At 44.2% G+C, this 1,130,721-nt stretch overlaps 7 protein-coding genes, 4 long non-coding RNA genes and 1 pseudogene across 57 annotated transcripts; 4 read left to right on the top strand and 8 right to left on the bottom strand.

Annotated features, from left to right (window-relative positions):
• Positions 1-15,854: 15,854 nt before the first annotated feature.
• UCMA (upper zone of growth plate and cartilage matrix associated) lies at positions 15,855-25,435 on the bottom strand. 3 transcript variants are annotated; one of them, XM_055296601.2, is made up of 5 exons: positions 25,192-25,435; positions 24,741-24,806; positions 24,544-24,639; positions 20,648-20,746; positions 15,855-16,291 (listed from the first exon to the last, which is right to left on the bottom strand). In XM_055296601.2, exons 1-5 carry the CDS (start codon positions 25,433-25,435, stop codon positions 16,194-16,196), a joined length of 603 nt encoding a protein of 200 aa, XP_055152576.2. In that variant the 3' UTR covers positions 15,855-16,193. The 3 variants fall into 3 exon arrangements, with proteins under 3 accessions (XP_055152576.2, XP_055152577.2, XP_055152578.2); XM_055296602.2 differs by lacking the exon at positions 24,544-24,639; XM_055296603.2 differs by lacking the exons at positions 24,544-24,639; positions 24,741-24,806.
• Positions 25,436-25,764: 329 nt separating this feature from the next.
• Positions 25,765-89,089, bottom strand: PHYH (phytanoyl-CoA 2-hydroxylase). Of its 9 annotated transcripts, none has more exons than XM_063610165.1 (9): positions 88,910-89,045; positions 86,881-86,939; positions 84,195-84,305; positions 83,129-83,297; positions 80,552-80,639; positions 77,971-78,152; positions 73,344-73,493; positions 70,940-71,074; positions 25,765-25,900 (listed from the first exon to the last, which is right to left on the bottom strand). In XM_063610165.1, the coding sequence occupies exons 1-9, from the start codon at positions 89,027-89,029 to the stop codon at positions 25,772-25,774; spliced, it is 1,143 nt and encodes a 380-aa protein (XP_063466235.1). In that variant the 5' UTR covers positions 89,030-89,045; the 3' UTR covers positions 25,765-25,771. The 9 variants fall into 9 exon arrangements, with proteins under 9 accessions (XP_063466235.1, XP_055152573.1, XP_055152571.1 ...); XM_055296598.2 differs by lacking the exon at positions 25,765-25,900 and adding an exon at positions 66,742-67,300 and having other exon boundaries at positions 80,558-80,639; positions 88,910-89,089; XM_055296596.2 differs by lacking the exon at positions 25,765-25,900 and adding an exon at positions 66,742-67,300 and having other exon boundaries at positions 88,910-89,072.
• Positions 89,090-97,225: 8,136 nt separating this feature from the next.
• LOC129492023 (ribosomal biogenesis factor-like) lies at positions 97,226-97,548 on the bottom strand. The gene is made up of 2 exons (XM_055296814.2): positions 97,436-97,548; positions 97,226-97,326 (listed from the first exon to the last, which is right to left on the bottom strand). The coding sequence occupies exons 1-2, from the start codon at positions 97,546-97,548 to the stop codon at positions 97,260-97,262; spliced, it is 180 nt and encodes a 59-aa protein (XP_055152789.1). The 3' UTR covers positions 97,226-97,259.
• Positions 97,549-106,575: 9,027 nt separating this feature from the next.
• SEPHS1 (selenophosphate synthetase 1) lies at positions 106,576-138,230 on the bottom strand. 6 transcript variants are annotated; one of them, XM_063611066.1, is made up of 10 exons: positions 137,317-137,712; positions 136,814-136,894; positions 134,831-135,101; positions 128,780-128,883; positions 126,011-126,118; positions 123,597-123,751; positions 119,477-119,567; positions 118,117-118,216; positions 112,247-112,459; positions 106,576-108,500 (listed from the first exon to the last, which is right to left on the bottom strand). In XM_063611066.1, exons 3-10 carry the CDS (start codon positions 135,021-135,023, stop codon positions 108,286-108,288), a joined length of 1,179 nt encoding a protein of 392 aa, XP_063467136.1. In that variant the 5' UTR covers positions 135,024-135,101; positions 136,814-136,894; positions 137,317-137,712; the 3' UTR covers positions 106,576-108,285. The 6 variants fall into 6 exon arrangements, with proteins under 6 accessions (XP_063467136.1, XP_055152565.1, XP_055152564.1 ...); XM_055296590.2 differs by lacking the exons at positions 136,814-136,894; positions 137,317-137,712 and adding an exon at positions 138,030-138,230; XM_055296589.2 differs by lacking the exon at positions 136,814-136,894.
• Positions 138,231-222,821: 84,591 nt separating this feature from the next.
• On the bottom strand, positions 222,822-310,001 carry BEND7 (BEN domain containing 7). Of its 14 annotated transcripts, none has more exons than XM_063610131.1 (9): positions 309,566-309,998; positions 307,253-307,332; positions 280,528-280,873; positions 277,541-277,663; positions 273,384-273,649; positions 261,744-261,969; positions 233,943-234,062; positions 228,761-228,814; positions 222,822-224,912 (listed from the first exon to the last, which is right to left on the bottom strand). In XM_063610131.1, the coding sequence occupies exons 1-9, from the start codon at positions 309,624-309,626 to the stop codon at positions 224,851-224,853; spliced, it is 1,338 nt and encodes a 445-aa protein (XP_063466201.1). In that variant the 5' UTR covers positions 309,627-309,998; the 3' UTR covers positions 222,822-224,850. The 14 variants fall into 14 exon arrangements, with proteins under 14 accessions (XP_063466201.1, XP_063466202.1, XP_063466203.1 ...); XM_063610132.1 differs by having other exon boundaries at positions 228,761-228,811; XM_063610133.1 differs by having other exon boundaries at positions 224,828-225,211; positions 309,566-309,999.
• Positions 278,537-411,155, top strand: PRPF18 (pre-mRNA processing factor 18). Of its 13 annotated transcripts, none has more exons than XM_055296578.2 (11): positions 367,092-367,317; positions 377,814-377,891; positions 378,004-378,030; positions 380,616-380,720; positions 385,964-386,077; positions 390,378-390,524; positions 391,948-392,016; positions 394,038-394,178; positions 394,311-394,382; positions 396,700-396,855; positions 410,546-411,155. In XM_055296578.2, exons 1-11 carry the CDS (start codon positions 367,252-367,254, stop codon positions 410,624-410,626), a joined length of 1,056 nt encoding a protein of 351 aa, XP_055152553.1. In that variant the 5' UTR covers positions 367,092-367,251; the 3' UTR covers positions 410,627-411,155. The 13 variants fall into 13 exon arrangements, with proteins under 13 accessions (XP_055152552.2, XP_055152562.1, XP_063466224.1 ...); XM_055296585.2 differs by lacking the exon at positions 367,092-367,317 and adding an exon at positions 373,711-373,725; XM_055296577.2 differs by lacking the exons at positions 367,092-367,317; positions 378,004-378,030 and adding an exon at positions 278,537-278,598.
• Positions 310,332-311,360, top strand: LOC129491898 (uncharacterized). Its single transcript, XR_008660659.2, has 2 exons — positions 310,332-310,960; positions 311,117-311,360. It is a non-coding gene; the product is annotated as an uncharacterized lncRNA (long non-coding RNA).
• LOC129491897 (large ribosomal subunit protein eL6-like) lies at positions 371,679-372,586 on the bottom strand (annotated as a pseudogene).
• Positions 411,156-423,953: 12,798 nt separating the features above from the next.
• Positions 423,954-1,119,672, bottom strand: FRMD4A (FERM domain containing 4A). 7 transcript variants are annotated; one of them, XM_055296556.2, is made up of 24 exons: positions 1,119,349-1,119,672; positions 1,118,805-1,118,930; positions 638,153-638,218; positions 589,615-589,709; positions 575,089-575,181; positions 561,479-561,563; positions 540,476-540,532; positions 539,514-539,536; positions 525,584-525,667; positions 518,356-518,421; positions 518,034-518,091; positions 515,661-515,747; positions 485,333-485,409; positions 479,325-479,463; positions 471,859-472,000; positions 455,061-455,194; positions 450,526-450,648; positions 446,230-446,458; positions 443,650-443,706; positions 440,492-440,729; positions 439,493-439,660; positions 436,770-437,656; positions 434,580-434,676; positions 423,954-427,282 (listed from the first exon to the last, which is right to left on the bottom strand). In XM_055296556.2, the coding sequence occupies exons 2-24, from the start codon at positions 1,118,847-1,118,849 to the stop codon at positions 427,180-427,182; spliced, it is 3,153 nt and encodes a 1,050-aa protein (XP_055152531.1). In that variant the 5' UTR covers positions 1,118,850-1,118,930; positions 1,119,349-1,119,672; the 3' UTR covers positions 423,954-427,179. The 7 variants fall into 7 exon arrangements, with proteins under 7 accessions (XP_055152531.1, XP_055152532.1, XP_055152530.1 ...); XM_055296557.2 differs by lacking the exons at positions 1,118,805-1,118,930; positions 1,119,349-1,119,672 and adding an exon at positions 951,494-951,579; XM_055296555.2 differs by lacking the exons at positions 1,118,805-1,118,930; positions 1,119,349-1,119,672 and adding an exon at positions 802,806-803,138.
• LOC134731501 (uncharacterized) lies at positions 427,770-436,072 on the top strand. Its single transcript, XR_010113810.1, has 3 exons — positions 427,770-428,492; positions 434,517-434,591; positions 435,544-436,072. It is a non-coding gene; the product is annotated as an uncharacterized lncRNA (long non-coding RNA).
• Positions 491,717-507,737, top strand: LOC134731502 (uncharacterized). Its single transcript, XR_010113811.1, has 3 exons — positions 491,717-492,042; positions 502,976-503,100; positions 505,109-507,737. It is a non-coding gene; the product is annotated as an uncharacterized lncRNA (long non-coding RNA).
• On the bottom strand, positions 905,137-906,680 carry LOC129491900 (uncharacterized). The gene is made up of 2 exons (XR_008660661.2): positions 906,221-906,680; positions 905,137-905,925 (listed from the first exon to the last, which is right to left on the bottom strand). It is a non-coding gene; the product is annotated as an uncharacterized lncRNA (long non-coding RNA).
• Positions 1,119,673-1,130,721: the final 11,049 nt, after the last annotated feature.

Below are 1,130,721 nucleotides of genomic sequence, written 5' to 3'. Positions count from 1 at the left end.
TCTGGGCAACCTGGGTTTCCAAATATCATTCGACCTAAGTGAATGTTGATACCAGCTAAAGATTGGGTAAATTGGTTGAATTATTGTATTGAAGCTTGAGCTCTAGCTAAAAGTAATTTAGGTTTCCCCTAAGATGTTATTATGTTAGGGACATAACACTTTTGGGAGGTTGTTGTGGGAGATGGTTGATTTAGGTTTTCAAAAGCTAGAAATAAAATTTACATATCTTAGATTTCATAAAACTCTGCTCTGATTGGGTGGAAGGTGCTGTATCTAACTTGTGTTCCTCCTAAGGTTATATCCTAATAACTATTCTTTTAGGAGTATACTTCTACTTTATAGAAGGTTGCTTTTCAATTTTTTCTAAAGAAAAGAATAAAGTATTTATTAATAAGAACCAGAAAGCACTTGAAACTGATGTTTTTAATGGCTCATTTAGGGTAGATTTATTTATCTCATTAACTTAAAACAGCTATGTGTATGAAATAGGTCACAACCGAACTTGAACACCAGGTTGGTGTCTGAGCAATCCCTTTCTTATGGGAAAAACAATGTTCTTGTTTGAACAGAGGGTATCATTGCAGTCCGTATTGACTTGTATATTGTTATATAAGTTGTATAATATGCTTGTAAAGGCTGAGGGCGAGCTGCATCTGGATGCCTTTTTACAATTTGATTTTAACTTTTAAAATAAATTTAAAACATAATTGTCACTTCTTAGTTTTGCTCAATCTTGGGGGACTTTGCTTTGAGGTGCTCTGTGCATGTGCTTTCTTAGCATATTTGAGGATGAGAAGCAGTCGGTAGGGGTGGGGTAGGGAAACTTGTTATTTTATTTTACTTATTTTTTTGAGACAGAGTCTTGCTCTGTCACCCAGGCTGGAGTGCAGTGGCGCAATCTGGGCTCACTGCAACCTCCACCTCGCGGGCTCAAGCAATCCTCCCACTTCAGCCTCCCAAGTAGCTGGGACTACAGGCATGCGCCACCGTGCCTGGCTAATTTTTGTATTTTTAATAGAGAAGGAGTTTCACCATGTTGCTGAGGCTGGTCTCAAACTCCTGGCCTCAAATGATCCACCTGCCTCAGCCTCCCAAAGCACTGGGATTACAGGCATGAGCCACTGTGCCCAGCCTAATCCTACCTTCCTTATCAAACTTTATGAAATGCTTTCATGCAAATCCAACATACGTGTTTTATTTTTCTTAACCTGTCATTGGTAACGTAGGGATTAAATGTGTAATCACAGGCCACTGGCACAGGTAAGTACACAGTGATCTGAACTAGCAAACAACAACCGTGTCCTTCGAGGAGAACCTGATTGATCTAAATTTTATATCTTCACAATAGATTTTGTTTTTCTTTTTACTGTGCCTTTTTCTGTTTAGAGGAAATAAATGGCTTTCTAAAGAAAACCATCTTTGTCTCGAGTTTTGTTAAAATAAATTTTCCCTTTCCAAACACCAAAAGGAAATCTGAAGTATTTTAGATACCAACCATCCTGAATAGCAAATGAGGAACTTCTGAATAATAAGTGTGGAATTTTCCCCAAAGGGAACTTCAACATTCAAAGCTTCGGGCGGACTGATGGATAGCAAAGTTGACAGGAAGAGATTGCATGGATTGGGTTTCTGTGTAGAAGCTGATAAAGTCAGAAGCAAAGCTTGATGTTTGTAGCAGGTGAAATCATACCTAATGACATTTTAGAAAATCTGGAGCACAAATCTGTTTGCGTAAGTATATCTCTAGTAGCAACCCATTAGGTGCAAAATAGACTTCTCTGATCCATGGCTAGAGATTTGGAAATAATACAGCTTTTAAGAATGATGGGTGAAATCTGGCTGGGCGCGGTGGCTCATTCCTGTAATTCCAGCACTTTGGGAGGCTGAAGCGGGTGGATCACCTGAGGTCAGGAGTTGGAGACCAGCCTGGCCAACGTGATGAAACCCTGTCTCTACTAAACATACAAAAATTAGCTGGGCATGGTAATGCACACCTGTAAGTTGGTTAAGTAATTTGGAAATAAGATCTGAAACAGAACTGGAACCAAGTCTGTGGGAACGTTGCTTGACCAAGACTTCTATAGTAGGTTTTTGGTTTTTTTGGAGTCTCACTCTTGCCCAGGCTGGAGTGCAGTGGTGTGATCTCGGTTCACTGCAACCTCCGCCTCCCAGGTTCAAGCAATCCTCCTGCCTCATCCCCCCTAGTAGCTGGGATTACAGGCACATTTATAGTGATATTTTTAAAATCAACTGTGTTAAAGTATAAATTTCATACAGTAAAAGGCGCATATCTTAGGTGTGCAATTGGTTACATTCAGACAAATGTATACATCTGCATAGCCGCACCACAAGCAAGATACAAGACATTGCCATCATCCCAAAAGGCCTGTGCCTCTTCCCAGCCCCAGCCCCAACCCATCACTTATCTATTTTCTGTCACTATCGTGTAGATTTGTCTTTCCTAGAGTTTCATATACACAGAGTCATACAGGACACACTTCGGCTTCTTTCACTGGGCATAATATTTGGCAATTCATGTTGCATGGATCCATGGTTTATTGTATTGTATGAATATGCCCCAGAATTTATTCACCTGTTGGTGGGCATTTGGGTTGGATTTCCAGTTTGGGGGTGTCCTGAATAAAGCTGCTATAAATATTCAGGTGTAAGTCTTTCTGTGGCTATGTTTTTGTTTCTTTTGGGTAAATATCTAGGAATGGAATTTCTAGGTTATGTGTTAAGTATATGTTAGCTTTGTAAGAAACTGCCAAACTATTTTCCAACACAGTTGTACCATTTTCCGCACTAACTAGTAATGTACGAGAGTTCCACTTACCCAACTTCCCCACCAATATCTTTTTCATCTTAGCCACTCCGATAGGGTCTGTGGGACAGACCCAGGCTGAGCAATGGATGAAAGGAGTACTCAGACAGGTATGCAGTGTAAGAACAGCTAGGGGGCTGTGCGGCTCTAGGGACCAAAGTGCAACAGTGAGAAGCTGGAGCTGCTTGCTTTTCTTCAGTGTAGGCATAATGCAGAAAGCCTGGAGCAAACACAGTCTGTGGGTAATTAACATTTACTGTTCCCCTTTCAAGGAAGGTTTGTGCGCCTGATCAAAGTTGGTCAACATAAGTAAACAAGCCTGTTTAAGATAAATTCCCCTACACTCCCTTGTACCTACTCCTTGCCCTCTGCCTCAGGGTTAGAGAACAGCTGCCTTCAGCTATTCTCCCCCGAAGCTTTGCAGAGCCTTCTGACCTTTCCAAAAGCCTGTTTCTTTCCCTGTAGTTTCTCCCACCACTCTGACCAATCTCCTACAGATAGATGTGTAGTAGAATCTCACTGTGATTTTAATTTGCATTTCCCTGATGACCAATAGTATTGAGTATCTTTTCATGTGCTATTGACCATTTGATGTCTTTTTTGGTAAACTGTAACTTGTTTTTCTGTATTTTGGGAATAGGAATACCTCTTTTTATTGGACTTTGCAGATACTGCGATTTTTAACCCTGCATCAAGCAAGCCTGTTGGTACCATTTTCCCAGTGACATGTGCTCACATTGTGTAGCTGTCACATACTGGTAATTTTCACAATGTTTCAAACTTTTTCATTATTATTATATCTGCTATGGTGATCTGTGATCAATGATCTTTGATGTTACTATTGTAATTGTTTTGGGGTGCCAGGAACTGTGCCCATGTAAGTAGCAAACTGAATCGATAAATGTGTGTGCTGACTGTTCCATCGACCAACCATTCCCCCATTTCTCTCCCCTCCTCAAATCTCCCTATTGCCTGAGACACAACAATATTGAAATTAGTCCAATTAATAACCCTACAAGGGCCTCTAGGTGTTCAAGTGAGAGAGTCCTGCATCTCTCCCTTTAAATCAAAATCTGAAAGTGATTAAGTTTGGTCAGGAAGGCACATTGAAAGCTGAGACAGGCTGAAAGCCACGCCTCTTGCACCAGTTAGCCAGGCTGTGAATGCAAAGGAAAAGTTTTTGAAGGAAATTAAAAGTTACTCCAGTGAACACACAAATGATCAGAAAGTGAAACAGCCTTATTGCTCCTATGGAGAAAGTTTTAATGATTTGAGTGGAAAACAAGGCCCTAACTTTCTTCAATTCTGTGAAGGCTAAGAGAGGTGAGGAAGCTGCAGAAGAAAAGTTGGAAGCTAGCAGAGATTGGTTCATGAGATTTGATGAAGATGCTGTCTCCTAATGTAAAAGTGCAAGGTGAACAGCAAGTGTAATGTAGAAGCTGCAGCAAATTATTCAGAAGATCTAAGATTATTGATCATGGCAAACTTTATTTTTTTTTTTTGAGACTGAGTCTTGCTCTGTCAGCCAGGCTGGAGTGCTGAGTGGTGCGATCTCAGCTCTCTGCAACCTCTGCCTCCCAGGCTCAAGTGATTCTCCTGCCTCAGCCTCCCAATTGGCTGGGACTACAGGTGCACACCACCACGCCCGGCTAATCTTTTGTATTTTTAGTAGAGATGGGGTTTCACCATGTTGGCCAGGCTGGTCTCAAACTCCTGACCTCAGGTGTTCTGCCTGCCTTGGCCTCCCAAAGTGCCGGGCGCCTGGCCCACTAAACAGATTTTTAATGTACACAAAACAGCCTTCTGTTGGAAGAAGATGCCATCTAGGACTTTGATAGCTAAAAAGAAGTCAATAGGCTGAGGCAGGAGAATGGCGTGAACCCGGGAGGCGGAGCTTGTAGTGAGCCAAGATCACGCCACTGCACTCCAGGCTGGGTGACAGAGCGAGACTCTGTCTCAAAAAAAAAAAAAAAAAGAAGTCAATGCCTGTTTTCAAAGGACAGGCTGACTCTCCTGTTGGAGACTAAGACCACTGGTGACTATAAGTTGAAGTCAGTACTCATTTATTATTCCCCAAATCCTAGAACTCGTAAGAAGATTTATGCTAAATCTACTCTGTGCTCTATAAATGGAAAAATAAAGCCTGGATTGGAGCACATCTATCTACAGCATGGTTTATGGAATACATTAAGCCCACTGTAGAGACCTCTTGCTCAGAAAAAGATTCCTTTCAAAATGTTACTGCTTGTTGACAATACAGCTGGTCATCCAAGAGCTCTGACAGAGACGTACAAAGAGATTAATGTTTTCATGCCTGCTAATACGACCTCCATTCTGCAACCCATGGATCGAGAAGTCATTCTGACTTTCAAGTCTTATTTTTATGACTTTTTAAAATTTATTCATTTATATTTAGATGGAGTCTTGCTCTGTCACCCAGGCTGGAGTGCAGTGGTGTGATTTCGGCTCACTACAACCTCTGCCCCCCAGGTTCAAGTGATTCTCTTGCCTCAGAGTAGCTGGGGTTACAGACACCCACTGACACTCCCGGCTAATTTTTGTGTTTTTAGTGGAGACTGCATTTCACCATGTTAGCCAGACTGGTCTGGAACTCCCGACCTCAGGTGATCCACCTGCCTCGGCCTCCAGAGTGTTGGGATTACAGGTGTGAGCCACCACACCCCAGCCACATCTGCAGTGACTTTCTAAAGGACATGCTACACTATTTTTTTCAGTAATGATTTCAGGATACCATTCTAATTGTGTAAATCACTTTAGTTTAAAAGTTCTGTCTCTAGCAGTTAAGGGATTTGTCCATAAGCAAATTTGTTAAATATGAATGTTCTAGTCTACAACTGATGGTTTTGATATACTCTGTGATCTTACAATGTACTAACACTTTTTTAAAAAGTTTTGCCACTTTCCATATTATCTTGAGTTTTGTAATTAAAAATAGTTTGAATACACATGGTTTAAGATGTTTAAAGGACAGAGGAATATAACACAAAATATAAATATAGAATATCTTGCCCCTCAGTGCCCTACTGTTCTGTACTCAGTGCATGAAAAATTACAATTTAGAACATGAGCTAATAAAATCATAAGCTAGTACTCCAGACCTCAGTGCCTCGGAGGAATGGGATCATCATCTTTATTTCCTCAAGTCTTTAACTCGGGGGTTTACACACTAAATGATCCAGACTCACTAGTGTGTTATTTGAGACTCAAAAGTATTATTAGAGTGTCTAAACTAATGAGACATTATCTAGAAAAATGTTCACTTTTGTTTGCGTGTGAAATCAGGGTTCTTTTCAGACACATCCCCTTCAAACATTGCCATTCCTGTAGGAAGGTGTTTTTTCTGTTTTTTTTTTTTTTTTTTTTGGAAAGCTTTACAAAAACTGCTTAACTATAAATTAACTATACAGGTTTTTATTCGTGGTAGAAAGTTGGTTTAATAACTAAACCAACTGGCATTAAACCAGGCTTGGCATCCAACCAGGAGGACAGTTTTGTGTGAATACAGTGCAACCTTCCTGGTGTCACTGGCTGAACAGCCTTCAGGGCTGACTCAGGATCTGAGCCAGCAGCAGGCTAAGCTTGCACTCCTGCCCAAAAACGTATCACTGGTCAAAAATAAATTCTAAAGTTTTTTAAAAAATAAAAATGGTCAGCACAGTGTTCCTGGCAGGAAAATAAATAAATAATAAAAATGGAAAAAAGTTTATATACTTAGATGTGTACGTATCACTCGAAGGAAACCCAAGACAATGGTGATAATGGTTTCTTTCAGGAGACCCAGGAGGGACTACCTTTCTACTGTATTCCTTTCTGTTCTTTAAAAATATTAAACCTGGCCGGGCGCGGTGGCTCACGCTTGTAATCCCAGCACTTTGGGAGGCCGAGGCGGGCGGATCACGAGGTCAGGAGATCGAGACCACAGTGAAACCCCGTCTCTACTAAAAAATACAAAAAAAATTAGCCGGGCATGGTGGCGGGCACCCGTAGTCCCAGCTACTTGGAGAGGCTGAGGCAGGAGAATGGCATGAACCCGGGAGGCGGAGCTTGCAGTGAGCCGAGATTGCGCCACTGCACTCCAGCCTGGGCGACAGAGCGAGACTCCGTCTCAAAAAAAAAAAAAAAATTAAACCATTGGTGTGCATTACCTGTTAGACTATTTTTTTTTTGAGATGGAGTCTCGCTCTGTACCTGTTAGACTATTTTTAATTTTAAAAAGCCAAGATAATGTGGAAAGTGAATAAAACATTTTTAAACATTTATAATTTTAAACATTATAAGATCACAGAGTATATCAGGGTTCTCAACTGTAGACTAGAACATTTATATTTAACCAATTTGTTTTTAGAGAAATCCCTTAAAGGCTAGAGACAGAACTTTTTTTAGAGACAGCGTCTTACTCTCTTGCCCAGTCTGGAGTGCAGTGGTGTCATATAGCTCACTATACCCTCAACCTCCTGGGCTCAAGCAATCCTCCCACCTCAGTCTCCCAAGTAGCTGGAACTACAGGCATGTGTCACCATGCCCAACTAATTTTTAATTTTTTTTTTTTAGAGGTGGGATCTCACTATGTTGCCCAGGCCAGTCTCAAACTCCTGGGCTCAAGTGACGCTCCCACCTCGGCCTCTGAAAGTGCTGGGATTACAGGTGTGGCTCACCACACCCAGCCTTTTAAATTATGAAAAACTTCCCAAAGAATTAGAAATAATTGGCGGAAAATGAATTAGAAATAAAATAACCCAACTCAATGTAACTGATAAAAACCACATAAGTTAAAAAAATTTTTTAATCATTCTGTGGCTCACAAAACTTACCACCTCCTTCTAAAAAATCTAAATAAACAAAGGCACATGATAATAAATTGTAAAATCTCTCCTGGAACACACAAAAACATTGTTTTTTCCTTGTACCTTTAACCTGCACTGGGAAAATGAAATTCCAATGTATGCAAAATTGGTGAATAAAAATGAGTGACAGATATATCCTTTGACAAATTTATTTTCAACCACTTAGCTGGAACCCACTAAGAACTATAGGAAAGTAATGAAAGAACAGAAAAGCCCAAGCAAAAGAAGCCCCAAAGGCCACACTTTTGACAAGGCCAGTCTCCAAAATACAAACTGCCCTGTTCTAATTTCCTGTGAACTGTGGCTGTCCAGACCCAGGTCGCGTTACCTCTGTTATGCTTCTCCTGCCCAAGGAAATGACCGCAGCTGGCATTTGGTGAAGGAATTCTGGACCGAATTTGAAAACCCTGAAGTATAATGGAGCCCTTGTTAAGGATGGGGGTAGAACAAGGTAATGGAATTCTTATTCAGCTCCTTTCTGCCAGAATTCCGTATCTAGAGCCATCATGCTAAGCATGAGCAGGGAAGAGGCAACGACAGGCTGTTTTGCTTTTTTAAAGCAAGCCACTGGTTTTTGACATCTGAAAAGCCCCGCATTCCTTCCTGTGGACACACGACAGGCAGGTGGTGCATGGTGTGGCTGTGAATCAATTTATCGGTTGACATCCACCTGATCACTACCATGCAGCAAAAGCAAAAAATGCTTTCTGCCCTCTACCTACCTCAGGGCCCAACTTGGCATCCAACCAGAAGTTCAGTTATGTGCAAATACAGTGCAACCTCCCTAGTATCGCTAGCTGAACAGCCTGCACACCTGACTCAGGATCTGAGCTAGCAGTGGTTAAGCTTTCACTGCTGCCCAACTATCAACCGCAGCTGGCAGGCTCACCATCCACTTGGTAACTGATCAAGAGATAGACACATGTTCTCAAATTTCATTTTTTCTTTTTCTTTCATTTTTTTTTTGTTTAGATAGGGTCTCACTCTGTCTGACAGGCTGGAATGCAGTGGCCTGATCATAGCTCACTGCACCCTCAAACTCCTGGCCTCAAACAATGCTCCTGCCTCAGCTTCCCAAAGCACTGGGATTACAGGTATGAGCCACCACACCTGGCCTTAAAAGTTTTTCTGTTATACCAGTCTCTTCCACTGCTAGAACATTGCTTACTGAAAGCTGCATGACACTTTCAAGGAGGTTTGTGGAGAGCTGCGGGTTCCTAAACAGCCTTTCTGTTTAGCCAGGCCTGAAGGCATTGGGGTAGGTGGTAGAAGTACATGGATCACATAGCTAGGGTCTGCACTAGGAACCTGGTTAAGTCTGACTTGGTTAAACTTAATGGAGCTAGAGGTAAGATTTGCTGTCTGAAAAGACACCATGAATAGTGTATATTTCAAACACCCCTGTCCCCTACCCGGGACTTTTCTGGTCTTAATTTACTTGCTTTCAGAAAGCATCGGCAAAGATGCCCAGCAATAAGAAGTGTCAGGCCTCTGAGCCCAAGCCAAGCCATTGCATCCCCTGTGACTTGCACATATACATCCAGATGGCCTGAAGTAACTGAAGATCCACAAAAGAAGTAAAAATAGCCTTAACTGATGACATTCCACCATTGTGGTTTGTTTCTGCCCCACCCTAACTGATCAATGTACTTTGTAATCTCTCCCACCCTTAAGAAGATTCTTTGTAATTCTCCCCACCCATGAGAATGTACTTTGTGAGATCCACCCCTGCCCGCAAAACATTGCTCTTAACTTCACCGCCTATCCCAAAACCTATAAGAACTAATGAAAATCCACCACCCTTTGCTGACTCTCTTTTCCGACTCAGCCCACCAGCACCCACGTGAAATAAACAGTCATGCTGCTCACACAAAGCCTGTTTGGTGGTCTCTTCACATGGACGCAAATGAAATTTGGTGCTGTGACTCGGATCGGGGGACCTCCCTTGGGAGATCAATCCCCTGTCCTCCTGTTCTTTGCTCCGTGAGAAAGATCCACCTACGACCTCAGGTCCTCAGACCGACCAGCCCAAGAAACATCTCACGAATTTCAAATCCGGTAAGCAGCCTCTTTTTACACTCTTCTCCAACCTCCCTCACTATCCCTCAACCTCTTCCTCCTTTCAATCTTGGCGCCACACTTCAATCTCTCCCTTCTCTTAATTTCAATTCCTTTCATTTTCTGGTAGAGACAAAGGAGACATGTTTTATCCGTGGACCCAAAACTCTGGCGCCGGTCACGGACTGGGAAGGCAGCCTTCCCTTGGTGTTTAATCATTGCAGGGATGCCTCTCTGATTATTCACCCATGTTTCAAAGGTGTCAGACCACACAGGGACGCCTGCCTTGGTCCTTCACCCTTAGCGGCAAGCCCTGTTTTTCTGGGGGACGGGCAAGTACCCCAACCCCTTGTCTCCGTGTCTCTACCCCATCTCTGCTTTTCTGGGGGAGGGGGAAGTACCCCTCAACCCTTTCTCCTTCTCCCTTAGCAGCAAGTCCCACTTTTCTAGGGAAGGGGCAAGTACCCCAACCTCGTATCTCTGCACCCCGATCCCTTATTTCCGTGCCCTGATCCCATATTTCTGCACCCCAACCTCTTATATCTCTGCACCCCGATCCCTTATTTCCGTGCCCCAACCTCTTATATGTCTGCACCCCGACCCCTTCTCTGCTTTTCTGGAGGGCAAGAACCCCCCCACCCCTTCTCCGTGTCTCTACTCTTTTCTCTGGGCTTGCCTCCTTCACTATGGGCAAGCTTCCACCTTCCATTTCTCCTTCTTCTCCCTTAGCCTTTGTTCTTAAGAACTTAAAACCTCTTCAACTCTCACCTGACCTAAAATCTAAGCACCTTATTTTCTTCTGCAATGCTGCTTGACCCCAATACAAACTCAAGAGTAGTTCCAAATAGCCAGAAAATGGCACTTTTGATTTTTCCATCCTACAAGATCTAAATAATTCTTGTCGTAAAATGGGCAAATGGTCTGAGGTGCCTGACGTCCAGGTATTCTTTTACACATTGGTCCCTCTCTAGTCTCTGTTCCCAATGCGATTCCTCCCAAATCCTCCTTCTTTCCCTCCCTCCTGTCCCCTCAGTCCCAACCCCAAGCGTCGCTGAGTCTTTCCAGTCTTCGTTTTTCTACAGACCCATCTGACCTCTCCCCTCCTCCCCAGGGTGCTCCTCGCCAGGCCGAGCTAAGTCCCAATTCTTCCTCAGCCTCTGCTCCTCCACCCTATAATCTGTTTATCACCTCCCCTCCTCACACCCGGTCCGGTTTGCAGTTTCATTCCGTGAGTAGCCCTCCCCCACCTGCCCAGCAATTTCCTCTTAAAAAGGTGGCTGAAGCTAAAGGCATAATCAAGGTTAATGCTCCTTTTTCTTTATCCGACCGCTCCCAAATTAGTTAGCATTTAGGCTCTTTTTCATCAAATATAAAAAACCCAGCCCAGTTCATGGCTGGTTCGGCAGCAACCCTGAGACGCTTTACAGCCCTAGACCCTAAAAGGTCAAAAGGCCGTCTTATTCTCACTGTACATTTTATTACCCAATCTGCTCCCGACATTAAATAAAACTCCAAAAATTAAATTCCGGCCCTCAAACCCCACAACAGGATTTAATTAACCTCGCCTTCAAGGTGTACAATAATAGAAAAACGTTGCAATTCCTTGCCTCCACTGTGAGACAAACCCCAGCCACATCTCCAGCACATAAGTACTTCCAAACGCCTGAACCGCAGTGGCCAGGCATTCCTCCAGAACCTCCTCCCCCAGGAGCTTGCTACAAGTGCCAGAAATCTGGCCCCCAGGCCAAGGAATGCCTGCAACCCAAGGTTCCTCCTAAGCTGCATCCCATCTGTGCGGGACCCCACTGGAAATCGGACTGTTCAACTCACCTGGCAGCCACTCCCAGAGCACCTGGAACTCTGGCCCAAGGCTCTCTGACTCCTTCCCAGATCTTCTTGGCTTAGTGGCTGAAGACTGACGCTGCCCGATCGCCTCGGAAGCCCCCTAGACCATCACGGACGCCGAGCTTCAGGTAACTCTTACAGTGGAGGGTACACATCCAGATGGCCGGTTCCTGCCTTAACTGATGACATTGTCTTGTGAAATTCCTTCTCCTGGCTCATCCTGGCTCAAAAGCTCCCCTACTGAGCACCTTGTGACCCCCACTCCTGCCTGCCAGAGAACCCCCCTTTGACTGTATTTTCCTTTACCTACCCAAATCTTATAAAATGGCCCCACCCCATCTCTCTTCGCTGACTCTCTTTTCGGACTCAGCCCACCTGCACCCAGGTGAAATAAACAGCTTTATTGCTCACATGAAGCCTGTTTGGTGGTCTCTTCACACGGACGCACATGAAATTTGGTGCCGTGACTCAGGTAACTCTCACAGTGGAAGGTAAGCCCGTCCCCTTCTTAATCAATATGGAGGCTCCCCACTCCACATTACCTTCTTTTCAAGGGCCTGTTTCCCTTGCCTCCCTAACTGTTGTGGGTACTGACGGCTAGGCTTCTAAACCTCTTAAAACTCCCCAACTCTGGTGCCAACTTAGACAATACTCTTTTAAGCACTCCATTTTAGTTATCCCCACCTGCCCAGTTCCCTTATTAGGCCAAGACACTTTAACTAAATTATCTGCTTCCCTGACTATTCCTGGACTACAGCCACATCTCATTGCCGCCCTTCAACCCAAAGCCTCCTTCGCGTCCTCCTCTCATATCCCCCCACCTTAACCCACAAGTATGGGACATCTCTACTCCTTCCCTGGCAACCAATCACATGCCTATTACCATCCCATTAAAACCTAATCACCCTTACCCCGCTCAATGCCAATATCCCATCCCACAGCACGCTTTAAAAGGATTAAAGCCTGTTATTACTTGCTTGCTGCAGCATGGGCTTCTAAAACCTATAAACTCTCCTTACAATTCCCCCATTTTACCTGTCCAAAAACCAGACAAAGCTTACAAGTTAGTTCAGAATCTGCGCCTTACCAACCAAATTGTTTTGCCTATCCATCCCATGGAGCCAAACCCACATACTCTCCTATCCTCAATACCTCCCTCTACTACCCACTATTCTGTTCTGGATCTCAAACATGGTTTTTTTTACTATCCCTTTGCACCCGTCATCCCGGCCTCTCTTTGCTTTCACTTAGACTGACCCTGACACCCATTAGGCTCAGCAAATTACCTGGGCTGTGCTGCCGCAAGCCTTCACAGACAGCCCCCATTACTTCAGTCAAGCCCAAATTTCATCCTCATCTGTTACTTATCTCGGCGTAATTCTCATAAAAACACACGTGCTCTCCCTGCTGATCATGTCAGATTAATCTCCCAAACCTCAATCCCTTTCAAAACAACAACTCCTTTCCTTCCTAGGCATGGTTAGTGCGGTCAGAATTCTTACACAAGGGCCAGGACCGCACCCTGTAGCCTTTCTGTCCAAACAACTTGACCTTACTGTTTTAGTCTAGCCCTCATGTCTGCATGCAGCGGCTGCCACTGCTTTAATACTTTTAGAGGCCCTAAAAATCAAAAACTATGCTCAACTCACTCTCTGCATTTCTCATAATTTCCAAAATCTATTTTCTTCCTCATACCTGACGCATATACTTCCTGCTCCCTGGCTCCTTCAGCTGTACTCACTCTTTGTTAAGTCCCACAATTACCATTGTTCCTGGCCCGGGCCTCAATCTGGCCTCCCACATTATTCCTGATACCACACCTGACCCCTATGACTGTATCTTTCTGATCCACCTGACATTCACCTCATTTCCGCATATTTCCTTCTTTGCTGTTCCTTACCCTGATCACGCTTGATTTATTGATGGCAGTTCCACCAGGCCTAATCGCCACACACCAGCAAAGGCAGGCTATGCTATAGTACAAGCCACTAGCCTGCCTCTTAGAACCTCTCATTTCCTTTCCATTGTGGAAATCTATCCTCAAGGAAATAACTTCTCAGTGTCCCATCTGCTATTCTACTACTCCTCAGGAATTATTCAGGCCCCCTCCCTTCCCTATACATCAAGCTTGAAGATTTGCCCCCACCCAGGACTGGCAAATTAGCTTTACTCACATGCCCCGAGTCAGATAACTAAAATACCTCTTAGTGTAGGTAGACACTTTCACTAGATAAGTAGAGGCCTTTCCTACAGGGTCTGAGAAGGCCACCGAGGTCATTTCTTCCCTTCTGTCAGACATAATTCCTCAGTTTAGCCTTCCCACCTCTATACAGTCTGATAACAGACCAGCCTTTATTAGTCAAATCAGCCAAGCAGTTTTTCAGGCTCCTAGTATTCAGTGAAACCTTTGTATCCCTTACGGTCCTCCGTCTTCAAGAAAAGTAGAACGGACTAAAGGTCTTTTAAAAACACACCTCGCCAAGCTCAGCCACCAACTTAAAAAGGACTGGACAATACTTTTACCACTTTCCCTTCTCAGAATTCAGGCCTGTCCTCAGAATGCTACAAGGTACAGCCCATTTGAGCTCCTGTATAGACGCTCCTTTTTATTAGGCCCCAGTCTCATTCCAGACACCAGACCAACTTAGACTGTGCCCCCCAAAAACTTGTCATACCTACTATCTTCTGTCTAGTCATACTCCTATTCACCGTTCTCAACTACTCATACATGCCCTGCTCTTGTTTACACTGCCGGTTTACACCGTTTGTCCAAGCCATCGTAGCTGATATCTCCTGGTGCTATCCCCAAACTGCCACTCTAAACTCTTGAAGTAAATAAATAATCTTTGCTGGCAGGACTATGCTGAATCTCCTTAGGCACTCTCTAATCAGATGTCCTAGGTCCTCCCAATTCTTAGACCTTTTATACCTGTTTTTTCCTTCTCTTATTCCATCTAGTTTCTGAATTCATCCAAAACCATATCCAGGCCATCACCAATCATTCTATACGACAAATGTTTCTTCTAACATCCCCACAATATCACCCCTTACCACAAGACCTCCCTTCAGCTTAATCTCTCCCACTCTAGGTTCCCACACCGCCCCTAATCCCGCTTGAAGCAGTCCTGTGAAACATCGCCCATTCTCTCTCCATACCATCCCCCAAAAATTTTCGTTGCCCCAACACTTCAACAGTATTTTATTTTTCTTATTAATATAAGAAGGCAGGAATGTCAGGCCTCTGAGCCCAAGCCAAGCCATTGCATCCCCTATGACTTGCACGTATACATCCAGATGGCCTGAAGTAACCGAAGATCCACAAAAGAAGTAAAAATAGCCTTAACTGATGACATTCCACCATTGTGATTTGTTTCTGCCCCACCCTAACTGATCAATGTACTTTGTAATCTCCCCCACCCTTAAGAAGATTCTTTGTAATTCTCCCCACCCTTGAGAATGTACTTTGTAAGATACACCCCTGCCCGAAAAACATTGCTCTTAACTTCACCGCCTATCCCCAAACCTGTAAGAACTAATGATAATCCACCACCCTTTGCTGACTCTCTTTTCGGACTCAGCCCACCTGCACCCAGGTGAAATAAACAGCCATGTTGCTCACACAAAGCCTGTTTGGTGGTCTCTTCACACGGACGCGCATGAAAGGAAGCACACAACCTCTTCAAAGAGAAATTCGATTTAGCCAGTTTAAAATACGTAGAAGTCGGCTGGGTGCAGTGGCTCGCCTGTAATCCAGCACTTTGGAAGGCCAAGGTGAGTGGATTGCTTGAGCTCAAGTGTTCAAGATCAGCCTGGACAACATGGCAAGACCCTGTCTCTCCTGAAAATACAAAAACTAGCTGGGCGTGGTGGTGCGTGCTTATAGTCCCAGATACTTGGGACAATGAAGTGGGAGGATCACCTAAGCCTGGAAGGTCGGGGCTGCAGTGAGCCATGATCTTGCCACTGCACTGCAGCCTGGGTGACAGAGTGAGACCCTGCCTCAAAAAAAAAAAAATACACACACACACACATATATATATGTTATGACCCAGCGTTTCATGTCCAGAAATCGATCACACTGATAGATGACTGGGTGAGTCAACTCTAGCATATTCAATGGCGCATGGGGCATATTGAGAAGAGTGGGCAATGCTCCTCAAGTTCAAGCTTTCAAACACCCGAGTCAGCAAGAATCACATCATCGCTCAGGGAAGACAGCATGGAACCCCTCGGTTGGAGATTTGAGAAGATAATACACGTGATTGATTCAGCGTTTTTATTTGTAAGCCATAAGCAAACATGTGATTCTTGACTGTGATGCTTTTGCTTGAGAATGAAGCCAGGGGAAGCCACTGTAGGTATTGTGCTAGGAGGCCCCGCAGGCAGTTGCTCACCTCGGAAGATGGTCTGCAAAGAGGTGAAAGCCAGGGCACTTACATACACTGGAAGGAAAGGCATGTGTATTTTCCAGAGCTGCTGGCCACTGCAGACCCCAAGCTGAGACCTTCTGAAGGGCCGGTTTGCATGGGAAATATTGCTGGAACACGGGGATGCCAATGTGTGCTACAAGCTTCGTCTTCTTGGCTGGCTTCAGGATGGGATCAGATGTGGTGGCGGTTGTAGAGATAGGATGGGTGCAGGCCGTCATAGTGCCACTGGCGCCACTGCTCCACAGCCTCCCGGCTCCTCTCTTCCTGCTCTGGGGAGGAAAGACAAAGCCACCTGTTAGGACAGGGGGACTCTGACCTGCCACTGAGCCCAGCAGCCATCAGCCAAACCCCTGTCCTGTGGTGACCTGCACTGAGAGTGTTTGTGAGCCCTGGTGAGACAAGGCCAGGACTGGTGAGGATCCAGAGCATGTGAGTTGACAGGCCTTGTATATAAGTCAGACCCAGATGGGCGAAGGTCACAGGCAGGTGTAGACCAGGGCTGGGCATCTCAGGCTTTTCTGCCTGCACAGCCAGCGTAGGAGGGCAGAGGCTTATGCAGCCCTGTTTCAAAGACATAACAACCAAGACACAAGATGAAAAAGTAACAACACAGTAGCAGGAATGGGCTATTGGAAGGACATGCAAGAAAAATAAGGGACTACAAACCATGCCTTGAAAACATGAAGGAAATAATTGTCAACTTGGAGTTTTTTTCCTCCATACTGTTCTGAATTAATTTTCAGGGCCAATTCCTGGATCAAAGAAGCTCTCCAAGACCCTCTATGCGTTTGCTCATCCTTGATTTCCAAGAACAGGAGCTTTGCTGGCAAATAAGCCTTGGGGCTCCAACACTAGGGCTATCTACCAGCCTCGTCTCCTTGGGTATACACGTATCCTTTCTAAGCCTCAGTTTTTTATTTTTGTTGTGGACCTTTTTTTTTTTTTTTTGAGACAGGGTCTTGCTCTGTTGCCCAGGCTGGAGTGCAGTGGCATGATCGTAGTCACGCTAGCCTTGAACTCCCCAGGATAAAGTGATCCTCTCTCAACCACCCAAGTAGCTGGGACTACAGGCACATGCCACCAGCCAAGTTAATTTTCTCATTTTCTATGTTGCTCAGGCTGGTCTCGAACTCCTGGGCTGAAGCCATCCTGCTGCCTCAGCCTCCAGTGTAGCTGGGACTACAGGCACATGCCACCATGCCCAGCTTATGTTTTTTAACTGAAAAATTTTTTTTCTTTTGTAGAGACAGGGCCTCACTTAGTTGCCCAAGCTGGTCTTGAACTCCTGGCTTCAAGCAATGCTCCCACTTTGGCCTCCCAAAGTGCTGGGATTACAGGTGAGCCACGGTGCCGAGCCTGAGTCTCAATTTTTGAAACATGAGCTGGAAATTACAAGACCTACCTCAGAGGCAGTTCGTGAGGATTAGGTGACCACTTACAGTGCCTGGCAGAGCAAGGGCTCAAGGACAACAGCTTCTGGAACTGCATTCCCCAAAGGCCTGTGTTTTCTCCATGTGTATGGGCGAGACCTAGGGTCTCCTGTCTTCCTATCCTGTAAGAGGACCTGCAGGTGCCCAACCCTGCATCCTGAATTCATCAAGAAAGGGAAAACAGTGAATGTTTTTCCATCTATATGCTAGAGCTTTGGACCTAAAACATTTAAAACTGCTCAAAATAAAATGCTATTTTAATAGTATGAGTCAAAATCACACTGAAGGAATTTTGAAGGCCACATTCTCAACTTTTAAATGCTTCTCCTCAAGCTGCCCACCAAGATAAACACATCTCTAGCAGAAGTGTGTGCTTCCAAGCTGTGACGGCCTGAAGTTTTCCCAGTATGTTCCTAAGAAAGTTTGATTTGCCAGGATCCAAGCCCAGCACCTGTTTGCAGGGCTCAGCCAGGTGCACCTGCAGGGCAATGGGCACAGCCTGCAGCACCTGACCCAGGGGTGGTTTCCTTTTCACTAGGAGATGCCTTCTGAGGGTGCTGCCTCCCCAATCCATCAGAGCAAACAGCCAGGAGAACTGAAAGAGTTGACTCTCTCCAACAAAGGCGACCTAAACTGGGGCTCATGTCCAAGTTCACGTGCACCCAGGAGGTACCAGGTGATTTTCCTCAGGAGCATTACAATCTTGAAATTTGGAGAAAGACCAAATAAATAAACAAACAGGGTTAGGTGCGATGGCCCATGCCTGTAATCCCAGCACTTTGGGAGACTGACATGGGCAGATTACTTGAGGTCAGGAGTTCGTGACCAGCCTGGCCAACATAGTAAATCCCCGTCTCTACCCAAAATACAAAAATTAGCTGGGTATAGCGGTGCACACCTGTAATCCCAGCTACTTGGGAGGCTGAGACAGGAGAATCGCTTGAACTCGGAGCGGGAGGTTGCGGTGAGCTGAGATCATGCCACTGCACTCTAGCCTGGGCAACAGAATGAGACTCTGTCTCAAAAAAAAAAAAAAAAAAAAGGAAAATACACACACACACACACATACACATTCTCTGGTATGCTGGTGTGATCCCCATTATACGGTCCTAAGGATGTTTGCTGTGGGTGACCCTTGAGGGTACTTCACAGCAAAATTAAATCCCACTCCGTGGGAGGCTGTGGCTCAAAGACAGAGCATCCTCTATCCATGTGCCCAGCTGCACCATCCTCCACCGAGCCCTGGCACAGCCAGCACTTTTTTTTTTTTTTGAGACGGAGTCTTGCTCTGTCACCCAGGCTGGAGTGCATTGGCGCAATCTCGGCTCACTGCAAGCTCCGCCTCCCGGGTTCACGCCATTCTCCTGCCTCAGCCTCTCCGAGTAGCTGAGACTACAGGCGCCCGCCACCACGCCCGGCTAATTTTTTTGTATTTTTAGTAGAGATGGGGTTTCACCGTGGTCTCGATCTCCTGACCTCGTGATCCGCCCGCCTCGGCCTCCCAAAGTGCTAGGATTACAAGCGTGAGCCACCGTGCCCGGCCACAGCCAGCACTTTCTAAGAGCAGACAGGAACCCTGTCTGCTGAGGGGTTGAGGGGTGCGGATTGCCTGGCCAGAGACACTGGGCTCTCTGGTCTGGGCCTTTTTCTTTTTTTTTTTTGAGACGGAGTCTTGCTCTGTTGCCCAGGCTGGAGTGCCGTGGTGCGATCTCGGCTCACTGCAAGCTCCGCCTCCAAGTTTCAAGCAATTCACCTGCCTCAGCCTCCCAAGTAGCTGAGACTACAGGTGTGCACCATCATGCCTGGCTAATTTTTAGTTATTTTTAGTAGAGACGGGGTTTCACCATGTTGGCTAGGCTAGTCTCAAACTCCTGACCTCAAGTGATCCGCCCACCTCAGCCCCTCAAAACTCCTGGCCTCCCTGGGCCTTTCCTACTCTTTATTTTTTGCTAGCAAGGAAAAGACCAAGGCTTAGCGAAAAGGATACAAATAGGAGAAGCATAAAGCCACAAGAAAACCATATAAAAATTTTCAGGGGATCTGATGCTTTTGGATGAGTTGGAGCCTGAAGATAGGCTGTAGATGTTGATGGTGCGGGTGGGGTGAGAGGGTAGAAAGCAAGCTGTTTTCTGAGTTCAGTTTTCCTGGTTTGCTTCTGCCAGTCAGTAAAGATGCTGAGTACACTGAATAGGTCAATGAAGGCCTTGATTTTCCAGGATGGAGTAGGACCTGGAGCCAGGACATTGACATGAATATAAGGCACATGCGAGTGAGTGTGGAATCTGCCCAATACGATCCTACCAGAGCTAAGCCGAAGTTTTGGTGCTTAGACGGAGAACACAGACCAGCGCGGTGATGCCCAAACAGGAAGAGGGAGGGAAAGGAGTTTTATATCCACACAGTTAGCAAACAGTTGCCCCATCCCCACAGCCCCCAAACCAACGGGAATAAGGGTATTCTGTCCCCTTCCACACCTTCTCAAGTTCTGTGTAGCCATTTTTCTCCCTTCTTTTTATTTTATTTTATTTTATTTTTTTGAGATGGAGTTTCGCTCTTGTTGCCCAGGCTGGAGTGAAGTGGCACAATCTCCACTCACTGCAACCTCTACCTCCCGAGTTCAAGCAATTCTCCAGCCTCAGCCTCCCAAGTAGCTGGGATTACAGGCACCTGCCACCACGCCCAGCTAATTTTTGTATTTTTAGTAGAGATGGGGTTTTGCCATGTTGGCCAGGCTGGTCTCAAACTCTTGACCTCAGGTGATCCACCCGCCTCGGCCTCCCAAAGTGCTGGGATTACAGGCATGAGCCACTGCGCCCGGCCCTCCCTTCTTTTCAAGGCTCTCATGGATATGAATTGAAAGTAGACCTTCCCTTTCCTCCCTCCTCCAATTAAAAGTTCAATACCAGCCTGGCCAACATGGCAAAGCCCTGTCTTTACTAAATATACAAAAATTAGCTAGGGGCGTCTGTAATCCCAGCTACTCCGGAGGCTGAGGCAGGAGAATCGCTTGAATTTGGGAGGTGGAGGTTGCAGTGAGCCAAGATCGCACCACTGCATGCCAGCCTGGGCAACAGAGCAAGACTTCATCTCAAAAAAAGAAAAAAAAAAAAGGCTGGGTAGAAGGAGAGAAAGCAAACCATGTGATTTCCTCCCAATGCTCCACCTCCCTGAAGACACTGGCTGAAGAGCTCTTACCATCGTTTTGTTCCTCCACGAAGTTCTCAAATTCATTCCTTTGTTCCTCGTAATATTCTCTCCGCAGCTCATCAGCCCAAAGCTTCTGCCTGTTTTCCGCTGTGAAAGGAAAAGAAGAGTTGCCCCTCAAGAATGAGGACATTTAGGGGCACACACTTAAGGCAGCACAGGTCATCTGAGAAGTCACATCTGGTTGGGGGATGAGTGGTTTGTGGGGGATTGTGGTTGGAGACTCCCCTGAAATTTTTTACTCCTGACATAGACTTTACAACTTGAAGGTGATTGTCTGATCCAGATGCCTCATTTGCAGATGAGAAGACAGAGGCCCCAAAGAGTAAAGTGATTTAGCTCTGATTATAAAGTTGGTGGTGTATCCAAGTATACCAGGCCACTTGGAAACCAGAAATCCCATGATCAATCAGAAATGAATTCTGTAAAGGAACAATCCAACTTTATCTCACATCCATTCAACATTTTCGAGCACTTATCACGGCCAGGATGTAGGCTAAGCACTGGAATTAAAAAGCCGAGTAAGAAAGATTCCGTCCCTCCAGCCAGGTATGGTGGCTCACGCCTGTGAGCTTAGCTACTAGGGAGGCTGAAGCAGGAGGGTTGCTTGAGGCCGGGAGTTCAAGGCTGCAGTGAGCTATGACTGTACTGCTGCACTCCACCTTAGGCAACAGAGTGAGACCCTGTCTCAAAAAAAAAATAAAATAAAATCCTTCCCTCTGCTTAAGAGACCTATAGTTCAATAAGGAGAAAGATGTAAGACAAGTTTTACGAAGCATTACAGCTGTTGGAATAAAAATTCCCGGTTATCTGCAGGAAACGATATAAAGCTCTCTACTTTCAAGGTATTTCCCCCAACACGAGCTTCAACTGGAGAAACCCATGAAGCCAGAGAGGCCACGTCTAGGGCAGGAAGAACCGGTCCCTCAGCATGCCTCACAGTCTCACGCTGGGATTCCCCTCACACCAAATGGGGGAGACGGAGGTACTGTTTTTTTGCCCCGTCAACTCTGAAGTGCAAGACGGAGGCTGGGGGGTGATGAAGGAAGCAGAGAAACTGGGGAAAGTCATGGTTCCCTACCGCCAACCCACGTTACAGAGGTGCTGGGAGAAACAACGAAAAGTCTTTGCAAAATGGTAATATTGGAAACCATCTCAGGCCGGGTGCGGTGGCACACACCTGTAATCTCAGCACTTTGGGAGGCCGAGACGGGCGGATTGCTTGAGGTCAGGAGTTCAAGGCCAGCCTGGCCAACATGGCAAAACCCCAACTCTACTAAAAATACAAAAATTAGCCGGGTGTGGTGGCAGGTGCCTATAATCCCAGCTACTTGGGAGGCTGAGGCAGGAGAATTGCTTGAACCGGGGAGGTGGAGGTTGAGATTGCGCCACTGCACTTCAGCCTGGGCAACAGAGCGACACTCTGTCTCAAAATAAATAAATAAACAAACAAACAAATAGAAACCATCTCAAATCCTTCTTGGAAGTAAGACGCTTACATTAATTAATGAATTGTATAAATACTAGTTATTTCTGTTACTTTTCTATTAAGTTAACTCAGATTAAAAATCAAGTTAGCTGTGAACTGGGCTTAGTGCAGATTCCAGACGTCTGGAATGTTTCTTCCCAAACGTCTGCCGTTACCTACTTAGTTGCAGGAAACTTGAGTCTGGCAGAGGGGTTGGTTATCCCATCCATAGCCATGCCCCACCTCTCACTCGGCATCCACACATTTCTCAGAGGGGATTCAGGCTCAGAGATGTGCATGACCTAACAGAGGTCACACAGCAGGTTGGCGCAGAGCTAGGGCACCAGGCTCCCACACGCCACTGCTGGCTCAGCTTCCCTCTTCCCACCCACTGTGGGTCCTGATGTTGCTCCAAGTGCCAGAAAGCCGTTATGGGAGGTGCGGAGGCTTAGGGTTTAGGAAGCAGGTACTTAGTAAGTCACTGCCTATTCCTAAAGAAGCATTCTCTGTCCCCTGTGTACTTGGGACAGGAAACAATCTTCCCAAGTGGCCTTTTCAGAGGTGCCACAAACTGCAGCTTTGAGGTAATGAATAAGAACAATTTAATCCTCAGGACAAGATAGTAATTTTATACTATGCGTCATTCTGTGCATTGTGTACGTTCCTTCTCAAGAACACGCATTCATCACACTCTCTTTTCACCCTAAAGTAACCTTCACCTTTATCCCAGAGGCTTAGAGATGTCAGATGCCTGTCTCCTGATTCCAAATTCAAGTTGATTGAAGTGTCTGTTACCTGCCGTTTATCCAACCTGAGGGATCACTGAGCACTGCCCTCCTGCCACCCACAGGAGTTGACTAGATGACAGCAGATGCATTCATGCACAATCCTGGGTGTTCACCAGGCTGTCCTGCATCTCCCATGACTAACTGACACACTGAGCTTCTGTCCGAGGTGAGGCACTTCAGGCTAAATGGTGTAGCTCATTGTTTGGAGTCAGCTTAAGAGGACAGAAGAGGCCATGCACGGTGGCTCATGCCTGTAATCTCAGCACTTTAAGAGGCCGAGGCGGGTGGGTCACCGGAGGTCAGGAGTTCGAGACTAGCCTGGCCATCATGGCAAAATTCCGTCTCTAAAAAAATTAGCCAGGCGTGGTGGCAGGCGCCTGTAATCCCAGCTACTTGGGAGGCTGAGGCAGGAGTATCACCTGAACCTGAGAGGTGGAGGTTGCAGTGAGCCAAGATCCTGCCACTGTACTCCAGCCTAGGTGACAGAGCGAACTCCATCTCAAAAAAGGACAGAAGCTATTTGCCCGGCCTAAAATCATGCCTGTTTCCCCTGGAAGTCTGCCAGAAGATTGCTTCTCCCAATTCGATCAAAAACAGTCCAGCCCCCCTCCCAACCTTTCAGTGCTTCTTGACGCTGGCCAACTTTTAAATCTCAAGTTGTATGAGGCCTAGTTCCTAGCATGGTTATACTTATTCAATTTTTTTAAAAAAAAGAAATTTCATCTCCAAGCATTTCTATCTCTGTTCTTCCCATCATTTGAAAACAGTCCTGTTATTTTTACCAAGCAAGTCACCTTGCTGAGTGCCCTGAAGAATACAAAGAGTTCATTCACGCAGAGGCACGAGGCTGAAAGACTCGAGCCAGAGACTTGGGCTATACGGTCTGAGCTCATCGTCTTGGAAGAAGCAGGTTTAGGAGTAGAAACTCAAATGCCCTCAGGGGTTGGCAGGTGAAGGGCATGAGGACCCTGAAGCCGGGGCTCCACAGGCCCTACAGCAGGCTGTGCAGCAGACAGGCTCATCCCAATGCATTGAAAACGAAAACTTAAAAAAAAAACTCTGCTGGCTGAACACAGCTCTTTCAGAGGCTTATAAATAAGGAAATTAGGACCAGAGGGAGGAAGTAGCCAAGGCCACTTAGCAGCACAGCTGTCCCCAAACCCACATTTCTCAGCACCCAGTGTCCTGTGCCTTCCCCATGTACGATGCTGTTGCTCGCAGAAGGTGTGCTGGGCCAGTACCCGCAAAGCGCACACTAATGTGTGGGTCCCCTCCGGACCAGAACATAGATTTCCCTCTCTACACCTTTCTGAAATCTAATGCATCTTATCCCTGTTAGGTGCATTTAATGTAGCATCATGGCCAAGAAGCAGGACAAGAGGACCTATCTCCAAGTCATCTTTGCAGAGGTGGGGCCTACTTACCCTGACAAAGTATTCAATCCAATATACAACCTACGGTCAGGAAATAGGGTGTAATTTCTCATTCAGAGCTGCAGTCCCTTTGATACCCTGGGGTGAGCCCTCGGTGCCTGGCTGCATCCTGCTGCCCGGCTGACTGTGGGAGAGGAGGAGCCGGGAGGTGCGAGCAGAGGTGGTGATGGGAGCGGGGGGTCCCTCCAGCATCCTTACCATTGACCTCATTTCGGGACTTGGGGGACCGCTTGCCGCGCCTCTTGAGGAAATTCGAGGCATCTGATTCCTGCATGAAAATCTTCTGTTTTGCATCTGAAACCCAGGAGAGGCCTGTCACCAGCAGCGTGGGGGTGTCGGGGTTGCTGCTTCACTGGCTGCACCTGCCCTGCCCCTTGGGCGGCCCCTGCACTCACCTTCACTCGCCTCTTCTCCCGCCGCCTGCGTGGTCCCCACAGATGCACTGGTTCCCTCTCTCAGCACTGCAGGACAAGGGCACAGAGTGAGGCTGCAGTGTCAGAGGGGGAGCCCAGACCCTGAGCTGAGCCCCCATCCTGCTTTCCAGGCTAAGCATCCTGCCAGGGCCTGGCAAGGGGCCCGTGGTTTCTCACGTACCAGCTGCAGAGCCAATCTCCCCAGGAACCCACCAAGCAGGCTGGCTTGGGTTTTTTTTCTATTTTGTTTCTTTTTTTTTTTTTTCTGTATTACATTGTGTCCTACACACACACACACACACACACACACACACACACCTTAACAATAAGCATACCCCTTTCTACCTGCATCACCTGAGCAGCCTTACCTGTGCATGGCAAGTATCCCTTACCGTGTAACTAACACCCTCCTCCTTGACCCTCCCGTACTCACTAGACAGCAGCACCACGGCGGAGAAGCAAGACAGCAGGACGGCCTGTCTCCAAGTCATCTTTGCAGAGGTAGGGGCTCCGTCCAGGACCCACAGGGCAGACCAGGCGTCCTGCACCCTCCTGGGTCCCCACTTCTGAGGCAGGCAGCCCAGGCAAGAGGGAGGAAGGCAGGGGAGGGAAGAGAGAGGCAGGAGGCTGGGATGCCACTGGGGGAGAGCAAGAGGGGGCCGGGCTGCCCTCTCCATTGGCTGCTCCTGGACGGAGCACTGGAGATGTTTTTGGCACCTGGCAAATGTCTCCAGGAGCAGAGCTTGTAGTTAGGGCCCTGGGTGGGACGGTCTCAGAGTGGCCTTTCCAATGTCCGTGTCTGGGGATCTGCTGCTGGGAAGGGCTCATCCTAACAGTCAGGGTTCCAGAGGCCAAGGGCTGTGTCAAGGAGGTCCTGGCACCTGCTCCAGGGACGTTAGGGCCCCGGTCCTCAGGGTTGAAGCATGGGTGGGGGCAAGGAGGAAGAGGGGCTCAATGGGAGAGTTTTGATCTAAATGTCAAGCTAGCAGGGCTCATAATGACTGGAATACCCATCAGGGTGACACACAGACGTGTGAGTCATGCTGACAGCGACCAGAGAACACCTTACCTGATGCACTGCTCCCAGCTGATGCTCGCTGCCAAGCCAAACACAAACCCCTGGGGCCGCAGGTCCCAGAGCCCTTTAAAGACAGCAAGGCCAAGAGTCAATCGCCTTCCCGCAGTGGCTCACGCCTGAAACCCCCGCACTTTGGGAGGCCGAGGCAGGCAGATCACCCGAGGTCAGGAGTTCGAGACCAGCCTGGCCAACATGGTGAAACCCTGTCTCTATTAAAAATACAAAAAAAAATTAGCCAGGCATAATGGGGGGCATCTGTAATCCCAGCCACTCTGGAGGCTGAGGCAGGAGAATCACTTGAACCCGGGAGGCAGAGGTTGCAGTGAGCCAAGACCACGCCACTACACTCCAGTTGGGGTGACAGAGCAAGACTCTGTCTCAAAAAAATAAATACATATAAAATAAAATAAAATAAAAATGTAAAAATTAAAAACAGCAAGAGAGTCAATCATCTTCCACAGTGGAAGGAGAGGAGGGCAGGTATCTGAAAAGCTCCACAGCTAATCCTGCATCTCTAGGATGACACACATCATACTCCATGTAGGGGAGGAAATGGGTTCCCAGAAATGGGACCGCTAATGAAATCAACACCAACATGGCCATCGGAGCTCAGTCCCTTTGGAGATGTGTTCCTGATGGTGCCTTTATTAGGAACCATCATCAACTCTCTGCTGTCAGCCTTCGGGCATTGTTTAACGTTTTTCTAATGGGAACCATCACTAGACGTAGAACTCAGCCCATACCTACCTGAAGCTCCGCTCTTATAAGACTTTCATGTTGGCTGAGCAAAGTGGTTCACGCCTGGAATCCCAGCCCTTTGGGAGGCTGAGGCAGGAGGATCACTTGAGGCCAGGAGTTGGAGACAAGCCTGGGCAACATAGCAAGACCCCCATGTCTATTTAAAAAAAGAAAGACTTTCAGTCAGGCGTGGTGGCTCATGCCTGTAATCTCAGCACTTTGGGAGGCTGAGGTGGGTGGATCATTTGAGGCCAGGAGTTCCAGACCAGCCTGGCCAATATGGCAAAACCCCATCTCTACTAAAAATACAAAAATTAGCTGGGAACGGTGGCATGAACCTGTAATCCCAGTTACTCAGGAGGCTGAGGCAGGAGAATCGCTTGGACCCAGAAGGCAGAGGTTGCAGTGAGCCGAGATTACGCCACTGCACTCCAGCCTGGGTGACAGAGCGAGACTTTGTCTAAAAAAAAAAAAAAAAAAAAAAAAAAAAAAAAAAAAAAAAAAAAAGGCTGGGCACAGTGGCTCATGCTTGCAATCCTAGAAGTTTGGGAGGCCAAGGCGGGTGGATCACCTGGGGTCAGGAGTTTAAGACCAGCCTGGCCAACATGGTGAAACCTTGTCTCTACTAAAAATACAACAATTAGCTGGGCATGGTGGTGGGCACCTGTAATCCCAGCTATTTGGGAGGCTGAGACAGGTGAATTGCTTGAACCCGGGAGGCAGAGGATGCAGTGAGCAAAGATAGTGTCACCACTGCACTCCAGCCTGGGTGACAGCGAGACTCTGTTTAAAAAAAAAAAAGAAAAAAAGAAAGAAAGACTTTCATGTTTACAACCCGCATGGACTTTACCATCGGCCAGGAAAAGAATGTTAAGACAAAAAAATAACTGAGGCAGAGTAAACAAAATAAAGGGTTGGTTTCCAGTGGAAGAAAATGGGGTTGATGGCTATGCTGGGTGGCCCTACGTGGGCTCCCCTGGGATACTGAATGGCCTGCACTGAACAGGGGAGCAAGGGCTCGGCACGGCTGACCCAGGAGCAAATGCATGAGGACAGGGCCACAGGGCTAATCTATCAAATGAACTAGATGTCACTGGGAGAGGGGAGGGACAGACACAGGGCTGAGTGATTTTGATGGGACGTCCGAGTGAGAAAGCGGACATGTGAAACACCCGTGACATCCTCGATGCCCTAAGTCCACTTGTGCCTTTTTAGTTCCATTTGTTTCAGCCACAAACTTGTACTGAACACCTGCTGCTATGCACCAGGCACCTGTGCTCGTCACTGGCCAGTCAGCCTTGGGTAAATCATTTTAAAAATTTTTTCAGCTGGGCATGGTGGCTCATGCCTATAATCCCAGCACTTTGGGAGGCCGAGGCAGGCAGATCACCTGAGCTCAGGAGTTTGAGACCACCCTGGGCAACATGGTGAAACCCCATCTCTACTAAAATACAAAAAATTAGCTGGGCATGGTGGCACATGCCTGTAGTCCCAGGTACTTGGGAGGCTGAGGCAGAATTGCTTGGGTCCTGGAGGCAAAAGATGCAGTGAACCGAGGTAGTGCCACTGCACTGCAGCTTGGGCTACAGAGTGAGACTCTGTCTCAAAAAAAAAAAAAAAAAATTTCATAGAGACAGGGTTTCACCATGTTGTCCAGGCTGGTCTGATGCCTGACCTCAAGCAATCCCCCTCCTTGGCCTGGCAAAGTGCTGGGATTACAGGCGGCAGCCACCGCGCCCAGCCTACCTGAGATTCGATTCCTAGTGGCTACACTGATCTGCTCCAAGCAGCATTCTGACCATAGCTGGTTTCCACGACCTGTCAGTGCCTTACAACTTTCTCCCCGTCTAGACCATGGGCATTCATTTTCCATGTTTCCACCTTCAGCTGCCCCTGCCCTCAGGCTGCCCACCAGGCCTGGACGTGCTGCAGAAGTGGCCTCCTCGTGACATTAGACCCCAAAGGACAACACGCCACCTCACCTCAAGGCAGAGGCATAATTCTAGTGGCTGTAGGAAGAAGAGTGCTGGATTTGATGTCAAAAGACCTGATTTAAACCCCACAAGTGGCCAGGCGCGGTGGCTCACGCCTGTAATCCCAGCACTTTGGGAGGCCGAGGTGGGCAGATCATAAGGTCAGGAGATCGAGACCATCCTGGCCAACATGGTGAAACCCTGTCTCTACTAAAAAAAACACAAAAATTAGCTTGCATGGTGGCACGTGCTTGTAATCCCAGCTACTCGAGAGGCTGAGGCAGGAGAATCTCTTGAACCCGAGAGGCAGAGGTTGCAGTGAGCCGAGATCGCGCCACTGCACTCTAGCCTGGTGACAGAGTGAGACTCCGTCTCGAAAACAAACAAACAAAAAAACACACAAGTACTGTATACTGAATTTGTCCAAAGACATCTCCTTTGAGATTTCTCTTTTTTCTGTTTTCTCCATCTCTGTGAATAAGCTCACCGTTCATCCCCAGCTATTCAAACCAGAAGCTCCGGAGCCATCAGAAATGCACAGCCTCGCCCTCACAGCCCAGCTCCTTAGTCATCAGGCCCTGGTGATTCTATTGCTTAGATCTTTTGAAATGCCCTCTGCTCTTGCCCGTTCCCCTGCTCCTGCCTTTCCCAGACATAATTTCTCCCCCAGACGATGGTGACAGCCTTGTCTAAGCCTCCATGTCGCTGGGAGGATGGCCTTCCTGAACAACCTTCAGGTCATTTCCCTGCTTAAAAGCACTCCACAGTTCATTATTGTGTCACGTTAGCAAACATGTATGCAATGCTCAGGACATGCCAGGTGCCATTCAAGGACTTTGGGTGCATTAACTCTAATCCTCACCCTCACCCTTGTGACAGAGGAGGGGATTAAGGCATAGACAGACAGAGAGACTTGCCCAAGGCCATGCAGCTGGGCAAGTCCGGGGCTGGGACTGAACGCCAGGTAGCCTTGCCCTGGGTCTGTGTCATAACTGTCATACTGCACCATCTCACAGAGATGAAGGCCAGCTCCTTCCTACCCCCTCTCCTCCATGGGCTCCTGTGTGCTGGAATACAGAGCTGCCTGCAGTTCTTCAAGAAGGCCTCACTTCTCTGGGCCTTTTGACAATGTTTTCCATTCCAGGAGGGTTTTAGAAACCCTTGTCCAAGTTCATCTCAGTCATCACCTCCTCTTTGAAGTCTGCCTGAATATCATGCCCTTGACCCATATAGATGAGTATCCTGAAGCTGTTTTTACATTTGGTAATGTATGTATGTATATGTATAAATGTATATTTTTGTAACTTTTTTTTGAGATACAATCAACATACCATGCAATTCACCCATTTAAAGTGTGTACCATTCAGCCGGTCGCGGTGGCTCACCCCTGTAATCCCAGCACTGTGGGAGGCCGAGGCGGGTGATCACCTGAGGTCAGGAGTTCAAAACCAGCCTGGCCAACATGGTGAAACCCCATCTCTACAAAAATACAAAAATTAGCCAGGCACGGTGGCGTGCGCCTGTATTCCCAGGATCATTATTTTTTCTCAAAAAATAAAGTGTACCATTCAATGGTTTTTAGTATATCCACGAAATTGTGCAACCATTACCACAATCGATTTTAGAACATTTTTATCACCCCAAAAAGAAACCCCATACAAATTAACAGTCACTCCCCATTTTTCCTAACCTCAAAACCTTAGACAATCACTCATCTTTGGTTTGTCTCTGGGGATTGGCCTATTCTAGACATTTCATGTAAATAGAATCCTAAAATCTGTGGCCTTTTGTGACTGGTTTCTTTCACTCAGCATAATATTTTCAAGGCACATCCAGTTGTAGCATGCATCCATACCTCATCCCTCCCCCGCCTTTTTTTTTTTTTTTGAGATGGAGTTTTGCTCTTGTCACCCAGGCTGGAGTGCAATGGCACAATCTTGGCTCACTGAAACCTCCGCCTCCTGGATTTAAGCAATTCTCCTGCCTCAGCCTCCCGAGTAGCTGGGACTACAGGCGCCCGCCACCACGCCTGGCTAATTTTTGTATTTTTGGTAGAGACAGGGTTTCACCATGTTGGCCAGGCTGGTCTCGAACCCCTGACCTCAGGTGATCCACCCGCTTCAGCCTCCCAAAGTGCTGGGATTACAGGCGTGAGCCACCGCACCCGGCATCCTCATGACTTTTTATGGCTGAAGAATACTCCATTATACGGATATACCACGTTTATCCATTCATCAGGTGATGGACTTTGGGTTGTTTCCATCCTTCGGCAATCATGGATAATGCTGATGTGCACATTTGTGTACAAGTCTTTGTGTGGACGTATGTTTTCATTTCTGTTGAGTAGATATCTACAAGTGGAATTCCTGGGTCATGTGTAACTCTGTTTACTATTTCTAGAACTGTCACATTATGTTTATTTATTTATTTTAGACGGAATCTCCCACCGTTGCCCAGGCTGGAGTGCAGTGGCAGGATCTCGGCTCAGTGTAACCTCCACCTCCTGGGTTCAAGTGATTCTCCGGCCTCAGCCTCCCGAGTAGCTGGGATTACAGGCATGTGCCACACCCGGCTAATTTTTGTATTATTAGTAGAGACCGGGTTTCGGCATGTTGGCCAGGCTGGTCTTGAACTCCTGACTCAGGTGATGAGACCACCATGGCCTCCTGAAGTGCTGGAATTACAGGCATAAGCCACCGCACCTGGCCTCACATCATATTTAAAATGTTCATTTATTCACCCATCTCCTTCAGTGCTGTGGTATCTCTTTGAGGGGATGTTGCCACCTTGTTCATACCTAATATGGTGCTGGCACAGACCAGATGCTTCATAAATGTTTGCTGAATTCATCAACCAAAGTACTCTGGTATGAAAGTATTGAAAGAAAACATTTATGAGCTCATTTCAACAGGCTAGTCGTAAGAAAGCACACATCCAGGAGCCTGAAATTGGCAAGTTTGTGTATCACTGGGCTTAAGGTCTTTCCCAAGCAGAAGAATGAAATTTGGGGTGCATTTATGAAGAACTTAGATAACTAAGATGACCTTACCATTCCCCCTAGTCTGGCTAAACTTTAGAAGGCTTCTTCCTAATCGTAGGCCCCTGACCTCCCTTTTCTTGTCAGAAGCACTTTAGAAAACTTGGAATTGTAGCCAGGCATGGTGGCTCATGTGGGTAGTCTCAGCACTTTGGGAAGCCGAGGTAAAGAGGATTGCTTGAGTGTAGAAGTTTGAGACCAGCTTGGGCAACATAGCAAGACCTCATCTCTTATTAAAATAATATTTTTTTAAAAATTAGCCGGGCGTGATGGCGTATGCCTCCAGTCCCAGCTACTCAGGAGGTTGAGGTGGGAGGATCACCTGAGCCCAGAAGTTCGAGGCTGCAATGAGCCGTGATTGCGCCACCACACTCCAGCCTGGGTGACAGAGTGAAACCCTGTCTAAAAAATAAAGAAAGAAAGAAAAATAAAAAGAAAAAAGAAAGAAAATTTACAATTGTAGATTCTTTCTCTGACCCTTTGAAATTTACACAACTTCTTTCAGCTTTACAACCCAGTAAATGTCTTTCTCAAGGACCTACCTAAGTGTGTATATATATATATATATATATATTTTTTTTTTTTTTTTGAGACAGGGTCTCACTCTGTCACCCACATTGGAGTGCAGTGGTGTGATCACAGCTCACTGCAGCCTCAACCTCCTTGAGGAGGCTCAAGTGATCCTCCCACTTCAGCCTCCTGAGGAGCTGAGACTGCAGGCATGTGCCACCATACCCTGCTAATTTTTTGATATTTTGTAGAAACAAGCTCTCCCTATGTTGCCCAGAATGGCCTTGAACTCCTGGGCTCAAGCAATCCTGCTGCCTTGGCCTCCCAAAATGCTAGGATTACAGGCATGCACCACCACATGTGGCTGGGGTCATTTTTTGAAACGTAAACACTGAAGGAGGTAGCACCCTATATCCTGATCTCTGTGGAAAGGTAGGGGCATAAATTCAGTGGACACCTTACTCTGAGTTGTGAAGACCAATTAGCAAACATAGTGGCCTATGATTACCAACCCCTGCAGCTCTTTAAACCACTCCAGCTCTTTGGTTCAGCAGAATCAAGCCCAGGTTCTCTCCTCTATTATTATTTTTAAAATAGAGACGGGGGTCTCACTATGTTGCCCAGGCTGGTCTCGAACTCCTGGGCTCAAGCAATCCTCCTGCCTCAGCCTCCCTAAGTGCTGGGATTACAAGCATGAGCCACCATGCCTGGCTGACTGCAAAAGTCTTGAATGAAGTCTTTTTTGCCTGTTTAACTTTGTTGAGTGTTGACAATGGCATTGACTCAATACACCGCTTGGTCTGCCAGGAACTGAGGGCATAACATATGTAAAGTTGAAATGACCCTTGGGGAAATGTGTTCACGTAAATGAGGTCGCAGAGGATGCCATGGCCCACTTATAAATGTTAACCTGAAACAAACATTCAAAAGCCCATTAATATACCTCATATTAAGAATATATAGTTGGCTAGGCATGGTAGCTCATGCCTGTAATTTCAGCACTGTGAGAGGCTGAGGCAGGAGGACTGCTTGAGCCCGGGAGTTTGAGACCAGCCTGGGCAACACAGGGAGACCCTGTCTCTACGGAAACTTTAAAAATTAGCCAGGTGTAGGCGGGGTGCAGTGGCTCATGTCTGGAATCCCAGCACTTTGGGAGGCCAAGGTGGATGGATCACCTGAGGTCGGGAGTTTGAGACCAGCCTGACCAACATGGAGAAACCCCATCTCTACTAAAAATACAAAATTAGCTGGGCGTGGTGGCGCATGCTTGTAATCCCAGCTACTCAGGAGGCTGAGGTAGGAGAATTGCTTGAACCTGAGAGATGGAGGTTGCAGGGAGCCGAGATCCTGCCATTGCACTCTAGTCTGGGCAACAAGAGTGAAACTCTGTCTCAAAAAAAAAAAAAAAAAAATTAGCCCAGTGTCGTGGCGCCTGTAGTCCCAGCTACTCCTGAGGCTGAGCAGGGAAGGATCACTCGAGGCTGGGGAGGTCAAGGCTACAGTGAGCTATGATTGCGCCACTGCACTCCAGCCTGGGCAACAGAGCAAGACCCTGCCTCAAAAATAAATAAATAAAATAATATATTGTTATTTCATTTCGCTTCATTCTCAGAAGACTAATGATGTTCCTGAGAGCCCCCCATTTGGTAGGGATGAAATAAGGATTGTACCAAAAGGGGAAATTGTGACCTTGGAACCAGGGGACCCTCAGAACTCGGCCTCCAGGAGCCTCAGGGAGAATATAGATGAACATCCTTCCTCAGGTCTCAGGAGCAGTAAGAAGGAAATGCTGTAGATACGATGTAAACGCTTGTGTGTTGGGCAAGAGAGTGACAGTTTTAACAAATGTTTTAACTCCTTTGACATCCCTCGGAGCTGACTGTGTTGACACAGATGAGTGTGGAAAGTGAGTGTCCCGTGAGTCAGGACCACATTTCTGAATTTTTTTCTGGTTCCTTATTTCCCTGTGAAAGACTCAGTTCTCTAGTGCTGAGCCAGAGCATCCAGATAGTATTTCTCCTCTCGGGCGACAGAAATAGGATCCGTCTCCATGACAATGGTGTCTAGAAGTCCCCCCATGAGATTAAGTCTGACAGTAGCTGTCCACTTAGCAAATACCAGATCTCCATCCAGAGTGAATCAGCATCACTAGCCGAGTGTCCTGTTCCCAGCTTGACCAATGACTTCCTTGGGTCTATAGGGAAAATTGTAAACTCGCTGGCATATCACCATTTCCCCACATGCCACACAAGGAGGCCATAAAACATTTGTCCTCCACCATCACAACTATGATATAGGATGTGCTAGCTGAGAGGAGCTTTGAAAGAGGCTTCTAGAATGGGACATTGTACAACTGCAGGGAGTATTGCCATGAGATCCCCCATATCTGGGTTGAAATTCAGGAGGTGAGCACTGTTATGGCTATACAGGTTATTAACATATTGAAGGCCGGGCGTGGTGGCTCACGCCTATAATCACAGCACTTTGGGGGACCGAGGCAGGTGGATCGCCTGAGGTCAGGAGTTCGAGACCAGCCTGGTCAACATGGTGAAACCCCGTCTCTACTAAAAACACAAAAATTAGCTGGGTGTGGTGGTGCGAACCTGTAATTCCAGCTACTTGGGAGGCCAAGGCAGAAGAATTGCTTGAATCCAGGTGGCAAAGGTGGCAGTGAGCCAAGATTGCACCACTACACTCCAACCTGGGTGACAGAGTGAGACTCCGTCTCAAAAATAAATAAATAAATAAATAAATAGATAAACAAATCTATGGTAGAGGAGAGTAAGCTAGTTATGAAAGGGGAGAGTAGGTGGCTCCATTGTCCTGGAAGATCACCTGGAATGGGTAAGATTTAATTGTCCTGAAAAAGAATCACGGAGGCAGGTCTTGGGGAAAGGGCATAAAAATGTCATTGGCTCTTCTATTCTTTGAGTGACAGAAAACAGCCTCACCCTTTTGGGGAGAGAGAGGGTAAGGAGGGTTGAGGAGGAGGAGCAGGGGTGGAAGGGTGACTTCAGCCAGGGATGAGGACCTTGGGCAGGTCTCTGCCAGGACTCATCGGATGCTTGTCCATGGAACCAGAAGAAAGAGCTCATCACTAAGACTGCTGAGAGTCCGACACCTCGGGCTTGAGACTGTGAACTGCGAGTCACCTGGGGCTTCTCTCTCCCCAAAGAAATGCAGTGAAAGTCTTTGCCCTGCAGCTCACGCTGTAACCACAGCAGAGGACCCAGCCTCCTCTATCCAGCCTTCATCTCTGAGGCCTGCTTTGCCAACATGGCGGCGTGTACCCTGGTGCCTGAGTATCTGGCTGCGACCCCCATACTCCCCCATTGCTCAGCAGCTTCTGGCCTTTTGATCCAAGAACCTGAATCACTGCCGATTCTCTGAGCTGCCCCAGACCTGAGAGTGGTGCTCTGGTGCCCAGCTCTGTTGGTCCACCACTGCCCTCATCTCCATTGCTAGGACATAGACCCGTCAGAGACCTAAAGAGCATCTGGGCCCGGTGGGCCAGAGCCCTGCTCCTGAAGATGACACTCGAGGGTGAGAAGCCCACTGACGGCTCACGGCTCTAGGATATGAGGACCGGCCAGACACAGCGGCTCACAGGAAGCTGAAGCAGGAGGATCACTTGAGCCCAGGAATTCAAAACCAACCTGGGCATCACAGTGAGACCACCCCTCTCCCCATCCTGGTCTCTACAAAAAAATATAAAAATTAGCTGGGCACAGTGGCTCACACCTGTAATCCCAGCAGTTTGGGAGGCCAAGGAGGGCAAATTGCTCACACTCAGGAGTTCAAGACCAGCCTGGGTAACAAAGTGAGACCACGTCTCTACAGAAAATACAAAAATTAGCTGGATGAGATGATGTACACCTGTAGTCCCAGCTACTCAGGAGGTGGAGGCAGAGGATCACTTGAGCCTGGCGGGCAGAGGTTGCAATGAGCTGTGATTTCACCACTGCACTCCAGCCTGGGCGATAGAGCCAGACTCTGTCTCAACAAAAAAAAAAAAAAAAAAAAAAAGGCCAGGCGCGGTGGCTCACACCTATAATCCCAGCACTTTGGGAGGCCAAGGCGGGTGGATCACGAGGTCAGGCGATCGAGACCATCCTGGCTAACACTGTGAAACCCCGTCTCTACTAAAAAATACAAAATATTAGCCAGGTGTAGTGGCGGACGCCTGTAGTCCCAGCTACTCAGGAGGCTGAGGCAGGAGAATGGCGTGAACCTGGGAGGCGGAGCTTGCAGTGAGCTGAGATCGTGCCACTGCACTCCAGCCTGGGCGACAAAGCCAGACTCTGTCTCAAAAAAAAAAAAAAAAAAAAAAAAAAAAAAATCAGCTGGGAATGGTCACATGTACCTGTAGTCTCGGCTACTCAGGAGGGGGTTGTTTAAGCCACTGCACTCCAGCCTGGGCAACAGAGCAAGACCCTGTCTCAAGCAAAAACAAACAAAACAAAAAGCAAAAACCACCAATGCCTGGGACCCAACCTGTAAGATTCTTACTCAGCTTGTCTGGGATCTGGATGTCAATATTTGTTACAAACATTTCAGGTGATTGGAGTGAACATTTAAGCTTGAAAACCACTGGTATGAATGTACACAGATATTCACAGACTCATCTGTTTTTTGATTAAAAAATACAGCCAAGCATGATGGGTCACGCCTATAATCCCAGCACTTTGGGAGGCCAATTTTAGGGAATCACCTGAGGTCAGGAGTTCAAGACCAGCCTGGCCAACATGGTGAAACCCTGTCTCCATTAAAAATATAAAAAATTAGCCAGGTGTGGTGGCACGTGCCTGTAATCCCAGCTACTGGGGGGGCTGAGGCAATTATTGTGCAGTTATTTTACAATTAGGAGAGAAAATAGCCAAAACTGCTATTTAAGGAATTATACTGATTCTTCTAGATTCTGCTCAATTCTCTCTGTAGGAAGCTTCCTGAGGGCTCCAATGCCGCTGTCTCTCTCCTCTGAATTCCTCCTGGCCTGTGATCACCCCAGGGAACGCAGCACTTCACGGGGACTACTAAGTGCTTGTACTTTGTTTTAGGTTGGTATCACATCGTTTCCCGGCCTGGAAGGCAGGGACTGGCACACCTTTGCAGGAAGCAGGGCCTCCGTACAGATGTATTATTGATAACCGGGTCTGAGCTGGCACCTGGAGAGGTGGCCATTTCTCTGATCAAAGGCTCTCTCTCTCTTTCTCTCTCTCTGCAGATGAAACACAGAGCTGCTTTCTGGTTTCACCATTAACTTTATAGGGAAATGAAAAGAAAAAAAAAAAAACGCATTGGCAAGGCCTGTGGAAGAAGCGATGGCCCAGCTGGCTGGGGTCCCTGGCCGTCCAGGAATCCAGTGAATGTATGGCTGTGTTCTGAGCACCTCACAGCCCTGGCAGCTCCGCCAGCCCTCAGCCAGGGCTGTGTCTAGGTACGGCTTGAGGTAGGCCCATGGAGCACAGGAACTGAGCCACTTCAGGAAGCTTGAGCAGAGGCTTAGCCATGCCAAAGGAGGCCAGGCACAAAGGCCCCAGTCTTGTCCTCCTTGTGGGTATGGCTTTGAAGGAGAGCCTTGTGAAGAGGCTCTGCTATGCTAAGTCCTAAAAGATGGGCTTGGGGAACCAAAAGAGCTGGAGAATGGCAGGTTTGACCCCTTTCCCCACTACCCTCCTACTAAATACCAAAATGTATCTTCCTGGGATGGAGTATCGCCCTGTGTGAGTTCCCAGTTGCTCCTCAGCCCTGAGGGATACATTAGAATGTCGCTCCCCCAAGGTTTGGAGTGAGTAGTACTACAAGATGCATGCCATGCCAAAGGTGAAAGGGTTACAGTCAAAAAAATTTGGGAAATACTACAGACTCTATTCCCCTTTTCCCTACCAGAATCACACTGCACAGTAGTGTATTAAAGGCTCTGATGGGTCCTGCAGTTAGACAATCTGATAAGTCGTGCGATTAGAAGATCTGTTTAATTTTGTTTCAAACTGCCCAAACCTCATTGACTATGCCTTCTTTTACACGGAGCCCCTATTAACATCTCCTGGCCTACCTTAGGAAGATCTGAGTTGAGGCCAGGTGTGGTGGCTCACGCCTATAATCCCAGCACTTTGGGAGGCCGAGGCGGGTGGATCACGAGGTCAGGAGATCGAGACCATCCTGGCTAACACGGTGAAACCCCGTCTCTACTAAAAATACAAAAAATTAGCCGGGCGCAGTGGCAGGCGCCTGTAGTCCCAGCTACTCGGGAGGCTGAGGCAGGAGAATGGCGTTAACCGGGGAGGCGGAGCTTGCAGTGAGCCGAGATAGTGCCACTGCAGTCCCGCCTGGGCGAAAGAGCGAGACTCTGTCTCAAAAAAAAAAAAAAAAAAAATAAGGAAGATCTGAGTTGGTCATTTGATGGCAAGAAATTCTACATTTAGAATGGTCTTTAATTCAATTCAGTTTTCAGGACAAAGCATGTATTAGTCTGTTCTCACAATGCTAATAAAGACGTACCTGAGACTGTGTAATTTATAAAGGAAAGAGGTTTAATGAACTCACAGTTCCACATGGCTGGGGAGGCCTCACAATCACAGCAGAATATGAAGGAGGAGCAAAGGGGCATCTCACACGGTGGCAGGCAAGAGCGCGTGTGCAGGGGAACTGCGCCTTGTAAAACCATCAGATCTCGTGAGACTTATTCACTACCACGAGAACAGTATGGGGGAAACTGCCCTCAGGATTCAATTATCTCCACCTGGCCCTGCTCTTGACACTTGGGGATTCTTACAATTCAAGGCGAGATTTGGGTGGGAACACAGCCAAACCATATCAAAGCATGATTTAATAAGTATTATAAAATTGGGTCTTTGCCCTCATAATATACAGTCCAATCAGAGAGCTAATACTCACTGGGAACAGTGTTTTTTTTGTTGTTGTTGTTGTTTTTTCCTTGAGAAGAAGTTTCACTCTTTTCACCCAGGCTGGAGTGCAATGGCACGATCTTGGCTCACTGCAACCTCCGCCTCCTGGGTTCAAGCGATTCTCCTGCCTCAGCCTCCTGAGTAGCTGGGATTACAGGCATCTGCCACCACGCCTGGCTAAGTTTTGTATTTTTAGTAGAGATGGGGTTTCGCCATGTTAGCCAGGCTGGCCTTGAACTCCTGACCTCAGGTGATCCGCCTACCTTGACTTCCCAAAGTGCTGGGATTACAGGCATGAGCCACTGCGCCCAGCCTGGGAACAATGTTTTTTATGACATTATAGTATCCTGTGGGCACCAAAATCATTAATATAGAAAACTGTCTAAGGAAGAGAGAGGCAGGAAACCTGAGTGAGTTCTGGTGTAAATGCAGACTCAAGGAAGAACTCACAGTTCAAGGAAGGCTGAACTTAACGTGCCTCCGGAGTGAGACCAGGGACACTTCTTAAACTAGGGCTATTGGTCTGATCCTTTTTTTTTTTTTTTGAGACAGAGTCTCGGTCTGTCGCCCAGGCTGGAGTGCAGTAGTGCGATCTCAACTCACTGCAATCTCTGCCTCCTGGGTTCAAGCGATTCTCCTGCCTCACCCTCCCGAGTAGTTGGGATTATAGGCATGTGCCACCATACCCGGCTAATTTAGTATTTTTAGTAGAGACGAGGTTTCACCAGGTTGGCCAAGCTGATCTCGAACTCCTGACCTCAAGTGATCTGCTTGCCTTGGCCTCCCAAAGTGCTAGGATTACAGGTTGAGCCACCGCACCCAGCTGGTCTGATCTTTAAAAAATGCAAAAAATCCAAGAAAAGAAGGAAAGATGTGGATATAGATACACAAAAGAAGGAAGGTCATCTCCCTCATGCGTCTGACTTGGGGTCAAATTGGAAAGATTGTAAATTCAAGGCCATTTATTTATTTATTTATTTTTATTTTTTGAGACAGAGTTTCGCTCTTGTTGCCTGGGCTGGAGTGCAATGGCACGATCTCGGCTCGTCACAACCTTCGCCTCCCAGGTTCAAGCAATTCTCCTGCCTCAGCCTCCCAAGTAGCTGGAATTACAGGCATGCAGCACCATGCCCGGCTAATTTTGTATTTTTAGTAGAGACTGGGTTTCTCCATGTTGAAGCTGGTCTTGAACCCCTGACCTCAGGTGATCTGCCCACCTTGGCCTCCCAAAGTTCTGGGATTACAGGTGTGAGCCACTGCGCCCAGCCCAAGGCCATTTATTCTGAGCAGAGAACACTTCAGGAAAAATGGCTTCTTGTCCCATGACCTAGTTAGGCTGTAATTGGCACCTTTGTGAAAAACAGCCCAACTTACAGCACCACAAAGGCTGGTTGCTTTCTAGCTGGGGAGCTCAGCCTTTGTTTTATTTGTTTTTCGTTTTTGCCAAAGGAAAAAAGGAATTGGCAACTCCAGAATCTTAATGTGTCTTAACAGCATGAGATTCTGGTAAAATGATTGTAAATTTAACAAATTTTTTTAGCTGTGTGCAGTGGCTCACACCCGTAATTCTAGCACTTTGAAAGGCCGAGGTAGGTGGATCACTTGCAGTCAGGAGCTCAAGACTAACCTGGCTAACATGGTGAAACCCCATCTCTACTAAAAATACAAACAAATTAACTGAGTGTGGTGGTGTGCACCTGTAGTCCCAGCTACTTGGGAGGCGGAGGCATGAGAATCGCTGGAACCCAGGAGGTTGCTGTGAGCCAAGATCATGCCATTGCTCTCCACCCTGGGAGTGCAATGTCTCTAAAAAAAAAAAAAAAAAAATAGAGAAGACTGTGTCTCAAAAGACAAAAAAAATATCGTTTTTTTTTTTTTGTTTTTGTGGAGACAGGGTCTCCCTATATTGCCCAGGCTGGTCTCAAACTCCTGGTCTCAAGCAATCCTTTTCCCTCAGTCTTCCAAAATACTAGGATTATAGGCAGGAGCCACTGCACCCAGTCTTGTTGTAATTTTTAAAGAGAAAAGAAAAAGGCCCTGAAATCCTTACCACTTGCACTTTTTGTCAGGGCTAGATAGGGGCAGGGCAGTGACCGATGGACAGGGCAGAGAAACAACCATAGACAGGCTGGGCAGGGGTGACACTGGTCTGTGAGTCTCTGGACCTTCTGGCAATAGCTGGGGAGAGGGAAAGGCAGAGACTGGCTGTCGTGGGGCATGAAGAGGGTGGGGAGAGAAATTTCTAAACCCAGGGCGAGCTGTCTGAGAAAAGTGATGAGAAGGGAGCTCAGGTAGGGATTGGTTGCCTACAAGGTCTCAGGATGCCATTACTACATTTGGTTTCTAGTATAATCCCAAAGGACAATTATAACCATTTCAGAGATGAAAGAATTGTTGGGGGACGTCTTCTCTTCACTGGAATCTTGAACAAATTAAAGAATAAAGCAGAAAGAAGGATGAAGGTTAAGACGTCACCTTTATACTCAAAAGCTGACATGTGGGCCAGGTATGGTGCTGACACCTGTAATCCTAACACTTTGGGATGCCAAGGCAGGAGGATGACTTGAGCCCAGGAGTTCGAGACCAGCATGGGCAACATGGCAAAACCCTGTCTCAATCAATCAATCAATCAATCAATAGCTGGACATGGTGGTATGTGCCTGAAGCAGCTACTCGGGAGGCTAAGGTGGGAAGATCACTTGAGCCTGGGAGGTCAAGGCTACAGTGCTTCATGATCATGACATTGTGCTCCAGCCCGGGCGACAGAGTGAGACCCTGTCAAAAAAAAAAAAAAAAACAAGCCAGGCACGGTGGCTCAAGCCTGTAATCCTAGCACTTTGGGAGGCCAAGGCAGGCAGATCACTTGAAGCCAGGAGTTCAAGACCACACTGGGCAACATGGTGAAACCCCGTCTCTACTAAAAATACAAAAATTAGCTGGGTGTGGTGGCGCATGCCTATAATCCCACCTACTTAAGTGGCTGAGGCACTAGAAGTGCTTGAGATCAGGAGGTCGAGGCTGCAGTGATCTGAGATCACGCCACTGCACTCCAGCCTGGGCAACAGAGCAAGACTCTGTTTCAAACAAACAAACAAATCAACAAAAAATGCTGGAGTCTGAGGAGCCAGCAATGTGTTAATGGTATTACATTATGGTTTTTGCATTTCTCTGATGACGAATAATACAAAGAAATGGACCATAAGATTCCTTATGTGTGAAATACCTACCTATTTATTTTGATCTTCTTTTATTTCTCTCTGGAACGTTTTATTCCTTTTTAAGGATTCTTATGGTCCATTTCTTTGTAAAGTTTCTGTTCATCTTTTGTCCATTATTTATTGGGTTGTCTTTTTATTACAGATTTTCCATGTTCCTCATACAACCCTTTGTCAGATGTAGGAATTGCTAAGAATTTTCTCTAGGTCTCTAGCTTGCCTGCTCATTTTCTTAACTGTCTTTCAACAATCAGCAGTTCTGTATGTATTAGATTAGTGGGTTTTAAAGAAAATATTATTATTATTATTATTAATTTTGGAAACACGGTCTCACTCTGTCACCCAGGCTGGAGTGCAGTGGCATGATCTTGGCTCAATGCAACCTCCACCTCCCAGGCTCAAGTGATCCTCCCACCTTAGCTTCCCAAATAGCTGGGACTGTAGATGCATGCCACCATGCCCTACTAATTTTTTGTGTTTTTTTGTAGAGATGGGGCTTTGCCATGTTTTCCAAGCTGGTCTTGAACTCCTGGACTCAAGCAATCTGCTTGCCTTTTCCTCCCACAGTGCTGGGTTACAGGTGTGAGCCACCACACCTGGTCTATAGTCTATTTTCTCATATAAGTTTTATATTTAGATATATGAGCCATCTTGAATTGATTTTTTTTTTTTTTTTGAGACGGAGTCTCGCTCTGTCGCCCAGGCTGGAGTGCAGTGGCGCAATCTCGGCTCACTGCAAGCTCCGCCTCCCGGGTTCATGCCATTCTCCTGCCTCAGCCTCTCCGAGTAGCTGGGACTACAGGCACCCGCCACCACGCCCGGCTAATGTTTTTTTGTATTTTTAGTAGAGACGGGGTTTCACCGTGGTCTCGATCTCCTGACCTCGTGATCCGCCCGCCTCGGCCTCCCAAAGTGCTGGGATTACAAGCGTGATCCACCGCGCCTGGCCGAATTGATTTTTATGTATAGTATGAACTAGGGATCAAAGTTTATTTTCTTGTATATATTTAATTATTCCAGCACCAGTTGACAAAAAAAAAATTTCCTTTTTCCGAAAGATTGCTTTGATGCTTTTGTAAAAAATCAGTTGACCATACATTTGTGGTCTTTGAGGTTCAACTTTCTAAGGGCTCTATGCTCAGTCAAGATCAGCTTGGAAATCAGACAAGCCCAGAGAAGGCCCACACAACACATCTCCAGCAGAGTAGGACTGGGAAGGTAACTGTTTCTTCCCCAAGTGGTGTGTGCTCTGAGATGGCCAACAAGGCTGCCTCTTGGTCCCTGGAACTACTCCTTTGGTCTCAGTTCCATTGACCTGTTTGTTGCTCCTTATGTCAATATCACACTGTCTTGACTTCTTTAGTTTTATAGTAATTCTTAAAATCAGGCGGTGTAAGACCTCTAATTTTGTTCTTCCTTTTGCTATCCTAGGTTGCTTCTGCTATTCTAGGTTCTTCTGCACTTCTTTTTTTTTTTTTTTTTTTTTTTGGAGGCAGAGTCTCCCTCTATCCCCCAGGCTGGAGTGCAGTGGCGTGATCTCGGCTCACTGACTGCACCCTCCGCTTCCCAGATTCAAGCAATTCTCCTCCTCAGCCTCCTGAGTAGCTAGGATTACAGGCGCCTGCCAGCACGCCTCGCTAATTTTTTTGTATTTTTAGTAGAGACGGAGTTTCGCCATGTTGGTCAGGCTGGTCTTGAACTCCTGACCTCAGGTGATCCGCCTGCCTTGGCCTCCCAAAGTGCTGGGATTACAGGCGTGAGCCACCGTGCCTGGCCTCTTCTGCACTTCTAAAAAGACATATATTTTAGACACAGTTTGGGGAAAATTATCATCTTAACAGTGGTAAGTTTTCTAATCAATAAGTGTGAAATACCTACCCATTTATTTTGATCTTTAATTTCTCTCTGGAATGTTTTATCCTGTTTAGTGTTGGTCCTGCATATCTTTTGTTGAATTTATTCTTTAAGTATTTCATTTTTTCCTAAGTGAAATATTTAAAAATTTTATTTTCCAACCATTTGTGGCTACCATGTAGAAATGCTATTTATTTTTGCATATTGACCTTTTATCCTGTAGTCTTGCTGAATTCTCTTATTAGTTGTAGTAGTTTTTTTGTAGGTGCTTTAGGATTTTCTACATATGTACACAATCATGTCGTTTGTGAATAGAACAGTTTTCCTCCTTTCTTTCTAACCTGTATGCTTTTTATCTTCCCTTTTGCAACAGCTAAAGAATCTAATGCAATGCTGAGTAGCAGTGAGAAGACACTGTCTTGGGGGAAAATGTTCATTCTCCCATCACAAAGTATGACGTTAGCTGTTGATGTTTTGTAGATGTCCTTTATCAGACAAGATAGTCTTCTCTTCCTAATGTGCTGAGAGACTTGTTTTTGTTGAATTTTGTCAAATGCTTTTACTGAATCTATTAACATAATCATATGATTTTTCTCTTTTCTTCTGTTAATGTAAAGAAGTACATGGATTGACTTTCAGATGTTAAACCAACCTGGTGTTCCTGGGGTAAACCCTACTTAGTTATGCTCAATTAGTCTTATTATTTGCCTCTGAATTCTATGGCTTATATTTTGTTTAGAATTTTTGTATCTGTGTTCAAGAATATTGGCTTGTGGTTTTCTTGTAATATCTTCTGTGAGTTTTGGCATTAGGGTAATTCTAGTCTCATAAAATGAATTGAGGAGTATTCCTCTACTCTGTTTTCTCAAAGAGTTTGTGTAAGATTGATTAACCTCAAACTCTCAGGCTCAAGCAGTCCTCCCCTTTCATCCTCCTGAGTAGGTGGGACTACAGGCGTGTGCCATCATGTCTGGCTAATTTTAAAAAAATATTTTTGTAGAGCAGCATCACACTACATTGTCCAAGCTGGTCTTGAACTCCCGGGCTCAAGTGCTCCTCCTGCCTTGGCCTCCCAAAGTGCTGGGATTACAGGCATCAGCCATCACATCCAGCCTTATTTCTTCTTTCAATGTTTGATAATATTTGCCAGTGAAGCCATCTCAACGTGGAGTTTTCTTTGTGGGAGGTTTTAAGTTACAGCTGTAATTTCTTTAACAGATATAGGACTATTTGGATTTTCTACTACAGCTTGTGTAAGTTTCAGTAACTTGTATCTTTCAAAGAATTTCATTACATCGAAGCTGTCAAATGTATTGGCATAAAGCTGCACATAGTCCTCTGATTAACCTTTTTGTGTTTGCATAATGTGTATTAATGGCCACTCTTTCCTTTCTAAGACTGAACATTTGCACTCCTTTTTTTTCTTCATCAGTCTTGCTAGGTGTTTATCAGCTTTATTAATCTTTTCAAAGAACCGACTTTTTCTGTCAGTCTTGTTTTCTGTTTAAATAAAGAACAAACTTTTGGCGAGGTGCAGTGGCTCACATCCGTAATCCCAGCACTTTGGGAGGCTGAAGTGGGTGGATTGCTTGAGGCCAGGAGTTGGATACCAGCCTGGGGAACATCGCGAAACCCCGTCTCTACTAAAAATACAAAAATTAGTTAGGCATGGTGGTGCATGCTTGTAATCCCAGCTACTCGGGAGGCTGAGGTGGGAGAATTGCTTGAACCTGGGATGTGGAGGTTGCAGTGAGCCAAGATCGTGCCACTGTACTCCAGCCTAGGCGACAGAGCAAGACTCTGTCTCAAAAAAAAAGAAAAGAAAAAGAAAAAAAATTTTGTTTTTATTGTTTTCCCCCCCCATTACTTGTCCATTTTCTATTCAATTGATTTATACACTTTTCTATATTATTTTTCTTTTACGTATTTTTGGCTTAATTTATCTTATTATTTTCTAGCTTCTGTTTCCCGTGATTTCTTTCACCCATGCTTTATTTAAAAGTATGTTGCTTAATTTCCAAATTAAGTTTGTTATTAAGCAACATTAAGTGTGTTAAGTATATTAATTATATTAAGCAACATACTTAATTTGGAAATTAAGTATGTAATTTCTAAATTAAGTATGTTGCTTACTTTCCAAATCTGGGGACTTTTCAGACATCTCCCGATAAATTTTATGGTCAGAGAACATAGTATGTGTCTTAGTCTGTTTTGTGCTGCTATAACAGAATACTACTGCCTGGGTAATTTACAATAAACAGAAATTAATTTCTCACAGTTCTGGATGCTGGCAAATCCAAGATCAAGGTGCCGGCATCTGGTGAGGGCCTTCTGCTGCTGGATCCCCTGATCGGACAGCAGTAGAGCAAGTGTGAGAGAGGGAAGGGGGCTAAACTTATTCTTTTATAAGGGGTTTTCTCCTGCTGCAATAATGAACCCATTTCCTCAATAACAGCATTAATCCATTGGTGAGGCAGAGCCTTTGTGACATAATGACCTCTTAAAGGCCCCACCTCTCAACAATGTTGCACTGGGGATTTAGTTTCCAACACATGAAGTTTTGGGGGCACAAATCACATTTACCTTAATTTATCTTATTTTAATTTATCTTAATTTATCTCACATAGCAGTACGATTTTAGTCCTTTGAAATTTATTGAGACTTGTTTTATGATCAGCATGTGGTGTCTCTTGATAAAGGTTTAGGTTCACTTGTTGCTGTTGTTGTTGCTTTTTTTTTTTAAGTGTATTCTGCAATTGTTGAGCATAATGTTCTGTGTTAATTGAACAGATTCGCCTCTAAAAGAAAACAAAAAATTCTGATTCTTCTCAAACATTTTAAGTTGATATCTACAGTTTTGTTGTAAGTTTAAACAATTATAATTTTAGACATATTGTATGCATCAACATTTTTAAGTAAAATTGCTACATTGCTCTTTTAAATGCATCAAATGGAATCCAAATACAACAGTAGGTTTATAGCCACCGTCATTCATTTTTTTTAAATACATGAATAGGCTCTTCTTTAACAGTTCAAAATTTGACATATTTTTCTCTTTCTCCCTGATCTCTTATTTCCAGTCCACTGGATGAAATATCAGGGGCCTTTCTGTTCCACTTCTTCCCAAAATATTTTCCTAATGTAATCAATGTTTAAGCTTGTAAGTCTGATTTATCACCTTGTCAGACTTCTCTGCCAGTACATATTTTTTTTCTGAGGCCATAATTCCTAATGTTAGATGTTTTCTTTTGGAGTGAGTTGTCATTACAATTAATATTAGTGCATAACTAATCAAACAACCTAATGGTTATGTATTAAGTGACAAACAACAAATGATTACTTATACGTGTTAAGTAATCATTAGACAATCTTCATAAAATGAAGGCAGTTGTTTGTGAATTAGATTATGTACCAGTGGGCAGCTATTCCTTCTTAATAGATTGAGAGAAGACTGAGCAACAATATTCTTCCAATGTTTTTGTCTTATTTGAATAGAAGAGCCGAGGAAGGTTTTTCTCAGAAACAAGTAGATGGTGAAGCCAAAAATTTATTATAGCAATGTCACTCAATTCTTTGAAAGCTTTTCAGTTATATTTCAAAAACCATATAGTGATCTATCATCAAATATTTACTTTCAGCAAAATTAAAATAAGATCTAATAGACCTGTCGAATAATATAATCATATTATTATTTATATTATTTTATAATACCATGTGTTATATAATTTTATATTATTACTTAAATAATATAATTAATATATTAATTTTAATATTATAATTTGTATTATTTGATAGGTCTATTAGATCTTCTTTCAATTTTACTGAAAGCAAAGAATTGGAAACAACAAAGTTGGAAAAGGATTTGTTAACTGTTTGTTGTTGTTTTTGGAGACAGGGTCTCACCCTGTCACCGAGGCTGGAGTACAGTGGCACAATTACGGCTCACTGAAGCCTTGACTTCCTAGCCTCAAGTAATCCTTTCACCTCAGCTTTCTGAGTAGCTGGGACTACAGGCATGCACCACCAAACCCGGGTAATTTTTTAAAAATTTTTGTTAGAGGTGAGGTCTCGCTTCATTGTCCAGGCTGATCTTGAACTCCTGGCCTCAACTGATCCTCCTACCCCGGCCTCCCAAAGTGCTGGGATTACAGGCATGAACCACCGTGCCCAGCCCCTGTTAACTGTCATTAAAGTCATTTGTTTTCCTAGATTCTGGAAAATTAAACAAGGAGGATATCTTCAAGACTTCTAAAATTACATCAAACACTTGCTAATAAAATATTCTTAACAATTTTTTTTTTTTTTTTTTGAGACGGAGTCTCGCTCTGTCACCCAGGCTGGAGTGCAGTGGCGCGATCTCGGCTCACTGCGGCCTCCTCCTTCCAAGTTCAAGCAATTCTCGTGCCTCAGCCTCCCGAATAGCTGGGACTACAGGCACACACCACCACGCCCTGCTAATTTTTGTATTTTTAGTGGAGATGGGGTTTCACCATTTTGGCCAGACTGGTCTCCAACTCCTGACCTCAGGTGATCCACCCACCTCGGCCTCCCAAAGTGCTGGGATTATAGGCGTGAGCCACTGTGCCTAGCTCTTAACAAAAATTTTATCGCAATTATGCTTTAAATATATTTTATCAAACACTGAAGCTGCATGTTTTGCTGACTACTTTAGAGGAAGTCTTGTCACCTAACCACATTGCAAAGCCCTTTTTATCTTCTCATCATAAAGTCAAATCAGCCTACACTGACTTTCTGTCCTCAGAAGTCTGCCTTTATTTTTTAGACTAAATAAGTCTGCAAATATATCTCCTGTGACATCCATCTCACTTCTGACTTTTGAGAAAAATGGGTAAGGCACAGAGCCCTGCCAGGAGTTTGTCTTTGAAATGAAATCAGATCTCTTGCCTACAACTTTCCCCTGATGCTCTCTTTGCTTTGCTCTCACCACACTTTATTCTGAAGCAGACACTCCTGAAGGTTTTTACTCCCTTGAGGAATGGACCTCAATAAGGTTCAGAAATTTAGGGGGCAATGCTTGTCTCTTTTTACAATTATTTTTATTGTGGTCAAATACACATAACCTAAAATTTACCATCTTAATCATTTTTTTTTTCTTGACACAGAGTTTCACTTTGCCACCCAGGCTGGAGTGCAGTGGTGCGATCATGGCTCACCACAACCTCTGCCTCCCGGGTTCAAGCGATTCTGCTGCCTCAGGCTCCCGAATAGCTGGGACTACAGGTGCCCCCCACCATGCCCGTGTAATTTTTGTATTTTTTTTAAGTAAAGAGGGGGTTTCACCATGTTGGCCAGGCTGGTCTTGAACTCCTGACCTCAAGTGATCCTCCTGCCCCAGCCTCCCAAAGTGCTGGGATTACAGGCGTGAACCATGGCGCCCGGCCTTAACCGTTTTCAAGTGGACAATTGGGTGGCTTTCAGTATATTCACATTGTGTTGGGCAACTACCACCACCATCCATCTCCAGAACTCTTTTTTCTTGCAAAACTGAAACTCAGTATGCATTAAACACTAACTCCCCGTTTCTCCATCACCATTCTATTCTCTGTCCCCGTTAATTTGACTATTATAGGGACCTCATATAATTGGAATCTCACATTAATTGTCCTTTTGTGTCTGGTTTAGTTTGCTTGGCACAATGTCCTCAAGGATTATCATGTTGTAGCATGTGTCAGAATTTCCTTTCTTGACCAGGCACAGTGGCTCATGTCTGTAAATCCCAGCACTTTGGGAGGCTGAGACGGGAGGATCGCTTGAGCCCAGGAGTTTGAGACCAGCCTGGGCAACATGGCAAAAACTCATCTCTACAAAAAATAAAAAACAATTAACCGGGCATGGTGATGCATCCCTGTGGTCCTAGCTACTCAGGAGGCCGATGTGGGAGGATCACTTGAATCCAGGAGGTTGAGGCTGTGGTGAGCTGTGATTGAGCCACTGCACTCCAGCCTGGGTGTCAGAGCAAGACCTTATCTCAATTTTTTTTTTTAAAAGATCACTTTTGTCGCTGCTTCCCTGAATGCATGTGACTGATTGAGGCTATCATTCACCTCCAGCCCTGCTACAGCAGTTTTCCTGTGTTGCATCTCATTCTTCTCTGTCATCATTCTACAAACTATTGTCAGATTCATCTTTCCACAGTGCAGCCAGGCACTGTGGCTCACGCCTGTAATCCCAGCACTTTGGGCGGCAGAAGTGGGTAGATCAGCTGAGGTTAGGAGTTCGAGACCAACCTGACCAACATGGTGAAACCCTGTCTCTACTAAAAATACAAAATTAGCCGGGCATAGCGGTACATGCCTGTAATCCCAGCTACTTGGGAGGCTGAGGCAGGAGAATCGTATGAACCTGGGAGGCAGAGATTGCTGTGAGCCGAGGTCACGCCATTGCACTCCAGGCTGGGCAACAAGAGTTAAAACTCCATCTCAAAAAACAACAACAACAAAAAAAAGGAGTCTCAATCTGTCATCCTGGCTGGAGTGAAAAGGTGTGATCTCTGCTCACTGCAACCTCTGCCTCCTGGGTTCAAGCGATTCTCCTGCCTCAGCCTCCTGAGTATCTGGGATTAGCATGCACCACCACACCTGGCTAATTTTTTTTGTATTTTTAGTAGAGATGGGGTTTCACCATGTTGGTCAGGCTGGTCTCAAACTCCCGACCTCATGATCCACCTGCCTCGCTTCCCAAAGTGCTGGGATTACAGGCGAGAGGCACCACGCCTGGCCAAAACCATCTTTCCACAATGCAAATTTGATCATATGACAATACCACCTATAATCCCCCAATGATGCACAGCACCCTACCACCCCCTTCTTTGACAACAGAGCTGAGATTCTGTCCAGTTCTCCATCATCCACATGCTTCAGAGACACCTGGATCCATCTCCTCATTGATCTTGATTGGTTAAGCCAGTCAAGGCAATCCCTTGCTAATCATTGTCTTAGGAAGGGGTTTACAAACTTGAGGCAGGGAGGAAGACTACAGTAGTGCAGAAGATTCTGGAAAAGGATTCTTAACTTTTAAAAAGAGCACAAGAAAGGATCCCTAGTCCTTAAAAGGAGACACAAAGAAAGAATAGAATTCTATTTTGCCTCTGGAAGGTGTGTAGAGACGCAATGCCTGGGGCCACTGCAGTCATTTTGTGATCATGAGAAGAATGATTGATCTGATGAGGACAGAATGTGCCCTACTCTGGGCTTCCAGTTACATGAGGTAATGCATTTTCTTTATTGTTTAAGCCTGTAGAGTTGACTTTTTCTGTTACTCACCACCAAAAGCATCCTGAGTTATTTACCACTGAACATGTTTTTTTCTTTTTTTGAAAAGGAGTCTCGCTCTGTTGCCCAGGCTGAAGTGCAGTGGTGTGATCTCAGCACACTGCAACCTCCACCTTCTGGGTTCAAGCAATTCTCCTGCCTTGGCCTCCCCAGTAGCTGGGATTACAGGTGTGCACTACCACGCCTGGCTATTTTTTTTTATTTTTAGTAGAGACAGGGTTTCACCATGTTGGCCAGGCTGTTCTCAAACTCCTGACCTCAGGTGATCCACCCGCCTTGACCTCCCAAAGTGCTGGGATTACAGGTGTGAGCCACTGCACCCGGCCTACCATTGAACGTTGAATAAACTCCAAATTACTATGTGTGGTGTAAAAGGACGTTCATCATCCATCCCTGTTGACCTCGCCAGTTGTCTCTCCCACTGTCTCACCCTCTGTGCTCTGGACTAACACACTCTTGCCATGCTGTGTGGATTTACTCTTTCTTGACATTCTCTCTCTAGTGAGCAGCCCTCTACTCCCTTGCCTATTGGACAAAGCCTTTCTAATTCTTCCAGATTATGACTGAGCACCCTCTTCTCCTCAATGCCTCTCTCCTTTCACCTCTCCTGGTAGAAGTGACCTTCTCTTCCTTGTGTGCCCCACCCCATTCTCTCCCTTTCGCCCTCACTTTTCCTTGTACATGACCCCACTTCTAGGTTCAGCCTCACTCCATGCACATAGATTTGTAGAAGATTGCTCTCCCTCTGCTGCCCACTTCTCCAGTAGACTCTGAGCTTGGGAGCAAAGATATGTCTTATTCAGTTCTGTTTCTCTCAGGGGTCGTGATAGTGCCCAGAACATCATGGTCACTCAGTAAATATTTACTAAAGGGTATTGATGTGGAGAGCTTAGTTGAAAGCTGGGAAAAGTGGGAAGGGTGGCCAGGCAACTCTGAGGGAACAAGGGCTGGAGTGCCGGTGAGAGGTGTGTGGTATGAGTGTGTGCACACATGTGTTGGCCAGCGTCTTGGTCTCTCTGTTGAGGGAATGCATGAAAGGGTGTCTGTGTGATGGTACAAGAGCTACCCAGTGGGTGAATGTGGGCTTGTGTGAGGCAAGTCTCCTGTGCGAGGAGGTATGAAAGGGGGGTTTGTTCCAGTGACTGGGGGTGTCTGTGAGACTGTTGGGAGTGAAATTCTGAGGACTGGATCAGAAGTGCAGAAGGAACACATGTAAACTTTTCTGATCACTCGAAATTTTGGTCCGCTTAAGATCTTTTCCTAAAGCCATATTTGCCATTTTTGAAGCCCTAGCTTCTAACCCTTTAATTATTTTCATTCTTACTCAACCTGCCCATGTTTTCCACACCTCTTTTTAGTAACCAGAATGGAATGAGGCAGACTGTCCTTAATAATAAGCAGATCATCACCTATTATATATGAAACACAGGGCTTTTTTGTTTGTTTGTTTGAGACAGGGTCTCACTTGTCATCCAGTCTAGAGTGCTGTGGTGCAGTCATGACTCACTGCAGCCTCGAGCTCCTGGGCTCAAGCAATCCTCCTGCCTCAGCCTCTCAAGTAGCTGGGGCTACAGATGCATGCCACCACACCCGGCTAATTTTTAATTTTTTCGTAGAGACAGCGTCTCACCATATTGCCCAGGCTTGTCTCGAACTCCTAGCCTCAAGCAGATCTTCCCACCTCAGCCTCCCAAAGCTCTGGGATTACAGCGTAAGCCACTGTGCTCAGCCCAGGTGTTTTAAAAAACAATTGTTTTATACATTCACTCTTGTAAAATAGGCAGTGTATAGGAATTCCCTGAGATCCTCCAGGCCACAGGATGATGAAGGATAACATGTGTGATTTTGTCTTTTTCTTGTTTTAGAGGAAGACACAGGACCCCATCGGGGTAACGAGGAATCAACACAAGATTATGGGTGGTCTGGAGCTCTCCCCCTCCTGCCAGGTTCCAGCAACATCCAAGGCACAGTCGTGACTGATTTGGGGCTGAGTTTTGTCATATTCATTGATAAATAGATCCTTATTTTTTGAGACAGGGTCTCCAGCCCAGGCTGGAGTGCACTGGTGCGATCATCCTCACTGCAGCCTCAACCTCCTGGGCTCAAGTGATCCTCCTGCTTCAGCCTCCTGTGTAGCTGGGACCACAGCTGCACACTACTATGTCCAGATAGTTGTATTGTCTTTTGTAGAGATGGGTCTGACTATGTTATCCAGGCTAGTCTTGAACTCCTGAGGCCAAGCGATCCTCCTGCCTCAGCCTCCCAAAGTTCTGGGATTCCAGGTGTGAGCCACTGTGCCCAGCTCTAGACCCAATTTTAAGATCTTTTTTTACCAAGTGAAGTCTGAATGGGCTTCTCCACAAATGATAAGAACAAAAGAGAAAAATATCCAATACTCTTATTTACTCTGCAAAAGCACTCCATGAAGCCCTATTTTATAAATGAAGAAGCTAAGGTCTAGAGATGTTCAGTGACTTGCGTAGGAAGGTACATAAAGCAGCCGGGGTTTCACCTGAGGCCTGGCTGTGGGGAGCACTCGAGGGACTCTCCAAGGAGAGCTGGGGACTGAGTATGGGGTTTGGTCCTTTTTTTTTTTTTTTTTTAATTGGCTCTGTCATTGGTCTAGGAAAAGACTGCAGACCAGGAAATGCAGGTTTCAGGCCAGGAAGAGATTCTGCAGATCATGTGGTGGAAAGAAAGCTGTGTTTCCTGGGGTGTTAGCTGCAGCTCCAGTGACCATACCCCCAGGGTCAAGTCACAAAACCCCCCAGGATCAATGTTGAACTGTGTCCAGGAAGAAGCAAGAAATGAAGAGTGTGGCTGGTTGCAGTGGCTCACACCTGTAATTCCAGCACTTTGGGAGGCTGAGGCGGGCAAATCATGAGTTCAAGAGATTGAGACCATCCTGGCTAACACGGTGAAACCCCGTCTCTACTAAAAATACAAAAAATTAGCTGGGCATGGTGGTGAGTGCCTGTAGTCCAGCTACTCGGGAGGCTGAGGCAGGAGAATGGCATGAACCCGGGAGGCGGAGGTTGCAGTGAGCCGAGATCGTGCCACTGCACTCCAGCTTGGGCAACAAAAGCGAAACTCCGTCTCAAAAAAAAAAAAAAAAAAAGAAAAAGAAATGAAGAGTGAGGGAAAGAAGACTGCTGATGGAGGAGAAGCCTGGCTTCTCAGAGAGAGGGAGAGGCTCTGTCTTGGCTCATCTTCATTTCACCAGAGACTAATCTAAAAAGACTTTATGAGGTGCTCACACAAGGCACAAACAAACAGGAAAGATCCCCTTCTGTGAATTTCGGGACTAACAGGAAAACCAGAGACCTTTTTTCCTTGGGCTTGGAGTTCCCGTCATCCTTTTAACAATCTTACGTTCTTTAAAAAAAAAATTGTGGTTAAATACACATAACATAAAATTTGGCATCTTAGCCACTTTTAGGTGTACAGTTCAGTGGCATCAAGCACATTCACACTTGTGTGATCATCGCCACCATCCATCTCCAGAACACTTTCCACCCTGCAAATCTGAACCTCTTTCCCCATTAAACAATAACTCCCCATTCTTCCTCCGTCCTGCCCCTGAGAACCACCATCCTACCTTCTGTCTCTATGAATTTGACTACTCTAGTGATGTCCGTTCCATGTAAGTGGAATCAGACCGTAATTATCCTTTTGCATCTGGCTTATTTCACTTAGCATAATGTCCTCAAGGATCTTCATGTTTTAGCATGGATCAAAATTTCCTTTTTTTTATGAGACAGAGTCTCACTCTGTCACCCAGGCTGGAGTGCAGTGGCGCTATTTTGGCTCACTGCAACCTCTGCCTCCCAGGTTCAAACGATTCTCCTACCTCAGCCTCCGGAGTTGCTGGGATTATAGGCACGTGCCACTACGCCCAGCTAATTTTTGTATTTTTAGTAGAGACGGGGGATTTCAGCATGTTTGCCAGCCTGATCTCGAACTCCTGACCTCAGGCAATCCTCCTGCCTCAGACTCCCAAAGTGCTGGGATTACAGGCGTGAGCTACCTGCTCTGCTTTTTAAGGAACTGAGGCTAAGATAGACATTTCCTGTCGCATGTCTGCTGAAGTTCTACCAAGGAAGATAAACCACAGCTTGTGAATTTCTTTGCAATTATAAGGAAAAAGCATCAGCAAGTGATCTGCCTGTGGTATGATAGAAACACCTGCTCCAGAAGTTAGAACTCCTGGATCTACGAACTTCATCTCTTATGCAAAGCAACTAAATTATTCTTCAAAGAATATGTAACCAGGCTAGGCGCAGTGGCTCATGCCTGTAATCCCAGCACTTTGGGAGGCCAAGGCAGGCGGATCACTTGAGGTCAGAAGTTCAAAACCAACCTGGCCAACATGGCGAAACCCTGTCTCAACTAAAAATACAAAAAATTAGCTAGACATAGTGACGGGTGCCTGTAATCCCAGCTACTTGGGATTCTGAGGCAGGAGAATTCCTTGAACCCAGGAGGTGGAGGTTGCAGTAAGCCAAGATCACTCCACTGCGCTTTAGCCTGACCAACAGAGTGAGACTTGGCCTCAAAAAAAAAAAAAAGAATGTATAACCAAAAACGGAGCAAAACATACTTACCCTGCCTCACATTTGTGAAGATTAACACCCATTACAACACTTTACAGCACTTATGGAATGCTTGCTGTACCATATGATCTCTTTCGATGTTCTGCCAACAAGCTAGATGTTTTCACTTTTGATTGAAGATAAACCTTGTTTTCTTTGTTTTGTTGCGATCATGGCTCACTGCAACCCCCACCTCCTAGGTTCTGGCAATTCTCGTGCCTCAGCCTCCCAAGTAGCTGGGATTACAAATGCGTGCCACCACGCCCGGCTAATTTTTTGTATTTTTAGTAGAGATGGGGTATCGCCATGTTGGCCAGGCTGGTCGTGAACTCCTGGCCTCAACTAATCTGCCCACCTCAGCCTCCCAAAGTGCTAGGATTACAGGCATGATCCACCGTGCCCAGCTAAGCCTTACTTCCATTTTTCAAATGAGTACTCTGAGACCCAGAGAAGTCAAGTAGTTTACCCAAGAGGGCACAGCTGGTTAGTACGAGAGCCAGAAATTAAGTGCAGGTTTGTCTGACCTCAAGCTCAGCATTGCTCCACTGTATTGTTCAGCCTGTCTAATTAGGTAATACAGGGAGGGATGTTCAGCTCCGTAAAGCATAGTAAGATGTACCCCGGGAGCTGAAGACACAGCTAGCTACATTTTTCCTAAGAAAGCCTGTGTTCCTAAGAAAGCCTGTGTTCTGGAGGTGAAGCACAAAAATCAGTGACTCGGGGACAAAAATTGGGCTTTTTAATTGCTGTTCTATTGGCCTGCAATTCCCTGAACCTCCTTTTTCCACTAGAGAGATCTCCAAACTCCATCCTTGCCATAATTTTTTAGATAGAGTTGGGGATGAGAGGGGCTGGCAGAAGGGATTACCCTTGCCGTGATGTTTCAAGTTGTCTCAAGCCCATGACAAAGGCTGGCTCTCTCTTATAAGAGGTATAGATTGTATCAAGGAATAGCAACTTTACCGAGAAAGAGATTAGAATGTTGGAACAATGAAGGCATATTAATAAAACTGTAATCACGCTTGGATAGGTGTTACCAACCATAGAAGAAGTAAGTCTGAAAATCCCAAACCTTCATCAGCTGCTCAAAAGTTCCAAAGTGTCATTGCGGCACTACTGACAAGAGCAAAGATGCAGAACCAATCCAGGAGTTCATGAGCAGTGGATTGGATAAAGAAACTGTGGTACATATACACCATGGAATACTATACAGCCACAAAAAAGAACTAAATCATGTTCTCTGCAACAACGTGGATGCAGCTGGAGGCCATTATCCTAAAGGAATTAACCCAAGAACAGAAAAACAAACACCACCCACATGTTTTCACTTATAAATAGGAGCTAAGTTTTGGGCACACATGCGTATAAAGATGCGAACACTAGACACTGGGGACTTCTAGAGGTGGAGAGGGAGGAAGGGAAGCAAGGGCTCAAAAACTACCTCCTGGGAACTCTGCTCAGTACCTGGGTGAGGGGATTGCAGTGGCACAATTAAGGAATCAGAGAGATCGAGGGGTTGAGGAGGAATTATTTAATTATTTACGTGCACCGACCCAGTTGGATTAACAACCAAAGGACTGAGCCCCGAACAAAGAGTCAAGTTACCTTTTAAGCATTTCGTGGGGCTGGGGGGAGAACTGTCCAGGGGGAAGCATATTACAGAAGCGAGAAACAAAGACAGTTATTCAATTAAGACATGCATTACATCATTTCTTACTTTTTAAGGAACAACATGTTTTATGACTTGAGATTATCTGCCTAGTGACCTTGCAGATAATCTCAGATGCACAGATGCACAGCTAGAGAAACAGAGTCTTCACAATGCCTGGGAAGGGAGGAGAGATAAGGCTCACTAGCCACAGAAAAACAAGCAGTTAATTTTAAAGGACTCCAGCTCTTTCTCTTCTTCAGGGGGAATTGGGTTTTCTTACATACAACTGAGTTTTTGCTTACACATTCTTTATTTTCTTTTAGTTCCTGTTTCAGGATCCATTGCACCCCAAACATCAGCATCATGGAAATATATCAAAACTGCACATGTATACCCTGAATCTAAAATAAAAGTTGAAATTTAAAAATTTAAAGAAAAGGCCGGGTGTAGTGGCTCACGCCTGGAATCCCAGTACTTTGGGAGGCCAAGGCAGGCAGATCATGAGATTAGGAGATCGAGACCATCCTGGCCAACATGGTGAAACCCCATCTCTACTAAAAATACAAAAATTAGCTGGGCATGGTGGTGCGTGCCTGTAATCCCACCTACTCAGGAGGCTGAGGCAGGAGAATCGCTTGAACCAGGGAGCCAGAAGTTACAGTGAGCCGAAGTCACACCACTATACTCCAGCCTGGTGACAGAATGAGACTCCATCTCAACAACGACAACAAAAAATTTAAAGAAAAAAGATGCAACGTGTGTGTTATGAACTGTGTCCCCCCAGTTACAAGTCCCTAGTACCTCAGAATGTGGATTTATGTGAAGAGAGCATCTTTAGAGGTAATGAAGGTAAAATAAAGTCATTGGATGTATTCATTCGTTCTCACACTACTATAAAGACATACCTGAGACTGGGTGAGGTGGCTCCCGCCTCTAATCCCAGCACTTTTGGAGGCCCAGGCGGGTGGATTGCCTGAGGTCAGGAGTTCGAGACCAGCCTGACCAACATGGTGAAACCCCATCTCTGCTAAAAATATACAAAATTAGCTGGACATAGTGGCAGGTGGCTGTAATCCCAGCTACTTGAGAGTCTGAGGCAGGAGAATCTCTTGAACCTGTGAGGCAGAGGTTGCAGTGAGCCAAGATTGTGCCACTGCACTCCAGCCTGGGTGACAAAGTGAGACTCTGTCTCAAAAACACACACACACACACACACACACACAAGAAATACCTGAGACTGGGTAATTTATAAAGAAAAGAGATTTAATTAGCTCACAGTTCCGCAGGTTATACAGAAATCACAGTGACATCTGCTTTTAGGGAGGCCTTAAGGAGCTTTAACTCATGGTGGAAGGCAAAGTGGGAAGAGAAAGTTCACATGGTTGGCCGGGCACAGCGGCTCATGCCTGGAATCCCAGCACTTTGGGGGGCCAAGGCAGGTGGATCACCTGAGGTCGGGGGTTCAAAACCAGCCTGGCCAACATGGTGAAACCCCATTTCTACTAAAAATACAAAAATTAGCCGGGCTTAGTGGCAGACACCTGTAATCCCAGCTGCTCGGGAGACTGAGGCAGGAGAATCACTTGGGCCCAGGAGGTGGAGGTTGCAGTGAGCCAAGATCACACCACTGCACTCCAGCCTGGGTGACAGAGCGAGACTCCATCCCCCCCCCCCAAAAAAAAAGAATGTTCACATGGTAAAAGCAGGAACAAGAGGGAGAGTGAGGTGCTACATACTTTTAAACAACCAGCTCTCAGGAGAACTCACTCACTGTCACGAGAACAGCACCAAGAGGATGGTGCTAAACCACTCGTGAACTCGGCCTCCATGATCCAATTGCCTTTCACCAGGCCCATCTCCGACACTGGGAATTACAGTTCAACATGAGATTTGGTGGGGACAGAGATCCAAACCGTATCACTGGGATAGACCCTAATCCAATATGACTGATGTCCTATAAGAAGAGGAAATTTGGACCCAGACACAGAGGGAAGATGATGTGAAGACACAGAGAAGAGACAGCCATCTATAAACCCAGGAGAGAGGCCTCAGAAGGAATCCACTGTGCCAATACCTTGATCTTGGACTTCCAGCCTCCAGAAAGTTGAGAAAATAAATGTCTGTTGTTAAAGCCACTCAGTCTGCGGTATTTTTTATGGCAGCCTGAGCCAACTCCTACAGTGTGAGTCATGAACTAGACTAGTGGACTTCATACTTTTTGACTACACCCAACAGTAACAAATTTATTTTGCATCGTGAGCCCAAATGAGCACGCACATTGGAAACCGAAGCACCACCTTTTCTTACGATGTGCAAGGCTCTCTCATCTTTTGCATTTTTTTCATTTTATTCTCTTTTGTTCTTTTTTTCAAAACTGACATTGTGACTCGCTAAATTAATATCAATGATGGGTCACCACCAAGTGGGTCCCAGAGTTTGACCTAACACCAGGTGATGAGTCTGTGTCATGTAGGAGCCGGGATAGGGTGACAGGCAAGGACTGGGGAAGTGGACGTTTGCTCAGGGAAGACTCCTTTCTCCTGGTGCAGTGACCTTCATCACAGCCCTTCCCTTCTTTCTTCTCAGAATTGATTTTACCCTCTCCCTGCAGCTAAACTATGAGATTCAGGTGTGTGGGTCAATGCTCGGTGCACCTGTGTTGCAATGAACACGGCGTTTGGGGCTATCTTCTTCCTTTTTGTAACCTGATCTTGCTTTGGGGCAATCTCGTTTCCTCTGATGAGTGATTTGGGGGGAGGTGGTGGCATATTCTCACCAATAGTCCCTCTCCCCACCTCTGTGGCCACCAGGAGGCAGCATGTGGCTCTCACTGCCTGAAAGAGCCTGTCCCTGGTGTTTTGACTCCAAATCAGGAGCCCCAGGGACAGGGGTGGGGGTAGAGGTCATCTCATCCCCAAAGCCACTGGCCTAGCCTGCCCCTTTGTGCTGTGCCTTGCCCCCCAGCGCCACTCATAGCACGTCCCCGAGCCCCAGAGAGCCTGCTGACACCATCTGTTTTCTGTTTCTCATGGTCAAGGGCAGTTTCTGTTGTTTGAAACCGAGATTCTGACTGCTACCGATAAGTACATTTAAATGGAATCCATGAAAATATCAACATCTCCCACCACACCCCAAAGTAGGTCCTTTGTGGGTTGCAAGTTACACTAGAGAGATCTGGTGGGGTGGTGGGGTGGGCTTTACATGTTGCCCTAAACTTAATCTAGATTAAACCCTGGTCACATCAAGAAAACAAAACGAACAGCTGCATATCACAGGTAAGCAAGCTCTTCTCTGCACCGAGGAGGGGAGGATAGCAGCAACTTCCTGCCCATCTCTCAGAAGCTGCGAGGTGTGAGGCCCCCAAATCATCGCTTCAGTGGTGCAAGGTGCCTCTTGCCAAGGGACAAGGCACTTGCTGGCTTTACTGAATTTGTGCATTCATCTAGAGTGGAGTGGGCAAACTAGCGCCTCCAAGCCCCATCTGGCGGGATGCCTGTTTTTGTAAATAGAGCTTTATTGGGTCCCAGCCACGCATGTTGGATTACATGTTGTCTCTGGCCGCCTTCCTGCCCCAGCAGCACAGTTGAGCAGCTGCCTCAGAGACGGCCCAGCTGCAAAGCTGAAAATATTTACTATCTGGCTCTTGACAGGAAAAAGGTTGCATCTTCTGACCGAAGGCAGAAATACCCAAACAGGCTGGGAGACAGTGTGGCCTGTCCTGCTGGGTATCCAGCCCCCAAATCACTCCCAATTTCTTCCTGTCCATTATTTTATTTTAAAATTTTATTTTAGCTTCTAAACGAGTCGTAAATTTCATGTGCTTCAAATCAAAATTAAATCAATGCAAAAAGTCCTGTTTCTTCGCCTCCCCAACAAACACCGTGTTCCAAGAAATGCCAAGCCTGAAGAAGAATGAAGGTAAGTCTGAAATTTTCAGAGGCCCAAGGAAGACTCTGGAATCTCTCGGAGCAAATATAAACCTCCCCAGGCCAGAGCATTACTGTCTCTGAATGATTGTGACTTTCCAGAGATGCTGGGCCAGGGCATTGCCAGTTTTGGAGCACTTTAAGAATCACTGTATGGCCGGGCGCGATGGCTCACGCTTGTAATCCCAGCACTTTGGGAGGCCGAGGCGGGTGGATCACGAGGTCAGGAGATCGAGACCACGGTGAAACCCCGTCTCTACTAAAAATACAAAAAAAATTAGCCGGGCATGGTGGCGGGTGCCTGTAGTCCCAGCTTCTCAGAGAGGCTGAGGCAGGAGAATGGCATGAACCCGGGAGGCGGAGCTTGCAGTGAGCCGAGATTGCGCCACTGCACTCCAGCCTGGGCGACAGAGCAAGACTCCGTCTCAACAAAAAAAAAAAAAAAAAAAAGAAACACTGTACGAGCTTGGTAACAATGCACATTGAGAGTGCATCTCAAGCCCAGATCTTGGTTTCCAACAGTTCCCAATAAGTAGAACCAGGGCTCCTTGGAGAAATGGCTCATTACAGGACAAAGGCCAGGAAGACACAAGATAATCCTGGAGCACCTTGTAGTGCCAGAAAGTAAGGAAATAATAAAAATAAAATAAAATAATAAAAAAGCAAAAACCGTGTAGGTAGCTCATGCCTGTAATCCCAGCACTTCGGGAGGCTGAGGCAGGAGGATCGCTTGAGCCCAGAAGTTTGAGACCAGCCTGGACAATGTAGGGAGACCCTGCTTCTACAAAAAAATAAAAATAAACAAAATTAGCTGAGCATGGTGGTGTGCATCTGTGGTCCCAGCTACTCAGGAGGCTCAGGTGGGAGGATTGCTTGAGCCAAAGAGGTCAAGGCTGCAGTGAGCTATAATCACACCAGCCTGGGTGACAGGGTGAGAGCCTGTTTCTAAAAAAAAAAAAAAAAAAAGGTGGGGAGAGAAAAGAAATATCTGATCATCAATTCCTGTCCCAGAGTGGCAGAGAAGGGGAGGGGAAATTATCTGGGATTAAAAGATGGTTTAGATGATTGACGCAGTCATTTGCCAACAACTGTTTGAATACATAGCAGAATCTCTTTTGATTTGTTTTATGAGCAGTGAGACCACTCTTGGAAGCAGTGATATTAAAATTTAGAATGACTTGGGCATGGTGGCTCACGCCTGTAATTCCAGCACTTTGGGAGACCAAGGCCGGTGGATCACTTGACGTCAGGAGTTCGAGACCAGCCTGGCCAACATGGTAAAACCCTGTCTCTACTAAAAATACAAAAATTAGCCAGGTGTGGTGGCCAGTAATCCCAGCTACTCAGGAGGCTGAGGCAGGAGAATTGCTTGAACCCAGGAGGCAGAGGTTTCAGTGAACTGAGATTGCACCATTGCACTCCAGCCTGGATGACAGCGCAAGACTTTGTCTCAAAATAAAATAAAACAAAACAAAACAAAATGTAGAACTGCCAGTGAGGCTTAGAGCAAGTGTCCACAACGCCAGGACAGGTCCTGGAGGCTCCTGGGCAGCCTAGCATTACCAGTTTGGTTTCTGGACTTGGGCAGGGAGGGGAGGAATCTCAGGAGAGGGGCTGGAGCAGCTGGGAAGGAGGGTCAGCACTTCAGGGACTGAGGAGCTGAGGACGAAGGCTACTTACCAGCCATGAGAGCCCTTTTTTTTTTTTTTTGAAGTCTCGCTCTGTCACCCAGGCTGTAGTGCAGCGGTGCAATCTCGGCTCACCGCAACCTCCGCCTCCCGGGTTCACGCCATTCTCCTGCCTCAGCCTCCCAAGTAGCTGGGACTACAGGCGCCCGCCACCATGCCTGGCTAATTTTTTGTATTTTTAGTAGAGACGGGGTTTCACCGTGTTAGTCAGGATGGTCTTGATCTCCTTACCTCGTGATCTGCCCGCCTCAGCCTCCCAAAGTGCTGGGATTTCAGGCGTGAGCCACCTCGCCCGGCCTAAGAGCCTGTCAATGTGTTGGCAGCGGATGTAGCAGCCATGTTCCCAAGCTCAGCGCCAGCTCTGGGGAAAGCCAACTTCAGCTGAGGATACTTTGCAGTGCTGTCCTACAGCTCCTGTGACCCTCTTCCCTTTTGCTTTTCTGCACCCATTTTTCATCCTTCCCTTGTTCCCAAAGGCTGCTCTATTTCTTCTCTGGATAAAGAAGAAATGTCTTCACTAAGATATTAGGATCCAGTGCTGTCATTCCAGAGGTACTTGCATCTTAAAAGACAATGTTGGCTAAGGCAGGAGAATCGCTTGAACCCGGGAGGCGGAGGTTGCAGTGAGCTGAGATCACACCACTGCACCCCAGCCTGGGCGACAGAGCGAGAATCCGTCTCAAAAAAAAAAAAAAAAGAGAGAATGTCTAGAAAGAGGCTTGGTCCTCAAACTCATGGTGAGTGATGGAATCTCAGACACAGGTGGGAACCTTCTCAACCCTCTTCCAGACATGCTGAGCAGGGGCCACCTGTGGGATCTGCCTTGCTCGGGACAACGCTGTTATCAACTGAATGCCACATTCTTGTACTCATGGTATCTGACTGATGGTCCCTCTGTTATGTATTTTGAACATCATCAGGTACAAACCCTTGGCTTTTTCTTCCCCTCCCTTCCAGGACACCTAACAAAGGCCTTCAATGGACTTCAGACTTGACATCAAGCGGCTTCAGGCTTGAAATGAATGAGATGGAAAAATAAGCTTATTATAAATAAGATATTTATCTCCAGACATTCCAGCTGTATATGGCTAGTTGAAATCTGTTCTTTGGCTTTTCTACCATAAGTTATCCTCTTGGGCCAAAGAGACCAGCATTCAGCAAGTCGGCCACAGAACGCCCATAGTGATATGAAAACTCCTGTATCTCATTATGATCAAATAAATGCAAATTACAATAATCATATATACCACTTTTCTATTAGATAGTAAAAAATAAGGCCAGGCATAGTGGCTCACAGCTGTAATCTCAGCACTTTGGGAGGCAGAGGTGGGAAGATTGCTGGAAGTCAGAAGTTTGAGACAAGCCTACACCAAAAAGTAAGGCTCCATCTCTTAAAAAAAGAAAAAATGGAGGCCAGGTGCAGTGGCTCACGCCTGTAATCGCAGCACTTTGGGAGGCCGAAGTGGGTGGATCACGAGGTCAGGAGATTGAGACCATCATGGCTAACACGGTGAAACCCCATCTCTACTAAAAATACAAAAAATTAGCCGGCGTGGTGGCGGGCGCCTATAGTCCCAGCTACTCGGGAGGCTGAGGCAGGAGAATCGCTTGAACCCAGCAGGAGGCAGAGGTTGCAGTGAGGCAAGATCGCATCACTGCACTCCAGCCTGGGTGCAGAGCAAGACTCTGTCTCAAAAAAACAAAACAAAACAAACCACCCCCCCAAAAAAATAAACCATAGAAAAAAGAGCGGGGGAGGGGGAGGCTCCAAGCACACACAAGGAGCAAAGACCTTCAGTTTTCCCAAGCTATTAGTCTCAAAATTCACAGAAAAGGATCCTCGCAATTTGTTTCGTTTTGTGATTTGTTTCAGCACCTCATAAAGTCCTTTTAGACTAGATTCTGGTGAAATGGACATGAACCCAGGACAAATCCCCTCCCACCTCCCCTCAGTCTGATGAAATCTGGTGGAATTCCTTCCCCAGCTCTTCATTTTCCAGCCAACCCTGACTCCCACCTTTCACAGGACAGGTCCACATGGACAGTTTGAGGCACCCTACCTCATCCTGGTATCTAGTCCCACTTCATAGAGTAGGTGCTTGGATATTTTAGCCAGGCACTGTGGCTCACGCCTGTAATCCCAGCACTTTGGGAGGCCAAGGTGGGTGGATCACTTGAGGCCAGCAGTTTGAGACCAGCCTGGCCAACATGGTGAAACCTCTACTCTACTAAAAATACAAAAATTTGCTGGGTGTGGTGGCGTGCACGTTTAGTCCCAGCTACTCAGGAGGCTGAGGCAGGAGAATCACTGGAACCTGGGAGGCAGAGATTGCAGTGAGCCGAGATCGCACCACAGCACTCCAGCCTGGGTGACAGAGCAAGTCCGTCTCCAAAAAAATTAAAAAAAAAAAAAAAAAAAAGAGTGGGTGCTTGGATATTTCTTACATGCACTAATGGACAAAAGGGACATGGATCAGATGGGAAATGAATGTTTTCTGATGGGGACCAGTTGGTTTTCACTCACAAATGCACACAGGAAATAACAAATTGCTCTTCAATATTCCTACTGAAGTTTAGTTTTTCATATTCACTTTAAATTTGAAACAATTTAGAGTTTATTCCATAACAAAGCAGGGCTCTCTCCCCACATGTTGTTTACATAGGCATTCCTTCATTACGTTTTATTTCCAATCATCCCATAATCTAATTTCCTTAGAGCCTGTCAGTGATCTGCCTTCCCCAGTTCCCAGCGGGAGCTGAGCTTCACTTGCCTGTCCTCACAAACAAAACGGCACACATGGCAACACTAGATTTAGGAAAACTTGTGCTTAGCAGAATGACAAGAAAGGTACTCTGTTATTTCTTTCTTACTAAAGCCCTAACTAGAATTTGTAAAAATAAGGACTATGTCTCCTTGCTGCCCTCAGCTGGTACCGAAAATATGGTGCTGTCTTGAAATAAGTTTGTTCAGTCCACGCTCACTTCAAATCCAGGGAAAAGTATCTAAAAATTTCCCTATCGCTTGAAGGAGGTTAGGCTTCATTCATAAATGTGAAGGGATTCCAGCAGCCCTACCCAATAAGATACATCAAATGAAGTCACCCTCGTCTTTTATTTATTTATTTTTCTTCTTTTTTTTTTTTTTGAGACAGGGTCTTGCTCTGTCGCCCAAGCTGGAGTGCAGCTCACTGCAACCTCCGCGTCCCAGGTTCAAGTGATTCTTCTGCCTCAGCCTCCTGAGTAGCTGGGATTACAGGTGCGCGCCACCACGCTCAGCTATTTTTTTTGTTGTTGTTGTATTTTTGGTAGAGACGGGGTTTTGCCATGTTGGACAGGCTGGTCTTGAACTCCTGACCTCAGGTGATCCGCCCACCTCGGCCTCCCAAAGTGCTAGGATTACAGGTGTGAGCCACTGCACCCGGCCCTCATCTTCATTCTTTAGGAACAGAGGAAAGGACTGGAAAGAACAAGTCTCCTTGTTAAGGGGATGGTTGGGTTGAAGAAATTACAGGAGAAGGCCCTTGTCTGAGCCGGAATATTCACCTTTATTTGGACTCCATGACACCCTTCTTATGCCCTTGACTAAATGTGAATGTATTATACATGGTTCTAGATTTGGGGAAAAAAAAATCTCTTATGACACAAAATTGGTAGGGAATGGGTTTATCAGAAAGGGGATACAATACACACCCTAAGCTCCAAATCATTCACTTCTTCTTGGGTAAAGAGCTAACTGAATGAAAGAAATTGATTTAACACTTAAATTATACACCAACCACCTTTATTGGCTGCCGCCCTAAATTAGTTTTCCTTAAAACAGTAATATTTCACTTTTACTGTTTTTTTTTCATTAAAGCAACACCATTGTGCTGCAAAACTAACTCTATGCAATTAAGTACCTGATACATGTTTTCTGCTTTTAGCAAGTGATAGAAAAGGTTATATCATCTCATTAAGAAAACATTTTCCTTAGACATTTTGTTTGGTTTTGGTTTTCTGTTGAAAGAGTTACAGCAGATGGCTATTTCAAAGATTGGTTCTTTCTCCTTTCACAAGTCGAGCTCGAAACATCCAAATATCCTGGAAATAATACCGAACAGAGTGAGTTTATGGAACACTTCAATCCGCCCTCCATTTACCTTCAATTCCACCATAACACAAAGTTGATTTCTAGCCTCTATGAAAGGTTAAATAGGGAAAATAATCCCTGTAAGTTATATTGATTAGTAAACAAAACAACTCAAATTAAGCTACTTACTCAACTCTTTTTTAAAAATTTTTTGGGGACACAGTCTCACACCATTGCCCAGGCTGGACTGCAGCGGCTCACTGCAACCTCTGCCTCAGTCTCCCGAGTAGCTGGGATTACAGGTGTGCACCACCATGCCCAGCTAACTTTTTATATTTTTATTAGAGACACAGTTTCGCTACATTGGCCAGACTGATCTTAAACTCCTGGCCTCAAGTGATCTGTCCGCCTCGGCCTCGCAAAGCCTCCCAAGTGCTGGGATTACAGGTATGAGCCACCACTCCTTGTCTACTTAACCGACTTCTTAAACAATGTTAACTAAATTAAGTCAGTGGGTCCCCCAGCTGCTGTCAGTTCTGTTTTATTCAGCATATTTGTTGGTGCCAGGTAACATAACTGGGTCAATGTCATGTTTGGTTACAGAACAAACAGTTCACTGCCATTTTTCTGCATAATTTTTTTTTTTTTTGAGACAGAATTTTGCTCTTGTTGCCCAGGCTGGAGTGCAATGGCACCATCTTGGCTCATTACAACCTCTGCCTCCTGGGTTCAAATGATTCTCCTGCCTCAGTCTCCCAAGTAGCTAGGATTAGAGGCACGTGCCACCACACCCGGCTAATTTTATATTTTTAGTAGAGACAGGGTTTCACCACGTTGGTCAGGCTGGTCTCAAACTCCTGACCTCAGGTGATCCGCCGGCCTCAAACTCCCAAAGTGCTGGGATTACAGGAGTGAGCCACTGCACCTGGCCTTATTACTCTTATGTTACTTGTCTGAGCCATTTTGAGTGTTCTACTCCTGATGAGATGATAATAGTGAACTTGGTATCAAGGATTACTGCTTTGTTTGGTGGGTTTTTTCTCCCTTTGCCCTTAATAAAATAATTTAGATGTTCTTATTTCTTGGTTCTTGTTTATTTTTGAGCAAACAGCAAGGTATGGTGGAAAGAATAATTTTCAAATTTGACCTGACTCTGAAATCAAGCTTTGTCGCTTAGCTAGCTTAGATCAGCCTCTGGGACTTGTTTTCTTGTCATTGACAGCATGGAGCTTATACTGCCCCACTGGGTTTTGGTGAAGAAAATAAGAAAATGAATATGAATGTGCTTTTGTACTTTACAGAGAACTATGTAGCAGAGGTTAATATTGTTATTCTAAATATAACTTACAGAGTAATTAAACTAAATGTGGGAGGCATTCATTTAGCACAACCTTGACAAACCTCAAACATAATGTACATATATTTGTTCTCCCTTAAAATTTAGGATGTTAACTCAAAGCTCCAGTTGACAAAATGTATAGGCATTTTAGGTACTGAACAAAAAGAGAGGAAGGACAAGAATTTCTAGGACCTGCAAATGCAAAATCAGAGCATTTTCAGAGATGGGACACATTTCCAGGTTCTAAAGGGAGAAGCAAGATTCCTTTTTTTGTTGTTGTTGAGACAGAGTCTTGCTCTGTCGCCCAGGCTGGAGGGCAGTGGCGTGATCTCGGCTCACTGCAAGCTCCTGGGTTCACGCCATTCCCCTGCCCCAGCCTCCAGAGTAGCTGGGACTAAAGGCACCCGCCACCATGCCCGGCTAATTTTTTTATTTTTAGTAGAGACGGGGTTTCACCGTGTTAGCCAGGATGGTCTTGAACTCCTGACCTCATGATCTGTCCGCCTCAGCCTCCCAAAGTGCTGGGATTACAGGCGTGAGCCACCATGCCCGGCAAGAAGCAAGATTCCTGAGCTGGGAAGGTATTTCTGATGATTCCCGATGGCATGGTAGCATGGCACTGGTGCACAGGGGCCTACGACATGCTGAGGAGCCCACAGTTATCACTGCACTCAGTCTATCTGGGGTGCCTGCATGCATTTATGATGATCTAATGCAAATTTAAAGAATAGAATCTTCTTGTTTCAGAGGTTGAAATGTGCATATTCTACAAAGTAAGTATGCTTGTTTATTTGCCTTGATTGATAATTTGTCTATTAATGATCAGCAGTACTGAATATCCATGAGTTAAAAACAAATAATTTGAGCCTGAGCAACACAGTGAGACCCTATCTCTACAAAAAAAAAAAAAAAAAAAAATAGCCAGGGCACAGTGATGTGTGCCTGTAGTCTCAGCTACTAGGGAGGCTGAGGCAAGAGGATTGCTTGAGCCCAGGAGGTTGAGGCTGCAGTGAGCTGTGATTGCCTGGCTAACAGAGTGGGACTCTGTCTCTAAAAATAAACAGTTAGTTAATTAAATTTAAATAATTTACAAGTGATGATGTATATTAACTAGGAAACCATATGAAATATTGTCAAACGCCTGTTATTGATAAGCATTAGTGATCTTAAACTTCTGCTACATGCAAACTAGGCCTCTCATAAAACTCCAGATGCAAATTTACCAAAACAGAAACTTGCTCAAGAATTGCTTTCTGGGCATCTTACTGGATTTCCTAATGCATAAATACTCTATTATTTATTTATTTATTTATTGAGATGGAGTCTTGCTCTGTCGCCAGGCTGGAGTGCAGTGGCGCGATCTCAGCTCACTGCAACTTCCAATTCCCTGGTTCAAGTGGTTCTCCTGCCTCAGCCTCCTGAGTAGCTGGGATTACAGGCACGTGCCACCAGACCCAGCTAATTTTTGTATTTTTAGTAGAGATGGGGTTTCCCCATGTTGGCCAGGAAGGTCTCGATCTCCTGACCTTGTGATCTGCCTGCCTCGGCCTCCCAAAGTGCTGGGATTACAGGTGTGAGCCACCTCGCACAGCCATAAATACTCTATTCTATACGAATAAACATGGCCTATGATTGGATCTCAAACCTATAACTTTCCTTCTATCCCTTCAGAAGGCTCTTTTTTTTTTTTTTTTTTGAGACAGGGTCTCACTTTGTCACACAGGCTAGAGTGCAGTAGTGTGATCAGCTCACTGCAGCCTTGACCTCAAGCTCCAAGTGAGCCTTTCAACTCAGCCTTCGAGTAGCTGGGACTACAGCTATGCTCCACCCCACCTGACTAATTTTTATTTTTATTTCTTTTTTAGTAGAGATGGAGTCTCACTATGTTTCTCAGGCTGGTCTCCAACTCCTGGGCTCAAGTGATTCTCCTGCTTTGGCTTCCCAAAGTGTTGGGATTACAGGCATGAGCCACCATGCCCAGCCAGAAGGCAAGGTTTTGTCTTTGATTTTCTCTCATCTAATCTGCAGTTTTGTTTTCCTTTACTGTCCTGTGTGAAACAGGATGGCCTGCACACCTCTGGACAGCTCCAAGACACAAAGAAGCAGCAGGAAGTTCTCAAGCCTCCTGCACGGGGGCACAAGTGTAAATGGAAATTCCATTGTCATTTTTGGTGGGAGCTCAGTGATGTCCCTAAAATGAATCTAAACCCAAGCACTATATACTGTCAAATAAACTAGGTATGAGAATTACGAAGCATCTGAAGAAAAGAAAAACCTGAGATTTTTACCTTGCTATTGTATACAAACATACCTTCAAGTCCACGCTATTTTCAGCTCCATATAATTTATTTGCTATTCCTAAAACTTCCTTCTCGATGTTCTCTTGACTGGTGCCCTTCACGTCGATGTAGTGGCAATCGGCACTGGCGAAATGGCAGGAAATTGCCTGTGCAAAGTGAACAAATTGATATTGGAGAAAAACATCCCATGAATACTAGCGACCAAGCAGGGAGTCTTTCTTTTAGAAAGTCAATTATTTCACTCAGTATTTGATTTCTAAATGGAAAGTCAGGTCCATTGCGTCCTGTGTCAATCTCTTTGTAACTAAGCCTGTTTTTGTTTCCAGCTAAAAGTTAATTGAGAAATTTCAAAAGATCATTAATCAGATGTGACATTTATTGCTGAAAGGTATATATGAGAGAGGGAATAGAATTATGTCAGCAAGAGGTCTTTAGTTTTTTCTTTTAGCATTTGATTTTCCTAATGAATGGATATCCCAAAGCCTTAAGAAGGACTGCATTCCATGGCAGTTTATCTCAAAAGTTAGTTACCTGGTCCAATTTGGGATGGATTGTTATTTCAGTGGCAATAGATTATGAAAAGAACTAAAAATACTTTGAGAAAGAAAATAATGCAGACACCTTCTCTCAAATCAAAAGGACATTTAAAAGCCAATACCAGTGACATATATTACCCCTCTTGCTTCCTTCTGAGGGTAAGGATGAAATTACTTGGTTCTCCCTTTTTTAGAAAAAGTTATAAACAGATCTAAGCTGCAAAGCAATCGTTAAAACTTACCATTTTTGTCACAAGTGATCACACTTGTCAGAAAGACTTTCTACTTTGCCCCAAACAGCAAATTTCTAGGGAGTGGAGTCACAAACTCCATTGCCTCTGTAAGCCCTGGTGCCATATGGCACTGTAGCAGAGCCCAAGGCAAAGAGAAAACATGCACCCCTATATCTGTATCTTTATGTACTTATAGTAATATTTTTCCAGAACATTAAAGTCATTAAGCCTGGGCATGGTGGCTCATGTCTGTAATTCCAGTACCCTGGGAGGCCAAGGCAGGAAGATCACTTGAGGCCAGGAGTTCAAGACCAGCCTGGGCAACATAGCAAGACCATGTCTGTACAAAAAATGAAAAAATAAAATTAGCCAGGTGTGGTGGTGCATGCCTGTAGTCCCAGCTACTCGAGAGGTCGAGGTGGGAGGATGGCTTGAGCCCAAGAGTTCCACGCTGCAGTGAGCTCTGATTGCACCACTGCACTCCAGCCTGGGCAAAAGAGCAAGATGCTGTCTCAAATAAATATATAAACAAGTAATAAAAATTTTTAAAACAAAGGCATTAAAAAACATTGGGCCAGGCGAGATGGCTCACATCTGTCATCCTAGCATATTGGGAGGCCGAGGCGAGACGATCACTCGAGGCCAGGAGTTCAAGACCAGATTGGCCAACCTGGTGAAACCCCATCTCTACTAAAAAGTACAAAAATTAGCCGGGCATAGTGGCGTGTGCCTGTAGTCTCAGCTACTCAGGAGGCTGAGGCAGGAGAATTGCTTGAACCTGGGAAGCCGAGGTTGCAGTGAGCTGAGATCGCATCACTGCAGTCCAGCCTGGGCAACAGAGGGAGACTCCATCTCAAAAAAAAATAATAATAATTGGAAAATTGCCAAGTCAATATAGTAAAACCCACAACATGATTTGTGTTGTTGTGCCTGCACCTCGCTACTTGCACAGCTCTGAAGATTGTGCTAGTGTGGGGTCCAATAGTGTCTTTTATTTAAACTTTTGGCATTGTGCGCAGCCAATACATTGGGTATTTTGCATTAATTTTGATTTTTTAAAATTTCGCATTAAAATATTACTAAACTCGATTGCAGTCTTTTTTTGGCATCCCCTTAAATTTTACCCCTGGGGAGAGTGCCCCAACTTGTCCCACCCTAATCCTGACCCTGATGAGGCTGGTGGAAATATGAATGAATGGAAGACGAAATTTGGCCCCTAACCCATGGCCTCAAGAGACAACAGTGATTTTTTTTTTTTTTTTTAATAGAGGTAGGGTCTCGCCATGTTGCCCAGACTGGTCTAGAGCTCTTGGTCCCAAGTGATCCTCCCGCCTCAGCCTCCCGAAGTGCTGGGATTACAGGCATGAGCCACTGCACCTGGCTTTCATAATCAATATTGACAAGGTTAGGATCCTGAGGTCACCTGGCTTCTTACTGATAAGAGCACAGAAAGCCCAAGGTAAGCAAATATATTTCCTGGTAAATAAACTGGACTAAAGTCCAGGTTGGTTAAAAGCCACAAATCTTTAAAATGTTAATGCAATTAAATTAAAATTTTATTCAATTAATTTGAATTAAATGAATTAAATGCAATTTTTGTTTCTAAGCTACGCTTCTGCAGCAGGTGCAGCAATGTGACTGCTCACCTTCCGGAATCCCTGGGTTTTGTTCTGACCAGATCCGTGGATGAGCAAAGGATGGAAGAAAACGGTGTCTCCCTTCTCCATCACCAGGTGCACCCGGGCTTTGTTTTCCTCGTAGTCCTGGATCCCGTGGAACATTTTATTAACTCCCCCCTAGAACAAGAGGCAAGCCAAGTCTACGTTTGAGGGAGTACCAGAATTAAAAACATTGTCAATGGTTCATCAGGGAAAGGAGGCATTTCTTTCTCCCAAGAGAAAGAAATGTCTAAATTAAATGCTTACATTTTTTCAGTATACAAAAGCCTCTCAGATATCTGGTTTTTAAGAGTCACATGTTGGCCGGGTATGGTGGTTCGTGCCTATAATCCCATCTCTTTGGGATTTAATTGGGAGAATTGCTTATGCTCAGGAGTTCGAGATCAGCCTGGGCAGCATGGCAAAACCCCATCTCTACAAAAACTGCAAAAATTAGCTGGGCATGGTGGTGCAAGCCTGTGGTCCCAGCTACTCAGGAGGCTGAGGTGGGAGGATCGATTGAGACGGGAGGGGAGGTTCCAGTGAGCCAAGATCACACCACTGCCCTCCAGCCTGGACAACACAGCAAGACTCTGTCTCAAAAAGTAATAGTAATAAAAAAAAAGAAGTCACATGTTGATATTAAAATCACTGATTTTTTGGAGCAAATAAACAATGTGGAATTTCCACCTACCCTTCATGACTGCATTATACATGAAGATCTAGCTTAGCTTTGCCTTTTGTGGTTAATGCAGGCAACCACCTATCTCTTGGGCATTTCCAGCCTGAATCTGTAAGTGTTCCCAGCATGTTCTCCTCCTCACCTAGAACTTTAAATAAATCCTTCATCTCCTACTCAGGAGTGTCTCTCAGAAGCTATTTCCCCAAAATAGGGGGGAGAAAATGCTCAATTTTTCTGAGCTCAAAGGCACTTATGTTACATCCAGAATAATGAAAGAATAGTAAATTAAAACACTGTGTTTGTTTGTAACTATTTCCCAAATTAGTTACTACTTTAGATAATGAGGTTATGTCTTTATTAAAGAAATTGACATGAGAAGCACCTTAGGAGTCAGGGTAAGGGAAACAGCCCTTCCCTCTTCCTCAGAGCATCCCCAGTTCCTTTTGGGAATGGCGACATCCCTCTTAGACAGTGCTGAGACTATGACCCAGAGCCCTTCTCTCCTGGCCAGGGTGAATGTGTGACCCACACTAAGCTAATCATACCTCCCACTCTGCATCTGAGCAGGGTATCTGAGACTCCACACGCTCTGGAAGCCCTGCAAACCTTTCCCTTTGCCTTCTGTCAGCCAAAGCCCATGGCAGTTGCATGCACCAAACTTTAAACCTTAGCTTCGTTGATGAGTTGCACATGAAATGGTTTTTATCAGGATCCAGACACTCACATATTTTCATTTGACACTAATTATTGGTGCAAGAAATCTGAGACGTTCTATTTTTTATTATTATTATTATTGTTATTATTGAGATGGAGTCTTGCTTTGTCGCCCAGGCTGGAGTGCAGTGGTGCGATCTCAGCTCACTGCAACCTCCATCTCCCAGGTTCGGACAATTCTCCTACCTCAGCCTCCCGAATAGCTGGGACTATAGGCACGCATCACGATGCCTGGCTAATTTTTGTATTTTTAGTAGAAACAGGGCTTCACTATGTTGGCCAGGCTGGTCTCAAACTCCTGACCTCAAGTGATCCGCCCGCCATGGCCTCCCAAAGTGTTAGGATTACAGGCGTGAGCCACTGTGTCCAGACGAGTTAGGAGTTCTTAAAACCATGTTCCTCATTTCCTAATGAACTACAACTCATTCTCCCTGCTTTAACAATGGGGGCTCTTTCCATTCACAGCATCATGGGATTCTAGGATCTTTTTTTTTTTTTTTTTTGAGATGGAGTCTTGCTTTGTCGCCCAGGCTGGAATGCAGTGGTGCAATCTCAGCTCACTGCAAACTCCACCTCCCGGGTTCAAGGTATTCTCCTGCCTCAGCCTCCCGAGCAGTTGGGGCTACAGGCAGGCGCCCGCTACCACACCAGACTGATTTTGTATTTTTAGTAGAGACAGTGTTGCTCCATGTTGGTCAGGCTGGTCTCGAACTCCCGACCTCAGGTGATCCGCCCACCTCGGCCTCCCTAAGTGCTAGGATTACAGGCATGAGCCATTGCGCCCAGCCTAGGATCTTTTCTTTTTCTTTTGATACAGGAACTTGCTCTGTCACCCAGGCTGGAGTGCAGTGGCACCAGCATAGCCCACTGCAGCCTCGAACTCCTGGGCTCAAGTGATCCTCCTGACTCAGCCTCTGGAACAGCTGGGAATACATGATGCGCCACCATGCCCAGCTAATTATTATTGTTATTATTATTATTAGAGATGAGACCTCACTACGTTGCCCAGGCTGGTCCTGAACTCCTGGGCTCAAGCGATCCTCCCACTTTGGTTCCCACAGGATCTTTTTACCTTAGACCGAAAGTGTTAATAGTCATCTCTCTGGTTTCTTTGCTTCTAGACACCTATACCTCCAGTGCGTCCTGCACCAGAACATGACATTATTGTCCTTGAAGAGCCGATTTGATCCCATCACTCATGAGCTCAAATGCATTTAACAGTTCCAAGCATCAGCAGCTGAATGGATGCACAAACCATCGTTCATGGTGCAGCCATGCATGCAATGGAATACTACTCAGCAATGGAAGGGAAAGAACTACTGTTGGCCGGGCACGGTGAGCCCAGCACTTTGGGAGGCTGAGGCAGGAAGATCATGAAGTCAGGAGATCGAGACCATCCTGGCCAACATGGTGAAACCTCGTCTCTACTAAAAATATAAAAATTAGCTGAGTGTGGTGGCTTGTGCCTGTAGTCCTAGCTACTCGGGAGGCTGAGGCAGGAAAATTGCTTGAACAAGGGAGTCGGAGGTTGCAGTGAGCCAAGATCGCGCCACTGCACTCCAGACTGGTGACAGAGTGAGACTCTGTCTCAAAAAAAAACAAAAAAAACAAAACTACTATCATATACAACAGCATCAGTGAACCTCAAAATCACCACGCTGAGTGAAAGAAGCCAGAATGGGACAAAAAAATCTATACTATGTGATTATATGTCTATGACATTTTAGAAAATGCAAACTAATCTGTAGTAACAGAAAGCAGCTCAGTGGTTGCCTGGAGCAGGGAGGATGGAGTATCTTGATTGTGGTGATGATTTCACAGATATGCCTGTGTGGAAAATGATCAAATTATACATGCAAAATATGTACAATTTACGTGACAATTATACCTCAATAAAACTGTTTTTTTGTTTGTTTGTTTGTTTTTTAATTAAAAGCTCTTCAGCCGGGTGTGGTGGCTCATGCCTGTAATCCTAGCACTTTGGGAGGCAGAGGTGGGTGGATCACGAGTTCAAGAGATCAAGACCATCCTGGCCAACATAGTGAAACCCCGTCTCTACTAAAAATACAAAAACTAGCTGGGTGTGGTGGCGCGCATCTCTAATCCCAGCTACTCAGGAGTCTGAGGCAGGAGAATCACTTGAACCCGGGAGGCAGAGGTTGCAGTGAGCCGAGAATGCGCCATTGCACTCCAGCCTGGTGACAGAGTGAGACTCCTTCTCAAAAAAAAAAAAAAAAAAGGTCTTCGATCTTCCTAAAAAGTTTGAACTAAAAATTCCCATTCTTCCCCCAAATAAACTGCAGACTTCTTAGTATAACAGTCTTCTCTAATTTGGTCCTAATGTACCTTTTTGGGCTCACCTCCTCTGCTGCTCCCCAAAATACACACCCAGTGCCCAGCCCATCTAGACTGCAAGCTCCCTGGGTCTTTCCTGTTCTTTGGTCAAGTTCAGGCTTGCCCTTGACCTTGTGCCTTCCTATATCAACTCTTCCCTATGGGACATTGTACCGTGTCCTGCAAGGCTCAGGTCAGACACCAGCCTCCCCAGATCCTTTGCTGGTCTCTGCAGTTGCAAGGAGACAATCTCTCCTTCCCTACTCTGAGAGCCATCAGTTAGTGAGTAAGACTGACTTGGTGCCTACCACACAAATCTGGGGTCGAAGGGTTTATGTCTTACGTCTGCAGCTAGGATTTACAATCTCGGATCCTATACAGTACCTACCCAAGCTCCCCACCTTGGCTGGCTTTCAAACACGTGTTAAGGGCAGGTACAGTGGCTCATGCCTTTAATCCCAGCACTCAGGGAGGCCGAGGTGAATGGATCACCTGAGGTCAGGGGTTCCAGATCAGCCTGGCCAACATGGCGAAACCCTGTCTCTACTAAAACCACAAAAAATTAGCCGGGCGTGGTGCTGCACACCTGTAGTCCTAGCTACTAGGGAGACTGAGGTGGGAGGATGGCTTGAACCTGGGAGTTGGAGGTTGCAGTGAGTTGAGCAAGACCCTGTCTCAAAAAAAAAAAAAAAGTGTTGAAAATAGGTGTGATGAACGTTTTCTCTGACATCCTTGAACTTTCTCTGATCCTCACTGCAAATCTTAGGACAATGTTTTGCTCAGAAAGGAAATGCCATCTCATTTGTAAGCTCTTTATAGGTACTGATGTGAAACAGAAACTGCGAAGGAGATTCGGATCAAGACTCAGCTGCCGGGCAGACCTACCTCCCACTTGGGGTAATCGTGGGGCTTCAGGGAGCCCTTGTGTGTGCCTGGGAGCACAACCAGACAGCCATTGTTCCGGTCAATGTGCTCCATCGCCGTCCAGGCGCAAACGATGAGATCGCTGGGCCTGAAGGGGAAATAGTGCAGGTCCTGGTGCAGGGGATGACGGGACGTCTTCTTGCCTGAAAAGAAAACCTGCTATTAAAGGATGCTCGAGGCCGGGTGCAGTGGCTCACGCCTGTAACTCCAGCACTTTGGGATATAAAAATATATCCCAAAGTGGGAGGCTGAGGCAGATGGATTGCTTGAGCCTGGGAGTTCAAAACCATCCCGGGAGACACAGTGAGACTCCGTTTCTACAGAAAACAAAACAACAAAACAAAACCAACTGGCCGGGTGTGGTGGCATGCACCTGTAGTTGCAGCTACTTGGGAGGCTGAGGTGGGAGGATCACCTGAGCCTGGAGGTCGAGGCTGCAGTGAGCTGTGATTGCACTGCTGCATTACAGCCTGGGTGACAGAGAACGAGTCCCTGTCTCAAAAAAAAAAAAAAAAAAAAAATGCTGGTCTCAGAATTCTTATCCTTTGCCTGAAAAAACAATGACCTGTCCCCAGAAGAACCAAACAAATGAAATAATGCTACAGAAAATCAGCCCCAGAGAGATAAACACCAAATTGGAAATCAACACAGTGGCTCCACATCTTCAAATCCTGCACTCCCTTCTTCTGGGTTGCTGGTAGCTGAGTACTTATGCACACTATTTTCCAGCACGTCGTATAACATCATCATCTCTGTTGTGCTTTATTCTTTTTTGTTGTTGTTGCTGTTGTTTTTTGAGACGGAGTCTCGCTCTGTCGCCCAGGCTGGAGAGCAGTGGCGATCTTGGCTCACTGCAAGCTCCGCCTCCCAGGTTCACGCCATTCTCCTGCCTCAGCCTCCCGAGTAGCTGGGACTACAGGAGCCCGCCACCACGCCCGGCTATTTTTTTGTATTTTTAGTAGAGATGGGGTTTCACCATGTTAGCCAGGATGGTCTCGATCTCCTGACCTCGTGATCCGCCCGCCTTGGCCTCCCAAAGTGCTGGGATTCCAGGCGTGAGCCACCAGACCCGGCCTTGTGCTTTATTCTTTTGTGACTCTGGATTGGGCATAGCACCTAGCATGCAGTAATGCATGTTCAAAAACCAGTCGCATTAATTACATTGAAGAGAGTGACATGGAGTCACATTTGAAATCCCCTTTGAAGTGGCTGATGTCAAAAAAAGTTCTAGGCCACGTGTAGTGGCTCACATCTGTAATCTCAGCACTTTGGGAGGCTGACGCAGGCAGATCTCTTGAGGTCAGGAGTTTGAGACCAGCCTGGCCAACATGGAGAAACCTTGTCTCTACAAAAATACAAAAATTAGCCGGGCATGGTGGTGCACGCCAGTAGTCCCAGCTACTTGGAAGGCTGAGGGCTGAGGCAGGAGAATCGCTCGAACCTGGGAGGCAGGAGGTTGCAGTGAGTCAAGATCATGCCACTGTACTCCAGCCTGGGCGACAGAGGGAGACTCTGTCTCAAAAAAAAAAAAAACAGGCCGGGCACAGTGGCTCACGCTGGTAATCCCAGCACTTTGGGAGCCTGAGGCGGCTAGATTGCCTGAGGTCAGGAGTTCGAGACCAGCCTGACCAACATGGTGAAACCCTGTCTCTACTAAAAATACAAAAATTAGCCAGGCTTGGTGGCGCGCGCCTGTAATCCCAGCTACTTGGGAGACTGAGGCAGGAGAATCAAGAATTGTTTGAACCTGAGAGGTGGGGGTTGAAGTGAGCCAAGAGCACGCTATTGCACTCCAGCCTGGGCAACAAGAGCAAAACTCCGTCTCAAAAAAAAAAAGACAACTATAGTTTGTGACTCATAGTAACAATTTTAACTGTGTTAGTAATAATATTGTCTTCCTATCAGGAATGTGAGAATCTATACTATCACAGCTAAAAAGAGCTGATCAAGCTTAGAGACATCCAATGGCAGGAACCTGTGATATATGAACAGTTATGTCTGTTAAACCACATTTTTGGGGAGCCAGTCATCTGAAAATTCAGCAACAGTTCTACAGTTAATATCTGAAACCATTACCACATTTCACTGTCGTTATGGTGTAAGTTATTTTAAGATTTACTCATCCAAAGTTTGACAGTTATACACATGATTATAGTTAGACATCAGCTATTTTATTTGATTATTTTGTTTTGTTTTATCTTATTTATTATTTAGAGATAGGGTCTCACTGTGTCATGCAGGCTGGAGAGCATGCCATTATAGGTTCACGGCAGCCTTCAACTCCTGGGCTCAAGCGATCCTCCCACCTCAGCCTTCCAATAGCAAGGACTACAAGCGCATACCACGATGCCTAGATATTTTTAAATTTTATTTTTAGAGACAGAGCCTCACTATGCTGCCTAGGCCACTCTCAAACTCCTGGCCTCAGAGATCTTCCTCCCTCAGTCTCCTAAAATGCTGGGATTACAGGCATGAGTTACTGCACCCAGCCAACCTTACACATTTTAATGAAACCATTTTTGTTTGTTTGTTTCTCCCTTACAATTACCAGAATCTGGAGGTTTGTTTATCAACATTGTGTGCATGGCCATAATATTAGGTCCAGTGAAGCACTCCACATATTTCAGAATCTAAGAAAACAAAAAACCAAAAACAAACCTTGTGGGAAATCAGAAGTATTGACAACTGGTACAAAGTACAGTAGCTATCCACACAAGAACCAAGAAGGCAATAGTTTAAGAACCAAGTGGTATTTCACAACACTGCAAACAAAGCATGAAAATCCCAGCCATTGGAAATCATTCTAAATCTATAACATGGAATGAAATGGGCTTTTTCTGAGCTAGCTGGGAAGGAAACCATTTTTTTTCTACAAGAAACATACGAGTTTCGACGAGATATTAATATAGCTTTCTTGTCAACCCAAGCCACAGAGCGTTGCTCTGTGGGAGAGCAGCTTCCTCTTCCTCGTTGGAGCCTCTGCATATGAAGAGTCCCATACAATTCACAGCTGTCATGAGTAGCCCAGAAGAAAGCAGAACAGTGGCTTGGAGGACATTTGACAACTGGGGACACTTGGCACTTGACAACTCATTACCGAGATCTGGGAACCAGGAGGTGACGGGAAATGGGGAAGCAAGAGTGAACAAGCAAAGCAGGTCCCAGACATTAGATGAAAGATGCTAACCCAGTAATGACATGGGTCAGAGTGGCCGAGGGACACTGCATTATGAAGAAAAGGCTAACATGGGAACCAGTGACAGGGAGAGCTGGTTTAGTCATGGGGCCTGGGAGCTGGGCTGCTGCTACCTTGTATATAGAACCCAGCAACGAAGGGGGGAAAAGCAGAAAGGGCTCAACACTGAGGTTGGGCGCGGTAGCACACATCTGTAATCCCAGGACTTTGGGCGGCCGAGGCGGGTGGATCACTTGAGGTCAGGAGTACGAGACCAGCCTGGCCAACATGGCGAAACCATGTCTCTACTAAAAATACAAAAATGCACTGGGCATGGCGGCACGCGTCTGTAATCCCAGCTACTTGGGAAGCTGAGGCAGGAGAATCACTTGAACCCGGGAGGCGGAGGTTGCAGTGAGCCGAGATCACACCACTGCACTCCAGCCTGGGCAACAAGAGTGAGACTCTCTCAAAAAAAAAAAAAAAAAAAAAAACAACAACCCACGATATTCAAATTTTGATTCCGCAAAAAAAAAAGACTCCAAAAAATGAGCCACCTTCTACTGCTTCCTCACTATTTGATCTTTCATGTATAAGGAATATTGGCAATTTGAGTGTGAAACCCTGGAAAGGTTATTAAAAGCCTAGGAATCAGGCACACACTTGCTTTTCATAAAGCCTGGTATTTTTTGGCATTTATCTAGGCTGGGATTTTCTAAATGCCAGCCATTCAAGAGCCATCCTCACAACTTCTGACATAACTTGTACTGTTATTTAGCCAATGATTTCCCTACCCTTAGTTAGCTCACTTTTTTTTTTTTTTTTTTTTTTGAGATGGACTCTCACTCTGTCGCCCAGGCTAGAGTGCAATGACATGATCTCGGCTCACTGCAACCTCTGCCTCCCGGGTTTAAGCAATTCTCCTGCCTCAGCCTACTGAGTAGCTGGGATTACAGGCGTCCGCCACCACGCCCGGCTAATTTTTGTATTTTTAGTAGAGACGGGGTTTCACCATGTGTCTCAGGCTGGTCTCAAACTTCTGACCTCGCGATCTGCCCGCCTCGGCCTCCCAAAGTGCTGGGATTACAGGCGTGAGCCACCGCGCCTGGCAGTTATCTCACTTCTTTTATTCAATCTTTGTTTTTTTTTTTCTTTTTTTCCAGTACAGACAGTGGTCTCACTATGTTGCCCAGACTGGTCTTGAACTCCTGGCCTCAAGTGATTCTCCTGTTTCAGCCTCCCAAAGTGCCACTTCACCTGGCCTTTTTATTTAATCTTGTCCTAATTAACAACATTCTTGAAATCATGAGTTTGGTAGACTGTTGAGTTTTTTCCCAATACATTTAAAAATAAATATCTATTAAAATAATTTATACCTCCTAAAATCATGGCACAGACCACCAGATACGGGTCCCACTCTTCAGAAATGTAGGACATTGGCCAGGCGCAGTGACTCATGCCTATAATCCCAGCACTTTGGGAGGCTGAGGTGGGTGGGTCACAAGGTCAGAAGTTCAAGACTAGCCTGAGCAACATGGTGAAACCCTTTTATTACTAAAAATACAAAAATTAGCCGGGTGTGGTGACAGGCGCCTGTAAACCTAGCTACTCGGGAGGCTGAGGCAAGATAATCACTTGAACCTGGGAGGCAGAGGTTGCAGTGAGCCGAGATCGCACCACTGCACTCCAGCGTGGGCAACAGAGTGAGACTCTGTCTCCAGAAAACAAAACAAAATAAAACCCACTGATTTTACACAGTTCAACTCCTTTCCATATCCAGCTCTAAGAGCAGTGGTTCCTGGGCTTAAGCGATCCACCTGCCTCAGCCTCCCAGAGTGCTCGAATTACAGGAGTGAGCCACCGCACCTGGCCAAATCAGCGGGTTTTACAGGCAGGCATACACGCTGGCAATTAAGCAGAGGCAAAGCAAGGGTGGTCCCTGACCTCCGGGAGAGTGCAGTATCTGAAGAGCTCCTTATCTTCCTGGAAATCCTGGACCTTCGTGATCATCTTCTCACTTGGAGCATATTCTGATTTCGAAATGGTCACATCTCTCATTACTGTTAATCCTAATGGTTTCACCTCCTTTCTGCAGATTTTTTCAAATTCATTCCTAGAAAATTTAATTTGCAAATGATGTCGTTACCACTGGCTCCAAGCACCTGCCCTGCCCTCCTCTGTGGAAAGGGTTGCAGACTTGAGAGGCGGTTTCTCTGCACTAAGTTGGCCTCCAGCTTGAGGTAGAATAATTCCAATGAAGGCGAGGACAAACTGTCCGGCTACAATCCACTCCCAGAATTAAATTATTCCCTAGTTTAGCATACCAGTAGGGAAGTCTTTGTATGATTTGGTTGCATTGTAATAATAATAGCAAACACTTCTGTAACACTTACCATGTGCCCAGCTCTGTTCAAAGTGCTTTCCATATATTTCACCTTATTTAGTCCTAACAACAACACTAGGACATAAGTGCTATTATTATCCCCATTTTACAGATGAGGAAACAGAGGCATGAGATGTGAAGTAAATTGCCCCAGGACACATGATATTAAGGGGTGGTGCTGAGACTGAAGCCCAGGCATGGTGACTCCCAACTGTAATCCCAGCAACTCAGGAGGGTGAGGCCAGGAGTTCAAGACCAGCCTGGGCAACACAGTGAGACTCCCTATCTCTAAAAACAAAGAAATAAAAAATTAGCCAGGTATGGTGGTGCACACCTGTGGTCCCAGCTACTCAGGAGACTGAGGCAGGAGGATCGCTTGAGCCCAGGAACTTGAGGCCACAGTAAGCTATGATTGTACCACTGCACTCCAGCCTACGCAACAGAGTGAGACCCTTTCTCTACAAAAAATAAAAAGCCAGTCTGGCACCAGAGCCCATGCTTCTAAACGCTTCCCAACAAACCAAATCATTAAAAAACATCTGTAAAGGCAGGAGCGAATCCACCTTGTATTCTCATTACATGCACACAATACATACTTTTGTAAAATAACAAATAGTGTTACTGTACCGAAAGCGTTGAATGTCAGCATCAGGTACAAGATTTTTGATTACTAGAAATCCATTTTCTTCATAAAATTTTCTCTGTTCCAGGGTTAGAACATTATTATCCAGAGTATACCTAAAGGAGAAAAAGAATCCCAAAATAAGTTAAATTTTTAAATTACAGGCTAGGCACAATGGCTCACACCTGTAATCCTTGCACTTTAGTGGGTCCAGGCAAGTGGATCACTTGAGGTCAGGAGTTTGAGACTAGCCCAGGCAACATGATGAAACCCCGTCGCTACAAAAAATACTGGTTGTGCCACTCCACTCCAGCTCGGGCAACAGAGTGATACCCTGTCTCAAAAAAAAAAAATTTAAATTACTTCCTAAAAATATGTATCAAGGACCTGAGGCTGGGTGTGGGGGCTCACGCCTATAATCCCAGCCCTTCGGGAGGCCGAGGCAGATGGATCGCCTGAGGTCAGGAGTCTGAGACGAATCTGACCAACATGGTGAAATCCCATCTCTACTAAAAACACAAAATTTAGCCAGGCATGGTGGTGGGCACCTGTAATCCCAGCTACTCGGGAGGCTGAGGCAAAAAAATCACTTGAACCTGGGAGGCAGAGGTTGCAGTGAGCTCTGATCATGCCACTGCACTCCAGCCTGGGCGACAGAGCAAGACTCCATCTCAAAAAAAAAAACAAAAAAACAAGAACCTAAGAAACGTTCATGCCCTCCTTCAATCCAGCATTTCTAAGACCAAGGAAATAATCTGAAAACTTACGCTTTATGTTCAAAATGTTAACCGTGGTCACCAAAAAAAGTGCATTAGTGGGCCGGGCACGGTGGCTCATGCCTGTAATCCCAGCTCTTTGGGAGGCTGAGGCAGGTGGATCACCTGAGGTCGGGAGTTCGAGACCAGCCTGACTAACATGATGAAACCCCATCTCTACTAAAAATACAAAAATTAGCGTGCCTGTAATCCCAGCTACTCAGGAGGCCAAGGCAGGAGAACCGCTAGAACCCGGGGGATCAGAGATTGCAGTGAGCCAGGATGGCACCAGTGCACTCCAGCCTGGGTGACAGAGCAAGACTCTGTCTCAGAAAAAAAAAAAAAAACTGAATTAGTGGAAGAAAAATTAACTACTGACACTGTGTTCACTCAGTGGGATATGCCTCAGACATTAAAAATTAAGGCCATATAATAGTATGGACGGTGGGCGCGGTGGCTCATGCCTGTAATCCTAGCTTTGGGAGGCTGAGGCGGGCGGATCACGAGGTCAGGAGATCGAGACCATCCTGGCTAACACGGTGAAACCCGTCTCTATTAAAAATACAAAAAATTAGCCAGGCGTGGTGGCTGGCACCTATAGTCCAGCTACTCTGGAGGCTGAGGAAGGAGAATGGCGTGAACCCGGGAGGCGGAGCGTGCAGTGAAGCGAGATGGCACCACTGCACTCCAGCCTGGGTGACAGAGCAAGACTCCGTCTCAAAATAAAATAAAATATAATAAAATAAAATATAGTATGGACAATGCTTATTATAATAAAATATTATTACAATTATGTAAAACCAAGACACTATATGAAAAAAAGAAAAGCCTGCAAAGAAATACACCAAAGCAATTTTTAACAGTGATTGCCTTTAGAAATGGAATTAGGCATGATTTTTAAAAATTCCTTCTATTTCTCTGATGTTTCTGTAATGAATACATACGATTTTTCAGATGGGAAACAAATTCAATAAATTGTATATTTTTAACTGTCCAGTTGATGCATTCCAAGAAGGTAAAGTAACAAAATCCAAATAAATGTACAGCATACCCATAAACTCAAATCACCCAACCTATTCCTTAAGATTGGAATTGTGGTTGTATGAGAATATTTAGGAAGGTCAAGATCTTCCCCTTTAAAGGTGATTTAAGATAAACCAAAGATGCTAGCTAATATGTGCATATAACCAAATTACAAGCTAATTTTTTTTTTTTTTTTTTTTTGAGATGGAGTCTGGCTCTGTCACCCAGGCTGGAGTTCAGTGGCGTGATCTCAGCTCACTGCAACCTTGACCTCCCAGGTTCAAGCTATTCTCCCACTTCAGCCTCCTGAGCAGCTGGGATTATAGGTGCACACCACCATACCCAGCTAATTTTTGTATTTTTGTAGAGGTGGGGTTTCATGATGTTGGCCAGGCTGGTCTCGAACTCCTGACCTCAAGTGATCTACCCGCCTTGGCCTCCCAAAGTGCTGGGATTACAGGCATGAGCCATGGTGCCCAGCCACAAGTTAATTTAAATGTGATGTTTAACTGAATTTTTAAAAGTCAGATTATAAGGCTGGTGTGATGGCTCAGGCCTGTAATCTCAGCACTTTGGGAGGCCAAGGCAGGAGGATTGCTTTAGCCCAGGAGTTCAACACCAGCCTGGGCAACATAGGAATGGCCCATCTCTATTAAAAATAAATAAATAAATGTCAGATTATGTCTTTTCTAGTATTTTTCCTTCTTTCTGAATCTTAAAATACATACAGAAAATTAGTCGGTCTTCAAAATTTTCCACAATTGTACTAATTAGAGTAAGTCCTGGAAACAGAGGATTTGTATAATAAAATTCTAATCAGGTAACACATTATGTGGTATATTATATCTTCATTACCACTTAAGAAACTTTTATTTACATAATATATTTCAAAATTAAAACTCAAACTACTTACTGGAATTGTTGAGGATGGAAACTGGCAGAGGAAATAGTCCCTGAAGTGGGATGAGCTACCTAGGATGTGAATTAAGGCAAATAAAGTAAAATATAGAAGGCCAGGCGTGGTGGCTCACGCCTGTAATTCCAGCACTTTGGGAGGCTGAGGCAGGCGGATCACTTGAGCTCAGGAGTTCGAGACCAGCCTGGCTAACATGGTGAAACCTCATCTCTACTAAAAATACAAATTATGCCGGGGGCAGTGGCTCACGTTTGTAATCCTAGTACTTTGGGAGGCCGAAGCGGGTGGATCACCTGAGGTCGGGATTTCGAGACCAGCCTGATCAATATGGTGAAACCCTATCTCTACTAAAAATACAAAAATTAGCCAGGCATGGTGGCATTCATTTGTAATCCCAGCTACTCAGGAGGCTAAGACAGGAGAATTGCTTGAACCTGGGAGGCGGAGATTGCAGTGAGCTGAGATCAGGCGACTGCACTCCAGCCTGGGCAACAGAGAGAGACTCCATCTCAGAAAAAAAAAAAAAAACTACTACTACTACTACTAATACAAATTACACTCGGGAGGCTGAGGCAGGGGAATCGCTTGAACCCGGGAGGCAGAGGTTGCAGTGGGCCGACACTGCGGCACTGCACCACTGCACTCCAGCCTGGCCACAGAGCAAGACTTCGTCTCAAAATAATAATTATAATTATAATTATATAAATTCGCCTGGCATCGTGGCGCAACCCTGTAGTCCCAGCTACTTGGGAGGCTGAGGTGGAAGGATCACTTGACCAGGAGTGAGCCGAGATCGCACCACTACTGCACTCCAGCCTGGGTGACAGAGTGAGGCCCTGTTTAAAAAACAAAAACCGGCCAGGCACGGTGGCTCAAGCCTATAATCCTAGCACTTTGGGAGGCCGAGGTGGGCGGATCACGAGGTCAGAAGTTTGAGACCATCCTGGCCAACATAGTGAAACCCTGTCTCTACTAAAAATAAAAAAAAATAAAAAAAATTAGCAGGGCATGGTGGCAGTTCCTGTAGTCCCTACTCGGGAGGCCGAGGCAGGAGAATGGCGTGAACCCGGGAGGCGGAGCTTGCAGTGAGCTGAGATCACGCCACTGCATTCCAGGCTGGGTGACAGAGCCAGACTCTTGTCTCAAAAAAAAAAAAAAAAAAAAAAACCAAAAAAGCAAAACCCTAGAAATTCCTTTTAAAGATCTCTTTTCTATCCGGTAACTGCAGAGAGTTGACATAGAATTGCATTGTTTCTTTAGCTTAATCGGTTACTTTCGGAATGTCACTGTCATCAATTAACATGTTGTCCTTTCTTTATCTGTTTCTCTCTTTTGGAGCGCACTGGCCATTACGGCTCACTGTAACCTTGGACTCCTGGCCTTGGCCCCCAGAAGAGCTGAGACAACAAGCAAGGCGTGTGCCGCCGCGCCAGTCCTCACTCACTGTCCTTCCCTAGTGTCTTTATATAACTAAGGTCTTGGCGTACAAGACCGTACGTACGTACGGCATAGTCCAGCAGGGAGGCCATAGTCCAGCAGGCAGGCCGCCCTGGGCAGTGCCTGCCTGGCCAGCTCCTGCCCGGGAGGGCACCGTCCTCTCCCCTCCGGAGAGGGCCCGGTCACCGCCTGCCCGGGCCTCTTCCAGGCAGCCCTGCGCGCCTGTGCACGGTGCGCCTGTGATTGGACATCTCTGGGTCTCTGGACAGCTGCGGGGGTCACGCGCGGCCGGTGAAACGACGTCTCCACAAAGCGAGCCGCAGAGGCCCCTAGGGATCCCGGAGGGCAGGGCAACGCGGCAATTGCCCCGAGCCCAGGGCGGCCGCGCGTGTCCTCAGGGGACGCAGCCTCCTCCCGGCTCCCCGGTTCCGGGAAGAGACGCGACCCAGGCGGGGACCTGGCGCTGAGCAAGGAGGCGCTGGGGCTGCGATGCGTGCGACCCCGAGGCCTCCACCCGGACCGGGGCCACCACTCAGGCCGCGGCGCCGACGCCGGCTCCAGCCCGAGCCCCGCGCAGCCCAAAGGATACGACGGCCCCGGCCGAGGGGCGGCCGAGGTGGCCCAGGACGATCTGCAGGCGGGCGGCGGCACGGGGCTGTTCCATGGCTGCGGCGCGGGGAAACCCCACCCCGCCCGGCCTCCGCCGCATTTAGCTCCGCGGGCGGCTCCGCCTCCAGGGAAGCCGGAACGGGAAGCCGGAACGGGAAGCAGGCGGGATTCGGGGCGGCGCCATCTCGCGCGCCGGGCTGCTGGGGCGCCCTAGTCCGCTAGGGTCCGCGCGCCGGGCAACCGCGCGGGGCTGAAGTCCTCCCCACACCATGATCCTTCCGTCCTTTCTTTTCTTTCTTTTTAAAAAGAGACAAGGTCTTGCTCTGTCGCCCAGGCTGGAGTGCAGTGCGCGATCATAGCTCATTGCAGCCTTGAACTCTTGGGCTAATGTTTATGTTTTGTAGAGATGGGGTCTCGCTACGTTGCCTAGGTGGGTCTCAAACTCTCGCCTCCCGCCTCGACCTCCCAAAGTGCTGGGACTACAGCCGTGAGTCATCGTCCCTGCCCCGCACCCTGTTTCTATTCCATCACCAGGACCCTCCCTGCCGCACCGAAGCTCGGGGGCCCAGTGATCAGGCCGAGGTCACACAGTGACAAGTGGCTGTGCCGGGACCTCACTCACGCTCCTAACGTCATGGCTTCCATCTATTTCACCCCACGTAACTGCTCCTTCCACTGACAGCTGAAAGAATAAAATCTCCGATTTAAACAAAAAGTTTGCCGGGCGCGATGGCTCACGCCTGTAATCCCAGCACTTTGGGAGGCCAAGGCAGGCGGATCACGGGGTCAGGAGTTCGAGACCAGCCTGGCCAACTTGGTGAAAACCCATCTCTACTAAAGATACAAAAACTAGCTGGGTGTTGTGGCGCACGCCTGTAATCCCAGCTACTGGGGAGGCTGAGGCAAGAGAATCGCTTGCAACCGGGAGGCGGAGGATGCAGTCAGCGAGATGGCGCCACTGCATTCCAGCCTGGGCGACAGGGCAAGACTCCGTCTCTAAACAAACAAACAAACAAACAGGTTTTTAGCTGGGTGCGGTGGCTCACGCCCGTAACCCCAATGCTTTGGGAGGCTGAAGCAGGAGGATCGCTTGAGCTCAGGATCACTAGAGATCGAGACCAGCCTGGGTAACACTGTGAGAACACCTGATCTGCAAAAAATTAGCCGGGCATGGTGGTGGGCGCCTGTAGTCCCAGCTACTCGGGAGGTTGAGGCAGGAGAATGGTGTAAACCCGGGAGGCGGACGTTGCAGTGAGCGAGATCGCGCCACCGCACTCCAGCCTGGGCGACAGAGCAAGACTCCGTCTCAGAAAAAAAAAATTCCAGACATTGTACGAGGAAGCGTTGCAAAACTTTCTGTTAGCTGTTGCATGTAGCCCCCAGTCATGTTCCCCACGCTTGCTCGATCTATCACGACCCTTTCACGTAGACCTCTTAGAGTTATAAACCCTTAAAAGGGCCAAGAATTTCTTTTTCAGGGAGCTCGGTTGCAAGTCTGCTGAAGTTCCCTGCCTAATAAAGCCCTTCTTTAACCCGGTGTCTGAGTTTTGTCCGCAGCTCGTCCTGCTGCAGGAGGATCACCTGAGCCCGGGAGTTTGAGGTTGCAGCGAGCCCAGATCGTGACTCTGCACTCCAGCCTGGGCGACAGAGTGAGGCCCAGTCCAAAAAACACAAAAACAAAAAACAAACAAAACTCCAAAACAACAATGAAGTTTTGAAAATAAAAATAAAAAAATTAAAATGCTAAGATTCATCCCTAAAAGTCGTATGTGCCATTCAAAAGGGGTATTTCATTTAGTGGGACTCCAGCCCAAAATATTAGAAACAGTTCGGTTGGTCATAAAAAAAAAAAAAGTGCATAAAATAAACGACCTGCAGAAAAGTCTGATGCACACAGGCCAGTATGGTGTACATTTCTTAGATAACTCAAGCATCTCTTTATAAGATTTATTTTCCATTCCATAACTACAGATATTGACATAGCATCTCATTGTTTCTTTACTGTCTCATTTTTTCATTGATTTTTTTTTCTTTTTTAGCTTCAAGAGTTACTTCCAGAACGTCGCAGCACACGTTATCACTTCTTGCATGACGTCTTTATAGAATTTGGTGACAATGTTGCAGTTCAGGAGGGAGGCCAGCAGCCAGCATCACCGGCCCCTTCCTGTTTGCACAGGCAGGGAGGAGAAAGGCAGCTCCCGGGCTTCCCCTGGGGGTCCCTCCCTCTTTCTCCGGGATTCCTCCCGCCCCAGGGTCTCAGGCCAACATTAGGACCCGGGATCCCTCAGCAGCTCCAGACCTCATCTGCCCCACTTCGGCATCCCGCGCGGGAATGTGACCATGTAGGAGTGACCCGGGGCTCTGAAGGACTCTGCGGTTTGTTGCGGTTTGAACGGAAGCGCGGGGCCTAGGGCGGGTGCAGGTGGAGGGTCCGCCTGTTTCTGCCTCTGGGAACGCCCCTTTCTGGGTGGGGACTGGAGAGGCCGTGTCTCCTTACTGCCCTCGCCTGGTGAGATGTGGGCACTGCTGCCAGGAGAAAAAAAACCTGAAGCTGTGAATTCAGTTCATTACCCCTTCCTTGTTTATTAAAAGATCGGACCTTGGCCGGGCGCCGTGGCTCACGCCTGTCACCCCAGCACTTTGGGAGGCCGAGGCAGGGGGATCAGGAGGTCAGGAGATCGAGACCATCTTGGTTAACACGGTGAAGCCCCGTCTGTACTAAAAATACAAAAAAATAGCCAGGTGGTGGCGGGCACCTGCAGTCCCAGCTACTCGGGAGGCTGAGGCAGGAGAATGGCGTGAACCCGGGAGACGGAGCTTGCAGTGAGCAGAGATCGCGCCACCGCACTCCAGCCTGGGTGAAAAAAAAAAGAAAAAAGAAGATAAAAAAAGATCAGGACCTTTACCCGCGCTGACAGTGATTGGTTTTCATGACCAATAAAGAAATTCCAATGAGATGAAGCTACTAAAACCTGTGTTTTTACTGTTCCTTTAAAATGCCCTAATTTCACAACTATGTGAAAATCCCTGCCATCGCTCCCACAAGGCACTGATACAAGGATGTACTTAGATATTTAGATGTATTTACATTTATGCTTTTTTTTTTTTTTTGAGACGGAGTCTGACTCTGTTGCCCAGGCTGGAGTGCAGGGCGTGATCTCGGCTCACTGCGACCTCTGCCTTCCGGGTTCAAGAGATTCTCCTGACTCAGCCTCCTCAGTAGTTGAGATTACAGGTGCGCCACAAAGCTCAGCTAATTTTTTGTATTTTTAGTAGAGCCAGAGTTTCACCATTTTGGCCAGGCTGGTCTCGAACTCATGGCCTTAAGTGATCCGCCCGCCTCAGCCTCCCAAAGTGCTGGGATTACAGGTGTAAGCCACCGCACCCGGCCCAAACTGATGCTTTTTACCGAGAGATGAAGGAAATTCTTAAATGCTCACAATTGTTATCTGCCTTTTTTAAATTAGAGGGATGCTGAGTTTAACATTTTTCATTTAAGATCCCACGGAGAATTAACATAATAATTTCTCCGTAGGTAAAGAGGTAATTTGATGAATGTTACTAGTTTTCTTTCAAATAGCTATTTGGATTATTGGAAAATTCCCTAAGTAGGCATCTTTAATAATTATGTTATTAAAATAAAAATATTTTATAACAATGGAAGCAGAACATTAATGGAATGTAAACATTATCACAAGAATGAAAATTTCCCCTTTGGTATTAGGTATTTATTCATTTCTTATTAAAGTTGGCCTTTTGAAAATTACTTCAAAATTAGCTTTTCCCCCTCTTCAAGCAATGTGCTTGGTTACTTATGTATTGAAAGTAACCTTGCAGACTGAAACACAATTTTCAAAATGATCTAAGGAATAATTTTCCCCAAATATATAAATTAAGTGATTTGTTAAATAATAGCCATATTTGAACAGCTAAGTAAAATGTTTGAATTTTAAAATCTTGGATTAAATTGTTCAAACTGGCTAGGGGAAGTGGGTCATGCCTGTAATCCCAGCACTTTGAGAGGCTGAGGCGGGTGGATCACCTGAGGTCAGGAGCTTGAGACCAGTCTGGCTAACATGTTAAAACCCAGTCTCTACTAAAAATACAAAAAAAGAAAAAAAAAATTTGCTGGGTGTGGTGGCACATGCCTGTAATCCCAGCTACTCTGGAGGCTGGGGCAAGAGAATCGCTTGAACCCGGGAGGCGGAGGTTGCAGTGAGCCGAGATAGCGCCATTGCACTCCAGCTTGGGCAACACGAGTGAAGCTCCGTCTCAAATAAACAAACACAAAAACAAAAACCAGAAAACAAGCAAACAAACAAAAACCCCAGAAAATTACCTGGGCGTGGCTCACCAGCTACTTGAGAGGCTGATGTGGGAGGATCGCTTGAACCCAGGAGGTGGAGGTTGAAGTGAGCCGATATCGTGCCACTGCACTCCAGCCTGGGTGACAGAGCAAGACCACGTTTCAAAAACAAAATAATAAATTAAACAAACAAACAAACAAATAAATAAATAGTTCAAGCCAGGCATGTGGCTCCCGCCTGTAATGTCAGCACTTTGTCAGGTCGAGGCAGAGTATTGCTTGAAGCAAGAGGCTCGAGACCAGCCTGGGCAACATAGCAAGACTTTGCCTCTACAAAAAATTTTAAAAAGATACAGCGGGGTGCAGTGGCGCACCTGTAGTCCTAGCTACTCCAGAGTCTGAGGCAGGAGGATTGCTTGAGCTCAGGGTTCCAGGCTGCAGTGAGCCATGATCCCCTACTGTACTCCAGCCTGAGTGATAGAGTGAGATCCTATCTCTAAAATTTCTTTTAAAAAATTTAAAAAGTTAGCTGGGTGCGGTGGCTCACGCCTGTAATTCAGCACTTTGGGAGGCTGAGGTGGGCAGATCACAAGGTCAGGAGTTCAAGACCAGCCTGGCCAAAATGGTGAAACCCTGTCTCTACTAAAAAAATAAAAAAATTAGCTGGGCATGATGGTGGGCGCCTGTTATCCCGGCTACTCAGGAGGCTGAGGCAGGAGGCAAAGGTTGAACCTGGGAGGCAAAGGTTGCAGTCAGGTGAGATTGCACCACTGCATTCCAGCCTGGGCAACAGAGAGAGACTCCAAAAATAATTATTATAATAATAATAAGTTGTTCAAGCATTGTACACACTTAAGAAAATGTCATTATATGAATAAAAAATTATCTACAATCAACTCCAGATTCAGAAACTCTGAGGATAGATATGACTACAGGTCAGGTCATTTGGTTACAAGTTTTAAAGTTCATTTAGAATATAGTGGCTCACACCTGTAATCCCAGCACTTTCAGAGGTTAAGGCAGAAGGATCACTTCACGCCAGGAGTTCAAAACCAGCCTGGGCAACATAGCAAGACCCCATCTCAGCAAAAAGTTTAAAAATTAGCCAGGTATGTAGGCTGGGTGCAGTAGCTCGCGTCTGTAATCCCAGCACTTTGGGAGGCCAAGGCGGGCGGATCACCTGAGGTCAGGAGTTCGAAACCAGCCTGGCCAAGATAGTAAAACCCTGTCTCTACTAAAAATACAAAAACTAACTGGGCATGGTGACGCATGCCTGCAGTCCTGGCTACTCAGGAGGCTGAGGCAGGAGAATCGCTTGAACCTGGGAAGCAGAGGTTGCAGTGAGCTGAGATCGCACCACTGCACTCCAGCTTGGGCAACAGAGCAAGACTTCGTCTCAAAAAAAAAAAAAAAAAAAATTAGCCAGATGTGGTGGTACGCACCTGTAGTCCCAGCTATTCAGGAGGCTGAAGTGAGAGGATCTCCTGCTTTTCTCCAAGCCCATTTCTGATGTCAGCCCTAATGAAAACAAGTCTGAAGAATGGAGACATCTGTGGTGCAAAGAAATATCTCATCTTCCAACCTTAATTAGAAACTAAAAAATATAGGTGTGTAAATCTGGGAGAAGAGGAAAGAATAACATTATCACTTATGGAATTATTTGGATTGAGAAATATCTAGAGGCCCAGGGTAAATGATCTAGCATGAAATAAACAGAAATCAACCAGCAAACCTCTACACAATTATGGGGTACCTAATTTGTACTGAGCTGTCTAAAAGAAACAGGGAAACATAGGAGGGGGTACAGCAATGATCCATGTGAGCAGAGGGAAAGGCAGTGCCATGCCTAGGCTCTAAACGACACAGGCCAGGGGACAGGGCAGCAGGTGCAGGAAGAGAGAGGGCTAAGGTATGTTAGGGTGAAGGAGGGCAGAAAGGAAGGAAATAGGGAAATAAATCACACACACACACTCATATACACACACATATACACATACATGCACACACACACACACATGCACGCATGCACACACACACGTTCCATTCTGTGTGTCATTTCCCCATGGATATGAATGGAACACGTGTGTGTCTGCAGGGAGGCTAGAATCAGAGAGACTCCTTGAGAGGAAAGGGAAGGTGGTGTTTTAATTCTAAGTTGATCAAAATGCAGAAAGAAAGAAACTTCTCATTGGAAACTGTTGTATTTCCATGGCCCTTTATGTATACTTTTTTTTTTTTTCCAGTGGAGTTTCGATCTTGTTACCCAGGCTGGAGTGCAATGGCACTATCTTGGCTCACCACAACCTCCGCCTCCCGGGTTCAAGTGATTCTCCTGCCTCAGCCTCCCAAGTAGCTGGGATTACAGGCATGCACCACCATGCCTGGCTAATTTTGTATTTTTAGTAGAGACAGGGTTTATCCATGTTGATCAGGCTGGTCTCGAACTCCCGACCTCAGGTGATCTGCCCACCTCGGCCTCCCAAAGTGCTGGGATTTATGTATACTTTCATGTTGGCATTAATCATTTCATGTTGGCACTACAGAAAAGTTGATTCCGCCACAGTCTGCCTGGTGGGCGAGGCTTGCTTTGTGCACAAAGCGTGGTAGCCAGCGGTGAACTGACCTTCCCCACCGCTGGCCCCCACTTTGTATGGCTATGTGATCATATTAATTTGGCCAGGCATGGTGGCTCAGGCCTTAATCCCAGCACTTTGGGAAGCCAAGAGTTTGAGACCATCTTGGGAAACACAGCAAGACCCCATCTCTATGAAAAAAAGCTAAAAAACTAGCCGGGCGTGATCGTGGTGTGCCTGTAGTCCCAGGTACTCAGGAGGCTGAGGCGGGAAGATCACTTGAGCCCAGGAACCAGAGGCTACTGTGAGCCATGATCACACCACTGCACTCCCACCTGGGCAACAGAGTGAGACCATGTCTCAAAAAATTTTTTAAAAATCGTATTAGCGTACATTATATATTACATATACATTTAAATGACCCAATGTTTAGTGATCAATAATAATACACATATACTGTAGAATATTTGAAAAAATATAGGGAAAAAACCCCTAAAATTCACTCTTGTGGCTGCTCTTTGCAAGAAAACCATTGTTAAAATTCAATCTATTTTTTTCCATTCACATTTAGTTGAAATATATACATTTTATACAGGTATATACATATATATGTATATATTTTTTCAAAGTTAATATCACACTGAAAACACTACATTGCACCTTTTTTTGTATAAAACATTTAATATAGTCCAGGAGCGGTGGCTTGTGCCTGTAATCTCTTTGGGAGGCCGAGGCGGGCAGATCACCTGAGGTTAAGAGTTCAAGACCAGCCTGACCAACATGGAGAAACCCCGTCTCTACTAAAAATACAAAATTAGCCGGGCGTGGTGGCACATGCCTGTAATCCCAGCTACTTGGGAGGCTGAGGCAGGGAGAATTGCTTGAACTCGGAAGGTGGAAGTTGCAGTGAGCCGAGATAGCGCCAATGCACTCCGGCCTGGGCAACAAGGGCAAAACTCCGTCAAGAAAGAAAAGAAAGAAAGAAAGAAAAAAAGAAAAGAAAGAAGAAAGAAAGAAAGAAAGAAAGAAAGAAAGAAAGAAAGAAAGAAAGAAGGAAAGAAAGAAAGAAAGAAAGAAAGAAGGAAAGAAAGAAAGAAAGGAAAGAAACAAAGAAAGGAAGGAAGGAAGGAAGGAAGGAAGGAAGGAAGGAAGGGAGGAAGGAAGGAAAGAAGGAAGAAGAAAAAATACAGGGGAAAAAACCTCTAAAATTAACTCATGCGGCTGCTCTTCGCAAGAAAACCATTGTTACAATTCAATGTATTTTTTTCCCATTCATATTTAGTTGAAAAATATACATCTTATACATGTACATACATACATATGTATATATTTTTTCAAAGTTGGTATCACACTGAATACACTGAATAGACTACATTGTATCTTTTTTTGGTATAAAACACTTAATTTATTGGTCTTTGTGGAGAATTAGATGCATCACCACTGTATTACGACTAAGCCATTAATTTTGTAGCTTCATCAACATTAACTGGTTTGCTTTCATGACGTTGCTGAGGAATCAGTTCTTTCTGCAGAAGTTCAAGAGAAAGGCCTTTTGAGAAACGTGGAAGTTCCACTTACAAAAGCTTTGTTTACTCTGCTAACTTTTTCATCATTCATAATGTTTATCTTCTTAAGATTAGCGGTAATTGGTTTTGCTCTGTCTTTAGCCTTAAAGCGTTTTTGGCTAGCTATGCGAAATACGTTCCTGGATTTCCGCCCTGTTGATTTATTCTTGGCCATTGTCAGAAACTCAATACTTGGCGTGCAGCTTCTTAAGCTCCAGGTGACGCCGCATCTTTTTTTCACCTTTGATTACAGCATAGACATTTTACCATGAATACATAGCTCCAAAAACGTGACTTTTGAGGTAGAATTACAGATAATTTTTTTTTGAGACAGAGTCTCAAAAAGAAACATTTAAAAAACTGCTGGGTGTGGGCTGGGCACGGTGGCTCACGCCTGTAATCACAGCACATTGGGAGGCCGAGGCGGGTGGATCACCTGAAGTCAGGAGATCGAGACCATCCTGGCTAACATGGTGAAACCCCATCTCTACTAAAAATACAAAACATTAGCAGGGCATGTTGGCGGGCGCCTGTAGTCCCAGCCACTCGGGAGGCTGAGGCAGGAGAATGGCATGAACCCAGGAGGTGGAGCTTTCAGTGAGCCGAGATTGCGCCACTGCACTCCACCCTGGGTGACAGAGCGAGACTCCGTCTCAAAAAAAAAAAAAAAACCAAAAAACAAAAAGCCAAAAATTAGCCGGACATGGTGGTGTGCACCTGTAGTCCCAGTTACTCTGGAGGCTGAGACAGGAGAATGGTTTGAGCCTGGGAGGCAAAGGTTGCAGTGAGCCAAGATTGCATCACTGCACTCCAGCCTGGGTGATAGAGTGAGACCCTGTCTCAAAACCAAACAAACAACAGCAACAACAAAAACGACTGGGTGTCGTGGCTCATACCTGTAATCCCAACACTTTGGGAGGCCAGAGTGGGACGATCACTTGAGCCCAGGATTTCAAGACTAGCCTGGAAACAAAGTAAGACCCCCATCTCTACAATGATTTTTTTTTTAATTAGCCCAGGCGTGGTGGTGTGCCTGTAGTCATAGCCACTCAGGAAGCTGAGGTGGGAAGATCTCTTGAGCCTGGAAGGTCAAAGCTGCAGTAAGCCATGATCATGCCACTGCACTCCAGCCTGGGTGACAGAATGAGACTGTCTCAATAAAAACATACTTACATACAAACATAAATACATAAATTGGAATCTTACTGCATATAGAGTTGTTTTTCAAAACTCATTATTACATTGTGAATATTTCCGTATTATTTTAAATGCCATAAGACCTGATTTTTTTTTTTTTTTTTTTTTTTGAAACGCAGTTTCATTCTCTCACCCAGGTTGGAGGGCAGTGGCACGGTCTGAGCTCACTGCAACCTCTGCCTCTGGGGTTCAAGCGATTCTTGTGCCTCAGCCTCCTGATTAGCTGGGATTACAGGTGTGCACCACTACGCCTGGCTAATTTTTGTATTATTAGTAGAGGTGGAGTTTCGCCATGTTGGCCAGGCTGGTCTCGAACTCCTGACCTCAGGTGATCCACCCGCCTCAGCCTCCCAAAGTGCTGGTGTTACAGGTGTGAGTCACTGCGCCTGGCCTAAGACCTGATTTTTGATGACTTCATAGCATTCTAGCCTGTAGATTTTCCTGTACTTATTGAACCAGTGTCCTATTACTATATGTAAGTTTATGTTTTCCTTTCCTTTCTTTCTTTTTTGCTTACAATTGTAAATAATTTCATGAATATGCTGATTTTCAGTGTTGGGTAGTCCCATGGATATTTCCTTAGGATAAATTATTGACATAGAGTTGCTAGTCAAAGGCTATTAAACATTTTAATATTGCCAAACAAGTCTCAAAATGCTGTTATCAATGAGCATTGAGCATTGATAAAACCTGGGCCTTGCCCTTTTTTTTTTTTTTAATTTTTTTTGAGACGGAGTTTTGCTCTTGTTGTCCAGGCTGGAGTGCAATGGCGCGATATTGGCTCACCGCAACCTCTGCCTCCCGGGTTCAAGCGATTCTCCTGCCTCAGCCTCCTGAGTAGCTGGGATTACAGGCATGCGCCACCATGCCCGGCTAATTTTGTATTTTTAGTAGAGACGGGGTTTCTCCATGTTGGTCAGACTGCTGTCCAACTCCCGACCTCAGGTGATCCACCCGCCTTGGCCTTCCAAAGTGCTAGGATTACAGGCGTGAGCCACTGCACCCGGCCACCTTATCCTTTTTAAATCCTTGCCAATTAGGTAGGCAAAACATAAGAAGACTTCATATTGTTTAAATTTGCCTGTCTAGTGAGATTGAACAAGTTTTGAGCTCTACGTTGGTCATTTGTGTATTTGTGAATTGCCTGTTGATTTCTATCTTAGGGTAGGTTAAGCTATGCTGTAGTAATAAGTAAACCCTGAAATGTTAATGCCTCAACCAAATGAAAGTTTACTTCTCAATGATTCTCCAGCAACGATTGAGGATCCGCAAGTCCGTTTTGTGATGCTGTCACCTTAGACCTGCATCCTCTGAGGGTGTCAGCAGAAGGCAGTCACAGTAAAGGTGGCCCCGACAGATTTCAAGAGACTACAGAAAGGCAGTGCCCAACCCACTGAAAACTGGGACTCAAGTGAAAGGGTAAAATAATGAGACTCTGGAAGCTGGTGACTCAGAGAGAAATACTACAGAGCAGGGGTCCCCAGCTCCCAGGCCGGGGACCTTTACCAGTCTGTGCCCGGTTAAAAACTGAGCCACACAGGATGGGGTGAGCAAGCATTCCCACCTGAGCTCTGCCTTCTGTCAGATCAGCAGTGGCATTAGATTCTCATAGGAGCGAGAACTCTGTTGTGAACTGCACGTGAGGGATCTAGGTTGTCTGCTTCTTATGAGAATCTAATGCGTGATGATCCATCACCGTCTCCCATCACCCCCAGATGGGATTGTCTAGTGGCAGGAAAACAAGCTCAGGGCTCCCACTGATTCTACATTATGGTGGGTTGTAGTTGTTTCATTACATATTACAATGTAATAATAGTAGAAATAAAGTACAAAATAAATGTAATGTGCTTGAGTCATACTGAAACCTTCCCCTGGCAGTGTGCCCCAGTCTGTGGAAAAATTGTCTTCCACAAAACCAGTCCCTTGTGCCAAAAAGGTTGGGGACTACTCCTATAGAGGAAGACACTTAGAAGATGAATCATGTACAGAATTTCTCTGCTGCTGTATAATGCAAGTATTTGGGATAGGATGCTCTCTAAAACATTGGTCAGAAACTGCTAGGTTATCCTTGCACGATAAAAAGTCAATTCCGCCGGGCACGGTGGCTCATGCCTGTAATCTCAGCACTTTGGGAGGCCGAGGCAGGCAGATCATGAGGTCAGGAGTTTGAGACCAGCCTGACCAACATGGTGAAACCCCATCTCAACTGAAAATACAAAAATTAGCCGGGCCTAGTGGCGCGCACCTGTAATCCCAGCTACTCAGGCGGCTGAGGTAGGAGAATCACTTGAACCTGGGAGGCAGAGTTTGCAGTGAGCCGAGATTGCGCCACTGCACTCCAGCCTGGGTGACAGAGTGAGACTCTGTCTCAGAAAATAAATAAATAAATAAAAAGAAAAGAAAAGTCAATTCCAGCTGGGTGCGATGACTCACTCCTGTAATCCCAGTACTTTGGGAGGCCAAGGTGGGCAGATCACCTGAGGCCGGGAGTTCGAGACCAGCCTGACCAACATGGAGAAACCCCGTCTCTACTAAAAATACAAAATTAGCTGGACGTGATGGCGCAAGCCTGTAATCCCAGCTACTCTGGAGGACGAGGCATGAGAATCGCTTGAACCCAGGAGGCGGAGGTTGCAGTGAGCTGAGATCGCGCCATTGCACTCCAGCCTCATCAACAAGAGCAAAACTGCATCTCAAAAAAAAAAAAAAAAAAAGAAAGAAAGAAAGAAAAAAGAAAAGAAAAGTCGATTCCAGCCAGGCACGGTGTCTCATGCCTGTAATGCCAACACTTTGGGAGGCCGAGGGGGGCAAATCACCTGGGGTCAGGAGTTTGAAACCAGCCTGGCCAACATGGTGAAACCCCATCTCTACTAAAAATACAAACATTAGCAGGATGTGGTGGTGGGTACCTGTAATCTCAGCTACTGGGGAGGCTGAGGCAGGAGAATCTCTTGAGCTCTGGAGGCAGAGGTTGCAGTGAGCCGAGATCGTGCTACTGCACTCCAGCTTGGGTGACAAGAGCAAGACTTGGTCTCAAAAACAAAAAAAAAAAAAAGAAAAGAAAAGTCAATTCTGCCACAGCCTGTCTAGTGGCCCATGTTTGCTTTGTGCACAAAGCTTCATAGCTAGTGGTGAACAGAACTTCCATCCTGCTGGCCCCTGCTTGGTATGGCTGTGTAAGCAATTGTTGTTCACTGATTTTAAAAATACCATGTTTGAGGCAACAGCTTTGCTTCATGGCTGCAAAAAACTCTCCCCTGGTGAAGAAGCTACCCCGTGGATATACAGCCTTGTGGTGGGGAGAATAACGGTCCTCCCCGAAGATGTTCACGCCCTAATCCTTGGAATCTGTGGCTGTTACCTTACCTGGCAAAAGGGATTTTCCAAATGTGATTAACGTTAAGGACTTTGATGGGGGATTACCCTGTATTATCTGGGTGAGCCCACTGCAATCATGAGTCCCGAAAATGTGGAAACGTTTCCTGGATGTAGTAAGAAAGAGATATGCCAGCCGGGTGCGGTGGCTTATGCCTGTAATCCCGGCACTTTGGAAGGCTGAGTGACCCCCATCACTTGAGGTCAGGAGTTCGAGATCAGCCTGCCCAACATGGTGAAACCCCGTCTCTACTTAAAATTCAAAAATTAGCCGGGCATGGTGGGGGGTGCCTGTAATCCCAGCTACTTGGGAGGCTGAGGCGGGAGAATCGCTTGAACCTGGGAGGCAGAGGTTGTAGTGAGCCAAGATCACGCCACTGCACTCCAGCCTGGGTGACAGAGACTCCACCTAAAAAAAAAAAAAAAAGAATTAAGCAACATATAGGACTGGATACTGGGTAATGATCAACGTTAACATTTTATAGGCCATTAAAATTTTCTTTTCTTTTTTTTTTTTTTTTTTTGAGATGGAGTCTCGCTCTGTTGCCCAGGCTGGAGTGCAGTGGTGCGATCTCGACTCACTGCAAGCTCCGACTCCCATGTTGACGCCATTCTCCTGCCTCAGCCTCCCAAGTACCTGAGACTACAGACACCCGCCACCACACCCGGCTAATTTTTTGTATTTTTAGTAAAGATGGGGTTTCATAGTGGTCTTGATCTCCTGACCTTGTGATCCGCCACCGTGGCCTCCTAAAGTGCTCGGATTACAAGCGTGAGCCACTGCGCCCAGCCTCTTTTTTTTTTCCTTTTCCTTTTTTTTTCTTTCTTTTTTTTTTTTTGAGACAAAGTCTCACTCTGTCACCCAGGCTGGAGTGCAATGGCATGATCTTGGCTCCCTGCAACCTCCGGCTCCCGGGTTCAAGCGATTCTCCTGCCTCAGCCTCCCGAGTAGCTGGAATTACAGGTGCACACCACCACACCTGGATAATTTTTGTATTTTTAGTAGAGACAGGGTTTCACCATGTTGGTAAGGTTGGTCTCGAACTCCTGACCTCGTGATCTGCCAGCCTAGGCCTCCCAAAGTGCTGGGATGACAGGCATGAGCCACTGTGCCCGGCCAGGCCCTTATAATTTTCTAGGGGCCTATGCTTGTTCTAAAAATATAATAGTAGAAAACACACTGGCTTTTCTGCAATCAGATCACTAATAGAGTGAGTTTTCTGTTTCTTTCTTTTTTTTTTTTGAGACAGAGTTTTGCTCTTGTTGCCCAGGCTGGAGTGCAGTGGTGCGATCTCAGCTCAGCGCAACCTCCGCCTCCCAGGTTCAAGCAATTCTCCTGCCTCAGCCTCCTGAGTAGCTGGGATTACAGGCATGCACCACCACGCCCGGCTAATTTTGTATTTTTTTTTTTTTTTTTTTAGCAGAGACGGGGTTTCTCCATGTTGAGGCTAGTCTCAAACTCCTGACCTCAGGTGATCCGCCCACCTCGGCCTCCTAAAGTGCTGGGATTACAGGTGTGAGCCACCGTGCGTGGCCTTTTCTGTTTCTTTCTTTTTTTTTTTTTTTTTTTTTTTTTGAGACGGAGTCTCGCTCTGTCGCCCAGGCTGGAGTGCAGTGGCGCAATCTCGGCTCACTGCAAGCTCCGACTCCCGGGTTCACGCCATTCTCCTGCCTCAGCCTCTCCGATTAGCTGGGACTACAGGCGCCCGCCACCACGCCCGGCCAATTTTTCGTATTTTTAGTAGAGACGGGGTTTCATCATGTTAGCCAGGATGGTCTCGATCTCCTGACCTCGTGATCCGCCCGCCTCGGCCTCCCAAAGTGCTGGGATTACAAGCGTGAGCCACCGCGCCCGGCCTTTTCTGTTTCTTTCTATGAAGCTTTGATAGGCTTCATTACATGCAGTTTCTCCTAAGCATAAAACTCCCTCTGAAAGCAACAGGACTTAGAAAGGACAAAAACCATGGAAAGCATCAACTGTGTGTTCAGTGCTGGATGTCATATTTAAAGACTGTGAAACATAGGGAACCTTACAGCACCTTCCTTACCCTGAATTCACAGACAAATCAAAGCATTTGGCGTTGGCAGCAGGCTTGGATTCCAGGCAATTCCAGAACCTGTCTAGATGCCTATAGGAGCATCCTGTCTTACCTACTGCTTTACTGAAGACCTCCTGTAATCCATCCACTCCCATCCTCATTCAAGACAGAGATTTAAGCATAGATGATAGGATATTCCCAGGCTTCACTTTTAACAGGACATTGGTGATTGTTACTGTGCCCATTGGCATATTTAATGACTATAATTCATATGTGGATTATTGAGAAAAATTTACAAATTACTGTTCAAAGTAAATTATGTTGTCTATGCAACCACTGCCTAAGCTAGAGGAACAGTGTGGGCTGGGTGTGGAAGTGAGCAACTCAAGGATATATACACACACACAAATATACACAAAAACACACACACAGACACAACTGGTATCTGAAGCGTCGATGTCTACGCTTGCTCTATTACCTAAAAATAAAGTGCAGCACAGTATAGCTATTCTGGTCTCTATACAATTAAAACTAAGGTTGAGAACTCAGATATAACTCTTTTAAAGGAATGCTAAATTCAGACTGAAAATGGCTGGCTCATTCATCTATAAACAGAACAATTTGAAACACATTTATTCATTATAAAGCATGCAGAACTTGGAAGACTATAATCTACTATTTTTAAAGATGGAGCCAAAAAGTACATATTGCTTATACAATATTTCAATTTTTCCTGGACAAACATAATAAATACCTCAACACAGCCTGTGCAAATAAGCAGCTTCAATATTCCTTCACATTATTCCTAGTGCCTGAATGACTGACTCCACCATGATCCAGCTGCCTCAGGTTGTATTCACTAATTCTATGCATTCTAACAGACTGTATTTTTGGATGCAACTGTACTATATGATTTACAGAAAACAAATCAGTATACCAAGATAAATACACTTCAGTGTGAAGTTTTAAAGTGCTACCAGAAAGTCAAATCGACTACTTACCGTTCACTGACTTTTTAAATTTTATTTTTTGTAGAGATGAGGTCTCACTATGTTGCTTAGGCTGGTCTCGAACTCCTGTGCTCAAGTGATCCTCCTGTCTCAGCTTCCCAAAGTGCTAGGATTATTGACATGAGCCACCATGTCTGGCCTGACCACTGACTTTTAAAATGTTCTACATAGATTTTGACAAGAACTCCAATATTCAATGACAATCATTTGAGTCTTCATGGAGCTTTCAAAATACAGGTCTTTCCACTGCCTTGCTGGGCCATAGCTCAGATGTGGGAAGTAAACAGAATGGTCAAGATTTGGTCAGAATGGTCAGTAAGAGAATGTTCGAGGAAAAAATTCCCGCAAAATATGTTGCAAAAGGCTGGGCATGGTGGCTCACGCCTGTGTTCCCAGCACTTTGGGAGGCCAAGGCAGGCAGATGGTTTGAGCTCAGTTCGAGACCAACATGGCAAAACCCTGTCTCTACTGAAAATACAAAAATTAGGCTTGGTGGCATGCACCTCTAATCCCAGCTACTCGGGAGGCTGAGGTGGGAGAATCACTGGAACCTGGGAAGCAGAGGTTGCAGTGAGCTGAGATCGTACCACTGCACTCCAGCCTGGCTGACAGAGTGAGACTCTGCCTCAAAAAAAAAAAAAAAAAAAAAGTTGCAAAACCAGGCCCTCTTACTTTCCCTGCCTTCCTCTGCAACATTCCTTTCGAGATCAGTTATTATTATTATTATTTGTGCTTTTAAGTTTTAGGGTACATGTGCACAACGTGCAGGTTTGTTACATATGTATACATGTGCCACGTTGGTGTGCTGCACCCATGGTTCTGAAACTTTTTTGGCCATAGCCCCATGGGGTCCTTATTTAACACATTCCCAAAGTCCCACACCCCAGAAATTCTGATTCTGTGAATCTGGAAAATCAGGGGCAGGAATGTTGCCTTCTAACACCCCGGGTGATTCTAACACAGGTGGATCTGGGCCACTATGCAATACAGTATTTTGTTTGCTTGTTGAGACTGAGTCTCAAAAGAGCTTGAGTTTGTTTTTTGAGACTGAGTCTCCATCGCCCAAGCTGGAGTGCAGTGGTGTGATTGCAGGTTGCTCACTGCAACCTCTATCTCCCGGGTTCAAGTGATTCTCATGCCTCAGCCTACCCAGTAGCTGGGATTACAGGCACACGCCACCAAACCCAGCTAATTTTTGTATTTTTAGTAAAGACAGGGTTTCACCATGTTGGCCAGGCTGGTCTTGAACTCTGGACCTCTGGTCATCTGCCCACCTCGGCCTCCCAAAGTGCTGATATTACAGGTGTGAGCCACCATGCCCAGCCAACACTGCTTTAAATACAAATTCTTCCTCTTGGGATCATAAGACTCACACGGACCTCTAAGTACTCAACATTTTCTCTTTATAAATATCAATCTTCACAAAGATTATTTCCTTAAGTACATACTCCACTTAGCTCCCTCCTCTCAATAGGCCTGCCACTGAGGGAAAACACCAGCTCTCAGAGCGCAGGCTACACTGAAGTTCAGATTCAGTCATCATTAAAAAAAAAAAAAAAAAAAAAAAAGCTCAACAGTAGGTTTATCTTACTCAGAGGTTTCCAACACACTTTATTTTGCAGACCACTGGTTTGTAGCTTTTGAGGACCAACATCTGTATCAATTCCTATAAAATGTCCAATCAATTTCAGTTCCGTAGCAGGCTCTTCCATACTGCACACCATGCTTATGGCTGGAGGTCCAGTTACACATGCATGAAGGCTGCCCTGCCCGCTGGTTCCTGGAGGAGGGCGCGTCCGAGTTCAAGCCTCTTCCAGGAGCTTGATCTTCCCAGGGGTCATTTCCTTTGGCAAGAAGTCAGTTTACATGTGTGGCTTTGGTGCCTGTGAGCAGGAAGCACCAGAAACGTGCAGGATGTGCTGCTTTTTCTCTCATGAAGACGGGCACTTGAGGATCCAGTGCCCTTGTGCTTAATGACAGGAATCCCTCCTCATTGCTTAGTAGGTTAAAATATAAGGAAGCCTCCACTTTACGAAACACAGAGAACACCTTTTTAGATTGCCTATTTATTCTAGAACTACAAAATTTAATTCAAGAAAATATAGGTCCCATGAAAGACTTAAAAGTTTTATAAAACTAAAATCTAGTTTTTCCTGATAAATTGTACTTTAGGCAAAACCCTCCCAACGCTTCTAAAATAATACTAAAAGGGGCATCTGATTATACAAGAGCAATTTAAAAAATTAAATATTTATTTGAATAACAAGTTTAAGTTCGAGCTGCAATGTTGGCAATGCAGGTTTTTAACACAGATCACAAAAACCGTGCACAAAAAAGTACTGGCGCAAAGGACAAAATAATGCTAAGAATTAGGCTAAATAGCTGCTGATTTTAACAAAAGGCCTGAAATCACTATACAAAATATAAAATGTATTAAACACTACCATCCACAGAACAGTCTTTATTATTGATTATATTTAAAAATTATTTGCGTAATTATATATTGAATTGTAAATGAGTATTATACATGAACCTCCATTCGGAAGGCAATTCCTTGTAGCACTATAGAACATCTAATTACATTGCAAAAAGTATCCTTTTTTGCTATCGATAAAACAGTTAATGGTATTACTGTAAATATCAGGAAGGCTACAAAAAAAGAAATAAGATTTCTTTTTTGTCTTCAAAGTGTTTTCCATGCAGTGAAGCACTTGCTGTGTTAAACTGAATGCACTACTGGAGAATGTTCTGGGTCCGAGATGCTCTTGAGAGACAAGACTAGGCTTTTCAAATCAAACACTCAAAGGAATCATGCAACCCTCTTAGGACTGGCATACCGTCATGTGCCACTTACCAATGCTGTCTCTCCAGAAAACCATTCAAGACGCTTAAAAAAAAAAATCAGACTTATGATAAATATACATAAAATGAAGACACCAACTGCTATTTGACACGACGACTGGTAACGTCTGTGCTATGTGAGAGCACCTTTAAAGAGAGCCTATGCGGCAAGAGCTAAGTGTCTAAAGATTCAAAATGAATCAACAGTATTGGATAACAATATAATTCTCAACTCAGAAGCTGCCTCAAGATTAGGTGCATCTTCAGTTAATGTAACAGGAAAAAAAGGCAATGGATTTTATTTTATTAATTGTATCCACTTACAAACCGACCTAAGGTCACCCCGATGTGTAGACACAATGAGATTTTTGTTGTTTATAGTCTTTAATTGAAGTGATAAGGGAAATAGATCTATTTAAAAACAAAACCAAACAGCTATTTCTGTCTAGATTAAGAGGTGGCCCCGGGTGTGGGATTCACGTTTTGAGTGGCCACTTGTGGTGCAACCTCGATGATCCGGGGTTTGTCTATGATTCTCGCTGTGCGGTTGCCCTTCTCTACAATCCCAATAATCCATGCTTGATGGCCTTCACCATATTTGGGGGACTTTATCTCTGCACAGAACCGAGCTGCTTGCTCACGTGGTAAACAGATCAGAAGGCCGCCTGGCAAAAGAAAACAAGAATGACTGTTAGTGTTGACATGACAGCAGCTTCTCTGCCTCTGCTGCTTCTGCAGAGATCCAACTTCCATCAACAACTTGCTGCCACCTATATGCAAGTAGCTCTTCCCATTCAACTAAGCAGCTTTTTTTTTGAGACAGGGTCTCACTCCGTGGCCCAAGCTGGAGTGCAGTGGTACAATCACAGCTCAATGCAGCCTCAATGTCCTGGCTCAGGTGACCCTCCCACTTCAGCTTTCCCAGTAGCTGGGATTACAAGTGTGCACCACCACACCTGGCTAATTTTTTGTAGAGACAAGGTTTCACTGTGTTGTCCAGGCTGGTCTAAAACTCCTGGACTCAAGAATCCACCTGCCTTGCCCTCCCAAAGTGCTGAGATTACAGGAATGAACCATCATTCCCAGCCTAAGAGGCCTGTTCTATGCTGTAATTAAGCAATTGCTAGTAAACTGCTAACACACACACATATACACTCCAACTTTCAACTGTGAAAATGACCTATTTGTGAATCACGTAACACTGTGTAGGGTAAGGTGTTTGGGGCTTCAATAACCCATGTGGTAGCTATTTTTTCCAAGCTACACTGAAACAAATATTGACAAACAAAAGGGAACTTTTGATTCTCTACATCGACTCTCTCATTTTACCGAGAATGCTTTTCTGTATTTTTAGAAAATTTAAGACTCATGAAACAGTGTATGCCCCAAAGTATCTAGGTTCCAGTCTTGACTCTGTCATTATATCCAAAAGACAAACAGTATAAAATACATTAAAATAAACCTTTGTTGCTCTTTCCGGTAACTAGGCCAGAAAATTTTTTTCTTTTTTTTTTTTTTTTGAGATGGCGTCTTGCTCTGTCTCCCAGGCTGAAGTGCAGTGGCACGATCTCGGCTCACTGCAAGCTCCACCTCCTGGGTTCACGCCATTCTCCTGCTTCAGCCTCCCAAGTAGCTGGGACTACAGGTGCCCACCACCACGCCTGGCTAATTTTTTGTATTTTTAGTAGAGACGGGGTTTCACCATGTTAGCCAGGATGGTCTAAGTAGAAATAAGATGATGAGGAAAAACCGTAGTCTACTTCTACAAAATGTAAAACCCTTGTGGCCAGTCACGGTGGCTCACACGTGTAATCCCAGCACTTTGGGAGGCCGAGGTGGGTGGATCATCTGAGATCAGGAGTTAGTTCGAGACCAGCCTGGCCAACATGGTAAAATCCCATCTCTAAATTAGCTGGGCATGGTGGCACACTCCTGTCATCTCAGCTACTCCGGAGGCTGAGGCAAGAGAATCGCTTGAACCAGGGAGGCGGAGGTTGTAGTAGGCTGATATTGCGCCATTGCACTCCAGCCTGGGTGACAAGAGCAAAACTCTATCATAAAAAAAAAAAAAAAAGAAAAAAAAAAAAAAAAAAAAAAAAAAAAAAAAATAGTAAAAACTTCCTATTTCTGAAGAAAGGACACAAATTTAAATGGCTGGTAACATTCATCAATTCATTCAATTTCCATTCAGTGCCCAATTATGTGGCAGACACTGTCCTGGACAGAGCCTGAACCAGCAGGGGAAAAAAACCCTGCCCTGTTGGAGCTTACTTCTAGAAAATGGTTTGTTTTTTTAAACGGGAGGCTGAAGGTCCTCTATAAAGGCGGTGAGAGGCCTGGCGGAGTCCTGAAGCCCCCTTGCCACTGCACGGGTCGATGTGACCAGGGCTTTGTGGTCTCAGCACTGTGGTCCCTTGCCCCGGCCTACTACGGAATCTCCCAGGGAGCCAGCACAGACGCTGAGGCCCAGGCCTGCCCAAGATGCATCCCACCGTTTTTGGGAGGCTGGGGCTAGGCATGCGTATTTTTCTTTTTTTTTTTTTTTTTGAGACAGAGTCTCACTCCGTTGCCCAGGCTGGAGTGCAGTGGGGCAATCTCGGCTCACTGCAACCTGTGCCTCCCGGGTTCAAGCGATTCTCCTGCCTCAGCCTCTGGAGTAGCTGGGATTACAGGGCACACACCACCACGTCCCGCTAATTTTGGTATTTTTAGTAGAGACAGGGTTTCACCATGTTGGTCAGGCTGGTCTTGAACTCCTGACCTCAACCTCTCAAAGTGCTGGAACTACAGGTGTGAGCTACCAGGCCTGGCCGGCACGTGTATATTTAAAATCCTAAGGTTATTCCACTCTTTTGCGGGTAGAAAACTAGAGTTCTAGAGGAAAGGAAATAGAAAAAGAGAAATCAAAAAAAAGGGAAAAATAGGGAGACTTAAAAGATGAAATAGTCAAGGTAAAGGGAACAAAGGGGGCAAAAGAAAAATGGCACTTTAGGAGGATGCACCATCTGCCTCTGGCTGGGGCCGCAGGAGCGGGAACAAGCAATGGCGAGCCTGTAAGCCTGTGGGTGGTGGCCTCGGCGGCCAGCAGGCCATGGTGGAGTATCTGCCATGATGAAGAGGAGGACGTCCCACAAGTTCCGGACAGATGCAGCCACCAAATTAATGAGGAAACAAAAGGAGCTTAAGCTTAGAAAAATGATAAGGGATATAAAATCTCCCTAGTAGTCAAACTACTGAGGCGTATAGTGTCAGACCTGCACTGCTGTCTGACGGCTCTCTCTACCTACGCTTGCTCCATCTTCCATTTATCCTCCATTTATGTTTCCTCTATTTTTGTTTTTTTTGGAGACGGAGTCTCGCTCTGTCACCCAGGCTGGAGTGCAGTGGCGCGATCTCGGCTCACTGCAAGCTCCGCCTCCCGGGTTCACGCCATTCTCCTGCCTCAGCCTCTCTGAGTAGCAGGGACTACGGGCGCCCGCCACCACGCCCGGCTAATTTTTTGTATTTTTAGTAGAGATGGGGTTTCACCGTGGTCTCGATCTCCTGACCTCATGATCCGCCCACCTCGGCCTCCCAAAGTGCTGGGATTACAAGCGTGAGCCACCGTGCCCGGCCTGTTTCCTCTAATAAATTATTGTACATCTAAGGAAAAAGAAAAATGGCACTTTAAAGACATAATATCCTATTGCATTCTTTTTTATTCTATATCATTCTTTTCTTTCTTTTTTTTTTTTTTTTTTGAGGCAGAATCTTGCTGTCGCCCAGGCTGGAGTGCAGTGGCGCAATCTCGGCTCACTGCAACCTCTGTCTCCCAGGTTCAAGCGATTCTCCTGGCTCAGCCTCCCAAGCAGCTGGGATTAAAGGCATGTACCACCACGCCCAGCTACTTTTTTTTGTATTTTTAGTGGAGATGGGGTTTCACCATGTTGGCCAGGCTGGTCTTCAACTCCTGACCTCACGTGATGTGCCTGCCTCAGCCTCCTGAGGTGCCAGAATTACAGGCAAGAGCCACCAGGCCCGGCCCCTTTTTTTTCTCTATCATTCTTAAAACCACGTTAGACAATTTTCAAGGAAAAAAATATCACCTGTTCAAAGTAACCTAGGAGTATTGCAGTTAATTTCAAATGCGAAACTTTCAGTAAAAACTGAATGCTGACTTATTTCCCCCATCACCATATTCTTGCATCAAAAAGAGCACGGGCCACTCAACTTCAGCAAGGCTGCTGGATCCGCCCAGGATGGCGGGGACCAAACCCACCGGGAGGAAAGGCACCAGCTGCTATGGAGGCCGAGATCAGCAGCACGGAACTCGAACAGAGTGGGGGCCCACTCGGGGTGGGGCTGCTGCTCTCTCGCTGAGCCTTCTGTTAGCCTCACTATTTGGTCCTCAGACGCGCCCAGCATCCTGTACCTGAAGTCTCCGGGCAGGTCCCGTGCATGAGGCCGAACATGTTTCCGCAGGCCTTGCTCACCGCAGCCATCTTGGCCAGTACCGGGAGGTTGTGAATTACAAACGACACCTCGTTCCTCTGCTGCTTGGCCAGGTTCTGCGCATGGCCCAAAATCCCGAAGCCCGTGATGTCAGTGGCGGCGTGGGCATTGAACGTGTGCATGAGTCCTGCAGCTGCGAGAGAGAGGGGCGACTCTGAGGAAAAACACCTTTCCTTAACTCAAAAATCTTACGTCCGCAATTAATCTGCAACTTCCTTACTTGTCAGGGAGATGACATATCGGAATATTGAAAATGCAATGTTGTAAAATCAACCAAAGACATAGTGAAATTCCAAAAGGTATTTCAGTTTGAGCCACCTGAAAACTATCAGAAGCTTCAATCAATAGTAATTTTCCAGTAAACTAAAAAAACTATGCAGAAGGATTATGATCTCAGTGGAAGGTAAACCTGCCAAGACCATCCTAAAACCAAAGACCGGCACTTTTTTCTTTTTTTGAGATGGAGTCTCGCTCTGTCATCCAAGCTGGGGTGCAGTCGTACCATCTCGGCTCACTGCAACCTCTGCCTCCAGGGCTCAAGTGATTCTCCTGCCTCAGCCTCCTGAATAGCTGGGACTACAGGTGCGCCCCACCACGCCCAGCTAATTTCTGTATTTTTAGCAGAGACAGGGTTTCACCATATTGGCCAGGCTGGTCTTGAACTCCTGACCTCATGATCCGCCCGCGCTGGCCTCCCAAAGTGCTGGGGTTACAGACATGAGCCACCACAGCCAGCCAAGACCAGCACTTTTTAAGAAGGCCTTGCTCAATATCAAGGTACTCCGGCTAAAGGTGAATTGTGTGCAAGTTTATTTTTAAATTTCCTTTTTTTTTTTTAAAGAGACAGAGTCTTGCTCTATTGCCCCGGCTGGAGTGCAGTGGCATGATCATAACTCACTGCAGCCCCATCCTCTTGAGCTCAGGCAATCGTCCTGCCTTAGCCTCCCAAAGCGCTGGGATTACAAGTGTGAGCCACTGCACCTGACCTATTATTTAATTTTAAAAAAGTTTATAGGCTTTATTTTTTTGAGCAGTTTTGGGTTTAGAAAGAAATTAAGTAGGAATTAACAGGAAGCTGCCATTACCCTTCGCCCCAGGTTTCGCCTATATTAACATGTCACATTAGTGTAGTGTATTTGATAAGTCAATACTAATACATGACTATTAACTAAAGTCATAGAGGACACTAGGGTTCACCCTTTGCTGTCAATTCTACATATCCAACATTATAGTATCAGAGAGAACTTTCATTGCCCTAAAAATCCTCAGTGCTCCACCTGATCCCCTTCCTCTCCGATAACCTCTGGCCACCACTGATCTTTTCTGCATCTCTACAGTTTTGCACAATGTCATACAGCTGGAATCCTTCTGTATGGAGCTTTTTCAGACTGGCTTCTTCACTTAGTAATATGCACTTAAGATTCCTCCGTATCTTTTCATGGCTTGATAGCTCATTTCTTTTTACTGCTCAATAATATTCCATACTACAGATACACTACATTTTGTTTATCCATTCATTCACTCACCTACTGAAGAAATGAATGGTTGCTTCCAAGTTTTGGCAATTATGAATAATGCTGCTATGAACATTTGTCTGCAGGCTTTTGTGTGAATATGTTTTCAACCTTTTTGAGGGAATATCAAGGAGCATAATCGCTGCATCATATAACATATTTAGTTTCATAAGAAACTGCCAAACTGACTTTCAAAGGCTGTGCCAGTTTTCAGTCCTACCAGTAATGAATGAGAGTTCCTTCCTGTTTCTCTACATTCTTGCCAGTAGTTGGTATTATCAGCGTTTTTGGTTTTTTTCTGAGACAGGGTCTCGCTTTGTCACCCAGGCTGGAGTGAGGTGGTGCGATTACAGCTTGCTGCAGCCTCGACCTCCTGGGCTCAAGGGATCCTCCCACCTCAGCTTCCCAAGTAGCTGGGACTAAGGCGCAAGCCACCATGCCCAGCTAATTTTTTGTATTTTTTTGGTAGAGATGGGGTTTCACCATGTTGCCCAGGCTATTCTCAGTGTTTTGGATTTTAGCCATTCTAACAGGTATGTAGTGGCATCTCAATCACTGCTTTAATCTACAGTTCCCTATTGACGTACGACATTGAAGGTTTCCTTTTATGCTTATTTGCCATCTGTGTATCTTCTTTCATGGTGTCTGTCAAGGTCTTTGGGCCATGTTTAAATTGAGTTTTTTTTTATTATTGAGTTTTAAGAGTTCTTTGTATATTTTGGATACCTGACCTTGAACAGGTATGTGTTCGGCAAAATTTTTCTCCCAGTCTGTGGCTTGTCTTTTCATCCCCCTAACAGTGTTTTTCACGGAGCATAAGTCTTTTATATTAATAAAGCCAAACTTACCAATTTTTTAATAGATAGTGCTTTTGGTGTTATAAAGTCAACACCAAACCCAAAGCCACCTAAATTTTCTCTGATGTTACTTTCTTCCAGTTTTATATTGTTGTGTTTTATTTAGGTCTATGAATCATCGATATGGTCTGGCTCTGTGTCCCCACCTAAATCTCATCTCGAATTGTAATCCCCACGTCAAGAGCGGGACCTGGTAGGAGGTGACTGAATCATGGAGGCGGTTTCCCTCATGCTGTTCTCGTCAGGGTGAATGAATTCTCATGAGATCTGATGGTTTTGTAAGTGGCAGTTTCCCCTGCTCTTCTCTGTCCTGCTGCCTCATGAAGAACCTAGGTGCCTGTTTCCCCTTCACCATTTGCCACGACTGTAAGTTTCCTGAGGCTTCCCCAGCCATGTGAAACTGTGAGTCAATTAAACCTCTTTCCTTTATAAATTACCCAGTCAGCCAGGCATGGTGGCTCATGCCTGCAACTCCAGCACTTTGGGAGGCCAAGGTCAGGAGTTCAAGACCAGCCTGACCAACATGGTGAAACCCTGTCTCCACTAAAAATACCAAAATTAGTGGGGTGTGGTGGCGTATGCCCTGCAATCCCAGCTACTCCAGAGGCTGAGGCAGGAGAGTCACTTGAACCTGGGAGGCACAGGTTGCAGTGACCCGAGATCGCCCCACTGCACTCTAGCCTAGGTGACACAGTGAGACTCCGTCTACAAAAAAAAACAATAATAGGCCAGGCGCAGTGGCTCATGCCTGCAATCCCAGCACTTTGGGAGGCCGAGACGGGAGGATCACGAGGTCAGGAGATCGAGACCATCCTGGCTAACACGGTGAAACCCTGTGTCAACTAAAAATACAAAAAATTAGCTGGGCACAGTGTTGGGCGCCTGTAGTCCCAGCTACTTGGGAGGCTGAGGCAGGAGAATGGCGTGAACCCAGAAGGCGGAGCTTGCAGTGAGCTGAGATAGCGCCACTGCACTCCAGCCTGGGCGAAACAGCGAGACTCTGTCTCAAAAAAAAAAAATAAATAAATAAAATAAATAAATAATAATAATAATAATAAATGAATAAATAAATTATCCAGTCTTGGCTATTTATAGCAGGGTGAAAACACACTAAACATTCATTTTGAGTTAATCTTTATGAAAGGTGTAAGATCTGCATCCAGAATGATTTTTTTCATATGAATGTCCACTTGTTCCAGCACCATTTGGTGAAAAGACTCTTTTCTCCAATGAACTGCCTTTACTCCTTTGTCAAAAATCAGTTGACTAGGACAGGTGCAGTGGCTCACGCCTGTAATCCCAGTACTTTGGGAGGCCGAGACAGGCGGATCACAAGGTCAGGAGTTCAAGACTAGCCTGGCCAACATGGTGAAACCCCATCTCTACTAAAAATACAAAAATTAGCCAGGCATGGTGGCAGGTGCCTATAATCCCAGCTACTTGGGAGGCTGAGGCAGAAGGAGCACTTGAAATCGGAAGGCAGAGGTTGCGGTGAGCCAAGATCCTGCCACTGCAGGGCGAAAGAGCAAAACTCCATCTCAAAAAAAAAAAAAAAAAAAAAAAATCAGTTGACTATAATATGGACCTACCTCTGGATTCTCTATTCTGTTCCTCTGATCTATAACTTTTTTTTTTGAGACATGGTCTCACTCTGTCACCCAGGCTGAAGTGTAGGGGTATGATCACCACTCACTGCAGTCTCAACATCCTGGGCTCAAGTAATCCTCCCACCTCAGCCTCAGCTTAGACTACAGGAACGCACCAGGCACAGCTAGTTTTTTTTTTTTTTTTTTTTTTTTGAAGAGACAAGATGGGGTCTCACTATGTTGCCTAGGCTGGTCTCAAACTGCTGGACTCAACTGATCCTCCTGCCTCAGCCTCCCAAAGTGCTGGATTATAGGCGTGAGCCACTGTGCCTGGCTATAACTTTCTTGTAAGTACAACAAATTACAGAAAATTTTTATTTCCAAATGAATTGTTAAAAAAATAGGTAAAAGATAATTGTGGTACATTTCTTTGGTAGAACATTATCTAGCCATTAAAAATTATGTGTACTAGGAGGTGGTGGCTCACGCCTGTAATCCCAGCACTTTGGGAGGCCGAGGAGGGTGGATCATCTGAGGTCAGGAGTTCGAGACCAGCCTGGCCAACATAGTGAAACCCCGTCTCTACCAAAAATACAAAAACCCGCCAGGCATGGTGATGCGTGCCTGTAGTCCCAGCTACTAGGAAGGCTGAGGCAACAGAATTGCTTGAACCTGGTAGGTGGCGGTTGCAGTGAGCCAAGATCACACCAATGCACTCCAGCCTGGGCGACAGAGTTAGATTCTGTCTCAAAAAAAAAAAAAAAAAAAAAGTTTACTAGGATATATAATATGGGAAACATTAGTCATGTCAAAACAACAAAAGCAGGCACTCCAAATACATAAACTTATACTAACCACTACTTTAAAACAACAATAGTAAACCACCAGCCAAACATGAAAAAAGTCCTGGAAGAATACATAAAAATGCTAGCCGGAGCTGTTTTGGGTGGAGGGATTATGGACAACTTTTTTCTCTACTATTTTCCATTTTCTAAAAACTTTTCTATAATAAGCATGTAATTCTTTTATAGTAGAAAAAATGTATAAAATAAATGGGAAGAGAAGACATATTAAAAAACGCTTTTTAAACATGGCGTGCCATTGTAAACTGTGGTGAACACTTTGGAAGACAGTTTGGCACTATCTATAAAAGCTGAGCCAGTACTGATCTCTTACACGTGCATCAGAGGGCTGGGCTGAGGAAGCCCATAGCAGTCGACCCAGTGTGAAACAGGAGAGCAGAGAAGCCAGTGGAAAAATCAACACAGCAGTCAAAAGGAATCTACTACAGCTACATACAACAAGGAGACTCTCAGGAACAATGGTGGATAAAAAAGTAAAAAAAAAGTAAAACTAATTTACTGCTTAAGAACACAAGGGCTGTGCAATAAAAATATTCTAAAATGCAAGAAAATAAACACAAAATTCAGTGGTTACCCCTAAGCAGGAATGCAGGGGATGGGTGGAAGAGGGGGCACCTCTAGGCTTTCAAGGTTATGTTCTGGAAATAGCTCCAGTATATTAAACTTTCTAAATTTCCATTCTGAATGGTTTGCTTCCAAATCTTACACAGGTAACCCACACAAATGTTTTCTAGAAATAGTTTCTCTGCTATGTCAGAAGTTAGGACTTCCTTCTTAACTATAAAGCACGGTAGGTTGGGGACCATCTGCAGTGATCTATGGAACGCCAACCTGGTACCAGGGGAAGATGGTCTGCAGTCACTGGCCAAAAATCTGGCCACATACCCTGAGACTGTATGTGGCCAGCAAAGCCTAAGATATTTACTGTCTTGGACCCCTGGGACCGAAGCGCCCTTCCCACCTGTCATACCTGTTCTGTTGAGCCTCGCCATGTTCATCATCGCCTCCTGGTAGGCCAGCTCTACATCTTCTTGGGTGACCACTAGTTTAATCTTATTCCATTTCTCAGGCTAATAATAGGAACGTAGGTGAGGGAGAGAAAGAGAGGAAAATGTGATTAATCTTCACTTCTAGCAACTGAAAAAAAAAAAACAGCAACTTTTTCTTATTTAACTTTTAAGGACTTTAATTCAGACAACTGAATTTTCCAACTCTGGTTTTTCCGTGGATAGTATTTTAGGTGTCCATTAGACCTGTCAGCATGGCGTCTTTTCTATTCTCATCTCACATTGCTGTAATCAAATGCTATGATTTATTGGGTATGTGTAACCTAGCGGGACACACGGCGGCACTGCTGTACATGCAGTGTAGTGTCCTGCTAGTGGAAAAGGGTTCCCCCATCCCTGACACTCCCTGCCTCGCCTGCTTCCAGCTCCCTGCTAGCTCAGGCCTGGGAGGTGGGGCTGGAAGGCACCTCTGTGCAACATCCCCACAATGGCCTTCCGCTCTGCTCCCCATCACAGGGGGAGGAGGGAAAAACTGCTAAAGAAAGTGGCAGCCTTAGAGAACTTCTCTACCCTGCTACATCAAGCTAAGATATACCAGGTTGATGAAAGACGTGCAATTATTGATTATTCTCTTTCAACTGTTTGTCAGGACTGGTAGTTTCAGATGATAGTTGTAGAAATTAAATGCACCATGATATGTGAGAATATGCCCCAATCTTATTAATTTGTGAGTTGTTATGGCAATGAAGAAAACCAATCTTAAAGTGTGATTATAGCTCAATGGAAAAATGACTCACGAGATACATCCTCATTATAGATAGATTCATTCTGCACAAGAGAATTATTTATCAAAATGTTCTGTGTTACTAATCAGTTTAAAAAGACAAAACTACCAAACAAAAACAACCAAAAACTGCATAAAACAATTTAAACTGTCAATAACCCTGGTTTTATTTATACCCCAAACACTACGCCTTCCACAAATTCTCCTCCATATTATTTCTTAGTGATGTTTAAGACATGAAAGAGGAAGCTATCTCAGGGCCAAGTAAACAAAGCTAACCCCCTGCCAAGCAAATTCTTTACAGAAAAATCTTAAAGCTCCAAGCTGGGGCTTACTTACTGCAATCAAGCATTCAATATGTAAATATGTAAAATTGTTATTTAAAGAATATGAACGATTCCTAGGATTTCCTTAAGGACTTGACTAATATTAACTCCCTGGATATGAAACTAAAACACCTCAATTCCCAAATCCTCCAACAAAAATTACCTGCAAACGTACCATTCCCCTCCCTCCCATCACAGCAGTGGTTTACTCACAATATCCAGCCACTGGTGCACAGCCACTGCCACCTGTGTCCCCAGGGGTTTTGTCAACACCAGCACGTCCCCTGGCACTGCATTGTCTGGCCTGAAGAAAAGAAAAGAGCACGTTCTAGTCAAACTAACCAAGGAGATGAGCTCATTGTTATTAACACAAGAGAAGGAATCTGTCAAAAAGATATTTGCCTTTGCATTTACTTAAATTAAAGCCAAATACCAGCATGCATGGGACAGAGCCTTGCAACCTGCTACTGAGGCTATTGCTGGAACAAAACATTCAGCCGTCAGGCTGGACAGTGGCTCATTTCTGTAATCCCAGCACTTTGAGAGGTCAAGGTGGGAGGATCATTTGAACCCAGGAGTTCAGGACCAGCCTGGGCAACACAACAAGGACCCCATTTCAAAAATAATACATGTATTTTTAGAAAGAATGAAACATTTAGCCTTCAGATGTTTCATCAGGCACAGATTTCCCCTCGACCACATACGAGTGTGTGTGTAATTTTCACTACAGGCCCAATAGCATTCAAAAGCTTCTGAAACAGAGAGTGCTTCTTTATGATCACTGATATGCTAGAGACTCAGGATAGATTTTTCGGCCCAGGGGATTTGGTGGATTTGCTGGCAATCTGTGGGTCTAATGTCTTGGTGATTTCTGCCTCCAGGTTCTCAAACTCAGACTGACCGATGGTGAGTTTCCTGCCTGGCACCCAGACGCCTTGGTGGTCCCTGTCTTAGAGACAGAAGGCAATACTAAAAAGGCACCTCTAAAAGACGACAACTGGTGCCCCGAGTGAAACATCTACCACATTTGCAACCACACTACCAGGAAGCAGGTCTGAGAGTTGTGCTTTTCGCAGCTTCAGGAGCTGAGCTCCTGAATCGTTCCATTTCCCGATGCTGGCCTCCTGAGGTACTCACCCAAGTCGATGAAAACAAAGCCAGGGCCACAGACTTCAATACCAACACCCAGCTCCCTAGGCAACCTATACCATTTGTATCCACTCTCAAAATAGAATTCTGTGACTATGCAAGAAACTTGTTTTCCAAAAACCAGACCTGAAGACATAAATGTCTTTTAATTCAGACTCAGTTGTACCATAAAGCTGATGTTCTTTTTTTTAAAATTTTTTTAAAATTATACTTTTTAAGTTCTAGGGTACATGTACACAACGTACAGGTTTGATACATAGGTATACATGTGCCATGTTGGTTTTCTGCACCCATCAACCCGTCATTTACACTAGGTATTTCTCCTAGTGCTATCCCTCCCCCAGCCCCCTACCACCCGACAGGCCCTGGTGTGTGATGTTACTCGCCCTGTGTCCAAGTGTTCTCATTGTTCAACTCCCACCTATGTGTGAGAACATGCGGCGTTTGGTTTTCTGTCCTTTTGATAGTTTGCTTAGAATGATGGTTTCCAGCTTCATCCATCTCCCTGCAAAGGACATGAACTCATCCTTTTTTATTGCTACATAGTATTCCATGGTGTATATGTGCCACATTTTCTTAATCCAGTCTGTCATTGATGGACATTTGAGTTGGTTCCAAGTCTTAGCTATTGGGAATAGTGCTGCAATAAACATATGTGTGCATGTGTTTTTATAATAGCATGATTTATAATCCTTTGGGTATATACCAGCAATGGGATCGCTGGGTCAAATGGTATTTCTAGTTCTAGATTTTTTTTTTTTTTTTTTTTTTTTTGAGACTGAGTTTCACTCTGTCACCCAGGCTGGAGTGCAGTGGCACGATCTCGGCTCACTGCAACCTCCACCTCCCGGGTTCAAACCACTCTCCTCAGTCTCCTGAGTAGCTAGGATTACAGGCGCCTGCCATCGTGCCCGGCTAATTTTTTGTATTTTTAGTAGAGACAGGGTTTCACCATGTTGGCCAGGCTGGTCTTGAACTCCTGACCTCAGATGATCCACCCGTCTTGGCTTCCCGAAGTGCTGGGATTACAGGCGTGAGCCACCACGCCCGACCAAAAGACCGACTTTTCTTAACAAGACATCAAATGTGGAAAGTGACAACTTGGTTGGGAGAGAAACTTCTCCAAAGAAGATACACAAACGGGTGGTAAGCACATGAAAAGATGCTCGGCCTCATCAGTCATCAGGCAGACACAAATCAAAACCACAAAGACATTCCACTTCACACCCACTAGGCTGGCTAGAATCCAAAACACGGACAGGAAAACAGGTACTGGAGGGGTCATAGAGAAATTGGAATCCTCATACACTGCTGCTGGGAAAGTAAAAAATGGCACAGCCATTTTGGAGACCAGTCTGATGATTCCTCAAGTTAAAACATAATTACCACATGACCCAGTCAATTCCTAGATGTACACCCAAGAGAACTGGAACTTACGTCCACACAAAAACAGAATGTTCAATGGCAGCATCATTCCTAGTAGGTGGAAACAACCCAAAGGTCCATCACCTGAGGAATGGCTAAATAAAGCAGGGCCCATCCATGCAATGGATTATACAGCCATGGAAAGGAATGCAATACTGATTCATGCTACAACATGGATGGACGCGGAAAACATTCTGCTATGGGAATGAAGCCAGACACAACATGTCATGCTGCACGATTCCATTTCTATACAATGTCCAGAACAGGCAAATCCTCAGAGACAAAAGCACATTCTTGGTTGCCAGAGGATGGGAGCAGGAGGGAAATGGGAGTGAGCTACACGGCTTCTTTTTGGGGTGATGAAAACATTCGATAGTGGTGATGGGTGCACAACCTTGTCAATACTAAAAACCAACACGTTGTGTACTTCAAAATGCTGAATTCTATGTTATGTGAAATTTTGTTATGTGAATTATACTTCGATTAAAAAACCTAAAATGTCAGACGGGCGTGGTGGCTCACGCCTGTAATCCCAGCACTTTGGGAGGCCGAGGCGGGTGGATCACGAGGTCAGGAGATGGAGACCATCCTGCCTAACATGGTGAAACCCCATCTCTACTAAAAATACAAAAAATTAGCCGGGCGTGGTGGCGGGCGCCTGTAGTCCCAGCTACCCGGGAGGATGAGGCAGGAGAATGGTGTGAACCTGGGAGGCGGAGCTTGCAGCGAGCCCAGATCGTGCCACTGCACTCCAGCCTGGGTGACAAAGTAAGACTCCGTCTCAAAAAAAAAAAAAAAACCTAAAATGTCTTAAAAATAGGATTAAAATACTGACACATGCTACAAAATAGATGACCCTTAAAAGTATGCTAATACTACGCTAAGTGCCAATATCCAGGATGGGGCAGGAGGAATGAACAGTGAGAGCTGAGGAGGATGGGGTTTCTTCCTGCAGTGATGAAAACATCCTAACATCAACTCTGGTAACGGTTGTACAACTTGGAATATACTCCAAACCACTGACTCTTTAAATGGGTGAACTGTATAGTACGCAAATTGTATCTTAATACAGCTATTTTTTTTTTTTTTTTTTGAGATGGAGTGTCGCTCTTATTGCCCAGGCTGGAGTGCAGTGGCACGATCTTGGCTCACTGCAGCCTCCGCCTTCTGGGTTCAAGCGATTCTCCTGCCTCAGCCTCCCAAGCAGCTGGGATTAGAGGCATGCACCACCACGCCCAGCTAATTTTGTATTTTTAGTAGAGACGGGGTTTCTCCATGTTGGTCAGGCTGGTCTCAAACTCCCGACCTCAGGTGATCCACCCACCTTGGCCTGCCAAAGTGCTGGGATTACAGACATGAGCCACTGCGCCCAGCCTTGCGTTCTTGTTTTTTTTTTTTTTTGAGAGAGAATCTTGTTCTGTTGCCCAGGCTAGAGTATAGGGGCATGATCTCGGCTCACTGCAACCTCCACCCCTGGGGTTCAAGCGATTCTCCTGCCTCAGCCTCCAGAGTAGCTGGAACTACAGGCTTGCGCCACCATGCCTGGCTAATTTTTGTATTTTTAGTACAGACAGGGTTTCACCACATTGGCCAGGCTGGTCTCAAACTCCTGACCTCAGGTGATCTGCCCGCCTTGGCCTACCAAAGTCTGGGATTATATGCATGAGACACCACACCTGACCTTAATACATCAATTTTTAAAAAGAGAGGACAGAGAGAGAAAAACAGGTCAGGTGATATGAAACAAAAATCAACTTACATGATAAATTCATTGGGCTGGCAGACAGTGGTAGCGACTCCTCCCAGGACAATCCAGGGGTTTAGTACTGTTTGGCCGCCCGTTACTGACGTTCCTGCTTCCTCAGCTGCGTCTTTAAAACCTTGGATAATCAGAGGCATCACTTTATCCCTTTCCTAGGGTTGAAAAAGGTACAAATAAAAAGTCAAACAATTCTGTTCAAAACCCAGAAAAGAAGATTTTTACTTACAGTTATAAAAAGAACCATAAAATCCTAAAGGAAGTGCTCAAAGTTTACAGACAGGACACGTTGTTAACCAAAGCTAGGGGCCAGGCATAATCGCTCATGCCTGTAATCCCAGCACTTTGGGAGACCGAGATGGGCAGAGAGCTTGAGCCCAGGAGTTTAAGACCAGTCTGGGCAACGCAGACAGACCCTTTTCTCTACAAAACATGTAAAAATTGCTGGGTGACCGGGCACGGTGGCTCATGCCTGTATTCCCAGCACTTTGGGAAGCTGAGGCCAGCAAATCACCTGAGGTCAGGAGTTCGAGACCAGCCTGGCCAACATGGTGAAACCCCATCTCTACTAAAAATACAAAAATTAGCCGGGTGTGGTAGCATGCGCCTGTAATCCCAGCTACTTGGGAGGCTGAGGCAGGAGAATCACTTGAACCCGGGAGGCAGAGGTTGCAGTGAGCCGAGATCGCGCCACTGCGCTCCAGCCCCGGGCACAAGAGTGAGACTTCATCTCAAAAAAAAAAAAAAAATTGCTGGGTGTGGTGGCATGTGCCTGTGGTCCCAGCTATTCCGGAGGCTGAAGTGGGAGGATGTCTTGAGCCAGGGAGGCTGAGGCTGCTGCAGTGAGCTCTCATCACGCCACGGCACTCCAACCTGGGCAACACAGGGAGATCTTGTCTCAAAAACAAACAAAAACAAAAGCTAGAAAATATTTCACACTGTAATCATTTTATCCAATGCTGGAAGATGTTCTAGACAACAATGTAAATAAAGCCCAGACACCAACATTGTCTGTGACTCAGCGCACAGGACCAGCCCTAGGTGTGATGACTGCTGAAAGCCAGCTGTCCAGTGCTCCTTGAGAATCTCAAGACTGGCTTCTTAAGCACAGGTCCCCTGCCCTGGAGTAGGCATCCATCCCACCAAGGATTGGCTGCAGGCTATGAGTAACCCACACTGACACAGCCTGCGCCAAGACCACCATGCAGGATGACTACAGCCCATGTTCAAGGGCAGGAAAGGGCCTACTGGAAATGAGTTTCTCTAAGGCAGGGCAAACTGTTGGGGGATTTTGGGACAAAAACAAGTACCTGTCTATCTAAATAGGAATTCATCTCTGGTTCAAAGAACAGGTTCAGGCAGCAAGGGCACAGAACGCTAGGCGATGACACAGAGGCGTGAACACCTGGTGGCCCTAGCCCCTGTCACCATCTACATCCACAACATCCCTAGCCACAGCAGAGCGGGTGCCCTCTAAATGCCACGTGTCCCAGATCTGTAAGGCTGTGCCTGATTCACACTGAGGCACCATTACCATGGCCGAAACTTTATTTTAAAAAACACACAGGTCGGGCGCGGTGGCTCATGCCTATGATCTCAGCACTTTGGGAGGCTGAGGTGGGCGGATCACGAGCTCAGGAGTTCAAGACCAGCCTGACCAACATGGGGAAACCCCATCTCTACTGAAAATACAAAAATTAGCCGGGGGTGCTGGTGTGCCCCTGTAATCCCAGCTACTTGGGAGGCTGAGGCAAGAGAATCGCTTGAACCTGGGAGGTGGAGGGTGCAGTGAGCTGAGCTTGCGCCACTACACTCTAGCCTGGGTGAGAGTAAGACTCCGTCTCAAAAAAAAACAAAAACACACACACACACAAATGTCTTGGGCCGGGCACGGTGTTTCATGCCTGCAATCCCAGCACTTTGGGATGCCGAGATGGGTGGATTACCTGAGGTCAGGAGTTTGAGAACAGCCTGGCCAATGTGGTAAAATCCCGTCTCTAATAAAAATCCACAAATTAGCCAGGTGTGGTGGTACACGCCTGTAATCCCAGCTACTTGGGAGGCTGAGGCAGGAGAATTGCTTGAACCCGGGAGGCGGACGTTGCAGTGGACTGAGATTGCGCTACTACACTCCAGCCTGGGCAACAGAGCGAGACTCCTGTCTCAAAAAAGTCTTGGTTTCAGTCTACCGGGAAGAGAGAAAGGGAGCAGGTGGCAGAAGTGAAGAGATGAATAGGCCAGGCTTCTTCATTTTAATTTACTGGTAACTGCCAAAAAGTGCAAAGCCAGAAGGAGTGCAGGGAGCCATATGGCCTGGGCTCCTTGCTTTCCAGATGGGAAACCAAGTCTAACCAAGGCCAGAGATGCCACCAGGACAACACGGACCAGGCAGCAGCCGGGTAGCTCCTACTTACCCTGTCAGTCATTTTATTACTGACTCCAAGGAGCATCAGCATATTGTCACATTCCGTGACCCCCATTGCATAGAGGTCACTGAGGACATTGGCACATGCTATCCTGCCCTGGGAAGAGAGGGAAACGTGAGAAAGGATGACTGAGGACTTTCCATCTGCAGAAACTGAATGAGCCATGGAGCGGACTCCACAGAGAACGTGGGGACTTTCCAGGAGTGGCAGCTACTGGGATGGGGTCCTCAGTTTCTATGACTTGCAGACTGGTAACCTTTCCTGCATCAGAGTCACCAGGCCACTTGTTTTTTCTCAGACATTCCTGTTACCACCTCTTTCTTGTGCAGAACAAACAATGTACCAGTTTTTCTCCATTCTAAATTTTAGAAGTCTGAAATTTGTTTAGATAGGCGAAGCAGTATATGTGCAGCGAATGAGGAGGAGAAGCAAGGTTAGAACTGACAGTTTTGGGGGAAGAGCTACGGAGCGAAAAAGCCTGCAAACAACTCTCCTAAAGAAAAGTTGGGGCCGGGCGCGGTGGCTCACGCTTGTAATCCCAGCACTTTGGGAGGCCGAGGCGGGCGGATCACGAGGTCAGGAGATCGAGACCACAGTGAAACCCCGTCTCCACTAAAAAAATACAAAAAATTAGCTGGGCGTGGTGGCGGGCGCCTGTGGTCCCAGCTACTCGGAGAGGCTGAGGCAGGAGAATGGCGTGAACCCGGGAGGCGGAGCTTGCAGTGAGCCGAGATTGCACCACTGCACTCCAGCCTGGGCGACAGAGCAAGACTCCGTCTCAAAAAAAAAAAAAAGAAAAGTTGGAAACAGCCACATATCCCAAACGGATTCTAAAAATGGCTGGCTTTAGTGGTTATAGAGAAGGAGATAGTCTTTGTGCACTTGGATTAAGAAACGTTTGCAGTTTAGGCTGGGTGTGACAGCTCACGCCTGTAATCCCAGCAATTTGAGAGGCCGAATCAGGTGGATCACTTGAGGCCAGGAGTTAAAGACCAGCCTGGCCAACATGGCAAAATGCTGTTTCTACTAAAAATATAAAAATTAGCTGGGCATGGTGGTGCACACCTGTAGTCCCAGCTACTTGAGAGGCTGAGGCATGAGAATCGCTTGAACCTGGGAGGTGGAGGTTGTAGTGAGCTGAGATCGTGCCACTGCACTCTAGCCTGGGCAACAGAGCAAGACTGTCAATAAACAACAACAATAAACAACAACAACAACCAAAAAAAATTTGTGTAGCTTCTTTTCAAGGTTGTATGAGATAAACAGAAAAATCATCTTAAGAAACAAATAAAAAATTACCCAGGGCTGAAGTCATATTGCTTTCAAAAGAAAAAGAGAAGCATTTCCCAGTAAATGATGTCATTTTATTAGGAACTTTAAAATACAATTCAACAGAAATGTGGTAATGAAGGTTTTTTTATTGCCACTGGAGATTTTTAAAAGTTAAGTTGCCCTTATCTAAATCTTTATCTTTTATAGACAATAAAAAGAAAATACAAATTTTCCTTCTGACATAAGGATAATCAAACTCCCAAGTGTTATCATTTCCAATGGCTGTTTAGTTGCTTGCTTTATGCTTTCTTATACATTCCTGGAGGTCAGCAATGCAGCTCAACAACCATCTGTGGCCGCACTTGCAGTATCATCAAGCCAGTCCACAAGGCCAACAGGCGGTCTACAACTTGGACAAGCCAATCGCTAGTTGGGGGGGCGGTGATTTAGTGCCCCTTCTGTTCTGGGTGCTCTCATTTTAGGAGATGCTGGAAAACAATGGACTCTGGTTTTAGCCATCCCTGCCACCTGGTCACGTGGGACCTGGGCTGTGACTTACCTGTCCAGTCTCAAGAGTATTGCTCCAGAGGAGAAAACGTACAGATGTGCGGAAGAAATATAGGTTTCCAATAATATGGTATTTGTCACTGGTACCTGAGGGTGAACACCTCCCACGTGGCTGCCTCATGATAAAGTCCCTACAGTGCGGCCTGCTCCCACTGTCCTTGCCACACATGAAGAACACCTGGCATTTTACAGCAAACCGGATTTTCCTAGTCTCCCACTGGCTCCTCCTGGGTGGTAGCAAATTGGGGTTAAAGGTTGGGTGGATCAAAGGGTGGCTGGCTGCAACTATGCAGTGAACAACTGGGGAAGACACCTCAGCAGTGTATCATCAGTAGCCAGGAACTTTAACTCAGTGGTCAGAAACCTACTACGTACAGCGGCACATCACACGGTGGTGGGTGTCCAGGTGGCTGGGTTGAGTGAATTAACCAGATATCCGAATTAATGTTTGAGGCATCTAATTGTGATGAGATACTAGCTCCTTAATTTCCTGAAGGAAACATTTAGGATCAGTCCTATTACAGAGGACAGTAACATCTCCAGCCTAAAACACAGGGGTGATGGAGGTTACCAATGTCAAAGAAGGGAAGGTGCAAGAAAGAAGAAAATGATAAAAACCTTAGTCCATTGACATGCTACTCAACAAGAGGTGTTCTTACTCACAGCATGTACTCAGGTGCAACAGCAGCAGAGGGCCTTCCCTGCTTCCTCCCTAATTGCTTTATGCCCAGTTCCAAGTGTGGGCAGGGGACAGGCCCAAATTCAGCGACTGCAGGAGCCTGGGCAGGGTGGGGCAGCATAGTCGGGATATAACAGAAATAAAACCAAAACCCCACAGATACATACAAAACCCCAGCCACAACCCAAACCAAACGAATAAGCCCTTCCAGTCACAAAAACACATCAGCTCACGCTTACCATCATGTAAGGGTCGTCTACGATCGGGTAAATGTAATCTGTGGTTTGAACCAAGGAAAGCCCACCGTGCCTCAAAGGAATGACACAAGTATCCATTCCAATGCCTGTGGAGATGGAAGTCATTAGCATCCAAAAATAAAACGGGAAAGCCATTTCATTTTATACCACCAGTGCTCTGAACAGGAAGAGCTCATAAGATACTTATGGCAACTGCAGGCTGCCAATGAAGCCATGTGTTTCCTATCAAGAAGCGTAACTGAAATAAACGTGAAACATATCCAGCTTAGGATGGAAAATACCAATGAAAATGTTACTCATCAAGACTCAACTCCAATATGGCATAGTTTTAAATCCTTAATGATGCCTTGAATAAAACTCTTTTTCACTGTATGACTTTTATTATTTTACTGTATTACTGTAGCGTGTGACTGGTACCATATGCAATTTCTTTGAAGATGAGAATCCTATAAATGGAACTTGGGTTATCTTAACTATAGTTATTTTGAGTACATCTTTATAGACATTATCATATTGTCCCATCAGAAACTCTGTAAAATATTTTTACATTGAAAAATGCTATTACTTGTACATTTTAGTCAAAAGTGAAAATGACACACACACAGATGAAATGAAAAGGACAAATCCCAACTGACAATTCAACGGAAATTTCCAATCAAGCCTGGATATAAACACTCTGGCGTCTATGTCAGAGGAGTCCCAAGACCACCAGTAGCAGTCAAGATAAGCTACTCCTTGTCTTGGAGATAAGGCTGTACTCCTTTAAAAATTACTTGTAACGCAGGCATTTTACAAAATCAGACTAGCATTCCCACCAAGAAAGCTGAACACAGCGAGCAGCCCTACACCCCTCAGAAGGACACTCTTCTGTCCTCTTATGAGGACAGCTGTTCCTTGGTATCTGTGGGGGACTGGTTCCAGGACTCCCACAGACACCAAAATCCACAGATGCTCAAATTACTGATTTGAAATGTCCCAATATTTGCATATAACCTATGCACATCTTCTCACATACCTTAAATCATGTCTAGATCACCTATGACACCTAATATGATGTAAATGCAATGTAAATATTTGTTATACTGTACTGTTTAGGGAATAATGACAAGACAAAAAAAAGTCTGTGCGTGTTCAGATGCAACCATCCATTTTCTTCCTTGCATATTTTCAGTCTGCGATTGGTTGAATCCCCCGATGAGGATCCTGCAGATACAGAGGGGGACGCTGTACTTTCTACTTTGCAGCCCAATAGCCAAAAGCAGGGAAAAAGCCAGAATTAGGACAAAAGGAAGCAAATTACGTGTCTGAATCTACCCTATAAATTCAGAATTTCAAACAAGTTTAAGTCATATCTGAATTGCACTAAAATGACCTTTAATATTCTACATAAGTGAAAGAGTGTGAAGCAATGCCTCACTCGGTCTCACAACAGCAGCAGACCTCACAGAGGTGGGTCATAGAGGCACCAGATCTTTCCTGCCGTAAAAATGAAATCGCGCTGAATAAAAAGCCATAGTCTGTGAAGACAGGCTGATTTTTTATTACACTAGATAACAAAGTAGAAACTTGCTGGAAGACCTCGCCTAGGGAATGGAGAAGTGAAGTTCAGAATGGCAAGTTTCAACAATTTCAGGCACTGGATCTGTTTTCATTTGTCAGAGGAGAATGTGTGCGATAATTCACGTCAATAGCCCATGGGCACAACCTCTCAGAAATCTGTCTCACCACACTCTTTAGCACCTAAATAGAAAAATCATTCTCTAACTCAATGGATTCTCCCTAAATGGGTAATTCCGACAACTGGTTATTCTGAGTATATTACTATTTACTTTGGAAAACAGTAAGAGGCAGTTTTCTTTCAGGCTTCCATTTAAACTGGAGGACTACTGAAAGAGACACTAAAATCGTTGCTGAATGTTAGCTTTAAACGTTTTTAATTTGAATAATCTTAAATTTGAATTAAATATATTTGATTTGTAAAGCACTTTATTTCTAAACTTAGCAAGTCCTTTGATAAGAGTAACTGGGGACTCTTGAGCACGCCCCTAGGGCTGAAAAGCAGCTCCGTTATCCACAGTTTCTCTTTCACACCTGGGCCACCATAGTCTACTAGAATAGGGTCTGGTGCTGTCCAATGTGGTTGACACTAGCCACAGGGGGTGGCTGCGCATCTAACAGGTTCTGTAAGTATAAAACAGACACCTGATTTTAAACACCTAGTACCAACAACCAACATCTCATTAATAATGTCTTATATATACATATTGAAAAGACATTTTTATATATTGTGTTAAAATAGACGATAATTAATTCCATCTGATTCTTATTGGGTTTTTAAAAATATGACTACTATAAATTTGAAAATTACACATGTAGTTTGCATTGTATTTTTGGACAGCACTGGTCTACAGTGATTGGTTTAGAAATCACCAACCACATTTCAAGGAAGGAAAAGAGAAGGGGTGAGCCTGAGATGCCCACAGGCCTTGAAAAACTAGGGTTTCAAATGGAAAGAGAGAGGGACGGTCCAGAGGGAAGGTAACTGGGAACAGAGGAAAGTGCCACAGGGTCGGGGAAGCCTTAAATACTAGACTGAGCAGTTTAGGTTTAATGACCAGGAGGCAATGAGCAATCTTGCTGGAAGGTTTTCAGCAATACTGACATCCTCCATCAGAAAGACAACGCAAGTTATCACATCACTACCCACCCCCAACCCCCCCGCACCACCCCCCCAGCAGCAGCAATCATTACTTGATAGCTCTTAGGTACCAGGCAACAGATGTCTCAGGTTCTAAGGCACATTTCTTTTAACATTTCTTTAGTTAGGATACATTTAGTAAACATGTGTACATTTAAAAGCTATTTTGGTTAACCCTTCAATTAACACCATTTTTGAAGCCAGAAAACATGATATTCAATTAGAAAAAAGTTAAAAACATAAACAGGCTGGGCTCGGGGGCTCACGCCTTTAATCCCAGCACTTTGGGAGGCCCAGGTGGGTGGATCACTTAGAGTCAGGAGTTCCAGACCAGCCTGACCAACATGGTGAAACCCTGTCTCTATTAAAAATACAAAAAAACTAGCTCGGTGTGGTGGTGGGCGCCTGTCATTCCAGCTACTTGGAGGGAGGCTGAGGCATGAGAATCAGGCCTGGCAACCTTGAGGGCCTTGAACCTGGGAGGCAGAGGTTGCAGTGAGCTGAGACTGCACCACTGTACTCAAGCCTGGGTGATGGAGTAAGACTCTGTCTCAAGAAAAAAAAAAAAAAAAAAAAAGACGGCCAGGTGCAGTGGCTCACGCCTGCAATACCAGCACTTTGGGAGGCTGAGGCGGGTGGATCACGAGGTCAGGAGATCGAGACCACGGTGAAACCCCGTCTCTACTAAAAATACAAAAAATTAGCTGGTCGCAGTGGTGGATGCCTGCAGTGCCAGCTACTCGGGAGGCTGAGGCAGGAGAATGGCATGAACCCAGGAGGCGGAGCTTGCAATGAGCAGAGATCCCGTCACTGCACTCCAGCCTGGGCGACAAAGCGAGACTCCGTCTCAAAAATAAAATAAAATAAAATAAAAATAAAATAAAATAAACATACAGCCGGCCACGGTGGCTCAAGCCTGTAACCCCAGCACTTTAGGAGGCCGAGGTGGGTGGATAACCTGAGCTCAGGAGCTTGAGACCAGCCTGGCCAACACCGTGAAACCCCGTCTCTACTAAAAACACAAAAAAATTTAGCTGGGCGTGGTAGCATGCACCTGTAGTCCCAGCTACTTGGGAGGCAGAGGCAGGAGATCATTGCTTGACCCCAGGAAGCAGAGGTTGCAGTGAGCCGAGATTGTGCCACTGCACTCCAGCCTGGGCGACAAAGTGAGACTTCATCTCAAAAAAAAAAAAAGTCAAAAAAACCCATACACATATACCATATATACGTGTGTACAGATGTATACACATACATGTATTATATATGTAAGTACAGATATACGTGGCACAACTACACACATTTTTGGTACGACAATGCAAAACAGTCATTTTTTTCTTTTTTTTGAGGCAGGGTCTCACTCTGTCACCCAGGCTGCAGTACAGTGGTGTGACCTCAGCTCACTGTAGCCTCTGCCTCCCGGGCTCAAGGGATCCTCCCACCTCAGCCTCCCAAGTAGCTGAAACTACAGGTGCACACCAGCAAGCCCAGCTAACTTTTGTATTTTTAGTAGAGACGGGTTTCACCATGTTGCCCAGGCTGGTCTTGAACTCCTGACCTCGAGTAATCCACCTGCCTTGGCCTCCCAAAGTGCTGGGATTACAGGTGTGAGCCACCGCACACAATCCCAAACAGTAATTATTATTTTATAGATTAGGAAGCTGAGGCTCAGGAAGGCTGGGTGACATTCATGACATAATATGAGTGACTAGTAAGTGACTGTGCCAGAGGAAGTTATAAATAGTAATTCTTACTTTATCCCGTAATGTTTTAATTTCATTGGTTTTTGAGCATTAAGTATTAATAGCTTTTTTTCTTGACAGTTATCTAACAGCTTCCTCAGTATATTCTCATTTCTCGACAAATAAGCCAACATCAAACCCAGCTCGCTCACGTGGTATTTCTCCACAGCTTGGCCATCAGCTGGACGGCAGGAACCGTTTTCAAACTGAGCTCCTCAAAGTCCTGCAGGTCACCACAGACTGGGGTGTAACATTTCTTCCCTTCCAACGAAAGCAAGTCTGCTTTTATTTGCTTTCCCTATCTAGGAGGAAAGGAGACCTCAGGCTCATAACCAATGAACTTTACAAAATAATGGGCAAAAAGAAATGAAATGAAAACCATGGCTGGGTATGGTGCCTTATGCCTGTAATCCCAGCACTTTGGGAGGCTGAGGCAGGCAGATCACCTGAGGTCAGGAGTTCAACAGCCTGGCCAACATAGTAAAACTCCATCTCTACTAAAAATACAAAAATTAGCCGGGCAGGGTGGCGGGGGCCTATAATCGCAGCTACTTGGGAGGCTGAGGCAGGAGAATCACTTGAACCCAGGAGGCAGAGCTTGCAGTGAGCCACGATCACGCCACCGCACTCCAGCCTGGGTGACAGAGTGAGAATCCATTTCAAAAAAAAGGGAAGAAAACTGATCTAGTCACACAGTAATTATCAAACATCCAAACCTCAAAAACTATGCGTCGAACACAAGAAAAGTGATCACAGTCTTGTACCGTGTACTTAATAAACTGCACAAGAAACATAAACAACATCCCAGGAGCCCAGAAATTGTTTCTAAGCTCTGTGTTTGGGAAAAGTGAAATCACTCATGACATCAGGAATGTAGTAAAGAAAAAGACATTGCCCTGGTTCCAGATGACATCCTGGGGTCAAGAACAGATCCATCCAGTCCTGGGTCTGGAGCAGTCCCACCTCCTCCCCAAAACACACTTTTCGCCCAATGCACCCTGCAGAGAATCCCAATGCCCTCCTGACACAGTCACTGCCATCCAAGTACTGCACAGGAAACTTAAGGCTGGAACCGCCTTTCCTAGGGCAATGAAGGGAATGTGAGCATTTTAGGAGTCCTTTTAGGAAAAGGGAATAAAGGATTCCTGCTTAATCTTCAGCTAACAGAAAATTCAATTTAATTAAAATTGAAAATTAAAAAAGTTTTTACTGTAATAACAATCTCAATTGCATACTCCATAATTTAAAAACTGTCAAGAGTACCCCTCTTGATGTGTTTCAAGTACTTTCTCTATGTAAGTTACAAGAACATAACATAGCAATCATAACATTGATTGCTCTTCTAATCCTTCCCACAAAAATTAAATAAAAAATAAAAAGGGGGTACCATGTACACTATTTGGGTGACGGCTACACTAAAAGCCCAGTCTTCACCATTATGTAATGTACTCATGTAACAAAACTGCATGTGTATTCCCCGAATCTATAAAAGCAAAAAAATTAATAATAATAAATAGGCAACATGGGAGGTGAGAACTCTGGTTTTTGACTCACTGATTGGAGTGCAGACCATCAAAGAAACACTGGGTTACCTACCAAGCCTTGGCATAACGGCTCCCAGAAACTGCTCATCTTCTTGGAAGTGGTTCTCCTGTAAAGATTCCAGCAATTTTTGCAGGACATCTTGGGGCACTTTGCAGCCTGTGCCCTTCAGTTCAGTGAATCTGGTTAGCCGGAAGCTTTTGTCCAATTCGTAACTTTCCGGGTTAAAGGACTCCCGCGTAGACATGGTTCTTGGGCCCCGCTCTCCTCACAGCTCAGCCCCTCCCCTCCCTCTGCGGGTTGGCTGGGTTCTTTATGGATCCACCTGGGTGTCACCAAAACACAAAGATGCCATGAAAAGAATTCCCACGGGAACCTGCCAGCGAATCAAGTGAATACATGACAGCGAAAAGTCAATGTGACAAGGGCTGAAATCAAGACCACTTATATTCATCACAGCAGTGCATATGACAAAATAGATCTTTTCATAAAGGGGCTCTGTCAGCAAAGACATCTATGCAAAATCTGACATCTGGACTGTGGTTTTAACTGTGGCAAGAGGGCCAGCCTGCAGGTTCACATGACACCATGCCACCTTGAATAGCAAAATCCCAAAGGTTCTTCTAGGACTCAGCATTAGAACAGCACCTCTGAGCACTTCATGTGTCAACCTGGAAGCACTGTGGTTCAGAAAGCGGCGGTCCTCGCAAAGGTGACTTTTCTGCAAAATCTTTTGATATCTTTTGCTTTATCACATAGAAAAATGAAACGCCCAATACAAACTTGGCAGAAAAGGGCATTAATGTAAATGCATTGGACAAAATTCTTCACGATGCTAAATCCTAATTTTAGAAAAACACGTTTTCCCTCTGAGTCTAAAGAATATACAACACAAGGCTGGGCGTGGTGGCTCATGCCTATAATCCCAGCACTTTGGGAGGCCAACGTGGGTGGATCACCTGAAGTCAGGAGACCAGCCTGGCCAACATGGCAAAACCCTGTCTCTACTAAAAAATTAGCTGGACGTGGTGGTGCGCGCCTGATCCCAGCTACTTGGGAGGCTGAGGCAAGAGAATCGCTTGAATCTGGGAGGCAGAGGTTGCAGTGAGCCGAGATAGAGCCACTGCACTCCAGCCTGGGGGAGAGTGAGACTCCGTCTCAAATAAAAAATAAAAAAATACACAACGCAATCCAAAACTAATAGGAGTCCTCTCTAAAGGGCACAACTTAAAAACTACAGTGGCAGTTTAACACAGTAAGGTCTGTGTTCTTCAGGCGAAAGCTTGTCTCTCTGATGTTTTCATGCGGTGCTATTTCCTAGAAAGCAAACATCCAGCCCAACAAACTAGTACGCACACCATTGACAAAATATGCTACTCCTCATTATTATTTCATTGCAGAACCGAAACAATAAATTAAGCCATACTAAATCACCAGCATTTCGGCCCTGTGTACCACCATTAGGTTTCTGGAACAAGCACTCCTACGTTTTTTAGCCTTTGGGGCTAAAGGAAAAAACAACGTGTGTTCCTCGAGTTTACAAACCTCCAGACTGATACTTTATTGGGACTAGAATTACAGACACCCCAAGTTTTAAGGTCGGTTTCCCCTATAAAATTTATGATTAAGAACATAATTCCCATTTATAGAGTTTTCTATCCCTTGGGACGCACATCGCTCATATAAATCTCACGAAGCCCGAGTTCAGGCAGTAATCCAAACCGTCTTCACAAAAACACGGTTTGAGATGAGCAATGATTTCGGAGGGAAACGTAACAAACGAACAGGAGTCAGCCTTCGAACACCATTCCAAAAAGCCTCCCTGCCTGGCCGCAAGTGACAAGAGACGAGAATTTTGAAGCCATCTTAGAGTTAGGGGAAAAGTTTGAATACCACTTTGACTTGGAAGGCGTTTCAACAAAAACAACAAAGTCTTTTCCTCAAAAAACACCTCCCGTCTAACACAGCCTCACCCCTACCAGGAAAAAAAAAAAAAAGAAAAAATCCAACTCACGAGGCATCCAGTTATTTTCCTACCTCCTATCTCTGTTCCTCTTCTGGCTCCCAAAAAGGTGGGGAGGGGAATTGTGGGGCGATCACTTCCTTTTAAAATACTATCTTCTCAGAGTTTTAAGGGTGGAAAAAAGTTTAAAACACCTTGTATCAGGAAGGCGCTCAGATTTAAAATTCCAAATGGTACTAAGGACACAAATCAGCCTCACATCCTAATGAAAAAAGTACTAGATTCTTACATTTTTGGAGGGCATGGGAAGGGGGAGGGGGTGCTCGGGAAAATGTGCAGTGATTAGGGAACCAGGGGTATCCATTTGCATTAATAAGGGACGGTGCCCGGCGATCCCGCAGCCACATGTTTACGCCTTTAAAACAATGGCATGAATATTTAAAGCAACGTTTAGCCCTTTCCTTCCCGGGCACGTTTCCATGGTTTGGTTTTTTTTTTCCCTCCAACGAGCGTGCGGAGTCGGGGAGCCGGTCAGCGGGGTGGGCCCGGCGCGTTGCCCCGCCAACCCCGGACCTACCTCCCCGCCGGCCCCGCACAATGGGGCGCGCTCTCCAGGACGCCCGCGTCGGAGGCGGCCGGGGAGGGGAGCAGGGAGCCCAGGGACACCTTCGGGCTCAGGCTCAGGCTCAGGCCCTCGCCGCCGCCTCGGAAGGCCCAGCAGGCCCGGACTGCGGGCGGGCGGCGGGGCGGAGGCGGCAGCTCGGGGCCCCGGCCGGGCCATCCCTGTTCAGGCCGGCGGGAGCCGGCGGGTACCGCGCGCGCGGCCCAGGAGCCGGGGAGGACGCCAGGACCCACCCGCCCCGGGTCGACAGGGCCCGCGCGGAGAGAGGGGGAGGCGGGGAGGCCCCGGAGGCACCCCGGGACCCCAGGCCAGCCGCTCCCGCCGCGCGCACGGGCCGCCGCCGCCGCCGCGCAAAAATGTCGGCGGGCGAAAAAATTAACCCCTGCGTGGCCGCCGCCGCCCTCCCCTCCGCTCCTCCCCGCCCTCCCTCCCTCCTTCCCCGGCCCCGCGCGGCGGCGGCGGCGGCGCGGGCGGCGCTTCTTTTTTAAAGCGGCCCCACCAAGCCCGGCGCTGCCCCTCTCCAGGCAGGGCTGGCGGGGCCGGCGGCGCGCGGCTCCCCGGCGGTCCCGGGCGGCCCGGAGGGGGATTTGCAACGGCCGCCGCGGGCCTGCGGACCCAGATTCCCCTTTAAGCCTGCGCCTCCCCCCCGCGCCGGGCCCGCCGCTTACCGGCTCGCTTTGCGCCCTCCGCCTCCTCCCGAAAACGGGCCGCGGGCCGCTCCCACAATGCACCGGGCGCGGCCGGGCTCCCTTAAGCGTCGCCTGAATAAAAATGCCGCGCCCGGCGGCGGCGGGGGCCCGGGCCCGCGCCTGGGCGCCGCGGGGGCTCGCCTGCCTCGGCGCGGCCCTGCGGGAGCCGGGCCGCCGCGCTCCCGCCGGCTGGGCGCGCGGGGGTCCTTTAAGGCCGGCCACCTCCCTTTAAGAGGCGGCCCGGGCTGCTGGGTGGCGGCGTGCGGCCCGGGAAGGGGGCGGGGGCGCCGTGCAGGCCCGAGCGCGGCAATGATTGGTCTCGGGGGAGGGGTGGGGGGTTGCAAACCCGAGGAGCGGTGGCATCCGTTGCATGATGCAAAAAAGGATTGATTTCAAAAGTTGCGAGTTGCATTGGCAGCCGCCCTTGGCGCCCGGGCCACCTTTTTCCCGGGCCCCGCTGCAAGCGCCGGGAATGTTTCCGCCACCTGGCCGGGCTCGACCGCGCGGCGCTCTGCGGGGCGCTGTCCCTGCTCCCCGAGTGCGCAGCGGAGCGTCCTGGAAGACAATGGTCATGGGAACAATTTGCACAGAAGGCTAGGAGCCCAGGAAAAGCCGCCGGGGCGCCAGGCAGAGGTTTTTTGAAAACACAAACGGAGCGTTAGATGCTTGGGGACTCCCAGCATCTGTCCTTCCTATTGTTTAGCTCGGCTCCGGAGTTCACGGGAGCCTTGTGAAATGTGGAGACGTCCTGCAAAGTTTCTTGAACACTTCATGTGCGTGGTAGGAAGTCGAGGAAAAAGGTTTACGGTTCCCCCGCTGGTTGCATTGTTTGTCCTGCACATGTTCGAGCGAATATGGCAGCCGCAATCCTGGATGTGTTCGAATTGACATCGAGGGGGGAGCTTCAGGTCGTGAAATAACTTTTTTCCGGGCTTTCGATATTCTGAAGCATTGCTGATGAAAATAAAGCAAATGCTTTCAGATATCGTTTAGGGCTTCCCTCTAAAACAGCAGTGTGGAGGAATGCCGATCGAACTTTTCTAGGCAGTAGGTCAGCATTTTCCAAATGTATTTGGGAGCAGAAATGTTTTGGGTCACTGGACCGTGCTTTACGTGGCACGGCAGGTTGGCACGCTACACAGATGCCCTTTTCGTTAATATTTACGCTTGCCAGTTGCTCTGGGTTTTAATCCTGGGCTGGATGCAGAAGTGATGCCACCTCGAAGACAGGCTGCTCCTGTCTTTGTGTCCTTTCTTCATACCCTGCAGTAAGTTTGCAAAGAACGTGTTAGCCTGCATTTTTTATTTTATTTTATTTTTATTTATTTATTTTGAGACAGAATCCCACTCTGTCGCCTGGCTGGAGTGCAGTGGCGCGATCTCGGCTCACTGCAACCTCCGCCTCCTGGGTTCAAGTGACTCTCCTGCCTCTGCCTCCCCAGTAGCTGGGATTACAGGCGCCCACCGCTAGAGGATGACTTTTCCCAGAGGGGAAGACAGGGTCACGGTTCTCATTAAGAGGGTATTGTACTAGTTAAGCCTGGAGATGTACTTGAACTGAAAGCAAGGGGAATGCAGCCCAGGGAAGGGATTTGGTGTGATTTAGCACGTAGGAAGGAGAAGAAGAAGGATAAGATGACCCCAGGTTTCCAGTTTGCGGGAGTGGGGGGTGGGGGGTGGGGGAGGGAATGAGGAGCGATGCTAATAATTTAAGAACTGCTGAAAGGCAAACAAGTTTCGGGGTGAGTTCAGCTTTGGAAATGTTAAATCTGAGGTCTGCCGGATGGTGTGGGGGTGGGGCTCAGAGTTGCAAATCTCAGGTCTGCCGGATATTCCAGACCAAAGTTAATAGGGAAACAGGTCCGGAATTTGGTGTGGGGATGGGGCTCAGAAATGCAAATCTGGGTGCCATCAGCATGTAAATGGTGTTTGAAGCCTCCGTAAGAGGTGAGATTAACCCCGAAGGGGGAGCTCAGGAAAAAAGTGAAAGAGACCTTGGACAGAGCTCTGCAGAAGTTGGAAATCAAGCGGCTGGGCGGGACACAGGTTGATCCCCCGCTGCGTCGGTGGGAGGCCACCATCTTCAGCTCTTCCTCCCCGCCTCCACCCACCACGAGCTCACCGGGAAGCAGTTCTATGCCGCAGAGGCCGTAAGCCACAGATGCCTTACTTCATCCAGGGCCACACTACAGCCTTGGCCCAGATCATCTGGCAGAGTCATGCGTCCTTTTCTTTGACAGTGATGAGAGCATCTTCCTTGGGTACTGCTTTGAGCTAGTCCTACGCTCCCCCCCAACTCCTGGGCTCACCAGAACCCCAATCTAGGGAGCCATCGCCGCTGGATCCTCAGGCTCTGCTGGTTCCGTCCGAGAGATGGTTCTCCTGGGTTGCATTGTCTGGTTGGGGCTTATTAAAAATACCAGTTTCCCGCTGAGCAGGGTAGCTCATGCCTGTAACCCCAGGGCTTTGGGAGGCCAAGGCAGGAGGATCACTTGAGGCCAGGAGGTTGAGACCAGCCTGGGCAACACAATGAAACTGCGTCTCTACAGAAAATTTAAAAAGTATCCAGGTGTGATGGCGCATGCCTGTAATCCTAACTACCTCAGAGACTGCGGTAGATCATTTGAGCCCAGTAGTTCAAGACTACATTGAGCTGTGATCATGCCACTACACGCTAGCCTGAGTAACATAGCAAGACCCTGTCTCAAACAAAACAGAGCAAAACAAAAAGAACTAATTTACCAGCCTCACTCGAAAGATTACAGCTAGCAGATACAATGGGTTGAATTGTGTCCACCACAAAAGGTGTGTTGAAATCCTGACTGCCCCCCATACCTGTTAATGTGGCCTTACTTGGAAATAAAATATTTGCAGATTTAATCAAGGTAAGATGAAGTCATACTCAATTGTGATATGCCCTAAATCCTATGGCTCATGTTCTTAGAAGAAAAGGAATATTTGGGCTGGGCGTGGTGGCTTATGCCTGTAATTTCAGCACTTTGGGAGGTGGAGGTGGGCAGATCACTTGAAGCCAGGAGTTTGAGACCAGCCTGGCCAACATGGTGAAACCCCATCTCTACTAAACGTACAAAAATTAGCTGGGCGTGGTGGCACTCGCCTGTAATCCCAGCTTTTCGGGAAGCTGAGGCAGGAGAATCGCTTGAACCCGGGTGGCAGAGGTTGCAGTGAGCTGGGATCATGCCGCTGCACTCCAGCCTGGGTGACAGAGCAAGATGTCTCAAAAAAAAAAAAAAAAAAAAAAGGCCGGGCGCGGTGGCTCACGCTTGTAATCCCAGCACTTTGGGAGGCCGAGGCGGGCGGATCATGAGGTCAGGAGATCGAGACCATGGTGAAACCCCGTCTCTACTAAAAAATAGAAAAAATTAGCCGGGCGTGGTGGCGGGCGCCTGTAGTCCCAGCTACTCGGAGAGGCTGAGGCAGGAGAATGGCGTGAACCCGGGAGGGGGAGCTTGCAGTGAGCCGAGATTGCGCCACTGCACTCCAGCCTGGGTGACGGAGTGAGACTCCGTCTCAAAAAAAAAAAAAAAAAAAAAAAAAGAAAAGAAAAGAAAAGGAAGATTTGGAGACGGCGACACAGAGGAGACACAGGGAAGATGGCCATGCATGTGAAGACCGAGACAGGTTGGAGCAATGCAGCTACAAGCTACAGCGGAGGTTGCTGTCAGCACCAGAAGCTGGGAGAGGCAAGGAGGAATTCTTCCCTAGAGCCTTCACAGGGAGCGTAGCCCTGCTGACACCTTGGCTTCCCACTAGCAGCCTCCAGGATTTAAACTACCCAAACCCAGCTTGCGGTCCTTTGTTATGGCAGCCATGGGAAAAGACTCCAGCAGGTCGGAGGTGTATGTGGTGGGGAAGGGATGCGAAGAATCCCCATTTTGCCAGGCTCCCTGGGTGATTCTGATGCTTTTGAAGAACACTGACCTAAGAATTCCACTTCCTCTGAAACCCAGAGGGAGGAGAGCCTGCCTGTTCTGTACGCCACATCCTGCTCACCCCAAAGCAGCAAAGCAGCTCCAGTGACATCACCTTCCTGTCACCTGCCCTTCTCATTCAGGGCTCATGCCATCCAGCACTGCTACCATCTGCTGCCAGAAGTGTCACTCCCCTGCATGGTTTGAATCATGCCCATTAAAAAGTGGCCCCTGCTCTGTCATCCCGGGGGATGGAGAGGGTCCATTCTCAGGAATAGCACCTGCTAGATGATGGATGTGCAGATCTGATGACCTTGACCTTAACTCCACTTTAGACACCCATTCTCATGGCCGTGCTGTGAACCTTCTCGGCCCTGGAAATCTTTCATTTTTTATTCGTTTAGAGATGAGCTCTCTTTATGTTGCCCAAGGTGGTCTCAAACTTCTGGGCTCAAGCAATCCTCCCACCTCAGCCTCCTGAGTAGCTGGGACTACTACCATGCTTAGCTAACCCTGGAAATCTTAAACACCGACACCCTCTCCCCCATCCCTGAGTCCTCTCCCTTCTTTACATCTGACACCCACATTCTAACTTCATGGGGGCCACCAGTCTCCTGAAGTGGATCCTTTTCATTCTGTTCAGCTTGGACCCCCTGAGGTTAGTTCTGCAGCCTCATCTCCCCTCAACCCTTTTCATTGACCATGTTCACCCCCAAATGTCCAAACTTAAACCCCTCTACCTGCCTTCTTTGTCCTTCCACTGGGCTGGAGGAAACTCAGAACTTAGAGATCCTGCCACGATGGGCATGTCAGCCCCCAGTGCAAGCTGGGCTTTTCTGACAGCTCAAAAATCATTGAGTATGTTATTCCTGATGTTCATTATTCTCCCCAAGGGCTGGTTCACACTTTGCTGCCTTAAAGAGCAGATGCACCTTACAGAAAAAAATTCATGTCCTCAAAGGAAACTGTAATTCCCCCACCCTTCCCTGGCCCTACTACACTCCTCTGACCTCCTGGGTCAGTGTCTCAGAGACAGGACTGCCCTCTGTCTGTCCCAGGCTGGTCCCTGCCTGTACCCTGACTTCCATCCCTCCAACGATAGCTAACCTTTGTTGAGGATTCACTACATACCCCACTGCACAGTGTTTTAAAGCATTGCTATTAGAATTCTCCCCACAGCCCCCTGCCGTAGGTACTACTATATGTTTTCCCTTCATGGGGATGGGAACCAGGGTTCAGACTAATTAAGTAATTTATCCAAGGTCACTGTCTTAGTTTGGGCTCCCCCAAAGTAGACCTGGAGACAAGCATTAGGGAGAAGGGAGTTAGTTAATTTGGGAGGTGATCCTAGGAAACATAAGTCATGAAGCAGATAGGAGGAAACAGAAGGGAGAAAGCCGGAAGGAATGTTAGAGTGGCTTAACACTGTGGGCACCTGGGACTCTGCCCTGTTGAGGCTGATCTGAGAAATGGTAGGGAACACCCCCTGGGGCAGGCAGACGAATGACGAACTCCAGTAGGTCTATGTCCCAATCCCCAGAGCCTGTGACTATGTTATGTTACAAGGCAAAGAGGAATTTCAGTTGCAGGAATTGAATGTACTGATCAGAGCCAAGTGTTGTAGCTCATGCCTCTAGTCTCAGCTACTCAGGAGGCTGAGGCTGGCAGATTATTGGAGCCTAGGAGTTCAAGGACGCAGTGGGGTATGATTGTACCACTGCATTCCAGCCTGGGTGACAGAGACCCTGTCTCTTAAAATAATTAAAGAAAAATTTGCTCATCATTTGAGCTTAAATTAGGGTGGTTATCTTGGATCATCTAGGTGGATCAATCACAAGCCTCCTGAAAAGTGGAAGAGGCAATAGAGAGCTGGAGAGATGGGAGCGTGAGAAGGAATTAGACTGACATTGCTGGCTTTGAAGATGGAGGAAAGGGCCACAAACTCAGGAAAACAGGTGCCCCCTAGAATATGGAAAAGACAAGGAAGCAGGTTCTCCTCTAAAGCCTCTGGAAGAGAATACACCTAGCTGATAGCTTGATCTTAGCTTAATGAGATCCATGTCAGACTTCTGGTCCACAGAACTGTCAGATCATAATTCAAGCTATTATAGGAAAGGGGCCCTGATCCAGACCCCAAGAGAGGAATCTTGGATCTTGCACAAGAAATAATTCAGGGCGAGCCGGGCACGGTGGCTCACACCTGTAATCCCGTCACTTTGGGAGGCCGAGGCGGGTGGATCACCTGGGGTTGGGAGTTCGAGACCAGCTTGACCAACCCGGTGAATTCCTGTCTCTACTAAAAATACAAAAATTAGCCAGCCATAGCGGCAGGCGCCTGTAATCCCAGCTACTCGGGAGGCTGAGGGAGGAGAATCGCTTGAATCCAGGAGGTGGAGGTTGCAGTGAGCCGAAATCTCACCATTGCACTCCAGCCTGGGCAACAGAGCAAGACTCCGTCTCAAAAAAAAAAAAAAAAAAAAAGTAAAAAGAAACAGGTGACATGGATTTTAATTTGTGTGTGTGTGTGTGTGTGTGTGTGTTTGAGATAGAGTCTTCTGTTGCCCGGGCTGGAGTGCATTGGTGTGATCCTGGCTCATTGCAGCCTCCTCCTCCCAGGTTCAAGTGACTGTCTTGTCTCAGCCTCCTGAGTAGCTGGGATCACAGACACCTGCCACCATACCCAGCTTATTTTTTTGTATTTTTAGTAGAGATGGAGTTTTACCATGTTGACCAGGCTGGTCTGGAACTCCTGACTTCAGGTGATCCAGCCGCCTCAGGCTCCCAAAGTGCTGGGATTACAGGCATGAGCCACTGTGCCCTGCCTGAAAATTTCAAACAGAAGAGTGGGAATAGCGAATGCTGGAGGCTGGGTGCACGGGCTCCAGACGTAGCCCAAGCTCAAATCCTGGCTTCACTACTTACAGCTGGGCACTGTGGTAGCACTGCCCATGCCCATGCCTCCCAAAGTGCTGGGACTACAGGCGTGAGCCACCATGCCTGGCCACACATGGCTAATTTTTGTATTTTTAGTAGAGATGAGGTTTCACTGTGTTGGCCAGGCTGGTCTAGAACTCCTGACTTCGTGATCCACCTGCCTCGGCCTCCCAAAGTCCTGGGATACAGGTGTGAGCCACCATGCCTGGCCTCTTTTTACTTTTTAAAATGGGGCCACTTGAACCCTTAAGATGACACATGTGGTCACATCCACTTTCTAGTGGACAAAACTGCCTTAAAGGATTCCCGGTTCCCAGAGCCCCAGACGCAGGCATTTGGGCACCTACATGAGTGTTACACAAACACTTCACATTCAACATGTTCCAGACCAAAATAATCATTTTCCTTCCCACCCTCCCCCTCCCATCACTCCCCACTATGTACTCCCTTGGCTGGTGGACAATCTCCTGTGTTGCACGTGGTGGAACCCTGGCCCTTATACTCAACTCCTCCCTCTCTTTTCAGTCCCTATTCTGAGTCAATTCTACCACCTTGATATTCCCCATCTCTCATCCCCACTATTGTGGACTTAGCCTCATTTACGGTCTTTTGCTGTTTTGCTCATTTCCATCAGCCCAAAGTGATCCATGCAGCTGGAATGACATTTACGAAAGGCAAACCTGATCATGTCCTTTCCTTGCTTAAAACCGCGCAGTAGCTCCCGTTGCCTGTGGCTCCATTTCTCAAAAAGTCTGGTCTTCATTCGTGGGTGTGCATGGATGAGTTAAGTAGGACATGGAAGAATATTTTATTTTTGTAGTTAGGGGTATTCATTTCAACACCCACTGGAAGGATTTAACTGAAACATAAAACCTGCGATTTTATGGACATTATTGTTCAGAACAAAAGTGAGTCAATTTAAATAAAAGTTTAAAGAAATAATAGCACAGGCTAAAGTAATAGCACTGGCCAAGTAAATAATAGCTACAGGATAAAATTCAGACTCCTTAATATGGTAAAAAACAAAGCAAACAAACAAGAAAAAACCCTTTGTGACCAAGCTTGCCTGCTTGCTTGCTTGCTTTGCTTGCTTCCTCTCTCCCTCCCTCCCTCCTTCCCTCCCTCCCTTCCTTCCTTCCTTTCTTTCTCTCTTTCCCCCCTCCTCCCCCCGCCCCTTTCCTTTTTGACAGAGTATCACTCTGTTACCCAGGCTGGAGTGCAGTGGCGTGATCTCAGCTCACCACAACCTCCACCTCCTGGGTCCAAGCAATTCTCCTGCCTCAGCCTCCTGAGTAGCTGGGATTACAGACGCCCACCACCACGTCTGGCTAATTTTCGTATTTTTAGTAGAGAGGGGGTTTCCGAACTCCTGACCTCAGGTGATCCACCTGCCTCGGCCTCCCAAAGTGCTGGGATTACAGGCATGAGCCACCGCGCCCGGCCTACTTTTCTTTCTTTTTCGAGACAGGGTCTGGCTGTGTCACCCAGGTCAGAATGCAGTGGTGTCATCATACAGCTAGCTCACTACAGCCTTGAACTTCTGGGCTTGAGAGATCCTCCTGCCTCAGCCTCCCAAAGTGCAGAAATGACAGGTGTGAGCCACCGCAGCCAGCCTTCTACTTTTCTTCTCTAATCTAATCTACCATCTTCAGCCCTACAGCCACACTGAGCGGCTTCCAGATCTCTGGGCTCACTTCTCTTTCTTCACGAAGTGTCTCAGCAAGTACTATTTCTTCACCTGCTCTCCCTCGTCCACCCTCCTCACTTCTGGTGAAAATGGATGATATCTAAACTTGTGAGATTCAGCTCCAAGAGTCTCCTCTCTGAAGGGCTCTCTAGATACTCTAGGGCGCGTGAACACCCTATTCTTGGTAGACACAGTAATAATCCCTGAAGATACCCTCATCATCATCTCCAGAACCTGTAAATGAATATAGTATCTTCCATGGCAAAAGGGCTTTGCAGATGTGATTAAACTAACGATCTTGAGATAGGAGACTATCCCAGATTATCCAGGTGAGCTCAGTGTCATCACCAGGGACACAGGAGGGTCCATAAGAAACGGATTATCCCCTGAAGGCTCCAGAAGACACACAGCTCTGCCCACTGATTTTTATTTGTATGTATGTATGTATGTATGTATTTGTTTGTTTGTTTTTTTTTGAGACGGAATCTCACTCTGTTGCCCAGGCTGGAGTGCAGTGGCGCGATCTTGGCTCACTGCAACCTCTGCCTCCTGGGTTCAAGAGATTCTCCCATCTCAGTCTCCGGAGTAGGGATTACATGCCTGGGATTACAGGCATGCGCCACCGTGCCTGGGTAATTTTTGTATTTTTAGTAGAGACGGGGTTTCACCGTGCTGGCCAAACGGGTCTCAAACTCCCGACCTCAGGTGATCTGCCTGCCTCGGCCTCCCAAAGTGCTGGGATTACAGGTGCGAGCCACCATGCCCGGCTTGCCCATGCATTTTAGACTTCTGAGCTTCAGAACTACAAGGTAATAGATTTGCATCGTTTTAATAGATTTAATAAGCCACCACTAAATTTGTGGCTTATTTGTTAGAAAAGTCAAAGGAAACGAATATCCCTTTCTCTGCACCACCTTGTCTCTTGTACAGTCCTCGTCATAGATCCTATCCAGCTGACTTGCAGTGGTGTTCCCTGTACCTAGCCTGTTCCTCCAAAAACCCCATCAAACCATGAGTGTCTTGCAGAAACTGTCTGGAATGTCTTTGCCCCCCAGTGCCTAGCACATTGCTTGAAATATGCTAGGAATGGCAGGAAAGTGACATTCTGGAATTTGGTGACAAAGGCAGTTTCAAGAAGGGAAGAATATCTTACATTGCCAAAGCTACAGAAAATTAAAGTAAGATAAGGAATTGAAATTAGATCATTGGATTGAAGAGAACCCTAGTGGCCCTGGGGCTGGTTCCTTCCACAGGACCACCCCACTCCGTGTAGACCTGGCTTTGCAGCTCTAGAATTGTCCGTCAGCAGGGATTAGGGCCAGGGGACAAGTGTCAGAAGGTAGGTGTCTAAAGGGAGCAGAAATTCAGGTCCAGAACCAGGAGGTTCCAAGGTGATAGATTCAGGACTAAGGAAAGCCAGAGAACCAGGAAGGCCAGATGGGGGCCCTGGTAGGTGAGGTGGGAAAGTGAGGCAGCCCAGACTGTATCCCAAAGTAGATCCTGGGACCACCCGCTGTGTATGCCCTGGAAGCCAGCATTTTCCTGTGGGCTGATTCTGTAAAAGAGCAAGACCATTAAGGCAAATTTTAGGTTGCATTTTGATCTTTTGGAGCCCTCTCTGTTTTCCCCTAGGCCCCAGCCTGGGGTTATTTATTTATTTATTTTATTTTTTTAGAGACGGAATCTCGCTGTGTCAGCCAGGCTGGAGTGCAGCGGCGTGATCTCGGCTCACTGCAACCTCCACCTCCCAGGTTCAAGCGATTCTCCTGCCTCAGCCTCCAGAGTAGCTGGGATTACAGGTGCATGCCACCACACCCAGCTAATTTTTTTTTGTATTTTTAGTAGAGATGGGGTTTCACCGTGTTAGGCAGGATGGTCTCAATCTCCTGACCTCATGATCCTCCTGCCTCAGCCTCCCAAAGTGCTGGGATTACAGGTGTGAGCCACCACGCCCGGACTTGCCTGGGGTTATTCTTGTAACTGTGTAGCTTTCTAGATCAGTTGAACTCTTCCAAGGGCAAGGGTTTTGGATCCCTGTCTGTATAAGACAAACTGGGCCGGATGCAGTGGTTCATGACTGTAATCCCAGCACTTTTTGAGAGGCTGGGGTGGGAGGATCGCTTGAGCCCAAGGTGCAGAGAGCTATGATCTTGCCACTGCACTCCAGCCTGGGCAACAGAGTGAGATCCTGTCTCTAAAAATAAAAATAAAAAAAGAGAAACTGGTCCTGTTTTTCCATGCTATGAAATTCCCAAGTGACCTGAATTCCAACAAAAATGGATACTGCTGAAAGACCAATAAAGTTTTTTTCTCAAACAACAGAAATAAGCTATCTCCCTACTTCCTTTTTTTTTTTTGAGACAGAGTTTCATTCTTGTCACCCAGGCTGGAGTGCAATGGCGCGATCTTGGCTCATCACAACCTCCACCTCCTGGGTTCAAGTGATTCTCCTGCCTCAGCCTCTCGAGCAGCTGAAATTACAGGCATGAGCCGCAATGCCCCGCTAATTTTTGTATTTTTAGTAGAGACGGGGTTGGTTTCTCCATGTTGGTCAGGCTTTTCTCAAACTCCTGACCTTGGGTGATCTGCCCACCTCAGCCTCCCAAAGTGCTGGGATTACAGGCATTTGAGTCACCACACCCAGCCTCTCTACTTCTGTATATCATTTGTCTTTGTCCACCACTCTTGCCTACAAATTCAGGTTAACAATAAGCCTTAGCACTGAGCAACTGCTAGTTTCCAGGCACTGGGCTGGGTACTGGGATCCCGTGGACGTTAGAATCCAAATCAGTGGACGGGAATTGTGGAAATATGAAGTGCTAAGTGGAGATTGCAGGATTTTGTTTCATTTTACTTTTGAGGGGAGAGGAGGGAATCTATGAACCTTCTGAAATGATGAGCAAAATTGTGTCTCCTTGTCATTTCTGGGAAGAGTTCCTCACTTCCACCAGCTCCTCGGAGGGGTCTGTGATTCCCAGCCTAAGTATGGTGGTAAGTACTGTGAGAATAGCGTTTGCATTTGAGGGAGACCTTTGAAATATAGGGAGGACATTACTATTCTATTAACTCATTAATGCTACCGTAATTTCAGTAATCATCATTCCTTTTCATCAGTGGCCTTACGATCTTTGGTAGAACCATAGCTTTTTTGACAAAAATAAAAAAGGTCACAACAGCTGGGCACAGTGGCTCACACCTGAAATCCCAGCACTTTGGGAGGCCAAGGCAGGAGGATTGCTTGAGCCTAGGAGTTTGAGACCAGTCTGGGCAACATAGCGAAACTCATTTCTAAAAAAGTTTTTAAAAATGGCCTGGTGTTGTGGCTCATGCCTGTAATCTCAGCACTTTGGAAGGCTGAGACAGGTGGATCACGAGGTCAGGAGTTCGAGACCAGCCTGGCCAACATAGTGAAACCTCGTCTTTACTAAAAATACAAAAAATTAGCTGGGCGTGGTGGCGAGCACCTGTAATTCCATCTACTCAGAGGCTGAGGCAGGAGAATCACCTGAACATGGGCGGCGGAGGTTGCAGTGAGCCAAGATCACGCCATTGCACTCCGGCCTGGGAGACAAGAGTAAAACTCTGTCTCAAAAAAAAAAAAAAAAAAAAAAATTGCTGGGAAGGTGCACATGGCTGTGGTCCTAACTACTCAGGAGGCTGAAGTGGGAGGATGGCTTGAGCCCCGGGAGGTTGAGATTGTAGTGAGCTGTGATCATGCCACTGCACTCCAGCCTGGGTGACAGAGTGAGGCCCTGTCTCAAAAAAAAAGAAAAGAAAAGAAAAAAAGGTCACAAGGAATTCAAGCCATGGTCTTGGCACTTTTGTGTTTGATTTCAGAAGGAGTGAATTAATGATTTCACGCCTTCATTAAATGAAGAACACGCCAGAGTCCACCAAAGTTTAGAAACCCTCTCAGCCTCCAGGTCTCTGAGTGACGCTGCTGTCCCCTCTCCCAGGGCTGCTACCCATGTGGCACTCTGCAGTTAGGCTTAGAAAAGATCTCAAACCGGCCGGGCGCTTTGGGAGGCCGAGGCGGGCGGATCACAAGGTCAGGAGATCGAGACCATCCTGCCTAACACGGTGAAACCCCATCTTTACTAAAAATACAAAAAATTAGCGGGGCGTGGTGGCGGGCGCCTGTAGTCCCAGCTACTCAGAGGCTGAGGCAAGAGAATGGCGTGAACCCGGGAGGCAGAGGTTGCAATGAGCCGAGATCGCGCCACTGCGCTCCAGTCTGGGTGACGGAGCGAGACTCCGTCTCAAAAAATAAAAATAAAAATTAGTGTTTCCCCCTTTTTTGAGTCTTTTTTTTTTTGAGACGGAGTCTTGCTCTGTCCCCCAGGCTGGAGTGCAGTGGCGCGATCTCGGCTCACTGCAAGCTCCGCCTCCCGGGTTCACGCCATTCTCCTGCCTCAGCCTCCCGAGTAGCTGGGACTACAGGCGCCCGCCAACACGCCCGGCTAATTTTTTGTATTTTTAGTAGTGACGGGGGTTTCACCTTGTTAGCCAGGACGGTCTCGATCTCCTGACCTCGTGATCTCCCCGCCTCGGCCTCCCAAAGTGCTGGGATTACAGGCTTGAGCCACCGCGCCCGGCCTGTTTCCCCCTTTTTTGATAGGTGAAAGATAATATTGAAAAACACCTGGTTTATTTTCTTTGATTGCATTTTCATCAACCTCACCCTCTGCCCCATCCTGCCTCCACTAATTAAAATGAGTGAAATCTTGCACATCACTTCAGAAAGTGCAGATTCCCCTCTTCTAAATGAGATCTTGGTAGCCACCCACTTCTGGTTATTGTCTAAGTCCAAGTCCTTTTTTTTTGAGACCGGGTCTCATTCTGTGGCCCAGGATGGAGTGCAGTGGCACCATCATAGCTCACTGCAGCCTTGAACTCCTGGGATCAAGCGAACCTCTCACCTCAGCCTCCTGAGTAGCTGGGACTACAGTTGCACGCCACCATGCCCAGCTACTTTAAAAAAAAATTTCTGGACGGGCGCGGTGGTTCACGCCTGTAATCCCAGCACTTTGGGAGGTCGAGGCGGGCGGTCACGAGGTCAGGAGATTGAGACTATCCTGGCTAACACGGTGAAACCCCGTCTCTACTAAAAATACAAAAAATTAGCGGGGCATGGTGGTGGGCGCCTGTAGTCCCAGCTACTCGGGAGGTTGAGGCAGGAGAATGGTGTGAACCCGGGAGGTGGAGCTTGCAGTGAGCCGAGATCGCGCCACTGCACTCCAGCCTGGGTGACAGAGCGAGACTCCATCTCAAAAAAAAAAAAAAAAAAAAAAAATTTCTGTTGAGATGGAGTCTCGGTTTGTCGCCCAGGCTGATCTCGAATTCCTGGGCTCAAGCAATTCTCCCGCCTTGGCCTCCCTAAATGCTGGGATTATAGGCGTGAGCCACCGTGCCCAGCCTAAATGAAAAGTCATGATCACCTTGGTCTAGATGCATCCTCCACATTTTTCTTTTTCTTTCTTTCTTTCTTTCTTTCTTTCTTTCTTTCTTTCTTTCTTTCTTTCTTTCTATTTTTTTCTTTTTTCTTTTTTTTTTTTTTGAGACATAGTCTTGCTCCATCATCCAGGCTGGAGTGCAGTGGCACGATTTCGGCTCACTGCAACCTCAGTCTCCTGGTTTCAAGCAATCCTCCTACCTCACCCTCCCGAGTAGCTGGGACTACAGGCACGTGCCACCACACCCAGCTAGTTTTTGTATTTTTAGTAGAGACCAGGGTTTCACCATATTGGCCAGGCTGGTCTCGAACTCCTGGTTTCATGTGATCCTCCCGCCTCTGACTCCCAACGTGCTGGGGTTACAGGCGTGAGCTATGCACCAGCCTCTTCACATTTTTCAGAATGAAATTGTGATAGGCTCTTTTTGTCCCCCAGTGTTTAAGACTATCTGCATGTGGTCGTATTGTATTGAATGATGATTGTTAGAATCCAACTCCTGGCTCGTAGATATTGGGTAGGGGAGGGGAAGAAAGAGGGAAAAGTAAGGAGGAGAGAGATGCAGAGAAAATAGATTGAAAAGACAAGTATATGTGGATGTATGTTTCAGGCTACTTCCCACTCTAAGAAATTATTGAATAAAAATGGAATCCAGAACTAAGTCCTCAGTTAACTAGAGTTCATTGTTCTCCAACAAGGGAGCAGCTATTTCTCCACATTCTTTGTTTCCAATGTTTAATCCATGGCAGACTTTACCCTTTGCCCCATGATTACCGTCTTCCTTAATTATTTCCCCTGGTTAGAGGCCACTTGGGAAAAGAATTACAAAGTGAGTTCATCGCACCCAACTGTGACTGTCCTTGTTGGACACTTTCTCTGTCAGCAGTGTCACCAGCCCTTATGCAGAACATGGTTCAGGAGTAGACTCGACTTCAGAGACTCCAGACTCAAAGTTGTATACAGACTGGATGCAAGATGAGGATAAGAGGGGCTGGGTGCGGTGGCTCACACCTGTAATCCCGGCAGTTTGGGAGGCCGAGGAGGCTGGATCACTTGAGGCCATGAGTTTGAGACTAGCCTGGCCAACCCAGTGAACCCCCGTCTCTACAAAAAATACAAAAATTAGCCTGGCCTGGTGGCGGGTGCCTGTAATCCCAGCTATTCTGGAGGCTGAGGCAGGAGAATTTCTTGAACCCGGGAGGCGGAGGTTGTAGTGAGCTGAGATCTGGCCACTGCTCTTTAGCCTGGGTGACAGAGTGAAACGCTGTCTCAAAGAAAAAAAAAAAAGAAAAAAGATGAGGATAATAAATAAATAATGATGGAAGTAAAAAATAGATTTCAAGTCGCTCAGAGCTCCCATATTTGGATTGCAGGGGCCATTTCTCATTTTGGATGTCGTTCAGGTTTGACCTCGTTGGCTGGAATTTCTCTGAGCACAGCCAGTCCTCCGTCCTATGAGGTGCTCTGTTTTCTTTAAAGAGAGCGAGGGGAATGTTTCCATTTCGATGCTTGGCAGGGGGATCCAAGCAGCAGATGGGTTGTTGTACTTGAGCTCGAAGATCCTTTCCATGCTGAAGATTCTGTGATTCATTTGGTGCGGGGTGGGGGACACCCCTGACCATTTGTTGGTGGTGATTTCCTCGGCTCAGTCTGGCTTCTTGTTGATTCTGCTTTTCTGAATATTACTCAAATCCATCCACATTTGTCCTTCTCCACGAATTTAACCTTCATTCACATTCCATTTGTCTGAATGACCGGCAGTGGTCTCCCAACTGAAGTCTCTGCTTCCCTACTCTGTACCTACCCTCTGCGCCAAGATACCATCCCGAAGCACAGCTCAGATAAAGCCACACCCAAGTCTGAAAGCCTGGAGGTGCCCCATCCCAATCCTTTTTTTTCTTTTCTTTTTTGAAGCAGAGTCTCACTCTGTAGCCCAGGGTAGAGGGCAGTAGCCCAATCTCAGCTCACTGCAACCTCCGCCTCCCGGGTTCAAGTGATTCCCCTGCCTCAGCCTCCCAAGTAGCTGGGATTACAGGTGTGCACCACCATGCCCGACTAATTTTTGTATTTTTAGTAGAGATGGGGTTTCACCATGTTGCCCAGGCTTGTCTCAAACTCCTGACCTCAAGTGATCCACGTGCCTCAGCCTCCCAAAGTGTTGGGATTACAGGCATGAGCCACTGTGCTTGGCCTTTTTTTTTTTTCCTTTTTTGAAGCAGAATCTTGCTCTGCCACCCAGGCTGGAGTGCAGTGGGACAATCTCAGCTCACTGCAACCTCCACCTCCTGGATTCAAGCAATTCTCGTGCCTCAGCCTCCCAAGCAGCTGGGATTACAGGGGTGCACCACCATGCCCAGCTAATTTTTTGTATTTTTAGTAGGGTCGGGGTTTCACCATGTTGGTCAGGCTGGTCTCAAACTGCCCCCATTCCTTGAGCCCAAGTAACCAAGCTCGGCCAGTGGTGAAGTACATGTTAACCCCCTTGTCAAGACTCCAAGTCCCCTCCCTCTGGCTGGTGAAAAAAGTCCTGCCTTTTGCAATGCCTTCTGCTCTGAAATTCCTGGAAATGCCAAGGTGCTTCCATGTCCCAAAAATCAAACTTAGTTATGGCTCACCAATACTCTCATTCTCACCCTTGAAATGTGAAAGGTGGGCCAGGTGCGGTGGTTTATGCCTGTAATCATAGCACTTTGGGAGGCCTAGGCAGGTGGATCAGCTGAGAACAGGAGTTCGAGACCAGCCTGACCAACATGGTGAAACTGTGTCTCTACTAAAAATACAAAAATTAGCTGGGCGTGGTGGCATGCTCCTGTAATCCCAGCTACTCAGGAGGCTGAGGCAGGAGAATCGCTTGAACCTTGGAGGTGGAGGTTGCAGTGAGCCGAGATTGCAGCACTGCACTCCAGCCTGGGTGACAGAGTGAGACCCCATCTCAAAAAAGAAAAAAAAAAAAAAAAAAAAAAAGAGATGTGAAAGGTGAATGCCAGAGACTCAAAGATGTCAAGAACAACCAGCATCTCTTCCAGTTTTTTTGAGATTTTGAGCTTTAATTAATCAATTAATTATTTTTAGAGAAAGGGTCTTGTCCTGTTGCACAGGCTGGGTACAGTGGCGCAATCATAACCCATTGTGATCTCAAACTCCTTCCTTCGCTCAAGTGGTCCTCCTGTCTCCCTCCTGAGGAGCTGGGACTACAGGTGCACACCACCTTACCTAGCTAAGTTATTTTTATTTCTCTTAATAGAGACAGGGTCTCTCTATGTTGCTTAGGCTGGTCTCAAACTCCTGGCATCAAGTGGTCCTCCTCTCTTTTTAATTAAAAAAATTAAAACTGCCAATGATTACAAACATAAGCGGTATAGTTAAAGCATATATGTCTAATAATTTAATGCTTTTCACACACACACGCAAATCAGCGCAATATAATTATGCTATTTATAAGATAATTAGGAGTCTTACAATAAAAGTGCACCTTTCTATTTCTGAAAGTATGAGACTTTGACTTCAGAGTGAGAAGGATTTCTTTCTTTCTTTCTTTTTTTTTTTTTTTTGATACAGAGTCTCAAAAACAGTGCAGCAGCAAGATCTCGGCTCACTTGCAAATTCTGCCTCCCAGGTTCAAGCAATTCTCCTGCCTTAGCCTCCCGAGTAGCTGGGATTACAGACGTGCACCACTATACCCAGCTAATTTTTGTATTTTTAGTGGAGACGGGGTTTCACCATGTTGGTCAGGCTGGTCTCAAACTCCTGACTTCAGGTGATCTGCCTGCCTCAGACTCCCAAAGTGCTGGGATTACCGGCTTGAACCACTGCACTAGGCCTGTGAAGGATTTCTTAAACAAGATACAAAAAGCACAAATCAGAAGGAAAAATTTTGATAAACTTGACTCTTTTAGAGCTTATAATTTTTGTATAATAAAGAGATACTTAAACCACATTAAAAGACAAGCCAGACCAGGCGCCATGGTTGAAGCCTGTAATCTCAGCACTTTGGGAGGCCAATGTGGGCGGATCCTTTGAGCTCAGGAGTTCGAGGTCGGCCTGGGAAACATGGTGAAACCCCATCTCTACAAAAAATGACAGAAAAGTTACCCAGACATGGTAGCGCACGCCTGTAGTTCCAGCTATTGGGGAGGTTGAAATGGGAGTATTACTGGAGCCCGAAAGCCAAGGCTGCAGTGAGCCAAGGTTGTACCACCGCACTCCAGCTTGGGTGACAGAGCAAGGCCCTGTCTCGAAAAAATAAAAAAAAAAAGAAGACAAGCCACAGAATGAGAGTAGATAGTCACACAGCATATAACCAACAAAGGAGGAACACTTTCTAGAATATGTAAATAACTAAAAATCAATAAAAAATATATCCAATCAAAAAATAACAAAGTTATGAACAGGGAATTCACAAAAGAAGCCATCTAAGTTGCTAATAAATACATGAGGCAGAGCGCGGTGGCTCATGCCTGTAATCCCAGCACACTGGGAGGCAGAGCAGGGCGGATCACCTGAGGTTGGGAGTTCAAGACCAGCCTGACCAACATGGAGAAACCCTGTCTCTACTAAAAATACAAAATTAGCCAGGTGCGGTGGCACATGTCTGTAATCCCACTTACTTGGGAGGCTGAGGCAGGAGAATCGCTTGAACCCAGGAGGCAGAGGTTGCAGTGAGCTGAGATTGTGCCATTGGACTCCAGCCTGGGCAACAAGAGTGAAACTCTGTCTCTAAATAAATAAATAAATACATGAAAAGATGCTCAACCTCACCAGTAATCAGGAGAATGCAAATTAAAACTAGATATCACTTTACAGCCACTACACTGGCAAAAATTAAGTCCAGTGAGTCTTGGCCACATATTGTGAGGAACATGGGGAAATCAGAGGTCTCTTACGCTCAGGGCAGGACTGCAAATTAGTAAAGCTGTTTTGGAGGGCAATTGGATACTTTCTAGTAGAGGTGAAGACACATATATCCTCTGATTCATTAGTGCCACTTCTAGGTGGATGTTCGTGCACAGAGATGCATACAAGGATGTTTGTAATAGCAAAAAATCGGAAATAAATATTCATTGAGAAAGGAGTAGAAGGCCGGGCATGGTGGCTCACGCCTGTAATCCCAGCCCTTTGGGAGGCAAAGGCTGGTGGATCACTTGAGATCAGGAGTTCAAGATTAGCCTGACCAACATGGAGAAACCCCGCCTCTACTAAAAATACAAAATTAGCCAGGCGTGGTGGCGGGCACCTGTAATCCCAGCTACTTGGGAGGCTGATGCAGGAGAATTGCTTGAACCTGGGAGGCGGGGGTTACGGTGAGCCAAGATCACAGCACTGCACGCCAGCCTGGGCAACAAGAACGAAACTCTGTCTCAAAAAAAAAAAAAACAAAAAAAAAAAACAAAAAAAGGGGTAGAAAAAATAAATGTTGCACATTCATATCACAGCATACTATATAGCAGTCAAAATTCTGAAGCAACTCTAAATGTATCAGCATAAAGGAATCTTAAAACAATGGTAAGGAAGCCGTTTAATGAGTTTGGAGTTTCAATTTAGGATGATGAAAAAGTCCTGGAGATGGGTGGTGGTGATGGTAGCCCAACAGTGTGAATGTACTTAATGCTACTGAACTGTACGCTTAACATGGTTAAAACGGTATATATATATATATTTTTTTGAGACGGAGTTTCATTCTTGTTGCCCAGGCTGGAGTGCAGTGGCGTGATCTCAGCTCACAGCAACCTCTGCCTCCCAGGTTGAAGTGATTCTCCTGCCTCAGCCTCCCAAGTAGCTGGGATTACAGGCATGCCCCACCACGCCTGGCTAGTTTTGTATTTTTAGTAGAGACGGGGTTTCTCCATGTTGGCCAGGCTGGTCTTGAACTCCCGACCTCAGGTGATCTGCCCTCCTCGGCTTTCCAAAGTGCTGGGATAACAGGCCTTAACCACTGTGCCCGGCCTAAAATGGTAAATTTTATGCTGTGTATATTTTACTATAATTAAAAAAGCATAGTGTTAAGTGAACAGAACAAGTGCAAGATAAAATGCATTATATGATTCCATTCATGAAATTTGAAAACACTAAATAATAATACTACTACATACTTACTGAATATGTTTATCTATGACCAGAATGAGAAGGAGTCATATAAAATGCATGATATTCTGACTTTTGGGAGGGAGGGAGAAAAGCCAGAAGTGGAGTTTATGCTTGAACTTTATAACATTTTATTTATATTTATTTATTTATTTAAGATAGAGTCTCACTCTGTCGCCCAGGCTGGAGTGCAGTGGCGTGATCTCGGCTCACCACAAACTCTCTCTCCTCGGTTCAAGTGATCCTCCTGCCTCAGCCTCCCGAGTAGCTGGGACCACAGACGCCCGCCACCGTGCCTGGCTAATTTTTGTCTTTTTAGTATAGACGGGATTTCGCCATGTTGGCCAGGCTGCTTGAACTCCTGACCTCAGGTGATTTGCCCGTGTAGGTCTCCCAAAATGCTGGGGTTACAGGCGTGAACCACCGTGCCCAGCCCACATTTTATTTGTTTAAAAAAACTAAGAAAGGCTGGGCGCCCATGCCACTAATCCCAGTAGTTTGGGAGGCTGAGTTGGGAGGATTGCTTGAGCTCAGGAGTTCATGACCAACCTGGGCAACACAGGAAGACTCCATCATTATTTAAAAAAAAAAAAAAAAAGAAAAGAAAATATGTTAAGACCAGGCCTGATGGCTCATGCCTATATTCCAACACTTAGGGAGGCTGAGGTGGGGAATCACTTTAGTCCAGGAGTTCGAGACCCACCTGGGCAACACAGAAAAACCACATCTATGCAAAAAAAATTTAAAAATTAGCTGGACATTGTGGTGTGCACTGATGGTCCCAGCTATTGGAAGCCTGAGATGGGAGAATCACTTGATCCCGGGAGATCAAGGTTGCAGTGAGGTATGACTGTGTTACTGCACTGCAGTCTGCGTGACAGAGCAAGACCCCGTCTCAAAAAAAAATACAACAACAAAAAAAGAAGTGTAAAGGACAGAGTGTTGAGACACAGCAATGATATCCTTCCCTGTTTTAGATGGGAAAAGACAGAAACATATAAGGTAAAGGAGAGAAATAAGTACAGTTTCACAGAACCCGGGGGAAAAGTATGTTTCTGTAAGAATGGAGTTATAAACAGCATCGAAAGCCAAGTAGACAGTGATTGGCAAAAAGTCACCGTGACTGCGAGGTTTATTGTGGCGAATATACACAAAGTGCGTAATCCTGAGAACAGAGAAAACACCTGTGCCTTGCAAGGTCTCCCATGAAAAGCACCTCTTAGAATTTGAGGCTTGGTTGATATGTGAACTTTGTCACTTACTTCATTTAGAATGGCGTTTCTCAATCTGGAGACTGCAGACATAATTAGACGAGATTGCCCTCCCCGCCCTTTAAAAGAGTCTGTGTATTAATCCAGATGAGACCTGTGGGTTTTGTGCAGATCCCCACTATGGCCGGTAGGAGGCAGCATAACCTAATGCTCTGAATCAGGATCCTGTAGCTGGAATCTGTGCTCTGGCCCAGGGGAGGAGGAGCAGCTCATCAGCTCTGTGCTTACGTTTCTTTCTCTATACCCTGCAAAAGGCAGGAATTAACAGAGCTAAACACCCTCAAAATATTAAATGCTGCGGGGGCGCCAGGCATCACTGCAGAAAGCACAGCTGAATATAACACTATTCTCCCTGCTGCTCTCTGGTCCTAGGATCAGAAAAGCTCAACACTTTTAATGTTTTTAAATAAATAAATTTATTTTGAGACAGAGTCTCGACTCTGTCTTCAACTTTTATTTTGGATTCAGGATGTGTATGTTCAGGTTTAGTACATTTCCATGATCCTGAGGTTTGGGGTAGAATTGATCCTATCACCCAGGTACTGAGCATAGCACCCAACAGGTGGTTTTTCAGCCCTTGTCTCCTTGCCTCCTCCCTCCTTTCCCCCTTTTGGAGTCCTTAGCGTCTACTGTTCCCATCTTTATGTCCATGTGTACCCAGAGTTCAGCTCCCACTTATAAGTGAGAACATGCAGTATTTGATTTTCTGTTTCTGTGTTAATTCGCTTAGTTTAATGGCCCCCAGATGCAACTTTGTTGCTGCAAAGGACATGAGCTTGTTCTTTTTTTATGGCTGTATAGTATTCCATGGTGTATATGTACCATATTTTCTTTATCCAATCCACTGTTGATGGGTACCTAGATGAACCCACGTCAAAAATTTTACATTCAGCTGTGGCTCGCATTATATTTCTATTGGACAGAGATTATATTTCTTTCTTTCTTTTTTTTTTTTTTTTGAGACAGAGTCTGGCTCTGTCCCCCAGGCTGGAGTGTGGTGGCACCATCTCAGCTCACTGCAAGCTCCGCCTCCCGGGTTCACGCCATTTTCCTGCCTCAGCCTCCCAAGTAGCTGGGACTACAGGCGCCCGCCACCACGCCCTGCTAATTTTTTTTGTATTTTTAGTAGAGACAGGGTTTCACTATGTTGGCCAGGATGGTCTCGAACTTCTGACCTCGTGATCCGCCCACCTCGGCCTCCCAAAGTGCTAGGATTACAGGCTTGAGCCACTGCGCCCGGCCACCAGAGATTATATTTCTATTGAACAAAGCTGCTCTGAGCTATTAATAAGCTGGAAGTGTGTTGTGCATGTCTAAGAGGAGGTCATAGTAGGCAGGCAAGGTTTGGAAACACATTTGACCACAGAAGCATTTTTCACATAATATCTGGTTATCTATTTATTCTCCTTTATGCGGTTGCAAAACAAAATCATGTCCATTAATTTCCTTGATCTGCTTAGAGTCCCATCTAGTGGATGTCTCCTCAGAAGTACGCTTCCCAAAGAAGTTAATTTTTTTTTGTTGTTGTTGCGTCAGAGTCTCACTCTGTCACCCGGGCTGGAGTACAATGGCGCGATCTCGGCTCACTGCAACCTCTGCCTCCCGGGTTCAAGCAATTCTCCTGCCTCAGCCTCCCAAGCAGCTGGGATTATAGGCACCTGCCACCACGCCCAGCTAATTTTTGTATTTTCAGTAGAGATGGGATTTCATCACATTGGCCAGGCTGGTCTCTTGGCCAGGCTGGTCTCGAACTCCTGACCTCGTGATCTGCCTGCCTCGGCCTCCCAAAGTGCTGAGATTACAGGCGTGAGCCACCGCCCTTGGCCTAGAAGTTAATTTATTGAAACAAATCAATGGAGGCTCTGCAAAGAAGCCCCTCATTGTTCTGATAGCTGTAACATGATGAAGACCGGCAGAAGCATCCTTCATGTAGGTGTCCAATGTGCAAGTGGTTTTAGCAAAACCAAAATGAAAGTACATTTTATCATTTCATTGTATCCCAGAGAATCATAGAAAATGAGATTTGAATGATATCTAAATCCAGTACCCGCAAGTCATATTTTTGATTGGGAACCAAACACCCAGCTGCCAATACTGTGTCAAATGTTTATTGAGCATCCACTATGCTCCAGGCACTTGTTTTATACTCACCAACAAACTTACCAAGCTGATTCTATAATGATCAGTACAATTTTGTAGGTATTAGGAAGATCAGAGAGGTTGGACCACCTCTTTGAGGTCACACAGCTGGAGGGAGGTGCTAGCATGCTTCTCCACTATGCTCTGCTACCGCTGGGAAGCGAAGAGACTTGCAAACATACCAAATATATTAATAATATTCCAGCCACTACAAATAGCAATATACAGGGTTTGCACTAGACCAATGACAGTTGTAATACAGTCAAAAGACTAATCACTTTTTACCAGTTTCAGAGTACTAAGACAACAATGTGGAAATGAAAACACTGCCAGGCTCAGTGGCTCATGCCTTTAATCCCAGCATTTCAGGAAGCCAGGGTGGGAGGATCACTTGAGGCTGGGAGTTCAAGACCAGCCTGGGCAACATAGCAAGACCTCATCTCTACAGAAAAAATTTTAAACTTAGCCAGGCACGCGATGTGTGCCTGTGATCCTAACTGCTCAGGAGGCTGACCTGGGAGGATGGCTTGAGCGTAGGAGGCAAGGCTGTAGCGAGCTATGGGGGTGCCACTGCACTCCAGCCTGGCAGCCTGGGTGACACAGTGAGGCCAGTTTCTAAAAGAAAAAAATGGAAAAAAAATAAAATAAAAAGTCTTGCGCAGGGCGTGGTGGCTCATGTCTGTAATCCCAGCACTTTGGGAGGCCAAGGTGGGCGGATCACTTGAAGCCAGGAGTTCGAGACCAGCCTGGCCAACATGGTGAAACTGTGTCTCTATTAAAAATACAAAAATTACCCAGTCTTGGTGGTGGGCACCTGTAATCCCAGCTATTCGGGAGGCTGAGGTGGGAGAGTTGCTTGAACCCGGGAGGCGGAGGTTGCAGTGAGCTGAGATCACGCCATTGCACTCCAACTTTGGCAACAGAGTGAGATTCCATCTCAAAAAAATAAAAAAAAAAAAAGTTGAAACTTAAGAAATACAGTATTAAAATAAAATGTTCTAATAGTCACATTGAAAAAGTAAAAAGAAACAGATGAAATTAGTTTTAATAATATATGCTGTTTAACCCAATACACTCCAAATAGTCTCATTTCAACGTGTAACTAAAATTTTTTAAATGATTAAAAATGTCTTATTAGGCTGGGCGTGGTGGCTCACGCCTGTAATCCCAGCACTTTGGGAGGCCGAGGCTGGCGGATCATGAGGTCAGGAGATCGAGACCATCCTGGCTTACACGGTGAAACCCCGTCTCTACTAAAAAAAGTACAAAAAATTAGCCGGGCATGGTGGCGGGCGCCTGTAGTCCCAGCTACTTGGGAGGCTGAGGCAGGAGAATGGCATGAACCTGGGAGGCAGCGCTTGCAGTGAGCCAAGATCTTGCCACTGCACTCCAGCCTGGGCGACACTGCAAGACTCTGTCTCAATAAATAAATAAATAAATAAATAAATACATAAATAATGTCTTATTAGGTCTTTTATTTATTATTTTTATTTATTTATTTATTTTTTGAAACGGAGTCTCGCTCTGTTGCCCAGGCTGGAGTGCAGTGGCGCGACCTCGGCTCACTGCAAGCTCCGCCTCCCGGGTTCACGCCATTCTCCTGCCTCAGCCTCCCGAGTAGCTGGGACTACAGGCGCCCGCCACCATGCCCGGCTAATTTTTTGTATTTTTAGTAGAGACGGGGTTTCACCGTGTTAGCCAGGATGGTCTCGATTTCCTGACCTCGTGATCCGCCCGTCTCAGCCTCCCAAAGTGCTGGGATTACAGGCGTGAGCCACTGCGCCCGGCCAGGTCTTTTAAATATGATGCAAATTTTACACCTAAGAGCTCATCTCAAGTGCTCAGTAACTATATGTGCCTAGTGGCTGCTGTACTGGATGGTGTAGGCTCAAGAGATTCTGTACTGCAAGGAAACCCCAAATAGAACCTGAGAAGTCACCAAGAAGTTACAGGGAAAATAATGGAAATGAGTAGAGTAAGCAATTGTGTTAATATAAAGGCCGAGATGTTAGAAGACAGCCTGTCCAGGAAAAGGCTTAGCTGACAGCACAGTTAGGTTAGATTAAAATGGACTCTGTTGCTGGGCACAGTGGCTCACGCCTGTAATCCCAGCACTTTGGGAGGCCAAGGTGGGCAGATTATGAGGTCAAGAGATCGAGACCATCCTGGCCAACATGGTGAAACCCTGTCTCTACTAAAAATACAAAAATTAGCTGGGCATGGTGGTGCGCACCTGTAGTCCCAGCTAGTCGGAAGGCTGAGGCAGGAGAATTGCTTGAACCCAGGAGGCAGAGGTTGTAGTGAGCCAAGATCGCGCCACTGCACTCCAGCCTGGGCGACAGAGCAAGACTCCGTCTCAAAAAAAAAAAAAAAAAGAAACAAAAAGGAAAGGGGGCTTTGTTATGCAAAAATGAAAGCTCACTGAGAGTTAATGACTGTTCCCAGCATTTCTCTTAATACTCCAGGCAGGGATCAGGAGAGACACTTGCTCTCTAGGCCAGGAGGTGATTTGATCTTGTGTTTATTTGTTGCTTTGAATTCTAGTTGAGTTGTTGCTGCTGTGTGTTTTAGGATGAGGCTGTGGAGAGTTTAGCCATGTTTTTTTTAACTTCAAATGATGTGTGTCTATATGTACGTGTGTGTATATGCAGTTTTTGTTTTTGTTGTTGTTTTTGTTTTTTGTTTGTTTTTTAAGACACAGGGTCTTGCTCTGTTTCCCAGGCTGGAGTGCAGTGGTATGATCATAGCTCACTGCAACCTTGACCTCCTGGGCTCAAGTGACCCTCCCACGTCAGCCTTCTGAGTAACTGGGACTATAAGTGCGAGCCACCATGCCTGGCTAATTTTTAACATTTTTTGTAGAGATAGGGTCTTGCTATGTTGTCCAGACTGATCTCAAACTCCTGGGCTCAAGCAATCTTCCCACCTTGGCCTCCCAAAGTGCTGGCATTACAGGCATGAGCTACTATGCCAAGCTTGCTATGTTAACCATAACTACTTATCAGACTCTTTAGCGAGAGATAATTTTAGCTCCCTGTCCCATTCTAATTCACTGGTTTCCAAACTTTTCACTGTGTCTTCCTGCTGACATTCTAGGCACTCCTCCTCTCGGCTCCCCTATCTTTATTTCATCTTTGGGCTAGCTTTCCTCCCCCAGACAGAAGCAGCCTAGATGCTCTGCTTGTAGCTCTTATTAAACAGGCTTGAAATACCTGGTCCCCTCTTAACCTGCTCTGAAATATTTCTTCTTACACGCCTCTGTAAAAGCATTTTACGATTCCCCATATTAATCCCTGTGTTTTTTTTTTAATCAGTGCTGCATAATTGTACCATGAGCCACGATCATAAGTCAAGAGACCTTTCTCTCACCAGTGCAGATGATTGCTCCCTCCAGGTGTGTAGGAGGGAGGATGGCATGCCTTTAATCAAACCGTGAGCTTTTTCAGAACTTCCAACCCACCATAAAGCTCATCCGAAGAATGTTTGCTTTTCCTTGTCAAATATTTCTCTGATCCAAAGTCTGTTAACAATTTAAACGTCAAATCCCCCTCTAAGGTTACTGAATGTGTATCTCTTTTTGTTATGAAATGAAAGTGTGTAATTATTCCAGCCAGGTTCGAAGTCACCTGATCTGGGCTGGTCTCTCTCCTGGGGATGCTCTGTGAGTATTAAATTCCCAAGTTCCCTTCCCAAGCTGGCAGTGCGACATAAGCAAACAGCTATCCGATAGCTGCTTTTGGAAGGCAGCAAACATCTGCCAGGCTTAGAGGAACCTGTTTCATGCAAGCATGCGCAGCTTATAGGGGATCATCTTGGGACTAGCGTGCAGGCCCAGGCAATTGAGTGGGAACCACGTACTTTCAATAACTTTTTGACAACTAAGCACTTCTTCTTGAAGCAAGGATTTCTCTTATCTTTTCCCTTTCTTAGCTGCAAGAAAAGCATGTACATATTTTGTTGGTTGCAACTTTTCAAAAGTCCACTTTCTGGTTTTTGGTGCCTGAAACAACTTTTTTATTCTTTTCTTTTCTTGTTTTTTTTTTTTTTTTTTTTCTTTTTTTAAGATGGAGTCTTGCTCTGTCACCCAGGCTGGAATGCAGTGGCATGATTTCGGCTCACTGCAACCTCCATCTCCCAGGTTCAAGCAATTCTCCTGCCTCAGCCTCACCAGTAGCTGGGACTACAGGCACGTGCCACCACACCCGGGTAATTTTTGTATTTTTAGTAGAGATGGGGTTTCACCATGTTGGCCAGGCTGGTCTTGAACTCCTGACCTCAAATGATCCACCCGCCTCAGCCTCCCAAAGTGCTGGGATTACAGGCGTGAGCCACCGCACCTGGCTTGACTTTTTTTTTCTTCTTTTCTTCTTTTTTTTTTTTTGAGACAGAGTCTCGCTCTGTTGCCCAGGCTATATAGTGCACTGGCACGATCTCGGCTCACTGCAACCATCGCCTCTTGGGTTCAAATGATTCTCGTGCCTCAGCCTCCCAAGTAGCTGGGGCTACAGGTGCACGTGCCACCACGTGGCTAATTTTTTTGTATTTTTAGTAGAGACAGGGTTTTGCCATGTTGGCCAGCTTGGCTCCTGGCCTCAAGTGATCCAACAGCCTCTGCCTCCCAAAGCACTGGGATTACAGGCGTGAGCCATTGCACCTGGATCATCTCTATTTTCTTTTGCCAAGAATCCTTTGTAGTACCCAAATTTCATGATGTCATGGGAATGGAGTTAAACTGGAAACACTTACATTGTATGACTAATTAAAGTCCGCTTTAACTACAATGACTAATAGGTCAATCCTGTTAGTGTAACATTCTGTTCCTGTCAGGAAGTGGTTATATAATGCGCGGTGGGACTGGTAGAAATGGTGGGTTTGTTCGTTTCTGGATAGTAAGTAATTAGCTTTAATTTGACTTTAAAAGTGTTAGGAGGTGGCCAGGAGCAGTGGCTCATGCCTGTAATCCCAGCACTTTGGAAGGCCGAGGCAGGTGGATCACCTGAGGTCAGTTCGAGACTAGCCTGGTTAACGTGGCGAAACCCTGTCTCTACTAAAAAACACAAAAATTAGCTGGGTGTGGTGGCATGCACCTGTAATCCCAGCTACTTAGGAGGCTGAGGCAGGAGAATTGCTTGAACCTGGGAGGCAGAGGTTGCAGGGAGTTGAGATTGTGCCGCTGCACTCCAGCCTGGGGGACAGAGCAAGACTCTGTCTCAAAAAAACAAAAAAAAGATATAATGGTCAATAAATGCATGAAAAGATGTTCAACATCATTAGTCATTAGAGAAATGACAATCAAAGCCCCACTGAGATACCACTTCATACCCACTAGGATGACTAGAATCAGAAAGACAGACAAAAGCAAGTGCTGGTGAAGACACAAAGAAATTAGAATCCTTGTATGTTGCTGCTGGGGGTGTAAATGATGTAACCAGTTTGGAAAGTAGTTTGGCAGTTCCTCAAAAGATTAAAAATAGCATTCCCATGTGAACCAGAAATTCCACTCCTAAGGATACAACCAGAAGAAATGAAACATATGTCCACACAGAAATCTGTACACGAATGTTCCCAGCAGCATTATTCACAACAGCTAAAAGATGGAAACGACCCAAATATCCATCAGGTGACAAATAGATAAACAAATGAGTTCTTAGAAATACCATTTGACCCAGCCATCCCATTACTGGGTATATACCCAAAGGATTATAAATCAAGCTGCTATAAAGACACATGCACATGTCTGTTTATTGCGGCAGTATTCACAATAGCAAAGACTTGGAACCAACCCAAATGTCCACCAATGATAGACTGGATTAAGAAAATGTGGCACATATACACCATGGAATACTATGCAGCCATAAAAAAGGATGAGTTCATGTCCTTTGTGGGACGTAGATGAAGCTGGAAACTATCATTCTCAGCAAACTATCGCAAGGACAAAAAACCAAACACCGCATGTTCTCACTCATAGGTGGGAATTGAACAATGAGAACACTTGGACACAAGAAGGGAAACGTCACACACCGGGGCCTGTCATGGGGTGGGGGGAGGGGGGAGGGATAGCATTAGGAGATATACCTAATGTTAAATGAAGAGTTAATGGGTGCAGCACACCAACATAATGCATGTATACATATGTAACAAACCTGCACGTTGTGCACATGTACCCTAGAACTTAAAGCATAATTTTAAAAAAGTATTTTTAAATAAAAGCCCAATAAAATAAAAACAAAAAACAAATGAGTTCTATATAACCACACAATAGAATAATACTCAGCCATAAAAAGGAATCAAGTGTTGATCCATGCTACAAAATGGATGAACCTTGAAAACACTATTCTAAGTAATAGAAGCCAGGTGCAAAGGATCATATATTGTGATGCCTTTTCTAGGACATATCCAGAATTGGCAGATTCCCAGAGACAGAAAATATATTGCTGGTTGCCAGGGGTTGGGAATGAGGGGAATGGGAAAGACTACTATTGGGGACAGAGTTTCTTTCGGGGGTGACAAAAATGTTCTAGAATTATATGGTGGTGATGGTTGCACATCATTGGAATACACTGAAAACCATTGAATTGTGTCCTTTGAAAGGGTGAATTTTATGATATGTATATTATATCTCAAAAGCAATCATGGGGCATAAATTACCTTGATCAGCTTCTTTTCTGAGAGCAAACATTAACTGGGAGGAGAAAGTAAATTCTTCCGGGCATGGTGGCTCACGCCTGTAATCCCAGCACGTCGGCGAGCAGATCAACTGAGGTCGGGAGTTCGAGACCAGCCTGACCTACATGGAGAAACCTTGTCTCTACTAAAAATGCAAAATTAGCCAGATGTGGTGGCGCATGCCTGTAATCCCAGCTACTCAGGAGGCTGAGGCAGGAGAATCACTTGAACCCAGGAGGCGGAAGTTGCAGTGAGCCGAGATTACACCATTGCTCTCCAGCTTGGGCAACAAGAGTGAAACTCGGTCTCAAAAAAAAGAAAGAAAATAGAGATGAGTGAAGCCTCTGCACGGTCTGGATTCATGTTTGAGGCATGTCCTACACCACCATCCGTGGACTCTTGTCAAATTGCTGCTATTGTCAATGAAAACATCCACGTGGCCTTTACTCTATCCCAGTGGGAAAAAGATACTCCCTGCCCTAGTGCTATTCCAGCTCTAAACATCTGTGATTCTGCAGGTTCTTAGTTTACTTCTGTAAGGAAGTGCTCACATTTGTTTCTTATTGGAACATTTGGAGAAAAAAAAGTATATGAGAAGAGCCAACAGGAACATCAACTTGGGAACACCCTTTTGGAAATGAGGTTGGAGCTGTGGCTTAGACTTCAAGGAAGCTGTTGAAACCTAACACAGGATGAGGCCCCCAAAGAAAGCTTGTGGTTGAACCCCAGAATTCGGCAGTCCAATCATTGGTTACAAGAGTTGCTATTCCTCGGGGCATCTCCTTGCTTCCATTTCTTTCATTTGTCCTTATGGGAATAGTGGGTGAAATCAAGGAGGAGAAACCAAGAGGTCCCCACTATGAAGGTAAAAAACAGAATTTTTGGCCAGGTGTGGTGGAGGCAGAAGGCAGGAGGATTGCTTAAACCCAGGAGTTTGAGAGCAGCCTGGGCAACATGGCAAAACCCCATCTATACAAAAAATACAAAAATGAGCTGGCCATGGTGGCATGCACCTGTATTCCCAACTATTTGGGAGGTTGAGGTGGGAGAACCACCTGAGCCTGGGAGGTCAAGGCTGCAGTGATCTGTGATTACGCCACTGTACTCCAGCCTGGGCGACAGATTGATACTGTCCAGAAACAAACAAACAAAAAACAGAATTTTTTTTTTTTTTTTCAGAGACATTTTCTTGCTCTGTCGCCCTGGCTGGAGTGCAGTGGCATGATCATAGCTCAGTGTAGCCTGGAACCCCTGGCTTCAAGCAATCCTCCCACCTCAGCCTCCCAAGGTGCTGGGATTATAGGTGTGAGCCACCGTGCCTGGCCCCAGAATAAATTTTAGACCAGAATGCACAGTGGCAAATGCGAGAATGAACTGAGGAGGGAAGGAGGGTGAGATTAGAGAACTGCAAAGTAATTTAGTCATCTGGAGATCAGATTCAAGAAGGAAAAAGAGGCTGGGTGTGGTGGCTCATGCCTGTAATCCCAGCACTTTGGGAGGCTGAGGCGGGCAGATCACCTGAGGTCAGGAGTTCGAGACCAGCCTGACCAACATGGCAAAACCCTGTCCCTATTAAAAAATACAAAAATTAGCCAGGCGTGGTGGCGGGTGCCTACCCTAATCTTATTATGCAAGTGAATTCTCCCTTTGGCTAGTGCTATCTTGTCTGCTCCTTAGTGTACACATGGCTGGCAGAGAAGGGAAGATGGATCCGCCATGCTGAATATGTCTAGCTCACAGTTCCTGCTCGCATTCACCGGTGCAAGCTCCCAACTTGCTTGTCTATGTCTGCAGACTTTCCAGGCTGCTCTTTGTTAAAAAATGATTTGGGACTCTTTTCATTAAAAAGAAAAAGCCTTACCAAGGACTTCCATACCCTTACTATCTGCCTAAGTGATTTCTTCCTAACTCCTATATCAATGTCTCTCATTTTCCATAAGATAAAAAGGAAACTCCCAAACAAAAAGGGACTTACACAGTTTAGAAAGGACCACCACCATTTAGAAAGGACATTTGGACCAGGTGTGGTGGCTCATGCCTGTAATCTCAGTGCTTTGGGAGGCAGGAGGTGAGAAGATCCCTTGAGCGCAGGAGTTTGAGGCTGCAGGAAGCTATGATGGTGCCACTGCACTCCAGCCTGAGCGACAGAGCAAGACCCAGTCTCAAAAAAGCCCGGGCACAGTGGCTCATGCTTGTAATCTCAGCACTTTGGGAGGCTGAGGTGGGTGAATCACCTGTGGTCAGGAGTTCAAAACCAGCCTGGCCAACATGGTGAAACCCTGTCTCTACTAAAAGTAGAAAAATTAGCCAGGCATGGTGGCATGATCCTGTAATCTAGCTACTCGGGAGGCTGAGGGACAAGAATCGCTTGAACCCGGGAGGAGGAGGCTGCAGTGAGCCAAGGTTGTGCCTGGGTGACAGAGTGAAATCCCGCCTCAAAAATAAATAAATAAATAAATAAATAAATAAATAAATAAATAGACGTTTGATCACCTGTAAAATATTCCAAGGCAAAAATTTTGCGAGGAGAATTGAGACGACAAAAATCTCTCCACTGTAATCCTCGAAGACACAATTTTTGAAATTTAGAAAAAGTGTGTTACTAAGGGCAAGAATTCATGACATGCCCTAAAAAATATATGGGGATTAAAAAATGGGATCCTCTGATTTAGTCTTGCAGTTGCACCACACCAAGCCGGACAAGAAACAAACACTTCTCCATCTTCAATGAGACAGGAAGCAGGTATGAAAGACGCCGTTTTAGTGTGGCTAAAAAGACACGGCAATGCCAGCCAAGTAAAATACTTAGCGGAACTGGGGTGTGGACAGGAGAATATAGGCTTACACACGGGACGTGGTGGAGTGATCCTTCCACCTTGGGGAGCAGAGCCAGGTTCCCGGGTTACTGAGCTGAGCTGGGCCGTTACTCAGCCTACAAACACAGCTTTCCCAGCACTTGAACTTGAGACTCCTGAAACCGACAAGGTGGTTCAGAATTCCTTGGAGGAGGTGGGGAGATGGTATCATCTCTGTCACTTGTGGGACTAAAGACCATTTCATTTTGCCCAGCAATAGCCTAGAATCTGGCACCTGTGGGACTAAAGACTGGCAATAGCCTGGAAGAAGTGGGTGGGGAGCGCCATGCAGGGCAGACCAGATCTCAAAGGAAAAAGAACCCTAGCATGCACGCACCGATAGGAGAGGAAATGTTTGCTCAGCTGTAAAGGAGGGAGAGAAAAGGGAGAACGCACAGGCGGCGTGGCAGGTAAGTGTGATCACGCGTGAGACAGAACCACTGTGAAAAATTCTTCGATTCTCCCATGACAAAAGCCTCAGCCAGGCCAAGGGCAGGTAAAGGAATCCGAGGCTGATCGCCAACGACCGGAGGTTAAAGACACAGGAAGAGTTCAGAAGTTCAGGAAAATAAAAGCAGATTATCATTCAAGGGTTCTGTGAAGCAGAGAAAGGGTGAAATGACAGGAGGACCTGGGAGTGGCCGGGGTTGGGGGCGGGGAGGAAAGCGATCATTCCAGGTAAATTCCACCCGGAGGTGCGGCTGGAGAGGCAAGGAGCCAAGGCGCGCAGGTAGCGGGGTGCGCCCTCTTCGCTCGGAGCACCCTGTCGAGCAGAGCAGCTCTAAGCAAGGCCAGGCTGGAGGGAAAAGTGCAGGACTGTGCTGCTGGGCGGCCTTCATTTTTATACGATGGGGGAAAAAAGCCCAGCTGATTTTTCTTTTCCTTTTCTTCCTTTTTTTTTTTTTTTTTTTTTTTTGTGGCAGGGTCTCTGTCTCCCAGGCTGGAATGCAGTGGCGCGATCTCGGCTCACTGCAACCTCCGCCTCCCCGGTTCAAGCGATTCTTCTGCCTCAGCCTCCCGAGTAGCTGGGATTACAGGCGCCTGCCACCACCCCCAGCTAATCTTTCATATTTTTAGTAGAGATGGGGTTTCACCATGTTGGCCAGGCTGGTCTCGAATTCCTGAGCTCAGGCAATCCGCCTGCCTCGGCCTCCCAAAGTGCTGGGATTACAGGCGTGCGCCACCGCGCCCAGCGGAGTATAGTAGACATTTGCGTTTGTTAGCTCAGTAGCTTCAGAAACCCTGAGAGGTAGAGCTCAACACAGAAGCAGCTCAGAGCAGCTCGCAGCCTTTCCAAGTCTGGTGGCTGGGGGAAGACCCAGCTGGGATTCGGCTGACTTCTGAGCCTTTTACCTCTTTACGGCTCTGACACCCTAGAGCACCAACACAGCTGCCTCTGAGTGTATTTTGAGACATTATATTTGTAAACTGCATGTAACTTTCTGAATGAAGTTTTAGAAGCAGATGGCACACCCTCACCAGCTCATTTCTTGCCAGTAATCTCCATTGTTGGCACCAGAGAGTCAGTCAGATACTGCTTTGGAGAGAGAAAATATTGCCAGGCAAGGTAAAATCTTTAGCCTTTGACTCTTCAGCAAACTCAAACTGATCAGAAACCTAGGTCTTATTTTGCCAATAAGCAGGGACTGGAATACTCAATAATAGTGAGAGAAAGAACAGATCATGCAAATGAGGAGAACTGATGATGTTGCCAATTGAACCTAGGTGAAGAGAATTAACAGAAGCGATTCTTCCTCTTCCTGTCTCTCTCTTTTTTGGTGAACTATATGAAGATGCCAGGAGGGTTAGGATAAAGATCATGCTTTTTTTTTTTTTTGAGACAGAGTTTCACTCTTGTTCCAAGGCTGGAGTGCAATGGCACGATCTCGGCTCACTGCAACCTCCACCTCCCAGGTTCAAGCGATTCTCCTGTCTCAGCCTCCTGAGTAGCTGGGATCACAGGCTTGTGCCACCATGCCCGGCTAATTGTTTTGTATTTTTAGTAGAGACGAGGTTTCTCCACTGTTGGTCAGGCTGGTCTCGAACTCCTGACCTCGTGATCTGCCTGCCGTGGCTTCCCAAAGTGCTGGGATTACAGAAGTGAGCCACGGTGTCTGGCCAAATTTTCTTTTAAGTAGCTTAAAGTCACAGGGGAAAACAAAGCTATTCACATAGACTTTTTCTTTGTTTGAATTGGCAAATGCCATCAAGAGTCCAGGAGCTACAAGGAAGCGGTGACAATAGTAGCCTGTGTGGCTACCCTTTGTACATTTTGAATTCTCTACTAAGTTTTAAAATTTACTTAAAAAAGAGAATTTATGTTCCAGACTTAAGGTTGCTTTAAGGAACAGACAGGGAAGGACATAAACACATCATCCTTCTGTTGATCCAGACTGGAAATGCTTTGAAATGGACAATGTCTAAGAGAGGGAGCTATGCTTTCCAAGCTTGGGTCCAAAGATGGAGGCTGTGCTGCTGAAGCTGTAAAGAGAGAGGGAGAGGAAGTGAATGGGTTTGTTACAATCCTGTTTTTTTTTTCTTTTCTTTTTTCTTCTTGAGACAAGGTCTCTCTCTGTCACACAGGCTGGAGTGCAGTGGCGCCATCATGACTCACTGCAACCTTGACCTCCCAGGCTCAAGTATTCCCCCCACCTCAGTCTCCCAAGTAGCTGGGACTACAGGCGCATGCCACTGCGCCCCGCTAATTTTAAAATTTTTTTGTAGACATGGGGGTCTCACCATGTTGTCCAGGCTGGTTTCAAACGCCTGTACTCAAGCGATCCCTCTACCTTGGCTGGACAAGTCATGCCTGTAATCCCAGCACTTTGGGAGGTGGGATTTGCTTGGCCTAATCTTGGCAATTTTTAAAAGAAAATCTTTATAAATAGAAATTACAGGAGCGGTGGTTCACACCTATAATCCCAGCACTTTGGGATGCTGAGACGGGTGGATCACCTGAGGTCAGGAGTTTGAGACCAGCCTGGCCAACATGGTGAAATCTTGTCTCTACTAAAAATACAAATAATTAGCTGGGTGTGATAGCAGGTGCCTATAATCCCAGCTACTCTGGAGGCTGAGGCAGGAGAATCGCTTGAACTTGGGAGGTAGAGGCTGCAGTGAGCTGAGATCGTGCCATTGCACTCCAGCCTGGGCAACAAGGGCGAAACTTCGTCTAAAAAAAATAGATTTCTCTAAATTGTAACATCTTTATCAGTGGAATAGGGGCAGGAACCCACATGACAGGGCTGTTTGAAGGTTGAGATCACGTGGGTAAGGCTCCTTGGACAGCAGTGGGTGAAGCAGTAGCTTCCAGCATCATTCTAAGCCTGTCTCCACAGGCAGGACGGCCAGGGTTCTGCCCATCTCACGGGTTGGCAGGATCTGCTGGCGCTCCCAGTGGTTCTGGAAAAGAGATGTGAAAAGCACAGGCAACCCACCAATTAGTGAGCAATTCCTGATTGCTTTCTGGCTGAGGTTATTTTTCTCTGTAGCCTTCGGTGGGAAATGAGTAGGACCTAAGTAATGGGAATTGGGGAACATAAAACCGAAGTAAGTGATGGTCAGTAGAATCAGGACAGTTGGACAGCAAAGGGAGGAAAAAGGGAAAATCTTCAAGAGAAAAGCAGACAAGTTAAAGGACATGATAGGGGCGCTTACAGATTCAGGGAGGGGAGGGGAAAAGGAAATTTATACGTCCAAGACAGAGAGGAAAAGTACATTCTAGGACTAGGTGGGGAATGACAAAAGCAGAAGAAATACAAAACTATCAAATGCCTGTGACAGTGTTTAGAAGCAATCAGAACAAGATCTGTGTGAATGAGAGGTCAGAAATGAGAAAATTGGGCAGGGCGCGGTGACTCACGCCTGTAATCCCAGCACTTTGGGAGGCTGAGGTGGGCGGATCACTTGAGGTCAGGAGTTTGAGACCAGCCTGGCCAACATGACAAAACCCTATTTTCGCCAAAAATACAAAAATTAGCCCGGCATGGTGGTGGCGTGCCTGTAATCCCAGCTACTTGGGAGGCTGAGAGGGGAGAATTGCTTGAACCCAGGAGGTGGAGGTTGCCGTGAGCCGAGATTACGCCATTGCACTCCAGCCTGGGCAAAAGAGCAGGACTCCATCTCAAAAAAAAAAAAAAAAAAAAGAAAAGAAAATCATATGAGCGTATTTTTTAAAATGCGTACAATAATACAAATACAAAAAAAATACATTTAAGAAGTTTAGGGAGAATCAAGACATGTAAGTGTTCCCTTTGTCCTGGTATTCAAGGCCTTCCATGATTTTGACCCAAATGCACCTAACCAGTCTCAGCCCTCACTACAATAAATAAAGTCATTTAGTAAATCTTTCTTTGCCAGGCATGGTGGCTCACACCTGTAATCCCAGCACTTTGGGAGGCTGAGGCAGGAGGATTATTGGAGGCCAGGAGTTAGAGACCAGCCTGGGCATCATAGTGAGACCCTGTCTCTACAAAACAAAACAAAACAAACAAAAAAAACAGTTAAAAATCAGCTGGGTGCTGTGGTGCACACCTGTGGTCCAAGCTACTCAGGAGGCTGAGACAGGAGGACTGCCTGAGCCTAGGAGTTTGAGGTTATAGTGAGTTATGATTACACCACTGCACTCCAATGTAGGTGACAGAGCAAGACCCTGCCTTTAAAAAACAAAGCAAAATAAAACAAAAACCTTTCTTGACCACCTGTCTTGGGCTAGGAACTAAAAGAATGAAGCCTTGACTCTGCTCTTTTTATTTAATGGGAATGCCCTCTACTCCAGGTAGACCATCTCTCTTCAGAAAGCAAAGTTTCTTTCCCTGACACCTTTGCTCATACCCTTAAGAGCTGAAAAAATAACTCTCGGGGATGCACCTGGGATAAAGGCATTTCAGAAATTGCTTCCCCAGTAAAGGACCTGATGTTATTCCTGTTGCCTTAAATTGTTTCCCGAGCTTCCCTTGCCCCCTCTATGTCCCACTTTCCCTCTCTGGCCCTTCAACGAATTCATTCAGCAGTGGCCCCCTCAAGGAGCTTGCAACATAGAAGAGATAGAACAAGTACTAATAAGTGACTGCGATAGTGACCAGCATGTGGCAAAAGTGCTATTGCAGGAAGGGAAATGGTGGAAGAGGACGGAAACAATGCACTAGAATGACTGTGGAGGAGGTACCATTGGAGATGGAAGGGCATGAGTAGGACTATAGAGATTGGATGGTTGATTGAGTTGATTGAGAGCTGGTTGAGTGAGTATCTTGCATGGCTGCATTTGGTATGTTTGATGGGGGTAGTGGTGGTAGTGGTGTTTAAAATGAAGGTAGTGGTGGTAGTGGTATTTCGGTGACGAATCTGGAGAGCTTGATTTGAGCAATGCTGTGAAGAGCTTCTCTTGGCAGGCTGGGGAATTTGTACTTAATATAGTAGCCAATAGGGATTCATCAAACGTCTCTGAGAAGAAGAGTGACACAGAACCATGTAATCTTAGAGCTCAAAGGGGACTTAAAGGCCTTTAATTCCACCAAAAGTTTGACATCTCTGTCTACCAAGTGTGGGCTGGGAAATTAGTTTCTCACTGTCATGAGGGTTAAATGAGAGGGCACTTGTAAAGCGCTCAGCCCATGGTTTGACACCTAATAAAGCTCAAATAATGTAGTAAAGCTCAATTAATGTTGACTGACACTGTCATCATCATCACCATCACCATCATCACCATCAGCTTGGTTATTATTTAGGAAGGTGTTCCTTAAGCCTTATTCCTCAGTTGTCCTATAAGTATTTGAAGACAACTGTCCATTTCTGTGTGAGCTTTTTCCTCTTTAAATATTCCTGGTTTCTTCCAGCACTCATTACGCATGGGTGTCACATTCCCTTACCTTCCTGAGTCCGTCTAGCCCTTGTAAAATGTGGTACACAGAATCCAGTTATCTGTCTGATCATAGCTGACCAGAGCAGGTTCTTCCTTTCTTTCATTCTAGAGATGATGCCTGAATTGAAAAAAAAAAAAAAAAACAAAAAGTTTTTGGCAGCCTCATCACACTGAATCTCGGAATATAATGCTGATTTAAACTCCCAAGCCATTCCCACATACACTACTGCTAAGCTGCAATCTTTCCACTCTCTCCTTGCACTTGGTCCCAGCACAGAGCTTCAGATTGCTTTATGATGATTAAATCTCCTCTTTTTGTCAGGAAAAGGCCCTGAAATGGGCAGAAAGATTACTGAGTTTCCTTTCAATGGATTGCTGGGTATTATCTAGCAGAGGCTTCAGGGTTGTCTGATTTCACAGGGGTCTGTGTCTTTCATCGTTTTTGACTGAACTATTTTGTAACTGTAAATTATAGAAAACACAAGGTTATGGAAATGATTCTTGTCCATAGAGATACAAACGAGTTTTGTCTGGTAGAAATGCAATTGATTTCTACCCCATAAAGAGGCTCTCAGTCTTGCATCTCTTAGTAAATTTATTTCAGCACTCCTGACTGCTTGTAGATATGTCTGTTCTTTGGATTCTCTTTCAGCCAGTTGTAATATTTTGCTGTCTGCATCATTAATTAATGAGTTAAATTAATTTTAAAATCTTGGACACATGTTCATTATATATATATATATACATGCACATATTTATGCATATATATTCATTATATATTATATACGCATATATATGCACAAATATACACGCATATATTCATTATATATGTATATATATGTGTGTATGTGTGTGTGTGTGTGTGTGTGTGTATATTTTTTTTTTGAGACAGAGTCTCCCTCTGTTGCCCAGGCTGGCGTGCAGTAGTGCACTCTTGGCTCACTGCTACCTCCACCTCCCAGGCTCAAGCAATTCCCATTTCACAGCTTCCTGAGTAGCTGGGACTACAGGCATGTGCTACCATGCCCTGCTAATTTTTGTATTTTTAGTAGAAATGGGGTTTCACCATGTTGGCCAGCTGGTCCTGAACTCCTGGCCTCAAGGGATCCATCTGCTTCAGTCTCTCAAAGTGCTGGGATTACAGGAGTGAGCCACCACACCTGGTTTATTTTATATTTGTATGAGAACCATGACGTGGTGGCTCAAGCCTGTAATCCCAGCACTTTGGGAGGCCGAGGCGGGCGGATCACGAGGTCAGGAGATCGAGACCATCCTGGCTAACACGGTGAAACCCCGTCTCTACTAAAAATACAAAAAATTAGCGGGGCGTGTTGGCAGGCGCCTGTAGTCCCAGCTACTCGGGAGGCTGAGGCAGGAGAATGGCGTGAACCCGGGAGGCGGAGCTTGCAGTGAGCCGAGATCGCGCCACTGCACCCCAGCCTGGGGGACAGAGCAAGACTCCGTCTCAAAAAAAAAAACAAACAAAAAAAAAACAAAAAGAACCATGATTTTTTACTTCAACACATTTATAACAGTGCAGATACAGCATATTGCTTTCTGATTTTCATATTGCATGACAAATTGGAGAGCTCTAAACAGGGCAGAAATGAAGACTGACCAAGCCATAGAGACCTCATTTTAGATTAGTTATGAGACTCTCAACCTGTATGTCTTGGTAAAGTTGTTCAACCAGATATTAATTCACTTAACCAAATCGATCTGCTTTTACTTACAAACAGGCTATTTATAAGTCCATTTGTTCATAAGTTCAAAGTGATTAAGAGGGGGTTAAAGTTAAAACTTGCAAACCTCAGATACATTTCTGTCAATGATTACTGTAGGTCAGACTTCTGTAACTTTAAAATCAGGCATAGATTTCTCCTTTTTGCTCATTTACATTCTAATGGACACCCTTTGCCAAGATAGACCAGTCTATTATTGAAAATCCGGGCCGATCTTCTTGTATAGTATCGAGGAGAAATGTGTGAACCCAGAAAGAGTCACCCTTCAAGATAGATTGTGAGTGGGTAACTGGATCTAAGTCCTGAATGGAGCTGAGAGCCATTTGCCAACTGGAGGTTACACTTGTACCCTGTACAAGCTGAACAGTAGTTCAACTTTGGAGCTTTCATAGCCGTCTGGCCCTGTTGATGCCACCAGAATCAACTGCTACTGGAAGGTCCCATACTGCCACCTGGACCTCATCCATGAACTGGGATCTGTGGTCAGTTTTAACATCAACCAATCAGGATTGAGCGAGCTTACATGCCTCATTTGCATAGCAGACTGGAGGGGGATCCTGGGCTGGAACTTTCCTTAGCAAGACAGTCCCCTCTTGGTTCTGGTGGAGTGCACTTTTGTTTCGTACAGAAGGCGGCCTCTCCCCAGTTTGAAAACTGCTTGCTGGAATAACGTCTCTTTTTCTTTCTTTTTTTTTTAGAGACAGGATCTCTTTCTGTCGCCCAGGCTGGAGTGCAGTGACACAATCCTAGCTCTCTGCTGCCTTCAACTCCTGGGCTCAAGGATCCTCCCACCTCAGCCTCCTGAGTAGCTATAGGCACATAACACCACATTTGACTAATGTTTGAATTTCAATTTTTTGTAGAGGTGGGGTCTGATATGGTTTGGTCTGTGTCCTCACCGAAATTTCATCTCGAACTGTAATTCCCACATGTCGAAGGAGGGACCGGGTAGGGGGTGATTGGATCACGGTGGCGGACTTCCCCCTTGCTGTTCTCGTGATAGTAAGTGAGTTCTCATGAGATCTGGTTGTTTAAAAGCGTGGCACTTCCCCCTTCGTCGTCTCCTGCTTTGCCACGGTAAGACGTGCTTGCTTCCCTTCCGGCTTCTGCTGTAATTGCAAGTTTCCTGAGGCCTCCCGGTCATGCTTCCTGTTAAACCTTTGGAACTGTGAGTCAAGTAAAATTCTTTCCTTTATAAGTTATCCAGTCTCAGGTAGTTTTTTTTTTTTTTTTTTGAGACGGAGTCTCGCTGTCTCCCCTAGGCTGGAGTGCAGTGGCGTGATCTCAGCTCACTGCAAGCTCCGCCTCCCAGGTTCACGCCATTCTCCTGCCTCAGCCTCCCGAATAGCTGGATACAGGCGCCCACCACCACGCCCGGCTAATTTTTTATATTTTTAGTAGAGATGGGGTTTCACTATATTAGCCAGTATGGTCTCGATCTCCTGACTTCGTGTTCCACCCGCCTCGGCCTCCCAAAGTGCTGGGATTACAGGCCTGAGCCACTGCGCCCGGTCAGTCTCAGGTAGTTCTTTAAAGTAACGTGAGAACGGACTACTACAAAGTCCCAGTATGTTGCCCCGGCTGGTCTCAAGCTCCTGGGCTCAGGCGATGTAGGTGATCCTCCGGTTTTGGCCTCCCGAAGTGCTGGGATTACAGGCATGAGTCACCATGCCTGTCACTCTTATGGGTCTTAGGGGTGAGAGATGAACAGATCAATTTGGGGCTTTTTTGTCATCTATATGAACCCGAAGTCCGATCTATAAAAGCCATTTTAGGGAGTATCAAGAAAACAGGAGTGAACGTGTAAATAGAAGCCAATACATAAGGTTTATGTTTGGGTCTGACTCAGAAGGAAAAACAACACACCTATAAAGATGAAAAAGGCCGTGTCTCTGAAAACCTTTGAGCTCTTCAGAGAAGCGCATCACATACGCAAGCTCTTCTATGACCCTCCTTACCTTTCGTCCCCTATTGGCAGTTGTATGACCTTTCTATTCCCAGCACCTGTCACAGCACTCTGTAATGATTGGAACTCATGGTTGCGCTTTGAGTGGGAATGTGGGCAGAGGGTGAGGACATCCTGTGTAGGAACATAGGACCAAATGTTTGGTTAGTATTGCAGGGGTGGCTGACAGATTATTCTCTGACTGGCAAAGTCAAAGAACCTAAAAAGGCAAATGTTTTCCTGTATTCCAAAAGGCTTTCAAACAAATGTGTGAATATTTGACATAGTAACTTCACTTATAGAAAACCCGATTAGCCTAAAGAAATAGCCAGCAAGGCTGGGCGTGGTGGCTCACATTTGTAATTCCGGCACTTTGGGAGGCTGAAGTGGGTGGATCGCTTGAGCCCAGAGTTTGAGACTGCCTGGGCAACGTGGTGAAACCCTGTGTCTACAAAAAATACAAAAATTAGCTGGGCGTGGTGACACGTGCCTGGAGTCCCAGCTACTCAGGAGGCTGAGGTGGGAGGATCAGTTGAGTCTGGGAAGTTGAGGCTGCAGTGAGCCTTGATAATGCCACTGTACTCCAGCCTGGTTGACAGAACAAGACCTTGTCTCAAAAAAAGGGAAATAACCAGAAAGGATATATGACGATAACGTCTGTCAGCATTATTTGTAAATGTTAACCCAATGTCCAGCAACTGGACAATGGTTGGGTAAATAAGATGAAACACCGCGCAATATTATTATGCAGACATTCAACATGTAAGTGAATCATTGTTCATGTTGTTGGGAAATGAGCATGAGAGAAAAAAGCAAGATTCTGATTTCAATGTAAAGAAGGTTGTCAACAAAGTAAAATACCGATGGACGGAAAAGAAATCAAGGGAATACCCCAGATGTTCTCATTTGTTATTTCTTGGTGAAATTATCAATGATGAAATTATCAGTGATGTTATTTCAACAAAGATCACAGAGTCTGGATTCTTGTGCTGGTTATGTTATGTTGGCTACAGATGATAGTAACGCTTTGGGTTGTTTTTTGATCTTTACCTTCCTTTGGGGATAGATTATGCGACTGAAGTTTTAAAAAATTGGGGAGAGGGGAGGGGCACGGTGCTCACGCCTGTAATCCCAGCAGTTTGGGAGGCCGAGGCGGGCGGTTCATGAGGTCAGGAGTTTGAGACCAGCCTGGCCAACATGGTGAAACCCCATCTCTACTAAAGATACAAAAAATCAGCCGGGCATGGTGGTACGTGCCTGTAATCCCAGCTACTTGGGAGGCTGAGGCAGGAGAATCGCTTGAACCTGGGAGGCGGAGGTTGCAGTGAGCCGAGATCTCGCCATTGCACTTCAGCCTGGGCGACAAGGTGAGACTCCATCTCAAAAACAGAACAAAACAAAAAACACTGGGGAGAAAAACCATAGCTAACAAGTGCTGAGGTTTAAACTACCATAGATGTTGTTTTTGAAGTGTTGTTTGAAAGCAGTTGAGAGCAGAAATGAAGATGACGGAACAATGCAGTTTCTTTGCCTCCCTTGGTAAAAATTTATCTATTTTCCAGTAAGTTAAACAAATCATTTTGACTGGAATTATCCTAGTGCTTTATTGGGTGGGGCCTCCTTAGTTATTTATATGCTGTTACAGGACGAATTATGTCTCTTTCAAAATTCATATGTTGAAGCCTTAACCCTCAATATCTCAGAATGTAACACATTTGGAGATAAGGTCTTTAAACTGGTGATTAAGTTAAAATAAGGCCCTTCCCTTTTCCTTAGCAAACTAATGCAGGAATAGAAAACCAAATAGCCCATGTTCTCACTTATAAGTGGGAGCTAAATGATGAGAACACATGGACACAGAGGGGAACAACACACACTGGGTTCCACTTGAAGTTAGAGGGTGGAGGAGGGAGAGGAGCAGAAAAAATAACTTGGGTACTAGGCTTAGTACTTGGGTGACAAAGTGATCTGTAAAACAAAGCTCTATGACATGAGTTTACCTGTATAGCAAACCTGCACATGTACACTTGAACCCAAAATAAAAGTTTAAAACAACAACAACAAAAATGAGGCCCTTAGGGTGGGCCCTAGTCCAAAATGACTGGTGTCCTTATAAGAAGAGGCGATTAGAACACAGACACACCCAGAGGGAAGGCCATGTAAGAACCCTGTGTGTTTCTGAGCTGCAGGTCTGGAGTAGCCAGGCCTTGGCATTGCTTTTGTCTGAAAGGTTTCATTGATAACACAACAGAGCAGCCCCAAATAGCATAGCAAGCTTTTCCCTTGGCTGCCAAAGAGCTGCAGATCTCCTTCCTGGGTCCACCTGCCTTGGAGCTGGGGCTCTGGCCTCTTGGTTGAGAGGGTCTGAGTCGGGCTGAATTCTTCTGAAGGCAAAGGAGGGACAGGTGCTGTGGGCCCCCCTGGCCTTACACACACAGCAGGAAGCCTCCAATGGGTACTTCCAGGGGGTCATCCCTGGCCATAGAGCAATTTTGCAGAGATGATACAATGGTCTAACTGTCCTTCCCACTCGAACTCATCCCTTCTGCAGCCCCAGGCCCTATGCAGGGAGGCGCTGTCTGAATGTGGTAAAAGGCCAGGGCCTAGCTGCTTAGGAGTTGTAAATTCAGTCTTTCGTTTAAATTCTCATAAAAAATTCTTATTTTTTTTTTTTTTTTTTTTGAAACGGAGTCTCGCTCTATCGCCCAGGCTGGAGTGCAGTGGCGCAATCTCGGCTCACTGCAAGCTCCGCCTCCCGGGTTGACGCCATTCTCCTGCCTCAGCCTCTCCGAGTAGCTGGGACTACAGGCGCCCGCCACCACGCCCGGCTAATTTTTTGTATTTTTAGTAGAGACGGGGTTTCATCGTGGTCTCGATCTCCTGACCTCGTGATCCGTCTGCCTCGGCCTCCCAAAGTGCTGGGATTACAAGCGTGAGCCACCGCGCCCGGCTCTTTTTTCTTTTTTTTGAGACAGGGTTTCGCCCTGTCACCCAGGCTGGAGTGCAGTGGCGCGATCTCAGCTCACTGCAACCTCTGTCTCCCGAGTTCAAGCGATTCTCCTGCCTCAGCCTCCCAAGTAGCTGGGATTACAGGCACACACCACCACACCTGGCTGATTTTTGTATTTTTGATAGAGATGGAGTTTCACCATATTGGCCAGGCTAGTCTCAAACTCCTGACCTCAAGTGATCAAGTGCCTTGGCCTCCCAAAGTGCTGGGATTACAGGCGTGAGCCATCGTGGCTGTTCCGTTTTAGTTTTTTGTTGTTGTTGTTGTTGTTTTTTCTTGAGACAGGGTCTCACTCTGTCCAGTTTGGAAGGCAGTGGTGCCATTGTAGCTCACTGTAGCCCCAAGCAATCGTCCTGCCTCAGCTTCCCAAGTAGCAGGAACTACAGGTGTAACCATGCCTGGCTAATTATTATTTTTTTTTGAGACAATGTCTTGTTATGTTGCCCAGGCTGGTCTTGAACTCCTGGTCTCAAGTGGTCCTTCTGCCTTGGCCTCCCAAAGTGCTGGGATTACAGTGTGAGCCACCACACCCTGCCTAAAAATTTACTTTTTGATGTGAAACATAAATTCTTGTAGTAGTGAGATAATCTCTCACAGCTCATACAGTTTGTTAAATAAAAAACTCGAGCACTGGAACTCAACTGTCTAAATCCAATTCCTAGCCTGGCTAGTTAGAAGCTGTGTGAGTTTAGGCCCTTTACGTAACTTCTCTGATCACTACTTTCTTTGCCTAATAAAATGGGGGTGATACTGTACCTACCTTGGAAATAGGAGGATTCAATGAGTTTGAAACACAGGCAGCACTTAAAACATGCTGGGCATACAAGAAGCATTCAGTACATAATAATGAGTTCTTTTATTGTGGTAAAATATGCATAACAAGGCCGGCGCGGTTGCACATGTCTGTAATATTAGCACTTTGGGAGGCTGAGGTGGGGAGTTCAAGACTAGCCTGTCCAACATGGAGATACTTCATCTCTACTAAAAATACAAAATTAAACGGGCGTGGTGGTGCATGCCTGTAATCCCAGCTACTCCGGAGGCTGAGGCAGGAGAATCACTTGAACCCAGGACGCGGAGGTTGCGGTGAGCCGAGATTGTGCCACTGAACTCCATCCTGGGCAACAAGAGTGAAACTCCGTCTCAGAAAAAAAAACAAACCATATATACATAACATAACATTTACCATTTTAACCGTTTTTATTTTTATATTCATTAATTATTATTATTATTAATTTTTTTTGGAGACAGAGTCTCAAGCTGTTGCCCAGGCTGGAGTGCAGTGATGCGACCTCGACTCACTACAACCTCTGCCTCCTGGGTTCAAGCACAATTCTCATGCCGCAGCCTCCCAAGTAGCTGGGACTACAGGTGCCCGCCACCACGCCTGGCTAATTTTTTTTGTATTTTAGTACAGATGGGGTTTCACCATGTTGCCCAGGCTGGTCTTGAACTCCTGAGCTCAGGCAATCCACTGCCTGAGCCTCCCAAAGTGTTAGGATTACAGGCATGAGCCACTGTGCTTGGCCGTTTTAACTGTTTTTAATAGTACAGTCTGTGGCATTAAGTATGTTTACATTGTTGTGCAACCATCATGACCATCTATCTCCAGAGCCTTTTCATCTTCCCAAACAGAAAGTCTGTCTCTGTGAAACAACAACTCCCCATTCCCTCTTCCCTTAGCTTCTGGCAACCATCATTCTACTTTCTGTTTCTATGAATTTGACTACTGTAGGGATCTCATATAAATGGGATCATACAGTATTTGTTCTTCTGTGATTGGCTTACTTCCTTTAGCGTAATGTCCTCAAGGTCCATCCATGCAGCATGGGTTAGAATGTCCTTCCTTTTTAAGGGCGAATAATATTCCATTGTATGGATAGACCACATTTTAAAAATCTGTTGATAAACCCTTTGGTTGCTTCCACCTTTTGGTATTATGAATAATACTGCTATAAACATTTGTATATAAATGTCTCTTTGAGACCCTGTTTTCAATTCTTTTGGGTATATACCCAGAAGCAGAATTGCTGGATCCTATGGTCATTCCACGTTTAATCTTTTGAGGAACCGCCGTGCTGTTTCCCGCAGCGGCTGCACTATCATTCTCGTGGTTTCAGACACCATCTATAAGGCTGATGAATTCCAGCTTTATAGCTACAGCTTTATGCTGCCCCTGAGTTGTATGCAATTTCCTACTTGATCTTGTCAATTAGATGTCTCACAGATCTTCTTCAAACTGTTCCTCCTCCTTGCTCCTCTCTCACTTTCCCTGGTTTTGGTAAATGGCACTAACTGAGTAGTGAGTTGCCGCAGCTGAAAACCTTCTGCAGAGCCCAGTGCAGAAGGAAGATGTGGAGGCTCAGCCAGGGCCAGGGAAGTCAATCCCCCCTTCCCACAAACCTGTGGGCCCCAACCCACAGTGGACAGGCCACCCCAAAGGGATCCAGGGTGGCCGAGAGCCCTGGATCACTAGGGAGAAGATTCCTTTACTCCACTTGGGGAGGAATTTATCTCGATTGTGTACCGTGTGCCAGACATCACCTAGATAATGGGGATACAACAGAGAACAGAGCAGATGAAGTTCTGTTGTCACGAAACTTTTATTCTGTGAGGTTGCACTTGCTCTGTATCCATTACTAAGCACTTGTCAAGAGCCAGGCCCTGACCTTGCACTAAGATACGGCAGTGAGCAAAGTGCACAAACATATAATTACATACGGTGATAAATTAATTCATTTAGCCAGTAGTCCAGATTGCTATATGAACACATAGCAGGTGATTAGATCTGGCTTGGGAACTGGGGAATTCCTAAAAAATGTAAATTAGATGAACTTTATTTATTTATTTTCTGAGCCAGAGTCTCTGTTTTCCAGGCTGGAGTACAGTGGTGCAATATCAGCTCACTGCAGCCTCCACTTCCCGGGTTCAAGCAATTCTCGTGCCTCAGCTTCCTGAGTAGCTGGGACTACAAGTGTGCACCATCATGCCTGAGTAATTTTTTGTATTTTTAGTAGAGATGGGGTTTCACCATGTTAGCCAGGCCAGTCTTGAACTCCTGGATTCAACTGATCCACCCGCCTCAGTCTCCTAAAGTGCTAGAATTGCAGGCGTAAGCCACTGTGCCTGGCCAAATGAAGTTTATTTTTAGGAATGGTTATAGATTTACAGAGAAATCATGAAGTTAATACAGAGAGTAGTTCCCATGTATCTTGCACTGTTTCCTTTGTTTCTGACATCTTAAATCAGTGTGGTACATTTGTTATAATACTGAACCAGTGTTGATACCTTATGATTAACTAAAGTCCACAAGATATTCAGATATATATATATATATTTTTTTTTTTCTTTTTTTTCGTTTTAATTTTTATTTTTTTTCTGGAGATGGAGAATTTCCCCATTGCCCCAGCTGGACTACAGTGGTACGATCTTGGCTCACTGCAAACTCCACCTTCTGGGTTCAAGTGATTTTTCTGCCTCAGTCGCCTGAGTAGCTGGGATTACAGGTACCTGCCACCACGCCTGGCTAATTTTTGTATTTTTAGTAGCAACAGGGTTTCACCATGTTGTCCAGGCTGGTCTCAAGCTCCTGGACTCAAGTGATCCACCTGCCTCAGCCTCCCAAAGTGCTGGGATTACAGGTGTGACCCACCATGCCCAGCCAGGTATTCAGATGTCTGTAGTTTCTATCTGATGTCATTTTTCTGTCTTAGGACCCCATCCGTGTAACCATGTTACGTGGAGTCATCATGTGTCCTTACGCTCCCCTTAGCTGTGACAATTTCTCAGCCTTTCCTTGCTTTTGATGACCTTGACAATTTTGAAGAGTACTGATCCAGTAGATTTTGTAGGATGCCCTCTATTAGAATTTGTCTAATGATGTTCCCACGGTTAGACTGGGGTTATGGGTTTTGGGAGGAAGCTCACAGAGGTAATGTGCCATAGTGGTGGCTCAAGCCTGTAATCCTTGCCCTTTGGAAGGCCGAGGTGGCAGGACGGCTTGAGGCCAGGAGTTCAAGACCAGCCTGGGTAACATAGCGAGAGCCCATCTCTAAAAAAAAAAAAAAAATTAGCTCAGCATGTTAACACATGCCTGTGGTCCCATCTATTTGGGAGGCGGAGGCAGGAGGATCATTTGAGCCCTGAATGTTGAGGCTGCAGTGAGCAGAGATTGCGCCACAGCACACTCCAGCCCAGATGACAGAGGGAGACCCTGTCTCAAAAAAAAAATTTTTTTTTTTTTTTAAAGAAGTGCGGGGGTTATGTTCATGCACCACCTCCTGGACAGTGTGTTTTGTTTTTAACAGCGTTATTGAGGTATAATTTACATGCCACAAAATTCACCTGCTTTAGGTGAACAGTTAGATGAGTTTTAGTAAATGTATACAGTTGTGCCTGAGGGAACTGCTCTGTGAGTTGACAACCAAAGGACAGGAATGATTTAATGAGACAAAGGAAGGAAAAAACTGCTCCAAGCAGAGATGATGGCAGGAGCCTCTGCAGGGAGCACAGCACATTTAAGGAACTCAGGTGAATCCTGAATCTCCATAAAAATGCAAAATATGTCACCCCAGTTCATTCACTGTGCTTCCTATTTCATATTTAATATTTCTTTCCAAACATGTGAGAGTCAACAGCATATTAATGCCTAAATGCATAAACTCTAGTTATGCAAAACACTTGTCTAGAACAACTCAGTCCCTGATGGTTTACTCAAGGTTTTACCATAACAAGAAGTAAATATTAGGATGATAAAATTCAGAATGGTCCCTGAGGGGGAATAAAATTGTAATACAATTTCCTCCTTTTTCAGGTCTTGTTTCAGTGAGAATGTAAAGTACACGTGCTATGTGCTTTGTGATGAAGTCGTTGATTTATTTTACTTTGGCACAAGCACACCACAACAAAGTGAGAATGAGAAGATAATTCAGAGGAAGAAGAAGGAAACAGAACTGTACTCAGAAATATATCCTCATATGAACTTAGATTCTGAAATAAATCCAGGTCGTAAAAACACCAAAAGGCTGTTTCCATGAGTGAGGCAACCAGGAGGCCCTCTCAGGACTTCTGTGGGACATTGGAATCCCCTGACATATATGAAATCCAAATTAGTCAGGATAGGTAAGGTTGTGCTGTGGTAACAAAGAAAATCTTTATTTTCAATGGCTTCATACTGAAGCAGCCTCGTTGTCAGGGGTAAATACTGGAGGTTTGCCATCTCATGCTAAGGGATAAGGATACGGGCACACGAGAAGTGAGTTTAAAAGTGGAGGCTTAATAGCGAGAGGGATTTAATAGAGAGAAAGAGAAAAGCTCTCTCTCCTGCAGAAAGAGAGGGGCTCCCGACTGGGTCTTCCGGTCCCATGGGGAAGTGCACAGGGCTTTATAGACTGGCTTGAAGAGGCGGTGTCTGATTTACATAGGGCCCAAGGATTGGTTGGACCACATGTGATGTTTACATAGCACAGGAAGAAAGTGGCCACTCCACCCTAATCTTTTATTATGCAAATGGCTTTTCTACCTGGCCAGTGCCATGTTGTCTGTTCCCTACTGTACACAGGGTTGATAAGAAAAGGGAAGAGGGAGCCTCCATGTTGAACATGCCTGGCCCCAGGTAGCCTTTTCCTGTTGGCACAGCTGCCGGCATTCACCCGTGCAAGCTTCCAGCTTGCTTATCTATGTCTGCAGCTCGAATTTACAGGCTGCTTTTTGTTAGAAAAGAAATGATTTGAGGGCTGCTTTTCATTAAAAGGGAAACCTTACCGAGAACTTCCTTACCCTCACTATCTGCCTAAGTAATTTCTTTTTATCTCTTATATCAATACAACAGGTTATTGTTTGATGTAGGTCAAGTGGCTTTCCTTGGTGGCTTTCCTCCAATAATTGGTTCAGGAATCTAGGCTCCATACATCTTGTGATGGTGTCATCTCCATCATGTGCCCTCAAGAATTTGTCACAGACCAAGTGCGGTGGCTCATGATGCTTGTACTCCCAGCACTTTGAGAAGCCAAGGTGGGAGGATCGCTTGAGTCCAGCAGTTTGAGACCAGCCTGGGCAACCTAGCGAGACCCCCATCTCTACAAATAAAATTAGCCAGGCATGGTGGTGCACACTTGTGGTCCCAGCTCCTTAGAAGTCTGAGGTGGGAGGATCGCTGGAGCCCAGGAGATCAAGGCTACATTGAACCATGACCACACCACTGCACTCCAGCCTGGGTGACATGATACCCTCTCTCAAAAAACAATTTGCCACGGAAGAGGAAGAGAGAGGGTGGAGGATGACTTGGGAGATTTTATGGGCACGCTTGGAAGTGGCATACATCCCTTCGGCCCCCGTCCTTTTGGTCAGAATCCAGTTATAGTGGCCCAATCTCAGGGCCAAAAAGGCTGGGAAGCTGGCTGGGCACGCTGGCTCACACCTGCAATCCCAGCACTTTGGGAGGCTGAGGTGGGCGGATCACAAGGTCAGAGATCAAGACCATCCTGGCTAACGTGGTGAAACCCCGTCTCTACTACAAATACAAAAAAAATTAGCTGGGCGTGGTGGCGGACGCCTGTAGTCCCAGCTACTGGGGAGGCTGAGGTAGGAGAATGGCGTGAACGTGGGAGGCAGAGCTTGCAGTGAGCTGAGATTGTGCCACTGCACTCCCACCTGGGTGACAGAGCAAGACTCTGTCTCAAAAAAACAAAAAGAGAAAAAAAAGGCTGGGAATTATAGTCTTCTTGTGTACATAGGAAGAAAACAATAAAATGGGATTTGATGAACGTGTAATATTATCTTTAACACAAGCTCCTAATTTTGTTATTAGATGCTTTCCAATTTGTAAAAGAATCCAGCTTGTTGTAGCAGATGTAACATAGGTGTATAAAGGTGAAACTAATGACCTCCCTACTCTCCGTCTCCTGGCTTCTATGCCCTGTGTTTCCTGCCACACCACCCTCCTTGTTGGTGTAATTGTATTCCACATGAATGAATGGTTCAGGAGACATTAACTCTGGAAGGCCCTTCTGAACTGGAAGTTTTCCTGATAAACCTTCTAGAGTTGCTGAAAAATGCCCAAATGAAATGTTTGTCCAAGAAGTCCGGCAGGTTGACAGGGGAGCAATAGCGTTTTGCTGGAATTTAAGATCCATTGCTTTGGTTTATGTTTTCCTCGGTTGACTGCAGTGTTTGGCAGGAGCTGCGGCAATGGAAAGACCTGGTTTCAGGACCTGGCTCTGCCTCCTACCCCCTGTGTGACTTTGGACAAGTAGTAAACTCTTCTGAACATTATTTACCGCAGCTTTGAAGCAGAGATCTGGTATCTATCCCATGTGGTATTTGCAATGCTACAATATAAAGTCTAGTCTTAAATCTGCCGGATTGTTGGGTACCTCTGGCGTCTCAGCATCCACAACTAGAGACCAAGCCAGCTCTTACTTCTAATATGTACAGTGGGTTGGGCGCAGTGGCTCACGCCTGTAATCCTAACACTTTCAGAGGCCGAGGCGGGTGGATCACTTGAGTCCGAGAGTTTGAAACCAGCCTGGGCAACGTGGTGAAACCCTGTCTCTATGAAAAATGCAAAAATTAGCCAGGTGTGGTGGTATACACCTGTAATCCCAGCTACTCAGGAGGCTGAGGCAGGAGAATCGCTTGAACCCGGGAGGCGGAGGTTGCAGTGAGCGGAGATCACGCCACTGCACTCCAGCCTGGGTGACAGAGTGAGACCCTATCTACAAAAAAAAAAAAAAAAAAAAAAAAATCAAGTGTGTCAGTGTGACCGAGAAGCTGGGTTAATCCTCGGCAGAGAAAGGTGCCATACGATGGGGAGGAAAGGAAGAGCAAATATAGACTCAAAAATGTCTGAGTTTGACGGCGTGGAGTAATCATTTAGGAAGAAAAGAAGATATATAAGGAAATCTAGACTGGGGAATTTGGAAGTTATTAGAAGCATGTTGAGAAGGATCAGGCCATTTTGCTACTAACTTTCCTGTTCATTAGTTATGCATGGTTCCCTTCGACAGGGGCAGAGCCCCCCTATGACAGATCTTGTTTTTTTTTTTTTTTTTTTTTTAAATGAAGTCTCACTCTGTCGCCCAGGCTGGAGTGCAATGGCACGATCTCGGCTCACTGCAACCTCTGCCTCCTGGGTTCAGGTGATTCTCTTGTCTCAGCCTCCCAAGGAGCTGGGATTACAAGCATGTGCAACCACCCTCGGCTAATTTTTTTGTATTTTTGTAGAGACGCGGTTTCGCCATGTTGGCCAGGCTGGTCTTGAACTCCTGACCTCAAGTGATATGCTGGCCTCAGCCTCCCAAAGTGCTGGGATTACAGGCATAAGCCACCGCACTCAGCCTGCAGATCCTGTTTCTAATGACTCAGTGGGAGAAAACGTTCAGTGATGCTCCCAGGTGGCAGCGTCCCAGAGAAGGGATTGGGTTGTCCAGTGCTTTAGCTACTTTGTAGTTTAATGTAACAGGGATCTAAGAGCAGAGGAGCACAATGAAAGGCAAGCGTCGACTCTCACCTGTCAGTGTTGAGAGGGTGTTGGCAAGACATTAGGATAACCAAAAAATTAAAACCAGAAAGGGCCGGGTGCAGTGGCTCATGCCTGTAATGCCAGCACTTCGGGAGGCCAAGGCAGGAGGATCACCTGAGGTCAGGAGTTTGAGACCAGCCTGGTCACCATGGCAAAACCCCGTCTCTACTAAAAATACAAAAAAATAGCTGGGCGTGGTGACTAGTGCATGTAGTCCCGGCTACTTGGGAGGCTGAGACACGAGAATCCCTTGAACCCGAGAGGCAGAGGTTGCAGTGAGCCGACATCACACCACTGCATGCCAGCCTGGGTGACAGAGTGAGACTCCGTCTCAAAAAAAAAAAAAAAAAAAAAAATTGAAATCAGCAAGGTCACATTGAAGAACTCAGCAAAAAGGAGAAAGGACAGGCACCTGAATAATAAAACCTTGGGTATTTACACAAATCTACAAAGGAAAAGAAATGGAAAAAGGGTTTATCAGTAAGTGTTTGGTAGAAAAAAGCAGAAATCACCTTAGATATTTCAAACAGAGACAGCTTGAATGCAGAGAATTAAGTTATAAAGCCGGTGGAAGGACTGGGAGAGCAAAAATGGGAGAGTTGTGTTACCCAGAGATTAGAAACTACAGGAAGCTGGGAACATACTCCACGTAGTTAAATTCTGGGCATTAAAACTGCTTATCATCTGAAGTTTTATGAACAGCTGTGAGTAGAGTGTGGTGGCTCATGCCAATAAACCCCCAACTTTGGGAGGATTGCTTGAGGCCAGGAAGTCAAAGCTGCAGGAAGACCAGCCTGGGCAACATAGCTAGGCCCCATTTCTAAAGAAAAAAAAAATTTAGCTGGGCATGGTGGTGCATGCCTGTAGTCCCAACTACTTGGGAAGCTGAGGTAGGTGGGTTGCTTGAGCCCAGGAGTTCAAGGCTGCATTAAGCTATTGATATAGGAGTTAAAAAGAAATTATTTAGGTAGCTAGTGAGGGTAAGGAAGTCCTTGGTAAGGTTTTAAAAGTTTTCCTTTTACTGAAAAGCAGCCCCCAAATTATTTATTTTCTAACAAAGATCAGCCTGTAATATTGAGCTGCAGACATAGATAAGCGAGCTAGAAGCTTGCATGGGTGAATGCTGGCAGCTGTGCCAATAGGAAAAGGCTACCTGGGGCTAGGCATGTTCAACATGGAGGCTCCCTCTTCCCTTTCCTTGCCAACCACGTGTACAGTAAGGAGCAGACAACATGGCGCTGGCCAAGTAGAAAATCCATTTGCATAATAAAAAGATTAGGGTGGGGTAGCCAAGCTTCTTTGTGAACTATGTAAACGTCACACCTGATCCAACCAATCTTTGGCCCTCACAGGAAAGAGAGCTATTATCCTTTCTCTTTCTTTTGCCTATTAAACCTCTGCTCCTAAACCCACTTCTTGTGTGTCCACATCCTCAATTCCCTTGGTGTGAAACAACGAAACTTGGGTATTTACTCCAGACAGTGACACCGCTTCACCACAATCACACCACTGCATTCCAGCCTGGGTGACAGAGTGAGATCCTGTCTCTAAAAAAAAAAGGAACAAGAACAGTTCTGTAGCTTTTCTGTTCTTCGTGCGGCAGTAGTCACATCTGACAGCAGGATTGGCAAGAGGTTTTATGGACTCTTTGGGTATGGTGAGTTTTTGAAAGGATGCAATTAAATTTGGAAGGAGCATAATCGTGGCTTTGTGGAAGGCATGGTGAGGGGCACACTGTGGGTTCTCTGTCAGGGACAGAGAACCTGACAGAGGTTCATTCCTCAGGCTTCTCCATCTTCTTGCTGTTCTGGGCTGCCATTTCTCTCCGCCCGCTTAGCTCTGCCTTCTCATCACTGTCCCCCAAGCCTTTACTGGGTGAGGTGCCCTCACATACCTGATTATTTCTGTCCACATGTCCATTGTTACATACACACTTGGTGTTAATAGGGAGCCCAGATGTGTCCTCACTGATTTCACCGTTGACAGTAACTTTGGCAGGGTCCATAGTTCTTGTGACAAGTCATCAAATGACAAATTTTTCCCTTCTTAAGTCCCTGATCACTACTCTGGAGTAGGCGGATTGGGCATTTCCAGAGTGATGCATGACATTTATCTCTTCTTTGACATTTATCCTTCACCTAAGTTGGAAGATTCAGTGTCAAAAAACAAATGCTTTCACTTAACCCTATCCCTAAGAGCTTCCCAATCTCCCCAGAGCAGGGTCAGTTTCCCCTTCCTGAGAAGCTTGTTGCAGACTTGGCTAGGCATCTCATGTATTCCCCAATCTACCCCCATAGGCACTGGGCTGTTCTAAGCCAATTTCACTAGTAGAGTCCTTCCCTGCCCCACCCTCTCCATCCTCACATAGGCCTCCTCCTTCACACTCTTACTGCTAAAAGTTCTTTCAGCAGAGAGGTGCTTACCACAGGAGTCTCCCTGACACTCTCCCATCCCCAGCCTGCCCCAAGGAAGGTGAAATCTAGGCAGCTTCTTACAGAATGTTCTCAGCAAGCCAACTGCAACTGAGAGCAATGGCTGGGAAAGCCAAGACACAAGATTTCCTGCCAGGTGAATCAAAGGGACCTGATTTCTCCCAGGCACTATAATTTATGGTTTACGAACCATCTTACATGTTATTATTATTTTTTTTTTTTCTGAGACAGGGTGAGACTCTGTCACCCAGGCTAGAGTGCAGTGATACAATTAGTTCACTGCAGCCTGGAACTCCTGGACTCAAGAGATCCTCCAGCCTCAGCCTCCCAAGTAGCTGGGACTACAGGTGTGTACCACCACATCTGGCTAATTTTTTTATTCTTGTAGAGATGGGGATGTGGGGTCTTGCTATGTTTCCCAGGCTGGTCCCAAACTCCTAGGCTCAAGCGAACCTCCTGCCTCAGCCTCCCAAAGTGCTGGGATTACAGATGTGAGCCACCTTGCTGGCCCCCATCTTGCGTATTAACACACATCATTAATTTGATTCTCATGTAAGTCTGGGGAGGTGATTGTTTTACACAGATGACAAAATAGAAGCTCAGGGATTAGGGGATTTATAGCTGGTCACACAGTGAATAACTGGGCCAGAAATCAACTCCGATCTTCAGACCTTTCTCCTAGTACCAGACAAGGGACTTAGTAAGACATAGTGAGTGTAGACGTTTGCAGCAACTGCCCTTGCAATTCCAAAAAGATGAATTTACCCTTGAGAGCCTAGTGAGAAGGGAAAGGAGGAAGATGTGGGTGGAAGGAAGAGAGGTGTAAATGGAGCTCATTCTCTTGGCTTAGCGCCACTGCCCTGAGAACGTCAGGGAGAATTGTAATGTAGGTGAATTTGGACTGCCGTTGATCTCTTCCGTCATCTAAGCATTTAGCATTACTGCAGTAAAAAGAAACCTGTTTATTTTAATGTGCAGTATATTCTTAATGTCTCAGTAGAGAGTGGGGGACAAAGCCATCTCATGGAACAAAAGCATGGACTTTGAAGGAGGATAACAACAACCCACCTATTTATGGAGCTCTGACTAGGTAACAGGGACAGTTCTGAGCACTCATTGAATTCTCATAGTAATCCTATGAGATAGGTACTATCATTGCTTTGTTGTACAGATGGGGAAATGGAGGCACAGAGAAGTCAACTAACTTGTCCGAGGTCATACAGCTAGTAAGTAGGGGAGGTGGATTTGAACTGAGCAGTTGGGCTGCAGAGCCCAAGTTGTCAATGACTCCTCATAGTCAGGGATGTTGCTCAAACTCTGAGCTCCAGGAGCCTCATAAGTAAAATGGGGATAAATATATATCTTGTTGCCAGGCACAGTGGCTGGCTCATGCCTGTAATCCCAGCACTTTGGGAGGCTGAGGCAGGTGGATCACCTGAGGTCGGGAGTTCGAGACTAGCCTGACCAACGTGGAGAAACCCAGTCTCTACTAAAAATACAAAAAAATTTTCTGGGCATGGTGGTACACGCCTGTGATTCCAGCTAATCGGGAGGCTGAGGCAGGAGAATAGCTTGAACCTGGGAGGCAAAGGTTGCGGTGAGCCAAGATCGCACCATTGCACTCCAACCTGGGCAACAAGAGCGAAACTCCGTCTCAAACAAAAACAAAAATTAGCCGGGTGTATTGGTGCGTGCCTGTAATCCCAGTTACTCAGGAGGTTGAGACGGGAGAATCTCTTGAACCCAGGAGGCAGAGGTTGCAGTAAGCTGAGATCACGCCACTGCACTCTGGCTTGGGCGACAGAGCAAGACTCCGCCACCTCAAAAAAAAAAAGTATGTATGTATATATATATATATAGACACATTTGAGTTGTTAAGTGAAAGACTCCATGTACATTGCCTGGCACATGGTAGGTACTCAGATATTGGCTGTTATTTTTACAGATCAGCTCACTGTGCCTACATTTGTACATTTGAAGCCTGCCCAGTGGTTCCTTGGAATTCAAGCCTGGGTATAGGAGGATAAACGTCTCGTCTGGATCCTGACAGCATATGGATAAGGAAGAATCTTAGCCCCACAAACTAGCCTGTGATGTTGGGGAAGGCACTTAACCTTCCTGAACGTGCTCTCTGTTTTGCAAAGGAGAGAGAATATTTCTCTTACAGGGTTGTTGTAAGAATGAAATGAGATCACGCGACCAAGCCTCAGACAAAGAATGTGTTAAGTAAATGTTAGCTCTTATTGTTAAAGGCACATTTTTGGCAAAGGAAGCTCCCAGGAATGGATAGGGGCTGGGTACAATGAGGCTGAGACCTACTGGGCTGCATTCCCAGATGGTTAAGGCATTCTAAGTCACAGGATGAGATAGGAGGTCAGCACGAGATACAGGTTATAAAGACCTTGCTAATAAAACAGGTTGCAGTAGAGAAGCCGGCCAAAACCCACCAAAAGCAAGATGGCGACAAGAGTGTCCTCTGGTGGTCCTCACTGCTACACTCCCACCAGCGCTATGACAGTTTACAGATGCCATGGCAATGTCAGGAAGTTACCCTATATGGTCTAAAAAGGGGAGGCATGAATAATCCACCCATCGTTTATCATATAATCCAGAAAGAACCATAAAAATGGGCAATCAGCAGCCCCCGGGGGTTGCTCTGTCTGTGGAATAGCCATTCTTCATTCCTTTACTTTATTTCTTCTTTTTTTTTTTTTTAGACGGAGTCTCGCTCTGTCGCCCGAGCTGGAGTGCAGTGGCACGATCTCGGCTCACTGCAACCGCTGCCTCCAGGTTCAAGCAATTCTTCTGCCTCAGCCTCCCGAGTAGCTGGGACTACAGGCAAGCGCCACCAAACCTGGCTAATTTTTGTATTTTTAGTAGAGATGGGGTTTTACCATATTGGCCAGGCTGCTCTCGAAGTCCAGACCTTGTGGCCAGGCTGGTCTCGAACTTCTGACCCCATGATCCGCCTGCCTCGGCCTCCCAAAGTGCTGGGATTACAGGCGTGAGCCACTGTGCCTGATTCTTTACTTTCTTAATAAACTTTCACTTTACTCTATGGACTTACCCTGAATTCTTTCTTAGGCGAGATCCAAGAACCCCTCTTGGGGTCTGGATCAGGATACCTTTCCTATAACAGGGGTGGCAACATGAAAGCAGAGTGTGGTGGTGAAGGACCCCCGTTAGGGGGCACTATTTCAGCACATTTTACAAAAGTTAATATCTATCGGTTAAAAAAAAAAATTCGAAAAAGCCGATCTGTTCACTACCTTATTAAAGAAGAGTGATTTGACTCGAAAACCCCGAAAGGCGGTAACTGGAACATTGTGCTGTTTTATGCTCCCGTCTCTCAAGGCAGGCTCGTGCCTGTGATATCGGTAGTCCTAGTGCGTTAGAGGAGAAGGGATCGGGACTGGAGGTGTATTGTGATTTTTTGGCTTCTGGTATGTCAGGAACTGCTGATCAAACTGAAATCTCCAGGATTCAGGCCCTATCTGGATTTGCCTGGAGGGCTGTTGGGGCAGATCCCAGGCCTGGCACCAACCCGGAAAGGCAACTTTTAGCCCAGCAAGGCCACACATCGTCCTCCCAGACCTTCCTCAGGATCTTAGGAGTACCTGAGAACCTACGCCGTGGCTCCACGCTGGGGTGCTGGGGGTGATTCAGGATTCTCTCTTCTTTAGGGAGGAAGAGCATAGCACAGGGGCTGGATTGATGTCCTGCTTGGCCATAGGCATGTGTATAGGAGGCAGGACTGGGGTGAGGCACCTTCCTGGGGCTTTCAGGCTTTCAGAGATTGAGGCAGCGCCTATCCTTGCGGAAAACCGGTGTTAGAATTGGAGGAAGTTTTGCGTACTATGGGGTTGCTGAGAGAATCACAGATACCCATGGAATGTCCCAGAAATGATGAGAGAAGCTTTTGGGGGGCTGGGGCACTTAAATGGTAGACAGAGTTGGAGCCAGAGAACTGTTTCTTATAACTTTAACGGGGGATGTTTGGTTTGGGATCTGGTCTCTGCCAGCAGGCGGGAGTCCCCACCCTCCCGCTGAGTGACCACCCAGAGGTGAAAGAGCTGAAGGCCGCAACTGAATGTGTATATTTTTGCTGCAAGCAAGAGGTAGCCTCCGGGCTCTGGAAGCTCATCTTGAGGTCACTGGTTTGGTCTGGCTTGCCACCAGGGCACTCTTTTTACTCAGTAAAGCCCAGATCAAGGATTGATCATCAAAGGTGCAAGTGGCCAAGGTGGCAAGGTGGCAAGCAATCTCATTTTTATTAGGTTTATTGGGACAAAGCTTGCCTTGCCCACCTTTTCATTCCCTTCTCCACCTCTCATTGGTACTAATATATGTTTTTTTTTTGGTTTATTTGTTTGTTTGTTTGTTTGTTTTGAGATGGAGTCTCGCTCTTGTCACCCATGCTGGAGTGCAGTGGTACGATCTCGGCTCAGTGCAACCTCTGCCTCCCGGGTTCAAGCGATTCTCCTGCCTCAGCCTCATGAGTAGCTGGAATTACAGGCGTGCACCACCATGCCGTGCTAATGTTTTTATTTTTAGTAGAGACGGGGTTTACACCATGTTGGCCAGGCTGGTATTGAACTCTTAACCTCAAGCGATCCACCCACCTCGGCCTCCCAAAGTGCTGGGACTACAGGCGTGAGCCACATGATTGTCCTCGTTGATCACTGAGTAGATTCTGGAGTCCAGAAGTAGGTTTACAGTGACCCAGTGAGGCACTTTCTTTCACTCTCTTGGTCTCCAGGAGCTGGAATGACACCTAGATTTGGGCTCTGCGTCCTCTCAGCGGGGCTGGCTTCACACAGAGCTCATGCTCAGAAGGACCCCGGACTTGGTTAATGCTCTGCTGCTGCCATCTTGGAATTTTTCATTTTTCTTATTTTACGACTTAAAAAAAATTGTGATAAAATACATATAATATAGTGATTTGCCACAATTAACAAGAAAGCACAGACACGTGCAGTTTTATGTGTGTGTGTGTGTGTGCGCACTTTAATTTTTAATTGTGAGACATTTTATTTTAATTGTGAGACTGTCTTTTTTCTGAGACAGGGTCTCACGCTGTCACCTAGGCTGGAGTGCAGTGGCGTGATCACGGTTCACTGCAGCCTTAACTTCCCGGGCTCAGGTAATCCTACCACTTCTACCTCCTGGGTAGCTGGGACTACAGGCGTGTGCCACCACACTCAGCTATTTTTTTTTTTTTGTAGAGATGAGGTTTCGCCATGTTGCCCAGGCTGGTCTCAAACTCCTGGGCTCATGCGATCTGCCTGCCTCAGCCTCCCAAAGTGCTGGGATAATAGGTTACCACACCTGGCCATTTTCACTATGTTTAAGTGTACAATTCAGTGGCATCGATTCCACTCATAATGTTGTGCAACCATCACCACTATCCATTTCAAAAACTTTTTGTTGCTCCAAATAGAAACTCTGTACGCATTAAGCAGTGACTCCCATTTCCCCTCCCCTCAGTCCCTGGTGTCCTCCAAAGTACTTTGTCTCTACGAATTTGCCTATTCTGGATATTTCATAGAAGTGGAATCACGCAATATTTGTCCTTTTGTGTTGAGCTTATTTCTCTTGGCATAATGTTTTTGAGGTTCATCCATATTGCAGCATGTGTCAGAATATCATTCCTTTTGATGGCTGAAAAGGCTCCATCATATGGATATACTATTTATCCATTTATCTGTTGATAAACACTAGGGTTATTTCCACCTCTTGGCTGTTGTGAATGGTGCTGATATGAACATTGGCATACAGGTACGTATTTCAGTCCTTGTTTTCAATTCTTTTCTTTCTTTCTTTTCTTTCTTTTTTTTTTTTTGAGACAGAGTTTCCCTCTTGTCGCCCAGGCTGGAGTGCAATGGCGCGATCTTGGCTCACTGCAACCTCTGCCTCCTGGGTTCAAGTGATTCGCCTGCCTCAGCCTCCCGAGTAGCTGGGATCACAGGCGTGTGCCACCATGCCCGGCTAATTTTTTTGTATTTTTAGTAGAGACGGGGTTTCTCCATGTTGGTCAGGCTGGTCTCGAACTCCCGACCTCAGGTGGTCTGCCTGCCTCAGCCTCCCAAAGTGCTGGGATTACAGGTGTGAGCTGCTGTGCCCGGCCTCCTGAATTACCTCTCCTTTATATGGCTCAGCCTTGATGACCAGAAATTAACCGTCACCTCTATCTTGGGGCTGACTTAAGGTTTGCTTGTCTTCCTGTGGACAAACTTGGTTTACTTGTCTGTATGTGCCACACTGTGGAAGGAGAACAGTTTACTTAAGGCCGTTAGCTTGAGGACTGAAACCACCGAAACCTACATAAGCTTGCTTATGTCTGCATTATATGACTACTATCATGTGGTCTTCATAACATGACTTTACTATTCCACTCTCTTTACCAATGTATTTGTCTGTTCTCACATTGCTATAAAGAAATGCTGGAGATGGGGCAACTTATAAAGAAAAGGAGTTTAATTGGTTCACGGTTCCACAGGCTGTACAGGAAGCATAGTGGCTTCTGATTCTGGGGAGGCCTCAGGAAACTTACAATGATGATGGAAGGTGGAGGAGAAGCAGGCACATCTTACACAGCTGGACCAGGAGGATGTGGTGGGGGAGCTGCCAGACACTTTCAAACAACCAGATCTTGTGAGAGTTCACTCACCATCATGAGAATAGCACAGAGGGGAAGGTGCTAAGCCATTCATGAAGGATCCACTCCCATGATCCAATCACCTCCCATTGGGACCCACTTCCAACATTGGGGATTATGGTTTGACATGAGATTTGGGCGGGGACACATATCCAAACTGTATCAACCAACATGATTTCACTATGGCAGGAAACACTTGCCCAGAAAGATAAAGACTGCAAGTAACTTTAGTGTTTGTTTTAGGAATTTCCCCTAAACTTACTTAAAACTGTTTAACTTTGGTAGATTGCATCAAATGACTGTTAACTCACCTTGCTGTCTCCATGATCTTGGATCATATCATAATCCTATTCAATCTTAGACTGCCCCACACTGAAAGACCTTCCTTAAACCAGACTCTTAAATATCATAAACACCCTGAATTTATCTGTCCCACTCAGACATTGTTATGACCACCAGGGTAGTGCTCTGTCTTACTGCCATGAGCTTTGCTTTATCAACATATTGCCTTGGTGGTATTTTATGGGAGCCAGCATTCAGTAAGCTGCAATTTTCTTTTCCACACTATGTAGTTGCTCCAATCCTATTTTATCCAATATTTATCCAGCCAGCCAGCCAGCCAGCCAACCACTGATTTATTTATTCATTCAACATATATTTATTGAGTGCCTACTATGTGTTCAGCACCCTTAGACCCTGGTTCAGTGATGATGGATGATGTTACAGCCCTTGTCTTTACAGCATTCACCCTCTCCTTCATCATTACATCACTTTCTTGCTGCTAGGTGAAGGGGCCCAGAATATGCCACTTTGGTTTAAGGATTATTTTGAGCTGAAGGCAATTGGGAAAATACAGCCACAGGAAAAGCTCTCTGTCCTTCTCCTTTCTGCCTAAAGGCAGGCCACGTTTCCCTTTGTAAAGGTAACATAAATTTCCACTTGTAAAGGAATTGCAGAGTGGTGCCTCTCTCCAATACCAGAAGAGGAGAATAACTGTTAATCACTGGAGATGACTTATCACTGGAGACAGTACCAAGGTGAATGGTACTGTGATCCACCCGCCTCAGCCTCCCAAAGTGCTGGGATTACAGGCAAGCGCCACCGTGCCCAGCTTGGGGTCTGATTTTCTGTGAGGCCTCCTGTGTAAGAAAAAAATATTAGCATCAAATAAAATTCTTATATATTTCTCTTCTTAATCTGGCTTTTATCCGTGTAATTTGCAAGCTTCAGTAACTGAACATAAGAGGGTAGACAAAATGTTTTTCTTCCTCTATGTAGGGGACATGGAGACTAAGAAGTACTTTTTCCTTGAATTGATTTGTAAGTAGAACTTTCCAACAGCAAAACAGCTGGATCTTTGTGCTTTTAAAATCTGGACTCTGGACTTGATCTTCAGAGGATCAGGAAGCAAGGTGTTTGCACTGAGTTTGACAGGCGCAATAGTGATTAATTGACTTGTCAGTTCTGTGCTTTCTTGCCTCTAAGGTCCTGCCTCTTGCTTCTTTTGCCCTGGTGTTAACCCATGCAGCTGGTGCAGAAACAGAACCCAGAGCTTGGAAATCACAAGGTGGCCCCACCCCAACTAGAACTGTTCTTTCGAAGCCCAGTGCCCAGTTGGTGAAATGACCCACCGGCATTGCACAGGAGAGCCCCAGAGAGATATGTCCAGGATATACGATCAGTCTGGTAGGTAAGGGGCCCTTATCAGAGGCTTTGCCAAGAGATATGACCTGCCAAGCTGGTTTGTAAACCAGCTCTAGCTGCTTTGGAGTGATCGTGGTGTATCTGGATGAACGCAAATCTGGACGCTCAAACGAATTTCTTGATGTTTGGTTTTCTTTCAATTTAAAAAGATATTTTGGCTGGGAATGTGGTTCACGCCTATAATCCCAGGACTTTGGGAGGCTGAGGTGGGCGGATCACTTGAGGCCAGGAGTTCAAGACCAGCCTAGGCAACATGGTGAAACCCTGTCTGTACTAGAAATACAAAAGTTAGCTGGGCGTGGTGGTGCCTGCCTGTAATCCCAGCTACTTGGGAGGCTGAGGCAGGAAAATTGCTTGAGCCCAGGAGATGGAGGTTGCAGTGAGCCAAGATCATCGCACCATTGCACTCTGGCCTAGGTAACAGAGTGAGACTCTGTCTCAAAAAAAAAAAAAAAAAAAGTGTTTCACTTTTCTTCCCTTTTTTCTGTTTTTTTTTTTTTTTTTTTTTTTTTTTGCAGCTGGTTCTTAGATATTCTCCAGCCCAGCTTATTTATCTTGTGAGCTTCAGGCAGCTTACTCTTCCCCCAACCTCTCCCATCTCTCCTTTCCCATGTGACTACATCTTTCCTTGGTAATGGGGTTTTGACTGGCCTTTTGTATAATGCTAAGTCACCATGAGACAGAATATTTCCCTCCGTATTTTTATCAGGCGCTTTTGTTTCCTGAGCTGTTTTTCTAAGTGTGTGTGTTTCTGGTTTTGCTTCTGGTTGGCAAATAGGTCCGGTATTCGGGGAGAAGTTTGGATACCATGGTGTGTCAATTGGTCTTTAAAAGAAATAAGCAAAAGTAGATCACAGGCTGAAGCTCAGGGCCAATACGGAGCTGCCTCCCAAGAGGCCAATCAATTTCAATTAAGGAGATTTAAAATCCGGAGTGCACAGAGGCTTGGTCACGTGTTTCTGGATGCCTGTCTCCTCCAGCAGCCTGAGAGCAGGCAGTAGAGTCTAGAGTGCTGGACTGAGCCCTTTGGGCCAATGTCAAGATGATAAACAATAAGGAGAGGATACTAAAGGAAAAGCTAGCTGATGGGACTCAGTGATTCCTCACGGGGCCATACTAGCAGCATGGGCAGACCTTCCTTCTACAGGACTGACTTGCTCGGTGCAGGATGTTTGGCAGGGCTGTCCTCAACCCCATCAAATATCTGAGTGGCTCTGGATCCGAGCCACTGTGCCGACCAACCCAAATCCAACCTAAACAAAAGTGATGCCCCTGCACATTTCCTAGTGGACAGATGCCCCCTTGGTACCCAACAGCCCTGCCTCTGATTTGCTCTCTATGTGGAGAGGAGGCCTTTTGTGCCTCCCAGGTAAAAAACCGATTTGTCTTGTCCAGACCCTCCTTGCAGGATTCTAGGGTTCCGTGTTCCCTGACTGCCAGGGGCTTTGTAGAGCCTCAACCACTGAGGGTCAAGGGCAGGGGTGACAGAGGAGGGAGGAGGGTGGACTGGCAAGGCCTGGCTGAGACTGAGGTGGAAGAGAGGGGCTTTGGCATCGTATAGACAGGGCTGGACCTATCTCTGACTCTTAACGGGCTCTGCATTGGCCCTGAGCTTCAGCATGTGATCAGCTTCTGCTTATTTCTTTGTAAGACAGTTTGGTATACCAGATGTCAAGTCTGAGCCCAGACTGAAAGTGAGCTTCACTTTTGAAGTTTCTAAAAAAGAAGCCACCACCCACCTGACAGGGGTCATGCCAAGCTCACAGGAGGTGGTGTGTGTACATAAAGCGCACAACAGTCCCTAACCAGCCCTCTACTTCAGGCAGCTATCCAGTGACACTAGACAGGCAGGTGGGGGCAAAAATCCCACTCAGCTCCCTGGATGTGTGGTCTGAATGTTTGTGTGCCTTCAAAATTTCTGTGTTAAAATCTTAACCCCTGAGGCGATGGTATTAGGAGATCAGCCTTTGGGAAGTGATTAGGTCCCAAGGGTGGAGTCTTCGTGAGTGGAATTGGTGCCCTTATAAAAGAGGCCCAAGGGAACCCTCTTACCCCTTCCACCATGCGAGGACACGGCATAAAGGCACTGTCTATGAACCAGAGAGCACACCCTCACCAGACACCAAATCTGCCTTGATCTTGGACTTCCCAGCCTCCAGAACGATTCGATTTCTGTATTGAGAAGCCACCCAATGTATGGTGTTTCGTTACAGTAGCCCTAAGATGCCAGAGCTGGTGATTTGTTTTAGAAGCTGACAGATCAATGTATTTTGAGGGTTCAGTGAACATGCCCTTTCAACCGTGAATGCTGTGCAAATGTCAGGTCTGTGGGATAGCACAGGGGCAGGAGTGAAACAGGGCCACAAACAATAAGGAGATAAGGGAGGCAGGGAAGCAGGAGGGACTGAGTTGGGCCTTCAGGCTGGGTCTGGTTGGTCCCTGAGGGCAGGGAAGGAGTAGAGGCATTTCAGGAGGGGGAGCAGCATGCGGCTGGTGGAAACCACAGGTATCTCTTGGGCAGGAAAGTTAAGTGGGCTGGGATGAAAGCCAGTCGGACAGAGGCCTGTGGATGGGAGCAACTGCAAAGACATGCCCAGGTTTCCCAGGCAAATGACAGGAGCCCAAAACCACAGGTAGCCTGGTCTCGGGGTGAGATCCTCAGGCAGGGCCTCTTCCTTCTCTTTGCTGTCTTTTGGTTACTTTCTTATTAACAGGATGGCCTCGAAAATGGAGTGGGAAGAGGGTGAGGTTCTACATGAGTCCATGTCAGGCCCTGGCTGCTTGTTTGGTTATCTAAAGCAGGGGTCCCCAACACCTGGGCTGTGAAGTGGTACTGGCCCACGGCCTGTTAGGAACCAGGCCCACACAGCCAGAGGTGAGTGGCAGGCGAGCAAGCAAAGCTTCATCTGTATTTACAGCTGCTTCCCATCGTTCACATTACAGCCTGAGCTCCACCTCCTCTCAAATCAGCAGCAGCATGATGATTGTGAACTGTGTAGCCAGGGATCTGGGTTGCAGGCTTCTTATGAGAATCCAATGCCTGATGATCTGTCACTGTCTCCCATCACCCCTGCATGGGACCATCTAGTTGCAGGAAAACAAGCTCAGGGTTCTCACTGATTCTACATTATGGTGAGTTGTAGAATTATTCCTTTTTTTTCTTTTCTTTTCTTTTTTTTTTTTTTTTTGAGACAGAGTTTCGCTCTTGTTGCCCAGGCTGGAGTGTAATGGCTTGATCTCGGCTCACAGCAACCTCTACCCCCTGGGTTCAAGTGATTCTCCTGCCTCAGCCTCCTAAGTAGCTGGGATTACAGGCATGGGCCACCATGCCCAGCTAATTTTGTATTTTTAGTAGAGATGGGGTTTCTCCATGTTGGTTAGGCTGGTCTTGAACTCCCGACCTCAGGCGATCTGCCCACCTCAGCCTCCCAAAGTGGTGGGATTACAGGCGTGAGCCACCACGCTCGGCCTAGGATTATTTCATTATATATTACAATGTAATGATAATAGAAATAAGGTGAACAATACATGTAGTGTGCTTGAATCATCCTGAAACCTTCCCCCACACAGGACAATGGAAAAATTGTCTTCCATGAAACTGGTCCCTGGTACCAGAAAGGTTGGGGACCACTCATCTAAAGGACAGGAGGGGCTGCTGTCAAAAGCACCTGCCTCAAGATACAGAGGGTGGCAGAGCCCCAAACCCTCAGGGGCAGGGAGGTTCATGCACTTGCCCGAGGTCACTGGGTGGTTAATGGCAGGCTGGTTTCCTGCTGTGCAGTCAGGAGGTCCTTCTCCTATACCCCCAGACTCGTCCCTGTTTCTCCCAAGATAATTGAGAAATGAATGGCCAGAGCTAAAGGCTTAGTTTTGTGGTAAACAGTTGGAACATCCTGGGCACAGTGGCTCACGCCTGTAATCCCAGCATTTTGGGAGGCTGAGGCAGGTGGATCACTTGAGGTCAGGAGTTCAAGACCATCCTGGACAACATGTTATAATACTCGAATTATTTGCCTCTGGTCCTCATTTTCTCCATCTCTAGCATCGGTTCTGAACTCAGGGTTTTCTGTAAATATTAAATGGCATAATGCATGCTGAGAGATCTGTGTGGGCCCTCCCAGGGTTAAGAATCCAAGAAATGTTAGCTCATATATCATCATTATTACAGAGAATCTTTGCATGTTTATATTTCATCTTTGGAAAAGAATTAAATTGGTTGAAAAAAAAGGAGAGTAAGTCTCAGGCCTCCCTAGCACGTGCTCTTTCTCAATTCTAAGAATGGACATTGTCTGCCCACACTCCCAGCATGGAACCGACAGGACGGAGGGGCCGGTTAGCAGGCAGGGTGAGGAAACGCACAGAGGTTTCACTTTTTCCATCTTCCCTGTGTAGCTTCAGCGTTTGGCTTGATAACTTGTGAACTGCAAGATCAGAAGACCCACCGGAATTGAATTACCAGTGCCCCAATCTTTCCAAATTCCATAATAATTAAAAAAATTAATTAATTAATTACTTTTTTTTGAGACAGGGTTTCACTCTGTTGCTCAGGCTGGAGTACAGTGGCATGGTCTCGGCTCCGCCTCCCGGGTTCAAGGGATTCTCTTGCCTCAGCCTCCTGAGTAGTTGCGATTACAGGCGTGCGCCACCATGCCTGGCTAGTGGAGTGGGGTTTCACCATGTTGGCCAGGCTGGTCTTGAACTCCTGACCTCAAGTCATTCGCCCGTGTTGACCTCCTGAAGTGCTGAGATTACAGGTGTGAGCCACCGAGCCAGTCTCATAGTAATAATTATAATAATATTATTATCCTTTTTTTCCACATCACTGTGTCATGTTGTAGCACAGAAAACTAAAGTTGAACCAATGACCATTGGCTAGAAGGAGCCCATTGGGATTCTGATGGTTATTGACTGCATTTGTATGTCCCCTGCAGATTCACATGTTGAAATCTTAACCCCCAGGGAGATGATATTAGAAGGTAGGGCCTTTGGGAGGTGATTAGGTCATAAGGGTGGGGCCCTTATGATGGGATTAGTGCCCTTATAAAACAGACAGGAAAGACTGGGTGAGGTGGCTCACACCTGTAATCCCAGCACTTTGGGAGGCCAAAGCGGTGGATCACTTGAGGTCGGGACTTCAAGACCAGTCTGGCCAACATGGCAAAACCCTGTCTCTACTAAAAATACAAAAGTTAGCCAGGCATGGTGGTGCATGCCTGTAGTCTCAGCTATTTGGGAGGCTGAGGCAGGAGAATTGCTTGAGCGTGGAAGGCAGAGGTTGCAGTGAGCTGAGATTGTGCCACTGCGCTCGAGCCTGGGTAACAGAGTGAGTGAGACTCCGGGCCTAAGGAAAAAAAGGAAAGAGCTTGCTTCCTCTCTCTGCTCTCTACCATGTAAGGGCACAGTGAGAAGGCAGGTGTCTGTGAACCAGGAACAGGGCCTTTGCCTGGAACCCAATCATGTTGGCACCCTGATCTCAGACTTCCAGTCTCCAGAACTATGAGAAATAAATGTTCATTGTTTAAGCCCCCTAGCCTATGATAATTTGTTACAGCAACCTGGAATGACAAAAACAAAGATCATCCCCAAAAATAAGAACTCTTTTTTTGTTTTTCCTTCTGATTCTGGCGCTCAGGTACCACCACGGGAGGTTATTTGGGCTCTCTAAACAATTGATCTGGGATCAAGAGAGATACAGGTTTCCCATTTGTCTGTTTCCCTCCATGAACAACAACTCTAGATTTGATCTAATATCTGTGGGAAAAACATTCAGCAAAGCGAGAGGCCAGTCCACCAACATGCAGAGGCAGGAATGGTCAGGAGAATCTGCCTCACATCATGCAGACTTCACCCTGCCTTGTCGGAAGATGATAATCATGCTGCCATTTATACAGTGACTCTCTTAGGGGTCAGGTAGTGGTGGTAATGTGATCTATTTTATTTCTGAATCTCACAACACATTTTTAGGCAGTTATGATTGCTCCCATTTCACAGATGAGGTAACTGAGGCCTGAGCATCACAGCTAATAAGTAGAAAGGCCAGGATTTTGGCTCCAGAGCCTGCATTTAAACAATTGTTCTATTTTTATTATATGATTTTTGGGAAGGCATGTAAACTTTTTGAGGATCAGTACCCTCTTAAGCAAGACAGAGAAAAGTATTCTGTTTTGCAATAAGCACAGAGAAAGATGTTCAGGTCAGAGAAATGCAAATTAAGGAATCCTAGCCAGAGCAATCAGGCAAGAGAAAGAAAGGACATCCAAACTGGAAAAGAAGTCACACTATCTCTGTGTGCTGATGATATGATCGTATACCTAGAAAACCCCAAAGACTCCTCCAAAATACTTCTAGATTTGATAAATGAATTCAGTAAAGTCTTAGGTTACAGAAAGTGGGGGGTGGGGGGGTGAGGGATTGAAAAACTACATATTGGGTACAGTGTTCACTACTTGGGTGATGGGTACACTAAAATTTCAGACTTGACCACTCTACAATTCATCCATGTAACCAAAAACTACTCGTACCCCTAAAGCTATTGAAATAAAAAAGAAATGCAAATTAAAGCCACAACAAGCTGTCACCTCACACCTGTTAGGGTGGCTATCATCAAAAAGATCAAAGATAACAAATGTAGCCAAGGATGTAGAGAAAAGGGAACCCTTGTCCACTGTTGGTGGGAATGTAAGTTGGTACAGCTGCTATGGAACACAGTGAGAGGTGAGGCCAGCTGGACTTCCTGGGTCGAATGGAGACTTGCGGAACTTTTCTGTGTTTCAAGAGGATTGTAAAACACACCAATCAGGAACTTTTCTGTCTCACAAGAGGATTGTAAAACGCACCAATCAGTGCTCTGTAAAACGCACCAATCGGTGCTCTGTAAAACACACCAGTCAGCAGGAGTCTAAAAGTAGCCAACTGCGGGGAGGATTGAAAAAAGGAAACTCTGATAGGACAGAAATGGAACATGGGACGGGACAATAAGGGAATAAAAGCTGGCCACCCCAGCCAGCAGAGCAACCCACTCGGGTCCCCTTCCATGCTGTGGAAGCTTTGTCCTTTCACTCTTCCCAATAAACCTTGCTACCGCTCACTCTTTAGGTCCATGACATCTTTAAGAGCTGTAACTCACCACAAACGTCCGCGGCTCCATTCTTGAAGTCAGCGAGACCACTAACCCACCAGCAGGAACCAACTCCGGACACAAGTGTGGAAGATCCCCCAAAATCCAGCAATTCCGCTACTGGGTATATATCCAGAGGAATCGAAATCAGTCTGTTGAACAGATACCTGCACTCTCATATTCATGGCAGCACTATGCACAGCAGCCAAGATGGGAAATCAGCCTAAGTGTCCATTGTGGTCTATATACACAATGGCGGCATGTTCAGCTATTAAAAAGAAGGAAATCCTGTCATTTGTGACAAGGCAGATGAGTCTGGAGGACACTATACCAAGTAAAATAAGCCAGGTACAGAAAGACAAATACTCTGTGACCTCACTTCTTTTTTTGAGATGGACTTTCGCTCGTTGCCCAGGCTGGAGTGCAATGGCAAGACCTCAGCTCACTGCAACCTCCGCCTCCTGGATTCAAGCGATTCTCCTGCCTGAGTCTCCTTAATAGCTGGGATTATAGGCATGCGCCACCATGCCCAGCTAATTTTTGTGTTTTTAGTAGAGACGGGGTTTCACCATGTTGGCCAGGCTAGTCTCGAACTCCTGACCTCAGGTGATCCACCCGCCTTGGCCTCCCAAAGTGCTGGGATTACAGGCGTGAGCCACCTTGCCCAGCCCTGTGTGACCTCACTTCTATGTGGATCCTAACAATGTTGAACTCTTAGATGTAGAGTAGAATGGTGGTTACCAGGGGCTGGGAGTGGGGGATGGTGGAGTGGGGAGGGAATCAGATGTTGGTCAAAGGATACGAAGTTGCAGTTACATAGAAAAAATAAGTTTTTGAGATCTATTGCACAGCATGGTGAGTGTAGTTAAAAATAACGTATAGTAGATTTCAAAATTGTTAAGAGAATGTATTTCAAATGTTCTCATCACAGAAAATGATGTGTGTGAGGTGATGAATATGTAAATTAGCTAGATTTGATCATTCCGTAATGTACACATATATCAAAGTGTCATATCATACCCCACAGTTATATACAATTGTTATTTGTCAATTAAATATAAAAAAATGTAAAAATATATATTTTAAAAAGATGCTCAGCATTATTAATCACCAGAGAGATGCAAATCATAACCACAATAAGATACCATATCACACTCACTAGGAAGGCTGTAATAAAACAAAGACAATCACAAGTATTAGCAAGTGTGTGGAGATATCAGATCCCTCATACATTGCTGGTAGGAATGTAAAATGGTTCAAATTCTTTGGGAAACAGGTGTTTCTTCAAAAAGTTCAATATAGGCCAGGTGTGGTGGCCGACACCTGTGATCCCAGCACTTTGGGAAGCTGAGGCAGGAGGATGGTCTGAGCCCAGGGGTTTGAAACTAGCCTGGGCAATATAGTCGGACTCAGCCTCTAAAAAAGAAAAAGTTAGCCAGGTGTGGTGTAGTCCCAGCTACTCTGGAGGTTAAGGTGGGAGGATTGCTTGAACCCAGGAGGTCGAGGCTGCAGTGAGGTATGATGGTGCCACTGCATTCCAGCCTGGGTGACAGAGCAAGACCCTGTCTCAAAAAAAAAAAAAAAAAAAAATTCAACATAGAGTTACCAAATGACCCAGCAATCCCACACCTACCCATATACCCAAGAGAATTGAACATATATGTCTGCACAAAGACTGGTACACAAATGTTTAGAGCAGCATTATTTATAATAGCCCCAAAGTGGAAATAACTCAAAGGTCTATCACTGATAAATGGATAAATAAAATGCAATCTATCCATGTAATGGAATATTATTTGGCAATAAGAAGCAATGAAGTGCTGATACCTGCTATAACATGGGTGAACACTGAAAACATGCTGAGTGAAAGAGACCAGTCGCACAAGACCACACATTGTATGATTCCATTTATATGAAATGTCCAGAAGAGACCAACCCAAAGGAAGAGAAAGTAATTAGTGGTTGCCTCGGGCTGGGAACGGAGCAATGTTGGGGAGTGACTGCTCAGGGGGCCAGGGTTTCTTCTTGGGGTTATGAAAATGTTCTGGAATTAGATGGTGATGAAGATTGTGCAACTTTGTGAATCAACTAAAAACCAGTGAATTGCACGCTGTAAAATAAAGTGGTGAATTTTATGGTATGTGAATTATATCTGAAAAAAAGTCAATGAATGCTTAATGCAGAAAATAAGAAAAGAAGGAAACAGAAATTGCAATTGCAGCATCCAGAGATAATCACTGCAAATGTTTTGATGTAGATTTCCAGACTCTTATGTAAATCTATACATCTCTGGAAAATAAAGTGGGATCACATAGCCCATATACTTTAGCGAAAGTTTTGTTTTTATATTACTAGTACTTTTCCTTTGCATTAAGAAATAGCCTCTGTAAGTATCAGTGGGTTTCTCCTCTATGTCTTGCCTTTCCACATTTCTCTGCCAAGCCATGCTCCTCCTCCCTACTCTTTTCTTCAGGAGAACTTTCCAAATTCATCTGCTCCGCCTCCCCTCGGCGCCTCTGTCTCCCCTGAGCACTTGCCAGAGCTGTTAGAGGAACCGAGGGGAACTGAGGCCTCCTGGAGCATCATGTTTGTGGGACTCAGGGTGGTTCTGGAGGGCAGAGTGAAGGTCGAGGGCAGAGTGAAGGTCAAGGCCAGTGGAGTTAGGTGGGCACGTACACTCCAGAGAACGCGTACAAGGGGAGGGGAGAGAGCGAGGTCCAAGGAACACAGAACTGGGCCCAAGAAGGAGTTGGGGAAGGGCAGTGACAGGCAGATTATGCAGCCTGAGGGAGCGAGAGGTTCCGGTGTCGGGTCCTGGCTCTGCCTCTTCCTTGCCCTTGCTGGGCCTCAATCCCAACAGCAAAGAGGGTACCGAGTGTTGAACTTTTCCCAATAGCAACACTAACTGTCTGTACTCCCAGGCTTGACCCACCTCCAGAGGTTCACCCGGGGGGGCTGGCCCTTCCAGATGCTTCTGTCATGCCACCTAGATGTCTCCATCAGAAGGTAAGGGACAGTGATGCTATCACAGGGATAACTGAATTTGCTCCAATTCACTGAGGGAGAGTTCCCACCTAATTATTACTACTTCCAAGTTACTCATATCCCACTCAGGGCTCTGAGGTTGGGGCCTCGCCCTATCTTCCACGTCTCCTAGGGCTGTAGTTTCCAAACTTGAGTGTGCTCCGGGATCACCTGGAGGGCGTCATGAAACACACCAGCCCCACTCCCAGAGCCTCTGAGCTCTTGGTCTGGGCTGGGGCTAGAGATATTGCATTTCTAATATATTTCCAGGTGATGCCGATGTTGTTGGTCTAGGGAATCCCATTTCCAGGAGCACTGTTCAACAGCCTCACCTCTTTCCTGCTCCCCCAGCCACCTGCAGCAAATGTCTCCCCACTAAAGTGGGGGTTCCCAGTGATTTTGGTGGTTTTCACCATTCTGGGGGTAGTTTGCCTGCCATTTCAGTCTCCCCTAATTCTTTTGGTGGATGGATGGATGATGGAGAGGGTAGGGGGTCGGGGGGTGGGGAATGAAGGAAAAAAAGGTACCAGAGTTTTATTAATAAATGTTAGATTGAGAGGCTGAGGCGGGAGGATCACTTGAGGTCAGGAGTGTGAGAACAGCCTGGCCAGTGTGGTGAAACCCCATCGCTACTAAAAATACAAAAATTAGCCAGTCATGGTGGCACGTGCCTGTAATTCTAGCTACTCGGGAGGCTGAGGCAGGAGAATCTCTTGAACTGGGGAGGCAGAGGTTGCAGTGAGCCAAGATTGCACCACTGCACTCCAGCCTGGGTGATAGAGCAATACTCTGTCTCGAAAATATATATATATATATATCTATACATGATATAGCCAGTATTTATTTTCACACTGGTCATTCTGATCAAAAGCTCCCTCTTGGAATCACTCTGCTAGGTTCCCTTGGAATTTTCTTTTTTTCTTTTTGAGACAGAGTCTCGCTCTGCTGCCAGGCTGGAGTGCAGTGGCTTGATGTCGGCTCACTGCAACCTCCATCTCCTGGGTTCAAGCGATTCTCCTGCCTCAGCCTCCTGAGTAGCTGGGATTACAGGCGACCAACACCACCTCCAGCTAATTTTTGTATTTTTAGTAGAGATGGGGTTTCACCATGTTGGCCAGGATGGTCTCAATCTCTTGACCTCGTGATCCGCCCACCTTGGCCTCCCGAAGTGCTGAGATTATAGGTGTGAGCCACTGCGCTCGGTCCGGAAACATTTTAATAGACAACCAGCTGTCAGGTTGAAGACACTACTTCCCAGCCTCTTTCTGGCAGTGTGTTAGTTAGGGACATTTCCAAAGAGATATTCAAATAACACACTTTAAACAAGGCCTGACACAGAACCAGTAGGCAACACATTTCGCTGGAAGTACATCCCACAGCATAGAGATCAGCAGTACAGGCTCTAGATCAGAAGGCCTGGGGTTGGATCCTGGCTCTGCTACTTGTTAACTATGTGACTTTGGGCAAGTTACTTAAGCTCTGTGTAACTCAGTCTTCTCACCTGTGAAGTGGGGATGGGGATAATAGTACTTCCAGGCTTATAATGGATAACAGAATCGTTATCTGTAAAATACTTATGACAATGCCTGGCTCATAAGAAGCATTTAATCAACATGTGCTATCATTCCTAGTTCAATGCTTTTGCGCAAACTGAAGTATAAAGATCACTGTAAAGGCAAATCACATGGGCTAGGCCCCCACTGGGGTTATTCTGGATGCTTCTCTCCACTAATAAGGCTACCTGACAGGCAAAACAGATGCTAAGAATGTGAGTTGGAGTCATATTCCCTAGGTTCAATCCTGGCTAAAAAAACTCCTTCTTAGTTATGTGAGCTGAAAAACTCCTTCTTAGTTATGTGAGCTAGAAGAAGGTGCCTAATTTCTTTCATCTGTTAAGTGGGGACAGGAGTGGTATCTACTTCACAGGATGATGTGATGGTTAATACTGAGTGTCAACTTGATTGGATTGAAGGATGCAAAGTATTGATCCTGGATGTGTCTGTGAGAGGGTTACCAAAGGAGATTAACATTTGAGTCAGTGGGCTGGGAAAGGCAGACTCATCCTTAATCTGGGTGGGCACCATCTAATCAGCTGCCAGTGAGGCCAGGATATAAAGCAGGCAGAAAAATGTAAAAAGGCTAGACTGGCCTAGCCTCCCAGCCTACATCTTTCTCCCATGCTGGATGCTTCCTGCCCTTGAACATGAGACTCCAAGTTCTTCAGTTTTGGGACTCAAACTGGCTCTCCTTGCTCCTCAGCCTGCAGACGGCCTATTTTGGGACCTTGTGATCATGTGAATTTATACTTAATAAACTCCGCTTTATATCTCTCTCTCTCTCTATATATATATATCTCCATCCTATTATAGATATATATTTATATATAATATATATCCATCCTATTAGTTCTGTCCCTCTACGGAACCCTAATACAGATGGTTTCAAGGATGACCTGAGTTAAACTGCAGGAATGAAGCTTAAGAACAGTGCCCAGTGGCTGGGCGTGGTGGCTCACACCTGTAATCCCAGCAGTTTGGGAGGCTGAAGCAGGCAGATCACCTGAGGTGGGGAGTTTGAGACCAGCCTGACCAACATGGAGAAAACCCGTCTCTACTAAAAATGCAAAATTAGCCAGGCATGGTGGTTCATGCCTGTAATCCCAGCTACTCAGGAGGCTGAGGCAGGAGAATCGCTTGAACCCGGGAGGCGGAGGTTGCAGTGAGCCAAGATCACACCACCGCACTCCAGGCTGAGCAACAAGAGCAAAACTCAAAAACAGCAGCAGTGTCCAACATGCACTGCAAGTCTGATATGTGTTTGACCATATTCAGAGGGAGCTGACACTACACATGGCTTGAGAGTCGCAAATCTGTTTCTCCAAAGCACATCACCTGCCAGGTCTGTGTAAAACTGCATAGATCAGGAAGAAGCATACGAGAGCACAGACAATCGTGGCCTGAACTTGTTAGGTTCTTGGACTTGTTTACAGCAACCCACCCCACGTTTTATTTTTCTTAGTATTTCTCTCCAAATTCCAAAGGCCTTGGCTGTATTGTTTTTTGAACTGGTGTGTCAAATGCACTCACACCTCGGATGGGTTTCTTCTCGGCTTGCAACGAATGCATTTTTTATACAGCTCTGTCTCCAGTTTCCTTTCAAACTACAGAGGGTATCCTTTTCCTGTTAAGCTTCAGAATGATTCTTTTTCCTTCAAAGTAAAGCATTAACCTCCAGAGTTCTGTAAATGGGTTTGATGTACGTATTATGGGAGTAACAAGGAGCTGGAAGCTGAAATTTTCATTGGAGTTTATGTGATACATGAGAAGCCTGTTATATTTCAAGATATTACAGGTTTTCATAACAGTATCCAAGCAGTAAGCATTACATATATACTGATACATATATCACTGAGTTTTTTTCCTTTACGTTCTTTTTTTTTTTTTTCAGTAAATGATACATGATCATTTTAGTAAACTTAAAATATATAATTTTTAAAAATCACATGCAATTCTACCAGCCAGAGATAACCACTGTTAACAACTTCCTTCTTTTTTCTGTACATGCTTGTAAATACTGCTCTTAAAAATGTGATCAGGCAGCCAGGCGCAGTAGCTCCTGCCTGTAATCCCAGCACTTTGGGAGGCCGAGGCGGGCAGATCACGAGGTCAGGAGTTTGAGACCAGCCTGACCAATATGGTGAAACCCCGCCTCTACTAAAAATACAAAAATTAGCCAGTCGTGGTGGCACGCACCCGTTATCCCAGCTACTCAGGAGGCTGAGGCAGGAGAATCGCTTGAACCCGGGAGGCGGAGGTTACAGTGAGCTGAGATCGTGCCACTGCACTCCAGCCTGGGCAACAAAGCAAGACTCTGTCTTAAAAAAAAAAAAAAAATAAGGGATCATGTTAATTAACACATTGTCTATACCTTTTTAAAGCTGTAGGCAGCTATTTGTACATAGTTTTTGGATGCTGTAATTAGTCTGTTTGTAGTTACAATCACAGCTAACTTTATAAAAATAAGTGTTTTGAAATTAAAAAAATATGAGCAGGCAGAACATACTATTTAACAGTAAGTATATCATGAACATTCCTCTATGCCGTTCAATATTCTTCTACACTAGTATATATTAAAAAAAAAAAAAACTTTCCCTTCTCAATGCAAAAGCAGCACATACTATTTAGAGATTTTTTTTTGAGACGGTCTCACTCAGTCACCCAGGCTGGAGTGCAGTGTTACAATCGTAGCTCACTGCAGTCTCAACCTCCTGGGCTCAAAGGATCCTTCTGTCTCAGTTTCCCAAGTTGCTGGGACTACGGGCTCACACCACCGCCCAGCAATTTTTTTTTTAAAGAAACGGGGTCTTGGCTGGGTGCAGTGGCTCATGTCTGTAATCCCAGCACTTTGGGAGGCCGAGGCAGGTGGATCACCTGAGGTCAACAGTTCGAGACCAGCCTGGCCGACATGGTGAAACCCCATTTCTACTAAAAATATAAAAACTAGCCAGGCGTGGTGGCACATGCCTGTAATCCCAGCTACTTGGGAGGCTGAGGCAGAAGAATTGCTTGAACCTGGGAGGCAGAGGTTGCAGTGAGCTGAGATCATGACACTGCAGTCCAGGTTGGGTGACAGAGCGATACTCTGTCTCAAAAAAAAAAAAAAAAGGGTGTCTCGCTATGCTGCTCGGGCTGGTCTTGAACCCCTGGCCTCAAGCAGTCCTCCTACTTTGGCCTCTCAAGGCACTGGGATTAGAGGCTTGAGCCACTGCACTCAGCCACTCTCTCACATTTTTTAAAGCATTTTTTTGGAGGGGCTTTTCTCCTGCTGATATGGTTTGGCTCTGCGTCCCCACTCAAATCTCATTTTGAATTGTAATTCCCATGTGTCAAGGGAGGGACCTGATGGGAGGTGGTTGGATCATGGGGTGGTTTCCTCAAACTGTTCTCGTGATAGTGAGTGAGTTCTCACGAGATCTGATGGTTTTCTGTTTGGCAGTTCCTCCTTCGTTTTCTGTTTCCTGCCACCTTGTGAAGAAGGTGCTTGCTTCTCCTTCACATTTTGCCGTGACTGTATGTTTCCTGAGGCCTCCCCAGCCACGTGGAACTGTGAGTAAATGAAACCGCTTTCCTTTATAAATTACCCAGTCTTGGGTATTTCTTTATAGCAGTGTGAAACTGGATGAACACACCTGCATTCAATCTTTCCAGTGGCTTCGACTAATTTCGCCAGCTTCCGCCACCTCCTCATCCCTACCCCCAAAGTCACTGGATGCTTTCCAGTCAAAAGTTGTCTCTTGGTCTTTAAGAGTGTTCACTTTTTTTTTCTTTTCTTTTTTGAGACGGAGTCTCACTCTGTTGCCCAGGCTGGAGTGCAGTGGCGCCATCTCAGCTACTGCAACCTCTGCTGCTCACGTTCAAGCAATTCTCCTGCCTCAGCCTCTGGAGTAGCTGGGATTACAGGCACCTGCCACTGTGCCTGGCTAATTTTTTTAGTTTTAGTAGAGATGGGGTTTCACCATCTTGGCCAGGCTGTTCTTGAACTCTTGATCTTGTGATCCTCCCCCTGCCTTGGTCCCCCAAAGTGCTGGGATTACAGGCGTGAGCCACCATGCCCGGCCAGAGTGTTTACTTTCTAAAGCTGTATGCTAGGTCCATGCAGGCTCTTGGCTAGGAGTCAGTGTCCAGCCAGTGTCCGGGAGTCAGTCGAACATTTAACATAAGTCCACTGTGCCATGTCTAGTGAACCGATCCTACTGGGGCGAGGCACGGGAGGAACGGGCTGTGGTTAAAGGTTGCCAGGCAACATTAATGAGGGCAGGTAGGAAGGACAAACGCACGGGAACACAGCATGGTATGATGATAGAAACAAACACAAAATCTTAACAAGACTCAAAGCTGTCTGTGGCTATCGGTCCGTGTTCTAGGAAGCATCAGTGAGAGGCAGGAAGGGGAGAAGGTGGTACAGCTTCACACTAGTGAAATATTTCCCAGAAGGACAGAGCACCCGTTACTGTGTGCATCACCAGAGGGGGACGGGGTTAGCCTGGCTGTTGTTAATTGAGTCACTTCTGATGTTCTCTGTCCAGTGGTTAGAAATACATCATTTTGGAAGGTACTTAATTTGATAATACACAGAGTAAGTGTCCTCTATTTTAATGTATTCTCTTTCTCCCTCCATTGCTAGAGTATAGCAGAAAATAGTTTTTCTAACTGAAACTGCAACTGGGCCACCACTTCAGTGAAACAACTCAGGATGCTTAATTTCCTGTGTAAAGTTGTTTTTCACTCCATGTTAGCGGGGAGGGCCCTCCATGTTTTGAATGTCTTGGCACCGTGTTGGAGGATACACACAAATGCAAGGCTAGACGGCTGGTTTCCGACTACTCCTCCTTTGATCGTGCTTGTATCAGCTTCACTTTTGGAAAGCATTTGAAAGGAATGATAAAGTAGCTTAGTTTCAAAGTTTAGGTTTAAAATGCCTTTCCACGTTTCAGTGAACAGTCCAAAATGGCCAAAAATAAAACAATTAAAAAGGCCTTTAACTATCAGGTCTATTTGGAATATCAATGTGTGTAAAGCATGTGGGGCATTACCCACTCCAAGCTCCATTTCTAGAACGTTCTTCTTTTTTTTTTTTTTTTTGAGATGGAGTCTCACTCTGTCGTCCAGGCTGGAGTACAGTGGTGTGATTTCGGCTCACTGCAACCTCCGCCTCCCGGGTTCAAGTGATTCTCCTGCCTCAGCTTCTTGAGTAGCTGGGATTAGAGGCACCCACCACCAGGACGGCTCATTTTGTATTTTTAGTAGAGATGGGGTTTCACCATGTTGGTCAGGCTAGTCTCGAACTCCTGACCTCATGATCCGCCCACCTCGTCCTCCCAAATTACAGGTGTGAGCCACAGTGCCCGGCCAGAACATCCTTTTTTTAAAAAAACTGTGATTCATTTAAATATTCTTTTTAATTTTACCGATAACAAAATAGAAATAAACAAATATGTATATACACACATATCTGTACATATTACTTTTGGGGGAATAATCAATTTCACGCATTTGAGGTTACAAAACATAATAGGAGTTGATCTGTGTAAATTCAAGTTGCTTTGAATCGCTAGCGTTTATTAAATTCTCACGGAGTACAACCTGCATCTCTTTGGTCGATCTATTGACACAATTTCTCCAATTATGGAAGAGCGGTGAGGGGGCGGTATTAGGGGAAAAGGCAAGTCCACGTGATCTAAGACAATGGGACACAGCGGAAAGGAGAGCGCTGTAAAAGTCTCCTGATCCATCCCATGATACGGCCACTGTCCAACCAGCCTAACCCTCCTCTCAATCTTGGGTTCTGTGATAAAGGCTCTGGGTTTGGGCTGATGGGAGAAGGGGTGTCACTTCTGGTAACTGGCAGCACTGGGAGGCCAGGACCCACTGTAGTCAGAACGACTCGGTCGCATATTCATGGAAACCTCAGGTCCAACTTTAATCAGTCCACTCTTGCTGGGCAAAGGGGAGAGAGGGCATCCTGAATATGTTTTCACCAGGGCCTGAAATCTTAACAGCCTGACATAACAAGGCTCAGATTCCAGTGGAAAGATGGGTGATACACACACACATAAATAAACAAGATAATTTCAGAGAGAGGCAAGCCACATGAAGGGTAAGAGACCGTGACTTGATTGAGCCTGGCGTGGGAAAGTTGCGAATCCCTCTCTGATGATGAAGTGTAGCTGAGACCTGAGTTATGAGGAATGAATGGTGCTTGAAGTCTTGACTGGTTTGGGACAAAGCTCCTGTTTCAGCTCTCTCTCTGGTAAGGTTGTTCAGGAGCACAGGATGATGCTCCTCCCAGGGTTCCGCCATCTGTCCCTTTTCTTGTGACATTGTCTGAGGTGAGCTCTGCAAGACTAGGGTCACCGCTGCACTCCCACCCGGCAGAACAGTGCAGGGCCCACCACAAGCACCTGTGGAATGAATGAATGAATGGAGTAACTCACCTGTCTCCTCCAAATCGTCACACCCTGTGTTCCTTATCTCAGTGAGTGCAAGTGACACCCCTCCTGGTTCCCCAGCCAGAAACCTGGTGTCAGCTTTGACACATTCTCCCTCCTCCAGCCTGAGCTGATTCTTTCTCAGGCGTGGCTTTGTGGGTTTTGAGCCCCTTCCAACAGCCTCTTCATGGGATCCCTTGTCTTCAGCCCGCCCCCTCCTGCGAATGCTCCCTGCTTCAGCCAGGTGGATCGACCTAAGATAGGACTCCGATCAAGACCTTTCCCTTCAGATGCTCCGCGGCTGCCCACGCCGTCCCAGACCCTCGGGATGGTGCAAGGCTAGCAGTTTAGTGCCAGGACGTGGCCGCGCCTCCCCCTCGCCCCTCTTTTCTCTTTTATCCCGAAACCAGTCGCCCTAAACACCCACCGTGTCTGCCCAGTTGGTGTTCAGTAAAATGGTGCAGCTGAACTCGGGTGCTGCTGGGAAATGAGCCAGCTGTGTCCCCAGATCCTTGGGGAGGGGTGTTTGGGGGGTGGAGGATAGGAGAGGTGACAACTGAGGCAGGTGTGCAAGCGTCTTCCAGGGGAGCCTCCTGTGGCGAAATGGGGTCCCCTGGCCATTGGGTTAGAGAGGTCTTCGAGCTGTTCTTCCAGGATACCTCAAAACACCCATCCCTGCCAGCCCTGTGGGATCAAGGGCATCCCAGGGGCCTTGGGCCAAAAGATATGACGTGGGTCCGGAAGCTGGGGGCGTCAAGGCAGAGGCGAGGACTGGAGCCTGACTCCAGCTTCAGAGCAGCGCGGACACCTGCAAGACTCACGGGCTGGAGCCCACATCTGTTTTTGCAACAGCTCGCCCTGTGGCTCCCTGCCCAGGTGCGGGTGCCTTCTCAGGCAGCAGCTCCTGCCCCTACCCGCCCGCCTCTCTTCACAGCTGTCCGAGGCCCCTCTAAAACCAGGGGCCCAGAGTCAGACCCTGAATTGAACCTCCGAAGAAGCTGGATTCCAGCCCGCTGGTGCGGCCCGCTCAGAGCAGGGGACAGAGCACGTCCGCGGGAGGCGGCGGGGGGCAGGTGCCCGGCGGGGAGTGGCGCCCTCCTGTGTTCAATGAGGGGAAGCGAGCGATTCTGCGGCGGCAGCCGCTCTGCATCGGAGAAGATTGATTTGTCCGTCTGATGTGTTGTTTCCATAGAAGCAGGGCTTAACCTTTTAAGTGAAGATTATAAAGCTACCTAATTCATTTAAAATTAGGCTTCAAGCATCTCAGTACTTAACGCTCAAGTGTTTCTGTGGGACTTGCTGTAGCCATTGATCTAACAGCCAGACACAGCCTTTCCAGCGTCTGAAGGCTTTCTTTCACTCTGGCAGCAATCTAGGTGGTCTCTTTATTTTTTAAAATTAACTTCATCAGGAGATATAACTTCTGTGGGAGATCATCAGAGTATTAATAATACCTTTTAATTAATGAACGGCACTGACTTCTCTTCATAAACACAGGAAGACCGGCACACAGGCAAGATCCGCACGCACGTTCAATTAAAGTAATTTATTGTATTCTTCCAGATCAGACATAAAGAGCATCTTGGGAATTGATACCACAACACAATGTTGTACACCATTTTCACAACCAGGCTTGCATTGAATTCTTTTTTAAAGAACATAGTAATTTAAAAAAATCTAAATATTTACATATTAATAAAACATATATACAGAAGATTGAGACATTATCCATAGATATGGTTTTTTTTTTTTTTTGCTAAGAAAGCCTACAAAAAGGGTTTCTGAATAAAGTCTGAACAGTAGTCACAGTAAGTAAACACAGTTTTAATTTACAAAATATGATTTTACTGTTGCAGTTTTGATACATTTCCAGTGTGTGGATCCATTCATTGCACATATCTTTGGGTTGAACAAGCCCCACCCGTCCTCAAGTGTTGAACACTCCAAGCTGTGGCCCCGCCTTGGAAGGCAGTGCTTCTGAAGGTTCCCAGCAAATCTCTAACAGACCACAGTTGGTAGTTAGCGTTTCTGCCTTGACCAGCAACATACTCATCCTATTTTAACAGAGCGAAAGGTCACTAATTAATCTTTTCCCTTCCCTTGGGTAATATTTCCTTGTGGGAGGCAGAGGACAGATTTTAAAACCCATGGTGCAAGAAACACGAGAGCCGCGGTTTGCAGTACTTCATCAGACCACTCGATAAAACAAAGGGACTGTTGTCAGGAAAGGGATTACTTACTGGCCAGAAATGGAAAAAGGCTAACGAAAAGGTATGCCGGAAATAATTTCTCCAAAACTTCCTTGTAGCCCCCCAAAAGAAGAAAAAGAAGCCACACATATATGAGATGTAACTTGTCTAGTAGTTAGATTGATTCTACAAGCCACGCCTAAGGCCAGCTTTTTGTCACAGTACAGGGATGCCTTCTCTCATCTTTGATGACTAGCTGGTCTTTGGTGGAACAGGGATTTATCCCAAGGGCCCCTCCTACCTCTAGGTTTAGCGTTTCAGTGTGATGTGACACGAACACCTTGGACAGGGTAGTCAGGAAATTCGGGTTCTAGGCAGGGCCCCAGCCACGGAGGGGTTAACGGGCTCTGGGCCAACCGCTTACCCTCATTCATCCTCAGTTTTCCTGGGTGGGACTGAGTAGCCTCTACAGTAACTTTTAGCTCTTAACATTCTGTGCTTTGCCAAATCCAGGGCTAGGGGAAGGCATTGGAACTGCTAGTGGACAGGTGTGAACCCCGGGTTTGGTGATCTGTAGTCCAAATTGTTTTCATGCCAATTTTTGACCTTTGGGTCAAGTGGCAAAGATTCAATGCAATTTGCTTTATACAATAAATGAAGTGTAAATGCAATGTTTCTAAATAACACAGTGTTTTAAATTCACCATCTTATTAGAGAAAGAAATCTGGAGGTAAATATTTCTATAAAACAAATACCTTCATGGCAAGATACCTTTTTAAAATAAATACAGATTTTCATAAATTAGTTTTATATAAAGCGGAGAGCAAGTATACTAGGAACCAAATAAACGATATAATATTAAGTACATTTTTAGCTATTTGCCACATAGTGCCAAAACCCTGTACCACTCAGTTAAGACCATCTGTTAAAATGGCTGTCAGGTATCAGGTAGATAATTGACTGGTTTTCTCACCTTTTAATTAGTTATTTTGTCATTATGTTGACGCAACTTAGGTGAAAGGCTTTTCTTTCCTAAGAACTCATAGGTCATTTGCACTTACTCAGTTACAAATGGCTATTTGGGGGGCACTGATGTCATGAATGATTTCATCTTATAGGTCAGAGCTATCCTATCTCCCAAAACAACTTTTTCATCTTCTAAGATGATGGTCTAATTAATTTTGGCCTTCACAAATGCTCTCTCAGCACTGGAAAGAGCCATTCTCCTTTATACTGCATCTAAGCAATTTACATTAAAATAAATATGTTTCAAAGCTCTATATTCACACTGAGGTTTTGCATGAAAACAGGGAAGAGAGAACCACTTCTTTATCATGGACAATGAACTAACTGAATCATATGCTGGACTTTTAAAGGGTAACAAATCAACCCTAAAAATGATTTAAAAAATCTTATACCAAATTGGAGGTTTGGTTATCACACATTACAAAGAAAGTATATGAAACTATTCAAACATGACAGGTAAACTTCACAGAACACCCACACTTTGCAGGAACCTGAAATGCTACGTGGATCTTTGCGGAAATTCAAATGGAAGTTACATATGCCACTGAACAATGTCACTAAAATAAAAGTCTAGGCAATGAAACCTGGTTCTGTATCCTCCGTGTTTTCTCTCCTGGTGTCAAATATATTACCTACAAGAGACAAGAAAATGAAGGCGGAGAGCCACTTTCTCTAAGGAAGAGTTGTACATGTTTCTGTGACATGGCTGGAGGTGGGCGTTCTGGACAGTAAAGAATTTACTGGGGAGGTGTCTGGGTTTCACAGTTAAGTCGCTAAGTTTTTAGCCAAGGCTTTAGTTGTCCTCCATGAGCAACTGTAGAAATTGGAAATTTGTAATGATTTTTTATGAGAAAGGCCACGAATGTGTGTTACTATTAGAGTATATCCACATATTGTCCAGTCATGGAAAATGGCCTAAAAGATGATTTCCCTGCAAAACAGAATATTATGCAGCTATTAAAATAATGCACATGAAGATGTGCCATAAAGTGGAACAACGCTTGTTAGGTAAAAATTAAAAAAACACGTAGGAAACAAAATTTTACATATTTGATCTCCACCGTATAAATAAATAAAATGGAGAAACGTTTGTGAAAAATCATCCAATAATGGTTGTCTGTGGGTGGTAAAAGCAATTGAAATGTTCTTCCTTACACTTTTATTAATTTTTTAAAAGTATGTAAAATGCCAATTTATGACAATTGCTAAGTCTAGATGAGCATCCCCATTTCAAATTTGGAAGCCCCATTTTAAATTTTAGAAAGCACTGTTTTGATTTCACTTTCTCTATACTTTTCTTTTTTTAATGCAAATTGTCCCTAGCTCCTGGGTGGCTTTTCTTGAGCCCCAGGCCCTCTCCCCACATCTGTGCTGTAGCATTTACGTAATTCCTTCTGCCTCTCACACTAGTCTGAGGGCATTTGTACACCAGCACCCAACACAGGGCTGATTCTTGGTAGTTGCTCAAAAAGGCTTAGTGAATAGGGTTAAGGGAAAATAAAATAGATGCACTATAGAAGGTGAATCCATTTCTGTTAAAACCTGATGAACAGAAGGCTGCTTAAATGTAATGCATCCAAACAAATGTCATTTGACCTGCCTGTAACCCTACCCTAGTCACTTCTGGTTCATAGAAACACTTAAGCATTTACACCCCTTTCCCTGCCCTTCCCCCAAATACACAACTTTGGAAGAAGGAAAAAAGACCTTAAAAAAGTAATAAAAGCATTGTTGAATCTTTAAAAAGAACTAACTGTTGCTAGCTCGGATAAATGGGATAATGAGAGTGTGTATCAGAGCCCTTGGTCGATCCTGTGGTTCTGACCAGTGAGGCTCAAGTTCAAGGATGAAACCACATGTGCGAGAAAGGTGGAGTTCTTAAAGGGCACATGTGAGGAGGGGTGTTAGGAGCAGCACTGCATTCAAAGAAGCCAACCAGAATGAGGATTTTTACTTTGGAGGCAATCACGAGACACGCTATCAAGGTGAATATCAAGATTATTTATTACTGCAAAATTTGAGCACCAATCTGAGACTTCTTTTCCTTTTTTTGAGACGGAGCCTCGCTCTGTCACCCAAGCCGGAGTGCAGTGGCACGATCTCGGCTCACTGCAAGCTCCGCCTCCCGGGTTCACGCCATTCTCCTGCCTCAGCCTCCTGAGTAGCTGGGACTACAGGCGCCCGCCACCATGCCTGGCTAATTTTTTGTGTATTTTTTTTAGTAGAGAGGGGGTTTCACCGTGTTAGTCAGGATGGTCTCGATCTCATGACCTCATGATCCGCCCGCCTCGGCCTCCCAAAGTGCTGGGATTACAGGTGTGAGCCACTGCGCCCGGCCTCTTTTCCTCTTTTCTAAATGATAAACGTTTTTATTTATCATGCTGCTTAGTGATTTGTATCAAACATCTATCAATAGTTTAGTGAAAAGACCTGCAGGTGTGTTATATTATTTTCTTCATTATGACCTCACAGCCTTGAGTAAAGTTTGAGACAAGACTGGAAGAAATGAGTTTCAGCTGCAGTGAACCGGGCCGACTGACGACGAACATTTTAATTGTGAAGACTGAGACAGTGAAGAGGACTCCTAAAGGGATTAGCACATCCATCATCTCTTAGGATCTTTAAGAAACATGCAGAGAAAAGCTGGCTTTGGCTTAGGTATGAGAAAGCTATACGGTATCATGGCTGGGAGTCGAGGGACCTGGGTACTGGCCAGGCTGTCAACCAGCTGTGAGGCCGTGGGAAAGCCACTTAATGTTTCTGGGCCTCAGGCTTTTTTTCCTGTAAAATAAAAGGACTGGATAAAAAGAAGGGATTGGACTAGAGGATCTCTCAAGTTCCTTCTCATTCTCAGATTCCTTGACATTTTTTTCAGTTCCATGAGGCTCTTCTAGCACCCTCTGAGCTCAATTTTCTCATTGGAAACATATATCCAACTTCAGATGGGAAAATACAAAGGCATTCCGTACTCACCACTTGGGGGTGAATATAAACTTCAAGGGGAGTGGTTTTCAAATAATAAAAGCTCACTGTGTCACATGACACAGGAGGACAGGCAGTGCAGATGCCCGGGGTGGGAGGGCACTTGGGGAGCACAGCTAGAAAGGCATGGTGCTCCCCTGAAGGGCCTTTTGAAGGCTAGGTCTATTATGATTAGGATTTCATGGATCCTGGGATTGGGCCCAGGTGATAAGAATGAGGCTGATATGAGTGCCCTGATACTCAGAGAATGACAAATTGGGAAGGAACAACAGAGATCACGTATTTCAATTCTCTTAATTCACAAATGTGAAAACACAGCCAAAGAAGAAGAGAAATCTCTTTTATATAATGACTCTATATGGGAAGAACTTGATGTAGGCAGGTCTTTTTGCACTATGTAGCTCATTTCATTTATCTGTCCATTGATCTGTTGCTTAGCTACTCAGTGGCAGAGGAAGCAATGTGTCTCTTACACAGCTGAATTTTCCTGTTGCTCTGAAGCTCTGAGGTTCACTAGCACAGGCCCATTCCTATGCCTGTGATCGTGGCTTTCGTTGCCATTTTGGGATATGTGCTGTCAATGAATACATGGCCTAGTCAAGTTCCTATACAGCCTAGAGACTCCACTAATATTTGCTGAATTTAATCAACACAGACCACCCCAAATCTAGAGGAAAAAACATTTGGTTGGGCTTTTTCAGTAAGAGGGTTTTTGGGGGTACCTGGGTTTTGTGGGCAGAGAATCTTCAGATATCCTTTGGAGGGAAGTCAGTAGAGTGCTGTGACCAATGGAGGGGATAAATTGTTTTCCACAAGGCTCATTGATCAGACACCTGCCCCTCTGGCTCTCAGATATGAACCCATACACAGGTAGAAAGCCAGGGTCAGAAGCATTACTTGAGAGTCAAATAATATGAAGTTGGAATTATGTCTATGGCTTAACACAACAGCGTGCAGCAAATGCTTCCATGGAAGGGTGTCTTCAGCTGATCTGGTCCTGGTATTAGGAATGTGCCACTCACGCCGGATGGCTGGGCTTGTTCAAATCGCTCAGTTAAAACACAGTATTCATTGGGTGTCCACTGACTGCTCAAGGCTCCAAGGCCGTTTGGAGGAGGTGGGAGAGTACAGCCTAGCCATGAATTTGATCACAAAATTAGTGGTCTCCGTTTTAAGGTGAAATCTCATTTCACGTTAAAAATATTTTGTAATGTCCAAAGGTTTGGGGAGGCAAAATGTTGTGATACTTAGTTCTGAGGATTTGCCCTTCTGAGATTTTTATGAAAATAAGAGTGTGAGAAAAATGTTTTTCTATTCAATATGAAAAACATCTCTGAGTAGGGGGCCTTGAGAAGCTCCAATGATGGGGCCTGGGTCCACTGCAGAAGCAGTTTGCTCAAGTGTCTGCATGTCTAACGTTAAAATCATTTTCAATGCAAATATTTTTGTGGGCTGTATTTTCCAGGGGGTGATGAAAATGTAAATGCGTTTTATTTACCTGTTGGTGGTAGAGAAATGCCATCCAGTCTTTCATCACTGTCCGCGATCTCTGCTGGTTACAGACATAAAACACAAATCTCATTAGTTTCAGGGAGCACATTCATTTTACTGGAAACAGTGATGTAATTTTAAAAACTCCAGTATACATAACAGTTTTCACCATTCTTTTCCCTTTTCAGCTACCGTTGGTTCATATTACAGATGTTAATATCATTATTTGAATATTTTTTGATGATGGTGATATAAAATCAACTTTCCTGTATTAAAATTTCTTAAAATCTTATGACTCTCATTCTGTTGATCACTGATGATTTCTGTTTATTTTCACTTATCTACATACGCTTAAATATCGAACCAGCATGTGGGGTGAATTGTTTAAATAGGGTCATGGAGGGCATGTGTCAATGAATTCCTGCTGCAGAATTGCACTTGGCATCGCCAGAGCCACTCCTGGGGGGCAGCTTAGGAAATTTTGAGAATGAACCTTTCTTTGGAGATGACTGATTCAGATCCTAGAGCTGCCAATCTAACTCTGGCATCAACGTGGTCATGAAGAAGGAATAGGCGTTGCTTCAAAAGATTCTCCATTTCTACATTTTAAAATGCAAACCTTTGCTCGTCTCTGATAAATGTATCCATCTCCTTGGGAGTTTTCCAAAGGTAGATCCTTCAGTCACAAAAAACCTTCTGTTAAATGCAAAAAAAAAAAAAAAAAAAAAAAAAAGGTGCTCATGTGTCCCTTGATAAGGGATGGGCTTGTTAGTCTCCCGTAACACGTGGTGATGGAAAACATCACATTACGGCCCCCGGGATAGTTTTGGTGGTGCTCTCCATGGCCCAGGGCCTGTGGTCCCCACAGGCAGGCCCCTGCTGACTGCATAATGTGCGTGGGCAGCCCTTGTGAGGCTGTCGAATGAGGTCAGCCTTGGCACCATGTTGTAACACTGAGTCAGTAGAAGCCTAAACTAGTACTACGTACTTGTTTTTATTGTTGCTTTAAACATAATCAGGGCTTAGCTATGGCTAGAAACATTGTAAGGCTCCCCTGTCTCCTTCATCCTCCAACATCTTGTCCTCAGATGGACACTCACTAGCATTAATGGAAGACCCCTTGTCTGCTGACCTGTTAGATCCAGCACAAAGAAAAATCACTGAGAAGGGATGAAATATGCAAGACCAATCTAGATTGGATTAGATTAGCAACCGCTAAAAATGATGCATTTGGGAGGCTGAGGAGGGTGGATCACGAGGTCAGGAGATCAAGACCATCCTGGCTAACAAGTGAAGTTACAGTTTTCACTTAAAATGAGGTTTTGTGGGCCGGACGTGGTGGCTCATGCCTGTAATCCAGCACTTTGGGAGGCCGAGGCGGGTGAATCATGAGGTCAGGAGTTCAAGACCAGCCTGGCCAAGATGGTGAAACCCCGTCTCTACTAAAAATACAAAAAATTAGCCAGGAGTGGTGGCGGGCGCCTGTAGTCCCAGCTACTCTGGAGGCTGAGGCAGGAGAATGGCGTGAACCCGCGAGGTGGAGCTTGCAGTGAGCCAAGATCGCGCCACTGCACTACAGCCCGGGCGACAAAGCGAGACTCTGTCTCAAAAAAAAAAAAAAAGAGAAAAAGATGTAGATGAATATTAATAACATAAAAATATTCAGTCAAACCATAGGACAAATGGTGTGATTAAAATTCTGGAAACAGGTTTATAGAAAAAATACTGCACATACTAAAATGTTAACTGTGTTTCCCTCTGGATGAAAGGCTTTAGGTATTTTAAATTTTGTTCTATGGCTTTTAGAAATTATTTTATATGTGAAAAATAATGAACATATGTTATGTTTATATTTAGAAGACATTATTTTCTTCTAATTGGTTTGAGTGAGTTGGAATAGACAGATGGTCTTCATGGTACTTCTCTCATTGCCTAGGATTTTAAAAATCCTTCAATAATAATAACAATGATAATCTCCACCATTTATTAAATGCTCACTGGGCACTTGACATGCAATGTGTCATTGAACCCTTAGGAAACTCTACAAGGTGGGTCTGTTGTTCTGCCCATCTTAACAAATGAGGAAAGTGAGACAGAGGTTAGGAAACTCACTCCAGGTGACACAGCTAGTAAGTAACAATGCCAAGGACATGAATCGGGTTAATGTCTGGGCTATTCATCTCTTTGCTATTAATAGTCCAAATATACCATATGCATCAATATGAGCTAATTTCTTAAATCTTCGAGTTCTAGTTCATTTTATATTTTAGCAACTTTCTTTACGTGTATAATTGCTTTTCATTTAGTTATAACAAGATCAGTCTTGGGTATAAACTGACCTTTCTTTTGTAATTCAGCTATCCTCCCTTTGAAAAAACAGGCCTATGCAATTATGTGCTTTAGTAAGAACAGAACATATATAACCAAAAAAAATATAGATGATTATATATAAATCAGAACATGCTAGCTGCATGAATAGGGGCCGAGAGTCAAGGAGGAAGGCACTGTTGTGTTACTCAAATTTAATTATAACATCTATCTGCAACAACAAGCTCACAGTCTTTCTTCCCCGGTGACAATCAAGTTGGTAAATTTGGAAAAGATTGAGCAAGTCCAATAAACATTTAACAGCAGTGACATCTTTACTCTGAGATCTAACACGATATATTGTGATTTCAGCTCTGAGAAAATCATCTGATGACAATGATAAAAATGCACACCAGGAAAGGAATCACTGGAGCTATAGAATAAAAATTATTCCATGTGAGGAGAGCCCCAAATGAATTTCTATTTGGATTTGCATTAATGGCCTTTCAAATCTGTGTGGGGCACTTCTTTTTTTCTAGAGGCAGTGCAGGCTTCCTTAAGCGGTAGCCAATTAGCTTGTGGAGTCAGAATCTCTACCTCATTCCAGGAATGGAGCCAGATATGATAAATAAGGTGGAAGTTGTGCAATCTCTATGAGACATTTTGTATTATCATTTAGACTGAAAATCATCAAGACAAAAAGCATGAGAGCCAAGTACTATTATTGATCCAGACCCCTCGGTTCCTATCGGCATCATGGAAGGATATACAAGTGGCTCTAGTTTCAATTTGCCGGGGCCCCACTTCTGTGCTCTAGAGGAGAATGATGTGGAACAGGATTTGACAAAATGGGGAGACAAACTGTATTTGGCAGGTCATTGCTGATGTGATATCATTTGGGTCTGCTTGTCAGGGTTGGTTTTGTCTTACAGCCACCTTCTACTTCTCAGTTGCTAATAGAACCTGCTAGGAACGCAGAAGAGAAGGGCCAAGGGAGCCGATCACAAGTATCTGGGCAGATTATCTAAACCAGTGGTCAAAAGTTACAATGTCCAACATCAAATATTCTGATGTCTAAGGGGCAGGAGTGGGCAAGTGAGTGGAGGCTCCTCAAGGAGGGGAAGGGTGGGGAGCTGGCTATGGCTTGGGTCTCATCCTGTAGAAGTGGGCAAACCTGGGGGGAAAATGGGCATTTGTGATATGAATTATTAATAGAAATGAGACATGGTTAGGGAATGTGTTCCCTGGCCAGTCTGCTTGTGGGAAAGAGAAGAGGGATGTGGCAGCACATCCCTACTGGGTGCGTGCCTGCTTGCTGGTGGGATGGGGGAAGGGAATAGAGACCAGAACTCATAATAATCGGTCTCAGCATCTGACAATAGAAGGAAAATAAGGTGTGTTTATGTCTAAAATATGCAGCATGGGGAAGGCACCAGAACAACATTTAAACTGTGTTCTTCGTCACGTGATCCACTGCCAGCAAGGTCTTTCTGGGTCCCTGAGAATAGCCTTCTACAGAATTTCTCTACCTTTTTTTTTTTTTTTAAGAAACAAGGTCTCGCTCTGTCACCCAGACTGCAGTGCAGTGGCCAATCATAGCTCACTGCAGCCTCAAACTCCTGGGCTCAAGTGATCCTCCCATTTTAGCCTCCCAGGTAGGTGGGACAACAGGTGCATGCCATCTTGCCTGGCTAATTTTTAAGGTGTTTTTCTTTTCTTTTTTTTTGGTGTGTGTGTGTGTGTGTGTGTGTGTGTGTGTAGATAGGGTCTCCACAAAACATCTGGAGATGTTGCCCAGGATGGTCTTGAACTCTTGGGCTCAAGAAATCCTCCTGCCTCAGCCTCCCAACTATTTTTAATTTTTGAGGAACCTCCATACTGCTTTTCATAATGGCTACACTAATTTATATGACATTAAAAAATATTATCTAAAGATTTGTGGCCTCCTAGAGATAGTTATTCTTTTTTTTAGTTGTACTTTTAGAGTACATGTGCACAACGTGCAGGTTTGTTACATATGTATCCATGTGCCATGTTGGTGTGCTGCACCCATTAACTCGTCATTTAACATTAGGTATATCTTCTAATGCTATCTCTCTCCCCTCCCCCCACCGCACAACAGGCCCCGGTGTGTGATGTTCCCCTTCCTGTGTCCATGTGTTCTCATTGTTCAATTCCCACCTATGAGTGAGAACATGCAGTGTTTGAGATAGTTATTCTAATTTGATGGGAGAAAGCTGACTACGCAGGGATTCTTCACCAGGAAATTGGCCCCCACTGTCACTTTGGGGAAGCTGAGACTTCAGTAACCAAATCTGAACAGTCACAATGAAATGGGTGCTCACTTTTCCTGGAAGAAGAATCCCAGAATCTCCAAGCCCAGAATTTTAAACCCACACACAACCCGTGCATGGACGCGTGGGCACACACACCCATCCCCCACTTAAAATCCCTTTTACTTGATGTGGTGTTGCTGGTAGAGAGTTTCTTTCTTCTTTTTTTTCTAACCTTAAGCAACTTGTACTTTTATAAAGTCATGCAGATTCAAACAAATAAAAATCAATAGGCAGACAGAAGCAAACCATAAAAGAGAGACCCGGTTTTCATATATGACAGCATTAGACCACAAACGAGATTAGCAATCTTTTTCACTTGTACTATTCAATGCAAGTGGCCTGACATAATTTTTACTATTTAGTCTGAAGGTGAGTTTCAAAACTCATTTGAATAAGACTTTAAGAGAGCAAATCATAGCATATTATACACAGTCTCTCCTTCAAAAGACAAGATGCTGAAATAACCTAGAGCCAAGTATTGCACTTTATAAAGTCTAAGAATTCATTAAGTGCTTCTCCAATTATTTTTCTGCACCTTAGTCATACCTGAGCCTCTTTTTAACCTTCTTCTGGCCAGTTTAATTTGATCCTGTAGAATCTGTACCCAATCTCTTGGGCCAGGAAGCTTATCCACATGGTTAGCTGTACAGTACTTTTCTGTGAAGACTGAAAGAAAATGTAAAATATTGTTAAATACCTTAACAAGTAAAATATGCAGGTCGGAAACAGAAATATATTCTAAAAAGAAAAAAAAAGTAGATTTCTAAAGGAGGTCAGTTCTACACAATATATCTTCAGTATCTGTATTATATTTCTTTGGCAAAGATGGAGATTGACAGGTCCTGGGTAGGTCCAATGCATTGTGCTTCAAAATGAAACTGGCGATACTCACTAAGTAGTTTGTGTGGAAGCTGCTCTTTCTACTGGCTCCATATCCATGTGTATGTGTCTTACAGGCAGAGAAGAAAATGCTTCCTAAGGGTCTACTGACCTTATGACAAGGTTTAGCAAACGTATTAAAGAGTTCACTTTTTTGTTGTCAATTCAAAATTGAACACAAAATTAACACGAAAAGATGGTCTTTCTCCCGGTGATTGCTACTAACTCAATCACTACTCAAATAATAATGCAGTTGGTGTCGTGACGAAAGTTCCAATTCTACTTCAAGTCAACCCCTTGCACAGCCCACGAGCTCCCAGGAAAGGACTACCCAATTAAGCACAAAGGGGACTAAGGAAAACCCCATGGCGGGATACAAGGCAGGCGGGACAATGATCGTGGGAGGGCTGTGCACAGTGTGTGGCCACACACGCAGTGCTGGGGTTGACATTTCCGCCTCACACATACTCCTGAGCACTTTGAAACTCATCTTTTCAACTTGTCCTTCGTAAGGTCAAGATCTAGTAGGCCATCACATCACATTGCCTCCTTGGGTATTTAAAATAATGGTAATTTCAATGTTTTAAAAGGTTTCTCTTTAAAAAAAGACAAAACAAAATACTGACAGATTCAACTATAGAAAAAGGTAAAATTTCTATTGAATGAAAAATAAGACATTTCATCAGAATGAGAAAAGCTAGTTGTACTAAATGTGACCAAAAAAGGTTCACTATCTACCATCAGATAAAGAGCTCATTCAAATAAAAGAGTAACTTCGAAAGTCCCCATAGATAAATGGGCAAAAAATATTTAACAAAAAATGTTAGGAAAAATGTTCAATTAATATGTAAACCAAAGAACTGCAAAGCACACTTTATACCTACTAAAATTAGAAAAAGAATGTTAGAAAGCTAATACTTGACACTGATAAAATTGGCACATTCAAACATTACTGTTAGTGCAAACAGGGAAAACCCTTTTGAGAAATAAGAGAAATATTTAATGGGAGACATAAAACTGTTATACCTTTGGACTGGTAATCTTACTCCTGGAAATTCATCCTAAGGAAATAATTTGAAAGAGAAAAGCAGCTATATGTGATCTCTACTGTCAAAGACATGGCAACAATCCAATTGTGCAGGAAGAGATCGATGTCAGTAGCATGGCAGACACATTTCAAGGAGCCCAGAGAGAAGCAGGGAGTTCCCCTTCAGGAAGCTACTGCGAAAGCCTGAGCTAGTGACGCATCTAGGGCCTCTCAGAGAACTGGCATTGTTTGGCTAATCACATGATGTGGTGAAAAGAGAAGAAAGGGAAGGTGTGTGAGCTGAAAGGACATCGCAGGCTTGGTTTGGAGCATGCTGTTTGGGGTATTTGTGGAGCACCCATGTGGAGATGGCAGATACAGTCGTGGTTCCAGGACCCCTAGCAGATACCAAAATCTGCAGATGTTCAAGTCCCTGATATAGGCCAGGCATGGTGGGTAATGCCTGTAATTTCAACACTTTATGAGGCTAAGGTGGGGCGGGGGGGTTGCTTGAGACCAGGAGTTTGAGACCAGCCTGGGCAACGCAGTGAAACCCTGTCTCAATCAATCAATCCATCAATCAATCAGTAATCCGGAAGTGGTGGTCCAAGCCTGTGGTTCCGGCTACTCAGGAGGCTGAGGCAGGAGGATCTCTTGAGCCTAGGAGTTCAAGGCTGCAGTGAGCTATGATTACACCATTACACTCCAGCCTGGGCAACTGAGGGAGACTTTAAGCGACTTGTACAACTGTGCCCTGAGATACCGGAGCACACAACAGCAGTGGAGGGGCACCCAGCCTATTTGCGTTATTTTTTATTGTTGCATTGAATTTTTTTTTCCTGAATATTTTCAATCTGCAGCTGGTTGAATCTGTGGACATGGAACCTGCAGACAAGGAGGCCAAGTGAATTTAGACAGAGAAATCTACAGTTCAGAGAAGGGGCCAAACTGAACACACTGGTTTAAGAGGCACAGACATACATGTGGTGGTTAAAACAGTGAGAGAGGCTGGGCATGGTAGCTCATGCCTGTAATCCCAGTACTTTGGGAGGCCAAGGTGGTTGGATCACTTGAGGTCAGGAGTTCGAGACCAGCCTGGCCAACACGGTGAAACTCCATCTTACTAAAAATAAAAACATTAGCCGGGCATGGTGGCATGCGCCTGCAGTCGCAGTTACTCAGAAGGCAGAGGTAGGAGAATCGCTTGAACCTGAGAGACGGAGGTTGCAGTGAGCCGAGATCGTACCACTGCACTCCAGCCTGGGCAACAGAGCAAGACTCTGACTCAAACAAACAAACAAACAAACAAACAACAAAACAAAACAAAACAGTGAGAGAGAGAACGTTCACCAGAGAGAACATGGAGAGCGGAAAAGACACAGGCTGGGTTGGGAGCCCTGGGGAATGCCACGCTGCCAAGGAGAAGGTGGAGGCAGAAGAGCACACGAAGGGGCCCAAGCACGGCTGGCCAGGCAGGAGGGGTGGGGAGAGTGGTGGGAAGGCCAGTGAGTGGTTCTGATAAAAAGGAGGGACCAGCAGGCTGCACTGCAGAAGAGGGACAGAAGGGGCAGCTTGGTGCCCTCTGAAGGTCAGCGAGGGCCGGGAAGGGTGGCCACTCTCAGGACACCTGGTCCAGAGGGGAGGTTGGAAGAAGAGGGGAGACAAGAGGGCTGAGGGATGGGGACTTGGGTGTGGCGTGCAGGCTGAGGGAGCAGTGGTGTGACAGGAGAGAACAGGATACCGGGAGAAGGAGACAGTCAAAGGCATCACCCTGGGGGGCTGGGGCTGATGGATCCGGAATAGAAATGGAGGGGCTGCCTCCAACAGAAGGAGGAAAATGTCCTTTTCTGAACCCACGGGAAGGGAAGATGGTCAATTCAGAAGTGGTTCTAGGCTGGAGCAAACGCTCCTGAGGCCTCAGTGAGCTCAGGGGTGAGGGACTCTGGAGGATGGAGGGTGTAGGGGAGGTGTGGGATCATCTCTGAGAAGAATCGGAGAGGAAGCAGACCACAGACAATACGGCTGCCACACCGCAGACGGGCTACGTGGTAGGGCTATGCAGCGTGGCGAGAGTCTACAGGCTTTCCACCTCCGTCTCCTGCAGCTGCTTTAGGACACTGGATGGTAGGGCTGGTCTAGGCTCAGGGTTTTGCTGGACAGTTTTGGCAGAAGAACAGGGATATAAGCCCGCGAAAATGCTGAAGGTATGAGCAGGCATGAATGAACTCACCTCTCTACTCCTCCCCTCTCCTTCACCCTCCAAATCTAGGAAGGACGTGAATACAGAAAAAGGCTCATGGGCTTGGAGCTATCTATAGAGATCAGGGAATACAGGTGTCAATGGGTTGGCAAGCAGGGGTCATGGAGCTGGAAGAACTGTCCCGAGATACCGGAGCATGCAGCAGCAGCTGAGGAGCAACCGTGTGTGAGGACGCTCAGGTGTGGCCAACAGTGTGGGGCTGAAATGCAGCAGAAGTGAATGTCACCGTGGATGAGGTCCAGCCACTACATAGGCTAGGCTGTCTGTCATGTGGACAGAGAAGTGATCCGGATGACAGTGGGACCGGGGAGCGAGAGGAAGACGTAGGGCTGAGAGTCTTAGTGGAAAAGTTCCATTGAAGCCCCACCTGGGGAGAGGGGTAGTGATGCTTGGAAAGGAGAATTAATGACTGGGGAGAAAGTCAACCAGGCTGCCCGATGTATGATATGGGGGGACCGGGAGAGCAAGGTGGGGAGGTGCAGAGGAAAGGCTATCCCTGGGGCTGCGCATGCTTTCAAATCTCTGCCACTAGATTCTAAGCAACTTCAGGGTCTTCATCTCTTTTGTCTCCCTCAAAGCACCTACTATAGTGTGTTTTTCTGAAGAAGAACTCAAGCATTTGATAAATAAGCAAACATATTTTCCACTTTTGTTTCTAATGGAAGCAAATACATTAGCTTACAAATTTAGGCTAATTGGGGGAAAATGGTCTATGTGAATTAGCAGGAAGTCTTTAATTAATACGATCTATTTAAAGAAGCAAGGTCTTATTGCTTTCAAATACCCACAAGAACATTTACTAATCAGATAATTTCCAAAAGGTTCTTGAAGTCCTGTTTTAATAAACAGAACAAAATATTTCTATTTAGCATCCTATTCGTTTATAGAAAAATGTGTACTACAAAAATGACTGAATCCACTGTCATAGCAGGTACACATCTCCCCCCTTGTAATATTATTTATACAGTTAATTTCCATAGCAACCCCTCTTTTCTTGGGTTGTGAAATGCATGTGTCCAAATTAGCACACACTAGAAAGTCATGGCTCCAAATTAACAAAGTGGATTTGGACTATGCCACATTGAATGATTCCCATGTGTGCGGAAAAGCAAGTTTAAGATAAGCCAAAGGAGGCTGTGGACTCTCTGCTCCCACGTCGTGAGGGGGTTCAGATCAGACCTTTCTAGTCCAACCTTGAGCTCAAATATTCTCTCAGTCACTAAAAGGGCAGCCGTGTCTGGTTATTTTTTTTCTAGTTTCAATGAAAATTTATTTGGTTTCAAAAGAAAGAAGCCAAGAAAATCACTGTCTCCTGGGTCTGTGTCTAAGATCTTTGAAGGTGCGGCAATAGGCTTTTTGAAAAACACCTATACAAATAAGTACTTCCACTGGGCACATTATTGACACTCTAGTTCATGGATTATGTCTAAACTTAAAAGAGACTTTTAACTAGAATTTAGTTACTGAAGACGAAATCCTATTCCCTCCATTATGATAACAGAAGAGGCCTCAAGGACAAGGCCAAAAGATTGTCATTGCATTGATCTGCAAACAGTCAATATGCTATGTGAATAGAGGTATTGGGGAGACAGAATGCATTTTTGCTACCTGAATCTATAGCTAAAGGTTAAGCTATTATCCTGGTAACCGTTTCATTAGGAGTAATGATGTGAAGAGAGGCATTGCGTTAATGCACTGAGTTTTCTACTATGTTAATAGTGGGTCATTAAGAATCATAGTCGAATCATTTGCATTCATCTTGAGAATGCAATAGGTTCTAAAAAGAAATTTCCCTCCTTTCCTATTTTAATATATGAAGAAGCAGCAAGGGCTACTTTTAAGCGAGCCCAGATAATCTGAAAAAGTGAAATAGGATCAACAATTAAACTAAATAAAAGAGTTAAAGCATCTCTTCTGCTTAGTATAATTTGAGTCCCAAGGCACAGGGTGTATGTTAAGTCACCAGAGAAATGACAAATGCTCAATCTGATCCATCCATGAATAATGCCTTTTCCCAGATGCTAGCATTCATTTGAATCCTGCCCTTTAATTGTATATAAATAATGAATCAGCTGCTGGTGGCTGGGCAAACCCTTCCTTCAGAATGCTGCTCCTCATGTAATCATCATCAAGTGAAGGCGGCAGCGCGTGGCATGTCTGACATGCTGAATGTGCCACTCTGTGAACAAGGTGGACTGGCCATATTCCCCAAACAGTGATCTATCCACACTGTCGTTCTCCTGAGGGACTGTTAATTTGGGTTTTTCTGGCTTGCTGTGCTGGGAAAAGAAGAACGTGGCATGGACTTTGAAAGGAAGTCACTGTGTCTAGCAGACACTTTAAGAAGCAGGGGCAGGTGGGAAGATCTTTCACATCGCTGTGAAATCCTCTAAGAACTCTGGCTGGCAGTCACAGCCCAGCTTCAGATTTGATGACTCAGTTTTAACTTGTGGTCAAATCAAGGTTTACATCATGCATGGAAATCAAGGTTTACAGCACGCAGAACTGAAAACCGGGTCCTCATTAGAACTGCCAAACTCCTAGAGCTTGCAAAGGGGCAAGGGACAATAGTCTCTGCTGCCGGGTCCCAGGGGACAAGCAGAGGGACCCAACTGAGGAGCACCTGCAGCCAGGGATGTGCAGAGGGAGAGGGAGTCGTGGGAGGCAGCCCGCCCTCACATCTGAGTGGGCGGACTGCAACCAGGGTCCCTCCCACTCTCTTTCCTCTGTCTTAGAGCTATCATTTGAGAGTCCCCATGTGCGAGGCAGTTTATACACATCTCATTTAATCTCGCAACAACCAGCAGGGGTAGGTATTATGATCCTCAATTCCCAATGACAAAATCCAAGTATGGGCAGCTTAAATGACTGGCCTGAGACTGCACAGCTAACAGGAGTTATTTTCCACATAAATGACTTACGTTTACAGTTGTATTTGAGCACACAGTGATTGTACAAGAAAAATGGTTGAATGGTAAACAAACAAAGCCATAGCTAAGTGCATCCTCCCATGTTGAACTTGAGAATGCTGGGTGTTACTTTCAACCTCACAAAACAGAAGCATGGTGGCCAACTGGGGAGAGGAACAGGGCAGGGGCTGGCGGATTACCTGTCCCCAGGAGGCCAGGTGAGTGTGCGGCAGGGGAGCTGTGCCTGGAAACTGGGCCGTGGGTAGGATGGATATACACATACTTTGAACTCTGAGATTTGATGACTGTGGCTCAAATTTTACCCGGATCTAATACAGTATATCTTTTCTCCAAAAACATTTAATGCATCATTCTCCATTTTCAAGGAGAAAGTGGAAACATATAAATTGTAGGCTTGATATCCATCTATTGTATTAAAATAACCGTAACTGTGGCATGTAAAACACTACGAGAGGGTGGGAAAGAGCTAGAATCAAGGCTGGTTGTTTAGGCAGGGCCTGATGGCCCTCCACATCTTGGTGCAATTGTTCTAGTCTTGGAATGGGTTCTCAGCATGCAGGCTCAGAAATCTGATTTTAGCAGACCACTCAGAAAATTGAGACCTAAACCTAAACCTACACACAATACTTGGTTGGCACATCAACTAGAATGACAATTAAGTAATATGCAATGCAGGGGTGAAGGATTCTCTTTCTATATCTGGAACATTTGATGTCATAACCCAGTACTTGTTGGGGTCAAGGGGCTAGAAATGGGGGACCAACCAAACAGAAGGTTGACTGTGAACGCGGAGAAAGATCAGGATGTTCACAGGAAACTGGCCACTTCTCGCCCCTGCTGCCCAAATGGGCAGGACTGCTTTGTCCCAGTGCCCTCTAAGCCACAGCTTGGCTGCAAGATGATGCGCCCTTGACCTAAGGGGAGCCAAGCCGCAGATATGTCAAGTGATGAGCTGGGCCCTCTCCCGTCCTCCTGAGAATGGCAGGCGATGAGGGAACAATGGGTTTAGCAGGAGTCAGCGATGCTAAAATGTCACAATGCGAGTAGCATGATGCACCTACTGTGTGCAAACAGCACTGTGAGGAGCCAGCAAGCAAAAGGAGGAAGTCAGCCAGCAGGGAGGAGAGGGTGAAGCGGATGCGCAAAGAGAGGCAGGGACCAGAGACACAGAGACAAAGCTCATGGAGAGGGATGCAGAGTCCAGGCCTTACAGCAGCCCTGTTCCTGCCCAATTCCACCTGCAGCCCCACGAGACATCTTTTTCCTAAGGGAACCGAGTGACATTCCACTCTAGAAACCAAAGAGCCTTCTAGAAGAGAGCATTTTAAACAGGCTGGAGTAAAGCCTTGCTCTCTCTCTCTTTTAAAGATGGGGGTCTCGCTATGTTGCCCAGGCTGGCCTTGGACTCCTGGCCTCAAGCAATCCTTCTGCCTCAGCCTCCTGAGTAGCTGGGATGCCCAGCAAGCCTGACTCTTCATGCGTCCTTAATGGCATATGACCCCCGTGTTTGGATGCCCCTCAGCCTCAGCACACTGAGTGGGCACCACTGGCCTTTGTGCACCCACAGATCTTAGAGGCACATCATGGGACACACAGTCCCAAGTGATCTCTTGAGATGTGATCTATTTCAGCATATGGTTTTTCTCACGTTTTTGTTGATTCTTATTAAGTGCAACTATGGTGAAGACGATGTTCTCTCATACTGTATACAAACTGGGGGGAGGGTTACAAATCTGGGACTTACACCTCATTGTGACCTTATTACAAAAATAAAATACATTAATTCAAGACATATTTATCCACCACACATAATGTGCCAGGACTATGCTAGGTGTTACTGAACAAATGGTCCCTTGTCCCCAGAAATCCTGCAGTGAAATGGAGGATAAAGGCAGTAAGAAGTCATGGACAGCCCAGAGCACACCTGCGATTACACAAGCCGAGCACCAGGTACACAGCCAAGGGGCACCTCACCCATTATTGGGTGGGAGTGGGTAGCGATGAAAGCTTTCAGATAAAGTGATGGCTGAGCTGAAACCAAAGAAAAAAGTGGAGGTGAGCTGAAGAAAGGAGAAAGAAGGTGGAGAATGCTCCAGCCACAAGGAAGGGTATGTGCATTCCAAAGGCACAGCCTGCGACTGTCCTGAGGCGGGTGAGGGAGAGGCAGTCTCACATGAAGCTCAGGTTTCTACACCCACAGGGCAAGGGCAAGGAGGTCTTGGGCCTATGTGAAGGGAGAGCTGGAACGAAAGCCTCTGGTGAGGCTGTGAAGGGCAAGGGTCTACCCCCGAGTACAGGGAGGCAATGAGCAAGCTCTGTCCAGACTTTGAGGGAGAAAAAGAAAGGTTCCTTAGAAAATTCTAAAGGCAGCCGGGCACAGTGGCTCACACCTGTAATCCCAGCACTTTGGGAGGCTGAGGCAGGCAGATCACTTTCGGTCAGGAGTTTGAGACCAGCCTGGCCAACATGGCCAAACTCCATCTCTACTAAAAATACAAAAATTAGCTGGGTGTGGTGGTGCACGCCTGTAATCTCAGCTATTCGGGAGGCTGAGGCAGGAAAACTGCTGGAACCTGTGAGGCAGAGGTTGCAGTGAGCCAAGATCATGCCACTGCACTCCGGCCTGGGAGACAGAGCGACACTCCATCTAAAAAAAAAAAAAAATTTAAATGCTTGGCCTGCACCTCACAAAGGTTTGGAATCTGAGGTTGTACCACTGCATAAAACTATAAGTGAGCAGAAGCATTGCTGTTGACACTCCTGGGCTCCAGAGAGAGGGAAATGCAGAATGAGTTTGAAAGGATGCCTTGAAACCTCGGCCACAACAGATTCTCACAGAAAAAAGAAAAGAAAAGAAAAACAGGCCTGCTAGAGATGAGCTCATATTTAAAATAATGAAATACATACAATGACCCAGCAAATAACAGAAGCAGTGGACTAAGGAGCTGCACGGTGAGATGCCCCTTGCGGATGGCAATGGACGGCAAAGTAAGTGTGCCTAAAACGAGCAAGGAAAAATTCAACGCACCAGGAAAATAACAGGCTGATTTCAAAAAGAACCAAATAGAACTTACAGAAATTAAACATATAGTATCTTGTATTAGTCTGTTCTCATGCTGCTAAGAAAGACATACCTGAGACTGGGTAATTTATAAAGGAAAGAGGTTTAATGGACTCACAGTTTCACATGGCTGGGGAGGCCTCACAATCATGGCGGAAGGCAAAGGAAGAGCAAAGGCACATTTTACATGGCGGCAAGCAAGAGAGCTTGTGCGGGGAAACTTCCATTTATAAAACCATCATATCTTGTGAGACTTACTCACTACCACAAGAACAGTATGGGGGAACCACCCCCATGATTCAGTTATTTCCACCTGGCCTGCCCTTGACATGTGGGGATTATTATAATTCAAGGTGAGATTTGGGTGGGGACACAGCCAAACCATATCATAATTGAAACATAAAAACTCAAAGGACAGGTTAATCAATAAATTAATATCACTGAGTGGAACAGGGAGACAGATCTGGAGAATGACCCAGAGTGTAACACAGGGATGAGGATGGAAATAGAACAGATAAGAGATACAAAGGACAGAATAAAAGGGTCCAGTAAACACTAATAGATGTTTCCGAGGGAGAGAATTGAAAGAATGAAGGACAGGAAAGAGAGAGTAGATGAAAAGTCTTCACAACTGGTGAGTCATGGATCCTTGGTTCTAAGAAGCACAACAATCAAGCAGATTAAGAAAAATAAATACGTAACTAGACCTGTAATAAAGAAACCGAAGAACACCGAAGGCCAAGAGATCCTGCAAGCAACTAGAGCAAAAAGACAGATCATCTACAGAAGAACAACAGGTTGATCAGACTCCACAACAACTGAATCTACAGAACACTGGAAAATCTTCAAATCGTGATGAAACACCATCCTTGATCTACAACAGATCACCCAGCTAAACTTCACATCATTCCACAGTGATAAGATGAGGAAAATTTCGGAACAAACACTTGAAGACCCTCAATCAAAGAATTACTAAACAATGTGCTTAACCCATTTATGCTGGAGGTTGCAAATGTTTTTGTGAAAAATCAGACCTTGGTGATGACCTTGCACAGAAGAATATACATAACTCCCACAAGCTTAGCGTTACAATAATGGAATACTAGGCAGAAATGGGTTCAGCTCATTTATGGGCTAGAAGAACCCATTTCTTCTTCCCATTTATGGGCTAGAAGAACCCATTTCTTCTTCCCATTTATGGGAAGAAGAAAACAACACAGAGGCAAAGAACTGCAGAGGAGAAAGGGGAGGAGGAGCACAGAGGGCATGACCTGTAAGATCTTAAGAATTATTACAATGCCAGAGTAATGAAAATGATGGCTCAAAGACGAAGGTAGACAAAAGACCAAATGCAAACGTGTGTGAGAGGAGCTCAGCATATGACAGAGATCGAATTACGAATCAGTCAAAGATGGATGCTGTTAAAATGACTATCCACAGTGAAAAACAATTAAATTAAATCTCTACCTCACATTTAGGTAAAAGTAAATTCCAGGTAGATTAAAGACCTGAATATAGAAAATAAAACTTTGTTGGAAAAAAATAAGAGGATATCATTGTATCATCTGAGTAGGGAGGATCTTTCAAAATGGGCAAAAAAAGGCAAAAAAGCATGAAGAAAATCTATCTGCCTGTCAAATCTCAACTTCGGTAAGACAAAAGACATTGTAGGCAACGTCTTCACAATTGGAAAATAAGGGGTGATACTTGAAATGCATGTCATTGACAAAAAAACTCTGGTAAGTCAGTAAGAGAAGAACCACCTAGTGGAAAAACAGGAAAAGGATGGAAATTCACAGAGGAAAAATAACTAAATAATGACAAATAGGAAAGGATGCAGAACTTCATTAGTGATCAGAGATTCTACCACTGAGTCTCACTTGAGAACCATCAGACTGGTGAAAATTAAAGTCTGGTAACAAGAGATCTTGGCAAGAATGTGGGAAAGCTGGATTTCTTCTACCTTGCTGGCAGAATTAATTAATCAATTAATCAGTTTTGAGAGCCACTTGATGATGCCCAGTGAAGCTGAAGACGCTGTTCCCTGTTACTTGGCTGTTCCATTGCCTGATGTGTTCTCTAGAGAAACTCACACATGGGCACCCAGAAATGCAGAGATGACGGCTGCCTTGGGTGACAGGGAAAGAGAAGAGCCAGACTCACTGTCTCTTATGAGAAGCCTGGAGGAAGAAAGGGCTTTGTCATGCAGTGGTTAGCAGATGAAATGGCTAAGCTAGAGTTAGAATGTGCCGAGATGGACAAATCTTTAAAAAGTTGAAAAAGGACATGTGAAACACAAGCAAGTTGCAAAAGTACAGTGTGATGCTGTGGCCACAGATCTGTAAGCAGGACACAAAACAATAATGAGTAGGATTGATAGGAACACAAGTGGCAAAATAAGAATGAATGGGAAAGATACACACCAACTCCAGGTTACTCTGGGGCGGAGAAGAGAGAGAATGGAAGGGAGAGGAATATCTTGATTCTTAGAGAGGGGGTATGAAATAAATTATTAATAATAGCTGTTTTAAATCTTAGGGGAAGGCAGAGAAAACAAATTCTTGGTAAATGTCTTTACCACATTCAAGATGAAAAGGAACACTATTATTTCAACGTTTTAACCTAAAGACTACTGCTAATGGGGACAAATGTCGTTCTTCAGTCTGTGAACAAATCAGAAAATTTCTCCTAGGGCTATGCCACAGAAATGTCAATGCTGACTAGATTTCAATTATACTCCTCACACACACACTCTTTTGGGATAAGCACCAAAAGCTACCTTTAAAAGGGAGCTGGGAGAAGACTCAGTAATTTGCCTTCGGGGAATAACAGAGAAGACAGCAGTACATCTCATCCTTCAGGTCTCAACTGAGATGTGACCTTCCCCGATAAGGCCTGCCTGAGTTCGTTAACCAGTGATTTTTAAAAATAACAATGTCCAGTGTTCATCAAGACTGCAAGCTCAAAGCAAGGGCAGAGATCACGTCTTCCGTTCACTGCTGGCACATAATAGGCAGGTATGAATGTATGGTTCGTGAAAGAGTAAATCTGAGAAAGTTTTTTCTCTGGTCTGTTACTTAACTTGAAGGAACTGTAGGAAGCACTTCTTCACTAAATAGCCAGAGGTCTCAGTGAGCCCTGAAGTTCATTTCAGATTCGGTTTGACAATCAGAATTTAGCACAGTTCATCAACTAATGCACCTAAAAATGATGCCTTTAAATTAAGGAAATAAAGTATTGCAGACAAGGTATTTACTGATGACATGAAAATATCCTACTGAGTTACAGACATGAGACTTTAGCAGGAGCCGGCATGCGGGGCAGTCAGACGTACAAGATACAAAAGTCAAGGATTGCAAAACCTGGCTGTGAGGACCATCTCATCTTAGTGCTGACCACTACTCTATGGGGCTGTTATTTTCAGCTGGCTGATGTAATGAAAAGGGCCCTAGATATCCATAAAACTGATTCCAAGCCATATTTATCTAGTTCTTTAGGTTTACTTCTGAAAATTTGGACTATAATCTCTGAACCACAGAATCTCTGACCTGGAGGCTTTTATTATTATTATTTTAACTGGAGACTTTAAAAGTTAGTCAAGCCACACTTTTTTTTTTTTTTTCTAGAGAAAGTGATGGTTCAAAAGCTTGAATGACAGTCAGGAGTGAATCTACGTCCCACAGTGCTCCCTTCATTATCCCCACAGTGGTGGGACTCTGAGGCTTGACGAGTCTTATTGAATCCCAGTGATTCTCACCGATTTGAGGCCAGAGCTGTCTCTCTCTCTCTCTCTGCGTGTGTGTGTGTGTGTGTGTGGTGGCAGGGGTGGGGGGACAGACAACAATATCCTTTGTCTTCCTTCATTCAGTTTTGCTACTATGACTTTTCTGTCTAAAAGGAAGTGCCAAAAAGTGCTGATAGTGGTTTCTCAAATTAAACAAGGTTAATTTTAATTTCTATCAATTTAAGGAAGCACCCATTTATAATACAACTGTTGGGAAACAAGATGAACTTTCCTTTGGTGAGCTGCGCCCATGCCTTTTGTTTAACACGGTTGGTATATTTCAATGGTTACATCATATTTACTAAGTATTAAGATCTGGGTAATAACAAGCTTTAGTGTAATGATGTTTGACTGTTGAATCAATTTTTTTTTTTTTTTAGCAAAGAAAAATGTTTCAAAATTATGGATTTAATAGGCCGGGTGCAGTGGCTCATGCCTGTAATCCCAGCACTTTGGGAGGCTGAGGCGGGCGGATCACCTGGTCAGGAGTTCGAGGCCAGCCTGGCCAACGTGCCGAAACCCTGTCTCTATTAGAAATTCAAAATTAGCTGGGTGTGGTGGCACACACCTGTAATCCCAGCTACTCGGGAGGCTGAGACATGAGAATTGCTTGTGCCTGGAAGGCAGAGGTTGCAGTGAGCCAAGATCACACCACTGCAGTTCAGTCTGGGTCACAGAGTGAGAAACTGTCTCAAAAAAAAAAAAAAAAAAAAAAAAAATTACGGATTCATAGAAATTCTACTTGGAAGGTGCATTATGTTTCATATAACTCATTTATTTATTTTATAGAATAGAAGGCTGAGGCTCAAGCAACACAAAATTTAAAAGATTGGGAATCACCAGCTCAGAGGCCTTAGGCAAGTGGCATAAAACACATGCGTTCCCTCCACACGTTACTGGGCTTGAATGTTCTTTAGATAAATGAATAAGGAAAAAGTCATGCGTTTTTCTCTTTCTAAAGTGAGGGTTTTTCAGTATATGAACTTTCAAAGTCATTCCATGAGGCGCTGAATTTACCCCCTCGCCAGGAGGTCTGGAATTGAACGCCTCCAGTGCCAGGGTAAATTATAACATGGGCAGGAGGCTCAGGTCAGACCGCAACCCAGAGGTGACAGAGGCTGGGAGAAGGAAGGGTGAAGGGCTGGGAAGGCGGGCGCGGGGCAGGGGTCTCACCTATCAGTGGAGATTTATGCACTGTCCTACCGTGGACACCGGGGGAAGATGCTAGGGCGTTAGGACAGGGCCCATGCCTCAGAGGTAGGATTCAATTTCCTATTCTTTTTTACACGGTGGCAACTCCCTTCTCACTGGGATCAGCTGTAGGAAAATTTGGGGTTCACATTCTGAGGCTGACAGGAGTTCTCAGACTTTTATCTGATCCTCACTCTTTTAGGCACCAAGTTGCTAGGACAAAGGCTAAAATATACCTGGGGGGGAAGTATACGGATGTGCCAAGAAGTCTTCAGGTAGGAAAACTAGGTAAACGGCACATTTAGCCTAACTATGGATTCCGTTATTAGGTTTATTTAAACCAAAATCCCACAATAAAATGATTACGCTTCATTTTTTGAGGATGATTCCTCTCTAGTATGAATGAAAGCATGACACACTACACTTTCCATGTGGCATACGGTGGAGGTTTCTCTTCGATATTTAACAATGATCAATGCTTTCACAGCCCCCATTAAATACAAACTTAGCTTTTTTATTTTAGATTACTTTAATGTTTTTGATCGACAAGATTACACTACCCTTAATTCCTATATGTCATTTGATCTGTCTGTGGCTGCTGTTTCTTCTGATCTTCAAATTTATATTCTGCCTCCTTGAATTTCAGCTGCCCTTTTCCAACTTGTCATGGAGAAGTTGTATAGTTATCTTGTTATTCACGCCCTGTACGTATCCAATGTGGGAGTGCTGTTTTGATTTTTAAGAATCCACCTTTTTCAGAGAAGATAAATTGACTGATTTCTTCCTTCCCTCTTTCTTTCCTTCCTGTATTTATGGATCATTAGTTATGTGAGTGGTGCTGTTTCATGGGACAAGGAATATACAAAGCAAACATAAAACATGATCTCTGCCCACAGGAGCTTATAGTCTTGTTGGGAAGACAAGACGCCCTAATATAAACAGCATGATGATGTATCCCGATCTGCCCAGGAAGTTCAAGTATAAAGCACCTGTTTTCCCAATGAGATAATTAACAGCACCATACTGACCCTCAAGAGTGTCCCAGTGTGCACAGTAAATGACATGCTCATCCTCCACAGAAGTCATCACTAGCAAGGTGGAGAGTTAAGATGCCCTGCTAAGCCATCTAAAGGCAGTAAGTGCTACTGGCACTCAGAGAAAGGGGCAATCAGTACAGTTAGGGCATCTGAAAAAGTCTCATGGTACAGGGGATGAGACTTGGGGTAAACCAGGAAGAACGAGTCAGGCTTGTCTATAAAGAGTGGGGAGAGAAGGGCACGACGGCCCTGTGGAGAACAGCGTAACACAGAGTCCACAATGAACGAGTGGTGCTTGGGGAACAGTGTCGCTGGCTCACCTGGGAGGAAGCACCGGGAAATAAGTTCACAAGGAGAGAGAAATTCAAGTTACGGAGCCTTGGAAAAGGCCAGAGTTCGGATTGAATAGGCCAAGGGGAAGTAAGTAGGAAAACGATGTCACGAGATTTGGTTTTCTGGGTGTTAGTAGGTTGTTAGGATACATTATGAACTGGAAGGAGAAAGGAGGGTTAGGGAGGACACTTCAAAAGTGTTTTTGCAGAATTTCAAGGACAGAGTGATGCACAGCAGGACCAGGATGGTGTCAAAGAAGCCAAAGGGCACTGAATGAGAGAGGAGGGACAAAAGGAGTTGATAGGGCCAGGTAATTAAGCAGGGTGAGTCGCAAAGAAAAAAGGGCATTCAAGGTGTTTCTGAGCTTTCAAACTTGAAGAGTTAGTTGATGCCTCTGCTAAAAATAATGTAGTCACCAGGGGGTATCAGGGTTAGGTGGCCCATGCCACCGCCAAGATGACTGCTGTGTGGGCAAGCAGGGCTACCGCTGACTCTTCAGAAAGAGGCCAGCACAGGCCCCATGCCCTGCAGGAGACTTGAATGTCCTATATATGCGTCTTGGTCTCCACTGTCCTGCCTTCATTTCTAATTGGGATTTGCCCCCAGGTAGTTATACCAGGCTAAGTGGATTCAAAATGGTATGTGCAGTGATCAAGAGGTGTTGAGAGCAACGTGCTTAAAATAACGAAGATTGGATTTACTCTGTGATCCAAGGGGCAGGGCTGATAGGAGGATGCTAGGGTCGAGTATAAAAGGGTTTCTGAGAAATACTATGAGCGAGCTGACCATGGAGAGGTGTCAAAATCTAACCAAGAGCAGGATGCAAGAAACATGACTTGGAAACACGGTCCATACAGCAGAAGACTTGACTGCAGGGAGCAGTCAGTGGGAAGACCTGATTAATTCCAAAAAGAAACGCCTCTCTCTGCTAAGGGTTTTTTACAGATAGGTATAGCTGGGCTTTGCTCTTATACAAAAATGTCTGACAGGCAGCCAAAATCAATTACAGCTTTCCGTTAATTTTAAATGAAGGTTATGGAATTATTATTATTTTTGAGATGGATTCTTGCTCTGTCACCAGGCTGGAGTGCAGTGGCGTGATCTCGGCTCACTGCAACCTCCACCTCCCGGGTTCAAGTGATTCTCCTGCCTCAGCCTCCCGAGCAGCTGGGACTACAGGCACGTGCCACCACGCCCAGCTAATTTTTCTATTTTTAGTAGAGACAGGGTTTCACCATGTTGGCCAGGATGGTCTCGATCTCTCGACCTCATGATCTGCCCACCTAAGCCTCCCAAAGTGCTGGGATTACAGGCGTGAGCCACCGTGCCCAGCCAGAAGTTATGAATTTTTAAGGGGTTTTCTTATTGGAAGCTTGCATACACTCTCAGTTTTTTTGTGAGTATTCCATGATCATTTGCAATGCACTTTTAGGGCAGAAATACTAGCAAATACCAATTCCTGAGTCGTTCAGATTTTTGATGCATACCTTGTAGGAGATAGTCAATACTTGTTATGGAACTGAATGGAAACATTTGCTAGATTACCGGCACCAATTGTAGGTCCAGAAGAAAAGCTACCAGAAAAGCCACCAGGAATGCGATCTGACTGACCCTGAACTTATTAAACAATTCTGCTTCCCCACAAGAGGAGGGAAAATAGGAGGATGTGGCATTACCTTAGGATGCTGGTGAGCATCTTCAATGAGCCACACAATTCAGGGAGTTAAATAAAGAAGAGATGGACTACGCAGAAAACACTGCTTTCTATTTTCAGGGCCACAGCTGGTCCATATGGAGCCATAGTTCAGATTAGAAAGGTGTCTTTCCTCAAGACACTGTACTTTAGGCTGCAGGGAAACTGTCACAATAAATATACAAATCGACAGTGTCCACAACGGCAATGGTGCCCACGATCTTGTGCAATGCACATTCTACTGTAGTGGTGCTGTTTATGCTCCAGAAACATCTCTTTTGACAAGAGGCTGTTTCTGTCAACCCTAGTGGTGGTGGTAAAATGCAGGTTTTGCAAGAATTCAGTAACTGGGAGTTGGAGTGGAATCCTTGCAAGTGAATCCACAACTTGTTCCTGCCCATTATGTGACAGGCTGAAGAAAGATCAATAAAAGCCACACCCTTCTTAACAAGTTTCTCCACATTTCCATTTGCTTCTTATGTAGTAAACATATGAATTCACAGTTTTGAGAAGATGAGATCCCTTTTTTGAGCTTATGGAAGGCCGGTGATGAAGCAGTGGTGAAGCGTAGACTCACTGTGGCCCCAATGGCAGGGATCCGAATTCATCAGGTCTGGGATGGGGCCGAGGTAGCTTTCAGAAGCAACTTTTAGCACAGTTCTGGCTGAAAACGTTTGGAGGTAATCTATATCTGAGTCCATTTCACTGGCATTATATTCATGAAGTCAAACGTGTTAAGGTAAACAGGTTGCTGAGGACTTGAGGTCCACCAATGAGCATGAGCCTTAAACAGTTCTGGAGGCAAAAGGCTTTCACCCAATGTTTTATTGAATTTAAGCTTCATTAAACACGTTCTGTAGTTAACCTTTTCCATTCTCTCTGCATTTGATATACTTCTCTTCATTCAAGGCCTAGTTCAGATGTCATCTATTCTGTGAGGTCTTCTCCTAGTGAGATTTACATCCTCTGTGCTTCTTCCTCCCCCTGCCAGGTAATAGACATTTGTCATTTATTTTATTCTGTCTTGGAACATGGCTGTTAGGGGTCATCGTTGATATGTCTTACTAGACTGCACATTTCTTAACATTAGGGCCTTAGTCAGTCACTGGCTTGGGGCAATAAATATGTTGTTAGCAGAAATTTCAAGCCTGCTGATGATTTCTAGGTTTATAATATCAATGAAAATATTGCAAAGATTCTGGTGTTCTCATGACTTAGTCCAGTACCTGAAAAGCAGCAAAGATCATGTCTTCTGTTAACACACTGTTTGGGGAAATGTCAGCTGACCAAGTGTTTCAAATATGCAATCAAGGAGACTTTGGCCAATGCCAAGAAGAGATTCTACATTTTCTTCAAGACTGTCATGACAAGGTTGTAAGGAAAATGAAATGGCATTTGTTTAGTGATCCACAAGTGAGATCTGTGCTGGAGTCTGGAAATGCCTTCTTCCACCTTGGTGAAGTGGACAGCTATTCTGTCTAGTCCTGGTGAGGCACTGTAGCCATGTCTGAAACCAGGACCCTTGTGTCACATAATACAAAAAGTTTTAAACCCCCAAGGTTCAAAGAATGAGGGCAGCTGAGACAAGGCTACCTTCCTTCTCACTGATTCCAAGACAGAGGTGGAGCCGCCTTCAGAAAACCAGGTGCTTGACAGAAATAGCTGAAGGAGCCCAATCTTCACAGGGGCTGTTGTGTATAGTTGATACCCATCATCCCCATCATCACTGTTAGAATTGGGGTCGATACCCATTATCGCTGTTAGACTTGGGGCTGATACCCGTCATCACTGTTAGATATCATCATCACTGTTAGATTTGGGGTTGATACCCATCATCACTGTTAGACTTGGGGCCGATATCCGCCATCGCCGTTACACTCAGGGCTGATATCCGTCATCACCGTTAGACTCGGGGTTGATACCCGTCATCGCTCTTAGACTCGGGGTTGATACTCGTCATCGCTGTTACACTCAGGGCCGATACCTATCATTACTGTTAGACTCAGGGCTGATATCTGTCATCGCTGTTAGAGTAGGGGCTGATATCCATCATCACTGTTAGATTTGGGGTCAATACCCATCATCACTATTAGACTTGGGGTTGATACCCGTCATCTCTCTTAAGACTCAGGGCCAATATCGTCATCGCTGTTAGACTCAGGGTCAATACTCGTCATCACTGTTAGACTCAGGGCCAATATCTGTCATCGCTGTTAGACTCGGGGCTGATATCCGTCATCTCTGTTAGATTTGGGGTTGATACCCATCATTGCTGTTAGACTCGGGGCTGATATCATCATCGCTGTTAGACTTGGGGCTGGTACCCGTCATCGCTGTTGGACTCAGGGCCGATATCCGTCATCACTGTTAGATTTGGGGTTGATACCTGTCATCACTGTTAGACTCACGGTCGATACCCGTCATCACTCTTAGACTCGGGGTTGATACTCATCATTGCTGTTACACTCAGGGCCGATACCTGTCATCACTGTTAGACTCAGGGCCAATATTGTCATCGCTGTTAGACTCGGGGCCAATACACGTTATCACTGTTAGACTCAGGGCCGATATCTGTCATTGCTGTTAGACTCGGGGCTGATATCCGTCATTGCTGTTAGACTTGGGGTTGATACCCGTCATTACTGTTTGACTCAGGGCCAATATCTGTCATCGCTGTTAGACTTGGGGCCGACATTCTGTCATCGCTGTTAGATTTGGGACCGATATCCATCATCACTGTTAGACTCAGGGCCGACATCCGTCATTGCTGTTAGACTCGGGGTAGACACCCGTCATCGCTGTTGGACTCAGGGCTGATACCCGTCATCACTGTTAGACTCGGGGCCAATACACGTTATCACTGTTAGACTCAGGGCTGATATCTGTCATTGCTGTTAGACTCGGGGCTGATATCCGTCATTGCTGTTAGACTTGGGGTTGATACCTGTCATTACTGTTTGACTCAGGGCCAATATCTGTCATCGCTGTTAGACTTGGGGCCGACATTCCGTCATCGCTGTTAGATTTGGGGCTGATATCCATCATCACTGTTAGACTCAGGGCCGACATCCGTCATTGCTGTTAGACTTGGGGTAGACACCCGTCATCGCTGTTGGACTTGGGGCTGATATCCATCATCACTGTTAGACTTGGGGTTGACCCCCATCATTGCTGTTGGACTCGGGGCTGATACCCGTCATCGCTGTTAGACTTGGCGTAGATATCTGTCATCACTGTTAGACTCAGGGCCAATATCCGTCATTACTGTTAGATTTGGGGTTGATATCCATCATAACTGTTAGACTTGGGGCCGATATCCATCATCACTGTTAGACTCGGGGCCAATATCCGTCATCACTGTTACACTCAGGGCCGATATCTGTTATCGCTGTTGGACTCGGGGTCGATACCCATCATCGCTGTTAGACTTGGCGTAGATATCTGTCATCACTGTTAGACTCAGGGCCAATATCCGTCATTACTGTTAGATTTGGGGTTGATATCCATCATAACTGTTAGACTTGGGGCCGATATCCATCACCACTGTTAGACTCGGGGCTGATATCCGTCATCGCTGTTACACTCAGGGCCGATATCTGTTATCGCTGTTGGACTCGGGGTTGATACCCATCATCGCTGTTGGACTTGGGTTGATACTCATCATTGCCGTTAGACTTGGGTTGATACCCATCATCAGTGTTGGACTTGGGTCGATACCCGTCATCACTGTTAGACTCCGGTCAGTACCCATCATCAGTGTTGGGCTCAGGTCAATACCCGTCATCAGAGTTGGACTCAGGTCGATACTCATCATTGCCATTAGACTTGGGTTGATACCCATCATCAGTGTTGGACTCGGGTCGATACCCGTCATCACTGTTAGACTCTGGTCAATACCCATCCTCAGTGTTGGACTTGGGTCAATACCCGTCATCATTGTTGGACTCGGGTCGATACCCGTCATCACTGTTAGACTCCGGTCAATACAAATCAACAGTGTTGGGCTCAGGTCGATACCCGTCATCAGTGTTGGACTCGGGTCGATACTCGTCATTGCCGTTAGACTCGGGTTGATACCCATCATCAGTGTTGGACTCGGGTTGATACTCGTCATCGCTTTTGGACTCGGGTTGATACCCATCATTGCTGTTAAACTCGGGTTGATACCTGTCACTGCTGTTGGACTCAGGAGCTCTGACTGTTGGGCTGCTGCTCCAAGGCGCATCTGAAAGCAATCAGAATCTCCTGTGGCTGTGTGTTCAAAATGCAGATTTCCTAAACCTACTGAATCTATCTCTTAGCATGGGACCCAGAAGTCTGAATTTCGAACCAACACCCAGGAAATTCTGATGCACACTAAAACATGAGAACCATCGTGGAAGGGGCTGGAAGTAGACGGCTACACACAGAGAACAGCCAAGATTCAACATGACCTGTTTGTCACTGGGCCTTCATAAAACATGGGAAAATACAAACTACAACAACAACTAAGTGAGAGTTACAAACACAGCCGAGAGGCAAGCTATATTTCTGATGTAATTATACTGATGTTATGTATTATGTAATTATATCCTGTTTTAAGCAGATCTGATATGTAAAAATATGAACAGGTAAATTAACAGGTGATTAGTCATCTTCCCAAAGGAATATTTCAGCATTCATCACTTTGGTTCTGGTTGCCAAACATTTAAACTAGAATTTGATTTACATACAACTTTGGAACACAAGCTATATTAAGTGTTTACTCCCAAACTCTTTCCTTGTGGTTCTATGTACTGAAGAGTCTCAGAAGTATCTCTTTCTTGACAGAAGGGATCAAACTTCTTTTTTCCTCCCAAGCACAATGGAGCTGATTCTCACTATTTTCAAGAAAAGACCTGCCCTGACACTAGTAAAAAAGTTGATGTATAGCTACATTTTAAACAGAAAATCACTTTGAATATGCTTTGCATAAACAACTGACTGGTCATCTGAAATCATCTGTATTTCCTAGTGGAATTTATAAAGAATCCAAAATGCTAGAGTTTAAGATAGAAATTAAAAACTGAGAAATCTTTCTTTTCAAATACTCCTTTTAGAAAGAATGAAGTGTTTAGTGTGCTGCAAAATGGCTTTCGAGTCAGACAGGCCTTGGGTGAAGTCCTGATTCCACCACTTACTAGCTGTTTAAATTAAATAGGGTTACTTAATTTCTCATAGCCTCAGTGTCCTCTCCTATAAATGGAAATAAAATAATCAACATTGGAGGGCTACTCAAATCCAAGCTAATGTTTCAACCTTGTTCTTATAAAAAGTTCTGAGGACACAGATAAGTTACTATCAATGAATAAATCAGATGCAAATTCCACCCCAACCATATTAATTTAAATCTATGTGAGATCAAATAGAAAACAGCTATTCACTTTTTTGGATTAAATCCTAATGGAAATAGAGATACTATAAAATGACAAAAAAGGTACCTAGTGTCACAAGAATAAAACAAGAGGTTTTGGTGGTCATTTCTGCAGAGCCTGTGAAAGTGTGACAGCAAAAGCAGCCAGGCACCCATTCTAATCTTGTAAGAAGCACAGTTATTTTTTGGAGAGCTACCAAACAAGCAGTGTTTGTACTTCCCAGAGAAGTTCTCATACCCGTGGCTGTCCAGACAGATCATCAAGGCTGACCTCTCAGGAGAGCGGCAGTTTGTGCTGTGTGGCATGAACTAAGAACCCCCAACAAGGTCTTCACTTGACATGCCTATGTAATTTCCACTGAATGCAAGAAGAGTCAAGACTCCAGGACAGTTTGATAGTAATAAAACTCTCTCAACTCATCACTATGAAGTTGAATTAAAAATCCTACAAAGGGGTTCTAAAAATCGCTTTACTGCAACTGTATTTTCTGAACAGCATTCAGGGATTCAAAGATTCTATCATATTTAGACAACTCTAACCACGTTAATCTGCATGGTCTACCGAGTATATTACAGCAAGAACTAGATGTGGACCAATTCTAGCCTCAGCAGGTAAGGAAAACATACCTGGGTGCTAACCTCCACTCTGGCTATAACATCAATTCTGAATCAAATCCAAGATACTAAGCTTTATCCCCAGCACTAAAACCTAAGACTCTACTTGGTAAGATCATAAGTTGTTTCTTCTTAAATTCAAAATGCTTAGGTGAATGTTTCTAATTAAAAACTCTTTCATCAGCAATACCTTGAGTCATAATTATCATTAAGTGTTAGTCACCATAAGACAGATAAGGTTATGTAAAAAATACAATCTCTATAAAAGAGGCTTATATTTTATTTTTAAGATACTGTCATGGGGAATATTAATTACCACTACAAAAAGCTTTGTTAATAATCCCCAAAACAAACTTTTTTTCAGTCCATTTCTGTTCCTACTTATAAGCATTTTATAGATTTTCATTCATTTTTTTCCCATTGTTGTTTTAACCACTCTAATAATCACTTTTGTTTGAAACAAAATTGAACTCCTACTGTTATTTTCATTTCTGAGATTTTGTAAAATTAGCCAGTCTTCATATATTCCTAGATAATAGGACTTTTCAAATTAATACACTATTGGGACATTATCCCACAAGAGATCGGCTAAGAAGGACTGTATATTTAATATTTACAAAATCGTTTCCAAGGGGTGGTAGACAGTAATAATAGCAAGGATAGCCTTGGCACTATTATGCATAAAGAAACCATTTTATCACTTTCTCATAGTACTCAGATTCAAAAGACTCAGGTTAGGGAAATTTCTTTTTTAAAAAAATCTACCAATAGCAAAAAAAAGAAAGAAAGAAAAAAAGACCTTCAATTAATAGCTACTTCTGAAAATCGCTTTGTATTGTAATATGTGGGTTAACCCACTTTTAACTAAGGAAAATATAGTAAAGAAAAATGTATTAACAAGTTAAGAGAGTTGTATTCAAATTTATATTCAATTTTGGTTTCTATGTTTTAGCTTTCATTGGCATTTTATTAACTGGTAGAAATTTACAACAATGTTTTAATGTCAGTCATTCCAGATTAGTTATTCAAGAAGATGTGAGGATGGATGTTTAATACTAGACCCATTATGTCAATAAATTAACATCAAAGTCAAGATGAAAAATAAAAACCTATGCCTCTTCACTCATCCCATGTGCATTGATGGAAATCCTGGTCAATGTGAAGCTCTCAACATGTGTGCAGGGTAGGGAAGACTTTCCTTCTACCCTCTGAGGGTTCAGTCGAGTCTATGAACTAAACCGACGGCAGATAAGTTAACAGGAGAAAAGTACACATTTCTAAGGTACACAGGGGCACCGCAGGAAAGAAAAGTGAGATCTAGAAGCATATATACCCTCTTTATAGGGGAGAGGGGAGGGAGGATGGAGCAGACAAATTAGGGGAGAGTAAATGGTTTTGGGGAATGATGAATGGGCCCTCAGAAGAACAGGTGACAGCCCGTGACAAAGTCTCTCTGGGTGTGGTGTCACCTCCAGTGTCCTCTCCTGTGATCAGAGTTAATTCCCCCTGGTTCATGACACTTCCAGGGAGGGAGTTCACAACTGAGTTCCTTTTGGAGGATCAGTCTTTGGGCAGATAAGGGAGTTCAGAGAGAGCCCCTCCCTGCATCTGCTGTTCCCCAAGTGCCTCCAATTTGAAATAACCTGCATACCAAAGCAGTATTTCTTAAGGTAGCATCTCCTGAGCTCTTTCATGAGCAACAGGCAATAAAAACATATTTAAGACAAAGCGTGTCCTTAAGAAACTTACAAGAAATTATCAGAATAAGTCAGGTAGAAATGTTGACTAGCCAGAATGAATGGAATGTTCCTATAAAAGAGTCAAATCTGATACCACATTCACATTTGAATAAAAATGGTAAGAATGTACACCATAATCTTGGAAGGTGAGATTAGGGTGGCCTTTTTGTTTTCAATACATTTTAAATCATTTGCATTTTAAAATACATATTATTTTTGTAATCAGGAAAAAAATCAAAATCAAAATATATGTCTATGAATAAACACTGCAAATAGATAAATATAAACTATTTGTTGATTTAGGTTGTTGGTGGCTTATGGGATTTCCATCTGTTTTAAAGTTACTGGGTCGTTATTACAGAATTTTAATAGATTTAATTCAATAATAAAATTGTATGGAAATTTTAAGTTCTTCAATTGGAATAATCTACTTTATTATATAATGGGAGCAAAGACCTCATTTGCCATTTTTATAGAGTACAGCAGTGAAGGAAATGAAGATGTGTCCTCTATTTGTAATATACTTTTTTCTTTTTTTTTTGAGACCAAGTCTGGCCCTGTTGCCCAGGCTGGAGTACAATGGTGCGATCTCAGCTTACTGCAACCTCCGCCTCCCAGGTTCAAGTGATTCTCCTGCCTCAGCCTCCCAAGTAGCTGGGACTACAGGTGTGCATCATCACGCCCAGCTAATTTTTTTAAATTTTTAGTAGAGACGAGGTTTCGCCATGTTGGCCAGGCTGGTCTTGAACTCCTGACCTGCAGTGATCCACCCGCCTCGGCCTCCCAAAGTGCAGGGATTACTAGGTTTGAGCCACTGCGCCCGGCCTGTAATATACTTTTTCAAACTCTTGCATGATACCTAGTCTAGACGGAAAATGGCAGAAGAAACCCACATTGATCCATTTGTCACGATCTACTTCTTTACTATCTATTATTAGGATGACTCTTCTACTGTCATTAAAATGGACTATGGTCATTTATGGTTCCCTAATTTCCAAATGCTTTCATAATATTAATATGCTGCCCTGGAGAAAAAAAAGAAAATTAAAACAATTCCTTGCTGTATTTCAGAAAAGCATCAGTAGCCTTGACCTTCCTGTTTTGAGAAGGGACCCTTCTTCACTTCAGGAAGTCCTACTTACATCACTGACCATTTTTCAAATTCTGTCATGTTGTTTGTAGTGTCACTTCAGGCTGAATCATTCTTTTCAGAAATGGCACAGTTTGTGATATCTCTGTAGCTTTTCGTATTTAATACAACTGTCACTTTAAGTGAAAAAATTCTGATTGAGCTTGAGAAATTCTCTGTTAATGAAGGCTTATGTCCTTCTGGCCATGAACAAAGGATGCTTGGTACTTGCTAGTTCCATTTAAATACCGTATTATTTTATAAAGTTAATTGTGGACTTTCAAGCATCCTTTAAACACTATTGAATTCATTTACTCATTTTGCCAGATAATGGGGAACAGAAGGGGGCAGAGAAGGCCCTCCGAGGCAGTCCCACTTCACAACTGAACAGTGCAGGAACTGAGCTAGGAAGCATAGCACCCCTATCCGTTATTCCAGTTTTAAGCAAGGCCTGATTCAGAATCTCATTTTCATGGAGTTGTGTTTAGATTTGAGACTTGGTTTATGTTCTTTTTGGTAAGAACTAAGTTCTTCTATTTCCTAAAGTTACATTCATCAGATTGCTGATTATGGACATTTTAAAGTTAAGAGAAGTAGGTTTAGGATGTGGCACTGGATATAAATGCAGAGGTGCTCCCACGTGCCCCTGCCTGGTCATCGTAGTGCAGTGGAATACAGACGCATGCTCAAGGGAGAGAGACCCATGGTGGTCTCTGCATGGAGCTGGCATGACTCCATGGCACAAAACAAGAGGGAGAAGAGCAGGCCAGGCACGTGTGGGGGGACGCACAGGGTTTGATGTCACAGTAAGGTCGCTTAGATTTAAAATGTCTTTAGAAGCAACAACCTGGTAAAGCAACTCTAAACTTTGGAGAGAACCATTTTACTTTATCTTTTTTTTTTTTTTTTTTAAAGCATCATAACTTTATTCTCATAACTAAAACTTTAAGTTGAAGTCATATTTTGGGGAAGCTCTTAGTTAGAAATTACAAATTACCTGCATTTTAAAAGTCAAGAAAAAACTTCATTTTGGTTCTGCAGCAGATCAAACTGGCTCTTAAATTATTAACAAATTAACATTACCTTGAATAATGAATTCTAGTGGTATTTGGGGTGGTGAATTACAGAGCTCACACCCGAAAGCCATGTGAATGGCTAAATTGCCAAGGGCAAATGAAACTGGCCACTAGTCAGTTTACTACAATTTCAGCTGCATCGTTATGGAATGAGGGCAAAGCTCAACGAAGAACCCACAAAATGAAATGATGCAGACCAACCTTTTATTGCACCCACAATATTTTGGTCTAGTCCTTTCCGGTTGTCATTGAGTCCTCTTTTCCTCTTCCCATTGGGTAAGGAGTTAGCCAAAGTCTTGTCATCAAAAAACGCACACACCAGTTTCCTAAACAGAAGGCTTCCTGAGCGAGTGTAGTTTGACAATATAGAGTCCAGCTGAGATTTAGGCATAAACACGTCAAAGCCTTCAGCAAGTTGTACTTCTGGCTACCAAAAGAACACAAATATTTCATTAAAAGCAAGATTTGAAGCATTTGACTTTGGGTACATAAGCAACAAAAAAAATCACTAGCTACTGAAATGTACATATTCTACAAATGAAAACACTCTTGGCTTTCTCTGTGTGCCAGCATCTGCTATTTATAAAACCAAGGACTAGTTATAACTTACAAAACAAGATGCTCTAATTCCAATATTGAGCCTTGTCAAAACCAATGGAAAGAAAATAGCCAAGAGAAGGCTGGATAACCACAAAATCCTATCATTCTAGAGCTAACAGGGAGTTGAGACTTCTGGATGAAATATCCTCATTTTGTAAACAAAGGAACTAAGGCCCAAAGAGATCATAAAAAAAAAGATTGAGAAATAATTCAAATGTGCTCAGTGCAGTACAGTTACAGATCACTTTCTCATACACTAAATAACTTAATTTCTTTCACCTAAGGACACAAATACGGGGCTACCCCAGAAGGCCCCTGGCTCCTTCTACTATGCCAGTGGCTTTTAGCTGCAGAGCTATTTTTTCCCCCAATAAAAACTTTTGTAAACTAATACATAAAATAAGCAAAAATGATGAGCAGGTTTCCCAGGCCATTTAAATCCACTCCCCATCCCTAATTTTGGGAGGAAAATGTGAAACTATATCCCAGATCACCCTTGGAAAACCAATGTGCTAGCACACTGCTTCCCTGGCAGGGACATCCTGACTGGGATATGGAATCAGAAGACGTCCAAGGTGCCTTTCAACTTGGACGCTATCGCACACGCTCGGCGCTCAGCACACCTTCTCCAACAGCACGCCATGAGGTTTATAACTCACCTTTGAATCTTTCAATCCAGTTCATACCCTTTCCTTTACAAAGCCTTCCAAATGAACTGATCTCGTAACTCCTTCCTGCCCATGGAGGTGGCTACAACTCTCTGTTCCTGCTGTTCATTTAGCAGACATATGATTCTATTTCTTACACTGTATTAGAATTATTTATTAGATTGCAGCCCTTCCTGATCCTGAAGCTTAGACTTTGTATCTCTAGGATCTGGCATATAGCAGGCACTCCATAACTTCTTGTGGAATAGATGAAAGTTCATTAGTCATAACCTGCACTACTAAGTCATTTAGTTTGTTGTTGATTATGACATGGTAGCTATAAAATAATAACTTTAATATGAAGAAATGCAATTGGTAAACTGTTATTAGGAAAAAAGTCTGAAGAAAACCTCACTGAATTAAGACATGCTATCAAAGCTGATTCTTAGATCTCCTATTCATCACTCTGCAAAACTGGCCCTGCTTTGCAGTTTCTAAATCACACCAGAAATGTGAAGATCTGGGATTAATTTCTCTCCTGGATAGTAAAAATGGTTATTTTTGGTTTTGTCCTATCACTTTTCAACATGCCACCCCACCTATGGTCAAAGTAAACAGGGCTCAGAGCATAGCTTAAATTCCTTGGATGACAAAGGAAGGAGTTTGGGCCTGGTCCCTCCAAAATTGAACTTTTAACTGGAATATCCAGAAAGTTATCTCACGCTTCTGCTTCACTTTGCCATTCCATGTTTGGTCTCTGAATGTTTGGTGAATATCACTATAAGAGCCATACTGTCAGGCTTTCCCCTTAACTTCTGCATCTTGCTGCTTGCTGGTTCCAGGTCTCCAGAGGAGGTGGTCTGAGCTGGAGGCTGCATCCCTAGTTCCCAGAACAGAGGTGGTACATACCAGGCACTCAGTAAGTCTTTGTTGAATGATTCAATGTAGACAATATTAGGATTGAGAGAATTTTACCATCATAATCTAAGATGAAGTTTTATTCATAACCAGAGTTTTATTTTGCATATCCTATGCTGCATTTAGAACTTTTGTTCTAAATGAACTGATCTTGGATTTTTGCTAAGTGCTCTTGTATCATCTGAAAGCCATTAAAAAAAATCCAAGTTTATCTTACAGAAGCAGCTACTCACAGCTATTTGAGGGTCTAGGGTGGTTCAGACGCCCTTAATGGCAAGAGAGGAAGGGGAAGGACACTAGTTACTCATAAAATCTCAGTTTGATTCTGATACCATTAAACAGGTACTTAAAACGTGACCTCTGATACTTCCCCTTTGATTCATCCCGTGAATGTGGACCCCAGTTTGAAAAACACTGACCTGAATGAGCTACCAGGCGGAACTGGCCACTCCCTTCTTCATGCGCTCATACTATTTTCTAAGAACTCTGTTTACAGCACTTTTTACGCAGCATTTGCTTAGCTGGGAGTTTGCATTTCTCGTTGGGATGAGGACTCTTGTATTTGGAGTGTCAAACACCCATTGACTGCCCAATAGATATTTGTCAGAATAAACAAAACAATATGTAAGAACTCATTTAAAATGACTGGTGTTGATTCACAGATCTTTTATCCCTGTATAAAGAAAGTGGGTTTGAAAGTTTGCCACGCTGTGCTCAGCACACCTGTGTCTTCTAACAGTTCATGTGGTACCTCCAGGAGTTGGGTGACCTGGAGAACAGTGACCCAGCTGTTTCAATACCTACTCACTGAGCCCCCTCCATGTGTAGGAATCTGAAGGCTGGTTCTGCAGGCAAGACATATGCACAAATACCTATCCTATAAAGTCGAACGTGATAAAACAGGAGAGAGAACAGAGCAAGTGCTGTCTGAGACAGCATCAGGCAGGACTTGGCTGCTGGGGGTGCGGGAGGAAGGGGGCTCTTAGGGCTCAGGAGGGGATAGGACAGTGTTTTAACAGGACCTTGAAGGTCGGATTCAGGAGACAGGTATAGCTGCTGTTTCTGGTATCTGCCACAACTCCTAACAACTAAGTATCTGGAGGTTTCTGAGAGCTAACAGACTTCCAATGCAGACGCTGTCACTGCTTTCCATTCCACTTTCTACTGCCAAATACTGTTATTTTGAACTGTTCTTTCCAGATCGAGGAACATGAACTCACCCCCTTGCAAGCACCTTACAAAGGAGGAAGTAGCCTGATTAGTGGAGGCGGTGGTGGCAGCGGCAGCCGGGGCACAGGTGACTGGGCTCTGTCCTTCCTGTTCTTCTCGGCCTGTCTCCTATTCAGATTTCTGAGCCAGGAGTGAACGAGCGCCAATGCTATCTACGTGTGCCAGGTGCCGCAAGGCAACAACGCCTTAAAAGAACAAAAGAGGGCAGCTTTGTTTTCTGAAACACGAAGAAAAGATGATGTTCACTAATCTCACATTTTCACTATGAAATCTTTTTATTTCCTCCATTTGATAAATATAATCATAGTGGATTACTATCACATAATGATCCACATCTTTGTACGTATATTTAAAAACAGGATAAAGCTCTTTCTTTAATTGTATCATTGAATCTCTTAGTTTACTGGCTCTAGTTTAAATGAGATCTCTCTGCTTACTGATAGCTATGACAGAAACCGACACTCTTCCAAATGAGTAACATTTTGAAAACTAGACTTCTCTTGACAGATTCACAATTTGATACTGAAGCCAAAATAGAAAGCGAATATGTTAATTTACAGATTTTAGTGATTACTGAAGTAATACGATTTTTAAATGATGATGTCTAAACAAACAGTTCAAAATAACAATCTAAAGTTCGGGCAGGATTTAAGACACTTAGAGTCATCGTTTTAAGAGTTGGGAGTCTGAATTCCCACTATAAATTTGGATTTTCATCTATGTCCTGCCTATTTTAGGTACCTTGGCCACTTAGTACAACAATGTGTATCAAATGCTGACTTTTCCTTATTCATCTCACACTGGGTGAAGTTCTGGAGGCAAACACTGCATACACAGTCACCAACACTCTTGAAAATGTCCTGGATCCAGGCCTGTGGACTTTCACGAATTTGTCTCTTTGCATATCAACTGTGGTCTCCCTTTGCTTAGAAGTAGCTGGGGTTAAGATCTAGTTTGGCTGGGGAATCTCCTAACTAGGTAAATGAAGATGGTCCTTCCCCACCCCTCTGCCCCGTTACACTCCCAAGTCCCCATGAGCACATCACGTGACTCCCCTGTATAATTGAAAGAATACAAATTAAGATAATTTTTAGAAGATCATGCTAGTTAACCATGGAGGGACTATTTCTACCATAGGCTATTCTATATAAGGTATCAGTAAGGTATTAATAAGTAAATTACAGTAAGATACATAAAAAGCTACATGTGGTCACTGGTTAAAAGAAGCGCACAAATAATCATACTGGGCATTAACCCCATATTTTCGATGGCAGATTAATAGTGTACAGATTCTGTGTATTATATAGGGTCACCTTTGCAGGCATGTGCACAGGGCTGTTTGGACGAGGTCATATGCTGGTGGGGATTTGGGGGGCTGTGTGGCTGGTCAGTCTCAGGCTGGCTCAGGACCAAAAGCTGAAAGAAAATTACAGACGAAGAGGCAGGATCCTGCTGAACAAGACTAACTGATTTGGGGCTGAAAAGCTTATAACAGGATTCATAAGAGTGGTTAAAGGATGTGAATTTGGTCTATGTCCATACCACTATATATAATGATCTTTTGTTCTTGTGTTTATTTTGTAGTATATTAGATGTATTTTGAGGAAAATGTGCTTCAGTTTAAGAAAACAAATTTTAAAACACAAACTTCCCCCATAATTGATTTAATTTTGCCCATAAATGTGATATGCTTCTGTCTGATAAAAACTAAATGTTCCTGTAACTCAGGTCTGCCCCAGGCAGACATAGCAAGAATCACTATTATCATTTATTTTCTATTTTTAAATTTTATTTTTATTTTTTAGAGACAGGATCTCAACCTGGTGCCCAAGCTGGGGTACAGTGGTGGGATCACAGCTCACTGCAGCCTCCAACTCCTGGGTTCAAGTGATCCTCTCACCTCAACCTCCTGAGTAGCTTAGGCTACAAGTGTGTGGCCAGTTAATTTAAATAAAATTTTTTTTGTACAGATAGAGTCTCACTATGTTGCCCAGGCTGGTCTTGAATTCCTGGCCTCCAGTGATCCTCCCTCCTCAGCCTGCCAAAGTGCTGAGATTACAGGCATGTGCTACCATGCCCAGCAAATTTTTAAAATGTATGTATTTATATATTTTGCAGAGAGGGGGGTCTCGCTTTGTTGCCCAGACTGATCTCAACTCTTTGCCTCAAGCAATCCTCCTGCCTTGGCCTCCCAAACTGCTGGGATTACAGGCGGGAGCCAACATGCACAGCCTGTCATTTATTAAATGCTATGCTGAGAACATAGCCCATGAGGAGGGTAGCAACAAGAGCGTGTTCCTGTTGAGCAGCTCAGAACAGAGGTGGCCTGGGGACATAGCGGGCCTGAGCTGCAGTGTGGATGGGGCGGAAGCATGCTCGTGTCCTACGTCAAGGCTCATAGTGGAAGGTGGCTGCCCTCTTTTCATTAAGCAAAAAATGCTCAGCTAAAAGTCCTATCCAAAAGTAGGTGTAATTTACACGATAGCCTATAGCGAATGTTGAATGGGATAAAAATGACAAGAAGTCATCCAACAGCCAATTCTTTATAGACATTTTTAGTTGACAATATTTTGGTAGAGCTAAGCATTCAATTTTAGAAGAGAATACAATTTGGTCCCTTGAAATTTTCTCCATGTACTTGCATAATGAGACATTCCCATCTTTTAGAGATGCTTTTAGCTTTTTCCTTCTTCAGGTAATAAATTAATGACTCTGAAGACTAGGGCTTGATTTATGCTAAAGATATTTGAGCCAAAATGTGCAATATGTAAGAGTCTAACCACTGCAATTTAGCTTCTTCTCTCCTAAGGCCACTGAAATGGCTCCTCCAAGATGTCCACTCTGAGAGACTATCCAGGCTCCCAGGTGACCCGACTGCCTGCGCCACAGCTGACGTCCTACGCTATTATAATTACTGTTTGTGAATTTTCCTTCATGTGCTCCTTCAAGGGCAGGGACTATTTCACACACTTCAGTATGCCCTGGAAAACAGCAATATAATTAACATTTATTTGCTATTTACTATATTCCAGGCCCTAGGCTAACACATATCACACAGATTTTTTCTAATTTGATTTTCACCCTATGAAATGACTACTATTATTTTCCCAGTTTGCAGATGCAAAAACTACGGCTCAGAGAAGTGAAGTAACTTGTTTAACATTATCCAGCTAATATATGATGAAGCAAAGATCTGAACTCCTGCAGCCTGTGCTGGAACTTACACTCTCAGGCATACACGGCCTCAATTTCTTTTCTTTTTTTTTCTTTTTCTTTTTTTGAGACGGAGTCTTGCTCTGTTGCCCAGGCTGGAGTACAATGGTGCGATCTTGGCTCACCGCAACCTCTGCCTCCCAGGTTCAAGCGATTCTCCTGTCTCAGACTCCCGAGTATCTGGGATTACAGGCATGCACCACCACGCCTGGCTAATTTTATATTTTTAGTAGAAATGGAGTTTCTCCATGTTGATCAGGCTGGTCTCGAACTCCTGATCTCAGGTGATCTACCCACCTCAGCCTCCCAAAGTGCTAGGATTACAGGCGTGAGCCACCACGCCTGGCCAATGGCCTCAATTTCAATGTGTTGATGAGTAAATTTAAAAAATCATTTGCTTGGTTTACTTTACTTGATCCCAGTGGATCGCTTTATCTATTGGGCCAAGAAGGTGTTAAGAAAACAGATTTCAAGGCCGGGCATGGTGGCTCACGCCTGTAATCTCAGCACTTTGCGAGGACGAGGCGGATGGATCACTTGAGGCCAGGAGATCGAGACCAGCCTGGCCAACCTGGTGAAACCCTGTCTCTACTAAAAACACAAAAATTAGCTGGGCATGGTGGCAGGCACCCATAGTCCCAGCTACTCAGGAGGCTGAGGCAGGAGAATTGCTTGAACCCTGGAGGTGGAAGTTGTAGTCAGCTGAGATCATGCCACTGCACTCCAGCCTGGATGACAGAGCAAGACTCTGTCTCAATTACAAAAAAAAAAAAAAAAAAAGCAAGCAGATTTCCAATACAGATATTTTGATGAATATCCACAATTTATCTTCTGAAAACTTTTAAACTGGCATAATCTAGGATTACTGGAGATTATTTATAGTAACTACAACAGATAGAAAAACATTTCCTATTATTAAAAATTATTTTTAAATATTGTTAAAAACTAATCTGATTGTTTCACCAAGCTGAAAAACAAGAAACGAAAAGCAACAACAACAAAACAAACTTAGGCCATGTATATCTGCTCTGAAAAACACAAATCAATATATATAATCTTGAAAAACAGCGACCATAAGAAATTAACAACTGTCTTCTCTCAGTATTGGTAGAGTATTGGGTTGTGAACTCATGAAGAAAGAATTAAATACTGTATTTTCTTTTTTCTTTTTTTTGAGATGGAGTCTCACTCTGTCGCCAGGCTGGAGTGCAGTGGTGCAATCTCGGCTCACTGCAATCTTTGACTCCCGGGTTCAAGCGATTCTCCTGTCTCAGCCTCCCGAGTAGCTGGGATTACAGGCATGCACCACTGCGCTGCTATTTGTTTTTATTTTCAGTAGAGACGGGGTTTTGCCATGTTGGCCAGGATGGTCTCAATCTCCTGACCTCCTGATCTACCCGCCTTGGCCTCCCAAAGTGCTGGGATTACAGGCATGAGCCACCGCGCCCGGCCTAAATACTGTATTTAAATCTGAAATTTAGTTTTGGGTTTCTGCTTCTGTGTATAATTGAGGTTCGAATTTTATTTAATAATATGTTACTTTTAAAAGGGTGAAATACTCCTGCCCAAAAGAGAAGTATTTCAGTCTATTCCCTTTCTAAAAACACTACTTGTTCACGTGTATTTTTTCACTGATAGATATAGATGTTTTATTTTAAAATATTTATTCCCATAAAGACACTGAAGTAAGAATGCGAAGGTTAAAAAAAGAACTAATATTTATTGAGTGCTTAAAATGAGCCAGGCCTTGTTCTAAGTGCTCCACAAGGATGACTTCATCTAATTCCTCCAATGAGCCAATTCCAGGAGGGAAGCACTTGCTATCCCCATTCTACAGAGAGAAGTGGAGTGGGGAAGGGTCAGGTTCATTGCTCAGGGTCACGCAGCTGAGAGTCTAACCCAGGCAGCCTGACCTCAGAGCCTGCTCCCTGACCCATGAAGTTCTCCCCAAGAAACTTCCAAGTAAACAGAATCAACAGCCACAGCTGAAACTTTCAGTTCTTTCATATGATAATCATCCCCTCAACAGTGGCTGAGTGTTCGTCACGCACAGGCATTGGGCTAGAATGGGCACCCGCAAGTCCTGTGCACAGCGGACAAGGGCAGATGACAGACCTGGGTTGGGGGACACACTCCACTTTTCTTGGCTGTGTGAACTTGTGCAAGCTGCCCATAGAAAGCGGATAAGAAGAATACCTCAAAGATGGCACATGAATACTATTACTATTATTATTATTATTATTAATAATCACAGTCTCTGCTCTTGAGAAGCTGGGGTGGAAGGATGCATTAACGTGTAAATATTTACCAAACAGTATAGGAAGTTCTATCCAGGAGGATCGTTCAAATCACAGTAGAGCCTTGAAGGGGAGTGGGTGGGTACAGAGAGGAGGAACAGGAAAAAACAAGTAAACTGCAGTGAAATTGAGGAGGAGGCTCTCCTTAAAGCTAAGTCCTAGACTTAATGTTTCCTAAGTTTGTTTTGTATATCGTGCTTAATGCAAATGCAGATGTTTCCTCCTTCGCAGATTAAACAAATAACATTTATTGAGTACCTTTTATGTGCCAGGCACTGCTACAGGATTTTCCCATATACTGTATCTCATTTGATGCCCACAACACTCTGCCATTTTTGACATTTTGGTTGGTTCTGATTAGAACTTAGTGTGTTTCTGCATCTGAGTAGGGACTATTGTTATCAGTTTGAAGACAGTGGCTGATCTGCCATGATTGACAGCCCCTTGTGGGGCCTTATGGGTATATACATTGGCATTTGGGTGACACTATGAGTCACAACGCAAAAAGGGAACTCTATACACTGTAAGTTTTTTATATTTACAAAAGCGATAAAGCATGGGTTTCCAGTGTCACTTTTCATCGTTTCCAGTGCTAATCTTTCTCCTGTGCTCGAGGTGTCTAGCGAACGTGTTGAGGATATGAAATTCACTTTTCCTTCCCATCCAGAGCTGAAAGCCTGCACTGCTCTTGCTCTCCGCGTCTCAGTTGAAGTCCCAGCTGCAGCTATAACCCAGCAAGTTTCCCAGATGGGAACCCAGGGCTCATTTCCCACTCAGTCCCCGTGTTCCTCCTGAATGTCTCTCCATGCTCTCCTCTCCAGGCTCACTGCTCCTGTCTAGCCCTCCTGATCTCCTGCCTGGCAGGCTGCACGCATCTTCCTCCAGCTATCTCTATCTTTCTGTCAGCTGCATGCTGTTCTAGCTACGGTTCTAAGATACAGGCACAATTCTTCCTTTACTGGAAACTTGGAATGGCTCCCTCCTGCCCACAGATAAAGGCTGAAGGCCTCACCTGGACTTTCACTCTCTCACCTCACCCTACTTTTATCAATGCCGGCCAGACAGCTGTTCTAGCAACCCTGGGCCACTTGCCCAAGCCTATGATTTTGTTTTTTTGTTTTTGTTTTTGCTTTTTTTTTTTTGAGACGGAATCTCCTTCTGTCACCTAGGCTGGAGTGCAGTGGTGTAATCTCGGCTCACTGCAACCTCTGCCTCCTGGGTTCAAGCGATTCTCGTGTCTCAGCCTCCCGAGTAGTTAGGACTATAGGCATGTGCCACCACATCCAGCTAATTTTTGTATTTTTAGTAGAGACGGGTTTCGCCATGTTGGCCAGGCTGGTCTCGAACTCTTGACCTCAAGTGATCTGCCCACCTTGGCCTCCCAAAGTGCTGGGATTACAGGCGTAAGCCACCGTGCCTGGCCTCACTTTTCTTTAGAAGCATGTTATTCTTCCAAGACAATCAACAGCTAACTGAGTTTTCATTAGTCGGGGGTGGTGGCAAGTACCTGCAGTCCCAGCTACTCAGGAGGCTGAGGTAGGAGAATTGCTTGAACCCGAGAGGTGGAGGTTGCAGTGAGTGGAGATCATGCCACTATACTCTAGCCTGGGCGACACAGCGAGACTCTGTCTAAAAAAAAAAAAAAAAAAAAAATGCTTAGAAAATTTAAGGACTGAATGTACTTTGTGTTGAGGAATAATTTACCTCTCTTTCCGAATATGTGATCTACCTGGGGTTTGACTCAGGGCCCTAGTTGCAATAGCAATATGATATCATTGCATGAGGTGACTGGTCCAGAATAGAACGTTACCATCATTAAAGATGATTTAAAATTAAATTTTTAGTCTAGATGAACTTCTTAACAATTGTAGCAAGTGTATATAGATTTAAAAAAAAAAAAAAAAGAAACTTTAACACCGAGAATTAGGTAAAAGTTCCAACAACTTTCCAATCTAAAAAAGTCACAAGATGATTATTTTTGACCCCTCCCTTTGTTAAAAACCCAATGTGGATATACCCTAGCAAACTGTCTTCCCACAATTTCTTTCAAAAATTTTAAAACACTTTTTAAAAAAGCAATTTGTTTCCTACTTAAAGTTTAAAAGGTACGGCCAACCTCCAATCCCATACAGGCCTGTGGGAGTTCGCAGCAGGATTCTCATCCTATGCAATCTGATAAGAATAGATCCCCCATTCTTGTTTATTTTAAGAACTCACCCAACAAGTTAAGGTTCACAACACAAACATACTTAGAGAAAGGCATTGTAAATAGAAATGCAATTGCAAATATAGTGCACTATTAAACAAATTCGTTTATGGTCCTATGAATGTAAAATAGCAAGTCAGATGGTTATCTCGGATGTCATCCAACATTCTGGACTGCGGCAACATTCTGGCTATGATATTAAAATAGAAAAACCTTTGCAGAGTGTTAACCTATCATTACACGGAGTAAATGGCATGGCGCTGCCACCTAATTAGCAGTGTGGCTTGCATCTATAAAACAGAATTAGTATGACTGCTCCTTTTTTATTATTAGTTTGTGTTTCCAGAAAGGTGTGACCTTATCTGTATGGTTCTGTTCATTTATGCCCATCTACAAAGGATTTAATTATATTCTTTTAGGTCTCTACACTAAGGAAATTGAAAACTGCCACTGCAAAATTAAAAATGCAAAAGAAATTAGTGGGCAGATTATTTACGCCATCACCCTCCTCCTTTCGGAGACAAAGACTGGAAACCTGTCTAAATAAATAAGGCATAACATTTTCAGAAAAGAATACTCCAGACAAGAAAATTATTACCAGTCTTCTTTTCTTCTTTCCCACATATATTCTGCAAGTTTCTCCAGTTGTCAAAAGGGAAATCTATAAATACTATAAAATTCCTGAAAGTTACATAGCATTAGAGTCAGCAGCCAGAAAATGGCAACTTACATCTGAGGAAGGTGATTCCAGAACAATGCCGAATCCTAGAACGTGGCTCTCCTCCGGGGAGGTGTGCTCGGCTGCCTGGAGAGCAGATAGCTCAGAGGCCACCACCGCCTTTTTCTCCGTCTCTGACCCACTGGGCTTCTGTTTCACAGTAAGAGGTTCCACAGTCTTTGGGGGCACTTTTTTCTTTTTATTTCTCTTTCGTGAGACAGCAGTTCGCTGGGAGCATATAAGGGAAATTGGGGGTTGTTGTCTGTTTTGAGTTCCAACTGCAAATAATAAACAAAAATATGGTACAGGCACATGTGTCTGACTTAGGAAAACTTATCTCCGGTCTATGCATGTGATCTACAAACTGAAACCGAAACGAGGAGAACTCCAGGATGAAGCACACTAAATAAATCTCCCACTGGACCTAACGGTTACCAGACGCAGGCTCTGAAGCACTTTCAAGTCCTAAAGGCAGAAAAATACTCAGGAGAAAGCGTTACTGCAGGTGAGTCGGGACGGCATACTGCTGTGGGGTTCAGTGCAGGGAAAGGATCGTGAGCTGTGAGAAAACACCTGAGCATGGCTTTATAAATCACAGGACGCTTCTAAATCAATAAGAACTTCGGAATTTAAATTTGGATGGAGACGGCTGTGCTTCCTTGTAAGCCTGTTTCAGGACTATTCCAATGTCATTTGGGGTTAGACTGATCAGTTCCTAATAATCTACAGGTGCTAAAACTGACAAAGATGAGACAGTGATGATCATTTGGGCAAGACTGATCAAAAGAAGCAGTCTGGGATGATTCTATATTAGGGACCAGTAAGCATGTGGGAAAAGCCTGTTAGTTACTTAATTAGGACCAGTGAATCCTTCCTCACCAAACAAATATTCTCCACACATCAACCACCTCCAGAGCACCCTACTACATGGCCTCAGACAAGGCTACTTCTCTAGACCTCGGTTTCACATAATTGAAGGAGCAATATCTTTCTGAACAAGTCAAGCAAATCAGTGAAATCTAGAAACAGTTCCAAACATGAAAAGCACAGTACAGGAACCAAGTATTCAACCTGATTCTATACTTACAGAAATCCAGGATGGTAAGTTACAGTTCTCACAGGTGCACTCTGGGAAGTAATGTTTGCTAGCCATTTAAAAATACTCTCTTGGAAAGTGTAATTGGAAAACATGGCATCATTGTTTAAATCCTCAAGTATTAATATAGCTTCTTAATATGACTATAGGATGTCCCTGCTTTTCAACAGAAATGAACCTATAGGACAAGTGAAAACTAAAGGTCTTTAAACGCATATAAACATGAATCACCTCCTCTTACCTCTTATCAGTCTGAAAATAAAGAATATTTACACTTTGATCCTGATATTTTTGTCTTCAAATTCAAAAGCAATTCATAAATATTAGAAGCAAACTAATTGCACTACATAAAAGCACAGAAGTTTTTAAACCAGTAATTAGTCTAGCTCAATGGTTCTCTACCTTGGCTATACATTAGAATCACTCGAGTTTAAAAAAACTGAGATGCTGGGCCAGGCATGGTGGCTCACCCCTGTAATCCCAGCACTTTGGGAGGCCGAGGTGGGCGGATCACAAGGTCAAGAGATCGAGACCATCCTGGCCAACATGGTGAAACCCCGTCTCTACTAAAAATACAAAAATTAGCTGGGCATGGTGGTGGGCACCTGAAGTCCCAGCTACTCGAGAGGCTGAGGCAGGAGAATCACTTGAACCCAGGAGGCGGAGGTTGCAGCGAGCCGAGATTACGCCACTGCACTCCAGCCTGGCGACAGAGTGAGACTGTGTCTCAAAACAAAAAACAAAAACAAACAAAAACACTGAAATGCCTCAGCCCCACCCCAGACTAAATGAACTGACACTTCCAGGCATGCTGCCTGGGAATCAGCATTGTCTGAAAGCTCTTCCAGTGATTCTGCTGTGCAGCCAGAGTTGGGAACTTCTCTTTGCTCTATCTGCATTCCCCCTCAAGGTTGGGTCTGCACCCTCAGGGTCAAAGGGACCTCAAATAATGATCACGATGGTCTAGGCCCCAGGCCTTGCTAAGCCTCATGATTCTAAATTAGAAATGAAAACGTTTTGGTTTAAGGAACACGGGGACTATCTGAGTTTTTCTTCTCCTTTTGCAAATCTAGACACAGCCCAAGTCTCTGGCATCCAGATCTTACCTCTAGGTCTTATTCCCTGTCTTCTTAAAAGAAAGGTGAAACTTTCTAAATGTAATTTAAATCTAAGTCTTCAGGCATTAAACCTTAAGTAAATCTACCCACATGACACAAATTTTTAAGTTTAAGAAAATTAAAGGAGAGTAATTTATTCAGTTTATCCTTTGTGCCATCCTACAGCTTTGGAATCGTTTACCTCCCTAATCTGCAAAGGTTCAGAAAAGAAAACATAGCGACAAAGTGGCATTTACTTAATAGATTCTAAAAAGGCTTCCGTCAAGGATTTAAATGGTTGCAATTTGTAGTTTGCCATTTCAGTAGTAAGGAGCTTAAGTGACAAAACAAATCATTACAATTTCATATGCATATTTTCTTAAGTGCTAACAAATTCCTCCTCGGAGAAAAGAATCCGAACATCATAAAGTAACCTTTCTTTCTGAGCTCCTTATTTAGGAGATGTTAACCTCCGCCAGGTTAATAAGAACACAGATTATCGTAGTGGAACAAGGTGAGTCCAGTGCTTACTGACCTGAGCAAAATGCTTCCTTGGGGTAAAACCAAATTCAGTGCTTAAAAAGATGCTGTTTAGCTGGGCGCGGTGGCTCACGCCTGTAATCCCAGCACTTTGGGAGGCTGAGGCGGGCAGATCACCTGAGGTCGGGAGTTCGAGACCAGCCTGCCCAACATGGAGAAACCCCATCTCTACTAAAAATACAAAAATTATCCAGGCGTGGTGGCACATGCCTGTCATCCCAGCTACTAGGGAGGCTGAGGCAGGAGAATCGCTTGAACCTGGGAGGCAGAGGTTTCGGTAAGCCGAGATCGTGCCATTGCACTCCAGCCTGGGCAACAAGAGTGAAACTCCGTCTCAAATAAAAAGATGCTGTTTTTCAGAAAGTAGCTCACATTACTTCAATGTGATCTTGGGTGACTGATGTATCTAAGTATTAAGCTTTTTATATCAAAACCCACATCACTGAATATTAAAATTATACTAGAATTCACTAAATGACATCCTGAACAGCTTCTGAGTGACGACCTTCCGGACTACCATTCTGATGAAAGGGCAGGAAAGCCAGTCACGACATGGCTTAGATCAAGTGGTGATGTCCCTTGACAAGAGGGAAAACTTAATACAATGATTTCTTTCTTGTACCTGTGACAAAAACAAATCCGTTTTCCCTCAATTGTGCAGATCAGAAAATACAGCTGCTATAATGAAGACCTAGACTTCCTGACTTCTGTAGACCGCTCCATGGACTTTAAGACCACGCTAACGAAACAGCTTAGGCTTGTACCACGCCTTATAAGGTTCATTTACACCTACTACATCATTCTATTTTGACAACAGCCCTGTGAGTTAGATATGAATTCTCCATTTACAGATGCGAAACAGGAAGCTCAGACGCGCCACACAGCTCCAAAAGCAGAAATTGGCGTCCACTCCCAAGTTACAAATCCACTGCTCTTCCGTCCCTCAACTTGCCTGATGGCAGTGAAAACAAAAAGGAGTCACATAAACAAAGACGACAGAACAGGGAGGATCTCTGAGCTTCCGCATCCTGAACAGGAGAAAGAAAAGCCACAAAGCATAGCCTGGGGCTCCACATTTCTTATCTGCTTAGTCCTTGAACACTGAAGCCCATGCTTCCCAAAGGACCCCTCCATACACAGTTGCTCCCAAATTTAATTAACTGACATTTGTGAAGTACTAGGAGATCATGGAATGAAGTCTATCGAGTACATATACATAATTATATGAGCTGTATCAGTAGCAAGACAAAATATGTTTGATTTGCTAAAGGAAAAATGGACTGTAGAGAAAGCTGAAAAAACAGATACTTGAAAAGGCACAGCAAGACAGCAAGGTGAGAAGGCAGCTTTAATAAAAGCACAATGAACATTCCAACGGAAGATGTCAGATATGCATTAAAAATCAAAGGACTCATTCCGAGGCCTGATCCTTGTACCTGCTTGAATTTGCATTAATTTCCTCATGGTCTTGAGCTCTTGTAGAATGGCCTGCAATGTTGACTGGCAGTTACAAGTACAGCAGTTTGATCCAGCTGATGAATTCACCACTGGAAGTTCTCCTGAGCATGAAAGAAAAGAATGACATACTCCAAACAAACCAAAAAAAAAAAAAAAAAAAAAAAAAAAAAATCATAAAGAGGTGGGGAGAAAAAAGAAAGTATCTTGGCAGGATTTTGAAGCGTGTGCAATTATGATGAAGCTGTGCCTAAGGAAAACGTACCCACTAATTATCACAACCTAAATCTGGGGGTCTGACTTTATCTAATTATCCAGGCTCCTATACTGTAAGGTGCATGCTGTGGCGCGGTGCGGGAGCCCACATGCGCACACACGCACACAATGAGTGGGCACAGCAGGCCTCCCTATTGTCAGAGCTGTTCATCTCAAATAACAATACCCCAAAAACTCACTCGAAACACACTCACGCTAGTTCACACAAAAAATGAGCGCTGAGGACACCCTTGCAAAAAAAAATTTGGTAGCTGTGTTTAAGAGTTCATATTAAAAATTAAATGAGTTCTATTGAAAATAGTTTTGATATTAAGCACATTATTTCAAAAACAAACAACTGTGCGCACATGAAAACTTTTAGAATACTCTCTGGGTGTGGCGTTTGGGGTGGGGAAGCACAGAGGAGCAGGGATGGGAGGATATATTCGAATTGGATGCGTTCGAGGGTATTGGTGAGCTGGCGGGCTTTTCTCCAACTTCATAAAGAAAATCTTTCTACCTCTTTTCTCCATTCCCGTGTCTTATCTTTCCCTTGCCACAGCCTCTTTTGCACTGTTTAAATTTAATGCCTTTTCCTTGGTAAACCTATCTTATTCTGTTTCTCTCATAGGTAAGCAAGTATCTTCTATTGTCCTTAGAATAAAACGAGACATTTGGACATTGCTCTTACAGTGGGTTCCCTCCAGCACCTGTTCACCTGACCACCATAAAATGGAGCAGTTTAGAGACTTCCAGCACTTACACTGTCTCACAGGCCAGCAAGGTAAGTTCCATGGTTTTGTTCCAATTATATGTTTTATTATACTTTATATACCTTATATCCTGTAATAGGCATTATTTGGGAATACTATAGAAAAATTCACCAGAGCAAAACCATGAAATGCTTCAAGGTGACGTAGTGATTGTAGTGGTACAATTATTTACATTCAAAATTGCAGCAAAATTGTAATGTTACAACTTTAAAAGTGTAAATAATCCCAATGAAATACAAAGTAGTCACAGTTTTATGTAATATATTTCTTTCTTTCTTTTTTTTCTTTTTTTTTTTTGAGACAGGGTCTCGCTCTGCTGCACAGGCTGGAGTGCACCAGTATGATCTTGGTTCACTGCAACCCCCGCCTCCCAGGCTCAAGCCATTCTCATGCCTCAGCCCCCCAAATAGCTGGGACTACAGGCATGCATTACCACGTCCAGCTAATTTTTCTATTTTTTAGTAGAGATGGGGTTTCGCCATGTTGGCCAGGCTGGTCTCGAACTCCTGGCCTCAGGCAATCCACTCATCTTGGCCTCTCAAAGCGTTAGGACTACGGGCATGAGCCACTATGCCTAGCCATATTTCTACCGAAAACATAAAATCAGTATCTATTTTCAAACTGATATGGGGGAATTTATGTTTGTAACTTTTACTAACTTTATACTTTTCAAAGTAAATCCACTGTCCCTGTTGTATACTGGGAAATAGAACACTGTTTACCCAAAAGTTACTGATGTGGGGTTTATTAACTTCATACATACCTAAGGGTATTACTTCTCTTATTGTCTCTTCCATGGTAGTAGAGTTAGAAAGGTCTTTAAGAATAGTCACTATTCCAAGCACCATCTTTATCATTTTTGGAAGACAAAACCAAACCTTTTCAGCTTGTTATAAATCATTTTCTAATTTTAAAGAGAACTGACTTTTTATTTTTATGGAGGAGTCATTAAAGAGCTGTGTCCCTCTAACCTGGACGCATGCCAGCATGGGAACTTTGATACTGGCTTATGTAATATTGAGAGGCAGAGAAGACACCCATACATCTCTAGGGTCCTTCGCTGTCTCATCAATGTCTCAGGATGGCTTTTCACGCCTCTGAACCGCAAATTGTGTTTTTAAAAAAAGTCAAAACAGTTCTCTTTTTCTTGAAGGATATTGTGAAATGAAAATGAATGGAAAAAAATCCTTAACTTCTTATGGAAACTGAAAATGCTTTCTTACCTTTTTCTTGTTCTCTTTGTGAAAACTATAGATCTGCACATCTCTACAGAGTTTATAGAACAAATATTATAGCATCCAGTGTGGTTGGATAGAAAACTAATATGACCACAGAAAGCATCAGGTTTTTTTCCTAAAGCTTTGAAAAAAAATTGTCATTTGATTCTTTTCTTAACAATTAGGAAACTTAAATTAAGAAAATTTTACTTTAAAGGAATACTTTCCATTGCTAATGAAGCATGTTACAAAATATGGATCACTGGGTTCAGTACTGATGTGGGATGCTGGGTTATCAGCCCCCCACCCTTGTCTGCCCCCGCCTTTATCTGGGACTCTTCTGATAATGAGTAAGGTGAAGGAGTAACCAAGAGGATATGTTACTAACACATCATAGGACCAGGAAGCTTCTTTTAAAGACAATGGGGAGCTCTTTCTGCCCTAATGTTCAGTTTTTTTTGTGACATAATATCTGTACATGGACACAAAATGATTGCTTTAACTTCTTAAAGGGCTAAAATCTCTACCAGGAAATCTCCACTTATAATATAGAACCCCCTGTCTTTCCTAATTCTCAATTCTGTTTTTTGATAGTCTTCAACTCTTTCCTTTGTGTCTCCCTGTCTTTTAAAGTAACTCAGCAAAGGCAGGTAATTATGGGAGGGTTTAATAAATTGAACTCAACACACTGAATATTTAGAAATAAAACACAACAGTACAAACCCCCATGAGAGCCTTCTGAATGTTTGTTGACAACCATACCATTGGAGCTCACAGCAGGGTGGGGCTGGCTTTGGAAGGTTCTAGAACGGGTGCCATACTGCCCTGAGAACTGTCCACTCTGGGGCGGTAGCTCATTCCACACACCACGTGAAGACGGGTGGAGGCTCTGCGGGGCCTCAGCAGATGAGTTCAAACGCGGAGGCCAGACTAAATCCAGGTCCTGGGGCTCTTCTTTTAGTTTCTCTCCTTCTTTGCCAACTCGCTGATAGATCCGCCCAGTGCTGTCGTTCAGCAATCTTCTCATCCCTGTAATTTGCTTTTTTATTTCCATGCTTTCATCTCCTAATGGAAACAGGGCCAAAGTTAGCACTCTAAATTAGTGAAAGATTAAACAGTTCACTAACCAAAAAGAAGAGAAAGAAAAAACAACCCTCTTTGGAAATGGGAAAGATGACTGATTCTATAAACTTAATCTGTAAAACGCAAAGGCAGGAAAACTGACTACGGTCTGAAAAAACCCATCCTATTCCTGGTGCATCTCATTTTAGTCTCTTTCTGCAAGTCTCTTATGATGAAAGAGGTTTCTTGAGAGTGTGTCATCAGGAACAAACATGAAATTCCCTCTTTGGAAGTATTTTCTGAGGGAGAAGGTGATGAGGAAACAGGCTGGGACAGAAGGTCAAGGATAGAACTGGACCGCGGAACCCCTCTGCTCTGATGTGCCACAGCCACCCGCGCGGAATGGGCAGGTCACTAAAGTGCTCTGCTCGCTGTCTGTCAGCTTCACCAGGTGGGGCGAGGACAAAGAAGAAAGCCTGGACTGGCAGGGACGCAGGGCTTCACTACTGACACGATGTCCTCCAGGATGACACGCTGCCGCTGGAGACATCACCTTCAGAGAGGATGGCCGGGGAGACAGAGAGGCGCCGAGGGTGGCAGCGTGGCAAGCCAGGGGGCTTTGTCTTTCTGGCACCCTGACTCCCATCACATCAGCCTGGTGATGACTGAGAGGTCCCTGCCACTCAAGGTCACTGGTGGTACCAGCACCGGAAGGGCAGAAGTGCAGCCTCCCCACCCTGCCCTCCTCCCAAGCCAAACGCACTGCCACCTCCCCTGCGGCGTAACTGCTTGCGAAAGGTCACAGGCCACTTTGAAATCCCACCTCACTCACCTACGCTGACTTCTTTTTTTAAGATTTTTCTCCCCCCTCAGGAAAATTTTTTTTAAATAAAAGAACTTCTTTACTGTACTGGGAGTACTTAATAAATATTAAAGATGTCTATAATATTGTACAGATAGAAAATATTTTCAGCCGGCCTGTAATCCCAGCACTTTGGGAGGCCGAGGCGGGTAGATCACCTGAGGTCGGGAGTTCGAGACCAGCCTGACCAACATGGAGAAATCCTGTCTCTACTAAAAATACAAAATTAGCCAGGCATGGTGGCGCATGCCTATAATCCCAGCTACTCACAAGGCTGAGCCAGAAGAACCCGGCTCACCCAGGAGGTAGAAGTTGCAGTGAGCCAGGATGGCACTATTGCATTCCAGCCTGGGCAACAAGAGCGAAACTCCATCTCAAAAAAAAAAAAAAAAAAGAAAAGAAAAAGAAAATATTTTCTATCAATAATAATATCAGAGGATGCTGATATCTATTACGAGCTATTTCAAACACACTATCTTCTTAAACTGTGCATCAGCCAGTATCTTCATAAAGATGAAGAGAAATTAATTTTTTTTTCTCAAACCCAGAAGATAAAATCTTAGGCCACTGTTGGGCATAGTGGCTCACACGTGTAATCCCAGCACTTCGGGAGGCTGAGATGGGCGGATCACTTGAGCTCAGGAGTTTGCGACCAGCCTAGGCAATATGGAGAAACCCCATCTCTACAAAAAGTACAAAAGTTAGCCCAGCATGGTAGTGTGTGCCTGTGGTCCCAGCTACTTGGAGGCTGAGGTGGAAGGACTGCTTGAGCCCTGGAGGCAGAGGTTGCAGTGAGCCGAGACTGTGCCACTGCACTTCAGCCTGGGTGACAGTGGCAGACCCTGTCTCAAAAAAAAAAAAATCTTAGGCCAGGGTATGTGTGTGTAAACATTCATGCCGTTTACTCTAATAAATGCTTGAAATTTAAACTGTAAGATAAAGAAAAGGCTAACAGACAGCATCTGTTAAGAAAAATACAGCTCCTACAAATAAATACAGCACATTCAATATAATGACTGCACTTGGGATCACATAAGCCAGGTTTCTCTGTAGAACTGGTAACTGCACAATAACCTAGCCATTTTGTGCTTTCCAGTTAGATATTTAGCTTATTAATATATGTTATGTTACTAAATAAGGAAGTTTATTTTGAATTTACTGTTCACTATTTTGAAATAAATATCTTTAGTTTTTAAAAATGACACTAAAAACATTACAGATTAATTCTGTCTAATTGAACATGAGTGAACACAGAAATAACACAGATTTCCAAATTTACAATATTGCTATGTGTTGTTGGCATATGCTTGAGAGGAGAAATATTCTAATTTGAGATAAAACTATTTCTACTTCAAACCTCTGTGAAAATTACAATATATAAACAATAAATCATATTCCAGATTTTATGAGAATGAACGACCAAGTGAGATTTAAATAATGCAGAGTCAGCAAAATCTACTACTTTCTCAAGAGGCTACGGAACAGGGCGTGCCTGGAACAGGCCCCAGAGGAATCCTGAAAGATAAGCCCATAGGCAAATGCGGTATTAATTTCAGCAACCAGACACATACGTTCCTGGCTAGTTAACACCACAGTTCAAGCAAGAGGAGGCATCTTTTCTGTGTGGTTTCCACCCACAGCCCTCCCCATCAGGCCGGGTATGCCTGCACTGAAGTCCATGCAGAGACTGGCCTTCTCTGGCACAGGTGGGTGGCCGCCTCACCTGACCCCAGGCTCCCTGAAAAGAGCAGCCATAGCCAGGCCACATGGGGCAGACACCCACCCCAGCTCTCAAGTCCGTGCCAGCTTGCTTCTCCAAGCTAACTGACACATCACAGGAGAAGGGATGTGTCTGCTGCCAAAGGTCCTGCCTCTGCTCTGTAGATAGAATGCTAGGATAGATACAGTGCTACCATTAGGAACAGGAAGGTGTCACAAGGATTCTGGAACCTTCTGAGGGCAAATCTGCTTTGTCATGACCTCAGTTTCAGAGTTCCAGAATTTGTGCCTATGAAAAGTACATGGCTGAAAATATAACCCGAGTTTTGTGTAACTTTATATTTTCATTTTGACAAGCAGCATCCTAAGCTGCAGGTGGCAATGCAGGAGGAAGGCGGCAGGTGTGAGGGGTTCTGGCGGTGGGCTGTGCCTGCCATGTGCAGAAACATGTCTCCCAAAGGCAAAACAAAACGAAACAAATACACAAAAAATCAGGACGTGGGGGGACTGAGGAGGAAGAAACAGTGCTGAAAGGAAGAGGGCAGAAGGCCAGAAGCAGGTCCGTCCTGAGAGGAAGTAAGTTCACGGCCTAGTTCACTGTGGCATGTTTTAAAGGATGGAACACAGGGCCGGGCACAGTGGCTCACACCTGTAATCCCAGCACTTTAGGAGGCTGAGGTGGGTGGATCACCTGAGATCTGGAGTTTGAGACCACCCTGGCCAACATGGTGAAAGCCTGTCTCTACTAAAAACACAAAAATTAGCTGGGCATGGCAGTGCGCGCCTGTAGTTCCAGCTACTCAGGAGGCTGAGGCAGGAGAATCACTTGAACCCGGAAGGCGGAGGTTGCAGTGAGCCAAGGTTGTGCCACTGCACTCCAGCCTGGGCGACAGGGTGAGGCTCCATCTCAAAAAACAAATAAACAAACAAAAAACCCAACAACAACTAAAAGGATGGAACACAGAAAACTGTAGTAACTGCAGAAATCTGTGCTGAGAGGTGAGCTGAGAGGTGGCAGGGAAGGCTGAAGAAGGGCAGAGTGGGGAAAAGTTTCTTTTTTTTTTAGACGGAGTCTCGGTCTGTCACCCAGGCTGGAGTGCAGTGGCACGATCTCGGCTCACTGCAAGCTCCGCCTCCTGGGTTCACGCCATTCTCCTGCCTCAGCCTCTCCGAGTAGCTAGGACTACAGGCGCCCGCCACCACGCCTGGCTAATTTTTTGTATTTTTAGTAGCAACAGGGTTTCACCGTGGTCTCGATCTCCTGACCTCGTGATCCACCCGCCTCGGCCTCTCAAAGTGCTGGGATTACAAGCGTGAGCCACCGCGCCCGGCCTGTGGGGAAAGTTTCTTATGGGAGATGACAGGACATTCAGGAATGGTCTCTGGGGTTTACTGAGTCGCACTCTGTTCACCCAAAGCAGCAGGAGCACCTGAGCAGGTCACCCCTGCAGCTGCTGCCTAGGAGGAGGGAGTCCTGGGGCTCCACTCCACAGCAGGGAATGATGAGTGACAGGCTTTGGCAGACAGGAAGAAAGAGGTTTCCTTGCACATTTGGGGCAGATGGGGCAGAGGATCAGAAACGAGGCCTGAAGACTCAAAGTGCCAATGACAAAAAAGCTGAGTCAACCTAAATAATCTGGGGACAGTGGTTGCTGGGAGCAGATGAGCAGGCCAAGCCATAGAAGCTCGGTGAGTGTGGTGCAGTGTTAGTGTGGGCAGGACAGGCTGGGCTATTACCCCCACACCTGGACTCGCCTCCTAACTATGCCCACCTGCTACTGGATACTAGACAAGCCACTGAATATTCTCTGGTTTCCTAAATCCTAAAGCAACGGTCTGAACCATAACCCGGGGAGTACATGGTAGTCCAGGAGGGGAACAGGATTTTCATCGTCACCAAAGTGTTAACCAAGCGCTTCGTGGCTCTAGAAGTCACAGGCGTCCTTTTCGGAAGATGGGCTTCTTCTATCATAGTGGAATCCAAGTTCTTTGATTAAAAAAAATTGGTGAAAAGTATATAGGAGATTGAGATTGGAAGCATTCATTGACTTCTATTGGTATTTCCAGTTATAATTAGTCAATGACTTCTCCAGGTATAGATACCAGGAAAAGGAAGCTCTTTGGAGCAATGAGCTCTCTAGCGAAACAGGACGCTGTAAGGAAACCTGTGCATTTTTCCTGATCTCTTTCCAAGACGCTGAATCCTTTTCAGAAAAACAAACACAAAGAAATCGTACTAAAATGGATCCATGCCACGTGGCTACCTTATTGGCAGCCTGAAATCCTTTGGAGTTTAGTAACTATACTTCTTGGACAAGATCTAAAAAGATTGTATGCTGGATTCTCCCCCTCACTAAATTTCAAGACTCTACTAGATCACTTTCCTTTACACAAAGAATTTATGACACATAATCTTGCAGGATCTGATAAATGTGAGGGCAACACAGAAGTCACCACACAAGGTTTCCCTTAACTTGGCTAGGAGAGAAGGATCCACTACGTGGAACATGATTATTCACAGGTAATCACGATAAAAGATGGTAACAAACAAACAGAGAGAGTGCAGCGAATGCTCATAATTTTATGTTGCCTTGGCATCCATTTTAAATATAAGTGGGAGTTTTTCATTCCAGAAGCGAGGCTCGTCACCCTTGACAGTTTCCAGTTCTATTCGCTGCCCTCCCGGTTCCTCAGTGTGGTCGATCCAGACATCTGCTTTATACAACTGCTGCCTGGTGACCACCTCCCTATAGGACAGCTAGATGCGGCCTGCTGGCCCTCGCACCCCACGTGGACCGTGCAGATATGCCACAGTGACTCCTTCTCAGTCGCTGTGTGACCTCCTGCAACCCCTGCCTGCTTGCTTTCAGCCCATGAATTACAGCTCCCTATAAGAAACCTGTCTGGATAATGCTCTAGACCCAATAAAGGTACTGGCCATGGGTTCCTTTCTCTCCCCTGCCAGGCCATATGGGGCAGACACCCGCTCTGGCCTGTGTGTGTGTGTGGCCTCCAGGGGTGTGCTATATCCCCCGGGGTCCGTAAGTACTAAAACTTCTTAAACTCTCACACTGTGCTTGTGTCATTAAAGGCCCATAATCCAACCCCTGACTGGGAGCCTGCCCCAAAGGGACCTGTGCTTGTAGATCTCTTGCTGGCGCTTGTCTGGGCCTCTGGTGACTGCTGAGGACAATGCTATCAGTTAAGTTAATAATGAAACTCAAAGAGTTCCATCCAAATCAGCAGTTGCACGTGTGCCCATCTATATGCCTCCTTATTAGGAAAATTCCTGGTAACAGTCACCCTATCTGTGCCCTACAAATGTATCAGTGCTGATGTACAGCAGGCATTCCATAAACCTTTCTTAAGTAATTAAAAAAACCCGGCTTATCAAAAACAGAATGAAGTCCAGAACGCAACACTAAGATAGTAAACAAGTAACAGGAAAGAATGAAAACGTATCAGAAATAAATTATTTGACAAATATTTATCAAGCACCTCCTAGGCGCCAGAGATACAAAGATCATCGGGTACCAATTGAAAGGTACCCCAACTCTCTCAGCATCTCTTACCTGAATCCCTTTATATTGATCTCTTGCTCCAAACAATGGTCCTGGTTTTCCCGGCCCACTGACCCCTGCCTCTTTTAACTGTGTGCCCTGGAACTCTACTTGGTAAACTGCCCCCCCTGGTTGCAGATGGCACGCTCTGCTTCTTTGCTAGAGCTAGACTCGCCTCTTCCCTGTGGATCCTGCTTTCCCTGTGGCCCCTGCATGAAAATTATTCATTCTCCTTTCCCTTGAGGCTGTGGAGGAGACTGGGCTTTCCTCTTGCTCCTCGAAACACTGCTCTTTTAACCCCTGGAAGAAGCTCACAGAGGTGTATTACCTTGCATCCCTCTTCCCAAGCAGCAGTTCTGCGAGCCAGGAGTTTAAGATTCATGAGATGAGGCAGGCAACAGAGCTGGAGCGCACAGTGAGGCCACCCTGCTAGGGCACCACATGCAGGGTGAAGGGAGAAGAATTGTACACTGGAGCCAATGGGTTATCACTGGATAACTTAAGATTCAGGTCTCTTTTCATGTAAAGATAGTAAATAATCAGATATATCCTATACAAAAACAATTCTGGCAAAATTATGGTGAAACTGGTATGGCATAGAGGAACCTGGCTAGAATATTATCACGGAAGGCTGGCAACGTCAGTCTACCAGGATTTTCAGGATGGAGATGGAGAGAGAGAGACACTGAAGAAGTTTAATCAAACGGGCTTGGGATTAGCTGGATTTGCAGGGGGTGGAGGCGGGAAGAATCCATGAATGATAACCCCAAGGTTTCCAGCTTGGGTCACTGAAGAGATATAAACACCAGTAGGAGAACTGGAAAAAGATGCGTGCAAGGGAGTGGAGATATGGAGTCTAGTTTTGATGAAGAAAATCTGGATAAAAGCAGGCAACAGGAAACGCAGCTACCGGGTGCATGAGGTTGAGCATGAAGCCATATTTCGGTTCTATCCATTAGTAGGCTGGCCCCTCTGGACTGAGTAAGCCCCTGAGGGTCATGGATAATTTAGGGGGTGGAGGACATCTTATATAGAGATACTAGATCTACTAATCTAGCATGTAAAGAACTCAAAACATTCATTTATTAGTAGATATTTAAAAAGATATGACTTCATATGATTCCAAGCTGGTAAAGTGAGTCAAACCTATCCCTCCTGAATTCCCAACCCCTGAGGCAACTATCCTCTTGATCAGAACTGACTGACTCTCTCCCCGTGCCAGTCTCAAACCCATCACTCAGGGATGTTATGTTCGGTGACTTACCTGAGCAGAATGGACTGAGGGCGTCTGAAAGAAATGGGGTCCAATCCTACCGCTACACTCAGTATTACACTATCATATCCCGTTTTGTCCTATGTTAAAGAGGCCATTGAGAAACGTGAGGAGATAATGAAAAAGCCAATTGAACAGATTAAAGGAACAAGGAAAGATGAAGGGGGGCTGGGTTGTTTCACTCATAAATAAATGGCTACTGAGTGACTTCATTACCTCTAAATATACTATGCAGTATTATGGGTAGGACATTGTTTTTTATCAAAAAGAAAAACAATGAACTGAAAATGCAGCTTCCAGCCTGGAGGTGAGGCCACAGATGGTCTCAAAGAGCTGGACTTTCCAGTTCGTAAACACCAGAAACAGTGCAGAAGCATCTGCAGGAGAGGTGACAATGAGAATGCATCTCTGTTTGTGGTGATGAAAAAGCTCTGGAGGTGGTTACACAACACTGTGAACATATTTTAAAGAAAAATGCTTTAAAACTCCTTGCATTGTTTAAGGGGCGGGTAATGGCATGTTAAAGAGAAAGAATTTATCAGTGAGAAATAATAAGATGACCAGGATTATACTATATGGTCCAAAACATTTCCTCTTAAAAACTCGTAGAGGTTGGCATGGAGCCATGCTGTGGACAGACTGATGGGCAGCCTGTCAAGTGGGAGCACGGAGCCGGGGCCTTCAGGCTTGTGGGCAGCTCTCCACACAACCTCCACAAGTGAGATGAAAGAAGAAGAATCTGAAGCGGACCCTGTGCTTTGAGGACCTGAGGCTGGCACCTCTTTCCAGACCCCATTAACATGCAGATGCTATCAAGGTCCCGGCTGGCAGCCTGCAGGGACAACAACCATGTTTATGAGGGACACACAAGACTGGGAGTCGAACTCCTGTGTGAAAAGCATCAGTCTATGGAACAGGGCAGCGGTTTTTCAAACAAGCCCTTTTTCTTCCAAGTGCAATCTAAAGTGGAACCCCAATAAAGAAAGAAAAGCAAAGCTCTGCTGAGGAGACTGCGCCAGAACCCGATTCCTGAAGCCGCCCTTGGAGGATGCTCAAGAACTCCAAGGGCTCCACACTGCATAGGCTGAATGCCATGGAAAAGGAAAGGCCAAAAAGTGGCCATAGGATCATTTAATTGGATGAATCAAACACCATGAAAAGGAGTATCTAGACACAAATATATCTCCACATGCTTGAGGGTCCTGTTCAGCTGAGAACTACAGATAGAAAATAATTAAGCAGCCCAATGTATACATGGCATTTACATTTAAAGGATAGCTAAGATCCTTTTAAATCTGTTGACATACTATCAGGTTCACTCATCCACTTAATAAATATTTATTGTACTACTACTAAATATGAGACACAATGTGACCAAAAAAAAAAAAAAAGAAATATAACACACAGTCTCTTCCCTTCAGGAGTTTACAGCCTAGCACAGGAGACAAAAGAGTGTGTACACAGCTCTAAGAATATAATGGCACTCTTCTGATGGACAGGCAGGCCTAAGCGGCACAGGGGGTCAACCACAGACAGGGTGCAGGAGCACCTTGTAATCATGGCTGAAGATGTGAAGCCAGGACAGGTACCAAGAAGGAACGCCAAGGATCCTGGCAGGAAAACAGGTACTGAAAGCCAAACAGGCACAAAGGGTTTGAGATGGGCATTTAGGGTCAAAAGGAGCAAAGAAATACTAGGAAATGAAGCAAGAAACAGCTGTGCAAAATGAGCTATCACATAGCTTCTCAAACTTTTCCCTAAAAGAACACAGAAAGCCAAAGGAGAGTAAGTATCTATGAGAAGTTTGGGGGCAGAGTCCTAGGAGGGGAATAAGGAACAATTTTCTTAGATGTCCTTATGTTTTCTCTTAAAAAGTAAATGCAAGTACCGCCCTATACTCTCCTTGTTTTTGCATTTAATTTTAAAACAATCTTCTACCCCCCAAGATGTGCAGCTTCCCACAGACCCTGGGCCCCAGCACTGGGCACCCACAGTTACATGTCTGACAGCTGAAAAGCAAGGCCAGGGGTGGGTGGGCTGGCCCATCCCAGAGGCAAGGGCTGGTGCCTGCAAGTCAGGCTCTTCAGTGTCGCCAGCTACACTTCCTAGGAGCACAGTTATGGTGTCCGTGACTGAACAGACAAAACTAAGGGAACGCATGATCAATGCCTTAGAAATCATATAAGTGACAAGTGTTTCAGGAATTACAGAGAGAAAAAGAGATCATTTTACCCAGGGAGGACTACACCTCACAAAGATGGCAAGACTGGAGGTGGTCAATAAACAACAGCAGCACTTCCACGGGCACTCTGGGGAGGAGAAAAGAGAACAGCACTGAACAAAGCTTGAGGGCAGAGAGAAGTGAAGTGGGCAATGGCGTATCAGCGAACTTAGCTGGAGTTAAGGCAATGCATGGGGCAAAGTCAAAAACAAAAGGACCCTGACACTTTTGACTTTATCCTCAGAGTGACAGGAGATCAATGAAGGTTTTAGTAAGAGCAATAGGACACGGTTAGAACTACCCAGAGAATCCAAAGATTTTTGTCTACTTGTTTCTCCTCCAAATGTTCTTATATTGCGGAAAGCAAAGTTTTATTTTATAATCAACATAGCATGGCTGTCCAGTGTTCCTTGATGAGTAACTGCATCTAACATTAAGCCACTAGGTCTGAAACCACCACTTCGAGTAATATTCAAGAATAATCAAGTCAAAGAGTTAAATCTCAAATGCATGGAAGAGGTCTTATAAATCAATAAAGAAGATGATGAATACTAATGATGGAAAAATGGGCAAAGGATGTGAACACGTAATTCACAAGAGGAAAAAAAAGATCAATAAATATTTTAAGTATCTTGTCTCTAATTATTAATGAAAATTAACATAAAATTCTTTTCCTTTCTATGTAATTATAGATTCAAAAAGTCCCTATTTGGTGATAGTTTAGGGTCACAGTAACTCTTATATGCCGTTGGTAGGGATGTAATTTGGCAAAACCTTTTTGGGGCAGAATATGGCAATTCCACTTACCAAAATTTATGCTACAGAAATATTCCAAGTACCTATGAATATTCACTACAGCATCATTTTACAAGGGAAATATTGGGAACAATGCAAACATTTATCAACAGAACATTAGATAAATGAATTATGGTACAGCAGTAGAAAGAAATTATATCATTTCATATCTGTAAAGAGTGAAATAGACCCTTCTAGAGTCATTTGGAAGTATGTGAAAGACAAATTATTAGCTTCGAGAAAGGAGATCATGATCATCTCATTCACTACAGGATAACTAGGGGCTAAATCTGCCTGGCTCCAAATAGGCAGTCAATATGGGTGAAATAAATAAAGATTAGGTTAAGTGAAAAAAGTTGCAACATGTTATATAGCATAATTCTATTTTCTTTTTCTGTGACACACACACACATTTCACGCATACCTCTATTGGTAATAGTGGTTATCACTGGAGAGTGTGATTGGGATGAGATATTTTTAATTTTTAATTAAAAAAAAAAAACTAGTCAAGGGCTGGGCACGGTGGCTCACGCCTATAATCCCAGCTCTTTGGGAGGCTGAGGTGGACGGATCACTCGAGGTCAGGAGTTCAAGGCCAGCCTGGCCAACATGGTGAAACCCCATTCCTACTTAAAAAATACGAAAATTAGCTGGGTGTGGTGGTGGGTGCCTGTAATCCCAGCTACTCAGGAAGCTGAGGCAGGAGAATCGCTTGAACTCAGAAGGCGGAGGTTGCTGTGAGGTGAGATCGCGCCACTGCACTCCAGCCTGGGCAACAGAGTGAGATTACATCTCAAAAAAAACAACAACCCCAAAACCCCAAATAACTAGTCAAGTGTATTAGTGAGAAGGGGTAACAGTAGAAGGAGTTTGACCTACAACTCACCATGAACAATCAATTGAGGTAACTCGCTAACTTCAGACCAGCTGGGATCTTTTACTTTTTGTTTTCAGCTTTATAAATTGTTTAAAAAATGGTTTCAAAATGAATATATGTGACTGTTTTAAAGGAAAAATAATCTAGAAGAATTATTTACAAACTTTTCCTTGTGGTATTCTCAAGCTGGGTATAAGGCAACTGGTAGATGTAGCTGTGGACCTGAAAACATCACAGTGAAACTGGGCAGGAACGACTGACTCACCAGCAGCTAGACGGCAGCAAGAAAAGTCAAGCAGGGAGGTGCTGGGGTGTAGTATGTTTTGTAATCCCTGGAATACATGCTAAGGCCACTCTCTCTTGAAACTCATTACAAGTCATGTATCCTTAAAAGGAATTTGGATGTATTTATGGGAAAGAGTGTTAAAGCTATGAATACCACTTACAGAGCACTTAGTATATATCAGGCCTCTGGCAAGCACCCTGCCTACATTGAATCCTGACACCAAGCTAAGAGATTTGAGCACTGACGTACACATTTTACCCAGGAGATGCAGAGACTGTGAGGTTAGAGATCTGCACTGGATGCATCAGGCTTCCGGGTCCCTGTGCTGCACCGCTCTACTAAGCTGCCCAAGGAACTAGCTGAATGGCAGGAAGGGCTCCATTCATGAGACCATCAAGCCGGTGTCCAGGGAGCTGTCACAACAAGACGTGGGTGCCGTGTGAACTAGTTGGTACCTTAACGACCTAGAAATGTTAGCACACATGGTGGAAACAAGGAAATCACTGGACCAAACCATCTTTGTGGATTCTGACTTAGCTGCACTGCTCCAAACTAAGAAGAACGAGGCTGATATTTCCTTTTAAATTGGAAATTTGTACTTGGGAGGCTGAGGCAGGAGGATCACTTGAGCCCAGGAGTTTAAGGCTGCAGTATGCTATAACCATGCCTGTTAACAGCCTCTGCACTCCAGCCTGGACAACATAGCGAGATCTTGTCTCTTAGAAAAAAACAAACTGGAAACTTGGTCCATGTGAAGCCTGTTAGTTCTACAAAAGCCAAAGATGAAAACTTCAGAAAAGTGAAATAAAAGTCTGTGTTCACAATTCTATGAAACGCACAGCAAAAGTCTCCAAAGGCTGACAATACACCTAGGAAAAACAGAACAAGATTGTAGATTAAGAGCCGTTTCTGAATTCCTACAGTAACACAAGTCTTGCCTTCATTCAACAAGAAAATGTTCATAATTTACTATTTGCAAAGAGACGCCCTTTTCAATATAAGTTCAAACGCTGATCCTCTGCTGTCCTGTACAGAAAACTTCTAAGGGAGTCTCGACACAGAAATGCAAATCTCCCCTTGTTCCTGAGATGTTAATTCCACATCTACCTCATGGATCACTTAAGTATGAACATCATTAAGTACCATCTGGATTATATTTCCTCAGTCATTTAAGTTTTTTAAATGTTCCAAGTTAAACACACATGCTATGGCACAATTTCATTTTCAATGTAAATACTATTAATATGATGACAAATAGATCACATTCACAATGGCTTTTTCTTCCAAGGATCTCAAGGGATTTGGATAACTTGGGGCCCAAGGGACCTGGATAATGGCAGCCTTCCCCGAGTGAGTCTCTTGGGAAATCTCTGGGGCTAAGGCAACAGTAACTTAAATCAGTGGCTTCCAAACTTTTCTGACCATGGTTCACAGCAAAAACCACATTTTTCATGATGACCTAGAACACACATACAGATATGTACACCACGCACACGCCTCTTAACAACAGTGGGAGGAATTTGTCTTCCCTGCATGCAGTGCACTTTGATGTTTTCTATTCTACTCTATTTCTTTCTTCTTCTTCTTCTTGCTGTTGTTACTGTTGTAGTGTCGGTGACAATCCACTAAATTGATATCATGACCTACTTACAGGTCACAACCACTGGTGTGCAAAACATTGCCTTCAGTGTCCACAGTTTTAGGACGCTGGCCTAGGCAGTCTTCTTGCCCTCCATGCTCTTCCTGGATTCACCTGTCCTCTCTCCTGGCTCCACTGACTATCTGTACAAGAGGACTCCAGCCCAGATTCCACCTCAAGGCTCCAGAGCCATACATCCAATTGCTTACCAGATAGCCTCACTTGGACATCTCAAAAGCAACCTTAACATCATGTCTAAAAATGTTATTTTATCACGACCATCCCCTAGCCTTAGTAAATGGGCCAACTCAGCTGTCTGAGCCAAAAACCTAGGAGTTATTCCTCTTCCCCTCCCTCCCACAGCTGATTAGTCACCAAGTTCTGCTTCTTATAACTTCTAAATTACTTTAGAATCCTACTGCTTCTCCCCACCACCACCCCATTCTTGGTATCACTCGATGGGGCTACTGTCACAAGCCTTCAGGATTGCTCCCCTCCCATTCTACTCCACCCTGAAGCTAGAGTGATCTTTCAAAAATGCAAATCGAGTTACACTGCGGACCTCCATGGAGTGCCAATATCCCCAGGATGGAGCTGCAGCTCCCCGAGAGGCCGGGCCTCCTTGCTGTTGCTCCAGCCCTGGCTCCTGCTGCATTTCTCCTATTCTATGGTGGTGTCTGGCTCTTGGGTCTGGCTGCACATGAGAACCACTGGGGAAACTTTTAAAAAATAAAAGTGCCCAGGACTCCATTCAGAACAATTCAATCAGAATCCAAGAAGCGACTGTCCAAGAAGCAGCCCTGGCCCTGCCAAAGGCCTTTTCCTGTGTCTCAGAAGCTGGTCCCCACATGTCGCCCCTTCTGTGTCCTCAGCCCCAACACCAGATTGGCCCTTCAGGTCTCAGTTTCAAGGTCATTTGCTCAAGGGCCATATTCCTTAATTCCCCAGGCCTGGGAGGGCTCCTGTCCCATGTTCCCTCAGAATCCTTAACTTCTCTTATCACACCCTAGTGGGTTGTACAACCTCCCAGCGTGGCATAGTGGCTTCAATAAATATCTACAGTATGAATATATTAACGTCAATTCTAATAACAGATATGACGAGAAGATATGGTTGAGGAAAGCTGACGGAAAAACACCACCACTGATGTGCAAGAGATAAACCCACATCGGAGGCATCTGTGCAGTTCTCCTTCTTTCTGTAGAGCGTGCAGCGGGGTGGCAAGCAGAGGCCATTTGGTGCCTAAATTCGGCCACATCTTCCCATGAAAGCCTTCCCCGAGGGACATGTCTCATCTCCATCTTCTTCCCAGTTCATCACAGATGACGGGTGGGAAATTCAGTTTCCCCTGCCTCGACAAATGGGAAGACAAAGCTGCCTGGACGTCCAGAATGATCAAGTAAACCAGGGAAGTTGGGTCGGACATGGGCCACCCTGCTCTACTGCGTGCCGGCACCAGGCTCTCCCTCCCAGAGGAGAGCTAAAAAGAGTTAAAAAGAACTTGTAGAGAAACGCTAAAGCTAATATTCCTGCAGCAACTCCTCAGGCACATTTCATGCTGTGCATATTAAGGTACCCATTAAAGTCTTGCTAGTAATCGAAAAAATTATCTATGTGCAATGAGAATGAGTTAATGCAACAGAGGAACCTTAACTTTTGCATCTCCTGACTTTTTAAAGAGGTACCTGAACCTTGCGTTTTTGTGGGGTTCTTTACATTTCCTATGTAGATGTAAAGTCATACTTGAGATATAATTCCATTCACCATGCAAGAAACTTCATAGTCTATTCTATTGCATCAACTTTTTCTGTAAAAATAAATTGTTAAGGATATTATTCCTGGAACAGAATAAATTCTTGGAATTACTGAGTAACTTATGTAGCGTTCCACTGTTCCAAGAACACATCACTTATTTTATCATGACAATGTAAAGGTATTAATCTTTTGGCTTCCATTTCAACAATGAGAAATGCTGCGGGAGACACAGACACCTGCATTACATTTCAGCTCAAGTTTATATCATCCATAAACATCTCTGTTTTGGACACCTCGGCCAAACAAATGCTCACAGAATACTCTATGTAGCATTTGATTTTATGGAACTATAAAAGTTCCTTGCTGTTAATTACAGAGACAAATGTCTCATCACACATTTGGTTACCAGATAGCAGTATAATTAGTTTTCTCTATTAACCTTTCAGATATAAAATTTGATTTCAAGTAAAAAACATTGTAAACCCCTTGGAATCTGAATAACACAGTATAATTCTGCTTGTTTGAAAAAAATGCAATACTAAGAAAACAATTTTATGGATTCTTATTTACAAGGATATTGGTTGTATGGAATACTGAAAGAAAATCTGTCTCGACTTTGTAATGATTTGAAAACCTACTATGAAATATGCGTGCGATAAGCTATCCTTTGTAGAGAAATGAGGCACAGTAACCTGACCCCCAGTGGAATGTGCTCTTTGACCTCTCTCTCCTAACTATGGTCATGCGGCCGAAATGTTCAGCACAGCCTCTCATCCGCTCTCCCTTCATCCTAGCATCTGTGAGACAATGGACGAGGGAGGTTCAGTTGATGGCAATGGAATAGTTTTTTTTCCTGTTTAAAGCCAAGTTGCCTTCAGGATGACTGATCCCACAACCCTGGCCTGCTAAGGACCATGCTGTAGCTTACATTCGTAGAGAGTGCATTTGATGGACACAATGTGTAGATGGGGTGCTATCAACATTGATGTACGTTTACACTGCCAGCATGTGGAGAGTGGGATGAAGACCTCATGCGCCGCATGGGACAATCCTGCACAAGGAAACGGCCTCATTCAATCAATTGTCCCACTCTGATCTACTAATAACTGGAGGCACATTACCCTTTAACATGGTTTAACATGGAACTCACTCATTTATTCAAGAATAGTTATTAAGAGTCTACTCTGCGCAAAGGAATATTACAATAGGAATACAGCATTGAACACTCAGAGTCTTGCCCTGAAGGAATTCAAACTGAGATTGGAAGGATAAATAAAAGATCACGGAGGCAAAGGTAGTCAAGGTCACTCTAGGCAAAGACGCCGGCAGAGCACATGCCAGGGTCCTGGTGTTGCAAGATTCCAGGGGTGCTGTCCCTTGTGTCATGTGAGTCTGTGAGGCCCGGGGGTGGCGCGGAGGCTGGTGACATACAGGGGCATAGGAGTGCATCCTATTTCAGAGTTAGACTTTAAAGGAGGGAGACTGCTACCTATTCAAATAGAAAACAGGCTGGGCACGGTGGCTCATGCTGGTAATTCCAGCAGTTTGGGAGGCCAAGGCGGGCAGATTGCTTGAAGTCAGGAGTTCAAGACCTGCCTGGCCAACATGGTGAAACCCCGTCTCCACTAAAAATACAAAAACTAGCCAGGCGCGGTGGCAGCTGGTCCCAGCTACTCGGGAGGCTGAGGCAGGAGAATCACTTGAACCTGGAAGGTGAAGCATGCAGTGAGCCGAGATCGCGCCACTGCACTCCAGCCTCGGCGACAGAGCAAGACTCTAACTCAAAGGAAAAAAAAGTTTATTTAACAAATACTTATAATATTTCCTAGAATGTGCCAGACACTGTTCTGCAAACAAAAATGCAAAGAGATCAGGCTAGATGATAGCAGGATACATACAGGCTTTGAAGAATTGACACCAAAGGAGGCTTTTGGATTTCCCGTGCCAAAGACCATTATATTTAAGTGTTTAAGTAAAAGACTGTATTTCTCAGTGTCCATTGAAGATATATGTGACCATACAAAAAATAAGTGTTGATTGGAATATCTGGATACATTCTTTAAGAAGCAAGCAGAACAAATAAATTAAGCAAGCATTTGTTGCCCTATTGCGGTTTTCTGGTGGCGTTTTTTTTTGGGGGGGGGACAGGATCTCACTTGTTGCCCAGGCTGGAGTGCAATGGTGCTATCTCAGCTCACTGCAACTTCCACCCCCTGGGCTCAACTGATCCTCCCACCTCAGCCTCCTGAGTAGCTGGGACTACAGGTATGCACCATGACACCCAGCTAATTTTTGTATTTTTTTGTAGAATTTTTTTTTTGCAGAAGAGTGGTAAGCATGTCAATGAGGTGAGGAAGTGCACAGCCTAAAACATAAGGAAGGAGAACTGCTGCAGGAATGACAAGTGGTATGGCTGCTGCACATGGAGGCAAGAGGGGAGTGTCAGGAGTCAGCTCGAAGAAGTAGATGGGGGCAGGTCATGCAGGGTCTTAGCTGTCATGCTAGGGAGTTTGGGTGCACTTAGATGATAAAGAATTTCAAGCATCACACCTATAATCCCAGCACTGTGGGAGGCCAAGGCTGGAGGATTGCTTGAGGCCAGGAGTTCAAGACCAGCCAGGGCAACAGAGGGAGACACTGTCTCTACAAAAAATAAAAATATTAGCTAGGCATGGTGGTGCATGCCTGAAGTCCCAGCTACTTGGGAGGCTGAGTACCTTAAGCCCAGGAGTTGGAGGCTTTGGTAAACTATGATCACACCACTGCACTCCAGCCAGGGCAACAGAGTGAGACCCTGTCTCTGAAAAATGGAAAAGAATTTCAGGCAGAGGGGCAGCCCAAGTTGCACACAATACTCTCAGGAGCCGAAAGGCACCGTGTGGATCGCAATCGCTGCAGGTTCAGGTTTCTGCCCTTCGCCAGCCCCGCTCCCCTGCTGCTGCTGAGGCACTGCTGTCCAGGTCACTTTCTCTCTGATAATCTGCTACTTATAAGGATAACAGACTTCCCGCGCCAACATCCCAGGTCTATTTTTAACTTTTGAGATGCAAAACACACTGGTTCAAAATTCTTATTTCACCGTATAGATGGCCATATGACTTTCCTCCAAAAACAAAACCACAGGAAGGCTGAATTGTCAGCACGTTTCCTTAGATTCTATCCTTCATGAATTTATTTCTTTTTCAATGATTTGGTCATGACCAGTGTAAGAAAAGTAAAAGACCACAATATATCACACTTTTCATTTACAGGGCAGTTGCTGAACCACAACGAGCCTTCCTGAGAAACAGAAAGAGGTGGCTTTTCCTCAGGACAGCTGCTGCCCCCACGCGGGCCATGGCGAGCAGGCTGCAGGCTGCATGTCAGCCCCACTGGCCCCTCACGGGGCCCCCTTGGGCAGGTACAAGTTGGGTGGCTGTGTGCAGGGGCCCAACTCCCTCGGAAACCCGACAGGCACTAAGGTTTGTTGGTGTGATCTTTAATACATGGCTTTATGGCCTTAAATTAAGGTAGAAAAGCTTGCTTCATGTGAAATCTCAGAAGTCAACAACGTCAACATCAGTTTACAGACGGGCCAGCGCTATCTTAAACACCTTTCTAAAGCTGTACCTGTGTTACAGCAGAATAAGGAACGAGCAGAACAAATGTGATTTTCCAATTTTGGTTTCCAACATGTCACTGGCTTTCATATGTGAGTTCTCCTTTTCGGTCTCTTCTAGATTTGAAAAAAGAAGTTGTATCTCACAAATCAACATCAGAAATCCCAAATTTCTATTCTAGTATGTCACAGAACCTTAAAGTTAAATGAGGCATCTTTTAGTTTGGCTCACTAAATGTCTCTAAAATCTCAATACAGCAGTATACTTTACAATAAATCTTCAGAGTCCTAACGACAGTGTCCAATATATTCATCCGTTTAAATCCCGTATCTGAGGACCTATCAGCAGAGTACCTATTACGGATACAGCATTGTGCTAGGTTCTCAAAGGATCCAAAATGAATTCAGGTCACACTTGCCCTCTAGGATCTGACAATTTACATTAGGAGTGACTAGGATAGTCCTGAAAATAAACAACCACATTTCAATGTGGCAGCTGTTAAGTTTCGGGGAAGGATCTGCAGGGTGACTTGAGCACAATAAAGCCACACACAAAAATAAGTAAATATTGGGCATCACATGGTAAGTGCCAGAAAAGAGTAATGTTATTACTTAGTGCCCAAGTGATCGGAAGAATAGATAACTCCTAGGCTGGGCGCGGTGGCTCACGCCTGTAATCCCAGCACTTTGGGAGGCCGAGGCAGGTGGATCACGAGGTCAGGAGTTCGAGACCATCCTGGCTAACACGGTGAAAACCTGTCTCTACTAAAAAAAATACAGAAAAAAAATTAGCTGGGCGTGGTGGCAGGCGCCTGTAGTCCCAGCTACTCAGGAGGCTGAGGCAGGAGAATGGCGTGAACCTGGGAGGCGGAGCTTGCAGTGAGCCGAGATGGTGCCACTGCACTCCAGCCTGGGCGACAGAGCGAGACTCCGTCTCAAAAAAAAAAAAAAAAAAAAAAAAGATAACTCCTAAATCTGGGAGAAGGAGGGAGAATGGGGTAATAAAAACACAAATACAGTGTTTTCCAGTTTGAAAAAGCGTTTTGCCATACGGGATTTCGCATGTGCGTCAGGAGGGCCAACGTTATTCTTCTACTACAGAAGATGAGGAAAACCCCTCAAGAGTGTTATCCAAGGTGTTAGAACTGGAGCCTGAGATTCAAAGCAAGGTTTTCTGACTCTAAATCCAACTTCTCTCTGCTACGCTATGTAAACTGAGAAGGCTTACAGGCCAAGGTAATATTTGAATTGGGCTTTAAAAACCGATAGGAGAGACAGGATTTTACTAGAAGGAGTTTGGAAATGGGGTAAGGAATGGTAGGAGGCTAGGATGGAGAAGGAGCCACAGTGAAATGGCAGAGATGAGAACGGGAAGGTGCTTTAGGAGGGAATGATGCGACCAGTTTGACACAGCACATGTTTTCAGTGAGGGTGAAGAGCAAGAGAGGGCTGGAAAGGTCGTTTAGAAACAGACAGCGAACTGAAAGAGAGAGGAGAGCGTGGCCTCACTCCTCCAATGCAGCATGGTACAGTGGAAAGATTGTGGCCAGGCCATGTCCAAATTCCAGATCCAGGCTCTTGTCTCCTAGTTCTATGACCTTACGTACATTAACAATTCTAAAGGCCCATTTTTCTCATATAAAAGTAGAAATGACAATACCTTCTCAGAGCTGGTCTCAGTGTTAAATGAGATAAAGCTCGGAAGTGCCCAGCACACACGGGAGACAGTAAACAAGCCCTAGCTCCTTTCTTCCCAGCAGGAGGGGCTTTCCCAGGCCGTAGCTCCTGCCCACCCCATTCCTTCTCCCTGTGGTGCCCCCTCTGCACCTGGAAGTCCTACTTTAGGAAGCCGGTTGGCTCAAGGGAAGGCGGACTACAGGCGCCTGCCACCACGCCCAGCTAATTTTTTTTCTGTATTTTTTTTAGTAGAGACAGGTTTTCACCGTGTTAGCCAGGATGGTCTCGAACTCCTGACCTCGTGATCCACCTGCCTCGGCCTCCCAAAGTGCTGGGATTACAGGCGTGAGCCACCGCGCCCAGCCTAGGAGTTATCTATTCTTCCGATCACTTGAAAGCTGCAGATGGGGAGATGCAGATGTGGTCAGGTCAGACTGTGCATACTAAACACTCAGTGAAGGGCTTTGCCTTGATTCTAGAACCCATGACATGGCAGCTGAAGTCTCTAAGCAGGAGAGAGGGTGAGAAGTTACATACTGAGATCTGCCCATGTGGGCAGATTGGAGCAAGGAGTTGTGGCAGCTCTGACAAGGTGAAGAACTCAGAAGTGGATTTCAGGAGACCCCACTGGAAAGTGTGGTCAGCTACTAATGACCATGTAGCCTTGGGCAAATCACTTTCATCCCTGAGTTGAGGTTCCCATTTGTAAAACATGAGGCCGACCCAACACCAACCTCACAGTGTAGCTGCAATAGAAACTAAAAGAGAGATGGAGTGCCCGGATGGCCTAACTACAAATGCCTCCCAGACTTTAGGCAACGAGTCATACGTGAGAACGACCAAGTTCTGCATCCATAGCTACCGAAACATATGTATACGTGCACATAAATTGAAAGAAGCCATCGGTATTTAAGTTTCCTCAAGAGGCTCTCCACACTTCGACTTCGCTTGCAATTGTTTTTGAAGCCATTTTTCGGTCCTGGAGTATAATCAGACAAATCAGGTGCTATATGAAGCCTTGGGAACTGTCTAGACCAGGAGTTTTAAAACAGTGACTGGGGGCGCCCTAACATTCTGCAGAGGCCCACAGAGGAATGTGAAAGGCACGTAAGGCGCTCTGGGTCTCCTCGACCTTTTCTCAAGCTGCTCTGCTCCCCTTTGATCTGCTGGACATACTGGGGGTTCCGCTTGGGAGCGCGTTTGAACAAAGCCTGCCATGCGGTTAAGGGCTTGCTTTGGAGACACGCAGACCCTGGCTTGCATCCTGGCTCTGGCACTGAGTAACTCTGTGAACTCCTCAAACTCTTCATCCATAAAGAGGGAAAAACAACACATTTCTTGGGACAATTAATGGGATAACATTCACAAAGTCCTTTACATAGTGCTGGCACACAGCACTGGGTAAATAACACTCACTATTACCGGCCACGTACCTAACCCCGAGAGACACTCCTGGTCATCTGTCCCATTCATTCCACCACCAAAAAAAGGAGAGGACTGACAAGAAAGAGCACAGGGACACAAGGACACAGTGAGGCCATGGTGCTGAAGGTGGAGCTTTTGTGGGGAGGAACAGAGGGGAAGCACTTGCTTCCACATACTGGGATTTTGGGGTTCCACTTTTACCCCTTGGCCCTTCATTTCCTCTGAGGTTGCAACTCCCGCCCCAGGTATGGTGACACACTAGCCCTTTCTTCCTCTTGGGAGCAGGGGCTCAGCTCCCAAGCCTTTTGAAACCAACCAAGAACCAGGGTGGGACCCAGGCCACCTGACTCCAGGTGAAGACCTCCTCCATTTTACAGACGCACCTGCTGAGTCCTCCAGGAAGGAGAATGATGTCGTGGCTGGGAGGTAACTCTCTAACTTGTAAAAGTGCACAGGAATTGTTCGAGTGTGTCCTCTTTGGGGAGATTCTGGGGACTCTAGTGGGGGCAGCTGTCATCAAGACAGCCACTGAAAAGAGATTTCAGAGTTTCAGAGATGTTGACCCTGCTCAGCTCGCATGGCTGCCGCACTGTGTGCTTCATCTATGGAAAGCTGAATAACTGAACTGAATATTAAAAAGAATAACTAGAACAGGGCTTGGCATGGATGTAAACGGAGCGCAATGAATTTCTGTTGAATGAATAAATGAATGAGACTGAACACCTGACAGATAAACATGTTTCAAATGTACATACTATGATAAATCTAACCCAAAATCCAATGTGTGAAAAGAGACTTCATTTTATATTTGCATTACTGCTATGAATAATAAATTAATTGTCTCATTAAAATCCTTCTAAAAGTGCCCTGCTAGCAGCTAAGGCCTCCTCCATGAGCCTTGGCTTCGCCTGGCTCCACAGTGCAGAGAGGAAAGATCTTTTGAGAGGCGGCCTGGGTTTACTCTGGCCTCTGCTATTCATGAGCAGGTCAAGTAACTGAGCTTCGGTTCCCATCATTATAGGAATCATTATATCTGCCCTAACTACCCCACAGGTATATGGTAAAAATCCCGAGAAAACAGATGGGAAAGCACTTTCTAAACCATAAGTGCAATACTCATGGTCGAGCTATAATGATGCTTATTGGCAGCTCCCTCACCCTTCCCACCTGGAATCTTCTCCAGGGAGGAGAAATACAGGAGCGAATCTTTCCTGTAGTTCAACATCTCTGCTTTGCAGAGCCCTCCCCTCTACCCCTTCCAACTCTGCATTTGCTGTTGCCCTGATCATTCACATTTGTCATTTAATTACTGTTCACAGAAAGGCGGTTAAGTGGAGTGTTCAAAGCTCAGGCAGACCTGCACTGGAACCCCACCTGTGGCACTTCCTTGAGAGACCTTGGGCAGGTCACCTCGACATCTCTAGGCTCATCTACAAAATGGGGTTGATGATAACTCGTACAGACATGCTGCAAAGAGCAAATCAGGTCTTTTATGTAAAGTGCTCAATGTGCTGCCTTGCACACAGTTAAGTGCTCAAACAACTGTAGCTCTTACGATTGCTGAATACTGCTCCCTGTTTCCTGAATTTGTCCTGTCTCCTCCCCAGCTGGATCTGAATCCCCGAGAACAGGGTCCCTGTCCTATCCATTTCTGTGACTATCTCTGACCCTACTCCCATTCCAGAAAAGTGCTGGGTTTGGAGTATTTTCTCATAAAGACACTGGCTGAACTGATTTAAGAGAACTGTTTTCCCTCAAACAGTGCTTAAATCTTCATTGTAGTCCCATCACAGTAAGCTTCAGAAAGTCAATGTCCACGGGTAAAGTAACGTCTTCTGACTCTATTATCCAATTAAAAATATGTGAGTAATTGCTAAAGCAGGAGGCCAAGCCCATTTACACTACTGAGCTACCCTACCATGTGAGATGCACTACATTCGTTAACAGCCTAAAAATGTTCCAGAGAAGTAGACTTGATGTGGGAACCTCTGCCACATTCTAGAAGACTCTTTTTCACCTAAAACATAAACTTTGATCTTATAGATGCAGATAGTATTAAAGGGAACACATATGTTTGAATGTAGAAAATCCTACAGACCATCCCTGGGACAGTGTGTCAGTACTCTGTTATAGGGGAAAGAGTTCTAGTATTTTGGTACCAAACCCCCTTGGATGTCATAAGCTTCCCATGTAATGCTACATCTTTATGGATAGGCTTTAGCAATTTATAAAATAAACATAATTGAAATATTTATGTTTTGACAAGTGTAACTATAAAACTATAAACTATAACACTGTCAACAAAAAATTCCTACTCGCAGATGCCATCAGTAACTATTCTCAATTGCTCCAGAAATCATGTTTCTGTGACAATTTCTGTTATTTTTTCTTCACTGACCTAGAGATCATAAAATAAAAATGTTATTTGGGAACCAACTACATGATGACCCAAGAATGAGCAGAAGATTGAAAATAACCCACAGCACACTCCCAGGCTGTTCAATCTTTTGTCTCTTGATGCCGAAGGCCTTCTGGTGCAACCACTTTGAAAGCGTATCTATCTCAAGCCTGGCTTTTCACTGGAATTCTTGTATCTTCCTCAACTTGGACTAGGAAGAAGAAAAGTAATAACGTCTATCATCTCTGGGAGTTTCCAGCTTACTGAATCCTGTTCACTAGCATCCTGTTGCTCTTCAGCTTCCCCTCTCTTATCCTTACAATTCACTTCCTTCATAGTGACCTTATCACTTTTCTAGTAGTACACAGCAGAAAGCGCGGGAAAGCCTGCCTTGCTGGAGAAGAACTAAATCAAGGACATGATGTTCCATTTGTATGGTGAACGTAAATTTTCTACTAAAGGGTAAATTCGTTATTTCAAATGGCTATATAGAGTGGTACTTTGATAATACAGAATTCCAACTGACCAGCCAGGCATGGTGGCTCATGCCTGTAATCCCAGCACTTTGGGAGGCTAAGGCAGGTGGATCACCTGAGGTCAGGAGTTCGAGACCAGCCTGGCCAACATGGTGAAACTCTGTCTCTACTAAAAATACAAAAAATTAGTCATGCGTGTTGGCAGGTGCCTGTAATCCCAGCTACTCTGGAGGCTGAGGCAGGAGAATCACCTGAACCCGGGAGGCAGAGGTTGCAGTGAGCCAAGATGGTGCCATTGCACTCCAGCTTGAGTAACAAGAGTGAAACTCCGTCTCAAAAAAAAAAAAAGAATTCCAACTGACCAAGTTTAGCGGACTGGAAAGACTAGAATCCAAGAATATTCTCTTTCTGGGCCACAGCATTTCACTTGATTATTAACCTTTTGGCTCCTAGCTCTCTTAACAGTAAACAGGTACTGGGAGCAGTGCTGGCCCCAGTGACATTCTTTCCCTCAGCAGAAACATCCATGTGCCATCAATGATCGCTCACGTAAGAAATGCTGACATTTCCCTCCTATTTTTCCTCTTAAAGTATATACTAATATTTGACTTCTTCCCAATGCATCCCGACCCACCCCTTCTATCCCTCAAACCAAAACCAGAGAGATCCTGGTGAGAGCTTCATTTGAAGGCTGACCCACACTGGGTCTGAGCAGCAGTCCTGCTACCTGAAGTCCCCCTTGATGGGGTAATTGTGGCTTTGCTTGTAATCGCTCTCGCTCTGACCCCTCTCATGTTCTGCTTCCTTGCTGTGCAGTGCTGGGCCCTCACCCTGCTACCTGGGATTGCAGAGGTCCAAGATGGACAAGGTTGAGGCCAAACGCCACCATCTACTCTCCACCCTGACCTTATGGGTACTTCACTCTTAGAGGCAAAATCCTACATGGTTTCATTTTTGGCTGATGGTGTGCAAATAAAAAACTGCACATCCAAAGTCTTTCCTGTACAGTATTTGTGCCAACACTGCACATGGAAAAGGTGGCAATGTTTGTGGCTACCTACCCACCCATCATGCAGCTACACTTGCTGGAAAGTCTCGGAAATGCTGCTTTAGCTCTGCTCGTCCCTGACGTGAGCTGGGAACAAGGATGGTAAGAGGAAAGCACGCTGTTCCCCCTGCCCCAAAATACTGGTGTGAAAGGAGCACAAAGCCAGGAAAATGAGGAGCTGCTTGATGATAACCAGCACTATCAAGAGCTGGTTAGGCAGACAACCACACTTTTATTTTCCTTATGCTTTTTGACTGTAGATTTAATTTAATTTTGTCATGGCAGGATTAGCAACTGGGCCACAGAGGTGAAGGGACATTACAATAAGACAGCACATTAATCCTCTATCCCACCCAAGGCAGAAGCAAAACCAAACAAATAGCAGCTTCCTGGAAATTGAATTTCTGTTATCCAGATGTCAAAGATGTAATACCCCAATTACACAAACTATTGCCAGTGAAGCATGCCAGCGAATATGCAATGTAAATGGGGTGAGCGCAGAGCCACAAAACTGCACAGTCAGCATCTGGCTCTGTGAGTGAGTGATAATTAGCACTGTGTGTAGACACTAATAAACATTTATGTCTGAAATTACAACTTTTAGCAATGTTAATAAGGGATATATTGGCAATCTGTAAAATAAAAGGTCTTGAAAAGAATGTCATACATTAAGCAACGGCAGACATTTCCCGTTCCTGAACAATTTCCTTTTTCCCCCTAATTGCAAATGGCCCCGATGTTTTGCTGAGATATTAATTAACACAGGAACCTATCTAAAAAAATGGGTTGTGTCTCTTTGGCCTCCCCATTAACATCGTTGCTGAATTCTGGGCTCTTATACACCTCATGGTGATAATCTGGCATGAGAAAACAACCAAAAATTAGAATCCTAAGGACCTCAAGATAGGAATAAGCAGTAAAGTCTAGAATCTCATTCTATTTAGTACGTATACTCTATAATTTATAAATAAACTTTTTGAGAACTGAATTAATCACAGAATTTGTAGTCAATAATAATTCCTAAAACTTTACTTATTCTGGAGTACGCAAACTTGAAAGATTACTTTGGCTTTAGAAGACCGCTTTGCTTGATCACACCATTTTCACTCACGGTAAATTGTACCCACAGATGCCAATTTTTAGGCTTTTCTTCTTTGAGGTGGCAAGTATGTTTGCCCAACCATAGAGCAGGGGAGGTTTCCAAATTTCTCTTCACAACCCATTTTCACCAGCATATCAACAGTATGCTTTAAAGTTAGCCAGCACTCTAGTTTTCTCAGTTTACCCAGAAAATCTCAGCCTTTAAGCAGCTTAAAGGAAAGCACACAAGAAAAATACTGATTTGTTATTTCAAATGTAGTATGATTTGGATAAGAAAGCAAGATTTTCATCTTTCACACAAGTGACTCTTTCGCATTCAGCTACTGCACTTTATTTAATATGCAACAGTTTATTTTCTAAAACTGCACCTGCAGAGAAAGAGAAGAATCAGACCTACAATTAAAAGAAAAAGAAAAAAGGAAAAACTTGCTACGTCAGTCAAAGTTTAAAATACAATATTTTACAAGCTTCTCTATGGAGGCTACTGCACTTTTGCTTCTATTTTTGAAAAGCAAGGTCACTTAGGCATGAAAATAGAGGTTCCTCCTTAACACCTAGTCCCCTTCCTCTGGCCTTAGACCTCACAGGAAAAGTCAACAAAACTACTCTCACTTTTAAGATAAAGCAGTTAAGTTCTCTGAGGTCATCAATAAGAAAGCAGCCTACATTCCTGAATGAATCAGATAGCACCAACAGGGCAATCACCCAGAGACTTTTAAAAGTCCAAGTAACTGAGTAATCAACACGGATGTGGAAAAAAAAATTTACTCAGAAAGTGGGAAGAGCCAAGTATTTTGAATGCGTGAAACTATTTCAGGCCTCTTTCATTAAACAGTATCCAAACTAAATTAGGGAAGGCAGATAAGAATGGATCTTCAAAATGCCTATAATCAAAGCATTTTCAGATGAACCAAATCCACAGCTTAGCTAGCTTAGCTCAGTTTGAAAAATTCGATTACTTGCAATTGTCCACGATTTTTCACTAATTTTCATCAGTTTACACGTGACTTCTGCAGGTTGTTGGAGTTTCTACCCTGATGCCAATGCTAGAGAAAACGACAGAGGAAAAGGGGACAGGCTGTGGTTTGGCTTTGACCTCAACTTGATTAAAAGACGACATTTAAACAGAGCGGGTCTAAACTCAATATGAGGACTTGTGACATTACAATGAAAAAAGTCACCTGCCCCTAATTAAAGATGACAATGCATTTTGAGATATATTTTCACGATGGCTCTTGAGTTATCTTTTTTTTTTTTTAAAAAAAGTCAAATCAGGAAGATAAAGACTTTTAACAAGTAACTGAACACAGACAAGACTGTATTCCACTTTCCCCTCCCTGACAAAATACAAACCCTAGAGTGTGGTGTACACCTGTTAATTCGTCAGGAACTAGATGGATTTCTTTTCTTTCTTTTCTTTTTTTAAAAGGATACTTATCTGACTGCTATGTGATCTAGTCTAAAACACCTTTCCAACCCAAATCAGCTAGCTAGAGATGTTGGATGTCAACAATTCCGCCTTAGGCTTGGACACGGCGTGAGCTTCTTTCTCCTTAAAAAGAACAACAGTCATCCTTTTTCCTCCTTCTCTTGGCGGGGGGAAGGGGGAAGACCCCAGAAAACAAAACCAGCAAATCCCAGGTCCGAGGGTCCACGCTCGGCCTGATGGCCAGGCAGGTCCGCGGCCGCCCCAGCCCAGCCCCGGAGGCGCCCCGAGGAGGGCTCGGGCCCCCCGGTGTCATTGTTTGCTAATTTCCTGAGCTGCCCTCCGACTTGTTTACGTTAAATAACACCCCGGCTCCCCCCGGCACAACTTTCCCCGCCGCCCGGCGTGTGCGGCCGCGGCCCTGCCTGCCAGCCCGGCGGAGGCACCGGGGGACCGGGAAGGACCGGGGGCTCCGGGAGGGCGCGCCCCCCAGCGTGGACCCCCGCGGGCAGCCGAGGGCGCGGCGCCCGCTGCCTGCCCCCGCCGCCCCGGCGGCCGCTTACCTCGGCTCACCAGTTTGAAGCTCTGGGATTTCCTGCTTCTTTTCCTCTCGGAGAACTCCATGGTGCGGGGAAGGCGGCGGCGGGGGCTGAGAAGGAGGCGGCGGCGGCGGCAGCGGCGGCGCGGGCTCGTGTCACCGCCGCGGAGCCGCCGGGACCAAGGTCCGCGCCTGGAGTCGGCGGGGGGAGGCCGCGGGACGGGAGGAACCACCGCGAGCCCGCTCGAGGCTGCAGGCGCGGGGCCCGGCGGCGTGGGCTCCCGGGCGAAGTTGCCCCCGCGCGGCGCCGCCTCCCGGTGCCCTAGGCGCCCCCGCGGCCCCCGCTCATGCCGGCCCGCGGGTTCCAGACACCGCCCGCCGCAGCCCAACTTTCCGTTGGGAGCGGGCCGGGCGGGGGCGCGGCGGCGGCGGCGGCGGCGGCGGCGGCGGCGGCGGGGGGCGGCTCGGGGCGGCCGGCCCGCCTGGGCTCAGCCTGCGGACGCGGCGGCGGCGGCCCCGGAGACGCGGCAGGCGGGCGGGCGGGCGGGCTGCGGGGAGGGCGGCGGCGGGTGCAGAGCCGGCCGGGGCGCTGACCGCCCCCGCGGGAGGAGGGGCGCCGGCGGAGGGGGCGGCGCCGCCGGGACCCCGGGGCCACCTGCTGGCGGAGCCCGGCCGCCGCCATCCCCGGGGGCCGCCGCCGCCGGCCTGGCCGCGCGGCGCCCCGAGGAGGCGCGGAGGCCGCGGCGCAGCGCCCTGGCCCGGGCCCGGCCGGCCTGCCTGCCTGCCCGCCCCCGGGGACGCCGCCGCCCGGGCCTCTGCTCGCAGACCCCGCTCGCTGGCGTCCCTCCGCCGCTTGCTGGGCCGAGCTCCTCGGTGCACCTCGCCGTGGGGGCGCGGACCGCCCCAGCAACCACCTCCCCGCCCTCACATCCCGGGCGCCCAGGGGCCCGACGCGCTGATTTTAAGCAAGTTTTAGGGGGGAAAAACTTACCCATCTGCGCTCTCTCTACAAGGACAGAGAGGAGGTTTTAGAATATTGTGGAGAAGAGTATAGTAGAGAGAGCTCCCATTCCCTAACCCAGGCTGGGTGGACTGTGGGAAGAGCCGAGTCACATTCAAGCAGAGCACTTGGAATAGGGGGCTTTTGTGGCCCTGGGGACTCTCAGGAGGCCATGGTCAAGGCAGGTGCAGGGGACTATGCTTCTCCAGGTCATATGTCGGAATCATGGACCCAAACACAAAGCGCTTACTAGTTTTGTGTAATATTCTTTTCGGAGGAGCAGAGAGCGCGCTCCAGGCACCATTTTTCTCACATCTTTCGAGTGGGCCAGGAAAAGAATTTCACACCACCTGGGAATGGTACGACAGGAACACGATGGGACATGCGTGAAAGTATCTGCCAAACCCAACCAGGAAGCGGGTAAAGAGTCGGGGGATGGGGGCTACCTCTCCAGCACGGGGCAAAGGCCAGTGGCCCCAAAAGAGTAGAGGAAAAAGGGGAGGTTGACAAATGTGATGAGTGTCACGTGGGTCTCACCCAAATGAGGCAGCCGCTGAGGAACCGCTCTTACTTCAGAGACACAGAGTAGGACAACTGCCGAGGAAGGGGGACATTGAGGCAGCTTGCAGAAACACACCTGGAGAAACAGAACCAAAGAGCAGGGTAACCAGCAAACCAGGCAGTGGAGGCAGGGATGGGTACCCATCCCGAAGTCTTGGGTGGTACCAAAGGCAGCACACCCGGAAGGCTGGCGTGGAGGGGAGAGGGAGAACTGTTTCTTCCGTTCAATAAAGCAAATCCTTCAACAAGAGGTTCTTAACCTTTTTGGTCACTGTTTCCTTTGAGATTATGTTCAAAGCTCGAGGGCCTTTTTCCCAGAAAATATGTATGGGGCACATAAAATTTAGTATAGATTTATTGGAGTTCATAGACGCTCCTTGCTGCTCTCAGAAAATTAGTGGTAACAGTGATTAAAGCAACTACCCTATTTGGGTTTCTTCCTTCCCTGGCACCCCTTTCTTTAAAATCAGGCGTAAAAACCTGAAGATGTTTTGGATTTTTTTTTTTTTTTTTTGAGACAGAGTCTCATTCTGTCGCCCAGGATGGAGTGCAGTGGTGCGATCTCATCAGCTTACTGCAACCTCCACCTCCCGGGTTCAAGCGATTCTTCTGCCTCAGCCTCCCAAGTAGCTAGGATTACAGGCATGGGCCACCACGCCTAGCTAATTTTTTGTATTTTTAGTAGAGATGCGGTTTCGCCATGTTGTCCAGGCTGGTTTCAAACTCCTGACCTCAAGTGATCAGCCCGCCTAGGCCTCCCAAAGTGCTGGCATTACAGGCGTGAACCACCACGTCCGGCTGTTTTGGACGTTTTTAAAGAAACAAAGCATACAATTTTGTTCCCCAGGCTGGGATCCATTCTTTCTTTATGTAATGCCTTTTAAAATATTATTCTCAAAGCCGTAAGGCTAAGTTCTACACTGACTGAGGAACTTCCCGGATCGTTCATGCTTTGGAGCATATAATGAGATTTTATTATGCTTGAACTATGATGAACTCAGTGAAGGTGTCATCCCAAGAAGTAAATCCCTGGAGAAGGTATTAACAACTTAGCATTTTCAGTTCAAGTGGGAATGCAAATTCCATTTACTGAAGAGAATATTTTTGATATAGTTAAGAATAAAATATTTGAGTAAGAATATTTTTAAATAGTAGTCATTTCTCCTTGACCCTTTTTAAGCTGGCTTTCCAAAGATGGTCTATGAGTGAGTTGGCCTGCAGAGGACACAGGCTAGGCTTGTCTTATTAACTTTTAGAGAAAATAAATGTCTATTTACTCTGCATTTTATGCAAATCACTATGCTCTTATCTAACAAAAATGTATATATCACATTTAGTATTAAGATTAATAATAATGTTTAATTAAAATGAGATTGCTTGGGGCCAGGTGTGGTGGCTTACACCTGTAATCCCAACATTTTGGGATACAGAAGGATTGCTTAAGGCCGGGAATTCAAGACCAACCCGGATAACATCGTGAGACCCCGTCTCTACCAAAAAATTAAAATATAAAATAAAACATAAAGTGAGGTTGCTTTAAGTAGCAGGTATCCATATAGTAGCTGCTCCTTATCCTTGGGGAATATGTCCAAGACCTTCAGTGGATGTCTGAGCCTGAGGATAGTATTGAACCCCATATATACTATGTTAGTATCAAACCCCATATATACTGTGTTTTTTTTGTTTTATGTTTTCTAATAACCAAGCCAACTACCAAATGACTAACGAGCAGATAGTGCAGACAACGTGAATACGCTAGGTTAAAGAATGATTCCCATTTCGGGCCGGAAGGAGCGGGTTAGCTAAAGGTTTCATCATGCCACTCAAAATGGGGCACAATTTTAAATTGATGAATCGTTTATTTCTGGAAGTTTCCATTCAATATTTGCAGGCCATAGGTGACTGCGGGTAACTGAAATCATGGATAAAGGGGGACTACTGTATTAGCCTGTTCGGGCTATCTTAACAAATACCACATACTGGGTGACTTAACAGCAATTTATTTTCTTACCATTCTAAAGGCTGCAAGTTTCAGATCTAGGTCTGGCAGGGTCAGTTTCTGGTGAGGGCTCTTTTCTTAGCCTGCACACCGCTACCCTTACATGGCATAGGAAGAGGGCGGTCTTTCTCTCCCTCTTCTTATAAGGCCACCAATCTTATCAAATTAGGGCTCCGCCTTTATGATCTCTTTTAACCTTAATTACCTTCTATTAAAGGTTCAATCTCCAGATACAGTGACATTAGGAGTTAGCGATTCAACATACGAGTTTGTGGGGGACACAGATCAGTCTGTAGCCATCTTGTTTTCATTCAAATATAGTGTCTGTATTGGGGGGTCCTGGAAAGTTTTCTAGGGGATCTACTGAAATCGTTTCTTTACCTCATTCTTTCCAATTTTAGTATATGTGCTGCTGAAGCTAGCACTCTGCCTCATTCTTAAAGGCCCCATAAAGTTCCAGAACCACAGGTTTATGTGTTACTGGAGATCAGAGATAATTGGTCAAATATTCAATGACATCACGCAGGGCAAACATTTTATTATATGGCCATGCTTAAACCCACTTGATTATAAAGATTACATGTTGGTTCCAATCTTTGACAAAGCCAGATAATTTGGCCAGAAAACGTGAAGTAACCTTAACCCTAATACTTGAAATGCTTTTCCTGAAAACTGTCCTGAGAGGAATAGCATTATGAAAAGTTTCATCTTTATTTAGAGCTCTGCTGTCGAATAGAAATACAATGCAAGCTATGTATATAATTTAAAATGTCCTATTAGCCACACTGAAAAAAGTAAAAATAAACAGATGAAATTCATTTTAATAATTTATCTTATTTAACTGAATACATTAAAATATTATCATTTTGACACATAATATGAGATATTATTATTGAGATAGTTTATATGCTTTTTGCTATACAAAGTCTTGAAATTGGTATGCATCTTACCCTTAGATTACAAATCAATTCAAACTAGCCAAATTTCAAATTGTCCACAGTCACATGTAGTTAGTAGTGACCATATTGGGCAGCTCAGATTTAGAAGGAATGTATGATTTGAACCATGCTATGTACGTAGATGTAGTATGTCTACAACTTGATTATTGTTTAACTGTTTTATTAAGACACCTCAGAAAGAAGATAAGCAGAATGGGGTTACTGGGCTTCAGGCTTTTTATAATCTTTGATTGGATTTTCTGGAATTGAATATCCTGTCATTAAATAGATTCTGGGAATCCTTCAGGAAGATTTAATATGTATAAATATCCACTTTTCAACATTAGGACAATCACCCATCAGACGGTCATGGAAGGAATAGATGCCCTCCTTTTAGCTGCTGTTTCCCAAGTGTTGCTGGCCTAATGCGGTTTCTACACCCGTTTACTTCATTGGTTTTGGTGATTGTAATTTAAGAGAAAGGAGCCAGTATTTATAAGAGATTTCATAAGTGAAAATGAGAGTTGGAATGTTCCACCAATAATATTACCTTATATTTATATGGGGCTTCTTTTATAGCTCAAGCATATGTATGCATTATCTAACTCTTAATAGCTCTATGAGATTGGTATGTATTAATATTCCAATTTTGCAAAGGAGAAAAATCCATTCTGAAGTCCATTTTTTTTAGTGAAATTAGGATGGTCTGCTGTTTCCTGACTCTTAAATATGATGCATTAACCTTAATTTTTTTTACTTGGTTATTTAAAGTACTTTTTTTTGGTTCTTTTTAAGATCTACCTTGTATATGATAAAGAACACAAACCTTAAGTGGATATCTCAATTAATTTGTTTTACTTATATATACATCCATGTATCCCCCACCCTGATGAAGATTTAGAACTTTTCCAGCACACCAGTAGGCTTCCCTGAGGCCCCTCAAAGTAGATCGCCCCCTAAGGAAACCACACGTGTAAACTTTATCACAATAGCTTGGGTTTGCCGGCTCTTAAACTTCATATAAATGGAGTCATACAGTGTGTACTATTTTTTTGTCTGACTTCTTTTGCTTAATGTTATGCCTGTGAGATTCATTCATGATGTTGGCTATAGCAGTAGTTCATCACTTTTCATTGCTGTACATTATTTCATTATAAGAATGTAGCACAATTTTTAATTTACCGTTGATGGATATTCTTGTACATTTTTGTTCATGTCTTTTGGTGCACATAAGCACACTTTATCTCACATATATCCATGAGTAGGATTGCTGTATTATAGTATATACATTTGTTTAGATCTAGTAGACTACTATTAAAATAGTTTTTCTAAGTAATTCCTTTTTTATTTTTTTGTGACAATCTTGCTCTGTCACCCAGGCTGGAGTGCAGTGGTGCGATCTTGGCTCACTACGGCCTTTGCCTCCTGGGTTCAAGCAACTCTCCTGCCTCAGCCTCCCTAGTAGCTGGGATTACAAGTGCGTGCCACCACGCCCAGCTAATTTTTTGTATTTTTAGTAGATACGGGGTTTTGCTATGTTGGCCAGGCTGTTCTTGAACTCCTGGCCTCAAGTGATGCATCTGCCTCAGCCTCACAAAGTGCTGGGATTACAGGCATGAGCCACTGCACCCAGCCATTTTTCTAAGTAATTCTATCTGTATATACCCCCACCTACAGTGTATGAGAGTCCTAGTTGTTTCATATCTTCACCAACACTTGATATTATCGGTCCTGTTAATTTTAGCCATTGTGAGAGGGTGTAGTGGTATCTTAGCTCACTGGGATTTTAAGCATTCCCCAATTTTCCAATGACATTAAGCACATTTTCTTATGTGTATTGGTCATTTGGACATCCTGTTTTGTAATGAGCACTTTCAATCTTTTGCACATTCAAAAATTTTTGAGTTGTTGGTCTTTTGAAAATTATTAGGTTGGGCTGGGCACGGTGGCTCACACCTGTAATCCCAGCAGTTTAGGAGGCCGAGGCAGGCAGACCACCTGAGGTCAGGAGTTCGAGACCAGCCTGGCCAGCATGGTGAAACCCTGTCTCTACTAAAAATACAAAAATTAGCCAGGTGTGGTGGCAGGCACCTGTAATCCTAGCTACTTGGGAGGCTGAGGCAGGAGAATCACTTGAACCCAGGAGGCAGAGGTTGCAGTGAGCTGAGATCGTGACATTAGAACTCCAGCCTGGGGGACAAGAGGGAGGCTTCATCTAAAAAAAAAAAAAATTATTAGATTGGTGCAAAAGTAGTTGCAGTTTTGCCATTTGAAGTTCTTTTTATATTCTAGATACGTGTTTTGGAGGATATTTGTATTACAAATGTCTTCTCACAATCTGTAGCTCATGCTTTCATCTTAATGTTCTTAATTTTAATGAAGCTAAGTTTACAAATGTTTTTATGTCATGTTAAGAAATTTTCTTCTATCTGTATAAACTTTTCTCTTAAGCTTGAATTTGTCAGTGTATCAGTTTCCTGAGGCTGCTGTAACAAATGACTACAAACTTGGTGGCTTAAAACAATAAAAATTTGCTATTTCACCATTCTAGAGGCCAGAAGTGTGAAATCAGTAGCACTGGGCTGAAATCAAGGCATCCTCCAGGCTAAGGTCCATCCAGAGGCTCTCGAGGAAAGTTGTGCCTTGCATCTTCTTGTTCTTTCCTCTTCCAGCTTCTGCAGGATGCTGGCATTCCTTGGATTATGGCCGCATCACTCCAATCTCTGCATTGCTCTCTCTGTCTTCACATCACCATCTCCTGTTCCTGTATGTGCAAGTCTCCTCCTCATCTCTTATAAGGACACTTATAATGACATTTAGGGCATACTCAGATAATCCGGGATAATCTCCCTTCACAAGATCCTTAACTAATCACACCTGCAAACCACCCCCCCCTCCTTTTTTCTTTTTCCAAATAAGGCAACATTCACAGTTCCAAGGATTAGGATGTAGAGATCTTTCAGAGATTCCTTTTTTCTCCTCCCAGTCAAATTGATTCTGGAGCAACTAAACCCCGAGACAAGACAGTGATATTACAGATGAAACTCTGGCTGGGTTTAGGGAGACTAGCTTACCACTCACCATGCAAGTTTCTATTATTTGTAAGTTTCAGTTTCATTATCTATAGAAAGAATAACATGTGCCTTATCAACTCTGCCAAGTTTTTTTGCAGGTGAAATCTTGCATGTGAAAGTGATTTGAAAAATTCAAATTTAGGGTCATTTGGTATTAGTCCATGCCATACCTGAGATGAAATTGAGCACCTTACCATGATATTGCAATTCTCATTGTTGCAATTGATTGAAACTCCTAGGTAGGTAAATACCTCCGCATCATTAGAAGTACTCAGACTGCAGGCAGTGTTAATCCGAATTTTATCCCAAACATTTGTGACAGCGTAGCATAGGAGTTTATGGCATACACTCTGGAGACTTCCTGGGTTTGAAACCCAGGTTTATTACTTCGTGGTGGTACAACCCTGACCAATTCTGTATCTGATACACCACATTACCCTACTCATACTATATCCAGGGAAAATTTAATGTAAATAATTGTTAACTCTTAGAAGACAGTTAGTTACTAAAAGAGGTAATAGAGGTGTCTAAGGGGTACAGAAGTAGCAGGTGCACAGAAGCAGCCACTGCCTCTTGCTGAGGGAAAGGGGATGCTAAAGGAAGGAGGGAGGAGGAGGGAGGAGGAAGGAGGAGGAAGGAGGAGGAAGGAGGAGGAAGGAGGAGGAAGGAGGAGGGTCCCCCCACCCCCCACCCCCCAGGCAGGGATTCAGTCTTATTTTTTAAGAGCACACAGCCTGCTGCAGGCAAATGACTTTCCAGAAGGCGAGGGCCAGAGCTAGTCTGCAGAAGCAGCTACCTGTAAGAACACAGTGGCCTGAGCATGCGGTTGGAGCTCTGCCAAGGTGGCCCCTGGGCTCCCACAGTGAACAGGAACAATGGAGGACCAGATCCTGCATGGGAAGGGGCTTCCCAGGACTGTGGCCCTGCGGCGTCCCTCTGGTGCCCTCTGTTGACAAGACGTAATGTGCCGCCAGCTCCAGGGTCACAAAGCAGGGTGGCTGTGGAGCGGAGAGGCAAGCCATTGAGGACTGGCAGTTCTGTGTTCTCTTATACCTTATTTTCTTTACCTGGAAACTGGGATACTAATTGTACCTCTCACATATTGTGAAGAGTGAATGAACTGATGCACTTAAGTGCTTACCCCAGGGGCTAGTGTGATCTATGTCAGCTCTTCCAGTTGGCTCTTATTCATTCAAGATACCAGGCCTGTGGGATGAGCTAATATAAAAAGACAAGCAAGACACAGCCTGTGCCCTCATGGAGCCTCATCTCTAGTGCCTTTAAGAAGATTGTCAGATTTTTAGTTATACCTAATGCTAAATGACGAGTTAATGGGTGCAGGAAATCAACATGGCACCTGGATACATATGTAACAAACCTGCACATTGTGCACATGTACCCTAAAACCTAAAGTATAATAACAATTAAAAAAAAAAAAAAAAAGAAGTTTGTCAGATTTGGCCAGACACAGTAGCTCACGTCTGTAATCCCAGCACTTTGGGAGGCCGGGGCGGGTGGATCACTTGAGGTCAGGAGTTAGAGACCAGCCTGGCCAACATGGTGAAACCCTACCTCTGCCAAAATGCAAAAATTAGCCTTGTGTGATGGCTCATGCCTGTAGTCCTAGCTACTCAGGAGGCTGAGTCTGGAGAATCGCTTGAACTCTGGAGGCAGAAGAAGTTGCAGTGAGCCAAAATTGCACCACTGCACTCCAGCCTGGGTGACAGAGCGAGACTCTGTCTCAAAAAAAAAAAAAAAAGATTTGTCAGATTTGAGCTTCTTCCTACTTTATTGATTAGGAATTAATACGATCTCAAAGCTTACCATTAGGAATTTAAAGAACTTCATTCCACAGTATAATAAGTTTTTGTTTTCTTGTCTAGCTCTTTCTAGCAGAGAAGTATGCATATCTTTGATTCCTTAGAGAATCAGTGCCAAGTAAATGAATTCATTCCTTCAACCAATATCTACTGACTACCTAGGATGAGCCAGGCAGGCTTCTAGACTTGGGGGGCTCAGAAGTGAACAATACAAAATACATTTTCTGTCCTCGTGGAGTTTAAATTCTAGGTGGGAAGCCGGGGGGAGATAGACAATAAATAAACTAAAATGTGGGATCAGTGATAAATACTGTGAAGAAAAAACTGGGAACAGAGATGGACTTGATTCTTTCCCAAGCCTCACTGTCCCAGGCATGTGAATCAGAGCGACTCCATCTTGAATGGGAGCTGGGTACAATGAGGCTGAGACCTGCTGGGCTGCATTCCCAGACGGTTAAGGCATTCTAAGTCACAGGATGAGATAGGAGGTCGGCACAAGATACAGGTCACAAAGACCTTGCTGATAAAACAGGTTGCAGTAAAGAAGCTGGCCCAAGATGGCCCCGAGAGTGACCTCTGGTCATCCTCACTGCTACATTTCAGCGCTAGGACAGTTTACAAATGCCATGGCAACATCAGGAAGTTACCTTATATGGTCTATAAAGGGGAGGCATGGCCGGGCATAGTGGCTCACGCCTGTAATCCCAGCACTTTCGGAGGCCAAGGCAGGCGGATCACGATGTCAGGAAATCGAGACTATCCTGGCTAACCCGGTGAAACCCCGTCTCTATTAAAAATACAAAAAAATTAGCTGGGTATGGTGGTGGGTGCCTGTAACCCCAGCTACTCAGGAGGCTGAGGCAGGAGGGAGGCGGAGCTTGCAGTGAGCCCAGATGGCGCCACTGCACTCCAGCCTGGGCGACAGAGCAAGACTCCGTCTCCAAAAAAAAAAAAAAAAAAAAAAGAAAGAAAAAAAAGAAAAAAGGGGGAGGGGCATAAATAATCCACCCCTTGTTTAGCGTATAATTGAGAAATAACAATGAAAATAGGCAACCAGCAGCCCTGGGGCTGCTCTATCTGTGGAGTAGCCATTTTTTTATCCCTTTACTTTCCTAGTAAACTTTCACTTTATGGACTCGCTCTGAATTCTTCCTTGTGTGAGATCCAAGAACCCTCTCTTGGAGTCTGGATACGGACCCCTTTCTCGCAACATCATTACGGAAAAAGAATGTGGGTGGTGGTAGTGGTGGTGGTTGTGGTGGTGGTTGGAGTGTGTGTGTGTGTATTTCAATGCCAGCTCCATGTCTGTAATTCTCTGTCAGTGTGGAAGTCAGAAATTCGCGAATCTCCGGAGAGCCTGTGTTGGGAAGTATTTCCTTTGCACATAGAGATTTTGGTTAAATTTGAGGGAGGTCCTCCTTTTAAAAAATCTTTCCTTCATATTATAAACATGTTCAGTCCTTCAGCACATTCAGATGCATTAGCAAATACCCGGTGGGTGATGAAGTCCTCTCCCAATGGACAACCTTTATTCTCTCCCGACCGCCCAACTAAGGCAATTACATCTGATGTGCTGCTAAACCCACTGCAACCTCCGCCTCCCAGTTCAATCGATTATCCTGCCTCAGCCTCCTGATGAACCCAATCTTTTTCACCTGTGCCGACATCGCCTTCAATCTGAACAGGCCCTCCACGTTACATTCTCTTTTTAACATTCTTCCTTTTTTAAATATGAATATATTTATATCAGAAATGGCCAATCTCCAACCTATGAAGTAAAGGTAGAAGTTTTAGACTAATCACTTTCATTTAGTTCCACCATTCCAAAGACCTTGGAAACAGGTCTGAAAATCATAGGAACCACAAATTTAAAAAGTGTTAGTTTGATATGTCTGAAATTAATGCCTTAATTTATTCACCACAGAATGTCTTCACACATCGCCGTTTTCTGTAATTTATACCATATACTGTCTACTCAAGTTAATGTGTGAAGCACAGTTAAATTATACCTAAAAAGGAATATGAAAATTATCTACAAGGCAGTGACGGGAAGAGGGTCTAACTAGGAGTAATGGGGCAAAATTTAAATGAGACAAATTGTAATATAAGTTTTAGAAAAACTGTCAGGTATTTCAGCCTAACTGGAATAAGCTCCTCAGAGAAAGACTTCAAGACATTTTGAGTACTGAGAATGGAATGGACAGAGCTCTAGAAAATATTTCTGTAGGGAATGTGTAATTGTTCATGTGGCCTCAAAACAAGAGTAGATAATCAAATAACCTTTTTATTTTTATTTTTATTTTTTTGAGATGGAGTCTTGCTCTGTTGCCCAGGCTGGAGTGCGATGGGCGTGATCTCGGCTCACTGCAACCTCTGCCTCCTGGGTTCAAGTGATCCTCCTTCCTCAGCCTCCAGAGTAGCTGAGATTACAGGCATGCACCACCACGCCTGGCTAATTTTGTATTTTTAGTAAAGTCGGGGGTTTCTCCACGTTGGTCAGGCTGGTCTGGAACTCCCAACCTCAGGTGATCCACCCACCTCGGCCTCCCAAAGTACTGGGATTACAGGTTCAAATAAACTTTTATGTGTCTCATATCTTCAATTTTCAATCTTTGGTTAATCATGTCAAGGAAGGTTTGAGATAAAGATCAAATGAACAATTCTAGAGAAAAGACAGGCATATTTTGTCAATATGATTTCATTTGGTTCTTTTTCCTGATGTGTATAGCATGCTGGCACTTTCATTCATTTTCTTATGGCTAATTTAACTCTAGTGGAGGTTGCCAAACTGATAACTCAGGAGACTGAAGTCTATTATACACTTCCCTGACTTTGCACTTCAGTCTCATTCTAAAGGAGTCTGTGTGAGAACTGTCAAGGCAAGAGAATCTCTGTGATTCCATTCTGTTTTATTTTTATTTTTATTTTTTTTTAATTTTTTTTTTTTTTTTTTGAGACGGAGTCTTGCTCTATCACCCAGGCTGGAGTGCAGTGGCGCAATCTCGGCTCACTGCAAGCTCCGCCTCCCGGGTTCACGCCATTCTCCTGCCTCAGCCTCTCCGAGTAGCTGGGACTAGAGGGGCCTGCCACCACACCTGGCTAATTTTTTGTATTTTTAGTAGAGACAGGGTTTCACCGTGGTCTCGATCCCCTGACCTCGTGATCCGCCCGCCTCGGCCTCCCAAAGTGCTGGGATTACAAGCGTGAGCCACCGTGCCTGGCCCGTTCTGTTTTATTTTTGAGAGCAATCATATTATACTAATTAGTATTTTTATTTTTATTTTTTGAGACAGGGTCTTGCTATGTTACCCAGGCTGGGGTGCAGTGGCGTGATTTCGGTTCACTGCAACCTCTGCCTCCCAGGCTCAGGTGATCCTCCTGTCTCAGCTTCCGGAGTAGCTGGGACTACACACGTGCACCACCATGCCTGGCTAATTTTTGTATTTTTAGTAGAGGTGGGGTTTCACCATGTTGGCCAGGCTGGTCTCCAACCCCTGACCTCAAGCTATCTGCCCGGCTCGGCCTCCCAAAGTGCTGGGATTACAGGTGTAAGCCACCACTCCCAGCCACTAATTAGTATTTTTAAATGTTAGCAATTTGGAGATTGCATTCATTAATTCACTCTCAATGCCTACTTACGTCCACAGCACTTTGTTCTAGGTTCCAGCCCCTATAGGAAATGAGGGTATCTAAGAGACTGCTTCGGCATTCAGTGAGTGCACAGGTTAGCAGGCTGTTAAGATGAGAAGGACCTGCTGTGTTTCACATCAGACATCACATCAAAAACACTAAAAGCAACACGGAATGGAATTCAGACAGGTCAGTGTTTGCGGATGGGGAGAGGGGACATGCAGGAAGAGGTTGCCGGGTCGGGTGAGTCTAGGTTTATTTTCCTCGATGACATTTAACAGACTTGCTTTAACTCTGCAGTCATATTTCAGTAGAATAGCATTCTTTTCAAACAGAGAGTTGAAGATGCGAAATAATTTTTGGAATTCTTCAGTGAAAACAAAAGCAGGCTAGTCCCTCTCCTGCTCCTGCCTGAACCTTCACCCTGAAGCCCCACCCTGCCCTACTTCTCTGAACACACCCGAAATGCCTCTTCTTGTTTCTCTGCTCTGATCTCTGAGATGCTCTGAGTTCACTCAGGCTCCATCTCATCATTGACCCAAACTCCCTGTTCGGGGCCCCATACTATTCAGGCAATGGGGAGTGGCTGTGTGCTTCCGTGCACCGTGGTGACTGCTGGTGAGCTGAACAAGCACACTCCTTAGTCTGGACTGACTGCGGGGACCAGTCTCTCATTCTCACTATGTTGCCCAAGCTGGAGTTCAGTGGTGCCATCTCAGCTCACTGCAGCCTCCACCTCCTGGGTTCAAGTGATTCTCCTGCCTTAGCCTCTGGAATAGCTGGGACTGCAGGCACGCACCACCACACCCAGCTAATTTTTGTATTTTTAGTAGAGATGGGGTTTCGCCATGTTGGCCAGGCTGGTGTTGAACTCCTGACCTCAAGTGATCCACCCACCTCAGCCTCCCAAAGTGCTGGGATTACAGGTGTGAACCACCATGCCCGGCGAATGTTTTAAAATTGGAAGGAAATCTACATTGCCAAATTGAGAAAACTTAAGGACCAAAGATACAACAATAAAACGAACTGCATTGACTAGGAAAATTTAGAGAGTGATAGTGGTAGGCATCACAAAAGTGCTCAAAAGCTCATGATTTTTTTTCCTGAAAAATCTAACACAGACTGTGTAGAAAAGTGAATATTCAAAGTGATAAATACAGTCTAATGTGGCTAACTCACTTTCTTATCTTCAATCCTGATTGCTCTTAGAAAAAAAAGAAAAAAGTACTCTCACCCCAATTCTTAGCAGATATTGAAACTACAGCAGTGTAACTTCATATGAGTAAATAATTATTTAAAAGCTAAATGGGGCTGAGCAGGGTGGCTCACTCCTTTAATCCCAACACTTTCGGATGCCCAGGCGGGCGGATCATCTGAAGTCAGGAGTTTGAGACCAGCCTGGTCAACATGGTGAAATCTTGTCTCTACTAAAAATACAAAAATTAGCCAGGCATGGTGGCACGTGCCTGTAATACCAGCTATTCAGGAGGCTAAGGCAGGAGAATTGCTTTAACATGGGAGGTGGAGGTTGCAGCAAGCCGAGACCATGCCACTGTACTCCAGCCTGGGCAACAGAGCGAGACCTCGTTTCAAAAAATAATTAATAAAATAAAACATTCCTGCAAGTATTTTGCTTTGAAATTCCCAACGCCTTTTCCAGAAAATAAGAAGAGACTTTGAACTCATCTATATGAGTAATGCTGACAAGTAAATTTTCACAGGGCTCCAACCTCATCTACTCTTTAAGGACAAGCTGACTTGATCTCTGTCTATAGTACACCAATAAAACACTTTCAGCTACCTAAGCATCTTCATGCTTCAGACTGCCTCTGTCTGACCTGCTGTACTTAGAGGCTGACTTTTAAGTATTCTGATGTTTTAGGTATATTTTTGTGGGCAACTGAAGAGGCACTGTGTACCTGAGAATTCTCATTTTTAAGCATTAAGTATTCCTGGTTGATATTCTCTCACCAAAGGTCATAAATTAGGGTTACCAGATCTAGGGAGGGAATCAAACAGGAACACCCAGTTAAATTTGAATTCCACACAATGAATACTTTTTTAAAAAGTATGAGTATGTCCCATGCAACATTTGGTTCATGCTTTATACTAATAAATTATGCATTCAAATTGAACTAGGTGTCTTGTATTTTATTTGGCAACCCTATCGTAAATGGGAAGTTCTACTCCTGCAACTTGCTCACCCTTCATTTTCCAGAACTTCACCCAGGGCTCAGAGTTCAGAGTGGAGTGGGGTTGGGGAATAGAAGAAAGGATACTTGACACTCATTGCCAGGTCCTTGGCAATTTCCAGGCCTATGAAATTGGTGCTGAGATGTCAGGTCCAACGAGGGGGACCCCAGGAATAAGGTAGCCTCAGTGATGAGCCAGCTCTCAATTGGATGAGATACCCATCCATTTAAATCAATACCAATTTATCCAAATCTGCAGCAATATATATCAGTGAATAGCTGGTCCCTGAACTGCTCATCTGGAGTCAGGCCATGGTATATATATATTTTTTTCTTGCTCCGTTGCCCAGGCTGGAGTGCAGTGCTGCCATTTCGGCTCACTGCAATCTCCGCCTCCCGGGTTCAAATGATTCTCCTACCTCAGCCTCCTGAGTAAATGGCATTACAAGTGCATACCACCACGCCCAGCTAATTTTTATATTTTTAGTAGAGACAGAGTTTCACCATGTTGGCAAGGCTGGTCTTGAACTCCTGATGGCAAGTGATCTGCCTGCCTCAGCCTCGCAAAGTGCTGGAATTATAGGCGTGAGCCACCACACTGGGCCTAGACCATGGTATATTTTATGATACCCTAACTATAGAGATATAGATGAGGTTACCCATATTACTACTACTATTTAGGGAAATAGAATTCCATGTGTAAGATGTTGTTATGACAACATATACATATGTATATGTATATGCGCCTAAGGATTCCAGGTTCTCCCACTCGTTGCCTTGAAAAAGAGAATTCTGTTGTCACCCATGCTGTGTTCCTGGGCCCAGAATTGTACAGGACTGGGTTAATGAGAGAAAGAGGGAATTAAATGAAGTCAAGGCCAGCTGAGTTGATAGAGAAACGGCAGCAAGTTAGTCATCCAGGAGAAAGAACAGATTCAGAAGATGAGATGGGTAGGACAGAAAGAAGGACACAGTGGGGCGTATGTGGGAAGGGGCGTGGGAGGGAGAGGGGTAGAGAGAGGGATTATGGAAGAAAAGGTAGAGAAAGAAGGGGATGTCCTGCTGGGCTCTGTGCCACATCAGAGAGAAGGCAAAGGTGAAATCAGCTTTTCAAGAACTTCTGCTGTGAGTTGGAAGATTCATCCCCCTTTTGACATTCTTTTGAGAGATGGTGTTTATATTTATTTCAATAACTTTTTTTCTTTTTGCTATCACATTGATGTTTCCTGTGAATGTGAATGATGCTGAGCTGCTCTTACATGCGACCCCTTCCAGCCCTTGACTTAAAGTGAGGAAGGAGGAAAACAGGGCAGCAAGGATTTATTAAAGTCGAACCAAACCAATGTTGGGCAGCAAAACTGTAAAAGTAGTGCCTTATTTATTTCATCATTCAAACATTCCCGAGGAAGAGCTAGAGTAGGTGATATGGCTTGGCTATGTCCCCCACCCAAATCTCGTCTTGAATTGTAATATCCCCATGTGTCAAGGGCAAGGCCAGGTGGAGATAATTGAATCATGGGGGCGGTTTCCCCCAGACTGTTCTGGTGATAGTGAATAAGTCTCAGGAGATCCAGTGGTTTTATAAATGGGAGTTCCCCTGCACATGCTGTCTTGCCTGCTGCCATGTAAGACATGCCTTTGCTTCTCTTTTGCCTTGCACCGTGACTATGAAGCCTCCCCAGCCATGTGGAACTGTGAGTCCATTAAACCTCTTTCCTTTATAAATTCCCCAGTCTCAGATATGTCTTTATTAGCAGCATGAGAATGGACTAATACAGTAGGTATTGCCAACAGGAAAATTAACAAAGAAATTGATGTTATCTATTCATGCCTTTATGATGTTATGGACTTTCTCTTTATCTCTTTTATTCCCTTTCTCTTCATAAAGTTAAGTATGTGTGTGATATGATATGTGATCATTAGATGAATAAACTTATATTTTTGTCATGCAATGTAGAATTTACACTCCAAATTAGTGGGGTTTTTGTATCTTCTAAAGGTGTCACCATGGATGCTGAAGTCTTTGCATCAACACCTCATTGCATTACATGGCATTTGAGCACTGCATTGTTCAAAAACAATGCAATCTCCTGTTTTGGAATCACCTTCAGAGTTTATGTCAAATTATTTTTATTAGTCTCAGTAATGGAAAAACATTCGTCCTTAATGATGCTTTTGATTTTTGGAAACAGCCAAAGATAATTTGGAACATAGTTTGATAGACAAAATACACGATCATAATAGATATTTTAGTATAAAAACAAAATAAGAAAGCTAATGAAACTTTTTTGTGGTTTATAAACTGAAAATAATTATAAAAATAAGACATTCCAAGTTATTTTTGGGCAATGGACTGAGTTGAATAAAAGTATAGACTCTTAAATAATTATTTTGAAATAGCCACTTAGTTGGAACTGTGTTTTTTCTTTGGTTTATTCTTTCATTAGTTCAACAAACATGCCTTGAGGACCTACTAACTCTTAGACATTGGCTCTGAGAATACCAAGATAAAAAGACTTAGTTCTTGCCCTCAGAGAACTTCTAATTCCACTGAAAATAGATATACAAATGCATGATTATAGTGTACACGTCTTATCTGAAAACCTTTGGTAGGTTTTGGAATCTAGAATCGTTCACATCTTAAGGTAAGATGATGGTATTCTCGTTACTATGACTGCATAACAACTACCCCCAAACTTAGTGGGTTTTAATAAAACAACAAAAACATTCACTTTTCTCATGAATCTGCATTTTGGGCAGGTCTTGGTTGTACGAGCTTTTCTTTGCTCCATTTGGCCAACAGGTGGGATGCTTGCATGCCCAGGGCAGGGGTCACATTAAGGTTTATTTGCTGGCATGTCCAGTGGTTGGTGTTGGCTGGTGGTTGATACCTTAGTGGAGACTGTGGGTCAGAACACCTCCATGTGAACTCACCATGTGGCCTGGGATATGGTGACTGGGTTCCAAGGGCAGGAAGTTCAAGAGAAAAAGGAAGACAGGCAGAAGCCATATGACCTTTGAAGACCTGGCGTTGAAAGTCAAGCAGTGTCTATTCCACTGCTTTTTATTCAACAAGACAGGCATAAAATCCCAGTTTCAAGGGGAAGAAGAAACAGGCCTCATCTCTTGATGAGAAGTGGACGTTTTGGAAGAATTTGTGGGATGAGTAGTATTGCAGTGGCCATTTTTGGAGTGGGGCCACAGATACACAAACTCTACATGTACAAGTGTGTGCATCTATAGCCCCAGTCCAAAAATGAGCTACATAATACCATCTGTGGGGCCCAAGGCTCCACCCTGTAATGGAACCCATTAATATATCTGCAACAAAATTAACCAATATTCACTCGAAGTAGGATCCATTGAGATTATAAATATACATATAAATAGTTCAATTCAGGTTTTGCCAGCAAGTGAGTTACTCAAAAAATATTTTAGTATTCCCTGGGAAGAGCTAAAAGAGCAATTCCCAACAGCAACATTAAAAAATAAATTGACGTTATCTATTCATGCCTTGATGACATTATGGATTTTCTCTTTATCTCCTTTCCTCCCCTTCTCTTCATAAAGTTAAACATGTGTGTGATATGATGTGTGGTCATGAGATGAATAAACATATTTTTGTCATGCAAAGATACCCCGAGATTTTCTGGATTTCAGAATTTCTCATAAGTGATTTTTGAACTGTTATATAATCTATGCTGATGAAGGCTGTAGGTATCCACAATGTGTCTGGAAGAAGAGACTGTAGAAGGACTGGGGAGTAAGAAAACTTCAAAAAAGAGGTAGAAGGGATTAGGAAGGAGGTTCCACCCCAGAGAAACAGTATGTGCAAAGGAATGGAGGTCTGAGAGGGCACGCAGTGTCTAGAGAAAAGCAAGATTTTTGGAATGGCTGGAATAATACTCAAGAGAATGTCAGGGGTCAAATCAGGAAGGGTCTTGGATGCCATATTAAGGACTTTAGAATTCATCCTATAGAGGTAAAATTAGAGTTCCATTTGGGATTTTAAGCACAATAAGGATGTGATCATATTTGTCCTTCAGAGCGATTATTTTGGTGGCAGATAGATAGTGGACTAAGGGGAATGAGAATGGGATTCACTCAGGAAGCTCTTTAGTAGGCAGCTAGAATGGATGATCACCAGAATTAGAGCTACCATTTTCTTTTACATTGTAGGTCAGAGTGAATTAAAAAAAAAGCATGATGTGTCAGGCGCGGTGGCTCACGCCTGTAATCTTAGCACTTTGGGAGGCCAAGGTGGGTGGATCACAAGGTCAGGAGTTCGAGACCAGCCTGGCCAATATGGTGAAACCCCATCTGTACTAAAAATACAAAAATTAGCAGGGCATGGTGGCATGCGCCTGTAATCCCAGCTACTCGGAAGGTTGAGCCAGGAGAATGGCGTGAGCCCAGGAGGCGGAGGTTGCAGTGAGCTGAGATCTTGCCACTGCACTCCAGTCTGGGTGTCAGAGCAAGACTCCCTCTCAAAAAACAAAAAACAAAAAACAAAACAAAACAAAAAGCATGATGTGAAGGCAAGTTGTCAACTTGTCTCTTCTTTGATTTTTTAATCCATGTGGTACATCTTCTTTATAATGTAAAAATAGCACAAGGCATAGAATAACAAAGTACCCTGTACCACACCTCCTCACTCCTATTCTGGTTTTCTGAAGGCTACCAGTTTCACCCCTTTAAACCATTCCTTCTGGGATTTACCCCCTTGATCAAAATGAGCCATGTCTGTTACATGTAACAGAAAAAATAACTGAAAATGACTTAAATAATATTTATTCTCACACAACAAGAAATCCAGGTTGGATAGGTTTTAGACACTGTGTTTGCCTCCATCTCAGCTAGCTCCTTTCATCATCACAAGATTCATGCTTTTATTCCAAGAGTCATGCAAAAATAAACAACAACGAATTCAGTGGAAGAAGAAGAGGGACTGTTCTTGTGAGTCTGTTTGTGTTGTTCAGTTTATTAGCAGCTAAGTCTTTCCCGGAATCTCTCCACCTCCCTTCCCCTCGTGTTCCTTTGGCTAATTTGGGTCCTATGCCCTGTGTTGGATCATCTGTTCTCAATTCAATATCGACACTACCCCTTCTAAGGTCTCCTCTGCTTTGAAGAAGAGAAGCCTGGAACTATGTTTGCCAGAATCCCCTTTGTCATATGGTTCCAGGGTGGAATGTAACAATGAGAGGCCGGGCGCGGTGGCTCACGCTTGTAATCCCAGCACTTTGGGAGGCCGAGGCGGGCGGATCACGAGGTCAGGAGATCGAGACCACGGTGAAACCCCGTCTCTACTAAAAATACAAAAAATTAGCCGGGCGTGGTGGCGGGCGCCTGTAGTCCCAGCACTCGGAGAGGCTGAGGCAGGAGAATGGCGTGAACCCGGGAGGCGGAGCTTGCAGTGAGCCGAGATTGCGCCACTGCACTCCAGCCTGGGCGACAGAGCAAGACTCCGTCTCAAAAAAAAAAAAAAAAAAAAAAAAACAAACAAACAAAAACAAACAAACAAACAAACAACGAGAGGCACCCTTGAGCCATAGTGATGAAGAGATCATTCTCTAGAATCAGTTGCGGTCAGAAGTATGAATGGGTGTGATATTACTAAAAACGTCAAGGTGAGTTTTAAGAACCACTTGCTTTGAGTGCTTCAGGTTGAGAAAGTCAGTGGTAGTGTATTAGTCCATTCTTGCTATAAAGAACTACCTGTGACTGGGTAACTTATTAAAAAAAAAAAAAAAAGAGGTTTAATTGGCTCAGAGTTCCACAGGCTGTACAGGAAGCTGGGCTGGGGAGGCCTCAGGAAACTTAGAATCATGGTGGAAGGGAAACAGGCACATCTTACTTACATGGCTGGGACAGGAGGAAGAGAGCAACGGGAAAGTGCAACACCCTTTTTTTTTTTTGAGACAGAGTCTCGCTGTTGCCCAGGCTGGAGTGCAATGGCGCGATCTCGGCTCACTGCAGGCTCCGCCCCCTGGGGTTCATGCCATTCTCCTGCCTCAGCCTCCCGAGTAGCTGGGACTACAGGCGCCCGCCATCTCGCCTGGCTAATTTTTTGTATTTTTAGTAGAGACGGGGTTTCACTGTGTTAGCCAGGATGGTCTTGATCTCCTGACCGCGTGATCCGCCCACCTCAGCCTCCCAAAGTGCTGGGATTACAAGCGTGAGCCACCGTGCCCTGCCCACACTTTTAAACAACCAGATCTCGTGAGAACTCACTATCATGAGAACAGCAAGGGAAATGTCTGCCCCCAGGATCAAATTACCTCCCACCAGGCCCATTCTCCAACATGGGGATTACAATTCGACATGAAATTTGGGTGGGGATGCAAATCCAAACCATATCAGGTAGCTTCTGTTACCAATGCTCCCTTAGGTTTTTTTTTGGGGGGGCCCTGGGGTGTAAACCACAAATTCCCTATACCAAAACCCTTAATATCTAGGCTACACAGAGTAGCTTCTGGTTTCCTGATTAATATATGAACCTTCCTAAACATGACTGAGGCAAGGGCAATAAATTATAACAACTGACAGCCTAATCACGACCTACCCCCAAAGATATGTGGGAAGATTAACATTTGAAGAAAAACTTTTGTTCTAACACAAAGAAAAATTGGGTGGGGGTAGGGGACATGATTCCAGTATGGAGCAAAATATAATATCAGGAAATTTGGCTTCTGGTAATAATTATGTAACTTGGTGGGACTAACCTTCCCACAGATGACAATGATAACCTCTGGACGAAAGTATTAAAAATCACCTATCGGAACATACCAGACAGAGACTGAAAGCAGGCAAAACTTGGAGAAAAGTCTACCCTTAAAAGGTTGGAACTATACCAATGTGATTTTTGAGTTTGTAGTGTTTGCCCTAAAATGTTCACTAATCGAGTCGGTGGCTCAGGATGAAGAAAGTTGCAGCCTTACTGGACTGTGGTGTCAGAGTACAGTGTTCAGGATTGAAAAGCAGTTAGGAAGCTGGGGATAAGACTAGAAGGGAGGGCTTCATAGAGGCAACAAGCCCCAAACTCTGCATATACATTGCTCAAATTCTTGTCTGAAAACTGAAATATGCACATTAAAATTAATTCTCTACTAGAACAGAAATCAACACTCTTCTTAGCAATGTAACAGAATCCAGAGACTCCACAATGTATCATTCTGTATGTCTGGTATAAGTTAAGAAATGACTAAACACATAAGAAACAAGAAAATATGATATATGATACATATGCAAAAGAAGAAAAAAAAAACCCCAGTCAGTGAGAACCAAACCTTAGGTGGTACTTAGCAGACAAGAATTTTAAGGCAGCTATTATAAGACTGTTCAAGGACTTACAGGAAAATACATACAATGAATGAACAGATGGAGAATCTTAGCAGCAAAATGGAAACAATGAAAAGATCCAAACAAAATTTTAGATGAAAAATATAGTAAATAAAATGAAAAATTTACTGGATATATTTAATGGCAGATTGGAGGTGGCACAAGAGTCAGTGAATCTGAAAATAATGAATGGAAATTATCCAAATTCAAGAAAAGAGGAGGAAAAGATAGAAGACATGTGAATAGATACTCGGGGAACTGTAATATAATACCAAGCAGTCGAACACATGAAATTGGACTTCCAGAATTAGAGAACAGGGAGAGAAGAGGGAAGAAAAAAAATTTGAAGAAATAGTGGCCAACGCCTCCCAGATTTAGTAAAAACATAAACTTATGGATCCAAAAGGTTAGTTAACCACAGCAGAAGAAATGCAAGGAAAACTACACTAAGGATGTGGCAGCCTGCTGAATTCCTAAGATAAAAAGAAAGGAGCCAAGAAAAAAAAACAAAACATCTCTATACACTACATAAACAGAAACAATAACACAAACGACGGCCAACTTCTCATCAGAAACAATGGGGCCAGAAGACTGTGATGCACACCCAGGAAACCTTCAGTGACAAACTTGTTGCCCCAGCTGTGAAGAGTGCTGTTAGTAGATAACTTTCATTTGTCTGCTTCTTTAGGAATTGCCTCAGCTGTCAAGAATTGCCTCAGTCTAGGTCATACCCCTTCCTGAGGTGCCTACTCAGGGATCAGTCAACTGGGCCTGACCATCTTGGTCCAAGGCAAGACGTATCTGAAGGGCTGTTCTTGCTCCAGATCTTCCTGCGTGGTCAGCTGAGACTATTATAGGACACACATCACAGATGAACTTTTCCTTCTGACCACTCTTACTTTCTTCTTTTTCCCATAGGTTTTGATGCCAAGGATATTCCTTAGTAAACATCTATTGGATAAACTCCATCTTGGAGTCTGTATCCCAGGGAACCGAACCCATGACAACAATTGTATGACATCTTTAAGTACTAAAACCTAAATGCCAACCGAGAATTCTGTATGCAGCAAGATTATCTTGCAAAAAGGAAAGCAAAATGTAGATATTTTCCGATAAAAGCTGAGAACATGTGTCACCAGCAGACTTGTGCTATAGGAAATGCTAAAGGGAATTTTTCAAGCTGGAAGGGAACGACACTAGATGGTAACTTGGATCCAATGAAAATAATAAGGACACAGGAAATGTTAAATATTTGGATAAATATAAGAGGATATATATTTTGGTTTTCTGAATTACTTTAAAAAATCATGGGATTTTAATGGAAAATAATACTGTATTATGGGGTTTATAACATAAGTAGATGTACTGTGACAAAAATCTCACAAAGTTTGAGGGAGTGGTAAATAAAACTAGAGTATTATAAGGTTCCTATATTTTATGTGAAGTAGTATAGTATAAACCCTTAGCAGACTGTGACAAATTAGAGATGTATATTGAAATCCTTAAAACAACTTCTAAAAAATGTAAAAGACATAGCAAAAAAGTCAACAGAAAAATAAAAATGGAATACTACAAAATATTTGAAAAATCCAAAAGAAGGGAAGAAAGAAGAGAGCAACAAAAACTGGAAAAATAGAAGGCAAATAGCAAAATGTACACTAAATCCAACCCTATAAAGAATTACATTAAATGTACATAGATGAAAAAACTCCAGTTAAAAGGCAGAAATTACCAGACCAGCGGAAAAAGTATGACTTAACTCTGTCTACAAGAGGCACACTTTCACACTTTCTAAGTACAGAGACACCAATAGGTTGAAAGTCAGAGGATGGGCCAGGCACAGTGCCTCATGCCTATAATCCCAGCACTTTGGGAGGCCAAGGCACGTGGATCACCTGAGGTCAGGAGTTCGAGACCAGCCTGGCCAACATGGAGAAACCCCGTCTCTACTAAAAATACAAATATTAGCTGGGCGTGGTGGCATGCGCCTGTAGTCTCAGCTACTAGGGAAGCTGAGGTAGGAGAATCGCTTGAACCCAGGAGGTGGAGGTTGCAGTGAGCCGAGATCGTGCTGCTGTGCTCCAGCCTGGGTAACAGAGTGAGACTCCTTCTCAAAAAAATAAATACATAAATTAATTAATTAAAAAAAAGAAAGTCAAAGGATGGAAAAAGATATACCGTGAAATCAATCAGCACAAAAAATCTGGAGTGGCTGTATTTATATCAAACAGAATAAAATTCAATAAAAGGAGCATTAGCAGAGAAGAAAAGAGACATTTTATAACGACAAGAGTGTAAATACATCAGGAGGACCAAACAATTATGAATGACTATGTGCTAAATAACCAAGCTTCAGAATACATGAAATACAAACTGTCAGGATTACAGCAATAAAAAAATAGACAAATCCACAATCATTGCTGGATATTTTAACATATCTCTCTCAGTAATTGATAGAACTAGGAGACGAAATCCATAAGGCTATAGAAGATCCAAACCATATCATTAATCACTTTGACCTAAATGACACCTTTGGAACACTATGCCCAAGTGGAAAATTCACATTCCTTCCAAGTGCAAATAGAATGTTCACTTTGATGGACTAAATGCTGGGTCATCAAACAAGTCTCAATAAATGGTTGATAAAGATTGGATTCTGAAAGAGTATGTTTTCTGACCACAATGGAATTCAATTAGAAATCAGTAACAGTAAGATAGCTAGGAAATTCCCAAATATTTGAAAATTAAGCAACACGCTTTTAAGTAACACATGAGACAAAAAATAAATCATAAGGGAAATGAGAAAATATTACAAAGTTGATGAAAATACCACATAAAAAATTTGTGGGTTGTATTTACATCTTTAAATGCTAATACGAGACAGCAAGAAAAGCTTAACATAAATTATCTAAGATTCCAGTTTAAGAACCTACAAAAAGACAAGCAAGTTAAACCCAAAGCAAGAAGGAAAGAGTAAAAAGCAGATATCAATGGGAAAAAAAATCCAGAAGCAATCTATAGAGAAAATTATAAGAAAGCCAGAGGTAATTATTTGAAAAGATTAATAAAATAGATAAAATTCTAGCAAGACCTGTTAAGAAAAAAAGGGAGAAAATATACATTTTCAGTGTCAGGAATGAAAGAGTGTATGGATATCACTACAGATCCTATTGGCATTGAAGGATAAGAAAATACTGTGAACCACCTTAGGCTGATATATTAACAACTTAGATAAAATGGCCAAGTTCCTTAAAAAATAAAATCTAAGTTGGCACGATATGAAATAAAAAATTGGAACAACTCTTTTAAAATACATTGAATTTATGATGAAAAATATTTTCACAGGCTGAGCATGGTGGCTTATGTCTGAAATCTCAGCACTTTGGGAGGCTGAGGCAGGAAGATCACTTGAAGCCAGGAGTTCAAGACCAGGCTAGGCAATAAAGGGAGAATCTATCTCTAAAATAAAAAAAGGCTGGGCATGGTGGCTCCTGCTGGTAATCCCAGCACTTTGGGAGGCCGAGGTGGATGGATCACTTGAGGTCAGGAGTTCAAGACCAGCCCAGCCTGGGCAACATGGTGAAACTCCGTTTCTACTAAAAACACAAAAAAAGCCAGGTGTGGTGGCGGATGCCTGTATTGCCAGCTACTCAGGAGGCTGAGGCAGGAGAATCACTTGAACCCAGGAGGAGTTAATAAATAAGTATATTGGCTGGGCGCAGAGGTTGCAGTGAGCTGAGATCGTGCCACTGCTCTCCAGCCTGGGCGACAGAGTGAGGCTCTGTCTCAAAAATAAAAATAAAGGACAAAGAAAGAATTTCTGATTTTTTCATTTCTATTCAGTTGGAAGTTCATCACAATAATGCAAGACAAAGAAATAAAAGACATAAAAATAGGAGAAGTAGTAAAACTTTCTGTTCACAGATAACATGATTGTTGATGTAAAACTCCTAAGAAATCAATAATAACAGCGAAACTACTAGAATTAGTGAATGAGTGTACAAAGTCTTAGGATACAAAGTCAATATGAAAAAATCAATTGCGTGTCTATGTACTCACAGCAAACAATTAGAAAATAAAAACCAATTTCATAAGCTAAGGGGAAAAGTCAAGCTGGGAACTGCTTAGGGCAAACCTACCTCCCATTCTATTCAAAGTCATCCCTCTGCTCACTGAGATAAATGCATATCTCATTGCCTCCCTTGGAAAGGCTGATCAGAAACTCAAAAGGATGTAACCATTTATCTCTTATCTACCTATGACCTGGAAGCCCACTCCCAGCTTTGAGTTGTCCCGTCTTTCTGGACTGAAGCAATATTCATCTTACCTATGTTGATTGATGTCTCATGTCTCCCTAAAATGTATAAAACCAAGCTGTGCTTGGACCACCTTGGGTACATGTCCTCAGGACCTTCTGGAGCTGTGTCACATGCACATGACCTTAACTTTGGCAAAATAAACTTCCTAAATTGACTGAGACCAATCTCAGATATTTTGCGTTCACAAAAGCATGCAACAGTATTTACTAATATATTTTTAAAAAGATGTTCAAGATCTTTACATTGAAAATTATTTAATGTTTTGAGAAATATTTAAGAGACTCAAATAAACGCTACAGTTATGGGGGTAAGGGCCACATGAGAACAGGAGGACGTGGAGAGGAGGGTGTGGAGAAGGGCAGCAGCAATGGTGACTGGACATTGGCTACATACATGGAGATAAATAAGTATATTGACCAGGCGTGGTGGCTCATGCCTGTAATCCCAGCACTTCGGGAGGCCAAGGTCACAGGATTGCTTGAACCTAGGAATTTGAGACCTGCCTGGGCCACATCATGAGACCCTATCTCTACAAAAAATAAAAAATTAGCCAGCTCTGTTGGTGTTCACCTGGACTGTCAGCTACTAGGGAGACTGAGGTGGGAGGATTGCTGAGCCTGGGAGGTTGAGGCTGCAGTGAACCATTATCATGTCACTGCACTCCAGCCTGTGCAACAGAGCGAGACCCTGTCTAAATAAATAAGAAAATTAATGATAGTGGAGACCCGCTTTCTCATTGTCAGAGAAGGGAATTACAAATATGGAAAGCAGAAAGCAAGAGTGAACCAGTAGTGCTGGAACTGGTGTGAATTCATGGCTTTACAGAAAGATATATACATACACAGACATGTAATTTCTAGTTCTGCCCACTGAGAAAACTTGAACATGTCAACACCCCAGTAGTATTGAGCACACCTAAAGACCCAGTCTTGATTTCTGAAAACCATTCTCCACCAAAAGCAAACAAACAAAAAAACCCGAGGCTTTAATAATTTGCAGACCAGGGCAGGGGATGTACAAAATGAGCCTGGAAAGTTTTGTGCAAGAAAATAAGGAAGTCCCCGAAATGATGATGGGGCTCTGTTAAAGGGCATAGAATCCAGTTGGAATGGGCTCCCTGCTGGTCAAATCTGGGACAAGCGACATCAAAATTAGTAGTAATCATAACAAATTATAGCCAAGCATGGTGGCTCCTGCCTGTAATCCCAGCACCTTGAGAGGCCAAGGCGGGCAGATCATTTGAGGCCAGGAGGTTGAGACCAGCTTGGCCAATATTGTGAAACCCTGTCTCTACTAAAAATACAAAAATTAGCCGGTTGTGGTGGTGCGTGCCTGTAGTCCCAGCTACTCGGGAGACTGAGGTAGGAGAATCGCTTCAACCCGGGAGGTGGAGATTGCAGTGAGCTGAGATTGCACCACTGCACTCCAACCTGGGTGACACAGAGCGAGACTCCTTCTCAAAAAAAAAAAAAAAAAAAGTAATAGTAACAAATTATAACTCATCAAAAAAACAGGACCCCATGAGTCCACATTTGGTATAAAGAAATGCGTGAATAAATTGTAAGTTAGATGAGGAACAGATATTTACATAGGTTTACTTTACCTCTTCAAAAACTAATATTAATATTAATTCCAGAGGGAAAAACAGTCACTTACAGTGGATAATCATGGCCAACACCTTCTTAATCAAATGACCAAACACAATACTAACGCAGAACAGGCAAGCCCCAACATTGAGGCTTAGCCCAGGACGGTTCTTGGCTTTGCCTGGGAAAGAATTCAAGGATGAGCCGGTGGTGTTAAACAGCAACTTGGCAGTGTACAGCAGCAGGAAAGGTACAGCTCCTTGTGAAGCAGGGTTACCCCAAAGGCAGTGTGCCAAGAGAAGCAGCTCAGAGGTGGTTCTGCACTAATATTTATACCTGTTTTAACTATACGCAAATTAAGGGGCAGTTTATGCAGAAACGGCTAGGATGAGGATGGTAACTTCCAGGTCATCAGGTCGTTGCCATGGAAAGGCCTTGTAATGTCCAGGTGTTGCCATGGCAATGGTAAACTGATATGGCATACAGGTGGGTGTGTCTTATGGAAAGCTGCTTCCCCTGGAAACCTGTTTTAGCTAGTCCTCAATTTGGTCCGGAATCTGAGCCTTGCCTCTGGAGTCAAGTTTTGCCTCCTACCTCAGTATCACTGGTGATAGGACAAATAGACATCAGAATCCCCTGATAGAATGTCATGAGAACACAGCATCACTTCCGTGATATTCCTGTCAAAGATTCACAACCCAAATCTAGTCATGAGAAAACACTGGAAAAACCAAAATGGTGGGATATTCCTCAAAATAACTTCTGTAGTCATCAGACTTGTCAAGGTCATGAAAATCAGGGAAAGAGTCAAGAACGATTTCAGACTGAAGGAGACGGAAGAGATATGACAAATAAATGCAATGTATAATTGTGGACTAGCTCCTTTTGCATTAAAGAGATTATTGGGACAACTAGAAATTTAAATAGGGTAAAAGGATTAAGTAGTAGTAACGTATTAATGTCAACTTCCTGATTTTGATGGCAGCGTTTTGACTGTGCAGGAGAATATCCATCTGCAGGAAATATACACAAAAGAATTTGCTAACAAAGCTGTAGGTTTTTGGCTTTCTCCTGTCTGTAAGTAAGTTACCACTCCATCATCTGTTTTCCACTTTTCTAAATTTTATTTTATTGATTTATATTGTTAATAATCCTTATCTGTTATTTCCCTCCCATTCATTCTTTTTGTGTTTGTGTGTTTTTTAATTACTCAATATCATTTTTGTTTGGTTTCAGGAGTGAGCAAACAAAAATGCTTCTGTTTAATCTACCATGAAAAACTGGAAGTCTCTCTGAGCTGTCGTAAATCACATAACTGTGTGAGTCATAGAAGTAGAAAGTGAAAGGGAAGATATCATAACTGAAAAAAAAAAGCAGCAGGTGGAGAGAGGGGACAAATATAAAAGATATTTATATATCTTTATTTATTTATTGAGATGGAGTTTCATTCTTTTTTTTTTTTTGAGATGGAGTCTCACTCTGTCGCCCAGGCTGGAGTGCAGTGGCATGATCTCGGCTCACTGCAACCTCCGCCTCCTGGGTTCATGCCATTCTCCTGCCTCAGCCTCCCAAGTAGCTGGGACTACAAGTGCCCGCCACCACACCCGGCTAATTTTTTGTATTTTTAGTAGAAACGGGGTTTCACCGTGTTAGCCAGGATGGTCTCGATCTCCTGACCTCGTGATCTGCCCACCTCGGCCTCCCAAAGTGGTGGGATTACAGGCGTGAGCCACCGCACCTGGCCGGGGTTTCGTTCTTGTTGCCCAAGCGTGAGTGCAGTGGCACTGTCTTGGTTCACTGCAACCTCCACCTCCCAGGTTCAAGTGATTCTCCTGCCTCAGCCTCCCAAGTAGCTGGGATTACAGGCATGCCCCATCACGCCTGGCTAATTTTTTTGTATTTTTAGTAGAGACAGGGTTTCACCATGTTGGCCAGGCTAGTCTCGAACTCTTGACCTCAGGTGATTTGCCCGCCTCGACCTCCCAAAGTGCTGGGATTACAGGCGTGAGCCACTGCACCCAGTCAGATATCATTATTTAAACAGAACTCTACTATTTTATATCCTTGTATACATAGTCCTAATGAACATGCTTGTTTAATCATTCTGCTATACAGAGAATGCAAAAAATTGTTTTGCACAAACCCATGTGGATTGTTATAAAATAATGTGTTTTATTGCTGCTTAAATGTCAGTGCTTCTTAACAAAATATTAGCAAATCAAATTCAACAATGTATAAAAAAAGTATACACTAGGACTAAGAGGCATTTGTTTCAGGTGTGCAAGGCTGGTTCAGTATTTGAAAACTGATCGCTGTAATCTATCACATCAGGAGGCTAAAGAAGAAGAATCCCATGATCCTATCAGCAGATGCAGAAAAATAATTTGACAAAATCCAACACTCATTTATGAAAAATCTTTCAACAAAGTAGAAATAGAAAGGAACTTCTTCAACTTGATAAAGAATATCTATTTTAAAAATCCCTAGAGCTAGCATCATGCTTAATGGTGAGAAACTGGATGCTTTCCTACTAAGATCAGGAACAAGGCAAGGATGTCTGCTCTCACCACTCCTATTCAACATTGTACTGGGACTCCTAGATAATGCAATAAGACAAGAAAATGACATAACAGGTGTATAGATTGGTAAGGGAGAAATAAAACTGTCTTTGTTTGCAGATGACATGACTGTCCACATAGAAATACCAAAGAATCAACAAGAACTGGCTAATAAGTGATTATAGTAAGGTTGCAAATGTCAATTGCATTCTTATATACCAGCAATGAACAAATGGAATTTGAAATAAAATACATAAGACCATTTACACTAGTACTCACAAGTTAAATACTTAGGTATAAATCTAACAAAATATACGTAAGATCTATAAGAAAAACTACAAAACTCTGATGAAAGAAATCAAAGAAGCTCTAAATAAATGGAGAGATATTCCATGCACGAAGATAGGAAAACTTAGTATTGTCAAGCTGTCATTTCTTTCCAATTTGATCTACAGACTCAGTGCATTCCATATACATAACTGTTCCATAGTGTGTGTGTATGCATCATTGCTTAATGATGGGAATACATTCTGAAAAATGCGAAATTAGGCCATTTCATGGTTGTGCAAACATCACAGATATACTTTCATACCAAGACGGTATAGCCTATTACATACTTAGACTAGATGGTATAGCCTATTGCTCCTAGGTGATAAACCTGTACAGAATTTTACTGTACTGAATACTGTAGGAAATTGTAACACAACGGTATTTGTGTACTTAAGCATACCTAAACATAAAAACTACAGTAAAAACCTGGTATAAAAGATAAAAAACGGTATGCCTATATAAGACACCATGAATGGTGCTTGCAGGACTGGAAATTGCTCTGGGCGAGTCAGTGAGTGAGGGGTGGGTGAATGTGAAGGTCTAGAACGTTACTGTACACTATCACAGACTTTATAAGCCCCATAGCTTTAGGCTACACTAAGTTTATTTTTAAAATATAGTAATTGTGCCATGATCTTATGACATCTACAATGTCATCTGGTGATAGAAAATTTTCAGCTCCATTATAATCTTATGGGACCACTGTTGTATATGTGGTCCACTGTTGACTGAAACACCATGATGTTGCACATGACTCTGTGTGTGTGTGTGTGTGGGTGTGTGTCCAGAGGAACCTGACTAATACAATGGCTAGTTGTCTACTACTAGCTCTACTATCCTTCTTGCCTCCTTCTTGTCTTCAACCTGAATCAGCTTTCAGCTAACCTCAATTTACAGAGAAGCAGATAATTAACACTGAGGTATTGTTGTGTGAAGTTGATAGGGTCTATATATCTTTTACTTTTTTTATTTTTTTTTTGGAGACAGAGTCTCGCTCTTGTTGCCCAGGCTGGAGTGCAGTGGAGCAATCTTGGCTCACTGCAACTTTCACCTCCTAGGTTCAAGCAATTCTTCTGCTTCAGCCTCCTGAGTAGCTGGGATTACAGGCGCCCACCACCACACCCAGCTAATTTTTGTATTTTTAGTTGAGATGGGGTTTCACCATGTTGGCCAGGCTGGTCTCGAACTCCTGACCTCAGGTGATTCGCCCACCTCAGCCTCCCAAAGTCCTGGGATTACAGGCATGAGCCACTGCACCCGGACCTCCATATATCTTTTAACAATAATGTCTTCAAACCAAAAGAAAGGAATGCTAAAAATGAAAGTTTATTCCACCAGGTTGGTGGACTGTATCATACGTACGCATTTGATTCTATATACATACATATGTGTTTTTATTTTGGTTTTGTTTGAATGGTCATTTCTCCAACCAAAAAGATATGTGCTTTTATTTATTTTGTTTTTGGTTGGAGGGTCATTCTGGATGTCAGTCTCTGCCTGCTACAGATAGTGGGCACCTACCTCAGCAGGCTGTCTCTTCTAGACTCTGGGTTTTTCTCAGATTAAGAACCCAGACCCAGTAGCTGTAGACCTAGTCTGTGGCTCTAAGACAGATATTTAATATTGATAATTCTCTCCAACCTGACTTTTTATAAGCGTGCTTGTGGCTTGCAGCCTGCGACCTTCCCTAGCTTATACAACCGGGCTTCGGCCCTGGTTCCTTGTTTGCACTTTAGCAATCTGGAAGTTCTGGAGCCATGACACACGCTTAGGCCCATTTGGCTAGACTGCGATTTTCTATCTAGCTTTTGCCAGCTTCTGTGCCCCAGAGTGTCTGATACCATTCATTCTACTTCTATTTCAACTTGAAGAGACTTCTCTTGGACTCTGATTCTGGTTCTGCATGACTAAGCTGCTGCCACTATTCAGTGACTATTGAAGCTGTGCCGTCACTTAGCAAGAGAGACCTCCTGGGTGGATCCAACTTGAACTGTGCCCAAGATTCTCTTGCTCTGGTGGATACTGTGACATGCCTCCTTGGACTCAATGTTGTTTCCGGGTTGGTTCCAGACTCCCTGTTTCCAATTCATTCTCTGGTCCCTGATGGGGAGCTCCTGGGATCCAACATGCTTCACATTTTGGTCTGCAAGGGTTAGGGAAGAGTAATCAAATCACAGCACACAGAAGGTTGAGAGATAAGCATAAAGGCTATCTTAAGTAAAAAAGTGACAAGATGAAAGTGGCATTTTGGGATGATTAATCTCCTAGTGCTGTGCGGGACAAATCAGAAACAGGGCCAGGTGCAGTGGCTCACGCCTGTAATCCCAGAGCTTTGGGAGGCCGAGGCAGGAGGATCACTTGAAGTCAGGAGTTCGAGACCAGCCTGGCCAACATGGTGAACCCTCATCTCTATCAAAAGTACAAAAAATAAGCCAAATGTGGTAGTGCATGCCTGTAATCCCAGCTACTTGGGAAGCTGAGGCAGGAGAATTCCTTGAACCTGGGAGGTGGAGGTTGCAGTGAGCTGAGATCATACCACTGCACTCCAGTCTGGGCGACAGAGCAAAACTCCATGTTGAAGAAAGAAAAAAGAAGACGCAGGGGACACTGTCTCACGTGTTAATCCATTAATTGAGGCATTTCATGCTTAAGACCTGTCCTAGGGCAGTAGTGAACATGAGAAGTAATGAATCTAAAATACTTTATGCAAATTGCAAATAAGATGCTATTTGCATAAAGATGTTCACTGCAGAATAACTTATAATAGCAAAAGCTTGCAATGACCTAAATATCCAGCAACACAGGAGTGATTTAAATAAATTCTGGTTATATTATATGTAATGAACATTCTTAATGAAATATTACATAACTAAAGAAGCCACAGTGAAGACTGTGAATCAAAATGGGAAAGCGGATGTGATATGATTAAGTAAAAGAAAAAAACAGGATGCAAAATAATAGATGCACAATTATTACAAAGTCTATGCACATGCAAATAAAATATGCACCCTAATTTTCTTAAGTGGTAACAGTAATTGTGTGATAGAATTACTTATGATTTTATTTTCTCCATTTTCTAAATTCCTATAATATGGTTATATTAGTTTTAAAGGTTCTGTGATTCTAACTTCCTATTTAGAGTAATTCTACTTCTAATTTAAGTGATCATTTTGATAAATTTATTGGTGCCCTGATATATCCTAGGTCCTGGAATGAACCTTGAAAGAGGGTAAACAGACATTTTGAGAAAGTCATGTTGTTTGTTTTTATTTTTTCATCAAGGGCCAAGCCAAACCTGCCTTTGGCAGTTGAGGCCCTTGATAAAAAAAATAAAAATAAATAACAAGGCCAGGCGCGATGGCTCACGCCTGTAATCCCAGCACTTTGGGAGGCCGAGATGGGAGAACATGAGGTCAGGAGATCGAGACCATCCTGGCTAACACGGTGAAACCCCGTCTCTACTAAAAACACAAAAAGTTAGCCGGGCGTGGTGGCAGGTGCCTTGTAGTCCCAGATACTCGGGAGGCTGAGGCAGGAGAATGGTGTGAATCTGTGAGGCGGAGCTTGCAGTGAGCCGAGATTGCGCCACTGCACTCCAGCCTGGGCGACACAGTGAGACTCCGTCTCAAAAACAAAAACAAAAACAAAAAACAAATAACAAATAACAAAACATTGTTTTCCAGGCAGCCCAAGAAGACCTACTTACTGGAAACTTATGCATTGGATTTACGTTGATTTCTAGCATAGCTGGGCCACAGCTGCCTCCCAGGCCACCAGGTGCCCATACTTTGTGCTCATTTTCCCTTTCTCTGGGGGCTACAATAGGAATTAATGTTAAAATCAACAAGCCCTAAGCATTGTTGAAATCAACGAGCCCTAACCACAACTGGCATGTTTTTTTCCCCTTAATACTGCTTGTTTTTCATCTCTACCTTGAGGCAGTATTAACTGAGTTGATAAAATCATGGACAGGCCTGGTTTGAAGTTCTGGGTCTTCTGCTCATAGCTGTGTGATCGTGGGCAAGTTACTCGACCAAGCTGTGTCTCCATCAGCTCAGGGTGTGATATTGCTACCTTGTAGGATTGTGGAATGATGGTAAGGAGGCCAAGGAAGAGTTATCAGTAGACCTATTTTGCCATCATTCAACCTCACTAAGTTGCTACTGAGGGAGAAGGGTGCTGGCCTCTGAGTGGATCCTGTATCTCCATTTGGGGGAGGTCAGGACAGGACTGTGCACAAAGACCCTTTATGTTACAACTTGACATGTTCTGAAATGCCGCCTGCATTCATGCTCTCCTGAGACAGTTTAGATGCCACTATCCTCCAGCATCTAGATGCTCTTATGCAGCTACAGAATTTATTGAGGTAAATGTGCAACGATTTTCAGATAAGGCTGGAAACACAGCATTCTTTGTATGGCAAAGATGAACGTGTCTTAGTCCATTTATCTTGCTATAAAGGAACACCTGACTCTGGATAATTTATAAAGAAAAGTTTATTTGGCTCACAGTTCTCCAGGCTGTACAAGAAGCATGGCGCCAGCATCTGCTTCTGGTGAGGCCTCAGGAAGCTTCCACTTACTGCAGGAGGGGAAGGGGAGCCAGCATGTGGTGATCACATGGTGAGAGAGAAAGCAGGAGAGAAAAGGAGGTGCCAGACACTTTTTAACAACCAGCTGTCATGTGAACTAATACAGCGAGAACTGTCTCATTACTGGGAGGATGCACCAAGCTGTTCATGAGGGATCTGCCCTCGTGACTCAACCACCTTCCATTAGGCCCCATCTCCAATGTTGGGAATCAAATTTCAACACGAAGTTTGGGCAACAAACATCTAAACTGTAGCAAACGGGTAAGTGAGAGGTTCGGAAATAACTACCGAATTTATAGATAACAGGTCTCTGAGCCCATCTCCCCTGAATACTCCCTTTTGGGAGCGGGTGGCCAGGCTGATCTTGAACTCCTGACCTCGTGATCCACCTGCCTCAGCCTCCCAAAGTGCTGGGATTACAGGTGTGAGCCACTGCGCCTGGCCTGGTGCCTGCATTTTTTTTTTTTTTTTTTGAGACAGAGTCTGACTCTGTCACCCAGGCTGCAGTGCAGCAGCACGATCTCGGCTCACTGCAACCTCCACCCCCTTGGGTTCAAGCGATTCTCCCGCCTCAGCCTCCTGAGTAGCTGGGATTACAGGCACCTTTCACCGCACCTGGCTGCTTTTTGTATTTTTAGTAGAGGTGGGGTTTCACCGTGTTAGCCAGGATGGTCTCTATCTTCTGATCTTGTGATCTGCCCTACTCGGCCTCCCAAAGTGCTGGGATTACAGGCGTGAGCCACCGTGACTGGCTGGTGCCTGCATTTTTTAACCTATATTTCCTCTCTCTGTCACTGACTCTAACATGTCCCCTGTTGGCTGGATCCATGAACTTGCAGGCTATTTTTCTTGGGTAACCACTTCCACTTAGATTTTTCTTTTGTTTTTTGAGACAAGGACTCACTTTGCCACCTAGACTAGAGCACAGTGATGCAGTCACGGTTCACTGCAGCCTTGACCTCCTGGGCTCAAGTGATCCTCCCCCTCAGCCTTCCAAGTAGGTGGGACTGCAGACATGCATCACCACACCTGGCTAACTTTTAAGTATTTTGTAAAGAAGCAGCCTTGCTCTGTTGCCCAGGCTGGTCTTGAACTCCTGATCGCATGCAGTCCTTTTGCTTCAGTCTCCCAAAGTATTGAGATTGCAGGCATGAGTCACTGCACACATCCTGTTTGACATTTTCACAATGGCCCAAATTCTCCATTGCCTACCTGTCGCTAACCCTCCTTGTCCGCTAACCCTCCTTCTTCCAGAGGAGGAAGACATGTGTGGGTCTTCCTCCTCACCTGGTCCAGTTCTCACCTGACCCCTTTGCCAAAGCTGACAAGAAACTGCTCCTCAGCACCCAGCTTCCCCTCACAGGCAATAGAGATCTTTCAACAGGGCTAATGGGAATTCAGAAGAAAGCTGGGCAAGTGATAGGGCAAGGGAATGAAGCCAAGAGGTAGTAGAAAGTGGGAAAGTGGAAATATCAGGGAAGGATCAGGGAGGGAGAGGAAGAACCATAAAGTCGTTCAGGTAACTGTTGGTAGATGATATGGTTTGTGTACGAGTTGAAGAAGGAAGAAAGAAGCACAAAAAGCGGCTCAACAGTCAAAGACAGATTTATTTTAAAGAATAAACCTGAGAGGGGCTTCTGGCCAAGTTAGGTCAGGAGCACTCTCTCTTACAGACTAAGAGTTTTTAAGACATCAGGGCAGGAGAGCTCGTCACAGGCTGGGAATGTTTCTGTGTCTCTTTGTCTTGCATATCTGGGAGGGAGAGTTTTGTGTCTGTTCCCATACATCTTCCTGTAGCTACAGGCATACCCACTGAGTCTGCTTTTAGCTTCCCTAGCTTAGTGCACCTAAAGGGAAAAGAAAGTGCTTATTAGGACCCACTGTTTTACTGGGGCCCATTGTATGAGTGTGAAGTTTGGTGGTTACCCAAGAGACTTTCCCACTCCTGGGCCCGAGCTGTCTTATATGTATTTTACTATCTGCTGTTTCTAGCTTTTTCTTGTTAGAAGAGAAGTGATTTCCTTGAAACGCATGAGGTTAGAAAGGGAGCTAGAACTTAACATGGCGGTGTTTTTCCAAGATGGCAGTGCTCCTGCTCTGTCAGTTTGCACCTGCATCCCCACCAAATCTCATGTTGAATTGTAATCCCCAGGGTTGGAGGTGGGACCTGGTAGGAGGTGACTGTAACATAGGGGCACATTTCTCATGAATGCTTTAGCACCATCCCCCTTGATACTGTCCTCATGATAGTCAGTGAGTTCTTGTGAGATCTAGTTGTTTAAAAGTGTGTGGTACCCACTCCCACCCCCTGCTCCTGCCCCGGCTGTTTAAGACGCACCTGCTCCCCCTTTGCCTTCTGCCCTGATTGGAAGCTTCCCGAGGCCTCCCCAGAAGCTGAGCAGATGCCAGCCTCATGCTTCCTGTACAGCCTGCAGAACCATGAGCAAATTAAACCTGTTTTCTTCATAAATTACCCAGTTTCAGGTATTTCCTTATAGCGGTGCAAGAACAGACAAATACAGGGGATAAAACACTAGAAAGAATGAGGATGAATGGTAAATGGAGATCTGTGACAACAAAAAATAGTGTGTGGTGGTTACAGCTGAAAATAAAAGAAGAAAATGGGTGTAATGTTTGGAAGGGAGGCGTGCAGTGGAGGTGAAGGTGGAAAGATGGGCTACAGGGCCATTTCAAGGCAGGATTATAAGGTGGGCACCTGAGACAATCAGCCAATGACTGCCATTAGAGGGGCTGTAATAGCTCTCGCCTTCAAGAAAGACGGGATTCAAAAGACCGCTTAAATAAATACAAAAATATATAAAATAGACTATTAAACACAATAAGTGAAGTACAAATAAAGCACAGTGGGATCACACAAAAAGGACGTCATGGCATTCAACATTCTGTCCCTTATCTCTGAAGAATTTTGAGACTGAAATTTGGGGGTTCTTTCCTATTTCTTTCTTTCTTTCTTTTTCTTTTTTTTTTTCTGAGATGGAGTTTTGCTCTGTCACACAATGGCACCATCTTGGCTCACTGCAACCTCTGCCTCCCAGGTTCAAGCAATTCTCCTGCCTCAGCCTTCTGAGTAGCTGGGATTACAGGCGCCTGCCACCATGCCTGGCTAATTTTTGTACTTTTAGTAGAGATGGGGTTTCACCATGTTGGCCAGGCTGGTCTTGAACTTCAGACCTTGTGATCCACCCGCCTTGGCCTCCCAAAGTGCTGGCACTATAGGCATGAGCCACCGCCCCCGGCCTTGGGGGTTCTTTAGTAGAAAGTTACCATGTAAATATATCAAATTACTAAACATCTTCAGCAATCAAAAGAAAATCATGTTATGTTTGATAGCAGAAACTTACCCTGATTTAGGGTCTATTTATAATATTAAATTTATACATTTTGAAACACTTTATCTCATTTTTTTTTTTTTGCCTCAACATCTCTGTTGGTTAAGTAAAGTATGATCTTTATTTTGCAAATAACTGGCCTAATATTATACCTCTTTAAGTGACAAAGCCATTTTCTACTTCTCTTTCAGTCTTGTGTGTTTTTCTAGATCATTGTTGGCACGCCAAAATCTGGTATTTTCTAGGATGAATCAGTAGCTTTTTTTTTATTGTAAAGAGTAGAAACTCTGGCCCTATTTTAACTAATCTTTTCAGTGGTAGGAAGATGCAACAGAAATAAAATATATTGAGGAGGGTAAGTAGGAATTATAAGGAATTGACATTTGGCATTGGTCGTTTCTAAGGAGATTAAAAAGGCATAAACATTAATGAAATGTGATGAACTATTCAGCTCCTAGCATCGTAAATGCTAAATAAATGTTTGTTGAAATAATGAAAGAATGGATGGATTAACTGTAAAAACACAGAAATGAATATATTGATACCTAAAATTATTGAGTATCTACCATATGCCAGGCACTGTTTTAGCCCACTATATGTATCTCATTTTAATCAACACACTAATTCTCTTACGCAGGTACTGCTATTATTTCCCATTCTGCAGATGAAGAAACTGAAGTACAGAAAGATTAAGTAATTATAGTACTGAGGCCCTGTCCCATTTATAACACTGCAGCAAGTTCCTGATTTCATAAGAGCCCTGTGGCAAGTTACCTAATTTCATAATGCAATTAGCCAGCCAACTCTTCCTAAGACAGCCAAGCCCAAGCCCATCAATTGGTTGCTTCTGTTTGTGCTGCCACTTGCGGCTGAAGGGACCTACTCTTGTTCCCTTGCCCTTCCACCATCTCTTTCAGCTCTATTTGTGACTTCTTATTCCAAAGGCTGTTGGCACCACTTGGCAACACACCCGTTCGGCCCTAACTGGAGATAAGAATAGGTGGGAACGGGGCTATTAATTTCAAACATAACATGGAGATCCGGGACTTGGGTTCCAGGCTTCCAGTTCTGCCTTGGCTCTCACCTCTGCTTTCTTACCTTTGAAAGCCAAAGCAAAATTCTCTGCATTTTCTGGCCAGCCATCCTATATTTTTTTGACTCTATGACAGCCATTCATTCAGAGATTCTGATGTAATTGCTCTGGTATAAAAAAAGTGCACCCTGTTCACAATAGCAAAGACTTGGAACCAACGCAAATGCCCATCAATGATAGACTGGATAAAGAAAATGTGGCACATATACACCATGGAATACTATGCAGCCATAAAAAATGATGAGTTCATGTGCTTTGCAGGGATATAGATGAAGCTGGAAACCATCATTCTCAGCAAACTAACACAGGAACAGAAAGCCAAACACTGCATGTTCTCACTCATAAGTGGGAGTTGAACAATGAGAACACATGGATACAAGGAGGGGAACATCACACGCCGGGGCCTGTCGGAGGGTGGGGGACTGGGGGAGGGATAGCATTAGGAGAAATACCTGATGTAGATGACAGGTCGATGGGTGCAGCAAACCACCATGGCACGTGTATACCTATATAACAAACCTGCACATTCTGCATACGTACCCCAGAACTTAAAGTATAATTTAAAAAAAGTGCACCATTAAAAAAATTCACCACTAAGAAGAAAAAATAAACATTCCCAATTATAACTGCGTGATGTCATCAATTGAAAAAATATGTCCCCTTTTCAGAGAAGTTAAAACTGAAAAAAAAAAATTCACGTTAAACTGGGTGAAATGTGGTCTATAATGGTGTCTTGATAGATATTTCTAACACTTGGGGGACATTCATAGCCAGCTTTTCCCATGGCCATTACTACTGCCACTTGCAATGTTCTCAGTGTTCTGTCCCTCCTTTTGGAAAGTGCTGTCAATTGTAGCAGCTGTAGTTATATGTAGTTATAAACAGTGCTTTTTTTTTTTTTTTTTTTTGAGATGGAGTCTCTGTCACCCAGGCTGGGGTGCAGTGGGACGATCTCAGCTCACTGCAACCTCCTCTGCCTCCTGGGTTCAAGCAATTCTCCTGTCTCAGCCTCCTGAGTAGCTGGGAATACAGGCGCACACCACCGTGCCCAGCTAATTTTTGTATTTTTAGTAGAGACGGGGTTTCACCATATTAGTCAGGCTGGTCTCGAACTCCTGACCTCAGGTGATCCACCCACCTCGGCCTCCCAAAGTGCTGGGATTACAGGCTTGAGCCACTGCGCCCGGCCAACAGTGCTCTTTTTGGTGCAATCCTGCGAAAATTGTATATTTTGGATGTGATGGCTAACACAGAAGGATGCAGTGACAGAGGATGCTAAAGAGTGGATACAATAGGAAGAGTATGGACTATATCAGAGGATAAGATGTTTAAGGAGGGGGTGCATGTGTCTTTTTAACCACTATGATATAGAATATTTCCATTTCCCTCCTCCTCCAAAAAATGCTCCTTCATGACCCTCTGCAGTCAATTCCCAGCCCAAGCCCCAGCTCCTGGCAGTAACTAATCTTTCTATCACTATATTTTTAATGCTCCTAAAATTTCATATAAATGGAATCACGCAGTATATAGTATTCTGTGTCTGGAATACTTCACTTAACATACTGTTTTGGGACTTTCCATGTTGTTGCACATATCAGCTGTTCATTCCTTCTTTATTTCAGAATACAATTCCTTTGAATGAATGATACTACAGTGCATTTATCCATTCATTAGTTGATATATATATTTGGGTTGTTTCTCCAACCCAACAAGGAAACATTCAGTCTTTCACCATTACATATGATGGTGACGGTAGGTTTTTGGTAAATGCTCTTTCCTACTTTGCTGCAAGTTTTTATCATGAATGAGTGTTGGATTTTGTCAAACGCTTTGTGTGTGTGTGTCAATTAAGATGATCACATGATTTTTTTTTGTTAGCCAGTTGATATAGTGGATTACAGTGATTAATTTTTAATTAATCAATTTTTGTTTGTCAAACCACTCTTGCATATCTGGAACAAGTTCTACTTTATGTCCCTGAATAACCAAAGCAATTCTAAGCAAAAAGAACAAATCTGAAAGCATCACATTACCTGATTTCAAATTATACTACAAGGCTATACTAAGCAAAATGGCATGGTACTGGTATGAAAGTAGATACATAGACCAATGGAACAGAGTGGAGAAATCAAAAGTAAAGCCAAATACTTACAACCAACTGGTCTTTAACAAAACATACAGAAACATAAATTGGGGAAAGGACAACCTACTCAATAAATGGTGCTGGGAAAACTGGATAGCCACATGTAGAAGAATAAAACTGGATCTCTGTCTCTCACCATACAAAAAAATCAACTCAAGATGGATCAAAGACTTTAAGACTTGCAACTATAAAAATTCTAGAAGAAAACCTAGGAAAACCCCTTCTGGACATTGGCCTAGGAAAATAAATTGTGACAAAGGCCCCAAAAGCAAATGCAATAAATAAATAAACAAATAGGACCGAATTGAAAAAGCACACCAAAAGAAATAATCATCAGAGTAAATAGACAACCCACAGAATGGGAGAAAATATTTGTAAACGATGCATCCAACAAAGGACTAATAGCCAGAATCTACAAGGAACTCAAACAAACTAGCCAGAAAAATAAATAATCCCATCAAAAAGTAGGCAAATGACATGAACAGACATTTCTCCAAAGAAGATATACAAATGGCCAACAAATATATGAAGAAATGCTCAGCATTACTAATCATCAGGGAAATGCAAATTAAAATCACAAGGAGATACCACCTTACCCCAGCCAGACCGCCACTATTAAAAAGTCAGAAAACAGGCCGGGTGCAGTGGCTCAAGCCTGTAATCCCAGCACTTTGGGAGGCTGAAGTGGGCAGATCACCTGATGTCAGGAGTTCGAGACCAGCCTGCCCAACATGGCGAAATCCTGTCTCTACTAAAAATACAAAAAATTAGCCGGGTGTGGTGGCAGGCGCCTGTAATCCCAGCTACTCGGGAGGTTGAGGCAAGAGAATCACTTGAACCCAGGAGGCGGAGGTTGCAGTGAGCTGAGATTGCGCCACTGCACTCCAGCCTGGGCAACAAGAGTGAAACTCTGACTCAAAAAAAACAAGAAAACAAAAAAACAAACAAAAAAAACAAAGTCAGAAAACAATAGATGTTGTCACAGATATGCTGAAAAAGGAAGGTGGGAATGTAAGTTAGTACAACCTCTATGGAAAGTGGTATGGAGACTTCTTAAGGAACAAAAATAGATCTACCATTTGATCCAGCAATCCGGCTACTGGGTATCTACCCAAAGGAAAAGAAGTCATTCTATCAAGAAGACACCTGCATATATATATTTATCACAGCACAATTCACAATTGCAAAGATATGGAATCAACCAAAGTGCCCATCAACCGATGAGTAGGTAAAGAAAATGTGGTATATGTACACCATAGAATCTACTCAGCTGTAAAAAATGAAATAACGTCTTTTCAGCAACTTGGATGAAGCTGAAGGCCATTGTTCACAGGGAAGTAACTCAGGAATAGAAAATCAAATACAGTATATTCTCACTTGTAAATGAGAGCTAAGCTATGGGTATGCAAAGATATGCACACTGGTATAATAGACTTTAGAAATTCAGAAGGAAGGAGGGTGGGAGGGTGCAGCCTCGACCTCCCAGGCTTAAGCAATCCTCCCGCTTCAACCTCCAGAGTAGCGTACACCACCATGCATGGCTAATTTCTTTGTACTTTTTGTAGAGACGGGGTTTCGCTATGTTGCCCAGACTGGTCTCCAACTCCTGGGCTCAAGTGTTCTCTGCATTCTTGAGCATCTGGAGCACAATAGCTGCTTTAAAGGTTTTTACTATTTCATCATCTCTGTCATTTCTAGGTTTACTTCTTTTGATTGGCTTTTCTGCTGGGTATAGATTATATTTTCCTGCATGCCTGGCAATTTTGTTTCAGTCTCAGGATACTATGAATTTTTACATCGTTGGGTGATACATTCTGCTGTGTTCCTTTAAAAATATTTGCCTTTTATCTGACATGTAGTTAAGTCACTGGGAATTAGTTTGATCCTTTTGAAGCTTGCTTTTAAGCTTTGTTAGGATGAGTTAGAGCAGCGATTTAGTCTAAGGACAATTAGTCCCATTACTTGGGTAATTCCTTTTGGAGGACCCTGTCGTATGCCTTGTATGTGCCCATTTCTACATGAGCTCTGGGCATGGTATGTCCCACTGCTGAATTACAGTTCTTGATCTGGTCTTTGGAGTTTCATCCAAACATGTGCATCTCAGGATTCAGTGACTGATTTGAAGGGTCCCCACTGGAGATCTCTGGAGATCTTCCTCTGTGCCTCTCTCCCCTTTCCAGTATTCTGCTCCATGGATTTCACTTCAATTTCCCAGAACTGCAATTTCTTTTTCCTCTACTCAGTGAGACAAGTGGGTTCTGTTGGGGTTTCTCCTCCCTGTGCTGTATCCTGGAAACCGCATCCAGAATTCCAAGAATCCAGGAATCCATGAGGTACGGCTCACCTTATGTGTTTTCTCTTCTCTCCGTGAAGAGAAGAGAAGCCCTTTGCTGCTGGTTATCAAATATGTGAGAAATGGTTGTTTTATATATTTTGTCTGTTTTTTTGTAGTTGTTTATGGTAGGAGAGCAGTTCTTATAGCAGTTAGCCTTCTAGCTCAGAAGCAAAAACTCAGTATGCTTTTCCATAATTTTTATGACTATTATTGGAAATTTATACTTCCATATGATCTTGAAGGCCAGTTTTTTCTATTACAAAACCCTGTGCCATAAGAATTCTAAGTGAAACATGGATTCTCTATATTACTTTTTGGAAATTTGACTTTATGTTATTTTGCCTCCTTAGCCGATAACATATTTTGCTATTCCTTTATTTGGGTGTTGCTTTATATCCTTCGATGACACTTTATAAATCTTTCCCCACGTAGGCTGTGAGCAGTGGCTCACGCCTGTAATCCCAGCACTTTCAGAGGCCGAGGCGGGCAGATCACTTGAGGTTAGGAGTTTGAGACCAGCCTGGCCAACATAGCGAAACCTCGTCTCTACTAAAAATACGAAAATTAGCTGGGCATGCCGGCGGGTGCCTGTAATTCCAGCTACTCGGGAGGCTGAGGGAGGAGAATCGCTTGAACCTGAGAGATGAAGGTTGCAGTGGGCCGAGATTACGCCACTGTACTCCAGCCTGGGTGACAGAGTGAGAGTCCATCTTAAAAAAAAAAAAAAAAAGGAATTATAACTGAAACATGGGCTCTCTATATTAGTTTTTGGAAATTTGATTTTATGTTATTTTGCCTCCTTAGCCAGTAACATATTTTGTCATTCCTTTATCTGGGTGTTGCTTTATATCCTTCAGTAACATTTTAGAAATCTTTCCCCACGTAATCTGGACTTTTTTGTTCTTTATTTCTAAGATTTTGTACTTTTTAAACGTAACATTTTCCTGTTTCCACTTCTATCTCATTATTGCATACACAGAAAAAACATCAATTTTAAACTTATTTTGAATACAGCTATATTACATTTCCTTGTTAATTCTAGTTTTTAAAAACTCAATGGCTTGTAGGGTTTTCTTGGAAAATGATTGAATCATTGGTAGAATGCAATAACGTTATCTCCATTTTTCCAATATTTATACTTACTCTTAATTTTTTCTTATTTCGCTCATAGAACATCTAAAGCAGATTGAATTATTATGGTGACAGTGATGACCCACATCTTATTGTTTTAGTATTTCACCATTTAGAGTGGTGTCTACTATTGAATATTATTAAGTAATCTTACCATATTTAAATAATTTCCCTATATTTATTTTATGCAGAGTTATTATTATTATTATTAATGACCCCTACATTGTATTAAATGTCTTCTCAGGATTTTTTAAAAATATAATTCTTTATTTTTCCTCTTGTAATTTGTTAATATAGTTAATTATTGAGGTAGATTTCCTTGGAATAAACCTACTTAGTCATTGTGTGTGTGTGTGTGTGTGTGTGTGTGTGTGTGTGTGTGTGTGTGTTTCGAAATGGAGTCTCGCTCTGTTGCCCAGGCTGGAGTGCAGTGGCAGGATCTTGGCTCACTGCAACCTTTGCTTCCCGGGTTCAAGTGATTCTCTTGCCTCTGCCTCCCGAGTAGCTGGGACTACAGGCGCGTGCCACCAAGCCCAGGTAATTTTTTGTATTTTTAGTAGAGACGAGGTTTCACCATGTTAGCCAGGAGGGTCTCGATCTCCTGACCTCATGGTCTGCCTGTCTCGGCCTCCCAAAGTGCTGGGATTATAGGCGTGAGCCACTGTGCCCGGCCCATAGTGTGTTTTTTAATGCCCTGCTTAATTCTATTTGCAGGCACAAGTTTTCAATCTATGTTCATAAATGCAATGAGGATGTATATATGTTTTTTCATTGGTCCTTTATCAGGCTTCAGTGTGAAGTTTATCATGGCTTCATAAAATGCCCTGGAGAGCTTTCCAAATTTTTCTGTAGTCTAGAATAATTTTAGAGCGGCAGTTCTCAAAAGTGTGGTCCATTGAGGGGATTGGTGAGGTCAGAGCTATTTTTACAATAACGCTAACATTATTTGCCCTTTTCACTATGTTGACATTTGCACTGGAGGTACAAAAACCACAGTCAGTGTGCTGGTAACGTTAGCATGAAGCAAAACACCAGCGTGAAACCTTACCAGCCGTCATAGTCTTCACTGCCATATGTCCATGAAAGAAAATTAAAAAAAAAAAAGGCCAGTTTCACTTAAACATGTTTTCAATAAAGCAGTAGAAATTATTAATTTTATTAAATCTTGACACTTGAAGAAGCATCTTTTTAATATTCTACGTGATGAAACAGGAAGTACACAGAAAGCAACCTGCTGCATACAGAAGTATGATGGTTGGCTTTAGAAAAAGCATTGTGCAATTGAATTGCAAATGGAACTAGCTTGTTTCCCCATGGAATATTGCTTTTACTAGAAAGAATAAGCAATAGACAAACTATGGTTATTCAGAGTTTGGTATCCGATGGACATTTTTTTTCTTTTTATGACATCTCACTTGTGTGTGTGTGAGTGATTTTTTTTCTTTTTTTTTATACTTTAAGTTCTGGGATATGTGTGTAGAACGTGCAGGTTTGTTACATAGGTATACACGTGCCATGGTGGTTTGCTGCACCCATCAACCCATCACTTACTTGCATTAGGTATTTCTCCTAATGTTATCCCTCCCCTAGCCCTCCACCCCCCGCAGGCCCCAGTGTGTAATGTTCCCCTCCCTGTGTCCATGTGTTCTCATCGTTCAACTCCCACTTACGAGTAAGAACATGTGGTGTTTGGTTTTCTGATCTTGTGATAGCTTGCTGAGAATGAGGGTTTCCAGCTTCATCCATGTCCCTGCAAAGGACGTGAACTCATCCTTTCTTATGGCTGCATAACATTCCACGGTGTATATGAGCCACATTTTCTTAATCCAGTCTATCACTGATGGACATTTGGGTTGGTTCCAAGTCTTTGCTATTGTGAATAGTGCTGCAATAAACATACGCGTGAATGTGTCTTTATTGTAGAATGATTTATAATCCTTTGGGTATATACCCAGTAATGGGATTGCTGGGTCAAATGGTATTTCTAGTTCTAGATCCTTGAAGAATCACCACACTGTTTTCCACAATGATTGAACTAATTTATACTCTCCGGTGGACATTTTTTTGCAAATGAACAAAGTTAGCCTGTCATTTGAGGAAAACACCAGACGATATTTGTTGCTAGTGATAAAAGTGAGCTTTCAGTAAAAAGTAGCATTTTGGAAAGTTGCACCTGTCACCATGAGCTTGATGTCTGCCCAGGGATTAAAAGGCTTTTCTGGCCAGGTGTGGTGGCTCACGCCTGTAATCCCAGCACTTTGGGAGGCTGAGGCAGGTGGATCACTTGAGGTCAGTAGTTCGAAACCAGTCTGGCCAACATGGTGAAACCCTGGCTCTACTAAAAATACAAAAGTTAGCCGGGCGTGATGGCACGCACCTGTAGTGCCAGCTACTTGGGAGGCTGAGGGAGAATTGCTTGATCCTGAAGGGTGGAGGTTGCAGTGAGCCAAGATCGCTCCAGCCTGACGACAGAGCAAGACTTCTGTCTCAAAACAAAACAACAAAAAAGGCTTTTTTTTTTTTTTTGATGAGATGGAGGAGGTGGTATTAATGAATGTGATTTTTAAAACACTGTGTAATAAAATGTGTCAACATTCGGAAGATCTGCATAGATCACTGAACTCATACTTTCCAAATGACCAATGGATTCTGTTACAAAATCACGTATGAGTAAAAGATCCATCCAAAATTCAAGATAGACCAATGAATTTTAATGTTTCAGATTCTACATTGCAACTAACTCTTAAAAAATAACTGCTACTCAAGCTTGGAGGTAATATCAAAGAAGAATTTCCATGATAATTAAGATACTTTTCCCTGTTCCAACTACGTATCTCTGTGAGGCTAGATTTTCTTTATATACTTCAACCAATATAATATACTGAGATAGATTGAATAGAGAAGTAGATAGGAGAATCCTGCGTTCTTCCACTAAGCTAGACGTTAAGGAAGTTTGCAATAATGTAAAATAATGACACTTTTCTCATTAAATTTTTTGAAACTACAATTGCTTTTCATGAAAACATGTTGTTTGCATTAATACATAATATGTTCATTATATGATTTTAAATGAATTAATTTTAAAAAATTTCTGTTTTTGTTTCTAATGTGACAAATATCAAGAGCTATAACCGACACAAAGCTTTTAGGGGGTCCTCAAGAATTTTTAAAAATGGAAAGGGGTTCTGAGACCAAAAAGTCTGAGAATAACTTGCTCAAATCATGTTAGAAGTATTTCTTCTTCAAAGGCTGCATAGATCTCAACAGGAAAACTTCTGGATCTGGCGCCTTTATAAATGGGGGTCTACAATCACATTGCTTTCTCTCTGTTCCATTTGCTTATTTAAGTTTTCTACTCTTTCTTGGTTAATGGTGGTAACTTAGATTTTTGCTAAGAAATCATCCATTTCTTCTAGGTTTTCAAGTTTATTGCCATTGAGTTGCAGGCAGTATTTCTCACATTTCCTTCAAGCACTTTTGCATTCTTGGTTATTATTTCTTCTTTCTTTCTTTCTTTCTTTCTTTCTTTCTCTCTTCCTTCCTTCCTTCCTTCCTTCCTTCCTTCCTTCCTTCCTTCCTTCCTTTCTTTCTCTCTTTCCTTCCTTCCTTCTCTTTCTTCTTTCTTTCTTTCTTTCTTTCTTTCTTTCTTTCTTTCTTTCTCTTTCTTTTTCTTTCTCTTTCCTCTCTTTCTTTCTTTTCTCCCTCTCCCTCTCCCTTTTCTTCTTCTTCTTCTTCTTCTTCTTCTTCTTCTTCTTCTTCTTCTTCTTCTTCTTCTTCTTCTTCTTCTTCTTCTTCTTTCTTCTTCTTCTTCCTCTTCCTCCTCCTCCTCCTCCTCCTCCTCCTCCTCCTCCTCTTCTTCTTCTTCTTCTTCTTCTTCTTCTTCTTCTTCTTCTTCTTCTTCTTCTTCTTCTTCCTCCTCCTCCTCCTCTTCTTCTTCTTCTTCTTCCTCAGTCTCACTCTGTCACCCAGGCTGGAGTGTACTGGCGCGATCTTGGCTCACTGCAAACTCTGCCTCCTGGATTCAAGTGATTCTCCTGCCTCAGCCTCCCGAGTAGCTGGGATTCCAGGTACGTGCCACCACACCAGCTAATTTTTGTATTTTTAGTAGAGGCGGGATTTCATCATGTTGGCCACAATGGTCTTGATATTCTGACCTTAAGTGATCTGCCCGTCTCGGCCTCCCAAAGTGCTGGGATTAGAGGCGTGAGCCATGGTACCTAGCCTCCTTTCTTAATCTAATCTTGAATTTTTTCTCTTGACCTCCCTCTTTAATTCATTTTATTTCAAATATACCACTAATAAAACAGTATAAAAGATTTGGGAGAAAGAGAATAGAAGGACAGATAACAGCAGACAAGAAATGGCATGGAACAAGAAAAGGGCACTGGCTATGGTATATGGGCTGCCCCCCATCTGATTACTGTGAATGTTCAAGAAAAAAAGATGGCACTGGGGGGTTGTCAGCTGGTGTCAGTCTCAGCCTCGGCATCACAGGGCTGACTGATATTTGCAGATCTACCAGGATCCAAGATCTTCTCAACTTTTAACATTCCTTTTTTTTTTTTTTTTTTTTTTTTTTTGAGATGGAGTTTCACTCTTGTCACCCAGGCTGGAGTGCAATGGTGTGATCTGCACTCACTGCAAACTCCACCTCCTGGGTTCAAGCCATTATCCTGCCTCAGCCTCCCAAGTAGCTGAGATTACAGGTCCCCGTCACCACACCTGGCTAATTTTTGTATTTTTAGTACAGACTGGGCTTTACCATGTTGGCCAGGCTGGTCTTGAACTCCTGACCTCAGGTGATCCGCCCACCTAGGCCTCCCAAAGTACTGGGATTACGGGCGTGAGCTACTGCGCCCGGTTCAACTTTTAACACTCTTAAATTCAATTCTGTTGGTGTTACCAGACTTGGACCAGGCCAGGGAGCAACTCTCATTAGCCATATCCACAAAAATAACTGATGTAAAAACTAGAATACCAATTTAATAATTCCCTACCAAATGGATAAGCATACCCATGAGTCCAGAACAAAACATTTCTTTACTTTGTGAGCAAACGGTTGTGTTTCTTTGGGAATCCTCTTGGAGATGCATCTGTAAGGAAATGAGGAAGGCTGGGTTTGGCAGAGGGAGAAGCTGGACTGCAAAGAAGTTGCAACTGAGACCTTCTGTCATGCTCCTGGGGCGAGCTCTGGAGCTAGATAGAACGACCCTTTAGAGTTGAGTTGAGGCAACGGAGTTGGGCTTTTGAATCTCCACATCAGTCATTGGTTTGGGATGCCCCTTGGAGAGGTGGTAACCTTGGCTGAGGTGGGTCCCTGCAGCTGAGACTGGTCCCTGCGGCCTGGGGTCATGCCAGTGCAGGGTGTAGCTGTGTGCCCTCAGCAGCCCTTGTTCCCAGCAGATTGGGGACAGGTGCATTGGCCTGAAGAGAATATCTGGAGAGAACATCATAGTCCTCACTATGGTGGTTGTAACATATTGGTTGCAAGATGCATCCTGACTTCAGAAACATTAAAATGTAAAAAAAAGAGAGCACCTTAAAAATGCCAAAATATGGTAGAAGGATTCAGTGGTATTTTTTGGGACAGGGATACAAGCCAGACTCTAGGAAGAACCAGAGTAGAGAACTAGAGATCCGGGGGTTGGGGGGCAGGGATTATTCTTCGTGGTTTACTCTTCATGTGTCTTCTTGCAACTCTATTTCACTCTTTTTTCTTGATATTCCAAGTTTCTTTGCTAAACAATTTTCTGGTAACCAACCAATATGGGAGGTGGATCATGGTCAGTGCTGTACTGGAAATATTTAAAATCGCCTCTTGGGGGAAAAAAAAAGGTGTGCACATATATTCATATAATTTTTACTGACATAAAGCATGCAGAGGACACAATTTATAAATAATAATAAACTGCACAGTAATCTTTATTGTAAATTCCATATAGCCCATTGATTCTCCCAGAATTGCTTTCATTGATTTTTGCAACACTCCAGCATTCCTAGCCAACCTATGGTTATAATTGATGAACATGTCCAGCTCCATCTGACATGAACGCTGGCTGATATTTTGGCTTCAATCAATGAATAAGACAAAAGTGAAACAACGAAGATGTATGTCAGAACTTCACTTGTTTGTCAATGACAGGAGAGACTCGATTGAATCAGATGATAGTTTTCAAATACTAGAAGACTATTTCCTCATTTTTTTGTCCTATTTACTAAGTAATGGCTACAGACACAACACTTTTACATTTAATTTTTCTTTGGGAGGCCGAGGCCGACAGATCACTTGAGGCAAGGAATTCAAGACCAGCCTGGCCAACATGGCGAAACCCCATCTCTATTAAAAATACAAAAATTAGCTGGGTGTGGTGGTGCATGCCTGCAGTCCCATCTACTCGGGAGGCTGAGGCACAAGAATCCCTTGAGCCCAGGAGGTAGAGGTTGCAGTGAGCCGAGATTATGCCACTGCACTGTAGCCTGAGTGACAGAGGGAAACTTTGTCTCAATAAATAAATAAACGAATTTAATTTGTATCAGTGGTTCTCCACTAGAGAGAGATTTGGTTTTTCAAAGGACATTTGGCAATCCAGAGATTTTTTTTTTTTTTTTGGTTGTCACAACTAGGGAAGGGATGTGACTGGTGTCTAACGACATGAGGCCAGAGGCATCCCTCAATAAGGAATTATGGGACCCAAGGTTGAAAAATCCTGATCTGTATTGTGAACATTTTCTCCACAAGCTTTAAAGTTTAGATAGCCAACAAAACAATAGATCAACAGTTTGTCAATTTCTGTGGTGTAAATACTCCCTGTGTGATGGTTAACTTCCTGTGTCAACTTGATGGGCCTAAGGGATGCCCACCCAGATCCCCGGTAAAACATTATTTCTGGGTGTGTTCCCGAACATGTTTCTGGAAGATATTAGCATTTGAATTGGTGGACTGAGTCATGCGTGGGCATCATCCAATTTGTTGAGGGCCAGGAGAGAAGAAGAAGGGTGAATTCTATCTCTTTTTTATTTATTTATTAACTTTATTTTTTGTAGAGATGGGTTCTTGCTATGTTGCTCAGGCTGGTCTTGAACACCTGGCCTTAACTGAGCCTCGGCCTCCCAAAATGTTGGGATTACAGGCATGAGCCACCATGCCTGGCCTGTCTCTCTCTTCTTGAGCTGGACATCGCCTTTTACTCTCCTTGGACATCAGAATTCCTGGTTCTTGGGCCTTCAGACTCTGGGACTTATGGTAGCTCAGCCAGCTCAACCATCCACCTTCCTGTTCTCAGGCCCCCAGACTCCATCTGAATTATGCCCCTGGCTTTCCGGGTTCTTCAGCTTGCAGATGGCAGGATTGTGGGACTTCACAGCTTCCATAATTGCGTGAGCCAATTCCCATAATAAATCTCTTCTGATAAATACCTGTATATCCTAGCAGCTCTGTTTCTCTGGAGAACCCTGACTAATACAGTCACTGTGGTTGATTTCCAGTTGCCAAGGTGGGGTCCTCAAGCCTGGAACTGGTAAGAGGTCTGCAGGAGCCACCATTTTATAGTATTTCCACCGCAAAGATACAACAGTCATAAATAACTCCAAGAGCATAATAGTAAAAATGTAGTAAAATAAGAATTAGGTTCTGTGTATTTATTACCTTCATTTATAATATGATTTATTTGATTACAAGTAAACTCATTTGATTTTTAATAATTGCTAAGTTTGACAACTGACACAAAATTCTCAAAAATGTAACAATTGGCTCTTGTGGGACGGTATGCACCAGCCTGGCTGAAGTGGCTGTCACTCTGGAATTCACATTTTATATATCCTGAGTCTTGAAAGGATCCACTCCATTCCAATTTTAGTTTTCTAGGGAAGGGACTCTGTCCCAGATTGGATCAGTCATTCTCTGTGGCCTAACCCTACAAAGCAGTTTTGTAAAGGTGGCTGTATCTGGAGGGAGCCTGCCCCCTTGCCATTAGGAAATTCCCAGAAGCAGCATTCCTGGGAGTGGACGGGCGCCCTTTGAGGTGCCCGTCACCGTGCTGCAGATACCACCGACCCAGCCTTCCCGCTCTGCTCTGATTCTGAAGATTCGTGCAGACTGCATTTCAGACTGCAAATGCACTTTCTTCCCCCCAGGAGATGACAAAATAATATATTAGGTCAGCAGTTCTCAAAATGAGGTCCCTGGATCAACAGCATCCATCTCCTTTGGGAGTTTGTTCAAAAAGCAAATTCTTGGGTTCCACCCCAAGCCTACAGAAAGACAATTTCTGGGGTTGGGGAGCCGTCTATGTTTCAAAAAGTCCTCCAGGTTATCCTGAAGCATGTTAAGGATTGAGAGCCACTGTATTGAATCATAGAGCTTTTCTTTGCTGTTTAAGTTACATTCCATCTTTTAGGGCAGCCACAAAACAAATCCAGGTGATCCTGATTCAATTTGGCATTTCCCTCCAGTCTCCAGAAATGACAAATAATTTCCTAGGATGAGTTACCTCTACAGAAGAATATCTCATCAATCCTGTACTGATTTTTACCCTTTTTTCTTTTAGAAGATGACTGATTTTTAACTTCTGCAATTATAGCCACATATACACTATTAAATCTTACATAATTTAACTTTTTAAGATCTATTTCTTGATTCCCCAACTAACTGGCTATCTCTTTGCGGGCAGGGTCTATGTTTTGGTTTAGGTCACAGAAGCTAATGTAATATAGAGCTCATGTATAAGATACTTAAATATTGGATTGAATAACTATGGAAATTTAAAAAATTCTTTGTCTAATCCTTTGCTTTCTTTTATAGGTACTCTTCAAAATTTATCATATACAATGTCTAAAGTAGACATGCTAGAAAATTTATAAATAGTCTAAATAATAATTAAACAGAAAAAGACTGATACCTGAATTTTTCCCCCCCATATTATGAGATTTGTACCAAATTGTGGTATAAAGCAGAAAATAAGAATCTCCAATTGTTCTACTGTCCAGATAAAAACTTGGTATTTTGGTACATTTCCTTCCAATCAATGCTTTATTATGTCTATATGTTTTTGTTAAAAAGCATACGTCTATGTTTTTGTTAAAAAGCAGAGACTGTATGCTATAAAGTTTCATTATGCTACTTTTGGACCGAACATTGTATCATGAGCATTCCCATACCATTGAATTTTTAAAAACACGGTTTTTAATGATGCCATGTTATTTGGTTGTATGTATAAACTATATTTTATTTAACTATTCCTCCATTTAGAACACTTGGGTTGTTTCCAATTTTTCATTTTTATTTCTTATTTATTTATTTTTGTTTTAGGGACAGTGTCTCACTGTGTCACTCAGGCTGGAGTGCAGTGGCGTGATCAATGCTCACTGCAGCCTTGAACTCCTGTGCTCAAGTGATCTTCCCGCCTCAGCTTCCCAAAGTGCTGGGATTACAAGTGTGAGCCTCTGTACCCAGTCCCAATATTTCACTTTTAAAATAATGATTGCGATGAAATGGGATGCATGTTTTTTTAAATGAATGTGGTCTCTCTTAGGGTCAGGGTGATTTGTTCTTTTAAGTATTTCTTTTCTTTTCTTTCTTTTTCTTTCTTTTTTTTTTTTTTTTTTTTGAGACAGAGTCTCGCCCTGTCACGCAGGCTGGAGTGCAGTGGCGCGATCTTGGCTCACTGCGACCTCCACCTCCCAGGTTAAAGCAATTCTTCTGCCTCAGCCTCCTGAGTAGCTGGGACTACAGGTGCGTGCCACCACGCCCGGCTAATTTTTGTAGTAGAGACAGGGTTTCACCATGTTGGCCAGGCTGGTCTCAAACTCCTGACCTCAGTTGATCCGCCTGCCTTGGCCTCCCAAAGCGCTCGGATTGCAGGCGTGAGCCACTGTGCCCGGCCTCTTTTAAGTATTTCTAAAAGACCCTGGATATCTTTTTTCCTTCCTTTTGAATTGAAAAGCTTGCTTGTCAGTTGCTTGTTCAAGTATTTCTCTCTATCACTCTTTGATCTCAGGCCTTAATCAGGATTGAGTGCGCATGTTTACATAAACATAGAAATCAACGAAAGTCTAAAATGTAAGAGGAGGCTGTTAACTGTAGCTAGTACCTTCTCTTATTTACACTGACAGTTTCCCAGGTGGCCAGCCGTTGTGTTCTCTGTAAACGTCCATTGCTGTTACCGTCATCTGTCTTAACCCTTCAGGTTTTTTGTGTGTGTTTAACAATCCCTAATCCCTAAATCAGGAAAGTGCTAATAAATTATTATTTGCTCATTGAATTAGTGAGGGAAATCCATATTCAGGCAAGAGTGCTGCCATATTTAGTTCAAGGACATTTTCCCATGTTGGCTTATTTCTGGCAAAAGTCAGGTATATTTTATTTTACTTTGTTTTGTTTTTGAGACAAAGTCTTGCCCTGTCACCCAGGCTGGACTGCAGTGGCATGATCCCGGCTCACTGCAACCTCCACCTCCCAGGTTCAAGCAATTCTCCTGTCTCAGCCTCCTGAGTAGCTAGGACTATAGGCACCTGCCACCACGCCTGGCTAATTTTTGTATTTTTAGTAGAGACGGGATTTCACCCTGTTGGCCAGGCTGGTCTTGAACTCCTGATCTCAGGTGATCTGACCACCTCGGCCTCCCAAAGTTCTGGGATTACAGGGGTGAGCCACCACGTCCGGCCTCAGATATCTTTTAGATGAAGTATCAACCCCCCCCCCCAAAGACCTTCTAAATTGAAATAAACAATTCAATTGTTCATTTTTTTGTTTCGTAAAGCATTTTACCCATTATCAGCTGACTCAACAGAATGATATTTCTTACCTTTTTCGAGTAAGAAAAACAAAATGTCAAATATTGTTCAATTATGATTTAACAAAAACAATTTTTAAACGTGCTTCAATGACATGAAAAAAATAAGTCCACTGTAAACAAATATTAGGGACTTAAAAAATCTCTGACATAATTTTTCTCCTCAATTTAACTTTTTTTCCCTTGGGTTGGATTTAAAAAAAAGAAAAGGAATTTCTGATTACATCTCCAATCATGTCACTGAAAAATCTTGATTGCTGAACACCTGACCAAAAAAGGGATTAGTTAGCTTGAGGTAAATGTTCAATTATCACCAAGATCGGTAAGCAATCTAAAACAGAGGGAGTGGAGATAAATTGACTTCCAAACTGCCTTAAATGGATGTAGTCGTTTAAGTTCACAGGAAATTGAACAGGCTAGTAATGAACACCGCCCTTTCACTCTATTTTTACAGGTTAGTATTATTATTTAGATTTTTCTCGTCCTTTAGTACACTAATTTTGCAAGCAAGTAACTTCAGAAACCCTAATGTAAATTTCCAGTTAATAAAGATCTTGATTTAACTGGCATTATTGAGGCGTTCTTCGAGAGGCTTCTGGAACTGAACTAGCAGGTGCAGAGAGTACTGTAAAGACCTGGGTTTCCGCCCACGTTCACGTAAGCCTCTCGAGGGGAAACTACAGGCGCGCTGCCGGAGGGCGCCGCCAGTGGGCACTCACGCACAGCTGCTTTCGCCACCACAGGCGCCCTGGGGCGCTCTCTTCCCTCATCTCTCTCATCCCAGCTTCCGCCGGAAGCGGCTCCTGTTAGTTGTTGTTTTCAGGTGTTTGGGTTTGTTGTTCCGTATACTCAGTGGGTTCGCGGCCGCCGGCCGGGTGAGGCTGGGTTCGAGGAGCTGGAGCGGGAAACTGGAGTTTAAATTCTGGCGGCGAGATGGACATTCTAAAATCAGAGATCCTTCGGAAGCGGCAGCTGGTGGAGGACAGGAACCTGCTGGTGGTGAGGACCCTGCGGTCGTGGGGGTCGGGATGTAAGAGTTGAGAGTGTGTGTGTCGGGGTTTTGGGGTGAGGGTGACGATACTCAGAGGATTCGGGGCGGGGAAGGGGCTTAGCGCGAGTGTCCTGCCACTATCCCTATTAGGCCCCCTTTAGATCCAACCCTTGGCATCTCACTCTGAGGCTGGAGAATAGGGTCTGAGGGCAGGTAACTTGAGTCCAATTCGTGCTGACTTCCCAAAGCTGGATCAAAAGGGAAACACCTGGGTCTGGGGACGGGAACCTGAGGCCAATTAACGCCCACGTCCAGAAGCCAAACCAAAAGAGAAATTCTCATCTTCCCACCACCGAGAAGCAAAGGCTCCAGGCTGCTGCTCTCCCCGCATCCCTCCCTTTCCACCACCTCTCAGATGGGAAGGCAATGTGCCCTGCATTGGCCACGGGCCATTCCTTCATCTGCATAGGGCGCCAGTTCACCTTAGTCTTTAGCCACAGACCGTCCAGATAAGGGGTAGCTGATAGGGACCTCAGAAGGAGTATCTAAAACCCAGAAGACTTTGTAACTGGGGCCTCCAGCCGCTTGCTGGGGCCCACTCACACACTGTGGAGTGCTTTCTCGCGTTAATAAGTCCCTGCTTTTGCTGCTTCATTCCTGTGTTTTGTTACTTTTTTTGTGCGTTTTGTCCAATTCTTTGTTCAAAACCCCAAGGACCCTGGCAATTTACCCTCACGGCCTTCCTTCCGGTGACCACTTGGGAGCCTCAGGGATGAAGGTGTGGGAATTGCAGGAAAACCCAAGGCTTTGGCTATTTTCCCCTGACTGACCCTGTTTTCCTCCAGTTTACCTAATTGCCCCCTATCCCCGCTCCCACCTGTCGGCATTCTGCGGACGTGCCCCAGTGCTCCTGAGAGTTCCCTTCTGTCGCCTTACGAAGAAGGGTTTGTGCCCAATTGAAACAGGGAGGAAGGGCCGCCGGGCGCGGTGGCTCACACCTGTAATCCCAGCACTTTGGTGGGCAGATCACCTGAGGTCAGGAGTTCGAGACCAGCCTGGCAAACATGGGGGAAACCCCGTCTCTACTAAAAATACAAAAATTAGCTGGGCGTGGTGGTGCGCGCCTGTAATCCCAGCTAGTCAGGAGGCTAAGGCCAGAGAATCACTTGTACCCGGGAGGCGGAGGTTGCAGTGAGCCGACATCGCACCATTGCACTCCTGCCTGGGCGACAGAGTGAGACACCGTCTCAAAAAAAAAAAAAAAAAAATTCCTTCTAGCCAGGTGTGGTAGTGCGCGCGTCTCGTCCCAGCTGCTTGGGAGACCAAGGCGGGAGGATCGCTTGAGCCCAGGAGTTCAGGCCGCAGTGAGCTATCATCGTGCCACTGCACTCCAGCCTGGGAGAGAGAGAGAGTCCCTGTCTCTAAAAAAAAAAAATAGGTAATAAAAGTTCCTTTCTAATAGTAAATCCCAATTGTTTTATTCTATTCCTCCTCCTCCTTTCTTCTTCAACACATGAAAAGTCTGTAGGCCTGCTCTTCACTGATGGGAATGCTAAGACTCTTTTGGAAAAGGTACTAAAAAGGGGGAGAAAGAATTACATGACTTAGGAACTTCCTGAAGATGATCTCCCTTACTTTATTGTGTAACAGTAACTTAGACCGCCGGTTCTCAAAGCTTTTGGTCTCAGGACCCCTTCACACTCTTAAAAGTTGCTGAGGATCTTGAAGGACTTTTGTTTGTGTGTTATTTCTATCGGTATTTACCATATTAGAAGTTAAAACTGAGAAACATTAAAAATATTCACTGATGGATCATTTGGAAAATATTGGGTCACTGAATTATGCAGGTCTCCCAACTGTTGACACATTTCATTACACAATATAAAAAGATCACTTTATTTAATATCCACTGATCTGAGAAACATCTGTAAGCACTAGGAAACTGTCAGGCTCCTGATGACAGATCTAAGTCCACCACACTTTTAATTTTCACTTGGAAGCTGGAATTTTATCATAGGCAACAAATATTATCAGTTATTTTTTTGAAGTGATCTGCTCACTTTGTTCAGTTTGGGGAAGTTGTCTGCCAAATACCTAAGTCTGAAGAACCATAGTTTACCAGGTGTTCTTAAGTGTAAAAATGGTATTCCATGAAAAAGCCAGTTTAGCTTGCAACTCAATTGCTTTCCTCCACACAACCAGCGTACTTTGGTATAAATGAGAAGTGTTGTATGCATCTTTCCTGTTTTGTCACATAATATTAAAAAGATGTGGCCAAAGATCAAGACTTAATAAAAATAGTAATTTTATTCCTTTATCATAAGGAGTAAATTTGTTTAGTGAAACTGGCTCCCTCTGGATGCAGTGGCAGTTTAGAGTCACTGCCTTGTTTCTTGCTAAGGCTTTAGCAAATTTACCATTGCTTTTCACCTACAGTGCAAATGTCATCAGAGTGAGCAGGCAGGTAATGCCTTACTATAGAAAACAGTTTTGACCTCATGAGTCCTCTCAGAGGACCCATGGAAATCCGTGCATCACGGAACCATCTGACTTAGATGTTTGGATGTTGTGTACGATTGATGTATGTGATGTAGTGTAAGTAAGTTAGAGTTCTTAGCTTGGTAAATGGCAAATTTCATGATCACTGAAACTTTAAAAACAATTAGAAAAGTGGAGGTAATAGAATGCTGTTTGGTAGGTATGGGGAAAAGCTTGTTCATATTTGTAAATGTTTTTATGTCTACTGCAGGGACCTTTTGATGAGTGGTTGGGAGTATTTTAAATTTAGGTGTTGGAGTGCACAGTTGATGTTAGGAGGGGCCAGGGTGTTGAAATCTAGGTGCTTTAAAGGGAAAAGTGAATCACAAAATATTCAGCCCACCCTCAGGGTTCACAACATGAATATTTGCATAATCATGTTCTTTGTCATTGAAATGGACCAATCTACAAAAATGATCATTAAAAAAAAAACTTTAGATTCTTCTGGGTCATTTATAATTTATAATATATAAACTTTTCCTGGGTGTCTTTCATTTTTTAATTTGGTAGTTGATTGAATTATCACAATTCCAGCCAGAAGATAAGATTGATTTTTCCAATCACAGAGCAGTTCAGACCAACAAAGGGCATACGTGAAATGGGAATTAAAATACTGACATTTGGCCAGGCGCGGTGGCTCATGCCTGTAATCCCAGCACTTTGGGAGCCTGAGGTGGGCAGATCACGAGATTGGGACCATCCTGGCTAACACGGTGAAACCCTGTGTCTACTAAAAATACAAAAAAAGGCCGGGCACGGTGGCTCATGCCTGTAATCCCAGCACTTTGGGAGGCTGACGTGGGCAGATCACGAGGTCAGGAGATCGAGACCATCCTGGCTAACACGGTGTGAAACCCCGTCTCTACTAAAAATACTAAAAATTAGCCAGGCATGGTGGCGGGCGCCTGTAGTCCCAGCTACCCGGGAGGCTGAGGCAGGAGAATGGTGTGAACCCAGGAGGCGGGGCTTGCAGTGAGCTGATATTGTGCCACTGCGCTGCAGCCTGGGCGACAGAGCGAGACTCCATCTCAAAAAAAAAAATACTGACATTCATAGTTTATATTAGCAGTAATGTTAGGCATCATGCAACATGTGTTTTATAATTTAACTTGTACAACAAGTTACCATTATTCCCATTTACAGATGGGAAACTGGAAGCTAAGAGAAGTTACATGACTATAGGGTTACGCAGCTAGCAAGAGATAGAGCCTGGATTTGAACCCTGGTCTGTTCCTACTTCAGAGCCTGCTCTGTTAACCTGTACAGATAAAATGGGTATTTATTCACCTTACAAACATAGAACTAATTTTGATAGGGCTAATGTAAGAAAGCACTGGAAAATTAATAGATTAACGTGATTTATATTTTTCAAACATTTGAGCTTTACAACTGTTAATTAGTGCACAAGGCAATGCTGTTTTCATGGATGATGAAATTGAGACTTCGAGGGTTACATGATCTCATACTCCTGTGGCCAGCCGGGATAGATCTCAAGTCTTAGACCAACTTGAGGGTGAGTGCTCTTGCATGATGTAAGGGAACATACACAACTAGGCGTCTTTTCTGTTGTATCCATGGGAAGACAGTCTTTAGATCTGCAGCTCTATCATTTCATGCAGAATAGTTGCTTTATATCTTTTATCTTTCTGAATCATAGTGTCTGTCAGTAACTTTCAGACTTTTTCACTGCCCCATTCGTAGCAATACATTTTTATGTATTGATCTGATACGTATGTGAAAAAAGTTTTATGAAATAATTCTTAAAACCACAAATGATTTTATCATGTTTTATTCAGTCCCCCTTTTTTGTTATCAGTTATTTAATTAGGTTCTTCTTAAGAAATGTAGAACACCAATTTGTGAGGATAAATTCCATGAGTCAGGGCAAACACAGATCGCAGGTAGCTCTGGAGCTTAGGAATAGCTTTGATTTTTGGTAAAATTTGTGACTCCACAGCTTTCTGATCAATCTTGCGCTGCTCTGTAATCTTGTATTTATCTTTTTCTGTGCTGAAGATCTCAGCTTCCTGGTGTCTGGGCTTCCGCAGCTGCTGCTGCTTGAATAAGCATCAGTGGGATGTTTTGGGATTTTTACATCGCTGATAACAATTTTGGTTGAGGTGGCAATGACGGATTTCTGGTGTTTGCTTCATAGAGGAACTCGATTGAGGACCAGGGGTCCAGTCACAAGTAACAAGCCACTAGCCAGCTGCTTCAGGAAGACCACCCTCTTGCCTCTGTGGAATCCAGTGAGGAGGATCAGAATGGTTCCTGGGGTAATGCTGGCTCACAGTTTTCTCACGTGTCAACTGAGGGGTGTTTTGTTTTTTTTTTTTTTTTTTTTTTTTTTTTTTTTTTTGCCGTGGCTCAACAGCTTTTGAGGCACATCTTCAGTAGGAAAATATCTAGGCATTTTATGGAGTTTAACCACCTGGGTACTACCTTTCTTGTCACCACCAACTGGTTTTGTAACAGTTGTAAGAACCTTCTTTTTCTTTTCAACCTTGGACTTAGCGGCTGAGTACTTCCTCTTATACACAGCCTTTCTGGAGTACATAGCACATTGGGAATACCTGCCAATTCCTCTGACAAGGACAGGGTTGTGCTGCAATAGGGCTTCCCCTTCTTGGGCTTCTTAGCCTTGAGGCGACCCTTTTTCACCTTGCCACCCGCCTCAGCCTTCTTGGCTTTGGGTTTCTTCTCTTTAGTATCCGGCTTCTCAACTTTTTCACCCACCATCTTACAAGATGGGAAAGAGCAAGCCCCTTTGTTTTAATTTTTTAGAAAACACTGGTCGGGGATCAGTAGATTGTTGTCATTACCGCATCTGTAGCTGGAAAACAGTTGTCTGTGTGGTATTGCTCTTCCAGAAAGAAGAGCCACCTCATCTTTGGTCATTTCAAGTGGTGTCCCAGCTTTTTGTGGTTAATCTGTGATAGTTGAAATAATCAGCACTTAGCTTGTGAGTGCCTCTTTCTCAACCTGCAGAGAAGTGACTAAGATATCCTCTTACCACCTGTCCTAAAATGCTGTGCCTGGTATAACCACCCTGAGGTAAATGTGGTATCTGCATTGCTAGAACACCAGTGTTTTGGAGCCTAGAATTGGTGAGTTTTCATTTAATGCAAAACCTCACGTGGAAAACCAGGCTGCTCTAGAAACTCAGTGGGGAGTAATTAGTAGTTTTACTAGTTGTAGTTATGAGGATGAGCTATGTGCAGAATTTTAGCTTTTTTTCCTTCCAGTATTTACTACATCTTTCCTATGTGCAAGATACTATACTGTGCTGCAATAACAATGCTGCAGTAATCAAAACAGCGGAGCGCTGGCATAAAGACCAACAGCTAACACCACTAGAATATAACAGAGCACCCAGAACCCTTACACAATTAGTGGTTTTTGACAAAGACACCAAAACCAAATGGAAGGAAAGATATTTTCAGTAAATGATGCTGAACAACTGGATATCCATACGGAAATAATAAGCAACAACCCCTACCCCACATTATATAAAACATTCTGAAATGAAGGACCAACGGAAGGAATAGCAGGAACCAACATGGGAGACATTGGAAAATAAAATTAATCTAATACATTGGAAAATCTAAGTGAAGTAAATGGCTAAAAAGTACAAAAAAATACAAGAAATAGAAAATCTAAGCAAACCAGTAAGTGAGGAAGACATAAGAATCTGTCAGCTAAGAGAAGAAAGTTACTGAAGAAGGAAGGAATGAGCAGTTAAATTGAAGACTGAATGAGATCAGTCAGAGAAGTCTCTTTAGATTTGTACCTTAGACATTATTTATGACCCCAAGGAGGTTTTTTCAGTGAAACAGAATGGATATCCATATGCTGTGGGGCTGCAAAGAGAATTGGAGGTAGGGAAGTGGACACGGATTAAACAGTTTAATGTGGTTCTGCTGTAAATGATACCCAGGGCAGAGTCTTGAGCATACTTAAATGGTAATTGTCAAGAGCCAGTAGAGAGGGGAAGGATGAATATGCAAAGGAGAAAACAGCATTGATGGTGAGAAGTCCCTGAGGAATTGAGGTCTGGAGTAATTGGGAAGGGATTTGCCCTAGACAGACAGAGGAGGGTTCTCTGTTTCACTGTGAAGTGAAAGGACCAATGCAGATCCAGGTCATGACTGGAGTTGGGAGGAATTTGGAGGAGTTCCTGACTGGTCGCTTCAGTAAAATGAGATGGTTTAGTTATCTGCTGAAAATGAGGGGAGAATGAAAGGATGAGAAGTTCGTGAGAATGGAGACAGTGGAATGGTCAGTGTAGACAACAGAAAAGAAAATGAAATGGATAAATACCCCAGGACCAATAGGCAACGTTGAGGCCCCAGTGGTTTTTGCCAGCATTGTTTTGTGCATGCTATAGGCATGGAGAATGCCAAGTGGACTTACACTTACTGGTCTCAGGTCTCATTCTCAATTATTGATAGCCCCAGAGAGCTTTTATTTACATAGGACACATTTATTGATAATTACCATATTAGAAATTAAAGCCAGGAAATTACAAAATGTATATTCCGTGTAGAAATGCAATAATAAACCCATAGTATGCTAACAAGTATTTTTATGAAAAGACTATATTTGCGAAAACAAACAATTCAGTGAGAAAAGTGACATTGTTTGAGAAACCTCTGGTATATTAGACAGTTGGATTCTATTTCTCCCTCCAATCTGTTGCTGTATGTTGTTTTTGTTCAAGTACACGAAGAAAATTCACAGATAAGTAGTTGGAAAAAGGAGTATCTTAATAGCCTTTTCCGATAATTGTGGATATTCTTGTTGATACTACACCAACACTAGACAATTGGTTTCTTAAAGGTCAGTTACAATGTGGATTCTGAAATCATTTCAATGAATTTTTCATACATTAAAGCCTGTTGATCTATTTTGCTCTTTGAATGGATCTTTTTACCTACGTGTGATTTTGTAACATCTTGATTTTGTAATGTCATGGTTCAGTGAATTATGCAGATCTTCTTAATGTTGACATTTTTCATTAGATAATATTAAAAAATCTCATTAATATCACCACTGATTTCATTGGAAAAGGCTTCAAGTATTGGGAAGCTATTAAGCTCATGGTGGTGGGTACAAGTTTTCCACTTTTCCAGTTCTCACTTGACAGCTGGAATTTTATCATCGGTGGCAAATACTATCATTGTTTTCTTTTAGCTTTAAGCTTGTTTTTTTCAGTTCTGAGAAAATGTCTACCAAACACCCAAATCTGACTAATCAAACAATTGCACAAGTGCTTTTCTTTGAGAAAACCATTCCACTTTAATATGTAACAGAAGTGCTTTATACATTTTATTTTTTCATGCTGATTATTAAAAGGCTGTGTACTCAAAGGTTGAGATTTAGGAAAATTATACTTCGTCAAGGACATTCTTAAGAGAAACTAGACTTTTTATTTTTTTGCAAGTGCATGTTGGTGAAGAATACAGTGACTACTTAAGAGAAATTAGACTTTTTTTTTTGCAAGTGCATGTTGGTGAAGAATACAGTGACTACTTAAGAGAAACTAGACTTTTTATTTTTTTGCAAGTGCATGTTGGTGAAGCATACAGTTTGAAGCCATTGCCTTTATTTATGCTGATGCCAGTAGTCCCCCTTCCCAAATCCTCCCCACATGTTGCATTTGAACTGTCAGTGCAAATCTGAGCACAATGAAAAAGGGGCACATAATGTCTTAGTATATCATGAAAATAAACTTGACCTTGCAAAACCTCTGAAGGAGCCTCTGTGGACCACATTTTGAGATGTTCTAGGCTTGAAATTTTGTTAGGTGTGTTCAATGGAATTGAGACATGGTCATCAAAGATAACAGTTAAAAAGATTGGACCATGGCCTCCGGCCTGGAGAGTGTTTTTTCCTTTCTTTCTACACATCAGCCCTTTCTGAGAGGATACCAGTGTGTGTTTGCCAACTTATTTGAAATATGACAATTATATACTACCTAGTCAAAAACAATTTTAGATGCCAAAATAATATTTTGGGAGTGAAGAACTGTAGCTTGGAAGACTAGATCAGAACAAAGGGTTTAAGGACCAGAGTTCTAGCTGCTACTCATCATTCTTCCTGAGTTCTGGGAATGTCACCTAACCTAATTCTCAGCTTTCTCACCTCTAAAAAGGGGTTAATACTATTTGCCCCCACCGTACTCAGGGTAGTTTTGATGTTCAGATGATACCATCGGTTCCTTACCCCAGATAATATCTTCATCTTTATTTCTGTAAAGCTGTGCTTGTTGTGTGGTAGATAAGTCTGGAAATGTTTATTGAATTAACGAGTGAACTTTTAGAAAAATCTTATTCTGAAAGTTTTAAACATAATACAAAAATAGATAAAATTTTATGATGAGCCCCTGTATATCCTTCCCCTGAAACATGCAGCTCTAGAAAATGACATGTTCTTTTAAAACCGAAGTATGATCACATCCAACAAAATTAAAATTAGTTTGTTAATTTTATCAAATACTCTCTTCACATTCATATATTTTCCAATTGAATTAAAATATATACATACATTTGCTTTTACAGTTGGTTTTTCAAGTCAGGTCAACATGAAGTTCGATCCTTGCATTTGCTTATTATGAATCTTGGTTTCTTTTAATGAAGAATATTGTCATTTTCTCAGCTTGGCCGATTTTTTCCATGCCATTGACTTGCTGGAGAAACTGGGGCTAGTTTTGTAAAATGTCTTTGATTTGTCTGATTGCTTCCTGGCATATTGACACTTAGTTAATTCCTCTCTTCCCTACATTTATCAAGAATACGTCGTAGACGATGGCTGGGTAATTCCTGTATTATAACATAGGTGGTACATAATCTTTTACTGATGTCAAGCTTGATCATTGGGTTCAAATGGTGGCAGGCTGATCTTTACATTGTCACCATCGGCTTTTAGCATCCATTTTCATAAGCTTTTAGCATCCATTGATGATCATTGTCTGAGTGAATGAGCTTTGGAACTATGAGGTGCTAAATACTTGTGTGGAGGTGGTACACAGGTAGTAGTATATCATTACTGTTAATACTGTCGGGGACGGTATCTTTATTTGAACAAAGCCATCTTTGGAATAATATCCAAGAGGCAGAGCTGAGATAGCAACAAGCCTCCAAATTACGGACTGTAGATGTAACAATAAGGATAATTTTATGTATAATGTGGAAAGGACTGACATCTTTTTAGCCGCAGACAAGACTTAGAGCTTGTCTCTTTACATCAAATCATATCAAAACAAATACCTTGTGAGAGGATCATTTGAGCCCAGGGAGTCAAAGTTGTGGCCTTGATTGTGCCACTGCACTCCAGCCCGCGTGACAGAGAGGTACCCTGTCTCCAAAACAAACAAAAAACCAGAAAAACACACAAAAAACCCCAAATATCCTTAAATCATTTTTTAAATGAAAAGGTTCACCAAGACCACCCTATATGTAGATTATTTTAAGAACTGATTGATATAATAAGGTTCCAGGTAACAAGAAAGAACTTACACTCCTGGAGTTCCCTTGTTATGTGGGATATCAAATGTAGGCTATGTATGTCATAATTCTGTTTCTGTTAGGAAAAAATAATTGAGGTATACCATTTTATGTGGTTCATAATGAATCCATTTGAAGAAATTATCACTGAACTCAAACATAAGAAATCAGAACATTTGGAAAATATTCTTGGTCTCTTTGCTGATGGACTTGCCTACCGATTGATACTGCAGGAAAAATACTTGAACTTATCACACATCGGTGCCCACAGTCGTAGTGGAGGGTTGGTGATGTGTTGGGGAATCAATGTATTCAACTCTGGAACCAAAAAATATTTATTTTATCCACTTCTTGAAAAACTGAAGAGTGTTTTCAAAAGGTTTCTTAAGGTATTTGTTGACTATGGGACATGAAATTTTGCCCAAGGATATATTATTGACATAATTTTTTTTCTTTAATAGGAAAATAAAAAATATTTCAAGCGTAGTGAGCTCGCCAAAAAAGAAGAGGAAGCATATTTTGAAAGATGTGGCTACAAGGTACGAATGTCTGCTTTTATGTTAAATTGTATATTTCTGAGTTTAAATTTATACAGCTGTTGTTAAATGACAATCATTGATCTCTGTTCAATTTATCAATATTATACGTTAGCCTATAAATGAGAAGCCATCTGGAGAGGTATGAGTTTTTGTTTTTGCATTTTTAAAAAAAATCTTGAATTCAGGAAAATACATGCATGACTTTTGGCTTGGAATGGTTTGGCTTTTTGTGGATGGCATGAAGTGGCTTGAGATCAAAGCTTGAATTTTTTTTTTTTTTTTAATTAAGTCCTGAATCTGAGACTGCGTTATTTTCAACTCCACCACCACTCCTCTCCCCCACCTCTCCCAATAAAACAATCTATTTGGAAAGAGTTCAAAACATTTATTCATCCAGCCGCAGTAATATTAGTGGTGGTAATTTCCCTACCTTCTCCAGAATATTTTAAGCCATCGATTTTATGTTTGCATTGTTAGTACGTCCTTTTGGGTCCTAAGAACCTCTGCCTAAAGTATAAAGCTGTATATATTTATATGCCTTTGTTGTAATAAGTATCACATTTCAAACACTGTTTAGTCTATTGGATAGAAAATGTCATCTTGAAATATTTCTTAGAAACAAATGAGTTGTCTGGAAGCCTTTGCTTGTGTATTTTAGAAGAAATTAGTTGATAATGTATTCTGGTTTTATTGGGAGGGGTTAAAGGGTATAAGGTGGAGAAGTTACGTTTAAATTATTTTAAAAGAAGACTATATCTAGCCTAATTTTTAACTCAAAGCTCAGCGATTCTATTGGAATATTTTTGCCAAATCATAAACTTGTAATTAACCTTTTGCTTGTGAAATATCAATATAAGATAATACTTTTGTGCATGTAATGGGGAAAGTTCTGGAAATGGATTTATCCTGCCTAGCATTTTTAGAAGGAAGCATGAGGAATGCACATGGTATGTATATGCATTTGGTTTGATTTTGTAGTGCTGGGAGAAGACAAGTATTAAAGAAAAATGTAGTTTTCAAAAGATACCAAGAAGTGACTTAAAAAATATTTTAAAATGTAATTATGTTTCTGATATGTTTTTAAAATATGGGAAAGTTTATACTTGTATTTTGGTTTTTTCCATAAAGATATTTGTTTATTTGCTTAATTAGAAATGAAAATAAGTTTTATGTTAATAACCATTGAGTAGATAGATATTCAGAAAGGAACTCTCATTTTTGCCTTGCCCAGTGTTGTCTGACATACATTTGGTCTGGAATAAGAATCACTTACATAGGTTTACTCTGCTGGCTTGTGGCATTCCCAGATTCCTAAATTTGAACCTTTTCAACTATTTGATAAGGTAGGAAAGTAACTTAATATAGTGGCAGTTTTTGCTTTTGTTTAGTGTTTTTTTTTGTTTGTTTTTATAGAGGAAAGCCCTGAAGGAAAATAATTACTGTAAAGATAATTGTTTATAACTTTGAGTCCAGCTCACAAAATGACTTAGATCTTTTCCCCAGAGCTATTAACTGCCATTATATAATTAAATGTGTTTTTAATCCTGAGATTTTTGGAGAAATACATTTCCATGCTTAGAAAGTAAAGCACAGGTGTTTCTTTCTAAAGATTTTAAAAGATTTCCATCTTGGTAGTAATGACATAGTATTCATTCCTTTTATTCTTTTGTAGAAATGAGTTAGCATTTTTTAAGGCTTGATGCTGATTTGACCTGTGAAAATAGAAAGGCTTAGTTTGTTACTTTAATTTTACCTCAATATCAATTAGTTATGGTGAACATAAACTTGAACTGTAAGCTATAGAATCATGAATTATGTAATTTTTACCATATAGCCTTTCTTAATGTGAGTTTCTTTCTTAATGTTGATCTTCTTTTATGTTCTTTTGATCTTACTCCTACTTTCAGCATTTTGGATTTATCTTATGGTCAGATGGGAAACCACGTTTCAGTATCTTTTTCATAGACTGTACAAAGGGGCTTGTAAATTGCTGAATTCAGTTTTCCTAAACTGAGACTTGAGCAACAGATTTGAGAAAATATGTGAAGAGATTGTTTTTCCTACAGGTTCATATGAACAAGAATGCCCACTCTTTCCCTGGGTGGCATTAGTAGAGAGGTGCTTTTTTCCTTGTGTTTCTATAAGGTTGGCAGCTCAGTTTGTGGACCAACTCTGTGTAGCATTAGGAGTTTTTCTGTATGTCCAACATGATTTTTGTACATCTGGAATAATATGTTTTGAAAAGCAGGGTAGGAAAAGCTAGAGCTTGAAGTTTCACAGTTGCTGTTGGAAAGAAATTCTTTTCTTTTATCTTCATTTTGAAGCTGAGCAAGAATCAAATAACCCTGCAAGACAATTTAAAGAGGAAGAGCAAGTTGCTTGTTTTTAAGGAAAAAGTACAGTCTTTAGAATCTGGGGAGAAAGAGAGTGCAAATTTCAGCCCTGTTAAATTTGGATTTTGGGAATCATGATAGTTGTGTCACTCCTTTATAGCAAGAATGCTGATTCCTCTGTGCATGCTCTGGACTTGTGATGCCCCTGACGTGAATACGTTTGACTCTCTTTTACAAGCATGTACATTTATTATGAGCTCTTTGCTCAGAGGAATATTAGAAAATCTTCAGTGTTGAAAACATGTTTAATTTCCATAGCTAAGGTAATAGAATGATAAATATTAACTATGTTTTTAAAGCTGAATTTCATTTCTTTTGGCTATTAATATAGATACAGCCAAAAGAGGAGGACCAGAAACCATTAACTTCATCGAATCCAGTGTTAGAACTTGAACTGGCAGAGGAAAAATTACCTATGACGCTTTCTAGGCAAGAGGTAAGTTTATTTGTGATGGTTTCATGAGAATAGGATCTCCACGGTGTTTACATTTATCTCCAGCTTTTCCAATAAGTTAAATGTCATTATTTCCTGTGTAAAATGACTTATCTAAAAATACTGTGCAGCTAGTTTTCTTCATGAAGTTCTAAATTACTCACTGCTTTTCTTGATATTATCTTAACTTTTTTTAGAGCTTATCCTTCCAAACTTTAAAAAATAAACATGAATATTCAAAAATAAGTATAATTAAATGTTCTTATGCTAAATATTTGTACTTAAATTATTTTAATTATTATATTATTTTGTAACATACTTCCCTTTCCCTTATTTAATAATATGTCTTTCCAGATTAAAATATGGAGATCTACATAATTTTGAATGAGTGTATAATTTCCCATTGCTTGTTTGCTCCGTAATGTTTGTTTATTTATTTATTTTTGAGACAGAGTCTCACTGTGTTGCCCAGGCTGGAGTGCAGTGGTGCAATCTCAGTTCACTGCAGTCTCTGCCTCCCGGGTTCAAGCGATTCTCCTGCCTCAGCCTCCTGAGTAGCTGGGATTACAGGTGTACACCACCACACCCAGCTAATTTTTTTTTGTATTTTTAATAGAGATGGGGTTTCATCATGTTGGCCAGGCTGGTCTCAAACTCTTGACCTCAAGTGATCCACCTGCCTCGGCCTCCCAAAGTGCTGGGATTACAGGTGAGCCACCGTGCCTGGCTGCACCATAATATTTAAAAAATCATTTATTGATGATCATTTAGATTGCTTATTATAAATAATACTAAGATGAACATCCTTATGTAGACATCATTGCATACATAATAATGTGTGATTATTTCCTTTGGAAACATTTCTAGAAAAATAATTTTTAGGGCAAAGACTACGTATATTTTTAAGACTTGATATATATCACCAGATAGCTCAGGAGGTATTAGCCATGTTGTGCCACTTTATACTCCTAGCTGTTGTGTTTATAGTGTTTGTCTATTCCTTGATCAGTATCAACTATTATTTTACTTAAAAAAATTATAAAATTTAAAGATAATCATGTGATATAAAGAAATCAAATTAATACAGAGGACTGTAAAACAAAAATTTCTTCCCTTCTGTTTCCCCCCACCCCCTGGTGCCCCCATTAGTCCTTCTCCTACCCAGTTCTTCACTTGTACAAGCATCAGTGTGTATGTGTATACCTTTTTTCCCTTTCACACAAATGAGATTACATGCATTTGTGCCTTAGTCTTTTCACTTAAAAGTACATTTTGAAGGCCATTTTATGTTGGAGTGTGTGTGTGTATGAACATTTTTCACAGTAAACATGTGGTTTGGGCAGGTTACCTGGTCTGTTTCTCGATTTCCTTATGTCTGAATGAGAGTAACAATTGGGTCTACCTCAGGAGACTTTCATGATCAAATAAGGTAATACATGAAGAGAACAGTACTTAGTAGTGAGCTACTCAACAAGTTTAGGTATTGTTTTTAGTAGTAGTTCTGTAATTTATTAAAATTAGCTCTTTACTGATGGCTAGATTACTTCCAGTTGTTTGCCCTTACATACAGTGCTAAGGTGAACTTCCTTATACATATGTCTTGATATTTGTATGAGTTTATCAATAGGATAATTTCCTAGGAAAAGAATTTCTGGTCAGAGAGTGTGTCTGTGTAATTTTCGATGGTGTGTGGAATTGTCCTACAAAGAAGCTGTGTCAATTTACATTCCAACTGTAAGTATGTAAGACTTCCTAGCATTTCTGTCAACTCTTTATTTTAAAATGTTTCAGCCTTTGCCAATCTGAAAGCAGATTATTATTTTAAATTTTTGCCAAACTGATGGGTGAAATAGGTGTTAATGTGAAACCTTCTATTAGTGATTATTAGAATTGAACATGTTTTCACGTGTTCAGTGGTCATTAATGTCTCTTGTGGAATTGCCGTTTTTATATTGTGAAATTTGTCTATTGATTTGCAAATCATCATGTTTATATGTTAAGGGTGTTAACCTGTGTTCATAAGTGTGTATGTATCAGATGTACATAGTGTATATATATGTCAATGTATCATTTGTTTTTTGCCATGCACAAGTTTTACATTTTTATACAATGACATCAATCTTTTTCATTATGGTTTTTTTTTTTTTTTTTTGTCTTGGGCATCATGCTTAGAAAGGTTTCCTCTATTCCTAAGAGTTAAACAAAGATAGGTTAATTTTTTTCCACTACCTTTATGAACTCATTCTTTATATATAGAAAATATAATTTTCTTTATATTTTAATTTTGTAGCTCAAGTGTGCATGTATTAACTTCATAGTCCAAAATACTTGAAATTTCATGTCACATATTTCAGAATTCTGTTACTTTTCGATTTTTTGAGACAGTCTCACCATGTCTCCTAGGCTGGAGTGCAGTGGCATGATGTAGGCTCACTGCAGCGTCCGCCTCCCGGGTTCAAGAGATTCTCAAGCCTAAGCCTCCCAAGTAGCTGGGACTGCAGGTATGCGCCACCAGGCCTGGCTAATTTTTGTATTTTTAGTAGAAACGAGGTTTTGCCATGTTGGCCGGGCTGGTCTTGAACTCCTGATTCGGTCATCTGCTCGCCTCGACCTCCCAAAGTGCTAGGATTACCGGCAAGCGCCACTGCGCCTGGCCTAGAATTTCCTTTATCTTTAAACGTTGAAAATCTTGAGTTAAAAGACAAGGTAATTTTAAGAAGTTGTTCTTTTTGTGAGATCCATCATTAGTAAACCATTGTTACTGATTAATAGTGGTACATCAGTTAAGCACTAGACATGATATGGGGAAGAAGTTCCTGCCTTTGCTCAGGGATCTTCTATTGAAATAGTAAAAGAGGACTCAGAGGCTTAAGTTCTTTCACTGCTGTCCCTTTAGTCTCTGTGTCATTTTTTGGGGGAGGTGGTGGTGGTGGTATATTTCATCTTCTTTATTTAAAAAATTAGAATAATAGAATTCTTGCACTAAAAGAAATTTCGAAGTCAGGTAGTTTATTACCTTGCCTTTAGACAGAACCACTGTTATATAATTCCAGGTAGACGAGAGTTAGCTATTTAAACTGATAACCAGAAAAATATTATGTACTCCTCACAACTTGGCCTAAGTTATAGCACCCAATCTTAAGCAGTATTTTACAGTAATAACTAGCTCACATTCCCTTTCTTTTTTCTGTTGAGGTTGTTTTTGTCTTTGACTGACTGACTTAGGGTCATCTTTCATCTTTGAGTCCTCAGTAGTCTCTTCCTGTTCTACGTCTGTAGTTGTGGATAGGACTGAATGTAAGTCATAGAAATACAGTGTCTAGATCAAAGTCTTATGTATTCTGTACTTCTCACAAGTTGACACGTTTGCAGTATTTTTTTTTAGTTCTACATTACCACATGTTTATGACGGACATTGCACAAAAGGAAACTTTCAGGGGAATGATGACTGACTCTAGAAACCATCATGTGAAGATGAGGTGAAGGAATTTAGAATACTGAGGCTGGAGAGAAGAATTACTAGAGATAGCTTTAAGAATCCAATGAAAGTAGCTCTGATTTTGGGAAATCGGAATATTCTCCGTAGTTTCATGAAGTGGAACTGGGATAAATGGGTAGAAATTTGAGGGAAGTAGATTTCAGTTTTGAGAAGCAAAACATATCTGTCCAAACAATGGGATGGGATGTTTCACGAAGAAATGTGATTCCTGCCGTTTGTCAGACAGGGACCTGACAAGGGTGTTTGTGAGGTCATTTCTGCATTGATTGGAGATAGTACTAGATGACCTCTTAAATTTCTATTTTAATCTCAAAATTCTGTTAATCCAGTGGGAGCCCTCCCAATGGATTTTAGGTGTGATGCTATTTATGCTCCCAGGTAAAGCTCTTGGTGTTTCTCATTATTGCTTTATTTAAAAAATTTGGGCTAGTATTTATTACATTTTCTGTTTCTTTATTCCTTTTTAAAATGACATACATAGCATGTATATAAAGTGTATGAAACATATTAGGGCAATATATGTTACACATATATGAATAATTATAAAATAAATATTCATGTAACCATCACCCAAGTTTGGAAATAGATTTTCAGCATCTTAAAAGCTCTGCATATGCAGATTATAACTCCCTGTTTTCTGAGTGAGAAGTTTTTGGTTTGATGGTGGTATTACAATGCAAACTCCATTACGGTAATTATCAGCTGGCTTCAGATTTGATTTTCCTTCTCTCTATAAATGCTGTCATTCCCTCCCATCTTAGTGTTTTTCCTCTGTGTCCTGCTGCACAGATTGGTCTTGTCGAAGCAGTGAGCTAAACGACCTAAACTTTATGGTTACTTAAGGTGTGATGATAACACAATATATCTGTTCATGGAAAATTAAAGAATAAACATTACTTTTTGCATCTACATTTCAAAACAAGTGTTTGATCACCAAAAATATGCTGACATAAGGGATTACTATTGTCTTTCCATTGTTTTTAAAAGAAGACTATGAACAGTTATAATTATGTAAAATGAGGGCCACAAACAAGCCCCTTTTCTTACAAAAAAGAATTTTTTTTAAATCTCACAATAAAAGAGGTGGTTTATATTAGGGGCTTTCTTTAGACTTGAATTGTAGAGTCATAGGTCTGACCACCTTCTAGGAGCTATTTGGTAATAAAATTAATAACAGTGACTTTTGAGTCAAAATAGATTTTTAAAGTACTTGATTTTCTCTTTGATTTGGAAACATCTTTGTTTAGCTTAATTGAAATGATCTCAAATATTTGAAGGATTTTATATTTTACACAGAGGCATGTATTTGGATAATTAGCTTTTATTAAGCCCAGACTTGGCTTTTAAGGTACAAGATACAAATTGTTTTTGAGATGTTTAGTTTTTTCCTCTCTCAAAAGTTAAATAGCTGGGCACAGTAGCTCACGTCTGTAATCCCAGCACTTTGGGAGCCTGAGGCAGGCAGATCACAAGGGCAGGAGACTGAGACCATCCTGGCCAACATGGTGAAACCCCATCTCTACTAAAAATACAAAAGTTAGCTGGGTGTGTTGGCACGTGCCTGTCGTCCCAGCTACTTGGGAGGCCGAGGCAGGAGAATCGCTTGAACCTGGGAGGCGGAGCTTGCAGTGAGCCAAGATTGCACCACTGCACTCCAGCCTGGGTGACAGAGTGAGACTGTCTCAAAAAATAAAAAAAAAAAAAAAAAAAGGTAAATAATTTACTGGGTATCTGTTTCACTTCGTAGGTCATCAGAAGATTGAGAGAAAGAGGAGAACCAATTAGACTATTTGGAGAAACTGATTATGATGCTTTTCAACGTTTAAGGAAAATAGAGATCCTCACACCAGAAGTTAACAAGGTAAGAGGACAGAACAAAGCTAGAAAAATACCACTGTACTACATTTACTAGAATAGAGTTTGACTAATTGCATTATCATAGGCAACAATGGAAAAGTAAAGTGGGCAGATTATTGCCACTGAATGGAAGTTTTCATTAATTTTTTGAAAAGCACTTAAGTATAACATTTAATGCATTTTGACAAATACATACAAGCATATAACCACTGCCCTTATAAAGAAATAGAACATTTTCGTCACCAAAGAAATTTCCCCGAGAGCATCAGGAAGAATAGCGAATGGATGCTGGGCTTAATACCTGGGTGATGGGATGATCTGTTCAGTAAACCACCATGACACACATTTCCCTATGTCACAAACCTGTCATCCTGCACCTGTACCCCTGAACTTAAAAGTTGAGACAAAAGAAAAAAAGGAAATTTCCCCCGTACCCCTTCTCAGCCAATCCTCATATTTCTCCTCGTCCCTTCCTGGGCAGCCACCATTTGAATTTTGTCATCATGGATTAATTTTGCTTGTTCTCGTATTTCGTACAGATAGACTCATAAGTTTTGTGTCTGGCTTCTTTTGCTCAGCATAACAGTTTTTAGGTTCATCCATGTTACTGCAGATACCACTGGTTTCCTTTTCATTTTCCAGTGATGCTCTGTTGTGTGAATATATCAAACTTTGTTTCCAGCTTTGGGCTATTAGGAATAAAACTGCTGGCCGGGCACCGTGGCACATGCCTGTAATCCCAGCACTTTGGGAGGCCGAGGCAGGTGGATCACAAGGTCAAGAGATCGAGACCATCCTGGCCAACATGGTGAAACCCCGTCTCTACTAAAAATACAAAAATTAGCTGGGCATAGTGGCGTGTACCTGTAGTCCCAGCTACTCAGGAGGCTGAGGCAGGAGAATCACCTGAACCCAGGAGGCAGAGGTTGCAGTGAGCTGAGGTTGCAGTGAGCTGAGATCGTGCCACTGCACTCCAGCCTGGCGACAGAGCGAGACTCCATCTCAAAAAACAAAAAACAAACAAAAAAAACCTGCTGTGACCATTCTTATGCAGATCTTTTTTTGGAACTATGTTATTTTTCTTGGGTAAATATGTCTCTTGGGGAGATACCTAGAAGTAGAATTGCTGGATAATAAGAGTAGATGTATGCTTAACTTCATAAGAAATGCCAGTCATTTCCAAACCCCAGCATGTGGTATTGTTAGTCTTTTTAATTTTAACCATTCTCTTGTGTGTCTGGTAGTAGCTCTTTGTGGCTTTAATCACACTGCCTGATGACTAAAGATGAGGAGCATCTTTTCATAAACTTGTCTTCATTTGTCTAGTGTCTATTAAAGTCTTTCTTTCCTTATTATTTTTTTTGAGACAGAGTCTCACTGTCACCTACGTTGGAATGCAGTGGCATAATCATGGCTCATGGCAGCCGCAACCTCCTGGGCTTAAGCAGTCCTCCCACCTCAGCCTCCCAAGTAGCTGGGATTACAGGCGCCTTTTGTTCATTTTAAAAATAAACTTGTCTTTTTGTTAATGGATTATAGGAATTCAGAAGTTCTTTGTCAGATACACGAATATTTTTTCTGACTATTTTCTTGTAGTTTATGGCTTACCTGTTCTCTTAATTGAATCTTTTGCTGAACAGAAGTTGTGTGTGTGTGTGTGTGTGTGTGTATATATGTATGTATGTACACACACACGCTTTTCGAGACAGGGGTCTCACTCTCACCCAGGCTGGAGTTCAGCATGATCATGGCTCACTGCAGCCTCTAGCTCCTGGGCTTAAGCAATCTCCCACCTCAGCCTTCCAAGTAGCTGAGACCACAGGTGTGCACTACCATGCTCGGCTGATTTTTCAATTTTTGTAGAGATGGGGCCTCCTCATGTTGCACAGGCTGATCTTGAACTCCTCTACTCAAGGGACCCTCCTGCCTTGGCCTCCCAAAGTGCCCGGCCCAGAAGTTTTATATTTTGATGAAGTCCAATTTATCGGTTTTTCCTTCTGTGGTCATTGCTTTTTGTGTCCTGCTTAAGAAATCTTTGTCTACCCCAAGGTTTCAAATAGATATTCTTTGTTTTCTTCTCGAAGCTTAATAGTATAGTTTTTGCTTTTACCTTTAAGGCTCTCCTCTTGTTTTATGGCTTAGCATATGGTTTATTCCACAGGCTCTCGAAAAGAGTGTTGTTTTACTTTTATGATGCAGTTCTACAAATGTCAATGATGATGGTGTTGTTCAGATCTTCTGTGGCCTTGCTAACTTTTTATCTATTTGCTTTCTCAATTATTGAGAGACAGGTGTGGTTATCTATGACTATGTAACAGACTACTCCAAAACTTACTAGTGTTTGTTTATTATAAAGGATTTATTATTACAAAATCTGTTTTTGGTGACTAACAAGCCACCCTGAAACCTGGTAGCTTAAGATAATTTATTATTGTCTTAATAATTACCAGTTCTGTGGTTTGATTGGGCTGGATTGAGCAGTATCTTGCTTGGGGTCTTTCTTGTGATTGCAGTCAGATGAAGGCTGCAGCTGAAGTCATCTGAGGCTGCCCCTGGACTGGTCTTCTAAGCCGATATCTTGCCCCTTTCCTGGCATCTTAGTTGGAATGGCAGGAACAGCTGGGGCTGGCCAGGCCTGCTCCCCGACCTGTTCCGTCTGCTAGCCTGGGCCGTCTCACTGCTTTCTTTGTTGCCAAACTACTTTCCTGCTTCACTTCCCAGCATTGCCATTCCAGCCCCACAACACTAGCAGTTGCCTTCAGTCCTCTGTGTCTGTAATGATCGTTTTTCCTTTGCTTGCTGTGTTTCTCTCTTGTATGCTCTGGTTGAAATCTTGTTTTTATACTTTCACATGCAATTCAGTGACCACATCTTTTCTTGGAATCTATTTTTGATCCCAGTCAGAATTAATTGCTTTCTTCTCCATGTGCCTATGAGTAAACCTTTGTTAGTGTACTTACTGTTTTTTGCTATTATTAGAGTTATGTGCATATTTATCTCTTCCTGGTGGGCAAAGGCTGTTTTACCTTTGTATGCCAAGTCTCGTGCCATGCATCTAGAGGTTTTGAGGACAAAGCACAGGAGCACAAGGTCTGGATTCCATTCCTGGATTATAATAATCAATTATGTGACCGTTGGCAAGTCTTTTACTCTATTTGAGTCTCAGAATCCTCATTGGTATAACAGAGGCAGTGATATTTGGCTCACTGGGATGCACCGAGAATTCAATGAGGTGACCTCTGGGAACGCCTAGCGTCATACTTTATACACAGCAGGTGATCAGTCAGTGTTTGAGAAATTATAAGTGTTTTGAGTTGGATGTTTCTCTTCTGTGTTTATGAAGGGACAGGAGACAATGATAAGATGCTTTTCATGTAAGAAGGTTAGGAGTTAACATTGGTTGAATGTGCACTGTGCTCCAGTAACTGTTCAAAGCGCATCGTCCATTTCTTAGCTTACTTATGTGACTTGATGTTTGCGAGGTTCTGGAACAGCCACATCACATAGTAACTGTTCACTGAAATAAAACATAGCATCCTCATTACAGCCTTACGTAGTAGATGATGCCATTACTCCTGTTCTGTAGGTGAATCTACTGAGGCATACAGGGGTTAAGCAAGCTCTCGAAGAGCTATTTAATAGTATGTGGTAAGGATTTGAACCCAGATAGCCTTCTCTCTCAACCATTACCCTATAGCCGCCTCACGGCCATGTTTCCTTGGCTCTTAAACCTTGCAGCTGATTCTCATTCATTTTTAGGAAGATGAGGCTTCCATTTTCATTAAATGGTCATGAACCATACGTGCATAAAATGCGAATTTGCTGGTTTGCTAGAAACATAGTTGAGAACCTGGGATATAGATGAGGCACCAATTTTATTACACTGACGTTTCTGAATGTTTTGGGAGTTCACAGTAGTTGAGGTTAGACATTGTAAATGAGCTAGGCAAACGGATCGGGGACTCTAAGGGAGACCTGCCACTTTCACTAAGCCTCATTAGAAAATTACAGCATTGATGAAGATTCTTACTTGGATTCGTCACTCACGTGTATTTTATTTTTCTGACCAGCAGACTGGCCATTGTTCATGCATTGTTTTAATTTAAATATGTCTGTAAGAATTAACTTTAAATGGACAGTAATGATAGTTGTGTGATAAATTGATGTCATTTGAGCCCCTACTTTTGCTGAACTCTTCTTGTGGGGGAAAAAATAATTGCAGTTATTAATGAAAAATCAAAGGTGAAGCAACAGGTGTTCTTCCTTTCTTAACAGGTGTTCTTCCTTTTTTTTACTTTTCTTAGGGATTGAGGAATGATTTGAAAGCAGCCTTGGATAAGATTGATCAGCAGTACCTCAATGAAATTGTCGGCGGTCAGGAGCCTGGAGAGGAAGACACACAGAATGATCTGAAAGTTCATGAGGAAAACACCACAATTGAAGAGTTAGAGGTAATCTCTACACCAAGCCCAGGACGTCCCTGGCACCCTTCTTTCCTCTGGAGCAGATGGCTGAGTCGGGCAGATTGTTGAGGGCAGAGCACACTGTTGTCCTTGGTCTTTTGTTTATTTATTCCTCGCTTTTATTTATTTACTCCCCTTTTTCTCATCCTCCACTCACATTCCCCTACTTCCAGCCTCCAAAAGGAACCCATTCGAATATGTTGGATGTACATCCTTCTGTTTGTTGGTGCTCTTGTGACCTGCAGTGTTTTGTAAGCATGTATTTTTGATTTACATAAATGATGTTATGGTGTGAAATTCTTTGTTCTGTGTTTTACTTTTCTTTTTCTCAGTTAGCACTATGTTTTTAAGAGCCATTCTTGATGCTCTGTGTACATTGAATCCTTTACTTTTAATCGCTACATAGGATTCCATGTGTTATGCCATTCACTGCATTTGACTTTTTGTTCTCCAGTAATGATGGACAGCTAGATTGTTCCCAGCTCCCTCCTACCACAGACAGCTTCCTGATGAACAGTCTTGTGCATAAGCACGATGGCCTAACAAAGTGGGATTGTGGGATTTATATATGTATATTTAACTTGTCTAAGTACTGCCAAGTTACTCTCTGGAATGGCTGTCCTAGTCTACGCCCAGCAGTGTGAGGGTCTCCTGTCTTTCCAGCCCTGCTAATACTTGGCAATATCTTGCTGTCTAATTTTTGCCACAGTGCTGTGTGTGGAGTGTTAGTGTATAATCTTAATTAAAAAGCAACTTTGTATCATGTAAGTAGCATGTAAAATAAATATGGCTTAAAGTTCTTAATGCTTAAGGAAACATAAACTTATTTTTCTGTTTCCTTTAATTCCTGGCTCTTGCATGTGTAGCTTTCCCTCTGAATGAGATCATAGTTGAGGAAGATGTCATTTTAATCCCCTGCCTCCTCCAATACCTGTCTATGGTCCCTAAATTTTACTAAAATAATTGGTATGGGCAACCAGTTGTGGGCCTTTTTTTTTTTTCCTACTGGTGTATTTATTTATTTATTTTTAAAAAAACAGCTTTATTGAGATATTGACATACCGTACAGTTGACCGATTTAACATGTACAAATCAGTGGTTTTTAGTATATTCACATGGTGGTGCAACCATCATCACAATCTAATTTTAGAACACTTTTGTTCCCCCAAAAAGAAATCTCACATTCATTACCCCCTCTTGACTTTTCATAAAAGATAACATGCTCTCCAAGTTTAAGTGGCAAATCCATATTTTTTGTTTTTGGTTTCTTATCTAGAAATTCCATCAGGTTTTTAAGTAAAAATTGAACAGCATATGTGACCAAGAGCCATGTTTAGACTGGTGTTGGTAATATATATGTTTAGTGGTTGCTCTGTATTAATGAACAGAAGCATTGTTTCTTTTTCTTCAGGCGCTGGGAGAGTCCTTAGGGAAGGGCGATGATCATAAAGACATGGACATCATCACCAAATTCCTGAAGGTGTGTGTCTTAGGCTAGGGGAGGAGGATGCCTTGGATCCTTATGAACTATTCTTATATTTTTGGATTACCAAGGGTTAAAGGCTGGAACGGGAAAACCTCAATACACATTTCTCGCACATACATGATGTTTATGATATCGCTATGCACTTGATATAGCAGTTAGTAAGAGAAAATGCATATTTACTTTTCTTGTGGCTTTTTTTTTTTTTGGAAACAGAGTCTTGCTCTTGTCTCTCAAGCTGGGGTTAATGGTGTAATCTCAGCTCACTGCAACCTCCATCTCCTGGGTTCAAATGATTCTCTTGCCTCAGCCTTCTGAGTAGCTGGGATTACAGGCACCCACCACCATGCTCGGCTAATTTTTGTATTTTTAGTAGAGATCGAGTTTCACCATGTTGGCCAGGCTAGTCTTGAACTCCTGACCTCAGGTGATCCACCCACCTCAGCCTCCCAAAGTGCTGGGATTACAGGCATGAACCACTGTGCCTGGCCTACTTTTCTTGTGGCATATTTTTTAAAGCTGGCTTATTAATGTAAACACATAGAAAAGAGTCACAACAGCAGAATTAGTAAGAAGTTGGTAGAGTTTCTTATTTTTTTCTTGAGACAGAGTCTTGCTCTGTCACCCAGGCTGGAATGCAGTGGCACAGTCTCGGCTCGCTGCAACCACTGCTTCCTGGATTCAAGTGATTCTTCTGCCTCCCGAGTAGCACGCCACCACACCCGACTAGTTTTTATATATATATTTTTTTTAATTTTATTTTAGTAGAGACAGGGTTTCACTCTGTTGGCCAGGCTGGTCTTAAACACCTGACCACAAGTGATGCACCTGCCTTGGCCTCCCAAAATCCTGGGATTATAGGCATGAGCCACAGTGTCCAGCTGAATTTCTAGACAACCCAAGGAAGAAGAGGGTTCTAGCTTTTTTTTTTTTTTTTTTTTTTAGCGAAAGGGTCTTTCTCTGTTGCCCAGGCTGGAGTGCAGTGGTGTCATCATAGCTCGCTGTAACCTTGAAATCCTGGGCTCATCAACCTCCCGAGTAGTAGGGCCTGTACCACCACGCCTAGCTAATATTTTAGTTTTTTTGTAACCTTTCAGAGAGAGCTCATTTCTTCAGTTCTACAGACAGCTGCCTATTTTTGCTATGACTTGCTGATTCCAACCGTCTTCTCAACATTTCTCTCTTTATTGGTCTAGGTAGAGTATGAACAAATCCCAGATATTTTATTGTTTATTCACAAACTGTGTTCAGACCAAGAGATTTACATGCAAGGAATGCTTTTTCTTGTATGTACAGTTCAGATACAACATAATAGTCATCAAGATTCTGAATATATTGAGGATACAGCATGGAAGTAGATAGGGCATGGGAACTAGTATGAACTAGAATTTCCTCTTTGAGTGATGGCCTCTTCTTTTTTAGGATATGCATAGATGATGCCCCAGAGGAAAACATCCTCCTCAGCCTTCTCTGTTTCCTACTTCCAGAAAGGGTGCCCTTTATACAGTTAAACCCAAGGGGCACTGAGGTAGTTTTCTAGGAGTGGGGGTGGGGTGGGAATGCTGGGTCTTGGCTTCTTTATTTCTGTTTCTCCTTCCTCTTCTTTAGTCAGGTGCTTTCGTGGTTTTTAAACTTAATCGTGGTCTCTACAGCATATGTAGAAAGTATAGTTTTCTTGTAACTTGTTGAATTTTATGTATATAATACAAATACAAGTTTATTTCCTGTCAAATAGTTAACTATGAAACTTGATAGTTGTTTTTTGAGGGAAGCAAATTATCTTGAGCTAGGAATAGATGTAGACTAGGGAAATTGGTGACTTGCCAAAGTCACTACTACTTCAAAGCATTATCATGACGAATAAACAGAACTAGCTTATTCTATATTATTTGGTGGCGTTTTAATCAAGACATTTACTTTAAGGGTGATTGTATTCTGTTTTTGTGTGCTAGAGAGCATTTAGATTTACTGAACCACTGGGTGGCACTGTAGTCTAAATTTACCCATCCTTTCAACAGTTTCTTCTTGGCGTTTGGGCTAAAGAGTTGAATGCCAGAGAAGATTATGTGAAACGCAGTGTGCAGGGTAAACTGAACAGTGCGACCCAGAAACAGACCGAGTCCTACCTCAGACCACTTTTCAGAAAGCTACGGAAAAGGGTGAGGTTTCTTGGAAAATACTTTTTTTAACTGACTTTAAAAATACAATATAAATTAAGAATAAATGCAGTCTGTTTTTTCACTATACATCTATACATAGTAACTTCCAAAATTTCTTATTATTTTTTTCAGAATCTTCCTGCTGATATTAAAGAATCAATAACGGATATTATTAAATTCATGTTGCAGAGAGAATATGTGAAGGTACATTCCCATGCTGTTCTTTGAAGTTGTTAAGAGTATATCTAGGTTATGTACATAATATAATGTTCATTCGGGATAGGATTTTACATAGTAGATTTAAGAATAAATGTGAAATGGGTTAGTAGTAAAAAGCGTTTTATTTTCTATTGTATTTGCCAGCTTTACTGTTAGGCACTGAATAACAAACCTGACTAAGAAAATACAGACCTCGTCTGTATGCTCTTGGTCATTTTTAAAATAGGCCTAAAGGTTCTTCAGAGCATGAACTGTATATAGGTAGTGTTCATTTTATGAATGGGATTGAATTTCAAAGTTTTGTAAATGGCTAATTATGTCTTGGAACAAATTTTCCCATAAAAACAGTGTTGTATAGATGAGTTTCTCAGGATGGTTATGAAAGCCCCTTTAATCTGTAATATAGCTGAACTGTTGCATTGATGGTACAGTGGAATTTAACCACTCTTTGTAATTGTTTCTATGGGGAAATGGTTCAAGCAAGGCTTCCAGGACTCATCTCTCCCATTTCAGTTCTGCAGACCCGTGCGGGGGAAGACTCTCCTCCCTCGCCCCAATGTCTATTCTCCTGAATGGGCTCTGGGAGGCGGCGGTGAGAGAAAGGGTGCTGGTGTCCAGGGCTCCCTGAGGTAGAGTTTAGAAAGGGGTGAGAGGAGGACTGTCAGTTGGTACAGGGGAACAAGAAGGGAAGGGCCCGATGTACCAGTAGTGGCGATGAAGAAAGGGCAGAGTTTGAGGGAGGCTTCTTGTGGCCGTGCCTCCCAAGACACTAGGAGTAGAGCATTTCAGTGCAGCAACCCCAGTGCCAGTGCCAGAGCGGTAGGGAACTCGGAATGACATTCCTTATCCAGTGCTGTATCTGTATACTGACGTAACAAGGGACTGCTGGCATTCCTGAGTGACCGGATGATTTACTTGATTAGAGCTTTAGGCTAAAGAGGTTCCTGCAGTGATTTTACTCCTTTTAAGAGCCAGCCAGTTTTCTCAAAGAAAATATTTTTTTGCCTTACAGTTATAAATTTGTTTCTTAGTTTCTGTCAGTTGCATGATTCTTACTAAGGATGGTTGCACTGGCATGGATGGATAAGGTCACCATCACTGCAGGAAGAATGCACATCACTGCCTGCTAGAATGGATGCCTTTCCTCTTACTGCTTTTTCTCGTGATCACATATCAGAACTAAGTGCAAGTGCAAGCTTATTTTGTATAAATTACAGAAAGAACCAAGAAGCTTTAATAACCTGTTTAGACAGTTTCTTTGGAATTTGGGGGAAACTAAATATTGGAATTTTTATCAGTTAAGATCCAATGTTAAAATTTATACGCATGAAAATTAGTGATAAAAATGTACATATGCCCTTTTTAAATTAAGCTTTATAAAATCCGTTGAGCAGAGCAAGTTCAAATTTAGGGTAGAAAATGATCTTCCAGCTACCCTATCTGTAGTATCTGATTTAAAAAAATTAACTCTCCCTGTCAATCTCATAGGTGTCTGATTTTTTTAAATTAAAATCTCCTTGAGGCCTGGCTTTATAAGCTTCTCTTAACCCTTGAGGTCTTTTAGAATTTATTTGCTTTATGTTTTTCTTGTTCTTCCTCACAGCTAGCCAGGCTTGGTTAGGAAAAAAAGCCATTTGTCTTCATCGGTTTCTATCTTCATTTTTTGTGGCTCTTTAAAGGTTCTTGGCAGGTAGGAGGTTGGGTGGGGGGCAAAGTGGAGCGATCTCATCCTTCAGCTATTCAACTGGAGGGCCAGTGTTTCCTCTCTGTTTACACATCTGTTAAAGACCCTGTGTGGTCGTCCGCACATACTGAGCCCCCACTGCCTTCAGACAGCCACGATGCTGTGTAGGGAGTGGATATTGTTTAGGGTTGGATGATGAAAAACTACTTAGCCCCTGTCTTCTACATGACCCCCTGTGGAGAAGACTGGGTCTAAAGGAGACCAAAACTAGAATTTTCATCAGTGCATTGAAGTGCCTACTTGGTAATTCCAGATCTGCAACGTGTTAATTTCCAGCACACAAAGGCTGCAAAGGAATGTTTGCCTTTTTTTTTTTTTTTTACTCACAACCTAGCTTTGGTTTCTGTTTTTCTATGGACATTGGTGGTCCTGGGCAGGGCAGTCTGTTACCCTATATTTTAATCTGTTTTGTTTGAATAACAGTAATGGTAATATTTTCGATGTGCCCAAAAGGTGGATGAAAATTACATCATAAAGGGCTGTGAAACACTTTCAATAAGAATTTGAGCCAGTACAACATTTTTGCCTTTCTGATTTCTTCTTACACTTTCCTTTCAGGCAAATGATGCTTATCTTCAGATGGCCATTGGAAATGCCCCTTGGCCCATCGGTGTCACTATGGTTGGTATCCATGCCAGAACTGGCAGAGAAAAGATTTTTTCCAAGCATGTTGCACATGTTTTAAATGACGAAACTCAGCGGAAATATATTCAGGTAAGCAGTTTGGAGGGCCGGGAATTGCCCTGGAAGTGAATATTCTCTAATTCCCAAAACTCTAAGTCTGGAAAGCAGGCAGAGAATTACAGCAAATAGAACATAGAGTGATAGGATGGAAGTCCCCTCTTGATAAGCACTGACACTGAAGCCACCTTCACTGAATAAAGTAAAAACCTTTCAACTTTCATATATGTTGGAAGACAGGGTGAAGTATTGTGCTTTAATTACCTTAGCACTGAAATAAAATGATTGCAGTTTGCTTTTTTTTTTTTTTTAAGACATGTATTAGCACGTAAAAGTTGAGCTCATCAGAGAAATGTGGGAGTTTAGTGAAGAGCAACAAACAGAGTATTTTACAATAAATCCTGCTTTGTTGCTTTCAAGGTAAATCTAACATCTACTGGGTTCAAAATGTATGGAGAGTAAAGACTTGGCTTTAATGTACGTAGCATATAACAACACTTATTTAGTCGTGTGACTAGGTCTAAAGTGCTGATGGTTTGTTTTCTTCAAGTTATATATGCTTCACATAAACTTGTTTTTACTGTTGTTGGGCTAAACTTTTCTCCTTAGTGGGAAGAAAATCAACTATAATGTACTGTTTGCCAAATTGTCATAAATCCCAGATTGTGTCTGTAAAATGACTTGCTGGATGATAGTTCTAAAACTTGACAGTGATACTCCGGAAGTTTACTTAAAATTTGAAGTTCACTTAAAATGCATAAAGTGCTTTCAGATTTTGTGCCAGAGAACAGTCATTACCATATTCATGAATTATCTTTTTATTTCACTTCCAAGTGCTGAATGTTAATTCGTGTCATGCTTTATGCCTTAGTCACATGTAATAGCTTTTTAAAATATGATTTCAATCGGACTCCCTCATGTGAACTGTATACAGAGTTCAGATATACTTCTGGAAATTCAAACACATTTCCATTTTTTAATAACCACCAGTGAGTGTATTAAAGGCAGAAGCTTTTAGCTGAAAAAAAAAAAAAAAAAAAAAAAGTTGCTTAGCTTTAACAATAGAAAACAGGTTCCAAAGATTAAATTTGCTAATTGTGTTCATCCATACCGTGGCCAAAGTTCATATGATTAAATCGATTGTCTGAAAGACAGCATTCCTTATAAACAGTGATTTTCACCTCCCCGAGGAGTGATTTTTTTTTTAAGTATACCTAGCATTTATTCAAGAATTCTGGTTTATTTTGGAAGCTGTGTAATGACCTGTCCTTACTCCGTTGTTCTTCCTTTTTTACTGTTCTCTTCCCATTAAAAAAAATTCTTCTTTTGTCCACTAGGTGATTAGAGAAAATTGGTGAGCATACTGTATCTGAAATTTATCTAGGTGTTTGATGTAGACCCAGTGGTATTCTTGTGGACAGGGCAAATCAGGTGGGACTTATAGCTCATTGAGAGAGGGAAGCCATGGAGCATTAAATAATGGACTCATGTCTCTTAGGGTAGATGCTAGAGATGTATGTCAGGGGCCTTAGGGACCTCAGTGCTGTCCTGTTGAACCTTTTAATGACTGACTTGGATGACTATACCAAAGGATGGGTTTATCAGGTTTGCAGACAGCAAGAAACTAGAAGGGATGGAGTATATGTTAAGGTGGAAAAGAAACTGCTATTCTAGAAGTTCTTGACAGACTAGAGAGAAGGGCAGAATCTAAAAATACAATATTTAGGAAGGAAGGCTTACCATAAGAAAATTGGATCCATATACCCATTTGCTTAAGCTAATTTGGGCAGTGGATGTAAAAAAGAATTAGAGGCTGAGCATGGTGGCTCAAACCTGTAATCCCAACACTTTGAGAGGCTGTGGCGGGAAGATTGCCTGAGGCCAGGAGTTTAAGACTAGCCTGGGCAGCATAGCGAGACCCCATTTCTACAAAAAATAAAAACTAGCCAGGCATGGTTGTGTGTGCCTGTAGTCCTAGCTACTCGAGAGGTTGAGGCAGGAGGATCTCTTCATCCTGGGAGTTCAAGGTTGCAGTGATTTGTGATTGCATCACTGCACTTCAGACAGAGCAAGACCCTGTCAAAAAAAAAAAAAAAAGAATTTAGTGGACTAAATTTAGTGTAATAGAATTGGTAGTATGGTATGCCACCTAATAACTTAGTGTAGTTTCTCCAGTACAAGAACATAGTTCAGTGTTGTACCCCGAGAATCTAGAACAATATCTGACTCATGGTGGGTGCTTAATAAATATTTGCTACTTAAATGAATTCATGAGAGAGCAAGAGAGGTGATAATAATTGTTCTTTTTCTAGTCCTCGAGAAAGGAGACTCTTGGTGAGAATCTGGTCAAGAGTTCTAGATCAGCGGTCCCTGACATCTTTGGTGCCAGGGACTGGTTTCATGGAAGACAATTTTTCCATGGATCGGGAGGTCAGGGGGATGGTTTCAGGATGAAACTGTTCCACCTCAGATCATCAGGTGTTAGTAAGGAGCATGCAACCTCGATCCCTCACATGTGCTGTTCACAATAGGGTTTGCGCTCCTGTGAGAATCTAATGCCACACGGATCTGACAGGAGGCAGAGCTTAGGTGCTAATTCTCTTGCCCTCTGCTCACCTCTGCTGTGTGGCCCATTTCCTGACCGGCCATGGACTAGTGCTGGCTTGTGGCCCAGGGACTGGGGACTTCCTGCTATAGAAAATGGCAGAACTTTCTGATGGAAGAGGATTAAACTTGTTTTATACAATTGTACAGATTCTTAGTCAGTGTAAGACAAAGCTTTTTCAGAAAACATTTTTATTTTGAAATATAGACTCACAAGAAGTTGCAAAAAATAGTAAGAAGCTTTTTAATAGGCAGAATTGTCCCAAGGTAGGAGATGGAGGAAGACACCCACCTCTTGATGTCTGGAGGCATAAAACATTGCCCTTTTTGGCCCTTCTGGCCAGATTCCTGTCATTCTTTTCTGCCATTTTCCCTAGAGGCCATTGCTTAAACCTCGTTTCAACTCATGCGCCCAGGAGTCACTAAGATAACGAGTGAGCTGAGGGTTAAATCTCTGGCCTCTGTCTGTCTTCCACTTTCCTACTCCTTATGTAGGTGCAACTAGAAGCTGCATTTCATTTTCCTTTCACCTGTGCTGTAAGAGAAATGAACAGTGCAGAAGCAATACTGAGTGTCAGTGATGCTTGGCCTCTCTGTTGATGAATTCACTTGAGCTGATTGTTACCTTGTAGGAATATGGTTCCCATGTTGCTGGATCTTCCATTTATTTTTTTAATGAGAAGGAAAATCTTGGTTTTTGAAAAAAAAAATTCTCCTATTTTTAAACGTTGGCATCAAATAAAAAAATTAACATTGTGTAAGGCTAAACAGAATGCCAGTTTGTGATCTGTGTCTTAAACCCATAGTGTAACTCAAGCAGAAGAATGTGGCCACCCTATGTTAGAGTTTTGTGAAATTCTTGGTTACAGTTTACTGAGTAATTTACTAAGCTGTCTAAAGAATGTTCCTCTTATTACTTTGGTATCTGGATGAGATTAATTTGAATTCTCCTAAAAAAAAAAGACAATTTATTATGTGAAGTTTAAGTCAAGGGTTGGCAAAATTTTTCTTAAAGGATCAGATAGTAAATATCTTGGGCTTTGTACTTCTTGCCATCTCTAACTACTCACCCATGCAGCTAAGGCACAAAAGCAGCCAGTGGCTGTGTTCCAGTAAAACCATGTAGAAAAGAGGCAAGTGGGCTGAGAACCACAGTTTGCTGCCCTGTAGTAAATGTATGAATGAACCCAAAACCTTTTTTACAGTAAGCTATTGGCTGAGGAGGTAATTATGAAAATCATTTAATAATTATTTCTTTTTAAATTGTGGCATAAAATGCCTCAACAAACATTGTAGTGCCTGAAGTCTGCTACCTTAGTGGTATAGCCCAATGATTCTTGATACGTGTCATGTATCTCAAGCTATAAAACAAGATCTGGAGTTAGAACACTTCCAGCAGGTTCCTTCATGCCTGTTCCCAGCCTGAATCCTCCTCCTCCTATCAGAAGTAACCATTACTCTAACATGTACCATTATTGGTTAGTTTTGCCTGTTCTTGAGCATCATGTAAATGGAAACTTGTAATGTGTGAGATAATTATTTTTTTATTTAGAAATACTGGCGAAAAATATGTCTTATGAAATATGATAGAAAATAATTCAAGGGGCTGTTTGACTGGAACATAGATTTCATCTTTTGGTTTTATGCAAACCTCTGTAGAACTTAAACAATGAAAGTTACTTGAAGTGTTCTATTTCTCACAAAAATTAAATGTACCGCAAGGAGGGTTCTCTCTAGGCAGATCAAAGGAAAGTTCTATAGCTTACTAGCTTGCTTCAAGTCCAGGGTTAGGTAGAAATTGGTGGCAGTAGCTTTAAGGTCTTTGTTCATTCTTCCAAATAGATATGTAACCACTGGCCTAGACTTTGGGGAAAGCTTCTTTTACATAGATTATAGGAAGCTCTGGATTATTTAGAAACTTTATAATTCAGTCATTCCCAGATAGCTCTTGAAAAAGTTCACATCTTGGGCATTCTTTATTTGTCAAGAATAAGGGAAGGAAGGTAGACAGGAGAAAAAGATGAGATGAAATGCACGTCAAAGAGCTGTTGCCCTACCAGAGCTACTCTTATCCTTCCTCACTGTGTTCCCTGCAAACGTGACTTTACCAGCGACACTGGTAGGCACCCTTGCCCTGTGGCTTCTGACTGGAGCAGGTGATGAGAGGGACTGGAAGGTGTTTTGTAGGTTGGAGAAGAATGAGTTTAGGATATTGATTTTCCCAACTTGCTCCCTGGAGGGGCCCCTAGGGTGACTGCATCCCTCTGCCCAAGGCTGTCCCTTCTCTCGGGCGGCTGTCTCCATACAGCTACCCTCCCTAGGTTCCAGTGGCCACTCTCCTCCTTTGCCTTCAGAATTCGGGCTAGCCACAGCTTCCCAGGATTGCCAGCGCTAGGATGCTCTACTGTGTCTTGTTGGTCCTAAGTCTAGCCCACTCCTTTGTAACATCCCCGAAACTACTACCATCACATTATCCAGTTTGACTGCTCGCATCCTCCTCGATACGTATAGATGAATTGATCTATGCACTGTGTTACAGATTCCTTTGGAGGTTAGAAGATTAAGGAATAATAAATAATTTCCATTAAGCTTTTGCTATTACAAAAGGTAAATATCCTATAATATTATTCTCTGGCAAGTTGTTTTCAGTAAGCTTAAGTTTATAAATTTCCTGGTAAAGACATCATCCCAATATTTTATGCCAATTATTTAAATCCATGTTTCAGGTTTTGGCAAAGTTCATCTATACTAGCATTTGCCAAATTTATCTGTCCATGGAACATTTGTGAGTTTGTAATGTGTTCACATATTACCAAAACTGGTATAACAGAAACATTCATGACTGCAATAAGTGATCACAGCTTGATCTGTATGTTGCACACACAGTATCATAGCTGTTGGTAAATGCTCCCATGCCTCAGTGCTCTAATGTACGTCACACACTTGTGGGTCGAGTGGCTTCATGCCACAGCCTGGATTCTGGGCTACGGTAAGCTGTTTCCTAAAGGCAAGTTGTTGCATGATGATAGCTGTCTACCCCCTTAATCTTCCTGGCATATTAAAAGAGTACATTTTTAGAGAAAAACACTGCTAGTATTTATGCTTTACATAGTAATACCTTTTAATGTCATAGAACACTAGCGTGGTTTGGAAACAGATTTGGGGGAATGCTGATCTAAACTGGGCCATGCTGCTTTCTAGCTGGCAGCTTAGTTGATGGTAAAGAGGCATTTTACTGTAGGGTATTAAATCTTACATTTCTCAACCACATGGTTGGAAAAAAAGCCAGACCAGTCTCTATTGTGAAAGCCTGGTACTCACATAAATGAAATATTCCCTCAAATTAGTCATCTGGAGTACATTTTTACTTAATTTTTGAGTTGTTTGTAATTTGGTGTAACTTTCTGTGAAATAAACCCTTGCACTGGAAACTTGTTCTTGTATAGAAAACAAAAATACAGAGAAGTAGAAAGAGCAGCAGAGTCTGTTTCTTACCATAAACTACGTGGGCAGTTTGAGTTAGTCTGAAGCTGCTTTCTTTAGTTTTTTGATAAGTCCTCCAGATACTGAAGTTTTTGTATGTTTAATACTTACAGTGGGCTTCTTATTAGAACCAGCATGCAGTTGCCCTTATCTGCCGTCATCCCAAGTGGCTGAACCCAGATCAGTAATTTAAAAGTCTAGAATGGGTTGTATGGATGAATTCAATTTTAACAATATATTTGTGTGAAAAGAGTTCCCATAGGCCAGGCACGGTGGCTCACGCCTGTAATCCCAGCACTTTGGGAGGCCAAGGCGGGCAGATCACGAGGTCAGGAGATCGAGACCATCCTGGCTAACACGGCGAAACCCCGTCTCTACTAAAAAAAAATACAAAAAATTAGCCGGGCGTGGTGGCAGGCACCTGTAGTCTCAGCTACTTGGGAGACTGAGGCAGGAGAATGGCATGAACCCTGGAGGCAGAGGTTGCAGTGAGCTGAGATTGCACTGCTGCACTCCAGCCTGGGTGACAGTGCGAGACTCCGTCTCAAAAAATGAAAAAAAAAAAAAAAAAAAAATGTTCCCATAGACAGTGTTTGAAGTATTGGCCTTTTAATGTATGACTACAGATGTTAGTTGAAATGATAGAAATGTACTTACTAAGTACTCATTTTTTGAACATCACATTTCAGGTCAAATGAGCATTCCTATAGCATGAAGTTAGGATTCATTTTTAACTTAAGTATTGCATATTAATGCATTACTATATTAGAACTTTTGCAGTTTATGACAGAATTTTAAATAGCTGGGTGGAAAATGTCACTCATCTTGTTTTTTTATTCTTCACGTTCTTAGGATGTACCACTAAATGGATCTGTGCTTTCCTCTTTAAGTCTTTGTCTCATAGTGTAGACTAGCAAAAGGTACAGAAATAATTGATTTAACAAAATCTCTTTATACCTAAATATAAAGATTACTTATAAACAAAATATCTTCCTCAAGTTCTAATGACATATTAAAGAGGCAAATCAAGGCAAAGAATTGTGATTGTAGTGTGGTTTGGTTTGGTTTAAATAGTTTTTGTTTTCTGCAATAATAAATTGCTAATCTTTTTAGTGGATGCAGGTTGGTTGTTTTAATGGTTTATTGATTTCTCTGGATATAAAGAACTTTAATTATCCAGGATATATCCTATATCATGCTATGATACACCAAACTATATCTGTATCTGGTATTTGTATATCATATCTGGAACATTCTGTATTACTTCCATTTAGACTTAAAAATTGTGACATACATAACATAAAATTTACCGTCTTAATCATTTTTATGTGTACAGTTCACCAATTAGATATTTATTTATTTCAGACAGGGTCTCATTCTGTCGTCCAGGCTGGAATGCAGTGGCACGATCTTGGCTCACTGCAACTTCCACCCCCCAGGTTCAAACACTTATCATGCCTCAGCCTCCTCAGTAGCTGGGTGTGTGCCACCATGCCTGGCTAATTTTTTTGTATTTTCGTAGGGACAGGGTTTTGCCATGTTGGCCAGGCTGGTCTCGAACTCCTGACCTCAAGTGATCTGCCTGCCTTGGCCTCCCAGAGTGCTGGGATTACAGGCGTGAGCCACCGCACCTGGCCTCACCAATTAGACTTTTAAATGCAGAACATTTTCCTATAAACACATTGATATTTGAAAAAATGAATATAGCTAAATATTGTATGGGAGGCAGTCATTAAGGAACCAATCAGTTCCCACTGTAGAAACTAGAAAAGCTGGGGACATGGGGGATATTAGGCACTTCTGAAAGGCCAGGCCATGGGGGAAGGCTGAAAAGAAGGAGTGGTTGAGAATTAGGATAAGTAGACCAGAGGTTCCCTGCCCAAGTGGGGCTCCCCGCCCTCCTCCCACTCTAGCAGAAAATCGAGTTGCTTTTGGATGGATATGTACTGCTCAGGAAGGGTAAGATATCATACTGAAAACAGGAAAATTAAGTGGAATATATAATACTGACAAGTGAGACCTTTAACTCCTGGATTCCTCTGATGCTGGCAGCCAGGGTTCCACCCCTCAGTCAGTTGGAGGATTCTGCTCTGTGAAACTGACCCAAGAGAAAGGATCTAAGTTACTAACACTTAAGTGTTCCTTCAGTGAAAAAACCAGCTTGCTGCCCTGTCATCTGAAAATGCAGTCCTATGGGCAAGCCCCACCCATTCAGGGAGTTTTTCCATTCAGCTCTGTAGTGCGTTACTCCTCAGCATGAATGTTCACCTAAGATTCATCAGACGTTTGGAGAAAGTCTCCAACATGAAAACAGAGACCAAAACACACACACAGAAAAAAAGACCTTCAGAGAAACAGAATTATAGTATAGAGAACAGAAAAAAATTTCAATGAGAATGATAATTAATATCCTTAGAGGCCAAGCGTGGTGGCTCATGCCTGTAATCCCACCACTTTAGGAGGCTGAGGTGGGAGGGGTGCTTGAGACCAGGAGTTCTAGACCAGCCTGGGCAAAATAGATCCCTTCTCTACAAAAAATAAAAAAGTTAGCTGGACGTCGTGGTGCATGCCTGTAGTCTCAGCTATTCAGGAGGCTGAGGTAAGAGGATTGCTTGAGCCCAGGAGTTTGAGGCTGCAGTGAGCTAGGATCGTGCCACTGCACTCCAGGATGGGTAACAGGAGTGAGGCCGGTCTGAAAACAAAACAAACAAACAAAAAAATTCTTAGGTAACGTTGTAGCCAAGAAATAAGAACATTAGGCTACAAAAAAGTTTCAGAATCAAAATGAACTCTTAAAAATTAGCAAAAATTTAAATCAGCAAAAATTTAATAATTACATTAGTGGGTTAGAAGATAAAGTTGAAATATGAAAAGCAGGAAAGGTAAGAAAATGAGAGTCAATCTATAACATTTATAGCCATTACAACAGAAAAGGGAAGATAGGAAATAAAGAATTAATGCAAGAAAACGTCCCAGACCTGAAGGACATGAGTTTGTAGAATAAAAAGAATTCACTTAACACAGAGCAAATGAATAGGAAGAGTTCACATCAAGGCACAAAAGAATGCAGTGTTGGAAGGCCAAGGCTAAAGAGAAGATTTCAAAGACTTCAGAGAAAAGGTCACTTACAAAGGTGCAGGAATTAAATACTGTCATACTTCTCACTAATAGCCCTAGAAGGTAGAAGACAGTAGAGCAGTACCTTTGCAATAGCTAGGGAAATAATGTCCAACTCAGAATTCTCTTCCTTTGTGAGCCATCAAGTGAAGGGTAAATACAGCGTAATGACATCTCCCATGCACACGTTCTCTGTAGTCATTATCGTCATAGCTGACACCTATGTAGTGCTTACTCTGCTTCCCTTCAGCACTTTACAGCAACAATATGAGATGGACACTCACATTTCCCTGTTTTGTAAGTGGGGAAGCAGGCGTAGAGAAGTGAGTTCTCAAGGTCACATGGCTCGTCAGTGGTAGAATTGGGATTGGAATGTGGGCAGTCTTGACTCTACCTGAGGATGTCCTCCACCCAAACAAAAAGATCCAAGAGCTGAGATCCAGCACAGAGCAAGGGCAGAGGAATCCCCAGGCTGGAGGTGCAGGGATGTCATGCTCCAGGATGGTAGCAGTACAAGTGGGTCCAAGTTAGAGTAGATGGATGAAGGACTCCAGGAAGAAATGGAAGAGCTTATATTCCTTGGTGTGTCTGATCAAATCCCGAGTGATGTTTGGGCGTGCGAGGGTAGTCTCATGTTGGAGAATGGATTAGAAAAACAAAACAAAAAGAGGAAAAAAACTTATGAGAGGCCATCATCATAATATGTTATGTGGGTTTGCTTTGAACGATACTTATGTAGCCTTTATAAGGAAAACCCTGAATATTGATTTCACTAAAAATGTGGTTTGGGGAGGATGGGGGGAGAAAGTGCTTTTTAGGCGTGTGCGTGCATATGTGGGGCCAGTGGACAGTGGTGTAAGAGTGAGATATCCTCTGCTTCATAGTAGGAAGTCGGGAGATATCACTAGTATCCGTGGTGGAAAAACCAAGCACTGTCAGTATAGTATTTAGAAATACGGCAATAAATGCCAGAGGAAACACTTAAAACGTTTGAAAAGCGGTGCCTCTGGAGAGCTGGAATTAGGATTTGGAAAGAGTGAGGTGGTGGACTGCTATTATTTGATACAAGAATGGTGTGATTTTTTTCCCCCCCCTCAAACAACATACACACAAAGCCCGGAATTATCCTTTGCTTTTTTCTTCCTGTCACAACCCATATCCTATCCATGTCAAAGCTTGATGGTTCTATATTCAAAATATGTCTGGAGCCCGATCCCTTCTCACCACCTTCCTTGCTGCCACTCGGTCCAGCCACCACCTCTCATCTGGATTATTCCAGTGTCTTCTCTCTGGTCCCTGAGCTTCTCTTATTGCCCCTCTCCAGTTTCTTACAGCATTCCCCAGACTGATCCAGTTCACATACAGTCAGATCGCGTTGCTCTCTTGTTCAGAGCCCTGCAGGGGCCCCTTCCTAGTTCACAGAGTCCAAGCCAAAGTCCTTCAGGTTGCCCCACATGCCCACATAACCCACTTCCCTGCTTTGTTTTCTCCAAAGCACTTAGCATCATTGAACATTTTTTTTTTATGAATTTATTTTGTTTCTTGCCTGTCTTCCCTTATCACAATTCAATCTCAGAAGGGTGGGATTTCTTTCTGGCTTCTTTGCTACTGTGTTTTCAGAGCCTAGAACAGTACGTATAGTAGGCACTGAATAAATATTTGTTAGATACGGGTATTGCCTTTATAAAAATTAAAAGCCAATTAAAAATACCACAAGTTTTTAAGCCATTTGCCATAAGCTAAGCTAAGCAGCTCATTGTTTTACTGGCGTAAGCATCCATAAGCAGTTTGAAACTGAAATCCTGAGGGGGCTAATTGAAAAGATTTGTTTCCATCTGGAAAACAACCATATGCTGTCCTGAGATTACACACCTATCTCTGCCATGCACTCTCAAACCTTTTTAGAAAAATTTATCACACTGCTCTGTGGTAACTACTTATGACTAGAACGATTGAGTTTCACAACCTTTGGCAGCTAAGATTTCAGGGAGAACACTAGTATATGTTTTTAAATCATAGAATCTGCTTAGTGAGTATAAATAGGCATCACACACATCTTCTATAAGGAGCACACACCGAAGATTCCAATTCTTCTAACGTGGGGAAAACCACCTCCAAGGCAAACCATCAGTTTGCCTTCCACTTGCTCATAACAATTCTTGCCATGCTGTGCTGCTGAGTGAAGCTATTTGTATTTCATCAGGGTGTTCTCTTGCCTGACTTTGCCCCTCTTCTCACCTATTCCTTCAGGAACCTTAAGATGCCAAATTAGTGCTATCACCTATATTTCCATGGCTACCGATCACAGTTCTGTATACACATGATTAGAATTCGCAACAGGAGAAGCTGGACTATGTGATGGAATGGTCTTTATCCCAAAGCAAATACCTGATTACACAGGGTACAACAACAACAAAAAGGAGCAAGGTGAATTACGTGTGCAAAAGCCCTTCTTATGAGTCAGTTGAAAGACAACCTCCCTCCACACCCCTAATTCCTAAATGGGCAATCCTTGAATCCACCAAGGACTTTAAATACTTCACAGTCCTGTTTCTCTGATGTGGAATCTGTTAGATTATGGCTCCATTAATAGAAGTATGTCAGTTGTCCCTTAATATCCTCAGGGATTGGTTCCAGGACCCTGCAGATACCAAAATCTGGATGCTCAAGTCCCTGATAGACAATGATGTAGTATTTGCATATAATGTACGCACATCCTCCTGTATACTTTAAATCATCTCTAGATTACTTACAATACCAGCACAATGTAAATGCTATTTAAATAGTTATATGATATTTATTTGTATTATTTTTTATTCTTTTTTTGTTGCTGTTTTTTTCCGAATATTTTTTAACCAGGGTTGGTTGAATCCGTGGACACATAACCTGTGGATACTGACTGTGATTAATATTTGTGTTGTCTGCTTACTATGGGACCAACGAGATTTTGCAGGGATTTTTGTGTTGTTTGTTTGTTTTGGCGATTTTATTGAGCTTAACAGGTGTTAAGTTACGTAGATTTCAGGAAGACCTTTGGCAAAGTCTTTCCTTGTAAACAAGGAAATGTGTGCATTAATGAATTGCACAGTGAATAGGATTCATTGCTGGTTACAGACTCTTCCCAAGACCCTTTTGGAGAGAGCTCGATTGTGGCGTGTCTCAGGTCTCTGCCCTTGCCCTGGCCTGTTTGCGTAGGGTATTGAGTATTTGGATAATGACTTAGAGGACATGTTTACTGACTGGTGGATGAGAAAGCTAAGAAGAATAACTAAAGCTAAATGTCGACCAAGGATTTTAAAAGATCAGAGACTGAAGGATGAGTTGAAAGAGACAGGATGAAATTGAATAGTGATAGTTGTCATCAGCTTAAAAAATCTGACTATAAAGTTACACACTGGAGAACTGGCCAAACTGCTGTAGAGACAAAAAGCACTTGAATTTTGTGAGATCAGTGGGAATTAGGTGTGTGTATTGTAGTTGTCTAAAAACAGCCAAGGGTCTTGGTTACAGTTGCCAAGATACAGAACAAAAGTAGTGCAGTCACTGCTTCTAGTGATTTCTGCAAGAATGGCCAGGTCACACTTGGAATGTTGTACTCAGTTTTTACTGACATATTAAAGTGGTTTTATTGTGTAATATTTGGTACATTCAAAAGAATACATGTAAAACACAAGTTATAAAGCAACTAATAAAATGAATGTCTAAAAGCCTTATTCCCAGTTTAAGAACTAGAACATTCTGAAAACCATTGAAATGGTATTTTCCTTCCATACTCGAGAAGTAACCATTACCTTGCACTTAAGTTTGTCATTTCCTTTCTTTTTGAAAAACAGTTCTACCATGTTATGTGTGCATTTCTAAGCAATACATTTTTTTACTTGTTTTTGAATTTTATGAAAAGGGTGTCACTGGAAGTAGTAACACTTCATGCCACTTGCTTTTTACTTTCGACATTGCTTCTAAGATTCATATACATCGGCCTTTCCCAACCAGAGCCCCTCATCTTGACCACAGAACACAGAAAATAATTTGAGTGTATTTTCTCAGTCCTCCAAACATGATACATAAATAGTCTCCTAAATTTTAGATGCATAAGGGAGAAGTTACCTCATTACATACAATGGACGCCTTAGGCTGGGCAGTTAGAGCTTAATTCTCTGTTGGAACCTGGTTGAGACGGGCCGAATTGTTACATGTAGCTAGAGTTAATTCATTTTTACTGCTGTAAGATATCCCATTTGTGAGCACACTAAAGTTTTTTTCATATGTCCTCCTATGGATGGAAATTTGGATTGTTTCCAGTTTTTTGGTTGTTATTGTGAACAGTTCTGTGATGAACATTCTTGTGCGGATCTGCAGGTGCACAGGAAAAATTTCTCTAGGCATATATCTGAGTGAATTTGCTTGGGTCTGCTGCATTTTAATGGGGACATTGACAAACTGATACGAGTTCAGAAGAAGGCAGTTAAGAATAATTTAACCATGTCATAACCAACCTTTGTTTTCCTTATTTTCTTAGGGATTGAAGAGGCTAATGACCATTTGCCAGAAACACTTTCCTACAGACCCATCCAAATGTGTGGAGTACAATGCACTGTGAGATCTGTGTATGGTGTGTTAATAACAATGAGCAACTTATGGAAGCAGGCTGTGGACTTCTGGAATTACCAACAGGAATGAGGAAAGAAGAAAACTGGAGTTCCAATCTCTGAGTTCTACCTGATGTAACTCTTGATTGGTTTTAAGAACTGTGTTGGACTTTATTTCATATCTGACTGCAAGCTGATTTTTCTTTCTTGCTTTCATTTTAATTAGTCCAAAATTAAGTTTTAAAGATTTTTCCTCACAATTTAAATCTGTAGACAACAGAAGGGAGTTTAAAATGACCTTTTTTTAGTTGACCTGAAAATTGTGGTTAGATGATTAAAAAGAAACGTTTGAGGATGGACTTAATTATTTCAGTAAAATATTATAATTTGCCTATTGTCTTTTATGTAATATTTATATAAAATGTTTTTATATATTTCAAAAACATGGGACCATTGAATGAAACTTTATAGTCCTTAAATGTTGTTGAACTTTTGCTGTCTTGCAATAGAATTTGAATGTAAATATTATTATTGGTATAACTCAAATGTTATTTTTCTTGCATTTCAAAGCTTGCTTTTATTTTCTAAGAAGTGTAAATTTTAGTATTTGTCATCTCTCAGGACAGATACAATTAACAGGAAATAGAAGTTTGAAGAAACAGAGATGGTGCATCATAGCAAACTAAGTTCAAAACAGAATAACCCCAGTGCATCAAGGTTAAGGTGGGACAGTGGTTTGTGATGCCAGGGAGAGTGGGGAAATTGTGATGATGCTGGTAGACCTGGGCAGACTATGTTCCCAGCCACACCCGCCAACAGAGGAGGAATGTGCTGGTACTGATGTCCCCACCTGAGAGTCTGTCCTGGCCTTGGTTTTCCACAGTGAGGGCTCGTTCTAATGTTGCACAGTGTCATACTCAGATATCACTGTGACCTGTTACTATGCTTTAGAACCTGAGAGGCCTCCGTTCACGTGGCAGCATGGGTGAGCGGATGCTCCCGGAGCAGGTGGACTGGTGGCACTGGATGGCGGTAAGAGCGGGGGCTCCAAAGGCAGAACTTCCAGCTTCACATCTCAGCTCGGCACCTGCTCGCTGTATGACTTTAGCAAGCAACTGGATCTTTCTAAGCCTCAGCTTCCTCGTCTTAAATGGTAGTTGGTAATAATAGTCCATGCTTCATAGCATCACTGTTGTGTTCAAGCAGAATGTTGAGCACACTGGCAAATAATAAGAGCTCATAAATATTAGTTGTTGTGTCACTGTTGTCATTAGAGGGGAGCCAGAGTCCCTTTTGGGAGCCCTGTGTTTAGGGGCGGTGTGTCCTCAGAAAACAATAACAGTAATAACGATGGTGTTAGCAGCAACAGCAGTAATCATGGAAACGTTGATTAAGCGTTTACTGTATCTGAATCCTGTGGCTGTTCCTGCTTTCAGCCAGTTCTGTATTGAGAAGGGCCAGGAATGTGGTGGGAGCTAGATGCCACCAAGTCGGGGGGTGTACATTCACAGCGGTCTATTCTGGCCCTTCTTGGGAAGGTTCAAAAGCCAGTTTTGGCCAATTGTGCTCTTCTGCTGTGCCTAGATAGGATCGTTTCTGATGGTTATGTGCATGGTGGTGGCTGAGGTCCACTGTCTGGAATTGAATTGGGGTTCCCTGCCTCCCACTCCCTCATTTGGAAACCTTTTCTTGTTATGAAATCAGTTAGAGGGGGCCAGGCGCTGTGGCTCACGCCTGTAATCCCAGCACTTTGAGAGGCCGAGGCGGGCAGATCCACGAGGTCAGGAGATCGAGACCATCCTGGCTAACGCTGTGAAACACTGTCTGTACTAAAAATACAAAAAATTAGCTGGGCGTGGTGGCGGGTGCCTGTAGTTCCAGCTACTCGGGAGGCTGAGGCAGGAGAATGGCGTGAACCCGGGAGGCAGAGCTTGCAGTGAGCCGAGATCGTGCCACTGCACTCCAGCCTGGGCAACAGAGCGAGACTCTGTCCCCTTCCCCCCCCACAAAAAAAATCAGAGCTTAGTGTAACTTACCAGCGCAAGTGAGAGACAGACTTGCGTAAGATATGACAGCAATCTAGATTTTCGTCTTGTGGTCTTATATAGGACATATTTATAAATATTGTTGAATGAGTACTCCCCGAGTTACTTTTTCTGTATTCACCATCAGGTCACGCAGTAGAGTAGTTCATTAATTTCTTAGTGTCTTCTGTTTTGCAGTTAGTTAATGTTCCATATAAAGAAACTGTCATGTGACACCAGTACCTCCTAAAATTTGTCAGTGTGGTAGATGGTTTAGAGGAAAAAGGAACCTGTTCCATAGGGCTGTGACCATTTTGGGCTGCCATGGAGGGAAGCACATTCAAAGATGTAGATCCCCTCAGAGAAGTTTTCCATTTCCCTGAAATTAAAGATCTTCAGATGACTGCAAATAACATGAGGATATATAGAAAAATGCCCTTCCCCAATTTCCAAATCGTGAAAATTTGGCTCAGCAGATACTACATATTTCTGTTTGTAGTTGTTTATAAAATAATAAAGACATACCTTTTAAAATCAATCACAGTTCTTAGATAAATAAATTCCTTCCATTCTTCCTCCCCAGACTCCTATCCATTAAGAGTTATGTCTCTGAATTCAAATTTCATAAAACACTGAGTTCCCCTCAGAAGTAAATAGTGCATTTCCTAGGAGTGTCGTTGCCAACTGCAAAGACAGAGCAGTATTTTTCAGTGTTGCAACATAGAGCGTGCAGCAATCTGGAGGTTGTGGCTGTGATTTCAGTCTTTGGGGGACAATTAGGAAAGTAAAGCTGAGGCCAAAGATAACTGACACGTAGAGACAGAGGACAGTCCGGATCTCATAGGAGGAAGGGAGCGGTCCTGAGAGACCAGAGCTAGGCAGGCAGCTGTCGCTAAGCATGGAACTTAGTGATCTGCTGTGGCCCCGAACGCTCAGTGAGAACTCGGAGGACTAGGAAACAGGCTTGATAGCAGTATGACTTTTAATGCTAAGCTCTGCCTTCTGGTGATTTCCTGACCTACTCCAGCACTTTAGAGCACTCTAGGGTTTGATCTCAGTAAATAACTTGGAAATGCAACCATCTTTTTGTTGGAAAGAAAGTAATAATGTATCCAGAAAGAAAGCAGGTTGGAAAACACCAGTGTTTCCAAATCTTTGATAGATTTGAGTTTGGGGATTAATATCATTGGCTCCTTTTCAGCCACATGCGCCCACCTTTGTACCCCCGACCCTGCCCCACCCTGTGAGGTTAATGCTTCACACAGAAGGATGGTAGAACGAAGTGGGGCAGTTTCAATGAAAGGGAGCGTTAAGCTGAGCTCTGCCTCTTTCCTTTGTCTGCATATCTGGTAGAACATAACTTAATGGACTGTACCTCCTCCTTCCCCCGGTATACTCCCATGAAGCCCCTAAAGAATAAGTTTATCCCATAGCAATCTATGGTATGGTGTCATATTGGGAGTCTTGAGCGGAAAAGCACTTTCTCACGGTATATTGATGTAAGAGCTTCCAGCTGTCCAGAGTGCAAGAGCCAGTGCCAGTCCCCAGAGGGTTGCTATGGGAACACTGTTATGGCAACTGGTTTTCATCACAGACTCTGCAGTTCCATTGGCTGAACTATAACCACACGCTAGTCCTTTAATGGTTAACAGTAACCTTAAAATCATTTGAAATTTAAAAATACTTTCTGGTGGTGTGGAATAGCTAGGGAGGGCGGTGTGGCCAGCCACACAGCTGTGGTGTGAGCTGACCCCATTCAGAATATTGGAAACATGCTCATTTAAAAAAAGAATGTATGTTTACGTTGATCAGAACAATTTATCATGAAAGTATTGATTATTTATTTTCCCCCATTGTAAACTTTATACAACTTGCTTAAACGAATCCTTGTGTTTGTTGCCTCTGCTGGTCACTCACTAGGCCACTTCCTTCTGTTGAGTCTCCTCTTCCCTCTCTGTAAGCACCAACTTCCTCAACTTTGTCTCACAGTGTTCAAGCTTAACACATAATTTTACCAATGAGAGCAGGTGAGAAGTTTTGAGCTGCCTTTTGGTGATCTCAGACTCATTCACTGAGCTTCAGGCTGGGACAGTCAAGAGTCACTCCTGCAATCTGCTGTCCTGGCCTTTCTCAACTCCCAGTTTTACAACTTGCCAAAACTAAATTGCCTTTGCTGTCAACTGCTTTTCCTTTCAGACTTAGGAGATGTTAGGACCCGTGAGCGTTGCAGTCTGTGCCTGCCTTCTCTAAGTTTGGCCATTCTAGGAAGTAGAAGTGTAAAGGCTATAGAATTTGAAACTTTTGGACCACAATTCAAAACAAGTGCATGGAGACCCAGTATTACATGTACACAGGCACATCTACCTGAAACAAAGGCACCGGCCGTACCATGTGCAAGGCGCATTCTTATGTTTTCTAATCTGTTGTGTTTCTTTTTAAAAATATGCTGGTGATTATCCTCAAAATTGGTTGACAACTCATTAATGTATGGTGGTCAGCAGTTTGAAAACCACTGATTTTTTAATTTCAAACTTTTATGTTAATTTCAGGGGTACATGTGCAGGATGTGCAGGTTTGTTGCATAGGTAAACATGTGCCATGGTGGTTTGCTGCACAGATCATCCTATCACCCAGGTATGAAGCCCGGCATCCACTAGCTATTTTTCCTGATCCTCTCCCTCCTCCCACCTGCCATCCTCCAACAGGCCCCAGTATGTGTTGTTAGCCCTGTGTGTCCACGTGTTCTCATTGTTCAGCTCCTACTTACAAGTGAGAACATGCGGTATTTGCTTTGTTGTTTCTGTGTTAGTTTGATAAGGATAATGGCCTCCAGCTCCATCCATGTCCCTGCAGAGGACATGATCTCATTCCTTTGTATGGCTGCGTAGTATTCCGTGGTGTATATGTACCACAGTTTCTTTATCCAGGCTATCATTGATGGGCATTTGGGTTGATTCCATGTCTTTGCTATTGTGAATTGTGTTGCAGTGAACATATATGTGCATGTGTCTTTATAATGGAATGATTTATATTCCCTTGGTTATATACCCAGGAATGGGATTGTTGGATTGAATGGTATTTCCGTCTCTAGGTCTTTGAAGAATTGCCACACTGTCTTCAACAGTGGTTGAACTAATTTACACTCCCACCAGTAGTATAAAAGCGTTTTTTTTTCTCTACAACCTCGCCAGCATCTGTTATTTTTTAATTTTTTGATAATAGCCATTGTGACTGATGTGAGATGGTAGCTCATTGTGGTTTTGATTTGCATTTCTCTAATGATCAGTGATGTTGAGCTTTTTTTCTTATGTTTGTTGGCTGCATGTATGTCTTCTTTTGTGAAGTGTCTGTTCATGCCCTTTGCCCACTTTTTAATGGAGTTGTTTGGAAAACCACCGATTAAAGCAATTATCAGTAGAATTAAAGAAGGAAATGACCTGTTAGATGAATCTAGGACAAAAGGACTATAGTTCTTTTTTGATTTTTTTTTAATATGGAGATAACACTTGGCTCTCATTGTTAGTATGAAATTTAGCAGATTATAGAACCTGGAGTACTTCAAAATGCTAAATACTTCTGCCGTAATATGTAATTCTTAAGTTTAAAATGAGGAGACGTCCATAGAAGAACCAAGAAAAGCAACTTGTAAGCCATCTTTTAGAAAATTGGCAGTATGTATAGGTGATCACCTTGGGCTGGTTGCACATTGTTGGATAAAGCAAGATTAAACAAGGTATTACAAAATAAATGGGAGGTCAGTTAAAGTATGAGATAGGTTTGGCTGGGTGTGGTGGCTCACGCCTGTAATGCCAGCACTCTGTGAAGCCAAGGCGGGCAGATCGCTTGAGCTCAGGAGTTTGAGGCCAGCCTGGGCAACATTGTGAGACCTCATCTCTACAAAAAATACAAAAATTAGCCAGGTGTGGTGGCGCACGTGTGTAGTCCCAGCTACTTGGGTTGAGGTGGAAGGATTGTGTGAGCCCAGGAGGTCGAGGCTGTAGTGAGCAGTGATCACACTGCTGCGTTCCAGCCTGGGTGACAGAGTGAGACCCTGTCTCAAAAATAAGTAATTAATTAATTAAGTATGAGATAGATTTGGGGCAAGAATAGTCGCAAGGAGTCTAGTGTTATGCATCAAGTGTCTGTTGAGAGGACAGTGGTTTGGCCCTTTGAAAATTATTTCCTAAGACTCAGTGCTAAGTTGCATTTCTTTTAATGTAAATTTTCTTATTGGCAGTATAACATACATACAGAAAAATCACTAGAGTATCATATCATGACAGGTTCTTCACAAAGTAAACAAAGTAACTAGCACCCCAATCAGAAAAGGTTACTGTTATTAACTCCCCAGAAATCTCTTCGTGTCCTCTTCTAGTCATAGCTATGGTCCTAATTTCTAACCTCATAATTTTTAAAAAATCTTTATCGACGCGTAATTCACATACCATTAGTTGTACCCATTTAAAGTGTACAAAGATTGTCAGTATATTCACAGTTACACAACCATCACCACAGTCTTAGAACACTTTCATCATTCCAAAAAAGAACCCCGTTTGCCTGTGTTCAACAATTTGCCTGTTTATAAATGGAATCAAACAAACAATATGTGCTTGACTTCTTTGGCTCAGCTTAGGGGTTCTGATACTTACTCATCCCCATTGTGTGTAGTTGTGGTTTTTCAGTCTTGATGCTGTGTCTCACAATTTATTCTGCTGATGATGGACATGTGAGTTGTTTGTGGTTTTTGCATGGATGTTTTATGTGTGTTTCTTGGTGAATATAAATTTCTGTATTTATATTCACAAGAATATATACCAAGGTATGAAATTTCTGGGACATAGGGTATGTATAAACTTGGCTATTAGAGTTACTGTCAAAGAGTTTCCCAAAGGGCTTATACCAGTTTACACACTCCCACAGCAGGAGTTGAGAGTTCCAGTTACTCTTGCCACACTTGATATATCCTCTGTCATTTTCATTTTAGCCCTTCTGGTAGTCATAATAGTATCACGTTGTGGCTTTAATTTGCATTTCTCTAATGACTAATATAGTTGAGTACCTTTTTCATATGTTTAATGGCCATTTGGATATTATCTTTTGTGAAGTTCCTGTTCAATACTTACTTTTGTCCATTTTTCCTCTACTGAATTGCCTGCTTTTTTCTCACTGATTTATAGTTCTTTCTGTATTCTGGCTAGATATCTGTATTGCAAATAAGCCTCCCACTTGGCGGCCACCCTTTGTGCCAGGTTACTTCTTATGCATTGGAGAAATAATCTTATGACTGACTCAGATATTGACATAACCTTTGCCAACTATCTTTGCCCTATAGATTTTATAAAAATCAAATCATATGTCAAGCTTAAATAACAATTCTTCCTCTTGTTTAATGATGTCATCATAGTGGCATGTTTAAGAGTGCAGGATTTGTGAGAAGAGGAAATTATGTGAATGTTTGCACTTTTTTGTTAAATGTTGTATTGGATTATTTCGTTTGAGATGTGGCTATTTTTGTTTTGCTTCTTTTGATGTGCAAGTTCACGTGCCATATGTGTGTGGTGTAGACACTACTAGTTGCTTACCCAACATTCATTCTCTCTCCTTCTCTACTGACAGAGCCCTAATTTGTTTAGAACTGTAATATGCACAGTTAAAACAACTTGTCCTCCCAGGACCTTTTGTAGTTAGGGTTGGTCACGTGACATGGTCCTGCCAAGAAGATATGGATAGAAGTCTGTGGGTGAGTGGGACTTCCTGGAAACCTGTTGCTTTACTAAGAGAAAGAGACAGACTTAGCTGACATACATATTTTGTCCTTTGCCTGTGATCATGATGCGTAGATGCTTGGTGGCCATCCTGCAGTCTTGACAATGAAAATGTGCTAAAGATGGCAGAGCAGAAGATAAAGCTTGGCTTTTTCTTTTTTTTTTTTTAGGGCGTCATGAAATCATTTTGTATAAAACGTGAACTGCTCTTTTAAGGTTCTACAGAAAAACAGAAGAGATAGAACATAGGGAGAAAGAGAAAGTTGTTGTGGGGGAGGGAGAGAGATTTATTATAAGGAATTGGTAGATACAGTTATGGAGGCTGAGAAGTCCAGTGATCTGCACCCTGCAAGCTGGAGACCCAGGAAAGCTGGTGGTATAGCTCCCACCTGAATCCAAAGGCCTGAGAACCAGGAGAGCTGATGGTGTAAGTTCCAGTCTAAGTCCAAAGGCCTGAGAACCAGGAGAGCTGATGGTGTAATTCCAGTCTGCAGGTGGACTGGAGCGTAGAGAGAGCTAATTCTCCTTTACCCCACCTTTTTTATCTATTCAGGCCACCAGTGGATTGAATGATGCCCATATGCATTGAGGAGGGCCATCTGTTTACTCAGTCTACCAATTCAAATGTTAATCTCATCCAAAAACACCCTCACAGATACGTTTGGAATGATGTTTAACCAAATATTTGGGTACCATCTTCCCCAGTCAAGTTGACACAAAATTAACCACCACAGCTGCCTTCCTCTGGGCCTCATGTTATATGAGAACAGTGTTGGGTAAGTTGGGTTTCCATTATATTCTGCTGAACTCAGTCCCTAAGCAATATATGCATTACTCAAACTTCTTGACCTTCAAAATCATCAAGTGACTTGTGGCAAGTGTGCCATGGTGCTGAGGTCTTTGTTCATTTCGACTGGAATAAAATCAGACTTCGCCACATCCTCCTAAGATAAAATAGGTATGAGATCATTTACTTGAAGTGGTTCTGTGGATGTTGGTACATTGTGATTTCAGTTACAGAAAAGCCACAGATGGACATGATGTTAAAAGCACCTCAAGGACAACCAGGTACTGGAGCAGATGCCAAAAGGAGTTCTTCTGCCCTGTCATCAAGATTCTGAAGCACTCAATTTATTGGACAAAAGCATTTAGCTCTGATTCCTCTTGCATTCTCTCCAAATGTCCATCAGAGTAAGAAGAGACTTTGAGAGAATTAAACTCTCTTCTGAATATCTGTTATAGATGTGAAAAATACTTGAGAAAATACATGATTGTGGTTTCATCATTTTGGGAAAAGCAGCTTGATATGCTTTGACTTGTTATTACTACAGTTCCGTCTGAGATGGCAACTCACGTTATGCTAACATGAGCCAGAAAAAAAAAGTGCTTGTGTTTTTGTCGTTTATAGAGTTTTTTTAAAATTAAAAAGCTAAAAATTAGTTTGTCTTAAATATTATAGCAGTAGACTTTAGAGGTCTCTTTGAGATTTTAGAACCTGTTAGTTCATCCTTTGATTAGGAATTTCTAGCCAAGACTCAGGATAAGGGCCCAATTTCTGGTCAGGAGGGTTGCTGGTTGTGAGGCTGTTGTCTCAGCTTCAGACACATCTTCATACTCTGCTATGTCATGAGACTCTGCAAACCACATCTGTCCTTTGCTGGAGAGTTTTTTGTTAGGGTCTACCAGGATTGGACAAGAGAGACTGGAACCTGGAGGCGGGAAGAAGGGAGCTCCCCCTTTCTGTTTGCTTTCTGTTTCTAACAATGATGGCACAGCCGTGGTTTTCCAGAAGCCGAGCAGTGGCTGTTCACTCCTGAAGGAATAGTGGGTTCCAGGGTGCAGTTTTCCACACTTGTAGAACCAGCTTCATCTCTCCACTCAAAGATCACCGCACCATCAGCTGGTGCCCCCTCTTCAGAGGTTTGAATCCGAGCTCTGTGGAGTCCCCACATTTCTGAGTTGTCAGTACCAGGAGAGTGGTGTCCACCACGAGAGGTTTCACTCCCAGCTCCTGGAAAAGCTTCCACATTTTAATGATCCCAGCCTTGCCTCTGGTTCCCAGCCCTAAGCATGGTGGCTTCCTACTGCGGTTATCTCTGTGATACCTGAGAGTCCCCTTTTTGCCTCCCACTTCTTCACTATCTGGTTGACAGTTGTTTGTTCAATCATCTCTCTTAGAATAATTGCTGTGGTCTTGGTCCGAGATATAATAGGCAACCAGGTTTTCAGCTCCTGGAAAAGAGCCATGAGACCCAGGTCCTCTTCTACGCAATCCCAAGCTCCGGTGGATTTTTCACTAGCTTTCCTCAGTACAACATAGGGATCCCTCCCTAGATGATGTGATTCACCCCCATGGGGATAGCAGCAAGATGAGGAGAAACTAATGTTTTACCTACACCCTGGTCATGAAGACCTCTCTTTGCTCCCTCCTTCATTCCCACCCTGCTGTTCCTCAGTCTCCTCAAGACCTCTGTCCAATCAGTCTGTTTTCTCCTACTTAATAGCACCTTCTCAGCTTCCCTTTTCTTTTTAGTCAGTCTGGATCCCATTACCATCATTTCAGTCACCTTCCACTCCCTTTTACTCTCACATGCTTTTGTTGGCCTGCCACACTCGCTGACAACACCCAAGCCAGAGTCATTCCAACCTCTCTCCTCCCGTGCTATGACATGATAGTAACTGCCCTGGAGGAAATTCACAATCTAAGCATCCGATGTCAGCTGGACCCTCCCTGCCATAGCTCTCCTGATGCCTCTGCTCTTTCCTGATCCTACCCAGCTGCCTCCTTTTTGTCTCACTTGGAGGGTGGCCTCACCTACCCTTCTCATACAGCTTGAATATGGAGGCAATCTTAAGGTCTCTTTCGACCTCCAAAGCTACCTACCAGCATCTTGTCTTGATTTGGAGAAAAAGCTGTTCCTCCTTCTGTCACAGGCTAAGTCTTCCACTATCTTCCTTTCTTATCTATTATGTTACCTAATTTACTCTCTATTGGCCCCCTCTACTTCCAGTGTAATTTAAATCTTATAAGGGCAGGGAATTTGCATCTGTTTTGCTTGTGCGGATGTGAGGTGTGAGGAAAGGAAAGCTGATGAAAAAGAAAGCTTGGATGATTCCAAGATTTTTGGCCTGATTGCTGGAAGGTCTGGAGTTGCCTGTAACTGAGCTGGGGAGGGCCATTCATGGTGAGGTTTGGAGGGGACAGTCAGGAGTTTAGTTCGGGACGTGTTAGCACATTAGACATCCACGTGGGGATATTGTGTAGGCAGTGGGATGTACAACTTCTAGAGAAGGTCTAGGATATAGGGATAAATTTAGGTGTCATCAGCATAAAGATGGCATTTAAAGCCATGAGACTAGATGAGAACTTTAAGGAGTAATTGTCAATAATAAAGGGAAGGAGTCTAAGGACTGAGCCCGGGGACACCAATGCCAAGAAGCCAGGGAAGAAAAACTACCAAGAAGATTGAAAAGGAGAGCCCTGGACTATGATACCAGGTGGAAAACCAGGACAATGTGGCATCCTGACATCCCAGTGAAGGATGTTTCAATGAAGTGTCCCACTTCTTCACACTCCAAAAAGTGTTGCTGGCCAGTGATATTAGATGAGAACAGAGAATTAACCATTGGATTTGACATTGCAGGGAGTCATCGCTGACCTTGGCAAGAGTGGATTTAGTAGAGTGGGGAGGGGATGAAAGCATAATTGGAGTGGGTTTGAGAGAAAATGGATAAATGAAGGAGAAAACAATTAGCTTGTGGGGATAAAAATTTATGAAGATAGAAATGGGTTTCTGATTAAAAAAATCAATCTTGGTGCCATTAGAATCCTATGGGCTCTTGAAATTACTCTCCACACTCTTTTATTCTTCTGAATGCAGTGCAGATTCTTCAGCTTTGCTGGAGTACATATCAACTTTGCTGGGAGCATGACTTTGTGCAAGGCATAAAGGTTATACCTCTGCAGCTCTTCTACTTTTTCTCTGTGATCTCTGACCACTCAACTCAGGTAACCAATGAGAGATGCCCTGTTGATCTGTTATCTTTGGGAATAATTTTAATCTCTTCCTCCTGTTTAATGCTAGTGTCCTCCTTTCCCCATATATGTGGTTGTGTGCCTGTTTGTCTCATCCATGAGAGTAAGCTTTTAAGAACTGGAACTCTGCACTAAATGTGCAATGAAATGACTTTCTTGGAGACCCATTGTCTGCCTGCTGGCCCTCGTCAGTGGTGACGTCACACTCCTCTTTCTTTAGAGAGTTTTACATAGAGCCTTTTTGAAATGGTATTCTGGGAAAATAAAAAGCTGGCTGTTTGTAATGCTTTCTACCAGGAGTGGGGTGTTCACTTTGTGTTCTCTAATAATTGTTTGGAATCACCTTTTTTGGCACAATGAAAGGGTAGATAGATAAACAGATTGATAGAAGAAGAGGTGAAAAGTAGGAAGGAGCGGGAAAGAAATGGGAAGAGGATCTTATCTACCAGTTGCTTTCATGTGGTAGAGCTTAATGAGAAGATAATAGGCTAATTTCCTGAGCTGTGACATATTTACATGTAAAAGACTTGTGAGGGCCCTTTCTCTTTTTTCAAGTGTAGATGATTTTGAGATGGCCTGGTTGCTTCCCCAAGGAGAGGAGGCTTCAGGCTGTCCCACGGGCAGTTTTTAGGGTGTAGGAAGTAGAGAAGACTCTCTCGACGGGCTCACTTCCAGATGTGATTCTCAGTGGATTGTTTTCCTTTTGGGCGCATCAACTGGCTCTAATGGCCAAGGCTTCTGCAAGGCTTCCCGTCTAGGAGCTTTTCATCCAGGGATGCTATTGGAGGCCAGACTTCCAGTTTTGCTAGGAGGAGATGCCTGTTAACTTAGGGGGCCAGGGATTTGATTGCAGCAGTCACTACTCAAGTCAGCCAGTCACCATTTCATCTGTAAGTTAGGGACTCTTTGTACTTGCAGTCCCCGTAGGCGCTTGGCTCTCGTGGTGTGATTTAGAGAGTCAGTGGCAGGGTTTGAGCTGCAGTGTGAGCATGGAGGATTAATGGTAGTCACAGAGAGCCTGAGCAGCCTGTGTGAGTGACCCTCTGCATCCTACGTGGAACGAGGGACAACATTAAAGACGATCCCTCAAAGCCTAGCTTCCTTCATTGCTCCTGCTGTGGACTGTCTTGCAGGGACAGTACACATGCTGGCACATATTACACACAGGGAGCCATTTGCAGTGAATGGTGATGCAAAGGCTGAGATAGTATCCTCATAAAGACTGACCTCCAATCTCAAGTCCTTTTTTGTAGTAGGAGGAATACGTAATTTAGACAATATTATCTTGTACAGTTAACAAAAGGAAACTAGAATAAGAGGGAATTCACCTCTGCTGAACAAACCAGGCTTCTCTGTGTCATCTAGCAAGCCCATAAAAATACCATCTGTAGATTGACTTTAATAAAGGAGCCCACTGAGGACACAAGCACCTGAATTACAGATTCCCGGTGCACATGCAAGCATTTATCGCTGACAGACAAAGGAACAAAATCTCCAGGAGGCAGCTGGGATCTTTTCATTTTGAAAATGCTTTAATAAGTGTTGACAACACTGTTTTGCAAAATGTAAAGGTACTATACAAATTCTTAATACAAAAAGAATAAATTAAAAGCAGATTTCTTTTTTTAATTCTGCAACTTTGTCTACAACGTACATTTTTTTCATTGATTACAGTTGAACAGAATCCAGTAAAATCATTTTACATGCTCTACAGTCAGTTTCAGGAGCAACCTAATCTTTTTTCCCCCATTATTAAACTAGAGTCCATTTTACACAACTTGTAATAAACTATTGACATTAATGTATATGTAAAACTTTACACCTAGTTAACTAAGCAGTAACTGGTCATCTGATAGCACCTGGATGGGGTTTGCTATATTTAGAACTAAACTAATACTGAATGAAAACAAATTGGAATTTTAACAGTTTCAACACTCACCTGCATATAATAAAATAAAAAATCAACCTGGCTCACAACATAGTCTGATGTATGTGTTTTCATCAGTCTTCTGGCTGAAACAGGCAATTTCTTTTACGCATCTGAAGAATCCAATAGGGGCTTTATATCAGACCAGGGACTTCGTATTTCACCTTACTTTGTTTTAAAGAAATAGGGATAAAGAGTTTGCAAGTGCTTGTGTACAATAACTACATCATTTCCCACCACACTGATCATTAATCATGTCAGTCTCAAAGGACTAACGTTTTATGTACATTTTGTATTAACTGAACTCAGCTAAACAGTAAAACCTGTTTTACTTAATCTCTGTCTTGACTACCAGACTATCATGATGTTTGCTGGAACTGTAATTCCTGCTCCCACTCCATTTCTCTCTGTCCCCCGAGTTGAAAATATAACCCAAATCTTTAGAATTTTTGCCTCTCATTCCTTGCAACTCAAGTGGGCTAGAATCTTGATCCAGTTTTCTCCAGATTAGATTTCAAGCTACACTGCATGGTGTAGAACCTGTAACCATGTAACCTCATCAGCTTCCTTTTCCCTTTTGACTTTTCCTGTTGCACACAGTTCAGTCTGCCTATTCATGAATCTTCTTTAGGAGAAAGAAAAATGGCCCAATGTATAATGTTTCTGAATGGGAAAGGGAGAAAAAAAAAATCACTGTTCTTTGTAGCTCTAACTAGGAAAGTAAAAGCAACAAAAATATCCCCCAATGAATCCCTAGAATCATTTAATAATATAACCGGTTTCTCTTTATCCTGCAGGTGTACACTTAAAGCATTCTGGGAATATGAATCCCTTCTGCACCCTGGAATCACCAGTCCAGCCATGCATGGAGCTAGGGAAAGCAGGCCCTGAATCGTCTAGAGAGACTTGGTGGAGGAGGCCACAGCCCGCCTTGTCACCGCTGGGTCCCGGCCAGGTGTGTGTGCCCCAGCTCGACTCTCGGTGGTCTCCAGGCTGCAGCAGAAGGAATACCTTGGTATTTGTTTCATTTTAATGTCCATCCTTACCCTGCTGGTCTGGTAGAGCCTATGGTTATTCTTGGACTCCACATACATGAAAAGCGAAGATTTTTCTTTCTTTTTATGCTTAAGCTAACTTCAGTTCTGCTTTCCCACAAAACTACCCCCACCCTGGCTCCTGTCCCTGGCTGTCAATGATTTTCCAATAGGAAGTCATTAGAGTGAGAAAAAAATTCCATCCCCATCCCCCCACCACTTGTGCCAAAAGCACAGCATACCACCTCTGCGGAAACCTTTTTGTGCCATCTTGAATCACCCAACTAAAGTTGTGTACTTGTTATAAAAGTATTTTTGAGGCCTTTGAAGATAGATGGCTTTCCAGTTGTGTTTGAAGCATAGCTCAAAACACATGTAAACGTGCAGCTCCCACACATTAATTTTTTTCTTTCCTCCTCTTTTGGTATCTGCACACAAATGTGGTGCATGACAGTAACTGACGATGTAGACACATGGGCCCTTTGGGAGCTGATATTTTTTTCAACCCTGCTCTGCCTGTTGGCTAGTAGACATATGAGTCAAATTTTTCTACCTAAGGGCACAGTTGGGTTCTTGGAATAAGTGACACATAGGAGAAGTCGGATCTGAGCTCTTTTGTCACACAAGTGCTAACGAACAGAAAATGAGCCACGACGGTTAAACACTGAATGGACCGCAATGTGCTTTTCCCTTGGTTTCCCATAAAAAAGAAAATGAAACACCTTGTGCAAAAAAATAGGATACGCTTTTACTGGTTGTTTTAATGAGAGAGAACCACTTTTGGCCATTATCACCTTATGTTACTACAGATCCTGAAAGGAAAGCAGCTTTGAGTCTTGGGCTTGGCTGAACCCCCTGCATGGACCGGGGCTAACAGTACCCTCTACGACTTCCACGACTCCCACGGGTCTCTCTTCCTTTGTGTCCAGATGGATGGCGACTGTGAGTCAGCAATGCCAGCCAAGACTCCCTCGCCTTTACCGTGGCATTGGGGCAGGTTTTCAGGCTCTCTACGGAGAGAGAAGTGGGCCAGTAAGGGAGAGGGCTAGAGAGAGGACACCAGTTTACACAGGGTTGACTTTCACTTGTGTGTAGTAGCAGTTCAGAATTTAAAAGAAATTTCCTTGCAGAAAGAATGTCTTCCTCTTGGCCCCTCTTAATTTTTTATGTTTTTATTTTTAATCTTTGGCAGCATAGAACTGATTGTGGTCCTCCGATGCATCTCTGGTGTCGAGAGCTTCCTTTCTCATCCTCCCCTTCCCCCACAGCCACTCCCCACAAGCTGTCCCATCAAGGAATATTTCAGGTGTAAACTGAATATGCCACGAGGCCTCCTCTTCATGAAGTGCTTGGTTGGCCTACGTATGGGTGGCAGGCTGGACACAGCTGAATCGTCTTTCTGGGTCACCCTGTAACTTAAGTCCCCTTTCCCGTTCTCTCCCAACGCTACTTATCCGCAGGAATTGGATGCTGGCTGGCCCCCCTGACGGTTCCTGGCCTAGGGGCTGTCATGGCAGAGGGAAGCCACCAAGGTGCCATTGAGGATTGGTGTCTGGCTTTCTATGGGCAAGAGCGCCAGGGGACACACAGTGGGACCGGAACCTTCCAGAATGTCTCCTCAGTCAGGTTTTCGAGGGGGAGGGAATGCGGAGACAGGAGAAAAAAAGTGCTGAGGGCCGAAGCTGGTGCAGGGTGACGGTGCGTCTGGGTAAGGCAAATGAGAGGCAGTGAGGTGATCTCAGAATGGCGTTGAGGCGGTCAGATTAGGCCGGGCTGGCTCACACGAGGGTCCCGGGCTTGGCTTTTTCCTGCCCGTACCACTGGACATCAGCTAGTTCTGGATAGAGGGAGGAATCCAGGAAACAGCTATCATTGTAGCTCCTGCGGGAGGCCCAAGAAAGGAGATGAGACAGTTAGTGGAGGAGGACGGGCTCAGCCAGGCCTGCACTGAGAAGGACGTGTTCACCTTGACAGGGCCTTGTGCTAATCACGAGTCTTTCCTGTTCAGAGCAGTGAGGCCTGAGACCCTCAACAGTGCTGTGTGTACAGAAGGCCCCCAGAATCCACACAAAGGGGCCGCCTGAAACCTAGAGCATTTGTGAAGGAGGAAAATGGAAGGTAGCACTTACTTAGTGCGGTGGTTCTTCAGCGTGGCTGCATCTGGGGAGCACCTGGGAACTCTCGGAAATACTCATGCCTGGGTCCAATTGGTTTGGGGTGTGTGTGAGCGCTGAGAGCTGTCAAAGCTCCCCACCAGGTGATTCTCAGATGCAGCCAAAGCCATAACCTCTGGGCTTTCCTCAGGGGACTTTTCCCACATGACAGCTGCCCGGGTTGTCCTCTGTGAGACCCCAGGGCTAACCAGATGTCACTAGGAAATTTTTATTCTGTCCTGGAAGAACATTCGAAATGTGAGGTTTCCCTGTAGTGAAACTGCGGTGGTGTTTTGAATTGTGTTTTAAAAGTTTAAAAAAAATCAATGGTGACTTTGCTTTATTCTAAATAACACGCATTGTTTTGTGATTATAAAAGTGTGTTCATTTAAAATACACAGGAAAGTATAGAAGAAAATGAAAGGGTTTTTTTTTTTTTTTTTTTAAGTGTTTTAGGTAGGTATCACCATTTAGGTTGGGTAGAAGTAATTCTTAAATCTGAAGAAGCAGTCATACATATGTGGAAGCCAATAGTCATTACTAGGGATCATGATTCGGAAAAACAGCCTCTCTCCAGTGATCCTGAATGAGCCCTTTGAATTCCTCTCCTGCAACTCATCTCCCCATGGGTAGTGCTAGGGGAGTGGTGAGGGATGGGTGACAGGAAGGGACCCTAACCCAACATAGTTCAGAGCAGGCGAGTTTTAGGAGCATTTCAGTACCAAACACAGCTTCACGATTGAGAATCATCAGTCATCCCCAGCTTTCTATTTCATTTGCTAACCTGTCTAGGAACAACTGGATGTTGTAAATGTTTCTCATCTGGCCTTAAAATCCACGAAAGCTGGAAAATCCCAAGGCATCTGTGCACATACTGGTGGATTTTAATGAGAGTCCTGTGTTTGGAGCACCAGAAATAAACCAGCTTCAGAAGCAAAGTAAGAAAAGGCCCTTGATTATGACACTGGCCATGGGTATTACTATATGTAGGTGGTAAGTGGATGTTTCTGGGACACCTGTCCTGCAAACTTTCTTTCCACCCTAAGCTGACTTTTGAAATGGTGCGTGACTGAAAAACTTCTAAGGGGAGAGGTGGTTGGGCCCTCCAGGGGTCCTATGTTTCTCCTAGAGGGACAATCTCTTCCTAACTCCACGTGGTCCTGGTGGTGCTTTCCACCATGGCGCCATCCTCACTCCCGTGGGATCCAGGGGACAAGGAACCCAACAGGGCTGAGCCAATGAGAGTCTCCCGATCAAAATCCCTGGTTCAAAGATGGCCACGTGCCTGAGCAGCTTTGAAACTACAAGGGTGTCATTTCCTCCTGAACGACGTTAACAGGAGGAGGAAGCAGAGCTAGAGATGGAAGGAGACCCAGCCAGCCTGGGCTCCAGTGATACCAGCTGGTACATGCTCTTGTTTGCTTACGCTTGTTGAACTGAGTTTTTCATATGTAACGAATACTGACTGGCACATGTAAGTAGTTTCTTAAACTGTTGATGAAATTTTTGTTTCTAACACAACCATGATCTGGGTCTGTTTGGGACAAAACTTCCCTAAGGGCTTCATGAGATCTTAGGAACCACTTTAGCCAGTGTTTCCCAAAGTGGACCTGTGAGTTGCTCTGAGGGGAAAAAAAGGTTCCATGGATAAATAAATTTGAGGATTCTGCCTTTCAGAGGCCTGAAATGTAAATGTGTATGAAACATATATTAAAGGTTCTGAGAAGTCCTGGATTACTGTTTGCCACAGAACTTCTGGAACAGTATCACCTATTAACATCCACAGAACACACTTTGAAAAATACTCTTAAATGGGCTAATATTATTTAAATGGGCTAATATTATAAAATGTGGTTGACTCTCTTGTATGTTGGATCCTAAACAGTTTCTGGTTGAAACTATTAAAGTTCAGTCATAATTGTGACAATATAATCTGCTACAGAAGGACTAAAAGTCCACTATGTATTGATCATAAAGGCTCCAGAAAGACCATTGAGTTCAAAGCAGTGATGTTTGGATAAGGCAGTAGATGAGGTTAAGGGTTCCTGTGGTGGTGTATTTGGTATGTCAAGAGCCTAACTGTTGGCTGGCCCAGCTTCTGGGTCACAGAACCCACATATGAGAGGGCATTGGGATCTGGATGATGGGGTGGGAGATGCTGGATTGGTGGTTTCGTTCTCAGGTGGCTCCCAGAGGGGCCACAGTATGGAAACCACTGGCCTGCTCCTGCCTCTGATAAAATGAAGCTGGAGGAAAAGATGTAAAGAAAGACGTATTTTTCTTCCAAACTTGCGATGTTTTACACAGAATCTTTCTTAGTGCCTCCCCATAGTTATTGAAGTATGTAAGGTATTTTTAAAGCTATATATGTTGCTTCATGTATTGGTCTCTTATTCTCAAGTTTGGGGAAGAGACCTTTGTTCTGGCTGCTCAGCTAAGCCTTTGCCTTTCAGTACAAATTAAGTTTTACGGTAATAGTCAAGGAATGCCATGTGCTATGAAAGCAAAATTAACAAAAGACCATTTAGGAAGCATTTATTCTTCACAAATAATACAAATGGGGCCACTAAATAGTTGCCCTAGTAAAAACCTAAGTAAGTCAGTCACTCACTGGAACATGAGCTGGGGCAGGATGAAGACCTAGGTGTGCTCTCTCAACTGTGACCCAGAAGAGCAGCTTAGCCCTGGGCAGTCTGGGTCACAGAAGTGGTGACTTCAGAATCTGTGGGGGCCAGTGCCTGTGGGGGCTTTCCACTGCAAGAATGCCCTTTCCCAGGGCGATGCTCAGAGATGTGTGGCCTGCAAAGGGTACTGGCTAAGCCAGGGCCCTCTGATACCAGACGGATGGCAAATTCACCCACATCTCACAGGATTTTGTGGTTTATAACTGCTTGGCCTAGGGAGGTGGGAGGGAGGAATTTCAAACTGATTTTTTTAAACGTATAACTTACAAAACCAACTGGTGGCACGTACTGGGGTTGTTGAAGAGTCCCGCAGTTGGTCACAAGGCCAGAGGATAGGGGACGAGGCCCTCTAGAGGCATCCTGTCTTACCTGGTCTGGGAAGGTGCTGTTGCTCAGTATAATGTATGTGTGTCCCTGCATGTGCACATGTATGCATGAGCATGCACATGTGTATGTATGTATGTAGGTATTTCAAGCAGTGCCTACATTCCCACAGCAGCTCTTTCAAACCTGGTTAATTCTACTTCTGGCTGTCATCCCTACCTCCATCACCTTTAGCAGATGATCGGCCCTCCCATACTGGGGGAGAAAAAGGCCGTTCTTCCTACTTCAAAAATTTTGCTCTCATGACATCATCCTATCTCTAAATCTCTTCTTTTTTCTGGCACTGGGGCAGGGCGAGGGGGGTCTGCCTTCCTTCCAAAGCCTAAAAGTCCCTGTCCCCTGACTCCCCGTCTGTCAACTTTGCAATAATGTCCTAACTTACTTACTTTTCAAAAGTCCAGTTTTTTCTCTACAGGAAACAAGACTCTCTACTGTTAACCACCCCTCACCCTTAATGTGCATCCATGTTTTTGCACTTGGGATGGTCTCTGTCTCCACCTAAGCCCCCTCCTCCCACCGCAGGCTTCTGAGCCAGGCTCACATAACATCTCCGTGAACTCGAAAGTGACCCCCTCATTTCTGAATCCTCTCAGCATTTTGTTTCTAAGTCTTAGAGCACTTAATACATAAGTGTAGCAGTTTCTCATGCTCCTCGTTTATCTCCTGATAGGCAATTAGACTGTAAGGATCCTGGGGCTAGGAACCAGACCAGGTGGTACTGTTTTCTGCCCCTGTGCTTTGCAGATTTCGACGTGCATGTTATTCACTCAGGAATCTTGTTAAATGCACATTAGGTTCAGAGGCCAGGGTGGTGCCTGGGAGACTAGCTTTCTAACGAGCTCCCGGGTGACAGTGGCAGCAATAAAAATGCTGGCTTATGGACATTTGGAAAAGCAGCTGTACTTTCGGTACTCAGCACAGCTGTTACTCAAGAATGCTGGGGGTGCTTCTGGATCCACTCAGTTGGCCCTTGATGCTTTGAAACTTACATTGCAGCAATGCTGTTCTTTTCAGGGGACACTGATTACTAACAGTAAAATGTCTACAAATATTTGAATGTAGGTAGAACACGGTGAGTCTAAAATATACTTTGGGGCCAGGCGCACAGATCACTTAAGGTCAGGAGTTCGAGACTAGCCTGGCCAACATGACAAAACCCCGTGTCTACTAAAAATACAAAAATTAGCCACGCATGCACCTGTAGCTACTAGGGAGGAAGGAGAATCGCTTGAACCTGGGAGGCAGAGGTTGCAGTGAGCCGAGATTACGCCACTGCACTCCAACCTGGGCAACAGAACAAGACTGTCTGTCTCAAAACAAAACATACTCTGGGGGTCTTTTCTGGGAAGCAGTGTTAGGAATATCTAACCTCTGATGTAAGAACCTCCATCTAAAAACATAGTTCCCCATGTATCTAGAAATAAGGCATAAATACAGCATTCAGATATATCCTTGTGGAAATGGTGACATGGAGAAAAGCAACACATGTGGGACCACAGACTCATGGGCAGTAGGAACAAAACTCCCCTTACGGTACCTCTATTCATCAGTACTTTGGTGAGGTGGAGACTCAGACCCATCCAGAATGGGTGAGTTTTCTGTTGCTTCTCTGAACAAAGGAAAGCAGGAGGAGGAAGAGAAGAGAGGTCATGTTACAGAGAGACACTGACACAGACACGATTAGTAGCTTATTAATATATCCGAAAGGCCGGCTGATTAGACACCCGAGTTAGCAACAGATCATACAAGTCATGCAGTACTTTCAGTCCCCATAATTGAGTCAAAATACGTAGTTTGTTAGGAGGGACGGGCCCTCTTTTACCCATGGCCTCATTTCGTATCACATCATAGCAAAACTTTACGCCAAGAACCAAAATAGCTGTTTTGTTTCAAATTTGTCTTGAGTCCTCACTAGTTGGAGATGGTGAAATAGGCAAGTTTCAAGACCATCTTAAGTGCATAGGACCCTGAGGAGGGCTTGTACATTTCAGAGCTTGTTGCCAGTCAAATAATACAATCATATATTTGGATTGGGTGAGACTGGGCATGATTCAGAAAAGTTGGAAGATCCAGAGAGGGATCTTGCAATCTGAAGTTTCTTGTTTAGTCACTGGAGGTATGTATTATATATATGAAAGATGTGTCATTCTTTTATGAGTTAATCTTAGTGAGACTCTTAGACTCTAAACCTTGCAGAGGCTGCCTGGCCACACAGGTGAGAGCTGGGGTGTGGGTGGTATGTGAGTGGGTGTTAATGACCTAAAGGACAGAGGGGCAGCTACTGTCCGACAGGCAGCCCAAGAAGTAGGAGCAGACACAGGAACACTGAGTTGGGGCTCTAGTTTCTCTTATTTTGAGTGTGGGTCAGCATCACCTGGAGGGCTTATCAGACTGCAGCCTGCTGGGCTCCACCCCCAGAGTTTTGGATTGTTTTAGGTTACAGGTGAGCCCGAGAATTTGCATTTCTGACAAGATCCCAGGTGAGGCTCACTCGTGCTGCTGGCTTTGGGACCACACTTAACTACCTGTATAGTGGGAAAAGACAGGGTTTGGGGTCACAGAGGGCAGAGCTGGAATTCCACCTCCCTCCAGCTGTCAGACTTTGGGCCGGGCACTTAGTTCCTCTGAGCCTCATCTATGAAACTAAAACATCTGGGTATTTCCCTTGCAAGGGGACGATGAGGATTATATGAGCTCATGTGTGTTAGAAGCTGCTCTCAGCCTTTGAGTACACAGCAAGCACTCAGTAAGTGTTAGGACCCTTTCTCTCTTGCCAAAAATGAAGGCTCTAGAAAACCTGGTGTAAAAAAATTACCACAGATAAACCTGCAGGAACAAAAATGCCAGTCAGGTACCTGTAATCCCAGCACTTTGGGAAGCTGAGGTGTGCAGATCACCTGAGGTCAGGAGTTCGAGACCAGCCTGGCCAACGTGGTGAAACCTTGTCTCTACTAGAAATTAGCCAGGTGTGATGATGCACACTAGTAATCCCAGCTACTAGGAAGGCTGAGGCAGGAGAATCACTTGAACCGTCTCAAAAAAAAAAAAAAAAAAAGGCCAAGTATGAGAGCCTGAGAGGCAGGCAGTAGAGCCAATTCTGGAATTGTGCTTTCCTCATGATTCAACTCACAGCCAGTTGTCAGGTTTTCCCAGACATCCCCCTGATGCTCCACCAAACCAGGAACCAGACAAACCGAGGAAGGGGACTCCTTACTCCTCTAACCAACAGAACCTAACACCTACTTAGAGCTGATGTCTCAGGGGCAACAGAAGAGGCAGGTGCTGTAGGGCCAGGCGGGTTACCTGTGTCTGCCAGACCCTCCAGCAGGTCAAAACAGCCTCACTTGGCCTCGAGATGATAATGCTGTATGCAAACATGTCAAGCTATCAAAGGAGCTGCCTTTCGGTTTCATTTCTTTTGCTGTGTGCAGCTTCCACTGAAGGCTTCAGGGCACCTGATCTTTTGTGTGTTGATAAAGAGCAAGTGCTTGGCCAGGACACCGCCTTTTTTCTTGCACCCTGAGACATCCTAAGACAGTGGCTGGTTCACCTGCCTCTCAGTGTATTTATTTGCTGTCTTCATCAGCTCTCTTTCTCCCCCTGACATTCTTGCCTGGCATTTTGAGTCAGCCTGAGTGTAATCTGAACCCAAATGAAATGCTGTCTGGAAATCTGACCGAAGAAGCACAGTCCCACTTCCTGCTTCCGTCTTCCCACATCCCAAGGACCACTGCCTACTTTAAGGGAACACAGACGGTTCACCTCTATAAAGGCACAGCCAGGGAAAGGAGTAGGCAGAGGTGACAGCAGATCACGGGGCTTCTCTTGAAAGGAAGACACCTCCCAGTGACGAACCCTCATCGTCCATTTACTGACTTATCCTTATGTCACTAGGATCTGAACGTCTATGACACTCTTTCAAGCTGACACAGTGAAGAAAATGGAAGGAGAACTCACCCAGTCTGCCAGGTTAGGATGTGGTGGGGGCTGCTTGGGGGGGTGGCTCCAATTTCACTTGATGGTGTCGAGCTTCTCTGGCTTTGAGGTAAGGCAGCTACATGCAGGTGGTGCAAGAAAGGAAGAGAGCAGACAGACAGGGAATCAGACACAGGTGAAGGAGCTTGCGACTTGTTGGCAGACACCAACCCAGTGGCCAGAGGTCACCATTTCCAGGGATGCTGGGAAGGACCCCAGGGCAGGGTCTCAGCATCCCTATGGCATGGTCACAGTGGGAAAACATCTCTACATGCCCCCCCAACCTCTGCGTCCCACCAATTCCATTTTCTCCCCACTACCATGCACCTTCATTCTAAATCAAGCTGACCGGGGATCCTAGGTCCCCACTTTGCCACCAGGAAGTAGCCATAGGGATGGTGATGGTTTCTACAGCAGCAAAGAACCTGATGTCCCCACAGTCCTTTGAGCGAGACCTGAGCAGGGCTCATACAGGGAAGGCATATTTCTCTGGCCCCAGGGCATTTTCAATGCGGACCCGTTGTGAAATTGTTTCTCTCCATTGCGAAGAGAGGGCATCCAGAAAGGTTCTCAGAGCCTGCTCTCTCTGCTGTTTCAGGCCTATCATTGCTACTGTAGTGCGCTTTGAAGGGAGCAGAGCTTTTAATAGCTCATCCAAACCTGACCACTATGCATTTATTGATGTAGGCAGCATGGAAGTCCAGTTGGAAAGATTTAGTAGGAAGTCAATCCTACTTAAATGCATCCTTTGCTTTTTTGGTAAAGGAATCCTTTCCATCAGTAAACCTCAGATACAGCTTCTTAAAAATTTTAGTCTAAAATATGTTCCAAAAGATCTACCTAATCTCTACATAAAGCAAATTTACTAGACCAGTGCTGCAATTCCGATAGAACATAAACCCTCCTGTTGGAGATATTTATAAAACGTTGGTTCTTTATCTAATAGGGTCACAGATGATCGTACTCAAGATCTTCCTGGGGAGTCAATGGCAAATTTCACTGGGCTATTTTACAGATGAAGAAGGAACATAAAGAAGGTTCTGGGACCCTGAAGTCCACGGAACACCCACCATTACCTGATCTCTGGAGCTTGTCATTTGGCCAATGGACCCTAATAAACACGTCCACGGGGATGTGGGGATAGAATGCCGGAGCCTGGCTCACTAGGGCATCCAGGTTCTTCCTCTTTGCCCTGCTGTCTCCAGGCACCAAGAATCTCCTACAGTTCCCCAAAGATGAACCCCCCATTACCTCAAGTCACTGTTTCCCCCGATCTTTACCAAATTCCTGACTCAGAGTTCCTCCCATTTGCTTCTGACTCTCACTTTATTCTTATAATGTGTACCATTTCTATTCTCCTCAGTGTCCCTCTCTGAGTGGTAAGGGTATGTTAATAAGCCAGTGCTGAGACCAGAGCACAAGTCAACTGCTCAATGTTGGTCATTGTCACTGTTATTAAATGTAACTTAAGGGAATGAATGGTTTCTTCCATTTTTTTTTTTTTTTTTACTTGATTCAATACCGCCCAGTGCTCTTGAGTACAAGAATATAAGGTAAACTTAGAGAAATTTTCAGACATAAGGATACTGAAGACACTTAAGAAAAATATAGTTTGTGGCTATGGCATAACATCATCATCGAAATGGGAAAGCCAGGAGCAGTCAAGAATTCTGTCAAACACACAGCTCTGGCACTCTGTGTATTAGCCAGTCTGCCCCCACTGGGGAGACACTGGCCAAATCTCTAGGCTTGACCCAAGCCCATCCCCAACCCAGCTTCCTTTGCAAGCTACAGCTGTGGGCTTTCACTGGGATACTCTCCTCACTAGGGTAAAAGACTCACCTTTGGTTGGATAAACCCAGAGACATTCCTTTTACTTTACCTAACTTTCTTAGATTTCTGTCCTTAGAAGGAGAAACGGGAGAGCTGGCCCAGTGCACTCTGGAGGGTCAGGTGCACGGTTATGGTGCAAGATTAGGTAAGAACGGGGCGGGGTCAACAAAGGCCTGGAAGACCTCAAGTCTCCCGCATCTGACAGCAGCGTTCCCAGAATTAATGACTCCCCTTCCTCACTGCACCCAGTTCCAAGGGTACCTCCCCCCAGCAGCCCTTGACACGGGCAAGCAGTTCGCCCCCAGGTCTTCCCGCGTGCACAAGGCCGCCCCCTCTCACCTGACGTGGCCTTGCACATCTGGGGCATCCTGGTGACCCTGCTGTGCGCCACGAAGGTGCTCTGGGAGGAGGTGCTGTACTGCGAGCCGCTGTCCGAGGAGGTGGAGCTGGTGTGCGACAGGCGGCTGTGCTCCTTGTGCGAGGCGGTGGAACGCTGGTACCACTGGCGCAGCTCGTCTGAGACGGCAGCACGGCCCGCGCCCTTGTCGTGGGCGCCCTCGCGGCCCAGCGACGGAGTCCGCAGGATCTGCGATCGCGACGGCGTCAGGCGGCCCGTGTCGCCCTCGTCGCCGCCGCCGCCGCGCCAGCTCTCCTTGAACAGGCCGCCCGCCGTGTAGGAGTTGGACGTCTTGAACTGAGCCTTGACGCTGTAGTGGCCCTCCTGGTCGCTCTCCAGGCTGCGCACTACCACGGGCGTGGCGCCGCCCTCGATGTACAGCGGGTACTCCTTGATGCGGTACTGCGAGCTGGGCTGGCTCTGGCTGTGCAGGTACACACCACCCCCCGCGCCCCCTGCGCCCCCTGCACCCCCGCGCGCCGCCAGGTTGGGCATGCTGCCCGAGCTGGCTGAGCCCAGTGCGCCCGCCGCCCGCTGCCGCTGCCTCTGCCGCTGGCGCGCCTTGGACGGCGAGTCCTCGGCCAGCGTGGAGTAGTTGGCGTTCATCTGCGCCGGGTAGTAGTGCTCCGAGCTCGAGTGGCTGGTGCACGACGAGCAGTCGTCCATGGGGTCTGAGCCGTTGCTGCTACGAGTCCGCGGGGTGTAGAAGTCGGGGCTCCCGGTGTCGTTCTCCGAGCCCAGGAGCTTGCCCTGGGACTCCAGGCTGGAGCTCCGGTGCCTAAAGTGCAGTGCGAGGCTGTGCAGTCGGGTGGGGCTGATGTCCACCGACCTGCCGGGAGACGACCCGGGTTGGTCTGGGGGTGGGGAGTGGGCCCAAGGAGGGGTGCTCCGGGGAGGAGGGGGTCCTGAGGAGGGCACTGGGTGCCTCCACGCGGGCTCAGGCCCCAGCCCAGCAAGCCAGAGTCTCACTCAGCAGGGCTGCCCCAGGGATCCGGGAACCACCTGTGGTTTCCAGGCGAATGGAACTGCCCGTTGCGGGAAATGAACCTGGGGTCTCCACCTTGATTCCCAGTGGGAAGTGGGACTGAAGCTAGGCTCACAGAAGGGTTTCGATTTCCGTTTTTTTTTTTTTGTTTTTTGTTTTTAAATAATTCTATAGACACAAAGAGAACCACAGAATCCTTACTCTAGTATCATGTTAAACCAGATAGGGCTGGGCACGGTGGTCCACGCCTGTAATCCCAGTGCTTCAGAAGGCTGAAGAATTGCTTGAGCCTGGGAATTTGAGACCATCCTGTGCAACACAGTAAGACCTCATCTCTTACCAATAAATTAGAAAATTAGCTGGGTGTAGTGTTGTACACCAGTGGTCCCAGCTAGTCAGGAGGTTGAGGAGGGAGGATCACTTGAGGATGCAGTAAGCTATGATCAAACCATTGCACTCCAGCCTGGGCAACAGGCCAAGACCCTGTTTCTCTTTAAAAACACACACACACACACACACACACAAACCAGATGAAATGTCCCTATTTACAGATCAGATAAAAGCAGTCCTACAGAGGCCCTTCATATAGTTTAACCAAATACTATTAACTGATCCATATAAACAGACTCCCCTTTCCCGTGAAACTGGGAAATAGAAGGTTGGTGGCAAATGAGATAATTAAAAAATGAATGATGCAAGTAACTCACCATACCGTTACTTTATAATTCATTCTGCTCGTTTGAGTCCACTCAGGGCTTAGGGAAGTGCGAAACAATATCACATGGCAGATGATGTTGCCTGATGCTGGGACTGCACGTGAAATTCACAGCGGCCCCACTGGCCAAGCACAGGAAGAGATGAGTCCCACTTCCGACTGCCACTCAGAAGGGGGATGAAAGCCCCCATCATGTGGCCCTCCGTGATCTGGTTTGCTTCTTTTTAGAAAAAGAAGGTGTGGCTAGGAGCAGTGGCTCATGTCTCTAATCCCAGCACTTTGGGAGGCCAAGGTGGGTGGATCACCTGAGGTCAGGAGTTTGAGACCAGCCTGGCCAATATGGTGAAACCCTGTCTCTACTAAAAAATACAAAAATTAGCCAGGCGTGGTGGTAGGTGCCTGTAATCCCAGCTACTTGGGAGGCTGAGGCAGGAGAATCGCTTGAACCCGGGAGGCAGAGGTTGCAGTGAGCTGAGATCGTGCCACTGCACTCCAGCCTGGGTGATAGAGCAAGACTCCATCTCAAAAAAAAGAAAAAGAAGGTGTGATTCACTGAAGCCTCATTTTTGCCTGGCTCTTTTGCTCTTTATGAATTTACATTTTGAGGCACTAAAGGAAGTCCAGTATAAATTTAGGCCTCAGTAGAAAGATAGAAGACCTCTTCCCATGCTAACCCAGCCAGCCTCTGCAGCCTCTGCTTTGCTTAGGAAACTTTTCGTGCTCCCTGGCTCCAGGAGCCCGGGGATTCTTTGGCTGACTCCAGGTGCCCTCTGCATGGGTCTCTTGGCTAACAGGGGTTGACTGCTGCCAGCTTGGTTTTTTATTCCGCTTCATTTATCCTCCCAGGTTCAGGTCTGACTGCAGCTCATCCATTATTTGGGCCAGCTTGGGGCTGACAATGCCCAGTTTTAAAAAGGAAGGCCTGGTCTGAGCACGGAGGTGGCCAGAAGGCCGGGCAGACTCACCTCGTGGAATGGACGTAGTGGGGACTCCGGACCCGCAGGTCTGGCGTGGACGGCATGCTGGACTGGGAGTTCCAGTGCGGGAGGCCGCGGATGGGGCTGTTCTGCAAGGAGTTGCTTCCTCCGCCTGCTTCCGCACAGCTTCCTGTGCTGGGGAAGCGCTTGTGGCTGCTGCAAAGCCAAGGATGCCACGTGGTCACCGCCAGACAGACAGCACCTTTCCTGGGGGGCCGGCTAGTTCAGGACATTGATCCCAGCGTGTGGGGAAAGCTCGCCCGTGACTCCCACCTCGCTTGGTCAGACCTCTACTGTGGTTCTCAGCCTTTCCCCAGCAGTGGGTATGCCCTCCCCCCCTCCCCACCTAGGCAATATGAGACGAAGACCCTGGTCAGCCTTCTCTGTATCAGGCAGTGTGACGGTCCTGCCCTTAAAGTTTTTGTTTTCCAAGAAACAAATATTTACCTGTCCTGGCACCCCCTTGGAGCTTGGTAGAGTGATTAAAAGAAATGAGAAAAACAGAGATACAGACCCAAAATGCCTTCCAAAAAAAAAAAAAAAAAAAAACCTCCCTACAAGGTCAGCCCAGTAATGAGCTGATAATACACAGCTTGGATTACAGCTGCTTGGCTGGAGAATTCTGCTGGATGAGGGGGTAGAGTTCTGAACCACTCTGCAATTGCTCCGAGTGGACTTTCACTTGCCATTTCAGAATAGTGCTGCCTGAGATTTCCTAATTAATTCCTCTGGAATTTAACAGCATTCAAACCATCTGCCATCACGTTGATTGTGGGCCAAAGCCCCAATTTCTCTGAGTCACAAAAATGTACCTCAATAGGGTTGGCAGCAGAGGGCGCTGTGAGCACAGCCCCGTGAAAGGCAACCCCGGGGGAGGAACTAGGTTGATGTGGATTTTGTCATCGTGGATGCTACTTGGGACAGCCCTTTGATTCTTCCAGAGCATAGAGGGAGGCCTCATTTGGCCTCATTCACCATGCTGCTCACCTGGAATGGCTGTGCGAGGAGCGCTTCTTGACCTTCTCATAGGGTTCATCTAAAGAGGACTCACTCCACATTTTGGGCTTGATGGGTGACTTGTCATAGTCGTTGCGGTGATAGTGCATCTGCCGGAGTCCCTCCAGGGACTGGGGAGGAGGAGGCCTGTTGTGCGACGGTGGCCGAGGAGGGAGTCCCTTATGAGGAGAATGTAGGGGGGATATTGTGCTGGTAACCTGAGAGTCTTCTGCACAAAGACAGGAAGAGAGGAACTGAGCCCCGGTCATCCTTCCCACAGGCTGAGACAGAACCCCTACACCCCTCCACCCGCACCTTGGAGCCACACAGCCAAACCCACACCTTCACCCCTGTAATGAGAAACCCTGAGACTCTTCCCCAGTTGCCAAGACAAGTCAAGACGAGTCAAACCAAACCAGGGCAAGCCAAACCTCCACTGCAGGCGGGAATGCATGGGAAGAGACGCGTCACTTTTGATTAGACACGAATGGAGCGAAGTCTGAACGTCCTTAAATACCACCAACAAATGACTGCTTCACACCAAACAGCAAAATGTAGTTACTGCTCTAGCGTTAAGTTGTCTTTCCACAGATGCTAAGCATCTGATTCACTTTGGGAGGGTCTGAGTTCTAGGAGAGTTTTGTCTGTTTCATCTGCTGCTAGATCCTCAGCCGACACATAGTAGGTGCTTGATAACCATTGGTTGGAGAAGAAAAAATGAATGAGGGTCTATATGTCATTGTAAATACCTGCTGGGTGGATCGGGTGTCTGCTCTTTGCTTTTTTTCCCCAGAGCTGTGTTTATTCTCTTTTAATCTGTTCCTGTATATTTTAATGTTGAAACTGCCTTAACTTCTTTAAGGAGATGAGCTAGAAAGATTATATATTAATAAATGATTCCCTGCCTCCAGGAAAGGAATGATCTAACACATCAGTGCACTAGAGGACTTTCAGAAAAAGCAAATTCAGTGAGTCTAGGAGGTGCTGTGGGAGAGGCTGTTCTTGAAGGGGCTTGAGCAGTGGGCAGGCAAAGAGGAGGAGGAAGGAAGGGCTTGAACCAAAGTGTGGAGGCCCTGAGGGCAGGGTACCAGCTGCAGGCACATCCGGCCGGGCAGGGGCTGGTGAGGAGGGGCAGGGGGAGTGAGGGAGGAGCGCTGGTCAGCACAGCCACCTTCTGTGTGCACCATGTGAGCCAAGAGCCCGACTGATGGGGGCCTGGAATTCCGAGCTGAGGAGCTGAGATTTTGAAAAGCCACAGGAAAACTTTGCAACGTCTTAAGCACGGATGCATCAGGGTGAAAAATCCTGTTTTAGAACTATTCACCTGGCAGTGTTCTAAAACTAGAAGGGAAGGGAGAGAGACTAGAGAGGGGGATGAATGAGGACTTCAGGCTAGGGCAGGTCAGCATTAAGAAGAGAGAGGAGGGAACGATTCAGGCTTCATGGGGAAGGCAGAGATGGGAGGTGGAGGGGAAAAAAGCACAGAAGCAAACCTTACAAAAAACCAACTACCATTCACTTGCCCCTAAATCCATTTCCAGCGGCTTGTTTCACAGTCTAATTCTCAGTCCCTCAGCTGTGGACACCCACTACGCACCCACTCCTCCTTTGCCCTCAAATCAGTAAAGGAGGAGTCACCAGGAGACCCTGCAGTGAGACTGTGGCAAAAGGATGTGCCCACACCTGTGAGGAAGTCAAGGGGTCTGCATCTGGAACATGGGGAAGAAGCTGGAATCACGAATGGTATCTCAACATTACCCCGTGACATTACCTATTGCTCCAGGCACCCCTCTATTACCAAGGAATCTCTCTGAATTTTTCTTCCCTTTCCAGGAGAGACTAGGGTACTCAGAGGCCAACCGCAGGGCTGGGGTCTCTGATGCCCAAGCCCCCATTTCCTTGTAGCCCAATGGCCGCCCCGGCTTGTAAAGAAGCAGACAAATATATTCCAATCTGATTTCTAATAGCACAGCCAAGGTGACTGGGTAAATAACCCACCAGACTTTCCTCACATCAAGAGCAATCATTATTATTATTGCAATTATCATTATTACTATGACTAGTGTGGACCTTTCATGTTTTCCATCTGAACAGCCACTTATCACTGCCTACCCGAGGTTTCCCTACAGGGCAAAAAAATTAACTGCCACTTAATATATTTCCATATAATTAATGCACCCGCCTCCCAGTGCGATGGTTAAACATCCACAGGAGTATTCTCACATGGTTCTGGGTTTGGAATTCTTTCTTCCCCTACATTTGGTGGTGATAGGGGTTGGGGGAGGGATCAGTTCTGTTTTTTAAGAATTTCCCAAGAAAATATCCTGCTAACTGCCAGGTTTTAAGAGTTCAATGGGAAATAATAAGACGGTTTTCCAGCCTGAGTGTGTATCTACTGGGATACCTTCCCTCTTACTTTCACTACTGTCTTGGGAAGCAACACAGGGTTTGTTCCATTTCTTCTCACGATCCTTAGACTCTCCTAGTGGGTTTCAATCTTTGATTTGTGATCTAAATCAATTTCTACCCTTTTCCTCTAGATACCATGAATACTCAAAAGGAAGCTATGCCTAGTGTGTAGATTCTGTCTAGCTAAAAATGTGGTTTTGGGCCAGGTATGGTGGCTCCTGCCTGTAATCCTCCCAGCACTTTGGGAGGCTGAGGTGGGTGGGTTGCTTGAGCCCAGGAGCAACATGGCAAACCCAGTGTATACAAAAAAAAAAAAAAAATACAAAAATTAGCCAGGTGTGGTGGCATGCTGTAGTCCCAGCTACTAGGGAGGCTGAGGTGGAGGAATCACTTGAGCCTAGGAGACAGAGGTTGTAGTGAGCCGAGATCATACCACTGCACTCCAGCCTGGGCAATAGTGTGAGACCCTGTCTCAAAAAAAAAAAAAAAAAAGTTTTTGGCTTCTAAAAAAGTAAAGCACCACTCACTGATGAAAAGCTCTAATACACATGGGTTTATGCAGCACCTACCCCACTCCCAACCAAACAGGTGAATACTGGGAAATGAGAGAGCTTGGAGGGAGCCCAGCTGCCTATTGGCCTGGCTCTTGCCTTTACACAAGGCAATCCCCAGACTACATAGAAACTCATCTCTGTTTACTCTGAGCTCCAGGTTTATAAGCAGGAAATGCATAAACCTACCATCCTCAAGAACAAGGGCATCTGAGAGGGAGCTGTCTTCACTGGCAATGTTTCCATCTGAGAAGACAAAAAGCAATAGCCTATGAGTTCAGCACATTCCTTCAGCAAAGCCCTATCTGTGAAAATAGCGTGTCTACCACCACCTCATACCTTTCTCTTCCTAACCAGAAAGAACCCACCAGACACAATAAAAATGATGCTGGGTGTTTCTTTTGACAGTCCCTGTGGCGGGTCATTGGCTCAGCCTCCCCCACCTCGACACTGCCATGTGCCCTAGCCTTTGTGTGTTTGTGCCCTGGTTTCATAGAATACTGCAATGCAGAGTGGCTTCATATTGAATATAAAGGCTGTCCCAGCCTGATTAAACCACATCATTGTTCCTGCACAAACCCAGGGCGTGTACCAGCAAAACCAAAGGACGCGAACTGCTTTTGATTCTACAAATGCGAAACTAGGGTAGGCACTTTGCTTTGCTTCTGTGGCAATAAATGGCTTCTCAATAAACTTTGTAAGTCATTGGTAGAGAAAACAAGCGTGCTAAATACAGGCTCCATCTCTCCAAAGCTTATTTTTATAGATGCCATTCAATTAACCAGGAGAACACGCCCAAAAGGGAGCAGTAAAATAATCCTCCCTGTTGCACTGCTGGGGAAACTGAGGGGTAGGAAGAGAAGAGTGGTTTGTCCGAGGTGGTTTTGCTCTCCGGCAATGCAAGCAAAGGTCCCAAGTCTTCAGATTTCAAGTTTGGTGTTTTATCTCTTAAAATAATATGCTAAGGAACTAGCAAGAACCTTAATTACTCCTCTAGTTCAAGTGGGTCCTTGGATGTTTCTGTAGGGAACCCCTAAGTGCCTTGGAGAGGGCAGAGGGTCTCAAATGGAGCATCAGAAACAGGCTGGCTGAGGGAGCTTTACTAGGAGGTAGGGGAAAAGTTGTGTGGTCTTGGCCAAGGACAACAGGATGAGATAGGGAAAGATGGTCATTCCAAATTTCCTAGAGCAAAAGAATTTTAAAAAATTCTCTTTTTAACTAGAAATTCACTTTATTTACGTTGCACGATGGACTATGAGCAACCAGGAGCTCTGACTTCGGCATCTTGGAATCTTCAGCACATCATTGCTACCCTAGGATGCTCACGAGTTTAGGCTGCAAATCTGTATGTATCTATATTTATCTATCTATGTAACTGTGGTGAAACATATATAACATCACATTTACCATGTTAACATTTTTTTTTTCAGAGATGAGTCTTGCTATATTGCCCAGGCTAGCATGCATGGTTACTCACAGGTATAATCACAGCGGACTACAGTCTCAAACCTCTGGCTCAAGTAATCCTTCTCCCTCAGCCTCCTGAGTAGCTGGGACTATAGGTGCATGCCAACATGTCCAGCTTAACTATTTTTTTGTTTGAGACAGAGTTTTGCTCTTGTTGCCCAGGCTGGAGTGCAATGGCGCAATCTCAGCTCACTGCAACCTCCACCTCCCAGGTTCAAGCGATTCTCCTGCCTCAGCCTCCTGAATAGCTAGGATTACAGGCATGCGCCACCACGCCTGGCTAATTTTTGTATTTTTAGTAGAAATGCGTTGGTCAGGCTGGTCTTGAACTCCTGACCTCAGGTGATCTGCCCACCTCAGCCTTCCAAAGTGCTGGGATTACAGGTGTGAGCCACTGTGCCCAGCCCCAGCTTAACTATTTTTAAGTGTACAGTTCATTGGCATTAAGCACATTCACATTGTTGTGTAACCATCACCACCATCCATCTTCTGTTTGAATAATATGTTCATGTTTCCAGAATGAAACTTGGTATCTATTAAGCAGTAACTCCTTATTCCCCTGTCCCCTAAGCCCCCCATAGTAACCACTATTCTACTTTCTGTCTTTCTAGAGCAAAGGTATTTTAAACACACATACACTTGGAGGAAAGAATGCTTGATATATATTTTCAAGAACTCACTGACTTAGACAAGAAGGATTCTAACAGTTTAGAAGACCTGATGCTTTGTGGGTAGATTTTGGGGGATTTCCTTCTAGAATTTACCAAAGGTTATCACTCAAATTCCTAACCCCTGACTGGAGCTCAGGGTTCCAGACAATCAGCCTCAGCTCTTGGGATAAGAGGCCCCTGGAAGCATAGGGGCCAGCGGGTTGGCAGGGGCTGCTCAAAGACAGGGATCACTGCTGCTGTGTACCCCAGCCCCACCTGTCCTTCCAGACTTGAGTAGGGGTGGTCAGGTCCCTGAGAGTGTCAGAGCTTGGGCTAGCCCAGTCAACTCAGCTCAGTTCACAGTGAGGGCTGAGAAGAATGCTAGCTCCTGGCTGCAGGTTCTCCCAGGGAGGAAACCAATAGTGATACCAACAGTTTGATTCGTACAATCCCCTTCATCTGTGTCTGAGTCCACTCGGTTTCTCTCATGTGGGATCAGGCCCTACTCGCTTCATTTTATGGATGGACAAATGAAGGCAGCGGGCAGTTAGGCAGCTGCTCAGGTCATGCAGGGACCACTCGTGGGACCTGGCGTCTGGTTCCCGGGGCCCGGGTGTGGGAGTGGGGTGGGGGCAGCCCGGTTGGCACTGACCGTCTATGATCAGCGAAGCCCTCTGGGTGGGTTTCTTCCCAGACTTGATGCGGTTCTCATTGATTGCATTTTCAATCTCCTGCAGTTTCTTCAGTGCATTCAGATACGAGGTTTTCCTTTGTTTCTTCAGTTTTTTGCTGACGTTGGGGTCACTGGCTAGGCGGCGGGCGGCCTCTGTAATCTGGGACTGAATGGCAAACTCTCGTTCCAGGCGTTCCAGCTCAGCTTCCTGTGGGAGGGAAAGCACCAGTTTGGGTTACTGGGGATGCTGAGCAGGGAGACGCTCATTCTTCCCTCCCCTGTCTCCTTCCCAGGGCAAGCCCAGTTCCTTGGGAGACACTCTTAAGAGTAGCCCCACTCCTAAAATCTTCACCCACTGAAGTCCCCAGGCACACCCACTGTTATAACCCTTGCTCCTGTTACTTTCTGGAGACAAGTGTTGGTCTGAACGCTGTCACCATTGCTGAGAACAGGGTTCCCACGCTGCAGGTTTAGGTATCGCCTGGCTGTGTTTCGACTGTCTCCAGCTAGGTTCATCAAGACAAACTAAAGCTTTTGTAGAGATTCAGAGACCACTTGGTTGCCACTTCCTTTCCATTTTGGACATAGGATGCAGCATGATTTTTAGTTGCTTTATGCCATTCTTCTCTGTGGACTTGCTACCAAGGAGCTCACACACATGCAGCTAATGCACGGGCCTCTGACTCTCATACTGTGTGCCCCTCATGTGCATCTAACTCACAGGCCTCTGACTCACATATCTTGTCTTTCCCTGTATCCCCACTCACCCATGTGTCTTTCAGGAGCTCTTTTTTTTTTTTTTTTTTTGAGATGGATCTTGCTCTGTCACCCAGGCTGGAGTGCACTGGTGCAATCTCTGCTCACTGTAACCACTGCCTCCTAGGTTCAAATGATTCTCCTGCCTCAGCCTCCCGAGTAGATGAGATTACAGGCACCTGCCACACCACACCTTGATAACTTCTGTATTTTTAGTAGAGATGGGGTTTCACCATGTTGGCCAGGCTGGTCTCGAACTCCTGACCTCAGGCCATCCTTCTGCCTTGGCCTCCCAAAGTGCTGGGATTACAAGTGTGAGCCACCATGTCCGGCCTTGGGAGCTCATTTTGCAGACTCTGGCTGTCCCTCTCCCATCTGCCTATTCATGGATACTCTGCTGGGCTACACCTGGGCCCTTCAAGGGGCACGGATGGACAGTAGGTGGTGGTGGAGGCAGTCCCCCTCCCACCCCCAGCTCACTTGATGTCCTTCCCTCTTTTTTATGTAGCTCCCTCCCACTTCCATCCTTCCTTTAGCCAAGAAGTACAGATGGATGAGATTTTCCTCAGAGTTTTGGGACTGGGAAGAATGAAGATGTGGCTGTCAAAAATGCCTGGTGGACCTAGCAGATGACACCTAGACAGCATGTTTGCTGCCATCCTCTGTGCTGACCAAGCCTCTCCTCTGCAGATGTATGTACACCAGCTGCTGAGGGATGGGGGGAGGCAGCTCGTGCATGTATGCGTGAAGGTTTGGGGGTGAATGCAGAATCCCCCACAAAGCGTCAGATTGTTCATTTTTCTATTTCCTTTCTTCCTTAGTAAAACCCCTTCGGATCAGAGCTAGCTCTAAACAGCACCTTGTCAGTTGAGATTTTGAACAGTGAGCTGTCTGACAGGGTCCTGCAAGGTGGGCATACTTGGGAGCCTGAAGGAGAGGTAGAATATTTGCTTAACCCCACAGCTAGTAAACCCAGGACAAATGCATCGGCAGCTTCTCAAGGCCAGGGAGAGAGAGCACACATCTTGCCCTAGGAAATTCACGGACACGCTGAAATTTGATGGGAACTGATCTACCCAAATAGGAGAAATAGGAGGAGATCAATTGTTTGGTAGAATCAACAGATCTCCCTGTTATAGTGGCTCAGTAAAATATCCTTGCCTCTGGGCACAATGCACCAAGCTGGAGGATGCCATCAAGGAGAAGTTCTTTGCCTGATCTCATTGACTTTTGAGCACTTTAAGCCTAAAGGGAGCGGGAACAAGAAGCGAGAGGAAAAGGTGAAGGTTAAAGAGAACTATTTCGGAGATAATAAACTCCTTCTGAATCCTGCCAAGGCTGGCTGCACTGTTCTCTCAGAGGGAGAAGAATATCAACATGGACTCCCGCCTGGGGTCTTGAAATAGGCAAGTCACCAAGGGACAAAGACTGTTCTGTGAGTTTGGGCTCCCCGTGGCAGCTGTTCCTGAGCTGTTACAATGGCCCTGGCGCCAGACACTGATTCAGAGTTTTGTGGGGAGCCCAGGACAAATTCTCACTATTTAAACTAAGACAAGTCCAAGGCTGAATGCCCTGTCCATGCAAATGTCTGCCTGTTATATGAATAGGGAAGCAAAGTGCGTTTCCAGGAGCCACAGTAGAGACCAGGTGACCATCTTATGCTTCTCAGAGGAACCCTGCAGAATGCCAGCTGCTCTTGTGCTGGTTCCTTTTACAAACTTAGGAAAGATCACATGTGGGGACAGGTAAGGAAGCACATGGCTAGGGCATTCTCAGGGAGCTAAAGTCTCGCGGTACTGAGAAGTGTTAAAGGTGTGGTGGGACTCTGGGAAGACCAAGGAGGGTGTTGGGGGAACTCCCTAAAAGCGGGGTCCCTTTTTAAAGCTTAAGGGCCAGGTATCTGCCCAGCAACAGGGGAAGCTGAAGTTCCTCCCTAGGGTGGCTCTGATGACCAGCAGGATTTGGAAGTACCTGACCTCAGTCCCATCCTCCGTCCCCTGCCGTTCCTGCCCACGGTGTGGCACCCCTCCTTTGAGATTTCACCTCCCCTACGAGCAACTGTTTGCTGAGCATCACAAGTGCCAAGTACTGAGTGGCGTGTTTTACACACACTGGCTCCTTCAATCCCAGGGACACCCCAAGAAGTAAGGGCTATGAGCTCCATTTTACAGACCAGGAACTGCCTAACTGAGCTTTAGTTTTTTGTTTTTTTTCTGAGACAGGGTCTCAGTCTGTCACCCAGGCTGGAGTACAGTGGCGCAACCTTGGCTCACCGCAACCTCTGACTCCCGGGTTCAAGCGATTCTCACCTCAGCCTCTTGAGTAGCTGGGATTACAGGCACACACCACCATGCCTGGCTAATGTTTGTATTTTTTTGGTAGAGATGGGGTTTCACCATTTTGGCCAGGCTAATCTCAAACTCCTGACCTCAAGTGATCTGCCCACTCTGGCCTCCCAAAGTGCTGGGATTTTGCAGCAAAAGGCGTGAGCCACCACGCCCGGCCACATGAGCTTTAGTTTTAATTGAAGCACACTGGTGTGTCTACCAGTGTCCCAGGACCTGCCACTGCAGATCTCAGGAGATTCCTCTAACACTTAGACGGGCCACAAGCACGTGAGTCCCTCTCTGAATTCACCCTCACCCTAATCCTACCTACCCCAGGTGTCCGTTTCTCCCAGTCACTTTCTTAAAAGACTAAAAATGTACAGCATTCCTTTTTCCCCTGGCTCTAAGTCCTGACCTTTTAAGGCCTCTGTTCAAGAGCATGTTAATTAGTAACTTTGTTCAGAAGAAATTTGGCAAAGCATTTCCTGGGCAGGAGCCCTGGGCCTGAGGGTATACCTGGCCTTTACTTTCTCTTGGCCTGAGGCTGGATTCTCATTAACCAGCCAGAGATTCAAGTCTTTTGTTTGTTTGTTTGTTTTCTCCCTAAATCTGAAGTCTCCAGCCCCAACTTCACCCGTGTTCAGTCCAAAGGATGGACGTAGCTTCTCCAAACACAGACAAACAAGGCCAGGGCCGCCCAAGCATCCTGCACACATTCTTGGAGGGATGTGAGTAGCCAGGTGAGGCTGTGACCACGGGGCAGTAGACCCTACTGGTCTCTCCCCAGCCAATGTGCCCTTGCACCTGATGCCATGGCCTAAGTTCTCGGCAGCTTTTCTTCCATAGATCAGACATCAAGCTTGGCCCTGAGTCACTGAGGGCTGAGAGGCCATTACAAAGCCAAATACACATGAATGCTACTGGAATGTTCTCCCCAAGCTCAACGTGGCTGCTGGCGCTAGGCCCACAGTGTCAGACAAGCAACTTACCCAAATGCCTGCGAATACAAGCAAACTACTCCTACCGAGGGGAACCACATACTGACCGGCCAGCTCACTCAAGAAGAGGTATGAGCGAAAATACTGGCATTAGGCAGAAATGAAGAAATTGGTACAGAAAACCTGGAAGGCCTGACCAGTGGGAAAAACAAGGATAACATGAGAGAATCCAGCAACAGAAAGGAAGGACCCACCTCTCCTTTGGGCAGGATTTTCTGTTCATCCAGTTTGAAGGCTGTTCCTATTCGTCTCCGAACAATGGGTGGTTCCTCTCCTGGATCCAGGGGATATTCTACCGGCAGCTTGCCCGTGAGCTCCTGCATATGCGAAATGGCATTCGGAGTGAGCATAAATCAGGGTGGGGCGTGTCTGCTTCCTAGAACACACACACACACATACACACACACGCACATACATGCACACAAATTCATGCATGCACTTTGATACAGGTCAACGCCTATGCTAGAAATATTCACAGTAAGCACTACACCTAAATAAGAGTTGAAGAAATGAAATCTCATTTCTCTAACAATGTCTCTTACGTAGAATAGTTGCACTTCCAAAGTTTTTTCCAAAGTAAATTTCTGTGAAGTAAACATAATTGCCATTTTGGCTTTCATTATAAAACTTGAATTTCATTCATTCGTTAATGAACGAATATTTCCTGCCTGCCCCCTCTGTGCCAGGCAGGGTCACCCAGCCAGTGAGGAGCAGCGTCAACGTGAGTTCTCGGGTCTCTCTTACTCCAAATCCCGTGCTCTTGACACTGCATCAAATATTCCTGCTCAAATATCCAAGTTTAAAGTTTCCTTCAAATGAATTTTCACAAGAGGAGTGATATCTATATGGCAAATCCCAGAAAAGTGCATATATCAATAACTTAGAGACCGAGTAAGGGTAGCAATCTACTCTGGCCAGATGCTACAGGAATAGGCTGTGCTTAAAAGACATTAAACTGTTTAACTTAAAAGTTTTAGTAGAATGGCTGGGCACGGTGGCTCATGTCTGTAATCCCAGCACTTTGGGAGGCTGAGGCAGGTGGATCTCTTGAGATCAGGAGTCTGAGACCAGCCTGGCCAACATGGTGAAACGCCGTCTCTGCTAAAAATACACAAATTAGCTGGGTGTGGTGGTAAGCGCCTGCAATTCCAGCTACTTGGGAAGCTGAGGCAGGAGAATCGCCTGAGCCCGGGAGGTGGAGGTTGCAGTGAGCCAAGATCATGCCACCGCACTCCAGCGTAGGCGACAGATAGAGACTCTGTTTATTAAGGAAAAAAAAAAGTTTAGTAGAAACTGAATATATAATCCATGTTATTGACAAAGCTACTAAAAAAACACCTGTTTTGTGTATTTTGGGCCCTGGAAATCTAATTTTTGTGGGTACAAGGACAGTGAATTTAGTTGACAGACTTCCATGGTGACAGTGATCCTGGTTAAAGGCTAAGGATCTAGGGGTGATTCAAGATTAGAATAAGGCTCTCTGTGAGTTGTATCAGGGCTGCACAATGATCAAATCAGAGTCAGTGGCTGCCCCACACTGTGGAGGCCAGGCATCAAATGCAAGAAGTCACTTCCAGAGACCAGAAAAACCTGGGGGACCAACTGTGTGTCTGTCTCTAACAGCAAAGTGGGCACTTCCAGGCCAAACCCAGCTCTGGCTTTCTAGCCCAAATCAATGCAGATGCTGCACAAAGACTCAAGGTGCTGCTCTGACAAGGAAGTTCAGAAGGCTCTTCTCAGGAATATCCATCATCCACACAGAAAGCTTTTGCGCAGGGCAGCCCAGGGCTGAGTGCCCAGCAGGCGGGAAAATCCAAATCATGAGAGAGTGATGCTGGCCCTTCTTCTCCAACTGCTGTGTGCACATGTGTGCTCATGTATGCATGTGCAGGCATGGTGTGTGCATGTGTGTGCGTGTGTACATGTGTACGTGTGTGCACGTGACATGAGCATAAGCACACATACTCCGTCACTCGCCTGCTTCTCCCTCGCTGTGTTCAGATTGCTGGGAAATGACCCCGTGGACTTTGTATTCCTCAATGTAAGCATTTCAGAGCACAATGGCCAACTATCTGAGTATCAAACTCTCTGCTATTTTCTTCCCTGGTTTTTTCTTTAAAAAGAAAAATGTGGTTCAAATGTCTCCAAAGTAGTCAAGTGTTTATTCCCCAACTTTTTTTTAATCTGCTTCCCTAAAAGTCTATCTATAAATAACACAACTATTGAGGGTTTTATACTGTCAGGACTTGATTTTTTTTTTTTTTCACTTAGAAAATTCCAAAAAGGAGGGAAAAGTTGTTAAAATTGCCATGGATTTGTAACTCTAAACTGTTTGTGGTTTTAAAATGTAGTTTAAAAAATGAGGCTACTGATTTTTTTCACCATCCACTTGAAGGTATTTGAGTCGAAGTCTTGATTCTCCAGATATTTAATCTGATTTCGTGTGTAACTGGAGCTGCATGGTGAAGATGTAATTTAACACTCTGCAGTGGGGCCTCGGCTTGGTGCCTCCCTATATCCTGCCAAATGCTCTCCCCTTCCCTCATTCTAGTTGCCCCCCTCCCCAGGGGTCAAGCAGCGCTTCTTGATACTCTGAGCTGAGAGGAGAGATACAGGAACAGCACAGATTTAGCAAGACCTCCCCCCAGCCCTTGACTACACACGCATCAAGAGGCTATGGTGGGACTAACTATAGGGAATGATCACAGGAGAAATCTACCTGCAACTGATTTCTTGTTGGGTTATTTCTTCCACTCAAGTTACGTTTTCTGGTGTTAACATTATAAGAAGTGGCAGCTTTGTTTTCCTTCTTTTGCTTTTGTTTTTAAGAACGATGGTGAGATTTAAACGCATGCTCATCTTGCCCTGACATGTTCCTTACATTTTTCAAACGTGGATTCCCTGCCGGGTTTAGGGACTTTTTATTAAAAACAAAACAAGGCTTTCCAAATTATTAAAGGCAGACACCCAAACTCATATTTTTTCCAATCCTTCAAGCATATTCTTTATAAAAATGTTGCTAATATTAACAGTATCACATAGCGCATTCCCCAGCCAGTCCAATTGCTTTCCTAAGATTTGCAATGGATTTGTGCTAATGTAGTTCTGCTTTGAGCTGGCTCCAGTTTAAATCAATCCAGACCATAATTAAGCCAAGTTGAAATGTAATGTGATCTCACTCCACGGCCCCTTGTTTCATTCTTCCCGCTGCAAGGCCTTAGTATTTGGGGGAGGGGTATACATCTCTTTGACTTGCTTTGGGAACCTCTTTTGACTTCCCATTCTCAACTGTTTACGGGCAAAGCTCTTTGTAAGGTTAGGTGGTGCACAGTTGCTCCCGCCCTGAAGAGCTCCCACCCCATTGTGCCCATGTGCACAACGCACACATGTGCAGGCGCGCACATGCACACACACACACAGTCATGTGTACTGCATTAAAACAAGAAGCCTTCAAACACTTCTAACAGTCATGAAATAAACAGAAGAAGGTGGAAATGGATATTTAAATAAATAAAGACAGCAGCTTGCAGCAACTTCTGTGAGACTAGCACACATATAGGGTCGAGAAAGCATTGCTTTACTCTTTTTTTTTTTTTTTTTGGAGACAGGGTCTTGCTCTGTCACCCAAGCTGGAGTGCAATGGCGTGATCATTGCTCACTGCAGCCTCAACCTTCCAGGCTCAAGCGATCCTCCTGCCTCACTCTCCTGAGTAGCTGGGACTACAGACACACACCACCACCTCTGGCTATTTTTTTGTAGAGACAGGGTCTCACTATGTTGCTCAGGCCACTCTCTAAACTCCTGGTCTCCAGTGATCCTCCTGTCTTAGCCTCCCAAAGTGCTAGTATTACAGGCATGAGCAACTGCGCCCAGCCTGCATAAAATTTAAAAATGTCATTAGGCCAAGATTTCATTTCTTAAAATGAAAAAGTTAAACACCAGATCACAGGGTCTAAAGGTGACTATATATCAAGTGAGATCGTGGTTCCCTTGTTGAGCACCAGTGTTTCTCAATAGGATGTCCAAAGACAAGTCTGAAATACCCTTAAGAAAGAACAAAAGCCACCACAACAATAAACTCAGGCACAAAATCTTGGGAAGATGGTGGACAGCCATTACAATCAATGAGGCACTATCACGTGAAGAGATGCTTTATGAACCACCATGCAAGTACAAGGGATCATCATTAGGACTTGTCACTTGGACTGCCGTGGCATCCTCTTTGGGATTTTGCCAGCACCAACTTTAACTGGTCATCATAGTGCTTCATCAACCAATTCTTTGATGGGTTTAGGGACTTTTTCTTTTATTGAAAACAAAACAAGGCTTTCCAAATAATTAAAGGCACACACCAAAACCCGTATTTTTTTCCAATCCTTTAAGCATATTCTTTATAAAAATTCGCTAATATTAACAGTATCACATAGTGCATTCCCCAGCCAGGCCAATTGCTTTCCTAAGATTTGCAGTGGATTTGTGCTAATGTGGTTCTGCTCTAATTCTTTCTCTGACAAAGCACATTAGAGAGATTTGGATGTTTCCAACATTTGTGTTTCAGGAGAGCGCTCGCCGCCCAGATAGGCCCTCTTTTTATCACTACCCTTGCCTTCTGTCAAAACGATCAAATGACATCAGTCAGATGACATCAAAAAGATCAAATGACATCAGAAAGATCAGTGACATCACAGACAACACCAATTTCAACAGGATGAGCTAGGAAAGGCTTACAGCTTCTCGGAGACACAGCTTCTTTAGTTCCTCCAGCCTCTGACGCAGGGTTTCCTCCAGAGCTTCCTGCCTGGACTTCAAGGCAGCCAGCATGTCCTTCTTGGCCGACTGCGAGCTATCTGATTCCTGAGAACCTGTCAATAAACAGTGGGGTTACTTGGCCAGCTGACAGGGGACACACATCTGGACCACTAATGAATTTAACTGGAGCCCACGCTGTGGAGATGGGATTTACCCCAGGAATCAAGGGAGTGTGAAATAAAACAGGTGCTCAGTGCTCTAACTGTGAGAAGCACATTCCAGCACTGCATGGAATTTATAGCTAGTCAGAAGAAATGGCAGGAAGATGGACCCTCCTGAAAAAGAAGTTTATCTTTCTCGATTATCTTAAGAAATGTCACCTATCTGTTTTAATTTTACTAGCAAATTCTAATAGACTTTACACAAGAAAGGGGGAAAGAAAAGCTCACGCTAGCAATTTTAATACGTATTGAGTTATTTATCTTTGTTTTTTTGAGAGTCTCACTCTGTCGCCCAGCCTGGAGTACAATGGCATGATCTCGGCTCATTGCAACCTCTGCCTCCCAGGTTCAAGTGATTCTTGTGCCTCAGCCTCCTGAGTAGCTGGGGTTACAGGCACCCACCACCACACCTGGCTAATTTTGTACTTTTAGTAGAGGTGGGGTTTCGCCACGTTGGCCAGGCTGGTCTCAAACTCCTGACCTCAAGTGATCTTGCCCGCCTCAGCCTCTCAAAGTGCTGGGATTCCAGGCATGAGCCACCATTCCCGGCCCTAAAATGTATTTAAAATGTTATTTTGTTCACTTAAAAGTACTTATTATTTTTGCTTAGTGCAAAGATAGTGCATGTTTATCATAAAAACCCTGAAAATGTAGACAGGTATAAAAAATAGTCCATTAACTAATCACCCAGAAATAACCATTGCTATGCATTTTCTTTTGGTCTTTTTTCCTAAGCACATATATTTAAAAAATAAAATTAGAATGTTATTGTATTTTTTAACTTCATGTTTTATATCATGAGCAAATTCCCTCCTAATAAAAGTTATACATATTTTAACATGCTTTTCCTGGGTAAAACATGATGATTCAAATAGCAGAGTGCTAGATAGGAAACCTTTGTGAGAGGCAAACTTCAAACCAAACAAAAGGAAAATAAGCTGAAATGCCATCTGGAGGAATTTAGGTTAGACCAAAGGAGTAATTTTTGGGCTGCCAGTGTTCAGATTCTGAAATAAGTTTCCTGCAGTGAAGCTATTGTACTTTTTCTACCTTGATGGGTTAGAAAAGGAACACTGACTCTCTACAAAGGGAAAAGCTGATTATAACTTTTCTTTGCAAGCCCATCGTGAGCAGAAGTGTTAGAAATGGACAGGTGTTAGTGGGTGTGCATTCAAGGGGCTCACACCATGCCATTGACAACTGCATTAAAGAACTTCAAACACCTAGGGAGATTAATCTAATTAAAGATGAGCAAGATCTCTACCGTGAAAACTGTCCCACTCTGCTGAGAAAAATTAAAAACCTAAAGAGAGAGAGAGATACACTGTGGTCAAGGATTAGAAGCTTGACGTTGTAAAGATGTCCATTCTCCATGAATTAATGCAATCCCAGTAAAACCTTGGCAGGACTTTTGGTAGGAAGGAGAAAAAATTGTATTTCCATAGGAAACAATGGATTTTTTGGACAATTTTAGTAAACGGACGAGAGAATAATCCAATCAGAATTCCCAGAATCCACAGTTCTGTTTCTTCCAATGGTAGAAAAGGCATTGCAGCATCAGAAGGCTAGAAAGAACTTCTGTCCCGTGGCATCAAACAGCTCTGCTTCACTTAAATTGTCCCCATAAATATACTATTCTTCTCTTTTATTTAATGTCTCTGAGCAGAAACCCTCTATTCCATCAATTCCCATACATACAGGCTCTTACAACACTAATCATCAAGAACTCTCAATGTCTAAGAACATTTTAACTCTGACATGAGTTTTCTTCTTTCCCTCACCTACTCAGTTGGAGCTTGAAATAGAGAATGTATCTGTCACCACAGAAACATACTATCTTTATGCCTCCAAAGCAGCTAACAAATATTAGCTTGAATGAACAACCAACTGAATGTTCACAGTCATATACTTGGATGCTATCATTAACTTGTTATCTTCTCTTCGTAACAAAAATCTAATACCTGTAAATTGTTCCATTATGGAACCTACCTTCCAAGCTTTGAATTATATTTGTAGCTGTTTCCTGGAATTTGACATACTTCAGTGGCAGGTCTCCAAATGCAACTGGACACAAGAAAGCTTCATCCGTGACCTCATGGTTCTCATATACTAAATCCATATAGTGTCATATTCACACAGCACATCGCTGGACATTATTGCAGGTTCCCGTCTTTGAAATGGTTCAGGTTTGCTCCCTCCATAAGCCAATCACCCTGTGCTTACCAGTTCTAAATTATCTCCAGTTTATGTCCCTCCAAGGTTACATGGCTAAATCATTGTGACTCTTAATCTGGTTCTCTTAGTAATAGTCACCAATCACATTTGAAGACTCAGGAACATTTACTGAAGTACTCCCTGTTTCATCATTGAAAGAATTAGTAAGAATGTAAAACAATACTGGAAGGAAGTCAGATTTTAGATTTAAAAAACAGGCCTAGAGAAACTTGGGTCCAAGAAGATTAAAGGATTTCTAGCTCAAGTGAAAAATTCATTGTTTTCCCTTTCACTCCTTCCTAACCTCTCAATAGGAAATAATGATTTATTAAGTCCAGTCTAAGAATTAACTGTGTTCAGGAATGGCACAAATCACAATATGAAACTCAAGGGAGGTAAAGCACAGTTTTTGGATGATCATATTGCTAGTTATGGGATTAGTTAAGATTTGGCCCTGAGTTCCAGGGCTCATTAATGCTACCCAAATTATTGTCATTTACAATAATTAGCCTAGATACCAAGACCACAGAAAACAGGCAAGAAAGTCTTGACAAACTAGACGGCTCGAGAGCCCCTCTCTGTATCTGCTAGTGCTGGTTGGCTCTGCTAATGCTGGTTGGCACCACTAATGCTGGTTGGCTCTGTTTCATGCCATTAGCCTGGGAGTTACTTCAGGGTGAAGATGGTGTCTGGGTACCAAGTTAAATCCCTGCAAAGTCACTGAGCCAGCCTGCCCTGGACATGGAGATTTCCACTGTAGTGGTAACTGGATGGTGGATAGAGGGTAAAACAGATACGGGTTTGATAAAATCAGAACCACTCACTGGATGTGTGGCCTTGGGTAAGTTACCTGCCCTCCTTAATTCATAAAGGCTGAATGAGAAAACACATCTCCAGCACTTTGCACTGGGCCTGAAATAGGTCAACCCTCAAACTAGGGCAGGTTGAACATGAGTGTGTGTGCACACGCACACACACACACACACACATCCTAGTAGAGTTAGAAAGAGAAATCATTGCAACTGCCTCTTCACTGTTGCTCAATGAAGTATCGGTCAAAGAAAAGAGCTTTGTACTCAATTCAGTGTGACACTTGAGGTCCAAAGCTCACCTTTAGAAAGGAGCAATACAGAACTAGGCAGGGTTTTTTTAAAAAAATTTTTTTAATTGACACATAATATGGGGTGCACAGTGATGTTTTGGTACATATAATATATGGTAATCAGATCAGGATAATTAGCATATCCATCATCCAAACATTGATCATTTCTTTGGGTTGGAAATACTCAATATCCTCCCTCTAACTATTTGAAGCTATACAATACCCTACTGTTAACTATTAACATCCTGCAGTGCTATAGGGCACTCGAACACATTCTTCCTACCTCACTGTAATTTCTGTCCTACAACCAATCTCCCCCATCTCCTACTCTCTCTACCCTTCCCAGCCTCTAGAAACTTCTGTTCTACTTTATACTTCTATGAGATCCACTTTTTAAAAATGCACCGTGTTATGGCCAGGCACAGTGGCTCACGCTTGTAATCCCAGCACTTTGGGAGGCTGAGGTAGGTAGATCACGAGGTCATGAGATCGAGACCAGTTTGTTCAAGATGGTGAAACCCCATCTCTACTAAAAATACAAAAAAAAAAATTAGTTGGGCATGGTGGTGGGCACCTGTAATCCCAGCCAGCTGGGAGGCTGAAGCAGGGAACTGCTTGAACCCGGGAGGTGGAGGTTGCAGTGAGCCGAGATTAGTCCACTGCACCACAGCCTGGGCGACAGAGCGAGAGAGACTGTCTCAAAAAAAAAAAAAAAAAAAAATACACAGTGTTCACAAACGATGTTTCCTGAGTCCCCGGATTTGCAGTTATGTCTTTGGGGCAGCTATGGATGGAGGTGGGGTCAAGGAGGTTCCGTGGCTATTCTTATCCTATTCCACTCCACATTCCTCAAAACAGAGCAGCTCCCTGGGAACCTTCTGCATGTATTCAGGTTGCCGTATTGTAACGAAAAGAGGTTCCCACTGCCTTTTTTGTCTTTAAAGGAAATCCACTGTTCTGGGGCAAGGGCTCGGAGCTCTCACGGCTACTCTATCTCAGAGCTTGTGTGATCTGAGCCTGTGGGCTGCTACCTGCAACTAAGCAAACGTGGCCACCAAGGCAAGAGGTGGCCGAGTGCCCAGTGACATGGACACACCAGGAACATTCCACAGAAGCAGCTCAAAGGGCGTCAGGAGAGGGAGCCCAAAATGCCCTCTGATATTGATCTGCTTTCCCACCTCCTCCACAAATGCCCACTAGGCATCCCCTGACCCAGCAGGTTGGTTTTAAAGGGGAAGAAGGAAAGAAGCTACAAGACAGGGAGAAATCAGGAGGTGGAGGTTCACTCTCGCAGCCTGCCTTGATGCCCTCAAGTGACAGAATGACTCCAGGAAGAAACTGAGGCAGGGCAGAGCCTTAGGGCTCAGGGAAATGGGACTGTCGAAAACTAAAAGCTGGGCACGGTGGTTCACACCTGTAATCCCAGCATTTTGGGAGGCCGAGGGAGCATCCCTTGAAGCCAGGAGTATGAGACCAGCCTGGGCAACATGGTGAGACTCCGTCTCTACAAAAACAAAACCAAACTGAAAGTTCTAATTTCAAATCAGCACCTAGGCTTATGCTGATTTATCCATTTCCAGTTATTTGAACATGTATATGCTTGTGCAAGTGCAAACCTCTTTGAGGTTGTGTTTAGCCCCTTGGAAATTAAAAAAAGGGCCGGGCGCGGTGGCTCACGCCTGTAATCTCAGCACTTTGGGAGGCCGAGGCGGGCGGATCACGAGGTCAGAGTTTAAGAGCAGCCTGGCCAACATGGCGAAACCCTGTCTCTACTAAAAATACAAAAATTAGCTGGGCATTGTGGCACGCGCCTGTAATCCCCGCTACTTGGGGGGCTGAGACAGGAAAATCGCTTGAACCTGGGAGGCAGAGGTCGCGGTGAGCTGAGACGGTGCCACTGCACTCCAGCCTGGGTGGCAGAGGTCGCGGTGAGCTGAGACGGTGCCACTGCACTCCAGCCTGGGTGGCAGAGTGAGACTCCATTAAAAAAAAAAAAATTAAAAAAGTGGATATAGACTGGGTGCAGTGGCTCATACCTGTAATCCCAGCACTTTGGGAGGCTGAGGTGGGAGGACTGCTTGAGGCTAGGAGTTCAAGACCAGCCTGGCCATAGTGAGACCCCTTCTCTATTAAAAAAAAAATTAAATGATCTAAATCTGCTATCATGGAGAGGGTGGTGACTGGTGGGAAAGACAGTGGATTTTCATCACGTATCTGCCATTAAATGGTGTAAGGCCTTGAGTTACTAACCTCACAGCGCCGTCTATAAAATGACCAACTGAGCCATCTCTAAGATTCTTCAAACTGAATTCACTATTACTCAATAAATAACTTACTCGGATAGTTCCCTCTTGCCGCTGGCAGTCATTTTTGCAATTTTTACAACAGGAATCATACACAGCACAATCTTCCCTCTCCTTTTTCTCTACCTTCCTAACTTCCAGCCTTCTGCCAACGCTGCTCTCATTTCAGTTACTGCTACAGCCTCTCCTGGGCTGGAAGGGTGTGTCTCATCATTAACCAGTGCCTAAAGGATTTACTGCTTCATCTTATCAACAGACCGAAGCAAATATTTGTAAACTCAAATGCTAAACAGAGTTTAATCTGAGCTGTCTCTGGGATTAATGAAGTAGAAGATGGATGGAACCTCTTTATTCTAGGTAGAAGGGTGAGATTTCAAAGGTTATTGATGGAGAAAACAGTAGCTAAGTGCTACCTGGAAAGGGTTGTCCAAGCATAATGAGTTGGTGATAGTACAAGCATCAAAACCTAAGAGAAGGAAGCAGGGCAGGGGCTCTTTGGATCACCCAGGCTGGAGTGCAGTGGCATGATCTCAGCTCACTGCAACCTCCGCCTCCTGGGCTCAAGTGATTCTCCTGCCTCAGCCTCCTGAGTAGCTGGGATTACAGCACGCCACCATACCCGACTAATAGAAGCCTCTGGAGTCCCTTCCATGTGCACGTGGTGTGGGAGAGACATGAACAGCAGACATGCGTCCAGTGCTCAGACCTGCCCGCTGGGAGGCAGAAGAAAGCAGGCCACAAGAATAGGCCGGGCATGGTGGCTTGCACCTCTAATGCCAGCACTTTGGGAGGCCCTGGCGGGAGGATTGCTTAACGCCAGGAGTTTGAGACTATCCTGGGCAATACAGCGAGACCCCATCTGTAAAAAAATAAAAAATAAAAAAATTGGCTGGGTGTGGTGGCGAATGCCTGTAGTCCCAGCTGCCCAAAAGGCTGAGGCAGGAAGATCCCTTGAATCCGGGAGTTTGAGAGTACACTGAGCTATGATCACACCACTGCGCTGCAGCCTGGGTGACAGAGTGAGATCCTGTCTCTAAATAGACAAAAAAAGAATGAGACAGGTAGTAGTTGCCGTAGAAGGTGGATGGTGGAACCCACAGTCGGGAGCTAAGTGGGTAATTAACCTGAATTGTAGCTGGTCACATCTGGTTTTTTTTTTCTTTTTGAGATGGAGTCTCACTCTGTCACCCAGGCTGGAGTGCAGTGGTGTGATCTCAGTTCACTGCAACCTCTGCCTCCTGGGTTCAAGTGGTTCTCCTGCCTCAGCCTCCCGAGTAGCTGGGATTATAGCGCGCCACCAGGCCTGACTAATTTTTCTGTTTTTAGTAGAGTCGGGGTTTCACCATGTTAGCCAGGCTGGTCTCCAACTGCTGACCTCAAGTGATCTGCCCGCCTTGACTCCCAAAGTGCTGGGATTACAGGCGTGAGCCACTGCACCCAGCTGGGTGACTTTTTTTTATTGCCTCTCTGAGAAGGTTAAGCCTGCCTCTGAATTATTGTCAGGAAAACAGTGTCATCAGGTCAGTTCTCCAGCAAAAAATCTTTCCTCCCAGTTATCGGGAGGAAATGATCTACTTGAATGATACTAAAGATAGAATCTGTTGTTTTTGGTGACCTTATGATCACATTTCAATCCTAATCCAAAGGATTTTCAATGAACTAGTTCACTAATAATCTGACCAACGAGGAAGACAAAAAGGGCTGACCCTAAAAAGACAATTCCCATCCAAGCAGAGAGAGAGATGGAGTTACTCGTGCCAAGTCAGAAAGTCATTTTCGGGGGCATTTGGAAATCTTTGGAGTGAGCTTCCCGATGCTATGGACATTGTTTGAGACCCTGGAGACACTGCCTGTGTCACTGTGGGTTTCCCAGCTTCCAGCCGGGGAACTCCAGACTCCAGCCGGGGACAGCTGGGTGTGGAGGAATGGATGTGGAGGGAACGCCAGCAGCACAAACAGCAGCTCTCCTCCCGGCCGGCAGACACACGGAAGGACAGCCTCATTCAGCCGCGAGCCAGAAATGCTCCAATTGTTCAGAAGACCCTGGGCGACTCATCACCGGATATGAGCGCACATTCCGCCCGGAGGACGTTGTCAGGAGCCACGCGTGGCTCATCTGTTTTTGACACAGAGGGGATATTGATGACCAGCCACTGATTTCAGAAGACAGAGAAGGGGTGCTTTCGTCTCTGGAAGGAGGGGAAACTTCGAAGCAAACAGTGCTCCAAAGAAGAAAGGAATCTGTTGTTCTAGAACTAAAGAAGGGAAATGACAATCCGTCTCTTTAGACCTTAGAGAAAAAAAAAAAAAATGAAGGCGGCATATTCCCAGCAGATTAGTAAAAGCTGTAAGGAAAAGTTTTGGCAGACACCCCGGGAATAAATACGAGGAAGAGGTTAGAATTCTTCTTTATGATAAAAAGATATTTATTTCCTTGACAAATCCTCAGTGATGAATTCCTTACATAAAAGCCATCCCAGGAGACCATGGGAAATAATGCCACATCGCAGACTGCAGGATAAATGTGTCATCTCTGGGGACCGTTATAGAGATTAAATGTGATTTTTAACATGAAAAAATGCATGCTTGGAGAACTTTTCATCAGGCTTAGAAATTTTAGAAATAAAAGTTCATTTCAGAGACCACTGAAATTGAAGCTCTTTGAAAAGCAAGCACCTTTTGATGGTGGCTGGGAGTCTCTGGAAGAGCTTTCCTTTCTGGCTAGATTCCATGGCTCACTGGCACTTGGTGAAGAGTGCAAATAGAATTTAAGAGAGAGAGAGGAGAGAGGGAAAAAAAAACAACTGAACATTCATTAAAAAAAAATAGCAGCAACCAGTAAAATACCCAGTTGAAACTATGGTCTGTAAATCCTACAGTTTCCATTTCTTAGGCTGTGAAATGAGGGAGCTGACCTATCTTCTGGCTCCAAGCTTGTTAGGCTATTGCAATACCAATGTTTGCAGGTTAACTGTGAGTTTCAGTCATCCTCGTTCTGTGCTCGCAGCAAAGGAGTACTGCAACAGAGGGCTGGCCCTAAATGGGAACAGAGAAATGCTCGTGGGAAGTGACAGTGATATCTCTTTTTCAGTATTTAAAATTTCATCACAGTCCTACCCAGTCAGGAGGCTGAGGCAGGAGGATCGCTTAAGCCCAGGAGTTTGAGGCTGGAGTGAGCTAGCATTGCGCCACTGCACTGAGGGTGACAGAGTGAGACCCTGTCTCAAAAAAAAAAAAAAAAAAAAAAAAAAAATCATTGGAAAGTCATTCATTTAGGTTCTACATTGTCATTCGGTCCTGGTTCTCTTTAGTGGGCAAATATTCCTTTATTAGTAACACCTGAGGGCATAAATATAGCTGTGTAGATGACTTTGTTTTTATTTCCCCCAAAATAAGAGCAGAAAGGGATAACGATTCTGTCTCCCTCTCAATTTTGACTCAGGCCAGTCCTGCTCAAACACGTCCAGAACCATCCATTCCCCAGAAAGAGATTTCGCAGCTCTCCCTGGGCACACGGTCCAGCATAAACAAACCCTGGCACAATCCGACTTTGGCTGCGCCCTGCGGCAGAGCAGAGGCTATGACCAAAATTAAGGCCCCTGGAATCCTGTCTGTTGTTAGACCTAAAAGGAGAGGCCACAGGCCATGGGTAATGGAGAACTTTAAAAGGCCAAGAACAGAGATATAGGGAGGAGAAGGAGGAAGGACAAAAGCGAAGGGAGGAAGACAAAACCGAAAAACGTCTTGTGATTTATATCAGCGCAAGGCAGTGAATTTTGAGCTGAACACAGCCGCCATCATGACGCTGACAGAGCCTATCAGCTCCCCTCTCTGTTTGGAGAGATGTCAGATAGCTGGCACTCTCATTGTTACATTAGTTATTAATAAACTCCTTAACAATGGGAGGAAGTGCTAGCATTCAGAGAATGGGAGTGTGTCAACAGCTGAGGACTGAATGTGGACGGATCCCAGGCAATGCCAGGCCCATGTTTAGCACAACCTGTTTTCTCCCAGAACGGAAAGTGTCAGAGCCAGGGTACAATGACAGACTGCAAGTTTTGTTTCATTGCTTGTTTTTTAAACCCAAGATCCATCACCAGATTCTTCGCAATCTTGCTGATCACACTGCAGATGACTCAATGGCCATCTCAGTAATCACACAGCCAAATTTCTATTTGAAAACACAACATATGCCTTAGTTTTGTAGAGAATGGGTAGTTTATGGCCCTAGACTTCTAGTCAAGAAGCCAAGAGCAGCCTCATCATCCCATTTAAGAAATGCTGCAGTCCCATTTCTTCGTTCGGATGGTGAATGCAACAAGCCACAGGTCCCTGTAGCACACTGCGTATTTCCTAAGTGGGTTTGTGCTATTTTCTTCAAAAAGCCTGAGAACAAAAACTAACTCTCCTAACTCCCATTGAAATCGGAACTGTTCTCTGATGGCTGGGCCAGGCACGGTGGCTCAAGCCTGTAATCCCAGCATGTTGGGAGGCCGAGGCAGGCAGCTCACTTGAGCTCAAGAGTTTGAGACCATCCTGGCCAATATCATGAAACCCCATCTCTACCAAAAATACAAAAATTAGCCAAATGTGGTGGTGTACACCTGTAGTCCCAGCTGCTCAGGAGGCTGAGGCAGGAGAATCGCAGAGAACCCGGGAGGAAGAGGTTGCAGTGAGCCGAGATCACGCCACTGCACTCCAGCCTGGGTGACAGAGCGAGATTGTCTCAAAAAATAAAATGAATGAATGAATGAGCTGTTCTCTGATGGCAAATCCCCAAAACAACACTTAGAACAAATCTCAGGCTCTTTCTCACTTTCAGACAGGCTATGAAGGGGCCGTGTCTTCACCTACAATGATATACCCAGTTATTGTTGCTTTGTTGTTATTCTCTTTTTTCTCCCCTCCAATATTTTCTGGAATTCCAAGTAATACGAGATGGGAAGGAAGGAATAAACGCATTCAAGTTCCTTCAACATGGATTTTGATTCTTTTTTTAAAAAACCCTGAACATGCTTAACCAGACGGTTTGAATTCATAGTTGTCCTCTCAAACTGTACCTGAACCTTCTGGAAATGTGTTACCTGAAGACCTAGGAGCGAAAGCAACAGAGAGACGCAGCTACGAATGTGGAAGCAATCATGGGGCTATCACAGGGCAGAGTGAATCCAATGCACCCTGCCTGCTCCCCGTCCAGCGTTCAGTAACAGAGAGGCACTGAGCCCCTGCACAAATGGATTCAGGACGCGGGTTCCACGACCTTCCTCCCATCTGAATACCACGCAGTGCTGCATGGGGAAGTGAGAATTTCATTCCTTTTCTTCCAACACAGACTTATAGCTCTGATTCAGATGGTTTACCACCTCTAAGGGCCTCCACTTAAATACAGGCCTAAAGGATCTCACAGGGGACAGCTCTAAATCTACTGCGGGATTCAGGGTCCTGGTCTCAGGCCTTAATCAATCACTTTAACTATATTGAAATCACCTGCCATTGAGTCATCTGCTGTGTGATCAGCAGGACTACCAAGAATCTGATGATGGATCTTAGGTTTAAAAAATAAAAATGAAGCAAAATCTACAGTCAACTATGCTGACTTTTTTATTCAAAATGCTAATCCGTGGCTCAGGTCATTGGTAGGTATGGATATTGACTTTTTTATTTACTTATTTTTGAGACAGAGTCTCGCTCTGTCTCCCAGGCTGGAATGCAGTGGTGTAATTTCAGCTCACTGTAACCTGTGCCTCCTAGGCTCAAGCAACTCTCCTGCCTCAGTCTCCCAAGTACTTGGGATTACGGATGTGTAATTACATGCCCGGCTAATTTTTGTATTTTTGGTAGAGATGGGATTTCGTCATGTTGTCCAGGCTAGTCTCGAACTCCTGCCAGCCTTGGCCTCCCAAAGTGCTGGGATTACAGGCCTGGGCCATTGCACCTGGCCTGGCTTCTTTAATAGGCATCAATGACATTCTTCATTTCTTTAGCATCTGAGGCCTCAGATACCAAGTACTAGACTTCAGTAATTTTAAACGTAATTATGTATCCTTAAATAGGCAAACCACCTTCAAAGTTACTAATAGTTTAGAAACATTTTATGTCTTTTTTTTTTTTTTCCATCAATAAGCAGTACACAAACTCTTTGCAGAGCGGGGGACTATAACTTTGTAAAATGCTGTGTATAGTACCTGGCAGAGCTAGGAGCTAGTAGAAATGTTTATACCACAGAAATCTTACAGTATTGTGACATGGCTCAGACACACCATGATTTGGGTATAGATGAGGGTTGAAGAATGAAAGACGATGAGGATGGATACTACTGCAGGAGGAGACTGATGTGACACAAACTTTAAAGGTCTCATACCAGTGGGACAAAGGCTTACAATAGAATTTGGGAAAAAAAACTGGAGGCAGATCCTATGGGAGGTATCAGCAAGGCCCAAGGTACCAACACTCTAGTAACATAGAAGATTTTTTTTTTTTTTTTTTTAGAGACAGGGTCTCACTCTGTCACCTACACTCTAGAAACATAGAAGGTTTTTTTTTTTTTTTTTTTTTTTTTTTAGAGACAGGGTCTCACTCACTCTGTCACCTACACTCTAGAAACATAGAAGGTTTTTTTTTTTTTTTTTAGAGACAGGGTCTCACTCTGTCACCTAGGCTGTAGTATAGTGATAACATCATAGCTCACTACACCCTTGAACTCCTGGGCTCACGTGATCCTCCAGCCTCAGCCTCCCAAGTAGTGGGAAATACAAGCATGTACCACCATGTCCAGCTATATTAAAAAGAAGATTTTTTTTGGTACAGATGGGGTCTTGCCATGTTGCCAAGGCTGGTCTAGAACTCCTGACTTCAAATGATACCTGCCTCCCCCGCCCCCTACCCCTACCCTCCCAAATAGGTGTGAGCCACTGTGCTGGGCTGAATATTCCTAAAGCACAGCACATGCAGGAATCTTATTAGTATCCTTCACAATTTAATTTCAATAACTGTGCAACAAACACCTGTTGGGTGTTGGGTACTGGGCAAGTGTTAGAAAATTCTGAATTGGTGACTAGTTTCCCAAAATGCTTTTAAGGAACAATTATTAGACACTAACAAGGAGGTGAAAGAGAGAAAACAGTTGACCAAACTGGACACTGGGTTATATGTATCACCTTTTCTGAATGAACATCAGAAAATAAAATCCAGCAAGTGTAATAAGAAGAATGTTAACAATCAGAGCTGTCCTGGAATTGCAAGCAGCGGGGCTTGTCCCCTTTGTGGGAACACATTCTAGGCAAGAGGGCAGAAAGGCAGGAAGAAAGGGGTGGAGATGAGCCAGCCGCCTAGATCTTCAGGCCAAGGCTAGATTTCCCCATTGCAAGGGATATGGAATCAGCCCCTTCCAGATGGCGCTGCCAATGCTTTCATCAGGGGAAAGCTTTATCCTCCTGGTGCAAGGAAACACAGGCAGCCATCAGCCATCCCAGCGGGAGGGAGAACAAGATCTAGGGGTGCTAGAAATTCCCTTTGTTCCCTGATGGAATGTTTCCTGTTTGCGGTGCGTCCCTCCACTGTCTTGGCTCTCCTAAGTCACAGGAGGTGGGTGTGGGGCACCCCAAGGAGCCTCCACCCTGGCATTAAAGGATGTTTTTCAGGCTCAAACTTGTAGGGCTGGTAAGAGTGGGACCTGCCCTCGGGTTGAGTCATGGGGCTTTCTCACCTTCTCACCAGGGTTTCTTCTTGCTCAGCTTTGCAGCTGCAGAAAGGGCTGAGGGCACTGAAGCTGACAATGGGAGTGGCTCTGCAAATGGCCCCAGCTGCTACTACTAACTCCTAATCACCTTAGCCTGGGGCCCCAGCGCTGAATGATAAAGTATTTGAAGATCACTTCGATGTCTTGGTATAGCCATGCTTATCTATTAGGTGTATGGGTGGATTAAGCAGGAAGGTTTTGTTAGGATTTCTGTTCTAGCCCACCAGATTGATTAGCTATGTCCAGCCTGTGGGCAGTCATAGAGATGTACTGCTTTCAAGTCTTAAAGACGCATGGATTTCGTGTGTGTGTGTGTGTGTGTGAGACACAGTCTCGCTCTGCCACCCAGGCTGCAGTACCGTAGCATGATCTCAGCTCACTGCAACCTCCGCCTCCTGAGTTCAAGTGATTCTCCTGCCTCAGCCTTGAAAATAACTGGGATTACAGGTGTGCACCACCATGCCTGGCTAAGTTTTGTATTTTTAGTAGAGATGGGCTTTCATCATGTTAGCCAGGCTGGTCTCAAACTCCTGGCCTCAAGCAATCCGCCTGCCTTGGCCTCCCAAAGTGTTGGGATTACAGACGTGAGCCACCGCACCCAGCCAGATTTCATTTCTGATGGTGCGTGATATCAATTTCATCTCAGGAGGTTTGGGGTTCCTGTTCACAGCCTCATCTATAGCTGCTATTAAGGTAAATTGTTGCCTTGGTGCTCTCTGGAGTCTGCCAGATACAAGGGGGCCCGTGCAGATGGACCAGGACCTGGGCTTAAAACTGGGCACAGCTGGGTTCTATGATCCCGAGCAACACATCCACCTCAAGCTTGTCTCTTCCTCAGCAACAAGAGTCTCTCCAATTAAAGTGTCTAGACCAGCAGCATCAGCCTCACTTGGAAACTTGTTAGAGGTGTAAATTCTCAGGCTCTCCCCAGACCTACAGAATCAGGAGCTCTGAGAGGTGTTTTGACAAGCCCTCCAAGTGGTTTCGATGCACGCCGAAGTCTGAGAACCACCGAGCTTCAAGAATCCAAGCTGAAGTCAGCCAGATGCCCTATGCTAAGGGGAAAGGTGGGCTGATAGATGCAGCCTAATCTGACACTGGGTTTTCAACAGAGATTGTAGGTTGTGTTTAAAACACAAACAAGGTGTTGGCTCTGACTCTGCTCTGGGTCAGTCAGCAGGAGACTGGGAGCGGCTGTAATTCGAGGTAGGGGTCTTGGGCTTTGAATTTCATTCTCTTTGATCCTTGAAGACAACATTCTCTGCAGTCTTCATGGCCAACTCCCAAGCCTCAGAAAGAATGAGCGTTGAGCCCATTGTTTTGGATGAAACATTTTCGAAGAACCTAAGGCAGGGAGGGGTTGACAGTGGACCCCAGGTGATGTGGCAGAGGCAGATCTAGGTTTATGGGGCTTGAAGCTTATAAAATTTTAGTGGCTTTTTTTTTTTTTTTTTTTTTTTTTGAGACAGAGTCTTGCTCTGTCACCCAGGCTGGAGTGCACTGGCACGATCTCTGCTCACTGCAACCTCTGCCTCCTGAGTTCCAGTGATTCTCCTGCCTCAGCCTCCCAAGTAGTGGGATTATAGGTGTGCACCACCACACTCGGCTAACTTTTGTATTTTTAGCAGAGATGGGGTTTCACTGTGTTGGCCAGACTGGTCTCGAACTCCTGACCTCAGGTGGTCCACCTGCCTCGGCCTCCCAAAGTGCTGAGATTACAGGCATGAGCCACCACACTGGCCTTTAGCGGTTCTACTGAAGAAAAATAATACAAAATGTATTATGTTCACAGATTTTATAAAAACACATGACCATGTGAACACACTGCTAAGGTGCCCTGAGGGCCTCAGCCTGTCTAAGGAGGGACCCTGAACTTAACGCTCCACTCACCATAACAGTAACCTCGCCTCTCAGTCCAGGAAGGATGTCTGTCCTCTCTCTGGTCCTTTAAACTTTTTCCTGGCTATGGTTGAATCACACCAGTCCAGAAGCTAACAAGACAATTTTTAGCTCCTCTTCCTCTCCTGTCTTTTCTTTTTTGTTACCGTTTACAGCCACTATATATAGTAATATAAATTACCAGGGAAGATTTCTTGCCTTCTTTGCATGGCTCAGAGACAGCTGCACAGTTCCTACATCAATCAGGTTTTTTCTCATGTTGCACTTTTCTTTTTGTTTTGTTTTTTGAGACAGGGTCTCGCTCTGTCACCCAGGCTGGAGTGCAGTGCAGTCATTGCTCACTGCAGCCTCAACCTCCAGGGCCCAGGGATCCTCCCTACTCAGCCTCCCAAGTAGCTGGGACTATAGGTGCTACGCCACCACACCTGGCTAATTAAATTTTTTTTTTTTTTTTTTGGTAGAGACGGGGTCTCATTATATTGCCCAGGCTGGTCTTAAACTCCGTGGCCTCAAGTGATTCTCCAGCCTCGGCCTCCCACAGTGCTGGGATTAGAGGTGTGAGCCACCGCGCCCAGCCTCAATGCCCTTTTCTAACATTTCCAAACCACGGCTGCCTCCCTTCCTCCCTGCTTCTTTCAAACCCACTCCTCCTCCTGCCATTTCAGTACATGGCACCCCCCTTTTTAAGTCAGCCAGATCCAGGACCTTGGAACTCCTCTGTCCCTCCCAACATCAAAAGACAAAATAACTTGGCCAAGGCTGGCGGAAGTGGATGGCGGAACCGGATCTCTGACTCGCAATTTCAAAAGGCACTGAATGGAGAAACCATGCCCTGTGACATGATGGGGAGAGTATTCTGCACTTTTAAAAGCCGGAGAAACCCACCTGGGAGTAGAATGCAGTGTCTCCCCGCACAAGATCCTGAAATTCACAACACACGAGTGGGCACATGAGCGGACTCCACTTTCCACCCTTGGACCTGACATTCCCGACAGCTTGCCAGTGGCATTCTGAAAGGCTCTGGGGGGTACCTGAAGACACTTAAGTGTGACCAGCAGGCCTTCTTGCACTGCGTGGTTCTACTGATGCTTTTTTTTTTTTTCCCCTTCCACTATTTGATTCTTCGGAGCAGTTTTCTCAGATTCGCATTTGGATCCCCACCTCGGTCTGGAAAGCAAAGCCAGCTTTGGAGCAGCTTGCCCTGCAGTCTCCCCTGCCACAGCTCTCCCCACCTTCCTGGGTCCCCTCTGGGGTCTCAGCCATGCTCAGGGGGGCGTCCCTCCAGCTGGCCTCTGCCTACCTGAAGACAGCAGGCTGCCGCTGCTGCCGCTGATGATCTTCCCCTTGCTGCCCATGTTGGCCAGCTTCGAGGTCTTCAGCGTCCCCGTCTCGGTCAGGTCGATGGCGATCTCGCTCAGGCTGCGTGCTGCATGGATTTTGGACTGGAATGGAAAGGGAAGCAGGTCAAAGAAATGACGCTCACCTTGCGGAATGGACAGTCATCCCTCGCCCGCCCCTGCTCACCATCTTGACATTCCGCAAAGGGACTTATCTCCCTGACTGACGTGCAACGTTTTTCTGTTTGCATCCCATGGCCTAATCATTAATCACCAAAACTCTCTGCAAAGAACAGAGGCAGCTCAAGAGCTGCACTGAGGGAGGATATTGTAAGCCTCTGATTCTGTAGGCTGTACTGCATCGTGCTGAAGATAATATCCTGATTTTTAGGAGAACTGACTTAATCTAGTTGAGCCTTATTATTCCCAGCCACGAAACAGGGTAGATGCCACTCACCACCCAGGGGTTGGTTTGGGTCAAAGGAGAGAAAGTGTGGGAAGGGTGTTCCTCCCCTCCCAGCTCCCCTGTCCTCCCCTCTTCCTCCTTGTCTGCCTGGCACACAGCTCTCAGCAAACACTGTGGTTATAATTATTTTGTGCTTAAACAAGGAGGAGAAAATGATTTTCAGCGCTGTGAAAGATGTAAGAGATTTAAACTTCTTAAATAGTTTGCCATGTGGTCATGGAAAGTTTAGCTGATGGAGAAGTGACAGTGGTTCTCCAGCTTGGGCAACATAGCAAGATCCCATCTATACAAAAAAATGAAAAAATTAGCCAGGTGTGGTGGTGCATGCCTGTAGTCCCAGCTACTGGGGAGGCTGAGACAGGAGGATTGCTTGAGCCCAGGGGTTGGAGGCTGCAGTGAGCTGTGATTGCACCATTGCACCCCAGCCTGGGCAACAAAGTGAGACCCTGTCTCTTAAAAAAAAAAAAAAAAAAAAAAAAAAGAGAAATGACAATGACAGCTCTCTAGACCTGCAATCACACGGTGCATGATTGTGGAAAAACTGCTCATTTGGATTGTGGGGTCCCACCAACGAACGTTTGACACAGTGCTTTGCTTGTACTTTGATACCTAAGTCCATGTGCCCAAGTCTTCCTATTATGGTTCAAACGACACCCTCTTTAATCCATGTTGATTGGCTCTATTTGGTTAAAAGTCACAGCAGGTGAGAATAATTAGAAAAAAGGTCTGTGTTCACATTTACATTCCTAAAAGCAGTGGTTTTTAACTTTTTTTTTTTTTTTTTTTGAGACAGAGTCTCAGTCATCCAGGCTGGAGTGCAGTGGCCCAATCTTGACTCACTGCAACCTCTGCCTCCTGGGTTGAAGTGGTTCTCCTGCCTCAGCCTCCTGAGTAGTTGGGATTACAGGTGTCCACCACCACGCCCAGCTAATTTTTGTAATTTTAGTAGAGACGGGGTTTTGCCATGTTGGCCAGGCTGGTCTCAAACTCCTGACCTCAAGTGATCCGCCCGCCGCAGCCTCCCAAAGTGCTGGGATTACAGGCGTAAGCCACTGCACCTGGCTAGAGCAGTGGTTTTTATAAGGCTATCTGCTCCGGTTTCTACTTCGGTAGTGACAATGTGTTTGTATTTCCCATACGTGTGTCCAATGTTTGCTTGTTTTCTTCTTCAGGAAATCAACTTTTTGTGAGTGTGCTGAAGGCAACAGGCTTTGCTAGTACGCGGAACTTCATGAAAACAACTAGAAATGGTGACTTGCTCATCTGTCCTTTCTGTGGCCACTGTCTACAGCACACACATGGGTGGAACTGGGTGAGGTTCACCATTGTAGCTTCCTGCCTGGCTTGTGGAACGCAAGGTCTTTCCCACACAGGAGAAAGCAGGCATGGGGGAAGTGGCGAAGGCCCTGGAGGGGTGTGGACCCACCACTCCTAGATGCCCTGTGGACAGCCTTCCTTCTGTGCCCAGGGGCCCTTACTGTCCAGCCAGGGCTGTCTGAATGCCTGCAGCTCTGCCCTTCGTCTGCCCTCGATGTTGCTGTCCACACTGGCAAGGACAACAACTTCCGACCTCAAGTTAACACGATGAAAGTCTGTGGGCCGGAGGAAACACTGAGACGTGGCGCTTGTTTTCTTCACCTGGTGTGAACTGTCTTCCTCCTCCTCCTCCTCCTCCTCCTCCCTACCCCGTAGGCCTTTCCTCGACTTATGCTTCCTTCCTAACCTCAACTTTTTTCCTTGCATTCAGACCGAAGTTGACTTCCTCAGGCGAATTTCCTTGTTCATAAAACAATCCTGGCTGCCAGGCCCTCGAAGGATTTTTGGCTTGCCGCAGAAGGAAGGAAAAGGGCCTTTTATTTCATTTTGACACAGCCTATCATTTGCACCCATCTGGTTGAGTTTTACCCTCTAAGCAAGCATGGCGAGTACAATCCATGACTTCCTTTCTTTCTGCATCACTCTGTTACAGAGAGCCAGGTTTTAATAAAAAGTAGCCCACTCCCAAACGGTGATGTAACAATAACTCACGAAGGCCTAGACCAATTCAGCGCTGCGTGAAGGGTCTGGGCTCTGAAATCAGAATGAACTGAATTAGAGCTGGGCATGGTGGCTCAAGCCTGTCCATCCCAGCACTTTGGGAGGCCGAGGTGGGTGGATCACTTGAGGCCAGGTATTTGAGACCAGCCCGGCCAACATGGCAAAACCCTGTCTCTACTAAAAATACAAAAATTAGCCGTGCGTGGTGGCACACGCCTGTAGTCCCAGCTACTCCGGAGGCTGAGGCCGGAGAATTGCTTGAACTCAGGAGGCAGAGGTTGCAGTCAGCTGAGATCACGCCACTGCCTGATCTCATTCCAGCCTGGGTGCTAGAGTGAGACTGTCTTAAAAAAAAAAAAAAAAAGACCTGAATTAGAACCTTGGCTCTTCACAGTGAATCACTATTGGACTTTGACCCTTCACCTTCCTGATCCTCAGATCCATTGTAAAATAGAGGTCTTAAAACCCACTTCCCAGAGTTGTGATAACTAAAGTAGATAATTTATGTAAAGGCCATTGCAATAAGAATAGGATCTGCATTAGGGCCTGGCTGTAATTTGCTAACCGAGGTTAGATTGATGGCCCAACCAGATATTTTGGGGACCTCATTAATCACATGAAAAACTTGTCCCCCTTGTCATACCAGAACTCTTGCCACACATCATTCTTAAAACAAAAATATGAGATCAAAAGGCATTCTTCCTAAAGGAGACTAGATTCCTGGAAGCTTTTGGAAACTACTGGATTTTTTTTTTTTTTTTTTTTTTGAGACGGTTTCACACTGTTGTCCAGGCTGGTGGAGTGTGGTGGTAAGATCTCAGCTCACTGCAACCTCTGCTCCTGGGTTCAAGCGATTCTCCTGCCTCAGCCTCCCGAGTAGCTGGGACTACACTTGTGGGCCACCACGCCCGGCTATTTTTAGTAGATACAGGGTTTTGCCATGTTGGCCAGGCTGGTGTCAAACCCCTGATCTTAGGTGATCTGCCCGACTCAGCCTCCCAAAGTGCTGGGATTACAGGCATGAGCCACTGCGCCCGGCCCGGATTCTTTCTAGAATGGAAATATCACAGCGACCTAACAGACTCAGTGGAGAGAGGACCAGGAGGACACGGGCGTTGTCAGGGAGAGTCTCTCTTTGCAAAGTCAGGTCTCTGGGCTGACCTTAAGGAGTCCCCGGACTCCGGAACGTTTTGCTCTGGGAGTCTTGCCTGACAGACGTGACTCAGTCTTCTGACTGATATTGTGGGAACAAAGCTTCAATGTCCCTGTCCCCCTTTGACTCTGCCTTTGACCCGAAATAAAATGGAGAACTGCATCAGGGAGAGAAAAAAAAAGATTAGGAAGAAGGAAAGACGTTTGGATTGGGGGCCAATTCAAGAAGTCCCCACTCTGAGTTCAGAGGGAAAAGTGTCTAATGTCAACTCTAAACATTTTGAGTTTTCAAATATTTTCCCGCAAAGTCTCTAAGACATTCCTTGGCTCTGGGCTTCAGAGGCTGCTGGATCTAGCAGACAACATTTCTGATCTCTGGGGTCAGCATAGAAGTTACCAATTATAATTGGTGCCTGTGCGTTCTGAAGGAGCTACAAATAACCAACCAGCACAGCCTCCCTCCGCCCTGTCTTAGATGGTAGAATGGTTTCTGGATGTATATGCATGAAGAGCTGATGGAGGGAGGGAGAGAGGGAGGGAGGGACAGGCAGAGAGAAAGAAGGAGAGATTTCCTTAAATGATTTGCACAGTGACCCTGAAAGAAGAAAAAAACCGGGTGTCAGGGGAGCACCTGAACCCTCATGGCTCCCCACCCTTGCTGACTCAAACCACTAGACCACATTTGTCTCTCTGGGGTTGATAAACCTCATTTGGGAGGCCTGGGCTTTGCTGAAGCTCTTCAGAGAAAGGAATGGTTGGCACGTCCCAGTAGAGTGTGAGCAGTGGCCAGGATGCCAGCCAGAACTGGCTGCCTAGAAATATTACAAAGCTCTCTGTCCCAGCCCTGTTGGCCATCACTCACCCAGAGGCCTTGCTGCCCATCAGAGATGAATCACATCGCTGTTCTATAAAGAATGTTCCGGAAACAGAAAGGTGTTGTAATGTAATTCCCAAAGGGTATGTCATCATCTCCGATTTAATTTGCGGGCCTTTTAGAGAATTTAAACTTTATGCAAGTGTTGGCCAGCGATAGTATGCTAGATTAACAATGACATTAGTAAAAGATGGCACATATTTCCTCAAGCAATTTCACAAACGTGGTGCCATTTGACCAATCACTAATTGAGGTCAGGAATCTCCTTTACTGCTAACTGGGGAAAGCAAAACACCAACGATGAAAGACCCACTCGGGGGTCCCAGAGCTGGAAAACAGAGGCCTCCAATTCCCACATAGAGGGTCGTGATCCTCACCTGTCACTGCAGGCTGGGGAACTGGTTCCTGTGAGAAGTGTGAGGGCTCTAGGGCATCTGTGAGCATGCCAGGCTTCCTGGGAAATGTTCTCCTTCTCCTCCTGGGAGCGTGGGCATTTTCTTCAGTCCCCAAGGGTTACTTTTACAAAAGGGACAGCTGAAACATTCCTAATGCTATGGGCATTTGGTTTTGCCTCCTAAAAGACACGTCTTGTTACTAAGTTATCTACAGTTTTTTTTTTTTTTTCTGAGATGGAGTCTCACTCTGTCAACCAGGCTGGAGTACAGTGGTGTGATCTCAGCTCACTGCAACCTCTGCCTCCTGGGTTCAAGCAATTCTCCTCCCTCAGCCTCCCCAGTGGCTGAGATTACAGGTGCCTGCCACGATGCTTGGCTATTTTTTTGTGTGTGTGTTTTTAGTAAAGACAGGGTTTCCCCATGTTTGCCAGGCTGGTCTCGAACTCCTGACCTCAAGTGATCTGCTCTCCTCGGCCTCCTAAAGTACTGAGATTACAGACGTGAGCCATGGCGCCCAGCCAATAATTTCCTTTTGAGATGTACTTGCTGTGTCAGTGAGTTGACCCGTTAGCCTGTTGAATAACAAGGCTTGCCAACTGCAGAATGAGCCCATCTTCCCAGGTGCAGCGGGAAAGCCATAAGAACAAGCTTCTTGAGATGCTCAAGAGACCCCCTATGCAAAAACTGGCACAGAGAGGAGGAGCTTGAACAGCCAATGCTGTGCTATCCTCATGGCAAGATACGCCTTTTCCTCTTCCCACACTGTGATACAGTGCATGGGGGGTCTGCCCTCAAGGGGAGTTGGCAGTGGGGTTCAGGAGCATTGCCCAATCCCCTAACCCGCACCATCCATCACCCAACCACAGAGGATGAAATTAACGTTCTCAGGTGTCGACCTCCAACTGTTGCCCCTGGACAGCAAAACCCTGACACCCACCCACTGTGTCAATATCAAGCATGAGTCAAAAACACTTTGGCCCCATTTCTTTTGATCTAATCGAGCTTCAAATTCCTGTGCTAGGACTAAGACCCATCACTGCCAGGAGAGCTGCGGAGAATACTCTCATTATTCCCCAAAACAGAAATTCCCCATCCTGCACTCATTCATCCCAGAAAATGACCAAAAAGGGGGTCAGAAAGAAGTAGAGGACAAAATATTTTACAAAGGAGAAAAGGATGGCTTCAGGGGACAGACCCCGATTTAAAACTGAATTATGACTAAAGGGATTGTTTCATTTCTTCCTGTCCTCTTTTCTTCTTTTTTTTTTCTTTTAGTAGAGACGGGGGTCTCACTATGTTGCCCAGGCTGGTCTGGAATTCCTGAGCTCAAGTGATCCTCCTGCCTTGGCCTCCCAAAGCGCTGAGACTACAGATGTGAGCCACTGTGCCCAGTCCTGTCCTCTTTTCTATCTTTCTCTTATCACCTCCCCCTTGACCCCCAACTCGCTCACTCTCCTCTTCCCCAGAAAAAGAGAAACCTCTTAAAATACGGATAAGATGGCAAAAGAGAAAGAACCCTAGAGGGCACCGATTCAGTGACTCTTGTGTCCAGTAAGTGGAGCATCTTGCCACCTTCTCCCAAGAACCCACACGATGGAGGGAAATCCTCCGTAAGTGCTAGAAAGCACCAGCCCAGGGGCCCAGGGTGACCTCAGTTTGTATTCCCCCAGCCCAAGCCAGCAGGATCTTGAGAGAAGCTGCAGGGCCATCTCGGCAGGGCTCTTCCCCTGAGGGAGAATGAATGGGAGTGGCTTGTGGGGGGCTGACAGGGGAGTCTGGGGAGACAGGGCTGGAGGAAGAGGGGGCAGAGTGTTGATATAAGCCCTGTGTGAAGCAAGGAGACGTCATCCTCTCACCCACCAGAAAACGCAGCTGCGTGCCCAGAGTCGGGGGTGGTGACATCTCCTTGGAGGAAGTCTGTTTACCAAGGCCCCAGGCTCTAGGTCTACCTTAGGGAAACAGGGTAGTTGCTTTTTTTTTTTTTTTTTTTAACGTTTCCAGTTTTGCATTAAAAAAAAAAAATGGACTTGGCAGTTGGAACTGCCTGAGGGTTTTCACAGCAATTACCCTAAACAGTTAGGTGGTGTCTATTCCTTGAGAAAGATTACTTTTTTCTTTTCAAAAGGAAGACAGTATACCACTGTTTAAACACCAAAAAGGGCTTGCCTTCACGCTGCTAGAGGATTCTCCTGAGGGCCAAAAGCACAGTGGGAATTCCTCAAAAGGGGCCTACCTGGCTGTAGTCAGCGGCTTGAGCGGCTCTGATGGTGGTCGGAGCCCCCTGGACCAAGATGCATGGAATGTGCCCTCTTGAAGAGCTAGTCTCATCCCTCCCACCTGTAGCCCTAAGAGGCAAGCCTGTACCTGTGCAAGGTATGGACCCGGGCAAGGGACATGGTGCCTCCCCCACCCATCCGATTCTCATTCCTAAACTAAGAGAGGCAGACAATGGCCCGGGCTGCTCTTCAGCTGGCTGAGGGCTTGGTGAAAGGTCTGGTCACTCACCTTACTCTGCTTTCTGTCCAGATAGAACTGATGTTGGCTTATGGCCATAGCCCAGATGGACTTGATCAATGCTGGACATGCATACCACGTGTGCACTGCAATGCCGCTGTGCCCAAACGTCCTCCTTGTCACTGAAGCCCTGGGGAAGCAAGAATCACAAGGTTCAATCCTATTTCTGTTGAGAGAAACCATTTCTCAGTCAACAGCTTCTGTACAGAACCCACTGCATCCTAGAAGCCCTGGCGTAAAGGTGACAGATGAGCTCTCACACACACCTAGGCGCGCACACACACACTCACATGTGCACACACACCTTAGAGTCATTGGCTGGCAAAGGCCACCTTCTGATTTTCTGACTCCCTAGAGTTCAGAATTTGGCCAAGCCTCGGCCTTGTCTGGGATAAGATGGGTCATTCTAGGTCACTGGATGGTCCTTTTTTGATCCTGGACCTGGCACTGGGCCAAGACAAACTTCGCAGACAGTAAAACCTTCAATGATGCTCCCTATGAGACAGGAAACGTGCCTATGGTGGGGATGAGTAAATTATTTTCTAATCACCACAGGCTACAGCGTCCCAGGGAATCGGGACCCCTGACATAACTAACCCAGTGTTCCTTGAAGATGTGGTGATCAATTTCCAATCTATTCAGAGGGCAGGGAGGGTATAAAGAATCAGGAGAGGAAAGGCAGAGAGAAGTGTGCCCAGCCCCAATTCCCCCAACCTCTGTCTATACATTTTATTTTTTTCAGCTGGAGTCTTGCTCTGTCACCCAGGCTGGAGCGTGCTGGCACGATCTCAACTCACTGCAACCTCCACCTCCCAGGTTCAAGCAATTCTGCTTCAGCCTTCTAAGTAGCTGGGATGACAGATGCCCCACCCCCCACCACGTGGGGCTAATTTTTTGTATTTTTAGTAGAGACAGGGTTTCATCAGGCTGGTCTCAAACTCCTGGCCTCAGGTGATCCACCTGCCTCGGCCTCCCAAAGTGCTTGGATTACAGGCATGAGCCACCGCGCCTGGCCCTGTCGATACATTTCTAAACCTACATGGAGTAATCAGACTTTAAAAGTGAAAACGGGAACCGCTGATCTCCATGTAATTCACCACATTCATGGAGTTAGGGGGAGTTACATGGTCATGCTCTTAGTGAAGTATATTTCCTAGGATAGGCAGATTATTTTGCAAAATTTTGCAAATGAAATCTGAGAATGTGTGTCTGCATGTGTGTGTGTGCATGCATGTGAGACAAGTTGATGGGAAGGTGGGCTGGGATTTGGGGCATTTTACCTGGACGTCAGAAACAAAATGTGTGTTCTCAAGACTAACATATCTAATTTGGAAGAAACCTGGGGGTAATCAGGACTTGCAAACAATAACATTTTTTTTCATGGCTGATTTTCCCTTAAAGAAAACAAAGCTGCCAGCAATATCTTACTTTGGGCGGGGGGTGGGGTGGTGGTGGGGCTAAAGATTTAAAGTGGAGTCTTCTTCACTCTCACTTTTAAGGAGAAATTCAGATCTGGTGGTTAATGTTACTGAATCCACACAGGTTTTTTCTCCCTTCGGTTCAAACAAAAGTGAAGGAAAAACAAACAAACAAACAAAAAAAACCCCAGCGAGTGAAAGAGCACACAGTTGAAAATAATTGAAAAAAGGAGCCAGGGAGAGTGAGGGGGAGATCCCTCGCCAGTCTCTCTCAATTTAAAAGAAAACAGGGATCTGTGCTCCCAGCTTGGCTTCCATAGCAGTTGCTGCTCTTGGAAATAAATGAATGGTTTTCCCCCCCACCCTCCCCCGAAAAGCTGAATTAGACAAGAAAAGTATCTTGAAAGGCGGTGCAAGGCTAGGTACCTCCATTTCTCAGGTATCGGGAGGGCGGAAGAGGTAAGTGGCTGGTCAGGTCTGGGTAGTTCCCCGGAGCATCTAAATCAGATACTCAGAGTTCTTCTCCTGCTCTATTATTACTTTATCTCCTCTCCTCATCTTTCGCTTCAAGCCCTATTTTGCCCAAACCGTAGAAGTGAAATATTGGCCCAGCCTGGAGAAGCTCAGGCATGAAGCTAAGCACTGAGTTAGGATGCCCAGGGGGAGAAAGTGCACAGTGCTGTCCAGTGCCCCACAGGTAATGGTGCAATCACACCTGAGCCCATCGGCCCAGAAAGCAGCCTCCGCCCGGAATCATTCCCATCGACTACACTTTGATTAAATGACTGTATCTGGCGCTGCCCATCCTGTTACCGCAGTTCTGACTCCCTTCCTGGCTTGGGGGAGGGGCTGAGCCTGGAATACCAAACTAACATGAGGCCAATCACATTCCTCTTCCCTACCTCAAATAAGCAAGGCCACAAGCAATAGGACGACCCATTCAACTTAAAAAGCACCACGAGGTTCACTTCAAAGTAACTGGAAGAGAGGACTTGCAATGATACCAACATAAAAATAGTAAACACTAGGCCGGGCGCAGTGGCTCACGCTTGTAATCTCAGCACTTTGGGAGGCCGAGGCGGGTGGATCACGAGGTCAGGAGATCGAGACCACGGTGAAACCCTGTCTCTACTAAAAAAAAAAAACAAAAAATTAGCCGGGCGTGGTGGCGGGCGCCTGTAGTCCCAGCTACTCGGAGAGGCTGAGGCAGGAGAATGGCGTGAACCTGGGAAATGGAGCTTGCAGTGAGCCGAGATTGCGCCACTGCACTCCAGCCTGGGCAACAGAGCGAGACTCCGTCTCAAAAAAAAAAAAAAAAAAAAAAAAATATATAGTAAACACTGAGGCAGGTGGATCACGAGGTCAAGAGATTGAGACCATCCTGGCCAACATGATGAAATCCTGTCTCTACTAAAAATACAAAAATTAGCCAGGTGTAGTAAGTCCCAGCTACTTGGGAGGCTGAGGCAGGAGAATTGCTTGAACCTGGAAGGTGGAGGGTGCAGTGATCCGAGATCGCGCCACTGCATTCCTGGGGGACAAAGTGAGACTCTGTCTCAAAAATAAAATAAAATAAACGCTCAAGGCCATGGATACCCCACACCCTGCCTTGATCATTCCATGTTCTATGCGTGTAACACACACTCACACGTGGCTCATTAATACGTGAAATATTAACTTTCAATACAAGAGAAAAAAGGCACCACTAGGACGTGAAAAAGAGAACTGAGCGCAAGAAAGATCTTACAGCTCATAGCTCTGGCTCTGCCACCGTGCTAAATAACTGACCTGAAGCCATTTCCTTTCCTTGTGTGTCTTTAATGCTGAGGTCATCCCGGGTCTCCACCTCTGGCCTCCCTGGGCCTCTCCCCCCATTCCTGCCTGTCTGCAGGCTAACTCAGTGTACTCAGAGCGAGTTTGCCTGGGAGGAGACAGCTCTGCGTCTTCCTCTGGGCTCCTTCAACTCCCACTTCCCTCCAGCCAGACCCTCCCTCATTTCTTTATCCTAATTGAGAAGCCCCCACCTGACATCTATATCCCCCTGAGGGCCCACCACGTGGCTTTAATCCTAGTTATCCCTCCAGGTCCCACTCAGACGTCTCCTTCCTGGTAAGCCTCTACCCTTCCTGACCAGCCAGGCCTTGGTGACCCTGTCCTTCACCCTTCATGGCCCATGACGTCTGGCCCTTCTGTACAGTATAGAGGTAAAGGGCACGAGCTCTGGGGCCAGACCTTCTAGGTTCAAATCCTGCCTCTCCTGTATACTAGCTGCTTGTCGTCTAGAGCAGGTTTCTTTGTTTCTGGTGACACTCCATGAGTTCCTTCTTCTCAGCCAGGTTCCAGGCAGTGGCTCACGCCTGTAATCCCAGCTCTTTGAGAGTCCAAGATGGGATGATTGCTTGAGCTTGGAAATTTGAGACCAGCCTGGGCAACAATGTCAGACCCAGTCTCTCCAAAAAACAAACAAACAAAAAAGCTGGGTATGGTCGTGTGTACCTGTAGTCCCAGCTACTTGGGAGGCTGAGGTGGGAGAATTGCTTGAGCCTGGGAGGTGGAGGCTGCAGTGAGCTATGATCGCACCACTGCATTCCAGCGTGGGCGACAGAATATCTCTTAAAAAAAAAAAAAAGTTCCTTCTTCTGCCTGTCTTCTCAGTTACACTAGAAGACCTTTAAGGAAGAAGACCCTGCCTCCAACTTCCTTCCTTCCCTGCCACAGCACCCGACAAGGACACAGAAGCTTCGCAAGAAACATGACATTGATCACTGCTAATAGGCGACAGGCCCACTGAATAGTCACATATGAGGTCTAGATTCTTTCCTATATCCCTGGGCCTTGGGAAAGAGAATTTAGTAGTACTCACCGATAGGGTGACAGACGCACAGAGAACACGAACACACATGTGCAGATATACGCATGCGTGGTTAAAGGATTTGTCCAAGGTGCCTGGGTGTTCACTGAATTCCCAGCAGAGCACAGGCATGGCAGAGGGTCTGTTCCCTGTGCTCAGCCCCTTAGATTACCCAGCCCCTCATTTTTATCCTATGGAGCATCCCCTTTCTGCATCTGACCCATTGTGGCAAAGTTCATTTCACTCTTTCTGTACTTAAATTTCCCCTCTCTTACATGCCTAAGAACCTGGTCCAATTCAGTTCACCTGGAAAATGAACAGTGAGTTTCTTCTTGGCTGGAATATTATTTTTGAAATCTCCCCGCCCACCCCACTTGGCCTGCACAGATGGATCTGTGCTCCGTGGAGTGGGGCTTCTGGCCACGAAACCCCTTGCAGGGCCCTGAGAAACACCGGATAAAATATTTTTCTGTTAAAGGCTACCATTTTCACCTGACTGCGGAGATGCAGAAGCTCTCAGCTGCTCTCCACTAACTATTCCTGTAGTAACCGTGGTGCTGAGATAAGCTCTTCCCCTACACAGGAGTGGCTGTTTCAGGCAGATTACCCTGGAGGGCAAGCACGGCTTCATTCCTGCCGGGTTATCACGGGCTGCAGGAACAGGGGCTACTGCATGGGTCCAAGCCTTCTCACTGGGCGGGGTAACTCCAAGTCTCCCTCCTGTCCAGAGCTCATGGGGAGGCACCGCAGCTTGTTTTGAGCATCAGAAGCCATGTGTAAGCTGGAATTGGTGCCAAGTCCTCCTTCTAAGCCCAGGGATGGAGCGTCAACAGCGCCTAAAATCCACTTTCGCTCCTCTGTAGAGTCTGATCTTTTTTCTGTCTCCCCAGGGCTACCTTCTTATTGTAAATGTTTCTGGCCTTGTGGAAAGTGATTTCTTAGTTGTCAGGCCTGGTTTTAGGGAATTATGTTGCTGTTTTTGGGGATGCATAAAACTTTAGGTCCAGCGGCAGACAAAGAGAGGAAAACAGTGGGTATGAGCTGCCCAGACCCCGGCCACTCGGGGCTCCCTGCATTCCAACCTGGGGCCCCACTGTCTCGCATCTGACTTAAGAGTACAGGGACTTTTTACAACCCTGGTGCTCTCTGGGGTACGATTTTGGGTGGAGGGAAAAATAATTCATTTCTTTCACATCCACCCACAATATTAACATCCTGAAATTACAGCTCCTGGAATAAAACAATGTAGCACAACTGCTTTGGTGACAAATTCATTTTCGCATTGACTGTCCTGCCTGAAACACTTTTAGAAGCTCTAATGAGGGATTCTTCAGACTCTTCTGTAGCAAAGGTTTCCTATGGGGACTTACTGGTGTGTGTTACACAGTGCTATAAAGCTTCCCTCCAGTGCCCCGGCAGGTAAGACAAACACATACACTGACACACACACACACACACACACACACACACACACGAGCCAGGGACACATATGGCCAGATGAGACGGTCAGGGATTGCTACTTACACACACGTGCGAACCCACTGCATTTATCAACACATGTAATCGAAAAGAAAGTTTCACTGTCTGATTTGAGCTCCATTCCCCAGGAGCCCCCACCCTCGCTCCCCGCTCCAAACTGACCATGAACAACGACAGCCCCAAAATAATATCAATAACACGCCCGGCCGAGAGCCACGCCGTCCCGCAAGAAAAGGACTTTTCAAGCTTACCTGCGTGGGTCATGAACTTCCACGGAAAACTTCTTTTCTCTGAAGTACAGGTTTTCCAACTGTCTCCATTGGAATATCTGGACAGAAAACAGTGTAGTTTAAAACGCAGGAGGGGCTGGTTCCTGGGCCATCTTCCCCTCTCTGCTGGTTAACTTTCGACAGCTGGCAGTTTCCTTATCAAAGCAGAGACCGTAGTTTGTGCCTCCTCCGCCTCTTGCTTGACACACACACACACACACACACACACACACACACACACACACACACACACGCAGCTCTCCAGTTCAAAACCAGGCAACGTGGGTGTGGATTTTCCTGCAGGTTCCTTAACTGGAACAAAACAAGTTCTTTTCAAGTTCTCCGCCTTTGGTCGGCCTTTGTTGGTTTGGTCGTGGCAGTCCCCAGCTTGGCAGACTTTTCCCTTCCAGGAGAGGGAGGAGAGGTGGAGACCAGGGAGAGGGACCCAGCAGGGAAGGCGGCGGGTGAGGGGAGAGCAGCGAGAGGAGCGAGCGCTCAGGAGGGAGCGGTAGCCATCTGCGTGGAGTGCTGAACTGAGCTTCCTCCCCTCCAGTGCTGAAATGGGAAGGCGTTCAAATTCCCAGCCTCCCATCGGGACTACACTTCCTGCTCACTAATGTGTAAGAGCCTTGCAAAGGGCGGAGGAGGCTGGGACCTTATTTCGGGGGCCGGCAACTCAAGATCACAGTGTGAGCCTGTCAAGCCCATTCTTCTTGCTGCAGCACAAAGAAAACCAAGAGTTCTGTCGCCCAGAAGGACGCTGCAGCCAGAGTCTCTCCCTCGAGCTTGGCCAGGGAGGGTGAGAAGTGGAATGAAGGGGCCCTGGCGGTCATTCCTCCTTCGGACCAGTGAGCTCGTTAACTAAGAAGCCGACTGTAATGTTTGGAAGTAATTAGGGCTGCATCCAATTGCTCCAGGAATGGGGTTCCTTTCATTGGATGAAAAAGAAAGTTACTTTAACCCTCTGGGAAATATCACAGGAGGTTCAACTTGTGTGCACACACATTTGTATTAATATTTGATGGTTACTGCATCACCTTCCGTATACTGGGAATTTCAGTTTATTTTGCAGAAAGAAGGGGTAAAGCAGGAATCTTGCTCTTGTCTTTCTGCGGGGAACACCTTCCCCGGGCTCCCCCCTTTCTCTGGCCACTGAGTTAAATGCTTTTCAGGGTCTTACCCCAGACTCCTCGGACCTGACGCTCCTGACCCTCTCTGACCTGCTCATGTTCTGTCCACCTTAGAGACGTGATGGCCATTTCCTGTGTCTGACCCACCCTGTCTTCCCAGGCTAGGCACACTGCTAGTCAACAGTTGGCCGGTGGACCCAGCACCCCATATAAACTGGGCTGGGATAAAAAGTGCTTCTGGAATGGCCACATTCTTTTATCCTCACGATCTGCTCTCTGGAATTTTACAATTATTTTGTCTGCATAAGTACTGGGAAGGAGAATATCTATTACCTCTTATTACAGAGTTGCCTCTTTTGTCCCCAGCTCAGAGTGCACTTCACTCTGCAGCCCAAGGAAATTGTATTTTTCTTTCTTGTTAAGCATCAACTCCAGGTGGGTGGAGAGACACTGCAAGGAAAGCAAATGGCCCAAAGCCCTATATTGGCCGACAGCTTTGTGCCAGAGATTCAACAGCGCCTTAGCGGAGTCTATTACTAAAATACACAGACCCAGGTCTCATGGTCCTGTCTGATGCTTGGCCACTATAAATCCTTCCATGAAAACACCCAAATTTCCTCCCTGGTCCCCAGGTATTATATATTCAGAGACATGCCACTTGAACTTAGCCAGAGCTACAAAAATACCAGAATGAACAGGTTCCACGACATCGGCCTCATAGCCTGGGGGCAGTACACTGAGCAAAGTGGTCAGGCAGGCAGGCTTTGTGGTCTGACTACATCTGTTTGAATCCAAGCTCCACTGCTTTTTTTTTGAGACAGACTCTCGCTGTGTCCCCTAGGCTGGAGTGCAGTGTCATGATCCCGGCTCACTGCAACCTCTGCCTCTCGGGTTCAAGCGATTCTTGTGCCTCAACCTTCCGAGTAGCTGGGATTACAGGAGTATGCCACCAAACCTGGATAATTTTTGTATTTTTTAGTAGAGATGGGGTTTTGCCATGTTGGGCAGGCTGGTCTCCCACTCCTGGCCTCAAGTGATCCGCCCGCCTTGGCCTCCCAAAATTTTGGGATTACAGGCGTCAGCCACTGTGCCCAACTCAGGCTCTAAGCTGCTGAACCTGACACAAGTTACAGCATTTCCTTTAGCCTCAGTTTTCCCTTTGTAAAATGGCAAAAATGACCCCTTTAAGGTGGATCTCAGCAGCCACAGATCGTAGCACAGTAGCAGCACAAAGTGACCTTAGATGTTACTATGAATCTCAAATGCTCTTACTTCTCCCAAATCCTGGCAGATTAAAATACAACAACTCCAGACCAACCAGAATCATTATTTTCTTAGATTTCCTAACTCAAGCCCTAAGTTTTGGATTTAGCAAAAAAATTATTATGTGTGTGCTGCAAATCCTTAAATACAGAGAATTTTTCTCCCGGTGCCGCTCCCCTCCTCTCAGGTAAGGGATGTGGATGGTACTTCAATGAAAGGGTCCTGTTGGCTGCATCCCACGGGGGTCCCTCAGCCCCTATCCTGCACCCGCCTTGCTTAGGCAAAGTGAAGTCTTGAACAGGGTTGGCCTTCTGGGTGTGCGACCTGAGGGTGCTTTGCTCAGAAGGTCCTTGGCTTGACTTCCTGCTCTGCTGTTGACATCTTGAAATTCCTAGTAGGTTTTTTTTTCTTTCTTTATATCTTTATTCTTTTTTTTTGTCTTGTTGCTATATGCTTTTTAAAAAATTAATTTCCATAGGGTTTTGGGGAACAGGTGGTATTTGGTTAATGAGTAAGTTCCTTAGTGGTGATTTGTGAGATTTTGGTGTGCCCATCCCCCGAGCAGTGTACACTGAACCCACCCAATGGGCTTGATCAAGGGGCTCTGCATTTCCATTTTGCACTGGGCCCTGCTCATTGTGGACTTGATCCTGGCCTTAGGTCCTGGCATGTACTGGTGCTGGCAGGCTCTGTGGGGTAAGGTGCCTGCCAGCCTAATGGGCAGGCCCGGGAGGTGGGACCCACAAGCCCTCCGAGAGAAGGAAAGAAAGCAGAACCAGGTGTGAGCACGCTTGAGAAACCCCCTCTGCCTTTCATGGGAAGCCCCCTCCACGCCCGACGAAGAACCCCAGAGCAGAATGCTCCGAGGGGTTGTTTGCCTAGCAACTCCTCTCTCTCCCATTCCATGCAAAATAAAACACAAACCAAGCTTTGCTTTAAGTGCTCCCTGATGCGGTTCAGCGTGGAGAACCGCACGTCTGCCAAAGGGCCCGAACAAAACCATCTGGACTCTGCTGCATGGCCCCGTCTGTGGCTGCTGTAGATGCCCGTGGGAAGGCCCTGCCTCCAGCTTCTGCCCTTGGCTGTGAACCCTGGAGTCCTGGCTCTCAGGCATATCCCTGGGATGATGCACTAGACATTTTTGTAGCAAGGTGCAGAACCATGGATTCCCCCTGATGCTTGCTTTAAGCATGAATTTTTGTTTTGCAAATGCAATCCTGGGAAGGAAGGGTAAGTGTGAGGTGAAGGGATGGGTGGTTTTCAGGATCAGATTATTGCATTGAGACATTAGAAGGGCCCAGGAACAGGCTGGGTACGGTGGCTCATGCCTGGAATCCCAGCACTTTGGGAGGCTGAGGTGGGCAGATCACTTGAGGTCAGGAACTCGAGACCAGCCTGGGCCAACATGGTGAAACTCCATCTCTGCGAAAAATACAAAATTTAGCTGGGTGTAGTGGTGGGCGCCTGTAGTCCCAGCTACTCGTGAGGCTGAGGCAAGAGAATCATTAGAACCCGGGAGGCAGAGGTTGCAGTGAGCCAGGATCACGCCACTGTACTCCAGCCTGGGCAACATAGCAAGACTCCTTCTTAAAACAAACAAACAAACAAACAAACACAAAAGCAAAAGGGTCCCAGGAACAGAAGAGGAGGTTGCATGTCAGAACAGTAGCCTGATCCTTTTCTCTTCACTTAGGAGGAAGGGGGTGAGCTAGAGAGCAGGAATATGAGGGCAGTAGAGACCAGGAGGGTGGAAGCAGCTGCCCCTTGCCCAGGGCTGGGGTGCAGCTTGCTGGAAAGGCATCATGTTCTTCATGGGGTCTGGGGCATTTCTGCCCATGGGCCCTTGTGCCCATGGCTTAGAGGCCCTGCCTGTTAAATACCTACTCTGAGGCCGGCAGAGCAAACACAACAATCAAATCAACAAACAGGAGATGCTCCACCTTGCCTCCCCTTTGTAAACAGGGTAAGGTGGACTCTCACTGAGCTGGTTTTGGGGCAGCCTCGATGGTCTGCGCCACCACAGGGGAGCCTCCCGAGCTTGCGCTAGCTCGGTGCAGCCGTCATAACCCAACACCATGTAAAGCTGCCAACACGCTCTGCCCCTCTGCATAAAAACACAGCAGGCACCCATAATGATCATCACAGGATGACTGGGCGGGTTCCCTTAGGGATCTGTGTAATTCCTATGGCCAATTATACCCAAGGAGCTAATTAAAAAGCTAAAATACGCAGTTCTACCAATAATCAAAGAAGGTATTAATTCATACCTATTAAATCAAGGGGTTTCTAGTGCACGTCATTTAGGCATCTTTAAAAAGCCCTGCAGACATCATTCCTTTGATCTTCTGGCATCCCTCAAGAAGATCAAGTGGGAAATTTACTTCTTGGGGAAAACAAGGCCCAGAGAAATTAAGGAAAACTGCCTAAGGCCACACAGCAAGTAAGTGAAGGAACCAGAAATAGAAGTCAAGGGCACCTGGTCCATTACTCTAACCTCTAACTATGTTGCTTTCCCCAGGAGTCCACCAATTAGTGCGAACAGCTCTTACTGACTAATGGATGGTTAACTTTACAAGTGGAATGATTTTTACAAATGAGCTACAATATGTAAGTAGAAAGTAAAAAAGCAAATCGTTTTTGTCTTGCACCATGGCCTGGCTTTCCTTTTATACGGTAAATGATAACAAGTATTTTTCTTTCTTTCTTTCCTTGGAGTCCTGGCTTCCTCTAGTTTTCTATACAGCAATGCTTCAATACTCAGCAGCTTTCAATACTCAATGCTTTCCATACTCCAAAGACTAAAATACAACGACAACTGTGATGAAGGATAGCCTGGGCCAGGCATGGTGGCTCATGCCTGCAATCCCAGCACTTTGGGAGGCCAAGGTTGGCAGATCACTTGAGGTCAGGAGCTCAAGACCAGCCTTGTCAACATGGTGAAATCCTGTCTCTACTAAAAATTAGCCAGGCGTAGTGGCATGCGCCTGTAATCCTAGCTACTGGGGAGGCTGAGGCAGGAGAATTGCTTGTACCCAGGAGATGGAGGTTGCAGTGAGCCGAGATCTTACCACTGCACTCCAGCCTGGGCAACACAGCGAGACTCTGTTTCAAAAAAAAAAGAGCAACAACAATAAAACAGCCTGGATGATCCGGGCTTGCGTGAAACAAAACTTAGAGGAAACCACCAAGTAGTGGCTTCCTTGAGACTATGTCTGTCCCTGTTGTTGGGACTGGCTGATACTGGATGTGGATTCTTAGTTTCTGACCTAGACTTGCTGTGACTCCCAGTGCGATCACAGGTCCTCTACTTCCCTGTTCTGGGTCTCAGTATCTTCATGTATGAAAACAGGAGGTGGGAAACATTTATCCACAGAGTGCAAACAAGAGTGGGTAATAAATATTGCCTTTGAGCCCTGAATGCAACAGGGTCCACTCTAAATACTTAATGAGCAGGGACCAGTTACTGGTTTCTATTAGCTAGCCTGCTGGATTCCCACATCCTGTATTTGGCTGAAGGCTGGAGCAGAGGAAGGGGCTTTGGCTCCACTGGACTTCCTCCCCAGCCAGCATTTATGGAGAGCTAGGACTGCATGTGGAGTGGTGGGCAAGCTCCCAGGACGATGCGGAAATAGACGCTTGAGAGGAAGCTCAGTCTAGTGGCTCTGATGCTTGACCAGGACTTTGGAGAACCTCGTCTTCCCCCGCTGTCCCTTAGGCTGAGTCACCAAGCTTCATAATGATCTCCCTATGAGTAACTTCCTGTTTCATCCAGTGGGGCTATTACACAGAATCACAGCAGCCATCTGGTCCACCTCCTCCTTGCACAGATAAAGTAACCCCAGTAGAGAGAGGTTAAGGGATTGGCAGAGGTTAAATAAGTAATTGATGACGGGACCCACATCTTGTGACTTCTGGTCCTGGGCTCTTTCTAACACACCATGAAGCTCTGACAATGAATGAGAACAAAGTTGTTTCAAGCTTCTTGTTCTGAGTCTCTATATAAAAAGAATTAGACTCATGGACAGGAATAATCTCCAAGCTCAGAAGAAAAAATACAAACTGAAAAACTCACTTCCTTATTTCATTTCTGCCCTTTTGACTTTCTAGAGCAGACTGGCACTTGCAAATCTTTAGCTGGATTTACATTTTCAGCAAATACAAATGAGTTGTTACACATCTAGAGGGCTGCAGGGCAAAAGAAAGGAGTCACTGAACCTGAATCAGACGGAATTTAAAATGTGAGAGCACCCAGAAAGCTCCAAACCTGTGCTCTCAGAGGACTGGATCTCATGTGCCCTGGTAAGGTTTTGCTATTGGAGCACAGCCGGTTCTAAGGGGCAACAGAAGTAGGTATATATACACATATATACATATATATATATAATATACATATTTTTTTTGGAGACAGAGTCTTACTCTATCCTCCAGGCTGGAGTACGGTGGCATGTTCTTGGCTCACTGCAACCTCTGCTGCCTCCCGGGTTCAAGCAATTCTCTTGTCTCAGCCTCCCAAGTAGCTGGGATTACAGGCTCCCACCAACATGCGCGGCTAATTTTTGTATTTTTAGTAGAGACGGGGTTTCATCATGTTGGCCAGGCTGGTCTCGAACTCCTGACCTCAGACTATCCGCCCACCTTGGCTTCCCAAAATGCTGGGATTATAGGTGTGAGCCACTGTGCCTGGCCCAGCTATATGTTTTAAGTGGGTTGAAATCATATGTCAGAGGTTTTTTTTTTTTTTTTCTATCAGTTTTTTAGGCATTCAATATATTTTACTTTTTACAAAAAAAGAAGACAGAGGCAAGGCCTTTGGGTTTTAGGCAGCATTGAATTCCCATTCCCTTTCCAACCATTCATGTAGTAGTCTTCTACTTTGTACTGGCCTGTTCTAATAGGCAAGAGGAAATACGTGGTGCCTAATACATGTTTATATTTGTAGCAAGCTTACAATCTACTTCGGAAACAAGACATACATAAAGTAGCCTGTATTCATGCTATAGGAATCCATGATTCCTATAGCCAGAGACAGAAACCATCTCCGGTTTCTGTACCAGGCTTTACAAACTCTACAGAAGTGCCTCACTGCGGGCTGGGCATGGTGGCTCATGCCTGTAATCCCAGCACTTTGGGAGGCCAAGGTGGGCCCATCATGAGGTCAGAAGTTCAAGACCAGCCTGGCCAACATGGTGAACCCCTGTCTCTACTAAAAATACAAAAAATTAGCTGGGCGTGGTGGCACATGCCTGTAATCCCAGCTACTCAGGAGGCTGAGGCAGGAGAATCAGTTGAACCCAGGAGGCAGAGGTTGCAGTGAGCGGAGATTGCGCCACTGCACTCCAGCCTGGCTGACAGAGGAAGACTCCATCTCAAAAAAAAAAAAAAAAAAAAAAAACAACCAAAAAACAGAAGAAGTGCTGCGCAGCCTCATTCACATATATCTCATGCTTTTGTCTCAAATAATCAGTATTCATGACTGTTGTTTATTCCTGATTGTTTTGGTTTTCATTTTTAGGAGCAAGAACCCTGAGTGGGAGGTCAAGAGCCCTCAGTTCTAGCTCTGACTTTGTAAAGCCTTCTCCATCTTAGCTTCGTCCTCTCTAAAATGAGGGGGTGTGTGGGCATTCCTACATTCTGTGCATGGGTTGAAGGTCAGCACTGTAAATCCAGAGAATGTCAAGCTGCAACTCTTTGGAATTTAAAAATAAAATAGCTTGATTTAAACATTTCCTACCGATGGGAGACAATACAGAATAGCATGGATTAGAAGCACGGTTTTCAACATCATACTGTCTGTCACTTACCTGCCGTGTATTCTCAGCAATTGAATTTGTGTCTTAATTTTTTCATCTTTGAAATAATAGGAATAATAGCACTTTTCTCATAGGGCTGCTGTATTAATGAGTTAATATATATTAAATGCTTAAAATGGTGCCTGGTACATAGTGCTCAAGAAATAATATGAGACTGGTGCAGACAGTGGCTCTTGCCTGTAATCCCAGCACTTTGGGAGGCTGACACCGGTGGATCATCCGAGGTCAGGAGTTTGAGACCAGCCTGGCCAACATGGTAAAACCCAGTCTCTACCAAAAATACAAAAATTAGCAAGGCATGGTGGCATGCATCTGTAATCCCAGCTATTCAGGAGGCTGAGGCAGCAGAATTGCTTGAGTTCGGGAGGCAGAGGTTGCAGTGAGCTGAAACATGTCACTGCCCCTGCCCTCTGGCCTGGGCGACAGAGTGAGACTCCATCTCAAAAAAAAAAAAAAAAGGAAAAAGAAATACTATGATTGCACGCATTCCCCTCTGTCAATTACATACCAATATTATTCTTAAAGTAAAACATAAAAGTTATGAATACTTTGAACACATATCAACACAAAGTAAAAGTCTGTGTAATTTTTTTTGAAAGACGACTCATATGGTGTCATGAGCATTGCAAAAACTGTTTTCTGTGAAATTGGATTGTTTACAGTGCAAGCACAATCTGGACCCAGGGTCCCCATTCATTCATTTGTGCTGGAGTTTGCTGTATTCTCTTTGGGGTTGTTTATTCCTAGTCTTATTGGCCAATTCCTCCGTCCACTGCAATCTTGACCAGAGTCATTTTTGACCATTTTCCTGTTACGACTTCTAACCTTAAAACATTCACCCTGTGAAAAAAGTATCCCATTGTAAGATGACTCAGTCTTACATAGAACGGAGTGGGCTATAATGGGAACATATCAGGCCCTCCCAAATAGCCAAACAATGACAGCAGATCACTGGCTTCCTAAATGGGTCTGAGGATGTCCTCCATCACTTGCACTGAAAGAGGCATCTGTCTTCTTCAGTGATGGCCACACACCCAGCACAGGAGACAATGGCTAATTTTTCTCTGCAGCCAGGCCTAATGGAATCAAGATGTCCTTCCGGCCAATTGCGTCTTCCTCATTGTCAGACAACGCGAGCTCTAAATTGATTTGGTTCATTCAGTGACAGATACCCAGAGCACCGGGCCTTGACCCCTTAATGGATGGCCTCTTTTTAACCTATCAAAAACCTCTTAGCTTCCTTTGGCTTAAGAGTCATTACTAGGGGAAAAGAGAGAAAGAGGTTAACAAGTACTTAAAAAGCCCATTGAGATGCAGGCCATTTTGTTTTTCTCCATTGGACTTGATTTCCTTGTAATTTTCTCCCTAGAGGCCTCTCTCTGTATTATTTTCTTGTGTGTATTTTGGCTTCTCTTGCAGAAAGACTTTACCATAAAGCTTTGGTGAATGTAAATACTTTCAAAAGAAGCTGGAATTGTTTTTCCTTTCCTATCCTCTGCCCCCTGATGTAATTCCTTCCCTCCTCAGAGTGCCCCGAGGGACTGGCTGGGGTCAGTGGGTTGAATGGCTGAAGCTGTCCAGTGATTTGGAATATCTGGGTCTAGCTTTGGTTTTTCTAGCAATGAGCACTGTGACCCACTGATGTGTGGCTTAACCTCTCTGTGCTCCAGTCTTTCCTTGAAAAAAAGCCAAGGCTAATTCTACCTGCTATGACAGACCTCAGTGGGATGCTTCAAAGGGGAATTAATCAATCTGAAAAATACTTGGTACATCTGGGGAGAAAATGATGGTAGGCCATTTCACCTGCTTTGGCCAAGACATCTCTTTCCAGATTGGTGTAAAGTTATTTTTAAAATTTTTTTTTTTATTTTTGAGATGGAGTCTTACTCTGTTGCCCAGGCTGGAGTGCAGTGGCATAATCTCAGTTCAGAGCAACCTCTACTTCCCGGGTTCAAGCGATTCTCCTGCCTCAGCCTCCGGAGTAGCTGGGGTTACAGACATGTGCCACCATGCCTGGCTAATTTTTGTATTTTTAGTAGAGATGGGGTTTTGCCATTTTGACCAGGCTAGTCTCGAACTCCTGACCTCAAGTGATCTGCTTGCCTTGGCCTCCTAAAACGCTGGGATTACAGGCATGAGCCACCGTGCCTGGCTACATTTTTTTTTTTTTTTAAATCAGGTTTTGACTACTTTGGAGGACAGGCTTTAGGGAAAAACCTGTTGTTCTTGTTTTTTTTGTTTTGTTTTGTTTTGTTTTTTTCTTTTTTCCAGGGGTGGCGGGGGGGTTGGCAGTTGGCATTTCTCTTATGCCTGGTCCAGCTCTGTCCAGAGACGTGGCATCATAGAGACATCCCGATCTCCTCTGTGGAGGTCATTGGACTGTATGGAAGATGGGGATGGGATAGAAGAAAATGGACTGGCAACCAGCTCTGCAGGGAAATACAGGCATACACGCACAGCTAACACCGTGCTTTATCACGCGTAACAAAAAGAAAAAAAAAGTCAATACTCTACCCTAGCGATATCTGTGTGAGGCAAAAAAAGAAAAAAGAAAGCAAGCAAACCAGCAAGGGCTTTGGCTTTTGGGAATAATTATTTAACAGCAGCTTGTTTGCACTGTGGAACACCTTGTGCTTCCAGAGCCGGCCCATCCTGCTGGGGAGGGGAGAGGTCCCAGCGCTGCTGTCTGGCAGATCTTGGTTTCGGTGGGCACCAGAAGCGAGGCAGACTGCCTGCTGCTGCGACTTCATGTGTGAGCTCCAGGCTACCCTGGTTGGAAGGTGCCAGGGAGTGAGGCGGGTGAGCGGGCATCAGGCCAGGGGTTTGTGGTTTGCTTTTCAAGTTAGGCTGCTGCTGGGAGAAGGAACGCTTGCAGTCTTGCCTGCTGCTCTGCAATTGTGGCGGCAGCCAGCAGAGATGGGAGGCGGTGGGCCTGCCCCGCGCCAGCCTCGACTTTCCACCTGGAGGGCCTGACTTCTCAGCTTGACCCGAGACACACAGGGGGCTGTGGCTGGGCCACAGTCTCTGCAGCTGGGGCCTTTCTCTCTATGGATCCTCTTGCGGGAGCAATTTGGTATCTGCTCTGCGAGGTTTCCTTCCAGAAAGAAGTGAGGACTTTAGATGAAGACTTTCTGTATTTCCAGGAGGGCTGGTCCTATTTAGAGCTCTGCTCTTTCCCCCAGAGGACTTCTGCAGTGCGCAGATCGACTTGGGGAAACTGTGAATTGCAGGGAAGAGGAGGGGCAAAAGCAGAGGAGGAAGCTGAGGCGTCTACTCTGCAGCCTGCCTTAAACAACTTTCTTTTCACCAGGGCTATTCCAAGCCTCCCAAAATTCCCAGCCCTGGTCTGGGCCAGTTCTCCCAGATATTCATACACATACCTCTGCCAAAGCAACGATCATGTGGTGCCGTGATGGCTTTTTTGCTCTAATGTCTTCCTCAGCCAGAATCAAATGTCCTCGAGTATGTTTCCCTGGCACCTAGCATGTACCCGGGGGCATAATAGGCACTCAATAGTTGTCTGTTGAGTGAATGAATGAATGAATGAAGAGCTTTTTGAGATATTAGATATTATGACAACTGAAGTTCAGAGAGGTTAAGTCACTTTTTCAAGGGCACACAGATGACACATGGTGGGAGGTGACACTTGAGCCCTCCTCTGTCTGCTCAACTCCATGCTATTTCACCATGTGAGGAACCTCCAGTGGGTGAACCCAGATATCTTGTTAAAAATACATTTCTAAGCTGCAAGGGATGCGATAATAGGGAAATGGCAATTAGGGTCAGCTCAAGGAGGGATGATGGTAAGAGCCACAGCTGAGGAGCCGTAGCCCTTCTTTCTAGCAGCTCTGTTAGAACTGAACTCTACTCTTCCAAGGTGAACTGGGGAAGTCTACGATTCCAGCAGCTCATGGTCTCAAACTGGAAGCCTACTCCCAACCTAGAGGTCAGATCTTTACAAATCATGTTGCCTAGAAATTGCCTCTGTCTGCTTGAGGAAGTCAAGAATGACCCCAGGCAGGTAGGACCCCGACTGTAACACCCTTAAGCCCTACCTGCAGGTGCCAAGTCACAGCCCAAGGCGGGCGGGCAGAGTTGGGCACAGCATGTTCTGGCTGTGTAAGGTTTGGTGTTAAACAGGTTTACATTTTCCGGAAGGTCAGTTCAGCCTGGGCTTCCCCTCTGAATCAAACTCATTAAGAAGAAGGAGGGGGAAAAGAAAGCTTTACACAGCTTCCTAAGTATTGGCTGGTTCAGCAGAAACAAGCTGTCAAGACTGGCCAAGACAAAGAGGTTACTAGAAGTCGACAAGCAGGGTTTCCCAACTGAACAGATCCTTAGAAGAAAGAAAAGAAGTCTAGATTAACCAGAATTATTCAAGGGTCTGCAGTACTCCAGCACCTCACTCAAGATATCCTCATTACTCTGTGTTCTTTTGGTGCTACAGACAAAAATAAAATCAAAGGAGAGCCCAGATGGGAGCAATTTTTTATGCTTTTCATTTTTTCATCAGCAAACCTAAGCTGTGAAAACCAGTCCCTCTCCTCCATTCTCCTCCCAACTGTCTTGCTCCCTACGTGGAGCTCTCTGCAACCCTTCCTTAGATGAGTTATATTATTTTTTGAGTCAGAGTCTTGCTCTGTCACCCAGGCTGCGGTGCAGTGGGGCGATCTTGGCTCACTGCAACCTCTGCGTCCTGGATTTAAGCAATTCTCCTGCCTCAGCCTCCCGAGTAGCTCAGACTACAGGTGGGCGCCACCAAGCCAGACTAATTTTTGTATTTTTAGTAGAGACGGGGTTTCACTATGTTGGCCAGACTGGTCTCGAACTCCTGACCTCAGGTGATCCGCCCACCTCAGCCTCTCAAAGTGTTGGGGTTACAGGCGTGAGCCACCGCGCCTGGCCCCAGTTATGTTCTTAATGCATCAATCTATGAGGCCACTATCCACAGACATAAGGAGGAGTCTGTGAAATTAGCAGTGGGTCGCAAAAATGATTAGATATTCCGCTCTGGCGACTTTTATCCATTCAACAACCACGTGTTGAGTAGCTACCATGGACCCAGCACTGTGTCAGGCACTGAGGATACAGCAGTGTATCCTGTACATTCTTATGAAGGGAGAGATGGGCAAATAAATAAGAAATAAATAAGAAAACTACATGGTACATACAGTAAGTTAGAGGATAACAGGTTTGAAGCACAAATGTGAACCAGGGAAGGATAGGACAGGGTTTGCCATTGTTAACAAGGTAGCCAGAGAAGGCGTTGGTGAAGTGACATCAAGTCAATATCAGAAAGAAACCAGGGGCAAAGCTGGGCAGCTATGTGAGGGAAAAGGATGACTGCAGATACAGAAGTCAGGGGCATCATTTGTGTGTTTGTGTTTGCTGTACAAGTGTAGAAAATGCTGAAATAAACATCAAAGGACAATGGAATATTATGCAGCCCTAAAAAAGGAATGCAGTACTAATGAGTGCTGCAACAGGGATGAACCCTGCAAACGTTCTTTAAGTGAAAGAAGCCAGACACGAATGGCCACATACCATATGGTGCCATTTCTAGGAAATGTCCAGAATAGGCAAATCCATAGGGACAGAGAGTAGATGAGTGGGTGCCTTGGGCTTTGGGGGATGGGGAGAAATGGACAGTGACAAGGTGCTCCCCTTGTGGCCCTCTGCTCTTTTGCCTACTGAATCCTAGTCTGGATTAATCACAGATCACAAGACGGTCTTTGATTAAAACTCAGTGAAACTCTGGCTGGGCCCAGTGGCTCATGCCTGTAATCCCAGAAATTTGGGAGGCTGAGGTGGGCGGATCACCTGAGGTCAGGATTTTGAGACCACCCTGGCCAACATGGTGAAACCCTGTCTCTACTAAAAATACAAAAATTAGCCAGGCGTGGTAGCAGGCACCTGTAGTCCCAACTACTCAGGAGGCTGAGGGAGGAGAATTGCTTGAATCCAGGAGGCAGAGGTTGCAATGAGCCAAGATTGTGCCACTGCACTCCAGCATGGATGACAGAGTGAAACTCCGTCTCAAAAAAAAAGAAAAAAAGAACTCAATGAGACTTATTATTTAAAAGGGCTAGCAGTCCAGGATAAAACAGAGGATCCCTAATTTTTAGTGGCATCTCTTGTCCATTAAAAGCTCCCCCACCCTTGTCAGATGGCACTCCCACTCGGGCTGTCTTCTCACATCTGCTCTGTGGGTCTCTACAGAGGGCGACTCACTTCTTCCAGCCTGTCAGCACCAGGGCAGCTGGGGCAGCGGCACCTTAGGGTGCTGTTCTTCTCCCTCGGGGATGGGCAAGCACTCTCTCATAGACACGGCTAGTGAGGAGTCTGGCCAGTGATCCATTTTTAAAATGGGTTTTCAAACCTTAAACATAAACTCAATTATGTACTTAAAAATACACATGTGCGTGCCTAAAAATACACACACACACAAAGGAAGTTCTCTCAACTGTGACTTCTAATGCTCATTAAAGGCAGGACTGGGGTTTGGTTTTCAGTCAAACTTGAGGACCGAGAGAGGCTGCAGGACAGAGCTCCTCTGGCTCTTGGCCTTCCTGTTCAAAGGCCAGAGAAGAGACACCCATGACAAGGCTGTGCTCGCTCCAGGGGGTACAGGGACCCCACACAATGCAGCAGATGCCAGTGTACACCTTTCAGAAAGATTATAAGCATTGGTGAAGAGATCTGCAAAATCCTGTGCAGCCCGCAGAAACACCTGTTGGAAAAGCTAGAGAGAAAGAATTGGGTAGTTGGATGAACTATTTCACTGGCCAGGGCTCTTTTTTTTTTTTTTTTTTTCTGACTCAGGGTCTTGTTCTGTTGCCCAGGCTGGAGTGCAGTGATGCGACCATAGCTCACTGCAGCCTCGAATTCCTAGGCTCAAGTAATCCCCCCACCTCAGCCTCACAGGTAGCTGGGACTACAAGCATGCACCACCATGCTCGGCTAATTAAAAACAATTTTTTTTTTTTGTAGAGTCGAGGGTCTCTCTATGTTGTCCAGGCTGGTCTTGAACTCTTGGCCTCAAGCAATCCTCCCACCTCAATCTCCCAAAGTGTTGAGATTACAGGCATGAGCCACTGCGGCCGGCCTCATTGGGACTCTCTGACGTCTCCCCAATCACTGGTTTGATTCTCACCTACACAGGTTTGTCATGAATTATGCTGTCTGTGAGTAACTTCACCGCTGTCTAACTAGAGCCACAGGATAGTAAACTGGAAGTTGTGGCTGACATTTTATGATGAGCATTATCACTAGAGACGGCCATGAGCAGACCATTCCACAGGAGAGGTGAAAAGCAAGGGGCAGGGAGCTGGTTAGCTAGGTCTCCGTGCTGTTTAGCTAGGTCTCCAAGCTGGTTAGCTAGTTTTTATGTTGGTTAGCTAGGTCACCATGCTAGTTAGCTACATCCCTATGCTGGTTAGCTAGGTCACCACGCTGGTTAGCTAGGTCTCCAAGCTGGTTAGCTAGGTTTTTATGTTGGTTAGCTAGGTCACCACGCTGGTTAGCTAGGTCAACATGTGCCTTTGTTTGCCAGTAACCCTGGTTTGTTTGATATCATGGAATAACTATTCACTAATGTCCCTTTTCATTTGTAGTGGTATCTTGGTTTGGATATTAAAACCCTATGGTTACTAAAAGACAAATAACTTTGATTCCACTTATATGAGTGTTCAAACTCATAGAAACAGAAAGTAGAACGATGGTTCCCAGCAGATGGGGGGAGAGAAAAGAGGAGTTATTGTTTCAGCTTTGCAAGATGACAAGAGTTCTGAAGATCTGTTGCACAATGATGGGGATATACCTTACGGAACTGGCCACTGAAAAATGGTTACGATGGTAGATTGTATGTTGTGTGCATTTTATCACAATTTGAAAAAAATCTTCTGGTTAGATGACCCCGAAACTCCCTCACCCACAACTGAGGTATAAAATGTTTAGGAGGGTGGAAACTGAGAGAGCATTTTTAGAGATGTTCTTGAGAGGCAGATGTTCTGTGAACTCTCTGCTACCCACAGGGGGAAGGCAGAAGATGTACTCTTCTCCTTGAACCTGGAAAGAGAGGGTTCATTAGGGTTACCTGGAGAGCTTAATAGGTATCCCCTGACATCAGACGAACTGAAGCAGGGATGGAGCTAAGATGGGAGAATGGAGAGATTTAGCTTTCTAGCAAGTTTGAAGCTTTGTCATAAAGAACTGGATACTCTAATTTCTTAATAAAAGCTTATTTTGCTATTTAAACTGACTGGGTGACTTTGTAATACCTTGGAGTGATCAGAAAAGTCATGGGACTGCCTGTGTTTTTATTGAGAGATAAGGGAAGAACGTGTTCAAAGGAACAGTGGGAGATAAAAGAGATTTGTCAGTCGGGCACAGTGGCTCAGGCCTGTAATCCCACCACTTTGGGAGGCCGAGGCGGGCGGATCACGAGGTCAGGAGATTGAGGCCATCCTGGCTAACATGGTGAAACCCCGTCTCTACTAAAAATACAAAAAATTAGCCGGGCGCGGTGGCGGGCGCCTGTAGTCCCAGCTACTCAGGAGGCTGAGGCAGGAGAATGGTGTGAACCCAGGAGGCAGAGCTTGCAGTGAGCCGAGATAGCGCCACTGCACTCCAGCCTGGGCGAAAGAGTGAGACTCTGTCTCAAAAAAAAAAAAAAAAAAAAAAAAAAAGGATATTTGTCTTTTCAGTCCCAGGTGGTCGATATTCTTATTATACTAGCAAAGTCTTCTGTTTTTCAGCCAGAGAAACCAGATCTGTTCATAAGTTACTACTGGTTCATGGCTTCTTTTGGAGCGAGCGAGGCTATTGGATGCTCCTCTGCAGTGGTCTGGGATCCAACGATAGCATTTGGTTTTGATTTGCTTCTTCAAATTGCATCCAAGGTCAACGGGGCTCCCTGAGTAATGGGAATCTGCATCTGTAGAGTTATTTAGAAGCCAGCCAGTCTCAGGGCAGCTGCTACGTCATCTGGCTGGGTGTTTATTTGCATGTTATAAATACCAAGTGTTGTGTTTGACCCCTACTGTCCACACAATCAATGTGGCTATTTATATGGCCTTTCTTAGTGCTGGTCCACGCGCCTTTTCAGGGGCAGGGAGAACAGCAGAGGAGACCAGGCATTGTGTGGGAAGCAGATGAATCCTGGGAGAACACATATCCCCAAAGACATATCAGCTGCAGTAGAAAAACTGCTTTTGGTTATTTAGTCAGATCTAGCTTGAGCACTGGCTCCATGGGAGTCAAAGACAGACGTGGGGTTACCTACTTAGAAATTGGCATTTTCCCCTCCTACCACTTTCTTCTGGAAAACTGTTGCTTTTCATCCTTTCTTTTATTCATGACTCCCCTCTGGCTTTAAAATGAGCTTGCTTTATTTACCTTGTTTTATTTCTCTTTGTTTCTAGTTTTAAGATTCCTTCAACCTCAGGATTCCTGATCATCTCATCAGCCGACTTGTTAAGAAAACTGAGACCCAGGGAAGTGACTCACAATTGTGTAGAATTGTGAGGTGTCTTGACTGCTGGGCCAGGTATCCTGCAAATAATGGCAGGGGCAGGGGGTAGGCATGCAGCACCCCAAGGGTATGTGAGGCCTGGAGACTGACCTCAGGGACAACTTGGGGAGATTCTTGGAGCTTGAGTGTACCCTTTCCAGGAGGTGACTCCAAGCATGTCACCCTGGGAGAGATTTAGACCTGCCCCTCTTTAGGGGATAATTACATTCCTCCCCTCCTGTAACTTTCCAGATTAATTACTCTCATGCAATAGCTGCTCTCTAAGAATTATTCACCTGGACAGGGCAATGCTTTTTTTTTTTTTTTTCTGTTCATAGACAGGTTAACTTTCCTCAAAGGTGACAGTCTGATACCAGCATGGGCTTCAACAAGAACACAATAAGATACAGGCTGGTGCCCTTGGGAGCTTGGCTTACCCAGACCAGGCTCGGGATGGCCTTCCCAGGGCCCTGTGGGAACTGAGGAACCCTGGCTTCCCAGATCCAGTGACCAAGAAAAAAATTAACCCTCTTCACAAAGAGACGTTGTTTGCTTTTCAAGGCCATCCCGCCTCTTGTTTTCAGTATAAATGACTGTAACAATATTTGCTATGTCAAGGCCAATGCCACTTTTATCCTGGGGAATGAGAAACACTGTGACATCTATTCTGTGTCTCTTAGTCCCCACTTCACAGATATAAAAAGAGAGGCACAGAGAGATTAAATAAATTGCTAACATGACTTTCTAAAATAAACTGGAAGTGAGTTAGCACCAAAATTCTTTGGTCAAGAAAATTCTTCTTTGGGGGCCTGGGCAACACGGAAAAACCCTGTCTCTGCAAAAAATACAAAAATTAGCCGAGTGTGTTGCACACGCCTGTGGCTCCAGCTACTAGGGAGGCTGAGGTGGGAGGATTGCCTGGGCCTGGGAGGTCAAGGCTGCAGTGAGCTATGATGGCACTACTGCATTCCAGCCTGGGAGACAGTGTGAGACCTTGTCTCAAAAAAAAAAAAAAAAAAAAAAAAAAAAAAAAAAAAAAAAAAGAAACTTCTGCTTTGGGCCTTGGAGTGGATATGGAGGTCATGACGGTCATGAATTTATAAAACATCTCTCTCTTTTTGTTTAAAAGTGTAACTGCTCTAGGAAAGAATTTGATTTTAACTCAGACTAAAATGTCTTCATAACAACAGCAAAACAATGAAGTGGGATCTCATAGAAAGGTCCTCGTTAACTACCTGTATGCAGAGCACTGGGCCTTAAGCTCCACTGCCTGTGCTCAAGTCACCTTCAGGGCTTGTGGAATTAGACTGCGGAGTCCCATCCTCAGAGTTTCTGAGCTCGTAGGTCTCAGGCAGGGATCCTTAGTTTGCCTTTCTTTCTTTCTTTTTTGAGATGGGGTCTTGCTCTGTTGCCCAGGCTGGAGTATAGTGGCGTGATCTTGGCTCACTGCAGCCTCAACCTCCTCAAGGCTCCAGAGTAGCTGGGACTACTCCTTTGTATTTTTGTATTTTGTGTGTGTGAGATGAGGTCTTGTTATGTTGCCTAGACTGGTCTCCAACTGCTACCATCCTCCTGCCTCAGCCTTCCAAAGTGCTGGGATGACAGGTGTGAGCCACCTAGCCTGGCCGTTAGTTTGCTTTTTTTTGAGACAGGGACCCACTCTGTCACCCAGGCTGGAGTGCAATGGCACGATCTCGGCCACTGCAACCTCTGCCTCCCAGGTTCGAGTGATTCTCCTGCCTCAGCCTCCCTAGTAGCTGAGATTACCAGCATATGTCACCACACCCAGCTAATTTTGTATTTTTAGTAAGATGGGGATTCGCTATGTTGGTCAGGATGGTCTCGAATTCCTAACCTCGAGTGATCCACCTGCCTCAGCCTCCCAAAGTGCTGGGATGACACATGTGAGCCACCACGCCTGGCCAGAGTTTGCATTTCTAACACATTTCCACGTGATGAAGATGCTGCTGGTCCAAGGACCACACTGAGAACCACTGCTGTAGAAGATACCATGCAGCACTGACCAGCCTCTTTCTCCCTGCAGGACTGAAGGACATATGGCCTCTCCTGGAATCGATCTCAGCTACAGAGAACCACCTTGCCCAAGGTCGCCACCCTCTCACCAAGGGGGTCACTTGGATCTAATGATTGGTTAATGCTGGGGGGGGTAAGGCTTGGCCCCCAGCCTCAACAGTGATGGCGATGGCTCCGAGGGTCATTCTATCTTCAGAGTTTCGTTTAGGTTGAGGGACGCCATGTTGGGACTGCATCGTAGCTCAGCTTCTCTCTGCCTGGTTCTGCTTCCTTTACTTTCCCGTCTGTTGTTAGTCCCAAAGCACACCCCAGTAAACTTCCTGCATGTGAGTTTGTCTTAGACTGCTTACCAGGGTATCGTATGTACAACACTCAGGAGTAGAGAGTCACTGAAACAGCCCTAGCTCTGAGAGACCCCTCCTGACCAGCCATCACCCCTCCCGCTCTTCCTTACTCTGATTTATTGTCTTTACAGAATTTAACTCTCAGGTCTATGGCCACACCGCCCTGAATGTGCCTGATCTTGTCTGATTTTGGAAGCTAAGCAGGGTCGGGCCTGGTTTGTACTTGGATGGGAGAATTTAGTGCTTGAACACTGTTGCTGTAGATTTCTTTAATAAATAAATTTGACCACCTTCCCCACTAGACGGTAAGCTCTGTGCATGTGGGGACCTAGTCTCTCTTGTTCTGCAGAGCCAAGAGCAGGGCCTGGTACCTGACAGGCACTCAGACAACACTTACTGAACAAGTGAATGAACTTCCAGGCAGGAAGAGTCACACATCCTCACCAACAACTCCTAGGGTTTTAGAGAACTAGAAAGTCTAGGAATACAGAGGGTGCTTTCAAAAGTGTTGTCTGTAATTGGAAATGCCTTCTGTTTGTTTAGTGCTTTAGTTTTATTCATTTATTTTTTTAAAGCAGTTCATTCAATATTGATAGCAACCCATATTATCATAAACCCCCATGTGGTGGGCAGGATAGAGGGTTGCTTTGAGGCACTGGGAGAGGAGAAACCGGCCTTGGTGAGTTGAGTCTCTTGCTCAGCCAGGCCCACTTGGAAATGCTGGTTTCCTGCCTCCTGGACCCATGGTCCTGTCTCTGCATCATCAGCAGAGGCAAACTCAAGTCAGTTTCCACTGAAACTCACCGAATCTGACTTTCCCCCAGGAATACTCACATGGGGGCCATTTTATTGGAGAGGATTTCATATTCACCACCCTGTGCTGAATTCTAAGTGCTAGCTCAGTGCTTTCAGGTGATTACCATTCTTTTTCTTTCTTTCTTTTTTTTTTTATGAGATGGAGTCTTGCTGTTGCCCAGGCTGGAGTGCAGTGGTGTGATCTCGGCTCACTGCAACCTCCGCCTCCCAGGTTCAAGCAATTCTCGTGTCTCAGCCTCTTGAGTGGCTGGGATTACAGGCGTATATCACCACGCCCAGCTAATTTTTGTATTTTTTAGTAGAGACGGGGTTTATCACATTGGCCAGGCTGGCCTCGAACTCCTGACCTCAAGTGATCCGCCCGTCTCAGCCTCCCAAAGTGCTGGGATTACAGGTGTGAGCCACCGTGCCCGGCCGATGACCATTCTTAAGAGTTTGGGATTACTCTTCCAAATGGAGAGGATTCAGCCATATCTGATATTGGTGATTTGAGAAGGGGGATGTCTAGGATTGATGCTTTGAGAAGACAATCTCAATTTTCTTAGAATATGATTCCTTTTTTCCTTGGAGGGTTATTTTTAAGTAGCAGATTCTGGGAACTCCCCATGCCCTCCACCTCCTACTCCCAAATTCCGCCCCCGCCCGCCCCCGCGGCCAAGTAGGCCTGGTCTCTAGATGCCCAAGGCCAGGGCCTGTCACCCACAGGCATGGAAAGTGTTCAGGTCCACTCAGACTGTGCTGCTATCTGAAGGACTGATAACATACGAGGAGAAGGCCCTTTGGTCCTACACTGTGAATGAGTAAGGGGCAGCTGCAAAATGCTAAGAATGCTGAGTGCATTAAGTGAAGTGTTTCTCCCAGGTGTGCACAGGGTATGGTTTCCAAGGGGAATGCAGATGCTGGAAAGAGGGAGGCAGCCACCCAGGCCGGCCAAGTCAGAGGCCCAGCAAGGAGAAAGTGAGCCAAGGCAGATGCCGACAGAAGAGAACGATAAATCCGCGGCGCACTCGGCAGAATGTCCACCACACCGCATAATTTAGCCGGGCAATGCCGTCGGGAGTCCACGCCAAGTTAATGGAATATTTCCTGTAAATATTATTTTCCCTTCCTGTCTCATCATCTCATTTCATTCAAAAATCTTTACTAATCCGGGGGAGTGAAAGTAATGCATCAATTTCCAGAGCCAATGCCCCTGCTTCCGAAATACCCTTAGGAATCACTGGAAGCCACGGCAGCTGCTTAGGGACAGGGCGCAGGCCATTTACTCTGGTTCCTTCCCCTAATGCCTCAGAGAGGACCCCATAGTGCTCCTAATTGTGCATTTAAGTGTACATAAAAGCCCCCCTAATTGCACATCAAATAAATAAGTAAATGCTGTCTGCTGAATATGTAACAAGGATTGACGTTGCTATTTCTTCCCAGGGGGGAGATTTCATTAAATCTGGGCTGCATTTCTAGTGATGATTTACAGATATTGAACATTCTTTACAAGGGAGGGGTTTTTGGAGTCACGTGCTTCGCAATATTTGCTCTAATGCTTAAAGCCTCAGATACAGCCTGCTGGAGGACTCTTTATTCTAACTCTTAGTGTCCATTTGGAAAGTCTTTTCTGCTTTAATGTGTAATGGCTTCCGATGATCAGATGGCTGGTTTGTCTGCAGGTCTGGGGACTGTGCGACCCCCTGGTCTCCCGATGCCTCAGTTACTGATGCTGCAAACAAGGGCAGATTGTCCCAGAGATTAGAGCTCTCAGGCTTTCTCGGGCTTCAATCAATCAAAGGAATGTAAGGACCCCTCCCCTACAGAGGGAGCCGGATGTGAGACAGATTTTGTCTAGACTTACTTATATCTGCCCCGTGGGATCCTGATTCTGCAAGATTTAATAAACAATGCCTCTTCAATAGATAGCATTTAATTTTCATCCAAACGTTTCCAGGGACGAAAGAGGTAAAACTCCTGCTTGCACCAGCACAACTGCCTGAAACCAGTGGGATACCCACTCTGAGGCATGTTGCTATTGACAATCATTTCACACAGCTGGCAGTTTTTTCTTTTTTGATGGCCTAGCTCTCTTTACTCAACCATAAATGCAAACTAAGATGAAACTTGGGATTTACCTCCAGTGCCTAAATGCCAACCTGACACTGTCTCATTGTCTCCTGAGGCCAGTAGGACCGTAATTTGTGAAATACGGAGCGTCTCACCTCAGCAGCGCTTCTTTCTATTCCCACACATAATGCACATGCTAAAATGGAATGTGGTAACTAGCATAAAACAGGGTAAAACAATTGCTGCAAGATTTGTTTTTTTGGCCAGGCACGGTGGCTCACGTCTGTAATCCCATCACTTTGGGAGGCGGAGGTGGGTGAATCTTTTGAGATCAGGAGTCTGAGACCAGCCTGACTAACATGGTGAAACCCCGTCTCTACTAAAAATACAAAAAAAAAAAAAAATTAGCCAGGCATGGTGACACAGGCCTATAGTCCCAGCTACTTGGGAGGCTGAGCCAGGAGAATTGCTTGAACCCAGGAGGCAGAGGTTGCAGTGAGCCAAGATCATGCCACTGCACTCCAGCCTGGGAGACAGAGTGAGACTCCGTTTCCAAAAAAAAAAAAAAAAGATTTATTTATTTATTTATTTATTTATTTATTTATTTTTACTACTGTGACTTTTCTACTTCTGTCATCACTGCTGAGCTAAGACAGACATGTAAGATCCCGTCAGCACCGTACTTGGATGCTGCATTCACAATTGTGAATTCCAACCATAGCCATGACAAAGGAGAGAAGAGAGCTACAAAGCACTCAAAGGGATGTCCCCAAGTGTCACATAGCATTTGAGTATGAACAGCAGCTCAGAAGTGGGGAAGAAGGCAAAGAGGGAGGGGGAAACATCATTGGGTGAAGGACTGAAGTAGATTTACTGAGAGCTAATGAGGGGACATTTAATGTCCTATAAAAAATTCTACATCTTGGCCGGGCGCAGTGGCTCACGCCTGTAATCCCAGCACTTTGGGAGGCCAAGGTGGGGGGGATCCCCTGAGGTGAGGAGTTCAAGACCAGCCTGGCCAACATGGTGAAACCCCGTCTCTACTAAAAATACAAAAATTAGCTGGGTGTGGTGGCATGCGCGTGTAATCCCAGTTACTTGGGAGGCTGAGGCAGAAGAATTGCTTGAACCGGGGAGGTGGAGGTTGCAGTGAGCTGAGATTGCACCATTGCACTCCAGCCTGGGCAACAAGAGCGAGACTTCACCTAAAAAAAAAAAAAAAAATTCTACATCCTATCCTCAGATAGTGTTCAGGGTTCTGCCTGACCTCTTAAAAAGAACTTATATATGCAAGCAAGGGCTGATATTCTGGGGAAGGTGCATGCATTGTAGATTCTGATTTTTCTTAGTCTTGTTTGCTGCTTTTTTTAGGGTGTTTTGGGAGCTGTTCTTCCATATATGTCATTCCAAAATACTACTGAAGTTGGCCTTCAGAAGTCAACATCTCTGAACTCTTCTGAACACGCACGAAAGCCGAAATCCAATCTGCGGGGTGTCCCCACATGTTCAGCTGTTCCTGACATGTGTACCCTGCAGGCAATGAAGCTGTGATTTTTGATTTTTTGACAAACTCCAGCAGCTTGCATTGAGGGCTGCGCTTCTGAAGGCCAGGAGGCTGTCTCTTTAGAAGGTCCAGGTAGCAGAGTGTGGGGGTTAAATGTTCTCTGTTCTCGGAGCCACCGAGAGAACAGATTTTACTCCAACCCCCAAGAGCCTCTAAGCTCCAGAGTGGTGATTAAGTGACTGAGGGCAGACTCTGAAACTAGGATGGCAAACTGCTTACAACTGGAGAATGAGGGACGGGCTACTGTTGTGCTCCTTTCTGGACAGTCATCAGCTACTCTTTCTTGGTGACTTTTTTGTTTGTTTGGGCTTTTTTGTGGGGGATGAGGGGTAGGTCATATGGAAACACTTAAGTGGATTCTCAAGGCGGCTGCTGAGCCCCTGTGAGTGTGCTGACGGGTTGCCAACGCTGTTGGAGCTGTGCAGGCAGTGGACACCTCCGGGCTCTGAAAAGGAGAGGGAGCAGACTCACCCCTGCCACTGCCTCTACCTAAACACGGGCTCTTCTTGTGTTGGTGCAACGTGACAGAGCTGCTGTAACTGGGTCAGAGTGTCAGGGAGGGCTTCTGTCTGCCGCCGGGCGGGAGCAGCTGCCTGGGCTGGAGATGCAGCTGTTACTGCAGAAGCCTCCAGGTGCACAGTGCTGGGTGCCACTCCCTTGCCTGAGCATCCCTGGAGGCTGGAGGTGGCAGAGATGTGCCAAGCACCAGAGCCAGGAGGGAGTGGCATCCCCTGGAGTGCCACCCCTCTCAGACGGCTCACCCAGCCATGAGGCCTGTGCATGGGACCTTCCCTGCCCTCGGTGTGCAGGGACACTGCTGGCCACACCAGGGAGCCTGCTGACCTTCCCCACGTCTGAGTTTTCAAAGCACAGACGGCTGCCTTTGGTGGTCCTTGTCTCCAGGCATACAGCAGAATCCCTGTGGGGCTTCTTCTGGGCTCAGTGGCCTGGTCGGAGGTGGAGGTGAGTAGGCCTGCAGGGGGCTGTGGCATCTAGATGTCCCAGCAGCTTCAGATGAGTTCCTGATGTACAGTGGAGGTTAAGAGCCACTGGCCCAGAGGCACTGAAGACAGACTTTTGGCTTAGGTGTGGACTTGCATCGATATGCATTCACATGTGTGTGCATCTTTTCAGATTCTGAGATCTGGGATCAGGGTGTGGGGCTTTTTGTAGTCTTAGAAACTGACATGTCCCTTAAACATAACACAAACGGCCTTTTTATAATGGTGATGAGGTTCGCAAATGCAACAAAAAGAAACAGGCACCCCGTTTACGTCTTCTTGTAGCTAAGGCTTCTTAACAATGGCTCCGGATGAGTCCATGGCCTTGCCTTTAAGTTCCATCTGACATTTTAGCCGGGTGGGCGGGGGGGTACCCCTAGAAGCTAACAAAACTAAGGTTTTGCTTTCCCTCAAGGGCTTTTCAAAGGCCCGCTTTTTTTTTTTGGAGATGGAGTCTCGCTCTGGAGTGCAGTGGCGAAATCTCAGCTCACTGCAACCTCTGCCTCCTGGGTTCAAATGATTCTCTTGCCTCAGCTTCCCAAGCAGCTGAGATTATAGGTGCCCCCCCGCCCCCAGCAGGCCTGGCTAATTTTGTATTTTTAGTAGAGATGGAGTTTCACCATGTTGGACAGCTGGTCTTGAATTCCTGACCTCAGGTGATCTGTCAGCCTCGGCCTCCCAAAGTGCTGGGATTACAGGCGTGAGCCACCTCACCTGGCCAAAGGCCTGTTCTTAATTTTATATTCAGATTGTACATTCATTTCTTAAGGAGGGCCCCAAATTACGTAAGCTTCAGGGCCCATGCAATGGAAGCTGTCTCTGCATCTCACCGTGATCGTCGTGACTGGGAAACGACTCTTCACTCCTAGCTACTGGTGTGCCAACTGCCAATCCAACCTGCTCCCTCTGTCCAGTCTCTGGTTCAGTGATGCTTTGGAAATTCTTGCTACTCCTGAGCTCCAACTGAACGCCCAACTGCCTACTAGTCACAACCACCTGGATGTCCCATCAAGCCTGCAGCGTTGCATGTCCTAAGCTGCACTCATCCCTCATCTGTCACTCCCAGACCTCCTCTTCTCTCAGCGTCCACACTCTGGTGGATCCTGAAGCCTGGGAGTCATTCTGCATTGCCCTCCTCCTCTCATGGCCTCCCTCTTCCACCTACAGGTGATCAGTAACACACGCCTTCTCAACATCTTGGTTCCTGTTCTCCATCCTCAAGCCCCTCCAGGTGTTGCCCGCCCTACCCTTATCACGTCCTGGTTTCTCAGTCTTGTCCTGGGTTTTTCCTATCCAACCTCCAAGCAGTTTCCAGAGAGTGCTTCTACAACAATGGAAACCTGACACTACACTCCTCAGCTTCAAACAGACCGCGGCCACCACTCCCCATAGAGGAGGAAGTCCTCTTCGCAGAGGCTTCAAGCCTCCAGGGGCCTGCAGGCCGCAGCTCCTCACCAATTCCTCTCTTTTCACTTGATGTTCCAGAATGAAGGGCACTGTGTCCCCTACCCCTGTCACTGTGATTTCAGGCACACTGGCCTCTCTCATGCATGCCTCTGCGCCCCATTCCTCCATCTGCGAAATTCTTTGCATCCTTGAAGACCCCACTCACTCTCTGCTTCCTCTGTGGGGACTTCTCTTCTCCTTACACCCAGCTGATGCCTGCCTTCTTGAATCACCCCCGACCCTCACACAGATTCCTATTACACCACTCAGACACTGGCTGGATTATCACACATCTTGGAGGACAGGATTTATGTCTCATCTCAGTGCCCAGGGATGTGCTTGGCACCTAATAGGTATGCAATAACTTTGTTTTACTTTCTTTTTTTTTTTTTTTTTTTGAGACAAAGTCTGGCTCTGTCACCCAGGCTGGAGTGCAGTGGCGTGATCTCAGCTCACTGCAATTTCCGCCTCCCTGGTTCAAGTGATTCTCCTGCCTCAGCCTCCCCTCGATTACAGGCATGTGCCACCACGGCTGGCTAATTTGTATCTTTAGTAGAGACAGGGTTTCACCACTTTGCCCAGGCTGGTCTTGAACTCCTGACCTCAAGTGATCTGCCCGCCTCGGCCTCCCAAAGTGCTGGGATTACAGGCATGAGCCACTACACCCGGCCGCAATAACTGTTTTTTTGAGCGAATGAATGAATGATGGCTGTGACAGATTGGTAGTCTGTCCTTCAAGTAGGAATGGGCTGGAAAATTCTAACTTCTTCCTCCAAGGCCACAGAAACCCAAGTGATTTTCAATAACAACCCAGTCTGGGTTAGAGCCAATGACCTGGAAAACTATATTGACCTTTTGACATTTTTAATTCATGGACCTGGATAAGTTCCATTCATTATGTAAATTCTCTTATTTGATGGCTGATTATTCATGCCTTTGGACTCTTACTTTTCCTTATCTTGAAGCCTGTTTTAGCATCTTATAATAATAGTTATAATTGACTGAGCCCTAGCTATGCATCCTTTCCTGTGTTTTGCATACATCAAGTGCTAGCTCATCACCTCTTGACTCTTCGTTAGAACCTCAATTAGAGAAATAAGGAAAGCTTAAACATATTAATAAATTGAACCAAACAAGTATGAATACTTGTTAGCATATCCTCTAAAAAGCTTAGAGGGAGAAGAGATTTCGGCCGCTGGATTTTAATGATCTCTGCTGTAGATCTCCATTATGCACGTCGGCCTTGGTCTTCCATCACTAAGGGCAAGAGAGTGCTCAATGTATTGCAGCCAGAATTTTGTTAAAGGCTTTAGGAAGTATTCTTGGCTTTTGCAAGCAGCAAAAACAGTCAGGCAGGTTGAAAAGAGAAGAGTCAGGCCAGGTGCGGTGGCTCACACCTGTAATTCCAGCACTTTGGGAGGCTGAGGAGGGCAGATCACTTGAGGTCAGGAGTTTGAGACAGGACTGGACAACATGGTGAAACCCCATCTCTGCTAAAAATACAAAAATCAGCCAGGTGTGGTGGCAGGCGCCTGTAATCCAGCTACTGGGGAGGCTGAGGCATGAGAATCGCTTGAACCTGGGAAGCAAAGGTTGTAGTGAGCCGAGAGCATGCCACTGCACTCCAGCCTGGCAGACAGAGCGAGACTCCATCTCAAAGAAACAAACAAACAAACAAAAAAACAAAAATAGAAGGGTTGTTCTAAAAAGAAGGGGGGAAGAGAGAACTCAGGAAGAAAAGGCACAGAAAATTAAAAAGGCCATGTGGGAAAAAGGCACAGGGAAAACAGGAAGAAAAATACAGGGAGGGAGAGGTATGGATCTCACAATCGAGGAAAACAAAGCCAGAAAAGGTAAGAACAGAGGGTCTAATTCATTTCTTGTTGCACATAAATGGATAAGGAAAGGCTTTGGAGATAGCCGCAAAGCAACACTCCCTCCACCCGCCAAGGAGCCAAGTTCTCCCTGAATTGTTCCCAGTCAATAATTCCCCCATCATTTGCTCAGCATCTTTTCTTAGAACTTAACCACCTTACTGATCAATGGAGTAAAAATCTTCCCAACATGGGAACATTTTTTCTTCTATCAATTTAATAAAGAAGTTGGCAAAGGACAGATGCTGTCTCTGAGTGGAGCCTACAATCCACTCAGATATGTATTGTGGGTTTCAATCCTATTTGTGGATAAAACAGCTTGGAAAGCAATCTGGAATGACATAATGGCCCAATATTGCTTTCTCTCTGCTAAAGCAAGTGTGGTTTTCATAGGTTTTTAATATGTATTTCAGGGTTTGAACTGCATACCATCTCTGTTATTCTCCGCTGGGGGATCTGAATGATAGCACTCGCCTCTAAGATATGTTTCCATTATAATTTTTCAATTTGTTCTGGTCTGAAAAGTGTGTGTAAACGAGAACAGAGAGAATTCAAATGCTGTATCCCTTTCAAACATTCCATTTTGGGTTTACAAGGACTTTGCAGACCGTTCTCTGTTTCTCTCCCTCTTCAGCAAATAACCTTATTTTCTGATCACCTTTATTGAGCCAGAAAATATGTGCTGGATTTCCAGGAACCCCTCTCTGTCTTATTTTTCAGCTTTTCTGTTTTTTGTTTTGAGACAGAGTCTTGCTCTGTCACTCAGGCTGGAGTGCAGCAGGGCAATCTTGGCTCACTGTAAGCTCCGCCTCCCGGGCTCAAGCAATTCTCATGCCTCAGCATCCCAAGTAGCTGGGATTGCAGGCATGCACCACCATGCCCAGCTAATTTTTGTATTTTTAGTAGAGACAGGGTTCTACCATGTTGGCCAGGCTGGTATCGAACTCCTGGCCTTAAGTGATCCACCAGCCTCGGGCTCCCAAAGTGCTGGGATTACAGGCATGAGCCAGCGTGCCCAGACTTCCAGCTCTTTTTGACCTGCAATCTCTTCTTTCCCACCTCCCCTGATCCTATGCCAGAAACCTTCGGGAGAACTCAGACTGGCTTCAGGATTCAAGAGAAACATTACATCGTTTTTCCAAAGAATACGGCCCCGCCCGAAATTAAGGAACACGATAGTCCCTCAAAAGTCTTTTTGCCTATCTGCTCTGGGGGGAACTGAGCCAGTCATCTCACCCTAAGTAATTATAACAGCTTAGGTTTCCTTAGAGACAGGGAGAAAAAGATGAAAAAATATTTACCCGGAGAACTCAGATGGGATTGCTGTGGAGTAATTTGTATACACTAAAATTAGCAGGGGATTGGTGAGACTTTAGGCTGCATGGTGTTAGCATTTTTAAAGTGACTTCTATGCCTGTTTCTCTCTGGATCTGAGAGGAGTTAAACACACGCAGGAGACCACCCTTACCTTTCTTGGCTTCACTTTATCATGGTAGTCATACTGGAAGATCCCTTTGTAGCTCAGGCCCAGCCACCATGGTATGCCCTGCTTGTCCTAGAACATCAAAAAAAGTTCGGGTGAATATGGGACTGGAGGAAGTAAACACGCGCAAAGTGGAGATTTCCTGGCTCAGGGGTAGACGAGGGAAAGTGCCATTTCCTTGGAATGGATGGAGCTCACCTGTCTACTTTGTTCCTTAACAGATGTGTCCATCATTGAAGGATACTCTGTTACGTGAAGAGGGTGACATGGGGAGTGCTGGGGGCCTGGCTCTGCTCTTAATCAGCCGCACAGCCGAGGTCCTTTCCCTTTATAAATAAGGAATGAATGCCCTGCTTGCCCTCTCTGTCTCTCTCTCTCTTTTTTTTCCTTCTAAGAATTTAGGCATTCCATGCTAGGACGCCCACTCACCACAACTGAAAATCTGTGAGATGTCACACCTAATAAAAGGACCTTCTGGGCAGAGAAACTGTCATCGATGGTCAGAGCCAGAGGAGCTGTGGAGACGATGGAAAGTGACTCCTCTCATTTTAACAACAAATCACAGCAAAGAGTCGGCCCAGCTTTACCCAGGACCTTCCCCAGCTCCGGGGAGCACAGGCTGGAAGGTGTCACCCTGAGGTCCTGCTCACCCAAGATGACAGCTGGGTGCCAGGCAGGGTTTTAGGACTCATGCTGTTGGATAGGGTAGCACAGTGGAAGCCGAAACAGTCTCAGGACTGAATTAGAAACACCAAGTCCCTGTTTATTCCTTTTTTTTTTTTTTTTTGTGAGATGGAGTCTCACTCTGTCACCCAGGCTGGAGTGCAGTGGCACAATCCTGGCTCACTGCAACCTCCGCCTCCCAGGTTCAAGGAACTCGCCCACCTCAGCCTCCCAAGTAGCTGGGATTACAGGCCTATGCCACCACGTCTGGCTAATTTTTGTATTTTTAGTAGAGACAGGATTTCACCATGTTGGCCAGGCTGGTTTCAAACTCCTGACCTCAGGTGATCCACCCGTCTCGGCCTCCCAAAGAGCTGGGATTACAGTCATGAGCCACTGCGCCTGCCCCCGTGGTTTATTAACAGAGACCTCTTGTCACCTGAGCGTAAGTTGCAATTCTATATTCAAATAGGATGATTCTGAGTTAATTAGAGCCCCCAGAAGCTAGGATTTTATAGTGAGCATATCAAGCAGCTTTTCCCTAGCTACGCCCTAATTGCCAAGTTTCTAAGTAACCTAATACACCCCCATAGTGGGTGTCTGGAAAACTCGAAACTGGCATCATGGTTTTGAAATATTTGTGGGCCGTGAGTTATTTCAAGACGAGCAAAAAGATAAAAGGCAAAAGAGATAAATCTTGAAATTTCTTTTCAAGCTTCTGGGTATATGATTTCTTAAAACTTTAAAGGTGGGATAAAATCCTTGTATTAAACCCCTGCCTCTGGGAAGCAGCTGTGTGCACTGCAACGGTTTCAGAGAACAGAACAAGAGGAAACCCAATGCCACTGCAACAGCAGATTGACCAGAGAAGGGCTGTCATCACACCATGAAACAGGGCATCAGTGAGATCACAAGGCCACTGGACAGGGAGCCTGATGCAGCTGGGCCAGGCTTCCTGGATTCGGGCTCTTTTCCAAATTAGTAGCACAGCCATTGCTTATGCTTTGAGGTTCTAAGTGCCAAACACCCATATTCCTCTGGCACTTTGAAAATCACAAGCCCTGCTTCTGATCTTTACCAAACTGAAATAAAGAGCACAGTTTTGAAGTTTTCTTGGAAGGCAGAAAGCATATATATCAGAGGCAGCCTTTCTGTTAAGTTCTAGGGCTGACAAAGAAATGGACCACAGGTTGAAGCAAGTTGAAAGACTGGATGAAGTTTCCTGTCTTGAAATTGTCTCCTCGCAGCGTGCAATCTTCCTGACCAAGTCCTCCTTGACTTCCATTCCCACCAGGAATTATAAAGAAAAAAATAATGAGGGCTGGGCACGGTGGCTCACGCGTGTAATCCCAGCACTTTGGGAGGCCAAGGCAGGGATATCACCTGAGGTCAGGAGTTCGAGACCAGCCTGGCCAATGTGGCAAAACCTCGTCTCTACTAAAAATACAAAAATTAGCTGGGTGTGGTGGCGTGCACCTGTTATCCCAGCTGCTAGGGAGGCTGAGGTAGGAGAATCGCTTGAACCCAGGAGGTGGAGGTTGCAGTGAGCCAAGATCACACCCTGCACACCAGCCTGGGAGACAGAGCAAGACTCTATCTCAAAAGAAAAAGAAAAAGAAGAAAACATATAATGAGAAGTTTTGATTTGTTTGCTTAGGGGAGGTTTGGCAACTTTCACCAAATGAGTTCACTCACCTTCACTGCATAATAGTGAACCCCGTAGGTTGGGAGAGACTCCACGATGCTCATGTAGCTGGAACGACAACACGAAGATACACAAACACACACACGCACAATGCGCAAAAGGCTAGTTATTCAGCAGATCTGGTATCATATACATACTTGTGTATGTGTATGTGATAACGTTCTCGGAGTGATTATTTACTTGAAAATTAAATGGAAACATACACCCCCCACTCCCAGATATGTCTCTGGAGAGGAACTGAACAATCCTGACATATGATATGTTAACACACACAAACGCTGTCCCCACGTGAGCTGGGAAGGGGCCACTTACTTCACGATTGCTTGACCTCTTGTCTGACCGTTCAGTTTCTTGTAGTGCTCAATGACTCTGTCTTCACTGCAATTAGAAGAAAAGAATGCTGTTATCGGAGTCCCTAGGTCAACAGCCAAGCTTCCTGCCAGTAAGATATTTCTCAGTCCCATCTCATAAGAAGCTCCAAGGCACCAACAGCTCCTGGAAAAATGATTTGTCCTGGAGTGGCATTTCCAAACTCAGTCTGAGTGCTATCTATTTGGATGTAGATTTACTTTAAAAAGAGTCTGTTTTCCCCTCAAAGGACTTACATTCTCTTTGTCTTGGATGTTTTTTGTTTGTTTGTTTGTTTGTTTTTGAGACGGAGTCTTGCTCTGTCACCCAGGCTAGAGTGAGATGGTGCGATCTTGGTTCACTGCAACCTCCACCTCCCGAGTTCAAGCAATTCTTGTGCCTCAGCCTCCCGAGTGGCTGGGACTACAGGTGCGTGCCACCACACCTGACTGATTTTTGTATTTTTAGTAGAGACAGGGTTTCATCATGTTGGCCAGGCTGGTCTCAAACTCCTAACCTCAAATGATCCACCCACCTTGGCCTCCCAAAGTGCTGGGATTACAGGCGTGAGCCACCATAGCTGGCTTATTTTGGATTTCTAATCAAGAAATATTAAGACTGGAGCCCAGGCTGGGTGCAGTGGCTCACCCCTGTAATCCCAGTGTTTAGGGAGGCTGAGATGGGGGGATTGCTTGAGCCCAGGCGTTTGAGACCAGCCTGGGCAACACAGTGAGACTCTGTCTCTACATAAAAATACAAAAATTAGCCAAGCATGGTGGTGCATGCCTGTAGTCCCAGCTACTTGGGAGGCTGAGGTGGGAGGATTGCTTGAGCCCAGGAGGTCAAGGCTGCAGTGAACTAGGATTGCACCACTTCATTCCAGCCTGGGTGACAGAGTGAGACCCTGGCTCAAAAACAAAAAACAAAAGAACAAAAAGACTGGAGCCCAGGTTTTGGGATCAGCTCCTTGGAAGAAATGGTACCGTGAGAACAAGAGGAAGCAGACAGCGGAGATGACGTGTGAATTCTCGGGCTGAACTCCCTGGGGCCCTTCTTATCCTCATCTTCCCAGTCCTGTCCACACAGGGCCTCATGGGGGGATGGCAGGCATTGACCTTAACCAAGCGCCCACAGCCTACCTGCTCTGAATGCGTAGTCAGGGACGGAAGGCTTTCCAGGAGGATGGAACGTTCTGGAATTTGGGCTTGGTTAATATGAACCATGAAGCAACAAAAGCCCCATAGGAACGCTTGGAGAACAACAGCAAACCAGCTACCAGAATTAGACAGGCACTCCCTCCCTTTTCAAAATCTTAGGTTTTTTGTTTTTGTTTTTGAGGTGCAGTCTCCCTTGTCACCCAGGCTGGAGTGCTGTGGCACGATCTTGGCTCACTGCAACCTCCACCTCCCAGTTTCAAGCAGTTCTTGTGCCTCAGCCTCCTGAGTAGCTGGGATTACAGGTGTGTGTCACCACACCTCACTAATTTTTGTATTTTTAGTAGAGATGGGGTTTTGCATGTTGGCCAGGCTGGTCTCGAACTCTGGGTCTCAGGTTATCTGCCTACCTCTGCCTCCCAAAGTGGTGGGTTTACAGGCGTGAGCCACCACGCCCAGCTGAAATCCTAGTTCTTATATAACAAGAGGTTAGTTGGCTTCTTGGCAGCAGGGGCAAGCCTGCCTCCTGAGAAGTGACTCTGGTGCCCATGGGGTAGGAGATACGGCCGCTCCCACCCCTGCCTTTGGATGGGCAGAGCCAACCTCGGGAATCCCAGGGAAGCAGGTACAGGCAGAAAGCCCCACCCCCACCTGCTGAGGTGTGGAGTCCAGATACCTCGGCCTCCCTGGTCTGGCCCCAGAGCCTTGGAGCCTCAGTTCTCACTCTCCTGTCTTACTCCTCTTCACCCTCCCTGTCCTCCGTCAAAGCTCCGTGAAGGGAGGTGATTCTAGGGGTTTACCCTTGAGATCTCAGTAGAGGATCTTTATTATCTATTATTATTATTTTCCAGACAGGGTTTCGCTCTCTCGCCCAGGCTGGTGTGCAGTGGCATGATCCTGACTCACTGCAACCTCCATCTCCCGGGTTCAAGCAATTCTCCTCCCTCAGTCTCCCGAGTAGCTGGGATTACAGGTGTGCACCACCACGCCCGGCTAATTTTTGTATTTTTAGTAGAGATGAGGTTTCACCACATTGGCCAGGCTGGTCTCAAACTCCTGACCTCAAGTGATCCGCCCACCTCAGCCTCCCAAAGTGCTGTGATTTCAGGTGTGAGTCACTACACCTGGCCCTACTATCTATTATTCATCAGCCCAGGATCTACCTAAAGCCTTCTTTTACCCACCTTTTTCTGTTTTCATTTTTAGCAAGGCCAGCATTGGGGGTAACAGGTTCTACACATTCATCACCTAGTCCTTGGGGGTAATTTATTTCTCTTTCGATGACTACCTTAACCTCCAACTAGTATCTTTTAATTTTAATATTCTGGAATTTGATGCATAGAGGACAGTGAGAGGTCTTCATAAAGAAGGGTCTTTATAAATACCCAGAATGAGGACGAGCCAGCTACAGGGGGCCTCGCCTCAGTTGGAGAGTCACTTCCGTGGGGTCTGGACATCCTCTATTCAGAAAGGGGCAGACCCAGCCATCTCTCTCCTTGGCTCCCCCATGCCGAGGAAGTTCTATGTCAAGTGTGACAAAGTCGTCTCCTGAAGATAGTTCTCGAAAAGCATGCTCCTCAAGGGCAGGCCCAGCCTCACTAAACCTGCAGAACTGTGTCAGGAGGTTCGGCGGCTCCACTTCCTTCCATCCCACTCACTAAATCAACAGCTGCCTTGGCGTGTTTCCTACCACGTGATCTGGTGTTTTGTGAGGTCGACTCCTAGATCCAGGGTTAAGCAACTCAGTGTAGATAGGGGCCTTTTTCTTTTGCAGCACTAGGGAGAGAGGGTCCCTGGGGTGAGTTCAAGAGGTGCAAGTCAACATAGCAGTGTAGCCACGAACACACAGAAGGCTCAGGAGAAACACCAGTGAAAGAAAGTCAAAACTGCTGTCAGAAAGCTGCGCCACCGTTTAACCACTACATGTCCTGACCACAGGGTTCTGGGTGGCTGACAGCTGCAGACATCTTTGCCACCCCCTGTTTGCCCTGTAACTCCTGCTCTCTGAGGCCATTTGTGAAGCCACAATAGTTGCCTTCTCCATCCTCAGCTTTTCCTGCTCATTTTGCCCCCTTAAACATGGTGGGCTTATCCTGGGATAACAGGCTCAATCCTGACCGAGAACCTATTCTGCTCTCAGCCTGTCCCCACCTCTGCTCTGGAACTTCCCAGAGAGCTGAAGTGCTCTGAGCTTTGCAGACAATTTTCCCATACCCTAGATTTGTGGCAGGGACTCAAGGGGATAACTAGCAGAAATCCAGGAAGCAGAGTAAGCGCTGTCTGGAGGACACAGGGTTACACGGAGGAAAAAGGCAAATGACCAAAGCTGCCTGTGCCCAGGTCGCTGGCTGGGTCATGTTGTTAAGTCAAATGACCTCTCTGCAGACAAGGGGTACAGGAAATGCATGGGTGATGGAAGGGGAAACAGGGATGGTGATATGATATGGTTCCCCGTCTTGGAGCAGCTGCTGGCCTGCTGTGCTCAGTGGTTTCAGGGTAAAAAAAGATGTCCCTGCACACCTTATTGAGGCGGTAGGGGTGGTCAGGTGGTCCAGCATTTACAAACTAGGCCTGCGAGGCAGAATCCAGGTCAGGGTCCTGATCCCTCCTTGTTCCGTGGCCCTGGGCACATCGTTCTAACTTTCTGCCTCAGTTGCCTCCTCAACAGGGAAATCACACGGTGTGAAAAGTCCATGCTCGTTAAATGCAGGGGGAGAATTTGCAGAAAGGCTTCTTGCACCATGACCCGGCATTATTATGCTGCTTTCCCTGCTTTTTAATGACATGATGTGACTATGTATTTCCTCTCTTCATTACCGTCTGAAGTAGGTTGGTGTACGTCATCCCATTTTGCAGAGGAGAAATTGATGAAAGCTACCTGGCTAGTCACTGCAGAGGCTTGGCTGGGATGCTAAGACCCACTGCCTTGGTCACCAGGCTGCAGCCTGCAGGTTGCCCACCCAATGTGCAAACTCCAGCGGGGGCAGGAGAGCCCCCGAAGAATGGTGAGTACAGCTCCTTAGTTCAGGAATGATCGGGGAACTTGACACTCTGGGCAACTGTGATGAGAGGGGCAAAAACGTCTCCCCCACCAGTGAGGGGTCCTGGTTAACCTTGCTGAGTGGTGAATCTGAGGCCCAGAGGGAAGAGCAGTGAACAAACTGTGTGCACCTGCTCTCTCTTCATTCTGTATCTGTAGGAAGCAGGAACAGTACTTATCCCTCTCCTTGCGGCTTTGCTTTTTAAAAATCTATCTATATGTAGGGGTACAAAAACACAGTTAGATAGAAGGAATATGTTCTAGCATTTGATAGAACAGTAGGGAAATTACAATTAACAATAATTTGTTGCATATGTCAAAGTAGCCAGAAGTGAAGATCTGTAATGTTCCCAACACAAAGAAAAGATAAATGTTCGAGGTGATGGATATCCCAGTTACCCTGATTTGACCACCGCACATTATGTACAGATGTCAGAGTATATATACATGAAAAATATGTACAACTATTGTGTATCAATAAGAATCAAAGTCCATATAAACAAGGTTGAAATATTAGAGCCAACATCAAGTAGCCAACCACAGTGAAATGAGGTGAAAGGGCCTGTTGTGGTTGTGGTTGCTTTTCAGTAGGGTATCGTCAGGAGGGTCCCTGTCATTGACTTTTATACATCGTCTGGGCTGTGATGCTGACTGAGGGCATGTGGCTCCCCCGTCCTGCCACCCTCTCAGGGCACTTAACACTGGCTTGGGCACTTACGGGTCTGAAGGAGGCTCAGGGAAAGTGCTGGCCTGGTCATGATGGGATGTTCTGCCAAGCCAGCTATAGGTGAAGATGCTCATAGGCAGAAGAGACAGAGAGAGTGTGTGTGAAGGGCAAGGTGCCTCTGGGTTCGTAATCATGTGTGAGTACAGAGCAGATAATGGAGATGGTGAAGGAAAAATCCAGAGACACAGGGAGGTGAGAAGAAATTCAAAACTCTCAGGTGAGCATAGCAGTGTTCTAAGGTTTGGAAAGGAGTGAATGAAGGGATGACTGAGAGACCCACAACAGGACAGGTCTCAGAGGCAAAGAGATTCCTCCCTGGTCCTCTCTAGTTACCTTCTCACACCCCCAGGGCCTTGACCATTGGATTTTTGGAGGTGAACAGCCAGGAGGCTACAGAGGGATGAGGCCCAGTGGCACAAGGAATTAGGGAGGTGGGTAATAGGGTCCATGAACAAGGAAACGGGACCATCATTTTTGCGGGTTCGGATTGCAAGTCTCGACATTTGGAAGCTGATGCATGCAAAATCCCTGCAAGTTAACAGATTTTGCTCTTTGGGGGCAGGTTATAATTAGAGAAAGCCATTATTTATTTACATCTATGTTTCCAAAAGAGGAGTGGCAATAAAACGGCTCAGAGAGATGAAATTAGGGACGCCAGACACGGAAGGGAGCTCACAGCCTCGGGCCTCGGGACCAGCTCCCTAGTGATGTGGTCTCTCAGAGAGATGTGATTTATGAGCCAGAGTTGTTTATTTGTTTGTTTGTTTTGAGATGGAGTCTTGCTCTGTCGCCAGGCTGGAGTGCAGTGGCACAATCTTTGTTCCCTGCAACCTCCAACTCCCGAGTTCAAGTGATTCTCCTGCCTCAGCCTCTCGAGTAGCTGGGACACCAGGCACGCGACACCACGTCCAGCTAATTTTTTTTTGTATTTTTAGTAGAGACGGGGTTTCATCATGTTGGCCAGGATGGTCTCGGTCTCCTGACCTTGTGATCTGCCCGTCTCGGCCTCCCAAAGTGCCGGGATTATGAGCCAGAGTTTAATGCTGCTAATGAACCCTGCCTCAAGACGTACCCTACCCCAGCCACACGGATCCATGAACAACTAGATCACTGTCTGGATAAGTGTCCAGACAAGATGAAATGCCCATAATCCATACAGTTCAGAAGTTGTCATCAAAAGCACTTACACAAGTCACGTGTTGTAGTTTATTAGAATCAACTTGGTCTGTGCTTTTTGTTTTGCTTTTAAATAAAAGGAGTTGCAATGATTTCTGTTAGGTGATCAGAAGGAACATCAGAGAAGAGGTATTACAGTTATTAAAGGTCAGTGGCCAGGGCTTAGGAACCCAGTAGGATTTCAAAACATTATCCAGGAATGCAAGCTCTGCCCAACTGTGGCCCAGACCACAATCTGGGAGCCTTTCAAATGCTTGAGTCATTCAGAATCAGTCATTTAGGGCCCGACAGATGAGCTACAGCATAATGTTACATAGTGGCTAAATCAGGAGATATGAAACATCGAGGGAAAATAAAAGAATCAATCTCTCTCTTCTGAAAGAAGAAAACCCTGTGGTTCTCCCACGTCTCAAAACCTCACACATGCTGTCATCAAATGACAGGTGTTCCCAAATGAAACTCTAGCAGCACGTGAAAGGCTCTCGAAGGCGGCAAAGCTTCCAAAGTGAAATTTTAGAAGGTATTCTTTTTGAAAATTAAAAAAAAAGAAGAAGAAAAAACAAAAAAGGAGAGGTCTCACGCACAATGCTTCACTTAAGCAAATGCAGAAAACGGGCCAGGCGTGGTAGCTCACCCCTATAATCCCAGCACTTTGGGAGGTGGAGGCGGGTGGATCACTTGGGTGAGGTCAGGAGTTTGAGACCAGCCTGGCCAACATGGTGAAACCCCGTCTCTACTAAAAATACAAAAATTAGCCAGGTGTGGTGGTGCGTGCCTGTAATCCCAGCTACTCAGGAGGCTGAGGCAGGAGAATCACTTGAGGCAGAGGTTGCAATGAGCTGAGATCATGCCACTGCACTCCAGCCTGGGTGACAAAGCGAGATCCATCTCAAAAAAAAAAAAAAAAAAATTAATTGTTAAATAAATAAATAAATAAATGCAGAAAATGGTTTCATGAAGACACAGGGTACTTAATACAGCTGCAAGTCCAGGCTGGCATGAGGCAGCTGGTGGAGGGAGGGTATATTCGGTTGTCCTGTGTCCCCTCGCACCCCGAGAGGGACTCGCTCCTGGGGAAGACTCCAGGGGTCTTACCAGTAGGCCAGGGAAGGGTGCTCCTTCAGGGCTTGGGTGGGAAGGGCTGGCAGCTTCTTCAAGTCACTCCTCACAACTTCATTGCTGAAAGAGAGAATGCCCAGAAATGCACTCACCCTCTGAGAAAATAGTCGCACTCACCCTCTGAGAAAATAGTCGCACTCTCTTATACCATGTGGGCCGCTGCCTTGTCTGAGAGACCCCACATCTGCTTCCCTGTTAATAAAAAGCAGTGGGAGGAAGGGGCGCTCTCTTTTTATTTCCCTAATACAGATGTAAACGAAGGCAGAACACACCAAGCCCAGTAACTGCCTTTCACCGTGCAGAAAGCAGGGCAAAACACCTTCAGATGGCCAGGGGCGTCTTCCCAAACCCTGCTCTCACAGAGGGGCACAGAGTGAACGCCCCTGAGCAGCCCTCAGCAGGAATTTGGGGAGAAGAAGGGTCCCCAGGGGTCCCCCAGGGCAGGATCTTAGGAGAAGCTCCCCAGAACCCCGCCGTTAGTCTCACAAAGCTCCGAGAATGGGCAATGGCGCCGCTGTCTCCCTAAGAGCATTTGCGCTGCTCATACACAAAGCTGGTTTTCATGGCTTACGTTGACCACATGCTGGAAACTGTTTTCTGAAATATGACAAATACATACTGATGGAGTCTCCTTTATCTGAAATGCTTGGGAGCAAAAGTGTTTTCAGACTGCAGATTTGTTTCAGATGTTTGACTGTTTGCATTTATACACTTACTGGTTGAGCCCCACAAAACCCGAGCATCTGAAATCCGAAGTGCTCCCGTGAGCCTTTCCTTTGAGCGTCATGTCGGCACTCCAAAAGTTTCTGAGTTTGGAGCATGTTGGATTTCGGATTTTCAGATTAGGGAGACTCAACCTGTAACTTTTGCTTTTGAGGAGGCTCAGAAACTACTTAGAAAGTGTGAACTGCATTGTCTGGGCCAGGCTGAGCATCCCATATCCCAAAATCCCAAACCAGAAATGTGCCAGAATCTAAAACTTTTTGAGTGCCAACATGACGCTCAAAGGCAATGCTTATTGGAGCACTTTGGATGTTGGATTTTCAGATTTGAGGATGCTCAGCCAGTTGGTATATAACACAAATATTCCAAAGCCTGAAAGAAATCTGAAACACTTCTGCTCCCAAGCATTTGGGATGAGGGAGACTCAACCTGTACCATCAGGCAGTTTTATGCATCTAGTCCTGAAACCAGAAATTCTTTTCCCCATAGACTCACACGTGCTTAGGTCTGGAAGATGCTTTAAACTCCCCTAGCTTAAGCAGCCTTCTTCAGGTGCCTGACTCCTCCCTAGACACTCAGCAGGTCTGCATCCCCTCTAGGCCGGATCATCTGTGGCGTCTGCACCCACCTACTACCTCCAGAGCAACAAATGGCAGCCACTTTGGGACAGTTTTCATACTGAAAGAGCATTTCCCTATCCTGGTCCACCAAAGAGCCTTGGAAAGCTTAGCCAGGGTTGCAAAGGCACAGGTGGGAGAGTCCTGCCTTTGATTCGCAGTTCTGACTTGGGCTATGTTAGCAGCTTCAAGGTTGCTTATACTAACCAAGGCAAATACTGGCCACCAGGACACTGGGCAGTGCCATCTAAAAAGGAATGAAACAGGTATAACTGTTTCATTTTTAGCAATGTTTTTCATTTTTAGCAATGTTTTTTGTTGCCAAAAAGCAATGAAACAAGGTATAACTCTGAAGGAAGGAAGGAATACCGCAGCCATAGAGGGGAGTTCCTGAGGTGCTTGGATGGTGGACACTCCAGCACCCATGCTGCTAACTGGAGGATGCATTGTTCCCTGTGTCCCCGGCAAGAAATACAGCCAAGGGCAATGCAATGATCAGCATCACCATTGGATGCCCAGTGCCACTGGGCAAAACCACACCAATACACCAATACATTACATCTGTGTGTGTGATGATAAGGAAACACACGGAGGTTTGGTGACATTAGAGTGCTCCCAGAAAAAGCATTTTTCTGTTGCCCTAAGAAAGAATGAGGCCAGGCGTGGTGGCTCATGCCTATAATCCCAGGATCTGGGGAGGCCGAAGTGGGAGGATCACTTCAGTCCAGGAGTTCAAGATCAGCTTGGGCAACATAGTGGGATCCTGTCTCTACAAAAAATACAAAAATTAGCCATGCACAGTGATGCATGCCTGTAGTCCTAGTTACCCAGGATGAGGTTGCAGTAAGTTGTGATTGCAACACTGCACTCCAGCCTGGGTGGCAGAGGGAGACCCTATCAAGAAAGAAAAGAAAAGAAAAGGGAAAGAGAAAGAAAGAGAGAGAGAGAAAGAGAGAGAGAGAGAAAGAGAGAAGGAGAGAGAGAAAGAGAAGAAAAGGAAAGGAAAGGAAGGAAGGAAGGAAGGAAGGAAGGAAGGAAGGAAGGAAGGAAGGAAGGAAGGAAGAAAGAAAGAAGGAGAAAGAGAGAAAGAAAGACAATGACGATGACCAGTGGTGTTGGTGAATCCTGGCTTCATACGACCAGCTAGAGGGAAAAGCTCAAAGTGTAACTGTTTGAATCAATCCATCCAAGTACTTGAACTGTTAGAATCTAAATGGTAAGGCCAGGACAGATCAATTGATAATCAATAAGCTGAAGGTGTTTATGAAGCCCCTGCTATTATGTGGAAAGAATTGCAGAGGATATAAAAAATGATGAGATATGGTCCTTAACCAGAAGGTGCCCACGATTTAGCTGGGAAGGCGAGAGGAGCACCTACAAAGCTCACTGACCACACGGGTGATGTGTGATCATGTCAATCCAAACAGCAGACACGAAAGCTCAGAGGAAATAACGGCCCCCTTGGGCTCTGACGTAAGACTGGCTTTGGGGGAGGCTGTGCATGAAGAAAAGGATAGGAATATCACTTTTTTCCCGAGTGGAAGGAACACGGAGAGACATGGAAGCCACATGAACTGAAGAAATCCATCAGAGTAAGTGGAATGTCAGGGGCAATACACTGAAAAGGGCAGATCAGGCAGAGAGCTGTGAAACTTTAATGCCAGGCTAAGAGGGTTCAGCCTCTCCTGGGTTTGATCCAGGAGGCAGACAGCAGGGCAGCCCCTGGTGATTTTCAAACGGGTAAACTCCTACAGTGTTCAGGAAAATTCAATTCCAATCCCAAGTACGGTTGGTAATTTTTACACACATGCTATAAAGGCATAGTTTCAGCAAGTATTCAATTCACCAAACACTCGAGGGCTCACAATGATGAATTTCCGGATCTTCTCTCCCTGCTTCACGGTAAGTTCCCTGAGAAACGGGATTTGATTTATTGGTCCATCGGCACACAGAGGGCTGGCTTCAATGTGAAAGGCACTTTTCTTAGATCAACTTTATTGGATGAAACCATGAGAAAGGCAATTAGTGGCTCCCTGAAGGAGCTGAAACTTGAGTTTGGGTTTTACTCACACCCATCACATCTAAAGTATATTTGGGGAAGGAAGGAACTCCAGGAGGAAGGGATCATTTTACCCACCAAACCCTTGCTTGTTGGCAAACAAGTTGCCCTGATGACAGCCACAGGTTTGATTTCCTCGCCGAAGCCTGCAGTGGGTTCTCTAGCCCTGCTCCAGGGCAAGGTTACACACAAAAAAAACTAACAAGAAATCACCAAGGCGTGAAGCCCGTCCGAATCCATTATATTCTGGAAGGGATCCATGGCCCTTCATCCTTCCCCGAGGACAAATCTATAGAAATGTTCTGTTTGCTTTTCTGCTGTTTATAAACATCTGCAATAACTTAAGGGTGTCTAGCCCTGTCAATCCGGCCAAACTCTGTGGCTGAAAATCAGAAAGCTCCCCTAATGGGAAACTTGGTCAGTCTACCTCCAGAGCTTGCAAGGCTGTGGCCTAACGGATGTTCTAGAAGTTCACAGCTTCCTCCCTCAATGTCTTCCACTTTAACACTTTCCCCAGAGTTCATGACATATGATAAATGCCAACTTATAAAACACCTTAAGACAGTTCACTGTGGCTGCATTCCATTTTTAGAAAAATGCAAAAAACAGCTGGATATGGTGGCTCATGCTTGTAATCCCAGCACTTTGGGAGGCCAAGGTGGGAGGACTGCTTGAGTCCAGGAGTTTGAGACTAGCCTGGGCCACATGGCGAGACTCCATCTCTTTAAAAATAAAAATATAAAAAATAGCCAGGTGTAGTGATTTGCACTTGTAGTCCCAGCTATTTGGGAGGCTAAAGTGGGAGGACTGCTTGAGCCCAGGAGTTTGACATTACAGTGAGCCATGATCATGCCACTGTTCTCCAGCCTGGGCAACAGAGGGAGACCCTGTCTCAAAAACCAAAAGAATAGAAAAGAAAAAGAAAAATGCAAAAAGGTCTCTTGAAAAGTCAGTTGCTAAACTGAGAATAACATTCAAGTCTTCTTATCTTTAATATTAATCAGCTTTTATTAAAAACTCTCCAGCAGTTATTAATGTTGCCAGGATAAAAGTGGTATCAATGCTGTATTGGTCTTCGATTTAGTGGTGTTTTTTTTTTTTTTTTTTGAGATGATGTGCCCGTCTTCTACAGCCTATATTCCTCATAAAACAAGGAAAGTTAGAATGATCTACTGGGGAAAAACAAACATTTCTAGCAATATATCAAATAGAGAATTTGCCACAATGAACAACAACAAATTTAACCATGATACCACAAAGTGAAGGGAGAAAAATTAAACCTGAGAGGGAAGGATGAGCAAAATCCACAATGTGTTTGCTTTTCTTTAAAAAACTTGGAAATAACTTTTTCAAGAAAGTCCCCTTGGGTCAAATGAGATGTATGTAATTTGTGGGAGAAACTTGGGGCGAATAGAATAGGCTTAGCATGAAAGAATTCTTCCTAAAACCAGTTGTTTCTGTCTGCACCTGTACAAAAACAGCAGAGCACAAAATCCAGAATGTGATACTATCGTAACAGAAAGGAACAGCCTGCAATTCAGAAACAGTAATATAATGCTAGCATTGGCCTAACTCCTCCATATTTTATGAGCAGATCATGAAGGTCAAGTTCTCAGGAGTGGGATATTTCATAAGTAGAGTATTGCAGGTCCTTAATCCATTATCACAATTCCAAAATTCAAAAAGCTTTAAGAAACATTTCTTAACCCATCTAGCTGCAAACTTCATCTTTTTGCATGAGGCAATGATGGATCTTTCTATTTGCGCCCACTTGCTGGGCATATCCATGTTCTGTGCGGGAGGTGTTGATGTGTTTAATTCCAGGTGCTGCCCTAGGCCCTACCCAGGGTGTGGTACAAACCCTGAATTACCTGCCTAAATCCTGCCAAGTTCTGAATTCGTAAACATTGAGACCCTAAAGTTCCAGTTACCCATATGTGGCTCCGTGTTCCTTTATTCGATCATACAGTGGACCTAGAAAACTGAGACAGATTAATGAGGGAAGTTATAGACTTTTATTCTTTACTGATCTTTAAGAAATCATGCAGGAAACACTCTTTCATTTCCCTTTCCTTCCTTCCTCCTCCTTTTTTTGGTAAACCAAGGTGAAGTTGGTTATAACAAAGAAAAGAGAGCACCTGCCTATCTCCGCCCAATCATATGCTTTTTTCCCCAGGTGTGTTGGAAAGAAATATGGCAGGGGTCTTCCACCATTGGTTTGGGTCCCATCTGTCTGAGAAGCTTCTCCTGCCACAGTGTGTGACCATTCGCAGACAAAGGGAATCACCTGGAGGCCCCAAGAGGTTTTTCCAGCATGGGATTCTGAATTCTGGGCATGTATCATAGACATGTCACATGAATTTACCATCTGTTTGTGGGGGGCAACATTGCAAACACATTTATGAAATATGTACCTTTCTATTTTTTTTTTTTTTGAGACAGGGTCTCGCTTTGTTGCCCAGGCTAGAGTGCAGTTTTGAGATCATGGCTCACTGCAGCCTCCACCTCCCAGGCTCAAGTGAACCACCTGCCTTAGCCTCCAAGCAGCTGGGACTACAGGTGCTTATCACTGCACCTGGTTAATTTTTTAAATATTTTGTAGAGATGAGGTCTCACTATGTTGCCTAGGCTCATCTTGAACTCCTGGGCTCAAGCAGTCCTCCTGCCTTGGCCTCCCAAAGTGCTGAGATTATAGGCGTGAGCCACTGTGCCTGGCAGTGCCTTTATTTCTGTCGCTAATTGTTAAGTTATACAAGCAAGGATTTCTTCCTTGATTACTGAGTCTGGTTTTCTGGGGTGAAACGAAAGATTTATGAATTTCTAATTTATGTTAGGTGTAAACATGTAAAATTAAAAACAAGTTTAAAAATTGTTTCATAAGTCTGCAATTTCAGGCAAATAATTTTCTCAAAAGCCCAAGAAGAAACGATTGATTAATTTTCTGTATTTCTCAGTATCACTCTTTAGTTTCAGAATTTCCACTCTGAAAAACTGACACAGTACCATGAAATGTTTTGCTGTTCACAGGTATAACTGAAAATATGATATTTTAATATGTTAAATAAATGCTTAACAAAAGAAGTAAGCTGTCATAATACAAAATTTCCTCCTTACTTGGCTTCTAAGCAATTCACATAGAACTTGAAGAATATCATCCTGCAAAAAGAAAAATCCACCCTATCCCTTTCCAAATACTTTTTTATGCTTTGAAAATGTGAATTACACACTTGAAAGCTCAAATAGACTTTTGTGCACAAAACAAAGCTTTCTGTAACAATTTATAACTTTTCCACTTGAACATTTTGCTTCAAATTTTCACAGATTCTGTTCCTTTCAAAAGCTCTTGCTGGTGTGAAAGATTCCATCTGCTCTTCAATTACTCATGGCCCTTAAAGTCATTTTTAAATCATGGGAAAACGCCACACACAATTCTTTCGTGTGTGCATGCGGCGTGTGTGTGTGTGTGTAAAACAGTATATAAATGGTATATGAGAATTATATTAATTTCAATTCTTCCCACAAAAACTCTTCTTTGGGCTGTTAGGTGTGTTTCAAGTTTAACAGATTAACTTTTTTTTTTTTCTAGGATGTTTCCAACAGGGAAATTTGCAAGTTTAGATAGATATTAAAGTTACTGTTAAGTTACATAAGTTATATTCCAAATGTTAACTATTTCAGACATAACTGAGTATTTTTTCAGTAATTATCTAAAAGTCTCAGCAAGTCTATTTCTCGTACCATATGATCAATGCCAGCTGTTTATTTTCAAGTGGCCAATTTAAAAATTGTAGGGAAATATGCCCCAAATGATCTAATAACGATTTGAAACCGAGCTTGCTAGAGCTACAGCTAGAGCTGTAGTAGTAAAATCGCTTATGTAAGTGCAAGGAAATGATATTGGTATACTAGGAATTGTGATTTACAGACTGCTGCTTCAGATTCACCAAGTCTTCATGTTGTAGCTGGCAAGAAAATGACTTTGTCATCTTCTTAAAGATCGCAATCGATATAAATGTTTATATTACTAAAAAAAGTCTTTTAGAATAAAATTAGTTCTTCGTGTTCTTTTCCTGTTGATCATCTAAAGCTCTTCCTTTAACCTATGACTTCCCAAAAGGCACCCTCTGGCCTGGCAGAAAAGACTTGCAAACCTGGAATTTTCAGATACCAGTAAGTTGAGTTCAGTTTATATTAATTCACACATGGCTCTTTATAAAGGCAGAACAGATTTCAAAGAAAGAAAGAAAAAACCAAGAAGGCACTCTTTTTGGGTCATAAAAGTTTCTTTCCACACTAGTGAGCACACCATCCCATGGTTTATAGAAGACAAAATACTAAAAGGTCTTTACATTTTTGCCTCTAACTGCTCTCCTGGGCACCTAATAACATGTGGTTTGTGGAAGTTAATGGGAATTTTTCAGCACAAATAAATACTCCAACTCCTCTTCTAAAATGGAGGTGAAAATCAATTTTCCTTGTTAATGAGGGACTGCTACAATTTGTTTCCATTGATTGGGTGATGCATTGTTCTATTTCTAAAAGCAAGCTGTTTTTCATTTTTTGTTTTAAAGAAACAGAATTAGTGACTTGCAGAACGACACCGCAGGTATACACTAAGATTTCTTAGCCGCCACTCACTAAGCTCTGATAAGCTGACACTCTCCCACTTGGACTGGCATTTCATCTTGTACAGATGTCATATAAACTGGCCCCCAAGTATTCAGTCAAAACCTGAGTTCTCTTCCTTCGGTGGTTGTGTTTATTTGGAATGGTGAGCCTGTAGACACAGGGTCCCTTCCATCGCCTCTTAAGCATGTGATGGGTTCTGCTGAACAGAGCCAGGTAGGCAAAACGTGGCCCAAGAATTTTACATGGAATTTCCTTACTATCTGTCTTTTCCAGGTGCTGTTTGCTTTCTGGTCTTAATAAATCTCATGCTGGGAGAATCCTGTTTCAGTGATTAGCATCAGTATATCCAGTCCTTGGAAACAAAAATATTTCCCGGTCCCAGAAGACGGTCCAGAGTAACACAGCTTTACTGATCTGGTTTCAATAAATCTTGTTAACAAAAAATTCTATAGAACAGATGTTTTTTACTTGTCTCTGTTAATGTATGGACGATTCTTTATTTCAAAGGTAGTGTGATTTTGGCATTTGTGATTTGCATTGTTTAGCGCAAAGCATTTTAAAAGCACTTCAATATTGCAAGATGCTAAACGTTATTTTTTATTTTATTTTTTGAGACAGGGTCTCGCTCTGTTACTCAGGCTGGAGTGCAGTGGTGCAATCTCGGCTCACTGCAGCGGCAGCCTCTGCCTCCTGGGATCAAGCAATCCTCCCATCTCAGCCTCCCAAGTAGCTGGGACCACAGGCACACACCACCATGCCTGACTAATTGTTTTTGTATTTTTAGTGGAGACGGGGTTTTGTCATGTTGCCCTGGCTGGTCTCGAACTCCTGGGCTCAAGCAATCCATCCGCCTCGGCCTCCCAAAGTGCTGGGATTAAAGACGTGAGCCACCATGCTTTGCTTAAAGTTATTATTTTAAGAAAATTTGCAGCACATTTTTAGAAAGATCAGAAGGGCTGGCAGAGGTGAAGTGATTCTCAAAATCAGGGTAAGGAGATTGGCTGATAAGGTTTTCAGTTAAGGTCCCTTAGAGACAAAAACCAAAAAATCAGGTTTTTGTATGTGATATCTCCCTTAGTACAGTGTTGCAATAAGACTTCTGTTAAATTAAATTAGAATACAACTAGAAAATTGGATGTCCTATCAGTCGATTAAATGAGGTATTCTCTGCACTGAACATTTTAAGGAAGAGAATATTAGTTTTTCTATCATAACCCAAGAGTTTTAAAAAAAGCTTTGAAATAGAAAACATCAGTGCTCCATTCTCAAAACCCTGCAGTGTTTACGGCGAATAAAGTACGTAAGAATCATAGATAATGTGTGTTAGTTAGTTGGCCAATGGTCAACAGCGATCATCGAAAGACCATTTTTTGTTTTTAAACTGCATCGGTTCTTGTCTTCCAAATATTTGGCCCACAGCTGCCTTTGTTAATAGCTTGGAGGCTACTGAATTGTTTTTAAACAGAAATGCTGACTCTACTGACTTCCTGATTGTCGACAGACATGAGGTTTTTTGTTTTACATGTATATACATCAGGAAATGAAATGAGATTACTACATGCTGTGCTAAGGAAAACAATAAAAGTGAAAAAATGTTATTTTTAGATAAGACTATTTCCTAAACCTTTAGAGGTATTGTACAAATTTGTCCTCCATTTGGTAGAACATGAACATGTGTGGTCTGTATCTCTTCTATGGCAGGCGATACGAACTATCTATCTATATTACAGTCATTTTCTCTCAGCACGCTAAACCTGACATTTCAGCGTAAAGTCCAACAAGACAAGGAAGTGAGCTATTTTGTTAATGGGAAAGAAAAGAGAGTTATGTAAGAATAAGCCTTCAGGCATCTGCTGAGCAAAACAGAGAGCCCACAAGAAGAAACGGAAGAGCAAGTGAGTTTCATGAGGAAGAGTAGCTACGGTTCACAGTTGTCTTTATATAGTTCTCTTTCCATTAAGGTGTATCAGCACTTTTGACTTCGTCTTTTTTTTTTTGAGAGGGAGTTTTGCTCTTGTCACCCAGGCTGGAGTGTAATGGCGTGATCTCAGCTCACAGGAGCCTCCGCCTACCAGGTTCAATCAATTCTCCTGCCTCAGCCTCCCGAGTAGCTGGGATTACAGGCACATGCCACCACACCTGGCTAATTTTTGTATTTTTAGTAGAGACAGGGTTTCACCATGTTGGCCAGGCTGGTCTTGAACTCCTGACCTTAGGTGAGTCACCTGCCTTGGCCTCCCAAAGTGCTGGGATTACAGGCATGAGCCACCACACCCGGCCCTTGACTTCTCTTTTGTAAAAGCAATCCCCTTTTCTCTTGGACCTCAAGGAAACTGCTCCCATAATTTATGGATTAATACTCGTTCCACATAAATGTAATTTGGATATAGTCCCTGAAATGTAAATATCTAGGATAATAGTATCCTAAAGAAAATAGCCTTTTGGGAAGTTATAGATTCAGGACCTCTCAGGCTGTGAAAGAGTTAGTTTATCTTTTGTGGGTGGCCATTCATTTAAAAGGTTATTGGATCCTCCAGATTTTAGAAGATCTTAGAGTTCAGCCCTGGACCCTGTGTTGTATCTAGAAAAGCCTTCTCGAGGGTTCTGTGTGTTCTAAGCTGGTATTTTATTAATGTTGTTCAGGAAAACATATCTACAGTATGGAAGTCAAAGCCATTCCTTTAAATAAAACTGAGGTTATATAGTTACGCATTTAATAATAGTGACAGATGCAGGAGGCAGGCAGATGTAGATAAGGAAACCTGCACAGGGTCTTGCCCGGGCGTGCCTGCAAGGGACCGGGTTCACATGTGCACTGGGAGAAGGGGGTGGAGCCAGCAAGAGTTCATGCCTTATGCAGGGGAGGAGACTGATATTCAATCTGTGAGGTGGGAGCCTGTTGGCAGGACCCTCTCTTTTTTGCTGAGAGCCTTCTTTTCGCTTAATAATCCACTCTCCTCCCCCTTCAGTGTGTCCATGTGCCTAATTTTTCCTGGTCGTGAGACAAGAAGCTGGATTTTAGTTGAACTAAGGAGCAAAAAATCCTGCATCAATAGCAAAAACAACTTTCTATAATAAATCATAAATAAATTTATTTATATAAATTACATAAGTTATGAGAATGGGACATCTAAAATACCTAATGTTTAGCCACTGAACCGAATGTGGTCAATTTCTATGTGTTGGGTATCTTCCCAGAAGCAGATGGGAAGGAATTTAGAATTACTTCTCTTACTCCAAAATTTTAGGCCACTCAAGTGTACTAGTTTCTCTGGACCTCTAAAGATGGCTTTACTAGCATGGGCCTGCTACAGAAAAAGGGTGTTTATCAGAGACTCCCATGTAACAAATCACCCCCACTGTCCATGGTGTAGGTTTTAGGCTGTGAGATAAACTGACCTTTTGGATAAGGTGTCTGACCTCTCCCCTCTCCTGACAGTGATTTCTCTTCCCGGACAGCTGCGCTTACAAACAAACTGCTAGATAGCAGTAGCACTTTGACAAATGGAGCACAACCCGGATCCTTTGTTTCTTTGAATTCAGCCAACAAGCTGGCATTCCAGAAGCTCATTAGGGGGCCATGAATTACTGTGGAGGCCAAGCCTGCACTTCCTTCTCCCTGGCAATCCATGTGGCCACATGTTCCCATGATCCATGGGGCCAGATCATGCTATTCCCAGTTCACATTCCATCCTGTCAGGGTACTCTCAAAATAAATAACATTTACAGCAGAGTTCAGAGCTGGCGAAAGAAATGTAGAGGGAAAAATGTGAGTAAGTAGACTAGACACTGGAATCCATTGGATTTGTGGTTTTTAAATCATTTTTTCATGGGACTTCAGAAACCTTTGTAAGTAGATATGGACTGGCACTTATCAAAACCCCAAATTCCAAGGCCAAATTAATGTCATCAAAAAGTGACAAATAAATATTGTAACAAGATTTAGTTTCTATAACCTGAAAACATTATGTTTAGCAAATTCAGTAAATGGTTACTGGCCACCTACAAAGTTCAGGGTCTCCAGCCACAGCTAGTTACAGTCATTATCTATTTAAAAATTTGACTACCACTGCTTTATACCAAAAACTTGGAAAACTTAAATAAAGGGGCCTGGAGGTCTCTTTATGCAAATATTCAAACAGAGCTGAAGAGATGGCATTTGAGATCAGAGTCAGCAACTACAACCCCCTGGACAAATCCAGTCCTCTGCTTGTTTATGTATTATCCATCAACTAAGGATGGCTTTTACACTTTTAACTGATTGGAAAAAGAAATCAAAAGAAGAAGAATATTGTGTGATACATGGACAGTTACATGAAATTCAAATTTCTGTATCCATAAATAAAGTTTTATTGGAACACAATCAGGCTCATCCATTTACTTATCCTATGGGGCTGCTTTTGCACTTAGGAAGAGTTGTGTAATTGCAACAGAGATCGTACTGTGTGCAAAACTCAAGATACTGACAATCTGGCCCTTAACAAAAAAAGCTTGCCGATCCTTATTTTAGATTGTAAAATAATTTTTTACTTTTGCTGAGATGTCTGACTGAGAACAGCCAACATAGTGAGAGCTCATCTCTACAAAAAAAAAATAAAATAAAATAATTAGCCCGGTGCAGTGACTCATGCCTGTAGTCCCAGTAACTTGGGAGGCTGAGGCAGGAGGATCACTTGAGCACAGGAGTTGGAGGTTACAGTGAGACATGACTGCACTGCTGCACTCCAGCCTGGGTAACAGAAGGAGACCTTGTCTCTGAAAAAAATTAACAAATAATAATGGTAAAAAAGAAAGCGTGAGAAATGTACACGGAGAGCAAGGAGAAAGCAGTTGAGACCTGAAAAACCAGTGACAAAGACAGCCAAGTACAGGTGGCCACCGACAGAAGTAGTTTTTGCTGCATTTACAGATGAAATCCCTCAAAGCATGGGGAAACAGACAGGTTCTTAGATGGAGCAGAGGTACGATCTGTGTTTCTTTTTAATACCAATTTGCTAATTTCCTGTTGATGGGCCAGAACCTTATGCCTCAATGCTTTCCTTTCCTGTTCATGTGGTTCACTCTTTTTGCCTCTAAACCTTGATTCTCCAGAATGGGCTACTCTTTTTTTTTTTTTTTTTTTTTTCAGAGGAGCTTGATCAAACAGAATCCCAGGAATAACGTCTATCTTTGAGCAGATAGTCCTGCTAGTGGCTGGCTATACCCTCCGCTCTGTGCAGGGTCTGGTGATGATCGCAAGAGATTTCAGGGCAATTTCAGCCATACTGATCAACACACGGTGATGAATGAAATAAATGACAAGTTTGCAGTTTTACAGAGTTATTAACACCATTCACAGATTCCCAGTAGTTGTCTGTTTATGTCTTCTCCAACACAACATCCTAAGACAGAAGGAAAGCGGAGGTGGGGTATTTTTATGTTGTAACATTTTCACAAATGAAATTTTCCTGTAAGACAGTATTTTGTCCCTTGAGGGGTGGGGACTACATTGAGAGAAAAAAAGATGTCTACATACTTGTCAGGACTGACAGGTTATCTGCAACCATATTTACACCACAGTGGTGATTCCAGCCTCTACGAGACATTTGAGCAGCCTGTCCAACCTCAGGACAATGGTCATGTGTGACGCTGTGCCCTAATGTCAGCTTTCCAGTAATCTCTGGGCTTTGCATGTAGTGGAGAATATCTCCCTTGCTATTACTATATTTTCTCCACCTGATCTACCTGTTTCAATGGACAAATTAAGAGTTAGATCTCATCATTAACATATAACATGAATAAATTGTCCACCTAAAAAGGACATCCTGAACAGTTTCTTTTAATAGAGAAGCAAGGGCTTACATTTGAAACAACAACAACAACAAAATTGTAAACTCACCTAGAAAAATCTCCCTTTGCCTCCTGTAGAAGAAAAAATTCAACATCAGCAAAATACACTAAGCCAACGTTAGAGACTCTAAAGTACATTCTGTAATCATGAGAATTTCTCTACTGAATGAGATGAGTTCAGCTTCCTGCATCCTATTTGCTGCAGGAATACAATTCAAACAGAATGCATACCTTTGCCATTTGAATATGAGATATGAAATTAAACTCTAGAAAGTTATACACAAAGAAAGTGATTCATAATGACAAAATGCACATCTCCACCTCTAAGCCTGGGTCTGACATGTTCTAGTTTAAAGATCCTAAATATGAACATGTATCTGGACAGAACTGTCTATTTCTAGGGTCACTTTTTGTTTTGGTTTGTATTTTACGCTAGTCCCCAATTATACTGAAGACTCTGGAGGTAGGGACCAGGGAAACTTTAGTGAATCCAGTATAATGCCTTGAACATAGTAGTTGCTCAATAAATACTTATTGAAGGAATAAAGAAATGATATCATTTTAACTCATCTTGCCACTATTAAGCTAATATTCTATAACACCTTTTTTTTTTTTGCATAACCTAAGGGGCTTTACCTTGTCTTTCTAGGGGGCAGAACATGATTTTTTGGCCACTAACTCTAGCTATTCACTTGGCTTTCTCCAGGGTGGAAGTACCAAACCCAAAGAAAATGGGGTCAGTAAATGATCTCAGTTTCTCCCAGGCTCAGGTTAAACACACAACTTTGCTTTACAGGGATTTGCTGTCTTAACATTTTGAAATACTACAAGCCCCTGTTTATTGCTATGGTTTCCGTCAGTGTCTCTAATAGCTCTATGCAGCTTGTGGCTAAAAAAAGGTAAGACGACAAATAGCGAGTAGATACAGCTACTGGCTATGCCTGGTAAGTCTTATTTCCTTTCTTCTGTGTATGGCCGTGGGACACAAAGAGGAGGAGAAAAACAACTTACCTGTAAAATATAGGAAGCTAATTCAAACACCACTTCACTGTCAACGTCGATAAGCTCCTGAAAGGAAAAAGCAACAAAGGAAGACAAGTTTGGTATTTAACCAGCACTTCTTTCTTTTATTTTAAATGACAGCTCTTCTTCAGAAGGATTACTTGAGCCCAGGAGCTTGAGACCAGCCTGGGCAACAAAATGAGATGCCATCTCTACAGAAAATTAAAAAATTAGCCAGGCAGGGTGGTGCACATCTGTAGACTCAGCTGTTTTGGAGGCTGAGGTGGGAGGCTGAGGTTAGCCTGGGAGGTTGAGGTTGTAGTGAGCTGTGATAGCACCACTGCACTCCAGCCTGGGTAATGGGGCAAGACCCTGGCTCAAAAAGAAACAAAAAAATGCCTCCTTTTCTGAGGAATTGCTCAGAATCTCCAATATTCATAGAACATCTTGAGTCTCTGAGACCACGCCCTGAATTATTCAGTCCTAAACACTCCCAACATCCTTTTCACTGCTCTTAGCTGGGATGGACTAGAGGGCCTGGGCCTACCCGACTATCTCAAAGGCCTCACCTTTAAATCTTTCGAGAAATTAAGAGGCAGACTAGGCCCCAGCATTTTACAAACCTGTTTGTTAATATTATTAATCACTGGAATAGCGATGCTTGACAACAAAATGCATTTTCTTTAAAAACTAAACTTCAGAACTTTATTGAAAGGAAGGCTTTATTGAAAGGCTTTTTTTGAAAGGAATGTTATAGTGGGATTGTGACTCCTTAAAATCAAATAAAATGTAAAGATATAGTTCCTCGGTGGTACCAGCCACATTTCTTTCATGTGCCCAATAGTTCAGTGTCGCTAGTGACTGCCGTGCTGTCAGCTCACATACAGAACATTTCTAGCATTGTAGAACGTTCTGTTGGTCAGCACCGTTACACAGTGTGAGTTTAAAAATGTTTCTGCCTATTAGTTCTTCCCCCAAATACTTAATTGTGATCTAGGGACATGGTCTTCAAAGCACTTAAACCTCTCCTTGGTTTTTGAAAAAATTCCTTTTCTCTCTCTCTCTTTATATTTTTGAAATATATATTTCAAAATGTATATAGTTCATATCTTTTAAAACAGCTTTTTTCTTTTTCTGAGACAGTCTCGCTGTGTCACCCAAGCTGGAGTGCAGTGGTGCGATCTTGGTTCGCTGCAACCTCCTCCTCCCGAGTACAAGTGATCCTCCTGCTTCAGCCTCCCGAGTAGCTGGGACTACAGGCATGCACCACCACCCCTGGATAATGTTTTTTTTTATTTAGTACAGACGGGGTACCAGGTTGGCCAGGCTGGTCTGGAATTCCCAGCCTCAGGTGACCTACCTGCCTTGGCTTCTCAAAGTGTCGGGATGATTACAGGCATGAGCCACCGCACCCTGCCAAAACAGCTTTATTGAAGTATAACTAAAACACCTCAAAAAACTGCATGTGTTTAATATAAACAATTTGATGAGTTTGGACAGATGCATACACCCATGATACCACTACCACAATCAAGGTAATAAACATATCTATCACATCCAAAGATTTCTGTGTGTGTGTGTGCGTGTGTGTGTGTGTGTGTGTATGGTAAAAACACCTAGCTGGGCATGACGGCTCACGCACTTTGGGAGGCCAAGGCGGATGGATCACTTCAGCCCAGGAGTTCGAGACCAGCCTGACCAACATGGTGAAACCCCATCTCTACTACAAATACAAAAATTAGCCTGGAGTGGTGGTGCACGCCTGTAGTCCCAGCTACTTGGGAGGCTGAGGTGGGAGGGTCCCCTGAGCCTGCGGAGGTTGAGGCTACAGTGAGCTGTAATCATGCCACTACACTCCAGCCTGGTGACAGAGAGACCCTGCCTCAAACCAACCAACCAACAAACAAACAAAACCCAACAACAACAAACTCACTAACCATGAGGACATGACCTACCTTCTTAATAAACTTCTAAGTCTTCTAAGTGCACAACACTCTCTCATTATACACAGCTCACACGTTAAAGACAAGGAGAAGCCCGGAGTTCATCAGCATGCCAGAATGATACACAATTTAATTGATATCCTGTGTCTGGTGTCAAGCTTAAGCACAAATATCCATCTTTATTTTTCTTTCCCTAATATCACGAGATCCCATAGTGGCTGACTGGATGACAGAGAGCTAGAGGTAAAAGAGATTTAGAGACCAGCCAGCTTGACCCTGTGCTTTTACTGAGAATGGAACCCAAAAACATTAAGGGACTTTGCAAAACCACAGGGCTTTAATGGCACTTAAGGAGCCGGGAACAGACCCCCAACTACTTGTCCAGTGTGTGACCTCCCTTAGGACTTACATTTCCACCCAAATCAATAGAGACTCAGTTTCAGCCAACGTATTCTCAGAACAATATTTATAATCTGAGTTTGCTTAGCAAGAGTTTCTATTCACTTGCATTACAAGCCAGACTCTGATTCAAGGATTTTTTTTTTTTTTTTTTTTGAGACGGAGTCTCACTGTTGTCGTCCAGGCTGGAGTGCAATGGTGCGATCTCGGCTCACTGCAACCTCCGTCTCCTGGGTTCCAGCAATTCTCCTGCCTCAGCCTCCTGAGTAGCTGAGATTACAGGCGCCCACCACCATGCCTGGCTCATTTTTTTTGTATTTTTAGTAGAGACGGGGTTTCACCATGTTGGCCAGGCTGGTCTCGAACTTCTGACCTCAGGTGATCCACCCACCTCGGCCTCCCAAAGTACTGGAATTACAGGCATGAGCCACCACGCCCGGCCGATTCATGGATTTTGTAATTATTTTTCGAGAGGTCCAGAATTGGCTCCTGCAATTTAAAACAATGCATTCAAGCACACCTGGATCTTTCAAAGGAGAGATATCATTCAGGCTCTTTGGGACTGGGAATTTCAAAGTTGGATACTAATATTTGCCCCGGAACCACCTTAGAAGTATGGGTTAAAAGAACTCATGAGAGCCTACGGAAGAATTGGGGACAATAATTCCTTATGTTCAACCAGCTGAAAGAGTTTATGGCGGTTGGAATTGATAGAGGCTGTCGGTGCTGGGATGCAGAAGAATGTTTGGAATTGCAGTTCTGGGATTAGCAGGTCCCATCAGAATGTAAATCATTGAACAGTGTACAAATGGCTTCACAGAAACACTGTCCAGGGTTTCCACAATAGATGGTTTCCATTCCCACCTGAATGCCTTGGGGTGCACTTGTTAGTGTACTGTTGTATGTGCTTTTCTGTCAAACATTTACACCTATGTTAAAGCCAATGGTCGACTGCGGGCTAATATTTAACATCTGCTGAGAGGCTTATCTGATGCGCAACTCAAAACCAACCATCAGAAAATAACACTTTTAAGTGCGAACATAGCTTTTAGTTTGCTATTTGATTCATTTGCTAAATGAAAATGTCTATACCTGCGTGGAGGCGGGGAAAGTAAAGGAAGGTCTTTTATTCTATTTTACACAGCCCACTATGTGGTTCCAGCAGAGTATCACTGGGGAACATTAACTGTGACGTAACTGTTATCCACAGGAAAGCTACCAAAAATGCACCACCAAATATCTAACCTGATTGATTCAACTTCTCTCTCACCATAGTTGTTCTCGGGGTAAGTGAGAACTGGTACCTTTAACTGTGGTGACTTTTCGGGTGAAAAGTCTGACCTTGACCATCTATCTCCCAGTGAAGTTATCAAAAACAGGAAGAGTCGAAATGTGGCCAGTGGGAGGGAAAATGATTAAAGAATCAAGCGCCCCAGGCATTGCACATGGTTACAAAATCTGATGGAAAGGGCTGTATTATTATTTCTGACCTCGCCTATTTAACACGCATTGAATTTAAGGATCATTTCATCGGATGTTCTCATAGGACTCAACACAAAGACTGAAGGGGTGTGGATAAGAACCAATCTAGGGTGGTGGGAAGACATCCTGACAGTCTTTGCCCAATTCCCCAATGTCACTTGTTCATGATACTGTTTCCCCCTTATACACCTCATCCTTCCAGGTGGCTTTATCCTTAAGATTCCATCGTGATGAAGCAGAGCTCTAGACTTCCGGCTCACTCTGAAAATTTCCCATGGTACTTCAAAACCTGAAAGCTGGCCGGGCACGGTGGTTTAAGCTTGTAATCCCAGCACTTTGGGAGGCCGAGGAGGGCAGATCATGAGGTCAAGAGATTGAGACCATCCTGGCCAACATGGTGAAACCCCGTCTCTACTAAAAATACAAAAATTAGCTGGGCATGGTGGTGCGTGCCTGTAATCCCAGCTACTCAGGAGGCTGAGGCAGGAGAATCACTTGAACCCTGGAGGCAGAGGTTGCAGTGAGCCGAGATAGCACCACTGCACTCCAGCCTGGTGACAGAGTGAGACTCCATCTCAAAAAACAAAACAAAACACCCCTGAAAGCCAAGTTCCACACAGGGGAATTATTAGATGTTTTCAGGGGTCTTCCTAGCAGAAATGTGCTCCCATATAACGTTAAGAAAATGACCCTCCCTTTTCCTTATCTGACTTCTCCAGTGGTCCAGAGGTGGCTTTTCATTTTTTTTTTTTTTTTTGAGACAGGATCTCCCTGTGTCACCCAGGTTGGAATGCAGTGGTGCAACCTGGGCTCACTGCAACCTCTGCCTTCTGGGTTCCAGCAATTCTTGTGCCACAGCCTCGCAAATAGCTAGGATTACAGGTGTGCGTCACCATGCCTGGCCAATATTTTTATTTTTAGTGGAAGCAGGGTTTCACCATGTTGGCCAGGCTGCTCTCAAACTCCTGACCTCAAGTGTCCACCCACCTTGGCTTCCCAAAGTGCTGGGATTATAGGCGTGGGCCTCTGTGACTGGCCAGAGGTGGCTTCTTTCATGGGTTTCTGCTCAAGCAGAGGAACTACACTGGAGGAGACCACACAGAGTGTGCAAAAATCCCATTTGTTTCCTGGGATTCTGGGCTTTACCCTTAACTAAGGACAAAATGGGATCATAGAAGGAGGAGCAGAAGACACTTCCCAGAGGCTTGAGGGTGGCTTCCATCTGCCTTATGCAGGGGCCGAGGTGTAACATTCCTCCGTGCTTAGGCAATCCACAGCTCTGTGCTGAAGCCCCCAGTGCTCTTGCGGCCATTGGAGGAGGGGTTTCTGCAGGGTCGTTGACTGAGCTGGAATCTTGCCTGGGAATCTTGGGCTGTCTGGTGAGCATGGAATAACTTTGCTTTGAGACTCTAGAGAAGCCCAGGGCGATGCTGGCAGGAGGAAATGTAAGCTCCTTTGGTGACTGTGGCCACTGGGTGTGTACTTTAGGCATCTGCTTTCCTTACTACTGAATAATGCATGCTGCTTCCTGTGATCTTTTGAGAAATGGTATGGAAAGACAAACCGTGACCGTCTGCAGGTATGTGTGTGTGTGTGTGCGCGTACGTGCTCTGAGTAGGGGTGGGAAGGGCTGCCCCACTTCCTCCCACGCCGTGTTGTTTTTTCCCAGGTGACTGAACTGCCGAAGGAAGAGGCCTCAGGTCATTTATCAGCAACACCATGGCTAACAATATTCTCAGAAAGATTTCCATCTGAGGATCTCCAAGTGTTTCTAACAAGTGGCCCATGGGAACCCCAAATAGCAGGTGTTACGGATGTTCTCCAAGAGTCCGGAGAGCCGGAGGGCCTCTTTGCTCAGAGGGACTTGGTGGTGGTCTTTACATTTAACCAAGAATCTTAATGAAAAGCAGCCCACCATGGTCCGGAATTGCAGGAATTCCAACTCTCATGTAAGACGAATGAGATAATTCCATGAGAAAATGTAATTGACAACCATATAGTAGGTTGAGAAGATTTTGACAAGGACAGTCTTTGCAAAGTCCACTTGCAACCACTTGTAGGGTTAGGAAAGCCACCAAGGGTTTTCCTAACGAATTCTCACCAGTTATCACCACGTTTATTCTTACCCACCAAATATCTAAAGATGATAGTGACACGCCATTCTCCTTAAGATTATTTCTACTGTCCCCTGAAAATCCCATATTCTGGTCTTAACCCCCTAATGCCTTGGGGATGTGGACTGAACCATCCGACCTTGAGTTTGATTTTCCTTATCAGTAAAATGGGGATAACAATTTCCTTTCCAATTATTTTACTGGGTTTGGTGAGGCATAAGTGGAGAAGTGACTTGGAAACTATAAAACACACTACAAGTATTAGGTCTATATTATTTATTTCTGCTGATGAGTAGCTATAGAAAATCTGAACTCCACAGTTTTGCCTTTGTTCTTTAGTATATCTTAGCATTTATAGGACTCTTTACTAAGATTTTGTTTTAAAAGAGATGGGTAGTGTGTGTGTGTGTGTGTGTGTGTGTGTGTGTGTGTGTGTGTACTGGTCACCATGTCTGTGGTGTATTTTATGTGTCAACTTCACAGGCCAAGCGTTACCCAGATTATTTATTTTTGAGACAGGGTCTTGCTCTGTCATCCAGGCTGGAGTGCAGTGACACCATCTCGCCTGACTGCAACCTCTGCCTCCTGGGTTCGAGCGATTCTCGTGCCTCAGTTTCCTGAGTAGCTGGGATTACAGGTGCCCATCACCACAACCGGCTAGCTTTTTGTATTTTTAGTAGAGATGGGGTTTCACCATGTTGCCCAGGGTGGTCTAGAACTCCTGGGCTCAAGTAATCCACCCTCCTCGGCCTCCCAAAGTGCTGGGATTACAGGCATGAGCCACTGTGTCCGGCCCCGAGTTGCCCAGATTGAACAGTTTCTGGATGTGTCTACGAGGGTGTTTCTGGATGAGATCAGCATTTGAATCAGTGGACTCAATAGATCACCCTCCCCAGTATGGGTGGACATCACCCAAACCTGGAAGGTTTGAATAGAACAAAAGATGGAGGATGGAGGACCTTGCCCCTTTTTTCGTTTTTCTTTCTTTCTTTTTGTCCCTTGCTTTTTGAGCTGGGACATCACATTTCATCTTCTCTTGTCCTTGGACTGGGACTTATACCACTGGCTCCCTGGTTCTCAGGTCTTTGGACTCAGCCAGTGGACTGACACCACTGGCTTTCCTGGGTCTCCAGCTTGCAGACAGCAGACTGTGGGATCTCTCAGCACCCATGATCTTGTGAGCCAACTCCTCATAAGAAGTCTCTTTCTGTATATCTATATATATCCTATCGGTTCTGTCCCTCGGACTAATACACCATTATATCATTAAAGTGGGACACAATACCCATATTTAGCCCAACTTGCTCACTTCTTGTGGCTCTATGCCTCATTGCACAACTCATCATAACTACGCAAATTTGCCCCCAGGGCAAACAGGGGCTGTGGTGCAGGATGAGACTGATGCGATCTTGCACAATTCCTCATTCTTAGTCCTCTGCCAGTTTTTCAGCATCAAGTCACTTCATGTTTGTCTGATGATCCAAGAGGTGAATGCCACTCATGCTCAGCCGCAACCCTAATTCTGCCGCATTGGGATTTCTCATGCTGTCCACCCCACCGTAGACAGCCCATGTCAGGATCTGAAGGAATCGCTCTTTTATTAACTTCTATTTTAAAAATTTTTTACTCTTATTTATTTTTGTCAAGACAGGGTCTTGCTCTGTTGCCCAGGATGGAGTGCAGTGGCACCATCATAGTTCACTGCAGCCTTGAACTCCTGGGCTCAAGTGATCCTCCTGCCTCAGCCTCCTGGGTAGCTGGGACCACAGGCACACACCACCGTGCTTAGCTAATTTTAACTTTTTTGTAAAGATGGGGGTCTCACTATGTTTCTCAGAATGGTCTTGAACTCCTGGGCTCGAGTAATCCTCCTGCCTTGACCTCCCAAAGTGTTGGATTGCAGCTGTGAGCTACTGCACCTGACCTGGAATCATTCTTTTAGAGGTCATGGGCACAGCCATGACGACAGATCCATGTAAGTTTGTTTCTTGAAAGTTGAAAAAGAAGGTACCTGTCTGTCCTTCTCTCATACCCCCTCTGTCCTACAAGGGCATGCCTTAAACCTGCATCAATCAAACTAAGAGGTAAGGATGAGAGCTCTGTAAGTCTGAGGCTGATATTTATGCTGTCCTCTAGAATGTGATTCTAGGCTTTGGCTTGGTTCTCCCACCTACAGATGAGATGATGTCATCTGATCATTAGCAAAGCATGTTGAAGATATTGAATAAAGACTGTTTATTTCAATATCAACAAGAGTAATAGCATTTAGACCTAAATTGCAAATGTGGCCCAAGGATGATTACTTAAAATACTTTTTTTTTTTTTTTTAAGAGATGAGGTCTCTATCATCCAGGCTGGAATGCCCTAGTATCATCCTAGCTCACTTCGGCCTCAAACTCGTGGGCTCAAGTGATCCTCCCATCTCAGCTTCCCAAGTAGTTGGGACTACAAGTGCGTGCCACCATGCCTGGCTAATTAAATACTTTTTTTTGGAGGGTTGGGGTCTTGCTATGTTGCCCAGGCTGATCTCAAACTCCTGGCCTCAAGTCAAGTGCCTTGGCCTCCCAAAGTGCTGGGATTATAGGTATGAGCCACCATGCCTGGCTAGTAGAGGCTCCCAGACCAATTTGGACAAGACCTGCATCCTCCCAAGAACACCCATAAAGCAGAAATTTTAAGCCTTTTCCTTTATGTCATGATTTGTTCTCAGTGCAGTGTAGGCAACAAAATTCGGTGATTTCTCAGGAAACACACAAATCCTTGCTCTCTTAGAAAGTAATTAATTAGAAAATAATTTTCTGAGCATCGGCTATATGCCTAGTACAGTGATAGGTCATGGAAGATGAGCTTAAAAATCCACTCAGAAAAATGCTGGTACCAACTTCTCCTCCAGCCTAAAGAAGCATATTTCAGCCCATCTCCAGATGGCAACCACAGTCCTGTTTCTTTGGTTATCACTGCTGGGGGAGGTTAGTGCTTTTAAACGAAGCATAATTGAAATGTGATGAATGTCCCTAAAGAGTGCATTGCCAGCTGAGTGTGGTGGCTCACACCTGTAATCTCAGCACTTTAGGAGGCCAAGGAAGGAGGATCACTGGAGCCCTGGAGTTCAAGACCAGCCTGGGCAACTTGGTGAAACCCTGTTTCACTTTGAAACAAAACAAAATAAAACACACAGAAAAACCAAATTAGCTGCATACGGTGTCACATGCCCATAGTATTCCCAGCTACTCGGGAGGCTGAGGCAAGAGAATTGCTTGAACCCAGGAGGCAGAGGTTGCAGTGAGCTGAGATCGCGTCACTGCACTCCAGCCTGGGTGACTGAGCAAGACTCTGCCTCAAAAAAATATATAAAAGTAAATAATATATATAAAATAATATATATAAAAATATATAAAAGTAAATATATATTATATAACGTATAATATTTATATAACATGTTATATAAAAAAATATATAAAAGTAAATAATATATATAAAATAATATATATAAAAATATATAAAAGTAAATATATATTATATAACATATAATATTTATATAACATGTTATATAATATCTATATATTATATAATATATTATGTAACATGTTATATATTATATAACATGTTATATAATATATAAATATTATATAACATATTATGTAATATATTATATTATGTAATATATTATATAATATATAACATATTATGTAATATATTATATAATATGTTATATAATATTTATATATTATATAAATAGTATGTAATATATTATATAATATATTAATATGTTATATAACATATTATATAATATTTATATATTATATAACATGTTATATAACATGTTATATAATATTTATATATTATATAACATGTTATATAACATGTTATATATTATATAACATGTTATATAATATATTACATAATACGTTATATAATATGTTATATAATATTATATAATATTATATAATATTATATATAAATATATAATAATATATATAATATATAAATATATAATATATAATTATATATAATATAAAAATATATAATATATAATTATATATAATATGTAAATATATAATATATAATTATATACATAATATATAAATATTATATAATATATAATATATAATTATAAATATTTTATAATATATAATAATATATAACATATTATATAATTATATTATATATAATTATATAATAATATATTATTATATAATTATATTATATATAATTATATAATAATATATTATTATATAATTATATTATATATAATTATATAATAATATATTATTATATAATTATATATAATATAATTATATAATATGTTATATATTATTATATAATTATATTATATATAATTATATAATAATATATTATTATATAATTATATAATAACAAATAAATAAAGAATTCATAGCCAATCCCTTTGGGCAAGGGCAAATTTATACAGGTAAAATATTAGATTCCTGATGTGATCTTAGAGACCAGAATAGATGCCCCTTTATCAACTACACGAGACTCTAAGGTTAAGTTACCTACAGGTCGAGGGTTCAGGGCCAGCTGGCCTAGCACATTTCTCAATTTCTGTGGCTAAACTCTCTGCCAATAGGAGCTGTTAACGCTGGTTTACAACCCAGACCATTACAACTCTGACTGGACAGGGTGCCAGCCTTACAAACATTCTCTTCTGAGGAGCTACTGCAGACTTTACGCCAGTTTCAGCAGTTCGCAGAGGCTGCACACAAACTGTCTTTGTGTCCTGTAGTTCACCTGGTGAGGTAAAGAGCCTCGAATTCCACCTCATTTTAATGCTAAAAGCCACCCCAGGAAGGAACGGGAGGTCATGACGTTAAGTGAAATAGGCCAGGCACAGAAAGACAAAGTTCGTATTTTCTCACTTATTTGTGGGAGCTAAAAACGAAAACCATTGAACTCATGCAGACAGAGAATAGAAAGAGGCTGGGAAGGGTAGTGAGGGTGGGAGAGGTGGGGATCGTTAATGGGTACAAAAAAATTGGAAAGAATGAATAAGACCTAGTATTTGATAGCACAAAAGGGTAACTGTAGTCAGTAATGATTGAATTGTACATTTTAGTATAAGTAAAAGAGTAGAAGTAGATTGTTTGTAACACAAAGGATAAATGCTTGAGGGGGTGGATACTCCATTTGCCCTGATGTGGTTATTACATGTTACATGCCTGTATCAAAATATCTCATGTACCCCATAAATATAGACACCTACTATGTACCCACAACAATTAAAAATTTAAAAAACCAAAACAAAAACCCCATCCCAAAGTAAACATGGTACGTATGTCACCTATATGTCTACCTATGGCACACACACTCGACACTCCTTCGTAACTATGCATAACTTTTCCCCAAACCTGCTGAATGTGTATGACTCTACTATGTAATACGAACACTGTAAGGCATAAAATCCAACCTGCCCTTCCCCTCTTCAAGAAGAGCACCTTCAGTCCACGCTGGAGACTTTCTCTTCTCAGCTTGCAAACTGGTACTGCCAATACAGCCCTTTCTCCTAGTTAGCCACCTTGGTGGCCTTTTGGATGATACTGATGGTGCATCCAGTCATTCTGACAGCCACTCACGCCACCTAACCTCAATCAAGGAACTATCAAAGTACTTCTCTGAGGAACTGAATGGAAAAGTCTTTCAATGTGAGCACCAATTTTCTTTTCTCTCTGAAGGTTTGCATGTGAAGAAGATCAGGAGCTGGCGATTTCTTGATTTCTCTTATAACTGTAAGATGTATAATTTATGGAAATCTTTCTGATAAAAAACTAAACAGACTTTGTCATTTTATGGCCTATGTTTGCAAAGCTTTCAGACATCACTGTGATGACTAATTTTTGATGGTGGATAATTTTCTTCTGTCAGTGCAGAACCCAGAATAGGCAGGATTCAATCCTGAAGCCAGAAGGTGCAGGAAGAGCTGAGGGTCCTCATTCCCTGATTCGCTCCCATCTCATGGGACAAGTCCGCTGCCTCCTGCAGGGGCTGATGGATGGGCACCTTCACTTGGCTGTTGGAAGCCACACCGGAAGAGGGAGAGGAGCAGATGGAAAAGACTTGGCGGGAGAGCTGTGCCATCTCATCGGTCTCTTTCCAGGGAACGCGCAACATTCCAGGCAGGCTTCCTGTGGGAGTTTCCCATAGGACGGGACTCACATTTCTAAATGAGATGTATCCACACCCTGGCCAATGTCCTCTCTATCACCCACCTGTCTCCTTAGTGAGTTCAAGCACATCAGAAACACCGTTGGACCATGCGGGAATCCTACTCCACACTTCCTCCTGCTCCACCTGAAGCACACAAAGACAGCCCCGCTGTCTCATATCCATATTTTAATTTTCTGCAACTTGTATAGACTATGACTACATTTTCCTGCTCTATTGTATAAAGTAGGGGGGCGGAAGGGAAGAGAAAGTGAGATGGGCGTCCGCTGTGGCCATGCCTCCTGCCTGCTGGGAAAGAGAGAGGAAGGTAGGAAGGCAGTGTTCACAATTTGGGAAAAATAGCAAAACAAAGCCCAACACCTTTCCTCGCCTTTCTGCTATTAAAGAGATGAGAGGTTCATTCTCTGAAGAAGAACAGGAAGCAGGGATGAAGTGGACCGGAAGTGCAGGAATTACATGGAATTCTATGCCCAGTGTGAAGACTGTTCCCTCCCGATCCCTGGATGTGGGAGGACATGTCCCAGGCAGGAAGGGAAGGGTTTTCCCTGGAGAGAATGGAGAGCCAGAGAGGAAAGACGTCCAGATACCAAGACACTGATATTTGGGGTTCCCCAGGGAAAGAACCAGCTTGTGACGGGATCACATCACAGGGACACCCACTGGGGAACCATCCCACCCTGAAATGGAGCATCCGCTTAGTTTCTAAGTGTGAAGCAACAGACCCGGGCCAGCAGACAACTGAGGAAGCCTTGTACAGGAAAGAGAAACCAACACAAATAAACCAGAAAAAAAGAGCTGGAAGGAAACACAGAATAATAATGATAACTAATATTATCAGAGTGACAAAAGAGAATAGTATGTTCCTGGAAACAATAATAGCATAATATTAAAAACTCAGATAATATAAAGAAACTCTTAGAAATTAAAAAAAAAAAAACCATAATGGCAAAGGTTAAAAAGTCCAGAGAAGAGATTAAAGTAAATAAATACTGACAAAGCCTCCCATAAAGTAGAATAAAAAGACAGAGATAGACAGCTGGAGAGACAAGGTATCAGAGCGGGAGATCTTGCCCAGCATTTGATAAACAGGAATTCTGGAAAGAAAGGACACAGGCCAGAGGGGAGAAGATGTCAAAGCAACAATCCAAAAAGAACCTCACAACTAAAAAAGAACGCAAGTCACATCTCCAGACTAAAAGTGCCCATTGAACACGGGGTACAATGGATTTACAAAGACCCACATCAGGGCACCCATCCTGAAATTTTAGATCAGAAGGAGCAAAAAGGAGTTCCCAAAGGATCCCACTGTTGGGGGGCCCGAGGGGGTGTCACATACAATGGATAGGATGGTGGGCTTTTCCGGAGCAACACCTTTGGTATTCTGAGAGAATTTTTTTTTTGTATATTTCTATATCCAGTCAAACTATTCATTAGATACGAAGCTAGAATGAAGACTTTTTCAGATATGCCAGGATCCAAACATTTTACTTCCCATATGTGCTTTCTCTGGATTGATTGCAGGATGTTCTCCAGCGAAACAATGGGGTAAAACAAAAAACAGGAAGACTCCGGATCCGGGAAAGAGAGGATCCATTACAGAGTGAGGGAGAAGGAAAGTCCCTGATGGGGATGAGGCATCCCAGGTTGAGACTCTGCATGAGACCAGGTCCAGGCTGGAGCAGGAGGATGGAGGAGTCTAAGAGGGAGGTCCTGGAAAAACAACAGCAGTAGCAGCTGCCACAGCAACCAAAATCAAACCAAAGAGGAACGAGAACTATCTGATGTAGCTGGAAATTAATATTGGTGGACATCTGGGAATCCATAGGAACTTTTGGGAGAAAAGTGAAGGGTATGTAGAAACTAAATAAGTGAAAGCAAGGCAAGTATTCCCTTTGGGTAAAACAATGGGTTGTCTAAAAAACGAGCTGCAACCACAGGATACTACTTAGATTAGTCACGATAATGTCATGCTGATGACTATGGCTTTAAGCCAGAATTGTGCTATCACCATATTGAGAAAACAAAAGGAAATAAAATGTGGGTGGTTATAATCTAAATCTACATCCTTTTTTTTCTTTTTTTTTTGAGACAAAGTCTCGCTCTGTCCACCAGGCTGGAGTGTAGTAGTGTGATCTGGACTCTTGGACTCACTGCAACCTCCACCTTTGGGGCTCAGGCAATCCTCCCACCTTACCCTCCAGAGAAGCTGGGACTATAGGCATGTGCCACCACACCCGACTAATTTTTGTGTTTTTTGTAGAGAAGGGATCTCACTATGTTGCCCAGGCTGGTCTCAAGCTCCTAAGATCAAGTGATCCTCCCACCTCAGCCTCCCAAAGTGCTGGTATCATAGGCGTGAGCAACTGTGCCTGGCCATCTTCATCCATCTTAACAGGAATTCAACAATCTAAAAATGAATCAATCAAAGAATAATGCCCTGTGTCAATTATTTAGCTATATGGAGGCAAATACAAGAAGAAACAGCTAAAACTGTTGCAAGTAGCAGGAGTTGTGGGGAGAAGGCTGTTTGTCATAATAAGCCTTGTGGAACCATTTGACTCTTAAATCATGTCATATACTACTTTGATAGAAACAAATATTAATACTTTAAAAAGTGAATGAAATTGAACTTTGAAAAAGCAAAAATAAGCGGCTTATTTTACCTTGACAACTTAGATTTTAATATACGGTAGGAACCATTCCCCAAGAGACAGGGAGGGAGCAGATATTAAACCCACGCTGGGTAAACCCAGGTATCCGGGATCAGCATCGGGATGGGTTATCCGGGTCTAACACCACCCTCTGGGCTCTTCAAGGCCCCCAAAGCGCCAGGGGCCCGTGTGGGTGGCACAAATTGAATCACAGCCAAGAGAAAAAACCTTGGGCCTAAATCCAACTAGCTAATCACATGCCTGGCATGGGACTAAGAACTTTGCAGGCTTTATCTCACTGCATCTTCCCAAGAAGGTTGTGGTTACAGCCTTATAACATCCTTGCTCAATTAGAGAGGAAAGGGAAGCTTGGACACGTTACAGGAGGTGCCCACATTGATCCCTTTTACCAAGGGGCAGGACTGGGAAAAGAACCTGGGTCTGCCCGACAGCAAAAGCTGAACTCTCAATCACTCAGCAGTGCCTTTCATGATCTTTACACTGACACAGGTTACACAGGCTATCCAGCCATCCTCCAGTCCTTTGTTTCTGAGTCACTTAGCCTCTCTGTACCTACTTCCTCCTCTGGAAAGCTAGCGATTCTCGCTCCATCTCACACAGAGATGCTGAGGCTCAAATATCATAGTATATATAAAAAACTTTAAAATAAATTTAAATGGCAATTTGTACAAAAAAAAAAACAAATGAAAATATTATTCTTGATCACGGGAGGGAGACAAGGGGCCTTGGGATGAGACTTGGTCTCCTATATCAACTTGAAAGAAGCTGTCCCTTGGTCATTTGTGGTCATTTATGTGCCCAAGCCCAAGGAAAGATTTTGAGAAGAGAGGGCTGGGTTCTGGGGTGACATTTAGCATGTGGCCTGATGCTGTCGGGACCTTGATCCTAAATGTGACTGGCTGCAAAGGTGTTGTCACCTCTACTCAGGGCATCTGTAGTATTTAGTTCTGACATTTATTCTTTTTAATTTTCCCTGAATCGCAAAGTCCTAGGCGTGCATGATGTTCAGAGGCCTTCAGTGCCAGCTCAGCATTTGGAACAAGACAGTACTGAACGCAATTCCTTTCCCTTTCCTCAAGCGTCTGCCCAAGTAGCCTTTGGGTCAATTACTTTTTTTTTTTTGATAAGGAGTCTCGCTCTGGCACCCAGGCTGGAGTGCAATGGCACACACGATCTCGGCTCACTGCAACCTCAGCCTCCTGGGTTCGCTCAAGCAATTCTCCTGACTGAGCCTCCTGAGTAGCTGGGATTACAGGCGCCTGCCACCATGCCCGGCTAACTTTTGTATTTTTAGTAGAGATGGTGTTTCACCATGTTGGTCAGGCTGGTCTCGAACTCCTGACCTCGTGATCCACCCGCCTCGGCCTCCCAAAGTGCTGGGATTACAGGCGTGGGCCGGGGACAATTTTTTACTTGCCCTGCTCGAGAGTGATTTCGCGGGTTCAGCCTTGCCATTCATTTACTTTGCTGCCCAAGGCTGCCACCTGGTGGAAACTGCTCACCTTTCATTTCTGAACTTGGTTTCAAAGCGCTTTCACATTCATTAAAAAAAAATACCAGATACTCTTACAATCTGTGTGTAAGTTTAGTATTATTATTTCCACTTTATAATGAGAAAACGGAGTCTTAGAGGAAAGAATCTGAAAGTACCTGGAACTGCATTATGGTATCTTTTCCCTCCATTCGGCAAAACCCCAAAATGCTGTCCTCTTAGTGAGCTGGGTTTGAGCCCAGTTTAAGTCCTGGCTCAGCGACTGTCCCAAGATGAGGTCTTTTCACAGAACTGAATTTGATAATCACCAGGCCCTCTATTATTCTGGACATTTGTACTTGGTGGAACTATTCTGTGCAGTGAATGTGTTGAGGTACTTCCAGAAGGAAAGTGATGGCTGATAATATCATTCCAACGTGTGTGTGTGTGTGTGTGTGTGTGTGTGTGTGTGTGTTAAGGTTTAATGGGTTTTTGCAATCCCTAGGGCCTGAGTTTAATTACATTTTAAAATCCAGGCAGCGGTATCTCCCTAGACTCCTTTGAATCCATCCATCGAACACCTCACAGACAAGTGTACGAGGAGAGCCTCCCTCCAGGGTGCACTGTAGCCTGGCCATTCATTAGGTATGTGATCCCTGAGAAAACAGGGATAAAAAGCAGCATCTATCTCTCAGGTTGATGGGTGCAGCAAACCATCATGGCACATGTATACCTATGTAACAAACCTGCATGTTCTGCACATGTATCAAAGAACTTAAAGTATAGTAATAATAAAAAACTTTCTAGAAAATTCAGGGCACTCTGGGCTTTACATTTATTTACTTATTTAAAAAAAGAATTGGCTGGGTGCAGTGGCTCATGCCTGTAATCTCAGCCCTTTGGGAGGCCGAGGTGGGTGGATCATGAGGTCAGGAGTTCGAGACCAGCTTGACCAACATGGTGAAACCCCCATCTCTACTAAAAATACAAAAATTAGCCAGGTGTGGTGGCTGGTGCCTGTAATCCCACCTACTCAGGAGGCTGAGGCAGGAGAATTGCTTGAACCCAGAGGTTGCAGTGAGCCGAGGTTACACCATTACACTCTAGCCTGGGCGACAGAGTGAGACTCCATTTCCAAGAAAAAAAAAAAAAAAAAAAAAGACTTATTTAATCTTCCATCAGCGTCCTGATAACCAAGAGAAAATTCCTTACTGAGATCACAAGAATGGCTAAACCCATCAAATCTTCACTTGAAAGTTCTCTGGTTTGTCCATCTGGAATTTGCCCTGACTGAATGCACTACCCTTAAATTCCTTAGTAGAATGTTTATTCTAACTAATCCTCACACTTCAGGACTTCAGACGAGTCCCTGACATTTTACCCAGGTATAAGAGGCAGAACTTAAGCTGTGAATTCAGAAAAACATCTGTTAATTTGCTTTCTGTGGCCCTACATTAGTCAGCTGGTGTATACCTCAAACTCTTCTGCTTCTTGTTAATTAAATTTTTAGAGTAAGGGGAAATCCTAGGTTTAGTATTATTTGATTTATTTCAAGATAGAATGCATTTTGGCCTCCAAATTAATTACCATCAATAAACGTATGCAAAATTCACTCTCAAAAAAAAAAGCAGTGTCTATCTCAAAGGGCATTGTGAAGACTCAGTTAAACAATTCGCATAAAGCACTCAGCAACAAGACTACACATCATGTAAACTTTGTAGGAATGAACCGTTCTTGTCTATTACTGTTAATGAGCAGCCCTAAGGGGGTGTGATGGAGGTTGCATTCATGAGACATTCATTGCATTCATTATGTGCATGCCGGGGGTAGCCAGTGGAGTGGGTGTTTCTTTTTTAAAATGTTCTTTTAGGGCCGGGCACGGTGGCTGACACCTGTAATCCCAGCACTTTGGGAAGCCAAGATGGATGGATCAACTTGAGGTCAGGTGTTTGAGACCAGCCTGGGCAACATGGCGAAACCCCATCTCTACTAAAAATACAAAAACTAGCCGGACATGGTGCTGCACACCGGTAATCCCATTTACTCAGGAGACTGAGGTGGGAGAATCGCTTGAACCTGGGAGGCAGAGGCTGCAGTGAGCTGAGATTGTGCCACTGTACTCCAGCCTGGGCAACAGAGTGAGACTGTGTAAAAATACATAAATAAATAAATAAAAATGTTCTTTTAGTCTCAGTTCCTAACCTCAGTGATATTCTGCCAAGTCCATCTTCCCAGGGAGGAGGTGTGTGCTGGAAAGGGGTGTAGGCATTTTGGGTTATCCCACAAAAGGAGACACTACAAGCTTATGGAACAATTGGATACAGGACAAGGGGCTCTTGCTCTCAATTAGGAATCATCTCTTGAACAGACTTTTTTTCTAAAGAAGATACACAAATGGTCGATAACATGCGGAAACATGCTCAACATCGCTAGTCACCAGGGAAATGCAAATCCAAACCACGATGAGATACACCTCACACCCATTGGGACGGTTATTAATTTAATAAAACAAAACAGAAAATAACAAATGTTGGAGAGGATGTGGAGAAATTGGAACCCTTGGGCGCTGCTGGTAGGAATGTAAAATGGTGCAGCTGCTATGGAAAACAGTAGGGATGGTTCCTCAAAAAATGAAAAACAGAAGTACCCTATGATCTGGTAATACCACTTATAGGTATATACGCCAAATAACTGGGAATAGGGTCTCAAGGAGATATTTAAACATCCATGTTCATAACGGCATTATTCGTGATAGGCAAAAGATGGAAATAACCCGTGTCTTTTGATGGATGAATGGATCAACAAAAGGTGATCTACACATACAATAAAATGTTATTTAGCCTTAAAAAGGAAGGCAGCCAAGCATGGTGGCCCACATCTGTAATCCTAGCACTTTGGAAGGCCAAGGCAGGCAGATCACCTGAGCCCAGAAGTTCGAGACCAGCCTGGTCAACATGCCAAAATCCTGTCTCTATAAAGAAATACAAAAGTTAGCTGGATGTGGTGGCACACACCTGTAGTCCCAGCTACTTAGGAGGGTGAGGTGGGAGGATCACTTGAACCCGGGAGGTGGAGGTTGCAGTGAGCCAAGATCGCACCACTGAACTCCAGCCTGGGCGACAGAGAGACCCTGTCTTAAAAATTTAAAAAAAAAAAAAAAAAAAGGAAGGAAATTCTGACACATGGTACAACATGGATGACATTTTTTTTTTTTTTTTTTTGAGACAGAATTTTGCTCTATTGCCCAGGCTGGAGTGCAGTGGTACGCTCAGCTCACTGTAACTTCCACCTCCCGGGTTCAAGAGATTCTCCTGCCTCAGCCTCCCAAATACCTAGAATCACAGGCACGAACCACCAAATCTGGCTAATTTTTGTATTTTTAATAGAGACAGGGTTCCGCCATGTTGGCCAGGCTAGTCTCAAACTCCTGATCTCAGGTAATCCACCTGCCTCGGCCTCCCAAAGTGCTGGGATTACAGGCATGAGCCACCACACACAGCCAACATGGATGAACCTTGAGGCCATTATGCTAGGTAAAGTAAGCCAGACACAAAAGGACAAATACTATATGATTCCACTTATGTGAAGTACTAGAGTGGTTAAATTCATACAGACAAAAAGTAGTGGTTGCCAGGGGCTGAGGAAAGTGGGGAAGGGGAGTTGTTTAATGAGTCTAGAGTTTCAGTTAGCAGATGAAAAGAGTTCTTGGGTGAACGACGGTAGGGATGGTTATACAACACTGTGAATGTACTTAATGCCACTGAACTGCACACTTAAAAATGGCTGAGACTACAAACTAAATTCCGTGTATGCTGCTCAAGTGATGGGTGCACCAAAGTCTCACAAATCACCACTAAAGAACTTACTCATATAACTAAATACCACCTATCCCCCAAAAACCTATGGAAATATGAAAATATTTTCAAAAATGGTTGAGCTAGTAAATTTGTGTGCATTTTACTACAATTTTTTAAAAAAGAAACTGTCTCACTAAAAGCAATAATAGCATCCCTTTGAAAGATGCTGCCAGACCATCTAAAAATGGTCAAATATACACATATTGGTTATAAGAAGCTCATTCCTACCTGCAAGACCTGTCTAAGTTGACTAGTGCATTTGTCATACTTGTCGAGGTTTTTCACCTTTGTCTCAGTTGACAAAGAAACCTTTAAAATCAGGAGACCTTTAAAATAAGGTTAGGAAACATGTCCACAGAGCCAGAAACACAGCCATGGATGAAAGGAATCACATTATTATTATTCCTTTTTTTTTTTTTTTTTTTTTTTTTTGAGATGGAGTCTCCGCCCGTCTCCAGGCTGCAGTGCAGTTGTGCGATCTTGGCTCACTGCAACCTCCACCTCCCAGGTTCAAGCAATTCACCTGCCTCAGCCTCCCAAGTAGCTGGGACTACGGGCATGCGCCACCATGCCCAGCTAATTTTTATATTTTTAGTAGAGACAGGATTTCACCATGTTGGCCAGGATAGTCTCAATCTCTTGACCTCGTGATACGCCCGCCTCGGCCTCCCAAAGTGTTGGGATTACAGGAGTCAGCCACCGCGCCCGGTCAGGAATCACATTATTAAATGGTGCTGTTAGCTTCATAACATTCCATTTATTTATAGTAATTCATTTATAAATGACTTATCCTAATCAATAAAATGGCCTAAGGGGTAACACTTTGGAATTGCCAGCTTCAAAGGATACTTTCAGGTTTCAGAGGGAAACGGAGGGAGAGGGAATTCCTACCTTGTAGATGCAGGACTTCGCGTTCAGAAAGAAAAGCTCGATGGTGGCATTATCCTTCAGGTATGAAATGCTTTCTATATAGAACCTGGAAGAGAAAAACGGTGCGTGAACCACAGGAACAGCAGGCCCAGAAAATAAAGCGCTCTCTAGAGCTACACGATCTGAGATGCAAGCTGGCACTCCCCATCCTAAATAAACAAAGGAAAAAGGCACCATCCATGGTTTTTCTATGATCCCCTATGGAGGACAAACTGTGTTTTTGGAGTTTTGATAGTGGGTTAGGACTGTCAGGCCTAATGGGCCTCACCATAGCCAAAGAACTGGGTCTGCCAGCCACCAACTTGTAAGAACAAATTCTAAAACTGGGCCTCTGCTTACTTTGTCCTATCTGCTTTCTAATTTTACATAACGTTATTTGTTTTTATCACATTGCTTGTTTGTCCTAAATTGTCATTGAGTTGGATTTTCTTTTCTTCTTTTTCTTTTTGTTTTTTCAGAGAGACAGGGTCTCACTCTGTTGCCCAGGCTGGAGTGCAGTGGTACATGGCTTACTGCAGCCTTGACCTCCCAGGCTCAAGCAATCTTCCTGCCTCAGCTTCCTGAGTAGCTGAGACCACAGTTGCATACCACCACACCGGACTAATTTTTTTTGTTTCTTTGTGTTTGTTTTTTTGGAGATACGGAGTCTTCCTTTGTTGCTCAGGCTGGGCTCAAGTTATCTGCCCAACTCAGCCCCCCGAAATGCTGGGGTCATAGATGTAAGCCACCGTGCCCAGCCAAGTTGGATTTTTAAAAGATAATTTCTTTTTCTTAATCACAGCTTTCTTTGAAATGGTTGCTACTACTCCCGAAGGTGGTGAAGTGTGATTTGATTTCTGCACATTCAGAGAGCTATGCAAAGTGTTCTTAACACTGTGATATTAATGCATATTAAGCCAAATGAGAATCGGATTTCATCTAGATGGAGCTTATAGATATTTTCAAGATGAAACACGCTCACGTTATTTAAGTTTACACTAAATATGCCTTTATAATATTGACTTTGGAGTTCATTAAATTCTTTAATGAGATAAGGCGCTTGTACTGTCTAATGACCAGCCACACTGAAGGACTAGGAGTTGAAAGGAAGAGGGGTGAAAAGTTGAAATGCAACATCTTGGAGGGAAGAAGGCTCTGAGAAGGTGTGGCAACCCTTAGGGTGGACTAGAAGAGTGCTGGGTACCTGGGGCTCTTGGAAACTGGGTTCACCAAGAAGAGGCAGAAGGTGAAATGAGAAGAAACAAGTACTACAGTTTTCTAGAACAGTGTTATAATCTGAGGGCCAGAATCCTCTGGAGGGAGTCAGAGAGCAGTGATGGCGTCCCCAGCTCTGGGTGACTCAGGGCAGTCACGTCATCCTGCCAGGCTTCTGTTCTTCAGACTGTAAAAGAAGTGGTTCTCTACCTAAGAAGTCCACTGGTTTTTAAATATTGGAAACTGACTCCAATGTAAACAACAACAACGGCAGCAAAAACAAGAGACCAACATCGTATAAGGCAAACAAAATGATGCCCTTAGCTTCAAGAAGTTCTATTCATTTATAGTAATTAATTTAAAAATGACTTCTTCTAATCAGTACAATCACCTGAGGGGCAACAACTTGGAATTTCCAATCTCAAATGATACTTTTAGATTCCAGTGGGAAACAGAAGAGGAGGAGAGTTCCTACATTGGAGATACAGGACCTCATGTGTCTTTTTAGAAAGGAAAGCTCAATGGTAGCGTTATCCTTCAGGTATGGTAAAAGATAAAAGGATTTATCCATAATTGGCCAGGCGCTGTGGCTCACACCTGTAATCCCAGCACTTTGGGAGGCTGAGGTGGGGGGAATCACCCAAGGTCAGGAGTTCGAAACCAGCCTGGCCAACATGGTGAAACCCCTGTCTCTACTAAAAATATAAAAATTAGCCAGGGGTGGGGGTGGGTGCCTGTAATCCTAGCTACTTGGGAGGCTGAGGCAGAAGAATCGCTTGAACCCAGGAGGAGGAGGTTGCAGTGAGCCGAGATGGTGCCACTGCACTCACTCCAGCCTGGACAACAGAGGGAGATTCTATCTCAAAAAAAAAAAAAAAAAAAAGGATCCTTTACCATACCTGAAGGATAATAATGCTACTGTTGGATAAACATGAAGATAAAAACCCATGTCTGTAGGCTACATCAAGCCCATGGCCCACCAGCTTGCAACCTCTTGTCTACACACTAAATAAATAAATAAAGCTTTCTATGATTTTTCAAATGTGTGCAGAGGCTGCTGTGATGAATACAATTCAAGTTTTTTTGAAATTGGTGAGTGAATTCGGAGTAACTTCAGACATTAAATTTTCTCAATCCACGGATATCATTAGTACAATTATTATCTCAGGTTCTACAAAATTTGGAGGAATTACACAGTGGCCCTCATACTTGTAGAGCCTGAAAATTAATGGACTGGCTGATCTCTGCCCATAACCCCTGCCCCTGCCAAGCACCTGCCCCCTGCTTCTGGAGCAGGTGTCTTATATCACCAAGGTCTTCATATAGGGCCCACCATGGTCTCAGAGGCACAGTAAAGTTAAGCAACTTTTAGTTCTCTAAGAATGGAGAGCAGAATTGCAGTAGCAAATTTTACATCTCAGAGCAAAATAAATTTGATATGATTTGATTTACTTTTTAAAAATTTTTTTATTTTTATAATTTCTTTTTACTTTGTTATTATTATTTTTTATTATACTTTAAGTTCTAGGGTACACATGCACAACGTGCAGGTTTGTTACATATGTATACGTGTGCCATGTTGGTGTGCTGCACCCATTAACTCATCATTTACATTAGGTATATCTCCTAATGCTTTCCTCCCCCCACCCCCCACCCCACGACAGGCCCCGGAATGTGATGTTCCCCACCCTGTGTCCAAGTGTTCTCAGTGTTCAATTCCCACCTATGAGTAAGAACATGCAGTGTTTGGTTTTCTGTCCTTGTGATAGTTTGCTCAGAATCATGGTTTCCAGCTTCATCCATGTCCCTACAAAGGACATGAACTCATCCTTTGTTATGGCTGCATAGTATTCCATGGTGTATATGTGCCACATTTTCTTAATCCAGTCTACCACTGATGGACACCTGGGTTGGTTCCAAGTCTTTGCTGTTGTGAATAGTGCCACAATAAATATACGTGTGCATGTGTCTTTATAGCAGCATGATTTATAATCCTTTGGGTATATACCCAGTAATGGGATGGCTGGGTCAAATGGTATTTCTAGTTCTAGATCCTTGAGGAATCACCACACTGTCTTCCACAATGGTTGAACTAGTTTACAGTCCCACCAACAGTGTAAAAGTGTTCCTATTTCTCCATATCCTCTCCAGCACCTGTTGTTTCCTGACTTTTTAATGATTTGATTTTCAAAAAATAAATCTATATGGTAGCTCTTGCCTGTAATCCCAGCACTTTGGGAGGCCAAGACGTATGGATCAACTGAGGTCAGGAGTTCGAGACCAGCCTGGCCAACATGGTGAAAGCCTGTCGCTACTAAAAATACAAAAAATTAGCCAGGCGTGGTGGTGGACACCCGTAATCCCAGCTACTTGGGAGGCTGAGGCAGGAGAATCGCTTGAACCTGGGAGGCGGAGGTTGCAGTCAGCTGAGGTCATGCCATTGCACTCCAGCCTGGGCAACGACAGCGAAACTCCGTCTCAAAAATAAATAAATAAATCTACATCCTTTGCAAAGGGGTCAGAATAATAAAAGAAACTAAAGGAAGGAAAAGAAGGAAAAGGGAGGAAAGGGAGAGAAAGGGGAGGGAAGGAAGAGAGAAAGCAATCCTAACACCAGAATATTAACAGAAACCTCCTGAAGTTGACAGCGGCCTTCGTGCTCTAATAATGATTTTGAGTCTAAGTTCTTATAAGGTCTGAAATAACTTAATTTTCAAAGTAATGCCATACGTTTCTTAAAAGAATCTCATTTGCTTTAGTTCTTAAAAAGTAAAGAGTAAAGACATCCTGCCTCCCCCACCCCAATTTTCTCGTGAATAGTATATTAAGAAAATATAACGCTTCCCTTTTCGTTTCCACTCTCAAATAATGGGAAGCTGAACCGAGGTGACAAATGCTCCATCTCTGCGACTGCTTTCATTTCCACCAAGCTCTATGTTGTCTGGCCATAAAAGGGGCAGAGAAGGTACAGGAAATAACACACATATTCTGAGATGAAGAAAAAAAAAATCATCTCCTCTCGACAGAAGTGGAAAGCAGTTTTCTGTTAACTTTTATCACCAAGACGACAGCCTGGAAAACGCTGTGAGTTGCGGGCCTGTCATGTCATTGTTCTGTTAGGAGAGGGTGTGGAGCTCATCCTGAGCTTTCCCTCCCTGCCAGGGAACTGCTGAGTCAAAAATGCCTGCAGAGAAACAGAGCTCAGACCTCTCCACCAGCACGCCCAGAGAGGCCTGGTGCATGCTGGGGGCACCAGGGACGAGAGCCTTCTGGGAAGATGGGGAGGGCTGATGGTTTGGATTCAAAGTCAAAATTTTCTTCTTTTTTTTGAGATGGGGTCTTGCTCTATCACTCAGGCTGGAGTGCAGTGTGCAACCACAGTTCACTGCAGCCTCGATCTCCTGGGATCAAGTGACCCATCTGCCTAAGTCTCCCAAATAGCTGGGACTACAGATATAAGCCACCATGCTGACTAATTTTTTATTTTCTGTCGAGATGGGGTCTCACTATGTTGCCCAGGCTGGTCTTGAACTCCTGAGCTCAAGTAATCGTCCTACCTTGACCTCCCAAAGTACTTGGATTACAGGCCAGCCTCTTCTTTTTTTTTTTTTAAATTCAGTTTTTGGCTGACATAGTTTTTGGCCTGGCATGCCTGTAATCCCAGCACTTTGGGAGGCTGAGGCAGGCAGATCTGTCTCAAAAAAAAAAAAAAAGTGGGTTCTTTTTCTGATTTTCAGGAGAGCCTCAGCAGTAGGTGGCAATGTTGCATTTCCTTAACTACCAGTGTGGAGCAGGGAGTGCTTCCACGGTTCACAAAGAACATTCCAGGTCTCCGGGTAACCAGGGAAATAAATGAAGGTTGTGTCTCGGATTCAGAGGGTCTGCATGGACAGTTCCCAGTCTGGCTGTGTATTGACCATGGCTTTATGATGCTTGGATGTCTGCGGCCTTGCTGGGCCTGGAGGGATTGCTAGTGCCAGGGTTAGCCAATTTCCAGACCCCAAGACTTCCACATGTCACCATGGATCCAGGATCCCCTCCCACCACCTCTGGGCTCTCACACCCAGGGCCACTATTCCCCCGCCCTCATCACCCTAGGGACACGTACCAGACAACTAGGGGCAGCCCTCATGCTGCAAAGCCCGCTGAAATTATTTAAACTAGCCAATCCCAAGCCTGCTCTCCCAGCCTTGCCCGCTCCTCCCCACAGAAACCACAAAAACTGCTCTTGCCCAGTTGTTTCCTGGCTCCCCTGCCTCCTGACTAACCCCAGTGCCTCCCACATGGCCCTGCGTGGCATGGTGTGGCCCCTCCTCCCAGGAACTGAGTGACAATCTTTTCAATGTCTGTCCTCTCCTCATCTGCTGGCCTCACCACAGCTGAATCATAATCAGACCTACATTTTCAACGGGTTTTTGGGGCACATTTAGCAGGACTGAATCTTAGGGCATCTATTTGAGTCTAAAGGAACACTCTAGATGGAGCGCAGACCTTGCTAAGAGGTTTCCTGACTCCATAAGCAACAGCCCACCCAGACTAGCTCAGATGATCCTGATCCGAGAATATTTTATCAGAGAGTCTGAAGGAGAAATAAATAGGTGCTCTGTGTTTATGTGTTTGAGCTTATTAAATATTAAACAGCCTCTAAAGCCTCAGGGAGTCCCGTCCCCTTCTTTGAGAAGTGAAAGCTTCTGATTGCAACAGACTGAACACCGCCTAGTCAGATGGCAAGGGCCCAGCCAGCTGACATCAGCCAGGTCTCCTCCTCCATCCCCACTGCTCTCCCTTTCCCTTCCCCATCCAGCCCTGGGCACTTGGGAATCACTGAATATTTACAGCAAGTGTTAATTAAATGGACCAGTGATTTCATTTTGTAATGAACACAAATGTCACATTTAAAATGCCTACTCTTGGTGGCAAATAAGAGCCATGATAATGAAAGCAATAAGCTGTGAGTTTCTGCAGCCAAGCCTCTGATGCTTAGAATCTCAATGCCTCTAAAATCTTAACTGGGACACCTAGCTGAAATATAGCAAGTTCTGGTTAGCAGGAACCTCATTTTAGATCCATGCCATCATTGTTATTGCGAGTGACAGGAAGTAGCAGCTGCTGTCTCCATCAGCCAGGGAAGATACCAAGAATCCGGCCTGTGGACTTGGCTGTAAAATCCTTCCTCCCCGATCAGGCTTCTCCTCTCTTATTTTTTTGCTACTTGCTTCAGTTTATTGTCTGTGAAACTCAAAGTTTGAAGAGGCAAATCTAATCTCTGTTTATTTTCTTACAAGGAGTTTAGATGATCAGAACTACAGGGACACTTGGTAGAAGAATATGTAATTAAAGAATAATCCAGACATGTAGGTTTCATTCTGAGCACAAAGTTGTGCCTATAAAAAGACTACACACACACACACACACACACACACACACACACACGACGCAGACTTCCTTGGGTGTGTATATTTTCCTTATTTTTTTCTTGACCTATTTCTAAAGCTTGCCTGGTGAACAATATCAGAGAGACTTTGTTCCCAAGCCTTATAGCACTAAACAATGCTTTGCAGTTCAGGGTGCTCTTGGTCATATATTGACCGTTTCTGGCTGCTTATAGTGTGTGTGTGTGTGTGTGTGTGTGTGTGTGTGTGTGTGTGTATGTGTGTGTTGTGTGGTGAGGGGATTGGGAAGAAGTGAGGCTGGACAGTTAAGCAGAAGTCACATCATACAAGTCACACTGAAGATGTCCTTTTCTGAGGATAATGGGAAGCTGGAAAAAAATCATGAGCAAGGATCAGATGAGAATTCTAGAAAGATGCTCAGTGTCTTCATATAGGGGAGTTTGGAAGGGATCAAGACCAGATGCAGAGATGAACAAGGAGATCTTGAGTCCAGGAGAGGCTTATGGAAGCCCTAATTACTATTAGGCTGCGTATGGAGAGTAAGGGATGGATAGGGAGCTGTTTAAGATGCAGGAATAACAGCGAGTAGTGACTGAGGGAACAGCAGGAGGCAAGTGGGAGGGAGCGGTGAGGTCAAGGTTGACTCCCAAGTCTCTGGTTTTGGGGGCTGCATGGGTGATGGTGCCCATCACAAAGACAAGGAGGTGACACTGAAAGGGGAGCACATTTGGAGGCAGAAAGACGACGACATCATTAGATTCCAGCTGCATCTGTGAGGAAATGCCAATCAGTGGAGACAGCCTGGAGCTCGGGAGAGAGGTCGGGACTGGGGCAGAGGAGGGAGAGTCTCCAGCAGAGACTGCACTGGTAGCTGTGGACGGGGGTGAAATCACACCAGGGGAAGGTGCAGGGAGAGAAGACAAGCAAGACGCGACCTCGTGGACAACAGGGCTCGAAGGACAGCAGAGCAAAGCAGGGAACCTGCCCTGAGCCAGGGACAGAGGGGACAAAGAGGAGGTGGCCCAGGAGAGTGTAGTGCCACAGAGCCAGGGGGAACGGAAAGGAAGCATGTTCGAATGAGCCCAGAGCCACAGAGGCCACATCGGAGCAGGGCAGAAGCACGCCTGTGGAGCTAGGGGCAAGAGACCTCCAGTGACCAGGGGGTATGATGGCACCAGAAGCTGGATGGCCACAGAATGAGGAATGAGAGGCCTGTGGGGAGGGGGTGACAGCAAGTGCAGACCCATCTCTTGGCGGTTGCTGTGAGAAGAGCAGAAGGGGTAGCAGAGGGCACTGGCTGGAGGAGGCTGTGCATCACAGAGGGCGTTTTCTTCAGTTAGATTGGGACGTGGTCAGAAAGGGGAGGAATCTATGGCGGAGAAGATAGAGAAAAAGAGAGGAAAGGCTCGAGGGAGAAGCTCTGTGAGGTGTCAGAAGGGGCTGGGACTGAGGTACACGTGGATCAGTGAGTGCTGGATGATGGGCTAAGGGTCTTCCTCTGAGATGCTCATGCATTTGCGTGTGTGCAGTAAGTGGGTTGAGAGGCCACAAAAACACAGCTAAAGATACAATTAAGTTTGTGGGTAAACAAGTAGGACTAGGAGCTCCCTGGTGCTGGCTTTCGTTTTCTCTGCAGAAACATAAGCAGCAACATCTCCTTAGAGCAAAAGCCTTGAGTATCTGGGACCTGAAGCAAGAGGTAAAACCACAGTGGGGAACAGAGACCCTGAGCAGGCACCCCTGGCAGAACTGGCTAGAGATACTGATGATCTGTGTGGGATTCATCACAATAACCATGAACCAACCTGAAGTTGCATGAGCATTTTCCTGAACACACTCAGAAGCTCGGGGGTAGAAATAAAAGGTGTGTGTGTGTGTGTGTGGCGGGACCAGTCCAACCCTGGGGGTGGGTGTGTGTGTGAGAGAGAGAAAGGGAGAGACAGAGAAAGTGTGAGCAGCAAAGGGAGGTGTGGTCCAGGCTCAGGAAGTAGTTGGAATGGTGCACAACGGATTTGCACTGAATTGGCAAAAAAAATAGGACGGGCAGGGCTGATAGGATCTCAGAAGCTGGAAGAAATGGACGTGAAATTGCCTGAGGACAGGGTTTATCAGTTCTGTTCACTGCTCTGTCCTTGGCCCCTAGAGCAGTGCTTATGCCAAGGGACATCTCAAGGGACATCTGTGAGCCCATAAAAGAAGGCATGGATGATGATGCAGAAACAACACAGGAAGAGCAGTGAGCAGGCTGCTGCATGCTACAGCTGGGATGATGGTGGATTCGGGCTTGTAAGTCTCGGGAGTGACACAGCTCAGGGTGATGACCAGGTGCAAGTGGACCCTGAAGTTTTCTTTCTTGGAGACACAAAAGCACAGTTCAAAGAACACCTTCCCACGGGTGTCCACAGTGTCAGAAAATGCAGAAAATGGCAAGACCTTTTCAAGTGAGACCAACAGCAAATGTCTCAGGTCCTGAAAATTCTTGCTTTACCATTTGAGATGGCTCTTCCTCCTCCAATGTGGCATTTCCAAGATATCCAGGGTATCCCTTCAGAGCGGCAGCCTGCCAAGACCTGTGACTGTGACTGTCCCTGTGCCGGGGTGCTCTGCCAAGGGAGCTCTGGGTTGGGTAGTGCTGGAACCAGGCTGGCAGGCCTGGCGGTGGCTCTGTCACTCGTGGTGGTGTGCACCTGTCCTGAACACCATCTTTGCAGGCGGATGCTGGTTCCGCAAACATGGCCAAGTGTGGGTCACAAAGAGGGCTGGGGTTGCCGCCTTTGACTTCGCTGCTCCTGGCCCCGCCTATACAGGGAACAGTGGAGACCTCTGGCCACAGGTCTTGGCAGGCTGCGACAGTGAAGGGATACACAGGATCTCTTGGGAATGCCACATTGGAGGAGGATGTCACTTTTCCCCTGTGGAGACAGACGGCGTGCAGTAGGGGAGGACAGACACAAAGACTGGAGTCAGACCTGACCAAACAGATGAGATCTCCTCTCGCCTTCGTAACTTATTAGCCATGCTGGGGAAGAATTTATGGACCATCCTGGGCCCCCATCTCCTTTTTTTTAATTCGGAATAATCAGACCTGCTTCCAGGGTTGCTGTGAAGATTAACAATCAGCCTTAGCAATGGACAGGTGCTGAATAATGGATAGTTCCCGTCTCTCTGACCTTTATCCTTTCTGGGTAATTATTAAGACCCTGAAGCCACCTGGGATCATTCCTGGTGATTTGTTGGATGAAAAACTGGATGGACCAGGCCCCTCTTAGGCTGAATGACGGGTCAATGAAGGCAGGATCTGAGTCCTCCCTTCCACCGTCCCCAAAACCTCCTGCAGCCTGATACTGGCCTCAGGGCCTCTGCAGAGGAAATGCTTATAGAGGAGATGCTGTCTGGCTTAGCGGATGGAGAGGGGCTCTGAGTTCCAATTCACATTATTTAATATATTTGGGTCTTATATTTTCCTAATCTGTTGAATGGAAGTGATGATTCTGCCTGGTGTTTTGCATATGTATTATATCAGAAGAATATATAAATCCCAAATAATAGCCCAACGTGGGGAACTCAGCCATGCAGTGTTAAACCTCCATTCTCTGACTTTCTAAAATGTACCTTCAGGTAGTTAGTTTTCTTTTCTATGACCCTCTGTTTCTTTCTTTCTTTTTTTTTTTTTTTTTTGTGAGATGGGGTCTTGCTCTGTTGCCCAGGCTGGAGTGCAGTGGCACAATCTCTGCTCACTGCGATCTCTGCCTCCTGGGTTCAAGTGATTCTCCTGCCTCAGCCTCCCAAGTAGCTGGGATTACAGGCACGCACCATCATTCCTGTCTAATTTTTGTATTTTTAGTAGAGATGGGGTTTCACCATGTTGGCAGGGCTGGTCTCAACCTCCTAACTTCAGGTGATCTGCCCACCTTGCCCTCCCAAACTACAGGCATGAACCACCATGTCCAGCCTACCATGGCCCTCTTTTATCAGGTGGTTCGATTCTGCTTTGCCACGAAGGCTACCTAGACATGTGGTATGTAGATGTAATATATAGACATTTATACCAAAGGAGAAAGGATTTGAGGAACCTGGGAGTCAGACTGTGTCAAGATATGCAGGTGTCATGGCTGGAGCGGGGAGGCCTCTCAGAGCCCAGCTGTGCTTCTGTTTAGAAACACACTGGAAAGGCACCCAGCTGGACAGAAGCTCTTTTATGGACTCAAGCCTATTCCAAGTTCTGGGCTTTTGATGAAGATGATTCTCTTCCCACTCCTTTGGAGAAAACTGCCTGTGAGCATCCCTAGGCAGATGTCAGGTTATAAACAGAGGATTCTTCCCAGGATGAAAAGCAAGGTAAAGAGACGGAATTCACCTATATAGAGAATCTGCCTCCTCTCTTGGAGAAAACAAATGATTGGTGTTTTGTTACTGTACTTCTCAGCCAGCTAAGAAGTGGGAACTCAGGGTAGAGAGGGTGCTGGTATCCTCTGTGGCTGAGATCCTGGTGACACGCCCCACCCCACCCTTGGAGGCTGCTGCAGAAGGTCGACTGACTGGTGAGGGCCTGAGTTCAGGTAATAAGGAGGAGAGGGCAGTGCAGAGGGAGATTTTGGAGGCAGCAGCAGAGAATTAATGCACATAAAAATTCTAGGTTGGGAGGCTGAGGTGGATGGATCACCTGAGGTCAGGAATTCCAGACCAGCCTGACCAACATGGTGAAACACCGTCTCCACTAAAAATACAAAACTTAGCTGGGTGTGGTGGTGGGTGCCTATAATCCCAGCTGCTCAGGAGGCTGAGACAGGAGAATCTCTTGAACTTGGGAGGTGGAGAGGTTGCAGTGAGCCGAGATCATGCCATTACACTCCAGCCTGGGTGCCAGAGTGAGAATCTGTCTCAAAAGAAAAAAAAAATTAAAAAATTCCAGGAAGAGGACAGAAGACTTTAAGATGTGTAGCCTATGTGACTGAATGGATGACGATGCCACAGACTTGATGGGACCATGGAAGGTTAACGGAGGAGAGAGAAGATACTAAGTTTGGCTTTGGACCTGCTGAGTTTGAAGTACTCAGGTGGGGCTCTGCAGGAAGCAAGTGGAATGTGACACTTCCAGAAAGATCTGCTTCCATAGGAGCTGGAGAAGGAGAAGCGCATTCGGCTAGATGGGGTGTACAAAGACATAGTGGAGAATGGCTGTCCCTAAATGCGGATTTGAAAATTTTTCTCTCTAATGAGTGTTCTTTGAGGTTCCTGCTTTGGCAGACTAGAAAAAAGGGTGGTGATGGTGGAAGCATCTATTATGGCTATGGATCAGAAGTGGATGTTATATCTGGGTCTTCAGTCATCCCATTCCCCAATTCTCTCTATTGCTAGCACCTATTTCACCTCCGCAATGCTAGGTTACCTGCTTTTATGCACAGAAGACAGGCTTGCAGTGATTTGGAAAGATCTGTATATCTTAGAGACTGACACTTCCACCATCAATGTCAAGGTACCCCAAGCTCTCCTGCAAGGACCTCCACAAATAATTCAGACACTTGGAAAAAACACCTACTAGGCAGCCAAGCCCAGGATTTTCTCCTCTTGGCTAATGTTGGTGAATATCACCAGGGAGGTGGGGAGAGCCTGATATATGGTAAATGCACTCATCCACCTGCGATGACAGGTTAATGACCTGCTTCCACGCAACTGGAGTCCTGCCTGATACCACCTGCCCCTCCCAGAGGAATTGTTACTATTTGCTTTATATGGTTGCTTTGCCATAAATCTGAGAAACTGTATACACCATTAAAGAGAATATGGCATTGAAATCATTCCCATCAGTAATGGAAATAGCTAAGATGAGCTTGGATATGTTCACAGCTGTTAAACAAATCAAAAATGCATTAAGCGCAAGCTGAAATTTACTCTGCCAGCTGAGGAAAAGTCATACACTCGAGCCTGTTAAGTGGACCCTTTAACTCTTGTCTGAAGCCCTTCTAATGCCTTATGTGGCTTAAGGATGGCTATGTCTGGAACTGCATTCCTGATCATGCTCTTTAGGAATGACAGAATTGCATATCATTTGTATCTCGCTGCTGAATTTCTGTCAGTATATTTTAAAAGAACAGAGTGTATGGCATGGGTGTGTTAGTCCACGTAAAGACGGAGGCATCAGGACTTAATGCTTCTGTAATTATGTCGCAGTCAAGGTTCTGGACAGAAAGAACCTGGTGGCTCCATAGACTGGGTGTTTAGGAGCTGCTGGATTGCGGGCTCAGATTCTGACTTTGCTTTCAATTCAGACTTTGCCCCTGAACCCCTGACCTGCCCAGCCTCTGGCTTCTCACAACCTTTTGCAAACAGAAGTGGTAAGTCCTGTTGTCTTCATAAGACTGCTGCAAATATTAACTACTTATTTCACTATATCCCACAAATAGTTCCCTTTGCAAGCACAAAACAAAATTTCTTAGACTAGATTTCTGAATAGAAAAATGCCTGTTGTTTCTGATATGTTATTAAGCTGTATCCTCCCTTGGTAGGAAATGCAGATGGGCCTGTGGTTTGCTGCTGGGTTTCGACCACTCCTATTTGGGATAATCTACCCAGGTTTCACAAGATTCAAGCGGCATCCCTTCTAAAAGGAAAGAATACAAGGGCTTTTGTTATGTAGTTTCAAATTGCCCCCAAAAAAGAATCCCACGGCCTGTGCTATAAGAGACTCATTGTTTGAGATATGTGACCCTCCCCAAAAGTGCAGAAAAAAGTTTTTCTCATCATTCCACACAAGCAGCCTAGTGCAAATGCATAACACACATGTCCTTGCACACTCACAGGCACACCCTGCACCCTCGCACCCCGCGTTTCCATCTACGAGGCATGCAGCTCTACCACCACCTTTATCGCTGGTGATGAACGAAGACAAACTTGAGCTGTCTTTCCTTGGAATCACTCTGCCCTCCCAGACTTCTCTGATAAAGAACACAAAGAAGCAAAAGTATAGACACCAGGTGTACATACCTGACACAAAAGTATAACACCACGGGTCCTGACTTCTTAGGGAAGTCATGTTCTAACACTCTTCGATCTAGTTGAAGCCAGTTTAAGTGTCCCCTGAGGAAAATAGAGACAAATTGGTTAGGAGTTTGCATTTTGCATAAGTTCTTTTTCTGGGTTTGAAGGTATATATGGAGTAGAACGTGCTGGATCGTAGATAAATTTGAACCTTCACCTTATTTTTAATTTTTTTTTAATTTTTATTGTTTTTGAGACAAAGTCTTGCTCTGTGACCCAGGCTGGAGTGCAGTGGCATGATCTTGGCTAACTGCAACCTCCGCCTCCTGGGGTCAAGCGATTCGCTGCCTCAGCCTCCTGAGTAGCTGGGATTACAAGCATGAGCCACCATGCCCGGCTAATTTTTGTACTTTTAGTAGAGATGGGGTTTCACCATGTTGGTCAGGCTGGTCTCAAACTCCTGATCTCAGGTGATCCGACCACCTCGGCCTCCCAAAGTGCTGGGATTACAGGCGTGAGCCACTGTGCCCGGCCACCTTCACCTTATCACTAGCTTTTCAGTATTGAAGAACCCATTGGGATTAGGTAGGGGATACCGAGTCAGCAGTGGATACTGTGTGGTGTGAGGGGGAGAATAGGAACTGGAAAGTGAAGGGATTGAGACCTGCTGTTTCCCAGGGAAACACTGAAACGAAAATGTAATCAGAATTCTCCTTCTTGTCCTGAACTGCCTTTCCACCACAGTCCCCACCGCCTTTTTTCCTGAAGGACTGCAAGCACACTTGAGAACATGTTAGCAATCCGCACGACATCTTGCTGGAGTGAAAAGCAAACCACACACAGTGTCCGAAAACGTTAAACTTACCGCCAGGGGCAGTGGCTCATGCCTTTAATCCCAGCACTTTGGAAGCCTGAGGCAAGAGATCCTCAGAGGGGAACCACTTTCCAGGCAGAAAGTCCAGCCTGTGCAAAGGCCCTGGGATGAGGGAAGACCCCAGTGTCTTAGTGTCCTGGGAGTGGAAAGCCATGAGGCTAGGGAGAGCCCTGGGGGCCATGTCTCGGAGGCTGGTCTTGGAAGAGTGGGGCAAAGCCATGGAATAACCAAGCTGAAGAATCCACTCTTTCCTTTCCCTCCTCTCTGTATCCAATGTCAGCCCATCATCCTGGAGAAGACAGTCCTATAATCACTTTATGGAGTAAACTCACATGCAACAGACCCAATTGACCTCACTGCGCTTCCCCCGTAGCTGACGCTGTGTGACACGCGTGCAAAAGACTGTGGATAATGAGAAACAAAATCTGTCTGCATCATTGTCTAAAAACGCTTGCTCCTCTCAGCACACGCTTAAACCTCCAATAAAGGAAAGAGAGAAAACACACAAGTGGCTTCCAACCCCTTTTTGAGGCTTCACTCAAACTGCACCTTTTGCACAGGAAAAAAAAAAAATTCCTTCTCCACAAAGCCCACACCTGTGGCTATAGGGAAGCCTTTTGGATCTGCCTTAGAATAGTGACCACCTGAAGAACTTTGGCCTGTTTTTCTTCCTTCTAAGAATCTCCAGTTGGAAAAAAAAAAATTCCATTAACTTACTTTTTTTATTACCTTGCTATGAATATAGGAAAAGTAAAAAAAAAAAAAAAAATAAATGAAAGGGTTGGGCGCAGTGGCTCACGCCTGTAATCCCAGCACTTTGGGAGGCGGAGACAAACAGATCACTTGAGGTCTGGAGGTCGAGATCAGCCTGGCCAACATGGTGAAACCCCATCTCTACTAAAAATACAAAAAGTTAGCTGGACATGGTGGTAGGTGCCTGTAATCCCAGCTACTTGGGAGGCTGAGGCAGGAGAATCGCTTGAACCCGGGAGGTGGAGGTTGCAGTGAGCCGAGATCACGCCATTGCCCTCCAGCCTAGGTGACAGAGAGAGACTCTGTCTCAAGAAAAAATAAATAGGCTGGGCATGGTGGCTCGCACCTGCAATCCTGCACTTTGGGAGGCCGAGGTGGGCAGATCATGAGGTCAGGAGATCGAGACCATCCTGGGTAACAAGGTGAAACCCCATTTCTATTAAAAAATACAAATATTAGCCGGGCATGGTGGCGGGCACCTGTAGTCCCAGCTACTTGGGAGGCTGAGGCAGGAGAATGGTGTGAACCCGGGAGATGGAGCTTGCAGTGAGCTGAGATTGCGCCACTGCACTCCAGCCTGGGCGACAGAGTGAGACTCCGTCTCAAATAAATAAATAAATAAATGGAAGAGAGTATTGTAAGTAAGATAACAGGAGCAACTTCTTCCAGAAAGCTGGGATAAATTCTGTTCTGACTAGAACACAAGATCAGGAAACAGAAGGCCTGGGTGCCAATGTCATCTCTGCCCATGCCTGATAATGCCCCACAGGTACCACGATGTTTCAAACCTCTGTTCTTTAGCTAATGCTGTTCCGTCGTCCCAGTATGCCCTTCCCTTCCTTCTCCCCAGTGAGGTCCGGCCCATCCTGTAGGAGTCAGCTCCCATGTCTCTGCTCCAGAAAGTCTTCCCACACCACACACCAGGTAGGACGGCGGGGGGGGTCCTCCTCCGACCCCTATAGCACCCACCCTGGGGGCTCACCCATTTCTGCACTTCCCAGTCTACAGAACTTGCTCTCTATGCATTAGTTTTCCCCAGCTGACTTTAAAAAAATTTTTTTTTTTATTTTTTAGACAGAGTCTTGCTCTGTTGCCCAGGCTGGAGTGCAGTAGTGCGATCTAGGCACACTGCAACCTCTGCCCTCCAGGTTCAAGCAATTCTCCTGCCTCAGCCTCCCGAGTAGCTGGGACTACAGGCGCATGCCGCCACGCCCAGCTATTTTTTTGTATTTTAGTAGATACGGGGTTTTACTCTGTTGCCCAGGCTGGTCACAAACTCCTGAACTCAGGCAATCCACCTGCCTCGGCCTCCCAAAGTCCTGGGATGACAGGCGTGAATCACCGCGCCAGGCACCAGTTGACTTTTTGTATCTGGAAAATGCCATGACATCTGCCTCATGAGAAGAAAGTGTGCATGTCTGGTCAACTGGAAGGTGTCAGACAAATTATCTTAAGCTGCAATCACTTCCTTCCTGCCTCTGAAAATGTCCCCAAACTCTGTGGGTCTTCTCTTGGGGCTCAGCCTCCTGCGAGTACACCATGTGTATGGCATGTGCCTGGCCTTCACTCATGCTGCTTCTCCTCCTTCGAACTAGAGAACTGTCTCTCCATCCTTTATCTGAATGTTTAGCCATTGTTCAAGGCTGAGTTCAAGTCTTACTTTTAGTGAAGTCTTCCTTGATTGCCTAAGTCTGGGGTTTCTTTCAAACTTCTCCAGGGCTTCTGGTTTGTGTCATCTTCAAGGCATTCGGCATAACCTTGTACAATTAGTTATTTTTAAAAAATATGACCTGGGCTGGGTGAGGTAGCTCACACCTGAAATCCCAGCACTTTGGGAGGCCGAGGCAGGCGGATCATGAGGTCAGGAGTTCGAGATCAGCCTGACCAACATGGTGAAACCCCATCTCTACTAAAAAAAATACAAAAATTAGCCGGGCGTGGTGGCGCACGCCTGTAATCCCAGCTACTCAGGAGGCTGAGGCAGAAGAATTGCTTGAACCCAGGAGGCAGAGGTTGCAGTGAGCTGAGATGGCACCACCACACTCCAGCCTGGGCAACAGAGTGAAACTCTGACTCAAAAAACAAAACAAAACAAACAAACAAACAAAAAACATGACCTGTCTCTCAACGATCAGTTTTCAACATTTATAGAAATGATCCCCCAAAACCTAGCACAGTGTCTAGCAACTGTTAGGTGCTCAAAAGAAGTATTTGCTCATTGATTTGAATGACTGCCTGCAAGAGCAAGCCATCCAATGACAATGTAGACTTAAATATTCAGCTTTTGTCTTACCATATTTTATGATAGTCTGATGGGAACAACCTTTTCATTATTCTCACAAGACAAAGCTTTGAATCACTCACAGACTGGAATGATACAAAAATACAGTGATTTTTCTCTGGCAACCAGCTCAAAGAATAAGGAGGACCCGAGAGAGAGAAAGAATATTCCATTTGCGGAATATTCAAGATTAGTCAATGGTCCAGGCTTGAAATATCCTTGTCCCACTCCAATGGCACATGAGTGACCACACACACTGCAAGAGATTAGACTTAGGTCCCTGGGGGTCACCATTCGCATGTGATGAACTTCAAGGTGGGGACATGTCGCATGAAGGGACACAGACAGATATCATTTCGATTCCAGTCTGTTGGGTTTACACACTGCCAATTCTTCTTCATCCACAGAGGACAAATAGACAGATGCATTCTCCCTCTAGAAAACTTTATTCCCCACATTAAACTTTCTAAAAGAATGACTTTTTAAGCAATGAATTTGACTGGCAATTCCTTTGTTCCCGGTCATCTATTGGTTTAACATTTATCAAGCAATTAAATAGACTAGAAAGGAAAGCAAGAAAATGGGCCAGGCGCGGTGGCTCACACCTGTAATCCCAGCACTTTGGGAGGCCATGGCGGGTGGACCACGAGGTTATGAGATTGAGACGATCCTGGCCAACATGCTGAAACCCCGTCTCTACCAAAAATACAAAAATTAGCCAGGTGTGGTGGCACGTGCCTGTAGTCCCAGCTACTTGGGAGGCTGAGGCAGGAGAATCGCTTGAACCTGGGAGGCAGAGGTTGCAGTGAGCCGAGATTGCACCACTGCACTTCAGCCTGACAACAGAGTGGGGCCCTGTCTCAGCTGACAACAGAGTGGGGCCCTGTCTCAGCTGACAACAGAGTGGGGCCCTGTCTCAAAAAAAAAAAAAATGGTCAGGAAGCAAAGAGAACATGGAAGCTGGAATGACTCCTACATGACCCTACATGGAATAGTTGGCCTCTGAGGACAAATGACTTTCCTCCCTCCACTTCCCCTGCTTGAACTCGTCCACTCCAATCCCCTGAGGGGATCACGATGCGTGGCCTTGCGTGGCTCCGGTGGCCAATGGACAGGCAGACTTTCCCAAACCTGGAGTCCTTGGACCCTCTGGAGGAAGGAGATCGGCTGCCTCCACTTTAAAGGCTTGTAAAAGTCTCTCAATGAAGGCTGCTTATAAAGGCAGACTGAAGGGACACGTGGCTTATCCAAGGCCCTTATGAAAACTGCCCACTATTTGGGCAAAAACTGAAAGACGGATTAAAAAGCAAACTGGAAACCATAATTCTGGGGCCACCACTTTTGGCTGCAGCACTTGTTACAATGTTGTTTTCTGTTCATCTCAAAGTCATATTTCCTGTACTCTAGAGGGTCAAGAATTCCACACTGCAAAAACTTTTGCTTTCCTATTTAACCTTTCACAGTCCTGACATCAAGTGCTTCCCTCAAACCTTTTATGTTTCTTTTGCATTAGGATGGGATGGGACGCAAAGTCGTAAAGAAGCATTTCCTTTATACAGTTTAACTAAGAGATGCCTGATAGCTTGGTTTTCATGATTCTCATTGATTTTTCATTTGAGAACGCACTTCATTGCCTTTGCCGATAATAATGCAAAAAAAAAAAAAAAAAAAAAAGCATCCCAGCGGCCACTCAGAGTATTTTTGTTATTATGTGACTGATAACTATCTTTAAAGCTGAGCAAGATAACACTCATTTGGTTTATGGTTGCAGTAGGTCAAACTGTCAGGTCAGTAATAAATATGCAATTGCTTCTGGGCAATAGAAATTGGATGCATTCATTTAAGAGATTGCTTTTAGCTTCTACATATAAAACGAATAGATTTTTGGTTCAAGTGTTGGCACCTTCAATAGAGATGACCTCCAGGAGAGCTTTGTTTATAGTTACTGGAGGGTGGAGGTGTGTGATAAGTCTATCTGAATCCGTCACTTTCCAGACCCAGGGGGAGAATGATACTGCCCGGCTTCTAGATGTTTTTATTGTAGACAGGCAATTTCATATGGAATGAGTTTCTACAGAAAGCCAAAGCAAGAGATGAAGTTCTTATATGTTTATCTATTTAGAGACAGGGTCTCACTCTGTTGCCCAGGCTGGAGTGCAGTGGTGCAATCATAGCTCACTGCAGCCTTGAACTCCTGGGCTCAAGTGATCCTCCTGCCTCAGCCTCTGGAATAGCTGGAACTACTGGCACATACCACTGCACCTGGGTAATTAAAAAAAAAGTTGTTTTTGTTTCCTTATTTTGGTAGAGACAGGGTCTCGCTTTGTTGTCCAGGCTGGTCTCAAATTCCTGGCTTCAAGCAATCCTCCTACTTCAGCCTTCCAAAGTGCTGGGAATACAGGTGTTAGTCACCACACCTGGCCAAGTGTATGAAATGCTCATAGATGTTGCTGGATGGAGGTGAGGAGACGAGCTCTTCAAATGGAAGAATGTTGATGTATTTAGTATCCTTGTCTTATAGTATGTGTGTTCATCAAGGACAGACCAGGCACTTTGGGAGGTCGAGGTGGGTGGATTACCTGAAGCCAGCAGTTCGAGACCAGCCTGGCTAACATGGTGAAACCCCGTCTCTACTAAAAATACAAAAAATTAGCTAGGCGTGGTGGTGGACGCCTGTAATCCCAGCTACTAGGGAGGCTGAGGCATGAGAATCGCTTGAACCTGGGAGACAGAGGTTGCAGTGAGCCGAGATGGCGCCACTGCACCCCAGCCTGGGTGACAGAACAAGACTCCATCTCAAAAAACAAAAAGGGACAGACCAGTGATACTGATTTCACTATAAACCATTAATAATACAGGAAGGTTAAAGTAGGGTGTATACTGGGGAGACCAGATTACTAAATCATGGGCTCTCCAGCCCAGGAGAAATCGTCGGCTCCACTACGTTTTCTTAAGTCTATTCCAAATTTTCTTTTCAAAAATGTTTTATTTTCTAGAGACAGAGTCTCTTTCTGTTGCCCAGGCTGGAGTGCAATGGTGCAGTCATAGCTTGCTGCAGCCTTGAACCCCTGGGCTCAAGTGATCTTCCCATCTCAGCCTCCTGAATAGCTGGGACTACAGGTGCACACCACCACTCCTGGCTAATTAAACAAATTTTTTTTTGTAAAGTAGGGGTTTTGCTGTGATACCCAGTTTGGCCTCAAACTTCTGGTCTCAAGCAATCTTCCCACCTCAGCCTCCCGAAGCACTGGGATGGCAGGCATGAGCCACCGTACCCAGCCCCCAATTTTCTTTTCTAGCAGCTTCTACACCACGTTTTGTGAATCACTTCCTAATCTACAAACACAAGCTCAACAAGGAGTCAAGGGCCAGTGCTTTCTGGATCTCCAGTGGTTAGCAGCAGATGCTAAATAAATATTTGTTAAGAGAATGAATACAGCAGCTTCACAATATGCCCCACAGATCCATATTCTTGTAGGTTCAGGGACTGCTGTGTAGACACAGCTCCCATCCTAAGCAAACAATCTCCATATTAAGAATTCACTCTGCTCACCTGTGCCAGGTTCCCAGCTCCCTCCGGTCATTTGCATTGGGAAGGAAAGGAGGGAGAAAGCCGCATCCCTAAGCTCTCCTTGGAGGGCACCGTTCTTTTTTTATTAGCTGCACACAGAAAGAGCTATGCTCAAGCACTTCTCTGGTCACTAAATATAAGGTACTGTTGTGTGTTTGCCGTTGTTTCCGACAACACAGCATGGGTCGTCTGAGAGGTGGTAATGAACACAGAATGCCGCGTTCCCAGAAGCAGTTATTACAAGCCAGGCACGGAGGCTGCAGCCACTGACTTTCTCCTCTCTCACCGTCCAGCAGATAATACGTGGAAATCCCAAACCTATTTCCAAATAAATTGCTTTCACAGAGCTGTGTCTTGTGGTTGTTTCTTCTGCAACTGGAAAATTGCTTTTCTATTTTATTTTTAAATTGTAGATAAGTTTGTGGCCAGGAATGCTGAACAACTGAACCCTTTTCAGAGGCCCCAGCCGATGCCAGTCACAGCTGAAACAAACGCAAGGACATGAGGACAGCACAGACTCGAGCTCACTCCCGTGCACCAGCGTTCCTGGCACTGGTTCTAAAGATGCATCTTCAATGAGTCAGGCCTGCCTTTCTTTTCCTTCCTTCCTTCCTTCCTTCCTTCCTTCCTTCCTTCCTCCCTCCCTCCCTTCCTTCCTTCCCTCCTCCCTCCCTCCCTCCCTTCCTTCCTTCCCTCCTCCCTCCCTCCCTCCCTTCCTTCCTTCCCCCCTCCCTCCCTTCCTTCCTTCCCCCCTCCCTCCCTTCCTTCCTTCCCTTTCTTTCTGTTGTTGAGATGGAGTCTTGTTCTGTCGCCAGGCTGGAGTGCAGTGGTACGATCTTGGTTCACTGCAATCTCCCGCCTCCCAGGTTCAAGCAATTCTCCTGCCTCAGCCTCCCAACTAGTTGGGATTACAAGCGCCTGCCACCACACCCAGCTAATTTTTTTTTTTTTTTTGTATTTTTAGTAGAGATGGGTTTTCACCATGTTGGCCAGGATGGTCTTGATCTCTTGACCTTGTAATCTGCCCACCTCGGCCTCCCAAAGCGTTAGGATTACAGGCGTGAGCCACCGTGCCTGGCCAGGCCATTTTAACCTTAATAGTTTGGGTAAATCAGACTCCCCAGACAGCACCAATCAGGCGATTCAATTAATTAGGATATAATCTGCTGAAAGAAAACATCCTTAATTGTTTACTGTCTAGGTTCTTAAACTAACATCCTGGCTGTAGGATGTCTGTGAGTGCTCTAAAATTTAAGCAAAAATTTATTTTGTATGTAAACTTTTATGAAGGAAAGGGAATACAACTTCAAATTTCAAAGGGGGCTGTGATGAAATAAGAAGTTAAAAGCTACTCGTTTTCTTTTTTGTTTTTTTTTAAGAGATGGAGTCTTGCTCTGTTGCCCAGGCAGGAGAGCAGTGGTGCAATCATAGCTTGCTGCAGCCTCAAACACTTGGGCTCAAGCAACTCTCCTGCCTCAGCCTCCTAACGTGTTGGGATTACAGGTGTGAGTCTCAAGCCCAGCCCATATTATTAATTGGTATGTGAAAATAAATTCTAACTATACCTGTCTTTTAAATTTGGAGTAATGGCTAACCAAGTTTCTTCTCTTTATTCCTCAAATTTCTAAACACTTTTTAAAGGTGCTTTTTTTAAAAAACAAAACAAAACAAAAAACCCCAAACAAAAATCAACAACAAAAGATACTTATTTACGGCATTCAACAAGCAATTCTTAAAATTTATGACAGGAGATTCAAATTAAAATTTAAATAGATTATGACAATCATTACTTCAACTTGGGTGTGTTTGACTATTTCTGCTGAATAGCTTAAAAGTTGTTTAGTTATAGGCTATAGCTTCTGATAACGGGATCTTCCATTCCCACCCCACCCCCTAGCCCACAAGCTACTTCTTGATTTTAATTAGTTTTGTTGTTGAGACGAGGTCTCACTCTGTCACCAGGGCTAGAGTGCAGTGGTGCAACAATAGCTCACTGCGGTCTTGAACTCCTGGGCTCAAGTGATCCTCCTGTCTCAGCCTCCTGAGTAGCTGGGACTACAAGTGTGCACCACCATGCCTGGCTAATTTTTAATTTTTTTTTTTTTTTGAGACAGATTCTCACTCTGTCACCCAGGCTGGAGTGTGTGGCGTGATCTTGGCTCACTGCAACCTCCACCTCCTGGGTTCAAGCAACGCTCGTGCATCAGCCTCCCGAGTAGCTGGAATTACAGGCATGCACCACCACACCCACTTAATTTCTGTATTTTTAGTAGAGATGGGGTTTTGCCATGTTGCCAGGCTGATCTCGAACTCCTGACCTCAAGTGATCTCCCCACCTCAGCCTCCCAAAGTGTTGGGATTACAGGCGTGAGCCACAATTTATTTTTTGTGTGTGTGTGGTAGAGATGGGGTCTTGCTATTGCCCAGGCTGGTCTTGAACTCCTCCTGGGTTCAAGGAATCCTCCCATCTTGGACTCCCAAATTGCTGAAATTATAGGCATGAGCCACTGCACTCACCCCACAATTTAAAAAAAATTGAAATTTGGGTCTTAAAACAGCAATAGAAATATTTCAAAAAAATGTAAAAATGAGTTTCTCTAAGGGATTGATGCCAGTGGTTGATAAATGAAAATCTCAGTTACCCTATTTGTACACCTGGAAACATTAAACCTGAACTTCCAAGCTGGTTCTTCTACTATTAGGAATGGAAGCTAGAAGGGAGATGGTCTGTAACTTTACAGGCCCCTGGGATGAGTTGTTGCTAGCCCCCAACATTCAATGCTGAAGTAGAATCAGCTTTTCTTCTGTGCTCTGGAGGGAGAGAGCACAGGAAATACTGAGACATTCTCGCTGTCTAGAACAGGGGTTTTCAAACTTGCCTGCACACTAGAATCAACTGAGAAGCTCAGGTCACACCCAGGCTGATTCAATTGGAATTTCTGGGGGTAGGTCCCAGGCGTTGGTATTTTATAAAGTGTCCCAGGTAATTCCAAAGTATAGCTAAGGTTGAGATCCCTAACTCTAGCAAAATATAAATTTTTTTTTTATTTTTTGAGATGGAGTCTCACTCTGTCTTCCAGGCTGGAGTGCAGTGGCATGACCTCGGCTCACTGCAACCTCTGCCTCCTGGATTCAGGTGATTCTCCTGCCACAGCCTCCCTAGTAGCTGGGATTACAGGCTTGTGACACCATACCCCGATAATTTTTTGTATTTTTAGTAGAGATGGGGTTTCACCATGTTAGCCAGGATGGTCTCGATCTCCTGACCTCGTGATCCGCCCACTTGGGCCTCCCAAAGTGCTGGGATTACAGGTGTGAGCCACAGTGCCCGGCCAATAATTATTTTAACATTGGATTTATACCTGGCTCTTGGTTAGTTTCAGGATGTATTAAAGGCTGCCAAAATGTCTTTGTTTGCACGTATCACCACGATTCAGATAATTTATATAGATGACCACCTGTATCTCTTTTTATGAGGACAGAGTTAGTAAAAATACAAGAAGGCCAGATGCAAATGAATCCTGGTCCAGAAGAGAGCATTCGTAAAAAATTGGGGAAATCTGAATCAAGTCTGTAGTTTAGTTAGTAATATAATGCCAATGTTCATTTCTTAGTTTTGATGAAAGTCACGTCGTTTGTAAGATGTTGACATTTGTTGAAGTTGGGTGGAGGGTATAAAGGAACTCTCTAATACGTTTGCAATTCTTCTTTAAGTCTATTTCAAAACTAAAGTTAAAAGATTAAAAAAAGAGAAAGGCTTAGTATTAATGCTGCAAAACTGTTGATTGCTAACAATATTAAACATTCTTGGGCATAAGTTCTTACACTGTGACTTAGATGCTTTATTAATGAATACAACTTATGGAGTGAGAGAAGCTTAGAGAAATTTCCAATTTCCTCTCTACATTCTGCTTTATATATATTTTCTCCAGTTTCATCTAGATCCCACAAAATGTCAACAGCAGTTAATTCTGAAAGAGTCTCTGACAATATATGACCTAGAGTCACACATTGTACTATTTAGAAATTCTTTTTTTTGTTTTTGGAGAAGGAGTCTCACTCTGTTGCTCAGGCCGGAGTGCAGTGGCACAATCTCGGCTCACTGCAACCTCCGCCTCCCAGGTTCAAGCGATTCTTCTGCCTCGGCCTCCCAAACAGGTAGGATTATGGGCGCATGCTACCATGTCTGACTGATTTTTGTATTTTTAGTAGAGACAGCGTTTCACCATATTGGCCAGGCTGGTCTTGAACTCCTGACCTCAAGTGATCTGCCTTCCTCGGCCTCCCAAAGTGCTGGGATTACAGGTGTGAGCCACCGTGCCCAGCCTACTGTTAGAAATTCTACTCTCAGGAACAATCATGCTGCTGGTAAGAGTATCTTGCACTTGTACGGCACTTTATAAGTGCTTTCCACATGTTAGCCTTGTTTTATTTGCATTAGGAAATAGACAAATACATGTGATACACCACAGGCTGTCATAAAGAATGGAACTACGATTGCATTTTACTATAAAACACACAGTGTAGCACCTGTATAAAGCACAGACACACACATGCTCACAATACACACGCAGAATTAGAAAACACGGTTATAAAACAATTTTGCTGTCGTGTCCCGTGATAGAGAGCAAGGCCGGGGGATGTAGTACTGTAAGGCTAGTGCTTACTACCTAGGAATCAACAAGCCAGAGCAGGTGAACACCCAAGGGCACTATTTTGCAGGGGGAGCTTTTGTTCTTCTTTCCTACCAGGAAAAGGAGAAAAGTTCAGATGAACAAAGGGGCACTCACAATGTCTGTTGGCCCTGGCATTGTCCCGCCAGGACTGACAGCCCCTGAGTCATAGCCTCCCCACTGTCCAGCCTTGAAGGTGCCAGCTCTTCACCTCCTCTGGGCTCCTGACACCTGCCCTTTCCCCTGGTGCACCAGGCACATCTGCCAGTTCTTTTTCAGAAATCTTTTGCCAGCTCCAGTGGTTTTCCAGTGGCCTCCAGCTGGCTGGCCGCCACTCCTTCTGTGGCCAGAGAGACCCTCCCACCTAGACTTGGGGCAGGTGATGGAAATGGCTGCACTTTCTCTGGATCATGTCAGAAGGATGGCTCACTCCTCTTCATCACTGCCCCCCACAGAGCCTCCACGAAGCCAGCTCCACTACTAGAGGGGACAAGACACTTTTATCCGACCTGGCTTCTACGCACGCACGCACGCACGCACGCACGCACGCACGCACGCACGCACGCACATGCTTTCCTGGTCAGCACAGAGAGCCGGGAGAGCTCAGACCTGGAGCGTACCAGCCTAGCTGGATGGGGAAGCTGAACTTGGGTGTGTGCACCCCCTGCTGTGATGTGTGGCTTTGGTGCTCTCAACCCTCCTGGGAGAAGAGTGCCTTTCTACCTAGGTCCGATTCCTGCTGTTCAGCGCTGTTAGGGCAGTGATCTGAAATGTTCTGCAGACGCACATCATCTTCCCCTTCAGCTCAGGATCACACGCTCATTTTTCAATTCTTGTTTATTCAAAAGGGAAGCCTAATCAGGGCTCCTCTAGAGTTCATGGGATCTTTTAGTAAACTTACATGGGAAATGTGAACAATGGGGCTATGATTAATTGAAACTTAGGGTTTCCTTCTGATTAGTGAAAATAGTCTCAACAGCAATTTAAGTGGTTTACAGTGATTCTCAGGAGAAAGGGGAGAGAATAATCTACATTTGTAAAAGTAATTGTTCTACACGTGCATTTGTTTAACAGCTTTTAAAAAATTGTAGTGCTGGGTGCTTCCCCCCACAGCCCTGAACCTTTCCCAGCTGGGCTTACTTGGCCCTGCCTGCGATTCCTCCTGCCCACCGACAGCCACTCCCACCTGCGTTCCAGTTCCCTGCAGGCTCCAGGACTAGGGGCCGACGTTGCTCCTCCGAGCTTTCTTGAGGACGATGTGGCTTTGCTCCTGCTGCCTCCTCTCTGAACACACCACAGCCTGAAATAACCCTGATTTACAGAGTGACCAGATGGTCCAGTTTGCCCAAGACAGTCCCAATGACACCCCTTTTTGTTCAGTGTCTCAATTTGGATAATAAGTCATAGGACCACCCTGTCCACTTGCAGCTCGCCAAGGCCAAGTGTAGCCATGTGCAGGGACATCTGGTTGCCTCTTTCACTGGCCCATGTGGGTGGGTGCCCACCTGCTCTTGCTTCAGTGGCACCACCTGATTCCCGGGGCCTGGGCTCCCCTGTACTGTCTTGCCTGGCCCCTAAACCTAACACCGATCTTTTAGTAGTTTAGAAATCATCTCTGTAATTCTGAAGATCTGGAAGACAGAGAGAGACAGTGTGTGTGTGTGTGTGTGTGTTTGTGACTGCGTGTGTGCACAGAGGAAAGAAAATTATGAACTATTTTCTTAGAATAGCTCATTTTTATCTAGAAATCTATACAGGTATTCACCATACTCTTTTGATAACAGTACATTAAAAAGAATGGAAATTTTAGTAAAGATTTTCCTTACTCGTATTACAAAACACCACTTTATAGAGCCAAACTGAAAAGACCCTTGAAAGCAAATATTCTTCTCATCAGATTGGTGATCTGAATTTTTTATTTTCACAGTCGCTTTATTTCAGTTTAGATACTGAAACTGCACAGGTTATTTTCATTTTGAATTTATCATCAAATTCACTTCCTGTTATTGTTATCCCAACAGTAGAGAGAAATGTTTCATTTCCAGAAGTTTTCATTTAACTTAAATAGAAAACAAACCCACAGAGATCCACTTAAAAAAAAAATAAACATTTCAGTCTGAACACAAACCTGCTTGATTAGAAGAACTAGTTTACCTGATAATTTTATAATATTAGCATCACCCTAATTATATCCTTTGGCTGTACCAGGCATGACCAGAAGGCCTTTGAAATTCAGATGATGAACTTGGACTGACCCCAGACCTGCCACTGGGACCCAAGTGGTCTGCAGCTGATTTTGCTGCTGACAACTGGAGTGGAGCAGTTTCGGGTTCTGCACTGACTTCTCCTTCGGGCTGTGAGGGCTCAAGGCAGTACTTACGTTTCATCTGTGAATGCTATTCCAAAGTACTCCTTTTCCTTCAGATTGAAGTGAGAAGCCACAAGGTCAAGAAGCTCCTTGGCCAACAGCTTGGGCTGCAAGGAGAATACAATGGAAGAAGGGTAAGTGATGAGAGACTGCTTTCCCTAAAATATGCAATCTCAGGTTTCCATAATTTTTTCAATGAAATGTCACAAAGCTCAAGTATTTTGAAGCAAATTATTTTTATAAACCCAAACAAATAGACAATGACACTGATGAGCACACAGCCAAGTCAAGGGTCATCAACAGATAGAGACCTTCTGTTTTGTTTCCTAGAAGGGTTTTTTTTTTTTTTTTTTTTTTTAATTGAGATGGAGTCTCGCTCTGTCATCCAGGCTGGAGTGCAGTGGCATGATCTTCGCTCACTGCAACCTCTGCCTCCCGGGTTCAAGCGATTCTCATGCCTCAGCCTCTGGGATTACAGGCATATGCCACCACGCACGGCTAATTTTTTTTTTTTTTTTGTATTTTTAGGAAAGATGGGGTTTCACCATGTTGGCCAGGCTGGTCTCTAACTCCTGGCTTCAGGTGATCCACCTGCCTCAGCCTCCCAAAGTGCTGTGATTACAGACGTGCACCACCACACCTGGCTAATTTTTGTATTTTTAGTAAGCCCAGCTACTTGGGAGGCTGAGGAAGGAGAATCGCTTGAACCTGCGAGGCAGAGGTCGCAGTGAGCCAAGATCACGCCACTGCACTCCAGCCTGGGTGACAGAGTGACACTCTGCCTCAAAAAAAAAAAAAAAAAAGAAAGAAAGATATTTGCCAGTCTAAAGAAGCAACCAGAGCGTTAGGCATAAAGTCATGGTAGATGTTTCTATTGTTAACATGTTATTCACCTTGGTCTGTTACTACTGAAATGACCACAGAACACCAGGCACTGAAGTGGGGGAGGGAGGGAAAGGCTGTCTGATGGGGATACAGGGCCAGAAGAGAAAAAGTTATTTCTAAACTAGCTTCCAGGTCATGCATTTGAAAATACATTGCCTTTATGAAAATTACTCCATTCCAAGCACACTCACCATATATTAGGAAAGTTATTTCATTATCTGTTGGTTTTTTTTTTTTTTTTGAGATGGAGTCTCGCTCTGTTACCAGGCTGGAGTGCAGTAGCGCAATCTTGGCTCATTGCAACCGCTGCCTCCTGGGTTCAAGTGATTCTCTTGCCTCAGCCTCCCAAGTAGCTGGGACTACAGGCGTGCGCCACCATGCCCAGCTAATTTTTGTATTTTTAGTAGACACAGGGTTTCACTGTGTTGGCCAGGATGGTCTCAATCTCTTGACCTCGTGATCTGCCTGCCTCGGCCTCTCAGTGTTGGGATTACAGGTGTGCGCCACTGCACCTGGCCAACAGTTGGTTTCTTATTTCACTTTTTGGGTACTGCTATGGACTGAATTATATCTCCCCAAAATGCATGTGTTGAAGCTCTGACATCCAGTGGTATTTGGAAATGGGACCTTTGAGAGACAATTAGGTTTAAATCGGTTTATGAGGGTGGGGCCCCCAAGATGGGATTCGTGTCCTTATAAGAGGAGACACCAGAGAGCCTGCTTCCTCTCTCTGCCATGTGGGGCCAAAGTGAGAAGGTGGCCCTCACCTGGAGCTAACTATGCTGGCACCCTGATCTTGAAATGACTGTTTAATACAACAGACATTTATTTATTGAATGCCTACTATGTACAGGGCACTGCCCACATTCTGTAGGAGACAGAAAAATAAGCAAGGCACAGCACAGGCCCATAAGGACCTTAGACTTTTATCAGGGACACGGAGTAGGAGCTAGCGCTAAGTTTAAAAAGCCAAAGAAGATGCTCCACCCTTTTCTGTCTCACTTCTAGGCTCCTGGGTGGCAGCCTCAGGGCCTAGATGACCATCAATTCACGATGAAAACCACTTAAACTGAAAGAGAGGGTTTGAAGCTTCCTCCCCAGCAGACAGGAATCGACAGGAGAATCCAACGTGATAAATCAATACCACCTCATAGTCTATACTTCCATTCATACTGAATTTTGAAAAAGTGAAAAAGCAATCTCTGTAACCAACAGGAAATTCAAGGTGATAGTCGGACCCTCCTTCACTCCTGGTGGAACGTCTACTCTGGGAGAACGCAGTGGAGTAAATGTGGCACATCTCAGAACGTCGCTGATGAATTATGAAGTAGAATGCAAGATGGGCGCTCTTGAATCTTCCGGTAAATGCTGTGTTTGCCATGGGCTGTGGCCAGCACTAGCTCCACCCCCAGGAAGTATTCGTCTGCCCAATAACAAAGCCTATGCTGGATCACTTGTGACTATGAGGTAGTGTGGCTGCTTTTAAAATTGCAATGTACTGGCCGGGCTCCGTGGCTCACGCCTGTAATCCCAGCACTTTGGGAGGCCGAGGTGGGCAGATTGCAGGAGGTCAGGAGTTTGAGACCAGCCTGGCCAACATGGCAAAACCCTGTCTCTACTAAAAATAAAACAATTAGCCGGGCGTGGTGGCATGTGCCTGTAATTCCAGCTACTTGGGAGGCTGAGGCAGGAGAACTCTTGAACCTGGGAGGCGGAGGTTGCAGTGAGTAGAGATCACGTCACTGCACTCCAGCCTTGGCAACAGAGCGAGACTGTCTCAAAATAAAAATAAATAAATAAATAAATAAATAAGTAAATAAATTGCAATGTACAGATGCTCCTCAAATTATGATGGGGCTACATCGTGGTAAGCTCACTGGAAGTTGAAAATATTGTAAATCGAAAATACATTTAATACACTGTACCCACCAAACATCACAGCTTAGCCTAGCCTACCTTAAAGGTGCTCTAAACACTGCCACTGGCCTACAGTTGGGCAAAATCATCTAATGTCAAGCCTGTTTTATCATAGAGTGTTGAATGGCTCATGTACTTTATTGACTTCAGTACATTGTAGACTATCAGTTGTTTACTCTTGTGACTGTACGGCTGAGCAGCCCTGCCAGAGCGTGTTGTACCGCATACTGCTAGCCTGGGAAAAGATCAACATTCAAAACTGGAAGTACAGTTTCTACTAAAAGTGCATTGCTTTTGCACCAGTGTAAAGTAGAAAAATCATAAGTCAGACCATCATAGGTTAGGGACAGTCTGTGATATAATTTACCTGTCCAAATGATTGCTACCCCTTTCAAAGTAGTCACCGTATTTCTCTGATGCTTGCCATTTCTTAAAACATTTTTGATAATCTTTTGGGTTTGCCCTTGAAGCTTGTGTCAGATTTGTCAACACATTTTCACTGGTGATAAATCTTCTTGTGCTCGAGGATGGATTTGATTTTTTTTTCAAATGCCAAAAGTCACTTAAAGTCAAGTCTAGTGAACAGAAATAAAGGAGGAGAAATGGGTGATTATGCCTGGTCAACCCAGTTTCATAAAATGAAGTGTGACTACCAAGTAATTATTGTGGGTTCTTGGGGATTATGGTGAGAGGTCTGGTCCAAACTTGAAAACAATAAAAATAAGATTTTGTTCTTTTTGAGATTTTAACTTTAAGGCTGGGCACAGTGGCTCTTGCCTATAATCCCAGCACTTTCAGAGGCTGAGGCAGGAGGATCCTTTAAGCCCAGAGGCAATATAGCAAGACCCCATCTCTACAAAAAAAATTTAAAAATTAGCCAGGCATGATGGCATGCACTTGGGACTAGTCCTAGCTATTCAGGAGGCTCAGACAGGAGGATTACTTGAGTCCAGGAAATTGAGGCTGCAGTGAGCTATGATCATGCCACTGCACTCCAGCCTGGGCGACAGAGTGAGACCCTGTTTCAAAAAAAAAAAAAAATTGGAAAAAGAGAGAGAGATAGAGAGAAAAAGAAAGAAAGAAAAACAGCAAGAGAAAGAAAGAAAGAGAGAAAAGGAAAAAAAAGAGAGCTAAACTTTAAAGCCTACGTCTCAGCAGATTTGATCAGAGATACATAAGTTTGCCCAGAAAGAGAAAGAATGATTCCCAGTGCTGGCATAGTTTATCTAGAACATATATTCATCACTCAATTGAATGGTTGGGCCTGAATGGAAGGGGGTGAGTGGAGGCAGGGTGGGAGGGGCAGTTGGGGAACGGAGATGAACCCAGGAAGCAAACGTGATCTTTGCCAATAGGTGTTGAATATTTGAGTCCCTTACTGGGTGGTAAGGCCTTTTATGTGGCAGAAATGGAGGCCTGGGGTTACTTTAGCTGATCATATTATGTTGAACTCTCCTAATTCCATGCCTCCCAAGGAACAGCTACATTCTGGATATGTCCCTCATATACGATCTCATTATTATCCAGAATAGAGATTATTATTCTTTTGCCAAAGAAGATTCTGAAACTGAGAGATACCAGGCAGGTTGTCCTGGGTCTCACAGCCAAGCTGGGATTCAAAACAAGGTTCAGATACACAGCATGGAATATTATTTAGCCCTAAAAAGGAATGAAATTCTGATGTGGATAGAACCTGAAGACATTATGCTAAGTGAAAGAAGCCAGACACAAAAGGACACATATTGTATGATTGCACTTAGACGAGGTAATTAAACAGGCAAATTCATAGAGACAATAGAATAGAGGTTGTCACGGGCCGAGGTGGTGGCAGATGGGTGGTTACTGCTTAATGGTTACAGCATTTCTGTACTGGATGATGAAAAAGTTTTGGAAATATTAGTGATTGTTACATAACATTGTGTATGCATTTGATGCCACTGAATTGCACATACAAAAATGGCTAAAATGGTAAGTTTGATATTACATATATTTTGACACAATTAAAAAAAGGAAAAAGGGGGAAAGGAGGTCTGATAGTTTCAAAGCCCACATGTGTAATCCCTCTGCCACCCTACCTCTGTTGACTCTGCTTCCAGGGTGAGAGCCTAAGGATCATGCCTCAAGGGCTCTGGCTGAGTGAGGGCTATATGACTCACTTGAAACCAGTGCACTGACATTATGGATTTATACATCAGTACTTTGAACTTGGTTAATGTGAGTCTTCTCCTGAGAATGAAAAATCAGGTTTCTGAGTCTGCAGAATAAAGAGATGGCTTAACACAGTGAAGAATTCACCAGAGTAATGGATATTACCATGGAAGCCTTGTGGAGACGGAGTTTTTGCCTTACCATGGTGATATGTCTCTCTGATTTAGCCTGTCACATTACAATAAGAAAACAAGTTTTCTTGGTGACTCATAAATGGAAGTCAAGGAAAAGGCTCTGAGCAGTAGCTGCCTGGCTGGAACAAACTTCATCCTTTCAAATAAACTTTTTCAACAATTGTACCTATCTGGATGTGTATCTTTTGTTAAAAAATTTAAAAGGTCAGTCCCATTACTTTACACAACAGTTATTATAGACCATATGTATCAATTTCCAGGAAGAAAAGCCTACATTTATTACTTGCAATTTACAAATGGAGAAATAAAGGCTGTGAAGAGGGAGAAAATAGATCCCAGAAGATGTTGAGGTTACAACTCCTGACTCTTAGCTGCTTTTAAAGCCACACACATTTTTTCTGCTGTCATGGTGACTGGCAACAGCCCAGAAGGTGGCTGCTCTGTCAATGAGAGTGAGAGCTGATGGATGGGCATGTAGTGAGAGTGAGAAATACATGTCATTGTTTCACTGTTTAAGTCACAGAGACTTTGGGGGTTGTTTGTCATTGCAGCATAACCTAGCCTGTCCTGATTGATTCAGGCACTGAGTCTTTCATTTTCTGTACAGTTGATTTAAAACAATTTGTGGCATCAGCCTGTTGATTTCCTGATCTTGCAAATGAAGACAATATCCCCCGCTGATGTGACAGTGATTAATATACTACATTGTTCTGAAAGTTTCTTAAACTCCTTTAGAGAAAGTTGCTGGGCAAGCAGAAAGCAATCTGCTCTTATGTGCTTTGAAAGGATGTTTACAGAATCCCGCTGAGTATAATTTGCCAATTACTGTTGCTGTAAACATTTGTGGAGCTTTGCAGGGATCGGACTGGGAGCAAGGCCAGAAAGGCAGCTTGTAGCCCAATCACATTCTATTGGACAACCTGGGCAGGAGCCCAAAGGCCACGTGAGCAAGGCAGCCCTGTGCTCCCTGGGTTTGTCAGAATTAGCCTCTTGTGGGCCATCAGCCGTCCTGGCCCTGAGAGGTCATTACATCTAAGACTGACTTTCTCTTAGCCCATAATTAACTTTGCTCACTCAAATAGTTTCTCTCTTTTCTTTTTCTTTTTGTATCTCAAATTCTTTTTCTATTGTTCCTGTAAGCTTTTATTTCTCCTGATACCTGACAAAATCTCCTTGCAAACATTCCTCCTTAACATATACTTCTCAGTGGCACCACTCACAGAGCTAATAGGACAGTCTTTCCAACACCAACTGGGCTTAGAAACCTGGGATTCAGCCATGTGCTTTAGCAAGGAAAGGAAAGCACTGGTTCTAAAGACTTAGGGAAGAAAGGAGAGGAGCCCTCAGTCAGTGCTTTGGGGCTCCAGCACCCAGTTCTGAGTTCTTGAGAACACTGGATGATTCCAGTGGGAACTGTTCACATTCCCAGCATATTACAGGGTTCCAGATCAGGTCCTGACTACTTCCTGGCCTGCTTCTTCCAGGCGGGACACGACCAACTAGAATGATCAAAACAGCACTTAACGTGTTGCAGGGCTGTAAGGTGCTCTAGGCACACTGATATGGTTTGGCTGTGTCCCCACCCAAATCTCACCTTGAATTATAATAATCCCCAGGTGTCAAGGGTGAGGCCAGGTGGAGATAACTGAATCATGGGTGTGGTTCCCCCATCTGTTCTCATGGTAATGAATAAGTCTCACAAGATCTGATGGTTTTATAAACAGGAGCTCCCCTGCACAAGTTCTCTTGCCTGCCACCATGTAAGATGTGCCTTTGCTTCTCCTTTGCCTTCCACCATGATTATGAGGCCATGTGGAACTGTGAGTTCACTAAACCTCTTTCCTGTATAAATTACCCAGTCTCAGGTATGTCTTTATAAGCAGCATGAGAACAGACTAATACACACACCCACATGACAACATCCTTTCAGGTGACTTCCACGAACCCTTCAGGTAAATTCTGGGGAAAGGAATTCAAGGATGAGGTAGCACCCAGGCACCTCACCAGTTCCTCACAGAATACTATATTCCACAGTAGACTCCATATAGTATCAAGCTCTAAACGCTGGCCTAGTATTTACCATCACTTATATATTATGCTGCCAACTTAAACTTGACATGTGTATATCCAGATAGATGATCTTAGACAAAGTATGCAAGCTCTCTGGGCCTCAGTTTTCTCATCTGTACAGTGATGAACTACCGTGGATAAGACAAGTTCCTATCCTAAGACATTATTTATGTTGTTATTATTATTATTTTTAGATACAGAGACTTACTCTGTTGCCCAGGCTGGAATGCAGTGGTGCCATCATATCTCACTGCAGCCTCTAACTCCTGGGCCTCAGTGATCCTCCAGATTCAGCCTCCTGAGTAGGCAGGGAATTATAGGCATGTACCACCATGCCTGGCTAATTAAAAAAAATTTTTTTTGTAAAGATGGATTCTTGCTATGTTGCCCAGGCTGGTCTTGAACTCCTGGCCTCAAGTGACCCTTTTTCTTTGGCTTCCCAAAGTGCTGGGATGACAAGTGTGACCCAATGCACCCAGCTTTTGCTCTTTATGTTATTACTAAATTTAGCTTCTTCCTTTCCTACAAACAATCCTGCCTTCCCAAGAGTGTTATTCACCCATTTGAAAAAACTTAAACACCATCTGCATCCTTCCTGATCTCTTGAATCTAGTCAGTTAATATATCCTGTCTTTCTTATATAATTTCAGGTAAGTTACTAAACCTCTCTGTGCCTCAGTTTCCTCTCAGCTATAAAATGAGGATAATGACTATACCCAGGTCACAGGGCTGTTTTGAGAATTAAATAAATTAGTCTGATCTATATGAAGTACTTAGAATATGCCTGGCATGGAATGTTACATGTATTCATTATTTCAGATCCTAATCATAAATTATTTAAAATATTCAATGTATGGCCAGGTGCGGTGGCTCACACCTATAATCCCAGCACTTTGGGAGGCTGAGGCGGGCAGATCACCTGAGGCCGGGAGTTTGAGACTAGCCTGGCCAACATGGTGAAACCCTGTCTGTACTAAAAATACAAAAAAATTAGCTGGGCGTGGTAGCACATGCCTGTAATCCCAGCTACTCGAGAGGCTGAGGCACGAGAATTGCTTGAACCTAGGAGATGGAGGTTGCAGTGAGCCGAGATCGCACCACTGCCCTCCAGCCTGGGTGACAGAGTGAGACTCTGTCTCAAACAAAACAAAACAAAATCCCCACTCCATATAGTATCAAGTTCTAAATGCTAGCCCGGTATTTAAGACCACCCTTTGAACCCAGCCCCAGTTTACCTATCCAACCTCACTTTTGCCCAGTTCCCTACAAAAATATCCATTTCTGTTCAATCTACTTGATTGAACTAAAGAAAACACCGATCTCATTTTTATTTCCAAATCTTTGTACATGTCATTCTCCCCCTCCCCCTTCCCATTTAAATTTTATCCTGCTCAAAGCCCACTTCCTCCATGAAGCCCTCCCTGACCATCCTGCCTACAGATGCTCTCTCCCTCCTCTGGATTTCTACAGCCCTCAACACAGGCACCTTAGTCACACTTGGCACGTGTGCTCTTGTGTTGTGATAAACTTCGTGTGACATGATTGTTACACTCTACAGTGGGCTGAATGGTGGTCCCCAAAAACATATGTACCCATCCCAGTCCCCGGAACCTGTGAGTATTACCTTTCATCACAAAAGACGTGATTCTTGGGAGGAGGAACTAATTCTGGTGGGCTCTAAGTGCCATTATGTTGTCTCCTTTTTTTTTTTTTTTTTTCTGAGACGGGGTCTGCAGTGCAGGCTGGAGTACAGTGGCACGATCTCAGGCTGGAGTGCAGTGGCATGATCTCAGCTCACTGCAACCTCCACCTCCCAGGTTCAAGCGATTCTCATGCCTTAGCCACCCAAGTAGCTGGGATTATAGGCATGTGCCACCACACCCAGCTAATTTTTTTGTGTTTTAGTAGAGATGACGTTTCAACATGTTGGCCAGGCTGGTCTCGAACTCCTGAGCTCAAGGGATCCACCTGCCTTGGCCTCCCAAAGTACTGGGATATATTGTCTCCTTATAAGAGAGATATAGAGGGTTTTTTTTAAAACAGACATACAGGAGAGAAGACAGAGGCAGAGACCTGAGTGATGAGTGATGAAGACACAGGCGAGGAACCCCAGTCACTAGAAGCTGGAAGAGGTGGGAAAGCGATTGTCCCCTCCAGCTGCTTCCAGAAATTTGGGAGAGTCAGTTTCTGTTATTTTCCAGCCATCAAGTTTGTGGTTATTTGTTACAGCAGACACAGGAAACTCATACACCCTCAGATGGAAACCCTGAAGACCTCGTTTCCCTGTAATTGAAGGGAATTCAGCACTGGTTGGTTGTGACATGAGTGATCTCAGTGCGAAGCCTGCATTGACATTGGTGTTCTCTCTCCACTGTCCCTGTGTCACTCTGGGCAGGGAAGGCAGGCAGGCCTGGGTCTCAGCCCACCCTGGGTCACTCCATGGTGAAGCAGGCCCCTTAAGCTTCTTCTTGTTATCCTATTCCCTTGGGGCATCTCACAGATTCTAAGTCAAAAGAGTTGCCACTTCTGAGTTAATTGTATCTCAAAAAAAAAAAAAAAAAAATCAAACAGCAAACAAACAGTAACCATCAAGTGACTCCTATCTGTGCTTTGGGAGGAATCACAGTCTCCTCTGAAGAGCAACCCTCTCAGCTCCTGCTCTTCACCAAGGGTGTTTTTGACAATTCCTTTGTCACCGCAGAGCCCCCAGTGACCACTATGCTGCCAGGGTTTGGACATGCATGGCCAGATGGCACAGCCACAGCCGCCGCTCTGTGCCCAGCACTGCCTGCCCACCCACTCTGCCCGGGACCCCTGGACCTGCTGGACGGGTGGCTGCCTGCCCTTTAGGAGTAGGTGCAGCTGTGGGATGGCAGACAGGGGCTGTCTGGGAGTGAGTGTAAAACGTGGCCCATCTGCCCCCATCTCTCTGGACAGGAGGGGCTGGGGTTAGCTTTTCTGAAAACCCAGAGGGAAAGAGCGGCGAAAGGAGTGCAGCTTTGAATAAATAAGCCTGAGGAAGCTGCCGGGTCTGAAGCCTGGGCTGTCACTGTGTGTCCCTCTCCATCCCCATGGGGGCTCTGAGCCCAGCAAGGGCTCAGCGGCTGCTCATTATTCCCGGGGAAGGGAAGCCGCTGCGGGGGGAGCATGAGGTGACTCTGTGTGCAGCTCTGTCCACTGTGTGGCCAGCAGGTCTGGGCGGCGACTCCTCTCCCTGTCGCCCTGCTGATTAGCTGCGAAGGCTGGTTTCCTTCCTGCCTCTCCAGCACAGCCCTGACTTCTGTGGCAGGGGACACAGGGAAGCTACTTCCTGTAGGTAGACAGGTATGAAGAACAATGGAGTTGCACTGTCTTGGCTCTCAGGCACCCAGAACAGGTAGGGGAGGCCCCAAAGCCAAGATCAGAGACCCACCTGCCAGAGGGGGCATCTCTCTACCCAGAGGTCCTTGCCCAGCCTGAACCGGGACCCATTCGTGCACATGAGACAAATCCTTTACCTCTCGTCTAGGAGTGACAGTGGCATCACATCGCTGCAGCAGAACAGCAAAGCTGCCAACAACAGTGCCCACCTGTCCCCGCCTGCAGCTGCTACTTCACATGACTTCATGCAGCCAGCCCTAGAAACCAGAAACATCTGAAGTAGACACCAGGATTGCCCCCATGTGATAGAGGGAACTGAGATACAGCCAGAGAAGCAACTTGCCAAATTCACACAGCAAATCAGTGAGAGAACTGAACCGCAGCACACAGGTGGGCGTGGGTCACCCAGGATTATAGGAAGAGCCAGAGAGACCATCAGCCCAGCCCACTTCATTACAGCAGCAGAAAGGAAAGCCTAGAGGAGGCCAGAAACCCGCTCAGGATGAGGGTGGGCACCTTGGTTACCAGCATAGGTGAGGTGGCCCCGAAGTGTCCGCCACACCTCCGTCCTTTGCCCCTGCTAATGTTACACTTAGGGGACAGAGCAGATCTCGAAGCTCCGAAGCAGGAAGGAAAGAAACAAAAGTACATTAAGGAAAGGGGTAAAAGTGGTCACTGACAGAAACGGAAACAATGCTTGGGTCTAGACTTGCAGGGGCCCCTCTCCCAGCACCAGCATCTTCTGCACAGCGCCTGCACTATAAGCTTTGCGTACATCATCTCATTCAATCTTCAAAGCAACCCTGCAATGGTCTGCAGATGGGACACTGAGGTTCTGAAATGTTACGTGGTATGTCCGAGATTCCAAGACACAATGGGTGTGGGGCCTGCGAGGGCTTCAGTTCAGGGCTGACTCCAAAGCCTTGCCTTTTATTCAACTAAATTAAATCCATTCATCAATTTATTTTTATTCTTAAATTTTTAAAAAATTGACACAAGAAATATATTTCTTGTGCTGATTTTAAATATATAAGTATCTGGCTGGGCACGGTGGCTCACGCCTGTAATCCCAGCACTTTGGGAGGCCGAGGCGGGTGGATCACCTGAGGTCAGAAGTTTGAGACAGCCTTGCCAACATGATGAAACCCAAAGAAATTGGCCAGGTATGGTGGTGTGCACCTGTAGTCCCAGCTACCCGGAAGGCTGAGGCAAGAGAATCGCTTGAACCTGGGAGGCAGAGGTTGCAGTGAGCTGAGATTGCACCACTGCACTCCAGCCTGAGTGATAGAGCAAGACTCTATCTCAAAAAAAAAAAAGATACACACACATACATACACACACATAGATACATATGTATGTATCTATTTGTGATGTATAACGTGATGTTTTCATGTATATGCACATGTGGGCTGACCCATCAAGCTAATAAAGATATCCATCACCTGTCATACTCATGATTTTTGTAGTGAGAACATTTCAAAACTACTCTCTTAGCAATTTTCAAGCATTTAAGACATTGTTATTAGCTACAATAACCACAATGTACGACAGATCTCCTAAACAAAGCTTTGCTTGCTTTTAAATGCTGGGGTTCAGATCTAGCAAGTAACAGCCTCTCCTGAAGTCAAAAGCCAAGCCACCTTTTCTAAACGCAATCGAATTTTGCCAGACAGTAAGTTCCTGGAAGGGAGGGATCACATTTGATTGACATTTGTGGACTTACACCCCAATACAGTCCCTGACACACAGTAGGTGCCTAATGAAAGTTTCCTATTGGTAGAATGGGATAGAATAAAGGGTGGCATATGCAGTTGTTCTACCATGAGACAGGATGGAACCTGGACACCCTCTTGAGCTGGTCTGAAGGAGAGATCTGCTAGGCAGAGACTGCGGTGCTGCACAGAGCCAGATGGGACCAGGTGTCGCATGCTCACTGATGCCAGAGAGCCACTGGGTTTCAATCAGATCACACACCTCCAGGCAGCCATGAAGGGGCCTGTGACAGATACTTGTGTCCCCAGGAAAGGATATGTCATGTTCCTATTCCCAAACCCTGCATCTGTACCCTCTTCTTCCTCACCCAACTCCTCCTCAAACCAACGAAGTCACAGCTCCCTTTAATAGCTCCTTCTCTCTCCCCTCCTTCTGTCTCTCCCTCCAAGTGACTCTGCCATTTAAGCCAGGGGTGAGGTCTCCCTGGGAGCAATGCTTTTAGTCTCTCCATTTGTCCCTCTCCTTCCGCTTTATGCTTTTATTCCCTGGGTGTCGTCTTCTTATTTCCACATAGTTTCTTCCATATTTTCCTGAGATGCAGTCTGGTCCCTGTGTTCTCTGAAAAGCTGGGACTGCTACCCGTGTGGGAGGGAGGTTTTCTCATCCATGCATTTGAATGATGCCCAATGGGAAGGCTTTGACAGGCGTACATAATGATTGCTCCTCTAGAAATGCAAAGTGCTAGCAAGCCAGCCAGCCGGCTGGGGAGCCTGCTCTATTCACGATCCCCGGGGGACTCTGGGAGGTGGGCAGGTGTTCATTAGGGAGGCCTCCTGATGAATAGAGCAACCCCCAGACTCCAGCCTGCTCAGGGCAATGTCACCAGGACTGTGAGGCCAGCGTGGCTCCCCTTGGCAAGCCTCTCTGCATTAATGAAATGATAACTGTTTCGGTGAGGAGAAAACATAAAAAGACAGGCAGTGCTCAACTTGCCTCTGCCAGATAGGACTGCTAAGTCTGCAGCCCAAATTCTGCGATATTTATAGCAAATATGGGGATGATAAACGAAGCAACATCTTGGGATTCCAAGCTCCAACTTCCATGGCCATCTGGTCTGCCACTTCCATTTTGTTGTTGTTGTTGTTAAAAGAAAGCCTGCCCTGCAGACTCTGTGATGACCCCATCTTGCCTGCAGTGAGTAATAAATTACTATTTCAGAAAAAAGCTGCCCGTGCACTCACTGGGAGGTGAGGTATGTTCTATAAGATCAAATGACACATTGGCAGATTGGTACCTTTCCATGGGGCCAAATGACACCAGGACCAACCCAAACTGGATATCTTCATGACACTGCACACTGAATTATTCCATTTGCTCGATGTTCAAGGAAGAGCAGAGTGTCTGTCAACCAAGAACACAGGGACCAGCCACTTGCTACTTTTCCAGCATAATGGATGGAAGGTGTGGCTCGTATGACATCTGCTATCCTCGGCTGTGGCTTAAAGACTGTGTCTCTATTGCCATCAGACTGGAAAGGAAAAGCTTGCCTTTTAGCAGGATGGTGGTGAGAGCCAAGTTCAGAGGGGATTAAAAAATAATAATATATCACTTCCAAGATTAAGTTACAGAAAAAATAATAGTATAGTCAAGCCTTCGTATCCACAGGTTCTGCACCTGTAGATTCAACCAACCATGGATCAAAATCACTTAAAAACAAAAAAACCAGGCCGGGTGCGGTGGCTTCCGCCTGTAATCCCAGCACTAAGGGAGACCAAGGCGGGTGACTCATGAGGTCAGGAGTTCAAGACCAGCCTGACCAACATGGTGAAACCCGATCTGTACTAAAGATACCAAAAAAAAAAAAAAAATTAGCTGAGCATGGGGGCACGCGCCCATAATCCCAGCTACTCAGGAGGCTGAGGCAGGAGAATTGCTTGAACCTGGGAGGTGGAGGTTGCAGTGAGCTGAGATTGCGCCACTACACTCCAGCCTGGGTGACAGAGCGAGACTCTATCTCAAAACAAAAAATAATAAATAAATAAAAATAAAAATAAAAACCAATACACCAATAATAAACAACATAACAATATAGTATAACAACTATTTAGCATTACATCACACTAAGTATTAAGAGTAACGGCCAGGTACGGTGGCTCACACCTGTAATCCCAGCCCTTTGGGAGGCTGAGGTGTGCGGAACACTTGAGGTCATGAGTTTGAGACCAGGCTGGCCAAAATGGGGAAACCCCATCTCTACTAAAAATACAAAAAAATTAGCCGGGCCTGGTGGTGCATGCCTGTAATCAAAGCTACTCAGGAGGCTGAGGCAGGAGAATCGCTTGAACCTGGGAGGCGGAGGTTGTAGTGAGCCGAGATTGTGCCACTGCACTCCAGCCTGGGCGACAGAGTGAGACTCTGTCTCAAAAAAAAAAAAAAAAAAGAGTAATCAAGAGATGATTTCAAGTATACAGGAGGACGTGTCTAGGTTATACGCAAATGACATCACACTTTGCAGTCATTTTCCCCTTATTCCTGGGGGATACATTCCAAGACTCCCAGTAGATACCTGAAACCATGGGTAACACCAAACCCTATATATACTGTTTTTTTCCCTATACATACATACCTATGATAAAGTGTAATTTTTAAATTAGGCAGAGTAAGAGATTAACAACCATAACCAATAATAAAATACAACAATTCTAACAAATGCCAGCATCACTACACTTGCATTTTGAGGCCATTATGAAATCAAGTAAGGTTGACTTGAGCACAAGTGCTGCCATCCTGAGACAGTTGATCAGATCACAGAGATGGCTACTAACTGACTAAAGGTGGGGAGTGTCAACACTAGGGGTCCCCAATCCCCAGGCCGCAGACCAGTACTGGTCCGTAGCCTGTTAGAAACCGGGTTGCACAGCAGTGGGCAAGCGAGCATTACCACCCGAGCAGCAGTGTTAGATTCTCCCAGGAACCCGAACCCTACTGTGAACTGTGCATGTGAGGGATCTAGGCTGTATGCTCCTTATGAGAATCTAACTAGTGCCTGATGATGTGAGGTGGAACAGTTTCATCCTGAAACCATGCTTGCCCCTCCCCACCCTGGTCCATGGAAAAGCTGTCTTCCATGAAACTGGTCCCTTGTGCCAAAAAGCTTGGGCATCACTGGTCTATACAGTGTGGCAACGCCAGACAAAGGGATGATTCTTGTCCTGGGCAGGGTGGAGCAGGACAGCATGAGATCTCCTCATGCTACTCAGAATGGCACCCAATTAAAAACCTACAGATGGTTTATTTCTGGAATCTTGAATTGAATCATTTCAGACTGTGGATAACTGAAAAGTGGAAAGTAACACCACAGATAAGAAGGAACTACTGCATGTAAGGGTCTTGGGCATCCGATGATTTTGGTATCTTAGCAGGGTCCTGCAACCAATGCCCTGTGGATGCCAGGGGATAACTGTGCTGTGACTCTCCTAAAACCTAAGTGTCTCTTTCATGGAAGCTGGGTGGTGAATTTGTAATCGGCCTTCAGGGCTCTGAAAGCCAGTTCTACCCGACGTGTACCTTGATCAGCATCTGCCTCACTTTGAACATTGCAACAATAACCTCTACCTCCCAAAGCTGTCATGAGGACTCAATAAATGATCATTCACAAGGGACCTGGTACATGAGAGGGGCTCAGTAAAAGAGGGTTCCCCCTTTCTCCTTAATCAGTAACTGCATCCCTATTAAAATTATCCCTTCCTCACTTTGACAAAGACCTTCTCTGATCAGAATCTAAATACCCTTCAGAGTGAGCTGTCATCCTTCATCTCGGGAACCATGAATAAATCATCACTACACGGTGAGGGGAATAGGACGCAGGCCACTTCCCTTGGAATTAAACTTATTTGAGCAGCCTTACCCTACACAGCACACTTTCTCACTCCCAGTGCCTGCTCAGAAATACCTGCTGCATTTACTGTAGGATTTCTCCTCCTTGCACCTGTCTCTGCCCATTGGTTCTTTGGGGTTAAAATTCCATTTATTGGCTGGAAGAAAAAGAAGTCCCTCTCCAGCCCCAGCGATATGCCCAGAGACATGGCACTGGCTTTTCATTTAATTTGGAAGTTCCCTAAGTGCTCTCCCCTGTGAATCCTCTCCCTAAAGCGTTACCTCCCCATGGCTCTTGTGGATGACTGGCAGGTGCATGTTAGAGAGATACATTTTGCTCAGCTGATGATGTCATTTTTGATACAATTAAAAAGACACCCTTACCGCACTAGGAGAGTAATGAAAAAGTACAGTACCGACACTGCTTTCCCAGGAGGCTAAAGAGGGACGATCAACTCTGGGCTGAAAAATATTTATTCCTAAACAGCATTTTCATGAAAGCAAGGCGAGCAAGGATGTAAAAGCCACACAGCCCCCTCCCTCCTGGCATGTAATTAATGGATGAAAACAGACACATGTCCTCAGGTCCAAAGAAAACTTGAGTCTGTAACACCCTCCATCCTGGATTGAAAATATTAATTTATTCTATATTCTACATACTTCCAAAGGTTTAGAGGAGGTTTATGGAATTCAAAATAGCACAGAATAGGGGGATTAGGAACTTAAGTAAGACAAAGTCCATTGAAGAGGGTGGGGCATTTATGAGACAAATGAATTTCTACTGCTGGCACAGAATTGGACTCTGTAGAGGGAGATCTCGCGAGGTTACACAAGCTTCATTAGCAGACAAAAGAAACGGGTTAGCCTTTTCCAAGAAGTACACATAAGGGATATCAGGCATCATGGCTTCAACGCAGTTTCAGAGAAAACCAGAAATGTGGCTGGCATGAACTGTCTCATGGTCTAGCCCCCAACAAAGCCCAGCACACAAGCACAATCTGCGCCGTTCCCACAGCCTGGGGCAGATTTCAAGCCCGTCTTCATAAACCCAACAGGATATTCTGGGTGAGACCTGATTTAGACATTTACATAAGCGAATTTGGCTTGAAATTTTGGAGGCGATGTTTTATTAGGTTTTTAACGCATGCTAATGTCGGCCATTAGGCAGCTTGGCACTGACATTTTGTCTTGATTCTGAAGCCAAACCACATAATAAATATGAAGTCAGTCTCAATTCAGGCAAAGCGAAACAGCCTCCTGCAGACTGGTAAGACAAGAGGTAGGAATATTCAGAAAAGCACAGTCAAGAAAGCAAAAGCAGATGAGCTAAGCCAAGGGCCCCGGGATCTGAGAGAGGGGTTTAGAGGTTCCAGCACAGTCTGTAAGTCTGCCAGGAAGCAAGGAATGGGCTAGATCTCCAAGCACACCCCCAGGAGATTGGAGGGTGAGGCCCACACGCCAGGAGGGGTGAGAGAAGAAGAGGGAGAAGGGGCCCTTCTGCTCCTGCCTGCTTCTGGGAGCCCTGCTCTTTAATGCTGGGCTCAACTGCTGCCTGGCTGCTCAGAGCCCCTTGGGCTCGAAGCCCCTCCCCTGTCTCTACTGCCCAAATACCGTTTATGCAAGACCCCGCTCTGTAGCCCCTCTGCAGAGAGAGCTGCCTTGCTCAGCAGCTCATGGCGGGCGGGACTCTCAGAGTGCTGCAAGCTCCAGCAGGCCTCTTCTGAGGCACGGTCCTACCACATTTCCATCTTTTTTCCTAAATCGATGCCTTTTCAAGGATGGCGACATCTTGAAAGCAGGGACAGTATTGTCCGCATCTCTTTTTTTCTTATTTCTATACATTGAAGGGGTACAAGCGCAGTTTTGTTACATGGGTATACTGTGCAGTGGCAAAGTCTGGGCTTTTGGTGAATCCATCACCCAAATAGCATCCATTGTACCCATTAGGTCATTTCTCATCCCTCACCCCCTCCCACAGTTTCATGTCACCAATGTCCATTATTCCACATTCCACGTCCACGTGTGCACTTTAACTGAGAACATGTGTATTTGACTTTTTGTTTTTGAGCTATTTCACTTAATGACTTCCAGTTCCATCCATGTTGCTGCAAAAAACATGATTTCATTCTTTTTCATGGCGGAATACTATTCCATTGTATATGTATACCATGTTTTCTTTTCTTTTCTTTTTCTTTCTTTCTTTTTTTTTTTTTTTTTTTTGAGACAGAGTTTCACTCTTGTTGCCCAGGCTGGAGTGCAATGGCACCATCTCGGCTCACTGCAACCTCTGACTCCTGGGTTCAAGCGATTCTCCCGCCTCAGCCTCCTGAGTAGGTGGGATTACAGGCACTAGCCACCACACCCGGCTAATTTTGTATTTGTAGTAGAGACAGTGTTTCTCCATGTTGGTCAGGCTGGTCTTGAACTTCTGACCTCAGGTGATCCACCCACCTTGGCCTCCCAAAGTGCTGGGATTACAGGCGTGAGCCACTGCACCAGGCCACCACATTTTCTTTATCCAAATGTCCACTGATGGACACTTAAGTGGATTCCATGTCTTTACTATTGTGAATTGTGCTGTGATAAATATACAAGTGCAGGTACCTTTTTGGTATAATGATTTATCTTCCTTTGAGTAGATACCCAGTAGTGGGACCGCTGGGTCAAATGGTTCTTCGGTTTTTAGTTGTCCGAGAACTCTCCCTACTGTTTTCCATAGATGTTGCATGAATTTGCATTCCTACCAACAGTGTATAAGCATTCCCATTTCTCCGCATCCAAGCCTGACCCAAATGGTCAGTGTTAAATGATGGCCTGGATGGATCAATGAATGAAGGAGTGAATGGTGAGGTGGAATAGGATTTTAGCAGGAGAAGCTTTCACATTGATAAACAAAACAAAACAAAAAGCATTGTTCCGGCAGGGCATGGTGGCTCACACCTGTAATCCCAGCACTTCAGGAGTCCGAGACAGGAAGACTGCTTGAGGCCAGGAATTCGAGACCAGCCTGGGCAACAAAGTGAGACCGCATCTCCACAAAAAATAAAAAAATTAGCTGGGTGTGGTGCCGTGTGCCTGTGGTCCCAGCACAGGAGTCTGAGGCTGCTGTGAGCCATGATTGTGCCACTGCACTCCAGCCTGGGCAATAGAGTGAGGTCCCATCTCAAAAAAATGCAGAAAAGCAAAAACCAGTGTTCCCCTGAGTTCTGTTCCCATGTACAAGCCCTTCTCAATCTTCACAGGAGGCTGCAGTGACTTCATGCCCTGCTGGTTCTAACTCCTGCTCAATCCAATGCCTCCTAATGCTAGGGATGCCTTCTCTCTCAGTAGGTTTCAGGGCTGTCTTTCACCACTGGAAACCTCTACTGGTAGATATGGGTGCAGCCTAGGTCCATCACCTTTAGCTCCAACCACCCTTAGTAAGTGGAGCTGAGCATGTGCAGGGAAGACCCATCAGTGGGAATTCAGGAGAGCCAGGAGAAAGGCATGGATCCCTATCTTTGCTTCTGTCACCTGCCTGTCTCTTCTTGCCTAAAGCATTTCATCAAAATAAATCGGGGGCCTGGCCGGGCCATTGGAAACACTGACCTTGAATACTTTTCAGGAGATGATTTGCATGCAGTGCAGAAGACCTCTGACCCCTTCCTGTCGCTGGTACCTGATCGGAGCCTAGCAGTGACCTCATCTGGGGATTTGACTGTGTGCTTCCCCATGTGCCCTAGCTCTCTCTCTCTTGCTCCCACTCTCTCTCTCTCTGTCTCTCTCTCAGCCTTACATGTTCTCTCTGGAGGAGTTAATGCGCTTTACATTCATAATAGTGTGTCAGTCTAGAGAGAGAGAAATCATCCAAGGCCACGACCTCACGGCCGCAAGTGTCACTGACTGCCAGGCGGAGCATCCATGGGGCAGGGCGCTGTCCCTCCTTGCCCCTCCTTCCCTCCATTTGCAGGAGGAAGGGTCACTACCGTTCAGGTCACAGGCACAAAAGAGATTTTGTTGTCTGGGCTGCTGTCTTTCCAGCCTCTCTGACAGACTCCGGAAGAAGTCAAGGAATTGGGAGGGCAACAGCATTAGAACAAGAAGGTGAAAAAATAGCAAGCGTGTATCTTCCTTCCAGAGCTTCTCCAAAGCCAAACTATAGACTCTGAATGAGCCCTGAGCCAAGATGAGGGGTCAAGGTTCTTGTCCTGACTCTGTGGGCCACAGAGATCTATGGTTGTAACAGAGAAGGTGGGATCCATAGCCCACTTCCAGTGGCTCCCTTTAACCAGTGCTGCCCCCTGCAGAACAAGCACGAGGCGACACATTAATGTAACCCCAGCACTGCCATCGAAGGCTTTATGGGAGGCCTTGCTCTACTTACCAGAGAAAGCAAAGCATGAGGTGTAGAGAAATGGGAAGCCTGACCATGTATGTTCATGTTCCATGTCATGCAGCATCCCTTTGTGTGTGTATGTGTGCACATGAGTACTTGGTATCGTAAGTTTTGCTTATTATTATTATTAGAGACAGAGTCTCGCTCTGTCACCCAGGCAGGAGTTCAGTGGCACATTCTCGGCTCACTGCAAACTGCACCTCCCAGGTTCAAGTGATTCTCATGCCTCAGCCTCCCGAGTAGCTGGGATTACAGGCAGCCACCATCAGGCCCCGATAATTTTTGTATTTTTGGTAGAGATAGTGTTTCGCCATGTTGGCCAGGCTGGTCTTGAGCTCCTGACCTCAAGTGATCCACCTGCCTTGGCCTCCCAAAGTGCTAGGATTATAGGTGTGAGCCACCATGCCCGGCCAATTTTGCCTTTTAGAAATCACTCCAGATCTGACACTTCTTAGCTAGACAAAGAGGCACACACACACAGAGAGAGGTAGGACGCTGACTTCTACAGTCCCTGTGGGGTTTTAGACCAAACGCAATGTCTCTGACCTTCTTTGGATGACATCAACCTTACTGGTCATCATTTGGGGACCTGGGCATCAAATCCCAGCCTGAAGAACCCAGGATTGGCCAGGTATGGTGGTGCATACCTGAGGTCTCAGCACTTTGGGAAGCTGAGGCAGGAGGATTGCTTGAGACTAGGAGTTTGAGGCCTACAGTGAGCTATGATCGTACCACTGCACTCCAGCCTAGGTGACAGAGCAAGATCCTGTCTCTAAAACAAATAAAATAAGAACCTAAGATTGCTATTAGGCAACAAGAAGGCTTTGAAGTCACAGATTTGGCTTGGCATTAAGGCTTTCTGAACTGTTGTGGGATCAGGACCCAGTAGCTTCACCTCCCAGAGCTTCAGCTTCTTTTCTGTAAAGTGGACATCATATCTCCAACTTTCTGGACACCGTGGAGTTAAATCAGACGGTGTATGGGACATGTAACTCAGTTCTTGACACATAATTATTACTTACTGCTTGTTAATTCCTTCCACACGTCCACTGTGCATTTCCCTTCCCCATGCCAACCTCTTAACAACATCCTCATTACATCCTTATCCTGCTTCCTTTTTGGGTAGATCTCCCAGCTGCCATTGTCTGGGAACACCCAGGCATTCACCGGGGGAGAGGCTGAGCTACTCCGGGATGGAGACTGTGCTGGGTGGACTCCTGCCTCTATCAGAATTCATCCAGGCCAAGAGCTCAGGGCTTTTTTAGCCAAACAACAGCAATCTCCTGCTGGCACGTAATCTTCAAGGCTTTCACTTCCTCTGTCGGAGTGGAGGGAAAAATCAAACAGAACAAAAGCAAAATGAAAACTCTGGCCTGGACTTCCATTCTAATGCGCATGAGTGAGGTGAGCTCTGATGATCAATTACACCAGCAGAACCAACGAATTACACCAAGAGAACCGAGTTGCCGGCCCAGCTCACTGGGGGTGAACTCACACACTGCTTTTCCTGCCTGCGTTCGGCTGCTCCCTCTCGGCCGCTCTTCCAAGCTGCATCCCAAGCTGTCCTTTCTAGCTGCCTGATCGAAGTGCCCTCCCCATGCGTCCACAGCAATACCAGCATCAAGGATTGTCCACTGCACTCTTAGGATTCCTTCCTCCAAACAGACCCTCGTGCTTCGTCCAGAGTGGGAGGTTTCAGAACAGGAAGCAGGAGGTCTGTGCGGAAATGTCACCTGGATCTTCTAAATTAGTGATTTCAGCCTTGCGAGCACATTAGAATCAGCGGGGCAGTTTAAAAAGCCAGAGATATCTGGGGTACCCTCGGGATTCTGACTTGATTGGTCTTGGGTGGGTCGAGGAATCTGTGGATTCTTTTTACTTTTTCTTTATTTAGAGAAAGGGTCTCACTCTGTCACTCAGGCTGGAGTACAGTGGTGCAATTATAGCTCACAGCAACTTTGAACTCCTGATCTCCTGCCAGGAAGCCGAGAATGGCCTAGATCTCCAAGCACACCCCTAGGGGACTAGAGGGTGAGGCCTGCAGGCCAGGGCGTAGGTGGGAGTGATCCTCCCACCTCAGTCTCCCACGTAGCTGGGACTAGAGGTGAATGCCACCACATCCGACTAATTTTTAAATTTTTTGTAGAGACAGGGTCTTGCTATGTTGCCCAGGCTGGTCTTGAACTCCTGGCCTCAAGCAATCCTCCCACCTCAGCCTCCCAAAGTGGGAATTCGTTGATTCTAATGAGTGCAACTAGGACTGAGCATCTGGAAAGAATCACTGTGTTACAGGGAAATGCATATTTGTGATGTAATTAGAATTCTCATGCCTTTCCATGTACAGTCCGCCTTCACATATATGTCTCCCTGGATTCAGAAGAGTATCGAGCACCCACTACGTTCTGGGTAGGGTGATAGGTGCCACGGATCTGCCATAGGAAGCCATGGTCCCTGACTGTATTAGACTGTTCTCACCCTGCCAATAAAGACATACCTGAGACTGGGTAATTTATAAAGAAAAAGAGGTTTAATGGACTCACAGTTCCATATGGCTGGGGAGGCCTCACAATCATGGTGGAAGAGCAAGAGACGTCTTACATGGCAGCAGGCAAGAGAGAGCTTGTGCAGGGGAACTCCCATTTATAAAACCATCAGATCTCATGAGATTTACTTACTACCACGAGAACAATATGGGAGAAACCGTCCCCAGGATGCAATTATCCCCACCTGTCCCTGTCTTTGACACGTGGGAATTATTATAATTCAAGGTGAGATTTGGGTGGGAACACAGCCAAACCATATCACCAACCTTCAGGAGCTCACAGAGTGGCCACATAACTCCTGACATTCATGGGGCACCTGCCCTGTGCCCAGCGGTTAAAAGCCCAGATTTGGGAGCTCCTTACTGGCTGTGTGGCTTCAGGCAGGTTAAATGAACCTGTCAATACAATATCAGTACCTGTTTCATTGGAGTGTTGTGAGGATCAAAAGCCTTCTAACAGAGAAAGCCCTTAGAACAATGCCTAGCATCTCATAAGTCTTTACAAGAGCCCGCTAATCTATACAGGATTGCAGTTAATCATCTCAACAACTCTATGAGGCAGGCGTTATTGTTATGATCATTCCCACATTAAAGGTCACCCGGCTATGACATAGTACTGCTGGGCCTCAAAGCCAGGTAGTCTGACCCAGAGGCAGGCTCTGGGTGCTTAAAAGTTAAGTCCAAAGTGGGTGCAGAAGGAGAAAAGTCCTCCTCCTTGGGAATGTATAAGCTGATTTGAAAAACACCAAGCAGGCCAGGCGCGGTGGCTCACGCCTGTAATCCCAGGACTTTGGGAGTCCGAGGCGGGTGGATCACCTGAGGTCAGGAGTTCAAAACCAGCATGGCCAACATGGCGAAACCCTGTCTCTACTAAAAATATAAAAGTTAGCTGGGCACTGTCGTGGGTGCCTGTAATTCCAGCTACTTGGGAGGCTGAGGCAGGAGAATCTCTTGAATTTGGGAGGTGGAGGTTGCAGTAAGCTGAGATTGCACCATTGCACTCCAGCCTGGGTGACAGAGTGAGACTGCGTCTCAGAAAACAACAACAAAACAAAACAAAAACCAACAACAAAACAAAACAAAACAAAACAAAAAAAACAAGCATCCAGGCAGCCTAACCAGTTCTCCTAAGGAACGAGTCTCTGGACACAAATTAGTCCCATCTTCCCTAAAACATAACCCGGCCTGCAGACATGAGCACGGTCCTTTGTGCTCTTCTCCAGGAAGAAGAAAAATGGGCAGGCATCAAGCCCCTTCCCCCGGAGGCTTCTTCGAGTTCCTCTAAGTATTAATCTCTGAATAGTCAAAGGATACCAGAATTTGAAAGCCTGACATTAGAAAGAAAACTTTTGAAGGACTGACTTCATCCTTCGGGGCAGAGGGAAGATGAAATTGATGTGTCTGAAATTTCTGGTCCAAAGAGTCATCTTCAGCATTACAAAGCACATCAGGAGAACAAGGCACGGGGTCCACAGGGGGTGAACAGGGAAGTGAGACCAGCCTGTGTTGCCAAGGGACACACTTCCAGGAAGGCTATTAACAGTGGGTGATTTAAATGAGCGAGAGACAGAGGCAAATGGCTTTTTAAGCTGACAGGGTTAACATTTCCCTTCTTGACTACACAAGACCTCATTCTTACCTCCAAAATTCTTCTCTGCCCAGTTTTTCCCTTTGTCCCACTTTAGCAAATGGACTTCCAGACAATCAGATAATTCCCCGTGATAGCAGCGTGCACGGAAAACATGTCATGATGATATCATCTATCTAAGACCCAAGGGTCAGGCTGCCAGGGGGCGGCCGGAGATGGAGGTCATTAGGATGCAGAGAAAGAAATATGCTTTCTTATCCTTTTCAAAATGCATTCATTCAGCACAGCGGCAAGTGTAGTGGTTAAGAGGAGGGCTTTGATAGCCGCTGAACTTGGCTTTGAGCCCAGTTACTTCACTCATGGAGCTGTGTGAACCTCAGCAACCTACTTAACTCTTTGTGCCTCAGTTTCCTCAACAGTAGCATGGAGATAACAACAGTTTATCCTACAGTTGTCCTCAAGAATTAGTGAAAACTTACAAGGGTAATGGTAGTACGCCTGGCATGTAAACAGTCATCATTTTATATGTGGTTATATACCTTTACGTATAGTTCTATAGTCCTTATATATTATTACTGGAGTCTGCAACCCCCAGGGCCACGGACCAGTACAGCAACCGGGCCCCACAGCAGGCAATGAGTGGCGGGAGAGTGAGTGAAGCTTCATCTGTATTTACAGCCGCTCCCCATCTCGCATTATCGCCTGAGTTCCACCTCCCTTCAGATCAGTGGTGGCATTAGATACTCATAGGAACGTGAACCCTATTGTGAACTGTGCATGTGAGCAATCTACGGCTGTGTGCTCCATCAGGCGTCTAATGCCTGATGATGTGTCACTGTCTCCCATCACCCCCAGATGGGACAGTCTAGTTGCAAGAAAATAAGCTCAGGGCTCCCACTAATATGACATTATGGTGAGTTGTAGAATTATTTCATTAGATATTACAATGTAATAATAGAAATAAAGTGCACCAGAAATGTAATGTGCTTGAATCATCCCAAAACCATCCTCCTCCCCCTTCCACCGGTCTGGAAAAATTGTCTTCCATGAAACCGGTCCCTGGTGCCAAAAAGGTTGGGGACCATTGTATTATTATTTTTATTCATTAATTCACTAAGTATTTAGAGAGTGTCTACTATGAGCCTGGCACTAAACAGTTCAGCAGAGAATTCAAGATTTTGTTTTCGTTTTTGTTTTTGAGATGGAGTCTCACTCTGTTGCCCAGGCTGGAGTTCAGTGGCACGATCTCAGCTCACTGTAGCCTCTGCCTCCTGGGTTCAAGAGATTCTCCTGCTTCAGCCTCCTGAGTAGCTGGGACTACATGTGTGAGCTACCACACCTGGCTAATTTCTGTATTTGTAGTAGAGACAGGGTTTTGCCATGTTGGCCAGGCTGGTCTTGAACTCCTGACCTCAGGTGATCTGCCTGCTTCGGCCTCCCAAAGTGCTGGGATTACAGGTGTGAGCCAAAGCACTGGGCCAAGATTTTGGTTATTCTTTAAGGAATGGGCATCAGTCTGTCTTGGAAGAAATTCTCACAGCACTCATCTGACATTTTGGTCACACCATAGCCCAAAGCATTTTTATGTCATTTCCTTGATCTTGGTAGCTTTCCTGGGAAGGAAAAAGAGGTGGTATAGAAACTGACAATTCTTTGGGGGGTGTTGGGGAGGAAACAGAGAAACAGAAATGCGAAGTGGCTTGTTTGGAGCCACCCATTACCCCTAGTAGAGATGGAATAGGTCTCACATGGTATTGACAGAGCCAGTTATAGCACTTCCTAGAGTGTTAATTACATCCTGGTTCCACCAGAACTGAAGAAGTCACATACCCTAAAATGAATTTACAGTCTAGGAGGGAGGGTTTTTCACGGCAAGGGGGGCCTAGAAAGACTGACTAACCAGGGTCTTCACTCCAGGGTTCCTCAGTGGTTCTTTTTTTTTTTTTTTTTTGAGATGGAGTCTCACTCTGTTGCCCAGGCTAGAGTGCAGTGGTGCCATCTCAGCTCACTGCAGGCTCCACCTCCCGGGTTCACGCCATTCTCCTGCCTCAGCCTCCCGAGTAGCTGGGACTACAGGCGCCTGCCACCACGCCCGGCTAATTTTTTGTATTTTTAGTAGAGACGGGGTTTCACCGTGTTAACCACGATGGTCTCGAGCTCCTGACCTCGTGATCCACCCACCTCAGCCTCCCAAAGTGCTGGGATTACAGGCGTGAGCTACCGTGCCCGGCTGGTTCCTCAGTGGTTCTTAAGCAAATGTGCCCACATCTAACATGGGAACACATGGTGAGGATGGTGAGGCATTTCCCAAACTTACTTGACGCAGACCCCTCTCCAGCACATTTTTGGAAATACTGGCTCCAGAAATGCTTTCCTCAAGGGGGTTGCTCTTTGAGAGAACCACCCAAAATTACAAATACCAGTTTAAACTGCCCTAACTGCTGCCTTTCTTCCTCCCTTAATATGGTCAGTGAGCTGGAAAGAAACTTATCCCAAAGCCTATTGGGCCGAGCCCAGCAAGGTTCAGGGGCCCTGACACTTGGATTCTGGAGTCCTGATTGGGCCTCAAGTGCTGGCCTCTCCCATGACAAGCCCTGAGAAGCCAAGAATTCCAGCCAAGATTCCTGACCTTGTTTAATGAAACTGTTTAGAGCTTTCCACAGATCAGAAAGCTGGCAGTGGGGAGACTATAGCAGTTACAAACGATCACAGGGTCACAGTTGCAGCCACTGTACTTTTTCTAACAGTTGGCCAGATGAGGCAGCTTCTAATTTCTTATCCACTCAGGCAATGTCATTACTCAAGGTCCATCTCATCTCTTTGTGGGCACCAATATGTTCACAGGTACATTGACTGACAGCGCAACCTTGCATTCAACAAGAAGATGTGAATATTGTATGATCACGACGCCCAGCTTTCCTCCATCCAATCCCAATCCCACTCCTCTTCTGCAAGTCGTACCCTTAACATACACATCTCTGGTTGCACAGAACTGTTGGGTTCGATATTTTCTATCTTCCCTTCATTTCCTCACTCTCTTCTTCCTGCTTCCTGTTCTGATGACATGACAGCAATCAGGAATCTGGTGGCGTCTGTGGTGACCTGCCCCATAGAGACCTCTTAAGGGGATGGAGGAACAGAGCAGGCTTAGCTCTTCTAGAACCTTTCTTTCCATGAAAAACAGAGCATAACTTTTTCTTCTCTAATCATCTCCCTATTTAACACATCACAGGAAAGATTGCTGAATTACAACATGCTATCTCTTTATTTAGTTATTTAGAGGTAGGATCTTGCTCTGTTGCCCAGGCTGGAATGCAGTTGTGTGATCATAGCTCACTGAAGCCTCTACCTCCTGGGTTCAAGCAATCCTGCCTCAGGCTTCCCAGTAGCTGGGACTACAGACATGCACCACCATGCAGAGCTAATTTTTTTTTTTTTTTTTTAGAAATGGGATCTCCCCGTGTTGCCCAGGCTGTTCACAAACTCATGGGCTCAAATGATCCTCCTGCCTCGCCCTCCCAAAGTGTTGGGATTACAGGCATGAACTACCACGCCCAGCCACAATGTGCCATTTATGATCCCTTTTTGTAAACTCATCTGTTGCTGCTCTGCTTCTGTTTGTTGCATTGCTTCCTCTCTGTTCTGTTTTCTTCCCCCTGCCCCCGCTTTTTTTTTTTTTTTTGAGACTGAGTCTCGCTCTTTTGCCCAGGCTGGAGTGCAGCGGCACAATCTTGCCCCACTGCAACTTCTGCCTCATGGGTTCAAGCAATTCTGGTGCCTCAGCCTCCCAAGTAGCTGGGATTACAGGCATGTGCCACCATGCCCAGCTAATTTTTGTATTTTTAGTAGAGACGGGGTTTCACCATGTTGGCCAGGCTAGCCTCAAACTTCTAACCTCAAGTGATATGCCCGCCCCAGCCTCCCAAAGTACTGAGATTACAGGCGTGAGCCACTGCGCCTACCTCTTTTGTTTGTTACATACCTTACAATATGGACCTTAGACTGTAAGTTCCTGGGAGATGGGGACATTGCCTGTTTTTTTTATTATACAGTCTAAAATACTGACCTTAACCAGGACATTGAATAAAAACCATCCAATGATGATTAAGATAAATGCAATGATTAACATAACTTTAGGGTTTGCTGGAATCATTTCCATTTTTTTTTTTCAGAGATAGGGTCTTGCTCTGTCACTGAGGCTGGAGTACAGTGGTGGATCTTGGCTTACTACAGCTCTGAACTCTTGGGATCAAGTGATCCTCCCGCCTCAGTCTTCTTAGTAGCTGGGACTACAGGCGCACACCACCACACCTAGTTCATTAAAATTTTTGTTTGTTTTTTAGAGATGGGGTCTTGCTGTGCTGCCCAGGCTGCTCTTGAACTCTTGGCCTTCAGCAATCCTCCCACCTTGGCCTCCCTAAGTTCTAGAATTACAGGTGTGAGCTACCACATCTAGCCAGGATCACCATTTCTAAAGGCATTTTGGGAAAATCACCATTTATTTAATTATCCACCTGAACAGGAGACTAAAGAAATTATAGTTTTTAAGAAAATGCTTTCTGAGTGACTCTCCTCTGTGGTCATCTCTGCCAACAGGATTCCTGCCATAAAATGTGCACCAGAGTAATGCAGAGGGCATCTGTAGATGTAGTTGTAAAGTCCTAAGGTTTTCACTGAGACCCCAGTTAAGTTGGCTTTGGGTACCATTGGCGTCCTCCTGTTTTCTTTCTCCTTTCAGCTTGTACAGCACTGAGAGCTTAAGACACATGGACTTTTCCAGATTGCCACATGGTCCTGTGAAAGGCACACCGGCTCCAGGCTCAGCAAGCCAGGCCCACATCATAACTCACGGCATACAGGCTCCTGGTTCAGGAAAGGAAGGGGGCCTTGAGCCACCAGCCATGTCCCGCAGCACTTGAGATTGAGAGGAGTGGACTCCTAACACCAGAGTGATGATTCAGGTCTGAGCTGGTGTGTGCTGCCCCAGCCGGAGGCCTGACTTTCCCTGGAGAAACGCTGAGCCTGCTGCCTTCAGAGCCAGAGCAGAGCAGACCATTTCTGTGAAGCATGGACTTGCCAGGTGCAGAAAGCAGAGGGTCATCCCAGGCAGCACAGTGTGTGTGTCCCTATAAAAATGAGGGAGTGAGGCCCATGGCTGTCTCAGGATGCTCTGTGGTGGGTGGCTTTGCACACATTGCTGCCTTAATACCTCACAATTGCGTAAAGAGGTCATTTGCTCGAGGTCACTATGTGCCTTCCTAAAATTCATTCCTGAAGTCCTAACCCCCAGCATACCTCAGAATGTGCTGTATTTGGAGATAGGATCTTTAGGAGGTAATTCAGGTTACATGAGGTCATGTGGGTGGGGCTGAGTCCTTTTAGGACTGGGTCCTTCTGGGAAGGGGAAAAGAACCAGGGATACTCCAGCATACAGGAAAGTTCAAGTGAGGACACAGGGAGAAGGCAGATGTCCACAAGCCAAGGAGAGAGGCCTCAGGAGACATCAAACCTGCAGAGACCCTGATCCTGGACTTCTAGCCTCAAGAACTGTGAGAAATAAATGTTGGTGTTTAAGCCATCCAGTCTATGGGATTTTGTTCTGGCAGTAGGAGCTGCCTAATATGGTGACAGTTAAAAAGTGGTCTAAGGACCATGTGGGTTGTCTCATGTCTGTAATCCCAGCACTTTGGGAGGCCGAGGTGGGTGGATCACTTGAGGTCAAGAGTTCAAAACCAGTCTGGCCAACATGGTGAGACCCCGTCTCCACTAAAAATATGAAAGTTAGCTGGTGTAGTGGCACATGCCTGTAATCCCAGCTACTAGGGAGGCTGAAGCATGAGAATCACTTGAACCCAGGAGGCGGAGGTTGCAGTGAGCTGAGATTGCACCACTGCACTCCAACCTGGGCAAAAAGAGTGAGACTCTGTCTCAAAAAAAAAAAAAAAAAAAAAGTGGTCTAGGGCCAGGTGCAGTGGCTCATGCCTATAATCCCAGCACTTTGGGAGGCCAAGGTGGGAGGATCACTTGAGCCAGGAGTTTGACACCAGCCTGAGCAACACAGTGAGACCTCATCTCTACAGAAAATAAAAGAGTTAGCCAGGCATGGTGATGAATGTCTGCAGTCCAAGCTACTAGGGAGGCTGAGGTGGGAGGATGGCTTGAGCCCAGGAGGTTGGGCCTGCAGTGAGCCGTGATCACACCATTGCACCCCAGCCTGGGTGACAGAGTGAGACCCCCATCTAAATAAGTAAGTAAATAGATGAAATAGATGAAATTAAAAAGTGGTCTAATGTTACAGTTTATGCTTGGGAGCAGTAGAGACTTCATACATTAACTTTTGTCTTGTTTCAACAATCTCAGGCCAAGGTTTAAGACTCTGGATGCCTGCATCATTAGCTACTATTTTAAAATAAAGAATTTGATTGGCCTTTGTCCCTGATTTTGGGGAGGCAGACAGGAAATCCTTGGAATTTCCTGAGTAATAGGATTATCTTTGTTATTCACGAGCCCTTTGGATCACCCCTGAGTTTACGCTAATGAGAATGACTTGGGATGGGAACTGATCAGCAGAAAGACCAAACATGTGATTATACACTGGGCTTTGAGCCGTGTGTGACCAGCTTGACCTCCTAACCTTTAGGGAGGAGAAGGAGACTGCAGATTGGGTCCAATCACATGGCCAAGGATTCAGTCAATCACGCCTACATAATGAAACCCCAATAAAAACTCAGGATGCTGAGGCTCAGTGGAGACTTCTCCTTGGTGAAAAGAATCAATGTGCCAGGAGAGTGCTGCACTGTAACTCCAGGAGGAGACAGCACAGATGCTCTGTGTGTGGGACTCTCCCAGGCCTTATCTGATATGTCTCCTCATTTGGTGGGCCCTGGCTAGCCTCCTTTATAATAAAACCTTCATCATGAGTATGGCACTTTCCTGAGTTCTGGCGAGTTATTCTAACAAATTATTGAGCTGGAGGAGGTCACAGGAACCCTCACATTTGCAGCCACTTGGTCAAAGTAAAGGTAGTCTGGGGACCCCCAACCTTGTAGCTGGCATCCAAAGTGAGAGCTATCTTGTTGGGGACTCTGCTCTTAAACCTGTGAAGTCTGCATTAACTCCAGGTGGTTAGTGCCAGAATTGCCCTGCGATATTACAACTATCCTTCCTCTTGCCCACCCACTCAGCATGTAACACTGCAATACCTTGTTCCTCTCACAACATGGCTTTGTCAGTCACAGAGAGGCTATTATGCAGCTGGAATTATTTTTGAATGATTCCAAACACTTGAAGGCAGAGGTGTTTGGAGTCAACAAACCCACAAGGTTGGTTGAACTTTAGGAATCCAAACAATTATCCCAAGAATAATTTGGTGACTCTGTGACCCATTTCTATGCTCTCCTTCCTGTCTTCTGAGTGTCATCTAGTCCATACACTTGGGTTTACTTAAAAATAGTTCAGCTGTCTCTTTTGTCTGAAATAAATGAGGAAACAGATCATGAACTTTTGTCTCTGCTAGCCATTCGTTGGTTCATGAGCCCAGTCAATAACACTGAGCCCGCCTTCTGATGGTCCCAGCCACCACTGATTGGACACCCATCTTCCAGAGGTCAGGTGGTTGGTTTCCTTATCTCTAAATCTCACCAAAATCCTGCAAGGTAGTTATAACTCCCATTTTAGTAATGAGAAAGCTGAGGTTCATAAAGGTAAAAACATTTCCCAAGGCCACAGACCACCTACATGAGAAGAGACAGAATTCAAACCAGATCTGACTTTGCCCAAAGTGTGAGCTTTTCCCGCATTGGTGGCTCTTAAGTGCTGGTACATTTTCTGTTGGTCAGTGGTGAAATGAAAAAAATAGGATAAATGTTATGTAAACTTTCAATAAAGCTAAATGTGTCTTATTTAAAAGACTGTCCTTATTCGAGGCTGCAGTGAGCTATGATCATGCCACTGCACTCTAGCCTGGGTGACAAAGCAAAACCCTGTCTCTAAAAAAATAAATACATACAAATAAAAGACAGTGCTTTATTCTGATTTCATATCCTTTTTGGTGTGGTGTTTCGTATTATGTAAATGAAGGCTAAAGTAGATGATAATATTTTTCATATACTGACTTGGCAAATACAAAAAAATGATGGCAACCCCACCTGCCTGTCATCTGTAAATTTTCTGATCCCTGAAATCAAAAAGTCTGGGAACCGCTGCATCACACTGCCTCTACCTGTGAGCCTCCGAGGGAAGCTCCAGAAGGGTGTACAATCTGCACTCTTCCCTGTGTTCAACTGCTACAGCCTTAATCCACTGTGCAGTACCAAGTATGCAGGCTCCAGACAGCCTGCGCCGCATCAGATTCTGGCTCCATCGCTGGGACCCACTCCCAGCCTCTGACTCATTATATTGGGGGCGCCCACTGGGAACTTGCATTTCCACATCCCAAGTGACGCTGAGGCTGTTTGTCTAGGACCACACTTTGAGAACCGCTGATTTCAATCAGTCACCTTGATTCTGCTCCCTGTGTGAGTGTGAGTGACTGCTTCAGACATGGGAATAATATGGACCAGCTGTGGTCTGGGGTGGAGTCCAGAATCGAGGAGTGGGGAGAGACATCTGGGGAGCAATTTCCTCTATGATAAAAAGAGTCACGATGGGGAGAAACTCTCTTTTCTGCTTTTGTTTTGGAGATGTAGTCTCGCTCTGTCACCCAGGCTGGAGTTCAGTGGCACGATCTTGGCTCACTGCAACCTCTGCCTGCTGGGTTCAAGCAACTCTCCTGCCTCAGCTTCCTGAGTGGCTGGAATTAGAGGCGGCCAACACCATGTCTGGCTAATTTTTGTATTTTTAGTAGAGACGGGATTTCACCATGTTGGCCAGGCTGGTCTCGAACTCCTGATCTCAGGTGATCCACCTGTCTCAGCCTCCCAAAGTGCTGGGATTACAGGCTTGAGCCACTGCGCCCAGCCCCTTTCCTGCTTTTGAACATTATTGTGCAAGGAGGTGGTGCCTGGGCTGCTGGGACATCCCAGCAGCAGTGTAACCACACCCTGCAGAGAAGACACAAGTCAAGGAGCCTCTAGAACTTACCTCGAATTAACTGCATTTAATTCCACCAATTAAAGAGAAACAACGTGGAAAGGTTATCAATTTTTTCTTGCTCATGAACGTAATTTGGTGAGAATACTGTAGTTGAACTAAGGGCTAAGGGTTTAGCAATCTTTCTAAGATTTATGCATTGTATGTAGGAGTGTGTGCGTGTGTTATATGAATGCGTATGTGAGTGTGTATGCAAATGTGTGCTTGTTTGTGTATGTGTGTACATGAGTATATGTATGTGAGTGTGTGTGTGTGAATATGTGAGTGTGTGCGGTTGACAGACCCACCAAACTTAACATTGAAGGCTTTAGACATCACATAGTCATTGATTTATATGTTAAACCAATGTTTAATGTTGATCTCCAAAAGGTGAGTGAAAATCAGTGATTTACCCACACTTCTCTAACTCTGTTACTCATCTGTGGTTAAATGAAATGGAGTACTGAGGTCATTATCCTTTTGGAGGATTATTACAGTTCTAAAACACCTTTGTATCAATATGGTCTATTGATATTTTTTGTTATTGATAAAAGATGGACACTATTTTAAGAAGAAGAAGGGCCAATAAGGAATGCCAATAAAGAATTTTGATAATACCAACATCTGGCCCACTTTATTGTAGTAACATATCTTAATATCTATTGACAATTTAAAATTTAAGAATCATTGTACTTACTGATCTATTGCTACCCTAAAAGGACTGCATGTGATATTTGAAAATCCTCTTCCCTAAAAGAAAGAAATTCTTGATCAGTTTGAAGTGGCACTTTGGCATTTCCTGGAGAATGTGGTTCTCCAGGGAATGGTCAAAGATCACTGGGATTCTAGCAGGCCCTGCTAGTCGCATGCTCTTCTGAGTCTCGCACAGTTGATGAGAATATGCTTGAATGCCTCTAAACATGTGTCCCACCGTGCACTACAAAATCACACACAGCAGTCTCTAGGAAGGATACACTCCTATTGGGAAGCAACAGTTAGTACATGAACTTGTGGCAATTTCGTGTGTGAGTAATGGGCTGGAAAGACCAATCACTGTCTTGTTGATAAGGGATACAGTGTGCCTTCAGTACGTACCTTCCCACAGATGAAAACCAATATGATCCATTTGGATATAACTGTGCTTCAGTATCATTTTAATATAAAGCATTAAGGATGGCGTCATTTATATGATACTGGGACGCAACCATTGAAATCATGTTTTCTGTTCTATCCCCAAGAATGATGACTGATTTGACATCATTGGAGCACAAAACCTAGTTCACTTATTTAGACGGTAATCTGGACTCAGTATGAATACATGTGCATATATATTCTGCCTGTCATCCTATGACCTTGACATGTGAGTTATATATGGTGTTGGAGGGATGAGCAGTAATCACCAGTGTTCATGAAAAGATCGGGGGATGATGTGCTGGAGATCTGGAAGGTCGGGCAGTTAAGACATTTTTTGATGGACTGTCAACCCATCACTTTTCAAGTGAACTGATACTGAACTCTACGAATACTCCATGAAGCCTTGCATGAAATCGTATAGAAGACCAAATTATTAGGGATAATAGCACCATAAATTACGTAGCACTTAATAGTCTCCCAAATGATTTCCTCAAAAGCCAAGGTAGTTAACATTCCCATTTTACACACGAGGTAGCAAAGGCCAGTGACTTGTCTGGGTTACCATAACTACTAAGTGGTCTGGCCGAGGCCTCTGATCCCAGCCTACGAGATGCCTGTGTTGTGCCAGACAGTCTTGGGGCACTTCAGATGTTCTAGTGAATTTAACCCTAATCACAAGTCTATGAGGCAGGTACTAGTTTCAATTTATAGAGAAAATTAGAACAGCGAGACGGGAGGCAGCCAGTGTTCTCCGTTTACAGATGAAGAAACTGAAGGTTAAGGAGGTTGTGCAAATGGCCAAGGTCACAAAGCTGCCAAGCATCAGAGTCAGGTTTTGAAGCCAGCCCAACTGGCCCCAGAGCCTGTGCTCTCAGCGTGCTGGAACCTGCTGGTCCTCTGCATTCAGGTGGCCTGGTTTTGAATCAGTTCTCCCATTTGCTGTACAACTTTGAATAAGTTACTTAACTTCTCTGTGCCCCAATTTCCTCATCTGAAAAAATGGGAATAATAACAGTTACCTACCTCATAGAGTTGTGGGGCTGAAAAGATGACTCAGCACATATCAAACGCTAAGAACAGAGTCCGGTACAAAAATAAGTGTTCAATTAGCTAATATGATGATTAATCACTAAGCTATAAAATTTCCCAAAGCATTTGAAATACGGTGTATAGAATTCAGGCTCAATCTATTAGGTTGGTACCAAAGTAATTGTGGTTTTTGCCATTACTTTTAATGCAATTACTTTTGCACCAACTAATACATCGAACTTTTAAGGAATGTGTTTGCTTATTAGCATAAAGGATGCTTACATTTTCTATCATCTAGTTTCTACCTAAAGCAGAGATTCGCAAACCCACAGGAGTCTGCTGAGATCCCTGCAGAGCCTCCCTGTCAGTGGGCTTGGGGGTGAAGGTGATGGGGTTCAGACCCTCTCCATGTGCTGACATTGGACAAAGAATTTTGCAGCAAAAAGAAGTTTGAGAATTGTTGGTCTACAAGACTCTATACTAGGGTCACATGGTGGCTTCTGTCCATTACTACGGACGCAACTCCCTGCAATTGTAAAGTTCAAGGCTCCAGCTCCACCTGGGCAGAGTGTGGTGACTGTAATGGCATAGGGCCTGCCCAGAGAGTAGGTGGTTTGAGCATAACTGTACTCCTCACTTCTCTTATACACTGTCTCTCGTAAACAGCTCGCAGTCATATCATGGAGGAACTCGAGAGGCAAACAGAGCAATCCAAGAGGATGGGCTGTTGACGGCTCCCGAGCAGGGGTAAGTCATGAAGGATCCTGGAAGGATGGATAATCTGGTTGTGTCATATAGGACAAATGGGGACGGCCAGGAACATGGAACTAGGCAGGACGGCAATGAGCTGCTCTAGTAACAACGGGCACACAGAGGATGCTGAGTCCAGGGTGGCAAATGTCTACACTGGGGCATGTATTGGAGAGGAGAAGGAAAGTCGTTCCCTTGCCAGTGAAAAAACAGGCAAGACCTAAGGATGTCATTGAGGGGCACAGAAAAAAATTGCGTGGCTCCTAAAGCCTGGCCGATTTGGAGAACTGTGGGCTTGCTTTCAAAGCAGGTGCAAAAACAAGATGACCCGGATTGGAGGAGGGGTGGGAATGACGGGCTTCGGTTGCCATGAGGTGCTGGGGCTGCCACCGAGTTGTTTAGTCACAAAGACATAGCGGGCGGCCGCAGGGGCGGGACAGGGGCTCTGGCAAGATATGGAAATCTTCCACATGGCTTTGACAGCTGAACTCTCAGCTCTATGCTGGGCAAGCCAGGAAGCCAGAAACAGAGATTCAAGGGTGATAGGGAAGGCCTGCTGGGGTAGAAGACTCAGAGAAAAATACAGAGCAGCTGAGATTTCCCCAGACCCTTCTCTTCCTCCCTCCACCACCAGGGATACCTGGCCAGGATGCACTCCTCTCTCAGGGGAGGGGCTCGCTCCCTCCCTCCCTTCCTCCCTTCCTTCCTTCCACTGGATGGGACAAGTTGCAGCAGAGGCTGCCAGATGAGTAAATCTGCCTCCTCATGTCCTCCTGGATCCCCTTACAAGAAAGGACAGGGTCCAGTGGGTGGGATGTGTGGAGAAGGGAAGCCGTTCCAGGCATAGCAGAGCTGAGGAAGAACACTCAGCCCATTTTAGGAAACGGAAGAACCAACCACTCCTGGACTTGTAAAAAGTTCTGCAACCATAATAATCATTGACCACCTCTAGACAGGAACTCCTAACCCAAAAAAAGGGATGCTTAGATTTGTGTAGCACAGTGGTAGACAAATAATAAATATTTACCAAAAAAGCAAGTACTTGAATTAAGCAATGTGCCCAAAATCAAACTGTGAGTTATGCATTAACAAAAACGATGACAGCCACAGATTTGTTACCCCTTGGGTCCCTGTTACCCCATCCTTATACTCTACATAGAGGTGTGTGCACACATGTGTGCCTTTCCCCTGTAAATACAATTGTTTGCATTTTGCAGAACTGCGTTGTGAGTTGAGTTTGTTTTCATCTCCCCAATCCCTTCTTATTCCCCCTTAGCAGAGAGACAGAAACTAGGAGCGTGTAGTTTAATGTCCTATCCTGAGGCTCCCATCTGCACAGAGTCTCCTATGGGGCACCACAGGGAAGACGTGGAAAGGATTTTGTGAAGATATCATAGAAAAATAACTCAGTAGTAAAAGAAACAACCGCCTGCAATGTTCTGGAGGGCTAAGTCTTCCCTCCCTTTTTTTCTCTCTCCCTTCACGTTTGAGCCACATGAAATTGTCCTCTTAGCAGGACAAAGTCTGCCAAATATTGGCAATTTCAAACGGTTTCAATGAATACGTTTTACAACAGGTTAAAATTGGCATCAAAGGGACAAGGGGCACAGACATGGAGGTGGTCCAGGAAGAAGGGGGAGGGGGGCAGGGGCGCAAAGAAGGGGTGTTGCCAGGCAACCGGCAGCATGGACCCATTAGGCTGGGGAGAAGGGAATGGTCTCTTCTTCTCCTCTCCTCAACCAGCACCTGGGTGTGTGTGTGTGTGTGTGTGTGTGTGTGTGTGTGTGTGTGTACACGGGGCAGGTGGTTCCCTAGATGATCGCATCAACCTGCTGTATCCTGATGCTCAGTCCTCCCTCACAGCCTCTCGGGGAGACTGGAATTCCCCTTTGTTCTAACCAGGGCTGAAGGAAAGCTCACCAACTTTTCCACAAAGGCCTTGGCTGAAGAAAGAAGATGGATTGTGTCTCCTCCCTCCTCACCAAGGGGGAAACGACTTAGCTGCTTGTGCTCCCCAAGAGTATATTTTATGGACTATTTCTTATTCCTCTGCATCACTCAATGCGTTTTTGATTACAAATAGATTTACCATTGCGTTATCTGTCTGTGCTCTATATCTTACCACGTCTTTCTTCACCATGTGCTTTTCAAATGTTAAATATTATCAGCCACCCCTGGGGGCTGGGAAGACATCTGTTTTGCTCATTTGGTGGAGTGCCCAGCTTTGCAGAGAGGAGCCTAATAAATGATGATGGGATTGCAGTGAGGTGTGAGGTCAGCCCAAAGTGGGGTTGCCTGAACCCCTTGTTTTAGGAGGTGGCCTGGTGGCCTGGGAGGTCCCGGACAGAAGGTTCATAACACTGAGTCCCTCTGTCTGCTCCCAGCTTCTGCACACGCCTTCCCAGCCCTTGGCTGTGACAGTAACTCCTGGTGGATTCAGACCAGACAGGAGCAGATGGCAGACCTGGAGCACGCCTTGGTAGATGGCCCAGCAGGCAGACCACAATGAGCCCACCTGCCCACACTGCTCAGTTGGGAAGATATGGAATCAACTCTGTATTCTCTGCTTGGCAACATGCATTTTGAGGGGGATTCCTGCTTTACTTGGTAGAAAACAATCTCCTGCATTTTTTTCTTTTTTTGAGATGGAGTTTCACTCTTGTTGCCCAGGCTAGAGTGCAATGGTGCGATCTTGGCTCACTGCAACCTCCAACTCCCACGTTCAAGGGATTCTCCTGCCTCAGCCTCCCTAGTAGCTGGCATACAAGCATGCACCACTATGCCTGGCTAATTTTGCATTTTTAGTAGAGACGGGCTTTCACCATGTTGGTCAGGCTGGTCTCAAAGTCCCGACCTCAGGTGACCCACCTGCCTCAGCCTCCCAAAGTGTTGGGATTACAGGCATGAGCCACAGCACCTGGCCATCTCTTGCATTTTTGCAGAATATCATTAACCACAGAAGTTGCTAAGGCTGGGCTATGAGGGTGAATATAAACATGGGTGTGCACCTGTGCATAGAGAATCCAAGTTTAGGCTGGACGCAGTGTCTCATACCTGTAATCCCAGCATTTGGGAGGCTGAGGTGGGTGGATCACCTGAGGTCAGGAGTTCGAGACCAGCCTGGCCAACATGGTGAAATCCCGCCTCTACTAAAAATAAACAAATAAGCTTGGGGTGGTGGCAGGTGCCTGTAATCCCAGCTACTCAGGAGGCTGAGGCAGGAGAAGCATTTTAACCCAGGAGGCTGAGGCAGGAGAATCGCTTGAACCCAGGAGGCGGAGGTTGCAATAAGCCAGTAAGCCAAGATTGCACCACTGCACCCCAGCCTGGGTGACAGAGTGAGGCTCCATCTCAAAAAAAAAGAGAACCCGAGTTTATTCACCTATTTTATGTAAGACTATTACAGTTCTAGATTTTTAAAAAGTCATACATTTTTTTTTCTAGCCCATAATAGGCCAGACTATTTACTTGCCCTCAATGCTATTTTACTGACAGCCCATATTAATGTACTTGACCTTTAAGATGGGATATCACCAGCATGGCTGTCAGACAGAGGAAAGTGACAGGAAGGCAACCATTATTTCATCCACTGCTGTGGAAGTTTCTTCCGCACCTGCTAGCCCGAGACTTATGCATGACACGCAAGTCCTTCATGAGGGTGTGCCACATGTTTCAGGCTTTCCCAGATAGGTTAGGAAGTGAGTTCAAAGGAATGAAATGACCTGGGTAAGCCCATCTTCAGTTGCAGACCTGAGATAAGGTTCGAAGTCTTTGGTTGCCATCGTTCACAGCTCTGGTGTCAGGGGCTGGCGGAGGAGCATGTTCCAGGTGAACTATTAATAGATCATATCTTGGGTTTTTATTATATATACTGGTTATGGTGCAGTGAAAAGAGAATGGGCTATAGTATCAGAGGACCTATGCTCGAGCTACCTATACTTAACTAGCTATGTGACCTTGAGCAAGTTATTTAATCTTTCTGAATTTCTGTTTGCTTGGCACCTACTTTACACAGTTACTGTGAGGATTAAATAAGATATGCTCCATATAAATTCTATAAAGAATTGTAGGCCAGGTGTAGTGGCTCATGCCTGTAATCCTAGTACTTTGGGAGGCCAAGGCAGGTGGATCACCTGAGATCAGGAGTTTAAGAGAAGCCTGGCCAACACAGTGAAACCCCATCTCTACAAACACACAAAGATTAGCTGGGCATGATGGCGGGTGCCTGTAATCCCAGCAACTCTGGAGGCTGAGGTGGGAGAATCACTTGAACCCAGGAGGCAGAGGTTGCAGTGAGCAGAGATTACGCCACTGCACTCCAGCCTGGGCGACAGAGTGAGACTCTGTCTCAAAACAAAACAAAAAAAAAAAAAAGAAAAAGAATTGTAAAATGTAGTTATTATTGTGCCAAACATCCAGTATTATATCTGGGTAACCCCAAACAATTTGATTGCTTTCATAATATTTTCTCTAGCTTAAATTGTTTTCTATCTTCTATAGCAGGAATCCCCAACCCCTGGGCCATGGACTGGTACCAGTCTGTGGCCTGTTAGGAATGGGGCTGCACAGCAGGAGATGAGCAGAGAGAGAAGCTTCATCTATACATATAGCCCCTCCCCATTGCTTGCATTACTGCCTGAGCCCCGCCTCCTGTCAGATCAGCAGCAGCATTAGATTCTCACAGGAGTCCAAACCCTACTGTGAACTATACACGTGAGGGATCTAGGTTGCACACTCCTTATAAGAATCTAGGCCAGGCGTGGTGGCTCATACCTGTAATCCCAGCACCTTGGGAGGCCGAGGCGGGTGGATCATGAGGTCAGGAGATTGAGACCATGCTGGCCAACATGGTGAAACCCTGTCTCTACTAAAAATACAAAAATTAGTTGGGTGTGGTGGCGCATGCCTGTAATCCCAGCCACTTAGAAGGCTGAGGCAGGAGAATCGCTTGAACTCAGGAGGCAAAGGTTGCGGTGAGCTGAGATTGCACCACTGCACTCCAGCCTGGTGACAAAGCAAGACTCTGTCTCAAAAAAAAAAAAAAAAAAAGATGCCCATCACTCACATGTGGGACCATCTAGTTGCAGGAAAACAAGCTCAGGGCTTCCACTGATTTGACATTACGGTGAGTTGTAGAATTATTTCATTATATGTTACAATGTAATCATGGAAATAAAGTGCACAATAAATGTAATATGCTTGAATCATCCTGAAACCATACCCCCCACACCCTATCTGTGGAAAAATTGTCTTTCATGAAACCAGTCCCTGGTGCCAAAAAGGTTTGGGCCTGCTGCTCTAGAAATAGCTATCCAAAAGAAATACAACGTGAGCCACAAAAGTTAGCCCAATATAAGATTTTATTTATTTATTTATGTTTTTGAGATGGAGTCTCGCTCTGTTGCCGGGCTGGAGTGCAGTGGCATGACCTCAACTCACTGCAACTTCTACCTCCCGGGTTCAAGTGACTCCCCTGCCTCAGCTTCCCGAGTAGCTGGGACTACAGGTGCATGCCACTATGCCTGGTAGAGACAGGTTTCAGTATGTCGGCCAGGATGGTCTTGATCTCCTGACCTCATGATCTGCCCGCCTCAGCCTCCCAAAGTGCTGGGATTACAGGCGTGAGCCACCACACCCGGCCAAGATTTTGATTTTTTTAGCCATATCTAAAAAGTTAAAAGGTGAAATTTATTATATATTTATTTTATCTTAATATATCCAAATATTATCATTTTAACACGGACTCACCAAGGCAAAAGCCATTCACAAGACATTTTACTTAAGTTTCATAGGAAGTCTTCACAAGCTAGTATGTGATTTATACTTGCTCACAGCTGGCGTGTAATTTATGCTTGCACACAGCTGGTGTGTGATTTATACTTGCACACATCTCAGTTTGCACTGGCCACATTTTGCTCAATGGCCACATGTGGCTGGTGGCTATGGTACCACGAGGTGCAGCTTAGATCTTTCCAAATGCTTCTGTCTTGGTTGCTTTCTCAGGATTATGAGCCCTGTGTAATACACGGCAATAATCTAACTGCTATCTTTAATTCCCTTAGAAAACATGGACTAGTCACAGTTTGCTCCACTTCTCAGAATCATAGGGACGCTTTGTTCCTCTATTTGCACACAGTGGACAGTTGTAAATGTCTTGCCTATGGCCACTAAGGGACTGGGTCAGAGGGGAGAAATGTGGAAATCCTAGGGCAGCTTGGAACTTGGAAAGGAGACTCACATCGTGGGGCAGCTCCCTAGAGAAAGCAAAGTGCGAGGTTCACTGTGGCAGAATTGAGGGGATGGAGAGGTCTCCTATGTGTAAAGCTCTTATCATCAAAGGGAAGAAGGGCTGGGCGTGTTGGCAGTGGCTCATGCCTGCCATCTTAACACTTTGAGAAGGACTAAGGCAGGAAGATCACTTGGGATCTGGAGTTGGAGACCAGCCGGGGCAGCAGAGGGAGACCCTGTCTCTCTAAAAATTTAAAAAATTAGCCGGGCGTGGTAATGCACATCTGTCAGCCCCAGCTACTGGAGAGGCTGAGATGGGAGGATCACTTGAGCCCAGAAGGTTGAGGTTGCAGTGAGCTGTAATTGCACCACTGCACCACAGCTGGTTGATAGAGCGAGACCATGCCTCAAAAAAAAGTGGGGGCCAGGTGTGGTGGTTCACGCCTGTAATCCCGGCACTTTGTGAGAGGCTGTGGTGGGCGGGTCACCTGAGGTCAGGAATTCCAGACCAGCGTCGTCAACATGGCACAACCCTGTCTCTACTAAAAATACAAAATTAGCTGGGCATGGTGGTGCAGGCCTATAGTCCCAGGTACTCGGGAGGCTGAGACAGGAGAATCGTTTGAACCCAGGAAGTGGAGGTTGCAGTGAGCCAAGATTGCACCACTGCACTCTAGCCTGGGCAATAGAGGAAGACTCTCTCAAGAAAAAAAAAAAAAAAAACCCAAAAATGGGGGTGGGGAAGAAATTCGGCCAACCATTCATCTAAAGTGATGGGGAGAAGCACTGAAACGAAGCCTGCCTAGCAGTAGAAGGTCAGATCGGTTTTTCTGGCACTGGGCTGGCTCCCTGTGAGACAGGATATCTGCAGTCTCACAAGCCTCAAGAGAACCAAATAAGGAAGGGCCACACCTCAGCCATTCCATTCTAGTGAAAATCCACTCTATTTTTATGAAGGTCAAGAGAAAGAGTCCAGAATCTTTCCTACTAACGGCTTCCTGTACCCCATCTAGCAACTCTCACTGTCCAGAAATTCTTACTTTAATCATTCTCACTATGGCTAAAGCACACTTCCCTTTCTCTGCTCTCAAAATACTCCCCCAAATATACATTCGGGTCAGAAAATAAATGAAGAAAATAATTTTCCAGGAGCAAGGATATGACAACGAGACTTGGGGAGTTCGGCTGACCATAAAACATGCTCTGCCCCCCATATCTGGCTACAACGTCCTCCAGAAGAGGCAGTTCCAAGACTGAGATGAGGGTGGCTCCTCTCATTCTGATGAAGGCTTTTTTTCTTTTTTTTTGGTGGTGGGGGACAAAGTCTTGCTCTGTCGCCCAGGCTGGAGTGCAGTGGTGTGATCTTGGCTCACTGCAACCTCCGCCTCCCAAGGTTCAAGTCATTCTCCTGTCTCATCTTCCCGAGTAGCTGGGATTATAGGCGTGCACCACCACACTGAGTTATTTATTTATTTATTTTTTGTATTTTTAGTAGAGGTGGTTTTTCACCATGTTGGCCAGGCTGGTCTCGAACTCCTGATGTCAAGTGATCCACTCTCCTTGGCCTCCCAAAGTGCTGGGATTACAGGTGTGAGCCACCGCATCTGGCCTGATAAAGGCTTTTTTTAAGTACATTTCCAACTAGTGGAAACAATTTTGGAAGACAGAGCAGAAGATGCTGTCCGTGGGCTGAACTGCAGGGCCATCTGTCTATGCAACCTGCATGTGTCCACAACCAAGGTTGCAGGCATGCTCTGGGGCTGAATGCTCACGTCACCTTCCAGCTGCTCTTAAGTGGAATTTCAGGACTTAAGGAGCTACCTGGTAAAGATGTGGGTGTCAGGAAATTACCTGTGGATTTAGGGATGAGCCTCTTGAATATTAATTTCTAGTATGTCACTCTTGACTGTTTGCCCTCCCCTACTGTGAGTAACGTGTGATCTACTCAGAGCAATAGAGGATTTGGAAGCACAGATTTCACTTGGTAATCTCGAAGTGCTATATGGAATAAGCAGGAAACATTAGGATGACAGTCATTTTTTCTCTGCAACCCAGAGAAGGGAAATGTTATGCTCGGAGTGGCCGAGTTTACAGTGCTGCATGAAATTATCTGTGTGGTTGTCGGCTTACTGCATCTTCCTGGCAAGAGGCAAATCGGGAGTCGGTTTGGATGCCATCAGCTTTCTCGCCCAACATGGATGCCATAGAAGCTCCCCTGCGTCTGAAGATCTGAGGTATAGCCTTTGATGAGTTTCCCATTCTCATAGTGGCTAAAAACTAACCTTCCCCATCTGCCCCATCTTATTAATCTCTTTCAGTCAGCCACCCTCATGCAAACCCATTTACTTCTCTCGGGGAGAGAAACACTTGCTCTAAACCTGACTCTGTATGTTACAAACCTTGTCAGGTCAATGCAGGTGTCTTTTCCACCCATCCCCGTCTCTACAGCTCCAGGTCAAAAGATCAGGAAAGGCATTGCTTTGTCTAAGGCTTATGACAAATGTTCTGAAATTATTCTTAACAATATCAGTCTCAGTGTTTAATATATTTTGATGACTAAAGTATAAATGAACCTGAAGGCTACCACTCTCTGAATGTAAAATATGAAATAGTTTAGGTCAAATGTTTTATTAAAAACCTAGAGGTGGGTCCAGATGAGCTAGAGAATCCAGATTCCCTTTAGAAAGGATACTGCCCAACAGATAGAATCCTGGGCAACAGAATTTTGCAGAGGAGAAAAAGAGTGATAGATTTAAGCTGCATTTCATTCAGTAGTTTTAATTTTGTTTCTCCAAGTTTTGCTAAAGCCCATTCTGCAATTAATTTAGAATCTTTCCATATATATAAATATAAATATATATATGTATTTAGCTTAACACACACAAACACTATCTATCTATCTGTCTGTCTGTCTATCTATCTATCATCTATACATAGATACACGCACTATCGATGCCTAGATAAACAAATAGTGTGTGTATTTATCTATGTATAGGTAGTGTGTATATCTCTCAATGTGTAGAGCGTGTGTGTATCTATAGATAGACAGATTGTGTGTGTGTGTGTGTGTATGTATGTGTGTGTGTGTGTGTGTGTTAAGCTAAATCCTCTGTGAAGCAACTGGTACTCTGGCAAGAAGTCTTTGGGGGAAGTAATGCCAAGGCATCTTAGGGTTTGCCCATTCTTTCATTCAACAAGTCTTTATTAGTGACATTATGTGCTTGACCCTGGGCTAGGTACTGGGGATACACCATGATAGAGACACAGATCTAGCCCTCAAACTGTCGGGGGCTCCAGGAAGTGATAACAAGTACACAACCAATCACAGCGAGGTGTGGCCGTGTCGTAAGAAAGAAACTCAGTACAGACTAGGTGGAGGGGGTCAGGGAAAGCATTGGTGGGGTGTGTCTTCCAAGTTGTGATATAAAGACCTAAGAGAGACCAGCCCGGTCCAGGGCATGGGGGTGTGGGAAGGAGCGTGTTCCAGGAAGAGAGAATAACATGGGAAGCCTGTTCTATAAAGCGGTGGGAAGAACATGAACTTCTCTCGTTCGCCTAATTCAACATTTTCTTGATTTTATAGGGTTGAGGATAACTGTTCCCAAACTGCGCACATCAGTAATTAAATCTATTTTTTTCTGAAAGCAGGCTGGCCAAGAGATAGTTTCTAAACTGCCATTTGAGGTCTCATTTCCCATTCCAGAAGGTGGCTTCTTTCTAAACCTCCAAGCTTTGATTCAGGAAAAGCATGTAAAATACACCAGACCACTCGCCTATACACTCTTCATACTGACTCTTGGCAATTTGTAGCTTCGAATGTTTCTCAGTTAATGATTCTGCTAATTAACGAGATCTCACTCAATTTGATGGTTTCCCTTTATTGCCTCATTCTTCCAAATTCAAACCACAAATTTGACTTTTAATGACTTTAGGCCACGGAACCTAGCCTAAAACAGCCGTAATCTAAAATGCAGGAGAACCCTGCAAATAGGGATATGTTAATCACAGCATTTACTTCTAATAGTGGGAAAATTATTTTTTTAAATCCCTTAAATATACTCAAATGGGGAAATGATTAGATAATAATGGTATATCAATTTCTAGAATTTATGCAGCTGTTCAGGAGAATGACAATTTACAGTAACTTAGAAAATGTTAGTGAAAGACAATGGTAAGTGGAAAAGGAAAAATAAGATATGTAGAATTATACATGTACTATGATTACAGCCATGCAAGAAATATAAATATGAGAAATGCCGGAAAGAAATCCACCAAAAAGACAACCACACTTGAGTTAGTGTCATGTGCTTGAGAGCCTTTTTCCTATTTTCTGTTTCCGATATTGCATTTATAAAGCCTTTATCATTTGAATCCTATTAAAAGTATTAACTCAAAGTCAGGAGTTTGAACATTTTCAGTTCCAAGCAGCATGTACAAGGCAACACGAGACCAAAGTATCTGCATGCGAGTTTCCCCTTTGAAGTAGCATCTCTTCCCCCATGAGCAGATAGCATCCTCTCAACCCACTGATGAACTGCAGCTTCCTCACAGCAAAAAGTGATACAGAATGAGATACAATGCTCTAGGACCCAGACATAGACATCTAAGAATAAACAGCAAGCAAATGTAATAAAAATTGGCATTGAACAACAGATTTGGAATGGTAAACTTTTTAAGTCAGAGTTGGAGACACCATTCTTTAGAGCTTTGGGTCAAACAACGGTCTGTTTAAGAACAAGTTGAAAAAGGTGAGGGTCTATGATTCCAATTACTTCTCTAACTTTGCTGACACTGATGTGTTCTTAGTTGGAATTGATTGATTTTCTGCATCTCAGTTTCTCCAGATGCTCACAAGTGATGCCAATGTCAACCCATGGGATGGGGTAAGAAGGGGGTCGCTTAGCACTTAGAAAGAGGACAGAGTACAGAGATTGTTCCTCTTTAATCTCAACTGGAAAAGAAAAGAACAAACCTTTAGGCCAGCCACAGTGGCTCACGTCTATAATCCCAGCACTTTGGGAGGCCGAGGCGGGCAGATCATCTGAGGTCAGGAGTTCGAGACCAGCCTGACTAGCACGGAGAAACCCCGTCTCAACTAAAAATACAAAAAATTAGCCAGGAATGGTGGCACATGCCTGTAATCCCAGCTACTTGGGAGGCTGAGGCAGGAGAATCGCTTGAACCCGGGAGGCAGAGGTTGCGGTGAGCTGAGATCGTGCCACTGCACTTCAGTCTGGGCAACAAGAGCCAGACTCTGTCTCAAAACAAAGCAAGACTAAAAAACAAACAAAAAGAACCAAACCTTTTTCTATCCCCTCTGAGCAAGGAAGACTAAATCAATTTTAGTTACAGCAAGAGTTATTTAGGTTACATTGCAGTTAACTCCTTCCAGGCAGAAAGAATAGCTAATGGCATTATGGAATTTCCTTTTCTAGAAATTTGTAGCAATAGAGTAGATGTACATCTGGCCTTGGACGCCTTAGGCTGGTGTACAGACACAACCAAAATAGCACACACACAAAACATCCTGGTGGGTCCTAGTCATTCTCTCACAGATATTAACAGAGATTTAAAAACAGTTTACCAAATCCCCCTTCACCCCCAGCTGGATCAAGGTCTGAAACCACATCAGTCACCAAAGAAACTCAGAAAGTTGACCAAAAGCAATTTACCTGTACTAGGAGTTCCAGCTTCCTGTCATCAAGAAGATGTACTTGACATCGGCGGCCCTCCGTCATCTAAGAGGGAAGAGAAATGGTAGTCACTGAGAGTCTAGCAGCCAGACAAAGGGTTAGAGGGTCACTGACGCTGCACTCTGCCAGGCATATTCCTCTGGGCAAAACTTCCTCTGGGAGTTGGCACGGTACAACGCCAGGAGTTGGAAGGATCAGTTCATTCATTCATTCAAAAATATCTATTGAGGCTGGGCACGGTGGCTCACGCCTGTAATCCCAGTACTTTAGGAGGCCGAGGTGGGTGGATCACCTGAGGTCAGGAGTTTGAGACCAACCTGGAGCCTGACCAACATGGAGAAACCCCATCTCTACTAAAAATACAAAATTAGCCGGGTGTGGTGGCGCATACCTGTAATTTCAGCTACTTGGGAGGCTGAGGCAGGAGAATCTCTTGAACCCAGGAGGTGGAGGTTGCAGTGAGCCGAGATCACACCACTGCACTCCAGCCTGGGCAACAAGAACAAAACTCCCTCTCGAAAAAAAGAAAAAAAAGAAAATATCAATTGAGCACTTTCTACATGCCAGGTACTTTTCTGGGAGCTGGGTGTACCACGGCACACGAGACAAAGTCCCCATCCTCATGGAGCTTATATTCTAATGAGGGAGATGTAAAATTAATTAGCAAATACATATATAACATATTCTCAGGGGTGGTGCGTGTTGTTCATTCTTCACTTATTCTTCCATTCAATAACTGTACCCGCATGTGTTAGGGACAGAGCTCAGGATCCAATCTCTGCCTCCTCTTCATTTATCCCACTTGCTGGTAACCAGAAAGCAGATGACCACCCACCTGGCAATGAATTTGATTTCTGTGTTAGTTAATCAGCCCCTTCTTGTGTATGACCTGATTCCCTACAGCGCTGTCACCAATAACAGAAAAGCACTGGCGATAAGAGCCCACAGGCAAATCCAACCCCTGAAATCTCTGAGTGGTATAACAGAAAGCCTGGGAGACCCAAGTCTAGTCTTGGTCCTGCAGGTTACAAGGGGCTGCAGGACTCTGGACAAGTTACCGTTCGTCTCCATGCCCCTGTCTCATATCCAAAAATAAATGGGCTGAGCCCAGTGGGGTGCTGCTGAATGTTTAACAACTGGCTTTCTGGAAGGAAAAAGCCTGATTTGTAGCATTTGCTGGAGCCTGGCATCACCCTCAAAGGAAATCCTTTGAAGAACAAGGCTTCTCATGGATGTCAACTGGTGACTGTCCTAACCATAAATTGTCTTGCTGCCTTCACTGTGTCTGATTTCAAGCTACTGTCATGACAACACTGCTAGTAATTCCAACATACAGATATGATAGACAAACATAACCTTAAGCTCATAGAAAACAGTTAAGTGCCATAAAAATAATTAGGAAGGGATAGATTTTTATTATCTTTGTTTGTTAACACCATGTGTTTAAGCATGTGCATATAATTTCATTTTAACAATGGCTATGCTTTACAATTGGCACCCCACATTCCTAAAAATGTAGCAATTGGCTCTCCCAGGCTAGTATGAAATAGCTCCAACACTACTCTCTGGACCAGATGACACATAAGGTTCCTTCCTTGTATTTCTTTAGAGGAAATCCTTTAGAAAGCTCAATGCCTATTTTATATGACTCTACAGTCCCCACTAAATACAGTCCTTTTCCCCTGTATTTAGTGGCTAACTGGCCACTTTAAGCAGATCTAAAGAAAGGAGGCACATGAGCAGATCCTGGCCTTGTCTCCTTGTCCAGCCATGAGGGTCCTTCTCATAAACCTTTCCTCGAGGAAAGATAAAAAAGTCAGTCTCAGATGAGACACAATCTTGCCTTTACACACTTAGCACAGTGCCTGGCCCTAAGGGAGCTCTTGTTTTAATTTAATTTTTTTTTAGACAGAGTCTTGCTCTGTTGTCCCGGCTGGGGTGCAGCGATACGATCTTAACTCACTGCAACCTCCACTTCCCAGGCTCAAGCGATACTCCCACCTCAGCCTCCTCAGTAGCTGGGACTACAGAGCAGTCTCGTTTCTCTTACGCGCCACGGGACGTACCAACTCTCCAGGCTAGAATAACGCTGACATTTCTCAAGGCCTGTTAGGTTTGGAACTGTGATCCTGACGAGAATGAGCGTCTCTGCAAATGGAAGCAGTTGGTGGCACAGTCGCGGGCCGAAGGTGCCTACTGCACTCACGGCTCAGTCCCACCCAGTGGCCAGCCATCCTGCGTCCTTCGTGACCCTCTCCTGCACCCTGAGCTCCTGGAGACCGGGAGTTATGGACTGGATTGTGTTCCCCTAAAACTCATACGGTGAAGCCCTAACCCCCAATGTTTTTGCAGGTAGGGCAAGATCAAATAAATAACAAGAAAAGACAGTCTCTTCTCTTCTGGTTCAACAGGGATTATTCACTTATCACCAACATATCCAAAGCTGTCATGAAATCCTATGAGAAAATCATCTTATTCCTTCCTCAAAAGAAGTCATCCCGTATTTCCATCATGTCAGGTTTTCCTTGTTTTGGGATCTCAATCAACATAGCATGTCCTGCTTACATGGGGGCTAATTTCAACGTCTCTTGATTCTGAGTTGTAACAATGACTCAGCAGCCCCCAGCTCTGAGAAAAATCAAGAAAAGTTTCACATACTCCTAAACACTCCAATGAACAGATTAAAAACAGAGGAAAAACTTCGATCCAAAGTCTTGCCATTCCGCATGTACAGGTCAAAGCAGGCAGCTGTGGACATTTGCAAAGTCCTTATTCACCCGTTGAACTCCTAACTTCAGGTGTTAATTGCCTTAGTAGGAAAACGGGCTCAGGTCCTATTAGAATCCATCAACCTTGCACAGAGTAAGCATCTTCACTGATTGACTTAATTTTTAAAAATCCATCCGCTTCCTTTCAATCATTCCCTAAGTTCAATGAAAGCCATTACAATTTTCAATTAGACTGAAATAGCTGCTGCTATACCAACATGTATAAATGATTCCTTCACCAGAAAAGTACACTAGAAATGTTACTTTCAAGTTTCAATATGGCAGATAATAGCAATTGCACAGGTACTTTAGATAAAATTTTCGAGCTACACAGATTCAGTTCTCATTGGAAAGAATCTAAGGTCAAGAGAGTAAAAGTTTTAAGAAGGAAAATGGTATCACATCCAGAAAGTTATGTTAAATTCTTTTAAAACTTTAATCATAGATTTGAGAAAAGTCTCGACTGAGAACAGGGGAGAGTTTTAAGAAAGAAATGCTGTTTGTTTTCTGCATCTATAAAACAGTTTTGAGCTTCTTTTTATCATAAAAGGTTAAGGGTACAAACATGCTCTTGAGTTACTCAATCACAGTCTAATACATTTTATGAAAACAAACTGGTATCTGAAAGACATTATTGGATCAAATAAAGTTTTAATCGCAGTAATAAAGAAGATGAAATGTATCATTTTCTTGAAATATTTCCAAGCTCACAAAGTTCACACTCACACTTAAAGGTCTTCCCTGAGGTTCTCATTTTCATCTGAAAAAAATAATCCTCATTACATAAAACAATCTCACCTTATCTGCTCAGCAATTTAAGGAAGTAACTATTTATCACGATGTTAGTATCCACCCTAGGTCTTCCAATTTCTTTCCTTTTCTCACAGTAATTGCTGGGAAATTTACAAACATGCTCCGTATTTTAATGCCTCCCTGTAGAAAGCAAAATGTCTCTGCAAACAGTCGGCACAGAGAAGTGTCTAAACAGACTCACCTTTGAATCATCATGTTTTTGAAGGTACAGCTTTCTTTGGACAGCACTGCTGTGGTTTATTTTTCAAAAGGGAGCACCTGCCTGTTGTTCCATACTCAAGTAAGATTAGAGTATCCTGTTCTTATCATCAGTTCAGAAAACTTCACCATTCTGGGTGTGTACATAGAAACCCGAATTGACATCTGTAGCTTTGTCTGTCTTGCTAGGCACACTGAAATTTTCTTTTCAATACTAAAAATTGTGAAATAATACTGCTTTCCCTTGGATTTTTTTTGTTTTGTTTTGTTTCATTTTTTTTTCATTTCCAGCTGTTCAGACACTACTGGAACCCTGGCATCACCCTCAAAGGAAATCCTTTAGAGAACAAGGCTTCTCATAGATGTCAACTGGCAACCATTCCAATAATCAACTGCCTTGCTACGATACAATTCTAGCCTACGCAGAGGCCTGCCAAGTGCCCTGTGATTCTAAAGGAAATATGAAAAAGTGTTGTTTTGAAAGTGAAGTGTCTGCCCCAATTTATCCAACTTTGCTGCTAAGGTACACTCTGACATGAAGACTGTGCAGAAACATGTAAACACATTTATGATACTAGCTTCAGTGACCACAGCAGACTATCATTGATACGTATCCTGGCCTGGCATGGTGGCTCACGCCTGTAATCCTAGACCTTTGGGAGGCCGAGGCAGGTGGATTGCCTGAGCTCAGGAGTTCGAGACCAACCTGGGCAACATGGCAAAACCCTGTCTCTACTAAAAATACAAAAAAAAATTAGCCGGGCATGGTGGTGCACACCTGTAGTCTCAGCTACTTGGGAGGCTGAGGCACTAGAATTGCTTGAACCCAGGAGGTGGTGGTTGCAGTGAGCCAAGATTGCGCCACTGTATTCTAGCCTGGGTGACAGTGAGACTGTCTCAAAAAATAAAATAAAAAAATAAGTGATATGTATCCTAATTGTCATGCACGTGGACAGGGATTAAGAGGCAAAAACAAAAATATAGGAGTAGATGTGCAATGGTATTAGGCTTCTGGGTGGTTTACGCCACTCCACCTCACCCAAATATGACTTAACATGTTACTTTTTTTTTTTTCAGTTAAAAAAGTGTAAAAAAGAAACTTTATCTAGAAAGATGAATGACCTTATTTGAGGTCAGGCATAGGAAATGGAGAACGAGCAGTTTCTTTCCCAGCAAATTTTAGATTGACTATCTTTTTAACATATAAAATCAAATATTAATAGACAAACGACAATGAGTTGTCACATGAGCCAGAATACTTAAGACTGAACACCTGACACATTCTCACCCTGCAGACAGAATTAATGGGAAGCCAGGCTAAACTCAGTGGCTCATGACTATAATCTCAACTCTTTGGGAGGCCAAGGAGGGAGGATCATTTGAGGCCAGGAGTTTGAGACCAGCCTGGGCAACAGAGCAAGACCCCATCTCTACAAAAAAATTAAAAAATTAGCCAGGCGTGGGGTGCACACCTGTAGCCCCATCTACTCCAGAGGCTGAGGCAGGAGGACTGCTTGAGCCCAGGAGTTGTTGGCTGCAGTGAACTATGATCCTGCCACTGCTCTCCAGCTTGGGCAACAGAGTGAGACCGTATTCCTAAAAAAAAAAAAAAAAGTAGAATTAATGGGAAGTCCATTTTGTTGTGATCAGAAGTACTTTTGAGAGTGCAGATCAGATTTTGGAAAGAGGGATTTATAAATATATATTTTTTAGTGTATTTGTCTACAATAGCCTGATATATTATTAAAGGCAGAAGGAATAATTGTTCATATGTAGCAGGGGAGTCTCCGCTATGAGGCCTTACTAAAATAACAAGCAATAACAAATGGTGATTTCAGGATGCCTTGTAATATGGAGAGGTGCAGGGTACCCAGATCAGAGTTGGAATTTAATTTTTCTGGTTTAGGCTTAGATTGGAAACAGTCATAGGACAGCAACTTCGGAACATTCTGCTGCCCACACCACACAGGGACACGGAAGGCAATAGAATTTAAGGTCTGGCAAAGTCTTTTCTCTCTCTCTCTCTCTCTTTGTGAGATGGAGTCTCATTTTGTTGCCCAGGCTGGAGTGCACTGGCACGATCTCGGCTCACTGCAACCTCTGCCTCCCGGGTTCAAGCGATTCTCCTGCCTCAGCCTCCCTAGTAGCTGGGATTACAGGTGCCTGCCAACATGCTCGGCTAATTTTTGTATTTTTAGTGGAGATGGGGTTTCACCATGTTGGCTAGGCTGGTCTTGAACTCCTGGCCTCACGTGATCCTCCTGCCTTGGCCTCCCAAAGTGCTAGGATTACAGGCATGAGCCACCATGCCCCACCATAGCAAAGCCATTTCTTAAAGACAGTGTAAACATTTTGAGTCAAAAAAAAAAAAAAAAGAAAAGAAAACCAAATATGTCTTACTAAGAATAGTTGCTCTTTGAATTCAAAACAAAGTCAACCCTATTTGCATATATTGCTTCCTATCACCTTTTTCTCAACATACCACCTTTCTTTCCTCTGTCTTTTTGGTTTAGCAACTTGTTGATGTCCTCTTTCTTCTTTTTCTTTCTTGCCCTTTGCAAAATAATTTTTTTTTTTTTTTTTTTTTTTTTTTGAGACACTGTCTCCCTCTGTCGCTCAGGCTGGAGTGAAGTGGTGCACTGCAACCTCTGCCTCCTGAGTTCATGCGATTCTCCTGCCTCAGCCTCACGAGTAGCTGGGATTACAGGTACCCGCAACAATGCCCGGCTAATTTTTTGTATTTTTAGTAGAGATGGGGTTTCACCATGTTGGCCAGGCTGGTCTCGAACCCCTGAGCTCAGGTGATCCACCCGCCTTGGCCTCCCAAAATGCTGGGATTACAGGGGTGAGGCACCACACCTGGCCTGCAAAATAATTTCTATGCCATGGTATATGCCTGTGCAGGAGGAGCTGAGAAGAAAGAATCCTAGCTCCACTGTTTAGAAGGTTTTTGTTTCATTTTGGTTTTTATTTATTTTTTTGAGAAAGGGTCTTGCTCTGTTGCCCAGGCTGGTGTGCAATGGTATGATCTTGGCTCACTGCAGCCTCAACCTCCTGGGCTCAACTGATTCTCCTGCCTTGGCCTCCCACACAAGCACTAGAATTACAGGAGTGATCCACCACGCCCAGCTTACTTCATCTTTTTAAGCCTTGTTCCTTGTCTGTATAAGAGGGATAAAACAGCTTCTACCTCTTAGGAATCCTGCGATTATTACATTAACTAATGTTTGGAAATTTCTTAGTGCTGTACCTGGTACAAAGTATATACTCATCACGTTAGCTGTTAATTATTATCAGTTGTATGGTTTTGGAAATACTTGATACGTATCGAACCCATAGTCCTGGTAAGGCAGGAGGTAGATATTATCAGGCTCATTTTATTTTATTTTATTTTATTTTTATAGACAGAGTTTTGCTCTGTCTCCTAGGCTGAAGTGCGTTGGTGCTATCATAGCTCACTGCAGCTTCAACCTCCCAGGATCAAGCGATCCTCCCACCTCAGCCTCCTATCTGGGACTACAGGCACACACCACCATGCCCAGCTAACTGTGTTTATTTTTTGTAAAGACACGTCTCGCTATGTAAATTCTTGGACTCCAGTGACCCTCCCCAGCTTAGCCTCCCAAAGTACTGAGATTACAAGCATGAGCCACCGTGCCTGGCCTAGAGCATTTTTATAGAAATATAATGCAGTTGTGCAAACTGATCCTGAGCCCAGAAAAAAAATGTGTTTTTTAAAACAAAAACTAAAAAATAGTCACTTGACACATGTATTCTCTTAGTTTCCTGAGGCTAATTTACACTGAAACTATTACAGGGCAGACACTGTGGGGCGGGGCTGAGGGAGGGTACGGTGAGGGAGGAGAGCTGTTCAGTGAGATGGTCACAGGCCTGCCAAAAAATTATTTTAGTCTAGTTACCAATTGCCTACTCGTTGACGTCCCTGTGAAAAGCAAGCCACCAAGTTGTTTCTGATATTCATTTTTGAGACAATAAATTTACAAGACAATAAAATCAGCAATATTAATGACTCTCTAGAATTGCACAAAACAAAGAATTAACCTTCCAAGATATGCTTCAGTTAGGACAACTACCAATACTCCCCAAACCACCTGAAATGTTATCCTTTAAAACTTAGTCATCAGACAGAAAATTTAGATTTCAAAAGCCAAGGCCCTACCCAGTGACTTACCGCTGACAGCACGTCTTCCCCGAGCACGGTCCCTTAAACCACAGGACACCCTGAGGATGTCGGATGCGGGACAGCAGCCCCTCATGATCTGACCTCTGACCCAGGCTGTTGTGTGGCTCAGAAGGAAATTCCAAGGCCATGACTACAACTTCCTGGCACAAGTCATTGTTGGTGCTCCCGGGTACTGGGTCACCTCAAGAGCCACATCCTTCTCTCCACTTCAGTTTCCTTCACAGAAAAATGAAGACTCAAAGTCCAATCTAGGTACCCAAACATTGCAAGACCACAAAATCTCAATAATCATAAAGCACATCATGGCCAGGAGGAGATGAATGAATGCCACGCAGTTACAGCAACCTCAAGAAATTTACAGGAAATACACACATGGAAAGAAAGGACTTCAAGCAATTTAAAATCTGTTAAAAATATCAATCCCTGCCCTGTAATCCCAGCGCTTTGGGAGGCCGAGGTGGGCAGATCACTTGAGGTCAAGATCAGCCCCACCAACATGGTGAAACCTCGACTCTACTAAAAATACAAAAATTAGCCGGGTGTGTTGGCATGCACCTGTAATCCCAACTACTGGGGAGGATGAGGCAGGAGAATCACCTGAACCCGGGAGGCGAAGGTTGCAGTGAGCGGAGATCGGGCCACTGCACTCCAGCCTGGGCAACAGAGTGAAACTCAAAAAACAAACAATCAAAAAAATTAGATACATACAGACAGTGTAATGGTTACTACAGTGAAGTCGGTTAATATATCTATCATCTCACATGGTTACTTTTTTTGTGGGACTAGAGCAGCTAAAATCTATTTATGTAACAAAAAACCCTAACACAATATAATTTTAACTTTATTCCTCATGTCATATATTACATCTCTAGACTTGTTCATCCTCCTTATCTACTGTGGTTCTGTATGTATCTACACATCTATGGGTATCCAATAGCATTATGATGTAAACTTCAAATATACACAGTCATATTTTTTTTTGTTTTGTTTTATGTTTTTGAGACAGGGTCTCACTCTGTGGTCCCAGCTGGAGTTCAGCGGCATGATCACAGCTCACCGCAACCTCTGCCTTCCTGGGGCTCAAGAGATTCTCCCACCTAGCCACCCAAGTAGCTGGGATTACAGATGCACACCTCCACACAGGGCTAATTTTTGTATTTTTTGTAGATGTGGGGACTCGCCATGTTGTCCAGGCTGCTCTTAAACTCCTGGGCTCAAGTGATCTTCCCACCACAGCCTCCCAAAGTTCTGGGATTACAGGTGTGAGCCACCACTTGCAGCCCATATAGATATATATGTAATAAATATAAAATAATGTAGTATATTATATATAATATATATTATAATATTTATTATATATAATATATTTATTATATTTTTATATATAATTATATATCATATGTGATTATATATAATACATAATAAATATATAATAAATAATATATTATATATAATATAATATATAATAATATATAATATAATATATAATAAATAATATAATAAATAATATATTATATATAATATATAATAAATAATATATAATATACAATAAATAATATATAATATAATCTAATATATAATAAATAATATATATGTTTATTAATTCATCTATCTGGGCATGGTGGCTCACCCCTGTAATCCCAGCTACCTAGGAGGCTAAGGCAGAAGGATTGCTTGAGCCCAGGAGTTCGAGACCAGCCTGGGCAACATAGTGAGACCTCATCTCAAAAATAAAATTCATCAATTCCCTGCCCACACTTCACTTATACCAGGGAAATAACACGCATTACCACAGTGGGCAAGTGGGGGATTTGCCCAAAACCTTTAAAGGCCAAAGGTTGATTGTAATTTTTTAATAAAATTTTTAATACAAATTTTTATTTTATAAAAATTTTATATAATCTTTTTATTATCATTGTAATATGATTTTTATGATAATTTTTCCCTCTGGTTTATCTCTAGCTTACTTTTGTTCGGTTCTCAAGTGATAACATATCGAAATAAGATGACAATGGAAGGAAAGGAGACACAGGCACGAGACACCAGAAGCCTCAGAGAGGATGACCTTGTTCCTATTTTGCTCTATGACCTCTGGCAAACGATTCCACCTGTCTTTATTGTGACTCTCCTGGATTTAAAAGAACACACGCAGGTGTGGGCAGGCACGGGGGCTCACTCTGTAATGCCAGCACTTTGAGAAGCAGAGGCGGGAGGATCATTTGAGCTCAGGAGTTTGAGACCTGCCTGGGCAACCTGGCAAACCCCAAAAACAACAATATGAAAATTAGTGGGGCATGGTGGTGTGTGCCTGTAGTCCCAGCTACTCGGGAGGCTGAGGTGGGAGGATTGCCTGAGCCCAGGAGGCAGAAGTTGCAGTGAATTGAGATCAGGCCACTGCACTCCAGCCTGGACAACCGAGTGAGATCCTGTCTCAAAAAACAAAAAACAAAACACATGCAGGTGTGTCCTTCAGGTTCTTGGCTGCTGGATACAGTTGCAGCTTATACACCAGACGGAAGTTATTAGGTGAGTGGCTCTATCAGAAACAAATTAACATGACAATGTTGATGTAATAGAAAATGGAAATAGCAATGCATTCTTCAAAGCTCAACCCTCTGCGGGTTTGCACCTGAAGTCATAGCCTGGGCTGGCGTTTTACTTGCAGATCTTTGGAAAGCACATCCTAGTGACGCTGCTGCTGCTGCTCCTGCAGCAGAAGGAAATTTGGTTTTCTCTGATAATGCAAAAGAGAAGTCCTGGTGTGGGGGCCCAGCGGTCTATGTGATTCAAGCCACAAGTCCTCCAGGCCGAGCAATTAACCATCTCCACATGATGCTACAGGGCAGCGTGTCAGAAAACATTAATAATCAGTCCCTGGGCCTAAAGTGTAGACGATGAGGTGTGGACCCAGGCAGGTAAGAGGCTGGTACAGCAGGAAGCTCTCCAGAGGGCATTATGGCACCTTGCTGAAGACGAACTGCTACCCACAGCTCAGTTGTGTGATGTGGGGAGGTGGGGTGTGCTTTCCACCTTCCAACCAAACAAGCTATTGGTGTGAACAATGGACAGGTGCGACAGATGTGGAAGGCCAAGATTCTGCTGGGGCGGGTCCACAATCACCCTTCTCACGCCTGGCAGCCAACGCTCTGACTACAATGACAAGGGCAGATGGATGCTGGAAGATGCAATGGCATGTGCCCCAGAGTTAGGTCCTGCACCATGGACACCATACTGGGAAGCACAGGGCAGAAGCCGCTCACAGGTGGTGGGCAGGTGCACAAAGGCCTCCAGGCTCCTGGTGGGCAGCAGCGCTTTCTGGGTGACATCCAACTAGCTGGACTAAAATTTGGAGCAACATGTTTCTTCCTAGGTTCTACCATTGCTAGAGTGTCTTCTGAAAACAGGATTTTCTTTACCTCCATTTCGAATACATTGTCAGGATTTTAACCCACTATTCTACCAGAAATACACACAATTAGGAAGATTTATTCACAAGCCCTCATTTACAACACAACTGCAGGTTTTACTTTTCACCCAAGCCTGGAAACACAGATATCTTTGGTTCTGCAACTGGAGCAACCGGAGTCTCTGAAGAGCCACAGAGCCGTAATCGTCCTGAGCACAGGATTGTATTATTATTATTCATCGTTATTATTAGGATAGGGGCTGGGGAAGGGAATAGAGCCTAGTCCTTACAAAGGAAAGGGAGCTGGGAATCTGGATCAGAGAGGGAGTGCTGTGCAGTCTGAACAGAGGCAGAGGCTAATGGGAACAGAAATGGGAGGCAGAGAGCAGCCCTTGGGCAGATCTGGACAGAGGCCTGAACGCCCCAGAGGCCAGTCCTGCTGTAGGTGCAGAGTGAGATTCTTCCTTCTTTACATATTGCTGCTAGCATCTGTGAAAGGCAACTGTCTGAACATGGATAACAGGCTCTCTGACGTTGGCCTCACCTTACCAGATCCCTTTTTTTCAAATACTCTCCTTCCCACTGCTCCTCTCAGTTTCAAGACTGGGCCATCCGGGCCTTTTAGAATCTGTTCCTCTGAGGACCACCCTCTCCCTTGCCATGGGGCCTGACCCATGCTGTTACCTTTGCTTGGAGGCACATTTTTCACTCAAAGTCCAAAGCCCATAGCTGTGGTCTCCTCTACGCCATGCATTCAGCCTGTTGCTGGGGACACAGGTGACCCAAGGAGCTGTGGTCCTGTTTCTTGCTGATTACTGGCTTGAGAGAAAGATGCCACATACCTTGTCCTCCCAAGAGGCATGTCCACAGCACTATCTAGCAGCTACCCTGGGCTGTCATGCTCCGTCCTCCCCTCCCCTCCTGCTAGGACACCTAACATCAAGACCATGCTGGGTTGCCGCCACTGCCATCATGCCAGCTCTCGGGTCTCAGTGAGGCTGAGGACACTCCAGAACAGGAGGCAAGCCCATGTGGGAGATGACTGGACCCATCTTCATTCAATATTCAGTTATTGATAACAATAGAACTCAACTCAGCACAATTTACATTCACATATCACGCCTTAGGCGGGAAGGAGAGCAGCTCGAGGGGAAAACTGCCATTGTAAAGAAGTCATCCAGCCTTCTGTTCCAGAAGATCCAGCACAGCATCACGGGGCAGGACCTTCAGCCCACACCAGCTAACTGCATCCTCAGCATGGTGGCGGACCAGCCAAATGCCAATGAAGACCCCATTATGGGGCTCCACCAGATGTTCCTATGAAAGGACATCACGGATGCTTGGGTTCGCCCTGATGACAGACATGTTCAGGCCTGCCCAGCACGACTTCACTGACCTCCTCCCAGCCAGGAACTCACGCTGTTTCTTCCTCCCTCCTCTTCCCAATACTATTCACGCTTCTGCAGACACAACAGATACTATACACAAACGCACAGGGCTGTGTGGGGGCGGACACGGCGCACTGTTGCCACCGAGGTGTCTTGCATGATGTCTGGATACCGGACTGGCGGCCTCTGACAGGAAGAGTTTGTGTTATGCCAGTGCATGCCTTGGAAAGGTTGTTGTTTTTTTAAAAAAATCTGACAAGTTGCTCTAGTAACCCAAAGAAGTGAAGGAGAAACCAGCTGTCCCACTGGGCAGATACTGATTTGTGCAGAATCCGTTTCAATGCCTCATGAAACAATAAAACCACGAACATCTTCCTTAAAAAAGTAAAGACCGCCTCACTTTACTCTTTCCCAGGTTTAGCTTTGTACAAAAGACTGAGGAAGCCACTGACTCTACCAGGTTCTCCCTGCTGTGCCGCTCCAGGCCTTCTCCAGGCCTGGCCTGCAGAGAAGGGCATGGGGGACAGCCAGGGGGCTCTAAACAGCTGTTAGATCCTCTTGGATCTTGCAGACTCAGTGGCCTGCTGGGGACGCCAAGAGTGGGGAGGAGGCTCCAGGCACACATCCCACTCCTGTCCTCCAGCTACCTGGGGACCCAGAGGACTGAGCCACACACCGTGCCTCCCTTGCTGCCCTCCCTGGGCCACACCGCTGGGGCTTACTGTGGGTCGGAGCCAGGCTCCAGAGCTCGGCCACCAGGGGCTGTGTCTTATCCTGGCTTCACCACTTCCTAGCTGAGTGTGATCCTCCAGAAGTTACTTCACCAACTTGGCCTCCTTCCCTAATCTATAAAACGGAGATGACAGCAATACCTACCTCATAGAGTTGTGACGAGGAACAAATAAGTCAAAACACATAAAAAGTGCAGAACGCTGAATGCTGAACCACTGACTGCCGCCTACACACAGTGGAGTTAGTCCCTGATCCAACGCGCTGCTCCCTGCTCCTATAGGAAGGCCCGGGGGCGCTGCAGGTCTCTGTCCCCTCATGCCAGGTCTCCTGTGGCTGTGGATGGATGAGGAGGCTAATTCTGGGCAGGCGGCATTGGGATGGCTGTCTTCAGGGACTCAGCAAGTGCCAGGCCCTCACAAAATGAAGCTGTGGGGGCACTGGTCATTTGTAGAGGAGGGTACTTCGTTCAGACAGGAGGCTTGGAAGCCCAGCTCTTTTTCCCAGTAGCTGTGGTTCCCAGGGCCATCCTGGGCCACCCAGCAATCATTACATTGAGAGCAGATGTAAGGAATACAGGAGCTGGCCTAAGAAAGGAGGTTTAGGAATACCCACGTACGATGTGTGGGAAAATGTCCAGATTCTTCCGCACGCACGTAATTCTTATTCACAGCACATGCGTTCATGCAGACGTTCTGCAAGTGCAGCTGGGAGAGGTGTAAACCCCAAAGAAACAGAACATGCAAGAAGTGGCCAGAACGTACACACCCACCTAACATTCAGCTGTTCCCTGGGGAACAGTGAGGAAAGATGGAAAATAACACCTGTTCTCTGCCACATGGAACTCTGGCTTCAGCATGAGTGACAGAGGTTGTTTATGTTTGTCTGTTTGTTTGGGATAGAATGAGAGGCTTTTTTCAAAGGGAAAGGCAAATATCTACCTTTTGTTTTGATGACTGTACTTGGAATTTTTAGAGTAGAAAAGGAAAGTTAGATGGAGCCTGGGTGCAGTGACTCACACCTGTAATCCCAGCACTTTGGGAGGCGGAGGGGGGCAGATCAGCTGAGGCCAGGAGTTCAAGACCAGCCCAGCCAACATGGCGAAACGTCATCTCTACTAAAAATACAAAAATTAGCCAGGCGTGGTGGTGAACGCCTATAGTCCTAGCTACTTGGGAGGCTGAGGCGGAAGAATCACTTAAACCCAGGAGGTAGAAGTTGCAGTGAGCCTAGATCACGCCACTGCACTCCGGCCTGGGTGGAAAGAGTGAGACTCTGTCTCAAAAAGAAAAGAAAAAAATAGAATAGTTAAATGGAGACCCCAGAAAGACAGTTTTTAAAAGCCTAGAAAAAAAGATAAGGCTGGAAAAAAAAAAAAAAAAGAAAAGTTTGACTCCCTGGATCTAAAAAAATTTGGTTCGTATGGGATGGTGACTTTAAACATAAAATTTTGATCACATGATAAAAATAAAATTAAATGAGGACGTGAAGATTGAGACGTGAAGAACACAGGGTGTGTGCTGGAGAACTCACAAAGGAGACTAGATTGTAGTAGAACAAAGTGTGGAGGGCACACAACGTACAAGAAATATTTCCAGCATTTTTCGTGCACTACAAGTTTACAGGAAGAGAGTTGGAAAGCTGACGCTGGTATTTATTTATTTAAATTGTTTATTTTTGAGACGGAGTCTCGCTCTGTCGCCCAGGCTGGAGTGCAATGGTGCGATCTCAGCTCACTGCAACCTCTGTCTCCCAGGTTCAAGTGATTCTTGTGCCTCAGCCTCCCGAGTGGCTGGGATTACAGGCACCGGCCACCATGACCCACTAATTTTTGTATTTTTAGTAGAGACAGAGTTTCACCATGTTGGCCAGGCTGGTCTCAAACTCCTGACCTCCAGTGATCTGTCCACCTCGACCTCCCAAAGTGCTGAGATTACAGGCTGAGCCACCGTGCCTAGTCATGACACTGATATTTAAAACTAGGAAAGTCTAAGGACAATAAAAGAATCTTTAAAGATATGTTCAAAGCAAGAAGAGCAAGGAAGCAAAAGGAAATATTGTTTGAAGCAAGTAGATGCTGGTTGGGTGACGGTGGTTCATGCCTGTAATCCCAGCACTTTCGGAGGCCGAGGCAGATGGATCACCAGAGGTCAGGGGTTGAGACCAGCCTGGCCAACATGGTGAAACCTCGTCTCTACTAAAAATACAAAAATTAGCTGGGCTTGTTGGCACACATCTGTAGTCCCGGCTGCTTGGGAGGCTGAGGCAGGAGAATCGCTTGAACCTGCCAGGTGGAGGTTGTGGTGAGCCAAGAGTGCACCACTGCTCTCCAGCCTGGGCGACAGAGTGAGACACTGTCTGAAAAAAAAAAAAAAAAAAAAAAAAAAAAGGAATTGCTGAACAATTCAGCTTCTGTTTGTTTCACTCTTCTCAATCAAGAGGGAAATGAAAGGAATATAAATGAACTGCACCCTTTCCCCAAAATAAATCCTAGGTAGTCCATAAAGTTAAATTTTAAAACCAGGTAGATGATTATTTATCATGTTTCTCTAAGCCTAAAAACAATGAATGAGCCAAAAAAGAAAAAATTATAGATTTGACTACCATAAAGATCATTCTAAAAAATAAATTATACTCCACAAGGCCCCATAAGCAAAAGTAAAAAGTTAATGTAAATTTCAGGAAGGCATTGTAACAACTATAATGGGAATTACTATATTAAAGATAAAATCGTTTAATTAGTAAATAATTACAAGTTAATTAGAAGACCACTAACACCTTCCAGGAAATAGAATGCAAACGGCTAAAAAGTTCAGATCCTTGGGCTCTGTCATTTCTCTTCTAGGAATTTTCCCCATTGAAACAAGAGAAACAGAATAAAGAATTATTCACAGTGATGTTCACCACAATGTGTTCACTCAAGTGCTTATGGCATCTTTGTTATGTGCCAGGGATCTTATTAGATATGTAATGGTGAATGTGATTTTGCTCCTATACTTAAGGAACTTCTATGTCCCGTAGAGGAAATACCCAAGTTAACAGGCAGTTGCAGAGTGATCAGTGTGACTACAGGGGTGAGTATAAGACGCTATGGGATGGGGATGGGGGGACACCCTAACTCACACCTGGTGGATCCGTCAATACCCCAGGGAAGGAGTGATATCTGCAGAACACAGCAACCTGAGGTAAGAAGGGATGAAATGGGAGTGAACATAGAATGTTCTGGAAACGTCACCCAGGCAATGAGCTGAAGGACACTGGCGGATAAGGAGGAAGCAGTGAGAAATACAGCTGGACACCGTCTTTATGAAAACAAAGAAGGGGGAGCTAATCGTCTGAGGGAGGATGGCTAAATCGCTTGAAATAGGAAATAGCCACTGAGCACTGTTTTCAAGTCAATTTCGTCATGAGGCCAAAATGAGGGGAGTCTGGAGACAGGGTTGCAACGGCAAGTTCTACAAGCACTTGGAAAACTGCGAAGTGATATTAAAGTAGAACTTGTCTTCCTCAATCCATGTATTTTCCCCCAGTGATTTGTAAATGGACACAGAAGGCATGCATATCAGATTTACAGAGGGCAAAGAGGTTCGGACGGAAGCTTCAAAATGTAAAAGTTGGGGTCATATTGTTTACGGTTTTGTGTCCTACTCTTCATGCATGTGCTAGAAGCACAGCATCGGAATAAGGGAATTAAGAGGTGCCCTGCATTCTACTGTGGTTAAACCACTTCTGGAAATCTGTATTCAGTTGTGGGTACCATATTTTACACAAGAAATGAAAGAAACGGGAGAAAGACCAAAGAAGGATAACTAGACCGGGTGAAGGTCCAGAAACCAGTACTTCCCGGGACTGAGGGAAAAGCTGCATTGGTGGCCTACATATCAAAAGCTCTAGTGGTAGCGTGACCATACAACCTATTGGCCATACCAGATACTTGTGAGTCAAAAGGGAGGCTATTATTGATTACATAGAGAGAACAGGTATAAACTAGGACTGTCCTGGGCTTACCCAAATGGGGGTTCGGGGGAACTTGCTAATCTGATGTGTATAAAGTGAAGGCTGGTTAACTTTGCTTTGGTGGGCAAAATATAGACCCAATGAGGGGAAATTCCAGAAGATACATTCGGATTCCATAGAAGGAAGAACTTTTGAACAAGCATCATTGTTCAAAATGGAATGGGTTGTCCCATTATCACTGCAAATCATCAGGAAGGGACCAGAGACTTTAGCAAGGGAAGTTGTAGACAGGATTACAGAACTCAGGGACAGACGGATTCTAAGATCCCTTCCCTCCCTCTCCAATAAGTTGTGATGTATAAGACATGGATATATAGACACAGCTAGAAACAAAGAGTTCCAAGAAAATATATTCATTCTGATAGCTGATGTATTTACTTGTGATGTTTCCTTGGTACAATATTACATGTGGTTTGGTGAAACAAATTTTTACAACATTCGCTCAGTGCTTCAGAAGGCTTACAAAAATTTCAGTACAGACTGATAGGCACAAATACATTTTTCTACTTTTTTATGCTACCAATTTTTCTCGTATAAACGTGTGGTTGAACATCCTCTATTTAAAATATAACGCTGTGCAAAAGAGTTACAGGCATCTGTTGCTGGTTTGGTAGAGAATTCATGTGCTCAGTAACCAAGAACCTTAATAACATTTTCTGGTAACATGAATTTGCCTACTTTGTTTCAGTGTCCAGTTTAATCTGTCATTTTAAATGAAATTTAAAAAAATTTTGCTTATGTTGTGATCAATGGAAGGAGACACAGTATTATTTACAACTATGGGTCTTATTATACAATAAGTTTTCACAGTTGTAAACATTTTATTATACTAAAACAATAATATGTGTGACTAAAATAGAATGATGTGACTGCCATAATAGGCACACAATAAATATTTTATATGAATAATAAACATATTTAAATAGCATGTATCTTTATATATATAGTTTCAAGGGCAATTATGTAATATAGGTACTATACAACTTAATTTGCATTCAGTCAAATATGTTCTAATTTGTCTATTCTGTAGAAATATGCCCCAAAAGTCAGTCTCAGGGACACATGCATTATTTGTCATTCACATACCTATGTGACAAGCAGAATCAAAGGATCTGCCCTCAGTGGTGGGTGAAGCCACATAGGTAAGAATTGGGGAATGGGCTCTCCTTGTCATAAACAATCTTCTTTGTATATTACTATAGTCATAATCTCCATTGCCTCCCAGAGAGGTGTGGAGCAGAAAATAGTATTCTAGACCATCTGCAACTTTTCCAAATTCCACCCTTGGGTCTTTGGTGGTTCTTGACATACAGTGGGAAAATGGCCACCTATGAAGTTAGTATGGCCTGCCAGGCCACCTGCTTTGCTAAACCTGTGTTGGATACAAAGCACTCCTGTACTAAGTGCCTGAGTCCAAGGGCCACATGCTCAGATGCCAAGTCCTGCCACGTTTAGCAGGAAGCACTCCACACCAACAGCTGACTCCAGTGACACCCTTAAATCAGATCAAACTTCTAGTGGCATCACAGCAAGACACATCTGAGAAACAGGGACGCTCCAGAACTAGAGAACCACCAGTCCTACACGGAGGTCCCAGCTCCATGAGGTCAAAAAGAAGTCCCCAACCCTCCCCATTCCAATGCAGAGCTGCAGGGAGAGCTTGGGGACCCGTGGTGCTTCCATGGGGTGAAGTTTCCACAGCAACTTTGATATCCACACAGGGCAGTCCATCTGGGCTGGAGGCTGCCGCTTTTCTGTTTACATAACCAAGTACTTTGGAAAGGGTTCTGCTGGAATGTCGCTGGCAGGGACTCCTTGCTCTTGCATGAGCTGTGCTGGCAGATCCCTCCTTCCATTCTTCCCGGGGCAGGTTTTGACACTGGCTGGCTGCCCCATGAACCATCCCAGACACTTCATGGAGATCTGCCCCTGGGCGCCTGGTCCGGTGTCAGGAGCTCCCAGGAGGGGACAAGTCCTAGAGCTGCTCCCCATGTAAGCCTGGGCATGGAAGGTCAGGCCTGAGAGGGGTGGAAAGAGCGAGGGAGAGGACTCCCAAACCCAAAAGTCTCCCTGCCCCCATCCTCATCAAGCCTCTTGGTGGAAGTGCTGTCACAGACAATAACGTAGCACCTTACAATGCAATGGCCCTGGCAAATGAGAGTCTAAATATATCCAGGGTGCATATCATTAGTGAGCAGTTACAGAAATAAAGATGTTATGTTGTATCTGTTAGTCAAATCAAAAATTCTAATTGGACACAGAACAATTTCTCAAAGCTTTCAGCAGGAGGTAATTACTGTGTTGACTACTTGTAGCAAAAAAAAAAAAGCTGAAATAGAGCCTAGTGTTTGGGCTGTTTCCATGAAAGAAGGAGAGAGATGTTTTTGCCTGGATCTGAGCTGATTAAAAGCTGGCTGGGCTCCTGATCTTTGCAACTTCCTGGTTTAACCAGTGACACTGGTGGAAGCAGCTCAGCATGTCACACCAAACCCTTTGATAACCAAAGTGCAGTGTATTTTTAGCAAAACCTTCAGAAAAGACCTGGAAATAAAGCCCGGCACAGTGGCTCACGACTATAATCCCAGCACTTTGGGAGGCCGAGGCGGGCAGATCACCTGAGGTCAGGATTTTGAAACCAGCCTGGCCAACATGGCAAAACGTTGTCTCTACTAAAAATACAAAAATTAGCCAGGCATGTTGGTGAACACCTATAATCCCAGCTGCTCGGGAGGCTGAGGCAGAAGAATCACTTGAACCTGGGAGGTGGAGGTTGCAGTGAGCCGAGATCATGCCACTGCACTCCAGCCTGGGCGACACAGCTAGGCTCCATCACAAAAAATAGAAAGAAAGGGAGAGAGAGAGAGAGAGAGAGAAAGAGAGAAGGAGAGAAAGAGAGAAAGAGAGAGGGAAGGAAGGAAGGAAGGAAGGAAGGAAGGAAGGAAGGAAGGAAGGAAGGAACCTGGAAATGAATCTGTAACTAGATAATAGTATTGGAAAGCCAGAATTTTAAATCAGGACAGACAGATGAGGCAGGGACAGTGATGACATTTTATATCCTTCCTCATGTCTAGTCCTGAGCATCACACAAATGATTGACTAAAAGTATAAAAGTACAGAGTTACAATTCCTGATTGTGGTGATGGTTTCCCAGGTATAGACATGTATCAAGACATATCCAACAGTATATTTTAAATATGTGTAGTTTATTGTATGTCAATGATATATTAATAAATCTATTTAAATATGAGAGTTAGCACTTTGTGAGGCTAAGGCTGGAGGATTGCTTGAAGCCAAGAGTTTGTGACCAGCCTGGGCAACACAGTGAGACCCCATCTCTAAAAAAAAAATAACAAAAATTAGCCTGGTGTGGTGGCAATCCCAGTGCTTTGGCCTGGAGTTCAAAACCAGCCTAGGCAACACAGAAAGACCCCACCTCTCAAAAAAAAAAAAAAAAAAACTTTTAAAAAACTTAGCCAGGCATGGAGGCATGTGCCTGTAGTCCCTAGTACTCAGGAGGCTGAGTTGGAACAATCACTTGAGCCCAGGAGTTTGAGTCTGCAGTGAGCCATGATGGCACCACTGTACTCCATCCTGGGCAGCAGGGTGATACCCCATCTCCCCACAAACAAATAAAATAAAATAAAAGAGAGACATTTCTTTCACGTTATCAAAAAGACACCATCAGTAGCACGACATTGAGGGTTCAATTTGTACAACGGCACATCTCAACAGAATTCTTCACACATTGAGGAATTCTTTTCTTTCCTTCCTCCTCCTCCTTCTTCTTTCTCTTCCTTTTCCTGCTCCTCCTCCTTCTTCTTTCTCTTCCTTTTCCTGCTCCTCCTCCCTTCTCCCTTCTCCCTCCTCCTCCTCCCCCTTCTCCCCTCCTTCCCCTTCCCCTTCTTCCTCCTCCTCCCCCTCTTCCTCCTCCTCCTCCTCCTCCTTCTTCTTCTTCTTGATATGGGTCTCACTATGTGACCCAGGCTGCTCTCAAACTCCTGGCCTCAAGCGATTCTCCCACCTCAGCCTCCCAAGTTGCTGGGATTACAGGTGTGAGCCACCACACTTGGCCGTTTTTCATACATTATATTCTTTTTATTTGAAGTTTGGTGCTTTGCATTTTCCCAAATGTCATCATACTCAGTTCTGAACCCTGGAGTTGGCAGTCTTTTGTGCTTTAAGCATCATTTGTACATGGGTGAGCTTCAACTCTGTGTCTCCACTGTGGTGTCCCCTGACCCAGGTTTGTAGAGAATTATGCACAAAACTGCCCTCTCCACACCTCACTTGGTCCCTTGTTAAACATCCCAAGCTCAGCCAGCCCCAGATGGAATTCCTGATCTCACTTTTCCCCAAATCACAGCTTCCCCTCCCAGGTAATGGTAGCTCTGCCTTGTCATCTCCATTTTCTGCTCTTTTGGCCCCAAATTCTGGACTCTTCTCTTTATCACATATCCCACATTGAACCCCCAGAAAATCCTGTTGGTTCTGTGTTCAAAATATCCAGAACCTGAACACTTGTCATCACCGTCATCATCATCACCATCATCATTTGTCTGGATTCTTGCAAATCTGCTTCCAACTCTGCCCACCTTGCAATCTCACCCACACGGCACCCAAACCATTTCTGCATGGCCTCCGTAGGACCAGAGGCTCCCCAGTTCCACAATGGGGAGAGCCCCGAGGGGTAGAGCCTTAAAGGCCCATGTGACTCCCACCAGTCCTCACCCTATACCGCACGGCTCTGGGACCTCTCCCGGGTGCAACCTCTCTTGTTCCCTGCCACACTCCTGCCTCAGTGCCTTTGATGAATTCTGCCCTCTGCTTGGAATACTCACCACCTCCAGACACCCACCTGGCTCACCTCCTCACATCCTTTCAGTCTTTGCTCAATGATCACCTTTCCCCAGGTCTGCAAGACCCCTGTGTTTAAAAGAGCAACTTATCACACTTCCCTTCCTCTGCTTTGTTTTTCTTTGCAGCAATTGCCAGCTTCTAGCATCCTCTGTCACTTACTTATTGATCATGTGGACTGTCTGCCCCTTCCTCTTCGAATGCAAGCTCCCCAGGGGCAAGACTTGGTTGGTTTTTCTCACTGCCACATTCCTGGAATGTACAAGGCATACCAATAGGTATGTGTTGAATGATTGAATGGGTGGGTGCGTGAATGAATGAATGAATGAATGAACTTGTGGCACTCAAATACTTCTGCCATTTGCCAGCTGGGGTGTGCCAGGGTAGCATTTTTATACGTAAAAAAGGAGGGCTGGGCGTGGTGGCTCACACCTGTAATCCCAGAGCTTTGAGAGGCTGAAGTGGGAGGATTGCTTGAGGTCAGAGTTCAAGACCAGCTAAGGCAATCTAGTGAGACCCCCATCTCTAAAAAAAAAAAAAAAAATTAGCTGGGCATGGTGGTGCATGCCTGTAGTTCCAGGTACCGGGGAGGCTGAGGTGGGAGGATCACTTGAGCCCAGGAGTTCGAGGCTACAGTGAGCTAGGATTGCACCACTGCACTCCAATCTGAGTGACAGAGCAAGAATGGGCCAGAGAGAGAGAGAGAAAGAGAGTTGTCACACTATCCTTATTCTCTTCCCCTTTGACATAGAAACAGGCACAGAGAGAAAGCAGAGCTGCCTAGCAGAGAGAAGAGCTGACCACAGGTAGGGGCCCTGGGCTGGAGCAGGAAACAGTCCCTAGAGATCTGTGCAGACAAGTCAAGAAAGGAGAAATCACAACGTGACAATGAGTTCCTCATTTACATTTCTGAGCACCTGCCAAATGCCAGGGATAACGCTGGGTGCTGTGCAGTCAATGACAAAGACGATACGGTCCTACCCCTAAAAAGCGATGGTGGGAGGCATGTGAACAGGTCGTTACTGTCCATAGGATCGAACTGCAAGTGCCTTCCAGCATGGATGATTCCAGAGAATAGAGGAGGGGAACTCGCTTCTGCTTGGAGGAACAGGAGCAGGGAACACTCCAAGTAAAGAATGAGTAGGTGCGTCCCAGGCAGGAAAGGGATGGGAGGGGAATGGCAATGTGAAGGGAGCAATTGCAAAGGCTGAAGTCCAGATGAGGTCAAATGTGCTTGGGGAGAGGCAAGGGTGTGCGTGTGTGTGTGTGTGTGTGTGTGTGTGTGTGTGTGATGGTTAACATAAGAAAAGATGTTTAAGAAATAAGAAGCCTCTAGATGGTGACGGGCTTTTTCTTCCATGCTAAGGACTGTGGTCTACAAAGAATGCAGGGTGCAGAGGTGGGGGCTGTGGATGTGGTCAGGGGTATAGGAAGCTGGCCAAAGGATAAGCTGTGATGATTTTATAATGACTCAGGAAAGAGAGCCCCTAAACTATGACAATGGCAGTCAGCACCTCACCCTAAAAGAATGTGGGAAGACAATGTATGGACCGAGGCATTGGAGAAATTTGATTGGAAAGATTAGCTGCAGAACAGCTGACTGCAACCAACCTAGAAAGAGGAAGCTCGAGGCAGGCATGGTGAGTCACATCATGGGACAGTGAGGTCTGAGCCTTGGAGGAAGAGGAAGAGGAGTAATGAGAAAACCACAGGTGGGACCAGTAATCACAAAGGGAAACAGCAAAGCATTTGTAAGCTCTGGAATCCTACCCAGTGAGGCTGCTTTGGGGAATAGTACCTAGGGAACACTGGTCAGTAGCCAAACTCAGAATCAGCCATTTCAAAGCCAGATGGACAGACAGGCTCCTTCAGGAAAGGTCTGCTGGGAAGGCACAGGGCAGATGCCATGTGCCCTCTTTATCCTCACTGCCCAGCCAGCAGGGCAAGCCACGATACTTGAGTTCCTTCACCCCATCTTTCCTACAAATGAACACTGGCATATTGACTTTTATCTACATCCAATACAAAACCAAAAGCCACAGTATAATTTTTTTTTTTTTTTTTTTTGAGACACACTCGCTCTGTCACCCAGGCTAGAGTGCAGTGGCACTATCACAGCTCACTGCAACCTCTGCCTTCTGGGCTCAAGCAGTCCTCCCACTTCAGTCTCCCAAGTAGCCGGGACTACTGGTGCACGCCACCACACCCGGCTAATTTTTGTATTTTTTGTAGAGACGGGGTTTTGCCATGTTGGCCAGGCTGGTCTCGAACTTCTGTCCTCAAGTGATCCTCTTGCCTTGGTCTCTCAAAGTGCTGGGATTACAGGCATAAGCCACTGCACCCAGCCAGTTTATGGAATTTTTTAGTTGAGTTTTTTCAGTTCTCTAGGAGTGTGGTCAGTTTCATTGGCAAGAAGCAAAGGAGGATCTAGCTGCTTAAGAAACAAAGCACTGGCCAGGCGCAGTGGCTCACGGCTGTAATCCTAGCACTTTGGGAGGCTGAGGCAGGAAGATTACCTGAGGTCAGGAGTTCAAGACCAGCCTGGCCAACATGGTGAAACCCCGTCTCTACTAAAAATACAAAAAATTAGCTGGGTGTAGTGGTGCGTGGCTGTAATCCCAGCTACTCGGGAGGCTAAGGCAGGAGAATTGCTTGAACCTGGGAGGCGGAGGTTGCGGTGAGTTGACATTGCACCACTGCACTCCAGCCTGGGTGACAGAGCGAGACTTTGTCTCAACAAAACAAAACAAAACAAAAACAAGAAACAAAGCACTGTGTTTTTGGATAGTATTCTCGTATTCTCTGAGTATTTGGATATCTTTCCCACTTGGAAGTTGCAGATCTCTGTAGGGCAGAAAATCTCTATCGACTAATTTACAACTTTAGGAGCAGGAAGGCAAATGAAATAAATTGTTGTGGATGACAAAAGCCATATTTTCCACAATAAAGTAAGGAAGGAACCACAAACAAATACCAGCTTATAATTTCTCCATCAAATGACAGACACACTCCACCCTGTCTAGGCAAAAGATGGCCATAAGCTGTCCCTTAGGGCTCACCGAAAATATATCCTAGTCTTGGATGCAGATATAATGTTCTATAAATACTCTCCCTGTTTGCATATTTGCTTAATGTTTTTCTTCTGCTGCCTGTGTGTGCCTGTTTAATCAGTCTCCAGAAGACAGATGATCTCTCCTTCTGACTTTATTTAACATTTAGAAGGTTATTAAGTGCTTAAAATTTTTTCGATGAACATTATGCAAATTGAAACGCTGACTTCTCAAACTACAAGGAAACTATCCCATTATTTTCATGGTGGTTGAGTGGTTGATGCAATGAAAAAGAAACACACACACACACACACACCAAAAGGCATCCCGTATATTCAGGATCTAGGCTTATTTCTGCCATTAACTTGTTGCATTAATGACTTGGGTGGAATATAATAAATAAATAGGAGTTGAAAATTTTCCTAATTAATGGCAATAAATAGGAAGTAGACAAAGAACATTATGGGGTGATTACAGTGTTGCTTTTTTTGTTCAGAAAAGGATGCAATTGCCATTCATTGACATAATCTTGGTAATTCTTATATCTTTTCTAGAATTTTTTTAAGATAAAAGCTTTTTATGATCATTTTTGAAAATTAAAGAATTTTAGAAATTCTTAGAAATTGGTGATATAATCCATTGGGTCAAAGGCAAAGGCATCTGTCTTTTCTTCCTTCCCCTCCCCCCACCGACCTTCTCTACCTTAATGTTCCAGGACTCACTGGAGACCCAGATGTAGTACAGCCCTGGGCTGTCTCATCTGCCCCAGTGATAGACCCTAATTCCTTTTCACAGCTAGAAGACTCTATTACATCCTGCCACCTGCTATCTTCACAAATCTTCCCTATTCCCAACAAGGTAAGAATGGCTAGGGTCATGACTTTATCTGCAGAACCCTTTCTGGAAGGCTAGGTGACACTTGTGAAATATCAGAGCTAACATTTGTCCACGTATACTACTTTCTGTCTATAAAATTGATTACTGTATTATAAGTGAGGACACACCATTTATTTTGGTAGCACCTCCACTTCCACAGCCAGCTGGCTTCTTCTACCTCGATGGGATCATATCCCCCCCAGAGTTAGCATCGTTGAGCCTTCCAGTAATATAAGTAAACCAGGTTGGAGAGGGGGAAATACAAAGACAAAATCTCTTATTCTAGCGAAGTCTCCTTGCCGAATGCAGTAGCTCATGCCTATAATCCCAGGGCTCGGGGAGGCCAAGGCAGGAGGATCGTTTGAGGCCAAGAATTCGAGACCAGCCTGGGAAACACAGCAAGATCCCATCTGTCCAGAAAAAAGAGTCTCCCATACTTTTTGAGAGTTAGGCGCTTCGCAGATATTAACTAATTTGCTCCTCTGAATGTCACTTATAAATAAAGCAGCCAAGGCTCAGAGAGACTCAGTAATTCACCCAAGGCCACATAAGCAGTGGCAGAGCTGGTTAGATGACCAAACCCAGGGCGAGATGGCGCCATCCTCCCCTCTCTGTTTGCCATGCCAGGTTGCACCACGCGGATCCACGTCAGGAGACAGGGACACCAGCCTTGGCGCAGCAGCTGAGACCAGGGCGAGGTCCCTCAATGCCTGTAAGCTCTTCCTCATTTGCAAAAATGATCTAGATACCCCCTTTCATTCCTAAAGCATCATCTCTCTAAAATGTTTGATTGGCTGGATAACCCCCAGATCACATATGCACGTGGTTTGTAGACTGCACCAGGCATTGACTGATGGGCAGCCCTGCAGCCGTGGCTGCAGCCCTTGCTAACAGTAGCCCTTGTTACAACTGCCTTCTGTACATGGTTCTCCCTTCCTGCCAAGACCTGCAGGCTACATCTGTGCTACTGGTCACTCTGCAGTTCTTCTGTTACAAAACACTCAAGCAGCCCAATAAAAGGGGATTGAGAAGGCCGAACACTGCTCCCCATTGTGCTCCATCAGTGTCTGCTTCATGTCCTCATCACCCTCCCCTCTCTCCTTCTCTTTCTCTCTCTCTCTGGGCAACAGAGAAATAAATATCAGATACTTATCACGGCTGGCCAGTGGGAGTAGGGAGATGGGCAAGCCAGTGCTAACTCTCTGGCTGTTGGTAGGTATGTGGCCTAGCTCCGGAGAACCCGCACCGTCTGGCTTCCTAGTTTGGGCTTGTCACATCTGTGTACTTCTTCCCAGGCATGTGGCGAGAGCGTAACTGTGCATTTTCTGGTTATGAATGGCACAGCCTGGCAACTCGCCGATTATTATTTCCATTATTTCCATTCCCTGTCATGCATTAACAAACTAATTCTCCATTACCTGCAGTTTTTGTTTTTTTTTTCATGCGTTCCCCATACAGCAAGGACAAAGAAAGGCAAAAACCCTGCAAAGAAGGCTGCATCACCAAAGAACAGGCCAATCCCACAGGAAATTGTGGAGTGATAGCTTCACGTGTGCAGGGAGAGGTTTTGGCTAATTTGAAGTGAAAAATATCATTAAAAGGTTTGGTATTCTGCATTAAGACTCCGGACTTTAAGGTTGGTAATGTATTACTAACTGAAGAAGAGGAGCCACATCACAGTACAGACTAAGAAAAGTTTTGACACACGTGGGCCTAACAAGCGACACTGTGCTTTAGACCACTGGGGTTTTCCAGATTTCTTTCTTTTTTTTCCTTTATTTTTATTTTTTTAGAGACAGAGTCTCCCTCTGTTGCCCAGGCTGGAGTGTAATGGTGCAATCATAGCTCACTGTAACCTCCAGCTCCTGGACTCAAACAATCCTCCCGTTTTAGCCTCCTGGAGCAGCTGGGACACAGGCACATGCCACCATGCTTGGCTGGTTTTTCAGGTTTCTGAAGTCTAAACAGATCCATGTTGGAGTGTGGTCTGATACATTCAGTCAGTGATTTGCTTATACAACCAGGGTCCGGGGAGTGCTCAACACGAGCAGCGAGTTAATGTAGTGAGTGTATGCAAACAAAATGTATGCAGTAGCCATGGATTGACAAACAATTGCCAAGAAGGCAGGAGCAAAAAGGAACATGTGAATGTAAGTCAGAGTTTGGGGCAAAGGGTATGGATGTACCAATGCTCTTGACCACAGACAACACGTTTCTTCTTGTACTGCATCATTGAACGGCCGGAGCTCTACCTTTAAAACAAAAAGCCAGAAAACATCACACAGCATAGAGACTGCCCTTCCTAACAAGCTACAGCCTACAAGGAACTTCTCTGAATTAGAATTAATTATGCTTGTACATCAGTAGAGAGGTTTCTGATTTGATTCAAACTGAGACTACCACTCGTTTCTTCTTGATTTTTTGGTAGTAATAAGGCCACTGAACTGAACTGGACCCCCCATAGTCCTCTATTTCTTTCCAAAAATTGTGGCTTTTATTCTTAGCAGCGACTTCAATCTTCAGGTGGAAGATGAAGAATGTTTACCTTTGGGAAGAAAACGCCCAATTTCCACTGATATAGTTAAGAACTGAGGCCGGGCACCGTGGCTCTTGCCTGTAATCCCAGCACTTTGGGAGGCTGAGGTGGGCGGATCACATGGTCAGGAGATCGAGACCATACTGGCCAACATGGTGAAACCCTGTCTCTACTAAAAATACAAAAATTAGCTGGGCGTAGTGGCATGTGCCTGTATTCCCAGCTACTCGGGAGGCTGAGGCAGAAGAATCACTTGAACCAGGGTGGCGGAGGTTGCAGTGATCCAAGATTGCACCACTGCACTCCAGCCTGGTGACACAGCAAGACTCCATCTGAAAACAAAACAAAAAACAAAAACAAAACAAACAAACCAAAAAAAAAAAAAAAAACTGAACACACACACACACACACACACACACACACAGACTCATTAGACCCCCAAATAAGCATCAGTGCAATGTACTAAACAGTAGCACCAGCTCTGATCATCTTCTGTAAAAGTAAGAGAGGAACAGTGATAGGGATTTTTAAAATAATGCCACTGGTGGTAGAGCTGGTTACTTCCAATGTAAGGGTGTGTCTAAATTATTCCTTATAAGAGAAGGATGTGCTGATTCCATGAGACAACGGAAAGGGTGGCAGCTGATGGATTTAGGGAACTAAAATGAAACTGCTGTGGAGAGAATTTTTGATAAGCTGGATTTATGCTGATTCAGAAAACTTTTGCAGAAGAGAGCAGTGAAACCGTCTGGCCTTTGTGTGCAATCGTGACTCCGAAGCCCAAAGTTCCAAGAGCTATTGTACCAACACTGGAGATGAAATGTTCTGGGAAAAACAACAACTAAACAATGGAAAATACTACTGATGGACTTCAGTCTGATTATGGCTGGAATGAACACCTCAAGACAAAATCCAGCACGCCCTTCCCTACAAGATCAGATTTTTAGTAGCCACTTTTCCAACACTCTCTGACTCTGATTTTGCTATTGGAGGAAAAACCCAAATATCTACATACCCTCCACAATTGATGCGATGATCTCTTTACTTCCTTTTCTTACATCAATGCCTAACTTTTCAGAGACATCCAACATCTTTTTGTTGTTGTTGGTCCTTTCATGACATTTCCAGAGAGAGGTGGACGGCGCAGAATCAGAAATGGGTAGGGTGGGGTGAACGGATAAAAATGCAGTGTCCTGGGGAGGTCACGAGGGCACATGGGCCTGAGTTACTTGCTGATTCTATTAAGGTAAGAGAGCTCCTGTTTTAGCTCGAGAGGAATGTGGTTTTTAGGGTTTAGACTGAAGGATCATTAGAAGATCATTACCCTATTGCTTTCTTATGAGGTCCCAGAAATTGCTTCTAAGACGCTGAGATTTTGCACAACAAATAAACCAAAAAAGAGAAATTCTGCCACAAATGTTATCATATCAGGTGCTATCCAAAAAATAAGACATATGAATTGAAGTTACTGCTGACCCCAGACTCAGACATTCTAATACTCTATGGAGAGTAGTTTAAAAGAACTTCATAAGCCGGTTACCTGTTAGCATGTCTATTTCTCATTTTGACATATTGAACTAGGAATTCTCCAAAAGTTATACTGTTCCTTTTCTTAAAATATGCAAAAATATCTAAGAACAAAGCTTTAGATTGTAAATTGCTCCATTATACTTTCATTCAGTATGATGCGTCAGGCTAAATGCAAGTCTTATGAGGGGTAAGTATATGGCTTGCTGGACACGTGAATTGAACTACAAGCATGCTGCACGCACGTGCGGATGCAAACACACACACACACCAGCATAAACAATGTGAACACAAGTGGTATAGTCATGCAGTAAAGGCAGTAACGATCTTTGATGGTGGTCTCACCCAACACTTACTTAAAGACAAAGGTAGCCTGGCAAGTCCCCTCATTATGAGATCTCCTGAACCTTCCATATCCCTTTCTTTCACATCACAAACCAATCCCACTTTTTGCATCCACTCCTTAAGGTTGACTCAAGAGCTCTTTCCTTGGCAACTCTTGCATATCTGCTACTCCACAGAGCTCTCTCCCCAAGTTCCAGAACCAAGCAAGGAGTCACTGGGTGTCTTTCCCTTTGACCTCAGGCTATAATTTTGCTGTGACAATAACATCGAGGGCTGTGCACATCTGGGATGCTGTTCTCATGGATTATGAAATCAGCAACTCACTGAACCTCAAGGGGTCTCAGTTTCCCCAACGACAAGATCATGCTAATGGCACCAGCCACCTGCCAGGTTATCAGGGGACTTGATAACAATGTCTACAAATTACAAAGAGAACCTGTGCCATAAATAACAAGTCTTATTAATAAAATTAGTTCAAGACAAATGCCAAAAACAATATAGCAATAGCAGCGTCAGAACAAAAGAGGGTGGAGAGATTTTCTGATTCTTATTCCTAGTAAAACAATTCCCATTTAATGAAAGAATAAGAATTTAATTTTTTCTCCCTAAAACATTACTTCTACCCATACAACTTTATACACCAGTCATAGGTTCTTTCCAACTTGTCTGGAGGCAACATTGTATTCACCGGCTGGACAATACAGCGTTGATTTCAAAGCATGTCCAAATATTGCCTCCAATTAAATTAATTGCAGCTATTTAACTTCTCGGGACCAAGTGGATTCAAACCTATTTGCCACAGGACCCTCATTCCTGCTGTGCCCTAAATAAACCCAAACTTCCTTTGCAACAGAATGGATCTAACAGAAGACAATGTACAAACTGGCTCACCTCCTAACCTTCTAGGTTGCAAGAGACAAGGAATGCTTTGAGAACCAAACCAGATTTCTGTTGATTCGAGGCTTTGGTCTTCTGGCTCTGTCCAAGTCACACTCCAACATAAATGGAGCTTAATGCTATGAATGGGTTTGATGCAATTTAAAGACCAAAAACAAAACAACGAAATGTGTCTTCCTCTCCCCGACTGCTGCCCCCCATGCAAAAGCACTTGGCTGCACATTTGAAGGACAGCATACCCAGCTAAGTTTCATGAAGTCTAAGGGACAGGTTACTGTATCCAGCTCCTAAGGTACTTCCCCAGGGTCAGCAGTGGCTTCCCGGGATGAAGTCAGCAGTTTGTCCCGGGCTGTCTGAGCGGTGCTTTCCCACAGATCAGTCATGCTGGTGGAAAAGGACGACTTACGGATGCAGAGGTGGAAGGGGGGTACCAGCAACTGAACCCTCAATCAGGTCAAGGCAGATGTATTCCCGATAGAACAGGCTGTCACCACTGACCAGCTCAGACTTAGAAATGTGCCTAGCTAGGTTTTCAGAGCAACCCCTTTCATCACTATCTGTGAGGAAGATTCAAACTGAAAGAAGCCAGAAACAGCAGTAGCAGCGTCTCCATTGGGATGCTCCATTCATAGGGGAGCCAGAGCCGCATCCATTCATGGTGGGGTCGGGGAGTCCTTTGCGGGCATTGGTTCTCCTTTCTCAGCAAGCTGCACTTCCCGGGGGGCTGGCATGGCTGCATCCTTCAGAATGAGGATGTCTATTAAGGAGCCGCCGCCAGAGCTATTATTAGCACAGCCATCCCTTAGAAATTTCGCAGAATACGCCTGAATCTACGAGCAGTTACTCTGCTATCAGGGTACTGGAGAAAAAGGCACCAAGTCGCTCGTTACGCACAGGCAGCCCACACAGCTTTCTCGGTGCAGCACCGGGAATCTTTTCTGAATTCAACGTGCACCAACATTTGAGCAGCTGTCTCCAATATAGAAGCACTGCATTTAGCCAATTTTAAATGAGCACGTACTAAAGGGGGTTCCCTTCCGTTCTCCTCCCCTTCCGAGCGTCCGTTTTCTCTGCATCAAACTTGCTGCAGCCATTTGGAACGTAAAAAGTAGTCCATCTTAGCAGCCCCGGGCAGCGGCGATCGGCTGCCGGCCCCCGCCACCCTTGTCTGAAACGCCCTGTCCTGCACCCAAAGGCAAGGGTTCCCCTGTCACTCTCAAAAAATGGTTTTAAAAAAAGCCCACCCAGCTCTGCCTAAAGCCATGTCCTTTCCTATCTCCCCGGGTAGATTCAGACAGCGTGGGACTGAGGTGCCCAAGGAAAGTATGTGTGTGTGTGTGCCAGGGGGAGGGTTGCAGAAGAACACACAGTATGTGCCCCACGTGGGGTTTGCATTTTTAAAACTGTAACATACGCGAAATAAACGACTACAGGCCCCCAGTAAAGAAGCAGCGGCGCGTCCCTTTTCCCCGGCCCAGCGTGAAAACACGGAAGGCGAAGGGCTGCCGTCAGTCGCCTCCCTGCCACCGCGACCGGGAAACAAAGACACATTACCTTTTATTTTTTGCGCTTCCAAGGGAGCCGAGAACTTCAGGCTGGAAGCCGCTGGTCCCCCGGAACGGGCGTCCCATTCGCCCGGGCGCAGGCCCTTGGCCTACTAGGCGGCCTTGGCGCCCGCAGCTGGCGCGCCCCCGCCCCGTCTCCGCCGCCGCCCCCGCCGCGGGCCCTCGGCGTCAGCCCATAGCCCGCTCGCGCCTCTCGCGCCGAGCCTGGCCCGGCGCCAGGGAGCCCCGCCGCCGGCCCGCCCCTCGCCTGCGCCCGGCCCGCCGCATGGTGCGCCCAGCGCGCCCGGAGCCAGCCCCCGGCGCGCCGCTAGGTCGGGTGCTAGGCGGGCACCGCGCGCCACCGCCGCCGCCACCGCCCGCCGCGGGGCCTCCGAGCGCCGCCGCCCGATCCTGGACAACAATGCGCGCCCCCGCCCCCCTAGAAAGCCAGGGACGCCCCCAGTCGCCCTCAGAGCTGGCTCGGCTTCCCAGCCCCTCTCCGCTGCACCCTCAGGCGAGACAAAGTTCGCTCCCGGTGAGGCTGCGCGCGTCCAAAGCGTGCAGGATGCCCAGCACGGAGGTCCCCAAGCGGAGGACCCCTGGCTCCCCCACAAAACCCACCCAAAACCACCGCGCGTGGCCCTCTCCTACCCTGCGAGCCCGGAGACAGCAGCTCCCTTGGCTGAAGGCACAGCTCTTACCCCTCTATCTAGTCCAATTGTATTGAATTTTAATCTCCCCTCAACTCTTCAATGGAAGTTGCTGCAGGATAACCGAGGCATGTGGCTATTGTCAAGGCTTCGCGACAATGACTGGGAGAGGGAGACTGCCATTGCGAGAGACCCGGGGGAGGAAAACGGGCTGACACGTTCTCTTTCCAAAAAAGAGAAACAAACTCTGGGAAGATTCCCCACCAAGACAATAACTCAATTCACAGGGTATGTCTAAATGTTTACTGCTTGAGGAGCTCAATTTGCTCTTAGACACATTTTTTTTCATGAATTGTCAAAACACCGTGATAAAATAAAAGGGGATGCTGGCAACAGCCTCCACTTAGCAAAAGCCGACTTGTTTCTGGGTAAAGTCTTTCTCTAGAATTTCCAACCTGCACCCATCCACTCTTCAGGGGAGAGACTGGTTTTCCTCCCACCATGGTAGATCTAGAAACCTCATTTTCAGGAGACCAGTAGGCTCTGAGGACTTACAAACTTCGTAATAAAAAGAAATTGCTCACATCCTATCTTCCAACTGACTGAAAATTATACCTTTTTCCAGTCACAGGTCCTGTGTTGTTTTCTAAACAACACTGGTAAAAATTTTTAACAGTTCAAAAGGCCTCACCATCAATAGAAAGGGAATTGGGCATACACTTAGCATTGGAGAAAAAGTTGAACGTTGGTGTTAAGGACTTCCTGTTTTGTGTTTGTTTGTTTGTTATAGAGACAGAGTTTCACTCTGTCACCCAGGCTGGAGTGTGGTTGTGTGATCACGGCTCATTGCAACCTCCCCCTCCTGGGCTCAAGTGATCCTCCTGCCTCAGCCTCCTAAGTGACTGGGAGGGACTACAGGCACACCCCACCACGCCCTGCTAATTTTTGTATTTTTTGTAGAGATGGGATTTTGTCATGTTGCCCAGGCTGGTCTTAACTACCTGTATTATTTCAAGCTGACTGGAGACTTGATGATCTGAAGCCAGGTTTGAATGGGATTCTCAGGTACTTCTCTAAAGTCTGTGAGGCTTATTCCAATGCAAAGCCCCATTTTTTGATAATGCAGTTGGAGCCCATCTCCTTGTGTTCCGAGGTCCTCAGAGGGCATATTGTTTCTTTGCAGGCAGAGTAGTTCTAGTCCTGATTTGTTTTGACTGCAACACCTAGTAATGGACAATGAGGAAATGTTCAGACCTACAACATTTTTTTTTCTTTTTCTGAGACAGAGTCTGTCTCTGTTACTCAGGCTATAGTGCAGTGGCACAATCTCGGCTCACTGCAGCCTCCCCTCCTGGGTTCAAACGATTCTTCTGCCTTAGCCTCCCGAGTAGCTGGGATTACAGGCATCCACCACCATGCCCGGCTAATTTTTTAGTATTTTTTAATAGAGGCGGGGTTTTGCCATGTTGGCCAGGCTGGTCTTGAACTCCTGACCTCAGGTGATCCACCCACCTTGGCCAAAGTGTTGGGATTACAGGCGCGAGCCACCGCACCCAGCTCAGACATACATTTCTCTTCCAATATTTTGTTTCTATCCTTAGAGGAGTTGTTGAATTCTATCCACATCTACACCTCCTGCTTTCCGCCTTGGCCACTGATGTATTCTGTATGTCCTAAACTGAACTTTCCTCACTGGCCAATCCTGCCTCCAGGCTCCCTCTCCTAGTAAACAGCATGCTCCCTCCTCCTCCCCAAAGCCAGAAACAGGGATAGAGGGCTCATTTCCCTCCCTCCTTTCTCTCATTCCTCACCTGATCACAGAGCCTGTCCTCATAACTACCTCTTGAAAGGTCATGAGGGCAGCCCCTTATCCCAACAGTGCCTGGAACTGAGTGAGCAACTGCTGTCCCCAGGCAAGCTCAGGCCACATCATCTTTCACCAGGATGCCTCCAGCAGCCCTGTGAATGGGTGCTGAGCTTATCTCTCTCAGATGCATTCTCCACTCCAGCTGGAGCGATTCTCCTAAATCCCAGATCTGATCCCGTAACTTCCGTTTAAAACCTGTTCAGGGCTTCCCTGGCTTTAGGGACAAAAAGTCCATATTCCTTCTGACGGCTATAAGGACCCCCTGGTCATCCAGTCTTATCTTTTGCCACCCGGCCCCAACAGGAACCATGTCACCCCCTACCCTCCAGCTACAGAACCCTCTTCAGGGCTCCTTATGTTCCAGGTGGTCACGCATCCACGGATCACCCAGCAGCCCAGGCTGGAGAAAGAGCTCAGATCACATCACTGCTCTGCTTAAAGACTGCGGGTGGCTTCTCACTGCTCCTGCCACATCCTCTTTGTCTTCATCACATGTTATTCACATTTCCTGCTTCCCCTCACTGGAAGGCCAGGCCCTGCTCCCTACCCCACTCTTTGGGTAGCTGGCTCCTAGTCATCTTTCAGGTTCTCGCTCAAATGCTGCCTTTTAGATAACCTTCGGTGACCAGCACATGGGGAATGGTTTCCCCCAGGTACTTAATGTGTCACCATCCTGTTTATTTTTTTCTTAACACTTAGCCACCATCAGGATTCACAGACCTGTGTGAAGGGCACAGACTGAAGCCATTCTGCCTGGGCTTGAATCTTGCCTGGCCACCTACTAGCTGTGCAAGCTTAGGCGTTTCTTAACCTCTCTGTGCCTCAGTTGAGAACACTCATCTATGAAATGGGGACAATAATATTGCCTACCTTGTAGGGCTGTTATGAGGATTAAATGAGTCAATATATGTAAAGCACTTAGAACAGGGTCTGGCTGAATAAGCATAAACCTTTTGGGGCTTTTTAAAAAAATCGTATTTAAGTTCAGGGGTACACGTGCAGGTTTGTTGCATAGGTAAACTAGTGTCATGGAGGTGTGTTGTACAAATTATTTTGTCACTGAGGTATTAAGCCTATTACCTATTAGTTATTTTTCCAGATCCTCTCCCTCCTCTCACCCTCTACCCTGTGATAAGCCCCACTGTGTGTTGCTCCCCTCTATGTGTCCATGTGTTCTCATCGTTTAGCTCCCATTTATAAACGAGAACATGCAGAATTTGGTTTCCTCCTGTGTTAGTTTGCTAAGAATAATGGCCTACAGCTCTATCCATGTCCCTGTAAACGATATGATCTCATTCTTTTTTTAAGGCTGCATACTATTCCATGGTGTGTATGTGCCATGTTTTCGCTGTATCCCCACAACCAGAACTAGTACCTGGCACAAGATCTCTTTACCCCTCCCAAAACCTTTTGTGCTTGGGGGACTGGACTGGGAATAAATAAGAATTGAGGGAAGAAAAGCTGTATTCGAAGAATTTGAAGTACTAACAGAAATAGGTCGTGATGACTAAAACACCAAAAGCAATTGCAACAAAACTGACAAATGGGATCTAATCAAACTAAAGAGCTTCTGCACAGCAAAAGAAACTATCATCAGAGTGAAAAGGCAACCTACAGAATGGGAGAAAATTTTTGCAATCTACCCATCTGACAAAGGTCCGATATCCAGAATCTACAAGGAACTTAAACAAATTTACGAGAAAAAAACAAACAAGCCCATCAGAAAGTGGGCAAAGGATATGAGCAGACACTTCTCAAAAGAAGACATTTATGCGGCCAACAAACATGTGAAAAAAAGCTCATCATCACTGGTCATCAGAGAAATGCAAATCAAAACCACAATTAGATACCATCTCATGCCGGTTAGCATGGCGATTATTAAAAAGTCAGAAAACAGGTGCTGGTGAGGCTGTGGTGAAACAGGAATGCTTTTACACTGTTGCTGGGAGTGTAAATTAGTTCAACCATTGTGGAAGACAGTGTGGCAATTCCTCAAGGATCTAGAACCAGAAATCCCATCTGACCCAGCCATCCCATTACTTGGTATATACCCAAAGGATTATAAATCATTCTACTATAAAGACACATGCACATATATGTTTATTGCAGCACTATTTACAATAGCAAAGACTTAGAACCAACCCAAATGCTCATCAATGATAGACTGGATAAAGAAAATGTGGCACATATACACCATGGAATACTATGCAGACATAAAAAAAATGAGTTCATGTCCTTTGCAGAGACGTGGATGAAGCTGGAAGCCATCATTCTCGGCAAACTAACACAGGAACAGAAAAACAAACACCACATGTTCTCACTCATAAGTGGGAGTTTAATAATGAGAACTACATGGACACAGGGAGGGGAACATCACACACCGGGGCCTGTCCGGGGCTGAGGGGCAATGGGAGGGAAAGCATTAGGACAAATACCTAATGCATGCGGGGCTTAAAACCTAGATGATGGGTTAATAGGTGCAGCAAATCACCATGGCACGTTATACCTATGTAACAAACCTGCAAGTTCTGTACATGTGTCCCAGAACTTGAAGTTAAAAAAAAAAGAAAGAAAAGAAATAGGTCATGGTAAAACTTGATGAATAAAATAAAATTGAAACTGAAGTTACCTGGAAATGAAAACATAAAAGAAATAGATTTCCTGTTTCACCAGTGGTTATCCTTGGAATTGACAGATAAAAAGCTTTGCCAGTCAAAACACCACAATGGTCTGTTCCCCGAAGAGTAGCCGATTCTACCACTGAGAATTCAGGCAGCTACTTGCAAAGGTTTAACCCGTTTATGCCTGAGATTGCAAATTTTTGAATTTTTGCGTGAAATTCATATATATTACCTAGAAAAGTTCAAGGAACAAGAATTTGAAGAGAGAAAATTTTTATTATGTCCCATTGTTCAGTTATGTGGCATTCCAAAAATGGAACACTAGGCAGAAGTGGCTATGAATCAAAGAATCTTTTGCAAAGTGTTGGTTCGCTGACCAGCCCTAACATGTAGTTGTGATTAAAGAATTTAGAGCGCTTCCATTTTCATCTTGAGTTTAATACTTTTCGAAGACTCTTTCTGAAAAGAGAAACATGGCAGCCTGGTTTACGGGCCTTTGCCTTGTGTTTTGGTGTCCTTGCCGGAAAAGAAAGAAGCAGCAGAAATACTTTTCTTTTTGTTATTTCCGTGGGTCAGCAGGATTTGGAGAGCTGAATACCTGGGGTAACCTTTGCTTCTTTTATACAGACTAAAGGAGCTTTATTTTGGAAAGTGCTGAACTCTTAAAGAGAGGAGAGGTGCTCTGAGGTTTGGAAATGGGGGAGGTAGGAAGGGATGGAGAAGAGTGATAGCACCCCCAAAAGAAAGAAGAGAGAACTTCTGTACATGATGGGCAGATGACACAAGAACCTATGCCTGCTGAGTGCCTCAAGAGTGGGCAGGCAATTTGATGGGACAGTGCATGGCCTCTGAGTTGGGGGCTAAATTCTAAGATATGTGTCTTAGAATTTAGACACATAGGTGCAGTGGCTCACGCCTGTAATCCCAGCACTTTGGGATTCCAAGTGGGGTGGATCACCTGAGGTCAGGAGTTCAAGACCTGCCTGGTCAACATGGTGAAACCCCATCTCTACTAAAAATACAAAAAATTAGCCGGGTGTGGTTGCAGCTGCCTGTGATCCCAGCTACGTGGGAGGCTGAGGCAGGAGAATTGCTTGAACCTGGGAGGCGGAGGCTGCAGTGAGCCAAGATCTGTCATTGCACTCCAGCCGGGGCGACAGACAGAGACTCTGACTCAAAAAAAAAAAAAAAAAAAAGCTAAGATATTTGTCTTAGGCACAGCAAAGGATCCTGGAGTTCAGTCAAGAGGGTTGCAGTCTGGCCTCAAAATGAACGGCCAGTCCTTTTGCCCCAAGCACCTTAGTGGCAACTCTATTAGATTGATGACAAGAGGCTGGGTGCGGTGGCTCATGCCTGTAATCCCAGCACTTTGGGAGGCCGAGGTGGACGGATCACCTGAGGTCAGGAGTTTGAGACCAGCCTGGACAACACAGTGAAAGCCAGTCTCTACTAAAAATATAAAAGTCAGCTGGGTATGGTGGGGTGTGCCTGTAGTCCCAGCTATTCGGGAGCCTGAGACAGGAGAATTACTTGAACCGAGGAGGTGGAGGTTGCAGTGAGCTGAGATAGCGCCACTGTGCTCCAGTCTGGGTGACAGAGAGAGACTCCATCTCAAAAAAAAATTAATAACAAGAGACCACTTCCCTGTTTAGAGGTCCAAGGTGGCCTGAGAGAGAGGGAAGAGGATGCAAATTCTTACCATCCCAATGAGTGAGGATATAGTCAAATTTAATTGGGTTTAGAGAAATAAATTAATGTGATTTTGTGTGCATGCCCAAAGTGAGGGAGCAAAAATTCTGTCTTCTCCACTAATTACTAGTGCCAGGTTCTTAACTCCAGGATTTGAGCCACAGCTTCTCTGACCAGTTTGGAGGATACATGGGACAATTAAGAGATGGTGGCTCAGCTCTGATCTTTGCTAGGGTCTCACTATTGGTGGAGAAAGATCTCTCCCACTCAAGCCTTTGTGCACCTGTCAAGCTGAGGACAGGAGACAAGGTAAGGGAGGACCTGAAGCTGGGTTGTGTAATCCTGTCCTTGGAGCTAATACCATTGGGCAGTCTTGGACTCCTTTTCCAGGGCAACCTTGAATAAGCCTCTTATTGAAGCTGTTTCTCACCTTTAAAATGAGCCTGGGAGCTGGGCACAGTGTCTCATACCTGTAATCCCAGGTCTTTGGAGGGCCGAGGTGAGAGGATCACTTGAGGCTAGGAATTTGAGACCAGCCTGGGCTTCATAGAGAGACCCCTGTCTCTACAAAAAGAATTTAAAAATTAGCTGGGTTTGGTGGCATGCACCTGTAGTCTCAGCTACTTGGGAGGATGCGGTGGGAGGATCACTTGAGCTCAGAAGTTTGTGATCCCACCACTGCACTCTAGCCTGGGTGACAGAGCAAGACCCTGTCTGTAAAATAAAATAAAATAAAATAAGCCTGATAATATCTATTGCCAGCCTTATGAAGACTAGGGGTTCAACACATATTGTTTCCAAAACCACTCAACTGATAATAATGAACAACTAACATTGTGGTGAGTATGTACTCTGTATTAGCAGTGCTAGAGCTTTCCAAACTTTAATCATCATGGGATTCCTATGAGGTGGAAACTGTTCTATCCCTTTTCTACAGATAAGGAACTTGGGATGTAAAGAAGTGAAGTGGGCCAGGTGTGGTGGCTCACACCTGTGATTCCGGCACTTTTTCTGGCAGGCTGAGGCGGGAGGATCGCTTCAGTCCAGCAGTTTGAGGCTGCAGTGAGCTATGATCACACCACTGCATTCCAGCCTGGGTGCCAGAGCGAGACCCTGTCTCTATAACAAAAAAGAAAATGAAGCCACATGCCTGAGGGGACTCTGCTGATCAGATTTGAACCCAGAGTCATCCTTTGGAGGCTTGAGCTCTTATTGTCCATGCTTGCCTGCCACAGGCTGTACACATGAAATACACTGGCGGTCATAGGCAGCATGGCCGCAGAATTACTTTGTATTTACTATTAACTGTGGATGGAGTCCCAGTTACAGCGGAAGACACCTGGGAATTGATAGTCTCCTGTGTCGTTCCATCAGTTCCTAACCTGCACCATATGGACATAGCTTTACATTCCATTTTCTGTGTTTATAGTGAATAACACTGGCAACTTTTCCTTTCATATGTCAAGCAGGTTTTAAAAATGGAGAGAGATCCCTCTGGGGCAGGTTAAAGTGCTTGGCTGGTTTCAAGTGAACCCTATTATATTTTTATACCCAATCCTTTTTGCTTCCTACTCCCAGGTCAATTAGAGGCCAATTCTGAGCCACTTCAATCAAAAAGGGATAATTCTATCTCCTCTCATGCATGGCCTGTGATCAAGTACTTAAAACCAGGGTCCCCGGGGTGTATGAAGAAATTATCCAATGGCTGTGTTTTATTTTGTTATTTTTTCACTAACAGCTCTGTCATTTGAAATAACCAAGTTTTATAGTTTTGTTGGGTTCTCATTACATTAGATAGTTGGTTATTATTTTTCTTGGCTGGAAATCATGATTTAGACTGCAACTCATGGCAACAAAAACCCAGAGCAAGGTTTTCTGAAACACAGACAAGAATCAATCAAAACATCACAAGCTAATTAATGTACCTTGGAGCCCCTGGGAGTACCTGCATTCCAGCGAGTACCACAGTATAAAATTGGTTAACATTCTAAGTACACTCAAGTACCTTCGGCTAGCTCTCTCCCCAAGCCTTTTTTGTTTATTTACTCAGAAATATGTATTAATAAAAATAGGGCCGGGCGTGGTGGCTCATGCCTATAATCCCAGGACTTTGGGAGGTCGAGGTGGGTGAATCAATTGAGGTCAGGAGTTTGAGACCAGCCTGGCCAACATGGTGAAACCTCATCTCTACTAAAAATACAAAAATTAGCCAGGCATATTGGCAGGTGCCTGTAATCCCAGCTACTCAGGAGGCTGAGGGAGGAGAATCGCTTGAGCCTGGGAGGCAGAGCTTGCAGTGAGCCGAGATCACGCCACTGCACTCCAGCCTGGGCAACAGAGCGAGACTTTGTCTCAAAAATAATAAAATAAAATAAAATAAAACAAAATAAAAAGGTTAAAACTTAGTTGGTATTTACCAAGTGCCAAGTACTGATTATGTGTTTTACGTATAATAATAACTCAGTCTTTGCAACAGCCCTCTGAGATAGGCGCTATTGAACCCCATTTATAGGTGAGGGAATGGAAACACAGGGAGAGGTGTGATAAGCCATCTCAGATCTTACAGAAGAGAAGTTGGCCACTGCCAGTTACCAAACTCACGCAGTCTGATTCCAGAGCCAGTGTTCTCAACCCTAAGGTGTGTTCCTCAACCCTCAGGCGTGGTCGAATACTAGGTGGTATTGCGTCCCTTCTCGTGCCTAGCACAAATAATTATAATTTATTTATTGGTCCATTGCTTCACTGCAAAAAGCAGCTAAGGCAGAAATATTTGTAAAATTGAATGGAGGCTGGGTGCAGTGGCTCACGCCTGTAATCCCAGCACTTTGGGAGGCCAAGGCAGGTGGATCTGCCTTGAACCTGAGATCAGGTGTTTGAGACCAGCCTGGCCAACATGGTGAAACCTGTCTCTACAAAAAATACAAAAATAGCTGGGCATGGTGGCGGGTGCCTATCATCCCAGCTACTCAGGAGGCTGAGGCAGGAGAATCTCTTGAGCCCAGGAGGTAGAGGTTGCAGTGAGCTGAGATCATGCCACTGCACTCCAGCCTGGGCAACAGAGTGAGACTTCATTCCAAAAAAAAAAAAAGAATGGAAAAGATTTTCAGCAAATATTCCTTTTCCTATTGTAACATCGATTATTGTGAAGGTTTATGTGCAAGTGACATCAATCTACCAGTCTCCCAAGTGAGCGACAGAACTATATTGAAAGGATGGGCCAGAGCGGGAAGTAAGAGCCCCAGGACCTCCCAGCCCCAGGGAGAACAGGCGAGTGAGCTTCTCAGAGCAGGGACAGGGCAGGAAGCCGGCCCCCAGTGATGACTTGGGAGGCGATGATTTCTCCTGCCACCCCATGGAAGTCAGACCTACTCCAAATTATAATAGCAAATAATGTATTAATAAAGAATAATATGATTCAGGCTATCAAATTTCTGGGATTCTGATTTCACTAAATAAGAAGATAGGCTATTTAATTTTTTGTTTATTTGTTTGTTTTAGAGACAGGGTCTCACACTGTCATCCAGGCTGGAGTACAGTGGCGTGATCATAGCTCACTGTAACCTTGAACCCCTGAGCTTAAGTGATCCTCCTGTCTCAGCCTCCTGAGTAGCTGGGGCTACAGGCATGTACCACTACACCTGGCTAATTTTTATTTTTAAATTTTTTTTTAAAGATGGGGTCTTGCTAAGTGGCCCAGGCTGGTCTTGAACTCAAGTGATCCTCATGCCTTGGCCTCCCAAAGTGTTGGGATTACAGGCATGAGCCACTGTGCCAGCCTAGGCTTATTTGTTGAGATGGGATTGGGTACAAAGGGTTAACATTTACAGAGATCTCTCTGCATGGAAAATAAAAAAGTTGGAGATATCTATACATGGAGGGCATTTAGACTTACGGAAATTGATGGTTAGGCAAAATACTGGAGAGAGAGAGAGAGAGAGAGAGAGAGAGAGAGAGGAGCCAACTGAGCCAACATGAGAATCCCCTGGAAGACCAGTCAAAATAGATTCCTGGGTCAGGCACAGTGGCTCACACCTGTAATCCCAGCACCTTGGGAGGCCGAGGCAGGCAGATCACTTGAGGTCAGGAGTTGAAGACCAGCCTGGCCAACATGGGGAAATCCCATCTTTACTAAAACTCAAAAAAATAGCTGGGTGTGGTGGCACACACTTGTAATCCCAGCTACCTGGGAGGCTGAGGCAGGAGGACTGCTTGAACCCGGGAGGTGGAGATTGCAGTGAGCCAAGATCACACCACTGCACTCCAGCCTGGGGGACAGAGTGAGATGCAGTGTCAAAAAAAATAAAAAAAATAGATTCTTGAGTGTTACCCCCACTCCCATTTCCAACCCAGGTCTCTGATTCTTAGCTTGGGTTAGGATGTAACAATTTACATTTTTAACAGATTCCAAAGAGATTGATCCTGCTGATTGGAGCCTGCACTCAGCACAATTTTCCTGCCTCTTGGCTTTTACGCTGCTCGGGGCACCCTGTTGTCTTTAGGCTTGTGCTAGCCCCAGGGCCTTTGCACTTCCCTCTGCTTGGAAGACCCTCCTCCAGACACCAGCAAGAATCAAGCTCTCACCTTTTCAGGTCCCTGCTAAGACGTACCCTTATTAGTGAGATCTTTTCTAACCACCTTTCTTAAAAGTAGCAACTCCTCCCACCTGCCCACCTCCTGCTCCCCCTGCTCCTAATCCCTTCCCTAGTTTGTCTCCATTCTTTCTTTTGCCTTCTAACAGACTGTACAATGTATTTACTTAGCTGTTTGTTTTATTACCCCTCCTTCCCATGAGTGTGGGGATTTACGTCCATTTGGCTTTTTGCTAAATCTCCTGAGCCTGGAACAGTCTTTGGAACATACTAAACATTCAATAGATATTTGTTGAGGCCTCGCATGGTGGCTTATGCCTGTAATTCCAGCACTTTGGAAGGCGAAGGCAGGAGGATCACTCTAGGCCAGGAGTTTGAGACCAGCCTGGGCAACATAGCAAGAATCCAACTCTACAAAAATTTTTTAAAATAAAAATTAGCCAGGTGTAGTGATGCACACCTGTAGTCCCAGCTACTCAGGAGGCTGAGGCATGAGGATCACTTGAGGCCAAGAGTTTGAGACCAGCCTGGACAACACAGCAACACCCCCATCTCTTAAAAAAAAAATTAGCCAGGGTGTGGTGGTGACATGTGCCTGTGGTCCCAGCTATTCTAGAGGCAGATGTGGGAAGATGGCATGAACCCAGGCGTTGGAGGCTGCAGTGAGATAGGACCATGCCACTACACTCCAGCCTGGGTGACAGAGCGACAGCCTGTCTCTTAAAAAAAAATTGTCTGATGAGTGAATAAAATGAATGAATGGACATTCTTGGATGTAGAATTGCAGTTTTAAGAACTTAATTCGGATGGAAATGCTTCCTAACCGATTGCCTCCCTATCTAAAATGAAATATAATTGTGTCACTCCGCTTCTGAAATATCTAAATATCTCTCACACCCAGAGTGAAGCCGAAGCTCCCTGGCATTTGTTCATCACCAGGCACTGGTGGGGGCTGGGAGATGACAGTGAACAGATGCGGAAGTGGCCTTTGTCCCCTTTTGCCTACAGTCCAGTTGAAAACACGGCCTGCCTGTCTGCCTGGTCTCACCAACCACTATTTCCTGCTGGCATTTCTCCTCCCAGCCGAGGAGAAGCTCCTACAGGCCCCTGTGCTTCTTGCCTACTTGCTTTCACAGGGCTGTACATCTGCGCAGAAAACCATCCCGTCCTCCCTGACACCTGGTTAACTCCCACTCACTCTTCCAGCTCCACTCAGACGCCTCATTCCCCGGGAAGCCTTCCCCGAGGTTCCCCTCTCCCATGCCCTAAATAACCCACGCGCATCTCTACGCTCAGCACGTTTTCATCACCACTTTGCATATGTCTTTATACTGCTCTCTGTCAAGAATTCTTCAAAGATAGGCATCACGGCAGTGCTTTTTGTTTTAATAATTTTCTTGTATTCCAGATCCTCAAAATGTGTCCACCTGTACACCGTGTACAGTATTTAATTTCACTTTATCACTTTCTTTTAGCCAAGCATTGTGACCGGAACCCAATAGATTTTTATAGTTAAATCCATCCTGCTAATAAAAAGCAGGGGAGTCAGTGATGGTAGAAAGCAGCATTTGTAATCCCAGCACTTTGGGAGGCCGAGGCAGGCGGATCACCTGAGGTCAGGAGTTTGAGACCAGCCTGGCCAATACGGCAAAACCCAGTCTCCACTAAAAAATACAAAAATTAGCCAGTGTGGTGGTGGATGCCTACAATCCCAGCTACCCAGGAGGCTGAGGCAGGAGAATCGCTTGAACCCAGGAGGCAGAGATTGCAGTGAGCCAAGATCGTGCCACTGCACTCCAGCCTGGGTGACAGAGTGAGATTCTATCCCAAAAAAAAAAAAAAAAGAAGAAAACAGCATTTGACCAGTTTTGATATGCAACTCCTTAAAACTGTTTTAAGGAAGGCAGCCTTCCTTAAAGTCTAGAACTGTGACAGCTGTTTCTCATAAATAAACAAGGACCAGTCACAACACTGGTCCCAACACCAAAGCCCACTTTTTTGGGGATACCTGCAATGCATTTTGAAGACTCCTGAAAGCTTTTGAGGGGGCCTAACAAAAGGTCCTAATAATAGAGCAGGTCTAGTTTCTATTAGATCTTGAAATAAACATGCTTCCATCTCTCCCTAGTCTCTCCTTTGTAAACTCTGAATTGTTTTCATGTTGGCTCTTAGAGATCTAAGGTTCTTCCTTTGTTTATATACTTTTAATTTCTTTGTGTGGTTTTGGGAAGGTAGGCACAGATTTTTTCTCAAAAGTGAAATCAAGTTCTCAGTAGAAGAGGAAATACATAGTGAAGAGAAAGGAAAGTACCTTTCAAATCTTCAGAGAACGCCCCTTGTGCTCTTTACAAAGGAAATTCCCTTGGAAATGGTTATAACCTAAACTATTAATATGATCAGCTAATAATAATAGTGATAAGAATAAGAATATCTACTATTTGTTGAGTGGTACCATGCACATTACACGCATCATCTATAATCTTTGCGGCAACACAGCACCGTAGGTCTTGTTAATTCCCATTGTATGGATTCAGAAATCGAGGCTCGGAAACACTAAGTAACTTGCCGAAAGTCTATACCTAGAAAGAGGCAGATTTGAATCCAAGTAAATTTTTAAGACCTCCAAAGTGCATTCCGTTTTTTCCATCATGGCTTAATTTTGAGCAAAAGAAGGCATGGGTTGATAAAGGGCTTGCAGTGCGAAGTCTCAGATTGGTTTCTGGTGGAGCGGAGGGGAAACTTGAGGAAAGAATTGGAAGTTTAAGCGCCAAAAATCGTGTTCAGCCACAGAACATTTCTGTCACCCCTTGAAATCAGAATCACGGCACCCGAGCAGAGCTCTGCAGACACCTGGAAATGTTCTGAGTCAACAGGGCTAAGCCCCATGATGAGGCAAAGGCTGAGCCTCTGCAGCCTCCAGTCTGGGACCCTGGCATCCTTCTTGGCGTGTATTAGAATGCAGCTACTTATGGATTCTGTTGATTTTCAACGTAACCCTCATGGCAATCACAGTCACATCTCTGATTCTGCTCCTCCTCCCTGTGTGACTTTGAACAGGTCAGCCTGAATCTTCTAGAAGGGCCTTTTTTAAATCTGTCTATATAGCAGGCTGAAACTGGTGTTTAGTCCACTTTCCTGCCCAAAGACACAGAGTGCAATAACACAGTGGTCAGCAGTACAGGCTATGGTAGGTGACTCCTGAGGTTTGAACCACCAACCAACAGCTTACTAGTGGTGTAACCTTAGGCTAATGAGTTCTAACCTTTTCTTCATCTCAGATTCCTACTCACAGGCATGCTACGAGGGTTGCATTGTGTAATGTATAAAGAGGGAGTTTTTGGCACAGAGTACATGTTAAATAAAATATATGCTACGGTATTATTTCCATTATCAGCATCCATTAAGGGCGTGAAATCTGGCAGCTTTTGTCTGTATACAATACCATCTTCTCCACTGTTAGACGTCAATCTTTGGTTTAAGCCTCATAGGTAACTGCTGTGAGCTTTAATAAGACCCCGGGTGAATTACATCTTCTAAGTTAATCATAGGAAACAGTCTTGTCCTAAATAATTGTGCCCTACATTCCAATTCCATCCCTCTTCTCTGAGTGCACCAAGTGTATGCTCCTTGCAGAGATGTTCACCCTGCTCATGTGTGAATAACTTAGGAGTGAATTCAAATGCATTTAAATAGCCCACAGTCTTTCAGCAATTGAGGGTGCAGTGTTTGCCTTCCCATGGGAATGCCCATCAGTCACATCTAAAGGTGCTTGCTCTGAACTTCAGCATTTACCCCTGAGGTGTTGCTGTGTCTCATCCTCAACTGCATGGCGCAGTATTATCCACGCCCGTAGGTCAACTTCTGGTTCCTTTTACCTTCTCAGGCTCTTGCAGCCCTACGTCACTCAGCAAGTCAGTGACCACACTGCCAAAAAATGATGGAGAGCCCGTTTCATTCCATTTTTTTAGGAGTTAGAACTAAAATTCTATTTTACATCAGAAGGTAGTCTGTAGAGAAAAATAGAAAATGCACCTGAGTTGTCTAAGTGTGTTCTTACAAAGGAAATTCTTTTCGAAATTGTTATAACCTACACTATGATCAGCTAATAATAACAGTAATCATAATAATATCTATTATCTGTTGGGCGGTGCTGTGCATATTATGTGCATTATCTATAATCTGCAGCAAGACTGCACAGTAGGTCTCGTTAATTCCAATTGTATAGATCCAGAAATCGAGGCTCAAGAACATTAAGTAATTTGCCAAAAGCCTATACCTAGAAAGTTGCAATGTTCAGTTCAAAGGGAAACCCACGGCGGGTCCCAGATCAGACAAAATGAAATGCCACAACTGCCGATTCTTACAATATTTACAGGCACTATGTGGCTGTTGTCTTATTTGTTGAGGGTTCAACGCTTGTGTCAACACCTCCACCTGACAGATGAGGAAACAGGCAGTAAGTTCCCGGCCTGCCCAATGGCTCCTGGTTACTCTGAGGGACATTCACAATGAGAATAGACAGCTTCTTACTTTAGGTTATGAGCGCTGTTCACTGAGAGCTGTCACCTGCCAGGATCAGTGGAAAGTTGCTGCTAGATCAAATATTTACACACTCATAAGTTGCTTCCTACTGTAGTGAGTTCCTCATAATACAAAAGTACCTAAAATTCTGGGTTTTTAAATTTTAAAGTCACTTAAAAAAAGAAAAAAAAAAAAGCACAGATAGGCCGGGTGCAGTGGCTCATGCCTGTAATCCCAGCACTTTGGGAGGCCGAGGCAGGCGGATCACCTGAGGTCAGGAGTTCGCGACCAGCCTGGCCAATATGGTAAAACCCCGTCTCTACTAAAAATACAAAATTAGCCAGGCATGGTGGCACACACCTGTAATCCCAGCTACTCAGGAGGCTGAGGCAGGAGAATTGCTTGAACCCTGGAGGTGGAGTTTGCAGTGAGCCAAGATGGCGCCACTGCACTCCAGCCTGGGCAAGAAGAGTGAAACTCCATCTTAAAAAAAAGAAAAAAAGCACAGATAATATATTAGACTGCTATGTAACTACCATTAAAGTTAAACACCTTATCTTATTTGCTTATTGAAAGCAAGAGACAGAGAGAGAGAGAGAGAGAGGGAGAGAATGCTAAAGCCATGCCTCTCATCCTTTTTCCTTCCCTCCCCATTCACTCCCCAGAAGTTGAGAGTCTCCTAAAGTAGGTCTCTAGCATTCCCTATTTGTTTTTGTCCTTTGCATATGAATGTAGCATAAGCAGTATACACTGTTTTGTGTGTTTTTCAACCTTACAGAAATGCAGCCAGAACAGATTTATCTTTTCCCAACTTATTTTCCATTCAACATCATGTTTTTGAGATTTACCAATATGAGTGTTTTTGGATTTCATCTGTTTATTGGATTCCATGGGACAAATATACCACAGGATGTGTCTGTGTTCTCCTGCTGAGTGACAAGTTACGTCTAAGTGTTCACTATTTACAAACAGCCAGGGCCTTTGCTCCTAGCGGTTCCTCTGCCTGCCGAGCTCCTCTTCCGGGAACTCATTCATTTGATGACCTTCTCACCATGTCCACTTAATTTGCTCCCCCTTCTTCCCGTGTTTTTTCTCGGTTATCAGTAGCATTGCCAGAGAAAAGACAGGCTATCCAGTTAAATTTGAATTTCAGATAAACAACAAGTTCATGTGTAGTATAAGTATACTCCAAGTGCTATATGGGATATACTTACCCTAACAAAAAAAATTCACTGATTGTCTAAAATTTATGTGGGAATCTTATATTTGTATTTGTTAAATCTGCGACTCTAATTGTGACATTCTCAGTGAGGCCATTGCTGTACAGCCTATTTACGGTTTTAGCCTCCTCCCCAACACTTCCTATTCTTTTTTACTCTCTTATTTTTTTTTCATAGCCCTTATCATCAGTATACCTGCAATATATTTCCTTATTTATTTTGCTCATTACATATCTTTTTCCTCTGGAATGTAAGCCCTTTGCAGGCAGGATTTTTGTTTTGTCTTCTGCTATGTGAGACATAGTATGTGCTTAATAAATACTTGCCGAGCAAATGAATAAATGAATGAAAGGGTGCAAGGACTGCCTTTGTACATGTCTCCTTTGTAGTGTGTGAGATTTTCTCTAGGATAAACACTTGGAAATAAAATTGCTTTTTGTAGGGTGTGTGTCTTTACTAGGTATTGCCAATTTGCTGTCTGAAGTAATTGAACAAATTTCCATTCCCATCAGTAACGTATAAAAGTTCCCATTTCTTAACACCCACAGTACCTTTCTTTCTTTACCTTTGCAATTGCAATAATTTTGATTTTTGAGTCAATGGTTGAAACCAGCAAGGAAACATAAGATAACCACAAGTGAATTCAAAATAAACAGTAATTATGAATCCAAAAGGTGTCAGATGTCCTTAGGTGCTTATTTAAAAAGATGAGTTAATTATTATGGATGTACAAACAATTCTAAACCATGGTGTCTCTTGTGTAATAAAATAAACAGAAATTGCCCAAACTTAACACGGTCTCAATGCCATTTAAAAACTCACAATAAAAAATTTTGAAGAAAAACCATTTTATTTATTTTGCAACTAAAAAGGAGGAAGTCTTGCCTAAGAAAACTAAAATGAAAACCCAAACACAAGTTGTGGCGTGTTCTTTAAGATCTGCTTCAGAATTGCCAGAAACATGCAACTCATGTCGAAAGAGAAAATTTGAAAAAGTCCTTTGTTATAGATATGGCCAATCTCTTTTAAGTCCAAAAGATGAATTTGAGGTATATAAAAACGTACTGTAATTAAAAGATACAACAACATGGCCTATTTTAATGTGTTCTTAATACATTCTTGGACAGCCATGAAATATGTTGTGAAACATTGTAAAAAATGGCCACTATCTCTCACTCCTTCCTGTTTCACGGCTTTGTAACCTGACTGTGAAGTGATGTCTAGAAGTGAAACCTATTGTTCTTCCACTTGAATCTGGGCTGGTCTTCTGGTTTGTCTTGGCCAATAAAACGCAGAAGTGATAATATGCTAGTTCAAAATTTAGGTCTCCGAAGGACTTTCATGCTTCAATTTGATCTCTTGGAAGACTGCCTAGCTGCCATGTGAACAAGCCTGGGCTAACCTGCTGGAAGATGAGAGAAGGTGGGTCAAAGCTGAGGCAGTCTAGTTATCTCAGCCCAGGCCTCAGACAGGGGAGAGAGCCCAGCTGACGTCAGCAATGTCGTCCACTTGACTTGCAACTGACCACAGATGCATGAGGGAGAGGAGAACTGCCTTGCTGAGCCCCGCCCGGATTACCAACATATGCAATCATGAGCTATGTAAATGCTTGTTATTTTAAGTTATTATATTTTGCGATGGTTTGTTACTTAGCAATGGTTAACTGGGACACAGGCTAACTTGGTTCTTCACCCTGCAGAAAGCAGATTTGTTAATTTCTTCATTTACTTTTCTTTTGCTAAATGTATGCTGATGAAAATTGTTGAATATGTTTTAATTTGCAAAGGATTTGATGGGAAAATAACTGATAAAGATTTTTTTCCCACAAATATGTGAGTGTTTTATTGAGCACAATATCAACTGGAACCAATAAACAATTATGTACACAGCTGGCACCCAGCAATGACACACAGCTGCATCGGAACATTTTGCCCCGTGCATGTATCAGAAACCACGGCATCATTCACCAACACCATCCTGTTAAGCCTCTGGGAGTTTCATGAAAAAAAAAAAAAATCTAGTGGTTTGAAAACTTGTCTTTTAAGGGAAATTATTAAGAAAATGAAAACTGCCTCTGAAATTTGACTTAAAAATCGTATTCTGGGCATATCCTTTTCCTTCTCAGCCAGGAAAAGTGCTATGTGGAGTTTTCAAACTCATAGACGAATTACTAGTTTTCTTCAAGGAGAACAAATACAAACAAACAAAAATCCTGACTACAGTTTTGAAAAATCCAAGTAAATAACATTAATCTTGAAGTGTGGCTCACAAATTTTTTTTCAAAGCTGAATTTCCACAGTTAACCAGGGCAAAGGAAAGCTAGGAATGTTTTTCCTGCACATGATAAGATCATTTCCAAAAAAGCAAAGCTCTGCAAATGAATGCAAATGTTGATGGTGAACAATTAATCTTTTGTAACCCCAAGTTCAGTTCATATCATGAAAATTATAGTGTTGGGGTAAAAATATAGAAGACAGCCTCCATTATCTCACTTCACTAAAATGGTTTTAGATACCCAAGAATTTAAAAGAGATTGACTAGCAAATCAGAGTTCATTCAGTTCACCACCTGCAAGAAAATGCATTTTTTTGACATTTTCACCTGCAGAAGCCTAGAAACGGGCCACAGTTTTGTTGTATCTCAAGGAATCTCTTTTTATTTTTATTTTGGAGACAGAGTCTTGCTCTGTTGCCCCAGCTGGAGTGCATGGCACAATCCCAGCTCACTGCAACCTCTGCCTCCCGGGTTCAAGCAATTCTCATGCCTCAGCCTCCTGAGTAGCTGGGACTACAGGCATGTGCCACCTCGCCTGGCTAATTTTTTGTATTTTAGTAGAGACTGGGTTTCACTATGTTACCCAGGGTTGTCTCGAACTCCTGAGCTCAGGTAATCCGCCTGCCTTGGCCTCCCAAACCACTAGGATTAGAGGTATGAGCCACTGTGCCTGGCCTCAAGGAATCTCTTTAGTGATTCTGCTGGACAAGCATACAAAGCAAAGAGAGAATCGTTTTACTCTGTGCCCACATATTTATGGGGTCTAGGTCCTCAAAATGCTGAAACACCAAAACAGAGAAGAGAAAGTTTCTAGAAACTGAATCTGACAGCTCCAGCTTTCTTCCCTTTTCTTTAATGCAACCCAGTTTCCCAAAATGAATATGCACGATCCAAATGCTTCTCATTTTTGTTTTTCCTTTATTTTTCCTAACAGTAAATATTTTAACTTTGACAATGAACCCTTTATATTATAGAAAAGAATGCAAAGTTTACAAGGAATGTAAGATAAACAATGAGACTAAAAGGCAGCTTCCTACAGTAGCAGCGTTGGGGACAACAGCAGGGATCAGGGCCCTTGTGCACTGCTGGTGGGACTGTGACATGGTGCAGCTACTTTGGAAAACAGCCTGGCAGTTCCTCAAAATGTTAAACACAGAGGGACCATGTGACCCATGCCTGGGTATATAATCAAGAGAAATGAAAACATATCCACAGAAACTTGCACATGAATGTTCATAGTAACATTACACATAATAGGCAAAAGCAGGAAGAAACTAAATGTCCATCCGCTGATGAACAGATAAGCAAAATGTGATGTACCCACATAATAGATTTTTTTTTTTTTTTTTTTTTAAGACAGAGTCTTGCTCTGTCGCCCAGGCTGGAGTGCAGTGGTGCGATCTCGGCTCACTGCAAGCTCCGCCTACCGGGTTCACGCCATTCTCCTGCCTCAGCCTCCCGAGTAGCTGGGACTACAGGCGCCGCCACCATGCCCGGCTAATTTTTTTGTATTTTTAGTAAAGACAGGGTTTCACCGTGTTAGCCGGGATGGTCTCGATCTCCTGACCTCGTGATCCGCCCGCCTAGAATTTTATTTGGCTGGGCGTGGTGGCTCACACCTGTAATCCCAGCACTTTGGGAGGCCAAGGTGGGTAGATCACCTGAGGTCAGGAGTTCGAGACCAGCCTGACCAACATGGTGAAACCCTGTCTCTACTAAAAATACAAAATTAGCTGGGTGTGGTGGTGTGTGCCCGTAATCCTAGCTACTCTGGAGGTCGAGGCAGGAGAACCGCTTGAACCCAGGAGGCAGAGTTTGCAGTGAGCTGAGGTTGCACCATTGCACTGTAGCCTGGGTAACAAGAGTAAAACTCTGTTTCAAAAAAAAGAATATTATTCAGAAAAGAAATGAAGTACTGGTACATGCCACAACATGGATGAACCTTGAACACATTATGCTGACTGAAACAAATCACTTAGAAAAGACCACATATTGTCTGAGTCCACTGATATGAAATGTGCAGAATAGACAAATCTATACATAGAAAAAGTAAATCAGTATTTTCCTAGGGACAAAGGGATGGAGTTAATGTGTGTGGGGATGATAGTTTATGAGTACAGGATCTCTTTTTGGTGTGGTGAAGATGTTAAATTGGGGCAATGGTTGCATGACTGTGAATATACTACATATCACTGAATTGCATACTTTAATAGATGAATTGTATGGTATATGAATTAGATCTCAATAATAACGATAAACATAAGCACTCTGCTTTCATTAGGCCACCATCCCCAGGCTCCAGGCCACGTCTTTTGATCTTTTCTGCCATTAAGGTCTTTGGTGCTGGAGGGATTGGATTGGAGACATTCAAATAAGGGTCCAGTCACATCTCCTGAGGCACATGATCCCCTTTCATTCATATGACAAACATCTATTGAGGTCCTGCGACATACCAGGACCTCAGTAGATGGGGTATCCTTAGTACTCGTAGATGGGGTATCCTTAGTACTCGTAGATGGGGTATCCTTAGTAAATGGGGTATCCTTAGTACTAGTAGATGGGGTATCCTTAGTAAATGGGTATCCTTAGTACTAGTAGATGGGGTACCCTTAGTAAATGGGGTATCGTTAGTACTAGTAGATGGGGTACCCTTAGTAAATGGGGTATCCTTAGTACTAGTAGATGGGGTATCCTTAGTACTGGTAGATGGGGTATCCTTAGTATATGAGGTATCCTTAGTACTAGTAGATGGGGTATCCTTAGTACTGGTAGATGGGGTATCCTTAGTAAATGGGGTATCCTTAGTAAATGGGGTATCCTTAGTACTAGTAGATGGGGTATCCTTAGTAAATGGGGTATCCTTAGTACTAGTAGATGGGGTACCCTAAGTAAATGGGGTATCCTTCGTAACTGTATCCTTAGTAGTAGTAGTAGTAGTATCCTTAGTAGTAGTAGGACTAGTACTAAGGATACAGTTAGTGAACAAAACAGACTCTCAAAGTCCCTGTCCCTGTACTGCTGAAGTTGGCATTCTAGTGGGGAGTTGGACAATGAACAAATAATAAATAAGTACATAGAATATTAGGTGGATATGAGCTGTAGCTCAGGATGGAGGGAGGGGACAGGAAGAGGCGTCTAAGAGACAACCATAGTGACTGGGGGAAGAGCTGGGAGTGAGCTTGGCTGGCAGGTAAGGCTTGATGGCCTGTGGACCAACACCCCTCTCCCTCCCTGGAAAGGAAGCAGCTGAGGTCAAAGCCCTGGACAGTCGCTCAGCTGTGGCCTCTGCTCAAGAAGAGGAAGGTGTGGGCAGACGCCTTCTGTTGTCTAAAGCCAGGGGTGCGTGTGGGCCTAATTTCCTCTGGGAGAATTACTGGGTAGAGTATGCTGTGGTTTCAGTGAAACATTTTACACAGTTTCTCATGATATACTCAAGGTCAAGATGAAAACGTATACCCTTAATAGGCAGACTTATAACGAGTAAAATAACCACATACAAAGAATACCAGTTTCTGAAATAATATATTAAGTTATGAATAACGTATCCAATATGCTCATGATGAGTACTAGCAGTAATACTACTGCCAACACTATGATAAATTAATATTATTGATTAACAAGGTCAATAATCAGTGGTAATCGATATTATTAACAATAATAACAGCTGTAATCTAATAAGAGCTTCATTGATCTCTGCTTATGTACCAGAGGCTTTTACTTCTATGTATTGATAAATACTTTTATTATCCCTAGGTTGAATTTATGAAATCAAATTTTTAAAATGACAAAAACTTAGAGAGCTTAAAAGCAAGATTCAAACAGGTCAAAGAGAGACTGATGGATTTAACAATGTGGAATGAAGATTTAAACAAACCACCTGCTTACAGGTAGGATGAGAAAAGCAGTTAGTACTTAAAAAAAAAACCAAATCCATACAACCTGAATGTTATTGACAACAACCTGAATAGGAGGCTGAAATGTGATGTGGTGGACCCCCAAACTAATGCAATATTAGTATATGAAACAAACCACAAGACCAGGCAACAGAGCGAGACCCCGTCTCTACAAAAAAATAAGAAAAAATTAGCTGCGCATGGCAGCGTGTGGCTGTAATCACAGCTACTCATGAGGCTGAGGCAGGAGAATTGCGTAAGCCCATGAGTTGGAGGCTGCAGTGAGCTAGGAATGCACCACTGCACTCCAGCCTGGGTGACAGAGTGCAACCTGGCCTCGAAGATGACAGTAATAACAACAACAGCAAACCACAACAAACCACAGTGTTCTCACTGGGAGTTAATAGGATCGACATATTAACAACATTATAGGGCGTACTGTGTTCTGTTTCGTGGCTACATTTTAAGACAGATGTTTGCAAATTTCATTAAGCCCAGGCGAGAGCATTTAGGATGAGGAAGTGTTCAGGTCCAGTTTCAGTGACTGAAGGGAATGATGATGTCTAGTCCCCAGAAGAATAGCTCTACAGTGGGAAGGCAAGGGCTAGTGACCTGGAGCATATTCTCTGCGAGATTAGGTGTGTTAAGTGTTGTGCATGGAAGGAGGACCTCTAGGTGGAAAGGGTCAGGAATGGGGCCTTAAAAGTAGACAGATTTTGTGGTCGCTGCACAAAGGGATTTGTGCCACTCAGAGCTGCTACCCGAGGAGGTGGCAGAAAGCCAGTGGTGAAGCGGTGGCTGAGTGTCCTGTCCCTGGAGTGTTCCTACAAAGGCTGGGCACCACCTGTGCTCCCGCTGCAGTGGGAATCCCTGCTCCCCGTGGGCGGTTGGCCTCCTGACCTCCGAGGTCCCTTCTGGCTCTCGGAGTCAGGGACCAGGCATGGCGAACAAAGAGCTCCAGTTGGGGGGTTGGCTCAGGCACTGTGGTTTCCCAACACTAGTAATTTGTATTCAGAGAACAAACACAACATTGTCTGAATTCACCACTGCTGGAGGCACAGACTTGGAGAAGTGGCGATGATCTGCAGTGGCACTGACGGCAGGTCAACTGGAACTGCGAAATCTCTCAAGATGGAAGCCAGCATTTCATCTATGAGCCCTGCTACACCCTGTGGCTGCCTGACCGTGGCTCTGGCTGTGAAGTCTTTAGGTTTCATTCCCTCTTCCCCACCAGGGATGGGTCTCAGGGAGCCCCGCTCAGCTCCATCATCTGCCTGGTCACTGCTGTAGATTGTCCACTTTGGCTTTGCCTCCCAACTTCTTCCTTGGGTCTATGGCTGCTCCTCACACTCTGAGGCTCCTGGATCTCACTTTTCTTTTGCTTCCACATCTACTCTTAAGGTCCAGCCCTATCCATTCCCCTTCTGGATTCTGGGGATCCCAGCCCAGGTCAAGGCCTTTATTGCCCTTGAGGGAAGGCACAACTAGTGTGTAGTAATAGTGCCATTTATTGACTAATATATGCCAGATGTTGAACAGTCTCTATTTCACCTAGTCCCATAATGACATTTCAGAGCAGGTGTTATGCCCATTTTACAGAAGAGGAAGTTGAGGCTCCAAGGCTCAGTAACTTGCCTGAGGTTCCCCAGTGTGTGATAGAGCTAGAATTCAAATCTCTCTTTGTAGATTCAATGTACAATATATAATTCAAATCTCTCTGTAAATTCAAATCTACATTTTTCTCTAGTGTCTCATGACGATCATGCTGACGTCAGCACCTTACTAAAACCATGCCATATTTTCAGTAAATATGTATTTCTTTTTTATTTGTTTGTTTGTTTTCAGGAGAAGAAGAAAAACCTTCTACTCATTTCCCAAAAAAAAGAAACAGAAGAAAAAAATAATCTCACATGGCTTTGAAATAAACAGTGACTGAGCACATTTAAAATGAAAGCTTTGTGTGAGAGAAATCTGCTTTGAGGTTTTATACTTGGATTGTTCTAAGTAGGAAAAGAATTGTCTCTGTGTGCTCACCGAAGTTTTGGCTCTCAAAACAGTGTTTTAAAAAGTTTCAATATAGCAGAGATGACATACTTCCTGATAAAGACTCTCATCACCAAGAAGTGGCTTTAGTGTGATGAATACCAAGTCAGGTGACAAATTATGCAGCTCCCTAGCTAGGGTGTGATTCGGATTGACAAACACAGGAGGGATAGGCATGCGGATATTAATATTGTTGGGAGATTCTTTAATTCTACCCAATTCTTCTATCTGGTTCTATCTTAATACCCATCACAGATTTTTTTTTTTTTTTTTTTTTTTTTTTTTTTTTTTTGAGACGGAGACTCACTTTGTCGCCCAGTCTGGAGTGCAGTGGCGCAATCTTGGCGCACTGAAACTGCAACCTCCACCTCCTGGGTTCAAGCGATTCTCCTGCCTCAGCCTCCTGAGTAGCTAGGATTATAGTCGTGCACCACCATGCCCAGTTAATTTTTATATTTTCAGTAGAGATGGGGTTTCACCATGTTGGCTAGGCTGGTCTTGGCCTCCCAAAGTGCTGGGATTACAGGCGTGAGCCACCATGCCTGGCCCACAGATTTTATTTAATAATATACCCACATTGTACTTTCATTCTCTCTAGGGGGTAAACAAACAAATCAAGGACTGTAAATATCAAACTCCAGAAAAGAGTAACCAAGCAGGACACAAACCCAACAGCTCACCCTTTCTCATTCCCTAGTTGGCAGGGCTGGCACAGAAGGTCCCTCTCTTTGCAACACTCGGCAAAGGGTCAGGAAATCTGAGCCACAGCCGGGCACTGACACTCACGAGGTGCATGGCCTTGGGTGAGCCCTTTGATCAGTTTCTGCTCCTCAGTTTTGTTGCTGATAGCACGGGGAGTATTAGGATCTCAAAGAGCTGCAGGAAAGTTCAGAGGAGGTGGTGTGGGCAAGCGCACTGTCAACTGTAAAGCACGCTACAAAAAGTGATCACTATTACCTTAGTCAACAGGCATTTCCCAACGTGGAGAATTCAGCTGACCTGCTGTTGAAAAGGAGATACTCCACCTAAAACTGCCTCCAACGCTTTCTCTTCCCCAGCACTGATTTATTCTTCTCCTTTGTTTTTATCACTTCCTATATTGTATGTTTATTTATTTGTCCATTGTCTGTTTCCCTGTATTAGAATGTGGGTTTCTTGCAGGCCTACCTTTGGTCTGTTTAGTTCTCTGTTGTATCCCCAGAGCCTTGAACAGTGCCTGGAACATACTAGGCTCCATACATCTTTGTTAGATGAATGAATGCTAAATGACGTCTCCAGTCTAAATGACCCCCATCTTAGCCCCCAGCTCTGATATTGTGAACAAGCAGTAAAAATGTCATGTAGAATTTTAGAAACTTGAACTTTCAAATCAGGATGTTAGAGTGGTTCATTTATCTATTTACTCATTCCCTTAACTAATTTTCAGTCAAGTACTATGTGCAAAGCTCTAGGCACTGCTACATGTCTGTTATGAATATCAGTCAATACAATTTCTTTTTTTTTTTTGAGAGAGTTTCATTATGTCATCCAGGCTGGAGTGCAGTAGTATGATCTCAGCTCACTGCAACCTCCGCCTCCCGGATTCAAGCGATTCTCCTGTCTCAGCCTCCTGAGTAGCTGGAATTACAGGCGTGCACCACCATGCCTGGCTAATTTTTGTATTTTTAGTAGAGACAGGGTTTTGCCATGTTGGTCAGGCTGGTCTCGAACTCCTGACCTCAGTGATCCACCTGCCTCGGCCTGTCAAAGTGCTGGGATTACAGGCATAAGCCATCATGCCTGGCCAGTCAATACTATTATAAGACAAAGCAAAATGGTTTTTTGTAAAAAAAAAACCAAAAAAACAAAAAAGATTTCAAATACATATTTAAATAACAAATGCCCCCCCAATTTCCTATTCATCCCCAAATCATTTTATCTGATGTCTCCACAGCTGATTTACAGGCATCTGTGGTGTGGTGGCTTCTTTCCAGAATTAGGGAGCTCGTCTTAATTTCCAAAGTGACATCTAGTTAGATGCCTAGGGGAAGGTATTGTATGGTCCAATTTCTTCCACACTTGTTTCTAAACTCATTGTAATTACTGGAAATGTGGGTTTCAGAGAGGGCATGAATGAGTACAGTTGATGTGTAGGAAAAAAAAAAGTCCCTTAGCAGAAAAGGTTAAAAAGAAAACTGCTCAAGCGCGATAAGTTTTAAAAAAGCCAGTTGTCCATGATTTTGTTTATACTGCAGTTGCGTATTGTTTGTTGTTTGACTTAGGAAGCTGTTCAGTCATCATGGTACTAAGGAGTTAGCAAGTAAGCAGATGCCTATAGTTTCCAATTATATGCCCCACTTTATTTCTGGGTAGTAACAGCATGAACAATTTGGCAGGGTGGGTCCAAGAAAGAAAGAAAACTTAGAAAAATCTTCAAACCTTCAGAAACATCACTGGACTTAGAGTATAGAAAATGCTTCATAGTGAGATTATATATATATAAATTAAAATGAATTTAATGTATATAAACTTAAATTATTTTTATTGATTTATATAGGATTAAATTAATTTTATATAAGTTAAAATGTAGCAATTAAGTGGAGGAATACTTATTTCAAGATTCTAAGTAATTCAAAAAATTGGATTGAGGCCAGGCGCGGTGGCTGAAGCCTGTAATCCCAGCACTTTAGGAGGCCGAGGCAGGCGGATCACTTGAGGTTAGGAGTTCGAGACCAGCCTGGCCAACGTGATGAAACCCTGATCTTACTAGAAATACAAAAATTAGCCAGGTGTGGTGGCATGTGCCTGTAATCCCAGCTACTTGGGAGGCTGAGGCAGGAGGATTGCTTGAACCCAGGAGGCAGAGGTTGCAGTGAGCTGAGATCGTACCACTGCACTCCAGCCTGGGTAACAGAGTCAGACCCTGTCTCAAAAAACAAACAAACAAACAAACAAACAAACACAATTGCATGTGCGCCTGACCCAGCTTACATAACACAATAGGGACCATCAAAGAAGCCAATGAGAACTTCAGAAACTATATCCCCCACCACAGTCCTAAATCTCTCCTGTCTCTTAGAAGGGGAGCAAGATTTCTAAAGTACTGAAGGGTCTACAGCAACTGAGAAAAGCCATGAGGTGTAAAATAATCACAGAACCACTCCAAATTTTTATGAATCCAGTTAGATGGAACAAAAAGGTCCAGCATTTAACATTCCTCTGGCGTGTAGGCATTTTTTTGGCAGAAGCAGAACTTTGGAGCTACTGACTCAATGCTATCCTCCCCATCTCAGTGTTTTTGTCTCCTTAGGACAATCCTGTTCTCAAAAGCTATGATGAGGTTCTTGAACTGAATGCCTTTAAGGTGTCCTTTACATCCTGCCTGTCTTCACCCAATCCTACCTGGGTATTTTGAGAGTGTATTAAATGCTTTCATCCAGAATGCAGATTTTTCAGGTGATTATAGGAATTCTTTCTAGGTAGTAAGAACCTACATTACAATACAACCTTTGGTCGCATACAAATTTGGGCCACTGTGTTTTTGCAACCAAAATCCACAGCACTTGAATTCCACAACACACTTACAGGTGAATAGTGGAAAACCACTTGTGTCGAAAGGGTATTTCCCTGTCATTACTGGGGTGTCAGAAATTCAACACTGTGTTCTCCCATGGGAACATTCCTTTTAGACATGTGTCCTGCACTTGGCTTATAAAATCATTCACTATTATTCCAAAATTTTGTACACATGTCATGTTTGTTTGGGCTTGAAAGCCAATTTTTGTATTCAAATCTTTGCTTTTATTATTATTTTTTAATCTTTCCACTTAGCATGTGACCAGTTATACACAGGTGCTTCAATCATAGTAGGGCGGTAACTAACATTGAATCAATTCTCGCTGTGTGACAGGCGCTGCGCCACACAAGTTACCTATCTTAATTCACTTAATCCTGTAACATCCCCATTTTACAGATGTCTTAGTCTGTTCAGGCTGCTGTAGCAAAATACCATAGACTGGGTTCTATTATGAATAATAGCAATTTATTTCCCACAGTTCTGGAAGCCCAAGATCAGGGCACCAGCACCATTGGATTTTGGTGAGGCCTCCTCTTTCCCCTTGCAGACAGCTGCCTTCTGGCTGTGTGCTCACATGGTAGAAAGGACGAGGGACCTTTCTGGGGCTTTCTATTTTTCTCTTTCTTTCTTTCTTTCTTTCTTTCTTTCTTTCTTTCATTTTTTTTTTTGAGACACAGTCTCACTCTGTCACCCAGGCTGGAGTGGAGTGTGCAATCATGGCTCACTGAAAACTCGACCTCCTGGGCTCAAGTGATCCTACCACTTCAGCCTCCTAAGTAGCTGGGACCACAGGCATGTGCCACCATGCTTGGCTAATTTTTGTATTTTTGTAGAGATCAGGTCTCAGTATGTTGCCCGGGCTGATCTCAAACTCCTGGGCTAAAGTGATCATCCTGCCTTGGCCTCCCAAAGTGTTGGAATTATAGGCGTGAGCCACCATGTCTGGCCTGGTGCCTCTTTTATAAGGGTACTAATACCATTCATGAGGGCTCAAAACACCCTCATAACCTAATGGCCTGTCAAAGGCTCTACCTCCTAATATCTGGACCTTAGGGGCTAGGTTTCAACAGATGAATTTTGGGGAACACAAACATTCAGGCCTTAGCAGCAGATAAGGAATGGAGTCTTGGAGTTAGTGAGAGACAGAACCGCAATTCAAACCCAGACGGTGGTTCCAGTGCTCTTACATTATTTTACATTGTTTCTTGTGGCAACCTTTCCCTCCTTGTATGTTAAGAATTTAGAAATGTTATATGGTGACTGCTAGGGACTAAATTGTATTTTCCTCCCCTAAATTTATATGTTGAAGTCCTAACCTCCGATGTGATGGTTTTTGGAGATGAGGCCTTTGGTAGGCGACTGGGTGTAGATGAGGTCTAAGGGTGGAGCCCGCATGTTGGGACTAGTGCTCTTAAAAGAGGAAGAAGGGAGATCAGAGCTTTCTCTCTCTGCCACTTGAGGACACAGCAAGAAGGTGGCCATCTGCAAGCCAGGAAGAGAGCCCTCACCAGGAATGGAATCTGCTGGCATCTTGATCTTGGACTTCCAGCCTGCAGCACAGTGAGAAATAAATGTCTGTTGGTTAAGCCACTCAGTCTATGGTATTTTGTTATTGCAGCCCCAGCTCATGATGACAGTGACAATTCATCTATCTATCCCTTACATTGGCGATAATCAGTGAAGAATTAAAAAAAAAAAAAAGAAGGTACTATGTAAATAAAGACAGGCAATGGTCTTTAAGATCAATGTCAGTACATGTACTATGGCAAGTATTAAATGATCTTATAGAGCCAGAAAATATATGTGGTCTAACCCTTTTATTTTATAGAAGAAAGTAAAACACAGAGAGGTTAAATGACTTGTCTAATGTCATGTAGAAGTACCTACAAGTAGTAGACAGGTGGTTTATTTTATTAGATTAGAGGTGATTATTTCCCAGCTATAAGGTAAGTGGAGTCTGCTCTAAAAATAAAAAGCTCTTACCAAGCCTCTACTCAAACTAGAGGGCAAAATTCCTGCTTTATTATTCTAATGACAAGATCATACTGCTTCTGACTAGAAAATGCCAAAACAGGAGACAAAATTAGCATCATATGGTGCCAGTTAAAAATTATTTAGAAACCCACAAGTTCTGTGCTTTGTAAATTCTTTTCTGTCTCTCTAGAATATAGTAGAACTGAATCATTACAATGAGGCGTGTGACAGAAACGTTGACTATTTCTTCCATGTCTGTCTATTTATGACTTCTTCAGACTACAGTAATTGTCAGCAATAAATAGACTGTATTCAAACAGCAGGATTGATTTGCCATTCAGGATTATAACCAACTGTGAGTAGTTCATTCTTTGGTTAAATTATGCTTGTAAGAAGTGAGAAAATGGGATGAGAAAAAGAAAAAAATGCACTCAGTCCATAATGATAACCTAGGGTAATCATGTATTTTCCTGAAGGAAGTAATAAGGAACACACACCTTGGACACACAATAAACAGCATGGTGGGAAACGCTAGAGTGGATGGTCTGTATCGAATGAGGTTTTCCAGGGCAATTTTGTTCAAAAATCTCTGTCTCTTTGTTTGAATCTTAGAAGCATCGATATATGTTTCCTTGAAGATGATGTTTAAGCCCATCCCTTTCATCTAAGGAGAATCTACAGTGTACATGTAAATAAACAGCTTTCTTCTTCAGGTGTCAACAAAACCCATGACTGTTATGATGTCAAGGAACTAAAGCACCCAGCCTCCATTCAAGTCTTCCTGAGTGTGACATTTTCGACTTCCAAACTACTAGTACCACAACTTTAGAAGTAGGTTCTGTGGGCCGGTCCCTTATCTGATGAAAGAGGAAACAGTGCTTCTGCTCACACATGTGTGCACATACACACACACACACACACACACACATAAACCAGGTGTTAGCACAGCATCATTATACGCTATGATGCATTTCTTCTAATCGGCAAATGGCCCAAACCTATGTTGACCATAAGGTTTCATTACTTTTTTTAAAAAACGGCTATACCACAGTTAATACCTCACACTGAGTTCAAGGTCTGCTAAAAATCAGATTTTTTTAGGCCGGGCGCGGTGGCTCACGCTTGTAATCCCTGCACTTCGGGAGGCCGAGGCGGGCGGATCACGAGGTCAGGAGATCAAGACCACGGTGAAACCCCGTCTCTACTAAAAATACAAAAGAATTAGCCGGGCGTGGTGGCGGGCGCCTGTAGTCCCAGCTACTCGGAGAGGCTGAGGCAGGAGAATGGCGTGAACCCGGGAGGCGGAGCTTGCAGTGAGCCGAGATCGCGCCACTGCACTCCAGCCTGGGTGACAGAGCGAGACTCCGTCTCAAAAAAAAAAAAAAAATCAGATTTTTTTAAAACCTGGACTATTCTAAAGGTAGGCCATGTTTATCTTATACATAAGCAGTTGATCTTTAAGATATTTCATCTTATTGGTGCTAGCTAGTCCTAACAGATTGCTAAAGAATTCACTGATGCAGAGAAGCATGGTTGAGTCTCTATGATGTGCCTGCCATGGGGAGGAATGGAGAGGTGAACATGCCACCACCCCGTTTTCAAGATTGGCACAGTATTGAAGGGAAGATAGACAAAATAAACCTGCAAGTCACAAAGCAATGTAATGATAGAGGCAGCATGTGCCACATGTCAATGACAAACCATGTAGGAGGGATCAACCATCAGGCTGGGGTGGGCTTCGGCTAGGGGAGAGGCAGTGGAGGCTGCAATTCAGCTGGGCATCTAAAGTTAAGAAGAAGCTTTTTAAGATCTTGAAGCTGTTATTCCCCACTTTTATACTATCTGCACATCTCATGGACGTGCTGTCTCTGTTGCCCAATGAGGGAATGGCTAAAAACGACTCAGGCTGTGGAACGCGGCCTCCTTCAGTCTATTGTCCATGCCACGGCCCGAGTAATCCTTTAAAATCATAAGCCAGATCACATTACGCTCCAGCTGAAGTTCCTCCAATGACTTCTCATCTGATTAAGAGTAAAAGCCAAAGTGCATGGGCCAGCCTAAAAAATCAACATTATTTGGAAATCTCCTTTCCACCCCATCTCATCTCCACCCACTTTTCTTCTCTTTCCTTTTTTTTTTCCAGTCATCAGAAAAGCCATGCTCCCACCTCAATGCCACCACACTTACGGTTCCCTCTGCCTGAGACTCTCTTCCCCCAGAGAGCCTCTCTTGCCATAAAGGAAGGACTTCTCTCAGGGAGAAGCAGTCCCCGACCACTCAGTCGAAACCACATTCTTTTCACTGCCATTCCTCTCCAACCTCCTAGACTATTTTATTTTTCTTCATGATGTTACTCACCATCTGACACAGTACAGATTTTATATTTGTTTATTTCCTGTCTACCCTAAGCCCTCTTAAAACGGAACTTTCGGCCGGGCGCGGTGGCTCACGCTTGTAATCCCAGCACTTTGGGAGGCCGAGGCGGGCGGATCACGAGGTCAGGAGATCGAGACCACGGTGAAACCCCGTCTCTACTAAAAATACAAAAAATTAGCCGGGCGTGGTGGCGGGCGCCTGTAGTCCCAGCTACTCGGAGAGGCTGAGGCAGGAGAATGGCGTGAACCCGGGAGGCAGAGCTTGCAGTGAGCCGAGATAGCGCCACTGCACTCCAGCCTGGGCGACAGAGCGAGACTCCGTCTCAAAAAAAAAAAAACAAAAAACAAAAAAAACAAAAAAAACGGAACTTTCCTGAGCGTGGGCACAGGCATGTTTTATTCTCGGCGTTATCCCTGATGTTTACAGGAGTACCTGTCCTAGTGTGCTCAGCAGACATCTGTTGAAAGAATGGCTTCCAGCACTTTGGGAGGCTGAGGCGGGCGGATCATCAGGTCAGGAGTTTGAGATCAGCCTGGCCAACATGGTGAAACCCCGTCTCTACTAAAAATACAAAAAATTAGCTGGGCGTGGTGGCGGACGCCTGTAATCCCAGCTGCTCGTGAGACTGAGGGAGGAGAATCGCTTGAACCTGGGAGGCGAAGGTTGCAGTCAGCCGAGATTGCACCACTGCACTCCAGCTCCGGTGACAGTGCGAGACTCCGTGTCAAAAAAAAAAAAAAAAAAGAATGACTTAACAGAGAATGCAACTGGAGCATTTCTTCATTAATACAGGCTGCAATTGTGGTGGCACAATGGGCAAGATCTGCGGTTACTTCTTTCAAGGAAGAGATATCACAGGGATGGTGGGGTCATCCCACTCCTGATCAGAATTTAGATTCACTGACTGCACCAATGGTGGGACTTGATCTTGACCACTGGGCCAAAACAGATGGAGATATACATTAAACAAAGAATTCCCTCTAATCACCACTTCTATTATCAATCAAAAGTATTTGTATATTTACTTTTGTGTACAAAAATTCAACCTCCTGAATCTGATCACTTTATCTTCTGCTCTTGGTCATTCAAACCACTTTCCTAGAAAAGTTTATTTGCACAAGAGGCAGCATGCAAATGCTCTTTAATTTTAGTTTCTGTTCCTTCTTTAAAATCCATTTTCAGTGTAACAGTATCAGGCCCAGTGAAACTTTCTATTGTAGTGAAAGGTTTTTTTTTTTTTTTTTTTGAGATGGAGTCTTGCTCTGTTGCCCAGGCTGGAGTGCAGTGGCGTGATCTCGGCTCACTACAATCTCCACCTCCCAGGTTCAAGCAATTCTCCTGCCTCAGCCTCCTGAGTAGCTGGGACTACAGGCACACAACACCATGCCTGACTAATTTTTTGTAATTTTAGTGCAGACGGGGTTTCATCGTGTTAGCCAGGATGGTCTTGATCTCCTGATCTTGTGATCTGCCCACCTTGGCCTCCCAAAGTGCTGGGATTACAAGGGTGAGCCACTGCACCTGGCTCTTTTTTTTTTTTTTGCATAAAATTTCCCTTTACCTCATGCAATTTCAAGTTATCAATCCGTACATTTATATGATTGATTGAATTTGGTATGTGCTAAAAATTTGCTGCTCAAGGAAATCAACTTTTTATTTCTCCTATTAGGTGTCTGTTCATCATGTGTGGTTCAAAGAGGAAATTCGTGGCTGCAGAGATTTGAAAACCACAGAGGAGGGGAATATATTCAACCCAATTTTGACCTGTTTCTGCTTCTGCATATTGTGCATTAACTAGAAGTGATGTGAAGAAATGGAACAGAAGAGAAAATGAGGCTGTGTATTGGAAAAGATTTGTCAGCCTGCCCTGGCCGACGTGAACACAGATACCTAGAAGAATCAGTGAAAATCTCATCACTGGGGTCATCTGCAGCCAGACTGGTCCAGAGAGTTGAGATTTTACTGTAGGGAGTGATTGTTTCTGGACCCCTAAGGCCTGGGAAAAGGAGGAGTGATGATGATCTCATTGTCTATTCCCTTTTGTGATGGGTATTGATTAGTGCCAAGCCAATACCCAAAGCAGTTCCAGTCCATAATAAAAAGCAACACAACAGCAGTCCCAATGATCAGTCAGCAATTTGGAAGCCAAAGGCAAAGATAAGCCTGCTAGAGATTTACTTGCAGGCTTCATAATGTCATCTCCTTCAAACACCAGCAGAAAGCACAATATTTCCTTTTGGTCCACCAGCTGCTGTTGAAACAGAGTTTTGACTGCAGTAAGAGGGGACATTTGTTTCACTCAGGGCTCACTGACCATGCTGGTCTTCATGTCTTCTGCTTAGACAGAGTCCTTATGCAAGCAAATAAGAAAAATGTGCCCTATATGACAGTGTACAAGGATACACAGAATGAAAAGAGCCAAGACACCTAAAAGACCCACATACTTTTAGAGCAGAAAAATAAATTCCACTGAGGGTCGCTTCTGGAATTTCTATCTTTATTCCTACCGATTGGATTTCCCACCTTTCCAAAGAAGGTAACATGGTCAAGTTCTTCCAAGTCCTAAAAGTTCAACCCAAGCCTTCATTTAAGTTTTCGGTTTAGAGGCCGGGTGTGGTGGCTCACGTCTATAATCCGAGCCCTTTGGGAGGCTGAGGCAGGCGGATTACTTGAGATCAGGACTTGAAGACCAGCCTGGCCTACATGGTAAAACCTCATCTCTACTAAAAATACAGAAAAAATTAGCTGGGTATGGTGGCACACACCTGTAATCCCAGCTACTGGGGAGGTAGAGGCAGGAGAATCGCTTGAACCCGGGAGGCAGAGGTTGGAGCCAAGATCGTGCCACTGCACTACAGCCTGAGTGACAAAGCAAGACTCTGTCTCAAAAAAAAAAAAAGAAAAGAAAAAAATTCTGTTGAGAATGAAGCCCGGTGTCATCATTCACTCCTCTAACACGTAAAACCATCTATGCAGAAAAACTGATTCTACTATAATAGAAATGTTTTCTAGAACCTAGACTCCCCTAAACTCATGGCTGCCCATGAATTAGTGCTTGAAGATTGATTTTTACAGCTTACTGAATCATATATTGATATCTGATTTTTCTTACAGCACTCAAGAAGTTAAGAATTTTCTATTTCAATTGGATTCAAGTGGTTTCTGCCTTTTCTCTGGATACAAGTTCTACAAGGAGCTGCTAGATAATTTTAAAATAGCCACAAAATACCCGTTGCATGAGGAAACGATCAGAACAAGAGTCTAGTTATTTCCATTAGGCTGTTCTCTTCTACAAGTGATGCTAGCATGATAGTAAATGACAGAACTATAAATTCTATAAATGTGTAGGGACTGTCCATACAGAAGAGAAGGCCATCATTTCATAACAACATATGGAAAGTAAACACAACTTGATCTTTAGATTTTAAAGTAGTTGGCAGTGTTGGAAATTCAAGAAACTTGAGTTCATTTGGACCATGTAAGTTAAGACGGAGCTCATAAGAAATGTAACAGTTTTTTTTCCTTGATATTATTTTTAGAGTCCATTTTCAGAATTCAATTGAATTGTATTTAGAATTTAAAATTATAGCTCAATGATCCATTTTTAAAAAGAGAAATTCAGCGGGGAGGAAAAGGATGGTTATACTTAACATATCTTTTTTTTTTTTTTTTTTGAGGCAGGGTCTCGCTCTATTGCTGAGGCTGGAGTGCAATGGTGGTGCAATCTTGGCTCCTTGCAGTCTTGACCTCCCAGGCTCAAGCAATCCTCCTACCTCAGCCTCCCAAGTAGTTGGGACTATAGGTGCATTCCACCATGCACAGCCAACTTTTTAAATTTTTTGCATTGAAGAAGTCTTGCTACGTTGCCCAGGCTCGTCTCAAACTCCTGGGCTCAAGCAATCCGCCCACCTCGGTCTCCCAAAATGCTGAAAGGCCCAGCCTTACTTATATTCAGCTGGATTTTTTTTTTCTTTTAAGTAGAAGAGAAAAACAAACTCTGAGCAAACCAAGTTTGTTTTTCTCTTCTACTTAAAGAAAAAATCCTAAACTCTGAATTCTAATTAATGAAAATTAAATTATTTGCATAAGTATTTGGATTGGCATTTATATCCTGGCAAATGATCTAAATGCATATTTTTTTAAAGCCGTGGGATTAAAAAGATAAAGACCCTTACTAGGAGACTAGCAGTTGGTTTTTTATTTTAGCGGCTCCGTTTCATTTCTTTTTACAGTCAGTGATAAATGGAGATCATATATTCTCCTTAATGGCCTGTTCATGATTTGGCATCGTGCTGAGGCTGGCTGGCAGTGGCTCTGAGATATGTGGGGGTGCCCCTGGGCAGGAGAGGAGATACTGCTGAAAGTCATGCCCCATCCCTTTTCCCTCTGCCCCAGTGCTAGGGGCTGGCTGGGCTACTCAGCCAGCACAGATGGCCCAGTGGGCACAAGTTATGGGGGCCTTCCTCCAGCTTCCTTTTTCCTCTCCCTTCCTGCCTGTTCAGAGACGTGCAACAGAATAATGAGAAGCAGGAGGCCCCCTTGAAATAATGTCACATGGAATTCTCAATTGGTTAAGGCCTCCAGTTTGTTCCAAACATGGTTGAGCATTTGGTGGCATATTAGAAATTGATCTGAAAGTAACCGGACATGCTTGGCACCCTTTTCTTCTTGTGCCAAACCATTTTGTTATTCTCACGTTTTATTTCCTTATTATTTGTAAGCGTGTTTGGCTGCACAGCAAGCCACACATTATTTGTGGGATGGTAGCCTGCAGCAGTTTTTTATTTTTAAATTAAGCTGCCACTTGACATATAAAATGTAAATTTTCCATAATCATATCATCACAGTGACAGTTCCATGCTTCATAATTTGTGCAGGCTCCATTCTCTTTCTGCATGGAATACTTAGCAGCCAGTCTGGAGAAGTTGCCGTGTGTTCTCCAGGCTGAGTCCTTGCTGAAGACCACCCTGAGCTGGAGGTACAGCGTGCTACCTGGACACCCTTTGTGCCCGCCTGGCAGGTGCAGAGCTGCCCGCCTACTATGCCCTGGGTCACCTGCTCACCCGCGTGCTGCACCTTGAAGGTTTGCCATGGTAGAGCCTGGTGGGGGAACAGTGCTGCCCCTTCCAGAGTGAAAACCAACTTGTGAAGATAAGAACCAACATCACCTCTGGAAGGAAAATCCAGAACAACTGGTTTAACGCCTGGGATTTAGGCCTATTTTGCCACCTGAAAAAACTGAGGGACAGTAGGGAGGGAACAGCACTCCCCACAGCTGGAGGCCTAGTTTCTATTCGTGGTTCTAAGTCATTCCCGAGTATTAACTTAGGCAAAATATTTATAACTTTCAGTATTTCTGTTCTCAGGAGGCAACATGGCAGTAGGCTATAGTGGTAGAGACGGGATCTGCGGTCAGAGTCTGTTGTGAGTTCGAATCTTGGCTGTGCTACTTACTAGCTCTATGATGGAGGCAAATTAACTTGAACTTTCTATGTGTCAGTTTGCTCATCTATTAAATGGGCATAAATACTCTCATAAGGTTGCTGTGAAGATTAAATTAGATATTCCATGAAAATCATACAGCAAAGAGCCAGGTACATAATAAACATGCAATAAGTATTAACCAAAAGAATTATAATAATTATTATTCAGTGCCAGGACATGGAGTGAGAATTAACCATTTTCTCTCCAAGAAAAAAATACACTTAATTTCCAGACAGAAGGGATATGTAACAATAACACCCTATTTCAAACTTGGTGAGAAGATGGAGATGACTTCACTCATGCAGAGAACTATGTATTTGTGGAACACTTCCAGCTTGCAATCCCCATAGGCTCAGCCGGGTCTGCACAGGACTGAATGAGGCTCTACCTCCTTCACTCACTACGCCCTGCTTTCATCAAAGGCGTTCACTGCATTTAGTGGCTTGTGTGGTTTTGGCTCAGAACGGTCATAAAGAGGTGACGAGTGACAGGAGAGGGCTCCTGCTACTCTCTGGCTTCTGCGTTAAGCGTCTGATAATGCCGGTCTCTGCCTGATAAGCTGCAGGGGTTACTTGTCCTGCGTGAGCCTTCCAAGGAGTCAGAAAGGAAACCTCAGCTCTGCAGACCCACTGATGGCCGCGGAGGCTCAGGGGCATGCCTAGGGATTGTTTTTGAATGAGTTATGGTTTGTCCCTGTGGTGTTGAAAATGATTCTCTCTAATCTACTGTAAAACCCAGTCCCATGCAAAGAGTGTCACTGCCAGACATTCCCGAAGGGTTTGGGGGGAAACAGACAGATACAGGAATTGCAGCTTTAGGAGAAAACGTTGTTTGCGGGAAAGAATGCTTAAATAGGAATATAACAGTGCAGAATTAGGAATAAAAAGGCAAAACAGCCTTTAATTGCAATAGAATCCCAGAGCAGTGATTCTTAACCTAAATTATACTGTTATTTGGAAAGATTTATAAAATTTTAGCTTATTTGTTAATTGTCTTTTTTAGAGTTGGTGTCTTGCTCTGTTGCCCAGTTTGGAGTGCAGTGGTGCCATCACAGCTCACTGCAGCCCCCAAATCCTGGACTCAGAAGATCCTCCTCCCTCAGCCTCCTGCGCAGCTGGGACTACAGGTGCACACCACCATACCCAGCTAATGTTTAGAAACTTTCCGTATAGATGAGATCTCTGTATGTAGCCCAGGCTGGTCTCAAACTCCTAGCCTCAAGCGATCCTCTCACCTCAGCCTCCCAAAGCCCTTGGCCTAAAACGTTAACTTTTTTGATGCAAGGTGTTGAGCCATAAAGTGGTCACGGGGAAGAGGAGATTAGAGATGGTTTAACCCACCAATATGTTTCCAGGAAAGGAAGCTGATTCTGAAGAGACTCAGTGAGTTGCCCAAAGTCCCAGAGCTAAGTCAAGGCCAAGGCAGAAGCAGAATCCACTGACCTCCAGCTCTAGGGCTGTTATGTATTCCCCGACCTACCCCTTCTGGACTGTATGACTCTAGCCAGCAAGAGCTGCAGTTTTAGCAGTGGCCAAATGCATTCTTTTTCTAGGCTTCATCCATTGCTGTGCCCCCGAGGACTCTTGTACCAATGACCATGGTTTCTGATGAGTTCCTCTGCATCCTTCACATCTCAGAGTGGAGATTTCACTGTTCATTCCCCAGGAAAGGCCTTCCTGACTCCCAGGGATATGTTGGCTGCTCCTGCCCTGTGCTGTAAAGCCTTTGCCTTATCCCCTATCCCTGCACATCTCACATGGGGTGTAACTGCCTTTTCTTGAGGGAGTTAAAAAACATGCAATTAAGGTTGAGTGTGACGGCTCGTGCTTATAATCCCAGCACTTTGGGAGGCCACGGTGGGCAGATCACCTGAGGTCAGGAGTTTGAGACCAGCCTGGCTGACATGGCGAAATCCCATCTTTACTAAAAAAAAAAAAAAAAAATAGCCGGGTGTGGCTGTGTGTGCCTATAATCCCAGCTACTTGGGAGGCTGAGGCAGGAGAATCACTTGAACCTGGGAAGTGGAGGTTGCAATGAGCCACCATTGCGCCACTGCACTCCAGCCTGGGCAACAGAGCAAGACTGTGTCTCAAAAACCAACCAGCCAGCCAACCAACCAACCAACCAACCAACCAACCCCCTTCTACACAATTAAATAGAAATATAAAGATGAAGAATTAAGAAACGATAAGGCAAATGGCCTCTTTCATTCCCACAGAACTGTAGAGATGTATTCCCAACCCAAATTCTATTGCTCCCTGAGAAAACATTTTTGTCCAGACCCATTGACAAAGTCTAAGTTTTGCAGAAGCAATAACCTGGTCCTCTGCTTTGTCCTTGGTTCCTTTAGAATCTAGCACAGGAAGTGGCTCATAGAAGGTGCTCAACAAATGTTTGTTCAATGAAAGTTGAATGAATGCTTTAATGTTAGCTAACTAACTTTAACATGGGTCATGTCCTCTCTGTGGCTTTTCTTCTTCCAGCTAAACATCTCCATTTTTTTCTGTTTCTCATAGACAGTGTCTAGAGTCTTCATCTCCTGAAAGCCCGTTCTGGACAAACTCCAGATTTCCAGGTCTGTTTAGCTGGGACTTTGCAGATGCCACACCTTGTTCCCTGAGGAGAAGGTGGGGCAGTCTCACTTGCTCTTCCTAGGAGTCTCTGTATTTCTAAGGAAGTGACTTACAATTGTATTGCCTTCCTTAATCACCGGCCAATACTGTTGGTTCATTTTCAACTTATACTCATTCAAGGCTACGCTGTATGTTTAGAAGGGGCTACTCCCTGGGACTTACAGTCTATTTGAATAAGTTTTAATGGTAACAACACCCATAAAATGATAGTGAATGATAATGTCTTAATATACAGGTGTGTGATTACTCCAAAAAGTAACTGATTTTATTCATTATAATTAAAAAGTAGCCCAAGCACAATAACCCAATGTGGGTTATTGTTGAGCTGATCAACACTCTATTCCCCCTACAACCACGCTTGACTAGCTGAAAAAAATATTTCTAAAAGGCTGGGTGCAGTAGCTCACGCCTGTTATCCCAGCACTTTGGGAGGCTGAGGCGGGCGGGTCACCTGAGGTGAGGAGTTCGAGACCATCCTGGCCAACATGGTGAAACTCCGTCTCTACTAAATATATAAAAATTAGCCAGGTGTGGTGGCAGGCACCTGTAATCCCAGTTGCTCAGGAGACTGAGGCAGGAGAATTGCTTGATCCTGTGAGGCAGAGGTTGCAGAGAACTGAGATTGTGCCATTGCACTACAGCCTGGACAAGAGCGAAACTCTGTCTCAAAAAAAAAAAAAAAATTCCTACTAAGGCAGGAAAATAGGGTCTGGAGGCAGAGAACATAAGGCGGATGAACACTTCAGCTATGACAGGAAATGTCTTCTCATAGGGTGTACACCGGGTAAATGACTTTGTAACTTTACTTCATCCTCTTCATTTACATAGGGCATACACCAAGTAACCAATGGAATTGTCTGGAGGGTATTTAAATCCCCACAAATTCTGTAACGAGGCCCTTGAGCCCCTATGCTTGGGCCGCTCCCACACTGTGGAGTATAATTTCATTTTCAGTAAATCCCTTCATTCCTTCCTTGCTTGTTTATGCGTTTTGTCCGATTGTTTGTTCAAGATGCCAAGAACCTGGACACCCTCCACCAGTAACATTACTACATTTGAAAGAATGAAGGGCTTCAAAATTTTGTCCATGACAGGGGTCACTCTATCCCACTGGCATAGTGAGTGTGTGAACAGGGGAACCAGATGTGTTTTACAGTCAGATTCATCCACATTCAAGCATTTCTTTTCCAGATTTTCAACGTAAGAAGTTTTGTTGTTTTTGTTGATATTTTGGGTAGTGGTGGCCAATGTCTGTTGCCTCTCTCCTGTGTCTCTGCCCCTAGAAGCCCCTGAGACACAGATAGAAAGGAAGCAGCTTCACCAAGGACTTGGACAGCAGACAAGCTGGCTAGGGAGCGGGGGACAGGTGTTGAAACAGGGGAAAAGCTCATTTCTATGAACCATCAGGGAAGCTGAACAAAATCTAGAAATGTCGCCAGGATAACTGCGTAGGGAGATACAGCATCCTTGACAGCTCTATAACTATTATGCAGAAAATAACAACAGCAGAATCAACTAAGGTTGTAAAGGGACATTAAAACCATTATGAATGGAGATCTAAAAGAAGTGATCAGAAAAGCACTATGGGATTTGGCAAGCACCCTGGAAAAAATATAGGAGTTCTATGCCTAAAACACATTGACTACGACAGCATTAAGCATGGTGAGGAACATGGAAGGAGCCTTGGAAAGGACAAGAAAGTGCTTTGTTTTAGAGACATAGTTTTCTTAATTCTTATCATACCTCACTCAAATGATGCCTAGAACAGGGAACAGGTTGTAGTAAGGTGTAGACAATCTAGCTTCACAGAGAGAACTATTATTTTTTGCATGAGGACATCAGAATTTAGAGAAAAGTCTGAACTCTTTTCCTCCACAAATATCTACGGATCCACTTTATTCACTGAATTCCTGGATAGACAAGCTTATTTTTACAGCTGAAAAAGCAGGGGCTCAAAGTGTCCTAGTCATTCATTTTAAAACTTTTTTTTTTTAAAAATGGAGATGCTGGCTGTCCTTTCACATTCATTAACCAAAAGAAAAAGAGAAGCAAACTTTGCAGGGCAATCCCACTTATATCCTTGTTGACGAAGACTGAAGGTTCCTTAGGGCCTAAGCTTTTTCACTCCACAATTGCTGCAATAAAAATGGCTGGTCCTTTTGCTCTTGATCTCTTGCAGGGAGAGCAACATTTTTACGTAAATAGCATTACATTAGAATGCTAAATTATATTTTGGTTTCATTTCAGATAAACTAGAAATGGAACACATGATAATTACCTAGTAAAAAATTCAATATCAGGTTATGAAGAGAATCATGTGTTGTAGTCCCTTTGGGCTTCTATAACAAAATACCTTCGACTGGGTAATTTATAAACATTAGAAATTTATTGCTAACAGTTCTGGGGGCTGGGAAGTCCAAGATCAAGGTGCTGGTAGATCTGGCGTCTGGTACGGCCTCTGTCTGCTTCATAAATGGCACTTTCTTGTTGTGTTCTTACATGCTAGAAGGGCAAGGCGGCTCTCTAGGGCCTCTTTTACAAGAGCACTCATCTCATTCATGAGGGCAGAATCCCGTTCATGAATTTTGGGGGGACACAAACATTTAGGCCATAAAACCATGAAAATCCAAGATGAGAGCAGCAATCCTCATTTTAGAAGTGATAACAAATGGGCTGGGTGTGGTGGCTCATGCCTGTAATCCCAGCACTTTGGTAGGCTGAGCAGGCAGATCACCTGAGGTCAGGAGTTTGAGACCAGCCTGGCCAACATGATGAAACCCTGTCTCTACTAAAAATACAAAAACTAGCCAGGTGTGGTGGTGCACACCTGCAATCCTAGCTACTCAGGAGGCTGAGGCAGGAGAACTGCTTGAATCTGGGAGGAGGAGGTTGCAGTGAGCCAAGATCATGCTATTGCACTCTAGCCTGCACAATGAGAGTGAAACTCCATCTCAAACAAAAAAAAAGTGATACCAAATGATCAAGCATTTTCCAGAAAATCCCAGGACAATCTGCCAATCTGCCAATATGTTAGGTAAAAATATTGTTGTATATGGTGTGCTCTGTCTTCCAGAAAACTGATAAAGACAAGTTTGTCATCTCTGATGTTTATTTTTCAGTGGTAACATGAAGCAAGGCCAGAAAGCAGGGAACAGCCTCTAGGAGCCCTTTTTTCAGCACCTGCTATGTGCCAGGGCTGTGTTGTGCTCTTTCCACTTACTCTCATGTTGGACTCTCCTATCAGCCCTGGCAGCTTAGATACTCCTATCCACCTTCCTACCAACGAAACTGAGGCTCAAAAAGCTACATGAATTCCCTCAAAACATGCCTTCTGCAAGTAGAAAAAGCAAGACTCAAACCCAAGTCTGTCTAACTCTAGAATCTGTGTCCTTTCCATTGCATCAGGTTGCCCTGACCAGGGTGTGTCTCTCTCCTTTGTCCCCTTTCAGCTGCCGTAGTAGATTTGTGTAACTAAAGGGAAATGTGTTTGGCACAAGAGGGATTTCTTTAGATTCTCTTTTGTCCCAGACACTGAATCAGATATGGACTCAGTTACACTGAACAAGATGTAAGATCTTACATTGAATAAGATAAAGGAAAGTGGATATAATTCTTACCCTTTAGGTGCTGGCAAACAAGTAACCATAAGACAGATGTGTATAATCCAGGAAAGCTTCTTGGAGAGTCAGAGTATGATCTTAGGGGAAAGTAAAGAGCTTCAACTGGACTCCTGGTTTCATGCAGCACAGTAGTCATCACACTAAGTCATCAACAGGTGCTGGAGTGGCAAAAATGGCTAGAGTCTGAGGTCCCAGTTCTGCCACCAAACTCTTCAGACCAGTCTCCTATTCATCTTGGGTGGACTGAAAAGAATGGCTCTTTGCTATAGGCTGAATGTGCTCCTCCAAAATTCCTATGTTGGAATCCTCAATCCCAAGGTGATGGTATTAGGATGGAGAGACTTTGGGAGGTGATTAGGTCATGAGAATGAAGCCTCATGAATGAGATTAGTGTCCTCGTAAGAGACAGACCCCAGAATCTCCCTCACCCCTTCTGCCAAGTGAGGACACAAAGAGAAGACTGCTGTCTATGAACCAAGAAGTGAGCCCCTTTCATATGCCAAATCTACCACCACCTTGATCTTGGACTTCACAGGCCCTAGAATGGTAGGGAATATATTTCTGTTGTTTATGAGGCATCTTGTCTATGGGATTCTATTATAGCAACCTGAATAGATGAAGACTCTCTTCCTTGCAAATGAAGGGGTGAGCCAAGGATGCTTGGGTTGCTTTGTGTCTCAGAGATTTAAGATTCTATATTCTACATTGATTTTTTTTTTAAAACTCTTCTCATTTTGTTACACTTTCATCACTTACATGGCACACTTGTGTTAACTAAGCTTTTCCCCTTAAATAAATTGTCTTGACATTTCTTTCTGTTGCTTCCCATCTACTTAATAGAAGCTGCTGAAGTCTCAGCTGCCAGGAAAAGGCAGGCATGCATTGCCATTCTGGCTGGGCTCACCAAAGGAGCCTTGAGTTCTCAGCAATGTGGAAACACTCCTGACGGCAAATGGAGGGTTGCAAATGTTCTCTGGGGGTGACATTTCTGCAAACCTTTTGTTGGGCAATGCCCTTTCTCCCCAGAAAGCATCAAATGCATGCTATCCCCAGAAGCTACATGTCTTTAGAAAGAGGAGAGAAAAACACTCCTTCAATAACAGCAACCCTCAGGTGGGTGGTGAAGGACCTCACCCTCTGATTACAGTGCTTCCTGGAAGACCTGAAATAACTGTCCCCATGGAGAAGTACTCAGAGAAGCAGAAAGGGTCAGCAGATGAACTAAAAAACAACTTTATGAGCAGATACTTAAGAGTTAACACTTCATGCTATAAAAGTCAAAACTAAAACCCCCGTCACCAACCGAACGCCCAGCCTTTAAATGTCCTACCTATACTTAGAGCATTGTTCCTTTAAATATGATCACCGATAAAGAGGGGTGCCTTTTAGGTTTAGACCCGCCTCAAACTGAGTAACAAATCAGCTCTTTCACAGTCAGGCTGCGTTTTGGTTAACTGCAGCAGTGATGTTCATTATCCTTCGTGAGAGAGCCCTGAGGCTCTTCGGGCATCAGTGCTCATAAATTAATATTTATGATGAAGATTAATAAAACCAAAATGAAAAAAAGGGACTTAAAATTAAAATTTAAAAAGCGCTTCCATCTAAATCCATTTCCAGTGAGAGGGATGGAAGAACAGTTAGTACCACGTGTGTTCGCAAGCATTTATCAGTAGACAAATCTCTTAATTGTAACCATTATATCGTGAACGATCCACTAATCCTTCAATTTCATTCTTCACTGTTTCTCATTTAAGCATATTCTTGCATTTTTTCTATGCCTAGTTCCTCACTTAAAGAAGGAAAATAAAGTTCATGTGAAAAAATTTACTTTTCCTTTGTATTCTTATATACCCACATGCTTTTCTGTTTATCCTTTTTGTTAAATATGAAAGAAACTGAATAAAAAGTCTGAAAAAGGAATTTAAGAGAAACCTGTGCTATTTATTTGCCCCTAAACCACCACTACAGATAATCTTCTAATTTTTAAAGACCTTCAAATAATAGAATAGAATTGAATGCATTTCATTATTAAGCACTCTCAGTATTAGAAGTTTTCCTTGCTTTCAGAAAGCATTCTTGTTGTATTTTTTGTTGTTGCTGTTTGTTTGTTTTGTTTTGAGACAGAGTCTTGCTCTGTTGCCCAGGCTGGAGTGCAGTGGCATGATCTTGGCTCACTGCAACCTCTGCCCCCTGGGTTCAAGTGATTCTCATGCCTCAGCCTCCCGAATAGCTAGGACTACAAGTGCACACCACCATGCCTGGCTAATGTTTTGTATTTTTAGTAGAGATGTGGTTTTGCCGTGTTGCCCAGGGTGGTCTTAAACTCCTGAGCTCAGGCAATCCATCCACCTCAACCTCCCAAAGTGCTAGGATTGTAGGCATGAGCCACTGTGCCCAGACTCTTATTGTGGTTTTAATGAACTATTTTTTGCTCTGTTCTTATATTGCCTCAATAGAGCACACTATTACATTTTTAGCCAGCACAAAATCCTGGCAAAGCTTTATACAGGGCACGGAAGGGTTAACAGTGATCCTCCACTAGGGGTGATTTTGCACCGCTCCTCTCCAGCCCATGGAGGACATTTGGCAACATCAGGAGACATGTTTGATTGTCACAACCTGGAAGGTCCTACCAGCAGCAGTTGGTAGAGGCCAGGGACACTGCTAAACATCCTAGAATGCCCAGAGCAACACCATCCTCCCCAGCCTCCAACAGAGAAAGACCTGGTCCCAAATGTCAATAGTACCAAGTACCAATAGTACCAAGCAACATCAGGAGATATGTTTGATTGTCACGACCTGGAAGGTGCTACCAGCATCGGTTGATAGAGGCCAGGGATGCTGTTAAACATCCTAGAATTCCCAGAACAGCGCCATCCTCCCCACCCTCCAGCAGAGAATGATCTGGTCTGAAAAGTCAGTAGTACCAAGATTGAGAAACCCAAGGGTTAAGAGGAAGTGGCAGCTACACGGTAAGCCAAGACCATTGAAACAGCTGCAGGGAATTCAATGCCAGTACCAACCGTATGGTTCACATTATTCCGAATCGCCTGGGATTAATCAATGTAGGGTGAGATTAGGGAGTGAAACCAACCTGGAGAGCATTTAAGGTTTTGAAAATTGTTAACCACATGATTTTAGTTATATTTTGGATCTACTTTTTATTTTATGGTGAGATTACCAATGTAATTTGCCTCTATTTTTCATAAGGTAAAAGCTGTAATGCATTATTTGGGAATTCTAATTTTTCAGGAAGCATTTTAGCTTGGCCAGCATAACTGCCAATGCTTGACATGCTTCCCTGGCATAATGAGTGGGATTTATTTGTAATATAAACTTCTGATTGGTTAGTTCCTGGCTGTTTAGAAACTGCCACATTTTTGAGGGTTGTACTTTCCCAACATTAATATGAGAGTTTGAATGTTATTCTTTCCTCCAGAAAAATGTCCATATGTCAAAGGTCAACGATATAAAAGTATTCTAATTTAATAGCAGGCATGACTAAATATAGAATGGAACAAAATCCTGGAATTACTTTGCAGAGCCAACAACAACAAGAATAATCAGTACTGCACAGTGACCTCCTCTCAGACAACTTCTGGATGTGCCACATTTCTTTTCAACAGGGCTGCCACAAGGGAAGTCAGTATCTAGTCTTTGTTAAATCAGATTTCCTATTCTGGCAGCAAAAAGGTTTTCCCATCTCATCACCTTAGTTGGAAAACAAAGCTCACTGTCCTGATAGTTGAAGTTGCTTTCTAAAGTGCAAAGGGATACACATTTGTAAGGTGTATTAAGGTATTTGTTTCCAATTATTTGGCCATGCAAACAGCACAGCTCTTTGACTGAAATAAATGTGAGAAAACAACTTAATACTTGTTGAAGTCTGGTCCACCATGAGCCATTTGGCTTTAGGGGTTAGGAAGTGAGAAACATTGCTACAGCCCATGAGTACTTGGGGAAACTGAAGGGCACAAACCCTTTCAGTTTCCCCAAGTACCCATGGAGTGAAGTCATGTTTCTCAGTACGTGCTTCCTTGGGGGTCTGACAATGCTTCACTCAGAGCAGCGTCAACTGAGGCCAAGGTCATGGGTTGACTTCTTCAAGGTCACAGGTTGGCTTTTCCCATGGGCAGTCAACTTCTTCAAGGCCTGTGGTCATATCCAGCCCTTCTCGTCTTTCCTCACTCTCCATTTAGGAACATGTCAACTGTTGCGCTGTGAGGGGCTAGAATGCGAGGTCTTTCCTACTGTCTACTTCCATGAGAGGACAGCAGTCAATGTCGTGTTGATTTCATACTCAAAAGACAGGAGTCTACATTTAATTGGATGCCATACATGTTATTTATAGTCCTATTAAAAATATGGTCTTGTATTAAAATTAGATTTCTGCATAATGCCTATGTATAGGCCCGAGGGTATTTCTCCATCTCAACCTCCATGTTATGAGCCTGGAACAGGAATGGCTCTATCGCTGCTTCTTCACACAAGGTTAACTCTCTTACTAAGTGGATTCTGAAAGGATTGAGGAATTGAGGCTGACCTGGGTAGTGATGGGATGAGAATGTCAAGAGGGGTTGTACTTGGGTGGACAACAGCATCTTGATAGAGCTTCCATTTTATCTTTCCAAGCAGCCCAATCCTGTTTTATTATCTATAGACTCATGGAAGGTTACAGCTCAGAAATGTCTTTATGATATCCTAGTCCAACCTTCCAGTAAACCATGGGCCAGAGTGGTTGTGTCAACCAATGATCACACAGCTGGTCAGTGGCCAGGCTAGGATTCATTCTCTACTCTCTGGTGCTACTGACTATAAAGGAAGAAGCAGGATGGGAAGATTCTAATGAACTCAGAAAGAGGATGGGGAAAGAGAGCAAGGATTGAAATCCTAGTATCCGAGAACCATGGGACTCGAAAGGGTCCAATTTAGTTAAATGCAAATCGTGTGATATGGTTCGGCTGTGTCCCCACCCAAATCTCATCTTGAATGTAGCTCCCATAATTCCCAGGTGTTGTGGGAGGGACCTAGTGGGAGATAATGGAATCATGGGGGCAGTTTCCCCCATACTGTTCTCGTGGTAGTGAATAAGTCTCACAAGATCTGATGGTTTTATAAAGGGAAACCCCTTTTGCTTGGCTTCCATTATCTCTTGTCTGCTGCCATGTAAGACATGCCTTTTGCCTTCCACCATGATTGTGATGCCTCCTCAGCCACATGGAACTATGAGTCCATTAAACTTCTTTTTCTTTATAAGTTACCCAGTCTGGGGTATGTCTTTATCAGCAGCGTGTAAATGGACTAATACAGTGTGTATGCAAAGCCAAATATATAACGTTACTTTGTCAAAAAACGGCATCCCAAGGCACTATGAAGTCTCAAAAAGCAAAGCAAAACAAAACAGGGTAAGAGAAGAGTCTCAGATCGTAGACACCAGGCAGGTTAACTAGAGGAGCATTGGTGCTACTTGGAGGCTTGAGCTGATAGAATTATACTTATAGTTAGGATTTGTGCTTGCCCTTAGAGAGAAGGGCAGGCCAGGCCTGACTGTACACCTATCATTTCAACAATCTACAGGACACATGGCTGGCATTTTGCTAAACAAGACTCCTAAAAAAGGTGTGAACAGCTTCCTTGACATCACTTTACATGGATCTCTGAATTTTGCACAAAAACAGAAAGTCTTAGAGAGAAGGTGGCCACAGCCTCCTAGCTGGCCCTGGAATGGAGTGAGGCCTCTCTTTTCTACTATATTGGTAAGATCAGTTTTACATTTTACCCTGGTCTGGAACTGCCCTGAGTCTAGGAGTTACCCATATGAGGGGAGCACACGGTGGACCACAGCAGAAAAGCCACAGGGTCTTCCAGAGTGGTCACTCCAGCTACCTCCCTTGGTGTGGGAAGGTGTGGTTTTCTGAAGACACCACGTCCTCTTCCAGGCCCTTAATGGTGTCAAGTTTTCTTGGAGGTTTCTTTGTGATGGAGGGACCCTATCCTTTCTCATGTGTGAAAACTGCTCTGCCACAGGGTAAATGATTCAGAAAGTTTCTGATTCAGCCACAAATGAAACTGGGGAAGCCTCATTAAAGGCACTAATGAGCGCTCCCTTTCATCCCAGGCACTGTCTTGACATCTCCATAGATGTCTCTGCAATGATGGGCCCCTCTCTGTGTACTGCCTGGGAGAGCAGCCAGGGCAAACCTGCAATGGGGGTTGAGCTCTGTGAACAAAAGAAGCCTCTCTTCTGAAAGGCAAGCCCAAGGTGAAGTCATCAGACAGAGATAACTGAGCTACGGGCCCTCAAGGCTACACTGGGGCAGGTCTGAGGCCAGCCCGGACTCTTGTCATTAGAACAGTCTGCAAGACACATGGCTGGCATTTTGCTGACCAAGCCCCTAGAAAAGGTATGAATGAATTGTTTTACATCATTTTAAAAGGATCTGTGGATATTGTGCAAAAACAGAAAGTCTTCTTTCCAGATAGCAAAGAAAAGGTTAAAAAAAAAGATCTGGCCAGGCGTGGTGGCTCACACCTGTAATCCCAGCACTTTGGGAGGCTGAGGCTGGCAGATCACGAGGTCAAGAGACTGAGACCATCCTGGCCAACATGGTGAAAGCCTGTCTCTACAAAAAATACAAAAATTAGCTGGGCGTGGTGGTGCGTGTCTATATTCCCAGCTACTCAGGAGGCTGAGGCAGGAGAATTGCTTGAACCCAGGAGGTGGAGGTTGCAGCGAGCCGAGATTGTGCCACTGCACTCCAGCCTGGAGATAGAGCGAGACTCCATCTCAACAAAAAGGAAAAAAAAAAGACCTATGTCTTTTGATTTTATTTTCCTTGAGAGAAGCAAGATGTCTGGTGGTTTGTTTCATAAAATATCTGATCATACAAAGGGGGAGGTGGTTCATGGATTATAAAATACTGTCATTCTAAAACTGTGAGTTATACATTTCATATCACACATTACAATTACATTTGGGAAGAACCGTGCTTTCTCACACGGAAAGATGTCCAGGACAAGAACACAAGAGGAAACTTAGGCAAGTCTGCATAAGGTTCAAGGTGGACATCTCCGATTCTAGTGGTCGCCCCTCCGACCTCTCCACCAGCAACGGTGCAGTGAGAGTAACAGAGAAATAGGCCCAGGCCTGGTGGGAGGTTGGAAGGCAGCAAATATAGATAATTGAGCAAAAATAGATAATTTGTTGAAAAGGAGACCCACATTGGCCAGGTGCAGTGATTCACGCCTGTACTCCCAGTACTTTGGGAGGCTGAGGTGGATGGATCACAAGGTCAAGAGATCTAGACCATCCTGGCCAACATGGTGAAACCCTGTCTCTAATAAAAATACAAAAATTAGCTGGGCATGGTGGCACGTGGCTGTAGTCCCAGCTACTTGGGAGGCTGAGACAGGAGAATCACTTGAACCCAGGAGGCAGAGGTTGCAGTGAGGTGAGATCGCGCCACTGCACTCCAGCCTGGCGACAAAGCAAGACTGTCTCAAAAAAAAAAAAAAAAAAAAAAAAAAAAAAAAAGAAAGAAAAGTAGACCCACATCAAAGAGTGGTATCTTGCATGTAACTTTAAAGCAAATGATTTTCCTTCTGTTTAGATAATGCAGAAATCAAATATTGATTATGTCTTTAAAAATACTTGGTATGGAAATAGGTTGGTGTGGATCAGATACATTGCTGTGGAAAGTCTGACTCAGATGAACTGGAGCAGAGTGGCCCTGCTCAGTGGGAAGAAAGGCACCTTCAAGGTGACAGCGTAAAAGATGAGACCATAAATAACTCCGGCCATTAGTAAGGGCACTCAATATATTCCTACCATTCAGAGACAACAGAATTAAAGAGTTGGACAAACCAACAACGATAGACTGGATTAAGAAAATGTGGCACATATACACCATGGAATACTATGCAGCCATAAAAAATGATGAGTTCGTGTCCTTTGTAGGGACATGGATGAAACTGGAAAACATCATTCTCAGTAAACTATCGCAAGGACAAAAAACCAAACACCGCATGTTCTCACTCATAGGTGGGAATTGAAAAATGAGAACTCATGGACACAGGAAGGGGAACATCACGCTCCGGGGACTGTTGTGGGGTGGGGGGAGGGGGGAGGGACAGCATTAGGAGATACATCTAATGCTAAATGACGAGTTAATGGGTGCAGGAAATCAACATGGCACATGGATACATATGTAACAAACCTGCACATTGTGCACATGTACCCTAAAACCCTAAAGTATAATTAAAAAAAAAAAAAAGAGTTGGACAAACCAAAAGAGACCATCTGTCCAGGCCACTCTTCAGGCAGGTGAATACCTAAACTATCAGAGCTGTCTCTGTATTTCTTGGAGATCTTATGTAATGGGGTCCCCAACCCCTGGGCCACAGACTGGCTGCACAGCAGGAGGTGAGCCGTGAGAGAGTGAAGCTTCATCTGTATTTACAGCCACTCCCCATTGCTCACATTACCACCTGGGCTCCACCTCCCATCAGATTAGCAGTGGCATTAGATTCTCATAGGTGCACGAACCCTGTTTGTGAACTATGCGTGCCAGGGATCTAGGCTGCATGCTCCTTATGAGAATTCAATGCCTGATGATTTGTCACTGTCTCCCATCACCCCCAGGTGGGACCATCTAGTATCAGGAAAACAAATTCAGGGTTCCCACTGATTCTACATTATGGTGAGTTGTAGAATTATTTCATTATATATTTCAATGTAATAATAATAGAAATAAATGTAATGTGCTTAAATCATCCTGAAACCATCCCCCCTACCTCAGTCCTTGGAAAAATTGTCTTCCATGAATCAGGTTCCCAGTGCCAAAAAAGTTGGGGACCACTGGGATCATACACACTTCAACAGAATATGACAGGTCTGCTTAAGATTCAAGGTGTTTTCCCTGACATTAGATAGAAAGGTCTTCTGTTTATATATTTGTAGCTATTTCTGCATACTAATGCTGCCTCATTTGCTGACTCATCATTCTTAAAGTTCCTTCCATAAAAAAGAAAGGCTTAAAAAATACATTCTAATGATATGTGCCTTCTCTGTCTGTGCACAAAGCATCAGATAGAAAGCAACCTCTTATCCTTCCAATGAAGAACACAGAATAGCTGAGTCTTGGCCTGATGGGAACCCTGTGGTGTGTCCCTCCTCATGGGGAGCTCAGTGTGATCAGGTTGAGCCATGTTTATGTGATGTCACCTAGGCAGGGATTAACACTGGCTTTACGTGGACGTCTCCTATTCCAGTGATCGCCCCTCTGGCCTCTCCACCAGCAACAGTGCAATGGGAGTAACAGGGAAACAGACCCAGGCCTGGTGGGAGGTTGGAAGGCACTAAGCCAGCCCCACTAGTGCCAAACTTAGAAACAAAAGGGAAGAAGCTGAGTGAATGAACAGGGGCATAAAAAGGAAGGAATTTCGTTGGTAGGTATGACAAAAACAGCCAAGTCCATATCTTAAATATTTTCTCTCCAGTAAAATTTTAATCTGTCACTTTGGGATAGGGTCTGTATGGTTAGTCTTCTTCTAAACCTGGGTCCAGCTGCTTGGTTTTGTCATGTGATTTTTTTTAAGTAATGGTGAATTTTTAATAGGTTTCTTTCTTCTGTTTCTCTCCTACAATAGACCTGGGAAAGGGGCTTACAACCAGAATGCTGTCAAATCCTTTATGAAACATTTGGGGCTAATTACCCTTGCTGGAAGTCTCAGGATTTTTTTCCTTGCAGTTTTTTTTTCCATTTTAATGGAACACAGTTCAAGTCTCATAAATGCTTAAATATGTAGTCGTAAAGTTTCAGATGTCTCATGAGCACCGCTGTCTGCAAATCTACCAGGCAGGGCTCTGCAGAAGTTCAAATTCGAACCGGTTTCCGCCTCTCACAAAGTGTGTTATATAAGCTGGGCTGGGAGAATTTACATGCTCCATGCGGCCATTTAATAAAGCTCGCTCAATTATAGAGCCAGGGTCACCCCAGGAAATCTTGCCACCTCCCCATTTAAACAGTGAGAGGGAACTATGCATTTGGCTGTTGTTGCTTTCTCCTGATCCAGTTATCCCCAGGAAGTGATCCTTCATTTCCTTGCTCATGACTGCAGGCTTCAAGGAAGAAGCCAGACCAGGCCAGGGTCAGAGGCCCCAGTTTCACCTTCCTCTGGCTGCAAACAAAGCCATCAATCAGAGCCCAGGCATTATTTACACATTCCGTAGGAGTTGCCTTCTCGTGTCTCAGAGCAGTGCACCAGCATGTAGTTAGGGAAGTAAAAAACAGGACTGCCCCTGTGTGGAATAATTATGGACTTCACAACTATGAGTTGGGATCAAAAGGGGGACAATCAAGGGATGCCACTAGTTTATGTCCCTTTCCTGACCCAGATGCCTGGGGAGAGCCAGTGAAGTCAGAGGCACATGCAAGTTCTTCCTGCACCTCAGAGCTAGGAGAATGAACTCTGCTGGACTCTTTAGGCAGATGCTTCCCTGAACCCAAGAATCTTTCTGATGCGCTGAGGGCTAAGGCTAGAACCAGGAAGTTGAAAGAGGTGGTTGTTACTCAGAATCCCTGTCCCTACCTCAGCCATCTTGTCAACCAAGTCAGCAAACGCTAGAGACTTCAGGAGGGGAAGGGAGTGTTTTCTCACCATAAAAAAAATTCTAGGTGCTCCTATGTCATTGTCACTTGTTTATTTACCTAATGCTACTTTCCCAAGTCACATATATGTGTCTTTTAGACACTGAACACATCCCACTCCCTTGGGTCAGTCTGGAAACTCTGGTGTAGACTTGGCCACCAGCTCACATTTTAGTGGTCTTTTACCTTGGGAAAATTGCCCGGTCTTTTCTTTTTTCCTCGTCTTTGCTTTCACATCTTCCAAATTCCACTTCTGTTCTTTTACTTGCCTTCTCCTTGCCAAGTGATTGATCCACTAAAGACCAGCATGGCCAGCCTATAAAGGTTGTAAAGAAAGAACTGGCAAGGTAAGGTGTGTGTCAAATGGATGGTGTGTTCTGTCTATCTGTCTGTCTGTCTCCATGTGTCTACCTTTCAATGCCTGTCCTATACCTGGCTCAGTGCTCTGAGCTGGAGATGCTGCAGTAAACAGCAGACCTGACCTCAGGGAGCTTACGGCACAAAGAAGAGGAAGACAGAAATGGGACAAATGATTACAGACAAGAGGAGTGCTCATATGGGGAAGCTTGGGAGGCTTCAGGAAGGTACCTGAGCTGTAGGACTTCAGAGAGGAGATTGTTATGGGTTATGTAGGGTCATCACAGAAGCCTTCCATCAAGGCATGTCTGAAAGGCTGGGTAGGAATCTAACCACCTGAAAGGAAGAATTGCATTAGCCTCCAGCCTTCCAGGCTACAGACACTTCAGGTAGGAAAGCAGAGACCTGAGTGTCCCAGAGGTTTTGGGGACAAGGAATAGAGGAGTTGACTACGTGGATGCTATGGATGCACTAGGAGAAAGAGGCAAGTTTGGAGATATTAGCACTCTCTATATACACTTAATCTTCACCAGACTGTTATCATCCCCAATTAAACAGAAAAGGAAACTGAGGCACAGAGATTGAATTGCCCAAAATCTCACAAACAGTAAATAATTGAGTGGGATTTTAAACAAGGGGAGCTTGTTCCAGAGTCCACTGGCTTAAAACCAGGGCACTCAGTTACCCCTCTTTGTGGTAAGATGGAGTGGAGTTGGGAAGGTCTTGGATGACCAAACCAAGATCTGTGGTCATATGGGATGCCTAGGGGATTCTGTCAAAACTGGATTTACTCATCATATAAAAAAGAGACACACGTGCAACATGCACACACACACACATGCGCACGCGCACACACACACACACACACATATATATACCATGTCTACCATTTTCACTCAAATACGTGCCATAGCACAGCGGAGGCCTCCAGTGTTTAATCTGTGTTGCTCCTCCTGCATGTCTTGGTAAAGAACATAGATCCTTCTGCCGCCACTTTGGATCTGTTTGAAACTTTCCCAAATGCCTCATTGGTTGGTTATTCTCCGTGTCATCCAGAGTCAATAAGAGTAACTCTGTCCTGCCCTTTTCAAATATTCTGGCCTGTGCATGTCCACTCAAAAAAAAAAAATAAGCAAAAAATAAAACAAACTTATCAGGCTGGGCATAGTGGCTCATGCCTGTAATCCCAGCATTTGAGACGCCAAGGTGGGAAGATCTCTTGAGGCCAGTGATTCAAGACCAGCCTGGGCAAAAATAGGGAGACCTTGCCTCTATAAAAAATAAAAAGTAAATTGAAAAAAAAAACAAAAACCTTATCAGTGTGTTCCAGGATTTTCTTGTTATTGTGCAGCCAAATATGGTTCTCATTAAATGGACTTGTAATAAATAAATGTTATTCACTTATGCTACTAAAATGTCATGTTGAAATATATATATATATTTTTTTAAGATACAGGATTCTCACTGTTGCCCAGGCTGGAGTGCAGTGGTGCAATCATAGCTTAATGCAATGGTAAACACCTGGGCTCAAGCGTTCCTCCCTCCTTAGCCTCCCAAAGTGCTGGGATTACTGGTGTGAGCCACTGTGCCCAGCCTGAAATCTATTTTACATATTGGGAGTTCAGTATAGGATTCTGCCAAAGGTCTTTGCTGCTGATATCTTTGCCCCTAAAATAGGCAATCAAGAGCCACTAAAGGTACTGATATCTTAGCAGACAAGTGACTTATACAATGATGGATAAACGGAATGGAAGTGAAGATGACTGGATGAAGATGGGGAGGGGTTAGGAGCATTTTGCAGGCAGCTGTAAGGTACAGGATGGGCAAAAAGGGTCTGAGCAGGGAGCAGGTGGTGGGGATGAGGAGAATTGATAAACCCATGGAAGGGAGGGTTTTTTTTTTTTGAGACAGAGTCTCACTCTGCAGTGATCTTGGCTCACTGCAACCTACGCCTCCCAGGTTCAAGTGATTCTCCTGTCTCTGCCTCCCTAGTAGCTGGGACTACAGGTGTGCACCACCACACCCAGCTAATTTTTGTATTTTTAGTAGAGACAGAGTTTCACTGTGTTGGCCAGGATGGTCTTGATCTCTTGATGTCGTGATCTGCCCGCCTCAGCCTCCCAAAGTGTTGGGATTACAGGCGTGAGCCACCGCGCCTAGCCGAGAGGATTTTTAATAAGTTAAAATGCAAACAATTTATTTGATCATTCAAATATTATGGCATTTGTGATCATGTTCAAGCTACCTAAAGTATGGGCAGTTATGAGTGCTTAGGAACTGGAATTTGTTTATTTTCATTGTTGATTAAATCTTTTATGGAATAAATACAATTCAACACACGCCATTGGATGGTCTTCAGTGACTATGTAACCACTTTTAAAGGCCTTTCACTTTCAAGATCGATACACTCAGTAAAGGCAGGTTTTGCTATTGACAATCGGGGTGAAAGACGTTGTTGGCCCTGGTATGGATGAATTTGTGAGAGGAGCTCCTAAGTTCTAGGTTCCAGTGATCAAAAAAAAAAAAAAAAAAAAAAAAAAAATAGGATGGGGTAATGAGAAGTTTTCTACTTGCATTTTCTAAAAGTTAACTTTTCAAGTACAGCTTTGATTACTTACACGAAGTTTAGTTCACACAGGAATTTATACATGACTTCAAGTTGAGTTTTCTTTTAGTATTCATCTTCCAGATTTGGGAAATACATCATGGGTCCTAAAAACTCACATCTAGGCCCATACTTAATCAAAAAGAACTCTGGGAATATTTTGTTCTTATAACTCCACATATTGAAGACCAGAATTGATATTGCCAAGACTTTTCAAAAGCCTGAGATTACTTGTATTTTGTAAGACCCTCTATGACTTACAAAGCAATTCCACAAACTTTTAGTTGTCACATCAGTACTATTGGATAGATTTTACAAATCCTTATTTTATAGATGAGGACACTAAGACCCAGAGTGTGTAAGGGACATCCCAAGTCACACAGTTACTAAATGCTACCAAGTTGATACTGGAGCCTAGGTTTTCTCACAAGGCTCAAGCTGCACCCTAAACCATGGAGATTTCTCAGCGTCTTGTTTCAGAAGCACTGGGGTATGGAAAGCAGCACTCACATCTGTGTGTTTTTTTCTTTGGAATGCATGAAATAAGATGTTAGTCATTTTCCATGTCATCAAGAATCAACACTTCTTATGACAGATCACAACATCTCAGAAAATATTTCTTTCATTAGCCACGTTACTGACTTACTTCACAACTCTTTGCTGGGGAAGGAGTCTTTGGGGTTAATTTGGTCTGACCTTAGCCCATGTTAGGAATTCTCTTCCACCCACAGCTGGTCCTGTGGAGATGAAAAACATGGACACACCCTAAAATCCTGTCCCAGATGAGTGGCTTTAGGGGATGCTAAATTCCCAGGCAGGCGGAGGCAAAAAAAGAAAGGGACATTTGGCCTTTGCCATGGTGACTACAGTTTACTGATGTTTCAGTGTGATGTTATTTCTGGCATCATCTTCATCTGTAACTCAAGACTGGTTTTAACTTGGGAAAGTCTGAATCTTCACAGATTTCATTTCTGTCTTATCTCCTCCACTGAAATTCAACTAACTTAACACTTTGTTGATCTAGCACTGGAGGGGATAGAAAAATTAGTAAGACCTGATCTTCCCACTAGAGGTGCCTATGGTAGGGTAGGAGATAGAAGACATGATGTAAATAATTGTAAAAAAATACCATGACAAGGCAGAATGGAACAGGTAGGATAACAGGGAGCAAGTGAGGTGGGGACTTAACATTTCCTGGAGGAATCTGCCTTTCCAACCTCTCTCTCTTCCACCCTCCCCTTTACGCACTATGCTGTAGCCACACTGTCTTCCCTCTCTTCCTACCATGTGCCACATTTGTTTCTGCCTCAGGACATTTGCACGCTCTCTTCCCTTTTCCCTGTCTCCTTCCCCGAGAATTTTGCTTGGCTCATTCTTTTTCCTCATTTGGGTTTCAGCTCAGAAGTCATCATGTCAGGAAGTCCTTCCCAATGACCTTATCCTGCTTATTTGTTTGCTAATCTTCTCTCTTGCCCTGGAGAATGGAAGCTTCCCTTATATTTGAAAGTCACAGAAAGGCTAAGACAAGAACATAATGCTGCTCAAAAAATACTGAGATTCGAAGGGAGGAGAGAGAGAGAAAAGGACAAGGCTGAGAATTCCTCTTTGGGTTTGTTCATTTAGGTGGGATGAGGAGCAAGAGAAACTACCAACAAGAAGGCTCAGAGAAGGAGGAAGAAGGGCAGGCTGGGGCCGGGACAGAGAAGCCAAGGGTGCTGGGTGCTTCCACAGAAGGAGCTACAGAAACATTGAGGCAGATGGGCAAATGGCACTGGGTGTGACAAACGAATGGCCATTGGTGATCTTCTGGGGAATGAGGGACAGCAGGAGCAGAGGTCAAGGTTATGAGGGTATATGGAGTGAGTGGTGAGGATGTGGGGCCCCAGGAATAGTGTGTTGCACCTGATGGCTAGTAGGGAAGGAAGGAGAGAGGGAGTGTGCTGTCTTGGGATCGTAGCAGGCTTGAGAGAATGTATTTTCTAAGATTGATGGGAAGATCTAAGTTTGAATGCAGACTCAGATGAAAACTACAGAGGGAGATATTGAAGATGAAAGAAGTGGGGAAAGTTGAAAGAGAAAGCTGCTGAAAGAGGTGGAGCAGAAGGGATGGAGAGTACAGATGAAGGGATCCAACCAGCCACGTTTCAGGGAGTTGTGCTGATCGACAGGACAAATGTTAAGGTGATCAGGTATTACAATCTAAAATTTTGGCTGGGCGTGGTGGCTCACTCCTGTAATCCCAGCCCTTTGGGAGGCTGAGGTGGGTGGATCACCTGAGGTCAGTAGTTCAAGACGAGCCTGGCCAACATGGTGAAACCCCGTCTCTACTAAAAATACAAAAATTAGCCAGGCGTGGTGGCAGGTGCCTGGAATCCCAGCTACTTGGGTGGCTGAGGCAGGAGAATCCCTTGAACCCAGGAAGCAGAGTTTGCAGTGAGCTGAGACTGTATCACTGCACTGCAGCCTGGGCTACAGAGTGAGACTCCATCTCTAATAATAATAATAATCTAAAATTGTACAGAGAAGTGGTTGGGGCAAATATCTGTTCTCTTTGCTTTACAAAGAATCACCATAGGGCAGCAGCTGGTACTTATTCCTTCTGTACAAAAACAAATCACAAGCAAAAACCAGGATCCAGCCCTGTGCTAGGACATCAGGGCAGAAACAGACCAAAGCCTGCACAGTCTTCACTGCTCTGTTTAGCCTTTGCTGCTTCTCTGCAGGTTGGGTTGTGCTGGTAAAGAAATAAACAAAAGGAGAGTCCCTCTTTCTAATCAGTTTCCTATTGCACTCGGTGGCTATATTAGTCTATTCTCACACTGCTGATAAAGACATACCTGAGACTGGGTAATTTATAAAGAAAAAGAGGTTTAATGGACTCATGGTTTCACATGGCTGGGGAGGCCTCACAATCATGGTGGAAGGCAAAAGGCATGTCTTACATGGCGGCAGGCAAGAGAGAGCATGTGCAGGGGAACTCCCCTTTATAAAACCATCAGATCTCCTGAAACTTATGCACTATCATGAGAACAGCATGGGAAAGATCCGCCCCCATGATTCAATAACCTCCCACCAGGTCCCTCTCATGACACATGGGAATTGTGGGAGCTAGAATTCAAGATGAGATTTGAGTGGGGACACAGCCAAACCCAATCAGTGGCTCCAGTGGCCCAAGTCATGGGAAGGGGAATTGAGATGAGAAATTCCCCTTCCAGCACCATCAGAGCCCTGCAGACCCTGGTGTCACCATCCATGCATGGCAGCACTGCCCCATGCTCTGCGGCTGGCAGCCTGTGTGTTATTGGGGTCATCATTATAGCCCCACCAAGGCAGCACCTGGAGTTCATCTCACATCCACTGGCTTGGGTTCAAAACTCCGTACCAAACCCTTTCAGAGTGCCAGTGTTCAGCGCAGGGTCTTCTCTCAAACCCCTCTCTCGTGTTACACTTTTAACTTGCGATGCATTAGATTATAAGTGGGCTAGAAATTATTGGCACATTATCATTAAAAGCAATTTGGATTTTCTTCTAATAAAAGACATTCACTTCAATTCTTTTAGCCATGGACACAATTTTCTTCCTTAGGGCCAGTTTTTCAAATGTCACAGACTACTAACAAAGCATACATCATATTCAATTGTCTATGGTAAGGTAGTCTTCCAACCCTTCCAACCCTATGTTAATAATTCTGCTTTTTTTTTTTTGAGACGGAGTATCACTCTGTCACCCAGGCTGGAGTGCAGTGGCTCAATCTCAGCTCGCTGTAACCTCTGCCTTCTGGGTTCAAGAGATTCTTGTACCTCAGCCTCCGGAGTAGCTGGGACTACAGGCGCTCACCCTCACGCCCAGCTAATTTTTGTATTTTTAGTAGAGATGGGGTTTCGCCATGTTGGCGAGGCTGGTCTCGAACTCCTGACCTGAAGTGATCCGCCTGCCTCAGCCTTCCAAAGTGTTGGGATTACAGGCGTTAGCCACTATGCTTGGCCTAATTCTGCTCTTAAATGCCATTTGATGATGGGTGATCCATCATACTCCTAACCAAAGTCACTGAAGTATCTGGTGGCTACATGGACTACCAATACAGTGGGGTGGAGAAGATTCCCTCTGGCCCTGGGGACTTCTTTTCTGCAGATGAGCTGCAGTAATAGTCCTCAGGCCTTTGAATGTGGCTAGAAACCACCCCTTGAAGTCTGGGGCTACAGTTCCCTCCTTAATGAAAAACATATTGTAATACCAGAAGTGGCGCCTGATGGCAAGCTTATTTGCCAACGTGGAGCCAGTGCCCTGCCGGGGTCTACTTTGTTTTGGAATTTCTAGCATATTAAAGGCCCTAAAGAGAAACTGTGTTCCATATGTGGAGATAACCAGCCTTTCAGAAAAGCACAATGAAAAGGAAGGTGGGGCTGGTGATTAGTCAATGCTGAGAGGAAGAGAAAGATGTTATTAGAATACATAAAGCAGTATGTATGAGGAATATTTCGGTATTTTCCAGTTTCTCCCATTCTTGGCTTGAAATTGGTTATGCATGTGAAAAACATCCGGGTGGCTTTTATTTTACACCCTTTCAAATTCATCTCTAAAGGTGTTGCAAAGGGATCTTCCTAGAAAGGCCGATTCCCAGGAGTACTTCAATACTGAGTAAAATATTAATAATGAAATACTACAATTTATGGAGCACCTTGTTTGTGCTATACAGTGTGCTAAGTGATTTAGGTAGAATTCTTTTTTTTTTCTTTTTTTCTTTTTTTTTTTTAGACAGAGTCTCACTCTGTCACCCAGGCCAGAGTGCAGTGGCACAATCTTGGCTCACTGCAAACTCTGCCTCCCAGGTTCAAGTGATTCTCGTGCCTCAGCCTCCTGAGTAGCTGGGACTACAGGCATGAGCCACCACACCCGGCTAATTTTGTACTTTTAGTAGAGATGGGGTTTTGCCATGTTGGCCAGGCTGGTCTTGAACTCCTGACCTCAAGTGATCCGCCTGCCTTGGCCTCCCAAAGTGCTAGGATTACAGGCATGAGCCACTATGTCCAGCCTTATGTAGGTTCTTTATCTCTAGAAGAAACTGATTTTGACCCCGTTTAACAGAAGACAAAACTGAGACTCAGGACGACAAAGTTGCTTGCCAAGTCCATGCATGGGTAAATGGTGGAGCTGGAGTATGGACCTCTGTCAGTCTGACACTGCAGTCACTAAAGCTCATCTTGTGTACGCCATGATGCTAATCCAAAATTTCTAGCAAAGGGAAAAGAAAATAATTGTGGATGTATGGCTGTGTATTTTTCTGAGCGGCAGAGCAAACTGTTACTTTACTAGACAATTTAGCAGTGAGTACTAAGATTCAAATGAATCGACTTGAATTTTCCAGCAGCATTAAGATTTCGTAAAACAGCAAGAGGTTGGATGAGAAAACAAAACAAATGGGCTACTCCCTGGTGTTGGCCCTTAGCAAAATCCTGGGAAGGGGGAAAGTGTAGACGTTGAGCATTTTTGAAAACTGAGATTCACAATAAGTTCCACGTTTGTTCTGATCCTCCCTCCAGCCCCCACACTGGGCACTTCCTCAAGGCCTGAGAACTGGGTGTCTGCTTGTCCAGAACATTCTTGTTAAATAATTGGCTTAGAAAGTCGTGAAAGGCGTCAGTGGCTCTGAACCACAGGGAAACCCAAACAGTTTATGAAGAACGAGATCAGCCCGCCTTCTAGTGGATGGCTGTGACTCCACAGAGCTGTGTGTGGAAAGGCAAAGCCGGCCTTGAAGCTGAAACTTTCAACAAACAGGCAGAGACCTTAGGGAGGCTACAGTGCCCCAGCGATTATGTTTCTGCATCTAACCCCTCCTTTTTGTTTTTTCTGAGACAGAGTTTCGCTCTTGTTGCCCAGACTGGAGTGCAGTGGTGCAATCTGGGCTTACTGCAATCTCTGCCTCCCGGGTTCAAACAAGTCGCTTGCCTCAGCCTCCCGTCTAGCTGGGACTACAGGCATGCGCCACCATGCCCGGCTAATTTTTTTGTATTTTTAGTAGAGACAGGGTTTCACCATGTTGACCAGGCTGGTCTCAAACTTCTGACCTCAGGCGATCCGCCCGCCTCAACCTCCCAAAGTGCTGGGATTATAGGCGTGAGCTACCACGCTCGGCCATACCCCTCCTTTTTGATTAGCACTTTATCATAAACAGAGTCCAGAGAGAAAGGAGGAAGAGTAAAAATCCTCCTTCGCTAGGGAAAGCACAGTGTCTCAAGATTTAGAATCTAGCTGGCAACCGGGAATCTTCGGTGTGATTTCTGCAAGCAATATGAATTCACAGGGTTGAACAAACGGCTAGCCCTTTTTGCATTTTCAGGTTTCCATTCCATTTATTCTTTACTGTGTCCTTGTATCTTTTTGGCCCCTAAAACTTGCTCACTCACTCCTTTTCTTTCTCTCTGTACTGTAAGCCACTTAGAAAGTTGATTACATATGGCGACTAGGAATCCACAGTTCTTTTCCCCACACCTTTCGCTTCGCTTGCCTTTTTTCTTTTTTCGAAAACTCTCCCCTCTCTAAGAGCCTACGTAAATCCTGCCTGTTCTTCAACTTCCTCCCTAGATCCTGCTCTCAGCACAGCTTGCTTCTTCCTCTGAAATCCAGTGGTATTTCTTGTCGGGATTTCTCACCTGGCCCCATACGCTACTGCAGTACATTGCTAGTTATCTCTTTCCTACTTACGCGAGTGATTTACCTGGCTATTCCGAAAGGTGCAGCAAAGACTATATCCTATCCTTTTGTGTTTCTTTCTCTGTATCAGCACACAACACCAACTGGCTTCTAACTCATTAAAGGTTGCGTGATTGGAATGTAAAACAGTTGAGTGAACAACAGCCACGACCACCTTTTATGGAATGCTTATTGTCTTTTTTTTTTTTTTTGAGACGGAGTCTCGCTCGTCGCCCAGGCTGGAGTACAGTGGCACGATCTCGGCTCACGGCAAGCTCTGCCTCCCGGGTTCATGCCATTCTCCTGCCTCAGCCTCCCGAGTAGCTGGGACTATAGGCACCCGCCACCAGGCCCGGCTAATTTTTTGTATTTTTAGTAGAGACGGGCTTTCACCGTGTTAGCCAGGATGGTCTGGATCTCCTGACCTAGTGATCCGCCCGCCTGGGCCTCCCAAAGTGCTGGGATTACAGGCGTGAGCCACCGCGCCCAGCCAGTGTCTTTTTTTTTTTTCCGCTCTTGTTGCCCAGGCTGGAGTGCAATCGCACAATCTCGGCTCACCGCAACCTCCGCCTCCTAGGTTCGAGCGATTCTCCTGCCTCAGCCTCCCGAGTAGCTGGGATTACAGGCATGCGCCACTACGCCTGGCTAATTTTATATTTTTAGTAGAGATGGGGTTTCTCCATGTTGGTCAAGGTGTTCTCAAACTCCTGACTTCAGGTAATCCACCTGCCTTGGCCTCCTAAAGTGCCGGGATTACAGGCGTGAGCCACCGTGCCCAACCTATTCTGCTTTTTACAATTATAACCAGTCTAGACCAGTAGTTTCTTTGGATGGTTGAGATGTAGCCTTGATGGAAGAGAAGGGATTACACTGGACTAAGTTAACAACTTTCCCCACCGTTCTGAGTATTTTATTCTATGAAATGGCTTAAATATGGGAATTTTATTGGACAGCATTGGCTGGGATTCTCAGCAATGGGCACTTGCAACTATGAGAATCCCTTCTCAATAAAAGTCCCCTTTCCCTGCAACAATGATAATCAGAGAATATCTATCCATATTCAAAAGCTGTGAGTGGGCTGGGTGCAGAGACTCATACCTTGTAATCTCAGCACTTTGGGAGGCCAAGGCAGGCGGATCACGAGGTCAAGGGTTTGAGACCAGCCTGGCCAATATGGTGAAATCCTATCTCTACTAAAAATATAAAAATTAGCCAGGCATAGTGGCATATGCCCTTAGCCCCAGCTACTTGGGAGGCTGAGGGAGAAGAATTGCTTGAACCCAGGAGGCAGAGGTTGCAGTGAGCCGAGATTGTGCCACTGCTCTCCACTCCGGGTGACAGAGCAAGACTCTATCTCACAAAAAGAAAAAAAAAAAAAAAGCTGTGAGTGATTTTTTTTTTTTTTTTTTTTTTTTAGATTTCTAATCATCAGGTGACAGGTTCACTATTCTTCAAAGACCTTTTAGAGGAGGGTATTTTAGACAACAGCGAGGTTGTGTCATGATGGTTGAGCTCGTTTTTTCATGGGTTTACCCGCTTCATGAGCTTAGGAGACAAACCAGATACAACACAGTCTCGAAAATGAGGCCACGCCAAGCTCATGCATGTGCTCAGTTTCTACCCGGGAGCACTGTGAGAGCTGGCACTTGCTGCCCTTCTACTGCCATTCCTGGATCAGAGCCCTGCAACACAGGGTCAGCTGCAATTTGCCCCCCAGTGCTAAGTATCAACAGGCACTTCCCTCGCTCTGAAAATGCTTGGGGGCGTCTTCGTGCTCTCTATTTGGCCAAGAGAGATCACGAACTGCAGGTTATTTGGCCCAGACCAGTAGATGCTGTGGAAAAGGCACCGTGGCTGCCCCAGAACAGGCAAATCACAAAATGCTTGCCTTGGGAAGCATAAACAAAGCCGCATGGTGTAGGAGGGGCGGCCCCCGCCTTTGGATCCAGGATCGGAGGGAAGAGAGAATAGAGGGCTTTTTAGATTTCTAGGAACCAGTAGCTCTGTGAACTTTACTCTGCTGAGCCCCAGGAGGTATCTGCTACCCAAGACACCAACATTGCCTGCCTAGAATCTTTGGTGGCAGCTTGTTTCCTGACACAATTGTTTGTCAAAAGCCTTCATTGAATTTCCCCTGGAAACTTAAAGGAAACTCACCACAGTTATGATAATACTAATAATCCTACACTTATTTTGGAAACAGACGTTTTAATTTTTTGAGACGTTAGGGAATATTGTTCTCTACTCATCATTTCTCAGCTGACACAGAAAGATCAGGCATCTCGAGATTTGCTTTGATTTTGTAGCCAGGGAATAAATTGATAACTGTGACTAAACATTGCTTGGACATGTACTATTTCTCAGGTTTGGTCTAAGTACTTTATATATATAGTCTCATTCATTCCTGAGGATAACACTGTGTGGCAAATAATGTTATTGCCATTTTACAGATGAGAGGATTTGGACTCCAAAGGGGAAGCGATTTGTCCTCAGACTTACCCTCTTGGAGTAAGGACTTATATATAATTCACGGACTTCAGGGCACATGCTCCTAACGCCATGCTAAGCTGACTGTCTGGGATGGGCTGACTGGCAGCCCACCTACCTGCACTTCCCAGTCTGTGTGGTAGCTGGGTGTGTGGTCATGTGACCAAGTTCTGGCCAATGAGAAGAAGAGGAGCCCCACTTCTTGGTCTGACCCATAAAAATCTCTCACCAGAGCTCTTCCATTCTCTGCCCTCCTTTTTTTTAAGTGAAGGGGACACTGAACCCAGAGGAGGGCAGAGTCACAAGATGACATCGAATGATCCTTTGGAAGGCTGTCTACCTACCAGAGCGTGTTTAACTTTTTATGAGTAAGAAATACATTTCTCTTGTGTTAAATCACTGAAATTTCCAAGTTATCCACTGCAGAAGCTAAAGTTACCTTAATTGATGACCCCTATGATAAAAATGGATTGAGCAGAGTTAAAACATGATTGTAAGTGGATCCTTAGCCAGAATTTATGTCTCCTTCCAAACGGTATGCTCTCTCTCAATCTGTAGAGGATGTGGCTACAACTAGGAAATTCTCCTCCAACTTACAAAGATGAGAAAGACAACCCCATATCCTCTTTCCATTTTTCAAACGGAGTTAACGTGACATGAAAATAATCAGACTGCAGGACAATCATTCACTGGAAACCCATCTGCTGTGGTGATGAGCTCATACCCTTGAGAATGAAGAAAGTTTCCATCTGAGGCTGGGTGGTGAGGCTTCCAAAATAGGCCAGCTGGTTTTCAAAAGGGCCAGTGGTGGGTATGACAGTGCTTAGTAGAGAGGGCCAGTGGCCAAGCTATATAGGCAACATCATTGTAAATGATTTTAAACACATGATGCTTATTAAATAAGGCCACCTGATGGTTCAGAGCTCTTGTCCTCCCATCTGCCATAGCAACTTTGGTTTGATACCAAATGTGACTTCTGCCCATCCACCTCCCACCACCTCAGCCTAGTTAATTCCTACTTATCTTTAAGACCTCTGACCAAATAGTGCCTCCTCAAGTAGCTTTCCCCAACATCACAGAAAAGGCAAGGTCCCTCTTAGGTTACCAGGTGCCTTGTCCTCAAAGCATTGACCTCCAATTTTAATTTGACTTGAATCTGTCTAATCATTGTATTAATGCTAAGTAAATGATGTTAGATTTCCACCTTTATAAGAATATGGAATCATATTTGTTTTGTTTACCATTATATCTCCAGGACTTAGCTCATGTCTATCACATAGAGGGTGTTCATTAATTATTTGTTAGATGAATGAACAAAGACATGAATGAATGAATGAATGAATGAATTTACCATTCTACCTCCAGAACTTAGCTCAATGTCTGGCATGCAGAGGGTGTTCACTAGTTAGATGAATGAACAAACACACGAATGAATGAATGAATGAATGAATGAATGAATCTTCATTTAATTGAGAAGTGGAGGAATTTAGCCACTTGGCTTCCGCAGCTGCTACTAGCCATCTTCTTCCAAATGACTTCATTGAAAGAGACTACTCCGAATACACCATTTCTTCTATAGCTGATCATTGCCCCAGAACAAATGTCTACAGCGTGGCTGTTGAGATCTCTCCCCAGAGGAGACCAGCCACTAACTTCTCTGAGCTTCGTTACGATACCGTTATTTATAAAAATGAAGATGACAGTACTTGCCCCCCAGGGGTATTGAGAATCAAAAATAATAAAATGCATTTGGAAATATACTCTGAACATTTCAAAAAGATATGCATATATATAGTTTTTTTGGTGTCAAAATTTGTCTTTTACATGACAAAATTTTGAAAAGACACCCGTTTGTGAAGACTAGAACCTTTTGAGAATGGTAAGCAAACAGACTCTGTATTTAGTGAAATATGCATTTTTTCAAGGGAATAGCAGAGCAATTTGATTCCTGATCATCTCCATCAGCTCCACCACAAGAGACTCCAAAACAAACACAAATTAAGTAAAACCCTGGCTGTTCTCCTTCCAGTGGGATTACTGTTCCTGAGCTCCACCTAAGTAGACCTTTAGAAGCCCTCAGTGTTCAAAGGTAGTTGGCTATTGATCAAAAGCTCAAATTCTGAGTTGATTCCCACAATGCTTTGGTGGTAGATTAGCATATGGCGGGAGAGACAGAACCCAAATTACTGGTGGCTGATGCAAAAACTGGCAGCTAATTGTAAACCTCCAAACAAAGTATTATTTACACACTGGAACAAAGAAAAGTGTTTTCAAGGAGAATGAAAATATCCTTTATGTCATGTCAGATTCAAGAATATTTCATGAACAAAGTAAAAATTGAGCTGTTAGGTTGTTTACAAATACTGTCCATATCAAGGAAGAACAATTTGAAAATGTAAGAAGTGAGAGTTTTGCTTTCCACCCTATTGCAAAAATATGTTTCCGTGTCAATTTAAGAAAGTACTGTTGCAAACGACAGGGTGAGTGAAATGGAAGCACCCTGGTAGAAATGCAAACACATCTTCCTTTACTGACAGGCACCTACGGCCTTAATGAATGCCTGAAAAAAACTAAAACAAACAAATGTGCAGACTTGACAGAGAAATTTAATAAATTTGCTAATTGTTCTTCCTTGGTGCAAGCCTTTCTTTTTTTTAACCACATATGTTGTAGATCATCAGAGAAAAGGCCAAGCCCACACCATATGTAGGCACTAAATAATATGCAGGGCATCGCTCTTTAAAACATACATTGCCATAACGAAATGATGAAAGGGGAATAGCAAAAACAGCAAATTGAGAATCAAAGCCCAGCTTTCCACATGTGGAAACGTTTGGTTGGGTCACGGTAGAATCCATCAGTTCAAGACTGGTTGTATGAGTTGTTTGTGAAGATAAAAACGAATCACTGAAAACTCAATCTCATTTTAGAGGAATTGTCCTTTATTAGGAGAATGGATCATTGATGTCACTATAACTAATCATGTGGACAGCTGATAGAGATGCATTTTCAAAATCATTATTCTAGAAGTTCTGTTTCAAAAGCATATTTTCTATAAAGAAGAAAACACACAAAGTGTTCTACATAATGACAAACCCTGTTCTAGGTTGGTGGGTGTTCTCATATATTAGCTCACATGTTTTCTTACAGAGTGTATGAGAAATTCAGTATCTATAGGTCATTGCAGGTCTGGCTCTGTGGTCTCCAGACAGCCAGTGTTAGAGCATTAGGTTAGAACAGCTATGTAGGTTAGGAAAAGGACTCTCCTCAAATTCCTAACACGTGGATGTTCACTCTAGCCACTGGTTCATATTGCCTTTCTAGAAGCAGCGGTGATGGGTGAACCACTGATAATCGTAAAACCATGTAACATTCAAGGGCATTCATGCTTGGAGGAAGGTGGGATGTGCCCTGTGACCCTCAATACAGCCATCCCAGAACCAGGAAGAGGAGAGGACCAGGCGTGTTATCTTGTTGGTGCTTTGTCAACGGCATTAGAAAATAAAAAACAGAAACAAAGTCCACAACTCTGATGACTGTCATGAAGGATGATACAGTTTCTACAAATAGACCAAAAAAAAAACACACACACACAACAAAACAAAAAACACCAAAAAAAAAAAAAAAAAAAAGCCAAATACAATCCCCCTCCCCACTAACAAATGAACAACATCTAACTTAAAAAGAAAAATTTAAAACAGGTTTACATATGCCATACATGTGTGTTTTACATCTTTGGGGCCAGAAGCAATTTATGGTAAACCAATAATTCAGATTGTTGGTCTTATTTATTTTATTTTTCCTATAGCTTTACTGCACAGCCAGGAGCGGTGTGGAGCTGGAGGCAGGGTGGGGGTGGGTGTGGCAGCAATAGAGAGGACAGAGGTCGATTTGTCATGAAACTAATGAAGCTTAAACTTCAGGGTTCCTCATTTCATGGGATCTTCCAAGTCTCTGGGATGATTCCTAGCAAGATGTTCATGCATTCATTGCTTACAAAAGTGAGATATTTTAATTGTCATCGGTTACAACTAATACCTCTTTCTTTTCTTTTCTTTCTTTTTTTTTTTTTTGAGACGGAGTTTCGCTCTGTCACCAGGCTGGAGTGCAATGGTGCAATCTCGGCTCACTGCAACCTCTGCCTCCCTGCAACCTCCGCCTCCCGGATTCAAGCGATTCTCCTGCCTCATCCTCCCAAGTAGCTGGGCCTACAGGTGCCCACCACGACCAGCTAATTTTTGTATTTTTAGTAGAGACGAGGTTTCACCATGTTGGCCAGGATGGTCTCGATCTCTTGACCTCATGACCCGCACGCCTCTGCCTCCAAGAGTGCTGGGGTTACAGGCGTGAGCCACCATGCCCGGCCAACTAATGCCTCTTGCTATGTTGATTCCCCCTCTGTTAAATTTCCTCTTTTGCTCAGGTAATGTTGGAATGACCACTGGGCATTTTTTTTTTTTTTTGGCCATTGCCATCTGTAATCAAGTTACGGTGAACTGCACCAGCCTAGAAATGGCTTCCAGCAAGAACCCTCACCCCTAAATGCTGACTCGCCCACCTTGTTCATGAAGGACTAGAGATCTTATCAAGATACGGCTGCATCTTACAGCACCAGGCTGTGAAAGTATGTGGCTAGCAGAAGAGAAAGAAGGTTTGAAATGCCAAGAGCCAGAAACCCATCTGTGGAGGAATCTTCCAATCCTCAGACTGATAAGATTATAAGTAGAGAGTTCCATTCTCATACCTCCTGGACACAGGTGGCAGTGTTCCCACTGTCAGGAGTATATTTAATATATAGGACACACAATTACAAAAGCACCATATAATGTTTTCTTTATTGAAGGAACTAGAATATAATTGGATTTTCCTGCAATCCCTGTGTTTAGGTGGCACATACTTGTAATCTTACTCTCAACAGCATGTTTTGCAATAGATCATATAAAAAAGAAACCTGTAAGAAGTCTTCCCAAATTCTTCAATAATTCTAAAAATCTGCACAGTATTTCCAATGACAAGCTGTGAATTGGAAAGAAACCTTTCTTTCTTTCAGTAATGAAAGGACAAATTTTGATCAGCCATACTCTGCGAAAGACAGACTTAGCTTTCTCTCTTCTCTCTCTGTAGAAAATGTTATAAAATCATTATCTTGTGAAGAAGAGATCAAAGAGCAGGCAACCAAAAAATAGGTAGGAAGAAGAGGATAATAGGGATGTTGGTAGGTTAATTAATAAACACACATTCTTTTTCTGAATTTTATGATGCTTCACAAAATTTGTAACTTGTGATTTTTCCTTTCACATCTAAGTTTGCATAATTTTTTTTTTTTTGAGACAGAATTTCGCTCTTGTTGCCCAGATTGTAGTGCAGAGGTGCCATCTTGGCTCACTGCAACCTCTCGAACTCCTGACCTCCCGGGTTCGAGCGATTCTCCTGCCTCAGCCTCCTCAGTAGCTGGGATTACAGGTGCCTGCCATCACGCCTGGCTAAACTTTTTGTATTTTTAGTAGAGACAGGGTTTCACCATGTTGGCCAAGCTGATCTCGAACTCCTGACCTCAGGTGATCTGCCCGTCTTGGCCTCCCAAAGTATAAGTTTGTATAATTTTTAATGATTTTCCTTTTGAGTCTCCCCCACCCCCAATTATATTAAGTTGGTGCAAAAGCAATTGTGGTTTTTGCTGTAATTAAAAGTAATGGCAAAAACTGCAATTACTTTTGCACTAACCTAATAGAAGCTGCAGGCCCTACCATTAACCCTGGTTTGGGAGGGTAACGTGATAAAGAAGTCATATGTAAAAGACACTTGGAAAAACAAAAGTCCCTGTTGAGAAGAGACTGGAGATGTGCAGGGGGCTGCCACTCACCCACAGCCATGGTTCCGGGAGTGAGATGGAAATCCGGGTGGGACAGAAGTTTCCCTCCAGAGTTAGGGCTGAGTGCTGTTTAGAGAAGGGGACTGCTGCGCTGAGTAGCACATCACAGCCACATCCTGCCTCTGGGTGTGACCTGGAGTGATCACATACTTTCTCATGACAATAAAAACAGAAGTCATTATGCGAAAAATATACTTGCACATGCATGTTTATAGCAGCACAATTTGCAATTGCAAAAATGTGGAACCAACCCAAATGCCCATCAATCAATGAGTGGATAAAGAAACTGTGGTATATACATATGATGGAATATTACTTAGACATAAAAAGGAATGAATTAATGGCATTCTCAGCGATCTGGATGAGACTGGAGACTATTATTCTAAGTGAAGTAACTCGGGAATGGAAAACCAGACGTTGTATATTCTCACTGATAAGTGGGAGCTAAGCTATGAGGATGCAAAGGCATAAGAATGACACAATGGGCTGGGCGCGGTGGCTCACACCTGTAATCCCAGCACTTTGAGAGGCTGAGGCGTGCAGATCATGAGGTCAGGAAATTGAGACCATCCTGGCTAACATGGTGAAACCCTGTCTCTACCAAAAATACAAAAAAATTAACCAGGTGTGGTGGTGGCCACCTGTAGTCCCAGCCACTCAGGAGGCTGAGGCAGGAGAATGGCGTGAACCCAGGAGGCGGAGCTTGCGGTGAGCTGAGATCGCGCCACTGCACTCCAGCCTGTGCGACAGAGCAAGATTCCGTCTCAAAAAAAAAAAAAAAAAAAGAATGACACAATGGACTTTGGAGACTTGGGGAAAGGGTGGGAAGTAGGTGAAGGATACAAGACTACAAATCAGTGCAGTGTATACTGCTTGGGTGATGGGTACAACAAAATCTCACAAACCACCAGTGAAGAACTTACTCATGTAACTAACACCACTTGTTCCCCAATAACCTATGGAAATAAGAAATTTAAAAAAAAAACAGGAACAAAAACAAAAACACAGCTAACATGGATTGGTTGCCTCAGATCTGCCAAGCCTTGGGCTTAATTTGAATGATATGAGTCAGTCCTCATGGTCGTCTTGTCAAGTCATTGCCACACCCTCATCTGTCAGGTGCCACATACGAGTTTCGTCCTCTGTCATTAGTTCCTCCTAATATCAGGAATCACGTGTTAAGAATACAGATTGTGTAGGCTGAGCGCAGCGGCTCACAGCTATAATGCCAGTGCTCTGGGAGGATGGGGCAGGCAGATGGCTTGAGCTCAGGAGTTTGAGACCAGTCTGGACAACATGGCGAAACCCCATCTCTACAAAAAATATGAAAATTAGCTGGGCGTGGTGGCGCGTGCCTGTGGTCCCAACTACTTGGGAGGCTGAGGTGGGAGATCCCTAGAGCCCAGGAGGTCGAGGCGGCAGTGAGCCATGATCACACCACTGCACTTTAGCGGGGGCGCTTATGACATTTTATACATATTTAAAGTGGCTCCCCCGTGATCCTGATGCTGCCTTTTACTACGTGCAGAATGAGGCCCCTTCAGCTCAGTGGCTCCAGATGGACTGCACATTAGTATCAAAAACCTTTAGACCCATCCCAACACCTAAGCCCTGGATCGACTAAATCAGAACCGCTGGGAGTCAGGACTGAGTATGGGTGTGTTTAAAAAATTCCCCAGGTGAACTCATTCAGAGCCATCAGCCATCGCCTTAGCCAATGAAGACACTGCAAACTACAAAAAGGTACTGCTTAAAAAAATCATTAAAATGGCCATTAATCACATCACTAATAAATAAATACACTCAAGATGAGTCTTTCTCAAGATCAAAAACAGCAAAAATACAGTATTTCAACAAAAACATTTCACATTTGTATCTTTTTTAGTCTTTGTGACACACTTTCACATCCATTGCTTATTTTATTTTTTTGAGATGTAGTCTCGCTCTTCTCGCCTAGGCTGGAGTGCAATGGTGTGATCTCAGCGCACCGCAACCTCCAACTCCCGGGTTCAAGCGATTCTCCTGCCTCAGCCTCCCAAGTACCTGGGATTACAAGCATGCACCACCACGCCCGGCTAATTTTTTGTATTTTTAGTGGAGATGGGGTTTCTCCATGTTGGTCAGGCTGGTCTCGAACTCACGAACTCAGGTGATCCGCCTGCCTTGGCCTCCCAAAGTGCTGGGATTACAGGCGTGAGCCACTGCACCTGGCTCCATCGCTTATTTAATCCCTACAACGCTGTGAAGCTATCATTCCCATTCTGTAATGGAGAAAGCCAAGGCTAGGAGTGACTAGCAGATTTTTTTTTTTTGAGGGAGGAGTGAAGTTTTTCTTGAGCAAAGGTAGCTGCTCTCTGCACTTTTCTCAAAGCCTCTATTTGTTGAAATGCAATTCTTGTGTTCTTGGCTCTTTTCTGTGAGACTATGAAGATGGGAAATGGCCCGTGTATTATTACAGATGTGCCTGTAAAACGGCCCTGCTTGGCAGTAGAAAGGAGGGCTGGAGAAGGTAAATGCTGACCATGGATTGGTAATCTTGGGCCTCCTGCAGACCACCCCAGCCTGGTCTTGCTCTGGGCCGCCTCTTCTTCTCCCAGCTCCCTCGGCCTGGCTCTGCAGGCTGCTAACCGGTCCTTGTTCACCGAGCCTCCCAGGTTGGTGAATTGGTTTAGACTTGCCATCCTGGCTGCCTTCCAGACCCACCTGTGGGGATGACCTCCCAGCTGCCTGGGTTGGACATATCTGCTCCCAAGGGCCTGGCTTGGCCAGAGACCACAGACAAGCACGAGGCATGGTGAGCCTTTGAGTGCCAAACGCCCACGATGGGGCCAGGCACCTATCTGCTACTCAGGACCTGTCTGCAGAGTTGAAATGAGTCATGCTTGAGCAGGAATGTATTCTTTTTCCAGGCCTGGTGGCCAATCATTCAGCACTCTCTTCAGTATACTTACGATGCTAATGGAGATCCTGAAAAGGGCCCCCAAGATGGGGCTCGCCCACCCTGCTTAGTTGATTTAAAAGACAAAGAGTGCCAGGTATGGTGGCTGACACCTGTTATCCCAGTGCTTTGGGAGGCCGAGGCAGGAGGGTCACTTGAGGACAGGAGTTCAAGACTAGCCTGGCCAACGTAGTGAGACCCCAGTCTCTACAAAAAAATTTTAAAAATTAGCTGGGCATGGTGACATGGTCCCAGCTACTTGGGAGGCTGAGGTGGGAGGATCACCTGAGCCCAGGGAGGTCGAGGCTGCAATGAGTCGTGATTGCACCATTGCACTCCTGCCTGGGTGACAGAGCAATACCCTGTTTCCTCCCTCACCCAAAAAAAAGAAGGAGATGAAATGAAAGTGAGAGGTGGAGACCAGAAGCCAGGGCTTCAAAACTCATTTGTAATCACTGGAAAGACAGAATCATCTTGACTAAGTAATTACCCCCACATACCCAGCTTGGGGACTTTTGACTCTAAATCACGGTTTCAGAAAAGCTTCAAATGGACAAACCAGCCACATTACTGCTTGAATCTCCCAGCTGGGGGATTTTTTTCTTCCCCCAGGATTCTTTCAGATTCACAACTTGTCATGGGAAATCTTATGTAAATTTTTCGGATGCTTGTCAAATTTGGAAGGATTTCTCTGAAAGTTTCTTTTATATATGATCTATGACAGACACACTTGATGTTTAGAGTAAAGTTTTAGGTACACGCCCTTCAAGCACAAGAATTCTAGAAAAGTCTTCAGAAGCCATGTAAAGGGTCTACCCCCCGCCTGCCCAGGGGCAGGTGAAGAAGCAGGAGCAGGGGTCCCGGGGAGCTGTGCCCATCTGTGAAATCAACCCGACACCCTTGGGCACATCTTCCAGGGAGCCTCCCTCCCCTGAAAGTGCAGACATTCCAGGAGGAGAGGCGGAGCAAGGGGACGGGTGGTTTAGCCAGTGCATTTTATGAAGGGATTATAGACCATCAAATTACACCTAAAAATACAAAGGCCAGCTGTGTATGCTGGGTTACAAGTATTGTCATGAGCCAGCTTATAGAGGGAGGGCCAAAACCACTCAAGTCGACTTAACGAAATAAACTGGGTTACAAACACCCTTGAGAGGAGGAAAAACGAGCGACACCCCCGTCCAAGAGCCAGGCCAAGGGACATTCTTTCACTTGCTGTGCTGCCTGCGCCCCCCACTCCCCACACAATCTGGGTCCTCTCAGGCAGGGCTGGGGCTGTCAGCACTGAAGTCTCCGTGGCCAGCAGGGACATGGCTTAATGCCACCAAACTGCACTGATAGCTGGAGAAAGCAGACACTCTTGTCTCCCCTTTTTGAAGCGCTCTGCACCCACCGCCAGTTAACTGACTCAGAAGTGCCACTCTACCTTAGGAAAGTTTCTCTCCTTTTCTCATATTTGGGTTGAGAAGTGTGTGTCTGAATCCAGAGGCCACTACGTAAAGGAAAGGAGGCTCAGTGTTGGTGCCTGAGGATCTTCCCGCCTTGCCTCCTGTCCCACACACCACACTCCCCTTACCAGCTTGTCACCACCCCCAACACAGAGGTGCACACACATACGTACACTCACATACACACGAATGCACACATGCACACACATACGCACACACATGCACGCACACGCTTACACACATGCACACATGCATACTCACAGGCACACACATGCATGCACACGCACGCACACATGCACATACCGCATGCACGCACAGTTTGATAAATCATCCATTGTGAGAGGAGCGTGGACTTGTGGAAAGAACATCCTTTGTCTTTGAGGCCAGGAAAACTTTGGTTGAAATCACCAGGCTCTGTCTGGGTGACTTTGAACAACTTACATACTTCTCTGAGTTTCAAAAACCTCATCTCAAAATGGTGACAATAATAATCAAGATGGTGACATAGGCACCTCCTTGATCCAGTGGCTTTGAAAACTGAATTAAATCATGTTTACGGTGCACTTCACGTGGCGCACCATATGGCACACATGGCACCTAGAAGATGAGGCTCTGTTCATGTTAACTGCTCCCTGTTAAATGTAACATGCTTCAGAGTCCCGAACACATGTGACAATAGCTCATGCCCCCTTCTCCAACATTCACCACCACTTTCCCATGCTTCAAAGAAATGAAAGAGGAGCTTCTGGTCCCACCTGATAGACGGCCCTGGAGATGCACCATGGTTTTAGCAGCAGCTGCAGAACTTGAATGTTCCCCACTTGGCAGGTCCTCAGCGCCCGACTAGTCAGGTTCCAGCTCCACGGTGGGTCCTCAGAGCCAAGCAACCCAGCAGCCATGCCAGCCCCAGACTCTGCCGACAACCCTCTGGTCCCTGGCCCCACATCCAGGGCTGTGTTCTTTTAGTGACACAAAGTGCCAATGTCAGTAAGATTTAGTCAGGCAAGAAAAAATGCAGTCCAAATAACTCTGATTCCTCTGACTCTCCTCCCCCTACCTACCCTCACCACCACCCTCACTAATCCTCAGAGACTGCTTTCCTTCAAGGATAAGCAAAAGGCTCCTAACTCCCTCCTAAAATGTTTTCTCCTTGTCTCTGGGGACTCACCAGGGACAAGGTAAAAATAAACCACAGTGTGCAGATAACGGCACATCCCTGTTTCTCAGTGGACTGAGGCTGGCTCTTCGGCAGATCAAACAGAACTTAGGGAAGACCTCAAACCCCGAAGCATCACTGAGTGCCGGGATCCCCTCCAGGGTGAGAAAGCTGAGAGCAGAGAGCTGCAGCCTTCCCTGCAACATTCCCCAGACATTCCATCTCTTTTCTTAACTCTTTACAACTTGGAGAACCCACGAGTTTCCACGTGGTCAAGCAAAAAGTCCCGTTCTGTAGCAGCGCTGGAGAAATTGCCATTTCTGTGGGCAATTTGTAAAAAGCCAGGCATTTTCTTTGGAAGCGTCCCAAGTTTAGGTTGGGATTGAAATGGCTGGAAAGAATACTTATCTGATGGATTTCATATCAACATCCAAGATTTGGAGGAAAGCAGGGAAAAGGAGGTAAAGTCAGCCTATCCCATTTTTTTTTCCCACGATGGGTTACTTCCTATAAACGGTCTTGCTATTTTATTGCATGTTGGGTAAGCTACAGGTAGAAATTAACCCAAGGAAAGTCATTCAATTAAATGTGTCATAACCACTGGAATTTCATAAGTTGTTTTGATTGTTGATTATTTTAGAAGGGCATCTGCATCCTAATTCAATAAATTATATACCAAAAGGTGAGATTCCAAAGCTGGAAGGGAAAGAAGGGGGAGGGGAGAATGCAGCCACCACCTAGCTGTACAATTAAGACAAGGAGCATGTTTAATCTTTAATGTCATTTTGATTGCACAGTCTGAAAAATCATGGTAAGTTATAAGGCATGTTTGCCTTCTCCACATTCCATTTGTTTATTTATTATCTGTCTCTTTGACCCTAACTAATACCATCAGAAAAGTAGAAATGTAAAGTCTCCTAATCTACTGGAGCGTCCTGGAGTCCTATGTAACCTCAGTTTGAATTTGGCTCTGTCATTTTCTGTGTGGCCTCAGACAAATTAATTAACTCTTCTGACTTATTTCTTGATCTGTCAGATGGAAATAATACCTACCTCACTAGGTTGTGAGGATTAAATGAGGTGACATACTTAAAGTGGATAATAAAGACCATGGCATGTGGCTGATATTTTTTCCCCCACTTATGATCTGGTAATTCAAGGACATTATCTACCACTGATAATATGAAACTCTTAGGGTAAAAATTTGTGGTTCTCTAAATTATGTTCTTTTAATACCTTTTCTCCTTTTGCTTTGAATTTATGCGCTAATTTGTTTAATTAATATAAGGCAGCCTTTATTTATTTATTTATTTTTGGGGGAGTCTCTCTATGTTGCCCAGGCTGATCTCAAGCTCTTGGCCTCCTGTGATCATCCTGCCTCGGCCTCCCAAAGTGCTGGGATTACAGGCATGAGCCACCTCACCTGGCCCATTTTAATGCAAACTCTTTTTTGGATAGTTTTATCATTTTTCCATGAATAATCGCCCTAAGGCAAAACACGGTGCATAATTTTATTCCTGTATACTATTCCCTTATTTTTACACCCCAGTAATGAAAAGCAGATGGATTCTACAGAACCTTGCCTTTCTACAAACACCCCATCACCAGAAAGTTTTATCTAAGAGGGAAGAGAAGTGAGGGGAGGGGAAGGAAGGGAGGACGATAGGAAGATAAGAAGAAAGGAAGGAAGGGAAGAAGGAAGGAGGAAGGCAGGGAGGGAGGGTGAAAGGGAGGGAGGGTGAAGAGGAAATTAAATTAAAAAGCAAACAGTATGCAGAAAATGATGCTTCCATTAACATTAGCTAACTGCATCGGTATTTTCATGAAAAAACACATGCAAGATATATTATAGTTAGTTTCAGTGTGTGTGCTCTGAACGAACACTCTCCATCCTCTGGAGATCTTGGCTGTGAACCAGACTCTTATCTAAAGCATGTAATTATGACTGGATAGAGACAGTTCTTTTTTTTTTTTTTTTTTTTTTGTTTTTTTTTTTTTGAGACGGAGCCTTGCTCAGTCGACCGGGCTGGAGTGCAGTGGTGCGATCTCGGCTCACTGAAAGCTCCGCCTCTGGATAGTGACAGTTCTAAAGGCATTGTTTCATTCTATGATGAAGTAATGTGACTTTAAAAATTAAAAAAGTGAAATATATATATTTAGCTTATGGTCGGGGAATCTTTTGAGTATAAAGGTGCCATAATAAGCTCTTTTGAAAAATGACTGAATATAAACAAGAATTCCTGAGAACAGCAAGACCTACTCACGCTGCCCTGATATCTTTACCATTTGCGGGGACAAGTGGCATTCTTTAGCGGGGCTTGCTCTGGAGTCTGCAATCGGAGACACCAGCAGGAGACGCCTGTCTCTGTGCCCATGGAAGCTTGGGGTGACAGTGCTGTTGGAGGATGCTGCCTGATTTCACTGGCCCTGTATCTTCAATCATCTACATGATTCTGCCCTAGCCTTGACTGATTGATTGATTGATGGAGGCGGAGTCTTGCTCTGTTGTCCAGACTGGAGTGCAATGACGCAATCTCAGCTCACTGCAACCTCCGCCTCTTGGGTTCAAGTGATTCTCCTGTCTCAGCCTCCTGAGTATCTGGGATTACAGGCACCCGCCACCACGCCTGGCTAATTTTTGTATTTTTAGTAGAGATGGGGTTTCACCACGCTGGCCAGGCTAGTCTCGAACTCCTGACCTCAGGTGATCCACCCGCCTCGCTCTCCCAAAGTGCTGGGATTACAGGTGTGAGCCACTGCGCCTGGCTCTGCCCTAGCCTTTAAATCGCTAATTCAGTTTCACAAGGCAGCTCCCCACATGGCCTCTGAGAGGCTGTGCATGCAAATGGCATGGCTGCCATTGAGAACAACGCCCTTGCTTTCAAAGGGATTTAAAAAGCTCAGAGCAATTCACTACAGGTGCGTGTGTGTCTGTATGAGTGCATGTGTGTCTGTGCGTGTCTGAGTATGCATGTGCATGTCTCTGAGTCTGTGTGTGTATGTGTGTCCATGTGTGCCTGTGTGTATGTGTGTGTGTGCCTGGATCTGTGAGTCTCTATGTATGTGCCTGTGTGTGTGTGTCTACTGTGTGTCTGTGAGTGTGTCTTTGTGAGTCTCTGTGTCTGTGTGTATGTCTATATATGTTAATGTGTATGTGTATGTATGTGTGTGCCTATCTCTGAGCCTCTGTGTGTGTGTCTGTGTCTGTGTGTATGTGTGTGTCTACTGTGTATGTCTTTGTCTCTATGTGTGTGTCTGTGCATATGTGTCTGTGCGTATGTGTGTCTCGTGTCTATTCGTGTGTCTGTTTGACTATTATGTGTCTGTGTGTCATTGTGTGTCTGTGTGTGCACCTATGTATATGTGTGCTGTGTCTGTGTGTTTGTGTGGGTCATTGTGTATCTATGTGTGTGTCTGTGTGTCTCTGTGAATCTCTCTGAATCTCTATGTATGTGTCTGTCTCTTGTGTGCCTATGTGTGTGTCTGTGTACGTGTGTGTGAATCTCTATGTGTGTTGTGTCTGTGTTTTCTGTGGGTCATTGTGTATCTATGTGTGTGTCTGTGTGTCTCTGTGAATCTCTCTGAATCTCTATGTATGTGTCTGTCTCTTGTGTTTCTTTGTGTGTGTCTGTGTACGTGTGTGTGAATCTCTATGTGTGTTGTGTCTGTGTTTTCTGTGGGTCATGTGTGTGTCTGTGTGTCTCTGTGAATCTCTCTGAATCTCTATGTATGTGTCTGTCTCTTGTGTTTCTTTGTGTGTGTGTACACACCTTCATCCTCTTCACCAGAGGAGGTCCCAGCACAGGCGGTGCAAGCAGCCAGCCAGACCCCTGCACACTGTGACGAGGCTGGAGCAAGACACCAGGGCTCACCAGGCGGACACATGACCTGGACTGGTCTAACTCCCAACCTCTCTTCATCACTTTCCTTATTCTTTTCTCAAGAATTATAGAAAATCAGCATCTTCTAGGCAGTTTACCACTTAGACAGTTGATCGCAAAACCTAAAGGGTAATGGATGAGGACAGAGTGACCTCTCGGTGTCTAAAGGGTAGGGAATACCATGTTAGACACCAGGAAGACAGAGTGAGGAGCAGTCACTGTCTCACTCCTCCTTCCATGAGACTTTTGCTACTACTAGGGGTGAAAAGAGTCAAGTATTGAGTTAGCTGGCCAGATGCGGTGAGTTGCTGAGTGTTTGCCTATTGTAAGTCCTGGAAAAACATCCCAAGGAGAAGCCAAGGTCTTGGTCCTGGGATTACACATTGGGGAAGGGAACTTGGGCTGGGAGCCCTAACTCAGTGGCTGACCTGGGAGGGAGGCAGGTGTTGCTGGTACCAGGAGTTCCCCTGCCCAAAGACAGAACAGAAGAGGAGGTGGGACCTTGGCATGGCAGGGAGGACTGCCAGGTACAGACTCCCAGCCCCATCCCCTGCAGCTCCCACCTCCGTCCCACTGGTTAATCATCTTCCCTATCTCGGAGTTTCTGTGTTTTCTGTCCCTCCTCCCAGACCCTTGTTCACTGCTTCTGTAAAGACAGAGGAATTATTTTTTTAAGCAACAAATGCCTTTGCCTGGTTCTGGGAATGTTTTAAGACATAATTACTGCCTTGAAAAAGAATAGGAAAAACTCAGTTGCAAGTAATGTGTAGTGCTATTATGAACAAAATTTGCAAATACATAAATACACAGAAAACAGCATACACATGGAGAAGTATATTTATAGCAACTAAAGAAATATGCTCAGAAGTGCAATCTAATGTAACCCATCTTAATCATTCAGGCATTATTTATTACTATCTATTTGTAAAAACGTCAGCCGTAAGATTGGTTAAAGAACTATTCTATCTCAGGTCAAAGTGAGCTACTAGTGCAAGTAGCATTTTTAAAAAGACTCTCTTGGATGCAGTTTGTTATCTTTTACTGATCTGATCTCATAGTAAAGGACAATTTCTCCAATAGCAAAGCCCAGTACATTTGAGGCCTGATATCAAGAAACTTCAAGGAATTAACGCCTTAGCCTAAGTCAGATCTGTTCTCTTGGAAGAACAAAAGAAGATCAATAGCCGATTTATTCCAAAGTGAGAAGGTGATAGGAAAATAAGTAAATCTACAAGAGTGAGAGGGAAAGGCAGAGAGGCACTCAGAAATGCCCATCAGTCGTATTTTCTGGTTTTGTAGAAAGCAGATTTCTTTTGTGCTTTGTGAGCAGTGAGCAGTCGTCCTCTACTTCTGTGTCACGTAAGGACTTTTCCAGGTCTTAACTACTAATCCGTGTTTTAATTCCACATTCCTTTCCTGCCTTCCAACACAAGACTCAAAATGAGGTTTAAATTTACTGCAGATTTCTTTCTTTCCATCCACTGAATGCCGTTAAGCAATCTCCACGTGTAATCAAAATGCTGGGCAGCAGTAGTGTTGGAAGCTTTGTTCTTTAAATGAAGGTGGCCTATCACTCTTTGTCAGTGCTCTTAAAAACGTAAGAATACCTTATTGAGATATAATTGATATACCATATACTTCAGTCATTTAAAATGTACAATTCAGTGGTTTCTTAGTTTAATCATAGGGTTGTGCAACCATTGCCACAATCTAATTTTAGAACGTTTTCATCCCCCAAAAGAAAACCACACCCATTAGCTGTCATTGTCATTCCCCATTTCTCTTCAATCCCCCTAGCTACTGGCAGCCTTTAATCTCCTTTCTGTCTCCATAGATTTGCCTCTTTTGGACATTTTATATTAATGGGGTCTTCGTGGCTGACTTCTTTCACTCAGCGTAATGTTTTCAAGATTCATCCATATTGTAGCATGTGCCAGTACATTTTTTTTTATTTGCTGAATAACATTTGATTGTGGATAGACCATATTTTGTGTATCCATGCATCAGTTGATGGACATGTGGGTTGTTCCCACTCTCTGGCTATTATGAATGATGCTGCTATAAACACTTGTGTAAGCATTTTTATGAGGTGTATGTTTCTCTTGTCTCTTGGGCACATACCTAGGAGTGGAATTGCTGGGTCAGATGGTCATTATTTGTTGAACCATTTGAGGAACTGCCAGACAGTTTTCCAAAGCAGCTGTACCATTTTACATTTCCACTAGCAGTGTGTGAAGGTTCCAATTTCTCTACCTCCTTGCCAATTTTGTTTCTGATTACAGCCATCCTAATGAGTGTGAAGTGGTGGTGTTCTTGGTTTTCTAGGTGGATTCTATGACGTGGCCTTTGGGTAGGATAGGGTGGAGGCAGCAACAGAAAGGGCTGCTTTTAGGGGGCTGGTCTGCAGTCCCCCATGCTTTAGCCCCCAGCAGGCTGCAGCAGATGGAATCTGGGGAAAAGAGGCTGGAGTACAGAAGAGCCCAGAATGTTCTCTTCCTCTCTCAACAGCCCCTCCATACCACCTTCTTCTGCTCCTGACTCTCACACCCACCATGGGGCAAAAGTCCAAATATTTTTGGAAGTTACCATTTGTCATTTTCTAATCTGGGTTCCAGTTCTTTGGGAAAAAAAATGCTATTTAGAAATAGCACTGGTACAGCTAACTGAGTGGGTGATATGCAAAACCCAAACCCAAACAGTCTTTTGAAATCCCAAGGCATTTCAGGATTGCTCACTCACACATTTAATCCCATATTTGGGTCTGGAAAACGTCCCAGCTCCAACCAAAAGTCATCATGGCATCATCGTTTCTCAACCTGAGAACCCAAAAAACTCATTTATATAAATGCTAGGAAACTCACTGTGTTCATCTCGGGGACTGGAGAATAATCTTTTAAAGATGCTTTGCTGTGTATATAAAAATATTTTGGGTCCCTGGGAAAGTACAGGAGAGGCAGGAGCTGCCCTCTGACTTAAGCACTCCCAAGCAGCAAGCCAAGAGCTATGTTTAGAAATATTCCCCGCAAGCTCCACACATGATTATACAAGTGATCCTATGGCCATAAAAGTGATGTCATCTATCAATTACCCCTTAGGAAAGTAAGCTCCCATATGCACACCAGGCCCCAGTAGAAATAAGATCAGAGCCGCCTGAATTAAATCAGTCCAGGCCATGAGTTGGAAATTAAATGCCCTCAGACCCTCTTTTCTTAATCTCCTGTTATTTGGTTTCCATGAAATTCATCCTTTCCCAAGGATGATTTTTGAGTACGTACTTCGCAAGCATGCGTATGTGTAATCAAAGCCTTATGTGAAAAAATATGTATTTGTTTTGTTTAGGGGTTACACGCAGGTCTGGGGCCTAGTGGGAGTGAAGTTGTAGAGTGGGGGTCCTGTTCATAAGAAAAGGAGGTCTGCTTGCTTGAGAAAGGGGTCTCCAGAGAGAAGGGCAGGTGGGCCTAGAGTCACTTCCTTTTCGCAGAGGACGATTAAGCTGACTTAATGCTCACAGGAGAGTTGTTTGGGAGATAATTAACACTTCCTTTCCAAAGAGGAATTAAGAAGTTAGAAAATGTGTGTCTAGAAGCTGGGAAGAGGTTGGAGGATTGCTCAGTGAGGAGCAAGTCAGTGTCTCAGATATGAAGGAGGTCAAGTAGAATTTATAAGAGGTAAACAGAGCTAAGAACACTGTTTTAACCTATAACTTAAATTCCTTTGAACTCTTGACTCGTTGGGGGTATTACATTTTTTATAGTAGGTATTAGAAGGGTTTTCAGTTTTCAATGCACTATTCATTTCTCATCGTCTCTTTGCTCTCTAAAACTCGTCTTTCTAAAGTAGCAGTCTTTCTTTTTAAAAAATCCCTAGCGTCTTGAGTGTAATGGGAATGTAATGACTACTGAATGAATGAAACTATGTATGTTCTGTTAAAACACAGGCTGTGGCTTCTCTTGCTGCTTTTAGATGGCCATGCCTACATAAAATCCACCCTGGTGCAGCTGAAACTCTCTAACAGGCAGGGCCATTGTTCTTCTCACGTTGGCTTCTCAAGAGCGGGTCTTTAAGCACCCCATTCCTTTTCTTATTTGGAAAGAAAACAACACTCACCACGGCATTCACAATGCTGGGGACCTGATGAATGGGAATGGAGAGGCTGCACTGATGTAAGTGGGGTCAACATCCCTGCTGGAGGGCAGATGCAGTTTTGGCAAACTAATGACTTTTGGAAGCCATTTTCTAGACTGCATTTTTCTCTTATTTCTTAGAATGCTTTTCTCAAGGGGAAAAAGAAAGCAGAGGTGTAAATGGTATCTGGCCATTCGAAGAGCCCAGCTGGGAGACTCTCTGCTGACCACGGCACTGTCTCTCCCCAGGGCCCAGTCCCACAGTGTCACTGAGTCCAGAGGTCGGGACTCCAACAAGCCCTCCGCATTCCATCATGACTGTGGTAAAAACAAAATAAATCTATTTTATTCTAGTCCATCATATTTTCTATATTTGCTAGAGAAATCTCGATCACTCTATAAATGATAGTTAAAATTAAAAATATAGGCTGGGTACAGCAGCTTATGCTTGTAATCCCAATGCTTTGGGAGACTGAGGCTGGAAGATCACTCGAGGCCAGGAGTTCAAGACCAGCCCGGGCAACATAGAAAGACCCCATCTCTACAAAAATAAAAAAAATTAGCTGGGGGGCCTAAGTCCCAGCTACTTGGGAAGCTGAGGCTGGAGGATTGCTTGACCCTGGGAGTGAGAGGCTACAGTGAGCTATGATTGCACCACTGCACTCCAGCTTGGGCAACAGAGCAAGACCCTGTCCCTAAAAATCAAATCAAATATTAAAAAAATTAAATTAAAAAAATTGTTCGTTATTTTAACTAAAGTCTTCTCATGAAACCACACCCAGACCAACGACAGTAGAAAAATCCAACACAAAGAAAACAAAACAAAAAGCTGCCATGAATGATCTGTCTTGAGTTGGTCCATGGAGATTGGATTAGTCAATGAATCAGACTTTTATATTCAAACTCCAAGTGAGTGAGAAAAAAATAAATCCTTTGATATATGCAAAATCAGGCCTGTTTTAGGATAATCTCATTAATTTAGTGAGTTGCCTAGACTACTGCTGAAGAATTTAGGCTGTCCTTTCTCATGAAGATCTCTTGTAAATAAAAATATATGCATCTGGAGCTCTGCTTCTTGGAACCATTTAAATGAGCGTACCTGTAGGGTGGTGTGGTGTGTTCTTGATCTGTGTTTGACTGAGGATGGTAGATACGGGTTATGATTTGGTAATAGAGCTTGGAAAACCAAGAACTATCATGGATTGGAGGTCCAGGGAAGTTGTGGAAGTCAGCACAGTGGCACAGGCAACCAGAGTCATCCAGAATTTAAAGGTCAAAGTGAATCAATGGGTTTAAAGCAGTCAATCAAAGTATCTGTGAATAATGAATCGAGAGTTTAGGTTGACCAGGAGGCCAGAAACTAGGTATGCTGAGAGCAGACAGACTGACAGGTGTATGAAAAGACAAGCTATGGTGGATAGAACACTTAAGGGAGGCCAGGCACAGTGGCTCACGCCTGTAATCCCAGCACTTTGGGAGGCTGAGGCAGGTGGATCATGAGATCAGGAGTTCAAGACCAGCCTGGCCAACATGGTGAAACCCCATCTCTACTACAAATACAAAAATTAGCTGGGCGTGGTGGTGGGTGCCTATAATCCCAGCTACTCAGGAAGCTGAGGCAGGAGAATCATTTCAACTCGGGAGGCGGAGGTTGTAGTGAGCCGAGATCACGCCATTGCACTCCAGCCTGGGAAATAGGGCAAGATTCCGTGTCAAAAAAAATAAATAAATAAAAGGGGAGGCCAAAGCAGGCTGGAGACTGCTCCATCTCCCTGTGCTAGCAATTTTCTGTTCTTCCTGTTAGGGCAGGGGTCAAGCTCCCAGTGGGGCTCCAGTGACCTGCAGGTAGAAGCAGGTAGGTGTGCAGGTGAGGAGAAAGTGAGGCCAGGTTACCTGCCAGGTTATATGTATTGGGGCTCAGAAAATGTTACCCAAAAATGAAAGCCTTAGAAGCAGCTCTCTCTGACCTTTTCCCATCTCTGACCCTCCCGTCTCTGGCCCCTCATCCTCCCACAGGCGTAGCCATACAAACTAGAATCCCTCTTCCCCAAGGCGGTTTCTGGAAACCAGAACACTTTTTTTCCCAAAGCCAGCCATAAAACCTAAAAATGTCACTTGAAATTTCCCCTTTTACATCTTTCTATGTTAAAGCTAGCCACAAAGAAATTCTCAGCTGGGCATAGTGGCTTATGCCTGTAATCCCAGCACTTTGGGATGCCAAGGCAGAAGGATCACTTGAGCCCAGGAGTTTGAGGCCACCCTGGGCAACATAGGAGGACCGCATCTCCACAAAAAATAAAAAATTAGCTGGGCACAGTAGTATGCGCCTGTAATCCCAACACTTGGAGAAGCTGAGGTAGGAGAATGACTTGAGCCCAAGAGGTCGAGGCTACAGTAAGCTGTGATTTCACCACTGTACTCCAGCCTGGGAAGGGAAGAGGAAGGGAGGGGAGGGGAGGGAAGGGATCCTCTGACCTACCTTGTTTGACTGTAGGTCATAAGACCCCCATTCCAGAGAGGGTCCTGCCCTATACCCAGAAGGAAGGAACGCTGCTCAGAGAGGCCAAGAAGAATCTAGACAGACAGGCCTTACTGGGTCTTCCCACTCAGTTCATCAGCGTTAGGTCAGACACATTTTGTCCAGTTGTGTTATCTACATGGCTGCCCATACTTCATTGAACCTAAGCATAAAAACAGATAGTTTGCCTGTATCTTTGGGTCTTCATTCTGAAGGCTCCTGTGTTGCATAAAAGTATGATCAATAAATTTGTATGCCTTTTCCTCTATGAACGTACTGATTTCGTCAGCTAATTTTCAGCGAACTTTCTGAGGGCAAAGACAAAGATTTCTCCTCACACTACAGGTGCATCAGCCAACAAGAAGTCCCTCTTTTTGCACGTCCCCTTTGTCCTGTCAATTTCTTTTTTAAAATTTCTTTTTTCTTTTTTTGAGACAGGGTCTGGCTCTGTCGTGCAGTGGCGAGATCTCGGCCCACCTCAACTTCTGCCTCCTGGGTTCAAGCGATTCTGAATTCTCCTGCCTCTGCCTCCCAACTAGCTGGGGCTACAGGCGTGTGCCACTACACCAGGCTAATTTTTGTGTTTTTAGTAGAGACGAGGTTTCACCGTGTCGGCCAGGCTGGTCACCAATTTCTGACAGAGGCCAAGTGTCCCATATAAGTGAAATATTTACTTAACCCAAGGCTCAATGTGTTCCTGAATTTGCAAGCAGGTCCTCTTCCTCATTTGCAATAAAGAAAGTGCATCCTCCCCTGAGCCCAGGCAGCTGTGAAACTGACAAGCCAGGAGGAGCTGGGAAGTGACCGATGCAAAGAAGAGCAATGCCCTTTAACGCTTCAATAGAAAAAAAAACGTAATTACATCCTCCTAGGCCATGAAGGCATTGAAAATCTATAAGGACAATGAGCTTAGACTTGATTGTTTGATTCATCAAAAAAAAACCAGAATATGTATTTTTTTTTTCCAGAAAAACATCTCTGGGTAGTATAATTTCAGGTAAATTATACTAAAATATAATTCCCTAGAGAAGAAGGAAATTGGTTTGAGGTATTCGTTATTTCCCTCTTGTTGCAGAAACAAAAGTGGTGATTTAAAATTCAGAGACCAGGAGATGCCTAGGAGGTGAGAGCCATCTGTTAGATTTGTAAATGTGTCTTAATAAACTGGGGGCAGGGCGCGGTGGCTCATGCCTGTAATCCCAGCATTTTGGGAGGCCGAGGTGGGTGGACCACCTTAGGTCAGGAGTTCGAGGCCAACCTCGCCAATATAGTGAAACCTTGTCTCTACTAAAAAAAAAAAAAAATAGCCGGGCATGATGGTGGGCACCTGTAATCCCAGCTACTCGGGAGGCTGCGGCAGGAGACTCGCTTGAACCTGGGAGGCAGAGGTTGCAGTGAGCCGAGACTGCGCCACTGTACTCCAGCCTGGGTGGCAGAAGGAGACTCTGTCTCAAAAAAACAACAACTGGGAACCGCGGCTCGTCACTCAGCTGGAACTAGGGGTCTCGGTAGTGAGCCACTGATGAGGGGCAAGTCTGAGGACCCCTTCCTGAGTCTGACCACAGTGAAGTGGCCTGGGGTGCTTTCTGCAGGGGGCACACCAGCTCCTTCAGCAAAACCCAGGACAGATTTCAAAGCGTTAAAACCAGAGAGACCCACCTGGCAGGGTTCCAAGAAGTCAAATTTGTGTCCACAGCCCAGGGGTGAAGTTCCCCCTTGTGGCCAGGCGAACAGCCCCTTCCTCATTTCACGTGTGATGGATGGAAGCACCTACCTGCGGGCATCCAACCCCCAGCCCTCTCAGTTCCAGATACTGATCTATTTTTATTGCGGTAAAATACACATAATACAAACTTTACAATTTTAACCATTTTTAAATGTGCAGTTCAGTGGCATTAAGTATATTCACAGCGTTGTGCAGCCATCTCCAGAAGTTTTTCAGATTGCAAAACTGACCTCTGTACCCATTAAACAGTAACTTCCCATTCCTCCCCTCTCCATCTGCTGGTAACTCTATTTTGCTTTCTGTCCCTGTGGGTTTGACAATTCTTCGTAGCTCATATAAGAGGAACCATATATTATTTGTTTTTTTGTGACTGGCTTATTTCACTCAGCATAAGTTGCTCAGGGTTCATCCGTGGTGTAGCATGTGTCAGAATTCGCTTCCTTTTTAAGGCTGAGTAGTGTTCCATTGTATGGAGAGACCACATTCATCCATCAACGGGCACTTGGGTTGTTTCCACTTTTTGGCTACTGTGACTAACGTTGCTATGACTAAGAGTGTGTAATATCTCCCCAAGTCCCTGCTTCCCATTCCTTTGGGGATTTACCCAGGAGTGAGACTGCTGGATCCCATGGTGATCCTGTGTGTAATGCGGGGGAAGCTCTGTGCTGTTAGATACTGATTTTTCCCACCTACTATTTCTGCCACAGGCAGCGCTTGCTCCACTCCCGAGGCAGGCAGGGACGCTGCCCACAGACATGCCCGCTGACATCTAGGACTGGCTTAGCCTCATGAGCCCTGCTGGGGTGGGCTTCAGGTAACCCTGTGCTCCTTTGACTCCCAAGGTGGCCGGCTTACCCTGACCTTTCCTCCGTCTGCTTGATTTGCATTCGCATTCCGGGCTGGAGTGGGAGCTCAGCTCTGAAGTCCAGCTCACGTGTTTGGCCCGGAGGCCCCAGCCTCGCCCTTGGGTGTCCCTCCTCCTGCATACTTGGGGCTGGCTGATCTGCTCATCGGGACCCTGGAGCCTTGGTGGTGAGGTCAGCTGGTCTCTCTACTCAGGACCATGGGACAGGGAAGGAGGCTGGAATGGAGGACGCCTGCTGAGCACATCCCACTGGTCTTGGGTGGTTTGAGGGGTTGGTGGCTACAGGCTGATTCTGGCTCTAGACTCATTTAAATCTCCTTGAATGTAGGTAGCCTTCAGGGAGTGGGTGTGAGTTCAGGTCAGGCCTAAGAGCCTGGAAATCCAGGCGTATGTTAAGGTTGGGAGGCTGGAGAGAGAATAGGATCCTTTTAGATGTGAAGAAGGGCCCTGAGCTGGGAGCAGGGTTAGCAAAAGCCAGCCACGGCACCACGTCGCAGCCCTGGCAGGCGCCAGTCTCCACGGGAAAGCAGAGAGCAGGTCCAGGCTGAGGTCATGAGCCCTCTGGGTTGGCCTGGGTTTGGGAAGAAACAACCACAGCCTAGGGCACAGGAGGGCACCTGGCCCATCCTAAGCCTTTGACACAAGTTTTAGAGCAGGTTTACACTGCTCACTAGCACACAGCCGCCCTCTAGAAGTCTGCCAGCCCTGCCGATGCTGATTTAGGAACTGAGCAGGCTGGCAGCTTTTCACACCTGCAGCTGGGAGGGGTGGGAAGGTGCAATCTGGCAGGACAGCACCAACTGGCTCCAAACGAAGGCCCTCCCCAGCCCCACTGTCCCGACACTGCAGCCACCCGTGACTTTGGTCATCTCTGTTGTCTAGAACTGGGAGTTTCTAGGGGCTGCTTGGATTCTGCACAATGACTGCAGGTTCCCTTCCACGGGCATAGACATTACAGCCAGGGCAGCAACCCTCTGCCACCTGGGTCCTCCCTGCCTGTGGTCCCAGGGTGTCAGCCCTGGCTGCCCATGGGGGTCCCCTGGGAAGTTTTATGAAAAGCTTTTCCCTGCACCCCACCCCTAGAGATTCTGATTTTATTGGTCTGGGGGAGGGAATCAGTATTGTTATTTACGAGAAGCATCTCGGGGTTTCTAGGGTACAGCCAAGGAGAAGAACCGCTGCTGTAGACCCCTAGATCACCAGGTCTCGGCGGCTTGCAGATGAGTTCTTCAATTCACAATGGAACCTAAGGGTTTCGGTCAGTGGTTCTCATACCTGTATGAGAATCACCTGCAGGGCGTGGAAAAACGCCTGTAGGGCCTGGGAATTTGCATTTCAAACAGGTTACCAGGAGAGGCTGATGTTCTGGCTGTGTGACCACACTTTGAGAGCCATAGATCTAGGCCTTCAGATCTCATAGATCTCATAGATCTAGGCTCCTAGCTCAACCTTAATTCTTGGACTCAGGGTGATTGAGAGAAATAGAAGCAAGCTGTGTCCGTCAATGTACTTAATGTTTACAGCTTCATATTTTCACATAGCTTCAAAAGATCTGCCACTTTACCTCTGAACTATCATGGGATAGAAACCCCAGCAGAGCAACCGGCCCATGGAAGGGGTTAATAAACGATCCCTTCCCCATATGCAGAATGGAAAATCGACACTTAAGAAACTTCCAGCCAAATTTTTCCCACCCCTCCCCTGAAAATGTTAAATTGTGAAAAGAAATATTTTGTTTAAAGTAACAGGATGTCTCCTTCCACCGTGAGGGCCCGCTTACAGACTTGAAAAGCCTGAATATTAGTAACGTGTATTTATTTCTGCATTAAAGTTGTTTCTTAATGATGTGATATTTCAGTACTTGAGTTCGCCCAACGTCAGGAACCAAGTAGCCAAGCCGAGACCCTGATCACTCCCTCCTTTGTCTCTGGATGGGAGACCAGAGTATTCAGAGGTTACAATCTGCAGCCAACAGAGAGCACTTCGACTCTTTTTAGAAATGAGTGACTCATCCATGTGTCATTTACTCATCCATCTCTCTTCTCCGACCACGAGGAAACTGCAGGGGACACACTTACTTTTCTTTAGCTCGGTGCACAAAGAACACAAATGTTGCTGATCCTGAGACCTGACTTCCTGTTATTTAAAAGGACATCCTACAGTTTAACAGAACAAGATTTCTAAGCAAAGCAGAAAGTCTAATGATTTCAGAGTTTGCTTCCCACCTACAATTAACTAGGTCACAGCTGTAAAGGAAGAGAAAAAACAAATCACTCCAAACCAGGAGCACTCAACGTCATCTGTGGCCAAAAAATAAACACTTCAGTTTTTCTTTTTTAAAAGAGGGGACTCTCAATCTAACAGAAACAAGCGCATTTGATATATGCTAGAAAATAAATAAAAAAATCTGATCGGACAGTAGGCAAAAGCAGTGTCTCGGGCCTACTTATTTAATAGTTACACAAAACAGAGAAGGAGTGAAAATAATGTACTTCATATCTAAAGGCTACAATATGCCTTTAATCCATGCAGAGCGCTTCTTTAGTATTATACACAACCATAAAGACTCTCGTTTGGTCATACAGGAGTTACAGGGTTTTTAAGGCCCAGGACTGCTCAGGTCTGTAGGACTTCCCAATTTAGCAAACGTGAAACTCTCATAGTGGACTCTTTGACCTTGGTAGGATGTCAGAGAGGGAGAGGTCCCTTTAGAGTGGATTGTATTTTTAAGTATCCCCAGTGCCCAAGAAAGGAATGCTTTCAGACAGGGTCATTTCAATGTGTTCAGTCCCTTCCTTTCTCTCTTATGATCCCTTCCACCAGAAGGATTTTGTTTCTCTTCGAGTGGGTTGTACAGTCACTACTAATTTTGTCTAAGTGTTTGCATAAAATAGCTGTGGTAAAGATAATTAATGGATGGATGGATTGATGGATAGACAGATATCTACATATGTACATAGATAGATGAATGGATGGGTAGATGGATGGATGAATTGATGGATAGATACCGATAGATAGATAGATAGATCTCTATAGATGAACAGATGGATGGACAGATAGATGGATGAACAGAGAGATCTCTATATAGATTTCTATAGAGATCTATCTATCTATCTATCTACCTACCTACCTACCTGAAACAAAGATGAAAAGAAAGAAAAATAACCTATGAGCATGGACATCAGAGAGGATACTTTAGATCCTTGACCTCAAAGTGCCCTTTATGGGCTCCAGCATCAGCAACTACATGGGAACTTGGAGGAATGCAGACTGCATCTGCATTTGACAAAACCCCCAGGTGATTCCATTATAAATTGACATTTGAGAAGGCATGCTTTAGGACAGCGATTTTCAATAACTTTTTTTTTTGTCAATTTTGGAAATCTTCTCAAATGAAATATTTGGTGGGGACATAAGAAATATCTTAGAAGCAGAAATCTGGTTGACCAGGGGTGAGGGGGGTCTTAGTCTTCCAGCCCCCTAGTGGCACCTCCCATCCCACACTGCGTCTTAGCGGTAGTGGCTCCTGCTTCTGAGTGGGTGTCAGGGGTCCCTGGTGTTTTTGATTTTGTTGCACCCTAACACCTACCAGCCCAGAGGCTACCATGTTGATTCTTCTGAACAAACAAGCCCTGGCATATTATGGATGCTCAGGTGATATTAGATGATCATTAATAATTGATATTTTTTTCTTTTTTTTGAGACGGCGCCTCACTCTGTCGCCAGGCTGGAGTGTAGTGGCGCGATCTCGGCTCACTGCAACTTCCGCCTCCCGGGCTCAAGCGATTCTCCTGACTCAGCCTCCCACCACGCCCAACTAATTTTTGTATTTTTAGTAGAGACGGGGTTTCACCATGTTGGCCAAGAAGGTCCCAATCTGTTGACCTCGTGATCCACCCGCCTTGGCCTCCCAAAGTGCTGGGATTACAGGCGTGAGCCACCGCGCCCGGCCAATAATTGATTTTAAATAAGAATACATGGACGGGTACAGCTCAGATGTTCCAGAGATGGGCATCAGAGAGGAAATGGAAGAAAGCAGGGAGATAGCCTACTGACAATGAGAGAAAGACAAGACAGACGGCAGAGAGATGGGAGCGGCCCTCTAGTTAAGAGTTGCCAGATAAAATACAGGACACCCAGTTACATTTGAATTTCAGACAAACTCCATGGAACATACTTAGACGAAAGAATGATTCGTTGTTTATTGAAATTTGATGTAACTGGGCATCCTGTATTTTCATTTGCTGAATCTGGCAACCAGATCTAGGGTTCCTTTCTAAAAGGACACTTTTCTCAGCAGCTTGGATTCCAAGGGTCTCACTCTAGGTTAGACCCCCATTTAGATTCCCTCTGGAGAGTTTTCTGGAGTCAGACTACCTGGGTTCAAATCCTGGATCTGCCACTGCTGGCTGCGTAACCCTGGACAGATGACTTAATCTCTCTCTATTCTCTGTTTTCGTCTTCTAGAAAGTGGGGTTAGGAATAAGAGCCAACCTCAAAGGGCTGCTCTGAGGATCAGAGGAGAAAATATCTGCATAGATTAAGCACATAGAAAGAGCTCATTAAGGGTACTTTCTATTCTTGGCTGTGCTTCTGGGTCTCAGTAACTTCCCTCTCTGCCTGGATTTGTTCCTGGCCATTTTCTTGCAGAGTGAGACCTATCCAGAGGGGAATGTGGGACAAGGAGGGAGAAGGAAGTGGGGACTGAGAAGGCCCAGGGACGTGCCTTCCTCTTCTTTCCAGGGTCCTGGCCTGGCTTGTCTGTTGGGCGGGTGTGCTTCCTTCCTGGCCTTCCTTGTGGGGCATGTCTGGAGGTGTCCTAGGAAAGGAGTCAGGAAAATATGTAACTTGATATCTGCTCCTTGACCCTGGCTGACCTGGTTAACTCTCTCCAGGATGGAAGCGAAGCCTGCCCAGGAAACCTTCCATTGCAGGAATATCTCGGCCTGAGGCTGTCATCAGGGAGCCGAATCTGCTTCCTGGACTCTGAGCTGAACAACGGGAGCCCCAGCAGGCTGGCGAGGCTGACAAGCCCTAGGATGGTGACCTCTCAGATCTCCAGATCGGAAACTCTCAGAAACGCGTAAGTGCCAGAATCCGCATTTGGGAATCTGTTGTTTCTCCCTCTGCGAGTCAACCTGATCACCCTGGAAGCCTCACTGTCTCTCAGCCCTTGTTCCCATTTTTCTTTCCATGAACACCACAATCAGATACGAGGCTCCAGTAATGATGGTTCTTGAAAATTAAACAAATCAAACAGAAAGCCAGCCAAGGTATGGAGTGGGGGACCTCTAAGTTCCCCTGGAGGAGACACTGGGGCCAGGTTCCGAGGTGGATTTGGAGCCAGAATCCCTAATGGAATTGAACAGTTATCCTGAAGCTGCTCTCTGAAAGCTGTGGTTTTGCTAAAACACTGTTCTTGGCGTGCCTGGGCTTCTTGGCACTGGCCCATGGCACACAGCAGCAAATCGTTCCCAGGAAGCTATTGTTATTTGTGTATCTGATAGCATTCAGCTGAGTACACTGACAGCAACATTTAGAAAGGAAAAGAAAAAAGAAGCGTAAAGTGAAAAGGACAAAAAGGAGGCTTCCCACATCTTGGTGGGAACAGAAAACCAGCAAAGCCTCTTTTCCAGGCTTATCCTTGTGAGTTTGGACTCTGCAGAACTGTCATCCCCCAGGCATAGCTGCAGCTTGTATGAAGGTGGGCGTCAGGCTCGGAGATTCAGAAGGACAGTGCGCACCTGCTTTCCTCCAACGGGACCCCCTCTGTTCTTCCCAGGAAGGCCTGTAAACTGCCACCGCCTCTAGGGGCTGCACCAAGTCCCCGTGTACTCTCAGGACACAATGGAGTGGAATGGAGTGGCTCTGTTCTGTCAGGGCCTAACATTCCAAATGAATTCATTCCCTTCTGGGAAAAAAGAACCACCTTGTTCAGAGCACAATGTTCCCATGTCTTGGCTTACCTCGAAGCATTTTTGATACACCTGTTGGGACAATGCATTCTGCCAAGAGAAGGGAAGTAGCATACTTTGTTCTATTTTCTACTCTCAATGGGCTACGTTTCCATTGTGTTGGTTTCCCTTACAGAAAGTAACACACACAGAAGCGAAAGTTATAGGATTCCACACTACTTGGCAGAGGCACAAAATATGTGCACATATTTACATGGAATATGAGGATAAACTAGAAAATTAAGGGTAATCTAAAATAGAAAAAAAGAAGAAAACAAATAAGTTAAAAGTATGAAAAGGCATCCAGAATGAGCAAGTTACTGAGGTTGCACCTCAACTTTAGCTTTGAGTTTCCTGGCAGCAAAGGTAAAAAGGTAAGTACATTGAATCGCATACTTCTTATTATCTTCTAAAAGGAATTAACAGGCTGGGCGCGGTGGCTCACGCTTGTAATCCCAGCACTTTGGGAGGCCGAGGCCGGCAGATCACGAGGTCGGGAGATGGAGACCACGGTGAAACCCCGTCTCTACTAAAAATACAAAAAAAGGCCAGGCGCGGTGGCTCACGCCTGTAATCCCAGCACTTTGGGAGGCCGAGGTGGGCGGATCACGAGGTCAGGAGATTGAGACCACGGTGAAACCCCGTCTCTATTAAAAATACAAAAAAATTTAGCCGGGCATGGTGGCGGGCGCCTGTAGTCCCAGCTACTCGGAGAGGCTGAGGCAGGAGAATGGCGTGAACCTGGGAGGCGGAGCTTGCAGTGGGCCGAGATTGCGCCACTGCACTCCAGCCTGGGCGACAGAGCGAGACTCCGTCTCAAAAAAAAAAAGAAATTAACAGAGTGGAATATATAAAAAGCACTGAATAACATAAGGAACAAGATCTTCAATGGTCATTTTGAAAACGCCTCAGAAGCATGTTTATAGATGTTTCTTCTGCTGGCTTTCTCAGCAAGATGATACTAAGATACCATCCTATCCACCTCATCTCTGCCCATAGCCCAGGCTATACCTAGACATGCCTGGAGCTATGCCAGTGGTTCAAGAGGTTTCTACAAACACTTGCTTCTACCTCTGCTTTGAACTGGCTTCTTCTCTGATTTCTCTGGTCTCCACCTCTTTCTTTATTGATTCTCCAGCTACATTTGACACATCTAACCGGATTCGTGAGTCTTTAGCCCGTCTGTGGGCTCGCTTTTGGGCTCATTGCCCCCAGCAAACTTCTCATGCCTGGCCATGGGTGCTGCCCACCCACCTCCGTGTCCTGCCTAAGTCTCAGGTCACATGGCCAGCCCCAGTCCAGGCCGAGAACAGGTTACTGCTCATTCAAAACAAAATGACACTAAACATCAGCCGTCAATAGAGAGGGATTAAATCTTAACTTTGTGAAATAATTTCAGCAGGGAGTTGAGAAAATATAGCGCAAGCATGTTGATATTTGATTATTTAATTTAATAAGGATCTAGTGTAGGCCGGGTGTGGTGGCTTGCGCCTGTAATCCCAGCACTTTGGGAGGCCGAGGTGCGCAGATCACCTGAGGTCAGGAGTCCAAGACCAGCTTGACCAACGTGGTGAAACCCTGTCTCTACTAAAAATACAAAAATTAGCCAGGCATGGTGGCACATGCCTGTAATCCCAGCTACTTGGGAGGCTGAGGCAGGAGTATCACTTGACCCCGGGAGGCAGAGGTTGCAGTGTGCCAAGATTGTGCCATCGCACTCCAACCTGGGCAATAGAGTGAGACTCTGTCTCAAAAAAAAAAAAAAAAAAAAGGATTTAGTGTAAAGAGATTAAAGTAATGACTAGCCAACATATCCATTGATCTGCTTCTCTTGGGTGTCCTATGTCCTTACAAAACTTTTGGCTAAGTGCTAGAAGGTAGTGAATTCATAGTTGCCTTATCCGGCAAGAGACAGAAGTGAGGACATCCTGAGTTTAAAACTGAAGAGTTGCATCTCTGCTGTGGATGTGACAAGTGTGAGCTGCTGTTTAGAAGAGACAGTGGAGAAGCCTGACTTGCCAGGGACATCATTCTATTTGATATCATGGTGAGATCCAGAGTTCCTCGGGGTTTAGCCAATGTTTCCATCAGAAAAGGAGCTGTGAATCCGTTCGAGTTCTTGCTCAAGGATTTGGCTGGGACCCCAGAATTCCACTCCATCTAGCATGAAAGAGATGATTTAGAACTGAAAGGTTTTAGTTCAGCTGTTACCAGTCAGCCACCTTGATCATAAAAGAACCTCTGTTTGGCTCTTTTGCAATCTCTAGTTTTAAGTAGGACCACACACTGCTGGTCTGCAAATTTGAGTTAGCAAAATACACCTCTAGGTGGTAGGGCGATTGTTCTACTGGCTGAAATTGCTTGATTTGTTCTGCTTTAACACCATCAATGGAGAATATCTTCCCAAAACAAAACAACGTTGCTGATGATATTAATAAGTTGTTCTATAAGGCAGTAATTAGACCAGAGGTTCCGTTGCTTCTGAAGTTCTTGTACTATTGCTAGGTAATAAAACCATGTTCTCAGCAAAGAGGATGTCATCTTCCTGTTTCCTCTAGCTGGAGGACGCGTATTCAATGTATTCAAATATATTTTAAAATTTGCATTTGACCTGTCAGAAGAGGTTTTTTTTTTTTTTTTTAAATATATTCTGATTTAGCACTAGGATTATGCTGCAGCTGGAGGGCCTGAGGATCTATTTTAAGATTAGGTTTTTTTGTAGCAAGATGTTTCCTTTTTATGAAATTCAAGCCTGGGGCAGGGGAGAATATGTAGATATTTAGGGTGGGGCAGTCCTTTTTTTTTTTTTTTTTGAGATGGAGTCTTGCTTCGTTGCCCAGGCTGGAGTGCAGTGATGCGATCTTGGCTCACTGCAACCTTCACCTCCTGGGTTCAGCAATTCTCCTGTCTCAGCCTCCCGAGTAGCTGGGATTACAGGAGTGTGCCACCATGCAGAGATAATTTTTTTTTTTTTTTTTTTTGAGACAGTTTCATTCTGTCACCAGGCTGGAGTGCAGTGGTGTGATATTGGCTCACTGCAATCTCTTCCTCCCAGGTTCAAGTGATTCCCCTGCCTCAGCCTCCAGAGTAGCTGAGACTACAGGCGTGCACCACCACACCCAGCTAATTTTTGTATTTTAGTAGAGATGGGGTTTCAGCATGTTGGCCAGGATGATCTCGATCTCTTGACCTCGTGATCTGCCCACCTTGGCCTCCCAAAGTACTGGGATTACAGGTGTGAGCCACCGTATCTGGCTAATGCCCAGCTAATTTTTGTACTTTCGTAGAGACACGGTTTCACCATGTTGGTCAGGCTGGTCTCAAACTCCTGAACTCAGGTCATCTGCCTGCCTCAGGACAGTGCTCTTTTTCTTATAGAATTTGAAAACTGGCATCTTATGCAATATTATTCTTTAAAGTTGGATTATAAAAATGGAGATATTTCATATCTCTCACTCTGTTTCTCTCTCACGTACACACATACAGACATATGTATTTTTTCCTTAAATATAAGAACAATGCATACATTTTCTTTTGAAAAGTTAGAAGATCCAGGAACGCCGGCCCCAGTTTTCCCCGGGCACAGCTGAGTAGTAGCTGGCCTCATTTGCTGGGCAGGAGATTTCCAGTTTGCAATGTGCCTCTTTCTGTATTTTCCTGCTATATTTCTTTTCCCTGCCTGGCTCTTATACACATTTGAGTTTATAATGCCTCTATGAGGTTGTACTTTCTAAGATGACTAGAGTGAACAGAAGCACAGGCACAGGAGTTAAGGTAAAGGATTAGGTCTTATGCGTACCATCTGAGATAGAAATCAACTCTCAAACACAGCCAATTTCTGACCGCTGGATCTCGTAAGGACAGAAGTTTTCTTGTCCCGCATGGGCCCTACTTTAAGATACACGAGACATGTTTCTCTTATGCCACCTTAAGGCCATTGACAGAAGAAAAAAGGAAGTCACAGAGTCCCGAAGATATTTTTGTTTGCTATTAGGTATGTTGGTTTAATACCATCAAGGAGAACACAGAACACTCAACCAGAGATTCTACTTGAAATAAAGGGTGAGTAAGATGATCTGGGCTGGGCGTGGTGGCTCACACCTGCAATCCCAGCACTTTGGGAGGCCAGGCAGGTGGATTGCTTGAGGCCAAGAGTTTTGAGACCAGCCTGGCCAACATAATGAAACCCTGTCTCTACTAAAAATACAAAAAGTAACTGGGTGTGGTGGTGCATGCCTGTAATCCCAGCTGCTTGGGAGGCTGAGGCACAAGAATCACTAGAACCTGGGAGGTGGGGGTTGCAGTGAGCTGAGATTGTGCCACTGCACTCCAGCCTGGGCAACAGAGCAAGACTCTGTCTCAAACAAACACAAGATGGACGCTATGGCTGAACCAAAAGCCATAGGTTCTAGATATTGCCCCCTGAGAGTCATGTCGAATGGCATGGCACGTGGCCTTGGGAGCTGGGGTTCTGCTTCTTGGCCATTGGTCTTCAGGAAGCCAAGTTGACCAGCAGGCTGACATGAGCACACCATTCTGCGTTGTTGATTTCAAATCGACAAGTGACCATATGCATTTCCAGACTGCTTTTTTTGTTGTTGTTGTTAATGAGCTCCTCTCCCTAAATGCTCTGCTACTTGACAACCCAAAGCTGGGGCTCAGCAGGGGAGGAAGCTCCCTCTCCTCATCTTCCCTTTAAGGATGTCATCTTAGCCTCTCCATGCTGCTATAACAAATCCCATAAACTGGGGAGCTTACAAACAACAGAAGTTTATTGCTCATAGTTCTGGAAACTGGAAAGTCTAATATCAAGGCAGATTCGGTGCCTGGGGAGTGCTCACTTTCTGGCTTACAAGCAAAACTTTCTTCCTGTGTCCTCACGTGGTAGAAGGGACTACTGAGCTTTTGAGGGCCTCTTTTATAAGGGCACTAACTGTCTCCCAAAGGCCCCATCTCTTAATGCCATTACTTGAGGGGATAGGATTTCAATATATTAATTTCAGAGGAACAAAAACATTCAGACCATAGCATATGGGATTAACATCTTAATGACAGTGATTCCAGAACCTGACACCTGCACTGCTGCCTACATGGGTGGACCCGGCACCTATGCACCTGGCCAGTGACAAAGCAAGGCTGTCACTGACCCTGCAGAGGAAGAGCTTTTGCAGAGCCCTGACAACTCTGCTCATCTACACCCAGGCACACAAATTTCGCTTTGGTAACAAAATAGGCAAATTCACAAGCATCGGCACAGACTCGTGGGAGGGCTCCTGTACCACTTGTCTGCTTTTAAAACTTCTCTTTCACTGATTTGAATTTCATGTGTCAGGGGTACCGTCTTACTTAAAGGAAAATTAAAGGGGCTGGGAAGAGGAACTAGGCATAATGTAACTGGGTGAACCCCACATAGAAAGCCTTCTCTGGATAGGATCTACACGGAAGACTTGGTTCCTAGTGTCGGCAGCTGTTACTTACTTTCCTTCAGCCTAATTGGCAGATAATAGCAGGATTTTCTTCTACGAGAACTCCATGAGATCTTAGACGTGATTTCTTCCAATTTGATCCAAATCCATTTGCTTTTACAGAATAGATGTCGATCTCCAAATTCGGAGTTCAAATTAGGACTTGCTCATTTCGGGCAGTTGATGGCTGGCTCCAGCCTAAATTATACTTTCTAAATCTATTCTGGGACTCAGCTGGGTTATGAAGCCCTGACCTGTGATTACATCAAGCCATTGAAAAAAATTCAGAGGCAAAACAAAACAAAACAGGTTTTCCTTCTTCTAGATCTTAGGACACCTACGACTTAGGAGTAGAGTGCTGGCTTTTGACATAGGTGACCAATAGATGATACTGAAATTGGTCTTTCATCTTCTCTCTTGCCTTTTTTTTTTCTGCAGGGGTTGTGGGAGCTGAAAAAGACCTAAGGGACAATTGCAGCTCCATTTTTCTGACATAGTGGCTGAAGGGAGGGATATTTAAAATAGGAACATGCTGTTTCTTTGGTGCTATAGGGAGGAAACTCACTCTTGGACTTAGTTGTGATAATCTTCACCCATGAGTCTCTACCATGGTCTCTAATTGCTCTCTGTGTCCAGGACCGACCTCAGGGTGAGTAAAAATTGTTCTAAGAGTTTCTCTCTTTTCCCATCTGCATTATTCGTCACTTCCTCTGCTGTGTTCTTTCCTCTACCCCACTGTGGCTGTTTTTCTGGAACACTATATATTAAGGCACTGCTTCTCAAACTGTCTTCTCTGTTATATGCCCATGAGAATTAGGTTCAGGTTGTCTGAGTTGGAGACAAGGCATCTGATCCATGTACTGTACTTAGAAACACGTGGCAATTCTTTTTTTTTTTTTTTTTTTTTTGAGATAATATCTTATTCTGTCACCCAGGCTGGATTGCAGTGGTGTAATCTTGGCTTACTGCAGCCTCGACCTCTTGGGTTCAAACAAGCCTTCCATCTCAGCCTCCCGAGTAGCTGGGACTACATGTGAGCGCCACCACACCTGGCTAATTTTTCTGTAGAGATGGTGTTTTGCCATGTTGCCCAGTTGGTTCTCAAAACTCCTGAACTCAAGTGATCTGCCCACCTCTGCCTCCCAAAGTGCTGGGATTACAGGCATGAGCCACCATGCCCGGCCAGCACAAAGCAATTTTGATGCATGTAGTTTGTGTGATCTTTCATGACAATGCTGCAATAAGGTGATTTCTTAGTCCTTATCTCACTTGACTATCAGCAGCATTTGAAAATCCGTCATGCCTTTCTGGGATCCTCTTTCTACCACACTGGCTGCTCTCTGTTCGTCTCCAGTGCTGGTTCCCCCACACGGAGCCCATCTCTAAGCTTTGGAGTGGCTTCGGATCCAGTGTGCTATTTTTTCTTTCCATCCACGCACGTTCCCCAGATGTTATCATATAGTCCTCCAGATTTAAATGCCAATCTCCATTGGTATACTGGAGAATGTGTAACTCTTATCAACTCTCTAGGGGAATAAAAGCCCTGCTTTGTAATGTTTGCCAATTTCCATGGTGAAAATTCTCTGCCATGGCCCATTTCAAGCTGCTCATGTGTCATCACTGAATGTAGAGTTGAGAAGAAATCACATAATTGGCTCTGGGGAGCCTCTCAAGCCAGCTCCAGTGAACCCCTGATAATGTCCACATCTTGTCTGCAATACAGACCTCTCACCCAAACAGAAAACATACGTTTTTAACATCCTACTGTATATCTCCATTTGAATTTTTACTCATTATCTCAAGTTTAGCACATCAGGAATAGAACCCAGTCTCTCCTGCCCAGGCTGTCATCACTGACCAGCTCTCCCTGCAGTGGTTCCTGTCTTGGTAAGCGTCAGCTGCAGTCTACAGCTGCTCAGGGGACTGTTCTTGACTCCTGTCTTCCTCTCTCCCTCCACCCCCAATCCATCAGGAAATCCCACCAGCTCTCCCTTCTAGATAGATTCAGAGTCCATTCACTTCTCACCACCTCCAGGGTTTCGGCTGGCCTAAATCATCATCATCTCTCACTAAGATGATTGTACTAGTAACCTCATGCATCACCCTGATTCCAGCCTTCTTCTCTATCAACCTAGTAGCTAACGTCATCCTTCAGCCCCCGATCCACTGATCTTTTTCAGTCTTACCCAGAGTAAAACCCAAAGGTCCTTCTCATGGCCTGCACAGCCTGTGCCAACTGGGCTCCTAACTCTTCTCTGACTCTTTAACCTCACTTCTGACCACCCCCATCTCACCCCTTCACTCTGCTCCAGCTACCCGCTTGCCATCCCTCAAGTACATCAAGCCCACTCCTGCCTCTGGCCTGTTGTATTTGCTGTGCCCTCTGCGTGGGATGTTCTTTCCCCACATGGCTGTGTGGCTTGCTCCCAACTCCCTCCCTCTCCTTCCTCGAGAGCCACATTATATAACCATGCTGCACACTCCATCTCCCCCTGCTCCTTATTCTGCTTTATTTCTCTTTAGAGAACTCGTCACCACTTGACATATTACCAGTTCACGAAAGCACAGACTTAGCTGTGCCTCTTGGGCCTAGAACACTGTCTGGCATGTAGTCGATGTTAAATAAAAATCTGTGAAATTAATAAATAAAATGTTAGGTCCTAGGTATTCCATTCACAGGGATATTTGTATTCTGGGACTGATTCTGTGTGGTTGGACTAGGACTGCATTTTCTAGCAATGATCAATATACTTCTAACCCTTACTGGTTTTCCTCATTAATGTTCCAATAGAGTGATTGGAGAAATTTTGTCTAAATGATCCCTCCAATCCCTCCAATCACTCTATGGGAACGTTAATGAGGAAAGCCAGTCAGGCTTGGAAGCCTTTGGCATTTTTGAGAAAAGTCAGAAAGCAATGTAGGAAAATGATCAAAAGCATATTTCTGTACTATCTCAAAATATCCCCACAAGGGTTCTGATTGGGAAGAAAAGGGACTGCCCATGCACGCAAAGGTATTAATTGTATAGTAGGATTTTAGGAAGTTTTTAATGATCAAGTTCTCCACCAAGAAGAGCTAGCATCTTAAAATAAGTCACTGTTAGGACTGATGATGACGCGGATGTTCGTCTGCATACAAGCACAGGCACACTGCAACCCTGGCCCTTGAAGGACAATTCTGTTTTATTAAAGGCTTGAGTTTATAACCACAAAGGGATTCTTTTTGTTCAGGTAGTCAGCATTCACTCAGTGAACATTTGTGTATCCTATCTTTATCCCAGGTATTGTTTTAGGCTCTGAGACCTATTAGAAAAACTGAACAAGTCCTTTGAAGTATTAGTTATTGAGTGACCAATAAGAGAAGACAAAAAAGAATTAAAAATCCATAGATGTGGTTCATTCACTGCCAGATAGAATAAAGATCCATTGCACAGTTTCTTCTATATTGTTTTATGGATGTAGGATAGATAATATTATCCTCTGAGGCTCATTGATGAGTAAATAAAAATAAAAGTGGATTGTTTTCAACTATGTGTTCAAAGAAAGTCTTATATTACACAGGTGGATACTATTCATTATGTTAGAGCAGTTTCTAAGAGATCTGTTTCAAAGCGTTTAAAGAAAGCCATCTCCCCCCGGGCAGGCGTGGCAGCTCACACCTGTAATTCCAGCAGTTTGGGAGGCTGAAGCAGGTGGATCACTTGAGGTCAGGAGTTCAAGACCAGCCTGGCCAACCTGGTGAAACCCTGTCTGTACTCAAAATACAAAAATTAGCCAGGCATGGTGATGGGTGCCTTTAATCTCAGCCACTCAGAAGGCTGAGGCAGGAGAACCACCTGAACCCAGGAAGAGGAGGTTGCAGTAAGCTAAAATCATGCCACTGCTCTCCAGCCTGTGTGACAGAGCAAGACTCCACCTCAAAAAAAAAAAAAAAAAAAAAAAGAGAAGAAAGCTATGTCCCCTTTCTCCTGAGAACACGATTGACTTTGTGTACATATTTGCAATATGGCAGATTGAAAAACACACAAAAGGGACTTTGTCCATGCACCAGTCAAGAAAAGAAGCATACAGGAGAAGCTAGATTGGGTGTTTTTGATCTTAAATAGCCTGGAAGGAAGTAATGCACAAGTCTAGACTCTGTGACTTCGGAAGGCCGCAGGTAACTATCCAGAGACTCTCCTCAATGTGCTGGACACTGCATAGGATGTCCCAGGAATATGGACCCAACTTTCAAGGAGCCTAAATAGTTTTTTTCCCCTGTTGAGAATGACATGACCCAAAAACCCAACACAACCAACCCATTTATTTCTCTTTTATGTGAAGCCACCAGAAAACACAAAAACTAGCCGATTTCCTTATGCTAGCATCTTGCCCAAATCATCCATCTTGGTAACATTATTTCTTTGGGGCAGCTGTTCTCAGTGTTGGCTATGTGTTGGAATCACCTGGGGATTTAAATACTGATGCCTGGATCCTATCCCCAGAGATTCTGATGTACGTGGTCTGGGGTACAGATGGGTTTTTAGAAGCTCCTTGAGTGTTTCCAATGCAACACCAAAGTTGAAAAGCATTGCTTTAACATGACCCATGGCACGATGGCGAGGCATGAGGAGGGGACAAGCTATTCAAAGAGGAGAACCATAGCTCAGTTTCAGGCCCAGCCTGAGAGCTGCCATTTTGCATAGGATGCTGAAATGCCTGGGAGTCCTGACTATTTGCATAGAGATTTGCAATCCTGCTTTCCACACCAGCTTGAGGAATGAAAACTCTGGAGTGGTACCCATAGAGACAGGCTTTCCTTCCCCCACACTGAGCCAATAAGCAATGTCATTCTACCCAAGATGAGAAGTCAATGGCTTAACATGACATAAGCTGCTATATGAAATAAAATAAATATTGGTTCACCAAGTTTGGGTCACTTAAAATTGCACGGGACTAACCAATGCAGGGAAAATGGCCTTCAATGCATTCTATGAACCAGAGAATTGGAGTCCCCAGTAGTCCATGTTCTTTTTCTCCAGAGAGGCGTATATTTATAGAAGGAACAAAACCCCATGCAGGATGAGGGGGCTGGCTAATAATATGTGTGAATACACTGATCTGTCTGAACAGTTCTTGGCTGCCTGCGCTCAATGGTAATAAATATATCCACTGAAAGCTGTCTGCTGTATGTGTTTTTGGTAACGTCTCACACTTCCCTGCATGAATACATTCAGAATGTAAGCACCACACACTCAACTATAGAGACTCTGTTGTATTCCGAATTCTTAAGTTATGCAGCTTAGCAGCTGTGATAATGTAATGGTTTGCAAAATAATAGACTGGCAAGACGTCAACCTGGAATAACACATCATATAATGAATGATGTGGGTACAAAAAGGTTTAATTTATGCTGTGTTAAAAATATCGCTCCAGAAATATCCCACCATTTCAGTCTTTCCTGGACACACAAAAACCCTTTCACCTAAAGTATTGGAATAATTGTGGTAAAAGAGAATGCTTTCTTGTCTCATTTTTCCCCCAATAAAATCGTCAGATTTGTACTACTTTGTGAAGAGATCTATGATTTGAGTCTGATTGGCTGTTCGCGCATTAACTTTGTTCCACTTAAAGATGTATGGCATGGTCTTAGTGTTCCAAATAAATAAGAAAAGAGCATTTCGCTTTCTCTACTTGTACTGACACGTAAGAGTGAACACATTTTCCACCAGAGATAATGGGACTTGCGGTAGGTTAGCACCAGGATGGAGGCTGTTCCAGTGCAGGTCTTAATTCTGATCCTCTTCTCAAATTTGCTCACTGAGAGAAGTTTATATGAACTTTTAGATTTCATTCATTCTGTCATCTAGTGGATATTTATTGCACTCCTGTTAGGAACCAGGAACCCACGGGTGTTCCCTGTCCTCAAGATGCCTGCCATCGTATGGAGGATTATGACTGATGCAAACCAGTGTTTTCAGTGCAGTGTGATTTGTGCTATTGTAACGGGATTCTAGAGTACTATGGGAGCCTGCAGGGAGAGCATTTACTTAGACTTGGGGAGGGGATGGGATGCCTGGAAGAGCTTCCTGTGGAATTGCCTTTAGGCTGAAGGAAGTAAAGGGGGTGGAGGGAGGAGGCAGAAAGTGCCAGGAAGATGAAAACACATGCAAAGGCCCTGGGGCAAGAGCGAGCTCGGTAGTTTGGAGGAGCTGCAAACACGTCCATGCGTGGTTGGAATATAACGTTCCCAGGGTAAAGCATGGGAAGAGGTGAGGCTGGAGGGCTGTGATTAGGAAAGGCCTTGTGATTTGCCCTTATCCTGAGGCAGGGAGCTACTTAACGGTTTCAGTAGACAAGTGACACAATCACCCCTCGGTTTTAGAAAGAGCACAGTGGCTGCAGCACAGACCGTGAATTGAGGGGAGCAAGACGGCCATGGTGAGAAGGCAATATGCAGGTGAGAGATGGTTGCGGGCTGCACCAAGGAATAGAGGAGCAGGACGGGGAGAGACGTTTCGAGCTGGAATGGACAGTGCCTGTGGCTGTGAGAAGGAGACGATGGAAAGAGAGGAGGCAGGAAGAGGCCAGGGTCTAGTTTGGGTTTTAGGAAGCTGGGGGTGTTGAAGGAGAAGCAGGATTATTAGGAGAGATGACGAAGTTCATCGTGGACATGCTGGATTTGAGGTGTTGAGATGTTCAAGAGAACAGTGATGTCCAGTCCAGCTGGGGGGTCGGTGGGTGTGGATATTAGAGAGGATAAGTCAACGGGGCAGACGAGCAATCCAGTAAATTATGCTCCCACTTCAACAGATGATCTTACAGCTGGAAAATCAGTGGGTGAAAACGGAGATACAGCAACTCTGTAAGTATTTGCACGACTGGGTCAGAGCCCTCATAGGCAGGCATCTCAGGGTGTGAAGAAATATACATTTCTCAGCTTCCTGGAGCCCAAACTAGAGCAGAGAATACAGACAGGAGCCCAGCAGATTTCACCTCCACTTAAAACCACAAACTAAAACAACATGGGGTGGGCCACATAAAAGGTTCACTCACTCATTCTTAGGCTTCGCATCTATAAAGGTAATCTCCAACATAAAACCATTTCCTCATATCGCAAAGTTATAGTAGTTTAATAAAAACTTCCTCCCTGCCCAAGGCAAACTCCCAGAAAAAAATTTCCACATTTTCTCTTTCCTTAACTCATTTATACGTTTTGTTCTTACATTTATTAGAATTTTCCATGAAGTTCATTTTTACTTTACTTCTGGAATAAAAAACATCTGGCTTTAGAAGGAAGAGACCATAAAGAAGGATGTGGGCTTGAGTAAGTTGAGTTACTTGGGATTCACGTGTAGTCAGTTTGAAAGATTTTGTTTTCCACGTGTCTTACATAAAATTGGGAGTCCCAGAAAAGTTATCACCACGACACAATATACTGCTTGTCTTGGCTTTAGCAAGTGAATAGCCCTAAAGGACCTCTCCAGGAGACGGGGAGGTGTGTCTAAATATAAAAAATTGTCATCTGTTTATTAAAAATACAAGACTGGGTGTGGTGGCTCACGCCTGTAATCTCAGCACTTTGGGAGACCGAGGCAGATGGATCACCTGAGGTCAGGAGTTCGAGACCAGCCTGGCCAACATGATGAAACCCCGTCTCTACTAAAAATATAAAATTATCCAAGTGTGGGGCACATGCCTGTAATACCAGTTGCTCTGGAGGCTGAGGCAGGAGAATCACTTGAACCCAGGAGGTGGAGGTTGCAGTGAGCCAAGACTGTGCCACTGCACTCCAGCCTGGGCAACACAGCGAGACTCTGTCTCAAGAAAAAAACAAACAGAAAAAAAAGATACAAGCCAATATTCTTATACACAAAGACAGGCAATCTTAAAAATGATGCCTATCATTATGGACTGCATTTTATATGATTGCCAGGTATTGTGTTAGGTCCTTGCATATATTTTTGGTGATCCTTTACAAGCACTACAAAGGGGTGGGTGGTGTGGATGAAAAAACCGAAGCTAAGGAAGTTTGAGCCACTCTGTCAAGGCCATGTGACTCGTAAATAGTCAATAGTCAAACAGTAAATAGTAAAACTCATAAATAGCAAATAGACAAGCCTCACTCTTGTCACCCCACCCTGCTGCTTTCTGTAGCACCTAAATTGTCTTTGTTACTTATTTTGTAGCTTAATTCTAGCCTGTATTATATTGACTTCTAATTGTTTTATTTATATAAACTTTAGAGGCCTAATCTCTCCTCCCATACCAAACATGGCATTTTATATTTCTTTCTTTCTTTCTTTTCTTTTTTTTTTTTTTTTGAGACTGAGTCTTTCTGTGTCACCAGGCTGGAGTGCAGTGGCTCCATCTCAGCTCACGGCAACCTCCACCTCCCGGCTTCAAGTGATCCCCTGCCACAGCCTCCTGAGTAGCTGGGATTATAAGTGCATACCACCATGCCTGGCTAATTTTTTATATTTCAGTACAGACAGGGTTTCACCATGTTGGCCAGGATGGTCTCCAACTCCTGACCTCATGATCTGACTACCTCGGTCTCCCAAAGTGCTGGGATTACAGGTGTGAGCCATCACACCCAGCCCATTTTATATTTCCTTTATGTTTTCCACCCTCCCTAGCACAGTGATGGGCTCATGGCAGTCTGAAGAAGCATGAACCAGAACTAAGCCTGGTCTCTCAAGATTTGGTGGATGTCTAAGTTGCAGGGTTAAAAAGTTGCAATTCCTTCTTTCAACTCAACCTCTAGCAGTTGGATACAGAAGCAATTGTCGAACCCTGGGCACCTAAGGGGACAGGACTGTCGGTGTCCTGGAAATCATGTTCTCCTCTTTGGTTTTCACCACCTCTGAATGGCATGTCTTCTATATTTCCTTTAATGTGAACACAGGTGACAAGTTGGTTATAACCCTTTTCTCAGGGCCAGGCTGCCATGCCATCGCTCCTCCAGAGAGCAAAAACGAAACGTGCTGCTATGGCAAGAACATGCAATGCCAGGTCCCTGGATTTAGGTCCTGCTCTGTCTTTGACTGTATATTCCCATACAGAAGATTAAATCTCTCCATGCCTTGGTTTCCCTATTTATACAGGACAAGGGTGGTAACCCCTGGGCTCTGTGCCTTGTTAGTAACTCACAATGGTAAAGCAGGGGAATGGACTGAAAGCCTTATAGAAATGTAAGGTCTTCCACGTCATTAGATACTGTGAGACAATGGAAACCAACTCAAATGCCTGGCACCCTTAGGGCCACTGATGGAACTGAACAAACTGCTATTGCGTTACACTCCCAGTGGAAGAGTGCCGGCTCTCAGTGTTTGCCCTTACCTCTCCTCCTCTTCTATAAACACAGGACTCCATTCTGAAAATTGTCACAGAATTGTCAATTCCACTGACACACGGTGTTGGATGTCCAGTGGAATTGACAGGACATCATACATTTCAATTAGTTCCACTCTACATTGCTGTGGAGGGTGAGGTGCTACCTCACCTTCATGGGGAAGACCCAATGCTCCAAGGATGTGCGGCACGGGAGGGCCCCAAAGAGTTCAGACCATACTCACATTAAGGCCCGTGTAACAGTGGGGTGTGCTCAAGGGCAGAAAATAGCCCTGTATGCTTTGAAGGCAAGTGTGTGCAAACATACCCAATAACAGACATGTTTTGTATATGACACTATATTCCCATATTGTCAATTTTTCTTAAACTAGTAAACAATGACTAACAGAAGTGGTAACTGCATATATTTGAATTTATGCAAACATACATGATTTATTAAACACTTTATCTGGAGATCATAATGGTATAAACGGAGATTTCCAGGAGACTAGATTTGCGTGTGTGTGTGTGTGTGTGTGCATCTATAAAGGATAACTATCTGCTCAATGTTGCCATTCACACAGCCCTAAGGCACACAATTCCCATTTCCATGTTAGTGTCTGTGAATAAATACCTTAATAATAGAACACGTGATAAAAATTTAGTTACCATGCAGACCAAAGAGTTTTCACTAACACCTAACATCACACTCAAAAGCAGCCTGATCAATGTGTAAATTTTGCTATCATTGATGGCCTAAGATCTAAGCTATTGGAATAACATGAAATACACGCTAAGCATTTAATACATATTAGTTGATGATCTTGACGTTCAGAACCAGAAATAAGTCTCAAAATAAAGACTGACACACAACCAGAATAGAAAGCAAAGGTTTTTTCATTATTCAAATGGCAGAAAAAATGTAACTCATCAAAACTCAGGAAATCAACCCTACCTAAGTATTCAGTTAGCCCCTCACATTTTAAACCTTTAGTTTTTTTAAAAAAATTAAACGTCGCTGAGTAGTAAGTTATACCAACCAGCAAAAGTCACTTGAATTCAATTCTGATCTTCTTTATAAGATGCTGCAGATTGCTGATCTAGCAAGAGAGCTTCACGTGATGCTAATTGCTTTATTAGGTCTCGGATTACACCTTAACCGAACACGTCTATGTAGGTGACGAAAACTCATGGAAGGACTTGCCACGATTCAAACATGGGCTTTTGGGGTTTTTGAGACCAACAGAACCGCCATATACTTTGTGGGTGTAGGGATTCTCCCTGCATGTTGAGCCTGTCACCCCAACAACAACCAGCTTTGTATTAACTAGAGTCAGTCCCAAAAATGCATCTGTTACTCCAGAGAAGGACAAATCCTTATTATTATTTTATAGGTTCCTCTCTGCTAGGGGCTTCCATAAAGTAAACATGCTTTCAGGAAATTAACAGAGTAATTTTAAGCCAAAATCCATAGCGTTAAAAACAAATAAACCCCAAATGATAGCAATGTATTTGGGGGAAAAAAGCTTTTAATCAACCGCCTGCATCATTTAAACTGCCAAAGCTTTGAAGCTCCTTCACATCACCATCACCTCCCTTTTAGACACTGTCACCCAGCAGAAGAAATTCACAGCCCTGCTGCACTAATGAGTATGTTTCAATAAACACAGAAGAAATCAGTTTCACAGCCCCCATGCATTTCTCAGCAAGCACCCAAATCTTTCAAACCCATTCCAGGCGGAAGTTTCCATTCCAATCTTTTCCCTCATATTTCATCTCTGAGAGCACCCCTCCCCCATCCGAGATCCACAAGTTACAAAAATTACTGTTTTCAGGTCTCTCATCATTATCTGTTAAAAAACTAAAATTACAGATGAGATAGTATTCTACAGTCCCAGGAACTCCAACTGTTCAGGAAACGTGAGTAACAGAAGTAACGCGGTATATAACAAAACAAACATCTCCCTGTCTTTGGAGCAATTGAGAAGCAAACAGCCCGCCACGTAGCTTACCCTTTCAACGCTGCGCCTTCTCAGAGATCCATAAGGAATTTTCAGTAAAAGTCTTTGGGATCTATTCGGAGCCACTGCAGCCTGAACCACCATGGTGTACAGCTGTGTGTGTGTGTGTGTGTGTGTGTGTGTGTTCCCAGCAAAGGGAGAGAAGGAGCCTCCCTTAAATATAAGTTATGGTCTCCTGGAGGGTTCCCAAATATCAAATAACTGAAAGAGTTTTTCGTTCGACCATCTGAGTCAAGATGTGGTTTGTCAGGAGGAGGGGGGTTGGGAAGAAAGAGAACCAGCTCAAGTTCTGCAACTTCAGCGCACACAAAGCAACATCTCTAGCTTTCTTCCATCTGTCCCTCTGCACAGCTGGCTCAGCAAGACTGCCGTGTACGGCTCATGGGCAAGTGACGCGTCTGGGGAGAGTGATCCAGAAATGTCAACTTTGCTTCTCCTGGCTGCAGATGGTAACCAGGTCAGCTGTCTAATCAAAGCTCTATCAGACGAATTATTCATTCCATCACGTGACTCCCAAGCCCCTTGGCCGTACAGTAGGTCACATGCTCACCTTAAAAAGACTATTTGGAATATCACCATCTGGAGTGGAGATTAATGCAGAATCCTACATTCTGATTTCACTCTCTTCTGAACGGAGAAACAATATTTGAAGACCAGAGAGAGAACACATCACGGACCTCTTTGCAGTCTATATCTATAAAATCGAGCATCAGACATGCATATCTGTTTTCCCTTCCTGTTTTCTAACGCATAAAAATAAACGCACGGCTACTACTTACTGTATATGTGAATACAGTCCACAGAGAGAAAGTATGAGGGAAAGAAAAACTGTTTCAATCACATGGTTCAGATGAATCAAATCAAATCGAACAGACTTGCGTTTGGCACCGTCTCATTTAAATGTTTGTGTTATAGAACACTTATTTTTAAGTGTGCCAGTAAACACGAAGAAATTATGTTTCGTTTTACAAGGCTGTGTCGAAGCAGATTCATCCATCGTGTCTGTCAATTATTTTCTGATCATATTGTGTAATTTCAGATCACACAGCCTTCTTTGATGGATGGCATAAATGGTCTCAAACGTTAACTTTTCTGTAATATTTTCCTCTACCTCCCCTATCTCTACTCCTCCCGAAATCGTCTTATTTCCATAGCAGAAAAAATTACTACAAAGAAAATCAAGTAAGGTGCTTCCAGGATACGGGATAGGTTTGGGTTTCTTTTCTTTTTCTTTTTAAAGCATTTCTACATACACTGCTTCTGTCTGTTCTGAGTTTTATGAAAGAGATGGCCATTTCCTTTGTAGCCATCCCATGGTTTTTGGTATTAGCCTTGATACCACTCATACGCTCTGGGCACCAGCTTTGAGACACTGTCTGCAGACCGGTGTGCTTAGTTCATTGAAAATGACGGAAGAGAAGGTTCTGTCGATTCAAACAAACCTAATAGGAAATGGGGGTTGGGTGCGAAGGAAAGAAGCAGAGTTTTACACTATGAGAAAATGAATCAGAAGAAAGAGGGGAAGGGTGCCACGGCGGCGGCAGCAGCGCGCGGGCTGGAAACCTGGGTTCAGCCCTCCAACGCAGACACACATCGCCAGTCAGTTGAAGAAAGCCTCAAGTTTATGTGGGAAATTTCAAATATACAACAATTGGGCTTTGTTCACAATTGGTTCCATGTGTGCAGTAGGAGAGTCAGTGAGAGGGTGAGAGAGACAGGGGGAGATGGAAACCTCTTAACCACGGCTCACACGGCGTCTTTGGTGAGGTGGTTTAGGTTTACATCTCTTTTTTCTCTCTTTCTTGCTTCTTGCCTGCACTGCCTGTTTTCAGAGCATTGGCGGGGAGGTGGGAAAAAATCTGGAACGATACCCGATGATTGAGGCAAAGCAAGAGAAACTCATTTCTTTGTAAAACGGCACTTGACATTGTAACGGTTTTGAACAAAGGATAGGCACATTTTCAGAACATTTTATCTGTTGAGAGTCACGGCATGTCATTCTTCCAGCTCAGTTTTGGGGTCGGTGGGGGGGGGGGACAATGATGAGATGGACTGAGAAGCCACTGTCCTCTTCTCTGACCCAGGCCAGGGCAAAGCCCCGGGGAGCTGAATTTATTTACATTTGACTAAATGCAACTTCCTGTTTCCCAGGGGTATTAATCAGTGTTTCACTGCGGAGCTTAGGCTTATGGCATAGTTCAGATCATAAGGGACATTTTGATGAACTAAGTGCAAATAAAACAAAACACATGCATTTGATTAAGGTTAAAATACATATAGAAGAGAATGTTAATGGAAACAAAAATAACCCTGGGCCAGACTCCCACACATCTGAGTCTCACACATTCCATGTCCTTCCCTTGGGAGGCGGGGAGAAGGATCACTTTTCATATCAGCACAAGAGCCTCCTCCCAGATAATGGAGCCCTCCCCAGTCCCCGCGGAGTAGGTGACCCCCTCCTTGGAGTGATTTAAATGCTCTCAAATGTTGGCTTGTCCAAAAATATCTTTCTGATTGTCTTGCCATGGGTGTCGGAGACTTACACATTCAAAATTAATTGTCGAGTTAAGGTCTTTTTTTAAAAAAAATAAAATAGAGACAGGGTCTCACTATATTGCTCAGGGTGGTCTTGAACTCCTGGGCTCAAGCAATCTTCTCGCTTCGGCCCCCAAAGTGCTAGGATTACAGGCATGAGCCACCATGCCTGGTCAAGTATTTCTTTCCATTTTTAGAGTACAAATATATTTCCCCAGAAGGGATATGCATTCATACTCTCACAGTTATGACCACTTTAGGAGAAGCAAGGGGAATGAACGTTCACTGAGCACCCACCCATTGGCAGGCCACGTGCTGTGAGGTTATCAAAGGCTACTTCCAGGGAGGAAATGTGTTTCATTATCCCTGTTTTAGTGGTGAAGAAACTGGTGCTGAGAGGGGTTTAGCAAGTTGGCCAAGGCAGCACAGCTAGAAATGTCAGAGCTGGGATGAAAACCAAAGTCAACTGGTGTGATTTCAGGGCCCAGCTTCCCTGTCCCACAGGACTTTAGCAGATTACAGCAGTTTGGAAATCCCAAAGGAAGACACATCTGTTGAACCCAACAGGAAAATGGAAAACTCTGTCTTTGAAAAGAAGAGAAAGTCAATACAGGAAATTGTTAGACTGAGCAATTTTAGAGTTTCTGGAGCTGCTGTTTTGACGTCACCAGGAGTTGGGCACGGGGGACGGAGGGGCTAAGAAGCACAAAGGTGAGGCGGGGAGGCTGGCCTAAGGGGTCAAGGGAGGAGCTGAATTATTAGATACAGTGGCCAGGGTCACCTAGTGGAGGCTGGAACCTTGGAGACCCATCCAGTGGGAGACTCAGCCACTGCTGGAGCCTTCATCCATGGTCAAGGGGAGGTGAGGAGAAATGCCTGGCCCTTCCTTTCCATCCGCCTTCCAATCTCCTGGCAGCATCTTCCAGCCAGTAGAAAGGGAACTGTGGAAATAGCCATATAGGCAGGGCAGGGAAAGGGAGAGCCATAGATCTGAGTATATGTGGCTCTGGGCCAGCCCTGAGGGACCAAGACATTGGACCAAAGGACTGGGAAATGGTGAATTAAGGGTGAACTGAAAAGAACAGCAAGAGGAGGTGGGACACGGTGGTGCACGCCTGTAATCCCAGCACTTTGGGAGGCAGAGGTGGGTGGATCATCTGAGATCAGGAGTTCAAGACCAGCCTGGCCAACATGGTGAAACCCCGTCTCTACTAAGAACACAAACATTAGCTGGGCATGGTAGTGGGCACCTGTCATCCCAGCTACTTGGGAGGCTGAGGTAGGAGAATGGCTGGAACCTGGGAGGTGGAGGTTGCAGTGAGCTGAGATCGCACCACTGCACTTTAGCCTGGAGGCAGACAGCGTGAGACTCTGTCTCAAAGGGAAAAAAAAAAAAAAAAAAAACAGCAAGAGGAAAACCTATGGAACAATATTACACAGAAAGAGCAGGTTGTTGTCGGGATGGTGGATGACACGGTACCCTCTGCATCCAGGAACGGCCTAATGGCTGCTGGATGTGGGGTGGGAGTTGTGGGGGGAAAGATGCCTCAGGGATGGGGGGCAGTCAACAAACTGTGTGCAGGAGAGGGAGATGTAGAAGACACTCTTTAGTTCTAGACTCTCCGAAGCTGCTGCTTTTGATGCCTCAGGGAGCAGCGCACTTAAGGCTGGCAAAGACTTTTGTTTGTTTGTTTTGAACATTTCCTTCCAGTCTCAATGAAAATGTTTGCATTAAAACCCTGGAAGGAAAATGCATAGGAATCCATTGAGCCCGGTTTCAGGAAAGTCAATGGTCTTGACATGCCACAGCAAGAGGTATCAAAGCAAATGGGTGTTCTTGGTCACGAATAGCAGGGCGTGAAAGGAGTGGGGGGAATGGGGGGAATGTTCCATCAGAGAGAGAACATTTTGCAATGTTGGTGATAATAGAAGCAGCAGCAGGTGGGGGAAGAGTCTGCCGAGCCAACGTGTACGCGCGGTCACAGGAGGAGACTCATAGATGAAGCCAGTGCCCGTGTGGCTGCATGCTGAAAAGCCACGTGAAGGGTAAATGATCTCCTGATGGAATCCTGGGCGCTGGCATGGAGATGCAGCCTGGTCATTGCAGCCCAGGGTGATCCTGATGAGCCGGCCTCAACTATTTGTCCAACCATTTGCCCAGTGCCTGAAATTACCGCTAGTGAGGCTGACCTGTCTATCCCCTGGAAGTCCACTCACGCGTGTATCTGACCTCAGAACTGCCACTTGCTGGCATTAAGTAAACTCATTTGCATTGCTTTATTTTGTTCATTTGGCAGAATACTGAAAGGACAGGTCACAGGACAGATAGGTTCCAGCTGGGGAGGTGACTGAGGTCACACTGTGTAATAGGTGCTGTCATGACACTCCCAGGACAGAAGGCAGGCTGAGGCCACCATGAGCCCCAGCAGAAGGGGCAAAGGATGGTGAGCTGGAGGAAGAGATGGGAAGGTGACCTGAGGGGGCTTTCTGATTTTGTTCCTTATCATTCTTTCCCTTGGAAAAGGTGAACTACCACTTACATGAAGGAAACAGAAACAATCCAAGGCCGACATCGTAAACATCTGTCCTAACCTCCATCTTGAGCCATATTTCCTTGTAACATCTTGCAGCGTGTTAAAAGCGGGCTCTTTCTCACTGCCGTTTGAGGTCTCCAGGCAATAGATGGCAACTATTCCCACTCTCCCACACGCCACTCAATGAGTTAGGACTCTAAGCAGGACATGCACAAGGGGTGTCTGAGAAGCAGGTTTGAAACCCCTCAATGACCTCACCTCCAGGCTGTGGGAGGAGGGAGAGGGAGACAAAAGAGGGGTGCAGGGCTCAGGGAAAGAGAGGTGCCTGAAATGCCTTGTTGGAAGAGAGACATCTCTTGGACCAGGGAATTGCAGAGATAAATCCCCAGAGATCCCCAGCAAAAAACCCACAAGGCACCCCCAAAGGACAAGAGGTGGGCTTAAACACCCATCAGTCCCAGAGAAAACCAAGGCCAGCCCAGCCAGGCAGAGTGACTCATGCCTGTAATCCCAGCACTTTGGGAGCCTGAGGCAGGTGGATCCCCTGAGGTCGGGGAGTTCAAGATGAGCCTGACCAACACCGAGAAACCCCGTCTCTACTAAAAATACAAAATTAGCCGGGTGTGGTGGCGCATCCCTGTAATCTCAGCTACTCGGGAGGCTGAGGCAGGAGAATCACTTGAGCCTGGGAGGCGGAGGTTGCGGTGAGCCGAGCTCGTGCCGCTGTACTCCAGCCTGGGCAACAAGAGCGAGACTCCGTCTCAAAACAAAAACAAAAACAAACAAAAAAACCCAAAACCTAAGGCCAGCCCATGACAGCTCAGGCAGGTAAAGCTCCCTGCTGGGCCCTGGCCTCTGGTCCACTTCAGCCCTGGAGTGGTGAAGACAGCGCAGTGAGTACTGGGGAGGTGGGCAGGGATGCAGGGGAGGGATTTGGAGGTGGAGCCACACACCCATGGTTCCCCCTGCAGCCATCACCCAAACCTGCCCCCAGCTGGCGGATGGGAGAAACCGTCGCTGTGATGGAAGTTGGTGTTGTAATTATTGTCATGTGAAGAACGGGAGAGGAGCAATAGGATGAAATTGAACCAAAACACACCCAGGAAGAAAACATATTATTCCTAATACCCAATTATTACACATTCTATGCATGTAACAAAATATCACATGCCCCCCATTAATATGTACGCGTATTATATATCAATACAAAAACGAAAAATAGCTAAATCTTCAAAAAGTACATGCTTAAAAGACTTGGAAAATTCCTAGAGCGGGAGGGGGGAGTTTGGAAGGGAAACCCTGTGTTTCTTCAACATTCCATCCCCATCCCATTACCTCCCCACCCAGCTATAGCCTAGGTAATTCATGTCACATCTCATTAGAGGAAGCTGGGACTGAGGTTAGACAAACAGAAAGGCTGCCTACATCCATAATTTTCTGTTTGAAAACTGGCTGGAATTTAGGCCAAACATGAAACCCAATATCCGTAAGAACAGGACCAAGACATCAAGCAACACTCCTATCACCAGACTTCACATGCCCAGGGGCTGCGAGATTATCTCCAGCTCACCAGTGTGGGAAAGTGTAGCTTTCTCTTGGTTTTACCTACGGTTTGCTTTGACACAGTGCGCTGTTTGCAGTATCTGTCTTTGGACAGACTTTTCCTCCTCCTGTGCCACTTGGAGGACTCTAGACAGAATTGTAGCTAGCTAGGGTGGGCAGATTTATTTTTCCCTCCCTCCCTCCCTTCCTTCCTTCCTTCCTTCCTTCCTTCCTTCCTTCCTTCCTTTCCTTCCTTCTTCCTTTCTTCTTCCTTCTTTCCTTCCTTCCTTCCCTCCCTTCCTTCCTTCCATCCTTTCTTCCTTTTTTCTCCCTCCTTCCTCCTTCCCTTCCTTCCTTTCTGTCTTCTTTCCTCACTCCCTCTCTTTCTTCCTTCCTTTTTTTCTGTCCTTCCTTCCTTCCTTCCTTTCCTTCCTTATTCCTTTCTTCTTCCTTCTTTCCTTCCTTCCTTCCCTCCCTTCCTTCCTTTTTTCTCCTTCCTTCCTCCCTCCCTTCCTTCCTTTCTGCCTACTTTCCTCACTCCCTCCCTTTCTTCCTTCCTTTTCTTCTGTCCTTCCTTCTCTCCCTCTTTTGCTCCCTCCCACCTTTCCTTTCATCCTTTCTTCTCTTCCCTTTCTCCTTCCTTCCTTTCTTCTTTCCTTCCTTTTCTTCTGTCCTTCCTTCTCTCCCTCCCTCTCTTCGACCCTTCCTTTAATCTTTTCTTCCCTTCCCTTTCTCCTTCCTTCCCTCCCTCCCTTCATTTCATCCTTTCTTCCCTTCCTCTTCTCTCCTTGCTTCCTCTCTTTCTTCCCTTCCCTTTTCTCCTTCCTTCCTTTTTCTCTTCCCCTCCCCTCCCCTCCTTCCCCTTCCTGTCCCTGTCTCTCCCTTCCTTCCCTTGCCTTGCCGGACTGCAGTCTAGGCTTCATTTAATACTTGTCCTCCATGAGCAGCCAGGCAAATGAGATAAAGGATGTTTAAACTGAATTGTGCAGTTTGACTCCCGCTTATCTTTGCTGGGAGAGGGTGTGGTGTTCTAGGATAAGTGGTCAAATCTTCACTTCTGCCATGACACTGTCCATGCTCTTCTTGTATTCTGTACCAAGCTCTATGATACTGGCTTCGTCCTTGTCTAAATGAATTGCATTATTTTCATTTATTGCTTATGTTACATCATTCATTCAACCATTATTTCATTGAGCGTCTCATAAAATAAGGCAACTCCCTTATACTGCCTATTCTATTACAGGCACTATTCTAAAGTTTTAAAATATTTAGTTAGTTCTCACAACACTTTATCAAATAGTTATTCTTATTTTCCCTGGATGAAGACAAAAGGACTGAGGCACAGAGACTGAAGTAACTCACTCAGGGTCGCAATGAGAGACTCCAGAGTCCACTGGCTGCCTCCCTCTTCTGTGTCACTACAACGGAACAAGTGCTGAGCCAAGAACCGGGATGCAAGAGAACTTTTGCTTATTGGAAGAGTTTCTTTTGTTCCTCAAACTCAGCTCCTTTCTGTGATGAGGTGTCTGTGGTGAAGTGAAACACTGCTGGCCTTAGCCCTGAGTCTGCATGTGAAAATGTCATCACAAGGGGAAGTAGACCTGGCCCTCTTCCAGGCCAGGGAGGAAAACGCAGCCTATGTTGCATGGGAACTGCACGTGCTAATTGGACATCCCAGAATCTCACTCAATCTTTATCATAGCAAGCATCAGTCACTCAATCTGCATCAGAGCAAGCATCAGTCATAGAGAATGCCAAGTCTGCTGAACACCTACCCAACAGGATGAAACAATGTTTGTGAAAGTTCTTTGTAAACAAGATGTGTGCACCTTCCCTTTTCTTCCAGTCTCAATTCTGTACACGGTTTTCCTGTTGTCTCATTTGCCACAACAGCCTCCTATACTTCACCATCTAGCCATCTGCCTCTTCCTGTCTGTTCTGCTATAAGGTCCACGTTTCATCTGCCTGAATTCCTTAAAGGCCATCCGGCTTAGCCACCTATTTTGAGTGGTAAAGAGACTTCTTCCTGAACCTTTGAGAGCTCCCTGTTTAGTAGATTTCATTTGAGTAACTATGAGTACAGAATTAATTCACCCAGGTTAAGACCCCCTATCCCCATCAATTGAAAATCACACATCGCAAAGGAAGCTAGACCTTATCCTCTTGCAGGGCAGGGAGGAAAATGCACCATCTGCTGCATGGAAACCTCGTGTGAGAATCAGGTGTCCCAGGATCTCACTCGATCTTTCTGGCAAGGATCTAGCCATAGAGAATGTCAAATGTGAATGACCCATGTGGAAGATTAGTCGGTACCTGTGTTAGAAGGCCTTGCCTTATGGACATCAAGGACGAGGCCCATCAGCATCCTTGCAGGCTGTTCAGCTCTTCATCCGCAGACAGAGATCTTGCTCACAAGCTGCAGATGGATTTTATGCCTCCACATGAAGGTCCTTCACATCTGGTCTTGATATGATTTGTCCACAAGAGAACTCCACTTGCCCTTCCCAGCATGAGGCCAAATCAGGTCATCAGTGGCTATAGCCTGGCTAAAGGCTATTCTACATGGTAGTAATGGCTTATTGTGTGTGCTATTAGGAGTGATGTCATGCCCAGGGTTTGAGGAATAACGCTCCTGCAAGATGGCCATGTGATTAAACGGGTAATAAGCTGACCTCTGTGAAGCTGGCTGTGTAGATTGGCTTTCAAGATCATTTTGCAAAGCCCTTTTTCATGTGCTGTCAGTTGTGGATGGATTTTGATAACTAGCATTGATTTGCTATGTTTATGAAGTGCAGTTTCACAGGGTAAACTGCATAATTGCACCTGGAATGGCAATATAAATAACGTCCTTATCTATAGTATTGACTGCCCAGGATTCGCTGAATATATATAGCATACCTCCAAACAGAGCCAATAGCTGTTGACTTGATTTTTACTAGGCTTAGCTCTCAAATTTCAGGTGTCTTAATAAGGATTGGGTGGCGAATGATTAACTTTTACATCTGTTTCTAATTTCCATGCTTCCTTTTTCCAGGAGGAGAAATTTAACAAGCAATTTTCTTCAACAGGGGAATAGTTCATCTTGGTTCAAGTAATCCCTCTGGTGCTGCAAAGGACAATGGCTTTCTTTAGGGCCATCAGATTGCTTTCGCTCCTGTGCCCAGGGACAAATCACTCCCAGGGTCAACTGTCCATTTGCTCCTGGACATCTGGCATGAGTCACATGGTATATTTTCCCAAAGTGAGGGAGGAAGAAAAGAAAGCATCTTGAATCTGTTAGAAAGACTGTTGCTTTGAAGCCTCATGTCATGGGAATATGATTTATCTTGAATGTGTTCTAGAGTATACCCAACATCCTGTAAATCAAAACACCAAAGTGCAAGCTTTGACCAAAATGGGTAAAACGCCTCCAGTGGACAAAGCCTTAGAGGTAGATGAGGATGAGTAGGGGATTCTAACTGCTCTTGCTTGCTGGGGGTACTCCATTCTAAGAATTTTAAACCTCTATGGCACAAATGCAGTTAATAGACTGTTGACATGAAAATTACATGAGATAGCACAGTTCTGTCTGTGAGAACAAGGGTGGTAAGAAATGACATTAAGGCAGCTGGGTGCAGTGGCTCATGTCTGCAATCCCAGCACTTTGGGAGGCTGAGGCAGGCAGATCGCAAGGTCAGGAGATCATAGACCATCCTGGCTAACATGGTGAAACCCTGTCTCTACTAAAAAAAAAAAAAAAAAAAAAAAAAATTAGCTGGGCGTGGTGGCAGGCGCCTGTAGTCCCAGCTACTCAGGAGGCTGAGGCAGGAGAATGGTGTGAACCTGGGAGGCAGAGGTTGCAGTGAGCTGAGATCATGCCACTGCACTCCAGCCTGGGTGACAATGCAAGACTTCATCTCAAAAAAAAAAAAAAAAAATGACATTAAGGCAAGACTCTGACTTGCATACTATAGAACAATATATTTTAGATCTCATTCCACGAGCAAGGGGGAGCCATTTAAAGTTACTTTTAGGAAGGAAGTGACACCATCCAACCTGAGTTTTGGGGACTTGATTGATAAAAGATGAACGGTAGAATGAAGAACCAAGGTATATTGGAGGCCGAGAGAGCAGTTACAAGATTACCGCAATTGTCCAAATGAGAAATGATTAAGTGCAGAACCAGACATTGTTCTTTTACAATTTCTATTCTGACAGACTGAGGAAGGATGGTCCTATTAGTCAAAATAAATGCACAGGAGGAGGGGAAGTTTTGGGGAGATGATAATGAGTAGCTCGGGGCATGCAGAGCTTCTGATACCTGAACATTTTGACCTGGAACTTAGGAGAGGAGTCAAACCTGTAAATGCAGCTCTGGATTTCAACAGCAGACTACCAATCACTAGATAAGTTATTAGTTAAGTGTGAGGGCAGACATTCAATAACACACAAATTTACTTCTCATGTACCTTTACTGGAAGATGTCTCCAGCAGAAGAACGTTAGAAGGGAATATGAATTCCAGGAAAAGAATAGATCACAGGAGAGGTACCAAGGGAGTTCCCAGAATAATAGAAAAGAGGATCCTCAAGAAGACAGTCACGCAGGAGACCAAGAGAAGAGCTAATCCAATTGATGCAGGAGGAAGGAGGGCTTCAGAAAGAATGTCTCAAAAAAGAAACAAAAAGAAAGGAGTGGGTTAAGTATCTGATGAATTTACCAAATTGAGAGGAGTTACATAGCTCTATTGAAAATGTTAGATAAAAATGATTGATAAATACACAGAACATAAAGCAAACACTGAAATAAGGCAATTATCAACTCCAGGAAAAACATAAAGTTGTAAAATCCAAGACATGCCATCATAAAGTATAATGTTTCTCAGATGTAAACAATATTTTAATACTCATAATAAAACTGAATTTTGGTTTAAACTGTGATGTCAATATATTCAGAAGACAGAGGGGGAAGAGATATGTGTGTTTGTAGGGAAAGAGACTCAGAAGTTGGGAGGAAAGGACTGGAGCCTGGGGTTTTTCTTTCTAAGCCTTCTACTACTCTTCAACTTTCAAATGTTATGAATATTGCCATGTACATATATTATTTTGACAAAAATAAAAATTAAATTATAAACAGAAGGATCAATGTTACAGGGGATTTGAGCCAGATCAGGATGGACAGTGATGGGGCTAATGCTTTTGAGAACGTGCCCATGCAATATCAGTAGCAGAAGTAGGGCTGTGGAGGGTGACCTAGAACCACAGGCCTCTTTCTGAAAGGACAGATTTGAGTCTGATACTGGGTTATTTAATCCGATGAGAAATGCTTCAGGAAACCTGCTTGATTTCCTCTGTTTCTTTTTTTCCTTTGGGGTGCATTGTGGGGCTCCTCATCTATGGATTTGCTGTTGGAATGGCTGCTGAATGCAAAGCCTCCAAGGTAGGCCTTGGAGAGAAGCATTTTAAACCTTCTGAAACAAGATGCAGACAGACAAAATGAAACAGGACAAAGATGTAACGGAGGGCACGACCAACACTTCTGGAGCTAGTCCTGAAGAGCCATTCGTGCGCTTGGACTGATCTCCCGTCTTATACTCTTCACATTGGTGCAGGATCCTGCATGTGCATTTGCAAGTGTGAGCTTGTGCACACGAACATGTGTGCTGCTTCCTCTCACGAACTCTGCAGCATAGCAGCAGCTAGAGACGCCCCAGAGTGATGACAACTAATTATGAAATACCAGTCTGATATGTCTCTTTTATCTCATCTTGCAGAAGACTTGCATTCCCCCAAAGCCCCCCAGTGGCCCTTTGTAATCCCAGAAAAGAAGTGCCAATATGGAAACAGCTGTTCTTGAGATAGTGGGATGACATCCTGGTGAGCATGCCATCAGCTACAGAGGAAACCCAAGGCTAATGGGCTTCTGATGCAAATATTCTTTCTAGACCATCCGACGCACATGAGAAAGGCTACAGTCCCCAGCAAGGCTGGGAGAGGACACACTGGCCTATAGATGTCAAGTCCTCTTTTGTTCTTATTTAGGTTTTTAGCCTCTCAAACCCTGTGGGGCATCAGGCAATCTCCTCTGGAAGGTGACTCTGGAAAAAGGAAGCCCAAATTTTTTATTTTTTTTTTTTGCTTACAGGCCATGCTAGGGAAGCCAGCGGGAGCACAGGGCTCCTGTAATTTTGGTAGCAGGAGAAACAGCCACAGGTTGCTGTAGTTCAGGCAGGGAGTGAAGGCTGTGCTTAGAAAGAACCCGAATTCCCAATAATTCAAGGGGGAAAGGTTAGGGAGTAATAGTGGGAGACAGCTTTAGAGGTGGAGGAAAGGGGAATGATGGATTGCAGCAAGCGACTTAAAACAGATGCCTTTTCTAGGGGCAAGGCAAGGGATGAAGAGAACTGACCTACTACATGCCTCCTTGGCATCAAACACACCCCTGGGCACTTGCTCTATGTCACCTCTTCTGAATCTTCACCATGATCCTATAAGCCGGGTAGCATTAGCTGCACTTTACTGATAAGGAAACTGAAGCTCACAAAGACGAAATGCTTGCCAACAATCTCACATCTAGGAAGTGGTACCAAGCTGGGATCGAGACTTGAGCCCATGAGACTTTAAAGCTCCCCCTCAATTTTCTTTTGGGGTATGTACATAGGTGTAGAAGCTATACAGAAAACAAAAAAAAATCCTTTTATAAAAGCTGGGGGGTCCAGACATGGTGGCTCACACCTGTAATAATCCTAGCACTTTGGGGGGCTGAAGAAAAATGATTGCTTGAACCCAGACATTCAAACAAGCCTGGGCAATATAACAAGACCTCATCTCCACAAAAATAAAAATAATAATAATCAAAAAAACAGCTGGGCATGGTGCCTTATACCTGTAGTTCCACCTACTTGGGAGGCTGAGGTGGGAGGATTGTTTGAGCCCAGGAGAGCCGAGGCTGCAGTGAGCCATGACCATGTCACCGCACTCCAGCCTGGGGGATAGAGGGAGACCCTGACTCAAATAAATACATAAATAAAATATAATAAAAATAAATAAATAAATAAATAAAAGCTGGGGGAGGGTTGTGTTCCCCTCTGGGAGAGGGAGAGAATTTTAATCTAGAGGAGAGACTCCTGGAGTCCTCACTCACAATGTTTCATTTTTAATCTGGGTGGTGGTTACACAGGGTGTTCATGTTGTCAATGATCCTTTAGACTATCCATACACGTTTTATGGGCTTTTCTGCACCTCACCGATATCTTACAATAACAAATTACAAACAAAAAAGAGAGTCCCTATTCTTTTTGCATCCAGTGATTTCTTCAGTATATCACCAGAATGACATCTGAAATGACTGTGTCAGACACCAGATTACAACCTGGTAAAAAATGCACGCAATCATGAGATTTCTGTTTTTTTTGCATTTTATTGCTCCCAACAAAAGTTAAATTTTACAGTAACAGTAAAAATATACTAGTTAAAAATCAAGCGATTGATATGTATCTATTGAGGTCCCTGTATACAATATTCTAGGTGCCACGGAGGTTACAAAGGTGTCCTTGTCTTTTGGATCCCAGGATCACCTTGAGGAGGAGGCAAGATAGAGACACAGAATGAGATAATTAACTAAGTGAGGTCAACGAATAATGAGTGGTACAGAGAGGAAGTGCAACAGAAATCCACGTGTCTAAGCTTCACAGAGGAGAGAGAATTTCTTTGAGGCATGAAGGATGTATGAGCTTCAGACAGGTCAAGAGGAAGCAGAACTACAAGCACAAAGACATAGTAATGAGAAGAGGCTCACTGTCTCGCGGAGACTGATGTTGACCGGTTTGGAGTGGGGAACTCACAATGGGAAATTATAGGAGATAGGCTTAAAAGAAAACTTGACCTCCAAAACCTTGTGTGATCTGGCCCAAATCTTTGTCTAGCTGCCTGAATTTGCTGGAATCACATGATTTAATATAAACATTGCATAATGCTAAATGCGATTTAAATGCTTCTCAAGGGAGAAGCAGGGGCACAAAAATGTTGCTACAGAGGGCAGGCAAAAGGTATGTAATTAAGGGGTAAAAACTGAGTGTGGGGAGGTTGGGCTAGAGATGAAAATGGGAGGAAGAACTGGAGAAGTGCTGGCTGCGGGAGGATGAGAAGGTGAGTTCAAGTGATAAGTCAAAGATGCACCCTGGGGCTACGAAAAGATGGCTTGTATTGAGAGAAAAGGATGGAGTGTCTGACCCCATTCTCTTTCAAGGGGGAGTGCATCCTGGAGCTGGGAAACGAGACGAAGGTGGTAAAGTATTAGGAGAGGAGCCTGTGGGTAGGGGAAGTTAAGGAGAGAATGGGAAATGTATTAATGACTTTGTGGTATTGAAATAAAACAGTTCCCTGATTAATTCGTTTCCTCCAATACGACCAAACTCACACCAACCCTTTGGCATGCCACAGATCACCCCAAGATTGACTCCACAGCCACCAGCCACCATCCCCACCATCCCAGGCAGTGGCAGCCAGGCAGAGGAAATCAGTGGTCCAAGAAACCTGCCTGTCTGCAGTCCAGTTTCTATTCATACTTCTCATAAAGTCATGACCCTGGCCACGAATCTCCCGTCCCTGGAAACCAAGAAGGACGCTCTCCCTTCTGGACGCATTCCTCCTCCAGGCGTAACTTCCAACACGAAGGTCGGAATGAATGCGAGTCGCCCAGAGCCCCACACCCAGCCCTGGGAAGGGCGATTCCCTCTGGGAATACTGCCAGCAAAATGTTGCCTCAATTTGAAGACAAATTTTAAATTAATAAAGAAAAAAAAGCCTCAGACTCTCACGTCTGCCAAAACACACCATTCCCTGAAAGGTTCCTGAAAAGGACCCAGTGATGTACTACAAAGAAAGCGCCAACCTTCCATAGCATTCTCCAGATGCGAGACGCAGACTGGCGGGTCCTGGAAAGGTAACACAGCTCACAACCGCCTTCCCCTGGCAGCACAGTGTTGTTCTTGGATGGAGAAGACCTTTCAGCTGCCTTACCACCTGTGCATTTCACAGTCTGCAGTTCTCTAAACCCCTATGAACAACACAGAATGAACAGACCCGTGGCCAACAGAAAACCCTGAGAAAAGTACTGGAAGAAAGAGTGTGGTTGGTTTAAGATAGAAATGATGTGAAGGTTGCAGTGCATGCCCTGGAGTTTTCAAAGACTGCATCGCTGAAATCATCACAGGAATAGAAGTGTCCTTGTCAGCTGCTCTTTTCTTTAGTAGTGAATCTCTCAAACAGCCTCAGGCCACAAAATCACTTCCTGAGGAACTCTTGGTAACTGAATGCCTCTCCAAGTAGCAGCCACCCAGACACTGGAATTCTGGGGACAGTGACGTTCATGCCTCTATCCTAGATGCAGCATTCTCTACAAAAAAAATTAGTATTTTGAGCACCCTCCCCCCCTTTTTTTTCTGGAATGGTCACTTCATAAACAAACAAATGTGGTTCATTCAGGGAATAGCTATTGAAGCTGCTTTGATCTCTTCTGGCAAATGTTTTCTATTTCTTCACCCTATTCATTCAGATTTCTGCAAGTGACTTGATTCTAAACCCACATCTCTACTATTTAATCTGCATGGACTATTCTGTGCCACTCAGGTACTGAGGAGCTTTATGGTTTTCTCCCTTGACCGCACATGAGTGAGAATAAATCATGAGGACTTGGGAACTGCACTGTTGCAGATCAGAATGAGATTCCGTAATGGGGACAGGATCCCAAGGACTTTCGGAGTGACGAGGGAGACTCTCTTGCGCCTGGAATAGGAAAAGCCTTTACTTACAAACACATCCATGAGCAGGTGCTCCAGTGTCAGCTCAAAGTCTTCCAGCTTGGCAGCCAAAGTCATGATGAATGTCCCGATTTGCTCTCAGTCCTCGCTGACAGATCAGATCTGCAAACTCCCCAGCTCAGCAAACACCGTCGGCGTCAAATTTGATCACAAGGCAGGGTTGCCACTAATGGGAAGTAGAAACCCTTAAAAGAAAGCAGAACATCGCAGGCTGGACTGCTCGAGCTGTGTAGCCAGAAACTGTACAAGGATATTTTGAAAAAACAAATACCAAACTCTAATAATGGTGCTATGGGATCAGGCTGGGCATAAAGCGAGGCCCCCAGATGAAGACTGCAGCCACTGCCTTCTCTGTGTAACTTCACAGTCCGAGGTGCTGGCCAAGCGCAGAGAACCTCACCACTGAGTGAAAGAGAGAAGTGAGATGGGGTGAAAGCAAGAGTGGGGAAAATGGAATAGACCGTCTGACTCTGATATTTATAGGGCCGCATGTTTTTGACTCTAGCCCATTTCTCAGTTGATTTCTGACCTTTCATAAATGGCTAAGCACACTGGAGTGTATTGTCAAACGGGGGCAGTGGGTCCCACAGAAGTTGGCTGTGACCAATGCTAGGGCAATTCACACAGACACACCATCAATAGTTCTTTGTAGAGAACGTATCAGACCTTGTTTTGTACACGATGACTGAAAAGCACATAGTCTTGTGAAAAACAAGGAAACGAAAGTTGTGGGGGTACTAAATTTTTCCTCAGAATATTATTAGATCCCTCACATTGTCTTTCTTCTCCATCCTCCACACCCCCTCTGCTGCAAGAGTAGATAAACATCAGTATCTCGTGTCAGTTCCTCAAGCTTCTGCCAGTTACAGAATATCCATGAAATCTTGCAAATGTTTCTTCTTTTCTGCTTTCAAAGTTTGCTTTTTTTTTTTTAACTTAAAAATGTTTGGAAATTGTGGTAAAACATACCTCACATAAAATTTGCCATCTTAACTATTTTTAAGTGTATTGTTCCATATGTTAAGTACATTCACCTTGTACTTGGTTCACATTGTACTGGAATAAACAAGATCAACTTGTTTATTTCATCAATGCTCTTCCTGGGATGGACAAGGGATCAGACTGTGGATAAAAGCTAGCGTTTCTTATTTAAGGCAGTCTGCTAGTCTCAACAATGACTTCACATGATTATTGTGTAAGAAAAATTTTGGGGCCTTAAGGATAGTCACTATCACACCACCATCCATCTCCAGAACTCTTTTCATTTTGCAAAACGGAAACACTGTAACCATTAAATAATAACTCCACTTCTCCCCTCCCACAGCTGCTTGGCCATCACCATTCTACTTACTGTCTCTATCAATCTGACCACTCTAGGGACCTCGTAAAAGTGAGATCATATAGTGTTCATCCTTTGGTGACTGGCTTATTTCACTTAGTGTAATGTCCTCAAGGTTCACCCATGGGGTAGCCTGTGTTGGACTGTCTTCCCTTTTTAAGGCTGAAATCATATATCCTAAGAAAGGTACTGCTTTGGACAGTTTTTCAGGCCTGAGAAAATCTCTCAGGGACACGCGGCTGTCAAGACGCTAATGGCCATCCTTGCTGTGACTGTAGTAACAAAAACAGCCTTGGTCTAGCCAGCCAGTGCCCAGTTCTGTCCTCCTAGTTCCCTAAACACTTTCTATTAAACTCTAGTCTCCTGATTCCAAACAGAGTGTGACCACTTAACAGTCAACGTTGATGTCAAAGAAGGTGGCCTTCATGAGATCGAGAGGGAAATGTAAATATAACGTTTCTGCTTTACAGTAAAACTCCTCTCCCTGCATGTCAGAGCTCTCTCAGGTATGAATGGTTAAAACTCTCCATTTTAGTATCTCTGTGAATTTTCATTTCCCAAAGGAGATACACACAGACTTAATTCAACATTTCACACTTAAACAAAGCTACCATAAAATTAAGGGCAAAGATAAAGAAACGGACAAAAAGCACTGTATTATTTTAAAAGCAGATTTGGAGTCTGTCAGACGAGTTTAGCTTGACAGTTGGTCCTAAATTGTACATACATGTTCTTCGATTTATGGTTTCTATTTTGTTTTCAGGCCTCTAATGGAAGAATTAGAGTGGGTCCCACAGCAGGTGTCTCTTGTTAGGAATGGCACCAGGAAGGGGCGGGCAGTGCTGTGATGAATGTCTTCAATAGCCAAGAATGCACAGAAAATCTATTTCCCTGATGGGCTAACTGAGCCACAGACCTTCCTAGGGGCTCATGGATTTGCCATGTCTGAAATTGATTCAATAACCAGCTGCATCACATCAGCAACAAAATCCCAACACAAGAGGACTTTCTGCCACATAGTTGCCATCTTTTGTTAAAACTATAGCTGCCCTGAAGGTCCTCAAAAAGCCAAGTGCCTTCTCTCACCAAGCAAGACAGCCTGATGCCCATGAGGGGCCCTATCATAAGGAGACTAGGGGGAGGGTATGTATCTGCATATGTGCAACATGGTTCTAGTTTTCCAGCGATCTCAGAGGAGTGTTCAACATCAAATTTTCTTTCTTTTTCTAAAAAAATTTATTTTTATTGTTTGTGGGTACATAGTAAGTATATATATTTATGGGTTACATATTTTGATTCCGGCATGCAATGTGTCACAATCACATCATGGAAAATGGGGGTATCCATCCCCTCAAGCATTTATCCTTTGAAAATCAAGTCCTCTTAGCCCCTTTCCTTATGAATTAAATTTGGACAAAATGTTTTTAATAGCTGGAATTTCACAAGAGATATACTACTTGTTTGTTTCATCAACCATCTTCCTGAGATGGACAAGGGATCAGACCAAGGAGAAGAGGACTGCTTCTCATTTAAAGCAGTTGCCAACAGGCAGTTGAGTCTCCCAGTCTCAACCACGACTTTACGTGACTATTTTCTAAGACAATTTTTTGGGGGGCTTTAAAAACAGTCAATGCGGCTGGGCATGCTGGCTCACGCCTGTAATCCCAGCACTTTGGGAGGCCGAGGTGGGCGGACAGCCTGACCAATATGATGAAACCTCGTCTCTACTAAAAATACAAAAATTAGCTGGGCGTGGTGGCACGTGCCTGTAATCCCAGCTACTCGGGAGGCTGAGACAGGAGAATCGCTTGAACCCGGGAGACGGAGATTGCAGTGAGCTGAGATTGCGCCATTGCGCTCCAGCCTGGACAACAAGAGCTAAACTCTGTCTCAAACAAAAACAAAAGCAAAAACAAAACAAAAATCAGTCAGTGCATTGGCTTCTCTTAGAATGTAAATAGCAAATTTCAGGGATAAGAAATTGTACATGATTTGGGCAGAGTGTGTGGTTCTTACTCCAGCACTGGGGCTCTAGAAGAATGTATTCAGAACATTCTGTTCTTCCAACAAAAGTCACTTCAATAGTTTCCAAAGGAGAGAAATTGACCAGAAGGGAGTTAGCCTGAAGAATGCACAGAAAATTCGTGTATGCGGATGTCACCCCGAAGAGACATTAATCATGAATTCAGATTTTAGTGAATGATATGAGCCACTTGGAGTAATTGGGCACCAGGGAGGAAGTAGAACCACACCAGTGTTAAGACAGAGAAACTTGAAGATACATTCATACAAGCGAGTTCACGGGTGTCAGTGCTTAATGGTATATGAGAACACTGTGAAGGCTGGCTTGGGCCGATCGATTGTGGATGTTTGCTTAGTAACTATATTCTAACTACCTGATATATATATTTTTGATAATTATGGGGACATTTTACTAATGCTTATATCCAATGTGAACGTTCATTTGTTCATTCATTAATGCATCCTTTGGACAAATGTTTATTTACTAACTGGGGTGTATACTGGCATAGGTGCTGGTGCCTACAAAGATGATGAAGATATCGTTTCTTCTTCAAGACCTTACAGACTGGGAAAGAGGAGGCCTGATGTGATTGATGTAATCTTATATTATCTTTTCTTCGGAAATATGAATGTAGAGTGTAATTCCTTATCAGGGGACTCACTCTGGGACTTGGGGATGAGGGAGAGTCACTGACAAAGGGGAAGAAGAGGCTGTTGCCCTAACTAAGAAACATTAACTGTTCTCCATGCTCTGATCCCTTGTCCACCCCAGGAAGAAGGTTGATGAAATAAACAAGTACTATACCTCTTATGAAAATCCAGATATTAAAAACATTTTGTCCAAATTTAATTCATAAGGAAAGGGACTAAGAAAACTTGATTTTCAAAGGATAAATGCTTGAGGGGATGGATACCCCCATTTTCCATGGTGTGATTATGACGCATTGCATGCTCGTATCGATATTCATACTCCCACCCTGTGGGAAGGGCAATGAGTGAGAAGGAGGGAGGTATGTGGTACACCTCCTGAGGTTGGGATTTGCAGCACTAAGTGGCAGGGACATCAGGGCAGTGATGGATCCTAGGGTTGAGCCCAGGGATCGTTGGGTTTGAAGAGTTGACAGCCAAGGTCTCAATGCTGACAGCACAGGATCCTGCTACCATTTATAGACATTCCTTTGACGGTGTAAATCTCTGTTGGAAAAAAATCCACTTTAACCATTGATCAAAGCTTGGTGGCCACCTAAGAATGATCTGACATGAACCACCCTGCTGGGGCTGGCCAGTTGAGAACAATTAATCAGTGACACACTCTATATGGTAGGCAAACACCAGAATTTGTTCTGTGCATTTAAATAACACTTGTGGGTATGTTTTTAAATTCAGGACCATTAAATTTCTTCCTGTTTGAACCTCAGATGATCACTTCTTTCTCCCATTTCTATGAAACATCTCCTCCAGCGGGCTTAACGTTTTAGTGATGAGATTCAAATAAAGTAGAAGTCTCGGTGGTGGGGTGGGAATTGGATGAATTCTCTGTACAGGTATGAAGCTGGTCTCTCCTTAGTCCTTCTCCCTAGGGAAACGGTGGGCAGATCCTTCTTCTAGAGAGAGTATTATAGATGTCTGCAGCCCTGAAAATGAATCATCTGCTTCAAACGCATGAGTGCTCTGCAAAGGTGAGGTTCTTGCCTCAACTAGATTAATTCAGTTCATATCAACCAATCTTTATTAAGGACAACCATGTGTAAGCCCAAAGCAGTAGGCAACTGCATATACAAAATGTGTTTCTTGAACCATATTCCTGTCCAACCTAGAGCAGTGGTTTTCTATTCAGCAAGATCACATATTTGAAGATCAGGTATGGGCAGGAGATCAGACCACCACACAGTGGATCAGAATCAGTCAGTAAGACACATTAGTTACCTATTTCCGTGCCAGGGTCAGTAAATCTAAGTAGAAGTTTAATCCAATTATTAAATAAGTACTGAGATACTTTTAAAAAGCAAAACCACTGGCTTTTATTTTGATCACCCAATTAGTCCCACAGATCCAGCTTATATCAAAAAAAAAAAACTACATGTTTGTTTTTAATCCCTTTTGAGTTGATTTTTGTATATGGTATAAAATAAAGGTCCAATTTCATTATTCTGCATGTGAATATCCAGTTTTTACAAGACCATTTATTGAAGAGATTGTCTTTTTCCCAAACCTGGAGGATATTACGCTAAGTGAAAAATGCCAGACAGAGAAAGACACATATACTGCATCATCTCACTTCTAAGTAGAAGCTAAAATAGTCAGACTCACAGAGGAACAGGGTAGAATGTGGTTTCCAGGAGCTGGAGGAGGGGGAAATGGGGAGATGTTGGTCAAGGGGTACAAAGCTTCAGTTATGCAGGAGGAATAAGTTCTGGGGACCCAATGCACAGCAATGTTACTGAGTTAACAACGCTGTACTGTCTGCTTGAAATTTGCTGAGAGGATAGATGTTAAGTGTTCTCATCATAAAACGTTTCTTAGAAAAAGAAAGCAAAAAAGAAAATGGTAACAATACGAGGTGATAGATATGTTAATTAGCTTGACCCTGGTGCTTATTTCACAATGTATACCTGCATAGGAGCATTACATCATACACCTTAAATACATACAATTTTTGTCAGTGATATCTCCATAAAGGTGGAAAAGAAAACTCTCAATGATATGTGTAAAAGCAACTGATATTAATGTCCTAATGATGTACTTGTCTGTCAAGCTTCTGCCTTACCTTCAAACTACAAAGAGAGAGGATTTTAAAGGTTGTTTGTTGGTTTAAGTAAAACAAGCCCTTTTGATGGCTGTATAGACAGCAAGCTGCCTGTCTGGGTCTAGTTAAAGGCTGGCCTGTCTGCTCCAGCTATCTCTTGGAGAACAGACATGTTAATTTAAAGGTTTGCTTCTATAGGGCCCCTGGCAGCCTGGCACTGGCCTGGGATCAGGCAGTGGTTCTCAGAAGACTACACTCTTAGCATCTGCCCTTATTCTTCCATGTGTGTGTAGATGGCTTACACAACCAACCTTGTCTTTCCCACTCAGGATGCATTTTCCATTTTGACAGCCTCTCCAGTGAGTACAAAGCCTCTATTCCTCTGCGTGCATCCCCAGCCCCACTGCAGTCCCTGCCTCATGCACCCACAACGCCTGACCAGTCACAAGGATGAATTTCAAGACTTGCAAAACTCACAAGCAGGGAAATGAGTGTCAGGCATACACAGCAGTACCCTAAACTTATGATGGGGTGAAACATAATAACTCATCTTTTCTCAGTCTTGCCATCTGTCACTTACTGTACCATTTGGAGTCAAAGAGGCTTGCAGGGATTCTGAGGTCACCACCAGAAGTGCGCAATTGGAATGTGCCAGGAATGATCGCCTGGGCTTCACCATGTGAACTTTCTAAGGCACTTGTTTTCTAGGGTTCAAATACACCTTGTGGAGACACTAATACTTACTGCATCCTCCTGAATCTTTAATAGGCTTTTTTTTTTTTTAAGATGGAGTTTCACTCTTGTTGCTTAGGCTGGAGTGCAACAGCACGATCTCAGCTCACTGCAACCTCCACCTCCCGGGTTCAAGTGATTCTCCTGCCTTAGCCTCCTGAATAGCTGAGATTACAGGTGCACGCCATCATACCTGGCTAATTGTTGTATTTTCAGTAGAGATGGGGTTTCACCATGTTGGTCAGGCTGGTCTCGAACTCCTGGCCTCAGGTGATCCACTTGCCTCAGTCTCCCAAAGTGCTGGGATTATACGCACACCCAGCCTTACAGAATATTTTAATGGCTCTTTCCCATCTGTAACAGACACACAGGATTTAAAGATTTCCATGCCTTCCAGAGTTGTTTAGAGAACGAAGGCATGAGCTCTAGGCAAAGCTCTTAGAGCTGATCTGAAATAAGAAACTGTGGAATAGGAGCTGGAGCTATGTCACGACTGCTACCATTGCATGTTCTGCATGTTGGGCAACTTTGAGTGGGGCATTTTGCTCATTACTGTCGTTGCCAAATCCAGGAAGTCTGCTGGCTGTAAAACAACCTTGAGGAAGAACCACCATCCATTTCACCCAACTCTGACTTAGATTTTTTGTTTCTTCCCCCATTGCCTTTCCCATGGGCCTTAGAATGATCAATGACGTTTAATCTCTTTAGAGTCAGCGGCCTTGGTTCTAAGAAATATTCTAAGTTTTTTATTTTTTGAGATGGGGTCTTGCTATGTTGCCCAGGCTGACCCTGAACTCCCAGACTCAAGCAATCCTCAGGCCTCAGCCTCTTAAGTAGCTGGGACTTCAGGCATTCTACCACTCCTGGCTCTAACAAGTATTTTAAAATACCCCTTACTGTCCTCAAATAAAATTCATGGACAGTGCGACCTGCTTACACATATTATTTAGAAAATATTAGCACAATTCTCTGTTATGTAAACAAAAGATAGTAGGAAAGTAATCTGTCAGCAAATAACATATATTACAATATGTAAATGTTTGTAGATAATGCAACTACAACAAGAAATCATGAGGAAGTGATCGATTTCTTAATTACTGTTAGGCCAGAGCTACAAATGGTAATTGTCAATGGCCTGTCGCGTTGGAGACTCAAATGCCACTGTGGTATTGGCGTTAGTGAAACACTTTTCCTGAAACATGAATAGTTCTTGGTGAACTTCCGGCTAAAACAAAGCATTATTACCCCTTGACTGCATGAGAGTTGCACTTGCAAGAGTCTGTAAACTGTAAACTGCAAATGCCACAATCCGCACCCGCCACCCCTCCCTCACTATTGGGGCCTGGGAACTACGTTGCTACCACTTCCAGTGAAGGCCACCAGGGGGCGCCAGCAAGGGAGCTGCTGGTGGACACCACCCTAAGACGCCCACCCTTTGGTTGATGCGGTGTTCTGTGCCGTGTCCACTATCACCCCTCAGACACCAGCATGGCAGCCCCTCACCCCATCTGTTGCTAGGAGCCAGCATCCCTGGACTGCACTAGTGATAAAAGGCAGGTGACACCCTGTGGGAAGGAAATGGGGCTGAGTGTGTTTGTGTCTTTGAGCAGGAGACAGTGGTGATGGGAAATCATGCAGTCTGTTTCCCAGTGTTGGTAACTTTGCCTGGTATTCCCGGATAAACCCAAGAGCAATTCAGGTGGCTGCAGTAGTCACCAGGTAGGTCTGGAACGAAACTGAATATCTGCGAGACTCCACTACATTCTTTTAAGATAATTGTATTGGCTGGGCGCAGTGGCTTAGGCCTGTAATCCCAGCACTTTGGGAAGCCGAGGTGGGTGGATCACCTGAGGTCAGGAGTTCGAGATCAGCCTGGCCAACATGGTGAAACCCTGTCTCTACTAAAAATACAAAAATTAGCTGGGCGTGGTGGCACATGCTTGCAATCCCAGCTACTCAAGAGGCTGAGGCAGGAGAATTGCTTGAGCCTAGGAGGCGGAGGTTGCGGTTAGCCAAGATTGTGCCACTGCACTCCAGCTTGGCCAACAGAGCGAGACTCTGTCTCAAAAAAAAAAAAAAAAAAGATAATTTTATTTTAGATTCGGGGCACATGTGCTTGTTACATGGATATTATTAATACATGCCTATTGGTGGAGTGTGGGCTTCTAGTGTGACCATCAACCAAATATTGAGCATTGTACCCAATAGCTAAAGTCATGGAACCAACCTAAGTGTCCACCAATGGCTGACTGGATAAAGAAAATGTGATAGGCCGGGCATGGTGGCTCACGCTTGTAATCTCAGCTATTTGGGAGGCTGAGGTGAGTGGATCACTTGAGCACAGGAGTTCAAGACCAGCCTGGCCAACATGGCGAAACCCCATCTCTACTAAAAATACAAAAATTAGCTGGACATGGTGGCATGTGCCTGTAATCCCAGTTACGCAGGAGGCTGAGGCAGGAGAATCTCTTGAACCCAGGAGGTAGAGGTTGCAGTGAGCCGAGATTGTGTCATTGCCCTCCAGCCTGAGCAACATAGCAAAACTCAGAAAGAAAGAGAGAGAGAGGGAGGGAGGGAGAGAGAGAGAGAGAGAAAGAAAAGAAAAGAAAAGAAAAGTTAGGAAGGAAGGAAGGAAGGGAGAAAATGTGATATATGGACACCATGGAATACTACACAGCCCTAAAAAAGAATAAAATCATGTCATTTGCAGCAACATGCATGGAGCTTGAGGCATTCATCCTAAGTGAACTAACTCAGAAGCAGAAAATCAAATATTGCATGTTCTCACTTATAAGTGGGAGCTAAACACAGGTCCAGTATGTTGTTGAGACACTACATTCCCCAATAGCAAGAGCTATCTGTTATAACTTGGACATTTTTCTATTTGGTCCCCAGTGTCCCCCACTAAGGACAGGCTTGGGAGGTCATGGCACTGTGTACCCTGCCTTTCCCTAGATGTTCATCAGATGCATTTGTTGCATTGTGCATATCCTTGCCTGCTCCCTAGGCTGTGGAGGAGCTAGCGGGACCCAGCTGGTTGTCTGTGGCAGGCTGGTAGCAGGTGAGTGCAGCTCTCGGTGTTCCGAGTGATGAGAATCCAGAAACGCATGTTCCTGACTATTGCTGGGTCCTGGAGCAGACAGGGCCCTCTGTTTCCCACACCTGAGTTCCAGAACTTAGAAGAAGAGTTCCAAGAACAGCTGGCTGTGGAACAGCCATGGGAGGATGTCTCTTGCCCTTTAAGCTTCCATGAGGTGAATATATACAGTGTCCATCCCTGAGAGAAATGAAGCTTCCACAAGACAACAGATAAATATTTTCAGGAGAAAATGAAATATTTTCATGAGGGATGATCAGATCTGATCCTGGGCTTTGGGTGGGTGGGTCTCTACCTGAACTTCACAACCCTAATCAATAAATAACCTGAGCTCCTTGTTCAGCTTACAAGTCCTTGGTCCAGCTTAGCTCAAAGAGAGACAGATGTCCAGTGACCTAAATTTATCTTACAATGGCAGTGCTGTGCCTGACACCAGGTTCATGCATCATTACCCAGGCCATCCCTAGAAGAGAAAAGGATGCATGCCCTCATTGGCTTTCTAATATTACTGCAACAACGACAACCTTGGGGATAGTTTCCTGGTGGGAGGACATGCCCAATAATGCGTGTGCATAGTGGAACACTGGCAGCCCTTAGTTGGTGACTTGAGGACCTCAGTCTCCCTGGGTTCATTTTCTTCATGTGTCAAATTCCAGATGAGGGTTTCCAGACTTTGAGTAACATGAAACAGTACAATCTGAAAATGAAGTTAAATATTGGGAAGACCAACCTATAGGGTTACCAGTATCTCATATGCTACGTCAGGGCATTGAAAACAAAATGGGCCGGGCGCGGTGGCTCACGCCTATAATCCCAGCACTTTGGGAGGCTGAGGCGGGTGGATCACCCGAGGTCAGGAGTTTGAGACCAGCCTGGCCAATATGGTGAAACCCTGTCTCTCCTAAAAATACAAAATTAGCTGGGTGTGGTAGCATGCGTCTGTAATCCCAGGTACTTGGGAGGCTGAGGTGGGAGGACTGCATGCATCTGCGAGGCTGAGGTTGCAGTGAGCCAAGATCGCGCCATTACACTCCAGCCTGGGCAACAAAGCAAGACTCCATCTCAGAAACAAACACACAAACAAACAAAAAACAAAACAAAACAAAACAACAAGAAAAAAATGAAACAAGCCAAATATCATCTGCTGTCTCTATGATTTTATTAAAGAAAAGACATTTTAACACACACTGAAAACAGGAGAGATAAAAATATTGGGTTTTAAAGTGGGATAAATTTAGCTTAATAGAAAACTCCTTCTGTTGTCTGTATTTTTCTCCTGGGCTGCATACCCACAAGGACTTTATTATAATGGAGATCAGGAATGGGCGTCTGGGACCAGAGCACAAGAGGATCCCAGCCTCGATCCAGCTGTATTTTTATCTGTAGGTTTTAATCTCTCATTTTTATCTCTAGTTTTTAATACAGCCTTTCACTGTTCCTATGAAATAGACTAAAGATATGCAAGAAACAAACTAGTAAGCGAATCTCTGGAAACAGAATCCTCCAACTTCCTTTCCATGTGTTTTGCTTCTCTGACCATCTCAATGCCAAAACACAAAAATTAGCCAGGCGTGGTGGTTGGCGCCTGTAATCCCAGCTACTCGGGAGGCGGAGGCAGGAGAATCACTTGAACCTAGGAGGCGGAGGTTGCAGTGAGCTGACATCATGCCATTGCACTCCAGCATGGGCAACAAGAGTGACACTCCACCTCAAAAAAAAAAAAAAAAAAAAAAAGTCTGTAAAAGATTCAGGAGGATGCAGTAAGGATTAGTGTCTCCAAAATGTGCATTTGAACCCCGGAAAACAGGTGCCTTAGAAAGTCCACGTGGTCAAGCCCAGGCGATCATTCCTGGCACATTCCAATTGTACACTTCTGGTGGTGACCTCGGAATCCCTGCAAGCCTCTGACTCCAAATGGTACAGTAAGTGACAGATGGCAAGACTGAGAAAAGATGAGTTATTATGTTGCGCCCCATCGTAAGTTCAGGGTACTGCTGGGTGTGCCTGACACTCATTTCCCTGCTTGTGGGTTTTGAAAGTCTTGAAACTCACAGCAGAGAACATCAGCGAGGCGGAAAGGGAAAGCTGGAAAGATAAACACCCCGCCTTCCTGTTTGGGGTCTGCAGAAAAGGGACAAAGCCAGGCCGAGGGGAGCAGAGTATAGTGATGCTTGTTTCACTTCTTAACCAACCCGGATTGCTTGCATTTGTACTTTCTGGGTGATGTTCCCCACTTCCTACCATGATGGAATCACTGATTTTTACCTCTTCTCTAAGCACATGCTTGAGAGGGAGCAACTCAATTTTTTGGGATGGAGTCTTGCTCTGTTGCCCAGGCTGGAGCGCAGTGGCCAGGCTCAAGCAATTCATCTGCCTCAGCCTCCTGAGTAGCTGGAATTACAGGCTCGTGACCATTATACTCGTCTAATTTTTTTGTATTTTTAGTAGAGATGGGGTTTCGCCAGGTTGGGCAGGCTGGTCTCGAACTCTTGACCTCAAGTGATCTACCAGCCTCAGCCTCCCAAAGTGGCTAGAATACAGGCATGAGCCACCGTGCCCAGTTGGGAGCAACCCAATTCTTACCCTCAAAACTGAAAAGCTCTCTTTTTGAAACTCTTTTGTTAATATTTTTTGAGTAGGTAATACATGCAGATGATACAAAATTCAAAATTAACAAGGGAGCAGAAATAAAAAGTTAACTTCTCTTATACCTCTGACCTACAGCCACCCACTTCTCACTAGTGGCAACCACTTTTACATGTTTCTTGAGATATTCTAATCAGATTCAGGCATAAAATATTACCATTGGTGATTATACACACACACACACACACACACACGTGTCCACACACAAACACACAAATAGGACATGCTTTACAACTATAAATTGTACTTTACTGTCTGGATCTGGAATATTTCTTTTTTCTTTACTTTTTTGAAACAGTCTCGCTCTGTCATCCAGGCTGGAGGGCAGTACACTCCACCTCCAGGCCTCAAGCGATTCTCCTGCCTCAGCCTCCTGAGTAGCTGGGATTACAGATGTGCACCACCATGTCCACCTAATTTTTTGTACTTTTAGTAGAGACGGGGGTTTGCCATGTTGGCCAGGCTGGTCTTCAACTCCTGACCTCATGTGATCCACCCACCTTAGCCTCTCAAAGTGCTGGGATTACAGGTGTGAGCCACCGAGCCTGGAACATTTCATTAAATCAGTCTTCTATTGATGGATATCTGAATGTGTCACTAATTCAATGTGAAAATGTTTTTGTACATCTGTCAATGTATCTCTAAGGTAGACTTCTAGGGGTAGAATTGTTGGCTCAAAAGTCATGTGTATTTAAAAAAAAATTAGACATTGCCAATTTTGCTCCCCATGGAGGTTATACCAGTTTACACCCCCAGTGTAGAATGTCTGACTCCCTCTACTCTTATGTCACAGTGCGGGTGTATACTATAAAACTTTCAAATCTTGGGCACTGTGATGGGTGAAAAATGGCATCTCATTTTTATTTCAATTGATAATCTCCTTTCATAAGCCAAATGCTGTTTCACAAAATTTCCCCAAGACCAATTCCCTTTTTTAAACCAAGCTTTCATTGATCCAGATGGATCCAGCTTTGTCTCATAAACATCCCAATAATGGACACAAGCTAATAATTAAGAGAAACATGTTAGAACCATCTACCCACTGAAGTCCACATTTAAAGGCAATTTACGGCCGGTCGTGGTGGCTCACGCCAGTAGTCCCAGCATTTTGGGAGGCCGAGGCTGGTGGATCACGAAGTCAGGAGATCGAGACCATCTGGCTAACACAGTGAAACCCCGTCTCTAATAAAAATACAAAAAAATTAGCTGGGCGAGGTGGTGGGCGCCTGTAGTCCCAGCTACTCGGGAGGCTGAGGCAGGAGAATGGCATGAACCTGGGAGGCGGAGCTTGCAGTGAGCCGAGATTGCGCCGCTGCACTCCAGCCTGGGCGACAGTGCGAGACTCCATCTCAAAAAAAAAAAAAAAATAAATAAAATAAATAATATAAAATAAAGGCAATTTACAAGAATCTTTATTAATGGCTCCCTTATGTACCTCTGTATTGCATATGCCACACATACCTGTTAGAGGAGATGAAAATTAAAATGACACTAAGCAAAAACAAAGGGCAATTCATCCAAATATTCCCCTTAGTCCAATTTCTCCTTAGCCTTGAAAAGAGATAGCCAAGCCCCCAAAAGATTGAATCTTGAAAGACTCTAGACCATGACATCTGATCAGATGTGGACTGTATAAAAATGATAACATTTGTCACCTATTCACGCTCAAATCTACCAAGCTCAGAAACTAATCTCATAAACGATCAGCAGTGTAGGCAATAAAGGTCCTCAGAATTTCCACTGTGTACAAAGATATACATGAGCATCAACTACTCCAAGTAAGGCTGAAGGTTCCCTGGTGACTTTGGTGAGCTAAAACTTGTTACCCACGACTTTTATCAGTCAAGCTGACCCCAGCACCTCACTAAATGTCTGATTGGCGCCTCTGTTACTCTATTGCGAATCTGAATAGGTTTCTATGTATTCTCAAGGTCACTAGCTGTGTTTGGACAAAACAATATCAACCTTCAGGACACCATTTCTTGAGCATTTTTGAAAGGGCCAGCGTGGACACCATTAATTTCTCAGGCAAATAAGAAAATCATTATAGAACAGCAGCCAAAGAACTTGAATAATTTAATTAAGTTAACACATTCAATATTTACTGAGCTTGTTGCTTTCTATTGAATTTGCATTGTGGTTGTAGTGATTTGTGTCATGTACTCCAAGCATCGGGCTATTGATACTGTGGCTGAAATGCTTCGACTCATGAATTGTTAGCCATGTTTTAGAATTTGAGTTGTACTTAGACTATTTACTTGTATTGTTATTTAATTATATCCTTTTGCTTGCAATAGGGTAGATGCCATATATACTATATCAAAGGTCTTTCATATCTAAAAATTTGCATTTCTAATCTATAAGTAAGATCTTTTTCTTGCTCACTTTCTGATTTGTCTGTCTATCTATCTATCTATCATCTATCTATCTATCTATATCTATCTATCTATCATCTATCATCTATCTATCATCCATCTATCTATCTATCTATCTATCTATCTATCTATCTATCTATCTATCTTGGAACCCCAAAAATCACTAAGCTAAAGGGAAAAGTCAAGCTGGGAATGGCTTAGGCTAAACCTGCCTCCCATTCTATTCAAAGTCATCTCTCTGCTCACTGAGATAAATGCATATCTGATTTCTTCCTTTGGAAAGGCTGATCAGAAACTCAAAAGAATGCAACCATTTGTCTGTTATCTACCTATGACTTGCAAACCCTCTTCCTCACTTTGAGCTGTCCTGGCTTTCTGGCCTGAACCAATGTGCATCTTACATATACTGATTGATGTCTCATGTCTCCCTAAAATGTGTAACACCAAGCTGTACCCCCACCACCTTGGGCGCATGTCATCAAGACCTCGTGAGGCTGTGTCATGGGTGTGCATCCTTAACTTTGGCAAAATAAATTTCCTAAATTGAGACCTGTCTCAGATATTTGGGGTTCACATATGTATGTATGTGAGTATGTACGTATGTATCTATCCATTTATCTGTCATCTCATCTAATCTTTTTTCTTTTTTTTTTTTTTTTTTTTTGAGACAGAGTCTCGCTCTGTTGCCCAGGCTGGAGTGCAGTGGCACAATCTCGGCTCACTGCAAGCTCCGCCTCCCGGGTTCACGCCATTCTCCTGCCTCAGCCTCTCCGAGTAGCTGGGACTACAGGCGCCTGCCACCACGCCCGGCTAATTTTTTTTGTATTTTTAGTAGAGACGGGGTTTCACCATGGTCTCGATCTCCTGACCTCATGATCCGCCCGCCTCGGCCTCCCAAAGTGCTGGGATTACAAGCGTGAGCCACCACGCCCGGCCATCTCATCTAATCTTTGCTCTGTGCTAGGCACTGTTCCAAGTGCCTTAGAAATATGAACTTATTTAATCCTCACAACAGCCCATACGGTACTTAATTATTTTTACCATCCTCGTTTTACAGATGGAGAAACTCAGCATCAGAGAGGTTAAATCACTGGCTCATAGTCACGCAGCCAGTCAAATGGCAGAGCCTGAATATGAATGCAAGCCTCTGGCTCCAGAGTCAGTGATAATCACTGCTACACTGGGCTCGTGTGTGTACAACATTCTAATTTTTGTGAATAGTCACTTGCTCCCTGTCACCGAGAGAAAATCCTTCTTCTGTTGAATGAAACAGAGAAAGTTCTTGTGGGGAAGCAAAGCTGGGTAAGAAGTGTGTGTAGCAGGGCTGTAGGGGTGGTTTCTGGAAAATGTTTGGTATTCATTTACGAGATAATCTTAATAGCATCTCCACTGTGTAATGGAGAGACTCAATAATGGTACTGAAGGAATTTAGCTGAAGTTAGTGTTCTTGCAAAAAAAACAGAGAATGATGCAATTTTTTAACTCTGGGAGGAGTGTAAACATTCATCTGAGACTAACTGCATTTTGGAGATGAAGGAACAGGCCCCCGGGACTTTGGCCTTACTTGGCCTATTGGCTGAAGGCCATGCATGGTGCCTGCGAGCAGAATTCAGACTTTGCACCTGCAGTTAGGGTTCTCCTTCTTACTCACTTCTTATTAACAGGATGGGTACTCCTCAGAAACCATAGACTGTCTCACGTTTCTCCTTCCCTCTCTGCAAATGTGTTCTCCAGAGGAAATAAGACAGAGACGCCAGCTTAGCCCTACAGTGGATACAGCGGTTTTGGCTTCATGTACACAGGTGTTCCATTTAATGAGGTGTTGAAGGGAAGGTGGTTGAAAGAGAAATATACAGGATGTGAGAAGAAGGAAGGCAAAATGCCTATTACCCACAAGCCCAGAGAAACCTATTTCTCCAGGCTGCAAAGTAGCAAGTGCCAGGACTTTGGAGTGGAATAACTGTTCTACTTCCTCTTAATCAAAGGAATTATATAACTCCCCTGTGAGAAAGCAAAATGACTTATTTTATCATAATGAAGCTTTTAAAACAGCAACTTGCAGTACTTTGAAAAAGTCGTGGAGTATATGGGGTTATACTCTTTTCTTCTTCTTTGTTTTGTTTTGTTTTTTCATTTTCTTGCTGAAATTGGAGAATAAGAGCGCACGTCAAACACTTCTGCTTTCTTCAAATAAAACAGAGTTCTTTCTGTGCCTCAAATTCTTCTGAGCTGCTTTTAAGGGAGCCTAACTTGGCTCCTTATCACTTTTTCCGAAAGGCGTTTCTCATGACATTCTTCAAAAAGCTTTGCTTTGTTGTAGTTTCCAATATTTCAACATTTTTATTTTACAGCTTAACTTGTCATCATGAAAATTCTGACTAATGTCCTTTCGTCTGTTTACAAATTAGTTTCATTTTCTGCCACCAAAAGGGAAACGTACTGTGATCTCCATACTTGAGCTATTTTGTCAAACAAGAGTTAAAAATCAGGAAACATTTACAAATAAGTTCTGCGTCTAGGCATATACTCAAAACAAATGAGTCCATATGAGCCCCAAAAGGCAGGACCAGGGATTGTCATAGCAGGACTATTCATAACAGCTCCAAAATGAAAATGATCCAAATGTTCATCAGAGGTAGAACAAATACATGTGTAGCCTACACATAAGATAGAATCGTATAAGGGGATAAAATATAGCAATGAAAAGGAATGGACCACTGGCGAGTTCAACAGCATGGATGAATCTTATAAGTATTTTTGAGTAAAAGAAGCTAGACACAAACAAATACGAATTGTGTCGTTATGTTTATATAATGTTCGAAAACAGAGAAAACTCAACTATGCTGGTAGAAGTCAGAACAGGGGCTATGTTTGTGGAGGGAGGGAGACAGTGATTGAAACGGGTACAGGGAGCTTGAAGGGTGCTGGTGATGCCCTACTGCAAGATCCTTACTCCGGTATGTTCACTTTGTAAAAAGTAAAGTAGAGGTTCCTCTTCAAAAACTTTCCTCCCCGTCTAATTAGGAATAAATAGAAACTTCTCTTAGAAGCAAAATGTATTCAAAGACCTGTGCTAACATTTTTAAGCATCTGCTAGCCGTAATAAAGAAATGGATGTACTTTATGTTCTTAGCTCCCACCATGTAGCCTAAATATTTGCCCTGGTTTGCTTACACTGGTCCAAGCAAGCATTAGGTCATTGCCTGTTCCTCTTCCTTATTTGAAGGTGTTTTTACCTTTCTCAGTATTCCACAGATTACTTCCTCCTTCCTTTGTTCTCCTCTGCCTTTGCCTCTTTTAAAAAGTTCTAAGTTACAGGCCAATCAGGACAAACACAGAATATGAGGTCCCACTCCAGCCAGTAGAAACCGGACACAGCAGTAAAGTGGATGTGTCAAGTTATAAATGACCCTGACTCCTTTGTTCAGTGTACTCTCGTGGCAAAACTGCTGGTGAGTGTACCCTTTCTGCAGAAAGTATAAAAATGGCCTTGCTGAGGAAATTAAATTTATGTTTAAGTGCTATTTCTTTACTGCACCGAAGAACAGGCATTTCAAACTACTTTGTGGTTATTTACGAAGGTGTACTTGTGATTTGTGCTCTTTCCTGAGCACAGGTTATACTTAGATAAGAAATTTATTTGAAAACAGGCCGGCGTAGTGGCTCATGCCTGTAATCCCAGCACGTTGGGAGGTCGAGATGAGTGGATCACTCGAGGTCAGGAGTTTGAGACCAGCCTGGCCAATATGGTGAAACCTCATCTCTACTAAAAATACAAAAAAAATTAGGTGGGCGTGATAGTGCAAACCTGTAATCCTAGCTACTCGGGACGCTGTAAGCTAAGATCGTACCACTGCACTCCAGCCTGGGTGATAGAGCAAGACTCCATTTCAAACAAAAAAAAAAAAAAGAAATTTATTTGAAAACAAAACTCAGTACTGAATTCTCCCTGGTGCAGAAAGAGAAAATCAACCTGCACAATCATCACGACAAAAATCTATATATTTTCACCAGACACTTGGAAAATGTTCAGATCTTCCAGGAGTAGAGATGGGACAGGAGAGAGAGAGAAAAAAAATGTTAAATCATCCTTTTACTTCCAGAAGGTTACCATGTTATCTGTCTATGTGTTGACAAAAACATTTTCTTCACCAAAAAGTGTGCACATTTAACATTAAAGTTGCTGAGAATTCAATACAAATATATTTCTCAGGGATTTTTTGTGAGAAATTCTAGCCATATGTCTCGTGTTAGTTCTGAAGGAATCCTAAAATTTGATGTGTGTCATGTGGATATAAAGGTGATACTCAAAGGAAATGTCTGAGAATGTGTATTTATATTTTATAACAAGATTAAATCACATGATTTATCCACAAATTTTTTTCCTTCCTTTACCAATTTCACTCCCTGCCCACTGATTTCTTGAATTCTCCCATTTCATCTCCTCTATTCCTCTCTGATGTGCAGTTGAGGTGTTTGTCAAAATTCTCCCTTCTCCCCTCTCCTGTCCTCTCACTGTCTGGAATTTTATCCACTCTGATGAAGATTTCTCTATTTCCTTTGGCTGGATGATTTCTCACTCCCCAGCACCTGCTCTAACTTCTGTCCATCACTCCAGCCTCGACTGCACAGCTGCCTGGACAGGAACAGACAATGACACTGTCCATCAGCATTACAATAGAAGACACAAAATCAAATTGACTTCTCACCAAACTAGCTGCAGCTTTCCACTGCCTTACGTAGGTTAGTGGTACCATCATTCAACTAGGTGTCCAGTCCCAGATCTCTGGGTCATCTTTTTTTTTTCTTAAGATAAGTCTTGCCCTGTTGCCCAGACTGCAGTGAAGTGGTGCAATCACAGCTCACTATAACCTCGAACTGTGGGGCTCAAGCATTCTTCCTACTTTATTCTCCTGAATAGCTGGGACTACAGGCACATACCACCATGCCTGGCTATTTATTAAAACCTATTTGTAGAGATGGGGTCTCACTGTGTTGCCCAGGCTGATCTCCAGTTCCTGGCCTCAAGTGATCCTTCTGCCTTAACCTCCCTAGGTGCTGGGATTACAGGTATGAACCACTGTGTCCTGCCCTTTGGGTCATCTTTAACGTCTCTGCTATCCAATTTCAAATCAGTTGTCCAACCCAGGTGATTCTACCTTTTAGATTCTCTCTCCTATTGCCCCTTTAATTCCCACAGTTTTGTTACTGTTGTTTGAGCTCTATTGTTTTAGCCGTGTGGCTCTTCGCTGATCTTTCTATGGCCATCTTTTCCTTCTCTAATTCTTTCTGCATTTGGCTGCTTCACTCTTTAGAATAGTGGCTCCCTGACCCCCATTCCCATCTGGTAAAACCTATGAATGTGACCTTATTTGGAAATAGGTTCTTTGTACCTGTCAAGTTAACATGAGATCATCCTGGATTAGGGTGGGCCCTAAGTCCAGTATGACTGGCCCTTCTAAGAAGAGTGAATTTGGACACAGACACATAGAAAGAACACCATGTGAGGACAGGCAGATTGGAAGAGGCATCTAGAAGCCCCAGAATGCCAAGGACTGCTGGCAAGCAGCAGGAGCTGGGAGAGGGCACAGAACAGATTTCTCCTGAGCCTTCAGAGGCAGCGGGGCTCTGCTGATGCCTCAATTTCATACTTCTAGACTTGGGCACTGTGGAAGAACAGATTTCTGTTGTTTTAAGCCAGCCAGTTTGTGACACTTTGTTATGGGAGGCTTAAGAAACTAATACAGCTACCACCATAACCTTCATTGAACCTTTTCTTCAACCACAATACTGCTCTGCTCAAGAATATCCAATGCCTGTCTCTTGTCTACCAGATTGAATTAAGTGATACCTTTACCAGTCAGGCTACATTCTCTGGCCCATTTTTCTTTTTCTTGAGATAGGGTCTCACTGTGTCACCCAGGCTAGAGTGCTGTGTGAGCAGCCTCAAACTCCTGGCCTCAAGTAATCTTCCCACCTCATCCTCCTGAGTAGCTGGGACTACAGGCACCCACCACCGTGCCTGGCTAATTTTGCTTATTTTTGTAGTGACAGGGTCTAGCTATGTTGCCCCGCTTGGTCTTGAACTCCTGGATTTGAATGATCCTCCTAAAGTGCTGGGATTACAAGAGTGAGCCACTGTGCCTGGCCATTCTCTGGTCCTTCTGCCAGCATAACGTCATATGACTTACGCTTAGCCTAGCAAAATCTCGTGTTCCTCCTTCAGCACACCTTTGCCTTTCCACCTGGTGTGCAACATCTGGTGTGTTCTCACTTTGACCTCTTCCCACTAACACTGTACTGCTTTTTCAAGGTGTTCAGACACCACTGTCTTCATGAAGCTTTCCCTAGGTTCAGCAAAGTGTGGGTACTCCCTCTCTTAATGTCCACTGCTGACATCTCTATTATGCACACACCTTGCCCTGTTTTATGGTGAGTTATATACTTTAAACACATTTATTATAAAATATTTAAGATATAACCATAAATACGTATGATTTTTGAATAATATGTATGTGAATACATATTACTATTACATATTTTTATATACAATAAAATATATTATTATAATTATATATAATATGATATATAATAATTATAATCACATTGTTATGATATAATTATGTCATATTTATATTATATTATATATGATATAATTATATTACATTTATCATATTATATTATTTATAATTGTCTACCAGACATATATATTATATATAATATACATCTATAATTATATTATATAATTATATATAATAGATATGATATTATATATAATTGCCTACAAATATATATATCACATATAATATAATTATATATCATATTATGTATGGTATAATTATGATAGTAAAACTATATTTTTATAATTACATTTAATGTATTCAATACATATTCAATGTTGTACATATGTATTCATATTATTCAATACATACATATTATTCAATGTTATACATATGTATTCATATTATACACATTATATATTATCAATATGTATGTATTGAAAAGTATATTTCAATGATTGAATGTACTAAAACAGAATTTATTTAAATAAATACATTTAATTATTGAAATATACTTTCACATTTACAAATCAAATACAATAGATCTTTTGGGATCATCAGCTTTGACATAGTCTATCATGCTCACAAATCCTGACTCACTTTCCTCAACATTTGTTAAATGATTTGTTAAAACAATTCAAGTACTTATTTAAAACACAACTGGACCTTACAGTCACTACTGCTCCAAAGTGATTTACAGTGATAAGGAGTTGTGACACTTTTCTCTATATAAAACCTAGAGCTGAAAGTTTGTTAATGTAATAAAAGGAGCCACTATTTTCTTCTTTTCCACTCATGTATATGCTGTAGGAATGTTCTATAATATAAAAAACCATATGGCAAGATACAAAGCTGTTCCACAACTTTTTTTTTTGAAAACTCATTTCCAGGTCAACTGAGCCCAAAACACCTAACTTGATGACATTTTAAGAAAATGAAAGATAGAATTATTTTTTCTTTTTTTTTTTTTTTTTTTTTTTTTTTTTTTGAGACGGAGTCTCGCTCTGTCGCCCAGGCTGGAGTGCAGTGGCGCAATCTTGGCTCACTGCAAGCTCCGTCTCCCGGGTTCACGCCATTCTCCTGCCTCAGCCTCTCCGAGTAGCTGGGACTACAGGCGCCCGCCACCACGCCCGGCTAATTTTTTTTTTGTATTTTTAGTAGAGACGGGGTTTCACCGTGGTCTCGATCTCCTGACCTCGTGATCCGCCCGCCTCGGCCTCCCAAAGTGCTGGGATTACAAGCGTGAGCCACCGCGCCCGGCCCTAGAATTATTTTTTCTTAATGCCAAGGTAGAGGTAATTTTCAACTCTACTTTTTTGCTGGTGATCTTATCCCTGGTTTCAGCCTTTCTGGTTCCTGACTTAGTAGAGAAAATCATTTCTGTTTGTTCAGAATGACGATCAAACCCTTGACATGATGGTGCTCACAGCTGTAATGCTTTGATGGACAGGGATTTAGTATTCTGCCTGGCTTTGCCCTGGAGCAGCCTGAAGACTGGGTAAGGAAATGGTTTTGTGGCTGCTCTAATGAGGAAAATCCAAGTTAATCCATACATGAGGATATAAAATTCCCATCCAGTGCTAACTCCCACCATTGTGAGGCATGGGAGTCGCTGGTCCCTCCTAGGGCTGGTCGCTGGACATCATCCGGACAAGAGAAAGGGCAGGGTCCTTATCGTGTGTGGAGTTACATCCTGGGGCCATGCTGTCCACAGTCCTGATCTGTCAGAAGATGGAGTGATCAGGCCTTCATCTCCAATATAACTCTCAGAATGTGGAAGAGTGACTCTCTGTGAGGCATAGGGACAATTTTGATGACTCTTGTGCCACTATGGCAATTCCATGAAATAGATTCATTGAGTAAAGAATAGACTGTGATGGAAATTCACCAATGCAAATTGCTTCATTTTACCGTCTCTATCCTTTGGAATTTTGCTTTTATTGATGGTCTTGCTTGGTGGTAAAGAAGAACCAAGAAAGTTACGTGGGTGTGAAATTGCCCACAGCAACTGATGTGCTCTGGTTTTAATTGGCTGGTACCTCACAGTGAATCTCCCAAACAATAACACGGTTGCTATGGTCTGGGTATGAAAGGAAGGTGCAACAAAGGTCCTCAAAGGCCTGCCTGCCAGTATGTGATCCACACACATTTCCATCATTTTCGGTCATTTAAGAGGCCAGAGGGTGATGGAGGATTGATAGGAACTCTTGGCAATCTTTAATCTGTAGCATCTTTAATGCTTGCCAGCTGATTATCAGTTGATGGGCAAGATAACTTAAACATTCTTGTAAATCTCTCTCCTCACCCTGTTCCCAAAACCCAAAGAAGAGCCCCATTGTACTAGTCCTCAATAATCCAGGAAGCAAAACTGACTGCAGACTGAAAAGTGAAACTTTACGGCTGAAAAGTACTTTTCATCTTAGAAATACTTTCTTTTGAGGGACTTCCAAATCCAGGAAGTATGGGAGAATGGAACCCTTTGGGGTTTTAACCCCAGTGAGTGGCAAAGTGGTGACGTGGAATAGGGGGAGGCCCTGGAATTATTCAGAGTGGAGTCAGAATTGAGGCATTGCACTTCCCAACTGCAGGGTCTGGGTAGACTATTGAAGTTAGGTCTTGGCTTTCTTCACCACCAAATAGGGAAAACAATTCCCACTGCATAGAGTCATTTTGACCATTTAATAACAAATATATAAGGCATTTAGCGCACAGCCTAGCACACAGTCACTCACTAAAAAATAGATATCATTGTCTGTTTTGTTAATCAGTAAGAACCCAAGACAAGGTGGGAGGGGGTGGAGATCTTGTGGAGGAGAAGAAAGTAGAGTGGAAATAAAGGCTGTTGCTCTGAACTAGGCTAAAGAAGGCAGCGCCCTACCAATATATTACTACGATTGATTCCACTGCCCTGAAGGTCCCAGACAGTGACAGGACCCAGAATGGTCCCCATGGATACTCAAGCCAGAGCACATGACTGCTGGGACTGGAATGGATGTGGACCGGGAAGCAGGAACTTTGCAAAATCTGGCCAGCAAACTTTGTAACTGCCTATTTGCTTTGTTTTCCTCTTCATAGCACATCCTCTCATTTTGTGGGACTGTTTTTTTGGGAACCCCCACTACATTACAACATTATGCCAGAATTTCATAGTAGTAAAAACAATAATTTTTGTAAACAGAATAGGGCTCTTCCTGGTCGTCACTAAGACATGCCTTAAGTTTGCTCAGAAATACGGTGGGTGGGCCGGGTGTGGTGGCTCATGCCTGTAATCACAGCATTTTGAGAGGCTAAGGCAGGTGGATCACTTGAGGTCAGGAGTACAAGACTAGCCTGGCCAACATGGTGAAACCCTGTCTCTACTAAAAATACAAAAATCAGCCAGGCGTGGTGTCGGGCACCTATAGTCCCAGCTACTTGGGAGGCTGAGGCAGGATAATCGCTTGAACCTGCGAGGCGGAGGTTGCAGTGAGCTGAGATCGCACCATCGCACTCCAGCCTGGGTGACAGAGTGAAACTCTGTCTCAAATAAAATAAAATAAAATAAAAAATGGTGGGAGTAGGATGGGCCTGTAACAACGAAGTGTCTTATTGGCAAAATGTGGAAAACCCACGTGTAGCTCAAAAAGCAGGATGCTTGGAAGGATCGCAGCCACCAGGGTTCAGGAACTCCAGAGGCTTGGAGAGTCAGGTAATAAGAAGTTGAGAAGCAAGTCACTGTGGGAAAAAAGTCTTGGCTGTGTCTACTGCTGTACTCCTGATCTAGGCATGTGGCCTGTTCAGTTCATTATAGAACCAGGATAAGAGCAGCTGAGACTTTTCTCATACCTTTTTCAGATAAAAATGAAGATGGTAAACAGAGCAATTAAACCGATTATAATTACATATGCACAGTGGGGATTTGGGGGATGAGGAGATCATTGTCCGTGTAAGTAATTAATGGTGAGGCATAGAATTTCACACTAGGTGGGGTTTTCCAAACAGGTTGAGAACAGGAAGTCAGGAGCAATGCACTGGCAAGTATTCAAGATCTTTAGGGACCAGAAGTGGACTGTGACCTTTTAAAAACTGGAATTCCCCACAGTATGGGTTTCGGTGCATTAGGAAAGAGGTCAGCCCAACTGAGTCCTTCCATGGCTGCATAATTCATAATGTCATAAAGTAAATATTTTTTTCCTCTCAAATTTCCTTAGAGGCAGTTGGATTTTATCTGTTTCAGAGTTGAGTCTTACTGTGGAAAGACTGGATTAAAAGGAGGAAAATGGTCAGGAGTTTGAGACCAGCCTGGCCACCATGGCAAAACCCTGTCCCTACTAAAAATACAAAAATTAGCCGGGCATGGTGGCGGGCGCCTAGAATCCCAGCTACTCGGGAGGCTGAGGCAGTAGAATCGCTTAAACCGTGGAGGCAGAGGTTGCAGTGAGCCAAGATCATGCCACTGCACTCCAGCCTGGGCAACAGAGTGAGACTCCATCTCAAATAAAACAAAATAAAATAAAATAAGGAAAATTTTGGCTTTTACGAGTTGACTGTCTTTTTGCAGTTGTCTGATCCTGCACACTTGCCACACTTTCGTCTAGTTCATGTTCTCACGTCAACAATATTTACTGAGCACCTAACGACACGGAGGCAAGAGTTGCCTTTGAGTGCAAGCTTTGGCGCCATCGCTTACACAGTGCATGATGTTAGGCAGTTTCCTACCTTTGCTATGCCTCAGTTTTTTCCATCTGTAAAATGGGGCTAATGACATTCTTCTCATTGAGTTATTGTGAGGATTAAATGAATTAATACACATAAAGCACTCAGGACAGTGTCTGGTAGAAAGCAAAGACTGTTCACCGAACTGTTTCCCTGTGCGGGGCGCTGCTGTCCTGAGAACTTTCAGTGAATTAACTCATTTAATTCCGACAGGACCCTGCGAGGTAGGTATGATTATTACCCCATTTTGCAGATGGTAAAACGGGGGCGTAGAGCTGGAAAGTGATGCTCTGGTTATTGTAAAGACTAATAGAGATGATGAAAGACATAATAAAATACAAATTACCATTGTGGTATAATAAAAATAAATATTTGGTCTCTGTACCCAGTTCCTGGCACAGGGCTCCTGTCTTTTGTATGCTAGTGAGATTGGCTCATAAGATTGTTAAGGGAGGCCCCAGGTAGCTTCGGGATGGGGGCTGGTCACCAGAAGGGCCAAGATGTAATTAGAGGGTTGGGAGTTTCAATCCCACTCCCTGACCTCCAGGGAGGGCAGGGGGCCTATGGATTGAGTCCATCACTCATGGCCAATGATTTAACCAACCACGCTTATGTAATGAAACTCCAATAAAACCCCTAATCGACAGGCTTTGGAGAGCTTCCAGGTGGGTGAACCCATGGAGGTCCTTGCAAGGGGGTGCACCCAGAAAGGGCCTGGAAGCTCCATGCGCTCCCCCATGCCCTGCCCAGTGCACCTCTTCCATTTGGCTGCTTCTTTATAATAAACTGGTAAACACAAGCAAAGTGTTTTCCTGAGTTCTGCAAGTCATTCTAGTAAATGATTGAAACTGAGGAGGGGATGTGGGACCCCCTGATTTGTTGCCAGTTTGAAGTACAGGAGGCCCAGGCTCGCCACTGGCAGTCTTGTGGCCTGAGCCCTTTACTTGGGGGATCTGACACGGATTCCAGATAGAAGGTGTCAGGATTGCAAAGGCATTGTTGGACACCCAGCTGCTGTCAGAGAATTGTAGAATTGAGAAGTATTTAATAGCCTAACCAAAATGCAGTATCTCGCCTTTTGATACTCTCTCTTTCTCTGTGCTTTAACTGATTTTTTATCTTTTCCACCTTGGGGCAGCCTCTCCTGACTGAGTATCACACCCCGTCCCTTCTCTGAAGCTACACTCTCAGGTCGTGCTTATACGCTCAGCCACAGGAATATTCCAATCGTATCTCTAATGTTCATCCTGGGGTTTAGATCTATCTGAGCATTCTTGAGAGTATCTATGGCACAGCCCTGCCAGGTGTCCTGAAAATAATTCCAAAGGAGGAGAGAATCACGTTCTGCAAGAGAAAACCAAGGAGGCAGGGCTGAGCGCAAGGATAAGCCTGCCACTCGGCTTGTTCTCTGTACTCTGTCCCATCGATGCCCACTTGGATTGCAGGAAGAGGAGCTGGAAATGAAATGCTCAGAACACAGAGAAGAGCTGCTTCCCTGAAACCTCCACGGTTGACATTGGCAGAATCAGCAGCCTGGGGAGCAGCAGTGACAGGTGACAGGCTCTTTCATGGCAGAGTTGGCCCTGAGAGAGGAGGTGATGCAGCAGTTCTAGTGTCCCGTGAGCAGCCTAGGCTTGCACAGAGCACCAGCAGCTTTCATGGCACCTCGGCAGCCTATGCAGTAACCGTCTCTCCAGGAAAGGGCCCTGAGCAGGGCAGGAGGAGGGAGGAGATCGCAGATGCCAGGTAGCTGCTGAGAGATCCATGGCATTGCATTTGCATGGCATCCTGAGTTGAATAGTGTCCCACCCTCAATTAATGTCCTTCCCAGAATCTCAGAATGTGAGCTTATTTGGGAATAGGGTGGTTGCAGATATAATTAAGGTAACATGAGGTCACACTGGAGTAGGGTAAGCCCTTAATGCGGTATAGCTGGTGTTCTTGTAAGAGGAGACTCAGAGACAGACACAGAGAGAAGAACACCATGGGACAATGGAAGCAGAGATGGCAGTGAAGTGTCTACAAGCCAATGGATGCCAAGGATGCCTGGCAACTACCAGAACTAGAAGAGGGGCATGGAACACACTCTCCCTTGAGGTCTCCAGAGGGAACTAACCCTGAGGAGACCCTGACTTTGGACTTCCAGCCTCCAGAACTGTGAAATAATAAATTTCTGTTGTCTTAAGCTACCTGGGTTGCAGTGTTTTGTTACGGCAGCCACCAGAAGCTCATACGCACAGCTGTATCTGTTTTGCGTTGCTATAAAAGAATACCTGAAGCTGGGTAATTTATAAAGAAAAGAGATTTGGCTCACAGTTCTGCAGGCTGTACAAGCATGGCATCAGCATCTTCTTGGCTTCTGGTGAGGCCTCAGGAAGCTTTTACTCATGGCAGAAAAGAAGGGGAGCCAGCATGTGACATGGCAAGAGAGGAAGAAAGAGAGAGGGGAGGAGGTGCCAGGCTCTTTTCTTTTTGTTTTCGAGACAGGGTCCACTGTGGTCACCCAGGCTGGAGTGCAATGGCACAGTCTTGGCTCACTGCAACCTCTGTCTCCCAGGTTCAAGTGATTCTCCTGCCTCAGCCTCCCGAGTAGCTGGGATTTCAGGTGGCCACCACCATAACTGGCTTTTTTTTTTTTGGAATTTTTAGTAGAGATGAGGTATCACCATGTTGGTCAGGCTGATCTTGAACTCCTGACCTTAAATGATCCAACCACCTCAGCTTCCCAAAGTGCTGGGATTATAGGTGTGAGCCACCACGCCCGGCCACCAGGCTCTTTTTAACACTCAGATCTTGCCGTAACTCATAGAGTGATTACTTATTCTTTACTGCAAGGAGGGTGCCAAGCCATGCATGAGGGATTTATTCCCAGGACCCAAACATCTCCTGCCAGTCCCCATCTCCAACACTGGGGATCATATTTCAATAAGAGATTTGAAGGGAAGAAACATCCAAACCACATGCACACCTTAGACATCTTCCTCAGTGCTCCCAGACTACGTGAGCAAACATTTTGAAGGGTTTCTACAGAGATGGTGGGGCCAGGATCACAAAAACACTGTGCTGTGATTTATTTGTTTTATCTCTCAGGTTAATAACTATGAGGAAAAGAGGTCATATACTCGTTGTCTCTACAGAACAGTATATTAGCAGAGACCCTTGCCACTGATCCCTGATGGTGGAGCATGGCTGATGTTCTGTGCAAGGGAGGGTGAGATCCCTGTGAGTAATTCTGCTTCCCTGTAAGCAAACACCTCTCACAACATGAGGATTATGGGGCAAGGGTGTGCAGGGGGCACCTTGTGCAGCCTGAAAACCATGTTAATCTTATAGCTTTACTATCAGCACAGCCCAGCCCTGCTGATCTACCCCCGGTGGAAGCTGGAATGCTCTTACTTTCCATGCTCTTCACCTCCCTAGAACTCAGCTTCCAATACACCTTTCCCATTTTCCCTTGCCCACCTATCCGCTGCCAACCCCTGTAAATGTCTTACTTTACTTTCCATGAGAACTTGGTTTTAGTTATTAATTTTTCACCCCTATGACCTAGGAGCCACCCATCTTTGACTTGGAAGGAAGGTTACACTTGCTTTTTATACCCGGATGGTTATGGCCCTCGTCCACCTCCATCAAAAAGATCCATGGTGGCTCATGCCTATAATGAAAGTGTTTTGGGAGGCCAAGGTGAGGTAAGAGGATTGCTTGAGGCAAGAAGCTTGAGACCAGCCTGGGCAACATAGCAAGATCCCGTCTCTACAAAAAAAATGAAAAAACTAGTGGAGTGTGGTGGTACAGGAGTCCCAGCTATGCAGGAGGATCACTTGAGCCCAGGAGCTCCAGGCTGCAGTGAGTTATGAGCATGCCACTGCACTCCAGCCTCGGCAACAGAGTGAGACCCTGTCCCTACAAAATTTTTTTTAAAAAATTAGCTAGGTACCTGCAGTTTTAGCTACTTGGGAGGCTGAGGTGGGATGATTTCTTGAGCCACGGAATTCGAGGCTGCAGTGAGCTCTGATCGCACCACTGCACTCCAGCCTCCATGACAGAGTGAGACTCTGTCTCTTAACAAAAAAGACCCTGTGGTTTCTCAGCACTTCTGGAGGCCCTATCTTCAGCATGCTCTGAAACAAACCACCCTGGTTCTTTGTCTCTGGCCTTTGTATCTCACTGTTGTGGCCTTGCCAACTCTTCTGTGGCTGCTGACCCTGGAGAGGTCACCTCCCCTGCCCCAGCATTGTGACTTTCCCAGTGTGGATTCAGGAAAAGGGACGCTGCTTTTTCTCCCCTGCATGATTCTGTCCTAAAAGTCCACAGCCTTGCCCTAATTTCCCAAAACACAGCTGATGCCAGTGGAAAACTTTTCATATGGCTAAACTGCAGGTTCAACGATACTGCAAAGAAAAATCAAAATTTCTCTACGACTGTGGATCCAAGCTAGAGTCTTCTACACACCCAACATCCTATTTGGTACCTGGACAGTGTCCAGTGAACAGGGGCAGGCCACCCACACCCAGCACCCTTGAGGCTCAGAGCTCCCTGTGCCTCAGTGTCAGGAGAAACTGTCCCCTCCAATACCAAGTGATATGGTTTGGCTGTGTCTCCACCCAACTCTCATCTTGAATTGTAGCTCCCATAATCCCCACATGTTGTGGGAGGGACCTCGTGGGAGGTAACTGAATCATGGGGGCAGGGTTTTCCCCTGCTGTTCTTGTGATCGTAAGTCTCATGAGATCTGATGGTTTTATAAAGGGCAGTTTCCTTTGCTCTTGCCTGCCGCCATGTAAGATGTGAATTTGCTCCTCCTTTGCCTTCCTCCATGATTGTGAGGCCTTTCCAGCCACATGGAACTGTGAGTCCATTAAACCTCTCTCCTTTATAAATTACCCAGTCTCAGGTAAGTCCTTATAGCAGTGTGAGAATGGACCCAAGAGAAGGAGTTTTCTCCCCACCTGTATCTCAAAGCCACTTTGTTGGATCTTCAATTTTTGCCTTTCCCCAGGAAGATGGGAGGTGAGAGCACTGACATACTTCAGAGAAGATCCCAGGTCTATATTCTCTGGACCTCTGTCCCCAGTACTCAACCATGGTCACTTTGTTAATAAAATTAATGAATAAATCAATGTTCCATCTTCTTCCAAAGGAGATTCAAGGAACTGAGGTTTTCAGGTTACTCTGTATGGATATGCTTTGGTGGATCTGGTCTTTCCAGACGCAGTCTTCATCCTCACGTCTTTATGATGTTTCCCATCAAGGCAGTAAGACGTGCAATAATAGAAGGTAAGGCTTGTGTTTCCTCTCTTCTGACTTCCCTGCACTCTATCCCTATGTTGATCCAGCTACACACACACACACACACACACACACAAACACACACACACACTCAAGACCTAAGACGGTGAATTGCACATAGCACAAACTATACAATCACTAGATTTATTTTCTCACAAGGATCCTGAACAACTGAAAGGTTAAAAACTGTACATTATGCCTGCCCTCAAGTTACAGATATTTGCTCTTTTCAGTTTTAAAACACAACTTTATTTCCTTTATGTAATTAAAAATTATTTCAACTTTTTATTTTTGTGGGTCCATAGTAGGTGTATATATTTATGGGGTACATGAGACGTTGTGATACAGGCATGCAATGTGTAATGATCACATCATGGAGTATGGGGTGTCCACCCCCTCAAGCATTTATCTTTCGTGTTATAAACAATGCAATTATAGTCTTTTCGTTATTTTAACATGTACAATGAAATTATCATTGACTATATCCACCCTGTTGTGCTATCAAATAATAGTGGGTCTTATTAATTATCTCTCTCTTTTTTTTTTTTTTTTTTTGAGACGGAGTCTCGCTCTTTTGCCCAGGCCAGAGTGCAGTGGCGCCATCTCGGCTCACTGCAAGCTCCGCCTCCTCGGTTGACGCCATTCTGTTTTTTAGAGATGTAGTCTCACTCTGTCTCCCAGGCTGGAGTGCAATGATACAATCTTGACTTACTGCAACCTCCCCCTCCCATATTCAAGTGATTCTTCTGCCTTAGCCTCCTGAGTAGCTGGGATTACAGGCACGTGCCACCACACCTGGCTAGTTTTTGTATTTTTAGTAGAGATAGGGTTTCTCCATGTTGGCCAGGCTGGTCTTGGACTCTTGACCTCAAGTGATATGCCTGCCTCAGCCTCCTAAAGTGCTGGGATTACAGGCGCGAGCCACCGGACCTGATCTTATTCATTCTTTATAAAACTATGTTTTTGTGTTGATTAAACATCCCCACCTCTCCCCAACCCCCTTGTGATTAAAAAAAAAATTAAAGTTTTTTCCCTCAGTATTTCTTTAGTTGCAGCCTCTGTCCCAGCGAATGACTTCCTTGGACCTCTGAATAAGTAGGTCTAATTCATTCTTTCTAACTGTATTTTTTGTACCCATTAAACATTCTCACTTCCCTCCTCAACCCTCTGTAACTGAAAAAATATTTTAAGTTTTGGCCCCAGTATTTCTCCAGTCACATCCTCTGTCCCAGCTAACTGCTTCTTTGGGCCTCTGTGGCGTGCATGGCATTGCTTGTTTGCTACTGGCTTTCTAAACTGCTGCACACTCATCTTTCACCCTATGGAGACCTCTCACCATCTGCCGCAGCTCATTCATGTGCAAATAGTCAGGCATTTCACATCCAAGCCCTTTGCCGCTTCTTTGTTTCTTCTAGGGAGAGAAACGAGCTTGTGTTATAGTTCTTGTTGTCTGTCCTTCATAAATTCAAAACATAAATAAATAAAAGGTATTGCTGGTGAGATATTTGGAAAAATTCTGGTTCCTGGCATCTCCCAATTAACAAGTGAGTCTTTTGTGGCTCTCTGTAGCCTTGCTAGGTCTGGCAGGCTATGTTTTTGTCACAAAACCTTGAAGCCTGAGTCAGTGGCAACGTTCTGTATCTCTTCTGCCTTGTCACAGCTGAGCAACACATGAGAAAAATGCTAGTCTTCTTCACTCTGGCTTAGGAATGAGGCCTCAAAGGGTTTTGCAATTGAAGGCATTTTGCTTATGGGTCAGCGGATGTTATGTAATGTAATATTGTCAATATAGTTCCTAGGCTCTTAATTATTTGCCTCTTGGTTGTGGCAACACAAACAGAGAACACACAGTCGCCTGACTACCCAAATTCCAATAAACACAGGAACACCATTCACTCAACAAAAGCAATAAAAGAGAGATTTTCCCCCCGTTCAGCACGAGCTGAATATAGTATCTTCACACATTGTCTTCACCCTAGAGCTGGGGTTATGAGATTAGATCACACTGACAAACACAACAAAATAATACCAGGCTCCACGGCTATTTTGTGTTACTGTTTCAATTCAAGAAATTTCAAGGAAAAGGCAACGTGAATCAAGCAAGACAACAGTCAATGCACGCTGCAGCCAGTTTTGAAACCAAAGGCCTCCCTTCCCATCTACTGTGTGAATTTATAATCTTTTTTTTTTTTTTTTTTTTTCTTTTTGAGAGATGGAGATTCACACTTTTTGCCCAGGCTGGAGTGCAATGGCGCGATCTCGGCTCACCACAACCTCCACCTCCCGGGTTCAAGCGATTCTCCAGCCTCAGCCTCCCAAGTAGCTGGGATTACAGGCAGGGGCCACCCTGCCCGGCTAATTTTGTATTTTTAGTAGAGATGGGGTTTCACCATGTTGGTCAGGCTGGTCTCAAACTCCTGACCTCGGGTGATCCACCCATCTTGGCCTCACAAAGTGCTGGGATTACAAGCGTGAGCCACGACACCTGGCCTACAATCTTAACGCTCATTGGATGTGTCGGTTTCTCTTGGAGCCAAATTCCATTTGCATGTCTGCATTAGTGGACATGATTTTTTTTGAAGTAACAAAACTCTCTCAGAAATAAAAAGAAAGCTCTGGTCAGGAAGTAATATGTAGTAACATGCAGGTAAAACCATTCATTAATTCCCACCCAAGCCTTCCAGTGATGCTGGCATAGATGTGTGTCCAATGGGTAGAACTGGAGAGAAATGATTAGGAAAGTCCAGGCTTGGCTGAAGGAGGTGATAGTCCCAAAATGCTAGCTTCCCAAACCCATAGGGACAAGAAAGCTGAGGGGATCTTGGTTATCTTTATACTGAATTCATCCTCCCATAAAATTCATTTATGGTCAATCTGAAGTTTGAGTTACACACCTATTGCTTTTTTTCAAAGATAAATTATCATTTGCTATATGTTTGAGATGCATACTTTTACTTTCAAAATATTCATTTCTCATCCTAGAATCTTTTTCCCAATTGCCTTCTAGGTACATTGTCTAGTCTAGATCAACAAACTGCCGGCAGACGGTGGGAGAATCTGGGAGAGAAGAAATGTAAATGCTGTATTTTTTATAACATCCATGTTACCATTCATAGCCAAGACTCCATTTTCCGTAGTGTGGTAAAAACTAGAAGAAAATGACTACATTTCATAAGAAGGATAAAGATAGAAATTCACTGTTGACTGGGAACCTAATCTAGGGAGGCATAGATTGGATTCTCAAGGTCCCTTCTCTGCTTCTTACATGGCCAGAGGCAGGTTGGCTGGTGGGAACACTGAACACGTCCCTGTAGGGTGGTCCTTGAGGTTACATGAGGCCCTTGGGTGGAGGACCATATGCCGCAGGGTCCTGGTGACTACAGGGTCGCCAAAGAGCTGATTGGCTGCACATGATTACACATATCCACCTGCTAAACCATAGCTCCAAATGCAACATGCAGCACTCAGAGGCCGCATGTGGACTTCTAGGTTACCATAATCATGCATAGTATCTACCCTTGGTTTAGAAGGTGGTGGAGGGGATCAAGGGAGAAAATGCCCTGGTCAAACTAAAAATGATTTTCATTGTCAAAACAATGACAATGCATTTGGATATAACTGAGGAGAAAACAAAAAACAAAATGCAAAGCATACCTTCTTTATCCAGCCATTTTGATTAAAAAACAGCTAAAAGAAAAAGAGCTTACTCCAAATCATATGAGAATTGAAAGGGGGTGCCAACCTGGTCCAAACTAAATTCAGCTTTGTGAATGTCATCATGAAGTCTAATATTTGTATGTAAATAAAATCACGTGGTTACTGTTAGCTCCTCCCTCCTCTGGAATTCCAGCGCTGTTACCTCCTAAATGAAGAATAATGTACAGGCTAGAGGTAGGATGTCTTAGAGACTATCGGCTCCTTCAATACAATTCCTGTATTGAAGCCTCAACCACCAGCATGGCAGTATCTGGAGAGGTTGCCTCTAAGGATGTAATTAAAAATAAATAATATCATATGGGTGGGGCCCTAATTGGATAGGATTAGTGTCCTTACAAGAAGAGATGTCAGACAGCCCTCTCTCTTTCTCTCCATGTGTGAACCGAGGAAAGGCTATGTGAGCAGACAGCAAGAAGGTGGCCACCTTAAGCCAGGAAGAGAGCTCTCGCTGGGAAGTGGGTAAGTGGGAACATTGACCTTGAACTCCCCAGCATCCAGAACTGTGAGAAATACATTTCTATTGTTTAGGCCACCCAGTCTGCTTTATTTTGTTATAGCAGCCTCAGCAGACTAACACACCATTCCTCTGCCTGTTCAGTTGTTTGATTCAATAATGGAAGCTTCTCATGAGCATCTCAAAATTGTCTCCATCCTCCTCTAATCAATAGGCAGGATCTGACAATTGTTTGAAATCAAGCAATGATATCTTTTGAGTAGTCAAAATAGCTATCACATATTTTGTATTTTCTATGTGCCAGGCACCCTTCCAGGTATGAATGTATTTAATAACTACAACAATCCTATGAACTAGATGCTATTATTACACCATTTTATAGAGAATGAAACTGAGGCATAGTGATGCTAACTCGCTAACTCAAGATTACTCAACTAGTAAGTGTTGGGAGAAGGATTCCAATCCATGCAGTCTAGTTCCACAGTCTGTAACTTTAACTACTCTACCTCTAAGTTTAAGCAGTAGCTGGCATTTATTGCATCCTCCTTTTGAGCCTGATGCTAAATATTGTATGTCAATTCACTTATTTAATTATCATATCCAATACTTTCCATTTTCTATAGTGTGGTAAAAACTAGAAAAAAATGACCACATTTCATAAGAAGGATAAAGATAGAAATTCACTCTTGACTCAGAACCTAGTCTAGGGAGGCACAGATTGGATTCTCAAGGTTCATTCTTTGCTTCTTACACAACCAGAGGGAGGTTGGCTGGTGGGAACACTGAACACATCCTTGTAGGGGATATCGACGCTATGAAATAGGTACTATTATTACAATCCTATTTTGCATAAGAGAAAAATGGAAGCACAGAGAGGTGAGTAATGTGCTTAAGGTCATCAAAGGTGACCACTTTTACAAGTGGACTACTTGGGAAGCCAGCCAGGCACTCTTGCTTCGAAGCCTGCCCTCTTCAGTAGAAGGCATTTTCATGTTCAAAGACAAGCACTGGACCTATTTTATTTCTGCTTCTACTTTGAACCTCAAACAAAGTGCTTTCAACATTGGAAAAATCAATAATATGTGTCAAATGCCTCCTTTTCAAAAGATAAGGTACACAAATCATTTCCATATATGGGAATTTGGTGGGTGATCAAGGCAACATTCTCCAATTAATGGAAAGAAGATGGATTATTTGATTCATGTTTTCTGGGACAAATGGCTAGCCACTTATATAGAGAGGAAATACAGATGAATCTTTTTTGATCTTTGGGTCCCCATAACTTCTAAGCATAATAACAAAGCCAAAAATAATATTAAAAAATTTAAAATTCTGTATGGCAAAATCTACCATGAGTAATGTTAATAGACTGACTCACTAGTGGAAAAATTAGCAACGGCTTTGATTCTTACGTATAAGATTTCTGTTTCCTAATATACTCAGAGCACTTACAAACCAATAAGGAAAAAAAATGAGCAAAGGGCAGAGGATATAATCAAGTAGTTTTACAAAACAAGAGCCAAAATAGCCAGTATTTTGGCTATAAATGTGCAATATTTAAAAGCACATTCTCCTTATAAGTATGCAATACTTAAAAGCACATTTAGGCCGGGTGTGGTGGTTTATGCCTTTAATTCCACAATTTGGGAGGCTGAAGTAGGTGGACCACCTGAGGTCAGGAGTTCAAGACCAGCTTGACCAACATGGCGAAACCCTGTCTCTACCAAAAATACAAAAGTTATCCAGGTGTGGTGGTATGCACCTGCAATCCCAGCTACTTGGGAGGCAGAGGCAGGAGAATCACTTGAACCCAGAGGCGGAGGTTGCAGTGAGCCAAGATCACACCACCGCACTCCAGTCTGAGCGACAGAGTGAGACTCCATCTCAAAAAAGGCACATTTAACGAATGGAAAATATAAAAATAAGCTGTCATTTTAAATGTATTATCGATTGACACAGGGTAGAAAACCAGGCGCTCATGATGTAAACGTAAGTGGGTACAATTTTTCCAGAGACTAGTTTGTCAATTTCCTCCCTATCCTGAGACTTTTCTATCTAATAGATCACTGACTTCTGATTTCTGTTCAGTGTCCAGCCCATTCCGGCTAAATGAAACAAGGGGGATTGGCAGGGAGCTTATGGGAAATGTTGTCCTTATGATAAACAGAGATGCGTAGGAGGAAATACCCCTTTTTCTCCCATGGGCATTGTCATGTGGTACCTGGAACTATGACACCACTGAGTGACTGTGAAGCCCAAGCCAATACGTTGAAGATACCACATGAGCCACAGGAGAAAAGACCTTATGTGTGGTGACATTATTGAGTTGCTGACTTAGGACTAGAATGCCCCAACTTCCAAAATCTTGTTATGTGACAGTCAATTCCTTACTTACAAAATTTCTTTAATTGGATCTCTTGTTCCTTGCAGCTAAAGGAATTCTGACAAAATACATCAAAACTCAAAATGTGCATACCCTTGGAACACAAAATGTAATTTCTAGAGCTCTGACTCAAGGAAATATTCAGACAAGTAAACAGAGGTATATATAACATGCTATTTATAGTACTGAAAAACTAGAAAGCCACGTAAATGCCCTTCAAAAAGAAGTTGGTTAAATATGTGGTTAAGTATTTCACTTTTGCACAGCCAATAAGATGTAATATGGATTAATATTTACAGACAAAAATGTTTATTTGAGATCTATCATTTAGGGGGAAAAAGAAGATTACAAAAGGGCACATACAGGTAGGATTACATTTACATAAAATTATGTGTATCTGATTACAGAGCTGCATGGAAGGCTATTCACCAAATTGGGAGTGGGGTGGGATTGATCAGCCATGGACGTGTAGAAAGGAAACTCCCAGAGATAAACATAGTCGGGGCTTGTGTGGCCAATGCTGAAGGGAAAGAAAGTCTTAGCCATTGAACTTCAAGCATTTTTATACTAATGGTGAAACTGACTCTAAGAAGGCAATAAAAATAAGGCGTTGTAACCAATGAGCTTCAGGTATTTCTGGTCTCATTGGCAAGACCATTTCTTGTGAGATGGTGCATCCCTCCAAGTAGGTGTCATTTGTTTTCGTTTGGATGCCTTCAGCTGCAAGTTACAGAATTCCCAACTTTCAACAGTGAGGGAATTATCTCACATAACTGAAGTCCTGAGTCAGAGTGGACTTCAGGTGTGATTGATTCAGGTGCCACTGATTCATCAAAGACCCAGTCCTGGCCAGGCACAGTGGCTCTCCATGTGTAATTCCAGCACTTTGGGAGGTTGCAGTGAGACCGTGCCATTGCACTCCAGTGAAAGGGAAAGATACATGATGGTGGGTGGGCAACCTACAGTGTCCATAACCCGCACCAGTTGTCATTTTATTCCTCCGGCTCTCGTGTTTTGAATCCTAGTGGTTTTGCCTATAGAGACAAAATGTGCTGATCCTATAGACGTTGAATGTTTCCTGTTTCATTGACAATGCTTCTCATGATAACTCCAATTACACAACTTAGTTATGACTTATGAAACACTTAATATAGGCCAGACGTGATTTTAAGAACTTTACACTTAAGAAGCAGAGAATGTATTTTGCAGACATGATGATTTCCATTGCAAGGAATAAATCTGCTTTTTTTTCTTTTTAAGATTAACAGCATGTTGGTGCCTAGCTCGGGCTCCCAGAAGTTACGTTTCGTGTGTGTTCAGTTCCAGCTTGAATGACTCCCAGATGTTGGTGAGAGTCAGTCTCCGACTCTTCAAAAGAGGCAAGATTCATTCTTCCTCTAGCTTCAGCCCTGATTTGGCTCTTCGAAATGAGCCAGGCATTTGCTGTGCCATTTACATTTATTATGTTATTGTTCTCTTGGCAACACTAAGATGAATTTGATTATCTCTGAATATTTTATAGAAAATCGAGGTTCAGAGAGTTCAAGGAACATAGCCCAAATTAAATAGCTGGAAAGTGTGATAAAAACCTGAGTTCTTCCCATTATTTTACCTTTTCTCATTTAAAAAAAAAAAGTCATATACTTGAATTGTACAACCTTAGACATACTCCTTGTAATTCTGTTGAAACCCACTAGGGTTCAACTGGATGTCGGGCACACAGTTATCTCTTAATAACTATCTGGCTATTATCCAATCAAGGAAGGATAGACAGGGGATCACCGTTTTAAACCACACAATCTTGTACGTGGATTTAGCTAACTCCCATCTGGTATGCATTCTAAACTCCTTAGGATTTCTATCTGCCTCAGTAAGAAAGATGCCACAGTTAAAACATGAGAATTAACTCTACTCGTTATATATGTGTCACTAAACAACCGCCCCAGGAGTTTTCAGCTCACTAAAAATTAAGAATCTGAAAATAGAAATTTTACAGCTTCCCTGAGACTTCTGAGCCCCACTGAATGGTTCAAAAGCTTAAGAGCAGCATTATGTCAACCAGGGATTTGAAAAATCAAGTCATGTTCTTCCCGCTCCTTAAGTCAATACCAAGGGTAAAGATTTTGCAATCAGAAGCTCACTAGCAATTTTGCTGGGAAGTGCTCACCAACGGAATTCCACTTAATTCCTCCCCAGCTGGGTGGGAGCTACAGCCCAACAGTGGCCAAGTGTGTTGCCCTTGCAAAATATGACTCAGAAGCATTCAAAGAGCTGAGATATTGAGGTCCTGAAAATAGGCTATTTTTATATTGATGTTTTCCGTAACTGTAGCCTTGCTGAAAGAATGCATGTGTTCCCAGTTCCACTTTTCCTTCTGTAGTGCTTTTAAATTACATGTCGTTAAGGCCACTTCCAGTAGTCTCAGAAATATTTCTCCTTGTAACACAGTGCCCTGTGAAAACTACCATCAAATTCTTCCACTCCACATTGCCGTGGCCACCTGAGGGGAAGGCCTCGGGAAAGAATAAATGCTTATTCTTAGGAAATTCTGATTTGTTCTGCGTGAACTTTTCCAGGCTCTTTGCTGATTCTCATTACTGTGGTCCTCCTGGTGAACTTCAGCAATCAGTGTATTCTGCTTATTTTTTATTTATTTATTTTGAGGCAGAGTCTTGCTTTGTCACCCAGGGTGGAGTACAGTGGTGCGATCTCGGCTCACTGCAACCTCCACCTCCTGGGTTCAAGTGATTCTCCTGCCTCAGCCTCATGAGTACCTGGGGCTACAGGCGGTCACCATCACACTCAGCTATTTTTTGTATTTTTAGTAGAGACAGGGTTTCACCACGTTGGCCGGGATGGTCTCGATCTCTTGATCTCAGGTGATCCACCTGCTTTGACCTCCCAAAGTGCTAGGAGTAAAGGCATGAGCCACCGCGCGCCGCCCTCTCTGCTTATTTTTAACAGCGAAGCAATGGATCATTCATTGAAATGGCAGCAGAGGCAATATTAGAATGCAAAACTGCCGTATTTGTAATAGTATATTAGAGTGTTGCCACCACACATGTATTGACTACCATATTGTTTTTAAGCATTTCCATGTATATTACTGAATTTGAGTGGTAGGGAGTGCTAAATCCATGTTGTGGACTCATGGGGTTCTACTTCATACCCACTATTGATGACCATTACATCAGCAACAGGAGGAAACAGATAAAGAATAGCCTCACCTAATTCATTCATTGGGATTATTATTTATTTATTTATTGAGAGAGAGAGGATCTCGCTCTGTCACCCAGGCTGGAGTGCAGTAGCGCGATCTCAGCTCACTGCAACCTCTGCCTCCTGGGATGAAGCAATTCTCATGCCTCAGCCTCCCAAGTAGCTGGGACTACAGGCATTCGTCACCATACCTGGATAATTTTTTGTATTATTAGTAGAGACAGGGTTTCACCATGTTCGCCAGGCTGGTTTCAAACTCCTGACCTCAGGTGATCTGCCTTGGCCTCCCAAAGAGCTGGGCTTGCAGACGTCAGCCACCATACCCGGCCCTAATTCAGTGGAACTTTGTCTTTCTAGTTCTCCTTTGAGGTAGCATCCAGGTGGTGCTCACAGTGCAGCCTTCTCCAATTCCCCACTGAAATATCTAAGACCCAGAAATCACTCACTCAAGCCCTGAAAACTTGAGCAAAATCTCACTCAAGCCCCCAAAACTAAAATATCGAGAAACAGAGTTTAGAGAAATGTCCCCATCAGAAGGGCTGATGAAACTAAAATTAAACAAACAGTGGCCCAATCATGCTTAATTTTATAAAACAAAGAAGCCCCACTCTCATGAAAGAAGACAGGAACACACTTTGTTCCTCCCCTGGTGTTCCTGGCTGAATGATTCAGAGTCTGAATAAACCAAGAATAAACCAGGAAAGGGGATCACAGCATTCTTCTCTGCATGTAGCAGATTGGAGATGCCCAGGGTCCCAGCCCCCTGTTATCCTTGCTGATGTCATTCTACTGCCATCAGCATACTACAACTTCCAGAAAACAACCCATGAGGAAGTATGAAGTGGGGGTATGTATTTGCGTGTGTGTGTGTGTGTGTGTGTGTGTGTGTCGGTAGGGGGAGTGGGATGAAGATAGAGAATGGTGGTAGCTCAGTGCCTGCAGTATATATCCTTTGGACAGGAAATATAATAGCAGCACACAGAAGGGAACAAATATTCAGAAATACTCCATTGATTCAGAGTTGCAGAAACCTGGGCACCTGAGGAGGAGGAGATCCACCTTAGTATGATAGAGCTGCACCAGGAGTTGGCCAGAAGCTATTTGTTGTAACCTGCTGCCAAGCCAAAGTCACGTACTTCCTCTGACAACTTCCTCTTGGTCGGCGGGGGGTTGAGGGGGGGGTTCCTGTCTGTCTACACAGGGAAGTGGTGGGTATGGATCTGTTTCCTCAGTTCAGTGCCTTAAGATCAAGAACCTGGCTGATTGTAGCTTAGGTAGGCATTTAATATATGTTGAAGAAGCAAGCAAATGCTTTGAATCTGGATAGAGAGGATGAGTAGGGAAGATAAAGAGTGTGAAGTTGTATGTATGTGTGTGTCTGTGTGCATGTGCTGGAAGTGGGATGAGAACTGTATACAGTGTACACAGAAGAACAAGAAAAGGGAACATATAGCATCCAAAGAATTCAGACCTGGAGCCTATGCCTATGTGCTGCACTCTGAATTCATGGCAAAAAGCCTCCCAAAGGACTAAGAAGGTCAAAGCAGATTGAAAAGGGATGCAGAATCGACAATGGCAATAAAAGTCATGAAACTTTATGTAGCAAATAACCTAGCATAAAAATATGCAAAGCAAAACGTATCAAAAAAGAGAAAGAGAAATTGAGAGGAACATGATCGTTATTGTTTTGAGAGACTTAAATGTACTTCTTTCCGTTCCGACTAATGGAATAGACAAAACCCAGTAATGATGTTGAAAAATTTTAACTATCCTGAGGTATTATCAGTAGATGCATATTTAACCTTCTATCCTTCAAGAAACAAACTCTTTCATGAGAGCTCATACACAAACTTGTAATGCAATAAGTCAAATAGAAAATATTAATATGTCTTGGCTGGGTGCAGTGGCTCATGCCTGTAATCTCAGCACTTTGGGAGGCCGAGGTGGGTGGATCATGAGGTCAGGAATTCGAGACCAGCCTGGCCAACATGGTGAAACCCCATCTCTACTAAAACTACAAAAATTAGCTGGGCGTGGTGGCGTGCACCTGTAGTCCCAGCTACTCGGGAGGGTGAGGCAGGAGAATCGCTTGAACCCAGGAGGCAAGGGTTGCAGTGAGTGGAGACCATGCCATTGCACTCCAGCCTGGGCGACAGAGACTCCCTCTCAAAAAAAAATATTAGTATGTCTCTCACTGATATTAATAACAAGTATTTAGACAATAATAACCAGTATAGAGGGGAACAGGAAAGATTTATTATAACAACACTTAAAGGAAAAGAAAGCTAAACATAAAACAATCAGTCAGCTTTATTTATGACAGCAGAACTAGGAAATAACACAATATATCAGGTCCCTTGCCCACTGCCTTATTAATAACACTGTCATGAGGCCAGGCACGGTGGCTCACGCCTGTAATCCCAGCACTTTGGGAGGCTGAGGTGGGCGGATCATGAAGTCAGGAGTTCGAGACCAGCCTGGCCAATATGGTGAAACTCCATCTTTACTAAAAATACAAAACTTAGCCGGGCGTGGTGGTGCATGCCTGTAGTCCCAGCTACTTGGGAGGCTGAGGCAGAAGAATTGCTTGAACCTGGGAGGCGGAGGTTGCAGTGAGCAGAGATTGTGCCACTGCACTCCAGCCTGGGCGACAGAGTGAGACTCTGTCTCAAAACAAAAACAAAACAAACAAACAAACAAAAAACCAAAAACACTGTCATGAACACACACCCAAATGTATATACACAAACAGAGTCATTTCAGTAGCAGTAGTAGTAGTAGAAGTACCAGGGCTATTTCTAGGCATCAAAAATAACTAGCATAGTAAGACAGCTAGCACTGGATAAGTCTTCCTCCACTCCAAATAGCTTCTCCATCAAAATGCCATTCTATCTGAAACTCCACCAGTAGAAGTGTATTTTATTAAATTAATCAATGTGCTTTCTGGGATCATCTTTCAAAGTATAAATATGCCTGAGAGCAGTAACATCTTCAGACACTAACACCTTAGCAGGAATTATGGGTTATGCTATGAAGTCAATCTTTTCTAGGCTCAGAGCCAGGCTGGGGGTGTGGGGGTTGGGGGCAGAGGCTCAGCTGGTATCAGTAGGTAGGAACAGGCACCATCTCTCTGACAGCTTCTCTGGGTTGTGACTGTATTACATATCTGAACAGAGTGTTTAGGAGAGTGAAATGGTTATGCCTAAGAACTGCTAATACATATCAGATCCCCAATATGTATTTGTTTTCCTATGAATTGCATATTTTATAATCTAAGTGTGATGTAGAAAGATTCTAGTTCAATAAAGCTTTGATTACTTTTAAACTAGTAAATATTTATATTGCTGTATTTTGTTCATTACATTTGAATTTAAACCTAACTTTGGACTGTGTTAAGTAGTTGTACTTGGAGTTCTTAGCCTTGGCGTCTGAAAAAGGTTATGGGAATTGGGAGGAAACTTCTCCTTTCCTCAATGAAATTAATTCTACAGAAACAAACTTTACGTTTGACATCACTTACATGTGTGTGAGTTCAAAGGTCCCACAAATATGTCATCATAGAGTGCTGTGTAGGAGCCAAACTCAAGATATTCACATATTAGGACACTTGCTATATTAGGTTTAATTGAAGTAGTTTCCTGTTTGTTTTTTTCCGCTTAGGCTAAGTGAGATGAAGGAAGAAAGCTGTCTTATTTAGTGAGTTCATTCTCTCTCTCTCTCTCTCTCTCTCTCCCTTCCTCCCACCCTCCCTCCCTCTCCCTCTCCTCTCCCTCTCTTTCTCTCTCTTAAATATGTCTTGAATGATTTGTGGGTATATTCTTCTCTCATGTTCAATGCATCATTTTTGTTTTCTCTCCTCAGTGGCTCTCTGTTTCCAATACCTCCATGCCCACCCCCAATCCCAGTTTCTGCCCCCAGGGTAGGAAGAGGGTAGATTTGGTGACTCGCTTTTCTGTAGCGTTAGGAAAATATCATGGGCCTTCTGTGTTATATTCTCAGGATGTTAAGTAGTTTGGCTAAGTCAATGTTGGACTTGTGACTTGGGTCATGTGAATTTTATTTCTTGGTCTGCCACTAATTAATATGGTGACTAGTTATTGAACTGCCATACCTCAATATACACAGCTACAAAGAATTACCGAGTAGCCATGGCATGCTTCATTCAAATGACCATCTCTGTCAACAAAATGGGTCCTCCGCAGCATAGGTGCTTGCCTTAGAGATGGACTCCTTGGATTTCTTTATGGAAGCTTGTGTACATGTGCATATTTGGGGGTGGGGGAGAGGGTTCATAAGTTTGATCAGAGTTCACTGCGACCTGTGTGCCTTGGGGCCTCAAAAATAGCTGTTCCCAAACACTGCTCTGGGGAGCCACGAGGAATTTTTCATTGATCTATGACAGCGTGCAAAAAGTACTGTAAGAACAATTTAAGGGGATTTCCACAAAACTAAATTTATTAAGCTTTAAAGACTATACTTTATTTAAAAATATATATTTTCTAATTTTTTTGGTGGTTAAATTTACTATTATATGATACTGTTAATGTAGGTTAGTTCTCCCTGCCCCTGTCCCAGTGGCTTCCCTTAGCAAAATCTAAAAGTTAGTTTCAAAAAGCTTTTTAATATTTGCATGGCCCATGGAACCAAATATTTGGGAATTACAGCTTTTATAGAGAATTCTCCTGGCCCTTTATTTGCCTTTCTAACCTTTGCTGTCTGTCTTTGGCTATTTCAAGAATAATATTAACGAAGTATCATTGAGCTGCCTCTGGGGCCAATCTGTTCAACACAGATCAATTGCCATAGGCCTTAAAGAACAAGCAGATCTTCACCAGGATGTTCTTGAAGGGACAACTTATACAGCACATTGCTTCATGTAGACTTTCTCTTCCCTGAAATCACTCATTTACGAGAGCTGCTCAGTGTCTGTCTCTCTGTCTCCACACTGCCATATTGCCCCTGCATTCTCCACCTCTCTGTGAGTGCTATGACATGCCCATCCCTCGGAAGCCTCTTCATTTGGGACCCTCCACCCTGCACGGACCCCTGTGAGATATAATCGAGCACCTCCTCTATCCACACTTCCTGTTCTCAGCAATCTTCTTAGAATTTTGGGAGATAAACTCTTGCAAATTTTAATGGAATTTACGGCTCAGATAAGGGACCCTCCAAAATGACAACTCTCAACTGCAATCCTCATCCTTCATCTTCATTCGTCTCCCTCCCCTCCCCAATATCTTTCGGCTATCAATATTTTATTATCAGTTTAGAAAGTCAGCCATTGGAAAATAATTGAATGGAGGTAAAATGATCAAGGAAGGTAAGCACTGACGAGATGGGGAATTAGAAGAGCTGGCAGAAGAAGGGACATGATGATGGAATGAGCACCTTCTGCTTTGGGTTTCAGAAACACTGGACCCCTCTATATTGTAGTACTATTATTTGTTGTATTATATTCTTTGTTATTATATATTCTTTGATATAACCACGATAGATGTTTATTTGACATCTTTCTATTAAGTGCCGGTTGTGTGCTAGGCACTGGGATTATGACAGTGAACGAATGCAGACATGTTACTGCAAACACTGTTCATACTGACCCTGAATCATCAGGACTGGGGAGAAAGGTATATTTAAAGATCCCTGACTTGTTTTTGACAGATTGAATGCTAAAGAAAGTTTCCTTAGCCTGTTAAAAGAAGATTAAAAGATTTCAGGACACAACTGATGCATCCAATCAAAGGGAACAGACGGATAGCAAGACAAAATTCATGCCAGTGAATCTTCAGTAACTATTCTCTGGAAAAAGGCTTAGACAGAGATCACTGATGTACCAAGGCAAATGCCTCTTACCAGGGAAACAGCCTGGATCCCTGGACACATGAGTCCTTCTTACTTTCTTGATTTGCCTTTCTGATGCCTGTGTGGCTGTTCCATGCATGAAGACTTTTAGATCTCAGTTTCTCAGAAGCCAGTAAAGAGTAAATAAGATTCCAAGGCTAACTAGTCCCCTATGAAGCTACATGCCACGTTCAGAAAGGACATTAATTCTCTAAGAGACCAAGATTAAATCGGGCTGGCATCTTGGATCTGCTGGGGAGGAAGTCTGTTTAATGCAATTGACCTCTAAACAGAGTTCATATTAACAGTGACCACTGTGTACATCCTGCTTTTTTAGCTGAAAGATAAACCGTATGCCTATGTTATAGAGACACAGGAGAAAACATTGCTTTAGGATGAATTACATTTAAAAATTGAAATGGAAAGATCTTCTTTGTAAATGACCCAGTAATTTTCCATCATCTGAAAACATTTTATATAAAGAAACAATTTAGGAAGAAAAAAAGACATACTTTAGATTAGAAAATATTTTTAAATTAGGAGATAAAGAGGTGGAGATGGGATGGAAAAAAAAGTTAACATACAAATTATTACTGTCCTTTAACTCAGTTTTTAGGAGGTAAGTGGACTGGGTTTGGGTGTTCTTGGTGGCTTAGGATATGGGTGCTGATGGGGCAGAGAGGACCAGATACATGTGCAGAAAGATACACACTTAGTGGGATCTTCTCCAGGTAAGTGTTGAACGTAGAAGAATTAGACTTGATGAGAACACTGGGTGAGGGTGGACTCTAAGGTGGATCCTTGGATGAAGTAGGAGCCCGTGACTGAGAGGGTGAAAGAAGGAGGTGGTAGGAAGGGTTTCCTTCCCCGTGTTGCAAGGCTGCTTCTCTTAATTTTGTGACTTTACCACAAAGCACAGAGGACTGTGACCAACATTTAATAAGCCTTCAATAAATGTTGATATTGATACCTAAAATTCCACCTATTAGACATTGATTTATGTTAACAACTTCCTTCTTAAAGTGAAAATTCTCTTGCGAAGGTCCAAGTCAATTGACCATTCATTCTTTATGATGAATGTTTAGTAAGACTGCTTTCTTCTGAATATCTAGTTGAGATCAGCTGAACAACGAGAGTTTTATGGCTAAATGGATATGAAGACACGAGGCAATTTAGGGTCACGGAGATGCTTGGCTGAGTTCGGGCACAAATGGGGCCTTGAGAAGTCACAAGTTCTTACTTCTGTAGATAATATCCTCAAAAAGCCAAGTGAAGATATTAAGAAGAAAAAGCCAAAAATAACAACCGTGGCTGTACCAGTTTGGGAACAGAGTTGGATTCACATATCCTCCATCCTTCTACTTTGTAAACATTATTTGGAAAATTAAAAGTCGAAAATATTATAAGATTAAAATTCTGTGAGTTGGAGTCAACTTGTCTTCTAAAGCCTAACGCTTTCTGAGCCTCAGTTAAGTTACCACAAGAAGCAAGCCACCAGATTTGTCATCCAGAACTGTGATGCATGCTCTCATTTCCAGCAAGATGTAAAGCAGGGTTTTCACAACAGTTGAAGCTGCATCACAACCATCTCCACAAAGGACCATTTATCAGTTATTTTGGGAAAGGGGAGGGTTTTTTTTAGAAGAGAGGAAATCACGCTAATAAGCTTTTTGTCTGCAGTCATTTCCCACTGAGATTCCATATCAGTACATCTCCATTGCTACATATTTAGCTTTAAAGGAAAATGAGGTGAGATGGAGGTATTTGAGTCATAAAAGCAATAAAACATGCTTCTGGAAAATAGCTTTTCTTCCAGTCCCCAGACCTGCACTTCCCAGATACGAAGTTTGTTTCTTTAACAAAAGTCTTGGTCAAGTATAGCCAGGGATACTGATTATTAGAAAAATATATACATATGTTTATAATTCATACGAAGGGAAAGAGAGAAAGAGCCAAAAAGAAGGGATAAAAAAATAGCTTTAGAAATAGAGAAAAGAAACCAAAACAAGACATACACTATGAGAACCCTTTGTAACCTGCACCCTTACCAGCTGTCCAGGCAACCCAGGGCACCTCCATCTCTCAGCTCAGAGGTTGGGGACAGGTGGTGTCTTTTATTCATATGCCCTCCCTGGGGCTCTTAATAATTGGTGTATTTCTTGTAGTCCCTTTAGTAGGCTGGGAGCAAGTGGGAGTGAGGGTGAGTTAGATGCTGGCTTGTTAATGGAGCTGAAGGGAGGGCTACGAGGTGACAGATGGGATGAAACTGGAAGATTCTTTGGTGGGAAGGCAGGGTGTTCTAGGTCATGAAGATTAGATCCATTGAGTTGCTGCAAGAAATGTCTCATTCCTCGAGTTCCTAGGTGATCGCCTTAATCTGCCCATCAGTCTTTGTGTGGTTGGTTTTGTGGTTGTGTGGATGAATCTAGACACCGAGGACCCTGGATATACCCTCCCAAAGCAAAATAACACTGGAGGCTGGGGTCACTTATTACTTGGCTGGTGTCCATGAAGGGAAAGATCTCAGGGATGATGGCTGATGTGGTTGACATTGTCTTTGCTTGTCTAAGGGCTGCTGTAGAAGAAGCGAACGCAGTGAGGGGAAGCCCAGGGGGGATGAATGTGTTGTGTTCATGGGTTTTTCACCACCACTAGGATCCTGTTGTGACCCACCCACTGGTCAAGATGAAATCCCTAATAACTTAGGCATTAAAAGACTGGAGGTTGCCCTGTATAAATTGGGTCACCAAAAGTTCCTTTTAAATTTTGCATAGGGCGGTGGCTCATGTCTGTAATCCCAGCACTTTGGAAGGCCGAGGTGGGAGGATCACTTGAGGTCAGGAGTTCAAGACCAGACTGGACAACATAGTGAAACTTTGGTTCCACTAAAATACAAAAATTAGCCAGGCGTGGTGGTGTCTGCCTGTAATCCCAGCTACTCGGGAGGCTGAGGCAGGAGAATTGCTTGAACCCTGGAGGCGGAGGCTGAAGTGAGCTGAGATCACGTCCCTGCACTCCAGCCTGGATGACAGAGGAAGACAGTCTCAAAAAAAAAAAAAAAAAAAAGTTTTTTTTCATAGGTAGTACCATAGCACCAATAAAGTGCTTAGGTGGTAAGTACAAAAGTGGCCAAGGTGAGTTCTGACAGTACAGAGTGGGGTTTCCGTGGAGACGGCAAATAATGAAGTAGTGGATGGGGGAGGGGGATGTATGCTCCAAGGTTGGGCCCACTCGGCACGACCCAGGTTCCATGCTACAGGCCTCTACTTGTCCAGACCTGAGGGACAGAGTCAGATGGTGCAAATGTTTAAGACCTGGGTCTTCAACAAGATGAATTATCAGCTATTTCATAGCTGCAGTGTTGGATATGCCCAGACGATAAAAGCAACAGCAATCAGGATCAACAGTTGAAATGACATGGCAGACACTGTGAATGCTATGAACTGCTGGGCTGAGCAGCAGGATTCCTGTGTCCTGGCGCAATGCCCATGGGGATTCATGCTTTCAGAGGGTCACGCCTCGGGAACACGCAGAAGGGCAAGCATTTCATCCGGCAGGGCACTGATTTAATCTGCACGCATGTTTGGCTGTAAAACTAGCTCCTCCCCCTTACCATTTTTGAGTTGCTGCCGGACTCAAATTCCACAGATTCTGGAAGGTGTCCAGGAACTCGTTGATTAGTCAAACTTATGGCTACACACAGCTGGAATGGAGACGGACTCCACTGAGGAGACTCACACAGGACAGGAGGGAATTTTAAGAGGATAACCCTGGTAAGCCATGGTGGACTGGTGATGGGAGGCTGTGTAAGAAAAGCTCTCTGACCTTGACTTCTAGGAATTTACTCTTAGATGGTTTAATCTAGATACTACCAGAGCTTGTAATACAGCAAATCCTGCAGGTAGGGAGAAGGGATTACCCAGAATTAGTTGACGGTCTATATTTCATAGAGCAGAATCATGTGGTCAGGAGATCGAGACCATCCTGTCTAACACAGTGAGACCCCGTCTCTACTAAAAATACAAAAAGTTAGCCGGGTGTGGTGGTGGGTGCCTGTAGTCCCAGCTACTTGGGAGGCTGAGGCAGGAGAATGGCGTGAACCCAGGAGGCAGAGCTTGCAGTGAGCTGAGATCGTGCCACTGCACTACAGCCTGGGCCACAGAGCGAGGATCTGTCTCAAAAAAAAAAAAAAAGTGTGGATCATTGTTAGATGCATTACTATGAACTTTGGGGTGGGGGAAATGGTCAACATGGAAAAAAACCCAGGCATTTCCCTTTTTCTACACTTGTCTGTATCTCTCCCCAATAATTCATTATTTGATTACTTTCCTCATTCATTCATTCCACAGATATTCCCTGGCCATTGAAATCAACTACTTGTGTCAGAATACAAAGCTACATGAGATGTGGTCCTTGTCCTGAATAAGCACACAAGTCAGGGAGGTGGAGGGGAGATTATGGGTAAGGAAGAGATATAGAGGTGAAGAGGGGAGGTGTCCAAGCTGGAGGGCTCCCAAGGGAGAGGGAAGAGTCTGGAGGCTTACAGAGAAGATAGCTCTTGCGGGTTTTGCCCTTTGAGCCTCTCACAGAGGTCCTGGGCCAAGGAGGAATTTGCAGTTTCCATCAGGGTCAGCTTGGTGTCACCCAAACACCTACAGGAGTGAGGAGATGCCAGAAATCCCAGATTGTGTGACAGCACCTGGGTAGGCACCGCAAGGGACTAAAGATGCTACTTGGAACCAAGGATGATCCCTAAGACAAAAAATATGCATTATAAGAATTATATTTTGGTCCTCAAACTTCTGGTTCTATATATGCTGTTCTCACTGTCTGGGAAGTAAGATTTGGATCTGGCCAGTGGAGATTCAGTTTCTTCATTTGTCACTCGATGCCTGTGAAATCTTTGCCAAAAGCCTGACTTCTTGGAGCTTTGGTTTTCTCATCTATCAAGTGAGAATAATAATAATAATAACAATAATGCCTACCCCACTGATCTCTTAGGGTCGTTGTGAGACTTAAAGGGTGCTGTGCAAAATCTGAAACTGTGCCATAACTCTTTACAGTCGTTATTATTAGTATTGGCAAAAATGTCAATTTCTGCACCCCCTTCCATTTGAGTGGTGAGCGTTTTCCTCGCCCTGCTATTAAGAGGTCACTCGTGTCAATGCTGAGAGGCCCATGGAAGCCTGAAAGTTGGATGTTGCATCTGTGAGAAGTGATTCGTTGGAGCAATCTCCCCTTAAGGTCTGATGAATGCATTAATTTTTAGAAGTAAATCTGTTTGAATTGTGGCTTGATGTCTAATGCTTGGAGGATTATATAATTTAATTGTAGATGCTAAATTGCATCTTCTGAAACACTGAGAAATAGTCCCATTCTCATAAAGGCTTAACATCCATCTAGAATATTCCAATTGCTTGTTACTAGGAGATACGTGTGTTACATGGCAAGCATGTGCCCATATGGACTCACCCACCTGTGAGGATGGCATAGGTGAGGAAAGAAGAAGATGAGAAAGGTTTTATAAGATAAACTCAATTGTGAAAACTATTACATGATGGTGGACAATTTCAGCTTCAATTCACCTGACGATGACCCTGGCTTCAATAATTAATGACCCTGTTATTAGATTTCTGAGGCAGACAGCATCTCATTGCAAGGGACCATTTTGATGAATGAATAATCATAATAAATACAAACCACTGGCCAGAGGGTCAACTTCTACTGTCTGCTTAGCTGGAACATGAATGAACCCAGCCATGATTGCAACATTCTCATGGCCATTCTTGTGGAATTCCAAGTGGAGGGTCATTATGCTGTGTCCTTTGTCTTCAGGCAAGATTATCTCCAAACCAACCCAATGGGGTAGAACCTACATTGACAGTCTCCTGGGAACAGATTCAAGGCTATTGGGAAATCTTCCAACTTGTGTCAAATCTAACATTTGTCTTTCATTTACTTGAGACCAATCTACATAAGTCCAGGTTAAAGGGAAGCTCCTTCCCACCCTCCAGAAGACACAGGCAGTGGCTCAGGTGAACTGCTAGCATGGAACCTGTCTCTCTCAACAATAAGTTACTGAACACCTACTATGTGTGAGGTGCTCTCCTGGATGTGTTTCATTTTATAGTTTTTGACATCTGTTTTCTCATGTGACCCTCACAACAAGTTTATGTGTTTAGGTTGTGGTGAGAGGTGTGACCATTATAGGACAGATGAAAAAAACAAAGCTTGAAGAAGTTATGTGAATTGCCTGAAGTCCAGAGATGGCAAAATTCAAACTTAGGTCTCCTGGCTCCAAGCCCATGTGTTTCCTCTTCTACTACATCAACCTCTCCCTGCCCTGAGCTGCCTTGTGGCACCGTCCCTTTCTGTGGAGAGTGGCACGTCTGCCTTAGTGTCTTCCAGTTGGGTGATGCTTGTGTTAAGGATCCATATTCTAGAGGTGTCCTGGGAATTCTCCACTGGAAAAGGGAAACAGGACTAACCCTAGGTCTTGAAGGGTTTCCCTTAGAGTTTGGGACAGTCAGAGGAAAGGACTGAGTATCCAGGGTTTGGTCATCTCTAAGTGCTCTTTTGCTTTTGAAATAGAAATAGACCTTGCATCTGTTGGGTCTGTAGTACTAGCTCCTGCTCCAGGTGCTTTTGGGGGCACTGCATGTTAAATCCTCACATCAACCTGATGAGGTTTGTGCTATTGTTACCCCCAAGTTGTGGATGGGGAAAGTGAACCGTGGGGAGTTTACATATGGAGGTGGCAAATGGCCAAACTGGGATTTGAACCCCTCCTGGGGATCTGCTCTTAGCCTCTCTACCATTTAAGGGGTCTGGGCTCCAGCACCTCCTCCTGTCTGCTGTCCTTGGTCCATAGAAGGAAAACCCCAGACCTCCTGGCGTCCTGGGCACTCAGAGATAACCAAAGCCTGGAAACTCAGCCTTTCCATCTCAAAAGTGAAAGAAAAGTCAATTAAACAAAAATGACAGAAGTGTTTTCTAATATTTTCATTAATTAAAATTATGGTTCCTCATTTCATCTTTTTGACATCCAACACCAATGTACCAATAATCAAGCCCCTGGAATAATGGTGCTTAATAAAAAGGGTGAAACCTGCAATGCTTTTAGGCAACACATTTACCATGGCTAGAGAGTAGTGGGATGTGTTGGTGTGATTCTGTGTGTCCCTTGGTATGTCAAACACCCATGACACTTAGTAAGACTGTGTAACAACAGCACTGAGCAGTTTAAGTACTTGTAATCCGCTGCTTGGGACCAGGTTGAGATTCAGAACTGGGTGTTCTTGCTTTTTCACATTCGCTGCTGATTATGCTGAGGAATTAGATGTGAAGGTGGGCCAGGGATGGGGCAGATGGGCATATTGAATGTGTATCCAGAAACACAGTGAGGGTCTGCAGTCAAGGATGTGGAGTTTCTATCCATTTGGCAAGGGGTGGGGAGGGCGAGTCTATACAATGAAATCACTCCCTGGGTCCATCGTGCCTGACACCAAGCATAACATGAGCAGCTCCAGTTAGGAGGAAAAGGCCAAAACCTTCCCTTGGACCTCCTGCCTGGACCTCCCTGCTCTGAAGAAGGAATTGAATGTAAAATGCTGTCTAGGCCAGCCCTGCCTGGGTCTGCGAAAGGAGAGGTGCCTGCAGCAGCGGCTAGTGGGCCAGCCCCTGGCAGCACATGAAGCCACAATGATGCCCCAGCTACTGGGCTTGTCACCCACAAAGGCTCCCGCTCCAGCCTGCTCCCTACCCTGCAGCTGGAGTGTCTCTGGAGAGGTATTTCCAAACAGCCCAGTCCCTGCGCCTCTTCATTTTTGTGTTAATTATGTGCCACCTGAAGGTCTTTATGATGTTCTATATCCCCGCTTCTTCTCCCATGTTGTTTTGCCTCCTGTGACATTGAAACTGGCTCCCGAACAAGGGGTTAGTGTAGGAAGGGAGCCCCACCTGCCATAATGAGAGCCTCCCAGCACCTCCAACTCTTTCTCATCCAATTCATGGGGAGCAGTGATTTGACAAGCAGGACAAATTCTATCCTCAGGCCATGTGAGTGCCCCAGCCAAGATGATTGAGCCTCTTCTGGGGTGGGGACTGTCTGCCAATGGTTTGCTGCATCAGATGGCCTTTTGGATCCTGGACACAGCTACAATCACAGAAGGCATCTTGGAAGCCACTAAGCCAGCCCTGTCATTTTGCAGATGAGGAAACTGAAGACTGTGAAGGAGGATATTCAGCTTGAATTTAGGGTCAGCAAAAGGATGCATTGAGGAAAGAGCCCAAGGTGATCAGTGTCCAGTTGGCATCTCTATACCTCATGGTGCTGTCTTCCTGTCCCATTGCCAGGCGTGGATTGTCAAAATAAGGAACTGATCTCCAGGAGATAAATGTGTCAAGTAGAAGACAGGCTCCAAGAAAAGAAAGGCACTCTGTTTTGCAGTGGGGAGCACTCTGCTGGGGACCTATGCGGCTCAGACATTGACGGAGCCATCATCTCTGTAAGTGGAGACAGTAAGCACTGTCCTAACTAAATCACAGCTCTTTACTGCTTTTGTATAAAGATTACTCATGTTGTAATAATAGCCCATAAATTAATAAGTACCATTAAGTTTATGGGCTTCTCCTAGTCAGAGTCCTTTCTAGCTATCAATTTGGTTTTTAATAAACTCTCCATGACTTATAAAACCATGGTAGTCAAGTTTTGGTCTGTACTGAGTGGCATTTCTGATACTGACTTCCTTCTCTACTTGCATGCAATGAAGGCAAAAGGACCCATAACAACACAATTAGACCACAAGACAGGTGTCAGCTTATCAGGTTAGACAGCTGCATTAAGGCCAATGTACCTCCTTCAGGGTCTGGGTGCCTGCAACCACTGGGGGTCTTGCAAGCATCTAGCAGGATAGGAGAGCAGCTCAGATGGAAGAACAGACAACAAACCCACTGCCCACTGAGATCCCGTGAAGGAGGAACCCCGGTGCAGTGGCAGAATGGAGTGGGAACCACGGCTGCCCCAGCAAGGAACTTAACTTCTTATCTAAAAATCATACCAGTCCTGCATACCTCATAGGAGCGATTGAAGATAAAAATAAGCCAAGGTTCAGTACAAGCTCAATCTCATAGAAAATATGAAAGTGCCATCATCCAATAATCATAACAATCTAGAGCTATGATATACAAAATGTCTTTTATCATGCAAAGCTGTGTGCCAAGCACTAGATATTCATTCTTGTTTTTGATCCCTGCTGCTTTCCTAGCAGGCAAGAAGTCTTGCTCTCCCAAGGCTCAGAGAGGATGGCAACTTGCTTAAGGCGACACAGCCAGCCTACAGTGGCAAATTCAGACTTCCAATGCAGGTCATTGACTCCAAAGACCACAGGCCTACACTGCCCCAGACTATTTAACACATCATTTTTGTTAGGTTATATTTGTCCTAATTCACTCCATACTTCTTAAAGATTTTCTATCAATGGTCAAAAATACAAATATAGGTTGGGCGCAGTGGCTCACATCCGCAATCCCAGCACTTTGGGAGGCTGAGGCAGGCGGATCACGAGGTCAGAGATCAAGACCATTCTGGCTAACACGGTGAAACCCCATCTCTACTAAAAATACAAAAAATTAGCTGGGCATGGTGGCACGTGCCTGCACTCCCGGCTGCTTGGGAGGCTGAGGCAGGAGAATCACTTGAACCTGGGAGGCAGAGGTTGCAGTGAGCCGAGATTGCACCACTGCACTCCAGCCTGGGCAACAGAGCGAGACTACAAATTAAAAAAATACAAATACAATCTAAGATATTTTTATTAATAGCCCAGGCTTGGATTCTGCAAAAGATGTGCAATCTGTGTTGAAAACCAACTTGAGTAATTTCAGATAGAACTACTACCAAACTAGATACCAACCTACTTAAGTAGGTTGATGGAACTTAACCTCTCTTTCCTAGGAGTAGCTAGACGTCCTACAGACTTGAAAGGTAGGGGATGAGGAGTAGACATTGAGGATCCTGGAAATGAATTAGTGTTCTTTCCTCCATGCTATGGTATCTCTTAGGCTGGGTGGTAAAACCAGTGGCCCATAGTTCTGCATTTCATTGCAATCCAAGCTGCAGTGAGGTGGAGCTGAGGCCCCAGCACTGAAGTTGAGTGAGGAAAAGGCACCTGAAACTCAGATGCATTTCAGTTGGTCATTGGTTTTCATGGGAACTGCTAAAATGTAAAGAGAATGGCTTTGTAGCCCATAACGAGGAGTCTGCAATCATCCCTCCCATGGCATTTTTGGAGCTACCCGTGGCCATGATAGGTTGCCATTAACAGGGATGAATTTGGCTGTGACTGATCTGCGGTGCCCTCCAAAGTTCTCACAAAGATCTGAGCAAATAGATTTTACAAGAATGTTCACTATTTTGTTCCCAGCACCTAGCAGAGTGTCTTATACATAGCAAACACTGATACATATTTGCCAAACAAGACAGATATTAATGTCTTAATTTATTGAAACAAAGACTCCAAGAAGCTAAATGCATTAACTTGTTGCACATCACACAGATCTAACTAAGGTGCAAAGTAAGATTTGAAGTTGGGTCTGTCTGACTGTAGAGCGCCTGCCTCGATCACTAAAACACTTCTGGAACCTTCCGTGGAGACTGAATCTGTAAGATCCTTGTCAGAAGCACCTCAGGTAATTTTGGTGCAAGTGGATCACACTTGAAAAAAGGCCATTCTAGTGACATTTGAATGACAGCTGACATGTTTGAGCTCTTACTCAGTCTTCAGCATAGTTGCATAATCTTCTCACCAACCCCAGGATGCAGGTTCTATGACTGTTGCATTCTAGAGATTGAAAACATCAAACCAAACCTGAAGCACTGAGAGGTTGGGTAACCAGCTCTGGTCACTGAGTTGGAGAGGGATGGATTCAGGAGAGGTCTCCAATTGTGACACCGCAGAGGACCTGCTGTTGGCCACCACACGCTGCCAGCTCTGCAACAAGGGGAGGGAGGGAGGGTGGAGTGTGATGGGCTCTTACTGTCTCCATTCGGTTTTGTCTTAGCATAAAGGGAACTGAGTCCTTAGGCCCCTCCAGCAGGAAAGGCTCACAACGGCAGCCCCCCTGGCCCTGGGGTCAGTCTGTATTCACACCTACGGGCAAGCCAAGCTGTGAATTTAACAGAGGACTTGGACAGCGTCTCTAGTTGTCCCGGTTACAGCTATGGTTACCGTCCACTGATGGATGAGGAGATGCTTCCGGCAGATTGCTCTCTTAGCCACAATTCCCTCATTTATGGCAGCAAAGCAGGCCAACGATTGCAAAAGACAGAAATAAAACAGCAAATCTTGGAATGAGCATCATCCTATAAAAAGCATAGAGTGACATCAATAACGGTTAGACACCTTCTCCCCACCTTCACACAACTGTAACTTTTTGGTTGTTAAAGGAGCAGATGATCGTATTTCTAAGGAAAGAATGCCATGATTCAAGCCCTGGAGTGAATAAAGACTCATTTATGGAAGGTTATACCCAGAGGAAAATAGTAAACGGGCACGTGTTTTAGCCCTTTTAGACGTGTAAATGGTCCACATGTGGTATGCTCCAAAAACGGTGAAATCGTCCAGTAAAGCACTCACAGCCCTGACTGCTGCTTGTGGCATCACGGGGGAAAGTAAAAAGGCCCATGCACAGAGGGCTTTTTAAACTTTTCCTCCAGACAGAGTCTTGATCCGTTGCCCAGGCTGGAGTGCAGTGGCATGATCTTGGCTCACTGCAACCTCCACCTCCCGGGTTCAAGTGATTCTCTTGCCTCAGCCTCCTGAGTAGCTGGGATTACAGGCATATGCCACCATGCCTGGCTGATTTTTATATTTTTAGTAGAGATGGGGTTTCACCATGTTGGTCAGGCTGGTCTTGAACTCCTGACCTCAAGTGATCCGCCCACCTTGGTCCCCCAAAATGCTGGGATTACAGGCATGAGCCACTGCACCCGGCTGGAGTTTTTAATTAATATATGCCCTCCTGTACTAACTATATTTTAAATTTTCTACGTTTTGTGATGTTTTGACATCTTGGATCTTACAGGCTGCAGGAGAGATGTCCATTCCCGGGGTTAGCTAATTCCTAGAGATCCCAAGCAGCTGGCTCATAAGCACACTTTTGATATGCAAACCAGCCAGTTCAGAGTTCATACTCCTACCCGCCTCCTTTATCAGGGTCCTGCCATCTGGGACACAACCCTTGTGCCCTAAATCGCCCCAGGGCCAGCTACCAGACAACTAGAACCCCCCATATAACCCAGAGCTCAGTGAACATATTTGAACTCGTTTGAACCAACCCCAAGCCTGCTCAACCGCTTACCCTGCCTCGACTGCTCCTTCTCCTGAAAACCACCATAAAGCCGTCTGTCCATGCTTTTTCCTCGCTCCTTCTGCCTCCTGGCTGACCCTGGGGCTTCCCCGCATGGCCCTGTGTGGCGTGGCTTGTCTCCTACTCTTGGGAACTGTCAATAACAAACTATTTTTTTCAACGGTAATGATCCCCTGATCTGTTGACCTTGCCACACCTGAATAAAAACAAACCCCTCAGGTATGCTCTGAATCACCTCCTTACTGAAAACCACAATACATTCTTCTAATTCTTACAAAGGGAATCCCGCCTCCATCTATTTATAAATCAACAAGTGTTCATCACATGCTCTGAAAACTTTCACACAAAGTAGGTTGCTCGTGCCATCGTAGAAACATGGTTACGTCTAGGGATGTTTGGGGATGAAGACGCACAACTGACTCCTGACTCCTGTTTACTTAACTGTGTGGCCTTGTGCAGGTTATTCCCTTTAAGTCCCAGCTTTGTCATCTGAAAATGCCACGGCAGATGCACGCCTCACGTGGTTGCGGGGTTTCCATGAGCCGATGGATGTAAAGAACCCAGCAGGTCGTTGGCTTTCAGTTAGCACTGCACAAATAGTAGCTTTTCAGCAGTTCTTTTCTCCCCAATCCACAGCCTTGGTACTGTCACTCCACAGCCCCTGGATGAGGCTCTGACACTTTGCAGGGAGGATGCATTCTCATCAGAAAGAGACGGAACGGGTCTCAGAAGCTCGCTTTCCAAGGGCTTGCCTTTCAACTCAAAGCCCATGGGGATGCTGGGGACACAGCCTGCCTCCCATGTGAGAGGCCCCCATGTGCCAGAGACTTCAGCCTGTGGAACACAGAGCAAAACAGCAACTATCTTCCCATCTATTCATCTGTGTTCACTGTCCTGTGAAAACCTCCTCTCTGTGAAATTGGTGGAGTCACGATTTTGGGGCTGGACCATGTGCCTGGTCGCAAATGTAATTCATGAACTTGGAGGGATCTGCATTAACTGTTCATTTCAGCAGGAAGAATGATCAATTCATTTCACAGCTTTGAGAATCTGCACCTTTTTTCTGGACCGCGGCAGGCATATATGGGTTCTGGCATTCTGATTAGTAAAGCAGCCAAATTTTCCCTTTTTTTTTTTTTTTTTTTTTTTTTTTTTTTTTTTTTTTTTGCAAAATCCTCTGTCTTCTACTTTAATATGAGTGCCAGTAAATATTTTATGCCGAGGTCTTTTCAGAGCACTGTATCCTATTTAAAGGCATATACTTCCACCCTAGATATATATTTCTTTAGTAAATGTACACATGTAACACACATATAAAATAAATGAAAGTAGTGTATTTTTCTAGTTATCGCTAAAGAAGTAAAACTAATTAGATAGAATGGAGAATGGGCTATGCTGATTAATTTAATTGTCTGTTTAACTAAAGGCTAAACAGAAAGCCTATTGAGGTTTCTACCCAGGTAATAAAAAAAAAAAATCTTTCAAATGTACAAGCCCACTTGTATGCCTTTCGTAGACTGAACATGTAATTAATTTTGAGAATTCAGCTCTGAGCCTCAAGTTCACTAATGTTGACAGCAAGTTTGTTGATATAAAAGATTTGATTGGATTTTTATGTGTTCTAAGAAATGTTAGAAAAAAATTATGTAAAAAAAATCTTCATAGCTTATTTTTTATCATTTACATCTTATGCCTGGTAAGTGGAAAATAGGATTATTTCCCATTAACAGAATTTGGGATAATGAAGTTTAATTAAAAGGTATTTTATCATAAACTCTTCTCATCTCCAGTGCAAAAGGTAACGGCTCTTTCCAACAATGACTATATTACCATTTTTGGACAAAGTTTACTGCCCTCCTTCACCAGGGTATGGTTTAACATCCCAAAGAAAGCCTATCTTGAAAACCTTTTATGCCTCAATCTCTTATGAGAGCTCACTTATATAATGTAAGGTTTTTTTTTTTTTTTTTTTTTTTTTTAAGAATTATGAGTGATCACCATAACATAAAGAGACACCACTGGCTGGACTCTCTCTTGGTCTTCTGTCTGATTCCGGGAGATTCAGATCTCTGGCTCTGCCACTAACAGCAGCGAGTTGGAGAAACGATTTTCCTGCTCGGGAGCTCAGCTTCCTGATTTTGAGGGGGATGTCTTGGAGGTTCTCCCCACATCTGGAATTCTGGGATTATATGGTGCCTTATGCTAGTGGTAGGGGGTGTGTATTGACAACTAAACATCCCGGTTTGCCCAGCATTGAGAGAGGGTTCCTGTGACTGGGAATTGGGGTGTGAACACTGGAAACTGCCAGGGCAAATTGGAACCAGTTGGCTACCCTGGTTGCAGGGGGTGGGCATGTGGTTTGGTGTGTGTGGGCACAGCCTCTGATTTATAGAATTATAAATTATATATTAATTATATACTACATAAATTATATTTATATACTTACGGGATTGTAAATTATATATTAATTATATAATATAAAAATTATATTTATAAAATTATAAATTATTTAATATATGTGTTATATATTTATAAAATTATAAACGATACATTAACTTTATAATATATAAATTACATTTATATATTATAAAATTATATTCATATATTTATAGAATTATAAAATATATATTAATTATATTTAATTCCAAGCATTGGGGTGAGAAGGAAGAGATACAGGTAAAGTACTTTGTATATTTTCCGGCACAGAAGCACTAAGTAAACATTAACTATGATTACTATTGTTGTTGTTTTTCTCAAGTGCTTTCACACTTTTCATCTCAGAGCCACAGAGCCTGTGTGTGTGGCTGAGGTGCTCAGACTGGCAGGTGAAATGACTTCATTGCTGCCCTGGCGCCTGGTGGGATGAGAGTGGAAACCCAGCCGTCTGAGTTGAAGAACTGGAACAAACATCAGCCCTGACACATTGATCTCAGTTTACCTTTATGAGGAATAGGAATGAAATGTGAACATCTATTTCAGGTGATGTCATAAGGCCCGACTCAGAAGATGGCTATGATTTCAACAGCCTGTCGGCAGCACGGATTTCAGAGCAACGTACAATCAATAATTAATCTAAACAACAGTGTCATGTGCACCCCGTTATTAAAACAGAAGGGGAAACAAAAGGAGACTGTGAGGATTGCTTTTGAAGGCTCGTGTTGCAGCGGCTTCTGCTGGATACTAAAAAGCAAATGATAGTCGGGGGTTGTCATTCACAGGAGGAATCGGATTCCTTTATGTTTATAAAGTCACCTTGGTATCTGGAAAGAGAGCAGAAGCTATCAGAGCCTACTTTACTTAGCAATCTAGGATGCTAATGTATTTATTTGTCTTTTTCTTATATTAATATCCTTATCTGTAAGAAGGCGGAAGAAAATAGGGCTGTTTTGAGGAGACGTGGCTGAGAAAATGGAAAAAGTGAATTACATGCCTGAAATCCCAGCACTCTGGGAGGCTGAGGTAAGAGAAACGCTTGATTGCAGGGATTTGAGACCAGCCTGGGCAACATGACGAAACCCTGTCTCTATTTAAAAAAATGACATTTAGCTGGATGTGGTGGTGTGCATCAGTGGTCCCAGCTACTCAGGAGGCCGAGTTGGGAGGACTGCCTGAGCGTGGGTGGCCGACGCTGCAGTGAGCCATGATTGTGCCACTACTCCAGCCTGGGTGACAGAACAAGATTCTTTCTTAAAAAATAAAAAATAAGATAAAGGAAAGACGAATCAGGCCAGGCATGGTGGCTCAAGCCTGTAATCCCTAATCCTAGAACTTTGGGAGGCCGAGGCTGGTGGATCACCCGAGGTCAAGGGTTCAAGACAAGCCTGGCCTACATGGCAAAACCCCATCTCTACCAAAAAATGCAAAAACTAGCCGGACGTGGTGGCGCATGCCTGTGGTCCCAGGTACTTGGGAGGCTGAGGCAGGAGAATGCCATGAACCCGGGAGGCAGAGCTTGCAGTGAGCCAAGATCGCCCCACTGCCCTCCAGCCTGGGTGACAGAGCAAGACTCTGTCTCAAAAAAAAAAAAAAAAAAAAAAAAAAGTAAAATAATCACTTCTACTCAAATCCTGGGTTCACACCCAGTTTTTCCCAGGAGGGACTAGAGGTCCATAAAGAGGCAGTTACCGTCTGGGCTCACACAGCTAAGATATAGAGGAGCAGGGGCGGGGAGCAGGGGTGTGGCTGGAGGCTGTGTGCTTGTCCGTTCTCCAGCTGCCTGTAATAATATGCCTGATGCTAGCTTACCCAGAAGGGGCGAAGATAAGCGTGGGGTTGGGATGGGGGCTGCTGGGCAGAGCCTGGACGATGAGTCCTCATTGAGGAGGAAGCCCGTGGAGTTGGCCCAGTGATGACAAAATCAGCTGGGAAAGTTGATGGAGTTTCCCAGTGCTTGAAGTCCATTGACTTTCCCAGCTGATGTTACCAAAGCTTCCTTCTGACTCTACCTGTTTTCCCACAGGCCCCTGGCACTGGTTCTCTCTGGAGGTTGAGTTTCCGTGGGGAGAGAAGAGTGCCCAGTGTGACCACCGTTGGCCGACTTCCCATGCATTATTCCTTGTTTCCCCCTCTGGGGCCCAGCCCACCAGCTCCGCAGTGCATGAAGCCACTTATCACCACGGTTCCCAGAGAGGACGGGCTGGCCCAAGTCCGCATTGTCACCTTCTCTGGGGAAAACAAAGCCCTCTCCCCCACCCTCCCAGCAGCATGCTGGGCACAGGGCCAGCCTGTTCTATGTTTTCAGTAAATTTTCGAACATGCTGGTTTTGGTGGCAGCTTTTGTAGTGATTATCTCATTAGGGGCTTGGGCCCGAAACACCTTATTTATTGTGGATTGAAAAAAGTTCACCTTTTCAAGCAAAAAAAAAAAAAAAAAAAAAAAAACAGAAGAAAGAAATAAAAGAAAGAAACAGACTGTAGTTTCCCTGGAAAATTTTCGCTTGTGGGAAACTACTTCCCTGGCCCGTAGAGAGACGCCGTCACCAACAGTGTGGAGTTATCAGATGGGACTGGTCCAGCTTTGTGGGGCCGGGGCACGCAGTGCCAATGTCCAGGTAGTTTCCAAACCGTGTTTTGTTTCCTCTGTCCTCTTTATAAACCCACGGATTGAACCTCATGGGCCCACAAGTTCCTGATTGCTTCGTATATATTGTAGAGATTTTTTCAGGAAAATAAAATAGATCTTGCCCTATCCTGACAGAGCAGGGCTGATATTCTCTAGGAGAGAGGAGAACTCTAGAATGGATGGCAGCACTCTGAGTGTGTAACCCAAACAGCATGCCGAAATAGTAAAACTCTGCCGCAGGGGCAGATGGCTGCTGGGAGAATATTTATAGCAGGGATCTAGAAATAACCATCAGGGAAAAGCCTTCTGAGGAGGAACGGAACAAGAGTCTTCAGGGTGGCACTTGGAGACACTCTTGCTCTTGCCTGAGGTCCTGGAGGGTTGCAGGCCGACCGCTGCACGAGAGAGAATATACGTGGTTTTCACAGGGTACACAGAAGTCATAATACTTCGTGTAGATCTGTGCCACACAGATGCGAGAGCTAGAACTTGGAAACAGGAAGAGAAGTGGGAGGATGATTAGGAGTGTAACTGGTAAATGTTGTACAGTCAAGGCAGAACTCGTGCAAGGACCGGGCACTGCAGAGCTCCAGGACGAGAGCCTGGGGACACAGCAGTCAGCCAGCCCGTGGGCATCATGGAAACAGCACTTTGCAGTCACCTGAGTGAAACGCAGGAAGGAAATGCAGACACAGGTGAAGGAGCACGGGGTTGGGTTAGAGTCAGGCAGCATTCCCCCAGCCACTCCGGGCTAAAGCCTTCATCAATTGCCCAGAGAATGGGGGTTCTCAGTTAACGTTGGAACCACACAGCAATGAGGCCTGGGTACTACTTGTAATTTTCTGTTTATTTCTAACTTTATGAACAGCATCAAGTACACTTCATAGCATGGGTTCAGTACTTTGCAACAAATCTTTTTGCCATGGGTATAAATTCATGAGCTTCAGGTTTTCATTAAAGAGAAGTACCCAAATGAAGTACCCAGACTAACATTTGAAAATTCAATTTTATGTTTATTTTTATTTTTTAAGACACAGGGTTTCACTATGCTCAGGCTGGACTCAAACCCCTGGGCACAAGTGATCCTCCTGCCTCAGCCTCCTGAGTAGCTGGGACTATAGGCACACACCACCACGCCCAGCTCAAACTAACATTTGACTGCCTCGTGAAATATTACCCAGTCACTATCCCAGGTCCCTGACAGCACAGACCGGCAAAACATCAGAATGACACCAAGCCTATTCTAACTGCAAGGCACGAACAGGATTTCAAGAAAAGAGATGGAAGAATGTTTAGATTCCTAAAAATTTTCTTAAAAGAGAACTCCTAGCTTTCCACAAAATTCACTTAATTTCTTAAGTGATTTTTATCTTTTAAAAGCACAATAAAAAGCAATCAGATGTTGTGTGTGTGTACATCTGTGCAGCAGTAAAGGTATCTCTCACACGGCATTAAAAAAAAGGCAAACAAATCCAACACACCACTGGAACTCAAATTTGGAGAAAATAGCTGCATGAAAAAATTGCGCTGCGGGTACAAAGATTTTTTTTAAAGAGTGTCTCTTCCTGAACTGACATTTCCATTCTTAGTTTTTTGTTTTGTTTTCTTTTGTTGCTGTTTTGAGACGGAGTCTCACTCCATCACCAGGCTGGACTGCAGTGGCGCGATCTCGGCTCACTGCAACCTCCGCCTCCCAGGTTCAAGCAATCCTTCTGCCTCAGCCTTCTCAGTAGCTGGGACTACAGGCATGGGCCACCATGCCCAGCTAATTTTTTGAACTTTTAGTAGAGACGTGGTTTCACCATGTTGGCCAGGATGGTCTCGATCTCTTGACCTCGTGATCTGCCCACTTTGGCCTCCCAAAGTTCTGGGATTACAGGCATGAGCCACTGCGCCTGGCCCATTCTTAGTTTTCTTACTTGGGTATTTTTCCCTGTCTGCCTTGTTTAAATGGGGAAACCAAGAGAAGCTTGGCATTTATTTGCTTTTCAGTTACTATATCATGTGATTTATTAAATGTATCTTTAAGTCTCCAACAGGAATCACCCATGTTCTTAACAACTTAGGTTACTCACTTTCAAGATAATGAACATATTATAATAACCACAGCCATCCTGGAAAATACAACTGTCCATTTCATATAGAAACTTGGCCTCAGATGATTTTGTCTTCTTAGCAAGGGACAGTTTCTATTCCGCTGAACCCCACCTCACAGCTCTTGATGACACGACTGAAGCTAAGGCAAGGTCATTTCCTACTCCTGACTCAAATCTCTCTTACAGCAAGTTAACCAGGTGGGGCTTGAATGGTCCCAAGCTTCACACTCCGAGTCAGGCAGGTTTCTTAGGTCTGCTCCCATGATGAACTGGCTACGGGGGGCACCCGACCATGTAGAACCCAGAAGACAGTGACCGGGTAAATACTCAGCACTCGGGTTCCATTCTCCTGTTGAATAAAGGCAGCATCAACCGGCCTATGGACAGTGATTGAAAGCATTTCACTCCAAATTGAGCTGCACACTCTGGTGTCGTCAGGCACAGCCAGGCATAGCCAGGACATTTGGTTGCAACAGGACTGGGCCAACTGGGAGCCCAGTGAGGCAGGGCTGGGAATGGACTCTGTTGCTGGCCTTGGGAGAACACACAAGGGCAAAATGAGAATCTGGAGGTAGCTGTAATCTCTCTGATGGCAGGGACTGTGTCTTACTTCCACTGTGTCTCCAGTGCCCAGCTCATAGTCTAGCACATAGTAACCTTCCATCAGTGATCACTGAGTATAGACATCAGAGAAAGCTGGAGTTTGCAGGGTTGATCCTCATCCAAGGGATGCATCGTGGTGTCCCACTTAGTGGAGGACAGTGTTGGGGACCTGGAGGTGGTGACATTCAGCAATTCACAGGCATGTGGCTGGCACTCAAGGAGGGAGTCTGTCATCAAATAGGGGGGTCCCAGGACCAGGCTGGGATACAAAGTTGGGACTTTAGGCCTTGGAGACTCTGGCCAGAGCAAGAGAGGACTAGACGGGTCCACTGTTCACCAGAATGGGACTCAGGCCTCGGAGACAGCAGAGACCTAGGTATAGAGAAAGAGCCGGGAATGCGGAGATGTCCAGTCGTGAGGACTGAAGTGTAAAGTCAGTATGATTGGCCCAGTGATGCTGCTGTGCCCAAGAGCATTCAGCTGGAACTAGAGCTCCCTGCATCACTTCTGTGAAGGATCCAAGGCCGAGGCCGGGGTAGGGGGCATGGACGGGATCACATGAGAGAGGGGAGGTACAGAGGCCGTGGAATGACTGTGCCTGCCTTCCTGATCCCAGCAAGGTGGGTCTTTGCAGGCTGCCTGCATGGCTCAGCAGTTTCTGGAAACTGCCTTTTCAGTTTATTTATGATTGTTTTCTTCCCCTCTGAACAAAGTGCATTTAGGTTAAAAACCAGGCAGCACATAAATAAACTAATTGGAAGTGTGTGCACTAACAGTTTAGTGTCTTTTAATAAATTCGAAATTTTAGAGTCTTCCCAAAGCAGAAGTAATATAAAATCCTAGGCTTTACCTGCTAGGAAAACATTAACATTGAGTTTAAAGGGAAGGAAAAGGGTTCTTCCTGGTTGAGAAAAGGAGATGGTGGTCATATGGAGAAATTAATCAAAGAATAATGACACTTAAATCCTTGACATAATCATGAGGTTCACTTGCCATCTAAAGAAAACACACCCTCACAATGCTCACACCCACTCATACATAATAAAAGCTTTGACAGGATGAGTGGGACCTGCTTGTACGCACTATTTTCTGCAAAGAAAATATGTTTATGGAGAATAAACAAATGTCTTTGATTTCAACCATATTATGAATAAAATTATCAGCAGAGTGCTAAGAGGAGATTCCATAATAAATCTTGGCATTTCATCATTTAATAGAGACTAGATATCCTGCTTAAAGCTGCAGTTTGTCTCTTATTAGTTACAAATGTCACAGCCCATGACTCTTAGAAGGATGTTTATGACCCACAATTAGATATCCTAGAATGTTTAATTCTGCTCGCCTTTGAATTTCTTTTCAAAAGCAGCCCTCTTTCCCTCACTGTTCACTGCCACCTAGTGAATTTATCTGGGAAAGAAACTATAGCTGGGAAGAAGATGCTTTTTTAAAGGACAACAGCTTTAACCAGTGACTTGCCTTGTCAAATGATAACGGAGCAGGAGGATGGAGGCTCTTGCTGAACAGGCCGTGGCAAGGACAATGAAATTCGACCCATCAGAGCAGAACACATTAACAAAGCCCCTGTCCGGGGGAAGCTTCTGGAAGGAGCAGCTCAGGTGAGCAACTCATGACAGCTCTGGGCTTCTGATCTGACAGTCTGGTTCAAAAGAATCAAAGTCTGTTCCCTTGGATTCCCCTTCGGTTGAACCCAAATGCCAGGCAACATGGCGTGTGGCCCATCCTGGGCAGATGTTAAGGGCTTGGTATAGAGAAAGGGTGCGTGGAATGATGAGGCCTGTGCAGGAGCCCCAGTCAACATGGGAGGCATCAAAACCACGTTAACGAGACCCCCTGGGGGACGATCACAGAACTGAAGCAAGTGGTAATTAGAATGGAAATGTGATGATGTGCCGCTATCCTGCTATCCTGCTTCCCAACCCTGGTGTGGGCCAGTCTCCTCTCACTGTGAACACAAAGGCTGTAGTCTCCTTTCAAACACAGAGCAGCTTCTACCCAGGGTCACCCATGCTGTTCCTCCAACACCCAAACGGAAAACTGCAAGAGAGAGGTGGGCATGGTACTGATTCAGTGAGCCCTGCGTAGTTCCATGCGGCCCTGCTGGAAAAATCCTATCTGCTTCAGAAACCACCTTGCCTCTCTCTGTTGGGCACGAGGTTGGCAAGAGGGATCTTTGGTGACTCTGCTCTGTCCAGGTTCTTTGCAAGAGCTGGAGAAGTAGATTGCTCAGGTTGGAGGTGTAATTAATACCTCTGCAGCCCCCCAGAAAGACGCATTGAAGATTTGCAGTGGCTACTGCCATTGGCCTATGTGTGTGTGTGCATGCCAAGTATGCATGTGTGGACATATGTGCATGTATGTATATCTATGCCTGTGTATGAATGTGTATGCTTGTGTGTGCACATGTGTATGTATGTGGGTGTGTGTGAACCAAGGGTGTGTGGGGGAACCAAGAGAATCATACATCCATATGCATGGATGTATATCTGTGTGTATGTACACATGTGCATGTGCATGTATGAACATGAAGGAACTGAAGATTTTGAGTCTCTTATTGATGTGAATTGACTCTGAAGGGTGAGTTTTAATGCTGTGATAGTTAAGGGGAAACCAAGACAAAGAAACCAATGATTTTAATAACTAAATGAGACTGAAATAAAACTCTAAGATTTATTTTTTTTCACTCAGGAGACCACTGGCCATTCAGCTCATGACACTTCTCCCCACTAGCTCTCCGGAGTAAATGTTTCTCTCCCCAGGAACTAGTTCAAGTTTTAAAAGATTCTGCATGGGACTGCCTGGGTGCTTCCTGCTAGCCATCACTTTCATGCTCAGAATAGATGTGCCCCATTGCAAAAATGGCACTGTCACTTGGCACTGGGCCACTCACTGATTTGACGCCATTCGTATTGTAATTTACAGTTATCGATTGAATTGGAAGGCTTGAACTATCCGTGGGGACATAAGCTATTAATAGAACAATGCATAAAGAGCAGAAGCACCTCGCCGGGATACCGCAGTTTGAATTATTTGACATACGCACTTCTAAATGCACTCTCAACCTTAGCACTTTGCAGCCTGTGGGCCAGTGTTGCTCACTGCATCCATTTCTCCAAAATCATCATTCCTCTCCAGCACGCTGGATTGAATCCCTGTTCAATAGGAAGCAATGAAACAAAGACCACATGTGCTGGTTTTAGCCCATATATGATGTGGCATATAAATAAACATAGCTAACATGCTTTCCAAAACATGACCCACTTCTCCAGAGTTTAATCATGCTGGGGCCTCTTCCAGAGGGTGGGGGTCCCTTCACCAGGGCAAGTCCACACCAACAGAAATGGCCAGAGCACTCACTATCCACGAATCAATAAAACCAGAAGATGAACAGGAAGACATAAGGAACGCAAGTGGAAAACTGGAACGCTACAGTAATGCTCTGAATTTGGATCGTATGTGCCCAATTGTGAGAGGCTGTAAAAATAACCCTCGCCATCCTGTTCTTGGGGAAAAAAAGGCACCAAGCCTTCTGCTGTGATCAGGTTGTTCCCCTCTAAAATTCATATGTTGAAATCTAATTCCCAACACGTGGGTATTAAGAAGTGAGACTTTCGGGGCTGATTAGATCATGAAAGTGGAATCTTCATGAATGGGATTAGTCTCCTCATAAAACAGGCTGGAGGGAACCTGTTTGTCCCTTCTGTAATGTGAGGGCACATGCAAGGGACATCTGTGAGAAATGGGCCCTCACCCGACACCAGATCTGCTGTTGCCTGGATCTTGAACTTCCCAGCCTCCAAAACTGTGAGTGATCAATTTCTGTTGCTTATAAACTACCCAGTCCAAGTTATTTTGTTATAGCAGCCTGAACTGACTAAGCCACCTGCTGAATTGACTTCTTTCCCTGGCAACAATTATGGAGAGAGACTTCTGATCTCAAAATCCCACTTGATGCAGGGAGCTCAGATGTCAGTTCCTAACAGAAATCTAGGCAACTTTGGGGGAAATAATTACTTCTTAACCCAACTCTGCAAACAAATAAGTTTTTCAATATTAGATAATTCACCCCAAAGTTACAAAACATAAATCACCTAAAGAGGGAAAGGTTGAAGCAGCTAATTTTGCAGGGGACTCACTTTGCTTGGCCATGAAAATAATTGGGCAGATCTGAACTCTGCCCTGCAGGAGTTGATGACTCAGGAGAGACACCTGAGCATGAGCTACAGAGCCAGTGAAATGGGAAAAGTACCACAATACATATTATGTTTAGCTGCATTGCATCTTATTTATTCACTAATGAACAAAAAAAAGCAGGCCGGGTGCAGTGGCTCAGGCCTGTAATCCCAGCACTTTGGGAGGCCAAGGCAGGCGGGTCACCTGAGGTCAGGAGTTCAGGACCAGCCTAGCCAACATGGTGAAACCCCATCCCCGCTAAAAATACAAAAAGGAGACGGGGGTGGTGGTGGGCACCTGTAACCCCAGCTACTCAGGAGGATGAAGCAGGAGAATCGCTTGAACCCGGGAGGCGGAGATTGGAGATTGCAGTGATCCAAGATCACGCCATTGCACTCTAGCCCGCCCAACACAGTGAGACTCTGTCTCAAAAAAAAAAAAAAAGAAAAGAAAAGGTGTCATTTGTGGAAGACATCCTGGTATATATGCCATGGATTCTCTATCTATAGAAAATTTTAGAAATAGAATTTTTGAAAAATTTTAATTGCTTAAATGAGTCACAATGAAGTTTTAAAAAATTCATTCTGATTGCAGACTTTTGTTCTCTGGCTAACAGGAAGGATTAAGAAAGTAAGAAATAATAATTATTATTATGATAATAAAGTAGCTCCTATTTCATGAGCACTAACTGTGTTCTAGGCAACTGTACTAAATGCTTTTAAATGACTCATCTTTTAATCTTAATTTTCACAATGTTCTTTAAGATAATCTTACCTGTCTGCCTTACAGAGGAGGAAGCTGAATTGCCCAAGGTTCAACAGCTAACATAGGACAGAACTCAGATGGAAACTTTGGATTGTTAGATTTCAAATTCAGTGCTCTTAATTATTATACTTATAGATATATTATGTCTTCGGTATTTAGTTTTATATATACTAGTTAGTTTTAGTTTTAGTTTATGTATAAACTAGTTTAGTTTTATATATTTTAGGGTGTCCAGTAAAACACTCATTATCATCTAAATTTATAGGGCAGAGTTAGTAAATAGATGAGAGATAAAAGAGAAAAAAATCAGAAAACTTCCAAGATAATTATGATAAGAAGAGCTATTACTTCTTGAATACATATATGTCAATTATAATTTATAAATTATAGATTATATAATTTACAATATACATTATATAAAATATAAATTATATATATTATATTATATATTATATATAATTTATTTTCCAAGTCTAGGATACTCTCACTGGATTATTGTGGCAGCCTTCAAACTGGTCATCCCCAATTCCTGTCTCTCCTCTAGTAAATCCATTCCCGTAAATTTCCATTAGAGTTGTGGTCCTAAAATGCAGGTCATATCATTCTCTCCAATATTCTCAACCCAACATTTCTCAAAATTTGCTTGACTGTTAAAGGAAATACTTCTGAATATGGTTCTCTTTTTTTTCTTTCTTTTCTTTTTTTTTTTTTTTGAGACAGAGTCTCGCTCTGTCGCCCAGGCTGGAGTGCAGTGGCATGATCTCGGCTCACTGCAAGCTCTGCCTCCCAGGTTCACGCCATTCTCCTGCCTCAGCCTCCCGAGTAGCTGGGACTACAGGCGCCTGCCACCACGCCCGGCTAATTTTTTGTATTTTTTTTAGTAGAGACGTGGTTTCAGCGTGTTGGCCAGGATGGTCTCGATCTCCTGACCTCGTGATCCGCCCACCTCGGCCTCCCAAAGTGCTGGGATTACAGGCGTGAGCCACGGAGCCTGGCCTGAATATGGTTCTCAAGAACCCCCCAATCTAGTCTCTTACCCTAGTGCCTCCCTAGCACCCACGTGGACAACTCTGTTCAATGGTCACAAGGTCTGAGACCTTCTCTCACACCATGAACCCGACCTGTCCGGCTTTCCTGGCACAGTACAACATAGTGGGCGTGCATATGAGCTTTGGAGTCAATGGAACCTGGATTGGAACTCCAGCTCTGCCACTTTTCAGTGGTAGGACCTTGGACTACCTGTGTAGCTTTCCTAAGCCTTCTGTTCTTCATCTGAAAACATGCATTGTTGAGAGCATCCAGTGAAATCCCAGGAGCACTCCACTTAGCACATAGGATTCAGGAAATGGAAGCCGCTTTTATTTGCCTTGGGGAACTCTATGCCCTTTCTTAGATCCGGTTTTTGAGGACATCCAGGTATACAGGCCTCCCCCCATCTCGGTCAAGCCTCAGACTCCATCACTGTCACACTCAGGCCTGACATTTGGCCTAAGCCCATAGCCATGGTTCAGCTTTCCTCTTACTCCTAGTCCTGATACAATTCCCATCACCTCTTCCTAATGTGTCCAGTAAAACGCTCAATATAGTCTCAATTTATAGGGCAGAGTTAGCAAAGAGGTGAGAGACAGAAGAGAAAAAAATCAGAAAGCTTCCAAGATAATTACGATCAGAATAGCTAGGACTCCTCAAACACTATGTGGCAACTCCTGCTTTCAGTGTTTATGTGCAGAGCCATCCCTTGGGGTATGGAGAGGACTTATTCCAGAACCCCTGCCTGTGTCCAAATCCAGGCATACCCAACTCCTACTATCAGGCCTGCAGAACTCCTGTACGAAAGTTGGCCCTGTTTATATGTAGGTTTCATAACCCGTGAATATAATATTTTTGATCTTTATTTTGGTTGATTTAAAAAAAGCCATGTGTAAGTGGACCTGTGTAGTTCAAATCCATGTTGTGCAAGGGTCAGATGTATTTACTTAATAAATTTTCAAAAGAGTGGTATAATTTTTACTGGTCCCTTTTACATCTACTACTTAGAGAGATTAAATAACTTACAAAATGATGGAGCCTGATAATTTTTTTTAAACTTTTTTACTTTTGGAGACATGGTCTCCCTCTGTTGTCCAGGCTGGTCTCAAACTCTTGGGCTCAAGTGATCTTCCAGTCTCAGCTTACAAAGTAGCTGGAGGCTGGTTTGCCCTAAGGCAACCTGGATTTAGGGCCTGGGTTCTGAGCGAGTACCTTCTCCCTCCATTCCCTGTCTGTCTCTTTTCTCAATTCTCTGTCCCTGCCATTTATACAAACTCTGGGGTACAGCACAGATCTCTGGTTTTCACCCCCACGTGCCAGACAGGCGGCTCATCCACTCCTTGTTTTGCAGTCAGCTCAGCAAACCCAGTTGTGGTGCCCGGCTGGCTCTGTCATTTATGTCACCTTCATTTCCACTGTCGTCTCGATTCACCTGAACTTGTGAATTTAAAATCACTTATCGCATGTGGTGAAAGGAAACGTTTCCATTTTCTATCAGTTTTGTATTTAAAGTAGCATCCATGCTGGAGCTTCAAATAATTCATTATAAATATTCGACTGCAGCCAGAGCTTGAGAGTCTTGGATGCTTGGAAAAAAAACATCTAGAAAAATTCCTTGTGAAAAATATTTCCAAATTACTCTATCATTATAATTATTCTATCATTATCTGCAAAGATAGGCTGGGTTTGGTTCCTGGGAAACTTAGAGAGGTTTTTAGAAAGAGCTATTTCAAAATGACTTTTCCACCCTATTTCCCCCCTGCCCCACTAAAAGTCTAAATAAATGAAAGACGTCAACCTTTCTATATGCAGTTACAGTCTAGGATCTGGGATATTTTATTTTATATACTTGCTGGGTCTTAGGATAAGCTGCACAGTGAATCAATATGAGAAAAGCCAATCTGTTCTAGATTGTTGAAGTTAAGATTATTGAAGATTATTTCATGCTGAAAATAGAACATATGTATATATTTCTGATTGATAGGATTTTAGGTGGATTTCATTTCTCCCACCCTACTTCTTATAGCTTTTCTAATAACAGAAAAAGTAAATATCTAAGGGAAAATCAATCATTTGATGACTTTAGGGGGAAAACTCTGAACTAGAAGTTTTGAGTGTAAGATACAGTTTTAACTCTGTGTTAACTTAGTACAAGTCTTTCGGCGTCTCAGAGCCCAAGCTTTTGGGTCCTCACAATGTGTGGGTTGGATGGAGCGGTGATGTTTGGACTTCAGGCCCCAAACCCCAGGGTTTCCCCAAGAACCTCTGACATTCCCTAACCCCTTAGCCCTGAACCACCCCAGGTTTCTACCAAAACAGCTCTGTGTTATGTATCATATGTTTTACCTTTTAAGATTCTCCATACTATTTCTATTTAAAAACATTTGACTTATAACAAAAAAGTTTGAAAATTTCTGGGCTAGGTGTCTTCTCACCTGCGATTTCGTAATCCTCTTGTCAATACTGTAGCTCATGACAACTGCAGGATCTCCCAGAACTTTCTACAGTGATCCTTCCTGGGGGCTATGAAACTCATATAATTGGTCTGCAATAATTAACTTACTCAGTCACTTCCTAGACTTTTTTCTTAAAATAATCACTTGCTGCAGGTTTAGTCTTACGAGTAGATAAAATAGGACTAGGTAGTCTGCTCCTCAAAAGACCCTCAGATACTCACCGTTGGCTGAAATTCCACGGACATTCATTTAGGCTCTATTCCAATTTAGGTGTGAATTAGTTTCAACACATCTTTTGAGATAGGAGGAGAGAGGGAAAAATAACAGCGGGAATGCAGGGATATAGCACATCAGATAATGGGCAAAGCGGTGAAGAAAGGAGAAAAAAAGAAAATTGATGACACGTTCTACTTATGTCATACCTTATCCATATTTGGACCTGGTCTTCATGGTCACCATCTCCATGCTTGTGAGCTTCTACCTTCAAATATGCCTGGCTTCTAACACAACACAACACAACACAACACAACACAACACAACACAACACAACACATCTCTCCTTGTGAATAATGCCCATAAACTCTTCACGGAGCAAAGCACAGAGGTATATTCTCTTCCTCTTCCCTTCCTCTTCATTTTGAGATATTCTCTCAAGAGCATCTTGTCTAATTTTACATATCCCCCATCAATTGTTGGATGACCATCATTACTCAGCTATTTATAGAACTTAATGAAAAAAATGAAGCTGCTTTTATGGGATTTAAGTCCAACCCATAGACTACCATGCTTTTTGGGAATAGAAGATGCACTTTTCCTCCCAGTTAAGCACCTTTTGGGAAAACACAGGATGCAAAGGAACTCAGAAAAAGCTACAAGAAAAGAACACAAGTGAGGTGGTCCATAGATTGGAAGATTCTTTCCTAAGTGACAGAGCCTAAGGTTTCCGCACCAGCTGTAAGTCTCCTGGAATACCTTCACAGCATGCAGCTTAATCACCTTCGACAGATGCACTGGGCCAGACACGGTGACTCATGCCTGTAATCCCAGCACCTTGGGAGGCCGAAGCAGGCAGATTACTTGAGGACAGGACTTTGAGACCAGCCTGGCCAACATAGTGAAACCCCATCTCTACTAAAAATATAAAAACTAGCCGGGTGTGGTGGCACAGGCCTATAGTCCCAGCTACTCGGGAGGCTGAGGTAGGAGAATCACTTGAACCCGGGAGGCGGACACATTGAGTAATTCCCTACTTATTTCTCATTCACCCAGCTCTTCATTGCACAAGTATGTCAGGGTGCTCTGGCCACAGAGGACCGAGACCCAAGCCAACCTCCCACAATGCAGTGGTTATCTCACAACCCAAAGTTTGAAACGCTTTGGAAATTAAGGGACTTTTAGTGGAAAGGGATACTTCAGAGAAGCTTTTCCTTGTAAATTTTCTCAATTTTATCCACAGCAAATATCTGAACTTCAAAAGCTTACTCAAATTAGATGGATTTGGCTTCTAGTACAACTTTCTTGAGTCTTGAAGATAGTGAGAAAAAAAAAAAAGTCCTGCAGAAATGAATTGCGAAGAGAAGGGCTTGGGTGTTCTCTTTTGGCATGTAGCCCTTAAAGAGATCTGACAGCTCAATTTTCCAATATGATATGCAGGAAATATGAAATTAGCTCCAATTATATCTGGTACAGTGATTATGTGCATGGGAGGTTTCATGTGGGGCAACCTGTCACAGCCACTTTCTGAAGCTTTATTTTCCTGGGATTGAAAACCCAGCCTATAAGAAATTGAAAGCACTCAGGAGAAAGTTGGAGGGAGGAAAGGATTTACTTTTTGTTCTATGTGGGTGTCGTTCCTATCTAATTTCATAACAGAAGCCTCTCCTTCACACAGGTGCCTTGGCCAAAAAGCAGGCTCTACTGCTGAAGTGAAGAGATGGCCAGCATCCACCCCGATATGCTTCATTCTCTTCTCCATGTAAGAAAACATTCATTTTAATCAGATCAGCAATATGCCCATCTAATCTAAAATATTATACAAATGCATCCTCACTCAGATGTGTTCTGTGACTAAGCTTTACCTAATGGGGTCTTAATAGAAATCTACTGAAAAAGATGGGGGGTAACCTTCTCTCTCTTTTTCCTACTGCAGCCTGGAATACAGATGTGATGCCTGGATCTCAAGTAGCCATTTGGGGCCATGAGGTGATCCACTGAGGATGGTGGAGGAGCAAAATACCAGAGTCCTGGATCTCTGTTGGCTACAGAACTTCCACAACAGCCCTGGATTAACTACCTGCAGACTGTTTTTGTCACAAAAGAGAAATAAATATCTATCCTGTTTAAGCCACTATTAGTACATCTAGTAAGCATTAGTTTTTCTATTATGTGAAGCTGAATGTAAAATGAATTGATATCATTAGTGTATTTATTTCAGATATCAGGCTCTCATTAGTACATAATTGCTAAGATAAGGCAGCACGCTCTAAGGGGCACCTTATTTCACTTGCCCACCTTATGGCCAGCGTCTTTATTGGAAGGTCACTGAGATGTTTTTCTTCCCTCCCTCCCTATCATCTATCTTTTTTCTATGATAATGCATAGAATTTTTAAAACTCTAAATTTCATAAAGATCACATTGGAATGATGAATTTAAAATGGCTGAACCCATCCTACGCTAAAAGAATTACGTACAGTCAATGATTCCTACTAAGCTGAAGTCAACCAACTACAGATAAGGTATGGTAGGGTACCAGTTCCTCCTTGCTGTGAATTGGAGCAAACGCTGGCTTAGAGAAAGGTCTGCTCTCATTTTTTCCCCATGTTTTATGTGCTTCCCACAGTCCTCCTGCCATTGAGGTCTACATTGCCATCAAGGTCTACACTGCCATTGAGGTTATGCTGCCATCAAGGTCTACACTGCCATCAAGGTTACACTGCCATCGATGTTACACCACCGTCGAGGTCTACACTACCATCAAGGTTACACTGCCATCGATGTTACACCGCCGTCGAGGTCTACACTGCCACCGAGGTTACACTGCCATTGAGGTCTACACTGTGGTGCTCACTTCTCTGCTCTAGATCTCTTACTTTGATTTACACCACACCTCAGTCTCTGCCCATATAATTGTTCAAGTCTAGAACCCCAATCTACTTCTCTAAGTGGGTTTCCTTTCTTTCCAGATGCTCTACTCCCCAGAAAGGGAAGGTGAGGCCACACAGAGCCTATCTATGCCTTCCTGTCCACGAGGCTCTACAGTGGCCTTGCTCAGTGGCCCTGGCCCCATCTATGCTGTAACCCCAGCCTGGCCTGAGTAGAAAGGCCAGGGAGACACAAAGCCAAGAGAATTTCACCAGCCACTCTGGTCTCCACGAGCCAGTCCCGGCACTCAGAATGCTAAGGTTAGAGCATGGGAAATTGCCAAACTTTGGCCACTGGCGATTTCATGTGGTTCAACTTAGTCCTAGAGATCTCACTGTGTGTGGCTCTCCCATCCAGGGAAAACCAAACCATCTCAGGCAAGCCTAACAGAGCAGCTGCCTTTGAAAGATTCTGAGTTGAGTGTGGTATGGGGGCGGGCCTTAGAATTGTGCCCTTAGTTACCTTCAAGGGCTCTGGGCAGTGTATGAGGGATCCAACTGAGCTCAGTTACACCAAGCTCTCTCCCACTGTGGCAGGACTTCTGGTCATGGAGTACCCTCCCTGCAGGGACCTTCCATCATCCCAGATCCTCATGCAGTGGAGTCTCTCTCATCCTCACAACCTCAGCTCATGTGTTCCACTTATTCATCACTGCATCTCTGGCACTGAGCCTGGCCAGTAAGAGATGGGTCATTTGAAGAGCTATATGTCATAGCTGTTTTCATGGTCACTTGTTTTCTTCAGGCCTCCTGACACCCAAGAAATTTATTGCTTATTTATAAGCTTGAAAACAGTAAGTTTAAGCAATAAAATAAAGTTTGTTAGATGGCTGGGCATGGTGCATCATGCCTGTAATCCCAGCACTTTGGGTGGCCAAGACCAAAAGATCTCTTGAGCCCAGGAGTTTGAGACCAGCCTGGGCAACATAGCAAGACCCCATCTCCACAAAAACAAAAATAAAAAATAAAAAAAAATAAAGTTTGTTAGATATGCATTTCCATATCTTCTCTCTATAAAATTATTATATAATAGAGTTACTATAAATAACTTTAATAGACTATTATATAAATTAATACATTGTCACTTATAACATTGTAGTTTACATCTCTAAAAGGTAGAGATTTAAAGAAAATGACCATAATGCCATTCTTATACAATAATTTCTTAATATTCTAAAATGGTGCTTAGACTTTCTCAGTTGTGTGCGTGTTTTCGAAAAAGTTGGTTTGTTTGAAGCAGGATCCAAATAAGGTCCATAAATAGCGATTGACTGGTATGTCTCACTTCTCTTTTAATCTATAGATTTCCTCAATTTCTTTCTTTTTTCTTGCAAATCTTGTTGAACACACTGGGTCATTTGCTTTTACAGTTTCCTGCAATCTGGATTTTACTAATGGAATCTCTGTGGTGTTGTTTATCATGTTCCTCTGTTTCCTGTACTTCTTGTAAATTTCGCTAGACTACATCATCAGTGGTGGTATCTCCTTCCACCCAGGGTTATATAATATCTGGTTTTCTCTCTTTTTGTGATATCATCATCTGTTGATCTCTGCCTAACTCCATTAATTCTTTAGGGATTGCAAATATTGTCATTCTTATTCTATCATTCCTACATCATTTATTAGTTAGAATATATCCACAACAGGAAACTCCCCTTTATTCATCAATTTTCAAAATTCACCAATTTTTACCATGCCTAGCATCATCCAAATGTGATTGATGAATTTATTTAAAGCATCACTATTCATTTATGGAGTCAAACAAATTTGATATGTTTCAATTCATCCATTACAGTTTTATCCTAATTTGGGATCAAATTGTCTGACCCCAGGAATAAGAACTATTCAGTTTCTCCTGAATCTGTTTGAAACACTCTTAGTAGTCATTTAATTTCTTTGCTTCCTGGTGTGACCATTTATTTAAGGGGGTTGGTTCTTTTTAGTGGGAAATAGTATCTAGATCCACCATTGGGGAGTGAGGAATACTAATTACTACTGGATTGGTTGTTTCTAGGACTTTGCAGGGTACAAGATTGGGGCATTTAAAGTATATTCTTTTAAGTATAAATTAAGTCATACATTTATGCTGGTATTTCCATTTCAAAATCAGGACTAGAGTTTTACACAATCTCATCAATTTCCTTTTTCTCACATGACAAAAATCTGGATCTCAATGTCACCAACACCATTTCTCACTTACTTTATCCATACTACTCACATGACAGCCTCAGAAAAACAAAATCACCACTACCAACACCAAAGTAACTGGTAATCATTTCAGGTTTTTTTTTTTTTTAAGTTCTTTCTGTCCTTTGGGATGTATAATGAAATCGCTATGACATAAAAGTTGCTTTGCAGTTTGGAGATTTCTGAAGGAACTTAAAATCGAGCTACCGTTTGACCCAGCAATCCCACTAGTGGGTATATACTCAAAATAAAATAAATCATTCTAGCAAAAAGACACCCATACTCGTATGTTTATCACAGCACTATTTACAACAGCAAAGACATGGACTCAATCTAAGTGCCCAGCAATGGTGGGTTGGATAAAGAAAATGTGGTACATATACACCATGGAATACTATGCAGCCATGAAAAAGGTTGAAATCATGTTCTTTGCAGCAACATGGTTACAGCTGGAGGCCATTATCTGGAGCAAATTAATGCAGGAAAAGAAAACCAAATATTGCATATTCTCACTTCTAAGTGGGAGCCAAACATTGGCTACTCATGGACATAAAGACGGGAACAATAGACACTGGAGACTACTAGAGAGGGGAGAGAGGGAAGGGACAAGGGCTGAAAAGCTACCTATTGGGTACTATGCTCACTATCTGGCTGACAGGATCGCATGTAACCCAAACCTCAGTGTTACACAAGATACCTGTGTAACAAACCTGCATGTGAACCCCCAAATCTAAAATAAAAGTTGAAATTGTAATAAAATAAACCAAAAGTTGCTTTAAATAGTTCCTCCCTGTGTGTTTATGCCATCAACCAGATGTATATTTAGGTTTTTTTTTTAATATTTAAGAGTTGTTTAAAGTTAACTTTTTGATATTTATGCAACATGTTTATATCATTCTAAATCTCTGAAACAAGATATAGCCAAAACTCATAGCTTCTGTCATTATCTCATTCACTTTGTTGCATCACTTTTCCTGTAGGTACCAGTTAACCATTCTGTGTGTGTGATTGGTGAACTTTGCTCTATTTTAAAAATATAAATAAATGTGTGTATATATTCATATCTCCCCTTTTCTAGAAAACAGCATACACTTTCTCACCTCACTTTTGCATATAATAATATATCCTGAAAATCACTCTATGGTTGTACATAGAAGAGTTACTCATTTCTTTTTAGAGCTATGAGATATTCTTTCATGTGGCTGGACCACAGCTTATTTACCCAGACACCAATGGACAGACATTTGGGTTATTTCAAGTTGCTTTTCTTTTGCTATGATAAATAATGCTGCAAGGAGTAGCCTTAGGAATAAGTGTTTTTGTATTTTTGGCAATCCATCTTAGGGGTAGATCTCCAGAAGTGGACCAAAGAGTAAATGCGTATGTGATTTTGCTACACGTGTTGCCAAATTCCCTTTCATAGAAGCTGTATCTTCTTACATTCCCACCAGCAATCTCTGCAAGTGCCTCATTCTTCACAGTCTCTCCAATAAAATTCATTGCCAACCTGTGGGCTTTTTGTCCCTGTGTAGAGAGAAATGGCATTTTCATGTCATTTTAATTGGCATTTCTCTTACTATTAGCGAGACCAGCGTCTTTCTTAGGTTTCAGCTCTATTTTCAGATAGATGCATTTTAAAACATCTCGTAAGCTATGTATGCATTATTATTTAGCCTTAATTTATGGGTTATATCTTGTTATACTGATTAAGTGCATTTGAGCTGGCTATTCAGCAGATCCTTGTGGGCACTGATCACTGAATCTGTCTGAAGGTTCTAGAAATCTCGTCTACTTTAGGACAGCACACTTGAGAAGTAGTATTATGAGGACCGAGGTTTAAACTGTTGTGTGGCATATCTGGGGTATGTGATTGGAAATGTGTCTGAATTGGAATGTTGCCTGAATGAACATGTGTATAGAGCTTCACTATTTATTCTAATGAGAATTCTGTACCAACACAAACCAGATACCACTTCATCAAGAACTTAACCCAATTAGGGAGTCCTGTTTAGCAAAAAGGACTGGGGAAATGGTTTGTTTAAAATAGCCTTGGAAAAAGAACACACTTACAGGCTGGGTTTTCGCATAGGAAAATAAGACAGAGAATTGAAGAATCAACGACATGCCCCTCAGATCTGCTAAAGAAATGAAATACAATGAATTCCTGAAGGGCAGGGATAAAATGAAAAAGGACTGATAGAAGAAAATTACTCCATAGAAACAAAAACAAATTCAATGGGGAAAAGTACAAAGAGGCAAGAGCAAAATTCCTGTGGACTCCTACAATCTCAAAGTCTCTGGCTGCCATGAGACCTTCCCAGATCTTTGTAGGTCATGTAATTTTTCACACTTTTCTGACTTATTGATAAGGTCAGCCATTTTTGCACTTTCTTGATTACATTCAATTTAGCACCTTATTGCTCATATCCTGTCTCTTATTACTCTCTATTTGTTTCACTTACACGAAAGGCTTTCCAAGGGTTGAAGAGCCCAAGACGGTCCAAGCTCCTCAGCCTCTGGAAGATTAGACATCTACATAGTTTCTCGACTGAGAAACAAATATAGACTGGGGAGATACTGGTTGAATAAAAGCATCTCAGAAAAAAAAAAAGCCTCCAAAGAAGCTTCTCAGAAGAAGCAATGGGTGAGATATTGTACCCTGCAAAAGCTGAGAAGGAATCATTCATTTGTTCTCTTCCGTAGTCAGTTCCTTAGTAGACCATAATTTCCAGTTTGTTTCACCGTTGGATGAAAGTTACAAAGAAAGTGAAAGTTCTGCCAAGAAGGAGAAGAGAGTAACAAAAGAATGTAAAATGAGTGTTACACGAAAAAGTCAACAGATACATAGTTGTTTCTTTTAAAGAACATAAAAATAGTGTCCCAATTACTGTCATCCCCTGCACTTAAATTTGAACATATTCTCCTGCTGCAGAACAAAATACATAATCCAGTGTCTTTCCCTTCATGTCTAAGCTGCCAGAAAAATTGGAGCAAAATTCAAGAATTTGTGTCAACTTCTCAATGTAATGCCTAGAAGTTTACATTATTTCCAGTTCTTAAAAATGCTTTGGCCAGGTTCGGTGGCTCACGCTTGTAATCTCAGCACTTTGGGAGGCTGAGGTGGGCAGATCACTTGAGGTCAGGAGTTTAAGTCTAGCCTGGCCAACATGGAGAAGCTCTGTCTCTACTAAAACTACAAGAATTAGCCGGGTGTGGTGGTGAGCGCCTGTAATCCCAGAGGCTCAGGTGGTTGAGGCAGGAGAATCGCTTGAACCGGGAGGCAGAGGTTGCAGTGAGCCAAGATCAGGACACTGCACTCCAGCCTGGGCCACACAGCAAGACTCTGTCTCCCTCCCCCCAAACCCACAAAAAAAAAAAAAAAGGTTTTCAACTCGGGAGGCTGAGGTGGGAGGATCACTTGAGCTCAGGACGTCAAAGCTGCAGTGAGCTGAGATTGCGCCACTATATTCCAGGCTGGGCAACAAAGCGAGATGCTACTAAAAAAAAAAAAAAAAAAAAGAGTTCTTTTCTTTATTTTTAAGAGTTTTATCCATGAGCCATAGAAAATATTAAAGATGTGGTTAAAGAAAAAACAAGTATGTATACACAAATACTGCTTTCCAATATAGAAGACGGATTTTATAAAAAGGTCATCCAAAACTTTATGTCTAGATTAGAAGATCAAATAAGGAGAAACTGGTTCATGAAAATAATGAAAAGAATTCACTCAAAAGAAAAAAATTCCTTCTTGCCCATGATCAAACGTGGAAATGGGGGTGCTGACACGGACATCCCCGTCTTTGAAAACAGCAAACTTGAGAGATTTTATAAATTGTAAGTGATCTGTAAGGCTATTCTCTTTTATAATTATTCAAGATAAGAATGCAGAAATAAACATTCAGGACAACGGAGGCATTCACCCATTTATTGAGATGGCAAGATTGGAAGATACTCCAAAGAATGGTCCATCTAGTCACCTGAAATATATTAGAGCAGCTTTCTTGCTAAAAAAAAAAAAAAAAAAAAAAAAAAAAAAAAAAAAAAAAAAAAAACAAACAAAAAAAACCCTGTAAATTCCTTTGTTATCTGAAAACCACTGCAGAGGCATTTTTCTTTTGCCATCATTGAAATGTTTTAATCTGCCAAACATACCTCAGAATTCTTTCCCAAGCAGTTACTTTTTTCTTTTTAACGGTTATTTAAATTTTTTAGCTCTGTGTATTTCATTTTATTATTATTATTTGTTTTAGAGATAGCAGCTCATTCTGTCACCTAGGCTGGAGTGCAGTGGTGCAGTCATAGGTCACTGCAGCCTTGAATTCTTGGGCTCAAACTGTCCTCCCGCCTCAGCCTCTCAAGTAGCTGGGGCTAAAGGCATGCTAAAAGATTTTTAAGAACTGTGAGAAACTGCACATATCATAAAATTTACCATCTTTATTTTTAAGTTCAGTAGTGTCAATTACATTTATGTTGCTGTGCAAGTAATCACCTAAGCATTTTCATCTTGCAAAACGGAAACTTTGTATCCATTAAATAATTATTCCCTCTCTACCCTAGCTTAGCCCCTGGTAACTACCATTCTGCTTTCTGTCTCTGCGAATTTGACTGTTCTAGGAATTCATGTAAGTGGAATCCTACATTATTTCTTTTTATGACTGGCTTATTTCACTTAGCATAATGTCCTCCAGGTGCACAGGCAATATTTTACCCTCGATTTATTTATTCTGCTTTTTAAAATCACGAGTCTGTCTACACCATGGGTTTCCCTGAGGCATGGATCCACTGAGAATGGTGAAATAACATCCCAAGCTGTGATTTGGCTCAAGGCTTTATTGTTGCCATTGGACAGTTATAAAATGCCCAGATGCCTAGCTCAGGAATTACTTCACCTTACACAGTCCTCTATCCTGCAGGGATAGCTAAGCTTGCAGCACTATGGTTAGGGAAAGATGAAAGTACAGAAGTCATTAAGACTGAATTTTAATAAAATTAATCCATCAATTCATTGTGGATTAATTCATCCACAATGAATTCATACATATAAGAAATGTCTATGAAACATACCTACTATGGGCAATACATTATATCATGTACCCAAAAGAATAAGCCATGATCCTGGCAGGGAGAAATCTTATTGAGAGATAAGGTAAATATATTTTTGAGTAGCGTAAGAGGTGGTTACAGGATTTTATGACTAATTGACAAACTAATGACAAAAAATTAAGTGGTGTGTGCTATGGAGGGGGAGGACATCCTGCAGGGCAGGTGGAGAAGGGAGTAGGATTCACCCACAGCTCCTAATCCATTATAGATACTCCATGATTATGGAACGAAGGAAGGAAGGAAGGAAGGAAGGAAGGAAGGAAGGAAGGAAGGAAGGAAAGGGAGGGGAGGGGAGGGGGGGAAGGGGAGGAAGGGATGGAAGGGAGGGAGGGAGGGAAAAAGACAAACAGAATGATGAAATAGCTTTACGGCCCAGGGAATAGAGTGAGCAAACGCTTGGTATTGCGAAAATGCACAATTAATTTGAGAAATGGTGAGCAGACTCATTTGTCAGAAGGAAGGGTAGAAACACAGAAAGATGTTGGTAAGGGGGCCGGCCATGGAATGTGGCCCAGCTGGGGAGGGCCCAGAGCAGTCAAGTCCGTGTTTGAATTTAATTCTCTAAGTAATTAGGAGCTGTGTAGATCAGTGAGCAGCAGTAACATGATTAATGTGGCATTTTAGGAGGATTAATCTAGCAGGTGTGCCTGATGGAAGAGCCCAGAGGAGAGGGTAGAAGACGAGAGAGCAGTTTGCAGTGGTCTCCATGCGGTTGTGTCTGTGTTTTCTTGCAATTGATTTCAAAAGAATAAAATAGCTTTTAAGAGATAACAATAGCTCCACCAGGACCTTACCCATCTTCACACTGGGCTTTGCTTATAGGAGGGAATGATTAAACTTCCTTTCTTTTTTTGAGATGGAGTCTCACTCTGTAGCCCAGGCTGGACTGTAGTGGCGCCATCTTGGCTCACTGTAAGTTCTGCCTCCTGGGTTCAAGTGATTCTCCTGCCTCAGCCTCCAGAGTAGCTGGGATTATGGGTGTCTGCCACCACACCCAGCTAATTTTTGTGTTTCTGGTACAGCTGGGGTTTCATCATGTTGGCCAGGCTGGTCTTGAACTCCTGACCTCAGGTGATCCGCCTTCCTTGGCCTCTCAAAGTGCTGGGATTACAGGCATGAGCCACTGTGCCCAGCCCGCCGATTAAACTTTTTTTCTTTCCAAATTCGAAAGAAAACTATGCTTCCAACTCTCCCTTCCCTCAATGTGTATAATTATTACAATTACAGAGACAGACAAACAGGTTATTAAATAGTGGCTCGGTGTAAGTGCGGGCTAAGAGTGAAACACCCACTGAGAGGGCAGCCCTGAGCAGCCTGGAGGGGAAGGAGCTTGGGGACCTAGTACAGGTTTGGACTGGAATCCCCTACAGAGTTGTATTCTGCGAACTTAGGAGAAAACCAGCTCAAAGAATCCTGCCTGGTGTGCTGATTTTCATTCCGTTGGTCATCATTATTATTGTATTTTCAAAAATAGATATACAGAGAGACATCATTTGAAAGTTATACAGTTGACTCTTGAACAATGCGGTTGAGCTGCCAGGGTCCACTTACACGTGAATTTTCTTCTGCCTCTGCCACTTCTGAGACAGCAAAACCAACCCCTCCTCTTCCTCCTCAGCCCACCCAATGTGAAGATGAGAAGGATAAAGGCCTTTATGATGATCCAGATCCACTTCCACCTAATGAATAGAAAATATATTTTCTTCCTTGCGATTTTCTTAGTAACATTTTCTTTTCTCTAGCTTCCGTTATTGTGAGGATAAAGTATAGAATGCATAGAACATACAAAATACGTGTTAAGTGGCTGTTTGTGTTATTGATAGGGCTTCTGGTCAAGATCAACAGTAGATTATTAGTAGCTAAATTTTGGGGGAGTGAGAAGTTATACCCAGATTTCTGACTGAAAGGGGTATCAATGCCCCTAACCCCTATGTTGTTCAAGGATCGACTGTACATAAAAAAGCCATTTTTAGAAATTATTTGTTGCTTATTTCTTCAAGTTATCCAAATCAAAGGCTATTTAGTAACACTCTAATTGGTCAAAAGCTATTGTAAAGCCCTAATTGGAAATGCGTGTGTGTGTGAGTGTGTGTGTGTGTGTGTGTGTGCTGCCATTGTTCTCCTCTTCCTCTTCTTTCTCCTCCTTCTCCTCCAGCAGGTTCCTATTATTGAAAAGCACACCTTTATCTGCTACCTGAATAATCTGGGAGTCACATCTCCGAGCCTCTGCTGCTCTGCATCCCACCTCACCCCCAGCCCATCCTATCACCAAGGATGCTGAGAGCTACTGTGAGTTGGCCAAACTCCAGCAGGGCAGAGCCTTGGCCTGCAGTCTCAGTGGGGGGTGCTTTCAAAGGCTCAAGCACACGTATGTGTGAGCATGGCTGCTTTTGGAAATTTTGTCTTCTCCCTGTGGCTTCTTCGAAAGGTCACTCACTGCTGACTGTGTGAACCAGCAAAGGTTCTGGGAAGATGGCTTGGGCTAGTTTCCTGCAGACTTGGGTGGATTCATTCCCAATTCCTTTTGGTTATTTTCCTCAGGCTCTCCTCTCTGAGAGTGAGATCTGGCCTTTCCACCAGCCAGGTCCTACTTCGGAGACACAGGTAGGGCTTAAGGAGCCTCATTTGAGCCAGCTGGAGTCCCAGGGCTCCCTTCCACTGATTTCAAAAGCCCCAGGAAGAGCCAGCAGAAAGGGCATATACTCGTGCTCCAAAGCTTCTGTCCATCATTTGGAGGATGGTTCTTCAAGTCTTCACTTGGAATGGATTTATTCCTATTTTTAGCCATAATTCTAATGAGCCCATTTTTCTGTTTCCTCAATTCTCATTCATTTACCGCCTGTAATGTAGGAGAGGAAGACCCAAAAAGAGCAGAAAGGAATGACCACTGCAAATTTGACAACGAGGGAGGGGCGCAGAAGAACACTCAATGCAGAGATGGCGGCCAGAAAACCACTCCCTAAAACTCCAGCTATCAGATGAAAGAGAGAATGGCCCAACGCCTCTTTGGGGTCAGCTGACATTTTTTGGAGAAATTTGAGAGGTAACAAACAGGGAGGAAATCTGAGTGTCTAGGGTTAAGCCCCTTTCAGAGAGTTTCAGAATCCCGCAGATCCGCTGGTAGGCATCTCAGCCTGCAAAATCCCATACAAGCTACCGGGATTAGCACATGCTGAGGGGTTCAGCACTGGATCCATGCCGGCCCTCTGCATATTGAATGCCAAAGAGCAGATTCTGAGTGGATGTGGAAGAAGGTACTGAAGTACCGTAGGAGGAGAAAGAATGGGATAGAAAGAGTGGGCACACAGTGACATAAGACATGACTGCCTACCTGCTACCCATACACTCACCCACCCACCCACCCACCAAGCAAGCCTCTTAGACCACCTAGTACATTCCAGAGACTGTACTGTGTTCTGAGGATGCCAGATGAGAGCCTGTCCCCTGGAAGCTTGCCGTCTAGAGCAGGTCACCTTCAAAATCCAATGTGTGTTTTATAGTAACAGCACACCTCATTTCAGAGTCACTCTGTAAGTGGCGAGAGACAACTGTGCTGATGGCTACTGCATTGCACACTGCAGGTGTAGGCAAATCTGGCTATTCCTTGATCACAACTAATGCAAAAGTCCCGGGCCATCTGTGGTTGGCCTCATCACTTATTTCATAGCTCTCACAAAATCACAAATATATAGGAAAAATAATAATTACTCTTCCCTAGTTAGCTATACTATGACTAGTCTTACAGTCTTTTTTCCCAGAGATGAGGATACTGCTTATATAATTGTTCTCCTCTCCCTTACTCATAGACATTGATAAAGTTTGGATATTTGTCCCCTTTTAATCTCATGTGGAAATGCGACTCCCAGTGTTGGAGGGAGGGCCTGGTGGGAGATGTTTGGATCATGGGAAAGGATCCTTCATGAGTGGTTTGGTGCTGTCCGTGGGGTAATGAGTTCTCACTCTTAGTTTGCACAAGAACTGGTGGTTAAAGAGAGCCTGGTACCTCCCTCCCAGCTCTCTCTTGCCATGTGACATCCCTGCCCCCTCTCCATCCTCCACCATGATTGGAAGCTTCCTGAGGTCTGCACCAGAAGCAGATGCCAGTGCCATGGTTCTTGTCTGCAGAACCGGAATAAACTTCCTTTCTTATAAATTACCCAGCCTCAGGTATATCTCTTCATAGCAATGCAAATGGACTAAAACAGACATCACCTTAAAACTCCACTGAGCTCCTTGGAAGCCCACACCCTAAACTATCAGCATTGCTGGCTGTATAGCATTCTCTGAAAGAAGTATTGCCCATAATAGACACTCAGTAAATAGCTTTGAGTGAATGGATGAAGAAGTAGTTGGCAAGCGTCATTTTCAAGGCACTAGGAAAACAGGACCAATATTCAGAAACACATCAGATCGTGTGTGCCTTAGCTGTTTTTCTCCTCGGGCTATTGCACCTTCTGTGCATGCAAATGGAGGGGTTGGTTATGAAAATTGCATGCCCTGCATCATTACTCTGTTCTATTAGGAACCAGACCCGAAAGAAACACAGGGACATGTTTCACTTCAGAAACGTGTGTAGCATATGTTAGGAAACCCTGAAAACCGCCACAACACCTTATTGTTCACCTCGGATTCAAGCAAAGAATGCACACTGGTGGGTGGTTTTTGCATGTTCATTCCTCTGTTAAGATCACGTTGAGCCCATTGGAATGAGTGGATTGAACATAAATAATGCAGTGTTTTATTTCTTTGTTTTCTACCTCGGCTGAAAGCAGATATGGAGAGTTACCCCCAACCTTTTCTTGTCTTGGGATCCACCAAGTTCCGATGCTACAAATAAAAAAGACTTGACATCTGAGATGGCCAGAGGGGTGGAGGAAGCCTTACAATCACAGGGTCTGGGGGCTAAAAGGAGCCTCAGTGGGTTACAGAACTCAGCTTCCTCACCACGGAGAGACCTCATTTATAGCAGCTTTAAAAACGAGCAGTAAACAAATGCCATGCTATAAAAATACTTGCCCAGTCTCCTGGCCCTCCATAGATAAGACAGTGAACTCAAACCAGCACCTGACATAATTTATCTTCACCTGCCATAATTTTTCCTTGCTTCCAGAAGAGAGGAAATGGCTATTGGCCTAGCAAGCCTACACCATCCCAAGAAGAGGTATCTAACTTCTATCTAACTTCCTGTTATGGTACATCTGTCTTGGTACTGAAATTTACTTGTGCTTTCTTGGTTTGTTTTTGGTTAAAAGCAGGGCTCTGTGGCCACTGGGAGAATGTCCCTAGCAGACCTCCTGCAGCAGAGCTCATCACTGATTGAGGGCCCAGTTCTATGCATTGAGATGCATCTCTGTGCTTGCACTGAGGCCCTGCCTCCTGTGGGCTGTTCCATGTCAGTAACTGAGTACAGCAGAGATACCTAAGGTAGCTGATTCCTGGAAGACACTGGCATTTCCCCTAATAAAATCCTTGCATGAGGAAGTTTGTCTTGGTGTCTTCTTGGAGGACCCAGACTAACACAGACTCTTTTCCATGAATCCAGAAGAAGGCAAGGGTCCATCACGAGGCAGAGCCTGAACAGCACCTAGCATGTGACAGGCACTCAAGAAATATTTATTGAATGAATGAGAGAGCCTCCAACAGCTAATGAGGTGGCCCTAGCAAGGAGGATGGATCTTTTTATAAAATTGTACAAGCAACAGCCTGCTGGCCTCCCATCATTGGGACCAGTGCCCTCTACTTCTGAGCTAGCAGGAGCCCCATTTCCTAGAAGTTGATAGGAGTTTCTCATGTCATGGAGATGCAGACTCTGGGTCTCTGAGATTCTCACCCAGCATTTAGCAGCCTGCTTCACTGAGCTCAGGGTTCCCAAAGCATCAGACAATGAGCAGAGAAAGGAGGCCCCAACCAAATGGCAGCATTGCTAGGCGAAGGCTGAAGGTCACTAGAAGCAAGAGAGGCTGGTCACCTGTGGGAGAGAGAAGGTGGAATGAGGGTGGAAGGAGAATGGAAGTAGAGTTTGAAGAGCTGGCTACTTTCATTCAGTCAGTCAATATTTCTTGAGTACCTGTCACGTGCTAGGTGCCTTTCAGGCCCTGCCTTTTGATGGACTTCTGCCTTCTTCTGGGAGAGGAGAAAGCAGTCCTTGTGAGTGTAGGTCCTCCAAGAAGAACTAAATTGCAGCACAATTTCAACATGGGCAATGTGGGCACCTACACTTGCAGAGAGGTCTTTATCTGTCCCCAGAAAGTACCCTTGTGCCTCATGGGGACACATTTAGGGTCATCTGGAAGCCTAGGAGAGTTGTCTTTTCCTGGCTGTGGAAGTGTGGCCCTGTTTAGAGGATGGGGTGAGGCCTGGATGCCAAAATTACCCAAGTAGTCAGCGCAGACCCTGCCACATGGTGATATTTTAAGAGACTGTGAAATTGCCAAAGAATTTAAACTCCAAACCTCCATATGAGTTTAACCAAACACCTATTAAACTCTAATCTCTGGAGCTGAGGCTCAGGAATCTGAATTTTAACAAGCACCTTGGAGATTCTGGCCTCTTGATGTTGCCTCCACAGCCAGAGTTAAAGATGCCATGGTTGGCAACCTTAGGCGGGAGAGAGCCATTCTTGGTAGCACACTGAAAAGGTGGGAGGTCACAGAGAGTCTTGGGGGACCCAGACTCTGTAAATTTCTGCAGAAATTTGATGGAAGGAACTTCAGTCACTGGCCAAATAGGATCAGAAACCCCAGGATCTTCTTCCCCTGAATGCCCAGAGTCTTGACTTACAAACTTTTGTTTTCTGGCACAGGCATTCAGTGGTGGGACTTTGGGCATCAATTCCTGGCTATATTCGGCTCTTCTCACACTGCTAATAAAGGCATACCTGAGGCTGGGTAATTTATAAAGAAAAGAGGTTTAATGGACTCACAGTTCCACATGGCTGTGGAGACCTCACAATCATGGTGGAAGACGAAGGAAGAGCAAAGTCATGTCTTTCATGGTGTCAGGCAAGAGAGCTTGTGCAGGGGAACTCCCATTTATAAAACCATCAGATCTCATGAGACGTATTTACTACAATGAGAACAGTATAGGGGAAACTGCTACCATGATTCAATTACCTCCCCTTGGCCCCACCCTTGACATGTGGGGATTATTACAATTCAAGGTGAGATTTGGGTAGGGACCCAGCCAAACCATGTCACTGACCATATAACCCTGAATCCCCACAACTCTCTGGCTCTCTTGGAAATTCCATGACCTCCTGAGTGACCAACCTTTTAATGAATTTCCTTCCTGCACAGCCAGCCAGATGTATTTCTCCAGGGATGAGCTAAGAACCCCAATGGCCTGAGTAGGCCTTTGTTGGAGGAGGTCTTGGTTTCCAACTGAGCATGCAGATCAAGGAGGTGGCCATGAGTGGTGCCAAGGAACACAAGAGTCACCTGAAAGCACTCAGGGCAGGCCAAGTGAGCCCTCAATGCAGAGGGTGACAGACACAGCAGAGGGTGACTCATTTCCATCCCTGCTGGCACCTGGGCTGCAGCTTCTGTGAAGGAAGAGGTGTTAGAAAAGCACCTATCAGGAGCATCCTTAGGCCAGAACGAAGAGGTGCAAAGTGAGGGGTTTATATGCTCAAACAAGCCTTAAAACTACACCTGAAGTACAAGAACCTGTGATCAGCAGGAGATGGAATGGTGGGGCCAAACCCCAGGGACCTGAACGAGGAGAAGGGACAGAGCGAAATGCCTTGATGTGCAGATATAACGTTCCCCTTCCTAAGACGTTCATCTAGGAAAGAAGCCTGGGCTGGTGATGGTGATGTTTGCTGTAAAACAGTTGCAGCATTTGGAAGCAGATCAGGGAGCAGTAGCGAGGTTACCACAACACTAAGCTTCAAATCCACCTGTCCCTTTTGCATGCAGAATGTCAGGATGTGTGATTAATGGGGGCCTGTAGCCCAACAAATGAGAGGAGGTGACATTGTGTGGGCTGCTATCTGCTCTGATTAAATAATTAATCACTCCCTAATTACGAAGGACAAAACTTTGCATCCTGCCCCACAGACCTTCCAAGGGACTTATTTAGGGAGGTAACAATTTGGAGGAGATGTGATTTCCAGCTTCTCAGAAAGCCCATGGCCAAGCAAGGCTGAGGGAATATGTGGAATGTGCATTTCCCTCTGTTAGGTGATGAGTTCCCCAGGGCAGAGCAGGTGACAGCTGTTCCAGGACTATAAAATATGGGTTAATTTGAAGCAGCTTGCACCTTGATTCTTGCGGACTTACAAAGGGCACTTTAGGGAGGAAGTTCAATGTCATTTGCTTTTTTTTTTTTTTTCTTGGCAACTAGGCATGAGGATGACAGGTAAGTGTGTGGACAGAGCTATTTGCATCTTTTCTTGCCAGGATGGGCCTGACAGTGGGTCCACTTTCCCCTATCTCCCAGGAGATAGGCAAATCAGCCATTTTTGAATTATATTCCTTTATACCTCCATCATACCTGACACCACCATTCAGCCTACCGACATCTGTTTCCCAAGCTGAGTTCCTCCATCCCTTTACGTACACTGCTTTTTTTCCTGAAGTCTTGAGCCTTCATATGTCCCTCTGCCTAGTTTATTTCTTTCTTAGGTCTAAACTCAGTTCAGTGTCACTTCCTTCAGGAAGCATTCCTTGAGTTCCCTGCCTGATGCCAATACCCTCTCCCGTATTCCCAGAGCACTCATGCAGGTTGCTTCCCTCTAGATGCCAAGCTTCTTGGTATTTTAAGTTCCTCCATACAGCAGCTGTTAGCAAATGTTTGCTGAATGAATAAATGAACGCATGGATATATAAATCAATCTTATTCACTACTAAGTAGATTATTAATTCATTGAATGAATAAAGGAACAATGTGAGGTAAACGTTTCCAGTGAACTATGGTAGAGACTGGCGGCTGTTCCCCAAACCTTCTTCCTGAGCATGGCTTTTCCACCTTTCCTTGCTGTTGGTGGAGGGTGAGGGGGAAAATCTGGGATCACTTCTAGTTTTTTGGGGAGCAGAGCCCTCCCTGCTGCTTTGATTTTACATGAGTGAGAAATAAACATCTGTGACATGCAGACACTGAGACCTAGGGGGCCTATCTGTTACAGCAGCTACTCTTGCCTTAACCAGCACACAACCTGCTAGCTGCAAAGTGTGTCTCCTGGCTGATGTCCCTTCACATGGCACTGAGGTGTGGGCATCTTGGCTGGCTGTTGGAGAGCAGCTTTGCTCTCCCCCCTGACTGGAAAGCAATGGGATTTAAGAGCAGTTTTCTGGGTGTGATCTTACCCTGCTGTAACCTAGATCAGCGTGCCTCACCCTGTCATGTACCTTATCCCTGTAACGTACATATGAATCACCTGCGGACTTTGTTAAAACACAGATTCTGGCGGGGTGTGGTGGCTCACATCTGTAATCCCAGCACTTTGAAAGGTTGAGATGGGTGGATCACCTGAGTTCAGGAGTTCAAGACCGGCCTGGCCAACCTGGTGAAACCCCTTCTCTTGTAAACATACAAAAGTTAGCCGGGCATGGTGGCATGCACCTGTAGTCCCAGCTACTTGGAAGGCTTAGGAGAATTGCCTGAACCCGGGAGGCGGAGATTGCAGTGAGCCAAGATCACACCACTGCACTCCAGCCTGGGTAAGAGAGCGAGACTCTGTCTCAAAACAGAACAAAAAACAAAAAACCAAAACAAACAAAAAACACAGATTCTGATTCAGTGGGCCCAAAATGGGGCCTGGAAATTTTGCATTTCTAACAAGCCACCAAGTGATGCTAATGTTGCTTATTCACACACCAGGCTTTGAGGAGTAAGAGTTTAAAAGAGAGGCTATCAGCTACAGTCACCTGTTACCTGGAGTAAAAGCCACTGAGAGGTGTGAAAGGGCAAAGCAACATCCCTGGAGCAGGTCTCAGAATCCCAGAAGGTGGTCTCAAACAGATCGCTCCCTCCTCCCCTGGAACTTCTGATTTTACTGGTCGGGCCTGAAAACCTGCATCTCTAACAACCATAAGAGCATGTTGATTTTAGCATTCCAGGGACTCCTTGCTGAAAATCACTGGCTTCGGGGTTGACAGTGTGCACTCGGGGGCCATTCCGGCTGGCTTGGAACCCAGGCTTTCCCACCCACAACTCTGAACTCTGGAAACTAACAAGTTACTTACACTTCTCATGCCTCCGTTTTCTCGTTGGTTAAATGGAGAGGATGCTAGTGATGGTATTCACCTGAGAAGGTTGCAGTAAGGATTATGCCAAGGTGTGGAAAGCCTGTGTCTGGCACAGGATGGTTTTCTACTAGCGTTAGCTGGTACTGTTACACTATTAGAAAGTGCACCTGTAGATGTTAGAGAGACTTAGGTTCTAACCTTAGCTCATCCCCTAACACCGCTGTCTCTGAGCAAATTACCTAACCTCTCTAAGCTGCATTGTCTCCATTTGTTAAATGGAAAGCAAAGCCTTTGCTTTGTAAAGGATGTTGTGGGGATTAAATGAGAAAATGCATATAAAGCATCACATAACTCAAAAGTAGCCATTGCTAAAATCAATTACAGCAAGACTGACTTCTGGCAGATTGACACATGTTCTTGCCCTGCCACAAAAAGCCACCAAGCTCACAAGGTTTTTTTTTATACTTAAAAAATGTTTCTAATTGACAAATAATTGTACATACTCATGGGTTGTGTATTAGTCTAGTCTCACATCACTATAAAGAAATACCTGAGATTGGGTAATTTATAAAGAAAAGAGGTTTAATTGGTTCCTGGGTCTGCAGGCTGTGCAGGAAGCATAATGCTGGCATCTGCTTGGCTTCTGGGGAGGCCTCAGGAAACTTACAATCATGGCAGAATGTGAACGGGGGAGCAGGCATATCACACGGGTAGAGAAGGAGCAAGTGGGATGGGGGTGGGGGAGGGCTGCTACACACTTTTAAATGACCAGTTCTCATGAGACCTCACTTACTCTCATGACCAAGGGGTATGGTGCTAAACCATTCATGAGAAACCTCCCTCATGAACCAATCACCTCCCACCAGGACCCACCTGCAACATTGGTGATTGTAACTGAACACAGGATTTGGGTGGGGACACAGATCCAAACCATTTCAGGGTTTATAGCGATGTTTCAATACATATACTGTATAGCGATCAGATGGGGGTAATTAACATATCCATCATCTCAAATATTTATCATTTCCTTGTGTTGAGAACATTCAATATCTTCCTTCCAGCCATTTGAAACTATTTAATATATTGTTGTTAACTATCATCATCCTACAGTGGTATAGAACACTGGTACTTATTTGATGATCATAGAAGCTGGGGAATGAATTTAAGGAACTTCATCATACTATTCTATTTTTGAATATATTTGGAAATTTCAATATTAAAAAACCTTTTAAACTATTTGCAAAAAAATGAAAAAAACAAAACAAAACCACCAAGGCTGCAAGACCCTTGCAAGTTGCTGAGGTAGGCAGTCAGCTGGAGTGAAACTGTTGCAACATTTCTTGTATATTGAGAGGCCCTGAGTTGGAGCCAGTCCTGTTAGTTCAAGCCAGTCCTGTTCCCAGGGACCCCCTGCAGGCACAGGCTTGGCCATCATTCCAGCTCTGCTCCAGAACTATTCCTTCATGCCAGCATCTTTGGGTTTCTGGATGAAGTTTTCAGCAACTGCATAAAATTCCATTTCTCTTGCCAGCTGGGAGGGATAGCTTCATGAAAACAAAGCCAGAACCCATGCGGCCAGAAAACTCCTAGCCTTCTTCCTGCATAGGAAAACTGGATTTCTCTAGAAGACTCAAGCTCCTGGGTAAATCTCTAGGGCCACTTAATTGGGCAGTCCACCATCTTTGTTTCTGGTAGTGAAGGGGTCCAGGTTGGTCTCCTTTCTAAGTCTCTGTACACAAAGCCCTTCTTCAGTGGAAAAGTCTTGACATATACTAGAAATTTCATTCACCTTTCAGATCCTTCAAGAATCCTGATGTGCTTTGACTCCTGTTCCTGGGAGAGGCCACAGAACTGTTCTGGAGCTGAAGTTCAAGTTCAAACATCCATCACTGTTACTAAGCCTTTACATAGCATGTTATTTGTTTCCAGTGGGCTCAGTGGTCACTTAAGTTTGCTCATATCTATCTAAATGGAGTGGTTTTCACCCTCATTTAGGTAACATCTTGAATCTTTCATACTGAGATTGGCCATTTTATTTGCAACTCATTCTGCAACCGATTTGCTCCTCCAATGTCCCTTACGAGGATGCAGAGGATTCCGTAAAATGCCATAGAGACCTGGGTTTAGGGCAAATATTTGACCAAAAGTCCACCAACTCACATGAGTAATACTTCTGGCAACCTGTGCAATGCTGGTACAAAGTAAATGAAACTGTCCTGAGCAGGTGTTACAAACGCCCACCCTGAGCGTCTCCAGGGCCTCTTTATTCAAGCACAGCAGTGTGGTCCAACCAGATCAGAGTCAGGAGACACGAGTTTTAATTCCAGCTTTCTCAAAATCTCCTTTTGTGAGCTTAGACATAATTACAGCACCTGGGTACTAAACACCTCTGTTCCAGGTGCCAAGCTCATTGCCTGAATTGTAATTCTCACAGTAGCCCTGCAGGATACCTGCTATTACCCCCATTTCACAGATAAGCAAACGGAGGCTCAGATGAATTTAAGTGGGCCGGACATGGTGGCTCATGCCGGTAATCCTAGCGGTTTGGGAGGCCAAGGCGGGTGCATCACCTGAGGTCAGGAGTTCGAGACCAGCCTGGCCAACATGGTGAAACCACATCTGTACTAGAAATACAAAAATTAGACGGGCATGGTGGTGGGCGCCTGTAATCCCAGCTACTCAGAAGGCTGAGGCAGGAGAATTTCCTGAACCCAGGAGGTGGAGGTTGCAGTGAGCCAAGATCATGCCACTGCATTCCAGCCTGGGTGACAGGGCAAGACTTTGTCTCAACAAAAACAACAACAACAACAACAACAAAACAAAACAAAAATAAGAATTTAAGTGGCTCAATCTGCAACAAGTGGTACAATCAAGATTTGAACCCAGGGGTGACTGATCACCAAACGGGATTGTATCCAACACTACATTACCTTTCCTGGCCTCATTTTTCTCACCTGTAAAAAGGCATGTTTAGAATGTGTGTAATTTTTCACCTCTGGTTGAGCCCTTCCTTGGTGACCCATGTTAACACCCATGAGTGACTAAATATGATTGCAGACAGCATTTGGAGAAGGACAGAAAGAGAGAAGATAGTGCTTCCTTTGATAACGTCGATTTTTCAGTGCACGAAGCCCTGTGTAATGCTATTTTCTAGCTTCCCCTTTACAAATGAGGTTGACCAAAGTAAAGCTAATGAAGCAACTCAGCTATCACAGGAATGCAGCAGAAGTAATCAAGTCCAGGACTAAGGGACAATTGCCATGACATTCCAACGCATGCACCATGATCACCGTCGATGACTATGCCCTTCTCTGATTGATGGCAGCTTGCCTCTCTGTTCTCATAAGCAAATGTGATAACAATATGAAACAATTACAAGTAACGTCCCCAGCTGCTTGTCTACTGCCTTTGAAATATTATTTTAGATCTGCCAAAATAATTGCGAACCCATTAACGAGGAAGAGGGTGTGTGTATCCCTGCCTTCCTGAGTAGTACATTCACCCAAAGGCAAGAGGATGACAAGCCTCCTTCTAGGACATTCAGAGACACAGTCATGCTGCCAAGCCGACTGAGACTTGCAAAGGTCCAATACCCTTTTTAAGAAGCTTGCTGGATGACCTCTTTAAACATACCAGCATGAAGAAGAGGAACAATCCGGGTGAGAGGGGCATTTTGCCTGCTCTAAGATTAGAATGCAACTTGTTCACCAAAGTGTGGTTATCTGACCTCCACAATGCTGGAGCCCAGCTAAATCCTGCAAATATGTATCTACCGCTGACTGTGGAAAAAACAATAATGTGCTGTGGGGAATCCAGTCTCTCTCTCTCTCTCACACACACACACAAACACACACAAAATGTGCACATGTATGCGCGCACGCACGCACACACACCCGGCTCCTGCTATCTCGGAACTGCCGGGCTGATAAGGAGAAAGTGCAAGCATTAGTAGGTAAGTCTGCTACCAGGAGGAATGTGATTAAAACAAAACAAAACAAAAAACAGGGTACAACACAGTATGATAGAAGAAACAAAAGGCTGAGATGAGCTCTAACTCCATTTCATTTATTAAACCGATGATGAAACAGTGTATGAAAGACTTGCCTGGATGAATCTCATGTTTTCCAGTGTTTTCTATCACAGTGATTGGAACTTCCATCCACCCGTCCATCCATACAATTGTCCAAAGGAAAAATTAGAGATTTCTCTAAGATCATCTTCTCTCTTACCCCGTATGTCCCCACACATCACCAAACCTTGCCCACTTTTTTTTTTTTTTTTTTTTTTTTTTTTGAGATGGAGTCTCATTCTGTTGCCCAGGCTGGAGTGCAGTGGTGCGATCTTGGCTCAGTGCAACCTCTTCCTCGAGGGTTCAAGCAGTTCTCTTCCTCCAGCCTCCCGAATAGCTGGGACTACAGGCACCCACCACCACGCCTGGCTGATTTTTGTGTTTTTAGTAGAGGCGGGGTTTCATCCTGTTGGCCAGGATGGTCTTGATCTCTTGACCTTATGATCCACCCACCTCAGCCTCCCAAAGTGCTGGGGTTACAGGCGTGAGCCACCGCGCCCGGCCTGCCTTGCCCACTTTTACCTACTCAGTTTCTCTCCAGTCCCTCCGCTCCCTCCATAGGCACTAGCAATACCTTGGCTACACGATGACCACCAGCAGTACCTGGGGAAACCAGCACCCTGCTAACCTCCGAGCACCTTCTCCCACCTGCATACAATATGTCTTCCCTTTAGTTAGCTTAGGTAACCTCAGATCCTGGACCACCCCTGGGCTGACAGCAATTTCTAGTGAAATGCCTCAAGGTAGAAGTATGATCTGAATCACCTTGCAGAGGGGATTGGGTGGCTATGTGAACAAAATATGGCTTTTCTAGGAAGGATAAAGGAGAATACTTCTTGGGGAGAAGAAATCAATAGGACTGTGCCTCAGGGAAAAAATGTGCACCAGAGGAGAATGAATCGTAATGAGCCGTTTGCAATATGGCATGTCTATTGTGGCTCGGGTTCCTTGGCCCTACACAGAGCTGCCATTCACTCACTTGACAAATATTTGAGTGGCAGACTCTAGGGTCACAATAGTGATCAAGAATGCACAGTTCTTGCCCTTATGGAGCTTAGAGTCTAACAGGGAGGGCTGACATTAACTGCAGCATCATGTAATAAGGGAAAGTGCAGCAAACCCAGGCGTGATCCAAGAGCTGGGAAAACGGACTGACCACAGGATGGAGGCAGGAAAGGCTGCCCCTTGGAAGTGTTACTTGAACTGAAATCAGGGAGGAAATTAGGCAAAGGCTCAGCATTCAGGTGGAGGTGGAAGCTGGCCCGTGAGGATGGGGGCCTGGAGAGGTGGGAAAACACCCAGGTCCTTGGAGCTCTTGCTGAGCTGCTGAATTAGCCAGTGCTGGCTCTCACCCGAGCTCTGCACTTCTTGTTTTGCAAGGTCATACATTTTCTTTTATAAAAACTAGTTTGAGTTGGGGTTTGTTAGTGCTCTGAGTCCCCGTCCTGCGAGGTAGACAGGAGGCCTTGCTGTACTCTGGGGAAGCGAAAGATGAAGAAGGTTTTTAGGGCCTGGAGAAGAGGTCCTTTAAGGGAGCATTGAAAAAGATGGCACTACAGCCAGATGGCCCAGATTCGCTTCCTGGCTTTCTGACCTTGTCCTCTCTGTGCCTCAGTTTTCCCATCTGAAAAATGGAATAATGATAGTGTCTGCCTGTGCCCGTAAGACCCTTCACTGTGGGAATGGCTATCTCTTTTGCCTTTTCACTCACAGCTCTCTTCCTGACTATATCCCCACTGAACCACTCATTAACGCTTAAAATGGGTATGTTTTCTCTGCAAGATTTTGCTAAAGGTATTTCCCTCCTCAAGATAACTTTGGTCCATCTCCTCCTCTTGGAATCTATCCTTCAGAAATCAGTTCAAATTCCATCACTATGAAGCCTTGCTCAAGTATCCCCAGCCTCTTTTATGGTTTGAGCCATTCTCCATATTTATATTTTGCTTTCCTTCTTTCTTTCTTTTCTTGAGACAGGGTCTCACTCTGTCACTCAGACTGGAGTGCAGTGGCATAATCTCAGCTCACTGCAACATCCACTTCCGGGGCTCAAGCAATCTTCCCACCCTAGCCTGCTGAGTAGCTGGGATTACAGGTGCATGCTACCAAACCTGGCTAATTTTTGTTTATTTTGTAGAGATAGGGTTTCACCATTTTGCCCTGGTTGGTCGCAAACTCCCGGGCTCAAGTGATCTGTGCACCTCAGTCCCCCAAAGTGCTGGGATTAGAGGCATGAGCCACCCCGCCCAGCATATTTTGCTTTCTGGTTACATAAAATTATAGGTACACATGGTCTCCCCTTCCACTCAAATGTGAAGTTATTGAGGGCAAGCCCTATTAGCATGGCCATATTTCAAGAGTCCTGGGCACTCAAATCTGATGCAAAATTTGCCATGCTTTTCTGGTGACAATATAATACATTTGCTTGTTTGTGCATGGATTTACACATCATACCTGAGCAAGTCTAAGATCTAAGGTTTTCTCCCTCCCAACTCAGTGGGCCATATGTTACTGCAGGCAAGTCTCCTAGTTTTGTTATGAGAAAATGCACGTGGTAACATCTTGTAGGTTGCAAAGCACCACATGCATATGAAATACCTTAATCATTACCACCACCATTATCATCATCACTGTCAGACCCGACAGCACTTTCAGCATGGCCTCAGCACTCCTTTAACCTCACTTCCTTCCATCTGCCCTAGACTCTCACCCCCGAGTTGTGACAGTCAGTTGAGATAAAGAACCTGGGCCGGGCGCGGTGGCTCACGCTTGTAATCCCAGCACTTTGGGAGGCCGAGGCGGGCGGATCACAAGGTCAGGAGATCGAGACCACGGTGAAACCCCGTCTCTACTAAAAATACAAAAAAATTAGCCGGGCGTGGTGGCGGGCGCCTGTAGTCCCAGCTACTCGGAGAGGCTGAGACAGGAGAATGGCGTGAACCCGGGAGGTGGAGCTTGCAGTGAGCCGAGACTGCGCCACTGCACTCCAGCCTGGGTGACAGGGCGAGACTCCGTCTCCAAAAAAAAAAAAAAAAGAACCTGAAAAAATGCTGGGTGCATGGATGCATGGATGGGCGCCTGGATGGAAGGCACGCTGGTCCTGGAGACAGACTCAACTATGTATGATGTGTTTTGTTTTCTAGCTGAGAAAATAAGCTTCCCTTGCAAGCTTATGCAAATTCACATAGCAACAGCGCAGGTGTGGCCCCCGCAAATACCATTATTTTCTCTTCCCCTCCCAAAATCTTCTTCAAACCCATGACTTGCCTGATGAGAATCAACTTTTCCACGAACAGTGGCTTCCATCTCAATAGCCTCTAATCATTCTCTCTTTCCCTTCCACTGTGAACGATAGTGAAGTACCTTATTACCGTATATCTAGTTAGCAATTCAAAGAACCAAGGCATAGAGATATTTTTTATCCTTTATTCATTAGAAAAACAATGAAACAAAAAAATCTCTCTGAGAGCCTCAGGGGTTGCAATCACTAATAATTTAAAACAACACAATTATGATTCATATATATATATATATATATATATATATATATATATATATATGAGCTGTAGAACACACTTAGAATCATTGATTTAGAAACCAGCTTAAGATCACAGATCACAGAGAGGGTCAAAACCAGGGTAGCACCCAGGACAGAAGCCTGACTTTAGACAGTGCCCTGCTAGGAATAAAAACCTCCGGGTGGCTCATCTGCTGGGTGGGAGGCCCGCCCCTGGAAACAGAGGTATCAAGATACCATCACTCTGGGAACAAAGGTCATTCTAATGCGCCTGTCAGTGGAGTCTTGCATGGGTCGCCTTGGGTAATTAGTTCTGTGTGCTATTTTGCTGGGTTTATGTATTCCTATTCCTTCATCTTTCAGGACTCCTGGGAAATATCTGAAATATAAGACAGGAACTCTGACCTTTGGGTGGTATTAATAGCTTTAATTAACACTCCACAACGAGAAGTCAGTGGTTGATATTTGAAACTGGCAAACTTCCTTGCCTGCAAGCTGCCAGATTTTCCATCTGTGGGCACCTGGCACCTGGCCTTCCATGGCTGGAGCTGGGGCGAGATGTTCCATTCCCTCTTCCCTGCGGTGGCCCTCTTGGTTGTCTTGCTAGGGTTCCAGGCTTGTTCTCCCTCCCTGCCTCCCAGGCTGTGATCTGTCATTGGATTCTGGCTGCCGCAGTGCTTGTGGGCCTGCCTTGCTCTCCAGCCCAAGATTCCCAGCCTCCTGAGTCCCTGGTGATGCTCACGGTTGGAAGGAACCCACAGATACCTTCCATTCTTCTCTTTGCTGCAGCCAGAGACCTTTTGTCCTCCATCACACCAGAGACTCCTTCCTCCATGACACTGGCCACAGTAAATATTCTTTTTAAATTTTTTATTATTTTTAAAAACTAATTTGTTAATTTTTTGTACAGATGGTCTCACTCTGTTGCCCAGGCTGGAGTGCAGTGGTGTGATCATAGCTCACTGTAACCTTGATCTCCTGGGCTCAAGTGATCCTCCCACCTCCGCCTCCCAAGTAGCTGGGACTGCAGGTGCATGCCACCATGTTAGGCTAATTAAAAATTTTTTATATAGAGATGAAGTCTCGCTATGACGCCCAGGCTCCTGGCCATAAACAATCCTCACACCCCGGCCTCCCAAAGAGCTGGGATTACAGGCATGAACCATCAGACCCAGCCCATAGTCAACATTTTTAAGTTTCTTCTTCAGGATTTGTTGCCATGTTTGGTGTGCAAAAATCAGTCCTCGGTGATATTGGTAAGTGCAGACTGACACATGGCTGGTAGTTTCTTATTCAAATTTGAAAAACGATGTGATGATCATGGTATCTAAAAACTTTACATAGGCCATACATGCTAAGCATAGGCATTGCTACCTATTTGCCTGCCTATATCGGTAAATACGAGTATATTTATTTGACATAGGGAATAAGGCTTTGTATATTTATCTCAAAACTCCGTAGCTCCTGGCTCTCATTAGGCCCAAGCTGTTTGGCTTGGGATTAAGCCTCCACACAATTTTAAAATTCTCCAAAGTGAGATTCAACTTGCAGCCCAAGTCAGAGCTCAAACTTCAGTCTGAGTTTAATGCACCGTGGTGGAAACTTAGTATCCTTGGTTTGCATGCCGGACACCAGGAGGAGAAAGCAAGGACTGCTGTTCTTTCAGAAAAGGTTAGAGGTGTGGAATTCCCAGGTAACGCCTCCGTGTTCTCCTATAATTGGCCCTGTTACACTGTAAGCTCCCAACTGCAGCATTTGTAGTAGAGAATGTAACCACACAAATCCCCAAATTATACTTTTGCTAGAAAAAAGGAAGCAATGAATCACAGAGTTCACAAATCTCTCCTCTAATGACGACACACCTAAAATACAAGGATGGCCAAAACCACCAGCAAGAAGAGAGTCTCAGGCGCTGCAGAAGCTTCGTTTGTTGAGGGAGGAACTCTAGAATGAACGGAAGATGGCAGAGTAGACGCAAAGCCAACCTTCCGGCTGCTTTAGCTCCTTAGCCCAACTCACTGTGCCCCCCCCGACCACCCTGTTGTCTCTAGGTGCTGTCTTCCCTGAGTCACTTTGGTTCAATACCCAGCCTCGAAGATGAAGTCCAGTTATGTGTGACTGTTCTGGAGACTGTCGGGAAAGACACAGATTCCAAACATGAACAACACAGACAGCATAACTTAGTTAAGTGCCTGTGGCTCCATGATGTGACTGCCCCAACTCCCGTGACGAATGTCAGGCTTCCATGTGAGGCTTCTGATCCACTTGTCAGTCGATTAAGAGATATTTGGGCATAGACAAAAACATATTTTAAAATCTTGACTCAGGAAACAGAGGCAAACAAGATACCACGCCACGAGATGAATAAGGTCATTTTCTGTACTCCACTGACTCAAGACGTCTGGCCCTTCCTCTCCTTCCGCTCCTGCTAGAATCTGTCCTGGCTGGGAGCTGGACTGTTGAAACCATGCACCTCTGGCCTTTTCTTATAATCACACAAGGACCTCTTCATCCTGATCAAAACACCTGCACCTCCCTCGCTCTGACCAAAGACCCCTGCTTTGTTCACAGTTACTCTTTGGTCTACAGTCACACCGGCAATTTCTAATTTCTTATCCCTGACCAAAAGGCATAAAATTCAAACATAAGGCCAGGTGCAGTCTGTAATCCTAGCACTTCGGGAGGCCAAGACGGGCAAATTACTGGACGTCAGCAGATCAAGACCAGCCTGGCCAACATGGGGAAACCCCATCTCCACTAAAAATACAAAAATTAGCTGGGCGTGGTGGCACTTGCAGCTGTAGTCCCAGCTACTTGGGAGGCTGAGGCAGGAGAATCGCTTGAGTCTGGGAGGAGGAGGTTGCAGTGAGCCGAGATCATGCCTCTGTACTCCAGCCTGGGTGACAGAGCTAGACTATGTCTCAAAAACAAAAACAAACCAAAAACCAAAAATCTTAAACATCCAATCGTGGGAGCCCCCAGAGCCACAGTTTTCTCCCCAAGTTGTCTAACAACCAGAGTGAGAAATATTGAGGGAAAAAGAGGGCAGAGCAAGTGTGGAGAGGGGAGGCTGCCTGGGGTCTCCTGGGAGCAGATAGCAAGCCGTATTTCCCTTTTAGTGTCCACGACTCTGCAGAGGTTGTTATCAATCTGGCTGGCCCCTGTTTGTTCCCCATGTGTACCTGGGAAAGTGATGTGACTCTCATGATGGAAAGGGGAGGAGGAGGAGAGCAGAGACGGTAGATCTGGAGTATTTCCCACCACCTCCCATTCCTCCTCTTTGAATCCTCTCATTTGATGTTGGGAGTTTTATTTGCACATGGCAGGTGGGCAGCCCAGGGCTGTCTGGGAAATTGAGAATCAGGACACATCATGGCCACTGTGGGGCTCCCACGCAGGCCCAGCTGCCAGGGGGCCTGCTCGTGGGAAGCTCGGCCCTCTGGGAGTCACACGATGAATGGAGAGAAACTATTTTATCCTGCCTTAGGCATGGTGTGCCCCATGGTGAGCTACTCAATGGGAGTGTATTTCAGCAACAATGTTAGAATTCTAAAGACAGACAAGGCAGCCATCCCCGTTCTCTGTTTTACGAAGAGGTAATCCTATTTTATCCTCATGCCCTCATCAGTAAGATCAGAATAAGGATAATATAAGTGAAGCAGGAGAAAGTTAGTTTTTTACCAAACTTCAGGAATATTTGGTTTAAGATTTCATGGTGGAAGGAAGTGCATTTTTGATAAAAATGATTCCAATTTAGCACATGATGGGGTGAATGAAGTTGAATTAGCAGGATTAGATGACGTTTTGCTAAAGAGCACTTGAGACACTGCTATTTGGGTCGTGAGGCCTTCAAGCAAATACCACGTTGTTAAAGCCTGAAGGCTTTAAATATAAAGCTGGTATCAAGTAAATAATGAAACAGTTTGCTTTTAAGCACCAAAGCGATGTTGAGAATGTATTAGGTTGGTGAAAAAGTACCAACCTAATTACTTTTACACCAACCTAATAGTCATTCTGGTGTCTGGCCATATGTTTTGAAGGCATTTGCAGGTCCTTTATGCATGACAGCACCCTCTCTAGATGCTTGGGCAGCTCAACAAGAAGCAGGACTGCACCCAGTTGGCCACCGTGGGGAGGGCCTGATGGCCATGGCTGGTGACAGTCTGAGCCTGCAGGACCTCAGAGTTCCAGCAGCTGCTGAGTCTGGGCTGCAAACACACTTGTCCTTTGCTGGCTGGAGGAGGAAGGACCAAGCTCCCTTAGAGAACCACTCTGTTCCCTGTTCTCACTCCCATGTGCCATATCCTGTGTGGAGAGGGAGGAGTAATCAACCTTCACTACCCTTTATGTCTAGAATCTGCCTGTTTCTTCTCCACAAAGACTTGGAGAACCACATCTTATGAGTCTGTATTCCCTGAGTAAAAGCCCATCATTTAGAGGACAAGGGGCCAACCTCTAACTTCACCTCTGGAATGAAAAGTTAGTCCCACCTATGATGAATTCAGATGGGAAAATAGAGTTTGCTGGGGGCATGTGGTGATGGACAGGAAGAGGGGGAAATAAGGTGAAGTTAGAAGAACTTGTTTCTTGGTATCTGATTGGAGTCTATCTTGTGAAGCCTCCGAGTCTTGGCCAGGCTGGGTTCTCCTGTTTGCTTTGACTGCTAGAAAATAAAGAGCCATATCTGTGATTTACCTTTTGATAATTTCTACAAGACTTCTGGTAAATAGTCTTGTGGACTGACTTTATCTTGGGCTTTATTTTACCATTTTCTCTTTGTCTTTTTTTCTTTATTCCCATTCTGCTGTATAGCATATGTTTTATAACATGTCTTGAAATCTTTTTGGAATGAGAATTGGAAAGAATGAATGGATGGATGGATGGATGGATGGATGGATGGATGGATGGATGGATAGGTAGATAAATGGGTGAATGGGTGAATGGGTGGATGGATGGAGGATAGGTGGATGAATGGATAGATATGTGGATGGATGGGAGATAGGTACATGAATGGATAGGTATGTGGATATATGGGGGGATGAATGGTTGGATGGATGGATGGATGGGTGAAAGGATGGATGGATTGGTGAAAAAAATGGGTGGATGGATGGGTAGGTGGGTAGATGGATGGATGGATGGGTGGATGGATGGATAAATGAGGGATGGATGAATGGGTGAATGGGTAGATGGATGGATGAGTGGATAGATGGGGGTACAAATGAATGGATGGATGGGTGGGTCAATAGATGGGTGGATGGATGGTTGGGTGGATAAGTGGGTGGGTGAGTGGATGGATGGAAAGTCATAGAGACAAAGATAAATGAAGTTGGGAGGTGTGGAGACCCAAGGAGTGACTGGAAAAGCATGAAACACCATTGTCTGGCTGTTGACAAGTGTGACAAAAGAAAAACAGAATGTTTACTAAAGATAAAGACTCAACCAAGGTTAAAAACACATGACCACAAGCGCTGTTATAGTTGACATCAGAATAAAATGCCCTTCTCGATTACATAAAAGGGAAATTGAAGAGATGTGAGGGAATAATTTTTTTTGAGGACTAGAGGTTGCGCATGTAGCCTACAGTTCTATTTCCGTAATTGTTTCATGAAGAAATATTTTAAAAGTAAGAAAACAAGCATTCTGTCCATCAGCAGTATTGAACTGGAAATTCTGCTTTCAGATTCACTCTTTTAAGTTTTCAGAGTGTTAAAGCAAACTTAATATGCCCTGAGAAAGGACTCCATACTTCTATATTTGAGTCCTTGTGGATGAACTGTAACCCAGCTTAACAGTTAAACAAGATTGAAAACCTAACTTAGGAGTATGTGCCTGTAACAATAGTTGAATCTTGACCAATCCCAGCAGCCCTACTTCCACCATTCGTTGACTGCTAAGTGTCCAAACTGTGTGCAAATAAGGCAAACACCATCCTGTAACCAATCCAGCTGTTTCCATACCTTACTGCCAGTTTCTGTACATCATTTCCCTTTTCTGTCTATAAATCTTCTTCCACTATGTGGCTGCGCTGGAGTCTCTGTGAATCTGCTGTGATTCTGGGGGCTGCCTGATTCACCAATTATTCATTGCTCGATTAAACTCCTTTAAATTTAATTCAGCTGAAGTTTTTCTGTTATCAAGAGGCATAGGGGTTCAGAGATGAACTCTCACAAAGACATGAGGAAGATTCAGGTTTGTGCAAGCACAGAAAAACATATATGACCATGAAGATATATCACAGATGCAAAGGGGAACAGCAGATGATACTTTCTATGAAAATATTTATCAAAAACCAAATTAAACTATGATGCCTGATTCCACTTATGGAATATAAAGTGCTTTATTTTATTTTGTGGGATCTACTTCCTCAAGCCATGTAACTATCGGTTGTAGCCAAGAGGTAGGTCATTCTGTCTGGAGTAACTTGTATGGCACAGAATCTAGTTCAGTTAAATAAGGAAAACTGAACACAAATAGAACATTGGACTGAATACAATGGTCATGGAAAATATAGAAATTATTCCTGATATTATGAGAAACTGTATATTCTAACAATTGCACAAATAAAGATGCTATATGGAAATGCGTGTTCAACTTATCCTGAACATACCGTGGTTCCCCCTAACACTGACTGTTGCTTGTCACCAAGGTTGGCCCTGACTCTCTGGCAGCCATGTCTAGCCAGGCTGTTTAAGGTTTACCTATCATCTTGTTAATTAATCCCTAGGAACCAGTAGGTTCCAAGTGCTCATAATGAGTGTTATGCATTTTACAGGACTGACACAGTGAGAGAAACTCAGGTGCCACCAGTGGGGTAAGTGAGAGGAAAATAAATCTCGAGACCCCATAATCACTAAGCCAAAGGGAAAAGTCAGGCTGTGAACTGCATCAGACAAACCTGCCTCCCAGTTTACTCCTAAATATGACAACTACAAAGATAAAAAGGCTACATACCTCCCTCGCAATTTGCCCACAAGCAAATTCTTTGTGGACCTCGAGATGTTAACCCCAAAACAGTTCTGTTGAATTTCACCCTTGAAATGTAAATGGTAGCTTATCTTCACAGGGACAGAAAGTTATCCCTCTGCTCACCTGAGACAGATACATGTCTGATGGCTTCCTCAGCCCTATCGTTTATGTAAAAATGCAGATTTACTGAGCCAGACTGAGGCATAAGTGACTACTCCTCTACCCCCCCACCCCACTCATCCCATATGTAAACTGTGTACTCAGTGAAAGGCTGATCAAAGACCCAAAAGCATGCCATCATTTGTCTCTTATCTACCTATGACCTGGAACCTATCCCCACCCCTACCCATCCCCACCCACTTCCAGTTGTCTCACCTTTCCTGGCTGAACCAATGTACATCAGTGTACACCTTATACATATTGATTAATGTCTCTTGTCTTCCTAAAATGCATAAAAGCAAGCTGTACCCTGACCACCTTGGGCACATGTCATCAGGATCTCCTGAGGCTGTGTCACAGCTGCGTTTTTAACCTTGGCAAAATAAACCTAAATGGACTGAGACCTGTCTCAAATACTTTTGAGTTCACAGGTAATTAATGCCAAGTTATGGTATACCTCCTGTGGATACACATTTTTGTCCATGTCATACTGCCAGGTAACTTTCTGATGATTCATATCGCTCACCTGCTCCCCATCAATTATTGTCATTTGCTGATTATTCCCATTCAACAAGAGCCCTGCCATGAGGCAAAGCCACCAAGAGTCCTGCTTTCCTGATCTCTGGTGATCCAGCAGACATAAGCAAATGTTCATAAGGCCTCGCCTCCACAGGAGTCTCCTCACTTCAGCTTTGCCTCCCTTCTACTGGAAAGGGATGCATGCAATTTAGACCTTTATTCATTAAAAATCATCTTCCTCTGTGGGAATAACTTCCCCTTGCCCAGTGGAAGGATGCATCCTGACTCTGAAACAAGATTTGCAGTCTACACACAAGCACATAGAGCTATTTGATCTGTGCTTTTAATTCTGCCTGGCAATGTGTGTGTTTTGAAGCCGAGAGTGATAAAAATGTGCTGCATTTGACTGAACGAAAGCTTTGAGTTGGTTTGGTGTCTTCTCTTTCTTCCTCTCCAATTGAGACTCCCATCCTTTGAATTTTGCCTTCTGACTTGAATGCTATCAGCACATACTGATTTCAACATCAAGTAATTGTTGGCTAATATGAGTGAAGTGATTGAAGTTGAGTAGAGAAGGTAGAGAGGCATGATGAAAATTCATGCTACGTAGCCCAGGAAAACCTGTTCTTGGTGAATGTAAACACCTCCCCCACTCCAGTTTCCTTGAGTGGATCTCTCTCTTGTTCATACCCCGCAACCATCTCTCTTCATTAGCCATCTATTGCGTATATGTTTTTCCTACCTCTTAATATGCAATGGCACTCCCTGACCTCCTTCCCTATGCACTAATTTAATTTTAATTCTACCTAAAAGCATTTTTTTCCCTGCCTCTCCTCTTTCCCCTTCTCTTTTTTTTTTACTTTCATGAGATGAGATTATGTAAGCCCCCAGTGCTTTTTCTCTGGGAAGCATTCTGGAGACAGGCAACCCAACATACTTTGAACAGAGCTGATCTGCAATCACCCTGCCAGTAAGAAAGTGTGTGCCTGCCTTTCACAATAAGAAGGCAGTTGTTAGATACAAAGACCACTTCGGCATCCCATTAGGTAAGCAAATGGGGCCAAAGTGCTTAGAACATCTTTACCTAAAAGGAATGGAAAATGGGTCATTGCATTTTCTACTAGTGCTGGACCTTGAAGAAATTGAGAATAAACTTGTTCATTCATTCACAAACAATGATTGATCACTTTCTATGTGCCTGGCCCAGTGTCAGGTGTTGGAAACACCAAGGTGACCAAGACCTGCCTTTGCTCTCAAGGGCTCACAATATGGCAGGCAGGAGGAAGCAGCTGAGTCCTACTGGGTCCAGCTGACAAAGCCTCTCTACAGCCTCTTCCTACAGAGATAGTGATCTACTTCTAGTTATGAAGTAAAGGTTTGATAGCAATGACAGCAAAATAAATAAATTCGACCTGCTTTACTAACTTCCTAATGCTGTTGGGATAATAGACCAGTAGAAAATTGGGGGCCAAAGGCCGGGCACGGTGGCTCACACCTGTAATCTCAGCACTTTGGGAGGCTGATGCAGGCGGATCATGAGGTCAAGAGATTGAGACCAGCCTGGCCAATATGGTGAAACCCCGTCTCTGCTAAAAATACAAAAATTAGCCAGGCCGTGGTGGTGCACACCTGTAATCCCAGCTACTCAGGAGGCTGAGGCAGGAGAATTGCTTGAACCAAGGAGGTGGAGGTTGCAGTGAGCCGAGATCGCACCACTGCACTCCAGCCTGGGTGACAGAGACAGACTCCATTTAAAAAAAAAAAAAAAGAGAAAAAAAGAAAAGAAAACTGGGGGCCAAGTAATTTTAACCTACTTCTAGCATCAGTAATATTGAGGTAGTGCAACTGCTGAGATAGGCTGTTAAAATACAGGAACATTTTTCTACTGTTTGTAGATAGCCATTGTCCTTGAGCCCTGTAAGTGTCCTGGTCCCCATGGCCTGGAATGGCTGGCTACCCCTGCCTCTTCCCTGGGACCTCTGGACCTCCAAGTGATCCATCATGGCTAGGAATGTCAATGATTTTGCTCTAATGCAATGAGTGGCATTCTTTCTGAGTGGCAAGTATCTGTGTCCTATTTTTTGTTAACATTTTTTTGTAATCATTCTTGTTTGTATTGTTACTACATAAAAATAGCAGAAGCAGGAAGAAATGCATGGCAAATGAAGCCAATTTTTTTTTTGGAATTTGGCAGTCAAATGATGGTTATAACAATGGTATGATGTCAGAGATATAATGGCTATGAAATAAGAAGTATCTTATAAATATAACTTAGTTTACAATTTCTGTATTTGAGTCAAATGTGTCATTCCACTTCTTAAATGGTCCCATGCTAAAGGTTGCTGAAGTCATAGGCTAAGCAATGTCCTTATCTCTATTGAACATCGAAGTTAATAAATCCTATCAAAAACATGTTTCTTTTTTTATTTTATTTATTTATTTATTTTATTTTTTTGAGACAGGGTCTTACCCTGTCACCAAGGCTGGAATACCGTGGCTCAAACATGGCTCTCTACAACCTTGACTTCCTGGGCTCAGGCAATCCTCCTACCTCAGCCTCCCAAGTAGCTGGGACCACAAGTGCATGCCACCACACTGGGCTAATTGTTTTGTGATTTGTGGAGATGGGGTCTTGCCACGTTGCCTGGGCTAGTCTGGAATGCCTGGGCTCAAGCAATCCTCCCACTTCAGCCTCTCAGACTGTTAAGATTACAGACATGAGCGACAGAACCTGGCCAAATATGTTTCCTATAAGAGATATTGTTACTCTTGGGCTTCCGGGACAGCAGATTTGGTTCAATTATCTTTCTAGAAACCCCTCTATATTAATCTCTATGAATTTTCTACATATAATTTTTTTCTGTACCTTTGTGTATATCCACACACTACTAGACAATTTAGAAACACTTTAACTAGAAGATGGGCTTTCACAAACGCATTGCGTATTTTCTTTATAATTCACATTAAATCATATACACGTATATTTTGAAGGCTGCCTAAATTCAAGTCTCCAGGATAGCAGGAGGAAAATGTATTTTATTGGACGTATTTTATTTTATTTTATTTTGAGATGGAGTCTCACTCTGTTACCCAGGCTGGAGTGCAGTGGCATGATCTCAGCTCACTGCAACCTCTGCCTCCCAGGTTCAAGCGATTCTCCCACCTCAGCCTCCTGAGTAGCTGGGACTACAGGCACGCACCACCACACCTGGCTAATTTTTGTATTTTTGGCAGAGATGGGGTTTCACCATGTTGACCAGGCTGGTCTTGAACTCCTGACCTCAAGTGATTCACCTGCCTTGGCCTCCCAAAGTGGTGGGATCACAGATGTGAGCCACCACACTTGGCCGGAAAATGCGTTTTAAACAAGGATTTCAGTACCTGCCATATGTCAGGAAATGTCTCGAACATTTTGTACATATTATTGAATACTCACTTCCAACCCATTGAGATGCTGTTATTTTCCCTCGTATGATTTGGGAGGGCTTTGAAGATGTGAGAATGTTAAATGGTATATGACCTTTCCACTTAACCTCTGAGGCCGGGCATCAGCCCCTTCTCCTTGAAACTCTTTCTTCCCCCATTTCCTTGGCATCACCCCTGGTTCTTCTCCACTCAATCATTCATGTGCATTCTGAAATGTTGGTGGCTCCAAAGTTTTCTCCTTAGACCTATTCTTTCTATGGATCCATCTTCCCTCTATATGCTCATAATTCAAAATCTATGGGAATGGAGAGGAATATCATTCACATATAGGTATATATATCTCACACCATTGCTCCATTCAACATTTTCAAATCCCCCATTTGTTACAGAAAAGGTCTGAACTTTTCAGGAAACTAGGGAGTTTGTCACCACCTCTCCCAAATAAAGCAGGGGCTCAGGGAGGCTGAAGTCTGGCTTGAGAGCCTGGATTAGGCAAAGTGGCAGGGACCGGCCAGCAATTGTACAAGGACAGCAGAGATTCAGCCACAGGGCAGTGGCAGTCCACCCCTAGGGACACCATCCAGGGAGCTCAGCTGGGAGGTGGAGCACAGGCCTGGTAAGAGGACAGATGCCCAGGAGAGGGAAGGTTTCAAGGAGAAGCAGGAGATGGAGAATGGACAAGTTCATCAGCGTCAGAGGCAGTAGCAATCTGGTGCTTTATCAGGTACCTGTAGCCTTGGAAATGGGTAGAGAAAGGGCCTTCGAAGTCTCCTCTCAGAAGACACAAAGCAAGGCCCAAGTATCTATAGGGCACCCTGGATGTGCCCACAGGATCCAAGTTACTAAGGATTTTTATCATCAATTTTACAGGTCAGAAAATGAGGCTCTAACAGCAGGTCACACAACCCTGTCACCATCTGTCGGATGCTATCCATGCACTCTCGCCTCCTGTGGTTCCCTGCCTATTGTATGATGTTATAGGACGTATGTGACATCATGCAATGTCATGAGACATCATGAAACATCATGTGACACTCTCGCCCCAGGAGACACATCCTGAAGCACACTGAGCACGTACATCACACTGCTCCACCTTCTGCCCCAACCCCCTTCTCCACCCCCTGCCGTACCCCCTTCACCTAGTGAGATCCTATTTCTCCTTTAAGCGACATCTCAGAGGCCTTTTCCCCTGTCCTTCGATGATCACTCCAGCCTCACCCACTTCTCACCTGGGGTAAAATTAACTGCATGTTTCCTTGCACTGCACCTGGTGGTTGCTTCCACTTTCTTCTCTCCAGCACTTCTCACTATGCGGTCTTTCTGATTTAGAGTTAGAGGTGTACGTGTGCACGTGTGTGTGTGTGCCTGCTTGTGTCTGTGCATGTGTGTTTCACCCACAACATTACAGCTGCTTGTATCTTTGGCTCCTCTGATGCCTGGCGTAGTGACTGAATTCAATAAAGTTCGATAGCCTAAAAAATCTCATTTCCCTTTAGGCATCCGAAAATGTGTATTTGCTCTAACAGGCTACATTGCCACAAAGAAAGATTCATGAGAAAGGCAGGATTTGAGTGACTGGTTTTGATTAGGATCTATAACATATGACAAAACTCTAATAAAGACGGAGACATTATAAGAAATAGAAAAACATTTTTATTTAAAAAAAAAAGCTGCTACAAACAAGAAAGTTTTTGTTTTGTTTTGTTTTTGCTAGAAAGTCCCAGCTTTCTTAATTCTCTGAATATGCTTCTTCTCTGTCATGCAATCACGGTTATTCAATACATGTGCATCGTTTATTTACATGTTCTGGTGACAGTCTCTAAATTGTTGAGCACAGGTTTTCTAAGCAAAGTTTACTGTTCTGCTATTAAGGGAAACTGTCTGGCAATTTAAGCAGAAAATTTGATCTAGTAAAATGCTGACCCTTCAAAAGCTGTAATCTCATGGTGACTGCTTCTTAAAGACTAAATACTGTCAAAAATTCATCATATGCCCTAAGAGATTTAAGAGAAACAGAAGCACTGAGCTATGCTTGCATCCTTAATTGGAAATCTGGCGCTAAGATATGGGTTTGAAAAGTTAGTGTACAATAAGCACCTCAAAGCTAACGTTTGAATCACTATTACCATTCAGGACTTTGTAACATGGAAGAGACCTTGAAAAATTATGTAAACCAATGCAGTCATTTATAGATGAGGGAAACTGAGTCCAGATGAGTAAAGAGAAGTACTTAAAGCCAGATAGTATTTCAATGGATAGAATGAAAACCCAAGCTTTTTAGAATATCTGAACTTGGATCTTCCCACTACATTTGGCTGCCTAGGCAATTTTGTTCACATACTAAAAATGGAATCCAATTAAAAAATGGGCAAAGGACTTGAATAGACATTTCTCCAAAGAAGAAATATGAATGGCCAATAAATACATGGAAAGATGCTCAACATCACTAATCATTAGGAAAATACAAATCAAAACAACAGTGAGATGCCACCTCACCTCATTAGGATGGCTATGATGAAAAAAAAATAACAAGTGTTGGCAGGGATGTGGAGAAGTTGGAATCCTTGTACACTGTTGGTGGAATGCAACATGGTGCAGCTGCTATGGAAAACAGTACGGTGGTTTCTCAAAAAAATACAGAGAATTATATGATTCAGCAATTCCACTTCTGGGCTTGACCCAAAAGAACTGAAAGCAAGGACTCGGAGAGATAGTTGTACGTCCATCACTGCAGCATTACTTGCAATAAATAAGAATTGGAAGCAGTCCAAGTATCCACCAACAGATGAACGAATAAACAAAACACGGTATATACATACAATTAAATATTATCTAGCCTTAACAAGGAAGGAACTCCTGAGACAGGCTACACATGGGTGAAACTTGGGGACATCATGCTAAGTGAAATAAGCTGGTCACAAAAGGACAAATACTGTATGATTCCTCTTAAATGAGTTTACCATTATAGTTACATTCATAGACACAGCAAGTTGAATGGTGGTTGGGGAAATGGAATTGAGAATTCTTATTTAATAGGGACAGAGCTTCAGTTTTGCTAAATGGATGGATGGGGTGATAGCAACACAACAATGTGAATGTATTTAATGCCACTGAATTATGCACTTAAGATGGTTACAATGGTTTTTTTTTTTTTTTTTTTTTTTTGAGACAAGAGTCTTGTTCTGTCACCCAGGCTGGAGTGCAATGGTGCGATCTGAGCTCACTACAACCTCCACCTCACTGGTTCAGGCAATTCTCCTGCCTCAGCCTCCCCAGTATTTGGGATTACAGATACCCACCATCATGCCTGGCTAACTTTCGTATATTTGTAGAGACGGGGTTTCGTTGACCAGGCTGGTCTTGAACTTCTGACCTCAGGTGATCTGTGCGCCTCAGACTCCCAAAGTGCTGAGATTACAGGTATAAGCCACCACACCTGACCAATGGCAAATTTTATGTTAAATATATTTTGTCACAATTAAAATTTTTTTACAGTGAAAAATGGAGCAAAATGTTGAATATACGCAACTTTTCCACTGAGCTAGTACAAAGGGGATGGGAGGTTTTAAGAGTTAGAATAAAATGCTCAAACCAAGGAGACGCTAACATGTGGGGCAGTGCACATGAGAGGAAGGAATGCTGTCTACACGCTCCTGAGGATGGGTCGGTGTCCCCCAGATTCCTCCCCACCTGTGGGCTGACTTTCAAAACTTTTTCCTTGAAGTTTCATTTTTTTTTTTGACAGGAGGTTGTGTTAAAATGCAAATCAGCATCACTCTTGGGAGCTGCAGCAGTCACACCTGTTACCTGAGCCTTTAGGAACCCCTCGGAGAACTGGTTCTGAGGCAAGAAAGGGGAGAGGGGAGGGGAGGAGAGAGGAGGGGAACCGAAAAAGGATATGCATCCAAAGAATTCTTGCTTGTTTCTCTCACTCCTGTTTGCTGTTGTTGTTTAAATCTACAGTATGGTCAGGTGAATCTTTCAAGCAGTGCAAGTAATTATCTTTGCTCTGCATCGTATGCAAGTTTCATTATACAAACTGAAAATTGGAAAACCCTGATGAGTTTCTGCTTGAAACCACCTCACTGACAATAGGGTGTCTTAGCAGCCCTTTTCTACCTACTGTCTGTGGCACTATTCTATGTGTGATCATTGTCTCAGCACAATTTGTGTCATTCAGAAGGGTGCTTTCATGCTGGGGTGCCATCTGGGAGTTTGTTCTGGTAGAGATGGGATAGTCGTCCAGGAGCTGCCAAGAGACACGGTGATTTCCCAAGCCTTGGGCCAAATAGGGAGTAGCTTTAGAAGCAGAAACACCTAGATGCCTTCCTATGATGCTTGGTTCTGGGGCAGGTGACAAAGAGCAGCAGACGAGATGGTGAAACCGCAGAGAAAGACTTGGGGTCAAAAGGAGTTTTGGAGGCAGCAAGGATGGGATTTAGGCAAAGACGTGGAAAGAAACTCTCAGCTGAGAGGTCCTTAGAAACCATCTACTGCTGCTTCTTCATTTGACTGATGCCTGGTGGAACTGTGGGTGGTTGATTAGATTGTGGTGGGAGCAAAAATAAAGGAAGCCAAAGTCATTTCAAGGTTTTCTGGGTGACTTGGAGAATGGCATTACCATGAGCTTACATAGAAACAGAATGGCAGAACAAACACAGACAGATGAGGACACGTGCAGAGGCATCAATAATACCCATAGGGAAGGTGACAGCACAGAGCAGAATCACTAAGTAAGCAAGAAAGCCCCAGGAACCTCGAATTCTCATCCTAACTCTACTGCTGATTTATTGAATCACTTTGGAAGAGTCACTTAATTAACCTCCCCCAGATCAAACTCATCGTTCTCTTCTCCATATCAAGATAATGTATACAATTAACTAATACAGATTTTTAAAACGAGTTCTATTTATAGGTCATTAAGAGACTCAGTGTCTCAGAACCACATCTGAGCACTGCTCTTTAAGAGGGTTGTGGACAATGACCAGTGACCGCATATGTCCAGAAGACAGATCCAGGCTGGGGGTGTATGGGCGATAATCACACATCTATTGTTACTGTGCCAGGCTCTGTTTTTCATACACAAATGATTTAAAAATCATGAAAAGGTGATTTCGCAGATAGTATTACTAGTTTAGTAATACTATCTGCAAAAATTATATTTACTATTACTGGATATAGAAACCAAGGCACAGAGAGGTTAAGCAACATGTCCTGTGTCACAAAACTGATGGCTGGCAGAATTGGGATTTGAACTTGTGCTGCCTAGACCCAGAAGACAGGCTCTTAATTTCTCACTGTGCTGCCTGAGAGAGAGAGAAATTGACCAAAAATAACTGGGGGCATGTTCACCTTCTTTATAAGCAAGGACATAAATCTCTGATCCAGGGTTGCAACCATTTCCATTTAGAGTAATGTGCTTATTTTGTTCTGAAATTATGATAATTAGGACCAGTGGATCACAGGCACTTGAAGGCAGATTTCAGATGAAGCTTAAAACATTTTCCTAACAATATCATCTGGAAATGAAAGAATCACTGCAAAAGTCTTAGTGGTTAAAAGCTCTGCCCTTCCCTGGCTGTGTGACCTTGAGGAAATTACTTAACATCTCTGTGGCTCAATTTCCTCACCTCTTAATGAGGAGAGTAAAGGACTCTTAGAGTCATTGTAAGGATTAAGAAAGTTGATACATGGGAAATGCTTAAAAGGTGGCTCATAGTTAGTTACAATAAACATCTGCTCTTGTCTTCGTCATCATTTCTCTACTGCACTGAATGTGGCAGCTAGATTACGTGACAGGAATGTTACAGGGAAAAAGTGATTCCTACAAGATGCGGAAAATAGCCAGGATGTCCTTTTTCTCCTAACAGTTGTGTGAGTTCGGAAACATTAAAATAGGATACGATGTGATATAGTCTGATACAATATAATTCAACACGACACAACACAACTTAATGCACTACACAGCAAAATAATATCTAGCATTTTGATCCCCTCTCTGTTCATCTTCCAACTGTTGACCCCCATCCTGACTATTATCAATAATCAACACGTGAAGAGGAAACTGATGTCTATTAGAAGAGACATCTGATGTCTATAGAATCGTGAGTCTAGAGATTTGCCCTCCCAGAACTGCCTGACTTTACTTTCAGAATCCTTACTTATGACGCTAATGACTCAACACGGCACTAAATTCCATGGAATCTAGTTCTCAGAACTTGCTCCACCTGTGCCAGACTTTCTCCAAGGCTAGTTGTCAGCTTAGGGGACAGGGACAACCATGAACTAAGTACCTTTGTCTCACCAAGAGCACATAGCACTCGCCAGGCACATGAGTCAACTGATGGACTGAAAATAAATATGCAGTTCTGCACATAATCAGTTGAAGCAAATGACAGAGCAATAACTAAATGTAATGCTTAATTACAGCAAATATCATCATCTATTTGCTTCATTTCCTCCTCACATTTGCAATTTTCTATTTTTGCTTTAATAAATGTAGATATGCATGTCTTTAAGTTGCTTCAACTCGTTTTTGGGTGCAAGGTATAAATTAGAAATAAACAAACAAATGCCAGACAGGCAGGTTCATTGAAAGATGGCCTGGATCTTGCAGATTTGGTAGCCTAGGGCATATTATCTTTCCGAAAAGGAACACATTTTCCTTTTCTTATGCCAACCTGCAGTAGAAGGAAAGCTGATGTGTCAGATCAGGTGAGAGTCTAAAGGTCAGGGAGGGGGTCAGACAGTTCAGAGCCAACCCTGATGGTCATCATATTCCTAAGAGTGGGAGAGTTGTCTCCAGATGCTGGGGCCAAATGGTGTCTGCAGGCCAGAGATACTGGCAATCAGTGGTTCCTGACCATTTTGGCATCAGGGACTGGTTTTGTGGAAGATACTTTTTCTGTGGACTGGGGAGGGGGGGATGGTTTCAGGATGATTCAAGCATATTACCTTTCTTGTGAGCTTTATTTCTATTATTATAATATATAATGAAATAATTATACAACTTGCCATAATGTAGAATCAGTGTAATCCCTCAGCTTGTTTTCCTGCAACTAGATTGTCTTATCTGGGGGTGATGGGAAACAGTGACAGATCATCAGGCATTAGATTATCATAAGGAGCATGCGACCTATATCCCTGGCATGTGCAGTTCACCATAGGGTCTGCGCTCCTATGAGAATCTAATGCCGCTGCTGATCTGACAGGAGGTGGAGCTCAGGTGATAATGCTCCCTTGCCTGCCACTAACCTCCTGCTGTGTGGCCTGTTTCCTAATAGGCCACGGACTGGTACTGGTCCACAGCCCAGGGGTTAGAGACCCCTGCTGTAGAGCACTGTTGGGTCAGTGGGCCCTGGAATCACACGCTGCCTAGATTCAAATCCCAGATCTTCCACTTACTATGTGATCTTGGAACAGTCACTTAATGTTTCTGTGCCTCTATTCCTCTATGTCCTTGTCTATAAAGGAGTAGATTATATAAACAATCCCTACCTCAAGGTGTTCTAGGATAATTCAATTCCAGTAATATTCTTAGATCTCTGTCTGGGACAATAAACTCAGTAATATTGGCCTTTCTCATTCCCTTAAGAGAAACACCCTCCATTAATGTGTATTGTGCAATTTGTACAATGTCACGAGGTGTTGGAGAAAATTCAGACCCACCACCAAGCATCTGATGTGCATCCACACCCTCTTGCTATTCTGGAGTCCACAAGGTGTAGTCTGATGTTGAAAGGAAATAAAAGTGTTTTAATTATCCCCCTTTAGTTTCCAGGTTAATGAGCTCTATGGAGTTTATACGTCATAACTGTTTTAATCTTTTTTATAGAAACTATCATTGCATCTTTCAACATGGTTGACTAAAACAGGGCCACCATCATGTCAACCGGGAACTTGCCTTTGCAAACAGTGAATGAACAGAGAAGACATTCTCAAAGGGATTAAGAATCAAGAGAAAACCTTTTTGGTTGTTGTTTAAGAAACAGTGAGAATGGTTGGGCGTGGTGGCTCACGCCTGTAATCTCAGCACTTTGGGAGGCTGAGGCGGGTGGACCACAAAGTCAGGAGTTCAAGACCAGTCTGGCCAACATGGTGAAACCCTGTCTCTACTAAAAATACAAAAAATTAGCCGGGTGTGGTGGCATGTGCCTGTAATCCCAGCTACTCAGGAGGGTGAGCAGAAGAATCGCTTGAACCCAGGAGGTGGAGGTTGCAGTAAGCCGAGATTGCGCCACTGCACTCCAGCCTGGGCGACAGAGTGAGACTCTGTCTCAAAAAAGAAAGAAAGAAACAATGAGAATAATCTCCTCCACCCTGTTTCTAGAAGAACTTACACATCTAGAAACATTTAGCTTTAAGATCTTGGGCAAGACCGTCTAGTGTTAATGTGATTTGTAGGATATTAGAGGTTTATGCTAGGATTTTACTTCCCACATACATACCCAGACAAATGTGGATGCTTACACACTTGTAATTAGAAATGAGCTATAATATGTAATTATATACACATCACTGAAAACAAACCTAATTCACACACCAGAGCACAGAAATAACAAAATATTGATAAGGATGTTTCTAGGAACTCATAAACATCACGAATGAGCCAGAAGCCAAGTTCTTAAAACTTTCTGGGCTGTACCTGTTTACAGCCAAATACATACTTTCATAGACCATTGTTTTTATAGAAAACCCATGCTGTGTAAGTATTTCCATGAAAAATAAGTTTTAAGATTGATCAGGCAACCATATGTCTCCTTTAATATGCCTAATCTTTAAATATTAGATATAATGGAGGCACAGAAATATGTAGTGAGATTGATGAAAATGTCTTTTAAATACTCCCTGCTCATCTTTTATTTATGTATTTATTTTTAGAGGCAGGGTCCCACCTTGTCACCCAGGCTGGAGTGAAGTGGCATGATCATAGCTCACTGTGGTCTTAAACTCCTGGGCTCAAGTTATCCACCTGCCTCAGCCTCCAAAGTAGATGGAACTAGAGGTATGTGCCACCATGCCTGGGTAGTTTTTGTATTTTTTGTAGAGATGGGGTCCCACTCTGTCATCCAGGCTGGAGTGCAGTCTTGCCATCATAGCTCACTGCAGCCTGGAACTCCTGGGTTCGAGTGATCCTCCTGCCTCAGCCTCCCAAAGCACTGGAATTATAGACATGAGCCACCACACCTGGCAACTGCTTGTCATTTTAAACACATTGTTGATCATCAGTCCATCAACACCATATTTCCCACCCTCAGGAAAAGTGGGAGATGGGCTGTGACTATCAGAGGTGTATATGGGCAGTTAAGTGAGTGTGCTTCAAGTCCCGAGGTGGCACCCCTCATCCCGGCCAGCTGTCCTTCCTATAGGTCCTGTTTTAGTCCATTCTCACGTTGCTATAAAGAGCTACCTGAGTTTGGGTAATTTACAAAGAAAAGAGGTTTAACTGACTCACAGTTCCACAGGCTGTTCAGGGGACATAGCTGGGGAGGCCTCAGGAAGCTTATAATCATGGTGGAAGGTGAAGGGGGAGAAAGCACATCTTCACACAGTGGCAGGAGGGAGTGTGAAGAAGGAAATTCTACATACTTTTAAACAACCAGATCTCATGAAAACTCCCTCACTCTCATGAGAACGGAAAGGGGGAAATCCATTTCCATGATCCAATCACCTCCCACCAGGTCCCTCCCTCAACACTGGGGTTTACAATTCAACATGAGATTTGGGTAGGGACAAAGAGCCAAACCATATCAGGTCCTAGTCCGCAGCATTGATCCTAAAAGGAAGGAGATGAAAGAGCTTGGACAGAGAAGTGCATATTGCATATGTGGCCTCCATTGGTAAAACAAATCAGAGCCTGTGAACTGCTGATAAGTAGTATCGGCTTCATTCTCAGAGGATAATTAGATCATTATTTCCATTTATAATGCAAAGCTGAAATAGAGATAATGTTATTATTTCATCTGTACATTGCTTAATTTTTTGCATAGCAATTGGGCTGAACTGTTCTAGATTGCATTCCTGTCCAGCCAATGGATCTGCTTGTACTTCTTCTACCCTCTCCCAGCCTCCCCCAACCCCCCCTCTATCTCATCAGCAGTTCCTAAAGATTTCACTCAGAATGGAGTATTTTCTTTATTAATTAAAGACCTAGGGGCTCTGCCAGTGATTTATTTTTTCGTTTCTCTGTGCATATTCACTTTCATATTTCTCCCTCCTCTCACCCTTCAGAGAGCCTGCTGCACTCAATCCCAGGTGGTTTCCTAGGAAACACGCTCACAGCCAGGAACCCCAAACCACACATTTCCATTTTCCTCCCGCTCCTCTCCCAATGAGCATTAGCTAATGAAACAAGGTGAAAACACATCAGCGCTTTTAGAAATTACTCCACCAAGGCAGGTTACCAATTTCATATTCATTCATGGAAAGATGAAGGAATTTTCAGACTCTGGGCTTTTTCTGGAGAAATCTCAGTTTGGCATCATATCTAATATCCTAAGCATTGGATTTGTCACACACCTAGGAATTGTACATGTGCTTAGAGGCTAAGATTGAGGTTATTAAAATTCCTTGACTTCTTGATTCCAAGCTCCAAAAGGAAGTTGCAGTAGTTCCTATTTACTGATCCCTCCTGAGTCTGGTAGGTTATCTGTCCACTGCAGGGACAGCAACCCCACTTCTGGGTATCTACCCAAAGGAAAATAAATCATTATATCAGAAAGTCACATGCACTCATATGTTCATCGCAACAGTGTTTACAATGGCAAAGTCATGTAAGCAACCTAAGGGTCCACCAATGGCTGATTCGATAAGGAAAATGTGGTACACATACACCATGGAATACTATGCAGCCATGAAAAAATGAAATCATGTTCTTTGCAGCAACACTGATGGAGCTGGAGGCCATTATCTTAAGTGAACTAACAGGAAGCACAAAAGCATGTTCTCACTTTTAAATGGGAGCTAAATAAAGGGTACACATGAACAAAAAGATGAAGAAAATAGATTCTAGTGATTCCTAAGGGATCAGGACAGGAGAAGAGAGGGTTAAAAAATTACCTACTAGGTGCAATGTCTAATATTTGAGTGATGGGTACACTAGGAGTCCAATCCTCCCTTTACACATGTAATACCCATGTAATAAGCAAGGACATGTACCCTCTAAATAAAAAATAAAATTCACATATACACGTATATATATATATACCTATACACATATATATATATATATATATACCTATACATATATGAAAATACAGAACCTTCTGCAATGAGAGCAGCCCTTCCTTCCTGCAGCCCTTTCTGCCTTCCTCCCTTCCCTAGGGTACATTTCTTGGAAATGCTGTAGGCTAAGTTTTGGAGATGTTTAACTCATTTATTTTCTCCCTTTTTCTCTCCTTTGTTTTTAAAGGGCAGCAGGCCCCTGTTCCCTTCACTTAAGATGAGTTCCCACTTCAGCCCAAAGGCAGAAACTGTTTGCAGGACACTTTCTACCCCAGGTTCTAGTTTCTGAGAACCAAGCTCATTCAGAAGATGTTGCCAGGCTTCCGGGGGGGGGGAAGACAGAGAGGGGAGGGGACGTCACACAGCATGAAGGGAGGGTGATGTAATGGGTTCGTGTCAGCTGTCTCAATACACTACAATTTGCTGGAAAATCAATAAATACATAGCCAAACCAGGATACGTTTGTGCAGTTTTTTTTTGTTTTTTTTTTTGAGATGGAGTCTCACTTTGTCACCCAGGCTGGAGTGCAATGGCGCGATCTTGGCACACTGCAAGCTCCGCCTCCTGGGTTCACGCCATTCTCCTGCCTCAGCCTCCCGAGTGCAGCAACACTGCTGCACCCGCCACCACACCTGGCTAATTTTTTGTATTTTTAGTAGAGACGGGGTTTCACCTTGTTAGCCAGGATGGTCTCGATCTCCCGACATCGTGATCCGCCCACCTCAGCCTCCCAAAGTGCTGGGATTACAGGCGTGAGCCACCGCACTGGCCATGTTTGTGTAGTTCTACTGGAAAAGTCTAAAGACAGTTACTCCATAAGTATAAAATTAAAATTAAATATCTGACCAGCATGTTGGTTGCATTGACCAAGAGGACAACGGGGAACCAATAATGTCCTTATTCTGACCTCCATTGTGAAGCCTGTGCATTAAGAATAGAGAGAAGTCGGGTGTGGTGGCTCACCCCTGTAATCTCAGCACTTTGGGAGGCCGAGGTGGGTGGATCACTTGAGGCCAGGAGTTCAAAACAAGCCTGGGCAACATAGTGAGACCCTGTCTCTACAAACAACATTTTTTAAATTAGCTGGGCATGGTGGTATGTGTCTGTAGTCCCACCTACTCAGGAGGCTGAGGAGGGAGGATCGCTTGAGCCTAGGAGGTTGAGGCTGCTGTGAGCTATGATTGCACCACTGAACTCCAGCCTAGATGACAGAGCAAGACCTTGCCTCTGAAAAGAAAAAAAAATGCAGAGAAGAGAGACTCCTTCAGCTGGGAAGAGGGGGAACCCAGGCATCCAAGAGCAGCAGAAATCTTTACCTTCGTCTCTGGCAGAGCCCCAGGAAGGAGGCAAGATCCCAGGCGGCTCCTGGGAATGCTGGATCCTCAGCACTAGTGCCCCAGGCCTTGGCAGAGACTCGTGGACCCCACACAAGGCAGGGAGGCTGAGAACTGCCCTACTGCCCTATTGTGGTCTTTCCAACGAGCTGTCAGCAGGGACAAAGATGTATTGCAGGGCAGAGGGCTTTTCCCGTTTTCCATGAAAATGAAAAGAGTGACAAGATGGAAATCCCTGCCCATCCAGAGAGGTGAGGGCTTAGATTCAAATGAATTCAATTTAATACAATAAAGATATTGACATTCTTGCACACCCAGGTTTGCAGATACATTAAGGTTCACACTTGCTCCACATGGATGCTAACTTTTGTGTTGTCTTCTGTATGATTTTTCTGATGAAGCCAGGATACAGGGATGGTCTATACCAAATGATGCCTGTACTCCCCTTCTGTACTCACAGCAGACATTACTAATCAATATTTCATTCTTTCCTGACTACACATGCACAGATGGAGCCACAGGAACCTCCACACAGGGCTCCAGCAACCAATCAGAACTGGTATAAAATTGGAATCCTATTTGCCTTTCCTGCTATAAGATGAGGCTACACCAGTGTGTAGAGTATGGAGTCATCTATAGACGGTCATTACCAGCATGAGTTATCTGAGGGGAGTGAAGGGTCAGGTGAAAAGGAAACCGAGCTTAGGAGGCTTGTCTCCATGTGCCTGCTCCCCTCCCATCTCCAGCTCTGCTCTGCATCACAGAAAGTGCATTCCCTAGGTTCTCTGGCCAATCGCCTTTGGCACTGGGAAGCGGTGACAGAAGGTCGGAGGGCCGGATAAGAGAGAACCTTCTCTTCCCTTCTAATAGCATGGCCTCCCCTCCCAGATATTATTGATCAATCAGTTGTTCTTTCCTAACTACGCAAGCACCGATGGAGCAGTCCCTGCTGTAATTCTCACTCCTGGCAGATGGCTCTGCCTCTGCCCTCCAGTAGCCTCTTTTCCTGGCTGTGTCCCAGCAGCCATGACGGGGTCGCGGCTTCCTGCTGTCACCTTGCCATCCCCTGCTTGGCCTCTTAGCTCTTCCAGCACCTGAGCGACCCATTCCCTGTCTTAAACCATCTGTGTTTGAAATACTTGACTGGAAAGTATCTGGCAATGACGCCCGATAGGTTAGGCAGGGAGGTTCTGTCTTTCTCTCGACTTCAAGGTCTAGGCTATGGATTTTGAAAACCCGCATCAGCTTTGAGGGAGCTGCAGGCTGTTGAAGACCAAGGAAGGGGGCAAATGGTAGACCAGATGAGGAGCCAAAGCTGAAGACGAGTGAATTACCCCTTGTAATCAAGATTAGCATTGCAAATCTGTCTGTTTCCATTTTTTGATATCATTGAGATTTTAGAAAGCCTTATTTAAATGCTCCAGCTGGGTCTCAGCTATATGGAGAGGTTTGATTTCACTTTAAATGTACGATGTATGGATCCCTTTCAAAAAACAACCTACTTCTAGACCCCCGGAGCTGGCCTAACTTATTTTTATCTTAACTTTAGTTCCTTAAATATGTCTAAAACAATTAAAAATACAATCTCCTCATGCTGAAGAGTTCTTACGTAACTAGAAAGTCAAACAAAATTTTAAATTAAATCCAAAAATACATAAAATTAACAAAGTTCAAATTTATTGCTTTACCCCGGTATTGATATTTTTTGGCTGAAATGAAATTGCAGCTTTTAGCATGAATATGTTTCTGACTCCTCTTCTGTGGGTTCTTTTGAGATTGGCATGTCTATATTGCCCTGTGCTGGGTTAGGAGTCAATTCTCCTATCATTTTTTCCTACTCAACCTTCTGCGAACCTTGAACAATATAGCGAGAGGCCCTTAGCTTACATTTGGCAGAACCACATCATTTGTTACTAAGTAAATCTCTAGTCTTTCTTTGTTGGTCTGAAAGAAATATGGCAGACAAAACAATCCTGGGCCAGCACTCAACTATGAAGTGGTCGTTAGGTGGTCCCCAATCCTCTTATACTCTTTGTGTCTTTAAGATCATTGTGGACTGCATGTGGTGGCTCACACTTGTCATCCCAGCACTTTGGGGAGGCCAAAGCAAGAGGACTGCAAGCCAGGAATTTGAGACCAGCCTGGGCAACCCAGTGAGATCTCATCTCTACAAACATATTTTTTAAAAAATGTAGTCAGGTGTGGTGGCACATGTTTATTGTCCCAGCTACTCAGGAGGCTGAGGCAGGAGGATCACTTGAGCCCAGGAGTTGGAGGCTACAGTGAGCTATGATGGTACTACTGCACTCTGGCCTGGGAGACAGAGCAAGACCCTATCTCTTAATAAATAAATGAATAGATTCTTGTGTTGAAAATATAAAATAGAAATTCTTATGGAGGCCCTCTGAGAGACAGTACTAGTAAGAGTCACCTTGAGCCCAGCCCAGCACTGGGGGCAATGACTAATGAGTAATCCCCAGGGAAGCCGGGCCTCAAAAGAAAGGAATTAAAACTCCAGGGCTTAGCGTCTGTCCCTTCCCATGTGGTGATTCTCCTTCCTTAATAGCCATAAAGGATGTGGGCTTGTTTTCAGTCACAGAGTCTAGCAGGTTTCCTTACATTGTTATGAGTTTTATGTACAGAAAATAAAATCACATCACCTCTGATCAGGTTATATGGATTAATGCCATATACAATGCAATGCCACTGGAGAGGGCTCTGAAATATTGGGATAATAAAATTGAAAGTTAGAAAATTAAAAAAATGAAAGTAAATGTTAGGAAAGAGTGAGAGTGGATGGAGGTTTTGGAGGAAAGCCATCAAGTAATCTCTCTTTACTCGCATTTTCAGAACACAATAAAATGAGTATAATAAGTGTGCCGCATGTAGATAGAAACACATTCTTTCTTTTTTGACATCATCCTTAGTTATACATAGATACAAATGCCACATAACACAGTGAAGATATAGGTGCCATTTAGAGAAATAGAACACATTTTAATGGTCACCATCTTTGGAGAGCAATATAGTAAATGTTAGGACACCTGTACCTCACAGCCCAGCAATTCCCCTCCCAGGTGCAGACACTGGGAAACTTTTTCCCATGAATGAGCTCAAGGAGATGTACATATAAACGGTCATAGCAGTATCGTTTGTAATAGTTAAAAACAATGGGAAATGTCCACTCACAAGACAACGGATCGTGACTTGCGGTATATTCACACAATGTTGTACTCAATCAATTCATTCAGTAGGGAAAATGAATGAACTACAACAATACACACCCATGATGAGTGACTTACAACAATACACACCCATGATGAATGAATTACAACAATACACACCGATGACGAATTAATTACAATAATACACACCCATTTTGAATGAGTTATAATAATACACACCCATGTCGGTGACTCTCACACTAAAACTATTGAGTGAAATAAGCAAATCGCAGATGATTCATACGCTTAGATATCATCTCTTGAGAACACCAAAATATATTCGCAATATTGTTTATTTTTATTACAAACGTGTTTGTAATATAAATAACGGTATCAGATGATAAATACCAAATTCAAGGTAGCAGTTACCCCTGGGAGGAGAGAGGGAGGGAGATAACGAGCGAAGGTACATAGAGACCTCTACTCTACTACTGATGTTTCAGTTCTTAAGCTACAAAGAGATCTATGTGGGTTTATACCCTTTGTATGTTTCTGCATACCTGAACTAAGTCATGATTTTAGCAAATCAGCCATTTTGCATAAAACTCAACTCTACTTGGAAAACACTTTAATGGGAACCTTAGACGCTTCCACAGACTCCTGGCTGTTCCTGGAACATAGCTTATAAACCTGAGCACACGTCCTGCTCAATGACCTCATTGGGTTTCTCTATCAAAGAGGCTTCTTTATCCTTTGTTAGTCTATCAAGACTCTTCATGAAAACATTAGTCAGTAAAGCAAAATAGACTTGCCAGAAATCTAGATAGTTTCTTTAAGCTGATACACCCTTGTTTAAAGCAGTTGCTTTTATTGTTGTGCTGGTTCACTTGGTTGATAGAGGAAAAGCTCCTTGGAGCAGAGCAGAGGAACATGTTTTCAACTCCCCACCCCACAGAGCCTGGGGGTTCAGGTCTGAAAACTGCAGCAAAAGTCTAGCCTGAATCTAAAACTAAGTTACAAAATGACTCTTCCTGTGCTCCTTAGAGGAATAGCCCATACATCAGACCAATTTACTAAGAGGTCACAGGCTGGTCGCCCTAAGGCTGTGGGACCTGAACCTACACAGTCTTCATATCTGCTCCTCACCTCTCTTTCTCTGTCTCTGCACCCCAGTGGACCCCATGACCTACAGCTCTCTGGCTCCTCCCACACTCTTTCTTCCTGAGGAATCAGGTCATCATCGACTCCATATCATACTCTGAATACCACCACCAACCACGATACGAATTTAGGAGGTATTTGGTAGAGTGGAAGCGGAGTGGGATTGTCAGCCAAATATCCCTTAGTGGCTGTTGAGCCTTGGGCAAGCGATTTCACTTTATGAGTCTTCGTTTTAGAACAGGGATGATAACATTTAACTGATGCACTGACCACAGTGGCTGGAACTCGGCAAATGTCATCATTGTCCCCATCACCCCGGAGTCCAGCCAACACAGCCCTTGCTGTGGGTGAGCCTCACTGCTCTGGCTGAGGTAAGGGCCACCTGGTCTTAGCATCTTGCACTCACACATCTGTAGGTGAATCTTAGTCTTCTATTTGTATAGCACACACAGGACATGAGGCAGATTTCTAACAAATGAAAATTTGACTCTGCATCTGGCCAAATTTACTAAGAATGTAGGACAAGCCTGAGAACCTAATCTTTAGGGATGATGAGCGGAAATCTAGGAAGAGAACACCCTAAGTCTTAAGACCCTAAGTCTGAGCTTCAAGTCAGGAAAGGATTCATAGAAAAAGCTGAGTTAACTTTTGGGGACTATAGAATTTTCAGCAGACAAGGAAAAGAGCAGAACTCAGGCATGAAGCTCAGCATGGACAGAGACATAAGGGCCAGGGAAGCCATGACCTTCTGATGAAGCACCAGCAATACTACAGCAAAACTTCCTGAAGAAGGAGAGGTAGCTCAGGCTGAAAAGACCTGCAGGGGCCTGATCATAAAGAGCCTTGAATGTCATGTAAGGGTAGGGGGTGGGGGAAATCTCCTTGTGTAGGCAATGGGAGCAGCTGGAGAAGACTTTGGAGAAGAAAAATTGCATAATTAAATTTGTGTTTCAGAGTAGCAGCTCTATCAGTAAGAAATTGACTGACTAGAGGAAGTGAGTGTTGGAGAGGAGAAACTTGGCTAGGAGACTAGGGCAAGAATTCAGTCAGAAGATGGCCTCTGTGGTCAGGAGTAGTGGCTCATGCCTATAATCCTGGTGTTTTGGGAGGCCGAGGCAGGAAGATTGCTTGAAGCCAGGAGCTCAAGACAAGCCTGGGCAACACAGCAAGACCCCAACTCTACAAAAAATAATTAAAAATTTGCTGAGTATGGTGATGTGAGTCTGTGGCCCCAGCTACTTGAGAGCTGAGGCAGGTGGATCACTTGAGCCCAGGAGTTAGAGGCTACAGTGAGCAATAGTCATGCCACAGCTTTCTGGTCTGGGTAACAGACAGAGTGAGACCCCATCTCAAAAATAAAGAAAAAAAAAAGAAAGAGGAGAAGGAGGAGGAGGAGGGAGGCAAGAAGGAGAAGGAGGAGGAAGAGAAGTAGGAAGAGGAAGAGGAGGAGTAGGAGGAAGAGGAGGAGGAAGAAGAGGAAAAGGAGGAGGAGGTGGAAGAGGAAGAGGATGAGGAAGAAGAGGAAGAGGAGAAGGAGGAAGAAGAGGAAGAGGAGCAGGAGGAAGAAGAGGAGGAGGAAGAGAAGGAAGAAGAGGGAGGAGAAGAAAGAAGAGGAGGAAGAGGAGGAGGAGGAGGAGAAGGAGGAGAAGGAGGAGGAGGAGAAGGAGGAGGAGGAGGAGGAGGAGGAGGAGGAAGTAGCCTTCTATTCCAGAAGCATACCCACCATATGGATGAAGAGGAAGAAACAAATACATGATATCTTGAAGAAAGGAAGTAACAGGATATGGAAACTGACTGAATGTGAAAAGGAAGGAAAGGAGAGTATATAAAGGCAAGTCATTGGTTTGGGTGCATGGATGGAATGGACTGCCATTTAATGAGACAAGGGAGAGAGAGAGAGGGGAGCAGCCCGAGGAGGATTATGATGAAGTCCCAATTATAGTACATTAAAAATGTCTCTGGAACAATCAGGGATTGCTGGAAAATATAAAAACAAATCAAAAAACTACTTGGGCATATAGCCATTAAACTTGAGGGAGTAAATGTTCTCTAGCTCAAGGCTGCGCAATACAATTATGATTTGAGCCACATTTCTAATTTTAGATTTTCTAATAGCTACATTCAACAGCATTTCTATATGCCAATAACGAAGTAGCTGAAAAAGAAATCAAGAAAGAAATCTCATTTATAATTGCTGCCAAAAAAAAAATAAAATACTGAGGAAGAAATTTAACAAAGGAGGCGAAAGACCTCTACAAAGATAACTATAAAATGCTGATGAAAGAAACTGAAGAAGACGGAAGACACAAACAAATGAAGATATCCCATTCTTATGGACCAGAAGAATTAATATTATTAAAATAATCATGATGCTACTACCCAAAGCAATCTACAGATTCAATGCAATCCCTATCCAAATACCAATGACATTCTAAACAAAAACGGAGACATAATCCTAAAGTTTATATGAAATCACAAAAGAATCTGAATAGCCAAAGCAATGCTGACAAAAAACAAAAAAGAAAAAACAAAAACAACAAAAAAAGCTAGAGGTATCACCTGATAGAACTTCAAAATATACCAAATGCTGGCTGGGCACAGTGACTCCCTCCTGTAATCCTAGCACTTTGGGAGACCAAGGTAGGCGGATTGCCTGAGCTGAGGAGTTTGAGATCAGCCTGGGCAATATGGTGAAACTCTGTCTCTACTAAAATACAAAAAATTAGCCAGGCGTGGTGGTGGGCGCCTGTAATCCCAGCTACTCGGGAGGCTGAGGCAGGAGAACTGATTCAACCTGGGAGGCAGGGGTCACAGTGAGCTGAGATCACGCCACTGCACTCCAGCCTGGGCAACAGAGCAAGACTCCGTCTCCAAAAAAAATATGTACCAAATGCTATAATGATCTAAATATCATGATATTGGTATAAAATGAGACACATATATCAATGGAATGGAATAGAGAACCCAGATATAAATAAGTCTATATATTTATAGCCAACTGCTTTTTGAAAAAGGTGCCAAGAACATACATTGAGGAACGAACATCCTCTCCAATAAATGGCCCTGGGAAAACTGGATATCCTCTCTCTCACCATATTAAAAAAATCAATGCAAAAGTGAGTTGAAAGCTTAAATGTAAGACCTGAAGTTATAAAATTACTAGTAGAAAACGGGAAACAATTCAGGACATTGGTCTTGGCAAAGGTTTTATGGCTCAGACCTCAAAAGCACAGGCAACAACACAAAAATAGACAAGTGGAACTACATTAAACTAAAAAGCTACTGCCCAGAAAAAGAAACACTCAACGGAGTGGAAAGACACCTGTTGAAAGGGAGAAATTATTTGTAAACTATTCATCTGACAAGGAACTAATATCCAGACTGTTCAAGGAACTCAAACAACTCAACAGCAAATAACAATAATAATAATCCCATTAAAATGTGGGCAAAGGATCTGAGTAATTATTTCTCAAAAGAAGACATACAAATGGCCAACAGATATACGAAAAAATGCTCAACATCACTAATCATCAGGGAAATGCCAATGAAAACCCATTCAGTTTCTCCTGAAAACAAATGGGAACACAAGCTCTCCGGAAGCTAGAACATTCTGGATATTAGCTTCACAAGAAGCTATCATTTTACCCCAGTTAGAATGGGGTTATCAAAGAGACAAAAAATAACAAATGCTGGCAAGGATGTGGAGAAAAGGGAATTCATACACTGTTGGTAGGAATGTAGATTAGTACAGCCATTATGGAAAATTGCATGAAGATTTTTTTTTTCTCTTGAGACGGCAGTTTCACTCTTGTCGCCCAGGCTGGAATGCAGTGGCACAATCTCCGCTCACTGTAACCTCTGCCTCCTGGGTTCAAGTGATTCTCCTGCCTCAGCCCCCCGAGTAGCTGGGATTACAGGCACCTGCCACCACGCTGGCTAATTTTTTGTAGTTTTAGTATAGACAGGGTTTCACCGTGTTGGCCAGGCTGTTCGAACTCCTGACCTCAGGTAATCCACCTGCCTCGGCCTCCCAAAGTGCTGGGATTACAGGCATGAACCACCATGCCCAGCTGGTATGAAGATTACTTAAACTAAAAATAGAGCTACCATACAATCCAACAATTCCACTATTGGGTATTTATCCAAAGGAAAGGAAATCAGTATATCAAAGAGATACCTGCACGCCCATGTTTATTGCGGGATGATTTACAATAGCCACGATATGAAATCAACTTGTGTGTCCATCAGTGGATGAATATATAAAGAAAATGTGACATATATGCACAATGAAATACTGTTTGGACATAAAAAAGAATGAAATCCTGCCATTTGCAGCGATATGGATGGAAACGGAGGTCATTATGAAATAAGCCAGGCACAGAAAGACAAACATCACATATTCTCACTCATACGTGGGAACGAAAATAGTTGATCTCATAGAGACAGAGAGTAGCATAATAGTTGCCAGAAGCTTGGAGAGGTGTGTTGGAGAGGGGACATGAGGAGAGGTTGGTTAATGGGTACAAACCTACAGTTTGGATAGAAGAAATAAGTTGTAACGTTTGATAGCACAGTAGGGTGATGACAGCCAACAACATTATATTTTTCAAAATAGCTAGATTTGAAATGTTCTCAACACAGAGAAATGATAAATGTTCAAGGTGATGGACCCCCTAAAAGTCCTGATTTGATCATTACATATTGTATGTATCAAAATATCACATGTATACCATGAATATGTACAAATATTATGTATCAATATGAAAAGGCAAAAAAAGAAATAGTTAAAAGCAATTCTAATAATATATTTATATTAAATTATATTTATGTTATATATTAGATATCTTATACAATTTATTTAGACAAATATATCTATTTTCATGTCATCATGTAATAAATAGAAAAATGAAGGTATTTTTTATATATACATATTTTTTGTATGAAACCTTCAAAATCTAGTGCGCATTTTATGCTTACAGCACATCTCAAGGCAGACTGGTCACATTTCAAGGGCTCAATAGTCACACGTGGCTAGTGGCCACCACACTAGACAAGGCATCTCTAACTGATTCATTGGCCCAACCCTAGAAGCCATAAAGCTGGGATGTGTCTACTTCTGGTGAATTGAGATTGCTGCCTTAACAGCTTATTTTGACAATGTAGTTGCTCCCAGTGCCATTTGGTAAGTGGGATTTTGGCATATCCTAGGACCTCTGGTACAAGTGTATATGATGGCATGAATGCCCGAAGTGCTTTGACCTCTGCAGTGAAAGCTGATGGTCACATACGAGGAATGAACGAGCTCAGCACTCTCACTGTACAGGAAGAACACAGGGTCTGGTTGAAGGGGATGTGTGGGGCACAGCTGAATTAACCGGTTAACTTGGTCCTGTACCCTACGCTCATCCCAGCCAATTGAACGTGAGTTTTGAGTTTCTCTGGTTTTTTTTTGGTTTTTGTTTTTTTGTTTTTTGCCATTTGAAGTATTGCATCGGATCTTCTCTTTTTATTTAACTGGATTCCTGTTGGGATTTTCGTTAGCTGGTTGCTGCAGGTACCAGGACACTAGGTCAAACTATGCGCAGCATGGAGTAAATGTGAATCTCTTTCAAATCTACCCAGGATGACATGCCCAAGAGCCTTACCCAAGAGCTATGCACGATTTACTCAACCTGTAAAATAAATTAAAGTTGCTTTAAAGCCTGTATGGTAATACGTAAATCCTGCTCCATTCCTTCCACACACACCAGCATGGCCATTCCAATCGCTTTCACATTAAGTTTGAAAGTGAATGACCGCTGTGCACACGGGCTAAATAGGAATCTGCAGCCAAAAATCTAGAGAGACCAAAGAATAGTTTTTGTGGATGTAATATGGAGATTATTTGAGTTCTCAATGCTAATTTAAACAAAACAAAACAAAAAACCCGATGAAGTAAGACCTTAATCTTTGTTGAGTTTCATGGTATCCTACACTGTATTTTTAAAACTTGTTTCTCTAGTGTTAAAGACATTGTTTTACTTTGAAATTTTAGGAGAAATGTCTAAATTTCAGTTTCCCCATTTATAAAATATGTCCAGGTTCATGCTCTTTGTGTGAGATAAAGGAGACCTTCTGAGACTTAATAGGATCCCCCTGAAGGCATTTTTATCCCTTTGAAGATAGTAAGTTATTATCATTAACGTAATTCCCTTTGAATATCAATGTGGAGTTAATTTACCCAATCGCTATCATCCGCTTGTAAGAAAAGCATCACACTCAGTGAAAAGTAACGCGGCTTTGGAAAAAATCATCTGCTTCTAGCTTCCGGAGAGCTTGTGTTCCCATTTGTTTTCAGGAGAAACTGAATGGGTCGCTTTGTCTTGCTGGTGGACTCTTTGTTAAACTTTCCCTTTTGTTTGCACATTTCTGACAGAAGGAAACGTGTTTATTGCCTGGCACTTGATAGGCGCACTTAATAAATCCTTGTTGGATGAATAAGTAAATGAGATTCCAGAACGGCCAGGTTATCTTTCCCTTCCCAGCAGCTTCCAAGCTTCTCCCCCTGCCTGAGATGTAGCAGACAGGTCTGGCCCGAAAAGGAACAGAATTACTACAAATAAACAAACGCCTACATATTTGAGACATCAGAAATCCCCAGAAATCTTCGTCTCATCCCTCTTGCTTCCCGAGTCGTGTTCCCTTCTTCCTGCCACAGTCAGATTCCAGCGTGAGGTCACTGGCTTGGGGCCTCTCGGAGGTCTTTTTCTCAGTCGAATGAGTATCTCCCTCTGCAAGTGCAGTGTGGTCCACCAGCCCCGGGGCGTGGCTACCCAGCGCCCTGTGATTCCCTCTGATGAGGCCAATGGCCCGTGTATTTTCTCATTCCTCAGGGCCATCCAGGCGGCTCCCACAGAGGCTTCCTAATATCTCCTGGGCCAGCAGGATTTTTGTTGGCACGCGATGGAAAAGGCTGCCAACCAACCATGGCTTTGAAAGCCCAGCAGCGACACAGCTGGTATATGTGGTCTGTTTCTAGGTCTTTCGTCTACCTTCTGGGGCATGAGTTCTCATCCTGTATTTGCCCAAGCCTCATCTTCAGGCACAAAAGCCTTCACTGTTGGGAAACAGGCCAGCCGCCCTGGCTGGGAGAATGGCAGGGTCGACCTGCGCCTGGTCCCTGTCCCTGTGCCTATGCCTGAGCCCTGTGCCGGGTCCCTGTGCTCTCCTCTCATGCAGCTGGCAATGAGCCCCAAGTCCTGCATCCCAGGCAACCCGGAAGCTGGTTTGTGCAGTGTCTACAGTAAGGCTATTCAGGAATCAAGCTATCTCAGGATTCGCATGGTTAAAAATACATGAACTTGTGGGTTAAACACTAAGGTAGCCCATCCCGTGATTCCCGGTGCACAGTAACGCGAGGTGGGACTCAGCCTCTTCTCCTCCCTAGTCTTCATTTCTACGTTGGGAACAGGGAGCACGTGGTATTGGGAAGAAGATGGAGCCAGTGAATGGTAAGTTCAAAGCCCTGATTTCTCCACTCACCATTTCCATAGATCTGAGGAAATCAACCTCTTGGAGCCACGGTTTCGCATCTATAAAATGAGGTTAAAAATATCCGCTTTCCGAAACTCTTATAAGGATCAGGTCAAGTTTGTCCAACCTGCAACCCATGATGGCTTTGAATACAGCCCAACACAAATCCATAAACTTTCTTAAAACATGAGATTATGCATGGACCTTCATTTGTTTCTTCTTTTGCTCATCACCTATTGTTGATGTTAGTGTGTTTTATGTGTGGCCCAAGACAATTCCCCTTCCAATGTGGCCCAGGAAAGCCAAAAGATTGGACGCCCCTGGATTAGATATTCCTAAAAACTTATCTTTATAGTAGAGCTTCCACACAGCAAAAGAAACTATCAACAGAGTAAACAGACAACCTATAGAATGGGAGAAAATATTTGCAAACTATGCATCTGAAAAAGGACTAATATCCAGAATCCATAAAGGACTTGAATCAATAAGGAAATAAGACAAAAACAAAAACAAATAACCTCATTAAGAAGTGGGCAGAGGACATGAACAGACATTTTTCAAAAGAAGACAAAGCCACCAACAAGCATATGAAAAAATGCTCCGCATCAGTGATCATCAGAGAAGCACAAATCAAAACCACAGTGAAAGCCATCCACACCAATCAGAATGGTTACTACTAAGAAGCCAAAACATAACAGATGCTGGTGAAGTTGCGGGAAAAAATGCAATGCCTATACACTGTTGGTGGGAAGGTATATTAGTTCAACTCCTGTTTAAAGCAGTTTGGAGATTTCTCAAAGAACTAAAAATAGAACTGCTATTCGACCCAGCAATCCCATTACTGAGCATATACCCAAAGGAAAAGGAATCATTCTACCGAAAAGACACATTTCTCTATTTGTCATAGCACTTTTCACAATAGCAAAGGCATGGCATCAAACTAGCTGCCCATCAACAACGACTGGATAAAGAAAATGTGGTACATATACACCATGGAATACTACACAGCCATAAAAAGAATGAAGCATGTCCTTTGCAGCAGCATGGATGGAGCTGGAGCCCATTATCTTAAGCAAATGAACGCAGGAAGAGAAAACCAAATACTAAATGTTCTCGCTTATAAGTGGGAGATAAACATTGAGTACTCATGGAGATACAGATGGGTACAGTAGACACTGGGGACTCCAAAAGAGGGCAGGAAGAGGGTGGGGCAAGGACTGAAAATCTTTCTATTGGGTCCTACATTCACTATTAGAGTGACAGGATCAACAGAAGCCCGAACCTTAGCATCATGCAATATAGCCCTTGTAACAAACGTACCCATGTGCCGCCTGAATCTGAAATAAAAAAAAGACTGTCTTCATAGTAAATCCTCAATAAATGGCAATTACTATTACACTTACTAATAAAATATTATCTTAAAATATATATATTTTATAACTAATATATAAACAATATTTTATTAACATACTGTACTGTATAATCAATGCCAATGTTGTATAAATAATATATTAACATGTTTTATAAATATATGAATAAATATATACTAAAACATGTTATAATATTATATTGTTTCAATACATTATGACTATTAGAATAATTCTTTATATATTGTTATATTGTACTAATATATTACTGTTGTTCATGCATCATTACTTCAAATATTGATTAACACGGTTTTATAAGGATACAAGAAACTAACTTGTTTTACTGTTTCTAGCTAGTTTACTCTCTCTATGGAGATACACTGGAAGTAAACGAAAATAAAGTCAGCATTTTTTCCTGTTTGCCTAAAGTCAGCACAGCTTTGTTTTATCTGGAAAATAATCATTTGCTTTTTCAACAAAAGTAAAGTCACTGAAACATTTTGGAATCTAAAGTTCCAAATGGAAGTCAGGGATAACAAATGAACCCAGACCAAAGTCAATATTCACCTCCAGTTATGGCGTCTTCACTGGTACAGCCCCTTTACACCTGCAGCTTTTCAAACAGTCAGTCAGTGCTGGTTATTATTACTCACCCAAAGAACAGGATAGGAAAAGGGCAACAAAATGGCCTGCCCATTACTTGTCCCCAAATATTCTGCCTGATTGCCTTCACTCTGTGGAATTTGCCCATATTGTTTTACGGAGATAGTTCTACCCTGGTCCTAACCAGCTGCTTCGGCCTTTGTGCCCAGTTTATCAAACCCCACGAGCACTTAGAGAGCCTATGGGTGCTCCTTGTTCATTGACTCAGTCAATAAATATGTATGAAGGCCCTATACTTCTGTACCATGCTATGTACTAGGCTTAAAAGGATGAACAAGATACAATGGGATAAATATACACTTAGAGAGAAGAAATAAACCCAGGTGTCTGACACATCAACAGGGTGACGATAGTTAACATGAATCGATAGTCTATTCCAAAATAGCCAGAAGACAATAATTAGAATGTTCCAAGCTCAAAAAAAGAGAAGTATTTAAGGTGATGGATATCCCAGTGACCCTGATTTGACTATATGAAAGTATGAAATTATCATTTCTCCGCAGAAAATAAGTACATCATATATATGCCAATAAAGTTAAATAAAGACATAAGAACAGGGCCAGGCACGGTGGCTCACACTTGTAATCCCAGCACTTTGGGAGGCCGAGGTGGGCAGATCACTTGAGGCCGGGAGATCAAGACCAGCCTGGCCAAAATGGGGACACCCTGTCTCTACTAAAAGTGCAAAAATTAGCCGGCTGTGGTGGTGCACACTTATAATCCCAGCTACGCAGGAGGCTGAGGTTGAACAATTGCTTGAACTCAGGAGGCAGAGGTTGCAGCGAGCTGAGATCATGCCACTGCATTCCAGCCTGGGTGACAGAGCAAGACTCTGTCTCTCAAAAAAAAAAAAAAAAAAAAAGGAAAAGGAAGAAATAAGAACACGGTATAGTGGAAAGGCTCACAGCCCATTGCAAAGGGCAATGGATAAATACATGGGGGCTTAGAGTGTGTTGGAGGCTTGGAACAAGATAAGCAGAGCATGTGATGGACACCTAGCCCCATCTTGGGGCTTCAGAGATTTCCCAGAGGATGTGGCATCCACGCTGCCACGTGAAGGTGGCCTTAGAGTCAGCAGGGTAGACAGACAGGGCAGGATAGAAAAGGATATGACCCCAGAGAGGAGAGCGCACTGTAAGATTTGGAAGGTGTGAAGTACGCCAGGCTCAGGGAGCTATAGGGCATCCCTGTGGATAGACAGAGGGTAGACCCAGTGTTTCTGCAACACGTGGTGGGAGGATCACCTGCATCAGAGTCCTCCAGCCTTTTGGCACAAACGCATGGTTCTTGGATTCAGTGAGTTGGGATTTCTGGAAGAGAGGACCGAGAATCTTCACTTTTAAACACATTCTCTGGTGACTGGAAGGTGAGCTGAAGCCTGAACTTCTAATGCAGAAGAGAGACAAGGCAGAATGGGTGGGTGAGGGCCAGCTCATGAAAAACCTAGAAGTCCAGAGGAGATGCTTGGACTTTCTCATGAGGGTCCCAGGCAGTGGTGTGCTGGTAAATGACTAACAACTGGTTCTGGGGTGGGAGTGGAAGTGGTTAATTCACAGCTTGCTCATTTCTGGGTTGTAATTACTGTAAAGATCACATGAGATCATCTGTGTCCAACTTCATAAGAACTAAAGCATGGAAGAAAGAAAAGTTGTTATTCTCTTATTGACAGGATACCTTTTGGCTTTGCTGAATCCACAGTCTCCTCTTCTAAACAATTCACCTGTCACAATTATTTGTCATGAAAGCCTTTATTGTCATGAGAGTTGATTTACTCTTCAAAGGAATCTGTTTTGTTCTGATCTCTTTGAGCCCACTTGACAGGGGTTTTGCACCGTGACCTCCCAGGAATCTTGCAAGCATCACCCAGAAGATAGGTCATCTGCTATTCCCACTTGTATTCATGACAATGACAATTTATTCCAGGCATTGGTCATGAGATTTGCACTTCTTCACATATTCATTCACATATTTGTTTACACATTCATACTAGTAATAGCTAACATTTATTATGACGTGCCAAGACCTTTTAGGCATGAATGTATTAACTTCTCAAAATAACCTATAAGTCTTATTACTGCATACATTTTATACACAAAAAAACTGAGGCTCAAAAAAGGTACACCCTAGTACGTATCAGAGCTAGAATCTGAATGCAGGTAGTGTGTCTGGGGATAAGCCATGGTGCCTCTCACATTTCCTTTTCATTAACTAAATAAACTGTCCTATAGCCCTCAACAGTCTTCCCACAATTCACAGATGCCTTGAAGGGGATTGTTCTGAAAAAGAATAAAGTTGTTTCCTGTTTGCACCCAACTGAGGTCAGTAGTTTAATAAATGCATCATAGTAGCTCTTTGTAAGAGAATCTGATGTGTACATCATACACAAACCTATTTCTGGTTTTATTGGCTTTATGGTAAAAATTTAATAGCACCATAAGAATATAGAATGTCTGCATCAGCTCCTCCTGGGTTCTCAGGTGGAAGAATCCCTTTTCAGGTAAGATTATTCCTTGCCTATCTGAGGAGTGACTCTGAGATGAAGTGACTCCATCTTGGATGCTAATCTGCCACTTTGACTTCTCATTAGCCCCAGTGCCGTGGATGCCTCCTGGTTCCTACTTTATTAACCATCCCTAGTGTAAGAACATGTCAATCTTGATGTTATCACACAAATTATAGGCTGTGACACGCATAGCATTCCTGCCTATTCTGTAGGCTTGCTTTTAATTGTCCCGCCCAGAGCACACACACCATTTTCCTATGGTAGATAAGCCCTGGGTCTGGGGGTAACATAACATTATGGAGCTCTCCCTGTCTTTCTGCTGCCAAAGACCATGCTTTCATCTGTAAGTTCCCCAAATAAATCACCCTCTACCAAAAAAACTGGATTTTGTCCTTGTTCTTTGGTTTCTCGTCTCCTCCTGTATTTGGGGGTCACTTTGTATATGTGGCCCTTTCTTGGAACACTATCTCAGAGGCCCCTTCAGATTAGAAACTGTCTCACACTTTCTTGGGAAAACATTTTGATATCAGCAAACATTTCCTTGAATTTAATCTAAACCTGTCATTCTTCAGCTCCAACAAATCTCCTCTTATTCAAGTCTCCATTAAGATAAAGTATAGGCTGTCATAGGCCTGGGCATAATCATGTGTGTGATATTTAGTGTATTTGCAAGTAATTGTCAAGCCTTCCACAGTCATCCCACTCAGGCTAACCATTCCTTAACCCTTAGTGATTTCTGGTTCACAGAGTTCTTTACATTAGAAATTCCAGTGTTTGATCTGAATTCATGTACAAGCAGGTGGAACACAGTGGATCATTCCAGGCACTATTCTCCATGGAATCCTGGAAAAGTTTCAAGCAGATGTCGAATAATTCTAAGAGACTTTAAGGGTTTCACGTACTCTATAATAATTGCCCTAAAGAGCCATAGAGCTTTGACTATACATATTTTCTTCTTCCTTTTGATCCTATATTGTGTGTATTTCAGAATTTTGACATCTTACCTCTGTATCTAATGTGTTTCCAAAAATATAGCATGATCAGGAAAGACAATCCTTGAACTAACTCTAGCTATGTGTGGCTGACTATCATCCCCAGGCACAAAAGAGCAGGACTCGCCGGACACGATCCCTGTGCTAATTTCAAATGCTCCTTCTTTAAAAGATCTGCTTCCATTTCCCCTTAACTGCCCCTTTCATAAAATGACCAGATCTTCTCAGAAGACTTCCTTTAGAAAGTTACTTTATGCCACACATCACAAATGTTCCTTGAAAAAAGTACAGCGCAGGATATGTCTTTGTAGGAGAAATAAGACAGGGTCAGACAGACAAAAAGACACCAACTCTGGGAAGTTACGTGATTGTAAACTGAGAGCAGGTATTAAAGGAAGCCATATTGGAGTATTCAGAAAAACTCAAATTAGCACACGAAATAGTTAATCAACTTTTTAAAAGTTACGACTATCCTTTCTAGGGTTAATTTCCATCCACTCTCTATTTACCGCACAAACGTTTGGTAAAAACATAGCTATAATCTTATTTGGATTTTCAAAAAAAGAAATCCAATCAAGCCATCTTCCCTCCCTTCCACTCCCCTACCTCTCTTCCGTGGCCTCTTCTCCCCTGTCCTCTCCTCTCCTCTTTTCTTCCCCTCCCTTCCTCTCCATCTTCTTTTGATACCACAGTTTCTTCAGATTACACTCCTTACAGTTGTGAAAAGTAAAGACTTGGCCTGATTTCGTGTGGCCTTACCAAAGTGCTCCCTGCAAATGTTGCAGCCACCATGAATCACAAGATGCTGAACATGAAGGGAGTTTTTTTGTTTATTTGTTTGTTTTTTTTGCCAGCCTCATTCGCTGGAAGCAGGGCTCAGAAGATTAGATAGAATTATGAAGTCTGGAGGATTAAAAACCTAACTAAAAGGACATATTAAAAAAATTCACAGAGATGATTGATTATAAAATGATTTCCTTTACTCTCATAGAAGAAACCACTCAATCACCTTCTCTCTCTCTCTCTTTTTTTTTTCTTGCTTTTTTCACCCTGCCTCTGCAAACATCATTTGCTATGGTTGAAATCCTGTGACCTGTGTCAGGGCCTGCCAGAAGGCCAGTTAGAAGTATATCCATCAGCCTAGAGACTCTTTTAGATTGCATTATATATAAAAGGAAGAATAAGCAGCGTGCCCAAGTGAATCCCGCCAAAAGCCAAAGCTGTGCAATGGCTGTGTATCACTGACAATACACTATCTGTGATTAGGGGAGGCCAGCTGCCCCCCTGTCTGTTTCTAGGTATGTCAAGTGTGGCCGCCCACCCAGGAGACAGAGTATGTTCAGGTGCCCTCTTTTCAACTGCCTTAATTTCAATGCTCATGAACTGTGTTTCTCACCCTGTTTTGCCATTTCCAGTTAATCTCATGCATATTTATGTGCCAATTATGCAAATCCCAAGATAAAAATGCATTAAGCACCCATGATTTAGACTGGTTAAGTCCATTACATGGCATAATGAAATTATTGCATGATGTCCAATTTACCTCAATGCTTGCTTTAAACTGTCCATAAGTTATTGAGTAACCATAACATGCCAAAATTTAGCTCTAGGAGGCTTCCTTTGTCTGACCTATCGTGATACAGGGAAATCAGAAACTTCAAGCTAAATCCTCACCAAAGGGAGAAAATATTTCAGAACAGACTTAAGGAGGCCTAATGTGATCAAAATTTAAGTATGGCAACCACATTGTCACGGGTACGTCTTTGGATAAATTAAAAATATCACTGGGTAATTTCAACAACATTCGGACAGAGCAACTTAGGATTTAAAACCAAGCCTTGTCAATGGGATTCTCCTCTTGCCCAGCCGGGTCTTGTTGCCTGAGTCATGATGATATTGTAGGTCACTGAATTCAAGTGCAATTTGAATTTTCAATATGGAAATATCCATTTCCAGCATCAGAAATAAAAAGACTAAAAAAGAATTCACAGAAGCAATTTAAACACATACACATACACAAATCCCTTGAAACCTAAAAAGTGAAGGGTTCGAATGAGAATCTATTTGCTATGTAGAGATTTTATGTTTCAACTTTGGTAGGACCCAAACCCCGCAGTTTCCATGTTTATTAGACAATATGATGATCAAGGAACAAGCCATGATGTGAGTGATACTGATAAATATGTGAGCAGCCTGATCCACTGACATCCATTTCTCCCCCGACTATAGCATGCCATTTTAATAGCTCATAGTGTGATTTACACAGAGCCTGAGTCCTGATTATTTGCATAGGGAACTCCCTTCGAAGTCTACGAGAGTTGTACTCGCGTGAGGTTAGGAGCTCAGATCCACAGATCTGACAGGCGCCAGAGACTGCACAATACTGCGATAGTCTGCAATTTGAAAACTGGTCAAATGAACAGATTACGATGCCATTCCCCAAAGCATTCAAACTTCATCCTGTCAATCAAGTGAGCTAGGATGCCAGTGTCATTTGCCATTTTCTTTGCTGTGATAGGGGACTATGAAACAGCACCTTGGATTGAAGTGTACTGCCTGTAAGCAACAGGACTCCAGCTACATGCCCAGTGAGAACAAATGGGTCACCAAGGGGATCTCAAAGATCTGCCAGCCCGCTGAAGGGCTGGAGTTAGAGGCTTTGTAACAGAGTCTCACTTGAGGCTATCCTTCTAATGAATGACTCTCAGACATGGGCGAACATAACAGAGATGAGAAATTCTCGCGAAGGATGGGGGTGCCTTCCTGCACAAGACCTACTTCTAACATTCTCTGGAAACATCATGGTCAGGCTCATTAACCAGCAGGAAAAAAAAAAAATGTTCAATGACAAGAGTCTATTTGTGTCCAAATCATTAAACAGGGCATCAAAGAGATGAGGTAAATCAAAGCTTTGTCCTATTGACTTTAACTCTGCTGTGTGTTTAGAGAGCTATTTGCCCCTTGGTTTGTTTTGAAATTTCTGGTTAAGAAAAGTAATATTTCTAGCATTATTGAAAACTTTTGACCTATCCATTTAGAGTTATAGGTAAATATAGCAGACACCAAATAACACCGTCATCGTCTGAGCTTATAATGGAAAACTCCACGTTCAAAGCATCTCTTGAAAGTGAAAAAGCAAACTCCAGCCAAGAAGAACAAGCGCTTAGAGTCTTCAGGAGACTAAAACCAGTTCCCCGTGAGCATTTCTAAATGTTACAGGACCGAGTTCAAGATGTCAGCGTAGAGCAGTGCTCTGAAATCTTTTCTGCAGGTCTGCTATTTTTCCGAGAACACATTGGCCTCCAGAATGCATTAACCTACTTTCTACAGAGAGGATTCCCTGGTCCTCCTGCTCTGAAGAAGAGGAGGAGGAAGAGGAAAGAGGCTATTTCAAGTGGGAGCTGGGCACACTCTTTGCCTTAAACGTGTTACTCCTCCTGCTAAACAGCAATACGGTCTGCGAAATTGGTACTTCCTGCAAACGAACAGCTCCGAGGGCTGCACGGCCCCAAAGCAAGAGTGATTGGAAATCCTGCTAAAATATGGCTGTCTAATCAACCGAGAGGCGAACTCATTTACTGAGGTTCCCATTGTCCACGCTGACAGATGGCTCGCTCCCCTCTCTGCTCTCTCCTTCCCCTCAGATCGCACTGCCGTGCAGGCAAGCCTATTCTTTGAGAGATCCAGTTGCAATCGCCAGCCTAGTTCTGAAATAAGACAAAAGCTCCGTGAGCCTCCTCCCATGCACAGAGCCTTTTCTGTCCCTCCAAGCAGAAGGAAAAGAAATCCAGATCCACTCCCCTTACCTTCGTCCTCATCGGAGACAGGAGTCCTTCCATGGTGGCAGAATCCTCATGCCAGTTTCTGTCTCCTGCAAGTTACTCTGTCTCTGTGCCGTGCTTAAGCATCCCACATGAAAAGAGCCATGTCGGGAGCCGTGGTGGCTCCCCTCTCCCGGGTGGCGCCTCTGCACCGCCACCCGGTCTAACTTGAATCCCCAGCGCCTGCAAAGCACCGTTCCTGGAGAAGCCTGCTCCTCTCCTCGCCCTGGTCCCCTCTCTCTTTCTCCCTCTCCCGCGCTCTCTCTCCTCCCTCTCTCTCCTCCCTCTCTCTTTCCATAATCTGCCTACAGCTCTCTGTGTACCCTGCTCACTTGACAAATGATCTCTGTCTTAGGTAACGCATTTGAGCCAAGAAAAGTGATCTGAACCAACCCACAGGGCAGCTCATCCAGGGCAGGAGGCGAGGGGGGTTGAGCGGGAGCATCCAGCCGCTTTGGGCTCTGTAGCTTGTTCTCTCTAGAGCAGAGAGCACTGTTGCGTTGGTTCGTTCATTCATTCATTCATTCATTCGTTCGTTCATCATTCATTCCTCTCTTAAGATGTGGGACTCCCACAGGAATGGATCTAGTTGACATCATTACTGAGCTGCTTTTCTGGTTTGTGTACAGAAAGCTGAAAAAGAAACCCCACTGCGTGGGTACTTCTAAATACCCATGTTCAGCCCATTGTGAATTTCACATCTGGATAGTTAACTGGGTTCTTCCGCAGTTTGGCCAGATGTTTAGAGGCATATAACTGTAGACTCTTTCTAGAGAAAGTTTCAAAAACAGATTTATGGACTCTGATCCTGAATAGTCGAGTATTAAAAAAATAAGTGTGTGTGTGTGTGTGTGTGTGTGTGTGTGGATGCACTCGTACGGGCACACTGTCCAGGAGTCCAAGTAAATCAGGATTGACTGTTTCATTCAGCATTGCTGGTCACTTGGAAAAAATACACAATGAAAGAAAAATGGCAAAGACCTAGGTCAGAGCATAATGCAGTTGAAAAGATGAGATTTTTCTGAACTTCTTTATGCTTGAGGAATTTTCTCTGTGAGAATAATTCAACATCTCTACTTCAACTGGTGACACCTTAAATGCGGCTACACACATCTATGCCATCACCAAGGGGCCAGGACAGTTTTGCATCACATATGTGACACATGTGCACCATACATGAACCTATCAATGCGATTTAAGATGCGCCTGTCCCTTGCCCTTCTTTCCATCTGTGGTTCTTGTACTCACAAGACATTCCCAAGATAGGGCGAGCCACTCTGTCCTCCAGATGGAATCACAGGCTGGTCCCCGATCTCTGCCTCTTCCTTCATTGATGCTTTTCATCCCTACTTAACATCTTTCTTCTCCTCCAGTTCACACATCAGCATTCTAAAAGAACTTCAGTATCTACACCAACTCTATCACCTCTTGATCACCTCCTTGGTTGTCTCCAGTTTGCTTCCTTTCTTTCTTTCTTTTTTTTTTTTGACAGGGTGTCTGTCTGTTGCTCAGGCTGGAGTACAGTGGTGCAATGATGGCTCACTCAAGCCTTGAACTACTGGGTTCAAGAGATCCTCCTGCCTCAGCCTCCTGAATATCTGTGCCTGTAGGCAAGCACCACCATGCCCAACTAATTTTTAACTTTTTTAATGGAGACCGGGTCTTGCTATGTTACCCAGGCTGCTCTCAAACTCCTGGCCTCAAGAGATCCTTCCGCCTCAGCCTCTCAAAGTGTTGGGATTACAGATGAGAGCCGCTGCTCGGGGTCCAATTTTCTATTCTTAACTCTTTCTCTGCATCACCTTAGGTGCAGGCTGCAACCTCATTCTCACTTAACCAGACATGTACATCCTTTGACAAGAGTCTTGGCATCCTGACAAATCTGTAGACCCAACATATTGAGTGCAACTCGCTGTCCTTATATGAAAGATTATTGCCATTTCTGGGGGCCTCTGGACCTTATTTCTTTGGTATTGACTTAAACAATACTTCTTATTTTGTATTATAGTGTTTAGGGATCCCTAATCTTTTCTTCTATTCACGTAGTCACTCAACAAATAGTTGTAAGGCACCTAGTATGTGCTGGAAGCTGTTCTTTTTCTGATGATACAGTGGAGAATAGGATAGACAAAGTCCTTGTTCCAAGGCCCTATATTTTATAGCAGGTTTGATACAAAACTCAACCAGCTCATCGAGCCCTTCCATTTATCATTGCATTATTCATACCAACCTCTCCCCATGTTTTTGGGTTTCTCTGTGGGATTGTAAACCTTCTGATGTGACTTCCATTTCCAGTCTAGTGCCGTTCTCTTTGTGACTCTTCTTCTACCTGTATACCCATGATCAACTTTCTCCTAGGAAATAAAAAACTAAATTGTCTCCACGAGAATCTCATTCCTTCACCTCCATCTTTTCTTTTTTTTTTTTTTTTTTTGAGATGGAGTCTCGCTCTGTTGGCCAGGCTGGAGTGCAGTGGCGCAATCTTGGCTCACTGCTATTTCCGCCTCCCAGGTTCAAGTGATTCTCCTGCCTCAGCCACCCCAGTAGCTGGGATTATAGGCACGCACCATCACACCCAGCAAATTTTTGTATTTTTAGTAGAGACGGGGTTTCACGATGTTGGCCAGGATGGTCTCAATCTCCTGACCTTGTGATCCACACCCTCAGCTTCCCAAAGTGATGGGATTACAGGCATGAGCTACTGCACCCAGCCTCACTTCCATCTTTAATTCTATTCTCTCTCCTCTTCCCTAGAACCTTCCTCTATTTCCCCAAAGATTTCATTTTTCAGTGTCAGGGAAGGAAATCACTCTTGTTTACTCAAAACAGAGATGCCATTCCTCATCCTCCCCGGTTATTGGCCCTGAACCATTAAAACGACTTGTTATCCCACTCATGAGACATCGCCCATGCCATGTGCCACATTTAGCTTCCATCCTGTTGGATTCAATAACTAGAATAAGCTACATCCATTATTTGCTTTTTTACTTTTGACAATTCTTTCCTGAAGCATTCTGCCCTGTTCATGGCATGAACAGGTTCATGAACGGGTTTGCACTGTTTGTGCCCTTTCTAACCTCAGAAACCCCTCTCATCAGAATTTCCAATCACGTACCCTTCTTTTTTTTTTGTTTGTTTGTTTGTTTGTTTTAGTTTTTTTTGAGACAAAGTCTCGCTCTGTCACCCGGGCTGGAGTGCAGTGGCATGATCTTGGCTCACTGCAATCTCTACCTCCTGGATTCCAGTGATTCTCATGCCTCAGCCTCCACCATGCCCAGCTAATTTTTTTGTATTTTTAGTAGAGATGGGGTTTCGCTATGTTGGCCGGGCTGGTCTTGAACTCCTGGCCACAAATGATCCGCCCACCTTGGCCTCCCAAAGTGCTGGGATTATAGGTGTCAGCCACTGTGTGTGGCCCCAATCATCTCCTCTTCTCAAGAGTTTTATCCTTGATATTAAAAAAATATAGCTCTGGTACAATTGATTACCTGCCCCCCTGCCTCCTGGCCCTCTGTACTCTGTCTGGCTCTCAATCTCTCTAAAGGTTTGTTTAAAGTAGATAGAACAGAGGGGGGACTATGCCAAGGTTAAACAAAATTAGACTGATTGCATGTTTAAGGCTGGTTGTTTTCTGAAAAACTCCAACCATAGATTTTGGAACCAGAATAGCTTTCCTGAGCCAAAGGAAAGGACTTTCGGAAGGAATTTGGAATATTCTGTATGAGTGCACCACTTAGGGAAGGTAGAACTTTTCTAGTTGTTTACACACCAGCCCTTTAGCCCCTGGAGCCTGGGGTTGTTCACCATATTTTTATATGGAATCAGTAGGACTTGGAACCTATCAGTTAGTTCCTGAGATGATGCTGCTGTTGATGGTAAAGATAAGAATGGCAATAGCTGTTGAATGCTTACCTGGTGGCAGGCACTGGGCTAAGTGATTTCATGCAGTAGGCCACACAATTCCCTTATCCCCTGCCCTACGAGGGAGGTACTATTCTTACTGCTATATTGCAGAAGCTTCAGCTAAGTAATTCACCCACACAGCATTCAGTTCAATGAAGCCACTGCTAGTGTACGATTTCCACCTTGTGTTATTTCATTAAAAATAATCCCCACCAACATAAGACATATAAAGACTTAAAAGTACATTTTAAATTTCTGTTCTTTATTAGTCAGGGGCTGCAAAGTAAGCATTTGAAAGTATTTTATTTTAGACTATTAGGCTATTACATTAACTTTGAGTACCTCGTTCACTTATGTATTCAGGAAACCAATATTCATTGAACATCCACTTCAAGCCAGGTTCTGTGTTAGACACTTAAAAGCACAAAGTCTTGTGTTTATCAAAGATAAACGTTTATAAAACAGAGCACACTAGTCCATTTATCACTTATCATTTCCAAGTCCTTTAAATACTGATGACTGCACCTTTTATGTCTTGTGTGAAGTGGTTGGATTGTCACAGGGTAAAGGGGGCAGGAAGAGAGAGAGGGTGGTGGGGATTAGAAAATATTTTAACCTGGGCAATAAATGTCAGTGAAGAATAATTGTCAGGTCATTAGGCACCCTAACACCCTTGACATTGATCAATGTTACCAAAGTATTCAGAAGCAAGAACAATTTGCATTTTTGCCTCACAGATTTCTTCGGATTAGGGCACTCTCTCCTTGCAATTTACCATCTGGGATTAACCCAAACTTAGAAAAAAAAAGTCAATAAATATCAAATATGTAGACACAAGTGAAATATCAATTAAGTTTACACCACAAGAGAAAGGGAGTTTTCTCTGAAATCTGACTTAAGGAATTTCTACTCTGTGGTAGGTGGGTTTCTCACCTACAGAGGAAAACTCCCCGCACCAAGGAACCTCTCTTAGCAAATGCCCTTGCCCTTCTTTCATATTTTGATGTCAAAAGAGAGAGGGAAATAATAACTTCCTAATAAACTTCTCTAGACTAGGAGCACTTGTAAATGTCACAAAGGCTGTTGGGTATGCCATGGTTGGAGGCTCAGGTTTTCCATCTCTTGTGCTTAAACACTGACCCTTTCTTCCCCACATCTTTGCCATTTTTGAGGTTAATTTCTTTAGGCCCGTTAGAGTCTCTGGAGATCATAGCTAGCCAAACAATTAGGGTTTATTATCTGGGATTGCACTGCCTGCTTCATAAACAGTTGATGATTTATTAAGGTGAGAGGATTGTGACCTGAGCACCATCAAGGCTTTACCCTCTGTGAACTGCTCATCACTCTTTACTATTTAGAAACATCTTCATCAAGTTGTAGGCTTTAGGATGATAATGGATAGAAAAGGTCTTCTTCCTGGATCAGTTCCAGATATCTTGGGTAACAATGAAGGAGTTATGTAACTAACATGACAAATCTCCTTCCCCGTTTTTTCATATCTATTTGCTATGAAAGCAAATAGCCACACATATTTGCTTTCATTTATAATATAAACACCCGAACCTGGCACAGAGAAAATTTCCACCTGCTATGCATCAAAGTGCTCAATGAAAATTGTGATTTAAGTGCTTGAATTTAGTAATGTCTAGGTAAGAGTAAACATTCTACAAGTTCTTGCGATACAAAAATTATATAGCCATTAACATTCTTTCAAGTTGTTTTTACATGTGTTTTCCTTTTTAAAAACCTCAGAATGGGCCAGGTGCAGTGGCTCACGCCTGTAATCCCAGCACTTTGGGAGGCCGAGGCAGGCAGATCACTTGAGTTCAGGAATTCAAGATCAGCCTGATCAATATGACAAAACCCCAACTCAACTAAAAGTATACAAATTAGCTGGGTATGGTGGTGCACATCTGTAGTCTCAGCGACTCAGGAGGCTGATGCAGGAGAATCGCTTGAATCTGGGAGGCGGAGGTTGCAGTGAGCTGAGATTGTGCCACTGCACTCCAGCCTGGGCTACAGAGAGCAAGACTCCATCAAAAAAACAAAGCAAAACAAAAACAAAACAAAAAAACCAACAAACAAAAAACAAACCTCACAATGATCCCATGAGATGTGGCAGGTATTCATTTTCATTTTATAAGACTGGAGAGGTGAATAGGAGAAGAGTAATATTTACTGAGCATCAGCTTTGTTCCAGGGCTTGAGCTAGATACTCTTCAGTGTCATCTCACTTAATTTTAACAGGTGTATTATTATTCCTATTTAACAGATGATGACCTGAGATTGAGAGAATTAAGTATGGTAGTAGATAGCATCATTTGGTCCTGATTATTCATACATTTTGTTATCCATGCAATTTGCCATGTGACTTTGCCACCATCTCTTTTTCCCCAAGTATGGATAGAAGGCTAGCAAAGGCGGTACAAGCAGCATTTTGAAATGCCCATGGGAAAGATATACCCACGCTAGTCTGCTGATTCCAGCAGGAGGATGAGAGAAGACCCAACCTCCATTACAGACTTACGAGCAAACCAGAGAATCAAAAATGAGTGAGACCAGCCAAGATCAGCTGAGCCCAGCCTACATCAGCAAAACTCTACAGTCTTCTGAAAAACCAATGCCTATTACTGTGTGGCACCAGGCATTGCATTTGTTATGCAGCCAATGGATATGATTCCTAATCCAAGATGAGAGTTCCTAAACTGTGGAGCAGAGCTGACCAGAACTCCAAACGCAGGTTTTCTCACTCCAAAAATTTCAAGTTCTTCCAATGCTATCACATTTCTGCAGCTCACCCATGCACAGTGATGGGTTGTATGATTATTATTTTCCAGATCCCCAGATCAATGTCTAAGCTCCAAGACACACATTCCGGCACTTCTATGTTATTGAATGTCAAATATAGGATCTACTGTATTTTATTTACAATTCCTTAAAATTGTGGCACACTGAGGAAAACACGGTATGAGGTTCTACGCCTTGATCAGTCATCTCACCTTTATGATCTTTTAGACTCTCTGCCCCATTTTCTAAAGAACAGCGATTGCCTAAAGTTATCAGCAATTGGTACAGAAGTTAATTGGAATCTAGCCCTTGGAGACTTTTCCCTTCAGCAGTTCTCGCCTTTCCGAAAAAGGGTCTCACAGTGGGAAAAATAAAACTGCTTTTTTTATTATCATAAACACTTCAGCTGGAAATGGTTCTCTACCTGCCCCAATGTTTTATGAAAACATCTGAAGAGCAGAGTGACATTATTTTCCAGTGTTTGAAAAGAGGTATTTCCACTTTTTTCTTTTTTTTTTGTTCTTTTCCTTAAGGTTTGTGGTTTAAGTACTTTTGTCAAGAGGGAGAAGAAAATCGACAGCTGCTGCAGCCCCAGATCGCTGCTCCTGTGTTTGCTCAGAAGACCTCTGCGAGCCCAGATACGGAGAAAGCTGAGAGACAGGCATCTGGGTGGAAGCAGTGCCTCCTCCTTCCTGTCCTCACAGAGGGGAAGCAGTTGGATGTTCCTGCAAAGTTAGCATGCAGGGTAGCATTTTTACTTCCCGCTTTTGTTGGGTTATTTCCAAGCTCCAAACTAAAGAATTGTGCTGACAGAAATTATGTAGGGTAACATTTTAATTTTTGACAAATAAAAATTGCATATATTTCCGGTATAAAACATGATGTTCTGATATATGTATGCATTATGAAATGATTACTATGAATTTTTATTTGAGATAGGATCTCACTCTGTTGTCCAGGCTGGAGTGCAGGGGCACAATCACAGCTCACTGCAACCTCCACTTCCTGAGCTCAAGCGATCCTCCTGCCTCAGCCTCCCCGGCAGCTGGGACTACAGATGTGCACCACCATGCCCAGCTAATTTGTGTACTTTCAGTTGAGATGGGGTTTTGCCATATTGACCAGGCTGGTCTTGAATTCCTGAACTTGAGTGATCTGCCCCCCTTGGCCTCCCAAAGTGCTGGGATTACAGACGTGAGCCACGGTACCCGGACTACATCTTTTCTTGATATTTCTGTCAAAATGTTCAGGATTGTCAGGACTTGGACAAAGCACTTTCAAAAGCTTTGTTTATTTGTGGCTTTTTCTTTATAAGAGGCAACCCCAACACTACCACCAAACTGCTGTGTAATTGTTTATCAAACCTAGACTGGGGAGGGGACAAAAATGATAGTGATCAATGGAGATGGGAATTGACACAGTTTCTGCTTCTGAGACTTCTTTGAACTCTCAAGCTGTGTTTTTAAAAAGAGAGATAGACAGGGTGCAGTAGCACATGCCTAGAATCCCAGTGCTTTTGGAGGCTGAGGCAGTAGAATTGCTTGGGGCCAGTAGTTCAAGACCAGCTTAGGTAACATAAGAAGACACTGTCTCTACAAAAAATAATAATAATAGCCAGGCGTGGTGGCACATGCCTATAGTTTCAGCTACTTGGAGGGCTAAGGCAGGAGGAGAGTTTGAGGCCAGGATTTTGAGGCTGCACTGATCCCTGATCTTGCCACTGCACTCCAGCCTGGACAGCAGAGCAAGAGAAGTGAGACAAGACAAAAATTTTTTTTCTCTAATTGGCCCATCCTTCATGGTAGGGGTGTGAAAGAGACCCCCATTGTCTACCCGAAAAGTAACTCATGAACCCCTTGGTACAGGGATGCTCCTAGGTTCCTTCAAGGCGGACACATATGCTGAGAACCTCCTTTAAGGCAGGTTCTACCAGGGACTCTGCCCCGAGGTTAGCAGGGTGAGGGGCACAGGTGAACCTGTTGAAGAATTTAAGAACTCCAAGGATTAGAGGTAACAGTCACAGAAACCTTCTGAATTCTACTGAGTGAGAACTAGCAGGAGGGGTGAACAATTCAAGTGGAAGCAAACGTTGGGAGAAGTACTCATTTTACCTGGGATTGTTGATTAGGCTGCTTCAAGGGAAACCCTATTCTTGAAGGTGGCTTTGACCATCTGGAGGAGGTTAGGATGTTGGTGCGTGGGGCTGTCATAAGCAGGAAGGGGTGGAGACGTGTAGGAGGTGAGGGAGGATTTCAGACCAAGAGACTGACCCATGCTGAAAAAGCATAGAGCTAGACAGTAACATATTTGAAGAGAAAAAAAGAACACTGAAGTTTACAGAGTGCTGATAAGTGATCTCCAGATTATATGGTCTTAGACTCGATTTTTCTCAATTTAAAATTTAATTTACACCTCATTTTATTTGCAAACAGTTATGTGCCATGCACAAATGAAATAATGTGCAGACAGAGTTCACTTTACATCATTAGTGGTGTCTTGGAAAGTTGCACCTTAATTTATTTAGAAATCTGCAGGAAATTCCTTTATGTTATAAAAGCCCATTCTTCTAAGTTATTCTAATTTTACAAGCTGGAATGGGCCATACCTGCACAGTGTTTGTTGGTTCCTTCGACAGTACTGGGATTGCCTAATAATGGAATTATGTTTACAATGTGACCTTTCAAACAATAAATGTGCCTCAATGTGCATTATTTTCATAGCTCTAAGGAGTTGTTTTTTTTTTTTTTTCAAATCACTCCTGTGTCTTAAATTTCCTTGGCTTCAACCTGAGGCACAAAGGAAAGTAATTGCTTGATTCAATTTCTCACTGTGTCAAAATAATGAAATTAATGATAGATATTGATGGGCATCTTTTACCCCAAACCTGGAAATGCATTCTGTTTTGCAAATTGAATCTTAACCATGGTATCTAAATATGTTCCTTAAAAGCAAAACTACTGTCTTTTAAAAATGTTCATAAACAGAGACACTCGTGCTTGAGGTCATAAAGCGAGTTGGCATTTTGATCAGGTGTGAAGACTATTTTTGCCTCAATTTTAATGAGACATGATTTTTCTGACTCAGTACCTCAGCATAACCTAAGAAACCCAACTTTGTGAACTGTATTGACTTTAAACATCGTAGTAACCGTAAGAACGAAGAGAAATTATGAGATATGGAAAATAGCTCCAGAAACAAAGGCTTAATTTGAAAACTCTGCTATGGTTTCCAAGCATGTTTTTACCTGGTCATGGTTTGGAGAAAGGGGTTGGACCTTCTAAAAGTAGACCACCAAAGCACTTACACCTAAACTCGTTTTCTTTTTTGTTTTTCTTTTCTTTTTTTTTTTTGAGACAGAGTCTCACTCTCTGTTGCCCAGGCTGGAGTGCATTGGTGTCATCTCAGCTCACTGCAAACTCTGCATCCTGGGTTCAAGTGATTCTCCTGCCTCAGCCTCCAGAGTTGTTGGGATTACAGGTGCATGCCACCACAACCGGTTAATTTTTTTTTTTTTTTTTTTTTTTTTTTTTTAGTAGAGATGGGGTTTCACCATTTTGGCCAGGCTGGTCTTGAACTCCTGACCTCAAGTGATCACCTGCCTTGGCATCCCAAAGTGCTGGGATGAATTACAGGCAAAAGCCACCACAACCGGCCCCCGAACCCATTTTCTATACCTAGCTTGTTGAGTAATCTCAGTTATTTATCTAGCTTCTCTTAGCCAACTTTCTATTCTATTATGTTAAAAAAAAAATGAGGAAATTACTACTTCTCCAATGTTAAAAAAGGTATTTTTTTTTTTCCAATTTAAGGGAATTTGTTTGCTCAACAAAGACTGAAGTGCTTTATGCAAGGCACCGTGCCCATCTCCCGAGGAGCCTCTGAATGTTCCCAGAAGCACACGTCCAGGCCGGGCAAAGCATGGCTTCTGTTCTCACCTCTCAGTGAAATCAATCCCCTCAAGCTTTCTTTCAAAGGAGCCCAGATGTGTGGCTCATGGGCTATAAGTCGGAAATGAAAAAAGAGAAGTTTGGAGAATAAAGGCGCATTTTTTATGTGTTTATTTTTTGTTTTTTAAGGAAATGATAGATTTCCTCACCACATCCTCATGCATGGCCTGCCCGGGTACAGCTGCGTGGGTACCACGATGGAGCACAAACAAACGCGACCACTAAAGCCGTGTAGGGTGTTTCCCTTTCGTGTCTGAATTTGTTTAGACAGTTACACAATCAGAGAGCGCGGAATGAGAGAAAACAAAGCCCAGGAGAAAGGAATGCTTTGAATCTAGGTCCCTGGGCCTTGATACTTTTTCTTTGTTAAATCGACCCAAGGCCGCTCCATATGCTGATCATCTTTTGCCAGTGTCTGTGTCTGAACAGGTTTTCCCAGGCATATAGCTCAGAAAGAACCTTTCATCCTCCTTTTCCTGTTATGTGTATAATGTGGTGTAGCCCAAAGCCACTGTGGGTTCTAATTTGCATGTCTATTTCAAGAAGCCCGGAAACTATTTGCATAAAGACTCTTGCTTCCTGAGAGATCCCAGCAGAAGGATGTAGAGATAGAGTCTTTCATTTTTTCATTTAGTTCTAGATATCCACAGTGAGAGATCTGTGTGCCTAAACCCCAACATCTGTAGAATGTGCATGAAAAAAAATCTACCACCCTAAGCGAAGGAGAGCTACTACAGATGAGGACGTTGTAGCAGAAAGTGTTACAGACAACATAACAAAATTCTGTAGTTTTTTCCCAATCCCAGTTGTTTTTCATAGAGGTTTGTTGTAGGGCTATGGAAGTATGGAACAAAATTGCTGAAGGTTCAACGTCATTTTGTAAAAGAGGAAAATAGGTGTAGCGACAGAGAGGGGATATACTTCCTGGCTAGAGAACTGCAGGGTCAGTCGTTAACTTGGAAACATAGAACAAGATTGTCAAAGGTTCAACATCGTCTTGTAAAAGAGGGAAATAGATATAGTGACAGGAAGGGGACGTACTTCAATGGTTAGAAAGCTGCAGGGACAGTCGTTAGCTTTACAGATGAGCAGAAGAGAGGATAGCAGCAGCTCGAGAGTGGCACCTTCAGCAGTTCTGGAGAGAAGGGATGGCAGCAGCAGCAGTAGACCAGGCTAGTACCAGCCAAAGCAACAGAGAAGTACAATCCAGACTAGTCCTGGGGGGATTGGGGTAGACAGGGCAGGGCCCAGCAGAGGCAGCCATGGCCAGATTTCCTATAGAGTGAGATAAAGTGGTTAACGGCAACAGGGCAGAGAGAGACTTGGCAGGAACTGCAAAGATGGCAGCTGGAGCAGAATGATGTGCATCGAGTGAGAGGAAAAGCGCAAGGCCAGAGGATCAGCTGTGCAGGGTCCATGGTGATGGAGCACAGGAGTGGGCAGAAGTGCTGGCTGGGACCTACCCCCGTAAAGGAGACACTGGAAGCCATAGTCCGAAGAGATAAAGACACCAATGGCTAACAGAATTTCTTGAGCTTACAAAATCGCAGATGAAAAAAAAAAAAAAAACTGGCCACAATGCTAAAACTCCCTCCTCTTATGGGATAACAAAACAGGCTACAGTTGGTTGGAATCAATATGACCAACTAGAGCCCGTACAGAACCAGCCTGTGATGTCATAGTCTGAACTTCCACCACACATTTCATACTAACACCCCCTGAATTTGCACATGGGACCCATGAGGAGGCATGAAGAGATAACTGCTCATGCCAAAAACTTTCTAGGTTTCCCCTTTCCTTCCACCAATCACCCACTAATCCCAGAGTCCACCCTCTAAACCTCTTCTAATAAAACTACTCCCTTGAAGCCAGCAGAGGGAGACAGATCTGAGCTGGACTCCTGTCTCCTTGGGAACAATAAAAGCTTTGCTTTTCTCACAAACCTGGTGTCATAGTCTTGGCACATTGGGCAGTGAGCCCTTTGGTTCCATGACAAACATGATGGTCTAGGGACCCTACTTCTCTCCTGTTCAGTCTCAGGTGACCCAAGGACTAGACCGTGCATCCTCTTCCCTCTTACCTATATTCATATCCTCATGAGAGAAGGGAGGGTTATCAGCCTCTGAGGATGCAGATGTTGCACTCAACCCCAGGATCCCCAGGAGATCTGGCAAAGAAGATCATAGCTTTGGCTGTTCAGGGTGGCCCCGGACACAAGTTGTGTACCCTTAAGGAATACCCTTCTGTGCCCAGTATGGTGGTTCATGCCTGTAATCACAGCACTTTGGGAGGCCAGGGAGGGAAGACTGCTTGAGCCCAGGAGTTTTGAGACTAGCCTGGGCAACATACTGAGAACTTGTCTCTGCAAAAAAAACAATACAATTAGTTAGGTGTGGTGGTGTGCATTCCTAGCTACTAATCAGGCTAAGGCAAGAAGATTGCCTGAGCCCAGGAGTTTGGGGAAGCAGTGAGTTGTGATCATGCCTTTGCACTCTCGTTTGGGTGACAGAGCAAGGCTCTGTCTCAAAAGAAAGAAGGAAAGAAGGAAGGAAGGAAGGAAAGAAGGGAGGGAGGGAGGGAGACAGACACTCTTCCTTATAACAAGAAACAGCTTGCATTCTATAAAAGCAATGATGTGATTTCTTAAAGGCATTATGAGCCTAACTCCATGATATCAGATCATAGGATATTAGAGTTAAATTTTGTATCAACTAGTCCATCATTTCACAGATAAGTAAATTGAGTCCCAGAGAGTTCAGTGACTTTCCTAAGATTACAGAAGTCCTCAACCTTGCTAATCTGATATGCTTTCTTTTTCAACATACTGTTGGCTACATATGTCCTTTGTAAGTAAAGGAACAGAGCCATTATCGTGGAATGACTGACTTAGAGAACGCTCCATGGACATTTGCTTCGACCTATATCCCATGCTTTTCTCCATTTACGCCCAAATTGACATAGAGAAAGATCAGCCAGATACAGTGGCTGGGAGGGATAGAGAGAATCCTGTCACAGAGAAGGAACTCAATAAATACTTGGTAAAATATTTATTTTGGAGGTTAGAAGTAGACTTGGGAAATTTGGTTTTCTTTGATTCCATATTTCACTAGGGGGAGATAAAGATGTAAAACAGAGAGATAAAACATGCCATTAGCTTTATGGGCCTTGGGACTGCGGGGTTCCCACTTTTCCCGGGAGATGACGATGGAATGCATTCAGGCAGCTCCCACCATACAATTTTCCCATCTCTAGTGTCCTATTGGGAAGGTATCTCCACCTCCTTGTAGCCTCTCCATGCTGAATACATTTAAAACTCCCCTCTAACCTCCTTTCCCCCAAAGGAGCTCCTTCCTTAGACTCTCCAGGTGCTGTCCTTGATGCTAGTCTTTTATCTAGTCAGCCTTTTGTTTTTCATGTAAAAATGACTTATTTCGTTATTTACTGGACCTTTTCCACAAAATGCCTGGAATCAAATAAAAAATTACTGGATTCTCAAGTCAACCTTTCTGGACTCCCGCCTCTCCCGCTGTGCCGAGGACCCATGACCTGCTACCTGGGCGCTTTCTGCGGTCTGGTTGCTGTTCTTAGACTTGAATACTTCCCTCTGAAATCCTACAATTGGGCACACGGCATTTCCTATTGAAAATGTATAATGGCTTCTCATTATACAAGCTCTTTACTTCGGCTTTTAGAATCATGTGCCATCTCCTTTCCTATTTGCCTCCCCGCCTGCCAAACTCGTTATCCAATCATTCTGTCTTCAATCAGTCCCACCTTTCTACCTTTATGTCCTTATCCAGAATCCAACATTTAATCAAAGAGATAAAGCAGGCCAAGACCTGATGTCCATTACTTAATAAGCCCTCAGTAGACGTTAGCCTTCTTCAAAGTCCTCATCAACTCCTCTTCTTGGCTGGGCACAGTAGCTCGCACTTTGAGAGGCTGAGGTGGAAGGCTCACTCGAGCCCAGGAGTTTGAGACCAACCTGGGCAACACAGTGAGACCCCGTCCCTACGAAAAATCAAAAAATTATCTGAGCACCAGTGGCATGCACCTGTGGTCCCAGCAACTTGGGAGGCTGGGGTGGGAGGATCGCCTGAGCCTGGGAGGTTAAGGCAGCAATGAGCAGTGATTGCAGCACTGCCCTCCAGTCTGGGCAACAGAGCAAGGTTTTGTCTCAAAAACAAAACAAAACAAAATCCCCCCAAAAATAACTCCTTTCTGGGAAGCTTTCCCTGAGCAACCCAGCTCACCTCTGCTTGTCTTCACTGCCTGTTTGACATTTAGCTTAAGTTAGCTTGTGCTGTTATCTTTTAACCCTGAACTGTATTTTAACCCTCAAGCACAAGGTCTCACGGCTGTGTATTTCTACCTCTGTGTATGGTGTCCTATAGATAGTGAGAGCCTAACATCTTGCGTCAGTGATGATGCTGCAGCATTGCTACAATGTCACCCTTAGCTCCAAACATGCCTATATCACTGGCTCACCTTTGAAATCCCAGTAGCAAAATGCCAGAAATGCAAGAATTTGAGGTGGAAAAAGGGGTAAGAGGAGGAAGAGAATGGACCAGGCGTGGTTGCTCACGACTGTAATCCCAGCACTTTGGGAGGCAGAGGTGGGTGGATCACCTGAGGTCAGGAGTTCAAGACCAGCCTGACCAATAATGATGAAAACTCATCTCTACTAAAAATACAAAAAATAGCCAGGTGTGGTGGCGGGCACCTGTAATCCCAGCTACTCGGGAGGCTGAGACAGGAGAATTGCTAGAACCCGGGAGGCGGAGGTTGCAGTAAGCTGAGATTGCACCATTGCACTCCAGCCTGGGCAACAAGAGTGAAACTCCATTTCAAAAAAGGAAAAAGAGGGCCGGGCGCGGTGGCTCAGGCTTGTAATCCCAGCACTTTGGGAGGCCGAGGCGGGCGGATCACGAGGTCAGGAGATCGAGACCACGGTGAAACCCCGTCTCTACTAAAAATACAAAAAAAATTAGCTGGGTGTGGTGGCGGGCGCCTGTAGTCCCAGCTACTCGGAGAGGCTGAGGCAGGAGAATGGCGTGAACCCAGGAGGCAGAGCTTGCAGTGAGCCGAGATTGCGCCACTGCACTCCAGCCTGGGCGACAGAGCTAGACTCCATCTCAAAAAAAAAAAAAAAAAAGAAAAAAGAGGAGGAAGATAATGAATATTTACAGACTACCTTCTCTGTACCAGGTGACATTCTTTGTTCTCATATAAATGTCCTCTCCTATAAAGAAAAAAAATAAACAAAAAGAGGGAATTGATTCAGTCAGGGTAACAGATGTTAGTGTCATCACTTAGGACTAAGCCCATAAACTTCTGACTGCCACTGAAAAACAGCCAATGTCAAGTTGAGTTTAGACAGATCTTAACTCAGCCTGATGCTCATTAATGAGAACGATGGCAAAAGTGTTGGGAACTTGAGTTGGCCTCAGTAGGAAAATCCTTGTAAATTTAATGACAGCTCAGGAGAGATTTCTATCTGTCTTAATTATGCTTGCAAACTTCATAGGGCCCTCTCTGACTCTAGGCTAAAACATGAAGCACCTTGATACCTCTAATACATAAGCCTAAGGCAGTAGGTCAGGTTTTCCCCGCATGTGCACCACTTTCCAAAATATATTTGACAAAACTTGTCTAAATGTCTCATAGACATTACCCTTTGACTAAGAAAAGGGTTTTGGTTATCACTCCCATTTTACAGACAGGAAAACTGTGGAACAGATTCTGATGCAACAGTATGCCCTCGCCCTAGCAGATGAGTTTTTTGCTCATCCTGAAGTGAAAATAGTATTTCTTCATAGCAAATGACCACCCCTCTCATGTTGGTAGTTCTACCATTTTCAAGACAACTGTATTACCAGAAAAAAGGGCTCACTGCTGGATGCACTAGAAGCCAATACTATGACACTGGGTTTTCTGTTTGTTGGTTTTTTGTTCATTTTTTAGAGTCAGGGTCTTGCTCTGTTGCCCAGGCTGGAGTGCGGTGGCGCCATCATACTTCACTGCAGCCTCAGCCTCCAAGGCTCTAGCAATCCTGCCTCCCGAGTAGCTGAGACCACCTCTGCCTCGCAAGTATTTGAGACCACAGGCACATGCTATCACACCTGGCTAATAAATTTTTTGTAGAGCTGGAGTTTTCTTGTGTTGCCCGGTCTGGCCTCAAATTCCTGGCCTCCAGCAATCCTTCCACCTTGGTCCCCCAAAGTGCTGGGATTACCGGTATGAGCCCCGGTATCCGGTCAACACTGGATTTTTGAGAAAAGAAAAGCTTTATATAGCAAGTCTACTCACAAGGAGACAGGAGTCAAGCTCAAATCTGTCTATCTATGCTGGCTCCAAGGCAGTATTTTTTATTGGAAAACGTTCAGGGGGTGGATTTGGGGATAAGCAGGTGACTGATGGACAGACGCAGGAGGTCTGGAAAGTCCTTGGGCATGGGCAGTTATCTGTTCGTGATGCCTCCTGGGGCTGTTGTATGCAAATCTGGAGGAAGTTAGTGCGAAACATGGGTGGAAATTCAGGCTGTGAGGTCAGCAAGCTGGTTCTGCGCAGACCCCAGTCAGCCATATTGGTTCCAACCAACTTTAGCCAGTTCTTTTATCTCATAGGTGGAGAGAGTTTTAGTGTTGCAGTGAGAGGTTTCTTGTCTTATACGTTAACCTGCACACTCAAGAATTTTTGTTAGTTACTTGTTTCACTCTTGGGGGCATAGTCTCAGTTTCAGCTTTTCAGGAAGTTTTTGCTTTTCTCATGTGTTATCCTGTAAGCCCAAGAAGTTAACCATTGGCTTCTTTAACTCTTTGGGGCATGGTTTCAGTTGGGAATCCCAAATAGAAAGGGTCTTCTGCTTTGAGAGAATTTTATCTGAATGGACACACAATTCATAAAACAACAGTAGTTGAGAGAAAGCAGAGGCTAATGGGGTCAAAGGTGAACAGCCAGTGGAAGTGCCAGCTCCTGAGAGAAAGGCTATCAAGGGACAGCCGTAGTTTACAAGACCCAGGACCAATCCCAATAAAAGTCCTGTCTTATGACCCCTGGTCTCTCTGTCACTAATTGAGAAGTACAATCAACCGCTCCCCTCTGTTTATGCAGTGCATCCAGCATCATGTGACTACACAAGAGAACAAAAAGTAGTATCGGCTGTTGCTATGGAGACTTAAGAACCATGTGAATTGCTATGGCATCATAAAAGCAAAATTCCAATCATCAGTCTTTAACTATAGGGCTGTTGAAATCTATCTCATATTTTTAGAATGTGTGACATTTAACACATTGATGAATATTTCCAGCCTCAGAATATATTCCCTGCTTTCACATTTAGATAGGATTTTTCAGCTCAACTGGCTGTTTTTTTTTTTTTCTCCCTCTCCTGGCAAATGCTTCATCTCCTCATGAGTGATTACAACTCTTTCTATACTTTCCTAGATGTTTCTTCATTCTTGCTTCCTGTTTTTTCTTTATTCTATAATTAAAATTATTTTCTCACTCGCTGTCTCCACTTCCACCAGACCACTTTTTCACATCACCCGTTGACATTTCAACCAGGTTTTAACCTCAACTGGTCTTAACTGACTACACTTTAAGCTGGAGCTGCTAATAATCAACAATTCTAAGCCCCAGCCAAAGGTGCACAGCTACCTCCTTGATGGTTTTTCTCCCTGAAGTCACCATCCTCTTATCATCCAAGGGAATTCCAATTCACTGACTTTTCTAGGCTTTATATGAAATCATTCTTTTGGAAGGAGAATAACATATCTAATTCTCCACTTTTTCTTTGTGAGAATTGCTAACCGGGGTTTGTGTAGCTGTATACACAGCAACATTTTGAATATCAGTGTGTATCCACACACAGCTGTTTTGCTTATCTTATTTGAAAGATGTTAAAAGAGATTAACTTGTTTAAAATAACAGCTCTTATAACCTAATTAGCTTAGAGGCAAAAATGAGAAAGTGTAAATATCAGAAAATATACATTCATGTAACAAAACTCTGCTAAAAGAAACCTGTTACAGTAGTGCGCTATTGTGTGATAAATTCCTCCACATTCCTTTTATTCTTGCAGCATCAGCCTCTTCAAATCTTCGTGTGTATTAAGAACCTTCTTCTCTCTCCTTAAGAGAGCTTCAGGATCTCTTGGACTTATGTATTTTCGTCTCCTCCTTAAACCTCTCTAAAGAAGAGCCTTCTTGGTCCCTCCACAGTATTATACAATAAGCTCAAGTACATCAGTGAGCATGGTATTACCAAGGTGTGATTTTATTCTGTGAGTTTCCAGGAATGAACATCTCCCCTCTAGGTTACTGAATTCTAAAACGTAATGAATTCCTTCAAAGAGTTTTTAAGCATTTTTGCGTCAACTTTTTCTTCCAGGGGTCACCAAAGGATGATTTATTTGTTCACTGTTGCATTTATAATCACCCCAATAGGCTGCAGTTGTCACTGCTGTGTACATAGCAACGTGAACTAAATATATTTGCACAGACAGTAATGTCACAAAAAGAAATAAAGAGTAACAGCGTGTATTTGCTGACTCCAACATCAAGGACTGCACTATTATCCTCGTCAATATCTAGGTCAAGTTAAATGCTGTTTTCAGAAATTCTACCCTGGGCCATCCATGGCTAATTTTATTTTTTGTTTGAATGGAATTTCTGGTAATCATGATCTTGGGAAGAACACAGTCTTACTCCTGATAATTTCTAAACACATTAGACTGTCTGTAAACCAGTGAACAGTACTTTACCTTGCTTTTTCCCTGATAGGTTGCCTCTTAATTAATCAATCCATGAACTGAGAATAATGCACCAAGTGACGTGCCTCACGTCGGGAACTGTGCAATGGAAGCATGAGTGAGCTTTTGCTGATATTTTTACTTAACACTTTCGGGTCCAGAGAACTTGTCTTATTAATCAGAAACCAAACTTCCAGAAAATGGAAACGTTTTCATTGCTTTTTAATTCTTGGTGTTTTACCACGTACATACATACACCCACACCCACCCACACACACACACACACACACACACACACACACAGAGTGTGCAATGGAAACTTGTGGAGCGAATGAAAAAACAGAGGGATGAATAAGACCCCATCTGGTTTTTGAAGAACATACAATTTAGCTGGGCAAAGAGGAGACCAGAAACATTCATAAGCAATGAAAGATGGCCTGGAAACCATGCAGAAGGTTGCAGTAGGGACCAGCAGTGCTGGTCTACAAATTAAAAAAAAAAACTACAGCTAATATATAATATTATATAACAAATACATATGCCTAGAGATACTGCTTTGATGTTCTATGTCAACTCCAGGCTCCTCTCGCTAAGACACTGGCACACTTCTTAGTTTGATGAGGTTGATGGAAAAATGCATTTTTCCTTTCCTAGACTTTTCGGTCCCTAGAAGGTTCTGTGGTGAATACTGATCCATTCCAACCCATGTCCCCTGCTTCTCTGAATTTTTCCTGTACCAAAGTTGATACATACAAACTATGGAAATTCCCTTTCTTTTTTAATTCCATGAAGATCAGACTTTAAGACACAGAATTTCCATGCATTAAATTTACATAACTAGCTATATATGTTGGCAAAAGCACAAACCTGCAAATGAAGACCCCAGGGGGTTTCCTGTGATTTTAATTCTCATTTTTATACTTATCTTCATTTTGCAAATTCCCTGCAATCAGCTTCTGTAACCACAAAAGTAAAAGCAAATAACAAAGTCCTCTAGCGATGTGAGAACATTCACTTATTCCTTCCTTGACTCATCCGTCTCTGCGTTCCTTCATTCACTCGTCAGCCCTACTACTTCTCACAGCACTATGCTGGCATTGTGGGGAAAGGGTGTTAAAAAACACGGAGGAGGCCAGGCGCGGTGGCTCACGCCTGTAATCCCAGCACTTTGAGAGGCCCAGGCGGGCAGATCACGAGGTGAAGAGATCGAGACCATCCTGGCTAACATGATGAAACCCCGTCTCTACTAAAAAATACAACAAATTAGCTGGACGTGGTGGCGGGCGCCTGTAGTCCCAGCTACTCGGGAGGCTGAGGCAGGAGAATGGCGTGAACTCAGGAGGCGGAGCTTGCAGTGAGCCAAGATCGCACCACTGCACTCCAGCCTGGGCGGCAGAGCGAGACTCCGTCTCAACAACCACAGCAAAAAACCAAGGAGGATTCCTACTTCAGGAACTGTTCATTTCTGAGATGTCAAGAGGATAAAGTTTCTGAAATCTCTTATTTTATGGTTCTCTCTCTTTTATCTCCTTAAAGCACGTAAAATCTTCTTTTGGTTCTAAGAAATATTATTCTATTTATAGTATTATTAATCTATATTATCATATGATATCATATTATTCATCTATGTAAAATCTATTATTAATCTGTTCATAACATTATATTATTCTCTTCCAAATGCCCTTTGAAAAATAGCTTAGCTGATTTTTCAGATACCGTTAGCTTGAAATCATGAACTATATCCAGGTCTTAGAGAAGTGCCCCTATTTCATTTCAGATTGGTCAAAGTATTAAATCATCATCTCTGTTTCCTTACATTTTTCTTTCATTCCTTAAAAGTGAAATAGCAATTCTTATTCTTTCTTATTCTCAGGGCAGTCTCACATAAAACAATAAGAATTGGTAGTAGTAGTAGATGCTATTTCTTTCTCCCAAACATCAAAAATAATCCACCAGATTCCCTTGGCATTCCTTTTTATGTAGGCTAGATGTCCTAATTCTTATTTTTGCTTGAGTGGAAACAGGCTCAGTGTGTTTAAGGATATTACCTGTTATAATCCGGCAAGTTACAAATGGGGCAAGAACCAGAAACCGAAGCTCCAGAATGTTTTAGGAATTCGGTGGAATTTAAAAAGAAAAAAACCATACCTAGGAGGGAATCACATCTGCCTGAGATAGTAAATCTTTCTGACAAAAGTAAATTGTCTCCCCTGTGTTTTCTTTCATTAAAAAAAAAAAAAAAAAAAAAAAATCAGTTGCCATCATAAAATAGCAGAGGGAACTCGGGCTGCAGTTAGAGCCTGAAAACTTCCTGTACAAATTATTTCCCTAAGGTTCCCGTACTTATTCCATTCTCTCTTTGGATAACAAATAAACTTGCTCAGTTTTGAACATCAAGTCTGGCTCTTCGTGCAGTGAGCTCTCCAGGCATCCCCTGTTGCAGGGGGAGTCAAGCTGGGGCTAATCAGTTTCTTACATGATTGCCAGCAGGAAGGCGGTAATATGCATGACTGCAGAGACCAAAATGAAACCAGCTCCTTTTCTGAGGACAGAGCCCAGGATAAAATTAATAGTAGCAACTCCTTGGATCCAGTGCACTGTGGCATCCTGCGTGCAAACAGCTCAGGAAAGGTTATAGAGAAGGTGCCTATTGTATGTGCTGTCTCAGTTCTTCGCTTACACTGAACACATACAAACTACGAATCTAAGCCTGGTAGTTCCTTACCACTTCACGACACTCTGAAAAGTTTTGTTCAGTATATTTACAGAGCAGCTATTATGTCTCTGAATGAGCTTTTGAGAAAGATCAGTGGAGGCAGGACATGAACAAAGGCTTTTCCAGGTAAGGCAAGTCAATTAAAATGGACAGACCCTGCAAAAACAAATTCTGATTCCCATACTAAAACCCTTTCAGCTTGATCATAAACACACAGGTGTGCACATAAACATATATCCTCACATGCACACACATATATGCACACACACACACACACATCCTTGCACAAGCAGTCATGGAAATATGGCAGGAATCCCATTACTAGGAGGCTGAGGGCTGAGGCTGGGTAAGACCAGCTATTCGGCTCAACTCAACCTTGAGCTACTCAAACTTGACCCACCCTCCAAGGACTGATCCCAGAATCTCTGCCAGGCTGACCTTCACCCATGGACCTAGTAGACCAAGCTGCAAGAGTTCCAGATAGGCTGTAAAACATTAAAATGTTCCTATTATCAAACAGCCTTAGGGCACCTGAAGGGCATAAATGATTCAAATCAAAGGCTAATGTTCAATTTAAATGAAAACCTGAAGGCTTTGTTTTTACACAAGAAAAACAAATAATTTTTATATTTTTATAATTTTTAAGCAAAAATAATGCCCAAACCAAAACAATACTTTCTACATAATTCTTAGATATGGATAAACACTGACGTCTATGTGGTTGTATAAAAATCTATTACAACAGAGTCTAAAGTGTACTTTACATTGTTTGGTGTTGGATTAGAAATGCCATTCTTATGTAAATTGCTAGCCCATACAAATCATTCAATAAATGTTAACTATTATTGGGATTACCAGTGTTAACTGTGATTGCTTGAATCCAAATATAAAGCGCTAGGCAATTCATTGCCATCTTTATGTCCAGTCATAGTTGTCTAAATGGTTTGGGCTAAACTTCTTACCCTGGGGAGGAATGACAGAGAAGGGAGGTCAAGACCAGGCAGGGGAAGGCAGGCAACCCTGTCTAGGGTCCATGCAATGTCAATAGTCTGAGGTCAGTCTCCATGAATTGGAAACCAACGAATTGGGTGAATCCTAGAATTGCTATCACTGTTCTCAAAACCCCTGCCAGCCTGAAGACCCAGGAACACCCCGATGGGTATTTAAGCCAGCTCAGAAAGCTGCCACCAGGGGGCGCGACAACAAGGCTGGGACAAGCAGCTCAACCCAGAAACTCCCTGGTCTGGTACCTCAGTTGTTCAATTCATTAACCTCACAATAAGGGAATCCCACATTTTATACAATTTTATACAGGCAAATCGGGACCCCATTTATTGTGTTATGGCTAGGGGAACCACGTGATAACTTTTAAGGGCAAAAGGAAACACTGAATAACAATGTTGGCGTATAAGACATAAAACAAAATTGTTCAGGACAAGCAGGATATACGATCACTCTAGTTTTTTTTATTTTTTATATTTTACTTTTTGAGATGGAGTCTAGCTCGTGGTGCAATCTCAGCTCACTGCAGCCTCCTCCCGTGTTCAAGCAATTCTCCGGCCTCAGCCCCCCGAGTAGCTGGGATTACAGGCGTCCACCATCATGCCCAGCTAATTTTTGTATTTTTAGTAGAAATGGGGTTTCATCACATTGGCCAGGCTGGTCTCGAACTCCTGACTTCAACTGATCCGCCTACCTCTGCCTCCCAAAGTGCTGGGATTACAGGCGTGAGCCACCATGCCTGGCCAGGATCACTCTAGTTATGACAAATCCACTGTACTATTAAATTATTATTTTATTCAATTGTATTGCCTAGCAACTGTTCTATATGCAAGCATACATGTAAGCTTTGGTACTCAAAATGCAAACTTCGCACTAATGCCTAGACGTTTGTCCATAATTATTAAATCCTAGAAAGTGAGCACATCATGTATGTGATCCTTGAAAAACAAATCCCACAGCAATTTCCACGAGACAGAATATTCTACTTATTCATCACTGACCACGTGTCATACCAGCCCTAACTGCTTGCCTGGAGTTTCCGCTCTGGCTCTTTGGTGAGCTGGGAGTCCGCAGGACAGACCTGGCCAATGTGGTGCTTTCCAGTGCTCATCCTCCATCCAGCAAAGCACATCCTACTAGGAAACAAGCCCGCCGTTTCCTGGGCTGCCCAGACCTTCAAACTACTCTCCCAGAGCGTATGAGTTGCGATGGCGGCACGAGTCAAAGCAATTGATACCAGTGGGGAGTAGCTGCTCTGGCTCATAGATCATTTATGTGGGATTGTCAGATATAACTAAGGAACAGATCTCCTCAAGGACTGCGTTTCTTGTGTGAGCACGGAGTCTTGGATAGAGAGTGATGGGGATGTTCCCGTCCCAGTGACCTCTTTGGGACGTCAGGCTGGAGAGACCTGGGATGTTGAGGCAACTGCCGTGCAGTTGCTACCAGGCGGCAGCGCATGGTTCTTGGCCAGGCGGAATAGAAACAAGGTCTACTGAAGGGGCGTAGGCAATTTCATGGAGGAGGAAGCAAAGGCAGAGGAAACGTCCAGGGGGCCAGTAGGCTGCATCCCAGGGAAAGTGAGGGCTTTGAGGATCAAGCCAATTTCACAGGAGACTTGACTGATTCCCCTGATCTTTGAGTTTTGCAGTTTGTTTCCTCCCATTTCCTCCTCACTCTCTTTTCTGATTTTGCCCTCATTGTCCTCTTATCACAGATATGTTTTGTTGAATAAATCAGTATTTCAGTATTACTTTGGGATCTCATTGACATCACATGTACTGATAACCTTGCATTTGTCTCTTCCTGCATCCACGGTGCATTATCTTGTAGCTTTCCTACAAAACTCCAGCTCTGCATCTAGAGAGAACTGGAGGAGTTAAATTCCAACTCCGCATTTTATGAGCTGCAAGACCGCTCTAAGGCTCAGTTTTCTCATCTATAAAATCTGAAGATAACAATAGCATCTGCCTTCCAGAGCTATTGTGAGGTTTAAATGTGACACTACATTCAAAGTACTTAGTAGAGGTCTTGTCATTCATCTTTAAATGCTTAGTACATGACAATTATTATTTATGGTTACATATAAGCTCCTTCTTTCTATCTTATCTTTCCATGTTTTCTCTTAAAATTAATTATCCTTTCTTATCCCATCAATTTTTTCGTTTCTTATCCAAAAAGCAAAGTAATTAAATTTTACTGGTTTTATAGTGTTACTGGTTGGTTTTAAATTTTTTTATGTTGTTTCCATTTCATTTTAAAAACTTTTAATCTCATTTGCTTTCTAGCTATCATTTTAATGCTTATTTGTTACTTATTCTTTATCATTTTAGATTAATTCTACTACTTGATTATTAAGTGTCTTATTTTATTTTATTTATTTATTATTATGTTTTGTGACAGAGTCTCACTCTGTCACCCAGGCTGGAGTGCAGTGGTGTGATCTCGACTCACTGCAATCTCCACCTCCCCAGCTCAAGCAATTCTGTCTCAGCCTCCCAAGTAGCTGGGATTACAGGCACCTACCACGACGCCTGACTAATTTTTGTATTTTTAATAGAGACAGGGTTTTGCCATGTTGGCCAGGCTAGTCTCAAACTCCTGACCTCAGGCGATCCGCCTTCCTTGGCCTCCCAAAGTGCTGGAAGTACAGGTGTGCGCCACTGTGCCTATTATTTTAGACACTTATCTTTTATTCCTTTCAATTACTAAATTTAAATTTATCTCATCACGATATTTAGTTTTAATCTTAATTTTTCATTCTTTTTTATATTGATGTGAATAAAAGACATTAATTTTGACATAATATGTACTTTATTATTTCCTCTACCTTTAAGAAAGACATGAATAATTTTTAAAATTTTACAAAAATTTTAAAAATTATATTTTTCTTGACAAATAATTATATATTTATGGGGCACATGTGATATTTTGGTATATGTTTACCTTGTGGAATGATTACATCAAGCTTAACACATCCATCACCTTGCTTGCTTATTTATTTATTCATTTATTTATTTATTTATTTATTTATTTATTTTTTTTTTTGGAGACAGGGTCTTGCTCTGTTGCCCAGGCTGGGGTGCTGTGCAGTGGTGCAATCACAGCTCACTGCAGCCATGAGCTCCTGGGCTCAAGTGATCCTCCTGCCTCAGCTTCCCACAGTGTTGGGATTACATGCATGAGCCACTGTGCCAGGCCTTATATTTTTGTGTTGAAAATATTTAAAATCTACTCTGACACAACTTTTACTGCTTTTACTGATGGGGATGGACTCAGGGTTGGAGATTAGCACTGAAGGCTTAATATCATTTCTTTTTTTTTTTTTTTTTTTTTTTTTGAGACAGACTCTCACTCTGTCACCCATTCTGTCACCCAGGCTGTTACCCAGGCTGCAACCCAGAGGTTGCAGTGGTGCAATCTCAGCTCACTGCAACCTCTGCCTCCCAGGTTCAAGTGATTCTCCCACCTCTGTCTTCAGAGTAGCTGGGACTGCAGGCACCCCCACTTCACCCAGCTAATTTTTGTATTTTTAGTAGAGATGGCGTTTCACCATGTTGGCCAGGCTGGTCTCGAACTCCTGTCCTCAGGTGATATCATTTTGTAAAGGAAAGAGAGCTATAGACAGGGATGTGGAGGAGAGACACTAAGGGAGAGAAGTTCAATGGGGATTTATTTTGCGGGGAAGGGAATCATAAAACGCTGAGCACTGTGCGGGGTGAGCATCCTCCTCAGCCTCCTCTCTGGAACCTTACATACAATCTCTGTGGTTCACTGTTCCAGTGGCAAGCTATGGCTCTTCCTTTTCAAATCTGCCCTTCCAGATGCTTCTTTCTAGTGCGTGGACTGAGCTTACAGGGAAGCGTGGCTCCAGCGTCTCTTTTCGGTTCTCCGGTAAGGGGCACGGGAGGGAGACTGCAAGGCTGGAGGGCTCGTTTATTCCTGTTTACCTCCTGTTCAGTTCCCATGAAGCCATTCTGGCTGCCCCTACCTGTCAGGAGCGTTTCATTCCAGCAATGCCAGCTGCAGGAACAGCTGAATCCAGCTTGCAGTTTTTCCAATGCTGGCAGAGCCAGCTTCATCATACTTCCTTGGACACCAGCCCTAGGTGCCAGAGCCCTTTCCTCAGAGCTCAGTGTCCAGCCCCGCAGACCCCGCCTTTCAGCTCAGAGATAACAGCACCAGACAGCAGCCCCAACCCTACAGGGCTGAGTTGCAGCTCACGGGGCTCTTCCTCCAAGCTTCTCCGTTTTGATAATTCCAGTTCTCCTCTTGCTTGTCAGTCCTTGGAGTAGCTGCTTCCTGCAACAGCGGCCTCTTTGATTCCCTACTGCCCTTCTCTTTGCCTTTCAAGTTACCTAGTTAGCAATGATTTATATCAAATTCTCCCGGTTAGCATAACTGGCACGGTTCCATCTCCTAACTGGATCCTGACTGATATACTTAGGAATGCCTGAAAAGTGGATTCTCTTCTGGGGGCATTACAAAGAGAACTCCTAAGTATTGCTCCAGGAATAACTTAGGGGAAAATAATACAGGCTCCTGTCTCACAAAAACACAGCTGTGTCTGAGTTGTACTAATATTGCCTTCCCTCTCCCATTCCTTTAGTTTCTGCCTTATAATTTATTTTTCATAATGTCCGGCAAAAAAAGTGTGGTCTGAGAGGAGAGAACTCCCTCTCTAAACTGAGAAAGCTGTTGCTCTTGGCTTCAGCTATTGCCAAACCCATCCTTCAAAATGCCTCTCTGAGAAGCCAAGGAGACCTGTGGTTGATGATTCTCTGGAGCTGTGGTCCTCTCTGGACATGTAGCAAATGACTTTATTGCAGGGGGCTGCTTCCTGGCAGATCACACAAACCATTCCATAAACGAAGACCTTCATATCTTTAAAATTCACGTGGAGGCTGTGTGCGGTGGGTCATGCCTGTAATCCCAGCACTTTGGGAGGCTGAGGCGGGTGGATCACAAGGTCAGGAGTTTGAGACCAGCCTGGCCAACATGGTGAAACTCCATCTCTACTAAAAAACAAACAAACGAACAAATTAGCTGGGCGTGGTGGTATGTGCCTGTAATCCCAGCTACTTGGGAGGCCGAGGCAGGAGAATTGCTTGAACCCGGGAAAGGGAGGTTGCAGTGAGCCGAGATTGCGCCACTGTACTCCAACCTGGGCGACAGAGCAAGAATCCGTCTCAAAAAAAAAAAAAAAAATTCATGTGGAGAGCCATTGGATTCTGGCAAACCAAGTCAGTGGTGTGCTGCAAGACAGCGGCAGGCAGGAGTGCAGAGCCAGGCAGAAGCCTTCCTGTCTGTGCCCCAGCCTGACTTTGTGATGACACAGAAGGTGGTGATGTCCCCTCAGATGGGAAAAGACCCAGGAAAGCCTCTTTGGAGGGTCTGAATAGGAATAGTTGTCCTCATCTCAAACACCTGGTTAGTTTTTATTTATTTATTTATTTACTTACTTATTTATTTATTTTTGAGATGGAGTCTCGCTCTGTTGCCCAGGCTGGAGTGCAGTGGCACTATCTCAGCTCACTGCAACCTGTGCCTCCTGGGTTCAAGCGATTCTCCTGCCTCAACCCACGGGGATTACAGGTGAGCGGCACCACCCCTGGCTAATTTTTGTATTTTTATTAGAGATGGGGTTTCACCATATTGGCCAGGCTGGTCTCGAACTCCTGACCTCAAGTGATCCGCCTGCCTCGACCGCCCAAAGTGCTAGGATTACAGGCGTGAGCCACCGCGACTGGCCACACCTGGTTAGTTTTGACTTTAGGGTCACTACACATCACATAACTGGATGTTCTCTCTTTGCAGTGGCTGCTGAATATTTTATTTTTTTGAAACAAGATCTCTCTCTGTCACCCAGGCTGGATTTCAGTGGTGCAATCATGGCTCAATGTAGTCTTGACCTCCTAGGCTCAAGTGATCCTCCCACTTTAGCTTCCTCAATAGCTGGGACTACAAGGCAGGCACCACCAAGCCTGGCTAATTTTGTATTTTTCGTAGAGACAGGGTTTTTCCATGTTGCCTAGGGTGGTCTCCAGCTCCTGGGCTCAAATGGTCCGCCTGCCTTGGCCTCCCAAAGTGCTGAGATTACAGGCGTGAACCACCGTGCCTGGCCACAAGCTGAATATTTTAGACTCAAGTTTATGTCTGACGCGTCCAGGACCGTGTAGAAATCCGGTGGTATACTACACATTCACTGGCCTGCCTCCTCTACTGTCCGTTTGCCTGTTTCTTCACTTTTTTAATTTAGATTTTTATTGCAGCATATATAGATTTTTAAAATAATCAGTCTTCGAATGTTTGACGTGATCTAGAGGAAACTGACTACGACGTCATTTCCCCGTTTTCCATCTCAACATTTGGTAGAGATGGGCTCTCCTAGAGTGAGCCGAATTTACATCGCCGTTTTGCTGTGGTTAATATAGAATATTTTTGCAATATCGCACGCGTGACAGGGCACATCCAATAAACATTTGACTGAAGATAACACTAGATTCCAGAAAGTACCTAGACACTAGACAGCAGGCGGTGATGATGGTAGTTAATTAACAATAACAATGTCAAGTGTCTGGCTTTTGCCCTTCTCTAATAAACATAAAGAACAGATATTAACTCGGCTAAATTTGCCCTTACTTTCTTACAGTCTTCATTATTTAATTTTTGAATCACTAAGCGCTTCCCACGGGGGTCACCTTGTTTGTCATCTTGTCATTTGGCCGTGTCCCATCGTCATTAGAAATTCTTGCAGTTTCCCCTTTCTCCCATTTCTGCATTTATTGGGAGGAGAATTATGCTAATGGGAATGCTCTACCCTGACTTGCTATCTGATTAGAACTTCCCTCGACTTTTAAAATGCTCCTCCTCGAAAAGCATTCATTTGAGTTGTGCCTAAAGTTATTCCAGCTGTCCCGAGGTATTATCTCAGCCAATCATTCTTCCTCTGGGGCAAGATCTATTTGTCTATGGTAGTTTGACACACAGTTCCTAACAGATTGTCAGTAACAATAGCCCAGGAACATCTCTGAAGGGCTTTCGTTGAAATCACAGAAGTTCTTTAGTTCTTCACTTCATTAGTAGGCGTTAGAAAAGCTATTCAACTTTCTTATTTAATCGGGTGCCTGTTGCTTTGAAAAATTACTGAAAGGAAGAAAGGAGAGACTCACTTAGAGGTATCACTATAGGCTGGGTGTGGTGACTTATGCCTGTAATCCTGAGACTGAGAGGCCAAGGTGGGAGGATTGCTTGAGCCCAGGAGTTCAAGACCAGCCTGGGCAACATGGCAAAACCGTGTCTTTATACCAAAATACAAAAATTAGCCAGACATGGTGGTGCATGCCTATAATTCCAGCTACTCGGGAAGCTGAGGCAGGAGAATCACTGAGCCCAGGGAGGTTGAGGCTGCACCGAACTGTGATCAGCCATTGTATTCTAGCCCGAATGACAGTGAGACCCAGTCAAAAAAAAAATCACTATATCATCTATAACTAATTATTAATTAGGATAACTAGGTTTTACCTAAGAGTGAAAACTCATAGCAAACTAAATTGTCACACGTCAAGGTGAATTGCCATAGTCAGGGTTCATTCCTTTTCTCGCAACTACAAAATGAATAGATCCAGACCCACTTCAGCAAGGAATATGAAAGGTAAACAGCACGTGGGGCCCTTAGCTGCCTTTCGCAGGACCCTCTCTTTTTCTTCCTAAAATATCAATTCATTTATTTCTCTAGGTGGGCACATCATGGAAACTGTCATACTTAATCGGAGCCTGGAGAGAGAGATTCAAGCATCTCCCTCACATCTGCATAGCAGGAAGGAGGAGAGAGAAATCGAGAAGATTAAGCAGAGAGCTTTCATACCCAAGATAACCCAGCTGTGTGCAAAATCAAGCCTATTGAACTCGAAAGCACTGCACCACCAAAATAACTGCTTTAACCAGGAAGGAGAAGAACCGATGCCCCAACAGAGCCCGGAGAGCCACACAGACACAAGTTGCATTTCAAAGTGACTGCTGTTGTCTCCACCCCAAGTGTCTCTGCCTTAACCCTTCCTTACCAAAGTTCTGCCTGATGATCTTTTTTTTTTTTTTTTTTTTTTGCTTTACTTCTTTGAGACAGTGCAAACCAAAATCTTACCTAAAAACAAGATTTGGGCTTTTGACGTTAGCCACAGGAAAAAAAAAAAATTCTATTTTTTTGTACTCTCAGGCGACTAAGTTAAAAGTTAATTTGAATAAAACAACATTGAACAGTTAACTACTTAGTGGTATTAGCCACATTTCAACTACTCAATAGCCACATGTGGCTGGTGGCTACAGAATTGGCCAACACAGACGCAGAACATGTCCATCATCATAGAAAGTTCTGTAGGCCATGGGAGGATTACAGAACTCAGCTTCAAGTATGCACATTTATGTGTATTCCTAGGAGTTTTCTGATGCTGATACGATGCCTAACCAGCTTCCTTACTGATCTTCTGATATTACTGTGAATGTGGACTAAGAAACCAGGATTCCCTGGGGTGATTCAGGTTATGTAGAAATTACGGGTCGGGTACGGTGGCTTATGCCTGTAATCTCAGCACTTCGGGAGGCCAAGCTGGGTGGATCACTTGAGGCCAGGATTTTAAGACCAGCCTGATCAACATGGTGACACCCTGTCTCTACAAAAAATACAAAAATTAGCCGGGTGTGGTGGCAGGCGCCTGTAGTCTCAGCTACTCAGGAGGCTGAGGGGGGAGAATCACTTGAATCTGCGAGATGGAGGCTGCAGTGAGGTTAGAATGCACCACTGCACTCTAACCTGGGTGACAGAGTGAGACTCTGTTTCGGAAAAAAAAAAAAAAAAGAAAGAAATTATGTTTACTCTTGCAAGCCTCCAGGCCTCTGCTTGATTTGGGATGTAAAAGGAGACTTACTGGCCTACTCTTTAAAGTTGCCTCTCCAGCTCCCCTTCTCATCGTGGTATGAGCCTCATTTCTTGACACTCTTATTTCTTTCTAGGATTTATGGCGTATTCTGGAGGGAGCGGATTCAGACAGAAAAGCTGGCTCTCTGCTAGTTTTCCCATGGGCCAGCCCCCCTGTCAGTGACCAGTCTGCCTCTCTATCTGATGGACAGCGTGTCCTGCCACTGGTAATAGAAACCCAGCAATTGATTGGTCGTTAGGTTATTTTCAAAGCTCAATATTCAGAATAATCTAACAGACGCCACATAACCACCAGGACACACAAGGCTCTCATAACCCTCTCAACACAAGGCGCACTTTCCTTCTTTCCATCCCAGCAACAAACTGACAACCCAGTCAGCACTTAAGTTGGGGGAAAAATTAATTAAAAGAAGAATCTACCACCTATAGGTTAAAACAAAAAAACCGCTATTGCAGCTGTCTTCTCCATGCCAGAGGCCTGTGGTTCGAATTTTAATATCTTCATCTACTTTCTGTCCTGTGGTTCCTTTTATTCTTTGTTTCTTGTCACTATCTCTTATTTGTAGACACAAATGTTCCATATTAAAACCTAATCTTTAAAAAGAGAAACAAAGACTGGGCTCAGTGGCTCACGCCTATAATCCTAACACTTTGGGAGGCCAAGGCAGGAGGATCACTTGAGGTCAGGAGTTCATGACCAGCCTGGGCAACATGGCGAAACCCCATTTTTACTAAAAAATAAATACAAAAAAAATTAGCTGGGCATGGTGGCAAGCTGCTGTAATCCCAGCTACTTGGGAGACTGAGGCTCGAGAATCACTTGAACTTGGGAGTGAGAGGTTGCAGTGAGCTGAGATCGTGCCACTGTACTCCAGCAGCCTGGGTGACGGAGTGAGACTCTATCTCAAAAAAAAAAAAAAAAGAGAGACAGAGAAACAAAATACTTTTTTAATTGCATAAAATCCTAAAGGTGAGTTCCACAGGCTCATGCCCCACTGACTGGAATGCAAAATGGTACAATATCTCTGGAAGTAATTTTGTCCAGACCAATCAGTGACTTTAAAATAATTTGTAACCTTGGATCTAATACCTACTATTAGGGAACTGGCCTATGAAGACTTCTGCCCAAGGATGGTCACCACAGTAGTATTTATAATACTAACAAGCTGAAGAGAAGACCTGAAATGTTCCAAAGAGGGAAATGGTTAGATAAACAACAACATTCCAGAGTGTTCTGAACATTCCAGAGTGTTCTGGAATGTCATACAAACTTTCCAGGTCATGTTTTAGAAGAACAATTAATACTACAAAAGATGCTTATATTATTAAGTGTCTATATCAGTGGTCCCCAATCTTTTTGGCACCAGGGACCGGTTTCGTGGAAGACAATTGTTCCACAGATGGGGGTGGGATGATGGTTTCGGGATGATTCCAGCACATTACATTTATTGCACACTTAATTTCCATTATGATTACATTGTAAAATATAATGAAATAATTCTACAACTCACTATCATGTAGAATCAGTGGGAGAATCATGGACTGGAACCAGTCCATGGCCGGGGGCTGGGGACCCCCTGGTCTACAGTACAATATAACCCTGTACATAAAATGTGACTTTAATACAGGCCCCAGTCTTTTTGTCTGTAAAATGTATTAATTACATTGTCCTTCCCTTTTTAAGGTTTTCTGCAAGAGTTAAAGAAAATACACCTCATCAATTGTTTAGCAGAATGCTCACCACTAGTAGGACAGCTATAAATGTCAGCTATCATCCTATGTAACCACACACACACACACACACACACACACACACACACACACGGAGGGAGAGAGAAGGAAGATTAGGAAGCAACACACAATGTATTAGTAGGCAGTGGGGTTACTAGTGCTTTTTATATTCTTTTTTATTTCCCTCTTTATACTGTTTACATTTTCAGTGTTATACAGTAAGCATGTATTACTTCTGTAATCAGAAGAAGGCAGTATAAACCTCACCTTAATATAATAAAACAAAATTGTTGGCTGGGCACAGTAGCTCACACCTGTAATCCTAGCACTTTGGGAGGCTGAGGCCAGTGGATCGCTTGAACTTAGGAGTTCAAGACCAGGGCAACACAGTGAGACTTCATCTCTACAAAAAATGCAAAACTTAGCCAGGCATGGTGGTGTGCGCCTGTTCTCCCAGCTACTTGAGAGGCTGAGGTGAAGGATGGCCTGAGCCCAGTAGGTGGAGGTTGTAGTGAGCTATGATCACACCACTGGACTCCAGCCTGAGCAACAGAGCCAGACCCAGTCTCAAAAGAAACAAACGAAACCAAGCAGAAAACAAAGACCAAAGTTATTGCTTAAATCCTACATGCTGCCTTGAAGCTATCGTAGGCCAGAGTTCTGGATGCAACTGCTGAGGGATAAAGTGTGTTGTTCAGGGTGCCAATGGCTCTGGGCTCCCCCAGGACTCTGGGGAGGGCTGCCCCCTCTGTCACAGAAAATGTCATTAGCACACTCACCCACTCCCACCTTACTCATATGCTCTCATGTTATCTACTGCGTGGATGCTGCAGGGGTGACATCCTAGTTAGTCCCAAGAGCCAGACTGCCCAAAGCTCACTCTAGCAAGCCCTGCCTTGGGGAAGGAGGAGGGGACTCTGCGAACCTCCTACTGGGCTGAAGGAAGGCCACTCGCTCCCTCACCCCTCCAAACCTCAGCTCTCTGTGCTCCTGGTAGGCCACTCACCCCCCTGCCTACAGGCTTGCGATGTCAAGGCCGTGATGACATCTGGCCTCCCCTGAACCCAGAGCTTTCCCTTTACAAGGGAGGGGAGACTGAGCCCTGCAGCAGGGCTAAGAAAGGCACAGTTTGGGACTCTGGCCTCTTTTCATGCACCTGTATCTGTCCCATGCCTGGTTCCCATTCCCCGATCCTTGGAAGATCCATATTGATGAAACAGTAAAGGGTGATGGGCACTGAAAGGCCACTAAGTTGCTCCCTGAACTTTTTCCCCTCCCAAACTCTCCTGTGGTCTTCAGTATTTAACAGGAACCTCTTGACACTCTGGAGGGGTGAGCTTCTCATGGGAGGCCCGTGGTAGGGAGGCTGTGGGAAAGGTCAGGCACTGTGTACCTCCCGACCATCTGTGAATGGTTCCATTTCCAAGGCCACAGTAAATGCAGGGTTGAAGTATTCCTGGAATCCTTCCTTTCCTCTTCCTCACTTTCCCTGCCTTGTGGCCTCATCACTCCAATATCTCTGCTGCCATCTTCACATGGCCTCCTCCTCTGTGTGTCTCTCTGACACTTTTTTCACCTGACACTTGATAATTTTGTCAAGTTATTTGACAAAATAACTGGATTTCTGGGTGCCTCTACTCATGTCAGCATTTTAACACTCTTGTGGCAGATTGCATAGGCTTCCTCCAAAGATGTCCACCTGGGACTTGTGAAAGTGCTGTTATTTGAAGAAAGAAATCTATACATGTAATTAAATCCAGCACCTCAAGATGTGATCATCTTGGATTAGGGTGGGCCATAAATCCAATGATAAGAGTCTTCATAAGGAAAGTGGTGGGCATGGTGGCTCATGCCTGTAATCTCATCACTTTGGGAGGCCAAGTGGGGAGGATCATTTGAGCCTAGGAGTTTGAGACCCACCTGGGCAACATGGCAAGACCCCATCTCTCCAAAATATATAAAAAAAGAGGCCAGGCATGGTGGCTCACGCCTGTAATCCCAGCACTTTGAGGTCAGGAGATCGAGACCATCCTGGCTAACACAGTGAAACCCCCATCTCTACTAAAAATACAAAAAATTAGCCGGGTGTGGTGGCGGGCGCCTATAGTCCCAACTACTCGGGAGGCTGAGGCAGGAGAATGGCGTGAACCCGGGAGGCGGAGCTTGCAGTGAGCTGAGATCGTGCCACTGCACTCCAGCCTGGGTGACAGAGCCAGACTCCATCTCAAAAAAAAAAAAAAAAAAAAATAGCTGGACATGGTGGTGCATGCCTGCAGTCCCAGCTAATCCCAGGAGACTGAGGTGAGAGGACCACTTGAGCCCGGGAGGTTGCAGCTGCAGTGAGCTGTGATCATGCTGCTGCCCTCCAACCTGGGTGACAGAGTGAGACCCTCTCTCAAAAAAAAGGGTCAGGAGAGACACACAGAGGAGGAGGCCATGTGAAGATGGAAGCAGAGATTGGAGTGATGAAGCCACAAGGCAAGGAGAATGAAGAAGAGAGAAGGAAGGATTCTAGGAGGGGCCAACCCTGCACGCATCTCAATTTCATACTTCTGGACTTCAGAAAAGTGAGAGAAGAAATTTCTGTTGTTTGAAGCCACCAAGCTTGTGACACTTCATGCCAGCCTGCTATAGCCTGAATGATTATATCTCCCCAAAATTATTACGTTGAAATCCTAACTCCCAAAGTGATGGTATTAGGAGATAAGGCCTTTGGGAAGTGATGAGTCCTTTTGTAAAATGGGCCCAAGGGAGGTCTTTTGCCCATTTCACCATGTGAGGATGGAGTGACAAGGTACCATCTATGAGCCAGAAAGTGAGCCCCAGGCACCAAATCTGCTGGCACCTTGGTCTTGGACTTCCCAGCCCCAGAACTGGGAGACATTCCTGTTGTTTATAACGTACTTAATTTGTGGTGTTTTGTTACAGCAGTCCAAACAGACTAAGATGTGACAAACTAATATAACCCCTGAATTTCAGAGGTCCTGGCATAAGGTCCCTGAACACATAGCCTACAGTGCCCTGCCTTCTTATATCTGCTCACTCAACCACACAGCATGGACCTTCAGTATCATTTACTGAGTACCTAATATGTGCCAGCCAGGATTAGGTGCTAAAGACCACAGATGGATAAGTCAGGGTCCTGGCCCCTAAGGAGTCAGTCACGTGCATCTCCAATAGCCCCACTGTATCACGTGGGCCTTGACTGTGGATTTACGTTTTTGTTTGTTGTTTGTCTCTTTGTTTGTTTTTGAGACGGAGTCTCGCTCTGTCGCCCAGGCTGGAGTGTTGAGCCAAGCACAATCTTGGCTCACTGCAACCTCTGTCTCCTGGGTTCATGTGATTCTTCTGCCTCAGCCTACCTACCAAGTAGCTGGGACTACAGGTACACGCCACCACGCCCTGCTAACTTTTTGTATTTTTAGTAGAGATAGTGTTTCAGCATCTTGGCCAGGCTGGTCTCGAACTCCTGACCTTGTGATCTGCCTGCCTTGGCTTCCCAAAATGCTGGGATTACAGGTGTGAGCCACTGCACCCAGCCACATATTCGTTTTTTTAGGAAGTGTTATCATATGGGGGAAAGAAAATGAAATTTTTAGTTTAGAAGAACTAGGTTCCTATCCCCCCATCTCACTTCCCTGGTATAACAGTACTAGTCAAATAAATTAATGTATAATGTTTGAGAATATAAACAACATTATTAGCTAATTTTTTTGAGAGCTTACACTGTATTAGATCTATTCTAAGCATGCCAATCACTTAATCCTCTCAAAAACCCTGTGTGGCAGGTACTGTCATAAACCCCAAAGAACAGGTAGGAGAAAACTGAAGCTTGGAAAAGTGAGGCTGCTTGCTCAGCATTCCTGATTCAGTGAGAGGCAGATCCTGGGTTTGAAGTCACATGGGTCTGGTTTGAGGGCCTAAGCTTTGAAATACTATGTTCCACAATAGCCCCTTAAGGCACCCATCACTCTTGCATGGACCAGAAGACAGAGGTTCAGGTACTTCTACAGAGCTGCTATAGGAATCAAACCGTATCATGCGTGCTGTCTGTCAAGAGCCAGTTCCTATTTCTCTTAAATCCCATCCTCCTTTCTCCTGCCATGATAAGATCTTTAGGGTCAAAGATTGTATTCTACTTATCTTGGGTCCTCCTCCAGCTTAGCCTGCTATCCCCCATCAGAGCAAATAATAATTGTGTGTCTACCACAGGCCAGGCTGGATCGTGATGTATTTCAACATTCCAAAGTCCTCGAAGCATTTGAGGCTGGCAACTAACAGTTAAGTAAGAATCACAAGAATGATTCAAATTAGTGTGAAAACTGTCACGCATTATAGCACATTATAAACCCATTTCCTAATGGAAGTTGCAGAGGGGCTGCCATGAGAGAGATTTAAGTTTGAAGGGCTTAAAAGCCTGACTATCTCTCAGTGATGCCTCAGAGCTGGGGAAGGGGCTACCTGGTGTTTCTCTCTGTGATGGAGACCTGTGTGGTGTAATGAAGCAGTACTGAGCTCCGAGATGATGCCTGGGGTACAGACAGACATCCCCGGTGATGCTTCCAACAGTAAGTCTTTGCTGGGGCTGCAGAAAAACTGTCCCAGGATAGCTCCAAATTGCATTTCCTCTCCCAGGGAGAGGAGGTGAGCTGTGCCCTTCTACCCAGCACCACAGCCCTCACCTTCCCTATAGGATCCCCACTAACAAGGGGCTGCCTGCAATCACCACCGATATCCAGTGGCACTGAGGACTGCAGGAGCAGTCTGGGAGGAGATGCTTTGGGAGAATATGAATGACAAGAGGTGGTACATCACTAGCCTTTGCCTGCTTAGACCTTTTGTTTCTAGGGAGAGGTGGGGCAGCTCCCATTATCCTTTCAGCTTCATCTAAATGACCTCCAGCCCACCCCCACCTTGTCAGAGGACAAAGGGGTGGATCAGATGTTTGCTCTGAGCTCCTAGCATCCAGGGATCTCATTTCCCCCTTAATGGAAAAGCAGATCTACTCTCCCGATACTGAATAAAACTCCTTAGTCTCTGTGATGTCCGCTGCCAGCTCAGTTCTCCCGCTCTAGATGCTGGATACCAGGAAAAAAACAATATACATACAGTAGATCCTTAATGTGCATGAAGATGTCTTGAAACCAGAGTAGGAGACCAGAAGGATGACTGGTACTTGTTGTGGGCAATAAGTGAGTTGTTTTTAGGGAAGAGATTTCAAAATTTGGAAACTGTAACTGCCTTAATGCCTTTGGAATGAACTGCTTAACACCTGTGGTGGCTGAGCAGGAGATGCTGGGATGGTTTACTTATGAAGTATTTTTCACGATGGTCCAGGTATGTGTTTGCTGTATCTTTTTTCTCTGCCTTTAACCCTGCTGCCATGAAGAAGAAAGTGGAGTAGATTTCCTTCAAGGCTGTAAAGCCCTCAGAGGAGTCACTTACTGCAAACCACATGCTGGGTTCAGAAATCTGGTGTGCGTCAGATGCAGTGGCTCACACCTGTAATCCCAGCACTTTGGGAGGCTGAGGCAGGAGGATCTCTTGAGGCCAGGAGTTTGAAACCAGCTGTGGCAACATAGTAAGATCCCATCTTTACAAAAAATTTTAAAATTAGCCAGGTGTCACCACACCTGGTATGTGCTTGTAGTCCCAGCTACTTAGGAGGCTGAGGCAGGAGGATCACTTGAGCCTGGGAATTGGAGGCTGCAGTGAGCTATGATTGTGCCACCACACTCCAGTCTGAGTGACAGAGAAAGACTCTGTCTCTAAATAAATAAATAAGCAAATAAATAAATATAGGGTACATCAGAACCCTCATGGTTGAAATGATGTATATTTATTCCACATGTAGTATGGACCAGGTACTCCGGTAATTGCTCTAAAAGCATGATCTTGTTTAATTTTCTCAACAGCCATGTGAGGTAGGTGCTGCTATTATCTTTGAGCTCAGAGAGGGTAAGTAGCTTGTCTGAGGCCACACAGACAGTCATCAGTAAAGCTGGTATTCAAGCTCTGGTCCAGGTTTTGACACCATCAAAGATTCTCAAAGTGACCAGTCCTCATGGGACTAGATCATCCCTCAGGTTGCCCCGGGCTAGGATGGTCTGCACAAACAAAAGCACCCCACAGAATAGGAGAGCCAGAGGGAGGTAAAGCATGTCAGCATGCCAGCCCATCATGTTCTCTGTCTGTATAAATCCCATCCTCAATTGGAGAGTCTACCCACTAGGGGTGGTGACATAGTTTGGCTGTGTCCCCACCCAAATCTCATCTTGAATTGTAGCTCCCATAATCCCCAAGTGTTGCGGGAGGGACCTGATGGGAAGTCATTGAATCATAGGGGTTTGCCCCATAAAGTTCTCATGGTAGTGAATAAGTCTCCTGAGAGCTGATGGTTTTATAAGGGAAATCCCCTTTTGCTTGGGTTTCATTCTCTCTTATCTGCCCCCATGTAAGACGTGCCTTTCACCTTCTGCCATGCTGTTCTCATGACAGTAAATAAGTCTCACGAGATCTGATGTTTTATAAACGGCAGTTCTCCTGCACAAGCTCTCTTGCCTGCTGCCATGTAAGACGCGCCTTTGCTCTTCCTTCACCTTCTGCCATGACTGTGAGGCCTCCCCTGCCATGTGGAACTGTGAGTCTGTTAAACCTCTTTTTCTTTTTTAATGACCTAGTCTCAGGCTTTTCTTCACAGCAGTCTGGAAATGGACTCATACAGGTGGTCCTCAGAGTCCTTGGAAATGACACCTCCTAGAGACGTACAGAGCCCAGTCTGCAGAACTCTACCTGGAGGCCCTGAACGCAGATCTTCAAACTCCAACCTACATCCCGTGTCTGGGCAGTCATGCTACATGAAGTCCCAGGCTGGGAGTTGGTTGACATTGGATCTAGCTTTGACTGTGTCACATACAAGCTGAACTACCTTAGACAAGTAACTCAACCTCTCTGAACCTCAGTTTTCTCTCTGGAAAATAAAGGAGTGAGTTTAAAGTTCTGGCTAGCTCTAATGTCCTATAACCTGTCTCATTTGAACCCAAAATATTTATACCTTAGTACTTAATATACATTATCTTGTACAGCATTATTATTTCCATAGATCTCTTTCTATCATATTTTTCTAAAAATTGTGAGTTTTTCTTAGGTAAAAATGCTAGATCCTCAATTAATGCTTAACGAGTTTTGAATGTTTATAGTCCTATTTTCTATAGATAATCTTGTGTTTGATATATTTCCCATGTGCCTAGAAGTCTACCATCATGGCATCTCATGGGTAGAACAAAAATTGTAGCATTCTGTGAAATACAGAAAGGAAGGAAGCCAACTGTGATTTTTAAAAACCTGCTTTGTATTATGCCTACGTATAAACAAAGAACTATCTACGTAATAGCCTCCATACTAATGTACACTTTAACATCATAATCTATAGGCATGAATTGCACCAATGAATCTCCCAGGCATGGACCAAAAAGAAACATTGTTCCAGTTTTTTTGCAACTTATTACTGAGGCTGAATTAGAGCAAGCATGATGAATTGGGTCACTTAATGAGATTAAAGATAAAACATATACAGTTTTAAAACGCCAACAGTTGGACGATTGGCATGGCGTGAAAGTATCCAGTTAAGTTGGGAAAAGGCTTCTCATCAACTAGAGAAGCCACTGTCTACAAAAAGCCACTGTCTTAATGAAAAAGCCATGGAAAATAAATATATTCCAGTGGCTCCAAAGTTATTTTAAATTCCATGTGTACAGTTCAGCAAAAAACAAGCCAGGCCCTAAAATAATTAAAGCCATCAATATGTACCACTTGAGTTTGAAAGGAGCCAGTATTTCTCACTCATAAAAAATGAAATAACGTGTGCAGTTTGGTTCCTTTGCCATCTGCTACTTGAATTGCAAGGTAGTGTTAAAAAGTTAATTGAACACCCAAATATAATTATTGGGACTATAGAATGCCTAATCTTTGCCAAATCATTCAAGAATGACTTCCTTTTTTACTGTAATTTTAAACTTCATAAACTAAAATAACAAAAGTAATTTTATACTTTGCAGGCTCTCCCTCTCTTAGAGCAAAAGAACATGAAGGAAGCGGGGGGAAAGGCAAATTTAATAAAATTGTGTGTAATGACACAATTCCCCACAGAATACGGTGGCAAGGTGTTCAGCTGTTTCTCCCACTCGTTTTGAAAGCTTTTCTTAGAGGTTCTATTTGAGGATCTTGGGGGAAGCCTAGAGGGAATAGTGCCGGCATATGAGTGAAGGTCTACATTAACTAATCAGTCAGTAAACTCACCAAGTTTAACCCAAGAACGAGGAAAGCCTACCGTTAAATTAACTATTTTACACTTTTTAAGAACTTTGTCATGGGAGTCTCAGTTGCTACTGTCGTTACTTCGTAGCTGCCCCTGCATGTCAAAGGGGAAATAATCTTTACTATCCTGCTCATGTCCTTTGATTTTCTTCCTGGAAGGAATAAAAAAAAAAACACTTTGTTTTCCTCTTGAAAATCCTGTGAGCTGAGATTGCAATCTCCATGGGGGAAAGAAGTTCAACTACACGTTCTGTAGTGGCACCAAGGGCATGTTGTGCTGCTTTTGGACGGGAACTCTATGTCTGGGTGTTTGAAACCCCACCAGCTTTGTATAAACTGTGATTATTCCAAAATTCCCTCCCGGGGTCTGAGATTTACTGAATCAATGTGACTCACCCCATCCTCACCATTCCTAATTAAACTGACTTCCAACCTACTCAAACTCAGTTCCATTTTCTATCCTCTCTTTCTAAGCACCCCGACATTTTAGGGCTCCCTCTTGGTTTCTTTGTATTTTCAAGGTAAATTAACGGGAATCACATTTGCACTTCCAATAGGCACAGGAGCTGTATTTGCTCAAAAGTGGAAGAGAAGGCTGGGCGCAATGACTCATGCCTGTAATCCCAGTACTTTGGGAGGCTGAGGAGGGTGCATCACTTGAGCTCAGGAGTTCAAGACCAGCCTGACCAACATGGTGAAACCCCATCTCTAAAAATAAAGAAAATTTAAAAAATGTTCTAAAAAGTAGAAGAGATTTGATTTTGTCTGATTTTGTCTGAAATATCCTTGGTCACTGGAAGAGGCTATGTTTTCAAAAGAGGATGCAAATTGCCAGTCTTGTCCCAGCCACCCGTTCGCCAGCAAGTCCTTCTCCTTGATTTTCAGATTCCCAAGACAGGAACCAAATCGCTAAACTCTTTGTCTCAAGAACCTCTCTTTGTTTTTCTCCTTTTCCCTACTTCCCATGCTTCCTCTAGTTTTCTGACGTATATTCCTAAGTGACTATCACGTGCCTGAAACATGGCTGTGTAGGCAAGGAGGGTCTCCACCAGGATAACGATCCTTCATTTCTACCCTCTTCTTTTGCAGTCTATATTTAGATGTTTCCCAATTCCATAATGATTCAGTTTGTTTAAGTTAGTCCAAAATGCAGTTGAGGATTTTCCTAAATATTATACACACTGATCCTGAGGACAAGGGAACATGCTGGGAAGTCCTCCTGACAGCCGGTCACCAAACGGGGGGCATGGCCTCCATGGGACTGACTCAAGATCACCTTCACTTCTCTGTCACTATACTTGATTCAATTATCTTTTTAGTTTAAACATTTTACTATACAGAATGTTTCCAAATAAATATGCACATTGACCCAGAGAGAATTTTAAAAGATGTCAAATAAAATTGTCCCAAACATCGATCCCTAGGGAGCCCATGATTTCTACTTTGGACCACTGAAATGGTTTGGCCGTGTCCCCACCCAAATCTCATCTTGAATTGTAGCTCCCATAATTCCCACATGTTGTGGGAGGGGCCCAGTGGGAGATCATTGAATCATGGGGGCGATTTCCCCCATAATGTTTTCATGGTGGTGAATAAGTCGCAGGAGATGTGATGGTTTCATAAGGGGAAACCCCTTTCGTCTGGGTTCCACTCTTTCTTGTCTGCTGCCATGAAAGATGTGCCTTTCACCTTCCGCCCTGATTGTGAGGCTTCCCCAGCAATGTGGAACTGTGAGTCCACTAAACCTCTTTTTCTTTATAAATTACCCGGTCCTGGTTATGTCTTTATCAGCAGCATGAAAACAGACGAATTCAACCACCCACCAGGGTCATGAGGTGCTGGCCCAGTCAAAGGGCATCAGGGCTGAAATCCAGCTGGCTCTCTACAACCTAGGCCCTGGCTCCCAGACAGGTTTCTTTCCACCTATAGCGAAGACCACCTTTTGAAAATTCTCACACAGATGCTATGTAGGCTGGCAGGGTTTACACCAAGATAGTGATCATTTATTTTTACTCTCGCTCTCTTTTTTTTTTTTTTGCTTTGAGACAGAGTCTCACTCTGTCATCTAGGATGGAGTGCAGTGGCATGATCTCAGCTCACTGCCACCTTTGCCTCCGGGGTTCAAGTGATCCTCCTTCCTCAGCCTCCCAAGTAGCTGGGATTACAGGCGTGCACCACCACGCACGGCTAGTTTTTGTATTTTTAGTAGAGATGGGTTTCATCATGTTGGCCAGGCTGGTCTCGAACTCCTGACCTCAACCAATCCGTCCGCCTGGGCCTCCCAAAGTGCTGGGATTATAGGCATGAGCCATGGTGCCCAGCCTATTTCTACTCTGTTTTTTTGCAATCTATATCCAGACACTTCCCAATTCTATCACGATTCTGTTTGTTTAAACTGGTATGAAATGCAGTTGAAGATTTCCCTGAAGATTATACACAATGATCCCCTTCTTACCCATATGCCCATTCACACCAGCAGAGAATGTAACTGAGGAACTAGAATAACTTCTTCTCTCATCCAGTGGGCATAGTTGTTTAAATGTTCATTCTCTGTCACAGATTAGAACTCAAAACAGCTGAGGTATCATCCTTTGGATTAACCCACTAGCTTTCAGTCACAGTTACATGAAAATCATCATAATCTCTTACACTTGTATAAGATTTTACAGTTTATGAAGTTCTTTGTATTTATAATCTCATGTCATCTCACGTGATTCGCTTAAATTGCAGGAGGTCACAGGGCTGGATTAAGGTGTGTCTTAGTGGCTGGGCACGGTGTCTCACGCCTGTAATCCCAGCACTTTGGGAGGCCCAGGTGGGGGGACTGCCTGAGGTCAGGAGTTCCAGACCAGGTCCCTCCCACATATGGGAATTATGGGAGCTACAAGATGAGATTTGGGTGGGGACACAGAGATAACCATATCATTCTGCCCCTGGCCCCTCCCAAATGAGCCTGGCCAACATGGTGAAATTCTATCTCTACTAAAAATACAAAAATTAGCCAGGTGTGGTGGTGGGCACCTGTAATCCCAGCTATTTGGGAGGCTGAGGCAGGAGGATGACTTGAACCCGGGAGGCAGAGGTTGCAGTGAGCTGAGATTGCACCACTGCACTCCAGCCTGGGCAACAAGAGTGAGACTTCATCTCAAAAAAAAAAAAAAAAAAAGATGTGTTTTAGCTATACACTTGGTAATCATAGTAAGAAGGGGATAAGAGGAGGAGCTAGGAACATAGGAAGTAAGAGGAAGGCAAGGGAGAGGGATACCTGTGAGAAAGCCAGATACACAAGGCTCAATTAGTTTGACAAAGAGAGGTGGAAACACAACAACAAAGACATCTCAAAAGCCAGTGCTTCCAGTTTGTTTTGCACTGTCCGAGCACTAGGGTGGGTTCCCTTTGTGAACACAGACATCTTGAGTCTCAGGATCCCTATCTTAAGGGGCAACCATTCTTCTCTGTTGGAGGACACCCATTCTGTCCCCTCTGCCCGATGCTTTTAATAAGGACCTAGGTATCCTGGAACCTATGTCAGGACTGACATGTGAAATTAGGTCATCCACAACCTCCCACAAATATTCACTGAGCACCTACTTTGTGCCAGCACATTCTGATGCCATCAGAAATTTGCAAAGTAATATAACTCTTCCTATTCATAAATGAGGGGCCCGTGCTTGGAGATGGCCAGGCAGCTCTCTGAGGTCATGGTACAAGGTGGAAGCTGACCTCAAATTCTATCATGTCTGATGCTGCAAACCTTTGCTTTTTCTACTAAGCCACAGTGCTTGGTGTGATCCTAACTGTTCCCAAGAATTGTTTCGTTTTTCAAGACATGAGAGTACACAGAGACAGCTGAGCCCCATGGAACACCTTCAGAGAAGGGACTGGGGAACTTCAGAAGTGCCCAGGGCAAGCTGGGAGGCTGCCTGTGTGCATCCTCAGTCCAGACTCATTTAGGGAACACAGTCTGCCGGCGGGGAGGAGAAATGACGTTTTTGGTCAAGACTTGAATTTTTTCAGATGTTTAATCACAAGCGATGCTAGTCCTGCCTGAAACCTGAACTACTTGCTATTGAGAGTGCATTTCCCCCTAATTCAAGATAAGAGAGAAGGGTGGAGATTCCTAGAATGTATGTTTCCCTATCTATTGCAAATGGCGTCTAGAGCCTATCTGTGAAGTGATAAAGCAGTTTTCATGCCGGGGTGTCTACTGTCCATGACAATCATGTGGTCCTGACAATCCCGGGTCTAGGTTGTCCTCTGCTGTCATCCCAGAACTTACGTTCTAGTGATTAGCATCCATTTGCCCTTGCCCTTCCAAATGACAAAACTGTTCAGCACCGATGAACTGCAACATATCGTCGTACTCAAAGGGGCTTCCAAACACCAAGCCAGTGGTCAGTGGGAGTCACCTCCACCAAGTCAAGCCTCAAAGTGCCTTGTTTATATGGCCCCACTTCGGGAAACAACTCTGGCTTTATTTGGTGGCAATATTACTAATTTGTCTTGCTCATTCAAAGATAAAATCGGCCGTCAACATAAACTCCTTTAAGCACTTTGTGGGCAGAGCAGGTGAGTTTGACTTTTGGGGAGGTGATGTTTACCATTAGTCAATCCCCTTCATGCCCCAAAGGGGGTGCCAGGATGACCCCATCTCTATCCTCCGCCTTGAGGCCAATAATTGAATTTTTTGTATGTGGGTTCTCCTACATGAAATTCTTCACATTGCCGTACTGCCTGAAATCCCATCGATTAGAGGAAATTCACTTATCTTAAAAGCTTTCTGATTCTGCAGTAAGTGACTCTGAAATTTGCTGACCTCCGTGCAGCAGTGGGAGTGTCAGAGACCAGAGTCATTCAATAGAGGACCAGCAGAGGAGGGGTGCCTGCGTGGAGGCTTGGCAGCCCTGGCATACAAGAGGCAACCAGAGGAGTTGGCTGAGGTGTGTGTGTGTGTGTTTGTGTGTGTGTTTGTGTGTGTGTTTGTGTGTGTGTGTGTGTGTTTGTGTGTGTGTTTGTGTGTGTTTGTGTTTGTGTGTGTGTTTGTGTGTGTTTATGTGTTTGTGTGTGTTTGTGTGTGTGTGTGTTTGTGTGTGTGTGTGTTTGTGTGTGTTTGTGTGTGTGTGTGTGTGTGTGTGTGTGTGTGTGTACTCGGGGCTCCCAGAGCTCAGAGGTAGGTGGTATTAGGGAGCAGGAACTCGACTGTATTGATTGGAGTGAAGAGCAGAACCCTACCATATTGGCTGGATTGAGGAGCAGGAACCTGACTATTTAGGCTGGATTGAGGGGCAGGAACCCCACCATAATAGTCTGGATTGAGGAGCAGGAACCCTGCCGTATTGGCTGGATTGAGGAGCAGGAACCCTACCGTAATAGTCTGGATTGAGGAGCAGGAACCCTGCCGTAATAGTCTGGATTGAGGAGCAGAAACCCTACCGTAATAGTCTGGATTGAGGAGCAGAAACCCTACCGTAATAGTCTGGATTGAGGAGCAAGAACCCTGCCGTAATAGTCTGGATTGAGGAGCTCCGGAACCCTGCCGTATTGGCTGGATTGAGGAGCAGAGAGATTGAGGAAAGACTTCCTGAATAAACACGGAGAACATGCAGCAAATGGTGGCAAGACTTGGGCACAGGAGAATCAAGGTGCAAACTCAGGTTCCTCCTTGATAGGGCAGAGCAGAAGCAAGATGATCTGATGCTGCAGGGGGCTGCCCTACTGCCCTGAGGCCCCTTAACTTTTCTTACCTGGATCAGCACAATTGTCAGAGCTTAGCTCGAGGCTTGCTGTCCATAGGTCAGGGAGGGTACCTCTCTACCATCTGTGGAGGGTAGAGAGGCTTTGGGGAAGGGAGCCAAGGGGAGAGCTTTGGTGGAGATGGAGCCTAATTTCATAGCCTGGAGAATCAAGAAAAAAGGACCAGGCGCGGTGGCTCACGCTTGTAATCCCAGCACTTTGGGAGGCCGAGGCGGGCGGATCTTGAGGTCAGGAGATCGAGACCACGGTGAAACCCCGTCTCTACTAAAAATACAAAAAATTAGCCGGGCGTGGCGGCGGGCACCTGTAGTCCCAGCTACTCGCAGAGGCTGAGGCAGGAGAATGGCATGAACCCGGGAGGCGGAGCTTTCAGTGAGCCGAGATTGCGCTACTGCACTCCAGCCTGGGCGACAGAGCGAGACTCCGTCTCCAAAAAAAAAAGGAGAAAAGAAGCTCAGGAGTTATACCAAATACAGGCTCTCTTATCCTAGTGTGTTAGGGCCAACCCTGAATGGCGTGATCTGGAGAGGAATCACAACATTTTGTCTCTTTCAAAACCAAATTGGTTTGCTCTAGCCCTAACATCATTACTTTTAACCTTAGGGAGAAGTCTGACTATATCTGTATTTTTTCATCTCTTGTTCTGTTGCCTAGGCTGGAGTGCAGTGGTGTGATCATGGCTAACTCCAGTCTCCAACTCCTGGGCTCAAGTGATCCTCCCGTCTCCGCCTCCCAAGTAGCTGGAACTACAGGTACACAGTACCATGCTAGGTAATTTTTTTTTTTTTAGAGATGGAGTCTCACTATGTTGCCCAGGCTGATCTCCAACTCCTGGACTTAAGCAGTCCTCCTGCCTCTCCCTACCAAAGTGCTGGGGTTACAGATGTGAGCCACAATGCGCGGCCAGTGATTTTGTTTCTGAACCTGTCTGTGTTATTGGAGGGTCTGTGGTTGAATACTGGGTAGTGAGGCCCCAGTTTGTTTTTCTAGATAACAGGCTTAAAAATGATTGCTGCTTCTCAGGAAGGTAGGTAATTACTTCTTGTAGGTTTTGCGGTCCCTGCCTTTTTAAAGGGAGAAAATGACTGTTCATTTGCCCACTACCACGTACACGCCATATGTGTCCAATGTCTCAATTTTAGTTCATCAGCGAAGTATGAAATTATTTTAAAATGGCATATCTTTCGATATTCAAATGAGACTCAATCTGGCATGGAAAATTACATGATGTTAATTATTCTTTGTGCATATAAATCAGCTGTGAAATCACTTGAAACTCCTGTATGTTTGGATTCTTTGTCGACAGGGCCGAATAATTATCAACAAACCTCAGTGAGCCTCACTTAGCGAAAGGTCTCATTATTCAATGTGAGTGCAGCTTTGAACATGGAAGTAGAGGTGCTCTCTAGCGTGTGAAATGCATAGCCAAGCTTGGCCCCTGCTGAGCGTACCTGGAAAAGGTAAGTGATGTCTATCCAGTTGCCCAATCATCAGAATCATCTTTGGAGAGCAGAAGATGTGAGAAACTTGACTTGATTAGAGTGAGAGAGAGAGAGAAATAGAGAAACCAGGCCATCTGTAACAGCAGATATTCTAAATCAAGAGTAGGAATAGATACTTAGAAATTAGAAGCTACTTCTTATAATGATATTCAAAGTGTGATTCCCATCACATATGACCCTGTCCCACTCAAATGGTGCTTCTCTCCATCCCTCTCCCTCCCCACTGCAGAATCAGGCCATGGCATTGAGTAGAAGAGGTCTGGAGTGAAATCTCCTTGAAAAAATAAACATTGTTTATTGTTGATTTCAAGTGGCACTGTGGCTTTGGTGATTGCAACAGGCTCTGTAGGCCAGGTGCGGTGCCTCATGCCTGTAATCCCAGCGCTTTAGGAGGTTCACCTGAAGGCAGGCAGATCACCTGAGCTCAGGAGTTCGAGACCAGCCCAGCCAACATGGTGAAACCTTGTCTCTACTAAAAATACAAAAATTAGCCTGGCATAGTGGCTCATGCCTATAATCCCAGCTACTCTGGAGACTGAGGCATGAAAATTACTTGAACCTGGGAGTCAGAGGTTGCAGTGCGCTGAGATTGCACCACTGCACTCCAGCCTGGGCAACAGAGTGAGATTCTGTCTCAACAACAACAGCAACAACAAAACACCTGTGACAGCCACTGGCCTAGTGATTCTCGCCTCCCCTGAGACACAGACTTCTAGGGTCCACATCTCTGGATGGAGCAGGCACAGCTGCTAGGCAAAGTCATCATGGTGCCCTCTCCCCAGAACCACCTTTTCTCCATTGGGACCAGGAATGCCTGTTCCCTCACTGTGTGAGCAAGGAGAAAAGTCTTCCTTTCTTCCCCCATATCTAGAGTGGAGGTCAAATCCAGGCTTATCTCTTGGAAGAGCTGCTTTCTGGAAGGCAACAGACTACACTGCCGTTGGCTCCCCTGCATTTTCTTTGGAGTTCTTGGCTCAAAAAGAGCCAAACAGGGGCTGGGTATGGTGGCTCATACCTGTAATCCCAGCACTTTTGGAGGTCAAGGCAGGAGGATCACTTAAGCCAAGAGTTCGAGACCAGCCTGGACAACATAGGAAAACCCTGTCTCTACAAAACATCAAAAAATTAGCCAGGCATATGGCGGCACACAGCTGCAGTCCCAGCTGCTCGGGAGGCCGAGGTGAGAGGATCACTTCTGGCTGGGAGATTGAGGCTGCAGTGAGCTATGATTGTACTACTGCACTCCAGCCTGAGTGACAGAGCAAGACCATGTCTCAAAATGAAAAAAAAAAAAAAAAAAAAGAGAGAGAGAGAAAAAGAGAGAATAGAGCCAAATGCAACATACGGCTAGAGGAGGAAATTCTAGCAACCCCACACCTCCCTGTTGTTGGACTCCCCTCTGCAACCCATGGGCACCTGTGGGATAGATACTCCATTTCTCTACCCTAATTAACTCTTTCCTGCTAAGCAACAAACTGGAAATATTTTAGGGGGCCCTTCTCTAAAATGGATAGTCTGCATCAGGGAGCTTTAGCTTTGCCCTGCATCCCCTCAAATCACTTCCCTTGAAAAGGGACATACATTGTCCATTGCTCTGCTCAGGGGAGAAGTCCTGTGGCTCTCACAAACAGGACGGGGCTGCTTTGCCCCATCTGATGGAAAGAACTAGCTCCTCTTTCAAATCCATGCCTCTTCTCTGCCAAAAGAAAAAAAAAGTGTGCAGAAAGCCAGCTCCATAAAAATAGCCCAGTTTCTGAGGAATGTCTCAAAGAATCAAGGTCCTTGTTTCTAAAAGTGTTGCAGACACCTGCAGATCTGCCTCTGTGCTCCAAGATGTCTCTGCTTTCTCTGCCATCCTTGTTCTTCTGCAGCACTTTGTAGCTTTCCCAGAACACTTGCCAAAGTGACCTGCATATGTGTCCACCTCCCCATCAAAGGAAGGCCCTGTGAGAGCATAGCTGTAGTTTAGTTCACTTTGTCTTTCTTCCCTCATTTCCACTCCTACACAGACTGGGGAGAAAGATTTTGGTCCCAGCCAATTAAAAGGCCAGTTAATCTATTTACCAGGGAAGCATTTTGGACAGTCAAAATTGTTTGCACCTTGATTAAATTTTGAATTTTTTTTTTTCTGTGAAGAGTTTCAAAGTATTAGCATCTGGCAAGTCAGCCTACGTTGATAAAATTTCAACTCTTCAGGGCCCCACCTAGATTCCAGTCCCAAAGCAGCAAAAGATAAGAGAAGGACGCTTAAAAGAGTCTCTCATTTATCTCCTCGGAGCATATGAATTTTGGTGACAGACTGTGTTAAGAGGAGAGAATTGACTAATTTCATTTCACTGGCCTGAAGCTATGGGGAGAGAGGCCTCAAGTTTTGTCAACTTTTTTTGTAAGTCTAACTTGCAACTGATGTAGAGCAGGTCCACAGGAAGCCGTTATTCACCTACTTAATAAGGTAGAAAGAAAATATCCAGGAGGGCTCAAAGAAATACAATGGCAAATCTTCAGTAAATGTGCTCTGCCCCCTCTCATCATGATGTACATCATCTGAACTCTAAAAATCCCTACAAGTGCAAGTGTCCGCCATAGTAACAGAGTCACCTGACTGCAAATAAGCTTGACATTCTTGTTAGAATTAGCAGGAGCAGTGAAAGAATAAATATACACCAGATGGCAGTAAGTTAATAATATTTTACAAATTAACATAAAACATTGCTGAAAAACATTTAGCCTAAAATCGTCACTACTAAAATCATCGTTTTGAACATATTAAATTTATAAAATGTAAATGAGAAGTACAGTGAAACCTCATCCCCAACCCTCAATCCCAACCTCGTGGCCAAGAATGTGTAAATGAAGGAAGAAAAGCTTTCAAATTAACACCTAATGGATTAAAGCAGAGAGATACCAAATTGTTTCAAAGAAGGCAAGAGGTCCTAGGGTAGGAAGAAAAGTCTTCAATCTGATCGAAGAGATTAATATTCTCAACGGAAACTGTGTCTTCATTTGCATGAAGTGGGTCATTTATGGAAACATAGTGAAAATATAAAAGGAAATTCTTTTAGATGAGATTTGGCCCGGCTTCCATGCACTGTCCAGGGCAGAGGGCAGCCAGCTGACAGCTGATGGGACAGAGGGATGTACAGTCCGCTTGGCGATCCCCTCCCGATCGTGAGGAACACGACATCAGGCTATTGCAGCCTGATCTCATTACAAATTCACACCATTAACTCTCTTGTTCTGATTGCATTTGCACCAAACAACCTTCTGATGATTTGCTTCCCTCTGTAGCTCTTCTGTAAGTGATAGAAGAAGCTGGTTAGACAGACATGCGTATCTGTTCTACCTGCCAGTTCGATTTCTCCTGATACATGAATAAACTGGTGTTTGGGTTCTAGATATTGTTGCTCAGAAGTTTTGTATGAGTCAGAATCTCCCAGTGTGTTCTAGGGCCATCTCAAAGGGGTCATTTCTTGGCCAAAGCTGGCCTCTGGGTGGCCGGATATTCTACTGATAAAGGGCTGGTCTTGCCAGTTCCTACAAGTAACTATTCTAAAGTAATGTGTAACACAGCCTTTTTCATCTATTTGAGATGTGAAGAAAGTGCCCAACATCAAAGTTACAGTAGTGTTCTCTCTCAGGTCACCTCCCTGCATGTTTTTTAAAATTTTAATAAGTTTTACTTTAAGTTCTTGATACATGTGCAGGTTTATTACATAGGTATAATATGCCATGGTGGTTTGCTGTACCTGTCAACTCATCATCTAGGTTTTAAGCCCTGCATGGTTCCCCTGGGTGTGAGTTATGTGCAGAGGACTCCCCAGTCAGTAACTCCATGCCCAGCTCTGTCTCCCAAGCCTGGACCATTCAATGGCTCACTGCACCTCTCTCCTTGGAGATCACGCAGACACCCAAAGTTGACATGTTAAAAATTATGTTATCGTCGTATACATCAGTGTGTTTCAGCTATTTTGTGCCTGTTCCAGAGACCAGGTGGCTTAAACTATAGAAATGTACAGTCTCACAGTTCCGGAAGCAAGAAATGCAAAAGCAAGGTTTTGGCAGGGTTGGTTCCTTCCGGGCGCCATACTGGAAGGATCCCTTATAGGCCTCTCTCCTGGGCTGGTAGATGGCCGTCTTCTCCCTGTGTCTTTACATCTTCCCGCTGTCCATGTCTGTGTCCAAATTTCCCCGTGTTCTAAGGACATGACAGGTTAGGACTCCAACATATAAACGTGAGGAGAACACATTTCAACCCAACGCACCATCCTTCGTTCGTCACCACATCAAATCCACGGACCTGCCTGCAAGGTTCCACCTCACGAGGGTCTCTCAGTCACTATCACTGCCCTCTGCTGGCGTTCATCGTTCCTTCTTGCTTGTCTCCTGGTCCGCTTTACTGCCCTCCTGCTCCCCACTGCCCCCCAAGACCCCAATAGACTCTTCACACCTAGACTGAAAGGTCTTTCTTTAAAACACCTGCCATTGCCTTTAAAGTACTTCAGTGGAACCAAACGACCCTCCTATAAAGTCAAAATTCCTTGTCACAGTTCTTCAGGCCTGCCACGATCTAGTGCCCACACCCAGCCTCATGGCTGACCACTCCCCACCAGGGCTGCACATGCCCGCAAGACGGATCTACTTCCAATTCCCTGAAGGCGCCAAGCTTTCCTCTTGCACCCAGGCGCTGGGGCAGGCTCTTCCCTCAGCCTGGAGCACTCTGGTTCATCTCTTTAATCGTCTTCTTCTTTCTTCTTTCCTCCTTCCTCCTCCTCCTCCTTCTCTTCTTCTTTCTTTTTTTTTTGAGGCAGAGTGTCACTCTGTCGCCCAGGCTGGAGTGCAGTGGCACAATCTCGGCTCACTGAAATCCTCACCTCCTGGGTTCAAGCGATTCTCCTGCCTCACCATCCCGAGTAGCTGAGATTACAGACATGTACCACTAAACCTGGCTAATTTTTGTATTTTTAGTAGAGATAAGGTTTCGCCATGTTGGCCAGGCTGGTCTTGAACTCCTGACCTCAAGTGATCCGCCCGCCTCAGCCTCCCAAAGTGCTGGGATTACAGGCGTGAGCCAGGGTGCCCTGGCCTCTCTTTAGTCTTCTAGCCTCCCCATTCCTATGCTCTCAGCTTGGGCGTCATTTACACCAAGCCTGCATGAGGTGTCCTCTTTTTGTTTTCTCATAATCTCCTTTCTTTTACCCATAAAATACTGAAATACCCAATTTCTGCATCCACATTCTTCACTAGACTGGAAGCTCTAGGATGTGTGAGATGCTATTGGTCACACAGTCGCATCTCTAGACCCCAGAACAGGTTCCTGGCTCATAGTAGGTGTTGACCAGCATTTATAAGAATTTGTTGAAAATGATAACTTTGTAACTATTTTGCTTTCTAACAAAGTTTTCTGGCCAGAATTTTTTTTTTTTTTAATGGAGTCTTGCTCTGTCACCAGGCTGGAGGGCAGTGGTGCAATCTTGGCTCACTGCAACTCCTGCCTCCCTGGTTCAAGCAATTCTCCTGCCTCAGCCTCCCAAGGAGCTGCAACTACAGGTGGGTGCCACTATGCTCAGCTAATTTTGATATTTTTAGTAGAGACAGGGTTTCACCATGTTGGCCAGGATGGTCTCGATCTCTTGACCTCATGACCCACCTGTTTCAGCCTCCTAAAGTGCTGGGATTACAGGCATGAGCCACCGCACCCAGCATAGAAATTTTAATCAAATCATTTTAGATTCAAATGTTGATAGCTGGAAGACTTCTGTCATTATTGTTGCAAAACTCTCACCCAGGAATTCAAATCCAATTTATATCCTCAGAGAGCGTACACAATGACGATATATTCACAAAAATACAGTGACCATATGTCCGCACTTGATTGGGACCATCCAGCTTAAGTTTATTGTCTGAGCGTAATTGTTAATAATGTTCCCATTGACTCTCCTAAGGGCTCTGGCTCGGGTGATTAATTACCTACTCATAAGCCAATTTACAAATGTTTAATTTTGTAGGTGAAAATAGTGTTTTGCTAACCCTGTTTTCTGTGAAGAAAGCAAAAAGTTATTGTCCAAAATGCAGAATGAAGTTTATTTGAGAAAACCTTGTTTAGTTAGAAACAAGAGGGTGATGTAGCCAGGGTTTGTAAGATGCAGACTTTTAACCTGCAGCAAAAGTGAAACAATGAATTTGAGTCGACTTGCAACCAACCCAACAGGAGATTCATGCATCTGGAGTAATTGAGTTAAAGTAGATTAGGTTCTAGATTAATACAAATCACTAATTGCTATTTGTTTGCTGTTTTTAGTAATTGAAAAATACATGCAATTAATTTCTGACATGAAGAAAAATTACAATCAATCCCTCACTGTTCAAAAGCAGAATTCTAGGAGTTAGATCAGTTGTCTAGAACTTCTGGATCAGATGATCCAAGGTTGCTTTAACTATTTAGTTTTAAGCACTGAGTATTCCCACAATAGCTGTTTAAGCACGGCATGACAGTAGCATTAAAATACACCCCATGGTCTAACACGAGCCCTGCTGGAATGATCTGTTTATGTGGACTTTTCTTATCTTTGCTCCCCTTCAGCAGTGCTAATGTTGGAGAAATGTTTTTTTTGTTTGTTTTTTTTTTTTTTTTTAAAGATGCTAAAATTGGGCCTTTTGAATGGTGGGAGGGGAAGAGACCCTGAACTCATTTCCAGGATAAGACGACTTTCTCATTTGACTAGGTCAAATTTTTTAAAACCTACTTAAGAAAATATATTCTAATAGAGGTGATAAAATAAAGCATTGATCACATAAGCATTGACTTAGGATTTAAACACATTTTTTAAAACCAAGTTGGTTGCATAGGTGGATATGTGGGTTGCACATATCCTATCATTTAAACTTGTGCTACTCAAAATATTACATTTCTTTAAGTAGCCCCGCTTTTGAAACTGAAAGCAGCTATGGAAATATGGCAACCAGAGAAACTTATGTACTCTTACAAAATAAATTATGTACTCTTATGATTTGAGCAATCATAGCTCACTGCAGCCTCAACCTCCCATGCTCAAGACATCCTCCCACCACAGCCTCCCGAGTAGCTGGGACTACAGGTGTGCACCACAATGCTTGGCTAATTTAAAAAAAAAAAATGTAGAGACAGAGTCTCAGTAAGTTGCCCAGGCTGGTCTTGAACTCGCGGGCACAACCTCAGCCTCTCAAAGTGTTGGGATTACAGGCACGAGCTACTGCACCCAACAACCCACACACACATTTTTATTTTAAAAACCAAGCCATTTAACATCAACACATCCTATATAAAATATAAAACTAAAATTCTGACTCCCTAGAGCTATCACATTGTAACAAAGCTGAACACTCATACAATCTAGCTAGCCTGTCCTCTCTACATGGGGTCATTCTGCCCCAAATCAAAACATGAATTGTCCTATGAAGTATAAAAGTTGAGTTCATGCCCTTTGAGAATTGGTGGAAAATCCAATTTGCTTCTTTCCATCTCTGTCTACAGAGGAAGGCTGATCTAATTGTGAGAGAGGTTTTCAGAGCTCAACCGCACAGGGAGCTTCTTGTAAACAGTCACTGCCCGTCTTTCTAATGACAGCCATGTATACACATTTCTGAGTAAAACACAAGCAATGGTGCATACCTCTTCTTTACAATCCACAGAGGTTCACCACAGTTGCTCATTTCTCAACTCAGAAATGTGGGACCCTCTTCCCCCTAGCATCTTGGGACAAAAACACCAAATTTAGGTACCATTTTGCCAGTTGTTGTCATCATTGAAGAATGGTTAAGAACTTGGAATCTGGATCCTGTAGGCCTGGGTTTGAAGTTCAACTCCATTAAGTACAAATGTGTGTCCTGTGCAAACTTCTTTAGCTATTCTAGGGTTCACTTTGCCTGTTTTTGAAATAGGAATAAAAATAGTCTCTAAATCACAAAATGATTGTGAGGATTACAAAGACCATGCACATAAAGATCCTGGCCCCTGGTAGATGCTCGATCCATATTAGTTATCATTATTGTCATTTATTTTGGCTGTGGCTGTACGATTGCCACTCACAGGAGCTATCATTGGTACTCTTAATTCCTGACAAGAACTTTTTAAATTTTTTATTATGATTTTTTCTTTCCAACTTTTATTTTAGATTCAGGAGATACGTTTGCAGGTTTGTTACATGGGTAATTTGCATGTTGCATGGGTTTGGAGTACAGACTGTTTTGTCACCTAGGTAATGAGCACAGTACCTGATAGGTAGTTTTTCAGTTGTCACCGTCCTTCCACCTTCCACCTTCAAGTAGGCCATGGTGTCTGTTGTTCCCTTCCTTGTGACCATGCTTGTTCAATGTTTGACTTCCATTTATAAGTGAGAACATGTGGTATTTGATTTTTCTGTTTCTGTTTTAGTTCACTTAGGATAATGGCCTCCAGCTGCATCCATGTTGCTGCAAAGAACATAATTTTGTTCTTTTTTATGGCTACATAGTATTCCATGGTGTATATGTACCATGTTTCTTTATCCAAATGGGCACTAAGGTTGATTTCATGTCTTTGCTATTGTGAAGGGTGCTTCAATGAACGTATGAGTGCATGTGTCTTTATGGTAGAAGGATTTATATTCCTTTGGATGTATATCCAGTAATAGGATTGCTGGGTCAAATGGTAGTTCTGTTTTAAGTTCTTTCAGAAATCTTCAAACTCCTTTCCATAGTAGCTGAACTAATTTACATTCCCACCAACAGTGTATGTATGAGTGTTCCCTTTTTGCTGCAGCCTCACCATCATCTGTTGTTTTTTGACTTTTTCATAATAGCCATTCTGACTGGTATGAGATGATATCTCATTGTGTGTGTTTTTTTGTTTTTTTTTTTTTTTTTTTGAGACAGAGTCTTGCTCTGTCGCCCAGGCTGGAGTGCAGTGGCGTGACCTCGGCTCACTGCAAGCTCTGCCTCCCGGGTTCACGCCATTCTCCTGTCTCAGCCTACCGAGTAGCTGGGACTACGGGCACTCGCCACCACGCCCAGCAAATTTTTTTTTGTATTTTTAGTAGAGACGAGGTTTCACTGTGTTAGCCAGGATGGTCTCGATCTCCTGATCTTGTGATCCGCCCATCTTGGCCTCCCAAAGTGCTGGGATTACAGGCGCGAGCCACTGCGCCTGGCCTCTCGTTGTGGTTTTGACTTGCATTTCTCTATTAGTGATGTTGAGCATTTTTTCTTATGTGTGTTGGCTGCGTGTATGTCTTCTTTTAAGAAGTGTTTGTTCATGTTTTTTGCCCATTGTTAATGGGGTGGGTTGTGTCTTGCTTGTTGATTTCTTTACATTTCTTATAGATGCTGGATATTAGACCTTTGTCAGATGCATAGTTTGCAAATATTTTCTCCCTTCCTTTAGGTTGTCTGTTTACTCTGTTGATAGTTTCTTTTTCTGTGCAGAAGCTCTTCAGTTTAATCAGGTCCCACTTGTCAATTTTGTTTTCATTGTAATTGCTTTTAGAGTCTTTGTCATGAAATCTTTGCCAGGGCTGATCTCCTGAATGGTACTTCCTGGGGTTTCTTCTATGATTTTTTTAGCTTTAGGTTTTACTTTGAAGTCTTTAATCCATCTTGAGTTGATTTTTGTATATGGAGAAACGAACGGGTCCAGTTTCAATCATCTGCATATGGCTGGCCAGTTATTCCAGGACCCGTTATTGAATAGTGAATCCTTTTCCCATTTTTTGTTATTGTTGGCTTTGTCAAAGATTGGATGGTTGTACATTTGCAGCTTTATTTCTTGGTTCTCTATCCTGTTCCATTGGTCTGTTTGTTTGTTTTTGTCCCAGTACCATGCTGTTTTGGTAACTGTAGCCCTTCAGTATAGTTTGAAGTTGGGTAATGTGATGCCTCTAGCTTTGTGCCTTTTGCTTATAATTGCTTTTGCTATTTGGGCTCCTTTTTGGTTCCATATGAATTTTAGAATAGTTTTTTCTAATTCTGTGAAGAATGTCATTTGTAGTTTGATAAAAATAGCTACTGAATCTAGAAATTGCTTTGGGTAGTATGGCCATTTTAACAATATTGACTCTTCCTATCCATGAGTATGGAATGTTTTTCCATTTGTTTGTGTCATCTCTGATTTCTTCAGCAGTGTTGTGTAATTCTCATTGTAGAGATCTTTCAGCCTCCCTGGTTAGCTGTATTGCTAGACTTTTTATTCTTTTATTGCAATTGTGAATGGGATTGTGTTCTTGACTTGGCTCTGAGCTTGGATGTTATTGGTGTATAGAAATGCTACTAATTTGTGTACCCAGATTTTGAATCCTGAAACTTTGCTAAAGTTGGTTATCAGATCTAAAAGCCTTTGGGCAGAGACTTCAGGGTTTTCTAGGTAGAGAATCATATCACCTGCAAAGAGAGATAGTTTGGCTTCCTCTCTTCCTATTTGGATGTCTTTTATTTTGTAGTCTTGCCCGATGGCTCTGGCTAGGTCTTCCAATAATTTTAGTTCTACAGATAGAGTTGTATAGCAGGAAAAAAATACAGACTTTATGAGACAGGTATTTCAACCCAGTCTGACACATAGTAGTTGCATGCCTCTCTGGCATTTTCTTAATCCTCTGAGACTCAGTTTCCTTATCTGTAAGATGGGAATAATGTCAACAGGATTATTGTGAATGCATAGGAAAGTACCTGACACAGTGTAAGCAGTCATTAAATGGTCGCTCTTAATATGATATAATTAGTTATTCTACCTCCATTGGAGAGCAAAAATACATATCCTCAGAACCATCTGATTCCACGAAATTATCTTCACGCAAAACTCAATCATCTGGCTAGGAGCAGTGGTTCACACCTGTAATCCCAACACTTTGGGAGGCCGAGGAGGGCAGATCACCTGAGGTCAGGAGTTTAAGACCAGCCTGGCCAACATGGTGAAACCCCATCTGTACTAAAAATACAAAAAATTAGCCAGGTATGGTGGTGCACACCTATAATCCCAGCTACTTAGGAGTCTGAGGCAGGAGAATCACTTGAACTCAGGAGGTGGAGGTTGCAGTGAGCCGAGATTGTGCCACTGCATTCCAGCCTCAGGGACAGAGTGAGACTCCATCTCAAAACAAACAAACAAACAAACAAACACCTCAATCATCCTGAGTGCTTTTGTGGCCCTAGTTAGTGTAGGATGTAAGAGCTTTGGAAATTCACAAGAATCAGAACAGACTGGAAAATAATAAAAACAGGCACGCGGAAAAAGACTCACTGCTTTTGCTTCCCTACAAAAGAATGCACTCAGCACAGTTGGGAGGTGGGGAGAAGGAGCGGCAGCTGCAATGAGGCTGCACAGCCATGCACTTGATTGGCTTTTGCAATTTCAAGAGCTAAAGTCAGAATCAGAATCTGCCTCAGATTTTAATTCAGCATGTAAAAGGCTGGGGAGATGCTTTTGAAAGTGAGTCTGCAATAATAAATCAAAGGGACACAGGGAAAATGTTCTAAATAGGCAACATTTTGCCATTGCTGAAAATTTAAGTATCTCTTCCTTTCTGCTGTGCCAAGATAAAGGGCTAAGAAAGAAATTCCAAGCTAATGGCGTAGAAAACTAATGTATTGCCTCCCAAGACTAAGCACAGAACACATGCTCTCACTCTGCTCAGCCGCAGACAGGCAGATAAATGAAAATGCATCTTTTTTTGTCTGAACCCTTGACATAGCATCTCTGAAGATAAGTATCTCATAATATTGATTCCCTATGCAGTAGGACTTCAGGGAAGAAGAAAAAAAAAAAAAACCCAGCAGTAGCTGAACCAACCACTGCAACCCTATGTTTCTGGGTTGGTTTGTTTGAGTCCCTGGTGAAATGTCTGTTAAGTTATGAGGCCACTCATCACACTGATCAAAACATCAGAGACCGACTCTGTTTTTATCGTCGTGCATTCAATAAAGTTCTTATCGGCAACCTTCTCTTCTCCACTGGTCCCCTGGATCTCAGAGGGATCCTGGGATTGATGTGAAATTAGGCATAAGGGAATCCCTCTTAGGTAGCAGCCAGCCCACGTTACTCTGGGATGCCAGATACAAGTAGGTGGCTCCATTTGGGGAAGCCATAGCAGGGCTGGAATTCGGCATTCCAAAGACACATTTAATGCCAAAGCTGGTCTTCTGTGACTATGGTATACGGATTAGTTATGTGGGTCCCAATTAGAAGAGCCCTGGCTTTGTTCTACAAACAGAACCTGATAACCACAGTGTGAGCTCGATGCTAAAAACCAATTCTTCCATATTAAGATGGCTGACACTTTCAGCCAGAACAGCTGGAGAAGTGTCTCTATGGTGGGCATTCAGATCTTCCCCTTGCATCACCAGAGGCACATCCTCATGGTCCTCCCTCTACTAACAGCCCCTGTGGCTCTACGTTAGATCAGTTGCTACTGTGTCTCATGCAGGATCCACGAATTACAGGCAATTTTTAGCATCACACTAAAATTGCTCCAAGCTCTGACTTTCAAGTATTTATCTTTAGCAACTGTACTTTTGTAGTGCTCGTTACTTTTCTCTTATTTATTGCTATATAGGTACGCGCAGAGGTGGAAGGGGTAGTTCCCTTCAAGTCCTGTAATTAGTTCACCTGTAGTTGTTTGGGCTGGCACAACGGGGTATTTTCTGGGTCTGTGTTATGTCAAAGGCAGGGCTTTATAGGTAACCTAACCTGTCTTCTGACAGCACCCAACACCATGTTTTTTTGTTTTTTTTTTTGAGACAGAGTCTCGATCTGTCGCCCAGACTGGAGTGCAGTGGCGCAATCTCGGCTCACTGCAAGCTCCGCCTCCTGGGTTCACACCATTCTCTGGCCTCAGCCTCCCAAGTAGCTGAGTCCCTGGTGCCCGCCACCACGCCCAGCTAATCTTTTTGTATTTTTCGTAGAGATGGAGTTTCACCATGTTAGCCAGTATGGTCTTGATCTCCTGACCTCGTGATCCACCCACCTCAGCCTCCTAAAGTGCTGGGATTACAGGCGTGACCACCGTGCCCAGCCACCACCACCATTTTTTCATACACACTCCCCTCTGCATTGCCAGGAAGTGCTCTATTTTATGGTTGTTCCTGGTTTACACTATAATACATCTTCCAGAGCAATGTTAACACCTATCCATTTGTTACTTCAATGGGGTGTTTGTTACTGAACACTTGTTATGCCTGTTAACACGTGTATAACAGAATCCACCACTGCCACGAGTTCAGTGGGTGGGATTCCCACCAGTGACTCTCCAGCGGCTTAAGACAGCTGCACCGTTGCAGCCTTCACAAAAATCAGCATAGGAGTGCAGCAGAGTATCTTCTGTCCTTGAGAATATTTGCTGGTGTTGCCATCTGGCCAGGAAAGGACATAATTAGGCTTGACCTGCCATGATTTTCTAAGTGCTGTATAGAATTAAGCACAGACCACGATCCCCGTGCCAAACCATATTCACCCATGATTCTTCCAAGAATCAGGCAGCATATCCAAACTTTGACATTTAAAGATGCAGCAACCTAGGCCAAAAGAGAGAGTGTCTAAGTCTCACTAAATCCTGGAGCAACAATTTGGCAGGTCCCAGAAGAAGGTGAAACAGAGAGGGCTTCCTCTAGCTTCATGCATGATCATCTGCCAGGGCGTCTCTTTGAGCCTTTCTTTCCTATTCTTGACAGTTTTCTAAAAGGGATGCTCTTCGCGCACTTGCCTACGACTTGATGGCAAAAGACATCAGAGTAAAACCCTTTTCCTTAGTCCCATTTCATTCTTAGCCTTGCCCCTGTTTATAGGTCTTTAGGAGGACTTGGGTCCTGGGCAGACCATCCCATCAGTAGAAGGCACGCGTGAAGCATGGATGAAGAGCTCTTGGTTGTAACCCAAGAAGGAAATGCAGGCTGATCCAAGGAAAGAGGTATGATTGGAAGAATTTGGAGAAGTCATTGAACTGGGAGTGAGACTAGAGAACTACAGGCAGAGGATGAGCAGGAGCCAAGGTCTAGGTGGCAGGAGAGACAGCTGAAGTCCCACAGTCACAGCCAGGACACTGCTGCTGGCCCCGTACCACTGGACGCCTGCTGCTGCTGCTGGCACCTGGGCCAGCTCTGCGGACCTCCACCTGCCCTGCCAGGGTGCGCTGCCTCTGTGGATGCCCAGGACCAGACAAAGGCTTCCAATCAGCTGGGTCTAGGTCATGAGTCTGTGCCCTGCTGCCTGAGGGCAAGAGAGGGAATATTTGGCCCTGCTCAGGTGTCATACTGCCTTATCTACCGGATGGGTGAGTGCTGAAATCAGCAAGTGGTTCAGAGGATGGTCGGCCAACAGATAAACAAACAAATAATCCAACAACGGGCAAACATCCAGAACAGATGCTATTTAAGAATGAGGACAGCTAACGTTTCAAGGAGGATCCACCTTGCTCCTGCGTGAACATGGTTCTGTGTGTTTGGGTCTGGGTCTGCTCATCTATAAAGTATAGCTAATGAAACCTATATTTTAAGAGTTTCTGTGAGAATTAGAGATACTGTAGATAAATTACCCTGAGAAGGAACTCCAACAGGTTAGCCAAAAAAAAAAAAAGATCGGTTTTTAAAACATTTTTATACTTTTTTGGTAGAGACGGGCTCTTGCTATGCTGCCCATGCTGGTCTCGAACTCCTGGCCTTAAGCAATCCTCTTGCCTCAGCCTCCCAAAGTGCAGGAATTACAGGCATGAACCACAGTGACCAGCCTTGGTTACAGTTATTCAAACACAAAAAATGACTTCCCCAAAGAACGTTTTCGTAAGAACAGGGTCAACACCTGTCTGGCTCATTTTCTTTCTCTACAGGATTTAGAAGCAAAATTACGCAATTGAAGATGTGAAAAGGTAGCAAATGCTGTAACAGGGAGGAACTGGGAAGGGAAGGAGGAAGAAGGGACTGAGGGAGCCTGTAGTAAGTTTCTGACACAGTTGAGTGTGTAGCAGAGAGATCTTGTTAAGTTGGGAGAAGAGAGAGGAGGGTTGAGGAGGAGGAGAGGTGTTTGTGAGCACTGGAAAGGGAGACAGACTTTCTGAGCAGATCTCCCAATCTTGGGACAGTTTGATGTTGAAGAGCTAGGCCAGGCAAGAACTCCAGAGCCCTGAAGGGTGGGGTGGTGGTGGGGGCCACAACTACAGCCAGACAATGGAGTCCAGGGCTCAGGTCCTGGCCGGGGATGCACAGACCCAGGAACAACTTAGAGAATGGCAGATATTACTTTCTGGGTTTCCTCCCAGACTGTAGGTGGCCAGTAGTTCCAGCTTGTCCAGGATCGAGTGGGTTCTTCAGAACAGTCTCTGGAGTGCTTCAGAGAACTCCGTTTACTGGAGCAGTTGCAGAGTAAGACCCAGGGAATGCCAACCCTGCTGGTCCTGGCATGAACTCTAATGAGGCTCCCATAGGAGCGATGCCAACTACTGTGTCTGGTAACCACCCTCCCTGGACCAGACCAAGGCTGCAGTTGGTTTCTTGCCTAGCTGACGAGGAGCTCCGTGTCCCTCGGACAGAGTGCACCAGAGCACCTGCTGAATGATGCAATACGTCTTTGAGACTCCCTCCTTCTCTAGCTACACTCCAGAGCCCATCACATCCAGGGCATGGCTCTGAATAGCACAGACATGCTGGCACTGCCCAGATTCATTTCTCCATCACAGGTCTCTCTCCTAAGGGCAGGATGCAAACAGCCAACTGCATGTGTCACCACCACTTACATGTGCTTAGTCAGGCTAAGCTGCGTTTAGGACTTGGAGCCCTCATAAGCTTTAGCAATACGCATTGACTGTGATTTGACAGCAACTGCATCAAAGACTTCACATCTTTCATATTCTTTGTTACTTAGTTTGGCAGGAAAGATCAGTGGTTATCATTGCATGATTAGTAGTACTTCTCATGCTTATTACAGCCAAGATGGGCTACAAATGTGAAAGCTCAAGGAAACTTACACGTATGTTAAATTGCCACAGAGATGCCTACTGGACTGTAACTTCACTTAGCATGATTTCCCCTAAAGAAAATCTGATGAAAAGATTAGACACTAAGTACACAGCGGTCAAATTTCTGACACTTAAATATTAAGGTATTTAAAAAAAGATGTACATTATGTAAAGGTCAAAGTTTCCCAAGATTCTGTCTAATCTTTTGTTGTTATAATGCTTATTGTGACTTTAGCACTAAATAAAGACAACCATTTCTTCCATTAAGTGAAATTAGATGGGGTGGGAACTTTTTATTTATTTATTTATTTATTTATTTTATTTATTTAATTTATTTATTTATTTATTTTGAGACGGAGTCTCGCTCTGTCGCCCAGACTGGAGTGCAGTGGCGCGATCTCGGCTCACTGCAAGCTCCGCCTCCCAGGTTCACACCATTCTCCTGCCTCAGCCTCCCGAGTAGCTGGGACTACAGGTCCCCGCTACCAAGCCCGGCTAATTTTTTGTATTTTTAGTAGGGAGGGGTTTTCACCGTGTTAGCCAGAATAGTCTCGATCTCCTGACCTCGTGATCCGCCCTCCTTGGCCACTCAAAGTGCTGGATTTACAGGTGTGAGCCACTGCACCCAGGCTGGGAACTCATTTTTTACAGTTTCCTATATATAGCACATTGATATGATGAACTGTTGATGGCATTTATTTTGCATATTGACATATTTTCAATGGGCAGTGATATGGTTTGGCCATGTCCCCACTCAAATCTCATCTTGAATTGTAGCTCCCATGATTCCCATGTGTTGAGGGAGGGACCCCGTGGGAAATGACTGAATCATGGGGGCGGTTTCCCTCATATTGTTTTCAGAGTAGCGAGTAAGTCTCGTGAGATCTGATGTTTTTATAACAGGTTTCCCCTTTTGCTTGGCTCTCATTCTGTCTTGCCTGTTGTCATGATTGTGAGGCCTCCTCAGCCACATGGAACTGTGCGTCCCTTAAACCCCTTTTTCTTTCTAAATTACCCAGTCTCGGGTATGTCTTTATCAGCAGGGTGAAAACGGACTAGTACAGGCAGATTTTATACTGCAGATCAAGTCTCTGTGAGTGCAATATTCAGAGCTTCTTCGCCTTCAGAAAAAGCTGGTTCTCCTCATTCTAAATGTGAATGAAAAAAACTCTAGCACCCACAAGTACATAAATATTGTATTCGTCTACTAGAAAAATATTCTATCCAGTGGTTTGTGCCTTCTGATGTTTTGGTAACTATAGCATTTAATTACTAATGAGGTTTAGACAACTCAAAACAAGTACATTAAATCTGAATATTCTTACTATGGAGTGATTTAAGGAACATAGCTGCACATGCATTAGTCATTTATCAACTTTTTGTTTTTTTGAGACAGAGTCTTACTCTGTTGGCCAGGCTGAAGTGCAGTGGTGCCATCGTAGCTCATTGCAGCCTCGATCTCCTAGGCTCAAGCAGTCCTCCCACCTCAGTCTCCCTACCTTCTGAGTAGCTGGAACTACAGGCATGAACCAACATACCCAATTTTTAAAATTATTATATTGTAAAGATGAGTCTCCCTATGTTGCCCAGGCTGGCCTTGAACTCCTGAGCTCAAGGGATCCTCCCATTTTGGCCTCTCAAAGTGCTGGGATTACAGGCGTGACCCACCGTGCCCGGCCTTACCAACAGTTTTGAGTTCACACTATGCGCTCAGTGCTGTGTCAGGTACTGAGATGATGTCGTGACGAGGGCATTGCGTTTGTGGTGCTGTAGAAAATGCGGAAAAACCACAGACAACTACAGCACCATGTAGGAGGAAGGGCTCTGACAGGTGAGTTCAAGGTGGCAGGAGGTCACAGAGGCACCTGTCAGTTTTTAGTGGAGGGGTGGTCAGAGCAGGCTTCCTGGAGGAGGTGACCTCTAAGCTGAGACCTGAAGGAAGAGAGCAGTGAGCCAGGCAACCAGGGCCTGGAGGCAGAGGGGGAAGTGAGTGCTCAAGCAGAGGTGGCAGCAGCCTCAGCCGATTTCCTGGCAGGGGACTTGTTATATTTTCTCTTCCCTCTTTTTCTCCTATCTCCCTTCTCTGTCTTCTAAAGCTTAATAACTAACAGGGGTTTCATTCCCTTTGGTTTTCCAAGCCTTTCACATCTATCTCCACATTCGTTCCTGCAACAACTGCCTGAGATCTACGTCTTTCATGTCATAGCTTCTCCTTTGCAAAGGAGGACTGGGTGGAACCCCAGAGGGCGGAAGTGACTTCCACACAGCAACCAAAAAGAAGAGTCTGAGCTCCAGCCCGGGAGTTCTCTCCTGACAGCCCCTGCCCATCCCACTCAGTAAGGAGTCAAGGAGATGTGGCCAAATCTAGGAGCTCAGCCTGCCCTGATCCAGCCATTCTGACCTCCCACTCCATGCTTTGTGGTGGGCTTCTCAAGGGTGAAAGAGAGGGAAAGACTTGCTCTTTACATTTCTGTGAAAATCCAGCCAAGGGAATGGACTCTGGGAGCACAAAGGGGCTCTGAACCGTGCTCCAGCACATCCTGCATTTGGGCAGGACCACAGTTCAGGGACAGCATTTCCACAGGGACACAGCCCGCCTGGCCCCACAGAAAGCAAACCCACGAACCATCCCAGCAAGGGCACATCTTCCTTTTGCCCTGTTGAATGCTGGATCCCAATGTAATACGGTTTTTTTTCTTACAAAATCTACAAGCTGAGCATCTTTGAATATTAAACTGGCACTTTTCTCATGATTTGGCCTCTGTTCTTCTTGGTTATAGATGCCTTATGTTGTTTTTAGAGCTTCTTTGTTAAAGGTTTACAAAGCAGTCTTAGTCTGAGTTCCCCTGGATGCAGGGTGTGAGAGGAAATCCCAAGAATTAGGTGTGAGAGGGCAGGAAGGTGAGACAGAGAAAGAGAAAGCCACAAAGGTTCATTGCTGAACTGAGAACCACAGTGCACTGGCGGGCTCAGGCTTGCTGGGGACCCTCTAGGCGACGTGGTAGAATGACCTCAGAACTGTCCCTCCAAGGGTGGGAAGCTGGCCCATTTATCTACCACCTCTCATCTCTCCTGGTTAATGGTTGCCCCCAAGGGTGTTAACTTCCCACTTTAGGGTCAAAGACTTCCGGGGAAATCCTGGAAGCAGAAAACAAGGATAGCAAGACACTGAGAAACCAAGATGCTGTTGTTTCTGGGGTGAATTCTTGGCCATATGTAGGGTGCCCCAGCTGCACAGAAGTCAGATAGGATAAGGAGATGGAACCTGGAGCAACGAGCATTGTCACGGTAAGCCAAGACTCTAGAATATGGGATTTGGGGTTAGGAGATGTGTGCTAGGTGCTGTTTCTTATACTTTTTTCAGCTGATGCATTTAATTAGGGACAAGTCACACATATGGGGCATCAATTTCTCTTTTTTTGTTGCTGTTTTGAGACGGAGTCACACTCTGTCACCCAGGCTGGAGTGCAATGGCACGATCTCAGCTCACTGCAACTTCTGCCTCCCAGGTTCAAGTGATTCTCCTGCCTCAGTCTCCTGAGTAGCTGGGATTACAGGCCCACACCACAATGCCCAGCTAATTTTTGTATTTTTAGTAGAAACGGGGTTTCACCATGTTGGCCAGGCTGGTCTCGAACTCCTGACCTCAACTGATCCACCCGCCTCAGACTCCAAAAGTGCTCGGATTACAGACATGAGCCACTGCAACTGGCTGCATCAATTTCTCTGCTGTTGAGAGAGAGAGAGAGAGAGAGAATTCCAGCTCTGTTTATGCTATACAGCTGTTGCTAGGACCAAATTGGATAATATGAGGAACTACCAACTGGTAGGCAAATGCTCTTCATTATGTTGACCACTTAAGGTCCCTTCTGAGAATCCATTATTTACTCTGGGTCTACGGAACACTATGATGAGGGTGCTAAGGCTGCTGGCGAGGGTCTTCCTCTGCCAGCTTCTCCTAGCAGCAGGGCACACGCAGCTCTGTTTTCTCATCTGCTTTCAGTAGCATTTGCCTCCTACTCCACTCGGGTCACCCAAGGGTCCCACGATAGACCTGTGCATTCATGGGACCCCTCCCACGTGCCTCTCTGCTCAGTGTCTCTGTTGGGACAGGCAGCAAGTGCTTAAATCCCAGCCGCGGCTCCTCCCTGGAGTTCACCTGAGAACTTTCCCAGCAATTTAACAGAACAACAAGGCACCAGTTACACTTCTCTATCATCTATTGCCAAGATACAATGGGCCAGGCACTGTACTAAGCACCTTATATGTGGGGTATCATCTCATTCTCATAATAATTCTGCAAGGAGGATAGAATTATGTTTCCAAGTTTCTAGGAGAAGAAAGAGACTTATTTAGATAAAATAACTTGTCTAAAATGTTTCAGCACTAAATGAGTCCAGGATGAGTCCAGGCCTGAGTCTTAACCGCTGTGTGATGTTCGGCCAAGAAATTTGATAGTCACCGACTTCATTTCTTCCTTAGGAAAATAATTCCATACTGTGTCCTATCATTTCTCCGAAGGATCTTTTAACATATCTTTTTCCATTCCCCCTTCCTTTTTGAGCAAGAAGCACTTTTTTATAATTTATTTATTTATTTATTTATTTATTTATTTATTTATTTATTTATTTATGTTTAAGTTCTGGGATACACGTGCAGAACGTGCTGGTTTGTTACATAGGTATACATGTGCCATCATGGTTTGCTGCACCTATCAACCTGTCATCTAGGTTTTAAGCCCCACGTGCATCAGGTACTCATCCTAATGCTCTCCCTCCCCTTATGCCCCATCCCCCTACAGGCTCCGGTGTGTGATGCTCCCCTCCCTGTGTCCATGTGTTCTCATTGTTCAACTCTCATTTATGAGTGAGAACATGTGGTGTTTCATTTTCTGTTCCTCTGTTAGTTTGCTGAGAATGACGGCTTCCAACTTCATCCATGTCCCTGCAAAGGACGTGAACTCATTCTTTTTTATGGCTGCATAGTATTCCATGGTGTATATGTGCCACATTTTCTTTATCTAGTCTATCATTGATGGGTATTTTGGTTGGTTCCAAGTCTCTGCTACTGTAAATAGGAGGCGCTTTCTTACTGATTCCTTTCTACTCTCATTTCCTCATGACCTATAAAAATGTGTGTCAATATTGAGAACACAGAAAGTTAGGCTTGACATTTCATCCTGAAGCTGCTGTCATTTTAATTATCTGGCACATTCGTAGAGAAACATCCCAGAAATGCCTGACTTTACTTTTCATCTGTGGAGATACTGTTGGATTGTTTAAGAATTATAATCTCAGAAACAGGAATGCTACTTAGGTTGTATAACCCTACATGGCTTAATAGACTCATGAATCTCCTTAATTTGCTCTAATTAAAAGTGCCTTTTAAATTGATAAAAACAAAAAGTTTTGTTGAGAATTGTTCTTTTAAAACTGGCAAAAGCTGGCCGGGCGCAGTGGCTCACTCCTGTAATCCCAGAACTTTGGGAGGCCGAGGAGGGCGGATCATGAGGTCAGGAGATCGAGACAATCCTGGCTAACATGGTGAAACCCCATCTCTACTAAAAATACAAAAAATTAGCTGGGCGTGGTGGCGGGCGCCTGTTGTCCTAGCTACTCAGGAGGCTGAGGCAGGAGAATAGCTTGAACCCGGGAGGTGGAGCTTGCAGTGAGCCGAGATTGCGCCACTGCACTCCAGCCTGGGCGACAGAGAGACACTCCATCTCAAGGAAAAAAAAAAAAAAAAAAAAAAAAAACTGGCAAAAGCAAGGTGGGGTAGGCAGGTTTCTACTGATCTAAAATGTAACAACTGAAACTACCTGAATTCCAGCCTGACTGTTGAGATTACACAGACTGGCCAAGTGGAACGGAGAATAGGACAAAGAGAGAAAAAAAGAAAAGAAAAGAAAAGATGCTTTCTGAGTGAGTGCTTGCTCAACTCAAAGCATGGTGTGATTTCTGGAAAATTTCTTTCACGCTAGGATTACTTTTAACCAATCTGTTCAAAGAATAGTGGTGTTTTTGCTGGAATCAATGTAACACCTTTAGAAAAGTAAGTAACAGGGTCCTTTGCACCTCAGAAAGTGCATTACATCATGAGATACTTGGTGAACTGTAAATCAAATCATGTATTCATTTACAGGATGCTCCGAATGTATGCTCACCTGGGCTGCCTATTGATAATAGATTCCACTATGTTGATGGTTGCTAGAGTCACCATCCCAATACTGAGGGAGTAATGACATCTTCATTATTCTCGCCCGTGCTCTGTTCCCTTCCCTTCCGAACCTTCCCCCAAAGAGGCAGGATGGTTACATAGTAAATCTAACCCTGTCACACAACCGAAATGCCCTGTTGGAAGTTTCAGACAGAAATCACACAGGCTGCTGCATGACGGCCATTTATGATTTCTCAGACTTTCCTCCAATGCTTTCTTTTCCTGGTGTGTGCATGACATTTCTATCATGTGGCATTCTCAGCACATGTATCAGCCTTCACCCTAAACAAGCCTGCTGGTGTATGATGATAAATAGTGCCATGATCTGCAGCGATTCCCACCTCTCCACATCCTGGCAAAGGTCTCCTAGCAACTGTTGTTATGGGCAACACCAGCATGTTTAGTTCAATTCAGTGGCTACGGGCCATCTTTGGTCTCCTGATGGAGGTTCAAGTCTATGCCCTGGAGATTCGGATCCCCTCACAAATCCACATGCCCATTATAACTTCCCTTGCACCTGCATAACGTTTAACTGTTATTATTAAATTTGTCCGTTTAGCAAGATTGAAACTGCCATTCGGAAGCTATTGCACCTTCTACACAGGCAGTGAAAAAGGACTAACATCTGAATTTCACTACAAGGTAACACTCGGCTTTATTCTGTTTCCTGTTTAATATTCACAACCTTAACTTTAAAATGGTTTCCAAACTATGGCATGTGGTATAAAAACAAAAAGTAAGAACAGAAGAAAAAAAGTCCATTATTAAGCCCCTGCTGGGATCCCTTTCTCTTTAATGCACTTCAAAAAAAAAAAAATTCGGGGCAATTTTGTATTCAGATGCATCAACAGAACCAGGCTGCAAATGTCTGCATTGGTGGATTACATCACCCCCTACTGATTGATCTTCTTAATGGCTCAGCATTTTGCAAATGAAGAAGCAGTTACCTCTGTTCTGTTGGCTATTAATTCCATCTACATAGGGTTCTGCTGCTTTAATGAGCATTGAATATCTTCCACCAAAATGCAGTGCTTTCAAGGGATGTAATAAAATAGCCTATGTTAAAACTGGCCTATAAAAGTAGCTTATAATAAAATAGCCCAGCTAATGTAAAATTTAATTCCTTCACTATATTTACGAAATAGGCAATCAGTCCTCATTCAGAGAAAACAGAATGTACACCACGCAAAATCAGCTTTGACCCGATCTCTTTAAACTCAATAGTAACTCAGTTGGAACCCTCTGAACTTGTTTTTTGAAAAAGCTTCTAGAACCTTTTTTGCGATTGTCAGCATTTTCAGGACAACTTTGTATTCAGGTGAGCCTGATTATTCAACACTAAGATTTCCCTTTGGCATGAAAGAGATGTTTAAATTATGAGTTTATTTTTAATTCTTGGTTAAAAAGTAGTCTTCTATTCTTGGAAAGCAGAAGTACAATGGCTTGAAGGACAACTATGCACTCAGACATTGATCTTCAGGGTTTATACTTTATTAGCCAATACCAAATTCCACAGTGATTCTAATCCCCTTCTACAGAGTATTGGAGGGGGATTTGTTTTACCTTCCCTAAAAAAAAAAAAAAAAAAAAAAAAAAAAAAAAAAAAAAAAAAGAGCCAACTGAGAATTAAACAGAGGTGTTGCCAGGAACAGACATTACAAACATAAAATGAATAGAACAGAAGAGCTGCCCAGGCGTTTGTTGTCCATCTGCCCTACAGGATGAGAAGAGTGGCTTTCTGAGGACCCCAAGGCCACACATGCTGGGATTTCTGGGGTGATTTAGGAAGAGTGAGACCATCCTGAGGATATCTTCTGTTTTCCTAAGCTGTATCACCACCAAGCTGCTTTGCCTGTAACGCTGAGCACAGCAGTAGGAGGAAACTGCTGTTTTCTAAGACAGTGCTGATGCTCTAGTGGATATCAGCCTGGAGGAGGACCTGTTGCCTAGCTCCATACTCACTATTAGAGGTACTTGTACCTATTGTCTCAGGCTAAGTACACCAGGCTTGAGACCTCAGACATGTAGGAAAAAATAACCACTTCAAAAGAGAAAAGGGTTGGCCAATTCTGAGAAAACAGAGTCCACGGATTGGATATTTATTACCATCAGGGTTCGTATGGAGCGTGGGGAGGAGAAAGAGAACGTCCAAAGATGAGGGCTTTCTTTATTCCCCAAGTGTTCTTTTCCAATATGTTGTTAGATCTATCTCGTACACCAAAAAGTCAGATGCTAACTCAAATCAAGAAGCATTCCTCAAGCTAATTTTATTCTTACAAATCTCTAAGGGACTGCATTATTATATTAGATTTTGCAGATATTTCTTACATGTTGTTGCTAAGGATGTTGGAGAAATTCAGTGATAGATAGCCCACAGGTATAAGTAGTATATTAATGGTAATAAAAAATGACAAAACTCCAATAAAGACATACAAAGGATAACTTTCGTGTTCACACTGTCCTTTGTAAGGATTTAAAGTGTAACCTATGCCTCTAGTGCATGACCTCTTAACAAAATTACAAATTAAAACAAGGATAAGGAGGCAGTACATGCCAAATTAAGTCATGATAGATGGAACACAAGAGGGACCCTGTCCTTTGTACAAATAATCTGAAACAAAACAACCAATACTCCAAGACTCTTCATGGGGAGGTCAGACAGGGAGTTAGAAGTCAAAGAGATTGCTGTTGAGAGTGAAAATGGTTCATTCACTGTGGAAAAGAATATGAAAGTTCCTCAAAAAATTAAAGATAAAATTACAGTATGATCCCACAATTCCACTTCTGGATATAGATCAAAAGGAATTAAAAACAAGGTCTCCAACAGATATTTTGAGACACCCATGCTCATGGAAGCATTATTTATAAAGGGCTAAAAGGTGGAAGTAAACTTTGTACCAATTATAGATGAATGGATAAATAAAATATGGCATCTGTCTGTCTGTCTATCTATCTATCCATCCCTCCATCCATTCATCCATCCATCCATACACACACACATGCTGGAATATTATTCAGCCTTAAAAAGGAAGGAAATTCTGACCTATGCTACAACACAAACAAACCTTGAGAACACTATGCTGAATGAAATAAGCCAGTGATATAGTTTGGCTCTGTGTCCCCATCCAAATTGTAATCCCCATAATCCTCACATATCAAGGGAGAGACCTGGTGGGAGGTGATTGGATCATGGGGGCGGTTTCCCCTGTGTCGTTCTTGTGATAGTGAGTTCTCATGAGGTCTGATGATTTTGTAAGTGTTTGACAGTTCCTCCTTCACACGCTCTTTCTCGCCTGCCACCATGTAAGACCTGCCTGCTTCCCCTTCTGCCATAGTTTCCTGAGGCCTCCCCAGCCATGCAGAACTGTGAGTCAGTCAAATCTCTTTCTTTAAATAAATTACCCAGTCTCAGGCAGTTCTTTAAAGCAGTGTGAAAATAAACTAATACCACCAGTCACAAAAATACAAATATTATATGAGTCCATGTATATGAGGTGCCTAGAATACAGTGGTCAAATTCATAAAGACAGAATGTAAAATGGTTGTTGCTAGGGACTAGGGGAGGGCAAATGGGGAGTTCTTGTTTAACGGATACAGAGTGTCAGTTTCGGAAGATAGAAAAAAAAGAAAAACTTCTGGAGATGGTGGTTGCACAACTATGAAATGTACATTCACACTGCCATTAAACTGAACACTTAAAAATGGTTCAAATGATACTTTGTTATGTATATATTACCACAGTAAAAAAGAAAAAATAAGGAGTAGTCAGCCCCAGGACTGCAATCTAATTATATTCAAATAGGCATTAAGAAGAAAGGGGCCCTCAGTTGTATATCTAAAATAAAAGTGATCATCAGAATCTTCTTCTCAACCTGTGGTCAAAGGCCTTCTTCTTTAACAATGAATCTACACAATTCCACCTTGAAAGCTCAGAGAATAACAATTGACTTTGGGATATTAATGGCTAATTTTCCCCAAAGGTGAGGGAGCAAGAAGACATATGACCAAATCAATTAGCCCCCTTAATTAGTATGAATTAAGTCTTGCTTGAAAGAAAGCAAATGGAACACAACACAATCACTTTAAGAAAAGGCAGGAGGAGTTGTAATAATTGTTACCATTCCCTGAACACCTGAGATACTACCCTATGCTAGGGGAGCATCCTCACTGCTGTTCACCAGCCTTGCCAGACTTCCACCTTCCAGGCGCCAGAATGCCTTCCCTCTGGCCCCCTTGTGGTTAGGTGGAGCCCAGTGACTAGTGAGAGGTGACAGCGTGCTGGCAGTCCTCACAGCCCTCGCTGGCTCTCGGCGCCTCCTCTGCCTGGGCTCCCACTTTGGCGGCACTTGAGGAGCCCTTCAGCCCACCGCTGCACTGTGGGAGCCCCTTTCTGGGCTGGCCCAGGACAGAGGCCGGCTCCCTCAGCTTGCAGGGAGGTGTGGAGGGAGAGGCGCGAGCGGGAACCGGGACTGCCCACGGTGCTTGTGGGCCAGCTGGAGTTCCGGGTGGGCGTGGGCTTGGTGGGCCCCCTCACTCGGAGCAGCCGGCCGGCCCTGCCGGCCCTGGGCAGTGAGGGGCTTAGCACCCAGGCCAGCGGCTGCGGAGGGTGTACTGGGTCCCCCAGCAGTGCCAGCCCACCGGCGCTGCGCTCGATTTCTCACCGGGCCTTCGCTGCCTTCCCACGGGGCAGGGCTCGGGACCTGCAGCCCGCCATGCCTGAGCCTCCCACCCCCTCCATGGGCTCCTGTGCGGCCGGAGCCTCCCCGACGAGCGCCACCCCCTGCTCCATGGCGCCCAGTCCCATCGACCACCCAAGGGCTGAGGAGTGTGAGCACACGGCGCGGGACTGGCAGGCAGCTCCACCTGCAGCCCTGGTGCGGGATCCACTGGGCGAAGCCAGCTGGGCTCCTGGGTCTGGTGGAGACGTGGAGAACCTTTATGTCTAGCTCAGGGATTGTAAACACAGCAATCAGCACCCTGTGTCTAGCTCGAGCTTTGTGGATGCACCAATCTACACTCTGTGTCTGGCTGCTCTGGTGGGGCCTTGGAGAACTTTAGTGTCCGTACTCTGTATCTAACTGATCTGATGGGGACGTGGAGGACTTTTATGTCTAGCTCAGGGATGGTAAATGCACCAATCAGCGCCCTGTCAAAACAGAACACTGGGCTCTACCAATCAGCAGGACGTGGGTGGCGCCAGATAAGAGAATAAAAGCAGGCTGCCCGAGCCCGCAGTGGCAACCCGCTCGGGTCCCCTTCCACACTGTGGAAGCTTTGTTCTTTTGCTCTTTGCAATAAATCTTGCTACTGCTCACTCTTTGGGTCCACACTGCTTTTATGAGCTGTAACACTCACCGCGAAGGTCTGCAGCTTCACTCCTGAAGCCAGCGAGACCACGAACCCACTGGGAGGAACGAACAACTCCAGACGTGCTGCCGTAAGAGCTGTAACACTCACCACGAAGGTCCGCAGCTTCACTCCTGAAGCCAGCGAGACCACGAGCCCACCAGAAGGAAGAAACTCCAAACACATCCGAACATCAGAAGGAACAATCTCCGGACACGCCGCCTTTAGAACTGTAACACTCACCGCGAGGGTCCGCGGCTTCATTCTTGAAGTCAGTGAGACCAAGAACCCACCAATTCCGGACACATTAGGGTCTAACTAATGAGCTGTAAGCAGAAGCAACAAGTGTCAGTTCCAAACTGAAGCATCTCATTGCTGGTGCAAGATCCCAGCAATCTCTGCGGATTACATTGCCTGAGATGGGGGCTCTTATAGCCACATGAGGAGTCATGGTAGACATTTGACATTTAAATATGACATTTATATTATAATTTGATGTGATATTTAAAGGTAGTTATAAACCACTAAGATCGGGGATAATTTGTTACCATGTTTTAGCCTAGCCTATTTTTACTACACAACAAAATGAAAAACCAACCTAAACACTGAACTGGGCACATTACCTATATAATCTAAAGTCCTACAATGACCCTGCAAGGAAATATTACATACCCGTTTTCCAGATGAAGCAACTGAATCTAAAACATCACACCCAGGAAGGCAGCACTTAGAATCAAATACAAATGCATCTGACTCCAAAACCTGTGCTCTTTCCGCGGTAATACTGAGTTCTCTTTAATGTTCAGGCTTACTTTGACCATTAAGATGCACCACGAGTCATTTCCTGCCACCTCTAAATGGCTATAATGCTCTTTCTCCTCAAGCAATAAAAGATGATTTCTCTGCCTCACTTTATTAGCCTCTAGTTAGGCACGGTCTTTCTGGAAGTACAATCTCCTTTGGTCAGCAAAGACGTTCTGAGCTCTTACATCCCTTGAATATGGAATCTTGCACAAAAGACTCAGGCTCTTAGTTTTCAAGCTGTGAAATGGGAGTACTAATGACTCATCACAAGCTTGCTCATGGACCTTGCACAACCACACTTACGCTTGGGTCCCCAGGAGCAAGTGAAGCCATGGACCTTTTAGGCTGTGCTTGGGCTGGGATCAGTGGCGGTGGAGGAAATGAGCCACAGGTCAGCATGGGAGGAGAGCATGGGCACTGGCCTTAGTCTCTGGGTTCGTTGGTCAGGTATCAACTCCGAGGTATGGGCAGGTTATTTGTCCTTTCTATAGTTTCCTCTTGCGCAAAATGCGGATGGCCAAGGGATTGCTTTGTGAAGGAAGTTAGATCAAATAAATAAAACACTGAAGGAGCAAGGTAGAGAGGAATCTCTAGAGTATTTGCAGCATTCAAAGAGAGGAAAACGCTTTCCAGAAGCTGCTCAAGTCCTGTTGTGGGCTGAATTCTATCTCCCTTACCCCTCAAACTCATCTGTTGAAGTTCTAACCCCACTACCTCAGAACGTGAATGTATTTGGAGACAGGGTCATTAAAGAGATAATGAAGTTAAAGGAGGTTATTAGGGTGGCCCTAATTCAATATGGCTGATGTCTCTATAAGATGAGGAAATTCGGACAGACATAGACATAGCAAGACCATGTGAAGACCCAGGGAGAAGCTAGCATCTACTAGCCAAGGAGAGAGGTCTCAGAAGGAATGGACCCTGCCAACACCTCAATCTCGGACTGCTGGTCTCCAGAACTGTAATAAGTTTTGGTTGTTTAACCCTCCCAGTCTGTGGTGCTTTATTATGGCAGCCCAAGCAAACTCACACAAGCTCCTTCCAGTGCCGAGAGCCAGATCAACTTCGAAAACCCTCACTGGATGCTGAGGCTGGGCCACTTAGCTGGCTGTGCCTGAAAGAGGACACAGCAGCACATCAGCCACACAGAACCTCCCTCTGTCATCTGCCTTTGCTGTCATCATTCCAAAAACTGAGGCAAAGGAGACTCAAGGGCTGTCTGCCCTGCTACTGCGAGGGGCTCCTCAGATGCTCTCATCCCCAAAGACTGATGTGGTCCCAGATTCAGCAGGAATCTGCTAGAGAAACTCCATGTTAATGCTTGGTTTCTTGTTGAATCAACCCAGATTTCTCAGGTCCAATTAAACAATTAGGTCTTCAATTTAGGAGGGTTACAGAGAGATGGGGGCAAAATCAATTTATCAGGAAGAACTTTTATATCACAACTAAGCACAAAACCTGATGTCACTAGCCTCAGGAAAGTGAGCACCTACACAGATCCAAGAAGTGCTAGTACAGAAACAAATACGAAAACACACACACACACAAGTGCATGCATACACACATTCATGCACTCATACACAATCACACATATATACATGCACACACACACATACATAGGCACACATGCACACACATACACATGCATGCACTCATATGCAACCACATGTATACATATATGCACACACATGCATGTATTCACACAATCACATATGTACACACATGCATGTTCATACATATACACACATATGTGCGCACACACACACATACAGCCTTAATGCCACTGATACAATATGAGCTGTAAGTAATTAAGTTACTTTGACTAAACACCAGGTCTGCCAGGAAAAAGTGTTTAACGCCATCCCCAAAGGACGTTATGGTGCCAAAAAGCAAGAAAGGAAGGTTAGGTCCCACCTCGATGGAAATACAAAAGAGAGAAAACATGGAGCTAGTGAGAGACTAAACACAAGAGAAGAAAGATTGTGCTTCAGGTGGAAGGGGAGGGAGTGTGCGACAGGAAGGGAAGGGGTGCCTAGGGGCCCAGGCAAGGAAGGGGTAATCACCGGGTAGTGTAGCTGCGTTGTGTGAACAAGGGCACGGTTAGAGGGAGTGGGCTTCCCTGAGGGGTATATCAAGCTCTAGAATATTTTTTCTTCACAGGAGGTTTTTAAAGATGACCTAGATAGTTCACTTCCCTTTCTGTACAGGTGGGACATTCAAGCTCTTTTAGCGCATGCACCAATCTGGGTTGGAGCATCACATAAACCACCTCTCAGCTCAACCTTGCCGATCCCCGCTGGCCGCACAGAAAGACTAGTGACCCAAAGACCAGTGGGAGACTGTGATGGCCATGGCCAGAGCCACCCCACTTCCATCCTGGTGGAAGTCAGTTTGCCAGCTACACAACTAGAGATAGACATTCAGTTACAGCCCAGATGGTCCTCACTGTTAAAGCACTGTGCCTGAGGAACTAGATTCAAACCTCTGGCCCTGGAATATAGACATTTACACGGTGCCCAGAACAATGGCAAATTGAAAATGCAGCTCATAGCACCTGTCAAAAGAAATAAGATCACATTAAAATTCTTGCCATTTCCTTTTTCTGCTAAACTAGGTAGGTTAACATGCAGATAGGCCTCTCTCTCTCTCACTCTCACTTTCTCTCTCTCTCGCTCTTTCTCTTTCTTCACTCCACAGTCAGTTTTCTGGAGTGTGGCCCAAAGATCCATATGTCAAAACCTGGCAGAGGAAGCTGATACCAAAACCACATTTATTCTCTTCCTTTCAAAATGGCTTGGGAAATGAGCCCCTACATTTAGGGAAGTCCGAGTGAAGAAGAGGGAAGAGAGGGGAAGGCCTTATGGGGCACAGGACCCGCTCTGATTGCTGGAAGTCTCAGCCTTGGCCCAAAGCCCAGCCTCTGCCCTCTGCTTAAATTGAGTGTGAGGGAACAGGATTATCTTGGTTGTAATTTTTAAAACGCTTCCAAGCATTGTTTAAAAGTCAGAGAGCTCTGTTGGAACTTCACACGAAACAGCATTTTCTTAAGTTAAAAAAAAATTTGGAAACAAACGACTCTACATGGCCAAACCTCATCCTAAGCCAAATGATAAAATAAGCAAAGTTTGCCTTCTGTTCCCTCTGTTCTAAAATCTTCCTGCTGTCCCTACCCCTGGCACCTCAGTGGGTGCTTCTCTGTTGCTTCCCTCAGCTGCCCAATTCCCCACGTAACATGAGCTAGCATTAATTGAGCACCTGCTGTATGGCAGGCAGAGGCATAAGTGCCTTGTAAACATCACATTTTTATTCTCTCACAACGTTATGAGTTAGAAAACTAATGCATCTGCCCAAATATAAGGAGACCCATCTTCTCCAATGAGAAGCTCTCCCATCAACACTTCACAAAAATCCGGTTGACTATATGAACTCAAAGATATAAATAAAACAAATATGACTTAAAAAATTTAATTCTGTTGCACATGCATATTTAAAACCACATACTATCTAAATAATACATTAATGTAGAAATAGTGTCTTTTTCCAGTCTTACATATTACAGAATTTTATTCATCAATGTGTTCGTTATCTCTAGAGCTAATTTTAGAGTCATTCAATTCATTTTGTTTACAGGATACATCACATTCATTTCCATCTGAATTGTTTGAGATGTGGCACACTGTCACTGGAAATTTCTTCCCAAGCTGTAAATGAATATGCATTAATATCACATTAGGACAGCTGTTTTATTTATTCGTGCTATTGGTGTATATCAAGGAGTTCCACAATATAACTATCTACCTTATTGCTTTTTAAAGGAATTTTCACAAGGCTTGTTTACAATGGCCTCCAATGCTTGCATTCATGGGGTCATATTCCAAGGAATAATTGCTAAATGGGTTCAATTCATTGGCCTCCTTTCTGTTCACTGATTCTGGCAGAAAACCTCAGCAAGCACTGCAAACAAGCAATGATAGTAGTCCTTTCAGGCCCGTGTTTTTTCCTTAAACAATTCCATGTTTGTGAAGTTAAACTAAGTGAGACAGCATCCCAAGGTTTGAAACAATTGGTAAAGATTATTTTATTTGGAAATGCCTTCTTTTCTAAGGTAGAATTTTGGTAAAATCACTTGGACCTACGTTTTGACATACATGAGGACTTTAAGTCCGTTTTACAGATGACAAAACTGAGGTTCAGATATTAAAATAACTAGCTGGGCATAGTGTCTCACTCCTGTAATCCCAGCACTTTGGGAGGCTGAGGCAGCTGGATCACCTGAAGTCAGGAGTTCGAGACCAGCCTGGCCAACATCGTGAAACCTCATCTCTATTAAAAATACAAAAATAAGCCGGGTGTGGTGGTGGGCACCTGTAATCTCAGCTACTCAGGAGGCTGAGGCAAGAGAATTATTTGAACCCAGGAGGCAGAGGTTGCAGTGAGCCGAGATCCCACCACTGTATTCCAGCCTGAGCGACAGAGCAAGAATCTGTCTTAGAAAAAAAAAAAAAAAAGATATTGAAATAACTTTCCTAAAATCAAAGAACTAGTGTTTGTGTGAAATGAAGCTGGGGCCAGAGGCCAGGATTGTCTTACTCTAGGGCCCACATGCTGAAGCCCCAGTCTGCACTGCCCATGCCACCCCAGTGTCCATCTCCTCATGTCCACTTCTGCAGCCACTGCCCTTTCCAGAACTTCAATGCTGCTCTCAGCATCCATAACAATGTCCATTTCTTCTACTGACCCAGAAATTTCAATTACAGGAATGTCACTGAAGGAAATCCTCATAGATATGCAAAATAATTTAGCACAAGGATATTCTTGATGGCACTATTCTTAAGGGAAACAACTTGGAAACAAAGTAAACATTCCCGATGGGGGATGCATCAAACTAAGCTATAGGCACAGGAGGGAAGACAAAGCAGTCATGGTTAACATTCATGAAATCCTAAGTGGAAAAAACGAGAGGTTGCATAAAATAATTCTAGTTTTACTTTTTAATAAAAGTATATATGTGTCAAAAAATAAGAAAGAAGCACAGCAACATATTAATGTAGTAACTCTTCGGGTGATGGAACTAAAAAAGATTATTTTCTTGTTTTTACTTTATGTATTTATTTATTTATTTGAGACAGAGTTTTGTTCTTGTTGCCCAGGCTGGTGTGACCTCGGCTCACTGCAATCTCCGACTCCTGGGTTCAAGTGAATTCTCTTGCCTCAGCCTCCCGAGTAGCTGAGATTACAGGTGCATGCTACCACGCCTGGCTAAGTTTTGTATTTTTAGTAGAGATGGGGTTTCACTATGTTGGCCAGGTTGGTCTCGAACTCCTGACTTCAGGCGCTCTGCCTGCCTCAGCCTCCTGAAGTGCTGGGATTACAGGCGTAAGCCACTGTGCCTGGCCTGTTTTTACTTTTCTATTCCTCCTCCTCATAAAAACGGTGCCCATTTCAAAGGAATAACTTCAACAATGAGAATTTGGGAGCAAAGAAAGAGGAAGCATAGAATAGCAGGAGAAATTCATGGTGAAAATGGCATCTTGTTTTATAAGCTGTTGCCTCCTCTACTTTTTACAAAGGTGTTGCCCTATAAAAGGATTTTCCAATTAAGGGGAAAAGATTAAGGCTGTAATCCTGGGATGTTATCAAGTCTATAATCTGTTTGGTCTCTCTATTACAACTGCCCAGGTATAAAAGCCTGTCTTGTAGAACCAACAAAGTGTGTAAACCTCTCAGCCATATGTCAGACCCTCTATGGGGCCAAAAATCAAGCAAGCTCTTCTAGAGAATTAGATAGTTCTCTTTTAACCCAGTCCTTGGCTTCAGGGCTGTGCTGGTGGGAAACAACAGATTTAGCAAAAATGACACATTTCCTACCCTCAGGGAGTCCAGCATGGGTTGCTGATGAAGACATGGGCACAGTGAGCAGAGAGGGAATGGGCAGTCTCAGGGGGAGGCCCAGGAGTCACAGCCAGGCACTTGCTGGTCTCTGGGAGTGATGTCCAGTACCTACAGGGCTAATAGTACCAGAATGAAAAACATAATACGAGACCAATTTGTATTCATTGCCAGGAAGAAGCAAAGCTGCCTCTTAGAAAGTTAGCATTCCATGCCCCAGTTGCATAGTTTCTAGCTGTATTCAAAACCTAGCCTCTTTCAAGAGATCACAGTGCCCAAAGGGAAGAGCCAAAAATATGTTCCCTGCCAGGACCTAAACTCTGTAGTAGGCAGCCTCAAGACAGCCCCCAATGACCCCACCTCTTGGTAGTTACTCCCAGTGTAACCCCTCTCTTTCAAAGTGGGATAAACTTATTGATTTGTTTCTAACTATTCAATAGACTACTAATTAGAAACAAATCAATACAGCAGAAGTGAAGGAGTGTCACTTCTGGGATTTGATTATAAAAAGATTGTAGTTTCTGTCTGGGGTGTGCTCTCTTTCCTTCTTTCTTGCTTTGCTAACCCAGGGGAGGCCAGCTGCTATGTCATGAGGCACCTCTGTGGGAGGTCCATGTAGTGCTGAATGTAGGCCTACCAATCACAAGGATGATCTTGGAAGCAAATATCCCCCAGTTGAGCCTTCAGATGAAACTGCAGCCCCAATCAAATGCTTCACTACAACCTCAGGAAAGATCTTGAAGCAGAGGTGTTTTGCTAAGCTGCATCCAAATTCCCATCCACAGAAACTGAGATACTAAATGACTGTCATCTCAAGCCACTAAGTTTTGGGATAGTATGTGAGGCATAAACAGATAACTAATACAGACTCCAAATAAACACTTCAAAAGAGGAGTTCCAGGTGGTATGAAGGAGTTTTGAAATAAGAAGTCTCTTTGATTGGCTCAGGGTTTACATGGGCCCTGGAGCCAGATTCCTGGGAGTTCATACCGCAGCTCCAACACTGATTAGGATGAACCCAGAGGCAAATTACTTAACCTCCCTCTCCCTTCATTTTCTGGTAGGAAGATGGGAATAATATTGCTAGGTTTATGGGAGGAAGATCAAATGAGTATGTGTACACACACGTGCACACACACACACACAATTTAAAACAGAGCCTAGCAGAGAGTAAATGCTGTATATATGCTTATGATGATGATTATTAAAGCACGAGAATAGCAAAGAAGACATTAGTATCATACTATGTATTTTTAAGTTTTAAAATTTTATTGCATATATTTTGTTTGAACAAACTTCATAGAAAAGTTTCAAGAATAGAAAAGCGAATTACCAATGCCCTTATCCTAGATTCCTCAAACGTTTACATTTTATTATGTTTGTTTCAGCCTTCTCTTTCTCCTTTCCTCTCCTAGTTTATTTTCAGGTTGATTTAAAGTGAAATGTATCCATAAATACTCCAGTGTGTCTTTCCAAAGAGTGAAAAATTTCCTTACCTAACTACAGGAAATTATCAAAATGAACATATGAACATTGAAGCGATATTATCGTCTAATCTAAATATCTTGAGATTTTTGCCAATTGGACAAAAGGACATTATTAAGAATGTCCTTTACAGGAAAAGAAAATCTGAAAATCATGGGCTACATTTAGATTTCATGTCTCTTTAGTAACAGTTATTGACTTTTTTGGGGTACTTTATGATATTGATATTTCTGAAGAGCATAGGCCAGGCATTTTGGAGAATATTCCTCAATTTGGGGTTGTCCAGTGTTTCCTCAGAATTAGATTCAGGTTATGGCCCTTGGGCAGGAGTACACTCCAGAAATGATGGTGAGTTCTCAGGTCACTCATATCAGGTGGCCCATGTTGTTGATTCATGCCATTTCTGGCAGTGTTAACTTTGATCATTGGTTAAGGTGGTATATGCCACATATCTCTACCATAATATTAGTTTTTACCTTTTGTAACAAGAAGTGCCTTAAGGAGATATACTTTGAGACCATGTAAATATTCTTTTATTCCTCAAATTTTGATCCACTAAGTTAGAACCAATTATTACTATGATGCTTAGCAAATGGTATTTTTCTAATTCCATTATTCATTCTATATTTATCTGTTAGTATTCTACTAACTATAAGGAAAAGCTTTCCATTCTTCTCCATTCATTCATTCTTTCTTTCCTCATTCATTTATATCAGTGTAGACTCATGGACTCCCACCTTATTAGATAAGTTATAACCTTTTATTATATATAATTTACATTAAACCCAAATATAAATCTGAATAGTTTTGAGTCAAATAGATTCTTTTGACATTTATTGACCAAGAAAAAATATATTTATATCTAAAAGACACAGGCATATTTTCTTTTATTAGAGCAGAGATTTTGCTCATGTTAAAAACTGTTGTTTGTTTTTGTCCATGCTCTGGTCAAGGTTAGCACCGCCGAAGACCGAGAAACTGTGTTTGTATCATTATTAATCATCCCTGCAGAATCTGACAGTGAGAAACTCTAAGATAAATAGTGAATGTCTCTCCTATGAATTTAAGAAACCTGGTTTTATCCCCATATTTTGCCAGCGGCTTGGCAAAGAATTCCCACGTGACTAAATTTTCATATAGGTTTTTTTTGTGCAAGTGTAATTGCTGTAGCAAGTGGACTGATTTCATAGGGTGGAATATGGGAAACCAACTTTTTTTTGAAAACCACTTTCTTTATATGAATTCTATCTAATTCTCTATCACATCCTGGACAGATCACTATAGCTTTAGTAATTCTTTCTGGTATCAGAAGAACTTCATTACAAAGCACCCAAAAGTCCTGCTCAATAGAAATAAATGCTTCAATTGCTCACTCATTTAAAACTCTCCCCTTACCCAGCTCTGGATAAAGATTCTTCACTGGAGTGTGGCAGTGACAGGCAGAGGGAATAGAGAACATGGTCCGTTTGCTCTTCCTTCACCTTGTTCTTCTTTTCCTTCTCCCTCCTCTTACTGTTTTGCTCTTGGTTTCTCTAGGACCAAGGACGGGGTGAAGTGTTGAGTGGGGAAGCTCGGTGAGACAGCAAGAATCTTGCTTGGCAGGTAATGTTGTAATTTGGTTTATGAATCCTCTGTGGGTCAGTTGTGCAAATGCCAGCTTTCTCTGTCTCTCACAGGACCCAGGAGAGACAGCCACCTTTCAACACCTCCAGCTTGCAGTTCCCCTCTGCAGATGACACACTTTCTCACTAACCTCTCATGACTCTCCTGACACTAGGTTCCTCTGTTGGCTTCTGTGATGCTCACTGGCTCAAGGAAAAATGCTATGTCTTTGCCCTTAAACTCTGGAATTACAGGCCAACCCTCCCCACCTCAGCCCTCAATTAAGTTCCAATCAGCATTTCACCCCTAGACATTCTTCCAGGTAAAAATCCATGGAACATGATGGCACCTTCCTCCTACTTCAACTCCAGGAACCAAGGTCAATTTCTTCCAGAAACTCATCACTATACGCCCTTAGGTGGGCCTATAGGATTTCTCCAGTTCTGTATGCATCTATTGAGGATGATATGTGGGGTTCTCTTTCTGGAAAGTAACCCTACTCTCTACAAGTAATTCTTTTTAAATGCTGTTTGCTTTGTCTGAGGTGGAAGAAGGACATCCTTCAGAAGGGAGAACACAGGACACCATGACAACTCTCTCCAAGGAAATCTTGGCTCTTCCTCACCAGCACAATCCCTCCTCTTATGTATTGGGCTTGAAGTGGGAGCCAGCTAATGGTGGAAGATCCAGTTTGGATCACATGTTTTCCTGTGGATATGCCCAGCACCTTTCTTTACAATGTGCGGTTTTTCCCAACTTCTTAACCTCAAATATTTTTAAAAGCCTAATATTTGCAAAAGAAATGCTTTGCAAATTGTATTACTTCTCATCTACCATAAAAATAATAGCCTAGGTTTTAAGGGGAAGAGTAGATAAGGTAGTAATACAGGAAGAGCTTGCACAAATGTTCAAGAAAAATTCCTCTTTCCATAAAGTCTTCTGAGCCTTGAGGGAGAATTCCAGTCAATCAACCCCAGTCCCTAAAGTCTTAACTTAATTTGCCTCCAGACTGCTCAACTTCCTATTAAGAATGGCATCTGGCTTATAACCCACCAAGCAAACTCTACCAGCTTTCCACTGAAATGCCTATGGAGTAGGAGAAAAGGTTAAGAATGTGCAACCATCTCAAAATCAGCAGTGGCTATCTGTTGGTTGCTTAAATCTGGAAGAATTTCCATTACCTGCAAAAACGATAGAAAATGCCAGCAAATGAACTAAACCATCTGCCAAAAAGTGAAAGAAAAATCATTCCTGCCTCTCCCATTGTCTTCTTTCTCTGTTTATAAATCTGGACCAAGCTGAAAGCCAGACAACTTCCCCTGTTGCCTAGTTGCTGCCTTCCAACATAGCCACAGCGCTACCCATATCAGCTGTCTTCCACATGTGGACAGAGTAATTCTCAGGAAAACATACAAGGCATGAACTAGGATAGAAACTGGTAACGGGACATTATATTAAAATATGGCATCAAAAGGGAAGACCTGTAGATGGGGACACAAGAAGAGCCCTGGTTGCACCGCATACTTGGAATTGTACATTTTAATGCACCACGATGTTCAGAGTTTCAGAGACCAATGCAGCAAGGGCAGGAGACAATCAGATGAGCACAATTGCCCTTGCCAGATGCTGAGAACTAAGCTATGGCTGAAGACATAAACCTGCCCTCGAATTGCAGCTGTGAAAGAGATTAGTCCAGCCACCAGAAAACAAATCATTGAAAAGACTAGAAGAAAAACACTGAGTTTAAATTTTGGTTGCCAGGCTGGGCGGTGGCTCATGTCTGTAATCCCAGCACATTGCGAGGCCGAGGCAGGTGGATCACTTGAGGTCAAGAGTTCAAGACCCAGCCTGACCAACATGGTGAAATCCAGTCTTTACTAAAAGTACAAAAATTAGCCGGGCGTGGTGGCATGCACCTTTAATCTCAGCTACTCAGGAGGCTGAGGCACAAGAATCACTTGAACCCAGAAGGCAGAGGTTGTAGTGAATCAAGATCACGCCACTGCACTCCATCATGGGTGACAAAGCAAGCCTCCATCTCAAAAAAAAAAAAAAAAAAATGGTTGCCAAAAGGAAATAAAAGCAATTTTTTTAACTACAGAATTAACAAGCAATTTTAGTAACTGACTAGATAAAGGACAAATGTACCAAAACATTTATGTTCCTATCTACCAGCAAAAACTGATTTTTAAAATATAATAGGAAAATATTTATAATAGACAGCAATAATTGAAAAATATCTAAGAATGCATTGCTAAGAAGAAATATGTAATAGAAACCCAGATGATGAAAACTATAAAGCTTTAATGAAAGACATAAAAGACTTACAAAAAAGAAGTTCTATACAAATTTCTCTATGGCATGACTATAATTCAAAAAGTAACAGTTCTCCCCCAAATCATGCATTGGTAAAATGCTATTCCATTAGAAATTACGATGGACTGGACTCTAATAATTTTTAAATAATTATTTTAAAACTCATCTTGAAGAATAAGCAGAGAAAATGTGAAAGTGATGGAAAATTTTTCTAAATTTTTCATGGCATTTATAATGTTATAAAGAATATAAGAGTGTAGTGTTGGTACAAATCTCAACAGAGTAATAGAATAAAATGGTCATTGAATTGGCACTAACATATATGCTTATAAAACCTTATTATATTGTAAAGGAAATAACGCAAAAAAGTGCAAGAGAGAAATTATTCCACAAACGGAATTTTTGTTAAAGTAGATTTGGGCTGGGAGCAGTGGCGCCTGCCTGTAATCCCAACACTTTGGGTGGCCGAGGTATAAGGATTGCTTGAGGCCAGAAGTCTGAGACCAGCCTGGGCAACACAGTGAGACTCTGTCTCTTCAAAAAATTTTTAAAAATAAAAATAAAAAATAAATATATATGTAATAACATATACATACTTATATGAAGTTTAAACATGCATGCATGTATAGAGAAATTTAAGAAAATAAAATACTAGGCAGTAGGAGAAGAAAGGGATATTGTTTATTTGGGGAAAAAAATTTACAGTGTAACCAGATACCATACTCCAAAATTTACTCTAGATTTTTGAAAGTTAATTAACTGGCTGGGTGCAGTGGCTCATGCCTGTAATCCCAGCACTTTGGGAGGCCGAGGTGGGTGGAACACTTGAGGCCAGGAGTTGGAGACCAGCCTGGCCAACCTGGTGAAATCCCATCTCTACTAAAAATACAAAAATGAGCTGGGCGTGGTGGCCAGTGCCCATAATCCCAGCTAACCAGGAGGCGGAGGCACAACAATCACTTGAACCTGGGAGGTGAAGGTTGCAGTGAGCCGAGATGGTGCCACTGCACTCCAGCCTGGGTGAGAGAGCAAGACCCTGTCTCAAATAAAAAGAAAGTTAACAAACTGGAACAAAGCAGAGGTTAATATATAAACTGATCTCAGTATGAACAAGGACCTTAAAAGAATAAAAGCAATAAACCAAATCACAGAGTATAAGCTATATATATGGTCAGTGGATTTTTAGCAACTGTGCGAAAGTAATTTTTGTATTGAGTTGAATGGTATCCCCCCAAAAATGCATGTGTACCTGGTGCCTTAGAATGTGATCTTATTTAAAAACTGGATATTTGCAGATGTAATTAGTTAAGATGAGGTCATATTGGATTTAGTGTGGGCCCTAATCCAATGACTGGTGTCCTTACAAGAAAACAGAAACACAGAAACATACGCAGAGGAAAGGCTGTCATGTGAAGATGGAAGCAGAAATTGGAGTGATGTGCCTGCAAGCCAAAGCATGCTGAGGAGTGCCACCCACCACCAGAAGCTAGAAAAGAAAGCATCCAAACCTAGAGCCTTTAGAGAGCTTGGCCTTGCCTACTTGATTTCAGACTTCCAGCTTCCAGAACTGTAAGAAAACAATTGTCTGCTGTGTAAAGCCACCCAGTTGGTGGTCATCTGCTAAAACAGCCTTTGAAAACTAATACAAGGTTCAATGGAGAAAGGAAATCTTTTTTATATATGGTGCTAATATTGGATAGCCAGACACAAAGGTAAAACTTGACTATTATCTTACACTATATATAAAAATTAACTCGAAATGTGTCATATTCTGGAACACTTTTAGAATACAATGAAGATAAAGATCTTAGTGACCTTGGGTTTGGAAAAGATTTCTAAAATAGGACACAAGAGCACAGACACTAAAAAAAGAAATACATTTTACTTCAAAAAATATAAAACTTATACTCTTCAAAAAACATATTACATAATAAAAGGCAAGTCACAGACTGGGAGAAAATAATTATAAAATGTATATTTGATAAAGGGGTTTTAACTAAAAAAAATAAAGAACTCTCAAAATTATATAATAAGACAAACAACCCACACAAAAAAATAAACAGATGATTTTAACAGACAATTCATCAAAGAAGATACAAGGATGGCAAAAAAGCACATGAAAAAATCCTCAGCACCACTCACAATGAAATACTACCACACATCTATTCGAATTGTTAAAGTTGAACAAACTGATCATACCTAGTGTTGGTGATTATGTGGAGAAACTGGAATGCTCATGTACCACAGGTGGAAATGTAAAATGATACAGTAACATTGGAAACCAGTTGGGTAGACAATCCAATCATTTTATACCTAGGTATTTACTTAAAAATGAAAGCGCATGTTCACATAAAGACTTGACCAGGAACATTCATAGTTGTTTTATTTGTGATAGCCAAAAATCAGAAAATAACTCAAATTTCCATCAATGGTTGAACAGATAAACAAAACCATGCAAGGAAATACTACTTAGCCATAAAAATAAATATTGACACATGTGACAATATGGATGAATTTCAAAACAATTATGCTGAATGAAAGAAGTCAGCAAAAAAGAGTACATGTTGCATGAATCTACTCATAAAAATACTAAGTAGTGGAAACTACTGTATAAAGTCAGAAATCAGATCAGCAGTTACTGGGGATGGTGAGGGGTGTGAGGGAGGGATTACAAAGGGGGCAAAAGGAAACTTCTGGGAACAAGGAATATGTTCATTCTTCTTATTATAGTGATGGTCTAATACATATGCCAAAACTCTTCAGAAACTATATACTTTAAAAATGTTCAGCTTACTGTACATTAATTATGCCTTGACAAACCTGTAAACAGTAATAGAATCATAAAAGTGTAAATGGCAAACAATAAGAAGTACTTGTAATAACAATGACATGTAAATGGTAATTTACCAAAAGTAAAAAATGGCCTCACAAATTCATAAGAATACAAAACCATCTCAAAAAAGTCAAAAGTGTAAACACACCATTCACTATTGAAGAATATACAAATCTTTAATAATTATATTACTGAAATAAATGTTATTTAAACCAATGATTTTCCTGTCAGTTCTCATTTATAAAAATGGCATTTTTTTCAATTTTAATAATAAATGCTGATGATGCAGTGAGATCAGTATTCATACTCCTGCAAATGTAATATGATTCAAAAAGCTACTCATGGAAGCCATCTGCCAATATCATTAAAATCTTCATATCTCTAGGTATTGAAATCTGGGGCTATTTTAACTTTTTTCTTTATAATTTCTTCTATTTACTTTTTAAACACCAACCACAAATTTTTTAGTCAGAGAAAATATTCTTTAAAAAGAAAATGTTTGACTTCACTTCATTGTGCAAATTTACATGCACAAAGAGTTGGTTGCACCTTCCAGGTCTCCTTCTCTATTGGCTGCTATTTTTCCATGCAGGGCAAGGGACACGGCTCATCGCCATCATGGAATCCTCTTTGCCATGGCTCTTAGGATGGACACCATGACAACCACATTGCCCACGGCTACATGGCTCCAGCTGTTGCTCTCACTTATGCCTCTACCTCTTCCTAACACCATGGAGACTGTTGTCAGGGATGTTAAGTCTTTGAGGAATGCAATACTCACGTCTTCAGAAAAAAAGAATCTCTAAGGATCTCTGTGTCATAGATATAGTCTAGAAATGGCAAAAAAAAAAAAAAAAAAAAAAAGAAAAAATCCCATCTCCTTTTTTATTTTTTGACAGCTGACCCAGACTTAAAGGGAAGGCTATTACTTGACATTGTGCAGGAGGGAGAACGTCGTGGAAAGAAGACATGATGTGTCCAGTTTGGCTCCAGACCCCAGCATGCCACGATCCAGCTTCCAGCCACTGCATTTTCTCCCTTCTGTACTGCATGGACTCTCATGTGCTTTAAGAGGAATTGGCGTTTGGCATGAGGATCTATTTATTCTTGAGTAAACTAACAGAGAAGTTTTAGTTCCCACAAGCAAAACTATCCAGCAGAGAAAGACTGTCCAGTCTGCAAATATTGACACCACATGGTGGCTGTGTCAACAGGTCAAGCCACAGAACAGCTGCAATGATGCAGGGAAGGCATGAAACGTCCTCTCGGGCTCAGGGTTCACACACAGACCCAATCAAAGGCGTATAAGTCATCCTACATGCTCATTAAATCACAAGTAAAGAGTGTTTCCTTTCACGGCATGGCACCTCAAGGACAGTGTTGAATAATTTTTAAGATTAGAACTAAAGCCTGAGCAATCACTATTCAAAGCACATTCTGATCTTCACCACTTCAAATTGGCCACTCCTGGCTACCTCCTGTCAGTAGACGAAAATGTTCACAGCCACACAGCGGGAACCTTTGCCTTTGTTCTTAACAGAAACACCCAGAGATGATGAAACAGCGATTTTGTTAAGGCAAACTATTTCCTTAACTATAAAAGAGTATTAAAAATAGAACATGAATATGGGTAAAAACCTGGATGCTTCCCCAAGGACCAAAGCAAACAGAGCGGCATAAAGTTCCGAATGTTGGATTCTGAGTAGACACCTGGGGTCAGGCTTGGCCACTAACTCCACTGGGCACGTCATCCACCTCCATCGGTTTCAGGTTTTTCTCTGATAAAATGAGTGTGTGGAGGTGATCTCTGAAATCTTCGTACCTAACCATCTAGGGGGGATTCAAATACAAAATGGGATCTGGTCAATGAATATGTGGGACTGAGAGGGGTTAGAGTCTGGCTTTGAGCCATAAAGCAGTCTATGGTGTCTTTGCTCCAGGCAGTGCCCAATCCTTCCTTCCCTGGAGTGGTTCACCTCATGGTTCAGCCTTGGAGAGAGTGGCTGCATGGAACCATGATTTAGGAGGATGTCAAAACATCATGATTAAACATTTGCAAATATGATCACCATTATATTTGTTTATGTGCTTGATTTATAGCTATTTGGAGAGTGAAAAAATGAATGAGCGAATGAATGAAGTGTGCAGAATTCTGTGGGCCATGTTTGAATGTAGCTAACCTGACTGCTGTTGTCTACTTGGGTATTCAGTTTTCCTGAACTGAAAACTGACCTGCTCACCAATGGCTCTAATGCTGCTTCTCTGAGGGCTCAAATTAAAGCTGCCACTTCTGTCAATGAAACAGCTGTCAGAGAAGCAACTTCCCAACAGCTGCTATTCCCCAATAAATGGTCTTCCAAGGAATATGTCATTGCAATGCCAACCTATCCGATTTCAACCTGGTCTCTACAACCCTGAGGGAGGGAGGCAGTGGGCATCAGCCTAGAGAAGACCTGGGCTCTCATTCCAGCTCTGCCTGTGGTTAGTTATGCAGCTTTTAGTCCATCATTTAATTTCTCTGGACCTTAATGTCTTTATCTATAACCTGAGAGGGAGAGACAGGAGGGATCGTTTTTTCCTCCTAACACTAATGTAGAAACTGTAAAGGTCTCTTAATACTTACTCTAGGTTCTTTGGTGCCAATCTGTGTCTAAAACTTAATAACTTAGTTGCTCCAACCCAGCCTCTGTTATTTCAATATGGCTTGTTAACCAGCCAGGGGCTGCTGAGAGGCAGATATTCAGACTCCATTTCTCACCACACCAAACACACACACACACACACACACACACACACACACACACACCCAACATCTCATTTTCCCTAGTTCCCCTCTCTCTGCTTCTCTGTCTCCCTCTCCACCTCTCTTTACCTGTCTTCAGCATACTTCCTCTCCCTCTGTGCAATTCCAAAATTTGAAGAGCAATCTTTGATAAATGTGAAGAGTTCGGGGAAAACCCATCTTCCAGTGGCAAAACCACACACTGCAGAGAGATTTCACATTTCAGTCCCTGCCTTTCTCCAAATTTCTACATAAAAACTGGGCTAAGAGATCACTTTCCATTACCTACTTAGCCCGGTTATCTCTTCTCTTGGCCCCTGACGCTAACTAGGTAACCCTGGGCGAGTTACCCACCGTCTCTGAATCCTGGTTCTGTATCATGGGGATGGCGATGCCAACTTCATGAGGTTATTGTGCATGTTAAAATTCCAGTGCTTGGCAAAGGGTAAATTCTTGCTAATTATTATATAGAAGTATTAGTAATGATATTCATGATGTCTCTTGTGCGTCGAGGCTTATCTAAAAGGCACTGGAATGCACGTACATGTGGTTCTGTCAGCTCAGTCCGGCTGGCATAAGTCCAGAACTGGGTCTTCTTCCTGGGGCTAAATTGCGCTCACCTCATTCTCCTGACTCAGGCCCTTGCCAGAGCACATGAGCTAAAGACACACAAAAGGCTCCTGGGTGGTGAGGAGCAGAAAGAATTTGAAATGAGCTTCTTTTCTTCTTGCAGAGCTTCAGAGATAAATTATAAAGCTCCAGTAATGGGGAAAAACACAGACAGAACTCCTTAGACCTGAGAGTGGTCATCTTGAGGGCCTCAGACCACCATGCTGGTTCATGAGGACGTAGGTGCACTCAGCATCAGCACAATTTAAGTCTGTCTTAAAGCACATTTTCTTTTACAAGTAAATTAAACAAGTCAGCATACTGAATAGTTCTCCTACTTGCCAGGAAAACCGGAGGGCAAGCCATGAAAGAAGCAAACAACAAATGCAGCCCGTGCTGTTCTCATTCTGTCTGTCAGTGCAGGCGAGAGGGGGAAATACACCAGGCCAGTGTTCCCCTGGCCGGGATCCTTTCCCATCCTTGCTCAGAAATTTTCTTTCAGGACAAATGGCCTACAGAGAGGACCCGTGTACGATATTCCAATGACAGTTTTAATGGAAATACAGCCATAAGGTTTGGACTGACTTGATTGTAGAAAGCAGGAAAAAAATGCCCACTTTTAGGAGCTGGCATGACAGCCCGGTGGCCCAGCTTGGTTCCCTCCCCGCCAGCCCCGTCTGGGTGAAGCTCCTGCTTGGTAGAGCTCAGGCCTCTGCACAGAAACAGGGCATATGGCTTTGACTTCAGCCAGCGCAGGAGGGGGAAGGGGACAGGCCCCATAAATCACTTGCAAGGCTGCCGGCCAGACTTGCTGCTAAGAATCACCCCAAATTTCCGTCGTCTTCCTTTGTTTAGGGAACTGTTTTTTTAATTTCAAGAAGTGCATCCATTCCACGTGCTCTGGGACCTCAAAATATCAACATTGCTTATTGTCGATTGCCTTCACCCCTCACCAGAAAGTTACCCTTGCCCATGATCAGCTCTGAGTCTCCTGAATCTCTTCTCCCATCACAAACTGACTGTCCTGTACCCCAGAAAGGTGCTGCTACGACTGTAATAGAGGTGAAGCCATCAAGGATGGAAACTTTGGATCCCAGAGGGGGGTCCTCTAAGCTCCTTCGTGTTGCAGGGTTAGGGCACAAGCAGGGTACCGACAATGTTCAAGGAGGCCCCTGGAGTCACCAGAAGGTAACTATCAGGTTCTTGGTTTTCACTGCAACTGGCGCCCACCCTTGATAAACCAAAGGCAAACCCAATTGAGGCATTCCAGCAGCCAGGTCAGTTGTCAGCAAAGGCATCACAGAGGAAGGCATTTGGGGTAGATAGGAGCTGGGGAATAAGCAGTCAACAGGAATCGAAAGGAAGTAACCAGTGGAAGCAGCACCAAGTTCTTCTCCAGGGAGCGAGCACTGCACCAACCACAAAGATCTCCTGCATTAATTACATGTCTCCTTGCTAAGATTCACTCCCAGAGTGTCTACGAAAACTAATGACTGCAATCACAGCACCTCTCAAGAATTTTCACCTGCCAAGTGCTTTACAAGATTAGCTCATTAATCCACTCTGCCCTCCTATGAAGCTGGTAATTATCATTATGCCCAGTTCAGAGATGGGGCAAATGGGCAGACATGAAGCAACCGCCTGAAATCCCTGGGCACATCACAGCCCTTCTCGTTCCACAAAGCAGAGCACAGGTCTTTGAGCCGTCTTATTTCTATTTTATCTTTTATCCCAGGTTCCCCATTGATACAGGCAGCCCAGAAGAGGGTAGAAAATAGATGAGCTGGATCTTAATTCCATGCAACTGCTGATTAATTCCCTTTTAAAACCATCATTCTAAAAACAACAACAGCAAAATAAGTGACTGTTTTATAAATGAGGTATTGCTGGACTCTAGCCAATGACCCATTTATTGCCAAAACAATGAATTAATTCAATCAACAGATACTTATCAAATACCTTCCATATTTCAAACACTATACCATGTACTGTATACAGTGCTAACTTAGTGTAAAAAAAATATGGATGCACGTTCGATTTTGTTGTAATATTATTTAACCCAAATATAGGGAATTCCTACAGACTATTTAATTAAAATATCTATTGTTTTAAAATTCTCTTTGACCCTAACTTTTGCTTCCTCTAGATTTCATTGATACAAGAAAGAACTAATTCTTTAACACTGTAATCCGTTAACATTATCCCAAGTCTTGGAAAAGAAACACGACTTTTTGTTTTTTGGACGGAGTCTTGCTCTGTTGCCCAGGCTGGAGTGCAGTGGTGTGATCGTGGCTCACTGCAACCTCTGCCTCCTGGGTTCTAGCGATTCTCCTGCTTCAGCCTCCTGAGTAGCTGGGACTACAGGTGCACACCACCACGCCTGGCTAATTTTTGTATTTTTTAGTAGAGACGGGTTTCACCATATTGGCCAGGCTGGTCTCGAACTCCTGACCTTGTGATCCGCCCGCCTTGGGCTCCCAAAGTGCTGGGATTACAGGTGGGAGCCACTGAGCCTGGCCTAAGAAACATGACTTTTGCCCATTAATGGCTCTGAACTTTTTCTTCAGTGACTTCTGTTAACTGATAGAATAAGTAGGTGTTCCTACTCTTAGTACCCAACGTAGAGCAGGCAGCTTTCCTCATGCCAAGGTGATAGGAAAACCTAGAGTGTCAAAGATTTAGGATGTTAATTTTCATTATCATCAAGTTCCTTTTTTTTAAAACCTCTCCTTCAATGCCCTCAGTTTAAGGTTCTGCAAGATTAAAATGAGTTGATGTTTTATCCTTGGCTATGTCTCCAGGATCATAGTAACAAGATGTTACTATGTTTTGGTTTGTTTTGTAACCTGAAAGTCTCCATAAATATCCAAGGCTGACACCTTTGTATTTATGTGATTTAAACATATGCTATTACTTCTTGGATTAAAATTTTAAAAAGTAAATCATATGAATTTTGAAACAAGGACCCACATACACAATTCGTAGAGGTTGGAAACTATAAGAATATAGCTTTTAAAAACTCAGTGCATTCTGAGGGTAGAAAAGCAAAACTGATGATTTCTCTAGTGATTTCTGATTATCCCAACTGTGATTAAAACCAAGTGGCCCATGTATCAACATGAGAAGGATAGAGGAATTGTTCTAGGTCATAGGATGCAGCTATGGAATTCTAGGAAATAGAGATAGTTCAGATCTGCATATTAAAATCCCAAATCAGTTCCTTCCAGAAGGGTCGGGAATGTGACTGCCCCTGTATGTACTGTTGGTTGCCAGAGCAGCTGGGAAGGGAGAGGGAACCATTTATCATAAATCCCTCCTGGGGTGCCTCATCACACCCTCTTTGTGTTGGGCAAACACTTCACCTCTATCGGCCCAAAGGCACAGTAAAGACCTTATCACATAGAGTCATGGAGAATGAATGATCAAGGTGTCAACTGGGCCAACATCTGCAGTTTAAAGGAGGAAGACTCAAGACTTGGAAGCAACAAACATAAATACTGCAGGGCCACTGGAACCAGTGAACTGAACGGGTGTGGGTTTTGAGCAGCTTTCCCAACATTGGCGCTACTGACTTTCTGGGCTGGTGAATTCTTTGTCCTGGGGGTGGGGGGTGGGGGGTGGGGCTGTCCTGTGCATTGTAGGATGTTAAGCAGCATACCTCATCTCTACCGACTAAAAGCCAATAGTGCCCCCGAATTGTGACAACCAAAAATCTCTCCAGTCAATGACCAATGTCTTGGGGCTGGGAGGAGGGAACAAAATAGCCCCCAATTAAGAATCACTGTTTATCCCCCAAGTAGTTTTTCCCAAAGTTAGATAGAGTTTGGGGGATGCATTTAAGATTATAAATAATATTTTCTGTTAAAGTGCCATTGAACTACTGGGTGAAGTAAATCTCATTTCTGCTTCATTTGATGCTTAGGATCCCTAGTAGATGTGCTGTGTGTGTGTGTGTGTGTGTGTGTGTGTGTGGCTATGTAGGGTTGTTTCACACAAACACTCAGAAAAGCATAAAGCAGAAAAATCTGTTTGAAAAATGTTTCCCCAAAAGATTCATGATATAAAGAGAACACATTCATAAAATGAAATTTAAAAAATGGAAGGAGAAAAAACATCATGTTTTTATACTGCAGAGTATGCACTAATTGAACTGCCTTTATTTTCTTTCTTATTATCAAGAGACTCCAAGAAATGTAATTGCCAATGTAACTTAAAGTTAATTATACTACTATAAATTATATCCTTTTACTACTTTCTGGGGAACACTAGGAATTTTAGGGTGAATAGATGTATGTAAAAATACATAGAGTAGCAATATATAACTTATAACATTGAGCTAGCATAAATACAATGGATTCCCACAATGTGTCATGGAAATAAACAAGAACAAGACTCTTTCTTCGGAATTTTCTAAGAAGCATTTAAGTTTTAGTGTCGCTAGTGCTGCGTATTGACAAAACACATTTGATTCGAGAGACTCCGCCTGGGGCAGGCAGATAGGTGTGGTTCACAGAGTTAGAACAAATGTACACAAAGAAAACATAATGGGCTTGGATTCTACCAACAGAGCCTATGGCTGAAGAGAAAAAGTGAGGTTAAGAAAGCTATGAGGTCAAGACCTTGGGATTTTTAAAGTTATTTTGTAAATTACATATCTCTTTCAGACACATGAGGCTCTGTGTGTGGTGGAGTTCTTGGGAACACACATCTGTCTGGAGGTTTACAATAAGGAAGAGAAGATATAAGGCAAAAATAGAAGCAGTTCAAAGGGATGTCTTCATATATCATCTCACTTAATTCTTACAATATCCCTGGTAAGTAGGTATTGCTCCATTTTAAAGGTCAGGAAATTAGAGGCCTGGAAGCACCCTGTCATGTCAAGGAGAAAGCAAAGATGCCAGATGCCACAGCCTAAGCTCAGGTCTGTCCAATTTCAAGGCCCTTCTTTTACTCTTACACCATTTGGCAGTAGCCTTTCTGGTTGGAATATCTATTTTTATATCTAGAATGGACTATACTCTTCATTTTCTTTCAAAGTCTACAATTCAAGCAATTAGGAATTCATTTAGAATACATGAATTTAAAACTACAAATAATTCTTGGTTCAAAATGTACAAGTCAGTTTTGCGTTGGGATAAATAAATATAAAGAGATGAGCGCATTTCTCTGTATTTTAAATTTGGGTCCTTTATTTACTAACTAGGTGTCCTGGAGAATATCACTTAGCTTTGGGAAAACTTGAATGCCATATTATGACACAAGACCTAATCTAGATACCTAATCACTCAGTAGGATTGTTTTATAGGAAATAATGCATTCTAGAATCTAAATCACTGAATTACAAATGTTAGAATACAGCCTAGCATTAAACAGAGGACATCCATATCTTAAATCTAGCTTTGGTCTAGTCATTTATCAGTGAGTAACTAATCTGGGTTTTATAAATTGTAAAATAATACTTATGCCATCTATGTCATGATTGTCTTGCAGGCATTAAATGGGATAATATATGCCAGAGTGCTGTGGAACATGATCAAAAGAATGTCATTACTGCCATTATTATTACTTAAATGTGTGTGTATGCGTGTCTACTTTTCAACTAAAAACAGGAAAAATAATTACTGTGTTCTCTATCTATCATCTGTCTATATATTTGTTTTGTTTTGTTTTGCTTCAAATCTAAAATACAATGGTCAACTCATGGCACAGCCGTAAACTACAAAACAAATAAAACCTTTCAATATAAATGTTATGTAGCAAAAGGCAGTCTCTCCCAACATGATAGGCCACTTGTGCCATCCACAACAATGCCCATGACAGATCATTGAACATGATTTCTTTTTATAAATGTCATCAGTCTAATCAATGCACACCTTAGACGCTCTTTATCCATATTACTTCAGCCTGAGATCTATTTATTTCTGCAAATAGCCCTAAAAACAGTGCAAATGTAATATATTGTAAGACTCCCTTGACTTATTTATTTTTTCATTCATCTTCATAAGAAAACTACAGCAACAAAATAGCTGCAGTTCTTCACATGCTACCTATCTGCCAAGGACTCCAACAAACTAGTGAAGATTAACTAATATTTTGAGAAAGTCATTTTAAGCCTGAAATATTTGATGCATGATGAAATCTACAACATGTCCCTGTGGAAACACAAAGCTTTGGGACTCTTTATTTGCAATTCATGTCTATGCATGAGACAATCAGAGGCAATGTTCTGCCTGGACTAAGCCAATAGCCAATAGAAGTAAGTCAGCATTTCTGCTATGTGAAAACTCCCAGGGAGCTAGGCTAATTTTTCCAGAGTTTCTACATATTTTGTGCTTCTAAACACTCCAAATCAAATGGAAGTTGGGTTAAAAAAATCTCCCCATATTTGAAGCAACAATTGGGTAATGATTACCCACTAAGCATATGCCGTTAGGATGAAAGCCAATGACAGGTAGCCAGTGACAAAACTTTCTGAGGTTTGGGGAAAATAATTAGGGGCAGAAATGAGAAACCTCAGATATATTTCTACTTCTAGTCGATTGCATACAGAGCCATGAAGTCCCATGACAATAGCTCTGGGATGCCACTGGATTGGCAAGGCTGTGGGATGGGGTGGTGGCTATTCCTGGAGTAGTAAAGGCAACTATATAGACAGCATCAATAATGCATCTATTCACAGGCTCAACACAAAATATGCTCAAAACAGCAACTGTAGCATAGGTTAGTTGTATCTGAAACTGGCTACTTTATGGGTAGCCTGAAAATCATTCATGGTTGTATTCATTGTCTACTGCTGCTGTAAAAAACTAGTACGAGTTTAGCAGCTTAAACAACCTGACTGTATAATGTTACGGTTCTGCAGGTCAGGGTCTCGTGGGGCTAAAATCAAGGTGTCCACAGGGCTGTGTTCCTTCTGGAGGCACTACAAAAGAACCCATTTCTTTGCCTTTCCCAGCTTCTAGAGGCCACCTGCATTCCTTGGCTCGTGGCCCCTCCTTCTGCCTTCAGAGCCAGTGGCATAACATCTCTCTGACCCTACTCCATCATCGCATCTCTTTCTCTGACCCCAACAGAGAAAAGTTATCTGCATCTAAGGAACACCATGCGATTAAGGGATGCATTGCCATGATTAGACCCGGTCCACCTGCATAATTAGGATACTCTTCCCATCTCAAAGCCCTTAACGTTAATCCCTTTTGCAAGGTCCGTGTGATGGCTGATTTTGAGTGTGGATGTGACTGAATTAAGTGATAATAATTAATGGATGGTAATTAAGGGAATTAATTATTTATTTTGAATCACTGCATTAATTATTCTCAATGCTTCAGCAGGATTGAACCAGCCCCTCTCCTGCAGAAAGAGAAACCCAGGTGATTTGGCATTTGATTAGAATGTTTGAGCTGCCCCAGGGGTGGGGAAGATCTGCCCTCAGTGGGGCCCAGATGGAATGAAAAGGCTGAAGAAGGATTCTTGCTCTCTCTACTGGAGCTGGGGCACCCATCTTCTCCTGTCCTTGGATGTCAGGACTCCAGGTTCCCTGGCTTTGGGACTTCAGGAAGAAAACCAGTGCACCCCCCGCCCAAGGTTCTTGGGCCTTTGGCCTCAGACTGACTGAGAGAGATACCATCATCTTCTCTGGTTCTGAAGCCTCTGGACTTAGACTGAGTTATGTTATGGGTTTTTGCTGATTCTCCAGCCTGCAGACGGCCCATTATGGGACTTCTCACTGCACAGTTGAATGAGCCAATTCCCCTGATAAATTCCTTCTCATCTCTCTCCCTAAATAGTTATCATGTCAGTTCTGTCTCTCTGGAAAACCCTGACTCAACAGTCTCTTTTGCAGTATAAAGTAATATCTTCACTGGTTCTGGGGATTAGGACAAGGGCATCTTTGGGAGGCTGTTATCCTATCTACCACCATGGTCTATGATCTGGAGATTTCCAAATTCCTCACCCATCCATCTTCTTAGTGGGAAATTCCTCCCACCCTCTGCAGAGAGCCATCTGGAGTTAGGCCGACCATAGCTGCAGAAATCAGTCGGCCTGCTGCATATTAACCCTGAGAATCCATTATTGCTATTAATCATTTATGCAGCCAACTCTCAAAGCTGCTTGTGATAGGTACTATTATGACAACTGTTAGAGCACAGGAAATTCTCACTTAACATTGTGAATAGGCTCTTGGAAACTGCAACTTTAAGTGAAACAACATAAAACAGAACGATTTTCCCATGGGCTAATTGATATAAATAAGAGTGACGTTCCCGGGGTACATTTCAGGTCACAAAAACATCACCAAACTTCCAAGTAAAGACCAAATCACTGCTAATACTAAACACTGAGATACATGTGAACTAGATGTATTATGCCATTCTTAAATTGCTGCAAAGATACACCTGAGACTGGGTAATTTATAAAAAAGAGATTTAATTGGCTCATGGTTCTGCAGGCTGTATAGGAAGTGTAACAGCGGCATCTGCTTCCGGGGAGGCCTCAGGAAGCTACCAATCACGGCATAAGGCAAAGGAGAGCAAGTGTGACACATGGTGGACACAGGGACAAGATTGGCGGTGCCACACGCTTTTAGATAACCAGATCTCAGATGAACTCAGAGTGATGGCTCACTTATCACCAAGGGGATGGCCCCCATGATCCAAACACCTTCCACCAGTCTCCACCTCCAACACTGGGGATCACATTTCAACGTGAGATTCAGGCAGGGACAAATATCCACAGTACATCACTATACATACATTTTTTAAAAAGTTAGTAAAAATAAAATTATTTACCCCATTATTCCAGGTCAGGGTTGCAGGTGGCTGGAGCCCATTCCGGCAGCTCAGGGTGCAAGGCGGGGCCCAGCCCTAGATAGGATGCTATTCCTTTACATGGCACTCACATACAAACCCACACTCACACTGGGACACGAACCTTACATGCATATCTTTGGGCTGTGTGGGTAAACAGGAGGACCTGGAGAAACCCCTTGCAGACGGGTGGGAGAGTAGGCTCACTCCACACAGACAGTGGCCTCCGCGAGGAAGCTTTTTTTTTTCTCATCAATGTTACAAAGAAATGCTGTTGAGTGAAAAGTCATTTAAGGACCCACTGTCTAGCTGTGTTCTATTATGGCCTTCTTGTTTGTTCATCTTTTTACAATGCTGGTTCTGGGATAACTTTGCATTAAATATCTTTCTTATTTAATGACCGGCATGTATAAAAATGTAAAGCTCACTGGGAAGGCAGGGAAGCATTTTTCTGCTGACCTGAGGCATGATTTGCATTTTTAAAAATGCACGTCATAAGCACTTAGCTGGAGTGAAATAAACTTGCAGTGCTCTCAGAAACTGCAGCGTGGCCAATGTCACGGCATTTATGAAGTCTTATCAGTGGAACTCTTCTGGCTGTTACCTCATAATTAGCTTACTCGGTACATTATAATTAATTTTTATAATAATTTAATTTAGTTAATAATTAATTTTTTGGTTCTTTTGCCCAGCCACACTGGCAAAGAAAATCAGAAAAAAACCTATATTGATCAGGTTAGGATAGGCCATGCAGCAGCACGAACAAATCCTGATATCTCAAAACAATCTAATAAAATAAAGGTTTGGTTTTTTTCTCATGTAAAGGTCGACACAGCTCAGGTAAACTTACCCCAGCTTGCAGTTATGCCATCAGGAAAGCATAGTTGCCGAGCTGGATGGAAAGACATGGAATGGCCATGCTGGCTCTGAAGCCCTCAGCTAGTAAGGGACACATGTCACTTTCCCCCACAACCATTGGCCAGAAGGAATCACATGACCCTAACCTGCCTCCAGAGGAGACCAGGTAGTCCAGGGGTGCACATGGTCATGGGGTGAGGGCTAAACAGTGCAAAAGCTAAACCGACCAAGACACTCTCCATCTTAACACGTCTATTACCATCCTGACATTTTGCTTCTCTAGAATTTCCTAAAGGTAGGATCACTTTCTCTCTCTAAGACCAATTCTCTCAAGAATTTATAAGAAAAGAGGTTTAACTGGCTCATGGTTCTGCAGGCTGTACAGGAAGCATAACAACCCAGTGCAGCTAAATTCCATTAAAGTCATGGCAATTTCAGTGAGTGACATTTTGAAGCCACATCATTTGTCTTTCTCTGGCTGACTTTCCTTGAAGGTGGTCAGGAATATTGACTTGCTTTAATCTTTTACTTCACAATGGGGCTTGAATTTCACTTTCTCAGATACGTTTGAGGTTAGTATTTGAACCAATTTGATTTATGAATATTTTACTCAAATAGACATCTTGGTCTTTGAAATATCTTCCTGTTGCCTTTTAAAAACATATCTTGGCTGGACATGGTGGCCCGCACCTGTAGTCCCAGCACTTTGGGAACCTGAGGCAGACGGATTGCCTGAGCTCAGCACACACACACACACACACACACAAATAGGCATAGGCATGGTGGCGCATACCTGTGGTCCCAGCTACTCAGGAAGCTGAGGTGGGAGGATTACTTGAGCTTGGGAGGTGGAGGTTGCAGTGAGCCAAGATTGCACCACTGCACACCAGCCTGGGTGACAAAGTGAGAACCCACCTCAGAAAAAAAAAATATATCTTTTTAGGGGGCAATGAAATAACCAATTCTGCCACCTTAGAGAGCTTGGGTGATTTGAAGTTACATGGCCAGATTAAGAAAGGTAGGGACGCCCCTTTATTCTGTTGATCTATGTTCAACCATTCAACTTTCATCTCCTACTCATAACACTTACTTCTTACAACATTGCAAAAATTATTTTTCCAAATGAAATATTAAAATTAGTAATATTAATGTGTCAGCTCATGTAAGGTGATGATTTTTTTTAAGTGAATGAAATTAGCAGTCTTCCCTGCTCATCTTTTCAGATTGGAACAGAGCCTTGATTAAGATAGCAATGAATTATAACCTCTTCATAGACTCTTCTAGGTTCAAACACTAGACACAGACATGGCCAGAGGTATGATGAGCTCTAATCTCCACACACCTATGGCTCAAGGTTCTAGGTGGTCAATGGAGTCTCCAGGGTTCTTGTTTGCAATGGGGCTCCAGGCCCTCCAGGAAGAGTGGAGAGGAGGACTTTGGGTCCTTTGAAAAAATTGATGGATATTGAGAGTCAGGCTGTCTCATAGAGAAGTTGAGATTTATTTAGTCATTCAACAAACACTTTTGAGCACTTACGAGTGCAAGGCACTGTGCTGGAATCTCTTATACAACAATCCGTTACATGAAGAAGAAAACATCAACCCTGACCTGTGAAGGTTGGAGACTGGCGAGAAAGAGGATGCTGAGGGAGACGGTGGGTGGACAAACGAACTCCAAAAAGTAATTATGGAGAGTGCTCAATTCCATGGGGAAAATAAAAAGAGAATCCCAAAGGGAGGTGCTGTGTACAGACAAGGAACGTGCCTTGAAGCAAGACCTGGAGGAAGGGCTGGGTCCTGCCCTGAACGCAGTCAGAGAGGTGTCAGGCAGGCCGTCACTGGCCATCAGCTCAGGCCTGGGGCAGCCACCCGTGTAAGGGATGGCAGAACTTGATGACAACTCTCTGCCCTATCTCATAGCAGATTACGATCACCATGAACATTCTTGTGGACGACCCCAGTTCTCAGCTCTTTCTATCCATGATACAGTTAAGGAAATGGAGAGGTGAGGTAACTCACCTCAGGTCACACAGTGGTGGATCCAGGGCCCACAACTCTTAGCCACTCTGCCATTTCACCAGTAGAGAGGTGTGGTTCGCTCTGAGGAAAGGAAAAGCCCATAGGCGATCTCGAAACTTGGGGACAGGAGGAAGGAGTTCCAGCCAGTTCCTGGAAAGCTGTTAGAGCTGCCGCCCCAGTGTGGCTGCAGGCAAAGATTCTCACTGAACCAGGGCTCTTGATATTTCTCCAAGGCTGGAAACACAAAGGCTGAACCTCAGCCAGGGATGCTGAAGGGAGGTTTGGAAAAATGAAGGGACAAAAGAGGAGGATCCTCTCCCACGTCTGAGAAACATGATCGTTAATGTATTGCTCAGCCAGGTGTATTTTCTCCCTTTCTTTGCACTGCCTGACATTAGTGCTTAGCCTTAAAATATTCAGATAGCCACCAACCATGTGGGTGCTTATGGAAACACAAGTTGTGTCTGGACATTTTGGTTAAAAAGAAAGATAAGGTTGCGATACACTCACCCCGATGTGTCTTTTTCAACAAACAAAATGGCAGAGTGAATCAAGAGACCTGGCCCTGGTCCTGGCCCTGCGGATGCTTGACATTTGTCAAATCACACGACCTCTGGGAGATAGATTTTTCCCACTGGAAGACAGTATTTTATGTTAGTCAACCTGCAAGGACCCTTTTCGTTCTAAAATTCCTGCCTCACGGTCACGCCTGCCAGACGCTGCCTGTGACACTGGCCATGAAAGGGCACTGGGGTGCTCATGAAAACTGTGGAGGAAGAGTTGGAAAGAATCTACACGTGACCAGCTTCATGAACTGGTACAGCTTTGACTCAACTTGGCAACTTCCTCTGTGTGGCCTCCCAAGACGGGCCACAAGAGCCACTTGGCGCAAACCTCACCACACGTCTTTTGCTTTACTCCCGCCTCTTGGAAAACCTATTCAGGGGGAAAGCTCCCTTGAGAATATCTTAACGAAAAGGCCCCAGTCATGTGATCTTTTGGCTCAGGAACTCCGTGTCCCCATTTTAAGCTACAATTTGCCACTTTGGCCCTCTGCCTCTGGCTTCCGTTCCTGCCCAGGGAAGCCCAAAGTTGGGTAAAATCATGCGAGAAGAGACAGCCCCTACACGGGGCCCCCCCAGGCAGAAGGAAACAGATGAGCGGATCCTCACATCTCCAGAGCCAGCCAGGGCCTCATTGTCCTTCTGTTGGTTTGTTTGCTTCTCTATGGTGTGAAGCCTGACCTTCCCATCTTCCCCCCTCTGTTCTTTATGCCCCACACTACTCACATTTGTGGCGATGCTGCAGGCATGGTCTAAACCTCGGGCTGGGGTTTTTATTATTATTGTTATTTAAATATTTATTTGAGACAGGGTCTCATTCTGCTTCCCAGGCTGGAGTGCAGTGGCGCAATCTTGGCTCACTGCAACCTCCGCCTCCTGGGTTCAAGCGATCCTCCCACCTCAGCCTCCTGAGTAGCTGGGATTACAGGTGCCCACCACCACAACTAGCTAATTTTTGTATATTTTGTGGAGATGGGGTTTTGCCATCTTGCCCAGGCTGGTCTCGAACTCCTGGATTTGAGCAATCCTTCTGCCTCAGCCTCCCAAAGTGCTGGGATTATAGGCGTGAGCCACCGTGCCTGGCCCCAGGCTGGGATCTGAATGTTAACCACATGAGATTCTCAGAAGAAGCCCTCACAGTAACAGGAACAAAGGTTCAAATCTGAATCTGAGCCCCAGAAAGGATGAAAGAGGCTCTGGTCTGAGTAATTGTGTCCCCGCAAATTTACACGTTGAAATCCTCACCTGCAAGGTGATGGTATTAGGAAGGGGGGTGGTTAGGAGGTCACTAGGTTATGGGGGTGGAACTATTATGAATGGGATTAGTGTGCTTATAAAAGGGACCCCAGTGGGCTGCCTCACCCCTTCCAACCCATGAGAATGTGGAGAGAAGGTGCCACCTATGAGCCAAAAAGCAGATTCCAAATCCCAGATTCCAAATCCGCCAGTACCTTGATCTTGGACTTCCCAGCCTCCAGAACTGTGAGCAATAGTTGCTTGTTGTTAAACTACCCAGTTCATGGTATTAGCACTTACTTTGTTATAGCAGCCCAAACAAACCAAGACAGAGAAGTCAGGGTTTGAGACTGAATATAAGCAGCACCGCAGTGAACCAGGAGGCAACGCCTCCCCACAGTTATTTTCCCCTCCCTCATCTTCCTTCAAGCCTCTCCACTCCTCACACCGAGTTGCCTACTGAAGACACTCTGTGCTGATTCTTAAGTTCTTTGCCTGCTGGGGAAGGGAGGCCCAGCTCAGCAGGGCCCAGAGAGAGGGGAGCAGAGGCAATCTCTGTCTTCTCAAGGTCATGTCCTCCTAATGGCCTGAGCGCCCTTTAATGCGCACTACAGTTGGTTGTAAATATGCCGGTTGAAATTCAGCATGAGGGAGTCGGCCATGCCTTGCCATGTTTCGAATGGTTGAATGGTGCTCAGTTCCCCCAGTGCCTTCTTCCCAACTGACTTCTGGCCTGAGCTGCCCAACAAGCTCCCAACACAACGTCTATCACTTTTCCCAACATTTTGGACTGCTTTGGCAGGTTGGGGCTCTACATTTCCAATCTGTTGGGAGGCTTTCTGGGTTTGAAACCAGGGGCTTCCCTGGAGAGAGCGCTACCATGTTGGTTCTCAGGTCACTCAGTAACTGAGTCCTAGGAATAGCCTGTCCTTGAAACTGCATTGGCAAAGATATAACAGCTGAGGGCATAACTTATTTCTAAATTTCCTTTTTCCACCCCACCCTTGTTCCCCTAACTTACAAATAGTTTCCAAAATCAAGATGGTACTTCTTCACCACACTACTGTCTCCAGGTTTCCAGAGGCTCAGGCTCTGGCTATGGCTTGAAATGCCATCAGCAATTTATTTCTTGTTAGTATTTTGAAAACACTTATCAAAGGTCACCATAATTTAGCATGAAAATTCAACAATTCCCCCACATCCCCAGAAGGCTTCCTTTCAGCGACTCCTCTAAGTAGCTTTGAAACATTTGTTCTCAACAACCCTTTGTTGAAATAAATAAATAGGGCCAGACTGCACTTTCTTAACAGAAACAAAAGCCCAAAGAAGCGTCACATGTTAGGTGCCTCTACGGGTAAGATGGGGAAAATAATCTTGCTTGCCTGAGCCCAGAATTTGAATGGGGACATGCATTTTCCAGCTGAACATGAGAAACAGGCTGTGCACACTTTACATCTCCCGAGCTCTGTGCCTGGCCTAATGAAGCCATCGATTTCTTCCTGTCTGACAAATGTTACAAGGAGACCGGCAGCTAGGAGAATGAGAGGGCAATCTTTTTATTTTCTGCTTTTTTGCTTGTAATTTTGTGTAATCGGGAAGAAATGTATGGATTTCTTTCTTATAGCTAATCACAGTGGCACGGTTGTAACTGCCTCCCTTTCCCTTTAGTGCTTTGTTTTCCTTGTTTCATCACCTGGGGAAGGTATGGACATTTCTTTTCTCTAATGCATCTAACAGGGTTGGGGCCATTTCAGGGAATGTTGAGCACTTGTGTTGGATTCCATTGCAGTGAACCTGCTGGCCTTGATCTGTGGGTGTTTAGAAAGTGAGAGGTGGAGTCACCCCAAACCTATTATCAAAGTAAACTATGCCCCTGAGGAAGTGGGATTTTTATTTTTATTTTTATTTTTTATTTTTATTTTTTGAGACAGAGTCTTGCTCTGTCACCCAGGCTGGAGTAGAGTGGCATGATCCTGGCTCACTGCAACTTCTGCCTCCCAGGTTCATGCAATTCTCGGCCTCAGCCTCCCCAGTAGCTGGGATTACAGGTGCCCACCACCACAGTTGGCAAATTTTTTTTTTTTTTTAATTTTTAGTAGAGATGTGTTTTCACCAGGTTGAAACCAGGTTGGCCAGGCTGGTCTCAAACTTCTGACCTCAAGTGATCCACCCACCTCGACCTCCCAAAGTGCTACAATTACAGGCATGAGCCACCGTGCCCAGCTGGAAGTGGGATTTTTTTCAACTTTCACAAAACTCAGGCAAAGAGTCTGTATTTACTACTATAATTTTCTCTCTTTATACTTCTTCCAAGAAAGACAGTTACTCCTTTAATCAGATCAAATTCCCTTAATTGTGATTTGGAATCATAGAACCAGGAGTTTGAAGTGTTCTGAACATTAAGGGAAAGTTGGAACCTGGAGAGATGTTGTCAGTAACAATGTGCATGATCTCATTTAAGCCTCACCACTCCATGAGAAAGGGCCTATCATTTGCTGCATCTCAAAGAGACGGAAGTCCAAACGAAGTTACTCATTCAAGATAACAAGTCTTCTGGGTCTCTCTAACTCAAGCCTACGGTCATAACCACTCCACATTATTGCTGTCTTCGCAGATCCCACATTTTACAAATGAGTAAACCGAGGTCAGCGAGGTGGGATTGTTCAATAGTTAGAATGAGCAGACTCACCCAGGACTCCTGACTTCAATTTCCATCCTTCCACTTTGCCATGTTGCAGGACGTGATGACTGATGAAGACTTGGGGTAAGAAGCAACTCTTTACCTACCTTGAGTGGAATGTGACTCACCCAGGACAGAACTGACCATTTATTTTTTTAAGGATGATACTGGCAGAGGCAGGACAGTGTGATGTGGTGGTGGAGCAAAGCGGATGGGGGCAGAGTGGGAACAGCCCCCCGCCCTGGAACCTTTGCTTGGTGGAAAAGCATCTTGGTGATCCCCTTCCTGCAGGTTGGTCTTATTCCACTCTGACGCTGGCCATCAACATCAGAAAATTCTTTTTATTTTATTTTATTTTATTTTATTTAGGGTCTCACTATGTTACCCAGACTGGCCTAAAACTCTTGAGCTCAAGAGATCCTCCTGCTTCAGCCTCCTGATTAGCTGGGACTATAGCTGTCTCTGGCTCACACTGTAAAATTCTTTATCTCTTAGACCCACCAAGGGCAAATCACCATGTAAATGATTCATGTGTAGAAACAACATAATTTACCTCCATACAAGTCAATTTTTAAAAATTAAATACAATTATCATTCTCAGATTCCAATGACAGATAGCTCTAGATTTAGCTATAAAAGGGACTGGATTCTGTCCTTCTATCTTACCAGACTTTGCTCTCAGAGAGGTATTTGAAAATACCTTGGTCTTTGTATGGAGATTCTAAAAGTCCCTAGGTACGTGGATTTCTAAAAAGCTTGCAGGAAACTCTTGTGTTTCCTTTAAGAACCTGAGTGAAAAGTTTGACGTTTTAGGCTCCCTCTGATAACCACGTCCCATCTTCTCTATTGTTATCGTTGTTGTTACAGGCTCAATGGTGTTCTCTCACTATCTATACATTGAAGCCCCAGCCCCTGTACTCACAATGTGGCTGTGTGTAAAGATAAGGCCTTTAAAAGACGAAATTAAAATGGGGTCATATAGGTGAGCCCTGATCCAATCTGACTGGTTTCGCTTCTTCTTTTTTTTTTGAGATGGCGTTTCACTCTTGTTGCCCAGGCTAGAATGCAATGGCACGATCTTGGCTCACCACAACCTCCGCCTCCTGGGTTCAAGTGATTCTCCTGCCTCAGCCTCCGGAGTAGCTGAGATTACAGGAGCACAGCACCATGCCCGGCTAATTTTGTATTTTTAGTAGAAACAGGGTTTCTCCGTGTTGGTCAGCCTGATCTCGAGCTCCTGAACTCAGGTGATCCGCCAGCCTCAGCCTCCCAAAGTGCTGGGATTACAGACGTGAGCTACCACACCCAGCCTGGTTTTGCTTTAAGAAGAAGAAATCAGGGCACAGACTGGTACAGCAGGAAGACTACATAAAGACACAGGGAAGACAGCCATCTATTAGGCTAGCACAAAAGTAATTGCTGTTTTTGCCACAAGCCAAGGATCAAGGCCTTGGAAGAAACCAACCCTGCTGATAACATTGATCTCAGACTTGCAGCCTCCAGGACTGCGAGAACATGAATTCCTACTGTTTAAGCCCGCTAGTCTGTAGTACTTTATTATGGCAGCCCTAGCAAACTAACACAACTGTGGTAAAAGATACACATCATAAAATTGACCATTGTAACCATTTTAAGTGTACAGTTCAGTGGCATTAAGTACATTCACACTGTTTTACAACCATTGCCACCATCCAACTCCAGAACCTTTTCCTCTCTCCCAGCTGAAACTCCGCACCCATTAAACATTACCTCCCCATTTTAACTTAGTCATAAACCATATGCAGTGCAACTGTCTGCCTTCTGAGCTAAAACCACCTTTTCCCACTTGATTCCAACGCAGGTGGGGTAAACTCACACAGGGATGTGTAGTAACAAGTTGATCTATACATTAGAGGGACCATGTGTGAAAATATCTGAATTACTCCATTTTTACACTGCTGATAAAGACATACCCAGAGATTGGGTGATTTATAAAGTAAAAGAGGTTTAATGGACTCACAGTTCCACATGGCGGGGGAGGCCTCATAATCATGGTGGAAGGTAAAAAGCACGTCTTACATGGCAGCAGACAAGAGAAAGAATGAGAACCAAGCAAAAGGGGTTTTTCCTTATAAAACCATCAGATCTAATGAGACTTATTCACTATCAGGAGAACAGTATGGGGGAAACTGCCCCCAAAATTCAATTATCTCCCACTGGGTCCCTCTCACAACGTGTGGGAATTAGGGGAGCTACAATTCAAGATGAAATTTGGGTGGAGACACAGCCAAACCATATCAACATCCATTAGGGACCAGCAAGTGACGCTCCTAAAGGTACTGGGGCTTGATTTAGGCTCTGATCCAGACCAAGAAGTTTCACAGTTTACTAAGTCAACTCTCCTGCTTGCACACAAGATAAACTAGCAATTGTGGTTCATCTATCCTTCCAGAAGGCTTAGTAGTCTCCAGGCAAGTGCTCTAATAAAATGAGTAATCGCCTTTGCTTTAGCCATGAGGAAGCAACAACAGCTCAGCAGCTTAAGTAAAAGTAGGAGGGATGGGGAAACTAATAAATTCTAATACAGCCCTGTCACAAACTCCCAAGGGGATTCTTTTCATTACCCTCACTGCTAATGGGAGCCAACCACACTCTGAAAAAGTGTAGGGGACCTTCCAGGATTTAAAGCAAAATAAACTATGTAAGGAAACTGAGAAATCAGTGGAGCTCAGACTCCAGGTCATAGTAGATACAGGTTTAATGAGAACACATCTACAAAGGGACCTGTACAAGTTTGTTCACCATTTGATTGATCATTTAGCTGTGGTGAAAATTTAAAATCTGAGTTCTCCAAGCAAAAATTTATATAAACAACCTTCTTCCTTCTGCCTACTGCTCTGAGGGACACCTTATTACATAGACTGATACGTTCTCCGTAAATTGTTGAGTCAGGAGACACCACTTAAGCCTTAGCTACAACCAGAAAAAGTGGTTTCCTAGGATTTGCCATATCATTAAAGTGCATCCCTCCAGAAAGCATTGTGAAAGCTAAAGTCCAAATAACATTGCCACTGGACATTTAAGAGCTATGTCTTCAAGGGAGGTCAGTGTCTCTTATGAGTTCCAGGCATCAGCCTGAAGCTTAAACTCAGAAATTTGAAGGGATTATCAAACAACAGTGTCAACAGAAAACAGCACTTGCTAAATGTCATTCACAAGCTTCTCCTTCAACCATAATTCTCAGCTAAATCGCCCAACCTCGGATTTGGATTCCTTGTAGAAGCTAACTTTAGTAAGATTTCCAGGGTTAAAATGGTTTTGAATTTGAATGACTTCTGCCAGTTTTGTGGTTGTTAAGTAGCAGTGTTCAACTTGGCAATGGTTGAAAACCTGATCACTGGAAAGACAGCAAAATGTAAAAGAAACTACATAACAGACCTAATTATAAGCTTATTTTATTATTTTACCCTCTATATCCCTATATTCATGGTAAAGATGAAAAAGACCAAGGAAAACAATCGAGACAAAACAGACTATGAAAAAGATAAAATCCAGATAAAAGAGACTATGAATAATAAATCCAAGCAGAGGAAATTTGTGGATTGGCTCTGTGTATTGGTATTCACAGTTCTGGAGTATTTATTTTCTCCTGTGTTCAGACCCATTTACTCACCACCTCATATTTACAAAGATTCCTTTGATAGTGTGTAATGTTGGCCTTCACTTGTTTGTTTATAATACGTGTCATTTCAACAACTTTGTTTTTTTGCAAGTTTGCCTGTGGGTCATTGAATCTGAGCTCTGGTTTTAAAATACCCAGTCATGGGCAAGTTTCTCCACCTCTCTGAGAATAATAATAATTAAAAATACCTATCCTTCATTCAGATTTATAACGGAGCCAGGCCTGGGCCAAGGGTCAAACATAGATCATCTCAACTGATCATTTGACAAGTCTTTGAGGAGTGTGCCAATATTACTCTCAATTTGCTAATGAGGAAATTGATACTTGAAGAGGTAAGTAACTTGCTCATGGTCAAACAAATAGCTGGAAAGTAAAGAGTGGGTGTCTCCACCCAAACAGTCCAACTATCCTATTTTACTTCTCAGTTATCTCAACTATAAAATATGGGTAAAAATATTTAATGTATCAGGTTGTAAAATTTAAATGATTACTTACGTAATCAGTTCCACAGAGGCTGGTACATAGCAGGAACTAAAGAAATATTAGATTGCTGATACTGTTCACCCTCCTACAGTGGCCAAAATTGTCACAATGACCATAACCATCAAATAAACTCTACCAACATATACTTAATGGAAGTATGCCAAGTCACACTTTTAGATAGTGATGGTGGTAACTGAAATTTATACCAACAAAACCCAATTTAAACTATTGTTGCAGGAGGCTGGGCGCAGTGGTTCATGCCTATAACGCCAGCACTTTGGGAGGCCGAGGCAGATGGATCACGAGGTCAGGAGGTCAAAGTAATGTAAAATACATTTAAAAAAATTAGCTGGGCGTGGTGGCACACACCTGTAGTCTCAGCTACTCGGGAGGCTGAGGCAGGAGAATCACTTGAACCCAGGAAGCGGAGGTTGCAGTGAGCCGAGATCGCGCCACTGCATCCCAGCCTGGGCGACAGAGGGAAACTCCATCTCAAACAAAAAATTGTTGCAGTCTAAAAACATTAATAAGGATCTCTCAGCAATAAAATATAAGTGTAGTGACTGTAAAACTTGTGTAGTACTATATGTATTGGTGTACTACTTATGCTATATGCTTCTATGGTTGTAATATAGCTCCAGTCCTCATTCTTGTCTTCCCTTCCTGGAAAAGTCCTATTCATCCTTCAAGGTCCCACTCAAATGCTTCTTCCTCTGGGAAGTCTTCTCTTATAGGCACAGGAGGAGGAAGCTGCCCTCTCCTCTGTCCTACTACAAAATTGCAGGGAACCACATCCTAGGATACATTTGATACCCAGGTCCAACACAGAGCCTGATACGAAGAAGGTATACAGCCTTTGCTTATTTAATGAAGGAACACTTTCAACATGCTGATTTTGAATTTGTAATAATCTAAATATCTAAGATTGTATAGAGTAGGGTTTAATGTGTAAGTATTGCAAAGTCCTTCAACACTCATCAGACTTTTCATATTAGAGTAAGTGACACCGCTTCCCAGCGTGATAAGAGTGAGGGTCAGACAAGCAAAGCAGGGCTCCTCCAACCCACCTTTCCAAGTTTCTATATTCACATTCTTGGGTCTGAGCCCAATTATTGTTTTCACAAAGCCCTGTCTAGGATTCCTAGTTGAGCTGGGGCTACAGGCATCAGCCTGTATTTCATAGGCAAGAGAAAAGATGCAGGTGAAAAACAGGAGCTTGAAGAGCAAAGTTCAACGGGGGCACCACTGGAGGCATTGGGGTAGGCTCTCTCTTCAACCTAAATAGAGTTTTACAAGATTTCACTAGCAAAACAGCTCCTGCCCATGGAGGCACGTGGAAAGCAAAATCCTAATATCCCTTGTTGCTCCCATCACTGCAGCTTCAGAGTGACACTGGTCTGTTCCCTGGTTCTACAACATGCTGTGAGACTATAAGTGATTGAGTCAACTCATCTGACCATCTGTAAAATGGGTACAATAATACCTCTCAAAATTGTGAGGTTTATATGAAATACCAGGTGTTAAGTACTTATTGCAGGGCTGAAGACTGAATATGCTCAATAAATATTAACTCCCTTGTTGACTTCCTTCCCCCTTCACTTTTTCTGCTGAATAATTTAACTCATGATCCGAAGTCAAGGATCACTGCCAGCTGACTGGCAATCAATATATCATGTTCTCAATTTGTCTCAATGTCCAGTAAACTAATCAAACGTTAATGATGATGTTTTGGGCTGAACAGGTAGAGTTGGGAAACACTCTTCTGCTACCCATTTAGTCAAAAACGCAGGATGGCAGATCCATAAAATGCAAAATGGTGGATCCATGAAAGAAATTCTGAGTTCCCAAAATATCACAGCGGTGCAACATGTGGATCATTAGAATTCTCCTCATGTATCATGGTGCTAATTTAGGATCAGAAATTGCCCTTACTTATTCTGATTTCCAAAGCATTGGCATTCTCATCTAAGCTCCTGTTCTTCTTGGATCCGTAAATGGATTTGTGTTTGGCTGGCTGAGAAAAGGAATTGCAAATGCTTGGTAGAACTTTCTTCTCTCATCCTCTCAGCACTGAGAAACTCAAAAAGAGAAAGAAAGGATATGGTAGCTTTTGATTCTATGCTCGCTCAACTATTTCTTAGACTGTCTCTTGAATGGAAGCATGGGAATGACGAGACACTCCCGTGTCCCTCAGCAATATTGCCAAACCTCCTGGCTGAGTGAACTTCTGCATCTTGACCTCTTGCCTTTCCAAGTTTTTGCTCAAATTGCATTTTTTACATCCATGCTGCTCTCTCTTAAGTAATGGCTTGGGCAACAATGTGCTGGGAAAACCAAAACTTTTATGATGGAAAAAGAGCTACAAGAAGAGAAACAAAACCATCTCCCACTCCTCAGTGAGTTTGAGTATCTAATAACACCCTGGAAGTCAAACAGCTGTTTTTTCCAGCAAGATTCAAGAGTCCTGTTGTACACTTGTCTCCAATGCCGGAGGTCACTTTCACTGTTGCAGACATGCCCTTTGGAGGCCGTAATCTTTCCCCAGCATGAGGAGTATGAAAACCCTTCATCTGCTCTGTGTAAAGCAAGCCTAAACAAATTCACCCTTCAAAAAATCCATTTGGTTTGAAGGCAGGGATGAGACCAAGGGAGGGGATGGAGGGAGACAGAGTCCATACTGGGAAGCTTCCTGGATGGGGCAAACTTATCAAACATTAGGAATCTCATTGCCCCCGCTGCTGAGGCCACCAAAAGAAGTGAAATGGCAATGGTCACATGGCCTCCTGTTAAATGATTGGAACAACACATTTGCATTCTCACATAGACTATATTTCACGTCACTCTTGGTGTTCTGCACTGTTAAGGTCAATCTCTAATAAAATTGCAAAGCAGGCAAAGTCTATCTTCTGACTTCACCCACCAGTGTCCCAATATTTCTTCTTACTGCCATCTTGCTCTTTGACAGGGCCCCCCGTGATGCATTCATACTGTCAGGTGGTCATCAGGCATGGACCTGCTGAGGTGCAGACTGGCCATTGTGCTGTTCCTTTTCTGTGTTTCTACAGAAATTGTATGTGTGTATATTTGTGTAAAGAAACTGATCCCATTGCTGAGATTACAGCTTTCTTACATGTTCTGCACTAGCCTGCAAGTTCCCTAAGGGAAGAGGCTCTCTTTCCTTCCTTTTTGTATCCTCTCATGTTAGCATTGATTTTTACACTTAGTAGTTATAGAATGCATTTTTAAAAAAATGAATTGAATGAAGTGATTAGAATACTAGTTAATAATACCTTAAGTGTATTTTCTCTGAGCCATATAAATATTTCAAAAGATAACAATGGACCACAAAATCTTTAGGATCCAAAGAGTAAGATGTCAATCAGTGGGAAAAGGAGACTGCACCCAACAACTTCTCAGACCCAATTGTACTGATAGTCACCACCAACACTTATAAATGAGACAGTTTCTATTTAAAAATATTTCTCTTTTCACTAGCTAGGAAATAAGGTGCCTCTCCACTGCCACATCAAAAAGAATACTTAGAAATAAACCTACCTTGCTACTTACCACTCACCCTACTGAAACAGTACACTCTACCTTCTTAAGACTGCTCTCTCTGTCAGTTCTTGAGGCCTTTTTTGCAAAGACCTGGTAGATAAAATGAAGGACAAATGCCAGTTTTGAGATAAATAGGATGTTAAAACGGTAATTCTTTAACTTCAGAATTGACAAAACAGCTCTTATCCAAAAAGCTCAAAGTGGCTTACACGCTAACCATATGAATTCTTCCTAGACTCCCACCAAGAAACAAGATGTTTATCCTTCATTTACAGAGGAAATTGAATCTCTAGATGAAATGACTTTCTACAGTGAAGAGATGGTGATGAAAAGACACTGGCCCAGAGAAGAAAGACTTATGCCAATCCATCCCCTCTCATCACCCTTTTCATCTTTTCCATTCCTTTTTTCAAGAAATGCAAGTATGACTTGCAGAGTTTAATCAGGTTAGTTAGGAACAGGTGGATTCATAACAAAGTTCACAGTCAAACTTCCCAACAGTAAAGTAGTAGGATGCCCCATTGCTCCCAAATCAAAATTGGAAATCTCCAAAGCCCTCTTAGAATGTACTGATGTGGTTTGCCCGGAGTTGGAGGTGGTGGGGGCTGGAGGTAAGGGAAGGAGACAAAGGTTTGCTCAAATTAAAATCCAACTTAACATATGAAGGGAACTATGTGCAACTGTACTACACTGGGAATTTAGACTCACCATGGTCTAAAGAAGCCATCACCATGTGTTAATAATACCCCAATAGGCTAAAGGACGCTGCATTATGGATTGGAAGAAGAATGATTTTGCAAGGCTTCATCTTGCAAGATTTTAGGCAAGATATGCAACTTTTTAAAAAATATTAATTTATTTTTAAAATTTTTACTGTGCTAAGAACACTTAACATGAGATCTACTCTGACAAATTTTTAAGTGCATAATATTTTTAATTGTTAACAATATAGCTATTGTTACCTGTAGGCACAGTGTTATACAGCATATCTCTAGAATTTATTCTTGCATAACTATAACTTTATATCTGGTGAACAGCAACGCCCCATTTCTCCCTCTCCCCCAGCCCCCGCAACCACCTTCTACTCTCTGTTTCTAGGAGTTTGACTATTTCAGATTCCTCATGTAAATATAATCATGCAGCATTTGTCCTTCTGTGCATGGCTTATTTCACTTAGCATAATGTCCTCCAGGTTCATCTATGTTGTTGCATATGACAGGATTTCTTCCTTTTTTTAATAATGAATAACATTCCAGTATATGTATATACTACATTTTCTTCATCTTTAAATGGACAGTTAGGTTGTTTCTATATCTGGACTATTATAAATAATACTGCAATGAACATAAGAGTGCCTATGTCTCTTCAATATCTTGATTTCAATTCTTTTGGATATATACCCAGAGATGGGATTGCTGGTTTATATGATAATTCCATTTTTAATTTTTTGAGGACTCGTTATACTGTTTTGTATAGTGGCTGCACAATTTTCTATTCCCACCAATGGTGTACAAGGGTTCCAATTTATTCATATCTCACCAATATTTGTTGTCTTTTGGGTTTTTTTTAAAAATAAAATAACAGTCATCATGACAAATGTGACGTGATATCAGGCTGTTGTTTCATACGCATTTTCCTGATGATAAGTGATGTTGAGCACCTTTTCATATACCTGTTGGCTACCTATATGTCTTCTTTGAAGAAACATCTATTCAAGCCCTTTGTCCAGTTTTTAATTGGGTTATCATTATTATTTATTTGCAATTCAGTTGTAGGAGTTCCTTATATATTTTGGATTTTAATCCCTTGTCAGATACATGTCTTGCAAATATTTTTTACAATTCTGTAGATGGCCGTTTTACAACAAACCAAGTATAAAAGTAATTTACCTCAACACGATAAAGTCCATTATATGAAAAGCCCCCAGCTAACACCATCATTGATGATGAAAACTTCTAACAGTGGGAACAAAGCAAGGATGCCTACTTTCACCACTTTTATGAAATGCAATATAGGAAGTCCTAGCCAGAGTAATTAGGTAAGCAAAAGAAATAAAATGTGTCCAAATCAGAAAGGAAATAGTTAAATTACTACTGTTTCCGGATAATATGCTCTTATATATAGAAAATCATAAAGACTCCACACACACACAAAAAAAACTCTTAGGACAAATAAATGCATAAAGTTGCAAGACACAAGTCAAAATATAAAAATCAGTTTTTTTCTATGCATTAATGATGAACTATATAAAAAGGAAATCAAAACAATGCTATTTATAATTACATCAAATCAAACAAAATACTAAGAAATAAGTTTAACTAAAGAGATGAAAGACTTGCACACAGAAAACTATAAATCAAGATACAGGTAAATGGAAAGACATCTTGTGTTTATGGCTAGAAGACTTAATATTGTCTAAATGTCCATAAAAGCCACCTATAAACTTATTGCAATCCCTATCAAAATCCTAATGGCATTTTTTATAGAAATAGGAAAAAGTCCTAAAAGTCATGTGGAACCACAAATGACCCTGAATAACCAAAGCAGTCTTGAGAAAGAAGAACAAAACTGAAGGCGTCAGACTTCCTGATTTCAAAGTATAACACAAAGGCATAATAATTAAAACAGTATGGTGCTGGCATAAAAACAGACATACATACCAATGGAACAGAAAAGAGAGCTCAGAAATCAATGCATATTTATATACAGTCAGCTGATCTTTGACAATGGTGCCAAGAATACATACTGGGGAAGGGACAATCTTTTCAATAAATGATGTTGTGAAAATTGAAAAACCACATGCAAAAGAATAAAATTGGACCCTTATTTCACATCATATGCACATATAAATCAAGTCAAAATTTAGAAAAAACTTAAGCACAAGACCTAGAACTATAAAACTTCTAGAAGAAAACACAAGGAACAGCATCATGAGATTGGGCTTGGCAATAATTCTTGAATGTGATGCCAAAAGAACAAGCAACAAAGGCAAAATTAGACAAGTGGGATGACTACAAACTAAAAAGCTCTGCATGGCAAAAGATACTCAAACACTTTTAAACCCACTCTCCTCATCTATAAAATAGGAATAATGGTACCTACCTCACATATCTTCGGTTCCAAAATAAGTAAAATATATGATAAATGACTTAGCACAATGGCTGGCAAATAGGAACTCAATAAAAGGTGTCTATTATTACTAGTGAGATTGATTTTTTTACCCCAGTGTAATTAATGGACATTTCAGGAATGTGGGAGTTATCCACAGCAAGTTGAAAAGAGAAATAAAATGAAAAAACCCAAACTGTGATATTTTTCACTCAACCATTACTTCCTGAGAGTGATACTATGAAGAAAGGGAAGATTCAAGTTAAACCAGGGAATTCCTTCCTATTTTCAATTTTTATAAAGATAGAAAGAATGAAGAACATTTGCTTTTTTCTGGATATAGATCCAGAACACTGGAAATAACAAAGAGATAACAAATTCATACATTTGTAATACATCTAAAATTTGTAATGACTTTCCAATTATCTTACAAAAGAGAAAACTGAAAATAAGGGATTGACAAATAAGAAAATTAGTGCTATTTCCATTAAAATCAGGTAGCCTGACAACAGCACATGGGTTTTATTATGAAAAGTGTAAGCAGGAGGAAGACTTAAATATAGATATTCTGACTCAGGGTCCAGATCTTTCTACTACACTATCATGTATAAAAATGGCTAGTCATCATGTTTTCTTGGTTTTATGCCAAGAATGCAGGGTTGGCTTAATAGAGTAATGTAATTTACCTCATTAACAGTTTAAAGGATAAATACCATCTGATCATTTCTGCAGATGTCAAAATAATAATCTATCACGATAAAATAAACAAATTAGAAATAGAAAGAAACTTCATTTTCCAGATATCTTTAAAAAGTATATTTATACAAAAACCTTTAGAAAATAACACATTTAACGGCAAAATGTTAAAAGCATTACATCTAAGAGAAGGAACAAGCTAAAAATTCCCACCATTACTACTTCTACTGGAGTAGCAGAGTAAGATAAAAAAACTATATACATATATAGGAATTGTAATTATATCATTATTAATATAAAACTCAAAAGAATTAGTGAATAAATTATTAATAGGTGAGCTTAAAAGATTAAATAATTTGTTAAATTTAGTCATTTTAAAATGTGATGTGTTAAAGCTACCATCATAATAGTTATACATACATATATATTTCTTAGGAATAAATCTAAGTACATATAGGTGCTTTATAAAGAAAATGAGAAAACTTTAATGAAAGACTACAGAGACCTAAATAGATACCTAAATAATTCATGGATAAGAAGATTCGAAGTGTTAATTTCCCCCAAAGTAATCCATGTATTCAGTGCAATTCCATTGAAAATTCCAAAAGGAATATTTATGAAACTAGATGAGATGATTCTGCAGTTTATATGGAAACATAACTTGGAAGGAGGATTTGTCTTGCAGATCTCACGCGTTTTATGAAGCTATAGTAGTTAAGACAGTGAGATACTGGCATGTGTATGAGAAATAAGCCAATGGAATAGAACAGAATGCTCAGAAATAAGCCCATGCTTATATGGAGATTTATCACAGAAGGATATTGAAGACCATCAGGAAAATGACAGAGAATTCAATCAATGATGCAGAAACATCATTCCAAATGCAAAAGCCTTAAATGGCATATCCTCCTCACATGCTACACAAAATACATCCCTGGTGAATTTTATTATATTTAACAAGAAAAATGGGCTGGGCATGGTGGCCCACACCTGTAATCCCAGCACTTTAGGAGGCCAAGGCAAGTGGATCATGAGGTCAGGAGATTGAGACCATCCTGGCTAACATGGTGAAACCCTGTCTCTACTAAAAAATACAAAAAATTAGCTGGGCATGGTGGTGGGCACCTGTGGTCCCAGCTACTCGGGAGGCTGAGGCAGGAGAATGGTGTGAACTCAGGAGGTGGAGCTTGCAGTGAGCCGAGATCATGCCACTGCACTCCAGCCTGGGTGACAGAGCGAGACGCCGACTCAAAAAAAAAAAAAACAAAAAAAACATTTTTTAGAAGAAATAGGAGTTTATGATCTTCAGGTAGAATTTCTTAAATAAAACATTAATACATAATCCATTAAAGAAGATTTGTAAATTTGATTACATTAAAATAAAAAAATTCTGTTCACCAAAAGGTATTAAGAAGAGTGAATACCTAAGCCACCAAATGGAGATATTACATTTATAAATGACAAAGGATAAGTATCATGAACACATAACAAACTGATAGAAATTAAGAAAAAGACAAACAAGTGATAGAAAAATGTGCAAAAGATATTGCTATGGTTTGAATGTGTTCCCCAAAATTCATGTGTTAGAAACTTAATCTCCAATGCAACAGTGTCGAGAGGTGTGGCCTAATAAGAGGTGATTAGATCATGAGAGCAAAGCCTAATAATATTATTATAATGGGAGTGGGTTGGTTGTCACAAGAGTGGGCTTCTTTGATCCTCTCTGCTCTCTTACACTTGCACTCAAGTCTCTTGCCCTTCCACCTTCCACCATAGGATGATGCAACACAAAGGCCCTCACCAGATGCTGGTGCCATGCTCTTGGACTTCCCAGCCTCCAGAACTGTGAGCCAAATAAATTCATATTGCTTATGCCCAGTCTCATTTATTCTGCTATAGCAACACAAAATGGACTAAGACATACAACAAACTCAGATTTTACAAAAGAGTAAATGCAAATGTCCTATGAACAAAAATGTTGTGCTTCACTGATAATCAGGCAAATAACAAAAATCGCCTAACACTTAGCATTGTATTATCACTTCACACTATCAGATTGGCAATTGTAAGTTTTGAGGAAGATAGAGAAAAAAAACAAGCAATGCCCGTTGACCAGTAGTTAGAGATTAAATTAGTACAACATCTTAGGAAATATTTTGACATGACTCAAGTTTTGTTTATTCTAAGATCCAACAATTCCACTTCTTGGCATAAACCCTGGAGAAACTCTTGCACAGGAAACATAATTCAAGAATGTACACACAGTGTTGTCACACTCGTGAAAATATGGAAACAACCCAGATGTTTATCAATGGTAGACTGAATCAATAGATGTGCTACATTCACAATTGAACATTATATGTCAATGTCAAGGAACCTCAAAGATAATGTAAATTTAAGAAGAAAGAGAAGAATACGTGCAGGATGATTGCAGTTATGTCGAGTTGGTTAAAACTAAATATATTACTTGGGAATAATTACACAGTACAATGACCAAGAAAAGCAATGAAATTATTCACACAAAATACAGACTGGTTGATACCTCCAGGTGGGGTTGGAGAGTGTGCAGTCAAGCAGGGGCACCCAGGGGATTCCTAAGCGCCACTAATGTTGTTTCCCAACCATACTGGTAGTTATGGTGATGTTTATTTTATTCTTCTTTACACTAGCCATATGTTTGATATATTATTTTGTGCATATGATGTATTTTCTGATTTTTAATACAAGAAATAGGCATATTTTGCTTTAAGCCATTGTGAGGCTAAAACTCAAGGCCTCACAGGCCAGAGGTCCAAACTGCTTAGTGTGGACTAATAAAAAAGAAACAGGTAAACAAACATATTAGGTGTCCTCCACGTTCACAAGGCTTGAGGTAGATAAAATAACAAGGCCATATGGCTTTGCAGTAAATGCAATATCTCTGCAAAGTATTGCAATCCATAGTTCACTGACCCTCACTATAGGCATGATTATTATGCTGTCTTCACACGTAGTGTAAACTGGCCCCCAACACAGGCAGATACAAATGGACAAACCAGTGAAATGGAAGACTGCAGTATTCTTTTAAAAAAAGACTAATAAAGACATAAAGGCATTTTCTCTACAACAGTGAGCACATTCTGCATTGTGTTAACCTGCTGACACTATTTGTAATAGCATAGAAAGGTCACTAAAGCCTAAATCCGCTCAGCAAGATTCGCTACCATGATCTTCTAAAAAACACGAGCTTTATTAAATATCAGCTCTCATCTTATTTCCAAGAAGGCAATCCAAAGGTTATGGTGGGCTCAGGTGTGAGGAGTGTGGCTATTATTGCGTCTTGTATTTGCATAGCATCTGCCCTCAGAATCATTCAGCATGTCTCCTTTACAGTCTCCCATTAATTGGCAATCTATCCTGGTAACATGGGGATGAGATAAGCTGTGATTCCCTGCTTTCTTGTAAACAGGGAAACTAAAGTCAGACGAGAAGACAAAGTATTTTTAGTGATGAGATTAACTCTCTCCCTCGTTAAAGCAGTAATTCCAAAGGATGTCAGCCTCTATGAACTCAGGCCTTGGCATAGTTTTACATGGAGTGGAAGAAATGAGGGGATCCAACATCAACATGCTTGGGGGGCTTTGCAACCTTCCAGATTACCCCAGTGGGTGAGCCCCTTAGTACAGCATCAGGTACATGGGAAAGCCATCTCCTGATTTCACTCCTACCTCCATGTGATGCCCCAGTTTTACTGGGAGGATTTACTTGGGGTGATGAAATACCTAACTTCCACTAAAGACCCAATTCACTTTGATTTGATTTTTTAAAAAAGTAAAGTGATTCACAAACTTCAAATCAAGAGAAAACAAAAGCTGATTTTGTTTCTGTTTTGCTTGTTGAGATGCAAAGAGGAGAGATGTTGTAGTCACCCTAGTCCCATTTCTTGAGCTTTCCATTTCAGCTTCTGCTGCGTCAGTCTCTTCATGTCTCCCAATTCCAGACCAAGGAAACTGCTGCACTCAGCTCATATTTTGTGGCAGATCCATTAGAGTCGTATGCTAAGGGCACTGTCTGGAATCTGGGCTACCCCTTCTCCAGTGGGGACATGGTGAGAGGAGATGAGGAGGCGATGATGCTTATAAAATCCAGGTGCAGCACACGGGCTGTGGGTGGCTGGCTCTCCCTCAGATGGAGTTTGGGAGAGGGGGAGTGGGCAGAAATAGTTTCTTGTTTAATTCACATCTTAAAGATATTTACTACTTAATGAGAAAAAGCCTCTGTATATACTAACATGTGCATAAATTCAACGTAATAAGCTTTCAAAATAGAACCGCTAGGTTATCTCAAAAATAATTTAAGAAAATGAAATGCAGCAGTTTAAACGGGGTCAACATAAACGAGTGAAATGATCTTTTTCGAAGTGCCGCAACATGTTATGACTCTCTTTGCCTAGGTGCTTTATTAAGACTTTTTTTTCCTATGACTGTTTTTATTTTTAAATTACTTACCAAGAAGTGACTTCATGGCTGTGGGAGAAAATGCAAAAATAATCACCTGGCCTGGCAGGGGGGTCTCTGTTCATAACTCACTTCCTACTCCCAGCAGAAGAAAAATAGAGCCGAGGGAGACTGGGTGACGTGTGCAAAATTTTAAGCCCTTTATCGGGTGAGAATATTTCCTGCAGAAGCCTTTGGCCAAAGTAATCAAATTCTAGCCTGGCTGCTCACAGCCAGGAACACCCAGATGGAAACTCCAGGCCAGGGCTCCATAGAAAGAGCTAATATTTGACCTCCTGCTCTGAGACGTGGAGGGCAGAGTCCTTTGCCCTGCAGTAGAATTCTCCGCTCAACCTCATTCCCCTGGCTGTCTCCTGAGAACGGCCCTCCTGCCCTTGCCTCTCTCAAGCCTCTGGGCCTGTCCTTCCAGGGGTCATGTTTCTGATCCCCATGCCTTTGTGACTCGCCTCCAAACTGCCCCCAGGTATCAGCTGGCTCCATCTCCCTGCAGTGTCTGCAACACTCAGATGATCCCAGGCATACCAGTGAAATGGGTTAGTATCGCTGATTCCTTAATATAAAAATGCTAATGCGGAAACCAAATGAGAAAGAGATCAAATGCTTAATGCCAAAAGGGAATTCATGAATTCCTGTCTATTTTCTCATTTATATTCTTGAGTCATTACCATAAATTACAACCAGTCTCTCCCCCAGTCCCCTGCCCACTTGGGGCATTTCTCCATCATAGGATTCTCATTTTTTGCAGCTCTGTCTTCATTATCATCTTAGGGAGGAAGAGCAAAGGGAAATGAAGCTCATACAGCTCCCTTTCCCCCCAGTTCTTATCCTGTCCTAACTTAGTGAAAGGAAATATGTGGCCTTCGTGCTCCAGTCCTTCCTTCTGTGCCAGGGGAGACATCACCAGTAAATCACAGAACCCTCCGAGCCCGGACACAGCTTCTCAGTACTTCTCATCATAGTGCTGTCCGTGTCAGGGGCAACTGAACAGAAATAGCTCACAGGATGAAACTTACTTCTCATCTCCCACCAAAAACAGTCCTGCCAGATCCAGAGAACGCCAGCTTTCCATAGGTTCTTTTCAGATGTTCTCTTTCTCATTTTTTTTTTCTTAGAAAGGTCAAGAAGATATAGAAGAAGAACATGCCTATCACTCAGGCTGCCATTTTAGGAAATCATACTTGGAGCAAAAGTGATAGGTGTTTTACTTCTAAGGCACACGACAGTCAGGTCATTACAGACAAATGAGGGGGAAACACCCCTTATCACATGCTTTGCTAAACTTCCATCCTTATTCCTGCAGCTCTAATCATATCACAGTGTCCAGAAGGATGGGAGTAAAATCCAAGGAGGGAGGCAGACCCAGGAGTAAAGTCAGATGATGAGAACCAGGGTCAGAAAGGCAGAGAGGGAACTCTGGAACTGTGTAAGGAAGTATGGATGGCTCATCATTATCAGAATCACTCCAGGAAACTTCATTTGTGAGGTGAACAAATATTGTCTTCAATGCTTCCTACCTCCCCGACACCCACTAGAACCTATTCTGGGTATCCTGGGTCCTCCTGACTGGACCCCAGACCCTTTCCAAATTCCTGCATGTGTTTAATAAGCACCTACTCTATGTTAACCACTTTTTGTAAAGCACTGTGTGTACAGAAAACATATGAGGCAGAGGACCTGTAACCTGGCCACAGATGTAAGATGTTCAAGATAGTCGATGATTGAGGGCCCAGGTAAGCGGCTCCGGGATGAGCTCCTGGGCGTCCGGGGAGGCAGAGTCTTACTGTGACTGGAGACTACAGTGGCCACGAATGGCAACATGAAGTGGTTGTATTTCTGCTAGGATTTTAGGAGGTGAAAATCCAAGATCTTAGCATCAGTTCTGCCACAGACCAGCAATTAATGTTATCTCTCTGGGTTTTCTCAGCTATAACATGAGGGAAATAAACTAGATCGGGAACCAGCATGACCTGAGGGCCAAATCCAACCCAAGGGCTGTTTTTGTAAATAAGGTTTTATTGGAACGTAGCCATGTTTGCTTCTCTATCTAAGTTTGCTTTCACACTACCAAGACAAAGGTGAGCAGTTGTGACAATAATTGTATGTCCCACAAGGCCTAAAATATTTACTATCTGGCCCATTGCAGAAAAAATTTGCCATCCTCTGCACCATATCAAAAACTCGAAAGATCCAGTGTCTACATGAATCTGACAGGTAACATACACCAGTAAAGTAGGGAAGATATAAGAAAAATCACTGAATCATCTTGGTCTAGTTTTCATCTTCTCAGTTTTGAGTATAAACATAGCATACAGAGGGCTATTTCTCCATTGGAAGAAAAGCACAATGAGAAAACAATCCAGCTGGCCCTCAGTCTCTATGTGGGGTAGGATCTGTGGCAAATAAGGCAGGACACCCATGCCCTGCCTGAGGGAAACCTCCACTCAGCTGCAAGAAAATAAGGGCCCACTGTTGCCTGCTTCTGTGTGTTTTCTAGAGAAGCTGCAAGCGTAGATTTTTATGTGACATCTCTCCACTTAAAACAATTAATTTTCATCTTTCTTTCCTTCTTTCCTTCTTTCCTTCTTTCTTTCTTTCTTTCTTTTCTCTTTCCCTCTCTGGCCCAGGCTACAATCTACTCCGCTTGCTGCCGCCCGCGCCGCGGACTGCCTGCGACTGCCGGCGCACGCGACCGCTGCCTGCCTTTTCTCTTTTCGCTGCAGGCACGCGTTCGCCATGTTGGCCACGCTGGTCGCCAGCTCCTGATGCCGAGTGCTCTGCCCGCCTCAGCCTCCCGAGGTACTGGGACTACAGACGGAGTCTCGCTCACCCAGTGCTCGGTGTTGCCCGGGCTGGAGTGCGGTGGCGTGGTCTGGCCTCGCGGCAGCCTCTGCCCCCCAGCCGCCTGCCTTGGCCTACCAGGGTGCTGGGATTGCAGCCCCTGCCCGGCCGCCGCCCCATCTGGGAGGTGGGGAGCGCCTCTGCCCGGCCGCCCCGTCTGGGAAGTGAGGAGCGCCTCTGCCCGGCCGCCCCGTCTGGGAAGTGAGGAGCGCCTCTGCCCGGCCACCCACCGTCTGGGAAGTGAGGAGCGCCTCTGCCCGGCCACCCACCATCTGGGAAGTGAGGAGCGCCTCTGCCCGGCCACCCACCGTCTGGGAAGTGAGGAGCGCCTCTGCCCGGCCACCCACCGTCTGGGAAGTGAGGAGCACCTCTGCCCGGCCACTCATCGTCTGGGAAGTGAGGAGCGCCTCTGCCCGGCCGCCCCGTCTGGGAAGTGAGGAGCGCCTCTGCCCGGCCGCCCCGTCTGGGAAGTGAGGAGCGCCTCTGCCCGGCCACCCATCGTCTGGGAAGTGAGGAGCGCCTCTGCCCGGCCGCCCCGTCTGGGAAGTGAGGAGCGCCTCTGCCCGGCCGCCCCGTCTGGGAAGTGAGGAGCGCCTCTGCCCGGCCGCCCCGTCTGGGAAGTGAGGAGCGCCTCTGCCCGGCCACCCATCATCTGGGAAGTGAGGAGTGCCTCTGCCCGGCCTCCCATCGTCTGGGAGGTGAGGAGCGCCTCTGCCCGGCCGCCCCGTCCGGGAAGAAGTGAGGAGCGCCTCTGCCCGGCCGCCCCGTCCGGGAAGAAGTGAGGAGCGCCTCTGCCCGGCCGCCCCGTCTGGGAAGTGAGGAGCGCCTCTGCCCGGCCGCCCCGTCCGGGAAGAAGTGAGGAGCGCCTCTGCCCGGCCACCCATCGTCTGGGAAGTGAGGAGCACCTCTGCCCGGCCACCCACCGTCTGGGAAGTGAGGAGCGCCTCTGCCCGGCCACCCACCGTCTGGGAAGTGAGGAGCGCCTCTGCCCGGCCACCCACCGTCTGGGAAGTGAGGAGCGCCTCTGCCCGGCCACCCACCGTCTGGGAAGTGAGGAGCGCCTCTGCCCGGCCACCCACCGTCTGGGAAGTGAGGAGCGCCTCTGCCCGGCCACCCACCGTCTGGGAAGTGAGGAGCGCCTCTGCCCGGCCACCCATCGTCTGGGAAGTGAGGAGCGCCTCTGCCCGGCCGCCCCGTCTGGGAAGTGAGGAGCGCCTCTGCCCGGCCGCCCCGTCTGGGAAGTGAGGAGCGCCTCTGCCCGGCCACCCACCGTCTGGGAAGTGAGGAGCGCCTCTGCCCGGCCACCCACCGTCTGGGAAGTGAGGAGCGCCTCTGCCCGGCCACCCACCGTCTGGGAAGTGAGGAGCGCCTCTGCCCGGCCACCCACCGTCTGGGAAGTGAGGAGCGCCTCTGCCCGGCCACCCACCGTCTGGGAAGTGAGGAGCGCCTCTGCCCGGCCACCCACCGTCTGGGAAGTGAGGAGCGCCTCTGCCCGGCCACCCACCGTCTGGGAAGTGAGGAGCGCCTCTGCCCGGCCACCCACCGTCTGGGAAGTGAGGAGCGCCTCTGCCCGGCCACCCACCGTCTGGGAAGTGAGGAGCGCCTCTGCCCGGCCACCCATCGTCTGGGAAGTGAGGAGCGCCTCTGCCCGGCCACCCCGTCTGGGAAGTGAGGAGCGCCTCTGCCCGGCCGCCCCGTCTGGGAAGTGAGGAGCGCCTCTGCCCGGCCACCCATCGTCTGGGAAGTGAGGAGCGCCTCTGCCCGGCCACCCCGTCTGGGAAGTGAGGAGCGCCTCTGCCCGGCCGCCCCGTCTGGGAAGTGAGGAGCGCCTCTGCCCGGCCACCCATCATCTGGGAAGTGAGGAGCGCCTCTGCCCGGCCTCCCATCGTCTGGGAGGTGAGGAGCGCCTCTGCCCGGCCGCCCCGTCCGGGAAGAAGTGAGGAGCGCCTCTGCCCAGCCGCCCCGTCCGGGAAGAAGTGAGGAGCGCCTCTGCCCGGCCGCCCCGTCCGGGAAGAAGTGAGGAGCGCCTCTGCCCGGCCGCCCTGTCTGGGAAGTGAGGAGCGCCTCTGCCCGGCCGCCCCGTCCGGGAAGAAATGAGGAGCGCCTCTGCCCGGGCGCCCCGTCCGGGAAGAAATGAGGAGCGCCTCTACCCGGCTGCCCCATCCGGGAAGAAGTGAGGAGCGCCTCTGCCCCGGGCTCCCCATCCGGGAAGAAGTGAGGAGCGCCTCTACCCGGCCGCCCCATCCGGGAAGAAGTGAGGAGCGCCTCTGCCTGGCCACCCATCGTCTGGGAAGTGAGGAGCGCCTCTGCCCGGCCACCCACCGTCTGGGAAGTGAGGAGCGCCTCTGCCCGGCCACCCACCGTCTGGGAAGTGAGGAGCGCCTCTGCCTGGCCACCCATCGTCTGGGAAGTGAGCAGCGCCTCTGCCCGGCCACCCCGTCCGGGAAGAAGTGAGGAGCGCCTCTGCCCGGCCACCCCGTCTGGGAAGAAGTGAGGAGCGCCTCTGCCCGGGCGCCCCGTCCGGGAAGAAGTGAGGAGCGCATCTGCCCGGCCGCCCCGTCCGGGAAGAAGTGAGGAGCGCCTCTGCCCGGCCGCCCCGTCTGGGAAGTGAGGAGCGCCTCTGCCCGGCCACCCCGTCCGGGAAGAAATGAGGAGCGCCTCTGCCCGGGCGCCCCGTCCGGGAAGAAGTGAGGAGCGCCTCTGCCCGGCCGCCCCATCTGGGAGGTGAGGAGCGCCTCTGCCCGGCCACCCATCGTCTGGGAAGTGAGGAGCGCCTCTGCCTGGCCACCCACCGTCTGGGAAGTGAGGAGCGCCTCTGCCCGGCCGCCCCGTCTGGGAAGTGAGGAGCGCCTCTGCCCGGCCGCCCCGTCTGGGAAGTGAGGAGTGCCTCTGCCCGGCCACCCATCGTCTGGGAAGTGAGCAGCGCCTCTGCCCGGCCGCCCCGTCCGGGAAGAAGTGAGGAGCGCCTCTCCCCGGCCGCCCCGTCCGGGAAGAAGTGAGGAGCGCCTCTGCCCGGCCGCCCCGTCCGGGAAGAAGTGAGGAGCGCCTCTGCCCGGCCGCCCCGTCGGGAAGAAGTGAGGAGCGACTGTGCCCAGCCGCCCCGTCCGGGAAGAAGTGAGGAGCGCCTCTGCCCGGCCGCCCCGTCCGGGAAGAAGTGAGGAGCTTCTCTGCCCGGCCGCCCCGTCCGGGAAGAAGTGAGGAGCGACTGTGCCCAGCCGCCCCGTCCGGGAAGAAGTGAGGAGCGCCTCTGCCCGGCCGCCCCGTCGGGAAGAAGTGAGGAGCGCCTCTGCCCGGCCGCCCCGTCCGGGAAGAAGTGAGGAGCGCCTCTGCCCGGCCGCCCTGTCTGGGAGGTGAGGAGCGCCTCTGCCTGGCCACCCATCGTCTGGGAGGTGAGGAGCGCCTCTGCCCGGCCACCCATCGTCTGGGAGGTGAGGAGCGCCTCTGCCCGGCCACCCATCGTCTGGGAGGTGAGGAGCGCCTCTGCCCGGCCACCCATCGTCTGGAAAGTGAGGAGCGCCTCTGCCCGGCTGCCCCATCTGGGAAGTGAGGAGTGCCTCTGCCCGGCCACCCATCGTCTGGGAAGTGAGGAGCGCCTCTGCCCGGCCGCCCCGTCTGGGAAGTGAGGAGCGCCTCTGCCCGGCCGCCCCGTCCGGGAAGAAGTGAGGAGCGCCTCTGCCCGGCCACCCATCGTCTGGGAAGTGAGGAGCGCCTCTGCCCGGCCACCTATCGTCTGGGAAGAAGTGAGGAGCGTCTCTGCCTGGCCGCCCCGTCTGGGAAGTGAGGAGCTCCTCTGCCCGGCCGCCCCGTGTCTGGGTAGAAGTGAGGAGCTCCTCTGCCTGGCCGCTCCGTCTGGGAGGTCTACCACGGAGGCCAGAAGCAATGTGGGGGCTGGACATGGTGGCTCACGCCTGTGGTCCCGGCACTCTGGGGGGCGAGGCGGGTTGATCACTTCGGGCTAGGAGTTCGAGACCAGTCTGGCCAACTTGGCGAAACATGAAGAATATAACAGACAAACCAACCAACCAACTCAGTGACAACAAAACAGGTCTACCCTGGAGTCATACTCTAATTTTTTCTATTTTCCTCCCTTTCTGATCCTTTATCCCACTTTCTTTTTCTTCCTCTTCCTTCTCCCTCTTCTTTGTCAAATAGAGGATTGAGTTATTATCACTGATCCATATAAAGTCCCTCTCTCATTTATTTTAACTCCCACCCCCCATTTCTATTCCCCGACTTCCCATGTGCAACCTTCCTAATATGTTTGATACGCATCTTTTTGTTTGTATGTATTTTTAGAAAATGTTTATTGTTTTTGTATGCAAAAAAAATTAATAAAAAAAACATTTTAGATGGGGTGGGGCACACACACAAAAAAAAAATAAAATAAAAATAAATAAATAAAACAAAGACAGTAACAGCCCTTTCCCAAGGCAGACCTCCTTCTTGTCTGAGGACTAGATTGCCTTTATAGGACTAACATTAGCTACAAGATGAGGAATTATGGTTTAGGAGTCATGCAGCTGGAGGCTACAAGATTCTGACCCCTCTCTAAACTGCTCCTAAGATCAGTGCTTGAGACATTTTGCAGACCCTGCACTTGGTGGAGCAGCAGCTAGTACCATCCAGTTCGATCAAGTGGCTCATTTAATCTTGTGGCCCCCACCCAGGAACTGACTCAGCATAAGAAGACAGCTCCAACTCTCTCTGATTTCATCCTTGACCAATCAGCACTCGTGGTTCACTGGCTTCCCCCCACCCACCAGGTTGTCCTTAAAAACTTTGCTCCCTGAATGCGGGGGGAGACTGATTTGAGTAATTAATACAACTCCAGTCTCCCACACCGCTGGCTCTGCATGAATTACTCTTTCTCCATTGCAATTCCCCTGTCTCAGTAAATCGGCTCTGTCTGCAGTGGGCAAGGTGAACCCCTGGGGCGGTTACAGGCATACATGCCCAGAACAATGTTTCACCAACCAGTAGCTGGGGACAAGGTGAGAAATTCTGATTTCCTGCCCCTCCTGGGAAGAAATCTTTCCTACTGGGAGCAAGAGGGAGGGGACCTTTAGTCTGGAATGGAATTTCCATCTATTTGAGCTCAGGGGGTGGGGAGTGGGTCTTAATTTCAATACCACAGACTCTCACTGTTCTCATTAAATTTGAGTAGATTTGTTGAATAAATGTTTATTCATCTTTTGAAAAAAAAAAAAAAAATTAATTTTCAGTTTAGGAACAAGCCAAGCTCTCTGCACAACACCCTTGTCTTGTAGTGGCCACTTTTTGACCTTGGGATCAACACGTTGCTGATTGGCAGGATCTGTGTTCATGGCCTTTCTAGGGAAGAGCCCTTCAGAAGACAGGGAAGAACAGGAGAACAAAGGCCTCCCAAAGGGAAAGCACTGAGAAGGATGGAGTGAGCTGTTAGGAGCAACAAGGAGGGGAGGAGGACACTCGCGTGAGGCAGGAGGGAAAGGGAATAATCTTGGGAGGGGCTCCCTTTCCAGATTGAAGCAGGAGGTAGTGTCTGGATTACTCAGAGGATGAAATGGTGTTTTGAGATCGAATTTTATGGTGGAGCTACCTAAAGTGTTGGCGAAAAAGAGTTTGCCAAAGGATGACCAAAGTTTCCCAATTCCAGGGGACTGAGCCATTTCTTTGGACACCGGGCATTCAGTGATCAAACTGGGACAGATCTAGAACAATGGACATTTGGCCAGCCTTGTAGAGGTAAGATGAGCTTTTGGAAGGCTACCCCAGTAGTCCAGATAGAAGGTGACAAGATTCTTGAGCTAAGGATATCCCATTCTGTTCTGATGCAAAACTTCTTGTCAAAGTGTCCACAAAAAAGAACAGTCTGCTTTGCTTTGTTCCAGGTGCATTTTAGCCATAGCCTCTGGCTGCAAAACCTTACCCCAATGGACTGGTTCAGCAGCAAGAACGTGGCCACGTGGGCTGGCCAGGGGAGAAGCTATTGAGTAGGAGCCATCGGGTACAGGAAGGAAAGCTTGCTGCCACTAATACTAATAAAGGCTCCCATGGAGGGGTACCTCCTATAGCCTGGTACTTCACTTAATATTTATAAGGACCCATACAATGCAAGGATTGTTCTCACCCCATGTTGCAAGTGAGGCAGCTGAAAAGGTTGAGTAATTTGTCTGTTGTCAACAAACGTGGGAGCCAGAATGTAAATTGAGCATCATTCCAATCTCCATTCCCCAGCACACCTCACCTCTCCCCACTCCACAGTCCTCGCCTCCTCTGTCCTTTTGGCTCTGGCCATAAGCACAGAAGCCTATCTCCTGGGAACTCAACGAGCTGCCTCAGACAAGACACACCAACCACCAGAAAGGAGCCAGTAGCCTGAAGGGAATTCAGAGGAGAGCCACATGAATAATTAAGAGCCTAGAAGGATTGATCTGTCAGGGAAGATTAGAAGAATACAGTATGTGTAGTTTGGCTAAGCTGAGACCGAAGGAGGAGGCGTCTGGGAGTGAGGAGGGGCTAGAGCACAGAGTCCTTGCAGAATGGGTGGGCTGTCCGCTTGTATAACATGAGGAAGCAGAGCTGGGAAGAAGACATGAGAAACAGTAAGTGCAAAGGGAAGGCTGAAGAATGACCTCCCAAGGAACAAATTTCCCCCAGAATCCAGAGAGGAACTCAGTCTAGTTCCTCTAGAGCTAGAACTTTTATACCTTCGTGTAGGAGCCCTACACGAAGGTATAAAAGCCCAATAGCTCTGTTTTCCCTGTTTCCAAGTGGAATATATTTCCTTAGCAAAATAATAAATTCAAGTTCCTTGCCATATCTCTCGAGCCCCCAGGTCTTCTCCAGGTCTCTGACCTCTGACATTAAACTGCTTTATTCTGTAACAGTCAACTCTCAATTACCCAAGAGAGAGAAGGCTTGGAGGTGTGAAGGGCTGATCTGAGCACTGACTTTGCCATGCCCTGCACCAAGCATTGCATAAACTTCTCATCCTGTATTCACTTGCCCAAGGTCACATAAGTGGTTTAGACAGTCTGCAATTTTTTAAAAATTCCAAGCCCCACTCTTACTTATTTATTTCTTAAGGCAATTTAGCATCAGTTCTGCCACAAACTAGCAATTGATGTTATCTCTCGGTGTTTTCTCATCTGTAAAGTGAGGGAAATAAGCACTTGGCCAAAAACTGGGTCTGTAGTGGCAACCAAGGCAGGGTTGGTCCCTACTTTTGTGGGACGTATAATCCAACTGAGGTAGATGAACATTAAAGTAATACTTCCACAGGTCATTGATGTAAAATGGTGAAAGTAAATAATGCAATGTTTCCGATGCTGTAAAACAAGAAGACAGCTCCATCTAAGGAGACAGAAGGGCTTCTCCAAGGAAAGTGTTAAGAGACTAAGGCCAGAATGTTAGGTAGGAGGGGAGGTGTTATGCACTGAAGAATTAACATTACCTAAAGAGAGATCTCACCTTTTCCCTTTGCTACTGGGAGGTAACTTCTAGGCCCCCTGGAATGTCATGTTTCATAAGGCTATCTCTGTTTCCCTGAGAGTTTTGGCCAACAAATGATCTAGCAATGTGATTTACAATGGGAGCTTTGGGCCATGTTGTATTAGTTAGCTAACCTCCAGGAGGGATGGAGAATAAAGGCCACTCAGGTGAGAAGTCTCACATCCTGCTCGGTGTGACCAAGCCCCCTGTAAAAACTCTAGATAGTAAAGCTCAAGTGAGATTCCCTGGTTGACATATTGTCACTCATAAACACCAGGAAAGTAACATTGTCCTGACTCCATGGAGAGGGCAATGGGAGCCTCATATTTTGTACTTACCCAGGTATTCACTGTATGTGCTTCTTTTCTTGGCGGCCATTAATCTGTATCATTCCCCTGTAATAAACTCTAACCATGGGCATAACAGACATTACTGAATTCTGTGAGTCCTTCTACAAACTAATGAAACTGAAGGTGGTTTTGAGAACCCCTCAAACTTGCAACTGGTGTCAGAAGTGGGATGGTCTCCTGGGGGACTGTCCCCTTAAACTTTCACAGGTGCTGACAGAGGAAACATCTCCTAGGCAGAGGGCAGGGTGTGAGACAGATGCCTCTATTTTACTTTTGACATTACACCTGTTTTCTCTTAATAGCAATAACTGTTTTCTGAATATACCCCAAACTCATTCTCTTTTGTTCAATTGACTAAATATTGGCCATTACAAAAAACATTCTGCATCTAATGATTCTGCTGGATTTTTTTTCATTTACATTATCTTCTTTCTATAATCTCAAACCCTATTCATAAAACTATGTTCCATATATAGTTCTTCTTTTTCTATAAGAAAACATGTTTTCCAATGTCATGGCAGGCTTCAGAAATGCTAAATTCACAAAGGACCAGAAAAGATTCACGGGCAGTAAAATTTGACACTGCAATTCAAGAAGGGGAAATTGAGCTTGTGATTTTTTCAAAGGTAAATAGAAATTGCCTGAAGAGTAGTCTGCATAACCCTGGATGGTTGGGTGCAGGTTGGAGGAATTCAGTGAGCAGGAGAGTTGAGTGGTCCAGGGACACCAGATAGGAAAGGATTGAGAGAGGAAAGTCATTCCCAGGGAGTTTTTCAGACAAATCTGGGGAAAGAAAACTCTGAAACCATCAGCTCAAGGTCCAAATAGCTATGGAATAAATCCCATCGTAATGGAAAGGGTTTGATTTTTGTATAATGCCTTTGATGGTCATTCTTCTGAAGTCCTTTTGTGGATTTCTCATTTTCTCCAACCCTGTCCTTCAATGCCAGTTTCCCTCCAGGTTTCCTTTACCTACCCACATGCCTGAAGCCAACTCTAAGACATGACAAATCTTGACCACTAGAGGCTGATCTAGTTGGTTTGGGGAAAAAATACAAGTTGTAACTGTTAAGAACCAAACTTAAATGTCAAGCAGAGCCAAGCTGGACTCAGCAAAAGAGATACACAGTAAAACATGCCGCCTCCATATAATGTATTTATTCAGGTCTTCTGACTTTGCATTAAAGGAACTTTGTTCAAAAATAGCATCATGGTTAAAAGTATGGTCTCTGGAGTCAGACTCCAGCTTCCTACTTTGCCACGAACCAGCTATGCAACATTGAGCAAGTTACTAAACTTCTCTTCACTTCAACTTCCTTCAATACACAATGGAGATAAATAGGTTTTTATTAGGATTAAATCAGCTAACACATATGGACTTCTTAGAATAGTGCCTAGCATATAATAATTTCACTAAAGATAGAGAATGGCAGGCTAAAGGCACCATTTTCTACACAGTCAGAGGCTGGAGTCATTCTAGTGTCCGAATATACAGCACAACAGTTTAAATCCCAATTCCAAAAGTTAATACTAGGATATTTCATTAGATGGGCAGGAACTGTATACTTGTGCATCCTGACTGCTGACGGTCAGATGGTCACCAGCCAAGAACATTGTCCACAGGGATAGAACTTGGTTAAGGGTAAGCCCTATATCAAGGCAGAGGTCCAGAGAGGGGGACTGTCAAAAGCAACATTAGACAGCAGGACTCTTCAGAAAAAAATTACTTTGATCATGGAGGAGCAGGGGGTAGGGAAACAAGACATTGAAAAGATGGAAATCTCAGGCAGGAATCCTATTCTTCAAACAATGTCAATGCAGGGTGCCAAAACTTGCCCTATAGCAGCAGATCCTGGCCTCAGCTGCATTGTAGAATTCCCTAGAGAGCTTTTGAAAAATGCCAACGCCCACACTCCATTTCAAGGCAACCCAATCAGAACTTGAGTACTGGCATTTTTTAGAAAGCCTCCTTGTACCCCTTAATCCCACGATTCTAATGGGTAACCAGGGTTGAGAACCATAGCTCTGGGGTCTACCCAGCTGCTTCTCAAAATTTAACATGCACAGAATCACCAGGGCTCCTTTCTGAAATGCAGGCTCTGATTCAATGGGTTGGGGTGAGACCCAAGATTCTGCATTTCCCACAAGCTCCCTGGTGATGCCACTGCCACTGGTCAGTGGGCTGTGGGTGCTAAGGCCTGGCAGCACAGGCAGTGTTTGGGGAGAAGCCCAAAGTGGGTGCGAAATAATTATAATTTGGCTACCAAGTCCTTGGATTGGAGAGTGTGCTCAATCCTAAGCCCTACTAGACAAGAAGGATGGAAAATCCATTATGCCTTTCTCATGCCCTGGGGTAGGCAGAAGATTACATTTATGGGCAGTCGGTGAATTCAGCTGTGCAGGACTGGGGAAGCAGGGGACAGGAGCTGACACAGGCAGCATTTGTAGCCAGGATGAAGGAGTCTAAGACTTCAAAGTACAAGGAGGTAGAGGAGTTAAGGGAGTCTGGTATATGGCAGCAGTAGCTTTTTCCCCCTCTTCATTCCCCCTTACTTCTCACCCTTGGCAATCATCATTCTGATTTCTGTCTCTATGGTTTATTGTTACTATGGTTTATTATTCTCTATAATAATATATTCTAGTTCCTCTTATAAGTAGAACCATATGCTATTTGTCCTTTTGTGTCTGGCTTATTTCCCTAAGCATAATGTCGTCAAGGTTCATCCATGTTGTAGCATATGTAAGAGTTGTCTTTCTTTTTAAGGTTGAATAATATTCCATTTTACAGCATACCTTTTTTATCCATTCATCCACTGATAGACACTTGAGTTGCTTCCGCCTTTTGGCCACTATGAATAATGCTGCTGTGAACATGGGTATACAAATATCTCAATACCCTGCTTTCAATTCTGCTGGATATATACCCAGAAGTGGAATTGCTGGATCATATGGTAATTCTATTCTTAAATTTTTGAGGAATTGCCATATCGTTTTCCAAACAGCAGCTGCACCATGTACATTCTCACCAACAGTGCGCAAGGGCTCCAGCTTCCTTAGATCCTTGCCAATACCTGCTATTTTCTGTGGATTCTTGTTATCATTGCCATCCTGATGGGTGTGAAGTGGCATCTCATTTTGGCTTTGATTTGCATTTCACTAATGATGAGTGATGTTGAGAGCAGCCATTTTGGTGAAAACGGTAACATCTCACTCTTGGCTTCATGGGCAGCGTCTCCTGATTTCTTGCTTTATCATATGCTTGTTCATGTTACCTGCCAGGTTACCTGTCAGCATGAATGCTAGTCTTAGTTCCGATCTAGGTTAAAGAACGCTTGGATCAAGGAGGTGCCATTTCTCTCCTGTGGCCTGGGAGCACGCTGAGTCTGGCCAAGCTCATGGCGACTTCTCTGTTCATTGATACTGTGGAAGGGTCCGTCTATGTCCCACCAGATCTCCTCCTCAATCATGCTACCATTTTAAAACTGTCTGCCTGAGGGCTCTGGGGCCAGGCAATGGGAGAACTTTCTTTCCCCACAAAGCATATTACAAATACCAAACAGAAGTGCTGGAGAATGAATGGCCCCAGAACTCACTCCACCAGTGGTGATGGGAAGATGGTGGATAAATATCCCGGCTGCATCTCCCTTGAGCTGGGATAACTCTGAAGTGTGTTCTAGGCTGTTTCCCAGAGTGGCCTGAATGTGTGGCAGATGCTTACAGTGGAAATGGGTTTGATAAAGCCTCCCTTTTTAGTTTCCCTGCACTGCTTCCCCACTTCCCTACAAATGTTTGCTGGGGTCGCTGCCTTAATAAACAACCTGAGCTTGAATCCTTACCTTAGGGTCTGCTTCTGGGGGAAACTAACTCAATACGGATAATATTGTGCCTCTTTCAGCTACCAATACCTGTTACCAGCATGTGTCCAGTCTTGGTCAGTGTGAAAAGCGTTACTGAAAGATTTTTAGGTCCACAGAAATGCTCAGGGAAACCTGTGCTTTTTCCTTGAGCTATTTACCAGGTTCCATTATTCACATTTCCCCAAAATACACGTGTGCTTAAGGGAGATTGCTGTGTCCCATATCAAAATACACTAAGGTAGCATACTGCACACATGAAATTGCTGGAAAAAATGAACAGATTATATAGCTAAGAAATATGGTTTGTACTCTCTCCCATTAAATATACTTGTATCCCCAGTATACAATGTAACATATATTGGAAACCACAAAGCTCTCATGCCAAGGAAACATCCTTGAAGAGTTTAATGCTGGTAATAAAATACTACACTTGCTAATCAAGGCAGTCTTTAAGACCAGATGGTGTCTCAGTTGGGCTCTTCTTGTTGGTTTTCTATACCTTCATAAACCTGGTTCTTGACTGTTCTATAGAGAGTGAGACTCTACAAAAATTCTCTTATAAACATATATGCACACATATGTTCATTGCAGCACTATTCACAATAGCAAAGACATGGAATCAACCTAAATGCCGGTCAATGACAGGCTGGATAAAGAAAATGTGGTACGTACACAGCAGGGAATACCATGCAGCCATAAAAAAAGAAAGAGATCATATCCTTTGCAGGGACATGGATGGAGCTAGAAGTCATTATCCTCAGCAAATGGAGGAACAGAAAATCAAACACTGCATATTCTCACTTATAAGTGGGAGCTAAATTATGAGAACACGTGGACACATAGGGAGAAACGAAACACATTGGGACCTATTTGGAGGATGAGCAGTGGGAGAAGGGAGAGCATCAGGAAGAATAGCTCATGGATGCTAAGGCTTAATACCTAGGTGATGGGATGATGTGTGCAGCAAAACACCATGGCATGCACTTATATAACAAACAGGCACATCCTGCACACGCCCCCCTGAACTTTTAAAATAAAATACAAGCTAGAAATTTAAAATAGGGAAATCTTTTTAAAAAGAAAGAAATTCTCTGTTCACACAACTGTTAGATGAGAAACATAAGAGTTTTTCCTGTAGGAAATTATATACATGTTTTAAAGCAGAAGAGTAAAAATTCATATTAGCCAAGTTCAAAATGGAAAAGAGGAAGGAATGGTGAAATGCCCGTTCCCAACACAGAGAGGTCATCAAAACTAACATTGTGGGAAAGTAAAAGTTTACCCGAGAGAAGCCCACAGATGCTCCAAAATGGAGCCAGAAATAGGAACCAGATAATGCTTATAATACAGCAAACAGCTGAGCAAACTGAGATGACACAGAATCTTTTTAATGCTCGTTTCAGGGTTATGGACATGATACTAGCAGGTCCTGAGCAACTTTGAATTTCAATATATGAAAAACACAGGCCCTCCGTACCAGGCCTCTGCTCATTTTCTCCACGGAAAAGAGTTTTGGGAGTCTGTTCTGACATTTTATGAAGTTCGTTGTTTGATCCTATGCCCCTGTAAGGGGAATGCACTAGTTATAAAAAAGAAGAAAGGTGGAGATAATGACTCAATGGACATTCAGTGGAGGTTTCTCTGTTTTAAGGGGTAATGGTTGAAAATTTTATTTTAAATATCTCCAGCTCTTGAAAAGGTAAAATGATTTGTCCAGGATTTTAAAGCCATGATTTTACTTTATATATTTGAAACTCCGAACCTAAAGCAATTTTAGTGTGTATGGGGGGGAGGGGGAGAGAAGGCAGAGGAACTAAGGACAGGTACAACATTTAGCAAATTCATAATCCTATAGAGAAAACATTTTTAGCTTCCAATAAGACCACACTCCTACTCCTAACATAGGAACCAGGAAAATGCAAAACATATGAAATGCAACCATGTTGACGACAGGCAAATGCTTCTGCTGTTTACAAATCCATTCACATGTATGAGCCATTAATGTTGCTTATTAATTTTCTTTGATTCATGGTTTCTGACTTCTGATACTTTTCTTTGAGAAAACATTTGCATTCATTTGTCACTAGAAGCAAAAGATGCATTCGTAAAGCTACTAATTCAGAACCCAAGAATGAATTCGAGAAAAGTATACAGAGAAGAAAACTGACACTGCAGGAAGGCTCAGGGCCTTGCACAAAGCCCTGTTAGCCAATCAGGGAGAACGTCCACAAGTGAGAAATCCCTCCCCTCAAAGATTAGCCATCAAAAGAAAAAGGATGAGCGCATGATAGATCTTATTTGTGCTGGCTTGAGGTTGTCATTAGTGACATTCACACAACAGGTTTGAAATCTATCTTGAAGAGCAAATGCTAAGCCTCTGTTTATTCTCTTTTTAATTCCACACCATCCAGAGCCAGAACTACAAGCCCAAACTCTGTTCCTTTGATTGGAGCATCTCTCTCACCTGCTATACATGTTCAGCTAACTGCGGAAGGAAACCTACAGGCAAGAAAGAAAGTGGTCCTTCTAGGGTGACAACTTGTGTGATAGGAATAGTCCAACTCCACTGGGGGGCTTTCAGACATAAGGAGAAGAGATTGGGATACCCCACAGACAGTTTTTGTCCAGTTACATTTTTATACTTTCTCAAGCATCCTCTTTCACTGAGCTCCACGGATGATAAGGGAATCAGTCTTAAAGGAGCCGCGAGTTACAGGCACACCTGAGAGAAAGAGATGTTTGTTTTCACCTTAGAACTGACTCTAGCCCTGGGTCCTAGTGCTTTACTGGGGTCCCTACTTCAATTTCTCACTCTCTACCTTCTCATTCTTTTCCTCTCTCCACTGGATTCATTATGAGATGAGTTGTTGAAGGTTGGTGGCAAAATCTGTGCGGCAAATATGCTAAAGTACATAGATAGAGTTTCTCCCCGCTGAATTGACAACTATAATCAAGGGAAACACTAATTTTTAGGGTTTGGAAGCTCAGTCTTTCAAACAAAGGAGGACTTGCTCAATGAAGTTGCATTTCCAATCCTTTAGCTAGAGTTAAATGAAGCCAGTTTTGAAGAGCATTTCAAAATCTATTGATGACCAAATTGCACTAGTGATTGATACCAACTGTAAACTCGTGGCTCCTCATCTACATCCCTTTAATTGGTCTCAAATGACAGTCTTTTAAATGACTTTGGGAAGTGAATGGGAAGAAATGTGCCAAAGATAATTTGCACAAAGAAAATTTACATCTCGTCTTTGTTTCATTTTTTCTGGCATGGATACTGACTACCAATTTATTATTTTTTTTTTTCTTGAGGAAAGTAGTGAGAATACGAACAGCAGTCTGGATTTTTCTTGTTCTGTTTCCATAATTAGAAAAATAGACTAAAATTATGCAGGAGCAGATTGAGGGAAAAATACAACCTGCTTTCCTATGATATAGTGAACTCTTTTTTGAATTCAAAGATCTCCCCTCCCTCCCCTGGCCCCTATACATGTCTTTTTATCTCTGAGTAGTTACTGTACCTCTTTTAAGTTTATTTTCAAGTTTAATGACAAGAGCATTCTTCAAAAAGCCTTAAGCCACGAAGTGTGTTCATGATCATACCACTATTTGTTTGAAAACAATGTACTGATACCCTGCTGTCTTCCTGGTAGACCCAGGCAATACAAACCGCCCTCTATAATCACAGGGTACTTACAAAATCATGTCGGGCTTGAAGAAACTAGTCAAATTGTTTTCACATAAGTTGAAAATGTGACCTACCAAATAACCCATTGGTTAGTTATCCTACAAGGTGCCGCTAATACGGGGAACAACTGTGAAAATTCATTCAGCGCATGCATTTTTAACTGTACCTGAAGAGTTATTCAAAGATTCAGTGGTATTTCCACTTTGACACCTGCCTTTCCTTCCATCTCCTTTTTTGTTGAAAAAATAAAAAGCACTTTATGTAAGCCTAGATTCAAACCACAGTCGGCTCACAGATAAAGATGTTAGGGGACAGAGAATTTATCAACATGCAATCACTTTCAACAGCATCGCCTGTTAAAAATCGTACATGTAGACTGGGCATGGTGGCTCACGTCTCTAATCCCAGCTACACAGGAGACCAGGGTGAGAGGATCGCTTGAGCTCAGGAATTTAAGACTAGCTTAGGCAACATAGTGAGACCTCATCTCTATGAACATTTTAAAAATTAGCTGGGTGTAATGGCTCACATCTGGAATCCCAGCTACTCAGGTGGCTGCAGCAGGACAATCGCTTGAGCCAAGGAGGTCGAGGCTGCAGTGAGCTGTCATCATGCCACTGCACTCCAGCCTGGGCCACAGAGGGAGACCCTGTCACAAAAACAAAAACAAAACAAAACAAACAACAACACAAAACCGTACAGAGTCACCAAAGACTCAGAGAATTAGAACCTCAGAGGTTAAGGCTCTGAAACGTGGATTTTATATAAACTTCCAAGGCAGTTCTGGGTCCGTTTAAGTTCTGAGAACCCCCGAGTGAGCCACCGCAGCCTCCAGGCCCCCCTCCTGCCTCCGTATCTAACAGTAGGTCCAGTGTTCTCACCGCTCAGGCTCCGCATGCCTCCCGGAAGACTTGCAGTCATTTCCTAACTGATCAGCCCACGACCATTTCCTCTTCCCAACGTAGTCTTCTCATCACGTAACTCCCTGCTCAAGAATCTGTCGTGAATCCTCGTTTCCTTCCTATTTCAAAATCTATTCTTCAGATTTAAATGTAAAGGCTGAAAGAAAATCCCTTCTGGCCTGAGTCCCTCCCTGTCCCCTGCACCCTCCCCGCATTCCCTCCTTCTGAACCCCCAGCAGGACTGGCCGTTCTTCCAGCACCTGTGATGTCCTTTGCCCTCGTGCATCTCAGTGCTGGGGTGCTGCTCTCCCAGCTTCTCCAACCCTATGAGTTGAACCCCAATGCATCTTCGAGGATCCTAACTTGGATGTAGCCCTGCCTCCCCAGCTGGCTGGGATCTGCCTCGGCTTTGGGCCTCTGCAGCATTTTGCTCAGCCTTCCCTTGAGCTCTCGCCCTATTGGGTTTTGTTGTTCATTTCTTTTTTTTTTTTTTTTGAGACGGAGTCTCGCTCTGTCACCCAGGCTGGAGTGCAGTGGCGCGATCTCGGCTCACTGCAAGCTCTGCCTCCCGGGTTCACGCCATTCTCCTGCCTCAGCCTCTCCGAGTAGCTGGGACTACAGGCGCCCGCCACCACGGCCAGCTAATTTTTTTGTATTTTTAGTAGAGACGGGGTTTCACCGTGGTCTCGATCTCCTGACCTCGTGATCCGCCCGCCTCGGCCTCCCAAAGTGCTGGGATTACAAGCGTGAGCCACCGCGCCTGGCCTATTCATTTCTTTACACATTCAATTGGCCCTTCACTGCCCTTCAACTTGCCCGCATCCTAACTCCCTGAATGAAGGAGCTCTCCTGGTTTGCTTTTCACTCCCCTCAGGCAACTAATGATACAGGAGCTAGAAAGAAATTATTTAGGCAGATAGTGAGGGTCAAAGAGTCCTCGGCAGAATTTCCCTTTTAACAAAAAGCAGCCCCAAAGTAACTGCTTTTCTAACAAAGAACAGCCTGAAAAATTGAGCTGCAAACATAGATAAGCAAGCTGAAAGCTTGCAAGGGTGAATGCCGGCCGCTGTGCCAATAGGAAAAAGGCTACCTGGAAGCCAGGTATGTTCAACATGGAGGCTCCATCCTCCCTTTTCTTTGTCACCACGTGTACAGTAAAGAAACAGGCACACCACACGGCCGGCCAGGTAGCAAAAGCATCTGCATAATAAATGATTAGGGTGGGGGCTACCAGAAATTCATGCCCTATGCGAAGGGCACACCTAGCCCGAACCAGTTTTTTGCACCCTATGCAAATAGCACATCTTGTCCAACCAATCTTATGTGCCCTATGTAAATCAGACACTGCCTCCTAAAGCTCAGCTATAAAACCCCTTGCATTTTACCATGGACCAGAAACCCATTCAGGACCCCTCTCTCTGCAGGAGAGAGCTCTTCTCTTTTCTTTCACTGTTAAACTTTCTGCTCTTAAGCTCACTCCTTGTGTGTCCACATCTTAGTTTTCTGTGGCTGTGTGACAACAAATCTTGAGTATTTACCCCAGCCGAAGGATGCCGCTTCACTAGCATGGGGTTCAAACACAGCAGACCCTCAATGAGAGCTTACTAGATTGTGTCACAGACTCTTCTGTCACCTTCTTTACATGTCCCCAAGGTGGTGGTTCCTGGCTTGTATCCCTCTGTGTGTCCACGGCCACCAGTGCACCAGCAACAGAGCCCTTCGTGGTCCCACACTTGGAATCCCACACAAGCTTCCCCACCTGTCTCCTGAATTTCCACCTCCTCCTCCCCCCACCACCGCAGTCCCTAATTGAAGAAGAGCTTCTTGAACATCTCCCCGAATCTTGGAAAACAGCTATCTCGACCTTTGTAACTGACAAATTTAGATAAATTCACAAAGCTTTGGAACATAAGAAGGGTCACATTTTCTAAGAAAGTTTCAATGCCAATTCAACTGGCTGAGTGTGAGATCCCAGAACATGAGCCATCTGGTTCTATAGGACCATGCTACATACACTACACATCCTCTCTCCCTGCAAATGCCCTTTCCACTATGTCCAATTCATTTTATATTATTTCTTATATTTTTCCTACCAATCATGGCCTTCTGCTACATGGTATCCCCCACCCTCCCACCCACACTCATTTCTGCCATCTCTCACACTCTCTCTCCCCTCTCCATCTTTGCTCACCCTCTAGCTCATGCCTTACTCAGTTCCAGGTGGTCATGGCAGCCACGTCTTCCTCTCCAGGGCTGTTCCATTTTCTCCCTCCTGCCCCACAAAACCAAGCCAACCCCCATCTGCCTCTCAGAGGTTCCTGACAGCTCCTATGCAAAGTGATTCCTTCCGTCTTTGTATTTCCAGGCATGAATAAACTATGTAGTTTAGCACTTACGTATTCCATTTCATCTGGCCTTTTGTTACTCACGTTTTAGAGAGTATGTTGATTTTTCAACCCAGATCATAAGGTCATTGAAGTTAGGGACCACGTCTTAAAATTTTTCTTACATGGAACTCCCTGGTGTTAAACAATTACCTGGGCCCAGCACGTATTCATAGATGAAATTTCGATCTTAGATATCTGTTTGGTAAAATGTGAGAGGTTTCTTTGTGCTCTAGTTTAAAATTAATTTGATCTTTGAAAAGTGTAATAAACCATTTCGTCAGTGAAAGTAAGAAAGAGCGGGGAGCATTCTGAGAATGGGAATGAAATTTGGGTATGATTCTTGGGATACAAAATTAAAAGGCCATCTGCCTTTGAGAGGCAGCAGATGTGTAATTGATATTCACTGCTCATTTGCCACTTGAATTCTGTAGACATTTAATGCTGTAATTGTTTATACAGTAAGATTCTTAACACCCTTTGGAGAATAGCTCACTTTTCCTGTAGTCCTCATACTTCTGATCAGCCTGTTAGAATCAGTTCCCATTTTTCTGGAGCTTCAAAAGTAGAATTAAGAAATAATTCGCATGATGTCCCTTTGAAGACGGTAATTTTACAATATCTACAAAAATTTAAAATGATATACCTTTGATCCAGCATCATCTATTTAGGAATCCATCCTACATTTTACACAAGCCATATGCACAAAGATGTATGCACATAAATGTCCATTGCAGGATAGTTTATAATTATAAAATATTAAAAATAGCCTAAATGTCTATCAATGAGGGATTGATTAAATAAATTATGAGTCATTCATACAATATAATACTAGGAAGCACTTACAAAGAATGAGGTAGCCAAACCCCATTCTATAAAAACAAAATACAAAAAATTAGCCAGGTGTGGTGGTGGGCAACTGTAGTCCCAGCTAATCAGGAGGCTGAGGTGGCAGGATCACCTGAGCCTGAGAGATGGAGGCCGCAGTGAGCTGCAAGTATGCCACTGCACTCTAGCTTGGGCAACACAGTGAGACCCTGTCACAAAAAAAGAAAATAAATAAAAAAGAATGAGTTAGCACTATTGGAATTGACAAGGAAAGATGTTGCATATGTGCAGATAATTTCTAGAAGGATACACAAGAAACTAAAGTATTAAGAATCTGGAGTAGTAGGGAAACCTGGTTTTAATGTATAAACCTTTGTGTTTTTTTAACTTGTAAAAGTATTTTTATTTTTAAAAACTAAGTCCAGGAGTGGTGGCTCACACCTTGGGAGGCTGACGTGGTAGAAACACTTGAGCCCGGGAGTTCCTGACCAGCTTGGGCAACATACTGAGACCTCATTTCTACCAAAAAAAATTTTTTTTTAATTAACCAGGTGTGGTGGTACATGTCTGTATTCCCAGCTACTTGGGAGGCTGAGGTGGGAGGATCACTTGAGCCCAGGATGTTGAGGCTGCAGTGAGCTATGACTGCGCCTCTGCACTCCACCTTGGGTAACAGAGCAAGACCCAATCTCAGAAATACATAAATAAATAAAAACTAATTTAAAAATTAATTTGCAAAAAATGATATTAGTAGTTAAAAGGATTTGGAACCAATATTGGAATGGTTAATTATCTACCAAGAGTTTCAGAAACATCTTTGTCATATTGCTTCTTTGTGTACGCAGTCATAACTGAGATTATAATGCTTATGAAAGAGACAATGTTTTTTGTTTTTCTATTTTCTTTTTGATCATTAGATTCCAGCTATTTGGTAACTATTATCTCTCAGATTTGGACAGGAATCTGATTAGTGTCAGCTGTGTAAAGAGAGATGCAGCAGGGACAGATGTTTGTATGAACAATTCTTTCACGTAGATCACTTTCACGGAATGATGACTATATTTTCAATATTTTGAAATCCCCCTAAGAAATTCATGTAACAAATAAAAGAAAGCATCTATCTCATCTATTCTATTCACAGACCTATCTATATCCACACTTATCTAGCAGATTCTTTTGGTTGTCTGCACAGCAGCCATTACTCTGAATATTCTTCCCTACAGGAAGACCCTAAAAATGCAGCTACTGTTTTCCCCAGCCTCCATGATGACTGACTTGTGTATTTTTCAGGATTGTTAGTTGCAGACAACAAACTCCACCCTAATTAGGTTAAGCAGAAAGGGATTTGCTACTGGATATTAGACAGTTTAAGAACATATGGGAAAACCAGATAACCAAGCACATTTGCCAGAAAGCCAAAAGAAATGCCCAACCACAGCTCAAGACTGTTACAGCAAAGATGCCACTATTGTCATTCAGCCACCACCTCTGACACTGGTGAGCAGACACTGGCACTTCCACAGGAACTGGTCCAGAATAACCTAACACTTTTGCCACCTCGCTTGCAAGAAAATCTGATCCACAACTGCTCCTTTGAGCTACTCACTTCACCACACCTCTCCATGGCTGGCACCAGTGAGCTAGCATGGTGGGAGTCAGGCCACATACGGGACCCTAGCTGTAAGAAAGGCAAGGAAATGTATCTTTTAAGATCCCCAGCCTCTATAGTTTAGGAAGGCAATCTGGTGAGGGGTTATGGGAGGAGGCTGTCTGAGCTAACCTGTCCTATTTTGGCCAGTGAAAAATAAGGGGAAGTGTTCTGGGGAGCTTCTGGGAGAGATTTTCCTCCCTGATAAAAAGAAACACAAGGAGAGCTCTCTTTACCATTCCTCCTCTTTCTGCTTTTGGACACAGGTGCAAGGGATACGATGCTTAGAGCTGCTGCAACCATCTTGTAACCATGAGGGGAAGCACTGTCAACATCTACACCCACTCGTATTTTTCATGTTGCTATCTCTCTGAGCTTCCTTCCTTGAGTTTATAACAATATTCACCATTTTTCCAACTCTAAAATCTCTCCCTGGTTTCCTCCGACTCTTCAGGCTACCATCCAATGTCTTTCCTCCCCATCGCCTACAAATTTATTCTATGTTTACTCATTCACCTCCTATCTCCTCCTCATTCACTTGCAGCCTGGGTCTGAGTCCATTATACTCAAGAAGCATCTCACTATAAGGTCGCCACTGCCATGTGATTGGCGAATCTTATATATACGTTTTTTTTTTTAATTTTTACTTTCCTTTATCTGTCTGCTGTACCTAACTCTTCATCACTTCTTTTTTGTCTTTCTTGAAAGTTTCTACCCTCTTTATACAACAAATTATATTCTCCTGGAATTCTAGTTACCTTTCTGACTGTTCCTTTCTTTGCCTTTTTTATGGACTCTCCTTCCACTCCCTCCTCTTTCAATGCCTCATCCATGGATCCTGACTCTTCTCTGTCTATTCTTCCCAGGTGGTTTTCATCCTTTCTAACCATCACCTGAATATTGATGACCCTGAATATGTATGTCCAGCCAATAATCTTCTCAAGCTTCACATACATACATCTAACCACAGCTACATACCTCCACTAGAATGTCTCGTGGATCCCTGAAATGAATGTGTCCAAAACAAACATATCATTAGTCCTTAGAAACCTATTTCTTCTGTGATCTCCACCTTCTCCCTCACCCAACATAAAGATCTGAGGTCATCCTTGCCTCCTCCCTCTGCCTCATGTATGCTAGTAAAAGCTAATCAACTGCTGATTTCACCTAATCATTTCTTACCTGTGTTCCTACAGCAGTTTTCTACATATCACTGGCAGAATGATCCAGTCAAAATGCAAGTCTGATTATTTTGTTCTCTTGCCTAAAGTTTTTTCTAATGTTTTCAATTGTTCACAAGATATGGATCAAGCTCCTCAGCAGAGTATTGTGCTTCATCTTCTGATTTTTCCGCCCTTGTGTTTTTGTTTCAGAACCCCTAAACTCCTTGACTTTTCAAAAGGTATCATGCAACCATATGATCCCCTACTCTTCCTATTACTTTAAATTCTGCCTTAAACTATTCCTGTATTGTATCACCTGATCTGAACCTTCAAGTTCAGATACTAGCTCTTCTTACATGCCCTTACTCATGTGACAGATGTCCACTGAACACTTACTATGTGCCAGACACTGAGCTAGGAGCTAAAGAATCAATGGCGGATGACACATAGTCCCTGTTCTCAAGAAATTTACAGTCCACATACTGATCTCCAATTCTACTAGGTGGGTTGGGTTCCCTGCTCTGTGCTCTAGTCATAGACACTGTTGATTGCCTATGCAGCAACCACATCCACCTTCTTTTTTCCCTTGTATGTGAGACCATGGGAATCTACCCCATTCCCAGCTTTAGCAGTAGATATTGATATATCTGATCCAAGCCTAGTGATTCCATGCTTCTTGGCTAGTGTCCAGTTGAGGATCCCAGGTGTTGTGGTTTGAATATTTGTTCCCTCCAAAACTCATGTTAACATTTAATTGTCATTGTAACAACATTAAGAGGTAATGTTTTCAAGAGAGGATTAGGTCATAAAGATTCCACCTTCATGGATGGAATTGTGACATTATAAAAGGGTGAGTTCAGCCCCCTCTTGCTCTTTGTTGCTCCTCTGCCTTTGCTGTGGGATGATGTAGCAAGAAGGGCCTCCCCAGATGCCCATTCCTTGATCTTGGATTTCTCTGTCCAGTGGAACTGTGAAAAGATAGATTAATGTTCATTATAAATTTCCCAGTCTATAGTATTTTGTGATAGCAGCAAAAAAAAAAAAAAAAGAAGATACCAGGCTTAAGCCAATCAGTGCTGGAGTCTTTTTCCTAGGAAGGGAAAATGACCTGAGTTGGCCCTCTCAGAAGGAAAGAAATAATTTATTATTCCCATTTTGAGGAGAGATGTTTCTTCTTTCCCCCAAGATTGAACAAGGAAGCAAATTGAACAGTTGCTAGAGGCAGCAATCTGGTGACCGCATGAGGAATATCAGGCTGAAGACAAAGCTTACAGATAAGAGCAGAGCCAAAAGATCTAGTGGTAACAGGGGATGGGTGGAACGAGAGCCACAGCCTAGGAGCAACTCCACTCTGGACTTAATATGTGAACTAAAGAAGTATCCTGTTTTAAAGCCAGTTTAAGCAGCTTTTAATTTAATTAATGAGAGTCAATATGCCCCATCCACTGAAGTTCCCATGTGAAACTCAAGAATCTACACTCTCTCCCATTCTCGCTTTTCCTGGCATTATTTCAAGTCCACTTTATGGCTCAATTGTATGACTTTAATCTCCTTGTCCAGATTCCTTTGCCTCAGATTCACCTCTTCTTTCAATTTATTCTCCATATCTTTTCCAGCATGATATTTCTACATCTCCACTCTGATCATGTCCTTCCCTGCTTAAAATCATGGACGACTATCTGTAGAACTCAAGATAAAGTTCAAACTCCTTGCCATTTATTCAGAAGACACTTCATGTCTGCCCCCAGCCAGGATCTTGACTTCTCTTCCAGTATTCCTTTTTGCCTTCCTCATACCCAAGTGTCACACAGTTGCTGGGACGTGTGACTCTCCCATTTGCATTCGTGTATGCTGTTCCCTGTACCTGGAACTACTGGTCCACTACCACTTACCTCACCAACCTATAATCCTCCAGAACCTTCAGCTCTACTTTAGAAGTCTCTGCACTGTGTTCCTGTGCTTTATAGCATTTTGACTATTTCTCTGCCATCACATTTATCTCACTGTGTTGCAATTGTTTGTTTACTGGCCTTTCCAACTAAACTCTAAACTTCTTGAAAGCAGGGACCAGGTAATATTTACACATATATCCACATATCCTTAGCACATACCACAATATCTCTGACTGAGACCCTCCAAAAATCTTTTTACAAAGAGAAGGGATGGAAAGAGAAGAGAAGAGACTAGGAAGGGAACAGGAAGGGAGGGAAGAGGAGGGGAGGGGAGGAGAAAGGAGTGAAGACAAGACAAGAGACTGAAAAAAAAAAAAAAAGGAAGAAAGCCAATTCTTTCTTCTTCGGAAAAAAGAAGGCCAAAGAAGTCCAAAAAATAGTAATAGATTTTACTCTGAACAGCCCAAATAACTAATTGTCCTGTCTAGATACAGAGTCTGGGTTTTAATGCATTTTCTTGCTAGAAAACTCAAAATATATAAAAGGATGTGCACTCAAAGGACCTCCGCTTCAAATTTTCCATGCCGTTGGTTCTTCTTGCCCATGGGATGTGTATTAAAGAGGCTGCCTCACTCGGTAATTGTAGAGAATGGAAGGAAAACAAATAGTTGTTGATACAGGTAATGTTCATGTTTCCCCATTGTAGCAGCATATGGCACTAGTTGTAATGGCCTAACGTAAAGCATTCCTGAACAATATTAATGACCAACCAGGTTAATGACCAAAGACTCAGCCTCAGGCCCCAAACATATTCTGCTGTTCATTAATCCCTAGGAAATGACTTCAGCCATGTTCATTATGGCTCAATTACACTCATACTCCCTCATGAGAAAAGAAAGCATTGCAGTCCTGACACCAAGCTATATCCCATTTTTTTTTTACCTTGACACATGGGCAATAAAGACACAAAACAAGTTATTAGTCCCAAGGCCAAGCATGTAAAGGAGAAAACACTATTGCCTTATCAGCTCCGAATCATCAATAAGAACTGAATTTGGGACCTCAGAGGTCACAGAGCAGGCAGACCAGGATTTACGCATCCTCTGAGTGTTCTTTGTAGGTGTGACTGGCACTAAGCACATGTTAGCCCCAGATGTTCAGAGTTTGGATGAAAATCTGAAAACTCAAAAGGCAGCTCTTTGCTAGTATGCAAAAAGAAAAAAAAAATGACTTCTTCAGATATCAACCTGTCATTCATTCAATCAATATTTATACAATGTTTCCTCTGAGTAAAGTCCCATAGACAGTTTGTGAGTAATTCAGAAAAGAGCATCAAGGAACATAAAATCAAGTTGCATAGAATGAACATACCCCGTGGTGGCTTGAAACATGTCCTGAACCACATCAACACGTCCTTCATCAAGAGGCAGTCTATATCCTCTCACCTTGGATCTAGCCTTAATGACTTGTTTGTAACCAAGGAGATGCAACAGGAGCAAGTCTGCATGATTTCTGAGGCTAGGTTATGAGCAATCATATGGCTCTGCCTGGCTAGCTCAGATACTCAGTTTTGGACCCTGGGTCACTCTGCAAATCCACCTACCTTGAAGCAGCCATATTTTGAGGAAGCCCACATCATGTGGGGAAGCTCTAACGTTATGGTTCACAGAACCAGCTGTGGTCCAGCTGACAATAGCATCCAACCATACATATGAGTGAAGACTTATCTCCAGCAGATTCCAAGACCAGTTGTTGAATCGACAGCCATCAGCTCTTCCCAGCTGAGGCTCCAGTGTGGAGCAGAGACAAGCCATTCCCACTGTACCCTGTTGGAACTCCTGACCCATAAAATTTATGAGCATAACAAAATTGTTGTTTTGTACTGAATTTTGTACAAAAATTAAAAAGTGTGGGATAATTTGTTGTATAGCAGTAGTAACTGAATATCTCTCTCTCCTCTGTCACACACAGACATACACACACACACACACACACACACACACACACAATAAATACATACAGCCGCCTTGTGAGGTTTAGTAATAGTTTGCATGTGTATGCTCCTAGTTCGGCCGCGCCTACAGAAATCTTTGAGGAAGTGCTATCATCTAATGGAACTGCATTTAACCTGCATCTATTAATAGCAAAAATCACCAAGACTTCTTCAATGGGGCCATGTGGCACATTCAATGCGAAGAAAATTAATTCCAAAGTCAAGGGAACATTGATCGGGTACAAACACTGTCTTGCATCACAAGGTGATTAAACTCCATTAGAATGCACCTCCCTCAGGCTTGGCCTCCTGTTATTCCCTCTCTATAATCTCTTCAGGATTTCTGAGCTTCAGTATCACTGCCAGATCTGCCTCCCATACCAAATCTAATCCAGGACCCAATCCAGCCTGTACCTCCAACTGCCCACCCTCCATCTCTACTGGCAGATCTCATTATTTCCTCAGCACCTTCACCTCTGTAGTCCTCAGTCAATAGAAAGCTATTCTTATTCAAATGGTATTTCCCACTCCAGAGTGGCTTGTATGTGTCATGGTCCCTGCACCTCCAGGAGTCACAGAGTGGTCCCAGCTGGCTCCTCCCTGTGCGTGTCCCCTGTCATCCATCTCCCATCCAATCCTGATGGCTCTCCCTTCAGAATGTTCTGGAATTCATTCCCTTTCCTCTTTTCTTACTGTCAGCTCCGTGCCACCTCTTTACCTCCCACCCAAATTCATGCAATTGCCTCTAAACTGGCCTTCTCCCTCCAGTGTCCCCAGCACACCCTGCCTTCCACCACTAGATTAAACACCCCAATTCCCATGCCTGCCCTTTAAATCAGTCCAATCCAAGAACCTGGAGAGGCTTCAGTGCCTGCAGCTCCAATCCAGAGGCTCCCAAGAGCATTTGCAATGTCTTGCCTTATTCTTTAGCTAGCAGTCCATCTCCTCCATGAGACAGACCCTTTAGCAAAATATCAATTCCTCCTTTCATACTCCCATATTTGCCCACCCCAACCCCACCCTTGGTGGTTTAACATTTCCTCCTGAATTTCCCAGTGATTTTGTTCCCTCCACTGGGAAGCTACTCCTTCCCTCCCTTCCCCAGCCAGCATGATATACACTCTTCAAAATAGCTCAACGCCATTTTCTACAAACCATGTGGACTAGCTTTCTAGATCTCACACCCCTGTCCCTGCCCCTGCCTCTGATTTCTTCAAACACCTTGTTAGTAAATACCATACCTTGCATGTGGGGCCATTTCTCATCATGCAGTGTGACCTAAGCATTTTCAGTACTTCTTATTTCTCTAATGAGATATAAGTTCCCAGGCAAGGGCCATGCACTGTACTCATCACAATTCCTCCTAGAGCCTGGTGTGGTGCTAAGCTGCCAGGAAGCAGCCAATCAATACCTTCATTTACCAAATATATTGAGAAGAGTGCATGATGCTGGAGTCTGCTAAACTCCCTCCCACCCCGGGGCCATGGTCCCGTCCACGACGTTTCACCCTTGCCTTCTTCTTGTAGCTCACCCTTCAGTTCAAATGCGACCTCTTCTAAGAAGGCGTCCTCAACCGCTCCTCTAAAGCTGTCATCCAAGCACTGTCTCCAAATAACCATTTTTAATTCTCTGTAGGGCACTTATAGTTCTTCTATTTATTTTCAATGTGTTATTTATTTTTATTTTTTTTTGTCTTTTCCCAGCAGAGTGTAAGCTTGATGACAACAGGAAGACTTTCTGTCTGGTTCACCACTGTATCCCTCCTATTAAAACAGTGTCCAGAAGACAGTATGCGATGGGTTAAATGAATGGATGAATGAAGGAAACGAATGAATAAAGTATAGAGAAATACTCTATACTTATGAGGCACTCACAATCTATTAAGAAAAACAGATACAAAAGTCAAATATCATCTAGTGATAAGTAAAATTTTATATATATATGAATTATATATATGAATGAATATATATTTCATATATGTATATATGAAATAAAGGAGAAAGTGAGGGAGGTAGAATAGCATTCCAAATAATAGTGTACATTCAGAAGAGCACAGGCTTAATCCTGCATATTATTTGTCGGGGAAGGAAATGTCCAACAGTGTGAGAGTATGAATTTTGAGGGGTGGAGGAAGGGACCCTGGGACATGGGGCTGGGCAGGTAGGCAGAGACCAGATCTGTAAGTGAGTAATGTGGTACATTAAAAAGCTAGAGCCTTATCCTATGTAAAATCAGGTACAACTGGAGAATTTTAGGCAGAGAAATTAGACCTTTATTTCATAACTAACACTCTAGAAAAAGTACGGAAGACAGGCAACAGTGTTAAGAGACTAGAAGCAGGAAGACCAGGTAAGAGGCCCTGCAGGTAGCCCAGGTGATATGGTTTGCATCTGTGTCCCTGCCCAAATCTCAAGTCTGAATTGGAATCCCCAGTTTTGGGGAAGGGGCCTGGTGGGAGGTGACTGTATCATGGGGGCGGACTTCTGCCTTGCTGTTCTTGTGATAGTGAGTTCCCATGAGAGCTGGCTGTTTAAAAGTGTGTAGCACTTCCCCCCTTTGCTCCCTCTTCCTCCTGCTCCCACCATGCAAGATGTGCCTCCTTCCTCTTAGTCTTCCACCATGATTGTAAGTTTCCTGAGGCTTCTCCAGCCAGGCTTCCTGTACAGTCTGCGAAACCGTGAGTCAATTAAACCTCTTTTCTTTATCAATTACCCATTCTCAGGTACTTCTTTATAGCAATGCGAGAATGAACCACTACACTAGGTATGAAAGAGTAGAGGCCTGGACTAAGGCAGGGCAGGTGAGTACATAGGAGGGGCCAGATTCAAGAGAAACTGAGGCAGCAGAAGCAGCATGGCTCATGACTAGCTGAACCAGGTAGATGAGAGAAAGCAAGGACTCCAAGGCTAATCCCAGGATAACAAGCACAAAGGCACCACCACCAGCTAAGGTTGGGGAGAAGACCATAAATTCTACATATGAGCTGGGCTGGGGCGTTCTGAGTTTCACATCCCTGTGGAATAAGCAGGAGAATAAATCTGATAAGCATTTGGACTTGCAGTTACTAGGAGCTCGGGGCAGGGCCTGAGCGAAAGACATGATTTGGGAGCCATTAGTGTACAGATGACAGTGAAAACCATGGGTGTGCGTGATGTACTTGAAAAGATGAATTGGATCTACCACTCAGGAAATTGCTTCTCCAGGTCCAGACTGTGAGGCTAAGATTTCAATATCCAGGATTATAAAAGGCACTCATCACAATACAACAGAAGTTGCAGGCCAGTGTTTCCTTGACATTGGAATTCACTCTCCCCACTCGATACGAACCACATGGTCTTGGTAGAGCACGTTTCCAGGACCTTTGGTTACTACCAGGCTAAATACCGTATGTTCCATTAAGCTTCATATTCTGGCATAGAAGTCAATGAGAAACTGCTACCTGCACCAGTAACATATGTTCTCCAAACCACTATTACACTTTGCAAAGCTGCTGTACAATTAATTTTTAGCAGAGATGCACTCATAGCTGCCCCATCATGTGTAAAATGCACGCATTTTGCCTTTGCCAGAGAGAACATATTGCAGCCCATATTTTAGTCATCTCCCTTCAAAGGGTAAGAAAATTTTGTGAGTTATTCAAGATAGGAATGCAAATTTAAATTTGCTCATGACTAGAATGGCTCACATGGCCACAGGAACATCTGTTTTTCTAAAAGCATTAGCTGATTGTCCGGAGGTGGTCACTCATTGCCCAGAGACTGGGATGCAGAAAGAGAGAACTGGGCAACTTGTTTCTTAGATTGATTTTGTCTCATGTAAGAGTTGCATGAGATGAATTCAGGTAGACAATCATTTCATATCTTTTTAAGATAAAGGAAGGGACTACTAGTATATACTGTGCTATTTGCTTTGGGCCAAAAATAGCACTACGAACTTTACATGCATATCTGGTTGAATTATCCCAAGTTTTACATGGTAGCTATTATTATCTTATTTTACAGATGGTGAGATTTGTTCAACCTAGCATAAAATATTTAGGCAATTGTGCTTCTCCATTTATATTTATTTTGAGGAAAACTGAAGCCATGATTTGGGATTCACTGATGCTTTACCTCCCTGACTAGTTTTGCAGATTACCTGTCATGGTATACAAGATGCACAGACCACTGTAATGGGTGTCTATCATTTTTGCCTTCCTAGCATCCCCTTCTGATAAAATAGCATCCTCCCTCCTGATAATATAGCTCTTCCTTTTTTGGAACCTGCTTTTCCCACCCCATGTAATTCAGACAGAGTTATCAGCCAGTTGATTACTTCCTTCCTTCCTTTCAATAGGTCTAGACACATTAGCCAGCCTGATTAGTCAGAAATCTCCATCTCTGTACCCAGTAATTGGCCCGCGAAGAGCCTGTTATTCAAGAGATCCAAAGACAGCTTGTAAGAGATGACCATGAAAGAGAGTCCTGCTCATTTACCTACATTCACTAACTCTAAGAACAAGTAACCCTACAGCTGCTGGGAGAAGATTCTGCCAGAAAATGAAGTCCACACAAAGAAAAGCAGAGCCAAGACATGGCAGAGCCAAAGAAACAGGGCTCAGATGCCACCATGCAAAGTCCTTGACCCAGCTTCTCCTGGAGCTGTTTTATTCCTGAGACTCCCTGGTCACATCAGTCAATAAATTTCCCTTTCTGCCAATGCTAGCAGTTTGAGTTAGTCTCTGTCGATTAGACTAACAGAAACAGGTCTGGCACAAAATGAAATAAAAATATATTTAGGAAAAATTATCTGAGTTAGTTTTATAGTCATGGATTTCAAATTTCACCATTTGAAACAGATAAATTTGTACACTTAATAGTAACTAAAAAATATTAATAGCAAGATCTCAAAGATACCCATTGGGAAATTTTACCTTGGGTGCGATAATTTAAGCTTAAGAAGGATTTTCGCTACTGACTTGCATGTAACAATGACATGACCATTTCTCAGGGACTTTTTGACAATTCTCTTACTTATGAATAAACCAGAAAGATAGATGATACTAAATATTAGTTTCACCCTTAGACCCAAAAATCTAGGACTTCTCCCCTGGGCCCCATGCCTGGACGGCCCCATTCTGTATACAGTGCTTTAGGTGGCTTCACTGTATTTCTATGTAATTATTATTCTCCAAATTTCCATAAAAGTTGTCAATTCACTTTTTTTCAAACATATGCATGAACCATCATGAAAACTAGAGTACTATCTTAATGTTATTTATTTAGAGATGGAGTCCCACTCTGTCACCCAGGCTGGAGTGCAGTGGCACGACCTTGGCTCACTGCAACCTCTGCCTCCTTGGTTCAAGTGATTCTCCTGCCTCAGCCTACCAGGTGGGTGGGCAACAGGTGTGCCCCACCATGCCTTGCTAATTTTTGTGTTTTTAGTAGAGATGGGGTTTCACCATGTTGGCCAGGCTAGTCTCAAACTCCTGACCTCAGGTGACCTGCCCGCCTCAGTTTCCCAAAGTGCTAGGATTACAGGCATGAGCTACCGCACCTGGCCTGTATCTAAATTTTATCGCAAATTATCTGAGTCATCTTGGGCAAGCCCTTTGACTTCTCTGGACCCCAACTTCACCATATAATAGGAAGATGTCGTGCCTAACCTGCCTGGAGTGTTGAGGACATCCAGTGGGACAACATATGCAAACGCACTTTGAAAAACATAGAGATTATTAAGAGCAAGTGTCCTTAAGACAAAACTCAGTTTTATTCTATGCTTTTTGCCAATTGGGATCTGCGGAAAAGCCATAGGCTTACTACAAATTCTGAATCTCTTTTCAGGATCTAATCCAAATCTGTCAGATTAGACCTCTCACAGGTCAGATGTAGAGAAGGATTAGATTATAGTAATAGAACTAGGACCTTGATCACATCTCCAACTGGTCTTTCTGATCTCGCAACCCTTTGTCACCTACAGGAAATCTGCCCAAACCAATCTACTCCCCGTCTCCCAAACCCGATCTAGACTTTGTTGTATTCAACCACTCCCCTCACCTCAAATCTGCTCTCTTAACTCATCCATCACTCAACATCTTACTTGAACTTCAAGGACAAGTTCATCCACTCTGACAAACAGCGCCCCCTAGGGCTCACTTGGTGATGAGTTAGGCACTGCTTTGTTAGAATTCTTATGTGATTCTCTGAAGATGTCCTGTAAATTTCTCGGTGTTATAGTTCCTGTGTATCTCCAACCTGTCTTGACAATTAGACCGTAAGTATGCTAAAGCCAGTCACTGCCTTGTACTCTTCTTGCACAAAGTAGATACTCAGCAAATATTTGTTGCTTACTTAAAAAGGAAATTGTCCAAAGGAAGAAAATGGCTTAGAAAAGAATTTATAATGAAATGAAATGAGGGAGATAAAGTCATAGAACAGCAGGTTATCCATTGAAATCTATTCAACATAGACAAGGGAGCTGGTCTATTCAAAAGAAGCCCAGAAATCCGGAATCAAATTTTATAATAGAAAGAAACTTCAGGATAATCTAATCGACATCCTTCATTCATTGTGATTAATCACCCACTAACTTCTCTGACTTGTGAATTGAGTTTTTACACATTAAATTTTTTATGTTATAAAATATGACTCTTGGTAATTTTCCTAGAAACAGAGTCTGAGAGAATAGAACCTTGAAAAAATGGCAGCTATTTCATCGATATAAAAAATATTTCTTCTTGCTAGAGTCAAGCCAGACGTCTTGAGCCAGACTTGTGGTATCACTTTTTTATTTTACACTTCAGTATGGAAAAGAACAGATGATTAAGAGAAAGGCAGGATTCCCCACCTAGAAACACAGGAAATGCTGACTGGTTCGAGGGAAGCTCACTTCAGGAGCGAATCCAAAGTGTTAGAAGGTCCTAGAAGTCAAATTGTTGAGCTTTGATATGCTGTCAGAGAAAGCACTGGCTTGGGACTCAGAGGACTGAGATTTTGAGAACTTGCTTCATCACTTAAGTGGCCACTGACAGTTTCCCAAATTCTAATTATCAGATCTTTTTTTGTCTTAAAAATAGGGTCATGGATGGAATTAAATGAGATAATGTATTTAAAGACACTTCATTTTTTTTTTTTTTTTTTTTTTTTTGAGATGGAGTCTCGCTCTGTCACCCAGGCTGGAGTGCAGTGGCGCGATCTCGGCTCACTGCAAGCTCCGCCTCCCGGGTTCATGCCATTCTCCTGCCTCAGCCTCTCCGAGTAGCTGGGACTACAGGCGCCCGCCACCACGCCCGGCTAATTTTTTTGTATTTTTAGTAGAGACGGGGTTTCACCGTGGTCTCGATCTCCTGACCTCGTGATCCTCCCGCCTCGGCCTCCCAAAGTGCTGGGATTACAAGCGTGAGCCACCGCGCCCGGCTAAAGACACTTCATTTATAGAAAAGCTTAATTTGCATTATTTATTATCCACTTAATTTCCATTAAAAACTATTTTAATCCAGCTGTCCCGAAGGTGTGAGCCTTTAGAATCTAAGAACCAAAATGGCACCATAACACCACTGAAGCCCCTTGGTTATGCATGCTTATCCTGGCTCTGAAGATAAACTAATCCTCAGCTCTAGCATGTTCCAGCCCTTGCAGCTTTCCCTGAACTCACATGCCCTCAACAAATGACACATAGCCAAGAGCTTCCCGCTCTGCAATTAGTCACATCAATCTGAAGCCTCCTCACAGTTTGGTGAACAGAGCAGTATCTTCTTTCGCTGCCTGAGATTCTTGCAAAGATGGGAGAGGCAGCTTTTCAACAGCCTGAAAGGCCACCTCCACCACCAGAATGTGTCTTCTCTCCAAGTCCACCCTTCCGTGGTCATTTGAGTGGCTCTGTCCTGTGTGGAGAGGCATCACTGCCCTCTGTGAGCTCTCCGTTGAAAGAATCAGTGAGGTCCTCCCACCTCAAGATGGTCCAGGCATGCTCACCACCTGGGACCCCTCCCAGCTGACCACAACCCAGCCCCAGCTTGAAAAGGCCTCTGAGACACTGTTCAAAAGTCATTGGCTTTTGTCCAGTAGACCAACTTAGGTTCCTGTGGGGTAGACTCCTAATGGCAGAATATGAATGAACACTAATGATCATCTGCGTCAGCTAATAATATGAAACATATCTGCCCTGGCATAAAAGCCAGAGTGGGAACACATTCCACCATTTTCAAAGCAATACTGCTCATGTGCAAGGTTGGAAATAGAGACATAATGCTAAATAAAGCCCTCGAATTGGCCATCCTGGAACTTCATCTGTACACTGTTTCTTAGAGATCTTAAATTGTGTTTAACAGAATGGAAGGGACCCTGGACATTAGACAGCACTCTCAGTTAGCAAATGGCATCACTAAGGCACAGAGAGGAAAGGACATCCCCAGGATCACTCAATGAGTGGCAAGGCTAGAATGGAGCACAGGGCTGTCCAACCCTCCAGACTCTGTGGCCACTTCTGTAACCAATTAAACATGCTCTGCCCTGAAGCATTTAGCATCTAAGCTGAATGTAACCTCTGGGTATCTCCTTATCCAAAAGCAAGGGGTGTGGCCAGATCATCTCCCCAGCTACCCCTTAGCCACGATGACTCCATAGCACAAAATCAGAACTGCAATCCACCAATCTGGTATCAACCTCTCACAGACTGTGAGTTTATGAGCTCTGGCTCTTGCTGTTATGCCAGGCTACCTTCCTCAGTGAGCAGACACTCGATAAATACTGACAACTGATTGGCTGATGAATGAGCTCATAAATAATAATGTTTACAGCTTCCTTCCTGAACTCACAGCCAAAGCAACTCCACTAAATGGCCTCTTTTCCTCCTTTCTTTCCTCCTCGGCTTGCTTATAAATTTTAAGATGCATCATGCAAGATGTCAGGGAAGCAATTACTTTGGGGTTTACCCTTAAAAAGGAAAAAAAAATAGCACCAAAGTCCATAGGGGAAAATTTCCCTGAACTAAATATGAACCAGAACATGTGTACAGATTTTGATTACACATGGTACTCCAGGGTTCTTTAATCAAATGGTCCATCAGGGTGTCAAGAGCTCTTTCCCCTGGTTTCCAAGAGAGGAGAACACGATCCTTTTTTCCGGTCAGGAAGTGAGTGCCAGAGACAGATCTAAGGGCAGAGGCCACAGTCAAATGAAAGGTAAAGTATGAGATGTAGACACCACCAGGACAGCAGCCATAATATGTGGAAGACCCGGGAACAGGAAAGCCTGTGTGTGTGTGTGTGTGTGTGTGTGTGTGTGTGTGTGTGTGTGTGGCGTGTGTATAACAGCAGAAATGGATGCTCTTCATTTAATTTGGATACCAAGGATTTATGCTTAGGGGCTTGAAACAAAGCAGATACACATCTTTCTTCTAAGCATAGAAGAAAGGTCCAAGTAGGAGGCTGAGACAAGTGGGTCTAACTCTCCCTAAAGCTATTTTTCAAGAAAACTTTTCTCCTCTATATTAACATGATGCAGGATTTATTTCTGTTAGTATACTAGATAATATAATATACATATACCTGTGTGTGTGCGTGCACATGTGTACCTGTATTTCAGTGCATATAACCCAGGCTCCCACGTTCCCAGAGGTCTCCTAGATCCCATAGATAATGCATTTTAGTGCCAGCCACCATCACGAATACTCAGTGATGGAATGAAAATTCCTATCCAGTTTACTTGACCACAGGTAGACGAGGGAGGATAAAGTGTCATCAGATGATAGAATTAGTAAGGGAAAGAAGTCAGGCAATGGGTAATCTCTCTGGAAACTGACAATTTCATTTCTTCTAGTCCTTCTCCCCCAGTGAAATCAGAAGTCAGCAGAAGCCCATGAGATAGATTTCAGGCAGTTCAACTTAATCTGTGGACCCGGTGGCATTTTGAGCAACAAAGAACCAAGATATCTGTTTCTTTTAATGTGACCTGGCTTGCCACCCAGGGGGCAGGCTTGCCACTGACGGCTCTTCCAAGTCACCTCCATAAACTCATCAGGCCTTGCAAAGTTGCATTTCCCCTCCTCATTCAGAAGACACAAATCAATATACACAGAAGCACTTATGCTCGGTTCATAAAATCTCCTGTGTAAATGCTGGAAACATTTCCATGCCAAGCCTGATGCAGGCTACTTCTGACAGCAGCCAGTACTACCGTGGTGTGTGAGAACCCTGGGAAAGGAGACAGAGTGCAAAACCATGGCAAAAGCCAATGCTGAACCTAGTGTCAGGCCAAGCCAGTTGGGTTGGAACAGGACAGCGCCCATGTCCCTGTGTGCTTTAATATGGTAAGAGCAAGGGCTTTCTTAATAGGGTGAAAATTCCAGAGGGTCGTAAGGTGAGTCAGCTACTCACACACAGATAAATGCCTGGACAAGGCCTGCCAAGGTTTGCCATCAATGGTAGATGGGAAACAAGCTGCTCCCAACTCAGTAGCCCAAGCATCACTGGGGCCACAGCGAACCTCCTCCACCACCTCTACAGGAAAATATGAGCAGATATGTGGGTGCCTAGAAAGAAGACCCCATTCCGTCACCCCATGGGCAACAGATTCCACAGCTGCCCTGAGAAGATATCCAAAAACAAACACAAATCGGCTCAATTTAGATGCAAAAGACAAGGGGGAAAGGATGCTGGGAGCTGGAGGAGGCATCCTAGCAATCTATTTCGAGGGGCTCTTAGCACCTGTTTGCAGGCACAGCTCTCAAAATAGCATTCAGCAACAAGTTTCTGAAATGGCAAAGCTACAGCTTCTTTTCCCTGCAAGTGCTTTGTCATGCTGATACTCTGACCCAAGAAAGCATTTCCAAAGAGCCTGCGGGATAAAGCGGAGCAATGTTGAACATGTCTGCAGCTACTGTAGCGGCAGCAGCAGCCCACGGTGCAGGGGAGGCTGGAGTGGACGCTTCCCCGGGCCCCACCTCCTGTCTGAACACTCACCATCAGCAGGCCGAGAGCTGAGTCGGGCACCAGCTGCACTGCCATGGTCTCCGATTCCCATGCACGAATCCTGCCGCCGAGTCAGTCCGCCTGGGCCCCGGGTGGCTACAGAGCATCCAAAAGCACCTGCAGAAAAAGGAGCCAAAATCCAGACTCAGGGAGCAAAAGGCTCAAGGGGAAGATAGGCCACCTTTCACACGGGGGTGGGGAGGAGGTCAGGGAAGACAGGGTGGGAACTGTGCTTAGGGAGGAAAAAAAAAAAAAAGAAGAAGAAGGAAAATAGGAAGCTGCAGGTTATTTAAAGGTGAGCCCTCCCTAGCTTCGCAAAGCGGCACAGACACGGAGACCGCATCAAACACGAATGTGAAAGCTTAGAACACGGAATGTTTAACTGCTACCTTCGCCCTGGCAGCAATTCTTCCTTTAACTGACAATTAAAATAAAACATTCCCTATTGCAGATAAATCAAGCAGCCCGAGCCACCCCCTCTCTCTGCATCTCTCAGCAATTCTGCTGCATAAACACGCTGAATGTCACAACATACCGCTCGCAGTCTGGTATCTTCTTTGCTGCAGGTAGGTGTGTCCCTTTTTGCAAAATCAGATATCTGGGAGTGAGACAGCCGAGTCTGACCATGAGGCACCAGGCAGTCACTGCAGATCAGCAAATGCCCTTACCATCCCCGAGGAGGAGGTCATTTAGGAACTGCCCCTTCCACCTTCCCCAAATCTACTTTTCCTCTCCAAGTAGACTGGCCAGCTCAGCTCCCGGTAAGGCTAACATACTTAGGAGGAACATGGAATTGCACTGCCTGTTCTGTGAGCGTTCTGATCTCCCTGGCTGTACCACATGTACGCCGCATACAGACACACTCTACCTCCCTTCCTCCCGCCCTTCCTCCCTCCCATCCCTTCCCTCCCATCTCTCCACAGGGCTGCCTGTTAGGAATTTTGAAGGAGCCTCCCTAGCTCAGGCAGGCATAGGAGGTGAATTTGTCACAAGGGACACTGCTTAAGAGGAAAAGGCAAGTTAGCCTTGAAAATCATATCATGCAGCATTTTCCCTGGAAGATGTCAATGAAGGGAGAAAGAAAAAACCTGCCGAATCTTGTTATATAATGGGTAGCTCAAAGGGCTTTCCAGAGTCAAAGCCATAAGAAAATTAGATATCTTTTCATGAGGACTGTCAAGCTTGTGTCTTCTTCTGGAGTCCGTGTATTCAACTAAAAATGGTGATTCCTGATACTTCTAGTATGTCCTTTTCTGATTTCTTCCTTTACTCACTTCCTGTAATGGTTCCAAAAAATCCTTAAAATTAACTAGACAGTGTGAAATGTAGAAACATAGAGACCAGTTTTTGAAATAAGAAACTAGGGGGAAGAAATTAATGACCTTTGATGTTCCTGTGCACAAGCATAGCTATTGTTTCTATATTTCTTATACTTTTAAAACTATTGATTTGGGTCAGGTATGGGAGCTCACACCTGTATTCCCAGCACTTCCGGGGGTTGAGGCAGGAAGATAGCTTGAGCCCCAAAATTCAGGGTGAGCGAGGGCAACATAGTAAGACTTCATCTCTACAAAAAAAAAAAAAATAGAAATAAAAGAATTAGCCAAGCATGGTAGTGTTTGCCTAGAGTCTCAGCTACTTGGGAGGCTGAGGTGGGAGGATCAGTTCAGTCCAGCAGTTTGAGGCTGCAGGGAGCTATGACTGCACTCCTGCACTCCAGCCTGGGGGACAGAGCAAGATTCTGTCTCTAAAAAAATTTAAAAACAAAAAGTATTTGCTCATTACAGTGCTTAGCACAGAGTAAGTACTAAAATATATTCAATAAGTGAGTGAAGGTTGGGTGCAGTGGCTCACGCCTGGAGCCCCAGCACTTTGGGAGGCTGACACGGGCAGATCACCTGAGGTCAAGAGTTCAAGACCAGCCTGTTCAACATGGCAAAACCCTGTCTCTATGAAAAACACAAAAATTAGCCGGGTGCGATGGGCACCTGTAATCCCAGATACTTGGGATACTGAGGCAGGAGAATCGCTTGAATCCGGGAGGCGGAGGTTGCACTGCGGTCAGATCGCACCACTGCACTCCAGTCTGGGCAACAGAGCAAGGCTCTGTCTCAAAACAAAACAAAGAAAAGAAAAGAATAAAACAAAATAAAATAAGTAAGTGAAAAAATTTCTTCCACATTGTTTTTCCTATGGTGGCCCAATGAGCTTGAACCTTGATTCCACAGTGTGTGGATGGAGTCTCATGTTACTGATGCCTGGAACACCGGAGTATCCCTCCTTGCCAGCAGGTGCCTGGAGATTCAAAGCATGACTTGGGTTGCGTGCATGTGGCCTTGCACAGAATTGTCAGGACATTCTGACTATGCTGGTGGATTGCAATACTATTCAAAATAATATGTATATTCACATTTGAAAAATAATAACAATGATTTAAGGAACAGGACTGCTGTTCGAGCTCGATGCTTAGAGCTGCAGAAGTAAACAGAGAAGAACGATGCTCAGTTCCGACATTAGTTTGTTCCTCTCTAGTAGGGGGATACTAGAGAAAAGCAAATTACTGTCAATTTTTTTAAAGAAATGATTTAAAATAGTGATTTAAGGGACCTTATCCTAACTTTGCAGATGGATTTCGAAATGTATTCAACTGATATTTGCAGAATGCCGACTTTGTACCTCTGCCCTCAAGGAACTTTTTATGTGGTAGAATCGTTAATGATACAAGATAATATGTAACAAATGCAAAAAAAAAAAATCCCAAATAATTTGGATAGCACAGAGTAGGGAGGTCTTCCTTTTTTTTTGTAGCTCTTGCACTGGAACATCAGGAACAGCAGAACATCTTTTTCAGGACGTTTGCTTTCTGATTCTATATGGACTATGTGTTTGGAAAATAATCAAAGCTAAGAAAAAAAGTTAATATTGGAGCTATTGCAACTGGTGGATATGGGCAGAGAAAAGACAAACCCTGAGCAGAAACAGGCAGAAGCAGCCTCAGGTATGGGGGAGTCTGGGACATCCTCAGGTTGCAGAGGCTAGCCTGAGAGATTTTGTGTCAGCCCTTGACATTGGCCCCCACAACACCCACCTTCCTCTCTAAGCACTTCGCTCATGGCTCCTTTGCCTGGAAAGCCTCATCCCCTGTCTGCTTGAATTGCAGCCCAGATTTTCTGGAAAATAGCCTGCAGCCAATCTTCTGCATGATGACATCATTGGGAGGTGCAATTTCAGGGTGGCAAGAGTGGGGGTGTGGGGAAGGTGAGGCAGGGGTGGAATGAGAGCAAGTACAAGGTGGAGTTGACCGAGCTGGGCCTAGGACAGCTACTCAGCCTGAGGAAGAGCTTCCAGACAGGTATGGAACTTCCACTTGTTCGCATAACCCATCAAGGAGAGAAAGGGAGAGGGAGCTAACAGCCTAGTGCTGTCCATCTGTTGACTCTTTTTGGTCAACTTGATTCCACCAGACATTAACCCTCTTGCCCTTCAGGGTTATGTTACCAACTCCCGCAGGTAGGCATGAAAGGCATTACATCTGAGCCCAGAAGAAAAGGAAGAAACCATAGCCTCTGTGAGTCAGTCAGACAGGACCTGGGCCCTGGAGTGGTGAGGCTCCTCCCTCAGTGTGTGGGATAGAAACCCTCTCTGTTCTGTCCTGGGAGCCTAGAACAGCTGGCAGTGCCAGGAGTTGAAATGACAATGGCAGCAGCTGGGATTTCCAATGAGCAAGTGGCTCAATTTGCCCAGGGAGGACAGGAGGAGCCAAGAAAATCTGGGAAATACATACACTGAGTCTGGTAACAGCATATACATTTACACAACATTCAGAGTCAAAAGTTGCATACTTCATGAAATTCTTCCCGATTCTTCTATTTGGGCATTCATATTTGCTTTGTTTGTACAACTTTTAAATTCCTTCTTTAAAAAAATTGACAGTAATTTGCTTTTCTCTAGTATCCCCCTACTAGAGAGGAACAAACTAATGTCGGAACTGAACATCGTTCTTCTCTGTTTACTTCTACGGCTCTAAGCATCGAGCTCGAACAGCAGTCCGTGCTCAATAAGATTAAATCAGGCACCAATGGAGATATCAAAATGTAAAGCGCAAAGAGGAACAGGCAATGGCAAGACCTCAGGGAGTGGGTAGGACTTGGGGAGTTTGTGAGGACAGGTCACAGGCTGATGGAGAAGGAGTGGTCAAAGAAGAAAAAGGAGAAGAGAGCCCCCAAATTCGAGTGGCAATGGTCATTCCACAAAGATGCCTGGGTGAGGTGGAAGGGTGTTTCAGTACGGTTTCGGACACAGAAATCAAACTGCAAGGGGTTATTGAGCAGCTTGTGAAGAAGAGGAGTTAATTCATATTAAATAGGCCCTCATCAAAAAGCAGTGGAATATGAGCTATCTGGGTCCCTTCAAGAACTAGTTCAAGGTCACAGAAGTAAGAAGGTGTGGGGACGGCAATCCCCTCCTCTAAGTCACTAAATTCTATTCTTGGTTAATCTTACCTCCCAAGAAAGCTATATATATATATATATATATATATAGTCCATTTCAATGTATCCTACTCCTAAAAACTTCTCAAATGAAGCATACTTCAATGTCACACTCATCAAAAGCCATTGCAAAAACCAGCTCTTCATAAACCTCTTCTGGGCCAGGTGCAGTGGCTCACACCTGTGATCCCAGCACTTTGGGAGGCTGAGGTGGGTGGATCACCTGAGGTCAGGAGTTTGAAGCCAGCTTGGCCAACATGGCGAAACCCCTTCTCTACCAAAAATACAAAAAGTAGCTGGGCATGGTAGCATGTGCCTGTAGTCCCAGCTACTTGGGAAGCTGAGGCAGGAGAATCCTTTGGAGGAAGGTGGGAGGTGGAGGTTACAGTGAGCCAAGATCGCACCAATGCACTCCAGCCTGGGACACAGAGTGAGACTGCATCTCAAAACAAACGAACAAACAAACAAAAACTCTTCTGTATTTAGCATGAAGCTGTTGTTCAGACATTGGTCATGAGACCACCCACTGCCATCTATATAAATTGCCCTAGGTCAGAAATTCCTCTCAGAATCTAGTGCAAAGGAAAATGTCATTATCCTGAGAGGGCCTGTGGTGTGGGTGGCTTTGGCCCCAGAAAACCTGCCAGGCCATTTTACTCCCAGGAATCTGAAGGCTTATTCTGTCATTTTCTCTAGGATCCAGAGCAAGAATTACAAGGGTGAGGTGAGACTCAAAGAAAACATTATTTATTAGAACTTTTCTTAAGTTGCACATAGTAGATATTCAATAACTGTGAGTTCTCTTTTGGTCCCCTTTTAATTCTGATAATGAGAATAGTGTACCTAATCACACTTGGCACAGTGGACTTCCAGAATGCCCAAAATCTAATTTTACTTTCAATTACAGCAGATATTATCATAGCTGGCATTATTACTTCCTCTGTTTTTTTTTCAATCTTATTTTTCCTTCTAATGCATACTGTATTACTCTTATTGAGTAGGCCTTTTTGTCAGTAAGCCATCTGAAATTCACTTTTAGAAAGAGATGGGACATAAATCACTCGTTAATGCATAAACTGTGCTCAAGTAGATTTGGCACACTGTGAAATATTTTGCAGCTATTAAAATGGCAATTATGAAACTATTTAGAAGTATTGCAAATGTCTGAGATATGTTTATTTGCAAGTAATATGAGACATATTCTCTAATTGCAACCATGTAAATATTTGTATTTTAAGAATATATGAAGAACTCCTGCTTCTATCCAAGATGGAATTAGAGGGAGCAAGTCTATGCTTCAAATGAAACAAACAAAAAATGTAAAATATATGGAACAATACTTTTCAAGACAATGGACATAAGACAACAAAGGCCAGTGATCCATGAAAGATAAGAAACAAATGAGAGAAGCCTTACGATTGTCCCAGGTTATTGATTTATGAGTATTTCCAGGCCACAGAACAGAGAGTAGAGCTACGTGGAATCAAGTGTTCTCCCAGAGTCATGGAGACAGAGGTGAGAGTCAGGAAAGATTGGGATGAACACAGTTCACAAGACAGAGCACCAAAGAGGAGACAGGTGTAGAGAGAAAGAGAACTTCTGAGATCTTCAAAGAGTCCCCGTGAGCACTCAGTTGAGTGCTGATCACCACATACATGTGGGGAAGCAGCTCAAGGCTGGGGAAAGAACCACATAAAAAGACTGGAAGGAATGGTGACCAGTGCTCACCCAGGGCCAGAACAGTGTCTGCTCACACCCACCAGACTGGAGAACTTCATAATTCCTGATACATTATTAGAACACTCAGAGGGCTCTTGCCTCAACAGTGAGAAATAATTGGTCATAGATTGATCACTGTCCTGAATCTGCCTAACCATTCTGAAAAGTGAGACCCAAAAGGATTAAACTATTTCCACATAACTTAACTGGATTCCAAACAACCTTAAAGAACATTTATAAAATTACGAAAATATCCAACTCTCAATGAGGTTAAAGCTACAATGTAAATTTACACTGTATATAATTTACATGTAGATTTATAAACTAGAATGTCATCTGATAAAAATTACCAGGTATGAAAAAAGTAGGAAAATATGGTCACTAAATAGAAAACAAATCAATCAAAATCATCCAGAATGAACATAGATGTTAGAATCAGCAGAAAATATTAAAACAATTATTATTGTTTAAATAACATTAAAACAGTTATTATTGTTTAAATAACATTAAAACAATTATTAAAACAATTTTGAATATATTATATTCAATATATTCAAAAAGTTAATTAGAAACATGGAAAATATTTAAAAATTCAAAGAACAAAATAAGCATCAGTCAGCTATAGGACATCTTCAAGTAGCCTAATAGATATATCATTTGTATCCTTGAAAAAAGAGAGACATAGAAAATATAGTTGAAGAAATAATAGCCAATATGTCCCTAGATTATATGCTGAACAAATTCTAAGCATTAGAAACATGAAGAAAACTACACCAACACATTTCATAATCAAACTGCTCAATATCAGTGATAAAGAGAACATTTTGGAAGCAACCAGGAGTGGAAAAACATGTATCACATACACAGGGACAAAGATAAGGGTAACAGTAGATTTCTTTTTTGGAAACAATGCAAAGAAGAATCCAGTAGAGCCGCGTTCTTCTAAAAATTTAAAGAAAAATTATCAGTATAAAATTCTATACCTACAAAACTATCTTTCAAAAATGAAAGCCAAATAAAGATTATTTTAGACACACAAAGTAAATAAAAGGCAAACCAATCGGAAAAGAAGTAAAAATTCTCACAAAGAAAACCCCAGGCCCAGACAGATTTACTGGTGGATTCTAGCAAAGATTTAAGGAAGATTATACCAACTTTACATACATTCTTTGGGAACACTGAAGAGGAGTCAATACTTACGAACCCATTTTTGTGATACCAACACTACCCTGTTAACAAAATCAAAGACAATAAAAGAAAAGAAAGCAACAACTCCTTGTCCCTCATAAGCAAGGATACAAAAACTTTAAACAAAATGACACCATACAGAATCCAACAATATATTAAAAAGATAATGCACTGTGGCCAACCAGTCCATATTCCAGGATTGCAAGGTTAGTTTATTATTCTAAAAGCAGTCGGTGTAATTTACTATATTAACTAACTAAAAAAGAAAAACCAAATGATTAGCTGAATGGATGAATAAAAAGCATTTGATAAAATGCAACATCTATTCCTGATCTTTTTTAAAAAAATTCAGCAAACATGGAGTAGAAGGGAACTTCCTTAATCTGATAAAGAACATGTACAAAAATGTATAGCTGTCTTCATAATTAATGCAAAAGATTGAATGTTTTTCCCCTAAAATCAGAAACAAGGCAAGGATGACCATTCTCAGCACTTTTCCTCAACATTACACTGGAAATTCTAGACATTGCAGTAAGCCAAGAAATGAAGATAAAAGCTATCCAGATTGAAAAAGAAAGTAAAACTGTCTATAGTCATAGCCAATATGATCTTTCACATAAAAAACCCAATGGAATCTATTAAATACTAATAAGCAAGTTTGGCAAAGTTGAAGGATGCAAGATCAATTCAAAAATCTATTTTGTTTTTATATACCAACAACAAATAATAGGAAATGTAAATTTAAAACACAATACAATTCAGAAACTTGTACATGAACATTTGTGTCAGCTTTATTTGCCATAGTCAAAACTTGGAAACAACCCAAACATCCATCAATGAGTAAATATATAAACAAATTGTATATCTGTATAATGAAATCTTATTCAGCAATGAAAGGGAATGAAGTACTGATATGCTACAATACAGATGAACTCAAAAAATATTATGTAAATGGAAAAGCTAGATGCAAAAGACCACACTTTGCTTATGAAATTTATATAAAATATACATTAAAAAAAAACCAAACCCATGGAGATAGGTGATAGTCCTGAATCCACAGGAGGAAGCAGGGAGTGGCTGCAACTGGCCACAAAAGATCTTTAAAAGTGTTCTAAAATGGCACAGTGGTGATGGTTGCAGAGTTCTGTAAATTTACTAGAAATAATTGAGTGGTACACTTGCAATAGGTAAATTTTATGATGTGTAAATTATACCTTTAAAAAGCTGGAGTTTTTAATAAAAATGAATGAGTTATTAATACAGTCAACAATGTGGATGAATCTCAAAATAATTATACTGAGTGAAAGAAGTCAGACAAAAAAATAATTCATACTGTGTGGTTCCACTTACGTAAAATTCTAGATAACTCACACTAATGCATAGTGACAAAGAGCAGATCAGATGCCTGGGGAGCAGGAACAGCATAAGAGAAACAGGGTAGCAAAGGGCAGAGGGGAGAAATTAATTACAAAGGGGAAACTTAGGGGCAGTGGATATATTCATTATCTTGATTATGGTGATGGTTTCATGGCTATATACATGTATCAAAACCCATTTAAATATGTGCAGATGACTGTATATCCATTCTACCTCAGTATAGTGGTCCTTTAAGGGACATGAACGGTATGATAACTGCAAAAAAATACAATAAGTTCTGTTAGAATGCTGGGAGTAAGAGAGTGGTTTTCTTTCTTTCTTTCTTTCTTCCTTTCTTTCCTTTCTTTCTTTCTTTCTTTCTTTCTTTCTTTCTTTCTTTCTTTCTTTCTTTCTTTCTTTCTTTCTTTTTTAAGATGGAGTCTCACTGTATTGCCCAGGCTGGAGTGCAGTGGCACAATCTTGGCTCAGTGCAACCTCCGCCTCCCGGGTTCAAGCGATTTTCCTGCCTCAGCCTCCTGAGTAGCCAGGATTACAGGCATGTACCACCATGCCTGACTAATTTTTATATTTTTAATAGAGACGGGGTTTTGCCATGTTGGCCAGGCTGGTCACGAACTCCTTACCTCAGGTGATCTGCCCACCTAGCCTCCCAAAGTGCTGGGATTATAGGGGTGAGCCACTGCGCCCGACCAAGAATGATATTCTCATTTCAAATTGTTTAACTTGTTACATTTTCACTAATTAAAATAATAATGTTTTTAGAAATAGTTTATCATTTAAATAAGGAAGGAAGCCTTGGAAAACCAGTAGAGTCAAGGGAAGATGCTGTTGTCGTTGGTATTGCTGTTAAGGGCAGAAGAGCCCTGGGTGTGTTTTAAGGCACCTCACCAGAAGCCCGTAAGACGAAAAGAAAAAGCTTCTGTAAGGAGAATTCTGAAGAAGAACAGAGTCCCGAGCGGAGGAATTATTTTTCCTAGGGAAGAGTTTTGCCTCTTCCCATGAGATGAAAAAAAAAAAAAAAAAAAAAAGGTAAAAATGCAAGAATTGTTGATAAATGTGAAAGGGTGTAAACAGATTTTTTTTTTTTTTTTCAGACCAAGTCTCTCACTGTCGCCCAGGCTGCAGTGTAGTGGCACAATCTTGGCTCACTGCATCCTCTGCCTTCCGGTTCACTGCATCCTCCGCCTCCCGGTTCAACTGATTTTCCTGCCTCAGCCTCTCGAGTAGCTGGGATTACAGGCGCCTGCCACCACGCCCAGCTAATTGTTTGTATTTTTAGTAGAGATGGGGTTTCACTATGTTGGCCAGGCTGGTCTCGAACTCCTGACCTCGTGATCCGCTCGCCTTGGCCTCCCAAAGTGCTGGGATTACAGGCATGAGTCACCACGCCTGGCCCCTTGTAAACAGAGATTTTAATCTGGTAAGAACTTGCAGGTCCCTTCATTCAACAGTTTTGATCTCTTCAGAGGCTCTGTATGTTTCTGCTCCCATCTTTTTCTGCCTTGACCATGATAATGGTAGACCTTGGTAGCTGCTGGTCCCAGGCTGATGGCTTGTGCCCTCCAGCATCCTCTCCCCTGCCAGGCCCTTCACTCGGAGCTGCTGCCTAACCTGACTGCAGAAGATCCCAGAGTGGATGCAGAAAAAGCCCCAGAGATGCAAGTCAGAATCTGCTCTACACACCCAGAGCTCTGAGGGCTGAGACGAAACTGACTAGGGAAGATCTGACCACCCAGTACAAAGCCTGGTTGGGCCAAGTTTCTCTGGGCACTCCTCCTATTGCTGTCTCAGAGCCCTCAGGCCAGGGCCGGACCTATCTCCCTGCAGCCCAGCCCCAGGCTGAAACACCTGCCCCCGTGAAGTAGAGCTGTCCATGGTAGCCCCACTCTGGTCTCTGTGGGGACTCCTAGGAGGGTCAGGGATGCCTGTGGCCAGCAGACTCTCGGCTGTCTCAGCTCAGAGGCAATGTAAAGCAGAGTGAGGAACCCACTGGTATCCTACATCATCCCGAGGGGACCTGGTATTTGCAGTCTTCACCGGCCACATCCTTGCTGGGGCAGCTAGACTCATATAGCTGCTTCTGCCCATGTCCTCTGCCAACCATTCCAGTCTCACCTGACTCCAACCCTGGCCCCAAACCCTAGGTCATGTGGCTGTGATCCAAAAACCCTAGCGAGCTCTTGACTCTTCTGGCAGGCTGCATCCTCTTCTGTCCTCATTTTCTCCAGCCCCTTGTCCAGCTACTGGCCGCTGTCCTGCTGGCAAACGACCTGTCTTCAGATGGCAACATCTGCTGGGGGCAACTCAGCTTGATGGCTCCCCCAAGACCTAGAGTCTTGCACCTCAGGTGCCTCCATGCAGCGCAACAGCCTGAGTCAATTTACCCAGCCCCACACACCCCATGACTCCCTGCCTCAAGAACCCACAGAATGAAGGTGTCAATAGACTTGAAGTTTATGCCCATCCCAATTCTGAAAAAAAAAAAGAAAGAAAAAAAGAGCAATACTGTCTAAGAAAGTCAAAGCATAGAAAATCCTCCTTCAATACATTTTTTGCAACACCCAAACATCTCCTACCAATCCACTAATACAGTATGTCGATGTTTACATGAGTTCTTCAATGTTAACTTTCGAAATGTTATACAAATTACAATCCAGGTTTCTTCATCTAGACTCAACTACCTTTCTCGATGACATTTTCCGTATTCACCCACAGGTAAACGTTTTCCTATATTTGGATCATGGGGAAAATGTCATGTCCTATTTCTTCTATTTTTCTACTTTCCTATCTCAGATTCACAGTAAGCATGAATCTGATTTAGGCATCAGATTATTAAACTATCAATTACTTCATCATCATTCTCCAGTTTGTAAACATGTATTTGGTTTCTAGTTATTGTTCATGATTACAGGGAACCCAGAGCTAATATAATGCATCTTTGTACAAGTAGTACTTATCTCCTTTTAAATTGTTTTCATATAAAAACTTCGCTACAATGGGTTTCCCAAAATAAAGCTAAAAATATTTCATTTTACCTGTATTTACTATTATTATTTTTTTTGAGAAGGAGTCTCGCTGTGTCACCCAGGCTGAAGTGCAATGGCACAATCCTAGCTCATGGCAACCTCCGTCTC

This window comes from Symphalangus syndactylus, chromosome 10, assembly GCF_028878055.3.
Source record: "Symphalangus syndactylus isolate Jambi chromosome 10, NHGRI_mSymSyn1-v2.1_pri, whole genome shotgun sequence".
NCBI classification, from domain to species: domain Eukaryota; kingdom Metazoa; phylum Chordata; class Mammalia; order Primates; family Hylobatidae; genus Symphalangus; species Symphalangus syndactylus.
The sequence above is the reverse complement of the archived record's forward strand: the minus strand, read 5'-3'. Positions and strand labels throughout refer to the sequence as shown.

Coding starts and splice junctions, on each gene's coding strand:
- UCMA (XM_055296601.2), bottom strand. CDS start 25,435: ATGGAGAGGGCAGCCCGGCCCCCTCTTGCTCTCCCCCAGTGGCATCCC. Junction 24,640..24,740: donor GGGAGAAGAGGCGAGTGAAG/GTGAGTGCAGGG, acceptor CCTGGGTTTCAG/ATGCAAAACAGAAGATTTTC. Junction 20,747..24,543: donor GTCCCGAAATGAGGTCAATG/GTAAGGATGCTG, acceptor TTCCTTTCACAG/CGGAAAACAGGCAGAAGCTT.
- PHYH (XM_063610165.1), bottom strand. CDS start 89,029: ATGCGGCGGAGGCCGGGCGGGGTGGGGTTTCCCCGCGCCGCAGCCATG. Junction 80,640..83,128: donor GATACTGCACTCTCCCGGAG/GTCAGGGACCAC, acceptor TTGTTTTCTTAG/ATTCTGAAATATGTGGAGTG. Junction 73,494..77,970: donor ACGATTACCCCAAGTGGGAG/GTAGGTCTGCCC, acceptor CTCTTGTTCTAG/GGGGGAGTTAATAAAATGTT.
- LOC129492023 (XM_055296814.2), bottom strand. CDS start 97,548: ATGGCCAAGAATAAATCAACAGGGCGGAAATCCAGGAACGTATTTCGC. Junction 97,327..97,435: donor ATTACCGCTAATCTTAAGAA/GATAAACATTAT, acceptor GCAGAAAGAACT/GATTCCTCAGCAACGTCATG.
- SEPHS1 (XM_055296590.2), bottom strand. CDS start 135,023: ATGTCTACGCGGGAGTCCTTTAACCCGGAAAGTTACGAATTGGACAAA. Junction 128,884..134,830: donor AGCCGTTATGCCAAGGCTTG/GTAGGTAACCCA, acceptor CCATCTCCACAG/GCATTGGAATGGATACTTGT. Junction 123,752..126,010: donor GTAATAAAATGACTGACAGG/GTAAGTAGGAGC, acceptor TTTCAACCCTAG/GAAAGGGATAAAGTGATGCC.
- BEND7 (XM_063610128.1), bottom strand. CDS start 309,626: ATGGAGTTCTCCGAGAGGAAAAGAAGCAGGAAATCCCAGAGCTTCAAA. Junction 261,970..273,383: donor TGGAATCACCTTCCTCAGAT/GTAAGTTGCCAT, acceptor TTCTTTTGGTAG/CCAGAAGTACAACTTGCTGA. Junction 228,395..228,760: donor CATTTCTCTACCACCAACAG/GTAAATAAAACG, acceptor ATTCATGGCTAG/GCTGTACTCTCCCACCTCCT.
- PRPF18 (XM_055296578.2), top strand. CDS start 367,252: ATGGACATTCTAAAATCAGAGATCCTTCGGAAGCGGCAGCTGGTGGAG. Junction 394,179..394,310: donor TCAGAAAGCTACGGAAAAGG/GTGAGGTTTCTT, acceptor TATTTTTTTCAG/AATCTTCCTGCTGATATTAA. Junction 394,383..396,699: donor TGCAGAGAGAATATGTGAAG/GTACATTCCCAT, acceptor CTTTCCTTTCAG/GCAAATGATGCTTATCTTCA.
- FRMD4A (XM_055296553.2), bottom strand. CDS start 750,283: ATGGCTGCTGGGTTGCTTGGCTCTGAGGACCCACCGTGGAGCTGGAAC. Junction 455,195..471,858: donor CGGCAGCCTGCTGTCTTCAG/GTAGGCAGAGGC, acceptor GTTTATTGACAG/GTTCTCAGGAATCAGATAGC. Junction 446,459..450,525: donor AAATCCTGCCCAAAGGAGAG/GTGGGTCCTTCC, acceptor TCCCTCCCACAG/GAAGCTGAGCTGGAACGCCT.